The following is a 945,000-nucleotide window of genomic DNA, read 5'->3' as shown; positions in this document are numbered from 1 at the left end:
ACTGGCGTGGCTGGCTACTCCCTTCACCCATGTAGGCCGCAATCCCTCTATGCTTTAGTAGATGATTTCACAAGATTCTGTGGCCAAAAAAAATTAACATCTGGTGGCTGACCAAACCCCTACTGATAGTCTAGCTAAATTTAGCTAGGCTGGTCTTCAGATGACATAATCCACTGCTAGATCCATGCTCTCAATCCTTTACAATAGGGTAGGATTTAGCAGAACTTTACTCTAATGGCATAGCCTTCAAGAGTCCAGGATCACCTTCACACCATGATGAAGTATCAAAATAGGACTTTAGGATGACAGATGTAGAGCCGGAAAAGACCTCAAAGGTCATCTGGTCTAATCCCTCTCAGTTTTACAACTGAAGCATTGAGAGTTTAAGTGACTTGCCCAAGGTCACACAATTAGTAAATGTATAGAACAGCCAATGGCTCTCATGTATATAATACTTTGAAGTTTACAGAGAAGGTAGAAGGTATTTTACATGTGTTATCTAATTAAGTGTTTTTTAGCCTATAATCCATGAGCTTTAAAAAAATTTTTTTTCATAAATGTACTTCAATATAATTGGTTACAATTGTGATATTATGTGTCCTAATGTTTATGAATTTTAAACTTTATTCTGAGGAGTCCAGGTTAAGAGCCCTTGATCTAATTTGATATTAAGCTTTAGATGCTCCAAATATAGAAATCTATGCTTATTATGAATTTTTCTGTTTTTCTCTCAAACAAACATAATTCAATACTCACTCTCAATAAGTCGTCTATCCTCCCCTCCTTCTTCTCTAGATCAGAATTCTTACTGTTTTCTAATGCAGATATTTTTTCTATCGTGAGGTCAGACTGTAGTAAAAGAAAAAACAAAACAAAAAAGACAGTTAAGAATGTCATATCTATACAGAAGCACGGCTTCAACTTGTTGCACTTATAATCTAAGCCTGCACAGTAGTATGTAAATGAACTATAATCCTATGCCTCAAGGAAATTAATATTCTTTTCACCTAGCTCATTCTTTAACAGTAACTTTCAGATACAATGGTCAATAAGACTATTTCTGCATTTTTAAAAATGCTAATCCTATCTTCAAATATATCAATTCACAAATCATTGGGGCACCTCAGGAACCAAAGATGTACCAATAGAACATGTAAAAAATATAGCAATATAGCACTCCAGAAATGAGCTACAGTTTGATGAGAACTGGACTTCAAATAAGAAATGGCCTATATCTCTAAGGAACAAGCATGCCATCTAGTGGGAACAAAGAAGCAAACAAGAAAACAGAGCTAAAACACTATATATAATTATCCAAAGAGTTATTAATATGTGAATATGTATTTATCTACTTCTACAGAACATATGGCTTCTGAAACTTTATATACATTCACAGAATGCCAAGTACATTGTGCTAAAGACAATAGCACTACATGAGACTAAAAGAATCACTTGTCTCACCAATTCTGCCAATAAAATACCAAGAAATGGAATAAATATGCCAAATACAATTTTGTACATGGGTGACCATGAAATGAGGGAATTGAACTAGATGATCTTACAGGATATCCCTTTAAGCTTTTAAATTTCATAATCCTATTAAAGTCACTCCCAACTCTGGATAAAGCTACCTGAATTAAAATTCCTCATGTATTTTAAACAAGCAATAAGAATACATATAGTTCACTGAAATCTTGGGGTGGGGGGAGGGGAAAGAGGGGGAACAGTCAGGTTCACCTAGATAAACGTGAAAATCCTTGCATTTTAAAATGTGTATCTAGGAGTACAGCAATCTTTTAAGGGTACTAGATAGTATAAAAATTCCTTCTTCAAAGAACTAAAATGGCAAAGACTCAGAGTAGAAATGGTTCCTTAAGTATCCAATTTACACGCAAAATAAAAACAATTTTTCTTCTTAACAAAATATGAAGTTAATATAACTAGGAGAAACCTAGAAACCTAGGAGAAATCTCAGAAAGAAGATCACCAAAAAATATGGGTATGAAAAACTGGGTGTATGTGGCATGATTCATTCCTAAGTGAGTTGTTTCTTACACTCTTTGTCACACTATACCTGTGTCTGTTTGTGCTGGATGGAAATCTGTTTTTGGGAACTGCAGGAATGCTCTGTGTTGACGGATCCAGTAGAAGAAGGGCTGCCTTGCTGAGCCTGGAATACAGACACAAGACCAGTCACCAAAAGGTTTCTATTCTTCCTCCAAAAACAGTAATAAGGATTTACCATTCATTATCAAAATAAAAGTTATAGTATATGCCATGTTCCCAGAATAGAAATTTTAACCATATGTACTGCAGGAAATCACTAGTATAACCTGTATCAAACTACTTTTCACCTTGGAGAAGGGGAGGCTCAAAGGGAAGAAGGGAGAAAATGTGAATCCTAAAATATCAGAAAACAATTGTCAAAAATTATTTCTATATGTACCTGAAAAAAGTTAATTAAAAAGAAGTTTTAGCTATTCTAGTGTTTTCTCCCCACCAACACAAAAATAATCCATTTATAGGAAAAGTCTAAACTAAATTAAGGGATCTATAAGGCCCAACTCTAAATTCTATGAATGAAATCTCTCGATACTCAACTTGGTTAACCATAAGCACATAATCCATCAAGCAGAACATCACCCATTAATACATAGCTGCCAAAAAATTCAGGTGAACTTCTAACATGATTTATTGATTACAATTCAATGCTCTTTTAGGATTTAAAAAGCTCTTTATTTCTAAAACCTCATCACTAAAGCAATTCATCTAACTCCTAACATGTGGCATGGGAAATATTAAAACTTCTCCTATATTATTTTAAAGAAAACATATATATAATGGCATAGTATATAATAAATAACCCTTTACTTTTCCTTGATGACTGTATTAACACCATATAAACTATTATACTCTGCTATAATAGTAGTTTTTCTATCTCTTGCTATTATTATCTGTCATTTCTGACATCAGTGACTAAGTGCCTTATCTCTCTCCTCTATAATATGTGGTTATAATCTAATGCAGTTTGAAAAACAGATAATTTGGGATTTTACAACAGTTTTAGGACTGCTAAGTCAACAAACTCCAAATAATTGTTTGAGGACCCTTTTTTAAGTACATGGATTTTGTGAAAGTATTCCAATAGCTCAGAGAATTTTACTTTTTCCAGTCCTATGTGTTGCTTACAGTTGAGGATGACTACTGAATCAATGAAACCTATTTCTAAGAAAATCCCAGGAATGAGAGGTGGAAAGTAGGTATGAGAAACTAAGACAAAGGTAAAATATTGCTAGGAAACAAACGGTAGACTATTAAATAATAATAATTAATACTAGATCTAAAAGTTTGTTAAAGTCTTTCTATGCCCATCAGGAACAACAATTATTATTCCTATTTGAAAGAAAGGAAATCCACTTAGAGAAGTTAAGAACTCTTGCTCATAGTTACAAACATCAGCATCAGTGGTAACATTCAAACACAAGTCTTCCTGACTTCAACTGCAATACTCTATCCAGTACTCTCACAATCAAAGCACTTTAGTACAGTAAAAAAATCAAAAAATTTTAGTACAGTAAAAACTCACAAGAAATACCAAACAAAATTATTTTGAAAAGCATAAAAGCACAAAACTAAAAGCACCAAAAATCATGCAGCTTATATCAGTTCATGTTCTCAGAAACACTAAATAGAATTGGTAGGAACCCTAATAAGCAGACACATGAGGTTGCTAAGAGGGGCTGGTGATTTAGAGAAATAGCCTTATACCAAAAAAGCTCTCTGTTCTGTTTTTCCTTTTAAACTAAACTTAAACATATTAACCTATGTTTCAAATCTTCAGATGTATAAATATAATGCTTTTGAAGGCTGATTTTTTTAAGTTTTAGCTGTTTTGTCTCATTAGGACCCATCACACTATAAGTGTTTGCTGCCAGAGATCTGAATTTTGCAGCTGTTAAACTGAATCACTATTCTCTGACTGATAACATATTCAACTCTTCAAAAATAGTTTGTTCTTCATTTTATTAAAGGAAAGTAAAATTTATCTTCTGCTATAGCTAGTTTATGAACAATCTTTTCTCTGGGCAGTTTGTTTCCAATCAACACGCTCTTTTGCCTGAAACTTATTAATAAGTTTCTCTTGGTTCAATGATTGTTTCACTTTGTTTTGTCAGAGTGGAGACAAAGTTGTGCCAGGAACTAGAAGTGCTACTTAGGGGTTTAAATTAAAGCAGGCAAGGACAAACAAGATGGCGGGGTCTCCTTGTGCTGTAAAGTTTAACTTATTATCCCCCAGAAACTCTAAAGGGGGAGGGAGGAGGAAGATGTAAGAGGTGTTGGGGGTTTTTACAAGGAAATGTCTATTATTGTTTTGCATGACTATACATATATAATCTATTTCTAATTATTTGCCTTCTCGAGATGGGCATAGTGGAAGGGAGGGAGAGAATCTGGAACTCAAAATTTTGGTTTACTTGTAACTGAGACAAAAATAAAACTAAAATGAAAAGGAAATATCTAATATATGTCAATAACAAAATAAAAAAATCCTTAGATTCCTAAATTAATTCCCTAAAATGCAGAGAAATTAATCTCTGGCTTGTTCTTGAGTCTTATTGTCAGCCCCAACTCTCTGCAGAATTCTATACTCTGTTTCCCTAAGATATTTCCACAATGAACAAAATCTAGGTTTTCCCCTCTAGTAAACTTGCTTCTAGAAAGTCTTGCAAAAAAAAAAAAAACTTGCAAAGAACCTCTAAATTGTTAGTTTGTTAACAAAATTGTAAACAGAAATATTTTCTATGTCCCCCCTATAAATCATCCTAATACTATATTTAGTTATTTAAAAGAGCATGAGTCAAGGGCAGGTAGGTGGCCAAGTGGATTTGAAGGCCAGACCTAGAGATAGAGAGAGCGTCTTGAGTTCAAATCTGGCCTCAATTACTTTCCTAGTTGTGTGATCCCAGGCACTTATAACCTCAATTGAGGGGGGGGGGGGGGGGGGGGCGGCGGCAGAGGGAACAGAAATTTTAAAAGCAAGTTTTCTTCATTCTGAGGATCAATTCAGTTTTAAATTGCATTAAGCACCTACTTAATTAAGCTCTAACATTAAGCATCTACTTAATTGCATTAAGCCATTTTACCATGACCAATTTCAGAGGTTGGTCTTAAAGGATATTAAAGATCTTTCAAAATATGAAAACCTATGATTCTATAAGATAGAGGTAAAAGAAATATTTATAGTTTTAGTTAATGAAAAGTAACAGCTGAGAAACATTTTAAACAGTGATTTGACTGTAAGCATATATATTTTTTAAAAGCTATAGTCACTGGTCAAACCCTGTTATAAAGAATTTCAATCAATAAAAAAGAGTCCAAATGACTATTGGAAAAGTTGTTTTTTGGAAAATTTTTTCAACTGTACTAATACTGGAGTTTTCAGTTTTTGTATAAACACTGATTCATGAAGAAAAGCTTGTATTTTGTTAAATTTGTTGTAGCAAATAAGCTGGAAATAAATAGGCTGAGGTTTAGAAAATTTTAAAGTATAAAAAACTTCTCACTGGAATGAGATTGTTTCACTCTGATTCACTTTATGGTAAAAAGTGAGAGGGTCTCCTATCAATAAAATAAAAAGAAAATACATTTCTTTTCTCAGGACGTACTAAAGACTTAATCTGGAAAGTATTTAAAGATCTGAAAGAAGCAAATGCATTAGTGTTGACTAAGAGAAACAATAGGAATAATACTGATTTAAAATATGATAAAAATATATTGCATAAAAAAAAGAAATATATTGCATCACATTTACATCATACAGAAATCTGTAGACCATAACTGTGAAGACAGACATGAGCTCAGGTTTACTGCTCACCGAGACAAAAGTGAAGCAGAGGCCGGCTCCCCGTGGTGCCAATTGCTCAGTGTCAAGCCGAGGTTTTGCCAGCATCACCGACATCAGGGTTGGCAGAGCCGAGTGTTCTTCCTGTGCCTCCTTTGCAGCACTGCCATCTAGACCATACAGCGGCTGCTCCACTCGCCGCTGGAACACACATTAAAGCAAACATACATCTTAAACATGAAGAACAACTCAGGTTCTGCCAAAACATGCATCGGTGTCAGGTCAAGAACACACAGCTACCAAAGGCAAATCCCAAAGTTAAAAACAAGACACACAACAACTCTGAAATCAAAGGCTGAGAACATAACACATTTTGACTATTTTTATTTAAGCATGGAAAATATTTCAGTCAATCTCAATGGGACATTTCAGTTTATCTTGTCTCAGCCATTGTTTCACTAGATGAGAAAACCAAGGTCCTATGATATTAAATGAGGTACTCAAGGTGAGCCAGGAATAAGTGACAAACACATGATTTGAACAAAATCCTCAAGGAGGCAGTCTAACGTAGTGGATTGAGTGTCAGCCTCAAAACTGGGTTTCAAGTCCAACCTCTGACCAGTGCTGGATGTGTGACTCCTAAGCAAGTCACTTAAGCTCTCAGTACACAGCAACTCTCTAAATCATTACTAACTTCCATGATTAAGACAGTGCCAGTCTAGTTCCTATCCCCTATTACTCTGAAAGAGATAGACTGTTAAATCAACTATACTGTGTTGCCTATATGAATACTGATCTTTGAATTCACCGTGATTTGAATATTCCAAAGTCAATTACAAAATACTCACTTCCTTTTTACAAAGGAATAGTGACCTAAGAAACTTGCTCAGAGACTTTCTTTTTTGTCCTAAATTTTTTAAGACGGAACTTCATTACTCTTTAACTATTTCCACTTAATTTAGAAAAAAAGAATGACAATACTAATAAATACAGTAAGCCTTTGACATAACATTATTTGCTAGAGAACAGGATGCAGTGAAGCAAATTTATCTTAGATCCATCCAATTGGAGGTTAGTAAAATTAAAATGGATGCTATAAAAGCAGACCCCAAAATGAGATCAGTATTGTAATAAGGCTCCAAAGTACTTTGAGATATCCAGTAGTAGTAACATTCTCTCTTCCTATCTTCAGTGAATCTCTGGCTCCTTAAAATGCTAAGTAAATTCTATGAAGAATTCTCACCAATTGCAAGTACCCTTTTGGTAGGGACAAAATCTTGAAAATAACTTGGGGGATAGTTGTCTAAGACCACTACATTTTAAACAAATACTTACTTGCATACTAAAAGGCAGATGATTACTAAAACCATTCAAGAATGCATTTATTCATTTATAGTCTATCTGATAGTCCAATAGGGAATCAGTTTTTGAAGACTCCAAAGGCCCCAAGGTAAGAATGGTTTTTACATTTGTAAATAAAGTTTTATTGTATTTAAAACTTTAAAAATTCTTGGCTCAGGAGAGGCTCAAAAAGAATCATCTATCTAGATCTGGCCTGCTGGCCATAGTTTGTCAATCCCTGATTTAAGGCACTAGATATGACAAGGTTTTTGCATTCAAAAAAACTTATATTTTGTAATAGTATTAGAAGTCATAGTGTTTTTAAAAGGAAAGCTTAGGTCTCCAATATTTAATAGCTATATAAAAAATAGGGAATCAAAGGTTTCATTCCCTTTGGGGGGGCCTAATGTATATTTAGAATTATTACATTTGTTAGTATATAAAGAGCAGAGCCAGCAAGAGAGCTCTTTTAGACATCACATTTATGAGCCTAATCTGATAGATGAACAGCTGTATCTACTGCTACCAACCTCTAGGCATAAGAAACTCCTTTTATCACACACAATATCACAAAGTTCCAAAGGATAATGTACTATTAGTATACTATTAGTTAATAAAGTGCAAACTCATTTAGTCAATTAGAAGCTTTCAAACATTATGTATTTTCTTATGACACAATATAATCTACAAACATTTGAAAAATACACCTATTCAAGTCTTATCAGTAAACAAAAGTGTGTTGGCTTTTTTATAGATTCTGAATGGATTTGAAGATCACAGGAATCCATAGGTTGGGCATCATTAGTCTCTATTAAGAAAGTCTACAGATCTTTTCCCAAAAAGGTAAAAGCATGCTACATCTGCTTTTTTGCTAATCCTTAATACTTCCTAGTGAGAAAAGGAAAGGAAAGGAAGGGATGAAGGATGTTTAGCCTAGAACAGAAAAGTAGGTGCCATTCGCTCTCTTTAGGCATTTTGAAAGATTATGTATTGCTTTTGTTCTACGTGCCAGGGGACACATTATTACTCAATTTATAAAATAACGTTAGAAAAAAACATAGGCAACTTCCTTAAGATCATACAGTTCCCTATTCCATCCCACCCCCCACAAAAAAGCAACCAGAGATAGAATTAGAACCCAAGTTTCCTGACTCCAGTTCTTTGTCCTCTCAAGAGTTCCTGAAGTGTGGCAGCTGCTGAGATAGTTGGCTTCTCCTTTAATTTGGCATACTATCAATCAAGAGGAGAATAAGTGTTCTAGATAAAGACCAGTCTCTATGGCACAGTCACTACAATATTAAAGAAGAGTTGTTGATTTTCATTGGTAGAGGGAATTTCCTAAGTGAGATATCCTTGCCACCCCCCCAAAAAACAAACAAACAAACAAAAATCACAGGTCCAGAACAAAAGCAACAACAGTAAAATTAATGATTCAAAGGAATTTAGCCTGACTAATCGAATTTTTCTCCAATATTTTAAGAAAAATGTCACTTACAAAGATACAAATAAGAACCAGAAATTCAATCTGGAAATTGAGCTTCTTAGGAAATTAAGAAACTTAAAACTTACACAAAAATGTCAATCTACAAATAAGAATTTATTGAGTACCTACTATGTTAAACATTAGAAATAAAAAGACAGAAATCATTCCTGCCCTCAATAAGCATATATTCTATTGATATGCAAGTATGTAAATAGTAAGTATTTGTATATATAAAGTAAATATTAGATGATTTCAGAAGGAAGTCTCAGTCAGCAGGAGAATCAGGAAAGGTCCTACTTAGGAGATAATATCTGCTCTAAACTTTGGGGGATTCTAAAATGTAAAGATGAGAAAAAGTGTATTCCAGGCATAGAATTCAACCTGTGCAAAGGTATGGAGATTTGAAATGTTATGCTAACTACAGTGAAGAGCAGCTAGATTAACTTGGCTGGACCAGAATGAATGAAAGAAGATTAATGTGTAATAATTCTGCAAAGATTAAACTGGAACCATTTTTGTTAAGAGCTTCTTGAATATCAAACAAGAGTTTATATTAAATCCTAGAGCCACTAGAGCTTTTTGAACAAAGGGACACAGTTACACTTATGCTTTCAGACAATCATTTTGACAACAGTATGGAAGACAGATTAGAAAGAAGAGTTTTGGGACAGGGAAACCATTAAAAACCACTACAGTTACCTAGACAAGAAATAATTAAGTCCTGAATTAGGGTAGTAGACATTTAACTAGAGAAGAGGATAGATTAGAGAAATGATGTAAAGATAGAATTCACAAGTCTTTGAATAAGTGATAAAATTGATAAAATTTCATAATCTTGAATATGGCATAGACAAATTGTTGTATGTTAACTAAAATCAGAAAATATTTTTGCAAGAATACTAATTTTTACTATTTGAATTAAAAATCATTTTTGTGCTGGAACCTAGCATTACTTACTACATTCACAAGTGCTGCCCACTAGTCCATTATAGATGAAAATTGGATTCACCAAATACATCTAAGAATCTCATGGTAGTCCAACCTAAGACCTTTCCTTTGAACCTCCATCTGGCCCCCTCCACCTGTCTAGTTTCCCATCCATAATTAATGCAAGGGAAAGTTTGCTTGAACCTTTCCTTGGCTTCTTTAAAAAAAAATCCTATAAGAGGTGAATACTTACTGGTAAGGGATTAGATAAGGAATGTTGTGGTGAGGATCTTGCAACAGGTGGAACACTTCTACCAGGGCTGGTCCCTGGTCCAGTTCCCCCAGCAAACTGGTCAGAGAAAAATGGATATGAATAATTCACAATAAGTCTATATTTCAGGTAGGGAAAGCAGGAAAGATCAAATCCACAAAGCAGACCCCAGATTTTGACAAATAACTAAAAGCCTTTTCCACCCAAAAAAATTCCCCCCTTGATTCAAACATTCAATTCCTTTCCAAGAAAATGTTATGTTGTGAAAAAAAAAAAAAGAAAAAGAAAAATACAAAACATTTTCTTATAGATTTCCAATGTAAGTGAGCTAAAACAGATTAAGTGGTTAAGTAGCTAACCTTAAAAATTATTTTAAACAAATGTTCTTCTGCCAAAAATATACCATAACAGGTATAAACAGTTTATTGGCAATAATAATTGATCAAATTCACTAACCATTAATTACTGTTAATTTGCTATATATTCCATTGATGAAGAAAATGAGAGAATATAGATAGTACACTGAGAATCACACCCAAATATAGTCTTATATGAAAAACCTAGTGATAAAAGTCTACTAAATAGAGAAAGATTCTCATTTGGGTTCTACCATATTAGATCACCATACAGAATGAGCAGGTCTGAATTTTTGGTAGACAGTAATTTCTGCAGTGACAGACAAGATCTAAATATATGTAGTTCTGCCAAACTCTCCTACTCCTTAGCTCAACAACTACAAATGTTGATTCAGTGAAACTAGGGAATTCCTATATAATCAGAGAATAAAACTCAGGAATTTGGGCAAGAACCTTTTCTATAAGAATTTTTCAACAAATTACTTACCTCAAAGTAATCACTAATTTTATGTCCCCTAGGAGTGCCTTTCCCTGAAAATTAAACCAAAATATGTCAAATTTTTAAGACAAACAAAAAGGATAATTTACTATCCTTGAAAAATATCATCCTTATGCATTGAGTAACTTCTGTATATGTTACTACTGCCCCAGAAGTTTACATTTTTCCCTTATGTGGTTACAATGGCCAATTAAATAAAATACTAATTCCCCAAAATGGGATGAAAAATTTTCTCTGTTTAGGAAGACCAACTGAATAAAAGGAAGGAAAAAATTCTGATGGTTTGCATTCCTTTGGGCCTTAAGACAATTAAAGAGTTGTTTTTGTTTTTTAACTAGGTCCTCAACTCTACCTCTCCTACAATCATTTCCTTCCCTACAGGTTAAGTACTATTCAAGATAGAGAATACTTCAAACAAATATATTAGAATTATCAGATAAGTTTAATAGGTTTCGTCTAAGAATTGCTATATCCTTATATTTATAGATCATTTCCTCTAAGATATATAATGAATTAACTGCTGGCAAAAACTATAAAAAGATTATAAAGGCCATCATTTCTTAAAACTGAAAAAAGGAAGCAATAAACCCACTTTATTATTGCATCAGTTGCCTAAAAATATTTGCCATTATAACAATCTTCCTGGAGAGTTATTCAAATAGGTTCCAATATTCAACCAAACAATGACTGTCATAGAATAGTAGCTAGAAAGGCTCCCAGCATAAAAGATTAATTTCCAGAGGCCTATTATATACAAGGCACTGAGTATAATACAACAGTTATTTAACACTCCAACAAGTCTTCTTTTCTACATAATGTATGTTCAGTCTAAGGGAAAAACCTGTGGAGAAAGGCCTATGTTTCCTTATAATTAGGAAAACAAGCATCCCTGAAGAACAACTCTGTTTTGTCAGGTGTATATCAAATGACAAGTTGATAATAAGCTGCCTGATGATCCCTTGAGGTCTCTTTGGTTAGGAATCTGTATACAAACCAATTACCCACAGTGAGAAAATCCTGTGTAGGTACAAAAGAAAACTCATTATTATTATTATTAGGAGTAGAGTATTATTATTACCTTGGCTAGTTTCATATGGTTCTGCTTTCCTTTTCCGGTTCCGCTGGTCATTTTGTTTTTTCTCAGGGGTCTGTTTTATACCAAATGTGACAATTAGGATTTTGGTATGTATGTGCATGAAAAGGACAGAGGAAAATACCAAATGCATTAGGAGATATAATTCCCTACTGGCATGGCCAAGCACTAAATGAGTTTTTGTTTCCTGTTCTAAAGATCTTAAGAAAAATAAAAGTAGCCTCTACCTTACTACTCCTACTTTAAAATACACAATGACATGAAGACAGATTTTTTTCCAAAGGAAAGATTTAATTGCCTCTCAAACATTTACTGTTCATCATGTTTCAGGAACTGAACAAAGCAGAATGTTTTAATCCTTTTAAATCAGAGCAACTAGGGTTCAAATTTAAGGGGGAAGATGTCTTCTAGCAGCTTCTAGGCATATATGAGGGAAAATAGTCCTAAGAACAGAATTTAAAGGCACCTATGTATTTGGGAGCCTAAACTTCTTAAAATACTATTTACAAAATCAAATTTATAAATATCTTATTTACAACTTTTAACAATTCCCTATATTTCACTGATAGAGAACACAGAGAAATCCATTCATAGTTTTAGTATTTGTCTTTTAAAGCATTTTCTCTACCAAGAGAACTTCTGAAAGGGGATAGATTTCTAAGCCTAGGGAATTGGGAAGACCTAGGTTCAAATCGGGACTCACAATACTTCCTAGCAATGTGACCTTGGGCAAGTCACTAAACTTCTATATGTTTCAATTTCTTATGAAATGGGGATAATAATAGCAACTACCTCACTGGGTTGCTGTGAGAATCAAATGACTATCTGTTTTTGATTTCGTTTTTAATGGGGGGGGGGGGGGGGGGAGATAAAGAAAAATAATTTTTCCAAACTAATTAGTTTTCTTTCCCAACAGATTTAAGAGATCATTATATTTCATCTGTTTTTAAAGCTCCTCTAAAAGACAAAAGCAATATTTTATTAATAAATGAAAAGCAGCTAGGTAGCACAGTTACACCAGGCCTAGAGTCAGGAGGACCTGCATTCAAATCTGGTCTCAGATACTTCCTAATTGTGTGAATCTAAGCAACTCGCTTAACCTTGATTGTCTAGTCCTTACTACTCTTCTCTTGGAATTGATATGAAGACAGAAATCAAGAGCTTTTTGAAAATGAAGAGACCTAATTAATAAATGGGCAAGGCACACGAATAGTCATTTTTCAGATAAAAAAACCAAAACTATCAATAAACACATGAAAAAAATGTTCAAACTCTCATAATTAGAGAACTGCAAATCAAAACAACTCTGAGGTACTACCTCACACCTAGGAGATTGGCCAGTATGACAGTAAAGGAAAATAAAAATGTTGCAGGGCATGTGGCAAAATTGGGACACTAATGAATTGCTAGTGGAGTTGTGAATTGATCCAACCATTCTGGAAGGCAATTTGGAACTATGCCCAAAGGGCATTAAATGACTGCCTGCCCTTTGATCCAGCTATAGCATTGCTGGGTTTGTACCCCAAAGAGATAATAGGGAAAAATAATGTGTACAAAAATATTCATAGCCGTGCTCTTTTGTAGTGGCAAAAAACTGGAAAAGGGGGTTGGGGGGAGGGTGTGCATCCACTGGTAAGTGGCTAAACAAATTGTAGTATCTGATGGTGATTGAATACTATTGTGCTGAAAGGAATGATGAACTGGAAGAATTCCATGTGAACTGGAAAGACCTCCAGGAATGGATGCAGAACAAAAGGAGCAGAACCAGGAGAACATTGTACACAAAGACTGATAGATTGTGGCACAATCAAATGTAACAGACTACTAGCAGCAATAAAATGATCCAGGACAATTCAGAGACTTATGAGAAAGAACACTATCCACATCCTGAGAAAAAACTGTGGGAGTAGAAATGCAGAAAAAAACATATGATGGATCACGTGGTTTAATGGATATATGATTGGGGATCTTGACTTTAAATGATCATTCTATTGCAAATAGTAATAATATAGAAATAGGTTTTGAACAATGATGCATGTATAACCCAGTGAAATTGTTCATCCACTCAGGAAAGGGGGAGGGAAAGAACATGAATTATATAACCATGGGAAAATATTCTTAATTAAACAATTAATTTTAAAAATTAAAATAACTTCCAAGCAAAAAAATAATAATTTGGGGAAAAAAAGAGAATCTGCATATTTAATGAACTGTGTCTAAATTCTTAGATTTAATGCAAAATCTAAGTTTTTTGTTGTTGTTTAGTCATGTCAGTCATTTCTGACTCCAGTTCATTTTACAACTCAGGAAACTGAGGCAAATAGGGTCTTGCTCAGGGTCACATAGCTTTTAAGTAGTTGAGGTCAATTCTGAATTCAGGTCTTCTTGACTCTAGTACTCACTCTACTCCACCACCTAGCTGTCCATTTGTAGTTTACTACAACACATTTGGACCAGTTCTTCTTATGCCAAGTCATCTACCTTATATAAGAAATCTGACTTTAAAAATCTTTAATGACAAGTAAAATGTACTTTTAAATTAACATTTTAAAAAATCAGAAAATATATACATATCTAAAAGAGATAAGACGTACATATCTATAAAGGCCTACCCAAGCCATAATCATACACTGGTGCTAAAAGTGTTAAATTTTAAGTGGGTCTAAATTATAGTTATAACTATATATATATATATACACAGAGAGAGAGAGAGAGAGAGAGAGAGAATATAGCTCTTCCTTAAGAGCAAAGAATATTCCAATTATATAAACCACAAAAATTTATATAGTAACAGTGATAAACACTCAGGTAACTTTTAATCCCATTTCACCAACTGATGATGTTAGAATGTTATCTTCTTACCTCTAATTCTTTGTCACTCAAAGACCCCACACTGCATAAGCTCTGGTTGGAAGACTCACTATTAAGTGGACCCTAGAAAGAAAAAGAAATGAATTAATACAAACTGCAACTTAAAATGACAAAGAGAAACCTGTGTATTTTGGCATGTCAGTCAAAACAAGTAATTTTAAAGGATTTTAAACTATGAGAACAATTCATTGATTAGGAGACAACAATAAATTCATCTTCATAACAATGTTTTAAAGAAATAATCTTGAAGGAAAATTCTTCACTGCCCTTACACTCCACCACACTGTCTACAGGCTCAGGAAGATGAACACGGCAGACCTCTTAAGACATGGTAAATGTATAGGTATTTTGCTTGACTATACTTTTTTGGTACAAGGAAGCAATGGCATTAGAAGTAGAGGCATCAGTTGCAAAAGGAAAAAAAGAAAAAAAAACAATGAGCAACAAGCTAAGAAAGTACTGAAAGCTTTCCCAAATATGGGGTCAAGTAAGTATTCTGGTTCACTAAGGGAAATGCTTTTCTCCATAATGTCAGTTTTTTAAAAAATTAAAACTCCTAAAAAGCCATCCATTATAATGGTTAATAAAAACAAAAAAAAGAAAGAAAGAAAAATGAAAGTTCTTCAGGGGTGAATGGACCCAATTCATTCAAAAAAATACGAATTTCTAAAAATCCTAAATTACTAAAACACTTCAATTTGAACACATCTTTAGAAATAACTAACACCACAATGTTTTCATATTATTCTTCAAGTACTACATTAAAATTCTTATAGTTATCTCAACCTAGCAGGAAGTTTCCATCTGATTTTGCCAATCTTCATAAGCTATAATGAAATATAGGATAATAACAGCGGACACAAGAAAGGAGGAATAAGTCAATCCCTTTCCCCATATGAACTTCAACTACATTTCAATCCTATAGCAATAAAAGGTTTGTCCTAAATCTGAAGTAAATTCCATTGACTAAAATATGAATAAAGGAGACAATGATTTTTTTTTTTAATGACAACAAAATTACAACTTTCTTGAAGAAAAAGCCAATTTTACCACTCGGAAAAGTGAGTTTAAAACCTATTTTAAACAACTAACCCAGAAAGTTTAAAATCAAGATCTTAGAAATACTATCTTAAAAATATTATTTACCAAAGAATGTTTCTTTTTATTAGATTTCTTCCTCTCTCTGGGAGGGTAAAGGGAAGGAGGGCAAGCACTTGGAATTTAAAAAAATTTTACATAGGATGTTAAAACTTGTTTTTACATGTAATGGGAGGAAATGTTAAAAAGAAATCATCTGTCCTTAAATTACATTTAAAGTGATCATCCTTCCCCATAGTAATGACTTTAAAACAAAACAAAGCCTGTCATTCTCATTTTATGTTCCTAAATAAATTCATTTGGCATGCATAATCTATACCTCCAACTGTCTCCCTCTCCAACCTGAACAAACCAAAATCACAAAAAATGGAAAGTCAAAAAAAAAAATCATTCCTTCATCATACACATACGTACAGCAAAACAAACTCCCACCCACATCAGCCATGGCAGTAAAAAGTCAATCAGTCTCTGTCTCTGTCTCTTCCTTTCTATCTCTCTCTCTGCATTTTAAGTTCATCACCTCTCTGGTAGGAGATAAGTGGTGTGGACTTGTGGTTTATCATTGAATAATATTTTGAATATATTTCAAGATTGTTTTCCTCGGTGATGTTCTAAACATTTAAATTATTCTCCTACTTATGCTAAGTCTACTTTGTTACAGTTCAGAGTGGTCTCAGTTTCTTTTGAAATTGCTTGTTTAATTGTTTCTTAGACAAAATAAAATTCAATTATATTCACATATTCCTAATTTGCTTAGCCAGGCTAAAAGGAAGACATCCCCTTAGTTTCTAATTTTTGGCTATCATTAAAAATGTTATTAACATTTCTGGGAAAAAAATTTATTTTACTCCTGTCCTATCTCTTTGGGGTATAGAGCTAATAGTATAACTGAGTCAATGGGGATTCACACTTATTTTCTAAGAAAGATGAGAGTAGGGGGCAGCTGGGTAGCTCAGTGGATTGAGAGCCAGCCCTAGAGATGGAAGGTCCTAGGTTCAAATCTGACCTCAGACACTTCCCAGTTGTGTGACCCTGGGCAAGTCACTTGACCCCCATTGCCTAGCCCTTACCACTCTTCTGCCTTGGAGCCAATACACAGTATTGACTCCAAGATGGAAGGTAAGGGTTTAATAATAATAAAAAAAAAAGAAAAAAGAAAGATGAGAGTAAAGTGATGCAACAGACATAAAAGCCTAAATTCCTTTATCATTTTTATTAGCAAGTATAAATTATTAAGCATGCAACCAAAATGAAGAGTTATCCCTTGGTGGAATGCTTCAAAAAGAACTGAAGTGAACAAAAATTTTATAATGGTAATTTCTTTTGGGTGAATTGGAATAGATAGATGGCTGTTTAAGCAACAATGTAAAGAACAATTAAGAAAAACTTAAGATCTGATATTCAATGGCTAAATATGATGCCAAAATACCTATGATCATCTGCTACCCATCTCCTGACAAAGAAGTGATGAATTCAAAAAGTGGAGTGAGAGATATTTTTAGATATAGACCAAAAATACTTTTGTTTATGCAAATTTATTACCAAGAGATTTTTCTTTTTATTCTTTCAAATTGGGAGAAGGCAGAAGAGGGGAACAAAAAAATGGCTCAATGGTTGAAAAATAAAATGAAACTTACAAAATTCAATATGATTAACAAAAAAGAATAAGATCAATGTTCAATTCCCTTCCAACTATACTACTATAATTTACTGTAGTTTTGTAGTAGAAGTTTTTTTATGTTTATAAAACTGTGGCAAAGGATCCAATTCCCACCCAGTCAAATTAAATAAATTTGGCACAATTTGAGTGGCCCATTTAGTCATATATTTGTTTACTCTGTGTAATTAGAATTTTGTACCCTGGACTTCCATTTCCCAGAATCCTATTTTCATCCTCATGTTATCGTCCTTATGTTTTATGGATAAGTTTCTGTATCTCTCTCTGTATCTCTCTGTATCTCTCTCTCTCTCTGCCTCTCTCCCTCTCCTCCTTTCCCCCTCTCTCAATTTCTCTCCCCCTCTCTTCCCCCTGTTCCCCCACCTCTTCTTTTGTGGTCCGGGAAACTGCTCTTTGTTCAGGCTATACTTTTCCTCTACTTCAACTAATTACTAATAAATCTTATAAAATATAATACTTGGAGTTAGTAGATATTAATTTTTTATCTTATACCTCAAAGTTGTCAAAATAAAATAAAGTGAAAAGAAAGATTATTGTCTAGTCTGTAACTGTTGTAACTATTATTAATTGTTAGTTTCTTTGCCGATTCTCTTGGATTTTCTAGACAAACTATAAATAGCATTTTCTATATAATAACAAGATAAAAGAAAAAAGAATAGGCAATAATAGGAAGGGAAATCCTATTTTAAATAACTGCAAAATGCATAAATTATTTGGGAGTCAAATTACAAAATACTTGCACAAATTGAATTATAAATTGCTCCAAAAAATAAAGAGCAACTTAAACAGATGAAGGAATATTCAGTACTCACTGATAAGACATACCAATATATTAATATTAACAGGTAGGTAGGTGGTCCAGTGGATAGTTCTAAGCCTGAAGTCAAGAAGACTATCTTCCTGAATTCAAATCTGGCCTCAGATACTTATTATCTGTGTGACCACAAGAAAGTCACTTAACCTGGTTGGCCTCAGTTCCACAACTATAAAATGAAAGGGCAAACTAATCCAGCATCTTTGCCATGTGAACTCCAAATGTGGTCATGAAGAATTGGACACAACTGAACAATAACAAAAGGTTAATTTATACTTTTAAATATTATATCAATAAGATCCTGGGTTCAAATATGACTTCAGATGCCTCCTAGCTGTGTGACTCTGGGCAAGTCACTTAATACCAATTGTCTAGCCAATCAATTCTAAGACAAAAGTTAACAGTTTAAAAAAATACCAAAGGAATATTCCACAAAAAATTTTTATTCCAAAAATATTCCAAAAAAATTTAAAATAATGACCAAATTCATTTAAGATATAGAATATCAAGGAAAATAAAGAGTAAGTAAGGGTAAATCATGAGCTCCTCAAGGACAGAGGCTATCATTTGCCTTCCTTAGTATTGCCAGCACTTAGCGCAATGCCTTGTACATAGTAAGTGGTAAATAAATATTTATTGAAGGACTGGAAAGAAGGAGTAATAGCATTTCCAAACCTCAAACCAAACGATACAGCAGTATTCAATTATTTGGGTTAAGAAATAGATATGGATATATAGATATATATCAATTGAATTGATTAAATAGGGTAGAATAAAAATAACAACTTAATAATCCATTGTCAGGTAACTCGCAAAATATAAATAATTTGTTAACAGAAAATATAAATAACAAGAATTTTTAAAACTGAAAGGAAAATAAAAAAGCCATTTGGCAGAAATCAGGCATGGGTCAACTCTGCCATATTCATGATAAATCCAAAATGGATAAATAACTTGAATATTATAGGTCATGTACCAATAAAAAAACTGAGGAGGAACAAATTGTATCTTTCATACCTGTAGGCAAATGAACTATAACAAATTAAGGGATGAAGGCAATTAAAAAAATAAAATAGATCATTCTGATGACATGCAACTTAAAACTTCTGCAGAAACAAAATTAATGCATCTAAGAAGAAAAGGGATTTGGGGGGGAAGGGCTTTTATATTTAATTTCTCAGGTAAGAGTTTGGCATCCAAGATATATATATAATTAACATTAATTAATTAATTAATTGCAAAACACAATACTCACAGGCATTCCCCAAAACATGTGATTAAGTATAAAGAAACAGTTCTCAAAAGAAAAAATGTACACTTGTGAAATCTTGCCCTTCAAAAAAATGCTCCAAATTACTAGAATAATACAAAACAGATTCCTGAGGTTTCAACTCACACTTAGCAAATTGGTAAAAATGAGAAAGGGAAGTCAAATTTGGAAGAATTGTGGAAAGATAAGCACATTAATATGCTGTTGGTAGGACTATGAATTAATATAATCATTTTGGAAAGCAATTTATATTTATGAAAATAGAAAATGTCCATATTCTTTGACCCACAAATTCTACTCCTAGGCAAATTCAAAAATAGTAATAGATTTTTTTAAGGCCCAATTTAATATCAAAATATTTAGAGCAACACTTTTTTATGGTTAATAAAGAACTTTTCAGAAGGAAATACTATTCCCAGCAATGTAACAGAATGTTATTCTGCTTTAAGAAACATATGAATATGACAAATACAGAGAAACATGGAGTCACATAAATACTGAAGTAGACAGTAAAAAATATACATAACTATAATATAAATGAAAAGAGCAACAACCATTAAATTCTTAAAAATCACAAAAGATAACCATGACCTAAAATAAGAGATATAAGAAGATAAGTTTCCCCTACTCCTTTTCAGAGGTAGAAAAGACCACAGGCTTAGATATCCTGACATATTTTTTTTAATGTAATGCTTGATTTTGCTGATCTTATTTTTTTTAATCAGATGAATTTCTTTAGTATGGCTCATTGGAATGGGAAAAGGGAAATTCAGGCAATGCGTAAACAAGATTTAGAAATAAAAACTTTTTAAAAAAATACTAAAATATGCTATGACCGAGTGAGATTTATGCCAGGTATACTGGGTCGGTTTAATATTAGGAAAATAGCATAATAAACCATATCAATAAGAAAACAAATCACATGATTTTCAATAGATGCTGAAAAAGCTTTGACAAAATACAACACCCATTTCTATTAAAAATATTAGAAAGCATAGGAATAAATGAGCTTTTCCTTAAAATGAAACGTAGTATCTATCTAAAACCATCAGCAAGTATCATCTGTAATGGGGATAAATCAAAAGCCTTCCTAATAAGATCAGGATGAAGTTAGGATGTCCATTATCACCACCATTGTTTAATATTGTACTAGATTTAGTAATAACAGGGAAAAAAAGAAATTGAAGGAGTTAAAGTAAGCAATGAGAAAACTATCACTCTTTGCAGATAACATAATGGCATACTTAAGAGAATCGACTAAAAAACTAGTTGAAATAATTCATAACTTCACAAAGCTGCAGGATACAAAATAAACCCACATAAATCATTAGCAGTTCTATATATTACAAAGTCTAGCAGCAAGAAGTATAAAGAGAAATTCGATGGAAAATAACTCTCTAGACCAGTGATTGCGAACTTATGGCATAGATGTCAAAAATGGCCTACAGAGCACTCTCTGTGGGCACATGGTCACCCTCCCAGATTCCCCCTTCTCCCCCCCACCTCCACCCCTCTGTAATTCATTCCTTAGAAAGGCAGAGGGACTGGGGTAGAGCTGCTCCCCTCCCCCTTTCCAGCAAACCTGATGACATTCCTTCACAACCCCAGCCCTTCTGTCCAGCAGCCCAATGGGATCTCACAGGGGGTAAGGTGGGTAGCTCACAGGTGGTGGCAGCAGCCCAATGGGAATGTTTTCTCCCTCCCTTGTGTGGGGAAATTGGGGGGGGGGGGGGCCCGCACCAAGCACAGCACTCAGTCTGGGAGTTGGGGCAGGGTCTGGCACTGTCTTTAAAAGGTTTGCCATCAATACTCTAGACAATATAAAATACAGTGATCCCTCACCTATCTCAGGAGTTACATTCTAGAGATCCCCATGATAGGTAAAAATCCTCGTAGTGGCATTATATTTATTTTATTATTTATATATATATTTTAGGGCTTTATAAACTCTTTCCACTTTCCTATAACTTTCTTATTAACCTTTCCCACTCTCTTATAAACACTTCAAATGCTCTTAAACAATTTCTGAACATATGGTCACAATGCAGGAGAGCAAACAGACCAATGCTATAATCACTGAGCCAATCAGCATCCAGGATACAGAACACAGCACTGTGGTTGGTTGCCATAGTGTGCCATGTACAATCTCATGTTGGCAAACTTGCACAAGCAGTAGTGACATACTGCATTTCCATTGTAAAATCCTACAATATAGCAATAATTCCATGATACAGATTTTTTTTTAAAACCCGTGATACAGTAAAGCTGCAATAAGTGAACAGGGGCATAACGTGGGACAACTGTGCTTGGAAGTTTACTTCCCAAGACAAGCACAGGAATTATATAAACACAATTACAAAAGCACTTATCACACACATAAAGTCAGATATAAACAATTAGAAAAGTATTAATTGCTCATGGGTAGGCTGAGCTAATAAATAAAAATGATAATTATATATAAATTAATTTACTTGTTCAACACCACCAATAAAATTACCAAAGAATTATTTAATAGAAATAGAAAAAATAACAAAATTCATGTGGAAGAACAAAAGCACAAGAATATCAAGAGAATTAATGGAAAAAAAAATGTGAAAGTAGCCTAACAGTGCCAGTTCTCAGACTGTACAATAAAGTAGTAATCACTGGCTAAGTAATAGAATGGTGGGTCAGTGGAGTAGACTACACACACAATAAGAGATAAATGACTATAACAATCTAGTGTTTAATAAACTCAAAAGATTCTAGCTTTTAGGATAAAAATTCACTATCTGATAAAAACTGCCGATAAAACAGGAAAACAGGACAGCAGAAACTAGGTACAGACATAATTATCTCATACCCTATACCCCAATACAGTCAAAATGGGTATATGATTTAGACATAAAAGGGAACATAAAATTGTTAAAATGTCAGACTTATAGAGAAGGGAAGAATTATGACAAAACAAGAAATAGAGAATATAACAAGCTGTAAAATGAATAAATTTTATTATATTACATAAAAGTTTTTGTACAAATTAAAAAATGTAACCATGATTAGAAGGGAAACAACAAACTAGTAAAAAAATTTATAACAACTTCTTTGAATAGAGAATATAGAGATTAGCCAATATAATAATAAAGGAAAATAATATATGTTGGAGGGACTGTGACAAAATTGGAAAACTAATGCATTATTAGTGGGGTTGTGAACTAATACAACCATTCTGGAGGGCAATTTGGAACTGTGCATACTCTTTGATCCTATAATACCACTATTAGGTCTGTATCTCAAAGAAATTTAAAAAGGGGGGAAAGGACCTACTTGTACAAAAAAACATTTATAGCAACTCTCTTTGTGGCAAAGAATTAGAAATTATGGGGACGTTCATCAGTTAGGGAATGGCTGAACAAATTGTGGTATATGATGGTAATGGAATACTATTCTGCTATAAGAAATAATGAACAGAATGATTTCAAAAAATCTGGAAAAATCCACATGAACTGATTCAGAGTAAAATAAGGATCAGGAGAATATTTTATATAATATCAATAATTTGTGAAATGATCAACTGTGAAAGACTTAATTACTCTCAACAATATAATAATCCAGGGGGGGTGGGGGGGGGGGGCAGCTAGGTAGCTCAGTGGATTGAGATCCAGACCTAGAGACGGGAGGTCCTAGGTTCAAATCTGGCCTCAGACACTTCCCAGCTGTGTGACCCTGGACAAGTCACTTAACCCCCATTGCCTAGCCCATACCACTCTTCTGCCTTGGAACCAATGCCAAGTATTGATTCCAAGTCTAAAGGTAAGGGTTTAAAAAAAAAAATACACACACACACACACACACACACACACACATATATATATATATATAAATAATCCAGGATAATTTTAGAGGATTTATAACAATGAATGCTGTCCACCTCCAGAAAAAGAACAGCTGAAGGCGACATAAATCATACTATTTTTCACATTAGTGTACGTTTTTATTTGGGAGTTTTGGTTTTATATGAGTATTCTCTTATAATAATGACCAACATAGAAGCATGTTTTGCAGAATAATATGTGTATAATCCAGATAAAATTATTTACTATTTCCAGGTGGGAGGAGGGAAAGATAGAAAGGAGAGAATTTGGATCTTATCATTTCAGAACACTCATGCTGAAAATTGTTATTACATGTAATTGGAAAATAAAATGTTAAAAAGATACTAAAATAGATCAAAATTTATAAGAATTTAGAGGATTTTCTCAACTAATAAACAAATGGTCAGGCATGAATAGGCAGTTTTTGAAGAAAGAAATCCAAACTATTAAAAAGCCATAATAAAAAAATGTATCAAATTACTAATATGTGGTAAATTAAAGTGAGTCAAGTCATATCAACAAAAATTACAGAAAAAGAAAATGACAAACATCGAAGGGCTGAAAGAAAAAGGCACATTCATGCAGTGTTTAGGTGTCCATCACAACTGAGGAACAGCTGAACAAACTGAATATAATGGAATATGAATGAATATAATGGAATGTTCCTGAAAGAAAGGTGTAGACTCAGGGTGAAAAACAAGACATATTTTTAGACAGAACAAAGGTTGTTTTGCTCAACTTTGCAAATTATTGCAAGAATTGTTTTACTTTTTTTTACCCTTAGGGGAAGGAAGGTTGGAAGGAGAGAAAAATATGTTTTTGTTAATTGAAAAAAAATTTTGTTTAACTTCAACGATTCCAAATGGAAGAATTTATATTGAATCTTAAGAGGTAAGAGGGAACAATTGAAATTTATTAAGAGGGGGGAGAATTATTTTGGCAGGTCCAGGAAGATCAGAATGAGCTGAAATTTAATGCAGGAAGTTCAATTAGAAGGTTACTGAAATAGTCTGAATTAAAGTGGTGGTTGAGAGATTAGAGAGAATATATGTGAAAAAAGATGTTATACAGAAAGAAATTACATAATTTGGCAAATAACTGGCTATGTGGAGTAAATCAAAAAAGATTAAAAGATTACCCTGAAAAGAATCATGGTGCTTTCAACAGTGCAATCAATAAATCATCAAGCTACCAAAAATCATGTGCTACCAAAAAAAAGTCATTAGTTGGGGAATGTAAGAAAAAAACAAATACTAGTCCCTACTTTCAAGAAGCTTACAATCAACAGCACAGACTATATACAAATAACAATGTTCCAGTTAGTGGTAGGTGTCCTGTCGGTCTGTCCGTTCTCCTTCCCCCTATCCTTCCCACCAAGTCTCTTTTCCTGAGCACTCTTCTTTTCCCTCTATACTGTTTTATTTTGTGATGTCATAAATTCCCATGGATTTGATTATCATTTCTTAGCTAATGATTCTCAAAATCCATTCATCAAGCCCTAACATCTTTTGATCTCCAGTGTAATATCTCCAAATATCTTTTGGATATCTTTAACGGGATGTCCAATAAGAATTTTAAATTCAACATGTCCAAAACTTAACTCTTTATCTTTATCCCCAAATCTTTTCTCTACTTCCAAACTTCTCTAATATTGTTGAGAGCATCATGATCCTTCCAATAACCTTTGACATATCACTCTCTCTTACTGCCCCATATTCATATGGATCCACCTGACACTCAAATCTCACCTGTGGTTCCAAGAAATTATAGTATGCATAGTGGCCATACTCCAGCAAAACCACCTCTAACAGAGGGGCTAAACCAAGTTGAGGGTAATCAATAGGCCACAAACTCTGGTCAATACAATGGATCCACAATTCCAAAGGATTCATGATGAAAAATGCTATTAGCCTCCAGAGAGAACTGACAAATTCTTAATGCAGAATGAAGATTTTTTTTCATTTCCTCTATTTTTCTTGCTTTCTTTTTTTTTTTGGCAACATGGTTAATATCAAAATATGTTTTGTATAACTTCCTATGTATAATGGGCATCATATGGCTTTCTTTCCCAATGGATTAGAGAGGGATTTAAGGGAGAGAATTTTAAACTTAAAAAATTTTAATGAATGTTAAAAAAAATTAAGTTTATTCTCTAAATAGAAATATATATCACATATAATTTTGTATTATATATGTAAAATATTTTAAAACCTTAACTTTCCATCTTAGAATCAATACTATATAATGGCTTCAAGACAGAAGAGTAGTAGGAGATAGGCAATGGGGGTTAAGTGACTTGTCCAGGGTTACATAGCTAGGAAGTGTCTGAGGCCACATTTGAACCCACCTCTAGGCCTGGCTCTCAATCCATTGACCTACCTAGCTGCCCCCTATAATATATATTTTATGATAAATACACTAGAAAGTATAAAATAAAGTCTAAGATCAATTGGCTAGAACTTTTTCAATAGAAATCATTGAAGATTTTATATAAAAGATGGAAATTCTTTGAAAGTTAACCTACTTGATCAAACGGAACCATACATAGTGTAATAAAATAAATGCTAATGGGGGAAAGAAAATAGAGGTTTTCCTTCAGACGCCTAATATCTTTCAGAGTTATAAAAGGAGTTAAGACAAGAGTTCTGTTTTGTTATTCTGAAGAAAGGAAATGAGAAAAGGGATACATTAGGATAAAAAATGAGAAAGCAGGAGGAACCTGAGATGCACAAAAAGTATACAAATATAGATGAAATGGTGTGGAAACAAGGTAGCTTAAGATCTGACTCCTACCTGAACCAAATTAAGGATTGAAAAGTCAATACGACTAAATTGTCTAACCCTAAAGAACTGGTAGAACAAAGAACTGGTAGAACAAAGAACAAATGAGAGTGGTAACAGGCAATTCCATTAAGGAAAAAGATAACCATAAGACAATATATCAAAATGTTCCTTAAGGGAAAACAAAAGTAAGTGATAAAGAAATTAATGAGTTGGCCATGTATCCTTAAAAAAACATAGAAAATCCACAAATTTAAAACACTAAGGTTACACAAAAATAGAAATTAAGTAGGCAAATGAGCCTTCTAAAATTGAAAAAAAAAACTTCTAAAACAAACCATTAATCTGATGAAAAAGAACAAAAAAACAAATTGCCATTGTCAAAAGTAAAAAAAGAATTAACAAAGATAATTGTCAGAAACTATTTTGCCAGAACTGATCATTTAAATGAAATAAACATTTAGAAAATGTAACGCATCTAGATCATCAGCATAGAAAATTTACGTAACCCAATCTCAAAATTAAAAAAAAAATCGAATAAGACACACAAGGACTGTCATTGAAAAAATGGAGTCCAGATGGACTTGCTATCCTTAGTGTATAAACTTAGGACTGGAAGGGAACTTGCAAGGTCTGAATCCATGCATTAGATATGGGGACTTCATAAATGACTTGTCCAAAATAACTCTGGCTTCTCATACTTGACTCCACACAATTTCCATCACACATATACAACCAGTTGCCAAATCTAGCATTTCTTACCTCTGTGATATCTGCCAAATCTGACCTCTTTTTTCCAATCACATAGCTTCTGCTTCATTTCAAACCCCTGAATATTTCTGCACTAGATCACTTTAAAACCTTCCCAATTAATCTCTCTGCCTCATATCCCATAACATTCTAGTATAGTCTACTAGATAGATTAACTTCATGCTGCCAAAGTAATTTTTCTTAAGAATTTTTCTTAAGCACATATCTGGCCATGTCACTCTGCTACTCAACCCCATTAGCTTCTTGTTGCCAGTAGGATAAAATATAAATCAACTCCTAAACTTAGCTTTTTAAGCCCTATACAACCAGCCCAAATGTATCTTTACTGTTCCAAAAAACATTACTCTCCCCATCCTATACTACACGATCCAGCTACACAAGATCTCTATTACATACAACACTACACTTTCAGTCTTGGTATGTTTGCATTGGCCCTTCCATGTCTGGAAGTCACTAGAGTTCCTCATTCCTGCCTGAGAATCTTTCTCTTCCTTTAAGACACAATTCAAGCACCATCTTCTACATGAAGTCTTACCTAATTGCCTCCAACTATTAGTGCCTTAAATACTTTGTATGTAGCAGTTTATTTTATATTTATGCTATACATATTTGCATATGTACTTGTCGCCTGTATAAGCTCTTGGTAACTAGGCACTTTTATTCTCCGTACCTATACCCTAGCCTAACATGGTAGTTGCCTAAAATTACCTGTTGAGTAACTGATAAAGAGATACTAAATATGCTTTTCCTCTAAATTCATGAGTAAAGTGAGGAAGTCCACTAACATATGATATAGTGCTAAAAATGTTATCTCTAGTAATAAGATAAAATTTAGAGAATAAACAAAAAAGCAAAAAGGATGCATAATTATCACTTTTTGCAAATGATATACAAAAAAGACTAGAAAGCCAAGAACTAATTACAACAATAATTTCAACAAAGTAGCAAGTAATAAAAAGAAACCCACACAAATCATAAGCCATTCTGCATACATGATGTTCCAGAAGCCTCACTGCAATTTCAAGTTTTATTTGCTTTAATATTGTGGGCAATACAGGCACCCCAAAAGTCTTATTTTGGGACAACTTGCCCACAACAGTATTCCAAATATTTATCAACAATATGTAAGAGAAACAGATAATGGGGGAGGGGGTGAAATCCACTTAAAATAACTACAGAATGTATAAAATATCTGGAAGTCTAGCTACTGAGACAAACAGAAATTATATCATATTATATATTAGATTACAAAACACTTTATAAAAGGCAGACTTATGTAACTAGAGAAATGGTTGAGCTATGTGAATATAATAAAAATGTTAAGATATCTAAATTCATTTAAAGATTCAGTGCCATACCAAATTAACAAAGAATAACTTTATAAAACTAGGAAAGAAAGTTAATAATTTCAAAAGATATATTGAAAAAAGGTTAAGAAGAGGGAAGCTGGGTAGCTCAATGGATTGAGAGCCAGGTCTAGGGACTGGAGGTCCTAGGTTCAAATCTGGCCTCAGACACTTCCCAGCTGTGTGACCCTGGGCAAGTCACTTAACCCCCATTACCTAGCCCTTACAACTCTTCTGCCTAGTATTGATTCCAAGACAGAAGGTACAGGTTTAAAAAAAAAAAAAGGAAGGACCCTAGCAGTAGATCTTAAACAATACTTCACAACAATAATCATCAAAATTACTTGGATAGAAAATAGAAAAATTAATCAGTGAAATCATAATGTATGCAAGACCTAAAAGTAACCAAAAATAGGAGCATAGCATTCAATCAACCCAAGAACTCCAATAACTGTAGTAAGGGCTATTTCATACAAATTTCTGGAAAAACTAGAAAACAATATGACAAAAATCAGATTTCAGCCAACATCTCACATCATGTACCATAATTCATTCTAAAACTGATACAAGACACATAAAAAGATGTGATAAATATGTCAAAAGTAGCAAAGATAGGACCTTTCTCAAGTATAAATAGGAAAAGTTCATCATCTAACAAAATATAAGTGTAATGAAGATCACAAGATATAAAATGGGTAATTCTGATTATGTAAAATTAAAAAACAGTTACAGAAACAAAACCACACACTTAACTGGAGGAAAAAAAATCTTTAAAGTTAATTGCTCTGGTAAAGGTATTGTGTCCAAGATATTGAAAACTATCAGAACAAACAGCCATTTCACAATTTAAAAGAAATCAAAGGCTAAATAGACATTTCTCAAAAAAAAAAATTCAAACTATCAACAACCATTTGAAGAAATGTTCCAAATAGTAAGAAAAATGTATATTAATACTACTCTTGAGTTTCTACCTACCATCCATCTGAATGGCAAAAAAGATAAAACAAAGCAGTAGTTGGAAGCGCTATGGGAAGATGGGTACCTTAATTAACACTATTACCAGAGCTGGGATGTGGTCCAATCCTTCTAGAAAATAATTTGGAACTATACCCAAAAAGCCACTAATCTATGTACAACCTATATCATCAGTACTAGGTCTAAAGCCCAAAGATATCAAAGAGATAAAGAACTTAAACTGATATGTACAGCGAAGTGGATGTCCATCAAATCAGAAGCGCCCAATCATATTACAGTATATCAATGTAAAGGAAAACTATTAGATTGTAAGAAATGACAAAAGGGAAAAGACTGAAAGAAACCTAAAAGGACTTGTAAAATCAGATGAAGAGTAAAATGGGTCAAACTAAGATACATAATAATTACAACAATATAAAGAAAAACCATATAAGACTTAAAATCTAAAATCAAAGCAATGATCAATCACAACTCCACAAAAATGCTGATAAAACAGGTGTCTTACCTCTTGGAAAACAGTAAGACTGAAGGCACAAAATGAAATGTACAGTTTCAGACAAGGCCAAAGTATGGATTTTATTTGTGATTATAGTTATTTGTTACAGGATAGAGATTAGGAAGGTGAGAAATTATGGTGGAAACTTTAAAAAAGAAAGATAACAATATCAATGAATCGTTAAAAAAAATAACCAAAAAGGGCAGATGGAAGAAGTTCAGAATGAGACACAGACAAGCAGGGAATAGAACTACCATGTTATATTTAAAATGTACTCCTGTCTCCCCAAAAAAACATTGGATACACAACCTTAAATGCAGTCCTGTTTTTTCTTTGCATTGGTAATCTTTCATATATGTTGGTGATATCTAGTTTCACGGTAAATAAAAAGGACAACTTAGAAGAGAAAAGAAAAGACATTTGGAAACTTCCAACATTAGGTGATTTTATTGCTTGGAAACTTTGTGTCAACAACAAAATGTCTTAACTGTGTTCTTGGCTTGTTCTTTTGCTTCAATTCCAATAGACAATTTTAATGTAAAGAAACACCACGACAAGACAAACAATAAAAAATGAAAGTTGCAAAACAGCAAAGAACAAGTTTGGTCCCAAAAGGAGATAGGAGAAAATACCTACCCCAAAAAAACTGAGAGAAGGTGAGTTTCTAAAGAGATAGATTACTGTATAAAATGCAAATTTTTTTCAAAATATTGATCAAGTTTGTGGATTTTTCTAAAATGCCCTTTGTTTTAAGAAAATACTCTTTGCAGATAATGTAAAAACAGAAGATAATATTTATTTTGAAAAAATCTCATAATTTCATTACTTAAACTTGAAAATAATTTTCCAATTTGTTTAAAATAGCTTCCAAATTAAGAGTTTTTGCAGGTTTAACCCATTTGTTAAAAATGAACATTTTTGGATTAGTTTGCAAGAATGGCAAATGGAAGGCAGAAACTTATTAGCCAAGGGTCAAACAAAAATTGTTGCATAACTAAATAGGACTGGAAAAATTACTATCATGATTTAGTAAAGCTATGACAGTCAGTAAAACTAAGTATTGAAATATTTAACTTAAATTAAAGAGATGGCAATTAAATCAAGAATGTAGAAGAATTCAATAGGCAGAGAATGCCAAGAGAAACAGAAATTTTTGTTGAATAATAGACACAGGAACATATGTAACAAAGGCACGGAGGCAAGAAGGCATATTGTGTCTTGAGAAATATTCTAAGTTTGAGAATAGTTGAAGTTTTATTCAGGTAAAAGGTGTGCTGAAGGGCAATAGGGAGCCACTGAAGATTTTTGAGTAGGAATAATACAACTTACATACATGAGAAACATTCTGATAATGACATGAAGGGCAAAATGGAGGCAGGAAGCCATTTTAAGGGGTTATTTTAATTGTTCAAAAACGGGACAATAAAGGTCTTTGCTAGAATGGTAGTTAAAGGAGAAAGAGAACAGTATAATACTTGGCACATAGTATGTATCTAAGAAATGTTTGCTGGCTGACACACCCAGGAAATGTTTCTGTGCTTCAATCTAATAGGACTTGATAACTGAATACAAGAGTTAACAGAGAAGAAAGAATGAAAGGTAAGCACAGAATTCAAATATGGGACTAGCTTAATGGTGGTACCACAGACACAAGTAATGAAAGATTAGATGTATAAGAGAATACACACTTAATTTTGGACATGAAATTTAAAATATTAATGGAGGTCCAAAAGTATAGAAGTTGCAAATGGGTATCTACATGGGAGAGTTATTTATATATGTGGTAGATGAAGCTGTGAGAATAAAGACTCTCTAAGGGCTGCAACCCACATAATAAGTGTCAGGGAAATATGAAAAAAGGGTTTAATGGAATTAATATTGACTATACCCTCTGACCCAATAACCTCATTACTGAACATATATACTACCTCCAAGGTGTCAATTCCATTAGAAAACGTATGCCAAAAGTTATATGTAATTGTGAAAACATCTTTGAATAACAAAAAAACACAAAAATGTCAGACAGAAAAGTTCCACCCATTACAAAGTCCTCAAAATATTCATATTATATGTGTATATATGTATGTGTATACATACACACACACTTTTTATGGTAGTAAGAATTTGGAAACAAAACTAGGTACCCATTAATTAGAGAATAACCGAATAAATTTTGGCAGATTATGTAATGGAACATTATTACTGATCAGTGAAACAGACTTAGGTGTGTATATATATATATATATATATATATATAACACAATGAAGGAAATGAACCTGTTGGCCTACTATTTGATAAACCCAAAGATTCAATATACTGAGGGAAGAATTCTCCATTCCACATAATCTACTGGGGAAATTGAAGGCAATCTGGCAAAAATTACACATAGATCTATCGAGATACAAAAAGAAAAATATATGATTTAGACCTGAAGTTTAACATTATAGACAAAGAAACAAGGAAAAGGAAAACTTCACACTAAACAGAGCATTGAGAGTATTATAGAAAATAAAATGGACAAAATCTGATTATATAAAACTTTAATAAGTTTTGAACAAACAAAACCAATGAAGCTAAAATGAGAAAGGAAACACATATAAAGGGGATGGGAGAAATTTTTGCAGTATATTTCATTGATAAGGTCTCACTTCCAGGATAGGAAAGAAACTAATTCAAATGCATAAGAATAAGAATCATTCCCAACTTATACAGTCAAAAGATACAAAGTCTTCTAAGGAAGAAATCTAAGTTATTAATAGCAATATGGGAAAAAAGTTCTCCAACTCACTAATAATTATGGATACAAATGATAGCAAATTTGAAATTCCACTACATCTTCATGAGAATGGTAAAGCTGACAAAAAAAGAAAATGACAAATGTTATAGGGGTTGTGAAAAAAACTGGTGCTACTGGTGGGGCTGTGAATTGGTGCCACCTTTCTGGAAGGCAATTTGGAAGTATGCCCAAAATGTTACTGAACAATGAATAACCTTTGAACTAGCTATACTACTTCTATGTCAGTATCCAAAAAAGATCAAAGAAAGACAAGGACTCACATGTTAAAAAAATATTTATAGCAACTCTTTTTGTAGTAGTGAAGATTTGGAACCTAATCTACAATTGAGTAAAGTCTAAATAAATTTGGCAGATGAATGTAATGTAAAACTACAGTGGCATAAGAAAGAATGAAAGGAATAATTTTAGTGAAACCTAGGAGAATGTATGAACTCATACAAAGTGAGAATCAAAATTTATATAATATCAATATCATAAAGACAAACAACTATGAAAGCTCTAAGAACTTTGATAAACAAAGTGACTAACTATGCCAATCACAACTTCAGAAAAATAATGGTGAAGCATGCTATCCACTATATGACAGAAATGTAATGATTTATGGTGCAAGAATAAGACAAATTTTTAAACATGATGAATGCAATATTTTGTTTTGTTTGACTATGCCTATTTATTAACAAAGATATTGTTTTACTTTTCTCCCCAAATTGGGTAAAAAGCAAAGAACTCATTTTTCATTAAAATAAAATGCAATTTAAAAATATTACTGTTCCACAAGAAATGGCAGATATAAATAATTTAGGGAAATATGAGATGGCTTATTTGGACAATAATTGAACAGAACTAGGTGAATAATATGCATAAAAGTACTATAATAATACAAAAGAAAACAAAATTAAGGGTAGAATAACTCAAGGCAATTTTCAACAAATATTACAATGATCAAAAACAATGACCAAATTTGTTGTGAAGGACATATAAAATACATTTCTCTCTCTCATTAGAAAAGTGAGGGACCACAAGTATACTACATTGCATAAGCTATTAAAGAAGTGATTGTGTCAGGCTTTTTTGCTGAATTTTTTTTCCCCATTACTAAGGGAGAAACTTTTATCACAAAATTATTGGAATTTTTTAAAAAGACATCATTAAGATTTTCTTTAAATTCCAGTGATAATCAGGGGCAGTGGGTTGTAAACAAGCAATAAATTTCCTCGAGTTTTTTCACATCTATCAATATACTAATGAGAAAATAATGAGGGGAGAGAGGAAAGAGAAGCAGTTAGCTTCAAAATAATTCATTTAAAATTACCTTAGAGGAAAGATAGGTATTCCATATAGCTCAAAATAGTTAACTGCATAAAAGCAGATAAATCATGAAAACAAACTAAATTCCAAAAGATATGGCTCATCATCACATGACTAATCTACATTTCTTCCCTGACTAAAGGAACTGATAACAGGTTTGAAATATATTTTATAACAAGATCAAGGTCCTTTCCAAAGTTTTGCATTGGCTTATTTTACCATCAGGTTAAGCCACAAAATGAAAAATTGTCAGAAACATTCAATAGGTTGATTAATTCTGCTGAACAGCTTTTATTTTCTTCTTTCTTTCCTAATATTTGTTATAAGGGATGATTTAAAAAGTGTAAAGAAGGGGATAAAGATATGTTTGTTAACAAACGTGATATAAAAACTAGAATTTTGCAATGGCACAATTGACAGACTGTAACAGATACCCATAGAAACGTAGGTACTGGGTGCAGCTGGGTAGCTCAGTGGATTGAGAACCAGGCCTAGAGACTGGAGGTCCTAGGTTCAAATCTGGCCTCAGACACTTCCCAGCTGTGTGACCCTGGGCAAGTCACTTGACCCCCATTGCCTAGCCCTTACCACTCTTCTGCCTTGGAGCCAATACACAGTATTGACTCCAAGACGGAAGGTAAGGGTTAAAAAAAAAAGAAGCATAGGTACTGGGTACCAGACTGGAAAAAGAAAAAGACTTTAAAAAGCAAAGAGGAGTGTTAGAGAATCCTGTGAATAAGATATGATATTCATATTTTATATGAAAATATTACTACTAATCTACTTTTAAAGAATGAAATGTCCTTTTTTCAATCACCAGTCATAAATTCAAACGGAACCAGTCCAATACTCACTTTTTATGAACCTATTACACATTGCTGGAAGGTAATTTCCATAGCATAGCTATGAAACAATTTGCTATATGCAAAGCTAAGTAGCCTATATAGAAACTGAACCTTAAGAATCAATTTCTAACCAACCAAGTAGAGTAAACTGTAACCAGTAACTGGGGAACAATAGCAATATAATTACTGCTCAATTGTTTTTACTAAGTACCAATGACAAATAATTTAACAAATCACATTAAGAACCTATCTGAAAAGACTTTATACCCTAATATCACAAAGACAAGCAGCATTCAAAATTAGATAAAAACTCCACCAAACTAGAAAACTTATCAAAGATCTTTTCATTCCTCAAAAAAAAAAAAAATTAGATTATAAGAGCTCACTAAAACATTTAATTATCAATTGATGGGTTGCCCATTCCCCACCCCCCCCACTTCCAGCTCCATACTAATTAAGTAAACTGGATAGTTACTAGAGAAGATTTTAGGGACTATCACTCTTTTACAGACTAAAGCACTAAGTTGGGAGTTAAAAGAATAGTTTTATCTTTGGTTTTGCCATTCATTCACTGTATAAAGTAGCTTAATCTTTTCTGTCTAGGTTTTCTCATCAATAAAAACAAAAATACACATCAAGTTCCGGTGAAGAAACTTCAGAGAGTCTTCAAGTTTTTATTGTACTACAATTTTGTTGTAATGAATTAAATAGTCTCATTATTTTGAAGTTTGTATCAAACAGGTAAAAATTTATAACTTTGTTTCTAATTCTCTAAAACCTTTTATCAAATAAGTAATGCAAAAATTCTAAATGTTTCTTAAATTAAAACATTTTGGTGACTGTTAAAAAGCAGATTATCCTCTCTCTACTGGTGCTCTTTAAACAGCCTACAAATATGCTCAGATTGCCCATATTCTTAAAAAAAAAATGTTAAGTCTATCCTTAACCATTCAACTTTTCTAATTATCTCCTCCCTTTTACTGCCAAACTTTTAAAGATTTTATATTCCTTTCTCCCACATCACTATCCACTCACTTCCAAAGGCTTCCACTCCTACCATTATACAGCTTTTAACAAGGTCCCTACTAAACTCCAAAATGCCAAATCTTATGGTCTCTTCTCACGTCTCAGCCTTTTTGACCTTTTCACAGCATTCATCACTGCCTGTGGACCCCTTATTCCTGAATGCTTTTTTCTCTTTTGGTTATAGAATGCCACTATTTGGTTCAGTTCCCTCTTACCTCTCCAACAACTCCATTTCTCTTTTGCTACCTTCTTCTCCTCCACCTAAACTGGGTATTTCCCAAGGTCCTATCTTGAGCCATTTCTTATTTCTTTTCTTCTCTTCTCTCAACTCTCTGCTTTGGTGATCTCACTTCAGAACCCTAGACCTCTATTTCCAACCACAGGCTGGATACCTGTTCCTGGAGAGTCCATCAGGATATCAATCAACAAGCCTGAAACGGAATTCTTCATATTCCCTTTTAAATTTGTTTCTCTATCTTTATAAATGGTATTATCATCTTCCTAGTCACTCAGGTTGGAATACCAGAGCCATCTTTAACTCTTTCCTGTCTCTCACCCCATTCCCCTAATCAGTTTCTAAGTCCTCTCACTTATAACTATGAAATATTACTCATATCTGCTACTTCTCCACAAAACAAACCCTAATTAAAATCCTCATCTCTTCTCAACTTGTCTATTATAAGTGCCAGTCCTAATTGGCTTCAGGGTGCTGCTGGGATGAATCTGAACTCCAGTTCATTATTTCTCCAATCTATCTTACTACCCAAGTAATTTCCTAAATATACCATTATGTCTCCTAATCAAAGACCATTGAATAATTATCAATTGCTAAAGAAAAATTGTTATTCCTGACCCTGGCAAGGTCCTCCACAATTCAGTTACCTGGTAAAGGAAAAAAGAAATGTTATATTTGAAGCACAAGGACATAGCTTCAAATAATGTTTCTGCCACTTATCACTACCCCATGTAAGACAATTATCTCTCTAAACTTTCATTTCCTCATCTATAGAAAGAGGGCAATAAGTCTATAAATGACCTTTAAGTTTCCTTCCAGTTCTAAATCTACAATCCTACTCACTCTCAACATTTTTTCATGTATTTCATGTTTTAGCTAAACTGTAAAACTTTCCATCTTTAAATCAATTAACTTCACACAACTTCAGTTTCTTCAACTATGAAACAAGGGGAATGGACTAGACTAAGACTACAAGGACCCTTTCAACTCCAAATATAACATCCTCTATTTGTTCTGCACTATCCCATCTTTATGACCTTACCAAAGCCATTACCTACTTGGAATAGAGGTTCCCTCTGCCCTGTCCTCCAATTCTAGCTATTGAGGGGACTTCCTTCAAAGTTTATCTCAGTCTACATCTCCCCCTCTCCCTCTACCACTGCCCAAGGTGAAAAATGATCTCTCCTTTCTTAAATTCCTCATAGAATGTGGGCTGGGCTCTCCTTTTCATCTGTAGTATTCTAACTTAAGGAAGGAAAAGGTAACAAAATTGTGATTCCATTGATATTGGTTAATTCTAGCTGAGGAAGCATTAATGATGCATGTTTGTAATAAAAGAATTAATACAGTGCTTTAAGGTTAGTAAAGAACTGTATAAATAGTATCATTTTATCCTCCCAAGAACACTAAAAGATAAGTGTTTTAATTATCTCCATTCTATGGTTGAAGAAACTGAGTCAGAGGTTAAAGAAACACACCCAAAAATACACTGCTAGGAAGTGTCTGGACGGATAAGAACTCTATTTCGGACATCAGGTCCAGTACTACATTTACTATGTCACATAGCTTCTTCATGTTCTATCTTATACTAATTTACTGATGAATTTGTCATTTCATGAGCTCCATGAAATAAGGGGACATAATTTTTCAAGTTTGTATTTCTGGTACCTAACACTATATATCTTGCTAAATATGCCACATACATAATAATGTTTCTTGAATTAAACTGAACAGATTAATTGGAAACCTAAAACAAATGTTTTCTACAAACCTAGCATATGTACTAACCATGTGTTATTAAAAAGAATTTCCTTCTTATGTGAAATTCCTTGTAAAAAATGAAGAGCTAAGCTGTACCTAAGACCCTCAAAGGTCTTTTGGCCCCTTTTTCAAACAGTAATTACATCTTTCAAATAAACCCCCATTTTTCTCAATATAACTTTTAGGAAAACCTAACTTCCAAACCACTCACCAAAAGGAAAATAATATACCAAAAGGATCCAGGAAGTAAAAGAAAAAGGGGGAGGTACAAAACAATTCCCATTATGCTCTCTGCAAAGTACTTTTTCATTTTCCAATTCACTATAGAGACTTTAAGAAGGATGCTAGGTAGCTGTTTTCTTTAAACTTCCAACAACTTGGAATTTATCAAGTACAAATTAATAATAATTCCAAACATTATCAACTAATTCTAATGCAACAAAAATAATTTGGAGAACCTATAGATTTTGTTATAATCTCTGATTTTATCTATAATGGGAATTTGACTTGTACTTTGGTCTACAATTCTCCCCTCCTTTACAAATATTTATTTTACAAATATGTTGCATAATGTAGAAAATTCAGAATATAACATTTTATGTTCCTTGGAAATTAATGCTCTACAAACAAGGGGTTTGTGGTTATGAGTATACAATTATTTGGTGAATAGTGAAAAAGTTAGTATTAGCTTATTACTAGTTGACTTCTGTTGAATTTTGGACCGTTTTAGTTAATAATAGCAACTATTCTAAAAAAAAGGAAATCCCTCACATTGAGTTGACCCTTCATTTTCCATTTTTAAATAACAATTAATCCTCAGTATCCCTCTGGAAATTATCCAAAAGGGGAACTAAATTAACACTAGTTGTGACAGAAGTCTCCACATCCCATCCTGGTGGAATCCAATTCAATCCTTTATAGACACACACTTTGACCACATAGGTCAAATTCCATTATAACGAACATTGATATAACAAGCATCTCAGTCTAACAATTTCCAAAACACAAAGATCCACTTATTTCATAGAAAATTCTGTGGCACAGGATTCAATAAAAGGGGAATTGACCTGTTTTAGCTCGGAAAAACAAAGGCTCTACCTATCATGTTATCCAATTAAACTTAAGCATTAATAACAAGCAATCAACAATTATTTAGTAAGCATCTGCTGTTTGCCAGATACTATGCTAAGCAATGAGAATACAGAGTCAAAACTAAAACTGTTCCTGATTTCAAGGAGTTTACATTCATGGTGAGACATGTATGTAAATAAGTCATTTATAAGATGATGATGAGATTAATACTCCTGGAAATTCACTCCACCCCTGGACTACTTCTTACATTGGTAGCATCTTCTACATCAGAGCTTCTTCTAATTGCTTAGATCCTCCCAGAACCTCTATTTTAAAGAAGAGATTTAGGGCAACCTATCTTCATTTCTCTCCAAATCAGATTCCAAGATAGGACTTTATCTATTAAGCCCTCTCCAAGGTGTATTCATCACCACCACCACCACCACCACCACCACCACCACCACCACCACCACCACCACCACCACCACCACCACCACCACCACCACCTTCTACCCAACTTCCTCTTAAGTATGTCTTAATGTCTTCTCCCATTACAATATAAAAACTCCTTGTGGGCAGGGATTGTCTTTCTGCTTCTATTTGTATTTATTCCCAGGGTTTAGCACAGTGCCTTAATAATTGCTAAGTAAATGTTTGTTAATTTGACTTGACTGAACTAGGGTAATGGTCTGGTAAATAAAGGGAAAGTGATGGATAAAAGGGGAATAGAAACAAGAAGATTTGATCATTGAATTTATGAAGAGAGGGAAAGGAAAGAACCAGATATAATTCCATGGTAACAATTCTAGGTGACAGAAAGATGTCCTTAAATGAAATAGTAAAGTCTGGAAGGGGACTGAGTTTAGGAGAAAAGATAATGAGTTCGGTTTTAGACAGTCTGTGTTTGAGATGCCCCGAGAATTTCCAGTTTGAAAATCTAAAGGTATTTGGAGAGTGTCTGGAGCCCAAAAACTTAAAAGAAACTTAAGATTTAGGTACATATGGGCATCATCTGCAAGAAAAGTGACAATTAAAATCCTTCAGAACTGATGAGAGCTCAACAAAAGAGAATGTAGAAAGAATAAAAGAAGGTCTAAGATAGTCTTGGGGTACACTCAAGAGTTATAGGATGTGAAATGTATGATGAACCAACAAAGAACACTGAGAAAGAAGAGTCAGACAGGTAGAAGACCTAGGAGAAAAGAGCATCACAAAAACCAAGAGGAGAGAATATCCAAGAAAGGATAATCAACAGTATCAAATGCTACAAAGAGGTCAATGGTTAAGATTGAGAAGACACCAGATTCAGCAATTTAAGAGACTAATGGTAACTTTGAAAAAAGCAATTTCAGTAAATAAGGTTGGAAATCAGATTACCTTTAAAGGGAATAAGAGACAACAAAGGGAAGTAGAGACAATAAATTCACAGTAATTTCTAGAAGAGCTTGAAAGGATTTTGCAAATTCTCTCCAGGGTTTTACAAGATTTCCCCCCTAAAATTATTAATCAGACATCTGGAAGTCTTAAAAATTCCAAAACGGTCTACTTCTAATTTTAATGCATAAAAAAAAGTTTCTAGACTATCCTTTAAAAAAAACAAACACCCATATCTTATTTTAGAAACAATACCAAGAATAAGTTCCAAGGCAGAAGAGCCTTGCAAAGGTAATACAAAGATAAGTCTTAACAAGGATCTCTATTAAATTTTATCTTATTTAATTTACTCAGGTATTCTAGATTGTTTAAGGTCTTAAAAAAAAAAACCCTTACCTTCTATCTTAGAATGGAAACTAAGTATCCATTCTAAGGTCCAAGAATGGTAAGGGCTAGGCAACTGGGATTAAGTGACTTGCTGAAGACACACAGTTAAAAAGTGTGGGAGGCCAGGTTTCTACTCAGGACCTTCTCTCCCACCTGGCTCTCTATCCACTAAGCTGTCTAGTTGCTCCTACGCTTTTTAAGGATAATGCCAAGAAAATCAGTATAACTAGTGGGGAAGGAAGGAAAAACCAGAGGGTAAGGGGTTGGGGGGTTGCTATCGTTCTTCTCATTCTCTTTCCAGAGGTTTCTACAATATATTGCTGTCTTCCACTTCCCCACACCAATTCTTGCTTGCTCCTCAGAACATTTTTTGTTGTATTATACTTACCTCCCTATCTTTTACTTACAAAAAGTTATAGGTAAAACTCTTTGCTTCTCTATCATGGCAGGATTCTAGCTCTTAGGCCTAATGCTTTTAATGCTATCATTCTTATTGCACATCTTTGTTTTTTAATTGACTGAAAATCTAGACTCACATCTCAAATTCTTCTATTTTGCAGCAGAATACCAGGAAAATGGATTGGTGATTTGTTCGATATGCACATTCCCTCCAAAGGTGTAGTCATAGTCCATCCATTCTTTCTTATTCTTATGTTTAGCTCTAGTCTATATCCTCATACATTTTCAAAAGGAATCCACCATATTGAAGGCTTTCCTCTCATCCTTCTTATACAGCAAGGATACCAATGTAGCATAAGGGCTAACCATCTCTCCCTCGTGCTACATCTAGCCCATTATTATTTTCGTTATAGATCCCTTTGACCGATGTTTTTAGTACTTCATACAATTCATTATTGGTAATACAGAGCAATTTGTACCTGCCACAAATCATTCCACTGTCCTTTGGGGAAACTCTCAATTTTGTTAACCTTTTTAACTATAATTATTCCAGAATTTATAGATACATTGGTATCCAAAAAAAAAAAAAGATGGAGTTTTGTTTCAGAAAGAAACTCCGAATTGGCAGCTAGATGGCTCAGTGTGTTGAGAGCCAGGCGTGGAGACAAGAGGTCCTGAGTTCAAATGTACCCTCAAACATTTCCTAGCTGTGTGACCCTGGTCAAGTAAATTAACCCCCATTGCCTAGTCCTTACTGCTCTTCTGCTTTGGAACCAGTACAACTGATTCTAAGACTGAAGGTAAGAGGTTTAAAAAAAAAAGGAAAAAGAAAGCTCATGGTTTTTTCTAAAGTATTAAGCAATTTTCCAAATGCAATGCCACTTACTCTCTTCCTCTATCCTGGGCCCAGTTCCCTATCCATTTGCAATGTCTATATATTTATTGATTGATCAGAATGGATCTGCAATCCAGCCAATTGCCTATCACAGGCCCTCTCCATTCACTTAAGTTTCTCCTGTGTAGAAGCTCTTTCAAATAATTATGGATCACACTTACATAATCAAACTTTTAAAGTTTCATCCAATTTGTATAATATCCATAAACTAAAGCAGATGAAATAAAACACAAAAACAAACAACTTCTCACATTTCTACAGTGCTTTAGAGTTTGCAAAGGCTTTTCTCACAACACCCCTATGAAGTACGGATTATCATTAAGGAAGGCAATATTATCCTTCTTTTAAAATTGAAGGGAAAAAAAGGTTAAGTGACTCATTCATATCACACAGCAAATAAGTTATCTAAGGAAGAGTATGAATTTAGATCTCCTGACTCCAAATCTAGCACTCTAACCTCCCCTTCCCACCCTGCTGAAAACATACCCTCATAAAAAAGAAAAACAGACAAAAAGAATGAAACTAGCAAATGTTTTTCTAAAGAGAAGGGAGATATGCATATTCTTCTGAACCAATACAGAACATTACAATTAATCTGAAATTGGCTGCCTTTTGGTTTTATTTTATTTTCTATGCTTGTATTAAACCATTATTTTTGTTTCCTTCATTTCTGACGGGATGGCTTTCTCTTCCCCAACCAGTGAACCAACAAAAAAATCAGAGGGGGGAAAAAAGCAGTTCCAAAAAATTAATCAATACATCAGTAATCTGACAACATGTGCATTGTCCCACCCCAATAGCCTTAAACTCCTGCAAAGACATAATTTCTCATCTCTTCCCACTTGATGATTATAATTACATAGTATTCAGTTTAGTGTGTTTTGTTCTTTCCATTTACATTGCCAGTCATTGTTGGATATTATTTTCTTGTTTCTGCTTATTTCATTCTGCACCAAATTCATGTCTTCTCACACTTTTCTGAATTCTTCATACTCAGCATTTCTTATTGTGTATCAATTTTCTGTTATATCCAATTACCACCATTTGTTTTAGCAATCCTCTGTTTTCAATTCTCCACTATGGTAAGTGCTGCTATGAATATTTTGACATATGTGGGATCTTTGTTATACCCTGTCTTTGACCTCCTCACTAGCCAAATCCCTGGGCATGGCCATTTTAAGTCACTTTTTAGCATCATTCCACCTCACTTGGTCTAATTCACAGTTCCAACAATAATGTAACTAATTCACAACTCTAGCAATACTGTATTTATTTGTCTTTCTGAAGCCCCTCCTCAGCATCAATTATATTTATATTCCTGGAGCCATTATGTATACTGTACTCTTGGCTCTGTTTACTTCACTCTGAGACAGTACTTCCTTTTCACTCTACTATTTTTTTATGGTATGATATATTGTTTTGATTTACATTAAATTGATTCATATATCATAAATTCCAAATCAATGGAACATCTAACTTTGTTTCCAGTTTTTTTTAACTACAAAAGAGACTATTTTCATACATATAGGGGCCTCTCTCTGTCTTTCTTGGTATATATCTAATATCTGACTACTTTTTTAAAACTATTGTTCAAATGTAACAAAGTTCCAAAACAATAAATGAAATTCTAAACAATCAAGATTTACCCTGTAAGGGGCAGCTGAGGGGCTCAGTGGATTGAGAGCCAGGCCAGGAGACAGGAGGTCCTGGGTTCAAATTTGACCTCAGACACTTCCTAGCTGTGTGATCCTTGGCAAGTCCCTTAATCCCCATTGCCTAGTCCTTACCACTCTTCTGCCCTAGAACCAATACCCAGTATTGATTCTAAGATGGAAGGTAAGGGTTTTTTTTTTAATTTACCTCGTAAATGATGGCCCCAAGATCAATGTAAGTATAAATTCAAGTACATTACTAAAGCTTAAAAATCTCTGCTTATTGTCAATTGTAAAATTAAATCAAAGTAAACATATGTTGACTACTTGGAGAGGAAGAAATAAAGATATGTAACACTTTACCACAGATGACCTATACTGACATCACTTTTGTACTTTATATAAGGAATCTAAGTATTTTTCTAAAACAGATCTCTCAACATTAAAAATAAAGAATGCCAGTAAGCCTTTAAGAGTACAAAAAGGTACCAAAGCTTTCTTCTTTTAGTAGCAATTCCTAATATAAGATTTACTAAATAGGATTTAAGTAAGCAAACAAAATTTTATCTGTACTGATTCAACTTCCACTGTACTAGATGTTCTCTAAGGTTCCTTCCAATTATAACATCTGATGACTAGAATGATGAATCAATCAAACAATTTTTATTAAGCACCTACTATGTGTCAGGTACTTGTTAAGCACGTTTTTTAAAAGTCTCATTTAATCCTCACAATAACCTTAGAAGGCAGATATTATTATCCCCATTTTAAATTTGAGGAAATGAAGCAAATAGACGCTAAATGATTTGTCCAGATCACAGAGCTAATAAGCATATCAGTTCATATTTGAAGGCAAGTTCTTCCTGATTCCAGGCCCAGCTCTCTATCTGCTGTGCCACAACTGCCTCTGGAAATCTTGTACCAAGTATAAGATAGACAACAGGACTGTCAAAGTCCAAAAGAACAAAGAACAAAGCAGAAAGTTTTGAACAAGACTACCCTGAAGATAACTGTTCCTCCTATCTGGTTTATAACAAATAAATGAAATTGCATCATACACTATTTGTGATCAAATTCAACAAACATTAAGTACAACAAGATACTGTGCTGGGTTCTAAGGACATAAAGATGAAAACACAGTAGTAGAACTCAAGAAAGTGATGACATCAGAAAAATTAATCACTTAGTCAAATGAAGGATATACTGAAAACAATAAGGACTACCAGTAGAAAGGACCAAAAGTAAATTACAAGAATCAGGAAGAGGTAATGGAAACAAAAAAGGAGAAGGTAAGGTGAACTGATAAGCTCTGGGATTTGATTGGATGTGAGAGTGAGGAGTGGTAGAGTCAACGTTCAGTCTTACAAATGCTGCAAATGCTGATGGAGATGTCAATAGGTAGAGATGGACAATAAATTGTTGGAAATTTGAGACACAAGACTCAAAGAACTAGTCTAGGCTGAAGTTACAGATTTAGAAGTTGTCTGTTCAGGTGGCAATTGAACAAATAGAAATACATGAAATGTCAAAGAAATGATGGCCAAGAACAGAGCTTTTTAAAAAATTAAAAGATTTCCCTTGAATTCTAAATGCCAAAGATTTCAAATTGTGAACTTTCAAAACATAACTGCTTAATTCAGAGGTTGTTGCAAAAAAAGTTACAGTTGCAAACCTCAATAATGTTAACAACAAGGCTATTACTATTACTTCCCCAAAGCTAATTATCCAGTTTTTAACCACAATAAAATTAACTTACAGGCATCAAATATGATGTCTGGATTAGATAACAATCAATTATCCTGACTTTGTTCTCTCTTATCTCTTAAAATCAAATTATACTCCAAAATTGAGTCAGCAAATCTTCCAATAGGCTCAGATCTATCTGCCCTTTCATTTCCACTCCCATAGACTTCAGGGGGAAAAAATGCTGCCTCAAGCAGCTGAAAGTGGAATTTGGTCCAAATGATGCATGTTTACCAAGATTGTGATGTAGAAGCTGAATTAAGCCAGCAACAAAAGTTGCTGAGTTCATGAATCAATTATTCTTAACTGGTAAAAAAAAAAACACAAACTGGGTACTTCACTAAATTTAAATCTCTCTGCCCCCAGACTGAGCTACTATCTATCTCTATGTAAAAGCCACCTTAAACTTTATGTTCAGTCTTGTCTTCTCTTCTGAGATCCAAAATACACACAAATCTGGCTGCTTTCAAGTCATCTTTATCTGACAGGTTCATTGTCATCTCAAATATAAAATTTCCAAAACCAAGCTTATTACATTTTCCCATAAAACCACTTCAAAGAATAAAAGTACAGGTAGAATAGACCCCAGAGTCTAACTACCTAGTTCAGGGTCAATAAACTATGTCCCCTGGGACAAATCCTGCTGGCTACCTGTTTTTGTAATGATTTTACATTTTAAAGTTTTCTTGGAATACAATCACACTCATTTGTTTACCTACCCTCTATGGTTGCTTTCCATAGAGTTGAGTACTTAGGACAGAAAGTCACATGTAGTGGCCTCATCTCTTTGCACCTCTTCTCAGTTTATTATAAATAACAGTGAGACTACAAATTATGGTGATGCAGTTATTCTCAAGTATATGGGAATTTCACAAAAATGTATTTCAAATGCCACAAGAATCTCTGTACAATGACATATTTTAAAATTACTAGTACATACCCATCATGTCAAAACAAAAAAAGATAAAAGATATTACAATTTTTTATGTTCAGGCCCAAAGATGAAATTTTTCTGTGAGAGAAAAACTACTCTCAATCACCATTATTAAACACAGAATGGCTCTGGAAATAAGCCTTTGCTAAGACTTGATAATATTAATTAAGTTAAAGTAAAATTACAAAGCAAAATAGCACTTAAATGAAAATTTTACACTGGTAAAGTATTTCAACAACTAACGTCTGAATCACAAATAATGTCAAGCTGCTTTGTATTCTTTCTGTCCTGTCAAAAGTTAAAATAAGAAGCAGGATTGCCATTCCTACAGAAATATGCAGCATACCTGTTTTCCTGAGCTCAAACTACAGTTCTAGAAGCATTTCAGACCTTGATTCAAGTGCAACAGAAATTTCTGTTTCAAAACTGTGTAACTGAGTAGCTTCCACTTAATCTTCAAATGAAAGTGATTAATAGATAAATATAATGGCATGCTAAAAGGCAAATATCTAGAGAAAAATCTAAAAGGATTTTATAAATGCTTTCTAAGCAATAAATATGTTTTATTAAAATTATGTGCTTGTGGACTGATAACAATTTTTGGCAGTACTTATTTGTGTGAAAAGATATTTAATGACAAAAATACATAAAATCACATTACAGACCAGCATTAACAGATGAACATTAGCAATGATGATAGGGGAACACTAACTTTGAACCACCAATTAAAAAAAATATCACCCAAAAAAGAATTCCATTCTTTTCATTCATAGACCTCTATTACAAAAGATTACATTATAATACTTTGAATTTTATCAAGAGAAAATTTTTATCTTCCATTTTGCCTCAGCCCACAAAACCTAAAACATTTGCTTTCTGGCCCTTTACACACAAAAAGTTTGCCTATTCCTTATCTAGTCCAATCAATATTCAAAAAAAGAATCCTTACTATAAAGCCTTAACAAGTACTCATCAACATTTGCTTAAAAGACCTCCAAAGAAAAATAGAATAACTTCCTGAAATAAGACATTTACTTTTAGACAACTCTTAACACTTTTACCCATGGTTTCTAATTCTGCTTCCAGAAGCTAAGTAGAACTAATCTAATCTCTATTCCACCTAATAGCCATTTCAAATGCTTGAAGAAGTTATCTGGTCTTCCCAGTCCTTGTCCTCGCTCTATTAAACTAATTCCTCAAAATGATTCTCTCCTTACTAGAGCAGTATATACCAGGGCTCTTGGTTGTTTTTTCTTCTTCTGTAAAACTGAAAATTTTACTAGGGTTCTAAATTGGGAAATAAGTTCCTAGACATTAAAGATAATTTAGTGTAGTTTTATCTCATTACACAGAATCCATATCCACATTTCTACTTAGACCTGACAAATTGTTACTTAATTGTACAAGCACTAATAATAATAACTAGTATTTATATAGTGCTTTTAGTCTGCAAAATACTTTATGCCTTACCTCACTTGGCCCATTCAAAAACTAGATAGGTGCTATTACCCCCATTCTAGAGATGAAAAAATGTAGATTTTAAAATTAATCCAAAACACTCCAAGTATTATGTTTATAAAGTTTATTAAAATTAACTTGAAGCAAAAAGAATGAAACCAGCCTTCCCAGCTGTGCATGTGGGGGGAAGGGAGGGGGGAAAAGGGGAGCAAGAGGGCAAAGCCACAAAATTATATACACGGGTAACAAACACAAATGTGAACAAAGGAAAAAGGATTCTTGGAACAAGAAAAGAATTCTGGGAGATGGAATTGAATCCAAATTTTCTAATTATACAGAAACTATAATTGACAGAGATCAAATGACTTGCCAATATCACGCAAACTAGTAGTAAGGGTCTGAAGCAGAATTCAAATTTAGGTCTTTTTAATGCCAGGTCTAGTCCTGTACCACCTGAGAGAAAAAGTTTAGAAGGCACAGGTATGTGAGCAGCACCACTATTCACCCTGTTCCCCAGGTTTCAAATCTGGTGTTACTGTTATCTTTGATACTTACATCCCCTCTCATATCAATTGCCAAAACTTGTCAACTCTGTTTCCACAATATCTTCCCTAGCCTTAACCTCTCTATTCTTATCTACCTATATGTACACTGTCTTTTCATTCAGTTCTTCCATTCTCCACATTAATCCATTGGGGGTGGGTGGGGGGGTATTTTATTTTATTTTTTAACATTATTTTATTTGGTCATTTCCAAATATTATTCATTGGAAACAAAGATCATTTTCTTTTCTTCCCTCCCCTCCCTCCCACCACCTCTCCCATAGCCAATGTGCAATTCCACTGGGTTATCACATGTGTTCTTGATTCAAACCCATGTCCATGTTGTTGGTATTTGCATTAGGGTGTTCATTTAGAGTCTCTCCTCAGTCATATCCCCTCAACCCCTGTAGTCAAGCAGTTGCTTTTCATCGGTGTTTTTACTCCCACAGTTTATCCTCTGCTTGTGGATAGTGTTTTTTAGATCCCTGCAGATTGTTCAGGATCACTGCATTGCCACTAATGGAGAAGTCCATTACATTCGATTGTACCACAGTGTATCAGTCTCTGTATACAATGTTTTCCTGGTCCTGCTCCTTTCTCTCTGCATCACTTCCTGGAGGTTGTTCCAGTCTCCATGGAATTCCTCCACTTTATGATTCCTTTGAGCACAATAGTATCCCATCACCAACATATACCACAATTTGTTCAGCCATTCCCCACACTAATCCATTCTTCACACCACTTCCGGATTCTCCTCACACCTGATCACTTCATTTCTCTCTTCAAAAACTTTTAAGTGGTTCCTTACTGTCTCCTGAATAAAATTCAAACTCCTTTGCCTGGCATTTAAAGGTACCACAATATGGCACTATCCTACCACCTCTCCAGCCTTATTTCATTCTTCCTTATACTTATTGTAATCTTCAGCCAAACTCAATTATACTCTGTTCCAAAAATACCCTCAATTTCCTTGCCTCCATGTCTCTGCTCATTCTATTTCCTCTGCCTAAAAAGCTTTCCTTCCCTTCTTTGATTTCTATCCATCCATGACTGCCCAACTCAAATCTCTTCTACAAATTCTTCCATAATCTGCAATTTCAGTGACAATCTCCCACTCCATCCCCAGATAAAATAAAAAAAGAAATGAACCTAAAGATTCAGGTAATCTAATCTAACCTCTAATCTTAATAGGAACCATCTCCAATTCATGGGGGTGGGGGAAGAGGGGAGTCTTTTAGTCTAGGCTTCAAGTACAGGTAAAGGTAAAGAGAACTTGATGTTTGGAATAAGGAGCATCTACCTCCAAGATTTGTCTTTGGGATTCAAATGAGATAACTGTAAATGAAATTTAACAGTGCCTGGCATTTATCAGGTGCTATAGAAATTTTAGTTAATATTACTATTATTAACTGGGTTCAAATCATGCTTTATATTTACTGTGACTTTGCTTGCCATCACAGGACCTCAGTTTCCTCATCTAAATATATACATACATACATGTATATATAATCTCACAGGGAAAAAAGCACTCTGCAAACTTTACATATAAATGCATATTATAATCTCCTAAAGCAGCCTATTCAATTTTTAGATATTTCTTACATCAAGGCTTAAACAGCCTTTGCAACATCCTCCTCCTAGGAATGGAAACAATACTGTTCTTGGTTCAGTTCTCTGGGAACAAAGAAAACAAATCTAACCTCTTTTCCATACAAGGGTCCCATAGAATCCTTAAGAGATAGTGATCATGTTGCCCTTATTCCAATTTTCATATTCCAATTCCAATTTGCCAACATTATTTCCAAAATAATAATGCCCCAAACTGAGCACAATACTCCAGATGTGGTCTGATGAGTTACTTCATTTTTCACTTCTCTAATTCATGAATTACGAACCACTGTAAACTGCTATTTTCTAGTACTTACTCTCTGTGATTATCTCCAATCTATCCTTTCTATAACTGGTTACCTATTGTCTCCTCTGTAAAATGTAAACTCCTTTGCCTGGCATTCATAGCCACTATAATATAGCACCATCCTATCTTTTTAGCCTTATCTCATTCTTCCTAACACTTATTCTAAACTTCAACCAAACTCAATTATGCTTTGTTCCACAAATATACCCTTGATCTGCTTACTTCCATCTCTGCTCATTCTGTTCCTTATGCCTGGAAAACTTTCCCTTCCCTTCTTAGTCTACTAGATTTCTATCCATTCTCGACAGCCCAACTCAAATACCATCTCTTTTATGAAACCATGATACCCAATATCAGGAACAATTGACTGTTTCTACACAGTTATTTATTTGCATATTATCTCCTCCATTAAATTGTGAGCTCCTTGAAGAGGACAGTGTTTGCCCTTCTTTCTATCCTCCAATGCTACCACAGTGCCCAGTATACAAAAGATGCTTAATAAACACTGGTTATCTTGACCAAGAATGTGACTTAGACCCTTACCAGAATATAACCAAAAACATCAGATCATAACTAAATTTTCACATACCCCCAATAAGCACTGAGCATACTATCCTTCCTTCACTAGATATATGATTAATGCATATTTGTGGAATTCAGTGAATTTGAACATATATGGAAGATTACAATCAAAACACAAAACTACAAATTCAAAGTATGACTTTTTATAGCACTGTGAAGTATGGCTCAATGAAAGTTATTATTTTATATCAATTGCATTCCCTCTTACCTACTTACCAAAAGCAGTTACAATTCCTCAATGTTCCATCCTTAACTTAGCAATCTAACATTTTTAAAAGTTTGCCAAGTCAACTAAACCATATGAATTAGTGGCCAAATCCATTTCAAGAATTAAGATACTAGAGCAGTTGGATAGCTCAGTGAATTGAAAGTCAGGCCTAGAGACAGGAGGTCCTCAATTCAAATCTGGTCTCAGACACTTGTAATTCTGGGCAAGTCACTTAGCCCCAATTGTCCTAGCCCTTACCTCTCCATCTGCCTTGGAACTATTACTTAGTATTGATTCTAAGACAGAAGGTTAGGGTTTAAAAAAAAAAAAGAATTAAGCATGCTGAATCTTAATCATACAAAAGAAATCACAAACAAAAAAGTAGTTGAGAAGATACTTAAAACACTTACAAATTGGTCTGAAAGGTTTCTTTGTACAGATTTGTTATTTGAAAATACTAGTAGAAATAAATTGGCTTTCTCTTGTCTGCAACTTAAGTCTATATCATATTATTAGCACTTTCAGAAAACCAAAAAAGTTAAGCTGTGATTCTAAGATCAGTGCTTTGTTAAAGGATCTGCAGAAATTTAGCAAATACGAAAAAGTTCAGATTCACTATCTAAATGAAATTAGCACTAGGACAGGCCTTTGAAAAAAGAACTAGAAGTATTGACCACATTGAAATAAAAATATCTTGACTAAATCAGCATATATGTCTTAAATCATAGAAAATTACTTACTCCCAAATTCCTGAATTTTAATTTCACACAGACACACACGCATATTCCACTAAAGAAAGATGTCTCAAACTTATGAAAATTTGGAAAGGTCATGCCAATTCAGAAGTCATTTCCTGCTACTATTAACTATGCCCTGCAGTTACTGCCAGAATTATTTTCTGTTTTTAGCTTGTCAGAGCCATGGCCTCCTCTTCCTCTTGTCATGACTCTGTTCCTGTTATTTCTCTAAGATGGGAAGCACCTTTAAATATAAGGCCAATCCTTAACTCTTCTCTTCCTTTTTTATAGCCTAGAAACTACTGAGGGACTAGATATGAGGTTAAGTACGAGATGGTAAACCTATGGTACATGTGCCAAAGAGGGCTTGCAGAGACCTCTCTGTGGGCACGCTGAAGCCTCTGTCTTGGCCAGCTGGGAGACTGGCCCCACCTCCAATGTAGGAGGTGGGGCATTCTAGCCTCCCTCCACCATCTCAGGGGCTGAGCAAAACCACCATCAGAGGCTCTGGGACCACAGACCCTCCTCCACCTCTGGTTGGAGCAGCCTCTGATTGGAGCAGCCTCTGGTACACACATCCCCCCTTGTCCCACCTCCAAAAAGAAGGGTAGGATATGGGGCACACCTGAGTCTCCCTCCCTTCACCCCAGAGCTTAGCCTTGATTTGGCCAGCCAGCAACCTAGCCTGGCCCTGCCTCCAAATGCAAGGAGAGGGTATAAGTGTGGAGCTCAGCAAGGGGGAGGGTATGAGCATAGAGCTCAGCCCTATCCAACATGAATAAGGGAGTGTGGCACTCATGCCTCCCTCCACAGTCACAGGAATGGAGCACGACCAGTCACACCACCAAACGCAAGGGGAAGGTATGGGGCACTTGAGCCTCAGAAACTTCCTTCCACCTTCATTTTGGAGCTCTGACCTGACTTGGATAGTCCAGCCCTACCCCAAGCCCTAAATGTAGGGGTGGGTGGGGTACTGAATGCATTCAGGGAATGGGGCATGGCAACCAATGGAGGAATGGCATGGGCACAGTTGGAGGGGAATTGGCACAGGGTCCCTAAAAGATTCACCATCACTGTTCTAAGTGTATTTCTGATCATAAAATACAGATCAATTTCCTGAAGAAGACTCCTTTGACACAGAAACTCTTAATAATGCAATTTCTGCAATGGAAATTGGGGACTCATCATGATTTGGAGACTAATAAAACATCTGATACCCCTCTAACTCCTGCAGATGTTCCAAACATTTCCCCAACTGAGAAAGATTATCCAGATATATTCTTAAGTGACTAAGAAGAAACTAGTAGTGTCCTGAGTCAATCAGGGAAGCCTCTCTGCAGTACTCTAGGAGTCATAGAGTAAAAATGAATTCTATAAACTATTGGACCAGGATAAAGAATAGCCCATCAAATAGGGTAGATACAGAAGAATAACAACTGCTTGATCACATGGATCGATGGGGATATGATTGGGGATGTAGACTCTAAATGATCACCCTAGTTCAAATATCAGTAATATAGAAATAGGTCTTGATCAATGACAAATGTAAAACCCAGAGGAATTACACATCAGCTACCTGAGGGGATTGGTGGGAGGGGAGGGAAAGAACATGAATCTTGTAACCATGGAAAAATATTTTAAATTAACTAATTAAATAAAAATTAAAAAAAAATAGGGTAGATACAGTATAAGAATGTCCCCTATAATGTAGTCAAATGAACACATTTCTTAATAAGAATCAAAATAAACTCTTTAATATATGAAAATTTGCTCTAAAATCAAGTTACTTGCAGTACAAAACAGAACTTGTATCAAAGAGTATTTAATAAAGGAGAGAGAAAAAAAGTCTTCATTTTATATTGGAAAGGAGTATTTCAACTAATATAAGAGATAAGATTCAATTCAACTCAACAAACATTCATTAAGTGTTTAATATGTGCCAGGATAAGCACTGGAAATAGAGCAACAAAAACAAAGGTCTGGAAGGGCCCTTGGAAATTGTTTATCTAGTTCAGCCCATCATCTTACAGATGAGTAAAATGAGGTACAAAGAAGTTAAGTGACTTGATACAAGAAGTAGCATTAACCTAGATTTGAAATCTGTTCTTTTGAATCCAGATCCATCTCTCTTTCCCCTGCATCATGATTCTTCAAGACACACTTATGCCAAGATAGGCCAATCTATCAAAAATTATTTATTATATGACAGGCATGGGAGACACAAAAATGAAACAGTTCCTGCCATCAAGAAGCTTACACTTTCTCAAGGCTAAAACATGGGGAAATATAAGTAAATGCAAACAAAACCCTAAATAATTTTCAGAAGGGAGCACTAATGGTAAGAGCAAATGTCACTTCAGCTAAGCAGTGAAAGGATCAAGGTATTCTGAAGTAAAGAAGGGAGGAAGTACAAAATCAGAGAATGGAGAGGAAATATTTATGAGGACCTGTGCTTTAGGAACAGCACCTTGGGAGCTCTGTGGGTGAAGGTCTAGAGTGGTGATAACTGGAGATATAAAACCAATCAAAAGAGTGTTGCAATAGTCCAGGTGCAAGAATAAGCCCAAACTAGGTGAAAAGCATGAGTAGCAAGAAAAGGGCAGATGTGAAAGTTATTATAGTTTGCAAACCTGAATAATTAGGAAAATGGTGATGCTTTAAAAGAAATATGGAATTGGAAAGAGGGGGTAGAGAGGAAATGGAAAAAAACAAATTGTTTTGGATAGGTAAATTTGAGATGTCTACCAGTGGGAAATGCCCATTTGGCTGTTGGTGATGTAGGACAAGAGCTCAAGAGATAGCAGAATATATATAACAAGGAGTCATCTCCTTAGAGATAATTGAATACATGAGAACTAATGAGATCACACCAAGAGAAAGAGAGAAGACAAGAGGACCCAGAAGAGAGCACTGAGGTATACACAATTGAAGTGATAAGTATGATGATTTAGCAAGAAGGGAAAAGAAATGGCAGGCCAGAAAACTAAGAAAGTATAATATTATGAAAACCCAGAAGAAAAAAGGTCAAAGTGCCAAATGCTGTAGAGATCAAAAAAGTCAAGGGCTGACAGTGCTCTAAACTGGACAGGGCAATATTACAATAATCAAGTTAATTTACAGATACTTCACAGAGCTAGACAAAATAATAAAACTAAATTCATTTAGAGGGGAAAAATCTAGAATATCAAGGGAACTAATGGAAAAAAAAGATGAAGGTAGGAGTGGCACATGGAAACATCAAACTATATTACAAAAGAGTAATCATTAAAACTACTTGATCTTGAATATAAAACAGAAAAGCAGATCAATGGAACAGATTAGACAAGGAAGCAACAGAAATCATTAAATACAGTATCTCATTGTTTGATAAACCAGAAAATATAACTTTACCAAGGAAAAAATTACTTATTCAACAATAACTATGAGAGAAACTGGAAAGCAGTCTGGCAAAAATTAGGTTTAGACAAATACCTTATATCATATGCCACAATAAATTTAAAATGGATATAATATCTAAATATTAAGGATGGCAATACCATTATAAATCAGAAGAGAAACCAGATAATTTTCACAAACATGGATAGAGGGCAAATTCTTAACCAAATAAGAAATAGATAAAAATTTAATTTCCAATTACATGAAACTGAAAAACTTTTGCACAAACAGAATTAATGCAACTAAAATAAGGAGAGAACCATTCAATTAAAAATCTTTGAATCAAATGGATACAGGTATGATATCTAAGCTATATAGTAGTGAATAGATCTATTAAAAAAAACAAAAATCTTTTCCCAATAAGATAAATAGCCAAGAATATACAGTCCTCAAAATAGCTACAAATCACAACATAAAAGAATATCCTAAATCACTAATAATAAGAGAAATCCAAATCAAAACAACCTTAAGATTTTATCTCACATCCAACTAGTTGGCAAAGATATCAAAATAATAGGTTTATGAAAGATGGAAACACTGAATTTTTGGTAAAGCTGTGAATTGGTCTAACTATTCTAAAAAACAATTTGTAATTATACAAATATTGTGACTAAAATGTCCATACTTTTAAACCTTAAGATCCCACACTTCTAGGTCCATACCCCAAAACTCAATGACAAAAAGATTCCAAACACAACAAAATATTTATAGTGGTACTTTGCAAGTAACTGGAAATGAAATGTGTTCACTCACTGAGAGATGGCTGTGATAAAAGAAAAAATGAAGATGATGACTACATGAGAAAATGTGAATTGATGAAAAATGAAGTAAGCAAAGCCAACAAAACAATATGCACAAGGGGGCAGTTAGGTAGCTCAGTGGATTGAGAACCAAGCCCAGAGACAGGAAGTCCTGGGTTCAAATTTGATTTCAGACACTTCATAGCTGTGTGACCCCTGGGCAAGTAACTTGACCTCCATTGTCAAGCCCTTACCACTCTTCTGCCTTGGAACCAATGCACAGTATTGATTCTAAGACAGAAGGTAAGGGTTTAAAAAAACTAATATGCACAATTCCAAAAATGCAAATGGAAAGAACCACAAAAAATTCAAAAGTAAATATTTTGAAATTACAAAGAAATATGAGAAGATAAATTTCTCCTTCCCATTCTATTAAAGTTTAGAGAACCTTCATGTGAAATACCGTATATAATATTAGCCTTTTTAATGTGTTAAGTTTTGCTGAACTTTAAAAATTCTTTAATATGAGAAATGGTTCTTTAATAAAAAGCACAGTTCAAGCAGAAAGTAACTCTAAAACAAAAGATATCAATAAAAATGTATTAAGTGAAAAAAGATAAGATAGTGAGGAAAAGCCATTCACAGGGCAATTAAGAAATCATTAGTAACTTTGGAGAGAGCAATTTCAATTGGGTGATGAAACTGAAAGCCATCGATAGCAAAGGATTGAGAAGTGAGAAGAAAAGAAGCAAGAAGTAGAAGCAACAAAAATGTAATTTTTTTTCTAGGCATTTGGCTGTAAAAGGGAAGAGGAATATTAACAGCAGCTTAAGGAAATGGCAGAGCAGGATTTTTTTTTTTTAACACAGTGGGGACACCGGGGCAGGTTTTCAAGCAGAAAGGAACTAGTAACTAAAACTGAGGCAGAAGTTTGAAGAGAGAGGTGACTGCAGGGAATCCAAAAGAAATGAGATCAAGAGTATAAGTAAAAGGGTTATCCTTAGTGAGAATCTCTCCCTCTGACAGAGAGGATGGAGGATGATTTGATTCTGATTTGCAGAAAGAGAAGGAGCTCACTGTGAATGGCTTCTATTTTCCTCAGTCAATTGTGAGGTAAGGTTTGAGAGATGGAGAAGTGTAAAGAAAGAAAAGGGGAGGAGTATAAGGAGCTTGAAATAACATGTTCAACAGCCTTACTAGAATAGGAATGTCAATTCGGAACAGGTCACACCATAAAAATGATTTGATGAGGGGGTAGCACAGCAGAGTAACAGACCTGGGGTCAGGAGAACTTAAGTTCAAATCCAGTCTCAGACACTTCCTAGCTGTGTGAACATGAGCAAGTCATTTAATTCCAACTACCTAGTCCCTGCCTCTATGATAATTAGATAATAATGAGATAAATTACCATTCACAACTATGATTAAAGGAAGAATTACTTTCCAAACATGGGACAGAACTGACAAAAGAAATCATTTACATTACATGATATTAAAAAGCTTTTACACAAACAAAATCAATACAACTAGGTAAGGAGGGAAACCATATTTGTATCAAATACTGGATTAGGATCTGATATTTAAGATATAAAAGGCATAAATATATATAAGAAGAATCACTCTGTTGGACAAAAAGAATTCTCAAAAGATGACTACAAGGGGGCAGCTGGGTAGCTCAGGTCCTAGGTTCAAATCTGGCCTCAGACACTATAAGAGTGTAAGGCAGGTGTCTAAAGATGTTTACCCAACCAAATTAAAAAGTAATTGGGAAGTTTTTAGCAAAATAAAGATATACTACAATATTGATAATGTTAATTTGTAGTTTTCTAAGTCAATATTTGACCACTAGAATCCAGTTCTAGTTGACTTTAACTGGTATGAGGAACTACCTCTGTCAATTTAGAGTAGCATCTACTCTGTAATTTATAATCTTAAAGAGTTACCTAGGACTAAGAAGTTCTATGACTTACCCAAGGTCATAAAGCGGGTATATTCCAGCTCACTATTCACTATGCTAAAAACATTCCATAAGTATCAAAGGCAGAAACTGAATCCACATATTTCTGATTCTGAGGCCAGCTACTCAACTATGGCCATATCTCAACTATTTCCATCATATTTATATACCTCATAGGGTACCCATTCTTACTGTACCATAATAAACAATGAACAGGAAGAATTCAAAAGCATAGGAAGATTTATATGAACTGATACACAGTAAAATAAGCAAAAGCAGGCAATAAATACAATATAAAAGAAAAGAACCCCAAAACTAAACACCACAATTATTATGATGAAGGTTAGCCCTGGAAAAGAATTTTTAAAAGGCACATTCCTCTCTCCTCTATGCAGAGGTAAGGGTCTAAAGTTTGTGAAATTTATACACAGTCTCAGGTTGTTGATATGTTAGATGGAAGCTCTACAGAACTGCTTTTCCCCCTCCTTTTTAAAATCAAAAGATGGCTTACTGGGTAGGGAAGAAATAAATATGTAATGTGATGTAAAAATTAAAGCTGTCCATAAAATTCAGATGGTTTTTATAAACTGCAAATGGAAGCAAATGAAGTGAGTGGGAAGGAGATGATGGCTTGGTAAAAGCATTGAACGCTGGACGGATTACAGAGGCCACAGTGAGGCCAAAGAGATTTAAGACCAATAAAATGCCAAAAGAATGAGGAAAGAAAGAATAATAAATTAATAAAGTTGAATGGAGGAATTTCTGAACTCTGTATCACTGAATTATAACACTTGTGGATATCCGTAACATCACTAGATAGCTGAAGGAGAAGATTGGTGCAAATCATGGAAGTCAAGGAAATTGATGAATTAGTAAGTCATAGTATATAAAAGAGTATGAAAATGTATATTGAAATCCCATTGACAAAAGGCAAGGGTTGGGGTTGGGGTGAAGATTATGAGCATGACCTGAAGGCTGATGGATAATCACAACCAGGATATGATTAAAGTGACAAATCTTAAAGAAATATACCTTAAAGGAAGATAAGTTGCTAAGTAACAGCAGCAACAAAGATCTGGAAATGACTGTGGTGAGTAAGGAGAAAGACCCTTCCTAGTCCAGTATCTTGGAGAAGAGTAAATGAGAAAGGAGACAATTTAAAAGATGTATCCACTGCTGGAAGGGACTGCCATCAAAGCTATTTAAAATCTTCTGGAAGGAGCCAAATCACCCAGAGTGCCAGAAGATGAACAAAACATGAGAGGAAAAGCTCTACAAAAGGAAAGTGTGTTAATGACAGAACAAGAAAGTTCCAGAGAGCATAGTGAAAGAAATGGGCAGAGGGAACTTGTGAAGGATAAGACATAAAAAAAATTGGACATAAAAGAATGGGGTATAACAGTGGGGGACAGGAATGGATTTTGCTGCATCACCAGGATTGGGAGAGGAGTAAATGAACAAAGTATCTTATGAATGGAACATTCATGCTCAAAAGGGTGCATGAGCCTAAAACTCCCTGAAGATAGCAAAAGGCTTCCTTCTCTCTTCTAGATAAGTATTAAACAAAGTAAGGGAGCACAGAAAAGGTATAAGTCTAAGGCCTTAGGGTTAAGTATAACAAATCTATGAGTACAATTTCTTTAAAAAAAAATCACTAGAATATAGACTATTATACATTTCAAATTCCTGTTAGTTATAATTTTTACCTGCAAAAGTTTTTATAATCATTTATCAAATAGAAGATACTTTACATCTAAATTTATGATAAATTGTAACCATGCTTCCATATTAAACAATTAACAATGTATAATTAATGCCACGAATTCCCATATGCTGCACTCATTCACTACTAGTATCTATACTTTTCTACACCGCATTTTAAAAAGTCAAGTCTTACAAGCTCTAAAAGATCAAATGTCAATAAACCATAGTCCTAAATGGCAATTAGATCCTCTCCCAAAGAAACCTTTCCCCATCTTTATAAGAGATGGATGTCTAAAACATTTCTTTTCTTGATTATGTGACCTTAGCCAGCCTCTTAACCTATCAGTGCCCCCAGAAAACCTCTAAGACACAACAACATTTGCTCATTTGCTTCAGTAGAGAGTATTTCCCTACTAAAAACCTAAAAACAAAGACCAATCTGTACTTTTCATTATGGAAAGAAGAGGAGACACCAAAAAAAGCCATAGCTATGATGTATAAGAATATATAAAAGCATCATAAACATGAAAAATACTTCCTTTTATCTATATAGAGACTATATGCTTGATGAGTTACTACAATCAATACTTAAAGAAGTGGGATGTGTCTCACATGTCCAAGTGAAAAAGTGAGGAAATGTGAACTTTTATCTATGAACCAATTTAACTGATTTACTTTGAAAAAGGGTAGTTTCGGTCACTCTTAAAAAATAAAATGGAATTCTACCTCACCTTAACTCATTACAAGAAGAAAATTTTAACCCTAGAGCTGCTCCTAGACCACTCAAAAAGTTATCTACACTAGTCCCCATTCAGGAAATTCATCTTAAAGAGTATAATTTAGAGAAAGGGAACATAGTACAATGTATAGTTTGTCTCAAAGCCAGAAGGACCCACATTCAAGTCCCATCTCTAACACACACAGGTACTATGACCCTGAAAAAAATCATTTAACCTGCCAGTGCTCTAGGCAACTCTAAAAAAACTATTAGTTACAGACCAGATATCAACAACCATTGGGAGTTTCCTCTCCAGAGACTCCTTCACACCAAAGAAATCACAGGTCCAGTCTTCATCTTTATTTATATGTGTGTATACAGTCCATCCCAAAAACAAATATAAAATATTTTAGACCAGCTGTGGTAATGAAAGTCAGTATGGCACAGGTAACAGGGTAACTGAATACTATTCCAAGTATCTATGGAAAGTGAGGAATCATGAAAAAACTTGAATAAGCACAATGGACATATATGTTTGGTCATGTTGTTTAGACTTTGCTTTTGTAAAGTATATCCAATTCAATTGTGCTCCACACTGTGAATTTTAAAAGTCTCCATCTTGGTCTAGCACCCAAAAATTGTGCACACCCACACTACACGGGCATGTGCTAGTCAATGACAAATCAGAAATAACTAACTGCCCACCTGGGCTGTCCTAAGCCAAGCTAGAGCCAACCATTGGCATTTGTGAGACACAGGAAGTGAGGTAGGGAACAGCCTCTGGTATTCGCTCACTTCCTGTGGAGAGAGCGAGACGGTTGTTGGTGTTAGGAGCTTGGACAGGGAGGATGCCCGCAGACAGCTTTCCTTCAGAGCGGTCACGTGAGTTAAGGACTGATTCTTTCCACCTTGGCCCTCTGGGCCTAGAACTCCCTCTGCCTTGGTCAGAGGTTGAGTAGCCCCTTTCCCTTTTCTCCTCTCTCCTTCTCTCCCTCTCCTTTCCCTACTCCCAGTGTGATTAAACCTCCATAAACTCCATTCTGACTTGAGTGTTTCATTTTAGGAATTTCATAAGTAAATTCCTTGGCAGCCATTGTTCAATATTACATAAATCCTGTAGCCACAATTTTAACCATTATAATATTATAACCTCTCCCAGAAGCCTAAAATTTCTACCATTACAACACCCACCAAAAAAAGTGTCATAATTAAAGAGCTATAATGACTAGCAATTTAAACATCTATCTAATTTGAACCTATGACGTAGACATTTACTTTCTTCCTTCTATGGAAATCAGAAAGTGCATAAATAGTCATGAACAGTTAAAAAAACAGAAACAGTCCAAGAGGTTGTGCCAATCCCACTAGATGGCACTAATTCAGGGAAGTACCTCTATTTTCTCAAGATGCAAGTAAAACCTGTCTCAGGTCTTTGAAAAACTGAAATCTAACATGGGTACCTCAAAATCATGATTATGAGGAACCTGTACTCCAGTCAGGAAATTCAAAGTAGGGAATAAATTTTCCAAAAAAGTATCTTCTTCACTCCAGTTTTCCTTTCTTCACCTCAAATAAGGGCATTTAAGGGTTACAATGACTTATTAATGGCAGGTAAAAGAAGCTAAAAACTACCACAAAATGGAAGTTTTGCTCTAATTCAACCTATGACATAATTTATCAAAGTTTCTTTCAGTTTCCCTGTTACCACAAACCTTTCTATCTGCTCCTTTTAAAACATCATTCCTTTCAATCAATATAGTTTTACTTGGAAATAATAAAATTATAGAAAACTAGTGATAAAAAACAAGCAGGGCTTCTTCCCTTTGCACAGAAATACCAAAGCAAAACTTGCCATTTTGCAGTTGAAAGGCTAATACTATCTTAAATTTTGTTGGGGATTGAAACTGTCTTCCATCTCCTCCTTCATACTCCCCAATACACATAGATATAGATATTATCAATGCCAAAAGTTCAAACAGTGAAGGACAGATCATGGAATCTAAAACTGAAAGGGATCTCAGACCTCAACTAGTCACAGTATAATAGATTAAAGCTGGAAGAGAGATCATCTAGTTCAATCTCTTCTTTTACAGAAAAACTGAGTTAAGTGACTTGTCCAAGGTCATATAGGATAAATAGTGAAGAATAACAATAGCTCTCGTTTTTATAGAGCTTTTAATTTTACAAAGTGTTAACAAAACACTTCACACATATTATCTAATTTGATGTCCTAAATATACTTTTCCCCAAAAATATATACTTTTAACATAATTAACTATTCTTACAAACTGTTTCACAATTCTCTCAAAAATATGTAATTTAAGAGTCCTAATAAATAATTTATCTTTCTTTCTTCCTCCAGAATAGAACTCGTAATTTTCTTTTACATATGGTTTTTTCTACCATGCAATATTGCAATGAACTCATTTTAAAGATAAGAAACAAAAAGGTTAAATGACTGATAAAATGCTACACAGGTAGAAGGCAGTACAGCTAAGAATGAATCAGTGAATCAAAAAGTACCTACTGGGGGCAGCTGGGTAGCTCAGTGGATTGAGAGCCAGGCTTAGAGACCGGAGGTACTAAGTTCAAATCTGACCTTAGCCACTTCCCAGCTGTGTGACCCTGGGCAAGTCACTTGACCCCCTTTGCCTAGCCCTTACTGGCTCCAATACAGAAGGTAAGGGTTAAAAAAAAAAAGTACCTACTATGGGGGATATACAATGTTCATCAAGTTCTGGAGATGCAAATATAAAAAATGGGACAGTCTCAGACATCAAGGAGCTTACATTTTAGTAGGAGAATACACCATACTCCAAGGGAAATGGTAGCCAGGAAAGAGCATTTTGGCCTGGAGTGATATATTCAGCCATAAATAGTGAATTGTCAAGTTCTTTCCAAAAGCAAAACTGACCTTAGTAAAAGCTCCTTCCCAAAACGTCATTCTACTTCTTAATAATAGCAATGATAACAAAGTCCAATGTGTAAAACTCCAAACAATTTGGATATAAACTTATATTAATATCTAGGAACTTTATTCTACATAAGAACATTGGACATATATAATTTTCTAAATCACAATGTTCTTTGAGTATTCAACTGTGCCAAAATACAATATTTTCCCAGTAGAAAAGTCTCTCATGGAAATCTTAGCTAAAGGGACAGATAGGTGGCTTAGTAGATAAGAGAACCAGGCCTGGAGACAGAAAGGTTCAAATTTAACCTCACACTTCTTAGCTGTGTGACCCCGTGCAAGTCACTTAACCAAAAATGCCTAGCCCTTCCCACTCTTCTGCCTTGGAACCAGTATTGATTCTAAGATGAAAGGTAAAGGGTTTCGTTTTTTTTCAAAGAAAGAATTCTTAGCTGAAGCCACAGGGAACACCCCAATTACATTTAGTAATAATAATCAACATGAACAACTTGATAAGACAAAGTCCAAATCTATAGCTTCTTCAGATTATTATAAAAATTAAGAAAAGTGGCTTTGAATTGTCAATAATCCCTAAAGGTAAGAACTAAAAAGTTTACACTAAGTCCAGAAAACCTAATCATCTACCACCAGAACCAAACTTGTAAACAAGATGCATATACATAGACGCACATCAAAGCCTGGAGAACCAAACCCTGGAGAACACCTTCTACCTAAAAAAGAGTTCACAAAGTTTAATCTTAAATAGGTTTGTTTTGTACAATCAATTCACCAAACCAGTTATAAAATATTTCTTGACAAAAGTTAATCTACTAGAATAAAGAATGGCCTACAACATGGTGATCCACATTTTAAAAAAATTTTTAAGAAATTTTTTAAATTTATGAAAATGGGGGGAAGCTGGGTGGCTTATTGGATTGAGAGTCAGACCCAGAGACAGGAGGTTCTGGATTCAAATTTGACCTCAGACACTTCCCAGCTGTGTGACCCTGGGCAAGTCACTTAACCCCCATTGCCTAGTCTTTACCACTCACTCTTCTGCCTTAGAACCAATGCACAGTATTGATTCTAAGACAGAAGGAAAGGTTCTGGTTTTTTTTTTAATTTATGAAAATGTACTGGAATACATGTTACTCAAACCAACACATGCCATTTCCTAATCTCATTCTATTCTCCAATCTCTCTAAAGAAAAGTAATGTATGAGTGACAAAGTAGACTGGACACTAGATAACTAAAAGGAAATTTGCTATATTGTTGAGTGTGAATTTTTGCAAACTTAGGATATGCAGAATTTCAATGCTTGGAAAGTATTAAAAAAGTCTCAAACTAGAAAGTTTAAGAAGTACAATGTACCATGATACTACTATATGATTGATATTTTCTCTAAGAAAAACAGAAATGCTTGACAAATATGAAACTTGACACAAGTATGTGTATTATTTAAAAAAACAAAAACAAAAACCACAGGTGCAAAAGAAATTGAGTGATTTACAAAAAGTATGCCATATATAAATAAAATCAGAGTTTAACTTAGACTAGGAAACTGTGTTCATTAGCATCACTTTTACTCACCTTACTAACACCTACTCCAGTGAACCTGGCTTCTAAAAGTTCTTGTCGCCTTGGGTCCAAGCTATGCAATTCTTCCATCATTTCTACTGGAAAGAAAAAAAAAGATGTGAGAATATGAAAACTTCAAAATGGAAAAAAAATATTTTGACAAAATTCAATAGTGACTTTATCACTGAATGGTCAAATGAAACTTCTCCCCTCAAATTTAATACAGCACACATTAAGCAATACATTTTATTAGCTACAAAGAAAATAAAATGCTATTTAGAAGTCCTTTTACAACTTTCAGAATGTCTTATTTAATCTGAAAAACATGAGCTATCAAAATACAAAGATTTCAATTCTCTCTTATAAGTTGTGAAAAGCAGGGGCAAAATGGAAAATATGGGTTTTGCCCCACCCCACTCCAAAGAAAACATGTACCAAACATGAATTTGAGTAGGTGATTTTGGATTTTTCTTTCCCTATGAGATAAAGATATGAATCATTAATGGTAATGTCATAAGACTATAGAATGAATCATAAGTCACAGACGACTCTAAAGAATACTATATTTCTTTGAAGAGGTCTCAGGAGAAAAGGCTTTGCTCATTTTTAATGTAATGGGGTACTGATGACATCCTTCACTGAAAGTAGAGTATACATATCCATACTTAAAATCATCCTTTTTCTAATTCTTTTTTCTGACCACTCCCTGCAGCACTATATTTCCCTAGACTCTACACATCTGTCTTTTAGCACTCCTTCCAAGCAGGGAGGGGCAAGAGGACACCATATCTAAAACTGCACTTATTACTAAATAGCATACAAGCTACTCTCAGCAAATCTATTCATTTATATTCTATGACTAACCCCTGCAAATAAGACCCATAGGAAAGCTCTGGCACAAAATGAAAGGAGGGGGGAGATGTACCACTATTATAGTTGACACCTTCAAACACCAAGTTAACCAGTTAGGAGGATGCAATAGGAGGAGTAAGTGGGAAGAGGAGGAGGATTTTAAAGTTCACTGGATTCATGAATCAAACCTCCCCTTGGCAATCTAACATGCCCACAATTTCCAGTAACAACCAATATATACATCCTTCCAGTTTCATTTCCCTTCTCTTGCTGGATTAAGAGCCTAGGCCACAGGAGGGAGAAATGGTAGGTAAAATTAAAGTTTCATCGCACCCCTTCCCATTACACATACACAAGCATAAACACATTAAAGTGTAGCGGAATTCTAATGAGCAAACAGGGAGGCAAATACCACAAAAGACTTTGAGCTCCCCTCAAATAACCGGCCTTCCTCGAAGTCTCGCCCTTCCCATTAACCGAGGCCGGTTTCGCAAAGGTTGCATCCTTCTCTCAAACCACGAGATCCATCGGACCTTTTCCAACTCCCATCCCCAGCCCAGGCCTAGAAAATAACGCCTTGGCCGTTGCTGAGTTTAATGTCAAATCACGTTTAAAAAAAAAAAGCCCCTAGTCTTTCTCCAGCCTCCGCTCTGGGTAAGCCCCGGGGCCGGGCCAGAAATCTAGCCCTCCCGCCAGCCGCCAGCCCAGGGCCTCGCAGCGCAGCGGCTGGCTGGGCCTGCTCGCAGAGCTCGCCGCCAGCCGCCTGCAAACTTTCCCCAACTTCGGCCCCACCTGTCAGGCAGGGCAGGGCAGGGCAGGAGGCCGAGTGAGCGAGCGGCCGGGCCCCCGGGGGTCGAGGTGAGGTCTGCAGGCTGGGGATATCCTGGCTCCGCCGGCTGCACCCACCCGGGCTGCTGTGGGGCCTCGTCCCGGGAAGCCTCAGGCCCAGCTCCCAGATCCATGTGCGCCTGGGGAGCCCCGGGGACGGTTACGAGCGCCCCGGCCCGCCCGGCCCAGCCTCGGCCACAACCCCAGCCAGCCCCGGCCGGGCGCCTTCCCCCGCCCCAGGCTCGGCTCGGCCGCGCTCTCACCTGCCGCCGCCGCCGCCGCCGCTCCTCCCTGGAGGGGCCCCGACCCAACCCGACCCGGCTCCGGGCCGCTCCGCTCTTCCCCTGGGCAGGCCCGGGGCGGAGCCGGGGCCTCTCCTGAGCGCCGCAACCCCCCGCCCGGGCAGCCGCCGCCGGCGCCGGGCTCCACGCGAGGGCGGGCGGGCGGGGGAGGGAAGGAGGGAGGGAGGAAGGGAGACGGGGAGGGGGAGGGGACGGAGAGGCCGCAGATCCCCGGGCTCGCGTACCGAGCCGGCTGCCCGAAGGGGCTTGGGGCCGGGGAGGCCGTGGGGGGGCCGCGGAACCGGCCTCCTGGCGCCGGACAAAGGCCAAGGAAGGCGCGGGGATAGGGGTGCCTGGCCCGAAGGTGGGGCGGGGGGGGGGGGGAGCCCGGGCGAGGCGGCGCCGGGAAAGGGGGGGGGCTGGGCTGTGGAGGGTCGGAACCGCAGAAGCCTGGGACCCGCCTCCGGCCCCTTAATCCGGATCGGTTCGGTCCGGATTAGTAGTGATCGGTGTAAACACACTAGTGAAACCGCGTGTTCCCTCGCGAGATTTGCACGGCGGAGAGGCGGGGGTGGGGGTGGGGGGGAGACAGTGGTGGTGTCGGTGGTGCTGGTGCTGGTGGTGGTTGTGGAAGGGGGGGTGACAGAGACGCCGGGGGGAGGGGGAGGGAAAAAGGTGGGGGAGGGGGCGTCCCGCTGCCCCGATCGCGCGTCAGCCAATCAGCAGCCGGGCTGGGCCGACGGGCAGGGGTTAACGCGGCGCCCCGGCGGAGGAGGCCATAGTGGCTGCTGCCTTGCACAGCGGCTGCCAGAAAGAGGTGGGCTAGCCAGCTGACCGGAGGACTGGCGGCTTGTGGCCCTGTTGGGAGCGCGCCCTCTGGCCGCAGTGGCAGCAGCTTCACAAGACGGAGTCTCTGGAGGGAGTCCCTGGCGTTCACCGTCCCCTTGAAGTCTTTGTGATACCGGCAAATGCCTACTTGCACACGCCGATGGGGATGACTTGGGAGGGGAGAGAGAGTGAAGACCCCCCCCATCCCAGGGGTCCAGCGGGCTGTCTCTTGGAATCCCCAGGCTCTGCCTGTTCTGATCCCCAGGGGGCGGCAGCTGCTTCTCTGAGGGATGGGCTCTAGGGTAACAGTCCTTAGACTTGTCGGGGAGGATTCAGAGCATCCCCCAACCCTCCCCCCAAGATAATTAAATTTTTTTCGTTTTTATTATTACTATTAACAGATCAGGCCTACCCCTCCCTGTTCACGAGCCCTGAGCTGAGCTGCCCCCTACCCCCCGCAGCGACCCCGACCTTCCCTCTTTTGAAAGTTGGCAACCCACTAATTCCACGTGGAGCTCCGTTGGAGGGAGCCTACTTGAGGGACAAAGGGTTCCCTGGGGTCCAAACGCGCCCCCATACCCACAATTATGCAGCCTTCTGAAAGCAGCGGGGAGGAGGGATTAGGCACTGCAAAGGCTCTCTTCCCAAAGGTGTGGGGAAGAAGCTTACATTTCAACTTTTAGTAAAAACATTGAACTGTGAGGGTATCCCAAAGGGCCAGGGGAGAGGGGGAGGGGAACGGAGTAAACAGCCCTGCCCCCATCACTGAAAAGTTTTCCCCTCCCATTGTGTAAAAAGAAAGTTGAAAGAGTTGTTGGTTTGCTTATAGTTCTAGTAGGCCATTCTTAAAATGGGAACTTGTATACTGGAGTGAAGTAGTAGCCATTCTTATCATCAGAGAAAAACATTCTGCTCTGGCTCCTAACCAAATGAGAGTTAGGAGATAAGCGTTAACTAAAATGTCCCATTTTTATTTTCCTCTGAAATTTTCCTCTGCAGATTCCTATAATTGATCGAGGAATGCAGCTGAACAGTAAAATTCTGACATACTTTGAAAGATTGAAAACTTACCCGCTTGAACTTTTGTGGGAAGTTCTGAATGGAGCTTCTATGCCAATAACTACTTACGTTCAAATCTATTAGTAGAATGGAGCCTATTATTAATGGAAAAATTGTGCCAAAGAAGTAGCATAAAACCATTAGAGGAGAAACTAGAAAAGGAAGACTAGAAAAGAGAAAAAAAAACGTTGACTTACTTATTTGACTTCCTTCTCCAACTTTTCATAACCCAGGGACAAGTGGTGGTGGGAGCAAGGTAAAAATACACATTATCAGTGGCCCATTGATATGTAATCTGAGTGACTCATAACCTTAAGAGGTCAGCTAGTCTAGTCACCTGACCTACTAAGACCTTTCCTGATCCCACAAGTTGTTAGTGCTCACCTAGGCTCTACAGAAATTACTTTGTATTTTTTCTATATCCATGTTATATCTTCTAGTTGAATTTAAGCTCCATTTGAGCAGGGACAGTTTCCTTTTCTTTTGTCTTTGTATCTCCAACCCCAATTGCTATGGCTTGGAAATAGTAGCTATTTAAATGTTTTTAATTGTTTGAAATATAGATGAGGAAACTGAGGCCCTGAAAGAGGTAGTGAATTGCTTCCAAGTTCAGAGGTAGTAAACAGCAAAGGAGGATTCAAATCCAGATCTTGTAACTTCATATGTATCAGTTTCAATTATGCATCATCTCTCCATTAAACCAACAAACTTTCCTGCTTTTTGGTTATTTGTTTATTTGTTTTGAAACTTTGAAAAAGCAGATGTTAATTCAGAACAGGAAACAGAGCACTTAATATTAACATATGAGGTCCTTCTACTAAGTGGAGGGAGGAGGGAATTAGATATATTCTGACTACCAAAAAGAGCTACATTAAAATTATACTATGACAGCCTTTATACTTTTCCATGGAATGGATCTTTGATTTCATGCTTCCACTAATGGTGTGGATCACAACTCAATCAAGCTCCTAGTTCTGTCTTCCCCCAAATCCAACAAAGAGGGTTTATCTAATGGTCTGGGACCTTCCTCTAGATTTCTTGGGGCCAGGGATGCAAAGTGGTTGTACATCATTTTTCCTCTCACCAATTTCCTTTCATGGTTACATCTCCCATGGTTTTATACCATTTCTTTGGCACAATTCATTAGTAATGGGAATTTTACACAGCATGCAGTTCAACTCGGAGATTCAAAGTAGAAATCCCTACAATAACATACTTGATAAGTATGATCAATTAATTTCATCTTGGCTACTTCCCATGATCCAGAACTCACTTTCACAGACTTACAAGGCAGCACATTACATTAGATTTTTTTAATAGCAGAACTTAGTTTCTCAGGTCATCTAGCCATCTCAGGGTATGAAAGAGAACCAGGTCTGGAGACAGCAAGTCCTGATTTCAAAAGAGGTTAAAGACACTTCCTAGCTGTGTGACCCTGGGAAAATTACTTAACACCAGCTGCCCAACCCATACCACTCTCTTGCTTGGAATGGATATTTAGAGTGAATTCTAAGACAGAAGATAACGGTTTCAAATAAGGAAAACAAAATCTGTTTGTTTTCCTTTCAATTTTTCTCCTTCTACCTTTTGTAGTTAAAAAGAATAAATCTAATTCTTCTTTATGGCATTCCTTCATATACTTGAAATAGACTAATACTATCATATATTTAGAACTAGCCAGTAACTTAGATCCAATCATTCAACAAGTAATTATCAAGTATTTACTATATGCCAGGCACTGTGCTAAGAACTAGATATAAAGAGAAAAGTAAAAATAGCCCTTTCATTCAAGAAGCTCACATTCTAATTGGGGTGGGAGAACAATATGAAAATAACTGCACAAAAGCATATATGTACATAAATATATATATATATATAAATCATGTATACATATATGATAAATTTGAAATGATCTCCAATGGAAAGTATGAAGGAGAACTAAGAAAGGTTTCTTGTAGAAAGTGGGATTAGCTGATTTGCAGTAAGCCAGGAAGTGGAGGTAAAATGAAAAGCATTACAAATATGGGAGACAGCCAGTGAAAATACATAGTCAGGAGGTAGAAGTGTCTTATGCCAGAAATAGCAAGGATCACAGTGTCACTAGATTGTAGAAGAATAGCAAGGAAGCTATGTCACTGGATTGTAGAATATGAAGAGGAAAGTGCAAGAAGACCTAAGGGCTATGAAGGAGGCAATTTATTAAGGGCTATAAGAACCAAACAGAGGATTTTATATTTGATACTCAAATGTCATCTAATCCAGCACCTTCATTTCATAGATAAGGACATGGAGGCCTGAAAAATTGAAGGAATTTGTCCAAAATCGTTCAATAGTAAGTGTCCGAGAGAGGAGGTCCTGAGTTTATACTGACCTCAGACACTTCCTAGTTTTTTGACCCTGGGCAAGTCACTTAACTCCAATTGCTTAGCCCTTACCACTCTTCTACCTTGGAACCAATACCTAGTATCAATTCTAAGACAGAAAGTAGGGTTTAAAAAAAATAATAAGTGGCAAAGCCAAGATTTGAACCAGGTTCTCTCTCTATACCCAACAATCTACCTATCATGTCCCCTCTAAATTTCTTCTCCAGGCTAAACAATTCCAGCTCTTCATAATGGCAGGGTTTTCAAAACTTTTTAGCATTCTGGTTATCAGTCTCAGGGCTAAATCTAGTTTATAAATGTCTGACCTAAAATAAATATGGGTTTTGATTTGAAGGAATAATTTGGAACATAGAGAAAATCTCTTTTCCCTAAGGCATGTCCGATTTGGAGTACAAAAGTCCTTATTCCCCTTCTCTTTCAGAGGCCCAGATTACTTTTCTTAAAATAAGAGAACAAGGCTGGATGAACTCCAAGTTTCTTCCAATTCTGAGAGTGGGAGCCTCATCACAGCTATGTCTCCTGCAGCCCACATCTAGCTAAGGATCCTACCTAAGAATCTGATGGGTTCTAGAGGGCAAAGGACTTGGGTACTATGGTGATAAACATCTTATAGATGAAAATAACAAATGTCAACAATAGGAAGGGCATAGGAAATGTTGTACATCATTTCCTGAAGAAAGGCAGATATTTTCAAAGCAAACATTCTTGCTATCATATGGTTACCTTCTCATAACTCATTTTGACATTGGCTATGTGGACTAGTTTGTTAAAATAATACTGACCTTAGAACAACAATTTTACCGGGCTCCACTTCTCTGATACTGCATATTGAACTGTATTTCCTTCCTAAACTCAGCCCCTTAGCAGCCAGATCTAAAAAGTTAGACCAGCCAAATGACTACATATCTTGAGAGCACCCAGACTTTAGTCACCAATACATGGCTGTGTATTATTAATAGAGTATTTCCAGTTTAGAAAAGTTTTGAACAAGAAAAAAGTTCTAAGATCATCTGGTCATGACCTTTGGCCATTTGGCAGACAAGTAAATAACTAAATGACCAATACCTAAGATAAAGTATCATAAAACCAAAGAATTTTGTGCCTAGAAGAATCATAAAGTATAGAACTGAAAGAGATTTTCTAGACCTTCTGCAACAGCAGTTCTTAACTTGAGGGTCCATTAAAGTTTTCTTCTATTTTTATAATTTCAATAATTGATTTCCTCAATGATCATGTATATCTTATCCATTTAAAAACGTTATTCTGAGAAAGGGGCCATACACTTCACCACACTGCCAAAGGGGTCCATAAAAAAAGGTCAAGAATCTCTTTATCTAACCCCAAGTAATTTATGATGAAATAATAATAATATTTAAAACCAAAGAAGGAACTGTTGGGATATGATTGCAGATCAAAACATGCCATCCCTCACTTTATTTCCTTCATGAAGTTTTTGTTCTATATGTGCTATGTATCTTCAGTCACAACATGAGGAACACTGGAAATACATTTTGCATGAAAGCACTAATTTAATCTATGTCAAACCATTTACCATGTTGGGGAGGGGGAAGGAAAGAAGAGAATCTGAATTGCAAAATGTCAGAAAACAGTTGTCAAAAATTGTTTTTACATATAATTGAAAAAAAAAAGATTTTTAAACCCCTTTAATTAGAAAAAGTACCTCATTTAACAGATGAGGCAACTGAGGCCCAGAGAACATAAGAAGCCTGCCCAATTTTATAAAGGTAGCTAAGTAGCTGACCTCAGATTTGTATGAGGGTCCTCTGACTCCAAAACTGGTGCTTTTTCTTCTATACCAGATTTCAACTAATCCATATGTCCTAAGCTAACCTATTCAATAAAGTATGTATATTCTCAGTTTCTAGCTTTCCTTGTTCAACCCCAGTCTAAAGGATCCCTTAATGGTTTAGATGGTAGGGACTCTTAAGTTGAGAGAGGAGACAAGTAAGTCTTTTGAGGGTCAAGATAAGGAAAAATCATTTTTGTAGAAAGACAACAAGGTTTTTCTCTGGCCAAAAAAAAGAGAATTAATGCGCAAATTGGCTTTGTTGGTAACAGATAAAATAAAGACAGTATTGTGGTCTAGAAGAATGGAGAATGATGAATTTGTCTCCTTAGTTTACCTTTAGTTCTAGTAAATCAGAAAGGATCTTGGAAACACTTAAACCTAAATGGGTCTGTAATTTGTAACAGACCAGTGATTCTAGGTGTGACAAGGAAATCACTTTTATTTATTTATTTTTTAAACCCTTACCTTCTGTTTTGCAATCAATACTGTGTATTGGTTACCAGGCAGAAGAGTGGTAAGGGCTAGGCAATGGGGGTTAAGGGACTTGCCCAGGGTCACACAACTGGGAAGTGGCTGAGGTCAGATTTGAACCTAGGACCTCCCATCTCTAGGCCTGGCTCTCAATCCACTGAGCTACCCAGCTGCCCCCAAGGAAATCACTTTTAAAAGACTGATATATATTAATTTAAGGTTGCCAAGGAATTCAGCTATGTAATTCCTTAATGAAAACTCAAGTCAGCCGTCAACTTTTTATGGAGTTTTAATTACAAACAGGAGGAAGAAAGGAATTAGAGATAGAGAGATAGAGGGAGAGAGAAAGGGGAGAGAAGAGAATAGGGCTTAAATACCCCTTCTGTTTAGGCTGGGCCAAAAGGCCCAAGCCCTTAGATAGCTGGAGCAATGAAAGATCAGTCCCTATTACTCATGTGACCAAAAATGGAGAAACAGTCTCCGGGGCCCCCACCTTCAGCTTCCTTCAGTGCAAGCTTCTCAGAGCACACCACAACCACTCCGACAAACTCTTCCACCACCTCACCTCGAGTCTTCAGACCCCCCTATCCTTAAGGAAACCATCCAAGTTCCCTCCTCTCAGTCCTCACATCTATCAATCACCTGTTCATCAATTTCCCTGTGCCAATGGAGGTTCTAGCTTAACCCAGGACTGCCCAGAGGTCTCTGGCTTTGCACATGTCTGTTGAAGGTCATATTTTCAAATAATTAAATCTTTGATCCTTTGCTACAGCTCTTTCTAAATCCTGTTAACCTGAGTAGGGTAGAGATTGGAATAATTAAATTTTGATCTAGGCTGCAGCCCTTACTCAATCCTGTTAGGACTGAATAGGGTGGAGATTGATTCCAAGTATCTCCATTGTATCAATTCTAAAATCAATCATGACTCAAAGAAATTCCTGTTCTATGCTTAAGCATAGGTCAAAGTCCTTTCCATTGTTCAGCAAAAGGTTTCTGTCCTAAAGTAATCTTAAGAAGGGAGGAGAAGGAACCTCCCATGCCAATGGGGTTCACATTCCAATAGTCAAGACCCACTATCAATAGGAAATTTTTCAAGTATGAAATTTCCCAATGGTGAAATTTCCAACATTTATAAGTCTAAGAAATTTTGAGGTTTACATAGGCAAATGGATTATCTGTGGTACACTGTCCAGTTTTTATTAATTACATGTGTAGTTATGATTAAATAATAGTCTTACACACTGTAGTTGAGATTGCTAGCAAGTAAATCTAGAAAGGTGAGTCCATAAGCTAGAAGGAAACAGAGACTAAAATCCAGGAGATACCAGTCACCAGATTAGCTAAAACGAGTGAAGCAATGCCTATAGGGGAAAAGAATGCCAGGCTAATAGTCCTACTACCTCTAGTGTTTGACATTACTGCAAAGAGCTATGAGCAAAATAGATATTACTACCCTTTGGGATTATGGGGGATTGTCTTTCCTGTGGGAAACTTTGTTGTCTTTAGGCAAATTAATAGAAAGTCCCCGTTAGACCTGCAGTAATCATATCCTATAACTATATTACTTGTTCCCAGAATATACTAACTACTTCCAGCCTTATTTATCTTTTTGTTCTCAATCTAATATGAAAGAACTATAAAATGTTCAGATTTTGCCCTGCTGGAAGAATCTTTGCATGGCTATAGTCTGGCTCTTCTCTTGCAGTAAGGAGAAAAAAGAATGCCTTGGCTAAACAAGAATTGACAGAGCATTTAATCAATCCAGATTAAGTCACCAGGAACCTCCCCAAAGTCACCATCAACCACCACAAATCCAGTGGAATTACCTAGGCAACTCTTGCTATGAAGATGCTATTTCCAGTAGAGAGCAGTCCCAAAGAGGAAAATTTGAAAGATATAGATGGTGTTTTTTCTTGCATTTTTGTCCTCTGATTAACTAGAGAAAAAAGTAAATGTCAGAAAGGACTGATCATGGTTTTAAGTGGATATGATACCTTGAATCTAAAGTACTTGTCCTGAGGGCCCCATATGTAAAAGTGAGGTGTCCAAGGTTCTACAAGGTTGTTATTTTTTAAGTTTATATATAAGGAATGGACTTTGCTAGTAAAAGTTTTGTGGACCAATCAATATTTACAAAAGATCCATATAATTCCACAAAACAGCATTTGGGAAATACTGAATCATGAGATCATAAATTTAGAATGAGAAGGATCCTTAGAGGTAATCAAGAGTAGTAGTCCCTTATTTGTACAGATGAAGAAACTAAGGGCCAGAGATACAGTTATTTAACCAACATCAGAGAGGTAGAATATAAATCTTTTTTTTTTTTTTGGAAGATGAGGATGTTGTATTCAGGATTAGCCACATAGCTGATCTGGAAGAATTAGGACTAGAACTCAATTTTTTCTGCTTCCCAGTCCAGTGCTCTTTCTACAAAAAAAACTAATGGCTATCTAATAATAATTGTTCAATCTTTTTAAAACTGTTCAATATCCCTCCTCCTCCTCGTGGCCATCATTCAAGAGGCCTCAGCAAAGGAATGTTGTTCTGATCATCTTATCTTGCAATTTTTCTCATCATTTCTCCCATATTCCTTTTCCACAAGAAATGTAAACATTAACAGTTCACATTTCTGTGCAAGTTACTGGAGAATTTATAGGTCTACTATAGTTCAAGTTGACAATATACAGTTTAATTCAATATCAGGTCAACAACACTGCAATGTGGAATTATGAGTAATATAGGTATCTTTGCAAGGTGAAAATATCTCAAATGAAAGTATCAAAGTTGCAAAAGATTGTGGAGAAATACTAAAGCCATCATATATTCAATTTCAATTTAATTCAATGATAATTTTTTAAGTATCTACTACATACAAGGCATGGGGATACAAAGGCAAAAATGAAAGCTGTGGATGAGACAAAGGGGGAAGTTATGAAGATATAATATGAAGGCAAAAATGAAACTATCTCTGCTCTTAAACTTTCATTCTACTGGAGGAAAAAACATCAGCAAAGATAAGTAAAAACAAAATTTATTTGTGGTACCTTTTTGGATAAGAAGTTAAAAGTGTGGCTCAAGATGGATGCCTACATGTCAGGATAGAAACACTCAATGTGTTCTAATTTAAACACAGTATAGGCTATGATTATATTTGAAAGAAATATAATTTCTCTTTCCCTTCATTTTAAGGAAAAGGAGAGAGATGAAAAATGAGCAAAAGTTCTTAGGGGAAAACCTGAGGAGATATGAAAGCAGGATACTGCTGCAATAATGAGAGAGTAGCTGATGATGGAGGGAAGCAAGAAGGTTACTACCTCTTCCTGCCACAAGTAAGTCAGGAGTGGACCAGGTCTGCCTGAAGCCAGTCTCATACCTGAGGTTTGATATTGGAAAGAAATGAGATACTTACAAACCATCTTATCAGTTAACAAAAGGAGGTTTATTCAGTTATAGCAAGAAAAGGATATTCAGCAAGCATACAACATTGACTCAGCTAAGCATAGCTTCCCTGTGCTGGTGTTAGTCATGTTGGTCTGCTAGTCAGAGGAGCTAGAGTCCCTGGATTTTGTACTCAAGTGACCAGGAAGCTATGTAAGCGATTGTCAATCTACTTTGACAAAGTTGTGAAATACAGAACTACTTTTTTCAACTATTTGTGGATAGTTTTTTTTTTTCAAGTAGATGGTTGTCCTCTCCTCACTTACCAATAATTCTCAGATTGATACTGTTTTCTATGAAGCTTAAACAATTGATTTTCAATTTTCATTCCATTTTGTTGTTATCATGAAGTCACATCCTTTGTGTCTGGACAAGGAAGATGAACTTGTTCCATACCCATTTCTATCTAACCAAGGGGAAAACTTCACTGCTGAGACCTAGGCACCCTTACACTTAACTTGGTACTCCTTCTCATCAATCAAATAGTGAACAAGAGTTCTAGACTGAGAGTCAGGAGACACTCGGACTCAAATCTTGAATATTTATTGGTCAAGATATTGATAGAAGAAATTGCAACAAGGATGGGACAATGGGACTTTTCTCTAGAGCACCAAAACCTAGAATGTATATGGATTTCAACAATTAGTCTAGAAATAATTACATTTAGGACCCAATTAACCAGGATACTTAGTTAAAATAGGAAGCTACTTAATTCCTACTCTCCTTCACTGAATTTTGTCTTACTTATGACTCTTGCCATGAGAAACACCTAACCTCTCTATGCTTCAGTTTTGTCATCTATAAAATGGAGGTATTAATACCTGTAGTAATACCCTGTGGGCATGAGTGAGATTAAAAGACATTATATAATTTGATCTCATGAAAACTCTGTGAAGTAGCCAAAGGCATTTAATGCTTGAAGCAACTGAACCTAAGTGAGATTAAATGACTTGTCTAATCCACCTGGTCAGTAAGTGATACAGGTGGGTGCATCATCTTATTGATGTTGCCCAATATTCTATTGTTGTTGTTTTTCGACCACAGCAGTTTATTAGACTGCTATCATGGAATTTAGATAGAGTAGTCCATGGGGCTTTATAAGGTGGCTTGTATAGGAAAAAGGGCTCTGGATTTGGAGTCTGAGAACCTAAGTTCATATTTTAGTTTTGTTGCTTATTACCTTTGTGATCTTGATCAAGTCACTTATTGTGTCCCAGTTTCCTCCTCTGCAAAATAAGGGCATTGGATTAGATGATGTCTAAGGCCTGTTCTAATTCTGGTACTACAGCCTAATCCAAATTCATTTTGCAGAAGAGGAAATTATCTTTAGTTGACAGTGACTCTCAAGTCTCCTTCCTGTGTTATAACTAACAGGGTCAAGTTCACCATTCTATAAGGACAATTTGGGTATTTTTTTCCTTTCACTATCTTAATTTGAACTTGTCCACATTAAAAACCACCTGCCTACCCACTCACCTTTAAAAACGTTTCCTTCAGTTTACCTCTATCAATTTAGTTTTTCATTATATGGAAGAGTTAATTTTCAAATGCAGAGGTTTCACTGGGTTCTCCCTCTTCCAAAATATTTATAAGAATGTTATATGAAATTGGTGAACTTTGGCAAACTCTTACCATTCCCAAAGTTGTTCAAATGTAAACTGCACTGTTTATGTTACTCCATTTAGAGAGGAACCTATTTAGAGAGATTCCCATTTCTTTGTTAATTCACATTCTCCCTTGGAACCATACATTTATTCCTTAAACAAGTGTTTACCACATATAGGACTTATTGAAGGTATAATGAGGGAAAGGATAGAAAGAGTCAGAAGTAAAAGAGGGATCTCCCAGCAATCAGTGTATAATCAAGGTGAAAAATGCCAACTGCCTTCAGACAACCAATGGAATCTGAATGCAAACCAAAATATACTATTGTGCAGTTCTTGCTCAGAAAATTAGAACTAGATTCTCTCATTAAGAAATATTATGGTAGGACAATCCTGGCCAGGCAGAACTCAATTTCTCTCCCTAGTCATGAAGGGCACAGGATTAATTGTGTGACCACCAACCATCACTCAGGGGATAGGGAAAGATTGAGAGTTTTGATGGACCACATCCTTGGCTATTCACCAATTAGAGCTTTCTTGGAATGTCGAAGGGAGGGGCTGAATAATGAGCTCCCCAAATTGTGTTTAGGGATCTATGAGAGGGAACTCACTGGCCTTTGATTACCAAGAGAAAGACTGACCATTAATTTATTAATTATTGCTATATTAATGAAAAAATTAATTTTCTTACACAGAAGACAGTCTTAAAATTTTTAATCATCACACTGAAAATGTCTCCTTCTGTATTTCTATTCCATCACCTCTCTGCTAAGAAGCAAGAGGTACACTTCTTGTATTAATCATATATTAACTTAATAGTATCAGTGAATTAATTTGATAAAGCCATGACTAGTCACTTCAAGGATCAGCATTCTGTAGTCTTTCAAAGTTATTCTTTGTATCATTACAGTGATCATCTAAATTATTATCCTAGTTCTCATTTCATTTTGCATCAGTTCATGCAAATCTTCCCAAGTTTCCCTGAACTTTTCATATTTATTATTTCTGATAACACCATAATATTCTATTACATTTATATATAATAACCTGTCCAACTATTCCTCAACTGATGAGCACCCATTTTGTTGGTGCTAGTTTGTGAATCTTAAAATTTCTCAGACTCTACCTTAGAAGGTTAAGGTTAAGGTTATTCCCCATTTAAACAATGAAGGTACTTGATCAAGAATGTGAGAACTCTAACATTACTCCACCCATACTTAAGCATACTTTAGGGGAAGATAAAGTTGTAAAACTCCTTACTGAACAATGGAATGGTACCCAGCCCATACTTAAAGTAAAGCTAAAACCCTAAAGCTGGGTCTATTTTTTGATCTAATACAAAAAGGTAGTAAGTACCTATGAAGGTCGAATTAATCACTAAAAAGGTCAAGCAAGCTTAGCAAGAGGTGTGAGGTTTTAGTCTACCCAGAGAAGGTGATAACAAGATGTGAATTAAGAATGGTCAGTCCTTTGGAAAGCGTCTACTGTGATTGGTAGATGTGAAAATTTAGGGGACATGACAAGAGAAAATTTTCTTTAAAAGGAAAGAGCTGGGGCCTCTGAGTAATTTCAGCTTGCCAAAGCTGAATTGGAGGTCAGCTCAGGAGCTGAGAGCTGGGGTCTCTCTCTCTCTCTCTCTCTCTTGGTGGCTGAACTTAGTTCAGCTTCCTGAGCTAAACTGGAGGGTCTCTCTGAACACTAGAGCTTGCTTGGAACAAGATCTTGTGGTGAGTGATAAAAGACTGACTAGTCTCTCTTAAGGAACAGGCCTAGACCATTTTGACCTATTAATTAAAATCTCCGTAAAACCCAGCTGACTTGGGTATTTCATATTTGGGAATTTTTCTCATTGCAACCACTTTATTTTTAATATAAAATCAAGACACAAAATTATCTTTACAGTTTTGGAAATTAACAATCTTGAACCCATATTTTCACGGTCACAGTTTATGGCAACCACTCTTTTGTCTTGTAAACCTTAAAATTTCTTAGACTTATGAATGTTGGAAATTTCCCCATTGGGAAATTTCATACTTGAAAAAATTTCCTACTGATAGTAAGAACTCTATTGGAATATGAAACTCCTTGGCATGGGAGGATCCTTCTCCTCCCTACTTAAGACTACTTTAGGACAGAAACCTTTTGCTAAACAATGGAAAGGGCTTTGACCTATGCTTAAGCATAGAACAGGAAGTTCTTTGAGTCATGATTGATTTTAGAATTGATACAATAGAGATACTTGGAATGACAGAACCAGGTCTTGGAAACTACAATCTCCACCCTACTCAGAGTAACAGGATTTAGGAAGGGCTGCAGCAAAGATCAAGATTTAATTATTTGAGAATATGACCTTCAACAGACATGTGCAAAGGAGACAGACCTCTGGGCGGTCCTGGGTTAAGCTAGAGCCACCATTGGCACAGGGGAGACATGGACAGTGATTGGTAGATGTGAGAACTGAGGGGAGGGAACTTAGATGGTTTCCTTAAAGATAGCAGGGTCTGAGGACTGGGAGGAGGAGGATGCTCTGAAGGAGGTCTGAGAGGAGAGAGGTCCTGGAGGGAGAGCTCCTGGAGAGGTTTTGAAGGAGGCTGTGGAAGGAGAACAGAGGAGGAGTCAGGAGGAGAATTCTCTGAAAACATTTCTTGAAAGGAGGCTCTCTTGAAGGTGGAGCCTGAGGTTGGCATGAGAAGTCTTACCTAGAGAGATCTTGGATGAGTGATAAAACCAACTGACTGATTTATCTCTTAGGACTGAGGTCTAGGCCTTATTGGCTTGAGGCCCTTCATTCTTATTCCTTTCTTACTTTCTCTCTTTTTCTAGTGATTAATCAGTGTATTATAAATTAAATTTCTCTATAAACCCAGTTGGCTTGGGCATATTCATAAATTGGGAATATATTCCCTGGCGACCATCTTATATTTATATAAACCCAAGACACAGTAGAAAACATAATTCAGTGGTCATAATTGATATATATGTTTCTCTTGCTCCCAAACATTTTAATTATCACAGTTTATGGCTCCCACTCTCTTATCTACAACTATTTAATGCTCAAAACTAATTTAAATCTAACAGTCTGTAACAAGTCTTTGTTTCAACAAAAAAAATGCTATTAGGGGCAGGTAGGTGGCACAGTGAATAAAGAGGCAGATCTAAAGTTACGAGGACATGGGTTCAAAGTTGACCTCCTATGGTTATTATTAGGATCAAATGAGATAATATTTGTAAAATTCTGAGCACAGTTGGTACATAGTGGGTGCTTAATAAATGATTAAAAATCTCTGGAGATTGTATATTAATTTTGAATTATTTACTAGTAAAAATGAGAGAGAGAGAGAAAGAGAGAGAGAGAGAGAGATTGAGAGAGACTGATTTTTACTGCCACAGCCAATGTGGGACTTTTTGTTTCTGTACTATGTATGTGTTGTATGATGCTAATAAAAACTCATCAAGGAATCTTGTATGATCTAGCTCTACTAATCACCCCTCCAACCTTTCCTTCCCTTTGAATACTCCCCCCTTTAGCCCCCCCTTATTTCCTTTCATCTTCTCTGTAGAGTAAGATAGAATTCTATATCCCAATAGATCCGACTGTTCTTCCCTCTCAGAACTGATTCCACTGAAAGCAAGATTTAAGTATTACCTGTCACCACTCTCTTCCTCCCCTTCTTATGCCTCATGCACCTCCTTATTTGATATAATTTATCCTATTTTACTTCTTCCTTCAAGTTTCTTAGTACCATCCTCTTTTTTTGTTCTTCTTCAATTTTTTTTTATATATCATCTTAAACAGCTTCATACAACCACCTCTACCTATGAATAGTTCTTCAATCTTCTATAATAATGAAAACAATTTTAAGTTAGAGATGTCATTTTTCCATATAGGAGTATAATCAATTTGACCTTATTAAAGTCCTTAATTTTTTTTCTCCCTCTTTCTTGTTTACCTTTTTATGGTTCTCTTGAATTTTGTATTTGGACATCAAATTTTCCATTTAGTTCTGGTCTTTTCTTTAGGAATACTTGGAAATCTTCTATTTTATTAAATGCCCATACTTTCCCCTGAAAGTCAGTCTTGTTGGGTATGTGATTCTTGGTTGTAGACCAAATTATCTTGCATTCCTGAATATCATATTCCATGTCATGTTGTCCTTCAGTGTGGAAGATGCCGGATCCTGTGTAATCCTTATTGGTGCTCCTTGATATTTGAACTGTCTCTTTATGGCCATTTATAATATTTTCTCCTTGGTCTGAAAGCTCTTGAATTTGCCTATAATATTCCTGGGAATTGTCTTTTGGGGATTTAATGTAGGGGGTGATCTATGGATTCCTTCAATGTCTATGTTGCACTCTTGTTCAAGAATATCAGGGCAGTTTATTAAAATAATTTCTTGTAATATGATGTCAAGGCTTTTTTTTTGTTCCAGACATTCAGGTAGTTCAATAATTCTCAAATTGCTTCTCCTTGATCTGTTTTCCAGGTAAATTGTTTTTTCAATGAGATATTTCATGTTTCTTTCTATTTTTTCATTTGTTTGATTTTGTTTTATTAATTCTTACTGCCTCGTGAGATTATTAGCTTCTACTTGCCCAATTCTCATCTTTAAAGACTGATTTTCAGCTATGATCTTTTGATTTTCTTTTTCGGTTTGGTCTATCCTGCTTTTCATGGCTTCCAGCAGATCAATTCTGTTCTCCAATTTGCTTATTACTTCATTTGATTTCTGTGCCTCTTTTTCCATATGGTTAATTTTATCTTTTATGCTGTTATTTTCTTTTTCTAGTACTGTCATTTCTTTTTCCCACTTTTCTTCCCATTTTTCCTCTATCTTTCTTACATAGTTCTTGAACTCCTTTTTGAGTTCCTCCAGAGCTTGTCACCAATTTCCATTTTTTTGGAAAGTTTGGTACTATCTTCCCTTCCCTGTGGGAAGCCTGAGTAAGGAAAAGTAGCTCTGTGATGTTCTTTTTGTAGGGTGCACTTTAAAGCATTTTTCCTTGAGGCTATCGTCCTCAGCTGCAGCCTTTCAGCTGCACTGTATGTTTTGCCCTGATGCTATCTTCCCAGCCCCTGCTGCCTCTATTGTGACCAGCCCCTCCTCTGTCCAAGCTCTGTGCTCTTCAGCTTTGAGTCTTGCTGCCAAGGCCTGGCACAGCCCTCAGGGGTAAGTCTGTGGTGCTTTCAGCCAATCCAGAGAATTTAGAGATTGCCCTGGCCCTTGCTCTAACTCTGACATGGTAGATGGTGTGGGGGAGGGGTGATCAGCTTGAGTTTTGATTAGTGTAGTTTCACCCCCTTATAGTGTGGGAATTCCCACTCACTGACTACCTTTCATGCTGTGTCCAGTGGGAGAGCCCCTTTACTTATCTGGCTTTTCTGTCCTTTTGAGATACTTTGTAATGATCGGTAGGAAGGAGATTCAGGAGACTCCTGCTATTATGCCACCATCTTGGCTCCTTGACCTGTATGATCTAGAGATGTAAATGTTGAGAGTGTTATCTGGATTAGCCTAAAGACATCTTCCTAAACAAGGGGTAGATGTTTCCATTGGAAAGGATGATTGGTAAGGATCTAATTCTCCACTCTATTTCAGCTACTCATGATAATCCTACATTTCATCTTCCCATTATTGAAAGAGTTCAACTTCCATGTTCATGCACTCTAAAATTTATTTTTTGATTATAATCTTTTATCACTACATTTCCCCCTTTGCATTATAATCCCTAAATTTCTTTATTCTCATTATGACTTTCAATCCTTCCGTTCCTTAATTCTTTCCCAGAATATCACTCCAGTACTGACTACAATCTTCTCTCCCATCTTGATTATTATGATCTACTAAACAAAGTTGGAGAAAATCATGAAAACATTGTTGACTGGGTTGATTACAGTATTATCTTTTCCATTTGATTGTAAGCTTCTTGAAAACAGACTTCTTTTCTGCGTATGATATCATTTATTTATACAACCATGGTCAATGGTCCACCTTCACTTGCAGAAAAGATGGTGAGTACATCTTATACCCTATACCAAGATAAATTCAAAATATAAAGAGTGAAATCATAAATAAATTAGGTGAACATAGAATAGTATGCCTGTCATATCTATGGGAAAGGAAGGAATTTAAGACCAAGCAAGAGATAGAGAACATTACAAAATGTAAAATGAATGACTTTATATCAAGTTAAAAAAGGTTTTGTACAAATAAAATCAAAGCAACCAAAATGAGAAGGAAAGCAATAAAATGGGAAAACGTTTTTATAACAAAACTCTCTGACAAAGGTTAAATTTCCCAAATATAAGGAACTAAGTCAAATTTACAAGAAACCAAGCCTTTCCCCAATCACCAAATGGCCAAGGTTTCACCTGTAGAAATCAAAACTATCAATAAACTCATGAAAAAGTGTTCTAAATCCTTCCTGATTAGAGAAATGCAAATAAAAACAACTCTGAGGTACCACCTCACACCTAGCAGATTGGCTAACATGACAGCAATAGAAAGTAATGAATGTTGGAGGGGATGTGGCAAAGTGGGGACATTAATTTATTGCTGGTGGAGTTGTGAATTGATCCAACCATTCTGGAGGGCAATTTGGAACTATGCCTAAAGGGTGCTAAAAGACTGCCTTTTGACCCAGCCATAGCACTGCTGGGTTTGTACCCCAAAAGATAATAAGGAAATATACATATACAAGAATATTCATAGCGGCACTCTTTGTGGTGGCCAAAAACTGGAAAATGAGGGGATGCCCTCCAATTGGGGAATGACTGAACAAATTGTGGTATATGTTGGTGATGGAATACTATTGTGCTCAAAGGAATAATAAAGTGGAGGAATTCCATGTGAACTGGAACAACCTCCAGGAATTGAAGCAGAGTGAAAGGATCAAAACCAGGAGAACATTGTACACAGAGATGGATACACTATGACACAATCAAATGTAATAGACTTCTCTACTAGGAGCAATGCAATGATCCAGGACAATCCAGAGGAACATATGAGAAAGAACGCTATCCATATGCAGATAAAGAACTGTGGGAGCAGAAATGCAGAAGAAAAACATCACATGGTTCAATGGGGATATGACTAGGGTTTTGATGCAAAAATGAATAATATGGAAATAGATATTGAGTAATGATATATGTATAAACTAGTGGAATTGCTTGTCAGCTCCTGGAGGGGGAAGGAACAGGGATGGGAAAAATCATGAATCATGTAACCATGGAAAAATATTCCAAATAAAGAAAAGAAAAGAAAAAGAAAAGATGGTGAGCAAGAAGCAAATAGTCCTTTATACCAACATGGGTAATCCTTCTGATTGTCCTGATGGTAAATTATTTGAACCTCTCCTGCTGGTCCCAATTGGTGGATATTTTAAAGAGAATGTGGGGTTAGGGATCTCAACTCCTCCCCATTACTTCATCTACAGCTTCATTATAGGTAGGCAAATGTGGCTGACCCACCCCTTCTGGCACTTAAATGGAATTTTTCTTTATAGAATGAAAAAGAGAAAGTAAACAACATAAACCAAAGTCATATGATTGCTGCTCAGTCATGTCCTACTCTTTGAGATCCCATTAGGGTTTCTTGCAAATATACTGGAGTGGTTTGCTATTTTCTTCTCCAGTTCATTTTACAAATGAGGAAGTGAGGCAAAGAGAGTTTAATGACTTGCCTGGTGTCATTTAGTTAGTAATTATCTGAGGCCAGATTTGAACTCAGGAAGATGAGTCTTCTTGATTCCAATCCTAGTGCTCTATTCTCCATACTTCCTACCTGCCCATAGTGTACAGGGCATTAGGTATGTGAGATATTCAGGGAAAACTAGTACCTTTCCTACAAGAGCTTCGAAGTCCTTTTCAGGGCTTCTTTTCTTCTCTGCATGTCCATCTGCCACCCAACTCTCACCTGTGACTCCTAGAAGCTGCGGTACACACAGTGACCACACCACAATAAACATTTCAGTAGTGGATAACTGACAGGACTCCAACCCACTGGGGAGTTAGCAGGGTTTTTACCTCAAGCATGTGAAGATTTTTCCAGCAGAAGGGAAAGATGAGAACAATTTGTCCTAATGGCCATGAAGGCAGTAGAAACAAGCACTATAGAACACATAGAGATTGATTAGACATTGAAGAAGCCAGGGTCATCCACTGTGTCCCAAGGCATCACTAGTCCTCTTGACTTTTGTCTTGCCACTGGATCTTGGTGACTCCTGAAGAGAGAATGAGACTGATGACTTTAGGCAACTCTCCACACTTAAATCCAATGACCAATGACCAGGGATGCCATTTCGGTCCTTTTTGGAACATAAAGGACAAAAAGGGAAGGATCTTCACCTAGGTAAAATATTGGAGGCCTGGGTAAGGTATTACAGTGTTTGACCTTCAGAGGCTGGATATTGAGGAAATAAATAGATTCACAAAGGAATATTGGTATTAAATAATACAATACAACATTAATTTTTCTCATTCCTCCCTTTAATTTACTGAAAGACACAGGCTCCTTAATGAATCACTAACTGATATGACCATTATAAATTTCAGGATTGCCTCACCACGATACAAAAAGATCTCAAGGTACTAAACACTTCATTGAAGATTTTAAACTTTGAGTATGAAATGTTTTAACATGACTATAGTGTGTGAGGAAGAGAGACAGATTGATTTAGGGTTGACCTCACTGTCCTTATGATTGGAGCAAGGCTTATGATATCTCTGGAAAGCACTCCTAGAACCTTTGATTTGATCAAGTTTTAATCCCTTGATCCTATCACTCCTCCCAATTCCTCCTTCCAGTTGTCACTTAATCACATAGCCTTTGATCTCACCAAATGTTAGTCACTCCTAGTTCCTGTTCCTTCTGGTCACTTTTCCCTGTTGAAGTTTATTTAAACCCAATCCTACACTTTCCAGTATTGGGCAGTGACCCTAAACTGCAGGTCCTCCACACTGATTAAAGACCCTTGTTGCTGCCTTGGTAGTCCTCTTTATCTTCAGAATGACAGGGGTCAGATATCTCAAGCAGTTATCTGACTTTCCAGAAATCTCTCCTAAATGTTCTGGGTTATGCTGTTTCTAAGGGCAGTTTCTTTAGCAGATCTGCTTTCCTGGTTCAGTTCACTGGTAGACATCTTTTTTTTTCTTTTTGGCTAAAATTTCTTGCAAAATAAATCTTAATACAACTTAATAGTCACTTTAATTTACTTTGCCGATAACTAGGTTGTGTGGTGAGAACTGACAGATGTTATGGTTTTGATCTTACTAATATGAAGAACATCAAATTAGGAACCTCTATATTAGATAATTTGTTCTTTATATGCTAGAGATGGGAGGTCCTGAGTTCAAATCTAACTTGAGATACTTCCTAAATGTGTAGCCCTGGGAAAGTCACTTAATCCCAGTTGCCTAACCCTTACCACACTTCTGCCTTAGAACCAATACACAGTATTGCTTCTAAGATGGAAAGTAAGGGGTTAAAAAAAAAGAATCCATGAGGATCTGACTTTTAGAATAAACTCTTTTAGTTAAAAAATCTTGAACCAATTTTTATAATTTAGTATTAGAATATACTCAAGGTCTTTTTTATTCCATTAGAAACAATTATATTTGACCTATGGAATCATATGATCAAAAAATTTTCACTCCAGTTACTCATTTTTAGCCACTCGTTTCTCCCTCAATGATGCTGCTGCTGCTGCTGCTGCTAAAATGATGATGAAAGCTGCTAAGGATCTAATCTTTATACATGAGCACACAGGAAACAACACTCTTTGTAAGATTACTGTTATATCTAAGTGTGATGATCACATAAATAAATTTATCCCCCAAATCCTTATTCTACTCCTATTGTATTAACAGACGGGATGTATTGTATAAATAGTTTGTAATTTGTAAATTGTTCCAAATTGTATCAAATGAGTTGTCTATAGTCAAAATACTCAGTTACTGACCATACTCAAAAGAACTAGTTACCCACAAAGATCACTGCTTTCAGATCCTCTTCAAACCCTTTTGTCATTTACTTGCATTTCAGAGCATGCCCTACATACAAGTGTTAGCCTCATATTAAATAACAAATCTAAGTAGAATTGATGTCTAGTAGACTGTTTTTGCATTTCTTTGTATCTTCAGTGCTTAGCGCAGTATATGGCATATAGTTGATGTTTAATAAATGCTTGTTGACTTAACTTTGATGAGGTTAAATAGTGAGACCCTTGTTCTACTTTTTAAGGAAACTTTGGATCGTGTGGATATCCCAATTTATACTTCATAGAGAATGAAAAATTGAGTTACTGGTCTTAGGTATAAGCACCAGCTGGTACAGACAAGCAAAGAACAAGGTGTTACAGTTAAAAGAGTGGTTGCCATAAACTGTGACCACAAAAATGTGTAAATGGCCAAACTGTAAGGTTTTGACCACACTGGTAAAGATAATTTTTAGGGTCTTGATTTTATATTAAAAAATAAAGTGGTCGCCATGGGAAAATTCCCAAATATTAAATATACCCAAGTCAGCTGGGTTTTATGGAGATTTTAATTAATACAAATAAAGGAATTTTAGGAAAAGGAGAGAGAATAAGAGAAATATAGTATGAAGGGCCTAGGCCAACATGGCCTAGGCCTGAGCCTTAAGAGAGACTAGTTAGTCTTTTATCAACTCACCACAAGATCCTTCCAAGCAAAACTCTAGTGTTCATAGAGACCCTCCAGTTCAGCTCCTGAGGTCCACTTCAGCTTTTAAGGCTGAATCCCCTTTCAGCCATCAAGACAAGAGACCAACTGAATATGGAATTCAGTTCCATAGCTGAATCACCTTCAGAGGCCTTTCTGACCTCCTTTTAAAGAGAATTTTCTCCTATGTCACCTCCCCTAAGTTTTCACATCTACCAATCACAGTAGATGTTTTCACAGGACTGATCATTCTTAATTCACACCTGAGTAGACTAAACTTTTGAGTAATCCACACCTGAGTAGACTAAAATCTCACACCTCTTGCTAAGCTTGCTTGAACTTTTAGTGATTAATTTGACCTTCATAGGTACTTAGCACCTTTTTGTATTAGATCTAAAAACAAACTTAGCTTAAGGGTTTTTGCTTCATTTTAAGTATGGGTTAAGTACTTTTCATTGTTCAGTAAGGAGTTTACAACTTTATCTTCCCCTAAAGTATGCTTAAGTATGGGTGGAGTGATGTTAGAGTGCTCACATTCCTGATCAACTATCTTCATTGTTTAAAATGGGGAATGGTCTTAACCAAATGTTCTAAGGTAGAGTCTGGGAATTTTTAAGATTCACACGTCTGAGAAATTTTAAGATTCACAAAGGTCAACTAAGCTTTTGGTCAGCCAGGACTAGCTGAGTATGCTTTCATTATTTGTTCCACCTCCATTTTATATTCTTTTCTTTTCACACCTAATGTGGATTTTCATAGCAGAAGAGTGGCTTCCTTCTGCCTTATTCATTCTCCATGGCTATTGGATTTATATGTAATAATGGTGTCAAGCCCAAGTCCTTCTCTCTCAGATAAACTATAATCTCCCTTAATGCTTGGTTCCTTCAACTCTCAACTAGAAATATCACTTTGATGACATTAACTAGGGCAGTATAGTTACATATAACAACACATTTGCCTAACATATTTTTAATTAAGGTATTAGTTAAGAATCTTAAATTTAAATATCTCTTTTTTTAAATACCTCATTTCTCCCTCAGCATGATGAAAGCTGCTAAGCATCTAATCCTGTACATGAGCACATAGGTAACAATACTCTTTGTTAGAAGATTACTTCTATACCTAAGAGTAATGGTCACATAGATGAATTGTTTGTCCTCTCTCAATTCCAAATCTCACTGCTAGCATTCAAGCAGGCAGAATTGGCACAGATGCAAATGACCACCAAATTTTAATACAAAGACACATACACAAACACAGAGAAAATATTTTAATATATATAATGCATGTATAAAATAATATAATATATTTGTGAAGGTTGGATTTAACTATCTCCTGATTGTAACAATGAATATACTTAGCTCTTCCTTTATTGAGAAGATTTAAATTGTAATCCCCTGTCTATTTTTAGATTTTAATCCCCAAAAGTGTTAGCTCAGTATTTAAAGTAGATCTACCCATTTTAACTACATAAAGGTGTTAACTAACCAAAAAAAGGTGTTAATTAACTAAAAAGGTGTTAATTAACAAAAAAAGGTGTTAACTAACCACAAAAAGGTATTAACTAACTACAACAGGTCTGAATACCCATTTCATACATTGAGTGGGCAGTCCTGGAGAGGTGTGCCTGCTGTGATAGGTAGACATAAAAATTTAGGGGAAGTGACACAAGAGAAAAAGGTCTTTAAATAAAGGAAACAGAGATACACAAGAGCAATCAAAAATGAAGAAGAGTCACTCGGAGGAGAGACTAGAAGACAGACACTCAGACTTGGAGTGAAGGCACTTGACTGTATAACTGGACCCCTGGAGGAGCTCGTGCAGGAGACCTCAGACTGTTTTCCTTTTAGATGGTCACCGTGGTGAATATAAAGGCTAACTTAGTTTCCTTGCCCTTTCTGGAGGTGTGAACCTCCAAGAAAGGCCCATCATTTTGAGACTCCTTTCCCCTGACTGGTTCTTAGAATTTCTATAGGAATCTTAATGCCAATCAAAATAATGACAGTGCTCAAAATGAGGTAAATAATACTACACAACAAAATGCCCAACAACAATATATAAAACTGGAGCTTGTCCAAACTATACTCTGGGTGAAAATCCCCATCAGTGTTAGAGATCCCAGAAAACTACCCAAGCATCTTTATGAAGATGTGATTGGGGGGAGGGGGGTTAAGGGCCTTGGAATCAAAGAGTGAATCCTTTGATTTTCCAGACCATGATATTTTAATGCCAATTATCCCTAAACATCCCCTCCCCAACATAGTAAGGAACCTCATGTCACTTTAAAGGTGGGAAATTCATACTATGATTGTCTTTTTGGACACTGGGACACCTAGGTCAGTTTTGGTAAGCAAAACAGTTGCAAAAGGTGAGTCTATTGGTTCTCAAAATGTAGTAGGTGTATCAGGACACCTTTAAAAGTCCCAAAACTTTCTCCTCGCATGGTACGCGTGGGATCTCTAACTATTGAACATTCTTTTCTTTTAATGCCTGGATCCCCCACAAACTTGCTGGGGAGGGATTTACTATGCAAACTAAAGGCCACAATAATTTGCACCCCAGATGGCTCTATGTCCCTGGAAGTCCTAAGGAATCTTTAAATTTACTTCCTGTGCTTCTCTCAGAGAGTCAGGAGGCAAAAGAGCCTTCCACCTTTAAAATACCTACAGATATACTGTAGTCTCTTTTGGTCACATCTTCCAATGTAGGCTTACTTAAATCAGCTGTTCCTGTGCAGATTAAAACAAAATCTAGTCCACCTCCTTCCATTCCTCACTACCCTCTCTCAAAGGAGGCAATTGAGGGCATTACCCCAGTAATAAACTCATTAATCAACCAAGGCATCACAATTCCCTGTAAATCTGAATACAACACACCCATCCTGTCTGTTAAAAAAACAAAATTGGGGCCCAATGGAAAGCACCTCTATAGATTAGTACAGGATTCAAGGGCTGGGAACAATCACTCCATAGTTTCCAACATAAATAATATTATTTCCTCTCTTCTTAGCATAGCTGCATACTTTACAGTAGTGGATTTGTGCTCAACCTTCTTTTCTATACCCATACATGAGGATTCCAGGCACATCTTTGCCTTCACCTGCAAGGTCTCTCATATATATAGACTTGTTTGCCCCAGGGGTTCGTGGAAATCCTGAGTTTGTTCTCACACATTTTGAGCCAAGATGATGATAATATAAAATTTAAAAACATCAAATTAATCAAATATGTAGATGATCTACTCTTGGCTTCAACAGATGCAGAAGCATGTCAGAAAGATAGTAATCACCTTCTTTTGGAATTGCACAAAAGAGGGCATAATATCTCTAAGGATAAGGTTTAATGGTGTCTCCCCAAAGTAGATTATTATGGAGTTCATTCTAACTGCTGGTGTCCATTCTTTTTCTCACAAGCAAATTGAAAATATTCAAAAATTGATTGCTCCTACCACTAAGAAATAGTTAAGAGCAATTTTAGGATCAACAGGTTTTGTAGACAATGGATCCCTTGCTATGGGGAAATTACTAAACCCCTTATAGCTCTAACAAGGGATTCAGTCCCTGAACCACTTAAATTAGAGCCAGAACACCTGTCAGCTCTGTCAGATATAAAACAGGTTATCCTGTCGGCCCCTGCTCTAGACATCCCAGATTAAAACATGCCATTTCCTTTGTATGTACATGAGTGGAGAGGGGTAGCTTCAAGTGTTTTAGCTCAAACTTTTGGCCCATCTCAGTGCCCAGTTGCTTATTATTCGGTCCAGTTGGACCTTGGAGCTTTAGGAGCACCACCATGTCTTAGAGGCATAGTTGCTACAGCCTTACTAGTGAGAAAAACTGTTGAACTAGTGTTGGGATACCCATTAACAATTATGTTCCCACATGAGGTGGAAGCATTGTTGCTAAGGCATAGAACACAGGCATTTTCTGATAAGAGAATTATAAGATATGAAATAACCCTGTCAAACAATGAAAATATCACTTTAAAATGCTATACAACTCTTAACCCTGCCACCTTGTTTCCAGATTTACAAACTTCAGGAGAACCATTACACAGTTGTGAAACACTAGTGTCCATGACAAAAAAGCCTCGAGATAATCTCTTAGACACTCCCCTAGACAACCCAGATCTAGTCTTATTTATTGATGGTTCTTTTAGAGAGATGGCATATGCTACACTGGAGCTGCTATAGTCACAGAATTTGCTACTGAGTGGTCAGCTTCACTGCCCTCTAATATTAGCGCTCAAGGTGAAGAACTCATAGCTCTGAAACATGCCTGTATAATTGCCAAGGATAAAAAGGCAATAATTTATATGGATTTTAGATATGCTTTTGGCATTTGTCACTCAGTCGGGGTGCTATGGCTCCAGAGAGGATTTCTAACCTCAGCTGGGAAATCCATAGCTAATGCAGAAATTACTAATGAAGTTCTTTCTGCTCTCCAGCTGCCCAAAGGCCTAGCTGTAGTTTATTGTTCTGCCCATACAGGTGGCACTGACCCTGTCTCTAGGGGAAATGACTGAGCAGATACTGCTGCAAAGCTAGAGGCCGTAGAAGGTTCTGAATTAATTTTAACATTAACAACCACTAATGACTTAAATTTGTCACTTTCCTATAATGAAAAGGAAGTGGAAAAATGGAAGCAAAAATTTAAAGTAAAACAGATTAATGGAGTATGGGTGTCATCTGAAGGAAAACCCCTGCTCCCTAGAAGCTTCTATCACCAAATTTGCAAATCTTTTTTAAAAAATGGTCACTTTGGTACCCAGGGCATTGTGGACTCTGTTAAAAGAGTATGGATATACCCTGGTATAACTACTATAGCCTCTAAAGTGTGTACAGCCTGCTCTACCTGCCAAGCATATAACAAACACGCCTTTCATGTTAAAACATTTGGTGGGCAACCTTTGGCTTACACACCTTTTGAGCACCTGCAGATAGATTTCATAACAATGCTAAAGGCTGGGCAATATAAATTTTGTCTAGTCATAGTAGATCAACTGACAGCCTGAGCCACAGTGGCTTTTTTTGCTAAGGTGCTTTTTAAAAAGAGATTTTTCCTTGCTTTGGCCTGCCAGCATGTATTGGTTCAGATAGAGGAAGTCATTTTACTGATTCTGTTCTAAATCAGATATATTCTTGCTTGGTAATAACTCCCAAATTCCATATTCCATATCATCCCCAGAGCTCAGGCCAAGTTTAAAGAATGAACAATGAAAGAAGAAAAATTAAAACTATGATTGGCAAATTATGCATGGAGACACATTTATAATGGCCTGAAATTCTCCCTCTGGCCCTATTTTATCTTAGAAGAACACCCAGGGGAGACCTACACATCACACCATTTGAGATGCTTTTTGGCCATCCACCTATACAGGCTAAGCCTTTCTCCCCCTGCATATACATCACTATTAGGGGGAAATACTTCTATTGCTTCCTATATGCAGGACTTATAACGCAAACTGTGGGAACTCTATGAATCTGGAGCTGCAGTACAAGCAGGACCACTAGACTTTTCACTTCATGACCTGAACCCAGGAGACAAGATGTATATAAAGAACTTCCAGCATACTGGAGCAACTCAGCCTTCCTGGGAAGGGCCATTCCAAATATTGCTAACTACTCCAAAATCTATAAAAATTAGAGAAAAGGACTCTTGGATTCATTGCTCACATGTAAAGAGAGCACCTTCTATTGAAACTGATTGACTGTATCCTATCACATGCATTGGAGATGATAATCCATTGACAAGTGGATGCTGTTTTTTGGGAACACATTGAATTCCTGAATTTTTTTCTTTTACTTTTATTATTGCTTTTCTTTTGAGTAGAATATTTGACTTTTACCCCCTTTTCTCATTTCTTGTACTTGAGGTACATACAATCAATATTAATTTTTTATTCTGCAGTAATATAACTTTATATATATATATATATATATATATATATTTGTTATAATAGTAAAACATACAAAAACAGCTTTAGACTATGGAAACCTGCCAGTTATTGATAAATGTTATGGGATTGTGATTAATGATTGTGTCTGATTCCAGGAGAAGGGAACAAAAGAGCCACTATACAGTTCCAAGGAGCACAAGGTCAACAAGTAGCAAACCAATCCAGATGGGATTTATGAACTTCTAAACCATTACAAAAGGACTTGAACCTAGTGTGAGACTAGAGGTTGCGATGCTTGACATATGTTAAGAGGTAGGATTTCCTTGTATTCACACTCTTTGTGAAATACTCACAGACAAGTAAGTACTGAAGTTTGGCTATCATCCTGGTTCCTCCTATCCCTGAGAATGAAGGTAAAATCAGATCAGGGAATGACACTTCCTTATCACACACAAAAATCTGGTCCTTTTTTCTCTCTTATATAGTATGGCAACTTCCTGTAGTCTTGGTTGCAAATGGGTAAGTGAAATATTATTGCATTCTGTCCTACAGACTTGTGGAATAGAAATTACTTTAATTGGATCCTATTACAAGGGCCTGTTAGAAATTTATTAAACCTTAATACAAGGGCCTATTATGAATTTATTCTTTCTTACTCAAATCTTTTTATAGATAGATTTTTTTATATTTTGATTCTGATTTTGAATTTTTCTTTTACCAAAAGTTTATTTTTTCTTCCATTTTTTTTGTTTTGGGTTTTTTTTTCTGTTTTTCTTTGGATAATTAACTTACATACCCCATAACTCAACCTTGCATCCTGAGTTGAACTGGGTGTTTCTCAACACCCGCTTCAGGGGGGATTGTATTTTCATAAAATCCAAGATTTAAAATTTTTGTTCAAGAAAGATCTTCAAGGAAGCTCCTAAAATCGAGAGACTGAAGTGTTTGCAGAACGATGCCTGGAAACTCTACACTACATCAGGAAGATCCAGAATGAACTTTGGTGTGTAGTTGATTGAACAGAAGGTTCATTGAACATTTATTTTTAATGTACACTCTTATGCCAAAAGACTGCTCCCTAATTGGTTTTTGTCAATGTGCCCAACAAAACATTAGTTTTGTTGTCTCTCTCTCTTCTATTTCCTTCTTATCTCTAACTATCATAGTTTCTTCTTAGAAGGTAAAATTTTGTATGCACCTATAGTTAGAAGATTTTAGAGGTACAAGATGATTATGTTTAGTGATCAGTTGGGGAGACTAGTCCCCCAATTGTGTGTAGGGAAGAAAGGCCTATGACCAGCATGCTAGCAAGTGGCAAATCAGAAACAACTGACTGACCCCCTGGGCTGTCCTAAGCCAAGCTTAAACCACCATTGGCACATGTGAAACACAGGAATTGATGTAAAGAACTGCCTTTATATTTAACTTCATTTCCTGTGAGAGGAGCTTTGGTGGACTTGGCCCTGGAACTCAACCCTGGAGGAGCTCAGTGTGAGACCTCAGATCCTTTTAGACGGTCACGTGGTGAGTGATAAGCCTGACTCCCCTTTCCCCTGGCTTTCTGGAGAGGCCCCTTGGCCAAGGCCTCTGAACTCCTGCTTGGCTCAGACCAGGCTGGAGCAGCTCAATTTCCTCTCTTTCTCTCTTTCTCTCTCTCTCTCTTTCTCTCTCTCTCTCTCTCTTATTCTTGTTTTTCTTTCTTCTATTGTAAATAAACCACCATAAAATTCCATTCTGACTTGAGTATTTCATTGGAATTTTAGAATTTAAATCCTTGGTGACCAACTTAAATTATATTTAGTCTCAACCCAAAAATTTACCCTTAACAGTTGCCCACTGGGAGTGCACAACAGGTAAGGTAGGCAACAGCTAGCAGAGTTGGAGGGGATGGAGCACTTGGGTCACTTCCCTTCCACTCTCTATACTTGCTGAGAACATTCCTCACTTCACTCACCCCTTTACCCTGCAGCCTAATGGAAATGTTTTCTACCTCCCCTGTGTGGGGTAAATGGGGGACAGGGCATTTCCTGCAATCAGTGTGGGAGAGGGGCATTGCACCTGGTCTAGTCTGGGGAGAGAACAGCACTTAGTATGGGGTTTGGGTGAGGATGGGGCCCAGCACTCTCTCTCTAAAAGCTTTCCCATCACTCTACTAGGGCATAAAAACTTCTCAACCAAATACAGAAAAGCTGAGATCATAAATGCATCCTTTTCAGATCATAATGCTATAAAAATTATAATCAATAAGAGTCCAAAGAAAAATTAAAAATTAATTGGAAACTAATCTAATTCTAAAAAAGAGGTGGGCCAAAGAAAAACTTATAGAAACACTCAATAATTTCATTAAAGAGAATGACAATGAGGACAACATATCAAAGTATATGAGATACAACCAAAACAGAACCTCAGGGAAAATTCATATCTCTGAATACTTATATCAATAAAATAGAGAAAAAGTGGATCAATGAATTAGACATGAAAGTAAAAAAACCTAGAAAAAAAGACAAATTTTAAATTTCTAATTAAAACTAAATTGGAAATCCTAAAAATCAAATGAAAAAGTAGTATAATTGAAAGTAAGAGAACTATTGAACAAATAAAAAAGACTATGAGTTGGCTTTATGAAAAAAACAAATAAAATAGAGCTTTGAATGATTTGGTTTCTAGAAGGGGAGAAAATATAATTAGTATCTAAAAGGAAAAAGGTGAAGTCACAACCAATGAACAAGAAATTAAAACTATTGTTAGGAGCTATTTTGCCCAATTATATGATAATCTAAGTGAAATGGATGGATATTTACACAAATATAAATTGTCCAGATTAATAAACAAATTTGAAATAGAATACTTAGATAATCACATCTCAGAAAAAGAAATTGAAGAAACCATGAAAGGACTACCTAAGAAATAATCTTCAGAGCCAAATGGATTCATGAGTGAATTCTATCAAACATTTAAAGAGCAATTAATACCAATACCACAAAACTATTTGGCAAAATTGTCAAAAAAGGAATCCTACCAAATTATTTTTATGACATGGTGTTGATACTTATGGAGAAAGAGCAAAAACAAAGACCAATAACCTTAATGGATATTGATGCAAAAATCTTAAAATAAATACTAGTAAAGAGACTACAGAACTTTATCACAAGATTCATTTGCTATGAACAGGTGGGATTTATGCCAGGAATGCAAGGCAAGTTTAAAAATTAGGAAAATAATCAGCATAATTGAGCATAGTAATAACCAAAATAGTAGAAATCACATGATTATCTCAATAGATGCAGAAGTCTTAGACAAAATACAAAACCCATTCCTATTTAAAAATACTGGAAAGCATAGAAATAAATGAGTCTTTCCTTAAAATGTAAGTAATATCTATCTAAAACCATCAGCAAGTATCATCTGCAATGAGGAAAAGTTAGAAGCCTTTCCAATAAAATCAGGGGTGAAGCAAGCTTGCCCATTATCACAACTATTATTTAATATTGTGCTAGAAATGCTAGCTTTAGCAATCAAAGCAGAAAAAAAATTGAAGGAGTTAAAGTAGGCAATGAGGAAACTAAACTGTCACTCTTTGCAGATGAGATGATGATATACTTAAAGAATTCTAGAGAATCAACTAAAAAACTAGTTGAAATAATTAATAACTTTAGCTAAGTTGTAGAATACAAAATAAACTCACATAAATCATCAGCATTTATACATTACCAAAAAAGTCCAGTAGCAAAGTCCAGCAAAGAATTAGAAATAGAAATTCCATTTAAAATAACTCTAGACAATATAAAATACTCAGGAATCTATTTGCCAGGACAAACACAGGAATTATATGAACATGATTACAAACACTTTTCATGAAAATAAAGTCAGATATAAGCAATCAAATAAACATTAATTGCTCATGGGTAGGTGCAGCTAATGTAATAAAAATGACAATTCTACTTAAATTAATTTGCTTATTCAATGCCATACCAATCAAACTATTAAAATTTATTTTATAGAACTAGAAAAAATAATGAAATTTATTTGGAAGAACAAAAAAATCAAGAATATTAGGGGAATTAAAGAAAAAAATTCAAAGTATGGTGGCCTGGTATTGGCAAAGAAATGGAATAGTAGATCAATGGAATAGATTATAGGTATTAGCAATCTAGTGTTTGGTAAACCCAAAGATCCTGACTTTTGGATGCTGCCAGATCCTGTGTTATCCTCACTGTGGTTCCATGGTATCTGAATGACTTCTTGGAAGCTTGTAATATCTTTTCTTTGGTCTTATAGTTCTTGAATTTGGCTATAACATTCCTGGGTGTTTTCAGTTGGGGATTAAGTACAGGAGGTGATCTGTGGATTCTTTCAATCTCCACTTTTCCCTCTTGTTCTAGAATATCGGGGCAGTTTTCTTGGATAATTTCCTATAGTATTATGTCCAGGCTTTTTCTTTTGTCATGGTCTTCTGGTAGACCAATTGATTCTTAAATTGTCTCTCCTCGAACAATATTCCAAATCCTCTGTTTTGTGAATGAGATGTTTCATATTTTCCTCAATTTTTTCATTCTTTTGGTTTTGTTTTATAGTGTCCTGCTGCCTTGTGAGATCACTTAATTCTAGTTGTATTCTGGTTTTTAAAGACTGGATTTCATCCCTGAATTTTTAGTCATCCTTCTCTTTCTGGTCTGATTTTCTATGTAGGTCATCTTTTATCCTCTTTACCTCATCTTTCATCTCCTTTGCCTCATTTTCAATCTGGTTGATTTTGACTTTCAAGACACTATTTTCTCATTTTAGTTCAAGTGCCTCTGTTTTCAGATGATTTATCTTAGTTTTTAAGTTCTTTCCCCAATTGTCTTCAGCCTCTCTTAATTGTGTTTTGAATTGCATTTTGAGTTCTTCCAAAGGCTGTATCCAATTTACTGGGATTTCTGATTTATCGTTTGCTGATCTCCCCCACCCCTAACCCCCGTTCTGTTCGCTGTATAGAAACTGTCTATTGTAATTTCTTTCTTCTTTTTCTGTTGTTTGCTCATATTCACCCCATCTTTGCTCCCCGTATTTGTCTGTGCTCTTGCTCCTCTCATTTTTTTGGTTTTGGGGGCTTCTGTCAGTCTCCCCTCTTGAAGCTTTGACAGAAGATCTCTCAGTGCAGTCTGTGGGGGAGGGTTGTTGGGGTTTGAGCTTCCCTGTCCTCTGGAGGCTTTTGATTGAATTAAAGTCCAGCAGTCAATGAGGGAGGGGTGTGGAGCCTGGGCTTCCCTGAGTTCTGAAGACTTTTGATGGGATTAATTTCAGCTGGGTTGGGCTGGGTGTTCTCTGAGGCCAAAACCTCCTGGAAGGCTGGAGCAATATGGCAGATCTCCACAGCTCTGGCCAAGCTGCCAGCTCTGTGCTTCCTCTCTAGCTCCTTCCCCACCATCTGTGTTTGATGCTTTGATCTTGGCACAGCCCTGCCCGCAAGGTATAGACCAGCACCTTTACCCGCCCAGAGGTTCCCCCTGATGCTGGAGGCTCAGTGCTCTAGGTGGAAGTGGGGAGGGATCCTGGGACCTTCCTTCTGCCTTCCCCTTAAACCTGAGTGTTCTAAGATTCCGGCTTTTGTGGAGGCATACCTTTTGACTTGAGTCCAGCAAGAGGTTTCCTTGGCTCTGTCTTGTTGTTAGGTTTGATTTTCAGTCCTTTAGGAGCATTCAGTTTGTGATCAGTAAGGAAGGGTATTCAGAGGTCTGAACTTCTGCTCCTTCTAGGCCACCATCTTCAGATCCTGGCTTTTGGGTTAAGAACTCATCATTTGACAAAAACTTCTGAGAAAACTGGAAAACAGTATGACACAAACTAGGAATATATCAATATCTCATCACTTATACCAAGACAAGATCAAAATGAGTATATGATTTAGAAGTAATGGGTGGTACCATAAGTAAATTAGATGAACATAGAATAGTATACCAGTCAGATCTATGGAAAAGGGAAAAATTATGACTAAATAAGATATAGAGAACATTGCAAAATGTAAAATAATTTTATTATATTATATTTAAAAGGTTTTGTACAAACAACACCAATGTAACCAAGAGTAGAAGGGAAACAACAAACTGAGAGAAAATTTTTTAACAAATTTCTCTCATAAAGGTCTTATTTCTCAAATATATAAAGAACTAAGGCAAATTTATAGGAATAGAAGACATTCCCAAATTAACAAATGGTCAAAAGATATGTTTAAGCAGTTTTTAGCTGAAGTATCAAAGATATCAATAATGTGAAAAAATGTTCTAAATTCCTCTTGATTAGGGAAATGTACTCTGAATTATCATTTCACACCTATCAGATTGACCAATATAACAGTAAAGGAAAGTGATAAATGTTGGAAGGGATTTGGCAAAATTGGGACACCAATGCATTGGTGGAATTGTGAACTGGTTGAGCAATACTGGAGGACAACTTGGAATTCTGCACAAAGCAATATAAAATAGAGTATATATGCCCTTTGATCAAGTAATGCCACTATTACGTCTGTATGACAAGAGATTTAACAAAGGAGAAAAGAGTCTACCTGTAAAAAAGTATTTATAGCAGTTCTTTTTGTGTTGGCAAAGAATAGGAAATTGAGGGGATGTCCATCAGTTGGGGAATGACTGAACAAACAGTGGTATATGATGGTGATTGATATGATTGTGCTATAAGAAATAATGAATAGGATGATTTCAGAAAAAGCTGAAAAATCCTATGTGATGCAGAGTCATATAAGCAGAACCATTAGAACATTATACACAGTAACAACAATACTGTTGAATGATCAGCTGTGAAAGATTTAGCTACTCTCAGCAATACAATGGTCCAGGACAATTCTGAATGTCTTATGACAATGTTATCCACCTCCAGAGAAAGAACTGTGGAGTCAGAGTGCAGATCAAAGTATATGATTTTTTACTTTATGCGGGTTTTTATTTGGGGGTTTTGCTTTTACATGAATATTCTCTTCCAAAAATGAATGATATGGAGATGTGTTATGAATGATAATACATATATAACCATATTAAATTGCTTACCACTTCTGGGAAAGGGTAGGGAAGGGAGCAAGGGACACAGTTTGGATCATATAACTTCAGAAAACTAATGTGGAAAATTATTATTACATGTAATTGGTAAAAAACAAAATATCTTTACAAAAAAAAAGAAATTAAGGACAACTTAAATACCTCAAGTAATGTTTAGTGCTCTAATCTGAACTGTGGTATTATTTTTAAAAATGAGTATACTACCTAAGTTAACATACTACTTTAGTGCTATATCACTGAAGTTATCAAAGTGATACTTTGCAGGTGTAAAGATTAAAATTTAGGGGAGTCGGGGAGACTGAGGCATCTGAGGCAGGTAGAAATTAGTTTCTCTCTGCAAGAAGTATTATATTTTTTAGAGGTTTATTAAAGGTTAAAGATTAAAGAATATAAAAGTAAGAAACATGTGCCTAGACCAGAGGCCTAGACAAAATAACCTCACATCATGCAAGAGACATGCCTGCTCCAAAACGGAAGTCCAAAAAGAGCCAAGAGAGAGCCCTCAAAAGCCTTTGAATCAGCCTAAATACCTTCTCCATCTCGGCCCAGGTGAGATTACAAGGCATTCTGGGGAAGTGGAGCAAAGGCTCATGGGGATTGTAGTCCTGTATTTGAGTCTATTTTTTACACAGGTCTACTCAAAAGAATAGCAGAATTCATCTGGAGTAATATCTAGATCTAAACAATCAAGGGAAATATTGGAAAAGGGTAAGAATGCTTGTGTGGAGGGAGGGAATAGTATTTGTTACTTGTTTAAAAATTTTTTAAAACAAACTATCAAAAAAGGAAGAATCAAAAATTATTTAATTCAATAATTGAGTATTTGATAAACTTGAAAACATACATTACCTAGGAAAGAATTCCTAATTTGATAACTAATGAAAAGCTGAAAATAGTCCAATAGTAATTAGGTGCAGACCAACATTTTATGTCTTATTCCATAATAAATTCAAAATGGATAAATACTCTGACCACTAAAGATCATACCATAAAACAAAAAAAAAAATTAATAATAATTAAAAAAAACAGAAAAGCAGACTCAATACCTTTCATACTAATGAAAGGGGATCAATTTTTAATTAAATAAGGGGATAGAGTCAATGACGAGATAAAAATAGATAATTTTGTATATACATATAGCCTCCATGTAGCATGGATGGGTAGTGGCTTAAAGAGAGGCAGAATATATATTTCTAGCCTCTTCTTCCTCAACTCTTCTCAAGAGAAGCTTTAATTCCTGCCAGGAAGGAAACAGGAGGTTGGGGTCAGAAGCTTGACCACTTTACTCTCCTCAGAGACATGAATTACCAAGTTAGAATTATATCTATCTGTTCTTTTTAATATTTTTAGTCAAAAGGGTATGATCTCAAAGTTTAATTTAAACTTCTGATTGCTATGTATTTTTCTTTTTTAAAGCTTTACTTTCTGTCTTAGTAATAACTCTAAGACAGAAGGGTAAGGGCTAGGCAAACAGGGTTAAGAGACTTGTTCATGTCACATAACTAGGAAGTGTCTTAGCTGTAAGAGCTAAAATAAAAAGGTTGGACAAAATATATAAAAATGTGGTCGCCAAAATTATTACTCAAGTCAGAATGGCAGTTTATTTACAAAAGGAGAAAGGGTAAAAGTAAGGAAATGAGAGAGTAGATAATTACTCCAGCCTGGTCTAAACTGGCAGGGCTTCAGAGGTCCCACCAAAGGGGGGCCCAGAGGTAAATTAAACATGGGTTTTAGCCATGAGGCCTCCTCCAAGAGGAGGGGCCTCTCCAGAGGATAGTACCTCCAGAAAAGCCAGGAAAGGGGATTAGCCTTTTTCACTCACCTACATGGCAGTTTTAAGGGAAAATTGAAGAGCAGTATGAGGAGCCAAGCTGGGGCTCCTTCAAAGTCAAGTTTGAAGAGCTGGTCACAGGAAGTTCTTGCTATTTTTAAAGACCATTCCTTTTTGTCACTTCCTGTGCCTGCCTTCCACTTTATGTGGACCAGTTGTAGCTTTAGTTTTGCTTAGGACTGCCCAAGGGGCAGTCAGTTGATTCCGATTCATCACCCAATACTACACACGTGGGTCACAGACCTCCCCATACTTAAGGATAAATTGGGTGTATACACTTCTGGTGATTAAATCTAAAAATGGGCAGGGGAGAGTTAATCCCATCTTCACATAGGGCATATTTGAAGCCAGGTCCTTCTGACTCTAGTCCTAGTACCCTATCTACTGTACCATCTATGTGCCTCCTGCTATTTCTTTTCTTTTTTTCCTGCTATTTCTTTAGTGGCGAAAGAAGACCCCAAGCTTTACTTCCAAGGCTTGACTTCTTTCCACCAAATATCATTTCTACAATGAACATGTGTAGTATGTAGCAAAGACACATGTTCGTCCACATTGATGCCAAAACAAAAATCAGAGAAAGTATACATAGGAGAATATATACTACATAATACAGAATAAAGGAGCTCTCTCCCACTGTGAGGTAACTCAGTACAACCAAGAGAAAAAATCCCAGATTTCACCCAAGGGAAAGTTCTCTGAAATCTTTAGTGTAGTAAACTAGTGAAAGGGACATGATGGGGTCTGCCAGCCCCACTTTTGTCACCTTTTGTCCAGAATCTTATTTTTTTCAACAACCTGAAGTAGAGTAGCATCATCTGTCTTTTCTTTTGAAACTAGAATTTAGAAGTACCTGCAGTGACTACAGAACCAGAAAAGATTCAAGAGCAGAAAGATGAGATTTAGAAAGTCAAGAGACTAAAGAGACTAGAGCTTTTTCTCTGGTTCTAGCTAACTCTAACCCACTCCTTGTACAGGTGTGGGGCACTGGTCTCCAACAAGAAGACAATCCCATCCTAATGGATTTTGGGACTTGGGTTACACATGAAATTGAAAGCTTTTGTGGGAACAAAACTAATGAAATTAGGATAAAAAGGAAGCACGGCAAGGAGAAAAAAATCTTCATACGATCTGAATTCAAGTTATGTAGACAATGAACAGAAATATATAATCCCATTACCCAAGTGATCAAGTATTTCAAGATATGAACAAACTGTTTTCAAAAAAAGAATCACAAACTATTTACAATCCTCTGAAAGAATGCCTCAAATCACTAATAAGAGAAATACAAGTCAAAATAATCCTGAGGTTTTACCACACACAAAGATTACCACAGATGGGCATAGTCAACCTTGGAGGAATTATGGGAAAATGGGTACCTTACATCATTGTTGATATCATTGTGACTTGGTCCAATCATTTGGGGAATCAATTTGGAATTATGCAAAGAAAGTGACTAAAATGTCTGTATCTTCTGGCCCAGAGATTCTCACTTTGAGGGAGAGACCCCAAATTTCTATGACAAATGAAAACATCTCTTAATCACTAAAATATTTATGGTAGCAATTTTCTTTTTGCATGTGACAGTAAAGAACTAGAGGGGGCAGCTGGGTAGCTCAGTGGATTGAGAGTCAGGCCTACACATGGGAGGTCCTAGGTTCAAATCTGGCCTCAGACACTTCCCAGCTGTGTGACCCTGGGCAAGTTACTTGACCCCCATTGCCTAGTCCTTACCACTCTTCTGCCTTGGAGCCAATACACAGTATTGACTCCAAGACGGAAGGTAAGGGTTAAAAAAAACAACAACTGGAAACAAAGTAGTCACTCATTGATTAGATTATAGATTTAGAGCTGAAAGGGACCTTACAGGCCTTTTAGTTCAAACCTCTTCAGGATCAAGGTCAATAGTGGGTACTTTGCCCTCTGGTAAATTCTTGGCATTTAGAAGGTGCTAGAAAGGGGGATTGTCTGACCATTGGTCCCTTTGTAGAGAAGTTCCAAAAAATGTTGGGACAGAGAGATGATTTAACTGGATGAAGGCTTAGATAGAAGTATAAATATAAGCAATAGAGAATTGTCAGAGTCACAAGTCACACATGGAAAGCAGATTTGGATCCCTGGAGGCAGATTCATAACCAGCATGTCAACCCTCTTCCACTATTACACTGCTTGCCTCTACCTGTCCGTACCTTCCAACTCTGGGACTATAAGGTTACCCAGAAATTCTGTGACTAAGAGATATAAGTACATTGGTAGGGGTTATGATTCTGAAAAGATGTGAACTACAAAGTAGCTTAAAACTGAGAGAACTTTTAGGGAAGATAATGTGTGAAATGTGGTTCCTAAAACTGGACATAACACAACAAATGTAGTGTGACCAGGGCAAAGTAGAGACCTGTTTCTCCTTATTCTTGGATGTTCTGCCTCTCTTTTTAAAGTTACAATAGGCTCTCATAATTAGAGAAATGCAAATCAAAACAACTCTGAGGTATCACCTCACACCTAGCAGATTGGCTAACATGACAGCAAAGGAAAGTAATGAATGCTGGAGGGGATGCGGCAAAGTCGGGACATTAATTCATTGATGGTGGAGTTGTGAATTGATCCAACCATTCTGGAGGGCAATTTGGAACTATGCCCAAAGGGTGCTAAAAGACTGTCTGCCCTTTGATCCAGCCATAGCACTGCTGGGTTTGTACCCCAAAAGATAATAAGGAAATATACATGTACAAGAATATTCATAGCTGCGCTCTTTGTGGTGGCCAAAAACTGGAAAATGAGGGTATGTCCATCCACTGGGGAATGGGTGAATAAATCATGGTATCTGATGGTGATGGAATACTATTGTGTTAAAAGGAATGATGAACTGGAGGAATTCTATGTGAACTGGAAAGACCTCTAGGAATGAATGCAGAGTGAAAGGAGCATTGAGAGTTTAAGTGACTTGCCCAAGGTCACACAATTAGTAAATGTATAGGACAGCCAATGGCTCTCATGAGACTGACACACTGTGGCACAATCGAATGTAATGGACTTCTCTACTACCAGGGGTGTATGGGATGCTCAGGGAGGGGTAGTATCTCTGGTATGGAGGGCTTGTCATGCCCTCCTAGGGCAGCTCTCCAGCCTCTGACCCTCACCTGACACCCAGTTCTCACTTGTGGCTCCCAGTAGCTGCTAGCATGTGGCAGCGGCCACACCCCGGGCAACGGCTTCGACAGGCCGGCTAAACCCTGTGAGGGTAGCCATTGGGTCATCGACCCCTGGTGAACCAGGGCTTTGCTCACCCAGCATGTGAAGACTGCTTCGGCCGAACAGGCAGAAGAAACCAACAAGAAGGTTCAACGGCTGAGATGGCAATATAGCAAAGCACTGTGTAATGCTTAGGGTGTGTTGGAGCACAAAAGACAACACGGCCATCCAATGCAGCTGAGGAAGTCTCCAGGTGTAACGACTTTTCGTGCCACTGGACCCAGGCTTCCAGTGCCGAGAGAGTGGGACTGTCTCTGTGCATCGACTTTTCCACTTAAATCTTCATGCACAAGTGTCTTTGTGCACAAAAACGCACAAAGACAATCGTCATCCTCGGTTCAAGAGACAACCAACAACAACTACCAGCACTACAATGACCCAGGACAATCCAGAGGAACTTATGAGAAAGAACACTCTCTACATCCAGAGAAAGAACTGTGGGAGCAGAAATGCAGAAGAAAAGCACAGAATTGATCACATAGTTCAATGGGAATATGATTGGGGATGTAGACTTTAAATGATCAGTTTATTGCAAATATTAATAACATGGAAATAGGTTTTAAACACTGATACATGTAAAACCCAGTGGAATTGCTCATTGGCTTTAGGAAGGGAGAGGGAAAGAAGATGAATCATGCAACCATGGAAAAATATTCTAAATTAATTAATTAAATAAAAAAAATTTAAAATAAAGTTACATTAGGGGGGCAGCTGGCTGGCTCAGTGGATTGAGAGTCAAGCCTATGGGAGATCTTGGGTTCAAATATGGCCTCGGACACTTCCTAGCTGTGTCACCCTGGACAAGTCACTTAACCCCCACTGCCTAGCCTTTACCACTCTTCTGCCTTGGAACCAATACATAGTATAGTCAAATGATTCTCCTTGTCTTCAGAAGCCTCTCCCAGTATATCACACCCTGCTTTAGAGGATTGAATTTGGGACCCTTCAGCTTGGGAGCCTGATGCCAAATCTTAAAGTCTATTGTTAGTCTGAGATCAATGAAGTAGGACTTTCCCTTAGGGAGGAATTCTCATGTGATAAGGTCAAACCTGGAGTTTCTACCTCCAAACTAAATAAACTGGGGATCTCCAAATCCCTCTAAGCTACAAGTTTGGGGACTTCTAGATTCCACATTGACAAAGGTAAGAGTTTTAAAGAATAAATAAATAAAAATGAAGTTCCATTAGTTTTCTACTTCTGCCATATCATACTGCTGACTCATATTGGTCATGAATAAAAAGAACATACTATGACATATACTATGACAAAATTATGTAGCAAACATAATTTATTGTATTATGTATATAACATATAATAAATACATATAATACATTTAAATAATAATTATAGCTAGCATTTCTGTAACGTTTGAAGATTTGCAAAGCACTTTCCTCATTTGTACTTTCCACATGAATTCTCATTTGATTCTCACCATAACCCTGTGTGGAAGGTGCTATCATTATCTCTCCTTTAGAGATGAGGAGACAAGCTGAGGCAGACTTGTCCAGAATCACTGCACTATTAAAGTCAGAGGCAGGACTGAAATTCAGATTTTCCTGATTCCAAATCCAGGACACTATTCATATACCAACTAATTGCCTTTAGGTTTATTAACCACCTCAAACCCCAACTCACTCCACCCTTCCTCAGCCCCAGGTTATTTTTCACACAAACTGCTACAGGGTCATTTTTTCTTCTGCTCCCAATTTATTGTGTAAAGTTGATTTTTCTTTTTTAATGCAAAGTTAAAGCTTTAAATGCATATCTATCCAATTTTATCTTACTTGATTTGTTCAGGTATTCTAGAGGGTCAGGGTTTTTGTTTTTTTTTTAATCCTTACTTTCTGCCTTTGAGTTTATTCCTTCTAAGGCAGAAGAGCTCTAAGGGCTAAGCAATTGGGTTTAAATAACTTTCCCCAAGGTCACACAGTTAGGAAGTATCCTAGGTCAAACTTGAATCCAGGACCTCCCTTTTTTAGGTCTGACTCTCAATCCTCTAAGCCACCTAGTTGCCCCCTATATCAATTTTTACTATTCAGAATTCTCTGAAATTATCTAATCATTTCTTATAGGGCATTACTATTCCATTACACAATTTATTCAGCCATTCCTCAGTTGTCTTAAGAAGCAATCTAAGATATCCCTTTAGATTCTAGTTCTTTTTTTCCAATCCCTCATTATAACCCCCTTATCTGGATCAGGAAGTATGATTTGCTTGTGATAATTTTCTCTTCAGTGTTATCCTTCCTCTTAACAACATTCCCTCCTGCAGCATCCTCCCCTCCTAGTTTCCAGGTAGGATTTGATGGATTCCTACACTAAACTGATTGTGTGTGAATTCAATCTTCCTTTGTCTTTTTCAGATAAGATTGAGATTCAGTAAGTGATAATATATGTAGAACCCAGTGGAATTCCTTGTCATCTGGGGGAATGGAGAGGAGGGAAACATCAAGAATCATGGAATCATGGGGAAAATTTTTTTTAATTAAATTAAAAATAAATAAGTAAAAAAAAAGAATGGGATTCAGCTGAAATATGCTCTCTTTTACCTCTCCTTCCTGTGTTTGTATATTCTTCTTCCTTTATACCCAAATTATGAGAAATAGCAAGATTTACCTAATATACCTATAGTAGTATTTTAATTTTGTTATATTTATTATCTAAAGGAAGCATTGATTTTTCTTAGGTATGTTATAATTTTTAGAAGGTTTATTTCTTGAGTAAGGCTTTCTACCTTCTGTTCTCAGCTATTTATTCTCTTTCCTCCATAGTTATTTTTCTACAACTTATATGTCATCATAATTATATAATTATAATTCTTTTATAATTTAACTATTTATTTTGCTTCCTTTCTTCCAGATTTTCTTTTTAAAAATTTGAATCCTTTTTTCCCCAATGAATAAAAATCTATTTTCACTCTCTCCCACTTCTCTTCTAGGGAATCTTTGTAATCTTTGATTATTTTTTTGTAATCTTTGTAATCTTTGTAATCTTGTAATCTTTGAGCCCAGACATTTTTTTCTTTGAGGTTTTTTTGAGGTTGTTGTGGACTTGTTTTCTTCTTTTGAGTTGGACATTTGGGTATTTTATGGATCCCTAATATTTATCCATAAGTTTTGGTGACTTTTCTCTTTACTCTTTACTCATCTCTTGACCTTCAGCTCCCGAAATGACATTTTGTGACAGGGCTAATTCTGCATAGCTAGTCTCCTGATGGGGACTTCCACTTCCCTTGAGGGGACTGACCATAGAGTCCTGGTAGGTTTCAGGCCCCCTCAAATTGTTGGAGGTCACTTGTTGGATCTTTAAGGCCTCCAGGACTGTCTCAATTCAGAGTGTTGCAGCAGACTTCTAGAGGCCCTGGGAATATTTTGGTTTGAAGGATGTCATCCTGGTGTAGGTGCTGTTGCCTCTCAACCTTTATCTGAGGTCAGAAAGTTGTGGTTTCCAACCACTTTGGAGCTTCCTCACTCACTTCCTCCACTTTTATAGATTGTTGCAAGCCTCGAGGTCCCTTGGAACATCTCTGCTCTATCCATGTGGGCTTCTGTCTTGTTTTCCTGGACTTGGGCTGACTTTTCTGGTGGAATTTCTTGTCTATGGCCTGCAGGTTGCTGGCTGCCGTTTTGTGCTGCTCTGGGCTAGATAAGGACACTCTCCGGTCTTTCCCATTGGATTTTTTGAACTGGAGAGGGAAGGAAATAAGCGTTTGTATTAGTGCCTACTATGTGCCAGGCATTGTGATAACAGCTTTTTATAAATTTTATCTCACTTGATCGTTATAACAAGCCTGGGGAATTAAATTTTTTTTTTTTTTACAATTTATGCATTTTACAGTTGAGGAAATTGAGGCAGAGTAGCTTGTAAGTGTCTGAGATTCGATTTTAAACTCAGGTCTTCCTGAATCCAGACCTGGATCATTTTTAAAATTTTAATTTTTAAGTTAATTAATCAATTTATTTTTTAAATTTAAAAATTTTTCCCATGATTACATGATTCATGTTTTCTCTCTCCCCTCCCCCCTCCCCCATCCTGGAGTTGACAAGCAATTCCACTGGGTTATACATGTATATTATCACTTGAACCCATTTCCATATTATTTTCATTTTTTAAAAAGAGCAGTCCTTTAAAACTAAAACCCCAAATCACATACCCATATAAATAAGTGATAAATAATATGTTTTTGTCTGGATTTCTACTCCCACAATTCTTTCTCTAGATGGGGATAACATTCTTTCTTATAAACCCCACAGAATAAAGACAATCACATTCTATCATCCCACAATGTTACAGTCTCTGTGTATAATGTTCTCTTGGTTCTGCTTATTTTACTTTGCAACAGTTCATGGAGGTCTTTCTAGTTCTTAGAGAAATCCATCAATTCATTATTTCTATATAAAGCACAATAGTATCCCAGACCTAGATTATTACTACATCTGGGGCAATTCTTAAATTTTTTGATGGAGCATGAGATCTAGATTGCTCTGTCATTATTCACATGGCTATCTTAACTAGAAATTTTTCCGCTAAGTCTGTGCTTTAAATGAGACCAAGAACTTTAGACCAGGATATCATCTCACTATATTATTTGATATTTTAACACATAGTTGAGATTTTAACTCTACATGCTTCCACATATGTTATGTGACCTATATCATTATTTGATCACTTTGATTAGGCTTAGGACAGTTAATTCAGGATGGCTGGGTGGCATATTGGATGGAGTACCAGGCCTGAAGTCAGGAAGTCTCATCTTCCTAAGATCAACTCTGGCCTCAGATACTTACTAAATATGTGACCCTGGGCAAGTCACTATTGACCTAACTTTTCATAACTACAAAATGAGCTGGAGAAGGAAATGGCAAATCACTTTAGGACCTTTGCCAAAAAAAAAAAATCAAAACCCAAACAGAGTCACGAAGAGTCAGACACAACTAAAATAACTGAACAACAATAAAAGCACACACACACACACACAGAAACACACACATAGCTTGTCCAGCTGTATAATTGGAAAAAAATTCTACATTTATAAAATTTTTCTTGTTTGAGAGAATTTTAGGATAAAAAATTTGCTCCCTCTCTGAATCAAGAAAGTGAACTGTTTGGAGAAGGCACCCTGGAGATACCTGCAGAAACCTCACACTGCATCAAAAGATTCAGAATGAACTTTGGGATGTAGTGAAATTGAATTGAGGGGAGTTGAACACATTTATTTTGAATGTACAGACTGCCCACTAATTGGGTTTTTGTCAACACACCTAGCAATCACTGGCTTTGTTCTCTTTCTCTGTTATTTCCCTGTTATCCCCAAATTATTGTAATTTCTCCTTAGAAAGTGCAATATTGTATGTACCTCTAGTTGAAGATCACTAGAGATACAAGTTGGTTATGTGTACTGATTCCACGGAGAAACTAGGCATGTAAATCTGGGAGATTTCTACATGCTTGTTTCCCATGGGAATCACGGGGGAAGGGGGGAAGTTGTGTAATTAATTTCTATACCCTAGACCTCCAATTCCTAGCATCCTATGTTCCTTCTCACATTACATGTTGATGTAGGGAGAATATAAATTTGATGTAGCCCTACCTCTTACTCTCTCTTTTGGTGATAGCACACTGTGGAGGCGAGGTGAGGGAGAGCACTTGCTCACATGTTTTTAATTTTGTTAAATAATTAGGTTTTTTTTACTTCTGTTTTCTTTTTATTCCTTCTACTTTAAGTGATTAATAATAAACCCCATAAAATATAATTCTTGGAGTGTTGGATATTAATTTAAATCCTACACAACCTAATAAGAAGTAAAAGTATTGGAATAAGTTTAGATAGTAATTCACATTGCCATTTGGCACTTTACTATCAGTCAGTCAATAAACATTTATTGTGCAAAGGGTTGAGTATTTTTTTTTAAAAAGGCAAAAACATAGTCCCTGTTTTCAAGTAGATCAATGTCGCAAGCTCAAGGTCTGCCTTGCTCACGTCTTTGGAGGTTCCCAACCAGGTGGGGGGGCGGGGTGAAGGCAGAAATGAGTGATGGAAGACAGCTGTGTGTGTGTCAGCCTGGGGCCAAGCTTTGCATGGAACTGCTTCTACTAGGCCCAGGGTTGGTTTATTTTTATACCCCAATGAATACATATTCAACATACATCAACATACATATATCAAATGCAGATAATTGGGTAAGTGACATATTAACTTTTGACAAATTGTTTGATTAACATTCTGTGATCTTTCTATATACCTATATTGTTACTATTGATTCTGACAGGATACACAAAGCTTTGGCAAAAGATAAATTATTTTGTCACAGGTGGAGTATCTAGAGGTTAGTTTTTTCATTAATCTGTGAGGTGCTTTGAGCTTGTAGACAATCAAAGAAAATCATTTGATACTTTTAATAAAAATAGATAATCAATCAGAAGTTCTAGAGATACTCAACAATCATAGTAGTCAAGTTGAGAGATCAAAGGGGTAATAGAAATACAATTCAGTTTTAATATTAACTAATAATTTTTCAGAGTTTCATTGGGGAGTTTCCATGATGTATTTTGATTGGTAAATTGAGTCACTGAGGCATGATATACTAAGGCCTCTCCCTATGATGATTTATGTACTGGCTTAGGAGAATTTGTTTCTGTGCATGGGAGTAGGGGATTTCTGAGCACAGCTTTTGTTAGGAGTTATATGCCTAAGCAAGAGTTAACCCATGATAGTCTTTTGGGTTTGGTTTTGTGAGTATGATTTTTTGGTGGCATTCTGGGGGAATAATGTGCAAGTATTTGCTCTTATATTATCTTTCCTGAATCTGGGGAGAGAACAATAATCATAGTGATTCTAGTAATAAAGGATATTAGTGAGAGAAGTCACACAGAGGGGGGGACTGAGTGGATGTTTCCATCCTGCCAAGGAGCCACTTTGTGACCTCCTGGCCTCCACATGTGACCATGTCAAGACATCTTGGCTTGACGGCCCCCAGCAGATCAAGAAGCCGGTATTCTAATATTTGCATGTACAAACAGCCATGTACATATATACAAGTTAAATATATTATGGATGGATGATAATCTCAGAAAAGAAAACACTAGCATTAGGGGAGGTGGCATGAGCCTGGGAAAGGCATCGTGAAGAAGGTAGGATATGAGATGGGTTTTAAAGAAGCTGGAGAAGCATTTCAGACAGAAGAATCAGCCAATGAAAAGGCAGAGTTGGGAAATGGAGTGTCATGTATGAGGAAAAGCAGGAAGGCTAATGTTGTTAGATAATAAAGTATATGGAGGGGAGTATAGGGTAAGAATATTGAAAAGAGTGGTAGCTAGGTAGCTAGGTGGCTCAGTGGATAGAGAACCAGGCCTGGAGTCAGGAGGTTCTGGGTTCAAATATGGCTTTGGACATTTCCTAACTATGTGACCCTGAGCAAGTCACTTAACCCCTATTGCCTAGCCCTTACCGTTCTTCCTCCTTAGAACTGATATTTAGTATTGATTTTAATACAGAAATCAAAAGTTATTAAAAAATATTATAGCATCATAAATGCTTACCACAAACTGGCAGACTTTTCATCAGCTCCTGAAATTCCTGATCTGATATCTTATTTTTGTTGGTGTAACCAATGTTAACCTTTTCTCCTGTCTTAGAGCCATGACTTTGTATTGACTCTGAGATAGAATGTAAGGGTTTAAAAAAAAGATTGAAAAGGTAGAAAGGGATGAGGTTATAAAGGATTTAAAAAGCCAAACAAAGGGAATAAATGGAGCTATCCTTAAAATGATAAATAGTATCTATTTAAAATCATCAACAGGGGGCAGCTAGGTAGCTCAGTGGATTAAGAGCCAGGCCTAGAGATGGGAGGTCCTAGGTTCAAATCTGGCCTCTGGACACTTCCTAGCTGTGTGACCCTGGGCAAGTTACTTAGCCCCCATTGCCTAGCACTTACCACTTTTCTGCCTTAGAACTAATACACAGTATTGATTCCAAGATGGAAGATAAGGGTTTAAAAAAAATCATCAACAAACATTATCTGTAATGGGGATAAGGTAGAAGCTTTTCCAATAAGGTCAGGGATAAAACAAGGATGCCCATTATCACCATTCTTCTTGTTCTATTATATATAATATAGCAATAAGACAAGAAAATGAAATTGAAATAATTAAAATAGTCAATGTGGAAACAAAACTCTCACTCTTTGCAGATGAAATGATAGTATATAATAGTACATAATACTAGAGAATAAACTAAAAAACTACTTGAAATTATCATTAACAACTTCAGCAAGGTTGAAGGACATAAAATAAACCTACATAAATCATTAGTATTTTTATATATTACCAACAAAGTCCAACAAGAAGACATAAAGAGAGAAATTCCATTTACAATCACTGTAGACAATATAAAATACTTGAAATTCTACATACCAAGACAAACCCAGGAACAATTACAATTGAAAACAATTACAAAACACAATGCAAAGTCAGTTACAAACAACTGAAGAAGTTGATATACTAAAAATGACAATTCTACTTAAATTAATATACTTCTTCAGTGCTATAACAATTAACCAACCAAGATTTATTTTACAGAACTTGAAAAAAGTAATAACAGAATTAATGTGAAAGAATAAAAAAACTAAGAATATCATGGTAATCAGTGACAAAAATGTGAATGAAGGTGACTTAACACTACTACATCTTCAACTGTATTATATCTTTTTTTTTAGCTTTTTAAAAACTTTAAAAATATTTTTCCAAGTTCACACAATTCATTTTCTTTCCTTACCCCCTCCCAGAGTTGACAAGCAATTCCACTGGGTTATACAAGTTTATCACTTGATACCTATTTACATATTATTCATTCTTATAATAAAGTAATCTTTTAAAACCCAAACCCCAAATCATGTACCCATATAAACAAGTGATGTCATATGTTTTTCTTCTGCTTCAAACTGTATTAAAATCAGGAATCATCAAAACAATATGGTACTAGCTAAGAAACAGAATGGTGGCTCAATAGACTAGATTAGGTACTATAGTAAATTACCATAGCAATTTAGTGTTTGACAAACCTAAAGAACCAAGATTTTGGGACAAGAACTCCAACTATTTGACAAAAATGACTGATAAAACTGGAGAACAGTTTGGCAGAAATTAAGTATAGACCAATATCTCACACCACATACTAAGATGAAGTCAAAATGAGTATATGACTTATACGTAAAGGATGATAGCATAAGTAAATTAGGAGAACACAGAATATTTTACCTGTCATATTTATGGATAAGAGAAGAAATTCTGACTAAACAAGAGATAGAGAGCATAATGGGATGTTAAAAGGATCATTTTGATTATATTAAATTAAAAAGATTTTGTGCAAAGAAAACTGATACAGCCAAAATAGAAAAAGGACTAGGGTAAAAAAACTTGTAGCAAGTTTCTCTGATAAAAGACTCCTTTCTCAAATATATAAAGAATTGAGTCAAATTTAAAATAATATGAAGAGAGGTAGCTAGGTACCACAGTGGATAGAGCACCAGACCTGGAGTCAGAAGGACATGGATTCAAATGTGGTCTCAGACTCTTCCTAGCTTTGTGACCCTGGGCAAGTCACTTAACCTCTACTGCCTAATACTTCCCACTCTTCTGTCTTCAAATTGATATTAAAGCATAAGATAAAGGCTTTAAAAATAATATGCTATTCCTCATTTGATAAATAGTCAAAGGATATGGAACAGGTGATTTACAGGGTGGGAATAATATTTGATTTTTGTGGGGTTATAGTGCAGTCTTTTTTTTTTTTTGATCCTTACATTCTGTGTTAGTATCAATTCTTCTTTTTTTTTTTTTAATCTTTACCTTCTGAAGAGGGGAAAGGGCTAGGCAATGGGGGTCAAGTGACTTGCCCAGGGTCACCCAGCTGGGAAGTATATGAGGCCAGATTTGAACCTAGGACCTCCTGTCTCTAGGTCTGGTTCTCAATCCACCGAGCTATCCAGCTGCCCCACTTAGTATCAATTCTAATTCAGAAGAGCAGCAGCGAACAGAATTAAGTGACTTGACCAGGGTCATGTAACTAGAAAGTGTTTGAGATTTTAATTCAGGTCTTCCTGACTCGAAGCCTGGTGCTCTAAGCACTGTGCTACATAGCTGCTCCTAGTACAGATAAAATATACTCATAATCAGAAGATGAAGTTCTTTCTTATCCCTCACAATGGGTACAACAAAGTTCTTTATTTAAAAGAAGTAAAACAGCCTGAAAGCAGTCCAGTGTAATGGTCAGTACTAAGAATTTTAGTGTATCATCATCATCAGAAGACTAGAACTGAGGCCAGGACAGATATGAAACAGTGATTGTAGGGACAGATCTCTTTCCTTCCACTTAAAGTGAGTTTGTATAAAACTATCAAAGCTCCAATGGTCTCAGACTCTGTCTCTTCCATACTCAGGGATGATCCAAAGCTTCCCTATGTCTCTAATCCTTAGCTTATAAGCCTCTTATACACTTTGCTTTTTTTCAGGTATCTTTTAAACATTTTAAATCAGTAGTTTTCAAAATGTATGTATAGAAATAAAACAAACAGCCATAAAAGATGATAGTAACCTTGGATTTGTCAAAGATAAAATTCTAAATTTTTGGAATAAGAATTCAACATTTGGCAAAAATTGTTGTGAAAACTGGAAAAAGTTTGGCAAAAACTAGATATGGTCCAATGTTCTGCACCTTTAACCAAGATAGGATCAAAATGGAAAAATGACCTAGGTATAAAGGGAAATATTATAAACAAATTAGAAGGACAAGGAACATATTACCTCTAAGATTTATGGAAAGGAGAATTTATGAGTGAATAAGATACCATTGGGAAATGTAAAATAGATAATTTTTAATACTTTAAATTGAAGAGTTTTTGCACAAATAAAACCAATATAGCCAAGATTAGAAAGAAAGCAATTGATTGGGAAAATTTTTTTGTAGACAGTTTCTTGGATAGGTGTCTAATATCTAAAATATAGAGAAGTTTGTCAAATATTTGAATGTTACCTATTCCCCAATTGATACATGATCAAAAGATATGAACAGATAGTTTTTAGATGAAGAAATCAAAGCTATACATAACAATATGAAAAATTGCTCAAAATCATTATTGATTAGAGAAATGCAAATCAAAACAACTCTAAGGTATCATCTCATACTTATCAGATTGGCTAAAATGATAAAAGGGCAAAATGACAAATGTTGGAGGGAATGTGGAAAAATAGGGTTACTCATACATTGTTGGTATAACTGAACTGATCCAACCACTTTGGAAAGCAAAGAGTTATAAAGCTATGTATAGCCTTTGGCCCAGTAATAACCACTATTAAGTTTATTTCCTAAGATGATGAAGGAAAAAGGAAAATAAACTATATGTCCTAATATATTTATAGCAGCTCTTTTTGTGGTGTCAAAGAACTGGAAACTGAAGGAATGTCCATCAATTGGAGAATGTTTGAACAATTTGTGGTATATGATTGTAATGGAATACTCCAGTGCCATAAGAAATGACAAAGAGACTATATTCAAGATTTATATGAAGTGATGTAAAGTAGAGCAGAACCAGAACATTGTATACAATAATAACGATAATGTATCATGATTAATTGTGAATGACTTAACTATTTTCAACCAGGAAAGAATCCAGGACAACTCCAAGGCTCTCATGACAAAAAGTATATCCACTACTAAAGAAGGAAAAGGCAGAGTCTGAATGTAGATTGAATCATATCGTTCTTTGCTGTATTTCTTCCATGAATTTTTTTCTAGTGTAAGTAATATTTCTCTTGTGTCCTAATGATAAACTAATATGCATGATATGATACTATATGTATAACCTATATAATATTACTTGCGTAGGAGAGATGGAAGGGGGAAAAAAAGAATGAGACAAGCTAGTGTGAGAATTTGTTTCCCTTGGATAATTATATCTATTATAATTTATTACATATTTGTAAAAATAATAGGTATCATATTATTGTTACATATTATATTGTTACATTATTTAAAAATCCATGCTTAAAAAAATCAAAATGTATGCAACAATTCTCTACTCTCCCCATTAACAAAAATGATCACAGACTCTTTTAACAAAATAATTTGTGTGAATAATTTCCTTAGTTCATATCTTAAATAAAGTTGAGAACTTATTACAATTTATATCTTAATTTATAAGATAAATAACAATCACTTTTGGAAATTCAGTATCATAAGACCATAGGACTACAGAGGCCATTTTATATCACCTCTTGGTGATATAAGGAAAGGATCTTTCCAGCAGTGGAGAGTAATGAGATGCCTCTGTAGTTGTCACAGGCTGCTTGTGAGCCTTTGTTCTTGTATAGGGCTACAATGGAGGCATCTCTGAATTCTGGGGGCATGTCTTCCTCTTCCCATATGCTGGTCAGCACTATGTAGAATGCCTGGAGCGCCTTTCCATTTAAGGCCTTGTACACCTCGGTTGGGATCCCGTCTTTACCAGGTGCCTTGACTGCACTCATTTGTTTAATGGCTTTTTGGACTTCCTCTATTGAAGGAGGGAAGTCAAGTTGTTCAATGGTGTGGTTTTGGGGGATCTGGTCAAGGGCGCTTTGGTCGATTGGAGGTACAAATACAAAGAATGAAACAGTCCTTCCTCTGAAGAAGTTTGAAGAGATCTTTTGACTTTAATTTCAATCTTTCTTTTAAAATTATTTTTATTTATTTAATTTTAACATTCATTTAAAAAAAATTAGAGTTCTGAATTCTCTCTCTCCTTTTCAACCCTTTCCTACCCACTGTGAAATCAAAAAATCAATGATATATGTGAAATCATGTAAAATGTACTTCCATATTAGTCTTGTAGCAAAAAATAAAATAAAATAAACAAAGTGAAAAATTATGCTTTGATCTGTAATCAGACTCCATCAATTCTTTTTCTGGAGGAGGACAGCACTTTTTATTAGGAGTCCTTTGGAATTATCTTGGATCATTATATTGATAAAAAAACTAAATCATTCACAGTGGATCATCATAAAATTTGCGGTTACTGCATACAACATTCTCTTGGCTCTGATCACTTCACTTTGCATCAGTTCATATAAGCCTTTCCAGGTTTTTCTGAAACCACCCTGCCATTTCTTTTCTAAAATTTTATATATATGTATATATGTTTTCCAATTACATATAAAAATAGCTTTTAACATTAAAAAATTGTTTTGAGTCCCATATTCTCTTCTTCCTATCCCTTCCCCCTCTTTGAGGAGGCAAGTAATTTGGAAAAAGATTATACATGTAAGAGTTATGCAAAACATATTTCCATATTAGTCATGTCCAAAAAACAAGACAAAAAACTCAAGAAAAATAAATTTTAAAAAGTATGCTTTAATCTGCATTCTGATTCCATTAGTTCTTTGATGGGATATGGACAGCATTTTTCATCAATACCGAGTCTAAATCATCCACAACTGATCCTCAAATGGTATTGCTACTATACAATGTATGTAATTGTATACAATGTACAATATTTTCCTGGTTCTGCTCACTTTGCTTTCCATCAGTTCATGTAAGTCCAGGTTTTTCTGAAGGTATCTTTCTCATCTTAACTTATATTAGTATTCCATCACAATCTATACTACAATTTATTCAGCCATTCTCCAACTGATGGGCAACCCCTTGATTTTCAATTCTTTTCTGCCACAAAAAAGGTACCATAAATATTTTTTGTACATATCAGTCCTTTTCCTTTTTCTTAAATCTCTTTGGGATTCAGATCTAGTATGCACAACTTTATGGCCCTTTGGGCATAATTCCAAATTACTCTCCAGAATGGTTGGATCAGTTCACAACTTTAGTAACAGTGCATCCATATCTCAATTTTTTCACACTCTTTCCAATACTTGTAATTTTCCATTTTTGTCATATTAACCAATCAGATAGGGATGAGGTGGTACCTCATAATTGTTTTAATTTGAAAGTCTCTAATAAATAGTTATTTAGAACATTTTTTCCATATGACTATAGATACCTTTGATTTCTTCTTCTGAAAATTGCCTGTTTGGGGAGGCGGAGTCAAGATGGCAGCATAGAAGCAGCAAAAGTTCACACCTCTGAAAACCCTTCCTTACCGATCAAAAACTGAATGCTCCTAGGGGACTAAAAATCAAACCTAACAACAAGACAGAGCCAAGGAACCCTCCTGCTGGACTCAATTCAAAAGGTACTCCCCCCCAAATCTGGAATCTGAGAACACTCTGGTTTAAGGAGAAGACAGAAGGAATATCCCAGGACCCTTTCCCCCCACACACACCTAGAGTGCTAAGCCTCCAGTGGCAGTGGGAACCTCTGGGCGGGCAAAGGCACTGGTCTGGAAGGGGTACCTTGTGGGCAGGGCTGTGCCAGGCTCAGAGCATCGAACATAGGAGGCGGGGAAGGAGCTGGAGAGGGAGCACAGAGCGGGCAGCCTGGTCAAAGTGATGGAGACCCTCCACATTGTTCTAGACTTCCAGGAGGTTTTGGCCTCAGAGCACATCCAGCCCAACCCTGCTGAACTTAATCTAATCAAAAGTTTCCAGAGGACAGGGAAGCTCAAACTCCAACACCCCTCCCCCACAGACTGCACTGAGAGATTTGACAAAGCTCCAAGAGGGGACACTGACAGAAAGCTCCAAAACCAAAAAAATGAGAGGCAGCAAGAGCACAGACAAATATGAGGAGCAAAGAAGGGGTAAATATGAGCAAACAACAGAAAAAGAAGAAAGACATTATAATTGACAGCTTCTGTACAAACAAAGAGAAAATGGAACAGAGGAGGAGGGATCACCAAACCATAAAGCAGAAATCCCAGTGAATTGGATACAGGCTTTGGAAGAACTCAAAATGCAATTAAAAACACAATTAAGAGAGGCTGAAGACAATTGAGAAAAGAATTTAAAAACCAAGATAAGTCATCAGGAAACAGAAAATAGTGTCTTGAAAGCCAAAATCAACCAGCTTGAAAATGAGGCAAAGGAGATGAAAGATGAGGCAAAGAATATGAAATATGAGGCAAAGGAGATGAGAGATGAGGTAAAGAGAATGAAAGATGACCTCCAAAGTAAATCAGACCAGAAGGAGGATAACCAAAAAGCCAGGGATGAAATCCAGTCTTTAAGAACCAGAATACAACAACTAGAATTTAGTGACCTCACAAAGCAGCAGGATACTATAAAACAAAACTAAAAGTATGAAAAAAATTGAGGAAAATTTGAAGCATCACATTCACAAAACAGAGGATTTAGAAAATTGTTCAAGGAGAGACAATTTAAGAATCGTTGGTCTGCTAGAAGATCATGACAAAAGAAAAAGCCTGGACATAATACTATAGGAAATTATCCAAGAAAACTGCCCCGATATTCTAGAACAACAGGGAAAAGTGGAGATTGAAAGAATCCACAGATCACCTCCTGTACTTAATCCCCAACTGACAACACCCAGGAATGTTATAGCCAAATTCAAGAACTATCAGACCAAAGGAAAGATATTACAAGCTGCCAAGAAGTCATTCAGATACTATGGAACCACAGTGAGGATAACGCAGGATCTGGCTGCATCCACACTGAAGGACCGAAAGGCATGGCATATGATATTCCGGAAAACAAGTGAACTAGGTCTACAACCAAGAATCAGCTACCCAACAAAACTTACTATATTCTTACAGGAGAAAGTATGGTCATTCAATAAAATAGAAGAATTCCAAGAATTTGTAAAGAAAAGACCAGACCTGAACAGAAAATTTGATGCCCAAACACAGAACTCAAGAGAATCATAAAAAGGTAATTAAAAAAACAGGGAAAAAAGAAAAACAAAACAAAAAAACAACAACTTTTTTAAAGAGACTCAATAAGTTAAAATGATATGTATTCCTATAAGAAAAGAGGTCATTGGTAACTCTTAAAAATTGTTATTATCACCTGGGGGTAACTTGGAGGGAACAGTGACAAATTGTATAGGATGAAAAGAGAAGGCATAAATAGGTATATAGATACATGCATGCATAAATACATATACATGTATATATATGTACATAACTAGAGCTAAAAAAAGAGGTCAATACTTAAAGAAATGGGAAAAGAAACAAATGGGGGTAAATTTATATGTCACAAAGAAACTCATGGTGGAAGGGGGGAGATCATCAATACACTGGAAGGGTAAAGAGGGTGGAGATAGGAAATACTCAACTCTTACATGCATTGAAATTGACCCAAAGAGGGAAGAACAATCCAATCCATTGGGGCAGAGAATAGATTTGTGCCTTGTAGGGGAGTAGAAGGGTAACAAATGGACTGGTGGGGAGGGAAGAAGTACAAGGGAGGGAGAGGGTGGTGGGGGAGTTTTAGAAAGACTGCAGGGAAAATAAGGGGGGAATAAGAAGGGAAGGGGTAGAAAGGGAAGTAAAATAAGGGTGGAAATTAGGGGGACTGATTAAAAACAAACATTTGTGTAGAAGGAAATAGTGAAAGAAGAAAAGGCAGGACCAGGAGTAGAAATCAAAATGCTGGGAAATACACAGCTAGTAATCATAACTCTGAATGTGAATGGAATGAACTCATCCATAAAATGCAAGCAAATAGCAGAGTGGATTAGAATCCAAAACCCTACCATATGCTGTCTACAAGAAACACACATGAGGAAGGTAGATATGCATAGGGTGAAAGAGGATGGAGCCAAATCTATTGGGCATCAACTGATAAAAAGAAGGCAGGAGTTGCAATCATGATATCTGACAAAGCCAAAGTAAAAATAAATCTAGTTGAAAATTGCCTGTTTGTATCCTTTGACTATTTTTTATTTGGGAAATGACTCATATTCTCATAAATTTGGTTCAGTTCTCCAAATATTTGAGAAATCAGGCCTTTACCAAAGAAATGTGTCATAAATTTTTCCCCCTAGCTTCCTACTTCCCTTCTAATTTTGGCTTCATCAGTTGTCTTTGTGTAAAAACTTTTTAATGTAATAAAAATTATCAATTCATTATTTAAAAAACCCTTACCTTCCTTCTTAGAATCATTTCTATATATTGGTTCTAAGGCAGAAGAGTGGTAAGGTCTAGGCATGATGTGCTCAGCATCACACAGCTAGAAGTGTCTGAGGCCATATTTGAACCTGGGTTCCCTAGGTTTGGCTTTCAATACACCAAGCTGCCCCCCAAATTATCCATTTTAAATCCTGTGATTCTCTCATTTGATCATAAATTCTTCCCTTACCCATAGATCTGCCGAGTAAATGTCAACCTGGAAAAATACAAAACCACTAAAGTAGTCAGCAAAACCAAATCTTTAATCAGGAAAGGGATAAGTTCATAATAATTGGCCGCTACAGAAAGCCTAACACCAAATACTACACAGAGTTGAAACCCTGGGACTCTTGGGACAATATTTCGGAGAGGATCAACCATACTACATGATTCTCTAAAGAATAATAGAACTTGGGGATCCTATATACCTTTTGGGGAACTAGGTATAGGAAACATACAAAGACACTTCACAAATTATATTGGGAAAGAGACTATAGCCAGATGGATACAAAAAGTATGGTTCCTGCACAGGTGTTGGTCTTCTTGGGAATGGATCTATGATACAATGAGGGAAACTTTTAGGTCAAAAAGGGTACTTAACATTAGATTATATCTACTAATCCCACCTAAAATGGGATCATTAAGTATTTTAAAGTCTATAGTTCACTCTGAAACAAAGTCAGTCTGGGACTTCCCTTAAGGCATTTTCCCAAGGGACAGGAGCAAAACTTGGGGTTCCCAGATTTCAAATTGATATAAAAATGTTCTCCCTAATTTCGATTCCCATCTTTCTGCTGCAACAGGTTGCCTTCCAAGGGTGAAGGGAGAAACTTGAAGATGGTAAGAGGCTTCCTCAATCGAAAAACAACTTCAGTTTCAGCTAGATGCCTAAGGGAGGGAAAAGGCATGGAGCTGATAATCTATCCTCATACTAGAATCAAGCAGGACTCTTCACATCTGGCATCCCTGTTAGATCCTATGAACCTCATTTACTCTGAGTTGGGAAGATGGGAGGCTTAAGAAAAATCCTCCGAAAGTCCCTTTGTGTCTTAACTTGTTTCCAGTCCCAATCTCCAGAGAGTAGGGGTGATGAGAGCAACCAATTAGTACCAGAGTATACCAATATGCTCCCTCTGGCAGAGGGTTCCAGTCCTTTATTGTTGAAATAGTGTCAAAAACAGGAGAAAAGCGCCTGGTACTCCTTGCAGAGCTACTTAGAACACAAGGGGCAGTAACACAACCATGCCTGTGTCCATGGCCAGATGTCATTTCTTGCTCCATATTCCCCCTCCCCATCAGTAGCTGGAGAAAATTTGCTTTGAGTTTTGTTTTTGTAGACTTTGTTTTGAACTTTGTTTTCATTGAAAAGTGGATATATTTATGTGGGAGCTGAAAAGGAACACATCCAATGATTTGGGTCATTGCTTCATCTTCCCCTAAGAGGATCTTATTTTCTCCCACACCCCAGGGGGATAACTTGGAAACTGGAAAATTCTCTTAATGAATGCCTGAGCATATATTACAAATAGTAATAATAGGTAACATCTATACAGTGCTTTAAAGTTCGCAAAGCCTTAGAAAATATTATTGTTCTTATCCTCACAACTCTGGGAGATGGACACTATTACTCCCATTTTACTGAAGAGGAAGGAGAAGCTGGCAGAGTTTAATGTTAAATGGCTTGTCCAGTCACCACCATTGTTAAATGTCTTAGTCCAGATTTGAATGTCTTCTAGATTCTAAGTTCATAGCTTTATCCATTTTGTCACCTAGCTGCCAAGTGTCAGTTCAGATACCTGTCATATGAGAAAATGAAAAGATGACAACTCCGTGACACTGAATATAACTATATAATATATATATATTATATATAACTATATAAATATATATAATATAATATAAACTCTGAATATAAAGAAGGAAACTATAAGTAAATTAGGTGAACATAGAATAGTATACATGTCAGATCTTTGGAAAAGGAAAGATTTTAAAACTAAGCAAGACTTAAGAGTCATAAAATGTAAAATAAATAATTTTGACTACATCAAATTAAAAAGTTTTTGTACAAACAAAACCAATGTAACCAAAATCAGAAGGGAAGTAATAAATTGGGAAACAATCTTCATAACAAAAACCTCCACTAAGGTCTAATTACACAAATTTACAAAGAGCTAAATCAATTGTACAAAAAAATCAAGCCATTCTCCAATTGATACATGAATAGGCAGTTTTCAGACAAAGAAATCAAAACTCTTAATAAGCACATGAAAAAGTGTTCTAAATCTCTTATAATCAGTGAGATGCAAATCAAAACAACTCTGAGGTATCACCTCACACCTAGCAGATTGGCTAACATGACAGCTATGGAAAGTAAAAAAGTCGGGACATTAATTCATTGCTGGTGGAGTTGTGAATTGATCCAACCATTCTGGAGGGCAATTTGGAACTATGGCCAAAGGGCGATAAAAGACTGTCTGCCCTTTGATCCAGCCATAGCACTGCTGGGTTTGTACCCCAAGAGATAATAAGGAAAAATACATGTACAAGAATATTCATAGCTGCGCTTTGTGGTGGCAAAAAATTGGAAAATGAGGGGATGCCCTTCAATTGGGGAATGGCTGAACACATTATGGTATATGTTGGTGATGGAATACTATTGTGCTCAAAGGAATAATAAAGTGGAGGAACTGGAATAACCTCCAGGAATTGATATAGAGTGAGAGGAGCAGAACCAGGAGAACATTGTACACAGAGACTGATACACTGTGGTACAATCGAATGTAATGGACTTTTCTATTAGTGGCAATGCAGTGTTCCTGAACATCCCGGAGGGATCTATGAGAAAGAACACTATCCACAAGCAGAGGAAAACCTGTAGGAGTGGAAACACAGAAGAAAAACAACTGCTTGATTACATGGGTGGAAGGGGTATGGCTGGGGATGGAGACTCTAAATGAACATCCTAGTGCAAACACCAACAACATGGAAATGGGTTCTGATCAAGGACACATGTAATACCCAGTGGAATTGTACATCAGCCACGGGAAGGGTGGGGGGAGGGGAAAGAGGGAAAGAATATGATTTTTTAACCAAGGAATAATGTTTGAAATTGACCAAATAAAATTTTAAAAAAAGATGGAAGGTAAGGGTTAATAAGAGATATTAAAAACTAAATGTATAACTCTTTCTTGGAGAATATGTATTTTAATTCAAAGTTGATTGGGAAGGAATAGAAATTTAGCACCTTACTTTAGAAAGGCTCCTAGTTCCAGATCATACAAGAGAACATATATAACATGTTTTATAAACCATAAGTTGATATATAAATGCCAGCTGTGATAATAATAATTAGTAGTAGTAGTAGTAGTAGCATAGATGGCACCAGGTTTGTTCCCGAGTCCAGGCTGTACCTTTTCACAAATCTTTAATGAAAGGCTAGATTTCAACCCCTTCCATACTGCTCTTGTATGGATTAGGTTCAAAAGCTGAATCATTCAATTAATCCCAATAATACTCTTCCAAATGATAAGGCAGAATATGCACAGATGAAGCTGTAACACACCAATTAAATGTGAACTCTCAAACTGTGTTAAATCCTCACCAAATCTGTGAAAAGGGATCTATGTTAAACATGCAAACTTAATTAACCATGCATGAACAATTCATTGGGGCTGCTATATTTTGTGAAAGGGCACTGTGGCCACAAATGAAAGAAAAGGCTTTTGACCATATATATGTGACAAAGATTATCTGTCCCAAGTTGGTCTTTTTAGCTACAGTCTAAAAAATGCCAAGAGTAAAATCATCTTCAAAAAAGCAAATGAATTATGTGGGAGCAAGATGAGAATCAGTATGAGCTTTTAAAAAAATTTCCTGTGACATTTACAAAGCTATAACCTTACATAAAAAGCCTAGAATAGGATGTATTTAATTGTAGAGGAACAGAGAACATTTATGCAAATAGATGCATTAGCTCTGACAACATTGATATAGGCAGAGGTTCTCAGTGAAGACCAATGAAATTACTTAGATACATCATGAGTCAGAAGGAACCATGGATCCTCTTGTAAGCATTCTTTTGCATTTAACATCTCGACATCTGCAGGCTTCAATGACAGGTTTTACTTCTCTTCCACTGCAAAGAAATTGACCTCCTCCTCAGTACTCATCATGGAAAGCATCTTCTCAGCCAGATACTAGTCAGGATGATGTATGTGACTTTCAGAAGTTAAATGGCTCCTACATTTTAAGTACAAAACCTGTTTTAGAGAAGGAATTAGCATTTGCACCCTACCACCAGGGTGTTGCTTCTTTTTTTTTTTATTAAGAATCCAAAGAAACAATAGTATAATAGTACTTGACAATGGTAGAAAGGGTTTATAAGATAGTAGTTGCTCTCGAGTGTGCTATTCTCAGAATGGATATTTATGCTCACAAAATGACCTAAAACCTCCTTGAATCTATATTTTCAGTTCATTATGAAGTTCAAAAATATAACAAATTTGTTGGAATTAAAGCTTCTATACAAAGATGTCAGCTTCTATAATCAATGACAAATCCTGAGATGACATTTGGATCAAGACCAGTGAATCCTTAGTCAAAGACCATTAAAATCAAAAGGTCAAATGTATAACAGCTGTATACGAATAATCTAAGGTTTGGAAGAACATATCTGAAACCAAACGCTGTCAAGTTACAATGACCAAAGAGATTTGCATAGGTGGGAGTCTATGTTCTTAAAGTTGAGAGGGGTTGATAGGTTTGGTTTTTGCTGAACTGGTTTTACTTTTTAGAGGGGATGACACAGGAGGATGGGATATGAGGAAATAAATAAAAATATATCATAAAAATTCAAAATTCTGATTATAAAAAACAAAGGGAAGCAATATATTCAGCCTGAGGACCTGAGTTCAAATCCAAGATCAGCAGTCAGTGAAATTATTCCAGTTCCTTGGACCTTGTTCATAAAGAGTAGGTTTCGGGGCAGGTGGCACAGTGGATAGTCTGGCCTAGAGCTTCAAAGACCTAGGTTCAAATCTGATCTCAGACACTTCCTAGCTGTGTGACCCTGAGCAAGCCACTTGTCTTTCAGTCTTAGAATTGTCATTAAGGCAGAAAGTAAAGGTTAAAAAAAATGTAGGTTTGACTATATTACCTCTAAGGTCTATTTTAGGTCAAAATCTGATTCTATGTTTGAGAAGGCAGGGAGGGACTAGTCTCTATCATAGGAGTAATAGCCAGATTTAATAAAACAAAATAGCCCAGATTACATTGAATTTGTTTAGGTGTGTTACTTATTTCATCAGACCATTCAGGGACAAGGCTAAGGTACATGACATCCCCATATCCACTCGAACAGAAAAAATGATAAATGTTTTCTAGCAATTATAGCTTTCCCTAATTTTGAGCTGAAAGAACAACTTGTTTCTCTGGAAGGTGAGTGTAAAATCTCCATATGCAGGCCATTTTTTTGTTATAGAAAAAATTTTCCATTTTTGGATCTTTTTCAAACAGCAATGCTGAATTAATGAAGTATTGTAAAAACAAAGGATTCGGGGTCAGAAGACTTGAGTTTGAATCTGGACTTATCACCCAGATGGGTTTTAGTCACTTTTGCTCACTTTGGAAATTATGGAATTTGGACAAAATGGTGTTCAAGGCCTCTCTCTGCTTTAACATAATCTTATTTTCCATTTATGCTAAAGTTTGCAAGCACATACAAATATTAATGGATCTTCAGGCTCAGGTCCTTAATACATCCTTACTACTCATGTAAATTCTTCCTTTGGCAAAGAAAATTTTAATTGTGATGGGGAAACATGTACATTATTGAGATTTCACAGTAACATGAAAATTTGCAGGTCTAGCCAAGAGTGGTATAGATCTAAAAAAACCCAAACTCAATAAACATGTCCTGGGGTAAGGAAATATGAGTGCAAAATTAAGTTATTTTATGAAAATTAGAGTAAACCATCTACTTACATTAGAAATAGAGAGAGTGTGATAGTACTGTGACTGGCTCAGTCTCCCTCCCTCCTTCTTGCTTTCATATTAGGGGTCTTCAATACATCTATTAATGTTTCCTCATACACCCCAACTTCATTGGTCCTCAATCTACTCAATTTCCAGAACCTACTTCTCTACTACACTTCAGCTACACGCAGAAGTTAAACCCTTGATCTGGTGACTTGGAATCTTGAAGTCACATTTATAACTTCCATGAAAATCCCCGTATTTTCCATCTTAGAATCAGAAAAGCAGTAAGGGTTGACAAAGGGTGTATCAGTGATTTGTCCAGGACTATACAGGTAAAGAAGTGTCTGAGCATATCATTGAACCCTAAATCACTTGTCTCCAGGTCTAGCTCTCTATCTACTAAGCCACCTAGCTGCCCCCATGTTCATTCTTTAATATGATTAAATTGTCTTTTTTATTCCATCTTTCTCTATACCTTCTCAGTCCTCTGTGCTTGGTCCTGGTCCATAATATCCAATTCTCCTATTGCTCAGTTGTTTCCCAGACCATCAGCACCCACAGACTAATCTCCTCTCATCCTTGTCTTGACCCTTTTGGTGAGCTAATTTGTCATTATCTCTTTTATTAAAAGAAAAACACACACAAAAAAACCTCTTTCCTTCTGTTTTATAATCAATACTAAGTATTAGTTCCAAGATGGAAGAGTGGTAAGGAGTAGACGATAGGGGTTGATTGGCCTAGGATCACATAGTTAGGAAGTATCTGAGATCACATTTGAACCTAGGACTTCCCATCACCAGGCCTGGCTCTCAAACCACTGAGCTAACTCACTGTTTCCTCTACACCACTATTTAATCTTAGATCTTTTTTCTCTTTGTCTCATATTGTCCAGTCAAATCCCATGCTTGGGTTCCACCTTCTGCCTCATTCACTACTATTTACATACTGAAAATGGGAACTGGAGTTTAAAAACCATAAAGATTGGGTCCATCACAGATTTCTTATGTAACCTCAACTGGATCCTCATTACAGCAAAGTACTATTCCTACTCCCTTACCGATTCTCCTAACTAAAAGCAGCTGTTCAAAAAGATTGATTTCTCTTCTCTTCTTTAGGTTTTTCATAGGACTCTCTTCCCAGACTCTCACAGCTGAGGAGCTAGCCTCACTCTCTAAAATAGAGGCAGGGAGTTCTCTTTTTTTCCTCTCATCTCACAAATCTTTGACATGTGTCCCACTATCTCTTACTCATCTTGATGGAGTGGCACCTTTGATTTCATCTTCTCCAGATTGCCCCAACATCATTTACCCTCTTAATTTCTTTCTAGATACTGGTTGCTGGCCTGACACTTACAAACACCCTTCCTCCCCCATCCTTAAAAAATAAAATTCTTTGCTGGTATTTAAAGCTCTTCACAACCCGACTCCTTCCTATTTCTAGTCTTATTTTACTCCTCCATATTTGGTGACTTAGACATACTGGTTTACTTGTTCTGGTGTCTCTGCCTTTGTACTGTTTGTTCTCTAAATCTGGAATATTCTCCCTACTCATCCTTATCTCTTCAAACTGCACAAATGTCACTTGATGTAAGAGACTTTTCTCTGGTTCCCCCAACCTGCTAAAATTAAAACTATCTTTTACCTATTCTGATGAATGATCTACTTATATATATGTTGTCTCCTCTATTAGAATGTGAGTTCCTTGAATAAGGGACTGTTTTTTGCCTTCTCAAAGTTCAGCACAGGGCCCATCAAAAAAAATGCATTAATAAATGTTTGTTGGTTGATTAAAATGTAATGTGACAGTAATATAGCACTGTTTTGAGGCTTGCAAATACAATGTACATATCATCTCATTTGTTCCTCAATACCCAATGAAGTAGGCACACCATACTAGAGGTCCAGACATAAATTTCCTCTAAATCCCTATTCCATAGAGCACCTGAAATTTCACCAGAGTATTCCTGACAATACATTAGGGGGAGGCAAATCAATCTCCTAACTCACCCTTCACCAGAGCAAGTTAACTTAAAAGGAAAACAAACTCAGAAAGGTTCATAAAAAGGTGTAGAGTTTCTAGAATGGGAGTGAGCACTTGGGAACCTGATTACTTTGGGTATCTAAGAGAAGGGAAAGCATCTTCTGTAGACCAGCAGTCTATAAAGATCTCAGACAACCTGTTTGTATTCAACTAACAACATGAATTAGCTAGGTCTGCTTCAAAAGAATAAAACACAATTTGTAAGATATCATGTGATCTTGATGAAATGTTAAAACACCAGAATTTTATAGCTGTAGAAATCCATAATGCAAAATTCAAATCATTCATAATGAGACAAACTAGTTGAACCAATCTTGAATAAAAGATTACAAATTATAGTTCTCAAGTATTCAAACAAATGTTAACTCTTTTTTATCTCTTTAAAACTGTAGACGGAAGAGCAGCAAGGACTAGGCAACTGAGATTTGCTCAGGATTACATAGTTAGGAAGTGTCTGAGGTCCAGGTCCTCCTGACTCTAGGCCTGGAACCCTATCCATTGAGCCCCATAGCTGCCTCCAAAATGTTCTCAAAAGTAACTGAATTGAGTTGTAAAGGGGACATTTGGTAAATGACTACTCAATTACGATATAAAAGAGAAATAACTTCTCCAGCACAGGGGTTCTTAACCTTGGACTCATGGCAGTCTGGTGAACCTGATGGACTTTCTCAGAATACTATTTTAAAATGCATAAAAATAGAAGTAACAGAATTATGAAGGAAACCAATTATGCTGAAGTCATCAAAATATTTTTAAAAAGAAATTTGAAGACTTTTGCAGAAGGTAAAACCAAGTTATCCAGGAATGAGAATCCTAGATGCAAAATCTTTCTAGTAGATCCTTAGAAATTTAAGGAAATGCTCAAAATTATCCTATATATAGTCCCCAAAGTGGACTGGTGCTCTAAGATACAAGAACCCAAAGGAAATTTATGTCTGGATCTCCGGTAGCACTGTCTCATTGGAGAGGTGATATAATGGACTCAGAAGGGTTAAGTAACTCATCTATAGCCACAAGGCTAATTAAGGATTCAATTTGAAATCAGGCTTATGATAATAGTAACAAGTATAAAGGTATTCCACTGCACTAAGCTCCAACATTCATAACTGTGGTATAAAATCTAAAGTGATGAAAAACTATAAACTTTTTTCATCAACAAATTTTAAGATAGGACTGACTTTTCTTACTTTCCAGACTAAATTATCAACAAAACTTGAATTGTAAGATCAAGAAGATGCTACAAAGATGTTCTATGCTTGCACTCTGATAGATTCATTTGTTCATTTTTCTTCAAAAACAAAAAACAAACAAACAAAAAAAACCCTAATGACCCCAAAATTGGTTCAGTATCTTAACTCTAATACACAGTACAATGATATGGTGTTTAAGGCCAAGTTGAATATTTGTTGCAAATTAACTCCTTAGAGTTTATACATTTCAAGATTCCCACAGAGTAGAAATGCAGAAGAAAACATGATTGATCATATGGTTCAATGGGTATACGATTGTGGATGTTGACTTTGAATGATCACTCTATTGCAAATATTAATGATATGGAAATGGGTTTTTGAACAATGATATATATAATCATTGGCTCTGGGAGTTGGGGAGGGAGCAGGGGAGGGAAAGAACATGAATCATGTAACCATGGAAAAATATTCTAAATTAATAAAAAATATTAAAAAAAAAGGTTCCCACAGATGTTTTTCAGATGTTAAAGTGATAGCAAGGCTTCCATTAAGACATCAGGTCAAGAAAGCAGGAAAAGAAGAAAATCTGTCCAAAAGCACTTTGGAAAGGAACACTTAAAGGACAACAAAGTGAATCAGTGGATAGAGAGCTAGATGTAGGGATGGGAGAGCTTAGGTTTAAATCTGGCCTCAGATACTTCCTAGCTATGTGATCCTGGGCAAGTGACTGCTGACCCCTAATACTTAGTTTTTACCACTTGTCTTTCTTGAAATCAATACATAGTATTAAGTCTAAGGTGCCAGGTAAGGTTTGAAAAAAAAAGGAATGCTCAAATAATAATTATGGATAAAATGTAATTTTTCAAACTGAAAATATCTGATCTTTAGATTCCTTAAAATATTCCACATGAAGATAACACAAAACATTGTGATCATATAGATCCTCTATTCATATAAAAAGGTACAGAAACATAACACTTGTCAGGGAATCACTCATTCCAGTGTCTAACAAGATGAATTCCTCTCAGCTTATGTTTGGGGAAAAAGGTTTGCGGTATTTGCACTGGATCCAAACTCGATACATTGTCAATTGTTTCCCTCGGTTTACTTGGAGTCGATGATCCACCATGTTCTGAACTTTTTCCAATCCAGCAGTAGTAAACAGTGTATCTAGTTCATCTGGTTGAGGAAAGATAACATTAGCAAAATTGTTCAACAGAAAAACATTCAGTACATCATACCTCATATTAACCTAAACTCTTATGATGATATAAATACTTGCTCTTCCTTCCACAAATATGAACATTCTAGGTCAGTGGTCACCAAAAGTTTGGTTTGTGCCCTCTATAATGTGCTTATTTACAAATTAAACATATGTACTACTACAGTGTTAACTTAAAAAGAATGAGCTAAAGACGATATAATGATGCTTGATTTTAATGGCAAGAGGGAGTCCCCTTATAATAGGGGAACAACAGGGTCAGATCCACCCTTTCAGAAAGCCATTTTGGCAGCTAGGTGGATGATAGCTTAGAGAGGGGAGAATTAGGCAGAGGCAGAGGCAGAGACCAATTAGGAGGTTACTGCAAAGGATAAGGTGATAGGTAGTAAGGACTAAACTAGGGCGAAGGTTATGTGAACAGTGAGAATAGGACATGTGAGAGAAGAATGGTAAAGGAGAGTGGTAGAATTGTAAGTCAGGAAGATCTAGGTCCTAGTTCATTTCAAATACTACCTATGTGACTAGAAAAGTCAGTTAGCCTTTTTGTTTCTCAGAGCCCTCATCTGTAATATTAGGAGATTGGATTCAATGATTTCTAAGGTCCCTTCCAGCTCTTTACTGATAGTTCTTTGTGGAGCCAGAAATAATAACATTTGGATGATGATTAGATATGTGGGATGAGAGAGGCAAAAGTTGGAATTTGTTCTGAACCTGGGTGACTAAAAAGATAGTGCGTCCTTAATGCTCTGAGGGCAGTTTGGAATAGAAGCATGCCGGGTATAGTCAGGGTACAATGTCCTTTCTCCTTATCTCCCTTCACTCCTCCAACTTAAGTTAACCCAGCCTCAAGGGGCTGCTAGACAGGAAGAGCAATATGGCTGCTCACACACAAGGGGACCAAAGTGGGGAAGTATTAGGGGAAAAGTGTAGATATCGCTTTTTAGAAACAAGCCCCACAATGTGTTATCCTGAAGAGGGTGGGATGCTACCCATCTTGCCACTCTTTAATCTACAGCCCCCACTTTGGAGACTACTACACTAAGTTTATTCTTATTTGGCTGAAATTAGAACTCTGTAAATGTGTAAAACTATGAGTAAACTCAGGGGTAGCTGGGTGGCTCAGTGGATTGAGAGCCATGCCTAGGGAGGGGAGGTCCAGGGTTCAAATCTGGCCTCAGACACTTCCTAGCTATGTAATCATGGGCAAGTCACTTAACCCCCATTGCCTAGCCTTTACCACTCTTCTACCTTAGAGCCAATACACAGTATTGATTCTAAGATGGAAGGTAAGGGCTTAAAAAAACAAAAAACTATGAGTAAACTCTAAAAATGTGCAAAACTTATATAAGTGCATCTGCTGTAATTATAGTAAAGTAAATCTTTATGTGGATAGAGAAAATAGAGCAACCAAAAGGGGAAAAAGATGGTCAGAGAAAAGGAAAAGTTGGATAAGGGGAACAAGTTTTTTTAAAAGGTCTAGAAGAAGGAGCTGAAGTAGAACTGTTTGAAAGTTGAGGGTATGCATTGGTGAGGAATTCAGGACATTGGCATTGTAGAATATAGGAGATAAAATTGGTTCAAATACCTGTGGAGAAAACAATTTTGATTTGAAACTAGCTGTAGCCCAGGATTCTACCTTATCCAAAAGCCTGGGACCAAGAGGGATAACATAAGCTGAAGACACAATTTTCAGACATGTTGGAACCAGAAAAATCAATCAGATATGCTTATTTCAATTCAATTTAGAAAAGATTTATTAAATGATTATATGCACTGTGCTAAGTAACAGATACAAGGACAGAGAGAACAAACAATCCCTGCCCAGAAAGAGCTTACATTCTACCTGAGGTTGAATCAGTTAAACAGGTAGGTAAATACAATGTAACATGAGAAGGAAGAGAATCCTAACGGGGGATAAGAAAAGTTTTTTCAAAAAAGGTGGCAATGAACAAATGATTCATTAGATGTAGTGCCAAGCACAATCTGCAACTTTAGCATACAAATTAGTGTCTTCACTTTAACTGTCCAATACTGCAACAAAAGTAGTATTTATATCCTAAAAAGGCTGAAAGAAAGTTATAATGTGCTATGAAGGACCTGGCATGTGGAATGGGAAAGTTAGGGTTAGATTCCAAGGTTCAAGTTTAAAGAAAATTCTCCATGTTTCCTTAGCTGGTTGTGGCAGAAGACCAGTGGAAAACATGTTAAAATTCCAACTTAAGGGTGTTTTACTGAGGAAGTACTATGCTTTGAATGCTTCCCCTATATTTATGTGAGTGTCTGTCCCTATAAAAGCATATCTTTTTTAAGTAGGGAAAAATACAGCAGGGAAGGATTTATGAGGCCATTGGAGTCTGATAGGTCAAAGTACAAGGAAGGAGTCTCTATGAAGAGTCATACTTCTAAAAAGCTGGAAGAGACCTTGGAGATCTTGTAGATAAGGAAACTGACACAAGTTGATGCAGGTGGAAGAGGTAAAACTTTTTTCTGGCAATTTGGAGGACACAGTTGCTGAGTTTCTGACTATATCACGTCCTATGAGAGGCTGCTTGTGCATGTCCTTCATCTTTTTCATTATCTTTCAGTTTAGGGTTAGGGAGCTGTCAAACTTTGTAAAAGGAGGAGGCTGGCAAAGGAGGGCGCTAGCTGCTGTTTTGTGTCCTTCACCTTGATTGTCTAGGGCACTGATCAAACATTTAGGGGAAAGGGAACTGACTTGAGAGAGAAGGCTGAAGCAGAAATAAAATTTTTTAGAATGGTGTTAAGTGTCTATATCTCATTTGATTACTGCAACCACTTCATTAACTATGGGTCAAGAATGAGAAGTTCTGGGGATCATGAAATATGCAAACCAAAAATTGTTTGTAGCCTTGAAAAAAGAGATACTTCATTATTGCTCAGGTAATAACTTAAAAAAAAATAAGATGCCTATGAACACAGGGCAGCATGTTAGCCAATACAATGGGAATCCAGTGATCACACAAAATTAAGAAAAACCAGTATGTTGAGGGCCCAAAGCAAGAATGGACAATACCTGCTGGTGATATAAGGTATATGGATGGTGAGACCAAAAGGGAAGAAGTGTATAAATAGGAGGAAGGAGCTAAGAAAAAAAGGGAAGACAGAGTAGAAAACAAGAAAAGATGAGTCTGAGGAAAAAGAGAGAAAAAATGAGTTGATGGTGGTAGGAGCAGCACACAGACCTGCTTAGGATGGCATTTATTAATACTAGCAGCACAGAAAGCTTCACTCTAGTAGAATGTTATTCTACTAGAAAAAAATGTCAGCACACATATTGGTCTCTTCTGCCTTGAGTTTCTGGGTCATTACATAATTCTAACAGGTAAGGTGTTCTTTTGGGGAATATTTGCAGAGAATCTGAGGTCTTTTTAAGCCATGAGATTAAAAGAATCTTATGTATGACAGAGCAAAATTGAAGACATGCCATACCTTGTGTAAAGAAGTAAACTCTGGTACCATCACCTCTCACATAAAAATTTTCAGACAAACACCTTCCTGCAGAAAATATTTATATGTTAAAAGGGTCATTTAGCTAATGTTGCTTTTTTCTATGAAGATACTTGATTATTAATAACTATGCAAGAAGGTATTTTTCCTAGGCAGAGAATATCATTCTATTCTTGGCTACAAAGAGTATTCCAAAGTCCCTGCTATCCTTTGCCCTATAAAGACTGACTCTAGAATAGAAAAAACCAGTAGATATAACTTTTTTAATTGTAAAAAAATACCTGTTTTGAATCGGAGCTGAGCCATGTCATAACGGCCATAATCTCGCAAGAGAATCATCCCTCCGGGTTTCAGAAGATAGCTTAGTCGGGTAATGGCATTCTGCATCCTGGGGGCGTGAGGGTCCAAAGAGGAAGGAGAAAAGGAAAGAATGAAGGAAATAAAGAAAATTAAGTTCTTTCTCATGAAGGATGGGTCATTCTCTTCTGTGGTTTTAGCTTTTGTCCCTGATCTAGTCAGAATTCTCTAGTTGCAAATGCTTCCCAAATATACCTGTGGAACCAGGAAACATGAAAGATGTTAGAGGTAACTAGATCCTTTCTTAGCTTTCATGCTCACTTTGGTTTTTTTGATTACTTACATCTTCCCCCCCCACCCCCTCCATGCTTACATGATTCATATTCTCTCTATCCCCTCTTCCCTCCCCACTCCCAGAGCTGACAAATAATTCCACTGGGTTATACATGTATTATCACTCAAAACCTATTTCCATATTATTCATTTTTGTAATAGAGTAATCTTTTCTATCTCCACAGTTCTTTCTCTAGATGGGGATAGCATTTTTTTTCATATGTTCCTTGGAATTGTCCTGGATCATAGCATTGCTGTTAGTAGCAGTCTATTACATTTGATTGTCCCACAATGTTTCAGTTACTGTATATAATGTTCTCCTGGTTCTGTTTATTTCACTCTGTATCAGTTCATGGAGGTCTTTCCATGTCTAACAGAAATCAAGCATTGCACAATAGTAATAGTATTCCATCACCTTCACATACCACAATTTGTTCAGACATTCCCCAGGTGAGTGACATTTTCCAATTTTTTGCCACCATAAAAAACACAGCTATAAATCTTTTTGTATAAACAGGTCCATCCCCATTTAAAAAAAAATCTCTTTGGGGTACAAACCTAGTAGTGGTATTGTTGGCTCAAAGGGCATGCAGTCTTTTAAAGCCTTTGGGCATAATTCCAAATTGTCTTCCAGAATGGTTGATGATTACTTATGTCTTGAACTACATGACCTTGTTGATTATTGATCCCTTAATTTGACCTCTGAAGCCTCCTTCTAACTTGTCTTGATTAACTCTTTGTTTCCTAAACTTCTGGCTTACCACCAACAATGTCAATCTCCCTACCTTCTACTATTATACAACTTGACATTTAGACCCATGATATACATCTGGTCATTAACTACAAATTCCCCAGCCTCTTCTGGTTTGAAATATTTCTAAAGCTCTGCCTTGCTCTGCCTTCTGGAAGCCAGTATCCTCAACTCTTAGGTCTAGCTCCAAACCTATTATCCAAACCTATTGGCTCATGTCCTGCCTATCCACCAACATATCAGAAAGAAGAATAATGTCTGCCTTAAAGATACACAGTTTTAGATAAAGAATACATTGATTTTTCAGAGAACATGAGTCATCCTGTTATATGAGTGAAATGCTATAGTTAATCTCACCATCACAGAGTTCTACTGCAGTTTTCCAAAGGGATAAAATGAGAAAATTTAATGCTATCTGATCAGTTTAATCTTAAATTCAAAATTAATGCTTTGACAAAGAGAAATTAAATTAATTTAAAATATCCAAAATTCAATTGTAGAGTACCTAAGAGATCAGGAAATGCTTCTCTTTGAGGTTAAAAATTTTAAGAATCCATAAAGCATGAAAGAAATGAGATGAGCTATCTACATGAAAGAGTTCACCCAACAGTAAAGTTTGGAGGTATGTAAATGAGATTAGGATTATGCTTTAGAAAGCAGCCAATGTATGATACAATCAAAGGGAAAGAAGCTATACGCTTAGAAGTAAAAGTCCTCCATTATTACACTGTTATGATCATAATGAATCTGGAGTAGAGTGGTCAGTTTTGGGTGTCATATATTAGGAAGGATATTGAAAGGTCCTGAATTGATGCCATAGGAAGATTGGATGAAGGGGCTGGTGACATTTAGCCTGGATGAGACTGGGGGGAAACATGGCACTTGTTTTTAAGAAGCATTTACTCTCTCCTATGCACCTTCTGCTGAGGATCTCACATCTTTCACCAAAAGAAACTGATGCTATTCACTGAGAGCTCCCTGTTCTCTCTTTTACATTTCATATTTCCCTTAATATTGTCCCTCATCATCTCCTTTAGTCTTTTTTTTTAAATCCTTACCTTCAGTCTTAGAATCAATACTGTGGAGACTACTACTACTATTACGTATGTATATTATATATACTTTTATTATACATGCTGTTTCTCTGAATAGAATTTAATCTCTTTGACAGGAGCCACTATTTCATTTATTTTTAGTATTTAGTACTTTAGTATTTTTATTTATTTTAGTATTTGTTCCTTGATTATTGGAAGAAAAAAGAGCCAAATTATAATACAGAAAGAGACAGATGGGAACTTTTGCAAAGGCCTGGTGCAAAGACTTTGCAAAGCAGCACCTAGGCACATGCAAGGTATGGAAAGAGGAGTTCCAGAATCAGGGAAAGAGATAAAAGGTGGAACCTGAGGACCAAGGACGTCTGTTGTCTATTGGACACTGACTTCCTGTGGCCATTCTGTGAAGGCTAGAGGGAGTTAACTGCCTTTCCTGACTCCTGTCATCAAGCTTATCCTGAGAGGTTTTCCATCCCTGACCCAGATATCATCTGTGATTCTATGAGCTGAGACATTCTTGTATCATCCTGAATTCTGTATGTGTGAGCTATGGAGCCCCAGTAAATCTACAATAGAATAGAAGAGCCCTACCATCTTGGTGAGGTCTCAGGCCTCCAAGGGTTGAATTCAACTTGATATTGCTATCTTATCCTGACAAACTATTTACTTGTCACTCCTTGGGATTGGTCCAGTTAGAACAGGATTTAGTTAGCCAGATGTCACTAGGCAGCTGAGAAAGAGTAGAGAAAATAGCCATCATGCTCTATGAAGATAGTCCACGAGGACTCTTAGGTTGGATTTGGATAGAGAACTGAGATTATAAGATTTAGGGACTCCTCAACCCTGGTCTGCTATCCCATCTTGAGAGTTTGAGCATTGAAATAAATCAACAACTGTTTTATAATTATCTGTGAAGCAGTCAGATTGAATTGTACCAACAAAGATAGGTTAAGCTTACTTGTGGCCTCCATTTTAACTCCAACAAGCTGTGAAACATCACTGGGTTCATAGGAAGTTATAAATCAATTTCTACAGCTCCATACACTAATTAAGCCATCTATCACCTAATTATTTCAATATGCATGTATCTCCAAAGAAACATGAGGTTGGAAATAGCAAAATAAAGTTAAAAGTGTTTTTCAAATATGGTGGTTACAGGAACAGTGAAATGATACAACCATTCTGAAGAGCAATCTGGAACCATGCTCAGAGGGCCATCAAATTGTGTGTGCCCTTTGACACAGAAATATGTCTATATTGCAAAGAGATAAAAATAGTAGAAAAGGACCTTTTTGCATAAAAATATTTATAGCAGTTCTTTTGGTGGTTGCAAAGTATAGGAAATTGAAGATATGTGCACCAATTGGGGAATGGATGAACAAGTTGTGGTATGTGACTGTAAAGGAATACTATTATGCCATAAGAAATGACAAAGTAGATGATCACAAGAAAACCTGGAAAGATTTATATGAAGTGATGCAAAGTAAAGTGCACACAGAAACAGGAGATAATCATGCACAATAAACAGTAATAATATACAATGATGATCAACTGTGAATGAATTAACTATCATCAATAATGCAAGGATCCAGGACAACTCCAAGGGACTCATGATGAAATAAGCTATCTATTACCATAGAAAGAACTGATTGAGTCTGAATATCGATTGAAGCAGACCACTCTTCACTTTATTTCCTCCATAACTTCTTCTGTAGAGTAAGCAATATGGGTCTTCTTTCACAACAGAAATATGTATTGTATGATAACACATGTACAACCTATATCATAATACCTGTAGTCTTGGGGAGGAGGACAGTGTGGGAGGGAAAGAGAAAAGATGGATAACAAAATGTCAAAAATTGATCATTAAAAATTCATACACACACACACACACACACACACAAAAGAATCAATACTGTACATTGGTTCCAAGGCAGAAGAGTAGTAAGGATTAGGCAATGGGAGTTAAGTGACTTGCCCAGGTTCATAGAGCTGGGAAGTATCTGAGGCCACATTTGAACCCAGGACTTCCTCCTTTAGTCTTTAATGATCCTTCTCCTAGCCAAGGACATCCCCTCAACATGTTCCCTTAACCCTTATGTTTCATATTCACCATCAGATTGTTCCTCCCATCATCAATACTCTATCTTTAATCTTTCCCTATATTTCTTCCCTGATACATATAAATATGTCCATGTCTTTGTATTCTTAAAAAAAAAAAAGCTCACTAGATCCTATTATATCTGCTAGCTATTGTCCTATATATCTCTTCCTCTTCTAAGCAAAAGTCCTTGAAAAAGTCACTTGGAGTTGGTGTGGTGTCTTCACTTCCTTTCCTCTTCTTAAACCTTCTGTAGTCTGGCCAAGATTAAATACAACTATACCCATCCTCTCCAAAGTTACCACTAATCTCTTAATTTCCAGATCTGAAGTTTTTCTTAGTCCTCATCCTTCTTGACCTATTTGCAATACTTAAAATTGTTGATCCCCTCCTCTCCAGGTTTCTGACACAGTTCTCTCCTGGTTTTCCTTCTGTCAGACAATTTCTTGGCTGGTTCTTCTTCCATGGCAAGGCAGCTGTGGGTGTCCTCAAGGACTTCTCTTCTCTTTTCCTTCTATACTTTCTTACCTGGTGATCTCATCAGCTCCACAGGTTTAACTATCATTTCTATGAAGATGATTTTTAGAACTATTGAACCATTTCTCCATTTCTTTCCAGAGCTACAGTCCCATGTCACCAAATAACTATTGGTTGTGGAGAACTAGATATATGCATCCTAAATTCAAAATGTCCAACACTGAATTCATTTCTTCCTTTCCCCAATCCATTTTCCTTTTCAACTTTCCTATTACTAGTGAAGACATGATCATCCTTCAGGTGACCTAAATTCACAACTTTGGTATCACTTTCTGGATATTGTACTATGGTGATCAAAACCCACCAAAATTCTTAACCTGAGCATAAATTCCTATCATCCCTTATCTTTCTATGCCTTCTCCCAAGCCTAGTCTTCATCCTCCATTTCTCGGTGGTTTCTTAGGCCATTACCCCTGCTCTTCTTTTCTTCTAATCCATGATGAAATGGCCCTTCCCTTTACACATACCCTTGATACTACTTCATCCTATCTTCTTTAGTATATTGTTTTTTCAATCTCTACTGGTTTTTTACCTACTGTCTTCAAACAGGGTCAAGTCCTCTCCATTCTTAAAAAAAGACCATCACTATACTTGACCGTCCTACAAGCTTTCATCCTAAAACTCTTCTCCCTTTTTTAGTCAAACTTCTTGAAAAAGCTTTCCACATTTGTTGCCTCTACTTCCTCTTCTCACTACTTAGCCTTTTTGTACTATAGCTTCTGGATTGAATGACATTATTCTCTCCAAAGTTAATGACCTTTAAATTACTAAATCTGATTGTCTTTTCTCAGGTCTCATCTTTTTTGATCTCTGAGGCTTCGCTATCATACTGGATACTCTATTCTCACCTGTTTTTCCTCTTACCTGTATAGACCATACCTCAGTCTACTCTGCCCGCCTCAAGATACATATCTTTCTCCCTAAAAGTGGGTGTACCTCAAAGCTGCATTTCTCCTATATTGCCTTGGTGATCTCATTATTATAAATTAAATTGTCATGTCCATGCAGATGTCTCAAAGATTTATGTATCCAACTTCAGTGAGCTTCAGTCTCACATCAACTGATTACTGTACATTTCAAAATGGATGCTCCAGAGACATCCTAAACTTGAGATGCTTAATAGTTTTTTCCCTTCAAACTCATCCCTTTTCGACATCTCCTAATTTCTTTTGAAGTCACCATTATTCTTTCATTCTTCTAGTTATGTTATTCTAGAATAAATCCAAAGAATTACCAAATCCTGGGGCCTTTTGGGCTTTTTTTTTAACCTTTATTATCTCATTATCCTCTCCCTACTCATAAAGTCATACCTTAGTTCAGGTCACTATCTCTAGTGGACTATGGCAAGGGTCTAATTGGTATCCAGTCCATCTTCTGAAGATCTGATCACATGGCTTCTCTACTGAATACAAGGCAGTAATTCTTCATTAACTTTAGTATAAAATACAAACTCTTTCATTTGGCTTTTAAGGGCCTTTACAATCTGGCCCCAAATTTTATTTCCAGCTTTCTTATCCTACCTTTCTCAAAACTTTAGTTCTCATCTCTGTGCCTTTGTAATGTCTACCTCTCATGCCTGCAATAAACTTTCTCCTTGACTCTACCTCATAGAATCCCTCACTAATTTCAGGACTCGATCAAATATTAACTTCTATACAACTACTTTCCCAATCCCCTGAGATCCTAGTGCCCCACCCCTAACTACCTTATATTTCACTGCCCTATATTTATGTTGTCTGTACTTATGTAGGTATACATGTTATATCTTCTGACTGACTATAAACTTCTTAAGCTCATATACTGTTCCATTAAAAAATTTTTTAATCTGTAGTGCATAGCATAGTATCTGGCCTAAAGGTGAACTTGAGACTAAAAACACAAGCTAGAAGGGTTTCCATTTTATTATTCCAAATAATCCATAAGTGTTCAAAAACTAAATCATGACTGTAATAATCAGTTATCCAATCCTGAACTGTCAAGTATTTAGGTTTACCTATAATAATACTTAGATTGCCCTTCGGGGGCAGTTATTAAACAGGAAAATGGACCAGGCCAAAAAAAAAAAAAGGCCTGGACAAGCCTTAAATACCAGACTTGAGTATTTTGTGTACATAATCAACAAATGTGATTTAAAAAGATAACTGGGAATTCTCCTTTTGGTCAGTATATTAAAATCTTGAACCTAGAGTCAAACTGATACCAACCAAAATATACTGACCATTTTTTTCAGCAAATAAGATCTGTGATTGGAGACATACAGGTAGACAGCATAACAGAAGGTACAAGTCCATAAAGCAATTTATATTTTGCTTTAGAATAACCAATAACTTAAGTATAGAGTTCTCCATATAACTACCCTACTATAATTTTAAAATAATGTGACTTTTAGTTTGATAAACAAGACAGAGCTTAGAAATTTTGTTGTGGTATTTTTATCATAAGAATCTAGGGATCCAAGTTGAGTGATTTATGATAACAATAGCTAACACTTAAATATTGTACTTTTAAAGATTTGCAAATCCAATTTACATATTATAGATAACCCTTTCACCTTGCAACTTTCCTCATCAGAATTTCAATATATTGCAGGTTGGTATAAGAAATTAAATGGGAATTTGCTGGGAGCCAACAAATCCCCACTGGCTGACAAAGTCACAGTTTGGGAGATGGGGGCTGCAAGGCAGCCTCCTAAAAAATGAGGCCCCCCCCCACCGATTCCCCTCTGTGACCTCTCTCTCCTTTCAACTTCCCTTACAAATGGAACTGTTATGATTATTGTTCTCTCCCCAATACAGGAGAAATAATATGAGAGCAAATACTTACAGGGTTAACCCATATATATATTACCCTAAAAGATTGCATTCACAGAATTAAAGCCTAAAGACCACTACCCATTACCCCTCCTTTTTCTCTCAAGCAGACATGTTCCAAGGCCCCACACCCAACACTGGCCAAATGCTTGAGCACCGTAATAAATCTTTCCTCACAGTTAACATACTCCAATGAATTTGTTGGTGGGCAGAAACCAGGCAACATTACCAGGTGATTTAAAGTAACACAAGAAAAACAGAACTTGTAAATCAAGGAAAACCTCAAATCTGGTCTGCTTTAAGTTACCTTTTAACCCTGTTCTTAGATATGAACTGTTTTGTTATTCATCTTCTAAGTAATTGTGATTGATTGTGAAAGCTAATCAAAAGCATGATTCTCTCAACAGCTCAAGAGGAACTAACCTCCAGACTACCCTATTCATGTCCTTTATCTCCATCATAAATTTCTCTGTTGTAGCAACATGGTAAATGATCACAGAAATCTTTGTTGTAGCAACATCACAGGAATGCTGATTAAGTGATTTGTTAATGTATAACATATCCAATTAAATGTACATCATGTATGTAAGAAAATAGATCATGTGCCAAAGTATGTACTCACTAAGACTATATAATAAATGAACTTCGGTGCCATGGCAGAACACTTTGTGATGCGTATGTACGTAGGACAGAGCACAGAGTGTTTCTCACTCCATTATTTGACTGAAATCGTCACACCTAGCCAGAGTGGACCCCAAACCCTCAGAGAGACCACTGGACGGCTCTCTAAATTTTTTTGGAGTTTTGTGGAAGCCATAGTTGACATGCAAAGGCCAATGGACTACAGAAAAAGTTCAGCAACTCAGAACATATAGCCTATGCCCAAATACTTAACCCAAATTTTGTAATACAGTACTTCCCATAAGAGAAAAAGAAAAAATTCAGACTTCTTTTCTGATACAAAGGGCCAAAAAATTTTATATGGATTTTCCAGAGCGCAGGCATGTTTCATCCCTAACCCCTGTGAATATGGAAGGAATACCTGTATTTCATTTGATTCTAAAAATAACCATTATGAGGTAGGTACTAATATTTTCTCCATTTTTATAGATGAGCAAATTGAGGCTGAGAAATTAAGCAATTTACTTTGGGTCACAAAGCTAGTAAATGCATGAGGCAGGAGTTCAACTCAGATCTTCCTGACTTCAAGTTTGAAATTCTATCCTTGACAGTGGTTAGCTGCTGCCTGATTTATTTTTTAAAAAGTCTATGTATGTAAAAAACAACTATAAACTTCTTGATTTTACAATTAGGATTTTATTTTTTAATTACATTTAAGAAGGAAAAAATATAATTAAAATTACAAAGATCCTCAACAGGTAAATTCCTTGTACTATTTTAAAGCACATTAAGGTACAGAGAGGTAGGATGGCATAGGTGAGAGCTGACCTTGGGAAGAAAAGTCAATTCAAAAACCTTGTATGTTAAAAAAGTGCCTATGATAGGTGTTAGGCATTCAAGGACAAAAGTCAAAATGGCTTCTGACCTCAATAAATTTACATTGTTTTGGACAAACTACATACAATTAAGCAAGGAAAATATATGGTCAAACCAGTGCTTTAGAATATTTGAACAGGAGGGACACTGAAGGCTTGGAGACTGATGGTAGAGTTAATCCTTCTGACAAGTGATTAGATATAAAGGTTGAGAAAGAAAGAAAAGATAAGGATAATTCCAAGTTTGCAAATTTAGGAGGCTGTGAGAATATTAGTGCCCTCAACAGAATTAGGGAAGTTTAGAGAGGGAAAAAATTTAGGAAAAAGTTAATGAATTTCATTTTGGACATAATGAACAAGGTACTGGCATGACATCCAGGTAGAGCTGGATATATAAATTTCAGTCATTTGTGTAGATGGTCACAGAATCCATGGGTACAAATTCCACCATCTTTACAAAATTGAATATGTTAAGCCCTTAGCACAGTGCTTGCCACAAGCTAGATCTTACATACTTGTTGGTTATTTTAGTATTCAGTGGGTGAGAAATGATGTTGCTGGACAAATAAGTAGATAAGAGGGAAAAGAAACGAGATATTGTGAGGTAAAATGAACAAGACAACTGAATGAATATTATCCTCTCTCTGATTTCTTGCTTCACTCTACATTTTGCAAATAAATTGTAAATAAAATCTTTTTGGAATTAATTAAATTCCTGGCAACCACACTCTTAAATAAATAAAAATTTAAATAAACATGAATAATATTTAAATAAATAATTAACCCAGTTTCCCCTTTACACACCCCAGCGTAATCTTCAAAAACCATAAGTAAGATACAGAGAAGTTGCTGATCTACAATTGTGGTTTCTATACTCACCTCCCAACACTGATAAAATTACAACGCCAGCCCCCAAATTTAAGAAATCTCTTATCCATATGTACAACAAAATAATGAGTTCAAGGATATCATTAGAAGAGAATTTTATATTATTTTCCACTTTCTCTGACTAGGTCTGTCTGAGCCCTGAAAATATCCTAAACAAGTAGCTGAACTCCAGAAGTAGAGATTTTATTTATGGCACTTTGAGTACCTTATTATCTTCCCAATACCATGTTTTCCAAGTGGTTATGTTCACAAGTGCCATTAGTCAAAAATGCTACATGACTACTATATAACCTATAGTAGTCTACTCCCAAAATTTAAAGAGCCTGAAAAGCCACTACTCAAAAATCACTGAATTAAAAGTTGGTGTATAGTAAGGAGCCATTATAGCCTAGGGGAAAAAAGGCACATGAAAAACAGACTTATTTTCTAATATTAAAAAGGTAGTCAAAGATAAGTCTTTCTCCATTCATTTGTTCTCATGGACAGAGATGACTTTCAAATTTATATATCTAGCTCTACCTGGATGTTCTGCCAGTACCTCACTCAGTATGTCCAAAATGAATTTCATCAACTTTTCCCTAAAATTGTTCCTTCTCTAAACTTTCCCATTTTTGTTGAGGGCACTACTATTCCCACAGCCTTCTAAATTTGCAAACTTAGAATTATCCTCGTCTCTTCTTTCTTATTCAACTTTCATATCTAATAAGCTGTCATAGGGATTAAATCCACCATCTTTACAAAATAGGATTGAGACTTCAGGATGTTAATATTGTAAAGCAAGGGTCTGATTCATGGCATTTATTTTAAGGATGTGTAGAAGGATCCCCTAAAAAAGCTGCTTCAATAACTCTTTTCTGTTCTTTGCAGATTAAAAACAAACAACTTTTACCTTCTGTCTTAGAATCCATACTAGGTATCTAGTCCAAGGTAGAAGAGTGCTAAGAGTTAGGCAATTGTAGTTAAGTGACTTGCCCAGGGCCACACAGCTAGGAAATATCTGAGGTTAGATTTGGACACAAGATCTCTCTAGGCCTGGCTCTATCCACTGAGCCACTTACCTGTCTCTCATAGCAGATGTTTTGATTCCTATTTGACCAAGAAAATGGAGGCCATCCACTGTGAGGTTCCTCACTCTCTCATATCTCAGTATCTCTCTTGGCCTATCTCATACCCCTTTATATTTATTGCTGAGGGAGAAATGGTACCACTCCTTCTGAATGCCAGTCTCTAAACATGTGTCCTCAATACCACCTTCTTTAGTTTATCCTACCAATCATTCTCATCTTTAAGCCTTTCCCTCTCTACCGGCTCTTTTCCTAAAGCCTAAAAAATGCTTGAATCCATATCAAGTTTTAAAAACTTGACCTTGTCATCCACTCTGGCTATCAACCAAATGATCACTTCCTGTCACTTCCAAAATCCTAGAAATACTTACACTTCCTTTTTTCACTTCCTCAGCAACTACTTAACTTCCCAACTCTCTGCAATATGGCTTCTGATCCAACCACACTAATGAAGCCTCTTTATTCCAAGTTACCAACAACTTCTCCAATGCTATATATGATGGGGGTTTTTTTGTAGTTCTCATCTGACTTAACATCTATAATTCTTCAGATTAGTGACCATTTTCTTCAGGGATATTTTTTTCCTCTCCTGGATTATATGAACACTGCTCTCTAAGTCCTTTTACTTGACTGCTCCTTCTTAGTATCCCCTGTGGGAAAATCATTCATTTGATCTTCTGCTCTGTCCCTGGCTCCCTCCCCCATTCTTTCTTTGTATATTTGTTCCCAGGGGTTCAGTTGTCATCTTTCTATCAATGACTCCTAATTTTACCTATCTAGCTCTACTGTATGTTTTGGCAGTATCCTACTCACTATGTTTAAAATGGAATTTATTTTCATCCTAAATTTGTTCCTCATTTCTATTTCTGTTAAGGATTCTACCATTTCCCCATGTCTTCTAAATTTGCAAACTTGCCATTTTGTTTCTTCTTCCTTCCTTGACTGTCATATTCAATTAGTCACTGTGATTCTCTACCTTATCTCTTGTACCCATTCCCTATTGTCTGTTCAAAACAGCCATCATTCAAGTTCAAAATCATATTATCTTTTCCCTAGAAAACTATCACACTTCTAAATGTCCTATTTCCAAGTTTTATCTTCTTTTCTAATCTAATAGCCAACAAAATAATCTTCCTAAGGTAGGGGACTCTGACAATGTTATTCCCCTGCTCAGAAATATGCAATGGCCCTCCAGCGCCAATAGGCTTCAAACTCATCCTGGATTTTAGGACCCTCCAATGACTCTCACCTGCCTTTATAGCTTTATGTCATACAAATTCCCTTACAAATCTTATGTTCTGAACCAAACTAGACTTTTAGCTGATGTTCCCTGAACTAAATGCTCCTTTCTACCTCTGTGTCTTCCAAACTGTCTTACATAATGGACCAAAACTTCTCATTTTCACCTGTTAGGATACTTATCTTCTTCAAGGTTTAGCTCAGATACCTTCCTCTAGGGAAATTCTTTCCTTGATTACTGAAGTTATTAGTGCTTAATCTCTTGGATTTTCCTTATTTGCTTTTTCATCAATCCCACCCTCATGTCCAAGTAAAACATTGACTGTTTGTGAGCAGACTTTTTAAAAATTCCACTCAATTAAAAAAAGCACTTATTAAGTATATCTAGTACAGTACCTTGTACTCAGTAGGTACTTAATATCCACTGAACTGCTGAAGATGAATTTGATTGGTGGCCAAGTTTAGCCCTAGGGAAAAATTATGAAGAAAGATTGTCTTTGATGCCTTCCCATTTATCCTATTTTACTCCTGAAAACCTCCCCTCTAACGACTCATCCTCTTCTGTCTTTTATTAACTAATAATCAAGAGAATCAGACTACTATAGTAGAATGAAACCATTTTGGGGGAAAGGGAAAATATTACGTATTCAGAAGGTAGGTCAGAGGTAAGGTGGTTAGGGGAATTATGAAAAGGACTTGAGGGTATACGTAGAATTCACTCCAGCATTAGTCCCACCTTTTTGCTTTGCTGGCAGATGAGACTCAGAGGAATATTCTGTAATTAGGTGTCTCTGACCACATACTTACCAAAGGAATTGATCAAGTTGACTCATACTAAAGAAGCTTCTTTGGAAAAGGGAGGTATGTGTGTATGTGTGAAAGAGAAAGAATGAGTGAATGTTAAGGAGTGAGAGTGAGAGGAAGAAACAAATCTATATGAAGGGCTGTTAAGGAAAAGACACTGGTCATCAATATCCCATTTCTGTAGATGACTGAATAGGGTAACTATGATTAAGCCATTTTGAGAGTTTAATGAAATGATGTCTAGAATTATAATTTCACTGGTATAGGTAACTCCCAGTATGAAAATTTTCTCCACTGGCAACTACTCTGCAATTTGTAGTTTGCCAAGTCTGAGTATCACATGGCTAGATTGCACTGAGAAGAAAGATTTGATCTTGGATCTTCCTGACTCTAAGGCTAGTTTTCTATTCACCATGCCACACTGTTTCTGAAGATATATGATGATAACTGATCCTATTTAGATAGTCCTGCAAATTGATTTATTCATATGCCTAATACAATTGATGATGGCATAAGGCAAAATTTTAAGGACTGAATTATAAAGATTACACTTTAGGGGCTTTGTTGCTTTCTCCACAGTTCTAGGGGCAGCAAGAAGAGCCAAAGGACAATTGCTAAGAAATAACTCATTGCTTCTACAGATAATGTGATTTATTTTCATTTGAGAGTCTCAAATATATTAAGTTTTCTACAAATGACAATGATCACTGAGCATTTTTTTCTTTGTGACCCATCAAAGAGTTTATTTCAGAAAGAACTAAGACTTACTTGTCTGGGACAATTGATGAAAGGACAAAGATGAGAATAATGACATCAAGACTCTCCCTGGGCATTGGGTAACTCTTTTCCTCATCACACAGGTCATGAACAAAGGCAAAACATCGAGAAGGATCATACTCTGAGTTTGTCTGTAGAAACATTTTCAATAGGGACAAAAAAGTTGGAAATGTTAACAATAACCTCAAGAAACATATCTTATAGGAAATGCAACAATAATCTGCTGAATAACTGTTCTAATGCTTATGTGGACAGGGAGTAGATCTATGGTTTCATTGATAAGGTAACTCCTAGGCGAGTAGACTATCAACTAAGGCAGACCAGCATTTTCTCTGCAAATTATAGTATCAAGAGTGTGGCCTAGAACACTAAGCAGTTTAGTGACTTGCTAAGGGTCACAGAACAAATACACTTGGGAGATAAGACTTGATCTTAAGTCTTTCTAGTTTGAAGGCTGGCCCTCTACTGGGCCATGCTATCTCTCTCTTAGAGAGGCTTAGAAGAAGTTTGTTTGCAACTTAGGGAACTTAGTGAGGTATAGCCTAAGTAAGAGGTAAGAGAAAACACTTTAAATTAAATGGAAATTGGGAATCCCCAAAATAAATTCCTTTAGCACCTTAATCTGATCATCTAACCCAATGCTGCACTTGACACGACAGGAAGTGAGAGCTAGAAAAAAAAGATGATTACTCAGTACACATTTCTTGGCATACGAAGAATACACATGAAAACATTCAAGTTTTAAAAAGTTTAAATTGTTCTTAGTCTTAAACATTTCTACCTACAAATTAGAGAAAACCATAACACTCACTAAGAAAATCATCTTCTATATAGCAAATATAGTTATTTATTTTTCAAAGAAAGGTAAGACACCTTTTATTACTATATTGTATTATTCATCTGAAAAAAAAAAAATTTTAAGCCCATACCTTCTGTCCTAGTATCAATTCTAAGAGAGAAGAGTGGCAAGGGCTAAACAACTAGGGTTAAGTGACTTGCCCAGGGTCAGGAAGCTAGGAAATGTCTGAGGCCAGATCTGAACCCAGGCCCTCCTTATTCTAGGCCTAGTGTTCTATCCCTTGAGCTACCTACCTGCCCCTCAACTACAGACTCTTAAAGACAGGGACTATACTTATTTTTGTATCTCTCTCATGAGTTTTGAATATATATAATAGGTACCCCTAAAAAATTTTTATTAGGTTAAGTAAACCCAAATCACCAAATTTTCGAGACAGATATGTAGAGAGTATTTGGTCCAAACTCAACTTTTTTGAGTGAAGGAAACTAAAACCCAGAAAGGTTGGCACAAAGTAAGTGCTTACTAAATGTTTATTCATTCAATGATCCAAGTTCCACAGTGAGTTGGTTAATAGCAGAGATAGTCAAGTTCTTTTTATAGCAAAATACCATTGTGATCCTTAGCAAATGAAGGTTCTAAACTACTATGAAAGGAGTTAAGCAGATATTTATTTTAGAAAGAACAATAAAAACCTTTTTATTTTAAGCCTTAGCAGGAAGAGAACATAGTGAAGTACCTTAGATATTTAACAGATTCATCTGTTCCCTCAAAGCAGGTGAAAGTTGCTGATATATAATATCTCACTTACCTGGACAAGATCTACAGCTGTAGTAGAAAAGTCACAACAATATACAAAGAGTCCAGGGTCACTAAAATAAGCATAATAAATAGAAGTGACATGTTTTTACTATCAATTTGTAGAATGTTAGACATATTTCAAGCCAACACAATGATGATGAACCTTTTAGAGACAGAGGGCTATGCTTCCTCCCACCCTCCAAAGACTGCATGCCTTGTGCCACCTGCCCTACCCTAGCCACTTTACACCAGATAGGGGAGGTAGGGCTTCCACTGGGCTGCTGGGCAGAGGGGTGGTTAAGTGAAGAATGTTCTCAGGCAAGCATGGAGAGGGGGAGGAGAGTGGTCCAAGCATTCTCCTCCCCTCCAGTTCTGTTGCATGTGAGCTGCCCCCTTACCTCACAAGTGAGAGAGTAAACTCCCAAAAAATGTCCTCAGGCACAGTGGAGAAGGGAAAGGGAGCAGCTCAGCCCAAGTCCCTCTGCTTTTCTAGCAATGAACTCTGATGGGGAATGGTGTATGTGCCCACAGAGAGGGCTCTGTGTGCTGTCTGTGGCACACATGCCACAGGTTTACCATCACAGCAATAGACAATCATTAGAGATAGAAGAGATACATAAGGTAGAAAAATTGGCTAAAATGTTCACTTATCCTTTTTCTCTTTCTAGGATTTTAAGAATCAATATATCTGATAGCTCTACATATAAACTACTCACTATCAGTGCTATTATGTTCCATTCTGATTAAAATTCTTGTTTTATTTTAGGGAACTTGGTGAGGTATAGGCTAAGTAAGAGGATAAGGGAAAAACCTTTAAATTTAGTGGAAATTTGGAATTCCCTTTAACACCTTAATCTGATCGTCTAACCCAATGCAGCAGCAGTTAATGCAACAGAAAGTGAGAGCTGAGGCCTTGGGTCTTGAAGGGCCATATTAATTCATGACAGACACATAATCAGAGCAATTCCTTTTAGGGTGTTTGTTCAAAGTATTACATATCTATAACTTACTAGTTATTCTAAAGCAATCTTTTTATCACTTTACAACAGTTGCAAAATCAATAAACAATTACAAAAATCCATTTATTCAAATGTATAAAATGCTAACTGTTCAAACTCCTCATGCTCCAAAGACAGAGTAACTTAAATGTTCTAGGGCAGTGGTTCTCAACCTTTCTAATGCTGTGACCCCGCAATACAGTTCCTCATGTTGCAGTGACCCCAAACAAAAAAATTATTTTGGGGGCTACTTCAAAACTGTAATTTTGCTACAGTTATGATTCGGAATGTAAATACCTGATATGCATTATACATTCTCATTGCTACAAATTGAGAAGTTGAGAACTGCTGTTCTAGGGTCTATATATACTTAAATATTACAAATCATAATTAATGATTCCTTACTCTCTTATATTTGGTCATACCCTAGTAAATTCTTAATGTAGCTATATGTTCCTTACTCATGCCCAAATGCTTGTTTTTTCCTGTAAAAACTTCATTTAGTATGAGGTAAAACTTCTATACTAGCAATAGAACAATAATTCAGTTTATCAATCTGATCTTGACTTGATGATGATGTCTTGTAGGGCAGTGACCGTCTATAATTTTCTTTGTTCAGCTAGTCCCCTTTTATTAAACACATAGTGAATATAATTTTAAAAACAACTAACCAAATAAAAAACATCAGAATGTTAGTAGAATGTGTTTCAGGCATGTCTGTTATTATAGAGAAGAGAGGATTATTTCTAGAAACTGGAGCACAGATAATAGGTGAGACCTGACTGGACAGAGAACAAAAAACTGGAGGAAAGGAGGCTCACTCCTTGTGGCAAATAGGGAAGGTGCAAAATAGGAAAGAGTCTTTATCACTTCCACTTAAGGGACAGGATCATTAAGCTAGCTGTCTAGGATAAGAACTCCTCTGGAAGGTCTTGATTTGGGGAAAGTGTTTGTAAAAAAAAAAATTCGACTATTATAAGCCTACCTATCTTATTTTACATATTTAAAAATGTAATTCTCAGAAGGGGTCCATTGGCTCCACTAGATTTTCAAAAGGGACCTATGACACAAAAAAAGTTTAGAACTTCTGCTCTAGAGGCATTAGATAATTAAGATAATACTTTAATTCCTAGACTGGCTAAAACTACATGAGGTCATTAAAAATAAACTCAGTTCTTATCTTTTTGTTGTCACATTTTTGTCACATTTTAACTTTATAACTTACTTGTTAGTATGTAAAATTGGAAAGACCGTGTTTCCCACACCACAGCCAACCTGCAGAGAGAAGTGTTATTCATAGAAAGTTTTCCAGTTATTTGGCTGATTAACCCAGTAAAGTTACAATGGGCTTATAAAAAGATGCTTTCTTTCTTTTCTCATCCCACCCTTTGACTTCTGGCAGATTTAATCACCATTTCTAAAAGGTGATTACTAAACCACAATTTGACCTTAGTTTAGGCATGGAAAAGCAGACCTAAAGTACAACAGTAGGTACTCTCTTAAGCAAATGGAGCTCCTATAGAATAGAGTGAAGTTCTTTCATTTTATGGAACCAATAAGAGTTTTGTGCTGTTCAAAATTGGTTCTAAAATGCTATTTTTCTAATAACTTTCATTACAGAACCAGAAATATAGTCTGACAGAAAAAAAGCTTAATAAACTAAATTGAAATTTTTTGGCAAGTATTTCTGGACAGCCTTGTGAATTGTTAGGTAATGGAAGTTCTTATACTACATAGACTCTTTCTTAATCGTAGAACCACATTTCAGTCACTGTTCAATTTTAGACTGAAGAAATTTCACCCATGTTTGGGGAATAGTTTTAAAGTTATGCTATTAAAGTTTTAATAGCTTAAAAGTCCTCTAAGATAAAAAAGAAAAGAAAAAAATTGCACTAAGATATTTGGAAAACCAAATATATTTCTACATATTTGACAGTAGTTTATGCCAGAGTGAAATTACCTCTAAAATTTCACTCTGGTCCTGTCTGGGTCATTTTTGTTTTAAAAGACCCCAAACATATGAGAATCAACCTAAAGTCTTCAGTCTGCTATTATTTGCAGATTTCTTTGTATCTTTAGGGCTCAGCACAGTGCTTAACAAATGCTTATTGATTGAGGTTAACTCAAAATTCAGTAAGTATATCAAGCACAATAAGTTTCATTATTAAAATTTTTAAGCCTGATGCATGAGTTACCTCTAGAATTCGGTAGGTAGCTGATGAACCAGGAAAACCATCAGTGTTTATATCCAAATGACAGGTATTCTGAGTTGTCTCTTCTATGGGGTGCTTCTGTTCTTTATCATCAACACTGTGTGAAGAAGCCTTGTGCTGTTCTTGAGTATTAGATACTATTAATCCAAGTCCATTGCCAGAGTTTCTGTGTTCAATTATTTCAAAATCACCGTCTTTTAACAGCAAGTTCTTCAGGTTGCTTTTGTTCTGGTTAGGAGTCAGTTCAGGAAATTCAGTAAAAAGCCAGTGTCTATCTTTGAAAAACCCATTTTCATGGATTTTGTAGAAGTTATTCCAGTATTTGTGAGCATTAACCTCATAGTCAACTATAAGGAGAAAAAGGCAATTAAATCAATATTCCAAACATTTTATATCTAATTTAATTAATTTACTTATGGACATATAAACGTTTTCCCAACATTGTTTCAATTATTAGAACCCCAAATTACTTCAGATTTTTAAAAAAGCAGAGATAGTTAAACTTTGGCTAAAAGGAAAAATGCTATTGTGAAATTTCAAAAAGTTAATGAATCAAAGGGCAGTTGAGAATAGAGACAGTGAACGCTGTAGTAGAAAAGATGCTTTTTCTTCAGGTGTCTGGCCTTAGGATTTGGTTTTCTATCCAATTACTAAATATATTATCCAAAGGATATTGTACTGATGTTTTTTTCTCTACTCTTTTTTTCTTTACTTCATTTCATTTCCATCTTTGAAGTAGAATTTTCTTAACCCATCTGACATATCTTTTCCAGGGAAAAGCACATACACCCAACTTCCTCCTAGGGTATGCACGAATGCCAGCTCTAACACAACATTCTATTTTCCCACAAATTTAAGACTTTAAGGACTCTGATCAATGCAATCAAACCATGACTAAAAATTAAGCACATGGGACAAATATTTTTGGTCAGGGCCACTTAATTAACCATATTGGTTATGAAAATTTTCCCTTTGTTATTAGTTCAACAGGGAAAGGGTATTGGGAAGGAAATAAATATTCTTGATCTTTTTCTAGGCATATTTCACCTTTAAAACTCTTCAGAGGGGGCAGCTGGGTGGTTCAGTGGATTCAGAGTCAGGCCTAGAGATGGGAGGTCCTAGGTTCAAATCTAGCCTCAGACACTTCCTAGCTGTGTGACACTGGGCAAGTCACTTGAACCCCATTGCCTAGCCCTTACCACTCTTCTGCCTTGGAGCGGATACAATACATTGTATTGGCTCCAAGACAGAAGGTAAGGGTTTAAAAAAACAAACAAACAAACATACAAAAAAACCTCTTCAGACTGGTACTGAGAAAAAAAAAATTACCCCTTTCCCCTAACTGGCTAGAACTTAAAGGCTTAATAAATAAAGGTCTGTTGGAGATTCTTCCACTTCATAAGCCAGGTAGGAACATACAGAAAACACATTTTCAAAGTAGATTGTTCAAATTACTAAGTAGGCCAAATCACATTAATTTCTATCTACAAACAAGGCTAAAGAGAATTCTAATAAATGCAGATTTCTTTGTATCTTTAGGGCTCAGCACAGTGCTTAACAAATGCTTATTGATTGAGGTTAACTCAAAATTCAATAAGGATAAAAACTAAAGTTGTGAACCTTAGGACACCAAGTATATTTTTTCAGTACAAACACAAAAACCAAGTATATATAATAACCTGCAAGAAGTTTCTTTGATTTGTCTGAACTAGAGCATGGATTAGCCCAGAAACACCAAACTCTGCAGTGCAAGACTCCCAAACTCTCAAACCAGATTAAAATATAATTAAACAAATACTTAACAAAATAAATAAAAATACACTATAATGGAGATAATGTTAATGGATTGTATTATTCAAAGTCAATACACAGCTTGTTGGGATTTACTGGTCCTCCCTTTCTATCTGAGTGAATATTACTGACAGTAGATAGGACACTAGGTTTGGAGTCAGAAAGCCTTAGACAAAAATTCTGCCAGATACTTATCGACAGTGTGAGGAGGGCAAATGATTTCCTTTTCCAATGCCTGTTTTCTTATCTGTAAAATTGGATTGGGGGAGGGGAGGGAGTAAGATTCAATGCCCTCTAGGCGTCTTTAAGTTCAAAACTAGGTTTCTCTAAAAAAAGACACAATTCCTAAACTGTGAACTGCTTACAATTTAAGAAGAAGTGTAGGGATGACAACAATGTCAAAGACAAAAAAAGAATGCATAATAGGAATAAGATTTTGAGAATTCAAAGGAAGAAGGAAGCAGAAGGGAGACTGGTTCAGGGAAAGTTGGGTCTAGGGATGTAGCCGTTTAATTAGGCCGTATGGAGTGCCGGATTTAAACTGGCCAAGTCGGGGAGGTGGATGTGTGTGTGCGTGCACCGGCCAAGGGAGGGGTGTGCATATGTGTGGGATTTTAAATGGCCAAAGGGTGAGTGTGTGTGATTTTAAAATGTTGTGTGGGTAACTGGCAAGACCAAAAACACACTTAAACTAGGGTGTATTATCTTCTCCGGCCCTTGCCCCAACCCTTCTAAGTTTTATGACGCTCGGGGAGTCCGAGCTCTAGGGCCTTGGGGATGAGAGACCCGCCAGCACCTTGCTTTTCGGGCGGTACCCGTTGGGCACTGTTCTCCCGGACCCTCCTCTCCGCTTCTGCCTCCTGTTCTTCCGACCACTCCACATTGTCCCTGTAGAAGAAAAGCAAACAAATGGTTCAGGGACGCAAAGGGGCGACCCTCCCCGCTTCTTCCTGCAGAACTGTGGAACCGCCTGACAACAAGGGTTTCCTGGGATGTTGGGATGTGACAACCAGTCACAGAAGGATGGTCCAGAATACATGACTGACTGCTCCATTGTGAAGCTGGGGAAAAAGGAAGAGTCAGGGCTAGAGGTTGGAAAAGGGGAGGAATGGGGATGGAAGTGGGCTGGATGCTGGGGAGGAAGCTGGAGAGGCTGTTACCAGGCATTATGTTGGAAAACTCGGGCTGGATCATTCAAGAACCGATTCCCAAACTGTACTCTCTTATCCCTGGTAGTAGCGGAAACACTTTCCGGACAAGAGTCAGCCATGACACCAGAAACGGAAATGTTTTCTCCTCCCTCTAGAGAAAGCCCCGGAGAATCATCCAGGGTGGGACAGAGAGCTGGAAGGTCGAGCGCCTGCGCAGAAGGCTGGGCGGGAAAAGGAAGATGAAGAATCTGGGGTCTGATTGGAAGAAAAGGAGGAAGTAAGGGTATCGTTTGGGCGTTAGGGGCAAGGCTGGATCCCTCCTGCCCTTCCTTCCTTCCGGTTTACTCGAATTCCGCCTATCCGGGAAAACCCTACTTAGATTTAGGTTTCGCCCGGTGGACGTTTGACGTGGCGATAAGATTAGATTGAGAAATCGCTTCTTAACCCGAAAGACTGGGGTTAGTGTCTGGATGTAGACACATCTATACATACCAGGGCTTAGAGTCGAGCAACTTTTAGACCTAGGAATTGCAAGAAAGGGGCTTACCCGAAATGATAGAGGAAGTTCGTCACGTGGGAGTTCCCTATATCAATGAAACCAAGTTCCGGCCCCTGACCTGTATCTGTACGGGAGGGGAATATCTTAGAGGCCATCTAAGTGCATCCTTCTCATTTTACAGATGAAGAAGCAGATTTAGGGAGGTTGGAAATTGCTTAGGATCACACAGGTAATAACAGTAATAATGTGCCGTTTATATAAAAGGTTAACAGCACCATAGGAAGTTGGTTCTATTAATATCCCCATTTTACAGATGGGAAAACTGATATTAGGTAACTTGTACAACGTTACCGTCTTCCTCTCTCCATCACTCCATCCAGGGTGCCACCTAACTGTTTTGAGTAAAAACTACAGGCTATGATCTCTCATGATGAAAAGTCTCCTGAGGGGGCTCTGAATGCTAAAAAAATTCCTCAGCTTGGCAGCCTAGAATGCTCCAGAGCTGGAGAAGTAGATCATAATGTCTCAACTGGAAGGATCACGGGGAATTTTGAGCTTCAGTTAACAATATCTATTAAGTATTTAAATATTTTAAATTTTATTATACACAGAAATAATGGTAGGGTTTTGGGGATGGGATTGGATGTATATCCAATATATCCAATATACATCCAATATCAGAAGGGCCAATATCAGAAGAATAAACTCTGGGAAGGCTATCTGTGGCTCCTTATAACAACCCCATGTGTATCTTAGCCATACAATGATTTTAAAAACACAAACTTCACATTTTAGGCATTTATCACATTTGTTCCAATGTATATTTTCCATTCATTCTCAATACTAATATCATTAGCAGTCTTACTACATTAAGGCACTGCATTAAAATGCTTTTTAGTAGGAAAATGATAAAGTATGCTTTATAATAATAAATTTAGTAACTTTAATCGTTGACATTTACTAACAAATTAAAAATATAAAATTAATATTTAACAATAGTATTTTCACCAATCTTTTTTTGGCAGTTTGATTCAGTAACTTGAGTTTTAATTCAGAGCAATGCCAGTACACATCAGTTCATTATGTTGAAATAAATTTAGCATAACAACATAAGTATCTTCTTGATTTTTCTTTTAAAAATTTTGTTCCTCCTGCTACCTCCTCTGCTCTCACATTGATCAATTTTTTTTTTAAAACCTCAAAAAATAAAGCACTCAATACAGAGCTTCATAATTCTACCAGATATTCCCACATTGGTCATGTCCATAAATGTATGTCTTTTTTCTTCATTTAAAGTTCTCATTCAGGAGGTGAGTAGTTTCATCTTCATTCTTTTGACCTGATTTATCATTGTGTTGATCAGTTCTAATGTCTTTTAAAGTTTAAATAAGCATTTTTTTGAGGGTCTCCTATGTACTAAGTATTATGATACAAAGCAAAAAACAGAAAACATCTAGTGGCTAGGACCTAGCTTCTCCTTCCCTCTTCTCAACATTCTTTTTTTTGGGGGGGGTGTCTTCCCCCATTAGATTGCTAACTCCTTGAGGGCAGGGACCATGTTTCTTTTTTTTTGTATTTGTGTCTCCATTCAACACTCCCTAGCATATAATGAATGCTAATTGCTTATTGACTGACTCACTGACTTTGCTCATATGCCACTACCCTAGTTCATGCCCTCTTCATCTTTCACCCGGACTATTTTAATAGCTTCCTAATTACTTCCTTCAAACCCCTTCCTTCTTCCATCCATCTTTTAGACAGTTGTCAAATTGGTATTTTTAAAGCACAATGTTAGCTGTCACTCCTGTGTAGATAAAGCTCCAGTGATTCCCTATTGTCTCTAGAGTCAAATACAAACCCCTCTGTGACTTAAAGCCCTTTGAAATTTGATTCCCACCCAATTTTCCAACCTTATTATAGTTTATTCCCTTTCATGTATGAGTTATTATAGAAACCCATACTTTACACTACCTATCATTTGTTATACATACACTCTTTTTTAAAAAAATGCTTACTTTATGTCATAGAATCAATACTATGTATTGGTTCCAAGGAAGATGGGTGGTAAGGGCTAGGCAATGGGGGTCAAATGACATGCCCAGGGTCACACAGCTAGAAAGTGTTAGAGGCCACATTTGAACCTAGGACTCCCCATCTCTAGGCCTGACTCTGAATCCACTGAACCACCCAGCTGCCCGCTTACATAAACTCTTCAACCAAGTATTTTAGTGTTCTTCATAGGACATCTCTATGCCTATTCCTTCATACCTGTAGACCATATTCCCCTCCCCTGTGCCTATACATCTTTTTTTTCACTTTCTTTTTTTTTCTTTTTTTAGTTTTTATTTGGTCATTTCCAAACGTTATTCATTGGAAACAAAGATCATTTTCTTTTCTTCCCTCCCTCGCTCCCACCACCTCTCCCATAGCCCAGGCGCAATTCCACTGGGTATCACATGTGTTCTTGATTGAAACCCATTTCCATGTTGTTGGTATTTGCATTAGAGTGTTCATTTAGAGTCTCTCCTCAGACATATCCCCTCCACCCCTGTAGTCAAGCAGTTGCTTTTCTTCAGTGTTTTTACTCCCACAGCTTATCTTCTGCTTGTGGATAGTGTTTTTTATATCCCTGCAGATTGTTCAGGGACACTGCATTGCCACTAATGGAGAAGTCCATTACCTTCGATTGTACCACAATGTATCAGTCTCTGTGTATAATGTTTTCCTGGTTCTGCTCCTCTCGCTCTGTATCACTTCCTGGAGATTGTTCCAGTCTCCATGGAATTCCTTCACTTTATTATTCCTTTTAGCACAATAGTATTCCATCACCAACATAGACCACAATTTGTTCAGCCATTCCCCAATTGAAGGGCATCCCCTCATTTTCCAATTTTTGGCCACCACAAAGAGTGCAGCTATGAATATTCTTGTACAAGTCTTTTTCCTTATTATCTCTTTGGGGTACAAGCCCAGTAGTGTTATGGCTGGATCAAAGGGCAGACAGTCTTTTATCGCCCTTTGGGCATAGTTCCAAATTGCCCTCCAGAATGGTTGGATTAATTCACAACTCCACCAGCAATGAATTAGTGTCCCTACTTTTCCACATCCCCTCCAGCATTCATTACTTTCCATAGCTGTTATGTTAGTCAATCTGCTAGGTGTGAGGTGATACCTCAGAGTTGTTTTGATTTGCATCTCTCTGATTATAAGAGATGTAGAACACTTTTTCATGTGCTTATTAATGTTTTGATTTCTTTGGCTGAGAACTGCCTGTTCATGTCCCTTGCCCATTTATCAATTGGAGAATGGCTTGATTTTTTGTACAATTGATTTGAGTAATTAAACCTTTGTCAAAGGTTTTTATGAAGATTGTTTCCCAATTTGTTGCTACCCTTCTGATTTTAGTTACATTGGTTTTGTTTGTACAAAACCTTTTTAATTTGATGTAGTCAAAATTATTTATTTTACATTTTGTGACTCTTTCTAAGTCTTGCTTGGTTTTAAAATCTTTCCCTTCCCAAAGGTCTAACAGGTATACTATTTTGTGTTCACTTAATTTACTTAAAGTTTCCTTCTTTATGTTCAAGTCATTCACCCATTCTGACTTTATCTTGGTGTAGGGTGTGAGATGTTGATCCAAACCTAATCTCTCCCACACTGTCTTCCAATTTTCCCAGCAGTTTTTATCAAATAATGGATTTTTGTCCCAAAAGTTGGGTTCTTTGGGTTTGTCATAAACAGTCTTGCTGAGATCATTTACGCCAAGTCTATTCCACCAATCCTCCTTTCTGTCTCTTAGCCAGTACCAAATTGTCTTGATAACCACTGCTTTATAGTATAGTTTGAGATCTGGGACTGCAAGTCCTCCTTCCTTTGCATTTTTTTTTTCATGATTTCCCTGGATATCCTTGATCTTTTGTTCTTCCAAATGAACTTAGTTATGGTTTTTTCTAATTCAGTAAATAAGTTTTTTGGTAGTTCAATGGGTATGGCACTAAATAAGTAAATTAATTTGGGTAGGATTGTCATTTTGATTATGTTAGCTCGTCCCATCCATGAGCAATCAATGTTTTTCCAATTGTTTAGATCTAGTTTTAGCTGTGTGGAAAGTGTTTTGTAGTTGTGTTCATATAGTTCCTGTGTTTGTCTCGGCAGATAGATTCCTAAGTATTTTATATTGTCTAGGGTGATTTTGAATGGTATTTCGCTTTCTAACTCTTGATGCTGAAATGGGTTAGAGATATATAGAAATGCTGATGACTTATGTGGGTTTATTTTGTATCCTGCAACTTTGCTAAAGTTGTTGATTATTTCAAGTAACTTTTTGGTTGATTCTCTAGGATTCCTTAAGTAAACCATCATATCATCTGCAAAGAGTGATAGCTTGGTCTCCTCATTGCCAATTTTAATACCTTCAATTTCTTTTTCTTCTCTAATTGCTACTGCTAGTGTTTCTAGTACAATGTTAAATAATAGAGGTGATAATAGGCATCCTTGTTTTACTCCTGATCTTATTGGAAAGGCTTCTAGTTTATCCCCATTGCAGATGATGTTTGCTGATGGTTTTAGATATATACTCTTTATTATTTTTAGGAAAGGCCCTTCTATTCCTATACTTTCTAATGTTTTCAATAGGAATGGGTGTTGTATTTTATCAAAGGCTTTTTCTGCATCTATTGAGATAATCATGTGATTTTTGTCAGTTTGCTTGTTAATGTAAAGATTAAAATTTAGGGGAGACAGGGAGACTGAGGCAGGTAGAAATTAGTTTCTCTCTGCAAGAAGTATTATATTTTTTAGAGGTTTATTAAAGGTTAAAGATTAAAGAATATACAAGTAAGAAACATGTGCCTAGGCCAGAGGCCTAGACAAAATAACCTCACATCACACAAGAGACGCGCCTGCTCTAAAATGGAAGTCCAAAAAGAGCCAAGAGAGCCTCAAAAGCCTTTGAATCAGCTTAAATACCTTCTCGATCTCGGCCCAGGTGAGATTATATGGCATTCTGGGGAAGTGGAGCAAAGGCTCGTGGGGATTGTAGTCCTGTATTCAAGTCTATTTTTTACATTAATATGGTCAATTATGTGGATGGTTTTCCTAATATTGAACCATCCTTGCATTCCTGGTATGAATCCTGCCTGGTCATAGTGGATGACCCTTGTGATGACTTGCTGGAGTCTTTTTGCTAGTATCCTATTTAGGATTTTTGCGTCTATATTCCTTAAGGAGATTGGTCTATAGTTTTCTTTCTCTGTTTTTGACCTGCCTGGCTTTGGGTTCAGTACCATGTTTGTGTCGTAGAATGAATTTGGTAGAACTCCTTCTTGTCCTATTCTGTCAAATAGTTTGTTTAATATTGGGATTAGTTGTTCTTTGAATGTTTGATAGAATTCATTTGTGAATCCATCTGGACCTGGGGATGTTTTCTTAGGGAGTTCTTTGATGGCTTGTTCAATTTCTTTTTCTGAAATGGGGTTGTTAAGGCAATTTATATTTTTGTAAGTATTCATCCAGATCACCTAGATTGCCATATTTGTTGCCATATAATTGGGCATAGTAGTTTTTAATGATTGCCTTAATTTCCTCTTCATTAGAGGTGAGGTCTCCTTTTTCATCTTGGATACTGTCAATTTGGTTTAATTTTTTCCTTTTTTTAATTAGACTGACTAGTACTTTGTCTATTCTATTTGTTTTTTCAAAGTACCAGCTTCTAGTCTTATTTATTAAACCAATAGTTCTTTGACTTTCAATTTTATTAATTTCTCCTTTGAGTTTTAGGATCTCTAATTTAGTCTTCATCTGAGGATTTTTAATTTGTTCACTTTCTAATTTTTTAATTTGCATGCCCAATTCATTGACCTCTGTCCTTCTTAATTTGTTAATATATGAACTCAAGGATTTAAATTTCCCCCTGAGTACTGCTTTGGCTGCATTCCATAGGTTTTGAAAGGATGTCTCATCATTGTCATTTTCTTCAATGAAGTTATTAATTGTTTCTATGATTTGTTCTTTAACTAACTGGTTTTGGAGAATCATATTGTTTAATTTCCAATTAATTTTCGATTTACCTCTCCATGTTCCCTTACTAATTATTATTTTCATTGCATTGTGATCTGAGAAAGTTGCATTTATTATTTCTGCTTTTTTGCACTTGTTTGCAATGTTTTTATGCCCTAATACATGGTCAATTTTTGTGAATGTACCATGTGCTGCAGAAAAGGTATATTCCTTTTTTCCCCATTTATTTTTCTCCACATGTCTACTAACTCTAATTTTTCTAAGATTTCATTTACTTCTCTTACCTCTTATTTTTTGGTTTGATTTATCTAGTTTGGATAGAGGAAGGTTCAGGTCTCCCACTAGTATAGTTTTTCTATCTATTTCATCCTTGAGTTCCTCTAGTTTCTCCTTTAGAAATTTGGATGCTATGCCATTTTGTACATACATGTTGAGTACAGATATTTCCTCACTGTCTATACTGCCTTTTATCAGGATGTAATTACCTTCCCTATCTTTTTTAACTAGATTTATTTTTACTTTGGCTTTGTTGGATATGATGATTGCGACTCCTGCCTTCTTTTTGTCAGTTGATGCCCAATAGATTTGGCTCCACCCTCTTACTTTCACCCTATGTGTATCTACCTTTCTCATATGTGTTTCTTGTAGACAGCATATGGTAGGGTTTTGGACTCTAATCCACTCTGCTATTTGCTTGCGTTTTATGGGTGAGTTCATTCCATTCACATTCAGAGATATGATTACTAGCTGTGTATTTCCCAGCATTTTGATTTCTGCTCCTTTACCAGCCTTTTCTTCTTTCACTATTTCCTTCTACACCAATGTTTGCTTTTGAACAGTCCCCCTTGTTCCCACCCTTATTTTACTTCCCTTTCTACCCCCCTCCCTATTTATCCCCCTCTTATTTTCCCCATACTCTTTCTAAAATTAACCCCTCCGCTCCCTCCCTCTCTTGTACTGCTTCCCTCCCCACTAGACCATTTGTTACCCTTCTACTCCCCTATAGCGTGCAAATCTATTCTCTGCCCCCAATGGATTGGATTGTTTTTCCCTCTTTGAGTCACTTTCAAAGCACATAAAAGTTGAGTATTTCCTGTCTCCGACCTCTTTACCCTTCCAGTGTATTGATGTTCTCCCCCCTCCCACCATGAGCTTCTTTATGACATATAAATTTACCCCCATTTGTTTCTTTTCCCATTTCTTTTAATATTAACCTATTTTTAAGCTCTAGTTATGCATACTCATGCATATGTATTTTTGCATGCATGTATCTATATACCTATTTATGTCTTGTCCTTTCATCCTATACAGTTTGTTGCTGTTCCTTCTAAGTATACTTCTTTTTGCTGCCCAGGTAATAACAACAGTTTTTAAGAGTTACCAATGACCTCTTTTCTTATAGGGATACATATCATTTTAACTTATTGAGTCTCTTAAAACATTTTTTTTGTTTTTGTTTTTCTTTTTTCCCCTCTTTTTTAATTACCTTTTGATGATTCTCTTGAGTTCTGTGCTTGGACATCAAATTTTCTGTTCAGGTCTGGTCTTTTCTTTACGAATTCTTGAAATTCTTCTATTTTGTTAAATGACCATACTTTCCCCTGTAAGAATATAGTCAGTTTTGCTGGGTAGTTGATTCTTGGTTGTAGACCTAGTTCCCTTGCTTTCCGGAATATCGTATTCCATTCCTTTCTTTTTTTCAGTGTGGATGCAGCTAGATCCTGAGTTATCCTCACTGTGGTTCCTTGGTATCTGAATGACTTCTTCTTGGCAGCTTGTAATATCTTTTCTTTGGTCTGGTAGTTCTTGAATTTGGCTATAACATTCCTGGGTGTTGTCAGTTGGGAATAAAGTACAGGAGGTGATCTGTGGATTCTATCAATCTCCACTTTTCCCTCTTGTTCAAGGATTTCAGGGCAGTTTTCTTTAATAATTTCCTGTAATATAATGTCCAGGGTTTTTCTTTTTTCATGGTCTTCTGGTGGGCCAATAATTCTTAAATTGTCTCTCCTTGAACAATTTTCTAAATCCTCTGTTTTGTGAATGAGATGCTTCATATTTTCCTCAATTTTTTCATTCTTTTGGTTTTGTTTTATAGTGTCCTGCTGCCTTGTGAAGTCGCTCGATTCTAGTTGTTGTATTCTGGTTCTTAAAGACTGGATTTCATCCATAGTTTTTTGGTCGTCCTTTTCCTTTTAGTCGGATTTTCTTTGGAGGTCATCTTTCATCTTCTTCACCTCATCTTTCATCTGCTTTGCCTCATCTTTCATCTCCTTTGCCTCATTTTCCAGCTGGTTGATTTTGGCTTTCAAGACACTATTTTCTGTTTCCAGATGACTTATCTTAATTTTTAAGTTCTTTTCCCAATTGTCTTCAGCCTCTCTTAATTGTGTTTTGAATTGTATTTTGAGTTCTTCCAAAGGCTGTATCCAATTCGCTGGGATTTCTGATTTTTCCTTTGCTGGGTCCTCCCCCTCTGTTTCATTCGCTCTTTGCTCATTACCTGTGCAGAAGCTGTCTATTGTAATTTCTTTCTTCTTTTTCTGTTGTTTGCTCAAGTTTACCCCTTCTTTGCTCCCCGTATTTGGCTGTGCTCTTGCTCCTCTCATTTTGTTTTGGTTTTGTGGCTGTCAGTCTCCCCTCTTGGAGCTTTGTCAGATCTCTTGGTACAGTCTCTAGGGGAGGAATGTTAGCTTCCCTGTCCTCTGGAGGCTTTTGATTGGATTGAGTTCAATTGGGTTGGGCTGTATGTGTATGAAGCTCTGAGGCTCTATAGACTCCTGGAAGGCTGGGCCGCCCAGGCTCTCTCCAGTTCTCTCCAGCAGCTTCTCCGCTGTCTGCAAGTGCCTTTGCCCGCCTCCCTAAAGTCTGAGGAATTCTGATGAGATTAGGTTTAACTGGATTGGTCTAGATGTGTCCTGAGGCAACGGTGAGACTGGAGCCCCGATGGAGGGACCCAGCCACTGCCCGTTTCTCCCTGGCTTCCTCCCCGCTGTCCAAGCTGGATTCCCTGAGCCTGGCACCCCGCTGCTCACAAGGTAGACCCTCCAAACCAGCACCTTTGCCTGCTCAGAGATTCCCGCTGCTGCTGGGGGCTCAGCCCTCTGGGTTGTGGGGGAGGGGTCCTGGGACCTTCGCTCTGCCTTCCCCTTAGCCCTGAGTATTCTCGGATTCTGGCTTTTGGGGGGTGTACCTTTTGATTTGAGTCCAGAAGGAGGGTTCCCCACTTCTGTCCTGTTGTTCAGCTTAAATTTCGGTGCCCTAGGAGCATTCAGTCTGTATCAGTAAGGAAGGGTCTTCCACGAGGTCTGAAGTTTTGCTGCTTGCTAACCTGCCATCTTCTGTGCCTATACATCTTAAAGGAAACCTTCCCTTATTGGTATTTGGTTGGTAGTAGTTTCTCAGTAACTGAGGATGATGATTGTCTTTGTGCACTTTCATCTGTGATGTAGATGAGTGTGCACAAAGATACTTGTGCGTGAAAGAGATTTAAGTGGAAAAGTTGATGCACAGAGACAGTCCCACTCTCTCGGCGTTGGAAGCCTGGGTCCATTGGCATGAAAAATCGTTACATCTGGAGACTTCCTCAGCTGCATTGGATTGCCATGTTGTCTTTTGTGCTCCAACATGCCCTAAGCACTCCATGGTGCCTTGCTGCATTGCCATCTCAGCCGTTGAACCTTCTTATTGGTTTCTTCCGTCTGTTCAGCCGAAGCAGTCTTCACATGCTGGGTGAGCAAAGCCCTGGTTCACCAGGTGTCTATGACCCGCTGGCTATCCTCACAAGATTTAGCAGGCCTGTCGAAGCCTTGCCTGGGGTGTGGCCGCTGCTGCATGCTAGCAGCTACTGGGAGCCACAAGTGAGAGCTGGGTGTCAGGTGGGGGTCAGTGGCTGGAGAGCTGCACTAGGAGGGCACGACAAGCCCTCCATACCAGAGATACCACCCCTCCCTGAGCACCCCATACACCCCATTCCCTTATTATAGAAAACATTAATAATGATCTTGATGTCATTACAACCTTGATAGGTATCAACAAATTTGAACATTTACCTATTCAAAGAATAGAAAAAGAGGGCTGCATAAGAAATCATGAATCTCAGCTACATATAGCTTTTTTAAAAATAAGTATATTTCAATGAAATATTGTAGTGTTTAATACTGTCCTGTTTGTCTCTTCCTCTTTCTGAACCTCCTGCTCTCTTCTGAGATTTTAAAGTGATTCATTGATATTATTTTGATTCTTTTTAATCACTCTCAATGCTCGTCTACTCTCCCTTTTAATTTTTCTCCCTTAAAAAAGGTTCCATTGTAACACAAAAACAAATTAGTGATATATGAAAATATATCTCATTCTGTACCTTTGGTCAGTCAATTCTGTCAAAAAAAGTAGGAGATTCATCATCCTTCTAGTCTAGTGCTTGATTGTTATGTTGAGGAGAATTACCTTTCACAGTAGTTTTTCTTTTAAATGATATAGGCCTATAAATTGTCCTTCTAGTTGTATTCACTTCATTTTATATTACTTTATATAGACTTTCTTAGTTTTTAAAAAAATCTATCCCCTTTTTATTTCTTACAGCAAATTAATATTAATAATAAATATAATATAAATATAATATTTATATGTATATATAATAAATATATGCATGTATTATATATAATAAAAATAATTATATTTAGATGGCATGATTTGTTCATTCTCCAATTAATAGCCACTCACTTTATTTCCAGTTCCTTGCTAGAATAAAAAGTGTAGCTTTTAACTATTATTGAAATATAGGTTCTTTCTTTGATTTCTTTGAGGTATAATTCTGGTAATAACAATAGTAATAGCAGCTAGCATTTATATGTTTTAAGGTTTTAAAAAGTGTTTTATCTAGATTAGCTTGTTTGATCCTCACAATAATTATCAGGTAGGTTCTATCATTATCCCCATTTTCCATTTTACAAATGAGGGAATTGAAGTTGAGGTTAAGTGGCTTCCTTTAGGTTGCATAGTTAGTAAGACATAGTATTTGAACACAGGTCTTTGTGACTCCAGGTTCAACACACTGTCCACTTTAGACCAATTCATAGATCTGTCAAAATTTTTTAGAGTTCTTGTTATTCCAAAGCTCCTCTAATAATCAGTTAATTTCCATTCCCCTCAGCACCCCATATTTACCAATCTGATGAATGTTAGATAGAAACTCAGAGTTGTTTTATTTTGACTTTCTCTTACTATGGATTTGTAGAATTTTGATTTGGTTTTCAGTATGCCGTTTTTGAGAACTACCTAATTGTTGACATACGGTAACCATGTATCTATTAGGAAATGGTTCTTATTCTTGTATATGTATTGGAATCAATTCCCCCTATGTATTGGATATTAGACCTTTATTAGAGAAATTTGCTGCAAAGATTATTTTCCTATTTAACTGCTGCCCATCAAATTTTTGCTGTATTGATTTTGGAGAAACAAAAACTTTTCAGTCTTATGTAGTTAAACTTGCCTATTTTGTATCATGTGATCCTATCTACCCCTTGTTTGGTCAAGAACTCCTATTCATAGTTACAAAAGGATTTCCTTCCTTGTCCTTAAATTTACTTATTGTAGTATATAGTGTGAAATATTGGTCTAACCTTTATTTCTCCCAGGCTATTTTCCTCATCTTCCTAGCATTTTTTTTTTTTGTCAAATAGTAAGTCCATACTGCAAAAGTTGAGTTTTTTGTGGACTTAATCTAAAACATTGCAATATTGTCATGTTGCAAAAGATAATACAGACCAAAAGGCAAACAAGAAAAATGAAGTTTAAAAAGTATGCTTCACTATGCATTATAAATTCATTAGTTCTCTCTCTAGATAACATTTTTCATTATGGGTCCTTTGGAATTAATTATCTTGGATCATTGTCTTGATTAGGGTAGTTAAGTTTCTCACAGTTGGTCATCCTTACAATATTGCTATTATTGGGTACAATGTTTTCCTGGTTCTAGTCATTTTACTTTGCATGACTTCATATAAGTTTTCCCAGGTTTTTCTGAAACCATCCTACCTGTAATTTCTTATAGCATGATAATATTCCATCATAATCATATACCATAACTTATTCAGCAGTTAACCTCTTGATTTCCAATTCTTTGCCCTCTTTGTGGAACTTTTTTTTTCTTTCTCTATTTTTGCTTCCTATCAGCACCTTCTCTTTAGGTACTAGCCTAATAACATCTGACTTGTGGAAGGAAACTTCAGCTAATAATGTTACCACTCTGGGAAACAAGTGTTTTCTTACATCACATCTCCAGATTAGAATTTAAGGTACTTTTTTACAAAATTTAAGGTGGTTTTCCAACTTCCTTTCCAATTTTGTATATTTCCAGTTACTACTTTTCATTCTCATCTCTGTTTGAAACTGACATGCAGGATGCTCCCCATATGCAATATCTCTTGCCTTATGCTTTAAAAAATACTTTAAAAATAATTCTTTTTGGTTATTCAGAACTTGACCAACACATCATAAAGAACATAACCATTTACAAGGAAGAATAGATAAAAAGGATTAGTATAGGAAACTTCAAATCTTTATTGATTTTATGATTTTAAAAGTATATAATAGGGAACAGCTAGGTGGCTCAGTGGATAGAGATGAGAAGTAGTGGGTTCAAATGTGATCTCAGACACTTCCTAGTTGTGTGACCCTGAGCACTTAACCTCCATTGCCTAGCCCTTACCACTCTTCTGCCTTAGAATATTGATTCTAAGACTGAAATAAGGGTTTTTTAAAAAATAAAATAAAAAAAATATATACACACTTAATAAATGGAACACAGTTCCAAAGCCTCCCTGCCTATGTCTCTGTTTGACCTTCCATCTATTCCTTTCTGTGCATTAAAAGAATACTTAAACATTTTTTTCTCTTTTTTGGTTTCATTATCATTAACCCATCTCTTCCTCGGATTATACTCTGACCAAAAACAAAAACAAACCTCTCCCTTTTAACAGAATCAAGAAAAACAAATATATTTTAATTGTGTCTGATAATGTATACCTCATTCAGTACCTGTGGTCCATCACTTCTCTGTTAATAGGCCACTTTTGTGCTTTTGTTTTCCTAAGTTTGGAATGTTCTTCCAGCACACAAAACAAAGGTTAAGTACCACTTCCTACTGGAAGTCTTTCCTGATACTCACCTTTCCCAACCTACCCTCCCAGCTGTTCATACTTTTTTGCCTTACTGAAATTACTTTTTATTTACTTGTGTTGTATCTTTTTTAGTAGATTGCTAGCTCCCCACCTATGCCAGTACATAATTGTTAAATGCAGTTATCAGAGGGGGCTACCTTGACCTCACAGCAAATCTTGTGAAAGCTCTGGAAATTTACTTCATCTGGAGCCCTTTAATCTGATGAATGTTAATTACACCTGGAGCCCTTTGACCTGATCTGATGTTAATCACTTATGGAGCCCTTTGATCTCTCTAGATGTTAATCACTTCTCCAGTTGAAGTGTATTTAAACCCTGCCCTTTCTACCCCACTTCGAGCATTCTTGCACTAGTTCTGTGTGATGACTCTGAATTGTAATTTTCCTACCTTGGATTAAAGACCCCTGTTGCTATTTTGGTAACCTCTTATTTCAGGTTGACATAATACAGTCTTTTGCACATGTTAAGTTATACATATATATATATTGATATCCTATTTTGGATAGCTTCTTAGCTTTTCTTTATGTACACGTTATTTTGTGTACCTTGAATTTCTAAATTATAAATGTACCTATTAAAGAAAGACAATACGCTCAGTTAAATATGAAATAATTTAAAATTATAATAATTCAAAAAATTCAAGATTTTATTAGTGTGATTACTTTCACTGCATGCTTCATTAGGGGGAATGACTTAATTATAAAATCATGACAAATTTCACAAACACTTAAAGATTTAACACTCAGTAATTTGGCAATATAAGAAATATAACATTTATTAAACAGATGTGATCAGAATGCCCTGTTAGGTCCTTGGTTAAGTACTAATTTTAAAACTGGTATCCATATTGTCAAGAAGGTTACACTTAATGGTGTACATTTATAAATTTAACATCAACAGATAGTAAACAATATAAAATCTGACTTATACATTTTTCCTTGTTAAAAACTCTGAACTGAAACAACCCCCAAAAGAATATTCATTACACATAGCAGAACAAAAAAGAGAAATATTTATGAATCTATAAATCTCCATCTTATCCCTTACTAAACCTGATACTCAGTATCAGTTCCAAGGCAATAATAGCAGTAAGGGCTAGGCATCTGGGGTTAAGTGACATGCTTGGAGTCACACAACTAGGAAGTGTCTGAGGCCAAGGACTTCCCAGGACTTCCTGCTTCCAGGTCTAGCGCTGTATCCACTGACCCACTTGGCAGTCTAGTATGTTACTTTCAAAAGTGTCCTACCTGTCTATTCTTCCTTCAGAACTTCATTTGCACTGTGCATTTATAAAAAAAGTTTTAATTGTCCATTTGTTTGCATCACTTTTTTTAATAAAAATTTTCTTTCAGCTAATAAAAATTTGCCTTATTTCTCTTCCATCCTTTTCTTACCCCAAATTTGGAATAGAGAGGGAAAAAAAATATTGCAAAAATGTGTAGTATAGTAAAACAAAACAAGTTTCTTCACTGACCATGTCAAATTGTCAAATTTCTTTGTTGGCCGTTTCCCACTGACCTCATTCTGATTTCAGGTCTTTCATATCTATCAGAAAGTAGGTAGTATGTTTCATTATGAGTCCTCTGGAATGTGGTTGGTGATTATGCTGATCATATTTCCCAAGTCTTTCAAAATTGGTTTGTCTTTACAATACTCTTGTCATGGTATTGTTAACTTGGAAAAAAACTGCAGAATTATTTAATATTCAGGAAAAAGTCTTTAATCAGGACAGGGATAGACCTAATATTGAGCCACCACACCGAGCACCAAGATCTACACAGGGCCTACGCCCTGGGGACTCTGGGGACATATCCCTGGGAGTAGGTACCACGCTAGATGCCAGCTTCGAAGAGGGACAGAACTTGGGGATCTTTTATTTGGTATGTCGAGCATAGACAAACTGTAAAAAGGCTGCAAGGAGGTTGCAACCAGCCTCAGAGGTATCAGGGAGCAGTCAACTATAACAATTACAAAGGGTCAAACTAAGAGCTGGACTTCCTGAGAAGACTTTAATACAATGAGAGAAGCTTCTAAAACAAATAAAGGGGGGGGGGGGCAGCAGCTGGGTATCTCAGTGGATTGAGAGTCAGGCCTAGAGATGGGAAGTCCTAGGTTCAAATCTGGCCTCAGACACTTCCCAGCTGTGTGACCCTGGGCAAGTCACTTAACCCTCATTGTCTAGCCCTTACCACTCTTCTGCCTTAGTTCCAAGATGGAAGGTAAGGGTTTAAAAAATAATAATAATAATAAAACAAATAAAGGCACTCAACATTTTGACTATATTTACTAATCTCGCCAAACTAGGGTCCCCAAATGGTCCAAGATATATAGTTCAGCCCAAAATAGGTGTGCTTGGTACTGGGGTTTCTCAAAGAGCAGGGTTAAATTGAGGTGTCCAGATTTCACGTTGACAGTATAAATTGTTCTCCTGCTTCTGTTTATTTCATTCTGCATCATTTCATTCAAGCCTTCCCAGGTTCTCTAAAGCCATTTCCTTTATAATTTAATATAGCACAATAGTATTCTATCACACATACACATATTATAACTTGTTCAACCATTCCCCAATTGATGATCCCTTGGTTTCTCCTTCTTTGTCACCATAAAAAGAGTTATAAGTATTTTTGTATATATTTGGAGTTTATTTTGTTGAGGAATAATCCCTCTCTTAGTCTATCCCCCTAGTAATCTCTTCTTTCTTGTCTGTCTCTCCTTTGAATGAAATTTCTGTACCCAACCTTAGATAATTTACATTATAAGTTACAGAGAAGTATAGATCTGTATGGATAGGCAGAGTTTCCTTACTTGGAGTTACTCATTCCCCCCTCAAAAGACCAATAATTGTCATAGGCATTGCAAATATCTCCTCACTTCTTTACCTGGCTTTACTATCTTGGGACTTGTCTGATTTCTCCATTATTACTGATCTAACCTCATCATTTTGTAAGATCTCCATAATAGTATCAGTTTTGTCACCTATCTCATCACTACCCTCTGCCCCAATCCATGCTTTTCAGCTTCCTTTTATGTTTTCTCTTCTCTCATTAGATTAAAAAAGTCCTTGAGGGCAGAGACTGCACCCATTTTTAGGGGGTGCTGAGTTTTTACATCACTATTGCTAACCTCTCTACTCCCTAACACCCTTCCCCCTATTACTCTCACAATGATTAAACCTAGTCAAGCAAAACAAATCTACACAGTAACTCAAATTTATGTTTCTGTACCCTGTGTCCATTAAAAGAGGTGGGTAACATGATTCATGTCCTCTGAAGACATGGATGATCATACAGTGTCACTCAAAAGTTATTGAAAAAGCCTCAGAACATGAGGTCATTTAGCCAAGTTGGGTCAGTGTCATCAGAGTACCCTTTTATTCTAATGGATTTCAAATCTTTGACATTTTGTGTTGTATTATTTCCTTTGCCCTTTTTGTTGAGTTTTCCAGGTCAATCAAGTATTGCTTTGGCAGAATATGCCAAAGAAAAAAGTTGCCCTATAGATTTTAATAGATAGTCTTCATGAGTTTTTACAGCAGGGGGGTGAGCTGATAAATGTTCAATAACCAGTTCTAGGAAAAAAAATATGAATGACACACTTTTAGGTTTAATTTTCATCATGAACATTTTCTCTCCTTTTTAAAAAGTAAACAATCTACACAGCAATAAATCAAGCCCTGATTTGTAGTATTTGCTCATTTCTGAGTAAATGCCGACACTAAAAATTTAACAACTTGCTTCAAACTGGTGCAAGCTGGCTTTGGCACACACCTGATCATAACTAAAAATAATTGGTGGCCAAATTTCTCATGATGAGTATCTTGGCTCTTAGCTTGGTCAGTAAATAACAGACAGTTCATTACCAAACCTGAGTTGAATGCTTTTACTACTTGGTAGGACCAATCAGAGCTTGTGCTATGTTGGCATGACCTTTGAGAACCCAAGGCCATTTCTGTAGTATGATGAAACATCAGAGTAGGATTTTAATGACAGTTCGATGATTTTTATTTTTAAACTCTTACCTTCTCTTAGGATTGATACTTTGTAGCAGTTCCAAGGTAGAATAGAAGTAAAGACATTTTTTCATATCAACTGTCCAATGAGAGTTCTTTCTCTCTTCCCTGTGTGGGTGAAAGAGGGGCACATCTGGCACTCAGAGGGGGCAGGGCAGGGCACATTGACACGGGCGGGGTTCAGCCTCACTCTCAACTCCAGGGTTTCCTGATAGGTTTGATCAGTCAAAATAAATAACAAAGGGAAGACAGCTTAATCATTACTGCCATGGGATTGCTTCGCATCTGATAGCTGCTCCATCATTCCCAGGCTTGGTTTTTATTTTTATAATCGTTTTCTTGGCATTCAAATACATTACCTAACACACATGCTCAAAGAGAGATAATTTGAAAAGTGATACATTAACTTTTAACAAATCACTTGATTAACATTCTATATTTTTGTATTGTGATTACATATAGTATATAAGATAAATGATTTTGTCACAGATGGCTTAATTTTCTCATTACCCTGTGAGAAGTTTTGAGCTTACAAACAATCAAGGAAAACTTATTGCTTGTAATAAAATGGAATAATTAATCAGAAGTTCTTAAAAGACAATTCAACAATCATTGAGTTGAGGGGTACTGGGAACATAATTCAGATTTAGACTGGTGGCTTACTAGGGAGTTTCTGAGTTAGTGATTTGTGTAATCGAGTCACTGAGGCATACTGAAGCTTGAAGTATTTGAAGTACTTGTACTTATTGTATGGGCCTCTATGATTGATTTGTGTGCTGGCTTCATGAGAATAGGTTTCTGTGAGTGGGAAAGTTTTGGACTTGGCCTGTAGCTGCGGTTTTGCTGGGAATTATGTACCTAAGTAAAAGTTAACCCATGATAGTCTTTTGGGGATTGGGTTTGAGAGTCTGATATTTTTGTGATGTTTTAGAGAATTAGGGTACAGGTGTTTTGCTCTTGCATTATTTCTTTTGAAACTAGGGGGAATAATAATCATGTCAATTCATAGGTAAGGGGCATTGATGAAAAGAGGTCATGTAAAGGGGGACTGGGTGGGCAATCACATCTCGCCAAGGACCACTCTGTGGTCTTCTCAGCTATCACGCGTGACTCTGTCAAGGCGTCGTGGTCTGATGGCTCCCAGCAGCACATGGACTCTAAAAGGTTTGTCATCCCTGGGCTAGGCAATGAGGTTTAAGTGTTTTGCCCATACAGGTAGGATCTAAGACCAAATCTAAACCTAAGAACTCATGTCTGCAGGTCTGACTTTCTAATCCTTCAGCCACCTAGTTGCTCCCCTCCCCCTCCCCAGCAGTTTAATTATTAACTTTCAGACCTTTACAAAAATCTCATTTTGATTTTTACAATAATATATGAGGAGTTATTAATATTATCATTATTACCCTTTTTACCAATTAGAAAACAGGCCCAGAGAAGTTCTGTGTTTTTTTCAAGGTCACACAGCAAGTTAGTAACATGACTATAACCAGAAACACTGTCTTCTGACTTAATGAACAATGATTTCAAGAAACCATATTGCTACTCTGTCCACCATTTTGTATCATCTGCACTGTTCACTTAGCACAGATAATCAAGAAGTGATTATAAGAGATCCCTTTTATTTTATTTTTTTCTGTTTTGTATATTTTTAAAAAACTTTTTTACTTAATTATTTTAGAATATTTTTCCGTGGTTACATGATTCATGTTTTTTCCCTCCACTTTCACCTCCTGGAGCCAACAAGCAATTCCACTGGGTTTTACTTGTATCATGGTTCAAAACCTATTTCCATTTTGTTAATATTTGCAATAGAGTGATCATTTAAAGTCCACATCTCCAAACATATCCCCATCGAACTATGTGATCAATCATGTTTTTATTCTGTGTTTCTATTCCCACAGTTCTTTCTCTGGATGTGAAGAGCATTCTTTCCCATAAGTCCCTCAGAATTGTCCTGTGTCCATTGCATTGCTGCTAGTAGAAAAATCTATTATGTTCGATTGTGCTACAATGTATCAGTCTCTGTGTACAATGATGTTCTAGTTTCTGCTCCTTTTGCTCTGCATCAATTCCTGGAGGTCTTTCTAGTTCACATGGAATTCTTCCAGTTCATTATTCCTTTCAGCACAATAGTATTCCATCACCAACATATACCACAATTTGTTCAGCCATTCCCCAACCGATGGACACCCCCTCATTTTCCTGTTTTTTTGCCACCACAAAGAGCACAGCTATGAATATTTTTGTACAAGTATTTTTCCTTATTATTTTTTGGGGGTATACCAGCAATGGTATGGCTGGATCAAAGGGCAGGCAGTCTTTTAAAGCCCATTGGGCATAGTTCCAAATTGCATTCCAGAATGGTTGATCAATTTACAACTCCACCAGCAATGCATTAGTGTCCCAATTTTGCCATATCCCCTCCAACATTTATTACTTTCCTTTGCTGTCATATTGGCCAATCTGCTAGATGTTAGGTGGTACCTTAGAGTTGTTTTGATTTGCATTTATCTAATTATGAGAAATTTAGAACTCTTTTTCATGTGCTTATTGATAGATTTGATTTCTTTATTTGAAAACTGCCTATTCATGTCCCTTGCCCATTTATCAATTGGAGAATGGCTTAATTTTTTTGTACAATTAATTTAGTTTCTTATAAATTTGAATGATTAGACCTTTGTCAGAGGTTTTTATTATAAAGATTTTTGCCCAATTTGTTGATTCCTTCTAATTTGATTGCATTGGTTTTGTTTGTACAAAACCTTTTTTAATTTAATGTAATCAAAATTATTCATTTTACATTTTGTAATATTTTCTATCTCTTGCTTGGTCTTAAGTTCTTTCCATTCCCATGGGTCTGACACTATGTTCACCTAATTTACTTATAGTTTCTTATATTTAAGTCATTTACCCATTCTGAATTTATCTTGGTGTAGGGTGTGAGATATTGACCTAAACTTAATCTCTCCCATAGTGTTTTCCAATTTTCCCAGCAGTTTTTATCAAATAGTGGGTTCTTGTCCCCAAAACTGGAATCTTTGGGTTTATCGTACAATATCTTGCTGAGGACATTTACCCCAAGTCTATTCCATTGATCCTTCCTTCTATCTCTTAACCAGTACCATATTATTTTGATGATCACAGTTTTATAGTACAATTTAAGATCTAGTACTGCTAGGCCCCCATCCGTCACTTTTTTTTTTCATTAGTTTCCTTGATTTTGTTCTTCCAAATCAACTTTGTTATAGTTTTTCCTAATTGAATAAAAAGGTTTCTTGGTAGTTTGACAGGTGTGGCACTAAATAAGTAAATTAATTTGGGTAGGATTGTCATTTTTATTATATTAGCTTGTTCTACCCATGAGCAATTAATGTTTTTCCAGTTATTTAGATCTAATTTTAATTGTGTGGAAAGTATTTTGTAATTGTGTTCATATAATTCCTGTGCTTGTCTTGGCAAATAAATTCCTAAATATTTTATATTGTCTAGGGTGATTTTAAATGGAATTTCTCTTTCTAACTCTTGCTGCTGGGTTGTGTAAAAGATCCCTTTTAGTACGACTATTCTAGGATGTTACATTTAGTATAAATATTATATGGCGTGGACTATAAAGTAAGGAAAAGTCAACACGGAGTAAGAAATTTTTTGAGAAAGAAGTAAAGTTTGTCTAAGTCTCTAGTGAAAAGAATATATCTAATCTAATCTATCTAATATCTAATCTAGTGTGATGGTTGACAGACACATCATCCAAACTCAGAATAGAGAGTACTTGTTGATTGATTTCAGGTGAAAAGAACCAAGTGACTTCCATGGGAGGGAATAATGAGATTGACTTTATCTATTTTTGGCAGATAAGTATCAGGATAGAACAATTCCTAGACTATCCTTCATAAAATAAGAACCCTCAGGAGAAATTAGGGAATCACAGAAATAAAATAGATGTTTAGAGTTTATTTGCCTTTGAATGCCTTTGAAACTTCATATGGCTTCAACTCTTTATCAAATATGAGATTTTTTCCAACATTTTCTCTAGGCTAAAAGTTTGCAACATATCTGTTATTTCACTGATCTTTATTTCAGTTAGTAGGCCCTACTTCCCAAATGTAATAAAAGTTTCTATAATAATCTAACAAGTTATGATGAACTCTCTTCAGTCCAAAGGCTTTGTAATTTTTAAAAATTATTAAATAGCTTTATTCCATATATATATATCAATACAATAAACTATCTGGTGGTACAGAAAATTTCTCCTACAATCACAAAATATTCACTTAAAAGTTCATTTCCAGGAAAAATGGCTCCCTCTACTTCTAGATCATCCTTCAGTTTATCTTGACTTTGTTTTTGTTTTGCTTTTTTAACTCAAGAGCAATTTGATGAATCAGTCACCTGGGTGTCTAATTACTGTCCCTCACCTCTTGATAAAAAAGAAGGGATGGGGCAGCTGGGTAGCTCAGTGGATTGAGAGTCAGGCCTAGAGATGGGAGGTCCTAGGTTCAAATCTGGCCTCAGACACTTCCCAGCTGTGTGACCCTGGGCAAGTCACTTGACCCCCATTGCCTAGCCCTTACCACTCTTCTGCCTTGGAGCCAATACACACAGTATTGACTCCAAGATGGAAGGTAAGGGTTTTTTAAAAAAAAGGAAGGGATGTCATGATGAAAATTTTTGGTATTTTCCATTCCACCTATAATCTATTATAAAAGTGTTATTCTGCAAGCATTTAGTTAAGAAAAAAATATAAACAATAAAACACAATTTTTCTTTAAAAAAATCCAAGCTTACAATAAGATCATTTATCAGTCAGTATGCAAGGATTCACAATGGCCTCTTGGTTTTTCTTCTAATTGACAAATGCTTTTTAAAGTCAGTAGCACAAGTGAATAGCAAGTGGGTTTTAAAACCCCCTCATGTTCTTACAGTTAGCATTTTTGATATAACTGAAGACTGAAGTGTTACACCACATGAAATTCCAATCAGTGAATGCAAGGTGTCTTTATAGGTTATTTTCTGTCCTTGTTATTTGAGAGAAACTGAGATACTATTGTCACAATCCAAATCCTCTAGTGTATTAAAAAGTAGCAGTAGTTACAGCCATTCAATTTCAGCTCCTTTCTGGTGCTTTTTACAGTAGATTCTTAGGTATGGTTCTCAATCTTGGAAACATAGCAATGACACAAATATAAAATGCTCAATTTTTTTTTGTCTGCTTTAAAAATATGGTCAACATACCATTTATTTGTTATTAGTACAACAGTAATTTTGTGCTAAGAATTATGAACCATTGACTCTAGTTACTTTAGTTCGCAAAGAGAATCTGATAACAGTTGAAAAAATTAATACATTTCTTTAAAAAAATTTTGTACCAATTTGTTATTAAACTGAAATGACTACAAAAGGAATGACAAATGACTTGACAAAAAATGCACTAAGATTTTGAAAATTTTAGCCAAGAGTAGTCAGAATTTCAGTTTACTAATATTTACACATTTTATGTCATATAGTTGAAGCTACCACAAAGAAGAAATAAAAAAACAAATCACATTGAAACCTAACTAAACTGCATATTCTAGGAATAGAAGCTTTATAATTAAAAAAAAAAATGTTGCACACAGTAGTTGGTTGAGAAAATCTGTTCCTTCATCTCTTGGCTTGTGAAAAACATTTTCAAGAGTTCAACTCTAAATGATTAACAAAATCTTTAACTATTACGTGTAGTTGGTATTTTGTTTTCCCTTTCTATTTCTTGCACCCCTGCTTGGATCATAAGGTCGGCGATGTTTTTCTACAGATTATCATCTGAAGACTGCTCATATCATCAATTCGGCCAGTTATCTGATCTGACTTGGTCTGAAATTTGTCTTGCATCTGCAGTGTATGAACCACAGCAGTCAGGTCTTGTACAGTTTTGGGGTCTGTCCCTACCATTGCTCTGGCTCCAGAGGCTTTGTAATTAATTGCCAATAATAATTTATAGATTTTTCCTCCCACATCTGAAAAATATCATTGCTGTATTTCATACATGTCCTACTCTTTATGACCTCTTTTTTTTTTTGGCAAAGATACTTGAGTAATTTGCTATTTCCTTCTCTTTGAAAAATATACTATTTCTTTATTCAGAAAGATTGTGTCTTTCTTAAACTCATGCTATGCTCCTCCTTTTTTCAGATTTAGGAGAAATTTTCCCCCTCCTTTTTGGGTAGAGAATAATCATAGAATCATAGATTTAGAGCTAGGAGAAATCTTAAAAACAATTCAGTCCAAATCCCTCATTTTACAGATAAGGAAACTGAGGTTTAGAGAGGGTGAGTGACTTATACAGGGTCATACAGCTGTTAACTGTCAAAGGCTAATTTTGAATTGAGTCTTCCTGACTTTAAAGTCCAGTGTTCTATCCACTATATACAATGCTTCTCTTTTTTGTTTTGTTTGTACATTGATCTTTCTTTCCTTCCTTTTTTTGTTAGACTTTTTCCTGAAGGAATAATTCAGAGGAGATTTGACTGTGGGAATGTACAATGTCTGACTTAATTAGAGCAGGGTACTTTGGGGAGAAATACTTTTCGAATGAGTAGGGATCCCTCTGCTGGAGGAATGGTGGGAATTGTTCTTCTGTTTGGCTCACAAGGTGGAACCTCTGATTAAGTAACCAAAGTTATGAGAGCTCATTTCCTCCCCTTTTGCTGCCAGTGGTTGGTTAGTGACAATACTGGCTAATTGCTTCAAGCTATTTCATTCATTTCTGATCAGTGAAAATCTCATGCTGTGTAGCTCTGAATGGAACAATTAGGAAAAGACCTTAGAGAGAAATTTTGTTGTTCTTAGCCCAAGAGAACTGTGTTAGCCTTTCTTAAGTACAACCATTTTTATTAGCACCCACATTTTCTCCAATGTTGGTAGCCTTGCCTAGCTATTTATACTGATTCTTTTCTTTCACTCCCATAACCCAAAAATCTTTGTTTAAATTTGTGTTATGAATTCATAAGGGTTTGGTTTCTATAGCTCAGGTAAACCTTGGTAAACATATTTGTAAAACAAAGTGAAACATATTTTGGGTCTAGAACATCCTCAAGAAATCTAGATATCATTCTGGTGGAAGTGAAATGAGCTGAAGAGTTATAAATGAGAGGTGCTCCTTTTTTGGAGGCTTCTAGGGGTACAAGTGCCCTGGGATTAACTGCCCAGCTTCCATTCACATTTTTATAAATGTGGGAAGTGGGGGTTATAATTGTATTTCACTTCAGCTACCAAAAAGGGGCTTACCTTGTGTTAGGGGCAGGAAAATGACCAGCAATTGTTAAGAAAAATTCTAAAACTCATATCTAAAGAACCCTTAAAATCAATTTGAGATATTCAGCTCATTAAATTTTCCAAAGGTTGTTGTAGCAATTTTCTGATGGAGTCCATCTATCCTCTATGTGAAAATTTACAAAGTCAAAAATAGAAAAGCTGTTTTTATATGGGCTTACTCAATAATGTTTATTCAGTATGGTTATAGGGGAAAAGCAACAGAATTTTCAACAGTGGTTAAAATCCAGTACATTAAAATGATTCAGTGTAACAGAATAGTATTGAATGCAGTAATATATGAACTTAAAATATGAACTTAAATCACAAAGTTAAATCTTAAAGCAATCAGTAAAATGCAATAGAATACAGAGATTTTTATAAAATATTGGAGTCTGAAAAGCCTTAAAAATATAACCTCCAGTTTCTTTAAAGTTCCTTGGTTTGTTTTTTTTTAATCCATTTAGATGCCTATTGTCAGAAGGCAGAAGATTGGTAATGGTTAGGCAATGGGGGTTAAATGACCTGTCTAGGGTCACACCGCCAGGAAGTGTCTGAGGTCAGGTTTCAACCAAGGACCTCCCGTCTCTAGGCCTGGCTCTCAATTCACTGAGCCACTGAGTTGCCTCCTCATAGTGAGGAATCTCAAATTTGGGTAAAGAGTTGCAGGGAGCTGAATTTTTCCCCTGGCACTCAGGTGAAGTAAATGAAAGAATCAATACAGTCAAAAGATATCCTCTTAAAGTAGCCATGCTTTAAGTGCCTGTTTGGAAAAGCCTCTTCCTTCTTTTATTTCTTTCTCCCTCCCTGTGATCCCCTGCCCCCAGTGCACGTGAAGGCTAATTGTAGCCTAAGGAAAAAAATCACCCCTGTTTTTATCAGCTGGTAGAAGTGAGTCCTGGGCCTGGGGCAATGAGCCATCTGCTCCGAGGCAAGAGTTTGCTGGGCTGTTGGGTCGTAACCAGGTAAGCGAGATCTGGGTTAAACAGGTCCGGATTATAGGCAACAGGAGCAGGCAGCAGGAGATAGCGGAGCCGAGTCAGACCAAGTGGGCGGGTGGAAAGGGCTGGGACCAGGTGAGCGAGAGCACAGGAGCAGCAGCTAGAGCAGGAGCGATTTGAATCAAACAGGTCTGGATCAAGAGGCTTTTCTGAAAATTCTTGGAGGAACTTGGCTTTAAAAAAAAACCTAGGCACTAGCTATTAAAAAATTAACTTAGTTACAATAGAGAAAAGATCAGAAGATTGAAGGTATTTTGTCACAACTGATGTGGCTTGCCAAACTGTTATGATTAAAATTAGTTTCTAGTAATAAAAGTATTGTATTTTTAGAGGTTTATTAAAGATTAAGAAATAAAGAAAATACAAATATAGAAAGCATGTGTCTAGGCCCAGAGAGCCCATTCACAACCACTCACATCTTGCCTGCTAGGTAGAGAGCTACGTATGCTAAGAAGTGGAAGTAGGGAGAGAGACCCAAAGTAGGCGGAGAGTCAGCTTAAATACAATTTCTGTTCTCGGCCCAGGTGGGAATTCAGATGAGGTTACAAAGCATTCGGGGAAGTGGCCAAGGACTTCTGGGAATTGAATCTCCATTTTTACAGCTTCTGGAGACCAGAAGAGCCCGAGATTCCCTTTAGGGTGTATTCTCATAGGAGCAGGGAACAAGTAGAAGCTTTGGGGTCTCCAATTTGTAAGCTAGTCCTAAAACTTGGGGTTCATCAGATCTTACTAGGCTAAAAGTTTGGAGTTTCTAGATTCCATGTTGACACCAGTTATCATTTGTGTGCCATTTCAACTCACATATGGAACAAAGGGGTCCTGCTTCCACTAGCCAATAAACTTTTCTGACTTCAATGAGGCATCATTTATTTTTTGTCTTGACTCTTTTTTAATTTCTCGCTTGTCTCTGAGTTATTTCTCTTTTTTATGCTCTCAGTGGCTAATGCTGGCAGCCTTGAATTCAATTTCTTGTAAATGAAAGACAAATAGATGTCAAAGAGGATGAGAGAGGAAAGTTCTAGTGGATTATATGTGGGGAAACTGATAGTTTTGGCAAAGGTTTGGAAAGAGGAAGGTGCTTGATGAAAGCAGGGGATAGTGATCTGCTTTGTGGGAGAACCCTAGATCTGTGATGGAGAACCTATGGCATGTATGCCAGAGATGCTACACATGGACCTCTCTGTGGGCATGCATGCTGTAACCGTGAAAAAATGTGGGTTTCAAGACTTTGAATTGCCAAAACTGTAAAGATAATTTTTAGTGTCTTGATTTAAATAAAAAATAAGTGGTCGCCATGGGATAAATTCCCAAATATGAAAATACCCAAGTCAGCTGGGTTTTATGGAGATTTTAATTAATACAAATGAAGGAATTAAGGAAAGGGAGAGAGAGAGAATAAGAGAAAAATAGTATAAAGGGCCTAGGCCAAATGACCTAGGCCTGAGTCTTAAGAGAGACTAGTCAGTCTTTAATCACTCACCACAAGATCGTCCTAAAGCAAAACTCCAGTCCTTCACTGAAATCCTCAACTCCTGAACTGAGTTCAGAGACTCAGCTCCTTCAACTAACTCCAAACTCCAACTCAGTTCAGAGAACCAGCTCCTCCAAACTAACTCCAAATTCCAACTAAGTTCAGAGAGCCAGCTCCTTTTAAAGAGAAATTTCTCTTATGTCACCTCCCCTAAATTTTCACATCTACCAATCTCAGCAGACATTTTCCCCAGGACTGTCTATTCTTAGTTCACATCTTCTTTTGTAATCACTTTCTCTGATTAGATTATATCTTCTGAGTATTTCACATCTCTTTGCTAAGCTTGCCCTTTGTAAGTTGCTTGACCTTTTAGTGATTAATTTAACCTTTATAGGTACTTAGCACCCTTTTGTATTAGATCTAAAAATTGACCTAGCTTAGGGTTTTTGCTTTACTATAAGTATGATTTGGGGACTTTTTCATTGTTCCATCAGGAGTTTACAACTTTATCTTCCCCTAAGGCACTGTCATGAGTAGGGTGGAGTAATTTTAAAGTTCCCAATACTTTCCAGACCAAGTACCTCCATTTGTTACAATATGGGGAATAGCTTAATCACATCTTCTGAAGTAGAGTCTGAGTAATTTTTAAGATTCACAATGCCCAGGACCCAGTGCCCTAAGGACCTAGTGTATCAGTCCCTACAGCAAAGAGTTTGCCAGAGCCCTTAACTAGAAAGCCAGAGGGAGGCGGGGCTGGGATGCTCTCCTCCCCCTCTCCCTAGTAGGAGTTAGTAAGCAGGTCTCTTCAAGATAGAATTCCTTTCAGGACAAGATTGCCCCATCCCATCCAGAATATGATGACACTTAATTACCTTTGGCCCAAGTACTTTAAAAATGTTCAAAACTGTAGTCTAGTGATTTAGGAATGTTTACTGAACCAGAGGCTAGGCTAATAGCCTCTACACCTCCTTTCCCCAGTTTCTTTCACAAGCAAACTTGGGTTGCTTTAATTTGCATTCAAAGGGGTATCTGCCTGAAGGAGAACAGGTGAGCTAGAAGCTCTGGAAAATACAATAGTGGCATGTCAATCTCCTACTCAGCTCTGCATCCAGTTTGAAACCTGATTTCAACCCTTAACCATTTGCTAAAAAGGTTAATTTGGAGAATACCCCCCTTCAGGAAGGCAAGAACATGATGTGGTGAATGTGTCAGGATAATGTCATTTAACTAGAAGCTCATGTTTTCCTATAAATAAGGAGTTTTCTGTTAGAGTCTAGAAGGGGGCAAAGAGCCCCAAAGGCTCAGGACAGGGGCCAAAGGTCCCTTAGGTAGAAGGGAGAAAAAAGACCAGAGAGATTAGAACCTTGAGGTCAGAAGGGCTGCATAGCTGGTAACTAATGTGAGCAAAGTTTATTGAATAAGGATAGGGTTTATAAAGAAAAAAACCCACAGGAATGGGGGGGGGTGGCATGAGTACATGTGGGGTTCAGCAAGTTCATGGTTAAATGGATACCAATATATCCTTTTTCAAGATTGTTTTTCTGGCCATCTGTGCCACTTCCCAAGATAATTAATTAGTCTAAGGGGAGATGTTTTCATTCCAACCTTTGTCCTTAGATCTGGATTGTTTCCAAAATTTTGACCTTTGCCTAATTTCTTAGGCCCCAAACTTGGTTTATCTCTGTCAGTTTTCCTGTAAGCTGGAGCTTTTCCCCTTTTTTTTCCTTCTAGGTTTGAGGGGATCATAGCTCACTCACATAACTAGAGGGGAGTAGAGTGCTTGTGCCCTCTCCCTCTCCCCAAGCCCGATATCACCTGCCTCCCTGACTAGTAGTCCAGTGGGAATGCTTCTCTCCCTGGGTAGATTAGGGCTGGGAAGCAGTTTATCCAGCACTCAGTGGGTGGGTCGGGGACACAGAATATGGTCTGTGGGGGGGGCATAGGCAAGGCACTTACTTGGTCTGGGGTGGTGGGGTGGGAGTGGGGCCTGGCACTCTATCTCTAAAAGGTTCTCCATCACTGCCCTAGATGGTGCTCTAGGGCCTAAAAAGAATAGAAAACTGAAATGATTATCTAATTTTTTTTTTAAACCCTTACCTTCCGCCTTGGAGCCAATTGGCTCCAAGGCAGATAAGGGGTAAGGGCTAGGCAATGGGAGTTAAATGACTTGCCCAGTGTCACAGAGCTGGGAAGTGTCTGAGGTCAGATTTGAACCTAGGACCTCCCATCTCTATGCCTGGCTCTCAATCCACTTAAGATACCCAGCTTCCCCCTGATTATCTAATTCTTAACAGCAATTCTACCATAAAAGAGAAGACTTTTTTTTGTTTGTTTGTTTATACTTATTTTTTTATTGGGCAGGATTCAAAAGATGTCATCATTTCCCATTGATAAGAATGTATTAGACAAAACCATAATATTGAAAACTATGAAAAAGTAGCCTAGAGTGTGTTGTTTTTAGAAAAGGAAGCATCCTCTCATTATGTTTGTCCTCTCAGAGTTCTCTTCCTTTTCCTTTTCCTTCCTAACTCTATATCAGACTCTGTGATGTATGGGAAGGACGAGAAGAGGGCTCTTGCATGGGAATATCTATTCGTTCGGGAATCATTCAACTTTAAATCTTTACTTGAAAGGAGCTCTTGGCAAACATTCCAGGACCATGTGTAAGTAGAGAAGGTATCATAAAAGGACTCATTTCCAGTTTCTAGCCCAATCAGATCACCTCGAATTTTGCGCCAGAAGTTGAGCATGTCTTTCCGGTGTCCAAGGGCGACTCCCAGATGGTATGCATCAGTAGCTTTCTTTACCTATGAAAGAAGAAAGGTCAGATATTGAAAAGGATTACTTTGGAACAAGGATGGATATGGATTGAGACAGCCTTCCGGACCTTGAAATACCAACTGTAACGTTGTGAATATATCAGTAAAAGAAATTCATGGATTTCTAGACTATTGGATTGAAAAATGACTTTAAAGACTAACTTTTACTTTCTCAGATGAGGAAACTGGGGCCTTGAGAAAGTGTTTTGTTCAAGGTCCACATGGTAAATTAAGTTAAGGCTTAAACCAATGTAAAAGCTAATTTTTAAGCTCCTTTTCATTTTTTTCCATTATCTCTTAGTGTCATATTCTCAAGCCAGTCCTTTTGGCTAATGCCAATGAGTTTATCCATTAAATTTATTTTCATTTTTAACTTACTATATTCTTTTTTTAAAAAATCCTTTACCTTCCATCTTAGTATCAATATCATGTATTGATTCCATGGCAGAAGAGTAGTAAGGGCTAGGCAGTGGGGGTTAAGTGACTTGCCCAGGGTCACACAGCTCTCAATCCACTGAGCTACCAAGCTGCCCCTTACTATATTCATAAAATCAAAAAGGACATTTTTATTCACAAAGCAAAACACACAGAAAGGAATCTATATGAAATTCACATATTCTATATTAAACTTCTATAGGTGAATCTCCATTTCCTACCAATTAAAAAAAATATAAAATTCTACATGTAAGTTTCAAAATCGTTCTGCCTGTCTGTGCTTCCTTCCTTCTGAAGTTTTCTCTATTTAGTCAGTGCCTCTTTTGAGGTTGATGATGGAACCATAATCCAAGAGTATATTTGGTGTGTTGCTGGAATAATCTTTTATTGATGAATATCTATTCTTTAAGATAGCTCCAATTCCATTTTTTCAGTGTAGTCTTCTTTGACTACTCTAGTCAAAGACTCATCTGAACTAAAAAGAGCACTAATTGTCTGCACCATTCATACAGCATTGATCACAAGCTGCCTTCTATTGTTAACAATATTTACACATGTTTTCAACTAGAAATCCATAGAATCAGGAACTGTTTCCTCTCTCATAGTTGGCACAGTCAGTAGAGAGCTATGCCTGGAGTCAGAAAATCCTGGGTTCAAATGTGGCCTCTGACACTTATTAGCTGAGTGTCCCTGTTAAACTTTGTCTCCCTCAGTTTTCTTAATTGTAAAATGGGGATCATAAAGCACCTCCCTTTGGGTTGTGGTGAGAAACAAATGGGACACTGTTTGTAAAGTGCTCAGGATCGTGCCCAGCAATAGTAGGGCCTTAAAATATGCTTGTTTACTTTCCCCTTACATTTTATATCTCCCATTCACAGCCTATCCATATAGAAGGTGCTCAGTAATATTTGTCTAATAGAAGGAAACATTTGAGAGAGAGAGAATACACAAACATCTTCAGAGGATAGTAGTAAATCTCTCATCCCTAGTCTGTTTCTGAGATGAGAAAGTTGCTAAAAGCCAGATATTTCTGCAGTGGCTTGGGCACAGAACACCTACATTTCCTAAGTATGGAAGATGTACAAGTATGCATGACTGATAACTAAGATTGGTCCTAGAGAAGAGTTGAGAAAATGTATATATTTCTCCATTGCAGAGGTGGGGCATTATGCAGCTATTTGCCATAGTTATGTGTTGATTAGTTTTGCTGAACAGCTCTCTGTTTTCTTCCTTTTAAAATCTTTGTTACAAGGAATGGTCCTAGATAGGGAAAGGGAAGACATAGATCTAGAAATGAATATACTGTTAAAACAGAGGCATCAACAATAAGTTTAAAAATCTTTTAAAAAGAAAAAAAGATAAAAGCACTAACTTACTAAAAGGGTAATTTATTTCAAAGCAGATGCTAGTCCTCAGTCCTAGGTTTCAATCATCATCATATGGTTTACACTAGTAATTGGCAAGTGAAGGTCTACAATAATAGTCTGCTGTTATTTGGTTGTGACCTCATTTGGGTTTCTTGGCAAAGATACTGAAGTGGTTTGCTATTTCCTTCTCTGGCACATTTTATAGATGAAGAAAACTGAGGCACATAAAATTGAGTGACCTGCCCAGGATCACATAGCTATTAAGTGTTGGAGACCAGATTTGAACTCAGGAAGATGAGTCTACCTGATTTCAGACCTGGAACTCTATGCACTGTGTCACCTAGCTGTCCCTTACAATAATAGTAGCTTGTAGCCAATTTCTTCCTATAATAAGAAACAATTACATATATTTTTTCATGATCATGAACTAAACTGAGAGAAGACCTAGTTCTTTAATTTCTAGGGATATTAATCCTGATAGATTCAGGGGAGATATTTAAAAGTGAGGAAATTTTAAAATGCTTGCTTATCTGGAAAGGAATTTCCTCACCTGGTGCCGAAGACAAGCTGCTTCAGTTACAGTCCATTGCCTCTTTTTCTTGAGCATGTGATCAATATTGATAATCTCTTCTGGCCAGTTTGAATTTTCTAAAGGTTTCATAGATGCTGCCTTTATTGAAAAAATAAATAAGCAGAGTACATAAATTAGTAAACAAAATTACGTTATAGCGCCACAATAAAAGGAAATTAGGTTTTCCCTTTTTCTTTCTTTTTTTTAAAGACCTTATACTGTTGCCAAGCAAATCAGAACCAATTGCGTCATGAAATGCCATGTACAAACATGTTCTTCATAAATCATAGAATCAGAGATGTTGAGCTGGAGAGATCTTAAGAGTTTAATCTTCTAATTTTAAAGATGAGGAAACTGAGGCACAGAGCAGTTAAGTGACTTGCACAGTTATGTAGTTCAGAGTCTTTGAGGCAGAGTTTCCTGACTTCAAGTCTGGTGCTCTATTCATAATGACATACTTTTAAATCTATTTAAATGAAAATTATGAAGAATGACATATACACACATGCATGTACAAATTTATTTTTAAAAACTCATGGAACCACACAAATGTATATATATGCATGTGTATACATACATATATGTATTTACATATATTATATAGAGAGCCTATATTGACCTTGGCTAAGTCACTTATGTATTCTGCCTTGGTTTCCTCTTTTGTAAAATGTATCATAATAGCACCTACCTTCTAGGGTTGTGAGAATTAAATGAGATAATATTTACAAAGTGCTTACATTAATAATTTACATTTGTAAAGTGTTTACAAATTACAGTAATGCCTCCCCTCTTCTGCCTTCTTCCCTGCCTCCTTTCCTTTCTTCTTTCTTGCAGAGAGTCTGGGTTTCCCTCAGGTTGGAGGGTAGAGAGGAAGCATTGAGATGAGTGGTATATAAGGAAGGAAAGAAATCTGCACTTATTTCTAGGCATTTAAAATTTTTCCAGATTTCTTGGGTACTCTTTAGTTTGCCTAGCACAGCCTTATTTGTTTATCTTAAAGGCTACTAGGCAGCACAATGGAGGGAGGGCTGGATAGGGAGTTGGAAGATAAATTCAAATCCTGCCTCAGGCATTGCCTAGCTCTGTGACTTTAAGCAAATTATTTAATCTCTTTTAGCCTCAGTTCCTCATCTGATTATTGGGGAGTTTGACTTGATGACCTCCATGATCCTTTCTAAGATTTACGATTTTTGGGTGGCAGAAGTTTATTTGGTTTAAAAAATTTTTTTTTAAGTATTTTTCCATGGTTACATGATTCATGTTCTTTCCCTCCCCTTTTTCCTTCCCTTTCCCAGAGCTGACAAGCAATTAATTCCACTGGGTTATACATATATTATCACTCAATATCTATTTTCATATTATTCATTTTGGTAATATACTCTTTTAAAAACTAAACCCCACATCTAATACCCATATAAATAAGTGATAAATCAAGTGTTTTCCTTCTGCAGTTCTACTCCCACAGTTCTCTGTATGTGGATAGTGTTCTTACTTACTCATAAGTCCCTCAGAAATGTCTTGGATCATTGCATTGCTATTAGTAGCAAAGTTGATTACATATGATTGTCCCACAATGTTTCAGTTTCCGTGTACAATGTTCTGGTTCTATTCATTTCACTCCACATCAGTTCTTGAAGGTCTTTCCAGCTCATGTGGAAATTAAGCAGTTTATTGTTCCTTATTGCATAATAGTATAGTTTATTTGTTTTTTTTGGGGGGAAAAAGATAGGTTTTGCCTAAAGTCAGTGTTGTTGCTGAGTCATATCTGATTCTTTGACCCCCATTTAGGCTCTTCTTGGTGAAAATACTGGAGTGCTTTGCCATATCTTTCTCTAGCTCATTTTACAATTGAGGAAACTGAGGCCAACAGGGTTGAGTGACTGGCCCAGGATTATACAACTAGTAAGAGTCTGAGGCTAGATTTGAACTCATGAAGATGATTCTTCCTCACTCCAGGCTTATTATTCTATCTACTGTGCCACCTAGCTGTCCATAAACAATTCAGTAATTTTGCATAATTTTTTAGATCATGCATGGATAAATGTTTCTCTTTCAAAGAAAACTCTTTTTAGGGGCTTGTGTTACATTCAATACTGAACGCCTTCCAGAGTTGTTATGATGGCAAAATGAAATAGTGAGTATGAAAGCAAGAATTCAATAAACTATAAAGGGATATACAAAATATAAGCTGTTGCATCATAAAAATAAAGTAATAATAGCAATATAGTGGATAGGGAACTGTCCTTGGCATCAGGAAAGTCTGAATTCAAGTCCTGTCTTTGACACATATTGGTATGTGTCACACACACACACACACACACACACACACACAATCCAGGTAAACATATTCACTTTTATGGTTACTAGGCAACTTTTTCAGATTGTAAATTGCAGAGCAGATGTAGATGGGCATTGGCAGAGGGAAACAACTACAGGCAGAAGCAAATAGATTTAATTAAAAAAAAATACTACACATATCAACTATAGACAACCAGAGTTTAGACTCTTCAGACATTTCAATGTTTTTTAGTTTTTGGTTCAAGTATTTGGCATGGGGAGTCTAATATTAGCCCTCAATTCTACTCCACTTTTAACTTAATTGATGTGATAAAACCTTTGTCTCACCTGTGCCTTCCAGTTTCTTCTATGGAAAAAATAGTCCTCAAAGAAATGTAAAGGCTCCTTCTTCCTCAGCAACTCCAATCTTTGTAAATCTTTGAATGGCTTTCCCATAACCGTCCCATCCATATTTGGAAACAGTGGGAAGATGGGTATTTTAGCATATGGACTGTCAGAGGGGGGACTGCATCCTGACAAATGTAAGAAGGAGATTGGTATGAAATCACTGAAGGCAAGTAATAACTACATTAAGCAGAGCTTATAGGCATCACTTCTTACCTCCCTCAATATGACAATCCACTATATTCCTCTGGTACCCTAGAATCTGAGCCACCTTCCAGGAATAATAGGATTGTAAGACAAAGCTAGGTCATTGCCAGATCTGTGATGTCAGAAGACTCTCTAAATGGAAGCCTGCCTTTAGGATTTGGCTTGGGTGTTGCTCCTTAGGAATCTGACCTTAACAATAAATTCTTGTCCTAACCCCATACACTTACAGGTAAATATTTCATACAGAGAGAACAGGTAGCATGTCTTACTCTTGAGCTCTTCCAGGAATTTCAACAAATCCTTCTCGCTCATTATAGCAATGCGGGAGGCATCAGCAAAGGCAGCTGTGCTGGTCCCCTGGTTCATTGAATCCCTCTTGGACTTGCGCCTCTTTTTTCCACCGGCATCGTAACGCCTCCACATTGGCCTGCCAGCAGCATCATGATATTTTTTCCGGTAATAGCTGAAACACAGAAGAAATTCAGAAAGGGCTCTAAAGAAAAGGTTGTGATACAGCTGTAAAAATGGCTGAGTTGTTGACTTAAGAATATTAGGTGTCAAGTTGTAATTTACTTTGGTAACATTTCTTGAATAGAGTTGAACTAAATTTACTTATCAGTTTACTAATAAGCACAAACCCTTCCTTAGTCGTCTTATTCCTGTGCCTCTAAAGTCATTAGCCCTTATCCTTATTTCTTAGCTTCTCCTTTTCCTTGCAACACTAACTTGGTTATGTTGAAAATTACTATTTGGGTTTTCCTTGATTCCACTGTGGCACAGTGGGTGTACTAGAGAATCCTGATTATCAACAAACCATTAATGAGCACCAGTGGTGTCTGTGGTATTGTCCTGGATACTTAGGTACATATGCAATGAAAAAAAAGTATATTCTTAGAATTATAGATTTGGAGCTGGAAGAAACCATTTAATTCAATACCTTTGATTTACAGATGAGGAAACTGGTTAACAATGGGGAGAAGTGTCATAGACAGTTTTGATTCCAAAGCCAGTGCTCTTTTCACTATAATATCTACCCTGCTTGCCTCATTTCTTCCCTTGGAGAACTTGATTCTGTAGTCAGCTGGTTCAACTTTATGTTGTTTTCTACCCTTGATTCTCTTTTCTCTATATCATTAATTATCTCTTTTTAAAATCCAGTCTGGATTGCTCCTCCTATCAACCTTATTTACTGTTGAACAGTCCTAGAGAAAGTCATCACAGTGCCAATTACATCTTCACCTGACTGTTTCAAAGGCAACTCAAACAAAACATGTCTAAAATAGAACTACAGTGTCTTTTCCTTAAAGCTTCTTCCTTCCTCATTTTACTAGTTCTGCTGTGGATATCACCATCCTTCCAGTTACCTAGGTTTGCAATCTTTGAGTCATTCTCAACTTTTTAGTCTTTCTTCCCCAAATTAATCAGGTGCCACTTTTTTTGTCCTTTTTATTTCCATTTCTTACTTTTCTAGGACTCCTTTCCATTCACACAACTGACACATTAGTTCAGGTCTTTATCATTGCTCACTTGGATTACTGCAATAGACACTTCTTTGGCTTCAAATCTTTTCCCCTCTCCAATCTATCCTTTAGTAATTTATGAAAGCACAAGTCTGACTTTGTTACTCTTTTCCCCAAGAAACTTCAGTGGGTCCTCATTGCCTATAGAAAATACACTCTTCTTTATGGCATTTAAAGCCCTTCATGTTCTAGCTCCAACCTAGATCTCCAGATTTTTACAACACAGAATTCTTCCTTATCTCTGCTTTTGCTTTCCACAGTTTCAGACTGGTTGGGTAGAATGGGGCAAAGGTCTCTTCCCTCTGCCTGGGAGGTCCCCGAGGCAGTAGTCACGGCCTTTCATCAGTTCTTTTGCTTTTACTTGGAGGGTTTGCGTGTGTCTATGTCTGAGGAGGGGCAGGAGCCCATCAGCCCATCAAGCAGGAGTGGGGAGAGAAAACACTATACTGTATAATTATAAATGATAATATACTTTTTTATTACTTGTAGTTGCCTGTAGCCACAAATTAATATATTTGTGGGTGGACATCTGAGAAGGAGAGTTAGAAACTGAAGGAAAATTGGTGAAGGGGATAAAGAGAGAGAGGGAACATAACAAAGGAAAAGACTCAGAGACAGAGTTGAACAACATGGGCTCCAGTGTGCATGCTCCTCTGATGGTGGTAGAGTGCTGCACGTGTCCCCAATATTTTATTGGAGAATCCAGGAATGTGGAGTGGGAGGTAGCTAATGAACATGTGACGTGGCATAGGATTTAACATTAGCTCAATTGATAACCACATGGTCAAAGAGGAGGAGGTTAATCAAACATGTGACCTGTTATGGAATATGGTCTGATAAGGTGGGAGCTAGGACCCTGTGGCAACTAATGTCCTGTCCAGGAATTCTTTTGTCCTTTGGATTGTAGATTTGGAAATATAATGATCAAGAAATAATATGACCATGAGTCTGGTACATGAGCACATAGGTTACCATATCAATGCATCAATAATACTTTCAAGATGAGAATATGCCTGGGATGCTACATTATGTACTTAATGTTGGTAATGTTGTACTGTGTGTTTAACTTATAAATGAAATTTTATTATATGTATGTGATAATAAAATCACATTGCATATGGGGTCAGCAGGTGTTTGCTTATATCTGTGGTTTTAGCTATCCACCGTAGGTCTTGAAACATAACCCTTGAGGATAGAGGGCCCTACTGTACCCCTTTCTTCTGTACCCTATGAACTCGTCAAACTAGCTCCCCAGCTGTCCTGTATACATAACATTCCATCTCTTACCTTCATAATTGTGTGCAGATTATCCCTAATGCCTGGAAGACTGTCCTCATCTCCAACTCAAAGAATTTCTAGGTGCTTTTTAGAGCTTAGTTCCAATGCCTTTCAATCCTGTCAGTCTCCAATTTTTGTTTGAAGCTTTTATACTGCTACCAGATTTTTCATTTTTGATTGGATCTGTTATTTCACTGGTACAGGTAATTCCTACTGAGGAAATTTCCTCTGTCAGAATTGATTGTTATCTGCTCTGTAACTTGTAATTTTTAGAGAGTTTCCTTGAGGCATTTAGAGATTAAGTGAGAGATTAATTGATTGTGGTTCAAACAGAGATTTGAACTCAGGTCTTCCCAACTCCAAGAGAGTTGAATCTCTGTTCAGTATACTATGTTGACTCTTCCTGTTACAACCAGATTCATCTTCCTTAAATATTTACTCTTCAATCTCCCCTTTCTTTGCCCTCCCCATGCCAATGAATTCTCATTATTTGTAGGATACAGTTAAAACTCCTTAGTCTAGCATGTAAGACCCTCTACAAACTTATTTCCTCTGGGTCTGGCCAAATTGGTCTATGGATTATTGAGTATAACATATACTTTAATAGTTCCATGGTTTTGCTTATGTTTATGCTCTTTTTTCTGTCTCTGAAATGCTATCTCCTAATTTTAGAAAAAATGTTTTATAGATAGATATACTTCGATTTCTTGGAGAGATCTGCTTTTAGTGAAGTTTGCTATCTAATGCCCACTATGGAATAAGAAATCCAACTTGAAGGAAAATACAAAGGGGAGGGTAGATGTTCCTTCACCTTCTACTCCCAAGGATCAATCTTTGGACTCTGCTTAGCCTCAGGGTGTCCTTGGAGGGATCTGAAATGTATTTTGCATTATTTCTTCATTAAATGAGTCCTGACTATCTGTGGGAGGTAAATATTTTCTGGTCCAAATTAAGTTCCCATCACAACTCCAAAACATACTGGAATCAGTAATCTGGTTTTTAGAAATGTCTTGGCTTTCTGTGATCCTCTACCATGGGGAGGAGTTAGGTGGAATCTTACTTTTAAAGGATCAGAGTATTTCCACTTCTAATCTCTTGGATTTATAGCCCTAGAGTGGGTTAACTCAAATTGACATGGCTTGGTTTGTATAGGTGAATGGGGGATGTGTCAGGTAACATGTATTTATGCAATTTCCAGGTGCCTTTTCCTTCATATTTGATGTCACTTCTGTTGGATCCCATGCTTATAAGAAAGTGGTAGTTTTGTCCCTGTGTTACTTAAGAATTTTTCCAAGAAGGCAATTTTTTTCCTGGACACTCACCATACTATGTCTATCATAGACTTCCTAGGCAGCGCTGCAGTTTCCACCAGCTTTGACAGCATTTCAAACAACAGGATCCCAGTAGAATCAACAAGATCTGAATTGGGGTCAGTTTCTGGGACTAAGGAGAAAAGGGAGAATTCAAAGTACATTCTTTACAAACCATCTACCTTGAATACAGCAGTTTCCCTTAAGGAAGGAAATAAATTATCTTTAGTAAACATAGGAGGCAATGAAGTTTAGTAGAAGAGCTCTGCATGCATTTTACTTGTTGCTTATGTGATCAGGGGCCCATATCTGAGTTCTGTTTTCTTCCTCTGTAAAATGAAATGGATGGACTAGGTGATTTCTGAGTTCCTCTCCCTCTCTGATGTTTTGCGGTTCTGTGATTCTATCTGCAACTGCAACCAAGTGACTCATTCATTAATATGGAAGGAAGTGACTAAAAAATGTCACATTGAGCATCTTCTTTAAATGGAGGGAAGTTTCATTTGATCTAGTTACAAGTTTGGGTTATAAAACATTTTTGAAATAATAAAATTATGACTGAAGGGTCAGCTGGGTAGCTCAGTGGATTGAGTGCCAGGCCTAGAGACAGGAGGTCCTAGGTTTAAAGCTGGTCTCAGAGGTTAAGTGACTTGCCAAGGGTCACACAGCTAGGAAAAGTCTGAGGTCAAATTTGAACCCAGAACCTCCCATCTCTAAGCATGTCTCTCAATCTGTTGATCCACCTAGCTGCCCCCAGATCTCTTCATTTTCAGATTAATTCATTTGTAGGCCACTGATTTGAGAGGAGAGTACTCATTATCTTAGAAACAACCTCAAAACTTGGTTTGGGTTCCCAGGTCATTGTCCCCTAGTGACTGAAAATATCTGTGGTACCAACAGAACTCTTTTTTAAACATTTAATTAATTTTTTATTTTAAATTTTATTTTAAAACATTTTCCATGGTTACATGATTCATGTTTTCTTCCTCTTCTCTCCCCTCTCCCATTCCAGAGTTGACAAGCAGTTCCACTGGCTTATACATGCATTATCACTCAAACCGATACAACTCTTTTAATTATACTTCACAACCATTTAAACTAAGCCTTGTTTCAACCGTGGAAAAATGCATTTCTCTGAAAATATGTCATAATGAGGATGGAGAAGAATTGGTCTTAGCAGCTGCTATAGAGTCAGTTTATGAGGAGCATACTTTTCTATGCTTCTTTAGCTGCTAAAGAGAAAGCTTCACTCTTTTTGGGGGGAGAAGGAGGGTTGGGCATCAATCATAAGAGAAGAGACCCCTCCAGGTCCAATTATACAAAGGGATACTTATATAACTCAGGTAATAGGATTTGGGGCTGTAGACTCACCCTTCTCTAACCCTGATTCCCATGGGAGGGTTGAATACTTAATTATATGAATTTGATTAGCAGGCTCAAAGATACCATTCAATGGGCAAAAGTATCATAGCTCAAATCATACATTCTAAATAAGTCTCAGTACAATTTTAGTGTCTATTGTCAGCTATTTTCCCTTTGGTGTTTCACTCACCAACAGCCTGGATAAAGCGATCATCATCTGTTAAAACAGTGAGAAAGTCTGGAAAATTCAGCTTTCCATCTCCTGCAATAGAAATCTCAGGATTAGGAAAAGCATACAAAGAATTTGAAACTCAACAGTACAAATAAATTGTTATAGTACCAGACTTGGATCAAACAAACTGAGTTTTGGCCTTAGCTCTTATCAAGTATTTTATGCAGAATAGGTAGCAGCCAGGTGGATAGCCCTGGTCTGGAATCAGGAAGATCTGGGTTCAAATAGGGCCCTCTCAAGCACTTACTTAATAGCTGTGTGATCTTTGGCAAGTCACTTAACCTGCCTCAGTTTCCTCAACTCCACAAAGAGAACAATAGTAGGATTTATCTCCCTTGAGTTTTTGGGAGAATCAAATGAAATAATAAGAGTAAAGCATGTATCACAGTGCCTGGTACAAAGTAGGTGCTTAATAAATTAATGTTTCCTTCGTCTCTCTATCTCTCCCTCCTTCCTCCATCCATTCATCCCTCCTTCATCCCTTTTTTCTTCCTTCCTTCTGACCTTGGGTATGTCCCCTTATCCTTGTGATTCTCAGCTTCTCCTTTATAAAGCTTAATGGAGATTAATATAAATTTCTATATTTATCTTTTAAAAATGTACAGGGTTAGGGGTGTTGTGGCTAAACAAAATCTCTTAGGGGGCTAGTAAACTACATGAGTCAACAGAGTGATGTGGCAACATTTGGTATACCACTTAGTAGAAGGCAGGTGCTTGTGAAATGTTTGTGGAATTGAGAAAAAGACAATGTGGTTTCATACTACATGAATAGAGGACTATAATAATAACTTTCATATATATATATATACTTTAAGGATTAAAATATGTACTTTAAGTATTCCAAAGCACCTTAAACCTCTATTAAGCCTTATAACATCTACATTTACATCTCATTTTAGCCTGAAAATAACCATGTGAAGTAGGAATTATTGTTACCTTCTTTTTACAGATGAAGAAAATGAAGATAAGAAAGAGTAAGTTACTTGCCTAGGGTCATAATGTGATAATGTGACTGAGGATTTGAATTCAGGCCTTCCTGATTTCTGAGTCCAATACATATACTGTATGTGGGTAGTGTATATATATATATATATATATATATATATATATATATATATATTGCAGCTAGGTGGCTAAGTAGATAGGGTTGGGCTTGAAGGCAAAAAGATTTGAGTTTAAATCTGGCTTCAATACTAGCTATGTGACTCTGGGTAAGTCACTTAACTTCTGTTCACCTCAATCCATTGTAGAAGGAAATGGCAAACCACTCCAATATCTTGCTAAGAAAATCCCATAATGGGATCATGAATAGTTGGACATGACTGAATGATATATATACACATTCAGGGGGCCAGACTTCTGTCTAAATGTTGGGAATTTTCCTCACTAGGGGCTCAGAACAAATGTGATTGTATTCCTGATTTTCATTTGCCATTAATGCCCTAATGTTGTAGAAGAGGGAATCACATGGAGCTGCAAGACCATTTTATTGCCCCTAGGCTTAAAATGAGCTCATTATTATAACAGAGGGTTATACAATTACTACTACTAGTAAACTACTAATAACAGTTTAGGCACTCAGAGAAGCCAAAGACACACATTAGAAGGTTTTATTGAGGCAATATAATTAGAAGATCAAGTACTTACTGTCAATATCAGCATAATCTAGTTCATCCTGGATTTCTTGATTTGTTAGATCAATCCCCAGTTTAGCTGCAGTAGACTGTAACGCATGTGAATCAATGCAGCCTGTTTCATCCTTGTCAAAGCACTCAAAAGCATCTAGGAAGGCTACAAACAAGGAATCAATCCAGCAATTAGTTGGGCTGGGCAACTAGTCAAGCAGAAAGGACATTATGTGCTTTTTAAAGCCAAGGGTCCCAGCTGATACTAATGTAATTAAACCAGACAATATAACCACAGCTGGTTGGAAATTATATTCTGAAGTGTTGAAGAAAGCTCATTATCAGGAAGAGGCCAAAATCTCCTTCCCTGAAATTTTAACTGAATCCTTGGCTGAAAACGGAACCAAACACCATTTTTTAAAAAGAAAAGTGGATCAAAGGTCCATTCCACTTTCAAATCCCACCCATTACCAAAAAAAGTACCCAGTTAACTATTTCAAACTAAAATCAGTTCTATGTGTTTCCTCAAATTGTAGAATGGGAATAACAGTAGATGATCATATTCTCCAAACCTCACAGCAAACTAATGTTTACTTAAACTCAAGCTTTAATTAATTCAAAATAGCAGATATCTTAAGAAGCTCATTTTGGGGGATGGCTAAACTCTAATTATAACATACCATCCAGTTGTCCTTGAGTTAATCGTTCTTTGTGTTTAACATGGTCCTGAAGAAAGCCTTGGAAGTCTCTACCCCTGTGTTGAGAGAATGAAAGATTCAATACAAACTAGAAACTAATAGGATGTTAGTTGTGCTCCTAAGTTTAGTTCATGGGAAAGAAAAGAACCATTAAGTAGAACTAGTTTTTACCAGATTGTCCAGGTTTCTTGCTTACTGACTATACAGGATGGGCAGGAAAAGAACACATAGGTGCCTGGCCAAAAGTTCAACCCAGGCTTCATTAAACCTTGCCCCCCAAGTGATGCTTCCAACTTTAGGGAGGTCCATATTGTGTCAATAACAGAAAGGAGAGCAAGCTTTCAAATAGAGGGGAATTTTATTGTCACAAAAACTACTCCTGTGCACTATGCTGTCCCTAAAATGGCATGATAACTCTGAAAAGGAGTAAATGATTGAAGAACTCAAAGAAAATAATATCACTAGATACTGCTAGCAGTTATAGATAACATCCCTCCTCTCCACTTATCTGAAGAGACAGTTTGGTATAGTGGAAAGGAGGCTTGATTTGGAGTCAGACACAAATTAAAATTTTTACTGTCACTTGATAGCTGAACTCGACTGAGGACAACTCATTTAAGTTCTCTAGGCCTCAATTATTCATCTCTAAAATCAGAAGTTGGATTAGATGGCCTCCAAGGTCCCTTCCAACTCTAAACATTACATTTTAACTAGCAAGGGAGAGGAGTGTTACCTTCTTGTGAATATATTTCAGTGTAATGTTAGTGGTAAAAGCAGTCCTTTGTGACTACATTAGGAGTGACTGTGGCCAGAGAAGAATTATTGTTTTTATATAGACTCTAGTAAGCTTCCAGGAGGGTAGACAAAGCTAAAATATCACTGCCAGATGACTCTAAGGGAACAACTTTTATTTGCTGCATTGTAGAAAAGTAACCCTAGGAGGAACACATTTATAATGGATCAGACTGGTGATGTTACACCAGTCCTTCTGCTCTCTGGATTTCCTATGAAATGGCGCTCATTAACACCCATTATAGAGGCTGAGAGGGGGTACAAGAATTTGTTATGGTGGCAAGAATCCAGTTTGATTCAGTTTCATAGATGTTAGAAAATACTCAGTAGTATAGATGAGGGAAAAAGTGAGTGCAGCTAGAACAAAATGGAACTTGTTCTTGCTTGTCTCATAAGATTTTTGATAAGTCTGGATGGAGAAAGTGGAAGCAAGCCTTGAGATGCCATCCCCTTAGTATTTCATTAGGACTCTTATTGTTGAATATGGGTTCAAAGCATCATCTGTAACTTTTACCTTTTTTTAAGCATGATTATTTAGAGAGTAATGAGGCAAGATGGTAAGTGCTCAAAGAAATTTCTGTTTACAAATTAAAATGAAAAGGCAAAATGCAAACCCTTTGTAAAAAATGAGTGTCTGGCAGTCTGAACATTACAAACAAATGGCTCAAATCTTTAATTATAGCAGAAGTTTGAGACTGCGCAAGGTGCACTTTGAGCTGTTTTAAAAAAGGAATCTGTGGCACTTGAGAAGTTGTTCTTCTGAAATAGTTTAGTAAAATTAATATGGATTTTGATCCCAGATTCCTGAATTACTTTGCTCAGAAAATTAGGAAGGGCAAATGGTAAATATCTTTGGTCAATTAAATTATGTTGTTACATTTTCATTATTAGTCAGCCAATAATCAAAAGTCTTCAGTATTAGAATTAATTCCAAGCCACCAGATGTAGCTTCCAGTGAATGTTTTCATACAAACAACTTTTAGCCTTGTTGCTTGTAGCATGTCATGGAAGTATATTTTCCCCCCAAAAGACATAATTTATGGCTGCTGGGTTATTATCATTGTAGATTTAGAGCTTATGATAACTTGTATTCCTTAGACAGTTTCTCATCTGACTATGTGCCTCTCCTATGCCCAGATCAAGATATGAGCCAATCTGAGATGCCATGAAATTTGAATTGCTTAAGAAAGTGGGTCAGAGAAGTCTTCTAAAATGAAGATTTCCAGGGGAGGTTGCGTGTTTGTGATTTGAAGTGGTAATTAGTTTATGACCCTTGCATGTAAGACTGCTCTTTCAGCCAGTGAAATACCTAGACTTAGATTTAGCTAAGTGATATAGAAGATAGAGCATTGGGCTTGAGAAATAGTGAGATCTGAATCCTTCCTCAGAAACCTATTAGTTGTGTGACCCTGGACAAGTCATTTATCACTCTGGGTCATCAATTTCTTTTCTATAAAATGGGGATACTAAGATCATCTACCTAAAAAGGTTGTTATAGTGACTAAATGAGATAATATAAGTGCTTTGCAAGCCTCAAAGAGCTAAATAAATGCTAGCTATTATTATGATGATCAGATAAGCATATAACCATAAATAATAACACACTGCCATAAATTTAGAGTACTTCAAAAATTAATTGACAATATTTTTTATGGTTACATGATTCATGTTCTTTCCCTTTCCTCCTCCCTCCCCCCCTCCCATAGCCAATGAGCAATTCCACTGGGTTTTACATGTATCATTGATCAAGACCTATTTCCAGAGTACTTTCTTAACAATAGCCCTGTGAGGCAAACAGTTCAAATGTTATTACTTTAATTTTTTTTTAACCCATATCATCTGTCTTAGAATGTATTGGTTTCAAGGCACGAAAGCAGTAAGGGCTGGGCAATGGGGCTTAACTTGCTCAGAGTCACACAGCTAGGTAGAGTGTGAGGCCAGATGTGAATCCAGGCCCTTCTGTCTCTAGATATGGCTTTCTATCCACTGAGACACCCAGCTGTCCTGCTAGTATTATTGTTTTGACAATGTGGAAACAGAGTTTCAGAGAGGTTAAGGGACTCACTCTCCTAAGACCACAGGATTATAGATTTAGAGTTGGATGAGACCTTAAAGGTCATTCAATAAAACTCCACCTTATTTTACAGATAAGAAGAAACAGAGGCCAAAGAGTGACTTGCTCCAAATTATACAACTAATCAATGCCAAAATATGAACCAGGCTTCTTGACTTCAAATCCAGAGCCCCTTCCTGACACTATCTTAATAATGAATCAGAGTTTCTAGTGGAGTACTTGTGGTGACATAATTGTGACACTTGGTAATCCACATGTAACATCTCTGCGCCCCATCTAGGTGATATCTGGAGTGCTTTGGTAGTGGCACTGCGTTGTAAGAAGTTCATATTTGTGCTACTTCCCTTAAACCTAGAGGACAACAGTGGGTCATTTAATTAATTAATTATCTGGTGAAAGAGTATAATATCTGAATTATGCAGACGCTACATTCCTTTGAACCTTCAATCAGTACTTTTGTTTCAGAAATGTGCACAGATGGGATAGCCTCCTCTGGCCACCAGAGGGCACTAAGCCTACAAATGTGTAGGCTGTTTCCTAACTACTGTGGCTGGTGGCTTTAAACCATGCTAGTGGGGTTTGGGATTTAGCCAACAGGGCCTGCTGCTCAAACATAAAATATAATCAATTATCATAGAGCCATCATTCTAAACCATAATTTTTTTCCCTCTATGACAGTCCACTTTCCAAATACTCAGCTACTTACTCAGTATACTGTGGTCTTCCTCTGAGAAGAGTTGTTTCTCATTGCTCCTCACCTACTACCTCTTAGTCCCCCTCCCACCTTCCTCAATACTCAGCTCAAACCTCACTTTTCCATTGCTCCTACATGCTAATGTCTTCCCCTGCCCACCTGAGATAACTTTATATCTTCTCAGCATATATCTTGGATGGACCTATTTATGTATTGTCTCCTTTAGAATATAAGCTCCTAGAAGTCAGGACCAGTTTTTGTCTTTGTGTCTCTAGTACCAAGCATATATGAAGCACCTAATTAATGCCTGTTGTTCAATTAATTTAAAATTTTTCTTCTATAAAAAGGAGTCAATGCTGAAACTCTTTACATATATGCTAGAAGGCACATCAGATCCAATTCCACCATTTACAGATGAGAAAATGAAAGAATGGAGAAAAGAAGTAATTTGCCCAATGTCACATAGCTAGTTAATAAGAAAGTTGGAAACAAATGGAAGAGTGGCTCATAGTCTCTCTGTGGATAGGCAATTAAAAGGAGTGTCTGTTTTTTATCTTTAAGGTCTCTTCAAAGATTTGGCCTGTCATATTTCATATTTTTATGATGTATTGGAGTCAGAGCTACATGTTTCATTATGCTTTTGGAGCTCCTTGGAGTGGCAAGGGAAAAGGCAACTGAGGAGGAAGCAGAAAAGAAAGGGCCCTGGTAAGAAAGCAATAAAGGGTGAGAGATGGCAGCTTTAAGACATCTTCCCTGAATTTCTTTTTTCCTCCAGTTTGAAGACAATGAAGTATTTACTTATAGCCAGCAGTCAAAAATTGATGCGGCATAGTGAGTAGAATGTTGGACTTAAAATCAGGAAGACCTAAGATCAACTCTTATTTCAGACTGTTATAATTTGCGTGATTTTGGGCAAGTCAAAGTCACTTAACCTTTCAATACATTTCAACTTCCTCAATTATAAAACCATAGGGTTGAACTCAATGACTTCTAAGATTTCTTGTAGTCTTAGATCTCTGATAGTATTATTCCTGATAGTAATGTGATAGAGATATGAATTGTCTGGGTGTCAAAGAAACATAGTCAGACATTAGGAGCATTAAAATTTAGTTCCTATAATTATCTAAGGAATGCTATGAAAGGCTCTCTACTTCAAGGATTGCAGCAAGGTTCTCAATTACTCTCTGTGTGAGTGAATGAATTCATCTTCTCCTACCACAGTGTTGAGAAAAAGGAATAAATGAAGAGGCACCAAAAGTATTTATTTTATTCTTCCATTGCATAAAAGCATCATAAGGAGGATAAAGAGACCAGTTTTCCCTTCTAAGGAAGGGGTTTGGGCTTTAGGAGGCACATTCAGGTTAGATATGAAGGTGAGGGCTTCTGTTTTATTGGATACCTCTCTATGTCACAATTTTCTATGTGTCTGTGTGTGTATAGGATGTGAAATAAATTCAATGATGACTTGAAAAGGAGAAAAATTCAGGGAGTTTGAAGTTCATGAATATTAACTGGAGTAGATTGAAATTGAGCCATGCTTTGGAAACTTGGAAGTAGCTAGCGACATACATGTCTAAAAGCAATAAGAAACATAATTTCACTGGACACTTAGTCATCTCATATTGCCAGGCCCATAATGTGCATTTGCAAAAAGACCAATATGATGATAATTACAGCTTAGGCATCTATATTTGTTGCAAGGAAGGAGAAAGCAGAACAATCCAGCTAAGAACTCTATCAGATTTCTGAATTAAATCAACATATACCTTACTACTAGGAGTCTTTTATGTAAAAGTGGGCATGGGAGATGAGAATGAAAACTATATTGGAAAACAGATGTATAAAATGATATCCATTCTATCTTTCATGTAAGGGTGGCTGTTACTTTACCTTCTTCTTGATATTTGCAATACTAAAACAGTTCCTTAGACAACAAACTGTAGTGTTCATGGAATTTTATTTTGTTTACTTTTTTAAAGAAGAGTGTTAGGAACTTCTGGACATGGTAAGCAGCAAGTGACATTCAAAAAGTGAAATTGAACTGGTTGTCAATGGAAGAATAATTTCTGTATCAGATGTCTATGCATAGTCAGAACATAGATTTATTCAAAGAAAGATGAAAATCAATGCCAAATGAAAAGAATAAAAATTACAAGATGCAGTAAGCAATTAAGATAATTAGCCTAATTTAATTAAATAAACTGTTGACATAAAAAAGGGAAATGGATAAAAGAACAGAGAATGACAGACAGGGTTGCACTATTTTACAATATAAACTTGTTTTCAAAATCTTATAGTGGCAAGATAATAGAAGATTGTGAGCAATATCACTTCACAAAATAGTAAGAAGTATTGTAAGAAAACAAAATTTATAGAAATCTTGTAAGAAATATTATTATGCTAGATTCCTTGGAGAGAATTTAAGGATGAATTGGAAGGAGGGAAAGAAACAGATAGAAAATGGAAAATATTTGTATTATTATAACAAACTATTCTCTCCATCAGTGATAGTGGAATCATAACATTTGGATTGAAGAAGTGAAAATGACAGTAAAGAAAAAAATTAGACAAGTAGCAGGATTGGATAAAGAATACAAAGAAAAGATCTATGGTGGAGATGACAAAACTTTGAGGGTATTGAGAGATCAGCCTTCTATCTGAAAAAAGATATTAAAGACTAGGAAAAATCATAGATGTTATTATTATTAAAAAAAGAATATCAAGAAAATATTGATAACTAATGACCCAAAGACCTCCTTTTCTATCTCTATAAAATTTAATGAGAGTAATTTACATATTGATTCTTTGATGAAGGAATGAAAAGGCAACAGAGTGCTGCAAACAAACCTTGAGAGCTGACTATATTTTTGATTTAAAAATATGGGGAATATAACTTCCCACCATGAATACCATTTGTTGACTAAAATAAATGCCAACAAAATGCTCTCCTTCAGCTAGCAGCCTTCCAGGTATATGTGGAAAATTGCAATGTCCATCAATTGTGGAATGATAAACAAATTGTGGTATGATTGTGATGGAACACTACTGTGTGATAAGCAACAATGAGCAGCCTAATTAAAAAACAAACAAACCTTGGAAAGAACTACACAGGATAATGGACAGTGAAATGAGTAGGACCAAGAGAACATCATATATACAGCTACAGATTTAATACTTTAATAAATTGTGAATGTTATCTCCAAAGGATGAATTAAAAAATGAAAACATGAAAGACATAATTTATAAATCCCTCTCCCTCTCCCTCTCCTTCTCCCTCTCACCCTCTCCCTCTCTCTCTCTCTCTCTCTCTCTCTCTCTCTCTCTCTCTCTCTCTCTCTCTCTCTCTCTCTCTCTCTCCCCCTCTCTCCCTCTCTCCCTCTCCCTCTCCCTCTCTCCCTCTCTCTCTCTCTCTCTGATGCAGGAAAGGGGGGGAGGGAGGGACTGAGACACTTGTAAATAAATTCTATTAGCGATTTTTAAAAAATTCTTTAGAAATGTTAACAATGATAATTTTGTTTTCTGATTCTGAATTAGGCATAAAACAATGAGAAAGGTATTTGCTACTGTTATGGAGTATGTTTAGCATAAAGTCCTAATCAAAAAATCTTTCTCTGTCTCTTTGTCTCTGTCTGTCTGTCTCTCTCTCTGTTAACTCTGCCATTTATAGGGCTATTCTTTTATTTTACAAATGAGGAAGATGAAGCCCAGAGTAGTTATATAATTTGTTCTTTTGGGGATCAGAAGGAAGAATCAGAAGAAAGGGACAAACTTAGGCTTGACATCAGGAAAAAGTCCCTAATAATTAGAGTTATCCAAGAGTAGAAATTGACTATATTGGTACAGGGCAGGTTCTCCAAAACTAGAGATCTTCATTCTGGGATTCTATGTTTTAGATTCCATGGAACATGGAATGATGTCAGAACAGTCACAGTAACAAATAACCTCAATGGCAATGGACATGACAATGAGCTTGAGGTACAGCTTATAATAAGATATTACTTTGAGATTGAGAAGATGCCATTAAGGACATGTTGGCTGGAAAAGGAAGTGGGCCAGTAATAGTGTGTTGGGTGGATCCTCTATGGATAACTGATAGAAGGATATGAAAAAGAATTAAGTTACTATCAACACTGGAAGGAATATCTATGCCAGTGAAATCAAAGATCAGTTGAAGGACTGAAGGAGAATATGAAGACTTGGGTAAAAACTTAACAGTGGAAGCCATGATCAGAAAACTAAAACAAAATTAGGTTGTTTTCTGGACTTTGTATCTTCCAGTGTTGTGTAGGAGCAAAATGTCTTTTTCAGAAATGAGTAGAGAAAAGAAAATAGGAACTAATCACACTTCTTCCCCCTCCCATCTCAAACTTGTTGAATACATCTGCCATATGGGACTCTCTCTAAATCAGCCTTTTCTTCCTCTTCTCTCTCTTAGCTTCTTTTGTTTCAATTTGGTCAATCCCATGGACTAGGAAAAGCTTCCCATATTTTCCCCTCTCTCTTTTTTTTAAACCTTTACTTTCTTTCTTAGAATTGATACTAAATATCGGTTCCAAGGCGGAACTGTAAGGACTAGGTAATTGGGGTTAAGTAACTACTTGACCAGGGTCACACATTCTGTCTGAGGTCACTTTTGACACCAGGACCTCCAGTCTCCAGGCCTTGCTCATTATCCAATGAGTCATCTAGCTATCCCCCCCCCCCATATTTTCTAAATGGTAGTTTCTCTTTTTTATTGGGTGTGACTTAATTTGAAATATATACCAATTTATTCCCTCATGCAACTGAAGATGGGAGGAATTATAAGCAGTCAAGAGGGTATCTTATGCAAAGGGTTCCTGTCATAGGACGGCTATGCCATTGCTTGCCAGAATCCCACATTGCACCAGATGTTTTGCTCTGCACTGCTTACAGAGTTGTAGACTCTCAGAATTGGAAGGAACAGGTCTTACAAATTATCTAGTCCAATCTTAATAGAGTTTAATAGTGCCTTATTTTGTGGAAGGCTTTGTATTAGGCTTTGGGAGCATAAAAACAAAAGAGGAATAAAACCAGTTTCCTTTTCTCTAGGAGCTTATATTCTACCATGGGATATCAGTTTAAATGGTGTCCTTTGTAATGTTATATCTTTTATTTCAAACATTTAAAAACCTTATTCTGAGAAGAGGTCCCTGGGCTTCACCAGACAGCCAAAAGGGTCCAGGACATAAAAAAGGTGAAAAATTGCCATTCTATTCTAATTGCTTTTCAATCTTTGTGTCTTTTAATTACCCACCTGATGTGACTTGCTGGAATTTTTGTCAGGGGTTTCAGTTTATACTTTAGCTTAGAATCAGAAGAAACCGACATTTGGCTGGTGACTCCGTCTGGAATTCAGAAAACAGAACTAAGTGATTAGTCCACAGATTCCTTCATGTTCCTCTGTACCTTACCCTGCTTAGGACTTTCTACAAAGTAAAATAAAACTCCAAGTACTATAATAATAATAATAATAATAATAATAACTAGCATTTATCTGATGCTTTAAGATTTGTAAAGTATTTCATAAATATTATCTATTTTGTCCTCACAACAACCCTGACAAGGAAATGTTATTATTATCCCCATTTTACAGATGAGGAAACTGAGGCAGACACAACTAAACTTTTAGTCACAAAGCTACTTAAGTGCTTGAGGCTAGATTTGAATTCAGTTCTTCCAGACTCTAGGTCCAGTACTTTATCCACTGTGTCACCTAGCTGCTTCTATTCTATGTATAATATAGACTCTGAAGGACAAATAAAGTTAAGGAAATGTTTTCAAAGTGTGGCTGTGTCATCACCTGTGTCAGGGTGTGTAAAGGAGAGACAGCCTCCTTTCCATTTCCCATAACCTTAGAGAGATTTAAGGGAATGGGGACACTAACTATTTTCTCTCTATCTCCCCATTTTCATCAGTACAGCCCCAGGAAGCAAAGCCAGGTAGGTTCTGAGGGAAAGTTAGTCACTTAGAAATAAAACTTGCCACATCCAGGGAACAGTCTAATGTCACAACGGAACAGAGAAAAGTTTGTCATATTTATTTCCATTTTGGAGATGCCTAGTCATTCATACACCCAGGGCACTTAAACTCTTTTATGTGTGTAGATTTTTTTTTAATAGTGTTTTCACTGTCCCATATGCTTTGAACCTAGGTAGCCTATCCTTACTTTGCCACTTTCTATAGGCAATAGCTATTCTGTCCTTTGTTGCCTGGTGGGGCTAGGAGCAGAACGATGGCCCAGTTAAGCCAGACCCTTCCTGAATACACCTCAAAGCTATCCCTCCTTTTACCTTCCTGTTCTCCTTATGGGTAATGTCTGACTGTCAGCCTAGCAGGGCCTGGAGGGATGGGAGCCAGTATTCAGGGCCTGGGCTGGTAGGGGCTTTTCCTTTGTTTGTATGCTTGATTTTTATGCTCTAAATTATCTTCAAAAAAAAAAAAAGACGGTTGTCTCCAGCAAAGTTGCTGATGAGGAAGAAGAATGGAAGAACAAGTGTTAAATAATGCAGTCAAAACAAAAAACAAAAATAGGAAATAACTCTAGTGGATTTCTCCTAAAGACCCCCAGTCAAAAGACTAGAAAGTAATTGTTTCTGAAAGTTGCTGCATGGGTGGGGAACTTATTACCTAGCTAGGAAGATCTCAAGAGGGCCTCCAAACCTACAAACCCTATCACTCTAAAATCCACCCCGACATTCAATATCAGCATTAGTTTTGACTATTTTTTGACCCCTGTGCAAAAGTGACAGGTGGCAAATCAAAACTGGAATCTTGGCATAGAATCCCACTGAGTTCTGAAGTTTAAATAACAAATTTAAACTATGCCACTCACCACCTCTGGGCCTTGATCAGCAAATGATCAAGAACCCAATAAGGGGTTTATTCCATCATACAACTGTGACCTCACTGCTCATTCTTATGGAAAGAATATCACAGAGGATCCTTGCAATCTCAGAGTGGCTTGCCCAGTAGAGCAATATTCCTGGTTTGTGTGAATCTGTATGTGTATGTGTGGTAGAAAGGAAGAATCTTGAAATCTTAGAATTTTAGAAGTGGTCAGAAATTTTGAACAGGACATATGAAAAGAGGAAGACTTTTTCTTAAACCTTCCATGAACAAATTTGCTTGTTAACAATTATTTGAATTAAAATTAAGCAGTTTATACCTGGCTATTCTGTTCTCAATCCCTGACCATTCTAATCCTTCCAAGTCAAGATGAATGGCGTAGAAGGAAGATTTCATTAATTGGTAAGCCAAAATGGCTGGAAAGAAAAGGAATATTAGTAACTGTAGAGAAAAGAATGCCAACTCTGTTGGTGACTTCCAGTTTATAAGTGAATATTACTACAGATATCCCTGAAAATATATTTTGGAAAACTGTTGGTTTTAAAGTTTTGCACCTGAGGGAAATATTGGAAAACCTAGCATTCAGCCAGGAAACTTTCAGAAGCCCTTTCTAGAACAAACAAACCAAATTCCTATTTTTAAAATTAAAAAATTTAAATTTAATATTTAATGTTCCTTGGGAAGATGGGCTTAAAGACAGGAATTAATGGAAATGACTAGTGTCATTTTAGAAATTTAGAATTTTAGAATTTTAGAAAATTTAGAAGAACACAAAAGAGTGTTTTTCTTTGAGCTCAATAGATGAGAACCTCACTTTCTATTATTCCATAAACTCTAGTGCCTTGCTCTTGCCTCTAGGATCAAATATAAACTCAGATTTTAAAAGCCTTCTGTAATTTGGCCCCATTATTACTTGATTCTATAATTCAGCCCCAACTGGCCTTCTCTCTATTCCTATTATTTCCCCCCTCTTTCTTTGGCTCTATCTCATGCCTATATGATACTTCTTCCTCATTATCAATTATAGAATCCTTTTCTTCTTTAAAGATGCAGCTCAGGCATCATTTTCTTCCACATGAAACCTTTCCTGATTTCCTTATTTTCTAGAGAGAAGCTTCCCTCTCTAACTACTTTATATTCATTATGTATACATATATATATATATACATATATATATATAAATGCAGATTATATATATGTGTTGTGTTTTTCCTAATAGACTATATAATTTCCTTGAGAGTAGGGATATTTTGGAGAGCATTTACATCTCTAGCACTTAGCACAATGCCTGGCACATAATGTTTGATCATCTACTTGATTTTTCAATTATAATTCCTCTATGGCAAGGGTAAGCCATCATTTTTACTATTAGTAAGGCCATGCAATATCTATAGATGGCAATGGAAGTTCCAAGATTAAGGCAGAGAAGAAGAAAAATGAAGAAAAAGAAAGGAGGGTATAAGGACATGAGAAAAGAAAGGCAAATCATAGAATGCTACAATTTTAGAAAAATTAAAATAAAAAACCAAATAAAATGCAACAAAAAGAAACATAGTGGATATAAATAGACTATTGTAGTGAGTCATGTGTTAATAACTCAACTTGTGTACAAAATGTGACCTAAGTATGATTGGGAAAAAAAATGAGCTGGCTAGGTAGTAAGAATGAAGAGACAACAGATAGGCCAGCCTAGGAGCTAACTTGGTATTTTTAAGACACTAGAAAAAAAGATCAGAAAGCCTATAGCCCATTGGATAGAGCAACTTTAGAGGATTAATAAAATTAGAATTGTATAGAATGAGGATGCTTGGAAAAGTTATGATTTATATGAACAGAGGAAATACCTATACTGAAGAAATAGTAGATTCACTAGGTGAAATTGCTCCATGCTATTTTGTTTGTTTGAAATACTTTTACAGAGTGGAAAAAAAAACCAACTTTAATTATTGCCACTTCTGACCTTTTCATTCTGCTATCTATACATATACAACTCTCCACTCAGGTATCTATGCTGTTTACAAGCTACAGTGATATCTTTTAGGCATCCCAGATACAGTGAAAATGCCTAAAGGGTGTAGTACTAAGTGATAACTGCCAAGTTTTTCCACTTATTTGGCTTAGAATTGGGCAGTTTGTATACTACCCTGGGAAAAGAATTTAGTTTAAAAAATCTCAGAGAATGAAGCTTTCAACAACAACAAAAAAGACTTATTTGCCAAAATTCAGAGTTATATGGAGAAAAATTAGCTAATTAAAATTTAACATTCTCTTTTAATAGATAGCTTAAAGAATAGGGCCGACAAATCAAATATAGGAAAAAATAATGAGTTTTTAGTAATAAGTTTGAGGCACCAAAATCTCGGTTTTATAACATCATCTCATATTGCTTATTACTTACCTTTAATGGACCTTGAAAATTCCAGCAGTTTGTCGAGATCCACCTTTCCATCAGCTATAAGTCAAGGATAAGATGAGACTTAGAAGCAATGATAATAAAAATAATTTAAAAATAAAAAAATAATAGTAGGATGCTATCAGAAAAACCTGGAAGACTTACATGAACTGATACAAAGTGAAATGAGCAGAACCAGGAGACTATTGTAATACTATATGATTATCAACTGTGTTAGGAAAAAAGCTTCATGTACAAAGTGATGCTTGAGTCGAGTTTTGAAGGAAACAGACTTCTAATAAGTAGAGGCAAGGAGGAAGTACATTTCAATTATGGTGTATGATCAGTGCAAAAATAAGGAAACAGAAGGTGAAGTGTTTGTGTCATCAGTAAGACAATTTGACCAAACTATAGAGTGTGGGAAGCCAAACAGAAGAGCTAAATTTGATCCTTGAGGCACTAAGAGGATTTACTGGGACTGAGTAGGTAAGTGACATGTTTAGATCTGTGCTTTAGGAAAACTGCATCAGCAGGTATGTGGAGGATGATTAGCATGAACAACAACACATAAAAGAGGATTCATAGTCTTTAATGTAGGAAAAGACCAAATAGGAATGTATTGCTATAGTTTAGACAAGAGATGATGAAGGCCTGACTTAGAGTGGCACCTGAGTGAAAGAGAAAGCCAGATATGAGAAATTCAGCATTTAGTTTAATGACAGGCTTATATGAAGTATTTAATAATTATTTGTTGCCTGTGGAAAAAGAAATGACAAAGTTTTTCAATTGACTGAATATGTGGGGTGAAGGAGAGTGAGGAGTCAAGGATAACTCTGAGGTTGTGAATGACCTGGATGAATGGAAGGTATTCAGTATTCTTAATAAAAATGGGAATGTTTAAAACAGTGGTCAGTTTGGGGAGAAAGATAATTTGTGTTTTGGAAATATTGAGTTTGATATGGCTAAGGAACATTCAATCTGAATTGTAGTAAGGTCTGAAATTTCCTCCCACACTTTCCCCTCTTTCAGATATCTTGAGTAATCCTCAAAATTGTATTGTCCCCAGATAAATGCCCTTTTGGTTGAGCTCATCTGCCCTGCCACTGTTCTGTAAGGTCTTTGGGACCTTGCTATCTGTCCTGATATTTTTTTTTCACCCAGAACCTAAATATGCCCTGGCATTTCTATCTGCCATGAATGAACATGAGTATGAATCCTTTTTTATGTGTTGTCTTGTCTTTTGTTATTCATCCTTCATTTTTTTTCATTCCATATTGGTCATTGTTGTAAGAGCACACTCATCCATACATAACCAAAACCCCCACATAAAACTAAAGATACACTGATGTGAAAGATGACTAACAATTCTCTTTTGAAGTGGATAGTATTCTCCATCATGTCTTTCAGAATTGTCTCAGATCATTGCATTGCCTAGAGTAGCCAGGTTTTCACAGATAATCATCATCCAATATTGCTGTTATTGTGTACAATGTTCTCCCAGTTCTGCTTATTTCATTCTACATCAGTACCTACAGATCTTTCTGGCTTTTTCTGAAATCATCTTGCTTATTATCATTTCTTTTTTTTTGTTTGTAAAATATAATTTTATTTTATATTACTTTGCTGTTACATAGGGCATAACATTTTCACAAGGCTTTTTTAGGACTACAATCAATGATTAGCAACATACAATAGCGGTCCAAACTTTCTAAGTAATGATCACCGGACAAACATGACACCCTCTTTACATGTGCACAAATCTGCATGGGAAAAGTACTAAAAATGTTAGGCTTGGACTTGTGTATTTCCAATGGTTTCCTCCATTCTAGTGTGTTAAGAAATGACATGTACTTTAATTTGCCAAAAAGCAACATTTGTATTCTGGTAGTTACATGCTACTTCTATTACATAGTAAAGTGGACACCAGAACTACAAAGGCAGGAGTGTGAGTGAACTTTTATTGAGAGGGAAATTGTCAAATGGAACAGCAGCAACCGAAGAGTAACAGCAACCAAAGAGTAAGAAAAACTCCTGCTGTCACAAACATACTGTGGACTCCATAACTTATTTCATGGTAGGTAGATTTCAGCTCATGATCCCTAACCCTAAAATGCCAAACTTGTTTCCATTTGACCCAATACTTCCAGATTCCTCTTTAAAAGAATATATAATAAGAACATGCGAAAGTTGTTTGCTGAAAGGAAAACCCTGAAAAATATGGTAGGAATATGGGGGAGAGAAGCTATTTAAAACATTTGAGTTACATTTAACTACATTTTCTTATCTTCACTGTAATACAAAACAGTCACTTGCAGAACTGGTTCATATTCTTAAATATCAGATACACTTTTGTCCTCTACATAAGTGTTTGGAAGTTACTTATGTTTATATGAAATGAAGCTATTAATACTTTTCTACAGCAGTAACCTTACACCAGGAAGGCCAGGAAAAACACAAATCAAGGAATGGAGTTTTCCCAAAGCTGCATTGTGAAAAGACTATAAACGATTGATTTCCATACACATGGATGGGTTCTATTTGCTATAGGAAATACAAGTGGAGCTATAAGGAATGGAAACATGTCAAAAGGTTTCTTGAGAGAAAGGAAGATGACAACCTGTATGAATTTTAATTTTCTGCACCTTCGGCAGCATCACATTCTTCTCCTGCACTGTCTGATCTCCATAATGTTAGGTGGTCTCTAAGCAAATGCATGATAAGGGTACTGTCTTTGTATGAGTCTTCATTCAATGTACCAAATTCTGCAATGGCCTCATCAAAAGCTGTTTTAGCCAATGTGCAGGTGAACTCGGGGTTATTAAAGATCTCATAGTAAAATACAGAAAAGTTAAGAGCTAGCCCCAGGCAAATTGGATGTGTAGGTTGCATCTCTTTCTTGCTGGTGTCAAATGCTTCTTGATAAGCTCCTTGGGAATTATCTATTATTTGTTTTTGGTAATCACCACAGGCAACTTCAGCAAGGTACAGGAAGTAGTCTCCCTTCATTTTCAGATAGAAGACTTTGCTCTCTGGATTAGTCACATTGGCTATTAAAAACTTGTCCAACAATTAATTCCAGAACAGTGGCGCAGATGGATCTTAGTTCACACTCCACTTTCTCCCAGTAGTCCTTGACCAGCTGCATCTTCTTGTCACTGGTGTTGGTTTTCTGCTCAATGTTGGAAATGACCCTTCAAGCTGACCTTCGCCCCCCCCCCCCTCCACCCCAACTATGTTCTTGTAGGCCACTGAGAGGAGGTTGTGTTTCTCGTTGGAGAGCTTGGCCCCCTGCTTGGTCACCGCCTTCATGCAGGTGTGTCATCATAGTGCTTGTCCTGCTCAGCCAGCTTGGCCTTCTGGATCATCTCAATCTTCTCTATAGTGGACAGGTTGCTGGTGGGAGTGGGGGCAGTGGCAGCAGCAGCAGGGCTCCTGGGAGAGGGAGAAGCAGCTCCAAAGGTGGGGGCAGGAGACAATAAACCCAGATCCATTAAGAATCCTTGAAAGTCTTCACCTTCGCCACCTCTGATCGACCCTGCTTTGATCTGCTTTAGGCTTTTCTTATTATCATTTCTTATAGCATAATAGTATCCCACCACTAACATGTACCACAATTTGTTCAGCCATTTCTTAGTTTATGGATATCCCCTCAATTTCTAATTCTTTGCCACCACAAAAAGAGTAGCTATAAATATTTTTGTACAAGTAGGTTCTTTCCTCTTTTTTCATATCTTTTTGGGATACAGTCCCACCTGGGACATTATCAGATCAAAGGGTCTTCATAGTTAGCTCTTTGGGTATAGTTCCAAAGTGCCCTCCAGAATGGTTGGATCAGTTCATAACTCCATCAACAATGCGTTAGTGTCCCAATTTTGCCACATCCCCTCTGATATTTACTACTTTCCTTTATTGCCATATTGGCCTCAGTGTTGTTTTAATTTGCATTTCTCTAATCAAGAGTGATTTAGAGCATTTTTTCTTATGATTATTGATGACTTTGATTTCTTCATCTTAAAATTGCTTGTTCATATCCTTTGACCATTTGTCAATTTCATCCTTCATTTTTGAAGAGGACTAATAACATCGGGGGTGTTATCTTGACTTGATTGTGAATTGGATTTAAGTGAAGCAGAGTTGCCCAAAGTTGTCGGCCTCACTCTCTTTTCCAGTCATCTAAGGCCAATGTCAAGACAAAAGTCAGAATGACTGGTGGTGATCTGGGATGCAATGGATTATTTTGGCATCTTTGAGGTCTGACCAAGCTCTAAACTCTACACAACCTGCTTCACCTGGCTTCTTGGTTGTTGGAACAAATTGTTCTCATCTGCCCATTCCACTTGGGGGTGGGGCTGGGGAGGTCTTCATATACTTAAAGTCCACATTCCCATAATTCACTGATGGGTTTGAGGCCAGTCAGTTATCATCAATATGGTTTATCCTGCCTGCTAAAATGGGTTTACTAGAGTTTGGCAGTTGCTTATACTACAGGCTACAGCTTCTTGGGGTCACAGGTGAGAGCTGAGTGAAAGGTAGTGCCAAAGGGGAATAAACAAGCCCTCATATCAGAGGTGCTGGTCTAAGTCTCTCCACACCCTATACACTGTAATTAAAATGTAAGAGAATATGGATTCTCAGTTTTCTATTTGTAGCCTCAATACTTACAGTAGTAAGCACATATTAAGCACTTAATGTTTTTCCATTAAATAGTATTTAATCTCATATTTGATCTTTTCCCATCATTGTTCTCTTCAATGACAATTCCACTTCCACTTACAATGAACATATTTATGACTGTGATTTTAAAAGCCTAAATGTGGCTTCATTGTCCTTGATGGAGAATAGTTTAAAAAATATATTTGAAGCTCTTCTCTAGTTATCATTTGTTTGTTGTTGTTTTTTTTCCAGTTTAATCTTTAAATGCTTTTGGGATGACTTTGATCATTTGAGGTTTCTTGCCAAGTTTCATTTAAATTAGCTTGTCCCTTCACTGTTTTTTTTTCCATTTGAATAAGTTTATTTAGTCAATTTAGAACATTGGTTACAATAATCACATTATTTCTCTCCCTCCCCTCCACCCACTCTTCCCACAGCCAACACGCAATTTCATTGGGTATTACTTGTGTCCTTGATCAGAACCTATGTCCATGTTGTTGTTTACATTGGGATATTCATTTGGAGTCTACATCCCCAACCATATCCCTTCGACCCATGTATTCAAGCAGTTGTTTTTCTTTGGTGTTTTTACTCCCACAGTGTTTCCTCTGGATGTCGATAGTGGTTTTTCTTGTAGGTTCCTCCGAGTTGCTCAGGAACATTGCATTGCCACTAATGGAGAAGTCCATTACATTTGATTGTACCACAGTATATCAGTCTCTGTGTACAATGTTCTCCTGGTTCTGCTCCTCTCACTCTGCATCAATTCCTGGAGGTCGTTCCAGTTCCCATGGAATTCCTCCACTTTATTATTCCTTTGAGCACAATAGTATTCCATCACCAACATATACCACAATTTGTTCAGCCATTCCCCAATTGAAGGGCATCCCCTCATTTTCCAATTTTTGGCCACCACAAAGAGTGCAGCTATTTTTGTACATGTCTTTTTCCTCGCTGTTTTTAAAATCTTTTTTTATTAATATAGTTTATTTTAAAAACATTTTCATTTCCAACTATTACCCTCTTCTTCCCTTTCTACTAGGAATTCTCTTATAACAAAAAATATAAAAAAGCATTTCAGCAAACAAAATGACATATCAACTAAGTGGAACATTGTAGCAATTATATACCAAGAGTATAACTAATTTTTCTGCCAAAAAAAGAAGTTTATTTTCTTATATCTTCTTTGGTTCATTATAATTACACAGTTTTTGTTTTTGTGGAATTGTGTTTTTGTTGTTGTTATGGCCATTGTGTGTATTGTTTTCTTGGTTATTTTTTTCACTCAGAATTATTATTTTTAGTCATTTTCCAGTCAAATCACTTTCTTAGCATAATTCCAGACTGCTTTCCAGAATGGCTGAATCAATAGACAGGGAAAAAATCAAATTAATTCTGATTCCATTTTGTAATTCTATTTTGTATCACTCCCAATAGACTGTAAAATTGCCTAACCTAGGTCTCTTTGTCTCTGAGTTCAGTTCAGTTCCGTTTTCCTCTCTGAGCTAAGTTGTCCCCTAAATCACCTTCTTATAAAAAAAACTCTATATCTCTAGGCTCCACACATCCTATTTTTGTTGTTCAGTTGTTTTCAGTCATGCCCAACTCTTCATGACCCTATTTGGGGTTTTCCTGACAAAGATTCTAGAGTGGTTTGCCATTTCCTTCTCCAGATCATTTTATAGATGAGGAAACTGAGGCCAATGGGGTTAAGTGACTTGCCAGGGTCATACTGCCAATAAGTGTCTGGGGCCTATATTTCAGCTCAGGTTTTCCTGACTTCAAGCCAGAGCCTCTCTTCATTGCACCTCCTTGCCACCCTCATATCTTACTGCCCATATACAATTATGAAGGGAACTATTATCTCAGTAACAAGTGTTGCAAGATGCAGGTGGGCACCAGGAAGTCTGGTATCTCTATAATGCTTACTATCCTTTTAAAAAGTCTGGACTCTTTTTCATGCAGGTGGATACCACAAATAAACTTTTCTTAGCAATGAGATGGAAGGAGGGAATGTTGTTAGTTCTTCTGTATTCCTGATTGCCATCCAATCAAATTCTATTCTATCATCTATGATAATTAAGGCTTCATGACTAATCATACTTTTAAACTTTCTATTCTTTCACTGCTTTTATTTCCCCAAACTATATGAAGGCTAGCAATCCCTACCTTGTGGTCTTTTGACTGAATCAAGAGACTCCTTTTATTGGTAAATGCTAGCCTTACCAATAAATTGAATATGCTTGGAATGTTGTGCCTCAGTTTGCCTTAATTTTAATCACAACTTAAAAAACTAATCATTCTATGCTAAATACAGATGAAAATGATTAAAGCTAATTCTTGAATCATATTGAAAATAGCAAAAAAGGTCTAATCAAATTATATCCAATATAGCAGAAGAAAAAAATAATGTAAAAATTAAGGGTCTTTTTGATTTATTGGTGAACAATGATAAAGCTTAAACATTATCCTATAAATCTAACTATAGTAGGATAATATGATTGTTCCTAAAGAGGGCAACTGAGTCATATTATAAAGCAGGGGCAAAAAAATAAGTTAAAATTCAAAAATATAAGTTCTGATATACATACATATATGTGTATATATATATATATATATACATATATAAATTCTGATATACAAAAAATTGGGTTCTTTTTTGGAATGACAAGCCCAGGATTCAATCTTCAAATTTTCAAAGATTTCTTAATAAAATTTTAGGAAATCAGGAAGACGTCATCTTTTGGAGGTGACGTTTTACCACCTCAATGTCTGGTCTCTTATTTTCCTTTTCATGAAGACAAAGATTAGCAATAGAATACATATTTTCAACAGAAGTGGAATTGACATCATTCATTTTTGCATCAATATAATCTTCAGCTTGGCTTTTCTTCATCTTCAATATCTTCTTTGATATCTAGCAGTAATTGAGGTTCATGCTGTTCATCTGCTGCTGGAAGTTTGGTTATTATTTCCAAGCAAGACCACACCAAAACTATAAATGTCAGATTTAGATATTATCTCTCCTCTCAAAGCTTTAGGTGCCATATAGGCTGTTGTCACTATAATTCTGCTAGTCATGACTATTTGGTTAAATTTTGTAGAAGTTAGTGCCAAGTCTAAAGTAAGAAATCTTGGATAAGAAGCCCTCATCAGGTAAAATATTTGCACTTTTAATATTTCTATGAACATGATTGTTTGCAGGTAAGTAGTAGATACCATTAGCTGTACCTTGAGCAATTTTGCATCTTGTATGATAGGAAAGTGGTTCAGTACCATCCAGACAAGATACTCTGTCAAGCAATGAATCACTGGGCATATAGACATACACCAAACAGAAGTCATCGCTGTCACTTGAGAAACCAAACAGTTGTACTAAGTTTTCATGTTGACACTTTGTCAGTATTTTTATTTCCTGATCAAATTGTTTTAGTTCTTCAGTACACATAACAGCCATCATTGTAAGTTTCTTCACTGCCATGGTTCTGCTATTGATATAGCCTTTTTGTACAACTCCAAAGTCTCCCTTTCCCATTTTGTTTCCACCAGCGGACATAGCGCGCTCATCAAAATTATTTATAACACTCTTTAATTCATGAAATGAAAAACTCTGGAAATGTGTATCACTAACTTCTAAAATGAGGAGTCTAGAGATGAAGAGATATATTTATGATTCTGAATAGGTTTCACATGTGTCTTTTCTTTGTCATAAGGAGGAAGCAGTTTCTTATGAGTGCCTAAAGTACATGGATAATTTCTGGAACACTATCTGGCAACAAGCTTGCTGGTACTAGAAATTAATTTCTAATCAAAAGATCCACAAGATCTCCAACTGTACAGTTTGTGGTTCCCCAGTCAAAGAGTTCACTAGTGGGACTCTTTCCACTTTGAAGTAATCCTTCAAATCTACTTATATGAAAGTGGTTATATCTACTATCTCCAGAAGGCTATTTTTTTTTTATCAACTGCTAACTTCCATTCTTCTTGAGGATCAATAAAATCTGCCAGCTGCCTAATTAGACCAACATTTAAGCACCTCACATATGTTGATGAAGTTATTGTTTTGTTCATCTCCTCATAAGATAAGGAAATTTCTCATCAATTACTTTTTGATATTTATTTATGTAGTTTATATTTAAAAGTTATAGATCTATTTTTTTCCATTTCACATGAGATTCTGGAACAACCTATAATCCCCTGGTAGGAAGGAGAATTTAAAACCAGGTCTTCCTGACTGCAGGTCAATCACTCTATCCACTATACAATAATGTCTCTCCAGAAAAGTAGTCTGAGCTCTGTGCAGCTACAAGCAGGAGAGCCCAACACTGGGAGACGTGATGCGGCCCAGCCCAACAAATTTCTTCACTGTTTCTTGAAGTTCTATGAGGTGATACTATTCTTAAACTCATTTTTATTCTTCTAGCTTTATATTAATTTTAATCTTCACTCAGGTGGGCTGTCTGGTGGAGACATATATTATTTTATTTAATGCTTTCCATATAAGTAACAAGTAATTTCTTGCCTGTTCAAATATAACTAATATAGTGTTTTGTTATATTAATGTTGCTTTTATGTAGTTTATAAATCTTTGACCTTTTTCAATCTTTACTTCTTTCATTTGCTTTTCAGATCTTTTGACAACTGTCCATTCATTTGCTTATCCAAAGAGAAACTGAGCCATCTTTCCTTTTAGCTACAATTTCCTTTTTTTCTTGTGGTATGGGGAGCATGTCAAGTTGATACAAATGAATGAAAAATGAAAAAAGCATTTTTAAGTGCTTAGTATATGCCAAGCCCCATGCTGTACTACCAGGAATTTAAATACAAAAGCAAAGACAGTCCCTGCCTTCAAAGAGCTTACATTTTGTAAAAGGAGACAAGTATACCTAGGGGAGTATTAGAAGACTTAGAAGGGGTACTTTAGTCCATAAAGTTTCAGGATTTGTAAATGGGATCATAAAGGAAGAAAATGACATACTCCTTTCAGGAGCAGTATCTGAATTGATTTGTTCATGGTGAGCAAGGGGTTTGGGGAATGACATAGACAGTCAAGGTATCTGATAAGGAAGTGATTGTGGATCAAGGAGTTAAGTAATGCATGGTTATGGGCCAGGTAAGGCATATACCAATTAGGACAGCAAGTGGGATTTCTGGAGATGAAAAAATTAAAATCCCAACCATAGTCTCAGGTCCCAGAGGTCAAGGAGTATGAAATAAATAGAATTCACTTCCTCCAGCAGAATGTCCACTGGATAAGAATCTTACATTTAGAATGTTAGCAACTAAGTTAGTGTTTATAGGTTAATGTGGTCTAAAAATAATGATTTTTAGCATCTTCTGCCATTTTCTGTGGCACTATTCCTCTGTCACTATAGAAGAATAAGTGATCAATGGGAATTGAGAGCCATTTTGTATATTTCTTCATTTCATGCATTACCATGATCACAGAATTCTTTGCCAAGTGTCCATGCGGGCTTTCTGTATAGCTTTCTTATTCTTGGCTAGCCTGGTCCTTGAAAAGCAGACATAGTGTATCACTGTGAATGTACTCAAAGTCTTCCCAGATGGGAACTATGTACTCCTACAGTCTGGGCACTAAGAAGTTAGGTCTGACACTACAGATGGCTCATTTAGAAATTACTCCCCTGTCAGTAAGAAGTCATTTCTTACCTGCTTGAATAGAACCAATTCCACTTTTCATATTATTTGAAACTGACCTCATGATGGTGCTTCAGATTAGGACTTATATTACATTACATATGAAAATATATTGGTGTCTTCGTTTTGTTGTTATTCAGCTGTTTTTCAATTTTTCATTTTACATTTTCAATTATGGCTAACCCTTTGTGACTCCATTTGGGGTTTTATTGGCTAAGATACTAGAGTGGTTTGCTATTTTCTTCTCCATCTCATTTTATAGATGAGGAAACTGACGCAAAAAGGGTTATGTGACTTGCTACTAAGCCTCTGAGGCCAGACATGGAGGACAGGAGGTGAAAATGCAGAATTGAAAGATGGAATGTCTTGTTTGGGAAACATCAAGAAGGTCAGTGTCACTGGATCATAAAGTGTGTAGAGAATTCAGAAACTCCTGGCTCCAAGTCTGGCATTCCATCATCCACTGTGCTACCTAGCTGTCCTTATTTAAGTTTCCCTAAATGTATCTTTCCTTTTTCTCTTTTTTCTTTTTCTTTCCTACACCATTTTCTGTATACTTATGTTTTAAACCTATGAGTTGTCCCTGTATCACTCTTGAACACTGATTATCTTGGCTGGTGCCAAATTTATGTATTGAGAAATTTCTGCCCCTAACCTAAAGGTCAATGATTGGAGCCATATTTTCTTCTGACTCCAGGATGGGTCTTTTATACTATATTTCAGACCATCTCTATTGGTGCTAAGCAGAAAAAGTTAAAAAGTTAACAACTCCCTGGAAGTGTACAACAGGATTTGATAAACTCACATTCAAGTGGCAAAACTTTTAGCAGCCCCTGAAGCTCTTCATCTGTAAGGTCCATTCCCAGGTTCCCCAGGACTTTATCCAGGTCATGGACATCAACCTTTCCTCCTATAGAAAAAATGAAAATGGCAAAAGACAGGAATAAGAAAAATACTAGATGATATTAAAGTATGAAAAAACCCTCTATGCTTGCAGTATTAACTGACTGCAGAGGAAAAGCACCATAAGGCTTTTTAAAGTTGGTTGAATTCATGTGGATATGACTCATGGAAGGCATTTTGGTTCTATTCATTTATCTTAGCTATTTTGAAGACAAGCCACTTTTGGTTACATTCAGCAAATCCAGGTGACACTTATAGTCTTTATTATTACTTTTTGAAAAGAGGTCTGTTTGTTTCAAAAGTATTTCTATAAATTTTTAACCTGTTTATTATTTGCCTTTTTCCTTTCATTTCAGTAAGCTTTCCTGTTTCATTAACACTGCAGAGGTTTTTGTTTGGCTACTACCTTCCAGATCTTTTATCATTTATTTTATAGTGTCAGTAATATATATTAAAACTGGTATTGGTATAGGTATTCTGGTATACCTATACTAGTATAGGTAGTCATTGTTGTAGATCTAAACTTTGATGTTAGGATTCTCGATGATCTTTTAACATAATCAGCCAGTCAACTAGCATTTATTCCACACTTCTTATGTGCCAGGTATTGTATTAAATGCTGAGGATACAAAGAGAGGCAAAAATAGCCTCTTAAGAAGTTCACAATCTAACTGTAAAGACAACATGCAAATAAGTATGTGCAAATGATATAAAGACAAGATAAATTGGAGGTAATCACAGAGGGAAAGCATTAGCATTAAGGGGGTCTGAGGAAGACTTCTTACAGAAGTTGATTTTAGTAGCAACTTGAAGGAAGCCAAGGAAGAGCAATTTTAGACATGGAGGACAGGCAGTGAAAATGCAGAATTGAAAGTTGGAATGCCTTGTTTGGGGAACATCAAGGAGGTCAGTGTCACTGGATCATAAACTGTGTAGAGAATTATACAGTGGGAAAAGACTGAAAAAAAAAGGTAGGAAGGGGCTAGACCACAAAAGGATTTAAAAGTGAGTAAAGGATTTTATATTTGATCCTGGAGGTAATAGGGAGCCACTATAGTTCACTAAGTAGTGTTTGATCTGATTAGAACTTCACTTTAGAAAGATCATATGGGTAGATGAATGGTGCATGGATTGGAATGGGGAGAGACAAGGCAGGGAGCCCAACATGAAAGCTAGTCCATTGGTCCAGTTGTAAGATGATAAGGGCCAGTTCTCCAGTAAAAATGTTAGAAGAGATAAAGGGGAATATACAAGAGATGTAAAGGTAGAATTGATAGACAAAAGGCGAGAGAGTGAGGAGTTGAGGATAGTGTCTAGGTTGTTGAAAAGACTTTTATTCTTAGAGAAAATTTCCTTGAAATGAAGTATTGGTTTTTAGAGGGACTATATAACTTGATGTCATCCATGCTTTATGATTCTTTTCTGTGCCAGAGCTACATCATAACAAAATTGGAAACCTATTTTATCAGTTACAGATAAGAGCTTCATGATGCTTTTTGACAATCCTATATTACAAATACATTGCAGGGCAATTGAGGGCAGATAGCTTTATTCCAAAACCCATATTAGATGAAATGTGAGCAAAAATTGCAGATTTTCATAAATCTTAGACGATAAAAGCTAAAGAAACAGAAGGTCCTGAAAAAGTATAAAACAACACAAATTCCAAAAATTTGCTCTCCAATAATGAAACAGAAGGAGAAAATTATGCCATTGTCTTTAAATTATTTTGAAAAGGAAAGATAGGTATATTTAGAATTTTGATAACCTCTTTTTTTAATATTATGTTAAGTATCCAAAGAGTAGTTCAACTACCAAAACTAAAATTCAAATAGGTTGGTATCTGCTGGAACCAACATAAATTTATGTTCTCCTTTAATATTTTATAAAGAGTATAAAAACATTTCAGGATACATACAAAGCAATATATACTGCAGCCAAGAATATTCCTTAGGATAAGCATCTAATACTCCCATGACAGAAGCAACTTGGGAAAACTATTGAAGATCTATGGAAAGACTCTTGGAATATTACATTAGTATCTTGGTACCCATAATAGAAAACCTGGAAGTCATATTATCCAATTAAAAACAACAAAGAAAAAATGTAAATTCAGAAAATAAAAGTGTATCAGAAATTGATTTTTTCAATACTTTTGATACTCTTAAAAATGCAAGGATCCAAAAATAGTAAAAACTTAAATTAAATTAAAAATTAAATACATATCAACTGCACTATAGGAACTTGAGAAGCAAAGGAATTACAGGAGAGAACCCCTTAAGAAGGAAGAAGTAGTAAATTTATGGTTATTGTTCATTCTTCATTTTCAAAGAGAACTGATGACATCAAAGGATATTTTGAATTGCTCATGAATTGGATTTAAATAAGAGAATTGCACAAAGTTGTCAGCTCCATTTTTTCTTCAGGATCACTTAAGTCCAGAGGCAAGATAACAGTCAGGATGACTAGTAATGGCCCAAAATGCAGCAGATGATGTTCGCATCTTTGATATCTGGCCAAGCTCTAAGATTTCCATAGCTCCTGCCTCAGCAACTTTCATAGCTATTGGAACAAATTGTTCTCATCTGCCCATTTTACCAAACATATCCAGCACCACAAAAGCAGAAGTTGGATAAAATGTTAAACAAAGCTTGAATTCCATTAGTATCTTGAATGATAAAATAGTTATATCAAGGGAATTAACTAAGACCTGAACTTCTCTGCAAGGCTGGAAAGTGACTAGAGATCCATAATTATTGGCTCAATTATTTAGAATTTGGTACATGAATTGCTAACAAAGCTTTTTTAACAGCTCTCTAACAAGCCTGGATTCCATTTTTTCCAAGAAATTCTTAAGAATTACAAGCAACCTCAGCAAGACAGTATATGACAAACCCAAAGATCCCAGCTTTTGGGACAAAAATCCACTATTTCATAAAAACTGTTGGGAAAATTGGAGGACAGTATGGGAAAGATTAGGCTTAGATCAACACCTCACACCCTACACCAAGATAAATTCAAAATGGATGAATGACTTGAACATAAAGAAGGAAACTATAAGAAAATTAGGCGAACACAGAATAGTATACATGTCAGACCTTTGGGAAGGGAAATACTTCAAAACCAAGCAAGAATTAGAAAGAGTTACAAAATGCAAAATAAATAATCTGGATTACATCAAATTAAAAAGTTTTTGTACAAACAAAACCAATGTAACCAAAATCAGAAGGGTAGCAACAAATTGGGAAACAATCTTCATAAAAACCTCTGACAAAGGTTTAATTACTAAAATTTATAAAGAACTAAATCAATTGTACAAAAAATCAAGCCATTCTTCAATTGACAAATGGGCAAGGGACATGAACAGGCAATTCTCAGCCAAAGAAATCAAAACTATTAATAAGCACATGAAAAAGTGCTCTACATCTCTTATAATCAGAGAGATGCAAATCAAAACAACTCTGAGGTATCATCTCACACCTAGCAGATTGGCTAGCATGATAGCAAAGGAAAGTAATGAATGCTGGAGGGGATGTGGCAAAGTAGGGACATTAATTCATTGCTGGTGGAGTTGTGAACTGATCCAACCATTCTGGAGGGCAATTTGGAACTATGCCCAAAGGGTGACAAAAGAATATCTACCCTTTGATCCAGCCATACCACTGCTGGGTCTGTACCCCAAAGAGATAATGGACAAAAAGACTTGTACAAAAATATTCATAGCTGCGCTCTTTGTGGTGGCCAAAAATTGGAAAATGAGGGGATGCCCTTCAATTGGGGAATGGCTGAACAAATTGTGGTATATGTTGGTGATGGAATACTATTGTGCTAAAAGGAATAATAAAGTGGAGGAATTCCATGGAGACTGGAACAACCTCCAGGAAGTGATGCAGAGCGAAAGGAGCAGAACCAGGAAAACATTATACACAGAGACTGATGCATTGTGGTACAATCGAAGGTGATGGACTTCTCCATTAGTATCAATGCAATTTCCCTGAACAATGTGCAGGGATCTAAAAAAAAAATACTACCCACAAGCAGAGGATAAACTGTGGGAGTAAAAACACCGATGAAAAGCAACTGCTTGACTACAGGGTTGGAGGAGATAAGACTGAGGAGAGACTCTAAATGAACACTATAATGCAAACTCCAACAACAGGGAAATGGGTTCGAGTCAAGAACACATGTGATAACCAGTGGAATCATGCGTCGGCTATGGGAGAGGAAAAGGGGGGGGGGAAGGGGAGAGGAGGAAAAGAAAACGATCTTTGTTTCCAGTGAATAATGTATGAAAATGACCAAATAAAATAATATTAAAAAAAAAAAGAAATTCTTAAGAATTAGAAAAAAGTGAAAACACCATTGATCCCTCCAAATATCAGCTATGTGTTTATATACCTGATATATAGCATCCACTATTTTTATCATTCTAAAAATCTGCTTATGCCCCACTAAAAAAAGTTGGAGTAAAAAGGGTCACCAAAAAGTCCCAGAGATGATAAATATAATTTGATATTCAGAGATTATTAAACAAGTTACCTAAAAACACTAAAACATTTACACTGCCTTTATTATCATAAGGCCTTCTCAATTCAGTTTAAGGCTTATTCATATACTGCAAATATATAAGCTATATCCAAGAATAACAGAATTTTTTACATCCACTTAAAATATAACACTAGCACAATAATGTCAAAAATAGTTGATATAAAATGTAACATCTTCCATGGAGACAATTTAAACCTATTATGGTTTTGCCCAATATTCTATTATCATTCCTAAATAGAATCGCCTCTGACTTTTGATTCAAAGAACATGAGTGCCATTACATTGTTCTTTGTGTCTAGGTGATTATCATGATGGTTCTAAGTAAGGTCATCCTACAACCCTATACTGCCCCATCTGTTTCTTGGATTCATAGGAACAACTGAATGATAATGGCTGATGTACTTAGCTAAGAAGTTCTATTGTCAGAGTCTAGCTTATCATAATTTCAGGGTTTTTTCCAGGTGTTGAGAGTTCTTGTAGCAGGCTTACGATATACAAAGTTCTTGATGTACATCACCTTGGCTGGTATTTCCTAATTTTGCCATTTCTTTCCTTTCCTCTCTCCCCACCTTACAACATAGATGATGAGCTGTGTTTTGAGGGGATTATTATCTAAATACTCTCTTTTAAAATGGTGTTTAGTTAGAAAAAGTTTTGGAAAATTCCTGCTATTATTCTTTTATATTTAATGTTCCACGGTCTTTTGCATAGCTAGATAAAATACCTGCTTTTTGTAGGTGAAAAAATGCTTTCGTTTAAGTTCATCCTCTGTAGGCCTACTGAAGGCCCCCTCGGTAGCAGATAGGATGATAGGGATCACATATATCTTATTTTGTTCTTAGGTATCTGCATTTTGAAAGTTTTCATTACATTTTGCTAGAAACTATGATTTGGCAACATTTATTAAAGATAATGAGGCTTGAGAATTGTCTGGTGGATTAGAGAAAATGTAAACCTCTATTTTCAAACTTATTTTGTAACACACATTAAAATATATTACAACTTCTTTTGACACCCCATATACTTGAAGTTTTTTTTTTAAACCCTTACCTTCCCTCTTGGAGTCAATACTGTGTATTGGCTCCAAGGCAGAAGAGTGGTAAGGGCTAGGCAATGGGGGTCAAGTGACTTGCCCAGGGTCACACAGCTGGGAAGTGTCTGAGGCCAGATTTGAACCTAGGACCTCCCATCTCTAGGCCTGGCTCTCAATCCACTGAGCCACCCAGCTGCCCCCTACTTGAAGTTTTGAAGGTATTAATTACTTTATTTTTGGTGGTGGAAGTAAGAGAGTTATTTATTCTCATGAAAAAGAGGACAAGTAGTCAAGGATGGAATTTAAAAAGGTAGCTTGCTTGACAAAGATAATAGTGAAAAGAAAGGAGAAAGAGAAGGAAATTGAATAAAAAAGGGGGAAGAGAAAAATGCAGAAAACTGAAGGGAGAGCCTGGAGAGAACAAAGAAAGAGGAAAAAAGAAAAGAAGGGGGAAAGAATTGATATAAAAAGATATGTTTTATAGTTTATAAAGTACTTTTACATACATTATATCATTTGTGACACTCAACAACCCAGTGAAGAAGGTAATATGCTAGTTTTATTATAATTATCAATGTTATAGTAGAATGAGAGCTTGTATTTGGATCCTCACTGCCTGGTATATAGTCAGTGCTTAATAAATACTTATTGATTAATCCTAATTTTGTACATGAGAAAGCTGAGATCAGTAGGTGAAATGACTTATCCAAAGGGACATAGATAATTAGGACGGGCCAGAACTAGAAGCCAGATCTTTTGGTCCCAAACCTAATAAGTGTACAGGATTGGACCTAATGGTTTCATAGATTTAGAACTGGTAGGGACCTCACAGGTGACCTAATGCAAACTCCTCATTTTACCTATGAGGGACCTGAAGGTAGGAAGAATAAATTAGTTGTCTAAGGTCTCACAAGTTGTACATGGAAGAGCTAGGACTGGAACACAGGTCTTGTGGTTCAAAACCGAGTATTCTTTTTCATTGTACTACTTTTAATCGGTTAATTTAGTGTATTCTTTTTTAAAAACACTTATCTTCCATCTTAGAAACAATATTAAATATTAGTTCCAAGGTAGAAAAGCCTTGCCCAAGATTACCCAGTAAGAAGTGTCTGAGGCCACATTTGAACCTAGGACCTCCTTTTTCTATGCCTGACTTTCTATCCACTGACCTACCTAGCTGCTCAGGTTTTAGTGTCATACATTGTCACTTACCTTTAAAATTCTTCAGGGAATTCATCAATCTATTTTTCTTGATTTTTCCACTGCCTAAAAAAAATGCATCACATGGAGACTTTAGACACTGAGACACATGATGAATGAACTCAGCTTTGAGGCCAAGTGCAGAGATAAATAATAGTATAAAGAAAGCTGACAATTTTTCTATGGAAGAGATGAACTAGTAGATTGGTTTGCCTTAAAAATTATATAAAATCTCTTCCTCCAGATAGTATTATAACTAAGGAAAGGAAGAGCAGTTTCAGTATGATGAATTTATATAGCACAATTAGGTAGTTTGTCCTTTTTTTGTTATTTAAGCACCACAGATAGAAAATAGGAGAAAAAGGCAGAACTAGTACTGACATTTGACAGCAACAAACAATTCTGAAGTCTTAGGGCCAGGACTTTTTTTTTTTTATTAAGGAGGAGATGAAAAATGTCAATTGGATTTGCTACTTTAAAATTTTCTGTTAAGTTTAGGAATAAGTAATTTCACTAGAGTGGTGGAGATAGTGAGAGGTGAAGAGAGTAATGGTCTACTGCAATAAAAGTAAAAAGAGATATGGGTCTGTAGCTTGAAGGAGTGGTAAAAGCAAAGGGGGACTTTTTTTTTAAACAATGGAGATATGAACCTGTTTATAAGCTAAATTGAAGATGTCAGTAGAAAGGGAGAAAGGAAAGATGCTAGAGATAGGATAAATGATGAAATGAAGTCCTGAAGAAAGGAGAAGGGGCTTAAGGTCAAAGCATAGGTGAAAAAGTTAGGATTTGAAATATGGAGGGATATGTTTTCCTTCAAAAGGGAGGAAATAAAGGGGGACAGTGTAGGAATAGGTGTAAATGGAGAGGATAGATAGAACACAGGAGAAGAGATGATTGACAGATGGAGAGGTGGAATGTCCAGAAGGGATGCTGGGAAGGTTTTCACCTGACTTGGGGAGTTGTTTCTGAGCCCTGAAAGAGTGAAGGAGGATCCTGAACTCTGATTTGGAAAATCTCATCTCATAGAATAGCCTGAAGTGTCCCAAAGAGAGTGTAGTACCTCTGGTATAAATCAATCATCTTAAAGATCATCTTGTGAAACTCTGATGGTCAGACAGAACTTTTGAGATTGACCCAAGAAGGATTTATCTTAGGAGGGCAGTCTGTGTGTCTGACCAGAAGAATCATCTATTAGATCTCTGCTACCTCTTAAGACTCAAACTTATATTTAGGAGATAGTTATACTAAATATAGATTAAGGGAAAAGAAGATTTTCTTTGGACTGATCCCAGCTGATGGCCATAACCAAGGACTCAAGATCAGTCTGAATAGATTAGCTTAGGGATCTCCTGAATCCCACTTTCCTAACCTTTTCCCTTACTTGTCACATTAATAAACCACTGTTAATTTATATAAACGTAGTCAGATAAGTTTTTGGAATATATCAAAGAGATAGAGGGTGATAGGGTTCAATAGGGTGTCAGTTCTAAGAGATTTCGGTTAAGTCAAACCTGAGGTCATCAGCCATTACTGACATCCTGACAAGATCTGTAATCAAAAAGGACATCTAGGGGTGCCAGGCATTTCAATAAGCCCTGGCAAAACGTCTGTATTTTACACCATAGTTGTCTTTTATCTGAATACTGGTCCTGTCTCTCCCTGTACTGAGTTTTCATTACAGGGACATACCCTTGAGACCCTCTGGTTAAGGAGAAAGACAACCCTGCTAGGTTTAAATGCCATCAAGCCTAGCTAATAAATAACATCAAGATAAGGGGTTTTACTTCTCATTTTATAACACACGAGGAAGCAGAAATATGTTAGGGTATGGAAGAAGGAAGGTAAAATGATGGTGGTCTTGATCTTAACATTTTAAACCGAGGGAGATAGAGGAATCTCAGTCCAATTTTTTTTTCCCTTTTTTCGTAGCAGGTTCTAATACAGAAACTGAGATAAAAACAGTTATTTTGAAGGCAGCTATAGGTCCAAATATATTTGGCAACATAATTGGCTTTGGTGAATGATCAATCATCAGACATTAAAAATCTTCTGTGGTCTTCTTCAGTGCCTTCAATAAAGTAGATATTTAATAAATATTTATAGAACTGAATTTAATGAAATGCAAATAATATTTCTGATTTCTACAAGATTTTGCTAAGTGCTCTTCTCACAATGACATTGTGAGGCAGGTGGTGTGATGGTTACACCATTTAATAGAGCAGAAAAGCATAAATGAGTAAATATCAGTCAGGGAGTGAGAGTCTTCTGATTCTAAACCCAGAGGATCCTAGTTTTAGCTGGAAGGGACATTAGGGTGCATTTATTCCAAATTACTCACTTTACAGATCAAGAAGCTGAGTCTGGAAGAAGATGAATGAAATGCTAATAGTCATATAGTTAGTAAATATCTGAGGTTGATTCTGAACTCAGGTTTTGCCTCATTAATGAACTCAATATGAGCTGCCTCAAGTCTCTTCAATTCTCTATTACTTTTTATTTCAGTCATGAATGCCCATTTAAAAAATGCTTACTATATGCAAGATGGTAGGAAAACAAAGATTATTCAGGTACAACCTGGAGAGAAATAATAACACTGAGATTTGAACTTTCATCCTTGATTCCCAGTCTGGTCTCCCTTCCCATTTATAGCACCCTTCCTCTTAAGAAGGGTCTGACGAATTTTTCTTTAACACTAGCCCAGGCAAAGCTGAGACAAAACTATGAAATAATGTGAATTACCATATGTAAAGGTAACAGTCTATCAATTACTTCTAGGTTGGCCTGGGCAGTAGAATTTAGGCTTCCCTTCCTAGAGTCTAACACTGGACAGGAAAATGCTCCTTTAATTTCTGTGGGTTCCACTGAAACTTTATAAGGAGTGGAGAGGGTAATTTCATGGTGAATATTCCAAATATGCTTCTGCCCTGAGGCAAATGGACTGAGGAAATTCTGTCATACTCTTTCTATTTCTCTAGCTCTTTCTGTACAAAATCTCCAGCCCCTATACTTAGCCCACTTGGGATGGTTCGAAATAAAATAATGCCATATGAGGTGATATTGGGTTACTATTTTTTTTAAACTCTTATCTTCTACCTTCTGTCTTAAAATTGATAATGAATATTACTTCCCAAAGCAGAAGAGCAGTAAGGGCTAGACACCTGGGGTTAAGCTACTTGTTCAGGGTCACATAGCTAGGAAATGTCTGAGGCCATACTTGAACCTAGGATCTCATCTCTAGGCCTGGCTCTCTATCTACTGAGCCAACTAGCTGCCTCTGGGTTACTTTTCTATCACTCCTTAACTCTACTCTTGTCTACCTTCCATTTACTTCCTTTATTTTTGCTCTACTCATTTTATTTACTTCCCTTTCTCTTTACTATTTCTTAGGCTTCCAAGTTGCTAAAATTGCATTATCTTCCATTGGAAAGCTCTTATGGTTGCAGTGAAGTTGCATATCCCTAGTTTAGAGTAGTCAGAAGCATCTTTCTTTAGAACGTATCAGATAAACAACAAAAAAAGAAAGTCAAAGACATTTTCACATAAGCCCAAGCTCCCCTAATGGCCACAGTATAATATGGAACACTAACCATCAAATGGCAGGTGGTTCAGGAGATCTTGCTGTTCATCTTTTGTGAGTATGATTCCCATATCCTTGAGAAACTTTTCCAAATTGGGAACACTAACATTTTCTGTTTACAAAAGATGAGAATGGTGAATGATGTGAATGTCAGGAATATATAATGACTCCAGAGCATGAAAGACACCAAGAATCTTTTCCCTCTCCAATCTATCTTCCAATAAAAATGCGAAAGTAATTCCCTATTTCTCCTGGATCAAATACATAAGCTCCTCTCTCCTCACTTTCCCTGCCTATTTCTGTTCCTCATACATGGCCTTCCATTTCTTGTTTCTGTATTACCTTAGTGGCTGTGCCCCCTGCTCTCCTTACTTCCACCTTGAGTCCCCCTCTTCCTTCAAGATAACCACAACCTCTGCCTCCTGTGAGAAGGCTCTCCTGGTTCTCTCACTGTTAGGACTCTCCTTCCCAAATTATGTTGTGTTTATATGTTTACATATATACATATTTTCTTTCCCAAGAGAAGGCAAGCTCCTAGTGAGCTGGGACTTTTTCATTGTTTTTGTGTCAGTATCTCCAGGGTCTAGAGGAGACCTAGTGGGTACTTATTAAATATTTGAAAATGGTTTATCTCTGTTATATGCAGATCAAGACATTATTTGTAATTTGTAATATAAAAGGTCAGAGAACAGCCTGAGAGGGAAGTAACTTGCTCCACAGTCACACAACCAGAACTTGAACCCAGGTCTTCTCGATTCTCTGCCCACTATGCCATGGTTTCTTTCATGTAAAACATATTAATATGTTGCCTGACTTTTCATCATTACTTCTTACTAACCTTGAATATTTTTCACATTATCCATAACTTCTTTCAGGTTGACTTTCACGCCATCTGTAGGAAAAGGCACAGGTTAGAAAAAGACCTGGAGAAGAAAGGTCATGAAACTAGCATTTCATTACATTCTGAAATAAGAGTTTAGCAGTTTCCCCTTTAACTCAGGTCATTAGCCTGGAATTTTATCCTATTTTCCCTACAGATTAATATTATGAGTCAGTTTAGGAATTAAGAAGGCCCTTAATCTGTATATTGAGGAGAATAGTAGTAATAAAGAATTAGCATTTATATTGGGCTTTAAGATTTTCCAAGTTCTTCAGAAATATTAACTCATAGTATCATCACAGCCACTCTGGGAGGCAGGTGGTATTATTATCCACATTTTACAGATAAGGAAACTGAGGCTTAGAGAGGTTACATGTCTTGGTTTAGCTTAGAAAGCTAGTATATGTCTAAAGTATTGGACTCTGGATCCAATCATTCAGGGAGCTTCTCTTTTAGTTCCAGAGTATCAGAACTTATATTGTAATCAGAAATTTTGTTTTGGCATATCAAATTAAGGGACTTTTAGGAGTAAGATGGAAAGATGTGGTCTTTTCATATCTCTAGCCTCAGCTTCCTCCTCTGTAAAATGAAGGGGCTAACCTAGGTAATCTCCATGTCCCTTCCCAGCATGGATGTTATATTATCCTGTGGACTAGGAAAATACTGATTTTTTTGGGATGACACAAAGAAAAGAGGAGCTAGGTTTTTCTTTCTGTGTTCTTTCTGTGTTCGTAATATTTTCTTTATTTTTGCAATTTGATTTTCCATAATTGGTTGTATAAGATATATTGTCCATGATGAAAGAAATATGAAACTTTATTATAATATTATTTAAAATAGCATTTAAATTATTCAAGTGGAAAAAGAGGTCCCCTTTTGGAGACCAATTCCCTTCAGAGGGCTTAACTTTGTTAAAAACCCAGAATTACTAAAGCATTTAACAAAAGAAAAAGCTCTCAGTCAAATGTTTGATAAATGACTTTTATATATATTCTTTTAAAAATATACAAAGTACTTTACATACATAATCTCACTTAAGCCTCATAAAAATCTTGTGGGTTCAGTGTTATAGGAATCATTAGAGGATAAGTACCCTGCAGTGTCATCCTTAACTCTTCCTTTTGCATTCCTCATATCTAATCAATTGCTGAGACTTTTTGATTCTCTTTCTACAATCTATCTGCTTGCATCTCTCCACTCACACTCACATTGTGTACTTGCATTTGTCAATTTAATTCAAATATAATATTTATGAATATTTCTTATTTTATGCTAACAGCGACTCTGAAAGGCTGCCTAAGAAATGAGAGAGGATTTGCAAAATATGTTGATGGAGGGAAACTCATAATGACAAGGTCATGGATTCTTGAAATATTCAAGATTCACATCCCTTGACAAGAGACCAGAAGAGTTAAGAGCTGAGGACTCTATTTCTCCCTCTGAGATTATGAATCTGGATCCAGTTAGAGACTGTTTAGTTTTTTTAATGGCATGTTAATTTGATAGTAGTTTGGAGCACATAAGTCTTCTATTTCCATTGAGGGACATTTCATTTTAATTTCATTTCAAATATTTATATTTTTTCCATTGTTCATGTTATCTCCCTGCCTTATTCCTCCTCCTTCCTCTCTGAACTGATAAGCAAAACACACACACACACACACACACACACACACACACACACACACACACACACACACACACAAAATCACTTGAGCCTATTTCCATAGTATTTATATTTGTAAAAGAGCTATCCTTTAAAAGCCAAACCCTAAATCACATACCCATATAAACAAGTGATAAATCATATTTTCTTCTGAATTTGTACTCCAGAGTTCTTTCTCTAGATGTGGATAGCGTTCTTTCTCTTAAGTCCCATTGAGGGACATTTTAAAAAGCTATGCTAGTAAATCACCAGTGTTGTATTGTACAAGACCCAGTGGATATAAGATCTCCTTAGAAAGTTGGTCACTAGATGATGGGTTTTCTTTATTTTTTTGGTCACAGAAACACATGAAAACATATACATAGGTTTGCATTGATTACAATGTGTTTAGGCTTCTGACACCAATGCAAACATGGATCTTTTGAAATAATGCTAGTTAGCAGTTACATAGCACGTTAAGATTTTCAACATTAATATATATGTTTTCTCATTTGCTTCTCAGAACAATTTTATGTAGTAGACTATTACTATGCTCATTTACAGATGAAGAAAGAAATATTAAATAAGAACAAATGACCTGTCTGGGCTCAGACCAGAGGCTGTTTAAAACAGTTTTTGAATTCTGGTCTTCTGTATTCCAAGTCCAGTACCAGAACATGTCAGCTGGCTCATTAGGATTCCCTAATGACAATGACTTTAGGCTTTTCTCCTTAAAGATGACCAAAAGGTAGCTCGGTTGGAGCCTATAGTAAGAGTGAGGATTCTTCCATTCCTGTGCTTGTAGTCAGTGGTAGTCTGAGAAACTCTGGACTTGAAGGCTCAGTCAGAGATAGTATTTTATCCTATATTATGATGGGCTTTCCCTATATTATTTCTGTCCCTTAATGTGATCTAAGTCAGGATCAGTTAAGAAATTCTTAGGTAGGAAATCAAATCTTCCCCCAGAGCACACAGAAACATAAGAAATGCTCACCATCTATTGGAAGGTTATTCAGTAGCTCCCTCATTTCACTATCTGTGAGCTTGATCTCCAGGTTTCCCAGAAGCTGGTCCAAGTTGTTAACATCAATTTTCCCTCCTTTGGAAAGAATAAAATGGAAGACCATAATTAATCATTCAAGCATTCATTAAGTGCCTAATATGTGTTAGGCACTGTACTAAATCTTGGGAATACAAAATCAAGTTCAGCCGTTAATTATTTATTAAGTCTTTCCTATGTGCCAAGTATTATATTAAGTGCTGGGAATAAAAAGAAAATCAAAACTATTCTTTCTTTCTTGCTTTCTCTCTTTTTCTTTCTTTTTTTCCAATTGGGATCAAGTGAATAACCCAGGGTCACACAGATAAGGAAGTGTTCTGAGAGCAGATTTAAACCCTGGACCTCTAAACTCAAAGCCTGGCTCTCTATCCCCTGAGTCACCTAGTTGCCCCTCCAAACACATTTTCAAAGATACAGCAACAATCTCTAAGGAGACAAATGGACAGTCACCAGGAGACTAAGAAAGATCATCTATTCCTGAAATCCCATTCCAAAGGATCCTGACAAAATTTTCAAGAGAAGCTACCACAGCACACAATAAAAGAAAGAATTGGTCAAGCCTGATGCATTTATGGCAAAGCAAACTACTAAACTTCAGCCTTTTGGCTAAGGGTTGTATGAAGTTCTCTACAGTGACAAAATCTGGTGAATTGTTTCCTCCAGGCTGACTACCTAAAGAACTGGAGATCATGAGGCAGAAATTTTGAATTAGTAATTGGGACTAGAGGAGTCACATTATAATCACTGAGAAGAAATAAAATAGTTCTTCACTCACCACTGAGATTCTGTAGAGCATTCATTATATCCTTCTTATTCATCTGCCCATTGGCTGTAAGACAAGGTACAATCCAGGTCACAGAGAATTATGCTAATAGCACAAGATCATTTTGTCAAACTAGCCTATGAAGACTCTTTTATTCCCTCCTTGTTTCACCAAATAATGATGAAGCAAAGAAACAGAGAAGATTCTCAAGGGGTTTAATCTATCCCTTTTATTAACACAGAGTCTTCTGACTCTGAGATAACTCAATCCATTGTAGTGACTGAAGGATTTATAGGTTTGCTTCTAACAGGTATTTATTCACAAGCTGATGATGAGTAACTTTTTTAAAGGAGATAGTAAAGAGCATTGGTTTGGAAACACATTGTTTTTAGTATGTAAAACTCTGACTATGTATTGTGTATAACTTGTTTTAGAAATTATATGAAAGATTCAACAAGATAATTCCTATGTTGTGCTTTTCTATGATTGTTTCCTGTTATGTATTTTATACATCTGTCATTGATGCTCTTTTCATTATTATTATTATTTTGCATACTATTCCTACTTTATTCTCCTCCCCATAACTGCTATCCCTTTGCTTCAAATAAGACCTCTAGCTTATAACAAAGGAAAATCCAGTCAAGAAAATATCCATACATTGGCCATGTGTGAAAATATGTGCCTAGAGTTTTACTTTGTCTTAATCTTGTCTTACAAGAGATGAAAATTATGATTCATCATTATTCTTCAGAAGTTAGAGCTGATTGCATCAATCTTAAGTCTTTCAAAGTTACTTTCCTCCAGGAAGTAATCAATTTATGAATTTTTTTCTTTAGTTCATTCAGCATATGTTCAAAAAGTCTTCTCATATTTCTGTGAAGCAATACTATATTTTGTTTTTTATTGTGCAATAATATTCTCTTACATTCATATATAAAAATTTCCATAGTCATTCACCAATTGATATTCATTTTGTATGTTTCCAGTTCTTTACTATAACAAAAAGTGCTGCTATACACCATTCCCTTTGTACCTTAATGAATCCTTTATGTCTTTCTTTGCTCTCTATAAGGACATAAATCAAATAGCTTAATAGGTGGGTCTCCGGGTATGGTAAAATGCCTGTCTTCTCCAAATATTCTGAATAAGCACATTAATTTAGACAAGATGGTCATTTTTATTGTATTAACTTGGCCCAATTAAAAGCAAATAATACCTCCTCATTTATTTAAGTCTATCTTTATTTCTGAAAAGAGAAATTTTGTAATTAGGGGCATATAATTTTTTTGTCTATCTGGGTAGCTGGATTATCAAAGATATTATAATTCTGTATTTACTTTTATTTTTTAAAACACTTATCATTTGTTTTAGAAAGGATGCAAGGCAAAATGAGTAGCAAGATCTGGGCAATAGGGGTTAAATGACTCACAGAGGGTCACTCAGCTAAGACGTATCTGAGAAAAGATTTGAACCCAGGTTTTCCAAGCCCCCAGCCTGGCCATCGATTCACAGAGCCCCTGGAAGCATCTTTCTTTAGAGAGTATTACACATTTTCACAGAAGCCAGCCCAAGTTCCTCTGATGGCCACAGTGTAATTTGGAACACTTACCATCAAGTGGCAATTGTTTCAGAAGAGCTTGCTTTTCCTTTTTTGTCAGTTCAACCCCCATAGCCTTCAGAAAGTCTTCCAGGTTTTGAGCATCAATATTATCTGTTCATGAAAGATGTCAATGGTGAATGATGTGAATGTCAGGAATATGTAATGACTCCAGAGCATGAAAGACACCAAGAATCTTTTCCCTCTCCAATCTATCTTCCAATAAAAATGCGAAAGTGATTCCCTATTTCTCCTGGATCAAATACATAAGCTCCTCTCTCCTCACTTTCCCTGCCTATTTCTGTTCCTCATACATGGACTTCCATTTCTTGTTTCTGTATTACCTTAGTGGGTTCCCCCCTGGCTCTCCTTACTTCTGCCTTAAGAGTCCCTCTCTTCCTTCAAGATAACCACAACCTCTGCTCCTGTGAGAAGGCTCTCCTGGCTTTCTCACTGTTAGGACCCTCCTTCCCAAATTATGTTGTGTTTATATGTTTACATATGTACATATTTTCTTTCCCAAGAGAAGGCAAGCTCCTAATGAGCTGGGACTTTTTCATTGTTTTTGTGTAAGTATCTCCAGGGTCCAGAAGAGACCTACTGGGTACTTACTCAATGTTTGCAAAAGGTTTATCTCTGTTATATGCAGATCAAGACATTATTTGTAACATAAAAGGTCAGAGAACAGCCTGAGAGGGAAGTAACTTGCTCCACAGTCACACAACCAGTAAGTGACAGAGGCAGAACTTGAATCCAGGTCTTCTTGATTCTCTGCTCACTATGCCACCCTTTCCTTCATGTGAAACATTTTAATACGTTACCTGACTTTTCATCATTACTTCTCACTAACCTTGAACATTTTTCACATTATCCATAACTTCTTTCAGGTTGATTTTCCCACCATCTGTAGGAAAAGGCACAGGTTAGAAAAAGACCTGGAGAAGAAAGCTCATGAAACTAGCATTTCATTACATTCTGAAATAAGAGTGTAACAACTTCCTCTGTAACTCAGGTAAGTAGTCTGGAATTTTATCCTATTTTCTCTACAGATTAATATTATGAGTCAGTTTAGGAATGAAGAAGGCTCTCAATCTGTATGTTGAGGAGAATAGTCATAATAAAAAGTTAGCATTTATATTGGGCTTTAAGATTTTCCAAGTTGTTCTGAAATATTAACTCGGAGTATCATCACAGCTACTCTGGGAGGCAGGTGGTATTATTTTCTACATTTTACAGATAAGGAAACTGAGGCTTAGAGAGGTTTCATGGCTTGGTTTGGCTTACAAAGCTATTATATGTCTAAGGTATTGGACTCTGGATCCAGCCCAATTACAATGTAGCATTTAGCCACCTCACACAATCATTCAGGGAGCTTGTATGATATGATTGGACACTGTATTTTGGCATATCAGATTGAAAACCTTTTATATAGTAAGATGGAAGGAATTGGCCTTTTCATATCTCTTCGTCTTAGCTTCCTCCTCTGTAAAATGAAAGGGCTAACCTAGGTTATCTGCATGTCCCTTCTCAGCATGAATGTTATGTAATCTTGGCATACTAGGAAAATACTGATATTTTTGGGATGACACAAAGAAAAGAGGAGTTAGGTTTTTCTTTCAGTGTTCTGACCACAATATTGTATGTACTTAATATTTTCTTTATCTTTGCATTTGTTTTTCCCATTTGGTTGTGTAAGACATGTTGTCCATGAGGAAAGAAATGTACAACTTTATTAAATAAACATAATTTTAAAATAGCACTTAAATTATTCAAGTTGAAAAAGAGGTCTCCTTTTGGAGACCAATTCCCTTCAGTGGGCTAACTTTTTTAAAATCCCAGAATTATTAAAGCATTTATCAAAAGAAAAAGCTTTAAGTCAAATGTATGATAAATGACTTTTCTATATCATCTTTTAAAAATATACAAAGTACTTTATATAACCCTAAGCCTAAATAATCTCACTTAAGCCTCACAACAATCTTGTGAGTTGTCTTACAGGAATCATTAGAGGATAAGTACCCTGCAGTGTCATCCTTAACTCTTCCTTTTGCACTTCTCATCTCTAATAAATTGCTGACTTTTTGATTCTCTTTCTACAATCTATCTGCTTGCATCTCTCCACTCACACTCACAAAGTGTACTTGCATTTGTCAATTTAATTCAAATATAATATTTATGAATATTTCTTATTTTATGCTAACAGCGACTCTGAAAGGCTGCCTAAGAAATGAGAGAGGATTTGCAAAATATGTTGATGGAGGGAAACTCATAATGACAAGGTCATGGATTCTTGAAATATTCAAGATTCACATCCCTTGACAAGTGACTAGAAGAGTTTAGAGCTGAGGACTCCATTTCCCCCTATGAAATTATGAATCTAGGTCCAGTTAGAGGCTGTGTTTAGATTTGTCAATTTCATGCTAATTTAAAAGTAGTTTGGAGCACATAAGTCTTCTATTTCCATTGAGGGACATTTCGTTTTAATTTAATTTTAAATGTTTAATTTTTTTCCATTTTTCCATGATTTATGTTTCCCCTCCTCCTTATCCCTCCTTACTGTGTGAGCTGATAAACAATTTCACTGAGTTACCCCCCACCAAATCACTTGAGCCTATTTCCATAGTATTTATATTTGTAAAAGAGCAATCTTTTAAAAGCCAAAACCTAAATCACATAAACAAGTGATAAATCATATTTTCTTCTGAATTTGTACTCCAGAGTTCTTTCTCTAGATGTGGATAGCGTTCTTTCTCTTAAGTCCCATTGAGGGACATTTTAAAAAGCTATGCTAGTAAATCACCAGTGTTGTATTGTACAAGACCAGTGAGGCTAAGTGTATATAGGATCCCCTTTTAAGTTGGTCACTAGATAATGGGTTTAATTTTTTTGTTCATAGAAACACATGAAAACATATACTTAGGTGTGCATTGGTTACAATGTGCTTAGGCTACTCACACCAATGCAAACATGTATCTTTTGAAATAATACTAGCTAGCAGTTACATAGCACGTTAAGATTTTCAACATTAATATATATGTTTTCTCATTTGCTTCTCAGAACAACTTTATGCAGTAGGCTCTATTACTATGCTCATTTACAGATGAAGAAAGAAATATTAAATAAGAACAAATGACCTGTCTGGGCTCAGACCAGAGGCTGTTTAAAACAGTTTTTGAATTCTGGTCTTCTGTATTCCAAGTCCAGTACCAGAACATGTCAGCTGGCTCATTAGGATTCCCTAATGACAATGACTTTAGGCTTTTCTCCTTAAAGATGACCAAAAGGTAGCTCGGTTGGAGCCTATAGTAAGAGTGAGGATTCTTCCATTCCTGTGCTTGTAGTCAGTGGTAGTCTGAGAAACTCTGGACTTGAAGGCTCAGTCAGAGATAGTATTTTATCCTATATTATGATGGGCTTTCCCTATATTATTTCTGTCCCTTAATGTGATCTAAGTCAGGATCAGTTAAGAAATTCTTAGGTAGGAAATCAAATATTCCCCACAAGCTCACAGAGGCATGAGAAATGCTCACCATCAACTGGCAGATTACTCAGTAGCTCCCTCATTTCACTATCTGTGAGCTTGATCCCCAGGTTTCCCAGAAGCTGGTTCAAGTTGTTAACATCAATTTTCCCTCCTTTGGAAAGAATAAAATGGAAGACCATAATTAATCATTCAAGCATTCATTAAGTGCCTAATATATGTTAGGCACTGTACTAAATCTTGGGGATACAAAATCAAGTTCAGCCATCAATTATTTATTAATTGTCACCTATGTGACAGGTATTACTTAAGAGCTGGGAGTAAAAAGAAAATGAGAAACTCTCTTCTTGTTGTTTAGTAGTGTCTGACTCTTCATGTCTCAAAGGTCCATACCATCCATGGGGTTTTCTTGACAAAGATACTGGAATAATGAATTAAAGCAAATAGATGTTAAGTGACTGGTCCTTGGTCACCATAAATAGAAAGTCCTTAAAGCTCAATCTGAACTAAGGTCTTCCTGACTCCAGGTCCAGTCTTGTATCTAGTGAGCCATCCAGCTATTCCCAAAAGGACTATCCCTATTCTTCAAGGACTTGGACCATCTAATGGGGAAGACAAATAAGAAAAATATGGAATTGTGCCAAAGAATGACAAAGTGTATAAATACTCTTTTGAAAGATTTTCAGGACATGATTCATCATTCTGAGTCTGAGAATGAGAAAATTCTAATAACTTTATTTATAAAGTACTTTCCAAATGAACTAACTTTTATCTTTCTTTTTCATACTTCCTTCCTTCTGTTCTTCCTTCCTTCCTTCTTTCCTTCCTTCCTTTCTTCTTTCTTTTTCTTCCTTGCTTCCTTCAGTCCTACTTTCCTTCCTTCCTTTCTTCTTTCTTTTACTTCCTTCCTTCCTTCCTCTTCTCTTGCATTCTTCTACCATTCTTTCTTTCTTTCTCTCTCTCTCTCTCTCTCTCTCTCTCTCTCTCTCTCTCTCTCTCTCTCTCTCTCTCTCTCTCTCTCTCTCTCTCTCTCCCTCCCAATTGGGATTAAATGAATGGCTCAGGGTCACACAGATAAGGAAGTGTTCTGAGAGCAGATTTAAACCATGGACCTCTAAACTCAAAGCCTGGCTCTCTATCCTCTGAGTTACCTAGCTGCCCCTCCAAACAACATTTTTAAAGATACTCTAACAATCTCTAAGGAGACACATGGACAGTCACCAGGAGACTAAGAAAGATCATCTATTCCTGAAATCCCATTCCAAAGGATCCTGACAAAATTTTCAAGAGAAGCTTCCACAGCACACAATAAAAGAAAGAATTGGTCAAGCCTGATGCATTTATGGCAAAGCAAACTACTAAACTTCAGCCTTTTGGCCAAGGGTTGTATGAAGTTCTCTACAGTGACAAAATCTGGTGAATTGTTTCCTCCAGGCTGACTACCTAAAGAACTGGAGATCATGAGGCAGAAATTTTGAATTAGTAATTGGGACTATAGGAGTCACATTATAATCACTGAGAAGAAATAAAATAGTTCTTCACTCACCACTGAAATTCTGTAGAGCATTCATTATATCCTTCTTATTCATCTGCCCATTGGCTGTAAGACAAGGTACAATCCAGGTCACAGAGAATTATGCTAATAGCACAAGATCATTTTGTCAAGGTAGCCTATTAAGACTTTTATTCCCTCTTTGTTTCACCAAATAATGATGAAGCAAAGAAATGGAAAAGATTCTCAAGGGGTTTAATCTTTTATTTTATTTTTATTTTTTATATTTATTTTATACATATAAATATATATATTTATATAAATTTATATATAAATATTTATATAGAAATAAAAACATATAAATAAAAAAATATAAATATATTTAATAAAAATTATTATTTTATTTAACCTTATATAAATATATAAATAAAAATATATAAATAAAAATTTATATAAATATATATTTAATAAAAATTATTATTTTATTTTATTTAACCTTTTATTAACACAGAGTCTTCTGACTCTGAGATAACTCAATCCATTGTAGTGACTGAAGGATTTATAGGTTTGCTTCTAACAGGTATTATTCACAAGCTGATGATGAGTAACTTTTTTAAAGGAGATAGTAAAGAGCATTGGTTTGGAAACACATTGTTTTTAGTATGTAAAACTCTGACAATGTATTGTGTATAACTTGTTTTAGAAATTATATGAAAGATTCAACATGGTAATTCCTATGTTGTTCTTCTCTATGATTATTTCCTGTTTTCTTATGTATTTTATACATCTGTCATTGATGCTCTTTTCATTATTATTATTATTATTTTGCATACTATTCCTACTTTATTCTCCTCCCCATAACTACTGTACCTTTGCCCCAAATAAGACCTCTAGCTTATAACATTGGAAAATCCAGTCAAGAAAAAATCCATATATTGGCCATGTGTGAAAATATGTGCCCAGAGTTTTACTTTCTTAATCATGTTTTACAAGAGATGGAAATTATGATTTATCATTAGTCTTCAGAAGTCAGAGCTGACTTAAGTCTTAAACTTTAAGACTTAAGTCTTTCAACGTTACTTTCCTCCAGGAAGTAATCATTTTATAAATTTTTTTCCTTAGTTCATTCAGCATGTGTTCAAAAAGTCTTCTCATATTTCTGTGAAACAATACTATATTTTGTTTTTTATGGTGCAACATTATTCTTACATTCATATATAAAAATTTCCATAGTCATTCACCAATTGATATTCATTTTGTATATTTCCAGTTCTTTACTATAACAAAAAGTGCTGCTATACATCATTCCCTTTGTAATTTAATGAGTCCTTTATGTCTTTCTTTGCTCTATATAAGGACATAAATCAAATAGCTTAATAGATGGGTCTAGGGGTATGGTAAAATGCCTGTCTTCTCCAAATTTTCTGAATAAGCACATTAATTTAGACAAGATGGTCATTTTTATTGTATTGACCTGGCCCAATCAAAAGTAAATAATGCCTCCTCATTTATTTAAGTCTATCTATATTACTTTGTCTATCTGGGTAGCTGGATTCTCAAATATCTTATAATTCTATCTTTACTTTTATTTTTTAAAACACTTATCTTTTGTTTTAGAAGGGATGGAAGGCAAAAGAGTAGCAAGGGTAGGCTAGTGGGGTTAAGTGACTAACACAGGATCACACAAATGGGAAGTTTTTCCCACCCCCTAGTCTGGTCATCGATTCACAGAGCCCCTGGAAGCATCTTTCTTTAGAGAGTATTACACATTTTCACAGAAGGAAGCACAAGTTCCTCTGATGGCCACAGTGTAATTTGGAACACTTACCATCAAGTGGCAGTTGTTTCAGAAGAGCTTGCTTTTCTTTTTTTGTCAGTTCAACCCCCATAGCCTTCACAAAGTCTTCCAGGTTTTGAGCATCAATAATATTATCTGCATATGAAAGATGTCAATGATGAATGATGTGAAGGTGAGGAATATGTAGTGAGTACAGAGTGTGAAGGACACCAAGAATTTTTTTCCTCTCCAATCTATCTTTCAATAAAAATGCGAAAGTGATTCCCTATTTCTCCTGGATCAAATACATAAACTGCTCTCTCCTCACTTTCCCTGCCTATTTCTGTTCTTCACACATGGCCATCATCCATTTCTTGTTTCTGTATTACCTTAGTGGCTGTGCCCCCTGCTCTCCTTACTTCCACCTTGAGTCCCCCTCTTCCTTCAAGATAACCACAACCTCTGCCTCCTGTGAGAAGGTTCTCCTGGATCTCTCACTGCTAGGACTCTCCTTCCCAAATTATGTTGTGTTTATATGTTTACATATGTACATATTTTCTTTCCCAAGAGAAGGCAAGCTCCTAGTGAGCTGGGACTTTTTCATTGTTTCTGTGTCAGTATCTCCAGGGTCTAGAAGAGACCAGTGGGTACTTATTAAATATTTGCAAATGGTTTATCTCTGTTATATGCAGATCAAGACACTATTTGTAACACAAAAGGTCAGAGAGCAGCCTGAGAGAGAAGTAACTTGCTCCACAGTCACACAACCAGTAAGTGACAGAGGCAGAACTTGAATCCAGGTCTTCTTGATTCTCTGCTCACTATGCCATGCTTTCTTTCATGTGAAATATATTAACATGTTACCTGACTTTTCATCATTACTTCTTACTAACCTTGAATATTTTTCACATTATCCATAACTTCTTTCAGGTTGACTTTCCCGCCATCTGTAGGAAAAGGCACAGGTTAGAAAAAGACCTGGAGAAGAAAGCTCATGAAACTAGCATTTCATTACATTCTGAAATAAGAGTGTAACAGTTTCCTCTGTAATTCAGGTAATTAGCCTGGAATTTTATCCTATTTTCTCTACAGATTAATATTATGAGTCAGTTTAGGAATGAAGATGGCTCTCAATTTGTATGTTGTGGAGAATAGTCATAATCAAAAGTCAGCCTTTATATTGGTTTTAAGATTTTCCAAGTTGTTCAGAAATATTAACTCATTGTATCATCACAGCCACTCTGGGAGGCAGGTGGTATTATTATCTGCATTTTACAGATAAGGAATCTGAGGCTTAGCGAGGTTAATAGGCTTGGGCTGGCTTAGAAAGGTCTAAGCATTGGACTCTGGATCCAGCCCTATTTACAATGTAGTATTTAGCTACCTCACAGAATCATTCAGAAAGTTTCTCTTCTATTTTGGGAGTATCAGAACTTGTATCATAATTGGACATTTTCTTTTGGCATATCAGATTCAGGACCTTTTAGGAATAAGATGGAAAGAATTGGCCTTTTCATATCTTTTGGCCTCAGCTTCCTCCTCTGTGAAATGAAGGGGCTAACCTAGGTAATCTCCATGTCCCTTCCCAGCATGGATGTTATATTATCCCGGCAGACTAGAAAAATACTGATTTTTTGGGATGACACAAAGAAAAGAGGAGCTAGTTTTTTCTTTCTGTGTTCTGACCACAATCTGGTATCTATTTAACATTTTCTTCATCTTTGCAATTTCTCTTTCCCTAATTGGTTGTGTAAGATATATTGTCCATGAGGAAAGAAATGTGCAACTTTATTATAATAATATTATTTAAAAAAGCATTGAAATTATTCAAGTGGAAAAAGTGGTCCCTTTTAGGAGACCAATTCTCTTCAGTGGGCTAACTTTGTTAAAAACCCAGAATTATTAAAACATTTAATAAAATTAAAAGCTTTTTGTCAAATTTGTGATAAATGCCTTTTATATATATTCTTTGAAAAATACACAAAGTAGTTTACACAAATAACCTCACTCAAGCCTCACAACAATCCTGTTATAGTGTTATAGGAATCATTAGAGGGTGTGTACCCTGCAGTGTCATCCATAACTCTTCCTTTTGCACTCCTTATATCTAATTAATTGCTGACTTTTTGATTCTCTTCCTACAATCTATGTGCTTGCATCTCTCTACTCACACTCACATTGTGTACTTGCATTTGTCAATTTAATTCAAATATAATATTTATGGATATTTCTTATTTTATGCTAACAGCGACTCTGAAAGGCTGCCTAGGAAATTAGAGAGGATTTGCAAAATGTGTCCATGGAGGAAAACTCACAATGACAAGTTCATTCATTCTTGAAATATTCAAGATATATATCCCTTGACAAGAGACCAGAAGTGTTTAGAGCTGAGGACTCCATTTCTCCCTCTGAGGTTATGAACCTAGGTCCAGTTAGAGACTGTTTTTAGTTTTTTCAATTGCATGCTAATTTAAAAGCAGTTTGGAGCATATAAGTCTTCTATTTCCACTTAGGGACATTTCATTTTAATTTTAAATGTTTAAAAATTTTCCATTGTTCCATGATTCATGGTTTCTCCCTCCCCTCAACCCTCCTTCATCCCAGAGTTGACAAGTAATTACACTGGTTTACACACACACACACACACACACACACACACACACACACACAATCACTTCAGTCAGTTTCCATATTATTTATATTTTTAAAAGAACAATCCTTTAAAACCCTTATGCACAAGTGATACATCACATTTTCTTCTGAATTTCTATTCCCACAGTTCTTTCTCTAGATGTGAATATCATTCCTTCTCTTAAGTCTCATTGAGGGACATGTCATTTTATTTTTTTAATTTTATTTAATTAGTCAGTTTAGAACATTTCCCCTCGGTTACAAGAATCATGTTCCTTCCCTTCCCTTCCCTCACCCTACCCCCTACTGTAACTAACATACAATTACAGTGGGTTTTACATGTGTCCTTGATTAAAACTTTTTCCCATGTTGTTGCTGTTTGTGGTAGGGTGATCATTTAGAGTCTACATCCCCAATCATATCCCCATCAACCAATGTAATCAAGCAGTTGTTTTTCTTCTCTGTTTCTACACCCACAGTAATTCCTCTGGTTGTCAATAGTGTTCTTTCTCATAAATCCCTCAAAATTATCTTGGATCATTGCATTGTTACTAATAGAGAAGTCCATTACATTCATTTGTACCACAGTGTATCAGTCCCTGTGTACAATGTTCTCCTAGTTCGGCTCACTTCACTATGTATCAATTCCAGGAGGCCATTCCGGTTCACATGGAATTCCTCCAGTTCATTATTCCTTTGGGCACAGTAGTATTCCATCAGCAACATATATTACAATTTGTTCAGCCATTCCCCAATCAGAGAGCATCCTTGAGGGAAATTTTAAAAGGCTATGCTAGTAAATCACCAGTGTTCTAATGTACAAGACCAGTAAGGCTAAGTGGATATAACATCCTCTTAGAACATTGGCCACTAGATGATGGTTTTTTTTTGTCATAGAAAACATGAAAACATATACTTAGGTGTGCATGGGTTATAATGTGCTTAGGCTACTCACACAAATGCAAACATGGATCTTTTGAAATAATACTAGCTAGCAGTTACATAGCATGTTAAGATTTTCACCATTAATATATGTTATATATGTATGTTTTCTCATTTGCTTCTCAGAACAACTTTATGTAGTAGGCTCTATTACTATGCTCATTTACAGATGAAGAAAGAAATATTAAATGAGAACAAGTGACTTGTCTGGGATCAGATTAGAGGGCGTTTAAAACCTTTTTTTTTGAATTCTGGTCTTCTGTATTCCAAGTCCTGTACCAGAACATGTCAGCTGGCTCATTAGGATTCCCTGATGACATTGACATTAGGCTGTTCTCCTTAAACATGACCACAAGGTAGCTCAGTTGGAGACTGTAGTAAGAGTGAGGATTCTTCCATTCCTGTGCTTGTAGTCAGTGGTAGTCTGAGAAACTCTGGACTTGAAGGCTCAGTCAGAGATAGTATTTTATCCTATATTATGATGGGCTTTCCCTATATTATTTCTGTCCCTTAATGTGATCTAAGTCAGGATCAGTTAAGAAATTCTTAGGTAGGAAATCAAATCTTCCCTAAAAGCTCACAGAGGCATAAGAAATGCTCACAATCAACTGGTAGGTTATTCAGCAGCTCCTTCATTTCACTATCTGTGAGCTTGATCCCCAGGTTTCCCAGAAACTTGTCTAAGTTGTTAACATCAATTTTCCCTCCTTTGGAAAGAATAAAATGGAAGACCATAATTAGTCATTCAAGTATTCATTAAGTGGCTAATATAAGTTAGGAACTGTACTAAATCTTGGGAATACAAAGTCAAGTTCAGCCAACAGTTATTCATTAAGTCCTTCCTGTGTGCCAGGTATTACATTAAGTGCTGGGAATAAAATAAAAAAAAACAACTCTTGTTATTTAATAGTGTCTGATTCTTCATGACCTCAGGGATTATATCATCCATAGCGTTTTCTTGGCAAAGATACTGGAATAATTAATTAAGGCAAATAGAGGTTAAGTGACTGGTCCTAGGTCAACATAAATATAAAGTCCCTGAGGCTCAACCTGAACTGAGGTCTTCCTGACTCCAGTGCAGTGCTGTACCTAGTGAGCCACCTAGCTACTTCCAAAAGGATTATCCCCACCTTCAAGGATTTGTTCATCTAATGGGGGAGACAAATAAGAAAAATACAGAATTGTGCAAAAATTCACAAGGTGTAAAAAGATTCTTTAGAAAGAATTTCAGGACTGGATTCATCATTTTGAGTGTGAGAGTGAAAAAATTCTAATAACATCTTATACTTATAAAGTACTTTCCAAATGAACTAATTTTTATCCTTATTTTTCTTCCTTCCTTCCTTCCTTCCCTCTTCTTTCTTTCTTCTTTTCTTTCTTTCTCTTTTGTTCTCTCTCTTTCTTTTGTGCTTTCTTGCATTCTCTCTTTTTCTTTCATTTTTTTCCAATTGGGATTAAGTGAATAGCCCAGGGTCACACAGTTAAGGAAGTGTCTGAGAGCAGATTTGACCCTTGGACCTCTAAACTCAAAGCCTTGTTCTCTATGGCCTGAGTCACCTAGTTGCCCCTCCAAACAAATTTTCAAAGGAACTGCAACAATCTATAAAGAGACACATGGACAGTCACCAGGAGAGTAAGAAAGATCATCTATTGCTTAATCCCAGTCTAAAGGACCCTGACAAGCTTTTCAAGAGTAGCTTCCACAGCACACAATAAAAGAATGAATTGGTTGAGTCTGATGCTTTTATGGCAAAGCGAACAACTAATCTTCAGCCTTTTGGTTAAGGTTTGTATGAAGTTCTCTACAGGGACAAAATCAGGTGAATTGTTTCCTCCAGGCTGACTACCTAAAGAACTGGAGATCATGAGGCAGAACTTTTGAATTAGTAATTGGGACTATAGGAGTCACATTATAATCACTGAGAAGAAATAAAATAGTTCTTCACTCACCACTGAGATTCTGTAGAGCATTCATTATATCCTTCTTATTCATCTTCCCATTGGCTGTAAGACAAGGTACAATCCAGGTCACAGAGAATTATGCTAATAGCACAAGATCATTTTGTCAAGGTAGCCTATGAAGGCTTTTATTCCCTCCTCACCTCACCAAATAATGATGAAGCAAAGAAACAGCAAAGATTCTCAAGGGGTTTAATCCATCCCTTTTCTTAACACAGACTCTTCTCACTCTGTGATAACACAATCCATTGAAATAACTGAAGGATTTATTTCTTTGCTTCTAACAGGTGTTATTTAACAAGCTGCTGATGAGTAACTTTTTTTTTTAAACCCTTACCTTCCCTCTTGGAGTCAATACTGTTTATTGGTTCCAAGGCAGAAGAGTGGTAAGGGCTAGGCAATGGGGGTCAAGTGACTTGCCCAGGGTCACACAGCTGGGAAGTGTCTGAGGCCAAATTTGAACCTAGGACCTCCCATCTCTAGGCCTAGCTCTCAATCCACTGAGCTACCCAGCTGCCCCTATGATGAGTAACTTTTTTAAAGGAGATAGTAAAGAGAATTGTTGGAAACAGGTTTTTTTTATTATGTAAAACTCTGATTATGTATTGTTTATAACTTGTTTTAGAAATGATATGATAGATTTAACAAGGTAATTCCAATATTGTGCTTCTCTATGACTTTTTCCTGTTTTCTTATGTACTTTATACATCTTTCATTGATGCTCTTTTCATTATTATTATTATTTTGCATACTATTCCTACTTTGTTCTCCTCCCCATAACTGTCATCTGTTTCCCCCATATAAGACCTCTAGCTTATAACAAAGGAAAATTCAGTCAAGGCCAAAAATCCATATATTGGCCATGTCTGAAAATATGTGTCTAGAGTTTTACTTTGTCTTAATCTTGTCTTATAAGAAATGAAAATTATGATTTATCATTAGTCTTCAGAAGTCAGAGCTGATTACATCAATCTTGTCTTTCAAAGTTACTTTCCTCCAAGAAGTAATCATTTTATAAGATTTTTCTTTACTTCATTCAAGCATGTGTTGAAAAAATCTTCCCACATATCTCTGAAGCAATAGCATATGTTGTTTTTTTATGGTGCAATAATATTCTCCGATATTTATATGTAAAGATTCCCTTAGTCATTCACCTATTAATACTCATTTTGTATGTTTCCAGTTCTTTACTATAAGAAAAAGTGCTGCTATAACATCATTCATTTTGTACCTTAATGAGTCCTTTATGTCTTTCTTTGCTCTCTTTAAGGACATAAATCAAATAGCTTAATAGATGGGTCTAGGGGTATGGTAAATGCCCGTTTTCTCCAAATTTTCTGAATAAGCATATTAATTTAGACAAGATGGTTATTTTTATTGTATTGACCTGGCCCAATCAAAAGTAAATAATGCCTCCTCATTTGTTTAAGTCTATCTTTATTTCTGAAAAGAGAAATTTTGTAATTTTCGGCATATAATTTCTTTGTCTATCTGGGTATAGCTGGATTTTCAAGTATCTTATAACTCTGTATTTATTTTTATTTTTTTAAAACACTTCTCTTTTGTCTTAGAAGGGATACAAGGCAAAAGAGTAGGAAGGGCTAGGCAACTGGTGTTGAGTGACTCACCCAGGTTCACACAGATGGGAAGCATCTGAGAAAAGATTTGAACCCAGGTTTTCCCAACCCCTAGCCTGGCCATCTATTCACTGAACCTCTGGAAACATCTTTCTTTAGGGAGTATCAGACATTTTCACACAAGCCAGCCCAAGTTCTTCTGATGGCCACAGTGTAATTTGGAACACTTACCATCAATTGGCAGTTGTTTCAGAAGAGCTTGCTTTTCTTTTTTTGTCAGTTGGACCCCCATGGTCTTCAGAAAGTCTTCCAGGTTTTGAGCATCAATATTATCTGAATATGAAAGATGTCAATGATGAATGATATGAAGGTGAGGAATATGTAGTTATTTTAGAAATGAAAGAAACCAAGAATCTTTTCCCTCTCCAATCTACCTTCCAATAAAATTGCCAAAGTGATTCCTTCTTTCTCCTGGATCAAATACATAAACTCCTCTCTCCTCACTTTCCCTGCCTATTTCTGTTCCTCATACATGGCCTTCCATTTCTTGTTTCTGTATTACCTTAGTGGCTGTCCCCCCTGCTCTCCTTACTTCCACCTTAAGAGTCCCCCTCTTCCTTCAAGATGACCACAACCTCTGCCTCCTGTGAGAAGGCTCTCCTAGTTCTCTCACTGTTAGGACCCTCCTTCCCAAATTATGTTGTGTTTATATGTTTATATATTGTAAGGGCAGGTTGCAAAAGGGGAAAAGATGGAACATTGAAAGAAGAAATGGTTGAGAGAAAAGACTGTTGGTAGCAGAGGATGCCAGGAGAGAGGAAGGGAATTAGAAATCTCCCTGAAGATTTCTGGAGGATTTTGAATGGAGATCTGGAAGAGGCAGGAAGCATTTCCTTGCTGGGGATCTTGCCAAGAGCCAATAAAGGATTCACCTCTCTTTAGGCCTGAGATTACTCCAGCAAAGTTATTTGAACAACATAGCATCCCAAGGAACAACTCACAAGAGTGTCAGGACTCTTCAGACCTGAGAGTGTCGTCTCATCCCAAGAGCCCAGTTCTCTCCCCTTTGCCCTTTGCACCTGCTCAGACTTTTCCTTAGCTCTGGTGGTATTAAAATTAGGAGTTAGAGATTTAGTGGGAAAGGGAAGCAGAAACTCTGCTTGACTTGACAGTTGCCAGAGTGAGAGACTTTTAAGGGGCATAGATCGGGAATTCCAATTTCCTTTTTCCAACTCCTCAACTTTCCTTATAGCCAATGCCCATAAAATTTTCTTATACACAGTGCAATATTTCTAGTGGTTTATTTCTAGGAGCTAAAGGAAGGAAATTGGCCGAGGCTACAGATAAGCCTCAACAGAGTCCCAATCAACCCCCTCCCCCACTGAATCAAAGACTGGGGGAGGCTTGTCTTCATGACCTCTTCCTGCCATGAAATCTGGGGGTACCTCTTATATCACCTGATAGGGGAGACCTTCTTTCATCTTCCCATCACTCTCACAAAACAGGGGATTTCCAGTTTCTTGAGTAGTCTCACTTGGCAGCATTACCCAGGAGGGGTGAGTGATAGAGTGCAAGAATCAGCCCATCAAGGTTTCTTCCATGCAGCACCTACCTCCTTCACCACAAGCTCCCTTTTGACCAACTTTAACCACCCTTAAAGTAACACCAGTGACAAATTCAGTTACTATCCTTACAATATAAAATATGTACCTATTTTCTTTCCCAAGAGAAGGCAAGCTCCTGGACTCAATGTTTGCAAAAGGTTTATCTCTGTTATATGCAGATCAAGACACTATTTATAACATAAAAGGTCAGAGAGCAGCCTGAGAGAGAAGTAACTTGCTCCACAGTCACACAAGGTAAGTGACAAAGGCAGAACTTGAATCCAGGTCTTCTTGATTCTCTGCTCACTATGCCATGCTTTCTTTCATGTGAAATATATTAACATGTTACCTGACTTTTCATCATTACTTCTTACTAACCTTGAATATTTTTCACATTATCCATAACTTCTTTCAGGTTGACTTTCCCGCCATCTGTAGGAAAAGGCACAGGTTAGAAAAAGACCTGGAGAAGAAAGCTCATGAAACTAGCATTTCATTACATTCTGAAATAAGAGTGCCACAGTTTCCTCTGTAACTCGGGTAATTCGCCTGGAATTTTATCCTATTTTCTCTACAGATTAATATTATGAGTCAGTTTAGGAATGAAGAAAGTTCTCAATCTGTATGTTGAGGAGAATAGTAGTAATAAAGAGTTAGCATTTATATTGGGCTTTAAGATTTTCCAAGTTCTTCAGAAATATTAACTCATAGTATCATCGCAGCATTCCTGGGAGGCAGGTGGTATTATTATCTACGTTTTACAAATAAGGAAACTGAGGCATAGAGAGGTTACATGGCTTGGCTTAGCTTATAAAGCTAGTATGCCTAAGGTATTGAACTCTGGATCCAGCCTTATTTACAATGTAGCATTTAACCACCTCACACAATCATTCAGGAAGTTTCTCTTGTAGTTAGGGAGTATCAGAACTTGTATCATAATCAGATATTTTATTTTGACATGTCAGGTACAGGACCTTTTAGGAGTTGGCCTTTTCATATCTAGCCTCAGCTTCCTCCTCTGCAAAATGAAGGGCTAACGTAGGTAATCTCCATGTCCCTTCCCAGAATGAATATTATATAATCCTGAGAACTAGGAAAATACTGATTTTTTGGGACACAAAGAAAAGAGGGGCTAGTTTTTTCTATTTTTCTTTCTGTGTTCTGACTCCAATCTTGTATCTCTTTAATATTTTCTTTATAGTTGCAATTTCTCTTTCCGTAATTGGTTATGTAAGACATATTGTCCATGAGGAAAGAAATATACAACTTTATTATATTAATGTTATTTTAAAATATCATTTAAATTATTCAAGTGGAAAAAGAGGTCCCCTTTTGGAGACCAATTCCCTTTAGTGGGATAACTGTTAAAAACCCAGAATTATTGAAGCATTTAACAAAAGAAAAAATTTTAAGTCAAATGTATGAAAAATGATTTTTTATATACTCTTTTAAAAATATACAAAGTATTACTTTATATAAAAAAATCTCACTTAAGCCTCAGAACAATCTTGTAAGTTCAGTGTTATAGGAATCACTAGAGGGTGTGTACCCTGCAGTGTCATCCTTAACGCTTCCTTTTGCATTCCTCATATCTAATCAATTGCTGAGACTTTTTGATTCTCTTTCTACAATCTATCTGCTTATATCTCTCCACTCACACTCACATTGTGTACTTGTATTTGTCAATTTAATTCAAATATAGTATTTATGAATATTTCTTATTATATGCAAACTGTGACTCTGAAAGAGTGCCTAGGAAATGAGAGAGGATTTGCAAAATATGTCATTGCGGGAGAAACTCACAATGACAAGGTCATGGATTCTTGAAATATTCAAGATTTACATCCCTTGACAAGAGACCAGAAGAGTTTAGAGCTGAGGACTCCATTTCCCCCTCTGAGATTATGAATCTAGGTCCAGTTAGAGACTGTGTTTAGTTTTTTCAATTGCATGCTAATTTAAAAGTAGTTTGGATCATGTAAGTCTTCTATTTCCACTTAGGGACATTTCATTTTAACTTAATTTTAAATGTTTAAATTTTTTCCATTGTTCCATGATTTATGTTTTCTCCCTCCTCCTTCCCAGAGCTGATAAGCAATTCCACTGGGTTATATACACACACAGACACACACACACACAGAAACACACACACAACCATACACAAAATCACTTCAGTCCATTTCCGTGTTATTCACATTTGTAAAAGAGTTATCCTTTAAAACCCAAACCCTAAATCACATACACATATAAACAAGTGACAAATCACATTTTCTTCTGAATTTCTACTCCAGAGTTCTTTCTCTAAATGTGGATAGCATTCTTTCTCTTAAGTCCCATTGAAAGACATTGTAAAAGGCTATGCTAGTAAATCACCAGTGTTGTACTGTACAAGACCTGTAAGGCTCAGTGGATATAAGATCCCCTTAGAAAGCTGGTCACCAGATGATGGTTTTTCTTTATTTTTTTTGTTCATAGAAACACATGAAAACATATACTTAGGTGTGCATTGGTTACAATGTGCTTAGGCTACTCACACCAATGCAAACATGTATCTTTTGAAATAATACTAGCTAGCAGTTACATAGCACGTTAAGATTTTCAACATTAATATATATGTTTTCTCATTTGCTTCTCAGAACAACTTTATGTTGTAGGCTCTATTACTATGCTCATTTACAGTTGAAGAAAGAAATATTAAATAAGAAGAAATGACCTGTCTGGGCTCAGACCAGAGGCTGTTTAAAATAGTTTTTGAATTCTGGTCTTCTGTATTCCAAGTCCAGTACCAGAACGTGTCAGCTGGCTCATTAGGGTTCCCTAATGACAATGACTTTAGGCTTTTCTCCTTAAAGATGACCACAAGTTAGCTTGGTTGGAGCCTATAGTATGAGTGTGGATTCTTCCATTCCTGTGCTTGTAGTCAGTGGTAGTCTGAGAAACTCTGGACTTGAAGGCTCAGTCAGAAATAGTATTTTATCCTATATTATGATGGGCTTTCTCTATAGTATTTCTGTCCCTTAATGTGATCTAAGTCAGGATCAATTAAGAAATTCTTAGGTAGGAAATCAAATCTTCCCTAAAAGCTCACAGAGGCATGAGAAATGCTCACCATCAACTGGCAGATTATTCATTAGCTCCTTCATTTCACTATCTGTGAGCTTGATCCCCAGGTTTCCCAGAAACTCTTCCAAGTTGTTAACATCAATTTTTCCTCCTTTGGAAAGAATAAAATGGAAGACCATAATTAATCATTCAAGCATTCATTAAGTGCCTAATATATGTTAGGCACTGTACTGAATACTGGAGATAAAAAGCCTAGTCCAGTCATCATTTATTCATTAAGTCTCTCCTGTGTGTGAGGTATTATGTGCTGAGAATAAAAAGAAAATAAAAAACATTCTTATTTTTGTGTCTGATTCTTCATGTCTTGAAGGTCCATACCATCCAAGGGGTTTTCTTGGCAAAGATACTGGAATAATGAATTAAAGCAAATAGAGGTTTAGTGACTAATCCTAGGTCACGATAAATGGAAAGTCCCTGAGGCTCAAGTTGAACTGAGGTCTTCCTGACTCCAGGTCCACTGCTATATCTAGTGAGCCACCTAACTACTACCAAAAGGGCTGTCCCTACCTTCAAGGAATTGACCATCTAATGGGCAAGACAAATAAGAAATATACAGAATTGTGCAAAGAATCACAAGGTGTAAAAAGATTCTTTAGAAAGAATTTCAGGACTGGATTCATCATTTTAAGTGTGAGAGTGAGAAAATTCTAATAACAACTTATAGTTATAAAGTACTTTCCAAAAGAACAAATTTTTATCTTTATTTTTCTTCTTTCCTTTCTTCCTTCTTTCGTTCCTTCCTTCCCTTCATCTTTCCTTCCTCCCTTCCTTGTTTTCTTTCTCTTTTTTCTTATCTTTTTCCTCTCCTTTCTCTCTCTTTCTTTCTTTCTCTCTTTCTTTCTTTCTCTCTCTTTCTTTTCTTTCTTTCTTTCTTTCTCTCTCTCTTTCTTCTTTTCTTTCTTTCTTTCTTTCTTTCTTTCTTTCTTTCTTTCTTTCTTTCTTTCTTTCTTTCTTTCTTTCTTTCTTTCTTTCTTTCTTTCTTTCTCTCTCTCTCTCTCTCTCTCTCTCTCTCTTTCTCTCTCTCTCTCTCTCTCTCTCTCTCTCTCTCTCTCTCTTTCTTTCTTTCTTTCTTTCTTTCTTTCTTTCTTTCTCTTTCTTTCTTTCTTTCTTTCTTTCTTTCTTTCTTTCTTTCTTTCTTTCTTTCTTTCTTTCTTTCTTTCTTTCTTTCTTTCTTTCTTTCTTTCTTTCTTTCTTTCTTTCTTTCTTTCTTTCTTTCTTTCTTTCTTTCTGTCTCTTTACCAATAAAGAAGTTTTTGAGAGTAGATTTGAACCCTGGACCTCTAAATTCAAAGCCTGGTTCTCTATCCACTGAGTCACCTAGCTGCCCCCCAAACACATTTTCAAAGAAATAACAATCTATAAAGAGACACATGGACAGTCACCAGGAGAGTAAGAAAGATCATCTATTCCTGTAATTTTGGTCCAAAGAATTCCAATCAACTTTTCAAGAGAAGCTTCCAAAAGCAGACAATAACAGAGTGAATTGGTCAAACCTCATGCATTATGGCAAAGCATATAGCTATTCTACAACTTTTTGGCTAAGGGTTGTATGAAGTTCTCTACAGGGACAAAATCAGGTGAATTTTTTTCTCCAGACTGACTACCTAAAGAACTGGAGATCATGAGACAGAAATTTTGAATTAGTAATTGGGACTATAGGAGTCACATTATAATCACTGAGAAGAAATAAAATAGTTCTTCACTCACCACTGAGATTCTGTAGAGCATTCATTATATCCTTCTTATTCATCTTCCCATTGGCTGTAAGACAAGGTACAATCTAGGTCACAGAGAATTATGCTAATAGCACAAGTTCATTTTGTCAAGGTAGCCTATGAAGACTCTTTTATTCCCTACTTGCTTTACCAAATAATGATGAAGCAAAGAAACAGCAAAGATTCTCAAGGGGATTAATCCATCCTCTTCTGAGTCTGCGGTAAAACAATCCATTGTAGTGACTGAAGGATTTATTTCTTTGCTGCTAACAGGTGTTATTTAAGAAGCTGATGATGAGTAACTTTTTTTAAAGGCGATAGTGAAGAGCAACAGTTTGGGAACAGGTTGTTTTTGGTATGTAAAACTCTGAATATGTATTGTTTATAACTTTTTAAAGAAATTATATGATAGATTTAACAAGGTAATTCCAATATTGTGCTTCTCTATGATTTTTTCTGATCCCATAAGTATTTTATACATCTTTCAGTAAGGTTCTTTTCATTATTATTATTATTATAATTAGTGTTATTTTGCATACCATTCCTACTTTGTTCTCCTGCCCATAACTGTCATCCCTTTGCCCCAAATAAGACCTCTAGCTTATAACAAAGGAAAATCCAGTCAAGAAAAAATCCATAAACTGGCCCTGTCTGAAAATATGTGCCTAGTGTTTCACTTCTAGTCTTTAACTTCTCTTGGAAGAGATGAAAATTATGATTCATCATTAGTCTTCAGAAGTCAGAGCTGATTGCATCAATCTTAAGTTTTTCAAAATTACTTTGCTCCAAGAAGTAATCATTTTATAAGATTTTTCTTTACTTCATTCAGCATGTTTTCTAAAAAGTCTGCTTATATAAGTCTGAATCAATACTTTATGGTGTTTTCTTATTGTTTTCTTATATGGTGCAATAATATTCTCTGACATTCATATAAAAATGTACTTAGTCATTCACCTATTGATGCTCATATTTTGTATGTTTCCAGTTCTTTACTATAACAAAAAGTGCTGCTATACATCATTCACTTTGTATCTAAATGGTTCCTTTATTTCTTTCTTTGCTCTCTTTAACAACATAAACCAAATAGCTAAATAGATGGATCTAGGGATATGGTAAAATGCCTGTCTTCTCCAAATTTTCTGAATAAGTACATTTTAGAAAGGATTGCCATTTTAATTGTATCAATAAAGCTAATAATGCCTCCTCATTTATTTAAGTCTAACTTTATTTCTGAAAAGAGAAAGTTTATAATTATGGCATATAATTTCTCTGTCTGTCTGGGTAGCTGTATTCCCAAGTATTTTAAAATTCTGCATTTATTTATTTATTTATTTATTTATTTTTAAAACACTTATCTTTTGTCTTAGAAGGGATACAAGGCAAAAGAGTAGGAAGGGCTAGGCAACTGGTGTTGAGTGACTCATCCAGGGTCACACAAGAAGGGAAGCATCTGAGAAAATATGTGAACCCAGGTTTTCCCAATCCCCAGCCTGACTATCTATTCACTGAACCTCTGGAAACATCTTTCTTTAGAGAGTATCAGACATTTTCACACAAGCCAGCCCAGGTTCCTCTGATGGCCACAGTGTAATTTGGAACACTTACCATCAATTGGCAGTTGTTTCAGAAGAGCTTGCTTTTCTTTTTTTGTCAGTTCGACCCCCATAGCCTTCAGAAAGTCTTCCAGGTTTTGAGCATCAATATTATCTGTTCATGAAAGATATCAATGGTGAATGATGTGAATGTCAGAAATATGTAATGACTCCAGAGCATGAAAGACACCAAGAATTTTTTCCCTCTCCAATCTATCTTCCAATAAAAATGTGAAAGTGATTCCCTATTTCTCCTGGATCAAATACATAAACTCCTCTCTCCCCACTTTCCTTGCCTATTTCTGTTCCTCATACATGGCCTTCCATTTCTTGTTTCTGTATTACCTTAGTGGCTGTGCCCCCTGCTCTCCTTACTTCCACCTTGAGTCCCCCTCTTCCTTCAAGATGACCACAACCTCTGCCTCCTGTGAGAAGGCTCTCCTGGTTCTCTCACTGCTAGGACTCTCCTTCCCAAATTATGTTGTGTTTATATGTTTACATATGTACATATTTTCTTTCCCAAGAGTAGGCAAGCTCCTAGTGAACTGGGACTTTTTCATTGTTTTTGTGTCAGTATCTCCAGGGTCTAGAGGAGACCTAGTGGGTACTTATTAAATATTTGCAAATGGTTTATCTCTGTTATATGCAGATCAAGACACTATTTATAACATAAAAGGTCAGAGAGCAGTCTGAGAGAGAAGTAACTTGCTCCACAGTCACACAACCAGTAAGTGACAGAGGCAGAACTTGAATCCAGGTCTTCTTGATTTTCTGCTCACTATGCCACCCTTTCTTTCATGTGAAACATTAATATGTTACCTGACTTTTCATCATTACTTCTCACTAACCTTGAACATTTTTCACATTATCCATAACTTCTTTCAGTTTGACTTTCCCGCCATCTATAGGAAAAGGCACAGGTTAGAAAAAGTCCTGGAGAAGAAAGCTCATGAAACTAGGATTTCATTACATTCTGAAATAAGAGTGCCACAGTTTCCTCTGTAACTCAGGTAATTAGCCTGGAATTTTATCCTATTTTCTCTACAGATTAATATTATGAGTCAGCTTAGGAATGAAGAAGGCTCTCAATCTGTATGATGAGGAGAATAGTAGTAATAAAAAGTCAGCCTTTATATTGGTTTTAAGATTTTCCAAGTTGTTCAGAAATATTAACTCATAGTATCATCACAGCGTCCCTGGGAGGCAAGCGGTATTATTTTCTACATTTTACAGATAAGGAAACTGAGGCTTAGAGAGGTTATATGGCTTGGTTTGGCTTAGAAAGCTAGTATATGTCTAAGGTATTGGACTCTGGATCCAGCCTTATTTACAATGTAGTATTTAGCAACCTCACACAATCATTCAGGAAGTTTCTCTTGTAGTTAGGGAGTATCAGAACTTGTATCATAATCAGATATTTTATTTTGGCATGTCAGGTACAGGACCTTTTAGGAGTAAGATGGAAAGAATTGGCCTTTTGATATCTAGCCTCAGCTTCCTCCTCTGCAAAATGAAGGGCTAACCTAGGTAATCTCTATGTCCATTCCTAGCATGGATGTTATATAATCTTGGCAGACTAGGAAAATACTGATTTTTTGGAGATGACACAAAGAAAAGATGAGCTAGTTTTTTCTTTCTGGGTTCTGACCACAATCTTGTATGTGCTTAATATTTTCTTTATCTTTGCAATTTTTCTCCCATTTGGTTGTGTAAGACATATTGTCCATGGGGACAGAAATGTACAACTATAAAATAATAATATTATTTAAAAATAGCATTTAAATTATTCAGGTGCAAAAAGAGGTCCCCTTTTGGAGACCAATTCCCTTCAGAGGGCTAACTTTGTTAAAAACCCAGAATTATTAAAGCATTTAACAAAATAAAAAGCTTTAATTCAAATGTGTGATAAAGGACTTATATATATATATTTTAAAAATATAGAGTGTAATTTACATAAATAATCTCACTTAAGCCACACAACAATCTTGTGGGTTCAGTGTTATAGGAATCATTAAAGGATGTGTACCCTGCAGTGTCATCCTTAATTCTTCCTTTTGCATTCCTCATCTCTAATCAGTTGCTGAGACTTTTTGATTCTCTTTCTATATTCTATCTGCTTGCATCTCTCCACTCATACTCATATTGTGTACTTGCATTTGCCAATTTAATTCAAATATTTTATTCACATTTCTTATTTTTGAGTAACAGTGACTCTGAAAGAGTGCCTAGGAAATGAGAGAGGAATTGTAAAATGTGTCCATGGAGGGAAACTCACAATGACAAGATCATGGATTCTTGAAATATTCAAAACTCACATCCCATGATAAGTGACCAGAAGAGTTTAGAACTGAGGACTCTATTCCCCCCCTCTGAGATTATGAATCTAGGTCCAGTTGAAATAGAGTAAAACAAAGTCTCAGATCAATTGGTAAAGGTAGCAATCAATAAAGTATATTTTCCCTTATAAAAAGCAAGTATAAAGAACGTGCTTTCTCAGTCTGTAACAACAGATGGTCATGGGATGGTTTTTTAAGGATGAGATAAATCAGGTCTAGAAGAAGATATTCACAGAATGCCCATCTTCCCCAATAGATGGTACATCAGGCTTTGTCCAGTAAGACTTGATTTCGCTGGGCAGTCTGCCCCAGGCCATGTTTCACTTTTTTAAAACTTAAAGCCATATATTCTTCTTTAGCTTTGTATGAGTTCATTTTACCTTTTTACCTCTCTCACGTATGTAAACCCATAAAAACTGTCTGTAACTTTGCCTCAGCACAGCTTTCACTAGGAAGGCTTCTTTGGCCAGTTAGTTATGTACTATTAATCAATAAATAAATACACAAATATTAGTTCCATTAATTGACCTTCTGGGAGTCTGGACTCGCTTTATAAAGTGCACCACTTCACAGTTAGGGGTTGTGTTTAGGTTTTTCAATTGCATGCTAATTTTAAAGTAGTTTGGAGTATATAAGTCTTCTATTTCCATTGAGGGAGATTTCATTTTAATTTAAGTGTTTAAATTTTTTTCATTGTTCCATGATTCATGTTTTTTCCCTCCCCTTATCCTTCCTCCTTCCCAGAGCTGATAAGTAATTCCACTGGGTTATACACACACAGACACACACACAGAAACACACACAACCATACACAAAATCACTTGAGTCCATTTCCGTGTTATTCACATTTGTAAAAGAGCTATCCTTTAAAACCCAAACCCTAAATCACATATCCATATAAACAAGAGATAAATCATATTTTCTTCTGAATTTCTACTCCAGAGTTCTTTCTCTAGATGTGGATAGTATTCTTTCTCTTAAGTCCCATTTAGGAACATTTTAAGAGGCTATGCTAGCAAATCACCAGTGTTGTACTGTACAAGACCAGTAAGGCTCAGTGGATATAGGATCCCCTTGTAAAGCTGGTCACTAGATGATAATTTTCCTTTATATTTTTTGGTCATAGAAACACATGAAAAAATATACTTAGGTGTGCATGGGTTACAATGTGCTTAGGCTACTCACACCAATGCAAACATGGATCTTTTGAAATAATACTAGCTAGCAGTTACATAGCACGTTAAGATTTTCAATATTAATATATATTTTTTCTCATTTGCTTCTCAGAACAACTTTATGTAGTAGACTCTATTACTATGCTCATTTACAGATGAAGAAAGAAATATTAAATAAGAACAAATGACTTGTTTGGGCTCAGACCAGAGGCTGTTTAAAATAGTTTTTGAATTCTGGTCTTCTGTATTCCAAGTCCAGTACCAGAACGTGTCAGCTGGCTCATTAGGGTTCCCTAATGACAATGATTTTAGGCTTTTCTCCTTAAAGATGACCACAAGTTAGCTTGGTTGGAGCCTATAGTAAGAGTGTGGATTCTTCCATTCCTGTGCTTGTAGTCAGTGGTAGTCTGAGAAACTCTGGACTTGAAGGCTCAGTCAGAAATAGTATTTTATCCTATATTATGATGGGCTTTCTCTATAGTATTTCTGTCCCTTAATGTGATCTAAGTCAGGATCAATTAAGAAATTCTTAGGTAGGAAATCAAATCTTCCCCACAAGCTCACAGAGGCATAAGAAATGCTCACCATCTCCTGGCAGGTTATTCAGCAGCTCCTTCATTTCACTATCTTTGAGTTTGATCCCCAGGTTTCCCAGAAGCTGTTCCAATTTGTTAACATCAATTTTTCCTCCTTCAGAAAGAATAAAATGGAAGACCATAATTAATCATTCAAGCATTCATTAAGTGCCTAATATATGTTAGGCACTGTACTACATCTTGGGAATATAAAGTCAAGTTCAGTCATCAATTATTAAGTCCTTCCTGTGTGCCAGGTATTACCTTAAGTTCTGGGAATAAATTAAAAACAGTTGTGACCAGAAGGACGATACCATCCAAGGGGTTTTCTTGGCAAAGATACTGGAATAATGAATTAAGGCAAATAGAAGTTAATTGACTGGTTCTAGGTCACCATTAATAGAGAGTCCCTGAGGCTCAAATTGAACTGAGGTCTTCCTGATTCTAGGTCCAGTCTTGTATCTAGTGAACCACCTAAATACTCCCAAAAGGGTTTTCCCTACCCTCAAGGACTTGACCATCTAATAGGGGAGACAAATAAAAATACAGAATTGTGCAAAGAATCACAAGTTGTATAAAGAGTCTTTTGAAAGAATTTAAGGACTGGATTCATCATTTTGAGTCTGAGAGTGAGAAAATTATAATAAAAACTTATAAAGTACTTTCCAAATGAACTCTTATCTTTCTTTTCCTTCCTTCCTTCCTTCCTTCCTTCCTTCCTTCCTTCCTTCCTTCCTTCCTTCCTTCCTTCCTTCCTTCCTTCCTTCCTTCCTTCCTTCCTTCCTTCCTTCCTTCCTTCCTTCCTTCCTTCCTTCCTTCCTTCCTTCCTTCCTTCCTTCCCTCCTTCCTCCCTTCCTCTTCCTTCCTTCCTTCCTTCCTTCCTTCCTTCCTTCCTTCCTTCCTTCCTTCCTTCCTTCCTTCCTTCCTTCCTTCCTTCCTTCCTGCCTTCCTTCCTGCCTTCCTTACTGCCTTTCTTTCTCTTTCTTTCTTTCTTTCTTTCTTTCTTTCTTTCTTTCTTTCTTTCTTTCTTTCTTTCTTTCTTTCTTTCTTTCTTTCTTTCTTTCTTTCTTTCTTTCTTTCTTTCTTTCTTTCTTTCTTTCTTTCTTTCTTTCTTTCTTTCTTTCTTTCGTCACACTGATGAGGAAGTGTTTGAGAGTAGATTTGAACCATGGACCTCTAAACTCAATGCCTAGCTCCCTATTCCCTCAGTCACCTAGATGCCCCACCAAACACATTTTCAAAGGCACAGCAACAATTTCTAAGGACACAGGAGGACAGTCACCAGGAGAGAATAAAGATCATCTATTCCTGTAATCTGGGTTCAAAGGATCCTTACAAACTTTTCAAGAGAAGCTTCCACAGCACATAATAAAGGAATGAATTGGTCAAACCTGATGCATTTATGGCAAAGCAGAGACTAATCTAAATCCTTTTGGTTTAGGGTTGTATGAAGTCCATCTACAGTGACAAAACCTGGTGAATTGTTTCCTCCAGGCTGATTACATAAAGAACTGGAGATCATGAGGCAGAAATTTTGAATTAGTAATTGGGATAATACGATTCACATTATAATAACTCACCATTGAAATTCTGTAGAGCATTCATTATGTTTTTCTTATTCATCTTCCCATTGGCTGTAAGACAAGGTACAATCCAGGTCACAGAGAATTACACTAATAGCACAAGTTCATTTTGTCAAGGTAGCCTATGAAGACTGTTCTATTCCCTCTTTGCTTCACCAAATAATGATGAAGCAAAGAAACAGAAAAGATTCTCAAGGGGGCTTAATCCATCTGTTTTCTTATCACAGACTCTTCTGACTCTGTGATAATACAATCCATTGCTTCTGACAGGAGTTATTTAACAAGGTAATGAGGAATAAACTTTTTTAAAGGAGATAGTAAAGAGAATTGGTTTGGAAACAAGTTGTTTTTATTATGTAAAACTCTGAATATGTATTGTATATAACTTGTTTTAGAAATTATATGATAAATTTAACAAGGTAATTCCAATGTTTTGCTTATCTATGATTTTTCCTGTTCCCTTAAGTATTTTATACTACTTTCATTGATGCTATTATTATTATTATTATTATTTTGCATTACTATTCCTACTTTATTTTCCTCCCTATAACTGTCATCCATTTGCCCCAAATAAGACTTTTAGCTTATAATAAAGGAAAATCCAGTCAAGACCAAAAATCCATACACTGGCCATGTCTGAAAATATGTGGCTAGAGTTTCCCTTCCATTCTAACTTCTCTTATAAGAGATGAAAGTTGGTTCATCATTAGTCTTCAGAAGACATTGATGATTACATCAATCTTAAGTCTTTCAAAGTTACTTTGCTGCAAGAGGTAATTATTTTATAAGATTTTTTCTTTACTTCATTCAGCATGTGTTCAAAAAGTCTCCCCACATATCTCTGAAGCAATAGTATATGTTGTTTCTTTATGGTGCAATAATATTCTGTTACATTCATATATAAAAATTTCCTTAGTCATTCACCAATTGATACTCATTTTGTAGGTTTTCAGTTCTTTACTATAACAAAAAGAGATGCTATACATCATTTCGTACCTCAATGACTCCTTTATGTTTTTCTTTGCTCTCTTTAAGGATATAAACCAAATAGCTTATTAATAGATGTGTCTAGGGGTATGGTAAAATGCCTGACTTATCTAAATTTTCTGAATAAGTACATCAATTTAGACAGGATTACCATTTTTATTTATTGACCTGGCCTAATTGAAAGTAAATAATGCCTCCTCATTTATTTATTTTCTGAAAAGAGAAAGTTTGTAATTATGGGCATATAATTTATTTGTCTATCTGAGTCACTGGATTCTTAAACATCTTATAATTCCGTATTTATTTTTATTTTTTAAAACACTTATTTTGTTTCTTAGAATGGATACAAGGGAAAAGAGTAGGAAGGGGTAGGCAAGTAGGATTAAGTGACTCACACAGGGTCACACAGATAGAAGGCATCTGAGAAAAGATTTGAACCCAGGTTTTCCCAACCCCCAGCCTGGCCATCAATTCACTGAACTTCTGGAAGCATCTTTCTTTAGAATATCAGACATTTTCACACAAGCCAGCCCAAGTTCCTCTGATGGCCACAGTGTAATTTGGAACACTTACCATCAAGTGGCAGTTGTTTCAGAAGAGCTTGCTTTTCTTTTTTTGTCAGTTCGACCCCCATATCCTTCAGAAAGTCTTCCAGGTTTTGAGCATCAATATTTTCTGTTCATGAAAGATGTCAATGGTGAATGATGTGAAGGTGAGGAATATGTAGTGACTGCAGAGTGTGAAGGACACTGGGAAAGTGATTCCCTATTTCTCCTGGATCAAATACATAAGCTCCTCTCTCCTTACTTTCCCTGCTTATTTCTGTTCCTCATACATGGCCTTCCATTTCTTGTTGCTGTATTACCTTAGTGGGTTCCCCCCTGGCTCTCCTTACTTCCACCTTGAGTCCCCCTCTTCCTTCAAGATAACCACAACCTCTGCCTCCTGTGAGAAGGCTCTCCTGGTTCTCTCACTGTTAGGACTCTCCTTCCCAAATTATGTTGTGTTTATATGTTTACATATGTACATATTTTCTTTCCCAAGAGTAGGCAAGCTCCTAGTGAGCTGGGACTTTTTCATTGTTTTTGTGTCAGTATCTCCAGGGTCTAGAAGAGACCAGTGGGTACTTATTAAATATTTGCAAATGGTTTATCTCTGTTATATGCAGATCAAGACACTATTTGTAACACAAAAGGTCAGAGAGCAGCCTGAGAGGGAAGTAACTTGCTCCACAGTCACACAACCAGTAAGTGACAGAGGCAGAACTTGAATCCAGGTCTTCTTGATTCTCTGCTCACTATGCCACCCTTTCCTTCATGTGAAATATATTAACATGTTACCTGACTTTTCATCATTACTTCTTACTAACCTTGAACATTTTTCACATTATCCATAACTTCTTTCAGTTTGACTTTCCCGCCATCTGTAGGAAAAGGCACAGGTTAGAAAAAGACCCGGAGAAGAAAGCTCATGAAACTAGGATTTCATTACATTCTGAAATAAGAGTGCCACAGTTTCCTCTGTAACTCGGGTAATTAGCCTGGAATTTTATCCTATTTTCTCTACAGATTAATATTATGAGTCAGTTTAGGAATGAAGAAGGCTCTCAATCTATATGTTGAGGAGAATAGTCATAATAAAAAGACAGCATTTATATTGGGCTTTAAGATTTCCCAAGTTGTTCAGAAATATTAACTCATTGTATCATCACAGCCACTCTGGGAGGCAGGTGGTATTATTTTCTACATTTTACAGATAAGGAAACTGAGGCTCAGAGAGGTTATATGGCTTGGTTTGGCTTAGAAAGCTAGTATGTGTCTAAGGTATTGGACTCTGGATCCAGCCTTATTTACAATGTAGTATTTAGCAACCTCACACAATCATTCAGGAAGTTTCTCTTGTAGTTAGGGAGTGTCAGAACTTGTATCATAATCAGATATTTTATTTTGGCAGGTCAGGTACAGGACCTTTTAGGAGTAAGATGGAAAGAATTGGCCTTTTGATATCTAGCCTCAGCTTCCTCCTCTGCAAAATGAAGGGCTAACCTAGGTAATCTCTATGTCCATTCCTAGCATGGATGTTATATAATCTTGGCAGACTAGGAAAATACTGATTTTTTGGAGATGACACAAAGAAAAGATGAGCTAGTTTTTTCTTTCTGGGTTCTGACCACAATCTTGTATGTGCTTAATATTTTCTTTATCTTTGCAATTTGTTTTTCCATAATTCGTTGTGTAAGATATATTGTATATGATGAAAGAAATGCAAAACATTATTATATTAATATTATTTAAAATATCATTTAAATTATTCAGGTGGAAAAAGAGGTCCCCGTTTGGAGACCAATTCCCTTTAGGGGGCTAACTTTGTTAAAAACTAAGAATTATTAAAGCATTTAACAAAAGAAAAACAAAGCTTTAAGTCAAATGTGTGATAAATAATTTTTATATATATTATTTTTAAAATATACAACAAAGTACTTTACATAAATAATATCACTTAAGCCTCACAACAATCTTGTGGGTTCAGTGTTATAGGAATCATTAGAGGATGTGTACCCTGCAGTGTCATCCTTAATTCTTTCTTTTGCATTCCTCATCTCTAATCAATTGCTTAGACTTTTTGATTCTCTTTCTACAATCTATCTGCTTGCATCTCTCCACTCACACTTACATTGTGTACTTTTAGGTGTCAGTTTAATTCAAATATAGTATTCACATTTCTTATTTTATGCTAACAGCAATTCTGAAAGAGTGCCTAGGAAATGAGAGAGGATTTGCAAAATATGTCAAGGGGGGTAAACTCACAATGACAAGTTCATGGATTCTTGAAATATTCAAGATTCACATCCCTTGAAAAGAGACCAGAAGAGTTTAGAGCTGAGGACTCCATTTCCCCCTCTGAGATTATGAATCTAGGTCCAGTTAGAGACTGTGTTTAGTTTTTTAATTACATGTTAATTTGATAGTAGTTTGGAGCACATAAGTCTTCTATTTACATTGAGGGACATTTCATTTTAATTTAATTTTAAATGTTTAAATTTTTTCCATTGTTCATGTTTTTTCCCTGCATTATTCCTCCTCCCTCCCTGAGGTGATAAGGAACACACACACATATACACACACACACACATACACACTCACAAACACACACACACATACACACACACTCACACAAATCACTTTAGTTCATTTCCATAGTATTTATATTTGTAAAAGAGCAATCCTTTAAAACCCAAACCCTAAAGCACATACCCATATAAACAAGTGATAAATCACATTTTCTTCTGAATTTCTACTCCAGAGTTCTTTCTCTAGATGTGGATAGCGTTCTTTCTCTTAAGTCCCATTGAAAGACATTGTAAAAGGCTATGCTAGTATCTCAAAAGTGTTGTATTGTACAAAACCAGTAAGGCTAAGTGGATATAGGATCTCCTTAGAAAGTTGGTCACCAGATGATGGGTTTTCTTTATATTTTTTGGTCATAGAAACACATGAAAACATATACTTAGGTGTGCATGGGTTACAATGTGCTTAGGCTACTGACACCAATGCAAACATGGATCTTTTGAAATAATACTAGTTAGCAGTTACATAGCAGGTTAAGATTTTCAACATTAATATATATGTTTTCTCATTTGCTTCTCAGAACAACTTTATGCAGTAGACTCTATTACTATGCTCATTTACAGATGAAGAAAGAAATATTAAATAAGAACAAATGACCTGTCTGGGCTCAGACCAGAGGCTGTTTAAAACAGTTTTTGAATTCTGGTCTTCTGTATTCCAAGTCCAGTACCAGAACATGTCAGCTGGCTCATTAGGATTCCCTAATGACAATGACTTTAGGCTTTTCTCCTTAAAGATGACCAAAAGGTAGCTCAGTTGGAGCTTGTAGTAAGAGTGAGGATTCTTCCATTCCTGTGCTTGTAGTCAGTGGTAGTCTGAGAAACTCTGGACTTGAAGGCTCAGTCAGAGATAATATATATGATCATATATTAGTATATAGTATTTCTATATAGTATAGTATAGTATTTCTGTCCCTTAAGGTGATCTAAGTCAGGATCAGTTAAGAAATTCCTAGGTAGGAAATCAAATCTTCCCCACAAGCTCACAGAGGCATGAGAAATGCTCACCATCAACTGGCACGTTATTCAGCAGCTCCTTCATTTCACTATCTGTGAGCTTGATCTCCATTTTTCCCAGAAGCTGGTCCAAGTTGTTAACATCAATTTTTCCTCCTTTGGAAAGAATAAAATGGAAGGCCATAATTAATCATTCAAGCATTCATTAAGTGCCTAATATATGTTAGGCACTGTACTACATCTTGGGAATACAAAGTCAAGTTCAGTCATCATTTATTAAGTCCTTCCTGTGTGCCTGGTATTACATTAAGTGCTGGGAATAAGAAGAAAATAAAAAACACTCTTGTTGTTGTTTAGTAGTGTCTGATTCCTCATACCCCGCAGGACCATACCATCCATGGGGTTTTCTTGGCAAAGATCCTGGAATAATGAATTAAGGCAAATAGAGGATAATTGACTGGTCCTAGTTCACCATAAATAGAAAATCCCTGAGGCTCAACCTGAACTGAAGTCTTCCTGACTACAAGTCCAATGCTGTATCTAGTGAGCCACCTAGCTACTCCCAAGAGGATTGTTCCTACCTTCAAGGACTTGATCATCTAGTGGGGGAGACAAATAAGAAAAATACACAATTGTGCAAAGAATCACAAGTTGTGTGAAGAGGCTTTAGAAAGAATTCAGGACTGGATTTATCATTTAGAGGCCGAGAGTGAGAAAATTAAAATAACAACTTATAAAGTATTTTCCAAATGAACTAACTTTTATCTTTTTTTTCTTCCTTCCTTCCCTTCTTTTCTTTAAAAAAAATTTTTAAACCCTTACCTTCCATCTTGGAGTCAATACTGTGTTTTGGCTCCAAGGCAAAAGAGTGGTAAGGGCTAGGCAATGGGGGTCAAGTGACTTGCCCAGGGTCACACAGCTGGGAAGTGTCTGAGGCCAAATTTGAACCTAGGACCTCCCACCTCAAGGCCTGGTTCTCAATCCACTGAGCCACCCAGCTGCACCCCCTTCCCTTCTTTTCTTCCTTCCTTTCTCCCTCCTTCCATCCCTCCAATCCTCCCTCCCTCCTTCCTTCCTTCCTTCCTTCCTTCCTTCCTTCCTTCCTTCCTTCCTTCCTTCCTTCCTTCCTTCCTTCCTTCCTTCCTTCCTTCCTTCCTTCCTTCCTTCCTTCCTTCCTTCCTTCCTTCCTTTCTTTCTTTCTTTCTTTCTTTCTTTCTTTCTTTCTTTCTTTCTTTCTTTCTTTCTTTCTTTCTTTCTTTCTTTCTTTCTTTCTTTCTTTCTTTCTTTCTTTCTTTCTTTCTTTCTTTCTTTCTTTCTTTCTTTCTTTCTTTCTTTCTTTCCTCTGATAAGGAAGTGTCCATGGACCTCTAAACTCAAAGCTTGGCTCTCTATCCACTGAGTCACTTAACTGCCCCAACAAACACATTTTGAAAGGCATAGCAACAATCTCTTTGGAGACACATGGACAGTCACCAGGAGAGTAAGAAAGATCATCTATTCCGGTTCAAAGGATCCTGACAAAGTTTTCCACAGCACACAATAAAATAATGAATTGGTCAAACCTGATGCATTTATGGCAAAGCAGAGAACTAATCTAAATCCTTTTTGCTTAGGGTTGTATGTAGTTCTCTACAGTGACAAAATCTGGTGGATTGTTTTCTCCAGACTGACTACCTAAAGAACTGGAGATGATGAGGCAGAACCTTTGAATTAGTAATTGGGATAATATGATTCACATTATAATCACTGAGAAGAAATAAAATAGTTCTTCACTCACCACTGAGATTCTGTACAGCATTCATTATATCCTTCTTATTCATCTTCCCATTGGCTGTAAGACAAGGTACAATCCAGGTCACAGAGAATTACACTAATAGCACAAGTTCATTTTGTCAAGGTAGCCTATGAAGACTGTTCTATTCCCTCTTTGCTTCACCAAATAATGATGAAGCAAAGAAATAGAAAAGATTCTCAAGGGGTTTAATCCATCCCTTTTCTTAACACAGACTCTTCTCACTCTGTGATAACACAATCCATTGTAGTGACTGAAGGATTTATTGCTTCTAACAGGTATTCTCACAGGCTGATGAGGAATAACTTTTAAAGGAGATAGTAAAGAGAATTGGTTTGGAAACAAGTTGTTTTTAGTATGTAAAACTCTGAATATGTATTGTGTATAACTTGTTTTAGAAATTATGATAGATTTAATAAGGTAATTCCTATGTCATACTTCTCAGTGGTTTTTTCCTATTTCCTTATGCATTTTATACATCTTTCATTGATGCTCTTTTAATCATTATTATTATTTTGTATTATTATTGCTACTTTGTTCTCCTACCAATATTCATCCTTTTTACCCAAATAACACCTCTCACTTATAACAAAGGAAAATTCAGTCAAGACCAAAAATCCATACACTGGCCATGTCTGAAAATATGTGCCTAAAGTTTCACTTCCAGTTTTTAGCTTGTCTTACAAGAGATAAAAATTATGATTCATCATTAAGTCTTCAGAAGTCAGAACTGTTTACATCAATCTTAAATATTTCAAAAGTACTTTCCTCCAAGAAGTAATCATTTTATAAGTTTTTTCTTTACTTCATTCAGTATGTGTTCAAAAAAGTCTGCCCATATTTCTCTGAAGTAATATTATATGTTGTTTTTTATAGTGCAATAATATCCTCTGACATTAATATGTAAAATTTCCTTAGTCATTCATCTATTGATACTCATTTTATGTTTCCAGTTCTTTACTATAATAAAAAGGGCTGCTATACAGTATTCATTTGGTACCTTAATGGTTGCCTTTGTCTTTCTTTTCTCTCTTTAAGGACATAAACCAAATAGCTTAATAGATGGGTCTAGGGGCATGGTAAAATGCCTGTCTTCTCCAAATTTTCTGAACATGTACATTAATTTAGACAGGATTACCATTTTTATTGTATTGACCTGGCCTAATTGAAAGTAAATAATGCCTCCTCATTTATTTAATTTCTGAAAAGAGAAAGTTTGTAATTATGGGCATATAATTTTTTGGTCTATCTTGGTAGCTGGATTCTCAAACATCTTATAATTCCATATTTATTTTTATTTTTTAAAACATTTATCTTTTGTTTTAGAAGAGATGCAAGGCAAAAGAGTAGGAAGGGCTAGAAAAGTTGGGTTAGGTGACTTACCCAGGGTGACAAAGATGGGAAGCATCTGAGAAAAGATTTGAACCCAGGTTTTCCCAACCCCCAGCCTGACTATCTATTCACTGAACCTCTGGAAGCATCTTTTTTTTAGAGAGTTTTAGACATTTCACACAAGCCAGCCCAAGTTCCTCTGATGGCCACAGTGTAATTTGGAACACTTACCATCAAGTGGCAGTTGTTTCAGAAGAGCTTGCTTTTCCTTTTTTGTCAGTTCGACCCCCATATCCTTCAGAAAGTCTTCCAGGTTGTGAGCATCAATATTTTCTGTTCATGAAAGATGTCAATGGTGAATGATGTGAATGTCAGGAATATGTAATGACTCCAGAGCATGAAAGACACCAAGAATCTTTTCCCTCTCCAATCTATCTTCCAATAAAAATGTGAAAGTGATTCCCTATTTCTCCTGGATCAAATACATAAACTCCTCTCTCCTCACTTTCCCTGCCTATTTCTGTTCTTCAAACATGGGCATCATCCATTTCTTGTTTCTGTATTACCTTAGTGGCTGTGCCCCCTGCTCTCCTTACTTCCACCTTGAGTCCCCTTCTTCCTTCAAGATAACCACAACCTCTGCCTCCTGTGAGAAGGCTCTCCTGGTTCTCTCACTGCTAGGACTCTCCTTCCCAAATTATGTTGTGTTTATATGTTTACATATGTACATATTTTCTTTCCCAAGAGAAGGCAAGCTCCTAGTGAGCTGGGACTTTTTCATTGTTTTTGTGTCAGTATCTCCAGGGTCTAGAAGAGACCAGTGGGTACTTATTAAATATTTGCAAATGGTTTATCTCTGTTATATGCAGATCAAGACACTATTTGTAACAAAAGGTCAGAGAGCAGCCTGAGAGAGAAGTAACTTGCTCCACAGTCACACAACCAGTAAGTGTCAGAGGCAGAACTTGAATCCAGGTCTTCTTGATTCTCTGCTCACTATGCCACCCTTTCCTTCATGTGAAACATTAATATGTTACCTGACTTTTCATCATTACTTCTTACTAACCTTGAACATTTTTCACATTATCCATAACTTCTTTCAGGTTGATTTTCCCACCATCTGTAGGAAATGGCACAGGTTAGAAAAAGTCCTGGAGAAGAAAGCTCATGAAACTAGGATTTCATTACATTCTGAAATAAGAGTGCCACAGTTTCCTCTGTAATTCAGGTAATTAGCCTGGAATTTTATCCTATTTTCTCTATAGATTAATATTATGATTCAATTTAGGAATGAAGAAGGCTCTCAATCTGTATGATGAGGAGAATAGTAATAATATAAAGTTAGCTTTATATTGGGCTTTAAGATTTTCCAAGTTGTTCAGAAATATTAACTCATAGTATCATCACAGCATCCCTGGGAGGCAGGTGGTATTATTTTCTACATTTTAAAGATAAGGAAATTGAGGCTTAGAGAGGTTATATGGCTTGGTTTGGCTTAGAAAGCTAGTATATGTCTAAGGTATTGGACTCTGGATCCAGCCTTATTTACAATGTAGTATTTAGCAACCTCACACAATCATTCAGGAAGTTTCTCTTGTAGTTAGGGAGTATCAGAACTTGTATCATAATCAGATATTTTATTTTGGCAGGTCAGGTACAGGACCTTTTAGGAGTAAGATGGAAAGAATTGGCCTTTTGATATCTAGCCTCAGCTTCCTCCTCTGCAAAATGAAGGGCTAACCTAGGTAATTTTCATGTCCCTTCCCAGCATGGATGTTATATAATCTTGGCAGACTAGGAAAATACTGATTTTTTTTGGGTGACACCAAGAAAAGATGAGCTAGTTTTTTCTTTCTGTGTTTTGACCACAATCTTGTATGTGCTTAATCTTTATCTTTGTAATTTGTTTTTACCTAATTGGTTTTGTAAGATATATTTTCCTTGATGAAAGAAATCTGCAACTGTAATATAATAATATTATTTAAAAATAGCATTTAAAAATTATTCTTGTGGAAAAAAAGGTCCGCGTTTGGAGACCAATTCCCTTTAGGGGGCTGTTTGTTAAAAACCCGGAATTATTAAAGCATTTAACAAAAGAAAAACCTCTTAAGTCAAATGTGTGATAAATGACTTTTATATATATTCTTTTAAAAATAAACAAAGTACTTTATATAAATAATCTCACTCAAGTCTCACAACTGTCTTGTGAATTCAGTGTTATAGGAATCATTAGAGTGTGTGTGTACCCTGCAGTGCCATCCTTAATGCTTCCTTTTGCATTCCTCATATCTAATCAATTGCTGAGACTTTTTGATTCTCTTTCTACAATCTATCTGCTTGCATCTCTCCACTCACACTCACATTGTGTACTTGCATTTGTCAATTTAATTCAAATATAATATTTATGAATATTTCTTATAATATGCTAACTGTGACTCTGAAAGTGTGCTTAGGAAATGAGAGAGGATTTGCAAAATATGTCAAGGGGTGGGGGGTAAACTCAAAATGACACGGTCATGGATTCTTGAAATATCCAAGATTTACATCCCTTGACAAGAGACTAGAAGAGTTTATAGCTGAGGACTCCATTTCCCCCTCTGAGATTATGAATCTAGGTCCAGTTAGAGACTATGTTTATTTTTTTGCAGGCTAATCTAAAAGTAGTTTGGAGCATATATGCCTTTTATTTCTATTGAGGGACATTTCATTTTAATTTAATTTTAAATATTTAAATTTTTTCATTTGTTCCATGATTCATGTTTTCTCCCTCCCTTCGAGAGGGAGGGAGAAAACATGCTCTCTTCCCTTCCAGAGCTGATAAGCAATTTCCCTGGGTTTCACAGACAAAGACACAGATACAGACAAACACACACACACACACACACACACACACACACAAAATCACTTGAGCTTATTTCTATATTATTTATAATTCTAAAAGAGCAATCCTTTAAAACCCAAACCCTAAATCACATATTCATATAAACAAGAGATAAATCACATTTTCTTCTGAATTTCTACTCTAGAGTTCTTTCTCTAGATGTGGATAGTATTCTTTCTCTTAAGTCCCATTTAGGAACAAGACCAGTAAGGCTCAGTGGATATAGGATCCTCTTGTAAAGCTGGTCACTAGATGATAATTTTTCTTTATATTTTTTGGTCATAGAAACACATGAAAAAATATACTCAGGTGTGCATGGGTTACAATGTGCTTAGGCTACTCACACCAATGCAAACATGTATCTTTTGAAATAATACTAGCTAGCAGTTACATAGCACGTTAAGATTTTCAACATTAATATATATGTTTTCTCATTTGCTTCTCAGAACAACTTTATGTTGTAGGCTCTATTACTATGCTCATTTACAGATGAAGAAAGAAATATTAAATAAGAAGAAATGACCTGTCTGGGCTTAGACCAGAGGCTGTTTAAAATAGTTTTTGAATTCTGGTCTTCTGTATTCCAAGTCCAGTACCAGAACGTGTCAGCTGGCTCATTAGGGTTCCCTAATGACAATGACTTTAGGCTTTTCTCCTTAAAGATGACCACAAGTTAGCTTGGTTGGAGCCTATAGTAAGAGTGTGGATTCTTCCATTCCTGTGCTTGTAGTCAGTGGTAGTCTGAGAAACTCTGGACTTGAAGGCTCAGTCAGAAATAGTATTTTATCCTATATTATGATGGGCTTTCTCTATAGTATTTCTGTCCCTTAATGTGATCTAAGTCAGGATCAATTAAGAAATTCTTAGGTAGGAAATCAAATCTTCCCTAAAAGCTCACAGAGGCATGAGAAATGCTCACCATCAACTGGCAGATTATTCATTAGCTCCTTCATTTCACTATCTTTGAGCTTGATCCCCAAGTTTCCCAGAAGCTGGTCTAAGTTGTTAACATCAATTTTTTCTCCTTCAGAAAAAAGACAATGGAAGACCATAATTAATCATTCAAACATTCATTAAGTGCCTAATATATGTTAGGCACTGTACTGAATACTGGAGATAAAAAGCCTAGTCCAGTCACGTCTCTCCTGTGTGTGAGGTATTATATGCCAAGAATAAACAGAAAATCAAAAACACTTTCATTGTTGTGTCTGATTCTTCATGTCTCGAAGGACCATACCATCCATGGGGTTTTCTTGGCAAAGATACTGGAATAATGAATTAAGGCAGATAGAGGTTAAGTTACTGGTCCTAGGTCACCATAAATAGAAAATCCCTGAGGCTAAACCTGAACTGAGGCCTTCCTGACTCCAGGTCCAGTCTTATATCTAGTGAGCCACCTAGCTACTCCCTAGAGACTCTCCCTATTTTCAAGGACTTGACCATCTAGTTGGGGAGACAAATAAGAAAAATACAGAATTGTGCAAAGAATCACAATTGTATAAAGAGTCTTTTGAAAGAATTTAAGGACTGGATTCATCATTTTGAGTCTGAGAGTGAGAAAATTCTAATAAAAACTTATAAAGTACTTTCCAAATGAACTCTTACCTTTCTTTTCCTTCCTTCCTTCCTTCCTTCCTTCCTTCCTTCCTTCCTTCCTTCCTTCCTTCCTTCCTTCCTTCCTTCCTTCCTTCCTTCCTTCCTTCCTTCCTTCCTTCCTTCCTTCCTTCCTTCCTTCCTTCCTTCCTTCCTTCCTTCCTTCCTTCCTTCCTTCTCCTTTATTTTCTTCCTCCCTTTCTTCCTTTCTTTTTCTTTTCTTTCTTTCTTTCTTTCTTTCTTTCTTTCTTTCTTTCTTTCTTTCTTTCTTTCTTTCTTTCTCTCTTTCTTTCTCTCTTTCTTTTTCCTTTTTCTTTCTTGCTTTCTCTCTTATATTTCTTTCTTTCTTGATTACTTTCTTTTATTCTCTCTTTTTTTCTTATTGGGATTAAGTGAATGATCCAACGTCACACAGATATGAAAGTATCTGAGAACAGATTTGAACCCTGGCCTTCTAAAGTCAAAGCCTGGCTCTCTACCCACTGAGTCACCTAGCTCCCCCACCAAACACATTTTCAAAGGCATAACAACAATCTCTAAGGAGACACATGTATAATCACCAGGAGAATAAGAAAGATCATCTATTGCTTAATCCTGGTCTAAAATATCCTGACAAACTTTTCAAGAGTAGTTTCCACAGCATGCAATAAAAGAATGAATTGGTCCAGCCTGATGCATTATGGCAAAGCAGAGAGCTAATCTAAAACCTTTTGGTTAAGAGTTGTATGAAGTTCTCTACAGTGACAAAATCAGGTGAATTGTTTCCTTCAGGATGACTACATAAAGAACTGGAGTTCACGAGACAGAAACTTTGAATTATTAATTGGGACTATAGGAGTCATACTATAATCGCTGAGAAGAAATAAAATAGTTCTTCACTCACCACTGAGATTCTGTAGAGCATTCATTATATCATTCTTATTCATCTTCCCATTGGCTGTAAAACAAGGTATAATCCAGGTCACAGAGAATTACACTAATAGCACAGGATCATTTTGTCAAGGTAGCCTATGAAGACTCTTTTATTCCCTTCTTGTTTCACCAAATAATGATGAAGCAAAGAAATAGAAAAGATTCTCAAGTGGATTAATCCATCCCTTTTAACACAGACTCTTCTCACTCTGTGATAACATAATCCATTGTGTTGACTGAAGGATTTATTGGTTTGCTTCTAACAGGTATTATTTCACAAGCTGATGAGGAGTCTTTTTAAAAGGAGACAGTGAATAGCATTGGTTTGGTAACACATTGTTTTTAGTATGTAAAACTGTGAATATGTATTGTGTATGACTTGTTTTAGAAATTATATGATAGATTTAACAAGGTAATTCTAATATTGTGCTTCTCTATGATTTTTTCCTGTTCCCTTAAGTATTTTATACATCTTTCATTGATGCTCTTTTTGTCATTATTATTTTGCATTAATATTCCTACTTTGTTCTCTTCCCCATAATTGTCATATGTTTGCTCCAAATAAAATCTCTCACTTACAACAAAGGAAAATCAAGTCAAGAAAAAAATCCACACACTGGCCATGTCTAAAAATATGTGCCTGGAGTTTAACTTTCAGTCTTTATCTTGTCTTACAAGAGATAAAAATTATGATTTATCATTAGTCTTCAGAAGTCAGAGCTGACTGCATCAATCTTAAGTCTTTCAAAGTTACTTTCCTCCAGGAATCAATTTATAAGATTTTTCTTTACTTCATTCAGCATATGTTCTAAAAAGTCTTCTCATATTTCTCTGAAGCAATATTTTATGGTGTTTTCTTATGATGCAATAATATCCTCTGACATTCATATAAAAATTTTTACTTAGTCATCAGCTATTGATACTTATTTTGTATGTTTCCAGTTCTTTACTATAACAAAAAGTGCTACTATACAGTATTCATTTTGCACCTTAATGGTTCCTTTATGCCTTTCTTTGCTCTCTTTAAGGACATAAAAGAAATAGCTTAAAAGATGGGTCTAGGGGTATGGCAAAATGCCCGTCTTCTCCAAATTTTCTGAACATGTACATTAATTTAGACAGGTTTTCCATTTTTATTGTATTGAGCTGGCCCAATTGAAAGCAAATAATGCCTCCTCATTTATTTTTATTTCTGAATCTTTATTTCTGAAAAGAGAAAGTTTGCAATTATGGGCATATAATTTCTCTGTCTATCTGGGTAGCTGGATTCTCAAATATCTTATAATTCTGTATTTATTTTTATTTTTTAAAAACACTGTTCTTGCTAGTCTTAAAGGGGATACAAGGCAAAAGAATAGCAAGGGCTAGACAAGTGGGATTAAATGACTCACCAAGGGTCACACAGTTAGGAAGTATTTGAGAAAATATGTGAACCCAGGTTTTCCCAACCCCCAGCTTGGCCATCTATTCACTGAACCTCTGGAAGCATCTTTCTTTAGAGAGTATCACATTTTCACACAACCCAGCCCAAGTTCTTCTGAGGGCCACAGTGTAATATGGAACACTTACCATCAGGTGGCAGTTCTTTCAGAAGAGCTTGCTTTTCCTTTTTTGTCAGTTCGACCCCCATATCCTTCAGAAAGTGTTCCAGGTTTTGAGCATCAATATTTTCTGTTCATGAAAGATGTCAATGGTGAATGATGTGAAGGTGAGGAATATGTAGTGACTGCAGAGTGTGAAAGATACTACATATTCCTGTCTCCTTTTAACTTCAAATTCAACAATAAGAAGACAGTTAACTTTTGGGATGAGCCTAGCCTTGTTGGCCTCTTGTGAATTCAGAAACATAATTTTTTTCCTTCTGGTTTAGGGGACTATGCTAGGTTTAAGAAGCCTACACTGAGGATTGTGAAGTGAGAATTAGAAAAATTTTCAGATGAACAGTGGCAAAATCAATTACCTGTTAACCTACATTGTTCTGCTAATGAGTCAGGTTTAATTTTATTTACCTTCATCCTAATAGCTTGTCTCAATAGAATACAACCCTACACTTCACCTTTGGATTGGAGATCTGCAATTTTGTGTGTCTTAACACTAGGAAAGGTGAAATATGAACATAGATATTACATTATAGGAAATTCAGGATTTGCTACAAAGAGTCCTTGGATTACTTAGCAAGCCTGAAAAGAGATTTCAATAGAGTGATGATCATCTAAAACAGTTATCCATAATAGGTTCTGTGTCACAGTTATGCTGGATTCCTGACTCTTTCTCACTCCCTTCTTCTCCCCAAAATCCAATCAGTCACCTATCACTTACTCTTGACATTTCTCCCTTGATAACCACTCTCAAATATTCTCTCTTTTCTCTCTACTCACACAGCCACATCTTTAGCTCAAGTTGTCCTCTTCTCCTTGAAAGATATAAATGAAATAAAATAATTCAAATGGAAAAAAATAAATATAAATGCTCCAAATGTTACTTTAACTCTGGAGTTTCTTCCTCTTCCAATGCATCTTCCACACAGCTAGCTAACTGATTGTCTTTAAGAGATGTCTTGACCATATTCTCCAATAAATTCTCCTTCTTCCCTGTTTCTACTGGATCAAATACATAAACTCTTCCCTTATCATTTTTCCTGCCTATTTCTATTATTTACATATGGCCTTCCATTTTCTATCTCCATTTTTTTCTTACTGGCTCTCTTCCATGCTCCCCTTATTTCTCTACCTCAGAGTCCCTATCTTTAATTTCTGCCTTCGATGAGGAGGCTTTTCTGATTCCTCCAGTGGTAGCCTCCACTTTAATTATGTTGTATTTATTCTGCATATATCTATCTATGTACATATTTTATTTTCCAAGAGAAGGAGAACTCCTTGTGAGCTGGGCCTATTTAATTGTTTTTTATTTTATGTTTCTCAAGGGCATAGAATAGATCTAGTGGGCAAATATATGTCTGAAAACTGATTATCTCTGTTCATTTAGATCAAGAAATTAATTGTAATATATACTCTTAAAGAGCTGCCTCAGAGAGGAAGTAACTCGTCCTACAGTCACAGCTAGTAAGTGTCAGAGGCAAAACTTGAATTCAGGTCTTCTTGACCCTAAGGCTTTATCTTTATCCAGTACACCATGTTTCCTCTCATGGATTTATGTGAAAAATATGGGTATGTTACCTGACTTCACATATCACTTTTTACTCACCTTGAATAGTTTTTACTTCATCCATAACTTTTTCCAGGTTGACCTTTCTGTCCTCTACAAGAGAAGGCACAGCTTAGACTGAGACCTGATGAAGAAGCTCACAAAATAGCATTTCATAATATTCTGAAATTATAGTGACAGTTTTTTCTGAATTTAGGTATTTAACTTGGAATTTTATTCTATCTTCTCTATAGATGAATTCATAATAGGTAGCTATGGAATGAAGAAAGCTCTCAATCTTCAAATTGAGGATAACTAACAGTAAGAGCTAGCATTGCCAAATACTTCACAAACTAATCTCATTCTATAGATGACAAAGGTTAAGAGTTAAGTGAGGTCAAGTGTCTTGTTCAGGATCCTAGCAATATGTGTCTAAAGAAGAATTTAAACTTAGTTTTTCTTTACACCAAGGCTCAGTGTTAGAACATTTCATCTGGTTGGTTCATATTTTCTAATGACAATGACATTAGGTTTTTCTCCTTTAAGCTAACCACTAGGCTGTACTGGAGGGAGGAAGGAGTCTTCTATCCCTGTATTGTACTGAGTGGCATTCTGGGAAACTCTTGAGTTAGAAATAGTAGTTCATCATATATTATGATGAGCTTTCTCTTTAGTTGGTCTTTTTTTTTTTGCCTTTTTTCATGTGACTAAATAAACATCCTTTCAGAAATTCTAAAAAAGAAAATCAAAGCTTCTCTGAAAGCACGCAGAGGCATGAGAAATGCTTACCATCAACTGGCAGGTTAGTCAATAGCTCTGCAACTTCTTTATCTGTCAGCTTGATTCCCAAGATTCCCAGGACCTGGTCCATTTTGTTAACATCAAAGATCCCTCCTTCAGAGAGAAGAAAAATGAGGAACATACTTGCTCAATCATTTATTAAATCCTTACTATAGTTATACACTGTTCTAAATTGTGGAGAATTGATGCCAAGTCAAAAAGCATTTATTAAATCCTTCCAGTGTGCCAGGCTCTATGCTAAATTCTGGGAATAAAAAGACAACATTGTACCTATCTTTAAGTAGTTCATGTAATGAAGGAGACAAATAAGAAAATTTTGAATTATGTCAAGTAATCACAAAAATTTTCAAGATTCTTTAAAAAGAATTGAAGAACTGGATTCATCATTCCCAACAGCTTGAGGGTGAAATAATACAAACAACAACTCACATTTATAAAATACTTATCTAATACTCTTGAAATACACTTTCAAAGGCACAGTAACAATTTCTAAGGACACACATTGGGAGTCATTGGGAGAGCTAAGAAGATGGTCTATTCTTGTAATCCTGGTCCAATGTATCCTGGAGAAGTCTCCATAGTACACAGTAAAAATAAATTGATTAAGCTTGATGCATTACAGCAAAGCAGATGGCTAATCTACATACTTTTGGCTAAGGGTTTTGAAGCTCTTTACAGTCACAGAATCTGGTCAATTGCCTCCTTCAGGCTGACTGTACATAAAGAATCAGAGGTTATGAGGCAGAAACCCTGAATCAGTAAATTGGATAGGATAATAGAAGTCATATTATAGTCACTGAGGAGAAATAAAATCGTTTCTTATTCACCACTGATATTCTGCATAGCATTCATTATGTTCTTCTTATTTGCCTTTCCACTGGCTGTAAAACAAGGCACAATTCAGATCATAGGGAATTATAATAGTAGCACCAAGTTCATAATTTTGTAACCCTAGCCTGTAAAGACTATTCTGTTCCTTCTTTGCTTTACTAAATGAGAATGAAGTAAAGAAACAGAGAGATCTATCAGGAGAATAATCCATCTTTTTTCATTAATATGAATTCTTCTGACTCTGTGATAACAGAATCTATTGTAGTAAATGAAGGATTTATTGCAGAAAATAGCATTGCTTCTAACAATTATTATTTCACAAGCTCTTGAGAAGATAGTAGAGAGAAATGGTGTGGAAACAGGTTGTTTTTTTTTTAGTAGGAGAAACTATGATTCTTTATAATGTAAAACTAATTTTACAAAGTATATGATAAATTTAACAAGGTAATTTCAACACTGGGCTTCTCTGGAACTTTTTCTGAATTCCTGTTCTCTTTTCTATATCTTATACATCTTTCATTGATGCTATTTTCATTCTTTTCATTAGTTTTTTACTTGAATCACTATTCCAACTTCTTATATTTCCCTATAACTGCCATCTCTTTATTCCCAATAAGAACCATAGTTTATTTATAACAAAGAAAAATACCATCAAGAAAAACATAGCCACATACTGGCTATATGGGAAAATAGGTATCTTGTTCTTCACCTCTGGTCTAAAACTTCTCTGGCAAGAGATGAGAATTTGATTCATCATCAGTCATTTGAAGACAGAGCTCCAATTTTAAGTCTTTTAAAGTAACTTTTGTTTATGATGTAATCATTTTATAACTTTGTTTCTTGGTTCTGCTCAGTTCTCTCAGGATTGGTTCATAAAAGCCTTCTCATATTTCTTTGGAGTTCTTCCATGTGTAGTTTCTTATGATGTGATAATATTTTATTACATTCATATGTGATAATGTCCTTAGCCATTCCCCAGTTGATACACACCCTAAAGTTTCCAGTTCTTTGGTATGATAGAAAGAGTTGTAATTAATTTTCTATTTTTACCTATGGGCTCTTTGTGACTTTCTTTGATCGTAAGGACATAAAGCAAAAAGCTACATAGATGGATTGAAGGGAACGAAGTCTACTGATAACTTTAATATAGTCCCAAATTGCTTTCTAGAATGGTTGGACCAATTGCTTCACTAATAGTGCAGTAATATAACCAAATATAACTATCTTCCTAGGATTTCTCTAAATTTTTTTTGTATAATAACATTAATTAAGTTATTATTACCATTTTTATTATATGGATGTGGTCCAAACATGAGCAATCAATATATCTTTATTTATTTAATGCTATATTTCTATAAGGAGTGTTTTTGTAGCTCTGTGGACATAATTTGTCTGTCTTGGTAGCTTGATTTTGAAATATTTTACAATTTTGTGGTTATTTTGAATGGAATATTAGTTTTTTATCTTTTTTAAGTTTTGTTGGTAACATAGAAAGTATGATAATTTTTGCATCTTTTATATTTTTCTATTGAGTCTCCAAAGTTCTTTAAGTAAGTTACTTAAAGTAAATACTTTAAATATCATCTCTAAAAATGGATAATTTTGTTTTACTTGTTTCTGTACTTCTTTCTTCAGGATTTTTAAAAATTGAATTAAGTGGAACCAGATCAAATAATAAAAGTGACAATGGATATTCTTGCTTTACCCTGATCTTATTGGGAAACACCCTCTATTTCTTATTCTAGAATAGTCTTATTTATTGTCAAATGAAACATATTTTTAAACTTTATTTTAAAACCCTTACCTTCTATTGTAGAATCAATGCTAAGTATTTGTTCTAAGGAAGAAGATTGGTAAGGGCTACGTAATGGGGGTTAAATGATTTGCCCCAGCAAACACAGCTAGGAAGTGACTGAAGCCAGACTTGAATGTAGAAACTCCCATCTTCAGGCAAGGTTCTCTCTCCATTGAGGCACTAGCTTCCCTGAACTCATGCTTTTAAATAGAAATGCTCCCCTAGTGAGTTTTCCTATATGATAAGATGCTCAAACATATTCCAATAGATCTCTCTGGATGTTCCCTGACAAGAGGCAAATGGCAGAATACTAAATTTTGGGTCTGAATATTTGGTTTAAATGATTCCTGTGTGAGCTTAGGCAAATTATTTAAACTCTCTGAGTCTCAGATTCATTATCTATAAAATCAGGAGGTTGGACCTGATGACCTCTAAGGTCCCTTCTAGCTCTAAATATATTAGCAACCCATCTATGCCTCCAGGGCTTATGTGACTTTTGTCCTTGTCCTCTCAGAAGTTTTTCATAGGGGTAACCACTAAACTTGCTGGGAGTTTCCTTTTATTCTCATGGCATTGTGAGAGTTTCAATGGAGTAGTTGGCTTATCACATGTCAACTTCTGAATTTTGCCATGTGATCCCTATATTTTATTCCTGTTATTTTCTAAGTTCCGTATTAGTAACATGTTGTAACTTGGTAACTCACCATATTCCTCTCTATTCCACCTCTGTGATAATAATTTTTAATTGTTTGAGGATGAATGCATTCCATGTCTCATTAGAAGCATAACTCTGAAATTAATTAATTTAATAAAAATTTCCAAAAAACAAAACAACAACAACAACAACAAAGAAGCATAACTGGTGAAATATTGCTTTTCAAACATTTGTTTCCATGGGAAATGATATAATTAAAGGAGCTTTACATTTCTCAAAGGCAAAATAATTTAGCTCCTCTTCAACTTTGGAAAGAACTGGTCATTCTTTATTCTTTGACCTATATATACATACTCAGGGACAAGCTTTATTTAAACTTATGACATAAAGTTATATCATAATGTGTAATGGATATTTCTCATCTACTTGGTCTTTCCTCTGTGAATAGTTTGGACAAATTCTTGAGTGGTTATAGATATCTTCCAGAAGGCTCGGCGATATTTCAGACTTTGATGCAACCATCAAAATATTATCCCAAAAGATCACTATCTGTTGAATATAACCATCCATTAAGAAACCCACTCCAATTTTAACTCTCCACTAGATCTCTTTTATCACAATGTTGAATATCATTGTGATGATACATATTCTTGTTTTCTGACTCACCTGGTATTTGTGTGATCAGAGATTCATTGAACAGGGTGTTTCTGTTGTCAGACCTATTGTCAGGAATCTATAATGGGGTCAGTTTTTGGATAGGAAATAATTTTAGAAAAGAGATTTCAAAGTGTTCCTTAGCTCTACTGACTCAAATACTTTTTCATAATTAGCAAACACTAAACAAAATGAGATCTTATGTTTTCTCCATCTTCCAGTCAAATACAAAATTACAAAGATGCAGTCCATTGTTGAATATCTCTTGCAATCCCTGCTTTTCTCCTATTCACACCTTCATCAAAGATGCCCTTGAATTATGTATAGATGACTTGTATAAATGTTTTGTATTGATGGAAGGATGGATATATAGATCAGATATTGCTGATTTTTTTTTAGTTACTTTTTATTTAGCAATAAGGTCCAAGATTCCTTTATCTTCTCCTTCAGATACCTTTCATTTACAGGTACATTTTATAGACAGATAAAAGTCTTAGAACATTTTTAAGTTACTAAATCTTAAAATTACACAAAAATGTTGGGACACTGTATATAAATCAGGACTGTCAAAATTGTGTTTTCTGTGTTTTCTTCTGACCAAATCTGGTCCAAATTGGGCAGCTTTTCTTATCTTTGTTTGGATGAATGTGATTTCTATCCCTTCTATAAGCTTAAAGTGGTTTGTGATGTTAGGGTACAAATATTCCCTTCCTACTGTAATGAAAAATTTGTAATAGTTTGTTAATGTAATTATTACAGATCTTTTCCATTTTCTTTTATTTATTGCCCTATTTTTATCCCTAAATGCCCTAGAAATTTCTCTGCTTTGTGGGATTCCTTACAAAGTTTTCTTTAAATTACTTTAACTTTTCCCCAGCTTCTTTTTGTTGTATATTGCTTATAACTATGCCCATCATTCTTAACCATGAGATTTTACAATCAAGTTTACCAATTAAAACTAGTGTTGCCATCCTAAAGTAGTATTGCTATATTTCTTTATTTGATTTAGAGTAGCTGTCTTTTTTTAAACCCTTGCCTTCAAATTGGAATCAATACTATGTATTGGTTCTAAGGCTGAAGAACAGTAAGGGCTAGGAAATACTTGTTAAATGACTTTTGCAGGTCACATCACAAGGAACTGTGAACCCAGGATTCTCTTATCTCTGGCCCTGCCTCTTAATCCACTGGGCTACCTAGCTTTCCCTGAGTAACTATTATTGAATAGCCATTTATGTCATTTTAATGCCTATTTTCCATTTTCATTGTTAAATACTATTTTAAACAACTCTTACCTTCTGTCTTAAAATTTATGTTAAGTATAATTTCTAAGAGATAAGAACAGTAAAGGCTAGGCAGTAGGAGAGAAGTGACTTGCCCAGAATCACACAGCTAGGAAGTGTCTGAAGCCAGATTTTAATCTAGCACTTCCCATCTCTAAGCCTGCTTTCTCTATCCATTGAGCCAGTTAAATTACCCTGAATTATTTGTTTAAATAATCCAAGATAAAATTGTTTAAATTGTATTCCACAACTTTCTTAATATTATATGCATTTTTTAATTATTTTGTATATTTCAAGAATCATATCCAAAATGTTATAACAAGATTACACATTCTTATTATACTTTATTCTTTTCCTTGACAAGATATGACTTTACTGTTTATAGTTGTTCCAGTAATTACTATTATGCCAATTTTTTTCTTGAAGGAGCTTTTCCTAATACAAAGGCATAGAGTTTCTATATGGTCTATAAATCTATGGCATCTTTCTCTCATTCCAGGTACTTATCCTTAGTCCTACATAAAGGGATGAACAAATGGTCCACAAAGTCACATTTCTTGTTGCTTTTGGATGTATGATGAGACCAGTTCCACAAAACTGTTTTTTGTTTGCTTCTTCAAGCCATTTAACTGTGTGATTATAGCTGTGATTTAGTTGTGATGTGCTTTCCAAATATTAAATCATTTAATATTTATGACAATCCTGGGAGGCAGGTGCTATTATTATTTCCATCTTATAGAAAAACTGAGGTTGGAAGAGTTTAAGTGACTTGTCCAGGGTCACTCATCTAGTAAATGTTCAAGGCCTGATTTGATCTCAGGTCTTCCCAATTCCACATGTAATATTTGATCAATACTATCTAACTATCTCCAGTGCCTTCAGTGATTTATTATTTTTCATTTCATTTTCTCACAAGCTCCCATTTCCAAAATGCTCACTATATGCAAGGTAATAGGGAAACAGATTTTTTTTTTCAGGAAATATCCATGAAGGAGTAACAACAGAGCTGAGATCCAGTCTTCATGCCTTGATTCTCAGTCTGATCCTTCTTTGTACTTATAGCACTTTTCTTCTCAGGAAGAGTCTGAGGAGCCTTTTATTATTAGTCCAGGTAAGTTTTAGACAAACTATAAAACATTGTGAATTCCTACATGTAATGAAGACAGGTTACCGATTATTTCTGGATTGGACAGTTTCAGAGCTTGGGTTTGCCTTCTACCCAGAATCCAATATACAACAAGAACTTGCCACCTGTATTTCTGGGGTTAATACTGAAACTTTATAAGGAGTATGGGATGTCATCTCATGGTGAATACTCCTATATCCCTCTACCCTGAGATAAACAAAGTAAGTAATTATGGCTCCACAGTTTCCTGTCAAATTCCTCTTTTGATCCAGAATCCCTAGCTCATAGGCTAGCCCCTTTGGGGTAGGTAGAAATAACATCTCTTTCCATTGGAGGCAATATTGAGTTACTTTCCTATCACTCTTTTACTTACTCTCTTCTACCTTTCCCCTCATTTCCTTTATGCTTATTCATTTCTTTTCATTTTATTTGCTCTCCTTTCTCTTTTTGCTCTCTTCCTTAGGCTTCTAAGTTGTGAAAGTGGTATCATTGTTCATTGGTTGCCCTGAAATTGAAGAACTCCAGGCTAGGGAGTAATCAGAAGCATCTTTCTTTAGCCAGTATCAGACATTTTTGCAAAAGGAAGCCCAAGTTCCCCTGATGGCCACAGGATAATTTGGAATACTCACCAGTAACTGGCAGTTGTTTTAGATCTTCTAGTTCATCTTCTGTGAGTTTGATCCCCCTCTCCTTCAGAAAGTCTCTCAGATTTTGAATATCAGTGTTATCTGTAAATGGTGAATGGTGAATATTGTGAATGTGACTAATAGATAATGACTCCTGAATGTGAAAGATACTATCTATTTCTGTTTTCCATCATCTCCAAATTCAACAAGAAGAGGACAGTTAGCCTTTGGGAAAAGCTTAATCAGGCCAGGAAAATCACTTGTGAATTCAGAAATGGAAATTATTTCCTTCTGGTTCAGGGGACTATGATAGACTAAAAAGGCCTATACTGAGGAATGTGAAATGAGAATTAGACAATTGCTTGATGAAGAGTGGCAAAATAATTTATTACCTCACCTACATTGGTCTGGCTAATAAGTAGGGTTTGGGTTTTTTTTTTCCTTTATCCCAATGATTTTGACTCACCAGAATGCAATCCTATACCTCACCACTGGCTTGGAGACCTAGAATTTTGGGCACTAGAACAGAGATATTACATTCCAGGAAATTCAGGACTTGGTACAAAGAGCCTGGAGAGTATTTAGGAAGCCTGAAAGGAAATTTAAATAGATTGATGATCATTTAAAAGTTATCCACAATAGGTTCTGTGTTACAATTGTTATTCTGGATTCCTAATTCTATCTCACTCCTCTCCCCTATATCTAATCAGTTGCCTATTCTTGTCATTTTCCCCTTGATAACAATTCTCACATCTACTCCCTTTTCTCACAGCTACATCCTTAGATCATCTCCATCTCTCCTTTGAAGAGATATTATAAATGTACCAAATGTTTCTTTGATTCAAGAATTTCTTCCCTCTTTAATCCATCTTCCACACAGCTGCCAAAGTGATTCTCTTTAAGTATAGATGTACTGACCATATTCATCAATAAATTTACCTGTTTCCCTGTTTCTCCTAGATCAAAAATATACATTCCTCCCTCAATGCCTTCCCTGACTACTTTTTGTTCCTCACATATGGTCTTCTATTTCCTGTCTCCATTTTCTCTTACTGCCTATCCCCTATACTCTCTTTACTTCCACCACAAAGTTCCTCTCTTCAAGATGAGTCACAATTTCCGCTTTCTATGAGGAAGTTTCCTGATTCTCCCACTGCTAGTGCCCTCCCTCCCAAATTATGCTGTGCTTATTTTGCAAATATTTATATTTGTACAAGGTTTCTTTCCCAAGGGAAAGTAAACTCCTTGTGAGCTGGGCCTATTTCATTGTTTTTGTGTTTGTTTCTCAAGTGCCTAGAAGAGATCTAGAGGGCACTGAAATGTTTGCAAATTGATTATCTCTGTGTATGCAGATCATATACTGTTGGAAAGCTGCCAGAGGGCTGAAGTACCTTGACTTACAGTCACACCACTAAATGTCAGATGTAGAACTTGAATTCAGGTCTTCTTGATTTCAAGGCTATATCTCTCTCCATTATACCATATTCCCTCTCATGGATTTATGTGAAAAATATAGAGATGTCCCCTGACCTTTCATCATTTTTTCTCACTCACCTTGAATAGTTTTCACAGTATCCACGACATTTTTCACGTTGATCTTTCCGTCTTCTGTAAGATAAGGCACAGTTAGATGGAGACATGGTGGAGCAAAATCTCACATAATAGCATTTCATTAAATTCTGATATTATGAGATAATCCAGAGGAATTTAACAGTTTTTTTTGGAACTCAGGTAATTATTATCTTGGAGTTTTATACTATTTTATCTACAGATTATAATAAGTAGCTGTAGAAACAAGAAAGCTCTCAATCTGTAAATTGAGAATAATAATAGTAATAAAATAGTTAGCATTTATATAGGGCGTTAATGTTTGCTAAGTTCTTTATAAATATTAATTCATTTTGTCCTTAGAACAACCTGGGAGGCAGGTGCTATCATTATCTTCATTTTACAGAAAAGGAAGTGGAGGCTGAGAGCGTTGCAAGTGAAGTAGCCCCAAAAAGACCAAAGATGGAAAAATTACCCCTGTTCGCATTTTTTAGGGGACAGACCTAGTTTTTCCTTCCCCCCAGGAGGACAAGATGTTTGGGCAGATAACAAAATGCTTTCTGCTTAGTTTGGGTGGCAAGAGACAAAAGAGGAATTTTAGGAATATCAAAGGGCCAGTGAACTAACATTTGACTAAGTGAAGATAAACACTCCTTGGATAACAGCCACGAGGTAAATCTAAGAATTGTCCCCCCCACAATCCTGTGTTAAGCTTTGTTTGTTAGAACTCTGCAATGTATATAATCTGGTCTTTAAGGTCAAACCAACTCAGTTTTCCATTAGGGAATTCTGCCCCAGCTGGTAGATTCTTTATTTCTCTCTTTTATTAATAAATTATGGTTCCAATATCAATGTTCTAGGTGTTTGAACTCATTTGTGAAGTGTCCCACTTCACAAGCCTTGCTTTAGGTTAAAAGCTAGTACATGGTTTACCTTGTCTTCTTGTTTCTGGTCTCCCTGATTCTGGGTCCAGCCCTATATACATTCTACCCCTTAGCTACCTCACATTATCATTCAAGGGGATTCCCTTTTCCTTGCTATTGAGTATGAAAAGAACTGGCATTGTAATTAGACATTTTATTTTGGCATATCAAATTCAGGACTTTTTAGGACTTAGGTGGAATGAACTGGTCCCTTCCTATCTCTTGTCCCCCTCTGTAAAATGTAAAATGAAGCAACCAGAATAGGTGATCTCCATGTCTTCTCAGCATGGAAAGAATAGATTTCAATGGACTAGGAAACTCCTATTCTTTTTTGATAACACAAGGATAAGAAGAACTAATTTTTCTTTCAATGCTCTGAATACATACATTCTTGAATGTGGTTAATAATTAATATTTTAATGTATATTTGCTAATTGACTTTGTCTCATTGGTTCTTTAAGCCTTGTATATGTGCTTGAGGAAAAAAATGTCACTTTATATATCTGCTTAAAAAGCACTTAAATTATTTGGGTGGAAAAAGGTATTGCGCCTTTAGGAGACCAGTTTCCTTTAATGAGTTAAATATGTGATCAATGACATTTATTCATCCCTTTAAAATGAACAGAGAACCTTACTTAAATATTCTAAGAATGCTCTGATAACCCTGTGAGTTCAGTGTTACAGGAATCATTACCCGGCATGTATTTCTTAAGTGCCATCCTCAACTCTTTCCTTTCAACTGTTTCTAACATCTAATCAATTGTCAAGATTTGTAGATTCTCTTTCCACATTCTACAGTGCTTGCATATCTCCACCCACTCTCACATCATGCATTTCCAGGTGTCCATTTAATTCAGACATAGTATTTACAGTTGTTATTTTGGTCACTATTAATTCTCAAATTCAGGTTAAAAAATGAGAGAGGATTTGCAAAATGTGTTGATGGATGGAAACTCATTTTGATGACATCACGGATTCTTGAAATACTGAAGATTCACTTCCCTTAATAACTGGGCAGAAGATTTTAGAGGAGAGGACCCCTTTTTCTTTTTCTGAGATCATGAATCTAGGCCAAGATAGAGGCCCTGTTTTGTCTTTTCAATTGCATGCTAATTTTTAAATAGCCTGTAATGTAAATATCTTCTATTACCATGGCAAAGTGAATATTTAACTGCCATGCTAGCAAATTATTAGTGGTCTAATATACAAGAATTGTAAAGCTATGTACATAAAGGATCATTTTGAGAAGGTTGGCCATTAGATGATTTTTATTTAGGTCGGAAGAAGGTGGAAATGTATCATTAGGTGTTCATGGATTATTGTCTGTTCAAGCTACTCACACCAATGAAAATATGGATATTTTGAAATAAAATTTAACATTAATATAATACTTCAAAGTTTGTAATACTTTGTATATATGTATATACATACACACACATATATTGTTCATTTGATTCTCATAACAATCATGTAGCAGAGATCATTACTAATCCCATTTTACAGATGACAAAAGAGAGATTAAAGGTCAAGTGTCTTGTTTAGGATCATGGTAAAAAGTGTGTAAAGCAGAATTTGAACTCAGTTTTTTTGACTCCAAGTTCAGTATTAGAACATTTCATCTAGCTGGTTCATATTATCTAATCACAATCACAATAGATTTTTCTCTTTGAAGATGGCCACTAGGCTGTTCTGGAGGGAGGAAGGAGTCTTCCATCCTTGATTGTATTGAGTAGCATTCTGGGAAACTCTTGACTTAGAGGTTCAGTTGGAGATAGTAGTTCATCACATATTATGATGGGCTTTCTCTTTATATATACTTTTTGTCTTTTCATGTGACTAAAAGTGTTCTTTCAGAAATCCTCAGAAAGAAAATCAAAGCTTCCCCAAAAGCACACAGAGGCATGAGAAATGCTTACCATCAACTGGCAGGTTAGTCAATAGCTCTGCAACTTCTTTATCTGTGAGCTTGATCCCCAGGTTTCCCAGAACCTGTTCCAGCTTGTTAACATCAACATTTACTCCTACAGAAAGAAGGAAATTGAAGAATATAATCATTTCAAGCATTAATTAAATCCTTACTATATGTTATTCACTGTGCTAAATTGAGGAGTTTCAATTATGTATTAAGTCCTTCCTAAGTGCCAGGCTCTGTGCTAAGTGCTGGGAATAAAAAGACAAACAAAAGCACTGTACCTGTCCTCAAACAGTTCATAGTCTAAGAAGGAGAGAAGAACTTTTTGAATTATGCCAAGGAGTCACAAATTGTATAAAATTTCTTTACAAAGAATTTAAGAATTGGATTCATCATTCCCAGCAGCTTGAGGGTGAGATAATACAAACAACAATTCACATTTATAAAATACTTCCCAAATATTCTTGAAATGTTTTTTTTTCAGAGTCACTGTAATAATTTCTAAGCCCACAAAGGGAGTCATTGAGAGAACTAGGAAGATGGTCTGTTCCTATAATTCTGATCCAAGGGATCCTGGAGAAGCTTCCACAGCACAGTGTAAAGAAGGAATTGATCAAGCCTGATGATGCATTATGGCAAAGCAGACAGCCAATCTAAATACTTTTGGCTAAAGAGTTTGAAGTTCACTAGACTCTAGAGAATCTGGTGAATTGCCTCCTTAAGGCTGGCTGTACATAAACATAAAGAATTGGAGGTCATGAAGCAGAAACCCTTAGTCAGTAAATTGGATGGGATGATAAAAATCACATTATAATCACTGAGAAGAAATAAAAGTTTCTCACTCACCACCAAGATTCTGTACAGCATCCATTATATTTTTCTTATTCACCTTCCCATCGACTGCAAGACAAGGTGCAATTCAGACCACAGAGAAAGTATGAGTATTATTTTTCTACTGTCCTTGATGATTTATTATAGTTTGTTATTGTAATCATTATAGATCTTTTTCACTTTCTTTTATATATTGCCCTATTTTTTTTACCCTTAAATGCATTGGAGATTGCTTCACTTAGCAGGATTTCTTACAAAGTTTTCTTTAAATTATTTTAACTTTGCACAGCTTTTCTGTGATTTATGAGACAATATTTTTTTTATAACCAGACCCATCATTCTTTTTCATGATATTTTACTAATTAAAATTATTGTTGTCCTAAAGCAATATTACCATATTTCTGTTCTTGGCATATATGGCAAACATCAATTGATAAAGGTGATTACTGGGCTCCTCTGGTTTTCCTATTGTGGCAACAGATTTAAAGTGGTTAAACTGCCTTTTAATCACCATCCATGTAATTTTTGATGCCCATTTTCTTTGTTAGTTACTTATTTAAACAATACAAGATTGAATTGTTTCAACTGTATGCCATCTTTCTCATTTTTAAATCTCTTGATGTTTATGTTATTTTATATATTCTTGATATTTCAAGAATCATATCCAGTATATTATTGTCAGTCATTAATGACAGGGGTCTGATACAAGAGGCAATATGAGACTGGAATAAGGCAATTTAGCAAGGTTTATTAGGTGCAGCAAAGGCAAAGGGGAGACCCAATTGCCAAGATAGTTAGCAAAAGGTCCTGATGGGCAGGGTGAGACATAAATTTTTATGGGTTTTGGGAAAGATGGGGTATATGGGATTAGGTAATCTTGGTCTTATCTCATTGGGTATTTCAGGGGGAAGGAGAGCTGTTTCCCATGATCATATAGTTCTTAGCATGGTACAGACTGTATAGGTTCAGAATACCAATTTATCTGGAATCTGTCAGGTCAAGGCATGAGAAACTGAAGTGTTCTATGAGTCAGAACAACTGCCTTGTTCCATGGTTCCAGCAGTTGAAGGGGAAGGGTGGTTGTTAGCCTCGATTGGGGAAGGAGGGAAAGGGGATTCAGATTTGTCAATTATAAGAAGAAGATAACACATTCTTATTATATTTTGATTTTTTTATTGACAAGGCAGTTTTGTTGGTTACAGATGTCTTAGACATCAACAATTGGTAATTTTAAACCTAATTGATGTTATCAATTTTTTTTTAATTCACTTTGGTGCTTGCCAATCCTAGCACGTACTACCAATTCTTTTCTTGAAGGAGCTGTTCCTGATATAAAGGCATGACGTCTACAGTCTACAAATCTCAGGTGTCTACCTTTCCCTTCTTCTGAATATTTATCCTTAGTTCTACATAAAAAGGGATAACCAAATATTCCTAGAAATCATGTTTCTTATTGTTTTTGGATGTATGATAAGTCCAACTCCATCATATTGTTCTGTTCACCTCTTCAAGCCATTTAACTATTTGACTATAGCTTTGATTGATTTACTTGCAAAATGCTTTCCAAATATTAAAATCATTTTATGCCTATGATAATCCTGGGAGGCAGGTACTATACTTTCCATTTGACAGATAAAGAAGCTAAGTTGGGGAGAGGTTAAATGACATGTCCAGGGTCATACAGCTAGAAAATATCTGAGACCAATTTGAACTCAGTTACTCCTGATTCTACACAGCACTTGATTGATAGGACTACCTAGTTTTTTCTAGTGTCTTCAGTGAACTTTTACTTTTTTCCTCCCTTTTCTTAAACACTTACCTTTTGTCCTCAAACTGATACTAAATATTGTTTCCAATGCAGAAGAAAAGTGAGGGCTAAGAAATTGAGGTCAAGTGATTTACCCACGGTCACTCAGCTAAGAGTCAAATTTGAACCCAGGACCTCCCATCTACAGGTCTGGCTCTCTACCCATTGAGCCATCTACCTACACTACTCTATTACTTTTCATTTAATTTACTCTAAAGTAACTATTTAAAAATGCCTAATATATGTAAAGTGGTAGGGAAAGAAAGATTTTTCAGGTACTACCCACAAAGAATAAGAAAACTGAGATATGGACTTCAATCCTTAATTTCAAATCTGATCTTCCTTTCCATTTAAACCACATTTCCTCTTAAGAGGAACCTGAGGAGTCCTTTTAATACTAGTCATGGCAAAGTTTAGACAAACTATGAAATATTATGAATTCCTATATTTAAAGGAGACAGTTTGTTGATTATTTCTTGGTTGGCCAGATCAGCAGAGTTTAGACTTGCTTTCTTCCCAGAACCTAATATACAATAGGAACTTGCTGCCTCCATTTTAAGGGGTTAACATTGAAACTTTATAAGGTGTATATATAGTGTGCCACTACATGGTAAATGCTCTTATATCCTTCTGCCCTGAAACATATAAACTGAGCAGTTTTGACTCCAGTGTCCTGTCATACTCCTCTAGCTCTTTTAGTTCAGAATCCCCAGCTCCTTTGCTAGCCCCTTGGGTTGGGGAGAAATAAGATCACTTTCCTTTTGAGTCAATTTTGGGTTACTCTTCCATTACTTCTTAACTCTATTTAACTTCCCCTACCCATTTTTTTAATATATTAGTTTCTTTTCATTTTATTTGCTTCCCTTTCTCTTTCCTATTCTTTAGCTTCCTAATTACTAAAATGGTATTATCTTCCACTGATTGCCCTAATGTTGAAAAACTAGAAAGCCTAGTGTCTTTCTTAAGACAGTATGAAACAATTTCACATAAGCCAGTTCAAGTAAACTAGAATACTTACCACCAACTGGAAGGTGTTTTAGGAAATCTTCCTGTTCAGCTTCTGTGAGTTTGATCCCCATGTCCTTCAGAAAGTCATCCAGGTTTTTAACATCAATGTTTTCTGTTTACAAAAGATATGAACCATGAATGGTGTGAATGTGAGGAATATGTAATGAATGTGAAAGATACCACCTATTCCTATGTTCCATCATCTCCAAATTCAACAAGAAGAGGAGAATTAACCTTTGGGATGAACCTAGCCATGCAGGAAATATTCACTTATAAATTCAGAAATACAAATTATTTCTTTTTGTTTCAGGGGACTATGTTAGATTTAAGAGGCCTACGCTGAGGAATGTTAAATGGGTATCAGACAATTGTCTGGTGAAAAGTGGCAAAAATAGTGACTACTTAACTTATATTTATTTCACTAATAAATAGAGTTTGATTTTATTTGACTTTATCCCAGTGGGTTTGACTCTCAAGTATGCAATCCTATCTATTCTTTATCACTGGCATGGACACCTAGAATTTTGGGTATTTTATCATCAGGAAAAGTTTAACATAAAGATAATTCAGGAAATTCAGGACTTGCTACAATGAGCCAGGAGAGTATTTAGCAAGCCTGAAAGGGGATTAAAAAAGAGTGATGGTCATGTAACCCATTCATCCACAGTAGGTAATGTCACAGTTAATATCTTGGACTCCTGCCTCTCTCTTACCACTGCTCATATCCAGTCAGTTGGCAAATCTTGCCATTTCTCCTTTGATAACTCTCATATCTACCCCCTTTTTACTCTACTTATACTGCCACAGCCTTACCTCAAGTCATCTTTTATCTCTCCTTTGAAGAGCTGTTATAATTGCCCTTAATCTGTCTTCTTGACTCAGGGGTCTCTTCCCCCTCCAGTCCATCTTCCACATAGCTGCCTAACTGATTTTCTTTAAGCATAGATCTATTGATCATATCCCCCAATAAACTCTCCTTCTTCCCTATTTCTCCTGGATCAAATACACAAACTCCTCTCATAACACTTTTCTTGACTGTTTCTGTTCCTCACACATGGCCTTCCAGTTCCTCTCTCTAGATTATTTTACAGGCTTTCTTCCATGCTCTCCTTACTTCTCCCTCAGAGTTTCTCTATTCCGTCAAGATGAACCACAGAGTCTGTCTTCCATGAGGTGGCTTTCCTAATTTTTCTACTGCTAGGGTCTTCCCTTCCAAATAATATTCTTTTTATTCTGCACATATTTATATATGTCCATGTTGTTTTTCCCAGGAGAAAGCAATCTCTTTGAGAGCTGAAGCTATTTAAGTATTTTCTGTTTATTTCTCTGGAGCCTAGAACAGATCTAGTGGGCATTTAAATGTTTGCAAATTGATTATCTCTGTTTATTCAGATCAACAATTATTATTTTTTAAAACCCTTACCTTTTATCTTAGTATTAGTTCTAAGACAGAAAAATGGAAAGAACTAGGAAATTAGGATTAAGTGACTTGCCCAGAATCACACAGCTCAGAAGTGTCAGAGGTCAAAATTGAACCCCGATCCTCCATATTCCAGGCCTGTAGCCCTATCTACTGTTATTTAGCTGCTGAACAATTTTTTTTTTGTAATATATATTGTTGGAAAGCTGTCTGAGGGTTGAAGTACCTTTACCTACAGTCATACTGCTAGTAAGTGTCAGATGTAGAACTTGGATTCAGGCCTTCTTGATTCCAAGGCTATATCTCTGACTACTATGACATGCTTCCTCTCTTGGACTTAATGTGAAAAATGTTGAGATGTTACCTTACTTCTCATTACTTCTCACTCACTTTGAATATCTTTCACAGTATCCATAACTTCTTTCAGGTTGACCTCCCCATCATCTGTAAGAATAGGCACAGGTTAGTTGGAAACAGGGTGAAGAAGAACGTCACACAAGTAGCATTTCATTACATTCTGAAATTATGAAATAATCCAGAGGAATTTAAAAGTTTTCTCTGGACTCAGGTAATTACCTTGGAATTTAATCCTATTTTCTCTATAGATTAATTTACAAAAGGAACCTGAAGAATGAAGAAAGCTTTTAATTTTTAATTTTAATTTTGTGCAAATTCAAAATAATAATAGTGATAATGATAATTAACATTAACTAGGGCTTTAAGACTTGCCAAGTGCTTTATAAATAATAATATACTTTATCCTCTCAACACCCCTGGAAGGCAGGTGCTGATATTTTCTCCATTTTACAGATAAAGAAATTAAGCCCGAGAGAGTTAAATTACTTGGCTTGATTCACACAACCTCACTGAGTTTAAACACCTAAAATTATGAACACTGGTTTTCCTAATGCTTGGTCCAGTCCTATATATATTCTGCCACCTAGCTATGTCAAACAGTCATTCAGGAAACTTCCCTTCTCCCTGCTACTGAGTATCAGAAAAAGTTGTAATCAGACATTTTATTTTGGCATATCCAATTCGGGACTTTCTGGGATTCACATGGCCTCTTCATATTTCTTGACTTCAGCTACCTCCTCTGTAAAATGAAGGGATTAGACTAGGTGATTTTCATGTTCTTTCCCAGTATTATTCAGCTGGAAATAGTATGGACCTGTTCAAGGAGACCAATTTCCCTTTAGTGGACTGACTTTGTTAAAAGCTCAGAAATTGAAGAAATTAACTAAAGAATAAGCTTATTCTATTAAATGTGAAATTGTGATTAATGACACTTAATCATACTTTAAAAATGAACAAAGTACCTTACTTCAGCAATTTCACTTAAGCCTCACAGGAATCAGTTCAGTCCTATAGAAATAATTCCTGGGAGGGTACTACATGAGTGTCATCCTCTACTTCATCCTTTCTACTATTTCTCACATCTAATCAATTGCCAGAACTTGTAGATTCTCTTTCCACATTCTACAATGCTTGCATCTCTCCACCCACTCTCTCATTGTGCATTTCCAGTTGTCAATTTAAATTAGATATAGTATTCATATTTGTTATTTTGGCCACAAATGACTCTCAAATTCAACCTAAGAAATGAGAGAGGATTTGCAAAATATGTTGATGGAGGGAAATTCACATTGACAAGGTCATGGATTCTTGAAATATTTAAAATTCACATCCTTTCATAAGTGACCAGAAGACTTAGAGTTGAGGATATCACATACCCTCCCCCAACCCCCATGAATCTAGGCCTAGTTAGAGGCTCTATGATCACTTGTTCATTGCACGCTAATTTTAAAATAGCCTGTAGTATACATATGTTCCATTTCCATGGTGAGGTAAACATTTAAAGGCTATGCTAGCAAATCATCAGTGGTGTAATATACTAACAAAATAAGGCTATGTACATAAGGGTTCATCATGAGAAAGTTGTTCGGTAGATGATTATGTTTTGGCCAAAGGAAGATGAAAAGTAGCCTTGGATGTGTATGGCTTAGACTCTGCTTAGAATACCCAGATCAGTGAAAATATGGATCTTTGAAATAATAATAAAACTTAGCATTTACAAGGTACTTTATGACTTCCAAATACTATATCTATATGTGTGTATATATATATCTGTATATATGTTAATATATGTGTGTGTGTGCATGTGTGTTTTTCTGATTTGATTCTCACATCAATCTTATGTAACACTACTAATATCCTCATTGTACAGATGAAAAAAGAAATGTTAAGTGGGGACAAGTGTCTTATTTGGGATCATACCAGTAAGTGTCTAAAGCAAGATTTAAGCTCAGGTCTTCTTGACTCCAAATTCAGTATTAGAAAATTTCATCTGGCTAGTTAGAATGACAGTCATATTGGACTTTCTTCTATGATGGCCACTAGGGCTGCTCAGGAGGAAGTAAGGAATCTTCCATTCCTGTGTTTGTAGTGAGTGGCATTCTGGGAAATTCTTGGTTTGAAGGTTCAGTCAGAGATAATATTTCATCATACATTATATTGCTATCTTTTCATGTGCATTCAGTAAGTATCCTTGTAGATATTTTCAGACAGGAAATCAAAGTTTTCCCAAAAGCACACAAAAGCGTAAGAAATGCTCACCATCAATTGGCAGCTTACTCAATAGCTCCTCAATTTCTTTATCTATGAGTTTGATCCCCAGGTTTCCCAGAACCTGGTCCAGTTTGTTAACATCAACATTCCCTCCTTCAGAAAGAAGAAAATTAAAATTATGCAAGAATTCATTCAATCCTTAATATATATTATTAACTGTACTAAATAGTGAGAATTCAAAGTCAAGTCAATAAGCATTTTTTAAGTCCTTCCTATGTGCCAGGTTCTGTGCTAAGTGCTAGGAATAAAAAGACAATCAAAAGCACTGTGCCTGCCTACCAGCAGTTCATAAACTAATGAAGGAGACAAGAAAACTATGGAATTGTGCCAAAGAGTTATAGATTGTATAAAGACTACAAAGAATTTCAGAAATGGTTTCATCATTCCCAGCATACTGAGGGTGAGATAATAGAAATAACAATTCACATTTATAAAACAGTTTTCAAATATTCCTGAAATGCTTTTTCAAATGCACAGAAACAATCTTTAAGGACACACAAGGGGAGTCACTGGAAGAGTTAGGAAGATTGTCTGTTTTGTAATCCTGGTCCAAGAGATCCTGAAGAAGCCTCCATATAGTATACAATAAGGAATGAACTGATCAAGCCTAATGCATTATGGCAAAGCAGATAGCTAATCTATGTACTTTTGACTGAGGAGGTTGAAGTTCTCTAAAAGTCACAGAATCTGGTGAATGGCCTTCTACAGGCTAGCTGTACATAAAGAATTGCAGGTCATGAGGCAGAAACTTAATCACTAAATTGGAAGGATGATAGAAATCACTATCTATGATAGAAAGAAGAAATTAAAGTTTCTCACTCACCACTGAGATCCTGCACTGCATTCATTACATTGATCTTATTCACCTTCCCATTGGCTGTAAAATAAGGCACAATTCAGGTCACAGTGGAAGTAAAAGAATTATAATAGTAGCACCAAGTTAATAATTTTATAAAAGTAGCCCATATTGAGTGTCCTATTCCTCCCTTGCCCCCACCAATTGAGAATGAAGTGAAGAATTAGAGAGAGCTCTAAAGGAGATATATCCTTTTCATTAAAATGGACTCTTCTGAGTCTGTAGTAACCCAATCCATTGTAGTGAATGAAGGATTTATTGCAGAGAACAGCTTTGCTTCTAACAGGTATTATTTCACAAGCTCTTGAATCTAAAATCATTTTAGAGGAGATAGTAGAGAGAGCACTGGTTTAGAAATAAGCTGTTTTTTTAGTAGGTGAAACTATGAAACTTTATAATGTATAACTTGTTTTAGAAAGTATATGATAAATTTAACAAGCTATTTCCAACACTGTGTTTCTGTGACTTTTTCTGAACTCTGTTCTCTTTTGCATATTTCATACCTCTTTCATTGATGCTGTTTTCATTCTTTTATTCATTTTTTCTTGCATCATTTGTACAATTTTCCCCCTCTCTTCTTGCCTTTCCTCTATCTCCAATAAGAACATTAGAGGCCATAACAAGGTTAAATATTGTAAAAAAACTCCTATAGCCATGTACTGGCTATGGGTGAAAATATACATCTTGTTCTTCAGCTCTAACTAGTCAACAACATCTGGCAAGAAATGAGAATTTGATTCCTCACTAGTGTTCTGAAGTCTGTGCTCCAATTTTAAGTCTTTCAAAGTTGCTTTTGTTTATGATGGAATCATTTTATAAATTGTTCTGGGTTCTGCTTAGTTCATTCAGAATCAATTCATAAAACTTTCCCCATGTTTCTCCTAAAGTTCTCTCATGTGTAATTTCTTATGGTGCAATATTATTTTATTCTATCCATATGTGATAATTTCTATAACCATTTCCCAATTGATACATATACCCTATAAACTTCTAGTCCTTTGCTATGACAAAATGTGTTGCTGTTAATTTTTTTAAATCCTTAGCTTCTGTTGTCTTAGTATCAGTTCCAAGACAGAAAGATGGCAAGGGCTGGGCAATTGGAGTTAAAAGTGATTTGTCCAGGGTCACACAGCTAAGAAGTGTATGAAAGCAGATTTGAATCCAGGTCCTCCCAACTCAAAACCTAGTAAACTCCATCCAGTGTGCTACCTAGCTACAACCATTTTTATTTTGTACCTATGAATCCTTTCTTTCTTTCTTTGATTTCCTTAAGGACACAATGCAAATATCTATGGAGATGGCTTATGCTAATGAAGAGTCTATTTATTTCTATGACTATAGTCCCAAAGTGCTTTCTCAAATGGTAGGACCATTTGTTTCACCAAAAGTGCATTAATAAAACTGCCTTCCAAGGATCTCTCCAAATTTCCTGAATAAGTACATTAAATTTGACAATATTGCCATTTTTATTATACTGATATGGTCCAAACATGAGCAATTAATATATCTTCATTTATTTAATAATGCATTAATTTATAATAAGGGTAGTTTAGTAGTTGTGTGCACATGATTTATATCTGTTCTGCTACCTGGATTCTCAAATATTTTATAATTTTGTAGTTTTAATGGAATATTAATTTTTTTTATCTCTTCCTGCTTAGTTTTATTGGTAATATATAGAAAGTTTGAAAGTTTTGGGTTTTAAAAATTTTTCTACTTTGTTGAAACTGTTTAAATTTATTTTTAGTTGAATCCCTAGAATCCTCTAAATTGTCATAACATATGTAAAGATAAGTAATTTTGGCTAAGGGAGTGAATAGAATTTTAGAAAAGTTAGAAATGACAGATCTCTGGAGAAAGTTAAATGGGAATAGAAAACATTATACCTTTTCCTCAGCAGTGAAAGGCAGCTACACAAAAACTGACCATTTAGTATGGCATGAATATTTGATAACCAAATGCAGAAAAAAGAAATATATTAAATAAATACATCATTTTCAGATCATAATTTGATAATAATTACATTCAATTAAGGGTCATGGGAAGACAGATTAAAATTAATTAGAAATTCAGTAATTCTAGAGAATAAGTGGGTCAATACAATAATTTCACTAAAGAGAATGAGAACAATGAGACAATATACCAAAATTTATGGGATCCAACTAAAGCAATACTTAGTAGAAAATTTATATCTAAAATTGCTTACTTAAGTAATATAATGAACAGATTCATGAATTGGGCTCACAACTTTAAAAAACCCCCTAGAAATAGTACATATTAAAAACTTGAATTAAATACCAAACTGGAAATCAACTGAACTAATAAAAGTAGAAGCTGGTCTTATGAAAAAGTCAATAAAATAGATAAACCATTGATTAATTGGATTAAAAAAAGGAAAGGAGAAAATCAAACTTCCAATATCAAAAATGAAAAAAAGAGAGAATGCATCACCAATGAAGAGGAAATTAAAGCAATTATTAGGAGCTATTTTTATATATGCCAATTACATGCCAATAAATTTGACAATCTAAGTGAATGGATGAATATTTTAAAAATGTAAATTTTGCTTAAATATCTTCTCAGAAAAAGAAATTGAACAAGTCATCAGTGAACTCCGTAAGAAAAAAAATCTCCAGGACTAAATGAATTCACAAATGAATTCTACCAAATATTTAAAAGACAGTTAATCCCATTACTATATAAACTATTTATTTGGAAAAAAAGCTAGTGGGAATCCTATTAAACTCTTTTGATGACAAAAATATGGTCATGATATGTAAACCAGGGAGAGCAACAACAGAGAAAGAAAGCTACAGACCAAATTCACTAATAAATATTGACACAAAAATTTAAATAAAATACTAGCAAGGAGACTTCAGCAATATATCACAAGGATCTTTACTATGAGCAGGTGGTATTTATACCTAGAATGCAAGGCTGATTAAATATTAGGAAAACCATCAGCATAACTAACATCAATAATAAAACCAACACAAATCATATGATTAACTCAATAGATGCAGAAAAAGCCTTTGACAAAATACAACATCCATTCCTATTAGAAACATTAAAGAGCATAGGGATTCATGGAACTTTCCTTAAAGTGATAAATTGTATCTAAGACCATCAGTAAGCCTTTTTTATGGTGGTGATAAATTAGATGCCTTCCCAATAAGATCAGGGGTGAAGCAAGGATGCCCATTATGACCACTATTCCCACTATAGTGGGAATCCTACTAAACTCTTTTTATGACAAAAATATGGCCATGATATATTAACCAGAGAGAGCAACAACAGAGAAAGAAAGTGGGATAACATATATATATATATATGTGTATATGTATATATATATATATATATATATATGTTAATTCTGGCACCAAGAGAAAAAAAGAAATAGAAGGAATCATAATAGTCAATGAAGAAGCTGCCAGTCTTTGCAGGTATATATGATATACTTAGAGAATCCTAAAGATTCAACTAAAAATTAGTTGAAATAATTAACAACTTTAGCAAAGTTGCTAGATACAAAACCTACAAAGATCATCAGTATTTCTTTATATTACCAGCAAGAAGATATAGAAAAAGAAATTGCATTTAAATTAACCTTATGATCATATAAAATACTTGGGTGTTTACCTGCCAAGATAAACTCAGGAATTATATGAACATAATTACAAAAAGCTTTTTATACAAATAAAGATGGATCTGAATAACTTTAAAAATATTGATTTCTCATGGGTCGGCTAAGCCAATATAATAAATATGATAATCTTACCCAAACTAATCTACTTATTCAGTGCCTTAACAATGGAATTGTCCAAAAATTATTTTAGAGCTATATTTAGAAAAAATAAGCAGATTCACTTTGGAAGCAACAAAAGATCAAGAATATCAAGAGAACCAATGAAAAATTTGAAAGAAAGTGGCCTAGGAGTCAAGATGTCAAACTATATATAAAGCTGTAATCATCAAAACAATCTAGCTAATAAAAAGAGTGGTATATCAGTGGAATAGATTATCTACACAATGCATAGTAGCAAATAACCATAGTTATTTAGTGTTTAATAAACCCAAAGATTCAAGCATTGGGAAAAGAAATGACTATTTACCAAAAGCGAGATTGGGTGTAAACTCATATCTCACATTATATACCAAGATAAGGTCAAAATAGAATAGAAAAGAATGCAAAATAGATGCATAATATAAAGGGTGCTATCATAAGCAAATTAGGCAAGCATAGAATAATTTACCTGTCAAATGTATAGAGAAGGGGAAAATTTATGACCAAACAAGAAATAGAGAGCATTATAGGATGTTAAAGGAAAATTTTTATTATATTAATCTAAAAAGTTTTTGTACAAATAGGACCAATGCAATCAAGATTAGAAGAAAAGGAGAAAGCTGGAAAAATATTTTTACAGCAACTAACTGATAAAGGCCTTATTTTTAAAATATATAAGAAAATGGAGCCAAATTTATAAGAATACAAGTTATTTCCCAGTTAATAAATGGTCAAAGGCCTTGAACAGGAAGTTTTTAGATGAAGAAATCAAGGTTACCTCTGGTCACAAAAAAAAAATACTCTAAATTCTCTTGATTAGGGAAATGCAAATTAAAATAACCCTGAGGTACCACTTTATACTTATCAAATTGGCTAATATGACAAAAAATGAAAATAAATGTTGGAGGGGGCATGGAAAAATTGGGACACTAATGAACTGCTAGTGGAATTTTGAATGGATCCAAATATTTTGGAGAGTGATTATGAACTATACCCAAATGGCTATAAAACTGCTTACTCTTTGATCTAGCACTACCACTTTTATCCCCCAGATAAAAAAAAGAGAAAAAGACCTATTTGTACAAAAATATTTATAGTAGCTCTTTTTGTGGTAGCAGAGACTTGGAGATTTATGGAATGTCTATCAATTGGCAAATGGTTGAACATATTGTGGTATAAGATTGTAATGGAATAGTATTGTACTATAAGAAATGATGGGAAGGATAATTTCAGAAAAATCTGGGAAGTTCTACATAAACTGATGCAGAATTTAGTGAAGAAAACCAGGAAGACATTATATACTATAACAGCAATATTTTATGATGGACATTTATGAATGTCAGCTATTTTTAGCAATACAGTGATCCATGACAATTTCCAAGGACTCATGATGAAAAATTCAATCTGCCTCCAGAGAAACTGAATGCAGACAAAAACACAGTATATTTCATTTGTTTATTTATTTTTTGGCAATTCTCTTTGGTGCTTGTCAACTGTAGCACCTACCAACTTCTTTTATTGAAGGAGCTGTTCTTGATATATAGGCATAAAGCTTTTATATAGTCTACAAATCTCTGATGTCTTTCTTTCTCTTATTTTAATTACTTATCCTTAGTTTTGTGAAAAGGGATGAACAAATGTTCCATGAAATCACATTTCTTGTTGCCTTTTGATGTATAAGATGAACTTCACCAAGTTGTTTTTCATTTGCCTCTTCAGGTCATTTAATGGTGTGACTATAGCTATGCTTTAGATGCAAAGTTCTTTCCAATAAGCAATTTTATATTTAAGATAATCCTGGGAGGCATATGCTGTTATTATTTCAATTTTACAGTTGAAGAAACTGAGTTTGGGAGAGGTTAAATGACTTGTCCAGGGTTACATAGCTAAATAAATGTCCAAGGCCTATTTTGAACTCAGGTCTCTCTGCTTTCCACACACAGCACTTAATCGACAGTATAACCTAGTTATTCTATTACTTTTTATTACATTTACTCACAAATACCTATTTAAAAAATACTTACTATATTCAAGGTGAGGGAAAATTTTTTTTAGGTACTACCCTTTTAAGTAACAACAAAGTTGAAATTTGGATTTCAATCCTTAATTCCCAGTATGATCCTCCTTTTTATTTACAGCATACTTTGTCTTAGGAGGAGTCTGAGGAATCCTTTTAACATTAGCCTAGGCAAAGTTTAAACAAACAATGAAATATTGTCAATTGTTATATCTCAAAGAGACAGTTATTTCTTGGTCAGCCAGAGGATCTGAGTTTAGGTTTGCCTTCTTCCCACAGTTAAATATACTAAAGAAACTTGCCACCTGCATTTCTGGGCTAATACTGAAATTTTATGAGGTGTGTAGAGTGCCACCTCCTGTTGAATACTCCTATATCCCTCTGCTCTGAGGCAAATATATTAAGTAATTTTGGTTCTAGTTTCCTGTCAGACTCCTCCAATTCTTTTGGCTCAGAATCCCCCAGTGCCTTTGTTAGGCCCTTGGCTGGGGTGGAAATAGAATCATTTTCCATCTGAGGCAATATTGGAAAAGTTTTATATCACTTCTTTAATCTCTTCTCCCTTCTCCCTATCACTTCCTTTATTGTTATTTAATCCATTTTCTTTGCTCTGCTTTCTCTTTAAAAATTCTTAGGCTCCTGAGTTGTTAAAAGTGATATTAGCTTTCACTGGTTGCCCTGAAGTTGAAGAACACCAGCCTGGGGAGTAATCAGAAGCATCTTTCTTTAGCCAGTATGAGACATTTCCACACAAGCAAGCCCAAGGTCCCCTGCTGGCTACAATGGAATCTGCCACACTCACCGCCAACTGGAAGGTGCTTTAGGAGATCTTCCTGTTCATCTTCTGTGAGTTTTATCCCCATGTCCTTCAGAAAATCGTCCAGGCTTTGAACATCAACGTTTTCTGTTTATAAAAGATGAGAATAGTGAATGGTGTGAATGTGAGGAGTACAAAAGATACTACCTAATCCTGTGTTCCATCATCTCTAAATTCAACAAGAAGAGAAGAGTGGCCATTGGGATGAGCCTAACCATGCAGGGAAAATCACTTGTGAATTCAGAAACACAAAATATTTCCTTTTGTTTCAGAGGACTATGCTAGATTGAAGAGACCTAAAATGAGGAATGGGAAATGAGAAATAAACAATTATCCAGTGAAGTGTGGCAAAATCAGTGCCTCTTTAACCTATATTGATCTGGCCAATAAGTATAGTTTGGTTTTCTTTACTTTTATTCCAATGGTTTTTGACTCATTAGAATGCAATCTTACACTTCACCACTGGCTTGGAGACTTAGAATTTTGTGTGTTTTAACTCTAGGAAAAGTCAAACATAAAGATAGAGATTATATTCCAGAAAATTCAGAACTTGGTTCAAAAAGCCTGGAGAGTATTTAATTTAGGGAGCCTTAAAGGAAATATAAATAGAGAGATGATCATTTAACAGATTCATTCACAATAGAGAATGTACAGTTGTTATCTAAGACTCCTGGTTCTCTCTCACTTTCCATATCCAGTCATTTGCCTAATCTTGCCATTTCCCCCTTGATAACAACTCTCACACCTACCTCCTTTTCTCTCTACTTACTCAGGTACATTCTTAGCTCAAGTCATCCATCTCTCCTTTGAAGAAACTTTATAATTGTTTCTAATCTGTTCAATCCATCTTCCACACAGCTGCCTAACTAATTGTCTTTAAGCACAGATCAATTGATCATATCCCTCAATAAATTTCCATTTCCCTATTTCTCCTGGATCAAATGCAGAAACACCTCTCTCCTCACTTTCCTGGCCTATTTCTATTCTTCACACATGACCTTCCATTTCCTTTTTTCTATATTAACTTAATGGCTGTTCCCTATGCTCTCTTTACATCAACCACAAAGACCCTTTCTTCCTTTGAAATGAACCAGAATTTCTGCTTCCTATGAGGAGGTTTTCCTGATTCTTCCAGTGGTAGGGCCCTCTTTCCCTAATTATGTCATATTCAATCTGTGTATGTATGTATATGTTGTGTTTCCAAAAGTGTGAATTGGGAGTATTTCATTGTTTTGTGTTTGTATCTCCAGTGTTTAGAAGAGATGTGGTAAGAACTTACTAAATGTTTACAAATTGATTATTTCAGTATATGCAGATTAAGAAATTATTTTTAATATATATTGTTAGAGATATATTGTTAGAGAGCTTTCTGAAAGAGCACTTGGCCTTAGTAAGTGTCAGAGACAGAACTTGAATCCTGGTCCTCTTGACTCTAAGGCTCTATTTCTATCCACTCTCCCATGCTTCCTTTTATGGATTTATGTGGAAAATATTGAGATGTTACCTGGATTTTCACTTCTAACTCACCTTGAATAGTTTTTGCATTATCCATAACTTCTTTGAGGTTGACCTTTCCATCATCTATATGAGAGAGCACATGTTAGAAGGAGATCTAGTGAAGAAGAACCTCACAAAAACCATTTTATTATATTCCATAAGCCAGAGAAACTGAACTGTTTTCTCTGAATACAAGTAATTATCTTGGAATTTTATTTTCTCTATAGAATAATTCATGAGGAAGCTGAGGAATGAAGAAAGCTCTCAATCTGTTAACTGAGGGTAATAAAAGTAACAATGATAGTTAGCATTTGCCTAGGGCTATAAGATTTACCAAATACTTCATAAATATTAACTCATTTTATCCTCACAACAGTCCTGGTAGTCAGGAGGTGTTATTTTTATCTCCATTTTACAGGTAAGGAAGCTAAGACAGAGAGGTTACATAGCTTGGCATAGATAACAAAACTAACATGTCTAAGGTATTGAATTTTGGCATTCCTGATTCTGGGTTCAGTCCTACATACATTATACCACAGTTATTCAGAGCTTCCTTTCTCCTTGCTATTGACCATCAGAAGGATAATAACGAGGCATTATTTTAGTATTGTAATTGTAATCAGTTTATTTTAGTATTGGAAAAGAATTGACCCCTTCATATCTTTTGGTCTCAACTTCTTTCTCTATAAAATGAAGGTCTCAGACTAGGTGATCTCCATATCCCTTCCCAGCAGGGACATAATATGATCCTGTGGCCTAGGAAACTCCCATTTTTTTTGATAATACAAAACAAGAGGAACTAGTTTTTTTCTTTCTATGTTCTGACTGCATTCTTGAATGTGGTTAATATTTTAATGTATCTTTGAAGACTGACTTTGTCTAATTAGCAGTGTAAGGTATATCATCTCTGAGGAAACAAATATACAACTTTATTATAAAATGTCAAGTTTAAATAGCATTTAAATAATTTGGGTGAAAATACTATGGCCTCTTTTGAAGACCAGTTCCTTTAGTGGGCTAACTTTGTGAAAACCTCAGAAATGGAAACATTTAACTAAAGAATAAGCTTTTGCTATTACAGGCAAACATGTAATCAATGACATTTATTCATGCCTTTAAAATGTACCGAGTTATTTATATAAATATCTCATTAAGCCTTATGAGAATCCTGTGTGTTCGGTGTTGTGGACTCCTTGAGTGTCATCCTCAATTCTGTCCTTTCTACTATTCCTCACTCTTAACTAATTGCCAAGACTTGTTCATTCTCTTCCTACATCTAGTTGCTTGCTTCTCTCCACCCACATTCAAATTGTTTATTTCCAGGTGTCAATTTAATTTAGATAAAGGATCCACATATGCTATTTAGGCCAATAGCAACTCTCAAAGGTTACTGAAGAAATGAGAAAGGGTTTAAAAATGTGATGGAGGACATTCACAACGCCAGGGTCATGAATTCTAGAAATATTCAATATTCACATGTCTTGACAACTGGTCAAAAGGGCTTAGTTGAGGATCCCATTTTCTTTTTCTGAGATCATGAATTTAATCTGAGTGGTAGATGCTTTTAAAAAATCTTTTCACTTGCATGCCAATTCTTAAATAGCTTATAATATCATAATATCTACATCTTTTATTACCATGGTCAGGTAAATATTTAAAGGCCATACAAGTCATCAGTGGGCTAATATAAAAGACCAAGTAGGCAATGAGCATATGGAATCATTATGAGAATTTTGACCACTAGATGATGATGTTGATGATGATTTTTTTGGGAGGGCTAAAGGAAGATGAAAAAATAGACTTAAATAGGTTTATAGTCTTGCTCAGGATATTTGGACCAATGAAAACATGGATCTTTTTAAAATAACAATAATGATCAGAATTTATAGTACTTTAAGGTTTTTAATACTGTATATTTAAAAATATATAAATACATAACAGAATTATATATCTATATATCTATATCTTTTTTTCCTCAATTGATTCTTACCATAACTTTATGTAGCAGACACTATTCCTATTCCTATTGTATAGATGAGTAAACAAAGGTTAAGTGGGGATAGTGAGTTACCCGGGATCATACCAGTAAGCATCTAAAGCAAGATTTGAGCTCAGGTCTTCTTGGTTCCAAATTCATTATTAGAATATTTCATCTGGCTGGTTAGAATTCCCTTATAACAGTCACATTGGACTCTACTCCTTAAAGATGGCCACTAGGCTGTTCAGGAGGGAGTAAGGAATCTTCCATTCCTGTGTTTGTAGTGAGTGGCCTTCTGGAAAACTTGTGACTTGAAGGTTCAGTCAAAGATAATATTTCTTCATTCATTATGATGGGCTTTCTCTGTAGGAATTGCTATCTTTTCCTGTGAATTTAGTAAGTATCCTTATAGACATTCTCTGACAGGAAATTGTGAAGATTAAATTTAACTCTCCCCTGATTGTGAAAATGAAATTATTTAAATCTCCCTTGATTGTGAAAATTAAATTAACTCCCTTGACCATTTTTAGATCTAATCACCATAAGTGTAAATATCCCACTTAATCATTTAGTGGGAAGGTTTGTGACCCACATGTGCAATAGTGGGTGACAAATCAGAATCAACTGACAGCCTCCTGGGCAGTCCTAAGCAAGGCTTTAGACTATGATTTGTCCATATAAAAAGTGGAGGAAGGCACAGGAAGTGATGCAAAAGAAAGTGTCTTTAAAAGGAATTACAACTTTCTGCAAGAGACAGTTCTTCATTCTTTGGAGTTGAGATTGGCAAAGAATCTGCTGACTGGACCTGAGACCCTGTTCCTTGTGAGACTCTTCTTAAATCTCTCCCTTTGGACTGACATGTGGTGAGTGAAAAGGCTGACTCCTTTCCTGGATTTTCTGAAGAGACTAGCCTCAGGAGAGACCTACCTCTTGAGAGAGACTTCTCCAGGCCCTCAGCTTTGCTGAAGCCTCTCCGTCTAAGGACTAACTCTCCCTGCCCGGGTTGAGCCAGGAACTGGGAGTAAATTACTTAGTGCTTAGGCTAGATATCTTACTCTATCCTCTCTCTGATTTTCTTACTTCATTCTTTCTATATTTTGTAAATAAATCTCTTTGGAATAAATTAAATTCCTGGTGACCCTATTCTTATATAATCCAGACCAACCTTTTTAATTTAAAATAACCCCCTTTTTCCCCTTACAAAATCAAGGTTTTCCCAAAAGCATACAAAGACATTAGAAATGCTCACCATCAATTGGCAGGTTACTTAATAGCTCCTCAATTTCTTTATCTGTGAATTTGATTCCCAGGTTTCCCAGAACCTGGTCCAGTTTGTTAACATCAACATTCCCTGCTTCAAAAAGAAGAAAATTGAAGAACGTAATCATGCAAGAATTCATTCAATCCTTGAAATATGTTATTAATTGTACTAAATAGTGAGAATTAAAAGCTAAGTCAAATCAACAAGTCATTCCTATGTGCCAGGCACTGTGCTAAATTCTTGGAATAAAAAGAAAATTGAAAGCTCTGTGCTTGCCCTCCAGCAGTTCACAGTTTAATGAGGGAGACAATTAAGAAAACAATGGAATTGTGCCAGAGTCATAAATTTTAAAAAATTCCTCAAAGAATTTTAAAAATGAATTCTTCATTCCCAACAGATTGTGGAATAGATAATACAAATAACAATTCACATTTATAAAAGTTTTCAAATATTCCTGAAATGCTTATTCAAAGGCACAGAAACAATCTCTAAGGACACACATAGGGAGTCATTGGGAAAGCTAGGAAGATGGTCTGTTTAAAGTTAAGTAAAGAATGAATTGGTCAAGAATGCATCATGGCAAAGCAGACATGGAATCTCCAGACTTTGGGCTAAGAGGTTTGAAGTTCTCTACAGTCATAGAATATGGTGAATTGCCTTCTATAGGCTGGCTGTATATGAAGAATTGTAGGTCATAAGGCAGAAACGGAATCACTAAATTGGAAGTATGATAGAAATCACATTATAATCACTAAGAAGGAATAAAAGTTTCTCACTCACCACTGAGATTCTGCATAGCATTCATTATATTCTTCTTATTCACCTTTCCATTGGCTATAAAACAAGACACAATTCAAGTCACAGAGGAGGTAACAGAGGATTACAATAGTAGCACAAAGCTCATCATTTTGTAAAGCTAGCCCATATTGAGTGTCCTATTCCTTTCTTGCTCCCACCCAATGAAAATGAAGTGAATAGAGAGCTCTAAAGTAGAGGAATCCATTTTGTGAACATAGATTCTCCTGAGTCTATAGTAAATTGTTTTAGAAAGTGTATGAGAAATTTAACAAGCTAATTTCAACATTGTATTTCTCTGTGACTTTTTTTGAACTCCTGTTAATTCATCACCAGCCTTTCTCAAGGCAGAGCTCCAATTTTAAAATTTCAAAGTTGCTTTCGTTTATAATGTTTTGCATAGTTCCCTCAGAATCAGTTCATAAAAGTGTTCCCATGTTTCTCTGAAGCTTCCCATGAGTAGTTTCCTATGCTGACATTATATTCTATTACATTCATGTGTGATAATTGCCTTAGCCATTTCCCCAACTGATATATACCCTATAAACTTTCAGTTCTTTATTATAACATAAAGAGCTTTTAATTATTTTTCTTAACCCTTGCCTTCTGTCTCAGTTTCATTTCTAAGACAGAAGCACAACAAGGGCTAGGCAATTGGAATTAAGTGAGTTGCCCAGGGTCAGGCAGGCAAGATGTGTTTGAAGCCAGACTGGAACCCAGGTCTTTACAACTTTAGACCTTGTACTTCATTTACTGATGTTCCCCCTTTATTAATAAAGAAAATATGTGCCAAATGGGTGGAAGTGCAAAATACGTTTAAAAATATCACACTGACAAAGTTTTAAGAAGCAGAAATATAAATCTGTTAAATGACTGGACCATTTACCTCTTTAGAAGAATTGTGAAATGCAGACAAAAACAAACATTATTGGATAGATTTTTTTGTGAAGCTTGGAGAATTTCAAGCAGGGTTCCATGGTCATAAGGGATGAAAATGAGAAAGAGAAAGATTTCCAGAAGGATATCTCCTGTCCTCAGATATTATGGAAGGGGATATCTCTTTCAGACAATAATATTTCTCCTACTCATCATCCCCTTAGACTATGGACTTCTTTCAATACAGGTAAGATTAAGTGTAAGTTATTTTATTTAATCTAAATGTTATTTTTTACATCAATGTGTTATTGTTCACTTAGTAAAATACAATTATATGAATGCATCTAGTACCTTATAAAATCTGGGTTTTCTGGGTTTCTCAAATAGATTAATTCAATTTACATTATTCCTTATGGGAAAAATTCATTTGACACTCAGCCTTATTGCTACTCTACCTGCCTTCTGTAACAAATTAATGAAAAGTACCAAGATTTCACTGAAATTACTGTTTGTCTTGATAGATGGATTTCAATGTTTTATAATTCTGTAGTCATTTCATTAAAAAAATTTAAATTGAAAAATTTTATTTAATTGATTAATTTAGAATATTTTCCTATGGTTACATGATTCATGTTCTTTTCCCTCTCCCCTCCCCTCCCAATAGCTGATGCTCAATTCCACTGGGTTTTACTTGTGTCATTGATCAAGATCTATTTCCATATTACTGATAATTGTACTAGGTCTCTGTAGTCATTTTAAATGGAAAAGAAGTTTTTCTCTTGTTTTTTTTTTTGTAACATACAAAGTTTGAAAATTGGTTTGAATTTTAAAAATATTTTTCTATTTTGCTGAAGTTGTTTCAATTAATTTTTTGTAGAAACTTGAGGGTCTTCCAAATACTTTGTCATATTAGTTATAAATATTGATAATTTTCTCTTATTTTTTTAATTGCAAAAATGCAATTACATTGCAAAAGGTTAAACTACAAATAACAGTAGGAAAAAAGGAAAATTTTGATTTATTGTAATCTTACTATGAAAGGTCATGTGTTTCTCATTCTAGTACAAGCCCTATTCTTGCCAAATACAACACAACCCTTTAAAAGGAAATGCTTCCCTAGAGAGTGTCTCATTTTAAAGAGGTGCTGAGACAAGTTCAAAGGTATCTATCTGGGAGTTAGTTCCCTGTCTTGCTACAGATGATAGAGTGCTAACCTTTAAGCTTGAGATTTTAGTTTCAATGGTGCCTTATTTGATTACAAGCTTTGTGATCTCAGACAAATCACTTAACTCCTCTGGGTCTCAGTTTCATATAAGATGAGGAGGTTAGAGCTGATGACCCTCTAGGATCTCTTCTAGCTCTAAATATCTTAGCAACTCATCCATGCCTCCATAACTTGTGTGATTTTTGTCCTTGTCCTCCCAGAAGTTTGCCAAAGTGTTAACCACTCAACTTGCTGGAAGGTTTCTTTTCCTTCTCTTGACATTGTAATCAATGGAGAACTCTACTTATGCATTTGTCAACCCTTGAACCTTCCAATGGACCCCTGTATTTTACTTCTTTTCTTTACAATTCCTCATTGGTTATATTTTGTACCTTGGCAACATTTACCACCAACCTCTTTGTTCCTCTCAGTTTGATGCTCAATTTGAATTGTTTGCAGATCAATGTATTTCATGTCTCACTAGAAGTATAACACTGGCAAAATGCTAGTTTAAAACATTTCTTTCTATGGGAAACTTGGTATATAATTAAAGGAGATTTACATTTCTCAAAGGAAAATTAGCATAGCTCCTCTTCAACCATGGAAAGAACTCCTTTATTCTTTGTTCTAGATATACAAACTCAGAGAACAAGTTCTATAGTTTATGACATAAAGGCATGTCATGATGTGTATAATGGATATTCCTCATCTACTTGGTCTTCCTTGTGTGCATGGTCTAGACAAACTCTCGACTGGTTACAAAGCTCTTTCCAAGAGGCTCAGCAATATTTCAGGCTTTGATGCAATCATGAAAATGTTATCCCAAAAGATCACTATCTGGAGAATGTAACCATCCACCAAGAAACCCTCTTCAGCTTGGATTCTTCAGCAGATCTTCATCATTGTGCTGAATATCGTTGTGATGATGCATATCTTTATTTTTTTTGCTCATCTTTTTGTGATCAGAGACTCTTTGAACAAGGGTATTTCTCTTATCATACCTTTCAAAGAATCTTGAATGATGCTAATATATAGATAGGAGATAACTTATTGAAAAAGAGACTTCAAGATGTTCCTTTGCTCTTATAACAGATGTCCAGCGGCTGCTATAAAAATAATTTTCCTTAGTGGGTTTGGGCTCGAGAAGGAGTAAGGAGTCTGAGAAAATGGGTGATAAATAAGAGACACAGACAAGTCAATTTTTAGTAAGGGATGGCGTTGGTCCCTGATGACATTCTCCTTAGAAAAATAGTAAAAGGAAAATGTGAGAAATATGCTGACACCTGGAAGTAAAAATTCTGAGATGGAAAGCAGGTGGCCAAGAGTGGCGTTAGGAAAGATAAAGAGAAAGACAGCCAGGAGAACTTTAAGTTTGCAGGAAACAAGAGGACACCTGCTCACCCCAGGCTTTATGGTGGATTGTGAGGATGAATGAATACGTAACAAAGCATAGTTGATTCTCATTGGTAGCATAGATAATGACAAGATTAGAGTAGGTGGGGATTCACCTGACATGCACTTTTCAGAGGAATGAGGTTTGGCAAGGTGAGGGCTAAGCCTTTGTGGCTTAGGCCCAGGAATTCTCTTGCCCTTAGATCATTAACTGCTCTGATCAAGTATTTAATACATCAACCATACTACCATGCCTGGTATGCTACACCTCTGTTGAATCAAATACTTTTTCATAATGAGCAAACACTAGGCAAAATGGAACCTTGCATTTTTTTTTCTTTTTTTCAGTCAACTACAAAATGACCAAATGTGGTCCATTGTTGAATGTCTTCTTGCAATCACCTCCTTGTTTCCCACTAATACTCTCAGCAACACTATTCTTGAATTGTGTATAGATGACTCATGTAAATACTTTGTATTGGTGGAAGAGTAGGCATATGAGTCAGTGAATGTTTTTAATCTCAGTCGCTTTTTGTTTAGCATTAATAAGGCCCAGGATTTTTTCTTTTTTTCTTTCATATTTTCCTCTCTCACATGTTTCCTATAGAGGTCTCTATTCAGCTTCAAACCTCAAACTATCTTAACGCTATTAAAGCTTAAAATTACATGAAGACTTTGGGACACTCTGTATATCTATCAGCATTGTCACAATTTTGTCTTCTCAAGGCCAAGGATGTATAAATGTATAAGACCTAATCCTGATTTGTGGTGTTTTAGTAAAAATGTTCTCTTTCTGATTCACTTAATGATTTGTTAGAGTTCATTCCTGAAATCAATTTAGGCCTTTTCCATTTAGTTATAATTATTGCTCTATTTTTTATCCTTAAATGCACTGGAGAGTACTTTTCTTACTGGAATTCTTTACAGAGTTTTTAATTAAAAAAATTTAAAATCCTCACCTTGTATGTGAGGATTTATTATTATTATTCTAATTATTCTAATAATATTATTAATAATAATATATTGTCATAATATATTATTAATATATTATGATATATTAATATATTAAAATTATTATCAATTTATACCAGTTCTAAGACATAAGATAAGTAAGAGGTCTGCCCCTGGGGTTAAATGACTTGCCCAGGGCCCCAAAGCTAGTAAGTGTTTGAGGCCAGAATTGAACCCAAGACCACATGACTCCATTCCTGGCACTCTATTGATACTGTGTTATCTAGCTGTCTTTTTGCTAAGCTTTATTTAAACTAGCTTAACTTTCCACAACTTTTCTGTTCTTTCTCAGACAATATTGTGTGATTCTGTGACAATATGACACAATTTTGCTCAGCATGATTCCCTGTTAAATTTTACAAAAAAGTTTACTATCTGAAACTAGTGTTTTCATCCTAAACTAGTGTTGGAACACTTCTTCACTTGCTATATCAGCCAAATATGTATTGACAAAAGGTATTTACTGGATTCTTTTGGTATTCCTAATGTGGAAACAGTTTTAGAATAGTTAAACTTCTATCTATGATTGTCATTCATTTCGGACATCTTTTTTCATTTTCATTGTTAGTTACTTGTTCAAATAATGCAAGAGTGAATTCTTTGAACTGTATTCTATGTCTTTCTCCCCATGATGATCTCAATTTTTATATTTGTTTACATATTCTTAATATTTCAAAAATCATATCTAGATTCTGCCAAAATGATTACACATTCTTGTTATATTCTGATCTCTTTCTTGATAAGGTAATGGTATTACTGTTTACAGCTAGTCTAGTGATTACTCTTATTATTATTAATTATATTATTATATATTATTTATATTATTAATTACATCAATAATTAGTCTTTCATAATATTTGAGATATCATCTCTTTCCTTTTTTGTCAATAGTCTTTGGTACTTGCCAACTAACCATTCTTTTCTTGAAGAAGGTGTTCCTGGTCTAAAACCATTACATTTCTGTGCAATCTACACATCTCTGGTCTCTCTATTTCCATTATTCCGACTAACTATTGTATGAAATCATATTTCTTGTTGCCATGGGATATATGATAAAACCAAATCCTCTTTAAGCCATTTAACTGTTATATTTATTGTTAGATTTAGTTGCAAAGTGCTTTTGAAATATTAAATCATTTAAAATTAATGACAATCCTGGCAGACAGGTACTATCATTATGTCCATTTTATAGATGAACAATCTGAGTTTGGGAGATGTTAAGTGTCTTGTCTAGGGTCACACAGCTAGTAAATGTCTGATGCCTGATTTGAACTCCAGTCCTTTTAGTGCTTTGAATTGCATTTATTTAACAAATACCCATTTCTAAAATGTTTACTATGTTCAAGGCTGTAGGGAAAAGATTATAGAGGAACTACTCATGAAGAGTAACAATAAAGCCGAGATCTGGACACCAATCCTTTATTCATTCCCAATCTGATTCTCCTTTCTATTTATTACACCCTTCCTCTTAACAGAAGTCTGAGGAGTCTTTTTAACATTAGCACAGGCAAAGTTCATACAGACAATGGAAAATTGTGAATTTGTATATTTTAAGGAGATAATTTACTAATTATTTCTTGGTTAGCCAGAGCAGGGGAATTCAGGCTTGCCTTCCCAGAGTCTAATAAAGGCCAGAAACTTGCCTGAATTTCCACTGGAAGGAAAGACTAAAACTTCATAAGGAGTGTGGAGTTTGATCTCTTGTGGAATACTCCTAAATGCCTCTGCCCTGATATAGAAAACCAGAGCAATTTTGGCTCCATTTTCCTGTCAGACTCCTCCCGCTTTTTCGGTACAGAATCTCTAGGCCCTTTGCTAGCCTCCTTGCTAGGCCTGAAATAAGATCACTTTTAATTTGAGGCAATATTAGGTTAGTTATATATCACTGCTGAAGTCTACTGTCTTCTACCTTCTCCCCCTCACTTCCTTTATTGGTATTCAATTCTATTCATTTGTCTTAATTTTATTTGCTCTGCTTTCTCTTTAAAAATTCTTAGGCTCCTGAGTTGTTAAAAGTGATATTAGCTTTCACTGGTTGCCCTTAATTTGAAGAACGCCATCCTAGGGAGTAGTCAGAAGCATTTTTCTGCATGAGACATTTCCACACAAGCAAGCCCAAGTTCCCCTGCTAGCTACAATGGAATCTGCCACACTCACCGCCAATTGGAAGGTGTTTTAGGAGATCTTCCTGTTCCTCTTCTGTGAGTTTGATCCCCATGTCCTTCAGAAAGTCGTCCAGGTTTTTAATATCAACATTTTCTGTTTATAAAAGATGAGAATAGTGAATGGTGTGAATGTGAAGAGTACAAAAGATACTACCTAATCCTGTGTCCCATCATCTCTAAATTCAACAAGAAGAGAAGAGTGGGTCATTGGGATGAGCCTAACCATGCAGGGAAAATAACCTGTGAATTCAGAAACACAAATTATTTTCTTTTAATTCAGGGAACTATGCTAGGCTGAAGAGACGAACACTGAGGAATGTGAAATAGGACTTATCTGGTGAACTGTGGCAAGATCAGTAACTACTTGATCTATATTAGACTGCCTAACAAGTAAGGTTTGATGTTATCTGAATGGTTTTTACTTACAGTAATGTAATCTGATACTTCATCCCTACTTTGGAGACCTAGAACTTTTATATTTCTCAACAGCAGGAAAAGTGAAACATGAACCTGGTGATTATGTTCTCAGGAATTCAGGACTTGGTACAAAGAACCTGGAAAGCATTTAGGAAGCCTGAAGGGAGATTTAAATAGAGATGATCATTTAACAGATTCATCCACAATAGGTAAGTCCACAGTTTTTATCCTGGACTCCTGATACTCTCTGCTCCTCCATATTCAGTGAGTTTCCTAATCTTGCTGTTTCTCCCTTGATAACAACTCTCATACCTATACTCCCTTTCCTCTCTACTCACACAGCTACATACTTAGCTCAAGTTATCCTCCATCTCTCCTTTGAAAAGATGTTATAATTGCCTATATATCTATTTTCTCAAGAGTATCTTCTCCATCCACTCCATATCTGATACAGCTGCCTAACTGATTGTCCTTATGCACAAATCTATTGTTTTATTCTTCAATAAACTCCCATTTCCCTATTTTTCCTGAGTGAAATACATAAACTCCTCTCTCCTTACTTTCCCTGCCTATTTCTGTTTCTGACACATGACCTTCCATTTCTTGTTTCTATATTATCTTCCTGGCTGTCCTCCCTGCTCTCCTTACTTCCACCTTAGAGTTCCTCTCTACCTTCATGATAACCACAATCTCTGCTTCCTATGATGAGGCTTTCCTGATTCTGCCAGTGGTAGGCCTCCCCATTCCCAAATAATGTCACCTATAATCTCTCTATTTTTAGATATATACATGTTGCTTTCTAGCAGAAGGCACTGTAAGATGGAAGTACTTAATTGTTTTTGTGAATCTCCCGTGTCTACAACAGATCTGGTGGACACTTACTAAATGTTTTGGCAAAGAGATTATCTCTGTGGCTATAGATCAAGAAATTATTAGTAATATATACTGTTAAGAGAGCTTCCTGAGAGGGGAAGTAACTCGTCCTACAATCACAGCCAGCAATCTCAGAGGCAGAACTTGGATCTAAGTCATCTTGATTCTAAGGCTATACTATATATTTGTTCGCTATGCCATACTTCCTTCCATAGATTTATGTGAAAAATATTGTGCTGTTACCTGACCTCTGTTATAAGGAAAGAGAGGATTTGAATTCATGAGCAGAATCTACAAAAGATGCAGATCCTGTTCATAGGCTCAAATCTTCTCTTTCCTTTTAATACTTCTCGTCCTTGCATTGCACTCACCTTGAATAATTTTTGCATTATCCATAACTTTTTTGAGATCGAACATCCCAGTAGCTGTAAGAGAAGGTATAGTTTAGATGGAGTCTGGGTGAAGAAAAGTAACTATTCATTACATTCTGAAATTATGAGATAAACCAAAGGAATTTAAGTTTTTATGAACTCAGTTTTTATCCTCTTTTCTCTACAAATTACTTTATAAGAGATAGCTAAGGAATGAGGGAAGCTCTCTATTTGTAAATTGAGGATAATAATAGTAATAGCAATTGCTAGCATTTATCTACATGAACCCTTGGAGTCAAGTACTATTATTGTCACTGCTTTACAGATGAGAAAACTGAGGCTTGGGTTGTAAAGCTAGTACATGTCTAAATTACTTAACCCTGTTATTCCTGACTCTGAGGCCAGTCCTATATCTAGAGTTCCATGGTCTTTCAGATAGCTGCTTTTTTCTTTGCTATTGAAGTTCAGAACTTGTCAACAGGCATTTTAATATGGAAGATCTGATTCAGGACTTTCTAGGAGGAAGATGCAAAAAATTGGATCCTTATCTTGGCCTGAACTTTCTCTACTATAAAATGATAGAATTAAATGAGATGATCTCTTTTTCCCTTTCCAGAAGGGAAATAATATGGCCCTGTGGATAGTAAACTCCAATTTTTTTATAATAAAACAAGGACAGGAAGAGAGAGTTTTTTCTTTCAATGTTCTGTCTTCATTCTTGAATGTGGTTAATATTTTAATGTATCTTTGCAAATTGACCTTTGTAAGCTATATTGACTCTGAGGAAACAAATCCATAATTTTATCATAAAAATGTTGAATTCAAATAGCATTTGAATTTCTCAAGTCTAAATAGTATGGCCTCTTTAGGAGACAAATTCCTTATTGTAGGCTAACTTTGCTAAAAGCCCATTAATTGAAGGAGTCTGAAAGAAGGGGACTGAGGATGATACTAGGGGAATGTGCATCCAGGTATCATCACTGGATGCACATTCCCCTAGTATCATCCTCAGTCCCCTTCTTTCTCCTGTTCCCCATGTCCAGTTGTGGGAGAATGAGTTTTGTTGTGAGATAGTGAGTACTGGTTCTTGCCCAAAGAATTGCAGCTCAGACTCCTTCATCTTGAAGAAGGAATATGTTATTTAAGGTTGTTACTGATAGTGTAGCCGGGGTTATGGAAAAAGTCCAAGGAGGGATTTCCAGTTGCTAGATTTATTATTGTGGGTCTGGGGTATTACCCTACTTCCATCCTGGAACCCTCCATTCTCCCTTAGCCAAGAGGCATCAAAGAGAAGGGTCAGGGAAGGGATACAAAGATCGTACTGTGTGATATTCCCTGACATGTACTGCTTGTTGGACTTTTCAAGATTGTTTGGGTGCTTGGGTGTGGTTCTCAGTCTTGCAAGTTCTCATCAAAGGGGATAAAGTCATAAAATCCTTCGAGTTAGCTTGAGCACTTCCTCCATCCTTCAAGCTTGGAATGTCTGACAAACCCTTATCAACTAGGAGGAAGGGCATAAGGTAGGCAATATCTTCTAACTAATAAAAACACAAGATCTCAAAGCACCATTTAAAAAAGGATTTCAAAGAGCATAATACATCGCAACCATGTTATAATCAATTTACAAGACTTGTTGATTCTCTTTCAACTGTCTATATGCTTGTATCTCTCTACCCACACGCACATTGCAAATTCGCAGCTGTCAATTTAATTTAGATATGGGACACACATTTGTTATTCTGGCTACTAGAAACTCTCCAAGGCAGCCTAAGAAATGAGAGAGGGTTTAAAAAATGTGTTGATAAGGGGACATTCACACTGACAAGGTCAATGAATTCTTGGAATATTGAAGAATCCATCCTTTGACAAGTGGCTGGAAGGGTTTAGAGCTGAGGATTCTTTAAAAATTTTTTTGAGATCATGAACCCAGGCTCAGTTATAGACCCTGTTTATTGTTTTTACTTGCATGCTAATTTTTAAATAGTTGTATATACATTTTCCATTACAATGTTCAAGTAAATATTTAAATGCCTTCCTAGGAAATCATCACTGGCTTAACATACAAAACCCATAAGACTGTGTGCATATGGGATCATCATTAGAATTTTGGCCTTTCAATGAGGATGATAATGTTTTATTGACCAAATGAAGAGGAAAAGATACTCTTTGATCAGCATGGCGTATAGTCTGTTCAGGATACACAGATCAATGAAAACATGGATCTTTTAAAATAATAATCATATCAGATACTTCCAGCTGTGTGATCCTGGGCAAGTCACTTAATCCCCATTGCCTAGCCCTTACCACTAAAAGCCTTGGAACCAACATATAGTATTGATTCTATAGTCGATGGTAAGGGTGTTAAAAATATAATAATCATGGTTAGAATTTAAGATAGTTTTAGATTCCTAACACTGTATATTGAAAAAAATTATATAGGTACATAATATAAATCCCATAAATGAACATATATATTTTTCCCATTTGACGGTTACACCTTATATAGCTGACACTATTACCATTTCCATTGAGAGAAGAAAGGTTAAATGAAGATACATGACTTGTTTGTGATCATACCATAAAGTGTCTAATGCAGGTTTTTAGATTAAATCTTCTTCACTCCATTTTGAGCACCAGAAAATTTCATCTGACTGGTTAGAATTACCTGATGACAGTCATATTGGACTTTTCTTCTTAAAGATGGCCACTAGTTTCCCCAGGAGGGAGTAAGGAACTTTTTATTCCTGTGTTTGTGGTGAGTGGAATTCTGGGAAACTTGTGACCTGAAGGTTCAGTCAGAGATAATATTCCTTATATACATAATACATTATGATGGACTTTCTCTATTGGAATTGCTACCTTTTCCTGCAATTTCAGTAAGTATCCTTATAGACATTCTCAGACAGGAAATCAAAGTTTTCCCCAAAGCATACAAAGGCAAAAGATTTGCTCACCATCAATTGGCAGGTTACTTAATAGATCCTCAATATCTTTATTTGTAAGTTTGACTCCCAGGTTTCCCAGAACGTTGTCCAGTTTGCTAGCATCAACATTTGCTCCTTCTGAAAGAATAAAATTGAAGAACACAATCATTGAAGCATTCATTAAATCCTCACTTTATGTTATTCACTGTGCTAAATTGTGGGGATTTGAGGCCAACTCCAGGCAAGAAGATTTCTTAGGTCCTTCCTTTGTGCAAGGCACTTTGTTTAGTGCTGGAAGTAAAAAGTCAAATCAAAAGTACTCTGTCTGCCCTGGAGCAGCTCACAGTCTAATGAGGGAGACAGATAAGAAAATTATGAAATGGTGTCAGAGTCACAAATCATACAATGACTCTTTACAAAGAATTACATGAGTGAATTTATCATTTGTAGCAGTTTGAGGGTGAGATAATACAAACATCAATTCATATTTATAGAATACTTTTCAAATATTCTCTTAAATGGTTTTTCAAAGGCACAGCAATGAAGCTGACTTGTTCCTGTAATTGTGACTAAGTGATATTGGAGAAGCTTCTAGAGCACAGTGTAGTGTGTAAAGAATGATTGATGAAGCCTGATGGAGTATGTGAAGGAGTTTGAAGTTTTCAATAGTCACAGAATCTGGTGAATTGCCTTTTCCATAAAGATTGGAAGTGATGAGGCAGAAAACCCAACTCAGTAAATTGGAGGGATGATAGTCATATTACAATCACTAAGAAGAAATAAAACAGTTTCTCTCTTACCGCCAAGATTCTGCACAGCATTCATTACATTCTTCTTATTCACTTTCCCATTGGCTGTAAAACAAGGCACCATTCAGGTCACAGTGGAAGAAACGGAGAATTACAACAGTAGCACAAAGTTTATCATTTTGTAAAGCTAGTCTGTAAACACGGTTCTATTCCTTCCTTCCTCCCACCAAATGAGAAGTGAAGAAAAAGAAAGTGATCGAAAGGAGGTTAATCCATTCTTTTCCTGAACATGGATGTTTCTGACTTAATCCACTGCAGTGAATGAAGGTTTATTGCAGAGAACAGCTTTACTCCTAGCAGGTATTATTTAATAAGCTTTTGTCTAAAGAACCATTTTAAGGGACATAGAAGAGAGCACTGATGTGGAAACATGCTGTTTTTTTAGTAGGTGAAACTATGAATTTTGTAATGTATAACTTGTTTTAGAAAGTATAAATTTAACAAACTAGTTCCAACATTGTGTTTCACTGTGACTCTTTCTGATCTCCCCTTCTCTTTTGCATATTGTATTACAACTTTCATTGAGGTCTTTTTCATACTATTATTTTTTCCTTTTATCACAATTCCTACATCTTTTCCCTCCCTATACCTGTCATCCTTCTCTCCCTAATAAGAACCTTAGCTTATGATAAAGAAAAATAATGCCAAGAAAAACATGTCCACACAATGGGTATATGTGAAAATATGTGTGTTGTCTTTTTTTACCTCTAGTTTAAAATTTCTTTTCTAAGTGTGGAATATTTGATTTATCATCAGTCTTCTCAAGTCAGAAATCGAATTTTAAGTCTTTCACAGTTGCTTTTGTTTATCTTCTAATGATTTCTGTAAATTGTTTTTTGGATTCTGCTCAGTCCCCTTCAGGTCAATTCACAAAAGTCTTCTCATGTTTCTCTGAAGCTCTCCCGTGTGCAGTTTGTTATGGTGCAATAATATTCTATTGTATTTATAGATTATAATTGCTATAGCCATTCCCCAACTGATATAAACCCTAGAGACTTCCAGTTCTTCATTGTCCTAGATGGAGCTTCTAACCATTTTTCTTAACCCTTACCTTCTGTCTTAGTTTCAATTCTAAGACAGAAGTACACGAAGGGTTAGACAATTGGAGTGAAGTGAGTTGCCCAGAGTCAGAGAGGCAGGATGTGTCTGATAAAGCCAGACTGGAACTCAGGTCTTCCCAACTCTTGGGCTGGTCCTCAATTTACTGTGCTACTTAGCTGCTCCAATATTTTTATTTTGCACTTATGAGCCCTTTATGTCTTTCTCTGAGCTCCTGAAGGACCTAAAGCAAATAGCCATATAAATGGGTCTAACAGAATGAAAACCCCAATGATTCTTTTGATCATAGCCCCCAATTGTTTTCCAGAATGTTTAGAACAATTGTTTCACCAGGAGTGCATTAACATAACTTTCTTCCAAAGGTCTCTCAGAATTTTCTGAATAATTTTATTGATTTAGTTAATATTGCCATTTTCACTACATTGAGGCGGCTGACACATCAGTCAATTCACATGCATTTATTTATTTAATACTGTATTTCTATAGAGGGTGTTTTAGTAGCTCTATGCACATAATTTCTTTCTGTCTTAGTAGCTGGATTCCCAAGTATTTTATAATTCTCTGGAATACCACTTATTTTGTCTCTTCCTTTTTAATTTTGTTGGTAATATACATAAAGTTTGAAAATTTGTGTGGCTCTATTTTGTATTTTTCTACTTTGCTTGTAGCCCCCAGTAGTGAGAGCAGACTCCAGTAAAATCAGAGCCATCAGCCAGCTAGAGCCAGGCACATGGCTTGCTCCTCAGCATGAGAAATGCAAACTTTTCTCCTCCCCAAACACTGTATGTCCAAGCCAAGAAAATAATAATACAGGAGATGTGTGAAAAGAACATACGGTATTCCATACAAAGTTGGGTCATTAATTGATATGCAGACATGTGATTTATTATCCTATAGAAAACACTGCTTAGAGCCACTAAGGTAACCTACATCCATTATTTACATCTTTCCATTACTAACCACAATCTTTCCATTACTAACCACTGTTCCTGCAAAAGGCTTACCTGGTCACCATTTAGCCTATGTCATATTCCCTATAAACATCAACACCTCCCTCAAAAAAATTGCCATTGGCCACTTGATTCCCACCAGTCCTCTTGAGTCCATCTGCATTCTTACCTCTCAGGATCCCCAACCAGGTGGTCCTCGTCATGCCTGCATTTGCTGAACTTGTTTCAATTAATTTTTTGTTGAATCTTGATGGTTCTCTAAATAAATTTTCATATCAATTGTAAACACTGGTAATTTTTTCCTATTCTGTGTACTTATTCATTTTTTTAATTGCAAAAGTAGAATTACATTGTAATCTGTGGAACTACAAGAAATAATAAAAGTGATGGATTTTCTTGACTTGTGATTTTATAGTGAAAGGCCATCTATTTCTAATTCAACTATAGCCCTATTTGTTGCCAAGAAAGAACACATCCTTTTATTTTTATTTTTTAAAATCCCTTACCTTTTGTCTTAGAATCAATATTGGGTATTGGTTCTTTTTTTTAAACAATATTTTATTTGATCATTTCCAAACATTATTCATTAGAGACAAAGATCATTTTCTTTTCCTCCCCCCGCTCCACCTCTCCCATAGCCGACTTGCAATTCCACTGGGTATCACGTGTTCTTGATTCGAACCCATTTCATGTTGTTGGTATTTGCATTAGAGTGTTCATTTAGAGTCTCTTCTCAGACATGTTCCCTCAACCCCTGTAGTCAAGCAGTTGCTTTTCCTTGGTGTATCTACTCCCACAGTTTGTCCTCTGCTAGTGGATAGTGTTTTTCTCCTAGATCCCTGCAGATTGTTCTGGGACATTGCATTGCCACTAATGGAGAAGTCCATTACGTTCGATTGTACCACAGTGTATCAGTCCCTGTGTACAATGTTTTCCTGGTTTTGCTCCTCTCGCTCTGCATCACTTCCTGGAGGTCGTTCCAGTTCCCAGGGAATTCCTCCACTTTATTATTCCTTTTAGCACAATAGTATTCCATCACCAACATATACCACAATTTGTTCAGCCATTCTACAATTGAAGGGTATCCCCTCATTTTCCAGTTTTTGGCCACCACAAAGAGTGTAGCTATGAATATTCTTGTACAAGTCTTTTTCCTTATTATCTCTTTGGGGTACACACCCAGCAGAGCTATTGGGTATTGGTTCTAAGGTAGAAGAGTGGTAAGGGCTAGACAATAGGGGTTAAGTGACTTGCCCAGGGTCATGCAGCTAGGGCAGTCTGAGGCCAGATTTGAATGTAGGTCCTCCCTTCTCTGAGCTGGACTTTCAATCCACTGAGTCACCCAGCTGCCCCCTAGAACACATCCTTTTAAACAGAAATGCTTCTCTAGTGAGAGTCTCATTAAAAGAGATGCTTAAATATGTTCAAAGGTACCTATTTGAGAATTTTCTCTCTTGCTGCAGATGGCAGAGTGCTAACTTTTAGCTTGAGATTTGGGTTTCAATGATGCCTTATTTGATTATAAGCTTTGTGACCTCAAAGAAAACATTTAACCTCTATGGGTCTCAGTTTCATTATCTATAAAACGAGGTTAGATCTGATGACCACTAAGATCTCTTCTAGCTCCAAATATATTAGCAACACATCCATGCTTCCATTATGACTATTGTCCTCCTCCCAGAAATTTTCAAAGGGGTAACCGGTCAATGTGCTGGGAGTTTCTCTTCTCTGTCTTCATATTGTGAGCACTGGACCACTCTGCTTACAGATTTAATAACCTCTAAAACTTGACACATGATCACCATATTTTGCTCCTTTTTTTCAAAGTTCCCCATTAATTTTATACTATTGCTTGGTAACACCCATCCATACACCCCTCTATTCTCTTCTGTATGATAAAAAATGTTCAATTTTGAGGATTCATGTATTCCAAAACTGACTAGAAGCATAAGAGTGTGACCAAATGTTAGTTTTAAAAGACTTATTTTTATGAGAAATGTTGTACAATAAAATGAGCTTTATATTTCTCCCAGGTGACCTAGCCTAGCTCCTCTTTAACTGTGGGAAGAACTGCTCCTTCTTTATTCTTTGTCCTAGATATACACACTCAGGGACAGGTTCTATAGTCTTATGACATAAAGGCATGTCATGATGTGTTTCATGCATATTCCTCATCTACTAGGTCTTCCCTTTGTGTGTGGTCTAGACAAACTCTTGAGTGGTTATAGAGGTCTTCCAGGAGGCTCAGCAATATTTCAGGTTTTGATGCAACCATGAAAATGTTGTCCCTCAAGACCATTATCTGTAGGATGAAAGCATCCACCAAGAAATCCTGTCCAACTTCAACCCTTTACCAGATCTTCTTTTATCATGGTGCTGAATACCATAGTGATGATACCTATGCTGGTTTTCTGACTCAGGTGCTCTGTTTGTATGAGGAGAGGCTCATTGAACAAGTTTATTTCTTCAAGGAATCTTGCTTGCTGTTACTATAAGGATGGAGATAACACATTGGGAAAAGAGATCCCAACATATTACTTTGTTCTGCTGAATCAAATACTTTTTAATAATCAGGAAATAAGCAAAATGGGATCTTATGTTTTCTCCATCTTTCAACAAACTACAAAATGATCAACTCATGTAGTCCGTTGTTGAATATCTCTTGAAGTCATCTGTTTGCTCCTCTCTAACACTCTCATCAAGGATGTTCTTGGATTATGTAGGGAAGACTCATGAAAATATTTTATATTGGTGGAAGAATAGGCACATGGGACAGTGACTGCTTTTGTCTTCTCAGTCATCTTTTTGTTTAGCATTAATAAGATCCCATATTTTTCCCTTCATGTTTTCCTATTTCAGACATGTTTCCAATAAAGTTACCCATATTGACCAAAGCCTTATTATGATAGATTAATGCTATTAAAGCTTAAAATTGGGGCAGCTGGGATGCTCAATGGGTTGAGAGTCAGGCCTAGAGATGGGAGGTCCTAGGTTCAAATATGGCCTCAGACACTTCCCATCTATGTGATCCTGGGCAAGTCATTTAACCCCCATTACCTAGCCCTTACCACTCTTCTGCCTTAGAACCAATACACCGTATTGATTCCAAGATGGAAGGTAAGGGTTTTAATTTTAAAAAAAGCTTAAAATTACACAAAGTTTTTGAGACACCTATATATAATATCAGCACTGTCAGGCTTGTTTCTTCTTCAGGTCAAAGGTGTATCTTTGGACACTGGGTCCAGGTGGGCAGCTTTTTTCATTTTTGCCTTCTTTGAATGAGATTTTTATACCTTCTATGAACTTATACTGGTTTGTGATGTTTGAGTAAAAGTGTTCTCTTTCTATTTTCTGTGATGATTTATTAGTTTGTTATTGAAATCAATACAGACCTTTTCCATTTAGTTTTATTTATTGTTCTATTTTTTTGTCCTTTTTTGGGAGGGGAATGCTAGTTTTATTTTATTTGAAAATTTTATTTAATTAGATGATTTAGAATATTTTTCCATTACAAAATTTATGTTCTTTTCCTCCCCTCCCCCAAACCCTCCTGTAGCTGGTGCACATTTCCATTGGGTTTAACATGTGTCATTGATCAAGACCTATGTCCATATTATTAATATTTTTATTAGGGTGATCATTTAGAATCTACATTCCCAATCATATCCCCATTGACCCATGTGTTCAAACAGTTGTTTTTCTTCTGTGTTTCTATTCCCTTGGTTCTTCCTCTGAATTTCTTTTTCATAAGTCTCTCTGAATAGTTTTGGATCATTGCATTGCTACTGGTAGAGAAGTCCATTATGTTCGATTGTACCACAGTGTATCAGTCTCTGTGTTCTCCTGGTTCTGCTCCTTTCACTCTGCATCATTTCCTGGTTGTTCCAGTCTCCATGGAATTCCTTCACTTTATTGTTCCTTTTAGCACAATAGTATTCCATCACCAACATATACCATAATTTGTTTAGCCATTCCCCAATTGAAGGGCATCCCCTCATTTTCCATTTTTTTGCCATCACAAAGATCGCAGATATGAATATTCTTGTACAAGTCTTTTCCCTTATTTTCTCTTTGGGGTACAAACCCAGCAGTGATATGGCTGGATCAAAGGACAGACAGTCTTTTATCGCCCTTTGGGCATAGTTCCAAATTGCTCTCCAGAATGGTTGGATCAATTCACAACTCCACCAGCAATGAATTAGTGTCCCCACTTTGCCACATCCCCTCCAGAATTCATTACTTTCCTTTGCTGTCATGTTGGCCAATCTGCTAGGTGTGAGGTGATACCTCAGAGTTGTTTTGATTTGCATTTCTCTGATTATAAGAGATTTAGAACACTTTTTCATGTGCTTATTGATAGTTTTGATTTCTTTATCTGAAAATGGCCTATTCATGTCCCTTGCCTATTTATCAATTAGGGAATGGCTTGATTTTTTGTACAATTGATTTAACTCCTTATGAATCTGAGTTATTAGACCTTTGTCCGAAGTTTTTGTTATAAAGATTTTCCCCCAATATCTGCTACCCTTCTAATTTTTATTGCATTGGTTTTGTTTGTATAAAACCTTTTTAATTTAATGTAATCAAAATTATTTATTTTACATTTTTGTAATTTTTAAAAATTCTTGCTTGTTTTTGAAATCTTTCCTTTCCCAAAGATCTGACATGTATACTATTCTGTGTTCACCTAATTTACTTATGGTTTCCTTCTTTATGTTCAAGTCATTCACCCATTCTGAGTTTATCTTGGTGTAGGGTGTGAGATGTTGATCCAAACCTAATCTCTCTCACACTGTCTTCCAATTTTCCCAGCAGTTTTTATCAAATAGTGGGTTTTGGTTCCCAAAGCTGAGATCTTTAGGCTTATCATAGACTGTCTTGCTGAGGTCACTTACCCCAAGTCTATTCCCCTGATCTCCCTTCTGTCTCTTAGCCAGTAGCATATTATTTTAATGACCACTGCTTTATAGTATTTTTTGTCCTTAAATGCACTAGAGATTACTTCCTTCAGTGAGATTCCTTACAGAGTTTTTTTAGTTTTTCAACTTTTACCTTGTGTATTAATATCAATTAGTATCAATTCTAAGACAGAAGATCATCAAGGCCTAATCTATTGGAGTTAAGTGACTTGCCCAGGGTTTAGGAAGCTAAGAAGTGTCTGAAGCCAGATTTGAACCCAAGTTCTCTTGACTCCAGGAATGGTCCCCTATCCACTGTATTGCCTAGGTATCCCATTATAAAGTTTTATTAAAACAATTTTAAATTTAAACAAATACTCTGTACTTTAAGAGACAATATTCATTATAAATATATGCATGATCTCTTTCCATGAGATTTTACAAATGTTTACTAACTAAAATTAGTGTTGCCATTCTATACTAGTGTTGCCATATTTCTTCACTTGGCATATAAGCCAAACATTGACCATCAAAGGTATTTCCAAATTTCCTAATGAGGCATTAGATTTAGAGTAGTTAAACTTCTGGCTTTTAATTGCCATTTGAATCATTTTTGATGCGTATTTTTTCATTTTCATTGTTATTTTCCTGTATAATAATTCAGGATTGAACTGTTTGAATTCTATGCCATAACTTTCTCACTAATGAGCTCTTTATTTTTCTACTTTATATATTCTTGATATTTCAAGAGTCATCTTCAGAGTATTATAACAAGAAGATATCACATATTTGTATATTCTGATCTTTTTTCTTGATATGATTGGGTTTACTGTTTAAAGCTGTTCCAGTGATTATTTTTATATCAATCATATCTTTTTTAATGCAGAAAATATAATATTTCAATTTTTTTGCTTGCTAACCTTACACATATGAATTTCTTCTTCAAAGATCTGCTCCTGATATAAAATCAAGAAGCTTCTGTACTGTCTACAAATTTCAGGTGTCTATTTTTTCCTTATTCTAAATATTTATCCTAAGTTCTAGAATAAGGGATGATTTCATGTTCCATGTAAACAGGTTTCTTGTTTCCTTTGGCTGTATGATTAGTGAACTCCACACAATTGTTCTTTGCCTCTTCAAGGCATTTAGCTATTGTATGACTATGACTGATTTAGTTTTAAAGTAGTTTTCAAATATTAAGACATTTTAGACTAATCAATTCTGAGAAGCAAGTGCTATTATTGTTTCCATTTTAAAGGTGAAGAAACTAAGTTTGGGAGAGGTACAGTGACTTGTCCAGGGTCACACAGCTGGAAAATTTCTGATACCTATTTTCAACTCAGCTCTTTTTGAGTTTACACATAACACTTGATCCACAATACCACTTCATTACCTATAGTGCATTTGGTGCTGTATTACCTTTTATTTCATCAAAGTGATCCAGCTCTTTCATGTCGGTATGATAGGAGAAGTTCTATCTGGTGGAGAGACTTCTGATCACTTCAACATCTCCAATGGCGTGAAACAAGGCTGCGTCCTCAATCCGGTGCTATTCAACCTATTCTTCACCCAAGTATTATGACATGCTGTGATGGATCTAGACCTGGGCGTCTACATCAAATACTGACTGGATGGCTTACTATTCGACCTTCGCCACCTGACCGCAAAAACAAAGACAACAGAGAGACTCATCCTGGAAGCTCTCTTCACAGATGACTGTGCTCTCATGGCCCACCAAGAAAATCATCTCCAAACCATTGTGGACAAGTTCTCTACCTCAACAAAACTGTTTGGCCTGACTATCAGCCTCAGCAAAACAGAGGTGCTGCTCCAACCTGCACCAGGGAGGCCAACTAACCAGCCGTGCATTACAATCGCTGGCACACAGCTTTCTAACGTCAACACTTTCAAGTACCTGGGCAGCACCATCGCTAACCACGAGATTAATGCCAGGATCCAAAAGGCCAGCCAGGCACTCGGGCGGCTGCACTCCAAAGTCCTCCAACACAGCGGTGCAAGCACTGCGACGAAGCTCAAAGTGTATAATGCAGTGGTCCTCAGCTCGCTCTTGTATGGTTGTGAGACGTGGACACTGTACCGGAAGCACATGAAGCAGTTGGAGCAATTCCACCAACGTTCTCTCTGGTCAATCATGAGGATCCGATGGCAGGACTGAATCACCAACCAGGAAGTCCTCGACAGAACCAACTCCACCAGCATCGAAGTAATGGTCCTCAAAACCCAGCTACGATGGTCTGGACACGTCATCTGCATGGACCCACAGCGAATACCAAGACAGGTATTCTATAGTGAACTGTCAGCTGGACTCAGGAAACAAGGCCGACCAAAGAAAAGATACAAGGATCAGCTAAAGTCCAAATTGAAGTGGGCTGGCATTACACCAAAGCAACTAGAACTTGCTGTCTCTGACAGAAGCAGCTGGTGTATCTACATCAGTCATGCTGCCACCACCTTTGAAGATGAACGACGTCGATGTCTTGCCGCTGCGCATGAACGCCAACACCAGGCCACAACCGCACCTCCCATAACAACTGGCGTCCCAAGACCCATATGCAACAAATTTAGCGCCTCAGTCTTTGGACTTCAAAGCCACATGAGGGTACATCAATAGATGATAATACACAAAGACAATCGTCATTCTCGGCTTCCGAGAGACTACTACTACTACTACTTTTTATTTCATTTGTTCGCAAATGCCCATATCTACAATACTTAACTGCATTTAAGATGGTAGAGAAACAAAGATTCTTCAGGTATTACCCCAGAAGAGTAATAATAAAATTGTGATTTGGATCTTAGTCCTTGATTTATTCCCAGTCAGGCCCTTCTTTCTATTTATAACAAAGTTCCTCTTAGGAGGAGTCTGAGATGCCTTTTAACACTAGGCCAGGCAAGATTTAGACAAACTAGGAAACATTGTGAATTCTCATATAGAAAGGAGACCGTTTACTGATTATTTTCTGGTTAGCCAGAGTGGCAGAGTTTAGTCTTGCCTTCTTCCCACAGTCTAGTATATGACAGGAGCTTGCTGCTTATATTTCTGGGGAAGGAGGTGGTAACACTGAAACATCATAGGGAGTGTGGTGTCCTGTCATGGGGAATCCTCCTCTATCCCACTGCCTGAGAGCAATTTTGGCTACCAGTTTCCTGTCATACTCCTTCACCTCTTTTAATCCCTAGTCCTGAGCCCCTTTGCTAGCCCACTTGGGGTAATAAAATGACTTACCATTAAAGGCAATATTGGGTCATTTTTCTATCACTCCTTCACTCTTCTTTCTTCTAGCTTCCCCTACCCATTTCCTTTGCTTTTATTTTAGTCTATTATTTCTTTTCATTTCATATCCTCCCCTTTCTCTTGATCATTTCTAAGGCATCTAAGTTGCAAAAGTGGTATGGTTTTTCACTAATTGCCCTCAGATTGAAGAACTCCAGCCTAGGGAGAAATGAGAAGCTTCTTTCTTTATATAGTATCAGACATTTTCATGCCAGCAAGCCTAGTTCCCCTGATAGCCACAGTGTAATCTGAAACACTCACCACCAACTGGGAGGTGTTCCAGGAGATCTTTCTGTTCCTCTTCTGTGAGTTTGATCCCCATGTCCTTCAGGAAGCCTTCCAAGTTTTGAACATCAACGTTTTCTATTTATAAAAGATGAGAATAGTGAATGATGTGAACATGAGGTATATATGTTGACTCCAGAGTGTGAAAGGTAGTACCTATTCCTGTGTCCCATCACCTCCAAATTTCACAGGAAGAACAGAGTTAGCCATTGAGATGAACCCAATCATGGTGGGAAAATCACTTATGAATTCAGAAATAGAAATTACATCTTTTTGGCTCAGGGAACTAGATTGAAAAGTCTTAAACTGAAGAATACTAAAGGAGTATTAGGTCTTTGTCTGGTCAACAGTGGCAAAATCTATGGTAACTTACCCTACATGGTCTGACTGATAAGTGGTTTTGACTCACCAAAATGCCTTCCTACAAAATTTTAATTCTAGACTTGAAGACTTAGAATCTGTTATGTCTAAATAAGAGGAAAAGTGAAACAGGAACAGAGAGATTACATTCTAGCAAATTGAAGACTTGCTACAAAGAGCCTGGAGAGTTTTAGCAAATCTACAAGGAGATTTAAATAGAGAAATCATCATGTAACACATTCATCTACAAAAGGTACTTTCATAGTTGTTATCCTGTGCTTCTGACTCTCATTACCCCTCTCTTCCAGATCCCCATACCCAATCATTTGTCTAATATCGGCATTTCTCCTTTCATAACAACTCTCATATCTACTCACTTTTCTCACTACTCACCCCCCCCCATCCTTAGCTGAAGTTATCCTCCATTTCTGCTTTGAAGAAACTCTGTAATTGCCTCTAATCTGTTTCCTAGAATCAAGAGCCTCTTCCCTCTCCAATTTATCTTCCCCAAAGTAGCTTAAATGATAGTTTCCAAGCACAGATCTATTGGCCATATTTCTCAATAGATCACCATTTCTGTATTTTCCTGAATCAAACACATGAACTCCTCTCTGCTCACTTTTCCTGCCTATTTCTGTTGAATCCTGTTTCTATATTATATTATAGGCTGTTTATCATTCTTTCTTTACATATACTACAGAGTCCCTTTCTTCCTTTTGAGATGAAACAGAATTTCTGTTTTCTCTGAGAAGGTTTTCCTAATTCGCCAAGCGGCAGAGACCCCCCCCCCCCACCATTATGTTGTATTTAGTCTGTATATATTTATATATGTATATGTTGTCTTTCCAGCAGAAAGCATTGTGAGCTGGTACTTTTTCATTGTTTTTGTGTTTGTATCTCCAGTGTTTAGAAGAAACATGGTGGGAACTTACTAAATGTTTGCCAATTGATTATGTCAGTGTATAAAGATGCAGAAATATTTGTAACATGTACTGTTAGAGAACTTCATGAGAGGGACATAATTTGACCCACAATGACACAGATAGTATGTGTCAGAGGGAGAACTTCATTCCTGGTCTTCTTGACTCTTAAAGCTCTATTTCTATCCACTCTGCCATGCTTCCGCTTATGGATTCATGTGAAAAATATTGAGATATCACCTGACTTTTCACTTCTAACTCACCTTGAATATTTTTTGCATTATCGATGACTTCTTTGAGTTTTACCTTTCCATCATCTATAAGAGAAGCCACATGTTAGAAGGAGATCTGGTGAAAAAAACAAACCTTGCCAAAAAAGCATTTTATTATATTCTGAGATAAGCCAGAGAAATTGAACAGTTTTCTCTGCAATCAGTTAATCATTTTGGGATTTTATCTCATTTTCTCTACAGATTAATTCACAAGAAAAAGCTGAGGAATGAAGAAAGCTCTCAATCTATAAACTGAGGATAATAATAGTAATAATGATAGTCAACATTTCTGTAGGGCTTTAAGTTTTGCCAAATACTTCAAAAATATTAACTCATTTTATCCTCACAACAACCCTGGTTGTTATTATTACACGTAAGGAAAATGAGGTTGGGAGATGTTACATGGCTTGAGTTTCAAACTTAGTACATGTCTAAGATATTTAATTCTGATATTCTTGACTCTGTGTCCAGTCCTATATACCACAGTCACTCAGAGAGCTTCCTTTCTCCTTGCTATTGACTATGAGAAGGACTTGCAATCAGACATTTTATTGTAGCATTGGAAAAGAATTGACACATTTATATCAATTAGTTTGAACTTTCTTCTCCAAAATGAAGGTCCCAGACTAGGTGATCTCCATATCCGTTCCTAACAAGAACATGATATGATTCTGTGGTCTAGGAAACTCCCATTTTTTTTGATAATACAAAGATAAGACGAGCTAGTTTTTTCTCTCAATGTTCTGAGTCTATTCTTGAATGTGTTTAATATTTTAATGTATCTTTGCATATTGACTTTGTCTAGTTAGCTATGAAAGGTATATTTTCTCTGAGGAAACATATAATTTTATCATAAAAATGTTAAGGTTAAATAGCATTTAAGGATTTTGGTGGAAATGTTTGGCTTCTTTTGGAGACCAATTCTTTTAATGGGCTAATTTCATTAAAAGCTCAGAAATCTAAACATTTAACTAAAAATAAGCTTTTGCTACTTAAAGCAAACATGATCAGTGACATTTATTCATGCCTTTAAAATGTATCTAGCACTTTATATAATTATCTCATTAAAATCTCATAAGAACCCTGTGAATTCAGTGTTATGGGTGTGGACTCCTTCAGTGTCATCCTCACTTCTGGCCTTTCTACTGTTTTTGTATCTAACCAATTGCCAAGACTTGTTCATTCTCTTTCTCCCTAGTTGCTTGCTTCTCTCCACCCACATTCAAATTGTGTATTTCCCGGTGTCAATTTAATTTAGATAAAGGATTCACATTTGTTATTTTGGCCAATAGCAACTCTCAAAAGTTGCCTAAGAAATGAGAAAGAGTTTAAAAAATGTGATGGAGGACATTCACAATGCCAGGGGCATGAAATCTTGAAATATTTGATATTCTTATCCTTTGACAGCTGATCAGAAGGGCTTAGCTGAGGATCTCATTTTCTTTTTCTGAAATCATGAATCTAAGCTGAGTGGCAGAATTTTTAAAAAATCTTTTCATTTGCATGCTAATTTTTAAATCGCTTGCAATATCTAAATCTTCCATTACCATGGTCAGATAGATATTTAAAGGCCATGATAGCAAATCATCAGTGGTCTAATGTAAAAGACCAATTAGGCAATGAGCATATGATGGAATCATTATGAGAAGTTTGGTCACTAGGTGGTGATGTTGATGATTTTTTTTTCCAGGCAAAAAGGAAGGTGGAAAAATAGACTTGGATAGGTATTGGCTTATAGTCTGATCAGGATTTTTGGACCAAGGACAACATAGAACTTTTAAAATAATAACAATGATCAGAATTTATAATACTTTAAGGTTTCCAACCCTGTACACTTAGAAATATATAAATATATAACATAAGTATATATATGTATATTTTTTTCTCAATTGATTTTTACCACAACATTATTTTTTTTTCAACCCTTACCTCCTGTCTAAGAATCAATACTGTGTATTGGTTCCAAGGTACAAAAGCAGTAAGGGCTGGATCATGGGAGTTAAGTGATTTGCCCAGGGTCACACAGGTAGGAAGTGTCTAAGGTCATATTTGAACACAGGACTTCCCATCTCTAGGTCTGGCTCTCTATTCACTGAGTCATCCAGTTGGCCCATTATCACAATTTTATGTAGCAGACACTATTACAATCCCTTATTGTATGGATGAGAAAACAAAGATTAAGTGGGGACAGTGATTTGCTTTGGAGCATACTAGTTAGTATCTAACGAAGTTTTGAGCTCAGATTTTCTTGACTACAAATTCAGTGTTAGATTTCACCTGCCTGGTGAGAATTTCCTGATGACAGTCACATTGGACTCAACTCTTTAAAGATGACCACTAGGCTACTCAAGAGGGAGTAAAGAATCTTCTATTATTGTGTGTGTGGTAAGTGGCATTTTGGGAAATCTGTGATTTGAAGGTTCAGTCAGAGATAATATTCCTTCATACATTATGATGGACTTTCTTTATTGGAATTGCTATCTTTTCATGTGAATTCAGTAAGTATACTTATAAACATTCTCAGACAGGCAATCAAAGTTTTTCCAAACCTATATATAGGCATAAGAAATGCTCACCATCAACAGGCAGGTTACTCAATAGCTCCTCAATTTCTTTATCTGTAAGTTTGACCCCCAGGTTTCCCAGAACCTTGTCCAGTTTGCTAACATCAACATTTGCTCCTTCTGAAAGAATAAAATTGAAGAACATAATTATTGAAGCATTCATTAAACCCTTACTTTGTGTTATTCACTGTGCTAAATTGTGGGGATATGAGGCCAACTCCAGTCAAGAAGCATTTCTTAAGTCCTTCCTTTGTGCAAGGCACTTTGTTAAGTGCTGGATGTAAAAAGACAAATCAAAAGTACTGTGTCTGCCCTGGAGCAGCTCACAGACTAATGAGGGAAACAAATAAAATTATGAAATGGTGCCAGAGTCACAAATCTTACAATGACTCTTTACAAAGAATTTCATGAGTGGATTTATTATTCCTAGCAGTTTGAGGGTGAGATAATACAAATAAAAATTCATATTTATAGAATACTTTTCAAATATTCTCTTGAAATGCTTTTTCAAAGGCACAGCAACGAAGATGACTTGTTCCTGTAATTGTGGCTAAGTGATTCTGGAGAAACTTTAAAAAAATAGTTTTATTTAATTGGGCAATTTAGAATGTTATTCCTTGGTTACAAGAATCATATTCTTTCCGTCCCTTCCCTCACCCCCTCACCATAATGGGATTGCAATTCCTCTGGGTTTTACATGTATCTTTGGTCAAAAACTTTTTTCATGTTGTTGATGTTTACACTAGGATGATCATTTGGAGTCTATATCCCCAATCATATCCTTATCAACCCATTTAATCAAGCAGTTGTTTTTCTTCTGTGTTTTTGCTCCCACTGTTTTTCCTCTGAATGTGGATAGTGTTTTTTCCCATAAATTGCTCTGAGTTGTTCAGGATCACTGCTTTGCCACTAATGGAGAAGTTCATTATATTCGATTGTACCACAGTGTATCAGTCTCTGTGTATAATATTCTCCTGGTTCTACTCCTTTCACTCTGTATTAATTCCAGTTCATATGGAATTCCTCCAGTTCATTATTCCTTTGAGCACAATAGTATTCCATTCCCAAACATACAATAATTTGTTCAGCCATTCCTCAATTGGAGGGCATCCCCTCATTTTTCCATTTTTTTTTGCCACTGCAAACAGTGCGATTATGGATATTCTTGTACAAGTATTCTTCTTGTATCTACAAGATATTATTATCTCTTTGAGATACAAACCCAGCAGTGTTATGGCTGGATCAGAGGGCAGACAGTCTTTTAGCACCCTTTGGGCATAGTTCCAAATTGCCCTCCAGAATGGATGGATCAATTCACAACTCCACCAGCAATGTCCCAACTTTGCAACATCTCCTCCAACATTCATTACTTTCTTTTACTGTCATGTTAGCCAATCTGCTAGGTGTGAGGTGATACTCAGAGATGTGTGATTTTCATCTCTCTAATTATAAGAGATTTAGAACATCTTTTCATGTGCTTATTGATAATTTTGATTTCTTTATCTGGAAATTGCTTATACATGTCCCTTGCCCATTTATCAATTGGGGAATGGCTTGTTTTTTTGTGCAATTGATTTAACTCTTTGTAAAATTGAGTAATTAGACGTTTGTCAGAGATTATTGTTATGAAGATTTCCCCCCCAATTTGTTTCTTCCCTTCTAATTTTGGTTGTTTTTGTTTGTACAAAATTTTTAATTTAATGTTTTTAATTAAATTTAATGTTATCAAAATTATTTATTTTACATTTTGTGATTTTTTTCAAACTCTTGCTTGGTCTTAAAAATCTTTCTTTTTCCCCAAATCTGACATGTATACTATTCTGCCTAGAGAAATTTCTAGAGCACCATGTAAAGAATGATTGATGAGATGGGACGTCCTAGGTTCAAATCTGGCCTCAGACACTTCCCAGCTGTGTGACCCTGGGCAAATCACTTGACCCCCATTGCCTAGCCCTTATCACTCTTCTGCCTTGGAGCCAATACACAGTATTGACTCCAAGATGGAAGGTAAGGGTTTAAAAAAAAATGATTGATGAAGCCTGATGGATTGTGAAAGGAGTTTGAAGTTCTCAATAGTTACAGAATCTGGTGAATTGCCTTCCCCAGGCTGACTGTACATAAAGAATTAGAGGTCATGAGGCAGAAGCCCTGAATCAGAAAATTAGAGGGATGATAGTAGTCACATTACAATCATTAAGAAGAAATAAAACAGTTTCTCACTCACTGTGAAGATTCTTCACAGCACGCATTACGTTCTTCCTATTCACTTTCCCATTGGCTGTAAAAAAAGGCACAATTCAGGTCACAGTGCAAGTAACAGAGAATTACAATAGTAACAGAAAGTTTGTCATTTTGTAAAGCTAGCCTGTAAACACTGTTCTATTCCTTCCTCCCACCAAATGAGAAGTGAAAAAAAGGAAAGTGATCTAAAGGAGATCAATCCATTCCTTTTTGAACATGGATGTTTCTGACTCTGTAGTAACTTAATCCACTCTTCTGAATGAAGGTTTATTGCAGACAACAGCTTTACTTCTACTTACTTCTAGCAGGTACTAGTTCATAAGCTTTTGTCTCAAGAACTATTTTAGAGGACATAGTAGAAGGCACTGGTCTGGAAACAGGCTGTTTTTTTAGTAGGTGAAGTTATAAATCTTTTTAATGTATAATTTTAGAAAGTATAAAAATTTAACACATGAGTTCCAACATTATGTTTCTTTGTGACTTTTTCTGAACTCCCTTTCTCTTTTGCATATTGTATGACTTCTTTCATTGATTCTGTTTTCATAATTTTATTCTTTTTTTCTTGCATCACAATTCCTACATCTTTCCCCCTATCCTTCAACCACTAATAAGAACCTTAGCTTATGATAAAAAAAAATAATGTCAAAAATATATTAAAAAACTGAGTACATGTGAAAATATGTGTCTTGTCTTTACATTTAGTCTAAAATTTCTCTGGTAAGAGTTCAGAATTTGATTCATCACCAGTCTTCTCATGTCATAATTCCAATGTAAAGTCTTTCACAGTTGCTTTTGTTTATCTTCTAATAATTTTAAAAATTGTTTTTTGGATTCTGCTCAGTCTTCTCAGGATCAATTAACACACACATACCCCACTTTAATCTCCCAGATTATTACCCTAAAAAGATTACATTCATAGAATTAAAACCTAAAGATCATCACCCATCACCATTCCCTTTTCCCTCTTAGCATATGTATACTGTTAGCCAAACACACAAGCACCATTATAAATCAGTCCTCTGAAACACAAGCTACTGATTCATTTCACTGGTTCAATATGTTTATGATAACCAGGCAACATCATCAAGGTGCCTTAATAAAACATAAGAAAATTGTAACTTGGAACTTGAGAAAATTCCTGATTTTGGTCTGCTTTAAGTTGCCCTCTAACCTTGTACCTAGCTACAAAATGTTTTGTTATCCATCTCCTAAGTAATTGTGATTGATTGTGAAAGCTGATCAAAAGCAACAATGATTCTCCTATCTGGTCATCCCATAGATCAGGAGGAACTAACCTCCAGATCACCCTATCCATGTCGTTCATCTCCATTTGTTGTGGCAACATGGTAAATGATCACAGAATATTGATTGAGTGATTTGTTAATGTGTAACACATCCAAATATTGTAGAAGATCATGGATATTGAAAAATGATTGTGTGCCATGTGTGCCAGAAAAATATGTACTCACTGAAGCTATAAAATAAATGCAAACCCCATGCAATGGCAGAACATCTGCATGACGCCTAAGCACAGGTCTGAGCACTCAGCTGTCTCTCATCTCTTCATTATTTGCCTGACTGCTCCCCCTAGTCAGAAGGACCCTCAACTTTGAGAGACCATGGGCTCAGCTCTCAAAATTTCAAGTGTATTTTTTCATTTTCATTGTTACTTACCTGTTTAATAATTTAGGATTGAACTATTTTAGTTCTTTGCCATAGCTTTCTCAGGATTGTGCTTTTGATTTTTTATCTTATATATTCTTTTTTTTAAATTTTATAATATTTTATTTGATCATTTCCAAGTATTATTCATTAAAGACAAAGATCATTTTCTTTTCCTCCCCCCACCCCCTGTAGCTGACGCGTGATTCCACTGGGTATTACATGTGTTCTTGATTTGAACCCATTGTTATGTTGTTAATATTTGCATTAGGGTTTCCTTTAGAGTCTCTCCTCTGTCATGTCCCCTCAACCGCTGTATTCAGGCAGTTGCTTTTCCTTGGTGTTTCTACTCCCATAGTTTATCCTATGCTTATGAATGGTGTTTTTTCTGCAGGATCCCTGCTGATTGTTCAGGGACATTACACCGCCACTAATGGAGAAGTCCATTACATTTGATTATACCACAGTGTATTAGTTTCTGTGTACAATGTTCTCCTGGTTCTGCTCCTCTCGCTCTGCATCACTTCCTGGAGGTCGTTCCAGTCTCCATGGAATTCCTTCACTTTATTATTCCTTTTAGCACAATAGTATTCCATCACCAACATATACCACAATTTGCTCAGCCATTCCCCAATTGATGAGCATCCCCTCGTTTTCCAGTTTTTGGCCACCACAAAGAGTGCAGCTATGAATATTTTTGTACAAGTCTTTTTGTCCATTATCTCTTTGGGGTACAGACCCAGCAGTGCTATGGCTGGGTCAAAGGGTAGATATTCTTTTGTCGCCCTTTGGGCATAGTTCCAAATTGCCCTCCAGAATGGTTGGATCAGTTCACAACTCCACCAGCAATGAATTAATGTCCCTACTTTGCCACATCCCCTCCAGCATTCATTACTTTCCTTTGCTATCATGCTAGCCAATCTGCTTGGTGTGAGGTGATACCTCAGAGTTGTTTTGATTTGCATCTCTCTGATTATAAGAGATTTAGAACACTTCTTCATGTGCTTATTAATAGTTTTGATTTCTTTATCTGAGAACTGTCTATCCATGTCCCTTGCCCATTTATCAATTGGAGAATGACTTGATTTTTTGTACAATTGATTTAGCTCTTTATAAATTTGAGTAATTAAACCTTTGTCAGAGGTTTCTATGAAGATTTTTTCCCAATTTGTTGTTTCCCTTCTGATTTTAGTTATATTGGTTTTGTTTGTACAAAAGCTTTTTAGTTTGATGTAGTCAAAATTATTTATTTTACATTTTGTGATTCTTTCTATGTCTTGCTTGGTTTTAAAGTCTTTCCCCTCCCAAAGGTCTGACATGTATACTATTCTGTGTTTACCCAATTTACTTATGGTTTCCTTCTTTATGTTTAAGTCATTCACCCATTTTGAATTTATCTTGGTGTAGGGTATGAGGTGTTGATCCAAACTTAATCTCTCTCACACTGTCTTCCAGTTTTCCCAGCAGTTTTTATCGAATAGTGGATTTTTGTCCCAAAAGCTGGGATCTTTGGGTTTATCGTATACTGTCTTGCTGAGGTCGCTTTCCCCCAGTCTATTCCACTGATCTTCCTTTCTGTTTCTTAGCCAGTACCAAATTGTTTTGATGACTGCTGCTTTGTAATATAGTTTAAGGTCTGGGACTGCAAGGCCCCCATCATATGTGTTTTTTTTTTCATTATTTCCCTGGATATCCTTGATCTTTTGTTATTCCAGATGAATTTTGTTATGGTTTTTTCTAAATCAGTAAAGAAATATTTTGGGAGTTCAATGGGTATGGCACTAAATAGATAAATAAGTTTGGGTAGGATGGTCATTTTTAGTATATTGGCTTGTCCTATCCATGAGCAGTTAATGTTTTTCCAATTGCTCAAGTCTAGTTTTAGTTGTGTGGCGAGTGTTTTGTAGTTGTGTTCACATAGTTCCTATGTTTGTCTTGGGAGATAGATTCCTAGGTATTTTATTTTGTCTAAGGTGATTTTGAATGGGATTTCTCTTTCTAGTTTTTGCTGCTGAGCTGTGTTGGAGATATATAGAAAAGCTGATGACTTATGTGGGTTTATTTTGTATCCTGCAACTTTGCTAAAGTTGTTGATTATTTCAATTAGCTTTTTGGTTGAATCTCTAGGATTCTTTAAGTAGATCATCATGTCATCTGCAAAGAGATATAAGTTGGTCTCCTCCTTGCCTATTTTGATGCCTTCAATTTCTTTTTCTTCTCTAATTTCTACTGCTAGTGTTTCTAGTATCTTATATATTCTTGATATTTGAAGAATCATATTCAGAGTATTATATAACAAGAAGTATTATAACACATTTGTATATTCTGACCTTTTTATTGATATGGTATTGGACTTACTATTTAAAGCTATTCCAGTGATTATTTTTATATCAAACATAAGTCTTTTTTTAGCCCAGAAAATATTTCATTTTTTCAATGGTTTTTGATTCTTGCCAACCTTAGATCTCTCAATTCTTTTCTTAAACGATCTTTTCCAGATATAAAATCAAGAAGTTTCTATGCTGTCTACAAATTTCAGATGTCTATCTTTCCTTATTCCGAATATTTATCCTAAGTTGTACAATACTGGATGATCATGTGTTCCATGAAAACATGTTTCTTGTTTCCTTTGGATGTATGATTAGTGAACTCCACCAAATTGTTCTTTGCCTCTTCAAGGCATTTAACTACTATGTTAGTATAACTGATTTTGTTTTAAATGCTATGAAAACATTTTAGACTTATCACAATCCTGAGAGGCAAATGTTATTGTTTCCATTTTACAGTTGAAGAAACTGAGTTTAAGAGAAATCCAATGACTAGTCCAGGGTCACACAGCTAGAAAATTTCTGATACCTAATTTGAACTCAGTTCTTCCTGATTCCACAATATAATATACTTGATCCACAATACCCCCTATTCAGAAATGCCCATGTCTACAATGCCTAACTGTATTCAAGATGGTAGAGAAACCAAGATTCTTCAGGTGCTACCTTGGAAGAGTAATAACAAAACTGTGATTTGGATCTTAGTCCTTGATTTATTCCCAATCAGGTCCTCCTTTCTATTTACAACACATTTCCTCTTAGGAGAAGTCTAAGGAGCTTTTACCACTAGCCTGGGAAAGATTTAAACAAACTAGGAAACATTGTCAATTCTTATAAGGAAAGGAGACAGTTTACTGATTATTTCCTGGTTGGCCGGAGTGGGACAATTTAGTCTTGCCTTTTGCCCACCATCTAATACAGTGGTTTTCAACCTTTCTAATGCCGTAACCCCGCAATACAGTTCCTCATGTTGCTGTGACCCCAAACCAAAAAATTATTTTGGTGGCTACTTCAAAACTGTAATTTTGCTACAGTTATGATTCAGAATGTAAATACCTGATATGCATTATGTATTCTCATTGCTACAAATTGAGAGGTTGAGAACCACTGATCTAATATATGACAGTAACTATTTGCCTGTATTTCTGGGGAAGGGGGTGATCACATTGAAACATTACAGGGAGTGTTAAGTGTCCTCTCATAGTGAATCCTCCTCTTTCTCTCTGCCCTGAGAGAAATTTTGGCTACAGTTTCCTGTCATATTCCTTTACCTCTTTTAATCCCTATTCCCCAGCTCCTTTGCTAGCCCACTTGGGGTAATAAGATGACTTTCTATTTGAGGCAATATTGGGTTATTTTTCTATCACTCCTTTACTCTACTCTCTTCTAGCTTCCCCTACCCATTTCTTTTGCTTTTCTTCTAACCTATTAATTTCTTTTCATTTTATATCCTTCCCCTTCTCTTTATCATTTCTAAGGCATCTAAGTGGTTAAAGTGCTATGATTTTTCACTAATTACCCTTAGACTGAAGAACTTCAGCCTAGGGAGAATGAGAAGCATCTTTCTTTAGACAGTATCAGACATTTTCACACTAGCAAGCCCAAGTTCCCCTGACAGCCACAGTGGCATCTGGAATACTCACCACCAACTGGAAGGTTTTCTAGGAGATCTATTTCTTCCTCTTCTGTAAGATTGATTCCCATGTCCTTCAGAAAGTCTTCCAGGTTTTGAAAATCAACGTTTTCTGTTTATAAAAGATAAAAATGTTGAATGATGTGAACATGAGGTATATGTAATGACTCATAGTGTGAAAGATAGTACCTATTCCTCTGTCCCATCACCTCCAAATTGAACAAGAAGAACAGAGTTAGCCATTGAGATGAACCCAATCATGCTGGGAAAATCACTTGTAAATTCAGAAACAGAAATTACACATCTTTCTGGTTCAGGGTAGTTTGCTGGACTCAAAAGTTTTTAACTGAGGAATACTAAATGAGTATTAGGCCTTTGTCTGGTCAACAGAGGCAAAAATCTATGGCAATTTACCCAACATTGGTCTGATTGATAAGTAGAGTTTGGTTTTCTTTTCCTTTATCCCATTGGTTTTGACTCACGAAAATGCATTACTACAAAATTTTAATCCTAGACTTGGAGACTTAGAATCTGGTATGTTTCAACAAGAGGAAAAGTGAAACATGAACAGAGAGATTATATTTTAGTAAATTGAAGGGTTGCTATAAAGAGCCTGGAGAGCATTTAGCAAATCTGAAAGATTTCAATAGAGTTATCATCATGTAATAGATACATCCATAAAATGTACTTTCACAGTTGTTATCTTGCACTCCTGACTCTCATTCTCCCTCTCTTCTAGATCCCCATACCCAATCATTTGTCTAATATTGCCATTTTCCCCTTGATAACAGCTCTCATATTTAGTCCCTTTTAAAAACTCTCTACTCACACTGCCCCATCCTTAGCTGAAGTCATCCTCCATTTCTCCTTTGAAAGAAACTTTGTAATTGCCCCTATTCTCTTTCCTAGAATCAAGAGCCTCTTCCCCCTCCAATTTATCTTCCACATAGCAGCCTAAGTGATAGTTTCAAAGTACAGATCTATTTGGTCATAGGTCTTGATAGATCCACAAATCTGTATTTCTCCTGAATCACACATGAACTCATCTCTACTCATTTTCCTTGCCTATTTATGTTCCTCATACGTGGTCTTTCATTTCCTGCTTCTATATTATATTATTTGCTTTTCCTCGGGCTCCTTACATATACTACAGAGTCACTTTCTCTCTTTGAGATGAACCAAAATTTCTGTTTCTTCTGAGGTTTTCCTTATTTTCCCAGTGGTAGAGCACCCCCCCCCCAATTATGTTGTATTCAATCTGCACATATTTATATATGTATATGTTGTCTTTCCAACAGAAGGTATTATCAGGTGGGAGTATATTGTTTTTGTGTTTATATCTCCAGCATTTAGAAGGGATATGGTGGGAACTTATTAAATATTTGCCAATTGATTATGTCTGTGTATACAGTTCCAGAAATATTTGTAATATGTACTCTTAGAGAAATTTCCGAGAGGGACATAAATTGACCCATTGACACAGCAAGTAAGTGTCAGAGGGAGAACTTGAATCCTGGTCTTCTTCATTCTAAGGCTCTATTTCTATCCTCTTTGCCATGCTTCCTCTCATAGATTCATGTGAAAAATAATGAGATGTCACCTGACTTTTCACTTCTAACTCACCTTGAATAGTTTTTGCATTATCGATAACTTCTTTGAGGTTGACCTTTCCATCATCTATAAGAGAAGCCACATGTTAGAAGGAGATCTGGCAAAAAAACCTCACAAAAAAGTCTTTTATTATATTCTCAGATAAGCTAGAGAAATTAAACAGTTTTTTATAAATTCAGGTAATTATCTTGGGATTTTATCTTATTTTCTCTACACATTAATTCTTAAGAGAAAGCATTAGGAATGAAGAAAGCTCTTAATCTGTAAACTGAGGATAATATTTGTTATAATGATATTCAGAATTTATGTAGGGCTTTAAGATTTGCCAAATACTTAAAAACCATTAACTCATTTTATCCTCAAAACAACCCTGGCAGTCAGGAGGCATTACTATTATTACAGGTAAAGAAACTGAGACTGAGAGAGGTTACATGGCTTGGCTTGAGTTACAAACATAGTACATGTCTAAGGAATTTAATTCTGATGTTCCTGACTTTGTTTCCAGTCCTATATACACTATACTACAGTCATTCAGAGAGCTTCCTTTCTCCTTGCTATTGACTATCAGAAGGACTTGTAATCAGACATTTTATTTTAGCATTGCTAAAGAATTGACCCATTTATATCAATTAGTTTGAACTTTCTTCTCCAAAATGAAGGTCCTAGACTAGGACTAGACTCCATATCCCTTCCTAGCAAGAACATGATATGACACTGTGGTCGAGGAAACTCCCATTTTTTGATAATGCAAAGACAAGAAGAACTAGTTTTTTCTTTCAATATTCTGACTCTATTCTTGAATATGGTTACTATTTTAATATATGTTTGCAAATTGGCTTTGTCTAATTAGTTGTATAAGCTATATTGTATCTCAGGAAACAAATATATAATTTTGTTATAAAAAAGTTAAGTTTAAATAGCATTTAAATAATTTGGGTGGAAATAATATGGCTTTTTTTGGAGAGTAATACCTTTAGTGGGATAATTTTGTTAAAAGCACAGAAAACAAGACATTTAACTAAAGAATAATCTTTTGCTATTATAAGTACACATGTGATCAATGACATTTATTCATGCCTTTAAAATGTATTAAGCTTTATATAAATGTCTTTTAAATCTCCTTAAGTGTCATCCTCTATTATATTCTTTATCCTGTTCCTTGCATCTAACCAATTGACAAGACATGCTCATTCTCTTTCTCCCTCTAGTTGCTTGCTTCTTTCCATCCATATTCAAATTGTGTATCTTCAGGTAACAATTTAATTTAGATAAAGGATTCACATTTGTTATTTTGGCCAATAGCAACTATCAAAGGTTGTCTACGAAATGGGAAAGGGTTTAAAAAATGTGATGATGAAGGACACTCACAATGTCAGGGTCACGAAATCTTAAAATATTTGATATTATTATCCTTTGACAACTGATCAGAAGGGCTTAGCTGAGGATCTCATTTTCTTTTTCTGAGATCATGAATCTAAGCTGAGTGGCAGAATTTTTAAAAAATCTTTTCATTTGCATGCTAATTTTTAAATCGCTTGCAATATCTAAATCTTCCATTACCATGGTCAGATAGATATTTAAAGGCCATGATAACAAATCATCAGTGATCTAATGTAAAAGACCAATTAGGCAATGAGCATATGATGGAATCATTATGAGAAGTTTGGTCACTAGATGGTGATGTTGATGATGATTTTTTCAAGCGAGGGCTAAAGGAAGATGAAAAAATTGACTTGGATAGACTTGACTTATAGTCTGCTCAGGATATTTGGACCAAGGACAACATAGACCTTTTAAGATAATAATAATGATCAGAATTTATATTACTTTAAGGTTTCCAATACAGTATGTTTAAAAATAAATATATAACACAAGTTATATATATATATGCTTATTTATCAATTGATTTTTTTACCACAACTTAATTTTTTTAACCCTTACGTTTCCTCTATGAATCAATACTGTTTTTGGTTCCTACGCAGAAGAATGGTAAATTCTAGTCAATGGGGGTTAAGGGACTTACCAGAGTTAAACAGGTAGGAAGTGTCTGTGCTAAGATTTGAACCTATGACCTCTCATCTCTAGGCCTAGCTCTCAATCCACTGAGCCACATAGTGGCATTCTGGAAACTTGTAACCTGAAGGTTCAGTCAGAGGTAATATTCCTTCTTATATTATGATGGGCTTTTTCTTTAGGAATTGCTATCTTTTCCTGTGATTTCAGTAAATATCCTTATAGACATTCTCCAACAGGAAATAAAAGTTTTCCCAAAAGCATACAAAGGCATAAGAAATGCTCACCATCAATTGGCAGGTCACTCAACAGGCTATCAATTTCTTTATCTGTAAGTTTGATCCCTAGGTTTCCCAGAATGTTGTCCAGTTTGTTAACATCAACATTCACTCCTTCTGAAGGAATAAAATTGAAGAACACAATCATTGAAGCATTCATTAAACTCTCACTTTATGTCATTCACTGTGATAAATTGTAGGAATTTGAGGCCAACTCCAGGCAAGAAGCATTTCTTAAATCCTTCCTCTGTGCAAGGCACTTTGTTAAAAGCTGGAAGTAAAAAGACAAATCAAAAGTAACCTGCCTCCCCTGGAGTAGCTCACAGTCTAATGACGGAGACAAAGAAGAAAATTATGATATTGTGCCAAAGAGCCACAAATCATACAAAGATTCTCTATAAAGAATTTCGTGAGTGGATTCACCATTCGTAGCAGTTTGAAGGTGAGATACTACAAATAATAATTCATATTCATATAATACTTTTCAAATATAATCTTGAAATGCTTTTTCAAAGGCTATGTAACAATCTCTAAGGACACACATGGAGAACAAATTGGAGAGCTATGATGATGATTTGTTCCTGTAATTGTGGTCCATGTCATCCTGGAAAAGCTTCTAGAGCACCATGTAAAGAATGATTGATGAAGCCTGATGGATTATGTGAAGGAGTTTGAAGTTCTCAATAGTCACAGAATCTGGTGAATTGCCTTTTCCAGGCTGGCAGTACATAAAGATTTGGAGGTCATGAGGCAGAAACCCTGAATCAGTAGATTGGAGGGATGATAGGAATCTTATTACAATCACTAAGAAGAAATAAAACAGTTTCTCTCTTACCACCAAGATTCTGCACAGCATTCATTACATTCTTCTTATTCACTTTCCCATTGACTGTAAAACAAGGCACAATTCATGTTACAGAGGAAGTAACAGAGAATTACAACAGTAGCAAAAAGTTTATCATTTTGTAAAGCTAGCCTGTAAACACGGTTCTATTCCTTCCTTCCTCCCACCAAATGAGAAGTGAAGAAAAAGAAAGTGATCTAAAGGAGATCAATCTATTCCTTTCCTGAACATGGATGTTTCTGACTCTGTAGTAACTTAATTTACTATAGTGAATGAAGGTTTATTGCAGAGAACAGCTTTACTTATAGTAGGTATTATTTCATAAGCTTTTAACTCAAGAATCATTTTATAGGACATAGAAGAGAGCACTGGTGTGGAAACAGGCTGTTTTTTAGTAGGTGAAACTATGAATTTTGTAATGTATAACTTGTTTTAGAAAGTATAAATTTAACAAGCTAGTTCCAACATTGTGTTTCTCTGTTTTTCTGAACCCCCCTTCTCTTTTGCATATTGTATTACATCTTTCATTGATGACTTTTTCATACTTTTATTCTTTTTTTCCTTGGCATCATAATTCCTATATCTTTTTTGTCCCTATACCTGTCATTCTTCTACCCCTAATAAGAACCTTAGCTTATGATGAAGAAAAGTTTCAAGAAAAACATATCCACACATGTGAAAATATGTGTCTTGTCTTTACCTCTAGTTTAAAATTTCTCTGGTAAGAGTTGAGAATTTGATTCATCACCAGTCTTCTCATGTCATAATTCCAATGTAAAGTCTTTCACAGTTGCTTTTGTTTAACTTCTAATAATTTTAAAAATTGTTTTTTGGATTCTGCTCAGTCTTCTCAGGATCAATTTATAAAAGTCTTCACATGTTTCTCTGAGGCTCTCCCATGTGCAGTTTGTTATCGTGCAATAATATTCTATTGTATTTATAGATGATAATTACCTTAGCCATTCCCCAAATGATATAAACCCTATAGACTTCCCGTTCTTTATTATCCTAGGGGGAGCTTCTAACCATAAGACAGAAGTACACGAAGGGTTAGACAATTGGAGTTAAGTGAATTGCCCAGAGTCAGACAGGCAAGATGTGTCTGAAGACAGACTGGCACTCAGGTCTTCCCAACTCTTGGACTGGTCCTCAATTTACTGTGCTACTTAGCTGCTCCAATATTTTTTATTTTGCACTTATTAGCCCTTTATGTCTTTCTCTGAGCTCCTAAAGGACATAAAGCAATTAGGCCTATAAATGGATCTAACAGAATGAAAACCCCAATTATTCCTTTGACCATAGTCCTCAATTGTTTTCCAGAATATTTAGAACAATTGTTTCACCAGGAGTGCATTAACATAACTTTCTTCCAAGGGACTCTCAGAATTTTCTGAATAATTTTATTGATTTAACCAATAATGCCATTTTCACTACATTGACATGGCTGATACATCAGCCAATTCACATCCCTTTATTTATATAATACTGTATTTCTATAGAGGGTGTTTTAATAGTTTTATGCACACGATTTCTTTCTGTCTTAGTAGACTGCATTCACACTTTGAATAGATTATACTCACATCTTATACAGAGGAAGCCAAAAAGAAGACAAGATGTTTAAGCAAATAATCTGTGGGATGGTAGTGTTGGCAATAATTGCAGGATATTGGATATATAAGATCCTGTATAGTACCATGACAACTAAAATTTTAGAATCCAAAGGGGTACATTACAAATACCACTACTTTCATACTAAACATGCCATTTCAGAAAGATACTATTAAATGGCAAGTACTGACACAGGTTTTCATCATTACAATGACTGCAATAAAAACTCTTACCTACCTGAAGAACTTTTATAAATTTGTAGTTCCAAAGATAATAGCACAAATCATGGTAGTTGACACCAATTTGGCAGTACTGATGAAAAACATGTCTGAAGAATTTTTAAAGGCAACAAGGCTAGATCAAGTCAAAGATAAGGGAAATGGACAGGCAGACAGATATACCAAAGGATAAAGAAAAGAAGACCAAGAAAACCAAGTCGGGTGCACAGTGAAATGACAAGGACAAGGACACTAATGCAAACAAAGAGGCTGAAAAAATTCTTCCCTTAAAGGATATTACCAAGATCTCTGATACAGCTAGAGTGTTGCACTCCAAAGTCCATAAACAATTCACAACACAAGAATTGGATTCTATAAAGAAAATATTCCCAAATATTTTATATCTTATATCTGAGCCCCATAGATCTCATAAGGAATTGAAAAGGGCTTTCCATATTTTTGAGCCAAGTTTTTAAGATACTGAGTTACTTTTGGCAGAACTGTTTAGCCCCCATGAACATCAACAATTTATTGACAGAACAAGATCAGAAAGCACCTTGACGAGCTGGCCAACTGAGGAGCAAAAAGAGGATTTTGACTTATCTAACCCTATTAGCATGACCTATCTGAGAAATGCAGAGAGGATTTGCTCAAAGCAATTAAATATGTTGCTCCAAGCCAAATGCTTGGGGTAAATTTGATAAGATGGTACAAGAAAAGGGAGAACATCTAGTCACATTTATTGACTGTCTTTCTGAGACAGCAAAGACTATCATGGGCATAGAGAAGGATTCAGATGAATCCATGACTCATATTAGAAGACAATTTCTGAAAGTTTGCTCACCAGAACTTAGGAATTTCTTCAAACACTACTTTCCAAAATATGATTCAGTGAATTTGACAGAACCAAGGAACTCTGAATCATATATATTTGACAGTTACACAGAGCAGAATATACAGGTGACAGAATTAAAGCAGAAATTACATGAATCAGAGCAAAATGTAAAGGAGAAGGAGATTCAGAAAATAAAAAATATTAGCACTGTTAAATCATACACAAAACCTGTCTATCAGCAAAGAAAAGTACAAAGGGAGATAATGCTTTTTCTGTCACAAAACTGGAAACCTAATAAAAGACTCTTTTCTCAAAAAGAAGTATGAGGTTAACAACAAGAACACAGAAGGCAAACACTATAAGAAGCAGAAAAGTTCATGCTGTAACCACTGCTCTTTAATATCAAGTCAGGAAGCAGCAAATATTCAGGAAATGAGGGAAGCTATAAATGCAGGGACTAAGCCCAAATATGCAGAAATTGTTAGGAGAGAATTATGAAGCCAAAATTATGGTGTATTTAGTTTGGCCCATGTAGATAGAGAGGTGCAAAATAATAAAAGGCAGGCTGGTATAAAACAAATGAGAAAACAGAAAAGGGACAATGTACAGGTGATGCAGAAAATTGAATCTGTGAGTACTGAGAAAAGCAAACCAACCAAAATAGCAAATGACAGGTAGAGACAACTGAAAGAACTTAATGAAGAAGTTAAAAACATCATTACTCAAATACAAACTGAGATAGGAGACTTAGAGAGAAACTCATGAAAAAAGTAGAAAACAAGTCAAAATATACTTAGAAAACTTTTTTCAGTGCATATTGGCACAGGGATTGAATTTTGTACAAGAAAAAGTCAAAAGAATTTACATAAACCTAAGCAGGAGCTGGGGAAAGACACTGTGACACAAAATTTCAATTCCCTGCAACAAAAGGACTGTAGCAGGAAGTCAAAACAATAGGTTACTATTAATGAAGTTATAAAAGATTTAAAACCACTCAAAGATGTACATACAAACCCACATGAAACAGTTAATTCTTCAAACAGCTATATGGCACAGATCTCCTTAGAAAAAACATTTAGTTTGAATCCAGAAGCTAAAAGTTTTCATCCTACAATGACTAATTTAGAAAATACAAAATTTAATGAAAATGAAGCTGAAATTACATTTGAAAATAATAATCATATTCAAAGTAATGGAGGTGAAATAGTAGTTAAATTGGAAATGTAAACCTTAAAATTTCTTAGACTTATAAATGTTGGAAATTTCACCATTGGGAAATTTCATACTTGAAAAATTTCCTATTGATAGTGGGTCTTGGCTATTGGAATGTGAACCCCATTGGCATGGGAGGTTCCTCCTCCTCCCTTCTTAAGATTACTTTAGGACAGAAACCTTTTGCTGAACAATGGAAAGGACTTTGACCTATGCTTAAGCATAGAACAGGAATTTCTTTGAGTCATGATTGATTTTAGAATTGATACAATGGAGATACTTGGAATGACAGAACCAAGTCTTGGAAAATACAATTTCCACCCCACTCAGTCCTAACAGGATTTAGGAAGGGCTGCAGCATAGATCAAAATTTAATTATTCCAATCTCTACCTTACTCAGGGTAACAGGATTTAGGAAGGGCTGTAGCAAAAGATCAAGATTTAATTATTTGAGAATATGACCTTCAACAGACATGTGCAAAGCCACAGACCTCTGGGCGGTCCTGGGTTAAGCTAGAGCCACCATTGGCACAGGGAAAATGATGGACAGTGATTGGTAGATGTGAGAACTGAGGGGAGGGAACTTGGATGGTTTCCTTAAAGATAGAGGGGGTCTGAGGACTGAGGGGGGGTTGGTTGGAGAGTTTTGGCTCTGAGTGGTTGGAGAGGTGCTTGGAGAAGCTTGCTCTAAAGGAAGCTGGAGGTGGAGGCCCGTGAGACTGTTTCTCCATTTTGGTCACGTGAGTAATAGGGACTGATCTCTTTTCTTTGCCCCAGCTATCTAAGGGTTTGGGCCTTTTGGCCCAGCCTAAACAGAAGGGGTATTTAAGCCTTATTCCCTTCTCTCCCCTTTCTCCCTCTCTCTCTATATCTCTAATTCCTTTCTTCCTCCTGTTTGTAATTAAACTCTATAAAAGGTTGACGGCTGACTTGAGTTTTCATTTAGGAATTACATAGCTGAATTCCTTGGCGACCTTAAATTAATATATATCAGTCTTTTAAAGCGATTTCCTTGTCACATTGTGGCTGACCACACGGGAGTCTAAAGAATTCTCTCAATAAACTTCTGAAATTCCTTGCCTTTTTACTATACCGTCTCACCACTTAGTCCCTTTTAACAAAAAACTTGGCTTAAAGACACAGCTGCTAGAACATGTGAGTATAAAAAACTTTTTCTCTCTTCTCTTTTCTCCTTAAGTTAAATTGGAATCAGCAGTTTTTCTTTTTCTTCCCTTTAATCTTAAGGGACAGCTGGGTAGCTCAGCGGATTGAGAGCCAGGCCTAGAGACAGAAGGTCCTGGGTTCAAATCGGACCTCAGATACTTCCCAGCTGTGTGACTCTGATAGACAGAAAACAGCTGTTTTAAATCTCAGCAACAGGACTCTAAAGTCCTGGCTGGAAGGGCTGTTTCTAAATATCCTTTCCCTTAAGGAACAACTTCCTGGATTAGAAAAAAACAAACAAACAAAAAAAAACCTTGTGGAAAGTTTGTGGCTTTGCCCTGCTCCCCATGTGTTTTGTGAAATTACAAAATATATATAAAAAAATGAGTACTACATTCTTTGACAATTATATGGCAGCTGAAGAAGTAGGGGCATTGAGGAATGCAGGATACCTCCAAATTTTTATATTAATAGGTACTGTCATTTTTGTACTCCTCAATACTATATTTAGAGATGCTAAAATAAAAAAAATTGAGGATAAAATAAAAAAATGAGGATAAAATAAAAAAAATGAGGATAAAATAGAAAATATTGAGGATAAAATAGAAAATATTGAGGATAAAATAGAAAAAATTGAGGATAAAATAGAAAAAATTGAGGATAAAATAGGAAATATTGAGGATAAAATAGGAAATTTTGAGGATAAAATAGGAAATTTTGAGGATAAAATGGGAAATATGGAGGATAAAATAGGAAAAATTGAGGATAAAATGCAAGCCCAATTAGAAGATCTAAAAAGTTTCTTACAGGATCAATTGGCAAACAACCACTCTACCAGAAACAGACCTGTTTCTGAACCTTTGAATGAGGAAATTTCCTTCCCTGAAATAGAGATGGAAAACACCTTCCCTATAGCCCAGTTAACAGACTGCTTCTCTCGTGCAGTGCAAATCTTGACTGAATTTAATCCCCAAAACCCTTCCCCTGCATTCCCAGTTTCTCATGTTCCCTCTCCTACAGAAAACGAAATTCCAATGCAAAGGAGATCGTGTCCTCCTAGAGAAACCTGTCCTTATCAAGCTGACCCACAGGTACAAAATTCAACTAGAGGCCTGTTTCCTCTAAGAGAAGTACCTGAAATAGGATGGAATGGGGATGTGGTGACTTTAAGACATAGGATACCGTTTACTCCCCAAGAAATCAATGAATTTACACGAAATATCCCCACATATGAACAAGATCCTTTTCTAGTAACAAAAAAGATGGGAGACATATTTTTTCAGTATAATCCGTCTTACAAGGACGTTGAGAACTTACTACAGGCTTTTTTAAGTGAACGTGAAAAAAATAAAATAATTGCTCATGTCAACAAAACCCGGGGGCGTAATGCAGCACATTGGCCATCTCAGGGTCCCGAATGGGACTATAACAATCCTGAGGATTATCTACAACTATACCGTTGTAGAGAGGCCATCCTCACGGCTATGAAGGAATGTGCAGACAGTACAGATAAGTGGATGGAACTGGGAAAAATTAAGCAAAAGGAAGAAGAAACACCCTCCAGATTTATGGACAGAATTATCGAGTTTGAGGACAGATACTTAGATTGGGACTTAACTAAAGAGAGTAGTTTAAGACAAGTTAGAAGAATCTTTGTAAACAATTCTTGCAAAGCAATTAAGAATTATTTTAGAACACAATGCCCAAGATGGTCAGATATGGACCTTGAAGAATTGCGAAAAACAGCTATATATGTTTTAAAGGGAAACAAGGAAAAGGAGGAAGAAAATAATGATGACATGGAGGAAGTGAAGAAAAAAATAAGATATTTAATAGATAGGATGACTAAATTAGAAAGTGGGCATGATAATGAACCAATGACAATTGCCCCTCTCCAGAAATCCAATTATCAATCCATTACTTGCCACTTCTGTGAGAAGAAGGGCCACAAAATGATGGAATGTAGAACCTTTCTTAAGATGTTTGGAAGGAATACACAGTTTAATAATAGTTTTAGAAATAATAACTATAGAAATGATGATAATGGTTATAGAAACCAGAATTCTAGAAATTATAATAATGACTATGGAAATAACTATAATGAATATAGAAATAAGAACTTTAGAAACCAGAATTATAGAAATAGGAATTGGGAAAATAATGACAATGCTCCAATTGAAGGAAATGATAATACCCAACAACAAAATATAAGAAATGGAGCTCGTCCAAAACATGCTCGAGGTGCTAATGAACCTCAGAGAGGTGCCCTTCAGGAGGGTGCCCAAGGAACTTCCCAATAAAATGAAAATGATTCTTCTTAGATTGTATTGATTTTGTTGATGTTAATTAACCTTTTTCAGTTTTTTCTCCACTCTAAATAGCAGGAAAGAATGAACAAAGAACTTAAGACTATGATTGGCAAATTATGCACTGAGACCCATTTAAAATGGCCTGAAATTCTCCCTCTGGCCCTATTTTATCTTAGAAGCAGGCCTAGAGGAGACTTACATATTTCACCATTTGAGATGCTTTTTGGACATCCGCCTATACAGGCTAAGCCTTTCTCCCCGGCTTATACATCGCTATTAGGGGGAGATATTACTATTGCTTCCTATATACAGGAGTTACAGCACAAACTACGTGAACTTCATGAATCCGGAGCTGCAGTACAAGCCAGACCATTAGACTTTTCTCTGCATGACCTGAACCCAGGAGATAAAGTTTATATCAAGAATTTCAAGCGAACTGGAGCAATTCAACCTTCATGGGAAGGACCATTCCAAATATTATTAACTACTCCAACATCTATAAAGATTGGAGAAAGAGACTCTTGGATTCACTGCTCACATGTGAAGAAAGCATCTTCTGCTGAGACTGATTGACTCTATCCTATGATATGAATTGTGACTCTATCTTATCATATGAATTGGAGATAATAATCCATAGACAAATGGATGCTGTTTTTTTTCAAGAATATATTGAATTACTGATTTTTTTCTTATTTTTCTTATTTCTTTTCTTTTATTTTTTGATCAGAATATTTGATTTTTTTTCTCATTTTTTGTACTGAAGGTACACATAATTAATATTAATATTATTTTTCCCTGCAGTAATACAAGTTAATATATATATACTCTTGCTATAATATCAATATATGCCTAAAAGCTTTAAACTATGGGAACCTGCCATTTATTGATAAAATAGTATAGGACTGTGATTAATGCTTGTGTCTGATTCCAGGAAAAGGGATAAAAACAAGGAGCACAGACTAAACCTGGATAGTGCCAATAGAGCACACAAGAAATATTAAAGTAAGACTCGAGGTTGCGACGCTTAACTTATGTTTAAGTCGTAGGACTTCCTTGTATCTACACTCTTTACGAAGTACTCAAATAAGTACAAAGCTTGACTATCATGCTGGCTCCCTATATCCCTGAGGAAAAAAAAATCAGACGAGGGAATGACATTTCCCCATCAAAATAGAATTCTAATTCTTTTCTTCTTATATTATGGCAACTTCCTGTAGTCTTGGCTACAAATGGCTAAGTGAAATATTACTGCATTCTGTTCTACATACTTGTGGGATAGAAATTACTTTAAACTGGACCTATACAAGGCCTATTTTGAATTTTTTCTTATGTTTTTTATTATTTTTCTATTCTTTTGATAATTGACATATACACCCCCATAACTGCACATTACATTCTGAGCTAAACTTGATATATGTATATATATATATATATATATTTTTAATACTTACTTCAGGGGGGATTGTATTTTAATTTAAAATCTAAGAATTTTTTTTATTTTTGAATTTTTTTTTGTTTGAGATTGTATTTTTATAAAAATCCAAGAATTTTGTTTAAGATTTTACTGTTAAAATACAAATACAACAGATGCCTGTGCTCAAAATCACTATGGTCAAATTGGGTCCTCTCATCATAGATCATATTTTCCTATTAATTCCTTCATGTCCAAATAACCTTTTAGGTCAAGATTTTTTGTGTAAGATTCAAGTGACTTTGCAATGTGAAAGATCTGGGAAAATCTACTTACATTTGCCCCAAAATTCACTAAAGCACTACCCATTGTTATATTTGGAACAATTAGACAAAGAACCTGAGAAAACCAAAATTTTAAACTCTATGTGTGAAATACCAAAAGATATTCCACAAGGGGTGTTTGCAAAATATCAAAATGATGTGGATTAGATCAAGTTGGTGACACCAGTCAGAATTGAGATCAGAGAAGGAATACTGCCTAAGATAACACAATACAAATTAAGCAAAAGAAGGAATAACACCAATCATAAACAGTTTGCTAGAACAAGGCATATTAAGACCTACTGTGTCTGAATTCAATAGTTGAATTCTAGCTATTAAAAAGAACAAGCTGAATGAAAATAGCACTTCAGCTTGGAGATTTGTAATGGATCTTAGGTCAGTAAATAACTTTATAAGAAAGAAAAACATTGTCACACCTTCTCTGAATGATAAAATAACCCAAATACCTTCAGAAGCTAGGTGGTACACCGTGTTGGACTTGAGCAATGCCTACTTTACCACACCATTACACCATGACTCTCAAAATATTTTTGCTTTCCAATGGGGACAAACTTAGCTGTGTTATACCAGACTAGTGCAAGGATGTTGTGAGTCTGCTTCAACATTTTGTCAACTTCTGCAGAGAGACTTAGCCACCATAATTTTCAAATGTAGCAGATTAATACATTATGTGCATGATTTACTGCTAGCATCACCTGACCCAAAAACATGTTTGGAAGACTCAAAGAAGTTGCTATTAGAACTTCATAAAAGAGGTCATAAAGTTTCAAGAAAGAAAATTCAGTGAGTTCTTCCAACAGTCAAATATCTTGGATTTGTCCTGGAGAGGGGCACCAGGAAAATCTCTAATAAAAGAATAGCAGACATACAGAAGCTAAGCATCCTTCGGACCAAGAAAGAACTGAGAGCATTTCTAGGGGTTGCTGGTTTCTTGAGACAATATATAGTAGGATATTCCCATATTTCCAAATGTTTAACTGATTTGACAAAGAAAGAAATTAAAGAACTGTTGCAATTAAACAAAGAACACCTGCATGCTTTGTCACCTTTGAAAGGAGCCATTCATTCTATCAGCTCCAGCTTTGGGAATACTATATTATAAGAAAGAATTTCACTTGTATGTCCATGAAGCTAAAGGCATCACTTCTGGAAAGCAAGCACAGTATTTTGGGCTGAATTTAAGGGCTATTGTATTTTATAGTTCTATCCTTGATTCTGTCATACAGGGAATAGTGCATTGCTTCAGGAGCGGATAGCCACATTTCTGATGGTCAAGAAATTGTATGATATAGTACTGGGATATAAATTGCATGTGTATTCTGCTCGCCAACTAGAAAAACTGCTAAGGTTGCAGAATATGCATTCATTCACTGATGCAAAAATATCCTGGTATGAAATCATTTTGTTAGGCAATGATAACATGACTATTCATAGATGTTCACCATTGACTCTGACCATTGTGCACCCAGTGACTCTGATTCCAGAATTGCCATTAGGTGGAGAAGAATTACATGATTGCAATCAAGTAGTAGAAATGATGCACAAATCCAATGAACAATTTAAAGACTCATCTCTTATCAATCCAGAAATGGAGTTATACACTGATGGGTACTCCTATATTCACAATGGGAGGAGAGCCACAAGAGCAGTGGTAGATGACAATGATAAAAAACACATTGGCATGCATCATTGCCAAGTCATGTTAGTGCCCAAGGAGCTGAGTTGAAGGCTCTGCTTGTTGCCCTAGAGTTGGCTAAAGGAAAAAAGGGTTAATGTTTACATGGACTCAAATTATGCTTTCTTCACCTTGCATTCATCTGCTCACATATGGAAAAACAGAGGGTTTAAAACATCAGCTGGGAAACCAATTGTATATGGCAAATTGATAGACTGTCTTATAAAAGCTGTAGAACTTCCAAAGGAGGTGGCCATAATCCATTGCAAGGCACATACTCATGGAAAGGACAGAATAGCCTTAGGGAATGACAGAGCAGACATAACTTCAAAATATAGACTGTGAGGTTTGGACCCCACTGTGTGCTGAATTTTTTTCTGATTGAAAGGCACAATCTCACCAAAGCTTACAACAGAGAAGGAATACAGTCATGGAAGGAACAACTAGGCGCTAAACTAATCAAAGATGTCTGGATTGATCAAGGGGGTAAACTGATTCTCCCTAAAAAACAATATCAACATCTATTCACTGTAATTCAAGCAAAAGGACATTATGGGGTGCAAGGGATTCTGGATACAAAACAGAGATTTTAGATGGCACCAGGAATAACAACAAATGCCATTAGAACTTGTCAGGCATGTGAAACATGCAGAAAGTATAATCAAGGACATTTTAAGAACATAGCATTGGGAGGCAGACCACTCAGCCACATGCCTTTCCAATGTATTCAAATTGATTATATTAACATGCCCAAAGACAAGGGATACAAATATGCATTGGTTATTGTGGATAGACTGACAAGATGGGTTGAAGCATGTTCATCCAAGAAAAATGATATAGCAACAGTAGTGAGATTTTTATTAAAAGAGATAATACCTAGACATGGCATTCCCAATACCATAGATTTGGACAGGGGGTCCCATTTCATTTCCCAAGTTCTGCAAGAAATCTATAAGAACTTGGGGATTGAATGTAATTATCACTTGGTTTATTGACCCCAAAGTTCAGGCCAGGTGGAGAGGATGAACAAAGAAATGAAGACACAGATAGGTAAACTGTTCAGAAACACAATTAAAATGGACAAATGTTATGCCTCTTGCTTTGTTCAACATAAGAACTAGATTGAGAACTGACCTACATATATCACCATTTGAAATGCTATATGGTCAACCACTTTGGCATGGTAGGATGGTAAAACCATCATATCTGTCCATGTTAAAATGGGAATGTATACTTCATGAATATTTAAAACAGATAAAAGATAGAGTAGACAAATTGAGAAAAATGGGTTTACTTGTGTAAAGAATACCACTAGATTTTTCACTGCATAAGATAAAACCAGGAGACAAAGTATATGTCAAGAACTTTAATAGAGAATCTCTTACAGAACCAAGATGGATTGGTCTAACAATGGTCGTAATGACAACTCCAATATCTATAAAGGTTGATCAAAAAGATCCATGGTTCCATGCTTCACATGTAAAATTGCATCACACCTATAACATTAACATCAATGAAGATTCATAAATATGACATCTGAAATAAATAGCCCTAGTCAATCAACAATACAAATAGCTCTAGCAATAATCAACAACAGTCCCTATGAAAGGAAAGCTATGAAAGACATAACAGAAAGAACAGACAAGAGAGCATTGCACATGTTAAAATAAAGGAAAGCACAAGAGAGTACAAATTAGAACAAGCAAGCACTGCTAACGCAAATGAAACAGCTCTGGAGAGAAAGATAGACAGTAAAACAGACAGAAAAGAAAAATAGACATTTTAAAACTTAGCTCTAAAGAAAAGTCTCTACAAGTCTATACAAAGTCTCTGCCAACAATTGTAACAACAAAGAACAAAGTTATTTCACTAAGAAAACATAACTATGACTAAATGAAATACATCATACCAAAATTCTATCTTCAAGAAACTTCAAAAGTCAACATATTTTAACATGAAAAACAAAGAGAGCAAACACTAAATCCCCTTGTGAAAACTCAAACATCAAAAATTGAGATAAGAATATCAAATTCATAATCATAACGTACATCTAAGAACACATACTACAACATACTACATACACCTACTCATGAAGATGATCATATGAAAAGCTTCCATGCATGAATACTGATAAGCACACATGAATAATTCATACCTTACTTCCATGAATAATGAAAAATTCCATCTTACATAATGAACATGTAAAATCTTACACACATGCATGTTCCTGTATGTTCCTGAATGTTAAAGAACACAGAACTTCAATCAAGAGTTGACAAGAGACAACAAGTGTATGCAGCACAGATGAAAAAAACCAAAGACATATTTTTTTACAATCAACATCAAAAGACATGGAAGGGCTTTGAAATTTTGGACTTGTGGTCATAAGGTCATGTAAGAATGTGACATACATGTTAACATCATATATACATATATATGCTACACATAAACACACCGTGGAAGGAAATCTCATGGACTGGGTAAGTATATAACATATGCATAATTGCAACACACAAAATTCATACTGATATATAAATTTCTGTGGAAAATTCAAATAGACAAAGAAATATCTGCACAAGTTTGCACAAAAAACAAAACAATGTATTATATTTGTACATATGTAAATCTGTATAGATACAAACCTATGTACATATGTAAAAACCAACATACTAATATACTAACTATATTAGAATAATTTATTAATGTTCTAATGACTAACAACAGGGACAGTTTAGAAAATTTTGTTCAAAGTCTTAGGGAATGTAGGAACAGACATAAATTGACTATAGAAGTTAGATTACATTATGATTTTAGGTTAACAATTGTTAGTAATAGAAATTTTATTTAGTAGAACTTATAGACATTAGGAGATAAGACAGTTACATGTTCAAAAGACTGTTGAAATTGTTTAAATTGTTACATGGTTTGTTATTATGTTTAAACTTCATTCATGTAAATTCCCTGTTACCCCTAAACCATTTTCCTAAATTGAAAATTAGCATAGAGATAGTTAAGACAGAATAGTTAAAATAGACTAGGATTTATTGTTTTGGGAGAGTAAAGGAATATTTAACATAATATAGGGTTAAGAATAGATAGTTAGAAATTTGACAATATATTTAAAAGGTAAGTAACATTGATTCAGGATGCAAGATGCATCCTTTCCAAAGGCAATATGGGGGAATATAATGTTGTGGAGGAGAGAAAATGGAAAAGTCTGCAACAGAGCTGGAAAAGCAAGGACTTCAGAACTGTCAATCAAGATGAATATTCTATTTGGAATGAGGACTACAGAAAGATAGTTAAGAAGGAAGGGACAAACTGAAAATCTTGGTCTCTTTGCCTTGGGACAGAAAAGAGGAAGGACAAAGTCCTGCTTTCTGGTTTCTCTCTGCTATACTACAGTGAACTTGAATCTTCAAGACCTGTTGTCCATTTTCCTATATCTGAACTATATTCCACCATCCTCCAACTTAGGAATTGTTTGGTATTAGGGAAACCCCAAAACCCTCCCTCCCCTCAACTTCTTTTCCTTTCCTTTTCTTTTAAATAACCCCCTTACTTAAATCTTAGAGAAGAGAAAGAGTGATTTATCTGATCTACTAAAATACTCACTCTGAGCTGATTTCAGTGAGATCAACAGAAGCATCAAATAGGGAGGGGAAGGAAGGAGGAAGGAGATTGGCAGATCTGATCTTAAAAATCATCATCTCTCACTTAAATAATCCCCTAATATACTTAGTAGCTGGATTCGCAAGTATTTTATAATTCTGTAGTCATTTTAAATGGAATACCATTTTTTAATCTCATCCTATTTAGTTTTGTTGATAACATACATAAAGTTTGAAAACTTGTGTGGCTCTATTTTATATTTCTCTACTTTGCTTGTAGCCCCCGGTAGTGAGAGCAGGCTCCAGTAAAATCAGAGCCATCAGCCAGCTAGAACCAGGCACATGGCTTGCTCCTCAGAATGAGAAAAACAAACTTTCCCCCTCCCCAAACACTGTATGTTCAGTCAAAAAATAATAATACAGGAGATGTGTGAAAAGAACATACAGTATTCCATACAAAGCTGGGTTATTAATTGATATGCAGACATGTGATTTATTATCCTATAGAAAATATTGCTTAGAGCCACTAAGGCAGCCTACATCCATTATTTCCATCTTGTAAATCATTACTAACCATTGTTCCTGCAAAGGGCTTACCTGGTCATTTAGCCTATGTCATATTCCCAATAAATACCAACACCTCTCTCAATAAAATTGTCATTGGCCACTTGATTCCCACCAGCCCTCCTGAGTCCATCTGCATTCTTATCCTTTGGGATCCCCAACCAGGTTGTCTTTGTCGTGCCTGACATTTGCTGAACTTGTTTCAATTAATTTTTTATTGAATCTTGATGGTTCTCTAAATAAATTTTCATTTCAATTGTAAATGTTGATAATTTCTTCCTATCCTGTGTACTTATTCATTGTTTTAATTGCAAAAGGTAGAATTACATTGTAATCTGTGGAATTATGAGAAATAATAAAGGTGACTTTGGATATTTTTGATTTAGTGTGATTTTATAGTGAAAGGCCATCTATTTCTAATTCTACTATAGCCCTATTTGTTGCCAAAAAAGAATACATCCTTTTAAATAGAAATGCTTCCCTAGTGAGAGTCTCATTATAAAGAGATGCTCAAACACGTTCAAAGGTATCTATTTGGGAGTTTCCTGTCTTGCTACAAATGGCAGAGTGCTAACTTTTAGCTTGAGATTTGGGTTTCAATGATGCCTTTTTTGATTATAAGCTTTGTGATCTCAGAAAAATACACTTAACCTCTATGGGTCTCAGTTTCATTATCTATAAGATGAGGTTAGATCTGATGACTTCTAAGTTCTTTTCTGGCTCCAAATATATTAGCAATATATACATGGTTCCATAGCTTCCGTGACTTTTGTCCTCCTCCCAGAAATTTGCCAAAGGGGTAAACACCCAATGTATTGACAGTTTTATTCCCTGGTCTTCATATTGTGAGCACTGGACCACTCAGTTTATGGATTTGTTAACTTCTAAAACTTGACACGTGATCACCATATTTTGCTCCTTTTTCCAAAGTTCCCCATTAATTTTATGTTATTACTTGGTAACACCCATCCATGTACCCCCTATTCCCTTCTGTATGATATAATTTTTCGGTTTTGAGGATTGATGAATTCCATAACTGACTAGAAGCATAAGAGTGGTCAAATGTCAGTTTTAAAAGACTTGTTTTTATGAGAAATGTGGTATGATGAAATGAGCCTCACATTTCTCACAGGCGACCTAGCCTAGCTCCTCTTTAACTGTGGGAAGAACTGGTCCTTCTTTATTCTTTGTCCTAGATCTACACACTCAGGGACAGGTTCTATAGTCTTATGACATAAAGGCATGTCATGATGTGTTTAATGCATATTCCTCATCTACTAGGTCTTCCCTTTGTGTGTGGTCTAGACAAACTCTTGAGTGGTTATAGAGGTCTTCCAGGAGGCTCAGCAATATTTCAGGTTTTGATGCAACCATGAAAATGTTGTCCCCCAAGATCACTATCTGTAGGATGAAAGCATTCACCAAGAAATCTTGTTCAACTTCAATCCTCTACCAGGTCTTCTTTTATCATGGTGTTGAATACCATGGTGATGATACCTATGCTGGTTTTCTGATTCATGTGCTCTGTTTGTATGAGGAGAGGCTCATTGAACAAGTTTATTTCTTCAAGGAATCTTGCTTGCTGTGTTACCATAACGATGGGGATAACACATTGGAAAAGAGATCCCAAGATGTTCCTTTGCTCTACTGAATCAAATACTTTTTTCATAATCAGGATATAAGTAAAATGGGATCTTATGTTTTTTCCATCTTTCAACAAACTACAAAATGATCATATCAGGTAGTCCATTGTTGAATATCTCTTGCAGTTATCTGTTTGTTCCTCACTAACACTCTCATCAAAGATGTTTTTGGATTATGTAGGGAAGACTCATGAAAATATTTTATATATTGGTGGAAGAATAAGCATAAAGGTCAGTTTCTGCTTTTCTCTTCTCAGTCATCTTTTGGTTAGCATTAATAAGATCCCATATATTTCCTTTCATATCTTCATATTTCAGACATGATTCTAATACAGGTAGTACCTATACAGACCAAAGCCTTATGATAGCTTAATGCTATTAAAGCTTAAAATTATACAAAAACTTTGGGAGACCTGAATATCTATTAGCACTGTCACACTTGTGTCTTCTTCAGGCCAAAGACATTTAATCCATACTGGGTCTAAGTGGGCAGCTTTTTTCATTTTTGTTTATTTGAATGAGATTTTTATCCCTTCTATATACCTATACTGGTTTGTGATGTTTGAGTAAAAGTGTTCTCTTTCTTTTTCCTGTGCTGATTTATTAGTTTCTTATTGAAATCAATAGATACCTTTTTCATTTAGTTTTATCTGTTGTTCTATTTTTTGTCCTTAAATGCCCTAGAGATTATTTTTTTAGTGAGATTCCTTACAGAGTTTTTTTTTATTTTTTAAACCTTTACCTTATGTGTTAATATCAATTAGTAACAGTTCTAAGACAGAATATCAGCAAGGCCTAGTCTATTGTAATAAAGTGACTCGCCCCAGGTTCAGGAATCTAAGAAGTATCTGAGGCCACATTTGAACCCAAGTTCTCTTGACTCTAGGAATGGTCCCCTATCCACTGTATTGCCTACGTGTCCCATCCCAAAGTTTTATTTAAACCAGTTTAACTTGAAGCAACTTTTCTGTATTTTAAGAGACAATATTGATTATAAACATATGGATCATCTCTTTTAAAGAGATTTTACAAATAAGTTTACTAACTAAAATTATTGTTGTTATCCTAATGTAGTGTAGCTATATTTCTTTACTTGGCATATAAGCCAAACATTGACCAACAAAAAGTATGTATTGCATTCTTTTGGTATTCCTAATGAAGCATCAGATTGAGTGATTAAACTTCTGGCTTTTAATTGCCATTCATGCCATTTTTGATACCTATATTTTCATTTGCATTGTTATTTACCTGTTTAATAATTTAGTATTGAACTGTTTGAATTCTATGCCATAACTTTCTCACTATTGTGCTCTTGATTTTTCTACTTTTTATATTCTTGATATTTGAAGAATCATATTCAGAGTATTATAATAAGGAGATATCACATTTTTGTATATTCTGATGGTTTTCTTTGATATGGTATTGGACTTACTATTTAATGCTGTTCCAGTGATTATTTTTATATCAATCATGTCTTTTTTTAACCCAGAAAATATAATGTTTCATTTTTTAATGGTATTGGCACTTGCCAACCCTACACCTATGAATTTTCTTATTCAAAGACCTGCTCCTGATATGAAATCAAGAAGCTTCTGTACTCTCTACAAATTTAAGGTGTGTATTTTTCCCTTATTTATTAATAATATATATATATCATATATATATATATAATTCCCATATAAATATAAATGAATATTTATCCCAAGTTCTCAAATAACGGATGACCACGTGTTCCATGTAAACAGGTTTTTGGTTATCTTTGCATGTATGATTAGTGAATTCCACCAAATTGTTCTTTGCCTTTTCAAGGCATTTAACTATTTTGTGACTATGATTTATTTAGCTGTAAAGTGCTATCAAAACATTTTAGACTTTTCACAATCCTGAGAGGCAAGTTTTATTATTGTTTCCATTTTATAGTTGAAGAAACTGAGTTTGAGAGAAGTCCAGTGACTAGTCCAGGGTCACACAGTTTATAAATTTCTGGTGCTTAATTAGAACTCAGCTCTTCATGATTCCACAATATAATACTTTATCCACAACACCACTTCAATATCAATAGTTCCTTTGGTACCCTATTACTTTTTATTTCTTTTATCAGCAACTGCCCATGTCTACAATGCTTAACTGGATTTAAGATGGTAGAGAAACAAAGATTCTTCAGGTGTTACCCCAGAAGAGTAATAACAAGACTGCGATTTGGATCTTTGTCCTTGATTTATTCCCAATCAGGTCCTCCTTTCTATTTATAACACATTTTCTCTTAGGAGGAGTCTAAGGAGCTTTTATCACTAGCCGAGACAAGAGTTAGACAAACTAGGAAACATTGTGAATTTTATATGGAAAGGAGGCAATTTACTGGTTATTTTCTGGTTGGCTAGAGTGGGGACTGTTTTAGTCTTGCCTTCTTCCCATAGTCTAATATATGACAAGAGCTTGTTGCCTGTATTTCTCAGGGAGGGGGTGTAACACTGACATCATAGGAGTGTGAGGTGTCCTCTCATGGGGAATCCTCCTCTATCCCTCTGCCCTGAGAGCAATTTTGGCTATAGATTCCTGTCATAGTCCTTCACCTCGTTTAGTCCACAGTCCCAAGTCCGTTTGCTAGCACACTTGGGGTAATAAGATGACTTCCCATTAGAGGCAATATTGGGCTATTTTTCTATCACACCTTCACTCTACTCTCTTCTATCTTCCCCTAACCATTTCCTTTGCTTTTATTCTAGTCTATTAATTTCTTTTCATTTCATATCCTTCCCTTTCTCTTGATTATTTCTTAGGCATGTAAGTTGTTAAAGTAATATGATTTTTCACTAATTTGCCCTTGGATTAAAGAACTGCAGCCTAGGCAGAAGTGAAAAGCATCTTTCTTTAGACAGTAGCAGATATTTTCACACTAGCAATCCCAAGTTCCCCTGACAGCCACAGTGGCATCTGGAACACTTACCACCAACTGGAAGGTGTTCCAGGAGATCTTTCTGTTCCTCTTCTGTGAGTTCGATCCCCGTGTCCTTCAGGAAGTCTTCCAGGTTTTGCACATCAACAGTTTCTGTTTATAAAAGATGAGAATAGTGAATGGTGTGAGCATGATGTATATGTAATGACTCCATAGTGTGAAAGATAGTATGTATTCCTGTGTCCCATCACCTCCAAATTGAACAAGAAGAACAGAGTTAGCTACTGAGATGAACCCAATCATGTTGGGAAAATCACTTATGAATTCAGAAATAGAAATTACATCTTTCTATGCTAGACTGAAAAGTCTTAAACAGAGGAATACTAAATGAGTATTAGGCCTTTGTCTGGTCAACGGTGGAAAAATCTATGCCAAATTACCCTACATTGGTCTGATTGATAAGTATGGTTTGGTTTTCTTTTCCTTTATCCTAGTGGTTTTGACTCACCAAAAAGCATTCCTATAAAATTTTAATCCTAGACTTGGGAGACCTAGAATCTGGTATGTCTCAACAAAAGAAAAAGTGAAACATGAATGGAGAGATTTCATTCTAGCAAATTGAAGACTTGCTACAAAGAGCCTGGAGAGTATTTAGCAATTCTCAAAGAAGATTTAAATAGAGTAATCATCATGTAACACATTCATGTACAAAAGGTACTTTCACAGTTGTTATCCTGCACTCCTGACTCTCATTCTCCCTCTCTTCCAGATCCCCATACCCAATCATTTGTCTAATATTGCCATTTTCCCCTTGATAACAGCTCTCATATCCAGTCCCTTTCTCTCTACTCACACTGCCCAGTCCTTAGCTCAAGTCATTGTTCATCTCTCCCCTTTGAAGAAACTCTGTAATTGGCCCTAATCTGTTTCCTAGAATCAAGCGCCTCCTTTCCCCTCCAATTTACCTTTCACACAGTGGATTAAGTGATAGTTTTTCAAAGCACAGATCTATTGGCCATATCTCTAAATAGATCACCATTTCCATGTTTCTCCAGAATCAAACACATGAACTCCTCTCCACTTTCCCTCCCTATTTCTGTTCCTCACACATGGTCTTCCATTTTTTCTTTTTATTTTCTCTTTTTTGCTATTCCTCATGCTCTCATTACATATACTACAGAATCTCTTTCTTCATTTGAGTTGAACCAGAATTCCTGTTTCCTATGAGGAGGTTTTCCTGATTCTCCAGTGGTATTCCCCCCCCCCCCTTCCCTAATTAAGTCATATTCAATCTTGTGACAAGGAATCACTTTAAAAGACTGATATATATTAATTTAAGGTCGCCAAGGAATTCAGCTATGTAATTCCTAAATGAAAACTCAAGTCAGCAGTCAACCTTTTATGGAGTTTAATTACAAACAGGAGGAAGAAAGGCATGAGAGAGAGAGAGAGAGAGAGAGAGAGAGAGAGAGAGAGAGAGAGAGAGAGAGAGAGAGAGAGAAAGGGGAGAGAAGGGAATAGGGCTTAAATACCCCCTCTGTTTAGGCTGGGCCAAATGGCCCAAGCCCTTAGATAGCTGAGGCAAAGAAAAGAGATCAGTCCCTATCACTTCACGTGACCAAAATGGAGAAACAGTCTCAGCGGCCTCCACCTCCAGCCTCCTTCAGAGCAAAACTTCTCAGAGCACAACCTCTCAGAGCAAAACCTCTCGACCCCTTCAGTCCTTAGACCCCACTATCTTTAAGGAAACCATCTAAGTTCCCTCCCCTCAGTTCTCACATCTACCAATCACTGTCCATGTCTTCCCTGTGCCCATTGTGGCTCTAGCTTAACCCAGGACTGCCCAGAGGTCTGCCCCTTTGCACATGTCTGTTGAAGGTCATATTCTCAAATAATTAAATTTTGATCTATGCTGCAGCCCTTCCTAAATCCTGTTAGGACTGAGTAGGGTGGAGATTGTAAGTTCCAAGTCCTGGTTCTGTCATTCCAAGTATCTCTATTGTATCAATTCTAAAATCAATCATGACTCAAAGAACTTCCTGTTCTATGCTTAAGCATAGGTCAAAGCCCTTTCCATTGTTTAGCAAAAGGTTTCTGTCCTAAAGTAGTCTTAGGTAGGGAGGAGAAGGATCCTCCCATGCCTAGGGTTTCACATTCCAATAGAGTTTCTTACTATCAGTAGGAAATTTTTTCCAAGTATGAAACTTTCCAATGGTGAAATTTCCATCATTCACAAGTCTAAGAAATTTCAGGGTTTACAATCTGCACATATTTATATATGGATATGTTGTCTTTTCAACAAAACTTATTGTCAGTTGGGAGTATTTAATTTTTTTGTGTGTGTTAGTATCTCCAATGTCTGGAAGAGAAGTGGTGGGAACTTCCTAAATATTTGCCAATTGATTATGTCACTGTATATTGATCCAGAAATATTTGTAATATATACTGTTAGAGAACTTCCTGAGAGGGTCATAACTTGACCCACAATGACACAGCAAGTAAGCATCAGAGGGAGAACTTGAATCCTAGTCCTCTTGACGCTAAGGTTCTATTTCTTTTCTTTTCTTTTTTTTTTCACAGTTCAACACTCATTTTATTCACAATAATTTCACTGTATGGTACATAAATGCCTATTCTGTATGGAAGAAAATAGGTTTCAAGGAAACAATAGTCAGAAACAACATCACAGCGATCACAGGGAAAACATTTCTGGCAAAAGATTTCATTGCTTTCCAAAATGGTTGTCTGCAACCAGCCATGATGTGGAGAGATTATCCAGGATAACAAAGATAGGAAATTTACAACACTTACATCATATCTCAAAAACAAGTATTTTTTCTTTTCACTAAGTAAAGTAGACAGTTGTCTATGCTATGTTCTCTTTCTGAGGAGAAATATCTGGACTTGGGGCAGCCATATTTTTAATATCTAATTCATTTCCTATGAGTTGTAAGGGAAAATATGCATTGAGGACAAAAACACTCAACTCTAACCTACTAGAACCATAATCCTGACAAGAAACAAGGAAACAAAACATTAAATGTGTGGGTTATGGGTGGTCAGCTTTTTTCAAGGCAAGACTAGTTCCCAAAAAAGCAAAAGCAAATGGAAGGTAGAAGGCAATAAACCTTCCTAGATATACAAACCAAATAATACCCTTAGTTTGGTAATTTCTTTAGTTAGGATTACTTATGAAAATCACCTTATATAAAGTTAATCAAATGCAATTTCTATCAAGAGGCCAGTATGTGTAGTATTAGTAGTATGAGAATAGGATTTTAGAAGCTGTCTAATATATCCATTTCATATTAAGGTGAAATCACTAGCAACTCAAACATTAACAACTTAGCTATAGCTGTCTGACAGAAAAATGCAATAGGAAATTTGGGTTCTAATCCCTGTTCAGCCACCAGCTAGCTTTTACCTTGGATGAGTCACTTTCTTTACCTCTCTGGACCTGAATATTCCCATGTGTAAAATGATGGTTGTAGATCATTTTTTTGCACAACCTCTCCAAAATTTAATGTTTTTGAGTATAAGTAGTTACACAAAGATAAGGGAAAACATGCTTGTGAAATTTCTGAGGAACTGAATGAAAGTCACAATTTTGGAGAAGCTCACCCCAAAGATGTGGCTATTCTGAAGGCCAAAGTCTCTCAGGTTAAAACATAATAATGCCTTTATGGGACATCATGGAGTTTCCAATCTAAGTTGAAAGGGCGTCACAGAAACATTCTGAAATTATACTTTCTTTTGGTCCTTTGAGTTATTAAATAACCCCAGATAATAGGATAAGAATACATTGTCTTTTTACAGATTTTTTAGCCCTATAATGCAGACAATCAATCAATGACATGGTCTAAGGCTCTATTTCTATCCACTCTGCCATGCTTCCTCTCATGGATTCATGTGAAAAATATTGAGATGGTACCTGACTTTTCACTTCTTACTCACCTTGAATAGTTTTTGCATTATCGATAACTTCTTTGAGGTTGACCTTTCCATCATCTATAAGAGAAGCCACATGTTAGAAGGAGATCTGGTTAAAAAGAACTGCACAAAAACCAAACCAAACCAAACCAAACCAAACCAAACCAAAATAAAAAAACAACCCCCTTTAATTATATTGTGAGATTAGCCAGAGAAACTGAACAGTTTACTGTAAATTCAGGTAATCATTTTGGCATGTTATCTCATTTTCTCTACAGATTAATTAATAAGAAAAAGCTGAGGAGTGAAGAAAACTCAATCTGTAAACTGAGGATAATAATAGTAATGATAGTCAGCATTTACCTAAGAATTTAAGTTTTGCCAAATACTTTAAAAATATTAGCTCATTTTATCTTCACAACAACTCTGGAAGTCAGGTGTTATTATTGTTACAGGTAAGGAAAATAAAGTTGAGAGATGTTACATGGCTTGGCTTGGGTTACAAATTTAGTACATGTCTAAGTTTTTAATTCTGATGTTCCTGACTCTATGTTCAGTCCTATATCTATACTATACCACAGTCATTCAGAGAGTTTCCTTTCTCCTTGCTATTGACAATCAGAAAGACTGGTTATCAGACATTTTATTGTAGCACTGGAAAAGAATTGACCTCTTCATATCAATTAGTCTCAACTTTCTTTTCTGTAAAATAAAGGTCCCAGACTAGGTGATCTCCATATCCCTTCTTAGCAAGAACAACATGATATGACACTGTGGTCTAGGAAACTCCCATTTTTTTTTTAATAATGCAAAAACAAGAAGAGCTAATTTTTTCTTTCAATGTTCTGACTTTATTCTTGAATGTGGCTAATATTTTAATGTATCTTTGCATATTGACCTTGTCTAGTTAGCTGTGGAAGCTATATTTTCTCTGAGGAAACATATATAATTTTATTATAAAAATGCTAAGCTTAAATAGCACTTAAATGATTTTGGTGAAAATAGTATGGCTTCTTTTGGAGACCAATTCCTTAAATGGGCTAATTTTGCTAAAAGTTCAGAAATAGAGACATTTAACTAAAAATAAGCTTTTGCTATTTAAAGCAAACATGTGATCAGTGACATTTATTCAAGCCTTTAAAATGTATCAAGCACTTTATGTAAATATTTCATTAAAATTGCACAAGAACCCTGAGTTCAGTGTTATGAATGTGGACTCCTTCAGTATCATCCTCAATTCTGCCCTTTCTCCTATTCCTTGCATCTAACCAATTGCCAAGACTTCTCCATTCTCTTTCTCCCTCTGGTTGCTTGGTTGTCTCCATCCACATTCAAATTGTGTATTTCCCAGTGTCAATCTAATTTAGATAAAGGATCCACATTTGTTATTTTGTCCAATAGCAACTATCAAAGGTTGCCTAAGGAATGAGAAAGGGTTTAAAAATGTGGTGATGGAGGACATTCACAATGCCATGGTCATGAAATTTGAAATACTCTTATGCTTTGACCACTGATCAGAAGGGCTTAGCTGAGGATCCCATTTTCTTTTTCTGAGATCATGAATCTAAGCTGAGTGGAAGAATTAAAAAAATTTTTCACTTGCATGCTCATTTTTAAATCACTTGCAATATCTACATCTTCCATTACCATGGTCAGATAGATATTTAAAGGCCATGATAGCAAATCATCAGTGGTGTAATGTAAAAGACCAATTAGGCAATGAGCATATGGAATCATCATGAGAAGGTTGGCCACTAGATGGTGATATTAATGATAATTTTTGGGAGCGATGGCTAAAGGAAGATGAAAAAAATAGACTTGAATTGGTATGGCTTATAGACTGCTTGGTATATTTGGACCAAAGAAAACATAGATCTTTTAAAATAATAATAATAATAACCAGAATTCATAGTACTTTAAGGCTTCTAACACTGTACATTTAAAATATGTAAATATATTACATAAGTATATGTATATATTTTTTTCTTCAATTTATTCTTACCACAACTTTATTTTTTTTTAACCCTTATATTCTCTCTATGAATCAATACTGTGCATTGGTTCCCAGGCAGAAGAATAGTAAGGGCTAGACAATAGGAGTTAAGTGACTTGCCCAGGGTCACACAGGAAGGAAGTAATTGAGGCTAGATTTGAACCTAGGACCTCCCATCTCTAGGCCTGGCTTTCTATCCACTGAGCAACCCAGCATCTCCCTTACCACAATTTTATATAGCAGACGCTATTACCATCTCTCATTGTATAGTTGAGAAAACAAGGGTTAAGTGGGGACAGTGAGTTGCCTGGGAGCATACCAGTTAATGTCTAAAGCAAAATTTGAGCTCAGGTCTTCTTGACTCCAAATTCATTATTCGAAAATTTCAGTTGCATGGTGAGAATTCCCTGATACCCTCACAATGGACTCTACTTCTTAAAGATGGCCACTAGGCTCCTCAGGAGGGAGTAAAGAATCTTCCATTCCTGTGTTTGGAGTGAGTGACATTCCGGGAAACTTGTGACTTGAAGATTCAGTCAGAGATAATATTTCTTCATACATTATGATGGGCTTTCTCAATAGATATTACTATCTTTTCATGTGAATTCAGTATCATTATAGATATTCTCAGACAGGAAATCAAAGTTTTCTCAAAAGCATTCAAAGCCATAAGAAATGCTCACCATCAATTGGCAGCTGACTCAATAGCTCCTCAATTTCTTTATCTGTAAGTCTGATGTCCAGATTTCCAAGAACCTGGTCCAGTTTGTTGACATCAACATTCCCTCCTTCAGGAAGAAGAAAATTGAAGAATGTAATTATGCCAGAATTCATTCAACCCTAAGTATATATACATATATATTATTAACTGTACTAAATAGTGAGAATTCAGAGCCAAGTCAAGCCAGAAAGCACTAATAAAGTCATTCCTATGTGCCAGGCACTGTGCTAAGTGCTGGGAATAAAGAGACAATCAGAAGCACTCTGCCTGCCATCAAGCAGCTCACAATCTAATGAGGGAGACAAATAAGAAAACTATGAAATTATGCAAAAGAATTAAATGTTGCATAAAGACTACAAATAGATTCATCAATCCCAATTGATTGAGGGTGAGATAATACAAATAACAATTCACATTTGTAAAGTACTTTTCAAATATTCCTGAAATGCTTTTTCAAAGGCACAGAAACAATCTCTAAGGGCACACATGGGGAGTCACTGGGAAAGCTAGGAAGGTGATCAGTTCAAAGTTCAGTAAGGACTGAACTGGTAAAGCCTAACGAATGCTTTATGGCAAAGCAGACATGGAATCTCCAGACTTCTGGCTAAGTGGTTTGAAGTTCTCTGCAGTCACAGAATCTGGTGAATTGCCTTCTATGGGCTGGTTGCATGTAAAGAATTACAGGTCATGAGGCAGAAGCTCTGAATCAATAAATTGGAAGGATGATAGAAATCACAGTATAATCATTAAGAAGAAATAAAAGCTTCTCACTCACCACTGAGGTTCTGCAGAGCATTCATTACATTCTTCTTATTCACCTTTTCATTGGCTGTAAAACAAGGCACAATTCAGGTCACAGAGGAAGTAAGAGAGAATAGAATAATGGCCCAAAGTTCATCATTCTATAAAGCTAGTCCATGTAGAGTGACCTGTTCTTTCCTTGTTCCCACCAAATGAGAATAGCTTTGCTTCTGATAGGTATTATTTCAAAAGCTCTTCACTGGAGAACCATTTTAGAGGAGATAATAGAGAGCACTGTTGTGGAAATGGGTTGTGTTTTTAGTTGGTGAAATGATGACTCCTAAATTTAAATTAATTACATTTATTCATTTATTTAATATATAGTTTGTTTTAGAAAGTATATGATGAATTAAACAACCTAATTCCAATATTGTGTTTCTCTGGGACACTTTCTGAATACTTATTCTCTTTTGCATATTTAGTTTAATTTAATTTTTTTAAACCCTTACTTTCCATCTTAGATTCAATAGTGTATATTGGTTCTAAGGCAGAAGAGTGGAAAGAGCTAGGCAATGGGGATTAAGTGACTTGCCCAGGGTCACTGAGCTAAGAAGTGGCTGAGGCCAGATTTAAACTCAGGGTTTCTGGGTCTCTGGCTCTCAATCCACTGAGTCACCCACCTGCTTCCTTGCATATTTTATCACATGTTTCATTGATGCTGTTTTTCATTCTTTTATTCTTTTTTACCGTCTTCCACCATATAACTGCCATTCCTTTTACCATCAGAAGGAACCAAAGCTTATAACAAAGTAAAATACTGTCAAGAAAATCAGAACCACACACGTGGTATGAGTAAAGATATGTATCTTGTTCTTCACTTCTACCCTGAAACTTCCCTTAGGCTATAAGCTCCTCTCAATACAGAAAAAAATCAATATTATTTTAATGTAATTATTTCTATATGTCCATGTATTATTAATATTTATTTAGTAAACTTCAACTTCATTAATGCACAGAATACCTTATAAAATCTGGGTTTTCTGGGTTTCTCAAATAGATTAATTCAGTTTACATTATTCCTTATGGAAAAATTCATTTGGTATTCAACCATTTTTGGTATTCAGTCTGATTTCTGGGACAATTTAATGATGAGTACCAAGGTACCACAACATTTTTTGCCTCTCTTGATAGCTGGATTTCAGGATTTCCAAATATTGTATAACTCTGTAGCCATTTTAAGTGGAAAACCAGTTTTTTCCCTCTTCCTGCTTGGGGTTTTGTTGGTAACATGCAAAGTTTGAAAATTTGTGTGACTTTAAAAAATATTTTTCTACTATGGTGAAGTTTTTTCCATTAATTTTTTTGTTCAACCTTGAGCATCTTCTAAGTAACTTGTCATGTCAGTTGTAAATAGTGATAGTTTTGTTTCCCTTCATTTTTCCATTTATTTTTAATTGCAAAAAAATGGAACTACATTGCGGTAATTAGAACTACAAATCATAGTGGTGATAATGGAGATTTCTTGAGATACCTTGATGTTACTGTGAAAGGTCATCTATTTCTCCTCCTAGTATAGTCCTATTCATTGACAAATAGAACATTTCCTTTTAAATGGAAATGCTTCCCTAGAAAGTGTCTCAATTTAGAGAGATGCTGAGACAAGTTCAAAGATATCTCTTTGGCAGTTCCCTGTCTTGCTGTAGATGGTGGAGTGCTAACCTTTCAGGCTGAAATTTGGGTTTCAATGATACCTTATTTGATTACAAGCTTTGTGATCTCAGACATAACACTTAACCCCACTGGGTCTCAGTTTCCTAATCTATAAAATGAGGAGGTTAGAGATGATGACCTCTAAGATCTCTTGTTGCTCTAAATATTATTAGCAACTCATCCATGCCACCATAACTTGTGTGAATTTTGTCCTTGTCTTCCCAGAAGTTTGCCAAAGTGGTAACCACTCAACTTGTTGGGAGGTGTTTTTTTTTTTTCCATTCTCTTGACATTGTAATCAGTGGAAAACTCTACTTAATGCATTTGTCAACTCTTCAACCTTCCCACGTGGCCCCCATATTTTACTGTTTTTCTTTACAATTCCTCATTGGTTATATTTTGTACCTTGGAAACTTTCAACATGAACCTTTGTTCCCCTTGGTGTGATGCTCAATTTGAACTGTTTGCAGATCAATGTATTTCATGTCTCACTAGAAGCATAACACTGTCAAAATGCTGGTTTAAAAACATTTCTTTCTATGGGAAATTTGGTATAACTAAAAGAGATTTACATTTCTCAAAGGCAAATTAGCATAGCTCCTCTTCAACTGTGGAAATAACTCCTTTATTCTTTGTCTAGATATACAAACTCAGGGACAAGTTCTATAGTTTATGACATAAAGGTATGTCATGATGTGAATAATGGATATTCCTCATCTACTTCTTCTTCCCTTTGTGTGTTGTTTAGACAAACTCTCGACTGGTTACAAAGCTCTTTCCAAGAGGCTCGGCAATATTTCAGGCTTTGATGCAATCATGAAGATGTTATCCCAAAAGATCCTTATCTGGAAAATTTAACTATCTACCTAGAATCCCTCTTTAGCTTGGATTCTTCAGCAGATCTTCATCATTGTGCTGAATTCTGTTGTGATGATGCATATCCTTATTTTTTTGCTCATCTGGTATTTGTGATGAGAGACTCCTTGAACAAGGGTATTTCTCTTATCATACCTTTCAAAGAATCTTGAATGATGCGAATATATAGATAGGAGATAACTTATTGAAAAAGAGACTTCAAGATGTTCCTTTGCTCTATTGAATCAAATACTTGAATCAAATAATAAGCTAATGCTAGGCATCTTTTGTTTTTTCTATTTTTCAGTCAACTACAAAATGATCATATGTAGTTCATTGTTGAATATCTTCTTGCAATCACCTGCTTCTTTCCCACTAATACTCTCAGCAACAGTATTCTTGAATTGTGTATAGATGACTCATGTCAATATTTTGTATTGGTGGAAGAGTAGGCATATGAGTCAGTGAATGTTTTTGTCTTCTCAATTGCCTTTTGTTTAGCATTAATAAGGCCCAAGATTTTCCCCTTCATATCTTCCTCTCTCACATGTTTCCTACAGAGGTACCTATATAGCCCCAAATCTCAAACTATCTTAATGCTATTAAAGCTTATAATTACATGAAGACTTTGGGACACTGTATATGTATCAGCATTGTCACAATTTTGTCTTTTCGAGGCCAAAGATGTATATGACCATATATTCCTGGTTTGTGGTGTTTGAATAAAAATGTTATTTTTCCAATTAATTTAATGATATGTTAGAGTTCATTCCTGAAATCAATACATTTTCCATTTAGTTTTATTCATTGCTCTATTTTTTATCCTTCAATGATCTTGGTACTCTTCTTACTAGAATTTCTTACAGAGTTTGTAATTTAAAAAAACTAAATCTTCACCATTTGTCTTATTATCACTTTATATCAGTTCTAAGACATAAGACAAGTAAGAAGAGCTCTGCTACTTAGTTTAAATAGCCTGTCCAGGGCCCCAAAACTAAGTGTTTGAGGCCAGATTGGACCCAAGGCCATCTGACTACATGCCTGGCACTCTATTGATACTGTGCTATTGAGCTGTCTTTTTACAAAACTTTATTTAAACTAGTTTAACTTTCCACAGCTTTTCTGTGCTTTCTCAGACAATATTGTGTGTTTCTGTGACAAAATAAAACAATTTTGCCCATTATCATGTTAAATTTTACAAAAAAAGTTCACTATCTGAAACTAGTGTTTTCATCCTAAACTAGTGTTGGCACACTTCTTCACTTGCTATATCAGCCAAATATGTACTGACAAAAGGTATTTACTGGATTCTTTTGGTATTCCTAATGTGGAAACAGATTTAGAATAGTTAAACTTCTGTCTATGATTGCCATTCATTTCATTTTGGATACCTATTTTTCATTTTCATTGTTAGTTACTTGTTCAAATAATGCAAGCATGAAAACTTTGAACTGTATTCTATGTCCTTCTCACCATGATAATCTCAATTTTTATATTACTTTGCATTTTCTTAATATTTCAAAAATCATATCCAGATTATACCAAAATGATTACACATTCTTGTTATATTTTGATCTCTTTTTTAATACAGCAGTGGTATTACTGTTTATAGCTAGTCCAGTGATTACTCTTCTTTCAATAATTAGTCTTTTATAATATTTTAGATATAATCTCTTTCCTTTTTTTGGCAATGGTCTTTGTTGCTTGACAACGTCTACCAATTCATTTTTTGAAGAAGGTGTTCCCGATGTAAAACAATGACATTTCTGTGCAGTCTACAAATCTCTGGTCTCTCTCTTTCCCTTATTCTCAATCCTTGTCCTAAGTTTTACACTAAGGAATGACTAGTTATTCCATGAAATCATATTTGTGGTTGCCACGCGATATATGATAAGACTAAATCCTCTTTAAGCCCTTTAACTATACTATCTATTGTTTGATTTAGTTGCAAAGTGCTTTTGAAATTTTAAGTCATTTTAAAATTAATGACAATCCTGGCAGACAGGTACTATCATTATGTCCATTTTATAGATGAACAATCTGAGTTTGGGAAATGTTAAGTGTCTTGTCTAGGGTCACACAGCTAGTAAATGTCTGATGCCTGATTTGAACTTGGATCTTCCTGATTCCTCACACAGAACTTGATTGCAAGAAGCATCTAGTGATCTCCAGGCCTTTTAGTGCTTTGAATTGCATTTATTTAACAAATACCCATTTCTAAAATGTTTGCTATGTTCAAGGCTGTGGGGCTAAGAAGATTTTTGAGGCATCACCCATGAAGAGTAACAATAAATCTGAGATCTGGACATTAATCCTTTATTCATTCCCAATCTGATTCTCCTTTCAGTTTATAACACCCTTCCTCTTAAGAGAAGCCTGAGGAGTCTTTTTAACATTAGCATGGGCAAAGTTAATACAGACAATGGAATATTGTGAATTTGTATATTTTAAGGAGAAAGTTTACTAATTATTTCTTTGTTAGCAAGAGCAGGGGAGTTCAGGCTTGCCTTTCCAGAATCTAATATAGAAGAGAAACTTGAATAAATTTCAAGGGCCGGTAAGACTTAAACTTTATAAGGAGTGTGGAGTTTGACCCCTTGGGAAATACTCCTATATGCTTCTGCCCTGAGACAGAAAACTGGAGCAATTTTGACTCCATTTTCCTCTCAGATGCCTCCAGCTTTTTTGGTCCAGAATCTCCAGCCCCTTGGCTAGCCTCTTTGCTTGGACTGAAATAAGATCATTTTCCATTTGAGGCAATATTGAGTTAGTTATATATCACTGCTTAAGTCTACTGTCTTCTACCTTCTCCCCCTCACTTCCTTTATTGGTATTCAATTCTATTCATTTGTTTTCATTTTATTTGCTCTGCTTTCTCTTTAAAAATTCTTGGGCTTCTGAGTTGTTAAAAGTGATATTAGCTTTCACTGGTTGCTTTGAAGTTGAAGAACACCAGTCTAGGGAGTAGTCAGAAGATTCTTTCTTTCTTTTTTAACCCATACCTTTTGTCTTAAAATCAATAGTGTATATTGGTTCCAAGACAGAAGAGGGGTTAGGGCTAAGTATTTGGGTTTAAGTGATTTGCCCAGGGTAATACAGCTAGGAAGTGTCTGAGGTCAAATTTGAACCCAGGACCTCCCATATCTACATCTGGCTCTCAATCCCCTGAGCTACCCAATTGCTCTCTGGAAGCATCTTTTTTTATACAGTGTCAGACATTTCCACAAAAGGAAGCCCAAGTTCCCCTGCTGGCTACCATGGAATCTGCCACACTCACCACCAACTGGAAGGCGTTTTAGGAGATCTTCCTTTTCATCTTCTGTGAGTTTGATCCCCATGTACTTCAGAAAGTCATCCAGGTTTTTAACACCAATGTTTTCTATTTATAAGAGATAAGAATGGTGAATAGTGCAAATGTGAAGAGTACAAAAGATACTACCTAATCCTTTGTCCCATCATATCTAAATTCAATAAGGAGAGAAGAGTGGGCTATTGGAATGAGCTTAACCATGCAGGGGAAATGACTTGTTTCAGGGGACTATGCTAGGCTAAAGAGATTTACACTGAGCAATGTGAAATAGGAATTATAGAATTATTTGGTGAACTGTGGCAAGAACATTAACTACTTGGTCTATATTATTCTGTCCAACAAGTAAGGTTTGATTTTCTTTGCCTTCATCTGAATGGTTTTAATTCACAGGAATGCAATCTGACACTTCATCCCTACTTTGGAGACCTAGAACTTTTATATTTCTCCAGCAGGAAAAGTGAAACATGAACCTTGTGGTTATGTTCTTGGGAATTCAGAACTTGGTACAAAGAGCCTGGAGAGCGTTTGGGAAGCCTGAAAGGAGATTTAAATAGAGATGATTGATCATTTAACAGATTCATCCACAATAGGTAATGCCGACTTTTTTATCCTGGAGTCCTGACATTCTCTCTTCCTCCATATTCAATCAATTGCCTAATCTTGCTATTTATCCCTTGATAACAACTCTCATATCTATTCCCTTTCCTTTCTACTCACACAGCTATATCCTTACCTGAAGTTATGTGAATCTTAAAATTTACTCAGACTGTACATTAGAAGATTTGGTTAAGCTATTCCCCATTTTTAACAATGGAGGTACTTGGTCAGTAATGTATTGAGAACTTTTAAAATTACTCCACCCTACTCAGACAGTGCCTTAGTGGAAGATAAAGTTGCAAACTCCTGAATGAACAATGAAAAGTCCCCAACTCATACTTATAATGAAGCCAAAACCTTAAGCTAGGTGGTCTATTTTTAGATCTAATACAAAAAAGGTGCTAACTACCTATAAAGGTTAAATTAATCACTAAAAGGTCAAGCTACTTACAAAAGGCAAGCTTAGCAAAAAGAGGTGTGAAGTACTCAGAAGATATAATCTACCCAGAGAAAGTGAGAACTAAATAGTGGTGAGAACTAAGAATGGGCAGTCCTAGGAAAAAGCGTCTACTGTAATTGGTAGATGTGAAAATTTAGGGGAGGTGACATAGAAAAATATCTTTAAAAGGAGAATTCAGTTTAGTTAGGTATTAGTTCAGTTTGGAAGCTGAATTGGAGGAGTTGGGAATTCAGGAGTTCAGTGGAAGAACCCAGCTTGAAGACTCCTGGTGAGTGATAAAGACTGACTTGCTCTCCCTTAGGCTCAGGCCTAGGCCATTTGGCCTAGGCCCTTTCTACTATTCTCTCTCTCTCTCTCTCTCTGTTTATCTCTGTTTCTCTCTGTCTCTCTCTGTCTCTCTCTCTCCCTTAATTTCTTCATTTGTATTAATTAAAATCTCCATAAAACCCAGCTGACTTGGGTATTTTCATATTTGGGAATTTTCCCATGGCAACCACTTAATTTTAGATTTTAAATCAAGACACTAAAAATTATCTTTACAGTTTGGCTGAAACCTTTACAGTTTTGGCAATTCACAGACTTGGCAAAACCATATTTTCATGGTTACAGTCATCCTCCCTCTCTCCTTTGAAAAGATGTTATAATTGCCTATATATGTATTTCCTCAAGAGCATCTTCCCCTTCCAATCTCCTGTAACAGCTGCCTGATTATTTTTAAGCACAGATCTATTGATCATATCCCTCAATAAACTCCCATTTTTCCATTTCTCCTGAATCAAGTACAAAAACTCCTTTCTCCTTACTTTCCCTGCCTATTTCTGTTCCTGACACATGACCTTCAATTTCTTGTTTCTATATCATCTTTCTGGCTGTCCCCCCTGCTCTCCTTATTTCCACCTTAGAGTTTCTCTCTCCCTTCAGGATATCCACAATCTCTGCTTCCCATGATGAGGCTTTCCTGATTCTGGCAGTTGTAGGCCTCCTCATTCCCAAATTATGTCACATATAATCTTTCTCTAGATATGCACATGTTGCTTTCCAGCAGAAGGCATTGTGAGCTGGAAGTATTATTGTATTGTTTTTGTGTTTGTATCTCCTGCATCTACAACAAATTTGGTTGACACTTACTAAATGTTTTTGAAACTGATTATCTCTGTGGATGTAGATCAAGAAATTATTAGTAATATATACTGTTAAGAGAGCTTCCTGATAGGGTAAGTAACTTGTTCCACAATCACAGCCAGCAGTTTCAGAGGCAGAACTTGGATCCAGGTTGTCTTGACTATAAGGGTTTATTATATATCTGTTCACTACGCCATACTTTCTCTCATAGTGTTATGGGAAAAATATTGTGCTGTTACCTGACTTCTCATCCCTGCATCTCACTCACCTTGAATAGTTTTTGCCTTATCTATAACTTCATTGAGGTCGATCTTCCCATTAGCTGTAAGAGAAGGCATAGGTTAGATGGAGTTTAGAGGAAGAAAAATAGCTTTTCTTTACATTCTGAAATCATGAGATAGACCAGCAGAAGTTAAGTTTTTATGAACTCAGTTTTTATCCTTTTTTTCTATAGATTAAATGATAAGAGGCAGCTAAGGAAAGAAGGAAGCTCTCAATTTCTAAACTGAGGCTAATAATATAACAATAGTAGTTGGTATTTACGTGGGGCTTTAAGATTTGTTATGTGCTTCGCAAACATTAACTCATTTTATCCCCACAACAACCCTGCAAATCAGGTACTATCATGGTCACTGCTTTATACATAAAGAACCCGAGGCTGATAGAGGTTACATGGCTCTGCTTGGGTTACAAAGCTAGTAGATGTCAAAGTTATTGAACTCTGTTATTCCTGATTCTGAGGCCAGTCCTATATCTAGAGTTCCACGGTCTTTCAGAGAGCTTCTTTTTTCTTTGTTATTGAAGTTTAGAATTTGTCAATAGGCATTTTTATTTGGCAGATCTGATTCAGGACATCCTAGGAGGAAGCTGCAAAAAATTGGATCTTTCATATCTTGACCTGAACTTCTCTACTATAAAATAAATGGACTGAATAAGATATCTTTTTCCCTTTCCAAATGGGAAACAATATGGTCCTGTGTGTAGCAAACTCCAATTTCTTTTAATAAAACAAGTACAGGAGGAGATTTAATAAAATAAGTACAGGAGGAGAGGTGTCTTTCAACATTCTGTCTTCATTGTTGAATGAAGCTAATATTTTAATGTATCTTTGCAAATTGATTTTGTCTATTTCACTGTGTAAGCAAGCTTTATTGACTCTGAGGAAACAAATCCATAATTCTATCATAAAAATGTTGATTTTCAATAGCATTTCAATTTCTCAGGTGGAAACAGTATGGCCTCTTTAGGAGACCAGTTCCTTGTTGTAGGCTAACTTTGTTAAAAGCCTCTTAATTGAAGCATTTAACTAAAGAAGGAGCTTATGTTATTCAACACAAACATTTGACCAATGACATTCATTCATCTCTTTAAAATGTACCAAGTACATAACAGGAATATCTCATTTAATCCTTATTAGAATCCTGTAAGGTTCAGTGCTACAGGTATCATCACTAGATGCACAATCCCCGAGTATCATCCTCAGTCCCCTTCTTTCTCCTGTTCCCCATGTCCAGTTGTGGGAGAATGAGTTTTGTTGTGAGATAGTGACTACTGGTTCTTGCCCAAAGAATTACAGCTCAGACTCCTTCATCTTGAAGGATGAAAGTGTTATTCAAGGATGTTACTGATAGTATAGTCGGGGCTATGGAAAAAGTCCAAGGAGGAATATCCAATTGCTAGATTTATTATTGTGGGTCTGGGGTATTACCCTACTTCCATCCTGGAACTCTCCGTTCTCCCTTAGCCCAGAGGCATTCGAGTAGAAGGGCCAGGGAAGGGACACAAAGATCCCTAATGCTACTGTGTGATATTCCCTAACATGTACTACTTGTTGGACTTTCAAGATTGTTTGGGTGCTTGGGTGTTGTTCTCAGCCTTGTAAGCTCTCATCAAAGGGGATAAAGTCATAAAATCGTTTGAGGTAGCTTGAGTGCTTCCCCCATCCTTCAGGCTTGGAATGTCAGGCAAACCCTTATCAACTAGGAGGAAGGGCATAAGGTAGACAATGTCTTCTAACTAATAAAAACATAAGATCTCAAAGCACCATTTAAAAAAGGATTTCAGAGCACTATAACTCACAACCATGTCATAATCAATTGATAAGACTTGTTGATTCTCTTTCGACTGTATATGCTTGTATCTCTTTCTACCCACACTAACATGGTGAATTTGCAGCTGTCAATTTAATTTAGATATAGGACACACATTTGTTATTTTGGCCACTAGAAACTCTCTAAGGCAGCCTAAGAAATGAGAGAAGGTCTAAAAAATGTGATGATGAGGGGCCATTCACACTGACAAGGTCATGAATTCTTTGAATATTGAAGAATCCATCCCTTGACAAGAGGCCAGAAAGGCTTAGAGCTGAGGATCCTTTAAAAAAATTTTTGAGATCATGAACCCAGGTTCAGTTATAGACCCTGCTTATTATTTTTAATTGTATGCTAATTTTTAAATAGCTTGTAATATATACTTTTTCCATTACAATGGTCAAGTAAATATTTAAATGCCTTCCTAGGAAATCATCACTGGCTTAGCATACAAACCCCATAAGACTATATGCATATGGGATCATCATTAGAATTTTGGCCTTTAGATGATGATGGTTTTTATTGACCAAAGGAAGAAGAAAATATACTCTTGGGTCAGCATTGCATATAGTCTGTTCAGAATATACAGATCAACCCGAAAACATGGATCTTTCAAATTAATAATCATATCAGATACTTCTGGCTGTGTGACCCTGGGCAAGTCACTTAATCCCCATTGCCTAGCCCTTACCATTTGCAGCCTTGTAATAAATACATAGTATTGATTCTTTATTCAATGGTAAGAGTGTTAAAATGTAATACTCATGGTTAGATTTAAGGTACTTTTAGGTTACCAAAACTGTAGATTTAAAAATATATATGTATATATATATATATAATAGAAATTCCATAAATGAACATATATATTTTTCCCATTTGACTGCTATACCTTATATAAGAGACACTATTACCATTTCCATTGAACATATGAGAGAAGAATGGTTAAGTGAAGATATGTGACTTGTTTGTGATTATACCAGTAAGTGTCTAAGGCAGGTTTGGAAATTAAATCTTCTTCACTCCATTTTGAGCACAAGAAATAATTTCATCTGACTGGTTAGAATTCCCAGATGACAGTCATGATGGACTTTTCTCCTTAAAGATGGCTGCTCAGAAGAGAGTGAGGAATCTTTCGCTTCTGTTTTTGTATTTGGTGGCATTCTGGGAAACTTGTGACTTGAAGGTTCAGTCAGAGATAATATTCTTTTATGCATTATGAAGGGCTTTCTCTATTGGAATTGCTACCTTTTCCTTTGAATTCAGTAAGTATCCTTATAGACATTCTCAGACAGGAAATCAAAGTTTTCCCCAAAGCATACAAAGGCATAAGAATTACTCACCATCAATTGGCAGGTTACTCAATAGCTCCTCAATTTCTTTATCTGTAAGTTTGATCCCCAGGTTTCCCAGAACATCGTCCAGTTTGATAACATCAACATTTGCTCCTTCTGAAAGGAGAAAATTGAAGAACATAATCAATGAAGCATTCAATAAACCCCAACTTTATGTTATTTATTGCGCTAAATTGTTGGTATTCAAAGCCAGCTCCACTCAACAAGCATTTCTTAAATCCTTCCTCTGTGCAAGGCAGTTTGTTAAGTGCTGGAAGTAAAAAGACAAATCAAAAGTGCTCTACGTGCCCTGGAGCAGCTCACAGTGTAATGAGGGAAACAAATAAAATTATAAAATTTTGCCAAAGAGTCACAAATCATGTAAAGCCTCTTTACAAAGAATTTCATGAATGGTTTTGTCATTCCTAGAGTTTGAGGATGAGATAATACAAATAACAATTCATATTTATGGAATACTTTTCAAATATACTCTTGAATGCTTTTTCAAAGGCACAGTAATGAAGATGACTTGTTCCTGTAATTGTGACTAAGTGATCCTGGAGAAGCTTCTAGAGCACAATGTAAAGAATGATTGATGAAGCCTGATGGATTATGTGAGGGAGTTTGAAGTTCTCAATAGGCACAGAATCTGGTGAATTACTTTCTCCAGGTTGACTGTACATAAAGATTAGAGGTCCTGAGGCAGAAAACCTGAATCAGTAAATTGGAGGGATGATAAGCAGTCATATTAACAATCACTAAGAAGAAATAAAACAGTTTCTCACTCACCGCCAAGATTCTGTATAGCATTCACTATGCTCTTCTTCTTCACTTTCCCCTTGGCTGTAAAACAAGGCACAATTCAGAGTAAGTAATAGAGAATTACAACAGTAACAGAATGTTTATCATTTTGTAAAGCTAGTCTGTAAACACGGTTCTATTCCTTCCTTCCTCCCACCAAATGAGAAGTGAAGAAAAAGAAAGTCATCTAAAGGAGATCAATCCATTCCTTTCCTGAACATGGCTGTTTCAGACTTATTCCACTGTAGTGAATGAAGGTTTATTGCAGAGAACAGCTTTACTTCTAGTAGGTATTATTTCATAAGCTCTTGTCTCAAGAGCCATTTTTTTTAAAGGACATAGAAGAGAGCACTGGTGTGGAAACATGCTGTTTTTTTAGTAGGTGAAACTATGAATTTTTATAATGTATAACTTATTTTAGAAAGTAAAAATTTAATGAGCTAATTCCAACATTGTTTTTCTCTGACTTGTTCTGAACTCCCTTTCTCTTTCACATGTTGTATTGCTTCTTTCATTGATTTTGTTTTCATACTTTTATTCTTTTTTCTTCATCTTTTTCCATATCCTTCTACATCCTTCTACTCCTAATAATAACCTTAGCTTATGATAAAGAGAAATAATGTGAAGAAAAACTTCAATTTACTTTGCTACATAGCTGCTCCAAGGTTTTTATTTTGCACTTATATCTTTGTCTGAGCTCCTAAATGACATAAAGGAAATAGCCAGATAATTGGGTCTAAGGGAATTATAACTCCACTGTTTCCTTTGACCATAGTCTGCAATTTTTTCCCAGAATGTTTAGTACAATTGTTTCACCAGGAGTGCATTAACATAACTTTTTTTTTCCAAATTTCGTGAATAATTTTAACGATTTAGCCAATATTGCTATTCTCATTATATTGACATGGCTCACACAAGAGTGAATTCATATCCCTTTATTTATTTATTTAAAAGTGTATTTCTATAGAGGGTGTTTTAGTAGTTCTATGCACATAATTTCTTTCTGTCTTAGTAGCTAGATTTCCAAGTATTTTATAATTCTGTAGTCATTTTTAATGGAATACCATTTTTTGTCCCTTCCTATTTAGGTTTTTTGGTAATATATATGAATTTTGGAAATTTATGTGACTTTTATATTTTTTTCTTTGATGAATTTTTTCAATTATTTTTTTTTTGTTGAATCTTGATGGTTCTCTCTAAATAAATTTTCAGTTCAATTGTAAATGTTAATAAATTTGTTCCTACTCTGTACTCATTAAAATTTTTTAATTGCAAAAAGTGAAATTATCTTGCAATTGGTAACAACATGAAATAACAAAGGTAACATTGGATATTATTGATTTAGTGTGATTTTATAGTGAAAGGCCATCTATTTCTAATTCTACTATATCCCTATTTGTTGCCAAAAAAGAACATTCTTTGAAACAGAAATGCTTCACTAGTGAGAGTTGCATTATAAAGAGATGTTTAAATATGTTCAAAGGTAACTTTTTGGCAGTTTCCTGTCTTGTTGCAGATGGCAGAGTGCTAACCTTTTAGATTGAGATTCGGGTTTCAATGATACCGTATTTTATTACAAGCTTTGTGACCTAAGAGAAAACAATTAAACTCTATGGGTCTCAGTTTCATTATCTATAAAACTGAGATTAGATCTAATGATCTCCAAGATATCTTCTAGCTCCAAATATATTAGCAATGCATCCATGTTTCCATAGCTTCTGTGACTTTTGTCCTTCTCCTCCCAGAAATTTGCCAAAGGGGTAACCACTCACTGTGCTGGGAGTTTCTTTCCCTAATATGAGCACTGGAACACTCTGGTAATGGATTTATTAACCTCTAAAACTTAACATGTGATCACCATATTTTGACCCTTTTTTTAAAAGTTCCCCATTATTTTTATGCTATTGCTTGGTAACACCCATCCAATCACCCCTCTATATTCACTTCTATATGATATAATTTTTTTATTTTTGAGGATTGATGTATTCTATAACTGTATAAATGGAGATTTTAAACCCTAGGCTTCAATCCCCAGAAGTTCAATCCCAGAATTCCCTATAATCTTCCTGAGTCTCCATGTTGGCGAGATCACAATTGGTATTTAACTGGCAGTAATGCCTCCCAGGTTCTCTTCTTAAGCAATGATGTAGCATCTATAGTGGTAAACTAAGCGTGGGGATTATAAATGGGCTAATCAGCCATGGGCACGTGGTTTTTATTTTGTATCTTCTTTATTCCTTGATTTCTAATAATACTTAATAAACCTCATAAAATATAATATTTTTATTATTACAGATATAATTTAACTTACTAGAAACATAAGTGGTAAAATGTCAGTTTTAAAAGACGTGTTTTTATGAGAAATGTGGTACAGTGAAATGATCCTTACATTTCTCACAGGTGACCTAGTCTAGGTTCTCTTTAACTCTGGGAAGAACTGGTCCTTTTTTATTTTTTGTACTAGATAAACACACTCAGGAACAAGTTCTATAGTTTTATGGAATATGTGTGCATGGTATAGACAAACTCTTGAGTGACTATAGAGGTCTTCCAAGAGGTTTATCAATATTTCAGGTTTTGATGCAACCATGAAAATGTTGTCTCCAAAGATCACTATTGGTAGGATGAAAGCATCCACCAAGAAAGCCTGTTCAACTTCAATTCTCTACCAGATTTTCTTTTATCACTGTGCTGAATTCTATTGTGATGATTCATATGCTTATTTTCTAACTCATGTGCTCTGTGTGATGAGTGGCCCATTGAACAAGGTTATTTCTTCAAGGAATCTTGATTGCTATTACTATAAGGATGGGGATAACACATTGGAAAAGAAATCCCAAGATGTTCCTTTGCTCTACTGAATCAAATACTTTTTTCCTAATCAGGAAATAAGTAAAATGGGATCTTATGTTTTTCTCCTATCTTTCAACAAACTACAAAATGATCAATTCATGTAGTCCATTGTTGAATATCTCTTGCAGTTATCTGTTTGTTCCTCACTAACACTCTCATCATGGATGCTCTTGGATTATGTAGAGAAGATTCTTGTCAATATTTATATTGGTGGAAGAATGGGCATATGGGTCAGTGACTGCTTTTGTCTTCTAAGTCATCTTTTGTTTAGCATGAATCAGATCTCATATTTTTGTCTTCATGTCTTCCTATTTCATACATGTTTCTAAGAGTTACCTATATAGACCAAAGCCTTATGATAGCTTAATGCTATTAAAGCTTAATATATTATATTAATTATACAATTATATTATACAAATATATATACAAAAACTTTGGGAGACCTGAATATCTATTAGCACTGTCACACTTGTGTCTTCTTCAGGCCAAAGACATTGAGTCCATACTGGGTCTAAGTGGGCAGCTTTTTTCATTTTTGTCATCTTTGAATGAGATTTTTATCCCTTCTATAAACTTATACTGGTTTGTAATGTTTAAGTAAAAGTGTTCTTTTTCTATTTTCTGTGATGATTGATTAGTTTGTTATTGAAATCAATACATACTTTTCCCATTTGTTTTACTTATTGTCTTAATTTTTTGTCCATAAACTAGAGATTACTTCTTTTAGTGAGGTTCCTTACAGAGTTTTTTATCTTTTTAACTTTTACCTTGTGTGTTAATATCAATTAGTAAGAATTCTAAGACAGAAGATCAGCAAGGCCTAGTCTATTGTAGTTAAGTGACTTGTCCTCGGTTCAGGAAGCAGAAGTATCTGAGGCCAGATTTGAACCCAAGTTCTCTTGACTCTAGGAATGGTCCACTATCCACTGTATTGCCCAAGTGTCAGTTTAACTTGAAGCAACTTCTATGTACTTTAAGAGACAATATTGATTATAAATATATGCATCATCTCTTTCCACGAGATTGTACATCTCTTTCCAAGAGAAGTTTACTAACTAAAATTAGTGTTGCTATCCTAACCCTGTGTAGCTATATTTCTTGACTTGGTATATAAGCCATACATTGACCAACAAAAGTATTTACTGGATTCTTTTAGTATTCCTAATGAGGCATTAGATTTAGAATGATTAAACTTAAGGCTTTTAATTGTCATTCATGCCATTTTCATGCCTATTTTCTCTTTTTCATTGTTATTTACCTGTTTAATAGTTCAAGATTAAACTTTGAATTCTATGCCATAACTTTCTCACTATTTTGCTCTTGATTCTTCTATTTTATGTATTCTTGATATTTGAAGAATCATATTCAGAGTATTATATCAAGAAGTATTATAACACACATTTGTATATGCTAATCTTTTTCTCATATGGTATTGGACTTACTGTTTAAAGCTGTTCCAGTGATTATTTTTATATCAATCATGTCTTTTTTTAACCTAGAAAATGTTTCATTTTTTAAATGGTATTTGCCAACCCTATACCTATGAATTCTCTTCTTCAGAGACTTGCTCCTGATATGAAATCAAGATGCTTCTGTATCATCTAAAAAATTTCAGATGTCTATTTATCCTTATTCTGAATATTTATCCTAAGTTCTTGAATAAAGGATGACCACATGTTCCATGTAAATGGGTTTCTTGTTGCCTTTGAATGTATTATTAGTGAACTCCACACCAAATTGTTCTTTGCTTCTTCAAGGCATTTTAACTCTTGTGTGACTATGACTGATTTAGTTTTAAAGTACTTTCCAAACATTAAGACATTTTAGACTTTTCACAATCCTGAGAGGCAAATGGTATTATTATTTCCATTTTACAGGTGAGCAAACTCGGGTTGGGAGAGATTCGGTGACTTGTCCAGGGTCACATAACTAGAAAATTTCTGATGTCTAATTTGAACTCAGCTTTTCTTGATTTCGTACATAATATTTGATCCATAATACCATTTCATTACTTATAGTGCCTTTGGTACTCTATAACTTTTTATTTCATTTGTTTGCAAATGCCCATGTCTACAATGCTTAACTGCATTTAAGATGATAGAGAAACATAGATTCTTTGGGTGCTATCCCAGAAGAGTATTAACAAAACTGTGATTTGGATCTTAGTCCTTGATTTATTCCCAGTCAGGTCCTCCTTTCCATTTACAACACATTTCCTCTTAGGAGGAGTCTGAGGAGCCTTTTAACACTAGCCCAGGCAGGATTTAGACAAACTAGGAAACATTGTGAATTCTTATATGGAAAGGAGACAGTTTACTGATTATTTTCTGTTTGGCCAGAGTGGCAGAGTTTAGTCTTGCCTTCTTCCCACAGTCTAGTATATGTCAGAAGCTTGCTGCCTGTATTTCTGGGGGATGGGGTGGTAATACCAAGACATCATAGGGAGTGTGAGGTGTCCTCTTATGGTGAATCCTCCTCTATCCCTGTGCCAGAGAGCAATTTTGGCTCCCAGTTTCCTGTCATACTACTTCATCTCTTAATCCAGAGTCCCCAGCCCCTTTGGCAGCCCACTTGGGTTAATAAGATGACTTCCCATTTGAGGCAATATTGGGTTATTTTTCTATCATTCCTTCACTCTACTCTCTTCTATCTTCCTCTCCCAATTTCCTTTGCTTTTATTCTAGTCTATTAATTTCTTTTCATATCCTCCCCTTTTCTTGATCATTTCTATGGTGGGTAAGTAGTTAAAGTGGTATGATTTTTCACTAATTGCCCTCAGATTGAAGAACACAACCTGGGGAGATGGGAGAAGTATCTTTCTTTAGATGGTATCAGACATTTTCACACTAGCAAGCCCAAGTTCTCCTGACAGCCACAGTGGAATCTGGAACACTCACCACCAACTGGAAGGTGTTCCAGGAGATCTTTCTGTTCTTCTTCTGTGAGTTTGATCCCCATGTCCTTCAGAAATTCTTCCAGGTTTTGAACATCAATGGTTTCTGTTTATAAAAGATGAGAATGGTGAATGATATGAACATGAGGTGTATGTAATGACTCCATAGTATGAAAGATAGTACCTTTTCCTGTGTCCCATCACCTCCAAATACAACAAGAAGAACAGAGTTAGCCATTGACAGCAATCCAATGATGCTGGGAAAATAACTTATGAATTTGGAAACAGAAATTACTCTTTTTGGTTCAGGGAACTATGGTATACTGAAAAGTCTTAAACTGAGGAATACTAAATGTCGTCAGTGTCAAAATCTATGGCAACTTATCCTACATTGGTCTGATTGATAAGTTGGGTTTGGTTTTTGTTTCCTTCATCCCAGTGGTTTTGACTCACCAAAATGTCTTCCTACAAAATTTTAATCCTAGACTTGAAGACCTAGAATCTGGTATGTCTCAAGAGGAAAAGTAAAACATGAATGTAGAGATTACATTCTAGCAAACTGAAGACTTGCAATAAAGAGCCAGGAGAGTATTTAGGAAATGTGAAAGGAGATTTCAATAGAATAATAATCATGTGAAACAATCATCCACAAAAGGTACTTTCATAGTTGTTATCCTGCACTTCTGAGAGTTGTTCCTCCTCTGTTCCAGATCCCTTTAATGAGTCATTTGTCTAATATTGCCATTTTCCCTTTGATAATGATTCTCATATCTACTCCCTTTTTTCTATACTCACACTGTTCCATCCTTATCTCAAGTCATCCTCCATCTCTTCTTTGAAGAAACTCTATAATTGCTCCAAATCTGTTCCCTAGAATCAAGAGCCTCTTCTCCTTCCAATTTATCTTCCACATAGCAACCTAAGTGATAGTTTCAAAGCACAGTTCTACTGGCCATATCTCTCAATAGATCAGCAATCCCATATTTCTCCATAATCAAACACATGAACTCCTCTATCCTCACATGGTCTTTTTTTTCCTGTTTCTATATTATATTACTGGCTGTTCCTCATTCTCTCCTTACGTATACTACAGAGTCCCTTTCTTCCTTTGAGATGAACCAGAATTTCTCTTTCCTCTAAGGAGGTTTTCCTGATTCTCCCAGTGGTGGGGCCTCCCTCCCCTAATTATGTCATATTCAATCAGTACATATTTACATATGTATATGTTGTCTTTCCAACAGAGAGCATTATGAGGTGGGAGTATATTGTTTTTGTGTTTGTATCTCTATCTTTTAGAAGAAACATGGTGGGAACTTACTAAATGTTTATCAATTGATTATGTCACTGTATACATTTCCAGAAATATTTGTAATATTTATTGTTAGAGAACTTCCCAAGAAGAACATAACTTGACCCACAATGACACAGCAAGTAAGTGTCAAAGGGAGAACTTGAATCGGTAGAAGAGAGAGAGATTTGAAAGCATGCAACAAGACAGGAAACAGCTGAGTGATGACCTGTCAGTCAAAGGAGAAATATTCTGATTTGGAATGTTACTGGGAGGAGCAGTTGGAAGGAAAGGAACAGACCAACTGAAGGGTTATGTCTTTGAACTTTGGAGACAGAAAGGAGTGGTGATCTCTGAGCTTTGAAGGAAGAAGGAAGAAGGACGAAAGTCCAGATATCTCTCTCTGACTTGCTCTGTTGTGATAGAGACTGCACTTCCAGACCTATCAACCATTTCTCTCAATTGAAATATATTTCACCATCCTCCAACCCAAGACTCATTGTAGTATTAGGAAAATCCCTAACCCTCTTACCTCCATTCCTTATCCCTTCCTGTCTTCCCCTTAAGTAAGGGATTTCCCTTACTTAAGATAAAGAAGAAAAGTGTTACATTTGAAACATCATAAACTCACCCTGAATGATTTAGAAAGAAGAAGGAAGGGGGAGGGGAGGCTGAAGGAAGACTGAAGGAAGGGAGGAAAAGTGGGAAGAGGGAAAATACAGTAGAAAGAAGATAACTGCCTGATCTTTAGTTATCAATTACTAATCAATATAGTCTATTATTATTACTTATTACAATTTGGCACCCCAGTTGGGACAGGTGGTGGCTTGTCTTGTGCAGACTTCCAGCTCAATCCCAAGATCCAACTATGAGCTTTTTAACTGTAGCAACTTTAATATACATGATTGGAGCTAGAATTACCATGGTTGCTGGCACCAGACTTGCCATCTTGACTCTAAGTCTCTATTTCTATCCACTTTGCCATGCTTCCTCTCATGGATTCATGTGAAAAATATTGAGATGGTACCTGACTTTTCACTTCTTACTCACCTTGAATAGATTTTGCTTTATCAGTAACTTCTTTGAGGTTGACCTTTCCATCATCTATAAGAGAAACCACATGTTAGAAGGAGATCTGGTGAAAAGAAAATCCTCATAAAAAAATCTTTCATTATATTGTGAGATAATCCAGAGAAATTGAACAGTTTTCTGTAAATTCAGGTAATCATCTTGGGATTTTATCTCATTTTCTCTACAGATTAATTCATAAAAGAAAGCTGAGGAATGAAGAAAACTCTCAATCTGTATATTGAGAATAATAATAGTAGTAATAACAGTTAGCATTTACCTAGGGTTTTAAGATTTTCTAAATATTTAAAAAATATTAACTCATTTTATCTTCACAACCTTCAAAGTCAGGAGATATTATTATTATTACAGGTAAGGAAACAGAGGCTTGGGTTACAAACTTAGTAAATGTCTAAGGTATTTCATTCTGATGTTCCTGACTCTGTGTCCAGCCCTATATATACTATACCACAGTGATTCAGAAAGCTTCCTTTTTCCTTGCTATTGACTATCAGAAAGACTTGTTATCAGACATCTTATTTTAGCATTGGAAAAGAATTGACTGCTTCATATCAATTAGTCTCACCTTTCTTCTCTATAAAATGAAGGGCCTAGGTTATCTTTATATCCTTTCCCAGCTGGGACATAATATGATTTTGGGGTCTAAGAAACTCCCATGTTTTTTTGATAATGCAAAGACAAGAAGAGCTAGTTTTTTCTTTCAGTGTTCTGACTCTATTCTTCAATTTGGCTAATATTTTAATATATCTTTGCACATTGACTTTGTCAACTTAGCTGTGCAAGATGTATTTTCCTTGGGGAAACATATATAATTTTATTATTAAAATGTTAAGGTAAAATAGCATTTAAATAATCAATTCCATTAATGGGCTAATTTTGTTAAAAGCTCAGAAATCGAGACATTTAAATAAAGAATAAGGTTTTACTAATACAAGCAAACATGAGATCAATGACATTTATTTATGCCTTTAAAATGTGGCAAGCACTTTATAAAAATATCTCTTGTAAAACTCATAAGAACCCTATGAATTCAGTGTTATGGGTGTGAAGTCCTTGAGTGTCATCCTCAATTTTGTCCTTTCTCCTGTTCCTTGCATCTAACCAATTGCCAAGACTTGTTCATTCTCTTTCTCTCTCTAGTTTGTCTCCATCTATATTCAAATCGTGTATTTCCAAGATGTCAATTTAATTTAGATAAAGGATCCACATTTGTTATTTTGGCCAATAGCAACTCTCAAAAGTTGCCTAAGAAATAAGAAAGGGTTAAAAAAATGTGGTAATGGAGGACACTCACAATGCCAGGATGATGAAATCTTGAAATATTCAATATTTGTATGACTTGACAACTAATTAGAAAGGCTTAACTGAGGATCCCATTTTCTTTTTCTGAGATCATGAATCTAAGGTGTATCAGATGCTTTAAAAAATCTTTGTATTTGCATGCTAATTTTTAAATAGCTTATAATATATATTCTAATACCTTGTAATATAATATTTTCCCCAAAGCATATAAAGGCATAAGAAATACTCACCATCAATTGGCAGCTGACTCAATAGCTCCTCAATTTCTTTATCTGTAAGTCTGATGTCCAGATTTCCAAGAACCTGGTCCAGTTTGTTGACATCAACATTCCCTCCTTCAGAAAGAAGAAAATTGAAGAATGTAATTATGCCAGAATTCATTCAACCCTAAGTATATATACATATATATTATTAACTGTACTAAATAGTGAGAATTCAAAGCCAAGTCAAGCCAGAAAGCACTTATAAAGTCATTCCTATGTGCCAGGCACTGTGCTAAGTGCTGGGAATAAAGAGACAATCAGAAGCACTCTGCCTGCCATCAAGCAGCTCACAATCTAATGAGGGAGACAAATAAGAAAACTATGAAATTATGCAAAAGAGTTAAATGTATAAAGACTACAAAGAATTTCAGAAATAGATTCATCAATCCCAATTGATTGAGGGTGAGATAATACAAATAACAATTCACATTGTAAAATACTTTTCAAATATTCCTGAAATGCTTTTTCAAAGGCACAGAAACAATCTCTAAGGGCACACATGGGGAGTCACTGGGAAAGCTAGGAAGGTGATCAGTTCAAAGTTCAGTAAGGACTGAACTGGTAAAGCCTAACGAATGCTTTATGGCAAAGCAGACATGGAATCTCCAGACTTCTGGCTAAGTGGTTTGAAGTTCTCTGCAGTCACAGAATCTGGTGAATTGCCTTCTATGGGCTGGTTGCATGTAAAGAATTGCAGGTCATGAGGCAGAAGCTCTGAATCAATAAATTGGAAGGATGATAGAAATCACAGTATAATCATTAAGAAGAAATAAAAGCTTCTCACTCACCACTGAGGTTCTGCAGAGCATTCATTACATTCTTCTTATTCACCTTTTCATTGGCTGTAAAACAAGGCACAATTCAGGTCACAGAGGAAGTAAGAGAGAATAGTATAATGGCCCAAAGTTCATCATTCTATAAAGCTAGTCCATGTAGAGTGACCTGTTCTTTCCTTGTTCCCACCAAATGAGAATAGCTTTGCTTCTGATAGGTATTATTTCAAAAGCTCTTCACTGGAGAACCATTTTAGAGGAGATAATAGAGAGCACTGTTGTGGAAATGGGTTGTGTTTTTAGTTGGTGAAATGATGACTCCTAAATTTAAATTAATTACATTTATTCATTTATTTAATATATAGCTTGTTTTAGAAAGTATATGATGAATTAAACAACCTAATTCCAATATTGTGTTTCTCTGGGACATTTTCTGAACACCTGTTCTCTTTTGCATATTTAATTAATTTTAATTTAATTTTTTAAAAGCCTTACCTTTCATCTTAGATTCAATAGTGTGTATTGGTTCTAAGGCAGAAGGGTAGTAAGGGCTTGGCAATAGGGGTTAAATGACTTGCCCAGGGTCACTGAGCTAGGAAGTGGCTGAGGTCTGATTTGAACTCAATCCAGAGTTGCCAAGATGCCCCGTCCATATTTTATTACATATTTCATTGATGCTCTTTTCGTTCTTTTATTCATTTTCCTTACATCACAATTCCTATATCTTTTCCCTCTCTAACTGCCATTCCTTTTATCCCCTAAAGAACCAAAGTTCAAAACTAAGTTAAATATTTTCAAGAAAAACAGATCCACACACTGGCTATGAGTAAAGACATGTATCTTGTACTCTTCACTTCTGCCTTGAAACTTCCCTTAGGCCATGAGCTCCTCTCAATACAGGTAAAGTTAAGTCAATATTATTTTAATATAATTATTTCTATATGTCCATATATTATTAATGTTTATTTAGTAAACTTCAACATCATGAATGCACAGAATACCTTATAAAATCTGGGTTTTCTGGGTTTCTCAAAACAGATTAATTCAGTTTACATTATTCCTTATGGAAAATTCATTTAGTACTCAACTATTTTTGGTACTCAGTCTGATTTCTGGGATAATTTAATGATGAGTACACCAATGTACCACAACACCTTTTGTCTCTCTTGATAGCTGGATTTCAGGATTTCCAAATATTGTATAACTCTGTAGCCATTTTAAGTGGAAAACCAGTTTTTTCCCTCTTCCTGCTTGGGGTTTTGTTGGTAACATACAAAGTTTGAAAATTTGTGTCACTTTAAAAAATATTTTTCTACTATGGTGAAGTTTTTTCCATTAATTTTTTTGTTCAACCTTGAGCATCTTCTAAGTAATTTGTCATGTCAGTTGTAAATAGTGATAGTTTTGTTTCCCTTCATTTTTCCATTTATTTTTAATTGCAAAAAAATAGAACTACATTGCGGTAACTAGAACTACAAATCATAGTGGTGATAATGGAGATTTCTTGAGATACCTTGATGTTACTGTGAAAGGTCATCTATTTCTCCTCCTAGTATAGTCCTATTCATTGACAAATAGAACATTTCCTTTTAAATGGAAATGCTTCCCTAGAGAGTGTCTCAATTTAAAGAGATGCTGAGACAAGTTCAAAGATATCTCTTTGGCAGTTCCCTGTCTTGCTGCAGATGGTGGAGTGCTAACCTTTCAGGCTGAAATTTGGGTTTCAATGATACCTTATTTGATTACAGGCTTTGTGATCTCAGACAAAACACTTAACCCCACTGGGTCTCAGTTTCCTAATCTATAAAATGAGGAGGTTAGAGATGATGACCTCTAAGATCTCTTGTTACTCTAAATATATTAGCAACTCATCCATGCCACCATAACTTGTGTGAATTTTGTCCTTGTCTTCCCAGAAGTTTGCCAAAGTGGTAACCACTCAACTTGCTGGGAGGTGTTTTTTTTTTCCCATTCTCTTGACATTGTAATCAGTGGAAAACTCTACTTAATGCATTTGTCAACTCTTCAACCTTCCCACGTGGCCCCCATATTTTACTGTTTTTCTTTACAGTTCCTCATTGGTTATATTTTGTACCTTGGAAACTTTCAACATGAACCTTTGTTCCCCTTGGTGTAATACTCAATTTGAACTGTTTGCATATCAATGTATTTCGTGTCTCACTAGAAGCATAACACTGGCAAAATGCTGGTTTAAAAACATTTCTTTCTATGGGAAATTTGGTATAACTAAAAGAGATTTACATTTCTCAAAGGCAAATTAGCATAGCTCCTCTTCAACTGTGGAAATAACTCCTTTATTCTTTGTCTAGATATACAAACTCAGGGACAAGTTCTATAGTTTATGACATAAAGGCATGTCATGATGTGAATAATGGATATTCCTCATCTACTTCTTCTTCCCTTTGTGTGTTGTTTAGACAAACTCTCGACTGGTTACAAAGCTCTTTCCAAGAGGCTCGGCAATATTTCAGGCTTTGATGCAATCATGAAAATGTTATCCCAAAAGATCATTATCTGGAAAATTTAACTATCTACCTAGAATCCCTCTTCAGCTTGGATTCTTCAGCAGATCTTCATCATTGTGCTGAATTCTGTTGTGATGATGCATATCCTTATTTTTTTGCTCATCTGGTATTTGTGATGAGAGACTCCTTGAACAAGGGTATTTCTCTTATCATACCTTTCAAAGAATCTTGAATGATGTGAATATATAGATAGCAGATAACTTATTGAAAAAGAGACTTCAAGATGTTCCTTTGCTCTATTGAATCAAATACTTTTTCATAATAAGCTAATGCTAGGCATCTTGTGTTTTTTCTATTTTTCAGTCAACCACAAAATGATCATATGTAGTCCATTGTTGAATATCTTCTTGCAATCACCTGCTTCTTTCCCACTAATACTCTCAGCAACAGTATTCTTGAATTGTGTTTAGACGACTCATGTCAATATTTTGTATTGGTGGAAGAGTAGGCATATGAGTCAGTGAATGTTTTTGTCTTCTCAGTTGCCTTTTGTTTAGCGTTAATAAGGCCCAGGATTTTTTCCTTCATATTTTCCTCTCTCACATGTTTCCTATCTAGAGGTACCTATACAGTAAAAAATTCAAACTATTTTAATGCTAATAAATCTTAAAATTACATGAAGACTTTGGGACACTCTGTATATCCATTAACAATGTCACAATTGTGTCTTCTGGAGGCCAATGTTGTATAATTAACACCATGACCTTTTCCTGGTTTGTGGTGTTTGAGTAAAACTGTTCTCTTTCTAATTCATTTAATGGTGTTTTAGAGTTCATTCCTGAATTTTGTACAGGTCTTTTGCATTTAGTTTTATTTATTGCTCTATTTTTCATCCTTAAATACACTGGAGAGTACTTTTCTTACTGGAATTCCTTACAGAGTTTTAAATTAAAAACATTTTAAATCTTAACCTAATGTATTTTTTATCAATTTATATCAGTTCTAAGAAATAAGATGAGTAAGAGGTCTACCCCTGGGTTTATATGACTTGCCCTGGGCCTTAAAGCTAATAAGTGTTTGAGGCCAAATTTGAATCAAAGACCATCTGATTCCATGCCTGGTACTCTATTCATACTGTATTACCTAGTTGTCTTTTAAAAAAACTTTAATTAAGCTGGTTTAACTTTTCATAGCTTTTCTGTGCTTTCTGAGACAATATTCTGTGGTTCTGAGACAATATGAAGCAATTTTGCCCATCATGATTCCCTATTAAATTTTACAAAAAAGTTTACTAACTGAAACTAGTGTTTTCATCCTATACTAGTGCTGCCACACTTCCTCACTTGCTATAGCAGCCAAATATGTACTGACAAAAGGTATTTACTGGATTCTTTTGGTATTTCTAATGTGGAAGGAAGCGGATTTAGAATAGTTAAACTTCTATGATTGCCATTCATTTCATTTTGGATACCTATTTTTCATTTTCATTGTTAGTTACTTGTTCAAATAATGCAAGCATGAAAACTTTGAACTGTATTCTATGTCCTTCTCACCATGATAATCTCAATTTTTATATTACTTTGCATTTTCTTAATATTTCAAAAATCATATCTAGATTCTGCCAAAATGATTACACATTCTTGTTATATTTTGATCTCTTTTTTAATACAGCAGTGGTATTACTGTTTATAGCTAGTCCAGTGATTACTCTTCTTTCAATAATTAGTCTTTTATAATATTTTAGATATAATCTCTTTCCTTTTTTTGGCAATAGTCTTTGTTGCTTGACAACATCTACCAATTTTTTTCCTGAAGAAGGTGTTCCTGATATAAAACCATGACACTTCTGTGCAGTCTACAAATCTCTGGTCTCTTTCTTTCCCTTATTCTCAATCCTTGTCCTAAGTTTTACACTAAGGAATGACTAGTTATTCCACAAAATCATATTTGTGGTTGCCACGGGATATATGATATGACTAAATCCTTTTTAAGCCCCTTAATTATACTATCTATTGTTTGATTTAGTTGCAAAGTGCTTTTGAAATTTTAGGTTATTTTAAAATTAATGACAATCCTGGCAGACAGGTACTATCATTATGTCCATTTTATAGATGAACAACCTGAGTTTGGGAGATGTTAAGTGTCTTGTCAAGGGTCACATAGTTAATAAATGTCTGATGCCTGATTTGAACTTGGGTCTTCCTGATTCCTCACACAGAACTTGATTGCAAGAAGCATCTAGTGATCTCCAGTTCTTTTAGTGCTTTGAATTGCATTTATTTAACAAATACCCATTTCTAAAATGTTTACTATGTTCAAGGCTGTAGGGAAAAGATTATAGAGGAACCACTCATGAAGAGTAACAATAAATCTGAGATCTGGACACTAATCCTTTATTCATTCCCATTCTGATACTCCTTTCAATTTATAACACCCTTCCTCTTAAGAGAAGTCTGAGGAGTCTTTTTAACATTAGCACAGGCAAAATTCATACAGACAATGGAATATTGTGAATTTGTATATTTTAAGGAGATAATTTACTAATTATTTCTTGGTTAGCAAGATTAGGGGAGTTCAGGCTTGCCTTTCCATAATCTAATATAGAACAAGAACTTAAATAAATGTCCAGGGGGCAGGTAAGACCAAAACTTCATAAGGAGTGTGGAGTTTGACCCCTTGGGGAATACTCCTATATGCCTCTGCCCTGAGACAGAAAACAGGAGCAATTTTGACTCCATTTTCCTGTCAGACTTCTGTAGGATTTTTGGTCCAGAATCTCCAGCTCCTTTGCTAGCCTCCTTGCTTGGACTGAAATAAGATCACTTTCCATTTAAGGCAATATTGGGTTAGTTATATATCATTGCTGAAGTCTACTGTCTTCTACCTTCTCCCCCTCACTTCCTTTATTGGTATTCAATTCTATTCATTTGTTTTCATTTTATTTGCTCTGCTTTCTCTTTAAAAATTCTTAGGCTCCTGAGTTGTTAAACATGATATTAACTTTCACTGGTTGCCCTGAAGTTGAAGAACACTAGCCTAGGGAGTAGTCAGAAGCATCTTTCTTTAGCCAGCATGAGACATTTCCACACAAGGAAGCCCTAGTTTCCCTGCTGGCTACAGTAGAATCTGCCACACTCACCGCCAACTGGAAGGTGTTTTAGGAGATCTTCCTGTTCCTCTTCTGTCAGTTTGATCCCCATGTCCTTCAGAAAGTCGTTCAGGTTTTTAACATCAACGTTTTCTGTTAATAAAAGATGAGAATAGTGAATGGTGGGAATGTGAGGAGTACAAAAGATACTACCTAATCCTATGTCCCATCATCTCTAAATTCAACAAGAAGAGAAGAGTGGGCCATTGTGATGAGCCTAACCATGCAGGGAAAATCACTTGTGAATTCAGAAACAGAATATATTTCCTTTTGATTCAGGGAACTATGCTAGGCGGAAGAGAGTAGGCTGAGGAATGTGAAATAGGAATTATCTGGTGAACTGTGGCAAGATTAGTAACTACTTGATCTATATTAGTCTGCCTAACAAGTAAGGTTTGATTTTCTTTGCCCTTTTTATCTGAAAGGTTTTGACTCACAGGAATGCAATCTGACACTTCATTCCTACTTTGGAGACCTAGAACTTTTATATTTCTCAGCAGCAGGAAAAGTAAAACATGAACCTTGTGATTATGTTCTCCAGAATTCAGGATTTGGTACAAAAAGCCTGGAGAGCATTTAGGAAACCTGGAGAGGGATTTAAATAGAGATGATCATTTAACAGATTTATTTACAATTGGTAATTCCACAGTTGTTATCCTGGACTCCTAATACTTTCTCTGCTCCTCCATATTCAATCAGTTGCCTAATCTTGCTATTTCTCCCTTGATAACAACTCTCATATCTAGTCCCTTTCCTCTCTACTCACACAGCTACATACTTAGCTCAAGTCATTCTCCTTCTCTCCTTTGAAAAGATGTTATAATTGCCTATATATGTATTTCCTCAAGAGTATCTTCCCCTTCCAATCCATCTCCTGTAACAGTTGCCTGATTGTCTTTATGCACAGATCTATTGACCATATCCCACAATAAACTTCCATTTCACTATTTCTTCTGAATCAAATATATAAACTCCTCTCCTTACTTTCCCTATTTCTGTGTTAACATGACCTTCCATTTCTTGTTTCTATATTATCTTATTGGCTGTCCCCCACAGCAATGGGAAAACAACCAGGAAACAAATTAGTATAGGAAGCAGGAATAGGATCAGCAACCTCAGGAGAGGCTGCCACATTCCCTAGGTTGCATCCAGAGAGAGTCCCAACTGCCCTTAATTAGAGCTTCAGCCTTCCTTCCAGTATTCCAGAATCTTTCTCCACAGGTCTAATGCATCTATCCCTTACAAACCTTATCTCTTCTTCATAATATTACTTCCACCTTAGAGTTTCTCTCTCCTTTCAGGATATCCATAATCTCTGCTTCCTATAATGAAGCTTTCCTGATTCACCCAGTGTTAGGCCTTCCCATTCACAAATTATGTCACATATAATCTCTCTCTCTATTTAGATATATACATGTTGCTTTTCAACACAAGGCATTGTGAACTGGAAGTATTTCATTGTTTTTGTATTTTTTTTAAATTTCTGGTGCTTATAACAGACCCAGTGGATTACTAAATGTTTTTGCAAAATGATTATCTCTGTGGACATAGATCAAGAAATTATTAGTAATATATACTGTTAAGGGAGTTTACTGAATGGGAAAACTAAGTTGTCCCACAATCATAGCAAACAGTCTCAGAGGCAGAACTTGATTATAGGTTGTCTTGACTACAAGGTATATTATATATCTGTTCACTATGTCATATTTCCTTTCCTAGATTGATGTAAAAAATATTGTGCTGTTACCTGACTTCTCATCCCTGCATCTCACTCACCTTGAATAGTTTTTGCCTTATCTATAACTTCATTGAGGTCGATCTTCCCATCAGCTGTAAGAGAAGGCATAGGTTAGATGGAGTTTAGAGGAAGAAAAATAGCTTTTCTTTACATTTTGAAATCATGAGATAAACTAGAGGAATTTGTTTTTACGAACTCAGTTTTTATCCTCTTTTTCTATAGATTAAATGATGAGGCAGCTAAGTAATAAAAGAAGCTCTCAATTTGTAAATTGAGGATTATAATATTAACAACAGTACTTAGCATATAGGTAGGGCTTTGAGATTTGTTAGGTGCTTCCCAAATATTAACTCATTTTATCTCCTCAACAACCCTGCAAATCAGGTACTATCATGGTCACTGCTTTATACATAAAGAACTTGAGGCTGATAGAGGTTACATGGCTCTGCTTGGGTTACAAAGCTAGTACATATCTAAGTTATTGAACCCTGTTATTCCTGGCTTTGAGGCCAGTCCTATATACAGAGTTCCACAATCTTTCAGAGAGCTGCTTTTTTTCTTTGCTATTGAAGTTCAGAACTTGTCAACAGGCATTTTAATTTGGCAGATCTGATTCAGGACATCCTAGGAGGAAGCTGTAAAAAGCTGGATCTTTCATATCTTGGCCTAAACTTTTTCTACTATAAAATAAATGGACTGAATAAGATATCTTTTTCCCTTTCCAAAAGGGAAACAATATGGTCCTGTGTGTAGCAAACTCCAATTTCTTTTAATAAAACAAGTACAGGAGGAGATTTAATAAAACAAGCACAGGAGGAGAGGTGTCTTTCAACATTCTGTCTTCATTGTTGAATGAAGCTAATATTTTAATGTATCTTTGCAAATTGATTTTGTCTATTTCACTGTGTAAGCAAGCTTTATTGACTCTGAGGAAACAAATCCATAATTCTATCATAAAAATGTTGATTTTAAATAGCATTTCAATTTCTCAGGTGGAAACAGTATGGCCTCTTTAGGAGACCAGTTCCTTGTTGTAGGCTAACTTTGTTAAAAGCCTCTTAATTGAAGCATTTCACTAAAGAAGGAGCTTATGTTATTCAACACAAACATTTGACCAATGACATTCATTCATCTCTTTAAAATGTACCAAGTACATAACAGGAATATCTCATTTAATCCTTATTAGAATCCTGTAAGGTTCAGTGCTACAGGTATCATCACTAGATGCACAATCCCCGAGTATCATCCTCAGTCCCCTTCTTTCTCCTGTTCCCCATGTCCAGTTGTGGGAGAATGAGTTTTGTTGTGAGATAGTGACTACTGGTTCTTGCCCAAAGAATTACAGCTCAGACTCCATCTTGAAGGATGAAAGTGTTATTCAAGGATGTTACTGATAGTGTAGTCGGGGCTATGGAAAAAGTCCAAGGAGGAATATCCAATTGCTAGATTTATTATTGTGGTCTGGGGTATTACCCTATTTCCATCCTGGAACTCTCCGTTCTCCCTTAGCCCAGAGGCATTCGAGGAGAAGGGTCAGGGAAGGGACACAAAGATCCCTAATGCTACTGTGTGATATTCCCTAACATGTACTACTTGTTGGACTTTCAGTATTGTTTGGTGCTTGAGTGTTGTTTTCAGCCTAGCAAGCTCTCATCAAAGGGGATAAAGTCATAAAATCCTTTGAGGTAGCTTGAGTGCTTCCCCCATCCTTCAGGCTTGGAATGTCAGGCAAACCCTTATCAACTAGGAGGAAGGGCATAAGGTAGACAATGTCTTCTAACTAATAAAAACATAAGATCTCAAAGCACCATTTAAAAAAGGATTTCAAAGCACTATAACTCACAACCATGTCATAATCAATTGATAAGACTTGTTGATTCTCTTTCGACTGTATATGCTTGTATCTCTTTCTACCCACACTAACATGGTGAATTTGCAGCTGTCAATTTAATTTAGATATAGGACACACATTTGTTATTTTGGCTACTAGAAACTCTCCAAGGCAGCCTAAGAAATGAGAGAGTGTTTAAGAAATATGTTGATAAGGGGACCATTCACACTGATAAGGTCATGAATTCTTGGAATATTGAAGAATCACATTCCTTGGCAACTGGGCCTAGAGCTGAGGATCCTTTTTGAGATAATGAATCCTGGCTCAGTTATAGACCCTGCTTATTATTTTCAATTGCATGCTAATTTTTAAATAGCTTGTAATATATACATTTTCCATTATAATGGTCAAGTAAATATTTAAATTCCTTAGTAGGAAATCATCACTGGTTAAACAAGAAAACCCATAAGACTGTGTGCATATGGGATCATCATGAGAATTTTTGCTCTAGATTAATGATGATGATTATTTTTTTTGACCAAACGAAGAGGAAATGGTACACTTGGATCAACATAATGTATACTCTGTTCAGGATACACAGATCAATGAAACACAGGGATCTTTTTTTATTTTTTTTTTGTAATCTCCTCAGTTTTTTATTAAAGAAAATTTTATTTAGTCAGTTTTGAACATTATTCCTTGGTTTCAAGAATCATATTCTTTCTCTCCCTCCCCTCCCCTCTCTCTTTCCTATAACTGACAACGCAATTCTACTGGGTTTTACAGGTGAACTTGATCAGAACTTATTTCCATAAAACATGGATCTTTTAAAATAACAATCATGCCAGATACTTCTAGTTGTGTGACCATGGTCATGTCATTTAACCCTCATAGCTTAGCCCTACCACTCATTGCCTTGGAACCAATACATAGTATCATTTCTATGGTGGAAGGTAAGGGTTTTAAAAAATAAATAATAATCATGGTTACAATGAAAAGTACTTTTAATATAAATCCCATAAATGAATTTTTTTCCTATTTAACTGTTACAACAACTTTATATAGCAGATACTATTACTATCCCCATTGTACAGATGAGAGAAGAAAGGTTAAGTGAGGACATTTGATTTGTTTGGATCATCTCAGTAAGTGTCTAAAGCAGGATTGGAGATTAAATCATCTTGACTCCATGTCTAGAACTAGAAAATTTGTTCTGACTGGTTAGAATCCCCTGATGACTGTCACACTGGACTTTTCTCCTTAAACATGACCACTAGGCTGCTCAGGGGGGAGTAAGGAATCTTTCTTTTTTATTTTTGTTTGTAGTGGCATTCTGGGAAACTTCTGAGTTGAAGGTTCAGTCAGAGATAATATTCTTTCATACATTATGATGGACTTTCTCTATTGGAATTGCTACCTTTTCATGTGAATTCAGTAAGTATCCTTATAGACATTCTCACACAGGAAATCAAAGTTTTTCCAAATGTATACAAAGGCATAAGAAATGCTCACCATCAATTGGCAGGTTACTTAATAGCTGCTCTGTTTCTTTATCTGTAAGTTTGACTCCCAGGTTTCCCAGAACCTCTTCCAGTTTGCTAACATCAACATTTGCTCCTTCTGAAAGAAGAAAATTAAAGAACATAACCTCTGAAGCATTCATTAAACTCTCATTTTATGTTATTCAGTGTGTTAAAATGTGGGGATTTGAGGCCAACGCCAGTCAACAAGCATTTATTATGTCCTTCCTCTGTGCAAGGCACTTTGTTAAGTGCTGGAAGTAAAAAGACAAATCAAAAGTACTTTGTCTGTCCTGGAGCAGCTCACATTCTAATAAGGGAGACAGATAAGAAAATTATGCTATTGTGCCAGAGTCACAAATCATGCAAAGACTCTTTACAAAGAATTTCATGAGTGGATTCATCATTCTAACAGTTCGAGGGTGAGATAATACAAATAACAGTTCATATTCATAGAATAATTTTCAAACATACTCTTGAAATGCTTTTTCAAAGGCTCTGTAACAATCTTTTTTTTTTTAAACCCTTACCTTCCGTCTTGGAGTCAATTTGACTCCAAGGCAGAAGAGTGGTAAGGGCTAGGCAATGGGGGTCAAGTGACTTGCCCAGGGTCACACAGCTAGGAAGTGGCTGAGGCCAGATTTGAACCTAGGACCTCCCATCTCTAGGACTGGCTCTTAATCCACTGAGCTACCCAGCTGCCCCCTCTGTAACAATCTTTAAGGAGATACATGGAGAAAAATTGGGAGAGCTATGACCATGACAGTTCCTATAATTGTGGTCTATGTGATCCTGGAGAAGTTTCTAGAGCATTATGTAAGGAATGATTGATGAAACCTGATGGATTATGTGAAGGAGTTTGAAGTTCTCAATAGGCATATAATCTCGTTAATTGCGTTCTTCAGGCTGGCAGTACATAAAAAATTGAAGATCATGAGTCAGAAAGCCTGATTCAGTAAATTGGAGGGATGATAGTCATATTACAATCACTAAGAAGAAATAAAACAGTTTCTCTCTTACCGCCAAGATTCTGCACAGCATTCATTACATTCTTCTTATTCACTTTCCCATTGGCTGTAAAACAAGGCACCATTCAGGTCACAGTGGAAGAAACAGAGAATTGCAACAGTAGCACAAAGTTTATCATTTTGTAAAGCTAGCCTGTAAACACGGTTCTATTCCTTCCTCTCACCAAATGAGAAATGAAGAAAAAGAAAGTGATCTAAAGGAGGTTAATCCATTCTTTTCCTGAACATTGATGTTTCTGACTTAATCCACTATAGTGAATGAAGGTTTCTTGCAGAGAACAGCTTTACTCCTAGTAGGTATTATTTCACAAGCTTATATCTGAAGAACCATTTTTAAGGACACATAAAGAGAGCATTGATGTGGAAAGAGGCTGTTTTTTTTTTGTAGGTGAAACTATGAATTTGTAATGTATAAGTTGTTTTAGAAAGTACATAATATTTAACAAGCTAGTTCCAACATTGTGTTTTTCTGTGAGTTTTTCTGATCTCTCCTCTTTTTCATATTGTTTTACATCTTTCGTTGAGGCTATTTTCATACTTTCATTCTTTTTCTTTTTTTGCATCATGATTCCTACATCTTTTCCTTCCCTATACCTGTTTTCCTTCTACGCCTAATATGAACCTTAGATTATGTTAAGGAAAAATAATGTCAAGAAAAAACATTCACATACTGGACTGGGTAAATGTGAAAATATGTGTCTTGCTTTTTACCTCTAGTGTATAATTTCTCTGGTATGAGTTGAGTATTTGATTCATCAATTGTCTTCTCAAGTCAGAGCTCCAATTTTCAGTCATTCACAATTGCTTTTGTTTATCTTCTAATCATTTTATGAACTGTTTTTGGATTCAGCTCAGTCCTCTCAGGATCAGTTCATAAAAGTCTTCTCATGTTTTTCTGAAGCTCTCATGTGTAGTTTCTTACGGTGTAATACTATTCTATTGCATTAATATATGATAATTGATTTAGTCATTCTCCAACTGATATAAAACCTATAGACTTCCAGTTCTTTATTATCATATAGGGAGCTTCTAACCATATTTCTTAACCCATACCTTCTGTCTTAGTTTCAATTCTAAGACAGAAGTACACCAAGGGCTAGACAATTGGAGTTAAGTGAGCCAGCCAGGCAGGATATGTCTGAAGCCAGACTGGAATCCAGGTCTTCCCCAGTCTAGACCTGGTCCTTGATTTACTGTGCTAGTTAGCTGCTCCAATATTTTTATTTTTCACTCAGGAGCCCTTTATTGTCTTTCTCTGAATTACTAAAGGACATAAAGCAATTAGCCATATAAAGGGGGCTAATGGAATGAAAACCCCACTGATTCCTTTGTCCATAGCCCCCAATTGTTTTCCAGAATGTTTAGAACCATTGTTTCACCAGGAGTTCATTAACATAAGGTTCTTCCAAGGGCTTCTCCAAATTTTCTGAATAATTTTATTGATTTAGCTAATATTGCCATTTTCATTATATTGATATGGCTGACACATGAGCCAATTCACATCCCTTTATTTAATACTGTATTTCTTTTCTTTTTTAATTTTATTTAGTCTATTTAGAACATTATTCCTTGGTTACAAGAATCATATTCTATCCCTCCCTCCCCTAACCCCACCTTTCCCGTAGCCCAACCTATTTCCATGTTGTTGATGTTTGCATTGCGATGTTCATTTAGAGTCTATATCATACCCAATCATATCCCCCTCTACCAATGTAATCAAGCAGTTGTTTTTCTTCTGTGTTTTTACTCCCACAGTTTTTCCTCTGAATGTGGATAGTGTTCTTTCTCATAGATACCTCTGAGTTGTTCAGGATCACTGTATTGCCACTAATGGAGAAGTCCATTACATTCGATTGTACAATGTTCTCCTGGATCTGCTCCTTTCGCTCTGCATCACTTCCTGGAAGTTGTTACAGTTTCCATGGAATTCCTCTACTTTATTATTCCTTTTAGCACAATAGTATTCCATCACCAACATATACAACAATTTGTTCACCAGTTCCCCATTTAAAGGGCATCCCTTCATTTTCCAATTTTTTGCCACCACAAAGAGAGCAGCTATGAATATTCTTGTACATGTCTTTTTCCCTATTATCTCTTTGGGGTACAAACCCAGCAGTGCTATGGCTGGATCAAAGGGCAGGCAGTCTTTTAGCACCCTTTGGGCATAGTTCCAAATTGCCCTCCAGAATGGTTGGTTCAATTCACAACTCCACCAGCAATGTATTAATGTCCCAACTTTGCCACATCCCCTCGAGCAATCATTACTGTTGCTGTCATGTCAGTCAATCTGCTAGGTGGAAGGTGGTACCTCAGAGTTGTTTTGATTTGCATCTCTCTGATTACAAGAGATTTAGAATACTTTTTCATGTGCTTATTAATAGTTTTGATTTCTTTAACTGAAAATTGCCTATTCATGCCCTTTGTCCATTTGTCAATTGGAGAATGGCTTGATTTTTTGTACAATTGATTTAGCTCTTTATAAATTGGAGTAATTAGACCTTTGTCAGAGGGTTTTTTTTTTTAATGAAGATTGTTTCTCAATTTGTTACTTCCCTTCTAATTTTGGTTGCATTGGTTTTGTTTGTTCGAACCTTTTTAAATTTAAAGTAATCAAAATTATTTATTTTACATTTTGTAATTTTTTAAAACTCTTGCTTGGTCTTGACATCTTTCCTTTCCCAAAGATCTAACATGTATATTATTCTGTGTTCACCTAATTTACTTAGAGTTTCCTTCTTTATGTTCAAGTCATTTACCCATTCTGAGTTTATCTTAGTGTAGGGTGTGAGATGTTGATCCAAACCTAATCTCTCCCACACTGTCTTCCAATTTTCCCATCAGTTTTTATCAAATAGTGGATTTTGGTCCCCAAAGCTGGGATCTTTGGACTTATTACATAGACTGTCTTGCTGAGGTCACTTACCCCAAGTCTATTCCACTGATCCTCCTTTCTGTCTCTTAGCCAAATACTAAATTGTTTTGATGATCACTGTTTTATAGTATAGTTTGAGATCTGGTATTGGAAGGCCACCTTCCTTTGCATTTTTTTTTCATTATTTCCCTGGATAGCCTTGATCTTTTATTCTTCCAAATGAACTTTGTTATGGTGTTTTTCTAATTCATTAAAAAAAGGTTTTTGGTAGTTCAATGGGTATAGCTGCATTTCTTTTTTTAAATTTAAATTTATTGATTAATTAAGAAAAATCTTCCATACTTAGATGATTCATGTTCTTTCCCTACCTTCCATCAACCATCTCCCATAGTCAATTGCAATTCAATTGGGCTTTCCATGTGTCATTGATCGAGACCTATTTCCATATTATTGATATTTGTACTAGGGTGATCATTTAGAGTCTACATCCCCAATTATATCCATATCAAAGTATGTGATCAAGCACTTGTTTTTCTTCTGTGTTTCTGCTCCCACAGTTCTTTCCCTGGATATGAATAGTGGTCTTTCTCATAAGTCCCTCAGAAATATTTTGGATTATTGCATTGTTGCTAGTAGAGAAGTGCATTATAATTGATTATGCCACAGTGTATCCAACTCTGTGTATAAATTTCTCCTGGTTCTGCTCCTTTCACTCTGCATCAAATCCTGGAGGTCATTACAATTCACATGGAATTCCTCTAGTTCATTATTCCTTTTAGTACAATATTATTCCATCACCAACAGATACCGCAATTTGTTTAGCCATTCCCCAATCGAAAGGCAGTCCGTCCTTTTCCAGTTTTTTTGCTACCACACAAAGCACGTCTATAAATATTTTTATACAAGTTGTTTTCCTTATTATCTCTTTGGGGTATAAACCCAGCAGTGGTATGATTGGATCAAAGGACAGGCAGTCTTTTAAATCTCTTTGGGCATAGTTCTAAATTGCCATCCAGAATGGCTGAATCAATTCACAACTGCACCAGCAAAGCATCAATGTCCAAATTTTGTCAAATCCCCTCCAACATTTATTACTTTCTTTTGCTGTCATGTTAGCTAATCTTCTAGGTGTGAGGTGGTACCTCAGAGTTGTTTTGATTTGCATTTCACTGATTATGAAAGATTTTGAATACATTTTCATGTGCTTATTGATAGTTTTGATTTCTTTATCTGAAAATTGCCTATTCATGTCCCTTGCCCATTTATCAATTGTTGAGTGGCTTGCTATTTTGTATAATTGATTTAGTTACGTATATATTTAAGTAATTAGACCTTTGTCAGAGTTTTTTTTTTATAAAGATTTTCCCCCCAATTTGTTGCTTCCCTTCTAATTCTGGTTGCATTGGTTTTGTTTGTTCAAACCTTTTTTAATTTAAAGTAATCAAAATTATTTATTTTACATTTTTTAAAATTCTTGCTTGTTCTTGAAATCTTTCTTTTCCCGAAGATCTGACATGTATACTATTCTGTGTTCACCTAATTTACTTAGAGTTTCCTTCTTTATGTTCAAGTCATTCACCCATTCTGAGTTTATCTTGATGTAGGGTGTGAGATGTTGATCCAAACCTAATTTTTCCCTTACTGTCTTCCAATTTTCCCAGCAGTTTTTACAAATACTGGATTTTGGTCCATAAAGTTGGGCTCTTTGGGTTTTTCATAGACTGTCTTGCTGAGGTCACTTACCCCAAGTCTGTTCCACTGATCCTCCTTTCTCTCTCTTAGCCAGTACTAAATTGTTTTGATGACCACTGCTTTATAGTATAGTTTGAGATCTGCGATTGCAAGGCTTCCTTCCTTCACATTTTTTTTCTTGATTTCCCTGGATAACCTTGATCTTTTGCTCTTCCAAATGAACTTTTTTTAATGTTTTTTTTTTAATTCAGTAAAAAAGGTTTTTTGTAGTTCAATGGGTATGGCACTAAATAAGTAAATAAGTTTGGGCAGCATGGTCATTTTTATTATGTTAGCTCATAAGCAGTCAATGGTTTTTCCAATTCTTTAGATCTAGTTTTAATTGTGTGGAGAATGTTTTGTAGTTTTATTCATATAGTTCCTATGTTAGTCTTGGCAGATAGATTCCTAAGTATTTTATATTGTCTAGGGTGATTCTAAATGGAATTTCTTTTTCTAATTCTTGCTGCTGAGATGGGTTGGAGATATATAGAAATGCTGATGACTTATGCGGGTTTATTTTGTATCCTGCAACTTTGCTAAAGTTGTTGATTATTTAGAATAGCCTTTTGGTTGATTCTCTGGGGTTCTTTAAGTAGACCATCATATCATCTGCAAAGAGTGATAGCTTGGTCTCCTCATTGCCCATTTTAATACCTTCAATTTCTTTTTCTTCTCTAATTGCTACAGCTAGTGTTTCTAGTACAATGTTAAATAATAGAGATGATAATAGGCATCCTTGTTTCACTACTGATCTTGGGAAAGCTTCTAGTTTGTCCCCATTGCAGATGATGTTTGCTGATGGTTTTAGATATATACTGTTTATCATTTTTAGGAAAGGCCCTTCTATTCCTAAGCTTTCTAGTGTTTTCAATAGGAATGGGTGTTATATTTTGTCAAAGGCTTTTTCTGCATCTATTGAGATAATTGTGATTTTTGTCATTTTGCTTGTTAATATGGTCAATTATCTTATTGGTTTTCCTAATATTGAACCATCCTTGCATTCCTGGTATGAATCCTCCTAGTCATAGTGAATAACCCTCGTGATCACTTTCTGGGGTCTTTTTGCTAGTATCCTATTTAAGATTTTTGCATCTATATTCATTAAGGAGATTGGTCTATAGTTTTCTTTATTTGTTTTTGAGCTGCCTGTCTTTGGAATCAGTACCATATTTGTATTGCAAAAGGAATTTGGTAGAACTCCTTTCTTTCCTTACTCTGGCAAATAGTTTGTATAATATTGGGATCAGTTGTTCTTTGGATGTTTGGTAGAATTCATTTATGAATCCATCTGGAGCTGGGGATTTTTTCTTAGGGAGTTCTTTGATGGCTTGTTCAATTTCTTTTTTCTGATAAGGAGTTGTTTAAGTAGTCTGTTTCTTCCTCTGTTAGTCTAGGCAATTTATATTTTTGTAAATATTCATCCATATCATCTAGATTGCCATATTTATTGCCATATAATTGAGCATAATAACTTTTAATGATTGCCTTAATTTCCTCTTCATTAGAGGTGATGTCTCCCTTTTCATCTTGGATACTGTCAATTTGGTTTTCTTCTTTCCTTTTTTTAAATTAGATTGACCAGTAGTTTGTCTATTTTTTTCAAAGTATCAGCTTCTAGTCTTATTTATTAAATCAATAGTTCTTTGACTTGCAATTTTATTAATTTCTCCTTTGATTTTTCGGATCTCTAATTTAATTTTCATCTGAGGATTTTTAATTTGTTCACGTTCTAGTTTTTTAATATGCATGCCCAATTCATTGACCTCTGCCCTTTCTAATTTATTAATATATGAACTGAAGGATATGAATTTCCCTGTGAGTACTGCTTTGGTTGCATCCCATAGATTTTGAAAGGATGTCTCATCATTGTCATTGTCTCCCATGAAGTTATTAATTGTTTCTATGATTTGTTCTTTAACTAACCAATTTTGGATAATCGTATTGTTTAATTTCCAATTAATTTTTGATTTGCCTCTCCATGTACCCTTACTAATTATTATTTTCACTGCATTGTGATCTGAGAAGTTTGAATTTATTATTTCTTCCTTTTTGCACTTGTTGCAATGTTTTTATGCTCTAATACATGGTCAATCTTTGTGAATGTACCATGTGCTGCTGAAAAGAAGGTGTATTCCTTTTTGCCCCTACATATCTCCACATATCTACTAACTCTAATTTTTCTAAGATTTCATTCACTTCTCTTACTTCTTTCTCTGTAGTCATTTTTAATGGAATGCCATTTTTTGTCTATTTCTATTTAGTTTTGTTAGTAATATAGCTAAAGTTTGAAAATTTGTATGGCTCTATTTTATATTTTTCTACTTTGTTAAAGTGTTTAAATTAATTTTTTTATTCTTGATGGGTGTCTAAATATAATTTCATATCAACTGTAAAGGTCAACAATTTTTTTCCTTTTCTGTACTTATTCAATTTTTTAAATTGCAAAAAGTAGAATTACAATGCAATTGGTAGAACGCCATGAAATAACAAAGGTGACAATGGATATTTGTGATTTACTGTGATTTCACAGTGAATGGACATGTATTTCTAACTCCACTATAACTCTATTTGTTGACAAAAAAAGAACACAATCCTTGAAACAGAAATGCTTTCCTAGTGAGAGTCTCATAAAGAGATACTTAAAGATGTTCAAAGTTATCTATTTGGGAGTTCTCTGTCTTGTTGCGGATGGCAGAGTGCTAACCTTTTAGCTTGAGATTTTCAAAGATGCTGTATATTCGATTACAAATTTTGTGTCCTCAGAAAAAAACACAAACTCTATGGGTCACAATTTCTTTATCTATAAAATGAGGCTAGATCTGATGATTTCTAAGATCTCTTCTAGCTCCAAATATATTAGTACCACATTTATGCTCCCATAGTTTCTGTGACTTTTGTCCTTCTCCTCCCAGAACATTGTCAAAGGGGTAAACACTCAAAGTGCTGGGAGTTTCTCTTCCCTGTCTTGATATTGTAAGCACTGGACCACTCTGCTTATGGATTTGGTAACCTCAAAAAGTTGACATGTGGTCACCATATTTTGCTCATTTTTTTCAATGTTCCCTATTAATTATATGCAATTGCTTGGTAACACCTTTCCATGCACCCCTATATTCTCTTCTGTATGACATAATTTTTAAATTTTGAGGATTGATGTATTCCATAATTGGCTAGAAGCATGAGTGGCCAAATGTTAATTTTAAAAGACTTGTTTTTATGAGAAATGTGGTACAATGAAATGATCCTTGGATTTCTCACAGGCAACCTAGGCTAGTTCCTGTTTAACTGTGGGAAGAACTGGTCCTTCTTTATTCCTTATCCTATATATACAAACTCAGGTACAAGTTCTATAATCTTATGACATAAAGTCATGTCAAGATGTATGTAATGCATATTCCTTATCTACTAGGGTTTTCCCTGTTTGTGTGGTCTAGACAAACTCTTGAGTGGTTGTAGAGGTCTTCCATGAGGTTCAGCAATATTTGTATAGTTTTGATGCAACCATGAAAATTTTGTCCCCCAAGATCACTATCTGTAGGATGAAAGAGTCCACCAAGAAATCCTATTTAACTTTAACTCTCTACCAGATCTTCTTTTATCACAGTGCTGAATATTATTGTGATGATACATATGCTGGCTTTCTGACTCATGTGCTCTGTTTGTGTTATGACAGGCTCATTGAACAAGTTTATTTTTGCAAGGAATCCTGATTCATGTTAATATAGGGATGGGGATAAAAGATTGGAAAAGAGATCCTAACATGTTCCTTTGTTCTACTGAATCAAATGCTTTTTTCATAATCAGGAAATAAGCAAAATTGGATCTTGTGTTTTCTCCATATTTCAATGAACTACAAAATGACCAATTATTGTAGTCCATTGTTGAATATCTCTTGTTTGTTCCTCACTAACACTCTCATCATGGATGCTCTTGGATTATGTAGAGAAGACTCTTGTATAAATATTTTATATTGGTGGAAGAATAGGCAAATGGATCAGTGATTGCTTTTGTCTTCTAAGTCATCTTTTTGTTTAGCATTAATAAGATCCCATATATTTCCTTTCATATCTTCATATTTCAGACATGAGTCCAATACAGTTACCAATATAGACCAAAGTCTTATGTTAGCTTAATGCTATTGAAGCTTAAAATTACACAAAGACTTTGGGACACCTGTATATATCAGCACTGTCACACTTGTGTCTTCTTTAGGCCAAAGGTGTAAAATCCACACCAGGTCCATGTGGGCAGGTTTTTTTTTTTTTGTATGAGATTTCTTTGTAGTCTTCTTTGTATGAGATTTTTTATCCCTTCTATGAACTTATATTGGTTTGCGATATTTGAGTAAAAGTATTCTGTTTCTATTCCCTGTGATGATTTATTAGTTTGTTATTGAAATCAATACAGACCTTTTCCATTTAATTTTATTTATTGTTCTATTTTTTGTCCTTAAATGCACTAGAGATTACTTTTTGGGGGAGATTCCTTTTAGAGTTTTCAGTTTTTTCAACCTTTAGCTTGTATGTTAATATCAGTTAGTAGCAATTCTAAGACAGAAGATCTGCAACTCCTAGTCTATTGGAGTTATGTGACTTGCCCCCAGTTCAGGAAGCTAAGAATTATCTGAGGCCAGATTTAAACCCACATTCTATATTGCCTAGGTATGAAATTAGAAAACAAGTATTGTTTTATTAATTTGGGGATAAAAAGTAGAGGGCTGGCTTGAGAAAGATTTGGAGTTTGAAGCAGAGCTGAGAGAGCATGTTGATTTCAGATGTTGACAGTATTAACCATTTTTCTGTGTTAGTTACTCTCTCTGGTAGGTGGTTCTTGGTCTTTGGCAGTTGGCAGAGAGACACACACTCTGAGACTCTCTCTTAGGGCTAGAGGAGGTAATATCTTTGCCCCTCTCTGTGTCTGAAGGAAAGACCTGAAGGAGCTTAGTGTTTTTCTGATTTGGGAAACACTATTGACTAAATATTGTGGTTTTCATAGATTGATTTAACTCTGAGAAGACCAAAGAAAAACCTGGTCTTTGGTTTGGACTATGAGTCTGCTAAGGTTCAGAGTCCTAACTTGATTTTTGTTGAGACTCTACCAGCTAGCCTTTGCTATTTTATAATTTGAAGGCGAAGTTAAGAATTATAAGGATAATGGTAGTAGTTTTTATTTAGATAGTATGAATTTGGGTTAGTCAGATCAAGGAGGAGTGGTGTAGCCTGTGAAACACAGGAGATGTGGTTCCTTCTGGAACCGGGGAGTTTATTTGTGTGGATTTAGAATTCCTCAGAATTAGAAATCCTGTTTTATCCATATATATTTAAATAAACATTTTATTTTTATAGTAAGAGTCTCTTTAGCGTCCTTGTGCCTGGCTCTGAAGGGAAGTTCACATTTGAGCTTCACTTCATCACTGAAGATAATTTTGATTACATCTATCAAAAGTATCTGAACAGTTTTGAACCTGTATTATGGTTTCCAACCTATGTTTTAGTAGTGCGCCATTCATTATTTTTTACACTAAGTATCCCATCACAAAGTTTTATTTAAACTAGTTTAACTTTAAACAATTTCTCTGTACTTTAAGAGACAATATTGATTATAAATATATGCATCATCTCTTTCCTTGAGATTTTACAAATAAGTTCACTAACTAAAATTAGTGTTGCCATCCTAACCGAGTGTTCTCGTATAGTATAGTTCTTCATTTGGCATATAAGCCAAACATTGACCATCAAAGGTATTTATTGGATTCTTTTGATATTCCTAATGAGACATTAGAGTAGTTAAACTTCAGGCTTTTAATTGCCATCCATGTTATTTTTCATGCCTATTTTTTCATTTGCATTGTAATTCACCTGTTTAATAATTCAGGATTGAACTGTTTCAATTCTATGCCACAACTTTCTCACTATTGTGCTCTTGATTTTTCTATCTTATAATTTTTGATATTTTAAGAGTAATATTCAGAGTATTATATCAAGAAGATACTACAAATTTGTATATTCTGATCTTTTTCTTGATATGGTATTGGATTTACTGTTTAAAGCTGTTCCAGTGATCATTTTACATAAATCAAAAGACATTTTTTAACCCAGAAAATATAATGTTTCTTTTTTTAATGGTCTTTGGTGCTTGCTAACCATATACCCATGAATTCTCTTCTTCAAAGACCTGCCCCTGATATGAAATTAAGATACTTCTGTACAGTCTACAAATTGCAGGTGTCTATTTTTTCCTTATTATGAATATTTATCCTAAGTTCTCGAATAAGGGATGACCACGTGTTCCATGTAAATGGGTTTCTTGTTGCCTTTGGATGTATGATTAGTGAACTCCACCAAATTGTTCTTTGCCTCTTCAAAGTATTTATTTAACTATTGTGTGACTATGACTGATTTAGTTGTAAAGTGCTTTCCAAACATTAAGACATTTTTGACTCATCAAAATCCTGAGAGGCAAATGGTATTTTTTCCATTTTACAGGTGAAGAAACTGAGTTTGGGAGAGATCTAGTGAATTGTCCAGAGTCACACAACTAGAAACTTTCTGATGTCTAATTTGAACTCAGCTCTTCCTGATTCCACACATAATACTTGATCCACAATACCACTTCATTACCTATAGTATCTTTGGTAATCTATTACTTTTTATTTAGTTTATTAGCAAATTCCCATGTCTACAATGCTTAACTACATTTAAGATGGTAGAGAAACAAAGATTCTTCAGGTGCTATCCTGGAAGAGTAATAACAAAACTGTGATTTGGATCTTAGTCCTTGATTTATTCCCAATGAGGTCCTCCTTTCTATTTACAACATATTTCCTCTTAGGAGGAGTCTGAGGAGCTTTTTAACACTAGCCCAGGCAAGAGTTAGACAAACTAGGAAACATTGTGAATTCTTATATGGAAAGGAGAGAAGTTTACTGATTATTTCCTGGTTGGCCAGAGTGGCAGAGTTTAGTCTTGCCTTCTTCTCACAGTCTAATATATGGCAGGAGCTTGCTGCTTATATTTCTGGGGAAAGGGGTGGTAACATTGAAACATCATAATGAGTTTGAGGTGTCCTCTCATGGTGAATCCTTTCTCTATCACTCTGCCTGGGGAGCAATTTTGGCTATCAGTTTCCTATCATATTCCTTCACTTCTTTTAGTCCCCAGTCCCCAGTCCCTTTGCTAGCCCACTTGGGGTAATAAGATGACTTCCTATTTGAGGCAATATTGGGTTATTTTTCTATCACTTCCTCACTCTATTCTCTTCCATCTTCCCCTACTGATTTCCTTTGCTTTTATTCTAGTGTATTAATTTCTTTTCATTTTAGATCCTCCCCTTTCTCGTTATCATTTTTAAGGCATGTAAGTTGTTAAAATCATATGATTTTTCACTAATTGCCCTCAGACTGAAGAACTCCAGCCTAGGGAGAAGGGAGAAGCATCTTTCTTTAGATAGTATTAGACATTTTCACACTAGCAAACCCAAATTCCCCTGACAGCCACTGGAATCTGGAATCTGGAACACTCACCACCAACTGGAAGGTATTCCAGGAGATCTTTCTGTTCCTCTTCTGTGAGTTTGATCCCCATATCCTTCAGGAAGTCTTCCAGGTTTTGAACATCAATGGTTTCTGTTTATAAAAGATGAGAATGTTGAATGATGTGAACATGAGGTATATGTAATGAGTCCAGAGTGTGAAAAATAGTACCAATTCCCACGTCTCCAAATTCAATAAGATGAGCAGTTAGCCATTGTCAGGAACCCAATCATGCTGGAAAAATCATTTATGAATTTGGAAACAGAAAATACATATTTCTGGTTTAGGGAACTCTGCTAGACTTAAAATTCTTAAACTGAGGAATATTAAATGAGTCTTAGGCCTTAGTCTGGTCAACAGTGGCAAAATCTATGGCAACTTATGCTATATTGGTCTGATTGATAAGTTGGGTTTGGTTTTTGTTTCCTTTATTCCAGTGGCTTTGACTCATCAAAATGCCTTTCTACATTTTAATCTTAGACTTAGAGACCTAGAATCTGGTATGTCTCAACAAGAGGATAAGTGAAACATGTACAGAGAGATTACATTCTAGCAAATTGATGACTTGCAACAAAGAGCCTGGAGAGTATATAGCAAATCTGAAAGGGGATTTCAGTAGAATAATAATCATGTGAAACATTCATCCAACAGAAGGTACTTTCATAGTTGTTATTCTGCACTTCTGAGACTTGTTCCCCCTCTGTTCCAGATCCCTTTGCCCAGTCATTTGTCTAATATTGCCATTTTCCCTTTGATAATGATTCTCCTATCTACTCCCTTTTCTGTCTACTCACAGTGCTCATCCTTAGCTCAAGCCATCCTCCATCTTTCTTTTGAAGGAACTCTGTAATTTCCTTTGTAGGAAGGAAACTGGCACTGAGGAACTATTTTGGTATGTTGTCCCCAGAACTTGGCTGGTTCCTGAGACCCAAGAAGGAGGGAAGAGTGGTAGCTGGTGGAGAAAAGGGGCTTGTGGGAGATAGAGCCTCAGAGGTGGTCTTTTGCCCTGTGGACTTGAGAAAGACAGGTGCTAAGGACCTGAGTTTGGGACCTCAAATCTGTGGTGCCAGAGGTTTGACTCAGTTTTCCTTTGCACTTGAAGACAGAAAGATCCCTGACATCTCTGGATCACTGATCTAAGAAGCAAAGAAAAACAACTGCTGCTGAGGGGTTCTCTACCCCTGAACCTCATGGAGGTCATGCCAAAGATTTGTCCCATACTATTACCTTCCCAAGAAGGACACAAGTGACCTGTTTAGAGTAGGCTAGTAAAATGATTAAAGAGAAAGGAGGAAAAGAAAGGCTGAAGCCTGAGCCTCTTGGCTCAGTTGAAGAAAGAAGTGACAAACTGCTTGGATAGTATTATAGGGTTCCCTTATCCCTCTGAACTAATCCTTCCCTTGTATCCTGAACAAATAAATCACCCCTTTTCTGGGGAAAAAGTCAGATATAAGTTGTCAGAGAAATTAAGGAAGAGAGATAGAAAGAGAGGAAGAGGGTACTAGGGTAGGCTGGCTATACAGCTTTGGCAAAGTAAAGTCAAGAGTAAACAGAGACATTCAGCCTGCTCGACAGGACTGTGTATCCAGAGGAGACTTCTTGGGTCTCAGGAACCAGCCAAGTTCTGAGGACAAGTCTACACCACAATCCCATAGAAGCCTACTTACTGGGACATGGCCCCTGTTCATCCCTGTCGGAACATCTTATCAGGGATGCCCCTTCTATATTTTGTAGGAGTGAGGGAGAGGGAGAGATAAACAAACTTTCTCTTCCTCAACAACTCTTGCATTCCTTTACCTCTTATCCCTTCTTCTCCTTTTCTCCCCATCTATCCTCTCTTATAATCATAACACTCCTAATCTCTTCCCTAGAATCAAGAGCCTCTTCCTCCTCCAATTTATCTACCACATAGCAACCTAAGTGATAGTTTCAAATAATAGATCTATTGGCCATATCTCTCAATAGATTACCATTTCTGCATTTTTCCTGAATCAAACACATAAACTCTTCTCTGCTCACTTTCCCTGTGTATTTCTGTCCACACACATGGTCTTCCATTTCCTATTTCTATATTATATTACTGGCTATTCCTCATGTTCTCCTTACATATAAAACAGAGTTACTTTATTCCTTTGAGATGAACCAGAATTTCTGTTTCCTATGAGGAAGTTTTCCTGATTCTGCCAGTGGTAGGGCTAACCGGCCCTAATTTTGTCATATTCAGTCTGTACATATTTATATATGTACATGTTGTGTTTCCAAAAGAAAGCATTTTTAATTGGGAATATTTAATTGTTTTAGTGTTTGTATCTCCAGCGTTTAGAAGAGACATGGTGGGAACTTACTAAATGTTTACCAATAGATTATGTCACTGTATACAAATGCAGAAACATTTGTAATATGTACTGTTAGAGAACTTCCCAAGAGGTACATAACTTGACCCATTGACACAGCAAGCAAGTTTATTCTAAGGCTCTATTTCTATCCACTTTGCCATGCTTCCTCTCATAGATTCATGTGAAAAATATTGAGATGGTACCTGTCTTTTCACTTCTTACTCACCTTGAATAGTTTTTGCATTATCGATAACTTCTTTGAGGTTGACTTTTCCATCACCTATAAGAGAAGCCACATGTTAGAAGGAGATCTGGTGAAAAAGAACCTCACAAAAAAGCATTTCATTGGACTTCTGGTCAAGATGGCGGCTTAGAGAAAGCTAAAGTCCAGATCTCTTGAAACCCTTTCTTACCGATCTCAAACCAAATGCTCCTAGGGCACAGAAATTCAAAATGATCAACAGCATAGACCTCGGGAGTCCTCCTCCTGGACCTGGACCTGGATCAAAAGGTACACCCCCCCCCCAAAAGCCAGAACCCGAGACCACTCGGACCTAAGGGGTAGGCAGAAGGAAGGTCCTAGGACCCATCCCCCCAACCCAGAGCACCGAGTCCGAGTCTGAGGCAGCAGAGGCAACCTCAGAGCCCCATGGCCTGCTATTCTGAAGGCCACATCCTGAAAACAATCTAACCCTGTCGAGGGGGCACCCAGACAGCAGGGAAACAGAGAGGGACAGGGGAGCTTGTAACCACCTGGGAGGAGCCCTCAGAGCTCCTGGAAGACGCGGCCCCTCCCCCTCAGAGAGCAGGGTCGTCTGGAACAACAGCAACCCTCAGGGCTGGCAAAAGGGCCTCTGGAGCCGGCTATTCTGAAGGCCACATCCTGAAAACAACCTGACCCAGTCAAGGGGGCACCCAGACAGCAGGGAAACAGAGAGAGGGGGGGGAGCTTGTAACCCCCTGGCTGGATCCTTCCATCGGAGTCTCACGAAAAAAGTCCCTGCCTCAAGGCATACTAAATTCAACCCAGGGAAAGCTAATCTCATTAGGAGCCCTCAGGGAAGCCATGGCCCCTCCCCCAGCAGAGTGCTGGCTCTCCTTGCCGGCTAAGGCACAGGAACAAGGGCCAAGCCAGGCTTAGAGCGTGGAAATAAGGCAACGGAGAAGCATCAGGAGGGTGCCGAGGAGAGGAGGGCAGTAACAGGGACACATCAGCAATTCCTGGCTTCCCTTGAAGACAGAACAACAACTGCAACAACTTTTTCTGAGATTATAAATCTAAGGTGTATCAGACGCTTTTATAAAATCTTTGTACTTGCATGCTAATTTTAAAATAGCTTATAATATATATTCTAACACCTTGTAATATAGTATTTTCCCCAAAGCATACAAAGGCATAAGAAATGCTCACCATCAATTGGCAGCTGACTCAATAGCTCCTCAATTTCTTTATCTGAAAGTCTGATGTCCAGATTTCCAAGAACCTGGTCCAGTTTGTTGACATCAACATTCCCTCCTTCAGGAAGAAGAAAATTGAAGAATGTAATTATGCCAGAATTCATTCAACCCTAAGTATATATACATATATATTATTAACTGTACTAAATAGTGAGAATTCAAAGCCAAGTCAAGCCAGAAAGCACTTATAAAGTCATTCCTATGTGCCAGGCACTGTGCTAAGTGCTGGGAATAAAGAAGCACTCTGCCTGCCATCAAGCAGCTCACAGTCTAATAAGGGAGACAAATAAGGAAACTATGAAATTATGCAAAAGAATTAAATGTTGCATAAAGACTACAAATAGATTCATCAATCCCAATTGATTGAGGGTGAGATAATACAAATAACAATTCACATTTGTAAAGTACTTTTCAAATATTCCTGAAATGCTTTTTCAGAGGCACAGAAACAATCTCTAAGGGCACACATGGGGAGTCACTGGGAAAGCTAGGAAGGTGATCAGTTCAAAGTTCAGTAAGGACTGAACTGGTAAAGCCTAATGAATGCTTTATGGCAAAGCAGACATGGAATCTCCAGACTTCTGGCTAAGTGGTTTGAAGTTCTCTGCAGTCACAGAATCTGGTGAATTGCCTTCTATAGGCTGGTTGCATGTAAAGAATTGCAGGTCATGAGGCAGAAGCTCTGAATCAATAAATTGGAAGGATGATAGAAATCACATTATAATCATTAAGAAGAAATAAAAGCTTCTCACTCACCACTGAGGTTCTGCAGAGCATTCATTACATTCTTCTTATTCACCTTTTCATTGGCTGTAAAACAAGGCACAATTCAGGTCACAGAGGAAGTAAGAGAGAATAGTATAATGGCCCAAAGTTCATCATTCTATAAAGCTAGTCCATGTAGAGTGACCTGTTCTTTCCTTGTTCCCACCAAATGAGAATAGCTTTGCTTCTGATAGGTATTATTTCAAAAGCTCTTCACTGGAGAACCATTTTAGAGGAGATAATAGAGAGCACTGTTGTAGAAATGGGTTGTGTTTTTTAGTTGGTGAAACAATGACTCCTTAATTTAAATTAATTACATTTATTCATTCATTTAATATATAACTTTTGTTTTAGAAAGTATATGATGAATTAAACAACCTAATTCCAATATTGTGTTTCTCTGGGACATTTTCTGAACACCTGTTCTCTTTTGTATATTTAATTTAATTTTTTAAAACCCTTACTTCAGTACTAGAAACACTAGCAGTAGCAATTAGAGAAGATAAAGGAATTGAAGGCATCAAAATAGGCAAGGAGGAGACCAAGTTATCACTCTTTGCGGATGACATGATGGTCTACTTAAAGAATCCTAGAGATTCAACCAAAAAGCTAATTGAAATAATCAACAACTTTAGCAAAGTTGCAGGATACAAAATAAACCCACATAAATCATCAGCTTTTCTATATATCTCCAACACAGCTCAGCAGCAAGAACTAGAAAGAGAAATCCCATTCAAAATCACCTTAGACAAAATAAAATACCTAGGAATCTATCTCCCAAGACAAACACAGGAACTATATGAACACAACTACAAAACACTCGCCACACAACTAAAACTAGACCTGAACAAATGGAAAAACATTAACTGCTCATGGATAGGACGAGCCAATATAATAAAAATGACCATCCTACCCAAACTTATTTATCTATTTAGTGCCATACCCATTGAACTACCAAAATACTTCTTTACTGATTTAGAAAAAACCATAACAAAGTTCATTTGGAAGAACAAAAGATCAAGGATATCCAGGGAAATAATGAAAAAAAACACATACGATGGGGGCCTTGCAGTCCCTGACCTAAAACTATATTACAAAGCAGCAGTCATCAAAACAATTTGGTACTGGCTAAGAAACAGAAAGGAAGATCAGTGGAATAGACTGGGGGAAAGTGACCTCAGCAAGACAGTATACGATAAACCCAAAGATCCCAGCTTTTGGGACAAAAATCCACTATTCGATAAAAACTGCTGGGAAAATTGGAAGACAGTGTGGGAGAGACTAGGAATAGATCAACACCTCACACCCTACACCAAGATAAATTCAAAATGGGTGAGTGAATTAAACATAAAGAAGGAAACCATAAGTAAATTGGGTAAACACAGAATAGTATACATGTCAGACCTTTGGGAGGGGAAAGGCTTTAAAACCAAGCAAGATATAGAAAGAATCACAAAATGTAAAATAAATAATTTTGACTACATCAAACTAAAAAGCTTTTGTACAAACAAAACCAATATAACTAAAATCAGAAGGGAAACAACAAATTGGGAAAAAATCTTCATAGAAACCTCTGACAAAGGTTTAATTACTCATATTTATAATGAGCTAAATCAATTGTACAAAAAATCAAGCCATTCTCCAATTGATAAATGGGCAACGGACATGGATAGGCAGTTCTCAGATAAAGAAATCAAAACTATTAACAAGCACATGAACAAGTGCTCTACATCTCTTATAATCAGAGAGATGCAAATCAAAACAACTCTGAGGTATCACCTCACACCTAGCAGATTGGCTAACATTACAGCAAAGGAAAGTAATGAATGCTGGAGGGGATGTGGCAAAGTAGGGACATTAATTCATTGCTGGTGGAGTTGTGAATTGATCCAACCATTCTGGAGGGCAATTTGGAACTATGCCCAAAGGGCGACAAAAGAATATCTACCCTTTGACCCAGCCATAGCACTGCTGGGTTTGTACCCCAAAGAGATAATGGACACAAAGACTTGTACAAAAATATTCATAGCTGCGCTCTTTGTGGTGGCCCCAAACTGGAAAACGAGGGGATGCCCATCAATTAGGGAATGGCTGAACAAACTGTGGTATATGTTGGTGATGGAGTACTATTGTGCTAAAAGGAATAATAAAGTGGAGAAGTTCCATGGAGACTGGAACAACCTCCAGGAAGTGATGCAGAGCGAGAGGAGCAGAACCAGGAGAACATTGTACACAGAGACTAATACACTGTGGTATAATCGAACGTAATGGACTTCTCCATTAGTGGCAGTGTAATGTCCCTGAACAACTTGCAGGGATCCAGGAGAAAAAAACACCATTCATAAGCAAAGGATAAACTATGGGAGAGGAAACACCGAGGAAAAGCAACTGCCTGAATACAGAGGTTGAGGGGACATGACAGAGGATAGACTCTAAATGAACACTCTAATGCAAATACTATCAACAAAGCAATGGGTTCAAATCAAGAAAACATCTAATGCCCAGTGGACTTACGCGTCGGCTATGGGGGGTGGGGGGTAGGAAAAGAAAATGATCTATGTCTTTAACGAATAATGCTTGGAAATGATCAAATAAAATATATTTAAAAAAAAAAGAAAAACAAAAGTTGAATTCAGCTTTTAAAAATTCCTCTAAATAAAATTCTTTTTTGTTGCAAAAAAAAAAACAAACCCTTACTTCATCCTAGATTCAATAGTGTATATTGGTTCTAAGGCAGAAGGGTAGTAAGGGCTTGGCAATAGGATTTCAGTGATTTGCCAGGGTCACACAGCTAGGAAATGGGTTAGGCCAGAATTAAACCCAGGTTCTCAATCCACTTAGCCACCCAGCTGCCCCCTTGCATATTTTATTACATGTTTTATTGATGCTGTTTTCATTCTTTTATTCTTTTTTACATTTTTCCACCCTATACCTGCCATTCCTTTTACCACCAGAAAGAACCAAAGCTTATAACAAAGTAAAATACTGTCAAGAAAAACAGATCCACACACTGGCTATGAGTAAAGATATGTATCTTGTTCTTCACTTCTATCCTGAAACTTAGGCCATGAACTCCTCTCAATAGAGATCAAATTAGTATTATTTTAATATAATTATTTCTATATGTCCATGTATCATTAATGTTTATTTAGTAAACTTCAACTTCATTAATACACAGAATACCTTATAAAATCTGGGTTTTCTTGGTTTCTCAAACAGGTTAATTCAATTTACATTATTCCTTATGAAAAAATTCATTTGGTACTCAACCATTTTTGGTACTCAGTCTGCTTTCTGGGATAATTTAATGAAGTACCAACGTACCACAACACCTTTTGTCTCTCCTGTTAGCTGAATTTCCAAATATTGCATATCTCTGTAGCTACTTTAAGTGGAGAAACAGTTTTTTCTCTCTTCCTGCTCAGTTTTGTTGGGAACATACAAAGTATGAAAATTTGTGAGACTCCTAAAAATACTTTTCTACTTTGGTGAAGTTTTTTCCATTAATTTTTTGTTGAACCTTTTCTCCTTTAATGCAACCATGAAATGTTATCCTCAAAGATCACTATCTATAGAATGTAACTGTCTACCAAGAAACCCATTTCAAGTTGGCCTCTTCACAGATCTTCATCATTGTGCTGAATTCTGTTGTGATAATGCATATCCTTATTTTCTGAGATTTGTGATGAGGGACTCCTTGAACAAGGGTATTTCTCTTATCATACCTTTCAAAGAATCTTGAATGATGTGAATATATAGATAGGAGATAACATTGAAAAAGAGGTTTCAAGGTGTTCCTTTGCTCTGTTGAATCAAACACTTTCTCATAATGAGCAAATATTAGAAAAAATGGAATCTTTTTTTTTCTATTTTTCAGTCAACTACAACATGATCATATGTGGTCCATTGTTGAATGTTTTCTTGCAATCACCTGCTTCTTTCCTACTAATACTCTCAGCAATGCTATTCTTGAATTGTGTATAGATGACTCACGTAAGTAGGCTTATGGGTCAGTGAATGTTTTTGTCTTCTTGGTCACCTTTTGTTTAGCATTATTAAGGCCCAGGATTTTTTCTTTTGTATCTTCCTCTCTCACATGTTTCCTATACAGGTACCTATATAGCCAAAAACCTCATTATCTTAATGCAATGAAAGCCTAAAATTACATGAAGACTTTGGGACATTCTGTATATGTATCAGCATTGTCACAATTTTGTCTTCTCAAGGCCAAAGATGTATATGATCACTTTCCTGGTTTGTGGTGTTTGAGTAAAACTGTTCTCTTTCTAATGCACTTAATGATTAGAGTGTTCATTCCAGAAATTTGTACAGACCTTTTCCATTTAGCTTTATTCATTGCTCTATTTTTCATCCTTAAATGCACTGGAGAATACTTTTTTGACTGGAATTCCTTACAGAGCTTTTAATTTAAAAAAAGTTAAATCTTCATCTTGTGTTTTAATATCAGTTTATATCAGTTCTAAGACATTAAGATGAGTAAGAGCTCTGTTCCTGGGTTTAAATGACTTGTCCAGGGCCCCAAAAACTAGTAAGTGTTTGAGGCCAGATTTGACCTCAACCATCTGACTCTTACCTAGCTGTCTTTTTACAAAGCTTTATTTAAATAAGTGTAACTTTCCACAGCTTTTTTTTTTTGTGTGCTTTCTGAGACAATATTCTGTTGTTCACAATATGAAACAATTCTGCCCATTACCATTTGTTGTTAAATTTTACAAATAAGTTCACTGACCAAAACTAGTGTTTTCATCCTAAACTAGTGCTGCTACACTTCCTCACTTGGTATATCAGCCAAATAAGTACCGACAAAAGGTATTTACTAGATTCCTTTGATTTTTTTTCTAATGTGGAAACAGATTTAGAGTAGTTAAACTTCTGGCTATGATTGCCATTCATTTCATTTTAAACAACTATTTTTCATTTTCATTGTTTCTTGTTCAAATAATGCAAGAATGAATCATTTGTAACAGTATTCTATTTCTTTGTCACCATGATGATCTCAATTTTTATATTTTTTTAACAAATTATTAATATTTAAAAATCATATTGAGATAATGAGAAAATGATTACATGTTCTTGTTATATTCTGATCTCTTTTTTTCACATGGCAGTGGTATTACTGTTTATAGTTAGTCCAGTGATTACTCTTACATCAATAATTAGTCTTTTGTATTATTTTAGATATAATCTGTTTTACTTTTTGGCAATAGTCTTTGTTTCTTGCAAACATCTACCAATTCATTTCTTGAAGAAGGTGTTCCTGATCTAAATGCATAACATTTCTGTGCATTCTACAAATCTCTAGTCTCTCTCTTTCCCTTATTCTCAATCCTTGTCCTAAGTTTTACACTAAGGGATGACTAACTATTCGATGAAATCATATTTCTTGTTGCCACAGGATATATGATAAGACCAACTCCTCTTTAAGCCCTTCAACTATACTATCTATTGTTTGATTTAGTTGCAATTGCTTTTGAAATATTAATTCATTTTATAATTAAGGACAATCCTGGCAGACAGGTACTATCATTATGCCCATATTATAGATGAACAACCTGAGTTTGGGAGATGTTAAGTGTCTTGTCTAGAGTCACATAGTTAATAAATGTCTGATGCCTGATTTGAACTTGGGTCTTCCTGATTCCTCACATAGAACTTGATTGCAAGAAGCATGTAGTGATCTCCAGTACTTTTAGTGCTTTGAATGCAATTATTTAACAAATACCCATTTCTAAAATGTTTACTATGTTCAAGACTGTAGGGAAAAGATTATAGAGGAACTACTTATGAAGAGAAAAAATAAATCTGAGATCTGGACACCAATCCTTTATTCATTCCCAATCTGAGTCTCCTTTCTATTTATTTATTTTTAATTTAATTTAATTTATTGAAACCCTTACCTTCCGTCTTGGGATGAATACTGTGTATTGGTTCCAAGGCAGAAGAGTGGTAAGGGCTAGCTAATGGGGGTTTAGTGACTTGCCCAGGGTCACACAGCTGGGAAGTATCTGAGGCCAGATTTGAATCCAGGACCTCCTGTCTCTTGGCCCGGCTCTGCTCTCATACCACTGAGCTAACCCAGCTGCCCCCTCTCCTTTCAATTCATAACATCCTTCCTTTTAAGTCTGAGGAGACTTTTTAGCATCAGCACAGGCAAAGTTCATAAGACAATAGAATATTATGAATTTGTACATTTTAAGTTTACTAATTATTTCTTGGTTAGTCAAATCAGTGGAGTTCAGGCTTTCCTTTCCAGAATCTAATATAGAACAAGAACTTGAATAAATGTCCAGGGGGCAGGTAAGACCAAAACTTCATAAGGAGTGTAGAGTTTGACCCCTTGGGGAATACTCCTATATGCCTCTGCCCTGAGACAGAAAACCGGAGCAATTTTGACTCCATTTTCCTGTCAGACTTCTGCAGGATTTTTGGTCCAGAATCTCCAGCTCCTTTGCTAGCCTCCTTGCTTGGACTGAAATAAGATCACTTTCCATTTCAGGCAATACTGAGTTAGTTATATATCATTGCTGAAGTCCACTGTCTTCTACCTTCTCCCCCTCACTTCCTTTATTGGTATTCAATTCTATTCATTTGTTTTCATTTTATTTGCTCTGCTTTCTCTTTAAAAATTCTTAGGCTCCTGAGTTGTTAAACATGATATTAACTTTCACTGGTTGCCCTGAAGTTGAAGAACACTAGCCTAGGGAGTAATCAGAAGCATCTTTCTTTAGCCAGCATGAGACATTTCCACACAAGGAAGCCCAAGTTTCCCTGCTGGCTACAGTAGAATCTGCCACACTCACCGCCAACTGGAAGGTGTTTTAGGAGATCTTCCTGTTCCTCTTCTGTCAGTTTGATCCCCATGTCCTTCAGAAAGTCGTTCAGGTTTTTAACATCAACGTTTTCTGTTTATAAAAGTTGAGAATAGTGAATGGTGGGAATGTGAGGAGTACAAAAGATACTACCTAATCCTGTATCCCATCATCTCTAAATTCAACAAGAAGCAAAGAGTGGGCCATTGTGATGAGCCTAACCATGCAGGGAAAATCACCTGCGAATTTAGAAACACAAAATATTCCCTTTTGTTTCAGGGGACTATGCTAGAGTGAAGAGAATTACAATGAAGAATGTGAAATACAAATTAACTGTTGAATTGTAGCAAGAACATTAACTATTTGATCTATATTAGTCTGCCTAACAAGTAAGGTTTGATTTTCTTTGCCTTTATCTGAATGGTTTTAACTCACAGGGATGCAATCTGACACTTCATCCCTACTTTGGAGACCTAGAACTTTTGTATTTCTCAACAGCAGGAAAAGTGAAACATGAAACTGGTGATTGTGTTCTCAGGAATTCAGGACTTGGTACAAAGAGCCTGGAGAGCATTTAGGAAGCCTGGAGAGGGATTTAAATAGAGATGATCATTTAACAGATTCATCCACAATATATAATGTCCAAAGTTGTTATCCTGGACTCCTGACACTCCTGACACTCTCCCATCCTCCATATTCAATCAGTTTCCTAATCTTGCTATTTCTCCCGTGATAACAACTCTTACATCCCCTCCCTTTCCTCTCCACTCATACAGCTACATCTTCTATCTCTCCTTTGAAAAGATGTTATAATTGTCCATATCTGTTTCCTCAAGAGTATCTTCCCCTTCCACTCCATCTCTGATACAGCTGCCTAACTGATTGTCTTTAAGCACAGATCTATTGACCATATCGCTCAGCAGGGTCCCATTTCCTATTTCTCCTGAATCAAATATATAGACTCCTCTCTTACTTTCCCTGCCTATTTCTTTTCCTGACACATGACCTTCCATTTCTTGTTTCTATGTTATCATCCTGGCTGTCCCCCCTGCTCTCCTTACTTCCACCTTAGAGTTCCTCTCTCCCTTCAGGATATCCTCAGTCTCTGCTTCCTATGATAGAGCTTTCCTGATTCAGCCAATTTTAGGCCTTCCCATTCCCAAATTATGTCACCTATAATCTCTCTCTATTAGATATGTACATGTTGCTTTCCAGTACAAGGCATTGTGAGCTAGAAGTACTTCTTTGTTTTTGTGTTTGAATCTCCTGTGGTGATTCAAACGGTGGATTTGTAGACGCGGTGGATTACTAAAGGTTTTTGCAAAGTGATTATCTCTGTGGATATAGATCAAGAAATTATTAGTAATATATACTATTAAGAGAGCTTCCTGATAGGGGAAACTAAGTTGTCCCACAATCATAGTAAACAGTCTCAGAGGCAGAACTTGATTACAGGTTGTCGACTATAAGATAAGGTATATTATATATCTGTTCACTATGTCATATTTCCTTTCCTAGATTGATGTAAAAAATATTGTGCTGTTACCTGACTTCTCATCCCTGCATCTCACTCACCTTGAATAGTTTTTGCCTTATCTATAACTTCATTGAGGTCGATCTTCCCATCAGCTGTAAGAGAAGGCATAGGTTAGATGGAGTTTAGAGGAAGAAAAATAGCTTTTCTTTACATTCTGAAATCATGAGATAAACTAGAGGAATTTGTTTTTATGAACTCAGTTTCTATCCTCTTTTTCTATAGATTAAATGATAAGAGGCAGCTAAGTAATAAAAGAAGCTCTCAATTTGTAAATTGAGGATTATAATATTAACAACAGTACTTAGCATCTAGGTAGGGCTTTGAGATTTGTTAGGTGCTTCCCAAATATTAACTCATTTTATCTCCTCAACAATCCTGAGACTCAGGTACTATCATTGTCACTGCTTTATAAATAAAGAACCTGAGGCTGATAGAGGTTACATGGCTCTGCTTGGGTTACATAACATATCTAAGTTATTGAACCCTGTTATTCCTGGCTCTGAGGCCAGTCCTATATACAGAGTTCCACGGTCTTTCAGAGAGCTTCTTTTTTCTTTGCTATTGAAGTTCAGAACTTGTCAACAGGCATTTTAATTTGGCAGATCTGATTCAGGACATCCTAGGAGGAAGATGTAAAAAACTGGATCCTTCATACCTTGGCCTGAACTTTCTCTACTATAAAAAGAAAGGACTGAATAAGATGATATCTTTTTCCCTTTCCAAAAGGGAAATAATATGGCCCTCTGTGTAGAACACTCCAATTTCTTTTAATAAAACAAGTACAGGATATAGTTTTTTTTTTCAATGTTCTGTGTTCATTCTTAAATGAGGTTAATATTTAATGTATCTTTGCAAATTGACTTTGTCTAATTAACTGTGCAAGCTATATTGACTCCGAGGAAACAAATCCATAATTTTATCATATAAATGTTGATTTTAAATAGCATTTGAATTTCTCAGGTGGAAACAGTATGGCCTCTTTAGGAGACCAATTCCTTGTTGCAGGTTAACTTTGTTAAAAGCCTCTTAATTGAAACATTTCACTAAAGAATGAGCTTATGGTATTCAACACAAACATGTGACCAATGACATTCATTCATCTCTTTAAAATGTTCAAGTACATAACAGGAATATCTCATTTAAGTTTTATAAGAACCCTGTAATGTTCAGTGCTATGGATACAAAATCCCCGAGTATCATCCTCAGTCCCCTTCTTTCTCCTGTTCCCCATGTCTAGGTGTTGTGGGAGAAGTTTTGTTGTGAGACAGGGAATACTGGTTATTGCCCAAAGAATTGCAGCTCAAACTCCTTCATCTTGAAGGATGAAAGTGCTATTCAAGGATGTTACTGATAGTGTATGGAAAAAGCCCAAGAAGGGATTTCTAGTTGCTAGATTTATTGTGGGTCTGGGGTATTACCATACTTCCATCCTGGAACTCTCCATTCTCCCTTAGCTGAGAGGCATTCAAGGAGAAGGGTCAGGGAAGGGACACAAAGATTGTACTGTGTGATATCCCTGACATGTAATACTTGTTGGAATTTCAAGATTGTTTGGGTGCTTGGGTGTTGTTCTCAGCCTTGCAAGCTCTCATCAAAGGGGATAAAGTCATAAAATCCTTTGAGGTGGCTTGAGTGCTTCTCCCATCCTTCAGGCTTGGAATGTCAGGCAAACTCTTATCAACTAGGAGGAAGGGCATAAGGTAGACAATGTCTTCTAACTAATAAAAACATAAGATCTCAAAGCACCATTTAAAAAAGGATTTCAAAGCACTATAACTCACAACCATGTCATAATCAATTGATAAGACTTGTTGATTCTCTTTCGACTGTATATGCTTGTATCTCTTTCTACCCACACTAACATGGCGAATTTGCAGCTGTCAATTTAATTTAGATATAGGACACACATTTGTTATTTTGGCTACTAGAAACTCTCCAAGGCAGCCTAAGAAATGAGAGAGGGTTTAAGAAATATGTTGATAAGGGGACATTCACACTGATAAGGTCATGAATTCTTGGAATGTTGAAGAATCCATCCATTGACAAGTGGCCCTTTAGAAGGGCTTAGAGCTGAGGATCCTCTAAAATAATTTTGAGATCATGAATCCTGCTTATTATTTTTAATTGCATGCTAATTTTTAAATAGCTTATAGTATATACATTTTCCATTACAATGGTCAAGTAAATATTTAAATGCTTTCCTAGGAAATCATCACTGGCCTAACCTACAAAACCCTTAAGTCTTTGTGCATATGGGATCATCATTAGAATTTTGGTCTCTTGATGATGATAATGATGAATTTTTTTTAACAAGTGTAGAGGAAAAGGTACACTTGGATCAACATAGTGTATACTCTGTTCAGGATACACAGATCAACGAAAACATGGATCTTCTAAACTAAAAATCATGTCAGACACTTCTAGTTGTGTGACCATTGGGCATGTCATTTAACCCCCATAAGCTTAGCCCTACCACTCATTGCCTTGGAACCAATACATAGTATCATTTCTATGGTGGAAGGTAAGGGTTTTAAAAATAAATAACAATCATGGTTACAATGTAAAGTACTTTTAATATAAATCCCATGAATGAATATATATTTTTTTCCTATTTAAGTATTATAACAACTTTATATAGCAGACACTATTACTATCCTCATTGTACAGATGAGAGAAGAAAGGTTAAGTGAGGACATTTGATTTGTTTGGTAAGTGTCTAAAGCAGGATTGGAGATTAAATCATCTTGACTCCATGTCCAGAATTAGAAAATTTGTTCTGACTGGTTAGAATCCCCTGATGACTGTCACACTGGACTTTTCTCCTTAAACATGACCACTAGGCTGCTCAGGGGGGAGTAAGGAATCTTTCTTTTTTATTTTTGTTTGTAGTGGCATTCTGGGAAACTTCTGAGTTGAAGGTTCAGTCAGAGATAATATTCTTTCATACATTATGATGGACTTTCTCTATTGGAATTGCTACCTTTTCATGTGAATTCAGTAAGTATCCTTATAGACATTCTCACACAGGAAATCAAAGTTTTTCCAAATGTATACAAAGGCATAAGAAATGCTCACCATCAATTGGCAGGTTACTTAATAGCTGCTCTGTTTCTTTATCTGTAAGTTTGACTCCCAGGTTTCCCAGAACCTCTTCCAGTTTGCTAACATCAACATTTGCTCCTTCTGAAAGAAGAAAATTAAAGAACATAATTATTGAAGCATTCATTAAACTCTCATTTTATGTTATTCAGTGTGTTAAAATGTAGGGATTTGAGGCCAACGCCAGTCAACAAGCATTTATTATGTCCTTCCTCTGTGCAAGGCACTTTGTTAAGTGCTGGAAGTAAAAAGACAAATCAAAAGTACTGTGTCTGTCCTGGAGCAGCTCACATTCTAATGAGGGAGACAGATAAGAAAATTATGCTATTGTGCCAGAGTCACAAATCATGCAAAGACTCTTTACAAAGAATTTCATGAGTGGATTCATCATTCTAACAGTTTGAGGGTGAGATAATACAAATAACAGTTCATATTCATAGAATAATTTTCAAATATACTCTTGAAATGCTTTTTCAAAGGCTCTGTAACAATCTTTTTTTTTTTTTAAACCCTTACCTTCTGTCTTGGAGCCAATACTGTGTATTGGCTCCAAGGCAGAAGAGTGGTAAGGGCTAGGCAATGGGGGTCAAGTGACTTGCCCAGGGTCACACAGCTAGGAAGTGGCTGAGGCCAGATTTGAACCTAGGACCTCCCATCTCTAGGACTGGCTCTTAATCCACTGAGCTACCCAGCTGCCCCCTCTGTAACAATCTTTAAGGAGATACATGGAGAAAAATTGGGAGAGCTATGACCATGACAGTTCCTATAATTGTGGTCTATGTGATCCTGGAGAAGTTTCTAGAGCATTATGTAAGGAATGATTGATGAAACCTGATGGATTATGTGAAGGAGTTTGAAGTTCTCAATAGGCATATAATCTCGTTAATTGCGTTCTTCAGGCTGGCAGTACATAAAGAATTGAAGATCATGAGTCAGAAAGCCTGATTCAGTAAATTGGAGGGATGATAGTCATATTACAATCACTAAGAAGAAATAAAACAGTTTCTCTCTTACCGCCAAGATTCTGCACAGCATTCATTACATTCTTCTTATTCACTTTCCCATTGGCTGTAAAACAAGGCACCATTCAGGTCACAGTGGAAGAAACAGAGAATTGCAACAGTAGCACAAAGTTTATCATTTTGTAAAGCTAGCCTGTAAACACGGTTCTATTCCTTCCTCTCACCAAATGAGAAATGAAGAAAAAGAAAGTGATCTAAAGGAGGTTAATCCATTCTTTTCCTGAACATTGATGTTTCTGACTTAATCCACTATAGTGAATGAAGGTTTCTTGCAGAGAACAGCTTTACTTCTAGTAGGTATTATTTCACAAGCTTATATCTGAAGAACCATTTTTAAGGACACATAAAGAGAGCATTGATGTGGAAAGAGGCTGTTTTTTTTTTGTAGGTGAAACTATGAATTTGTAATGTATAAGTTGTTTTAGAAAGTACATAATATTTAACAAGCTAGTTCCAACATTGTGTTTTTCTGTGAGTTTTTCTGATCTCTCCTCTTTTTCATATTGTTTTACATCTTTCGTTGAGGCTATTTTCATACTTTCATTCTTTTTCTTTTTTTGCATCATGATTCCTACATCTTTTCCTTCCCTATACCTGTTTTCCTTCTACGCCTAATATGAACCTTAGATTATGTTAAGGAAAAATAATGTCAAGAAAAAACATTCACATACTGGACTGGGTAAATGTGAAAATATGTGTCTTGCTTTTTACCTCTAGTGTAAAATTTCTCTGGTAAGAGCTGAGAATGTGATTCATCAACAGTCTTCTCAAGTTAGAGCTCCAATTTTAAGTCATTCACAATTGCTTTTGTTTATCTTCTAATCATTTTATGAACTGTTTTTGGATTCAGTCCAGTCCTCAGGATCAGTTCATAAAAGTCTTCTCATATTTTTCTGAAGCTCTTATGTGTAGTTTCTTACGGTGTAATATTATTTTATTGCATTAATATATGATAATTGATTTAGTCATTCTCCAACTGATATAAAACCTATAGACTTCCAGTTCTTTATTATTGTATAGGTAGCTTCTAACCATATTTCTTAACCATTACTTTCTGTCTTAGTTTCAAGTCTAAGACAGAAGTACATCAAGGGCTAGACAATTGGAGTTAAGTGAGTTGCCTGGAGTCAGAGAGGCAGGATATGTCTGAAGCCAGACTAGAATCCAGGTCTTCCTCACTCTAGGCCTGGTCCTCAATTTACTGTGCTAGTTAGCTGCTCTAATATTTTTATTTTTCACTTATGAGCCGTTTATTGTCTTTCTCTGAGCTCCTAATAGACATAAAGCAATTATCCATATAAATGGGACTAATGGAATGAAAACACTGATTCCTTTGACCATAGCCCCCAATTGTTTTCCAGAATATTTAGAACAATTTTTTCACTAAGAGTGCATTTACATAATGTTCTTCCAAGGGCCTCTCCAAATTTTCTGAATAATTTTATTGATTTAGCTAATATTACCATTTTCATTATATTGACATGGCTAACACATGAGTCACTTCAAATCCTTTATTTTATATTGTATATCTTTTTTATTTCATTTTATTGATTAATTAAGAAATTTTTCCCATACTTACATGATTCATGTACTTTTTCTCCCCTCTGCCAACCCCCTCCCATAGCCAATGAATAATTCCACTGGATTTTCCAAGTCTCATACATTGAGCAAGACCAAATTCCATTTTATTGATATTTGCACTAGTGTGATCATTTGGAGTCTACACCCCCAATGATATCCCCATTGAACCATGTGATCAAGCAGTTTTTTTTTCTGTGTTTCTGCTCCCACAGCTCTTTCTCTGAATGCAGATATATTCTTTCTCATAAGCCCCTCAGAAATATTTTGGATTATTGCATTTTTGCTAGTTGAGAAGTTCATTATAATCGATTGTGCCACAGTGTACCCATCTCTGTGTAAAAGGTTTTCCTGGTTCTGCTTCTTTCACTCTGCATCAGTTCCTGGAGGTCTTTACAGTTCACATGGAATTCTTCTAGTTCATTATTCCTTTTAGCACAATAGTATTCCATCACCAACAGATACCACAATTTGTTTAAACATTCCCCAATCGAAGAGCATCCTTTCATTTTCCGTTTTTTTTTTTGCCACCATGAAGAGCACATCTATAAATATTTTTGCAGAAGTTTTTTTCCCCTATTATCTCTTTGGGGTGTAAACCCAGCAGTGGTTTAGCTGGATCAAAGGGCAGACAGTCTTTTAAATCCCTTTGGGCATAGTTCTAAATCCAGAATGGCTGGATCTATTCACAACTCCACCAGCAAAGCATCAATGTCCAAATTTTGCCACAAGCCCTCCAACATTTATTACTTTCCTTTCCTGTCATGTTAGCTAATCTGGTAGGTGTGAGGTGGTACCTCAGAATTGTTTTGATTTGTAGTTCTCTGATTATGAGAGATTTAGAACACTTTTTAATTGATAGTTTTGATTTCCTTATCTGAAAATTGCCTATTCATGTACCTTGCCCATTTATCAGTTGGGGAATGGCTTGCTTTTTTGTACAATTGACTTATCTCCTTATATATTTGAGTAATTATACCTTTGTTAGAGGTTTTTGTTATAAAATTTTCCCCCAATTTGTTGCTTCCCTTCTAATTCTGGTTGTTGCATTGGTTTTGTTTGTATAAAACCTTTTTAAGTTAAAGTAATCAAAATTATTTACGTTTTGTAATTTTTTAAAAGTCTTGCTTGGTCTTGAAATCTTTCCTTTCCCAAAGATCTGACAGGTATAGTATTCTGTGTTCACATAATTTACTTATAGCTTCCTTCTTTATATTCAAGTCACTCACCCATTCTCTAGGTTTAGGGTGTAAGATGTTGATCTAAACCTAATCTCTCCCATACTTTTTTCCAATTTTCCCAGCAGTTTTTGTCAAATATTGGATTTTTGTCTCCAAAGCTGGGCTCTTTCGGTTTTTCATAGACTGTATTCTTGGGGTCATTTACCTCAAGTCTATCCCACTGATCCTCCCTTCTGTCTTTTAACCACTACCATATTGTTTTGATGATTTAATACTCTAATTCTATAGAGAGTGTTTTAGTAGTTCTATGCACATAATTTCTATCTGTCTTAGTTGCTGGATTCCCAAGTATTTTATAATTCTGTAGTCATTTTTAATGGAATACAATTTTTTTTTGTCTTTTCCTATTTAGTTTTGTTAGTAATACAGCTAAAGTTTGAAAATTTGTGTGCTTCTCTTATATTTTTCTACTTTATTGAAATTGTTTCAATGAATTTTTTTGTTGAATCTTGATGGTTGTCTGAATAAAATTTTATATCAACTGTAAATGTCAATTTTTTCCTATTCTGTACTTATTCAATTTTTTAAATTGCAAAAAGTAGAATTATAATGCAATCAGTAGAACAACATGAAATAATAAAGGTGATAATCGATATTCTTGATTTATTGTCATTTTACAGTGAATGGCCATCTATTTCTTATTCTACTATACCTCTATTTGTTGCCAAAAAAGAACACATCTTTTTAAACAGAAATGCTTCCCTAGTGAGAGTCTCATAATAAAGTGATGCTCAAACATATTCAAAGTTATCTACTTGGGAGTTTCCTGTCTTGTTGCAGGTGGCAGAGTGCTAACCTTTTAGCTTGAGATTTTCAATGATGCCATACTTGATTACAAACTTTGTGTTCTCAGAGAAAACAATTAACCTCTATGGGTTTCAGTTTCTTTATCTATAAAATTAGGTTAGAACAGATGATCTTTAAGATCTCTTCTAGCTCCAAATATATTAGCAACACATCCATGCTTTCATAGCTTCTGTGACTTTTGTCCTTCTCCTCTCAGAAATTTGTCAAACTCAATGTGCTGGGAGTTTCTCTTCCCTGTCTTGATATTGTGAGCACTGGACCACTCTGTTTATGGATTTGGTAACTTCTAAAACTTGACATGTGATCACTATATTTTGCTCCTTTTTTTTTTCAATGTTCCCTATTAATTGTATGCAATTACTTGGTAACACCCATCCATGCATCCCTCTATTCTCTTCTATATGACATAATTTAAAAATTTTTAGTACTGATGTATTCCATAAATGACTAGAAGCATAAGAATGGCTAAATGTTAGTTTTAAAAGACTTGTTTTTATGAGAAACATGGCACAATGAAATGAGCCTCACATTTCTCACAGGCGAACAAGCCTAGTTCCTCTTTAACTGTGGGAAGAACTGGTCCTTTTTTCTTTGTCCTAGATATACACACTCAGGGACAGGTTCTATAGTCTTATGACATAAAGACATGTCATGATGTATATAATGCATATTCCTCACCTACTCGGTCTTCCCTGTGTGTGTGGTCTAGACAAACTCTTGAGTGGTTATAGAAGTCTTCCAGGAGGCTCAGCAATATTTCAGGTTTTGATGCAACCATGAAAATGTTGGATGAAAGCATCCACCAAGAAATCCTATTCTTTACCAGATCTTCTTTTATCACAGTGCTGAATACTATTGTGATGATACCTATGCTGGTTTTCTGACTCATGTGCTCTGTTTGTGAGGAGATGCTCATTGAACACGTTAATTTCCTCAAGAAATCTTGATTGCTGTTACTATAAGGATGGGGATAACACATTGGAAAGAGTTCCCAACATGTTCCTTTGCTCTACTGAATCAAATACTTTTTTCATAATCAGGAAATAAGCAAAATGGGATCTTGTATTTTCTCCATCTTTCAAGGAACTACAAAATGATCATATCATGTAGTCAATTGTTAAATATCTCTTGCAGCCATCTGTTTGTTCCTCACTAATACTCTTATCATAGATGCTCTTGGATTATGTATACAAGACTCTTGCAAATATTTTATATTGGTGGAAGAACAGGCATATGGGTCAGTGAATACTTTTCTCTTCTCAGTCATCTTTTGGTTAGCATTAATAAGATCCCATATTTTCCCCTTCATGTCTTCCTATTTCACTCATATTTCCAGTACAGGTATCTATACAGACCAAAGCCTTATGACAGCTTAATGCTATTGAAGCTTAAAATTACACAAAGACTTTGGGACACCTGTATATCTATTAGCATTGTCACTCTTGTGTCTTCTATATGCCAAAGGTTTAAATCCACACTGGGTCCACATGGGCAGCTTTTTTCACTTTCCCCTTCTTTGTATGAGATTTTTATCCATTCTCTGAACTTATTCTGGTTTGCGATATTTGAGTAAAAGTGTTCTCTATTTCCTGTGATGATTTATTAGTTTGTTATTGAAATCAATACAGACCTTTTCCAATTAGTTTTATTTATTGTTCTATTTTTTGTCCATAAATAAACTAGAAATTACTTCTTTTAGTGAGATGCCTTACAGAGTTTCTTATTTTGTCAACCTTTACACCTTGTGTGTTAATATCAATTAGTATCAATTCTAAGGTAGAAGATCAGCAAAGCCTAGTCTATTGTAGTTGTGACTTGTCCCCGGTTCAGGAAACTAAGGAATGTCTGAGGCCAGATTTGAACCCAAGTTCTCTTGACTCCAGGAATGGTCCCCTATCCACTGTATTGCCTAAGTGCCCTATCACAAAGTTTTATTTAAACCAGTTTAACTTGAAGCAACATCTCTGTATTTTAAGAGACAATATTGATTATAAATATATGTCCCATCTCTTTCCATGCTATTTTACAAATAAGTTTACTAGCTAAAATTAATGTTGCTATTCTAAAATAATGTAACTATATTTCTTCATTCAGTATATAAGCCAAACATTGACCATCAAAAGTATTTACCGGATTCTTTTGGTATTCCTAATGAGGCATTAGATTTAGAATGTTTAAACTTGTTACTTTTAATTGCCATCCATGGCATTTTTAATGCCTATTTTTTCATTTTCATTGTTATTTACCTGTTTAATAATTCAGGATTGAAGTGTTTCAATTCTATGCCATAACTTTCTCACTATTGTGCTTTTGATTTTTCTATCTTATATTATTATTGATATTTTAAGAGTTAAGTATCATAACAAGAAGATAACAAATATTTGTATATTCTGATATGCTACTTGTATGGTATTGAACTTACTATTTAAAGTTGTTCCAGTGATTATTTTTACATCAATCATAAGGTTTTTTTTAACCCAGAAAATATATTTCATTTTTTAATGGTCTTTGGTGCTTGCTAACCCTACACCTATGAATTATCTTCTTCAAAGACCTGCTCCTGATATGAAATCAAGAAGCTTCTGTACAGTCTACAAATTTCAGGTGTCTATTTTTTCCTTATTATGAATATTTATCCTAAGTTATCAAATAAGGTATGGCCACATGTTTTATGTAAATGGGTTTCTAGTTGCCTTTGGATGTATGATTAGTGAACTCCACACGAAATTGTTCTTCGCCTCTTCAAGGCATGTAACTCTTGTGTGGTTATGACTGATTTGTTGTAGAATTCTTTCCAAATATTAAGAAATGTTTGACACATCACAATCCTGAGAAACAAATGGTATTATTTCCATTTTACAGGTGAAGAAACTGAATTTGGGAGAGGTCCAGTGAATTGTCCAGGGTCACACATCTAGAAAAGTTCTGATGTCTAATTTGAACTCAGCTCTTCTTGATTCCACACATAATGCTTGATCCACAATACCACTTTACTACCAATACTGCCTTTGTTACTCTATTATTTTTATTTCATTTATTCACAAATGTCCATGTCTACAATGCTTAACTGCATTTCAGATGGTAGAGAAACAAAGATTCTTCAGGTGCTACCCGGGAAGAGTAATAACTGTAAATCCTGAAATTTCTCAGACTTGTGAATATTTAAAATTTCCACATTGCAGAATCCTCCATTGGAACAAATTCCCTACTGGAAACATTCCCCATTTTGATGTAGGAACTCGCCAGGATCAGAAATGGGAGGACCTCTACTCCACCCGTACTTAAGACTGCTTTAGGGGAGAAAACTCCTTTCTAAACAATGAAAGTACCTGGACCCATGCTTATGATGAGGCAGGGAGTTCTTTGAGCCATGCCTCTTTTTAGAATTGATACAATGGGATGCTAGGTACCTATAAAGGTCGGGCAGGTTTTCTCTTGATGGGATTAGTCAACTCAGCTGTGTTTTCTCTGGTTCAGACTTACTGAGGGGATTAGTCCACACAGCAGTGTTTTCTCTGGTTCAGACTTACTGAGGGGATTAGTCGACTTAGCTGGAATTCAAATGGGCTGTCTTTTAGAAAACATCTACGGTGATTGGTAGATGGAAGAACTTAGGGGAGGTGACATAGGAAAAAAAACCCTATATAAGAAAAGGAATCTCTTGAGTGGAGGAGGCTTGGAAATCCTTGAGTCCTTGGAGATAGATTCTCTTGGAGGAGGCCCTTTGAAGATCTCTTGAGAAGAAGTCCCTTGGGAGGCTGACTCTGGCTGGAACTCCCTCAGGGGAGACTCTGTTCCCCAGACATCCTTGCTTAAGACAAATCTTGCGGTGAGTGATAAAAAACTGACTGATTCTCTCTCTCTTAAGACTCAGGTCTAGGCCATGTTGGCTTAAGGCCCTTCATACTTATACCTTTTCTCTCTTTCTCTCTTTGATTACTCATTGTATTGTTAGTTAAATTCTCTATAAAACCCAATTGACTTGGGCATATTCATAATTTGGGAATATATTCCCTGGCGACCACCTTATATTTGATTTAAAAACCAAGACACTGTAGTGAAACCCATTTTCTGCGGTCAAATTTACTCACCCTCTCTTATATCTATCACAATTTATATCTTCCACCATTTTAACTCACTACAGTTTAAACATCAACCAATTTATTACAGTTTATGGCACCCACTCTTTTAACTGCCACAGTTTATGGCTTCACTAATTTAAATGTTACATAACAAAACTGTGATTTGTATCTTAGTCCTTGATTTATTCCCAATCAGATCCTCCTTTTTATTTATAACAAAGTTACTCTTAGGAGAAGTCTGAGGATCCTTTTAACATTAGCCCAGGCAAGAGTTAGACAAATTAGCAAACATTGTGAATTCTTATATGGAAAGGAGACAGTTTACTGATTATTTTCTGGTTGGCCAAGGTGGCAGAGTTTAGTCTTGCCTTCTTCCCACTGTCTAATATATGACAGGAGCTTGCTGCCTGTATTTCTGGGTGAGGGGGTGGTAACACTGAAACATCATAGGGAGTGTGGTGTCCTCTCATAAGGAATCCTCCTCTATCCCATTGCCTGAGTGCAATTTTGGCTACTAGTTTCCTGTTATACTCCTTTACCTCTTTTAATCCTCAGTCCCAAGCCCCTTTACTAGCCCACTTGGGGTAATAAGATGACTTCTCATTTGAGGCATTATTGGGTTATTTTTCTAACACTCCTTCACTCTATACTTTCTTCTATCTTCCTCTACCAATTTTCTGTGCTCTTATTCTAGTTATTAATTTATTTTCATTTCATGTCCCCTTTCTCTTGATCATTTCTAATGTATCTAATTTCCTAAAGTGGTATGGTTTTTCACTAATTGCCCTCATATTGAAGAACTCCACTCTAGGGAGAAGTGAGAAGCATCTTTCTTTATATAGTATCAGACATTTTCACACTAGCAAGCCTAGTTCCCCTGACAACCACCGTGGCATCTGGAACACTTACCACCAACTGGAAGGTGTTCCAGGAGATCTTTCTGTTCCTCTTCTGTGAGGTTGATCCCCATGTCCTTCAGGAAGCCTTCTAGATTTTCAACATCAACAGTTTCTGTTTATAGAAGATGAGAATGGTGTATGATATGAATGTGAGGTATATGTAATGAGTCCATAGTGTGAACGATAGTACCTATTCCTGTGTCCCATCACCTCCAAATTCAACAAGAAGATCAGAGTTAGTCATTGACAGGAACCAATCATGCTGGGAAAATCACTTATGAATTCAGAAATAGAAATTACATATTTCTGGTTCAGCGAACTCTGCTAGACTAAAAATTCTTAAACTGAGGAATACTAAGTGAGTATTAGGCCTTTGTCTAGTCAACAGTGGCAAAATTCATGGCAACTTATTCTACATTGGTCTGATTGATAAGTTGGGTTTAGTTTTCTTTTCCTTTACCCCAGTGATTTTGATTCACCAAAATGCCTTCCTACAAAATTTTAATCCTAGACCCAGAGATCTAGAATCTGGTATGTCTCAATAAGAGGAAAAGTGAAACATGTACAGAGAGATTACATTCTAACAAATTAAAGACTTGCTACAAAGAGCCTGGAAAGTATTTAGCAATTCTCAAAGGAGATTTAAATAGAGTAATCATTATCATGTAACACATTCATGTACAAAAGGTACTTTCACAGTTGTAATCCTGCACTCTTGACTCTCATTCCCCTTTTCTTCCAGATCCCCATACCCAATCATTTTTCTAATATTGCCATTTCTCCCTTGATAATGATTCTCATATCTACTCCCTTTTCTCTCTACTCACATTGCTCCATCCTTAGGCTCAAGTCATCCTCCATCTCTTATTTGAAGAAACTTTGTAATTGCCTCTAATCTCATCCCTAGAATCAAGAGCCTCTCCCCCCACCAATTTTTCTTCCACAAAGCAACCTAAATGATAGTTTCAAATAATAGATCTATTGGTCATATCTCTCAATAGATCACAATTTCCAAATTTCTCCTCAATCAAACACATGAACTCCTCTGCTCACATTCCCTGCGTATTTCTGTTCACACACATGGTCTTCCATTTCCTATTTCTATATTATATTATTGGCTGTTCCTCATGTTCTCCTTAAATATAAAACAGAGTTATGTTATTCCTTTGAGATGAACCAGAATTTCTGTTTCCAATGGGGAGGCTTTCCTTATTCTCCTAGTGGTAGGGCCAACCTCCCCTAATTTTGTCATATTCAGTCTGCACATCATTATATATGTACATGTGTTTCCAAAAGAAAGCATTTTTAATTGGGAATATTTAATTGTTTTTGTGTTTGTATCTCCAGTGTTTAGAAGAGACATGGTAGGATTTTACTAAATGTTTGACAATAGATTGTCAGTATATACAGAGGCAGAAATATTTGTAACATGCACTTTTATAGAACTTCCAAAGAGGGACATAACTTGACCAACAATGGCACAAGTAAGTGTCAGAGGGAGAACTTGAATCCTGGTCTTCTTGACGCTAAGGCTCTATTTCTATCCACTCTGCCATGCTTCCTCTCATGGATTCCAGTGAAAAATATTGAGATGTCACATAACTTTTCACTTCTTACTCACCTTGAATAGTTTTTGCTTTATCGATAACTTCTTTGAGGTTGACCTTTCCATCATCTATAACAGAAGCCACATGTTAGAAGGAGATCTGGTAAAAATGAACTTCACAAAAAAGCCTTTTATTATATTCTCAGATGAGACAGAGAAATTGAACAGTTTTTTTGTAAATTCAGGTAATTATCTTGGGATTTTATTTTATTTTCTCTACAGATTGATTCTTAAGAGAAAGGTAAGCAATGAAGAAAGCTCTCAGTCTGAAAATGAAATAATAATCATACTAATGGTAGTTAGCATTTACCTAGGGCTATAAGATTTGACAAATACTTCAAAAATATTAACTCATTTTATCCTCAAAACAACTCTGGTAGTCAGGAGGTGGTATTATTATGACAAGTAAGGAAAATGAGGCTGAGAGAGGTTATATGCCTTGTATTAGGTTACAAACATAGTACATGTCTATTATTTAATTCTGATATTCCTGCCTCTGTGTCCAGTCCTATATATACTATACCACAGTCATTCAGAGAGTTTCCTTTCTCCTTGCTTTTGACTATCAGAAAGTCTTGTTATCAAACATTTTATTGTAGCATTGGAAAAGAATTGACCCCTTCATATCAATTAGTCTCAACTATCTTCTCTGTAAAATGAAGGTCCCAGACTAGGTGATCTCTATATCCCTTCCCAGCAGGAACATATGATTCTGTGGTCTAAGAAACTCCCATTTTTTTAATAATGTAAAGACAAGAAGAGCTAGTTTTTTCTTTCAATATTCTGACTCTATTCTTAAATGTGGCTAATATTTTAATATACCTTTGCATATTGAATTTTAGCTGTGCAAGCTATATTTTCCCTGAGGAAACATATATAATTTTATTATAAAAATGTTAAATTTAAATAATTTGGGTGGAAATAGTATGACTTCTTTTGAAGACCAATTCCTTTAGTGGGCTAATTTTGTTAAAAGCTCAGAAATTGAGACATTTTACTTAAGAATAAGGTTTTGCTAATACAAGCAACCATGTGATCAATGACATTTATTCATTCCTTTAAAATGTATAAAGCAATTTATATAAATATCTCATTTAAATCACACAATAAAATCCTGTGAATTCAGTGTTATGGGTGTGGACTCCTCCAGTGTCATCCTCAATTCTGTCCATTCTCCTGTTCCTTGCATCTAACCAATTGCAAAGACTTGTTCATTCCCTTTCCCCCTCTAGTTGCTTGGTTGTCTCCATCCACCTTCAAATTGTGTATTTCCAAGGTGTCAATCTAATTTAGATAAAGGATCCACATTTGTTATTTTGGCCAATAGCAACTCTCAAAGGTTGCCTAAGGAATGAGAAAGGGTTTAAAAATGTGGTGATGAAAAATGTGGTCATGAAATCTTGAAATATTCAATATTCATATGCCTTGACAATTGATCAGAAGGGCTTAGCTGAGGATTCCATTTTCTTTTTCTGAGATCATAAATCTAAGGTGTATCAGATGCTTTTAAAAAATCTTTGTACTTGCATGCTAATTTTTAAATAGCTTATAATATATATTATAATACCTTGTAATATAGTATTTTCCCCAAAGCATACAAAGGCATAAGAAATGCTCACCATCAATTGGCAGCTGACTCAATAGCTCCTCAATTTCTTTATCTGAAAGTCTGATGTCCAGATTTCCAAGAACCTGGTCCAGTTTGTTGACATCAACATTCCCTCCTTCAGGAAGAAGAAAATTGGAGAATGTAATTATGCTAGAATTCATTCAATCCTAAATGTATATACATATATAATAAATAGTGAGAATTCAAAGCCAAGTCAAGCCAGAAAGCACTTATAAAGTCATTCCTATGTTCCAGGCACTGTGCTAAGTGCTGGGAATAAAGAGACAATCAGAAGCACTCTGCCTGCCATCAAGCAGCTCACAATCTAATGAGGGAGACAAATAAGAAAACTATGAAATTATGCAAAAGAGTTAAATGTTGTATAAAGACTACAAAGAATTTCAGAAATAGATTCATCATTCCCAATTGATTGAGGGTGAGATAATACAAACAACAATTCACATTGTAAAATACTTTTCAAATATTCCTGAAATGCTTTTTCAGAGGCACAGAAACAATCTCTAAGGGCACACATGGGGAGTCACTGGGAAAGCTAGGAAGGTGATCAGTTCAAAGTTCAGTAAGGACTGAACTGGTAAAGCCTAACGAATGCTTTATGGCAAAGCAGACATGGAATCTCCAGACTTCTGGCTAAGTGGTTTGAAGTTCTCTGCAGTCACAGAATCTGGTGAATTGCCTTCTATGGGCTGGTTGCATGTAAAGAATTGCAGGTCATGAGGCAGAAGCTCTGAATCAATAAATTGGAAGGATGATAGAAATCACATTATAATCATTAAGAAGAAATAAAAGCTTCTCACTCACCACTGAGGTTCTGCAGAGCATTCATTACATTCTTCTTATTCACCTTTTCATTGGCTGTAAAACAAGGCACAATTCAGGTCACAGAGGAAGTAAGAGAGAATAGAATAATGGCCCAAAGTTCATCATTCTATAAAGCTAGTCCATGTAGAGTGACCTGTTCTTTCCTTGTTCCCACCAAATGAGAATAGCTTTGCTTCTGATAGGTATTATTTCAAAAGCTCTTCACTGGAGAACCATTTTAGAGGAGATAATAGAGAGCACTGTTGTGGAAATGGGTTGTGTTTTTAGTTGGTGAAATGATGACTCCTTAATTTAAATTAATTACATTTATTCATTCATTTAATATATAACTTTTGTTTTAGAAAGTATATGATGAATTAAACAACCTAATTCCAATATTGTGTTTCTCTGAGACATTCTCTGAACACCTGTTCTCTTTTGCATATTTAATTTATTTTATTTTAATTAAAAAATTTTAAACCCTTACTCCATCTCAGATTCAATAGTGTGTTTTAAGGCAGAAGAGTGCTAAGGACTTGGCAGTAGGGGTTCAGTGACTTGCCCAGGGTCACACAGCTAGGAAGTTACTGCGGCCTGATTTAAACCCAGGACCTCCCATCTCTGGGATCAACTCTCAATCCACTTAGCCACCCAGATGCCCCTTCCATATTTTATTACATGTTTCATTGATGCTGTTTTCATTCTTTTATTCTTTTTTCCCTTGCACCACAATTCCTATATCTTTTTCTTCCCTATAACTGCCATTCCTTTTACCCCCAGAAAGAATCAAAGTTCATGGCAAACTTAAATACCATCAAGAAAAACAAATCCACACACTGGCTATGAGTAAAAACATGTATCTTTTACTCTTCACTTCTTCCCTGGAATTTTTCTTAGGCCATGAGTTCCTTTCAATACAGTAAAGTTAATATTTTAATATAATTATTTCTATATATCCATGTACTATTAATGTTTATTTAGTAAATTTCAACTTCATTAATGCACAGAATACCTTATAAAATCTGAGGTTTCTGGGTTTCTCAGATAGATTAATTCAATTTACATTATTCCTTATGGAAAAAGTCATTTTGTACTCAACCACTTTTGGTTCTCAGTCTGCTTTCTGGGATAATTTAATGATGAGTTCTAAGGTACCACAATACTTTTTGTCTCTCTTCATAGCTGGATTTCCAAATGTTGTATAACTCTGTAGCCATTTTAAGTGGAAAACCAGTTTTTTCTCTTTTCCTGCTCAGTGTTTTGTTGGTAACATACGAAGTTTGAACATTAGTGTGACTTTTAAAAATATTTTTCTACTTTGGTGAAATTTTTTCCACTAATTTTTTGTTGAGCCTTGAGCATCTTCTAAGTAACTTGTCACATCAGTTGTAAATAGTGATAGTTTTGTTTCCCTGCATTATTCAATTAATTTTTAGTTGCAAAAAATGAAACTACATTGCAGTAGCTAGAACTACAAATCATAGTGATGATAATGGAGATTCTTGAGATACCTTGATATTACTGTGAAAGGCCATCTATTTCTCCTCCTAGTGCAGTCCTGTTCATTTCTAAATAGAACAAATCTAGGGAAATGCTTCCCTAGAGTGTCTCATTTTAAAGAGATGCTGAAACAAGTTCAAAGGTATCTCTTTGGCAGTTCTCTGCCATGTTGCAGACAGCACAGTGCTAATCTCTCAGTCTGAAATTTGGGTTTCAACAATGGCTTATTTGACTACTAGCTTTTTGATCTCAGACAAAACACTTAACCCCACTGGGTCTCAGTTGTCTAATCTATAAAATGAGGAGGTTAGAGTTGATGCCCTCTAAGATCTCTTGTTGCTCTAAATATATTAGCAACTCATCCATCCCACCATAACTTGTGTGACTTTTGTCCTTGTTCTCCCAGAAGTTTGCCAAAGTGGTAACCACTCAACTTGCTGGGAGGTTTCTTTTCCTTCTCTTGACATTGTAAGTAGTGGAACACTTTATTTCTGCATTTGTCAATTCCTGAACCTTCCCATGTTACCCCCATATTTTACTTCTTTTCTTTTCAATTCCTCATTGTTTACACTTTCTTCCTTGGCAACATTTGCCATGAACCTCTTTATTCCCCTCAGTTTGATGCTCAATTTGAATTGAATTGTCCCTAGTACTCATGGATAATTCCTATAGTCTTATGACATAAAGGCAGGTCAAGATATGTATAATGGATATTCCTTATCTACTTCATCTTCCTTGTGTGCATGCATGGTCTATATAAACTCATGACTAGTTACAGCGCTCTTTTCAAGAGATTCAGTGATATTTCAGGCTTTTAATGACATAATGAAATGTTATTCCAAAAGATCACTATCTGTAGAATGTAACCATCTACCTAGAATCCCTCTTCAACATGGACTCTTCAGCAGATCTTCATCATTGTGCTGAATACCGCTGTGATGACGTATACCCTTATTGTCTTATTCATCTGATATTTTTGATCAGAGACTCCTTGAACAAGGGTATTTCTGTTATACCTTTCAAAGAATCTTGAATGATGTTAATATAGGGAGAGGAGATAACTTACTGAAAAAGAGACTTCAAGATATTCCTTTGCTCTGTTCAATCAAATACTTTTTCATAATGAGCAAACACTAGGCAAAATGGAATCTTGCATTTTTTTTTCATTTTTTCAGTCAACTACAAAATGACCAAATGTGGTCTATTGTTGAATGCTTTCTTGCAATCACCTGCTTGTTTCCCACTAATACTCCCATCAAGGATATTGTTGAATTATGCATAGATGAGTCATGTAAATATTTTGTATTGGTTGAAGAGTAGGCATATGGGTCAGTGAATGTTTTTGTCTTCTCAGTCACCTTTTGTTTAGCATTTATAAAGCCCAAGATTTTTTCTTTCATGTCTTCCTCTCTCACATGTTTCTTATAGAGGCATCTATATTGCCCAAAACCTCAAACTATCTTAACACTATTTAAGTTTAAAATACACCAAGACTTTGGGACACTCTGTATATCCGTCAACAATGTCATAGTTGTGTCTTCTCGAGGCCAAAGATGTATAATTAACACCATGACCTTATCCTAGTTTGTGGTGTTTGAGTGAAAATACTCTCTTTCTAATTCACTTAATGATGTTTTAGAGTTCACTAACTGAAATTAGTGTTTTCATCCTAAACTAATGTTGCTACTTCTTCACTTGGTATATCAGCCAAATATGTACTAACAAAAGGTATTTACTTGATTCCTTTGGTTTTTCTAATGTGGAAGCAGATTTAGAGTAAACTGTCTATAATTGCCATTCATCTCATTTTGGGCAACTATATTTTATCTTCATTGTTAATTAACTGTTCAAATAATGCAAGATTGAATTCTATGTCTTTCTTACCATGATGATCTCAATTTATATTTTACTTAGCATATTCTTAATATTTCAAGAATCATATACAGATTATGACAAAATGATTTCACATTCTTGTTATATTCTGATCTCTTTCTTGATAATGCAGTGGTATTACAGTTTATAGCTCATTCAGTGATTACTCTTAAATCAATAATTAGTCTTTTATAATATTTTAGATATCATCTCTTTCCTTTTTTGGAAATACTCTTTGATGCTTCCCAACATCTACCAATTCTTTTCTTGAAGGTGTTCCTGATATAAAAGTATAACATTTCTGTGCAGTCTAAAAATCTCTGGTCTCTCTATTTCCATTATTCTCAATCCTTGTCCTAAATTTTACACTAAGGGATTTCATACAAACATTGTATGAAATCATATTTCTTGTTGCTATGGGAGACTAACTCCTCTTTAAGCCCTTTAACTATATCTATTGTTTGATTTAGTTACAAAGTGCTTTTGAAATATTAAGTCATTTTATAATTAATGACAATCCTGGCAGACAGGTACTATCATTATGTCCATTTTATAGATGAACAACCTGAGTTTGGGAGATGTTAAGTGTCTTGTCTAGGGTCACACAGCTAGTAAATGTCTGATGCCTGATTTGAACTTACGTCTTCCTGATTCCTCACACAGAACTTGATTGCAAGAAGCATCTAGTGATCTCCAGTACTTTTAGTGCTTTGAATTGCATTTATTTAACAAATGCCCATTTCTAAAATGTTTACTATGTTCAGGGCTATAGGACTAAGAAGATTTTTGAGGAATCACCCATGAAGAGTAACAATAAAGCTGAGATCTGGACACCAATCCTTTATTCATTCCCAATCTGATTCTCCTTTCAGTTTATAACACCCTTCCTCTTAAGAGAAGCCTGAGGAATCTTTTTAACATTAGCACAGGCAAAATTCATACAGACAATGGAATATTGTGAATTTGTATATTTTAAGGAGAAAGTTTACTAATTATTTCTTTGTTAGCAAGAACAAGGGAGTTCAGGCTTGCCTTTCCAGAATCTATTATAGAACAAGAACTTGAATAAATGTCCAGGGGGCAGGTAAGACCAAAACTTCATAAAGAGTGTAGAGTTTGACCCCTTGGGGAATACTCCTATATGCCTCTGCCCTGAGACAGAAAACCGGAGCAATTTTGACTCCATTTTCCTGTCAGACTTCTGCAGGATTTTTGGTCCAGAATCTCCAGCTCCTTTGCTAGCCTCCTTGCTTGGACTGAAATAAGATCACTTTCCATTTCAGGCAATACTGAGTTAGTTATATATCATTGCTGAAGTCTACTGTCTTCTACCTTCTCCCCCTCACTTCCTTTATTGGTATTCAATTCTATTCATTTGTTTTCATTTTATTTGCTCTGCTTTCTCTTTAAAAATTCTTAGGCTCCTGAGTTGTTAAACATGATATTAACTTTCACTGGTTGCCCTGAAGTTGAAGAACACCATCCTAGGGAGTAGTCAGAAGCATTTTTCTTTAGCCAGCATGAGACATTTCCACACAAGGAAGCCCAAGTTTCCCGGCTGGCTACAGTGGAATCTGCCACACTCACCGCCAATTGGAAGGTGTTTTAGGAGATCTTCCTGTTCCTCTTCTGTCAGTTTGATCCCCATGTCCTTCAGAAAGTTGTTCAGGTTTTTAACATCAACGTTTTCTGTTAATAAAAGTTAATAAAAGTTAATAAAAGAATAGTGAATGGTGGGAATGTGAGGAGTACAAAAGATACTACCTAATCCTGTATCCCATCATCTCTAAATCCAACAAGAAGAGAAGAGTCAGCTTTTGGGATGAGCCTAACAATGCAGGGAAAATCACTTGTGAATTTAGAAACACAAAATATTTTCTTTTGTTTCAGGAGACTATGATAGGCTGAAGAGATTTACAATGAGGAATATGAAATAGGAATTAGAGAATTAACTGGTGAACTGTGGCAAGATCAATAACTACTTGATCTATATTATTTTGCCTAACAAGTAAGGTTTGATTTTCTTTGCCTTTATCTTAATGGTTTTAACTCGTAGGAATGCAATCTGACACTTCATCCCTACTTTGGAGACCTAGAACTTTTGTATTTCTCAACAGCAGGAAAAGTGAAACATGAAACTGGTGATTGTGTTCTCAGGAATTCAGGACTTGGTACAAAGAGCCTGGAGAGCATTTAGGAAGCCTGGAGAGGGATTTAAATAGAAATGATCATTTGACAGATTTATCTACAATTGGTAATTCCACAGCTGTTATCCTGAACTCCTGACACTCTCTCCTCCTCCATATTCAACCATTTGCCTAATCTTGCTATTTCTCCCTTGATAACAACTCTCCTATCACCTCCCTTTCCTCTCTACTCACACAGCTACATCCTCCATCTCTCCTCTGAAAGATGTTATAATTGTCCATATCTGTTTCCTCAAGAGTATCTTCCCCTTCCACTCCATCTCTGATACAGCTGCCTAACTGATTGTCTTTAAGCACAGATCTATTGACCATATCGCTCAGTAAGGTCCCATTTCCCTATTTCTCCTGAATCAAATATATAAACTCCTCTCTTACTTTCCCTGCCTATTTCTTTTCCTGACATATGACCTTCCATTTCTTGTTTCTATATTATCTTCCTAGTTGTCCCCCCTTCTTTCCTTAATTCCACCTTAGAGTTTCTCTCTCCCTTCTGGATAGCCTCACTCTCTGCTTCCTATGATGAGGCTTTCCTGATTTTCCCAGTTGTAGGCTGCCTCATTGTCAAATTATGTCACCTATAATCTCTCTCTATTTAGATATGTACATGTTGCTTTGCAGCAGAAGGTATCGTGAGCTGTATTTCATTATTTTTGTATTTTTTTTAATTTCCTGTGTCTACAAGAGACCCAGTGGACATTTACTTAAATGTTTTTGCAAAGTGATTATCACTGTGGATATAGATCAAGAAATTATTAGTAATATATACTGTTAAGAGAGCTTTTTGAGAGGGGAAGTAACTTGTCCCACAATCACAGCCAACAGTCTCAGAGGCAGAACTTATATCCAAGTTGTCTTGACTATAAGGCTATATTATATATCTGTTCACTATGTCATACTTCCTCTCATAGAGTTATGGGAAAAATATTGATTTGTTACTTGACTTCTCTTCCCTGCATCTCACTCACCTTGAATTGTTTTTGCATTATCTATAACTTCATTGAGGTCGATCTTCCCATCAGCTGTAAGAGAAGGCATAGGTTAGATGGAGTCTGGGTGAAGAAAAATAGCTTTTATTTACATTCTGAAAATATGAGATAAACCAGAGGAACTTAAGTTTTTATGAACTCAGCTTTCATCTTGTTTTTTTTTACATATGAATTTTTAAGAGGCAGCTAAGTAATCAAGCTTTCAATTTGTAAATTGAGGCTAATAATAGTAACAACAGTAGTTAGCATTCATGTAGGGCTTCAAGATTTGTTATGTGCTTCCCAAATATTAACTCATTTTATCCCCCACAAAAACCCTGGAAGTCAGGTACTATTCTTATCATCACTGCTTTACACATAAGGAAACTGAGGCTTGGAATGTTACATGTCTTTGCTTGGGTTACAAACCTAGTACATATCTAAGTTACTGAACACTTTTATTCCAGCCTCTGAGGCCAGTCCTATATACAGCACACCACAGTCTTTCAGAGAGCTTTTTTTCCCCTTTCCTATTGAAGTTCAGAACTTGTCAACAGGCATTTTAATTTGACAGATCTGATTCAGGACTTTCTAGGAGGAAGATACAAAAAATTGGATCCTTTATATCTTGGCCTAAACTTTTTATACTATAAAATGAAGGAACTGAATGTGATGATCTCTTTTTCCCTTTCCAAAAGGGAAATAATATGGCCCTGTGGATAGGAAAGTTCAAAAAATTTTTTCTTATAAAACAAGGATAAGATGTGAATATTTTCTCTTCATTCTTGAATGTGATTAATAATTTATTGTTTCTTTGCAAATTGACTGTCTAGATAGCTGGGTAAGCCATATTGTTTGTGAGGAAACAAATCTATAATTGTATCATAAAGATGTTAAGTTTAAATGCCACTTCAATTTCTCAGGTGGAAATAGTATGGCCTCTTTAGGAGACTAATTCCTTATAGACATTCTCAGGAAATCAAAGTTTTCTCAAAAGTATACTAAGGCATAAGAAATGCTCACCATCAATTGGCAGGTTACTTAATAGCTGCTCTGTTTCTTTATCTGTAAGTTTGACTCCCAGGTTTCCCAGAACCTCTTCCAGTTTGCTAACATCAACATTTGCTCCTTCTGAAAGAAGAAAATTAAAGAACATAACCACTGAAGCATTCATTAAACTCTCATTTTATGTTATTCAGTGTGTTAAAATGTGGGGATTTGAGGCCAACACCAGTCAACAAGCATTTCTTAAGTGCTTTCTCTGTGCAAGGCACTTAATGTTAAGTGCTGGAAGTAAAAAGAAAAACCAAAAGTACTTTTCCTGCCCTGGAGCACAGTCTAATGAGAGAGACAAATAAGAAAATTATGAAACTATGCCAAAGAGTCACAAATAATGCAAATACCCTTTATAAAAAATTTCATAAGTGGATTCATCATTCCTAGTTGTTTAAGGGTGAGATAATACAAATAACAATTCATATTTTTAAAATAGTTTTCATGTTTTTTTCAAAGGTACAGCAACAATCTCTTGGGACATACATGGAGAATAATTGTGAGAGCTATGACGATGACAAGTAGCTATAATTATGGTCTATGTGATCCTGGAGAAGTTTCTAGAGTGCTGTGTAATGAATGACTGATGAAGTCTGATGGATTATGTGAAGAAATATGAAGTTCTCGATAGTCACATAATCTGGTGGATTGCCTTCTTCAGGCTGGTAGTACATAAGGAATTGGAGATCATGAGCAGAAAGCCTGATTCAGTAAATTGGAGGGAAGAAAGTCATATTACAATCACTAAGAAGAAATAAAACAGTTTCTCACTCACCGCCAAGTTTCTGCACAGCATTCATTACATTCTTCTTATTCACTTTCCCATTGGCTGTAAAACAAGGCACAATTCAGGTCACAGTGCAAGTAACAGAGAATTACAACAGTAGCACAAAGTTTATCATTTTGTAAAGCTAGCTTGTAAATATGATTCTATTCCTTCTTTCCTCCCACAAAATGAGAAGTGAAGAAAAAGGAAGTGATCTAAAGGAGGTTAATCCATTCTTTTCTTAAACATGGATGTTTCTGTCCCTGTAGAAAATCCATTATAGTGAATGAAGGTTTATTGCAGAGAACAGCTTTACTCCTAGTAGGTATTATTTCACAAGCTTGTGTCTCAAGAACCATTTTAAAGGACATAAAGAGAGCACTGGTGTGGAAACATGCTGTTTTTTTAGTAGGTGAAACTGAATCTAAATAACATATAACTTGTTTTAGAAAGTATACATATAACAAGCTAGTTCCAACATTGTGTTTCTCTGTGACTTTTTCTGAACTTTCCTTCTCTTTTGCATATGTATTACTTTCTTCATTGATGCTATTTTCACACTTTTATTCTATTTTTCCTTTCATCACGATTCCTACATCTTTTTCTCCCTATGTGTTTCATCCTTCTATCCCTAATAAGAACATTACCTCATGATAAGGAAAAATAATGTCAAGAAAAAAAACATATCCACACACTGGGTATATCTGAAAATATGGGTTTTGTTTTTATCTCTAGTCTAAAATTTCTCTGGGAAGACTTGATAATTTAATTCATTGCCAGTCTTCTCAAGACAGAGATCCAATTTTAAGTCTTTCACAGTTGCTTTTGTTTATTTTCTAATCATTTTATAAATTGTTTTTTTGGATTCAGCTCAGTCCCCTCAGGATCATTTCATAAGTCTTCTCATGTTTCTCTGAAGCTCTCCGATGTGCAATTTGTAACAGTACAATAATATTCCATTGCATTTTTATATGTGATAATTGCCTTAGCCATTCCCCAACTGATATAAAAACTCTAGACTTCCAGATTCTTATTATCAGAGAGGGAGCTTCTAATCATTTTTCTTAACCATTACCTTAGGTCTTAGTTTCAATTCTAAGTCAGAAATTCAACAAGGGCTAGACAATTGGAGTTAACTGAGTTGCCTGCCCAGAGTAAGACAGGCAGGATGTGTCTGAAGCCAGAATGGAACCCACGTCTTCCCAACTCTAGGATTGGTATTCAATTTACTGTGTTACTTAGCTGCACCAATATTTTTATTTTTCACTTATGAGTCCTTTGTTGTCTTTCTCTAAACTCCTAAAGAACATAAAGTAATTAGCCATATGAATGGTACCGATGGAATAAAAACTTCACTGATTCCTTTGACCATAATCCCCAATTGTTTTCCAGAATGTTTAGAACAATTGTTTCATCAGGAGTGCATTAACATAAGGTTCTTCCAAGGGCCTCTCCAAATTTTCTGAATAATTTTACTGATTTAGCTAATATTGCCATTTTCATTATATTGACATGGCTGACACATGAACCAATTCACTTCCCTTTATTTAATACTGTACTTTTGTAGAGGGTGTTTTAGTAGTTCTATGCACATAATTTCTTTTTGTCTTAGTAGCTGGATCCCATGTATTTTATAATTCTGTACTAATTTTTAATGGAACACTATTTTTGGCTCTTCCTGTTTAGTTTTGTTAATAATATACAAAAGTTTGAAAATTTGTGCGGCTCTATTTTATATTTTTCTTCTTTGCTGAAATTGTTTCAATGAGTTTTTGTTGAATCTTGATGGTTGTATAAATAAATTTTCATATCAACCATATCAACTGTAGATGTCTATAATTTTATTTCTATTCTGTACATATTCAATTTTTTACATTGCAAAAAGTAGAATTACATTGCAATGGGGATAACATATTGGAAAAGAGATCCCAAGATGTTCCTTGGCTCTACTGAATCAAATACTTTTTTCATAATCAGGAAATAAATAAAATGGGATCGTATGTTTTCTCCATCTTTCAATGAACTACAAAATGACCAACTAATGCAGTCCATTGTTAAATATCTTTTTTCAATCATCACTTCCTCATTAACACTTTCACCAAGGATGCTCTTGAATTATGTAGAAAAGACTCTTGTAAATATTTTATATTGGTGGAAGAATAAGCATATGGGTCAGTGACAGCTTTTGTCTTCTCAGTCATCTTTTGGTTAGCATTAATAAGATCCCATGTTGTTTTCCTCCATATCTTCCTATTTCAGACATGTATCCATTCTAGATACCTCTACAGATCAAAACCTTAGGATAGCTTAATGCTATTGAAGCTAAAAATTACACAAACACTTTGGGAGGCCTGAATATTTATCAGCACTGTCACTTTTGTGTCTTCTTCAGGCCAAAGGTGTATAATCCACACCGGGTCCAAGTCGGTAGCTTTTTTCATTTTTGTCTTCTTTGAATGAGATTTCTATCCCTTCTATAAACTTATACGGATTTGTGATGTTTAAGTAAAAGTGTTCTCTTTCTATTTCTTGTGATGCTTTATTAATTTCTTATTGAAATCAATACAGACCTTTCCCATTTAGTTTTATTTATTGTTCTATTTTTTGTCCTTAAATGCACTAGAGATTATTTCTTTTAGTGAGATTCCTTAGAGTTTTTTATTTTTTCATCCTTTACTTTGTGTATTAATATCAATTAGTATCAAAATTCTAAGATAGAAGATCAGCCACGCCTAGTCTATTGAAGTTAGGTGACTTGCCAAGATTTCAAGAAGCTAAGAAGTATCTGAGGCCAGATTTGAACCCAAGTTCTCTTGACTCCAGGAATGATGTCCTATCCACTGTTTCATAGGTATCCCATTACAAGGTTTTTTTTTTTAATAGTTTAATTTTAAACCACTACTCTGTATTTTATGAGACCATATTGATTATAAATATATGCATGATCTCTTTCCATGAGATTTTACAAATAAGTTTACTAACTAAAATTAGTGTTGCCATCCTAAATTAGTGTTGCCATATTTCTTCACTTGGCATATGAGCCATATATTGACCAACAAAAGTATTTTCTGTATTCTTTTGGTTTGACTAATGACGCATTAGACTTAGAGTAGTTAAACTTCTGGCTTTTATTTGTCATCCATGTCATTTTTCATGACAGTTTAATAATTCAGGATTAAACTGTTTCAAATCTATGCCATAATTTTTTCACTATTGTGCTCTTGATTTTTCTATCTTAAAATATTGTTGATATTTTAAAAGTCATATTCAGAGTATTATAACAAGAAGATACCACATATTCATACATTCTGATTTTTATATGGTATTGGACTTACTGTTTAAAGTTGTTCCAGTGTCTAATTTGAACTCAGCTCTTCCTGATTTCACACATAATACTTGATCCACAATACCACTTCATTACCAATAGTGCCTTTGGTACTCTATTACTTTTTATTTCATTTATTCACAAATGTCCATGTCTACAATGCTTAACTGCATTGAAGATGGTAGAGAAACAAAGATTCTTCAGGTGTTACCTCAGACGAGTAATAACAAAACTGTGATTTGGATCTTAGTCCTTGATTTATTCCCAGTCAGGTTCTCCTTTTAATTTATAACAAAGTTCCTCTTAGGAGGAGTCTGAGGAGCCCTTTAACAATAGCCCAGGCAAGAGTTAGACAAACTAGGAAACATTGTGAATTCTTATATGGAAAGGAGACAGTTTACTGATTATTTTCTGTTTGGTCAGAGTGACAGAGTTTAGTCTTGCCTTCTTCCCACAGTCTAATATATGACAGGAGCTTGCTGCCTCTATTTCTGGGTGAGGGGTTGGTAACACTGAAACATCATAGGGAGTGTGGTGTCCTGTCATGGGGAATCCTCCTCTGTTCCACTGCCTGAGAGCAATTTTGGCTATCAGTTTCCTGTCATACTCCTTCACCTCTTTTAATCCCTAGTCCCTAGCCCCTAGCCCCTTTGCTAGCCCACTTGGAGTAATAAGATGACTTCCCATTAGAGGCAATATTGGGTTATTTTTCTATCACTCCTTCACTCTACTCTCTTCTATCTTCCTCTACCAGTTTCCTTTGCTTTCATTCTAGTCTATTAATTTATTTTCATTTCATGTCCCCTTTCTCTTGATCATTTCTAACGTATCTAATTTCCTAAAGTGGTATGATTTTTCACTAATTGCCCTCAGATTGAAGAACCCCAGCTTGGGGAGAAGTGAGAAGCATCTTTATATAGTATCAGACATTTTCAAAACAGCAAGCCTAGTTCCCCTGACAACCACAGTGGCATCTGGAACACTTACCACCAACTGGGAGGTGTTCCAGGAGATCTTTCTGTTCCTCTTCTGTGAGTTTGATCCCCATGTCCTTCAGGAAGCCTTCTAAGTTTTGAACATCAATGGTTTCTGTTTACAAAAGATGAGAATGGTTTATGATATGAATGTGAGGTATATGTAATGAGTCCATAGTGTGAATGATAGTACCTATTCCTGTGTCCCATCACCTCTGAATTCAACAAGAAGAGCAGAGTTAGCCTTTGACAGGAACTCAATCATGCTGGGAAAATCACTTATGAATTCAGAAATAGAAATTACATATTTCTGGTTCAGCGAACTCTGCTAGACTAAAAATTCTTAAACTGAGGAATACTAAGTGAGTATTAGGCCTTTGTCTGGTCAACAGTGGCAAAATTCATGGCAACTTACTCTACATTGGTCTGATTGATAAGTTGGGTTTGGTTTTCTTTTCCTTTATCCCAGTGATTTTGATTCACCAAAATGCCTTCCTACAAAATTTAATCCTAGACCTGGAGACCTAGAATCTGCTATGTTTCAACATGTACAGAGAGATTACATTCTAACAAATTGAAGACTTGCTACAAAGAGCCTGGAGAGTATTTAGCAATTCTCAAAGGAGATTTAAATAGAGTAATCATCATGTAACACATTCATGTACAAAAGGTACTTTCACAGTTGTAATCCTGTACTCCTGACTCTCATTCCCCTTTTCTTCCAGATCCCTATATCCAATCATTTTTCTAATATTGCCATTTCTCCCTTGATAATTATTCTCATATCTACTCCCTTTTCTCTCTACTCACATTGCTCCATCTGTCTCACATCTCCATTGCTCAAGTCATCCTCCATCTGTCCTTTGAAGAAACTCTGTAATGGCCCCAAATCTGTTCCCTAGAATCAAGAGCCTCTTCCCCCTCCAATTTATCTTCCACATAGCAACCTAAGTGATAGTTTCAAATAATAGATCTATTGGTCATATCTCTCAATAGATCACCATTTCCATATTTCTCCTCAATCAAACACATGAACTCCTCTCTGCTCACTTTCCCTGCATATTTCTGTCCACACACATGATCTTCCATTTCCTATTTCTATATTATATTACTGGCTATTCCTCATGTTCTCCTTACATATAAAACAGAGTTACTTTATTCCTTTGAGATGAACCAGAATTTCTGTTTCCTATGAGGAAGTTTTCCTGATTCTCCCAGTTGTAGGGCCAACCTCCCCTAATTTTGTCATATTCAGTCTGTGTGTATATATATATATATATATATATATATATATATATATATGTTGTGTTTCCAAAAGAAATTGGGAGCATTTCATTGTTTTTGTGTTTGTATCTCCAGCTTTTAGAAGAGACATGGTGGGAACTTACTAAATGTTTACCAATAGATTATGTCAGTGTATACAGATGCAGAAACATTTGTAATATGTACTGTTAGAGAACTTTCCAAGAGGGACATAACTTGACCTATAATGACACAGCAAGTAATTGTCAGAGGAAGAACTTGAATCCTGGTCTTCTTGACTCTAAGGCTCTATTTCTATCCACTCTGCTATGCTTCCTCTCATGGACTCATGTGAAAAATATTGAGATGGTACCTGACTTTTCACTTCTTACTCACCTTGAATACTTTTTGCATTATCGATAACTTCTTTGAGGTTGACCTTTCCATCATCTATAAGAGAAGCCACATGTTAGAAGGAGATCTGGTGAAAAAGAACTTCACAAATAAAGCCTTTCATTATATTCTTAGGTAAGCCAGATAAACTGAACATTTTCCTCTGAAATCAGGTTATCTTGGGATTTTATTTTATTTTCTCTACAGATTAATTCATAAGAGAAAGCTGAGGAATGAAGACAGTTCTCAATCTGTAAACTGAGGATAATAATAGTAACAATGATAGTTAGCATTTGCCTAGGGCTTTAAGATTTGCCAAATACTTCAAAAATATTAACTCATTTTTCCTCACAATAACCCTGGTAGTCAGGAGGTGATATTATTATTTTTACAGATAAGGAAAATTAGGTTGACAGAGGTTACATGGCTTGGCTTGAGTTACAAACTTAGTACATGTCCAAAGTATTTAATTCTGATGTTCCTGACTTTGTTTCTGGTCCTATATATACTACACCGCAGTCCTTCAGAGAGTTTCCTTTCTCCTTGCTATTGACTATCAGAAGGACTTGTAATCTGACATTTTATTTTAGCATTGGAAAAGAATTGACTTCTTCATATCAATTAGTCTCAACTTTCTTCTCTGTAAAATGAAGGTCCCAGACTAGGTAATCTCCATATCCCTTCACAGTAGGGACATAATATGATTTTCTTGTTTAGGAAACTCCCATATTTATTTTTTTATAATGCAAAGACCAGAAGAGCTAGTTTTTTTCAATGTTCTAACTCTATTCTTGAATGTGGTTAATATTTTAATATATCTTTGCAAATTGGCTTTGTCTAATTAGCGATGTAAGCTACATTGTCTCTGATTAAACAAATATAGAAGTTCATTATAAAAAGGTTAAGTTTGAATAGTATTTAAATAATTTAGGTGGAAATAGTATTGACCTCTTTTGGATACCAATTCCCTTAGTGGACTAACTTTCTTAAAAGCTCAGAAATGGAAACATTTAACTAAAGAATAAGATTCTACTATTACAGAAAGCACGTGATTAATGACATTTATTTATCCTTTTAAAATGTACCAAGTACTTTATATAAATATCTCATTTAAGCTTCATAAGGACCCTATGAGTTCAGTGTTACAGGAATCATTACCAGGTGTGGACTCCTTGAATATCATACTCATTTCTGTCCTTTCTACTGTTCCTCACCTCTTACCAATTACCAACACTTGTTCATTCCTCTTTCTATTGTCTAGTTGCTTGCCTCTCCAGACCAACATTCACATTGTGTATTTTCAGGTGTCAATTTAATTTAGATAAGGGATTCATATTTGTTATTTTGGCCAAAGAAACTCTCAAGGACAGCCAAAGAAATGAGAAAGGGTTTTTAACAACTGTTAGTAAAATGACACTCACAATGCCATGGTCATGAATTCTTGAAATATTCAAATATTCACACACCTTGAAGACTGGCCAGAATGGCTTAGAGCTGAGGATCCCAATTTTTTCCCCCTGAGATTGTGAATGTAGGCTTAATGCTACATCCTTTTTAGGTCTTTTCAATTGCATGCTAATTTTTAAATAACTTATAATATCTACATCTTTTATTACCATAGTCAGATAAATATTGAACGGCCATGGTAGAAAGTCATCAATGGTCTAATATAAAATGCCAGTTAAGCTATGTGCATATGGGATCATCATGAGAAGGTTTGCCACTAGGTGATGATGATTTTTTTTTTTTTTGCTAAAGGGAGATGAAAAGATAGACTTGAATAGGCATGGCTTATAGTCTTCTCAGGATATTCAGGCAAATAAAAACATAGATCTTTTAAAATAGTAATAATGGTTAGCATTTATAGTACTTCATGGTTTCTAACAATGTATATTTTAAAATATATGAATATATAACAAATATATATGTATATAATTTTCAATTGATTCTTACTACAAGTTTATGTAGCAGACATTATTAAAAGAAAGGTGAAGTGAGGATAAGCTACTTGTCTGTGATCATACCAGTAAGTGTCTAAAGCAGTATTGGAACTTAGGTCTTCTTGACTGCAAATTCAGTATTAAAAAATTTCATCTGGCTGGTTAGAATTCCCTCATAACAGTCACATTGGACTTTACTCCTTAAGGATGGTCACTAGGCTGCTCAAGAAGGAGTAAGGAATTTCCCATTCCTGTGTTTCTTCTTTGTGGCATTCTGGGAAACTCATGGCTTGAAGGTTCAGTCAGAGATATTTCATTAAACATTATATGATAGGCTTTATCCATAGATATTGCCATTTTTCATGTGAAGTAAGTATCCTTATAGCCTTCTCAGACAGAAATGAAAGTTTTCCCAGAAGTACACAAAAGCATAAGAAATTCTCACCATCAATTGGCAGGTTACTCAAAAGCTCCTCAGTTTCTTTATCTGTGAGCTCGATCCCCAGGTTTCCCAAAACCTGGTCCAGTTTGTTAACATCAACGTTTCCTCCTTCAGAAAGAAGAAAATTAAAGAACATAATCATGTAAGAATTCAATAAATCATTAATATATTATTAATTATATTAAATAGTGAGAATTCAAAACCAAGTCAAGACAACAAGTCTCTCCTATGTACTAGGCACTGTGATAAATTCTGATAATAAAAAGATAATCAAAAGCCCTGTGCTTGCCTTCAAGCAGTTCAAAGTCTAATGAGGGGGACAAATGAGAAAACTAAGAATTTTGCCAATTAGTCACAAATTTTATAGAAATTTTATAATTTAAGAAATGGATTCATCATTCCCAACAGATTGTAGGTGAGATAATACATATATAACAATTCACATTCATAAAACACTTTTCAAATATTCCTAAAATTCTTTTTTCAAAGGCACAGAAATAATCTCTAAGGACACACATGGGGGTATCAGTGGGAAATCTTGGAAGATGATCTGTTCAAAGTTCAGTAAGGAATGGATTGGTCAAACCTAATGCATTATGGCAGAGCAGACAGCTTATATATATGTATTTGACTAAGTGGTTTGACATTCTCTATAGTCACAGAATCTGGTGAATGGCCTTCTACAGGCTGGTTGTACATAAAGAATTGCAGGTCATGAGGCAGAAATGTTGAGTCAATAAATTGGAAGGATGATAGGAATCATATTATAATTATTAAGAAGAAATAAAAGTTTCTCACTCACCACTGAGATTCTGCACAGCATTCATTATGTTCTTCTTATTCACCTTTTCATTGACTGAAAACAAGGCACAATTCAGGTCACAGAGGATGTAAAAGAGAATTACAATAGTAGCACAAAGTTCATTATTTTGTAAAGCTAGCCCATATTGAGTGTCCTATTCCTTTCTTCCTCCCACCCGATGAGAATAAAGTAAAGAAATACACAGAGTTCCAAAGGAGATGAATCCATTTCATGAACAAGGATGTTTCTGAGTTTGTAGTTTGTAGTTTGTAGTAGAATCCACTATAGTGAATGAAGGATTTATTGCAGACTACAGCTTTGCTTCTAACAGGTATTATTTCACAAGCTCTTTACTTGAGAACCATTTTAGAGGAGATAGTAGAGTGCACTTCTGTGGAAACAGGCTGTGTTTTTGGTAGGTAAAACTAAGAATATATAATTTAATTTAAATTTAATTAAATTTATTAGATTAAATTAATTTAATGTATAACTTGTTCTAGAAAGTGTATGACAAATTTAACAACCTAATTCCAACACTGTGTTTCTCTGTGACAGTTTCTGAACTCCTGTTCTCTTTTGCATATTTTATTACATGTTTAATTGATGCTGTTTTCATTTTTTTCCTTTGCATCACTATTCCTACTTCTTTTTCCTCCCTATAACTGCCATCCCTTTACTCCCAAGAAGAACTACAGTTTATAACAAAGAAAAATACTGTTAAGAAAAACACATCCATACACTGACTATGAATGAAGATTTTTATCTTGTTCCACATTAATAACTTAAAACTTCCCAGGCAAGAAATGAGAATTTTATTTATCAACATCCTTTCTCAAGGCAGAGCTCCAATGTAAAATCTTCAATGTTACTTATGTTTAAGATGTAATCATTTTACAATTTTTTTCTATGTTTTGCTCAGTTCCTTTAGGATCAGTTCATAAAGTGTTCCTGTATTTCTCTGATGCTCTCCCCCATGCAGTTTCTACAGTACAATAATATTCTATTATATTAATATATGACAATTGCCTTATACATTCCCCAACTGATATACATCCTATAAACTTCCAGTTCTTTATTATAACAGAATTGGATACTTTTTTTGGGAAGTTTATATCATGGAAATTTCAATCAGGGTTCAGTAGTGATAAGGCACAGAAAAGAGAAAGAGAAAGAACTACAGACGGGTTTATGCACTCAAATATTATTGTAGGAGATCCTTTTTCTAGACAAACATTTCTCCTGCCTACCATCCTCTTAGGCCATGAATTCCTCTTAAGACATATAAAGTTAGTTAAAAACATGTTAATATAATTATTTCATGTCTCTATTTTTAATGTTCATTTAGTAATACACTTAATTAATGTATATAATGCCTAATAAAATCTGGGTTTTCTGGGCTTCTCAAATACACTAATTAAATTTATATTTTTTCTTATGGTAAAAATTCATTTGGTACTCAACCTGACTTCTGGAACAAATTAATGATGAGTATCAAGGCACCGCTGTGATTTCTGTCTGTCTTGATAGCTGGATTCCCAAATGTTTTATAATTCAGGAGTTTAATATAAGACAGAAACTTTCCTGAATTTCCACTGGAAGGTAAGACTAAAACTTCATAGTGACTGTGACCTGATTGTGAATACTTCTATATCCCTCTGCTTGAGACAAATAAACTGAGCAATTTTGGCTCCATTTTCCTGTCAGATTCATTTTTCTTTAATGGAATTATTAATTATTTCTATGATTTGTTCTTTAACAGTTTTTGGAGAATCATATTATTTAATTTCAAATTAATTTTTGATTTGCCTCTCCATGTACCCTTACTAATTATTATTTTCATTGCATTGTGATCTGAAAAGATTTCATTTATTATTTCTGCTCTTTTTCACTTGTTTGCAATGTTTTCATGCCCTAGAGCATGGTCAATCTTTGTGAATGTACAATGTGCTGCAGAAAAGAAGGTATTTTCCTTTTTGTCCCTATTTATTTTTCTCCACATATCTACTAACTCTAATTTTTCTAAGATTTCATTCACTTCTCTTACCTCTTTCTTATTTATTTTTTGGTTTGATTTATCTAGTTCTGATAGAGGAAGGTTCAGGTCTCCCACTAGTATAGTTTTTCTATCTATTTCATCCTTGAGCTCCACTAGTTATTTCTTTAGAATTTGGATGCTATGCCATTTGGTGCATACATGTTGAATACTGATATTTCTTCATTGTCTGTACTGCCTTTTATCAGGATGTAATTACCTTCCCTATCTCTTTTGACTATATCTATTTTTACTTTAGTTTTGTAGTTATCATGATTGCGACTCTCCTGTCATATTTTTGCAGCATTTTTGGCCCAGAATCTCCAGCCCCTTTGTTAGCCTCCTTGGTTTGGATACAAATTGGATCACTTTCCATTTGAGGCAACATTGGGTTAGTTTTATATCACTGCTTAAGTCTACTGTCTTCTACCTTTTCTCCCTTACTTCCTTTATTGTTATTCAGTTATATTCATTTGTTTTCATTTTATTTGCTTTGCTTTCTCTTTAAAAATTCTTAGGCTCCTGAGTTGTTAAACATGATATTAGCTTTCACTGGTTGCCCTGAAGTTGAAGAAGAATCTTTCTTTAGCCAGCATCAGACATTTCCACACAAGGGAGACCAAGTTCCCCTGCTGGCTACAGTGGAATCTGCCACACTCACCACCAACTGGAAGGCGGTTTAGGAGATCCTCCTGTTCAGCTTTTGTGAGTTTGATCCCCATGTCCTTCAGAAAGTCATCCAGGTTTTTAACATCAACGTTTTCTGTCAATAAAAGATGAGAATCGTGAATGGTGGGAATGTGAGGAGTTCAAAAGATACTACCCAATTCTGTATCCCATCATCTCTAAATTCAATAAGAAGAGTCAGCTTTTGGGATGAGCCTAACAATGCAGGGAAAATCACTTGTGAATTCAGAAACACAAAATATTTTCTTTTGTTTCAGGGGACTATGATAGGCTGAAGAGACTTACAATGAGGAATACTAAATAGGAATTGTAGATTTAACTGGTGAACTGTGGCAAGATCAATAATTTCTTGATCTATATTGCTCTGGCTAACAAGTTAGGTTTGATTTTCATTGCCTTATCTGAATGTTTTTTACTCACAGTAATGTAATCTGACATTTCATCCCTAGTTTTGAGACTGTGATTTTTAGATTTTTTCCATCTTGCTTGGGATTTAAGAAATTAAATCATTGGCGACCGATGATTTTTTACATTTAGTCTCAACCCTAAATTTACCCCTTACAAGACCTAGAACTTCTGTATTTCTCAACAGCAGGAAAAGTAAAACATGATACTGGTGATTATGTCCTCAGGAATTCAGGACTTGGTACAAAGAACCTGGAGAGCATTTAGGAAGCCTGGAGGGGGACTTAAATAGAGATGATCATTTAACAGATTTATCCCCAATAGGTAATTCCACAGCTATCATCCTGGACTCCTGACACTTGTGAACCTTAAAAATTCTCAGACCCTACTTCATAACATTTGGTTAAGAACATTCCCCATTTTAAACAATGAAGGAACTTAGATCAGGAATGTGAGGCCTCTACTCCATCCCTACTTAAGCCTGCTTTAGGGGAAGAAACTCCTTGCTGAACAATGAAAAATACTTAAACCCATACTTATAGTAAGGCAAAAGTTCTTAAGCTGTGCCTATTTTTAGATCTAATACAAAAGGGTGCTAAGTACCTATAAAGGTCAGGCAACTTGTGAATTTACAAGGAGCAAAGAGGTGAGGACTTACTCAGAGGATTTCTCAGGCTTGAATTACTCAAAAGCTTAGCCTTCTTAGGTGTGAATTAAGAATGGTCTGTCCTTTCGAAAACGTCTACTTTGATTGGTAGATGTGAGAACTTACGGGAGGTGACATAGGAGAAAATTCCCTTTAAAAGGAGACGAAAGGCTGCCTTGAAGGACAGTCTCGGAGATTCTCTCTCTGGAGATGGCAGCTGGCCAAACCTGAACTGGTGTCTCTCTGAACACTAGAATCCTTGCTTGGAAAAATCTTGTGGTGAGTGGATAAAAGACTGACTGATCTTTCTCTTAGGGCTTGGGCCTGGGCTGGCCTATCTTTTTCTCATTATTTCCTTTTTTTCTCTCTCTCCCTTTCTTTAATTTCTCATTTGTATTAATTAAAATCTCTATAAAACCCAGCTGACGGGTATATTTTATAATTGAGAATTTTCCCCTGATGACCACCTTATATTTGACTTAAAACAAGACACTGTCTTGAAACCATATTTTCTGTGGTCACAATTTAAGGCAACCATTATATTATCTGCCACAATTTATGTCTTCCAGTATTTTAATCATTACACACTCTCCCCATCTCCATATTCAATCAGTTTCCTAATCTTGCTATTTCTCCCTTGATAACAACTTTCACCTCTTCTCCCTTTCTTCTCCATTCACACAGCTACACCCTCCATCTCTCCTCTGAAAGATGTTATAATTGTCCATATCTATTTTCTCAAGAGTATCTTCCCCTTCCACTCCATCTCTGATACAGCTGCCTAACTGATTGTCTTTAAGCACAGATCTATTGACCATATTCCTCAGTAAACTCACATTTCCCTATTTCTCCTGAATCAAATATATAAACTCCTCTCCTTACTTTCCCTGCCAATTTCTTTTCCTGACACATGACCTTCCATTTCTTGTTTCTATATTATCTTCCTGGCTGTTCCCCCTGCTTTCCTTACTTTCACCTTAGAGTTTCTCTCTCCTTTCAGGATAGCCTTAGTCTTTGCTTCCTATGATGAGGCTTTCTTGATTTTCCCAGTTGTAGGCCGCCTCATTGCCAAATTATGTCACTTATAATCTTTCTGTATTTAGACGAGTACATGTTGCTTTGCAGCAGAAGGTATTGTGAGCTGGAAGTATTTCATTATTTTGTTTTGTTTTTTTTAATCTCCTGTGTCTACTACAGACTCTGTGGATTACTAAAGGTTTTTGCAAAGTGATTATCGCTGTGGACATAGATCAAGAAATTATTAGTAATATATACTGTTAAGAAAGCTTCTTGAGAGGGGAAGTAACTTGTCCCACAAAAACAGCCAACAGTCTCAGAGGCAGAACTTGTATCCAAGTTGTCTTGACTATAAGGCTATATTATATATCTGTTCACTATGTCATACTTCCTTTCCTAGATTTATGTAAAAAATATTGTGCTGTTACCTGACTTCTCATCCCTGCATCTCACTCACCTTGAATAGTTTTTGCCTTATCTATAACTTCATTGAGGTCGATCTTCCCATCAGCTGTAAGAGAAGGCATAGGTTAGATGGAGTCTGGGTGAAGAAAAAAAGCTTTTCTTTTTAAATTCCAAAATCATGAGATAAACCAGAGGAATTTAAGTTTTTATAACTTCAATATTTATCCTCTTTTCTCACAGATTAAATGATAAGAGGCAGCTAAGGAAAGAAGGAAGCTCTCAATTTGTAAATTGAGGATAATAATAGTAACAACAGTAGTTAGTATTTACGTAGGGCTTTGAGATTTGTTAGGTGCTTCCCGAATATTAACTCATTTTATCTCCTCAACAACCCTTAGAGTCAGGTACTATCATTTTCACTGCTTTATATATAAAGAACTTGAGACTGAGAGAGGTTACATGGCTCTGCTTGGGTTACAAAGCTAGTACATATCTAAGTTATTGAACCCTGTTATTCCTGGCTCTGAGGCCAGTCCTATATACAGAGTTCCACAATCTTTCAGAGAGCTGCTTTTTTCTTTGCTATTGAAGTTCAGAACTTGTCAACAGGCATTTTAATTTGGCAGATCTGATTCAGGGCATCCTAGGAGGAAGATGTAAAAAAACTGGATCCTTCATAACATGACCTGAACTTTCTCTGCTATAAAATGAAGTGACTGAATGAGATGATCTCTTTTTCCCTTTCCAAGAAGGAAATAATATGGCCCTGTGGATAGAAAACTCCAACTTTTTAAAATAAAACAAGAACAGGAGGAGATAGTTTTTCTTTCAATGTTCTGTCTTCATTCTTGAATGAGGCTAATATTTTAATGTATCTTTGCAAATTGACTTCGTCTATTTAACTGTGTAAGCAAGCTATATTGACTCTAAGGAAACAAATCTATAATTTTATCATAAAAATGTTGATTTTAAATAGCATTTTAATTTCTCAGGAAACAGTATGGCCTCTTTAGGAGACCAGTTCCTTTTTGTAGGCTAACTTTGTTAAAAGCCCCTTAATTGAAGCATTTCACTAAAGAAAGAGCTCATGCTATTCAAGCCAAACATGTGACCAATGACATTCGTTCATCTCTTTAAACTGTACCAAGTACATAACAGGAATATCTCATTTAATCCTTATTAGAATCCTGTAAGGTTCAGTGCTACAGGTATCATCACTAGATGCACAATCCCTGAGTATCATCCTCAGTTCCCTTCTTTCTCCTGTTCCCCATGTCCAGTTGTGGGAGAATGAGTTTTGTTGTGAGATAGTGACTACTGGTTCTTGCCCAAAGAATTGCAGCTCAGACTCCTTCATCTTGAAGGATGAAAGTGTTATTCAAGGATGTTACTGATAGTGTAGTCAGGACTATGGAAAAAGCCCAAGAAGGGATTTCCAGTTGCTAGATTTATTATTGTGGGTCTGGGGTATTACCCTACTTCCATCCTGGAACTCTCCGTTCTCCCTTAGCCGAGAGGCATTTGAGGAGAAGGGCCAGGGAAGGGACACAAAGATCCCTAATGCTACTGTGTGATATTCCCTAACATTTACTGTTTGTTGGACTTTCAAGATTGTTTGGGTGTTGTTCTCAGCCTTGCAAGGTCTCATCAAAGGGGATAAAATCATAAAATCCTTTGAGGTAGCTTGAGTGCTTCCCCCATCCTTCAGGCTTGGAATGTCAGGCAAAGTCTTATCAACTAGGAGGAAGGGCATATGGTAAGCAATGTCTTTTTTTTTTTTTTAAACCCTTACCTTCAGTCTTGGAACCAATTGGTTCCAAGGCGAAGGGTGGTAAGGGCTAGGCAATAGGGGTTATGTGACTTGCTCAGGATCACACAGCTGGGAAGTGTCTGAGGCCAGATTTGAATCTAGGACCTCCCGTCTCCAGTCATGGCTCTCAATCTACTGAGCTACTCAGCTGCCCTCTCAATGTCTTCTAACTAATAAAAAAATAAGATTTCATAGTACCATTTAAAAAAGGATTTCAAAGCACTATAACTCATAACCATGTCATAATCAATTGACAAGACTTGTTGATTCTCTGTCAACAGTTTATATTGTATCTCTCTACCCACACTCACATTGTGAATTTGCAGCTGTCAATTTATTTTAGATATAGGACACACATTTGTTATTTTGGCTACAAAAAACTCTCCAAGGCAGCCTAAGAAATGAAAGAGAGTTTAAAAAATGTGATCATGAGGGGACTTTCACACTGACAAGATCATGAATTCTTTGAATATTGAAGAGTCCTATCCCTGGACAACTGGCCAGAAGGGCTTAGAGCTGAAGATCCTCTTTAAATTTTTTTTGAGACCATGAATCTAGGCACAGTTATAGACTCTTACTTTTTCTTTCATGTATTCTCTTCAAATGCATGCTAATTTTAAAATATCTCGTAACATCTATATTTTCAATTGCAATGGACATGTAAATATGTAAACTCTCTCCTAGGAAATCATCAATGGCCTAATATACAAAACCAAGACGACTATCTTCATATAGGAACATCATGAGATGTTTGCCCACTAGATGTTGTTGTTGTTGATGATGATGATGATGATTTTTTTGGCTAAGGAAGATGAAAACATAGACTTGAATTGACATAGCTTATAGTTGGTTCAGAATACTCAATACCAATGAAGACTTTAATCTTTTAAAATAATTATCAATACTTTATATTTAAAATAGATATATATTATATAAATCCCATGTATGAATATATACATTTTTCTCATTTGATTGTTACAGTAACCTTATATAGCAGACACTATTATTATCCACATGGTACAGATGACAGAAGAAAGGTTAAATGAGACTTGACTGCAATCATACCAGTAAATGTCTAAAGCAGGGCTGGAGATTAGATCTTCTTGACTCCATGTCCAGCACTAGAAAATTTTATCTGACTGGTTAGAATTCCCTGATGAGACTCACGGACTTTTCTCCTTAAAAGATGGCCACTAGGCTCCTCTGGAGAGAGTAAGGAATCTTTCATTCCTGTGTTTATACTTAGTGACAATCTGGGAAACTTGTGACTTGAAGGTTCAATTAAAGATAATATTTCATCATACATTATTATTGGCTTTCTCCATAGGTATTGTTATTTTTTCATGTGAACTAAGTAAGTATCCTTGTAGACATTCTCACACAGGAAATCAAAGTTTTTCCAAAAGCACACAATGGCATAAGAAATGCTCACCATCAACAGGCAGGTTACTCAATAGTTCCTCATTTTCTTTATCTGTAAGCTCGATCCCCAAGTTTCCCAAAACCTGATTGAGGTTGGTCACATCAATGTTCCCTCCTTTGAAAGGAAGAAAAATGAAGAACATAATCATTTAAGCATTCATTAAACACTCACTGGGTTAAAATTGTCAGGATTCAAATCCAACTCCAGTCAGCAAGCATTTATTAAGACTTCCTCAGTGCAAGAAACTTAGTTAAGTGCTGGAAGTAAAAACAAACAAACAAAAAAACAAATCAAAAGTACTGAGCCTGCCCTAGAGCAGCTCACAGTCTAATGAGTGAGACAAATAAGAAAATTGTGAAATTGTACCACTGTGACAAATCATGCAAAGATTCTTTACAAAGAATTTCATAACTGGATTTATCATTCCTAGCAGTTTGAGCATGAGATAATACAAATAACAATTCATATTTAGATAATACTTTACAAATATACTCTTGAAATGCATTTTCAATGGAATGGAAACAATCTCTAAGGATGGAGAAGAATTGGGAGACCTATGAAGAAAAAGAGACCTAAGAAGTTCCTTTAATTGTGGTCCAAGTGATACTGGAGAAGTCTAAATAGCAGAACATAAAGAATGAATTGATCAAGCCTGAAGGATTATGGCAAAGGAGACAGCTAATCTACATATTTTTGGCTAAAGAGTTTGAAGTTCTCTAGAGTAACAGAATCTGGTGAATTGCCTTCTCCAGGCTAGCTATACATAAGGAATTGGAGGCCATGAGGCAGAAACCCTGAATCACTCAATTGGAGGGATAATAGAAATCACATTATAATCAATAAGAAGAAATAAAACAGTTTCTCACCACCAAGATTCTGCACAGCATTCACTATGGTCTTCTTATTCACTTTCCCATTGGCTGTAAATCAAGGCACAATTCAGGTTACAATGGAAGTAACAGAATTACAACAGTAGCACAAAGTTTATCATTCTGTAAAGCTAGCCTGTAAGCATTGTTCTATTCTTTCTTTCCTCCCACCAAATGAGAAGTGAAGAAAAAGAAAGTGATCTAAAAGGAGATCAACCCATTCCTTTCCTGAACATGGATGTTTCTGACTGTAGTAACTAATGTAGTAAATGAAGGATTTATTGCAGAGAACAGCTTTGCTTCTAGTAGGTATTATTTCACGAGCTCTTGTCTCAAGAACCATTTTAAAGGACATAAAGAGAGCACTGGTGTGGAAACAGGCTGTTTTTTTAGTAGATGAAACTATGAATTTTTAGAATGTATAATTTGTTTTCGAAAGTATATGATAAATTTAACAAGTTAATTTCAACCTTTTTTCTCTCTGACTTTTTGAACTCCTTTTCTCTTTTGCTTATTTTATTATAACTTTCATTGATTCATTCTTTTATTCTTTACAACATTATTTCTACATCACTCTCCTCCATTTAACTGTTATCCTTCTACCTCCAATAAGAATCTTAGATTATAACAAAGAAAAATACTGTCAAGAAAAACATTCACACAATGGGCACATATGAAATTATTTCTTATTCTGTACTTATAGTCTAAAATTTCTCTGGTAAGAGTTGAGAATTTGATTCATCACCAGTCTTCTCATGGCAGAATTCCAATATAAAGTCTTTCACAGTTGCTTTTGTTTATCTTCTCATCATTTTATAAATTGTTTTTTGGATTTTGCTCAGTTCCCTCATAAAAGTCTTCTCATATTTCTCTGAACCTCTCCATTGTGTAATTTCTTATGGTACAAAATATTCTATTACATTCATATGTAATAATTGCCTTAACAATTCTCTAATTTATATATATGTATATATACATCATATAAACTTCCAATTCTTTATTATCCCAGAGAGCTTCTAATAATTTTTCTTTACCCTTACCTTCTGTCTTAGTTTCATTTCTAAGACAGAAGTACAACAAGGGCTAGACAATTGGAGTTAAGTGAGTTGCCCAGGGTCAGACAGGCAGGATGTGTCTGAAGCCAGACTGGAACCCAGGTCCTCCCAACTCCAGGCCTGATACTCAATTGACTGTGCTACTTATCTGCTCCAATTTTTCATTTTGCAACCTGTGGGCCCTTTATGTTTTTCTCTGACCTCCTAAAGGACATAAAGTAAATAGCTATATCAGTTGGTCTAATGGAATGAGAAGTCCATTGACTCCTTTGAATATAATCCCCAATTGTTTTTTCCAGAATGTTTAGAACAATTGTTTCAGCAACATCTATGAAGATAACTTTCTTCCCTGGGTCTCTCCAAATTATCTGAATAAGTATATTAATTTAGCTAATATTGCCATTTTCATTATATTCACATGGCTGACACATAAGCCAATTTGCATCCTTTATTTATTTAATCCTATATTTCTAATAGAGGGTGTTTTTAATAAGTCTATGCACATAATTTCTTTCTGTCTTAGTCGCTGGATTCCCATGTATTTTATAATTCTATAGTCATTTTTATTGGAATATCAATTATTGTCTTTTCATGCTTAGTTTTGTTTGTAATATATATAATGTTTGAAAATTTGTGTGGCTTTATTTTATATTTTTCTATTTTGCTGAAGTTGTTTCACTTGATTTTTTTGTTGAATCTTCAGTCCTCTAAATAAATTGTTGTTCAACTGTAAATACTGATAATTTTTTCCCTACTCTGTACTTCTTTGTTCAATTTATTTTTTTAATTGTAAAAAGTGGAATTACATTGCAATAGGTAGAACTACATGAAATAATAGTGGTGAGAATGGATAGTCTTGATTTACCATGATTTTACAGTGAAAAGCCATCTATTTCTCATTCTAGTACAGCCGTATTTGTTGCCAAATATAACATATCCCTTTAAATAGAAGTGCTTCCCTAGTGAGAGTCTCATTATGAAGAGATGATCAAAGATCTCCAACGGCATCTATCTGGGAGTTCTCTGTCATCATGCCGATGGCAGAGTTTTAACCTTTCAGTCTGAGATATAGGGTTCAATAATGCCTTATTTGATTACAATAACAAATGACTACATATTCTATGAGAACATGTTTCTTGTTGCCTTTGGATGTATGATTAGTGAACTCCACCAAATTGTTCTTTGCCTCTTCAAGGCATTTAACTATTTTGTGACTATGATTGATTTTGTTGTAAAGGTTTTCCAAATATTAAGACATTTTTAAACGTTTCACCAGCCTGAGAGGGAAGTGCTATTATTATTGTTTCCATTTTACAGATGAAGAAACTGAGTTTGAGAGAGGTCCAGTGACTTGTCCAGGATCAAACAGCTAGAAAGTTTCTGATGCCTAATTTGAACTCAACTCTTCCTGATTCCACACATAATACCACTTTGTTACCTATAGTGCCTATAGTGCCTATCATTTTTATTTCATTTATTCAAAAATGCCCATGTCTACAATGCTTAACTGCATTTAAGATGGTATAGAAACAAAAATTCTTCAGGTGCTACACTGGAAAGGTAATAACAAAACTGTGATTTGGATCTTGGCCCTTGATTTATTCCCAATCAGGTCTTCCTTTCTATTTATAACACATTTCCTCTTAGGAAGAGTCTGAAGAGCCTCTTACCACTAGCCTGGGCAAGATTTAGACAAACTAGGAAACATTGTGAATTCTCATATAGAAAGGAGAGAGTTTACTGGTTATTTTCTGGTTGGCCAAAGTGGGACAGTTTAGTCTTGCCTTCTTCCCACAGTCTACCTGCATTTTGGGTTGAGGGGGTGGTAACACTGAAACATCATAGAGAGTGTGAGGTGTCTTCTCATGGGGATTCCTCCTCTATCCATCTGCCTGAGAGCAATTTTGGCTACAGTTTCCTGCCACACTCCTTCACTTCTTTTAATCCCTAGTCCTGAGCCCCTTTGCTAGCCCCCTTGGGGTAATGAGATGACTTCCCATTTGAGGCAATATTGGGTTATTTTTCTAAAACTCCTTCACTCTACTCTCTTCTATATTCCTCAACCTATTTTCTTTGCTTTTATTCTAGTCAGTTAATTTCTTTTCATTTTATATCCTCCCCTTTGCTTTATCATTTCTTAGGTGTGTAAGTAGCTAAAGTGGTATGATTTTTCAATAATTGCCCTCAGACTGAACATCTCCAACCTAGGGAGATGGGAGAAGCATTGTTCTTTAGATTGTATCAGACATTTTCACACTAGCAAGCCCAAGTTCCTCTGACAGCCAGAGTGGCATCTGGAACACTCACCACCAACTGGAAGGCGTTCCAGGAGATCTTTCTGTTCCTCTTCTGTGAGTTTGATCCCCATGTCCTTCAGAAATTCTTCCAGGTTTTGAACATCAATCTTTTCTGTTTATGAAAGATGAGAATAGTGAATAATGTGAACATGAGGTATATATATATTGTCCAGAGTGTGAAAGGTAGTACCTATTCCTGTGTCTCTTCCCTCCAAATTTAATAAGATGAACAGAGTTAGCCATTGACAGGAACCCAATAATACTGGGAAAATTACTTATGAATTCAGAAACAGAAATGACATCTTTTTGATTCAGGGAACTATGCTAGACTGAAAAGTCTTAAACTGAGGAATAGTAAATGAGTCAAACTGAGGAATAGTAAATGAGTAATTAGGCCTTTCTCTGGTCAACAGTGGCAAAATCTATGGCAACTTACTCTACATTGGTCTGACTGATGGTTTTGACTCACCAAAATGCCTTCCTACAAAATTTTAATCCTAGACTCGAAGACTTGGAATCTGGTATGTCTGAACAAGAGGAAAAGTAAAACATGAATGGAAAGATTTCATTCTAGCAAATTGAAGACTTGCTACAAAGAGCCTGAAGTATATTTAACAAATCTCAAAGGAGATTTAAATAGAATAATCATTATGTAACACATTCATCTACAAAAGGTACTTTCACAGTTGTTATTTGGCACTTCTGACACTCATTCCCCTTTTCTTCAAGATCTCCATACCCAATCATTTGTCTACCATTGCCATTTCCCCCTTGATAACAGCCCTCATTGCTAGTCCCTTTTCTCTCTACTGACACTGCCCCATCCTTAGCTCAAGTCATCCTCCATCTGTCCTTTGAAGAAACTTTGTTTTTGCCCTTAATCTATTCCCTAGAATCAAGAGTCTCTTTTCTCTCCATTTTATCTTCCACATAGCAACCTAAGTGATCATTTCAAATAATAGGTCATATCTCTCAATAGATCACCATTTCCATATTTCTCCTGAATCAAACACATGAACTCCTCTCTGCTCACTTTTCCTGCCTATTTCTGTCCTCACACATGGTCTTTAATTTCCTGTTTCTATATTAATTACTGGTGGTTCCTCATGTTCTCTTTACATATACTACAGAGTCCCTTTCTTCCTTTGAGATGAACCAGATTTCTGTTTCTGATGAGGAGGTTTTCCTTATTCACCCAGTGGTAGGGCCACCTCCTTCCCTAATTGTATCATATTCAGTCTGTACATATTTATATGTGTACATGTTGTGTTTCCAACAGAAAACAATGCAAATTAGGAAAATTTTTAATGTAATTTTTTTTGTCTTTGTATTTCTAGTGTTTAGAAGAGACATGGAGGGAACTTACTAAATATTAGCCAATTTATTATGTCAGTGTATACAGATCAAGAAATATTTGTAATAAGTACTATTAGAGAACTTCCTAAGTGGGACATAACTTGACCCACAATGACACAGCAAGTAATTATCAGAGGAAGAACTTGAATCCTGGTCTTCTTGACTCTAAGGCTCTATTTCTATCCATTCTGCCATGCTTCCTCTCATGGACTCATGTGAAAAATATTGAGATGGTACCTGACTTTTCACTTCTTACTCACCTTGAATACTTTTTGCATTATCGATAACTTCTTTGAGGTTGACCTTTCCATCATCTATAAGAGAAGCCACATGTTAGAAGGAGATCTGGTGAAAAAGAACTTCACAAAATAAGTCTTTCATTATATCCTGAGATAAGTCAGAGAAATTGAATAGTTTCCTATGAAATCAGGTAATTATCTTGGGATTTTATTTTATTTTCTCTACAGATTAATTCATAAGAGAAAGCTGAGGAATGAAGAAAGCTCTCAATCTGAGGATAATAATAGTGACAATGATAGTTAGCATTTGCCTAGGGCTTTAAGATAAGTCAAATACTTCAACAAAAATATTAACTCATTTTATCCTCACAATAATCCTGGTAGTCAGGAGGTGATATTATTATTACAGGTAAGGAAAATTAGGTTGATAAAGGTTACATGGCTTGGCTTGTGTTACAAACTTAGTACATGTCTACGGTATTTAATTCTGATATTCCTGACTTTGTTTACAGTCCTATGTACACTATACCACAGTAATTCAGAGAGTTTCCTTTCTCCTTGCTATTGACTATCAGAAGGACTTATAATCTGACATTTATTTTAGCATTGGAAAAGAATTGACCACTTCATATTAATTAATCTCAACTTTCTTCCTGTAAAATGAAGGTCCCAGACACGGTGTTATCCATATACCTACCCAGTAGGGACATAATATGATTTTCTTGTTTAGGAAACTCCTATATTTATTTTTTTAATAATGCAAAGACCAGAAGATCTAGTTTTGTTCAGTGTTCTGACTATTCTTGAATGTGGTTAATATTTTTATGTATATTTGCAAATTGGTTTTGTCTAATTAGCTGTATAAGTTATATTGTTTCTCAGTAAACAAGTATGTAAGTTTATTATAAAAAGGTTGTTTGAAAAGTATTTAAATTATTCAGTTGAAACATATATATATGTTTCAACTGATTCTTACCACAACTTTATGTAGCAGACATTATTAATATTCCTTTTATACAGAGGAGAGAAGAAAGGTGAAGTGAGGATAAGCTACTTGTCTGAGATCATACCAGTAAGTGTCTAAAGCAGTATTGGAGCTTAGGTCTTCTTGACTGCAAATTCAATATTAGAAAATTTCATCTGGCTGGTTAGAATTCCCTCATAACAGTCACATTGGACTTTACTCCTTAAGGATGGTCACTAGGCTGCTCAAGAAGGAGTAAGGAATTTCCCATTCCTGTGTTTCTTCTTTGTGGCATTCTGGGAAACTCATGGCTTGAAGGTTCAGTTAGAGATATTTCATCAAACATTATATGATAGGCTTTATCCATATATATTGCCATTTTTCGTGTGAAGCAAGTAAGTAGGTAAGTAAGTAAGTATCCTTATAGACTTCTCAGACAGGAAATGAAAGTTTTCCCAGAAGTACACAAAAGCATAAGAAATTCTCACCATCAATTGGCAGGTTACTCAAAAGCTCCTCAGTTTCTTTATCTGTGAGCTCGATCCCCAGGTTTCCCAAAACCTGGTCCAGTTTGTTAACATCAACATTTCCTCCTTCAGAAAGAAGAAAATTAAAGAACATAATCATGTAAGAATTCAATAAATCATTAATATATTATTAATTATATTAAATAGTGAGAATTCAAAACCAAGTCAAGACAACAAGTCTCTCCTATGTACTAGGCACTGTGATAAATTCTGATAATAAAAAGATAATCAAAAGCCCTGTGCTTGCCTTCAAGCAGTTCAAAGTCTAATGAGGGGGACAAATGAGAAAACTAAGAATTTTGCCAATTAGTCACAAATTTTATAGAAATTTTATAATTTAAGAAATGGATTCATCATTCCCAACAGATTGTGGGTGAGATAATACATATGTAACAATTCACATTCATAAAACACTTTTCAAATATTCCTAAAATTCCTTTTTCAAAGGCACAGAAATAATCTCTAAGGACACACATGGGGGTATCAGTGGGAAATCTTGGAAGATGATTTGTTCAAAGTTCAGTAAGGAATGGATTGGTCAAACCTAATGCATTATGGCAGAGCAGACAGCTTATATATATGTATTTGACTAAGTGGTTTGACATTCTCTATAGTCACAGAATCTGGCGAATGGCCTTCTACAGGCTGGTTGTACATAAAGAATTGCAGGTCATGAGGCAGAAATGTTGAGTCAATAAATTGGAAGGATGATAGGAATCACATTATAATTATTAAGAAGAAATAAAAGTTTCTCACTCACCACTGAGATTCTGCATAGCATTCATTATGTTCTTCTTATTCACCTTTTCATTGACTGAAAACAAGGCACAATTCAGGTCACAGAGGATGTAAAAGAGAATTACAATAGTAGCACAAAGCTCATCATTTTGTAAAGCTAGCCCATATTGAGTGTCCTATTCCTTTCTTCCTCCCACCCGATGAGAATAAAGTAAAGAAATACACAGAGTTCCAAAGGAGATGAATCCATTTCATGAACAAGGATGCTTCTGAGTTTGTAGTAATGGAATCCACTATAGTGAATGAAGGATTTATTGCAGACTACAGCTTTGCTTCTAACGGGTATTATTTCACAAGCTCTTTACTTGAGAACCATTTTAGAGGAGATAGTAGAGTGCACTTCTGTGGAAACAGGCTGTGTTTTTGGTAGGTAAAACTAAGAATATATAATTTAATTTAAATTTCATTAAATTTATTAGATTAAATTAATTTAATGTATAACTTGTTCTAGAAAGTGTATGACAAATTTAACAACCTAATTCCAACACTGTGTTTCTCTGTGACAGTTTCTGAACTCCTGTTCTCTTTTGCATATTTTATTACATGTTTAATTGATGCTGTTTTCATTTTTTCCTACTTCTTTTTCTGCCCCAAAACTTCCATCCCTTTACTCCCAATAAGAACTGTAGTTTATAACAAAGAAAAATACTGTTAAGAAAAACACATCCATACACTGACCATTATGAATGAAGATTTTTTATCTTGTTCCACATTAATAACTTAAAACTTCCCTGGCAAGAGATGAGAATTTGATTCATCAATAGCCTTTCTCAAGGCAGAGCTCCAATGTAAAATCTTCAAAGATACTTATGTTTAAGATGTAATCATTTTACAATTTTTTTCTATATTTTGCTCAGTTCCTTTAGGATCAGTTCATAAAATCTTCCTGTATTTCTCTGAAGCAATTCCCCATCTAGTTTCTACAGTGCGATAGTATTCTATTATATTCGCATATGACAACTGCTTTATTCATTCCCCAACTGATATACACCCTGTACACTTCCAGTTCTTTATTATAACAGAATTGGATAGATTTTTGGGAAGTTTATATTACGTGAATTTCAAACAGGGTTCAGTAGTGATAAGGGACAGAAAAGAGAAAGAGAAAGAACTACAGAAGGGTGTATGCACTCAGATATTATGGAAGGAGACCCCTCTTCTAGACAGTAACATTTCTCCTGCCTACCATTCGCTTAGGCCATGAATTCCTCTCAATACAGATAAAGTTGGTTTAAAATATTTTAATATAATTATTTCTTGTCTGTATTTTTAATGTTCACTGTAATGGAGGGGGAAAAATGGAATCCCCCAACACTTAATTCAGGACTATAGTGTCTGCCTGAGTGTTTCTTTAGTTTCTTTCTAGTTTCTGCTTCAATTCCTCCTTTACTTTCTGTTGCTTGGTATGAGTCTCATATAAAATATGTGGCTGAGTCCCTCAATTCCTGGAGAGTTAATGCTTTGTAGTTTGTGCAAAAGTTCTTAAAGAAGTGTTTGAGATTTGGGAAACATCCTTTTAAGAACTGCCTCTTAATGTGGGGGATGGTTTCCTGGCTGTCCTGTGTGTACCCCAATATAGCCTCAGTGTTTTCCATGAACCTCTCAATATAGACAGTAGGATGCTCCTTTTGCTCCTGCTTCAGTCTTTCGAATTTCCCCCAAGCACTTGGTCTATTGCAGGAACTTTTGATTGCTTCTAATAAGTCCTCAAGTGCCTTTCTTAGATATGTTAAGTTCAAGGGTCTGGAAAAATCAAAATCCTCAAGATATTCTGGCAAGCTTGTTAGATTATTACCTTCCCTCATTCTCTTAATGAACTGTGTTTGTTTCTGGGGGCTAAATAATTCTGAAAGTAAGATTTATACATCCTAGAAAAGGAGTTCATTTAACTTAAATGCTCTTTTCAACTCTCAAATATTTGAATGGTTTGGAGCCAAATTTTGGCATTCTCCATTTTAGGGAATCTAAATCCTGGATACTGAAAGACTTAAGGATTTTTGCATATAGAACACCTGAGTCTGGGGTAACCTTGGTATAATCCCTGAGAGGCATGACCTTTTGTGACCCTGGGACTTCCTCATGGGCTCAGTGTTTGTCTACCATCACCTTTTCAGAGCACAACCCTACTGTTAAAGCTGTTGTTGTAGGTAGATCAATGTCCTTGCCATTGCCATTGCCATTGCCATTTTCAGTATCCTTAGTAGCATTCCCAGTCACTAGCTCCTTTCCCTTTCCCAGTTTCTCATTCTTTTTCTTTGTGAATTACTGGCACACCTCACTAATTGCTGCCATTTGGGAGAACAATTGATTCAGTCTGTTGTCTATGTTGTTGTTGGTGTCTTTGCCCATTATTATTTTCATTCCCTTCTTGATGGTGGTGTATAATTGCCAGAGCACCACAATGGTACCATAGACAGCTGGGAGGGTTGGCCATACTGTATATATTTCCATGGTTATGTAATCCCAATATCTATTGATATTTACTGTAGCCCCCATTATATCATTAAACATGTTAGTGATGGTACCAAATATAGAATAGTACTAGTGTGCCAAAATGGCTACCACCAGTAAAGTCCACAAAGGTTTCTGGAACATTTTGTCTCTTTTCCTGTATCTATCCCTCACTCAGTTATTTGTATCAGCCTTTCTGTTGTATAGGAACCAAGATGTCTGATTTAATTCTGTATGTACTTGTTTAGAATTCTGTACCCCCAAGATAGCTGCTCTACTCCACAGTCTCTTACAACTGCCAGATGTGACTGTTGGTAATGGGTTCTTTTGTAATCTGGAGTGGCACTGTAATGGAGGGGGAGAAATGGAATCCCCTACCACTTAATTCAGGACTAGAGTATGGTAGAGATGGAATGGAGCTAAAGGGTGAAGAGGGGGCATAGATAGTTTCTCCCCTTTCTTCCCTCAGTAAATCCACAATAGTTGTCTTCAGGGTTACAGACTATATTTCTTCAGAGACTGGGTTGAAGCAAAATCCAGGACTGAACTGCTTCTTATTCCTTGGGGAGAAAATATAGTTCTCCTCTGCAAAGCTTCAGGTCCCTCTCCCTAAATATTATAAGTAGGCGCTTGATCTATTGAAATAGCTATTTATTCTTGAGGAACACCCAAAAGGTAGGGTAAGTGAGATTGTGAGATAAGATAATGGGAAAGTGGGAAATAGAAAGTCCCTAAAGATTAACAATTGAACCCCTTTTCTTCCCAAATCCTGCAGGGTCAGGTTTTGCCTGCCTGACCCTATGCCTGAGTTGGTCTTCCAGCATGATGAATCTACTTTCCTCTGTTACATCATTTAGTAATACACTTCATTAATGTATATAATGCCTAATAAAATCTGGGTTTTTGCAAATAGATTAATTAAATTTATATTATTCCTTATGGGAAAAATTCATTTGGTATTCAACCTGCCTTCTGGAACAAATTAATGATGAATATCAAGGCACCACTGTGATTTCTGTCTGTCTTGATAGCTGGATTCCCAAATGTTTTATAATTCAGTAGTAATTGTAGATGGAATACTAGTAGAGTTCAGGCTTGCCTCCCCAGAGTCTAATACAAGACAGACACTTTCCTGAATTTCCATTGGAAGATAAGACTAAAACTTCATACTAACTATGGAATGTCACCTGATTGTAAATACATCTATATCCCTCTGTTTGAGACAAATAAACTGAGCAATTTTGGCCCCATTTCCTGTCAGACTCCTGCAGGATTTTTGGTCCAGAATCTACAGCCCCGTTGCTAGCCTACTTGGGTTGGACTAAAATTAGATCATTTTCCATTTGAGGCAATATTGGGTTAGTTTTATATCACTGCTTAAATCAACTGTCTTCTATCTTCTCCCCCTCACTTCCTTTATTGGTATTCAGTTCTATTCATTTGTCTTCATTTTCGTTGCTCTGCTTTCTCTTTAAAAATTCTTAGGCTCCTGAGTTGTTAAAAGTGATGTTAGCTTTCAGTGGTTGCCCTGAATTTGAAGAACACCATCCTAGGGAGTAGTCAGAAGCATCTTTCTTTAGCCAGCATGAGACATTTCCACACAAGCAAGCCCAAGGTCCCCTGCTGGCTACAATGGAATCTGCCACACTCACCACCAATTGGAAGGCGTTTTAGGAGATCTTCCTGTTCATCTTTTGTGAGTTTGATCCCCATGCTCTTCAGAAAGTCTTCCAGGTTTTTAACATCAATGTTTTCTGTTTATAAAAAATGAGAATAGTGAATGGTGGGAATGTGAGGAGTACAAAAGATACTACCTATTCCTGTGTCCCATCATCTCTAAATTCAATAAGAAGAGAAGAGTCAGCTTTTGGGATGAGCCTAACAATGCAGGGAAAATCACTTGTGAATTCAGAAACACAAAATATTTTCTTTTGTTTCAGGAGACTATGATAGGCTGAAGAGATTTACAATGAGGAATGTTAAATAGGAATGAGAGAATTAACTAGTCAACTGAGAAAAGATCAGTAACTACTTGATCTATATTGATCTGGCTAATAACTAAGGTTTGATTTTTTTTTTAACGTTTATCTGAGTGGTTTTGACTCACAGGAATGCAATCTGACACTTCATCCCTAGTTTTGAGACTTAGAACTTTTGTATTTCTCAATAGCAGGAAAAGTGAAACATAAACCTGGTGATTATGTTCTCGGGAATCTGTCAGAACTTGGTACAAAGAATCTGGAGAGCATTTAGGAAGCCTGAAGGGAGATTTAAATAGAGATGATCATTTAACAGATTTATCCACAATAGGTAATGCCACAGTTGTTATCCTGGACTCCTGAAACTCTCTCCTCCTCCATATTCAATCATTTGCCTAATCTTGCTATTTCTCCCTTGATAACAACTCATATCTCCTCCCTTTCCTCTCTACTCACACAGCTACACCCTCCATCTCTCCTTTGAAAAGATGTTATAATTGCCCATATCTGTTTCCTCAAGAGTATCTTCTTCCACTCCATTTCTGATACAGCTGCCTAACTGATTGTCTTTAAGTACAGATCTATTGACCATATTCCTCAATAAACTCCCATTTCCCTATTTCTCCTGAGTGAAATACATAAACTCCTCTCTCCTTACTTTCCCTGCCTATTTCTGTTGCTAACACATGACCTTCCATTTCTTGTTTCTATGTTATCATCTTCCTGGCTGATCCCCCTGCTCTCCTTACTTCCACCTTAGAGCTCCTCTCTACCTTCAGGATATCCACAATCTCTGCTTCCTATGACAAGCCTTTCCAAATTTAACCCATGGTAGGCCTCCCCATTCTCAAATTACATCACACATAATCTCTCTCTATTTAGATATGTACATGTTGCTTTCCAGTAGAAGCCATTGTGAGCAGGAAGTACTTAATTGTTTTTGTGTTTGTATCTTCTGTGTCTACAACAGACCCAGTGGGCAGTTACTAAATGTTTTTATAAACTGATTATCTCTATGGATATAGATCAGGAAATTATTAGTAATATATACTGTTAAGAGAACTTCTTGAGAGGGGAAGTAACTTGTTCCACAATCACAGCCAGCAGTTTCAGAGGCAGAAATTGAATCCAGGTCATCTTGACTCTGAAGCTATGGTATATATCTGTTCATGCTGCCATACTTCCTCTCATAGATTTATGTGAAAAATATCAAGATCTTACCAGAATTCTTGTCCCTGCATCTCACTCACCTTGGATAGTTTTTGCATTTTCTATAATTTTTTTGAAGTCAATCTTCCCATCAGCTATAAGAGAAAGCATAGATTAGATGGGACTGGGGGAAGAAAAATAGCATTTTATTACATTCTGAAATTATGAGATAAACCAAAGGAATTTAAATTTTTATGAACTCAGTTTTTATCCTCTTTTCTCTATAGATTAAATGATAAGAGGCAGCTAAGGAATGAAGGAAGCTCTCAATTTGTAAATTGAGGCTAATAATAGTAACAACAGTAGTTAGCATTTATGTAGGGCTTTGAGATTTGTTAGGTGCTTCACAAATATTAACTCATTTTATCCCCACAACAACCCTGAGAGTCAGGTACTATTATTATCACTGCTCTTACAGATAAGGAAACTGAGGCTTGGGTTACAAAGATAGTACATGTCAAAGTTATTGAACCCTGTTATTCCTGATTCTGAGGCCAGTCCTATATCTAGAGTTCCACAGTCTTTCAGAGAGCTGCTTTTTTCTTTGCTATTGAAGTTCAGAACTTGTCAACAGGCATTTTAATTTGGTAGATCTGATTCAGAACTTTTTAGGAGGAAGATACAAAAAATTGGATCCTTCATATTTTGGTCTGAACTTTTTCTACTACAAAATGAAGGAACTGAATAAGATGATCTCTTTTTCCCTTTCCAAAAGGTAAATAATATGACCCTGTGTGTAGCAAACTCCAATTTCTTTTAATAAAACAAGGACAGGAGGAGATAGTTTTTCTTTCAATGTTCTGTCTTCATTCTTGAATGAGGCTAATATTTTAATTTATCTTTGCAAATTGACTTTGTCTAATTAACTGTGCAAGCTATATTGACTCTGAGGAAATAAATCAATAATTTTATCATAAAAATGTTGATTTTAAATAGCATTTGAATTTCTCAGGTAGAAGTAGTATGGCCTCTTTAGGAGATCAATTCCTTGTTGTAGGTTAACTTTGTTAAAAGCCCCTTAATTGAAGCATTTCACTAAAGAATGAACTTATGGTATTCAACACAAACATGTGACCAATGACATTCGTTCATCTCTTTAAAATGTACCAACTACATAATAGAAATATCTCATTTAATCCTTATTAGAAGCCTGTAAGGTTCAGTGCTATGGATACAAAGTCCCCGAGTATCATCCTCAGTCCCCTTCTTTCTCCTGTTCCCCATGTCCAGTTGTGGGAGAATGAGTTTTGTTGTGAGATAGTGACTACTGGTTCTTGCCCAAAGAATTACAGCTCAGACTCCTTCATCTTGAAGAATGAAAGTGTTATTCAAGGATGTTACTGATAGTGTAGTCGGGGCTATGGAAAAAGTCCAAGGAGGAATATCCAATTGCTAGATTTATTATTGTGGGTCTGGGGTATTACCCTACTTCCATCCTGGAACTCTCCGTTCTCCCTTAGCCCAGAGGCATTCGAGGAGAAGGGTCAGGGAAGGGACACAAAGATCCCTAATGCTACTGTGTGATATTCCCTGACATGTACTGCTTGTTGGACTTTCAGTATTGTTTGGTGCTTGGGTGTTGTTCTCAGCCTTGTAAGCTCTCATCAAAGGGGATAAAGTCATAAAATCCTTTGAGGTAGCTTGAGTGCTTCCCCCATCCTCAGGTTTGGAATGTCAGGCAAACCCTTATCAACTAGGAGGAAGGGCATAAGGTAGGCAATGTCTTCTAACTAATAAAAACATAAGATCTCAAAGTACCATTTAAAAAAGGATTTCAAAGCACTATAACTCACAACCATGTCATAATCAGTTGAGAAGACTTGTTGATTCTCTTTCAACTGTCTATATGGTTGTATCTCTCTCTAATCTGTGATAGAGGCTGGCACTAGAGAAAAAGTGCCAGACTAAAGAGTATATGAAATTGATCACCTTGATGGGGGAGGGGCCCCAGGAGTGAATTTTCTGAGGAGAGAAGACTGTGGCTTGAGAGTAGTGAGGGTCTCTAAGACATCGAAGAGAGAACTTGGATAAAGACTTTTTCCTGAGCATTACCCACTCTTCCTGCTGGTGACTGGAAATCTTTCCTCCCAACACTTCCCAATTGAAAGGACTTCTAAAGAGAAACCTGAGCAGACTCAGCTCCTGTTGCCCAGGGGTGAGTCCACCTGACTTTCTCTCAGGGGGACTCAGCCTGCCAAGGCCTGAGTTCCCCCCCCAAACTTGAGGAGGGAAAATAGAGACAGGGACCCCCTTTTCCCACTTTCCTGTTCCCATTCTTCCCTGCTCATCGTTCCTTTGTATTACCTGATTGAGTTAACATTAAAAGTTATCTGTTCCCCAAGCTGATTGTGAGTGAACAGATCAAGGGGAGACCCCTTGGTCTCAAATAGTGGAGGGGGGACAAGAGGGACAAGAGCAAATTGGAGAGAGCAGCTTTAGCTAAGGAGGAAAGGCAGAAGGGGGGGAAATATTCAAACCCCACTCCTCTCTCTGAGCCAATCCATTACATCTTCTGTCTCTCCTGAACCCCTCTTTATAGAAGGGGGGTTCTCCTCTCTTTTTCCCTCTCTATACCTTAGGGGGGTACAAGCCACTCCTCAGTGGGGTACATCCCCTTCTCCCTCTCTCTTTTTTTTTTTTTAAACAAACCACACTCACATTGTGAATTTGCAGCTGTCAAATTAGTTTAGATATAGAACACACATTTGTTATTTTGGCTACTAGAAACTCTCCAAGGCAGCCTAAGAAATGAGAGAGGGTTTAAGAAATATGTTGATAAATGGACATTCACACTGATAAGGTCATGAATTCTTGGAATATTGAAGAATCACATTCCTTGGTAACTAGACAGAAGGGCCTAGAGCTGAGCATCCTTTAAACAATTTTTGAGACCATGAATCCAGACCCAGTTATAGACCCTGCTTATTATTTTTAATTGCATGCTAATTGTTAAATAGCTTGTAGTATATACATTTTCCATTACAATGGTCAAGTAAATATTTAAATGCCCTTCCAGGAAATCATCACTGGCCTAACCTACAAAACCCATAAGACTGTGTGTATATGGGACCATCATGAGAATTTTGGTCTCTAGATGATGATGGTTTTTTTTTTTTATGAAAGGAAGAGGAAAAGGTACAAGTAGATCAGCATGACTTATAGTATGTTCAGGATACACAGATCAATGAAAACATGGATCTTTTAAAATAATAACCATGTCAGACAATTCCAGCTGTGTGACCCTGGGGCAAGCCACTTAACCCCCATTGCCTAACCCTTACCACTTAAAGCCTTGGAACCAATACTATGGTGGAAGGCAAGCATTTAAAAATATATAATAATCATGGTTAGAATTTAAGGTACTTTTAGGTTCCCAACACTATATATTTAAAAATATATATAATATAAATCCCATAAATGAATATATGTATATATTTTTCTCATTTGACTGTTACAACAACCTTATACAGCAGATACTATTACCATCCTCATGTGACTTGTTTGTGATCATACTAGTAAGTATCTAGAACAGGATTGGAGATTAGATCTTCTTGACTCCATGGCCAGAACTAGAAAATTTTATCTGACTGGTTAGAATTCCCTAATGACTTTTCTCCTTAAAGATGGCCTCTAAGATCCTCAGGAGGGAGTAAGGAATCTTCCATTTCTGTGTTTGTGGTGCATGGCATTCTGGGAAACTGTGACTTGAAGGTTCAGTCAGAGATAATATTTGTTCATATATTATGAAGGACTTTATAGATATTTCTATCTTTTCATGTGAGTTCAATAAGTAATCTTATAGCGATTCTCAGACAAGAAATCAGAATTTTCCCCAAAGCACACAAAAGCATAAGAAATGCTCACCATCAATTGGCAGATTTCTCAGTAGCTCCTCAACTTCTTCATCTGTAAGTTTGATCCCCAGGTTTCTCAGAACCTCTTCCACTTTGCTAACATCAACATTCCCGCCTTCAGAAAGAAGAAAATTAAAGAACATAACCACTGAAGCATTCATTAAACTCCCACTTTATGTTATTCATTGTGCTAAATTGTGGGGATTTGAGGCCAACTCCAGTCAACAAGCATTTATTATGTCCTTCCTATGTGCAAGGCACTTTGTTAAGTGCTGTAAGTAAAAAGACAAATCAAAAGTACTTTGTCTGCCCTGGAGCAGCTCACAGTCTAATGAGGGAAACAAATAAGAAAATTATGAAATTGTGCTAATTGTGTACAGATCATGCAAAGACTCTCCAAAAAATTTCATAACTGGATTTATGTTTCCTAGCAGTTTGAGCATGAGATGATTCAAATAATAATTCATAGTTATAGAATACTTTCCAAATATGCTTTTTAAAAGAAAAACCCTTACCTTCCATCTTAGAATCAATATAGTGTATTGGTTCCAAGGCAGAAGAGCGGTAAGGGCTAGGCAATGGGGGTCAAGTGACTTGCCCAGGGTCACAGAGCTGGGTAGTGTCTAAGTCCAGATTTGAACTCAGGATCTCCCCTCTCTGGTCCTGGCTCTCAATCCAGTGAACCACACAGCTGCCCTTCCCCCTCAAATATACTCTTGAAATGCTTTTTCAAAGGCAAAAGCAACAATCTCTAAGGAAGTACATGGAGAATAACTGGGAGAGCTATGAAGATGGTCTGTTCCAGTAATTGGAGTCCAAATGATCCTGTACAAGCTTCTATCATTCAGTGTAAGAATAACTGATCAAGCCTGATGGGTTATGTCAAAGAGGACAGCTAGTCTAAATATTTTTGGCTAAGGAGTTTCAAGTTCTCTAGAATCACAGAATCTGGGAAATTGCCTTCTCCAGGTTGGCTGTACATTAAGAATTGGAAATCATGAGGCAGAAACATTCCTGAATCACTAAATTGAAGTGATAATAGAAATCATATTATATAATCATATGTTATATATATTATGTATATATAATCATATAATCACTACAAAGAAATAAAACAGTTTCTCTCTTACCACCAAGATTCTGCACAGCATTCATTACATTCTTCTTATTCACCTTCCCATTGGCTGTAAAACAAGGCACCATTCAGGTCACAGTGGAAGAAACAGAAAATTGCAACAGTAGCACAAAGTTTATCATTTTGTAAAGCTAGTCTGTAAACACGGTTCTATTCCTTCCTTCCTCCCACCAAATGAGAAAAGTGCAAAAGTGCGAAAGTGGTATGGTTTTTCACTAATTGCCCTCAGATTGAAGAACTCCAGCCTAGGGAGAAGTAAGAAGCATCTTTCTTTAGATGGTATCATTTTCACACTAGCAAGCCTAGTTCCCCTGACAGCCACAGTGGCATCTGGAACACTAACCACCAACTGGAAGGCGTTCCAGGAGATCTTTCTGTTCCTCTTCTGTGAGTTTGATCCCCATGTCCTTCAGGAAGTTGTTAAGGTTTTGAACATCAACGTTTTCTGTTTATAAAAGATGAGAATGGTGTATGATATGAATGTGAGGTATATGTAATGAGTCCAGAGTGTGAAAGATAGTACCTATTCCTGTGTTCCATCACCTCCAAATTCAACAAGAAAGACAGTTAGCCATTGACAGGAACCCAATCATGCTGGGAAAATCACTTATGGATTTGGAAACAGAAATGACATCTTTTTGGTTCAGGGAACTATGTTAGACTGAAAAGTCTTAAACTGAGGAATACTAAATTAGTATCTCTGCCTTCTGAGGAGGCTTTCCTGGTTCTCCCAGTTGTAGGGCCTCCTTTCTCAGATTATGTCATATTTATTCTGCATATATTTATATATGAACTTGCCTCCTCTTCATTACTTCTTACTCACCTTGAATAGTTTTTGCATTATCTGTAATTCCTTTGAGGTTGACCTTCCCATCCTCTGTAAGAGAAGGCACCAGTTAGATGGAATCTGGGTGAAAAAGAACCCTACAATAACATTTCATTACATCCTGAAATAATGAAATAAGCCTGAGGAATGTAACAGTTTTCTCTGAACTCTGGCAATTATCTTAGAATTTTATCCTATTTTTCTCTACAGATTAATTTATAAGAGAAATATGAGGAATGAAGAAAGCTCAGTCAATCTATAAATTGAGGATGATAATAATAGTAATAGTGATAGTTAGCATTTATCTAGGCCTTTAAGACTTGCCAGGTGCTTCATTAATATTAACTTATTTCATCCTCACAACTACCTTGGGAGTCAATTGGTACTATTATCTCCATTTTACAGATAAGGAAACTGAGGTTGAGAGAAGTTACATGACTGGGTTTGAGTTACAAAGTTAGTACATGTTTAAGGTATTGAAGTCTTTTAAAATATACAAAGTATTTCATATAAATAATCTCAGTTAATCCTCATAAGAACCCTATGGGTTCAGTGCTATAGGAATCATTACCTGGTGACTATTCTTAGAGTTTCATCCTCAACTCTTTCCTTTCTACTGTTCCTCACATTCAATCAGTTGCCATCATTGAAGTCATTGCTGTCACCCTCTTCTTCCCACAAAACACCATCTTTACTACCATCCATACTGTTTGATGTACAACATTTTAAAAATCCAAGCACAATGGATTTGGTGGAGATTTTGTCCCCAGCGGTTTTGATCCAATTCCTTAATACAGTGACCAACAGTTTCTTTATTTTTCCTGATGGAGTAAATTCATGGTTTCTGGCTAACATCCACTCATTATATTCTTTCCTCAAATGATCTTTGAACGGCTTATTAATTACTACATCTAACACTTGTAATTGCAAAGTCATTCCTCCCTGAATGACAACTACATAGGTCCGTGTGCATTTCAGCAATTCTCTGCTTCACATTTTCAGTTAGATGACCCTTGAACTCCTTGAGTATGAGCACTCCTCTCTGACACAGTAACGCACCCGTAGCCTACCCCAGACCACATTCAACCAATTTAACACAAGTTCTTCATTCATCTATACCTTTTCCTGCACATGAAAGATCACTCCTGATGGTAACTTTTCCTTAGGTAATGTTTTATGCCTTAAAATTATATAAGGAGTCAGTTTTCTCCCATCAACTGTGACTGCAAGCATCATGGTCATTCTAGTATTCTCATTTCCAGTAGTTTTAATCAACACTAATTTGGCACCTTTAGTATAGCAGTGACATTTGATGGAATATCAAAACAAACAGGAGTTTGGTTGGTATTTCCCATCTGCCCCAGGAGATAGCCATGCTTTTTATGTATACTGAGGTGCACAATACACAAATTATGGTTTCAAAGCTGGAAGTGCTTGAATATAGTATGAAATCAATTTTCAAAGATACATAGTGGTTAAAAAACATCACACTATATTTGAGCTAATAAATATGGTAACTTGTAATATACATATCTTCCATTACCATGGCAGGTATTATTTAAAGGCCATGCTAACAAATCATTAGTGGCCTAAGATACAAGCCAATAAGATTAAATGGCAAGTGATCATCATAAAAAGGTTAGCCAATAGATGGTTTTTCTTTTGGCCAAAGGAAGATGAAAAGATATACACTCAGATGTGCATGGATTATAGTCCATACATGCCACTCACACCAGTGAAAACATGGGTCTTTCAAAATAATAATAGTTTGCAATTGCATAGTACTATAAGATTTCCAACACATTCTTTAAATAAATTTTTTTTCTCATTTAATTCTCATAACAACTTTAGATAACAGATGCTATTACTATTTCCATTGTACTGATGGAAAAAAAAGGACAAATGACTTGGCAAGAATCATATCAGTATACATCTAAAGAAGAATTTGAATTCAGGTCTTGACTTTAAATCCAGTATTAAAAAAATTCATCTGAATGGCTGGAATTCCTTGGTAACAGTCACATTGGACTTTTCTCTTTAAAGATGGCCACTAGGCTGCACAGTTGGGGCTTGTGATAAAGAATAAATACTCTCACATTCCTGTGTTGTACTCAGTGGCATTCGTGGAAACTCTTGACTTGAAAGTTCAGTCAGAGATAATATTTCAACATACCTCACAATGGGCTTTCTCTATAGGTTTTTCTATTTTTTTTTTAATGGGAATTAAATAAGTTTGATTTCAGCCTTTCTCAGACAGAAAATCAAAGCTTCCTCAAAAGCTCACAAGGACATAAGAAATACTCACTGGTAAGTGGCAGTTTACTCAATAGCTCCTCAATTTCTTTATCTGTGAGCTGGATCCCCAGGTTTCTCAGAACCTGGTCCAGCTTGTTAACATCAACATCCCCTCCTTCAGAAAGAAGAAAATTGAAGAACATAATCACTCTATATGTCATTCTATATGTCAGTGATGGCAAACCTATTGCATGTAGGCCAAAGATAGCATGCAGAGCAGTCTTGTGTGCAGCCAGCTCTACCCTCCAGAGTTTGTTACTAGAAAGGTGAAGGGACTTGGTTGGAGCCACTCCCCTCCCTCTCTCCACTGTGCCTGATGACATTTTTTCACATCCCCCACCCCTCTGCCCAGCAGCCCAATGGAAGCACTTCCTCCCTCTCCTGTGTGAGGTAAGTCAGGGCCAGGCACTTGGTGGGGTAGGCAAGGCACATGGTGTCTAAAAGGTTCACCATCATTTCTATATATTATACAACTTACTTAATTGTGGGTATTCTAAGCCAAGTGACGTCAAGTGTTTATTAAGTACTTATTTTGTATCAGGCACTGAGCTAAGTGCTGGAAATAAAAAGACAATCCAAAGGACTGTGCCTCAGGCCTCAAGATAGAAGGTCTTAGGTTCATATCTGACTTTAACCACTTCATAGTTCTGTGATCCTGTGAAAGTCTCAATCTCAATTCCCTAGCCTTCTCCTCTCTTCTTCCTTGAAATTGATACTCAGATAATTCTGTTGATTCTAAGACAGAAGATAAGGGTTTTTGTTTTTTAAAGTATTGTACTTGTCATCAAAGAGTTCACAGTCTAATGGGGAGACAAATAAGAAAATTGTGGAATTGTGTCAGAGTCACAAATTGCATGAAGACTTCATACAAAGAATTTCAGAACTAGATTCGTCATTTCAAGCAGGTTGAGGGTGAGATAATTCAAATGACAATTTACATTTGTAAAATACTTTCCAAATACTCTTGAAATGTTTTCCAAAGTTACAGGAGCAATCTCTGAGGATACACATAGAGGGTCATTAGGAGAGCTAGGAAAGTTGTTTGATTCCTATAGTTTCGGTGAAAGAAATCCCAGAGAAGCTTCTATATTATATAGTAAGGAATGAATTGGTTGAGCCTAATGGATTATGGCAAAGCAGAAAGCTAATCTACAGTTCCCTACAGTGACAGAATCTAGTGAACTACTTCCATCAGGCTTCCTGAATATAAAGAACTTGAGGTCATGAGGCAGAAACCCTGAGTCAGTTAATTGAAGGGATGAGAGAACTCACTTTATAGTTACTGAGAAGAAATAAAATAGTTTCTCACTCACCACTGAGATTCTTCACGGCATTCATTAGGTTTTTCTTATTCACCATCCCATTGGCTGTAAGACAAAGTACAATTCAGAGAATTGTCTCAAAGAGACACTGGCTCACAAAGAAAGTCTCAAAGAATTACAAAGTTCATTTTTTGGTAAATATAGTTGGGAGAAGAATGTCTTCCTATTCCTTCCTTACTTTAACAAGTGAGAATGAAGAAACAGAGAGAGCTCTCAAGGGAAGGGAATCCATCTGTTTCATTAATATGGATCCTCTTGACTCTGTGGTAACATAATCCATAGTAGTGAATGAAAGATTTATTGGGGAGAACAGCTTTGCTTATAACAGGTATGATTTCATAAGCTTTTGATTTGAGTACCATTCTAAAGGACACAGTAGACAGCACTGTTTTGGAAACAGACTGGGTTTTTTGGTAGATGAAACTTTGAATCGCAATTTTGTATAATTTGTTTTAGAAAGTATATAATAGGGTGGAGTCAAGATGGTGGCACAGAGGCAGCTTAAATTCAGACCTCTGAAAACCCTTCCTCACTAATTAAAAACCAAATGCTCCTAGGGGGACTGAAAACCAAATCTAACCAACAAGACAGAGTTAAGGAACCCTCCTGCTGGTCACAACTTAAATGGTACAATACCCCGCCAAAGCCTGAATTTGAGAACACTTGGGTTTAAGGGGAGGGAAGAAGGAAGGTCCCAGGACCCCTCTACCACAGTGCTGAGCCTCCAATAGTAGCTGTAATCACTGGGCGAGCAAGGGTGCTAGTCTGGAGGTAGTACCTTGTGGGCAAAACTGTGCCAGGCTCAGGGCTCTGAATTCAGGTGGCTGGGAGGGAGCTCTAGGAGAAGCAGAGAGGAGGTAGCCTAGTCATAGCAGTGGAGAAACTCCATATTTTCCCCTTCCTGAGGTTTTGGCCTCAGGGCACATTCAGCTTCGTAAATTCAACTCAGCTGGGCTTAATCTTATCAAGCCTTCAGAGGGCAAGGAAGCTCAAGCTACAACACCCCTCCCCCACAGACTCTCTGAGAGGCCTTGATAAACTCCAAGGGTGAAGGTAGGCAGAAAAGCCCAAACCCATAGATTCAGCACATAATGAGAGAAGCAAGAGTACAGGCAACTACAGGGGGAAAAGAAGGGAGCAAATATGAGCAAACAAGAGAAAAAGAAAAAAGAAATTATAACCAAGAGCTTCTATCCAGGCAATCAACAAAGAGCAAATGTAACAGAGGAGGATCAAGGACCACCAAGCAAAAACAGAGAAACTCCAGTGAATTGTACAGTCTTTGGAAGAACTCAAAATACAACTCAAAAAACAATTAAGAGAGGCTGAATACAACTGGGAAAAGAACTTAAAAAACAAGATAAGTCATCTGGAAACAGAGGCATTTGAACTAAAATGAGAAAAAAGTGTCTTGAAAGCCAAAATTAGTCAATTTGAAAATGAGGCAAAGGAGATGAAAGATGAGGCAAAGAAGATGAAAGATGATCTCCAAAGAAAATCAGACCAGCAAAAGGATGACCAAAAACCCAATGATGAAATTCAGTCTTTAAAAACCAGAATACAACAATTAGAAGCAAGTGACTTCACAGGGAATCAGGGAACTGTAAAACAAAATCAAAAGAATGAAAAAATTGAGGAAAATATGAAACACCTTATTCACAAAACAGAAGATTGAGAAAATCATTCCAGGAGAGACAACGTAAGAATCATTGGTCTACCAGAAGACCATGACAAAACAAAAATCCTGGACATCATCTTACAGGAAATTATCCAATAAAATTGCCCCAACATTCTAGAACAATAGGGAAAAGTGGGAGACTGAAAGAATCCACAGATTTACTCCTGTACTTAATCCCCAACTGACAATACCCAGGAATGTTATAGCCAAATTCAAGAACTACCAAATCAAGGAAAAAAATATTACAAGCTGCTAAGAAGTCATTCAGATATGATGGAACTACAGTGAGTATAACACAGGATCTGGCTGCATCTACACTGAAGGACCAAAAGGCATGGAATATGATATTCTGTAGAGCAAGGGAACTAGGTCTACAACCAAGAATCAACTACCCAGAAAAACTAACTATATTCTTACAGGGGAAAGTATGGTCATTTAATAAAATAGAAGAATTCTAAGCATTCATAATGAAAAGACCAGACTTGATCAGAAAATGCCCAAATACAGAATTCAAGAGAATCATCAAAAGGTAATTAAGAAATGGGGAAAAAACAAAAACAAAACCAAAACCAAAACCAAACCAAAGCTTTTTTTTAAGAAACCCAAGAAGTTAAAATGATATGTGTCACTACAAGAAAAGAGGATATTGGTAACTCTTAAAAATTGTTATTATCACCTGGGTAGCTAGAAGAATTATATTTAGAGGGAACAGTGACAAACTGTATAGGATGAAGTGCCAAGACATAAATATGCATATAGATATATGTATGCATAAATATATATGTATGTGTATATATACATATATATGCAACTAGAGTTTTTTTGAAAAAAGAAGTTAGTACTAAGAGAAATGGGAAAAGAAAAGAAACAAAATGGCATAAATTTATATGTCACAAAGAAGTGCATAGTTGGAGGGGGGTGGAACACCAATACACTGGAAGGGTAAAGAGGTTGTAGATAGGAAACACTGAATTCTTATGTGCATTGAAATTGACTCAAAGAAGGAAGAACAATCAAATACATCAGGGCAGAGAATTGATTTGCACCCTATGGGGAAGTAGAAAGGTAACAAATGGACTAGTGGGAGGGAAGTAATACAAAGGAGGGAGAGGATGAGGGGGAAAGTTTTAAAAGACTGTAAAGAAAATAAGAGGGGAATAAGAAGGGAGGGGGGTATAAAGGGAAGTAAAATAAGGGTGAAAACTAGGGGGACTGATTAAAAACAAAAGACTGGTATAGAAGGAAATAGTGAAAGAAGAAAGGGCAGGACTAGGAGTAGAAATCAAAATGCTGGGAAATACACAGCTGGTAATCATAACTCAGAATGTGAATGGAATGAACTCACCCATAAAGCACAAGTGAATAGCAGAGTGGATTAGAAACAAAAACCCTACCACATGCTGTCTACAAGAAACACACATGAGGAAGGTAGGCACACATAGTGTAAAAGTAAGAAATTGAGCCAAATCTATTGGGCAACAACTGATACAAAGGAGGCAGGAGTCACAGTCATGATATCTGACAAAGCTAAAGTAAAAATAGATATAGTCAAAAGAGATAGGGAAGGTAATTACATCCTGATAAAAGGCAGTATAGACAATGAGGAAATATCAGTATTCAACATGTATGCCCCAAATGGCATAGCATCCAAATTTCTAAAGGAATAACTAGTGGAGCTCAAGGATGAAATAGATAGAAAAACTATAATAGTGGGAGACTTGGACCTTCCTCTATCAGAACTAGATAAATCAAACCAAAAAATAAATAAGAAAGAGGTAAGAGAAGTGAATGAAATCTTAGAAAAATTAGAGTTAGTAGATATGTGGAGGAAAATAAATAGGGACAAAAAATAATACACCTTCTTTTCAGCAAAATATGGTACATTCATAAAAATTGACCATGTATTAGGGCATAAAAACATTGCAAACAAGTATAAAAGAGCAGAAATAATAAATGCAAACTTCTCAGATCACAATGCAATAAAAATAATAATTAGTAAGGGTACATGGAGAGGCAAATCAAAAATTAATTAGAAAATAAACAATACGATTCTCCAAAACCGGTTAAAGAACAAATCATAGAAATAATGAATAACTTCATTGAAGAAAATGACAATGATGAGGCATCCTGTCAAAATCTATACAATGCAGCCTAAACAGTACTCAGGAAGAAATGTATATCCTTGAATTCATATATTAACAAATTAGAGAGGGCAGAGGTCAATGAATTAGGTATCCAAATTAAAAAACTAGAAAGTGAACAAATTAAAAATCCTGAGATGAAAACTAAATTAGAGATCCTAAAAATCAAAGGAGAAATCAATAAATTGAAAGTCAAAGCACTATTGATTTAATAAATAAGACTAGAAGTTGATACTATGAAAAAAAAACAACTAATAAAATAGACAAAGTACTGGTCACTCTAATTAAAAAAAAGAAGAAAACCAAATTGACAGTATCCAAGATGAAAAGGGAGATCTCACCTCTAATGAAGAGGAAATTAAGGCAATCATTCAAAACTATTATGCCCAATTATATGGCAAAAAAACAAACAAACAAAAAAACAAAATAAACAAAGTACTGGCCACTCTAATTAAAAAAAAAGAAGAAAACCAAATTGACAGTATCCAAGATGAAAAGGGAGATCTCACCTCTAATGAAGAGGAAATTAAGGCAATCGTTCAAAACTAATATGCCCAATTATATGGCAATAAATATGGCAATATAAGTGATGTGGATGAATATTTACAAAAATATAAACTGCCTAGATTAACCGAGGAAGAAATAGAATACCTAAACAACCCCATATCAGAAAAAGAAATTGAACAAACCATCAAATAACTTCCCAAGAATAAATCCCCAAAGCCAGATGGATTAAAAAATGAATTCTATCAAATATTCAAAGAACAACTAATTCCAATATTATACAAATTATTTGACAGAATAAGCAAAGGAGTTCTACCAAATTCCTTTTGCGACATAAATATGGTACTGATTCCAAAGCCAGGCAGGTCAAAAACAGAGAAAGAAAACTACAGATCAATCTCCCTAATGAATATAGATGCAAAAATCTTAAATAGAATACTAGAAAAAAGACTCCAGCAAGTGATCACAAGGGTTATTCATTATGACCACGTAGGATTTATACCAGGAATGCAAGGATGATTCAGTATTAGGAAAACCATCCTCATAATTGACCATATTAACAAGCAAACTGACGTAATTACATGATTATCTCAATAGATGCAGAAAAAGCCTTTGACAAAATACAACACTCGTTCCTTTGGAAAACACTAGAAAGCATAGGAATAGAAGGGACTTTCCTAAAAAATAATAAACAGTATATATCTAAAACCATCAGCAAACATCATTTGCAATGAGGATAAACTAGAAGTCTTCCCAATAAGATCAAGAATGAAACAAGGATGCCCATCATTATCACCTCTACTATTTAACATTGTACTAGAAACACTAGCAGTAGCAATTAGAGAAGAAAAAGAAATTGAAGGTATTAAAATAGGCAATGAGGAGACCAAGTTATCACTCTTTGCAGATGACATTATGGTCTACTTAAAGAATCCTAGAAAATCAATTAAAAAGCTAGTGGAAATAATCAACAACTTTAGCAAAGTTGCAGGATACAAAATAAACCCACACAACTCATCAGCATTTCTATATATTTCTAACACATCTCAGCCACAAAAATTAGAAAGAGAAATTCCATTTAAAATCATCCTAGACAATATAAAATACTTAGGAATCTATCTGCTGAGACAAACACAGGAACTATACAAACTATAAAACACTCTCCACACAATTAAAACTAGATCTAAAGAACTGGAAAAACATTGATTGCTCATGGATAGGAAAGGCTAACATAATAAAAATGGCAATCCTACCCAAATTAATTTACTTATTTAGTGCCATACCCATTGAACTACCAAAAAACCTTTTTTTCTGAATTGGAAAAAACCATAAAAAAGTTAATTTGGAAGAACAAAAGATCAAGGATATCCAGGGAAATAATGAAAAAAAAATGCAAAGGAAGGTGGTCTTGTAGTCCTAGATCTCAAACTATATTATAAAGCAGTGGTAATTAAAACAATATGGTACTTGCTAAGAGACAGAAGGGAGGATCAGTGGAATAGACTATTTAATAAAATCAGTGGAATAGACATTTAATAGTAAGTGACCTCAGCAAGACGGTCAATGATAAGCCCAAAGATACCAGCTTTTGGGACAAAAATCCACTATTTGATAAAAACTGCTGGGAAAATTGGAAGATTAGGTTTAGATCAATATCTCACACCCTATACCAAGATAAAATCAGAATGGGTAAATGACTTGAATATAAAGAAGGAAACTATAAGTAAATTAGGTGAACACAGAATAGTATACATATCAGATCTTTGGGAAAGGAAAGATTTTAAGACCAAGCAAGAGTTATAAAAAATCACAAAATGTAAAATAAATAATTTTGATTACATTAAATTAAAAAGGTTTTGTACAAACAAAACCAACGCAACCAAAATTAGAAGGGAAGCAACAAACTGGGAAAAAATCTTCATAACAAAACCTCTGACAAAGGTCTAATTACTCAAATATATAAAGAGTTAAATCAATTGTACAAAAATTCAAGCCATTCTCCAATTGATAAATGGGCAAAAGGACATGAATAGGCAATTTTCAGATAAAAAATCAAAACTATCAATAAGCACATGAAAAAGTGTTTAAAATCTCTTATAATCAGAGAGATGCAAATCAAAACAACTCTGAGGTATCACCTCACACCTAGCAGACTGGCCAACATCACAGCAAAGGAAAGTAATGAATGCTGGAGGGGATGTGGCAAAGTTGGGACATTAATTCATTGCTGGTGGAGTTGTGAATTGATCCAACCATTCTGGAGTGAAATTTGGAACCATGCCGAAAGGGTGCTAAAAAGCTACCTTCCCTTTGATCCAGCCATAGCACTGCTAGGTTTATACTCCAAAAAGATAATAATGAAGAAGACCTGTACAAGAATATTCATAGTTACACTCTTTGTGGTGGCAAAAAATTGGAAAATGAGGGGATGCCCTTCAATTGAGGAATGGCTGAACAAATTGTGGTATATGTTGGTGATGGAATACTATTGTGCTCAGAGGAATAATAAACTAGACAAATTACATGTAAATTGGAACGACCTCCAGGAATTGATACAGCGTGAAAGGAGCAGAACAAGGACAACATTATACACAGAGACTGATACACTGTGGTATAATCAAATGTAATGGACTTCTCCATTAGTGGCAATGCAGTGATCCTGAACAACTCAGAGGGATCTATGAGAAAGAACACTATCCACATTCAGAGTAAAAACTGTGGGAGTAGAAACACCGAAGAAAAACAACTGCTTGATTATATGGGTCGAGGGGGATATGATTGGGGATATAGACTAAATTATCCTAGTGCAAACATCAACAACATGGAAATAGGTTCTGATCAAGGACACATGTAAAACCCAGTTTAATTGCGTGCCAGCTACAGGAAGGGGTGGGGGGAGGGGAAGGAGGGGAAAATATGATTCTTGTAACTATGGAATAATCTTCTAAATTGACTAAATAAAAATTTCAAAAACATTTATTAAAAAAAGTATACAATAAATTTAAAAAGTTAATTATAACATTTATGCTCCTCCCTCTCTGACTTCTTCTGAACTGCCATTCCTTTTTGTATATTTTATTACACCTTTGATTGATATTGTTCTCATTCTTTTATTCTTTTTTCTTTGTATCATTATTCTTCTTTTTCCTCCCCATGACTGCTATCTTTCTATCCTAAATAAGAACCTTATTTTATAACAAATAAAAATGCAGTCAAGAAAAACATATCTACACACAGGACATGTGAGAAAATATGTGTCTGTTCTTTGGCTCTGGTCTCCAACTTTCCTGGCAAGAGATGATATATTGATTCATCACCAGTGATCTCAAGTCTGAGCTCCAATTTTAAGTCCTTCAAATCTACTTTTATTTATGATTTAATCATTTTATAAATTGTTTCCTGGGTTCTGCCTAGTTCCCTCAGGAACAGTTCATAAAAGTCTTCCCAAATTTCTCTAAATCTCTCTCATGTCTCTTATGGTACAATAATATTCTGTTACATTCATGTGTGAATATTTCCTTAGCAATTCCCCAATTGATACAAGCCATGGAAATGTCCAGTCTTCATTATAACAGAAAGAGCTGCCTCTTCATTTTTCATTTTGTTAACTTTTTAAATGTCTTTTTCTTTTATCTCCTTAGCAAATAGCTATATAGATTGGTCAAAATCTACTGATTACATACATTCTCAAATTGATTTCTAGAGTCTTTAGACCAATTCATTGCACCACCAAGAATGCATATAATTGTCTTCCCAGAACCTCTCCAAATTTTCAGAATAGGTATGTTAATTTAGCCATACTTATCATTTTTATTATATTGAATGGCTAAAACATAAGCAATTACTATATCGTTTCATTTATTTAATACCATAGTTCTATAAAGGATGTTTTGTAGTTGTGTATGCATTATTTCTGTCTTGGTGGCTAGATTTCCAAATATTTTATAATTCTGTAGTTATTTTTAATGGGCTACCAAATTTTTATCACTTTCTACTTCGTTCTTTTGGTAATGCATAAGAAGCTTGAAAATTTGGGAGTTTTATGTTTTCTACTTTGCTGAAATTTTTTCAATTCATTTTCAGTCCATATTTCAAGAATCGTGTCCAGAATATTACAACAGGAAGATTCTTATTATATTTGGGCCTCTTTCTTTACAAGATAGTGCACTTATTGTTCAAAGCATTACTCTTATATCAATAATGAGACATTTTTTTTATCTCTTCAATATAATTTACTTATTTTTTATGTTTTTTGGTGTTTGCCAGTCCCAGCATCTACCAATTCTTTTCTTGAAGGTGTTTTGATATAAAAGCATGAAATTTTTATACAATCTACAAATCTCTCTGGTGTGTCATTCCCTTATTCTGAATACTTATCCTTAGTTCTACAATATGGGATGATAAAAGGTTCATAAAGTCACGTTTCTTGTTGTTTTTGGATGTATGATAAGACCAACTTCACAACTTCATCTTTATTTGCTTCCTCAAGCCATTTTACAATGTGACTATAGCTTTGATTTGGTTGCAAAGTACTTTATAACATTAACTCATTGTAGATTTATGACAATCCTGGGAGGCAGATGCTATTATTATTTCCATTTTACAGATGGGGAAACTGAGTTTGAGACAGGTTAAGTGATTTAAATGTCCAGGGTCACAAAGCTAGTAAATGTCTGGGGCCTGATTTTAACTCAGGTCTTCCTAATTCTATACACAGCACTTGATCCATAGCACTATCTAGCTCCTTCTATTGCCTTCAGTGCTCTGTTACTTTTCATTTCATTCACTCCCAAATGCCCATTTCTAAAATGCTTACTATATTCTAGGTGGTAGGGAGACAAAGATTCTTCAGGTACCGCATGAAGAGTAACAACAGAGCTGAGATCTGGCCTTTAGACCTTGATTTCTATTCTGGTTCCTTGACCCTGCTTTGTATTTATAGTATTATTCTTCTTAGGAGTCTGAGAAGCCTTTTAACATTAGCCCAGGCAAAGCTTAGACAACTTATGAAATACTGCAAATACCTATACCTAAAGGAGATAGGTTCTTGATTATTTCATAGTTGGCCAGAGAAGCAGAGTTGAGGCTTGCCTTCTCAGTTTTATTTAGGATAGGAAAATGACCTCTACATTTCTGTAGGTGCCATTGAAACTTTATGTAGAGCATTACCTCGTGGTGAATACTCCTACAGCTCTCTGCCCTCAGACAAATAAACTGAGAGCCTTTGGTTCATGTTTCCTGTCATCATATTCCTTTATTCTTTTAGCTCTTTTTAATACTCTATTTTTGAAATAATTTGACAGAATACTCTAGAGTCTTTCTAAGAATCTTCATCCCCATTCCTAGGCTACTTGGGTTGGGTGGAAATAAGATCACTTTCCATTTGAGGCAATATTGGGTTTCTTTGGAGGTAGCAAGATAACTCAGTGGATTGAGAGGCCAGGCCTAGAGATGGGAAGTCCTGGGTTCAAATCTGACCTTAGGCACTTCCTGTGTGACCCCTGGGTAAGTCACTTAACCCCCATTGCCTAGCCCTTATCACACTTCTGCCTTGGAACCAATACACAGTATTGATTCTAAGATGGAAGTTAAGGGTTTAAAAATTTATTGTGATTGTTTTCTATTACTTCTTAACTCTCTATTCTCTTCTACCTTCCTCCATTCACTTCCTTTATTTTTATTTGATTCATTTCCTTTTATTTTATTGGCATCCCTTTCTTTTTCTATTCTCCGGCCTTATAAGTGGCTAAACTGGTATTATCTTCCACTGGTTGCCCTGATAGTAAAGAACTTTAGCCTAGGGAGTGGTCAGAAGCATCTTTCTTTAGACAGTATCAGACATTTTCACACAAGTCAGCTCAAGTTTCCCTGACAAGCACAGTATAATCTGGAACACTCACCACCAATTGGAAGGTTTTTCAGGAGATCTTCCTGTTCATCTTTTGCCAAGTTGATCCCCATGTCCTTCAAAAAGTCTTCTAGGTTTTGAACATTAACATTATCTGTTTACAAAAGATGAGAACGGTGAATGGTGTGAATGTGAAGAATTTGCAATGATTCCAGAGTATGAAAGTTACTACTTAATCCTATGTCTCATCAACTTCAAATTCAGCAAGAAGAAGAGAGTTAGCCTTTGTGATGAACCTAACCATGTAGGGGAAATGACTTGTAGTAAATTCAGAAATAGAAATTATTTCCTTATGACTCAGGGGACTATGCTAGACTAAAGAGGCCTACACTGAGAAAGATGAAATAGGAATCAGATAATTAGTGAATAAGAGGCAAAATCAGTGGTTACTTAACCTATATTAGTCTAACTAATAAGTAGGGTTGACTTTTCTTCCCCTTTATCCCAATGGTTTGGATTTATCAGAATACAATCTTAAACCTCATCACTGGCTTGGAGATCTAGAATTTTGAGCACTAGGAAAAGCAAAACATGAACACAGAAATTACATTCCAGGAAATTCAGTACTTGGTACAAAGAGCCTGGAGAATATTTAATTAGCCTGAAAGTAGATTTTTCAACATTATTTTATTTATTTATCTTTAGAATATTTTTCCATGGTTACAGGATTCATGTTCTCTCCATCCCCTCTTACCTCTCTTTTCTGGGACCTGACAAACAACTCCAATGGTTTATACATGTCTTATTACTTAAAATCTACTTTCATGCTATTCATATTTTTAATAATCTTTAAAAACCATAACCTCAATCATGTGCCCATATAATCAAGTGATAAATCGTATGTTTTTCTTTTGTGTTTCTACTCCCATAGTTCTTTCTCTAGATATGAATAGCATTCTTGTTCATAAATTCCACAGGATTTTTCTTGATCATTGCGTTGCTATTAGTAGCAAAGTCTATTGCATTTGATTGTCCTACAATGTTTCAGTTTCTGTGTACAATGTTCTCCTGGTTCTGCTCATTTCAGTCTGTATCAGTTCATGGAGATTTTCTAGTTCATATAGAAATCAAGCATTCCTTTTAGCACAATACTATTCTATCACCATTATATACTACAATTTGTTTAGCCATCTCCCAATTGATGGATATCCCTTCTTTTTCTACTTTTTTTTGCCACCACAAAAAATGCAGCTATACATATTTTTGTACAAACTTTTTTTTATCTCTTTGGGGTACAAACCCAGGAGTGGCATAGCTGGATCAAAAGGCATGCAATCTTTTAAAGCCCTTTGGGATTTTACCTTCCAGATGATTGGATCAACTCACAACTCCACCAGCAATGTATTAGTGTCCCAATTTTGCCACATCCCCTCCAACATTTATTATTTTCCTTTACTGTCCAATCTGCTAGGTGTGAGGTGGTACCTCAGAATTGTTCTGATTTGCATATCTCTAAACAAGAGGGATTTAGAACACCTTTTCATGTGATTATTGATAGTTTTGACTTCTTCATCTGAAAACTGCATATTCATATCCCTTGACCATTTGTCAATTGAGGAATGGCTTGATTTTTTTTTTTTTTGTAAATTTGATGTAGTTCCTTATATATTTGGGAAATTAGACCTTTGTCAGAGAATTTTGATATAAATTTTCCCCCTAGTTTGTTACTTCCCTTATAATTTTGGTTACATTGGTTTTGTTTGTTAAAAAAAAAACCTTTTAAATTTAATACAATCAAAATTATTCATTCTACATCTTGCAGGGTTCTCTGTCTCTTCCTTGGTCTTGAACTGAAAGTAGATTTTAAGTAGAGTGATGATCATTTAAAACATTTATCCACAAAAGGTTTTGTGTCACAATTGTTATCCTGGACTCTTGACACTCCCTCATATGACCTCCATATTCAATTAGTTGCCTAATCTTGTTACTTCTCCCTAGATAACAACTCTCACATCTACTCTTTTTTCTCTCTACTCACACAGCCACATCCTTAGTTCAAGTCATCCTCCAGATTTTCTTTGAAGAGATGTTATAATTGTTCCATATCTGTCTCCTTTCCTTCTCCAATCCATCTTCCACAATACCACATAAATGATTCTATTTAAGTACAGATCTATTGACCATATCCCTCAATAAACTCTCCTGGTTGCCCACTTCTCTTAGATGAAATATATAAACTCCTTTTGCATCATTTTCCCTGACTATTTTTTGTTCCTCACAAATGACATTCTGTTTTCTATCTCTGTATTATCGTACTGGCTGTCCCTCAGGCTCTCCTCACTTTCATCTCTCTTCCTTCAAGATGAACTACTGTCTCTGCCTTCTATAGGGAGGCTTTCCTAATACCCCCACTTCCAGTGCCCTCCCTCCCAAATTGTTGCATTTTTTGTACATATACTTATATATGTACATGTTGTCTTTCCCAAAAGAAAGCAAGGTCCTTGTGGGCACTGAGTGTTTTATTGTTTTTGTTTGTATATCCAGTACTTAGAATAGACCTAGTGGGCACTTACAAAATGTTTGCAAATTGATTATCTCTGTTATATGCAGATCAAGAAATTATTCACAATATAAACTGTTAGAGAGTTGCCTCAGAGGGAAGTAACTTGTTCCACATTCACACATACCATAACTATCAGAAGCAGAACTTGAATACAGGTCCTCTTGACTCTAAGGCTATATTCGTGTCCATTATGCTGTGCTTCCTCTCATAGTTTTATGTGAAAAATATTGAAGTCAGTCATTACCTGCTTCCTTCTCATCAATTCTCACTCACCTTTAAGAGTTTTCACATTTTCAATAACTTTATTGAGGGCAACACTCCCATCAGCTGTAAAATAAGGCATAAGTTAAATGGAGACCTAAGGATGCAGAACCTCAAAAAATAGCATTCCATTGCATTCTGAAATTGTTACATAAGACTAGGGAATTTAAAAGTTTTCTTGGAACCCAGGTAATTTTTTCGGCATTTTATCCTGTTTTTCCTACAGATTAATTTCAATAGACAGCTACAGAATGAAGAAAGCTCTCAATTTATAAATTGATGATAATAATGGTAACAATAATTTTAAGCATTTACAAAGGGCTTTAAGATTTGTAAGTACTTTACAATTAACTTATTTTATCCTCACAACTCTGGAAGGCAGGTTATATTATTGTCTCCATTTTACAGATAGGAAAAGTGAGCCTGAGAGTGATGAAATAACCTGCTTTGAGTTACACAGGTAGCATATGCCTGAGGCTTTGACTCAGGTTTTCCTTACTCTAGTGTCCAGCTCTATATGCACTGTACCACCTAGCTACCTCATACAATCATTTGGAGAGTTTCTTTTCTCCTTGCTATTGAATATCAGAAGAACTTGTATTATAATCACACATTATATTTTGGCATATCAAATTCTGGACATTTTAGGAATAAGATGGTCCCTTCATATCTCTTGGACTTAATTTTCTCCTTTGTAAAGTGAAGCAACTACAGTAGGTGATCTACACATCCCTTCCCAGAATGGTCATAATATGGCCCTGTGGACCAGTAAACTCTCTTCTTTTTTTTCTGTTTTTGGATAACAAAAAGGAATAGGAGTTAGTTTTTCCTTTTAATAGTTTGACCACAATATTGAATGTGGTTTATATGCTAATGTATCTTTGCAAATTTGCTTTGTCTAATTGGTTGTGTAAGCCATATTATCTTTGATGAAACAAATATGTAATGTTACTATAAATTATATATTTATTATAAATATATTATATTTAAATAGCATTTAAATTATTCAGGTAGAAAAAGGTATATCTTCTTTAGGAGATCAATAGCCTTTAGTAGACTAATTTTGTTATAACCCAAGAAATCAAGCATTTAACTTAAAAACAAATGTATGCTATTTAAGCCAAATGAGTGATAAATGACATTTATACATCCCTTTTAATGTACAAAGATATTTAGATAAAAAATCTCACTTAAGCCTCATAATAATCCTGCAAGTTCAGTGCTATAGGAATCATCGTTAAGGTGCATATCCTCCAATGTCATGCTTATGTTTAACTCTTTCTTTTCCATTCCTCCTCACATCCAATTAGTGACCAAGACTCGTAGATTCTCTTTCTGCAATGCAATGTCTTACGTCTCATCACCCACACCCACATTTTGCATTTCTAGATATCAATTTAATTACATTTTAAAAAATGTTTGTAATATATATAAAAGCCCTATCTTCTGTTTTAAGAATTGATACCAAGTGTTGGTTCTAAAGCAGAAGAGGGTAAGGGGTAGTCAACTAAGGTTAAGTGACTTGTCCATGGTTACACAGTTAAGAAGTGTCTGGGGTCACATTTGAACCCAGGACCTCCCATCTCTAGGTCTGGCTTTCTAGCCACCGAGGCTCCTAGATGTCCCATTTTTAATATTTTTAATTCTGTTTGGTTTTTTTATCTGCTTAAAAATTATCATTAATTTCTAATCTTGTAAAAATAATTTTAAAATATTTATGTAGTTTTGAAAATATTTTAGCATTCTAAATACAAAAAACCTTTAACAAAATGTTCCAAGTATTAGCTACATAATGTATTTTAACTTCCACTGCTACACTGTGCCTTCAGTTTTTAAAAAAAGTTTCCATTTTAAAAGAACATTTAACAACTACAACCAAAAAAAAACCCACTTCATGCCAGTTAAAACGATACTCCCTTGCCACATCTAAGAATGGCAATAGGTAAGCTATTCGGAATGAATAATTCTAATTCAGAATGACAACTTTAAGCTAGATGGGCAATCATCAAATAGAACTACCCTAACAGTGCATGCTTTGGTGATGGCATCTTATGAAAGATCCAAATTAATTTTCATTTTCTAAAATGTCATATTTCCAAATGTGTGTGTGCTTATATGTGGTATATTTATATGGGCATGTGGAGATATGTCCATGCTTTTTTTCCTTCTAGATATAGAGAAAATATAAGTTTACAAACTTGGGATTTCTAACCAGTGTACAGAATTATCACACATAACTGCATTACAAAAAATGCTTTGGTATAGCAATAGCAAAGTGCACAGAGGGAAACTAAATTTCCTTTTATTTTTTAAAAATGTTTAAAAATACTTGCAACTTTGATATAGTTTCTAGGGGCTCCTAAAACCTATATTCTTTTACATAAATCAGGCAAAATGTCTATATCTGTTTCCAATTATAACAATTAAATATTACAGTACTGTACATACTGTATTAAGGATGTGCTTCCTTTAGTGTTTCCCCAAATCTATGACTTAAAAGAATTATTATCTAATTTTATTCATATTTGCATTTGCTTTTTTTGCCCACAAGAGGCTCTCGAAGGCAGCCTAAGAAACAAGACAGTGTCTGCAAAATGTTCTGAATGAGGTAATACTCACGATGACCAGTTCAAGCTTTTTTGAAATATTGAAGATTCACATCTCTTGAAAACTGGCCAGAAGAGCTGAGGATCCCTTTTTCCCCCCTGAGATCATGAATCTAGTCCTAATTAGAGACCCTTTTCAACTACATGTTAATTTTTAAATAGTTTGTAATATACATTCATTCTAGTACCATGGTCAGAAACATATTTAAAGGCTATGCTAGCAAATCATCAGCGGTCTAATATACAAGACTAATAAGGCTAAGTGGATAAGGGATCTTCAAAAGGCTGGCCACTAGGTGTTATTTGAGGGGGGGGAGGGCAAAGGAAGATGAAGAGATATGCTTAGTTGTACATGGGTAGAGTCTGCTCATGGTACCCACACCAACAAAAACATGGATTTCTTCAAATAATGAAATTGATATAAAACTTTAAGATTTTCACCATTGTATATTTAGATATGTACATATCTATTTTACACAATTGAGATTTTTACAACCATCTTATATAGCAGACTCTATTATAATTCCCTCTTTAATGATGAGAAAAGAGAGGTTAATTGAAGACAAGTCATGTCTTTAAATCATACTAGTTAATGATCTGAGCTCAGGTCTTCTTGATCCCAAGTTCAGTACCAGAAAATTTCATCTGGCTGGCTAGGATTTTCTGATGACAATCATAATGGGCTTTTCTCTGTAAAAGTAGCCACTAGACTGACTGCTCAGTTAGGGCTTGTGGTAAAGAGTATGGAGTCTGATATTCCTGTGTGTTCTACTCAGTGACATTTTGGGAAACTCTTCTCTTGAAGATTCAGTGAAAGATATGTACATCTATCTTTTCATGTTAGCTAAATAAGTATCTTTTAAGACATTCTCAGACAGGCATAGGAAGTTCTCACCATCAATTGGCAGGTTACTCAATAAGTCCTCAATTTCTTTATCTGTGAATTGGACCCCCAGGTTTCCCAGAATCTGGTCCACCTTGTTAACATCAACATTCCCTCCTTCAGAAAGAAAAAAATTGAAGAAAATAATCAATCATTTACTGAAGTCTTACTATATATTATACACCATATTAAATAGTGGTGATTCAAAGCCAAGTCAAGTCAGTAAGTGTTTATTAGTCCTCCCTATGTACTAAGTACTCTGTGCTAAGTTCTGGGAGGGGGTTTGTGGGGAAGGTAAGAGAAGCACTGTGTCATTCCTCAAGGAGTTCGCAGTCCAGTGGGGGAAACAAGAAAATTTGTGGAATTGTGTCAAAGAGTATTAAATTATGTAAAGAGTTGTAAAAAGTCAAATTGTATAAAGACTCTTCATAAAGAATTTCAGACCTGGATTCATCATTTCCAAAAGTTTGAGAGTGAAGCAATACAAATAACAATCCACACACTTGTCAAATACTTTCCAAATACTCCTGAAATGCTTTTGCAAAGGCACAGTGGAAATTTCTAAGGACACGTATAGAGAGTCATTGGGAGAGCAAGGAAGATGATCTATTCCTATAATCCTGGGCTGAAGAATCCCAGAGAAGCCTCCAAAGTACACAGTAAAGAATGAATTTATCAAGCCTGATGCACTATGGCAAAGCAGAATGCTAATCTACATACTTCTGACTCACAGGTAAACAATTCTCTGCAGTGACACAATCTTGTGAACTACTTCCATCAGGCTTCCTGAACATAAAGAACTGGAGGTCATGAAGCAGAAATCCTGAACCAGTTAATTGGAGGGATGAGAGAAGTCACTTTATAGTCACGGAGAAGAAATAAAATAAGTTTCTCACTTACCACCAAGATTCTGCACAGCATTCATTAGACTTTTTTTATTCACCATCCCATTGGCTGTAAAACAAAGCACAATTCAGGCCACAAAGTAAGTCCCAAAGAATTACAAAGTTCATTCTTTTGTAAAGTTAGTCTGTAAGGACTGTCCAATTCCTTCCTTAGCCTAACAAATGAGAATGAAGAAATAGAGAGAGCTCTGAAGGGAATGAATACATCTGTTTCTTTAACATGGATTCCCTTGACTCTGTGGTAACATAATCCATTGTAGTGAATGACAGATTTACGGGAGAGCAGCTTTACTTCTAACAGGTATTATTTCACAAGCTCACAAGCTCTTGACTTGAGTACCATTAAAATTTTACACACACACACACACATAAACCAATTAAATGAATAACAAATTTCCAGGTAAGTTTTCCTTAGTTATACGATCAAACTTCTCTTCCTCCCTCCCTTCCTTTCCCTGTTATGATCCTGGCAGGAGATTAGATCTGGATGATACATGTGTAATCAATCATGCAAGACATATTTCCATATTGTTCATTTTTGTGAGTATTCTGATAAATTCCAAACCCCAAAACATAAAGCCAAAAAAACAAAAAACAACTGAAAAATTGTATCCTTTCATTAGTATTTGGTCTCCAGTATATATATTGGTCTCCATTATATAATAGTCATTAGTATTTGGACTCCAATAGTTCATTCTCTGCAGGTAGATGGCATTCTATGTCTTAAGTCCCTCAGAATTGTGTATTGCCAATAATATCACAGTTGAACATTCCATAATATTGTTTTTTCTGGTTCTGCTTATCTCATTTTGCATTAGTCCATGAAGTTCTTTCCAGCTTTTTCTGAATCATCCTGGTCATCATTTCTTTCAGCACAATAGTATTCCATCACTATCACATACCACAATTTGCTCAGTCATTCCTCAATTGATGGATATCCCCTTAATTTCCAATTCTTTACCACCACAAAAAGAACACCTTTAAATAATTTTTATTGAGTACCACTTTTTTAAACCCTTACCTTCTGTCTTAGAACCAGTTGGTTCTAAGGCAGAAGAGTGGTAAGGGTGAGGCAATGGGGGTTAAGTGACTTGCCCAGGGTCTCACAGCTAGGAAGTGTCTGAGGTCAGATTCAAACCCAAGACCTCCCATCTCTAGGCCTGGCTCTCAATCCACTGAGCCATTCAGCTGCCCTCTTATTGAGTACCTTTTAAAGGAGGTAGTAGATAGCACTGGTATGGAAACAGGCTATTTTTTTAGAAGGTAAAACTATGACCTTTATCATGTATAACTTGTTTTAGAAAGTGTGTGATAAATTTATTTAAAATTTTATTTAGTCAATTTAGAATATTTTTCCTTGGTTACAAGGGTCATGCTCTTTCTCTTCCCTTTCCCCACTGCCTCCTATAGCCAACATGCAATTCCACTGGGTTTTCATGTGTCCTTGATCAAAACCTATTTCCATATTGTTGATGTTTGCACTAGGGTGATCGTTTAGAGTCTATATCCCTAATCATATCCCCATCGAACCATGTGATCAAGCAGTTGTTTTTCTTCTGTGTTTCTGCTCCCACAGTTCTTTCTTTGGCTATGGATAGTGTTTTTTCTCATAAATCCCTCTGAATTGTTCTGGATTATTGCATTGCTTGTATGATAAATTTAGCAAGCTAATTCCAACATTGTGCTTCTTTGTGACTTTTTCTGAACTGTTGTTCTCTTTTCTATATTTTATACATCTTTCACTGATGCTGTTTTTCACTCTTTTTTTCTTGCATTACTACTTCTTTCACCTTTCCATAGCTGCCATATCTCTATTCTCAAGAAGAACCATAGCTTATAACAGTTATGGAGAAACTTTCAGAGACCTTAGAGACTGAGTACCCAAAATGCAACCCTCATGCCACATGTGAGCCTCTCCATCTTACCCCAGATAGGGGATGAAGGAAGCATTTCTATTGGAATGCTAGGCAGAGGGGAGGGTCATGTGAGAAATGTCCTCAGGCACATGTGGAGAGGGGGAGGAGAGCAGCCCCTTCCAGCATGCCATGGCATGCATTCCATAGGTTTGCCAACATGAGCTTTTAACAAAGAAAAATGCTATAAAGAAAAACTTATCCACACAGTGGCTATGTGTGAAAATATGTATCTTTCTCTTCTCTAGTCTAAAATTTCTTTGATAAGCGACGAGAATCTGATTCATTACCAATCTTTTCAAGTCAGAGCTCCAATTTTAAGTCTTTCAAAGTTGCTTTGGTTTATGATATGATCATTTTAGAAAAAAAATTTTTTTTCTGATTTCTGTCCCGTTCCTTCAGAATCAGTTCATAAAAGTGTTACCATGTTTCTCTGAAACTTTTCCATATGTAATTTCTTATGGTGGAGTAATATTTTATTACATTTATGTTATAATTTCCTTAGCCATTCTCCAATTGATATATACCCTATAAGTTTCCAGTTCTTTCCCATAACAGAAAGAGCTGCTATTCATTTTCTATTTTGTACCTTTAGGCTCTTTATGTCTTTCTTTATCTACTTACGGACATAAAGCAAATAACTGTACAGATGGGAACAAAGGGAACAAAAAGTCTATTGATGACTTTAATATAGTTCCAAATTGATTTCCAGAATGGTTGGACCAATTGCTTTAGAATAGTGAAGTAATATAACTGTCTTCCTAGGACTTCTCCAATTTTTTTGAATAAGTAAAATAAATTAGCTAATATTGCCATTTAAATAATATTGACCTGGCCTGAACATGAGCAATAAATATCTCTTCATTTATTTAATACTACCTTAGTTCAATGCATATAATTTCTGTCTTGGTAGCTTGATTACCAAATATTTTACAACTTTGTAATTAATTTACATGGAATACCATTTTTTTATCTCTTCCTGTTTAGTTTTTTTGGTAACAGAAAAAGTTTGACAATTTGTATGGATTTATTTTACATTTTTCTATTTTATCAAAATTTTTTCAATTAAATTTTAGTTGAATCTCTAGATTTGTCTAAATAAACTGTTACATCTTCTGTAAAAATTGATCATCTTGTTTCCCTTCTTTCTCTATTTCTTTCTTCAATTTATTTATTTTTATTGCAATAGATGGAATTAAATCACAAAATAGTGGTAACAACAGAAATTCCTTCTTTTCCTTGACCTTAGTGGGAAAGGTAATTTATTTTTCATCCCAATATAGCTCGGTTGCCAAACAGAACATGGCATTTTTAATTTATTTTTCATCCCAATATAGCTCTGTTGCCAAACAGAACATAACATTTTAAATAGAAGTGTTTCCCTAGTTGAGTTTCTCTGTGTGATAATTTGCTTATATATATTCCAACAGATTTATTTTGGGTGTTTACTGCCATGCTGTAGATGGCTGAGTACACACCTATGAGTCTGAGATTTGGGTTTACATGATGTATTATATGATCACTAGCTGTGTGATCTCAGGCAAATTGCTTATCCTCTCTGGGTCTCAGTTTCATTATTTGTAAAATGAAGAGCTTGGATATGATGACCGTTAAGGTCCCTTCTAGATCTAAGTACGTTAGCAATCCATCTATGCCTCCATTGCTTGTGTGACTTTTGTCTTTGTCCTCCCAGAAGTTTTTGATACTCACTCAACTTGCTGGGAGGTTTCTTTCCTAGCTTGGTATTGTGAGAGTACTGCAATTATCAATATGTTATAGCTTGGTAACTCCCAACATGTACTTCTTTATCCTCCTCTGTGTGATATTCATTTTTAATTCTTTGAGGGTCATTGTATTCCTCCTATTACTAGAAACAACACTGGCAGAATGTTGGTATTAAAAATGAGTCTTGTTTCTGGGGAAACTTGGTATAATTAAAGGAGCTTTATATTTCCCAAAGATAACCTGGCCTACTTCTCCTCTTCAATTCTGGGAAGAATTGGTCTATCTTTATTCTTTGTCCCAGATATGCAAACTAAAAAATATAGTTTTATTACATAAAGGGGTGTCATGATCTATGCAATGGACATTCCTCATCTACTTGGTTTTCCCTGGGTGAGACAAACTCTTGAGTAATTACAGAGTTCTTCCAGGAAGTTCTGCAATATTCCAGGTTTTGCTATAACCAGCAATTTCCATAACACCTCCAAAGGGGGTTATTTGGAAGACTTACCCATCCACCAAAAAACCATCATCATCTGATGTTTGTGATCAAAGATTCACTGAGCAGAGTTATTTCTGTTGTCATACTTTTCAAGGAATCTAGGTTTATTTTTACATATAGATAGGACATAACTTGTTTGATTAATTACTGTAAGGTGTTTTTCTGCTCTACTGAATCAAATACTTCTTAATAATCAGCCAACAATAATCAAAATGCAATTTAATATTTTCTACAGCTTTCAGTCAAGTTCAAAATAACAGATGTTGTCCACTGTTGAATATCTTTTGCAAACACCTGCTTATTTCCCAAATATGCCCTTATCAAGGATGCTCTTGAATTATATATAATTGATTCATAAATGTTTCATATTGGTGGAAGAGTAGCCATTTGGTCAGTGATTGTGGATGTTTGCTCAGTCACTTATTTATTAATATTATTAACTTTATTAATAAGGCCCACATTTTTTCATATCTTCCCATTCATTCAGACACCTTTCAAATACAAGACTTCCTCAAAGTTTTAGTAAAGATTAAAGCTATTAAGGAGCAAAATTGTACTAAGGCTTTTCAGACTCCCTCTATATGCATCAATATTCTCACAACTGTGTCTCCTTTTGAACAAATCTATACAGACTTGGCCCAACCAGGCACCTTTTCTCATTCCTTTTCTCTTTAATACCATTTCTATTCCATCTATAGAAAGATTTCCTGGATTGTAGTGTCTGGATGCAAGGGTTCTTTTTCTACTGCCTTTGATGGTAAATAGGTTTGCTATAGGAATCATTACAGACCTTTTCCATTTTCCTTTATTTATTGTTCTATATTTATTGTTAAATGCACTGGAGATTACCAATATTAGTGGGAATGTTCACAAAATTTTCTTTAAATTGATTTTGTTTACCAAAGCCACTCTATGTTCTATGAGCCATATTTCTTACAACTATGTCCATCATCCTTCTCCATGATATTTTACAAACAAGTTAATTAACTAATACTACTGTGGCCATATATTTCTTCACTTGGCATGTAAGTCAAATATTTACTGACTACAGTGCTTCTTGGACTCTTTTGTTTTCCTATTTTTTGGTAACACATTTGGAGTGGCTAAATTTCAGTCTTTTAATTACCATCCAAGTAATTTTTAATACCTATTGTCCATTTTTATTGTTACTTGTTTAAATAATGCAATATTAAATTTTTTCAACTGTATGCTATTTTTTTGACTGCCACGCTCTTGATTTTTCCATTATTTTCTTAACACTTCAAGAATCATATCTGGACATTATAACAAGAAGATAATACACTATCCCTATATTCCAATATTTTCCACAACTGATTGTGATTAGTTTTGCATCATAATAAATCTTTTTTAACCTGTAAGTATAATTTATTTCATTTTTCTTTTTGTAATGCTTTTTGGTATTCACCAACTCCAGCATCTACTAATTATTTTCTTAAAGAAGGTGTTTTGATATAAAGGCATGAGGTTTTTGTACAGTCTACAAATATCTTGTATCTCTCTTTCCTTTATCTGAATACTTATCCTCAGTTCTACAATAAGGGATGAACAAATGATCTATGAAGGCATGTTTCCTGTTACTTTGGAGGCTTCATCTTTGGTCCATCAAGCCATTTTACTGTGTGACTATAGCATAACCTTTGGCATCCCTTTCTTTTTCTATTCTTCAGGCTTATAAGTGTCTAAAGTGGTATTATCTTCCACTGGTTTCCCTGATAGCAAAGAACTTTAGCCTAGGGAGGTGGTCAGAATCATCTTTCTTTAGACAGTATCAGACATTTTCACACAAGTCAGCTCAAGTTTCCCTGACAAGCACAGTATAATCTGGAACACTCACCATCAATTGGAAGGTTTTTCAGGAGATCTTCCTGTTCATCTTTTGCCAAGTTGATCCCCATGTCCTTCAAAAAGTCTTCTAGGTTTTGAACATTAACATTATCTGTTTACAAAAGATGAGAATGGTGAATGGTGTGAATGTGAAGAATTTGCAATGATTCCAGAGTATGAAAGTTACTACTTAATCCTATGTCTCATCAACTTCAAATTCAGCAAGAAGAAGAGAGTTAGCCTTTGTGATGAACCTAATCATGTAGGGAAAATGACTTGTAATAAATTCAGAAATAGAAATTATTTCCTTATGACTCAGGGGACTATACTAAACTGAAAAGGCCTATACTGGGGAACATGAAATGAGAATTAGACAATTGCCTGTGGTGAGTAATAAGTGGTAAAATCAGTGACTATATAAACTATTTTTGTCTGGCTAATTTAGGGTTTGTTTTCTTTCCCTTTATCCCAATGGTTTGGACTCACCAGAATACAATCCTACATTTCATCTCTGGTTTGGATATCTAGAATTTTGTGCATCTCAACAGTAGGAACAGTGAAACATGAACATAGTGATTACATTCCAAGAAATTCAGCACTTGCTACAAGAAGCCTGGAGAGCATTTGTCAAACTTCAAAGTAAATGTAAAAACAGTGATAATCATTTAACACATTCATCCACAATATGTAATATCACAGTTGTTATCCTGGACTCCTGACATTCTCTTAACTCACTATATCCAATCAGTTGCCAAATCTTGCTATTTCTCCATTCTTCTTTCCCTCTCTCCTTCCATAACAATTCTCTCATTTATCACCTTTTCTCTCCACTCACATAGCTACATCCTTAGCTTCTTAACTCATCTTCCATTTCTCCCTTCCCCTGAAGAGATGTTATAACTGCCTCCCACAAAAAGTTGGAAAATGAGGGTATGTCCTGCAAATGGGGAATGGCTGAACAAATTGTGGTATATGTTGGTGATGGAATAGTATTGTGCTGAGAGGAATAATGAACTGGAAGAATTCCATGGAGACTGGAACAACCTCCAGGAATTGATACAGAGTGAAAGGAGTAGAACCAGAACATTGTACACAGAGACTGATATGCTGTGGTACTTGCAGCAATGCAATGATCCAGGACAATTCTGAGGGACTTATGAGAAGGGATGCTATCCACATTCAGAGGAAGAATGGTGGAAGTAGAAGCACAGAAGAAAAACAACTGCTTGTTGATGGGGATATGATTGGGGATATAGACTTTAAATTATCACCCTGGTGCAATTATCAATAATATTGAAATAGATCTTGATCAATGACATTTAAAACCCAGTGGAACTGTGTGTTGGCTACAGGAGGGAGTGGGGGAAGGGGAGGGAAAGAACATGATTCTTGTAACCATGGAAAATATGCTAAATTAACTAATTAAATAAAATTTTCCAACAGCCCCCCCCCCCAAAATAATAATTGCTCCTAACCTGTCTCCCTGTCTCAAGAGTCTCTTTCCCATTCAATACATCTTTCCCATAGCTGCCAAAGTGATTCTCTTTCAGCACAGATCTACTGATTATGTTATGTTACTCAAACAAGACCTTTATTTTCCCTTCTTCTTCAGGATGAAATACATAAACTCCTTTCTCATCACTTTCCCTGCCTACTTTCTGTTCCTCACAAATGCTCTTCCATTTCCTGTCTCTAGATTATCTTAATGGCGGGGCCCATGCTCTCCTTATATCCACTTTAGAGTCTCTATCTTTGAGATGAACCACAAACTCTGCCTTCTATGAGGAGACTTTCCTAATTCTTCCAATGCTAGGGCCTTCCTTCTCAAATTATGTTGCATTTGTTCTGCATATAATGAATATGTTGTCTTTTCCAAGAGAAAGCAAACTCCTCAAAGAGCATGGACTATTTTATTCTTTTTGTGCGTATTTATCAAGAGCCTAAAACAGACCTAGGAGGCACTTATTAAACGTTTACAAATTGATTATATCTCTGTATGCAGGTCAAGTAATATATATTCTTAGACAGTTGCCTAAGAGGGAAAGAACTTGCCCCACAGTCACAGCCAGTAAGTGTCAGCAGAACTTGAATCTAGGTCCTCTTGACTCTAAGGCTATAGCTCTGTCTACTATGCCATGCTTCTTTCTCATGGATTTATTTGAAAAATATTGAGATGTCAGTTTTTCCCTGCCTCTGCACCATTACTTCTCAACTCACCTTTAATAGTTTTTGCATAATCCATACTTTTATCCAGGTTAACCTTCCCATCAGCTGTAAGATAAGGCACACATTAGATGGAGACTCACAAAAATAGCATTTCATTTCATTCTGAAATGATGAGATAAACCAGTGTAATTTAACAGTTAACTCTAAACTCAGTAATTGACTTATAATGTCATCTAATATTTTCTAAAGATTAATGTATAACAGGCACCTGAGAAATGAAGAAAGCTCTCAATCTTTAAACTGGTGATAATAGTAGTAACAATAATAGTTAGCATTTATGTAGATCTTTAAGACTTGCAAGCACTTTATAAATATTAACTCATTTTATCCTAACATCAGCCCTTGCAGGCAGGGTCTATTATCCCAATGTTATACAGATGAAGAAACTGAGGCGGAAAGAGGTTAAATGACTTCCCTACTGTTATAAAACAAGTACCTTTTTAAGGCTTTGAACTCTAGTCTTCCTGATTCCAGGTCCAATACTATATGCACTGTACCGTCTAGCTATTTCATACAATAATTAAGAAATTTAACTTCTCTTTATTATTAGATATGAAAAGAAGTTGTATTATAATCACACATTATATTTTGGCTATATCAGATTCAGGACATTTTTAAGAATTAGATAGAAAGAATTGGTCCTTTCATATCTTTTGGCTTCAGTTTCCTTCTCTTAACTGTTAAAAGCTCAGAAGTTGAAATGTGTAACTAAAGAACAATCTTAAGCTATTTAAGTCAAACATATAAATGGCATTTATAAATCACTTTAAAGTGTACAAAGCAATTTCCACACATAATCTCATGTAAGACTCACGACAACCTCTGAATTCTGGTCTATAGGAATCATTTTGGGCTTTGTGCCCCTTCACTGTTGTCCTCAACTCTTCCTTTTACACTCCTCACATCTAAAAAATTGCTAAGATTTGATGATTCCCTTTCTACACTCTATCTGCTTGTATCTCTCCACTCACACTTTCATTGTGACTATGAGTGGGAGAGTACATTTTATTTTAATTTTTTAAGTTCAAAGGTTTTATTTTCCTAATTACATGCAATAATGGATTTCAACATGCATTTCCCAAAATTATAAGATCCAGTCTTTCTTCCCCACCACTCTCCCACTCAGAGATGGTAAGCAATTTGATCTGAGCCATACATGTATAATCATGAAAAACAAACCTCCATATTGGTCATAATTGTAAGAGCACACTCATAACCAAACCAAAACCCCAAAATAAAACCATAAATACACTAATGTGAAAGATAATATGCTTTGATCTACATCCAACTCCAGCAATACTTTCTCTGGAGATGGATAGCATTCCCTTTCCTAAGTCCTTCACTATTGTTCCAGATCATTGCATTGCTGAGAGTAGCCAAGTTTTCACAGTTGATCATCATACAATATTCCTCTTCCTGTGTATGGTGTTTTCCTGGTTCTGCTTATTTCATTCTGCATCAAGTTCATGTAGACCTTTCCAGTTTTTTTTTTTCTGAAATCATCATGCTTACCTTTTCTTATAGCATAATAGTATTCCATCACCAACACACACCACAATTTATTCAGCCATTCCCGAATTGAAGGACACTCCTTCCATTTCTAATTCTTCACTACCACAAAATGAGCTCCTATAAATATTTTTAACAAAGTATTTCCATTCCCTTTTTTGGGGGCTATAAACCCAGTAGTGGTATTAGAGAATCAAAAGGTAAGCTAAATTTTAGAGCCTTTTGGGAATAGTTCCAAGTTGCCCTCCAGATTGGTTGGATCAGTAGTGAGGTTCATTTTAAAAGGCTATGCTAGCAAATCGTCAGTGGTCCACTATATAAGACTAATAAAGCTAAGTGGATAAGGGATCCACTTAGAAAGCTGGCCACTAGCTGATGGATTTTTTTGGTCATAGAAAATTATGAAAACATATGTTTAGGTATACATGGGTTACAGTCTGCTCACCAATGCAAACATGGACCTTTTGAAATAATAGTGATAGCTAGTATTTACAAAGCACTTTAAGGTTTACAGTTCAATATCTAAACTGTATATATATAGAGATACAGAATGTATATATATATATATATATATATATATATATGTGTGTGTGTGTGTGTGTGTGTGTGTGTGTTTCCTCATTTAAACTTCACAACAACCTTATATATTTACTGCTATTACATAGCGGCTATGGAAAGACAAGTGACTTGTCTGGGATCATATAAGTTTCTAATGCAGGATTTGAATTCAAATTTTCTTTACTCTAAAGTCTAGCCTAAGAACATGCCATCTGGCTGGGAAGAATTCCTTAAAGACAGTCACACTGGGGTTTTTTTTTTTCTTAAAGATGACCACTAGTCAATTCAGTCAAGGACTCTGATAAAATCTTCCATACCTTTGTTCTCTTCAGGAACCTTCTGGGAAATCCTTGACTTGAAGGTTCAGTAAGAGATAATATTTCAGCATACATTATAATATAGGTATTTATATTTTATGTGATTTATATCAATCTCCTTTCTGAAATTCTTAGGTAAGAAACGCGCCTCTTAAATCACACAGGTGATGAGAAATGCTCACCATCAACTGGCAGATTATTCAGTAGCTCCATCAATTCTTTCTCTGTGAGGTCAATCCCCATGTTGTGAAGAACATTTTCCAGGTTATTAACATCAACATTTCCTCCTTCAAAAAGAAGAAATATAAAGAATATAATCAGTAAATCAATCAAGCATTTATTAAATGGTTACTGTAAGTTAAGGTTTCCAAAGTCCTTGTACTGGAGGTGTGAATACTCTTTAGTAAATCTTGGAGATACAATTCTAAATCAATTCAATAAATATTTATAAAGTCCTTCCTATGTGCCAGGCACTATGCTAAGAACTGGGAATAAAAAGAAAATCAAAAGCACTGCCTCTGCTCTCAGGGAGTTCATAGTCTAATGGCGAAGACAAATAAGAAAATTATGGAATTGTGCCAAAGAATGACAAAAAAACTCTTTACAAAGAATTTCATAACTGGAGTCATCATTCCCAGTGGTTTGAGGATGAGATAACACAAATAATAACTCCATTTTAAAAATACTTCACAGTATTCAAAGGCATAGAGGCAATCTCTAAGGACATACATGAAGAATTACTGGGAGAGTGAGGAAGATGGTCTATTCCTATAATCATGGTTGAAGGGATCCTGGAGAAGCCTTCATAACACAGTGTAAGGAATGAATTTTGTCAAGCCTGATGGATTATGACAAAGCAAGGGATATGAAGTTCTCGTTAGTCAGAGACTCTTGTGAATTGCTTCCTCTAGACTGGCTGTACGTAAAGAACTGGAGGTCATAAGGCAGAAACACTAAATCATTAAATTAGAGGGATAGTAGGAGTCACATTATAATCACTAAGAAGTAGAAGAGTTTCTTTTGCCTTACCACTGACATTCTTCACAGCATTCATTATCTTTTTCATATTCACCATCCCATTTTCTGTAAAACAAAATGCAATTCAGATCACAGAGAATTATAAAAACAGAAACATGTTCATCATTATATAAGGCTATCCTATCAAGGTTGTCTCATTTCTTCCTTGTTCCCTCCAATAATGATGAAATGAAGAAACAGAGAAGGTTCTCAAGGGAATGAATTCATCATCCCTTTCATTAACACAGATTCTTCTGACTCTGGTAACACAATCTATTGTAATGAATGGAGGATTTATTACAAAGAAAATCTTTGCTTCTAACAAGCTCTTGACTCTAATACCTTTTAAATTTCAAAGTTAAAAATATTTATTATTAAATGAATACTTAAAAAAAAGGAAATAGTAGAGACCACTGGCTTAGAAATATGCTTTTTTTGTATGTGAAATTGTGAATGCCTATTATGTATAATTTGTTTTTAAAGATACTGTATATAACAAATTTAACAAAGTAATTCTAACATTGTCTTTCTCTATGGCTTTTTCTGAACTCCACTTCTCTTCTGTATTTTATGCATTTTAAGCATTTTAATGTATTGATGTTCTTTTTATTCATTTCTTCATCATAATCACTACTTCTTCTCATAACTGCTGTCTCTCTATTCCCGATAAGTACCTTGGTTGATAAGAAATAAAAATACCATAAAAAAACATATCCACACATGAAAATATGTCTTTTCTTTATCCCAGTCCATAATTTCTCTGACAGGAGATGAGAATTTGATTCATTGCCAGTTTATTGAAGCTCCAATTTTATGTCTTTCAAAATTGCTTTTGTTTATGATGTTATCATTTTATAAATTGTTTTCTGGGGTCTGTTCAGTTCACTCAGGATCAGTTCCTAGTATTTTCCCATGTTTGTCTGAAGTGCATCCATGTATAGTTTCTTATGGTATAATAATACTCCTTTGTATTCATATGTGATAATTTCCTTAACCATTCCCCATTTTTTGTTGTTCTGTCATTTCAGTCATGTCAATCTCTTTGTGACACCATTTGAGGTGTTTGGTTTTTTGTTTTTGTTTTTGGCAAAAAAACATTGGAGTGGGTTTGCCATTTCCTTCTCTAGCTCAGATGAGAGAAACTGAGGTGAACAGGGTTAAGTAATTTGCCCCAGGTTCATGGGTCTAGTAAGTGTCTGAGGCCACTTTTGAACTCAGTTTCTCCTTACTCCAGGCCCTGCACACTTTTATCTATTGTACTTCCTGGCTGCCCTCCCCAATTAATACATAGATTGTTAAGTTTCCACTTCTTTGCTATAACAAAAAGTTCTGATATACATTTAAAAAATTTACCTGTATCTCTTTCTCTGATCTCATTAGGGACATAAACCATATAGCTAGACAGGTAGTCAAAGGCTACGAAAAATGTACTGATTATTTTTACAATAGTCCTAAATTGCTTTCCAGAATAGTTGGACCCACTCAAAACTTTAACAAGCATCCGCTAATACTTGTCTTTCCCAAGACCTCTTCAAATTTTCTGAATTAAGCACATTAATTTAGCTAATATTGCCATTTTAATTTTTTTGACATGGATCAAATACAAGTAATCAATATGTCATATATTTAATTCTATTTTTATAAATGGTGTTTTTAGTTGTTTACATATAATTGCTCTGTTTTAGTAGCTGAACTCTCAAATATTTTACAGTTATGTGGTTATTTTTAATAGAATAACTATTTCTATCTCTTCTTCGTGGTTTTGTTGGTAATACCTATAAAGTTTGAAAATTTGTATGCTTTTATTTTATATTTCTTTACTGATGTTTAAACTAATTTTAGTTGAATCTCTAGGGTTTTCTAAATAATGTGTTATATCATCTGTAAAAACTGATTATTCTATTCCCCTTCTCTCTCTACTCCTTTCTTCAACTTATTTATTTATTGTAATGGGTAAAACTACATTACATAATAGTGGTGACAATGGATATTCTTTCTTTACCCTGATCTTTACCCTGATGGGAAATGTCATCTATATGTCATCTTAGCAGAGAATGATTAACTAGAACAATCCTTTTAGTTTAAAACATTCTTTTAAATAGAAATGCTTCCCTAGTGAGTTTCCCTGTATAAAATGCTCAACATATTCCAATAGAACTGCTTATTTCCTATTAATAGCCTCATCAAGGATATTTTTGAATTGTGTATAGATGACTCATATAAAGATTTTGTATTGGTGGGAGGGTAAGCATATGGATCAGAGATTGTTAAGGTTTTCTCAGTCTCCTCAGTTTTGGTTTATTAACAAAGCCCCAATTTATTTTTACATCTTTCCTCTCTTTCAGACACCTTTTGCATACAAGATTTCCCCAAAGTTGTAGTATAATTCAAAGCTATTAAATCTTAACATCGCACGATTACTTTTGGGAAACCTTGTATACATATCAGAACTCTCACAATTATGTCTCTTTCAGACCAAGTCCCCATATACACTTAGTTCAACTATACAAAATTTCTCAACTTTGTTTTCTTTAATGCTATTTCTATCTCTATGCTTATCTTGAATTTTGAAATTAGGGTACAAGCATAACATTTATATTCCCTTGATGGTTTGTTATCGTTCACTATTGTAATCATTGCAAATCTTTTCCATTTTCTTTTATTATTGTTTTATATTTATCCTTAAATGCACTGGAGATGATCATGCTTAAGTTTCTATACAATGAAATATTCCTTACAATGTTCTCTTTAAATTAGTTTAACTTCCCAGAACATCTATGTTTTATGAGACAATATTGCTTATGACAATGTCTATCATCCTTCTCCAAAAAATTTTATAAACAAATTTACATTTTAAACTAGTGCTATATTTCTTCACTTGGCATGAGTCAAACACTTACTTAAGGTGTTTACTGGGCTCTTGGTTTTCCTTTTGTGGCAATAGATTTAGAGAGTTTAAACTTCTGTCTTTAATTGCCATCCATGACATTTTTGATGCCTATTTTCCATTTTCATTGTGACTTACTAGTTTAAATAATTCAAGATTGAATTACTACAACTGTATGCCAAATCTCTTTCTCACTATTATTCTCTGGCTTTTTATATTATTTTATATATTTTTGATATTTTAAGAATCATATTCAGAATATTATATATTTTTGAAGGCAGTGGCCTTATTCACAGCTGATCAGGGATTTCACTCTTTTACATCAATAGGTCTTTTCTTACATGTTATTATGTGTTACAGATTATTACATGTTATAGATATTATAAGTCTTACAGATATATATTTTATTATTTTTTGCAATGTTCTTTGGTACTTGCCAACCCTAGCACCTACCAGTTCTTTTCTTGAAGAAACTATTCCTGAAAAAAAAAAAGGCATGAAGCTTCTCCATAGTCTACACATCTTCAATATCTCCCTTTCACTTCTGAATACTTTCCTTAGTTCTACAATGTGGGAGGACCAAGTAGTTCATGGAGTCATGTTTCTTTATTTACCTCTTCAAGCCATTTAGCATATGACTATAGCTTTCATTTAATTGCAACTTCCTTCTTTCTTCTGGTTTCACCAAGGTTGAGATGACTGTTTTTTCAGTCCTATGTCCACTTTTTGGTCATTGTGCAAAGTTCTTACATTTAATTTGACTGTTGATATTCTGAAATTTTCAGATTGTCTGACAGCCATGTGGCTTATAATATCCTCTGAATTCTCTTTAGTCATTCCGCCATTATTTCTGCAGACATAAGTGGAATAGGTATGCATAGGACTGAGTATTACTTTATATTTCTTTGTTATATGAATTTCCATGGCCTTAAAAAAACTCCACCAAATGGCCAGCTTATGAGTTATCTATACTTAGCTGGGTTGGGGAAAAAATGTGGGGAAACATAGGAAGAGAAAAACATTGAAACCTAAATGCTTCTATCACCTACTTTTGGCTGAGTCTAGCAGAGCACTGACAACAGGAACTGTTTTTGCATTAAAAAAAATCTTCCTCATTCAGCATATTGTCTATCACATGCTGAAGAAATGATTGTTGACTTAACAGTAGTTGAATATGGCAAAAAAATTGTCTAATGGTACCACCATTGAATCATCATGGCTATAACAAGTGCTAGAAAAAAGTGTCACCAAAGAAAATATTGCATCCTTGTTTTTAGGGCATGAGGAGTTGTCACAATTCCTGGAAAAGGAAATATATCTAATAACTACAAAAAAATCCAGCTTTTCTGGAAGCAGAAAGTGAAAGAAGGCAGTTTATATACAGTAGAAAGAGGATGGCAACCTGTGGAGTCAGAGAAAGGACCTTGGTTTATATTCTATTTCCAATTCTCACCACTGACATTACCTTGGACGGCCACCTAACCTCTCCCGGGGCTCAATTTAGTTGTCTGTAAATGAGGAAATTGGCTTCTAACATCCCTTCCAGCTCCTAATCTAGGATTCTATATGAAAGAGGGACATAATCATTGAGATGTTGCAGGCACTTTGCTGAAGTCCTTTATTTTCTTTTTCGTGTGTGTGTGTGTGTGTGTGTGTGTGTGTGTGTGTGTGTGTGTGCAATCAGTACATCTGGATTCAGGAAAATTGAAGTTCAAATCCTGCCTTAAACACTTACAAGCTTTGTGACTCTGGACAAGCCACTTAACTTCTGCCTGCTCCAGTTTATTCATCTGTTAAATGGTGATCATAATAGCACCTACCTCCAAAGGTTATGGTGAGAATCAAGTGAAATAACATATACAACATTTTTTAAACATGAGATGCCAACTAGCCATTTTTTCCTCTCTTCTCTCTTCTTTGATTTCCCCCCTCCCCCTTCCACTATAATTTTCCCATTTCTTTTAGTTTTATTTTCTCCTTGTATACAGGTCACTCAGTGAGCCCAGGAGCAGTGGACATGGCTTCATTATGATTCATGGCTGAAAAGGTCATTTCCAAATTTAAAAACTATGTGACAAAGGCAGGGTTAGAACTTCTCTTAGAATTGAGTCTTCATTTTTTCAGGTTTTCTTACCTGAAAAGGGGTAGTTTTAAAAGTTCTCACATACAAGACAACAAAGTCTTTGTACCCTAGTCTTTCTACTCCCCCAAAAAGGACACAATGGTACATAAAATGCTCACCATCAACAGGCAAGTTTTTTTGAAGCTCCTGAAGCTCTTTCTTACTGAACTCTAGGCCCATGCTCCTCAGGACATTTTCCACATCACTGATATCATGCTTCTCTGTTTAGAAAAGAAGAGATTGGTGAAAGATGGGTCTTTTGGGATCTAATAGCTTTGAACTACGAAAACTTTCATTTCTATGTTGTAAAATGGATAGAGTTCTAGACCTTGGAGCCAAAGAAGACTTGAATTTTCCTGAAATTTACTAGCTCTGTAACAATGGCCAAGGCACTTGAACTTCTCTGGGCTTCTTGCTCTTTTAAAATGGGGATGATAAAAACTCAAGGCTTGTAAAGGTTTAAATAAGATATCCTATGTAAAGAACTTTGAAAAACATAAATCACCCCATGTTGACTATCACTGGAGAATTATCTCCAAACTCAGTATAGAGAGCAAAGATTTCCTGAGATTTGTTTAAGGGAACAATGAAGGAATAATAAGTATAAATTTCCCCTTAATTGTAGTACAAGAGAGCCTGTTATCATTGTGGGGATAAGTTAGCCCAGCATGATCTGTTAGATTATTCTCTAAGTCACTGTGACCCATAGGAAGATTTTTTGGAGGTGTTTTTGTTGAATTATGATTGGCAATCTATAATTTTCTTATTGACTGGACTGTTTTTTTTTTAACTTACCTTTACTCTGCAGCTCTAGATTTTGACTTTAAACATGATCAAAGTGAAACATTATTAACAAGAACTCTGGAGAACATAGGACTTGTTACCAGGGCATAGCTATTTGGATAAACCATATCATATTTCATTAAAAAAAAGTTGACTGAATTCACAAGCCACTAGCAATGTAATGGAAAGACTCTTGTTTTCTTTTCAAAAAATAAATAATACCTAGCACTTATATAGTACTTTAAGATTTACAATGTGTTTTATATATGCTAACATTATTCAGTCTTCATAACCTGTGAGGTAGGTGTGTTCTTTTAATCTCCATTTTATGGATGAAAGCTAAGGTGAAGAGAGGGTAAGTAACAAACCTAGGGTCATAAAGGTAGTAAATATTTTTAGTAGGATTTAAGTCAGGCCTTCTCAACTCCAACTCTAGAAGTCTATTCACTGGGCTACCTAACTGCTTCAAATCAACTTAATTTGAAAATTGATTGGTGAATAACTAAACTAATTGTGATATATAAATGTATCAGAAAGCTGGGAGCCATCAAGCCATGATGTTTTGACATGGTCACTCATGGAAACCAGGAGGTCACAAAGTGGCTCCTGGGAAGGATAGAAACATCCACTGAAACCTCACCTGAGTGTGACTTTCCTTATTAACATCCCCTTATTATTGGAATTGCTATGATTATTCCCCAGGAAAAGTAGATGAGAGCAACATGCTTGCAGGGTTAATACAGATGTCCCACTCTGTTTCCCCCCTCCCCCCAGAATATCACCAGGAGATCCCACTTACAAAGTTAAACCTAAGGATTCTTGTGTACCCACATAGATAGGACCCTCTTTTCTAGGCTTAAAACTTCTGGCAAATCTGTGCTCAGAATTTTCCAACCTAAATCTGGGTCATGTTGATTCTACCCTTTGACCCTGCACTTAGAAACAATGTTTTGTTGACTATCTCCTTAGGCTTTGCGTCTGTTGTTAGGAACTTTGGAAACATATATATTGAGAATGAAATTGTGTGCCAAGTAGATGTGTGATCATAAGGGTAATAAAATAAAGACAAGCCTCAGCCAAGGTGGAGCAGCTTTTCCTGTGAAACCTGTGCTGCAGGTTGAATACAAAAGCTGTGTCCCATTCATCATTCCACCAACACCTTCCCACCTCCAAGACCCCATCCCCTGTGGAAGGCTGGACCACCGCAGCATCACAGCATTACTGTTCCTAAAGAAATAATGAAGGGGAAGCTAGGTGACTTATAGGATAGAGGGGCCAGGCCTGGAGATAGGAGGTCCTGGGTTCAAATTTGGCCTCAGACATTTCCAAATTGTGTGACCTTGGACATGCTACTTAACTTCAGTTGCCTAGGCCTTATTGCTCTTCTGCCTTTGTGCTAATATTCAGTATTGATTCTAAGTCAGAAGATAAATTTAGGGGGAAAAAAAGAAAGAGTGGATATTTAGGCAAATATGGGAGGACTTGTATGAAGTATTGCAGAGAGAAGGCATAACCATGAGGATAATTTGCAGTGACTACAATAATTAAAATTGAAATTAAATTAAAAGCAGTCAAACTCTGATGAACAATTTCAATTATGGAGAACTGATAAAGAAATCGATCTTTCTTCTCTCAGTGGAGAGGTGTTTATTACAGATGGAATGTGGCATACACTGTCAGACATGGTTAATTTTTTTTTTTGCTTTACAGAACTTTTTGTTGTTGTCATAAGAAGTTGAGAAGGTAAGTAAAAATGATTATGGTATAAAAATAAAAGCCAACAATAGCATTTTAAAAAATTAACTTAAACCGAAGTATCAGGATTCTTCATTTTACCTATCTTCTCATAAAATCTCACCTTGAAAAGCTTTCACTTCATTTAACAGTGTATTCAGATCAATCTTCCCATCACCTATAAGGCACAATTGGAACATTTAAGAACTGATGGAAGAAAAATTTGTCATAAAATCCTGAGATGAACCAAATACAACAAAATAATTCAGTAATTTCCAACCTGGACCCTAGACTTTCATCCTAAATTCTCTGTAGATGAGCAAGTAGACAATTTTTATTGCAATTAGTACATTCATTCTCTTAATGTAGTTTCTCACACTTCTTGCCTGTGAAATATCAGCCTCCTCAGGAAAAGAGAATTATGTCATAGAAACAAAACCAGCACTCATATCATCAAGGGTTTATGGAGAGAAAAGTGACCCAGGAACATTGCTCACTGGCACAGCAGAGAAAGAAAATGCTACCATGTCTTCAAAGTTCTGGAAACAAGTTTACTTTTTTTGCCTCATAATTCCCTCATTTTAAAACAAACCTCATATTTTTGCTGCAACCTCAGCTAATATACAATGGTATATTATTAGTGTAAGTTTTAAGAAGTGACTTATAAAGTCATATGCCCAATTTATATTTTCATGGCCAAAAAGGAGGCCAAATAAAGATGTTTCTGGACACTAATATTGTTAAATGTAGGAAGAGTGATATCTCTGGTTATGCATTTTGATTAGTTCTTGACAAAGTGAGCCATACAATTGTTGGTAGATTTTTGAGGTGGGGTAGCAGTAGGCAGTTGTTTTGTTTTCTATCAAGATTAGGTGCAAATCTTGGTAGCATGGACAAGTTTTTGGACAGATTGGGAAAAAGTCATGGTAGCTAATAAGTGGCTTAGGAAAAAAGTTACCCAAGGGTATGTCTATCTTCTTCATTAGAAGATCAAATGCTACTGAAAAAAAATTGACATCTAATTTAGAGAAAATAAAACAAAAATGTGGAAACATGAAAATTACTGATGGTAAGCTACTTCTGGCAAAGGTGCATTGAATAGCATTTTAATAGGATTATGGGGGTAGGCTTTTAGTGTTTTGACTTTTTATTCATAGGATAAGACTACACTGCATTCTGTTTCCCCAGCTCTACATTCAATGACCACTGTTTGATTTTTGCACAGGCTCACTCTCTGTCTGGAAATCATTTCCATGCTTTGCACAGAGTCTTGGTAGTTTAATATATGTTTTTTGAATGAAAAGAATCAAAAAGAGGTAGATGTTCCCCTTAAGGATCATCTCAGGTACTGAATGAACTGTTATAGGTGATTGATGGAACCCCCTCTACAAATATTAAAAGATCATGGAAAGTGGGAGAGGTTTCATGAGATTGGAGAAGAATAAAAGTCCTGATTTCCAAAGAAATATAGAGGACAGTATGCCAACTATAGGCAAATGATATGGATTTTAATTCCTGGAAAGACTTTAGACCAGATCACTAAAAAAAAAAAAGATTGTTGATAAACATCCAGAAAGGGAAACATTTATAGATTATAATATATAGATTATATAGAATTTAAGAATAAAGTATTCATCAAGAGCAGCTTGTATGAGACTAATCTTGTTTCTTTCCCCCCCCCCCAGGGTTATTAAATGGGAATATTAGGGGAATATTGTAAATATACTACAGATTCCTCAAATAGAAAAAAAATAGGAGAGGAATTTAGGAAACAAATCACAAGTCTGGCACAAAGATATAAAGTAACAGTGATGAAGACAATTATTCAGACATAGTCAGGAGGTCTTTCACTGCTTTCAATGCCACCTCTGGTCAACCCTCCAGCTTTCATTTACATGTTTGTTTTCCCAGAGCATAACTACCCCAGAATCAAGGAACTCCGTGGGTGTATACTCCTAAAAACAGAGTTCAAGTTTCCATTTTAAAATGATGGAATAAAAGGTCATGAAGTAACCTTGCATACCTTTATGTATGTCTCACACACACGTGTGCGTGTGCAAACAACACCCTTCAAGAATGATGGGAAAAAAGGGTATTAGTTTAAATAATGATCAAGAAATCAAAATAGAAATATCAGTAAGCTCCATCAAATAACAGGACTCTTTGAAAAGATAATCAATACTAGTTGTTGAAAACTGTCTCCCATGAAAGAAATAAACATGAACTCAAGTGAATAGGCCAAAATTCTGAAGTATTACCCCATCTGGACATCCAGCAAGGGATCACAACAATACCCTAAAAAAGGGATGACCCAGAGAACAAAGAAGATTGGAGCTCTGAACAAGGCCACTGAATGAAGCCCAAGAATACTCTGAGTGCCAACATGCCAGGTGAGGTGGAAACCAGTAGCAAGAGTCCAGGAAGTCCACATTAGGCCTCCCAAAAGCTTCTCTATTCCATCCAAGAGTGCAAGGCAGGGCAGAATTTGGACATGTTACCAAGTCCTAAATCAGAACTGAGGCTGGAGAGGTGAGTAAATAGCAGGCACCAAACATTTTTAAGAAATATTATGGGTCAAGAGATGCTGAAAGGTAAACCTAGAAGAAGGGTAACTTCATATCTATAATAAAAGCATCAAAGGAAAAATATAAGATTGCATAGTCATACTTCATTAGTCAATAAGCATTTATTAAGGACCTACTATGTTGCCAGGTGCCATGCCCATTGCTAGTGATACAAAGAAAGGCAATAACCAATTCCTGTTCTTAAGGAGTTCACAGTCTAATGGAGGAGACATTTATATAGCTATGTACAAACAAATAAACTATATACAGGACAAATGAGATAATCAATAGAGGGAAGGAAATGGTATTAAGGGGGAATCATATATGGGACTGGAAGAAAAATAAAAAATGGGAATACAAGTGAAATAAAGGCTCTGGAAGAAAGAACATGAAGGAGAATAAATAACTTACAATATAAGTTGGAAAACTTCACTCAAGAAATTGGAAGAGTAGACCAAATCAGAACACAATACTCTTTTAAGTCAATAAAATTGTTTTAATTATTTAAAAAAAGAAAATATAAGGTATTGACTATAAAAAGCCATGATTTGGACAGTTTGAGAACAGATATTGAAGATAAGGAAATGCTAAGAGGGCACACCTAGCTGTTCTTAATGAATTCAAGTCACCTGGTTGTAATTTTGGATCTGGAGAAAACTGGCAGATGAAGTTTCTGAGCCATTGTCAGTGATATTTGAAAGATGGTGAGAAAAGAGAGTTACCTAAAGACTAGAGAAAAACAAATGTCTCAATTTTCAAAAGAAGGAAGGGAATAGAGCTTTCAAAATTTAACAGGCTAATGGAATTTGATCTCTGGAAAATTCTAAAGCAGATTATGTGAGGGGGGGAGGGAGAGAGAGAGTTGATAAACATTTAGGAAGGGAAATAGTGATTACAGAATGAGATGACAGCTTCTCGAAGAAGAGTTCATGTCAAAATTGTAAAAAGAGAGGGAAGTGAACTGAGCCAGGAGAACAAGAGCAATGTTATAGACAGTTAACTAAGATGTAGCAAAGCTTTTGATTAAGCATCTCATGCTGTTGTTGTGAAGAAGACAGATATGGATTATATAATTAGGTGGGATTCAGAATTAGCAAGATGACCAGACTCAAAGAGAAGTAGTCATTAGTGATTCAGTGTTTATTCTGCATACAATTATCTAGCTGCTTCTCTAGGCTCTAGCAAAATGCTTTGCACAGAGTCTTGTCAGATTAATATATGTTTGTTGAATGAAAAGAATCAAAAAGAGGTAGATGTTCCAGAGAATGTCCATGGTGGAGTCTTCTAAGATTATAGGATAATAGATCCAGAACAGAAGGGATTTGATAGGCATCTAATACAACTCCTTAGTTTTACTAATTAAAAGCTGAAGCTCAGAGAGGTGAGACCCTGGACACATTTGTAGGAAATAGCAGAGCTAGGGTCCCACTTTAGATTTCTAGATCAATATATATCAACTTATCTTTAGATGCACATTACTATATGAATCACATCTCCCTTAAGCAATTCCTTCATTTTGTATTGTTTCTATGTTCAATCAAATGAAATTCAACAAACATTTATTAAACAGTATTTGCAAAGAATGGTGCTAGATACAAAGGATTTGAGACCGACCATACCAAGAAAAATGCCCTACTTCCAAGGAATTTATATGGGAAAAGGAAAATATATTCATGTATTAAGTAAATATAAAAGAATACAAAGTGGTTGGGAGTCAGTAGGGGTGGGGACAAGGGAAAAGAAAAATGCTAATAACTAGGAAGATCAGGAAAGATCTCTTTCAATTATATCACTAATTTGATTGCTAAATGCTGGAAATACAGACTAGGAGGTGGGACTTGAGGTGAGCTTTTGACAGAGCTAGTGATTTTAAGAGGCAAAAAGGGTTTGTTCTCCTTCATGCAGACTTTAGTCCTAGGGAATATAGACTCTCTTCAGCCCTTGGGGTTTTACATTTAGGCTTAAGGAGGCATGGCTTAAGGAAGTGACATCCATTAAGTCAGATTCATTAGTGTTCTTTGTTCCCAAATCAGCCCTTGGCTCACTCAGTAAAGGGAGAGGCTCTCACTTCTCTTATATTTTCCCTAAATATCACAGCTTGTTTTTTGTTTCAGAATGGTTGGCTGGAAACATGGTCACTAAATATTTCAGTTAACCATTAGTGAGTTACTCCATTTTCTCTTCCACTTATTCTTTCCTGTCACTCTCATATCTTATAGTCCATTATCCTCACATCTCCCTTTCCCTATCCATTTCCTAGCTGGTGTTCCTTATAGAATTCCCAGCATTATTTATTATACATCTAAGATACCACATTGGAGAAGATTGCAGATCTTAGGTTAATGAAAATGATCCAAGGTAAGACTTACATTTTAGTACTGGAGCTCTTGCTAAGCTTTTGGAACCATCTTTAGTCATATAAATGTGCCTTAAGAATTTCTTATACAGAATCCCCAAGTTAAAGCTTCCCTGACAGGCATCAAAGTATCTAAAATGCTCACCATTAACTGGCAAATTTCTCTTCAGTACTTTAAGATCAGATTCTGTGACCTTGATTCCCATATTGTTCAGAAAGTCATCCAGGTTGCTGGTACTGACCTTGCCTCCTTAGGAAAAAAGATAGGAATTTGAGAATTACCTAATGACTCCAAAATATGAAAAAAAAAAGGTTTTCTTGAGTGTTATGGTTTTTGCTTCCAAGCATGAGGAACAAAAAGACCCAAGGACAAACAAAGAACTGGAAGGGATATTAGAGATATTAATCACAAAACAGTCCTGTCATTTTACTTGTAAACTAACTGAGCCCCAGAGAGAAGTACCATTATTAACACTCTATCTCGCTTAAAATCATTTTGTAATTATCTTGGCTGTTATTTGCCTTTACCTACTTTTTCATATCTTCTATCCTCTCAGTAGAATGTAATCCTGAGGGCAGAAACTGTTTCATTTTTTGTCTTTGTATCTCTGGTGTGTAGCACAGTGCCTCATACATAGAGTAGGTACTTGACAAATGTCTGTTTAATTCATTGTAAGGAAAGATGACAAGTAAAAAGCCAATATTTGAATGTAGGCCCTTCTAACAAACACCAAATATTCTGACAGTAGTCCTTGTGGTATTACCAGTATTACTAAGTATGTGGATACTATGGATAGAGGAAAATAAAAGACAAGATTTGTGTAAGGATATCATTCCATTACATCATGTTGTCTATCTCTTTGCCCAGATGAAAATAGCGAGTCTGTAACCTTTCCACTTGCTTGTTGTTTTTGTAACTTTGTTATTTAATCTTTCTGGGCTCAGGTCCTTCATTTATAAAGTCTTTGTAACTTTGTTATTTAACCTCTCTGGGCCTCAGTCCTTCATTTATAAAGTAAGGGAATTTTTGAGTTGGAAAGGAAAACCTCTAAGATTCTGCCCAGCTCAGGATCTGTGATCTTATGATCTGTGAGTAGGAGGATTCAGAAATTTAACCTGTGGACTTATATATTGGCCTTGGAGATAATTCTTCAGGATCAAAAAAGTAAGAGAAGGGAGGAAATAATTGAACAACTGTTCAGTAAATGATGACAGTAAATTCTTGTCTTCATAAGTTGCCTCCATTACTGATTGAATCCCCAGATTTTTCTTTCTTAGTCTTTCCTAATTGAATTTTAAAAAATGATGAATCCATTGCCCAGTGTCTGCTCTGCACTAAATTGATTTTAATATTTTCCTTCTGGCAAAATTTGGAAAAAACATAAGGAAGTTAGAAATGTATTGTGACATAGTGTGGTTAAACAGCTTTGGGTCTGGATAGTACAGTGAAAGAAAAACTTTGATAAGGTGGACAGTATTCCTAGGATGGTTAAGGGAATTTGAGTATACACTGTATGAAGACAACCTGAAGGAACTACTGAGATTTGAGTTGGGGTTCTAGGGTTGGTTGGTACAGGATAATAGGTCTGAAGTATAAATAAATAAATAAATAAATAAATAAATATATATATATATATATATATATATATATATATATATATATATATATATATGGGTTAATTAGACTAGATCTGTTTAGTTCAAAGAGACAAGGTGCTTCAAAAAGAGGCAAATTTAGGGACTGATTTCAGGAAAAATTTCCTAATAATTAGAGGATATTATATATAGAGGAAATAATTATATGAAAGTGGAAGAGGCAATTCTGGGAGATGGTGGGTTCTTCCTTATTGCAGGTTTTTAAGAATATGACAGATGACCACTTGCTAGGTATTTAGTAAGGAGGCAGGGATTCTTTTTTCAGGTATGGGTTGGGCTGGTTGGCTTCTGAGGTCTCTTGCAATTCTAAAATTGTATGAGTGTCTGATTATTGATGTTTTTTAATTTTCTAGGAAGACATAATGCACTGTGGAGTATCTGGGGGAGAATACAGATCTATCTTAAGACATCATGGGACAATGAATCAGACAAATGCAGAATGTTCCAGGTTTGGTTTGTATTCCCATCATGCTTTGTACTCACCTATAGAAGTTTGTAGGTTATCCATCACTTTAGTAAGAGAGGCTTTCTTAGTACCTGTAATAAGATGGATGAAGGTTAAGATTCATGAAAACTACAAAATTCCAAATTTCTGAAAATATCTTAGAGAGTTACACTTTCCCTAAGACTTTTATCATGTTTTCTGTACTGACAAATAAGAAGCTAGGGAAACAAGGAATCACCAGACCTAGGTATGCTCAAACAGCTCTCATGGTTCCAAAGTCCTGCACTGGGACCTTAATTACTATATCTATGTTCTCGTTTTTATGGTGATAGCTCATGTATGGTGTCTGCCTCTTCCATTCTCCTACTTTCCTGTTTGTCAGGACTGTGCTTCATGTGTGCTGCCTATGCTGTTGTTTCTTTCATGCTTACCTCTCAGCCCCCTGTGCAGTTGCTACAGGCTACTGGAGTACAGTGACCTATCTGGTCATTCTCTCATGATGCTGTTTGAACTACCCACTTTGCTTGCTCCTTAGGAATGGGAGGAACTGGTTTATTAGCAACAATCTGGTCCCAGCCCATTACCAGATTGTGGCAACTCCCCAAATTGAGAAGGGGAGATGTGGGGCTTCTGTTCACCACTAGACAAAAATAGATAAAAATTAATGGGAGGAAAGCACTAAGTAGTTTGGGAAATTGGAAAGACTTTATTATAGAAAGTGATGCTTGAAGAAAGTTATAAAAGAAAAAAGATTCTGACATGTGGAAGTAGGGAAGAAGTGTATTTTAGGCATAGGGACAGAAAATTCAAATGTGCAGAGGCTAGAAATGGAGATGGAACAACAAAAAAATCAAATTCGTTGGATCTATTCATTTAACTAATTTAAATTTTGTTGCTGAAAGAGAGCTAATTCCAAAGCATTATATTTATACTATATTATAATGCTGGGAAAACCCATATCCAAAGCAGCCAGAATAACCATTTTAAAATGTTTAAATGGAAGGGAGTAACTGAAATATTTTTACAAAAGGAAAAGAGGAACAACTGCTCATTCCTTCCCATCAAAACCCTGGACCCAGGTCTTATAGTTGGGTTCTACAACATCTCCTAAAGTAGAAAAATCTACCCGAGTAAGTTGAATACTCAACTATACAATAATACAATATATATCTCACAAAGTTGTGATTTCAGGATTTTTTCCATCAAATGTTAGTGCTTAGCACATTGGGAGGGGACTTATCAAATTGTGTTCTTTATTTCCCTCTAAACAATAAAGGAACCCAAACCCTAGTGAATTCAAGTGAAATGGCCAGCTTCGAAGAAAGCTGAAATATGGGAAAGGGTAGTAATAAAGGGCTCAGTTTTGGTAATTGCAGGCATGGATTAGTGTGTCTAACAATCTTGGGTCTTTTGGTACCATAATAACAGCTAATAATAATTGATGTGTAGCACATTATGGTTTGCAAAGCACTTATGTAATCTAATTTGATCCTCACAAAGGCAGAGAGGTTCTATTAATATCTCCATTTAATAAATGAAGAAAATGAATGACTTACCCAGGGACTGAGAGTTAAATAAGTTTCTGAGGCAGGATTCAAATCCAGGTCTAACTAACTTGATCTACTGTACCACCTTGCTCTATGAGTTAACAGGGTTCCTTAACATGTATCTTATTCAGCATTTCTTCCTCAGCAACTGGCACAGCATTTTGCATTAAAATCTCACTTTCAACACTTATTAGTTGTATGATCATGGATGGACAAGTCATTTAATCTTTCTGAGCTTATTTCCTGACAAAATATTTTGAGTCTTTTTTCCTCATCCATAAAATAATGATAATTATAATTGTAGTAGGAAAGGAAATATGCTGCAATGAACAAATGGCCAGTCTTGGAGACGGGAAGACATGAGTTCAAGTCACATCAACTGTATGTCCACAAGGAAGTCACACCCTCATTGGTTAAAGCACTTTCTAAGATTATATTGGAGGCAAGTTGTTGGATCTGCATTGGTGGAAGGAATTTCTACACTGGGAATAATCTTTGAAGTCCCATGTCCAGATCCAACCAAGAAATATCTTTAGTACCCACACTGGGTTGTTGTGAGGCTCAAATGAGATAATGTATGTAAAATGCTTTCCAAAATTTAATGTGCTGGGTAAATGTTGGTTATCAGAATTACTACTGTTTATGAGTCAGAGTTCTAGTCTATACATAGAAAATAAAATTGGAAATTTGACCTTCTATTTGCAAAAACAAAGAAAGAACCAGAAATTTTTAGTTCCATTTTCTAATATCCAGGCAAAAGAGCACAAAGTAGAATCTTTTCTGACCTCTCCACAGAAATCTCAAAGATCAAGCTCAAAAAAAAAAATCACCATATTGGTGAACTCTGTTAACATGATCAAAAATTGGAACTCCTTCACTTAGAGCAAGTGCCCACATGGCTATCATTAGACAGTTTTTGTAAAATGAAGATTCAGTCCTAAGAGTCTGTGGTGCCATGGACCACAACCCAGGGAATAGGGAGGCACTACCAGCATCCTGATGTTCTCCCTGCTTCCTGATGCCCCTTCTCTTTCATGACAATGAGTTACAAGGTCAGGCTTTCTAGATCAATTTTCATTAGTGTTTTTTTTTTCCTGATATCTCTTTTGCCCAGTATTTTCAGATATCCTATTACCAAAGAGTATTCATTGTTTACTAACTTTTTGGATATGGTTCTAAATTGCTTTCTCGATGAATTCATAGCTCCATTAATTGTGCATTAGTTCAACTATAACTAATAATGCTTATTCTGTTTTTTGAGGGCAAGTAGTCTTTGTCAATCTGATCATTGTAGGGTAGAATCTAATAATTGTAATAATTTTCATTCTTTATCCTTGTTAGTGAGTTGGGACTCCAAATCTTTCTAGTTTTCCCAACAGACTATAAACTCATTGACAGCAAAGACAATGTTTTACTCATATTTTATTTTCCAGCACACTAGCATACTCTGTGCACTTAACGGATTTTGTCAATTAGTCAATAAGAATTTAAGCACCCATTCTGTGCCAGCCAGTGTGCCAAGTGCTAGGGAGCTAGGGATGCAAAAAAAGACATAACCCCCCCCCACACACACACACAGTATAAATTGGTGATGTAAGAGGGAAGGTGTTAAATAAGGATTAAGATTTCTGGGAAATGTTCACCAAATGAATGTGCTGGGGGAAGGGAATAAACTTATTAAGCTCCTACAATCACTATGCTAAGAGTTTTATAAATATCATTTTATTTGATTTTCACAATCATTCTGAGTAAAAGGGGTTATTAGGTAAATAGAGGTTAAATGATTTGCCCAGGGTCATACAGTTATTAAATTTCTGAGGCAGGATTTGAACTTAGATCTTCTTGACTCTAGGATGAGCACTCTATCCATTACATCATTAAAACTTCATTTTTATATGCTTATCAGGCTTCTTGTGTGTCATCAGTAAGTATAGTTTCAGAAATTCTTCCCCAAAGGTCAATTCCCCTAAAAGATACTGGGGGAGGGGTAGTTAGGCAGCCTAGAGCCAGGCCTGGAGACTGTTAGTTTTGGGTTCAAATCTGGCCTCACGCATTTCCTAGCTGTGTGACTCTGGGCAAGTAATTTAATCCCAGTTACTAAGCCTTGACTGCCCTTCTGCCTTGGAATTGATACTTATTATTGATTCTAAGAGAGAAGATAATGGTTATTTTAAAATATATATATTTTGGTATCATAAATGCTTACCAGGCAAGTTTTTCAAAAGCTCCTGCAATTCCTGAGCTGGTACCTCAATTCCTGTATTTTTTAGGAAGTTACCTATCTCTCCAATGTCAACCTTTTCTCCTAAAAAAAGAAAAATAGTGAAAGATGGTAATGAGAACAATACATACTTATTACAAATCATGGGAAAAACTACTTTATATCAGTGCCCTGAATTTCAGCTTTAAAAGGAAAAGTTTAATGGGGAACTAAGAAGTAGCATTTGTGCATTTAAATGTTGTTCTGGAAAGAATCAGAGAAATTTAACCAAGGACAAATAGTGAAATATGGACAGAATAACTGCTCAATGACTTAGAGTAACATAGATAAGTAATTTAAATAACTGGGGTTTGTCTTAAACTTAGGTATGCCTACTTGTTATGACTCTAGACCTTGATGGCGAACCTATGGCACATATAGACCTCTCTGTGGACATGCATGCCATCCCTGGCAGAGTTAGTTACTAGAAAAGCAGAGAGACTCCAACAGAGTTGCTCCCTTTCCCCTCTCCCTGCTCCTCTTCACTTACTTCCTCCCCTGAGCAGAGCACGAAGGTCACTCCTCTTCCTTTCTCCCTCCCCTGTCTGGGGTAACTGGGATGGGGGGCAATGCCCACAATCTGGGTGGGGCACAGTACACAGTTTGGGGGACAGGGTGGAGGTGGGGTTGGGGCACGGCATGGCACATGATCTCTAAAAGGCTCGCCATTGCTGCTCTAGAATATCTATGAAGGAGGTCCAAATCTTCTAACCTCTCAGCTAATGCTTAAATTACAGAACAAGGACTTTCCTTTCACAATAAGATATAAGACTTAAAATGCAAATGCAACTCCTTCCATGATTTAATGAGTAGTTAGCACTTTGAATCCAATGGTCAAAGATCAAATATTAGGGGTACCTTGGTTTTTTGTTTTTGCTTTTCATTTATAGAAAGTGTGGTTTAATGGAAAAATCTGACTTGAAACTCAGAATATCTAGATTTTATTTTCAACCTGAATTCTAAATAAGGATTGTTATCTTGAATAAGGAGCTCTTTCTGGGCTTTAGTTTCTACTGATGTTTAGCTTTCTATAAAGTATGAGATTGACTATATTTATGTTAAGGTGTAAATTAGATCCCTTCTTCAGAGAAGGTTTTGGCAATGGGATAGGAAGAGGACAAAGAGTGGTTGGACATTTAAAAGGGATTGGGGGAGGGGGACAGGAAGAGAAGAAAAACCATTTAGAGCAGGAGATGGTGCAGCCTCTACACAGTGTGAACAAAAAAGATGATTTGGTTTTCTTCACTTAAATTTAGAGATGTTTCTATACTGAATTAATTAACTGGCAAAGAATCAATCTCTGTGGCAGTGTATACTGTGCAGGCCTAGAATCTGGCTATTTTAAAAAAAAAGCAAAAGTGAAAAAATCAAGGTATAAAGATATTTGCTTTGGAACTTATCTGTAAATGCCTCTAGGGAGAAACTAAAAGTCAGTAGGCATAAATGTTGTACCAATTACAATATAATGTATTTTATTTTATTTTTAAAAAACCCATATCTTCTATCTTTGTATCAATTCTAAGACAGAAAGAGTGGCAAGCGCTAGGCAATTGGGGTTAAGTGACTTGTCCAAAGTTATACAGCTACTATACAGTGTCTGAGACGAGATTTGAACTGAGGTCCTTCCAACTTCAGACCTGGCACTCTATCCACTATGCTACCTAGCTGTTCCAATAAAATGGATTAAAAAAATTCTTAAGATTAAGGATGCCAGTTTTATCTTAACATTATAATTTGACACTCACCTTGACTAGCCTTAACTTCATCCAACACTTTTTTAATATCCATCTTCCCATTATCTATAAGAAAAGATACAATTCATGCATAGAGGGTTGTGGCAAATTAGAAACAATACTCAATGAATGGGAAGTAACTGAAAATATAAAAAATGGAAACTCTGTAATTAGAGAACTAGTTGATCTCTTTTGTTGATGCCTTTAACACTGATGCCTCTATCCAGACAATCAAATTTAATGGCCAGAATTGAGGATATTATTGACAGAGAATAAAACTTTGACATTTTCTACCCTTTGGAGCTTGCTCTCTTTCTTTTTTCTTTTCCTTTCTTTTCCTTTCCTTTCCTTCCTTCCTTCCTTCCTTCCTTCCTTCCTTCCTTCCTTCCTTCCTTCCTTCCTTCCTTCCTTCCTTCCTTCCTTCCTTCCTTCCTTCCTTCCTTCCTTCCTTCCTTCCTTCCTCCCTCCCTCCCTCCCTCCCTTCTTTCTTTCTTTCTTTCTTTCTTTCTTTCTTTCTTTCTTTCTTTCTTTCTTTCTCTTTCTTTCTCTTTTCTTTTCTTTTCTTTTCTTTTCTTTTCTTTTCTTTTCTTTTCTTTTCTTTTCTTTTCTTTTCTTTTCTTTTCTTTTCTTTTCTTTTCTTTTCTTTTCTTTTCTTTTCTTTTCTTTCTTCTCCTGTTTTTATTCTCTACCACATCATTCCCCTCCCAGCCCCTATCACATATCTTCTTTCCTTGCTTATGTTATAGACCTGCCAGGGGATCATAGTATCCCTTTCCTGCATTGCTATAGATCTATGAAGGGGATATACATGTCTATAGAAGGCGCTGACCCCTCAGGCTCCAGGATCAGACCTTGAATATGGAAAAATGTTTCACACCTAGGAAATTCTCCCCTGAAGGTTGTAGTGGTATTAGAAATGCTCACCATCAGTTGGCGTATATTTTAGCACTTCTTGTAGTTCTGCATCTGTGAGCTTGATTCCCATGTTTTTCAGCACATCTTCTAGGTTTTGAGCATCAGCCTTACCAGCTTAGGGAAATAAAATGGGCAGTTGAAAATATTTTAAATGCAAAAAGCTTTAGATTTCAGCTTTACCTGTCTTCTCAGATACTTCTTACTAACCTTTAAAAGCCTTTAAGGCATTTATCAAATCACTCTGATACACACTTCCTTTACCTGAAAGACAAGACAAAGGTTTCACCTAAGGGTGGTATTAAGAAGATTTATAAACACTTATTAAACCCTGAAATTATGAAAAATAGCATGAAATCAGGAATTTTTCTGAGTATTTGGTTTTATTGATTTGGTGATTTTCCCCTCCAATGAGAATGGAGCGAAGGGACAAAGTTTTTAAAGTCACAAGTTGATCCATTTCATGGCTCAAATGTCTTTTGAATGTAGTACAAGGTATTCAATGCAATACCCATTGTACTATATACTATATATATATATATATATAAAAATATAGTACAATACATTGTACTATAATACTATGCAACACAGCAAGTACTCTAATGATGGACCACCTATTTTTAGGGTCTTAAGTGCTGGACTTTTAAAAAGGAAGATAAAGAGACACACTTCATAAGACCCCAGCTTTCTTTTGGCTCAGTGTTCCTTTTTCATTAAAAGAAATGAACAAAGCTCAGCTGCTGATTATAGAATGTACTTTTGCTAGTAGAGGAACCACGCAGTGAATTTTCTGTTTCACATATTTTTTCTCTTATGAATTATATTCTATAAAAATATAGATGTTAAAAAATCAGCTAACAGTCATATGTCTAGAATCAATCTTTAGTATTATTTGTCCCAAGGCAAAAAGTACCTATAAGTTCAATGTATCTGATTCCTGTTTTTGGTTGTGTCTAGTAGAATAAGAAAGCATGGAGAATTTTAATTTGAGGTCAGCAATTAATCCTGAGTGAAGAGATAAAATCTGTCAATTTAGTAGCTTTTTTGGTCAGTTCTCAACCTTCTAAGCTTTTCTGCAGCTTTCCATGCCAATGACTACCTCTCTTCTTGGATAGCCTCTCTTCTTTGGTTTCTTTTCTTTTTATAACTTTTATCTTTTATCTCAAGTGTCAGTTCTAAGACAGCAGAAGAGCTGCAAGAGCTAGGCAATCAGGGTTAAGTGACTTGCCCAGGGTCACACAGTTAGGAAGTGTCTAAGGACAGATTTGAACTCAGGTCCTCCCAACTCCAAGACTAGCACTCTATCCACTGGGTTAACTAGCTGCCCTCTCTATAGGCTTCTGACACGACACAGCTAGGTAGTTCAGTGGATTGAGAGCCAGCCCTACAGATGGGAAACCTTGGGTTCAAATTCCTAGCTGTGCAACCCTGGGCAAGTCATTTAACCCTCACTGTCTAGCCCTTACTGTTCTTTGGCCTCAGAATCAATATAAAGTATTGATTCCAAGCCAGAAGATAAAGTTTTAAAAAAAGAAAGAACTTCCTTTACCTATTGATAGCCTTCTCTGATAAATGTTCTCTCCCTCTTCAGATATTCTTAGAGCATCCCTTTTTCATATATTTCTTTGGCCTCATCACTCTGTTTTGTATTATCCTTATTTCTACATAAAAATTATATTTTCTGTAATATAACAAATTCTTTGAGAACAGGGACTACCATATATATCTTTTTGTCCTTGGTGTCTATTGCTGTGCCTGTCATATAGGATATGCTTAATAAATAATTGGCAAACTGAAGTAATTCTTCCCTATGACTATGATGGAAACATCTAACTACTATGGCTAATCTGTCATAATTTAATCTTATGGGATAAAATTAAAGAGCCTTGGCTCTTTATATATATATATATATATATAAATATCTTAATGGTGTTTGTAGCTGGGCCAAAATGATTGAAAAAGTTGATAAATATCTTAGTCAAAACAAAGTGACTAGTGGAAATAGAGAAGCAGTGTGTGAATGTGAAACTTCTTGTTAAATGTTCATTATTAACACATATGTTGCCAAGGAGATAAAAGAAAGAAAGGTCGCATAGACCCAAATATTTATAGCATAACTTTTTTGGGGAAGGAGTAGCAAAGAATTGGAAACAGAGTGGGTGTCCATTGACTGGGGGATGGTAATGCAATACTAGTTAGTGCACTGTAAGAAACAATGAATATAAGGAATTCAGAGAAGTAGAGGAAAAGTTGTTTGAATCAACACAGAACGAGGCACAAAGAACTAGAAAAACATGTGTAACAATGTGAATGTTGAAAGAATAGCAATAACAACAATTCTAAACTGAGCATTATGCCCTTATAGTAGCCATGCTCATTCCTAGTTGTATGAGAAAAGGCAACTCCTCCCTTTGGTTGGAGAGGTGGGGGACTATGGAGAAACAGCATTGCTGTTTTGTCAGATTCAGCTGATGTGCTAATTTGTTTTGCTGAATGTCTTTCCTTTTTCATTATTAATTCTAAGATATCACTCTTTATGTGGAAAAGGGGCAGGAAGAGATATATTCAGCAATCAGAATGATAAAACCAAACAAAAGATACTGATAAAAATGTTATAGCAGCCCTCCAAGGCAAAAATGAACCCATGTGTACAACTCAGTTTTTTTTATCCTCTTATTCTTTCTTTCTTCCTACTATTTTTCTTTTATTTTTACTGATTCCAGTCTGCCATTAATTCTGGTAGCATTATTCACTGTATTGCTTGCTTTTAGGGTTATACATGTGGCTCAAAAGATGTTTGACTCTTAGGGCATAACTAGGCCTGTGCAACAGAGCTTTGCTTTGGGTGCCAAAATGTATGGAACATTAAGAGGACTTAACTTCTTCAGTGTATAGAAATAGCTGAGCTTAGCACTGATTTTTTTAAAGCCCTTATCATCTGTCTTAAAATTGACACTAAGTATTGATTCCAAAGCAGAAGTATATGATAAGGGCTAGGTGATTGGGGTGATCAAGTGACTTGCCCAAGATCACACAGCTAGGAAGTGTCTTGGGCCATATTTGAACCCAGAACCTCCCATCTCCAGGCCTGGCTTTCTGTGCACTGAGCCACCTCGCTGCCCCTCCCATATGCTTTTACAAACCACCAAATGAATTCCATTTAAGGAATCCTTACAAACAAGCTCTTTTAGTAGGGCATTGTGGTATTTGGACTACTTACGATCAACTGGCAGGTATTTCATCAGCTCCTTAACTTCTTCATCTGAAAGCTCAAGTCCCATTTTACTTAGTTGGTTGTCCAGGTTTTGCACATCAAGCTTCTCTCCTTGAAAAAGATGGGAAAAGTGAAAAGTGGAAATAAGTGCTATACCTAATGATTTTAAAGAAATTAACTTCTAACCTACTCATCTTTCTTCCCCTACTCCAGTTTCAGTGTAGTAAGCAAAGACTAGCAAAGCAGAACTAGTTTATTTGATCTTGGTCCACAGGAATATAGTTTACCACAAAAGGCAGGTCAACACAGTGAATCGGGAAGTAGGGATTGAAAACTTCCAAGTTTATTATGGCAGCAGAGACAATATATAACAGTGTATAATTCTGACCAATAAGTAGCATTTGAATTTTTGGGTCTGAATGCCCAACTTAAATGTCTCTCCTGACCTACTTTTCTGTAAAGTTGCCATTTCTTTGTTTATCTATTTTTTATGTATGTTAGGGGCTCACTACTGGACAGCCATGGGACTGAGATTGGCAGCTTAGCCTCTGTCATCCCTGAGAAGGGAAGAGCAGGAGGCAGATAGACTGTGAGGGTATGAGAGAGAAAAAGGGAAGAGGGAGAGAAAGGGGAAAAGAAAAAGGAAGATCGGAGAAAGAGATGTAAAGACAGAGGGAGAAAGAGAGAAGAAAGAAGAGACAAAGATAGAGGGAAAGAGTCAAACAGAAGAGGGAAAGAGAGAGACCCAGAAACAGAGAGATAGGTAGAGCCTAAGACAACAGTGAAAAACAGACAGACAAACAAGAACTCTGGAGGGGCAATAAGGGGTCTCAGTGTATCTGGCCATTGCATAGGAGAACCAGCCATTATTCCACCTACATAAGCTCGGTTTTGTCTGTGCTTCTGTGCCTATAAAAGAGGATGGAGGGATGGAGGGATGGGACAGAGTCTGTGATTTCATTAACATAGGGAACAACTTTCAGATAAATAACTTGCCCTATTGATGCAAGTCAGCACCTTCTTTGCAACCTATACTCTGGTGGAGCTTCGTAGAGTCCTAGAGATGAGGCTTCTCCAGGGTCACACAACCAATCTATATCAGAGGTTGCTCTTAAGGATTCCTTATTAACAAGGTCCTTTAGTATGGTTCAGCCATGTGAAAAAAAAAAAAAAGCTCTGAGACTAGTTCTCTATCCACAAGGCCATATTATATACATAACAGGAAATGTTACTCTGAAAAAACTTCAGGATACATGAAATTTATTGAAAGCATAGAAAAATGGACACTATTTGTCAAAATGCAGGAGAAATTAAATTAATTTTTCCACAGGAAAAAATCCCACCACTCTCAGGAAAATCATGCAGAAAAACATTGATTTTTTAAAAAATCCAACATATTAGTAACATATTTTACTTAACTTTTTCATCACAACTTCTCACTTACCTTTAACAGCCTGTACAGAGTCCATCAGCTTGGTCATTTCTGCCTTCCCTTCAGCTGTAAAACAAGGCACAATTCAGACACAGAGATAGTGATGCTCCAAAGAATAAAAGTATTCCATTGGAATCTTGCAATTTCCATGATTTTTCTCTCCCTAAACTCTTTGTCCAGTTAAAAGGAAGCTATAAAAAGAGGAAATCTCTCTATGGCTCATCTTTTTTAGTTCACCAGACTTCTTTTTTCCCCCATACAGTTTATTGGATTGTACCCATGAAGCCAACATGGAGAACCAGAAACAGCCTCCAAAAGAGGTGATCCAGATCACATCTCAGTGATCCAACAGAATAGATAAGTGGGAAGAGAAGTAGGTTGGATTATTTATATTCTGTTGTTACATAGAGAGCAGAATCAGCTACATTTTTCTTCCTGACTGAAACTCTGGATGTAACCTTCATCTTGCATAAAAGAATATCTTTTTACAGCATAAAATTCTTTTTAGTGAGTTCTCCAGATTAATACTTGGGTATACATTTTCTTTTGGGAGATGGGGGAAGAGAGTGTTTAGATCCATAATTTTATTATAGGGAATTTACTTCAGCTAAAGTATGATTTTAGTTAGATCATAGGAATATAGAACAGTTCTGATGTTACCACGAGGTTACCTGGAGAGCACCAGATACTAATTGAGAGAAAAAGGGGAAACATTGAAAATACTTTTCTTTCCTGGTAGTTCCATAGCATTTCCTATCCATCAATGGTGGATATGGGATTCCTGGGCAAGCCTTTGGCATTTTTATGGATGCTGATTAGGGCAGGGCTAGGCAATCTAAGTTATAGGAACAAATAGGTCTCTTCCATTCTTAAATTCTCATTTGATCCTACCATATCCTGTTAAAAAATTTCCCCATCCAGCTCCAGAGTCAGAGAATCTGGATTTAGATGTCACATCTTGCATTTTTTTACTTGAATTAACTCCTCTGTGCCTCAATTTCCTCATCTATAAAATGAGGAAGTTGAGCCATTTCCCCATTGATAAATAGTCAAAAGATGTATAGTATATATAGGTAGTTTTGGGGAGAAGAAATCAAACTATCTAAGTCACATGAAAAAATGCTCTGAATCATTGTTGATTAGAAAAATAGAAGTAAAAACAAATGCTCTATACCTATCAAATGCTGGAAGGGAAAGAGGAAAATAGATTATTGAAGTAGTGAACTGGTTCAACTATTGTGGAGAACTGGGTCCAAAAGGTTATAGAACTATGCATACCCATAAACACTACTACTGGGTCTATATCCCAAAGATAGTAAAGAAAAAGGAAAAGGACCTTTATGTAAAAAAATATTTTATATAGGGGGCACCTAGGTTGTTGCTCAGTGTATTGAGATCTAGGCCTAGAGATGGGAGGTCCTAGGTTCAAATCTAGCCTCAGACAATTCCTAGTTGTGTGACCCTGAGCAAGTCACTTAACCCCCAATGCCTAGCCCTTATCACTCTTCTGCCTTGGCACTAATATGCAGGATTGATTCTAAGACAGAAGTTAAGGGCTTTTTTTTAAATTATATAGTAATTCTTTTTGTGGTGAAAAAGAATTGGAAATTGAAGGAATAGTTATTAATTGAGAAATGGCTGAACAAGTTGTGGCAAATGATTGCGATGGAATATTATTGGGCTATGGGAAATGACAAGTGAGGGTGGATTCAGAAAAACATAGCAAGACCTACATAAACAGATGCAAAGTGAAGTGAGAAGAACCAGATCATTGTGCACAGTAACAACAATGTTATAATGAGGATCAACTATTAACATGTGGCTACTCTGATCAATACATGATCCAAGACAATTCTAAAGGACTCATGGTAAAACAATGCTATCCACCTCCAGAAAGAGAACTGATGAACTCTAAGTGCAGACTGAAGTATGATTTTATTTATTTTTATTGCTTTTTTTGAAATATGGAAATGTTTTAAATTGTTTCACATATATAATTGATATATTATTACTTGCCTTCTCAGTGGGTAAAGGGGAAAGAGAGAAATTGGAACTCAAAGTTTAAAAGAATGTTAAAAATAAATAATACAATTAAAAATATATCAAAGAAATAAAATGAAGGGGTTGGACTAGACAAACTATGAGCTTTCTCTTCAATATCTATATCTGTGATTCACAGGAAACAACAGAAACAACAACACAAAACCTGTCCATTCTCATTGTCTCCAATTTACTTCCTCCACTCATTTCTCTACCCTTTGTGGTCTAGTTTCTGATCTTATCATTCAGCTGAAATTGTTTTCTATGACATTACCTATAATCTCATAATTGACAAATTTGATGAGTTTTTCTCAGGCCTCATCCTTCTCACCTTTATGAAGCATTTGATACTGTTGACCATTCTCTCCTGGATAGTCTCCTCTCTGGTTCTCTTCTGATTGCTCCTTCCTTTAGGGAATCATCAACCATAACTAGTTCCTAACTGTGGGTATACACATCAAAAAGGCCCTTGGCCTTTTAATCTTCCCACCTCTTCTTTTTCTACAGACAGCAATTCCATTAAGCTGTCAACTGTCATTTCTTGTCAGATAAATTAGTTTTCTCAAGTAATAGGTACCAATTGGTGGCCCTTGTGGAGACTGTTGGGGGCACTAAACAATAGCTCCAATATAGTGGAAATAACAGTTTATTTGGAATTAGAAGAGGTGTATTTTTAATATTGGCTCTGCCACTTATTAACTATGTAACTTTGGGCAAGTTGCTTTATCTCTCTGAGATTCAGTTTCTTCACCAGTAAAATGGATATAATAATCATTTCACTCTCTCACTTGGTTCTTGTGAAGTTCTTTGTAACACATATAAAGTTCTTTGTAAAGTGCAAAGCACTATATAAATGTAAGACAACAAGGGCCTATTCAAATTCCATTTCTCTCTTCTCCTTGACTCCTCACTCTCAACCCTTATATCCATTTTCTTGCTAAGGCTTGACAATTTTTACCTTCATAACATTTCTTGTTTTTTGTTCTTTTCTTTCTTCTGAAACTGCCATAAACCCTGAAGCAGGCCTTCACCACCTCATGCATAGATTCCTGCAATAACTTGTAGGTTGTTATTCCTGCCACAAAGTCTCTCCCCATTCCAATCCATCCTTCACTTAGCAATAGTCAAAACTGATCTTTCTAAATTTCAAGTCTGACTATATTCAGTCCTACTTCCTATTTAATGAACTCCAGTGGCAATCTATCACTTCAAGGATTAAACAGAATTATTCTTTTTGGCATCCAAAGACCTTTATAACCTACATCTCCACTTACCCCTGTCCTTTCCAGTCTTTCCTTCCCTTTGTCTCTCCTCTACTTCTACACCAGCCTTTTTACAGTTACTTAAACAAATCCCTCCATCTGTAGACTTTGAGCATTTTCTCTGGCTGTCCTCCATGCCTAGAATTATCTCCCAACATCTCTGCCTCTTGACTTCCTTCAAGTGTCACCTAAAATAACATCTATAAGAACCCTTTCTTTTTTAAAAAATTTAAACCCTTACCTTCTGTCTTGGAATTAATACTGTGTATTGGTTCCAAGGCAGAAGAGTGGTAAGGACAAGGCAATGGGGGTCAAGTGACTTGCCCAGAGTCACACAGCTGAGAAATGCCTGAGGTCAGATTGAACCCAGGACCTCCAGACTCTAGGCCTGGCTCTCAATCCAATGAGCAACCCAGCTGCTCTTAAGAAGCTTTTCTTGATCTCTCTTAATGCTAGTTCCTTTCCTCTGAGATTATCTCCAATTTGTCCTATATGTGACATTTTTTATTCATAATTGTTTGCATTGTGTTGCCTCCATGAGGTTGTATGATCTTTGAAGACAGAGATTTTTTTAAGTTTCTTTGTGTTAAAATGTTTTCTTGTTCTAGTCTACCTGCTCCCTGCCCTCTACTTTTAGTTAGTATAGGCAATTTACAAGTAGCCAGTATAAAGTAATAAGTACAGGAAGTAAGATTGCAAAGGTGAATCTAAAAATTTCTCAGACTGTCCCATGGGTTGAAGGAGCATAATGGTTGCTTGCAAACTATCTTATAAATAAGTAACATCCTGAGAGTGTGCTAAATCAGGGGAAGCCAGCTAGGTATTTCTGTTAGGGCCCTTTGGTCCTGGTAACTGCCTATGGTCTGAAAGCCTCAGATACGCTCCAGACATCTGCAATGAAAGTCCAGGAGAATGCCAAATGTTGCAGATAACTTTGAGATGATGTGAGATGTGAGATGAGATGAGATAATGCATTAAAGCTAAAGAACTACCGATAACTTTGAAATGATATGGATATGGAAATGAACTAGCCCTAATCTGTACTGAATATATAGCACTATAAAAATGAGACCCCAAACGCTTGCCATGGTACCCCCTTCCCCAGCATTCTTCTATCTCCATCTGGGTCTAGAGTGCCTGAGTACTTCCATCTCTAGTGTGTGGTTCCTCCACCATCCCTATCTCCACATCATCTGCCTTCATATCACCTTTCCCCACCCTGTATCATTCATCTCTATGTACTTTCTATGCTAATATTTGCCTCTGTACTCCCTGGGCCTTATTAAAGTGTGACTGAAGCATTATTCCGCCTTTGCTGCCATTATTGTTTCTTCTGGTGAGTATTCAAAGAACTGTGTATGCCTCCTCTCTCCCCCCACTTGATCCAGAGGGGGCTCCCCTGTGGTCTTATTTCCTTCTTCCATAAGTGAATTAGTAATTCAGTATCTCTAAGGCTTAGCATAGTCCCTTGAACATAGCAAACACTTGATAAATGCTTCCCAAGCTTCCAAAACCTTATGATTCTATAAAGTACACTAAGAAAGACTCACCATCCAATGGCAATTGTTTTGAAATATTTTTCAGTTCCTCATTTGAGAATTTGATCTCCATATTTCCAAGAATTGTGTCTAACTCATCAGCATCCAACTTTACACCTTGGGGAAAAAAGGAGGAAAAGAAAGATAAGAATAAGATAATATAATGTAATAATGCTCAAGAACAAAAGGTACTACTCTCTACATCTGTGTGCCCTACTTTCTTAAACTAAAGAAACAAGACTGATCCAAGAATACACACAGTAAATCTATTGAGAGGTCATAAATAGAACCTGTCCCCTTTTCCTTGGTCCACATAACTGTGCTGTACCTCAGATGATAAAGCTACAAGATGTAAAGTAGGGTTTGACAGTCCATTATAAAAGAATGTGGCCAACAACTTTGGCTTTAATTTTTTGGTTCTTTAAGTACCAGACTAATTGTTTCTGGTATCAAGCATAGTGGCTCATGTCTATAATACCAGCTATTGAGGAGGCTTTAACTAGTGGATGGTGTGAGCTCAGGAGTTTTGAGCCTGCAGTATGTCTGAGCCAATGGGCTGTCCCCTCTTAAGTCAGGCACCAAAATGGTGAATCCCAATGTGGAAGTGAGGCAGCATGACATAAGGAGAAGCAAACCACCCCAAATCAAAGGAAACACAGGGTAAAACTCTTGGGCTGGTGAGTGGTTGATGCACTTCAGGCCTGGGATAAATAGAGACTCAACCTAAAAAAAAGTTTTTGGCCAAATCCACTACAGAAATGTTACCCATTGTCTCCCTTTAAAACCCAGCATTTAGTTGTTGAGGTGAATGTTTGAAAATGTGAAAATAATTTGAAGGGAATATGGGACTCGCTAAAACCAACAATACAGAGCTATTGATGATGTACCCATTTTCAAGCATAATTAAAGAAATGGGAAGTCTGACGAATAAGATTACACATAGGGGCTCACTGCTAGATAAGAAGTTTCAGAAGGGGAGGAGCCATGTTTTCTCAAAACTTTGTATTTACTCCAATTCCTAACACAATATCTGGTATAAAGGAACAACTTAATAAGTGCCTGTTGAATTAAATTGAATCTTGGGGAAATAAAATTGATGGTCTAAAAATAAAAATATTTAAAATATTTTTATTTGCCTAACCTTTAGAATCTTTCAAGGCTTCCATCACCAACTTCTGATTCACCTTTCCATGAGCTGTAAGATTAAAAATCCCAATTCAGGTCATTCAGGTAGTGAAATAGCCTACGCTACTGTGCTATTGTGCTAGGTGCTGTAGGAGATATAAAAATTATTAAGACACATTCATTGCCCTCAAGGAATATATGATCTATTTGGAAAGCTATACAGATATCTAGAATACAAAGTAGAAATGTAATCATTTCTATCAGAGAGGTCCAAAATATAGGATCCTAGATCTCTAGCTTAAAGTGACTTAAGAAGTCATCTGCTTGGGGGCAGCTGGGTAGCTCAGTGGATGGAGAGCCAGGCCTAGAGATGGGAGGTCCTAGGTTCAAATCTGGCCTCAGACACTTCCCAGCTGTGTGACCCTGGGCAAGTCACCTGACCCCCATTGCCTAGCCCTTACCACGCTTCTGCCTTGGAGCCAATACACAGTATTGACTCCAAGATGGAAGGTAAGGGTTAAAAAAAAAAAGAAGTCATCTGCTCTAACTACCTCATTTTACAGATGAGAAAATTAAGACAAAAAAATAAGAAAATTAAGTGGTTGAGTTATTTGCCCAAGGTCACATAGCTAATTAGCAGCAAGAGTCTAGATTTGAACCCAGGTCTTCTGATTTGATATTTCCAAACACATCCTAATGAGGCCTCACCCTGCTTAGCTTCTTACATGAGATAAGATGATAAAAGATCATGTCTGGCTGGAGGAGGAGGGCATGCTCATATGCGGGGGAAGATATGACTTAAAGGTAAGGAAGAGGAAAAACACAGGGTATGTTTAAATAAAGATAAGCTTGTATGGAACACACCTGAAAACAGGTACTAGCCCTGTCTTACATGTACCCTTTGCACTAGCTAAACTGGTTTATTCACTGTTTCCCTAAACAACCATTAGCTTTGTACATTCCATTCCTGTGTTTGTTGTTATTCTGTTCTCCTTTCCTAATATCAATCCCAAGAGCTCAAACATTTTGTCATACAATACTACTGTCCCAATAGGGTCTGGTTAGCTTTCTTCCTCTTCTCCCAGAAGCCTCCCCTGACTATTGCAGCCTTAGACTACAGAGTTTTCCATAGGCTACAACCAACATAGAATTTACATCAGCTGAATCACACATCTGTTACTTATCATGAACACCATGGTATTGTTAATAATTTTTCTATGCAACATGGTATAGTGGATTTGGAATCAGGAGAAACTTGAGTCACATAGGTATGAATGGAATATGGTTGGTGCTTTATAAATGGTATTGCATGGAACTTAAGAAGTTTCTCATATCAAGATCTAGGAGCCAGAGATTCTCTAAGCATCAAAACTCACCATCAGTTGGTAGATTTTGTTTCAGCTCTTTGAGTTCTTCTCCTGTGATGTCTATACCCATATTTTTCAGAAATGTGTTTAAGTTATTGGCATCAATCTTCTCATCTAGAGAAAAAAGAGAAATAGTGAGGGACAGAAAAATGTGAAAATGAGTGATTCTTGATGATGAAAAACATCATTTATGCCTAACACATCACCATTTTTAGTTTCAGTGGGGAAATAAGTAAAGGTAACTGACATGTGTTCAAAGGACTAAAATTAAAAAAAAAAAAAGGAACCTGTTAGGGCAGCTAGGTGGCCAAGTGGATAGAGCACCAGTCAGGAGGATCTGGTTTCAAAATTGGCTTCAAACACTTTATAAGCTGTGTGATCCTGGGCAAGTCATTTAAATCCAACTGCCTAGCCCTTGCCCTTGGCCTTCTGTCTTAGAGTTGTTATTAAGATATAAAGTAAGGGGTAAAAAAAATTGAACTTGTTTCTTTAATTTTGGTTAAAGAGAGATGTGGATAACTTTTTTTTTTTGACTGAACCTGTAATTTTCCTGCTTTGGGAACTCCCAGGAAGGAAACTCCCTCTACTAGTGTACTTGTTTCACCACTTAAAAGTCTTGAAAGAGTTGTTTAGGTCATTGAGAGGCTAGTCCCATCATATTGAAGAATTTGAATTGGAAAGAACCTCAGGAGCCATGGACTCTAACTCTTTCATTTTACAGATGAGGTAACAGAGGCACAGAGAGGTGAATGGCTCAATGTCACAAGGATAGCAAGTATAGGAGGCAGGATTTGAAGCCAGGTCTTCCTGATCTAAAGGTGGGTTCACTTTTTGTGAACCTATTTAGTAAGCTATCTCTCAATTTGTATATATATAAAACTAATAAAGAAAGTAGATTTAATTGTGTAATATAAGGAGAGTGGGATTTGGAATGTGGAGAATTCTGTTCTTACTCTAGCTTAGTCACTAATTTGTCCTGTGGCCTGGGGCAACACATTTCTCCAGTCTAATTCTGTTTTCAGATCTAAAGATGAAGGCATTATGATCACTGTCTCTTAGGCCTTTCCTAGCTTGAAAATTCCATGATTTGATCACTTTGAAAAAAAAAAAAAGGTGTAATGGGGTATTTTTGGTCTAAATTATTAGAAGGTTTTATGTTTTAAATTACATTTGATAGGGGAGGTCCAAATGATGGACTGTCAGGCTGATCAAAAGGAAGACATACCTAGGTTTAAAAGACCCAAGCAGCTCTCACTCTGGCTCTTTGGCCCAAAGGGATTTAGAGCTATAAGGAACTTTACATTTCATATATTTGAATCTTCTGATTTTATAATGAGAACACTAAGGCTCCTGACTCAATTCATTACATTAAGTACCAATCTCTCAATTATTTATTCTACCGACCTAGAATTAAACTGTTTCTGCATTAGGGACAGGAGTCAAATTATTTTCTGAAATTCCAGAGAGCATATCACTTTTTTAAAAAACCTTACCTTCTGTCTTAGAATCAATACTAGGCATCACTTCCAAAGCAGAAGAGCAGTAAGGGCTAGACAACTGGGGTTAAGTGCCTTATCCGAGGGTCATATAGCTAGGAAGTATCTGAGGCCAAATCTGAACCTAAGACCTTCAGTCTCCAGGCCTAACTATCTATCTACTGTGCCACCTACCTGCCCCCAATATACCATACTACAAACTATATTTCTAAAGATGATCTGCCAAAATGCAGATATATTCAAAGAACTGTAAGTAAAATAGGATAAAAAGATCTCATTTAAAAAATTGGTGGGTTGACAATGATGGGAAAAGTATGAAGGGTTTTTAGACATCAAAAACAATAATGAGATCTAGAGCTAGAAAGAACTTTATGGTTCCTGTATTTAGACCTTTGAATTTTCATTGAGAGCACTATAGGTAGTAATAGAACCAAGATTTAATGCTAAGTCTTCTGGCCCCACTCGGCTGCAGGACCTCTTGAGGACAATTAATCCTATGCTATAACATTTGATAATTAATATTACTCTGTAATATATCATTTTTTTTGGTCAAAACTTGAATCTCTTAACCTAGCTCAAAAAGAGACCCTTCCTAACCCAAATGATCATGCCTAGGTCCCAAGGCATCTGGCTCTTTAACCAGTTTGGGCTGGTCTCCTCTGGGACTCTCTTCAGTTCTTCTCACAGAGAACCAGCTTGAGCTAGCTAGGCTCTTACCAGGGGACAAGTGTCCTGACCTTGCTTTTTAATCAAGATTGGAGGTGACTTGGTTTCTAATGGAGAAGCCAAAACCAGGGGGAACCTGATTAAAACATGATTGCTGGAGGAAGCTGGATCTTATGGAGAACTGGCATTTTTTGACTATCAGAGAGTGGCATGATTATTCACACTTGAAGGCCAAATCACTACCAATCATTGCTTTCTGTTTGACCCAGTAGGTCCAAATGATGGATTCTCGGGCCAATCAAAAGGAAGGCACACTTATATCAGCCCTTACTCTGGCTCTTTGACTTTTAAAGGGAGTTGAGCCATTAATTGATCCCTCTATTACCCGGCTGCATGTCCCAGTTAATAATGAAAGTATAACTTGCTTGGGGAATTACCTCAATTTACCTTTTTGTTACATTTCACTTGCGATATTCCTTACCCTAGTTTTACAGTGTCTCCTTATCATAAGTTCTCACTCACCTTTAATAGCCTGCAGAGACTCTTCCAGTTTAGCCACATCTACTTTTCCATCAGCTGAAAGAAAAAGGAATAATAGTCTGAGATCCAGGGACAGTGATACAGAAGCAGTGATACTGATTATGACCAAAATGGCATGAAGTTCTCAGACCATGAAACAAAGTCTAGGAAGGGGATGATTTTTCATGATTTCCCCAAGAATTTGATTCTACTTCATGTATCACAAGATGATGGAAGTATTCTTTCCTTTATTGTAACTCCTTCTTTCTAATGGGATATCAAATCCCACAAATAATTAATAAACTACTTTGAGAACTCAAAGTTTGGGTCCACAGAGTAAAAGAAAAAAGTAATAGATTTTTCTTGTTCTTTGCCAACAGAGATATTCTATCTTCTTTCTATATCTTATTTAAAGCTCAGAGTCACACAGCTACTGATCAAGGCAAGATCATAGTAGGAAGACAGTGTATGTGTCTCTATTGGCAAAGATAAGAAAAATCTACTTTTTTCTTTTACCCCATGGACCCAAACTTTTATATTGTCCAATATTCCATAAAAGCAAACAGCACTATTCAAAAATTGAGAGATCCACTTTAATAGAATTTCCTTGTCTACTAAGGATAGGGTTGGGAATTGTGATTTCATTGGTACAAGAAATGCTTTATCTGCTTTAGAGAATTTTCTAGAGCAGCATTGATAAAGATGTGCCACATGTGCAGAGTCAGCACTCGACTGCTGCCCTATTTCCCCTCTTTCCAGAGCCCAAGGACATTTTTTGAATGCCCCACCCCTCTTGTTCAGTTGCTCAAAGCAAGCAATTTCTCCCTCTACTCTCTCCTGGAATGCAGAGTCTAACAGACATCTTGAATTTGCCCTCTGGGCACTCAAACTCAGAAAAGGTTCACCAAGGCTGTCCTAGAGGACAAATGACTTGCCTAGGGTTGCAACAGCCTGACTGTATCAGAGGTGGGACTTGATAATAGCTAACATATGTGTATACCTATATACACACATGAATATTCACACACATGTGCATATACATATCCATAAATTATTATATGCCAGGCATTGTGCTAAGTGTTTTACAGTTATTATCTTATTTGATCCTCACACTAACCCTGGGAGGTAGATGATATTTTTATCTCCATTTTACAGATGAGGAAATTGAGGCAAATAAGGTTAGGTGATTAGCTCAGAGTCACACAGCTACTGATCAAGGTCCAATTTGAACTCTGGTCTTTCCTAAAACAGGCCCAGTGCTCTATCCACTGCATCATCTAGCTGCCTCATAATTCAATTCAATTAGATACAATTTAACAAATGTTTATTAAGTGTCTATGTGCCATGCATTATGCTAAGTGCTAGGGATACAAAAAGAAGCAAAACGTAGTCCCTGCCCTCAAAGAGCTTAGCACTTATTTTTAAAGTACCTGGGTCTTGTCTTTGTTTTGTCTGGACCTATGATTTCAAAAGTATGGGAATTCTTTCTGCTGATATTTATCAACCAATCAATCAAACAATAATAATTTATTAAATGTTTACTATGTATCAGGATATCAATTTTTCTGTAACTCATAGTTTAGAGAGTTGCCTGTGGGCAACCTCTGAAAGTTTATGTGTCCTGCCCATGTTTGTATAGCTAGGATGTGCTTATCAGAGGTAGGTCTTGAATCTGACTCATTAATTTACTGACTTCAAGGTTTCCTCTCTCCCTTCTATTGCTACTCTAGAATGTATCTTATTTTCGTTGATGGGTGAAAAATGTTCCAAGTGGGCATATATGCTCTGGAAAAAAAATGGACAAAAAGAAATATGGCCTAAATCAGGGAAGGCAGTCTGACAAGAGACTATTTATCTCTCTCATACTAAGGACAGGCTTGTGGCTTGGCTAGTCTGGGAATATCTGAGTTTCCAATGACTATCACAAGAGGCATAGCAAGAGTGGATGACTGATCCAAGCCAAGTCCTTATATGAATGATTATTCCAGGTCTAGTCCTTTGGAGGTCCCTCAATGATTTTGTGATACAGGTGGCTAGAGACAGCTTAAAAAGAAGAAAGAAGTCATTTTGGTAGCTCTAATCAATATACATCTGAGGGTCTTAGATATGTCTTACTGACACCAATGCTAGTATGAGACTGTCTCAGATCTCTTTCATCTATCTTCCTCACAGTTACCAAAATGATATTCTTAAAAAATTTTTTTAAACACTTTCTGTCTTAGAATTAATATTAAATATCAGTTCTAAGGTAGAAGAAAACTAAGGGCTAGGCAATTAAGTGACTTGCCCAGGGTCATATAGCTAGGAAGTGTGAATCTTAAAATTTCTCAGACTTGTGAATGTTAAAATTTCTCAGACTCTACCTTAGAACATTTGGTTAAGACCATTCCCCATTTTAAACAATGAAGGTACTTGATCAGGAATGTGAGAACTCTAACATTACTCCACCCATACTTAAGTATACTTTAGGGGAAGATAAAGTTCTAAAACTCCTTAATGAACAATGAAAAAATACTTAACTCATACTTATAGTGAGGCAAAAGCCTTAAGCTAAGTCTATTTTTAGATCTAATACAAAAAGGTGCTAAGTACCTATAAAGGTCAGGCAACTTGCAAACTTGCAAGGGGCAAAGAGTTGTGAACTTACTCAGAAGTTTTAGTCTACCCAGAGAAGTTGAGAACTAAAGAAGGTGTGAATTAAGAATGGTCAGTCCTTTGGAAAAAGTCTACTGTGATTGGTAGATGTGAAAACTTAGGGGAGGTGACATAGGAGAAAATTCTCTTTAAAAGGAGGTCAGAAAGGCCTCTGGAGAGTTCAGTTTGCCAAAGCTGAATTGGAGGGCTTGGTGGCTGAACTTAGTGGAGCTGAGGAGCTGAACTGGTGGGTCTCTCTGAACACTAGAATCTTGCCTGGGGCAAATCTTGTGGTGAGTGGATTCAAGACTGACTGAGCTCTCTCTTAAGGCTTAAGCCTAGGCTGGCCTGGGCTGGCCTAGCCCTTTTCTAATCATTTCCTCTTACTCTCTCTATCCCTTTCATTAATTCCTTAATTTGTATTAATTAAAATCTCTATAAAACCCAGCTGACTTGGGTATATTTAATATTTGGGAATTTTCCCATGGTGACCACTATATTTTTGATTTGAAACCATATTTTCACAGTCATAGTTTAAAGCAAACACTCTTTCGACTGTCACAATTTATGACAACCACTCTTTTGTCTGTAACAGAAGTAGCTAATATGAGATTTGAACCCAGGACATCCTCCCATCTCTAGGCCTGGCTCTCAATTCACTGAGCCACCCTGCTGCCCCCATGATATTCTTAAAGTACAGTTATATGTGCCCCCACCCTCCTCATTATTCTGATCAATCAATTTTACTTGTTTATTTATTTCTATTAACAAGTGGAACTCTTCTACTTGGCATTTAAAACCTTTTGAAACCTGGTTCCAAACCATTTTTGTAATGTTACTATAACTCTCCTTTACACATATAATTGTCTAGTCAAGATGACTTTTATGGCATTCTCACACATGATATTCCATTTCCTGTCTGTGCTGTGGCCCTAGCTATACCCCATGCCTAGAGCACTCTCTGGAACACTCTTTTTTCTCTTCTCTGCCTTTTAGAGTCCCTAATTTTCTTTGAAGCTCTGTTCAAGTGCTATCTTTTTTGAGAGACTTCTTTCCTGATCCCTCCAGATGCTGGTGCCTCTCCTATCCCGCCAAAGATCTTATTATTTATATTCTGCATATGCGTGCCATGGTTAGAATACACCTCTTGGAACATGTGAAACAGGAAATCTTACTCTGGGATAGGGCTTTCTATATCCTTTAAAAATGTTTCATTCTATTTTCTGCAGTTATTTTATTTTCTCTTTCTCCTCTTTCCCTCTCTCAGTGGGAAAAAAAGAAAAAAAAACATAACCTTTGTGTAACAGACCTTCTATATAAAAACAAAAAAATGAAAATGAACACACACACACATAGCCCATAGGGAAGACTAGAGATAGACTATGGAGAGAGGTGATACCCGAGGTCTGTATGATGACCCTGAGTAACTCTAGTTTCATAAGCCTCCTTACATAGGTCCAAGCCCTTGTGAAGGATATAGTGGAATATGAAATGCTCACCACCAACGTGAAGCATTTTCAATAGATCTTCCATCTCGTCTTTGGTGAGATCCTCCCCCGTGGAGTTCAGAAAGTTGTCCAGGTTACTGACATTGACCTTCCCTCCTAACCAGATGAGAGATGAGAGGACAAGTGTTGTTTGTGATTTCAGTATGTGATTAGCAACTTTTATAACCAAGCATTATTATTTCCAAATTGAGTATGAAAAGTATGTATGTGGCAAGATTTCCCATGTATATGTCAAGAGAGACTTAATGAAGGGAAAAATGTTCCCTTATTCAAAGTTCAGGCATTTTGAGATACAGAGCCAAAAAGTAGCAATTGGAAGTAGCATGAAATGTGTCCATGCCAATTTTGCCATTGGGATAATTCAGACAAATTATAGGAACTGACAGGTAATAATGATTATGATAATATTTAGCATATTTGTAATGCTTTAGTTTTCTAAAACACTGTATATGTTATCACATTTGATCCTTAGAACTGGCTGTTAATAATAATATAAAAAATTTGGTCTTTTTTTATACTAATCCCCTAATCCTCCAGAGAGATCTTGGAAGAGGAATATCAAGTATTTCAAAACTAGCCTCTTACTTTAACTAATTTTTTCTTGCTAATATAGAGGAGTTTTAAGAAATCCTAACCCCTAGATTAACTATCCCTACTGACCAAATAACTCAAATAATCACCAGTGCCTCACTTGAATGTTTGCTCTGTGCACGTGGAGTACCGTGATAAGAGTGAATCATGTCATCAAAACTGAAGAGAATATACACATATGTATAAATGTGTATATGTGTACATAAATAGATAATATGTGCTATAAAGACACAAAACAGTAGTCATCTGTCCCCATGCAGATGGTTCCAAAGAAGAATTTAAGATTACTGGACAACACAGATATACAACTGATATGATGACGGAGCAGATCTATGTAATGTTTCTTTTACGGGGCTTCTTACTTACCTTTCATAGACTTCACAGCATCTATCAGTTTATTTAAGTCTATGCTTCCATCATCTGCAACACAAGGGATAATTTACACTTATTGGCCATGTTTAGGAGAGTCACAAATACAAGGGGAAATTTTTGAAAATAGTTGAACTGATAAAGCCAGGATTTTTATGATTTCTTCTAGATTTGTATCCCATTTAGCCCCACATTGAGTAGCAGAGCATCAGTCACAAGCACATATTCTTTAATATGCTTTCTCTAATTTGGCTAGGTGGTACAATGGATAGAATACTGGAGCTGTTCTCAGGAAGACCTGATTCAGTTCTCAGTGAAGACACTTGCTAGCTGTGTGACCCTGGACGAATCATTTAATTTCTGCTTACCTAAGTTGCCCCAACCATAAAATGGAAACAATAACTGCATCTACCTTGTAGTGTTGTTGTGAGGATCAAATGAGACAATTACTATAAAGCACTTAGCAAACTATGTAAATGTATATTCCCTTCCTTTCTCTTCCTTCCCTATCTTCTTATACCAATGAAAATATAGTGTCTTGTATTCACAAGAGAACTCCTTTCACTCATGCAAATCTATCTACTATCTATGACTTAGTAAAATAATTCCTATGGACTTCCCTGAGGCACAGAGAGAGTAAATGACTTCCTTTGGTTCATGTAGCTAGTGAGGTTCCTAAACAGGAAGTGAATCCAATTCTTCCTGACTAAGGCCCAGAATTCAACTCATTGCACCAGTGGTACCAAACTCAAATGGAACTAAAGCATATGTAGAATCCACAGGGGCCTCATCTTGACTTCTTGTTCTGTTGCTTAAGTTATGTGTGATTCTTTAGGAACCCATTTAGGGTTTTCTTGGCAAAGATACTGTACTGTTTGCCATTTCCTTCTCCAGCTTGTTTTATAGATGAGGAAACTGAGGCAAACAAGATAAGTGATTTTGCCCAGGATCATACAGCTACTGAGAATCTGGGGTTGCCTCCTAACTGCCTGATTGTTTTAAATCTATTCACTTAAATGAATAACAGATACTCTATTGCCCCTCCGAAGCCTCTAAACTCTGCTTAGAATGATGACATCTGGTTGTTCTCTACAACCTTGACTTTCCTGTGCCTAATCCTTCTCTATCCCTGACTTGCTTCTCCTGGTCTCAAGCAAAGCAGCTTTCTCTAAAACTCTGCTCTTACCCCTGTGATTAACAACACTCTGGCCAGAATAAACTTTCCAAAATTCTTTTAGCATGTCAGTCTCCTGCCAAGCAATCTACCATAACTCACTAATGCCTACCACCTCAAATTTAAACTTTTTGGATTGACCTCTGAAGCCCTATTTACCTTGGCCTCACCATATCCACTCAAACTACGTTCTCATTGTGTTTTTTAGACTCTTGCCTTCTTTCTTAGAATCACTATTAAGTATAGATTCCACAGCAGAAGAGCTGTAAGGGCTAGGCAATTAGAGTTAAGTAACTTGCTCAGGGTCACACAGCTAGGAAATAAATGTCTGAGTTCATATTTGAACCCAGGACCTCCAGTCTCCAGGACTTACTCTCTATCCACTGAGTCACCTCTCTGCATTCCCCCCATCACCCCTATTCTTCATTATGAATCCCTCTGCTCCATACAAGCCAGCCTCCTCATTGTTCTCCAAATGTATCCTGCTCATTCCCACCTTTTCATGGCCTCTTATAATCTTTGCATCCTTTTAAATTTGAATACTTTAGGTCATAAGGCTGAGTGATGGAGTAGGCAGAAGGCCATCCTTGGAGTTAGGAACAACTGAGTTCAAATCCTGACTCTATGACTATGATTATGGACTAGCCAACTTAACTTTTTAGCGACCTAGGTAATTTTCTAGACTTTATGTTACAGATAATTTGCCAGTCTGAATAAGAGTTTTCAAATGGGAGTTTCCTCCACATTAATGGAAAGTATAGTGCTATTTATTCCCTTTGAAACCCACCCCACCAATTAAAAAACAAAACAAAACCTCAAACACAACTTTTGTATGTTCAGTGGTTGGATCATATCTGACACTTTGTGACCCTATGGACCATACTGCCCGTGGAAATTGCCAAACTACTCCAGGGTATTAAGGCAAACAGAGGTTAAGTAACTTGCTCAGGGAAAACAGCTAGTATCTGAGACTGGATTTGAACTGATGTCATCCTGTCTCCAGGTTCCAAGCTATATCTGCTAAGCTTCTTATCTGCCTCTTAGGCAAACAAAGGTTAAGTGACTTGCTCAAGGTCCTTCAGCTAGTGTTTGGGGCTGGGTTTAAACCCAGATCTTCCAGAACCACTGTTGTATCCACTTAGCCATCTAGCCACAAAATCAGCTTAGGTAACACAAAATGGATTGTAAATGGCATTCTAAAAAAATTATTGAAGTTTAAAACAACTCTTCCACTAAAATTTTATGTTTATAGAGCAATGTAGGCTTTTCAGAAAAATCAATGCCAATGGAACACAAGTTCTGACAGCTTCAACCAAGGTTTAGGAACATGGATTCTAGGAGCATTTATGTACTTCTTGTCCAAGGCAGAGCTTAGCTAAGAAGAGATTTAGTACCAAGAGAGCCAGCCATCAGATGATGAAATAGTCTTAGCAACTAATTAAATAGTGTTAGTACTATGTGTACTATGATCTACATAGAAAGCACAGGTCTTTTTCAGCATTGAGTCATAATGACAACTATATTATATACAATTTCACATAATCTTATTTCAGATCCTGCGATGAATAGGGGTGATAAGAAAGTAAAATATATTATCTATCTACCAGCAGAAGTAAAAGCTATATCATTTATAAGGAGAAAATATAACCTATGTCTTTTCAAAGCTATTGTGGGTGGTTTCTAGCATAATAAGAATTCAAGCTATTGATGTTTGGAAGCTTAAAAAAAGGTTTTAAAAAGATGTCTTCATCATCATCATTATTGCTAGCATTTATATAGAACCTATTATGTACCAGACATTGTGTCAAATGCTTTACAACTATTATCACTTTTGCTCCTCACAATAAGCCTTCTAGGTAGGTGTATTATTACCTTCATTTTACAGTTAAGAAACTACAGCAGATAAAGGTTGTGACATGCCCAGGATCACTTAGCTAGTAACTATCTTAGGTTGGGTCTTAACTTTGGTTGTACTGACTCCAGATCCAGTACTCTATCTATTGTGCTACTAGCTGCCATAATTTTATGAACTTTTTTTTATCCTCTTTTGTTTTTAACACCATACACACTCAATATTTGCTGATAGATGGCTGGGTGTGTTTTTAGAAATTCTTCATAAACCCAAGCTATCTTGAAAATTACTGTGGTTAGAAGAGCATCAAATTACTCACGGTCAACTAGAATGCTTTTCACTAGATTCTGTAATTCTTCTTTTGAGAGCCCAACTCCCATGTTCCCCAAAATTTCATCCAGATTATTGACGCCAACTGTCATGGCTTAGGAAAGACAGACAAAGGAATTCTTAGCCATATTTACAAGCATGAAGACTAAAACCTATGTTTGGGTACTGTTATCTCCAATTTTTGAGTGAAATGCAAAGGCACAGGAAGATTTATTCAAATGTATGCAGAAGGTATGGGTGTTAATGAGGAAGTCAGGCAAAAAACACGTCCCTTTAAGTCATATAAGTACAAACAAATAACTAAATAGAAAAACATTGTGTTCAAGGTTCCCATGTATTGACTGCCATTTCCAACACTGTCTCCCTCAAAGACTTGTGGTTTCTTTCTGAGATCAGTGCCATAACTAAAGGACCAGGAAGCCAAATATAGAGGGTACAAAGAATACTTTCGATCTTGTAGAAGCATGGAAACAGTAGAACATAACATCTAACTGATTTGTAAAAATAGGAAGCTCCCAGATAATAAGATAGAATAAGTCCTTCTCTTTCCATATGGCTGTCAACCCAGAAGTAGTATTGCTATGGTGTACCTGATTCCTTTTTCCAGTGTCCCGTCCTGCCCCATCAGGTAGTGCCACTCATGCTGGGTACAAACATTCTTATTTAAAGCTACAGATTTGGCTGGGAATGTAGCCAATTCCTCTGAAATTACACTTTCCATACTTCAAGTTAAGTCATTGGCAGCAACATACCCTCAGTTCAATTTTTTACAGAGGAATAAAGGTTATTTTGACCATAAACATGAGAATTTAGCATATATACATGCAGACAATTATAGCTTGGAGAGAAACTGCTATATATTTCTCTCTCTAAAAATTGTACTTTTCTGTTTTAGTGTGTTTTTAAATGTTCTAAAGAAAAGAGGGTCTAGTAAGCAAGTTTTTGTTGTAGATATCAATTGGAGACCAGGCTCTATAATTTTCAGAAAATCAACAAATGTTGGTAAAGAAACTGATTATAGTTATGATCTCACATTAGCTTTGATACTTTACTCAAATCAAAGGACTACAGAGACTGTAATACAGGCATTTCAATACTCCTGATGGCAGCTTATCTAAATTAAAGGTATTAGAAGAAATAGGTAAGCTTGAATAAATATAACGCAAATATAGCGTTTAGCGATACAGTCCAGCTTTGTTTAGAAGATGGATCTCATTGAAACCTCAATTCTGGAAGCCTTGGCCTCAGATCAAGTCCTTTCCCTCTTGTTCACTAAGAAGTCTAGATCTTCTTTCTAATTCCATTCTCTTTCTACCCTTAGTACAAGTAAAAGCCTTTTGACTCTTCTCTGGGTCACTGAGAGAATAGTAACTCAGACTTGGTTTATGAGTTCTCACTTTGCTTCAAGGAAAATGACACCCAAGATACTTTTAAGATAACACTCAAGATAACGAAATCATGAGTCTTTGAGCTTGCAATTTTTTAGAATTTTCCAGCTTCTACAAATGTCTCTCAATTGACTCTTTTCTTTATTTCTAAGTCACCATCTTCTTCTTTCTACTCATCCTGATGTGGGTCTTCTCCTTGGACAGCTGAAATCTAGTTGGCCAGCTACTAGCTATGCCCATCACTATCTTTTCTTGCACATATAAACAACTGTTCGTGTAGGATATACAAAATGTAACATTCCAAACACAGAGGCATCCAGAAAGGCATAATTTCAGATCAGAAACAGAAACAGATTAGAATAAATGAAGGAAAATGGGGTTCAGGGCATTATTCTCTGAGTTCTGTAGATACAATACAAATAAAAAGTCAGGTCCACTTGTTGCATTTATATTTTATGTTTTAGATGAATTTCTATATTAACTAAAATCTTACACTAAAGTCCTACTCTGATGCCTGTGGGTGGTATGAAGGCAATCCCAAATTTTGGGAGGCTCATTATTAAGACACAGGCATCTTGTAAACTTTAAAGAACTATATAAAACTAAATAATTGATTTTGCTATCCTTTCATGTGCCATCTTAAATCTTTCTTATTTTCACTACCAAACTTCTAGAAGGAATTATATATACCTAATGCTTCCATTGAAACTGGCTTCTATTCCTGACCATTTTACTGAAAACTGATCTTTCCTAGATTATCAGAAATTGCTTTCTTAAATGGTCTTTTCTTTGTCTTTATCCTACTTGATTGCTCTGCAGTTTTTGACACTGCTAATCAAATTCTTCTCCTGGATAGTTTCTTTCTTGCCTTGGACTTTCTGACATTGCTCTTTTCTGGATCTTCACCCACCTATCTAACCATGCCTCAGTATCCTTTTCTAGATTTTCTAGATTTATTACCCATTGACTGCCTCTTAGCATGGGTGCTCCACAGGGGACTTCTTGCCTCTCTGGGACTTCTGCCTGGGACTTCTTTTCTCTCTCCCTTAGTAAGTTTATCACCTCTCACGAGTTCACTTTGTAAATTCCCAAATCTATATCCCTAACCCTAATTTCTGAGTTCCTATTTGACATGATCCACAACCTGTTAGACTGCTCCTAGCTATGCCACTTTAATCTCAAACTCAACATCTTCAAAACATTACTCATTAATATCTTCTCTAAATTAATCTTTCTTCCAAATTTCCCTATTTATACTGGAGGCAACACCATCTTCACAGGCAACCAAGTTTATAACCTTGAACATATTTCTTGCTTTTCTCTCATCCTCTCTTATTCATTCAATTGACAAGTTTTGTTAAATCTTCACAATATTCTCATAGCCACATAGCTATCTCCCTAACTGGAATGTCATCACTTCTCTCTTAGGAAGATTGCTGGTTTCTCTGCTTCTAGTCTCTTCACTCTCTAATTCATCACTAATACAACTTCCAAATTAATATTCCCAAGAGATAGGTCTGACCATGTTACTACCCTGCTTGATAAACCTTGAGTGACTCCCTAGGATAAAATAGGAACCCTAAACTTAGCACTGGAGACCGATATTCTGTTACTAACTTCTCTTTCTAGAGTTCATATTACAGCCATTTGTTGAACTCTTTATTCTTGCCAAATTGGCCTACTACTTGTTTTCTGACCTAAACATATTATCTTTCAATTCCATGGATTCACAAAATGCTCATGTCTAGAGCATACTCATTCTCATTTCCACTTCTCAGTGTCCTTTGTCTTTTATTAGTCTTAGGTCACATGCTACCTCCTTTGAAAAGTCTTGTTTAATTTTTATTCATCTTAGTTGCTAGTCCTCAACCCTTTTAAAAAATACCTTGTATTTTTTTTAAACTCTTACCTTAATAGGGCTTAGTATCAATTCTAAGACAGAAGAGCACAAGGGCTAGGCAATTGGGAGTAAATGACTTGCCCAAGGTCACATTCTAGGCAGTGACCGAGGTCAAATTTGAACCCGGGTCTCCTCCAGACTTCAGGCTTGAAGCTCTATCCACTCTTCTACCTCAGTGGCCCTGTTCTAGATAACTCTTGAAATTATAAATGGCAAAGGAAGATGTCCTTTTCCATGGAGAAGAATTTCCTCACCTGGGTATTTCCTATACCTATGAAATCAGAGGTCCTAGAAACATCTGACTGATCAGGGAGGAGTTTAGGGGAATAGTGAGAGAAAAGTGTTTTGTAAATCTTAAGGCAATGTGTAGATATGAGCTAACATTAGAATTATAACACTCTTCCTACATGCTTATTTTCTCACCTTTTTTCTCCTTCAAAGCATTTATTAATTTCTTGAGCTCCATCATCCCATTTTCTGTAAGGAAAGAAGACATTATGAAATGTAAAAGCTAGTCATTTCATGTGTATTGCTTTACAAAGAAATTAATTTTCTCCTCAGATAAGCATGAAGCCAAGCAAAGAAAAAGTTTCTTTACTGTATAATGAGCATTTGTTGAGAACTCTTAATCTCCCCCCTTCCTTGGATTTTCTTCCTTTCATTTACAGTTAGACGTAGTCCATTCTTTAGACAATTATTGAAGATACTTTATTACACTACCAATACCACGTCTTCATTTTAAAATCTCTTTTACCTTTTACTTTCCCTTTTTCCTACAGTTTTTTTCTTTATTTCTTTTTTCCTTCTGCTAAGTTCTTAACTTGTTCAGGGGTCAGTGGTGCCAATATTTATCTTGTTGGTGCCACACACAAGAAAGCAGCATAGTATAATGGAAAGTATTCTAGATGTGGAATCAAAGGACCTGAGTTCAGAGCCAATCTCTTCCACTTTCTACTTGTGTGACCTTAGAAAAACCACTTTATCTCCCTGGGCTTCATTTAATCTGAAAAAATGAAGGGGTTAGACTTATTAACTATTATATTCCCTTTCAGTTCTAAATCTATAGACTATGACCCTAAGAGGTCATTATTCTTGATATTAATAATAATGACAAAGGTCAATATTTCTGCTTGTTTCAGAATGGATCTTATATATAAGCTAGTTAGTACAAGTGTACCTGAACACTTACCATCAATTGGCACTTCTTTTATCAGGTCTTGCTCTTCCTCCTCAGTAAGTTGCAGCCCCATTTTGTCAAGGACATCTTCTAGGTAATTCATATCTACCTTCCCACCTTAGAAAAGATAAGAATAGGAAAGACAAGAAAATAAGAAATATCTATTGATTCTGAAATGTAAACAATACTTATTTTTATATCCATGTATCATTATTCTTAAGTTTTAGTATGAAAAGCCAACTCACAATGTGATTGGTCCAACTATTCAGAGAGGTTGATTGGAATAGAGTGCTGGATGTGTAGTCTAAAAGACCCAGATTCAAATTACATCTGAGACACTCTTAATTACCATATGGGATACACAAAAAGATGCTTAACCTCCTTAAGCCTCAATTTCCTTATCTGTAAAATGTAAGTAAAAACAGCAAGAAAACAACATCCCTAAACTTCTCAAATATAGCCAAAGAAGTTTATAGATGTAAACATTTTCATTCACAAAAGAGAAAAAGAAAAAACGGATATGTTGAATATGCAACTTAAAAAGGTTAGAACAACATTGAATAAAAAACAAACTGGGAGACTTCCAGGTAAACATGGCAGCAGTCTAGATGCAAAACTCATCCTCTCCTCAGCACCCACCAATATAGACTACCTCAAAAAAACAAAAAAAAACCCCACAAATTTATAAGACTGAAGGGACTCTACAGTAGGGCACAGCATTGAAGGTACATGGGATTTGGGCATTTCCACACTATAAGGGGGTGAAAAAGCTTCCATAAAAATGCGATCTGATCTATCCTCCCCAACCCCACTTAGGGAACCAGAGTCAGAGCAAGAGTGAATCAGAATCAGCGAGTGAGCGAGGAACACCTCTAGAGTGAGTAAGGGGCACCTCTAGGCCCTTTGGAGCTGACTAAGACCACCAAAGACCTACCCATGAGATCAGCTATGCCTGAAACCCCAGCAGGCTAAAAAGCATAGACTGTGGGTGTTCACAGGAAGATAACACAGAAAAGGGCAGCAAACAGCAGAAGCTGTGGAGATTCAAGAGCTTGCCTCAGGCAAAATCCTTGCTCCTTAACTTCATACACAGAGAGCCTACCCATCTCACTCAGATTTCTGACTAAAAAGGGAAGGAAAATCCTCCACAGTGATGACAAATTGTACCCAGGAACAACAACCTCCCTCTAAGAAAAACAAGAAGAAGGGATTGACCCTGGAAATTTTTCATAGAGGAAAAACCCAGGCTATAGAGGAATAGAGGAGGAAATTCAAATAAATGCACCAAAACCTTCCAAAAAATGGAAATTGTCCATAAGCTCTTGAAGAATTTAAATTGGAGCTTATCAAAAAGATGGAAGCCTTCTGACAAGAAAAATGGGAAATAGTTTAAAGAGAAAATAACAATTTAAAGGACAAGAACTCCCAATTGAAGAAACAGCTAGAAGCCACGAAAAGCAGGATAGACCAAACTGAAAAGGAAAACCAATCTTTAAAGACCAGAATTAGGCAACTGGAAGCTAATGATCTTGCAAAAGAACAAGAATTAATAAAGCAAAGTGAAAAGATTAACAAAATAGTAGAAAACATAAAATATCTCACTGAGAAAATGACAGATCAGGAAAACAGAGCAAGGAGAGGCAATTTGAGAATCATTGGTCTACCTGAAAGACCAGAAATGAACAGAAACCTTGAAATCATACTACAGGGAATCATCCAAAAAAACTGCCCTGATGTTCTTGAACAAGGGGGCAAAATAGACATTGAAAGAGTTCATAGAACATCCTCTACACTAAATCCTCAAAAGAAAACTCCCAGGAATGTAATTGCCAAATTCAAGAGCTTTCAAGCTAAGGATAAAATTCTACAAGAAGCTAAAAAGATACAATTCAGATACCAAGGAGCACCAATCAGGATCACATGAGACCTGGCAACTTCCACACTTAAGGATCACAAGGCCTGGAACACAATAAGCAGAAAGGCAAGAGAAATGGGTCTTCAACTAAGGATCACCTATCCATTAAAACTGACTATATACTTCCAGGGGAAAGTATGGGCATTCAACAAAATAGAACATTTCCAAGTATTTGTAAAGAAAAGACCAGAACTAAGTGGAAAGTTTGATATCCAAACACAAAGATCAAGAGAAACATGAAAATGTAAATAAGAAAGAGAGGGAAAAGGGGGAAAATGTATTTTATTCAAACTTTCTTCTTTAAGGACTACAATTAGATCAAATTATATATATTAATATGTGGGGAAAATGTTATTTGTAACTCAGAAATTATATTCACTATTATAGTAATTAAAATAATCATTCACAGGAAGAGATTGGGGTAATAAGTGCTATAAGATGATATACAAAAAAAAAAAAGAAAAGAAAAAGGGAGAGGAAGGATCCAAGATGGCACCAAGAGATACTTGAAGAAATAAAATAAATAGGATAATCTTTATCACACAAAGATATGCATGGGAAGGGGGGGGGAAGAATACTCTTATAAGAAGGAGAGGAAGAGAGTTCTAATAGGTAATACTTAAACCTTACTCTCAGTGAAATCAGTTCTGAGAGGGAAGAGCATCTTGATCCATTTGTGTCTTGAATTCTATATTATCCTACAGGGAAAGTGAGAAGGGAAAGGTAAGGGGGTAGGGAGGAGGGAGTACAAAAAGGGAGGGAAAGATAGGGGGGAGGAAACTTAATAGACCCTAAAAAAACAAGAAGGGAACAAAAAAGGAGGGGCCAGAAAGGAAAGCATATTAAGGGAGGGAATTAGGGGGATTGATTAAAAGTAAACCACTGGTTTAAAAGGATATAGCAAAAGAAGAAAGGACAAAATGAGGAGAGGATATCAAAATACTGGGGAATACACAAGTGACAATCATAAATTTGAACGTGAATGGGATAAACACACCCATAAAACGAAAACAAATAGGAGAGTGGATTAGAATCCAAAATCCTACCATATGTTGTCTACAAGAAACACACCTGAGGCAGGTAGATACTCACAAGGCTAGAATTAAAGGTTGGAGAAAAACCTATTGGACGTCAACTGATAGAAAGAAGGCAGTAGTTGCAATCATGATATCTGACAAAGCCAAAGTAAAAATAGATTTGATTAAAAGGGATAGGGAAGGTAAATATATCCTGATAAAAGGAAGTATAGACAATGAGGCAATATCAGTAATCATCATGTATGCACCAAATGGTATAGCATCCAAATTTCTGAAGGAGAAACTAGTAGAATTGAAGAAGGAAATAGATGGTAAAACTATACTAGTGGGAGAGCTGAACCTACTACTATCAAATTTAGATAAATCAAATAAAAAATAAATAAGAAAGAGGTAAAAGATATGAATGAAATCTTAGAAAAATTAGAGTTAATAGATATATGGAGAAAAATAAATAGGGACAGAGAAATACACCTTTTCAGAAGCACATGGTACATTCACAAAGATTGACCATATACTAGGTCATAAAAACATGGCAAACAAATGCAGAAAAGCAGAAATAATAAATGCATCCTTTTCAGATCATAACACAATAAAAAATCATTATCAGTAAGGGTATATGGAGAGCGAAATAAAAAATTAATTGGAAATTAAATAATATGATTCTCCAAAATCGGATATTTAGAGAACAAATCCTAGAAACAATTAATAATTTCATTGAAGAAAATAACAATGATAAGACATCATTTCAAAATCTATGGGATGCAGCCAAAGCAGTACTCAGGGGAAAATTTATATCCTTGAGTTGATATATTAACAAATTTTGGAGGGCAGAGGTCAATGAATTGGACATGCAAATCAAAAAGCTTGAAAGTGAACAAATTAAAAATCCCCAGAAGATAACTACATTAGAGATCCTAAAAATTAAGGGAGAAATTAATAAAATTGAAAGTGAAAGAACTATTGAACTAATAAATAAGACTGGAAGCTGGTATTTTGAAAAAAAAAACAAAATAGACAAATTACTGGTCAATCTAATAAAAAAAGGAAAGAAGAAAACCAAATTGACAGTATCCAAGATGAAAAGGGAGACCTCACCTCCAATGAAGAAGAAATTAAGGCAATCATTAAAAACTATTTTGCCCAATTATATGGCAATAAATATGCCAATCTAGGTGATATGGATGAATATTTACAAAAATATAAATTGCCTATATTAACAGAAGAAGAAATAGAATTATTACATAATCCCATATAAAAAAAAGAAAGAAAGAAAGAAATTGAACAAGCCATCAAAGAACTCCCTAAGAAAAAATCCCCAGGGCCTGATGTATTCACAAGTGAATTCTATCAAACATTCAAAGAACAACTAATCCCAATATTATACAAACTATTTGACATAGTAAGCAAAGGAGTTCTACCAAATTCCTATTATGACACAAATATGGCACTGATTCCAAAGCCAGGCAGGTCAAAAACGGAGAAAGAAAACTATAGACCAATCTCCTTAATGAACATAGATGCAAAAATATTAAACAGGATACTAGCAAAAGATTCCAGCAAGTCATCACAGGGGTTATTCACTGTGATCAGGTGGGATTTATACCAGGAATACAAGGATGGTTCAATATCAGGAAAACCATCCACATAATTGACCAGATCAACAAGCAAAACAACAAAAATCACATGATTATCTCAATGGAAGCAGAAAAAGCCTTTGACAAAAATACAACACTCATTCCTATTGAAAACACTAGAAAGTATAGGAAAAGAAGGGTCTTTCCTAAAAATAATAAACAGTATTTATCTAAAACCATCAGCAAACATCATCTGCAATGGGGATAAACTAGATGCATTCCCAATAAGATCAGGAGTAAAACAAGGATGATGCCCATTATCACCGCTATTATTTAACATTGTACTAGAAACACTAGCAGTAGCAATTAGAGAAGAAAAAGAAGTTGAAGGTATTAAAATTGGCAATGAAGAGACCAACCTATCACTCTTTGTGAATGAAATGATGGTTTACTTAAAGAATCCTAGAGAATCAACCAAAAATCTAAGTTGCAGGATACAAAATAAACCCATACAAGTCATCAGCATTTCTATGTATCTCCAACACATCTCAGCAGCAAGAATTAGAAAGAGAAATTCCATTTAAAATCACCCTAGATAATATAAAATACTTAGGAATCTATCTGCCGAGACAAACACAGGAACTATATGAACACAACTACAAAACACTTTCCACACAATTAAAACTACATCTAAACAATTGGAAAAACATTAACTGTTCATGGGTAGGACAAGCTGACATAATAAAAATGACAATCCTACCCAAACTTATTTATTTACTTATTTAGTGACATACCCATCGAACTACCAAAAAACTTTTTTACTGAATTAGAAAAAAACATAAAGTTCATTTGGAAGAACAAAAGATCAAGGATATCCAGGGAAATGATGAAAAAAAAAATGTGAAGGAAGGTGGCCTTGTAGTACCAGATCTCAAACTATAGTATAAAGAAGTGGTCATCAAAACAATATGGTACTAGCTAAGAGACAAAAAGGAGGTTCAGTGGAATAGACTTGGGGTGACCTCAGCAAGACAGTCTATGACAAGCGCAAAGATCTCAGCTTTTGGGTCAAAAATCCACTATTTCATAAAAACTGCTGGGAAAATTGGAAGATAGTATGGGAGAGATTGGGTTTGGATTAATACCTCACACCCTACACCAAGATAAACTCAGAATGGGTGAATGACTTGAACATAAAGAAGGAAACTATATATAAATTATGTGAACACAGAATAGTATACATGTCAGACCTTTGGGAAAGGAATGATTTTAAAACCGAGCAAGACTTAGAAAAAGCCACAAAATGTAAAATAAATAATTTTGATTACATCAAATTAAAAAGGTTTTGTACAAACAAAACCAATGTAACCAAAATTACAAGAGAAGCAACAAATTGGGAAACAATCTTCATAAAAACCTGACAAAGGTCTAATTACTCAAATTTACAAAGAGCTAAACCAATTGTACAAAAAATCTAGCCATTCTCCAATTGATAAATGGGCAAGGGACACGAATAGGCAATTTTCAGTCAGAGAAATCAAAACTATTAATAAGAACATGAAAAAGTGTTCTAAATCTCTTAAAATCAGAGAGATGCAAATCAAAACAACTCTAAGGTATCACCTCACACCTAGCAGACTGACTAACATGACAGCAAAGGAAAGTAATGAATGTTGGAGGGGATGTGGCAAAGTTGGGACATTAATTCTTTGAAGGTAGAGTTGTGAATTGATTCAACCATTCTGAAGGGCAATTTGGAACTATGCCCAAAAGGTGCTAAAAGACTGTCTGTCCTTTGATCCAGCCATAGCACTGCTGGGTTTATACCCCGAAGAGATAATAAAGAAAAAATACATATATAAGAATATTCATAGCTGTTCTCTTTGTGGTGGCAAAAAATTGGAAAATGAAGGGATGCCCTTCAATTGGAAAATGGCTGAACAAATTGTGGTATATGTTGGTGATGGAATACTATTGTGCTCAAAGAAATAATAAAGTGGAGGAATTCCATGGGAACTGGAACAACCTCCAGGAAATGATGCAGAGTAAAAGGAGCAGAACCAGGAGAACATAGTACAGAGACTGATACAGTGTGGTACAATTGAATGTAATGGACTTCTCTATTTGTGGTAATGCAGTGATCATGAACAACCTGGAGGAATCTTTGAGAAAGAACACTATCCACATTCAGAGGAAAAACTGTGGGAATAAAAACACCAAAGAAAAACAACTGCTTGATTACATGGGTTGAGGGGGATATGATTGGGGATATAGACCCTAAATGAACATTCTAGTATAAAAACCAACAGCATGGAAATAGGTTCTGATCAAGGACACATGTAATACCCAGTGAAATTGCCCATCGACTAAGGGAAGTTTGGGGGGAGGGGAATGAGGGGAGGGTGGAATAGAATATGTAACTAAGGAATAATGTTTGAAATTTACCAAATTAAAAAAAACTGCAAGAAAACCCAAACTCTTCTACTAATCAAAGCTACTCTTCTTCTGATCTTGAGCTGATGAAGCAGTGACAAAATCTTTTGGTTCATAGCCACCTTTAACAGGGTACTGATAAAAGTGTTATACTCTTTCAGTAAGGGGGGAAGGGGTTATACTCTTTCAGGGGGAAGAAGAGGGCAACACAGAAATATCTGAAAACTTTCCCCCTCCCTCAGTAGTTCAGGTTATTAAATAGCAACAAGTCCTCATACCTTTCCTTTATTTTTAATATTTTTCATTTACATGCAGAAATCATTTTTCACAATTGTTTTCTGACATTTTGTGATCCAAATTCTTTCCTTCTCTCATTTCTCTGAGGTGGTAAACCTCATATAAGTTTATATCAGTGCTGTTATGCAATTCCTATTTCCATATCCTCATGTTGTGAAAGATACATATCAGATATAAAGAAAAAACTCATAAAGAAAATTAAGTGGAAATGACAAACCTTGATCTGCTTTCAGACTCTTAGCAGTTTCTTCTATGGTTGTGAATAATATTTTTCATCATGAGTACTTTGGACTTATCTTGGACCCTTGCATTGCTGATAATAGTTTAGTCCTTCATAGTTGATCATTGCACAATATTTCTGTTACTATATACATTGTTCTCCTGGTTCTGCTCACTTCATTTTGTATCACTTCATACAAACCTTTCTAGGTTTTTAAAAAATAATCCTGTTTGTCATTTATTATAGCATAATAGTATTTCATTACAACCATATACCACAATTTTTTCAGCCATTCCCCAATAAGTGGACATCCCCTCCCTTTCTAATTCTTTGCTACCACAAAAAGAGCCACTACATTTTTTTGAACATATGGGCCCTTTACAATTTCTTTGATCTCTCTGTCCTAGGTATTGCTGAGTCAAAGGGTTTGCAGAGCTTTATGGCTCTTGGGGTGTGGTTCCAGATTTCTCTCTAGAATGACTAGATCAGTTCACAACTCTACCAACAATGAAAAGACCACGATTAAAAAACAAACAAAAAAACAGTTGTTAGCTATTGCTATGAAGAAAAAACTTGAGTCATTGGTAAGATAGCACAAAGAAAGACTAGAGTACCACAATATTCCATTAATTATTATCAACTGTAAAACATAACATTTATTATCTAGCAGAAAAGAAAAATTTAAATGCTAGAGCCACAGTTACACAAGATAAAATCTTATACCTTTTGCATATCGTATAGCTAGTCAAATTTGGCAAAAATAATTATGCCCATCATCTCAAAATTAAGGGAGCTACTATAAAACTGTTAAATAAACCAATTCATCTATGTATGAGATTTTATAGTAGATTTATAGAAGATTTTTATGGAGGAGAGAAACAAGATAATTTCTACTGATGAAACTCACTTTTACATTCAAGGATCTACCAAAACCATTATCAAGTGAGCTTGTAAGATCAGAGTATTAGATTTCATTCATTCCTCAAAAAATGTTTAGGAGAAGATTTTTATTTTCAAAGGACCTGGAAGTATTGTACCCATTGAAAAAATGATGAATTTTAATAAATATATTGATATATTAAAAAATAAAAAGAATTGCCCTGGAATTATAGAAACAGAATAGAATGTAATATACAATAGAATGCAGCCTTGCACCATGCTACTTGTCTGGAAAGGTTTGACTTGAGCCAAAAGAAGGCATATGAAGCCATAGAAAAGAAGCAATAAGAGGGGATGTAAGAAGCAGAAGATTAATCTCATTGCAGGAGGAATCACAAGACAAACAAGACAAACAAGGCAGAAAACATGAGCTTCTCGCTTAGACAACTGATGTTTCAGTTGCTTTGATAAGAACTTGCCACTAAGAATAGAGACATGGCTTTGTGGATTGGGAAAACCTGAAACAGGTATTGGAAGCATATTGGAAGAGAGCTGAATCCTGCAGCTTTGTTAAAAGCTGTGAGGAAATGCTCCAAATCACTACTGATTTAGAGAAATGCACATTAAGACAACTTTGAGATAATCACTTCACATTTATCAAGATTGACTAATATGAACAAAAAGGAAAATGAGAAATGTTAGATGGGATGTGGCACATTACTGAGAGCATGGACAGACATAGGTGCATTATCACATGAATATAAGATGTAAGGCATTAGAATTTTCATTTTAGAATGTCTTCTCATAAAAACCTTTTACTGACCTTTAAAAGTCTTCAGAGAATCCATCACTTTATCCAATTTTACCTTTCCATCAGCTGTAAGACAAGGCACAGTTTTAATATAGGCTTGCGGGGGGGTGGGGAGGAGGCATAAATGATGAAAAGTAACAGTGGAAATCACCAATTTTGAGTGATTTCAGAATTTTATACTATTTTCCTTCTAGGTGAATGTGAAATTGAAAAAAGGAAGAAATTCACCAAACCATTATTAATCCACCTATTCCTGTGACATGGCTTCTTTGCAACACAGTATTAAAGACTATTGGCAACAAATAAGAAGTGGGTCAGCTCTCATGGCATCTTTTCCTCTCTCAAGCATGGTACTTTGGGGATGGGGGAAGGTGGTAGAAACTGATACATAAATAGTTGAAAGGAAACCACTGGAGTTTACTGACTGTTATGTGTTTACACACACACACACATAAATACATGTACACACATATAATGTGTATGTCTAGGTATAGACACACATTTATGTATATATATATATATATATGTATGTATGTAAAATTTATTTTATTTTTGTTATTTTCATTTGGATCAGTAATTTCCCTGGTGTAGAGAATTCTCCTGGAGGAGTCACCCTTTAGCAATGTTAATCTGCAGTTGCCTGGCAACCTAAGAGTTTTACAGATGCCTGGGCTACTGGGAGGCTACATGACTTATCCACAGGCACAGAATCCTTACTATAGGTGTCCCAGGGGATCTGAACCCAGGTCTTCCTGACTTTCAGAGTCCAAGTCTCTCCACTATTCTATACTGCATCACTCAAGTTTCTTTCCTGCTTTATTTCTTTCTATATGTATTTCAGAAATCCAATATAAATAAGAGAATCATAATTTCAGAATTAAAAGTGATCTCCAGTGCTCATTTGCTCTTAATCTATACCAGCAAAAGAAATCACTACTTTCCCTTCCAAATACCAAATATGTTGCCATCCAACTTGTGTTTAAAGTCTGCCAGGGAAGGGAATTGGTCACCCAAGAAGGCACACCATTCTGTTTCTGGAAAGTTCTGATTGTTAGAAAGTATTTCTTGACCTTAAGCCAAAATTTGTCTGATTATTTCCAAGAATTGTGCCCTCTGGGATCAAAGAGAACAAATTTAAATTTCTTTTCTTTATAACAAATAGACCTTCAAATGCTTGAAAGCAGCTATCATAAGGGTAGCTAGGTAACACAGTGGACAAAGGGCCAGGCTTGGAAGCTGGAGGACTTGAATTCAAATCTGACCTCAGATACTTCCTAGCTATGTGACCCTGGGCAAGGCACTTAACTCCATTTCCCTAGCCCCTGCCCTTCTGTCTAAAGTTTTTACTAAGCCAGAAAGTAAAGGTTTAAAATAAAACAAAGCACAGCTATAATTTCTTTCTTTAACTCTTTTCCAGTCTGAAGTGACATGAATTGAAAGTCCTTTACTTTCCTGGTTGCACTCCTCTGGATGATCTCCAATTTTTAAAATGTCCTTCTCAAACTACGGTACCCCAAACGGTCAGATTGGGCCAAAATAAAATATCATGTTCACTTCTTATTCCTGGAAGTTCTGTTTCTCTGAATATTGTCTAAGATGACATCATACTACTGACTCATACTGAGTTCGCAGTCCAATAAAACCCCCAAACCTTTTCTCCATTCCCTACATATTAAGTTTAATTTTTAAAGTCAATTAGAACACTTTACATTTGTCCCTCCTGAATTTCATATTAATGAATTCAGCTCAAGTGACTGTCCAGATCTTTGGGCATCCCAACTGTAGGATCTATTATAGTAGATCCAGCTTTGTGTGAAGAAGAAATTTGATGCATATGCCATTGGTATCTTAATCCAAGTAACTGATAAAAAAACCAAACATACCAACAACTTTATACTGCTGAGAGTCAAACAAAAAACTCTGGAAGATTCCAGTGGAGACATTGTTTCAAGTTGACACTGAACCATTAATAACTACTCTTTGGATCTGGCTATTTAACCAGTCCCAAATTCATCTAAACATACATTTATCTAGTTCACATCTCTACCTCCTAGCACTCAATAAATATTAGTTTTTTAAAAATATCATATAATACATGTATAACCCAGATTGAATTGCTTGTCAGCTCTGGGAGGGGAGAGGGAAGAAGGGAGGGAGACAATATGGATCATATATCTTTGGAAAACTTATGTGGAAATTTGTTATTATTAAAGTTATTGTTATTGTTAAATTTAGCATATTATTAAAAATTAAAAAAAAATTAAAATATTACACAAGGACCATGAATCTTAACTCTCTTGAAAGGTACAATGGAAAGTGAAATACTTACCATTCACTGGCTGGTTTTTTAATAGGTCCTTAAGTTCTTCTTCATTGAAATGAATTCCCAAATCCTTCAGAACAGCATCCAAATGAGAACTATCAACCTCCTCTTCTTAAGAAAAAAAAGGGCATGGGAAACATTTATGCTTCCAAAGTGCTAGAAGCTAACACTAAGGTTCTAAATATATCAATAAGTGATTAGAAATGGCAACAATTATACATCATATTTTCTGTGAGAAAATCTATTTTTTAAAAATCTAAGTTTTAAGATCTTATTCAGGAATGCCCAGTAAAATCCAAGTCTCTGCTGTCAAATTATCTGAAGCTTGCTACTTCTGTCGTTGCTTTTAATTCCCATTAATGCTTCTGTTTTTCATTCTCTTCATGCCCCATTTAAATTCTCCCTTTCTAGTTCCTTTCATAGCAAATGCCTAGGCTAAAAGTCAATCATGGGATTTTTCATTAAGTGATTTGACTTTTATAGTTGTTTCTAGCCAGTGAGGCTGTGCCTTTTGTCTATTAACCAAATGGTTAACCAAAAGGCATACTAATTTTAAGTAGTCTAGATCAGGTCACTTCTTGACTATTTTCAACTTTGTTTACTGCATAAAGGGGTTAATTCACTTTTAGACACTTTTCCCTCCTGGGTTGTACTCTTGGGTTTAGTCGCCTGATGCCTTTGGGTGCCAAAAATTTGATTTCCAGATAACTAACATGTTGTGGTTGACAATAGAAAGTTCTAAACAAGATATTAAAATTTTAACGTAAAAATATTCTGATATCCAGACAGATGAGGAATAAATCCCTTCCCTTCTCCAGCTCCCTTCTCACCTTGGTTGTGTTTTCCAGAGCTATAACTAGGTAGACAAAATTGGAGGTCACAGAATTTAGAGGCTAATGACAGAATTTGTAGCTCTTAAATAACATTTAGAATCTCTAACTTCTTTTCAAGTTTTGGTATATGCCCCATCTTTTACATGGGGTCTTTCCTAATTGTTTTCAGTTATTGGTGTCTCTTTCCTTACCTCTGTGAAATTATGTTGTTTTAGTTTTATATGTAATGTATATATGCATGTGAATATAGACAATTCTTGTGTATGCGCATGTACACACTGTAGATGTATGTATACATACATATACACTATGCCACACATGTATATTGCATATGTTTGTTTATATTCATGTATACTCACATGTGTGGATATATGGATAGTTTCTGTAGATAGATAGACAATGCCTTTAGATGAGAGAGAGAGAGAGAGAGAGAGAGAGAGAGAGAGAGAGAGAGAGAGAGAGAGAGAGAGAGAGAGAGATTGTCTGGATAGATTGTAAGCTTTTTGAGGGCAGGAACAATTGTATTTTTGTCTGTGTCTCCAGTCATATGGTAGGTGTATATAGATGTGTTTATTAAAAAGGAGGAATCAACATAACTTAGTACCTAATTAGTTGAAATAAGAAACTATCATGTGATTGGATATGATTGGATCAGGAAAAGTTCTTTTTAGTGCTATCCATCCTCACCTTCCCCATAGATTGGCAGCATCTCCAGCAGCGGCTTTGTGTCCCCCCTATCTGCCACTGAAAATATGTTTTGTGTTGTTTGCCCCAGGTGTTATTTGAATACTTGCCTTGGTGCAAAAACTCATTATTGTGATTAGTTTTTCCATTAAAACCAACATTCGGTAAAGTCAAAATGAAAAGACCTTTAACCATCTCCTTGGCATGGTACACATAAAACAAGTTTTTCTTTTCTCCTTTTCAGTTTTTTGGAGCAATCATTTAAACATAAGATTACCTTTAAATTGGGATATTCTTTTATTACAGAATATCTTCTTTATTAAGCCCTCTAGGTTTATTTTTTTTCATTTAGTTAAAATTGTCTAAATTAGCATGGAAACCTGGCACATATTATTATATATACACCTTCCTTGTAACCTGTTCCAATTTTTCACTGACCTTCAGGTGCTTTCTTTTGGTGAGTTTTTACAATCTGCATCACTTTATCCATATCTATACGCCCATCCTCTGTAAGGCAAAAATCATATTTCAAAATAAACGAGCAATGCAAGAATGAATAAGGTTCATCAATTATATGGAAATTGATCTAATTTAGGGTTTTTTATCACCACCTCCAATGAAAGTATAGTGAAACCTATGGACCATCCATATTCAGAACAATGCTTTGAAAAATAAAATACAATAGAAGGCTATTATTGTTATAAAAATATTTTTTAAGTTTAAGAATAATATACTTCATGATGGATCTAACAATTATAGTAATTTTGAATAATAATGAGCATTATTAATTATTAAACAATATTTAACATATGATTCATGTTAAACAATAACTCAAGATATCCATGGAAACTGAAATTTGAAAATATTTGTAATTTTTATTGGTAACCATACTACTGTGGTTTGTTGCCTATATTCATTTTGAAAGAAATGTGGTCTCATACACATTTCAGAAAGTAGTTTGATCACCAGCAGGAATTACTGGGAGAGAAAAAAGGCAATTAGCTGGCATAGTACCAAGATCCATTCTTGCTGCTGATGCCTTGAGCTATTACATCATGTTCTCTTTCTAGGACCCCCTTTTTCATAATTTAGAATCTCAGCAGGTCCTTCACCCCAACCTACTTGTCTAATTGTCTATTTCATGCTAATTTTCTTAGGAGGAATGATTGAAAGTTCTGTTAAGAACTATCTTTTTTCATGGAATTATGGTCAGTTTTTGCAATCTTGCAAACTTATTTTGGAGTATAATTTGATTTCTTTTGTTGTTTTTTTTTGAGGATATGTCTTTTTCTTTAATTTGTGATTGTCTCTTCAATTCATAATGCTATTCCTTGACACATTAATCGTCTCCTCCTAGCTGCTTTCAGTATTCTTTCTCTGACAATGATGGTTTTGAACATATTACAAACAAGTAGACTGAATTAGGGGTAGTGAGGTGGCTCAGTGTATTAAGAACCAGGCCTGAAGATAGGATTGTTCTGGCTTTAAATCTAGCCTCAGACACTTCCTAGCTGTGTGACCCTGGGAAAGTCACTTAATCCTAATTGGCTACCCCTTACCACTCTTTTGCTTTGAAACTGATTATCTAAGACAGAAGGTAAAGATTAAAAACAAACAAAAAACAACCAAGTTGGCTGAATACTTTATTTTTATAAATTTTTCTAATCTTAAAACCTAAAAAAGAAAATAATTATATGCCACATATAGAAAGGATAGTTATTAGTGAATGTACAATATAAGGACCATTTCTTTGTTAGTCCTTCCAAAAAAACACAACAAAAGCTAATGAACTAACTCTAGAAGATTTTTAATACTAAAGAGCTCTAATTCATTGTCCTTAACCCTAACTGACTCTGGATGCTTGCTATCCTCTCCTCAGTGACTGTTCTAAACCTTCTCAACTTCAAACCACCCCAAAGTATTGCTCCTTTTCCCCACTACCTATTGTCTCAACCTTTGAGCAGAGAACCCAATTTCATATGTAAATGAAAAATTGAAATCATTCATTGAAATCACTCCTTTCTCCAATTTCCTCATGTCATACCATTCAGACACTTTCCCCCACCATATCTTCCTTCATATCAGTATCAAATGAAGTAACTTCTTTTCTTGCTCTTCATATACCCTTAGTCCTAATCCCAATTTTTCTATCAAATTGCTCCTATAATTCTCATCATCTTCAATCTCTTCCTATCTACTGGTTCCTTCCATGTTGCCTAGAAACATGCCCATGTTTCTGACATTCTTTTTTTTTTGGTGCTTAATAAATGCTTATTGTTTGATGTGCAGCTTACTTTTCAGTAAACAATAAAGTATATAATAAATTAATTTGTCCAGTTTGTCTTGTTTTCCTTCTGACTCTGCCTATGTTTTCTTTTGTACGTTAAAAAAAAAACTTTAAGAACTTTCTTTTTCTGTGTTCTTAACCTAATATACCTCCTTTCTCTCCCACCTTGACCCACAGAATGAAAAAAAAAAGAGTAAAAACCTCCTTGAAACAAATATGGATAGCAACATAAAACAAATTTCTACATTGTACTTGCCAAAAAATTTTATCTTAATCTGTAACTTGTACCCATCACATCTGTGTCAGGAAGTAAGTTATTTGCATTATTATTGGTCCTTTTTATTCTGACACACCAAATAAAATGGACATTTCCATTTTTTACATTGTAGGAAAAAAGAGAATTGTATATGAACTGCAGATTTCTATTATGTGCATTTAATGAAGATTTAGTAGACAGGATGTGAAAGAAACTAGGGAGCAGTTGATATCTTCCATGAGGATGCTAGGGAACTGATTCTAGGAGAACTGTGATGAAGTGAGTTTGAAACGTGCAGAGGGTTCCTCAGTGTTTTGGTTATTCCAGAGTTCAGGTTTACATCTGAAGCAACATATGTCCCTGAAAGTATTGAGGCAGTAGAGTCTTTCTACGCATACTGGAATTTCACAGTTCAAGTTTATAACTAGAATAGCACTGATGCTGATGCAGGACAGGATCCCAAACTGGCAGTAACCAAGACAAGGACTTATCTGGCATTGATGTCAGGTCCTGTATTTGGTGGGACCAATATTAAGTGGGAATTAAAATTTGAATTTACTACCCCAGAAAGTGAAGGAGTATAGAGGAGTATGCATGTAGTTTTTATGTTTGCTCTTAATCTTTGAAATAAATATACTGATGTTGAATTGTTTGGTGGGACTGAGTGTGCTTATTCATTGACCCCTCCATAAATGGGAGGGGCACAGCAGGTAGAGAGAGGCTCAAGTCAATGGCATTAGAAAAGAAATATGGCTTAATTGAGGAGGTGAAGTAGCATCTTGGCCCTTAGAGAGTAGTTAGCACCAGAGCGCACATACTTCTACTTGCCTTTGGTTATTTTTAGACTTTCTTTTCTGTGCATTAAAAATGTTTCAATGACATTCTTTCCTCCCTTTCACTTCCTTCCTTTTTTTTTTTGGTAGCTTTTCCGTTTTCCCTTACTCTCTCTATCCCCTCCCAAACCCAAAAGACATTGTCATAAATATGCACAAATTCCTACACTATGTCTGAAAATTATTCTGCAGCTTAAATTCATAATTTCTCAGATTATGGCCACCTGGTTTTATCATAAGACTGGAATTGTGTTTGGTCATTACATCGTTCAGAATTCTTAATTCTTTCAAAGTTGTTTTTTTCTTCATAGTATTTTTATTATGTAAATTGTTCTCTTGTTCATGTCCTATTCCTTTTCCTTTCATCTTTTTGAGTGAGCTTTACCTTTTTTATGTTTCTCTTGAGTCATATAATAAATCTGATGGTCAGATTTCCTATTCTTTCTTATCTTTTCATCAGGAATACTTGAGAGGGAAAGCTGGGGAATTTAGCTATAATATGCCTGGGAATTTTTATTTTGGGATCTCTTTCAGGAGATGATTGGTGAATTTTTTTCATTTGTATTTTACCTTTTGGTTCTGGAATATCAGAGCACTTTTCTGCTAAAAAATTCCTGAAACATGATATCTGGACTTTTTTGTTTGTGGCTTCCCTTGGTCTCTTTTCCAAGACAGTTGTTTTTCCAATGAGAGGTTTTATATTTTCTTCTATTGTAACAAGATGAAATAACTGAGGAAACAAAGGTTTAATCTGAACCTATCAATTTATTGAAAACTGCATGGTAATTGTCCTCAGCTTAGGGCTAGACTTTAAATACAAGGAGAGAGGGGTTTTTATACATTAACAAAAATTAAACAAATAAGGCCAGTTAGTTAAGAGGAAACAATACAACATTAGGTAGTGGTTTTTATTGGAGGAAAGATCAGGGACTTTAAAAGTTTAAAAGGAGCAAGTGAACAGATGTAATTTCCCAACTTTCAGGGAAAGGGGGGTTCTACTCTTCCCCAAGTATCTCTAAACAATCACAGGAACATGGAAATGATAACTAATTGATCAGTACAGTAGGGAACTAGTTTTCAGATAAGACATGGGTTGCTTGAGATGTACAAAAACTCCTTACATTAATCTGTAGGATTTATGTCTGGTCAACATAACCTAGATTCCTCGGGTAGGTGTCTCCAAACAGGAGGTACAGGTGGTCCAGTTTCCTAGTCATGCAAGGCTAAGTTTAAATCATGCAAAAAAAAAAGTTCTCCCAGTTTCCACAACTGAATAAAGTTTTCTCACAAGGCAGAAGTTGGACTACACTCATAACTGAAAAGAAAGGAATTAAACTAAGGAATTGAGTCACAAGACGGAGTCAGTATGGTTCATTCATTTCTCTCAATGAACTCATTCCTATTCTAATCTCTTTAATCTCGTCAAGTTTCTCACAATACATATTCTGGCTATGATTTTGGGAAAGTTGCTTAAATTCTCAGTACTCTAGGGAGTTTCTAGGACTATGAGTTAATTTGAAGGTACAAGTCTGCAATGGTACAAGGAGCTTCCTTAACCTGGCATTTATCTATCCCAATCATAGGTTTAGCACCTATTTCTTTCTTAGGTGTCTGATAATATCATCTGTTAAGTACAAACAAATCCAACACCAGGAATCAAGAAGGTTCTATGGTTACCAAAGGTATTGCTGGACATCTTTTTCTATATATGACTGGAATCTACTCTGACCAAGGGAGACCTTTTGAAATCAAATGGTTCAAGGAATTGTTGGTTTTGGAAGGAATAAAGGAATCTAAATCCAGACATTAACCATTCGCAGAAAGACCCATTGCCTAACCATTTTAATCTCATACTAATGAACAGTCTAGAATCACTGATGCCCAAGTAGACCTCTGAGTGGGATCAACATGTGATATTTCTGAGGCATGCAGACAATGCTATCAGGAATTATGCCACAGACTTTACAATATAATTGCTGATATTTGGGTGAGAGTCATATTTGCTAATTATCATGTGCTTTGGATGGAAAAGACAAAATCCACAAAAAATAAACCTGAACATCTTTTATCTGAGAGGTCATCAGAAAGAAACCTTCCATCTGGCTGTGGCCTCATCTCAAAAAAGCTCTGACTGAAACAAGAGGGCTCAAGATCATCAACATGGTTAACAGAATTTTTAGACATTGTAAAATTCAGAGTAAAAGGGATAGTAGACCGATGGAAAGTCATCCCATTTCAAATAGTTAAAAGACTGGGCAGCTTGCCAGTCTCCAAAAAAAGGTCCAGAGCTCTAGATGTATTGTTCTGAAAAGACTACATCATAATCACTTTTTGCCTTTTGGGAAATGAATCTGGCTCCTTTTTGAGTAAGAAAAAAACAAAGACAACTCATCCAGTTCACTCTGAAAAGAGTTCTGTCACCCCACATAGAGATCCTGTCAAAGTCAATAACAACTTAGGAGATGAAAACTAAGATGAGAAAGAAACTGAGTATTAGTACCTGTTAGAGAATGGAGCATTCTGTTTCACTGGCACTTCTGTTCAGGCAGGGGCTATTGTTTTCTAGCCTTCACCTTTCATCTTAGAATCAATATTGTGTACTAGTTCCAAGGCAGAAGAGTGGTAACGGCTAGGCAATGGGAGTTAAGTGACTTGCTCAGGGTCAAACAGTTAGGAAGTATCTGAGGCCAGATTTGAACCGAGGGCCTCCTGTTTCTAGGCCTGACTGTCTTCTACTGAGCCACCTAGGCTACCCCCATGGGCTATTTTTTGGGTTCAGCCTTTGTCATCAAAAACTGAAGTTATCGAGACAGCTGGGAAATATAAGGCATCATAGGACCAGGAAACTGGGAATCAGCCTGTCATTCATAAATTTAGATTTAGGACTGCTAACTAATTGGTTGGAGGATGCTGACAGATCTCTTGGGCTGTCCATTAATTTAGGAAGGCATTGCAGAATAGCCAGGCCTTTAGACCAGTGAGCAAGTTCATATTTTTTAGGAGAAATGTGAGCAATGGGACTACATAGCCAAAAAATACCCATTCGTTGTAGAGCAGATAGTTATTTTTTTTAATGTAACTGTACATGTGCTGTAGTGTCACATATGCTTTCTGTAATACGCATGCAATATGCCTTCATTGCTGTGCTAAAATAACATTGGGATATGGGCTTATATATAATATTATTTGTGTGTTGTTAAAGAATATGTTATAACTTTTGGCAACTTGGTCACTGAATGCAGCTTTGCTTTTAAACTCACAAATTTGTTTTTTAAAAATAGATATTTATTGACGTAAGTTTGTTTTTACATCACTTATATTTCCCACTCTTATCTATCTCACAGACATCCTCTTACAGGACCACCTCTTAGAAGAAAAAATTATTTAGAAAAAGATAAAATGTTCTGCAAAATCAACTAACATTGAAAAAGCATATATGGTGTTTCAGTCCCAGGGTAGCCCTTTCCTTGCAAAGAAGTAGGGGATGGTGGATTCTCATCTCTTTCAAAAAAGGCCAAACTTGATCATTATAATTTCATAGAATTCAGTTTCATTTGTTTTATTGTTGTTGCTGTTCGTTCCATTAAGATTATTATAGTTGTATTAGTGGTAGACTGGTTCTGATTACATCACTATGCATTAATACATAAAAGTATCTCTATATTTGTTAAATGTAGCTGTTATATGAGATTTTGGTCCTTAATGTAGTACATACCAAATTGTTATATATGCTGTTGATTGTATTCTATGGATTCTATTTGTCATATGCATCATGTTTTGACACGTAATTCCAATGAGAATGCCATGTATTTTAAGTAGCTACAAGTGCATAATATAGTGTTATATGTTATTATCAAGTTATGTGGCTTATTTTCTACATCCGTGAATGTTCATGTAATTTTCCAAGGCTGCAGATTATTTTCTTGGAGATAAAGTGGAGGAGATGTTGATGTTATTTACTGGCCAAAGTATCGTATAACAAAAGATGTTAAAAAGGTTTTTTTCTTTGTTTTATTATTTCTTTGTTTGATTAATTTAGTATATTTTTCCATGGTTACAAGATTGATGTTCTTTCCCTCCCTTAGTCAACAAGCAATTCCACTGGGTTTTACATGTATTGTTGATCAAAACCTATTTCCATATTATTAATATTTACAATAGAGTAATCATTTAGAGTGTCCATTCCCAAACATAGCCCCATTGAACCATGTGATTAAATGTTTCTACTCCCACAGTTAGTTCTTTCATTTGAATAGCATTCTTTCTCAAAAGTCCCTCAGAATTGCCGTGGATTATTGAACTATCGAGTCCCTCAGAATTGCCGTGGATCATTGAACTATCAATAATAGCTAAGTCTATCACAGTTGATCATTCCACAATATTCTTGTTACTGAGAACAGGGTATTTCTGCTTCTGCTTATTTCGCTTGCTAGAGTCATTTCAAACCAGATGCAGAGGATTGATTATTAAATTTTCAGGGTGAGCATTTACACCTCAAAAATGAGCAAATGTTACAAATCAGGGCTTGGTTTATATAATGTTGATTATTGAAGCTTAAGAAAATGATGGCAAAAATGTTGATAATACAGATTGAACTTAAAAATATCCTGTATATATTTATTTCCCTTTTCCATGGAGTTGGTTGTTGATCTGAAACAGAAAACTCTAATATTTACCCAGGCACAGGGGTAAAATCAAACCCCCAAAAACCTTAATTTATTTCGCTGGGTCACTCTCTACTATCTTTTGTTAGCTAGAGGGAGTTGCTAAAAGTAAAGAACTTTCAACTTGTCTAGCGAACTTCAATTTGACTTTTTAAAGGGTGCCCTTGAAGGGATGAGTCTGGAAGCTGATAGAATGGCAGGTTACCAGGAAAGCAGGAGAGCTGAGACTATGTAGCAAAGCAGTTGCCATAAAGAACAATGGAAACAGGCAGTGCAACAACACACAGAGTGGATATGTTGTATGAAGTAAGCCAAGTGAGGGCAATGTGACTATATTTCCAGATATCAGCAATCCTGTAGCATGGGGAATACAAGTCCTCTCTTCATGCAGGCACCCTAACCACATGCGCTCCTTACATATGTACCCTTCCTGGGTGATCCTAGACTTGCTTCCTCTTTCCAGTGATGGTGAGGGGGCATCCTTGGGAGAGTGCAATCTAGGTTTAGATTCTGCCATGTCATTTCTTTAAAGGCCTTTGCTTTTTGGCTACTGTGTTTTCATTTGTAGCCAGGGGAATAAGCAAACCCCAATATAAAGGACAGTAAACAAGGGTAGAAAGAGTTCATCTTGATTTCTGTCTGCCAGGCAGAATTTGTAGCTAGAAGTAGCTAGAAGCTTCTCTCTAATTTCTTCTCCTCTCCTGAATGGAGGAGAGACAAAAACTGAAATGCCCAGGCTGGCTGTTAAAAGGACTGGAATTTAAGAATATCTTGAAAAGCCAAGCTGTGTTGATTGGTACAGTGCATCTGCACATATTAGAGACAATAAGGTGAAAGTTTTTTTTTTATTTCAAATTATATCAAATTATTTCAAAATTATATCTGCTGGTAATAATTTGTCTTTAAAGTACATTGGCACAGATAAGAAAAATTGGAGTAAATTATGGTGAAGTTAAATTTATATTAAAAAATATTCTTGTATCATTTTTTTGTGCCTGGCCCTTCTTTAACCCCTAAAAGGAAAAGAGGTTAGAAACAAATCAGGGGCTCTGTGTGTTTTGTTTCAGCAGCTCTCACAATCAGCTTCCACACCACCTGGGTTTTTTTCCCTGAGCTCTTTTCACCCAGCATTCACATCAGCAATCTGAATGTATCTCTCTAATCTCCTCTTGTTTTCCCATTGGCTTAGAGAGGTGGACTCATTCTGGATCTTTTTCCATCCCAGAGTGCTTGATACCAAATTCAAGCCATCAATGTTCCTCTGACTTTTGGGTCAAAGTCTGCTCAACTCTTCCAGAAATTTCTGGTTCCTTTAGTTCCTGTGGCAACGCTCACTAAAATTATATATGAGAAGCTCTCTATCTTTCCTAAAAAATAGAAGATAAATACCCATATTTTAAATATAGACCTCAAAGTATTTTTGAGAATTCAACCAACAAACCATGTTAGAAATGGAGAATCATCATAGATAGGAACTGTTCCCCAAATCCTCCTAGATAGAACATTAATTTACAAAAACTCAAGAATGATATTTTAAATAGATGTAAATATACCAAATATTTGGGCAGGTAGGTAGCACAGTGGCTAGAGTGCCCGGGCTAGAGTCAGGAAGACCAGTGGTTAAATCTGGCCTCAGACACAAGCTGTGTGATCCTGGACAAGTCATTTAACCCGTATGCCTCAGCTTCCTCATCCATAAAATAAGCTGGAGAAGGAAATGAGAAACTTTTACAATAACAAGAAAACCTCTGACAATGACTGAACAACATATCAAATATTCATAATTTCCAAGTTGTATGTAAAACCTTTCCAAATATTTCCAAATGGAGACCTAGTAGAAGAAAAAATCATGTGGGAACAGGATGAGATACATAGCATCCTCTGGATACTGGAATTATACCAGCCTTGTAAGACTTTAAGGTTTGCAAAATATAATAACTGATATTTATAAAGGGCTTCAAGGTTTACAAAACACTTTTTCTACACACATGAACTTATTTAAACCTTACAACAACCTAGTGAATACAGCTTCCTAACCTGAAGTTCTGTGAACTTCTTTAAAATATTTTAAAAATCTTTTTCAGTGTCATAGGTTTTATTTGTAATTTTATTTTACATATTTTAAAATATTATTCTGAGAGGGTCCATCCATAGGCTTTACTAAGTCCTCAAAGGGGACTATGGCACAAAATGAAGTTAAGAGGCCTTGCCTGAGAGGCAGGTACGGGTGTTAGCCCCATTTTGCAGGTGAAGAAACTGACAGAGAGGTTAAATATTTTTACCAGGTAATATGAATGGTATGCTGTCAAAAGGCAGGATTTGAAATCAGATCTTCCTCACTCTCAGTTCAGTATTTTCCCCTCTGTACTATAGAACCTTAATAGGTTCCTCTGAACAGCTCAACAATATTTGCTATACTCACCACCAACTGGCAAGTTTCTCAAAAGCTCCTGGAGTTCATCATCTTTGACATCTACCCTCATGCTGCTGAGGATGTTGGAGAGGTTTTGAATATCAGTCTTCATCCCTTAGAAAAAGAGAAGACATTTAGAGATGCTCATTCTTGCACCAGTGGCTACTCTTCTCAATTCAGTAATTCAACAATCCTTTATTAAATGCTTATAATGCACCAGGTACTGTGCTTAGTCTGGGGGACAGAAATGAAAATGCTTCCTGCCCTCAAAGAGCTTACATTCTACTGCAGGGAACTCAATGTGTATGCAGATAAGCACATGCAATGCAATTTCTTATTTTTTAGAGGAAGGAGGAAATGAGGAAGACCTTGTATAGGAGGTAGCATTTGTGTAGTCTTAGAAACTTAAATGGAAACAAGTGGTCATAGCTAGAAAGAATAGGGGATATGAAAAATATGTAGACTTTGTCCCCCCTTCTTTTAAAAGTTCTTTAGATGGGGACATCTGGGTATCTCAGTGGATTGAGAGCCAGGCCTAGAGATGGGAGGTCCTGGGTTCAAATCTGGCCTCAGACACTTCCTAGCTGTGTGACCCTGGGCAAGTCACTTGACCCCCATTGCCTAGCCCTTACCACTCTTCTGCCTTGGAACCAATACCCAATATTGATTCCATGACAGAAGGTAAGGGTTTTGATTAAAAAAAAAAGTTCTTCAGAGCCAAGAAAAATTATGTCTGGTAAAAAGTACAGTATCAGAGTGATGTAGTGGAAATATAAGACTGTCGGTTAATAAAATTCAACTCACTGTGAAATGCGGAAGAGTAAAAAGTCAAGGATAGACCAGAGGTTGCAAATCTGAGATAGTGGAAGGATAGAGGTACAGAGAGGTAACAGAGAACCTTCAACCCCAAATAGCATTTTAAGGTTTTCAAGATGCTTTAAAATATATACTTTTATTTAAACCTCATAATCCTATGAAATAAGTACTCTAGCTATTAGTAACCCATTTTACAGATGAGGAAACTGAAGGCAGAGAAGTCAAATGATTTGTCAATTATCACAAAGCAAATGATCAGTCAAAGATTTGAATGCTGGGATTTCTATCTTCAGGGAAATTCAGTAGAGGAGTGAGTTTTGAGGAAAAAATAATCATTTCTCTTTTGAACATGTTGAATTTGAGATGCCAACAAGGTCATTCAAATAAAAATGTCCAATAGGCAATTATTGATATGAGATTAAAATTTAGGAAGGCCTAGAACTATATGCATAGATCAGGATAGAGATGATAATTAAACTCTTGAGAGTTAGGGAGGTTACTGAGAGAGAAGTTGTACCAGGACAAAGCCTTGAATGACATCCATAATTGGGAATGGGAGAGAGATGATGATCCAAGAGTAATAAGAAAAGAAAGAGGAAAACCAAGAGAGAATAATATCATAAAAAACCCAGAGGAGAGAATACAGAAGAATAGAGTAGGCTATAACAAAGGCTACCAGATCAAAAAGGGTGAGCATTAGAAAAAGGCAATTAAGAGATTACTGGTAATTGAACAGAGCAGTTTAAATTGAATAATGAGATTGGAAGCCAGATTATGGAGGGCTAAATCTGTGAGTAAAACAAAGGGAGATTAGAACGCTTTTTCTAGGACTCTGGATATGAAAGGGAGAAAAGATATAGAGTATGAATGCTTGAAGGGATGATAGAGTCAAAGTCTGTGTGTTTTTTTAAATGAATACAGGCGAGATCTGGGCATATTTATAAAAAGCAAGGAATATAATAATAGAAAGTGATATTAGAAGATAAAATGAAATTAATTAGTGGGGTGGGCAGAGATGTTTTTAGAAAAAGGCATAATCCAAGTCCCCCTCTAGAAGCAGTGTGTTAGTGTGTTTGCCAGGTGGGGGTCGGGTGGGGCACAGAGATAACGAAAGCTGTAACCAGTGCTAGAGAGGATGGACAGGGATGTGGAAAGATGCAGTTATCTTCTTCAGGACCTAGATCACTGTGAATGACAAAAGATGGAAGGAGTTGGCCACTTCCAATTCTGAATCTTAAATTTCTGCCTTTTCTGTTTTGCCTTATTCTTAAAAGATTTCCACAGAAGAAGATATTCATTCATTCTCATTCATTCCCTCTTCCTCTTCCTCTTCTTCTTCCTTCTTCTTCTTGTTGTTCTCATTCTTGTTCTTCTTTTCTTCTTCTTCATCTGTCTTGTCTTCTTTTCTTCTTCTTCATCCTTCTTCTTGTCTTCTTTTTTTCCTTCTTCTTTGTCCTTCTTCATCCTTCTTCTTCTTCGTCCTTCTTCATCCTTCTTCTTGTCTTCTTTTCTTCTTCTTCTTCCTTCTTCATCCTTCTTGTCTTCTTCCTTTCTTCTTCTTCATACTTCTTCTTGTCTTCTTTCTTCTTCTTCATCCTTCTTGACTTCTTCTTTTCTTCTTCTTCATCCTTCTTCTTGTCTTCTTTTTTCTTCTTCTTCGTCCTTCTTGTCTTCTTTTCTTCTTCTTCATCCTTCTTCATCCTTCTTCTTGTCTTCTTTTCTTCTTCTTCTTCCTTCTTCTTCGTCCTTCTTCTTGTCTTCTTCTTCCTTCTTCTTGTCTTCTTCTTCCTTCTTCTTGTCTTCTTCTTCCTTCTTGTCTTCTTCTTTTCTTCTTCTTCTTGTCTTCTTCTTTCCTTCTTCCTTCCTTCTTTTCTTCTTCCTTCCTTCCTTCCTTCCTTCCTTCCTTCCTTCCTTCCTTCCTTCCTTCCTTCCTTCCTTCCTTCCTTCCTTCCTTCCTTCCTTCCTTCCTTCCTTCCTTCTTTCCTTCCTTCTTTCCTTCCTTCTTTCCTTCCTTCCTTCCTTCCCTCTTTCCTTCTTTCCATCATTTCTTCCTCCCTCTCTTTCCCTCTCCCTCTCTCCCTTCTATTTCCTTCCTCAATATAGATGTACCCATATTCACACATATGTATATGTATGTATCCTAGGTAGTGAGGGTTTAAGAAGCAGAATCATTCAATTTTTAGTTTAAGAAAAAGTACACATTTGTGCAAATGATGTTGGAATGTTGGATCATTTCATTTATTTGGTAAAAGGTACACATCTTACATATTATACTTTTTGGTTGGGGAAGGGTAGGCAAACTGCCTTGTGCTACAGCAGCCTAGATCATCTTGGGAATTCTAGGTGAGCATATTACCAGGGGACCCTTCCTCCTCCAACTCTGCAGCATAAGCTCACTAGTGATGAGCAACCACTTCAAATATAAATGCCATTATTGTCCCCAAATGATTTTTATGGGCCAAGTAAAGGTTCATGGGGGGAGGACAGGGAGAAGTTAGAGTGAATTGCCAGAGAGTGAAAAATGAAAACTTTTCCAATGTATATTTCTTTCTAAACTCGAATTTTAACATTAAAGAGCTAGTAATAAATTCTGTTGCCAAGGTATCTAATGTTCCTAATGTTTGTAATAAATCTAATTCTTAGGTAATGACCCAATTCTGACTCACCTTCATAAAGAGGGACCTTCTTGGAATCTTGGAGAGCATCCATAAATGCCTTCAAATTCACCTTTCCATCTTTGGAAAAGTCAGGGACAGGTTTAATAGAGATGAAAAATAATAGAAAGAACAACAAAAAATTAATAGCTTCCTTTATGCCTGTCCTCCCTATGTTTCCTAAGCTATGTGTGGATCAGCACATTTGGAAGAAAGTTGGTGGTAGGGAGGGTGAGGTATGGGTGGTAGGCACAGAAAGAAAGGGGAGAATCAAAGTTATTTCTTTAATATTTCATAGATATTTTACTCACATAAAGATGAGATATTTATTTGTGGCCTGGCTAAGTTGGCAATGAGAGCATGCCCATCACTCAAATAAATCCCATAAGCAAAGTTCCACCAACACCCCTATAGAGTAATCTAGTATACTCACCCTCAACTGGAATGTTCTGAAGCACCTCTTGAATGTCCTCATCAGGAACTTGGATGCCCAAGAGGTCCAGGAGATATTTCAATTTATTAGCATCCACCTTTTTTTCTTAAATAGTATAAAGAGAGTAAAGGGAAAGAATAGGGGGGGAAATTCTTTAAATAATGAGAAAGTAGAAAAATGCCTCAACAATCAAAGTAGGCTTGGAGTTGCTGTGTAAGTGATCTATTTCTATGTAATACTGGGTCACAACTCGGAATTTAACTGATCATAAGGCTTAAATTAGGTATATTATTTCAGGTAGTTAGGGGGATAGAGTGCTAGGTCCTTTAACCTGCCCTTGAGAGAGAGAGACAGAGAGAGAGAGAGAGACAGAGAGAGAGACAGAGAGAGACAGAGAGAGAGAGAGAGAGAGAGAGACAGAGAGAGAGAGAGAGAGAGAGAGAGAGAGAGAGAGAGAGAGAGAGAGAGAGAGAGAGAGAGAGAGAGAGAAGGGCTTTGGGACTAAAAGTCTTCCTAGAAATATGTTAGGAAAAGAAATGTGAAAGTGCAGCTTATTATTACAGTTATAAAGTAAAGAATTACTTTAAAATAAATAAAATAATGTAAATTATTACTTTTTATTGCCTATTTATGTTTTCACTTACTTTCATATTGGCTTGGTTTTCTAGTATTAAGCATATATGCCATGAATTCCTTTTTGTTCACTTCCCCATTATCTGAAAAAGGAAATAAAAGGAATGGGGTATCTGATCAGTTTTCTTCCAGGCTTCCTGAGAAGAATAATCTGGATGGACATAACTGAGAGTTAAAAATCAATCAGTAGTAGCAATAAATGAAAAGCTTGAAATGAACTCTTTTTTAGTTTGCTTAGAAATGAGCATCATCCCCAAATCTTACCCTCACACTAACTTGACAAATCTTCACAGAAACTAGTTGTATCTTAGTGACTTCCTAACCACTAGAGAAGCCAAAAAAAAAAAAGAGTGGTTCCTTGGTTTTCAGCATTTTCTGGAATAATATTTTACTGATTATTCAGAGGCAGTGTGATGGGATCAGAGATGACTCCTCTAAATTGATAAGGCTGACTCTTTCCCTCAATCTTCCCAGGTCTAGAGTTAACCATAGACTGTGCCTTTCATTGCCCCAATGAATATTTTGACACAGACAAAATCAGTTAAAAAATTAATATCTACAGCTACCTTAAAGTCCATTAACATGCAATCTGAAGGGTATATAGAAGACAGAACGAATGATTCTTTCATTAATCTATTGATTATTCTAGTGATTGATTAATCTTGTGGGAAGCAACAAGCTGACTATAAACCTCTCTTTTTAATAGTAGAGGGGGAAGCTGGGTAGCTCAGTGGATTGAGAGCCAGACATAGAGATGGGAGATCCTAGTTTCAAATCTGGTCTCAGACACTTCCCAGCTGTGTGACCCTGGGCAAGTCACTTGACCCCCATTGCCTAGCCCTTACCACTCTTCTGCCATGGAACCAATACCCAGTATTGATTCCAAGACGGAAGGTAAGGGTTTTAAAAATAAATAAATAAAATAAAAATGAAATGAACTACTTTTGTAGTAGAACATAAGCCTCTTGAGGTCAGGCACTACTTTGATTTTGTCTTTGTATCCCCAGTATCTCATGTGGTATTTTGCATACAGTAAAAGCTCTTAATAAATTCTTATTTAGACTTACAGGTAAACATAGCTGCAATCTAGACACGAATAGCTTCCTCTCCCCAGCACCAAGCGAAATAGACTACCTCAAAAGAGCATAAAATCACCTTTGGAGGAACAGAGGGACTCTCCAGTACCCCACAGAAATGAAGGTATGTGGCATTTGAATATTTCCACACTATAAGAAGGAGGAAAAGCTTGCACAAAAACGTGAACTGAGACACCCTCTCCCCCCCCACTACCCCCTAAACCAGAGTAGGGTATCAGAGCACTCACTGGGACAGTGAGTGAGTGAGGAACATCTCTGACTGGGGTGGGGCACACCAGGGTCCTTGGGATCTAAAGACTGCTAGGAAACGACCTCTCAGGGCGGTTTCACGGGCGAACCCTGCGCACTGGAGAGCACACAGATGGCGGGTCCCCTGCAAACTGGGAACAGTGAGGAGTCTCAAGAGTCTGTAAAAACTGCCTAAGGCCAAAGCACTGCCCCTCGCTGTAGTGGGGGGGGGGGCAAGCCAGGCTCCCTGGAAACTGACAGGGAATACCAGAGTTCCACCCCTCAGAGAGGTTTTACAGGAGCCTCCTGTGCACGGATGAGAAGAGATTACAAAACATGGGGGCGGGCATGCTGAACACAGGGGCAGGCATGCTGAACAGGGGCCTATGCACTGAGCACCGGGGCGTGTGCGCTAAGAAACCTTGAGGCTGGAAAGAACTAGTCTGAGGCAACCTAAATTCACAGAAAACCCGCCCATATCACCCAGATGTCAGACCAAAAAGGAAAGGGGAATAAAACCACCAAAGAAATGGCTCATATGGCCCAAAATCAAGCCTCCAAGAAGAAAGGGAAAAAAGTGACTATTGAAAACTTTTATGGCGGGAGTACCCAAGGAAAAGAAGAGAAAGAGGATGAAATCCAAACAAAATCAAAACATGCCTCCCCAAATGGAAATTATCCACAAGCTCTGGAAGAACTCAAATTGGAGCTTATCCAAAAGCCGGAAACCTTCTGGAAAGAAAAATGGGAGAAAGAGAACAGCAGTCTGATAGACAAGACTTCACAATTGGAGAAAGAGCTGGAAGCATCTAACAGAAGGAAAGACCAAACTGAAAAGCAAAATGAGTCCCTAAAGAACAGAATTAAGTAACTGGAAGACAGTGAGCTTGCAAAACAGCAAGAATTAATAAAGCAAAGCCAAAAAATTAATGAATTAGAAGAAAACATAAAATATCTCACTGACAAGGTGACAGACCAGGAAAACAGAGGAAGAAGAGACAACTTGAGAATTATTGGTCTGCCTGAAAAACCAGAGATAAACAAAACATCGATGCTATACTACAGGAGATTATAGAAGAAAATTGCTCACATGTTCTGGAGTAAGGGGGCAAAATAGAAATAGAAAGGGTTCATAGAACACCCTCTATACTAAATCCCCAAAAGACAACCCCCAGGAATGTAATCGCCAAATTCAAGAGCTTCCAAGCAAAGGAGAAAATCCTACAAGAATCCAAGAAGAGGAGCTTCAGATATAGAGGGGCTCCTATAAGGATCACACATGACTTAGTGGCTAACATCCTAAGAGACCTCAAAGCATGGAACACGATATTTAGAAAGTCAAGAGAGCTGGGTCTCCAACCAAGAATCAACTACCCATCAAAACTGACTATATACTTCCAGGGGAAAGTATGGGCATTCAAAGAAATAGAAGATTACCAAGTATTTGCTAAGAAAAGACCAGAACTCAGTGGAAAATTTGATATCCAATCACAGAAAGCAAGAGAAACATGAAAAGGTAAATATTAAAGAAAGGGAAAAGGAGAAAAATCTTATCTTTTTCTTTAAGTCAAACCTTCTTCTATAAGGACTACATTTACATCAAATTATACATATTAATATGTGGGGGAAATGTATTGTGTAACTCTCAAAAATTGTATGCATCATAAGAGTAGTTAGAAGAATCATGAATAGGGAAAGATTGGGGCATCAAGAAGATTTGGTAAAGGGGGGCAAAGAAAAAAAAGGGAGGGGGGAATCATCAATGATGCTAAGATTTACTTCAAGAAATAGGGGGGGGAACTAAATAGAATAATATTTCCCACACAAAGATACACATGGGAAGGGGAGGGGAAGAACTCTCATATGAGAAGGAGAGGAAGAGAGCGTGAAGTGGTATTACTTAAACCTTACTCTCAGTGAAATCAACTCTGAGAGGGAAGAACATCTAAATCCAGTGGGATCCTGAATTCTATCTTATCCAACAGGGTAAGAGAGAAAGGAAAATTAAGGAGGGGAAGGGGAGAAGGGAGTATATAAAGGGAGGGAAGGAGAGGGGGAGGGGAAGGGATCATTAAAAGGGAGGGGCTAGAAAGGGAAGCATATCAAGGGAGGGGACTAGGGGGACTGACCTAAAGTAAATCACTTGTTCAAAAGGTTATAGCTAAAGAAGAAAGGTCAGAACTAGGGGAAGATATAAAAATGCCAGGGAATCAATCCACAAGTGACAATCATAACTTTGAACATGAATGAGATGAACTCACCCATAAAATGTAGACAAATAGCAGATTGGATTAGAACCCAAAACCCTACCATATGTTGTCTTCAAGAAACACATATGAGGCGGGTTGATACCCACAAGGTTAGATTAAAGGATGGAGTAAGACCTTTTGGGCATCAACTGATAGAAATAAGGCAGGAGTTGCAATCATGATATCTGACAAAGCCAAAGCAAAAATAGACCTGATCAAAAGGGATAGGGAAGGTAAATATATTCTGTTAAAAGGGAGTATAGACAATGAGGAAATATCACTAATCAACATGTATGCATGAAATGGTATAACATCCAAATTTCTAATGGAGAAACTAGGAGAATTGAAGGAGGAAATAGACAGTAAAATCATATTAGTGGGAGACTTGAACCAACCACTATGAAATTAAGATAAATCAAACCAAAAAATAAATAAGAAAGAGGTAAAAGAGGTGAATGAAATCTTAGAAAAATTAAAGTTAATAGACATATGGAGAAAAAGAAATAGGGACAAAAAGGAATACACCTTCTCAGCACCACATGGCACATTCACAATAATAGATCATACACTAGGTCACAGAAACATGGCATTCAAATGCAGAAAAGCAGAAATAATAAATGCAACCTTTTCAGATCATAAGGCAATAAAAATATTGATCAGTAAGGGCACATGGAGAGTCAAATAAAAAATTAATTGGAAATTAAATAATATGATACTCCAAAATTGGTTAGTTAGAGAAGAAATCATAGAAACAATTAATAATTTCATTGAGGAAAATGACAATGGTGAGACATCCTTTCAAACCTTATGGGATGCAGCCAAAGCAGTACTTAGAGGAAAATTCATATTCTTGAGTGCATATATTAACAAATTAGGGAGGGCAGAGATCAATTAATTGGAAATGCAAATCAAAAAACTTGAGAGCTAACAAATTAAAAACCCCCAGAAGAAAACCAAAATAGAGATCCTAAAAATTAAGGGAGAAATTAATAAAATTGAAAGTGAGAGAACTATTAAACTAATAAACAAGACTAGAAGCTGGGACTTTGAAAAAACAGACAAAATAGACAAAGTACTGGTCAATCTAATTTAAAAAAGGAAAGGAGAAAGGCAAATTAACAGCATCAAGGATGAAAAGGGGGACTTCACCTCCAATGAAGAGGAAATTAAGGCAATCATTAAAAACTACTTTGCCCAACTATATGGCAATAAATATACCAACCTAGGTGATATGGATGAATATTTAAAAAAATATAAATTGCCTAGACTAACAGAAGAAATAGATTTCTTAAATAATCCCATATCAGAAAAAGAAATCCAACAAACCATCAAAGAACTTCCTAAGAAAAAATCCCCAGGACCTGATGGATTCACAAGTGAATTCTACCAAACAATAAAAGAACAGCTAATCCCAATATTATACAAACTATTTGACAGAATAAGCAAACAGAGAGTTCTACCAAATTCCTTTTACGACACAAACATGGTACTGATTCCAAAGCCAGGCAGGCCAAAAACAGAGAAAGAAAATTATAGATCTCCCTAATGAATATAAATGCAAAAATCTTAAATAGGATACTAGCAAAAAGACTCCAGCAAGTGATGAGAAGAGTCATTCACCATGATCAAGTAGGATTTATACCAGGGATGCAGGTCTGGTTCAATATCAGGAAAACCATCTACATAATTGACCACATCAACAAGCAAACCAACAAAAATCACATGATTATTTCAATAGATGCAGAAAAAGCCTTTGCTAGAAAACATAGGAATAGAAGGGTCGTTCCTAAAAATAATAAACAGTATATATCTAAAACCATCAACTAATATCATCTGCAATGGGGATAAACTAGATGCATTCTCAATAAGATCAGGAGTGAAACAAGGATGCCCATTATCACCTCTATTATTTGACATTGTACTAGAAACACTAGCAGTAGTAATTAGAGAAGAAAAATAAATTGGAGGCATTAAAATAGGCAAGGAGGAGACCAAGTTATCACTCTTTGTGGATGACATGATGGTCTACTTAAAGAATCCTAGAGATTCAACAAAAAGCTAATCGAAATAATCAACAACTTCAGCAAAGTTGCAGGATACAAAATATACCCACATAAGTCATCAGCATTTCTATATATCTCCATTCCATTTCAGCAGCAAGAACTAGAAAGAGAAATCCCATTCAAAATCACCTTAGATAAAATAAAATACCTAGGAATCTATCTCCTGAGACAAATACAGGAACTATATGAATATAACTACAAAACACTCTCCACACAACTAAAACTAGACTTGAGCAATTGGAAAAACATTAACTGCTCATGGATAGGATGAGCCAACATAATAAAAATGACAATCCTACCCAAATTAATTTACTTATTTAGTGTCATCCCCATTGAACTTCCAAAAATTTTTTTTTACTGATTTAGAAAAATCCATAACAAAGTTCATTTGGAAGAACAAAGGATCAGGGATATCCAGGGAAATAATGAAAAAAAAATATACAAAGGAAGGGAGCCTTGCAATCCCAGATCTCAGTCTATATTATAAATTAGCAGTCATCAAAATAATTTGGTACTGGCTAAGAGACAGAAGGGAGGATCAGTGGAATAGACTTGGGGCAAATGACCTCAGCAAGACAGTATACGATAAACCCAAAGATCCCAGCTTTTGGGACAAAAATCCACTATTTCATAAAAACTGCTGGGAAAATTGGAGGACAGTGTGGGAAAGATTATGTTTAGATCAACACCTCACACCCTATACCAAGATAAATTCAAAATGGGTGAATGACTTGAACAGAATGAAGGAAACTATAAGAAAATTAGGCGAACACAGAATAGTATACATGTCAGACCTTTGGGAAGGGAAATATTTTAAAACCAAGCAAGACTTAGAAAGAGTCACAAAATGCAAAATAAATAATTTGGACTACATCAAATTAAAATGTTTTTGTATAAACAAAACCAATGTAACTAAAATCAGAAGGGAAGCAACAAATTGGGAAACAATATTCATTAAAACCTCTGACAAAGGTTTAATTACTCAAATTTACAAAGAGCTACATCAATTGTACAAAAAATCAAGCCATTCTCCAATTGATAAATGGGCAAGGGACATGAATAGGCAGTTTTCAGATAAAGAAATCAAAACTATTAATAAGCACATGAGAAAGTGTTCTCAATCTTTTATAATCAGAGAGATGCAAATTAAAACAACTCTGAGATATCACCTCACACCTAGCAGATCGGCTAACATGACAGCAAAGGAAAGTAATGAATGCTGGAGGGGATGTGGCAAAGTAGGGGCACTAATTCACTGCTGGTGGGGTTGTGAAATGATCCAACCATTCTGGAGGGCAATTTGGAACTATGCCCAAAGGGTGATAAAAGACTGTCTGCTCTTTGATCCAGCCATAGTACTGCTGGGCTTGTACCCCAAAGAGATAATAAGGAAAAAGACTTGTACAAGAATATTCATAGCCACACTCTTTGTGGTGGCCAAAATTTGGAAAATGAAGGAATGCCCCTCAATTGGGGAATGGCTGAACAAATTGTGGTATATGTTGGTGATGGAATACTATTGTGCTAAAAGGAATAATAAAGTGGAGGAATTCCATGGGGACTGGAACAACCTCCAGGAAGTAATGCAGAGCAAGAGGAGCAGAACCAGGAGAACATTGTACACAGAGACTGACACACTGTGGTACAATCGAACGTAATGGACTTCTCCATTAGTGTCAATGCAATGTCCCTGAACAATCTGCAGGGATCTAGGAGAAAAAACACTATCCACAAGCAGAGGACAAACTGTGGAAGTCAAAACACTGAGGAAAACCAACTGCTAGACTACAGGGGTTGAGGGGATATGACTGAGGAGAGACTCTTGTGATACCCAGTGGAAACGCGCGTTTGGCTATGGGAAGGGGGTGGGGGGAAGGGATGATCTTTGTCTCCAATGAATAATGCTCGGAAATGACCAAATAAAATAATGTTTTAAAAAAAATTTTTAAATGCTTATTTAGTTGTCAATGTAGCCTACTGCATCCTTTTCCATTTGGCTACATGAGTCCTTCCTTGCTCAGATTCCTTGTTTTGGGAGCATCATAAGCTGCCCATTTCAGTATGCTCTAAAGATAGCTTTGCTGGATTTACTCATACTGCATGAGCTGTCATATTGACAAAGGGAATGGAGGAAGCAAGAGAATAAAGTGACAATCTACACTGGTAGTCCTTTTTCACTGCTTCTCTCTACCTTGATTGTCTCCTCCCACAGTCAAAAGGGCTGAATGTAAAAATACAAAGGAGGGAAAGGAAAACCTACTTGCCTACCAGCCATTCCAGCTCAGTCTATTATAATCACTCCATTCTGCATCTGCTGCTCTGCCTGGCTTCAAGATGCCCTGGAGATGAGGTAACCCCCTAGTCTTTTCCATCCTGCTTTTCTGTCTTTTCTGTTTTTGTCTATCCCACCCATAAGACTATAAACTCTTTGAGCACAGGGACTGTCTTTCTTTTTAATAATCATATCCCTAGCTCTTAAGCATGGTTCCTGACACATAGTAAGCACTTAATAAAATTGATTGGACTAAATTTTGTCAAGCTCTCTTCAATCAATGTTTTCTTATATTTCCTTCCTATTAGACTCATAAAGTCATTAACCTCCAGAATTTTAAACAGCATATAGATTCTACCCTTCCATATATTTGGCCATAAAGTTTTATGTTACAGTGCTTTGACATTTGTTTTCAAAACCAAAGATATAATTTCATTTTACTTTGCCAGGCTTGGAAATGTGATTCAATAAGTGCCACTGGGTGCAGGCAATGTGCTAGGTTACAAAGTCAAAAAGGAAATAAATCTTTGCCCTGGAGAATCTTATATTCTTTTGAATGATAAATTATTTACATCAGCTATGAGAAATAAGACTGAAGAGCAATGGTTAGCAAAATGATTAAAGAAAGTATTATACGGGGCTTTGATCTGAAATACCTTTTAAACATATGTGCTAATCCTTAAGCCTCCTGACAAAGCTGTAACACACATACCAACAGACCACAGGGATAGCCAAGGGCTCACCGTCAACTGGAGTGTGCTTCAGTATCTCTTGGGTTTCTTTCTCAGTCAGGTGGATTCCTGAGTTGCTGAGGAAGGCACGTAATTTATTGACATCTACTGAGTTGTCTGTGATATGTTAAAAAAAAAAAAAAGCAAACAAGGAAGAAAGATGGCTTTATTCTTTACCAGATAAGCCAAGAATAACAGCAAATGTGATGGTATTTTTCTGAAGACATTTCTTCAGCAGATTATTACCAGAGGCTATACTTCCCACCCCACCCCCAGCTCTAAAATCAGCTAACAAGTTGGTGAATTCTACAATTAAGTTATTTAATTCTGAGAGATGTCAATGATTTTTGTTTTCTTACTTTGTCCTGTCTGGTTCTTTGATTATTTGTCTGATTACAATTTACTCATCCTGGACTCATATACAATATAAATATGGTACTATCTATCCATGTTATTGTTCTGATTTTTTTAAACCTCTTACTTTCTGTCTTAGAATCAATACTATGTTTTGGTTCTGAGGCACAAAAGCAGTAAGGGCTAGGCAATAGGGGTTCAGTGACTTGCTCAGGGTCACACAGCTAGGAAGTATTTGAGTCCAGATTTGAACCCAGGACTTCCCATCGCTAAGCCTGGCTCTCAATCCACTGAACCACCTAGCTGCCTGCTATTGTTTTGATTTCTTTTTTTAAATTGTAGTCATGTCCGATGTACCTTGGGATCTCTGTATCAGCATTGTTAGTTCTAGATGATAAGATCCTAGAAGGCATGAACTATATCTTTATACTTCTTGCAGTAGCGTAGCAGCCACAATTCAACACCTAACAAGAACTTTCTGATTGTGAGGAGAACCTCCTCCTTATATACTAGATGTTTCCGGTTCCTGGAATGACAATATATTTCCACAAACCAGGGTACAATGTGGAGTGCTACCATCTGTATTAACATTACCCTGGAGAGAAAGCCCACGACAGATATATCTGCTGGCATGCACTCAACATTGCTTTATGTATGAGCTGGAAATAAAATGGTATAAGACTGTCTGCTGTCAACATTTTGTAGCCTCTTACTAAACTTCTTTGTGAGAAACTATTCTTAATCTCTTTGGCTCCTCACTTTCAAATGCTGTGTCCAGTGTTGGGTAAAGAGGGAGAGGGCAAGCATGAATAAGTCATTCTCCCATATAAACAGTGATTTCTTACAAGTCAAAGATGTTGATTCATTCATACAGACTGAACCCATGTAAAAGGAAATACCATAAGAGAACTGAATTTAAGAATAACTTAATTTTGTCTCTTGCTAGCCATGTTGGTGTGGGAATAGGTGAAGAGGAGAGTGGCAATATGCCACTGACTACCCTGAAGCTTTTAGGGTGTCTGAATTTAGGTTAAAGGGGGGAATAATGAATTTTAGACAGAAGCAAGGGTAGCTTGATGGCAATTTAACTCGAAAAGATTTAGGGTCTTCATGGACACCTCAAGGAAAATATGAGGCCAAACTGGGGTATAATGGAAAAGAATGCTAATGCAATTCATGAGCGCTGTGACATCTAGTCTTAGAGAAATACTCTTGCTTTTCCCTATCTTAGACCATATTTGTTATGTTATGCTCAGTTTTAGCTGCCACATTTTAGGAAGGCCAAAAATAAGCTAGTGTATCCAGAGGTAGGCAACTAAGACAGAGGAGGGCCTTGAATTCATGATAAGTGAAGACTGAATGAAAGAGTGGTGGATGTTTATACAAAAGAGATCTGGGGAAACATGATAGTTATCTTCAAGTATTTTCTGTCACAGAAGAGGGATTCAGTGGATTCTGCTTTTTTCCAGAGGTCCAAACCAAGAAGGTATAAGAGTTGGAAGTTGTAAAGTAGAAGATTTAGGCTTAATGTAAACAGCAACTTCCTTATTATTAGAGCTGTGTGAAAGACAAATGGGCTGCTGCCTTAGGAGGTAATGATTCCCCCCCTCACTGTAGGCCATATTCTGCAAAAGCTGGGTGACCATTTGTCAAGTATGCTCGTCCACATTATTCATGATGTTCATGTTGGACCAGATCACCCCTGAGGTTCCCCTTTCTAGCTCTGAGAGCTTATGATTTGGTAGGTCAGTGTGCCTGAAAGATGGGGGAGGTTCACAGTTCTAAAGATTTCTTTCACTATATTCACTTTTAATTGTATAATTCTGAAACTATCTCTTAACTAGGTTATGGTTATTTTACTGAGTTAAAGAAACTTATAGACATGTTCCATTTCAGTTTGGGTTAAGCCATGTCAGCTAGACCATCTCATTTGACAAAGAGCTTGTTTTTTGTTTTCATTTTTAAACTTTAGGTGCTGCCATAGAAGAAATAATGCATCTAAGTTGGCATCTACTTTAGTGGAAATAGCTATAGGTTGAAAGTTCCTTTGGGGGAGATTTTTAAAAAACATATAATTCTTAGTGGAGAAAAGTTGAATAGGGTGGACAGTGAAAATTCTTTAAGCCACCTTAGTTAAAATTTTCTTACCATCAAGTTGGGCGTAATTCTGATTATATTGCATTGAATTCATAAATTCGTTCAAATCTACTTTTCCATCATCTGAAAGATAAATTCAGTTGCAAAAAATTAAAAAGTAGGTTTTCTAGGTTTTATATATATATATGTGTGTATATATATGTATATAGTCTAGATGTGAAAATAATAATAATACCTGGTATATTCTTATTCCCATATATATGCTATCTGTTATTATCTAGAGAAATTATCTATATAGTTATAGAAAGAATTATGTAATCTTCACATATTTAAATATCTTTATGAATAATATATATTTCTTTAAGGATTACAATAAGTAATGTTTATATATGTTATCTCATTTGATCCTCACAATAACCCTGTGAGCTAGGTGCTTTTATTCCCATTTACAGATTAGGAACTTGATACTGAGAAAGGTTGACCTGAACAGAGTAACACAGACAAGTAAGTGCTTGATTCAGGGTTAGAATTCGGGTCCTCCTGACCCCAGGTGCAATATTCCACCCACTGGACAATCTGACTCCCCTCTTGTACCCTAGCATTTGCTTAGAATGAAAGTTAGATTGGAAGGAAAAGGCAGAACTGAAAGGTTCTGCCCTTCTTCTTTCAAAAAGTCACTCTATCAGCCAAAATGCTGTTCCACAACATATTATATCCCTACTCATGGGAGCAGTTAGGCAGAAACAAAGAATAGAAAAATCAATATCTGAATGTTCCTAGTGCTTTTCTTTTTTTCCTTTGTGAGTCTCAGCTTCCTCTTCTACAGAACGTGAAGGTTGGGGTAAATAATTGCTAAGGTCTATTCTGTCTCTAAGTAGATGATTCCATAATCCTCTGATGATTGCCAAAACTGAAAAGAGCTAAACCTTCATACCTCTAATGGGGGAAAAAAATCTTCAAAGGGAAGATTACCTAATGTAATCTGTCCCTTTCTGGAAACATTCTGGAAATAATAAAACTGTTGTTTTTTTACACTCAAAGATGCCTCAAATCCATTATCAGCCTCACAATAAATCTTCATTTCCATAGCAGGAGTGGATTTACATTGACCCCCTATAATTTCTGCTGGTTCTCCTTTTGATTAACGGATGCATCTATGAGTCAGGATAAGGGGAGTCATTGGGGGTTATAACACTGAACAAATGGAGTTGACTTGAAATATCCTTTTAAAGAGAGTCCCTAATAACAAACTTGGTTACTACTGATTTATAGACATTTTTCTCTGAAAGTAAGATCTATTTCCTAACCACCAGGAAACTGTCTTAGAAAACTAGAAATTCTTTTTGCTTATTATTTTTTCAAAACCTTGACCTTCTGTCTTAAGAGTCAATACTGTAGAGTGGTTCCAAGGCAGAAGAGTGGTAATGGCTAGACAATGTGGGTTAAATGACTTGGCCAGGGTGATACAGCTGGGAAATGTCTGAAGTAAAAATTGAACTCAGGACCTCCTATCTCTAGGCTTGGCTCTCAATCCCCTGAGCCATGTAGCTGTCCCCAGAAAATAAGACTTTCAGAAATTTAAGGTGTTAGAGAAACTCTAATACCAATTGTAATTATCTCCAAATAATTTCTAAACAGAAAAATAGTCTGAAGCAGTGACCAGTACAGTTTAAAAGGCTATATGAAATACTTACCGCCCACTGTGACAAGATCCATTGCACTCTGGATCTCTTTTGGGGACAAATGCACACCCATGTCCTCCAGAACGGTATTCAAGTTTGCTACATCAACCACAGGTTGTTCTAAAATGGGGAATATATAAGGAAATTATAAAATATCTAATGTATATCTGACTGAATTAGAACCCTCTATTTTTATATGTTATCATTAAATAATTGGCTACATGCTTGGCATTTTAAATAATTTTTTTTTCTTCTTGAAAGAGGGTCTCCCTTTCTTACTCAGGCCATATGTGTAGTGGCCACTCATAATCTACTGATATTTAGCTCAGACATTTTGACTAAGTCTGTTTCTGACCTGGACCGGTTTGCTCTTCCGAAGGTAGCATGGTAGCCCATTGGATTCTAGGGACTTACTACATTTAATGTTGGTATTGAACTCAGTGACTTTTAGCCTTATTGCAGAACTTCAGAGTTCAAGCAATTCACTAGCATCTCGTGGAAGGAATTGCAGGTATGTGCCACCATGCCAAGCTAAAATGCATTTTAAAACAAGGGGTGAGGCACTCTGAACTTTAGCTTTCATAAAATGAAGGGATTGTACTAGATGATCTCCTGGGTTCCTTCCACATCAACCATTCCCAAAGGTCATTTTATGGGTTCCTATCTATATTTAGTAATAACTAGCTAGCACATCCTGTGACATGTGGGTACCATTATCGCATGCTATATAGATACTTCTTATTAGTAATGCAATTAACTAGATATTTTTGTATTCCCTGGAACCATAAGATATGCTTTAGGCCATTCACCTCAACAACTGTTTTAAAATTTCACTAATAAATAAGGGGGGAAAGTAACCTTTAAACTCTTAGGAGGAAATTGCTATACTTTAGATGATTTCTTCTTGCATAACTCACTCTTTCTTTTTTTAGAACCATGAAAAGTCAAAGAGGTCTTTTGAAGAGTTGGAAGGCAATTTAAAAGTTATTTTTTCTAATATTCCACACCATAGGAATCCTTTTCTTCAACATCCTTGTCAAATTATCATCTAACCTTTGCTCAATTACTTCCAGAAATAAGAAACTCATCATTTTATGAGTCAGTTTATTACATTTAGATATCTAATTATTAAACGTTTTTCTCTACTATGGAGTTAAAACCTGCCTATTATTTATTCCGGCTCTGTCTTCTGCTGAAATGGAGAATAAATCTTATGTAGCGGGCCTTCAAATTATTGAAGAAAGCTATTTTTAAGCCTCTTTAAGCCTCCTGTACATTACGTGCCTTTAGTTCTTCAATGGTTTCTCATATAACATATATTTCAAACATCGTAGACCTTTGTTGTCCTCTCCTCTGATTGCTCATTGGTCAATACTTTTAAAAATAAAGCACTCACGGGGCAGCTGGGTAGCTCAGTGAATTGAGAGCCAGGCCTAGAGACGGGAGGTCCTAGGTTCAAATCTGGCCTCAGACACGTCCCAGCTGTGTGACCCTGGGCAAGTCACTTAACCCCCATTGCCTAGCCCTGACCACTCTCCTGCCTTGGAACCAAATACACAGTATTGATTCCAAGATGGAAGGTAAGGGTTTTAAAAAAAAAATAAATAAGCAAACAAATAAATAAATAAGTAAGTAAATAAAGCACTCAGGATGGATTGTAATATTTCAGACATAGTCTGACCAGCAGTGGGTAGAATGGGATTATTAACTTTTCTTCTTTGTATACTACTATTAATATGGCCCAAGATATATCTGTATATATATTATATATAATACATTAAAATATATTAAATGTATGTGTGTATATGTGTGTGTGTGTGTATTTAAAACCTTACCTTCCATCTTAGAATCACTACTGTGTATTTGTTCCAAGGCAGAAGAGATGTAAGGACTAGGTGATGGGGATTAAGTGACTTGCCCAGGGTCACACAGCTAAGAAATGTCTGAGAACAGATTTGAAGCCAGGACCTCCCATTTCTAGGCTTGGCTCTCAATCTACTGAGCCACCCAGTTAACCTCCACCAAGATATAGTTTTAAAGAATTCATGTAAATGAGGGTAGCTATGTGCTTCAGTGGATTGAGAGCCAGGCCTAGAGATGAGAGGTCTTGGGTTCAAATTTGACCCCAGACATTTCCTGGGCAAGTCACTTAACTCCAGTTGCCTAGTCTTTATTGTTCTTCTGCATTGGAACCAATACACAGCATTGATTATAAGACCAAAGGTAAGAGTTTTTAAAAAATAATTCATTTAAACACTGTAGTTGCTAATATTGATTCTAGTAAAGCACCTGTTTAAAAATCCTAAGTAGCTATAATAATCCACCTTTATAGCACATTTTGGAACCCCTAAACTTTTATTTCAGGACTTTTTTTTTTAGCTAATCTAAATCTAATAGAGCCATAACTACTTTGGAGTGAATACAGCTTTGTCCCAAGACACTGAAGTGAGGGGAAGGGTTCTTCTCATCATCAATCATCCCCGTTCCTTGAGGTTCTCCTCCAAACCATATCACCAGACAGAGCAGACACTCCCGAGCTGCTTGGACTTCAGGGTCCACCTTCTCCCCATTCTTCTGAGGGTAATGGCAGCACCCTAGGGAATGGTCTACCCCCTCACCTTGGGTGACTGAATCTTTGATTGCATTCTCCTCTGTTTGGAAGCCTCATCCCTTGACTGACAGTAATTCCTAGTTATAGCTGCCTACTGAAAACAATTTAGAATTATTTCCTCTTAAGTCAACTTCGGTTTATGAAAGGTCAGTTTCAATTGCTGATCATCGCTAACAAACCATCTCTCTATATTTTCTCTGTTGCCTGAGGTTATGATACACTAGAAAGTTCTGTCATTGCCTAGTAAATCTAAGCTCGTTCTCTTAAGCCCCCTTCAGAATTCTTATAGTCAATACCTTATATTTATAAGGACATCTTAACTTACTTTCATCTTCTTCAACTGACTTCATGTCAGAAACAGCTTCCAAGAATTTTTCCAAATCCACCTTCTCACCAGCTGTAAGAGCACAAATTTTTTTAAGAGAATATGAAAAAAAATGAATGTTAAAATATACGAGGGCAGACCAAGTGACAATAGCATAACCAGGATCATGGAACCAAGATTTCTAACATGAGGGAAAAGACCCATCTTCGGTTCAAGAAAACATATACAAGGAATTTCTGATACTCCAAATAATCCATGACTCCACAAAACCTTATAGTCACCCAGAATTTGACACTGAGGGGAATGGGGACCTCAATCCAGTCAATCAAGAACTAATGAAGCTACTCTCAGGAGATATTAATAAAAAAGGCTCAGCTACTCTACTCAAAAATCTCATGCCCACATTAGCAAAAATTTGGTTAATGAAACAACTATGCCATATGGGGGTCTGTAAGGTTGTTTTGAAGAAAGGGAGAGAACTGTTACTCTGTTTCTGGATATAATCCTATTTTGAGCATGACTTTCTAGAAAACTATTTGTTGGAAATGGCACGGAGGGGAGTCTGGTTCAGGCATGGATTGAATCCTGCAACCACCATTCTTCTGTCCAGTAGAAAGGCTTCATTTCTCTGACTCCATCAACCAACTTAATGAGAGTTGTGTCAGCTGTCCCCTTATCTATCCATTCATCCAGCAAACATTTGTTAAGTGGCCACTGCATGCAGAAAGTTGTACTAAGTGTGGAAGGGGAGATTAAAAGTCTGGACAATCAATCAACAAGCATTTATTACTTGACTATTAAGTGACTTTTTAAATGACTAATAAGTAGCATTTCTTAAATGACTACTGTTAGTAGGCATTATGCAGGACACAAGGGATACAAAGACAAAAATGAAACAGTCCCTGCCTTCAAGGGGTTTAAATTCTATCAGAAGAAACCAACAGATGAATAAATGAGTGAATATGACATGTATATAAAGTAAATACAATTTGGAGAGGGAGAGAACTAGGAAGTAAAGAAGAGGGATCAGGCATCACATAGAAGGTGGTGCTTGAGCTGAGTCTTGAACAAAATAACAAAATAGGGAAATAAGGGAAGGAATTGTAGAGGCAGAGATACAGAAGATAGAGTGTGCAGAACAGCAAGAAAGAGTTTGGCTGGGCTGTAGGGTAAGGGAAGGTAAGTAATGTATAATATATCTTTTAAAAAGGTTAGGTTGTGAAGGATTCTGAATTTTGAGTTTGAGGAGGGGACCTGTGCATTAGGAAAATCACTTTTTAGCTATGTGGAAGTAGGATTAGAGATAAGAGTTACTTGGGCAGAGAAATCCACAAGAAGACTGCAACAGTAAAGATGACAGGGGATAAGGGTAATTATCTGGGGAAGCACAGAAGGGTACTATGTAAGAGATGTTGTAGAGAAAGACCCAACAAGATCTGACAAATGAATGGATAAGGGGGTTAAGGAGAGCAAAGAATCAAAGAAAATGCTGAGGTTGTAAATCTGCGAGATTTGCAAAATGGTGGTAACCTTAATAGAAATGGGGAAATTTAGAAGGTATGAGGAAAGAGATAATGAGTTCATATTTGGACATATGGAGTTTGAAATGTCTTTGGCACCATTCAGTTTGAAATATCTAATAGGCAGTTTGTTATATACTGGAATTCAGGAGAGAGAAACTAGGGCTTGATATACAAATCTGTGAACTGACTGAATATATGATAATTAAACTCATGAGGAATGACATCATCAAGTAAGAGCATAGAAAAGAGGGATCAGGGCACGTAAGACAGTGGCTGCATTCATGGTGTCATGACACAAGCACTGATAATTGTAAGATATAGTACATAGTAAGTACATTAGGGAGATCCTAACAAAGTGCTCTACTATTGATTTCTGAGTGCTCAGATTTAATGATTCTTTCTTATACCACAGCTTCTCTGTTAAATCTCTCATTCTACAGAGGAAGAAAATCTTGTTCACACTAGGCTCTCTAAAAATTGAATGTCTCCCACTTTACCTAGCTGGCTACTTTACAACTAATCTGAACTCCATGGTGAGTCACTTTCCATTAGCAATGCTCTAAATTAACTTAAAAGAATTCCTTCCTTCCTTCCTTCCTTCCTTCCTTCCTTCCTTCCTTCCTTCCTTCCTTCCTTCCTTCCTTCCTTCCTTCCTTCCTTCCTTCCTTCCTTCCTTCCTCCCTTCCTTCCTTCCTCCCTTCCTTCCTCTCTCTCTCTCTCTCTCTCTCTCTCTCTCTCTCTCTCTCTCTCTCTCTCTCTCTCTCTCTCTCTCTCTCTCTCTCTCTCTCTCTCTCTCTCTCTCTCTCTCTCTCTCTCTCTCTCTCTCTCTCTCTCTCTCTCAACAGTTATATAACCATGGGGGAAAAGTTAAAATAAAATAAAAACTAAAAAATTAACAAAATTCTTACCCTTTACAGGCATACTCTTCAGGATATCATCAAACTCTGTGGGTTTTAAATTAACCCCTAGGCTTTTTATGAAGGTGTCCAGGGTTTTAACAGGAATTTCATTAGCCTTGATGGAGGCAAAGATGTCCAAGGGATTTTCCATCTCTGCATGCAGAAAAAAAGATATCTCATGCCATGAACTAAAAAAACAAATACTATTTCCATGCTGAGCTAGTTCCTTAATTAAGGAAACACCTATGAACTACCTAATACTCCAGAACAAACGCAAATCCTGATTAGAATGAAGAAAAAGAGCAATACTGTTTCATGGGATACCAGTGAAAGGGAGTAACTACAAGGAGCAATGGAGAAGAGCCTGTTTTTTTTTTTTATTGTGGTCCTCTTAATTCAAAATCCCAGATATCTACAGCTTTAATTAAGGTGTAGTAATGAAGTACCTCATTTGTATAGCTATTTCCTGGGCTAGCTATATCCAGCATAAGCTTCAGGAACACTCTAAGAGCTCTAGATTTGGAAACAGAAGTCCTGGGTTTGAATCCTCACATTGCTATTTAATTATCTTTGTGACCTACTCCCCCTTATTTGGGTCTCAGTTTCCTCCCCCATTAAATAAATGAACTGGATTAGATATCTCTAAGGGCATAAAGTAATACCAATTATTTGACAATGTTAAGGGTTTTTTAAAATTATTAACTAAAGCATAAATTATTACTATTAAAAATTTTATCCCATGAGAAAGAAGTTTCTAAACTTTACAGAGAATCAATATTCTCAGAACTAAAAATCTTCTGTGCATAAGATGACACATATCATAGAGAGGAATTTCACACAGAGGGCAAAGAAGAGTCACAATGTTAGGTATAAGGCAGGCTGGAACACATAATTGATGAACAAACTGATGGAAGAAGAGAAGAGGCTGGTAATGTATGATGAAAAGAGAAGATGGACTGGTCATATGTCGAGGGCAGAGGATGACGGAATATGGATATACTCTGGGTATGCTCATGACATCATGAGAAGAGAAAGGCCTGCAGAATTTTGGCAAGACCTCTTGTGGTACCTGTCTGAAAGAGACAATCCTAGAATCCATAAGGACTCTTGAGGGAATAGGTAAATTTTAATTTCTCTATAGGATTGGAACCAGCCCACAGGGAGGCCAAAATGGTCCTGAGTGCTTACAAGATTTCTTTCCTAGACAACTTCTATATCAAACTTCAAAGTAGCTTAGATTGCCAATGGCTGCCATTGACCTCTGGGATGCTAGATGACAAAATGACCAAGACCAAGGGCATCATTTGGAAAATTAAAAAAAAATTTGATTGCTAGCTGCAACCAACTTAAAGTTTCATTAACTATATACTACTATGTGGCAAATATTTTTTAGGTAATGATGCCAGGGTTAGTAGGGAGGGGGAAAGGTTAGCTTAATTTTCAAAGTACTTCTTTGGGAAAGCAGTTCTATATATCTGAGAAATTACTGCTATGTTTTATTTAAAATATATTAGATGGGGAGGGAGAGGCAAAAATCTCTTGGAAATCTGGCCTTTTCAGAAGCTTTGTTTTATTTACTAGGCAGTTAGGTGGCATAATGGACAGAAAATTGGCTATGGAATCAGGAGGGGACTGAAGTCAAGTTCAGGTGAAAGACTCTGGAGATGTCACTTAATAACTCTGGGCCTTACTTTTTCCTTATTTGTAATATGCAGATAATTAATATTACCTGACTCACAGAATTATCAAGGACCCAATGAGGCAACTTTTGTAAAGTATTCTGGAACCCTCATGAAATAAATAGTAGCTATTAAAAGAGAAAGTAAAAATACTGTGTGGTAGATTAAGACAGAGGACGGAGCTTAAGAGTAATCCTTATGAGACAAAATGGATCTTTCTTGAGAAAGAAACACAGTCACTGTGGGAAAGTGAGAAATAAATGGTTTCTATACTCTTTTTTTTTTTCTGAAGCACACGGAAGACCCCCATAGGAACCACATGGAGAATCTGAGGACAGACTTGGGGAAGACTTTCCTCCAGTAATTTAAGCTGGATAAAAATAGTTCATATAATTGCCCAGATCATTTATTTCGGCATAGTAGTGAGAATGGTAGGTGGCACAGTGGATGGAGCGCCAGGTCTTGGCTTAGGAAGACTTCTCTTTCTGAGTTCAAATCTGTCCTCAGACATTAGTGGTGGTGATTCCAGGGGGTCATTTAGCCCAGTTTGTCTCAGTTTGATCATCTGTCAAATGAGCTAGAGAAGGAAATAGCAAACCACTCTGGTATCTTTGCCAAGAAAACTGCAAACAGGGTCATGAAGAGTGGGACACAACTGAAAAATTTCTGAACAATGAATGAACATGATTAGAGATATAAAGCTCTGAGTCAGCAAAATAAGGCAAGTGGTTTACTTGCCCTATCTTCATAGAGGCCAAGAACAGGGTCTATTTTTAATTGTTTGGAAACTTATACATTGGCTTTTATTAGTCTAGAAATATAACAGAACTAAAATATTTAGAAGGATTCTCAGAGTGGTTTTAGCTTCCACAGCTACTAAGTCGCCATCTTGGCTCCACCCCTGCCCCCCCTCCCCCAGAAGTCCAAAGTTAAAATAGTTAGAAATAGAGAAAATTCCCCAAACCCAGATAATGCTATATCTTTGTATCTTCCTCTAAAGTGACTTTAATTTGATACGCAAAAGCATATCTAGTTCACTACGTAGATCTGAGTACAAGTTCTGTCTCTAACTTTCTATATTTTGTGACTATGGCAAGTTCCTCATCTTCTATGAATATGAATTTCCTCAACTTAAATGTTAGGCTATTATTTTTTACAATATTTACCACATATGCTGCAGTGGATAGGGCCCAGAGTCAGAAAGAACTGAGTTCAAATCTGGATTTATTCACTAAACTGTTATAATCTTTCTAAGCAGGTCACTTAAACCTCTGCTTCACCACATTCCTCATCCATAAAACGAGGCCAATAATAATACCTACCTGCTAGGATCATTGTGAGGATCAAATGAGATAATTTTTGTAGAATGTTTAGCACAGTGTAGTACAGAGTTATCAATATGCTAGCTACTATTATTGTTACTGTCCTTCTTGTTATATGTGTTGCTGTAAAAAAAAGGTTTTTGCTAAGAACTGTCAATTATTTCAAAAACATTTTTGCTGTAAAGAGTTTGAGCTTTATAGAAAACAGTAAAGCCAAGTGCTAAAGTAACACATTTTTCTGTTTTGTTATTTCACAGACAGAGAAGGTGGCAAAGCCTTAGCCAGTTCTCTAGAACCCAAAACATCACTAACTAATCTCCAAATGTTCCATGTTCAAAGCTATTTTAATGATTGTAAATATCTCAATTCTAGGAGTAGTCAGGAACATAACCCTCTTTAGCTTTTTTCCTTAACATGTACTTCTAGTGTCTAAAGAGAGGTCCACAACATCAGAAAAATACACGAAACATCTTTCCCATCCATGCACAGAAAATTTTAAAAATTCACAAAACTTCCATTACCAACTTTTATTTGCAAACTATAGCATTTTTGTTTACCTGCAGCTTTAGTAAGAACTGGGGTTTCTTTCAAGGCTGCCACACATTCTTTTAAACTGACCTTTCCATCATCTGAAAATGAGAACCAAAGAGATAAATGGTTTCAGGTAGATGAACTGAACTGGACAAAATAATGAGATCAGAGTTCATTTTCTATCGTACCTTCCTCTCTAGATGTGGGTCCTCCAAGTTAATTCTGCTTATGTATCTCTGAGACTGGAAATGAGCATAACTACAAGGGGTAGTATATAGTTCAGGGGAATGGTAATGAATTTGGAGTCATAATATCTGAGTTTGGATTATGGCCCTTATTTACTACCTGTGGGATTGAAATCATTTAACCTCCCTGACTGCTTCAAGTTTCCTCACCTATAAAATGAGGGAATTGCATCTAAGATCCTATGACTAAATGACTTCTAAAGTCTTTCCTAGCTCTAATTTTATCATTTCTTTTTTTAAAACATTTTAATTTTTTCCTCAATTACATACAAAACAATTTTAACATTCTTTTTTCCCCTTACTTTGAGCTCTGTATTCTATATCTCCCTCCTTCTCCTCCCCCACTTCCTGAGATGGAAAGCAATCTAATAGGGATCTAATTATATATTATACCTATATGTGTATATGTTTCATGAAAGTGGAATAGTATAAAAGGAAGTGATTTAACCGGTTTATATAAATGAATGGAAGCCATGTGAACAAAAATGGGCTACTCTCCAGAAATAGGTGCTGCTTATGGCATGTTTTATATAGTCCAAGCTTAAGAAATTTATTTGTTCAACAAATATTCGAATATCTATGGTGACATGGCACTAAGCAAAGCATCTTGGTGTGGGGGAGTGTACAGAAATGAATAGGACACCCTCCCTGTCAAGAAAAGAAGCTTCATCTCCCTGTGATACTCAGGATAAGGGCTCTTTCAGAACTAGTCCAAATTGCCTGCTAAACTGATTCCAGTATAAAAGAGATATTGCCCAAACCATATTGATTTGGGAAATTTAAGTGGTTGAGTAGCCTCATAGCCTGGACAAGATGTGTGCTTATTATTTTTGTTACACTCTTTGTGAAATGCTCAAACAAGTACTAAGTTTGGCTGTCATCCGGGCTCCCCATATCCCTGAGAATGACAAAAAATCAGACCAGGGAATGACATTTACTCAACAAAATAAGTTCCTAGTTCTTTTTTTCTTATAGTATGGCAACTTCCTGTAGTTGCAAATGTTGTAGGCTGCAAATGGGTAAGTGAAATATTACTGCATTCTGTCCTACAGATTTGTGGGATTAGAAATTACTTTAATTGGACCCTAATATAAGGGCCTGTTAGAAATGTATTAAACCCTAATACAAGGGCCTATTATGAATTTATTCTTGGTTACTCAACATTTTATATACATATATTTTGATATTTTGATTCTGATTTTGAATTTTTTTTCCTTTCTACCAAAAGTTTAACTTTCTTCCATTTTTTTCTTTATATTTTTTGGGTTTTTTTCTCTTCTTTGGATAATTGATTCATACAACCCCATAACTCAACCATGCATCCTGAGCTGAACTGGATGTTTCTTAACACCCACTTCAGGGGGGAATTGTATTTTAATTAAAATTCAAGATTTTAAAATTTTTGTTCGAGAAAGATCTTCAAGGAAAGATGCTTGCTAACTCCTAAATCCAGAGAATGAACTGTTGCAGAAAGATGCCAGAAAACCTACACTACATCAAGAAGATCCAGAATGAACTTTGGGTGTAGTTTATTGAACTGAAGTTTGATTGAACATTTATTTGAATGCATACTCTTATGCCAAATGGGGACTGCCCCCTAATTGGTTTTCGTCAATGTGGCCAGCAAACAATGTGGCCAGCTGTCTTTCCCTTTTCTATTTCCCTCTTCTATCTAACTATTGTAGTTTCCTCTTAGAAGGCGAAATTATGTATGCACTTGCAGTTAGAAAATTTGGAGGTGCAGGATGATTATGTTTAATGATCAATTGGGGAGACTATCCTCCCAATCATCATCAGGGGGGATTGTGAATTTTAGATTTACTCCACCCTGCTTAGTCTAACAAAAGAGTAATGTCTATACCCCTACTTGAGAAAGATGTTCTATGACAGACACGTGCTAGCAAATGACAAATCAGAAACAACTGACAGACCCCTGGGCTGTCCTAAGTCAAGCTTAAGCTACCATTGGTACAGGTGAGATGCAGGAAAGTGATGTAAAAATGGTCTATATATTTCATATCACTTCCTCTCTTAACCTCTTTTCATGGAGAGGTGGCTCTGGCAGCAGCATGCTGAGTGTTTTGGCATCTTGGTGGGGTGGCAGCTATTGTCCAGGGTTGGCAGTGAGTTTCCTTGATACAATACTGGGAGAAGCTTAGTAGCCTAGTTCAGGTGAGGCATCTTCACTGAGCTCTCTTGGAGTTTAGGCTGATTCTTTTCTCCTTTACCTTCCAAACACTGTCCTTTTAGGAAAGCCTCTAATCTTCTGAAAAAACCTCAAGGCAGAGGCCTTTGAATTCCCTTTGGCACAGGCCAGGCTAGAGAAATCCTATACTCTTTCCCTCTTTCTTCTCCTTAATTCTTTCCCTCTATATTAATTAAATCACCATAAAATTTCCAAATTGACTTAGGTATTTTATTTGGGATATTCCCTGGTGACCAAATTAATTTAGATTAAGTCACAACCCTAAAATTACCCTTACACTAGAAGAAATTTTTTATAAGGAGGAGGCAGTATATGTGATAGAAAAAAACCATTCTGTCTTTAGAGGCCTGGGTTCAAATGCTATCCCGTGATGGTTATTACATGATTGACCTTAGACAAGTCATTATAGGCCCTCCTTGGGACTCAGTTTCCTCACCTATAAAATGAGGGGGTTGAATTAGCTAGCTTCTATGGGTTCATTTAGATCTAAGATCCTGTATAAAATGCGGTAAGTTGAATGTTGCCGTTCCCAGTAGTTCCAGGAGACCCAGTCATGTCCTGGGGTTTCTAGCAATGAGAAGGTTGATTCCAGTGTCACCTCTCATTTCAATTGGCTTGGGTCAATGTGAGATAGTGATCCCAATTCAAATCTGAGCTTTGCCACTTAATAACTATTTGATCTTGAACTAGTCACTGTCATTAGCTGTACCTTGACTTCTTCAACTATATAATGAAGGGAAAGTACTTTCTTTTTGAATACATGAAGACAGGTTTTACTGTCTTATGTAATGTATTTTGCAAATCTTAAAGTGATATGTAATGCTTATTGTTGTTGTTTATTGTTATTTTTTATGTTATCCAGGAAAATCTGTTTTTTTTTTCCTTCACTTGAGAGAAATGAATTGGGAAATGGGCCTACTCACCATTAACAGGGATATCTTTTATTACTTCTCTGATGTCATTTTCTGGCATAATAATCCCAAAATCCTTCAGGATGGATTGTAAATCACTGACATCAACCATCCTGTCAGTAAAGTTGAGAAAATCGAAGAGCTGATCTCGTCCTATAAAAAGAAATAAATGCTGTTGTTTTAAACACACCCATAACATGATCTCAGAAAATTACTTTTTTAAAAACAACTCAAAATGCTATTAAACCATTGTGCTTACCTAGTACCTTTCATCTAATGATCATGTGGTGGGTGGCTCAAACCACCCTGAAAACCTGCAAATTTTGAGGGCAGGCATGTAGTAATGTTTTCCATGATAGGAAAATCAAAGGAAGAGAATCCCAGACAGTCTCAGAAAAGATCAGGGACTTTGTCTTTAGCATTTCCCCCTGATCTCTGCTTTGCTTATTTTTTCCTCAGAGGGTCCTTTTTTTCATTATGTTCTTACAATGTTCTGTCTTCCCTTCTTTCTATTAAAATTCTTACCCTATAAAGCCTTATTCATATCCCCATACATCTCAATGAAGTTGTCTTTCCACTGTGACTCTGACCTAAGTTGATCTCTCTTTATTTCAACTAGCTTACAACATTTTTCTAATTTTGTAAGATTAAAATGTAATATCCAAATACTCCAAGCTTTATATTTAATAAGATTTTATTAATAATAACTTGAAGTAAAGGGGAAAAAAAGCTAGAGCAAAGAGGGAGTTAACCCAGCTGTGGTTACAGAAAAAGAGAGGGAGCCCAAAAGGCAGAGTTACAGAACTATAAACAATACCTAAGGATGCTATGTGGATGTAGGGAAAAGGATTCTGAGAGATGAAGTCCAAGGCTTCAAGATTTTCTAATTACATAATTTGAAAAAATTTTATAACCTTTTTCAATGAACTACTACTATAAGCAGTGATAGTAATATTGAGAATAATGATTCTTTTCATTTTTTTATGATGGAGCCCAGATAGAACCTGTCTTGGGACAAGTCAACATACTGTGTTTATTCTTTTTTTAATTTAATGTTCTGGGGACACTTCAGTATAACCAGATAATATAACTATTTTTCTGTAATTGAATAAAAGTATTGGAGTATGAGCCTTTATTCTATATTGTCACTGAAAGTTTCTATAGGACAATTCCAGTTCCAGCCAGATAGGGCAAGAGATGATATTAATCATCATTATATGAAATAATAATAATAGTAATTTCCATTAGTACTGTTTGCCATATAGTCCTGCTCTTACATATTCTGATTTTCTTATCTTTGAGATATTGAAAGGGGAACCCAAGTTGAGGGATGATATATTCAAAATATTGTACAAAACTGACTATGCTGTTTTACTAACCATATTTTTCTCTGCTGAATTAAAAAAATGCTTTTCAGTATATAGAATATATGGGCCATCTTTAGACAGTGTCTATCTTTTTTTCATAGAACTAATAGTTATGATGTTATATTTACATTTTCCTTGGTTGACTCCTCTGTTGTAATATAAGTTTTATGCAAACTATTTCTTTATTACCTTGGTCATCTCGAAGTCTTTGAATACTGTCCAACGCCAACAAACAGTCTTTAAGGCCCACACTTCCACCTTCTACAAACATGAAGAGATCAATGAATAGATATCAAGGACAATAGAAAGATCATTCACAATCTGACTGCAGTCTCCCTTTTCCATTGATTTCACCTACTGGTCTATGCTAACCCTCATTCAAGACAAAATGTTCTTTGAATGTGCTTTTTGCTTTTTTTCTCATCTCTGATTTTTGCATATACTATTTTTGTGCTTACAATGAAAGAGGAACTGCATTTGGAGTCAGAAGGCTTACATTGAAATGTAATCGTGATTCTTGATTCTCTCAGTTACTACTTCTGTGACCATAGGCGGATCATTTAATTTCTGGCTTCAGTTTCCTCAGGTGTAAATGAGGGAATTGGATTAGATCATCCCTAAAGTGTCTTCTGGGTATAAATCTTTAGTCCTACCCTACTTCACGGGGTAAAGAGAAAATGTGATGATGTCTGGAATACTCTTCCTACTAACCTAAACATGTACAATTTCTGGTTTTCTTTAAGAATTAACTCACACATCCTTTCTTCCTGGTATGGATTACTGATAGAGCTTTTGGGGTGTGTGAACTTGTTTTATATATATTGCTAATTGTATTTCAACATAGCTGATAGCCTTTGTAATATTTTGCATTTTATTGTATGCATTCAAAGATATCATTTGGAGGAGTTCATAGTTTTCATCAAATTGCCAAAGGTTCCATTATACAATAGATGTTAAGAACCTCTGATCTACAACTATGAAAACTTGGCTACTCTCAGTAATGTAATGATCTGGGACAATTCTGAAGGACTCATGAGAGGGAATGATCTCCACCTCCAGAGAAAGAACTCTTAGAGTTGGATGCATGAGGATCAAAGCAGACTATCTTTCCTATCAGTGTATTTATGGTTTTAGTTTGTGGTTTAGGCTTTGTATGAGTGCACTCCTAACAGAAATGGCCAATATAGAAGTGTGTTTTTCATAACAATAAAAAATCCTCAATCTCTTCTGTATTTCTTCTATATGTATACTCATATATAGATGGGGGGGGAGGGTCCCCCATTAGAAAATAAGTTCCTTGAGGGCAGAGATTACTTCTGCTTTTTCTTCGCTTACTTTCCCCACTGCTTACCATGCTGCTGGGCTTCTTCTAGGTTACTAATAGATGTGTGTTGAGTTATTGAATATGAAGCACCTTTTTATTTATTAAAATTTTTTTAAATTTTAAAATATGTTTCCATGGTTACATGATTCATTTTCTTTCTCTCCCCTCTTCCCTCCTCCCTCCCGGAGTTGATGGGCAATTCTACTGGGTTATACATGTATTATCACTTGATACCTATTTCCATATTATTCATTTTTGTAATAGAGTAATCTTTAAAAACCAAAATCCCAAATCATATACCTAAATAAACAAGTGATACATTTTTCTTCTGCATTTCTACTCCCATAGGTCTTTCAATGTGAATAGCATCTTTCTTATAAGTCCCTGAATATGAAGCACCTAACAAAAACCTTAAAGCACTATACAAGCATGAGCTAGGATTAATGATGTATACTTTGTGTATCCCTCAGTCCTATCTTCTAAGACCCAGCTAAAATGCTTCCCATTGAATAGAAACACAGAAGAAAAACAACTGCTTGATCACATGGGTTGATGGGGATATGTTTCGGGATAGACTCTAAATGATCACCCTGGTGCAAATATTAATGGTATAGAATTGGGTATTGATCAATGACACATGTAAAATCCAGAGGAATTGTGCATCAGCTATGAGAAGGGGGTTTGGGGGAGGGCAGGGAAAGAACATGAATCTTGTAACCATGGAAAACTATTCTAAATTAATTAATTAAATAAATAAAACTAATAAAATACTTCCCCTCTTTTATGAGACCTTTTTAGATTACTCCAGCCCACAGTGACTTCTCTCTTCTTTGAACGCCTAAAGTCTTTTCTGTCACTTTTCATTCACCAATTAATCATCTGAAACTCCTATATTGTTGTATTAAATAGTTATTTAAGTTTTCATATTTTGATATTCCATCCCTTCAACTGGACTGCAAGTTCCTTGAGGCAGGAATTATTTCCCCTACCTGTTTTTTATGTAAGCATTTTTTTTTGTATGTCCATAAGAGGTTCTTAAAAGAATGTTGATGGATAATACATTGCATACACTGATTTCATGAAGTAGTAAAATTAAAATCAAGTTGGAAATAGATGATAAATAAGTTAACAACAGATACTACTTAGACAATAAAAAATACTTATGTCATTTTCTGAGAGCTTCAGACCGTTTTCGTGGTTTTCCCCTTCAATCTAGAAGGTTCTAATTTGTGTGGCTCCCATGAAAATGAATAGGAATTTTCCCCCTCTATTCCATTCTCAGATTATACAAGACAGCTCAGCTCAACTTTAAGCATTCCAGAGACCATTTTAGATTTCTGCATTACACAGCAAATGAACAAAAAAAGCTTTTGATTTAAGTAAGCAGCAGGTATCACTTATTTGCATTATGATGATAAAGTAAAAAGTATGATGATAAAGTTGAGATTGACTATATAAGCCACACAAAAATAAATCTTAGAGAGGTAGAAGCATCTCAGTACAGTGGAGGATTGCTCTGAAGTTGTGTTTCTCAGGTTTAAATTCTGCTTTACCTATATGACCTTGGAATAGTCACTCTTTCAGTTTCACTTTCCTGATCTGCAAAATGAGATATTTGACTAGAGATGACATCTAAGAAATCTACGATTTAAAGTTATAACTCAGGTGATACAAAATTGTTTTTATAGTTTCTATTTATCAAGGATTTCTACTAAAATAAATAGATTTGTGCTCTTGAGATTTTTCACATATAAGAATACTCTCCCCTGCTTTGGGAGAATAAAGGGAGAGCTGGCTTTAGTCCAGAAGAATCCCCTAGCTGAAGGGACTGTGGGAATCTGACATCTCTAACCACCTTTAGAAAAATGTAAAAGGAATTGCAGTATCCTCTTTGACTTAGGCAAACCAAATGAACCATGAAATACTTACCATCAATAGACACTCTTTCCAACACATCAATGACAGAGTCAGCTCTTACAGTAATATCGAAATCCGAAAGTAAGGATTTCAGTTCTTCAGCTGGGATTGTTTCTTCTTTTCTCAAGATCAGATCATCAATAATCTTAAATATGGCTGGAAATAATCAGAATCCAAAAGGTAATGAATGTTGCATTTTCAAAATAGGCTTAGTTTAAAAAACAAACAAACATTTACCTTCTGTCTTATAATTACTACTGTGTATTCATTCCAAGGCAGACAAGCAGTAAGGGCTAGGCAATGAGGTTAAGTGACTTGCCCAGGGTCTCACAGCTAGGAGGTGTATGAGGCCAGATTTGAACCTAGGGCCTCCTGTTTCTAGGCCTGGCTCTCAATCCACTGAGCCACCCAGCTGCCCTATAGTTGTTATTTGTTTGTTTTTAATCCTTACTTTCTGTATTAGAATTGATACTGAGAATTGGTTCTAATGCAGAAGAACAGTAAAGGCGGGGCATTTGAAGTTAAGTAACTTGCCCAGAGTCACACAGCTAAGAAGTACCTGAGTCTAGATTTGAACCCAGGACCCTCCTCTGTCTCCAGTCCTGGCACTCTACCCAGTGAAACATGTAACTGTGCCAAAATGTTAGTTTTAATAAAGGCATCAAATCCTTTCCTAGATTATGCAATGTGGCTCAGATGAACACCAACAATTTCAGGGAGCATTTTAGCAAGAAAATTGCTTTTACCATCCTCCTGAAAATTCATTTAAAACTTATTTAAACTGTAAAATAGGGATCAATAGCACCTACTTCCCAGACTTGCCTTACAAATTACATGAGAGGAAAGCACTTAAAATAGTGCCTAGTATATAGCAGGTGCTTATAAATACTTGTTCCCTTCCCCTAAAATGGTAGGAATTTTAGATATTAGATAATGATAACATAGCACAGGGGACTGAGTGCTGGACAGGAAGTTAGAAACACTGATGAGCTCTGACCCTTTGTACATGTCACCTCCATTTGCTTCTGATGGTTCTCTAGGACTTCACTCCTGAGTGATAGAGAGGTTCTGGCATGGTCAGTGGTAAGAGCTTCCCAACCAGGAATTCCCAATTTTGACAGATTTACAAAGACTTGCAATATTTAAAGAAAATGTATGTTTTCTCTCTATTAATCCAGTAGGGTCCCCTTTATTGGAGATTTTGTTTTCAGAAGTTTTAGTTATCCTTGAGGAGGTCTGCCCGCTGCCCCTGGTGGTCTTTTTTGCTTTCACTTTCACTCTTTTCAACTTTCATTCTTTGAGTTGTTGGGTTTTAAGAATGTATTTGCCTATATAGCTAGTTTCAGCCATCCATAGTAGGGCTTGGAATGTATCATCCCCAGATATGGACCCTACAGTCTTTACATGCAGATAATAAGAAGTCACATTAAGGAAAAGCTACGAAGAATTACTGTTTCTTTTCTTAGGGTGGGGGGGGGGGGGGAGAGATATGATTCCATTTTTATTCTGAAATTGCATTTTAAAGTTTCTACTTTAAATACATTTCTGAGTTCGCATAGTCCTATAGAAGTCATATTTCATGCTAATACTTTGACACTATTTTTTAGCAAAAGAAAACAAATGAATGGAACAACCCTATGTCTTTACTGAAATCTATACATACAAAGATTAAAATCTGGATGTACTTTCTGAAATATGTACTATGCTTATAGTGCATGAGTTATGCTTTTCAGAACAAACTTTACTCACTAGGTATCAGTGAATCATTTAAATCCTGAATGGAGGTTAAAGTAGATAGGCTCCAAGGTCCCTTAAAACTCCTAATTCCATAATTCTATGAAATTATTAAAATAAAAATAGGATTCTAGCATTTGCATTAATCATTTATGCTTTGGCTTACCATTTGAGTTGTTGATTTGAATACAAAGAAAGCCAACAGTTGATTTTAAGCTATCACTGCAAAATTGATATTTTGAACAATTCTTTTTCAAAACTTTCTCCTATTAGAATGTAAGCTTAAGGAGAATTCTTTAATCCCAGGCAAGAAAGAATAAAGTTGGAAATTGATCAACAAGAATTCATTATGCACCTTTTCCCCATCCTTATCCTTCTTGACCTCTCTGAAGACATTGCACTATGTCACTCTTCCTTTCTTTTAATACTCTTTTCTCTCTAAGTTTTGTTGGGGTTTTTGGATATTGGGTGGCTCCTGGTTCTCCTTCTCAAGTGTCCTTTGTTGAATATTCTTTAGCTCATGCCCACAAAAATGGGTATCCTCTCTACCCCAAGGGTCTCTTTTGGGTCATCTTCTCTTTGCTATCTCACCAAGTAATCTTATCAGCCCCCATTTGTTCAATTATCATCTCTGTGTACATGATCATTAGATCCATTTATCCAGACTGAAATTAAAATATTATACCCCCCAAAAAAACCTTCACAGACCAGAACCTTTCTACCTTTCCATTTTTCTTATACTTTACTCCTCTTCACATACTCTAAAATCAAGCAAGACTGGCCTTCTTGCTGTTCTTTGAATAAGGAATTCCATGTCACAAATTCAAATCTTTTGCCTGTGTATTTCTCTTGCGTGGAATGCTCTCCCTTCTCATTCCACCATCTGGTTTCCTATATGACTTATCTCAAATTTCACCACCTGCAAGAGCCTTTCTCAGTCCTTCCTCACCCCCAAGACTCATTGCTAGTGCTTTCCCTCTGAGATATTGCCAGTATATACGTAGTTGTTTGCATGTTGCCTCCTTCTTTAGACATCAAGCCCCTCAGGGACCGGAACCACGTTTTTGCAATTCTTTATATCCTCAGCACTTAGGCCAGTAACTGGCAGAAAGCAAGCACTTATTCATTGCTGGAAGGGAAGCTAGGTGGCTCAATGGATAGAGTGCTAAGTCTGGAGATAGGAAGTCTTGGTTTCAAATCTGGGCTCAGATACTACCTACCTGTGTGACCCTGGGCAAGTCACTTAAACCCTAAATGCCTAGTTCCTATTGCTCTTCTGTCTTAGAATCAATCAATTATAAGACAGAGGTATGGGATGAAAACAAACAAACAAACTTAGTTACTATATTTGCATTAATTTAAAAGGAAAAGATATCATGTTATTCTTTCAGTTTTTTCCCTGGGAAATTATTAGGATTCTTTTTTGAACATTCAAGGTCATTTACTTTTTTAAATCTTTTATAATATTTAAAATGTCTGAAATGAAATGAGAGAAAGAAAGAAAAGGTAAAAGAGAGAGCATTATATATTTGAATGTACATTCTCATTTATTTTTCTTCTTCCATGATTACAGCTAATATTTATACATATTTGCCAATAAGAATCCCAAGTTTCACTTGGGGATTTATGCCTCTCTGGTAAAAATGGTTTAATAAAATAAGACTAACAAAATCCACAACTGTACCTCTGTAGCCAAAGAAAGCTATGAAGTAGAGGGCTCACATGACTTTGTTAAAATTGATGAAAAGGTTTTGAATAGCATTTCTATTAAAGACTCTGTTACCAATGTCTAAAACACTTGATCTGTGCTTTTCATCAATATTTCATTTCCAGAGTGTGTTTACTTTTGAAACCTATCCTAGAGTACTGTACACATCATTTGCATAATTCACTCACCTTGGTGTTTCTCCTCCAGGCTTTCAGAGTCTATAAGGCAAAAGAAATGATGATTATACATAAATTTCAATAATACTTATAAAATAAATGGTGGGAAAGAAAATCATTTGCTTATGAATATCAGTCATGAGAATGAAGAAAGATGTACACTTGGTTTAAAAGATTTTGTTCTGTATTTTTCCTCACAAGGAGCAAGAACAATGTTCTTGAATATGTGAATTTGATAGATCAATAGACAGACAGACAGACAGATAGATAGATAGATAGATAGATAGATAGATGGATAGATACATAGATATACATACATACGTACGTACATACATACATATACATGGATAGATAGAGGGAGAGGGAGATGGAGAAACAGAGATATGGATAGATAGATAGATAGATAGATAGATAGATAGATACATACATACATACATACATACATACATGGATGGATAAATATAGACAGATAGATAGGCAGACAGACAGACATCTCAGGTTTGTCTGTAAACAAACAGCATTTGACTCTCAAAAATATATTATATTTCTGGTTGTAGAAAGGGAGAGGCAACCAACAATGTATAATTCATTTATGAAAATCACCTATGTCTCAAAGTATATAACAGTTATATGCTCAGAATGAATGTAGTGAATACGGTTCCCCTTAGATACAAGGCTAGCCAGTAGAGTACTGTGCATATTTACTCATTTCAGTCGTGTCTGACTCTTTGTGATCCCATTTGGGTTTTGGGGGGCAAAATATTGCAGTAGTTTGCCATTTCCTTTTCCATCTGATTTAACAGATGAGGAAACTGAGGCAAACAGGATAAAGTGTCTTTTTTCAGTCATACAGCTAGTAAGTTTCTGAGGCTGTATTTGAACCCAGGTCTTTCTGCCTCCAGACCCAGCACTCTATCCACTGTGTCACCTAGCTGCCCAACCAACAGAGTACATTCCATCTTCACATCAGAGTCTACCATTGACTCCCATGGCCTTCTGACAAATACAAAATGCCACTTTCTTTTGGCTTTTCCTTGACTCAACTTCTTTCCCACCTCCGCTAGAGGTCACTACTTCTCTTCAAGAATAACTTCTCTAGAGGCAGCTGGATGGCTCAATGTATAGAGAGCTGGGCCTAGAGACAGGAGGTTCTAGGTTCAAAGCTGACCTCAGACACTACCTACAGGTGTAACCCTGGACAAGTCACTTAACTCCAATTTCCTGCCCTTACTGCTCTTCTGTCTTGGAAGCAACACTTAGTATTTATTCTAATACAGAAGACAATAGTTAGAAAAATAACTTTGCTAGATGTCTGACTATACTGTTCACCAGTGTAGTGTGCTGTCTGCCCATGTCTATCAACTGTTTTTGCCCCAGATTAAAAAAAAAAATTCTAGTGTCAACTCTATCTACCTACTTGAGCTCTCTGAAAGCAGATATATTCAATTCTACAAATGTACAGTAAAACTCATTAAGGTCAACACAAAGTGTTAGGATAAAATTTTCATTATCAACAGAAATTATATTCAGTGCTATCTTGAGTGTTTTGGTTGGTATAATATAAATGGTGTCCAGGATTGGCTTTAGTTCACCAAAGGATGTCTCATCTTTTATGCTGTCAACTTTGGAAAATAGATGATGAATTGGAAACAGACCCTTTAGGGGATTTTTATTACTGATGACATTGGACAAGACTGCAAGGAGGTTGGGAGAGGCTTCTACTACAGGCTAAGTGGATGCTAGGTCTATCCCTGTGTCTCTTCTTTTTCTTCTATTTAAAAAAAAATGCATTATTGATGAGCTTTTCTTTCTTTCTTTCTTTCCATTTTCTTTCTACTGCCATTTCCTACTGAGTTTCCTACCTTTGCCAAGCAAAACAAATAAATGCCTTAACTGTACTTGAAGATGAATGTATCATTCATTTTCTGCCTCTAGTCCACTAGCTCTTGGTTGAGATAGCCATGTATTTTAAGGGTTTCTAAAAGATATCCCTGAAGAGAAGGATTTCCTTTTAAAATGATTTAAAAGTATATATTTAAAACCAAAGGCTAGCCTGATATGAAATGGGGGGGGGGGCTTTTTCACAATAAAGGAGTAAAGCAAGAATGCTTTTTGAAAAAAAAATACTTGATATGGTTCTAGAAATGCTAGTGATGACAATAAGCAAAAGAAAAGAAATGTAAAAACTTAACCAAAGGCAGAGAAAACAAAATGATTCCTATTTGCCAATGACAAGATGCTTTAGTAAATCATGGTTTTACACAAGATGGTTTAGCAAATCCCTAGAGAACTAGCAAAGAAACTTAATTGAACCAATTAGTAGCTTGCTAATTATAATGAGCAGAATTACAAGCCATTAACACATGTGAAAAATTGCTTCAAATTGCTAATATGGAAACATACAGAGATCTTATTACACTACCAATGATCCTGCAAATGGGGCTTTAGTTGCCTGCCTTCTGGTTCAATCCACCACCTATAGGAAATCTTAGACATTATGGTTCCTAGCCATTCCCAAACATGCATTATTTCTCCCTATTTGAATGTATAAATAAAATTAGAGGCAACTAGTGGCATTGATAGAGCGCTGGGCCTGGAGTCAGGAAGATCTGAATTTAAATATGGCCTTAAGATCCTTACTACACACACACAGAAGATGTTCAAGCACAAGTTGGGTGGATGACCATTCACTGAAGTGATTCCTAGTCAAATACAAGCTGGCCTGAATTGCCTCTAAGATCCTTCTCCAACTCTTAGATTCTTATTCTGTGACTCTAGTCCTACTTGAACAAGAAATGCCAAATGTTAGATCTGTACTTACCTCCTCTTACAGGTTGAGTCAGCAAGTCATATTTCTGTTTTGAAGTCATCTTTGTCTCTGAAAAGTAAAAAGAGATTGAAACTCATTAAGGTCAGGGACCCTGTAATGAGTTTCTCAGTATCCTTCCTAGAGAGTGGAGTGGACTGCTGGATCCATAGTAGGTATTCAGAAATACTGACACTAGGAAGCAGTCAGTCATTGATTAGACTTTCTTTCATGAGATGCAAAGAGTAAAAAACAAGAGATAAGAGAGAGAAAAATAAGTGAATCTACTTTGTCCATACCAGATTTCTTACTTTTGAAAGGGGCAAAGTTCAGAAAGCTTGTGTTTTCTGCCCTTTTATTTTCATGTTATTCTTACAGAATACCATATCAGAAGAAAAATAAAGTCTGAACATAAAGGAAATGTTTGATGCACAAGGCACAAAGCCCAAGTTTTTCTGGAATTAAAGACCTAGAAAACCTGGCACCATAAATTCTAACTCACAAAAGTGTCCATCCTATATCATAGTAGGAAATTTTTTAGTATGATGTTTTTTATAATCACTGCCGCCTTCTCTTTCAGAAGCAACTAAACCCTCCAGTCCCCACTTCCAACCTCAGCAAATTAAGACTTTGAATATTTCTGTAACACCTGTTACAAACACCCTCACCTCTCCTCCTTTGAGTCCTAATTTTCTTTCTTCGTCCTTAAATTCAACCATTGTTGATATCTTTCCCTACTAAGTGGTCCCATTAGAAAGTCTTAGCTAACTTTCTTAGAGCATCCTGACATTCCTTTATAAAAATGCTACATATGTATAAATGAGATATTATTACTCAAACAGTAGCACTAGTATCACACATTCATTATAGTAAAATTGTATTTAGTGCCAGCTAACTTAGTATACAAATCAGTTTCTGAAAATTACAGATTGTGATCTATTGTGGTAAATCTATGAGAGGGAATGAACAAAAGTTACAGAGGAAAAGTTGGAGGGAAGGGTTATGTTCTACAATATCGAAGGGAATACTTATATCAATGAACTCCTAAAACTATTTAATAATATATTTAATACTATGATGGTAGTGGTGGTGGTGGTGGCAGGGTTACAAGATAGACATTTTAACTTTCTTAGTGAATTATTTTCAAATAGTATTAGTATAGTATTAGTATAGTATAGTATTAATATATAGGTTAAAAGGTTTTTAAACTTTATATATATGTATATATATATATATATATAAACCTTATATATATATAACTAATAATAGTATAGTATAGTATAGTATTAAATACCCCTCAAGGTTGGGGATCTATAAAGAATCTCATGTATTTTCACTTGCTCTCTCCCTTCCCTGGAATGTTCTCTTTTCTCATTTCTGCTTCTGGGTTTCCCAAGCTTCTTTCAAGTAATAGATAAAATTCCACTATTGACATTAAATTTTTACTGATCCTCTTTAATTATGGTGTTTCATTTTTGTTAATTATTTCCAATTTATCCTCTATATAATTTCTTTGTACCTATTTGTATGTTATATTGTGAGTTCCTTGAGAACAAGGATTGTATTCTGCTATTCTTTTTTTTTTTAACCCTTAACTTCTGTCTTAGAATTGATACAAATATTAGTTCCAAGGCAGAAGAGCAGTAAGAGGTAGGCAGTGGGGGTTAAGTGACTTGCCCAGGGTCACACAGCTAGGAAGTGCCTGAGGCCAGATTTGAACCTAGGACCTAGCTTCTCTGGGACTGGTGTTCTATCCACTGTACCACCTACCTGCACAGTGAATGACACCAAGTAGACACTTAATAAATATCTATTAACTAACTAGTTTTTATTTAAACCCTTTCTTCCATAAACCCTTTCTCAACTCTATTTTCTAAATCCATAGCACTTGCTGATTACATCTGCTAATGGGTGAGCAATGAACCGTTTACTGTTTTATAAAAGTTCCAATGTTACTTTTGATGGTTAACTTTATTTCTTTTATTTTTCTTTTGGTAGGCCCTGCCTTCCCTACTAGATTTTAAGTTCCTTGATGATTAGAGTAATATCATCTCATAATATTTTCTATATAAGGCAGTCTCTAGAAAAATATCTTTAAATTGTACCAGTGCTTCATAAAATTTGATTATTTGGATGAATGCATGAAACTTTGTAACAAAAACAAAAAAGAATAACAGAAAATTCCCAGTTATATATTTAGGACAATTTTCCATTTTAAAAAAGGGATGAAAATGAGACGAATCACATAGTACATATTTAATGTTTGTTGTAGAATTAAATTTAATATGGGGGGGGTTCATAGAATCCTCCCTTAATAAATTAAAATTATTCTTTTTAAAAGTAACAATTTGAACACCAAAATCATGAATGGAAAATTTCATATATCCTATTTTGGATACTTACCTGGAGGTTTACTTGGAATTTCTTGGTATTTTTCATTCTTAGACAATTCCCTAATAAAATTTTGTAGATTCACTGTTTCATTTTCTATGGGAGGAAAAATACAATTCAGATATTCCAGTGGAGACATGAACCCATAAAGCCAGATCTGTAATTATTAATGACACTTCCAATATGAACCAGATTACTAAAAGTGGTTCTCACAAGGTATTCTAAAAGCTCTACCCCTTTGACTTGTCATTTATTTAATATTTTATTTTACATTTTGATGAATCTAGGATCAATATTGAAACCCAAGACTATACTTAGTAAGACCTGCTTCAAATTTGTGAGTATACCTTAAGATGATGAAGAGAGCAATCTATCCATGCCTCCTTATATGAACAACCATTTATATAATGGCAATAAAATTATTTCTAATTCGACAACAATTATTTCCTAAAACAGTCATGGTTTGTCTCTGAACTTAGTTCAGAAACTCAGCCAGTCGGCAGTGAATTAAATTTGGAAACCCAGTTCTTTTGCTGATCACTGTTCTATTCTTGCCTCAAGGAAATGACTATCCTTACTATCCTAAGAAGTCTGATTTGCTATCTCAAACCTTACACATGGACTTAAACAGTGAACTTTTCTTAGTCACAGGAGGGAAAGAGGGTGCCCATTGTAAGAAGCTCATTAGCAATTTCCAGCCAATCATATTGTCCCCTAAGCCTCAATTCTGTAACCAGTCATGTTTCCCTCACCCCCATGATGCTCCCAACTCTGTAACTAATAGGATTCTTTCCCTGCCTACAAAGTCTTATTCTTTGTTCTGTACTACTTCCCTAAAACTAGAAAAGAAGAGTTGTCCTGCTTGTGGTCTTTGACTTAAATGGAAGCAGCTATGAACTTGCTTTATTAACAAGAAGTACCCCTGCTAAAACAAAACAAAAACCTATTATCTTGCCAAGAGAATACGTGCCTCAATCTTTGTTGAAGTTCACTCATGACAAATGTTATGCCTGGGAGATTGTGGCCAATAATTCACTTTTAAATACTGATCTTGATTCTAGTATAATTTATTGTTTGATGTTCAGCATTTTGAGTGTTCTAGAATACTTTGAGACTTGTATTTATAGTTTGGGGATTTTTATTATCTGTTAGTCCTTGAAAGATATCAAACTTCTGGTGTATAATTCTAGTTACCAGGTCACGTCTTGCAATGTATCTAGTAGTTATTGAGTTTTCACAACTGCATCAATGTGCTCCACAGTTTCTATAATTCCTTGTCTAATATATTTAGATCATATTAAGTTCAGGTCCCATAAGGAAAACCTTTTTATGATTTCTGTTGGCAATAACTTCATCCTTAAAACTATCATAATCCCCATCATTTCCATAAATAAATCCCTCATCACTCTACCATTTGTTCTATGATTCTTTGTTGATACATTGCTAGCTGAATCTATGTTGTAGATGCTCATGGGAGACTCTGTGATGACATTCTTGGATCTTAGAGGTTGCATAATAAACATTCAGAGATAAATCAACTTTTGCCATACTGGACAAATCCAGTGATGTGCACCTCAGTTCTGACTATTGCTCAGTGAAGTGATATCTACTTTTTCTCAAAAGAATTTTATAAAATTTTGACCTATTTGTCATGTGCCCCCAAGAATATCTATCAATTCTCTCCTTCCTTTTTGGGGAGTAAGTATGAATCCTTTATATACTTTCCTTTAGAATGATGGATCCTGTTTTGTTTTAGTTTGTTTTTTAACCATTATCTTCTATTTTATATATATTGGTTCCAAGGTAGAAGAGTGGTAAAGACTAGGCAATAGGGGTTAAGTGACTTGCCCAGGATCACACAACTAGGAAGTGTCTGAAGCTGGATTTGAATCTAGGACCTCCTCTCTCTAGTCCTGGCTTTCCATCCACTGAGCTACCTAGCTGACCCCCGTCCTCTGTTTTGCTAATACTGTGTAGATTTTTATTAGGCTACTTTCCAAATCTGTTATGGTCCATTTCTTAGTGTAGGAAATTTGCATTAAGATAGATAAGATTGCATAGATGTACATTGCTTTAAATGTGTTTTTCCTATTTAGCTTTTATTTCAAGATTCTAACATTTAATTTAATTTATTTATTTACAGCCTACTTTTCTGTTATCTTTACACTTTATGTATCTTATTAAAAGTTAGAGGGCAGAGGAACAAGAATATTTTTAATTATTACCTTTATTTATTGGTTCACTGTCATCTCTAAGTTTAAGCTTGAAAATTTCTGTCTATCCTTCCTTGGCATATATTAAGACTTTTATAGTAATCATGTCCAAATCACATTTTATCATCATTTGACTCAGCCATTCCATGAAATGAAGGATAGTTCAATATAAGCTCCATGAATTTTTCCCATAAACTGTTTTGTTTGGGGGGCAGATGACTATTGTTTGTAACTAGCAAAAGATACAGTCCTGGATGATTATCATAATAAACTTAATTTTCATTAAAAATATGTTTCCAATCTTGTATTTGTGGAGCTGATTTTTTTTTGTAAACTCAAATGTAGGACTTTACATTTATCTTTATTTAGCTTCATTTTCTTATGTTCAATCTATTATATGAGCCTGTTCAGATCTTTTTGGCCTCTGTTGTCCCCTGTATTAGCTCAATTGCCTCCTAAAATGATAAACTTACTTTTAATGCCTTTATCCACATCATTGAAAAGTACCATGTTTATTGATATACCTCATCCCATTACAACAACCCATTCTTAGCCTTGTTTTAAGTAATGCCACTAGAAATAACCCATAAAAATGAGGGGATGTTGCTTAATTGGTTAATGACTGAACAAATTGTGGTAGATGATGATGATGAAATACTATTGTGCTATAAGGAATGGTAAATCACCTGCATGAACTGATGTGGAGTGAAATGAGCAGAAAGAGGAGAACATTATACACAGTAAATGAAACACTGTAGGATGATCAAATGTAATAGACTTTGCTACTAACAGCAGTGCAATGATCCAGGATAATTCTGAGGGATTTCTGAGAAAGAACGCTATCCACATCCAGAGAAAGAACTGTGGGAGCAGAAATGCTGAAGAAAACATGATTTATCACTAGAAAGAACCCTTAATCTGAGCAAATAACCTAATAAAAATTGGAAATGCTTACCATCAGGCTGAAGAGATTTCAATGTTTCATTTAGTTCTTCCTCATTTAGGCTAATTCCCAACTTTTCCATTATAGGTACAAGATCATTAACATTGACTTTCCTGTCATCAACGTTGATGATAAAATTCAATGCATTTTTTAGTGCTATAAAATAAAAAAGTAAAACTTTTAAGTGATGGCTCTAAAAATCATATAAAAGCCTTTAGAAGAAAACAAAATAATTTCTCATTGAAGAAGTTTGTGAAAGTTGAAAGATTTCACATATTCCTACTTTTCATCATAAAAAAGTTGCATTCAGAAATATGCATGTATATAGAATATATAGGTAATTGCTAAACTTCATGGTTTTCAAGGCACTTTACACTTATTTCATTCCATCCTCATCACAGTCCTGTGAGGTAGGTCCTATTATTAATTCCCATTTCATAGCTGAGGATGCTGAGACTAAAAGAGGTTAAATGACTTGCCCAGGGTCACACAGCTATTTAGTGTCTGAAGGAGGATTAGAACTCAGATCTTCCAGATTCTAAGATCAATATATTATCCACTATCCCACTTAGCAGTCATAAATGGTCTAGACATATCATATCAATGCTGAAAGATGATTAATGATAATAATAATAATTAGCATTTCTATAGCACTTTAAGGTTCACAAAGTATTTATGTATGTTAACTCATTTGATTTTAAAAGCTCCTTTTTCTTGATAGTCAATGGTTAGCAATCTATGTCAACCAATTTTAAAATGAATGCTACAAAAAGATTTCTATTGATTTATAATGAGACACAAGTTACCAATAATAAATATGTGGTTTTATGGCCAGTGCTATTTTTTTTCCCTATTGAACACCTCTTATTTTACTGAAAAAATTTGAGGCCATTCTCCAAGAGCTCCCTCTACTCCTCATTTCACATCAATCAGGTGGTCTCCCCACCATGATCTCCTCCTTTATTCCTGCCTCAAATGAAGAGGAGGTCCTTCTTACCAAGGCAAACTCTTCAAGATATATAAGTGATCTCATTTCATCGCATCTCCACAATGTTTCCTCCAAATATTTTCATCCTTCCTCAAACCTCTCATGTCTCTCCCTCCCCTCACACTTTCAGCTGATAACCTTGCCTCAGATTTTATGGAAAAAATAGGGGGCACTCTGTCATCCCCTCTCTATCACTTTTTTTTTAGTCTGTCCTTGTCTACCAGCTACTTCCCTACAAACCTTCCCATGTCTCTCCATCCTCTAAAAAAATCCCTCACTTGATCCTTCCATTCCTGCTAATTATCACTCTACATCTCTTCAGCTTTTTGTAGTTAAACTCTTTCAAAAGAAGAGACGCCACCATCTCTCCTCATTCTTGTCTTACTACTTTATAACCTGGCTTCTACCCCTATCATTTCACCAAAACTGCTCTTTCCCCAAAGTTACCAGTGGTATTAGTGAATAATATATGGCTATTGTCCTTTTCTTAATTGTCATTCTCTTAGATTTCTCTGCAGCCTTTGGCACTGAGAACTCTTCTTTTTGATATTGTCTTCTATCTGGGTTTTTGGGACATTCCTCTCTCCTGGTTCTCTTAATACCTATCTGACCACTTCTCAATCTCCTTGGCTGGGTCCTCACCCAGATCAAGTCTTCTTAACCGTAGGTGTCCCTCAGGGTTTTGTCTCCCTCTATACTAATACTTCACTTGGTGATCTCATTAGCAACTATAATATTTAATAAACAGAATTTAATGCAATATTTTACCAGTAACTATAAAGTTTAATCTCTATGCTGATAATTTTCAAATTTATCTTCCCTGCCTGAATCTCTCTGCTAACCTCCAATCTTGTATCTCCAACTGCATTTCAGGCATCTCTCCAACTGGTCTCCTAATAGATTCTTTAAACTTAACATGACCAAAACCAAATTCACTCTTTTTTTCCTAATTTTTTCCCCTCTATGGATCCTCTTCACTGTGTAATTATAATGTTTTACCCTAAAGATTCTATTTCCCAGAATTCCTTTTTTAACTTTTCCCAGAATGCCTTGAATTATGTCCTCCACTTTGCATCCTTACATTTTGTAAATACGTTTGCTGGAACCCCATCTTTTTCTGCTCTCTTTTTCCCATGCTCTCCTCCCTCCCTCTCTCTTCCTGCTTTTTTTTTTTGGTCCGGGCAACTCTCTTTGCTAAGGCTATCATTTTCATTTACTTCAAGTTGTTGTTAATAAATCTTATAAAATTATGATACTTGGAGTATTGTATATTAATTTTTAAGCTTACATCACCTTCCCTTGTTCTATAGAGGGCAATATCATTCTCTCTTGAAATTGAAGTGTCAATCTGGACTCTTCACTTAGCTTTCCACATCCCTGTCACACCATATCCAAGCTGTTGCCAAAATCTATTGATTTCATCTCTGTGACATCTCCCAAATATACTCCCTTCTTTCCTCTGACAATGCCATTACTCTACTGCGGACTCTCATCATCTCATGCCTGGACTGTAGTAATAACCTGTTGGTGGGACTGGCTCCCTGATATCTCCCTTCACTCCAATACACCTTCCATTTAGCCACTAAAGTGATTTTCCTAAAGCACAGATCTAACCGTGTTATCTCCTTCCATCCCACGCCCCACACTCAATAAATTTCAGTAATTCCCTATTGCATCCAGGATCATATACAAAATGCTCTGCTTGGCATCCAAAGCTCTCCATAACCTAGCCCCACTTCTACCTTTCCAATCTTCTTATACCTTACTCCTGAAATATACTTTGCCCATGGCACTGGCTTTCTTATTGGTTCATGAACAAGATAGTCCATCTTTTGTCTCAAGACATTTTCTCGGGCTGTCTCCCATGCCTGGAATGTTCTCCCTTCTCATCTCTGCCAACTGGCTTCTTTTAAATCCCAACTAAAATAATACTTTCTGTAGGTACCCTTTCCTAATTTCTCTTATCTCTGTTAAATATTTTTATTTATTCTACCTATAGCTGATTTTTATATATTTGTTTGTTTTCTCCTCCATTAGATTATTTTAAAAATATTTATTTTATCATTCTTTCTCTTTAAATTTTGAGCTTTAGATATTCTATAGTTCCTGTCAAATAGTCTTAGATACTTAATAAATGTTTATTGATTTGTTGATTTTCCAGAAGAATGTCCCTTCTGTCATCCCTAGTCTCTCACTCATTTTTAATCTCTACCTACTGGCTACTTTCCTGCTATCTACAAATATGACTGTCTCCTCATCCTCAAAACAAACAAAACAAAACCAAAAAAAGAAAAAACTTTTACTCAATCTATCCATCCTTGCTGGATATCTTACATCTCTCTCTTTCTTTATGGAGACAGTTAGGTGGTATGGTGGATAGACTTCTGGGCCTGGAGTCAGGAAGATCTGAGTTCAAATCTAGTCTCAGTCACTTACTAATTGGGTGACTCCAGGAAAGTCGTTTAACCTCTAATTCCCTCTATTTCCTCATCTATAAAATGAGGATAATAAGATCGTCTATTTTCAGGGTTGTTGTGAGGATCAAATGAGATAATAATTGTAAACTGCTTAGCAAAGTGCCTGACACATAATAAATGATATATAATGTTAGCTATTATTACCTATTTCCCAATATAAATGTTAGCTATTATGAGTATCATTCATAAACTTCTTGAGAAGGCTGTCTATGATCAGTGCCTCCATTTCTTTTTCTGTCACTTCTTAACTCTCTGTAACCTGGTTTCTGATGTCACCAATTAATTGACACTGTTTTTTTTTTCTCAAACCTCATTCTTCATGACCTCTCTGAAAGCTTTTGAGACTACTGATCACACTCTTCCCCTTGATATTCTCTTCTCTCTGGGTTTTCATAGTGCTTTGCTTCTGTTCTCCTTGTTTCAAGTCTTGCTCACTCCAATCCACCTCATACTTGGTGGCTAAATCAATATTCCCAAAGGACAGTTCTGAGCATGTCATTCATTATTTTCAATAAATTGCAGTAGTTCCTTATTTTCCCCAGGATAAAATATATAATCCTCTCTTTGGATTTTAAAGCCTTTCACAATATGATCCCTTCCTATATTTCTAGTCTTCTTTATACCTTAATCCTTCCCTTTCCTATATATTCTATGATACAGTGACACTGAGAGAAAGAAAGAGAGAAGAAAAGAAAGAGAGAGAGAGGAAGGAATGAGGGAAGGAAAGGAAAGGACGACAGAAAGGAGGGAGGGAAGGAAAAAGAGAAAAAGAAAGAAAGGAAGATGGATAAAAATTCATTCTCACCTGGGTCTTCTTGATAGCTTTCACTTTCAGATATGTTCTTTATTACTTTCTTTAAATCCACATATCCTTGATCTGCAAAAGTGAAAAAAGAAACCCCCCCACATTCAGATATTCCAATTGGTGAGAAATAAATTTTTGAAAAATCTGTTCTCCAAAATATAAGGTAAAATGTAATACAATTTTTTCTTTTATGTAGAAAAATCTCTAAGCAATTATTCTTCAAATTAATTCAGTTATAGGCTCCTCCTATTCCATGCATGTGTGTGTATATATATATATATATATGTACATATATATATATATAAATAATATTGTTTCAAAATTAGATTACACTCGATTATATCATAGAATATGGGAGTTATAAGGGACCTTAGAGATTATCAATTCCCATCCATTATAAAGTAGAGTTATGTTTTTATCAACAACATTGTGAACAACTGATCTTTTAACTGAACCTTTTTTCTATCTGAAGACTTTGCATGATGGGCAAAACCTTCCAAAATGGTCCTTCTGTTTTGGGGGTATTTTTGGTTTTAAGGAAGCTCTTTTGTTTATGTTGAGTCAAAATCTGCCACACTGTAACTTTTATCTGTTGATTCATTCTCCCAAGACAAGCAAAATAGGCCTTAATCCTTTTTCTACATGACAGCATTTGAAATATGTCAATAGAGTCATCCCCCCCCCCTAAGTTTTCTGTCTCTATGTGAAAGGTCTCTATTTCCTTCAACAGATTTTTGTGCAACTGGACTTTTCAAGTCCACGTAAATATTTTATTCTGTCCACTTTCTTCTGGTTTCATTCCAGCTTGCCAAAGTCTCTTCTAAAATAGGATGCCCAGGAATGGACTTAATACACCAGATTTTATCATATTACTTTCTCAGTCAGTCAAGAAACATTTACTAAGCACCTACTACATTCTAAGTACTATGCTAAACATTGGTGAAACAAAAGTGATATTTATTTTAATGAGTCCTAAGTTCATACTAGCTTTTGGGAGGGATTGACATAGCACATGCTATTTATTAAAACCCATAGAATTCATTATTCCAAGGATTCCAGAGACAGAAGTTCACACTGTATAGGCAAGTAAACTATTTTACTTAGAAACCCCATGAGAACAGATGAACATGAAGACCAGCAAATTGTCAGATGCAACTTTGCATTGAGTTGGCCAAGTGATGCAATCAAAAGAGTGCTAAACTTGGAATCAGGAAGAATTCAAACCCAGAATCAGACACTTACAACTTAAGTGACTCTGTACAAATCATCTCACCTTTTCCAGCCTCAGTTTTCTCATCTACAAAATTATGATAATAAGTATGCTTTAGATTGTTGTGGGAATCAAAAGAGATATTATGTGTAAAACTCTTTACAAACCTTAAAATGCTCAATGAATGCTGTTATTGTTACTACTTTTATTTTAAAAAGAAAATAAGTATATATGTATGTGTATATATGGATAATATGTATGCACATACACATTTAAAATAATAGCCAGCATTTATATGGCATCTTAATCTTTGCAAAGAGATTTGCAAATGTTTTCTCATGACCCTCCAATGACTCTAGGAGGTAGACACAGATATTATTATTATCCTCCTTTTACAAACGAAGAAACCAAGGCTGAGAGAGGTTAAATGACTTGCCCAGGTCACATTGTTAGTAACTGTCTTAGGCAGGATAGGATCTCAGGTCTTCTTTTCTCCAGAGCCGCTGCTCTATTCACCGTGCCAGCTAGCTGTTTCTATTCATTTACTAAGATCCAATTCTTAGAACAAAAGACATTTCCTTGCCCTATCACCCTTGGCAAAACAAATAATTTCTAGAACCTTAATGGAAATTTTAAGGGTGCAGAAGAGAATCCTAATTGCTTTGTACTTAGCTGATCTTCACATCCCTTATGGAGTGCTTAAGCACTCTTGGGTAAGGTGTATGTATGGAACCATACCAATGTGGAGGAAGGGAACTGAGAAAATGTAAAGAGCAGGCTGACAGAATATCTCAAAGTGTAGGGACAACAGTCTTGCATCAATGGAAGAATACATGCTCTTGTTCTGAAAGAAGAATTACTGGACTTAAAACCCCATCTATGGTCTGGCCAGAACAGAACAGAAATTTCCCTCTTTCAAAAAAGTATCCTAAAGGATAAGAAAAAATTTCACAGTATCAACAGAGGCTAGAAATAGTGCAAAGATGGCAGAGTAAATAAAGGAACTAATCTGAGCTCTTCCAAATCCCCACCCCCACCCAATAACTCTAAAATAATGCCTCAAAATGAATTCTAGGGTGGCATAACCAACAAAAGAATGGAGTGAAAAAAAGGGAGGCAGAAAAGATCCATTTCACTGGAGTGAGAGTAGACTGCTCAAACTATATTCCAACAAGTTAATATCAGGCCATGGGAAAAACAGAATCAGTAGTAGCAACTTCTGGAACTCTCAGCCCATAGACAGTAGAGGTAGACAACTAGTGAGAAGAAAATTGTAGGGAACCTTTTGCTAGCATTAGGTACAGAATTCTATTGCATTGCCTATATGTGATTCTGAGCTGCAGCCCAGGGCAAGGAAGATTACTAGTATACTAGAGTATGCAGCCATGGATGAGCAGAGACCCTAAAGCCCAGTTCGGGGTAGAAAAAGAGTGATTGAGGGTACTCATAGACCAGTAGACTAGAGCACATTCCAGGAGAGTATTGACCACATTCTCTTCTTAGATCATCCCAACACCGAAGAACTAAAAATTTACATACTAATGGAACCACCTCTGTAAATTGCAACACAAAAAACATAAAGCTGGAAACAGTGTCTCCTTCATCTTGGGAGCAGACCCCAACTTTAACAGAAAGTAAAAAGTCAAGAAATAGTCTAGAAAAATGAGCAAACAACAAAATAAGGACCTGATGATAGAAAGTTAATTTGCAAAAAGGAATATAAACACACAAACTCAGAAGAAGACAATAAAGTCAAAACAGTTACATGTAAAGCCTCAAGGAAAAATGTGAATTGGTCTCAGGTCCCCAAGTAATTCTTGAAAGAGCTCAAAAAGCATTTTAAAAAATCAAATAAGAGAAACAAGGGAAAAACTGGAGAAAGAAATGAAGAAAACCATGAAAAAAGCCAAAGCTTTGAAAAGGAGGCAAAAAAAAATACTGAAGAAAAATAACATCTTAAAAAACAGAATGGGCCAAATAGTAAAAGAGGCCCAAAAATCAATTAAAAAGAAGGATTTCTTTAAAAAATAGAATTGCCAAATGGAAAAAGATGTATAAAAATTTACTGAAGATAAGGTCTTTAAAAAGTAGACTTGGCTAAATGAAAAAGGAGGTATAAAACCTATTGAAGAAAATCTTGAAAAATCAGATTGGGAAAATAATTGATAATGACTCCACAACATATCAAGAAATAATAAGACAAAATCAAGGATGAAAAATAGAAGAAACTATGAAATATTTTATTGGAAAAACAAATAACCTGAAAAACCGATTAAGGAGAAATAATTTAAGAATTATTAGATTGCCTAAAAATCATGATAAAAAAGTCTTAGAAATTAAAATAAAAAGTCATAGGGGCATAGGAGTATCTATGTAGCACAGTGGATAGAGCACCAGGCTTTGACTCAGTAGAATATTGGTTCAAATTTGGTCTTAGACACTTTATAGCTGTGTGACTCTGGGCAAGCCACAACCCCAGGCAGAATAGTTTCTGAGGTTTTGAAGTATTGCATAAGTGTGGAGATTCTGGTTTCAAGACCTGCCTCTGCAGTTTTTCAGAATAGTAGAGATAATGTTTTTAAAAAGAAAAGAGGAGGGAAGGAAATTATACAGGAAAACTGCCCTGATATCCAAAAAACAGAGTATAAAATAGAAATTGATAGAATCTACTGATCACCTAGAGATCTCAAAATAAAAACTCTCATGAATATCATAGTCAAATTCTAGAATTCCTATGCCAAGAAAAAAATATTTCAAGCAGCCAGAAAGAAATAATTCAAATATCATGGAGCCACATTCAGAATTGAAAAACATTTAGCATTTTCTACATGAAAGGCTTAGGTTATAATATTCCAGAGGGAGCCAGGATTACAATCAAGACTCATCTATCCAACAAAACTGAGTGTAATCCTTCAGGAGGAAATGGATATTTAAAGAAATAGAGGACTTTCAAGCATTCTTTATGGAAAGATCAGAACTGAATAGAAAAGTTGACTCTCAAATATAAAACTCAATAGAAACAAAAAACAGAAAATAGGAAAGAGAAATCATAAGGAATTCAATAAAGTTAAATTGTTTATATTCTTACATATGAAAATTATATTTATAACTCCTAAGAACTTAATTATTATAAGGGAAGTTAGAAAGAATGTACTTAGAGAGCATGGGGGTGATTTGACTATGATGGGATATCTAAAAAAAATAAATTTAAGGAATGAGAAAGAAGAAAGCATTAAGAGAAGAAAAAAGGTAGAATATAGTAAATTACCTTACAAAAAGCTATGAAAGAACTTTTATAGCAGAAGGGAATATGGAGTGAACCTTACTTAGAACTGGTTCAAAAAGGAAATAAAATCTGGATATAGAAATCTTATTCTATAGGTAAGTAGGAGAGGAAGGAGATAAGAGAAGATATATAAATCTTATTTTATAGGTAAGTAGGAGAGGAAGGAGATAAGAGAAACAGTGAAGATGATAGGAGAGATGGGGTGTAGGGAAGGTGGTGAACAGAAGCAAAATACTTTTGAGTAAGAATAGGGATTGAAAGGAGAGAAGGATAAATAAGAGAAAAACAAGAAGGAGAAAAATAAACAGTAATCATATTTGTGAAAAGAATTTTATAGCAAGTTTTCTGATAAAGACCTTATTTCTCAAATATATAGAGAACTGGGTCAAATATAGAAGAATACAAATCATTGATAAATGGTCAAAGGATATGAAAAGGTGGTCTTCAGATAAAGAAATCAAAGATATCTATGGACATATAAAAAGGTTCAAATCACAACTGATTAAAAGAAATGCAAATTAAAACTACTCTCAGGTACAACCTCATATCTACTGGATTTTAGCATTATAGAAAAGGAAAATGTCAAATGTTAGAAAGAATGTGGGAAAATTGGGACATTAAAGCAGTGTTGGTGGACTTGTGAATTGATCAACTATTCTGGAGAACAATTTGGAACTATGTCCAAAAGGCTATAAAAGCATGGATATCCTTTGATCCAGTGATACCATTACTAGATCCATATCTCAGAGACATAAATAAAAAGGAAAAGGATGAATATACTCAAAAATATTTATAACAGCTACTTTTGTGGTGGTAAGAATGGGAAATTGAGAGGATATCCATCAATTGGGGAATGGCCAAATAAGTTGTTGTACATTATTGTGATGGAATACTATTCCACAAGAAGAAATGATGAGCAAAATACTTTAGAAAAATCTGGAAAGACCTTCGTGAACTGATACAAGATGAAGTGAGCAGAACCAAGACAAAAATTTACATAGTAACAGCAGTATTGTGCAATAACCAACTATTAATGACTTAGTTATTCTTAGCAATACAATGCTGAAGAAAATTTGGAAGGACTTGTAATAAAAAATGCTATCCTCCTCCAGAGAAAGAAATGATGGAATTTGAGCAGATTGAAGTATACTTTTTCTTAAACTTTCTTCATTTTTCTTGTTTATTTATGTTTCTTTTGGTCTGTGTTTTCTTTCACATGACTAATGAGGAAATATATTTTTCATGATTGGACACACATACCTATGTCAAATTGTTTGCTGTCTCAATGAGAGAGGAGGAAAGGAAGTGGAGACAGAATCTGGAACCATTTTTTAAAAGAGCCAATTTTTAAAAATGTGTTTTAAATGTAATTGGAAAAAATAAAAATATTTTTAAAAATATCAATAGAGGTAAATGAAGAAATTACACGATACTTAAAGGAACTATAGACAATGAATCAATGTTTTACTAAATATTTAGGCACAAAATAATGGAGCATCTAATTCATAAGGGAAAGTTAGCTGAATTACAAAAAGATATAGTAACAATAATAGTTGAAGATTTTAATATTCCTCTCTCAAACCTAGACAAATATAACAACAACAACAAAAAACAAATAAAAGGGCAAATATTAACTGAACAAAGTGATAGACAATTTGGAGCAAAAACCTTTAAGGCTTTTCTGAAATGGAATATTAAGGAATTTATGTATTTCTCATATTACATGGCTGTTTTGTAGAAATTGGCCATGTACTAGGGCAAGGAAAAACTATAAATAAATTTAAACAAGCAGAAATATCAAGCATATGTTTTACAGATCATGGTGTGCCATTTAAACGGTAACTAATACATAGTGTACAAGCAAATGGAGCCCATACTTTCTGCCCAAATCATCAGCTCCATGCCTTCTGGTTTGAATTTCCATTCTTTATGAAAATTTACCCAGTTTTTATTATTAATTAAGGCATAAAAAGGCCCTAAATTCCATTTGTCTCTTCCTTGATCAGCCTTATGCTAATGTATGACCAGGAAGACCTTTTAATCTGGGATGTAGTTTCTAGTAATGATGTTGGTAACTCTAATGTTGATAGATTACAAAGGACATGGACCTGAAGAAAACATTTTGAAGTCCATTTGAAACTCTGCTGGTTGCCTTGGAACTAACTACATGGTACCCAAGCAAATCCACTTCCCAAAGGCTAGGAAGGCCTTCTAGAGGGAGGAAAGGTACTATTTGTCAACAATATCTTTGATGGATTAGTGCTGGATTAATGGAGTAGTCTTGAAAAACCAGGTGATAACAGTACTTATTGAGTGTCCAAAAGCACTGGTCAGTTACCAGTTCTGCATACATCATGATGAATTTGTATGTTTGCTAGACCTTCTTAAATTAATGTTGTCCCTATCTGATTCTTGATTAGCATCTTTCACAAATACTCCCTCATCTGTATTGTAACAGACAGATATCCTGCTGAAAGCCCATGGTTGTGTGAGAATTGGCTAGTTGCTAGCTAGCTGATAGAAGTGCCTCCATCACTGATTGATGCACCTATATACTGGAAATTCCTATGTACCCAAATAACTGAATAAGACAATTTTATCTAAGCCAGATATACAAGGTTATAAGGCTCTGCCGAACACAATCAGTTTAACAAACTTTCCTAATCACAATGCCCTTGGGGTTGAATGTATGTGTAGAGGGGAAGGTTATAATTCAGCCATTCGCTGATTATTAAAATTCCCCTCCCATTTGGTCTCTGTGAATCTTCTCAGCAACAACTATCAAATATAGGACTCTTAGAGATCTGGAGTTCTGAAAAATTCCATTTCACTTCCTGTGCTTGCCTGTGGGAGTAAAAGGTTAAGGAGCCACATGCTTCCATGTCTTAATAATGGACATGCAGATAATAATTTACCTCATTTCTATTCATTCAGTACTTGTGTTCCTTCATGGCACTTTACCCATAATCTTCTCACACTGTGGATTTAGTAAGCCTTTCTGGTCTTTTCTTTTCCCAGGGCTTCTTAATCTAACCCTCTTCATCATCACAGATTGATGTTTTGGCCAAGAATACAACAAATATCACCTTGCTTCATTTAACAGCTTCCAATAGTGATCAGAAAAGCAGGCAGGACAAGTAAAAGACTGGAAACAGGAACTTAGGGTAACCTGGTTAGATCATACCTATGACTTTCCATTAAAATAAGGTAGGATAGAATGACACAAATGAAGAATTCAGAGAAAAATGTTAAAACCTGTACAAAAGGTACAGAATGAAGAAAGAAAGGGTTAAGGAACAATATACACAATGGTTATAATTCCACCTGGGGAAGGTACTATCTCTCAGTTTTCTGGATTTTGTAGCTGCACTCCTGATAGGCTGGAATCGATAACTTGCGACTGAAGAGGGACATATAATCCATGTCTATATTCTCTTTACACATTTTTATTGGCTGGACCTTGAGTATTTTTGTATTAGAGCATTCCATGCATATAAATCATTTTGGTGGATTGATCCAGCTGAATGAAGGAAAGAAAAAGCATTCATTAAATGCTTTCTAAGTCCCAACCAACAAGCTAAAAGGAGGGGACAGAACTGGAGAAAGGAAAAATTCCTTGTTCTCAAGGAGATCATATTCTAATTGAAGAGACAATACAACAAAGATAATTTAGCTACAGAGCACATACAAAGGCTTTAAAGCCCTAAGGGTATAAAGGAACAGATCATATGGCAAAGGACCAGGAGTCTTTAAGATGAACCAGTAGGTAAGATGGAAATTTCCTCAGGTCTGAAGGGTCTCAATTTAATAAAGAAAGAAAACTGGGGCTCCCCCCAAAAAGGGTAAAAATTAACTTGCTCAAGGTGCCAAGGCTAGTCAATGATAGAGATAGGGCTTCTGACATATCCAATTCTTTTTCCAATACACTTTCCTTTTTTTCAAAGCTAGATTAGCAGACATGGAACACAGAGAAAGTCCTATGCTAACATGAAATTGCCTATTATCATTGAATAAACATTATCTTAAGTCTAAAAATGTAAGAAAGAAATTAGTCACATTCTAGAGAGCAAGACTCTTTTATAGTGCACAAAAATGTGCCAGGCTTCATGGATAATGATATCTCTTTCTTGGCAACTAGCCCATTGTTCAAATGACTCTCAAAAACATCACTATTCCCTGCAATTCTATCACCTGTATGTGGCAAGGTGTGTTGGGCTAGATGAGGTGTCTGTTTTCCATTCATTGGTCCAGGTAATCCAAAAACATATATTATATATATATTTTCAGATGTCTATGTTTGAGAAATGGACCACCAATTTTCCATGTTTCCATGTTTCCTGGTCTCTGTGTTATTTTTTGGAATGTGGTCTGTTGAAATGTTATGATACAAATTTTATGAATATGGATAAGAAATATGGCTTAGGAATTATAGTGGCACCCTTGAAGACTTGAAGGGAATAATCTCATTGATATGATTCAAAGGTATATCTTTGGATTTCCCTGGACTTAGGAGTACATTTGGGGGTATCCAGTACCCAAAAAGTGATGTAAGAAAGGAAACAACCTTGAGTTAGTCAACTAATAGCAAATTTCATATCATCAAGAGCTCTATGTGGCAGCTATTTGGTAATAAACTATCATGAAAGTACACACTAATACAGAAAAACCATAGTGGGAAATCATTAAAAAAAAATAATAAAAAATCAAATGTGGAGGCTGCCAAGGGCTAATAGAAGACAGTATAAAACATACTAATATATGATACTATAGTGGTAGTCTCTCAGTGACCAAGAATGACTATTGTCTTTGTGCAGTTTCATCTACGGTGTACCCTCATGTGGCTTTGGAGTCCAAAGGCTGAGACGCAAAGTTTGTGGCACATGGGGCATATGATACTATACTGATTCTTTATATTACAATATGGAACACTTCTGGGAATTTGATAGAACTCTCCATCATTATAACCCTTTGAGATTCCTCAAGCTATTTCCTCCCACTTCCCTTCTAGAAGAAGCATGGACCGCTGAAAGTGAAGACCATTTCTGGAATCAGCCCATCCATATCTTTTTGTCCTTACCAAGTTAATGAAATTTTAGCTTTGCCACTAGAAAACATCAATCCTTAGAATTTAAGCAAATAGATTTAAGAGGGAGTGAAAGTACTCACCATCAGCCACAACAGATTTCACAGCTTCTTTAATGTCTTCATCAGATAGGTTGAACTTCAAACCCTCCAGGGCAGATTCAACATCCTCAAGTAAGACTTTTCCTCCAGCAATTGGAGTAATCATTTTACTTATTTCTCTTATTGCTATATACATGTATGATTAAAAAGAGAAAACTATTGAGTTAGTGAGTCAATAAATCTCTGAAACTTTGCACAAATTTCCCCAAGATAACAACCAAGCAAAGCTTCATTAAAGTTTTATAAAGTATTTGTTCTTTCAAAGTAAAAGGATAGGATAAAGAATAGAAAATTTCCAGAAATTTCTCCCTTTTAAAATTTTTTAACAGAAATTATTATATTTAATTAAATGCCATCAAAATTGAAAACTTGAACTGGGTAAAATATATTTACAAAAATATGAAATACCCAGATTAATAGAATAGGTAGAAGAGAATTTAAACAGGGAAATCTCAGATTCCCCCCCCCCTTTTTAGTCAATAGTGATTAATTAAAAATTAAGTCAGATTTAAAATTAAAGGACTCATAGAGATCAATATTAGCCACAAACTATTCAAAATATTTGCTTCTGGTCTTTCTACCCTATTGATAGTTTGAATTTCTAGGCAGTTATAGGGTCTCCTAAAGACTTCTGGATGTCTAGATAAAAAACTGTGATGCACATAAAAAGAAATTTTGGCCCAGTTACCTGGGGGACAGGTTTTACATGTGGTCAGCTGCCAAGATTTTAGAATCTTTAAACAGATTGTTTCTAAGGGCTTCTTAGATACTTAAAAAATCAATGTTACTCTGAACCTAAACATACAGTTGGGGTAATTCTTTCATTACCCACAGTGTGTAGAAACCTCTAGGAAGAAGTTGTCAAAGGTGAGGGATCAATGTCTTGGGAATGAACTTGGCCCCACAAACACTACAGATCAAGAATAGGACTAGGTCTGGATTTGATGGCAAAGGCAATTAAATGCATTTCTGGCTGACCCATCACATCTATTTGACGCTAGAATCTGACTGTAAAAGCCCCAGATATTCACAAATGATACCACTAAGCAGTACATTCAATCCATTCTATAAGGTTCAATTCAAGTTTTTGTCTCTCTCCCACTCTGTCTCTGACTGTCTTTCTTCTCATTATCCTACACAGATAAAAGTAGTCCAGGATTCTAGGTGAATATTTCTAAACAGATATTTAGAATAAAGAACTGAGTGTGTTCAGCAGGGAAAAGGAAAATCCCCAGTGCAACATCTGTGAGTTGGAGAAGTACAACTCTGGGAAGTTTGGTTCTTATGTTTGAGCTGCACTGAGTGTTGTGGCTGTCTCTGATGTGAGTTTTACATATTAGGCTGTGCTTTAAGAAGCTGGAGGTCTTTCTAACACATAAAGAACTTGGGCAGTGGCAATATTCTGTCATCAAGACAATGAAGGCTCCATCCTTGATGACATTGTCATAGTCCTTTCCTCTTCTGCTGTGCCAGAAAATGCTAGTATTCAGAGAGACCTTGGCACATAAAGGGTCAATTGACCCTGATACACAACAGCAATGGGAAGGGATTCAAGCAATGTGAAAGGTAGTGCAGAGTCAAATGATCTGTCATTCCCTGTGCGATTTGGGGCAAATGTTTTAATCTCACAAAGATCTATAAAATAAGAATCCAAGACAGATTGGAATGAATTTTAAGATTCCTTCTAACTTGAATGCCAATTTTGAAATTCATACTTACATGGCGCTTTTTCAACTTTGTCTTTCGCATACGAATCCAAAAACTTATTCAAGTCCACTACTCCATCATCTATGAAAAAGAGAAAAACATCAGAAAATCCATTGGAGACTCTATAAAGTCAAATATATAAAGCAAAGAGTAAAATGGAAAATTGCCAATTAACTGGTGAATTCCAACCTCAACATCCTTTTGATATGTGTAGAACAATTCCAGATTAAATACTAATTTGATAATCATTTACTTCCCAATTTCTTGGTTTGTTATATCCTCAATCACTATAAAATTATTTGAAATTTTATAACAATAGACTCCATAAGCAGCATGTACATGCTCATATCTCATAGACACAAGTTATATTACTATTCAGAGAATTAAAGTTCCAATTAGAAAAGTCACTGCATATGTTTGACCCACAATTAACATAGCAAATTCAGTGAGTTCCTATCACATATTCTTTTATATTTCCTGTTGCAAAATGCACATCTGACCAATTAGGTACAAACTCCTTTCAGACACACACACACATATCTACATATACACACACACATATATATATAGGCACACATATACATATTATATATATATACATATATAGTTACTAGAATACATCTCTGTGTGAGTGATATATGTGTGTGTATATATATATATATATTGCCTTCATTTAATTATGTATCATTAGGAGATACTGTTTCAAAAAAAAGTTTATTTTTTATCAGTTAAATGAGCTCCCAAGACATATAACACTTACTTAAGGAACTTAAGTCAAGTACCTCAATAGCATCCATTTGTGTATTTAATTTAAAATGTTAATTATAAATGAGTTAGAAAAATTAAAGTATAGTTTTATTGATATCTTTTGTTTTTATATCATCTCACTCTGAGATAATAATTCTTTATAACAAAGAACTTCAAAACAAGGAAGAAAAAGAGTTCAGCAGTTAATGAACATATTACTAAAGTCTGACATCATATATATATTCCATACACTTAGCCACTCAAGTCTACAAAGAATGTGAGGTGGATGCCTCCTCATAGATCTTCTTTAGGGCCAAATTTGGTCTTTACAATTTTGTAGCATCTGGTTTTGGTTGTTTTGTTGTTCTTTCCATTTGCATTAATGTAATCATTACTAGTACAATTTTCCTTGTTCTGTTTACTTCACTTTGCAACAGTTCATATAAGTCTTCCCATGCTTCCCATGATTGATCCTATTGTTCCTTACAAGAAAGTAATATTACATTCATGCAGTACAACTTGTTTAGCCATTCCCCAGTTGATGACTGTATTCTACTTTGGTTCTAGTATTTTGCTACTACAAAAAAGGTGCTACTAAAAATATTTTCAGTGAGTTCCCTAGAAAATATACCTAGGGGATGAAGTCAAGATGGCAAAGAGAAAAAACATATTTGCCCAGCTTGCTCAGCATACCTCCTCCATAAAAATCTAGAAAATGCACCAGAAAAAAATCTGATTGGAAAAAATGGAGAAAAAGTTACTGAGTCATTATTTTATCAGACTAAAGAAGCTTAGGAAAATAGACAGAAAAGATGACATGCACTTAAGTGAAGTGCTGACCAGTAGCACAAGAGATGGAAATGAGGGGGAAGTGGGGAACATTTCAATATCCAGTAACAGAAAAAGGGCCAACATGAAACATCAGTGCAGGAAGCTCCAAGGCAGAAAGAAATCCTAGGGGTTCCCTAAACAAAGCAATGTGCCAAAATTTATGGGATGCAAACTGTCCTTAAAGAAAATGTATATTTTTAAACACTTATACCAATAAAAGAGAATTAGAGCAGACCAATGCTTTGGGCTTGCAACTAAAAATGTAGACAATCAACAAATTAAAAACATCTAACCACCAAAATAGGACTCCTGAAAATCAAAGGAAAGATTATCAAAATTGAGAGTAAATACCTATTGGTTTAATACATTAAACTAGGAGGTAGCTTTTTTTTTAAGGAAAAAAAAATATAAGCTGTTAGTTAATTTAATTTTAAAAAGACAAATCACCAGTAGCAAAAATTTAAAAAGTAAATTACAACAGAGTAAGAATAAAAACAATTAGTAGGAGCTATTTCACCTAACTGTATATCAATAAAACTAACAATTTAAATCAAATGAATGAATATTCATAAAAATGTAGATTTTCCAGAATAAAAAAAACAATAAATAGAATAAAAACCCTATGTTAGAAAAAGAAATTGAACTATTCACAAATGAATTCCCAAAGGGGAAAAAAAAAACAATCCAGGATCAAATGGATTTACAAGTGCATTCCACCAAACATTTAGAGAATCATTAATCCAATACTACATAAAATATTTGAAAAAGTAAGATAAAGGAATACTATTCAATTCCTTCTGTGACACAAGTATGGTCTTGTGATCTAAACTAAAGAGTTAAAACAATAAAAAAAATGGACCAAGCTTATTTAATGAATATTTATGAAAAAAATTGAAATAACAGGATTATAGCAATAGATCACAAAGATCACTTACTATGACCAGGCTGGATTTATACCAAGAATGTAGGACTGATTCAATATTAATAAAATTACAAAAATAATGATGATTTTAATAGACGCAGCAAAGGTTTTTGACAAAATATAAGACCTATTAATTTTTTTAAATTCCAGAAATCACAGGAAGTAAATAAGAGATTTTCTTTTAAAATTCTAAGTTGTATTTATCCCAAACCAAGAGCAAACATTATCTGGTAATGGAGCAACTAGATGGCTCAGTGAATATCAGTACTGGGCTTAGAATCAGGAAGACCTGAATTCAAATATAGCCTCAGATTAGTGTGATGTTGGACAAGTCATGTGAGGTATAGCAATGACAAAGAAATTGAAGGAATAAGCATAGCAAAGGGGTAACAAAAGAAGTATAATGTGGTAAATAATCTTACAGAAGTACAAAAATAAAAAGGTTTTAGAGTGGAGTAGAAGCTGGGGTGGTGGAGGACAATGCTTGAACCTTACTCTCATCAGAATCGACTCAAAAAGATAATGGCATACTTACTAAATTGGGTATAGAAAACTATCTTACTCTTCAAAGAAGTAAGGGGGAAGGCAATTATAGAAGCAGTGGAGGGTTATTAGATGGTAGGATGGATTGGGGGAGGTGATAGTCAGAAGCAAAACACCATTAAGGAGAGATGGTGAAAAGAGAGAGAAAAGGATAGGATGGAGGGAAATATACAGTGATCATAACTGTGAAAAGAAATTATAGCAAGTTTCTTTAATAAAGGATCAATTTTTTTCTAAATTAATTAAATGATTTTTTTAAAAATAAAGGACCAATATTTAAAATATATAAAAAACAGTTAAATTTATAAGAATTTAGGTAATTCTTCATTTGATAAATGGTCAAAGGATATGAATAGGCAATTTTCAGATGAAAAAATTAAAATTACATAGTCATAAAAAAAGATACTCTAAATCTCTACTGACAAGAGAAATGCAAATTAAAACAACTCTGAGGTACAAGTTCACACTTACCAGATTGACTAATATGATAGAAAAGGAAAATGACAAATTTTGGATGGAATATGGGAAAACTGGAACTAAATCACTGTTGATGGAAGTATGAACTGATACAACCATTCTAGAGAGCAATTTGGAACTATGCCCCAAAGTCTAAAACAAGGCATACATACCTTTTGACCCAGCAATAACAATACTTTATCTGTATCCCAAAGAGATGAAAGGATTAACATGTACAAAAATATTTATAACAGTTTCTTTTGTGGTGGCTAAGAATTTGAAATTGAGGGTATGTCCATCAATTGAAGAATGGATAAACAAGTTGCTATATATGATTGTTATGGAATACTATTCTGCTTAATGAGTAGAATAGTTCAGAAAAATCTGGAAATGCTTACATGAACTGATGCAAACGGAAGTGAGAAGAATCAGGAGAACAGTGATAATAGTATCAGCAGTATTTTACTAATGTGAATGACTTGGCTATTCTCAGCAATACAATGATCCAAGACAATTTGGAAGGACTTATGGATGAAAAATTCTATCCACCTCCAGAGGAAATACTGATCAAAGTATACTTTTTCTTAAACTTCATTTTTCTTGTCTATTTATTTCTTTTCATTTCTTTTTTTCATAATAACTAATATGGAAATATATTCTCCATGATTGTACATGAATAACCCATATCAAATTACTTGCCTTCTCAATGAAGGGCAAGGGAAAGGAAGGTGAAAGAGCTTTAATGAATATCAAATTGTTTTTATATGTAATTGAAAAAATATTTAAAAAATAAATTACAGAGGTGAAAAAAATGTTTAAGTTGTTATCTCAGAATTATCAAGTTATATTTTGATGATCTGGAACTGTGGAAGTCTGGAATTTGCCTAGAATTTACATATAAAAAGATCAAGAACCGTGAAAGTAGTGCCAAGATGGCTTCCCCTAATTTAGCATATCTTACCAGGATGTGAATTTGTATTAATATGATACAATTTATAAATAATATTCTTTTATCTTTGGGATGGTTTGTACATGATTTCCATAGTTCTTTGCAATCATAATTCCTGCTATTGTCCCTTTAGGCTGATTACTTTCTATAATGACTGTGAGATTGTTAGGATGATCAGAACAAGATATAATTTTAAAACAAAATGTTAAAAAAGGAATAGTCAGAATAAGGTATAATTTTAATACAAAATGATGAAGGGAATGGTTTCTGAAAAACCTAGAAATATTTGTGTAACTTCTGCAAAGTGAAGTGAGCAGACCCAGGAGAACTATTTATACAATAACAGCGTTATTGAAAAAATAATATATCTAGGAAGACTTAGTAACTCTGATCACCTTAATAACCAATCACCATTCCAAATTACTATGATGAAATACTCTACACTTCCACATAAAGCTGATGAACACAGATGGCAGATTTAGTCATATTTTCTTCTCTTTTAAAAAACTTTTTGGACATGGTTAATACAAGAATTCATGTAGAACAACAATGCATATTTGTAATGAGTTTGGGGTTTTTTTTTGCCTTCTCAGTGGATTGGAGAGAGAAGGAGATAATTCAAAACTAAAATAAAATTGAAGAGAGAAAGAGAGACAACAGACAGACAGAGATATGGAGAGAATACACCTAGCAGTGATATCTCTGGAGCAAAAAGTACTAAAATTTTAGTAACTTTCTTAACATAACTCTTTTTTTTTCTAAAACAAAAGAAACTTAAATTTTTTTGACAGATGCAAGTGCATGGAAAAGCTTTTTGGTTGGCTATGAATGGGAATAAAAAAATTAATAAATGATATTAATATAACAGACCTCTAAATATTAACAATGTATCAGCAAACAAGGTGGACTTAACACAAAATAAATTTTAAGGTTCTGCTGTTTATTCTATACAAAAATATTTACTATCTGTTTCTCTTATTCTTTATAGTCTTCACATAATTCATAATTGCTTTCTGTAAATGACTCGCTCATTTCAGAGCTCCAAAATAGTCAATTAGTTATTCAATAAGTATTTATTAAGTGTTAACATGTGCTGGGTACTGTGTTAAGTGCTGGTGCTACAAAGAAAGGTAAAAGATAGCTCTTTGTCCTCAAGGAACTCACAATCCTGTGAAGTAAACAACATGAAAACAAATATGTATAAAACAGATTATATACTAGATAAATAAGAAATAAATCAGTAGAGGGAAGGTAAGTAGAATAAAGAGAGATTGAGAAAAGCTTCCTGCCAAAGGTGGGACTTTAACTGAAAACTAAAGGAAAATCAAGAAAACCAGTAGAAGGGATTTAACAAAAGCAGAAGAGATTAATAAGAGGTGGCAAGAATACACAGAAGAAGAACTGCACAAGAAAGATCTTAACTTCAACAATAACCACCACAACAGTGTGTGCCATATATCTTGAAGATTGAATCAAGTAGGTCTTAGAAAGCATTGCTAACAATAAAGCTAGTGGAGGTAACCGAATTCCAGCTTTTAAAATCCTAAAGGATAGTACTGTTAAAAGTACTACACCCATATGCCAAAGAATTATTGAACAAGTGTGCTCATTTTACATGCCAGCAAAGTTATGCTTAAGATTCTGCAAGCTAGACTTATAGTACTGTGAACTGTGAGTTACCAGAAGCGCAGGCAGATTTTTAAAAGTCAGAGGAACTAGAGACCAATTTGCCAACATTCTTTGGATTATGGCAAATGCAAGGGAGTTCCAGGAAAAATCCTTCTTCTACTTCATTGATTACCCTAAAACTTTTTGACTTTTGGATCAGAACTAAACATGGAACACAACTGATTGGTTTAAGATTAGAAAAGGATTGATTCCCTAGGATTCTTTAAGCAAACCATTATATCATCCGCAAAGAGTGACAGCTTGGTCTCCTCATTGCCAATTTTAATACCTTCAATTTCTTTTTCTTCTCTAATTGCTACTGCTAGTGTTTCTAGTACAATATTAAATAATAAAGGTGATAACGGGCATCCTTGTTTCACTCCTGATCTTATTCCGAAGGCTTCGAATTTTTCCCCATTGCAGATGATGTTTGCTGGTCCTTTTGGACATACTGACTTTAAATGGAATTTCTCTTTCTAATTCTTGCTGCTGAACTGGGTTGGAGATATATAGAAATGCTGATGATTTATGTGGGTTTATTTTGTATCCTGCAACTTTGCTAAAGTTGTTGATTATTTCAATTAGCTAATTTCAAGCCAGCTTTTATACTCTCCTTTCTCACCCTCATCAAGAGGCTTCTTAATTCTTCTTTACTTTCTGCCATTTCAAAACATTATTCATTGGAGACAAAGATCATTTTCTTTTCCTCCCCCCTCCCCCACCACTCCCCTAGCCAAGGCACGATTCCACTGGGTTTCACATGTGTTCTTGATTCGAACCCATTTCCATGTTGTTGGTATTTGCATTAGAGTGTTCATTTAGAGTCTCTCCTCAGACATATCCCCTCCACCCCTGTAGTCAAGCAGTTGCTTTTCATCGGTGTTTTTACTCCCACTGTTTGTTCTCTGCTTGTGGATAGTGTTTTTTAGATCCCTGCAGATTGTTCAGGGACATTGTATTGACACTAATGGAAAATTCCATTACGTTCAATTGAACCATAGTGTATCAGTCTCTGTGTACAATGTTTTCCTGGTTCTGCTCCTTTTGCTCTGCATCACTTCCTGGAGGTTGTTCCAGTCTCCATGGAATTCCTCCACTTTATTATTCCTTTTAGCACAATAGTATTCCATCACCAACATATACCACAGTTTGTTCAGCCATTCTCTAATTGAAGGGCATCCCATCATTTTCCAATTTTTGGCCACCACAAAGAGTGCTGCTATGAATATTTTTGTACATGTCTTTTTCCTTATTATCTCTTTGGGGTACAAACCCAGCAAAAAACAAAAAACAAAAACAAAAAAAAAACATAGCAGTGCTATGGCTGGATCAAAGGGCAGACAGTCTTTTATCTCCCTTTGGGCATAGTTCCAAATTGTCCTCCAGAATGGCTGGATCAATTCACAACCCCACCAGCAATGAATTAATGTCCCAACTTTGCCACATCCCCTCCAACATGCATTACTTTCCTTTGCTTTCATGTTAGCCAATCTGCTAGGTATGAGGTGATACCTCGGAGTTGTTTTGATTTGCATTTCTCTGATTATAAAAGATTAAGAACACTTTTTCATGTGCTTATTAATAGTTTTGATTGCTTTATCTGAAAACTGCCTATTCATGTCCCTTGCCCACTTATCAATTGGAGAATGGCTTGATTTTTTGTACAATTGATATAGCTCTTTGTAAATTTGAGTAATTAACCCTTTGTCAGAGGTTTTTATGAAGACTGTTTCCCAATTTGTTGCTTCCCTTCTGATTTTAGTTACATTGGTTTTGTTTGTACAAAAGCTTTTTAATTTGATGTAGTCAAAATTATTTATTTTACATTTTGTGACTCTTTCTAAGCCTTGCTTGGTTTTAAAGTCTTTCCCTTCCCAAAAGTCTGACATGTATACTATTCTGTGTTTGCCTAATTTACTTATAGTTTCCTTCTTTATGTTCAAGTCATTCACTCATTTTGAATTTATCTTGGTGTAGGGTGTGAGGTGTTGATCTAAACCTAATCTCTCCCACACTGCCTTCCAATTTTCCCAGCAGTTTTTATCGAATAGTGGATTTTTGTCCCAAGAGCTGGGATCTTTGGGTTTATCATATACTGTCTTGCTGAGGTCATTTGCCCCAAGTCTATTCCACTGATCCTCCTTTCTGTCTCTTATCCAGTACCAAATTGTTTTGATGACCACTGCTTTGTAATATAGTTTGAGATCTGGGACTGTAAGGCCACCTTCCTTTGTATTTTTTTTCATTATTTCCCTGGTTATCCTTGATCCTTTGTTCTTCCAAATGAACTTTGTTATGGTTTTTTCTAATCAGTAAAGAAATTTTTTCAAAGTTCAATGGGTATGGCACTATATAGATAAATAAGTTTGGGTAAGATGGTCATTTTTATTATATTGGCTCGTTCTACCCTTGAGCTAGCATAATTTTTTAAAAAACCTAAAGTCTTAACAATTGGTCCTATCACTTACTGGCAAATAGAGGGAAAAGAAATGGAAGTGTCAAATTTCATATTCTTGGGCTCAAAGATGACTATAAATGGTGACAATAGTCATGAAATGAAAAGATGCTTGCAATTTAGAAGGAAAGCTATGGTAAATCTGAATAGTATACTAAAAAGCAAAGACATCACCTTGCTAAAAAAAAAGGTCCATTTAGTGAAAGCTATGATTTTTCCAGGAGCAAAGTATGGCTGTGAGAGTTGAACTATAAGGAAATATGTGCACTGCAAAATTTAGATTTTCAAATTATGGTGCTGGAGAAGACTTTTCAGAGTCACTTGAATTGCAAAGAGATTAAATCAGTCAATACTTAATGCAATTCACTGAAAAATCAAATATTAAAACTGAAGTTTAAATACTTTGGTCATATTGAGAAAACAAAACTCATTGGAAAGACTCTGATGTTGGAAAAGATTGAAGGCAAAAGAAGAAGGGGACAGCAGAAAATAAGATGGATGGGTATTGTCCTGGAAAAAATGGCCATGAACTTGGCTATGGTTACATAGATAGTGGAGGATGAAGAGTCTGGAGTGCTATGGTCCTTGGGGTCATGAAGAATTGAACAAAGCTGAACAACTGAAGAACAACAGGGAAACCAAGAGACAGAGATAAGAGGGACATTGTTCCAAATTTGAGAGAAAGTCAGAGAAACTGCCTAGAACCAGGAAATTAAGTGTCTTGTTTGGGAACAGAAAGAAAGTCACAATCACTGGGCTGTAAGAAGATTGAAATTTGTAGAAAGTTCAGTTTATGAAGAGCCTTGAATGCTTTTTTTTAAGTCAGTTTTTCCTTTTCAATATGGCACATCAAATAGGCCCTGTGCTCTAGCAATAATAATCATTAACTGAAAGTAATTATAGTTAATTAAATTTTCCTTTCGAAGTATAGTAGAACCTTCCTATAACAACTTCCTATTACATGGGTTTGAGTATACCCAGAGAATGTTAGTAGGTAAATGTTTAACCACTGGCTCTCCAAAAAAAAGTGTGCACACAACACACTTGCAAGTTTAATCTGCATTATTCACATTTTCTCACTTTCTTAAGTATACCAATTAAAAAAAATAGATTAGGTCTTGATTTGTAGTATTTGCCCATTTGTAAAGTACAAATGCTTACATTTAAGTATCAGCTCTTGAGAGCTGATTGATTGATTGGTTCAACCTGGCTCCAGTATAGCTCTGGACTCATGATCAAGTCATATATCCTGAAATAAATTAATTAATCTTTTCTTTCCTTTCATGTCTTTTTTCCTTTCCTTTCCTCTTTCCTTTCCTTTCTTTTTCATTCCTTCCTCTCTCCTCCCCATTTGTTCCTCCCTCTTCCTATCTACTATCTACCCAGGTAATCAATCAATCTATCTATCTATCTATCTATCTATCTATCTATCTATCTATCTGTCTGTCTGTCTGTCTATCAATCTATAAATCTATCTATCTATCTATCTGTCTGTCTATCAATCTATAAATCTATCTATCTATCTGTCTATCAATCTATCAATCTATCTATCTATCTATCTGTCTGTCTGTCTATCAATCTATAAATCTATCTATCTATCTGTCTATCAATCTATCAATCTATCTATCTATCTATCTATCTATCTATATATCTATCTGTCTGTCTGTCTGGCTATCAATCTATAAATCTATCTATCTATCTATCTCTGGTACTGCAAAATGAGTATTAATTCTCTGCCTTAGCAGCAGCTTAGATATCAGAAGTACTGGATTTGATCCTAGCTATGCCATTAAGTAGCTATATGGGGCAGAATCAAGATGTTGGCCTACAAGGAGCAGAAGTTCAGACCTCTGAATACCCTTCCTTATCGATCACAAACTGAATGCTCCTAGGGGACTGAAAATCAAACCTAACAAGAAGACAGAGCCAAGGAACCCTCCTGCTGGACTCAATTCAAAAGGTATGCCCCACCCCCACCCCCAAAGCTGGAATCCGAGAAAACTCAGGTTTAAGGGGAAGGGAGAAGGAAAGTCCCAGGACCCCTCTCCTTGCCCACCTAGAATGCTGAGCCTCCAGTGACAGCAGTGGGAACCTCTGGGCAGGCAACGGTGCTGGTCTGGAGGGTGTACCTTGTGGGCAGGGCTGTGTCAAGCTCAGAGCATTGAACACAGATGGCAAGGACAGAGCTTGAGAGGGAGCATAGAAATGACAGCCTGGCCAGAACTGTGGAGATCTTCCATATTGCTCTAGCCTTGCAAGAGGTTTTGACCTCAGAGCACAACCAGCCCAACTCAGCTGAACTTAATCCCATCAAAAGTCTTCAGAACTCAGGGAAGCCCAGGCTCCATACCCCTCCCTCACTGACTACTGGACTTTAATCCAATATAAAGCCTCCAGAGGACAGGGAAGCTCAAACTCCAGCAACCCTCCCCCACAGACTGCACCAAGAGATCTTCTGTCAAAGCTCCAAGAGGGGAGACTGACAGAAGCCCCCAAAACCAAAAAACGAGAGGAGGAAGAGCACAGACAAATACGGGGAGCAAAGAAGGGGTAAATATGAGCAAAGAACAGAAAAAGAATAAAGAAATTACAATAGACAGCTTCTATTCAGCAAATGGCACAGAGGGGTAGGGATCAACAAATGGTAAATCAGAAATCACAGCAAATTGGATACAGGCTTTGGAAGAACTCAAAATGCAATTCAAAACACAATTAAGAGAGGCTAAAGACAGTTGGGAAAAGAACTTAAAAACTAAGATAAGTCATCTGGAAACAGAGGAACTTGAACTAAAACGAGAAAATAGTGTCTTGAAAGCCAAAATCAACAAGCTGGAAAATGAGGCAAAGGAGATGAAAGATGAGGCAAAGAAGATGAAAGATGACCTCCATAGAAAATCATACCAGAAAGAGAAGGATGACCAAAAGGCCAGGAATGAAATCCATTCTTTAAGAACCAGAATACAACAACTAGAATTAAGTGACCTCACAAGGCAGTTGGACACTATAAAACAAAACCAAAAGAATGAAAAAATTGAGGAAAATATGAAGCATCTCATTCACAAAATAGATTTAGAAAATTGTTCAAGGAGAGACAATTTAAAAATCATTGGTCTACCAGAAGACCATGACAAAAGAAAAAGCCTGGACACAATACTACAGGAAATTATTCAAGAAAACTTCCCTGATATTCTAGAACAAGAGGGAAAAGTGGAGATTGAAAGAATCCACATATCACCTCCTGTACTTAATCCCCAACTGACAACACCCAGGAATGTTATAGCCAAATTCAAGAACTATCAGACCAAAGAAAAGATATTACAAGCTGCCAAGAAGAAGTCATTCAGATATCATAGAACCACAGTGAGGATAACGCAGGATCTGGCTGCATTTTGGCTGCAATAAATTTGTGCCTTGCAGGGGAGTAGAAGGGTAACAAATGGAATGGTGGGGAGGGAAGAAGTACAAGGGAGGAATAGGGTGGTGGGGAGTTGTAGAAAGACTGCAGGGAAAATAAGGGGTGGAATAAGAAGAGAAGGGAGTAGAAAGGGAAGTAAAATAAGGGTGGGAACTAGGGGGACTGATTAAAAACAAACATTTGTGTAGAAGGAAATAGTGAAAGAAGAAAAGGCAGGACTAGGAGTAGAAATCAAAATGCTGGGAAATACACAGCTAGTAATCATAACTCTGAATGTGAATGGAATGAACTCACTCATAAAATACAAGTGAAGAGCAGAGTGGATTAGAATACAAAACCCTACCATATGCTGTCTACAAGAAACACACATTAGGAAGGTAGATACACATAGGGTGAAAGTAAGAGGATAGAGCCAAATATATTGGGCATCAACTGATAAAAAGAAGGCAGGAGTCACAATCATGATATCTGACAAAGCCAAAGTAAAAATAAGTCTAGTTAAAAGAGATAGGGAAGGTAATTACATCCTGATAAAAGGCAGTATAGACAATGAGGAAATATGCATATTCAACAGGTATGGCATAGCATCTAAATTTCTAAAGGAGAAACTAGTAGTGCTCAAGGATGAAATAGATAGAAAAACTATATCAGTAGGAGACCTGAACCTTCCTCTATCTGAACTAGATAAATCAAACCAAAAAATAAAGAAGAAAGAAGTAAGAGAAGTGAATGAAATCTTAGAAAAATTAGAGTTAGTAGACATGTGGAGAAAAATAAATAGGGATAAAAAGGAATATACCTTCTTTTTAGCAGCACATGGTACATTCACAAAAATTGACCTTGTATTAGGGCATAAAAACATTGCAAATAAGTATAAAAGAATAGAAATAATAAATGCAAACTCAGATCACAATGCAGTGAAAATAATTATTAGTAAAGGTACATGGAGAGGTAAATCAAAAATTAATTGGAAATTAAATAATACGATTCTCCAAAACCAGTTAGTTAAAAAACAAATCATAGAAACAATAACTTCATTGAAGAAAATGACAATGATGAGACATCCTTTCAAAGCCTATGGGATGTAGCCAAAGCAGTACTCAGGGGGAAATTTATATCCTTGAGTTCCTATATTAACAAATTAAGAAGGGCAGAGGTCAATGAATTGGGCATGCAAATTAAAAAACTAGAAAGCAAACAAATTAAAAATCCTCAGATGAAGACTAAAATTAGAGATCCTTAAAATCAAAGGAGAAATTAATAAAATTGAAAGTCAAAGAACTATTGATTTAATAAATAAGACTAGGAGATGGTACTTTGAAAAAACAAATAAAATAGACAACTTACTAGTCAGTATAATTAAAAAAAGGAAAGAAAAAAAAACAAATTGGCAATATCCAAGATGAACAGGGAGACCTCACCTCTAATGAAGAGGAAATTAAGGCAATCATTAAAAACTACTATGCCCAATTATATGGCAACAAATATGGCAATCTAGGTGATCTGGATGAATACTTACAAAAATATAAATTGCCTAGAGTAACAGAGGAAGAAAAAAATTAACTAAACATCCCCATATCAGAAAAAGAAATTCAACAAGCCATCAAAGAACTCCCTAAGAAAAAATTCCCAGATCCAGATGGATTCACAAATGAATTCTATCAAACATTCAAAGAACAACTAATCCCAATACTATACAAACTATTTGACATAATAAGCAAAGAGGAAGTTCTACCGAATTCCTTTTGTGACACAAATATGATACTGATTCCAAAGCCAGGCAGGTCAAAAATGGAGAAAGAAAACTACAGACCAATCTCCCTAATGAACATAGATGCAAAAATCTTAAATAGGATACTAGAAAAAAGACTCCAGCAAGTGATCAGGAGGGATATTCACTATGATCAGGTGGGATTTATACCAGAAATGCAAGGATGGTTCAATATCAGGAAAACCATCCACATAATTGATCATATCAACAAGCAAACCAACAAAAATCACATGATTATTTCAATAGATGCAGAAAAAGCCTTTGATAAAATACAACACCCATTCCTATTGAAAACACTAGAAAGTATAGGAATAGAAGGGCCTTTCCTAAAAATAATAAACAGTATATATCTAAAATCTTTCCTAAAAATAATAAACAGTATATATCTAAAATATATCTAAAATAAACAGTATATATCTATCATCAGCAAACATCATCTGCAATGGGGATAAACTAGAAGCCTTCCCAATAATATCAGGAGTGAAACAAGGATGCCCATTATTACCGCTATTATTTAACATTGTACTAGAAACACTAGCAGTAGCAATTAGAGAAGAAAAAGAAATTGAAGGTATTAAAATTGGCAATGAGGAGAATAAGCTATCTCTCTTTGAGGTTGATATGATGGTTTACTTAAAGAATCCTAGAAAATCAACAAAAAAGTTACTCGAAATAATCAACTTTAGCAAGATTGCAGGATACAAAATAAACCCACATAAGTCATCAACATTTCTATATATCTCCAACCCAGTTCAGCAGCAAGAATTAGAAAGAGAAATTACATTTAAAATCACCCTAGACAAAATAAAATACTTAGGAATCTATCTAATGAGACAATTATAGGAACTATATGAACACAATTACAAAACACTCTCCACACAATTAAAACTAGATCTAAATAATTGGAAAAACATTGATTGCTCATGGGTGGGATGAGCTAACATAATAAAAATGACAATCCTACCCAAATTAATTTACTTATTTAGTACCATCCCCACTGAACTACCAAAAACCTTTTTTAATGAATTAGAAAGAAACATAACAAAGTTCATTTGGAAGAACAAAAGATCAAGGATATACAGGGAAATAATGAAAAAAAAATGCAAAGGCAGGAGGACTTGCAGTTCCAGATCTCAAACTATACTATAAAACAGTGGTTATCAAAACAAGTTGGTACTGGCTAAGAAAGACACAAAGGAGGATCAGTGGAACAGACTTGGGGTAAATGATCTCAGCAAGAAAGTCTATGATAAGCCCAAAGATTCCAGTTTGTGGGATCATAACCCACTATTTGATAAAAACTGCTGGGAAAATTGGAAGACAGTATGAAAGAAATTAGGTTTAAATCAACATCTCATACCTTACACCAAGATAAACTCAGAATGAGTGAATGACCTGAATATAAAGAAGGAAACTATAAACAAATTAGGCAAATATAGAATAGTATACTTGTCAGATCTTTGGGAAAAGAAAGACTTTAAAACCAAGCAAGAGCTAGAAACAAATCACAAAATGTAAAATCAATAATTTTGATTACATCAAATGAAAAAGTTTTTGTACAAACAAAACTAATGCATCCAAAGTTAGAAGGGAAGCAACAAATTGGGAAACAATCTTCACTACAAAAACCTCAGACAAAGGTCTAATTACTCAAATTTATAAAGAGCTAAACCAATTGTACAAAAAATCAAGCCATTCTCCAATTGAAAAATGGGCAAGGGACATGAATAGGCAATTTTTAGTTAAAGAAATCAAAACTATTAATAAGCACATGAAAAAGTGTTCTAAATCTCTTATAATCAGAGAGATGCAAATTAAAACAACTCTGAGGTATCACCTCATACCTAGCAGATTGGTTAACATGACAGCAAAGGAAAGTAATGAATGCTTGAGGGGATGTGGCAAAGTTGGGACATTAATTCATTGCTGATGGGGTTGTGAATTGATCCAGCCATTCTGGAGGGCAATTTGGAACTATGCCCAAAGGGCGATAAAAGACTGTCTGCCCTTTGATCCAGCCATAGCACTTCTGGGTTTGTACCCCAAAGAGATAATAAGGAAAAAGACATGTACAAAAATATTCATAGCTGCACTCTTTGTGGTGGCAAAAAATTGGAAAATGAGGGGATGCCCTTCATTTGGGGAATGGCTGAACAAATTGTGGTATATGTTGGTGATGGAATACTATTGTGTTCAACGGAATAATAAAGTGGAGGAATTCCATGGAGACTAGAACAACCTCCAGGAAGTGATGCAGCGTGAGAGGAGCAGAACCAGGAAAACATTGTACACAGAGACTGATACACTGTGGTACAATCTAATGTAATGGACTTCATTAATGGCAATGCAGTGATCCTAAACAACGTGGAGGGATCTATAAGAAAAAACACTATCCACATCCAGAGGAAACACTGTGGGAGTAAAAACACCAAAGAAAAACAACTGCTTGAATACATGGGTCAAAGGGATGTGGTTGAGGATGTAGACTCTAAATAAACATCTTAGTGTAAACAACAACATGGAAATAGGTTCTGATCAAGGACACATGTAATACCCAATGAAATTGCGCATTGGCTGAGGGAAGAGTGGGTGGATGGGAGGGAGGGAAATAATGTGATTATTGTAACCAAGGAATAATGTTCTAAATTGACTAAATAAACTTATCCAAATGGAAAAAAAAAGTAGCTATATAACCTCAAACAAATCTTTTTACCTTCCTAGTCCAATTTCCTTAACTGTAAAATGAGAGATTTGGACCAGATAGCTCTAAAATGTATTCTAGTGCTAATGTTTCATCATTATGAAGTCATAAAATAATAGAAATTAGAGTTATGAGAGAACTAAGACATGTCCAGTCTAATCTCCCTCATTTTATAGATGAGAATGTGAGAGTAGAATGCAATTGACTAGAAGCTCCTTAAGGACATGACTGGTGAATCTTTGACTTTGTCTCCCTGGTACCTAGCAAGGTGTCTGCTGAATAAAAAGATCTTAATTGATTTGCTTACTGACTAAAGGAACTAGGACACAGAGCTGGTAAATGACAGATTTTTTAACTTTAATTCGGGTCCTCTGACTTTTTATATCCAGTGATTTTTCTACTATATCATACTTCTCTCAAGATTATCAATACTTTACATGAATTTTCCGTCCAATTTGTCTGAATTAGTTAAATTTTACTACCTGTCTATGTGTAGTAAGATAATATATGTGAGACAAAAGATAAAAAAAAAATTCCTGGTATCTTTTTTTTTTCAGTTCTACAATAAGGTCTGACATCCCTGAGCACATATTTTGAATTTAGATAGTGCTGGGATAGGTTTCATCAGCTTTCACCCAAAGTAACTCAAAAGCCTTTAGGATTACATCTGGAGTTTATATGATAACTGGTGCAATCTAAAAATATATGCAATTATCTTGTGAGAATGAGGACCAGCTCTTTTTTAGAAAATATCTTCCTCCCTCCCCCCCCCCCCCCCCATTTACTTCTAATTTTCCCATCTCCCTTTCTTTCCATTTTCCTTCCTTCCTTCTGGCATTTATTATTTCTTCTTCCCACTGCCCTCTACTCCCATCCTGAATTCACAAGGCAAAATCATCACAATGAATACACAAAGGCCAGCTTAACAAGTTCCCACTTAGGCTATGTTCAAAACTGCATGTCTCATTCTCGATTTTAAATATGTCACTTCTCTAGCAGAAAGTGAGTGTGGTGTGATTTGTCTTCCATCATTTGTATTTGTGCTTTATAACTGCATTGATCAGAGTTCTAAAGTCTTTCCAAGTTATTTTTCTCCATAATTCTATTGACATGGTAAAAACTTCCTAGTTTTGCTCACTTCACTCTGTATTTGCTCACAGAAGTTTAACCAATTTCCTCTGAATTTGTCCATTTCATCATTTCTTATGGAACAATAGCATCTCATTATATTCATCTGCTACAGTTTGTTCACTTAATGGGCACTTCCATAGTCTCCAGGTTTTTGGCAGAGGGAAGCTCTAAATACTTCTAGAAGTTAATCATTTTCTTAGCAATCATCAAAGCAGAGTTTTTCCAAAAACTTCTTGGGGATTATGAATCACCAGAATGGAGTTGGGTTCTCAGGAGCCCTGCTGATTTATTTTTTTACCTTCAAATAACTTGTGGAAAGATCACCCTCAAATTAAAATTCAATTAATATATTTCTAAAATATAATTAATTTTTTAAATGACTATATTCTTCAAATCTAGATTTGTGTAGTTTTTTTCCCTTAAGATTCATCTTCTGTTATTTGCTTTGATCTGGGCATACACATAGGTATAGAATCTGCTTTTATAATATATAATAACACATTAATGTATTAGTTTACTATATCAAGTATGTGCAAGGGCTGGAAGGAAATAAGAGAGGAAGGTAAAACCAACCCCTGGCTCCATGGGCTCATTCCAGATTTTCTAAACCAGTCCATGTCCTAAAAAGTCCCATTTGTACCATCTAGAACTACAATTTTTACTGTGGCTCTAAGGGTCTCTAAAAACTTCTCTAGCTTTCCTATCCAAAGATACTGTGTTAGTGATAAATATTAAGTGCGACAGCTAACAGTTAATGCAGAAAAGCAGGAGGAATCTAGGACCAACATTTTGCACTATGTTGGCAAAGATTCCCCTCCAGGAATGAAAACTCCTTAAGGGCAGGAACTGTATCCCTAGTACCTAATACAGTGGCTAAGAGCACACAGTAGGTGCTCAACAAATGTTTACTGTTGAGTCGAACTAAATTGAGAAGATGAATACAAACAGCATACTGTCAGACAAAGGGACCCAAGAATGAAGATCGAGAATACAAAACTGAAATAGTTGCAGAGAGAGTAATACTGTCTTCCTATTTTCTGTAAGAGGAACATGGTCCATTTCTACAATCCATCCCCACTCCTTTCTCCTCCCTTTCCAACTACCTTTTATGCATTCTCCTTCCCCAGTAGATTCTCCAGTAGAATATAAGTTCTTTGAAGGCAAGGACAGTCTTGATTGCTTGTATGTGCATCTTCAGTGCTTGGCACAAAATACTTAATAATGAATGTTCATTCATGCATTCATTCATTCATCCTCCCTCTCTCTCTTAAAACTCCCTTTGCAACTCAATCATAGGACTAAAAGATGAGTTCTGTCCATTTATACACTAACCAAATCAGTTAGTTTTACTCACCTTCAACACCCAAAGACTTCTGTGTTTCTTCAAGCTCTTCTTTGGTTAAGTGAATCCCAAAGTTATCCAGAAAAGGTGCTAGTTCATCCACCTTAATTTTCCCATCACTTAGGTTGTCAAGAACTTCAAGGACAGGTTCCATACCTATGTGCGTGTCCAAATCAAAGCAAAGAACAGAGGATAAATCTTAAGAAAAAAAAACCCACAAATCCATACTTGGAGAATATATTAATTTTTCTACAAGAGGAGTTTCTGACCCAGGAACTGAAAGATACCACATGCTTTTCCTGCTTAGTACCAGGAAGGTGTCATGGTGTATGGAACTCTGGACCAGAAGTTAGAAAGACCTGTTCAAATCTCACTGCAGACACTTCCTAACTTCATGGACCTGAGCCTTAGTCTGTCTTAAACTCAGATTACTTATATGGAAAAAAAGAGATAATAAGAGCACCTACTTTCTAGAGTCATTATAAGGATAAAATTAGAATATTTATAAAATGATTTGCAAACCATAAAGAAATGGGGGCAGTTAGATGACTCAGTGAATGGAGAGCCAGGTCTGGAGAGGGGAGGGTTCTGGGTTCAAATTTGGCCCCAGATATTTCCTAGCTGTGTGTCCCTGGGCAAGTCATTTAATCCCCATTGCCTAGCCCTTACCACTCTTCTGTCTTGGGACACAGTGATTCTAAGATGGAAGATAAGTGCTTAAAAGGAAATACATAAATGTTAGATATTGTTATAATAAAAATGTTACTGTTTTGATAAGATATTAGTATGGCATCTTATTTTTATTTTAATATAAGATCTGAATAGCCTATTATTAATATAATATATTTATATAATCATATTAACATAATATTTTAAGTTTAACATGTTATCCTCACAATAACCCTGTAAAGGAAGTAAGTCCATTCCATTTTACAGATGAGAAAACTGAGTTACAAAAATTTTTTAAGTGAGTTGACAGAGTTACAAAGCAAGTAAATTTTAGGACTGGTACTTGAACTCAGGTCTTCTAACTTCAAAGTCAATGTTTTCTCAACTTATATCATACTGCCTTTAAATATAATGTATAGAACATTAACACATAAAGATGGATCTGTCATATGTAAACTGTAAGAATTCCCAAATGCTTCTCATCTTAGAAAGAATGATTGATTAGTAATTTACATAAGTTTATTTTAACATAAATACTGAGCAATGGTACCCAATAATTTCAAGTTAAACATGAATTGCCAGCTTTCAAGTTCTCTCTGGCCCAATTCTAGTTTTAGATTCCTTCAAGATTAATTCCTCCCCTAATGAAGCCTTCCAAGCATACAATAGCCCATAGAAATCTCTTTTTTCAGAACCCACAGTACTTATTATCCATATTAATCATTAAGAGTTAAGAAATTAATTACATACTGATGGATACCATTTAGAAATCATTATATTATCATTAACTTCTTTAACATTTGAACAGTCGTGTGATTTCTCTGTACTAACTCTTCTGCTTTGTCTCTTCAATTAGACTATAAACTGGGGGTGGGGGGAGGCAAGATTTATGTCTGACAGATATTTGTATATGCTGCTCCTATAATACCTAACAGAATTTCTTACATTTACTAGGCTATCAATAAATATTAGATTGGTTAAAGAGGAAAACTTTACCATTAAAATATTCTAAAAATCTAGCAAAGATTTTGGTATTCTTAGTTTACCATAATAAGATCATCTTCTCACTTACTTAGATGGCTTTGAAGGCATTGGTGGAATCTTTACAAAATTTTTACTTCAAAAATTATGTAAACCATGAAGTCTTCACCAGAGAAGGAATGAAAAGATTGCAATCACAACACAGTTTTGAATTTATACTCACCTACGGAAGATTGATTCATTTGTCCCAGTTCTTCAATGAAGTCCTTTAAATCCACCATTTTACTGTCTACAAAAGAAGATAAAACACCACAGTTTAGGCATCCTACTGGAGAAGCAAGTGGATACTACAAATTTAGGTGAACAACCCAAAAAGTAAAGTGGAGACTGCTTTACTGCCAATCATCCCCCTCCTCACTTTTTGGTACAGAGACTAATGCAAATTAAAATCTGTTTGAGAAAATATGTAAGAATAAATAACAAATAAGTAAATGGATGAAGGGATAAATAAAATGAGAATTAAAATAACATAAGAATTATTTATAAGTTCATGAAGGTTAGAGCTAAAAGAGAACAGAGATTATTTGATCCATTTCACAGATGATATTAATATCCACAGCTGCTGAGATTTACCCTAAGCACCCACAGATTCAGTACAGCCTGCAGAGTCTTCATCAATCTTTTGTTATCCTCTACCACCCACCTGGGTAGTCATGGCTCTTACATTATCAGTCTCAAGTGTGAGGGGTAGGGGAATGGTAAGATCACCCTATGGTAGTTAGATCCTGAGAGTGTTATAGAAGAAATGGGTTGGACTAGGTGAAGATCCTTTATGCTCTAGATCAATAAGCCTAAGAGAACTACGGTCCTATGATCTTACATTTGGTACAAGAATAGTTCTAGCTCCTGAGTTCAGAGGCTTTCTTGCAGTTTTAATGGATACACACACACAAAAAGGTGAGAATTACATATGGGCAAAGTGTAAGAATATGTCACGTGTCCAGGGTCAAAACTCTCCTACGGCCAAGGTTCTCTGTGTACTAGGCAAACCCACAAGTCTACTGGTGGAGGATATCAAAACTTCCGTTCTTTTACTTCTTTCTCAAGTCCAGGACCACATTAGGAGTTGAACTGCAGTTTCCTTGCATAAACCAGTTCTTCCCTTCTGACCATCTTCTCTTATCCCTTCTCTCTATTAAAGAATTAGTTCATCACTCTCTTTGAAAAGCTTTCCCTGGTCTGTAACAGAAGCCTTCATCTCATTTCTTTCCTCTCATTACTGGGTATCCTCTAAGCTTAAAGATCTATGTGTCTCTCCAAGACACAAATACCTCTCCAGTTTGCACCTATCATTTCAATGATAAGTTGCTCAAATTGCTTCCAAGTGGTTTGGATCCCCAATTAAAATGTAAATTTTTGAGGTCAGAGTTTTTCCTCCATTACCTTGAGCTAAGAGGTTTAGTAAAGGATTGTGAACACAGTAGACATTCAGTGAATCCTTGTTAAATAATTAACTATTCCTGTACACCTTATATATCCTCTCCAAGACAATTTCTACTTCAGTCCCAGGCCCTTGAAGCAGGCAGACACTCTTCTTAGAACATTCCTATTCAACAATGTCAGGGTAAAGTTGGTGTCTTTTTCCAGTCTCTCTTTCATCCCCTCTTCTGGTCTTTTCACTATCTCTCTCCTTCACTCTGACTTTAAAATCAATTAATCCTTCATGGAAGCTCAGTAAGAGCTGGGGACCTATAAAGAGTAGGGAGTTGAAAGTTGGGAGTTTGTCTATGTATGACATACTGATGTCACTTCTACCAGGTATATATATTGAGCCAGGGAGTGAGCCAGTGTTATGGAGATGGGAACATGGGAGTCTTTTTGGAATCTGGATCTAATCCCTCTCCCACATTTGCCACTATCAAGAGCCCTTATTCCCAGGCTCCTCATTTAGCTTTAATATATTCTGCAGGGTCACTGAGTTTATGTCCCCATCTTAGAGATGGCCTCAAAAAATGAGACAAAAGTGATATTCTTATCTTTCACAATCACCCCTCCTCAGTGTCAATTATTAAAGACTTGGAGGAATGACTGAAATTTTTTGCAGTGCTCCTAGAAAAAACACACATACTTCTATTCTGACACAAAACAAATACTCACCCTCAGCTCCAATGTTTTTCAATGTTTCTTTAATCTCTTCATAAGTTGGAGTGATTCCTGAGTTCTCAAGGACAGATGACAGTTTACTAACTTCAATTTTCCCATCCAAGACACTGTTGACGAGGTTAAAAGCATCTTCTATACCTACATGTGGGTAGAAATCAAAAGGTTAAGCTATTTAGTTGGTGAATATTTTTTTGGATACTGGGGCTCCCATTCAGGCTAGGAGTACAAAGGCTGCTTAGGGAACCCTATCCAATTGCAAACAAGTAAGGACTCTGACCAGTTTTGTTTTTATTTGGGTCAGCTTGTTTCTCCTTATTCATTCTGATAGGCTTCGAGCTGCTGGCTGTCCACCTTAGTATGAACACCCATTTAAATTTAGGTCCCTTGTAGCTCAGAACTCCAAAACTCAAGAGATTCCCTAGCGCCTTTCCAATAGCAGGAACTACAAAAGTATGTCTCCACTCTTGGCTAGGTGGGTGAATCTAAAGAACTATAAAAAACCATAGAGGGGAACGTTCTTCAGTTTTGGACTTTCCTGAACTAGCCTTTAAGCTCATAAAATCTATATATTCTTGCTTGCCATGAAAATATGTAATATATATATATACACAGTACATCTAATACATATGTGTATGGTATATATTTACATATTATTATATACCATATGTAAATATATATTTCTCACCAGATATATGATGATTTTGGGTCCTATATATGCATACACATATGTACACTCACCTCTTCTGGTGATACATCAGTGAGGTGATATTTTAAGTTACCATAAATAAATGACAATTAATCTCATCCTGGCTCCAACAAAAAATGGTATATAAGTTGTATTTAAAGTGAAGATGATTCTCAGAAACTCCACAGAACAGAATGACAGAATTTTAGAGATGGAAGGAACCCCAGGGACAATCTTGTCTAACTCCCACTCAAAAAAGAATCCTCCCTACATCATAGCCAACAATCCACATACTCTTTTCTAGACCACCAATGAAAGGGAACCCATTATCTCCCAGAGTAGTTCATTTCCACTTATAAATAGCATTAATTGTTTAACAATTTTTCTTGAAATCAAGCCTAAATTTACTTCTTCAGAAGTTCTACCATTCTGTCCCCTGAGGGCCAAACAAAACAAGTCTAATCCTGCATGCACTTCAGCCCTTCAAATACTTGAAGACAACTATTATATTCCTTCTTCCCATCTTCCACCTCCTCTTTCTCTTCTCCAGGTTAAGCATCTCTGGGACCCTTAACCAAGCCTTCTTCTCTTAAGATTAACTGACTGAGGGGCAGCCAGGTGGCTAAGTGATTATTCTATCTCCAGGTCTGGAGATAGAAAGTCCTGGGCTCAAATCTATCTATCCTCAGACACTCCCTAGCTGTGTCAGTCACTTAAGCCTAGTTGCCTAGACTTTACTACTCTTCTGCCTTGGAACCAATACTCAGTACTGATTCTAAGAGAGGACATAGGGTTTGCTTTTTTAAAAAAAAGACTAATTGACTGACAATTACTGGGAGATAACTGGGCAACGATAATATTGTTGAGATTAGGCATTTGGTCACAAGCAATTGGCCTGCATACAGTTTGTGGCCGGAAACTGACTTTGACTTTTGAGCACTCTTTTGCACTTTTTTTCCTGTCTGTCCATATCATGAAGTTCCAATAAAGTACTGAGGACTCACATTTTATCCTAGCCTCCCAGTGTATAACCAGTTAGGAAACAAGGACAAGCTCTGGCTCACAGTCTACTGACAAGAATTCCTCTTCATCAGTTGTGAAAGTTTGAAGGTCCTAGTGTTAAACAGGTTGGTTTTGGAGTTTCCCAAAATGTATTTAGGTACTTCAGAAGCATGGCAAATGTAAACCAAACCCTTTTCTCTACCACCCACATGTCATGCCCATTGCTTAGAGTAAGTAAAAAAACATCTAACACAAAGAAACTGTTCAATTAATATTGATTAGCTTAAAGTTTATCCTAAAATAGAAAAAAAAAAGGTACGTCAAGTGGTTACTATTTATAATAAATTTCCATTTAAATAATAGAGTTATATAACTGACTAGGTATCAACCATTTCTGTTTTGAAGTTCACACTCACGTTTTTTCTCATCAGACATCTCATGATTTTTGGACAAAACCGCAATCAAGGTATTTAAATTCACCATGTTATTCTCTGCAAAAAGGAGAAAAAATCATGTATTATAATGGAGCAAATATAAGCAGACCTTATGAAACAATCTGGGGACTGGCAATTATCTTGTGACTTTGTAATACCTTGCTTTTCTTTTGAGTTGTAGAGACCAAATCTAAATTAAAAGTCATCTTTTTTTTTTTGCATAATCAAAACAAATGCAGCCAACATTAGAAGAAGAGAAACTGGGAGAGAAAATTTGTAGCAAATTTCTCTGATAAATATCAGTTCTTAAATATATAGATAACTGAATCAAATTCATAAAAAGAGGAGTTACTTCCCAAATAACATTCATAGGATAGAACTGGCAATTTTCTGACGAAGAATTCAATGCTATCAATAGCCATATGAAAAAATGCTCTAAATCACTAATAATTACCTAAATGAAAATTAAGACAACTCGAAGGTACAAACTCATACCCAACAGACTGACTAAGATGAGAGAAAACGAAAATAATGAATGCTGGAGGTAATGTGGGAAAAGAAAGCAACACTTTGTTGGTGGACCTATGATCTAACCACCCTGTAAATCAATTTGGAACCAAATTTAAAGGGCTATAAGTCTGTGTATAACCTTTACTTAATAATGCCAGTAGTAGGTCTAGATCCCAAGGAGAAAAAAGAAAAAGATCTCCTATATTTACAAAAATATTTACAGCAATTCTTTTTGGGGTGACAAAGAGTTGGAAATAGAGGGAGTGTCCATCAATTAGGTAATGGCTGAATATAGTATATGAATGTGATGGAAAACTACTGTATAAAAAATGATAAAGGGAATGGTTTCAGAAAAGCCTGGGAAGACTTATAAGAACTGACACAAAGTGAAGTGAATAGATCCAGGAAAATAATTAATTGCCTGTACTAAAGGCAATGTTGTAAGTAAAATCAACTAAGAGGGGGCAGCTGGGTAGCTCAGTGGATTGAGAACCAGGCCTAGAGATGGGAGGTCCTAGGTTCAAATCTGGCCTCAGCCATTTCCTAGCTGTGTGACCCTGGGCAAGTCACTTGACCCCCATTGCCTAGCCCTTACCACTCTTCTGCCTTGGAGCCAATACACAGTATTGACTCCAAGATGGAAGGTAAGGGTTTAAAAAAAAATCAACTAAGAAAGAATTACTAATTCTGATCAACAAAATGACCTGCCACAATTCCAAAGATCTCATGATAAAAATACTATCTACTTACAGATGAGATCTGATGGACTCACAGTACAGATTGAAGCAATTGTTTCTCCTTATTTTTCTTGACTCTCCCCCCCCCCAACATGGCTACTATGGAAATGTTTTGAATGACTATACATGTATAACCAGTATTATATTTCTTTCATTCTCAATGGATGGAGAAGGAAGGAGAGAGAGAATATGGAACTGAAACAAAAATTAAGTTAAAATTAAAATATCACCACCAATATACCTGACTCTCTCTTCACCCTACATATTTAATCAGTTGTTGAATTTTACCATTTCTACCTCCACAACGTCTCTTTCACATCTTTCCTATTTTCTCTTACTCATACAGCTACCATTCTTACTGCAGGTCCTCATCACCTCTCACTTAGATTATTGCAACAACCTCCTAATTGAGTTTATTGCCTCCTGAAAGTTCTCACTACTCTAATCCATCCTACACATTGCTGCCAAAATGATTTTCTTTTCTATCCATACTGAGTATTGGTTCCAAGGCAGAAGTGTAAGAAGGGCTAGGCAGCAGGGATTAAGGGACTTGCCCAGAAACACAAATTAGGAAGTGTCAAAGGCCAGATTTGAACCCACAACCTCCCTACTCCAGGCCTAGAGTTATATAGTTGTCCCATAAGTGATTTTCCTTAAGGAAAGATCTGACCATGTCATTCTGCTACCCAATCAACTCCAGTGTCCTCTATGACATCTAGGCCTAATTATAAACTCTTCTATTTAGCTTTCAAAGTCATATACAAATGTGGATCCAAACTATCTTTGCAGATACATATAGTTCTTTCTCTCCCAAAATCTTCCATACAACCAAATGGTACTTTTTTCTGTTTCTCACATGTAATACTCCATCTGTGTTTTCATGCTGGTTATCTGCCATGCCTGGAAAGCATTCCCTTTCTCACCTTTGCCTCCTCTAGCATTCTTCTCTGTCTTCAATATACAGCTCAAGTATGATGATTTATATGACTTCATGGCTAATTCTATCTCCAAACACCTTATATTTAACTAAATTGTACTGATACTCTTTATCTTTATCCTGGATATATTTATACATGTTGCAGTTGTCTCTCCCATTGGAATGTCAATGCCTTGCCAGTAAGGATTATTTTATTCATTATATTTAAATCTATCCCAAGCACTTAGGACAGGGGCTGACACATGCTTAAAAAATACTTGGGGTGGGGGGAGCAACTGAGTGGCTCAGTGGATTGAGAGCCAGGCCCAGAGATTGGAGGTCCTGGGTTCAAATTTGGCCTCAGACACTTCCTAGCTATGTGACCTTGGGCAAGTCACTTGACCCTCATAGCCCGGCCCTTACCACTCTTCTGCCTCAACCAATACACAGTATTGATTCTAAGACGGAAAGTAAGGGTTTAAAAAAAAAAACTTAAAAAAATACTTATTGGTTACTTGGGTGGTTTGGTCCAAATATAGGATTTATTTTTTTTTCTCTAATTGTGGTTTGTACAAAACCCAAGTAGGGATTATAATCATGTTCTTAGTAACATATACTCCAAAGTAATTAATATACATTGATTGACAATGAGAGGGTCAAAGATAGAGAACAATAATTATACAGATGGATAAAACATCTTAATTTGAACTGAAATAAGCATTAGCACAGCAAACATTTTTCATACAATAGTTCCATATAGTTTTTTGGTTGTTGTTTTTTTTTTTGTGGATACCTATTCATTTTTTCTATTACCAAAGTATTTCAAATTAGGGAAAAAAGTCTTCAGGAACATTCCTACATTCGGGAGAATACAGATGTTCAATTCACTGAGCAAAAATGCCATAAAGAAATATATATATTAAGTTGGACATAGATAAAATATTTAATATTAATTTGACTCTCTATAAAGTTTATTTTTAATAAGATAAATGAATTCTCATGATATATAAACCTTTCTTGTCAGCTATTAACTGAAAATAATTAAAGTTCTTACATTCTCTTTTTAAAGAACAGTGTGCCATGGTTTCCTATATATCCCATATTTGGATAGAACATGGCTCAATATTTTAAAAATTAAACAAAGATATAATAAATATGATAATTAGACTTAAAATAGTGTATAAATATGTAAAAATATATAACATAAATATACAGTACTCTGCTACAAAAGTTCTTATCAAATACTGCTACCACAAATAAATAATTATATTAATGTTATAAGATGTTACAAACTAAGCAAAACTTTCCACTACTTCAGGTAGCATTTCCTGCAAATGTCTTAATTAGTGAAATTTTGCTGCAGGTGGGAACTGCCATGGTCTAATCAGTAACTGAGGAATCTCTGCTGTTGAATTTTTCCCTTTCTACAGATATGTCTGTTATCCTGGTAATTATATTTTTAGTTCTGAGAGGGCTAAGTGGAAAGTTTCCCTAGTTTATGACCAAACTCAAAAGGTTTAGGGACCACATCTGGGCTTCAAATGGGGAATGAACATTGCTTAAGTGCATACCACGCCCTATGCTAAGCACTGAGAATAGAAAGGCAAAAGCAATGCCTTTAAAAAGTGTATAAGCTAATGCAGAAGACAGCATGCAACCATGTACAAACAAAATATATATAGATCAATATCCACATAACATAGTTAATTGGAGAGATAATCTCAGAGGCAATGAACTAGCATCTCCTGGGACAAGGAAAGGCTCCTTGTAGAAGCTAGGATTTTAGCTGAGTCTGGAAGGAAAAATGTGTATATATTCAATTATCCTAAAAGATCCTTCTTACAGAACTAAGACCAATTTTAAGTAATGAAGGAAATCTTCTCCCTCATTAACTATCAATTGGGTAGAACAAGTTTAGAATTTTCCAAGGGATTCCAAGTCATGAAAGCAGAATTCTAGGGTGTCCAATGGATATACAGCCCTTAGATTCTGTGTTTTTTTTTTTTTAACCCTTACCTTCCATCTTGGAATCATTACTGTGTATTGGCTCCAAGGCAGAAGAGTGGTAAGGGCTAGGCAATGGGGGTTAAGTGACTTGTCCAGAGTCACACAGCTGGGAAGTGACTGAGGCCAGATTTGAACCTAGGACCTCCCATCTCTAGACCTGGCTCTCAATCCACTGAGCTACCCAGCTGTGCCCCCTTAGTTTCTTTATGGAATAACTTGGCACAGTTACATTTTTTGTTGTTGGATACATTCCATATATGAGGGAAGGGGGAATGGGATGGAAATAAGGGGGAAAGAAAAAGGAAGGGGGAAAGAGAGAGGGAGGTAGAGAGGGAAGGGGAGGGGAGAGGGAAAGAGTGAGACAGAGAGAGAGCAAGAGATTGAGAAGGAAACAGCTTGGTAGCTCAGAGAAGATAGTCGGGCCTGGAGATGGGAAGTCCTGGGTTCAAATTTGACCTCAGATACTTCCTGACTATATGACCCTGGGCAAGTCATTTAACACCCATTGCCTAGCCTTTACTGCTCCTGCTCTTCTGCCTTAGAACCAATACATGTTATTGATTCTAAGATGTATGGTAAAGGTTTTTAAGAAAAAGAGACAGACAAACAGAGAGAGTCTAGTCATAGGAGATAACAGAAAAAAAACTAAAGTCAAAGCTCATTTTATAGATTCTTCTAAACTTTTTAGACTAGCCCAAGCCCAGAAAGGACCTCCAATATCATTCCCAACTCAAAGGCTTATGCAATCCTGCTCCTTCTTCAAATTCCTTGAGTTCAAGCTACAATTGTAAGTTATTATCTTATAATCTGTGTTGTTGGCTGGCTGAAACTAGAAAAGATTACAATAAGGTATTAACATTTGAGGGTAATTTTGTGTCTTACAGGTGTCCAGCTAAAGACAGCTACTTTTCCCTATCAATACTGTATTAATTAGAATTTTGACCCCTTAGACTTCTCTCCCAGAAGTCCTTCAGGATTTCTCATAATTCCTCACCTCTCTATCACAGTGGTCACGTTTATGTACAGTTTGGTGTCTCCACCCTATTCTCTCTCTTCTTTATCAGGATTGTGGTTTGAATTAGTTAACTCCCTTTTAACTCTAGTTTTTATGTTAATAAATCTTATAAATATAATACTTCAGTTACTGTATATTAATTTTAATTTACACAATACCTTCCTATGACCTCACCTTTGTTGCTCCTATAGAATCTTTCCTTTCATTCATTTTATGTGACCTTCCCTTTGCAAGAGGAGAACAAGGACATCTGAACTGTATTTATTATAGTCACCCTATTGAAAGCTCCAACTGAGAACATGAAGGATCTGTCAAACCAAAGAATGCTTGGTGTGCAAACTCTCTCCCTCATCATTGAATATGCCTTTTTACTGACTTAGTAGATCAGTCATAGGAAGACTTTATGCTTGAGAACCAGGGATGGATGACTAGGGTCAGAAGGGGTCTTGAATCTGGGTCTTCCTGCCTCTAAGGCTGCCTCTCAGCTTTGAAAATTTGACAAATGTTTGCTTTGTCACTAAGCAGTGTTTAACTTTTGTGCATTCTGTTCGCCTCTCTTTGGCTATCTGGGGAAGAGAATAATAACAGTAATAATAACATTTATATAGCACTTACAATGTCCTAGGCACTATGCTGTGTTTTATAATTATTATCTCATTTGATCCGCTGAATGTCACTATTATTAATCCCCATTGTACAAATGAGGAAACTGGGGCACAGAGCGGTTCTAGTGAGTTTCAACAAGGTCATATAAAGCCAATAAATGTCTAAGGCAGGATTTAATTTCAGACTTTTCTAACACCAAGCCTGCACTTTATTGTATGGCCTACCTGCCTAAATAAAATAAATAGGAATAAAAAGGAAACCACTTGTGTTAGAATATAGTTATCACAATATTTTTTAAAATAAATTCATGAACCTGGCCAGGTAAGAGCCCCCGAACTAGAGAGAACATATGTACTTACATACTCTAAGCAAATAACATAAACAAATGCCTCACACACCATCAGGTACAGCTGTTTTTAAGGCTTCTTTTAGTTCTTCCTCAGTACACTCCACTTCTAAGCTGGATAGGGTATCTGGGAGATCTTCCATCTTGACTTTCCCTTCACTGATGTGGCTGACCATGCTACAGGTACTTTGGATTCCTAAATATCAAAACAAATGGCAAAAACACTTAGTTGATGAGTCTAAATTAGGCCCTTACACAATCCTGTTTGGGGAAATGTTTTCCCTTTCTAGAGGAGTAGTTCTCTAGCCTTTTGGTTTCACTAAAATAGTCCCAATATATAGAATTCCCATTTGCAATCATGAAAAAGAAAAATCAGTATTTTTGTTGATGTCTTTATCAAATGAACATACATCTAATAGAAATATGAACCCAAATAAAATGAATGAGTGCTTTTATTTTTAAATGTGCAAGCTCTTACAAAGATTATTTTTTACAATCAAAGAAAATGATAAAGCATTTATGTAACGCTTTAAGGTTTGCAAAAATACTTTACAATACTATCTCATCTGATCATCACAACATCGCTGGAAGGTAGGTGCTATTATTTCCTCCATTCTGCAGGTGAGAAAACTGAGGCAGGGATTAAGTGACTTTGCCCAGTCACACAACCAGATTTGAATTTAGGTCTTCCTAAACCCGGGGTGCAGCTCTCTATACTCTGTATCACCTAGATGTCTCCATAAATTACTAATTGGAAAATGAATGCTGCAAAATTAATTAAGAGGGAGCTATTACAAGCCACCTGCCATTTCAAGTGATTTACACCGCGTCCTAGCCTTTATATACCTTTGAAATTACTTTGTGTTTCCTTATTTGTGTCTTTACTACATCCCTCCATTTGAATATTTAACTTCTTGAAGGCAGGAACTCTTAAGGTTTTGTTTGGTCTTCCCAGTGCCTTGTACACAGAAGGTGGTTTTACAGATGTTTGTGGAATGGAATCAAACATGAAATAGGTTTTAAGACCTTTAGAGATTGAGAATTCCCAAGGGTCCAGATGAGAATTACTCACATAGACCAGTGCTTTAACTCACAAGTCCCTAGAAGAATCTATTTTAGGCCAGTTGCCAAATTTTGAGAATGAAGGTTAAGCAATCTGGTAATAGGTTGTTTTGTTAGAAAGTTGGGAAACAAAGTAAGTCAGATTCCAAACAAGTATTTTATTGCTTAGTAGTGAGCAAAGAGGTAAGATGCAAGAAGGCAGGATCTGAAATCCGATTAATCATGAAAGGGCAGGAAAAGAGTAATAAGGGTTGGAATCCAGGTTCCTCCAAAGGTCACTCTCATAAAGAACAGAAAGCTACTAATTGTAGTTCAAGAACAAAGCAAGTAGTGTCAGATGGCTAAGGGAAAGGTAGGAAAGCTCCAGAAAAAAAGGGGAGGAGAATGCTATTTTAAAACCTAGCTTAGGAAAACTATCTTCCCTCCTCTACTCCATCTCCTAAGAAAAGAAAGCACTAAGTGCAGAGAACAGGAGTGCCCCATGCAATTTTCCACAGACGTTAGCAGCAAGTGACAAAGAACTGAAGATCTTATTTTCAGCAACTCTGGAAGGCAAAGGCAAGTTCCAGAGACTTACAAAGATTGCATTGTCTGTGTCTCTCTCTTCAAGAGCTGAATAATACCGATACACTGCTAGAGAAAGACTCTTAAGTCTTTGGCTTATGAGAGACAATTGAATAATTCTGGGTCAGAAAGTTGGAGAGTAGAAAAATGTAACAAAAAGGAGGGAGCTTCCTTAGCTATTTTTTTTTAAACCTTAACTTCTGTCTTGGAACCTATATCTATTCTAAGGCAAAAAAATAGTAAGAGATAAGCAATTGGAGTTAAGTAACTTGTCTAGGGTCACACACAGCTAGAAAGTGATTGAGGTCAAATAATAACTCAAGTCCTGGTGCTCTATTCACTAGGCTATCTAGCTGCCTCCAGACTTCTTCACTGTTGAAGTTACATAACAGGTTCATCTTTTTTTCTCAAATAGAGCAGAGCTGAGCCTTTGAAAAAGAAGTCACTTCTGTGATCCATGGAAGCATGATGAGGACCCACAGATTCTGCCTAGAGATCAAATATTGAACACCTAGTCACAATAATAAAAGTTGACTTAAGTCCTTATGACTATCAAAGGGTTTCAGAGCAGTTACTTGCTGACCTCTTATGAATAATCTAGAAATAACCGATCTTTCTTTTTTATTTTGAAAACCCTTATCTTCCATCTTAGAATCAATACTGTGTACTGGTTTCAAAGCAGAGCAGCCTAAGGGCTACGCAAAGGGGTTAAGTGTGACCCAGGGTCACACAGCTAGGAAGTATCTGAGGTCAAATTTGAACCCAGGACCTCCCATCTCTAGGGCTGGCTCTCAATCGACTATACCACCTAGCTGCCTGCTAACCTATTTCTCTGGGATGAGAAGCCCCAAGACTTGTTAACCTCAACAAATAACAGCAATTTCTGTTGATTTGGGACATGGAGGTGTGGAATAATACTTTCAGAAATAACCTAGATCACTTTATGATTATGAAGTCTTAGACCAGAAACTGAGGACATGGATGCTTTTTCATGATTGTTGCCATCCATAGCCAAAAATTTCCAGGGAGAAAAGAGAGCATGGATTTTGAAAAGACCCAAATAAGGGGAAAAAGATGATTATTCCAAATGTGTGATTTTTCTGATCTTTTTCCCCTTACCCAGAGTACCCAAAAATTAATGAGGATTTCCATGATTGTAGCATGAGTATTAAAAAAGATGCTGGGGGGTTGATGTTAAAGAATTAACCTTACTACTATTGCTCTCCAGATCAGAAATTGGTCTAGCTTTGGAGACTATGACATTGACCATCAAAGAGTTCCCCTAACATGTTGTAGTTATATCCTACTGTAGAGTTCTTGTTATATGAAAGTGTATTAATGTTACTCCTGCATTGCAAATCCTAACCATCCTTCAAGGCCAAGTCCAAGCCACTTCTACCACATGGGGGATTTATGAGAAGACATAAAAAAGAATAACATTAGATGGAAAATGGAAGGGTTGTGATTTCCATTAGAATCCTAGAATTTTAGTCTTAAGAGTAAGAAGAGCCTCAGAGGTCATTGAGTCCAAACTTTTCATTTTTACAGATCAGAAAACTGAGGCTGAGAGAAGATAAATGGCTTGCCTAGGGTCATATAGGTAGTTAGTTTTAGAGGCAAGACTCAAATCCATGTCTTTCTGAATCCATTTCCAGCACTTTTATTCGCCATGCCATGCTTCCTTTCACTGTAGTAGAGACAGTGTTCACATTCATCAAATTATATCTTTATCAAAGTAAATAACTCATTGTTATTTAGCTTTCCAGCATTAAATTTTATTGCAAAGATATTTCTATCTTTGTCTCTCCAACTAGATTTAACATCCTTGTCAGCAGGGATACTGTCTAGCTCAATTTTCCATTTCAACTAGAAAAATGTCTTAATCTTTGTTGCTTAACTGACTATATGTACAAAACTACCCCCAAGATTCTCAAAGTGCAGCAAATGGTGGAACACTCTTGATTTGTTATTAAGGAACAGATTTCAATTAAACAAAGTTCTGAAAGTGAAAAAAATGTAGGTTGCATAAAGTTAAATTTAAATATTTTAAAACACCACAAAGCATTTGCCAGTTCAGGAATGAAGTGAGGGGAAGGCTTAATCATTTCTATTTCAAAATTTATACTCACGTTTGGCTTCATTAAATTCTTCTATTTTATTCAAAGACTCCCCTAAGGTTCTTAAATCCACTTCTCCACTCTCTGTAATATCGATGAGGGGAAAAGAGAGAGAAACAGGTTAAGTCCCTTAAATTCAGATAGACAAGTAACAAAGTAAAAGAAGGGGAGGAGGTCTGAAATTTTCTAGTGAACTTCCAAACTTCCATCTCTATTTCTGTTTTGTTAATCAGGCCCTGGCTAAAATTTTGTTCCAGAAATTAATTTGGTGATCATTTCATCCAGGAATATTATAAGGCTAAAATGAGATGTTGAATGTCAAACCTTTGGCAAACATTAAAATGCTATATAAATGCTATATGTTCATTATTATTATTATTATTATTATTATTATCCTACGATTATGAGTCCTCCATTCTGGTAATGATTTTTTCCTCTACTGCATTCCTGCTAAACTCAAGCAATGTTTATAGCACCATAGAGGCTCTCTTTATGGAAAAAAATGCACCTAGGAATACACATATAATTTTAATCTGCATTATTAAGATTTTCTTAGGCAATCAACAAAACAAAAAAATTAAGTCCTGATGTATAGCTATCAATTTCTGAGATATAAACGTTCACAATGAAAATGTAATAATTAGCTGACTCCAATACACACTCAACGTGTTCCTATTCCCTGAATTTATCATTTTGTTTTAATCACTTGACATCATTTATAATTCTTTAATATTAAATTCCAAAAGCACAAAGTACCTCATTCACAGAACCAAACTTTACTATTAGACAAATAGAAAGTTTCATTTAGAGGGACTTCATAATCAAAAGAACAAATTCCCATCAAATATAATTCCAAGTTTCTTTTTGAAAGGAAAAAATGACAAAGCACACTTTTAAAATTCCATAGAGAAATTCATATGCCAGTCTGGCTTCAAATGAAATACTTGCCATTGAGTGTGTGCGTGATCTACACAAATACTTCTATTTTTTTTCCCCTGGAGGTCCAGAGAGGCTTCCCAGGAAGGGTTAAGTGTCTAGATTCCTCCTTACATTGGTAAGGTAGTACTTCAAAAATCAAAACACCAAGAAAGGGGAAGAAATACAAACTGATCACCACTGGCAATAACCAGGGCCTAGATATCTTGAATACCACCTTTGAGTTTTGCCCTTTTGTTGGATTCCTGGTTTCCTATTACCATATGAATCAACCCAGGCTTCCCCTAGTCATTACTCTAGAAGATCCATTAAAAACTCTGTCTTTTATACTTGAATCTAATGATGTGCTGCATGAGTAGATGAATCATGGCCAAGGAAATTCTGATCTACTGACATGAAAGAGAGAAACTACAATACCTTATGGACTGGGAAGGGGCCAGTAGAGTACAGTTAATTAAAAATCTGACTGAAATCTCCATATTCCAGAACTGATATGAGTTTTTCATCTCAAAAACCCATTCAAACCCTGGGACCTCAAGATATAGAAGATTCTACAACCTCCTAAATGGGTAAATACAAATAAATAAATAAAAATAAAAGCAGTCCCAAACTGATGAGCATGCAAACTAACCATCATTCCCAATACTAGAATTGGATCCTGCATCCTTCTGTAAGTGACTCCTCTGTGTTTTAAGATTTTGCTTGGATCCTGATTTCCCATGTTCTAGATATTCTCTCCCCCCACAATAATCTGATGCTTGAAGCTGGCTGCTTTTTGGTTGTTTGTTTGTTTTTTTCCTGTTCTTAACTATCTCTAGATTTCATTGGCTCCCATTCTGGAATCATGGATCTTCAATTAGCCCTTGTTGAACTCAGCATTTTCTAATCTTTGACTCCTTTTTGGCACAGAATTCTCAAAGAAGTTGGTCCCTTGGAAGAGTCCATCTTCAACTGTTTTGTCCAAAACTGAACTATCTAGAGACTAGTGTTCAAAACTGGACTAAGGGCTCTGCTCCTCCTGGACTATTCCTCAAATCAATACAGATCTGGAAATTATACCTTTATTTTGTTATGGAAGCATGCTAGAGAGTAAGCAGGAAAGAGAATGTAAAGTGAACATGTTCTATGTAGTTTTATCCAGTTTGTAGGTCAGTTCACAACAAAAAGGATTTGCCACATTATCCTGAAGGCAAATTCTTGCTGTAGTTCAGGAGACATTAGGGTAGCAAGTACCCTTTAACTGACTGATGAAAGACGGATTTAATTGCCTCAAGTTAGCTTGACTTACAGCTTACTACACACACACACACACACACACACACACAAGATTTCTGTAGCTACTGCTTTGAAAAAAAGCTAGTATTGGGGCAGCTAGATGGCTCAATGACTTGAGAATCAGGCCTAAAGATGAGGGGTCCTGGGTTCAAATCCGATCTCAGACACTTCCTAGCTATGTAACCCTGAGCAAGCCACTTAACCCCTTTGCTTAGTTCCTACCATTCTTCTGCCTTGGAACCAATACACAGTGTTGTTTCTAAATCAGAAGGTAAGCATTTAAAAAAAAACAAACAAAAAAAAACTAGTACAAAGTCTTGGGTGACACACCAAGGGAGAAAAACCCTAAATTCATAAAGATTTTCTGAAAACCAAGTCTAGTTGGTGGCCATTCAGAGAAGAGAATTCAAGAAAAGTAGGGATTCTTCTGATAAAGACAAGAGAAGAGCACACTGAGATCCTAACACTTCATAAACTGATGCATTAGCACACCAGAACCCAACTTCTGGGAAAGCCAATGTTGCCTGCTACTAGGTTCCTTTCTGCCTCCTTCTTCACCGGTACTTCATCTAATTATTTTCTCAACTTCATACTATTCTTTAAATCCTTCCTTTTCTCCCGCTAAGTCCTTAACTGATCTTTTCCTAATAGAAAGGTCATGGTCTCTTAAAAAGTAAAATTAATGTGAAAATCACACCAGTTCCACCTCCAATGCTTGTGTATGGATGACTGAAATGTTAGCTTTCTAATATTAAAAAATAAGCATATATCCTGAACAAATAACTTAATAGCTAGCCAAAGTACTCACCATCAACTTCAATAGCTTTTAGGGTATCTTGAAGCTCCTTCTCACTTAGGACAATTCCCAAGTTCTTCAGGGCAGATTCCAAATCATCAACTTGGATTTTTCCTTCAAGGATGTGGCTGATAATATTTTTTAGTTTTTCTAATTCTATATGTATACAAATATCAAAATAGAAAATATGAAATTGATGAGACTAATGAAATGCATGATTTGGAGAATGTATAGGGAATATCTAGAAAAGAACTATGGAATAAAAGGATGCTAAACTAAAAGCCTGGAGACAAGAGGGTCTAGTTTCAAGTCTTTCCTCCAATACTTATTTGTTTGCAAATACATGGGTGAGTGATTTAATTTCACTGAGCCTCTTGTTCCTTATCTGCCATATGGGGAGATAACATCTGTGATGGCTTCCTCCTGGGATTGTAGTGAGGCTCAAATTAGATAATGTATATAAGGTATTGGCCAGGTTCGTATTCTCTCAAAGCAGCCCATTCTATCCTTGGACAATTCTAACTGTTATGAAGTTTCTCCTCACATAAAGAATAAATTGGCCTCTGGGATAGCTAGGTGGCTCAGTGGATTGAGATCCAGGTCTGGAATCAGGGAGTCCTGGGTTCAAATCTAGATACTTCCTAGCTGAGTGACCCTGGACAAGTTACTTGGGCGACCCCAGTTGCTTAGCCCTTACCATTGTTCTGCTTTGGAACAGATACCAAGTCAGAAAGTAAAGGTTTACTTTTTTTTAATAGAATGAATTGGCCTCTTTACATCTGGGACCATGTGTGCTATACTATATATTTACCTATTTGAATGTGACTGACAGAATGACAAAAGAGTAATCAATAAATACTGGTTGATTCATTTAAAAGAAATATTTAACAATACAATGCCTTGCACAAAGTTTAATATGCAAAATATTACCTAGAAAGCTATTATTTAAAACAGTTTAAGAGCATACTCCCATTTGATAAACAATTAAAAATGAGAAAAAAGTTGGGATGGATGGAAGCACTTCAGTAAAGAGTTAAATCACAGATATTAAAAGTTACAAGAAATGGGGAAGTCTCAATACTATGATTCTATGGAGCTTCCCAGATTATAATCTGTCTGTCTTGATTAAAGGCCCTTCTTAAACCAAACCAAAAAAAAGTTATAAAAAATATGCCAATATAAGAAAAGAAAGTTTTCATCATTCTTCTTTAGAAATTCATACTCACTTGCTTTTTCCTTCAATTGGTGCTTTTTAATCAAATTATCAACAAAGTTCTTTAAGTTTACAGTTCCATCAGCTACAAAAGAGAACAAAACAAGTAAAATGTCCCAGTGAAGACACAAGTAGATTTTATAAAATCAGATATAAAATGTAAAGTATAGACTAACTTCTACCCACTTCCTTTTGTTTTATATAACAGTGAAACTAAAAAGATGTCTCAGAAACTAATAGGGGATTATTTCCTCCCTACTACAATGATTTAATAAAAATTTATTTTTTTTGGTTTTATAATGGGGAATTCCAAAAGAGCATAGATGTAAACTGTTCTTTATTTGAACAACTAATATTATTCAAATGGAAAAGCCACATGATGATCTTGGCTACAGATAAAAGGAATAATGACAGAACAGAAGCTCCTTAAGTAGGGATTGTTTCATTCTCTGACTATGTCCACTTACACTGTAGGATTACTAGTTGGCACATGTTAATAAATAAATGCTTGTTAATTGATTGAAATGGAGTTCTACATTTCTACTAGAAAGAAAAACAAAAGCTATATATTGCATAACCTGTACTCACATATATTATATTTTGCATAACTATATATATATTCAGAAAAGGAATATTAGATATTAAGTCAACTTGGAATCTAGAAACCCCCAAACTTGTAGCCTAGTGAGATTCCTTGACCTCCAGTTTAGTTAGCTTGAAAGGTGAAAGCCTCAAATTTGACCTCATTATTAGAGATTCTCTCCCTGAGGGGAAAGTTCAACTTCACAAATTTTAGACAAACAATAGACTTTAAAGTAGTTTAGGTGGGGAGGGCTAATCCCATCAGGCCCATGTTCCCCAAGAAAGGTATTTCACCTTCCTACTTTAATGGCTCTGAGGAGTTTTTCATCCAAATGGTGAGACTCCCAAGGGTTCATGATCAGAGCAAACACAATTGGGGGACTCTGCGAGGGCTTGAGGCACATAGCATGCACCCCGTCTCCTTAATTAAAAGGTGGGTTTTCTGACTATTTTAATAGTTCTGTGTTTTTTCCAGTTTAACAATACTATATACATGATCCTTTCTATAATTTTAAGATATTTCTCTGTTCAAAAAAAATTATCACGAAGCAATCCTAAGTGTGTAGAGAAATGAGTGTGTTATTCTCAAGGTAATAGTTATTAATATCTAAGTAAAGCTGCCCCTACCTCCCCACACCCATACAAGGTTATTCTACCCCCTCCTTCAAGTAGAACAAAACCTTTACAATCTGAAGTCAGTTTGTCTGGGGATTTGCCTGGGGCGGGTGTCCCAGACCAGGCCCAAAGATCAAATCTTAAGTACCAATCATGAGTATTCTTTTGCTTTGGATGTCTCTCCTAGGGAAGGTTCTTTCCCAATCTAGCCCAATGGTTTAACATCAGACTCTCCCAGATAATCCAGTCCTGACTTCCTCTTCTCTCTGGATATTTCTATCCTTTATTTCTGGATTAAAACCTTTGTCTCCAATCCTTTAAAATATTAATTTGCTTCAATGTACCCACAGTAAAGCTATTCTTCAGTTTCTTAAAGATGTTAATTTGTTTGAATGTATCTATTGTAAAACCACTGTAAAGCTATTCAATATTCTGTATCCAACAACTTGAAATGTTAATTCTATTGCATTTTTTCCTATAAATTGGCAGTGCCTCTTTAATCAGAGGACATTTTTGTATCTAGTCTATCCCTGGTTGCTCCAGAGTCAGTCTCTCTGGGTCAAGGGCTCCCAAGACATGGCCAGATCTCTCTCTCTCTGTAATTCTTTGGGGTCATTTGTCTTAAGTCAATGATTTAGGTCAATGACTCCATCTGTCTCTGTCTCTGTCTCTGTCTCTGTCTCTGTCTCTGTCTCTGTCTCTCTTTCTGTCTCTGTCTCTGTCTCTGTCTCTGTCTCTGTCTCTGTCTCTCTCTCTCTCAATAAAGCATTATATTTTAAGTGATGGTTTTTCCTGGACATATTTTTGAATAGTGGTTAAAGAGGGTATACTTTGAAAATTTTTTTAAAATTTTATTTAATTGATAAAGAACATTTTTTCCATGGTTACATGATTCATGTTCTTTCCTTCCCTTCCTCCCCCCACCCCCACCCCCGGTCCTGTAGCCAACATGCAATTCCACTGGGTTTCACATGTATCCTTGATCAAGACCTATTCCCCTATTTGTACGAAGGTTTGGAATCTATATCCCCAATCATATCCCCATAGAACCATGTGATCAAGCAGTGGTTTTTCTTTTGTGTTTCTGTTCCCACAGTTCTTCCTTTGGCTGTGAATAGTGTTCTTTCTCATAAGAAATTTTTAAGGTCCCCTCAATTTCCACTTCACACACTAAGGATGAGCTTCCCTGAGTTAGACTGGTCTTTAGGAAACAGATTTGTAGTTCATCACTGGGCCTCAACCCTCCAGCTTGGCAGTATATGTCAGAATGTGTGTTCCAATGGCACAGCTTGAGGGAATGCAGATCAGCTCCATGCTACCATGAGGCAGCCAACACTTGAGTAGAATGTAGCTCTTAGGTCTATTGGTTTTAGTAACCATTCTAAATTCAAACATTTTTGGTAAAGTCAAGAGTACTCCAATACTTTTCTTGAGTAATAGGGTATATTTAGAATATCTGGTACTCTAATTAAAAGGTCCCTAGGTGTTAAATGACCTCAGAATAGTTAGCTTAACTATCTTAATGGCATAAGGGAGGGGGAAAGGGAAGTATTTATTAATTATCTATTATATGCTAGGCATTATACTAAGATGTTTATATATAATATCTAATTTGATCGATTTGAACTCTGGGAGGTAGGTGCTATTATTATCCTAATCTTACAGCTGAAGAAGCTGGAGCAGAAGGAGATTAAGTAGGTCATCCAAAGTCACACAGTTAGGCAGTATCTGAGACCATATTTGAACTCATCTTCCTCATTTCAAGACTGGTTTTCTATTCCCTGTACCACCTAGCTGCCTCTGCTTCCTTCAGAAAGGAGTTTTATGTAAAAACCCAGTATGAATTCTCTCTTGGCACACAAAGAAATAGAAGGACCATAGGGAAAAATATCTGGTCTCTGTAAACTGGGAATAGGGGGTGTCAAGTGTGTTTATGGAACCTGCAAGTTTGCCTCTATTTCTTGGGAACTTGCCTTAAGAGAAGTTCCAGAATGAGCTTGCCTTAGACTGAACAATGGACCACCAAGCATCCATTAAGAATCACCCTTTTTTGTCTTAGAAGTTTCCCCCATTGTATCTTAGGCCATTCCCTGGTACCCCAGGCTCTGGCTACAACCTCCTTCCCAAGCCTGTTTGTAACCCAGTCAGTGTATGTTTCCTGTCCTTAATTCCCCAAAAGGTACATAAGACCCCAAGTTATTTTGCTCCCCTGAAAATCTCCCTTGGCAGTAAGTTTTCCCAGAGACATTGCTCCCAGACTCCCAGAACTTTGGTTCTTTGTAGTATTTAGCATCTGACTCTTTGTAGTGGCTGAATCTTGAGCATTGTCTCTCTTGTCCTGATGAAAGACTTGTTCTTTCTAACTACTTTAGTAGTTCTGTGTTTTTCAAGGTTGACAGGGACAACCAGCACTAGAGAGAAAGACCCAAGAAATAAATGGATAAACTGATAATCAGATTATGTTTTAGGACACGGAATATTATGTTGGGTAGTTGCATGGAATTCCTATCACACATTTCTTGACAATCCTGCCTTAATAAGTCCTCTCTCCTACCTTCTCCCTAAGCTAATCAACTCACTGCTTTTCCCTCCATATTCTACTTTAAGGAAGAAAAAACATGAAGCATTGAAGATTATTCCTGAGGTAGTTAAGTGATGTGGTGGATAGAATGCCAGAGTCTAGACTCAGGAAAACTTCAATTCAAATCTTACCTCAGATACTTCATAGCTATCACCCTGAGCAAGTCACTTAACCTCTGTGTCTCTGATTTTTCAGCTGAAAGAGATAGTACCTACCTCACAAGGCTGTTTTAAGGATCAAATGAGATAGTATTTGTAAAGTGCTTAACTCTGGCTTAGCACAAAGTAAGCACAGATAACCCAAGATTAATTTGAAGTACTTACCATCAACTTGGACATTTTTCACCATTTTATTAATCTCTTCATTAGAAAATGGTACTCCTAAGCTCTGCAAGGTAGGGGCCAGATCCTTGACATTGGCTTTTCCATCAATGACATTCAACATAGCATTACCCATCTGTTCTAATTCTATACATAAATATAAATCAAAATGTAAAATAGTCAGATTAGTGAGTCTAAAGAAACATAAAAATAACTAATTTGATGGATTTTTTTTAAAATGACTACTTTGGATGAAATAGCAATTGTGCTTTTTTAATTAAGCAGAAAAAAGTAAACTTCATGCTAATAATAAAAGGGCACACATTTCATATTTAAGTACAGACTAGAACTAGAAGTTCATTTTTCTAGTGACAATATTATTTTAGTTAATCCCATTACTGAATCTCCCAGAGGTTGGAAAAAAAAAAGAACTCAAATGACTAAATTGTTTATGAATGGATCCTGCATGTTCCCAGAAATGGGAGGGCTGAATCTGAAAGAGGACAATCAGATCTGAAGAACCAGAGCTCCACTTCAGGCTACTAAAACCAGTCCTAAAAATGATTGAATTAAGTTTTAATTTGGTTTGCTTCTTTCCTACCAAGTAACTGAGTTTAAAGAAGACAATAAACCCTTAAGCACCTGAAATCACCTTTTAATCATCTAAGCATCTAGGACTAAGGCTAATGCATTTTTCCCAAGCAACTGTGACTGTGACTACCCCTCCTTTCCGAAGCTTCAATGAAATCACTTAGACTGTTGCTTTTTCTTTTCTCCCTAAAAAAAATCATATAAGTACTCTACTTTTTGTAGATCAATGGAAATTCCCATTATTACTTTTCTGTATGTCTTTTCAGAGACTGTAAATCCTTCCAGGTAATAACTCTGTGTGATGTTTCTGATTATAATCTCCCTAGTCTTGTTTTAAAAATTAAAGACTTGTTATTATAACTACTACTCTGGTGGTTCTGATTATTTTTCAGGTTGACACTTGTTAGTGCTTGATTAGCAGTGAATGTGAGATAATTTCTAAAGTACCTGCAACTTATCACAAGCTGTCTGACTTCAAGGACTATATGGTCTAGGGCTGGTTTTATCCATTGGATACTCCCTTCTGTTCTTCTCATTTGTCTGAACTTTGAACCTCAAGGCAGTTTGGGGTCTCTAGATGTTACTCTACTCTGGGGATTCATTTTAGGTTTGGGTTGGGTTAAGGGCCAGGTTTGCTCATGAATGCACCAAAGGAATGAACTCTGGGCCAGTTATACTCTACTCGGGGGATTCATTTTAGGTTTGGGTTGGGTTAAGGGCCAGGTTTTGCTCATGAATGCACCAAAAGAATGCACTCTGGGCCAGTTATAACAGTTTCGATAGTCCTAGTTGAAAAGGCTGGCCAGGATCTCCTTAAGCTCATTGGTACTTTAAAAGCACTTGATCCTAAACCAAGCCAGAATAATTCTCTTCCCCATTCCATCTCACATACATGTACTCATCCTCACACAAGCACTATCCAGGATGGCTAAGAAATGCAAGCAGAGTAAGAGGGCTAAGGTGGAGCAGAATATTAAAGTTCTGTTATGGCTCTTGTAAAACTCTTCCTCTCCCCTAGATTATAAACTTCTTGAAGTCAGGGTCTATCTTTCTTTTTTGTATTTTATTTGTATTCCCTGTGTTTGGTGCAGTGGTAACTAATAAAATGATGAAACTGAAAAGGGGTTGATTAAAAACCTTTTTAAAAAGTCAAATTTGTATGTTTTAGAAGTCACAGAGGTGCAGTAATACAAGAATTGCTTTGAAATTCATACTCACGTTGACCTTCCAAAAATTTTTTAGTTTTAGATAAAACATCCATAAAGTCCTTTAAATTAATGGTTCCATTTTCTACAAAAGAGAGGGAAAACAATTCATTGAGAAGAGTGGCAAGGAGAATTTATAAAAACAGGTCTATCAATAAAAAAAATTCAGGTAAAGTGGGAGTCTGGTGAACTAAGCCATTTACTTTTTTATATGACATAGTGATGGTCTAATAGAAAGAGCAGCAAATAGGAAGTCATTAGATCTAGGTTCAGATGCCAGTTCTGCTATTTCCTAACTGAGTAACCTTGGATAAGTCATTAATCTTTGGGAGCCCTGGATTCTATGTCTGTAACAACAATGAGTATACAATGAGTATGTAAGACTAGAATGACCTCTACCTTCCCTTCAGGCTGTACTTTCCATGATCAATCCTATGATTTTCCATGAAACAAATTTGAGAATCACTTTTTCCCAAATTGTGGGTTTATCATATCTATGTGTGGTGGAATGTGGGACCCCAAGAAATCTTGGAGTCCTGATAAATAACCTGACCTCTGCCCTCAGGAATGAGGTTTGGTCAGACCAGGTGCAAAGCAAATACAAAGGTCTGCAAAGGAACAAAAGACAACTTGCACATCCCATTCATATGAACCGCCTAGATGGATATGTAAATATGTGATAACTTAACCCTCATGTATATGTACTTTCTTTTATGCCTATACCCCAGATATCAAAACCCCTCAAAACCGCTCTAATTTCCCCCTCCCTACTTCTCTGTATACCCCTTACTTGTCACACAGGCAACCTTGATCTTGCCTCCTGGCCATTTAACCTTTTCCTCTAATAAATTTCTCTTTTTTCTAAGATTTGTTCAAGCCTTGTAATTCCTCTCACTACACATACAACTAACTCCTATCCCTTTTGTAATCTCCACAGAGCCATGGTCACAGAAATCTTTCAGGGAAGGGACCTGCCAGTTGGTCAGAGCCATTTCCCATTATTCCCTGGCTTCCAGGGGCCCAGAGACTCAACCTGGGAGAGGGTGACCAGAATGTCCAGATGCCATTGACATCAAATGAGAAGATGCCAGAGGATTAGGGAGCCATCTTTTCTAGCTATATGGAGAAGCCATGCATTCTTCAGGTCATCATCAGCACCTAGCACAGGGCCTGGCACATAGCAAGGATTTATTAAATATTTACTGATTGAATTGTCCTTTCGCGCCTCAGGGGAACATGGGGTCCAGTCTTTTGTACGGCAAAGACTCATCCAAAAGATCTTTTTGTCATAGTACATCATACATTGCTATACTACAATTTATTCATCCGTTTCCTGGTCGTTGGACATATGACAGGACTGAGACTGAGAGAATGGAGTCTGTTCTGAAGTGGGAAATTTCTGAAGAAGTCCAATCACAGGGCATATTATCATCAGGATTCCCAAGGAACATTCTCATGGGTCCCAACTGTGGACAAGCCTCTGGCAGTGATTGTAGGTTAGAGACACAGCCTAAAACGCCACTGCAACAGTCTCTCGCAATCATTCTCAGGAAAACAGTTTCACTCATGTAACGTTTAGCACAAGAGTGTCCTCACTGGGGAGAGAGGCTATGTATGTTATCAAATGTGAGACAATTTACATAAGAGAGAGCCTATAGGAGGGAGAGCCCAGGAACGGTTTATATGACCCCAGCTTCAAGTAGAATGCAGAACTTTTAAGATCACAGAAAGAAACTTTGTGAAACAAATGTGGGGAGAAAACCCCCCAACAACCTCCTACAAAGATAAATCAGAATTTCTTATTCATCATCAGGAATTGCGTAGTACAGAGAAACTTTTTGAGTGTTATGAATGTGAGAAAGGCATCAGGATTGACTCAAACAGTTATCTGAACCCCAGAAAATTCATTCTAGAAAGAGACTACCTTTTGACTATAAAGACTATAGAAGAGTCCAGCAGGAACTCAGATGACATTAAACATCAGAGAATCTACATTGAAATTAAATCCTAGACTTGAGTGTGGAGAAGCCTTTTAACAGTAGGTTTTTGAATGAATACCAGAGAATTGACAGTGGAAAGGAACTCTGTGAAGATCATGGATATGGGAAAGCCTCCTATCATTTCAAACCTCATTAGATATCAGAATTTGCAATGGAGCCCCGTGAATGTAAGTAATGTGGGAAGCTCTTCAAACTGAGTTCAGCATGCCTTGATCAGAAAATTCACACTAGATTGACTTTCTAAGTAACAAATATGAGAAAGCCTTCATGGAGCACATCTTTATTACATTTAAGATAAATCATATTTGAGAAATATCCCATGAATGGAAAGAATGTTGGAAAGTCTTCACGTAGATCTTTGATGCTATTAAATGTCTGAGTGAAAAATAACCCTATGAATGTACATAACTGTTAAAGTTCTCATCTAGAGCTTGGACTTCATTCAGCATCAGCAAAATTGAAATCTGATATTTGAACCTTTGATGGAAGTAATATAGGAATGAGACTTACGATTTGTTGCAATTCAAAGTATTCAGACTAGCCCTAGATTTTATAAAGCTTTTGATATTTAAGACCCTGACATTCCCAGGGTAAAAGACTAGAATAGAACCTGTGAGTTTCTTTCTTGACGCAACTGTTCTCCCTAAGCACTCTTACTACAGTGAGCCTGTAGACACTGCCTTCCCTGCATATTATCAAGTTGATGACCTCGAACTTATGAAACAACCCTTTCAAGCCTCTTGAAGAAGTCATACCCCCATCAGCTTAGCTTTTACCTGTTGACCACCTCTCTTTTTAGTCTGACTTGCTTTGCTCTTTTTCCCAACAACAACAACAAGGACAAAAACACCAGGTCTGGTTCTGTGCTCCACCCACATCCACAGAGACTCCTCCTAGCTCAAGCCAAGGAATTTTGCCTCAACTACTTGACAGGATGGGGAGGGTGCCATGATGTTTGGGAAAACTTTTGATTGGGTATCTTTGATTATCAACTTTGTGCTATTGCTGTCCTGGGTTTGGGGTGGTGCCTATCTATGTGTGCTTTCTGGAATGTTTGGGAAATGGGCAAGTTTTATAAGATTGTTTAGATATTTGTTACCACAGTTTTGTGTTTTGGCAAAGGTTTGTGCTGACCTTCCTTAAGGTAGAACTAAGCCCTCACCTTTTCCCAAGAAAAGATACTTTACTTTCTTGGGATATTTTCTTTATGATCAGAAACCAGAGGGCAGAGATCAAGGAGGGAGGGGAGTTTTGGATTTGGGAAGTTTACTGACAATGGAATGACAATGTGGATGTATTTAATGCTAGAAGTTCAGGACAATCAGGGCTGAACCCCTGTGCCCTGTCAATGTGGGGCATACCCTAGTTTGAGAACCCTAGATTGAGTTAGTAGCAATCTGAGAGATATATATCCACATATACATGTGTATGTGGATATAGATAGGTAGATAGATCTCTGTGTGTGTGTGTGTATGTGTGTGTATCCCCAATCTCTGAATTTTTTCATTTTTGACTTCTGGGACTAAATAAAAATAAATAAATAAATAAATAAAGCCTGGAGGTACTTGTCTGTATTATAAAGTCATGTGTAAGGATCCTGCAGACTGGCTAGTGGAAAACACCTCTGCAGGACCAACTTTACTGTCTGGGCAATGCACCACCTTGAAATCACAGCTCCAAGATGCATGGACCCATCTCACATGTTCTCGAGGATCGAATGTTGAATCACTGATTTCTCAAAATTTGACTCTACCTTAAATTTGTCATCTGGGTTTTTAGCCCTGAACATACTCTTCATCAAGCTGTATCTATCCAGTCATCTTTTGAATAGATCTTCTCTGGGTGTGCTGTTGAAACTGTGATGTAAAATTTTCTAATTTTTTCTTTTGGGCTACAGCCCAGGATTGGACTTCTAAGTAGCTTTTCCTCAGAGAAGTCAAATGAATTTACAAAGACCTACAATAGAAGGAGGCTGCTAACTGCTGGGTTCAGTACCCACAGTAAGGCCATAAAACTGTTTTAGATCTTCAAGTCTCTTCAAGTTATGTATCCAGGATCTGAATTATAAGAAGTTAAGATAGTCCACCGAGTAGGGGTCTCAAAGACCTGAATGAGAATAACCTGCTTCAGGTTCAGGTTTCAGAGAATAGTAAACCATTTTCTCCAAGTTGAAAGGCAAATATGCTCTTAGGTAGAGTTCTCTCCCTACATTGTATTGGCCCATTTCTCTTAACTTAGTGTTGTGTCTAGACAGGGCCAGACTCATGTAGCTGGGCTTGACCAGCCTCCCACCTTACTTAAGCAGAGAAGAAACCTGTGACCCATGGCTGGTCATTTTGTGTCTGTATTGTGACAGCATTTGCCATTATATATAAACCTATCTGTAAAGATACCCCTTTCCTTAAGCAAGGCAGTCTAAGCTAGCTGAGTCCTCTGTAAGAAAAGATCCCATATACTACTTGGAGTTATTAGTAAGATACCATGTGCAAGGCCACTAGTCCTGCTTTTGAGTGCTACTCAAAGTTGAAGATTGGCAATATATGCCTCTTGCCCTCAAATGGGGACAAGAAATTCTAAAGTTCTATTTTTGAAATCATGGTATCTGACCATGGGTTCCAGGCCAGGTTGGGAGGCAAGTGACTGGGGAAGGTTGAATGGACCAGAAGTCAAAGTGAAGGTGAAAATCAGGTTTAGAGTCAGCAAATGGGAATGTTAGAAGTTAGGAAGTTGTAAATGGGAAATTTTCAAAGAAATAATAGGATGCTGGGCAGTAAAAGAAATGAAATGGAGATAAATTGAAGAGTTGAAGAAATTCAGGAACTTTGAGGTCAGAGTATTAAGAGGGCCATCATGTGGATTCTGCAATCAATGAGGATGATAAAGGGACAGGATGAAGAGGAAGACTGAGCCATTTGTTGATAGCATTGAGCAGGATTGACAAATATCCTGGAAATCAATAGATCATATTTTCATAGTGTGAACTTGAAAAGAGAGGTTGATGAGTGTAGTTTTCTTTGACTAAAGTATTTGTGTTTGCTTTGGTATTTCTGAAATGTATTTTAGGATGGTACAAAATGTTTTTCTGAACTTTTCTCTGAACTTAGATATTTTTCATTATATTAAATGTAGGTTTTGGAAAAAAAATATTTATTGATTGGGCTTGATATAGGGATACAGGCTTCCCCTAGATACCCCAACAACAACCCCATATTGTGTCCCAGTCAAAGTTTATACAAAAAAACTCATTTTTCCTTGTATTCCTGTAGTGCTAGAGAAGATGACTTTGATCCCTTCTGGCCTCTTCCTTCATTCTTAATTATCACAAATTGACACTTCCTAGCTTGCTCCTGATAAACATCTATTTTATATTACAGGTATTTGATTATCTTCTAAACTGAACAGTTCACTCCCTTTTGACTTTGAGGCACAGAACATAACCACATGACTCATCTTGGGTTCCAGAGGCACAGTAACATGCCATCATCATCCCATCTGTAGTCATGTAGATCCTGTTGTTGTATATAAAGCCCAAAACACAGCTTTTCTAGGAGGCAGTGCTCCATCTGCACACTGTTTTCCTGGTCTTGCAATATGACTTCCAAATTAATAAATGACTCTTTATTTTTAATCTAAGTTTTGGAGTCTTGTATTCTTGCAAAGGACAGCCTGTCCAGATCCAGGGTTTTACCTCAAAGCTCTCCCAAATGAGATAGGATATCATATAAAGTACTTTGTAAATCTTAAAGTGATTTGATAGAAAACAAAAACAAAATAAAAAACTCAACTATGATTCAAAGATAGAAATTTTGGTTATTTCATGGGAAAGAGCATATATATACTTATATATGTACATATATGTGAATGACATCATTTTTAGAGAATCTTATTAAATGACTCTTGCAAAATCAAAAGACAGATGATGACTCTGATTTGACTAGGAATTGGTCTTGCCTACTTCCTGGAAACCACTTCTCTGTCTTAGGTCTGAATTTTAAAGAGGACAATCAAATCTAAAAAACAGGAAACCCATTCAGGAGAAACCCACTCCCCAGTCACTCTAGCCTCTAGCTATTATGTTTTTCCCAAACTTTAGTGAACTTCAGAAACCTGGCTGTTGCCCTCTCCCTTCTAAAATACTGTTTAATCACTGTCCCTTTTTCTGTAGTTCAGTGGAACAACCAGTGCTATGTTTCTGTGTGACTTCCTAAATCAAAATCTGTCTACACCAATTAAATGAAAATTGCTCCTTCATTATAACTACTTTGGTGGTTGACTATATAAATATATGATTTATATATATACAACTAAACATGTATATACATGTAAATATACATACACAAAAATATTAATATATACACACATATATATGCAGCCTTCACACTCTGATAAAGTAACTTGGCATACTACTCACCATCAACCTTCACAGATGCCAATGTCTCATTAATTTCATCAGGATTCAGAGGAATTCCCAAATTGTTCATTGTAGATGTGAGCTCACTGACGTTGACTTTCCCATCAGGGATTTTGTTGAGAGTATCACATACGACTTTTAGTTCTATATGTATGTAATAAAGCCATTTGCAAAATTATTAAGTTAGTGAGTCTAGAGAAACATTTAACACATGATGCAGGGAATGAATATGGTTTCTTAAAGCTGTGGTTCTTAGGACTGGGCACTCAATGAAGTAAATTGAAATCTAAGATACTCCACAATGCCTGGAAACCTAAAAGATTGGTGACACCCTTGTTTTATGAAACCTCAAACATCCCTGGATCACCCTAATCCTATCTAGGATAAATAAATTGTTCAGTCTTAGACTGAACAATACATTTTTAAGTACCCATTAATCTCACCCTATGTAGGATTATCAGATATAATAAAATCTTAAATATTGTTCTTAGAAGTTTTTCCCATTGTATCTAGGCTCTTCCAGGTATTACAGACTCTGGCTAGAATCCTCCTTCCCTAGACCCCAGGTAAGCCAATCAGTCTTTCTTCCTTTCCTCTACTCCTTTAAGAGTATAAAAGACCCCAAATTCTTAAATTTGATGGAAAATTCCAATTCATGGTGCATTTTCCTGGAGACAGTATGCCCAGAGTCCCAGAGCTTGGCTCTGTATGGTGTTATGTATGTATATGATCCTGTGTGGTGGCCATAAGAACACTGTCTTTCTAGTCCTGATTAAAAATGTGTTCTTTGTGACTGCTTTAGTGATTCTGTGTTTTTCCAGCTTAAGAATGGCATTTGGAAAAATGCTAAGGAAGTTATGTTTTATTAAAGTATCATTAGTAGAATATTAACACATACCCTTTTAGGCTATAAGCACCTTCTGAATTGGAATTGACATTTTTGTCTCCTAAGCACCTAGCACTGTGTTCTGGCATAGAGTAAGTCCTTAATAAATGGTTGCTTGTTTGAATAATTAATGCACAAAATGAGAGGATAGAAATACCTTGAGGAACATGGAAAATTCCTAGAATTCTCTTCTGTGATTATAACAGATTAGTAAAAAATGTTAGCTCATTTCTCATGTAAAAAATTGAGTATACAATATGTCCAAATATGGTCATCAGCTGCTGAATTTTCTGTTTTGCCACTTTTTCCCTATCAATACCATCAACCTTAAAGTAACTTTGGTTTCTCCAGAGTTTGCTCTGCTCTTGAAATTCATGTAAGGATGATAATGGTGGACAAAGAAAAGTTTTTAACTTACCATGACCCTTAAAGTATATACTCTAAGAGAAACTATAATCCTCCCATCACTCCTCCTCATCTCCTAGATCCTTCTCTTTCCCTTATTGTCCATGCGGAAGGAGAAGTTAAAAACTTTCAGAATAGACGATGATATAGCAGGAAAGATAAAGAACTAATGATATACTATACCCTCTTGGGTTTTCCAGGACATGAACTGGCCTGAAACTGGGGACGAAAATATAGGTAGTAAAACACTTCCCTTTTGCTAGTTCTATGTTCATTCTAACTTGCTAATGATAATCCAGGACAATAACCTTACTCATGCTTCAAGTAAAAGCTATCTAGCTCATGTCTCACCTCCTGCATAAAGATTTTTAAGATCATTCCAATCCACAGAACTCTGAACTCATATTGTTTATAAATTTTCTCACTTGTAGCAAATTATTCATAGTTGTTCTGTAGTTATTTAATACATATTGACACTTAACTTTTCTTTATTAACTCTTATATCTTGCCTTTCCCAACCTAAGCTCTATGAAAGCCAGAGCCAAGCCTGATACATCACCAATGGGCCAGTAGCTATCAGTAAAATGTTCTGGACATAGTGGACATTCAATAATATAAGGAGGAATGAACAAGGGTAGATTGAAAGCTGGACCTGGAGTCAAGAAGACCTGAATTTAAATCCTGCCTCTGACACTTAGTTGTGTGACCAGCAGGTTATTTAAACTCTTTAAGGCTCAGTTTCCTTCTCTGTAAAATGTACATCTAAAAATGCCTGTCTCAGAGGTTCAAATAAAACACAGTATGAGAATACTCCACAAATTTTAAAGCACTACATAAATGTCTGCTATTATCAATATTAAATATTGGTTAATTGACTAAATACACAGATTTTTATTGCCAAAATGTTTATATGTATAATTAAATATTATTATATGCATATATATTTTAAAATGAGGTTTGGACATTCCTGATTTGCTACTTAAGGTTATCCTCCTATTTAATAAAGCAGTGAAACAGGAAATAGGAACAAAGGAAATTATTGGAAATTACATGGAAATCTTAACCTGAATATTATTGGCAGAAGAAATTATATTAATAATAATAAATTTTCTTTTGAAATTCATATTCACATTGATACTTCTCAAATTTTCCTTATTTTTCTTAGATCAATATTTATTATTAATTAATCAATATTAATATTATACTAATAATTAATACTTATTATTCAGTATTATGGTGATTTTTATATCATATTAATAATAATACATTTCCTTTTGAAATTCATACTCACGTTGACATTTCTCAAATTTTTCTGTGTCATTCAATTCCCTGAAAAAGTCCTTTAAGTTCACAGCTCCATTGTCTATAAAAGGAGATAAAAAACAATTCAGATATTTCCAAAGAAGAGGTAAGTTTAACCTATAAAGCCATCCTATAATAATATACTGAGTAAAGTCAGAGATTAGAAATTATGGTAAACCCAGTTCAGACTAAGTCACTCATAAATTAATTTGACAATAAAGTATCAGAGGATGACTTTGGTGGAGGATGATCAAATAAATGAATAAAATTTTCCCAAAGAGAAGTGTTCATCTGATCTCAACTTTAGAGAACACATATGATCATTGGGGATGATCATAGATTCAGAGTTGGAAGGGAGTGTAGGAGTCCCATAATCTTGACATCTTTATTTCACAAATGAGGAAACCAAGGCCCAGAGAGATTAATTGACTTCCAAAGGTCACAAAGGTATTAGACTGGCAAAATTAGGGTTCAATTCACGGTCCTTGACTCCAAAGCCAAGACTCTTTACATTGTTATTGACAAAGTTTCCTTCCTTAGGTAAATGAATTACTATTACAGTTAAAAATAGAGATTATTTTAACCTTTTCCTGTGTCAGGGTTAGTTTTGGCTATCTGGTGAAGTCTGGACCACCTCTTCTCTGAATAATGTTTTTAAATAATTAAAGGTTTCATTTAGAAGTTAGTGAAAATAAATATTTAGATTTTTTTTCCCCAACCAAATCCACAGATCTCCCAGACTCACTGTATCCCATACATAGAAACATAGACATAGATAGAAAATTGAAATATACCAAAAATGAACATTTTAATCTATATAGAAAAATTCCATTTATCTCTTGATATATATAGAAAATGGACATTTCTTATATATGTCAAAGTTTTATGAAGTTCATAGAATACAAGTGCAACAATAGCACCCACTTCCCCCATCCACAAGTCTTAACTTTGTGAGACAATGGCTGGAAATTTAACTGTGCCAATGGAAAGAACATCTATCCATTCATACTCCACCAAGCTGTAGTACTCACCATCAGGCTGGACTGATTTAAGAGTTTCCTTAAGCTCTTCAGGAGTTAAATTCACTCCCAATGTCTCCAGAGTAGATGGCAGATCATCAACTTTGACTTTCCCATCCTTGATGCTGCTGACAAAGTTACATGCATCTTCCACTCCTATACATACAAAGAAATCAAAGTATAAGACTGTGTAGGATTAAATGTGTGTGTGAAGTTAGGTGGTACAGTGGATAGAGGGCTGGGCCCGGAATTAGAAAAATCTGAGCTCAAATCTAGCTTCAAATATTTACTAGTTGTGTGACTCTGAGTAAGTCACTTGATCTCTTTCTATCTCAGTTTCCTCATTTGTAAAATGAGGATAATTATAGCACCTAGTTCCCAGGGTTATTGTAAATGAGATTATATTTGAAAAGTGCCAAGTAGAGAGCCTGCACAGAGTAGGAACTTAATAAATATGCATATACATATATACAATGTGTGTAGGAGGGAAAAACATTTATTTTGGCCCCGAGTTCTTGAATGTGGAGCCTCACTCAAGAGAACCAAGAAACTGATTCTATATGTTCCTGTAGACCATTGTTAAAAGTCTTGACTTTTTTTGAGGGAAAATAACAACAACAACAAAAACCATTGAGGAGATAGCTATTTGGTTCAGTGACAGAGAGCCAGACCTGGAGATAGAAGGCCCTAGGTTAAAATATGACCTTAGATACTTCTTAGCTGTGTGACCCTGGGCAAGTCCCTTAATCACAATTTCTGAGCCCTTACTTCTAATTCTGCTTTGGAACCAAAATTTAGTATCCGTTCTAAGACAGAAGGCAAGAGTTATTTTTTTTTTAAAAAGAAAGAAAATAATGATGAGATGAAGCTTTATAACATTAACCATCCTGTGAGATAGGTACTAAAGTTATCCCCATTTTGTGGATGAGAAAATTAAGGTTCTTCAAACTTGCATGGCTTGCCTACAGACAAACAACTAAAAAATGGTAGAGGTAAAATTTGAACTCAAGTTAACCTGACCACTAACACTGCTGTAAAATAATGTTTGAAAATAAACAACTATGAAAAATGCCCTGCCAAAGACATGAAATTAACCATCAGTAACTAGACTTAAAGTGATTGGTGGCTCAATGAGGACTGTGTGGTTGTTGGGTACTCCCTTCTGCTCTGTCCACAGACAGCTTTGAGGGTCTCCAGAGGATTCTCAGACCTCAAGGAAGGGGTGGAGATGAAATGACATCTTGTTATTTCATAGTTGTCCTAGAAAAACCACTTGGGAGGTGGTTCTATTTGGAGAGCCTTCTTATGAAAGGTTGGTTCCAATTACTCTTTGAGGCTTCTAAAATTGATCAGTAATATGCTAAGTCTGAACCAAAATGCTCTACCTCTTCCTGCCATAGCTAAGAAATTGTATAGAAGGGGAAAATTTGGAGGGGAAGGAGATGCCAAGGAATTGACCCTAGAAACCCTCCAGAATAGGGGCTGCCCTCAATTTATGAATGATGACACTCAAAATAAAAATATTGCATGTTCTGATTTGACTACCTGAAGACTCAGTGGCCATCTTTCCTTTTTCTTCTTAAAAACCTTTATCTTCTGTCCTACTTTCAATTCTAAGCAGAAGAGTAGTAAAGGCTCTGCAATTAGAGCCAAGAGACTTTCCCAGAGTCACATAGCTAGGAAGTATTTGAGGACGAATTTGAACCCAGATCCTCCTTAACTTTGGACCTGACACTCTAACCACTCTGCTGCCTACTTGCCCCCATAGCCATCTTTCAAGGACCAGCTCAACTTCTTTCTTTTCTATGGTTTTCCCAGACTGGCCCACAAAGATTTTTTCTCTTTTCTGGACTTAAATTATTTTTATCACTCAGAGAAAAATTATAATGGTGGGTCATGGATTTAGAGCTGAAAGAGACTTCAGAATCCATATAGTACAACTCATTAATTTCATAGATGAGGAAAATGAGATGCCAGCAAGCCTGATAACTTCCTCAAGGTCAAAAAGGTAGTAAGATGGGATGCTGAACCTAGATTTTCTGACTCTAGAATCACTCCTTTCTATCTACACTGGATCCACCCTGATTTTGCCCATTTTTGTAACCTGCCTTCCTTCATTCCTTTTTTTAAACTCTTTCCTTATGCTTAGTATCAATTCTATGAGAGAAGAGTGGAAAAAGGTAAGCAATTCAGGTTAAGTGATCTGCCCAGAGTCACACAGGTAGAAAGTAGCTGAGGTCACATCGGAACCCAGGTCCTCCTCGCTCCTGGATATATTTGAACCCCAAGTTCTCCCTACTCCAGGTCTGGTCCTCTAACCATTGTTGTAGCATTTCTTAAGTAACTGTCTCACTTTTGTTATTTTATCTCTAGCACCCAGAACAGTAGTAAACATAAATATGTTATTTGATATGTCTTTCTATAGCATATAAATAACACAGTATCTTGTAAACAGTATCAACACAAGAAAAAAAACTCAGTTGTTTGACTGATTAAATGCACAAAACTTTACCCTTAAGTGGAGGTAAAAAAAAATATTTATATATATATATATATATATATATATATATATGTGAAGAAGTTTTGCATTAATCATTGTGTCATTTAAAACTATCTCCAATGTGCAAAAGGATTAAAAGAAGGCAACAAGTGGACAGTACCTACTGGGGGTAAAATATTAAATCTATGTTTGGAAATTCATAAAATGTTAAGCCATGAAAGAAGGAAGTTTAAACAAAATAATTTTAAACTCTATACTCACGTTTTAGGTCATTAAATGGTTCCGATTTGGCCAATTGATCCAAAAATTCCATTATATCCACAGTTCCATCTTCTACAAAATAGGAAAATAAGTGTGCTTACATACACATATAAGTACATATACCCAATGGAGAAATATTCTAGAGGAGTGTCAAATGAACCCTCAAAAAGATATACCTAAAACTTATAAAATAGGATGTTAGAAAGTCTCTGTTTCCAATCTTTCACTTTCATTTGTTTCATATGGACCTGATCCAAATGAAATCCCCAAAACAAATTTGGTCATCACTCCTCTCCCATCTCCTTAGTTTGTTGTATTTTAAATCATTCTATAGTTATTTGGGAACAGTGAATTCCATAGGTAAAAGCTACTATTTGTAGAGTCAAATTATTCAACTTAAATTTTTGCACTCAAAAACACCAGAGAGAGATGATGATGATAACTAGCATTTATATAACACCTTAAAATTTACACAGTACTTTAAATGCTATCTTATTTAATCATAATAACCATATAATTTTTCCCACAGAAGGAAGGATTTTATTTTGGTATTTACATACTAATCATTTTTGTAAGCAAATAATTTTATAGAACCAAAATCCCAAGACATATATCCAAATAAACAAGTGATAAGTCATATGTTTTCATCTGCATTCCTATTGCAACATTTCTTTCTCTAGAGGTGGATAGCTAATAACCATTTTGTGAGGTAAGTGCTATTATATCCACATTTGACAGATGGGGAAACTGAGGCAGATAGTGGCTAAGTGACTTGCCCAGGATCACAAAGATATTAAGTGTTTGGGGCAGGATTCACACATAGGTCTTCCTGAACTCAAGTCTTGTACTTTTTTCTGTGTGACCTAGTTGCTCTAACCTCACAAAATTAAGAATAAGATCTTGTCATATAATTCTAGACTTCCCTTTGCTGTAAAAAATAAGTGACTTAAATGATCAGTAAATAGGTGAAAAGTCCATACAGATAAAAACTGCTATGCAGATTTCACCAAGACTATAAGTTATAGAGAAATTGCTGGCCTCCAGAGATGGAAAATCCTTAATGAGGCCTTCCCCAAGGCAGTGAAGTCACAGGACTTGCCCTGTCTGTTTTCCATCCTGATCTCAACTGAATATTTACCCAATGATACAATAATACAGAATCTTAGGCATAAAAAGAATCTCTGATAAGAGGTATGGAAGCAAGAGAACAAAAGAGAGAGGAGAGTGAGGAAGGTCCGGGTTCTACCAGGCTGATAAAAGCCCAAAATAGATTAAGATAATGACAAGAAAAAAAAAAGTGATGTTGTACATCAAAGCATACTTCCCCCCAATTCTAGTCTCATCTTAGACTCATTCTTAAACCCTTATTGGTTTTCTTAGTTTTAAAAAAATCGTTTTATTTTTTTAACTAGCATTTATTTTCTTGCCTCCATCTCCCCTACAAGCTAAAGGGAAAAGAAAAGAAAAATTCTTGTAACAAATCTAAATAGATGATGGAAACAAATTCCAAAATTGGTCATATCCAAAAATTTATGTCTCAGTTCAGCATTTTGAACCTACCCAGTCTTCAGGACTCATGGTTGATCACAGTTCTTAAGTTGTTTTTTGTTTGTTTGTTTTTTAAACCTTTATCTTCTGTCTTAGAATCAATACTTTGTATTGGTCTCAAGACAGAAGAGAGGTAAAAGCTAGGCAATGGAGGTTAAATGAATTATTCAGGGTCACACAGCTAGGAAGTAGTCTGAGGTCAAATTTGGGCCCAGAACCTCCCAGTTTTCAATCCACTGAGTCACCTAATTTGCCCTCAAATTTTTTAACTTTTCAAATTTGTCCTTACAATGCAATATTTTGTAAAATTATTCTCCTGGATTTGCTCATTTCACTTTAAATTTCATATAAATCTTCCTAGTTCTCTCTGAATCTGTGGCTTTTACTATTTTCAAATTTAGTTCAAGCTAGCTAGTTATTTGTTAATTTTTGGTTTTATTGATTTTTTTACATTATATATATATATATTTACAGATTATTCCCATTTAATTAAAGACCTCATTCACAAAAGCCAGGTAAAATGAATACTACAGTGACCTTATCTAAAAATGCAAGTATCATTTTATATCTGTAGCACTTCTATTTTAGAAAATTAACATAAACCTATTTTTCCTTCTTTCCTACGGTTCAAAAAGAATACTCTTATATATATATCTATATATATATACATATATATATGTATATACATATATATGTAGTCAAGTGAAATTTCTCCAGTGATTGTGTCAAAAATGCATAAGTTTCATTATGCACCTTAAATCCACCAGTTCTCCCTAATGGTTAACATATATCATCACCATGAGTCCTCTTGGAATCATGAATTGTCACTATATTCATCAAAATTCTTATAGCTTTCAAAAACATATTGCTTTCAAAGAGTAATTGTCAAATTGTTCTAGTTCTGATCATTTCATTCTTCATATGTTTATAAAAGTCCTTTAAATTTTTGTTTTTATAATATTAATGTATAATGTATAACTCGTTCTGGTATTATATAAATGTTTATTCCTTTCCCCTCCCCCTCCCCAACCAGAGCTGAAGCTCTGAAGTGGGGGTGGGGGTGGGGGAAGCATAATCTGAGCAAATAATCCAGTAGAAAGCTGAAGTACTTACTATCAGGTGTCACCACTCTCAGTATTTCTTCAACATCCTCTTTAGATACCTTGACTCCCAATTGCTTCAGGGTAGGCATCAATTCTTCAACAGGTACCTTCTTATCAGTGATGCTTTTGACAGCAACACAGGCATCTTCTATTCCTATATGTGCATATACCAACAAAAGAATAAAACCATTAAATTATCAAATCTAAAGAAATATACTCCAGCCTGATTTGGGAGCTTTGGAGAGAAAAATGTGTTCATTTTCTAAAACCGGGGTTCTTAAGTTCTGGGTTTCACTGAACTAACCAGAGAACCACTAACCTCTCCTTGGCACCATAAAAAAAAAGAAAAGAACCTCTGCATTTAATGAGCTATTGATGAGGTAGTATTTGACTATATTATCATAAGCTAAAAATGAAGTCGTGAAGAAAAGAGATGGCTATGTCATGTTTAATGTGTGATGCTCTTTCCTAGAGAACAATAAATTAACAATAAGTAGGTTTTTTTCCTTCCCTGTCCCTTCCCTCCTCTTTTCCCTCTTCCTCTCTTTTCCTCATCCTCTTCAAAACCTAGTTTTAAAGAAAATAGTATAAAGAGATATGTTGAAAATTCTTCAAATGCTGTCTGATGGCTATATGACTAATGGCTATTATTAATATGGCTGAAAGGCAGCTTTTGGACTTCTTCCATTCTGTCACTACTTGAACCTCAAAGCTTCTCTAGAGGCTGCCTTGTTCTGGGGATCCAAATTAGTAAGGGAAAAGGGAGAGACATTGCTCTATATCTGATCTCAACAGATCATCTCTGATCTTGATGCCTAAGTTTTGAGGGCAACAGTGTGACAGTTTAGTTCTAGAGTCTCCAGAAACTTCTGAAGTACTTTAGGAGTAATTTAAGTAATTTATATCTGGACTAGATCACATTTCCTCTTGTATCGTTCCTCTCAACCCTGACCTTATTCCTAAAGTGATTAAGAATGTCCAAGAAGAAGGAAAGAGTTTGGGTGGAAGGATTTCAAAGAAGTTATAAGTTAAGATGATATCAGAGAAAGAGTTTTGGATCATTGATTCTGATATAGCAACAATGATATCTGGACAAGGCAGCATCAGGCTGCTAATGTGACTAAGAAGACTTTGAGGGGGAAGAGAGAAAAGGGTCCATATATATCACTTAAGTCATAATAACAGAGAGTAGACTACGTGATATAAGAAGAATATCAGTGATGACTAAAAATTCTCTAGAGACAACATAAATAAATCCTCTGTGCCTCCAATGTTTGTACACAATTGTAGAAAGGAAAATTCAATCCCATTGGTATCCCTGAAACTTGATGAACTTTGAGGCATAGCTATACTCTGAAAAGAAAATATAACCCTTATGAAAAAGATCCAATATAAAGGGTGATGAAGCAGGATCATATATGAAAAACATCTACTTAGAAAATCCATAAATCAGAAGGGAGAAATTTTAATGGAGAACAATTGGGTGAGGATAGTCATCATGGGGAAAAAAAGAAGCAATAGAGACTACCCAACCAAATGGAGGGAAAGGGTGATGAGTTCAATGAATGGACCACAATTCTGCCACAGAGGCATGCTATAATAGTAAGTTAGTCTGATGGATTATTACACACAATTTGAAGAAAAGGGTGAGAATATATATTTGGAAAATATATATGAAGGCACATTTTAGGATTTCTTTCACTTTTAAAACCAGAGCAATGAATTCATTCTTGGTTTTGCCTTACTGATAACTTTATCTCTTAAAAGATAGAGAGGTCAGGGGAAACTGGGATATTTGAGGAGATATCAATATGTCTACTAAAGACTTCGACTATGAGGCTAGATGAGATAGAGACAAAGTTTTTGACCAACAGAACACTATGAAGAAGAAAGAAGAATATCCCAGGATTTGGTAGAGAAAAGTAGAATAAAATAATGTAAAGAAATGGAGGGAACCTCAAAACAAGGAGGTGAGCTCACTGAATAATTGTGGAAGAGGAAGGGTCTGGAGAGAGAACAGAGACAGAAGAAAAAAGCCCAGCCAGTGTCTGAATTTGATTTGATTTGAACTCAAGAAAATTAGTCTTCCTGACTCATGAGACAGAGATAGAAACAGAGAGAGACAAAGAGAGACAGGAACAGACACAGACACAGAAAATGACACAGAGGAAGAGAGAGAATTTATTAAATGCTTACTGTGTGCCAAACCCTGCATAAAGTGCAAACAAAGGCAGGCCCTACCCTAAAGAAGCTTATATTTGAATAGTGGAAGACAATGCATAAAGAGGAATTGGCAAGCCAAGAAAGGAGGAGAAGGGTACCTAGGTGAGGACAGGTTGCTGGTAAGGAAGTGAAATTGAGAGAGTTGAGTTGAGACAGAAGTAAGTAAGATTGGGATCCTTCATTAAATGTTAGTTTAGGCAAAGAAGTCACAAATTAAGAGACTAGACCCTCAGGGATAAGGTTTCTTCAGGGTGGTATTAAAGCTAAATTAAATTCCAGACTTTAATTTCCATAGAATTGATTAATATTTACTTGAATAAGAGAAGGCAGATAGATAGCTACCTAACCAATCTTCTAATGGCTCTCTCTCTCAGTCAACTTCCTTTCACCACACAACCAAGGGAATCAGGCTACCCACTTCCTGGAACTCCCTCTTTTATTACTTCCCTCTACCCCAGATCCATAACCTGATCCTTTCCTGATCCTGAGCCCAGGTCAGTGTCCCGTGACTCATGCTGGAGCACACTGATGTGAGGTAAACTGGGACACAGGTAGAACCCCAAAATGTGATCATGGAAGGGGGTTCCCCTTCATACAATGGAAAGATTTCTGGCATAGAAGTGAGCTATTAACCATTCACTCCCTTTTAATTTTCCTCATACAGATATCTTGCAGAGATAATCTAGTAATTTTATCTAGCTGATTTCTGTAAATCATCATATATGACAAATAAAATAGACAAAGTACTAGTCAGTCTAATTAAAAAAAGGAAAGAAAAAAATCAAATTGACAATATCCAAGATGAAAAAAGAAACCTCACCTCTAATGAAGAGGAAGTAAAGCAATCATTAAAAACTACTATGCCAAATTATATGGCAACAAATATGGCAATCTAGGTGATATGGAAGAATACTTACAAAAATATAAATTGCCTAGATTAAAGGGGAAGAAATAAATTACCTTAACAACCCCATATCAGAAAAAGAAATTGAACAAGCCATCAAAGAACTCCCTAAGAAAAAATCCCCAGGTCCAGATGGATTCACAAATGAATTCTATCAAACACTTAAAGAACAACTAATGCCAATATTAAATAAACTATTTGACAGAATAAACCAAGAAAGAGTTCTAACAAATTCATTTTATGACACAAACATGGTACTGATCCCAAAACCAGGCAGATCAAAAACAGAGAAAGAAAACTATAGACCAATCTCCCTAATGAATATAGATGCAAAAATCTTAAACAGGATACTAGCAAAAAGACTCCAGCAAGTCATCACAAGGGTTATCCACTATGACCAGGCAGGATTCATACCAGGAATGCAAAGTTGGTTCAATATTAGGAAAACCATCCACATAATTGACCATATTAACAAGCAAACTGACAAAAATCACATGGTTATCTCAATAGATGCAGAAAAAGCCTTTGATAAAATACAACACCCATTCCTATTGAAAACACTAGAAAGTATAGGAATAGAAGGGCCTTTCCTAAAAATAATAAACAGTATATATCTAAAACCATCAGCAAACATCATCTTCAATGGGGATAAACTTGAAGCCTTCCCAATAAGATAAGAAGTAAAACAAGGATGCCCATTATCACCTCTATTGTTTAACATTGTACTAGAAACACTAGCAGTAGCAATTAGAGAAGAAAAAGAAATTGAAGATATTAAAATTGGCAATGAGGAGACCAAGCTATCACTCTTTGTGGATGATATGATGGTTTACTTAAAGAATCCTAGAGAATCAACCAAAAATCTAGTGGAAATAATCAACAACTTTAGCAAAGTTGCAGGATACAAAATAAACCCACATAAGTTATCACCATTTCTATATATCTCTAACCCATTTCAGCAGCAAGGATTAGAAAGAGAAATACCACTTAAAATCACCCTAGACAATATAAAATACTTAGGAAACTATATGCCGAGACAAACACAGGAACTATATGAACACAATTATTAACACTCTCCACACAGTAAAAACTAGATCTAAACAATTGGAAAAACATTGATTGCTCATAGGTGGGACGAGCTAACATAATAAAAATGACAATCCTACTCAAATTAATTTATTTATTTAGTGCCATGCCCATTGAACTACCAAAAACCTTCTTTACTGAATTAGAAAAAACCATAACTAAGTTCATTTGGAAGAACAAAAGATCAAGGATATCCAGGGAAATCATGAAAAAAAAATGCAAAGGAAGGAGGACTTGCGGTCCCAGATCTCAAACTATACTATAAAGCAGTGGTCATCAAAACAATTTGGTACTAGCTAAGAGACAGAAAGGAGGATCAGTGGAAAAGACTTGGGGTAAATGACCTCAGCAAGACAGCCTATGACAAACCCAAAGACCCCAGCTTTTGGGACAAAAATCCAGTATTTGATAAAAACTGCTGGGAAAATTGGAAGACAGCGTGGGAGAGATTAGGTTTGGATTAACACCTCACACCCTACACCAAGATAAATTCAAAATGGGTGAATGACTTGAACATAAAGAAGGAAACTATAAATAAATTAGGTGAACACAGAATAGTATACATGTCAGACCTTTGGGAAGGGAAAGATTTTAAAACCAAGCAAGAGCTAGAAACAAATCACAAAATGTAAAATCAATAATTTTGACTACATCAAATTAAAAAGTTTTTGTACAAACAAAACCAATGTAACTAAAATCAGAAGGGAAGCAACAAATTGGGAAACAATCTTCATAAAAACCTCTGACAAAGGTTTAATTACTCAAATTTATAAAGAGCTATATCAATTGTACAAAAAATCAAGCCATTCTCCAATTGATAAATGGGCAAGGGACATGAATAGGCAGTTTTCAGATAAAGAAATCAAAACTATTAATAAGCACATGAGAAAGTGTTCTAAATCTCTTATAATCAGAGAAATGCAAATCAAAACAACTCTGAGGTATCACCTCACACCTAGCAGATTGGCCAACGTGACAGCAAAGGAAAGTAATGAATGCTGGAAGGGATATGGCAAAGTAGGGACATTAATTCATTGCTGGTGGAGTTGTGAATTGATCCAACCATTCTGGAGGGCAATTTGGAACTATGCCCAAAGGGCGATAAAAGACTGTCTGCCCTTTGATCCAGCCATAGCACTTCTGGGTTTGTACCCCAAAGAGATAATAAGGAAAAAGACATGTACAAGTATATTCATATTCTTGCTCTCTGTGGTGGCCAAAAATTGGAAAATGAGGGGATGCCCTTCAATTGGGGAATGGCTGAACAAATTGTGGTATATGTTGGTGATGGAATACTATTGTGCTAAAAGGAATAATAAAGTGGAGGAATTCCATGGGGACTGGAACAACCTCCAGGAAGTGATGCAGAGTGAGAGGAGCAGAACCAAGAAAACATTGTACACAGAGACTGATACACTGTGATAAACGTAATGGACTTCTCCATTAGTGTCAATGTAATGTCCCTGAACAATCTGCAGGGATCTAAAAAAACACTATCCACAAGCAGAGGACAAACTGTGGGAATAAATACACAGATGAAAACCAACTGCTTGACTACAGGGGTTGAGGGGATATGACTGAAGAGAGACTCTAAATGAACACCCTAATGCAAATACCAACAACATGGAAATGGGTTTGAATCAAAGACACATGTGATACCCAGTGGAATCGTGCGTCGGCTATTGGGGGCTGGGGGGGCAAAAGAAAATCATCTTTGTTTCCAATGAATTATGTTTGAAAATGACCAAATAAAATAATGTTTAAAAGGAAAAAAAATCATCATGCATGACCATTTATATTATAAGGCCTTTTTAGGTTAGTGAACGTGTCTGATATATTTTTATATCACTCACTATGGCACACAGGGAAGCTGCTCAAGAAATATTGGATGAATAATTAAATGGACAAAACTTTACCTCCAAACAGAAAAATATAAAGCAAGAAATTTGGCATTCGTGGTTTACCAATTAAGACCATATAGATATTTAATAAAGGAGTGAAGAGATGAGAATTGAAGAGATACTAAATATAGGTTACATATGTATAGATTTTTTTTAAAACTCTTACCTTCTGCCCTAGAATTAATATCATGTATTAGTTCAGAGGCAGAAGAATGGTAAGAGCTAGGTAATATGTGGGTTAAAGTGACTTGGCCAGGGACACACAGCTAGGAAGTATCTGAAGTCACATTTAAACCCAACACCTTTCATCTCTAGGCCTGGTTCTCAATCTACTTGAGTCATCTAGCTGCCCCTCAGTTCCCCTGATCTGTATTAATTTTAAACTCACAAAAAATGTCCCTACACAGAAAAAGGAGTTTCAATCACACTGATTTTGAAGTTTGTACGTACTTTGGCATTCAGGAAACTGTTCAAGGCTAGCTAATTTATCAACGAATGTCTTCAGATTAACCATTCCACCTAGGACAAAAGGGAAGGGGGAAAAATCAGATATTTTAGAAGAGAAAAGTGAAACTAGAGCCAGAACTACTAATTAAAAAGTAAAGTGGGAGAGTGGCAGCTATATGACAAAATAATAGACTATGTTCTCCTTGAGGTCAGGAAAAGTTTTCTTTTTTCAAAATTTGATCTTTATGACCTTTTCCCAGTGCCTAGTGCAAAAGCTATTTTCCTGAACTGAACTGAATTGAACCCCCAAGCCTCTTCTCTTCACTTTATAAGGAAAAGGCCAGATCTGAACTAAAATCAGTTGCATAAATTAGAGTATCATTTCCTCCTGCCCCTTTATTTTCTTATTTAAAATTTTTTTTTCTAAGTATTTACAATTCTGTAACAGTAAAGTCCTTCATACTTAAAGAGGACCAAAATGGCATCATGATATTGGAGTAAATGTATAGTGTGTCTGACTGTTTGAGCTTGGAAGGCTCTATCACAGGTCAGGCACAAATAATCCATATAAACATTTAGAGAGGAAATGTCTCTAAATTCACACATCTCACATTTCTTTTGAGCTACTACAATTCTACTTTGCTAATAGAGCACAATGCCTTCTTTGATGCAGGCATGCCATGCAGGACAATCTTATGCCAATGTCTCACAATCCAATAGTAGAATAATAAAACAGTAAAATAGTTGAATAGAAAAATAATAAATGAAATTCTAAAATGTAAAATAGCCAAATAGTATGGGTCATGCCTTTTGGATTTGTGTGTAAATTGAATTTAAGTGAGTTGGAGTTGTTTGAAGTCATCAGTTTCATTCCCTCTTTCAGTCATCAAAGTCTAGTGGGGAAAGCAAAAATCAAGATGACTAGTGATGGCCCAGGATGCAGTGGATGACCTTGTGGCATCCTATGTGACCATTGATGTCTGCCCAAGCTCTAAGCTGTCCCTCCACAGCACCTTCTTCCATTGCTATCATGGCATGTTAGAATGAATTGTTCACATCCAACTATTTCATCATGTTTGGAGTAGACATTTGACTAACTCACCTATGGGTTGGAGGCCTGCCAGTCACTTTCAGTCTGGTTTAGCCTGCCTGACAGATGGTTTGCACCTGCTACAGTTTTTTGGAGCCACAGGTGAGAGTTGGGTGACAGGTGGACACCAAAGGTGGATGAGCAGCCCTGAGAAGGGTCAGCAAGTCCTCACACCACCAAAGGTGTTAGTCCTCTCTGCACACCCCTATATACTCTCCAAATGCAGAAGGTACAATCTATAGTCTCAAACTATCCTTTGTTTTGAAAAGTATAAACATTTGCCTGGAAAAGCCAAAAGATGAGTTTAACTCAGTATATAAAGCATTCAATTCCTGTTAGAGAGTTTAAGAAAACAAGCATACTAGCATGATTAAAATTAGCTAAAAGAAAACTTAATGGAAAGAAATATATATAACATCAGCTTTAACCCAAGCATTTATTATTATGGGAAGCAGACCTTAAACCTGACTTTACTTCTTTATGAGTTAAAGGGATTCCTAATGTCAAGTGACCCTCACTTAAGAGGACAACCATCAAAAGCACTAGAGCCACACTTGCTTTACCCCAACAACCTGTTTCTGATTCATTAAAGCACGCTGCACAGGACCTGTATTGATCAGATTATTACTGCTTGTTAGATGAATATATTTAAACAGTTAAATTCTCCTTTCAAAATATATGCAATCGACTGTTACAACAACTTCTTATTATATGGATCAGCATGGATCAGAGTGAGGTCTAGAACAAGATGCTAGGGGGCACATAAAAAGATTCTTCTTTTTTTTTAGTGCTTATGGGAAGTTGTGATATTATTAATTTCAATAAATAAATGCTTTTTAAAAAACCCATGCCTTCTGTCTTAGAATCAACACTAAGTATTAGCTCTAAGGTAAAAGAGCAAGAAAGGCTAGACAACTGGGATTAAGTGACTTGCCCAGGGTCACAGAGCTAGGGAATAACTGAGGCTAGATTTGAATCTAGGACCTTCCAGTTCTGGTCCTCTATCCACTGAGCCACCTAGCCACCCCTATAAATGCACGTTTTAATTCTCAGAGTAAAAAGTGTATGTAAGGTTTAAAAGATACTTTTACCTAAATTGTTTCATTTGATCTTCTCTATATGGCCACAAATTCTTTATTATGTTACAAAAGCAGGTCATATGTGTTATAGTGAATGGTCAAGAGACTGTGTGGACAGTAGCATGTATGGAGCACAACTTTTAAATCCCAGAACAAAAAAAAAGGGAAATTCATAAAACCTCTCATAGAATTCACATTGACCCCCACTCTTTTCTACAAAATTGAGGATTTCCTAGATAGGAAAGAATAGAGAACACTGGCAATGTGGTGTTAATAATAGGTGATCCCTTTGTAGAGTGGGAACACCATGTATTCAGCAATGGGTTCCAAATTCCAACAATGGATTCCAAAAGCTGTGCTGGTTTATTTTTCCCTTTCTATAAAGAGGTTTGGCATCTTAGGGCTCACATTTGCATTCTGATAGGAGTTGATAGAAAATTTGCCCATCTCATAAATGTAGTTCTAAGAACTTTGGAGGTCATGCTTTCAGCTTATAAGAAGCACAAAATTAGCCTTAGATATATGCCATCACTCTGAGAGAAACCATACAGAAGATATCTCCCCTTACCCTGCAGCTATCAGCTGAACAAGCTAAAGCTAGTTCTTCCTGGGTATATGGGATATCAAGAGGGAAGTTCTAAACCTATCTGATCCTCAAATTTTTCATGGAATGACTAAGTGCCTTGTAACTGAAAGCATCTGTCCCCTGAAAGTCCCCCCCCCTTTTTTTAAACTCTAATCTTCCATCTTAGAATCAATACTTTGTATTGCTTCCAAGACAGACAGAAGAGTGGTATAGACTTGTAAGTGACTTACCCAGGGTCACACAGCTAGAACATATCTAAGGTTAGATTTGAACCATATACCTCCCCCATCCTTAGGTCTGGTTCTCAATCCACTGAGCCACCTAGCTGCCTCTAAGGTAATTTTTAAACTAACAACCTCCCATCCCTGATGCACCTACCCTAGCAGAAATTACTAAAATTTTAGCTCTGCTAAATAGATAATCTTATATAACATAATTTAAATCTTTGTAAATTGCTGAAATACTTACCCTTAGTGTCAACAGTTTTCAATGTTTTTTGAAGATCTTCTTCAGTTAAATCAATATCTAATGTCTCCAAGAGAGGAGAGAGATCAGTGATCTTGATATTCCCTTCAGCGATTTTGGCAACAGCATTAAGTGATTTTTCTATGTCTATGTATGAACAAACCAATGAACAAAATTAAGTGACTGGGTTTAAAGAAGTCCAAGAGTTTGATTTAGATAAGATATTAATTTTCAGGAGCAATGGTTCTTGGGTGGTTTTCTTTTCATTCCAATTTCATTAGGGGAAGGAAAATTCTCAGGAGAAAACTCCCTTTACCAATGCAAATCAGCAATTGCTCTGCAACTTACTATCTTAGAGTTGCCAAAGGCCCTTAGGAAGTTAGGTACATTTCCCAGGGTCATAGAGCCACTATTAGTTAGAGATGGATTTGAATCCAGGTTGTCTTCCTGATTCTGAAGTTGGCTATTTTTCCACTATGTCATGCTGTCTTGGGTTCTGGGCATTGATAAAATAACCAGAGAACACAGGTTCTCTTTAAGGTACTTCTAGACCCTTCCTTTGCCACCATCGCTATTCAGCAGCATGTCTTCTGAAGATCATTCCAATGGTTTATATCACTTGTTCCAAATCTTTATGACAGTCATCTAACAGCCTCTAGGTCAGTTGTGTCAAACTCAGATATAAATTGGAGACCACTAAATTGTTAAGGATCCCTGTGGGCCATATATTGACTTAGGATTGACATATTTATTTTTTAAACTGTATTTTGTTAGGTATTTCCAAATCACATCTTAGTCTGATTTTATCATCACTCTGAAGTAGTTTGGGGTACAACAGAGCTAGCTACAGGCCACAGGTTATCACCTGCATACTTCTTATTCATGTTATTTTTCTTTTCCTAAATAGCTCAGTACCTAACTCACAGACTTCCTCTCTGCCCTCATACCCTAGGAACTTATATATATATTGATATCCTCTTGAATACTTGAGCTTCCCAAGTACATCACTCCATTTAACTACCATGACCACTTCATCAGCCCACAGGAGTGATCACATTTTAGCTCTCACCATCACCCATAACTGTACTACTATCTTGCCTTTTCTTCACCCTTCCTTGATTACCCTCAGGCAGTCTAAACTCCACCAAGTTGGACAGAGGAAAGAGCCACTCATGGAGAAATCTTCCTCTCTGTTTCCATGGGGCAGCTGAGTAAGAAGCTGGTGGATCATACCACCTGGATAAGTTGATAGTCACCAATATAAGATTTTCAGTGAGATGGAGAACCACTGGGACCTACCTTTACACTATCTTAAAGTCATCTGAGTCTTACCATCCATTCCACCACTAGAGTTTACATAGCCCTTGGTGCCATCATCTTAACTGCTGGTGAATCTCACTAACCTCTGGTCTTACCATCTGACCCAGATCTGAACCTTTAGGACTTCTAGAGCTTTCCATCTGCTCTACAAATGGACTCTTTTAAAAAATATGTTGTCTCCCACAATAACATGAAGTTCTTTAAGAATAAGCACTATACATTCCTCCCCCGATTCTTTCAGGATTTAGCATAGTTCTTGGCACACGGTAAATGCCTGATGAATCTTTTTCATATATTCATTTGTTTGTTTATAATTCTAAAGTCTGAAAGTCTATACTCTGATCATAACCTATTCCTTCCATCTCTCCCTCTGCCTCAATCCTCCTACACCTATTCATCAATAGATCCAATTATTGGCTTCTCTCTCCTGTCTTAATCCATTGTCCTTGCTCTAGTTTAACTTACTTTGCTTCACAATGTTAGCCATGTGGTCCACAGATCCAAATGTACATTATCCTCTACCCTTGAATCTTTCAAGTTCATGCCTTGCCAAATCTTAGCCTTCGGTAAACCCAAATATTTGCCCTCTCTGCTTCTACTCTTGTGCTGAAAAAAGGCATGTAAGAACGCCTGCTGAGTCCACTACAAAGGAATACTTACTAATCTCAATTCGACCTTCACTGTTGCACAGTACTTTTTCCCTCCAAAATTGTCTCTGAATGATTCTCTTATAATTCCTACAGTTACTAAACCAAAAATTTTTCTTTTGTATTCAGGACCTTTAAATTCCTACCCTTCCTTAAGCCAAGGATCTCACCTAAGTTGCTGAAAAATAAAGATACCATCAGATAGGAACTCTCTCTTCTCCCCACCCCAGCCCACACTAAAAAATTCTTCTACATTATTGGCTCCCTAGTCTTAAAAATTCTGCATTTAGCCTTCATTCTTTTGTCTCTTATCTATTCTCTTTTCAGAGTTAATTTCCTTGAAAGAGTGATTTATGCTTGCTGCCTCCATTTCCTCATTTCCCAGTCTCCTTTCGATCCTTTATAAGTTGGCTTCTGATTCCTACCTCTCCACAAACTGTTCTCTCCCAGGTTACAACTATCTCTTAGCAGCTATGTCCAATGAGCTTTTCCTCGGTTGCCATTCATCTTGACCTCTACCTAGCAGCTAACACTATGAATCGTCACTACCACTTGGATAATCTTTCCTCCCTTTTTTTTTTTTTGGCAACAACTCTGTCCTGGTTCTCCTTCTATGAGTCTAGTTGCTTCTTCTTGGCCTCCTTTATTGAATCATCCATCTCCTGTCCACTATGCATGGTGATCCTTGAGTATTCTCTTCTCTTTCTCTATCTAGTGCACTAGCTGCTCCCACGTGTTAATCATCTCTACCACATCCTACAAAAATCTACATATGTGTGTGTATACACATGTATATAAAATCATTTCTCTCCTGAACACCAATCTCATATGACCAAAAGCAGTTAGGTATTTCTGCCTAAATATTGTAATGGAATCATCAACTGCAGAAGGGAATTTGTTACCTTTCCTGTTAAATTTTTTAGCTTTGTACTTTTGTTGACAGTACCATCATCCTTCCAGTCAGGTAGATTCACAACCTGGCTCTCCCTCCCTTTCTCCTGATTCAAAGCAGTTAGATCAAGTCTTACCAATTACACTGCAAAGTCTTTCACATTTGTCACTTATTTCTCATTCACTACCTAATTTAGGCCCTTATCACCTCTTGCCTGAATTATTGTTGTATTGTTCTGATTCATCTCCTTGCTTCCAATTTCTCCCCTGTCAAATTCATATTTCACAAATCTTCCAAAACAATTTTTCTTTCTTTCCTTCCTCCCCCCCCCCCCCTTTATATGTATTGGTTCCAAGGTAGAAGAGAGGCAAAGGCTAAGCAAATGGAGTTAAGTGACGTGCTTAGGGTCAAATAGCTAGGAAATGTGAGGCCGTACCTTCTATCTTCAGGCCTCTCTATCTGCTAAGCCACCAGACTGCCCCTCAAAATTATTTTTCTAAGGAATAGTCCAACCAGATCAAAGAAATAGATCTAACCATGTCACCCTACCTAAATATCTTCAAAGGCTCTATCCAGCCTTTAGGGCATAATACCAGCTTCTCAGGCTGACATTTTAAGTCCTTAATAATCTGATCCCCTCCTATAATTCCAGATTTATTTCTATTAGTTTCTTTTACACACCGTGTTCTAGCCAGATTGGCTCATTATCAGTTCCCTGGGCTTGGCATCTTGCTTCCTGCTTCTGTACCCTTTGCAGTTTGTTCTCTATGCCTTTAATGCACCCCCTGCCCACTTCTACTAGGTGAAAGGTTGATTGGGGAAGGAGATAATCTAGGAATAGGTAATGGAAGTCTGGACATGATAGAGAGTACACTGAGGAGTCCAGTTTGATGGAAGTATAATATACATGGAAGGGAGAAGTATGAGAGAGAAGTAGTATGACACCACATTGGAGAAGGCTTTGAATGCTACTTAAAGAACTTTAATCAGGGAGATATGCAGGGTTTGGAGCAGAGGAAAGACATCACTAGATCTATATGCACAGGCCCACACATGGGCCACTGGAGATGATAACAGACAGCAGAACATTTTTACTTCTTTGGTTGAGTCTTGATCTGAGTCAAATATTGGCTTTGAATTTCCTGAAAACCAGAAGTTTCTGAATTATACCTTTGGACCTCAATTCTGACTCATATTTCAAAGCCTGGCCCAAATCCTCCTTACGCCAGTCCACCATAATTCACAGAGACCTCTCTCTTCTCTGAAGTTGTACTATTGCCTATTGATAATCATTAAGTGAGAAACTATAAATACTACTCTATATACCTTTACTTATATAGTTATGTCTATTTAACTCTTACTTAAATCTTCTTCATTAACTTGCGGCATGTCTCTAACTAAATGTTAGTCCAATGTTTGAGGCCTTTTTCTATGTCATATAACTTAGTACAATATATTATGTGAAGTCGCAATTCAGTAAAATTAATTTAACTTCAATTACCAAAAAAAATTTTTTTATAGCAAGGGATAATTATTTTAAATAAATAAAGTACAAATTCACACAAAAATTACTAGTTAGTACAAATTAATCAAGGATTGAAAGTGAGGGAAAAGAGGATGGAAGAGTCCAGGAAAATGTCAAATTCTTAAATCCCCAAAGTCACAATTTACATACCAGAGCAGCAATGAAAAGGTGCCATTAAACTTAATTTTAAAATGTATACTCACTTTCATCTTTTGGTAATTTTTCATTCTGAAAGAGTTTTTCCACAACATTCTTTACATTCACTGTTCCATCTCCTACAAAAGAGAGGAAGAAGTAAATTGAGAAATTTCAGTGGAGTGAAAAGTTAAACTTAGAACATACCATCATTAAGGTTAACTAGCTGAATTACTCTGGATGGGTCATTTTTATCAGAGCCTTAGTTTCCTCATTTGTAAAATGCAAAGGTTAGATTAAAGCCTTTACATTTTTTTCTAGTTTTGATTGTCCCTTACTGATGCACATAGGGTTAAATGACTTGGCCGACTCAAGGGTCACCCAGAGAGTGAGTAGTGCCTGAGTCCAGACTTGAACCCAGAAAGATGAGTCTTACTGACTCCAGGCCAAGATACAATATTTCATATATATATATATACAGAATAATATAATAATTTCAAGGAAGAAAGAACTAACAGTAAGAGGACCTAAAAGGCCTGTTGCAAAAAAAAAAATGGGATTTAATGGGATTTAGTATTTTTTTTAAACCCTTACTTTTTGTTTTAGAAGAGATAATAAGTATTGGTTCTGAACCAGAGGAGTGGTAAGGGCTAAGCCACTGGAATTAAGTGACTTTCCCAGGGTCACACAGCTAGGAGGTATCTGAAACCAGACTTAAACCTAGGACCCTCCTGTCTCCCAACCTGGTTCTCTATCAACAGAGCCACCTTGCTACCACTGAATTTAGTTTTGAAGGCAGTCAGGGAAACCAGGAAGCATAGGTGAAGGAAGAGAATATTCCAGGTTTGGAGGACAACTAATGCAAATGCATTGTGTTAGTGTGAAGTAGTATGTTGGTAAAGGAACAAATATATCAATGCATCATAGTGGGTGAAAGGAAATAAAATATAAAAATCTAGAAAGATAGGAAGAGGCCAAGTAGCGAAGTGTTTTTAAGGTCATGTGAAGATTGGATTTAGCTATCTCCTGATTGTAACAATGAAGATACTTAGCTCTGTCTTTATTGTGAAGATAAAATTGTAATCTCCTGATTGTAACAATGAATGTACTTAGCTCTTCCTTTATAGTGAAGCTAGAATTATAAACTACAATCTATTTTTAGATTTTAACTACAAAAAGGTGTTAAGTAACTACAAAAGGTGAATTAACCACAAAAAGCTATTAAGTAACTACAAAAGGTGAACTTAATAAAAGAGGTGCTAAATAACCCCAAAAGATATAATCTAACCAGAGAAGGTGAGAACTAAAAAGTGGGCAAGCTTGGAGAAAATCTAACCAAAGAAGGTGAGAACTAAAGAGTGGGCAGTCCTGGAGAAAAGTGTATGCTGTGATTGGTAAATGTGAAAATTTAGAGGAGGTGACACAAGAGAAAAAGATCTTTAAAAAGAGGACAAAAAGGCCGGAAAAAAGTCAGTCAGTCACCCGAGCTTGGAGTGAAGGATCAGTCACTTGGAGCTGAAGGGAAGACCGACATTCGACACAGTCAGTCACCAGGGCTTGGAGTGAAGGACAAAGGAGTGACTGGAAGACCAATACCCAGACTTCTTTTAGACTGTTACCATTGGTGAATGAAAAGCTGACTTAATGACCCCGCCTTTCTGAAGGCATGACCCCATCTTTCTGGAGGTGTGAAGCCTCCAGGTAAGGCCCATCTTCTTGAGACTCTCTTCCTCTGGCTGAGGCTTAGAGATTCTAACTGATATCAGAAGAAGCCAGAGTTTTCTCTTTCTCTCTCATTCCTTAACATCTTTCTTCTATTGTAAATATTGTAAATAAACTACCATAAATTTTATTTACTTTAATAATTCATTTTGGGATTTAGAAATTAAATCCCTGGTAACCACCTATTATTATTCAGAGTCCAACCATAATTAATTTTAACAGTCAAATGACTATATTTGATCTTGGAGGTAATAGGGATTCACTGAAATTTATTAAGTGAGGAAAAATATAGTAAACTGGTCATTAAGGGAGAATGGATGCCATTTTGTGTCAAGCTGGTTAATATCACAAGAATTTACATACTGAGGAATAACTGAAATTTATTAAGTGAGGAAAAATATGGTATACTGGTCATTAAGGGAGAATGGATGCCATTTTGTGTCAAGCTGGTTAATATCACAAGAATTTACATACTGAGGAATAACTGAAATTTATTAAGTGAGGAAAAATATGGTATACTGGTCATTAAGGGAGAATGGATGCCATTTTGTGTCAAGCTGGTTAATATCACAAGAATTTACATACTGAGGAATACCAGTCAAGTACAAGGCAATAAACATAAATGGTATATAAGCTAAATAAAGCTAATGTACCAGGATTTAGGGAGCTATTGTAAAAGGTTTACTGAATTTTCTAAGACTATACTTCCACCTCCACAATTATTCAAACAATACTCCCTTCCAAAAAGGGGGAAAAATGCTTCTTACTCACTAGGCCACTGTAGCACACCAGGCATGTTAGCATCTTGGAAGTATGATCAATGTATTGATATTGTATCTTATATGTTCATATGCCAGACTCATGGCCATGTTAATTATTGATTATTGCATTTCTAAATCTTCAGTCCAAAGGACAAGAGAATTCCTGACATGGGCGTTACCGGCTGCAGTGTCCTAGCTCACACCTTGTCAGACAACATTCCTTTCCAAGGCGCATGTCGGGTTAATCTCCACCTCTTTGATTTCGTCATTGTCAATTCAGCCAATGTTAAAACTTATGCCATGTTCTGTATTCATTAATCACCTCCCACTTCACATTCCTAGAATCTCCAATAAAAGCTGGGAAACAAGCACAAGTCTCTCTCTTACATCTCTGGATCCTGTTTTAATCCTTCTACCTCTTTTGCGAGATGTTCTTGCAGCCCTAGCCTATTTTCTTCCTCATGACTTCTCATTTCTTGCAGCACTGTTGCCCCCATACTTCTCATTAATTATCTGGCAACTTTGCCCATGGGAAGTATTATGGAGTTCTTGCTCCCCACATGTTTTCTTGTTTTCCATACTTCTCATTAATTCTCTGGCACCCTTGCCCATGGGAAGTATTAAGGAGCTCGCCGCACCCCAAGTGTTTTAACTTGTCATCTATGAGTCTTTATTCCAGCGTTTCTCCCTCTATCTCTTTTATCTATTCATCCATTTTCCTCCAGTCTCCATTCTCCTTCTCAGGTCACCACCCAAAAGTTCAGTATATAGGAACTGCAGGCGGTTCCTATAGCCACCTCCTTCTGTCACCTATTTTTATCTTTTTTTGGCAAATGATTGAAATTTTAGTTTTGCCACTAGAAAGAATATATATTTTCATATGTTTTGTAAAAACCTTAAAGTTGTACTCACCATCAATTCCAACAGATTTCACGGTATCCTTAAGCATATCATCTGTTAGTTTGATTCCAAAATTTTCCAGGGTAGGTGATAAATCCTTAGCATGAATCTTCCCATCAGAAACAGTGTCTATAACTTCCTGTGCTCTTTTAAGTTCTGTTTATATATAAAAATCAAAGATGAAAAACATGTATGTCAATCTAAAGAAATTTATAAAAACTTGATTTGAAGAATTTTAAGGACCTTGGTTAAATAGGCTGGTCGGTACCAAGGCCTCTTTAGGAGGCTTTTATGACATCAGGGAAGTTAGAACCAAATTATGATAACTCAGATCCTCTCCCTAAGCCCCAGAGTGGCTAAGAACACTCAAGTGGAGTAAGAAGGGTAGTTCCTATCCCTCTTGAGTGTTAGTAAAAGTTAAGCAGAGGGAGAGGCCCTGAAATTAATCTTCCTCTCATTAATATCCACCAGAATAGGATTTGACCTGCCTCACTGTTATCTTGTAATATCTCTTCTTTTATTATCTTTTATGAGTACTTAACTTTTGCAAATGGAAAAGATTTTACTTATACTTAAGCTCATTTTCTTACCTGCTTCTCTGATATACCTTAGCATCTCTCAAAGCAGCAACCACATAGTATGTCAATATGGGTACACATTAGAGAAAAGTGGAAAACCAACCATATAATAGCCCATCTATATAATTCAGTAGATGCCTCAGAGATTTATTGAGGTTTAGAGAGGATGACTTGCTTATAGTCATAGACCAAGTAATTGTCAGAGGCAGGAGTTGAAAATAAGCCTTCCACCACTCTGTCTTCTATGGCACACTGCATCTGATATATACAATAACCATAAAATCAATATTGGTTGACTGGGGTGGGGGCAGCTAGACAACTCAGTGGTTTGAGAATCAGGCCTAGAGATGCCTAGCCCATCTCTTCTGCCTTGGAAGTTATATACAATATTCATTCTAAGATAGAAGATAAGGAGACATATGTATATATGTGTATATATATATATATACATATATATATATATAACATTAACTGTTCAAATAATGAAAAGTTTATCACCAATTTTTTTTAAATATAGGAAAAAGTTTGGTATTCAATTTTAGATTATTTCTACTTTTTAAAAAATTGAAAATGCAATAAAAGGATACTCTTGGAAAGACAGAATAAAGTTAAATTCCTATTATAAATCCACAATCTATGCAATAATACAAAAATAAGCAAATTCACTGATATTACTCACTGATGGTTAGTAATGAATTTTTGTGCTTAAGGAATTTTCTGACAGAGTCATCAAAATCCACATTTCCATTTTCTGTAAAAGAGAAGAAAAAAACATTATTTACATTTTTAGTGGACAGATAAGTAGATTCTACAAAGATAAAGTAAATTAAAAATGAATATTTTTCAGGTGAAATTCTTTTAGTTGTTGGATAGTTAGAGGTGCTGGAGCCTGTTTTATCTCCCAGTAACTGCCATTTAGTTCATCTCATAGAATTCAAATCACCCCAATACATAAAGTTTGAACCAAAAAACTTTTAATGAATATTAATCTATTGCCTTAGAATACACAGTACTGATCCCAAGATGGAAAGTTAAAAACAAACAAACAAACAAACAAAATACCTGCCACCTTGAAAAGTTATAGGCTAAATTTGACATATATAAAGTAAATTTCCAATATATGATGTTCTATGTCTCATTTTGCACATTTAAGGCATATCTTATAAAGTCCTCAACTAAAATATTATTAAGAAAGAAGTTTATCACCAGTTCCCTGTTATTCTTTATCAATTAAATTATCTTCCATGATATCCCCTTTTCTTAATAGAATTGCTGTCAAGTACTACGTCAGCCACTTTTAAAACAAATGATAATGGGGTAAAGTTCAAAAATGACCTCCTTCCTGTTCATTAAAGCCTATTCAAATAGTTCCTGATTTTTGCAGCATTTACCCATTAGTTGAATGTAAAGTAGTTCAACTTTCCTCTCAAAATAGAACAGTTACCCATATAATATAGTAATATACCACATATAACATGGTTTCTTCTTCTAACAATTTGTATGGTCTCTTCTCTTATCTCTAAAAATTTCTATTTTGCCTTTGAGACTCAATTCATTTGTCAGCTCGTTTCCTGATCTACTTAGTTGTCAGCATTCTCTCCCTCCTCCTCTACCTGTCAAAATATCACAAATATGCTTATCCATTTACATGTTATGTCTATCTCCCTAGGAAACTATAAGTTTTTTGAAGGCTTTCTGTATGTCTTTGCATTCCCTAGCACCTAGCATAGTATCTTGTATGTATAAGATACTTAATAAATGCTTTTTGGACTTGATTGGGCATACTATGGATCATATCATCTATCCTAAAAATGCCTATATGAATAATAATTACCATTAAAATGGTATTAGTGTTTCCAATACCAAAATAACCTAGTGTTAGACATTTTACTCAAGTTCTTGACACCTCAGCTTTCATGGAGCTTGGCCTGTGGTTCTGAAGGCTTACATCATCTCCTTAAGTTACCCTTTAGGCATTTGTTGCTATCTTTTTCTCTTCTACTATCATCTCAAGCCACAATGAGTTGGGTTATCTCCATTTTAGGAGGTCAGCACCCCCCCCCCTTGTTCCATTCAATCACTTAATACCAGATGAAATATTTACTTCAAAGCCAGAACAAAGTCTACATATTTTCCCCAACACATTGAAGACACAGTCCCCTCTATACCACCTTAACCAGAGTCAGGAGTAGATTAAGCTTAAAACATTGCCCAGTTCCTGCAGAGCCCTGGCTCTACCACATTCACATCTAGATTCACATGACTGCCTAATGAGCCTGTCTCTCAACTATCATTGGGTAGTTCTGGACCATCAGAGCCCCAAACTACTTCTGACATCTCAAGTTTCCTCTGTTACATTAACTGTGAAGCCCAAACTCTGGAATGATGGGATGCTAAGATACCCTCTGGATATCTTTTGAACTCACAAAGTCATGAGTATCATTATTTCAGCAATTGCCTGGTTCTCTGAAGACTACTGAAGTTAAAGACTATAATAGAAGCTGATAGGGTGTTTTGAATGCCTCCACAAGCAACCAAAGAGCCTCTTCTTCAACATGTGGCTAACTAACCAGAACCAGTTATAGAATATCTACCATTAATCCCTCCAAGAAATTTTCATGTCATTCACAATTCTAGAGGAAATCCCCTAGTATTCTCCATGAGGAAACATGCCATCTTCTCCTGGTGTTCTCCACGTGGAGATGCCATAGGAAGCAATCTAGGCATGTTACAGACCCCCATTACATAGGATTTCCATAGATTTATATATAAGTCCCACAAGAAAGGCTTTCCTTCCACTTGTTATGGATAATTATACTGCATATCTAAGGATTTCATGAAAAGTAATCTACTATTGGAGGAACTGTGAACTAATCCAACTCTTTTGGAGAACAATCTGGAATTATGCCCAGAGTTTTAAACTGTGTATATCCTTTGACCCAGCAATAGCACTATTACATTTGTTTGCTATGGTGATCAGGATAAAAAGAAAAGAACCTATGTGTTCTAAAATATTTATAGTAGTGTTCTTTGAGGTGGCAAGGAAGTAGAAATTGAGAGAATGTCCATCAACTGGGGAATGGATAACTGTAGCATATGATTGTGACAGAATACTACTACACCAAAGGAAATAATAAGAAGGTTAATTAAAAAAAAAACATGGAAAGACCTACATGAAATTATGAAGAGAAAAACTAGCAGAACCAAAAGAGTATTATATCCAGCAACAGCAATACAGTTTGAAGAATAACACAAGTATGTCCATCTCCAGAGACAAGAAAGACATAGTTTTATATATACAAATCTTTTGTCAAATGATGCCTTCTCTAGGGTGAGGAAGAGAGGAAGGGAGGGAGATACCTGGGAACTTTAATGTAACAAACAAATTAATTAACAAAAAAAATTCCAGAAAAACATTAATTGTTCATGGGTAGTATGAGCTAATATAATAAAATGACAATCCTGCCTAAACTAATTTACTTATTCAGTGCCATATGTATCAAACTACCAAAAAACTTGTTTGTAGAATTAGAAAAAATTATAACAAAGTTCATCTGGAAGAACAAAAGACCAAGAATATCAATAAGGGAACTAATTTGAAAAAATGGGAAGGATGGGTATCTAGCAGTACCAGATCTTAAACTGTACTTTAAATTCATCATCAGAACAATATGGTTCTGGCTAAGATATAGAAGGATGGATCAATGGAAAAAATATTCCACAGATACCAATGCTACATCCTCATGCAATGTTGATCACAGTTGCAAAATGTTTACTGACAATAAACACATCCTTCTCAGGATTGAGAAGAAATTTTTTTAAAAAGAAAGATGACTAAAACATGACATCTAACCCATAAAAAAGAACCTGTGGATGATGCCTTCTCTTTATGACACAAGGCTTGGCATCTAAAGCTTGTCTTTTAAATTCTCAGAGGCCTAAGAAAAAGGTTTCTTATTTTTCCTGTCAGCCTCACTCTTTCCCAGAGTCATCCAAGTCCAGTGGTAAACTAAAGTCACAAGGACTGACAAGGACCCAGGATACAGTGGGAGACCTTGGCATCTTTACTGTCACACCATATCTCTAATGTTCCATAGTACCTGTTTCAGGCATCTTCCTAGCCATTGGGAGAAATTGTTCTCAGCTGCCCAGACCACCAGGGGAAGTCTTCACATTCTTAGGGTAGACATACTCCTAATTCACCAATGGGATTTGCGGCCTGTCAGTTATCCTCAGCTTGCTTTAGTCTCTCTGCTGAGGCAGTTTTTACTAGGGTATGACCTCGGCACATGCTACAGCTTCTTGGAGACAGGTGAAAGTTGGGGGACAGATAGACACCAAAGATGGATGAGCAGTCCTGAAAAGGGTTAATAAGCTCTCACAGAAGAGGTGCTAAGTCCTCCCTCAACATCCCAAGGACTCTGGGTAGGTTTACAGGCTTTGGGTACTCACTACATAGGTTTGCACGATATCTATGCAACCATCCTTGTGAAGGTCTCCTCAGGACCAGTTCTCAAGGTCTGCAAAGCACTTTACGTCATCTCCATTGATCCTCACAACAAATTAAAATTCTCATTGCTTCTAGGAAGATACCATTAGAGTAAGGCATGATCTCATTATTGCAATTCATGCCCTTAAAGGGATAGGTCTATGATTTTTAATAATGGAATCATAAGCCACCTTCCTTCCTGCCTCCACTATTCCAGTAGCTCCTATAGAACAAAATAATACTATCTAAAAATACTACATCCATTTGGTGTGGTTCTAAGCTTCCAGGAGCCTGGGTGCCCTGCTAACTATGTGACCCTTTGAAAACTTAAATATATGTGTGTGAAGAGGAAAGCAGAAGTATGAAGCAATGGGGAACTAAAACCTATATATACAAAGATTCTTCTGAACCTTTTGAACTCTATCATGACCATAATCTGTGCCTTCAAAAAGCTTGCATTATGGGAGAGGTCTCTTTATAGACAATTTAAATTCCTGGTTGGATATTAGATCACCAAAACCTTCCCTGGGATGCTGGATAAACTTCTAAAGTGTTCAACAACCTAAAACTGACAAATGATTTCAAATAACCTGGCCAGAAGCAACTTCAGGGTCCAAGCCCCTTCCTGTGGCAGCAATCACTTTTCTATAAAAAAAATGAGTGCAAAATGACCAACACAGAAGAACCATGGGCATAAAAAAAATTTTTTTTTTAATGGTGGAGAACTCCAAGGTGGAGAACTCAAGAATTAAAACAGAAAATTTCATATGGTGATGGAATTCAGAAACAGGTACACAAGTTGATACATTACCTGATATAATAAATACATCAGGCAGAGTTAATTCTGAAAAATGGATAGAAGTGCCATCCCCTACATGGTCTATCTTAATATTCTTTTCTCCTCCCCTCTTCTGTATAATTTCCCCCAGAATCCCATGTCTCATAACTATTCTTTTGCCATTCTTCTTCTTGTAGGACTTCTAATTCTGAATGGTGGAGAGGAGGGAAATCATAGCTTTGCCCATAGTAGCTAGCATAAGAATAACAGCTGGCATCTATTTAACATTTTTAGATTTGTGAAGCATTTTGCATATGTCATCTTAATTGATCCTGACAACAAGCCCAGGAGGTAGAGAAGCATTAATTATCATCTCCATTTCATGGATGAGGAAACTGAAGTTGAGAGAAGGGAAATCATGTGTTTTTGTCTTTAGCATATAATGTACACATAACTTGATGAACAAGTGAAGTACTTACCATCAGGTTCAATAGATTCCAGTGTTTCTTTAAGAGCCTCATCAGTTAAATCAATCCCCAAGCTCTCCAAGGTAGGTTGCAAATCTTCAAAAGCAACTTTCCCATCAACAACATTGGTAAGAATTTTACGTGCATCTTCTAGTTCTAAATGCAAGTAAAAATCAGAACATATTAAGTTGTTGAATCTCTAGATAAAGAAGTCTAATGAAAAAAAAATCCTGAGATAGATAATGTATTTATTTTCTACATCCATGATTATTGGGTCTGAGGCCATACCAAAGTAGAATGAGAACTAAAAGGTTTCCCAAGTTTCTATTTAGAATTACAGAAGAAGAAAACGTTAACTCTTGAATGTATCATATCAAATACAAATTCTCATTACGTCCAATAAAAAACCATTAGAATAAGGCATGACCTCATTGTAATTCGTTCCCTTAAATAAAGGAATAGACTTGTGATTTTTAATAATAGAATCATAAGATTCCACCATTCTCGCTCTTTTTTTTTTGAGACTGGTTGATTAACAAAAAACACCAGCAAGTTACAAAGTTAATGTTGCAAAGAAGCACATGATAGCATATGATTATCCTCAAAGTAACAAATTTAAAAGGCTTTGTGATCTAGCATGGTTGGAGTGGCTTTGGGGTAGTTAGGATACTAGACTGAACTTCAAGGCAGAAATGGAATATCCACAGATTTCCCTGTTTCCAAATTAGAAACTAGATTGGATAGTGGGATAAGCTTTGGCTCACAGCATTCTGTCAAGATTTTAGAGAGCCTGATTGAAATGCATGATTTTTCCAAGGCCTCCTTCAGATTCTGAGATACTTTAATAAGTATTTTAAATCTAAACCATACTAGAATCTTAAATTAGTATTTAGTCACAGTGTATACATCAACACAAAAATGGAAAGGTTCATTAATACTCACGTTGGGCCTTTAAAGCACGTTTGCTTGAAATCAATTTGTTGACTACATCCTGAAATTTCACTTTTCCCTTTTCTAGAAAAAGGGGAAAAACAAAAACAATTTAGACTTTGGAAAGATGAACGAACGTACCTGATAAATTCAGTCTCATATAGTGCACTGTGAAGTAGAAGACTGGCAATTGTCCTGTGAACTGCCTGAGATACTTTAAAAATATTTTGTGTTTGAACCCCACCAGATCCTCTTCCCTGGCCAATGGGCCTAAAAGCCTTTGAGGAAGGGAAGAGGTGTGAGTGAAGCAAATGTTATGAAGTTCTCCTTATTTTTATGGGGATCCTACAGAATAGATTTTAGCCTAGAAATACAGATGGAAGACTTTCCAGATCCTAATATGGCCTTAGAATCTCTGAGAGTCCATTAATGAGATTACTGAAAAGCAAATTTTACCCATCCTTCAATGCTTAGTTCATTTCTTTCCTCCTCTATACATTTTAATAATAAAAATAAATATTAGTAATTGTGATAGATTATAAATTATAGTATCATAAATAATAAATACCCTCTCTTTTTATTCTATATATGCAACTCAAACAAAAAGTTATCTCAGGAACCACCTTGAGAATAATCATTTCTCCCATCATCTTGATTTTTTACATTTTTAATCACTCCTCAATCACTTATATTTCCAAAGCAGTGAATTCACAGAATCATAAAATGAGTTGGAAAGGAACTCAAGGCCTACTTAGTCCAACAAGTACATGAAGATAAATAAATGTCTATAATATTTCTGACAAGTGGTTGTCTAGTCTCAAGAGATGATTCTAAACCCCCTAAAGCAGCCCACGTAACTCTGAGACAGCTCAGGATATTAGGACATTTTTCCTTATCTTGAAATAAAACCAGCCTTCTTTCTTTCACCTGTTTTGTCACCTTCTGCCATGTGAAACCAAGGAAAATAAAATTAACCTCTCTTCTGTCTGGAATCCCTTCTTAAGGACAATTATCGTGTATTCCTAAGGCTTCTAGAACTTCATGAGGTTAGGGCCCTCCAATTATTTTAAATCATCTAGGTATGGTTTCATCTCTCTCTATGGTCTAGGACTCTATTTTTACACATCTTTTAAAGAATAACCCATAGCATTTAGCAAAGTCTTAAATATCTAATAACTACAAAAAATATAGATAGCACAGTGGATAGAGTGCCAGGGCTGGAGTCAAGAAGACCAGAGTTCAAATCTGGTCACTAACACTTACTAGCTATGTGATTCTGAGCAAGTCACATAATTCTGCTTGCCTCAGTTTCCTTATCTGTTAAGATGAGCTGGAGAAGAAAATGGCAAACCACTTCAAGTATTTTTGCCAAGAAAATTCCAAATGGAGTTATAAAGAGTCAAACATGACTAAAATGACTGAACAATAATATATCTTTTAAAACCCAGTGTTTTGATTGACTTTTTTTTTTTAATAAACTCTTACCTTCCGTCTTGGAATCAATACTGTATATTGGTTCCAAGGCAGTAGAGTGGTAAGGGCTAAGCAATGAGGGTTAAGTGACTTGCCCAGGGTCACACAGCTGGGAAGTGTCTTAGGTCAGATTTGAACCCAGGACCTCCCATCTCTAGGCCTGGCTCTCAATCTACTGAGTTACTCAGCTGCCCCCTTGATTGATTGTTGATGAGTTCTCTGTGCAGGTATATTAGATGCTTTAAATAATTTCCCATTTCCTTTCTCAATTGAATGCTTTCCCTTCTTCTCTTCAAGATTTCATTCTTGAGAATTTATTACTTCTCTCTGAGAAGACTCCCCCTTAAGAACTTTAGGCTATGGGCTTCTATTTTTTTCTGTTAGCCTTTTGAAATCTGTACTCTCAGAATCTATAGTGTTTCGTGCTAGACTATATCTGTAATTTGCTTCTCTCCTTGTCTATTATTATAGCTTCTAAGAAGGAATGGTCACATTGTGCATTAGAATACTGACATCTAAGGCCAGGGACTTCATGCTATGACATCTTTCCCAAATTTTATCTCCTTTGATTTTCTGAGTCTCTCTACTACTGTTCTTGTTCTTAGCTACTTTCTAAGGTATCTAACTTAGTGGATATATTTTAGAAAAAGTTCTCCCTCTTCCTTTTTTATTTTGATGTTTTTCAGTCTTTTCAGTTGTGTCCAACTCCTTATGACCCCATTTGGGTTTCTTTTGGCAAAGATACTAGAGTGGTTTGCCATTCTCTTCTCTAATTCATTTTTACAGATGAAGAAACTGAGGCAAACAAGGTTAAGTGACTTGCTTGGAGTCACACAGCTAGTAAATAAGTATCTGGGGTCAGATTTGAACTCAGGTCTTCCTGACCCCAGACCTGATGCTCTATCCACTGTGCTACCTGTTTTAAAAAGTTGTTTTAATTCTATTCAGAAGATTTCACAACCAATCATTGTCACAACAAAACATTATTATTTATTGCATTATAACTTTGTTCCATTTTAAAGGCATGGACCTTGCTGTAATTTCATTTGTATACTCACATGCATTTAATTTCACTCCTATAGAATGCACTTTCTTACCCCATGTTTCAACTAACACTGTGATCTTGCATACCTAATTAAAGATATTTGGTGGTGCTTGACTGTGAAAAGATATTTTACACATCTGGGTGGGGAAGGCTAGAAAACCTCATCAACTTCCCTTCCTCAATTCTCATTCCTCTCTCCCTACCTCCTGACATTGTTATACTGTCTTCCTATTTCCTCTTTCAGGAAAAAGAAATGGGAGCTTAGAGCCCCAATCACCCCATCATTCAACTCTTAATCTTGTTGGAATTGCTGTCATTTTAATTATTCTAGCTGAAAGGATATAGATGCTCTAGGAAAACAACCTGAGATTTAGCTGAAATACTCACCATCAGGTTTAACGGATTTCAAAATATCTGCAAGCTTTTCTTTAGATAAGTCGATCCCCAAACTCTTCAGGATAGGCATCACATCCTCTGTATTGACTTTGCCATCAACAATATTATTAACAAAATTATTTGCATCTTGTATTCCTATATGGATGTAAAAAATTCAAATGTAAAACAATTCCGTTGGTGAGCCTAAAGGGACACTTAATTTGTTAGGTGGGGAGGATCTGGACTTCAATGAAATATATTAACTAAACAGTCTATATGCTCCAGCTTTGTACCATAAAAAATCCACTTTTTAATGAAACATCAAATTAATCCTTTATCTCACTATCATAAGTACTAAACTAAGGGGGCAGCTATGTGGTTCAGTGGACTGAGACCCAGGCATAGAGATGGAGGGTCCTGGGTTCAAATCTGACCTCAGACACTTCCTAGCTGTGTGACGCTGGGCAAGTCCTTAACCCCCATTGCCTAACCCTTACTCTTCTTCCTTGAAGCCAATACAAAGGAATTATTCCAAGAAGGAAAGTAAAGATATGTGTATATATAAATATATATGTATATGTACATAAATGTTGATTGACTGACTGAACCAATAAAGCAATAAATCGATGATGATGTTTAAGCACCTACTATTTGCCAGGCACTATGAAATAAGCTGAAATTTATCATTCAAATAAAGAATAAAAATCAAGAGGCCTAGCATTCCTAGTTTGCTATGTAAGACTGACTGACTATACTATACTATGAGCCTGTTATAAAAAAGGCTAATACTGAGAAGAAATGGAGCTGGGGAAGTCCCACAAATTCTTTTCCCCTTTCTATATAAAATTGGAATGTATGACCTAAAACAGAGAAAGGAAAACAGTTATACTCACGTTGGCTCTTTGCACAGTCTCCAGTCTTCATCAATTCATTTATAAATTTGTCAAATTTTATTTTTCCATCTTCTGTAAAAGGGAAGAAAAAAAATTCATATATTCCATTGGAGACACAAATGGACCTTTCAAAGTCAATACAGGATAAAGTAGAAAAGGTATCCCAGGAAGTAACTTCACAGTCATTTCCTCCTAACAACTTGATTGGTGTTTTTCTTAAATTATTTCTATCTTGGCTTTGTCTTTGTCTCTGTGTCTGTCTCTCTTTCTCTTTTTTTCCTCCCCCTCTTTTCCTCCCTCCTTTGTTAGTTCTCTTCTCCCTCCAGTTCCTGTCCTGTGGCTCTGCACTCTTGACTTGTAAAAAGTTTTCAAAACCTAGTTTAAAAAGTTTTCAAAAACTCATTTGGCTGTAATTCTGAATCACGGGGATTCGGAATGGAGACATAGAACAGTAAATTGTCTTGTCCTTCTGCAACTGCTAATTTGATCATCATTCCTTGGGTAAGAGATAAGCATGTGAGAAAGTTTGCAGGCAATAAGCAAAGTAGGGTCTATTGGTGGAGTAATGAATTGGTCCGACCGATTTGAGAAACAATTTGGAACTATGCCCATCTAAAACTGTGCATATCCTTCAACTGAGCAATACCGCTACCACATCTATACACTGAAGAAATCAAAGAAAAAGGAAAAAGATGTATATATATATATATATATATATATATATATATATATATATATATATATATATATATATATATATATATATATATATATATATATATATATATATATATATATATATATATTGGAAATCAAGGGGATCCTCATGAATTGGAGAATGGCTGAACAAGTTATTGCATATGATCATGAAAGAATATTACTTCACTGTGGGAAACAACAAGGGAGTTGGTTTCAGAAAAACAAGACCTATACGAATGGATGAAAAGTGAAATGAGAAGGACCAGGGAATGATTATGTACAGTAATGTTGTAATAATGATCAACTCTGGTTGGCTACTCTGATCAAACCAGTGATCTAAGACAATTCCAAAGGACTCATAATGAAAAAAATGCTATCCACCTCGAGAAAGAGAGAACTGATTGAATTCTGCATGTAAACTGAGCTATAATTTTCTCACTTTTTATTATGCTTTGTTTTTGAATATGGCCAATGTAGAAATGCTGTGCATGATTTCACATGTAAATTGATATATTGCTTGCCTTATCAGGTGGGAGGGAGGGACAGAATTTGGATCTCAAAATTTAAAAAGAAAAGAATGCTAAACAAGTAAATAATATTTTTTAAATGGAAATTGCAGAGTTAAAGTTAAATATGAAAAACCAATTTAGCAATCTGTAAAACTGCTTTTGTTCCATGTTTTGGTGTTTAAATCTCAACCTCCAGGGGGTAGTATTTATGTGAAAAATTGTTGCTGAAGTCTTTTGTCAATGTACACTTGTAAGCCCCTTGTTTTTTGTTTTGTGGTGCAGATAACTGTCCTGTTCCTAAATCTTTCTGTTTCCCCCTTTTGTGTAGATTTTAGACATAAACCAAGCTTTAAGTAATTTTCCCCAGCAAGGTGGAGAGAGAGGAAGAGAGGGAAAGAGAGTCACATAGAAGAGGAGTAGGATGATAGAGAGGTTGGAAATACAGAGACAGAGAGAGCAGGGATGGTGAACAATCAGACTATGTCCTACATCCTTTTCTCCCCTTCCTATATTATTTCCCCCAACATGATCCTTTCACTATTACATTTACAGGAGGAGAAACCTAGACTTCCATGAGGTAATACCTTTATTACAATCATTATACTCCAACTCTTAACCTTGCAATAGTGACAAACATTTTAGTTGTGTTGAGAAAAGAATGTGGATCTTCATATACTATAAGCAGTTGATTTAAGAGATTATCTTAAGTACTCACCATCAAACTCCGTGGATTCCAGTGCTTTTTTAATATTTTCATCACTTATTGGAAGCTCCAAGCTCTCCAGGATAGGTACTACATCTTCTGGTTTGATTTTTTTATCAATAAAATTGGAGACAAGTGGATTGGCAAATGTAATTCCTGTGGGCATGTGTAATCAAAATGTAAAATTATTAAAGTTGTGAGTCTAAAGAAACATAAGAAAATTTGACTGTGGCATGTATTTGTGTTCTTGACCTCAATGAGAACCGAGTCACAGATTTACAGAATATCTCCTAGTTGGAAGAGAATTTATAAACATTCTTATTCTTACCAATTAGGGTATCAGAACCAATTTGAATATTCAATACCCAGTATTGATTCTAAAACAGAAGGTAAGGGTTTTAAAAAAAAGGGATGGAGAGAAACAATTTTCCAATCCAAGATAGCTTAGAAGGTTGGCAGGAAAGAATTATCTTATTGGGAGAGAGTGAAGTTCAGTTCCTTGCAGGTCATGTCCTAGTAAGCCAGCAGCATGCCTTGGGAGTAACTGAATCAGCACAGCAGCAGCAGCCCATAGACAATAAGGGTGTCAGTCTATTACTATTACTATTATAGCATGAAATCTGGAATTTTATATTTGCTATTTTTAATTTGTTAAAATCCAGATAAAGGGAATGTATAGAAACCCATTAAAGAAATACACATGTTATAGTAATAGGAAGTTTTCTCAATACTCACGTTTTTTCTTTTTTGTGTCTCGTAATTCAGCCACTTTACTGACAACATCCTTAAAATCCACCATTCCATCTTCAGCTAAAAAGGAAAAAAATCATTTTTAATATTCTAGTGGGAAGATAAAATATACAAAGCTAAGTCCCCAAAGAACAAGGCAAAGTGGAAATTAATAGTTAAGTTGGTAAATTACCAACCTACTATTTTATGTTTTGTTAAGGCTGAGCCCAAGCTAAAAACCATCTCAGAAATGAACTTAAGAATTGCTCTCTTCTATCCCCTTGACTTTTGGTGTTTTTAGACTCATTTATAAACAAACACTTTCATTTCATTAAGACCTAATTTCAAAAATATAAAGTATATAGTATACAGCCTAGAATTGATTTATATTTAGAGATAGGAACTGGGATAGCGACTAGACTTGTGAATTCAATGGTGTAGAGAATTCCTAAAATAGTCACAAGTAAATCTTCACTTGACTAATCATAAAGAAAGTTCTAAAATGAGAGAAAGAAAGTATATGAATCAGACATTAGGGAATAGGCTACATAAAGACAGGAGAAGTGTGAGGCCACTTTAATCACAGACAACTAATGCTGATCCTGTGCCTTGTCTTTTCCAGTCTTCTTTTTCTTTGAGATAGTAGGCAAATAAAGGATAGAATTTAAGAGTATGTGATGAAAAGAAAAACACACTTAATGATCATAACCCTTATTGAGAATGAGAATGAACTCACATATACAATGTAGAAGAGTAGCAAAATGAATTAAAAATTAAAATTAATTTTTAATTAAAAATTAAATTATTATTTAATTAAATTAAATTAAAAAAATTAAATTAAAAAATGAATTAAAAATAATATATATGTTAATGGATTTTGCCCTTACCTTCTGTCTTAGAATCGATACTGTATATCAGTTCCAAGGCAGAAGAGATAAAAGCTAGGCAATAAGGGTTAAGTGACTTGCCCAGCGTCACACAGCTAGAAAGTGTCTGAGGTCACATTTGAACTCAGGATCTCCTCTCTCTGGTGCTGGATCTCTATCCACTGAGCCACCCAATTGCTCCCCCAGTAATAGATGGTTTATAAGAAATATACCTTAAACATAAAGATTCATCTAGGATTAAAATGAAAGGTCACATGTCAGGTGAGTCAAATCATCACATCAGTTCCATGATGTCTCAATGAAGACTGACCCAGACCCTGAAACCTGAGAGCCATGGGAATGGCAGTATGCCCCCATCCCACCCCATTGATTTTGGCTTGACCCATGTGGCCCTGTGTACCTCACTAGATAATGGGCACTGTAGTAGTCTTCGTTCAGGTTCTGACTCCTGAAGGAGTCTTTCCACATCATGTCAGTAAAAAAAATCTAGTATTCACTGCCTTTCTTTAACTTTACACTACTCACCCAAAGGCTCCACAGATTCCAGTATTTTTTTGATATCTCTTTCACTTAAATCAATTCCCAAGCTCTCCAGAGTACTTGGCAGATCATCAATATTAACTTTTCCATCACTAACATTGGAAATAATATTTTTTGCATCTTGTAGTCCTAAGGTATGTAAAAATAAAAGTGTTAAATTATTGAATATGTGATTCTAAAGAAAACAAAAACAAAAGGAGACTGACTTTAGAAATAGTTAAAGAAGGTAGAGAAGGAAGTTCAAAATCTACTAGCTTCCTAATTTTATTTTTTTAATTTAATTTTATTGATTAAGAAAATTTTCCCATGATTAGATGATTCATGTTCTTTCCCTCCCCTCCTCCCACCACCCTCCCTTAGCCAATGCACAATTCCACTGGATTTTACATGTGTTGTTGATCATAGCTTCCTAATTTTAACTAATCACTTAAAGTCTTAAAATGAACTAACAAATTAATTGGGTCCTAAGCTCACTGGAAAAGATTGCAAAAATAAAGCTGGAACAAACATCATAGATCGTACAGTTCTATATCAAGAAGAAAAGAAGGGCTGGTTATTTATTAAAGAGTTAAATTCCTATCTTTATAAATTCTAACAAGTGTCAACTCAAATGTGAGAAAGCTTATCAATACTCACGTTTATTTTCTGTCATGTAAAGGCTCTCCTCTGCTTTCTCAACAATGTCTTTAAAATCCATATTTCCATCTTCTATAATAAGAGGGAAAAGTCCTGGATTTAGAAATATATTCCAACGAAGAGACTAAAACACCCCTCAAAGCTAGATCTGCATGTTGTGTTGTATTGTTTCACTGTTACCAGTTATGCCTGATTCTTTGTGACCCCATTTGGGATTTTCTTGGCAAAGATACTAGAGTGGTTTGCCATTTCCTTCTTCAGCTCATTTGACAGATGAGGAAATGAAGGCCAACAGGGCTAAATGACTTGCCCAGAGTCACCCAATTAGTCAAGTTTTCTGAGGCTGGATTTCAATTTATGAAAATGAGTCTTCCTGACTCCAGGCCTGGTGCTCTATCTCCTGTGCCTTCTAGTTGCCCATAATCTACAAACTTTTAGTCAGAAGAAGGCTGGTAATTTTTTGGTGAATCACCAACTTTCCAGTGGTTTATTTTATGTAGATCATAGACAAAACTAAAAGGTACTTTAGAAGATAATTAAGAAAAACTCCTTCTACCCCTACCTTAGTTTTTAACCTTTTCAGTAGTGTTTCTAAATTCAAAAGCAGAAGGTGCACACAGCAGAGGCATACAGTTTAAGATAAGAAACGCTTTCATTTGGAAAAGTACCAAGTGGAACTTGACTCACAAATTAAAGTTAAATAGTGTCTAAACCTGGAACGCTCTCCTTAGTGAACTCAGACTCTAAAAATCCCTAACTTTGTCAGTTGTTTCAATGTTTTTCTTTGTTACAAAGGATGATTCGTTGGTTCAATCAATCAAAAAAACATTTATTAAATGCCTACTATGTGCCCTCAAAGGAGCTCACAATCTAATGGGAGAAAAAATATGCAAACACATATAGTATATACAAAGCAAGCTATATTCAAGATAAATAGGCAATGGGAAATAACAGAGTGAAGGCACTGGGATTGAGAGGTTAAAGAAGGCTTCCAATAAAAAATAAAAGGTCAGGGAGGATAACAGTTGGTGTGGGGGGATGAGAATATTTCAGGCCTGGGGACAGACAGAGAAAATGGCCAGAGTTGAAAGTTGGTTGACAGATTAAGAAGTACAAGGGACCTTAGAAGGTCATCTACTCCAGTTCCCTCATTTTAAAACCCAGAAAGGTTAAATAAATTGGCAGAGCTAGGATTCACACCCAGTTCAAAATCTGTCAAACCTTTCTATTACACCATCCTGTCTTATAAAAACAGAAGGCAGCAATAAAATTTAAAAACAAGTCAATAAAAAACAACCCACAAGTGATTGTAAGATAATAAATTATCTCAAGCTAGTACTCTCATGGCTAAGAAGAGGACAGAAGAAGGCTCTGCTGCCATTTTGCAACAAGTAATTCCATATTTCTTATTGGCACACTCCAATACAGAAGAACTCAAAGCTTGAAGATGATGCCTTCAAACAAGCAAGTGATGAACCAACATCAGGAAGGAACAATATAAGAGTCAAAAGGGGAAGGGTCCCGAAAGGATAATAAAATCCTGAAATGGGCACATAGAGATAAGAATGAGATAAGAATGTAATTTTTAATTATATATTGGGATCAGTGGGGCTCCCTAATATAAATCTAGAATCTCAGATTTGGAAGGGGCCTTGGAGGTCAGCATCCATACCTGAACATCAAGCCCTTTTTACAGTATCTCCTGTAAGGGATCATTTGGCCTCCTATTGATGGAGTACCTACTTCTAAAACAGCCCCATTATACTTCTGGGCTGCTATGAGTGTAAGGAAGTTTTTCTGTACATTAAATTAAAATCCATCTTTTTCTAATGTTTTTTGCCCATTTACTTCTAGAATTCCACCTGTTGGGGTCAAAGAAAATAAGTATAAATTCCTCTTTCACAAGACAATTTTTCAGATACTTAAAAACAATTAATATGGCCCATCCTTGTCTCTTCTTGTTTCGAGAATAAACTTTCCTGAGTACTTTCAACCAATTCTCCAAGGCTGTAAGCTCACTTTTGGAAGCTGATGGAATTCCAATCACACCTTAGTCCTCTCAACTTCCCTAATCCTATAAGTGGTTATTTCTTTACTGTTCTCCTTCCAGGTAGATAGATGTAGAATCCCTGAAAGATAATGCTACTGCAACAATCACTCTACTATACCACCCAACTCCACTTTCTGGGGAGGATTTCAAAATATTAGCAACATTACTGGAAAGACAAGGATCTCAATGCATCTGATAAAAAGCTAAAGTACTTACCATCCACCTTAACAGATTTGATTGCTCTTCTCAGCTCTTCGTCACTTAACCTAATTCCTAACCCCTCCAGAGTGGGTTTCAGGTTTTCAATATTGATTTTTCCGTCAACAACATTGTTGATAATATCATGTATTTTTTTATTTTCTATAAGTATGTACAAAAAAAAAAGAGTAAAATTATTAAATTGGTGCAGCTGATCTTAGAAGTCATCTACCTAGTCTTCATTTTACTGATTAAGGACCAAGGTCCAGAGACACTAAGCAGCCTTACACAGGCTCATACAGATAGCAATAATAGTCTCATTGAAGTCATTTCAGAAGGGAAAAAAATCTCAATATTCCTCCTTATTACTATTTTTTAAAACAATCCCTACCTTCCATCTTAGAATAAAATCTCTGAATTGGTTCCAAGGCAAAAGAGTGATAAGAGCTAGGCAATGGTGATTAAGTGACTTGCTCAGGGTCTCACCACTAGGAAGTGCCTGAGGCCATATTTGAACTTCTTTAGGCTTGGCTTTCTGTCCCCTGAGCTACCTAATTGTCTCTCCCTTCATACCACTATTTAAAAAAAAAATCATTGATTGCATGAGATACCAATTTAATAAGAAGACCTCATTATCAGGGGTTATATAATTCATGCCCTTCCCAGGCTCGATTCACCATGGGCATAGTTAAAATGTGGATCCTCTTAGAAGTTGTTTCTTTTTCTTTAAAAAGAATTGATTAATAATCAACCTTAAGGCACAGACTATTTCATTTTTTGTCTTTGTATATCCCTAGCTAGTACTCAGCAGAATGCCCAGCACATAAATGCTTAAAAATGATTGTTAAATAGAAATGAAGAAGAGTTTGTTGGATGACAAAATTTTGTTTGTTGTTTATGACAAAATCAGAGTATCTCAGAATTGGATTTCAGAGACCATCTAGTTCAATCTCTCTCTAAATAGGGAATGATCCAGTATTTGTGTTTTATGAAATCATCAATAGCCTGCCCTGATAGTCCCCCATTTTCTAATCCCCTTACAAGCAATCTTCTTTGCTCAAAGGTCTCCAGCAAAGAAGAGCCCACCACTTCCCAAGGAATATCTCCCACCTCAGGATAACTAATTGTTAGAAAAGTTTTTCTTACTGGCTGACCTGGCTTTGCTTGCTCTCATCCCAGTCTGGGTCCCTTAATAGAGGACTCAACTGAACTAGGTTAAGTAAAGTTGACCTCAAGTCTCTGTAGGCTGAGGACACATCATTGACACTCCTGGACAAATTCCACTCATTTGTCATGATCCATTTCATTTTTTTCCAATCCAAGGAAATGTCTTCCTTTGCTTATTCATTAGGATATAACTCTCAATGGGCAGCTAATCTTGTGCTCCCTTGCAACAGCTCATAAAATAATTTCTTGTATTCAATCTGTGTCTCCCTGTTTAATTCATATTAGACATGAACCTTTTGCTCCCCCCTAGAAATTACTTTGGATATCTTTTGTAATCGCTTATCTGTGTACACATTTCTTCTACTTGAGAGTAGGTAAGCTCCTTGAGGAGAAGGATTCTTATTTTGTCTTTGCACCCTTCATGGTGCCTATTCATATAATGTATGAATTTTTTTTTATACCCCTTACTTTCCATCTTAGAGTCAATTCTAAGGCAGAAGAGTGGTATGGGCTAGACAATGGGGGTCAAGTGACTTGCCCAGGGTCACACAGCTAGGAAGTGTCTGAGGCCAGATTTGAACCTAGGTGCTCCCATCTCTAGGCCTGGCTCTCAATCCACTGAGTCACCCAGCTGCCCCCAAAAATCACTGAAATGGACATAATTAAACTAATCACCTGAAGGTTCAGAACTGTCTTAATAGCTAGCATTTTTTTATCTAATGATTTAAGTTTTGCAGAGTGCTTTACTTATGTTATTTAATTTGATTTTCACAACTTTGGGAGGTAGATGCTATTATTCCATTTTACATATGAGGAAACTAAGGCTAACAAGAGGTAAAGTGACTTGCTCAGGATCAGGCCACTAATGAGTATCTGTGTCAGGATTTGAACTTGTCTCCTTTATTACAAATCCAAAGCTCTTTCCACTGTGCTACCTAACTGTATAACCCCCCAAAAACTGCTCAATAAATGTTGGCTGATTGGATAATATTAAAGGACAAAGTGTCAACCCCAAAAGCAGCAAAGGGTTTGACATTTGTGGCTTGCTATTAAAGACGATACGTCTAATTATAGAAAGACTAAAAGGGAAACAGAGGTTGGATAGAAATTCATTGTTGTTTGTCTTTTTTTAAAGGTAAATTCCTATCTACAAAATATCTTAATATATACATCAATACAAGACAAAGTTTTGTCTATACATACGTTGGATTTTAGGAGACAATTTGGATATGGGTACTTGATTGACAAACGCCTCAAGATTCACCATCCCAGTTTCTACAAAAGAGAAAAACACAATTCAGTTTAGACATATTTCAGTATGTCTTTAATTCACTGGAATACAATATATTGAAATATTACCATCACTCATGTCAACAATCCCTATGGCGGCAGATGAATTCCATGAGAATAAAGGTGCTTTCTCATTTGGAGAGGGGAGAGGCTCCAGGCCAACAAAAAAGCAATATCTTTAAAACATTTGAAAGACCTGGACTGGTTCTAAGGGCCCTCCAATGATCCTTGAATTTGTAAAACTCACAAAGATGTCCATCTTTGGGATCTTTGGGATCTTTGGGAAATAGGTCATCTCAAACTAATCAACTCACAATTAAGTAGATTATAAAGGGAGGCTACGTGGGGCAGTCTGCTTTTATGAAAAGCCAGCGTGGATAGTTTTTTAAGCTACCAGCAAAGAACAAAAGGCATAGTGAGCATCTCTGTACACCAAGTAAATTGAGGAACCAGTGCCAGAAGGACCAAAGATTGAAGTGGAGAAAGACACTTAGACTGATGGAACCCAGAAAGGGACAGACTGATGTAGTGTCCTCTCTCAAGACAAAAGGAATTATTTTTGAGAAGTTGGTAGGATCGCAGTCCTTCCCTCTCCTTTTTCCTGCTCTCCAACCACTCTCTGTCAACCAAATACCTCACCTCTATTCCCCCAAATTTCTTTCCAGAAAAGAAAAGAACAAAACAAGAACTCCAGAAGCCAAGGTCACTGCCAGTCACCCTCTCCACTTCAAAATTGTTTATCCTTCTAGGAATAACTGAAATTTTAAATACAGTGCCAGAAAGAACATGAATCTCCTCTTATATGCTAAGAAAAATAATCTGGTAGGTAGTGGTAGTACTCACCATCAACATCAACAGATTTCAATGCTTCTTTAACATCTTCATTGGCTAAATCAGCCCCCATGTGCTTCAGGACAGGTGCAAGATCACTAACCTTGACTTTTCCATCTGTGACACTGCTGACAATAAAGGCTGCATCTTCTAGAACTATATGTATACAAATCAAAATGAAAACCATTAAGTTGGTGACTCTAAAGCCTAATTTGGGAGAACTAAATTCTCTTTGGGAAATGATTGTTGGACTAAGGGCCTCACTGAAGGAACCTGAATGAATCTGTATGAATTTTATTGTTATTTTAAAAAATAACAACCAAAAAAATTCCAACTTTCAATGTATTTGCATTATGAGACCACAGATTTAGAGCTAGAAGAGACCTTGGAAATCACTTATTCCAGAGATTCCGCTATACAGATGAGAAAACTGAGGACCATAGAGGTCAAGTATATGCCCATGTGTCATAACAGTGGCAAAGCTAGGATTAGAACCCAAGTCTTCTGACTCCAAACTCTCTCCACACTAATGATGAAGATAATAACTTTTCTATGATTTAGTAGATATTTCCAAGGAAATCCCCAGAGGAACCTAGAGGTTATATAATTTGCCCAGGATTAAAAAGCTAGTAGGTTTCATCAGAGGCAAGATTCAAACCCCAATCTTCTTCGACTCCAAACCACTCAAGGTGCAGGAACAGAGAACCAGAATATTGGGTTGTTATGACAGACAACAAGGTAGGGAGATGAGAGATTGAACCCAGAATTTTAACATTCTACTCATCTATGTTCATCAACAAAGATTCTCTCATCCATACATATCGTCTCATTCTTTCAATCTCTATGATCCTTAATCCCCTGGGATACTGAATTGCCAAAAAGCAAAACCCTATCTCTAATCTGCACTGACCATTCTCCCATCTCTGCCCATTTCAATTGTACCCATAAAATGCACAATCGTCTACTGCATACTTGTCCCTTAATTCCACAGTGCCCCCTGGAACTCCTGTTCTTTCTCTTCATTTAAACCTTTCCCTACCACATTCCATTTCATCTTCTGGTTTTCCCTGAGGTCTTACTCAAAATAACTCAATTCCCTTCTATTCCTGACCACCATTTGCAGGAATAGTTGAACCATCTCACATATCCCTAACTCCTCCTTCTCTATCACCACATCTTGACTCTCCCTCAACTGTCATCACTCAGCAACTTCTTCTTTAAGGTTGACTGTCCAAATCTATTATTCAGTCCAGATCCTTGTGGGTATTATCTATAATCCTCCCACTTATTATATCTGCTTTTTTCATTGAATTCAGCACTTGACTCATAGTCTCTCTGTTGACCTCAACGTGTACCCTCATATTAGGTGGCTTCAAAAAACATCTTATTCTCTCAAATATTCTAAATTCCTAGCTATGTAATTAAAGAATCTCCTGAGTTACCATGGTCTTTCCCTCTCTTCTACTTTATCTTCAAATAGGAAGTTAGACCCTTGACCTTGCTATGTCTTTCACATTCAAGGGCTCTGAAATTCCTTTATTCAATCATGATCTCCCATTTCCATCTCTTCTCATTTCTTACTCCTTTCTAAGCCTAATCTTCTCATCTCATTATGATCTCCAGGGTCCTTTATACTTCAGAAATTTTCCAGGCTATCATCCTTGCTCTGACTGCTTTCTTCTCTTCAAATCTTCACAATCTGGTTCCCCTAGCCAAGTCACTAAACAGGGAGTCAAGAAACATTTCTTTTGACAAGGTTACCCCTATGACTTTGAAAGAATTTGAGTGTAACCAAGTAGTAGAGATTCTTCTATGAAAACCTAGAAATGCTAGCATGAGGATATGCTGCAATGGACAATCCAATCCAGAGATTAAGCAGGTGTTTACACATTTACATAAGATGGAGAAACCACAATGTAAAGTATGTCTCCCACCCATCACATATACCCATCACACTTGGTATCCACACATCAGCTATAGTATCTGGGCAGAATAATTTCATATATATATATATATTTGTATACTTAACATACAATATCCGACAAAGCATTTTCTAAATAGTATGGCACCTCAGTATATAAACATCAACTACCTCATTAAACAATAATATGAATTTACTTTATTTAGTACTTTGTCTTATAAAACTCTTACCTCACAACAACTTTTAAAGAAAAATGCATAAACCCACTAACAAAATGGGGAAGAAATATATAGTAAGAGTTTTAACATTCCCAATTTGCTATTTATATATAGTCATAATCCATTTTAAAATAAAATAAAGGTAAAAATAAAATAGAAATGAATATATCCATGTAAAAAGTTAAATTCTTTCCTAATCCATGTAAAAATGTATACATAAGAATGAGAAGTTTCACATTCATACTCACTTTGGGCCTTTTGTTTTTTTTCATCCATTAATTTCTTGACAACCTCATCTAAATTTACCATTCCTTCTTCTGAAAAATGAGAAAAAAAAGTATTTCAGCTACTTGAGTTGGAAGACCAGTAAATTTTGTAAAAGTAGGTATAGAAAAGGGAGAATGCCAATTGTCTTTAATTTTTTCATTTTATTATTTATTTTAAACATTAAAAAAAATTGAAGTTCTGAATTCTCCTCATCCTTCCCAAACCTCCTCCATGTAAATTTTAAAACTACTCCACCCTACTCAGACCCTATTTTAGAAGATTTGATTTAGCTATCTCTCGATTGTAACAATGAAGACACTCTCTTTAACAGAATCAGGAATGTCTTGTGGTACTTTACATTACTCCATCCTACTTAGACATACTTTAGGGGAAGATAAAGTTGTAACCTCCTAATTGAACAATGAAGGTACTTAGTTCTCACCTTATAGTGAAGCTAGAACTTTAAGCTAAGTCTATTTTTAGACCTTAATACAAAAAGGTGTTAAGTAACTATAAAGGTTAAATTAATTACAAAAAGGTCAAGTAACTAACAAAAGATGAACTTAACAAAGAAGTGTGAAGTAGCTCAAAAGATATAAACTAATCAAAGAAGATGAGAACTAAAAGTATGGCCAGTCCTGGAGAAAGCCTTTGATGTGATCACTAGATGTGAAAATTTAGAGGTGGAGACACAAGGGTGAAAGGTCTATATATTTGGGATTTTTTCATCTCTCAAAAACTCTTTTCCTGGAAAGTTGGATCTGTTTGATCACTTCCTGTGAGCAGCCTGGACGCCAGTTCGATCCTGGAACTCAGCCTGGAGGAGCTCACTCAGACAGCTTCCTTGAGAAGGTCTAGTGGTGAGTGATAAGACTGACTTCCTTTTCCACTGGGCTCAGAGAGGCCCCTTTGGCCAAGGCGTTTAACTCCTGCCTGGCTCAGCCTGGGCTGGAGCATTTTAAGTTAACTTTTTCCTCTCCCTCTCTCTTCTCCTTAAATCCGTTGCCTCTATATTAACTAAATTACCATAAATTTCCAGACTGACTTGGGAAATTTATTTGGTGACCATTTAAATCTAGATTTAAAGTTACAACTCTAAATTCATCTTTACCCCCACCTATTGTAAAGATTTCCATGTTTCCCATGTTGCAAAAAAATCCAAGAATAGAGAAAATGAAAAAACTATGCTTCAATCTATATTCATACTCAATCAGTTCTTTCTCTAGAAGTGGACAGAATTTTTCATCATGAGTTCTTTGGAATTGTCTTGGATCATAGCTAAGTCAATGGCAGTTGATCATTGTACAGTAGTGCTAACATTGCGTACAATGTTCTCTTACTTCTGCCTACTTCACTTTGCTTCAGTTCATAGAAATAGTCCCAGTTATTTTTTTAAGTCCTGTTCATCATTTCTTATAGCACAAGGGTATTCCATCATGCTCACATACCACAACTTGTTCAGCCATTCTCCAACTGATGGGCATCTCCTTGATTTCCAATTCTTTAGCACCACAAAAAGAATGGCATTGTATTTCTTTTATTTTTGCAATTGTATTTTAAAATTGTCAATATTCCATTTTCCATTGGGATGGGAGGATTAACCATTAACTAAAAGATGTCCCAGAATTGATTTTGAAAATTTTTTTCTCCCACTTCCTTGGTTTCTAACAACTTTTATAATCACTGTACAATAATGATATTAACAATAATAATTTTGGTAATAGTGACATTATTAGTAACAATAATTTATGGTCACTAAAAATTATGTGAACAATAATTATTTTGGGGATAATTATATAATAATCATATTAATAATATTCAATAGTGAAATTAATAGTAATAACAATAATAAGTCATCTTTATATAGCCCTTTAACCCTTAAGGTTACTTAGTATTTTCCTATCATCAACTTTATGAAGCAGGCAATACAAGTATTATCATCCACAAGTCTAAAATGAAGAAGCATACTTGGAGATATGAAGTGATTTACTTGGTAAGAATTCAAACCTATATCTCCTGGATTTATTTCTAAAAACTCTCTCCACCATATCACAGTGAATTCCAGAAGCAAAAGGTGCAATACTGCTCAAGACGACCAAGACTTATCAATGTTGAGTAAACATCCAGAACCATACAGTTATCAAGTGTCAGAAGCAAGGTTAGAACCTGGCCTCCATGTTAAGTGCTCTTTTCACTACAATGAGGAATTTCAAACATCAATTGTGCTGTATAAGCTATGCAATTAAAAGAAAACCTTCCACTTGATAAGCCATGATTTGCAATGAAGGTTCAGTTGCTACAAAATATGGTTTCAGGCTTCATTATAAGGAAAACAAGGTTTTATATAGCCGGTGAAAACTGAGTAAAGATTCTATGTTATAAAGCAAGCTTCATTTGTCCTAACTGGAATAATCATTATTTAAAGTAGATCTATCCAAAGTTTTTGGTATTCTATTATCAGGTAAATGGACTCCCATCAAGTATAAATCTTTAAAGAATCATTCTAAATCACTTCACAGCATCCAATTAGACACAAAATAAAATGTTTTAATCAAACACAGGGTATTGTGTCTCTGTTATACCCCTGTTTATATGTTTCTGCATGGATCTGTCTAAATGTATATGTCTCAGGAAGGCATAGATGATATCTGCAGTCTTTTCTGCATACTGTGAAGATTGGATTTAGCTATCTCCTGATTGTAACAATGAAGATACTTAGCTCTTTCTTTATTGTAAAGATAAAATTGTAATCTCCTGATTGCGACAATGAAGGTATTTAGCTCTTCCTTTATAGTGAAGCTAGAATTATAAGCTAAAATTAATTTTTAGATTTTAACTACAAAACAGTGTTAAGTAAACTACAAAAGGTGAATTAACCACAAAAAGGGGTTAAGTAACTACAAAAGGTGAACTTACCAAAAGAGGTGTTAAATAACCCAAAAAGATATAATCTAACCAGAGACAGTGAGAACTAAAGAATAGACAGTCCTGGAGAAAAATCTAACCAAAGAAGGTGAGAACTAAAGAATGGGCAGTCCTGAAGAAAAGCGTCTGCTGTGATTGGTAGATGTGAAATTTAGGGGAGGTGACACGAGAAAAAAAGATCTTTAAAAAGAGGACCAAAAGGTAGAAGGAGATCATTCATTCAAATCATTCATTCATTCAGATTATTCATTTGGGTTTGGATCATTCATTTGGATTCAGATATTTGGACAGTTGTCGTTCAGAGATTCGGGCACTGACTGGGAGGAGTGATTTGGAAGACAGAGCCTTGAGGAGAGACCAGCAGACACTTATATTTCTTTTAGACTGTCACCATTGGTGAGTGAAAAGCTGACTTAGTGACCCTGCCTTTCTGGAGGCATGAAGCCTCCAGGTAAGGCCCATCTTCTTGAGACTCTCTTCCCCTGGCTGGGCCTTAGAGATTCTAACTGGTATTAGAAGAAGCCAGAGTTTTCTCTCTCTCTCTCATTCTTTAATGTCTTCTTTCTATTGTAAATATTGTAAATAAACTACCATAAATTCCATTTACTTTAGTAATTCATTTTGGGATTTAGAAAATAAATCCCTGGAGACCACCTAATTAATATATATTCAGAGAACAATCACAATTAATTTTAACATAATACCATTCTATTAGGGAAACTGATTCTTCCTAGGCAAGAGATTGGGGTGGTGAGGTTGGCCCCACCTAGGCCAAAACAACCTTCTTAAATAATGTTAGTCTAGGGGAAATAATTTTTAGAAAGAAACTCTTTCTGTCTTAGAATCAATATTTTGTATTGGTTCTAAGGGATAAGAGCAGTAAGGACTAGACAATGGGGGTTAGGTGACTTGCCCCAAAGTAGAAGTGTCTGAGGCCAGATTTAAACCTAGGACCTCTTATCTCCAGGCCTGGTTCTCTATCCACTGAGTCACTTAGCTGCCAAAAGTGGGAAGAACTTTGATCTAAGTAATTAATAAATTCTTGTTGATTGACTGAATGTCTCTCCCAGGAGGAAGGCAATCAGCTGTAGAAACAAAAAGGAAAAACATTCCAAACCATTCAGATATTGCTTCACTGCTAGCAAGAGAGTTCTACCAAATGAGGTGTCCTGGTTCCTTGTACTCACCTACCTCAGCTCTTCCTACTGAGGCAATGATATACAGGCTAGTTAAGAGTTCACCAGAAATGAAAATTCAATTCCTTCCAGGTTTTACATAACCAATGCAAGCAGCTCCAGGAGAGTACAGCTGGCATACTTCTCTCCTGAGAGCCACATGACTATTAAATGTTTCTCCTTGTTCTATAGCTGATTTTCCCTTTCTATTCTCTCACATAGATATTTCCTCCTTAGTCAATATATTAATTATAATATATTACTTTGTGCTTAAAATATACTATTAGTATTAACATAATATAACCAATATTATTATACTGAAGGATTCTTCCTTCCATCCCAACTCTACCTCTACTATGCTAACAATAGCTTCTCAAAAAGCCAGCATGGATTCCCTGCTGGCATACTTGTTTAAAGGTTCCTACAAAGTAAACACAATGGGGACCAATTCCTGGGAGTAGAATCCAATAATGTAAGAGAGTATCTGAAGTTTGGAGGAACTCAGATACATAGTAAGCACAAAGAAACACAACTAATTAAAATGAACTGATGGAATAGGTCAGAACAGAGAAAATCTACTAAATTCAAGAGTTCTTGACCTTCTAGCTGGCTCTCATCAGTCTTTTACCATTCCTTTTCCAGAAGGAAAGATTTGGTACATCCTGAAAGGTAAGGCTATTGCCATTATCATCCCATTCTTACCATTCCCAAGATTTCCATTCTTAAATTTGTTGGAAATGCTGAATTTTTAGTCTTTAGAAAGAACACATATGCAATGGAAAAATAACCTAACGTATTAGGTTGAGAATTGTATACTGGGAGCTAAGATGGCAGAGTAAGGGATGCTTTGCTCATCCAAATCCTCCAGACACACAAAAATAGAAAATAAACCAACTCAAAATGAAGAAAAGTGAGAGGCACACGTCCCACTAGGATAAGGGAGAGTAGACTAGTGAGTGAGGCCTGGAAGAACCAGAAGAACTCAAGAGCAGGTAAAAGCATTTCACATAGCCTAAGGAAATGAAACAATAGAGTGAGGGAGAAGCCCAATTGCCAAATGGCCTGAGGCAACTTAATGGTGGAACTGGAGACTGGTCTAACTAATTGCCAAGTGGCCTGAAGCAATGAAAGAAGATATGTAAAGATTCTAAGGAAAGTGAAACAGAATGTCAGGCCCCAAAAGAACTTTCAGAAGAACTTGAAAAGAAGTTTTAAAAAATCAAATAATAAAAGAAATGGTATAAAGATTCAACAACTTGGAGAAAAATTAACTGAAGAAAACATAAATTCCTAAAGACTAGACTGAGCCAAATAGAAATGGAGGTAAAAAAAAATACTGACAAAGGTAATTCTTAAAAAGAAAAATTGGCCAAATATAAAAGGAAACAAAAAAAGCTCAAGGAAGAACATAACTTCCTAAAATTTAGAATTGGACAAATGAAAGGGAGTGCCTCCATAAGACAACAGGAAACAATAAAACAAAATCAAAAGAATGAAAAAATAATAAAAGTCTGAAATACATCACTGGAAAAGCATCTGACTAAGAAAAGAGATGCAGGAGAGACAATCTAAGAAATATCAAAATACCTGAAAGGTATGATCAAAAAAAGAAAAGAACATATAAGAAATCATCGGAGAAAATAGAAATGGAAAGAATCTGCCAGCCAATCTCTTCCTTAAAAAGACCCTAAAAAGAAATACCCTGGGGCTAATATAGCCAAAACCTCTGAGATCTTTAATCAAACAGAAGGAAACAACTCAAATATGGAGCCATAGTCAGCATTATATAAGACCAAAAGTTCCTATGTTAAAGGCATGAAAGGCACAGAATATGATAATATTCCAAAAGGAAAAGGATCTAGGACAATGATGGGGAACCTTTAAGAAATACAGTGCCAGGCCCCACCTCACCCCATTCCCCAGAACAAGTGCTGAGCCTATGCCCCCTCAGAGACCACATTCTGTGCCCTTCCTTCTCACTGAGTGCTAGGCATGACCTACCCCCCCCCCTTACTTCACCCAGGGGAGGTAGGAAGCACTCCAATTGGACTCTTGAGCAAGGGAGTAGGTGATGTAGTCAAGCTTGGGAAGAGGAGAGGCAAGGGGCACAATCACTCTACTCCCCTCTAGTTATATGAGCTATGTATGATCCCCTCAAATCTAGAAGAAAAGGCAAAATAAGCCCCAGCTTATAGGGATTCATAGGAAAATATAACCCTCAGGTTAAATCACATCATCCTGACACATTCACCCCATCACATTCCAGCCTTCCTGAAGCATGTATCCTCCAAATTAACCTTTTTAGCAAATGGTCAAGGGTTAAAGTCAGGTTTTAATCTGAATGCAGGGCTGATTGAGAGATTAACAAGCAACAATTGTGAGAATAAAATTAAAGCACGCCCCCCCCCCTCAGTTTGCTTCTGGAAGAAACTGGGGAAGGGAGCTGAAGAGGCTTTTAGCCTAGCCCCAATTTCATAAAACTTATTCCTACATCACTAGACTACAGTTTTGAACATTTTAAAAGCACAAACTCAAAAGATATATCTCCAAATGGCCAAAATATTTTGAATCATAAAGTCCGTGCTTGCTTCTGATAGTAAAGACATAAGTAGTTTCTGTCTTATCAGGCCAAAGATAATTAAGAGGCAATTGTATTCTGAATGGGGTGGGGCAATCTTGTCCCTCAAGGGATGCTGTCTTGAAGTGAACTGCTTACTAACTCCTACTGGAAAGAGGGGGAGAGGAGCATCCCAGCTGTGCCTTCCTCTTGCTTTCTAGTTAGGAACTCTTGTGAACTCTGTGCTGCAGGGATGGGCCCACTCAGTCCTTGGGACACCTGGGTCCTTGGTATGTATACCCACAGAGAGATCTATGTGTGCAATCTATGGCACATGTGCCATAGATTCACCATCACTGATCTAGGATTATAATCAAGAATCATATACAATCAAGAATAATATCAATAAAACTAAGCATAATTTTCCAGGGGGTAAATAGTATATTTAATAAAATAAAAGATTTCCAGGCATTACAGCGCCCCCTCCCCAAAGAGAGAGAGAGAGAGCAGAAAAAAAGTCTATGAGCAAATCCAACATTCAACAAAAGTATAAAAAGATAATAGAAAAGTGAAAACTTAAAGTTTGAATAAGTTTACATAGAATTCATTCATGCCTGGGAAGGTGACAATTAAGATACTTAAGATATCCATGATTCTTGAAGTATTTAAAGGACTACAGATATTTAAATTCTTAAGATACCTTAAGGACTTTATCACTATTAAGGCAGTGAGAAGTATACATAGATAAAAGGAAGAAAATAAGTTGAATAAGATGGGTTGATTAAAAAGATAAAGAGAAGAGAAAGAGGAAAGCATAAAGAGAAAAGGACAGAAGGAGGTAAATTATTTCACATTAAGAGGCACATAAAAGTCAATACAAAAAAAGTCAATAAAGGGGAAAACACTTCAACCTTATTCTCATTAGAATTAGCTCAAAGTAGGAATAACACAGTCAGTCAGCTATAGAAACCTATTTACCCTGTAGGGAAATAGGTAGGAAGGGGGAAAAGGGAGAGTGGAATAGACAAAAAGGAGGGTGAATTGGAGAAGACAGAGGTAGGAAACAAGACATTTGTGAATAGGGGAAGGGAGAGAGAGAGAGAGAGGATAAACAGGTAAAGATGGAGGGAAACACACAATTAGTAATCATAACTGTGAGTGACTAGGATGAACTAACCCATAAAATGAACCACGATGGTATCGTGGATTAAAAAGCTGAATCCTACAAAATGCCTCTATAAGAAACACTTAAAAAAAAAAACAAAACAAAACATACCTTCCCCCCTTAGAATCAAAACTATGTATTGGTTCCAAGGCAGAAGAATGATAAGGGCTAGGCAATGGGGTTTAAGTGACTTGCCCAGGGTCACACAGCTAGGAAAAGCCTGGCTCTCAATCCACTGAGCCACCCAGCTGCTCCCAAGAAACAATTTTAAAACAGAGAGGCACACCAAGTAAAAGTAAGAGGCTGGATCAGAATCTATTATGCCTCACCTAAAATTTTTTTTAAAAGCAGGAGAAGCAATCATGATCTCAGACAAAGTAAAAAATAAAAATTGATCTAAATAAGAGATAAGGAAGTTACATTTTGATTAAAAAAAACACACCACAGATAGTGAAACAATATCAAAACTAAACATATATATATATATATATATATATATATATATATATATATATACATCAAACAGCATAGCATCCAAATTCCTTAAGGAGAAGCTTACAAGAGTGACAAAGGAAATAGGCAGTAAAACTTTACTAGTGGGGTACCTCAACCTTTTCCTCTCAGAATTAGATAAATCCAACCAAAGAATAAATAAGAAAGAAGTTAAGGAGGTAAGGTAAGTAGAACTTTAGAAAACTTTCTAATATGATAGACCTCTTGAGAAAAAAGAATGGGAATAGAAAGGAATATATTGTTTCCCCCAGTAGTACATGGCATGGCACCTTCACAAAAACTGATCACATATTAGGACAGCTGTAGACAATAGAAAATTCCTGGGGGTATACCTACCAAAACAAATCCAGCAATTTAATGAGGACAATTACAAAATACATTTCCCACAAATAAAGTCAGAACTAAAATAACTGGACAAATGTTAATTACTCATGGATAGATTGAGCCAATATAATTTTTTAAATGACAATCCTACCTAAATTAATTTTATCTATCCAGCACCATATCAAACTACCCAAAAATTATAGAGCCAGAAAAAATAATTCCAAAATTCATCTGAAAGAACAAAAAGTAAAGAATATCAAGGGAATTGGTAGGAAAAAATGTGAAGGAAGAATGCCTGGCCATACAAGATTTCGAACTCTGTTATAAAACAGTAATTATCAAAACAATTTGGCATTGGCTAATAGAGTAGTGGATTAGTGGAATAGATTAGGCAATCAATACACAGTAGTTAATGACCCTAACTCACTGACAAAAAAAATGCTGAGAAAATCCTGAAATAACATGGCAAGAAACTAGGCATAAACTGGCATCTCATATCATATATCAAAATAAAGTCCAAAAGGATATTTGATCTAGAAATAAGGGATGACACCATAAAGAAATTAGGAGAACACAGAATTATTTACTTGTCAGACATATAAGGGAAGGAGGGAGAGAATCTGAATAGCCAAATGTTAGATAACAAATGTCAAAAATTGTTTCTGTGTAATTGAAAAAAAATTCAAGTTAAAAATAAAAGGACTTGAGAAAAATAGCTGAAGTACTCACCATCAACCTCAACAGCTTTCTTTAGTTCTTGAACATGTTCATCCGTTAAATTGATTCCCAAGCTCTTCAAAGTGTTGTCTAGATCATCAACATTGACTTTCCCTTGATTGACACTGGTAACAACCATCTTTGCATTTTCAAATCCTATTTATACAGGCAAATAAAAGGGTCAAATCAATAAGCTGGTGAGTCTGAATAAACATATTTGAACACTGTGTTCACTTTTCAGAATGAGGGGTCTTGAATTTGGGAACCTATAAAAAGGGAAAAACTCTCTGTATTCCTGCTTGTCTTCATAAAAATAAAGAAGCTTCATTGCTTCTGATTATTATAACATATATATATTAACATAGTCTATAATAACATATATATATATAATAATAACAATAGTTTAACTCAACCCAGAAAAGATTTATTAAGCACATACTTCATTCCAGGAACTATTTTGAGCACTGTGGGTATAGACAAAAATGAAAACAGTCCTCCTTGTCCTCCAGGTGCTTATATTTGACTAAGTGACCCATGTATAGCATTTTGAGGTTTGCAAAAAGCTTTATAAATGTAATTTTATATCTATAATGACTGAAATATTAATGACAAAAATAAAGAGGTGGTGTGAATTATGTCATTATAATCCATCAGTTGTGATAGTTTCTTCATAGCCATTACAAATACTGTTTTGACTGTATCTTTCGGAGGCTTTAGGAGAGTCCAGGACTGATGTTTCTCAGGAGCCATTTTGCAATGGCTCATGTTCATTCACAAGTGCTAGTGTACCTAAATGGCCTATTGTTCTTGAAAAGAAGCTAGAAGAATAAGACTATTGAAAGAATCAGGTCAACTAGAGAAAACTAGTCTGAAGAAAGCGAAAAGAAAAATCAAGATGAAAAAACAAAGAAGCCAATGCAAAGCAAATGGAAGAAATCCAGACTCAGACAAGATTGTAAAAAGTAAACTGGGAAACATGAAGAACCATGTTTACTTTTTCTTTGTATCTTTTGAGTAAGCACAGTGCCTGGTTCATAATAAATGGCTGATAAATGCTTGTCAATTGATTAATATGGAGAAAGACAAATAGAACCAGAATATTTTGAACACGGGTCACAGCTAACAAAAGTGAAAGGAAGTAAGACTTTAAAATCGACTTAGAAAGGGATATAAAACACAAACTTACTGTTTGTTTATTTTCTATTGATTTTTATGTAAATGTTTAAACAGTATAAGTACAATAGGATGAGGGTTGACTCTAGCAACTTCATGCTTTTTTTTTTTATACTCTTACCTTTCATCTTAGAATCAATTCTGTGTATTGGTCCCAAGGCAGAAGAGAGGTAAGAGCTAGGCAATGGGGATGAAGTGACTTGCCTAAGGTCACACAGTTAGAAAGTGTCTGAGGTCAAATTAGAACCCAGGACCTCCCATCTTTAGGCCACTCTCAATGCACTGAGCCATTTCATTCCTCCCCCCCATGTTCTTTTTTTTTCCTAGTCAGAAAAACCACTCTTTAATTAAGGAAAGGGGTTCAGTGCTGTAATTTGGCCTCCACACCACATGCCTATGCAGAGTCCAAGGACTGAACTCTGGTTACTCTGATTGCTCTGGCCACTGACCCCTTGGAACACCTACTGCACTAGATTGGACAATTCCCTACCATGTTCTTAAAGGTTAATTGCTAGCCTCTCTTTTGCCTAAAGAACCAATACACAGTATTGATTCTAAGACAAAAGGTAAGAGTTTAAAAAAAATCATAAATTTTATATTGAATATACATGAATAAAAATGTTACATCATTATATGTAAACTAACATAAGGACAGGAAGACTCATTTATACTCACGTTGGGCCTGCTCCAATTTTTTGCTATCATCCAATTTCTTGACAACTTCCTTTAAATTCACTTCTCCTTCTACAAAATGGAGGGGTGGGAAGGAAAAAAGTAATTAACGCTAAGTCTATAAAGTACACAATAAAATAGAAAGCCTGGTTACCTTCCTCTTCCTTTGTGATGTGTAGAGCAACCCCAAAGTTCAAAAGCTATCCCAGAAATTAGTCTGAGAGAAGCCCATCTGCCCCAAGAGAACGTCTGTAAGTGATATTCTACCCTATCCAGTCAGAAGGATCTGTAAAAATTGAAGGGAGAGACCTGACAATAGACTTTAGTGCCAGTGAGGCTCTAGGAGTGAAGCCTCAATATTGACACAGACTCGTTAATTTCTAATGCTCCCCCATCAACTTAGAAATCAGTGCGTGTTACCCACCTCCTCTGTATTTAGCATGTATTTATTTGTGCATGTATTAGTTCCCTCTCTTCGGACGTAAGTCTTCAGGGCAAAGACTATTACTGCCTTTGCCTTTGTATTTCGGGCACCTAGCACAGAGGAGGCATTCAATAAATGCTTATAAAATTGAGGTGAACGGCTTCAGTTTAGCAGGACAGGATAGCAAAAAGGGAAGCAGTGAAGGAACATACCAGGACATACACAGAACAAGTATAGACCTTTAAAAAAGGCAAGCCAAGGATAATAGAATGAGATGCCAGAGAAGATTCAGACGATCAAGGGGGAGACCCTGAGAGGTTGATAGAATCCAGAAATGGACATGCTGAGATAAGAATAAATAATATTCAGTGGAAATTGGGAAATTGGGAAAGAAGAGCTTCTTCTAAGAACTTGATGAAATGTTCACAATCTATTCTCCATCCTCATCAGAACAACTAGCATTTATACACACCAAATGGCAAGTACATCCTCTTAATATATAATAAGCCTGGGAGACGGGTGCTTTTTTTATCCTCATTTTACAGATGAGGAGCCTGAGGCAAAGATTCAGAATCTTACCCAAGCTGATAAGACCTTCGCCCTCCTGACTCTCGGTCTAGTACTCTAGCCACAACACCACCTAGCAGCCTCAGTTCTCTAGTTTCCCATCTTCCCCCCCACCATTTGCCTTTCAAGAGGAGAAATACTCAGGATTAATAAAAGCACTATCCCTAGCCAACCTATCCTAGTTTCAAATGTTTAACCTTTTGGGAATATTAAAATTTTACTTTGCCGTTAGAAAGAATATGCACCCTCCTTTACCCTCTGCAAATAACCTAATAAGTTCTTACCATCTGGCACAATAGAGTTCAATATTTCTGTAGTCTCTTTTGCATCTACATCGAATCCCAAGCTGTCCAGGACAGACGGAACATCAGTCATCTTGACTTTCCCATCCTTAACACTGGTGACAACGTTAACTGCATTTTGTATTCCTAAAGAGAAAAATGATCAAAGGGCTAAGCTTTTTAAATTGGCTAATTTGAAAAAATCTATAGATGTCGGAACAAGAGAAAGGGGAGAAAGCAAATATATTCATTTTACAGAGCTGTGGTTCTTGGCTTTCTTGGTATCACTAAAGTGGCTTGAATAACTGAACAGAAGAGAAACTCATTAAAGGAAGAATTGTCTTTGGATCTTTAGCACTAAACATGGTGCCTGATAATAATAATCAGTTAGTTGAGCCCATGCTGGTTGATTAAGTTGAATTAAATGACACTGCATGCTCCTAACTTGCTAACCAAAGGGAAAGTCAGACTTTTACTGCTCTTAAAGAAATAGCAATTTAATAAAATATGATCTCATCAGCCTAAGTATTAATTCAAGGCAAAAGCAAAAGTCCAAATTTTTTTTTTAAGTGCAAACATGCCAAATGTGGCACATTACTAGAGACTTCTTTTTCTCCTCTAAGGGGTTGGGCTTCAATTAATACCAGCTTATTATAAAGTGAATTCTATAAAACCATTTGAGATGACCCTGGAATTAGCCATAAACTAGGATTTCGAGCTGGAAAAATCCTTGAAGGTCTCTCCTCTGAGATCTTTTGGGGTTTTTTTCATAAAATAAAACAAAATAAGGGGATTATACAGGAAACCATGTATCTCTATTATGTACATCTTAGCTTCCTTCTTAAAAATATAATCCATTTTAAAAGATGGCTTTAATGGGGTGGGAGAAAGGAGGGATACAATTGGGAATCTAGACAATATAGAGACAAAATATATCAATAAAATGCATTTTAAAATGAATCATAACAACAAGTAACTTTCAAAGCAAATGTCCTTGTTTGTGTTTTTTTTCTGGACTATATTTTCAATGTTTCAATGACCCTCTTTTCTTTTTTCTTATCTTGAAAATCCTAACTCCATTCCTCTCCTTCCTAATATCATGTTAGTTCTTATTAACGGATTATAAGTGGCTTATGGCCCACTGGGACTATCAAACCACTGGTTATTTCTTTCCTCAAAGTATCTATATATTGAATTTCAAGTCACCATTAGGGTTTCAGATAGGAAAAATGTGGGTCATAGCTGCCTTTGAAGAATCTACTTATTACCAACTTATCCAAAGAAATTATCCTAAAATACTAGATATATCTGGTTTAAAAAAACAAACAATAGATCCTATAATTTTCCGCAGACCTCAGGGTATTTTACAAAGCACTTGTGCCAGCAGATGTTCTTCCCATCCCAATTATCCAGAGTGGCTAAAAACCTCTAAGAAAGGAGGAGGGCTAAAGGATAAGGTATATTGTAGAACAAACCCTGTCTGTCCTAAATTATTCAATCAGAAAAGGAACTGGAAATGATATAGAAATAACACTTTTTGCTTATCTTAATTGCTGATGTGAGTCCCCTGAAATCCAGGCATTCCTCAGTAGCAAATACTATTGGGGTGTTGAGACTCAATTTAATTCCCTTTCTCTTTCATGAAGTCTCTTCAGAGAGTTCAGAATCAAAGACTTTTTTTTCTATCTCTGAATCCATCAAACTAATGGTTTACGTCACTCAGTTGGCAATTAATCACATTTTCCCTTATATAACGCTTATGCTTTTATTGAACTGTTCTGTGTTCATGCCTTATCTAAAGAATTAATGTCTTTAAAGACAAAAAGTCACTAACAAAATGGAAAAAGAAGATACAAACAAAGGAAATTATCTTCCTGACTATGAATTTTAAGACCATGTTTCCATTTACAAAAGTACTAAAAAGAAAGGGAATTGATGGATTTCTATTAAAAAGTTAAATTTCTATCAATGTATAAAAAATCAGAGTGTATATAAAAATAGAAAAAAGGAAATATTCCTTCCTACTTACGTTGGCCCTCACTCATTTTTTGGGCATTTGTCAACTTATCAATAACATCTTGTAAAGATACTGTTCCATCCTCTACAAAATGAAAAAAATCAGATATTATCAAGTTATAAGTATATGACATTTTCATAGCATTCAAAGGTTTGCAAAGCATTTTACATACATTATCTTATTGAAGCTGCACAGAAACTCTGAGGTTATTTTGGAGATATTTTACAAATGAGGGAATGAGACTCAAAAAAATTAAGTCACTTGCCCAAACCCGCAAGTACACCTGCTGGCGAGTATCAATGCCAAGATTCAGACTTTCTGGATTCTAACAGAAGTGGACCCTAAGAAGTACAAGGAAATATGGTAGATTGGGTTTTTTTTCTGAAGAACTCATGAAAAAAGTGTAAAAAGAAGAAGGAATAGCAGGACTAGATTTTTAACTGTATTATAAAGCAGTAACTATTAAAAACTATGGTACTGGCTAAGAAATAGAAAGAGAGAGCAGTGGAACAAAATAGACACACAACAAATAGTAACTAAAGAGCATACTATATACTAACCCTGTATTTGACAAAGCTAAAGATCCAAGTTTTAGAGTTAAGAATTCATTATTAGGTAAAAATCGTTGGGAAAACTGGAAAACAATTAAGCAGGAACTAAGGATAAACCAATATCTTACTTACACCATTCACCAATATAAAATCAAAGTGGATATATGATTTAGACATAAAAGGGGAGTTTGTAAGCAAATTAGAAGGACAGGAAATGTATTATCTATCAGATTTATGGACTGAAGAGGAATTTTTGAGTAAACAAGAAATAAGAACATTGTGAGACATAAAATAGATGATTTTGATTACATTAAATTAAAAAGGGGGTTGTACAAATGAAACTAAATTAGCCAAGATGAGAAGGGATGTAGAAAATTGGGGGGGGGGAGAGATTTTATAGACAGGTTCTTCGATAAAGATCTCATATCTAAAATACATAAAGAATTTTTTTCAAATTTATAGGAATATAAGCCATTCCCCAGTTGAGAAATGGTTGAAAGATATGAAAAGACAGTTTTTGGATAAAGAAATCAAAGCCATATATAGTTATAGGAAAAATACTTTAAATCATTATTAATCAGAGAAATACAAATCAAAATAATTCTGAGATATCATCTCACACATATTGGATTGGCTAAAATGATAAAAGGGGAAAATGCCAAATGCTAGAGGGGATAAAGAAAAATGGAGACACAAATACATTGTTGGTAGAACAGTGAATTGATACAACTATTTTGTAGAGCAATCTGGAATTATACCCAGAGAGTTATAAAACTGTGTGGGGTTTTCTTGGCAAAGATACTAGAGTGGTTTGCCATTTCCTGCTCCAACACATTCTATAGATGAAGAAACTTAAGGCAAATAGAGCTGAATGACTTGCCCAGGGTCACACAGCTAGTAAGTATCTAAGGCTGGATTTGAACCCAGGAAGTCTTTCTGACTCTAGGTCTGGCACTCTATCCACCTCCCATCTTACTACTTGATGTTTATCTACAAGAACATAAGTTATTCAGACTCAAAAAATAAATAAATTGAGTTCTTAAGTAACCCTACCTCAGAAAAAGGAATCAATTAAACTATCAAAATAAATGAACTGCCAAAGAAAGAAATCTGGGTCCAATGAATTGAATCTATTAACTTTTTAAAGAGTAATTCATACAAATACCAGAAAATGTGTGCTAAAAAATACTCTTCCCAAAAAAATGACTGTGATGTGAAGAAAAATGAATCTATTATATTATATATGCACATATAGTTTGTGTGTATTTATGTATACATATACATACATACTTTTTAATATAATTTTTAAAAGAAAGAACACTGAATTTTAGCTTAAATCCAGTCTCCACCACCTACCACTGCTTGTTAAGAAAACCACATAATTTCTCTGAATTTCAGTTTCCTCATCTGTAAAATGAAGGTATTAAACTAAATGCTTTCTAAGATCCCTTTTTTCTAACTCTAAATCTACTGATTTATAATATCAGAAAATAAGGACACTGATATAACCCACCTTAGAACTCTAAACTTTGCAAGGATGGTTAAAAACATTAGTAATCCTTGGTAAAGATATATTCTATTACACTTTGTGCAAATAACTCTATAAAGAACTAAAGTACTCACCACCAGTGTCAGTATATTTCTCTATATCTTGTATTTCTTCCTCCCCTAATGCTATTCCCATGGTTTCTAGTGCTTTTCCCAGATCAGAAGTCTTTACTTTCCCTTCTGAGACAGTGTTGAGAAGAGTCCAGGCATCTTGTAATTCTGTTAAATTGTATACATATTAATGAATGTAAGGAACTTAGAAAAAAAGCATTACTGGAGAATTTATTAATTTTCTAAAGCAATGAAGTATTGTATTTGAGTTTAAAGAAGCAACAATATATAAAATGCATTGTCAAAGAGAAATATTTTATATGTTCTTCCTTGTTACTTAAAAAAAGTTCCCTGTTTTTAATAATCAATGATAGTGAATTATTTTAAAAAATCAGAATATTATTATAAGTAATAAGCATAAATCCATGTCTATGACCTCAGACACTTCCCAGCTGTGTGACCCTGAGCATTTAACCCCAACTGCCTAGCCCTGGTACCACTCTTCTGCCTTGGAATCAAGTATTGATTCCAAAATGGAAGGTAAGGGTTTCAAATAAACAAATAAATAAACAAACAAATAAATCCATGCCCAGATGTGCATAAAAGAGACATCATGATGGAGTAGAAGACTATATTTGTAGATGAGCTCCATCCTCAGCTTTTACTTTTATTGCCTTTTGCTGTCATTCAAGCTGTTTTTCAAGCATGTCTGACTCTTTCTGATTCAGTTTGGGGTTTTATTGGCAAAGATACTAGAGTGATTTGTCATTTTCTTCTCCAGCTCATTTTACAGATGAAGAACTGAGACAAATTGGGTTAAGTGACTTGCCTGGAGTCACATAGCCAGTAAGTATTTGAGGCTGGATTTGAACTCAAGAAAAGACTTTTCCCAGACTCCAGAACTGGTGCTCTATGAACTAGGGCACCATCTAGCTTGTTCCATAATCTCATTGATCTTAGGCAAATCAATGGATTTTTCTAGACATCAATTTCCTCATGCTGAAATTGAAAGGACCAGAGGAAATAGCCTCTGTGGTCTCATTATACATCCTCCTATTAACAGACAGAGATGTGGAGAGGGAGTTAAAAATGCGGGATTTCATCAGCATAAGGAATTTTTTCCACAGAAAACAGAACTTCCATCTGTGATTTAATCAATGGATTTAATTAATGTATTTCTTCCTCTTTCTGTATATTATAATTATAATGTGGGAGTTTGCTAAGGAATTCCTTTTTCTTGTCTGGTTAGCAAACAATGGTGTCAGGGAAGGCTAGGTAGTACAGTGGATAGAGCACTAAGGTTGGAATTGGGAGAACCTGAGTTCAAATCTGGCCTCAGATATTTCCTAGCTATGTGTGACCCTGGGCAAGTCACTTAATCCTGCTTTCCTAGCCCTCACCCCTTCTGCCTGAAGTTAATATTGGGACACAAGGTAAGGGTTAAAAAAAACAACACCACTCAGTGGTAGCTTATTGTAAAAAATGCTTCAAGGATACATCTAATAACTCATAATTAGGCACATCTGGGCTTTACTAAGTAATTTATGACCTAATACTTGTTTTAAGCTGTCTGACTCTCTCTTTTTCTCCTTCCCACACTTTGACACCTTGAATCTCAAAGAAACTTTGAAACCTAAATTAGGACCAAAAGAAGGGAAATAAATTTTGTCTTCTCTTCAGGGTTCCTCTCAATAACAGATGTCAAGGGGATAGCTAGGTGGCTGAGTAGATTGAGACCCAGATGTTGGATTGAGACCCAGGTGTTGAGACAGAGATCCCTGGATTCAAATCTGGCCTCAAAATTTCCTAGCTGTGTCCTGGATAAGTCACTTAACCCCCATTGCTTAGCTCTTAACTCTTCTGCCTTGGAACCAATATACAGTATTGATTCTAAGATGGAAGATAAGGTTTAAAAAAAAAACTCAAAATGGTGAAGGTCTTGGTTAACTAGGTTGATTTTTAAAATTCAAACAACATATATTATAGAAATTCTCAAGGTTTCTTTGGTATTTTAGGAATAAAGCTAAATCATTTCTCCCAATTTCAGAATAACTAAAAAACAAGGAGGTGTAGGAGAAAAGATTCAGGGAGAAACAATTTCATGGGGATGACTACTTTCCATGGGACTTCTCTAAACCAAGAGTTGACCTGCATAAATAATGAAGAGAGCGACAGCAAGTGATTTTCATTTGCTTTCTTTGCTCCTGAATTGATCCTAAAATAAGAAAACTTAGGATTCACCAATGAAACGCTCAGGCAGCAAATGTTAAGAAGCTCAGATTAATTATTATTGAAAATTCCAAGTCAATGCTGATCACAAATTTCTTTATCTTCTTTGAACTGATATCATTTCAAAGCATTAATTAAACTACAAAAACATTTAATTAGAAAATAATAATATGAAACGATTAGAATCCTTTTCTAATAACTGGTACACAAATTTGAACCATTTTCAATATAATAAAAATTTTGTGAACATTTATCTAAGCTACTAAATTTGATATAACATTCAATATCTACACATCAGTGTACAAATCAACCATGACTGTCAGACTATATTGTTTTTATCTTCTGGAATTATTTCAATCCTTACACTGGTGTTTAACACTTTCATTTTTATACCTACTTTACTTTGCCTAATTATATCACTCTGATGAAGGCAGGGACCATAATTTATGTTCTTTATATATTCAAATCAGTACCTTGAAAAGCACTATAAAAATGTTAAAATGTTGGTAGAAATATTGGTTCTAGAGAACAAATAAAAAAACTTACTTTTCCCATGAGAAAGTGACAGGGAGCTACAGAGACAGAATGACACATAGGTTTCCAGATACAGTCAATGTACTGGTTGTGGGTTTTTATTTTGCTCTTTTTCTTTTCTACAAGGGAATTTTTAATTCCTGGGGTGGTTGGAAAGAGGTCATTATCTAGAAGTTGCATTAATAAATTTTACTTGTAAAGCTACGTTAATAGATTGACTGGTTACAAACACAAAACTTGACCACCAAGATTGGGGAGGGGGGGGGGTAACTCAATTACTGAAAATGGAAAGGAATGGGGAGAAACTGCAAAAAATTAAATCCCTATCCATAAAAATGTCCAACCATTACTGCCAATACAGGAATGGAAAAGGTTCATTCATACTCACGTTGGGTCTTCTTGCAGTTTTTGATTTCAGAATATTTCTTGATAAATTCCCGTAGGTCTATATCTTTAAGATCTACCAAAAAAAGTATAGGGAGAAATCAAATATTGTAATGGAAAGGATTCTAATAAAGCAATTTTTACAAAGACAGGGAAAGCCGAGACCTCAGAATTATCTGAAAAACTTGGTGTTGTATAGATTAGGTCAAAATTAAAAGTTGTAGACCTGAATTTTAAAAATTATCTCCTCAGAATAAAAGTTCAAGAATCTCAAGAATATATTTGGGAGAAGGGAGTGTAGGAATGAAAAAGGAAATAGTACTTCCTAATCTCCACTTATACTGTGAAGCAATAATTATCAAAAATATTCAAAAGATAGAAAAAGTGTATCATTGGAATAGATTGGATAAGGAAGGAAAAGAAATAAGTAAATTCACCTGGTATTTGATAAACTCCAAAGTATAAATTACTTGGGAAAGAAATTCACCATTTGCATTTAATGGGAAAAACTGGAAATCGGTCAGTAGCATTTGGGCCTGAGACTATGACTGAAATGTTAGCTTTGTCATGAGAAAGGACACATATTTTCATGTACTCGGCGTGACTCGTACCTCGCGACTATCTGAAAGGACTTACCACCATCTGTCTGGAAAGATTTCAATGCTTCTTGAAGATCTTCATCATTTAAATTGAATCCCAAACTCTCCAGGGTTGGTAATATATTAGCCTTTTTGATTTTCCCATCAGTGATATTGGTGACAATAGTCCATGCCTTTTGTAATTCTATATGCATATCCAAATAAAAATAGAAACTGATTCAACAACAACAAAATAGCTAACAATACACAAATCTGATAATGGGCATTGTCTTCATTTTTAAGAGCTAAGATGTCTGTGTTTAGGGCTTCCCTGAAGTAATCTAGGGAGCTAGGTGCTCCCTAGAGCATAGGGGTATGGGGACTGGAATCAGGAAGACCTGAGTTCAAATGCAGCTGGCATTTAATAGCTGTGTGACTCTAGGCAAGGCACTTTATCTCTGTTTGCCTCAGTTCCCTCATAAAAAATGAGGGTGTGATATTAGCACCTACTTCCCAGGGTTGATGTGAGGATCAAATGAAATAATAATTGTAAAATGCTTAGCAAAGTGTCTGGCACAGAGCAAGCATTATAAATGTTAGGAATTATTAGCTATTATCTTATATTGAATGATCCTACACATGTGCTGTATAAAATGCTAACTACTTTTGAGAAAATACCAATAAAATAAAACTTTGATAATCAAAAGTAAAATATTAACTCTTGCTAAAAAAAAAATAGCATATTACCTATTTGAAATGTGGAGGGCTTCTAGAAATCCCCTTTTCTTGAGAGTGATTGATTACAGCAAACAAAGTTAATCTTTTTTTTTAATGCTTCTGAGAGTCTTCCAATGACCTTCAACTGGCCACAAAATCCAAAGGATTTAAAAAAAAAAAAGTATGGCCAAGTAGAGATTAATCCTTTGGCCTTTTCCCATCTAATCTATATGGACACTTCAAGGTGGCTTTGGAGCTTCCAAAGATTAACTTACTCTGGAGAGAACAAATTAGGACCAAAATGGAAATAGGCACAAATTCTGCTTCAAAGTAAGCAAACCCACTGGTTGCTAGAGTTTCAGGGATGTCTGGTTAAACAGATTGGTTCAGGACTTCTTGAAGCTTCTCAGATACTTGAAGGCAATATGAACTGAACCAAATCAGAGCTCCTCTCCCAAAGTACACCCCTCCATTTTCCAAAGCCCAACATAGCTAACAAACTCTAAAATGGGATGAATTTACCATATGAAGGGCTATCTTAGAATTGGCTTTTGTTCCCATTGTCTCCAGACCAAGAACAGGCTTGCAGCTAAAGAGGAAGCCACAAGCAGAAAAATAGCATCATTTGATTGACTGATACCAAATCTGTGCCAGTAGTTACCACTGGAATTCCTAGAGACTAAAGGTTCATTAGTGGTATTCCAATAATTAAAAAAACACAAACAACTCTTATTTATATTTTAGGATCTTCCTCCATTAAGCCTTAACTGGCCACTCACTCCCATACTGATCTCTTCATTCATTACACTGATTTTCTCGCTCACTGGAAAATATATCCAATATTAATGCTGTTCATGTATTGTTATGGTGTGTTAACTTGTATTTAAAACTTCCATAGTTATTTAATATTCCTGTCTTTATATCTTGACTCCTCAACTAAATTATAAGTTTCTTTAGGGTAAGGATCTTTTAAATTTTATTGTGCAGTCTTTCAGTCATGTCTGACTCTTTTTATAACTTCATTTGAGTTTTGCCTGGCAAAGAATTTGGAATGGTTTGCCATTTCCTTCTATTTCCTACCGGTTTACAAGTGATGCAATTGAGACAAATTGGATTAAGTGATTTGCCTAGGGTCATATGGCTACTAAATATATGAAAACAGATTTAAATGTGGGTTTTCCTGACTCCAGGTCTGGTACTTTAGCCATTGTACCACCTACTGTCCAAATCTCTTAATAGCACCCATAATATTTAGAGACCTGTCTTTCAAAAAGCAGGAAAAAAGCAACATAATTTTTGGATGAATTATTAAAATCATATTCATATAGCACTTTATAATGATGTTTAGATCACCTCATTTGGTATTCATAACATGATTAAATAAATACACAAAGTTCTATTACCAAAAGAGAAAAAAAAATCTAGCTATATAAGGTTTGGCATTCCTGTTTTCCCAGTTAGAAATGTTCTCTCATTGTTAAAAGAATTAAAATGGGGAAGAAAAGGGGGAACAACAGCTAAAGATTAGATTCATATTTTTTTAAGGTAACAACAGATGATATACAAAAATGGGAAAGATTCATTTTTCTTTTAAAAAAAATACATACCAGTAGGCCCCGTAAATTCTTGAGCATCAGCCAATTTCTGGACAACATCCTTTATTTTTACTGATCCAGCTTCTAAAAAAGGAAAGGGGGAAAATCCATTAGAGAGAAAAGAGAGTCTTATAAAGTCAGCCCAAACAAAGTAAAGAAGATTGGCAATTATTTGTAAATGGTCAATCCTCAAATTTCTTGTATTGAGTGCATCCAATTATTTGAGCTAGATACAATTTAAATTATTCCCATAAATTAAGTTTATTAACTGGTCCCTCTTCATTTGTCTTATTTATGTTAAAAAAAACACTCTGATAGATTTCAGAAAGACAAAATGTATGTACTTAGCAGCAATGTGTTATTTTTTAAAGACAATAAAATATTTTACATAGAAAAACTACAAGCTGATGAAAAGACTAATAAACTCCTATGAAATCCAATTCCAGGTTTTCTTTTTGTTTTTTTTGTTGTTTGTTTTTTTGTTGTTGTTCTTGTTTTTTAATAAACTCCCCTCTAAAGAACCAAATCTAGTCTCTGGTTTTAATCCTTCTTTTTGTCCCCCTCATCTCTAGATCTCTCAATTTCTCTGTTCTCTCTTTTATTTTTATTTATTATTACAAACATTTATTCTCTCTCCTTTGTAATACACTTCAAACTGCTCATTGAAAAACAGTAGGGAAAAACCTTCATAAAAATATCAATTGTCCAACAAAACAAATTCCCACATGTCTAAAAATGTGGTACATCTTATTCTTCATTTTAAGCCCATTACCAATGTAGTAGGATGTGAATGGGATTAATCTCCAGTATTCTGGGTTTATAAATACATTCTTCAGAGTTCTAAAGTTTTTCAGAGTTGTTTTTTCCTACAGTATTGTCATTGTATAAATTATTTGCCTAGTTTTATTCATTTCATTCTATATCAGTTCACAGAAGTCATCACAATTTCTCTAAAACTGCCTATTTTGTAATTTCTTATGGTACAATAATATTTCATTACATTCATACACAGCTATTCCCCAATGTGTGGGCACCTCCTTAGTTTCCATTTTGGAGCTACTATGAAAAGAGTTGCTATAAATATTTTTTTCAAATAGAGGTCTTTTTCTTTTATCTCTTTGGGGAAAAGCTTTAATAGTGGCATAGTTCGGTCAAACTGTTTGCACAGATTTGTTAACTCTGTGGACATATTTTGAAATTACTTTCCAGGATAACTAGACCAATTCACTAGTCCATCAACAGAACACATCTAGATTTCTTTTTAAAAAAGAAAAAAAAAACCCTACAAAATACTGTTTGTAGACATAAAGAGGGGCATTTAGGTGGCTCAGTGGACAGACACTCAGGCGTGGAGGTGGAATGTCCTGGGTTCAAACTTGGCCTCAGACACTTCCTGGCTGTGTGACTCTGAACTAGTCCCTTGGTCCCAGTTGTCTAGCCCTAACCACTTTTCTGCCTTAGAACCAATAATTACTATCAATTACTATCAATATCAAAAAGGTAAGGGTTAAAAAAAGAAAGCTATATAGATAGACCTACACAATGGGGAAAATGTTATTTGTTCATATGTAGGATGAGCCAATAAAACTAAAAATTGTAATATTAACAAATTTTATTTGCTTAATACAATACCACACTACCAAAGAACTACTTAATAGTATGAGAAAAATAATAATGAAGTTCAGATGAAGAAGCTCAAAGGGTCAAGAATCTCAAAGGAAATTTTGAGAATGAAGAAGACCTAGTAGTGAAGAATGGCTGAGCAAATTATGGTACATGAATATAATGAAATACTAGTGAGCCATAGAAAATGAGGAAATTTATTTCAAAGAGACACAGAAACTCTTATGGGAATTGATGCAGAATGAAATGACCAGAACCAGAAGAATAATTTATAATCAACAATATTAAAAAAAAAAACTCTGAAAGATTTATGAACTCTGATCAATTAACACAGTTTGGAAAGTTAAGATACAATTTTTCCTATTCAAGTTCATTCCTCTCCCCACCTTATAATCTGTTCATAGATTCCTTGGAGGTTATACAATCTTGTTTAAGAACACCTACCATATGCCAAGTATTTTGCTTAGCAATAGATGGCAAGTGGTACAGAAAACATTCCTTTTCTCATTACTCTTAAGAGAACACATACATTCTGGAATCTTCCTGATGATTCAATGCCCTCTGAGGAAAATAAATATCTGATACTTAATTTGACCCTGAGATTACTTACAAGAAACAGAAAAAGCAATAATGGATATTGATATAGTATTTCATGGACACATCAGCTTTAGTCAGCTGTATATATGGAAGTATTCAATAGAATGGAATTCCCTGAGAGCAGAGATTATTTCATTTTGGTCTTTGTATCCATAGCAGTTAGTACAGTGTACGGTAGAGATAAGGGGCTTAACAAATAATTGAATTTAACTGAATTCAAATGAGGTTGAAAGAGAATGGAAGAGGTGAAATTAATCTGCAGGTTTCTCTCCAAGATCTCTAAGAGCATCCCCAAGCACAAGGGAGAAGCACCAAATCATCTGGATTCAAAAAATTTTTCCCAGCTTTAGAATGTCCATTTGATGAAGTTTAATAACATTAAAGTGACTTCTAGGTTAGTGACTTCAAGTTAGCCAGTTTACAGTTACAGTTCTGAAGGGGCAGAAGAAATCTTTAAATGGCAGTAATTTTTTATTCAATAGCACAAGGATGAAACAGAAGTGCCCTGGGTATATTGAAGAAAGGGGGATGGATGGATGGGAGGAAAAACCTAAACATAAGAGAAAAAAATGCTATAGGATAATAATTCAACTCAGATGCCAGTACTCTGACATATGGATATGTGATGTCCTCTAATGCTGTGCTCTCATCAAGGTTTGGGGAGTTTATAAAACAGATTACTTATCAGGAAGGAGGTAGGAGAGGGGAAGAATTTCGATCCAAAATGTGAGAAAATAAATATTAACAATTGTTTCTATATGTGATTAGAAATAAAATAGCAATAATAACAATAATAAGAGGAACTATTAACACTTTAAAAAATAGAGTGAAGTTACTTCTGGAAAGTGGATAGAATTCTGGGAGAATGTACGCACCTGAGAACAGGAGCTACCTCCATTTTTGTCTTTGTCTCTAGCACCTAAGAGCAGCACACAACCAGCAGTAACTGGCACTTGATAAAAACTAAATCGAATTTCCAATTACTGCAGCTTTGCCTCTTTTCCTAAATTGCTGCTATTCCCTTTCCCCTCTCTGATTTTTAGAAAATTCTAAAAGGTAAATCATTTATTACAACTGCTCTAATCTCACCTCCCTCCTTTCCAATTCTCTAAATTGCAGGAATGATTAATTTTGAGCTTTTTTCACTGAAAAGGACATACGTATAAATATTCATATCTATACATAAATATACACACATTCACATCAATACACATATGGAAATATAACCTGATTGGCTCAGATACTTACCATCAGGTTGAATCGATTGCAGGATTTCCTGAAGGTTTTTTTCAGTTACTCTAATCCCCAAGTCATCCAAGGCACTGGATACATCATCAGTTTTGACTTTTTCATCACCCAATTTGTTGAGAACATCCCAAACATCAACTATATTTATAAATGGAGAAAAGGAAAAAATGTTAATTGAAGATTCTTGAGAAGTACCTAAAAACTTGACCTGGGGACCATATCCATTCTTTCAAGTGGGACACTGTGTTTCTGGCTTCTCAGGAGTCAGATTTTGGGATTTAGAGCTTGAGCCTTTAAAAGTTACTTAGTCCAATTCCTTCATTTTATTGTATTTTTTGAGTCATGGTCTCCCTATCCTGCTCTGAGTAGAAATCCAACAGTCCTTTGTAGCCCAATCCCACTATGGATCAGCACCAAAGCTTTGCCATGCTCTGTTTCCAACCTGGGTCAATTTACCTCTCCTTAAGCAGCCTGGTTCCCATCCCAGGGATTCACCAAATTGATGCTATATTTAGTGGGAACAGCTGACTGGCTTTATTCTTCCTATAGTTCAGAAGTAATCCATCAGACTCAGCCAATAATAATATTTAAACTCACTTAGGTGACTCTTCCTGACTCTAGGATCCATACTCTATACACTGTGCCACCTACATGAACAAACCACACTAGATAAGCTCTTCTCTCAGAGTATTAGCCTTCCATTTCAAATGCCCAGAATAGCTAACATGCTCCAAGAAAGAACAGTCTACTCTAAGGAGGGATGATCCCAAAACTGGCTCTGCTCCCACAGTCTCCAGACCAAGAATGGGTTTGAAGCTGAAGAGGAGCCACCAACAGCAAAAGACCATCATTTGCTTGACTAAAGACAGATCTGAGCTACCAGTTACCACTGAAGTTCCTAGACACTGGGGGGTGAGGGGTGGGGGTGGGGAGCTCAATACTGGATTGTTGTGTGTAAAAAAAAAAAATCTTTCTTTTCTTTTATAAGCAGTGAAGTGACATAGTGGACAGAACACTGGACCTGGAGTCAGGAAGACTCATCTCCCTGAGTTCAAATCTGACCTCAGCTATGTGACCCTGGGCAAGCCTCTGGACCTTGTTTGCCTCCATTTCTCTTCGGTAAAATGAGCTGGAGAAGGAATGGCAAACCTCTCCACTATCTGTGCCAAGAAAACTCTAAATAGAGTCAGAACGAGTAAGACACAACTGAGAAATGACTGAACAGCCAGGAAGCCTCCCAGACCACTCATTTGTATACTGATCTCTTTATTCATTTACACTGATTATCTCATTCCCTGGAAAATTTGTTAACTGCTGGTGTTTGTGTTTGGTTTTCCTGTGTTAACTTGTAGTTAACATTTTTTTAGTTATTTAATATTTCTAGTTTTATGTCTTGTGCCTCAACCAAATTATATATTTCTTTAGGACAAGGATCGTGTTTTATATATTTATGGATTTTTGTCATTCAGTCATTTCCATCAGGTCCAACCCTTGGTGACCCCATTTGGAGGTTTTCCTGGCAGAGATCCTGGGGTGTTTTGCCTTTTCCTTCTCCAGCTGATTTTTATACATGAGGGAACTGAGACAAACAGGGTTAAGTGATTTGCCCAGAGGCACCCAGCTAGTCATTGTCTGAAAAGAGATGTGAATTCAGGTCTTCTTAACTCCAAGCCTGACACTCTAGCCACTGTGCCACCTAGCTGGCCCATATCTCTTAATAGCACCCATAAGACCTAGAAATGTGTCTTTCACCCAGCAACATTCACAAGACTTACTAGATGCCTTCTTTTAAAAAGCCTTACCTTGTGGCAAAGGGCTAGGTAAATGGGTGTAAGTAACTTGCCCAGGGTCACACAGCTATAGGAAGTGTCTGAGGCACTCCTCAATCTAGACCTGATTCTCTATCCTCTGTGCTAGCACATAGATTTTTAAAATCATATTTATATAACACTTTAATGTTTAATCATCTCATGTTGTATTCATTATATAAATAAATATACAAAGCTCTGTTATCAAAAGAAAAAGAAAAATCTAGTAAGGGCTTTAGTATCCCTGTTTTCCCATTTAAAATCATTCTCTCGTCTTTGAAAAGAATTAAAATGGAGAAGAAAGGGCATTGGTGCAATAATAGGTAAAGGTTAGGTACATACTTTAAAAAAAAGTAACAGCAGGTGCATAAAAACAAGAATGGAAATGATTAATTTTCCTTAAAAAAAATTCCTACCAGGAGGCTCAATAAATCCTGGAGTCTCAGCCAATTTCTGGACAACATCCTTCACTTTTATGGATCCACTCTCTACAAAAGGAAATGGGAGAAAATCCATTAGGAAGAAAAGGAAACCTTATGAAGTCAGACCTAAGAAAGTAAAGGAAAAAACTGGCAACTATCCATATACTGACAATCCTCAACTTTCTTGATTGCATGAGCCAGATAGAACTAAAATGTTTCCCAATTGTTTCCTCTAGTACCTTTCATTTGTATTTTTTTAAAAGCTAAATTTTATTATATTTCAGAAACACAAAATATATAACACTTAATAGTTTTGTGTTATTTTTTAAAGCAAAACTTCTACCTAGAATAATTATAAATTGAGCTTGCCTTATTATAATAAAAAGATTGTCAAACTCCTATTAGAAACAATCCCAAAGATTTTTTTGCTTCTTAATTTTTTGTTTCTTAATAAGCTTCCTTCTAAAGAACCAAATCTATTCTCTGATTTTAATGCTTTTCTCTGTTCCTTTCATCTCTGATTCATTCACTCATTGTCTCTGTTCTCTCTTTCAAAACTTTTTCTTTCTCTTTTCCTTTTTCTTTGTTTCTTTGTTTCTTTCTTTGTTTCTTTGTTTCTTTCTTTGTTTCTTTTTCCTTTGTTTCTTTCTTTTTTCTTTCTTTCTTTCTACAAGCATTTATTATCTCTCCTTTGTAATAAACTCAATTAAAAAACAGAAAATTTTTTCATAATAAAATAAATTAATAATTCATAATACAATAAAATAAAATTCCCCCATTGTTCTTATCCAAAAATGTAGATATCTCATTCTTCATTTAAGCCCATTACCACTCTGGTAGGATGTGGATGGGATTAATCTCCAGTCCTTTGGACTCATGGTTTATCCCTGCATTAATCAGAGTTCTGCAGTCTTTCAGAGATATTTTTCTCTATAGCATGGTCATTGTTTAAATTATTCTTCTAATTCTATTTACTTTCATTCTGTATTCAAAGAAATCTTTCAGTTTCCTCTAAAACATTTGGCATTTCTTGTTGGTACAGTAAGTTTTCATTTTATTCAAATACAATTATTCCCCAACACGTAGGCACCTTCTTAGTATCCAGTTTGTGGTTACTATCAAAAGAGTTGCCATAAACATTTTTGCACATAGAGGTCTTTTTCCTTTTTCTTTGATCTCTTTGGGGAAAAGGCCTAATAGTGGTATAGTTGGGTCAGATTGGGTGCACGGATTTAGTAATTTTGTGGACATAATTCAAAATTAGTTTCCAGAATGGTTGGATCAATTAACAGGTCCACCAACAGAATACATCCAAATTTCTTTTTTAAAGTGAAAGGAACCCCTCCCCAAACACTTTATAGGAGGAAAAAAAAAGACAGATTTAAACAACTGAAGATATATTGTTCATATTTGGGATGAACCAATATAACCGAAAATTATAATACTACCTAACTTTATTTATTTAATACAATGCTAAACTATCAAAGGATTACTTTATAGAATGAAAAAAAAAATAACAAAGAAGTTCCCATGTAGATAGGTCACGAAGGGTCCAATATCTCAAATGAAAAAAATTATGAGAACAAAGGACCAAGTAGACCTGATCTCAAACAATACAACAAGCAGTAATCATCAAAATGATTTTGTACTGTTATTAAAAAGAGAGTTTAATCAGTTGAACAGATTAGGGACACAATATACAGAAAAAACCTAGTAGCCTAGTATTTAATAAAAATAAAAGCCCCAACTATTAGTTGGGGATTAGGGTGGTTAATGATTCTATTTGATTAAAGATTCTAGGAAAACTGGGCAGCGCCATAGCAGAAATTAGATTTAGACCAACATTTCACACCTTATACCAAGAAAAGTTCTAAGAGGCTACTTCACATAGTTGTAAGAGGTCACATCATAAACTAGAGAAACAAGGAAGCAATTTCCTATGGATGAGGGAAACATGCATTATCAAACAAGGGAAAGAAAACATCACAGAAAATAAATGCAAAATGTTTTTTGCACACATAAGTACAAAACGGTGAAGATCCAACAGGGCTAAGAAGAAAAACAGTTAACTAGGAAAAAAAAAATTCTTTCTAGTTTCTCTGATAAAGGTTTCATTTTCCAACATTTCCCAGATGGATAAGGAAAACTCTCAAAGTTATACAAATAAAACCCATTTCACAAATGATAACTGGTCTAAGGATATGAAGAGGTAGTTCTCAGGGGGGAAATGCTGATTATCTTCATTCAAATGAAAAAAAGACCCCAAATCTCTAATAATTAGAGAAGTGTAAATTAAAGCAAGTCTGGTCTTCCAACTCAAACCCGTAAGATAGACAGAGGTGACACAAAAAAAGAAAATGTCAGAGAAATTGTTGAAAAATAGGCACATTGATACAATAATGAAGGAGGAGGAGGAGGAAGAGAAGAAATCACATATGAACAAAAACATTTGTAGCAGTTTTTTGTGGTAGCAAAAATCTTTAAACTATAAGGGTTGCCTAAAAGCTGGAGAATGGATGAACAAATTATGGTACATGGGTATGACGGAATACAATGGAACCATCACAAATGCGGAAAGATATAATAATAAAGAGACTTTTATAGGAACTAATACAGAATTAAACGAGCAGAACCAGATGAAGAATTTGTACTTTATAATCAATATTATTTAAAAAAAACTTTAAAATAAAAATAACTTTAAAATAAAAATAACTTTGAAGTAAAAAATAACTTTGAAAGGGAGCAGTTAGGTGACTCAATGAGTGGATTGAGAGCCAGGCCTAGAGATAGGCAGTCCTGGGTTCAAATATGACATCAGACACTTCCTAACTGTTCACCCTGGGCAAGTCACTTAATCCCCATTGCCTAACTCTTACTACTCTTATTTCTTGGAACCAATACACAGTATTGATTCTAAAATGGAAATACTTTTGAAAGAACTTTGAACTCTGATTATCTAACATAGTTTGGGAACCAAGAAGTTGGTGAAAATCAAAATGTAACTTTTCCCATGAGTTCATCTCTCCCCTAAAATCTATTCTGATTCCTTGGACATCTATAAAATCTAGGTTAAGAATCCTTGCACATAAACTGATACTAGCACAGAGTTATCAAAAAACAATAGTTTATTAACACCTATAATGTGTCAGATATTGTAATAAGCAATAGATTTAAGTGGTTTAGAAAACATTCTTTTTCCCCATTACTCCCAAGAGAACACACTGATTTCTAGAACTTTCCTGGTGGTCCAGCATCCTGTGAGGAAAATTCTAGCTGAACTTGAGATTATTTGCTAAAAATAAAAAAAGGCAATAGTGGACATTGACAAAGAATTTCATGGACATATCAATCTTGCACCTTTAGTTAGCTGTGGAAGTATTCAATAGAATGTAAGCTCCTGAAAGCAGGGATTATTTCATTTTGGCCTTTGTATCCCTGGCATCTAATATATTGTCCTGAAGAAAGCAGGGCTTAACAAACACTTACTGGATTTTACTGAATCAAATAAGAATGAAAGAGAATAGAAGAGATAAAATTACTCTGCAGGCTTCTCTCCAAGATCTCTAAGAGTGTCCCCAAGCACCATTCTGTTTCTCTGGATTCAGAAAATTTTTCTCAGCTTTAGGATGTCTATTTGATGAAGCTGAATAACATTAATGGGACTTCTAGATGATAAATTGACTTAAAGTTAACCAGTTTTATAGTTAACTGAAGGGCAGAAGAGGTCTCTAAATAGCAGTTTTTTCAGCAAGCCAGAATATATCATCCATTGGCACAAGGATGAAGAGCCTTGGGAATATAAAAGGATCTTGAAGAAAGGAAGATGGATGGATAAGGGCTAACCACAGAAAGGAAGATGTAAGCATCAGAGAAAAGAATGCTGTAGGATAATTCAACACAGAAACAAGCATTCTGAGATATGGATATGTGATGTTTTCTAACACTGTGCTCATCAAGACTTCAGGAGATTATACATATAATATACATATATTTCATATATATGTTATTATATACTTGACAGGAAGGAGGTTGGGGAGGGAGAGGAGAGAATTTGGATCCCAAATGTCAGAAAGTAAATGTTAACAACTATTTCTGAGATTAGGAATAAAAAGAATACTAAAAATAGCTATTAATGCTTTAAAAAAAAAAAGACAGTGGGAGATTACTTCTGGGTAGAATTCCAGTAAACTATAAGTGCCCCAAGGGCAGGAGCTATTTCCATTTTTGTCTTTATTATCTCTAGTACCTAAATGTAGCACTTGACAAGCAGTAGGTGCTTGATAAAAACTGAACTGAATTTTCAATTACTGCAGTTTTGCCTCCTTTCCCAAAATGCTACTATACATTTTCTCCACTCTGTTTTTTTGGAGACTTTAAAAGTTTAGTCAATAACTACAACTGCTATAACCTCACCTCTCTCCCTCCCAATTCCCTAAATGTAGAACTAATTTTCAGCTTTTTCACTTAAAGGAACATGCATACAAATATACATATCTGTACGCACACATACATACACATTCAGATCAATACATAGAGATATAACCTGATTGGCTCAAATACTCACCATCAGGTTGAATGGATTGCACTATTTCCTGAAGTTTTTCTTCAGCTACCTTAATCCCCAAGTCATCCAAGGTTTGGCATACATCATCAATATTGACTTTCTCATCACCCACTTTGCTGAGAGCTTTCACTACAACAGCTATATATAAACATATATGGAGGAAAGGACAAAACATTAGTTGAAGATTCTTGAGAAGTACATAAAAACTTGACCTGGGGACCATATCCATTCTCTCAAGTGGGACACTCTTGTTTTTCTGATTTCTCATAAGTCAGATCCTAGAATTTAAAGCTTGGGCTATGAAAAGTTATTTAATCTAATTCCTTCATCTAATTTTAATTTTTGAATCTAGGTCTCCCTATCTTGCTCTGGCTGGAAATATAATTGTCCCTTGTGGCCCAATCTCACTGTGGATCAGCACCGAAACTTTGACATGCACCATTTTTAACCTGGGTCAATTCACCCCTCCTTAAGCAGTCTGGTTCCCCCACCCCATCCTGGGGATTCACCATATTGGCACTAAATTCAGGCAGTAGTAGTAGTAGTAGTAGTAGTAGTAGTAGTAGTAGTAGTAGTAGTAGTAGTAGTAGTAGTAGCAGCAGTAGTAATAGTAATAGCAGCAGTAGTAGTGATGTGGGCTGAAATATCCCACAAACCCTGCCAAGAAGCTATACACAATCGAAAGACACAGAAACAATGACTAATTGATTAGAATGGGGCCACCTCTTATATAAGACATATGAGTTGCTTGGATTCACAAATATGAGAAAACGCCTCACATTGATATTTAGACATAGCCCAGGGGTCCTTGGTTGGGGTCTCAGAACAGCAAACACAGGTGGTTCTGTTTCCCAGTCAAACAGAACTAGGTTCAAAAAATGCTGAATTTCCACACTCACCTTCCTTAGAGCCTGGGCAGAAAAGAGCAAAACTTGACCTAAAGTTGCCCCAGGTATTTAATATATCATTAGCATCCCATTTACATTGCAGTTTGCTCCCACTATTGGACAAACAGAGGGAACCATGAATAAAGTAACATCAGTTCCCTGGAGACACAGCTCAACAACCGCCCAAACAAATGACTTTCCTTAGTAACTAATCAAGATAAAAAGCATTTCTGAAAGCCCCTACCCACTTTTCCTGAGTCTCTCTATTCCTACTCATACCTTAAGGTATTCCTTACCTCAACTACTTATTTACTATACTAGCTACTCTCTAACTATATTCTCTTATAATAAAGCTTATTTCATCTAAATGGAGTCAATTTGAGCCATCAATGAATTCTTTGAAGGAGACCCATTCAGCACTACACCCTATCAGAGTAGTAGTAGGGTTGTTCAGTGGTGTCCAACTCTTTCTGATCCCATTTGGGTTTTTTTTTTTACCCGATCCTGGAGTGGTTTGCCATTTCCCTCTCTAGTTCATTTTACAAGTAAGGAAACTGAGGCAAACAGGGTTTTAAGTGATCATCCCAGGGTCACATGGCTAATAAATATGTCTGAGGCCAGACTTGAACTTATGAAGGTGACTCTTCCTGACTCTAGGATCCATACTCTATACACTGTGCCACCTACATGAACAAACCACACTAGATAAGCTCCTCTCTCAGAGTATTAGCCTTCCATTTCAAATGCCCAGAATAGCTAACATGCTCCAAGAAAGAACAGTCTACTCTAGGGAGGGATGATCCCAGAACTGGCTCTGCTCCCACAGTCTCCAGACCAAGAAGGGGTTTGCAGCTGCAGAGGAGCCACCAACAAGCAAAAGACCATCATTTGCTTGACTAAAGACAGATCTGAGCTACCAGTTACCACTGAAGTTCCTAGACACTGGGGGGTGAGGGGTGGGGGTGGGGAGCTCAATACTGGATTGTTGTGTGTAAAAAAAAAAAATCTTTCTTTTCTTTTACAAGCAGTGAGGTGACATGGTGGACAGAACACTGGACCTGGAGTCAGGAAGACTCATCTCCCTGAGTTCAAATCTGACCTCAGCTATGTGACCCTGGGCAAGCCTCTGGACCTTGTTTGCCTCCATTTCTCTTCGGTAAAATGAGCTGGAGAAGGAATGGCAAACCTCTCCACTATCTGTGCCAAGAAAACTCTAAATAGAGTCAGAACGAGTAAGACACAACTGAGAAATGACTGAACAGCCAGGAAGCCTCCCAGACCACTCATTTGTATACTGATCTCTTCATTCATTTACACTGATTATCTCATTCCCTGGAAAATTTGTTAACTGCTGGTGTTTGTGTTTGGTTTTCCTGTGTTAACTTGTAGTTAACATTTTTTTAGTTATTTAATATTTCTAGTTTTATGCCTTGTGCCTCAACCAAATTATATATTTCTTTAGGACAAGGATTGTGTTTTATATATTTATGGATTTTTGTCATTCAGTCATTTCCATCAGGTCCAACTCTTGGTGACCCCATTTGGGGGTTTTCTTGGCAGAGATCCTGGGGTGTTTTGCCTTTTCCTTCTCCAGTTGATTTTTATACATGAGGGAACTGAGACAAACAGGGTTAAGTGATTTGCCCAGAGGCACCCAGCTAGTCATTGAAAAGAGATGTGAATTCAGGTCTTCCTAACTCCAAGCCACTGTGCCACTTAGCTTGCCCATCTCTTAATAGTACCCATAAGACTTAGAAATGTGTCTTTCACTCAGCAGCATTCATAAGATTTATTCTTTTGAAATTTACCTTACCTTCTGTCTTAGAATCAAGTCTAAAAGAGAAGAGCAGCAAAAGGCTAGGCAATTGGGGTTAAGTAATTTGCACAGGATCACCTATCTAGGAAGTGTTTGAGGTCAGATTTGAACCTAGGACCTCCTGAATCCAGGCCTGATTCTCTATCCTCTGGGCTACCTAGATGCCATTTAGTGGATGGATTTTGAAAATCACATTTATATAATACCTTAATGTTTATAGCTTCTCCTGTAGTACTCATAATATGATTAAATAACTATACAAAGTTTCATTATCAAAAGAGAAAGAAAAATCTAGGAAGCAGTTTGGTATTCCCATTTCCCCATTTAAAACCACTCTCCCATTTTTAAAAGAATTAGAATGGAGAAGAAAAGACATTAGTGTGGAAAGAGTGGGTGGAGGGGAGGGAGGGAAATAATGTGATTATTGTAACTAAGGAATAATGTTCTAAATTGACTAAATAAACTTATTCAAATAAAAAAAAGAAAAGACATTAGTGGAATTACAAATAGAGGTTAGATTCATGCCTTTTTTTAAAAGGGTAACAACAGGTGCACAAAAACAAGAATGGAAAAGATTAATTTTCCTTTAAAAAAATTCCTACCGGGAGGCTCAATAAATCCTGGAATCTCAGCCAATTTCTGGACAACATCCTTCATTTTTATGAATCCATCCTCTACAAATTCAAAGGGAGAAAATCCATTAGAAAGAAAAGAGAATCTTATAAAATCAGACGATTCAATGTCCTTTAAGGAAAATCCTTGGTCCCCTGATACCTACCTAAACTTGCAAAAAAAAAAAAGGCAATTGTGAACATTGATATAGCATTTTAGAGATGCGTCAACCTTGCACTCTTAGTCAGCTGTATACATAAAAGTATTCAATGGAATGTAACCTTCCAGAAATCAGGGATTATTTCATTTTGGCCTTTGTATCCCCTGGCATCTAGCATATTGTCCTGAAGAAAGTAGGGCTTAATAAATACTTATTGAATTTTACTGAATCAAATAAGGATGAAAGAGAATGGAAGAGATAAAATTAATCTGCAGACTTCTCTCCAAGCTCTCTAAGACTGTCCCCAAGCACCATCCTGTTTCTCTGGATTCAGAAAATTTTTCTCAGTTTTATGATGTCCATTTGATGAAGTTTAATAACATTAAAGTGACTTCTAAATGATAAATGACTTCAGGTTAGCCAGTTTACAGTCAACTGAAGGGCAGAAGAGGTCTTTAAATGGCAGCAATTTTTCATTTACTGGCACAAGGATGAAACAGAAGAGCCCTGAGTATATAAAAGGATCTTGAAAAAAGGAGGATGGATGGTTGGGGGCTAACCACAGAGAGGAAGATCTAAGCATAAGAGAAAAGAATGCTTTAGGATAATTCAACTCAGATGCCAGTACTCTGAGATATGGATATCTGATGTCCTCTAATACTGTTCATCAATACTATGAGAGATTATGTAGATATAGATATAATATATATTATTATATACTTGTCAGGAAAAAGGGGAGGGAAGGAAGGGGAGAATTTGTATCCAAAATGTCAGAAAATAAATGTTAACAACTGTTTGTATATGTGATTAGGAATAAAAATAAAAACAAAAATAGCTACTAATACTTTAAAAAAAAAAAGACAAAGGGAGGTTACTTCTGGGAAGCTGATAGAACTCCAGAAGAATATAGGCTCCCAAAAGGCAGGGGCTATCTCCATTTTTGTCTTTGTTCTCTCTAGCACCTAAGAGCAACACTCAACCAGCAGTAGGTGCTTGATAAAAACTAAATCGAATTTCCAATTACTGCAGCTTTGCCTCTTTTCCTAGATTACTGCTATTCCCTTTCCCCACTTTGATTTTAGGAAAGTGTAAAAAGTAAGTCACTTATTACAACTGCTCTAATCTCACCTTCCTCTCTTCTAATTCTCTAAATTGTAGGATCAACAAATTTTTAACTTTTTCACTGAAAAGAACACATACAAAAATACACATCTATACACACACACACACACACACACACATTCACATCAATGCAGAAATGGAGACAAAACCTAATTGGCTCAAATACTCACCCTCAGGTTGAATTGATTGAAGGACTTGGTGAAATTCTTCTTCAGTTACCTTAATCCCCAAGTCATCCAAGGTATTGCATACATCATCAATATTGACTTTCTCATCACCCACTTTGTTGAGAACATCCCAGACATCTTTCATATCTATATATGGAGAGAAAGGCAAGAGTATTAGTTGAAGATTCTCAAGAAGTACCTAAAAACTTGACCTGGGGACCATATCCATTCTCTCAAGTGGGACACTCTTGTTTCTGGCTTCTCAGAAGTCAGCTCTTAGAATTTATAGCTTGAGCTATGAAAAGTTATTTAATCTAATTCCTCCATTTTATTTATTTTTATTTTTTTTTTAAATTTAGGTCTCCTTATCCTGCTCTGGGTGAAAATCCAATAGTTCCTTTTGGCCCAATCCCACTATGGATCAGCACCAAAGCTTTGCCATGCTCCATTTCCAAAGTGGGTCAATTCACCCCTCCTTATGCAGCCTGGTTCCCCCACCCCATCCCAGGGATTCAGCTAGTTTAGTTTGTTAGTTTTTTCGTTTTAGTTTGAATAGCTGACTGGCTTTATTCCTCCTTTAGTTGAGAACTCCAAGCTCAAACTACCTTGGACTCCAATAGTAGTTAATAGTAGTAGTATAATAGAAATAAATACTTGTAGTCTTAGTAGCAGCAGCAGTAGTAGAGATAGGAGTAGTAAGAGGAGGAGAAGAGGAGGAGGAGGAGAAGTACTAATGGTGGTAGTGGTGATAGTAGTAGTAGTAGTAGTAGTAGTAGTAGTAGTAGTAGTAGTAGTAGTAGTAGTAGTAATGGAGTTCAGTTTTGTTTAACTCTTCCTAATCCTATTCTGGGATTTTCTTAGCAGATACTCAAGTGGTTTTGTCATTTCCTTCTCCAGTCCATTTTACAGAGGAGGAAACTGAAGCAAATGGTGTTAATTGATTTTCCCAGGGTCACAAAGCTAGTGTCTGAGTCCAGATTTTAAATCATGAAGTCTTGGGGGGCAGCTGGGTACCTCATTGGATGGAAAGCCAGACCTAGAAATGGGACATCCTGGGTTCAAATCTGTCCTTAAACACTTCTTAGCTGTGTGATCCTGGGCAAGTCCCTTAACCCCTGCTGCCTAGCCCTTAGTGCTCTTCTGCCTTGGAACCAATACACAGTACTGATTCTAAGATGGAAGGTAAGGGTTTTATTTAAAAAAAAAAATCACAGTCTTCCTGATTCCATCCCCAGCACTCTATATACTGTGCCAGCTATGTAAACTGAACCAAATTAGGGTCTTTTCCCTAAGGTACACCCCTCCCTTTTCCAATACCCAGAGTAGATAACATATTCCAAGAAGGGAAAATCTACCCTCAGGAGAGCTATCCTAGAATTAGCTCTGCATCTGCAGCTAAATTATAGGCATTCGCTCCACATCACAACTTTCCCCATCACAGTTTTGATATATCGCAGGTCAGCCCAAGAAATTAAATAGGAATTTGGGGAGAATTTTGTGGAAGCCACCTATGATATTGGAAGGCCAGCAGATGTATAGTATTATATATCAACATCTTGGCCAAATACTTAAACCAAATTTTACAATAAGATATTATAAATGCCTCATAAAAGAAAAAAGAAAAAATTCAGATTTTTCCTCTGATATAGAAGGGAGGGCCAAAAATATTTATGTGGATTCCCCAGATCTCTGGGCACCAGGTCCCTAACTTTTGTGATCTAGGAGACCTATACTGATCATTTGTTTGACAAAAGCCAAATCTGAGTCAGTGGTTTCCACAGGAGTTCCTAGAGACTGGAGGCTCATTTATTGACAATCATATATATATATATATATATATATATTTTTTTTTTTTCATGTCTGAAAATGGGCCTTTTCACACAGTGGCATTCAATGCTAACTGAATGGATTTTAAAAATCACATAGCACTTTAATGTTTGCATATCATCTCCTGTGCTACTCACTCATAATATGATTAAATAAATACACAAGGCTTCATTATCAAAAGAGAAAGAAAAATCTAGCAAGAGATTTGGCATTCCTGTTTTGCCATTTAAAACCATTTCTCCCCTTTTCAGAGATTTATAATGGAAAAATAAAAGGCATCGGTGGAACCAGGTAAAGGTTAGATCCATACTTTTTTTTTTTTAATGATCATGGCAGATACACCCAAAAACAAGAATAGAAAAGATTAAATATCTTTAAAAAATTCATACCAGGAGGCTTTGCTAATTCTGGAGTTGCAGACAATACATTGATAACATCCATTATTTTTATTTCTCCATTCTCTACAAAAGGAAAGGAGGAAAATACATTAGAGAGAAAAGTCTTATAAAGTCAATCCTAACAAAGTAAAGGAGATTAACAACTACTTGTATACTGACAATCCTCAACTTTCTTATAGTGCATGAACCAGATTGAATTGAAATGCTTCTCAGAAACTAATTCTATCAACTGCTCCTCTAATCCCTTTTTGTCACATTTTTAAAAGACAAATTCAAAGAAATCCTCTTTAATCCATTTCAGAAATGTAAAATGTATACACTTAATGGTTTTTTGTTGTACTTTTAGACAACAAAATCTTTTTCTTAGAAAAACTACAAGCAGAGCTTAATTTATTACAATAAAAAGGCTATTAAAAACTCTTATCAAATACAATTTCAGAGGTTTTTGTTGTATTTTTAACAAGCTTCCCTCAGAACAATCAAATCTATTCTCTGGTTCTAATTCTTTTCTCTGTTCCTCTCATCTCTGTTTTTCTTTTCTTTTCTTTCTTTCTTTCTTTCTTTCTTTCTTTCTTTCTTTCTTTCTTTCTTTCTTTCTTTCTTTCTTTCTTTCTTTCTTTCTTTCTTTCTTTCTTTTTCTTTCATGCTTTCTTTCTTTCTTCATTTAATATCTCTCCCTCCTAATGCACTCAATCATCTAACTGAAAAATTGAAAATTTAAAAAAGCACCCCAAACTTCATAACAAATATTGATAGTCCAGAAAAACAAATTCCCACATTGGCCTTGTCCAAAAATGTAGATACTTCATTTTATGCCCATTAATACCCTGGTAGGTTGGGATTAATTTCTAGTCCTTTTGACTTGTGGTTTATCGATGCATTAATCAGAGTTCTACAGTTTTTCAGAGATATTTTTCTCTGTATCATGATCAATGTATAAATTATTCTCCTAGTTCTATTCACTTCATTCTGTGTTCAAAGAAATCTTTACAATTTCCTCTAAAACATTTTGGCACTTCTTGCAGTACAATATTTCATTATATTTGTATATAACTATTTCCAAATATGTAGGCACCTTCTTAGTGCCCAATTTGCAGTTACTATCAAAAATGTTGTTATAAATATTTTTGCACATAGAGATCTTTTTCCTTTTTCTTTGATCTTGTTAGGGAACAGGACTAGTGGTAGATATTGTTGGGTTAAAATGTATGTACAGATTTAGTAACTTTGTGGACATAGTTCAATATCACTTTCCAGAATGGCTGGGCCAATTAATACATTCACCAACAGAAAGCATCCAAATTTCTTTTTAACAATGAAAAAAAACCCTACAAAACACTGTTTATAGAAATAAAGACAGATCTAAATAACTGAAGAAATGTTAATTGTTTATGTGTAGGATAAGTCAATATAACAAAAAATTGCAATATTGTTTAAATTAATTTATTTAATACAATACTAAATTACCAAAACATTACTTTATAGAATGAGAAAAATAATAAAGAAGTTCCTTTGTAGAAGCATGAAAGGTCAAAGGAAGTTTGACCAAACTTCCTTCTCAAAGGAAGTAGTGAAAAAAAATTGTGAGAACAAAATGGTCTAGTAGACCTGGTTTCAAATAATACAACAAACAGTAATCATCAAAAATTATTTTGTACTATTTTTAAAAAGGGAGCTCAATAAATAGAACAAATTAGGGACACAAACTTAATAGTCTTGTATTTAATAAGCACAAAAACCCCAGCTACTAGAGGAAGAGGTAAAGATTCTCGCCATTTTATTAAAGCTGCTAGGAAAAGTGGATTATCATTACAGATATTAGATTTAGGGCAATATTTCATATCTTATACCAAGAGAAGTTCCAAGAGACTGCTTAACCTAACTCTCAGAGGTCACATCTATAAGCTATTTAGAGAAACAAGGAAGCATTTTCCTATCAGATCAGTGGATGGGGGAAGCACTCTGTCAAATAAGGATTATAGAAAATCACAGAAAATAAATTGTAGATAGTTTTTGCACTTATAAGTCCAACATAGATAAGATCAGAAGGAAAACAGTTAACTAGGAAAAAAATTCTAGTTTCTCTGATAAAGGTCTCATTTCCAAACATTTTCTAGATAGATAAGGAAAATTCTCAAAGTTTTAAGAATAGGATCCATTTCCCCAAATGATAAATGGTCTAAGGGTATAAACAGCTAGTTCTCTTGGAAAGAAATCTTGATTATCTTCAGCCATGTGAAACTATACTCCAAATTTCTAATAATTAGAGAAATGCAAATTAAAGCTATTCTGATCTCCCAACTCATACCCATTATATTGGCAAAGATGACAGAAAAAGAAAATGGAAGAGGTATGGAGAAAACAGACACATCGATGGGCTATTATTGGAGCTGTGAAGATAGCAATTGGATTCTGGAAAGCAATTTGGAATTATGCACAAACATTTACTAAACAAAGCACACCCCTTGATTCAGCTACATCCATGTTTGGCTAATATGCTAAAGGTTGGGTAAAAAAAAGACGAAAAGGTCACATATGAACAAAAATATTTATAGCAGCTTTTTGTGGTAGCAAAAAACATAAAACTGTGAGAATTACCTATCAATCAGGGAATGACTGCACAAATTATGGTACATGATTATAATGGAATACTATTGAGCCATAACAACTGAAGATATATACTATTTCAGACTGTCACAGAAACTCATACAGAATGAAATGAGCAGAACCTAAGGAATATAAAAATAATTCTAAAAACCTTATGAACTCAGATCAACTAACACAATTTGGATCCAAGAGGCTGGTGAAAATTAAGATGCAACTTTTCCCATCTAAGTTCATTTCCATCCCTCACCCAACCCCAGAATCTATTCCTAGATTCCTTGGAGGTCTATGAAATTTAGGTTAAGATACTCTGCTTTTAAACTGATACCTGCACATAGTTTTAACCAACAATAATTTATTAACACCTACTAAGTGCTAGATATTATACTAAACAATAGATATAAGTAGTCCAGAAGATGTTTCTTTTCTCCAGTACTCACAATAGAACTCATTAATTCTGCAGTCTTCCTGAAGATTTGATGCCCCAAGAAGAAAATCTTTAGTCCCCTGATGCATAAATGACCTTGAGAATGTCTATTTTTTTAGCTTTTTCACTGAAAAATACACACACACACACACACACACACACACACACACACACACACTACACATACTAAGTATTGGTTCCAAGGCTGAAGAGCATTAAGAGCTAGGCAACTGAAATTAAGTGACTTGCTCAGGGTCACACAACCTTCTAAGTGTCTGAGGCCAGATATGAACCCAGGATCTTCAATATCTAGTTCTGGTTCTCTATCTACTGAACTACCTAGCTGCCCCATATACATGCCCATATACATTTTTCCTATGGAAAAATAACCCAATAGATTTAGATACTCACCATCAGGTTGAATCAATTTCAGGACTTCTTTAAGGTTTTTATCAGTTACCTTTATCCCCAAATCCCCCAAGGCTTGGGAGAGATTATCAGGCTTGACTTTCCCATTACCCAATTTATGGAGAATGTTCCAGGCATCATCGATCTCTATAGGTATATATGGACAAAAAGACAAAACTACTAGTTGAAGATTCTTGAGAAGCACCTAAAAACCTAATCAAGAGAGTATATCCATTCTCTAAAGTAGGCTCCCTGTGTTTTTGGCTTTGCTAAAGCAAGAACGTAGGATATAAAGCTTGAGTTTTTAAAAGTTATTTAGTCTAATTCCTTCATTTTATTTTATTTTGGAGGGGGGATCTAGGTCTCTCTATTTTGCCCTGGGGAGGACAACAGTTCCTTCTGGCCCATGGCTCAGTTCCACTGCTGATCAAGCACTATGCTCCATTTCCAGCCTGAGTCAATTCATCCCCTCTTTGTCGCCTGATCCTTATTTCTTGCCCCCACCCTCAGCCCAGAGATTCACTATATTGGCACCAGATTTGGTGGGGTCACCTGATTGGCTCTATTCCTCTCATAGCTCAGAACCCCAAGGCTCAAGCTATCCACCAGATTCAGCTTTTAGTAGTAATGGTAATAGAATTAGTAGTAATAGTAGTTAGTAGTAGCAACAGCAGCAAACCCAGGCATATGTCATTATTCATTGCCCACAGAGGAGGGAATTGAGGCTCCCTGAGGTCAAGTAATATGCCCAAGACTGCATAGGGGGTGGAGTAAGGATTCCAACTTGACTGAAAATTGAAAAGTACCATATACTTTTGTTCAACAGCATTTAAAAATTTAAAGCTACTGCTCTCAAAACTCCTTATTACTCTTTTATAAGACAGGGTTTTTATAAGGTTTTTTATGATATATATTTTTATAAGACACTGTTTGGTCAAGTATTAATTCACCCCCAAATTAAAGATAAGAGACAAGCTATATTTTAAGGTTCCACAAAGTTCAATTTATAGAATGGTTGGCTAGCGATCAATATAGCTTGCTTTGAGGACTTCCCTTATCTTCTTGGATACTCCAGGAACAATTGAAATAGGTTCCAAATCAGAGCAATCAATGTTATCTTGCCCTTGGCTCCCCAAGCTAAGAACCTCCACGGAGAAGAGGAATACCAAGGAGAGAAGATGTCACAGAATTAACCTGCTCCCAAAGAGTTATTGAAAATCTGGAGCCCAAGTGGATCTGGAGATGATGGAATCAACAGCAGAAGATTTCTCCTTTCTTGCTCTAATCTCAGCCTGAGTTCCTGAGCTGAGTCCTAAGGCTTGATATGGGGAAGGGAGGAAGGTAATAAGTCCCAAGGACTGTGCTGAGGGCTTCTGACAAATACTGTCTCACAATAATTCGAAAGGTAGGTGCTGTTATAATCCTCATTTTACAGTTGAGAGAATTGAGGCAAACAAAGGGTAAGTGACTATCTAAAAAAGATGTGAGGCCAGATCTGAACTCTGATATTTCTGACTCCAGTTCCAATGCCACCTAGCAGTGTACTAATAGCATTATGCCACCTAGCAGTGTACTAATAGCATTCTTGGATAAGTGGTCTTAAGTGATTCTAATTAAGTTCCATTCATCCTTCTGTATAGAGATTTTGAACCCTAGACTTCAATCCCCAGAAGTCCTTGGTATTTCCCAGAATTCCCTATAATCTCCTGAGTCTCCACATTGGTGAGATCATGTTATTGATATTTAACTGGCAGTAACACCTTCCACATGCCCTTCCTTTGAAATGATGCAGCAAGTATAGTGGTAAGTTAAGTGTGGGGATTTTAAATGGGCTGATCAGCCATGGGCATGTGGTTTTTATTTTGTATCCTCTTTACTCCTTGATTTCTAATGATCCTTAATAAACTTCATAAAATATATTATTAGAGATATAATTAAATTTTTATACTTCAAGTCTGATTCACAAAAGAATATATATATAGATTGAGTTAAAAGAGACCATAGAGGCCAATCCTCAACTCTTACTGAGGAAAATGAAGCTTCTGAGAAAGGTTAAGTGACTCATTCAAGCACTCATCTATTAAGTATCTGAGGAAAGATTGGAATTCAAATCTTCTTGTCTCTAGGTCCAGTATTCTATCACTGGATTACTTAAGTTTGAATGTCTTCCATGATGTCTTTCCAGACACTCCAGTTCTATACAAATATTTTCCCCTTTCCCCTTTTACATTTTATATAAAACATATAGTGTATGTAGTTCAAATATATTCTGCCTTTGTAACACTTTTTGTATTATCTTGAATGATTATTTAACATTTTATTATATAAATTTTATATTTTATGTGTTGTCTCCCTGCCAAAATAAATTTCAAGTGAATTCATAGTTTTAAGTTGTAAAATTAAGAATGTTTTGAAATTTATACTCACTTTGAAATTCCTTAAAATTGTCCATCTCTGTCAATTCATTGGCATAGACCTTAAAATTCACCATTCCATTTTCTACCAAAAAAAGAGAGGAAACAATTTAGATACTCTAGAGGAGAGTAAAAAAGACCTATAACATCAGGCCTACAAAGTATAGGAGAAAGTGAGTGATGAGCAATCATCCAGGTAATTGCCATCAATTCATTTCACTTTGTATTATATAAACCAAAATCAAATAAAAGCTATCCCAAAAACTAATTTGAGAACATCCTATTGCTTTATCATATTTTAAAACAATTTAAATAATTTACATTTTTAACAGCAAAATACAGAAACATAAAGTATGTTTGGTACAAATCTAAATTGTTCTAAACTTCAGCACAAATAACAAAATTAGGCTAAGAAAATCTCAAGATGTTTAGGACTTGAGAAAGAACCAATCAATAAATTGGAATTAAGTTTTTTTTTAATTAGAAAAACAACATAAAAATGCTCAACTAAATACCAAATTAGAAATCCTAAAAACTAAAAAGTGTGATCAATAACTGAATGTAAGAAAACCATTGAATTAATAAATAAGTCTAGGAAGTGGTTTTACGAAAAAATCAACAGAATTGATAAATCTAGTTAATCTGATCTTTTTTAAAAAGCCAAATCACTAACATTAAAGATAAAAAGATAAATAGGCCACCAAATAAAAATAAAAATTTAAAAATATATAAGACTTTCAACAAAAAGGTTTTGCTCGTGTCAAATACAATTTTCTGTTTGCTTAAAAAAAAACAATAAGTTAACATGAGAATATGATCAATCAGTTAAGAGAAATTTCTATATTGGAATAATTGTATATGGTATCCAGGCCCTCCCACTGAAATGCTCACCATCAACAGTAGTATTCTCCAGTGCTTCCTCTAGTTCATCAGCATCTAAGTGGATTCCCATGACACGCACATTTTCCTGAAGCTTAAAGAGGATGTTACTATCTTTTCTGGAAAGAATGGTTTCATTAAAAGACTCTGGAATTCCTAGAAAGAGGAATCATCATCATTATTATCATTGTCATCATCATTATCAAAATAATGGCAGAACTAGCAGAGGAGACCAAAATCACATGGAAACATCCTTGCCAGCTACTAAAGTTGTATCAAAGGATGCAGACTTGCTGGAAGCCTAAGGATTTAATAAGCATATCTTTTCAATTGCAAAAAGCAGTTATTGTATTCCCCCAAACAACAAACCAAAACAGGGCCTGGACTTGTACAGGAAGTTCTGGAGGAAGAAACTCCCTCTGAACACAGAGGCCAGCATCTTTGCAATCTATAGGCTCTGAAAATTGCCTGGAGCACAGAAAAGTTGAGAAAGTTGCCTAGGTTCACATAGCCAGGGTCAAGAGGCAGTCCTTAACTCAAGTCTTTCTGTTTCCATGGCCAGCTCTCTAAAATAAGTAAGAATAATAATAGCAAGGAAACCATTTATTCTAGAATAGACTTTTATCTAAAACCCATCAGAATAGATGAGAACAAAATAAGTGGTTAGAAAAAAAAAAACCTGCGTAACAGTAGATTGCAAATTTTAGCATCTACAGGGGCAGCAAGGTAACAGTATGTGCTGGAGTCTGGAGGACCTGAGTTCAAATTTAGCCTCAGCCACTGAGTGTGTGGTGGGGTGACCCTGAGCAAGATATATTTGTCTTAAATCCAATTGCCTAGCCCTTGTTCCTCTTCTGTCTTAGAATTAATACTAAGATAGGTAAGATTTTTTTTTTATTAGTTCCTCCTGAATACCTAGTAAAGATGTAATCTTGTGGCTGATATCATACATATGAGATTTGCTCTTTTTATAATCTAACAAATAACAAATTCAGACTCTAAGATATTTCTGAAAATTAAAAAAATAATTTTATCAGAACAAAACTGTTACCTGCAACTTCCTGGTCATAAAACTGCTCTCTAAATTTTTAAAAATACTTTAATATATGACTATCACTAAACATTCATAATTCTAAGCTACATGGGATAAAAAGCTTTCAGAACAGCTAGCAGAAGAAATAAAAATCATGTGGAAACATGAAGAAGTACGTTGTCATGATCATCTCCAATCAAATGACATAATATATGTAAAACACTTTGAAAAGTCTATATAAATGCTGTTACTGTTGTTATTGTGATTGTCTCTATCATCCTCTCTGCTACTGAATGCTTCAAGAGACCCAACTGAAGATATATTTATGTCTTAAAACATCTTTAAAAAAAAAACACCTTTACCTTCCATCATGGAACTTATACTAAGTATTGGTTCTAATGCAAAAGAACAGAAAGCACTAGACAACTGGGGTTAAGTGACTTGTCCAGGATAATACAAATAGGATGTATCTGAAGCCAAATTTTAATTAATCCAGGGCCTCCTATATCCAGGTCTTGCTCTTTTATTCAGTGAGCCACCTAGCTGCCCCACTAAATTCAGTTTTTATGTCCTTGTCTTTCATTGTTGAAAGCAGTTGCTATGTGATTTGTTTCAGTGTTATTTTCTCCTATTTATGTGTTTTGCTTCCAGATTCTTATTTGTTTGCATCCTATACCTGTTGAATCAAATCACATTTATTTTGTACTCATTTATAAACTTATGGCATCATAGCATAGTGGTTATAGAGACAGCCCCAGAATTAGGAAGACTTCATTTCTAGTCTCTCCTCTTATCCATCGTGGCTTTGTGACTCCAGACAAGTGTCCCAGGGAATTTGCAGGCAATAAATTGTAATGTGGATGTGGTTCTGTGCTGGAAGAGGGCATTTTTCTCACTGGGAGTTCCCTGTTCCAAAGAAATCACAATTCTCATTCCAAAATATTAATTTAAAAATCATCTAAAGTTCTTTTGGAAAGAAATAGAAAATCTTTTTTAAAACAAACAAACCAAAAAACTTACCTGAAACTCTAGGAACCAACAGCACTTTGGATATGTCACTCATGAATTTGGGGAACTCTATCTTGCCTTGTTCTGTAATATGAAGCAAAATTCAGCTGTTTGAATGAACTGAATGATCAAACATTTAAATGCCTACTAGACAACAAGGAGATCAAGTCAGTCAATTCATAAATTAACTCTGACTATTCATTGGTAAGAAAAACACTGAAACTGAAACTTAAGTACTTTGGCTATATAATGAGGAAACAAGACTCATTGGAAAAGACTCTGATGTTGGGAAAGATTTAAAGGCAGAAGGAAAAGGGAATAGTAGAGAATAGGAAGGATAGATAGTTTGATGAAAGCAAAGAACATAAGCTTAGACAACAGGAGAGAGTGTAGGACAGAAGGGGTGGCATGCTATGGTACATGGGGTCACGAAGAGTCAAATACACATGAGCAACAACAAATATATTATACTAAGGGCTAGAAATACAAAGACAGAAGCAAAACTGTCCCTGTCCTCAAGGATTTTACTTTTCTCAGGGGAGACAACATGTACATATATTGCTTATATGATATTCAAAACAGATAAAGGTGATTTGGGAAGGGAAGAGTCCTAGTAGATGGGGAGAAAATTAAAGGCTTAGCACATAATTTGGCACTTAGTAGGCAGTTAAGGGCAGGTAGGTGGCAAAGTAGATAAGAGTAAAAAAAAAAGATATAAAGAGATAAAAAAAAATTTGAAAGGTAGATTGAAGTCAAGATGTGAAGAGCTTTAAATGTGCCTTCTGAAAATCACTTTGGCAGCTACAAGAATAAAGAACTGGATTAGGAAGGAGCTTGAGACAGAGAGACCAATTCAAAGGTTTCTGAAAAACTACTGCTGAGGATAAATGAGGATATGAGCAAAGGTGATGATTCTGAGGGAAAAGAGAAGAGACTGAGAGATGATGTAGAAATAGGAATGATAAGATTTGGCAGTTGACTGAACATGTATACTGAATAAAATCATGAAGTTGAGGATAATGCTGAGGCTGTTGGATGTGTCCTCAGTAGTGTTTGGGATAAGTTAAGGATAGATTGGGAAGAAATATGATGAGTTTTGAGTCTGAGATGCCATCTAATTTGAAATGTTAAAGGCAGTGTGATATGAGACTAGAGCTCAAGAGAGAGACCAAAGTCAAAAATTCACACCTGAGAGTCATCTAAATACAGCGATAACTAAATCCAAGGGAGTTGATGTACTATCCAGGTGAGCAAAAGTACACAGAAAAAAGAGAAAGGAGCCCATAGCAGTGCCTTGGAGTTATACTCCCATTTGGGAGTGAACAAAGAAGGAGGCACAGTGAGATGGGTAGAAGACCCAAGAGAGGAGTGTAACTATCCAAAGAGAGAGTAACCAAGAGACAGGGGTCAACAGTGTCAAATGCTATAGAAGGAGTCCAAAAGAATGAGGACTAAAAAATGGCCATAAGATTTAGCAATTAATATACCATTAATGTATTTGGAGAGAATAGTTTCTGTTCAGTGAAAAGGTAGGAAGTCTGCAAAAGATTGAGAATTGGAGAAGAGAAGAGAGGAAGTGAAGGCAGTGAATATAGACAATATTTTGTAGGAACTTGCCAAGAAATTGGGGAAAATATGGAACAATGTCTTGAGAGGATGCTAGTGTCTAATGAGTGTTTGGTTAAGGATGTTGGAGGCTTAGGTGCCTAAGCAGGCAACAGGGGAAGAACAAGTAAATAGAAAGAGATTAAAGATTAGAGAGTAGAGATGATCCGAAGGGAAATCTGCTATATAGAAATCTATCTTACCAAATAGGGAAGGTAGCAGATAGAAACAAAACAGACTTTTGAGGATGTAAAGGATAAAAAGAGAAGAATAAACACAAGAAAATATGAGTGAGGTGGCTCAGTCAATAAGAAATCTAGACCTGAAGACAAGAGATCTTGGGTTCAAACCTGACCTCAGACACTTCCAAGCTGTGTGACCCTGGGTAAACCACTTAACTCCTTTTGCCTAACCCTTATTGCTCTTCTCCCTTGGAACCCTATATTTAGTATCAATTCCAAGATAGAGGGTAAAGATTTAAAAAAAAAAAGAAGAAGAATGTGGGGAGATCTAAATGAACAGATGCAAAGTGAAGTGGGCAGAACCAGATCATTGTACTCAGTAACAGTAAAATTTCAGTGCTGATCTATTATGAAAGGCTCTTCTGTTCAAGACAAAGAATTCAAAAGGACTCACAATGAAAAAAGCTATCCACCTCAAGAGAAAGAGAACTGATGAAACCTGAGTGCAAACTGAAATATAGTTTTTTACTTTATTTTTCTTGCTTTTTTGTGATATGACTAATCTGGAAATATGTCTTGCATGATTTCACATGTATAATTGATAGCATATTGCTTGCCTTCTCAGTGGGTGGGAAGGGGCAATAAAGAGGAAGAGATTTTGGAACTCCAAATAAATTTTAATTTAAAAATGATTGGGGGAAGAGAGAGGGAGAAAGAGAAAGGGGCAGGGGGGAGAGAGAGGGAAGGAGAGGGAGGGAGACAAACATTTCAATATCAATGACCTGGAAATCTGGTTTATATCCTACTGAAAACAGGCTAAATGTAGTAAAATGTATCTGTTCGTCAACAGCATGCTTTTATACAATGTAGTGTTCAGGGTTTCATGATGAAGAATTAAAGAATACATATAACCAATTATACTATATTTTTTAATCCCTATTATATTTTGAATAAATTCCACTAGATCTCAAACTTTTTAACCAATATTCCTTCCCACTCACTTGAATGGAAACCTAGTTCTCCCCTAAGGACACTACACCTCTTACCACCCTTTTCACTCTCCCTACTCCCTAATGTCAAGTGAAGGAGGGGAATGCTGGCTTTCCCAAATTATTTCCAAAGAGTTATTTTATCATTATCCTGTCATAATGATTGTGTTGCCATTTTGTCCTCTGAACAGAATATGAGTTCTAAATTGTGTGATCGAGGCAAGCCAGAAAAGGCTGAAGTTCTCTCCTTCTGGCTTGCCTCTATCACAACTGTGAGAGCCCCCCCACCCCCACCCCACCCCCAGCAACTAGCACCCCGGTCTACTGTATCTAGAACAAATTTGTTATGTTGTTGCACTGGATGGTTCTAACATCCAATAAACTGCGTTTTGTGATATTCAAAACCCTCAGAATATAAAATCCCTTAAGAAAAGCTTCTCTTGCTCTTAAGGTTCACCAAAACATTCCAGGCACTCACCATTGGTAATATCTGGTAACATCTGTGTAAGCACCTCATTGGCTGCTTCAAGACCCCTTTCGGTCAATGACTCCTGGATTTCCTCAGTTTCAATAAGATCATCCTCAACATTTTCTAGGCCAGACACTGCTAGCTGCAAAGCTAACAACACATAACAAAAATCATTGGATAAATTGTTGTGTCAGTGGTAGAATTAGGGGCTGACATATGTCAAATATCTAAGAAATTGATTAAAAGATGAAAGATAAACATATTTCATTGGTCTGGAAACCTGATTTATACCCCTACTGAAAACGTTAAAGCTAGAGGTAGGGAAATGTTAACTATCATGGTGGGGTATAGCATGTTATTTTACATGTGACCCTTGAAGCATGTGTAAAGAAAGTTATAAATTTTAATTTATATTTTATATCTTATTTATTGTATTATAATTTATTATAAATCACATTGTTACTATTATGAAAAATATTATTGGGGGCAGCTCGGTGGCTCTGTGGTTTAAGAGTCAGGCCTAGAAACAGGAGATCTTGGGTTCAAATCTGGCCTCAGATACTTTCTACCTGTGTAACCCTGAGCAAGTCACTTAAACCTCACTATCCCTTACCAGTTCCCTGCCTTGAAATTAAATCACAGAACTGATTCTAAAAAAGGAAGGTAAGGGTTTAAAAAAAAGAAATAGATGAATAATACAAACATGTTTTGGCTCTCTTGGCATTGAGAGTAACATATTTTGCTCATAGTCACAAAGAAATTTCCAACCACTTGTTCTGCTCTCTTGAAATGGAGCACAATAATTTCCAAAATCTACAAATCCTGGGGAATCCAAGTCTATTAGAAAAGTAGAACCAATATTTTTCTAACTTTGAAGGAACCTTAAAAATAATTTATTACACTTCCAGATAGGAGAATCCAGGTCATCCTAATTCCCAGGCTAGGGTTCTTTCTAATGATATCTGGGGGCTTTTTTTCTCACAAGACTAAAAATATTTATAATCCATATAAATTCACTTCAAAAAGTAGTTTTAGGGCTACAGGAGGGGCGGGAAAAGGGGAAGGAGGAAAAGAAAATTATTTTTATAACCAAGGAACAATGTTTGAAATTTAAAAAAATTTTTTCTAAAGTAGTTTATGGGGCAGATGTGGATAGAGAGCCAGATTTAAAACCAAGAGGCTCTAGGTTCAAATTTGACCTCAGATATTTCCTTAGCTGTGTGGCCCTGTGTAAGTCACAACCTCAATTGCTTAGTGCTTACCACTCTTCTGCCTTGAAACCAATTTAACATCTATTCTAAGACAGAAGGTAAGGGTTTTAAAAAACAAAACAAAACAAAACAAACAAAAAAGGTAGTTCTATTGCCTTGCCATGAAAAATTCAATGAAAGCTAGAAAAAACAAGTACAGTTTTTTCAAACTCTGTTTAAGACTTCCTCACCCCATGTTAGGGAAATCTTTGGAGAGAACACTTAGGAAGTTGTTTTCTGGGTTTCAAAGTATAACTTATATATTGTTCTCTTTGGAATATAGTTATGATTCCAAGCTCCTGTGTTAGGTTATCTGTTCTTCTGTGACTTGGGTTAAATGGGAGATTCCCAAAACAATTCTAAACTTTTATCCCTGTTATCAACATTTGCTGATGCTGCTAACTCTGAAATTCCTTCCCCTGGTCAAAATCATGACCATACTTCAGGGATCAGCTGAAATGTTACCTCTGTCATGAAGGCTTGTTTGATATCCACCCAAAAAGATGAAAAAGTACACAATTGGGATAATACACTGACTCTTTTTAAGTGGACATTTCATGGTGAACTTATCCAATAATTTTTCTTCAAACTGCAGTCTTTACTTACCTATGGAATCAGCAAACTGTTGAGTCTGAGTTAAACCGTTAATGAAATCTTTCAGCCATATATCTCCATTCTCTGTAAGTACAAAATCAAAGGTATTGATATTCAAACATAGACCTTTCTCAGAATCTGCTTCCTATTAACTGCTATCTAGATCTGCCTCTTCCATTTAATATTTCTGATGTTTATTATTTTCCAAACCCCAGAAAAAAACTTCATCTTTATTAAAATTAAAAATAAAGAAACAGGGGCTATAATCTCAGTTTTGTGTCATGCGTTGGTTTTCTCAGATGAAAAGATGCCTTCTAATTATCTCCCTTTCAGTAACTTTTTGTGACAACACTGAAAAGTTTAGGCATTATTTTGGGGAAGTGGATTTAACTTCTTGGGGTAGGGAAAAAGTGAGCACTTTAAAGTGATTATTGTTATATTAATTATTATCAATAATATTCATTAGTTATTATGTTATATATTTCTTGTCCTCGTTTGGGGTCTCTTTTAATTTCTTCATTGTAGTATACTCATTGAGTGATTGTCCAGTCTTCCCTAGAAGATCAACTCTCAAAGCAGCTCATTCCACTTTGGCACAGAATGCCTAAACTTTGCCTCTTTCTTCTGTGTGGTAACTCTGCACACACACATCTTGCCCCCTATGTTTTCTCTTCTCCAAACTTCATTCTTATTTTCCTTACCCAGTCTTCTTATGACAAGAACTAAAACTCCATCATAATCTTGGTTGTCCTACTCTAAACCCTCTCTAGCTTAGTCCTTCTTAAAACAGGTTATATCTCCATCTAAACACTACTTCAAATAAGATCTGCTGAGGACATAGTACAAGGACACAAAGTCCTCACTATTCCTAGAAACTATGCCTATTCTAATGTAGCCCAATATCAAATTAGCTATTTTGGCTGCCAAGTTACACCACTGACAATTACTGAGTTTGCATTCCACTAAAACCTTCATGTCTTTTTTTCCAAGACCACTCTTGTTTAAACTTTTTTTTTTTAATCATATCTATCTAAACTTTCTGTCATAGGTTGGGTCAAGTTCATTTTTCATGCCTAAGTGAACCTGAGTATAATACATTACATTAGCTTCTTTTGAATTTTATCTAACTGGATGAGGCACAGTGTCCTAGTTTGTCAAGATCTTTGTGGATCCTGGCTCTATTTCTAGGACTCCAGCTATCCAATCTAGTTTTGTGCTGTCTGCAACTCTGACAAACATACCATTTATGCCTCTAACCAAATAACTAGTAAAAATGTCATAAGGATTAGCTTGAAGGACTCCAAAAAGAGCTCTTGCCATGATGACACTGAACCATTAATAACTATTTTTGGGTCCTACCATCTAACCAATTCTGAATCTACCTAAGTGCATTATTATCTAGTCCACAAATTTCCATCTTCTCCAAATGAAATACTTTTTCAAATACTATGTTAAGGCCAAACTGAACTAGATCCACAATATTCCCTTCATCAATTAGTTTAATAATTCTGTCCAAAAAAATGCTGCCTGGCATGATTTGTTCTTGATATCAACCTGCTCTTTGTAATCACTCTTCCCTTCTTCAGATATTCATCAACCAAATCTTTAATGATACATACTAGAATTTTCCAAAGAATGGAAGTCAAATTCTCTGGCCTGTATAGTTGCAATTTCTGTTCATTTCTTTTCTTTTTTGAAAATTGGGAAGCTAGTCCTTCTCCAGTCTTGTGATATTTTGCCATCATTGTCTATGATCATTAAAATATGACAATAAATCATTATATCCTCCAGTTCTTTCAGGACCTGAGCATAGATATAGGTCATCTGGACCAGGTAACTTGAATCCACCAAAGGCTAACCAGGTGCTTTCTTAATACCTCATGACATGAATGCTTTGACATTTCTGCCAGGTCATTTACAGTGTATGTGTAGGGGTGGGGATCATTCTCCTCGGTAGAGAAAAAAGCAAAGTAAAACTTAAACAATTCTGCTTACTCTTTTGTGTTATTTATCATCATCCCATATATACCAGAAACAGAGATACAATCCTTTCCTTTATGCTTCTCTTTCTCATATGGGGATAGAAAACTTTTTGTTGTTGTTATCTTTAGTTTCTCTTAGCAGTCTCAGCTCATTCTGGGCTTTAGCATTACTGACACTATTCTTAAAGGACCATGCCACACATCATCTGTTAACCTGGGTTTTCTTGGACCCTTTGTAATTTTAAAATTAAAATTGGGTTGGTAAGTTCACAATTTGTCTTCAGACAAATTCGATTTTTCACCTTATTGGAATTCTTCCCCTTATCATCAAAATTTCCTTCTTGAGCATATCCCATATCTGCTAGCTGATTTCCCTGATAGCATTTGTAAACCATTAGTTCCTCCCTATTCTTTCCTCTGAACTATTTGAAGTCTACTTTCTTAAACTCTAGGGCACATATCAGACTATACCCATGACAATCAAGAAGTCATTATCTGGGGGCAGCTAGTTGACTCAGTGGATTGAGAGTCAAGCCTAGAGATGGAAGGTCCTAGGTTCAAGTTTGACCTCAGATGCTCCCTAGCTGTGTGACCCTGATCAAGTCACTGAACTCCTATTGCCCAGCCTTACCTCTCTTCTTTCTTGGAATCAATGCATAGTATTGATCATTAGTTACTCTGCTCTTGACAGAGAGCTTCAGGGAGATGTCTGGATAACTGAATTCCTGAGTCACTACCATATCATCATTTCCTCTGTGGCAGCATTGTGATCCATTTACCAAATTCTTCAACTATCTCCTCTTTTTGTCTGTAGTAAACTCCAATGACAAAATCATTTGTTCTTCCTTTCATTGACAAATACTCTCCACTGTGCTTCCTTGCTCTGGTTTCTGGTTTTCCTCATTTGAGTATATATTCTCAACATACACTGCTACCCCACCTCCCTTTTTATCTCTCCTCTTTCTTTTCTAACATTTTGTTTTTCTAATTCCAGGTAAAAACAATTTTTAATTTTTTTATTTAATTTTGAGTTTTAAAACTTTTCCCAATCTTCTCTTCTTTCTGAAAGGGCAAGCAATTTGATATAGACTATATATATCTGCAGTCATGTAAAATATATTTCTATCTGACTCATGTTGTAAAAGAAAATAAATGCTTGTTGACAGTTTTAGATAGATATTACTTAACATTTTAAGGAAAGCTCCATTTATTCTGATGCTTTCCAGGGTTAACAGGAATAAATGTTGTATTTTGCCAAAAGCTCTTTTGGTATTTATTGAGATCCTTCAAATGATTTTTGTTGCTTTTGTACTGATACGGTCAGTTATGCTGATAGCTTTCCTAATATTGAAACAGACTTGAATTCCTGGCATAAATCCCACCTAATCATAGCATTATGATCTTTATGATAAACTGCAGTAATATCCTGCTACCGCTGATGAACTGCCTCCAATTATTCTGAACTGAACTCCAATTCCTACCATCACCTCTTTCCTGCCAACCTCCTAAGTGGTCCTGGGATGGAAAATCATTTTCACCCCAAACTTTGGGGTGTTATTAGCACTGTTATTAGCACTCCATTTCTGACCAAGGGTTTGTCATCCTTATATCTTAAGCACTAGTTTCAAAGTCTAAATCTCATTCTCAAGCACCCTATTCTTAACCAGCTGTTCACTTCCTACATTAATTTCTCACTTTCATATCGTTTGCCTTCAAAAGGCAGCAGTAAGAAAACACGTCCTGAGCTCCCAGGGTCTTTAGTTCCTTGCCCAAGTCTTCCTAATTGTTGGCAGTATTTTTACCTTTCTTCTGACACATGTGAACAACCAGAAATGAACCATCAGTTTTGAGAAGCTTTGGAAGATTCTCTTTAATGTCTTGGGTACGTGCTCCAGAAAAAGGACAGACTTCTCCTTCTCTCTACTCTTGTTACCAGGTCAACAAATATCTGCCCTGGGACCCCTAGGCAGGTAATCACCACTCATTGCTATTTTTCATGCCCTCTTTTCATTCTAATTAGATAATTTCTCATTTTATATTAAGGCAGCTAGGTGGTACAATGAGTAGAACACTAGTTCAGGAGTCAGGAAGCCTGATTTCAAATCTGGTCTCAGATGCTTCCTAGCTGTGTGTATTGAGGAAGTCAGTTTACCTTTGTCTCAGTTTCCTCAACTGTAAAATGGAGATAATGATGACCCAGGGTTGTTATGAGAATCAAGTGATATAATTTGCTTAGCTCAGCCTAGTAAAATGCTTAGCACAGTGCATGGCATACAGTAAGTGCTATATAAATATTTGCTATGTTTTATTATTATTAATAATACTTTTTTGTTTCTGATTTATGACTCTTTGGAAGACAGGCAGCCTTGTTTCTCTTCAGAACACTCAGCTGCCACCTCTTCAGGAAGAACACCTGAATTAGTATTGTTGTTCAGTCATTGTTCAGTCATTTCTGACCCTTCCTGACCCTATTTGGGACTTTCTCGGTGAAGATACTGAAGGGGTTTGTCATTTCCTTCTCCAATTCATTTTAGAGATGAGGAAACTTAGGTAAACAGGGGCAAGTGACTTGCCCAGGGTGACATAGCTAGAAATTATCTGAGGCCAGATCTGAATTTAAAAAGATAAGTCTTCTTGACTTCAGGCCCAACACCCTATACTGCACCACCTAGCTTCCCCCTAGCTATTTGTTATTATTAATATCTATCTTGTTCTGATCTATCATTCTTTGGGAGATAGGAAGTTATTTCTGCGAAGAGCATTCTGCTACCACCTCTTCAAAAAGAACACTAATTTTAGAGCCCTTTTCCTGCCCTCTTTCCTCTGGGTAGCACTCTTCCAAGCCTATATTCTGACAAAAATCTAGTCTCCCCTTCTCCAATCGAGATCACTTTCTCCCTCAACTAAAGCTACATTTCTATTTCTTTTGGGAACACCTTCATTGTTCTGACTACTCTGAATATAGAAAGGCATACTTAGACTCCCTTTACCTTCTCCTCCAGGAGAGAGATAATTCTACAGTTAGAACACAGTAACAATCATCTGACTGGACCAGGATAAGGAAACTGAGACAAACGTGGTTAAGTGACTTGCTCTCTGGGTCACACAGCAAGTGTCTGAAGGTCAGATTGAAAGTCATGAAAATGAGTCTAGTCCTTTTACAATTTCCTTAGTTGTCCTGAAGCTTCCTCCTTTTTCAACCCAGAAAAAGAATCTGGGCCATTATTCACTCATGCCTAGATATTATTACCAATCAAACTTTCTTCATTTTCCCTAAACTTTTATCAAAGTCCTTCTTCCCAAATTCTGATTCTGTATGTATGCTACTATGAATCTTTGCTGACCTTAACTGTTCTAGATCACCTCCATGCTTTCTTTCTCCTTAAAAAATCTCAAATCCTCCCACAATTTTCTCCTTTAGTAAATGAATTCAAGGATGGTGTCTATCATCTATAAGTCATGGGGCTATTCTACCTCCTTTCCTCAAGGAATTCAATATTTAGATCACAGTTGCCCTAACCTCCTTCTCTCTTGCCTGAATACCAAGAGACTTCAACAAATATATGCTGATGTTCCCTCAAGCAATCTAATTTTCCATTCTTCAGTCTCATCATTTGTCTAGGTTTTTATGACTACTCTCTTCTGGTTCTTCTACTTGTCCAACAGCTCTTTCTAAATTTCCTTTGCTAGACCATCATCCATAACATTTACTGTAATTGTGAATATACACTAAGACTCATAATTTCTCATTTTATTTAAAATACAGTTTAAGTAACATCTTTGGTACAGAACTTTTCCTGATATCCACCAACTGCTGGTATTATCCTTCTTCTAAAACTATCTTGTATATATTTGTGTTTATTCACTTGATGTTTATACTATATATGTATATATGTATATGCTCTGTGTGTATATATGTATTTATATAGGTGCTTCTTTTTCCCATTAGAATGAAAGTTCCTTGGAATAGGAATTGTTTCTTTCTTTGTACTTGCATAATCAGTGATTAGCAAGGTGGATTGAATGAGTGATTGATTTGGAGTCCTCACATTAAAGAAATTACAGATCCATCAAAATACCAAAATGAACCTTATAAAGTATCATCCCAATAGTTTCCTATAAATAAATAATAAAGAACCCCACTCTAAGAATGCTCACCATCAGTGGGACAAGATTCAAAGATTCTATCCAAGGTTTCCTTCGGTATATTGATATTCACGTTAGCCAGGGCATTCAACAGATCAGGAATACTAACCTTGCCTTTTTCTAAATGTGTAAGCATCTTCATGCCCTTTTCAAAGGCTACACAGAGAAAGCAAACAAACAAAATATCCTTTGATGATTAGAGATGTCCATGTAAAGTATACAAGATAATTTTTTTATTTCTCTATTTTATATGAAGCTTGCAACAGGTGAATTACTATGCTAATAAATACTTTAAGAACAAAATTGTGGGCCAATATAGAGGGCAGTATACAAAATCTAAAAAAAAAACAATATAAAACTGACAACAATATAAATGAAAAGAACAGCAATAAAAACTAAACATGGAGTGATTATAATTAATAAGTTTGATCTCAGAGAAAAGATAAGAAAATATAACTCAGGACTTTTGCCTAAAGATGTTGATGGAAAAAGTCATAGAGAAGCCCATTTTCCTCCCAAAAACCCTAGAAAATAACTGAAAAGGACCCCAAAAAGAACAAAATCAGGAAAAAATAGAAGCCCTTCTATCCATTGGAGAACTAGAACAAAAAACTGGTAGAAGCAAGGAAAGGAGACTTAGATGGGAAAATCATCCAGTGCTCTTCTGAAGAAAAGATTGTGTAAGCTGATATGAATACTAGTGGGAGACCTCAAGTCAAATCCAAGCCCTGATTTGTCAGAACAGAAATGGAACTAGAGCCAGTCCAGTAGGTTACTATATAGGAAGACAGGGATGGTTGTCCACTCCTCAAAACATGAGGAGCCACAACATGAGGAAAGGAGTCAACTCAGCATCTGGGTACCAATGCATATAGGAAACTTGAGATAAGTATATTTTCCAATATCCAACTAGGCCCTCTCAGAGTTGCAGTAGGGGATGGATTAACAAGATTCTTATCAGAAATTCAGTTCACTGAAATTTCTGGAGGGTACAAGGAAGCAAAATTTGGGATTCCTCTTCTAAGGAAAGAATTATCTCCATCTTCTGTCTTCATGGGACCATTTCAAGGGGGTAAGAAGTGATTGAAAACCCATAGGAATATTTGGGATATCAGAAAAATGGCTAAATGACTGATATGTGCCATTTGGTTGCAATGGGATGCCTGGGAGCTTTGAACAAAAAGTGTGGAAAGAGAGTCAGTGGCTGAAGTCAGTGTGCTTATTGAAGCTTTAGTACCTGGTGATATATTTTGAATGTGAACTGAAAAGTGAAAAAGAAAGATTAATCTTAATTAACTAAATTAATTAATTAAAATTAATCCAAAATAATATAATTTTGGAGAGGCCTAAGAAAGTCAAGTAGACTACATGTAGGACAGAACTTGATGCCATGGTAATGTTTCACATAACATCTGACAGGTAAAAGTATAGCAACTCTGCACAGAGTGTGAGAGCAGTTAGAACTGAAATGTCTTTGGCAGTAGGTTTAAGAATAGGTCCACAAGGGAAAAAGTGAAAGAGGGTAAGAACAGAAGCTAGGAGCCTTTGAGGCAAGAGGGCTCACCATAAACTCCCTTCCTTTGTATTGACATTGTGGCTAGTACTTGGGAATAGGTCTTGAACCTGGTTGCTAGCTCTCCCATATACAATATATAAATTAGTAAGAAAGGCTAGGAAGACCAGGTTTTTTCTTATAACCTTGATCTGAATTATGGACAATAAGTTTTGCTTTGAGCTTCCATTTTGAACAGAGATTACCAAAGGCAGCAATGGATGGTCAAATATTTTGAATGATTCCTCATAATTCACTTTAACAGGGTTTGGTCTAGACAAATAACCTCTTCCGTTCACCCACTATCCCTTAAGTTAGAAGCTTTCAGCAGGTATCACTTTTCTCCTGCGCAAGTGGAAAGGCAGAAATCAAAGAGAAATCAACCACTCACTCCAGTGATTGGTGACACATGTTATAAATTAGGATTCTTGATCCTGGCCCAATTTAAATGGCAATGATATATCCATTACCCAGTTTTCCCCCCTTTCATTTGGTACATTTTCTATATTATGGACATATTACCATCTTTCACAGGAAAGTCCTTGCTCCGAGCCAAGATATTCATAAACATGTTGAATTTCATTATGTCCATATCTGGAAGGTAAATTTGAGGTTACTAAAAGAAGGACTGATGTGCAAATATTACCAGGCATATAATAAACTTAAAAATTATTATATAGAGGGAAAGAGAATATGACAGAATGGACAGAAGACAGGCTCTGTAATCAAGGAAACCTCATTCAAATTCTACTTTTGATATACCCTGGTTATGTAACCATAGACAAGTCACTTATATTCTTATTGGCCCTAGGAGACTCTCTAAGATTCTCTAAATTCTAGATGAGTTGCTAATCTGTGTTTTAAATTTTTTCTTCTCATGCTAATAAAAATCACAGGTCCAGCAAAGATATGTAATATTTAATTGTGAAACTTTTAAAGACTGTATCAAGCTAAAAAGTGGCAGTGTGATTAGTATAAGGAACTCAAATTGCTTACTGCTACAAAAGCCCACTGCTTTAATATCAATTTTTCTTCTACTGATAATTCATAGCTATAAATCATGATCTTGGAATGATTAGAATTATGTGTAGTATGAAGGAGGGGAGGATGGGATGATCAGGGACTGCCAATCAAATGATTTTCCTCTAGACCAGTAGAAAACACCCTACCCAGCAGGAAACATGCCCTGTAGTCAGAGAAGGAAATAGAATGAATTCTGGAAGTCTATTTAAAAAACCAGCTATGGAAGAACTCAGCTTTTTGGAGAGAATCATTCTTTACCTTTTGTTAGGAGAGGGAATGTTTCTCTTCTCCCTTCTCCTATGACGTCTTGAAGCCCAAGCTAGAAGATTATAAGCATATCACCATCTTTCACAGGCTATTCACCTAGGAGGAGCCAGCACACTCCATAGGGACAGGCTCAGGGACCCTAGTGGACATGCCCATCGGGGGAAGCAATGTGAGGATACCATTAGAAGAAAAAGGATATTGAGGCTCTCTGCAGCATGAGAAGCATGAGTCACCTTGGTCACATATATTCTCTACTTATATACCAACCCCAGTTTTATGGGGTAAATATTTTGTAGATGCCATTCTTACAATATTAGTTCAGTAAATACCTCTGCTTTGAGTTAATTGTGTCTTCTGAGTAACTATTAACCACAAAAGAACTCAAGTGGAGATTTATGAACTAGAGTTTTTAGGACCCACAAAGTACTATGAAACTACTCCCTACTGTCACCCACAGGACCTGTGTAATTCTTCTTATAAGGTTATTATTTAGCCCTAAGACCCTAAGAGAATGTGAAAGTAACTATAGCATCTAGGAAATTAGATCCGCTTGTGGGAAAGCAGAATGGAGTGAATTAGGCAGCTCAGAGAAGGAATGGATTATTGACAGGCTTTGATGAGAAGCATGAGGTTCTTCCATAGTGCAGGTTTTGCCTATATTTACTGTATAACTCTCAATGGTATCCCTTTTGTTGTATTTCACTTATAACAGCCCTCTGAGACTAGTACTACTATTCCGGTTTTACAAAAGTGAGATTAGATGGTTTCCCCAAGGTTTTATGACTCCCAGAAATCAGATGTAGAATTCAAATCCAGGTCTCTTCTGACTCCAAACCCAGCATTCTATTTGCTATATCATGTTGCTTCCTGAAGAATGACTCCAGGACATGTATTACTGATGGCTATGAAGATAATGTATATTATTTTATTCTTTGACAAATTTTTTAAATTGCCTTTAGGAGCCCCAGAACTCCTCAAACTTCCCTGACAGGAGTAAAAGGGAAGAAAGATGATAGCACATCCCTTCTAGAAATGACACTACTCCTATATGAAATACTATAGATGTTAAACAACCACATAAATCCACTAGAGGCTATAAGGACAATTTTGGTTTTCCTTTGGTCTGGTGGCCACTTATATAAGAATTTTGTGATACTTCAATAACAACAACCACCTCAAATGGGGTACAAGAAAGAGTTGTCTCATTCCAAATCTTCTCTATATTGAACAATTTTAGAGCAAATGCTGAGAAGTACTGCTGAGAAGTAGCATTTGGCAAAGTAGTCCAAAACCCTTGGGAGGAAATGGCCTCACTTTAGTACTTCTTTGCCCATCATAAAAATTGGTTAGCAATTCATCAACTCACCTTTAAGAGGATGAGAACCAGTTATATCCTCGATTTCTTGACTAGATAACTTCTTTCCCCTCAATTCTGGAGGTAAATTTTTCTCACGTATTTGTGAATATACATCTTCTACATGGTGAGGAACTGTTTTATCTTCATCCATTTGAGTGACGAGCTCTTTCAGTGCTACCAACAAAATTAAAATAATTCAGAATGAGCTATTTCACTTATGGGCTATATAAAATTTAATAACAACAACTTTTCTCCTAGAAAAAACAAATGCTTCACTAGTTAAACTTTGCACCAATTGAGGCATGATTAATTCAATTCTTAACAAGTAAGAAGTTTTAAATGTCTTTGTGAATTTTTAAGTTCTTCCTTACAATAAGGAGACTATACCAAGAGGTGGAAAATCGCTTTTCTGAGCTGAATACTCTTACAAGAAGGATTCCTTCAATGTCTTTTCAGTTTCTAGCAATAGCAACTCTTTTACATTAAACTCTGCCCCTGGGATCCTAGACACTGACAGGTAAACTTTATACCTTATTTTGCCCAGAACCAGCATACCAGATCATTTTGAACCAGCTCTAAACCAGGCTGTCTGTAATCTAGCTATCCTCCTGTGACCCCTCCCACTGGAACTTGTACTCTATCCTGGGATCCAGGGTTCTGATAGAACAAAAAGAGAGAGTATTAAGCAGGTAAAGGTAGGTAACAGTATCAAATACTGCAGAGAGATTATGAGGGAAGAAGATTATGGACAGTCCTCAGATTTGGTAAAGAAGTTAAATTTTTTGGAGCTTTTAAAAGAGTAGCTTCAGGGGGCAGCTGGGTAGCTCAGTGGATTGAGAGCCAGGCCTAGAGATGGGAGGTCCTAGATTCAAATATGGCCTCAGACACTTTCCAACTGTGTGACCCTGGGCAAGTCACTTGACCCCCATTGCCTAGCCCTTACCACTCTTCTGTGGACAGAAGGTAGGGGTTTAAAGAAAAAAAAAAGAGTAGCTTCAATTAAGTAATAACATCAAAAACCAGATTGCAAATAGTTCAGATGAGAGTGAGAGAATAAATGAAGGCAATGAGTGGATAGGATTTTTGTCTAAGAAAAGGAGTAAAGTCATAGAGTGATAGCTTGAGGTCATGGCAGCATCTAGCAAGGGCTTGTTTGTAGGTAGCAGGGAGAAACCAGTAAATAGGGAGAGATCAATGATTAGAGACAGAGGATGACTGAGGGGGTAAATCTGCAAAAGAAATCAGAAGGGGCTAGTGATTAATATTGTCCAATCTGTCCCTATTGACCTTGGAAAGAAGAGTCAATGGGGTATTATATTAACATGTTGTGAGATATAGTGAAGGCAAGAAAGAAAACATGGTGAATGGACTTTAATCTGTAAAGGAGGAGAAAAAACTATCAGCTGTCAAGTTGGAGAAAAGGATATTTTGGAGAATTGAGGAACATTAAAGGTTTGGAGGAGTCAGGACTAGAAAATTTGTCTGTCTAGATTGCCACGTCTAGAGATGGGAGGTCCTGGGTTCAAACATGGTCTCAGACGCTTCCTAACTGTGTGACCCTGGGCAAGTCACTTAACTCCTACTGCCTAGCCCTTACTGCTCTTCTGCCTTGGAATCATACATAGTGTTGATTCTAAGACAGAAGGTAAAAGTTTTTAAAAAATACATAGATAAACTAGGGAAGGTTTAGAGGGGGGGCTATCAAGAAGATGAAGAAGCTAGAGATTATACTTTATTAATTAATTAATCACAAATATTTATTGAGCCCCTACTCTGCTAGGTGTTGGGCATACAAAGACAAAAATTAAATTCTCCCTGCACTTGTTGAGATCCATTGAAGGAACCCATAATATTTAATCTGGAAAAGATTTAGGAGTGGGGGTGGAGAAGGAAGAATGGAACATAGTTGTGTCTTTAAAATTTTAAAAGACTGCCATGTGAAAGAAGAATTTCACTTGGTTTTGTAGAGCTTAGAGAAATGGCTAGAAGATACAAAGAGGAAGATATACATGCTTGGTGCAAGGAAAAACTTTCAATCAATTACAGCTAATCCAGGATGGAAAGGACTAGCATGGGGAGACACAGATTTCCTCCCCCACTGGAATTCAAGCAATGGTTCAAGGTTTGTCTTTAGCCATATAGTTGGAAGGGGGTGATTCCTATTCTGATACAACATGCCCTCTAAGATTCCAATAACTCTAAAGTTCTGATTCTTTGGCCATGTAAATTTCTATTCCCATTCAAATATACAGTACAATATGATATAATTTTTCATCTAAACAGAACAAAACTAGCTTTGTTGTATTTAGATATTGTGTTCTTTTGACATTTATTCTTAACTATGACAGCTGAGAAACTAGTGAATTAGGGCTTGGATTTTAATATCATTTTTCTATAATTAGGGACTTAAAAATGAAACAATAAATTAAAAAATTATTAAGCATTTATTATGCGCCAGGCATTGTGCTAAGTGTTGAGGATACAACGAAAGATAAAAACAGCCCCTGCTTTCAAAGCACTCACATTCTAATGGTGCCCTGACTATAACCACAAGGCATTTAAAATTCAATATAAAATTGAACTTGTTATCTTTTCCCCCCCAAACCACTCTTCTTCTGAAGTTCCATATTCCTAGTGAAGGTAGCAGAATCCTTCTAGTCACTCAGGTTCAAAGCCTCAGTGTCATCCTTGAATCCTAACTCTCCCCCTCCCCATAAATCTAATAAGTTACCAAATATTGTCAATTTTACCTCCACAACTTCCACATCTCCCCCCCTTTTCTCTCTACTCACTCATTCAACCACCACTCTAGCCTGTGACCACTCTAGCCTGTGAACTCATTTCTTCTCATCTAAACATTAGCCTCCCAAATTATCTCTCTGCCTCAAAATCCTCTCCAATCTTCCCTCCACAAAGCTGCCACAATAATCTTCCTAGAGTACAGGTCTGACCATGTCACTACTCCCTTACTCAATAACTCAAATGGCTCACTAGTACCCCTAGCATATCAAATGCTAAATTCTCTATTGACCCTTGTCTTACCTTTCCTTCTTTCATTACTCATTTTCCCCCATCATATACAGATCTAGTTAAAGTGACCTTTCTTATTTATACATAACACTCTATTTCCCATCACCATAACTTTCTACTGGTGGTCCTCTTCACCTCCCTGCCCTACCCTGCCACCCACACACACATGTAGAATCCATCCTTACCTGTCCCTCTTAAAATTCTTAAATTCTTTCAAAGCTCAACCTAAGTGCTAGTTTTCTTGATTCCCCCAAGTTACTCATAAATTCCACTCCAGAATTTATCTTTTAATTATTTTGCATATACCTTCATGTATACTTTGACTCCCTTTGCTAAATTACAAAACTTCTCAAGAGCAGGAGTTACAATCATATTTGGCTTTGGGTGCCCCTAAGTATCTAGCACATAGTAGGCGCTTGGCAAATGATTGTTGATCAATTGAATATGAAATTGAGTTTTTTGAACTTAAGTATAAAATCTCACACTTATTCCCATTTAATTTCACTTAATTAGATTTGGCCCAAAACCTCATCCCCCTGGGATCTTGACTGTCATCCAAAAAATTAACAATTTCTCCTAGAATGATGCCATCTTCCAATTTGATAAGCAAGTCATTTATGCCTTCATCCATGATGAATTAAACATTAAATAACACAGAGCTAAGAACAAATCCTTGCAACAATTAACAAGAGACTTAATTTCAAAGAAATATCAATGACTCTTCTTTAGACATGGCTCTTCAGCCAATTCTAAATCCATCTAACTATATTATCATCTATTCCACATCCATTTTTCTAGTTGTTCATTCATTCATCTAATCAGCATTTAAGCAAATACTGTGTACAGTGTAGAAAAACATTAGTAATTGATATTTATATAGTTGTTTAAAGTTTGCAATGCACTTCTTTATAAACTCTTACCTTCTGTCTTATAATTAATATTGTGTATTGGTTCCAAAGTGGAAGAGTGGTAAGGGCCAGCCAATGGAGGTTAAATGGATTCAGGGTCACATAGCTAAGAAGTGTCAGAGACCATTTTTGAACCCAGGACTTCCCATTTCTAGGCCCAGCTCTCAAATCTACAGAGCCAACCTAGCTGCCCTGGCAATGCACTTTTCATTTGATTCTTACAATAACTCTGTGAGGTTAATATGACAGGTACATTAGCCTCCTCATTTGACAGAAAAAGAAACTGAGGCTCAAGGCAGGGAAAATGAGTTTTTCATAATCACACAGCTAGTTAAGTGTCTAAAGTGAGACTCAAACCCAGGACATGTTGACTCATATCGAGTCCAACACTCTCCCTTTATATCACTCTGGCTACTGGCTTGGAACCCTACCATGATCAACTCTTACCCAAACAAGTAGAGAAGTTCTCAGTGTTCCTTAAAGATGATACAACTTCTTTAACATCTATCATTTCACTATCTGCAAGGAAAAAAGAGAAAGACTGAGACAGAGCAAAACTCACAGACAATGCATTTATTGATTCATTTATTGATCATTAAAAGAGAAGTTTAATTATTTTTTAGTTTTTTAAGTGCTTGAAATTCATTTTACTGCTATTCCCAACAGTCCTGGAAAGTAGCTCTGCCATTCCAGATTCCAGTTACAAGTAAATGGAAGTTCAAAAAACTTGAGCGAATGAGGTCAGCAGATTATACCCAGAAAATGGTATATTATTACTCAAACACCTGAACTTCTAAACTTTTATTATCTCTATTCCAAGTTATTATTAGTTTAGCTAATGGATGATTTTGTTTGGAGTAACAGAGAGTCAGTCCTGATGTCAGCAAGAGTTGACTATGACACGTATTGGTTATGTGATCCTCATAAGCCATTTAGCTTCTCAAGGGTCTAGGCAGTTAACTCTCTAAAACTCTTAAGTCGCAGAGATGATGGTGCTGCCTAACATGATAGAAGGAATTTTCTTACTCAGGGATTTCCTATACCAATGAGTAACCCTGACTTCAAGTCTGATGTATTTACATAAAAAATTCTCGACCACTCGTTGATCGAGAGAATGCCTGCATGAGGGGCATAGTTGACATGAAAGCTTTGGAAGCAGAGCCATTCTTCTTCCTTCTTTGTTTTTAGGGACCACACATTCAGTTTCAGATTCTCTTCAGGGAGAAATCACAGAGAAAAAGAACAAACTTTGGATGACAACATGTAGAGGAAATCCAACTCTTCAATAGTCCTTGATTTCTAGTTTTTCTCCCTAGAGAGAATTTCCCTTTGACTAATAATGAGATATATCATTTCTAGTGGGAAATCCTATTCACTCTGTGTATTGTCTGGCATATTGTAATCTTTATAATCTCTTGCGTAAATGGGTTTACTTGCTATTTACTACTTGTAGTAATCTGTGAAACTTGAATCTTATAGGAAGGAAGCAAGGCTGTGATTATAAAATTGGGATACTCCTTCCTCTTTAAGGAAATATCACTAGTTTAGGAGAATTATTGTTTATATGTTCAAGTCACTCTTTTCTTGTCTATCCCTTAAAGAGAAAGAGGTACCCCCCGCTTATGTTCAAAGGCTTAGTTCCGTCCTACCAAATGCTAGTTGCACAAAAGATCATTACAAATAATCAATAGTAAGTAAACCTATTTATCTAAGAAGAGAGCAAACAGATCTCAGAGAAGTTATACAGATTATCATACAGTATACAGAGTGAATGAGCTCTCCCACTAAGTGTGATATAACCCAACTCAAGTAAGAGAGAAGGTCCTCATATCACTTGAGGGAAAACTCTCCAAAACCTCTAGAGAGATAAGTTAGAAATCAGGGGTATGTCGAGGGGTCCACTAGGTTCACATCTTGCCTCAGACATCATACTGTCTGTGTGGGCAAGTCACTTGATGCCTCAACATTCCAGACAGTCTCTAAGACCTAGAAGTTCCAGAGAAAATCCCAACCTGCTTTGATAAGGGAAGCTCCCTCATCTAGGAGTTCCCCAGATCAACCAAAATCATAGATCCAGTTCCTATCCCCAATCCTAAGAAATAAGGAATATGATACTTCAGAGAAATATGGGAACAACTACACAAATCAATATAAAGTAGCACCAAAAGAATAATATCTACAGTGATTCCAATGATGTAGATCAAAAGACCACCAAAGAAAGCCAAACTCTAAGTAATTATAATAACCAGTTGATCTTAGGAAAAGGATAATGAATGAAGCACATCTCTCTCCTCTCAATAGGGAGATATGGAATTAGAGGGGGAGAACACTACATATATTGTCAGACAAGGTCACTTAATAGGTTATTTTTGCTTAACTGTTTCAGTTATAAGGATGCTGGGAAGAAAGAAAAGGAGGCTTATATCAGGGGATTATTTATATTAAAAAATAAAAGCATAAATAAAAAATAATTAAAATTATAAAAATAAAATACTCACCACTAGAAGAAAGTATGTTTTCCAATGTTTCTTTAGACAAAACAATCCCAATACTCTTCAAGACATGATCCAGATCCTTCTTGGGTACCATTTTATCAACTGCAATCTTACTTAAGGCAAGGATATTATCAGGTATCCCTAGAAGCAAATATATGTCAATTATTTGGGAGATTACTTCAAATTTACTTAAAAAAAAAGGAGAGTGTTCCTCAAACCACTTGGGCTGATAAGTGGCAGTCCTGGCTGGTCACCACATCCTATAGCCAAAGGAGAAAAGAAAGTCAAACTAAGCATGAAGTTTATTCCAATAAACATAATATTCAAGAACCGAAGCTTATTTATGCTAGTGTTTCCTCTGGTAACAAAAATGAACCAATTGATAGTAAACTCTTGTTCTTTTAATGAAATAAGATTAAAACCTTTGTTTTCTTTGACCCTGCTGAGAAAAAAAAAAAGATTTAATTCAAACCTAAATTAAGATCCCTTGTGAATGTGGGCAAGAGCACTGAACACAAGGCCTAAAAATACCTTCAAATAAACTTACCTAAGCCTTAAAATAACTTCAGATGCATCTGCAATGTTTTAGATGTTGTTATCTGTATACAATTGACTTATCCTTGTAAGATTTTTGGCTCTATCACTCTCTATGTAATTCTGGTAGAGTTTAATTGCCCCATGATATGTTGAAGGTGTGTTAAAAGGGCTAGTCCTGAACAAAATGGTTCAGTAAGAAAAGTTTGGGAATTTCCCATTTCCTTCTTCAGCATTTCCATCATTCTTTGGGGTGCCTTGCTCTAAAAACTTCTTGATGTAGAAAGCTAGTCACCTCCAGCTAATAAACTAACAGGTCACATCATTTCATCATAACAGTGGCACATTCCTGCCACTGACCAAGACTTGTTCTCCACTCTGCAATGGCCCAAATTCTGGGCCTATCCTTTTTTGCCTTATGAAAAGTTGCTTGCTTTGAATTATAGCCATTCCTTCAGGATATTACTCTTTGTTTCCCAACTAATATGATCAAATAGCCTTTGTGCACATAGTATTGATACTGTCACTCAATACAGTTAGCAAAGAATTATTCTTTAAAAGAACTATCAACTCTTTAAGAGTTGGAAGGAAACTTCAAGAGAGCATCCAGTTCAACCTGCAGCCAAATAAAAAACCTCTCTGCAGCATCCCTGACAAGTGGTCATCTAGAATCTGCTTGAAGAACTCCAGAGAAGAGAAACCAGTATTTCTCAATGTAGTCTATACTACCTCTAGGCAGCTCTAATTGTTAACGTTTTTCATTATATTTTCTATAAATCAACCTTTGAAATTCCATCCATTGTTCTTAGTTTTGCTCTCATGACCAATAAAAACAAGTTTAATCCCACTCTTCAACATGAGAGTCAAATATCAGAGAAAAGCTATTGTATCCTACCTGAATCTTTTCCTCTCCAAACTAAATAACTGCCTATTCCTTCTTTAGCCAACTGATCAGTTATAACTTTCTGAAACAAACAGCTTTCTGTGAGGTCCTTTTGCCTAAAATTATGCTTTCTTGTAATATTTTTTAAAATAGTATGTGTTTACAACGTGCTTTTTTTGTGCTTTGCAAACATCTGTTATTCTTAAAGAAACCAGTATAAGGGATAGGCTCCTAAATGAAGCAATCCAAAGGATTATGGGAAAATTAATGCCAAATCCTGAACCACAGGAGAAGGTTTTGAGTCTAAGACTTGAGAATCTGTAGAAGGTCTTCACCTCTAAGGAATTCAGAGAATCAATAGCTGAAGGTCTAGTGGAGGTAGAAAGAAAGTAATCATGTGAACTACTATTCTCAAAATTAATTCAATATTAAACACATAGCTTCTCTAAGGAAAGGACTTTCTTATTTTTAATGAAAAAAAAAAGTAAGATTCCCATTCAAGAATTCTGTGAGCCACAGATAAATTCTGTTGTTCTATATTCATTTGCATTCCTAACATAAGTTGAATGAAAATATTGGCTCCATAATACCCCAAGTTTCTAAATAATAAAAGTGAAATTCCATTTGATCACAATCAATCCAGTTCTTACCTTTCAGTTTCGGTTTTGGTTCCACTGATTCTTGTATTCCTTCTAGAGCCTCAAAGAACTTGTCAAACTCAATTTTTCCCTCTTCTGCAAAGTAAAATATTTTGGATACAAAATGTTTTGAATACATTAGTCTTGCTAAATAAAGATCAGGCTATACTGAAGACATTATAAATTATTACTGGTTTTTATGCCATTAATGATCAGCAAAGTTAGTCAACAAAACCAATGAACTTTTTTCAAATTTCACACAACCAAAGAATACTACTACTAATAGCTAACATTTATAAGCCTTAATATTTGCAAAACACTTTTCACATATTATCTGTTTTTGTGGGATGGCTGCAATATCAAATATGGCATGTGAGAATAAGTAACAAAAGAAAAGGAAAAAAACATTCATTCTCCAACCAAATTGAATTATACTTCTGGAACAAGATTTGGAGAGACAGAAAGCCAGGAATCCAGGTGTGACCTATAACCATTTGAGAAATTTCCTGGATAGAAGAGTTTTAGCAACTTGGACAAAGGAAGCTATGAAATCTCCTTGCTTTCATTATCTTAATAATAAGAAAGAAAAATTTTCCTAATAATCAGGAAAATGTAAATCAAGACAATTTTATGTTATCTCTCATTAGAATGGCAAAAATTGCAAAGCAATTCATTGTTGATACACTGTAGGCACTCTAAAATAATGTTGACAGGACAACTGGTACAAACATTATAGAGAATAATATGACAATATGCCAGAAGAGTCACAAAGAAATCGACAAGTCAGTGTGCACTTACTATGTGCTAGGCAAAGTCCAGACCTTTTGAGTCAACAATTCCTACTTCTAGGATTGATCCCAAAATAGCATTATGGAAAAGTAAAAATATATTTATTATTCATAGATGCTTGTTTTGTAATAGAAAAATAAGAGGAACCCCTATCTTCCAACTATTGTATATCAGCCATATTGTATATTAAAGTCATAAATATAATGAATGTGAAGTAAATGAGTAAATATGGAAAACCTATATGAATTAACAGAAAGTGAAGCCATTGAAACTAGAACTGCATTCACATTGACAAATAAATTATTGAAAAGAAAAAATAGGAAAAAATAAAAGGAGATGAAAAAAATAGAACGGAGAGACAGGGGGAGAATAATGAAGAGGAGGAATAAGAAGTAGTAAAGATGAGGAAATGGAACTTCAGATACATATGAAAAGAAAAATTGAAAGCATCTTCTTTGCTTGTTTGCCATATCAATTCATCTGTTTAAATACAAGATGATTATTAATTCTATATATGTTTTTAAATAGAAATAATCAACTTCTGGTCAAGATGGCGGCTTGGAGGCAGCAATAGTTCAGACCTCTGAAAACCCTTCCTTACAGATCATAAACTGAATGTTCCTAGGGGACTGAAATTCAAACTTAACAACAGGACAGGGCCAGGAAACCCTCCTTCTAGACTCAGATCAAAAGGTATGCCCCCCCCACCCAAAGCCAGAATCCTAGATCATTCAGGTCTAAGGGGAAGGCAGAAGGAAGGTCCCAGGACCCCAACCCCCCCAATCCAGAGAGCTGAGCCCACGGCATCAGCGGGAACCTCAGCACCAGCAAAAGGGCCTCAGGGCCAGCTGTTCTGAAGGGCACACCTTGAAAGCAACCTAAGCCAGTCTCGGGGGAGTCCAACACATATGGCAGGGAAACAGAGAGAGACAGGGGGCTCTATCTGAGTCTCACTGGAGGTTTTTGCTTTGGGGCACATCCAGGCCAACCCAGCTGAAACTAATCCCATCAGGAGCCCTCAAAGCTCAGGGAGGCCAGGACCCCTCCCCCCCTTAGAGTACAGGGTCTTCTGAAAGGACGGAAACCGCCAGGCTTGAAAAGGGGTTGCTCCAAAGGGCATACCTTGAAAGTAACCTGGGCCAGTCTCTGGGCATCCAACACATATGGCAGGGAAACAGAGAGAGACAGGGGGCTCTATCTGAGTCTCACTGGAGGTTTTTGCTTTGGGGCACATCCAAACCAACCCAGCTGAACCTAATCTCATCAGGAGCCCTCAGAGCTCAGGGAGGCCAGGACCCCTCCCCCCTTAGAGTGCAGGGTCTTCTGAAAGGACAGAAACCTCAGGGCCAGCAAAGGCACTGAGGTACCTTACAGACAGTGCTGTGCCAGGCTCAGAGTGTGGAAGTAAGGCAGCGGAGAAGTAACTGGAGGGAACTGAGAGCAGTAACACCTTAAACGCCAGCAGGTGGGGGAGGGCAGACCCTGGGCTTCCCCGGAAGACAGCACAGCTGTGGAGAATGGACAATTTGCCTGGGGCTAAAGCCTCAGACCATCAGACAGATACACTAAGAGCCAGTCCTCCTCACTCAGATAGAGATGGCAAACCGTACAGAAGTGCAAAAGCCTCCAAACACCAAGAAAATCAAGAAGAAGGGGGTGACTTTGGACACATTTTATGGAGCAAAAATACAAAATACAGAGGAGATAGAAGAGGAAACAGAAACAAATGCTCCAAAACCTTCCAAAGGAAATGGAAAATTTCCACAAACTCTTGAAGAATTTAAATTGGAAATTATCAAAAAGATGGAAGTCTTATGGCAGAAAAATGGGAAACAATGCAAAAGGAACTCAGCAATATGAGAGACCAAAATATGCAAATGCAGAAACAGCTCGAACAGGTCAGACGAAACTGAAAAGGAAAACCAGTCTTTAAAGGTCAGAATCAGGCAACTGGAAGACAATAATCTTGCAAAAGAGCAAGAATTAATAAAGCAAAGTCAAAAGACTAAAGAATTAGAAGACAACATAAAATATCTCACTGACAAGGTAACAGACCTGGAAAACAGAGGAAGGAGAGACAATCTGAAAATCTACCAGAAAAGTCAGAAATAAACAGTAATCTTGATATCATAATACATGATATCATCAAAGAAAACTGCCCAGAGATTCTAGAACAAGGGGACAAAATATGCATTGAAAGAGTTCACAGAACACCTTCTACACTAAATCCCCAAAAGACAACTCCCAGGAATGTAATTGCCAAATTCCAAAGCTTCCAAGCAAAAGAAAAAATCTTACAAGAAGAGAGAAAAAGACAATTTAAGTATAAAGGAACACCAATCAGGGTCACACAGGACCTAGCAATTTCCCCTCTGAACGACTGTAAGGCATGGAACATGATATTCAAAAAAGCAAGAGAGCTGAGTCTTCAACCAAGAATCAGCTATCCATCAAAACTGACTATATACTTCCAGGGGAAAGTATGGGTATTCAACAAAATACAAGATTTCCAAGCATTTGTAAAGAAAAGACCAGAGTTCTGTGGAAAGTTTGATATCCAAACAAAAGAGCAAGAAAAACATGAAAAAGTAAATGTGAAGGAAAGGGAAAAGGAGAAAACTGTTATCTTTTTCTTTTATTCAAACTCTCTTCTATAAGGACTACATTTATATCAATTTATATATATTAATTTGTGGTGAAAATGTAATGTATAACTCAAAAATTGTGTGCATCATTAGAATAGTAAGAAGAATCATGCATAGGGAAAGTTTGGGGCATCAAGATGATATGGAGAAAGGGGGGGATAGAAAGAAAAAGGGAGGGGGGAATCATTGATGGTACTAAGATATACTCTAAGAAATAGGGGGAAAAACTAAATAGAATAATCTTTCTCACACAAAGATACACATGGGAAGGGGAGGGGGAAAATTCTCCTATAAAAAGGAGAGGAAGAGAGTTTTTACTTAAACCTTACTCTCAGTGAAATCAACTCTGAGAGGGAAGAGCATCCAGTTCCATTGGGATCTTGAATTTTATCTTATCCAACAGGGTAAGGGAGAAGGGAAAACCAAGGAGGGTAGGAGGGAAAGGAACACCAAAAGGGAGGGAAGGAGATGGGGGAGGAGGAGGGAACAAAAAGGGAGGGGCTAGAAAGGGAAACATATCAAGGGAGGAGACTAGGAGGACTGATTTAAAGTAAATCACTGGTTTAAAAGATTATAGCTAAAGAAGAAAGGTCAGAATTAGGGGACGATGCCAGGGAGTCCACAAATGACAATCATAGCTTTGAACATGAATGGGATGAACTCACCCACAAAACATAGACGAATAGCAGAATGGATTAGAATCCAAAACCCTACCATATATTGTCTTCAAGAAACACACATGAGGCGGGTAGACACTCATAAGGTCAGAATTAAAGGATGGAGTAAGACCTTCTGGGCCTCAACTGATAGAAAGAAGGCAGGAGTTGCAATCATATCTGACAAAGCCAAAGCAAAAATAGACCTGATTAAAAGGGATAGGGAAGGTAAATATATTTTGTTAAAAGGGACTTTAGATAATGAGTAAATATCACTAATCAACATGTATGCACCAAATAGTATAGCACCCAAATTTCTAATGGAGAAACTAGGAGAATTGAAGGAGGAAATAGACAGTAAAATCATATTAGTGGGAGATTTGAACCAACCACTATCAAATTTAGATAAATCAAATCAATAAATAAATAAGAAAGAGGTAAAAGAAGTGAATGAAATCTTAGAAAAATTAGAGTTAATAGACATATGGAGAAAAACAAATAGGGACAAAAAGGAATACACCTTCTTCTCAGCACCACATGGCACATTCACAAAGATTGACCATACACAGAAACATTGAATACAAATGCAGAAAAGCAGAAATAATAAATGCAGCCTTTTCAGATCATAAAGCAATAAAAATAATGATCAGTAAGGGTACATGGAGAACCAAATAAAAATTAATTGGAAATTAAATAATATGATACTCCAAAATCAGTTAGTTACAGAACAAATCATAGAAACAATTAATAATTTCATCAAGGAAAATGACAATGGTGAGACATCCTTTCAAACCTTATGGGTGGCAGCCAAAGCAGTAATCAGAGGAAAATTCATATCCCTGAGTGCAAATATTAACAAACTAGGGAGGGCAGAGATCAATGAATTGGAAATGCAAATAAAAAAACTTGAAAGCGAACAAATTAAAAACCTCCAGAAGAAAACCAAACTAGAGATCCTAAAAATTAAGGGAGAAATTAATAAAATCGAAAGTGATAGAACTGTTAAACTAATAAGAAAATGATCTTTGTCTCCAATGAATAATGTTTGGAAAGGACCAAATAAAATAATGTTTAAAAAAAAAAAGAATCATCAATTTTGGGTTTGGCCTTTCATCTATTCAAAGATGCTAGAGAGATCAGATCAAATGATCTCCAGAGATTGTTTCTAGCTCTTTGGTTCTCTGATTTGGTTTCTGTTCTGAGCCCATGATTTGTTCTTTCAAAAAACATCACTCATTACTCTGAATACTTTATCTCCTTCCTTTTACATTTCATCAGGAGAAATGACTCAGATCTCTTTCTGCTGAGTTCCTCTGATTGAAGATGGAATCAGGTTACCAGTCTGGGATTGTAAATTGACAGTACATTGTCAGGAACACAGAAGAAAAAAACAAAATTCCAAGCTAAAATTAGGAACACTGGAGAACAAAGTCCACCTAATGAAGAGAAGGTCAGAAACAATGAGTGTCACATTCATTTGGTAAATCATAATAATAGCTATCATTTATATACTTCTTTAAGGTTTATTTATGTCATTTCATTTGATCCTCACAACAACCTGTGAAGTAGATGCTATTTTAATGTCATTTTACAGAGGAGGAAACTAAGGCTGAGAAAGCTTAGAGTAAGACCCTTCAACATCATCACACAGCTAGTTTCTTGAAAAAGTAATTGAACTCACAGTTTCCTGATTCTAGGTTCTAACAGACCTAATTACTGCTCCATGGGTGTGACTGGCATCTGGCTTTACATTATGTCTCACTGACTTCTGATTTGGGGTTGTAGATTAACTGTTAGGTTTGAAGGGAAAACCAGACACATGGTTAAAAGGTTCTACAAAAAAGGGAGCATGGGTTTTCTTGGTCAGGGTATTTCTAGTTTTTCCCACTGAGTCAGCTTATAAAATGACTCTATCTTCCAGAATCTAGCCCTAAGAGGGAAAAGGCATGTAGCTTTGGAACTCTGATCTCTGTGCTTCCTTATACTCTTTTTGCTCATGGTAACTCTCTACTGTACAAGCTTTTAATCAGTTTTTAAAATGAAAACATTACACTTTGTAGGGTGCATGGCACTAAGTGACATGAGCTAGCTGTTCCTTAATCTTGCATTTAAGACTCTGAAAATAAGTGTTATGGTACACATATAGTTGGGCCAACTAAGATGAAAGGAAGTAGATGTAATGCCTACAAAAGTAGGTCCTTACTGCTTATAAAATGTTCACCTCCCCTCATTCTCAAACAAAAACAAATAAAATAAACAAATACCTTGCTTTGATTCAAATACTCTCCAGTTACTGAATACAACAAAAACAAGACCCCCCAAAACACCCTCAAGTGTTTAGCACTGTCAAAGGATTCTAAACCAGAAATTAATGTGATTTTATCAGTAGAAAATGACTGTGAGTGTCTCATAGGGCTCTATCCTGTATCCTCTTCAATTCTCCCTCTTTATTATTTCACTTGATCTCATCAGGTCCCATAGATTCAATTATACCCATGATGATGATTCTTCAGATCTACTTATCCAGCCCTAAACTCTCTGCTGACAAGAATGTTTCATCCTCAGTTGCCTATTGGACATCTCAAACTGGATGCCTCCTTGATATCTTAAGCTCAATATGGTCAAAAATTAACTCATTTTTACTGCCCCCCTCCCAAATCCTCTCATCCCTAACTTGCCTATTTTGAGTACCATCATCTTCAGTCTTCTAGGCCAGCAACCTAAGTGCAATCCTGAATTCCTCACTCTCTTCTACCGTTCATATCCAATCTGTGACCAAGTTCTATATAAAATCACTTCTCTCCTCTGACACTACCACCATTCTGGTGTCCTTGCAAGAACCTGCTGGTTGGTCCTTAGATTTCTCCCCACTCCAATCCATCATCCACTCAGTTATCCAAGTGATCTTGCTAATGGTCTCACCATGCTACCACATACATTACTTAATAAACTTCTGTGACTCCCTGTCACTTTCCGGATCAAATATAAAATCCTCTATTGGCATTCAAAATTCTTTATAACTTTCTCTCTCTCTCTCTCTCTCTCTCTCTCTCTCTCTCTCTCTCTCTCTCTCTCTCTCTCTCTCTCTCTCTCTCTCTCTCTCTCTCTCTCCTTTCTAGTCTTCTTAAATCTTATAGTCTCTTCTCCAAGTTTTCTGAAACCCAGTGATAATGGCCTCGTTGATATTCTTCACATAAGATATTCTGTCTCCAACTCTCATGTCTAGAATATTTTAACACTCTCTTCTTCCTCCCAGTTTCACTGACTTCCTTCAAGTCCCAGCTAAAATCCAACCTTGTACTGAAAGACTTTTCCAATCCCCTTTAATTCTAATGCCTTCCCCTCTGTTAATTTTTTTTCCATTTTATTCTTTCCATGACTTGTCTGTATGTTGTTATTTACATGTTAAGCTCCTATCAAACTGGAAGCTACTTGAGAGCAGGAACTGTCTTTTACTTTTCTTTGAATCCCTAGAATTTGGCACTGTTTTTGGTACATAGTAGACATCTAATAAATATTTAGTAATTGATTTAAAAATACCAACCATCTTTTGGCACTGCCTTCAATGCCTCTTGAAATTCCTCTTCTGTCAAATTGGCATCTAACCTGTGTAGAGTTCTCCATAAATTGTCCACTGAAACCTTGTTGCCCTTGAATCCCTTCATTTCTTTAAGACTTTCTTCTAATGCTGTGGGTTTAGAGAAAACAAGATTCATTTATTGATCCAAAATGTTTAGCAAATAGATTACTATTATTTGGCAAGATTTTCCATTTAGAGTTATCACAAAGTATCATTTTTCAAATAAATAGACCTTAATGAATATTAAGATTATACCTTTTATCTTTTTGTTTCTACTAATTCAAAAGCATTTCAGGAACAAGGTCATTGTTTTAACCACTGTATTATAGACATACAGAAATATTTTGACAACTAGTAGATCTTGAGATAAACCTAACAGTTACTTTATATCAGTCTGTATCTGTAAATGAGCATGATCAGATCAGACAAAACCAAAACATACATCCCAGTCTAATGAACTATGCATCAAAAGTCTATTTATATAGTGTATTATGAATGCAGAAAGGAAAAACAAGGTGGGTTCAGTAGAGAGAGAACCAGACCTGGAGACAGGAGGTCCTGAGATCAACTCTGGTCTTATATACTTCCTAGCTGTGCGAGCCTGGGCAAGTCAAGTTGCCTAGCGCTTTACCACTTTTCTTCCTTGAAACTGGTACTTAGTATTGATTCTAAGACAGAAGGTAAGGGTTAAAAAAAATTCAGGAATACTCATCCTGCTACTCACATTGTTAAGATGGCCTCAAAATAATAGGCCATCTAAAACAGTTAGATTTTAGGTTCAATTAAATCAAGCTGAATAGACCTGATAGTCACAGACAGTCCAGTTTTACAAATGACCCCTTGCTCAAAGGACAAAATAATTAATGTACCATTTGGGGAACAACAATAATATTGGACTGTCTGCTATTGGAGTTTCTCTGAAGACATACACAATGAGTCTAGAAAGACTAATATTTTTATTAAACTGCTAAAAGTAATTATTTTAACTACCTGTGCAATAGTCCATAAAGCATTAATTATAAAAAGAAAAAGTTGAACAAAACAGAGTTGTCCAAAGACTATTTCAATCTGAACCTCATTAAAAAGGATGAGAATATAGAGCAGCTAGGTGGGTCAGTGAACTGAGAGTCAGGACCAGAGACAGCAGGTTTCTGGGTTCAAATCTGGTCTCAGACACTTCCTAACTGTGTGACCCTAGGCAAGTCACTTAACCCCCATTGCCCTTCTACCTTAGAACCAATACATACAGAATATCAATTCTAAGATGTAAAGTAAGGGTTTAAAGTTAAAAAAAAAAAAAGAGGATGAGAATGAGTTTCATGATAATAACATCAACTACATAGACTTCTCTTCGAGACTATCCCCTAATTTATCTTGTGTTCCAGGCCAATGAAAATGCTTGGAAGTTGGGAGATGGAAGGTCATGGGCCAGAAACAGCAAGTAGATTGTTGAATTGAAAGTCTAAAAATGTAGACTTCTCTTGATGTGCAATGAGGATTTTGCTAAACTCATTTTAAATATTATTCAAAAACTGGTCTCATAAAAGATTATGAGACGTGTATACTTATTATAGAATAATTTAGGAGTAAGGCCAAAAACTTAGAAGTTGTATCAATACTGTCAATATCCTATCAATGTCAAAGATTCCTGGTGTTGGTAAAGTCACCTAGTCTAGCTCCCTTCCTGATTAATCAATCTCCTCAACAACACAGCCTCATAGATGTAGAACAATAAGAGACTTAATTCAATCAGACCAATAACCTCATTTAAGAGATGAGGAAACTGAGTTTTAGAGAGGTTATATTATTTTTCCATGTGACAGAGGTGGGATTAGAATCCAAACCCTTTAACTCCCAATATTCATGGCAAGTTGATGGTCTAGTCTCTACTTGATTTCCACTAATGGCAAACAAACACTTCCTATCTCACAAGGTAGTGCATTCCATTTCCAGATAGATTTTTTTTAATTAAAACCCTTATCTCCCATCTTAGAATTAGTACTGTGTTTTAGTTGAGCAAGGCAATGGGGGTTAAGTGACTTGCCCAGGGTCACACTAGCTAGGAAGTTTTTAAGGCCAGATATAAATCCAGGAACCTCTTTCAATCCCCTGAGCCACCCAGCTGCCCCCTCCAGAAAGTGCTGGAAAATTCTTCCTCCTATTGAGCCAAAATCAGTATACTTTCCTGCAACTTTTAACTATTCAATCTAGTTTTCTACTCTGACAGCAAAAAGAACCAGTCTTTAATTCCATTTCCAACATTAGCAGCCTTCCTTCTAACATCAGAAGACAGATCATTTCTCCACTAGGTGGCAAATGATTCTCAAACCTAAAACAAATTCCAGTCCATTCTGAGCATATTTCTCTCCCCTGATCTTTATCTTTGCTATAGTCACTACCATTGAATGGAGAATGAATAGGTATAGATTTTAACTTCTTAGAATATAAAATGAGCCCCAGGATTGAAATAGAGAGTTTGAAACGATCAGAGTGATAAGGTTTCTTTTTCTTTTGCTTAAACACTAGTGATCTAGCTTTTTCTTTTTCAATTACAAAAAAATTACAATTTCTTTTACAATGTTGATTTTGAAATATCTTGTTTCCAAAAAGAAGAAAGTATGATTTTTACTTACATTTCCGTTTGCCCAAGAAAGGATCCTCCTTCAGAGCTTGAGCAAAGTCTTTGAAATTCACGTGTCCTTCACCTGAAAGGGAATATGAGAGAAAAGATTAATGCAACAGATTTCTAAAGTCTCCCTCAGTTATAGTAAAGCCCATGATTAAAATATGGATTTACATAAAATACGGAGTTATATGAGATGCAGCAGGGAATATTCCATAGATTCTGGGTTTAGAATGAGGGAGAACTGCAATTCAAATCCTGCCTCTGACACATACTTGCCAGGGGAATGCAGGCACAAGTCACCTAGTCTCTTGGGGCTTTTGAACCACTCTCTGGGGCCATAAATTGCAAAGAAGTTGCCAATCTGCAAAAAAAGGACAGTTTCCATACTGGGGATTCCCCATGTGGATGAAATCATACGTTTTGACCAAAAATACGGGGTTAGAGTTCTGCACTCAGAAATAAAATAAAAGGCATATATAGACCTAGAGCCAATACCACCTAGCAATTATAGAATATTAATAGTTCACACTTCTGTAGCACTTTAAGGCTTGAAAAGCAATACATACTTATTATTTACATTAACATACATTTATCATTTGATCCTCATGACAACTTTGTGAGGTAGCTACTATTATTATCTCTATTTTGCTGTGGGTCAATCCTGACTCTTTGCAGCCCTTTGGATGCATCAAGATACTAGAGGGGTTTACCATTTTCTTCTCCAGTGTGTCCTTACCTTACAGGTGAGGAACTCAAGTAAATAAGGGTTAAGTGACTTACCCAGGGTCACATAGTTACTAAGTGTCTGGGATTGGATTTCAGCTCAGATCTTCCTGACTCCAGATCTAAGATTCTATCCACCCTAGTTGCTTTATAAATGAAGATTATAGGGCTAAGAAAAGTGAAGTAATTACCTCCAGGGTCAAACGGCTAGTAAATATTTGAAGAACTCTAACCCAGGTATTCTATCCACTACACCCTGTGCCTAATGAAGATGAGAAATGGATGATAAGAAACTTTTATGAGAAGTCCCCATAAATAATACATGTGTTCAGATGCATTTGTCCATTGGACTATTATTCTACAAGTTCAGGAGAACAAGTATTAGTGATTCCATTTTACAGATGAGAAAATTGAAGTAAATGATTTGTCTAATATGAAGTTAATGGCAGAGCTGAGCTTACAAAAAATCATACTGCTATTCATACTTGCAATGATCATTATGCAAAGGAAATACTGCTGTTCTCTGCCCTCAAGTACTCAATAGCAAATGCCGTCATGCATTTCCACAGCTGCCTTAGGTTGGCAAAATTCCTTTCAATTACTAATGCTCATTTGAGATAGGCCTAAAGCAATATCAAAAGGGAAACTAGAGGCAGTCACCAAATAGTTGGGAGAAAGAAAGTAGGGGGTAGTTAGGTAGCTCAATGGACAAAAAGAAGAATCTGGGTTCAAATCTGGCCTCAGACACTTCTTAGCTAGGTGACTTAGCCCTAATTGCCTAGCCTTTGCCACTCTTCTGTCTTAGACTTAATACTAAGACAGAAGGTAATTAATTGAGAGAGAAAATATGTAGAACTGTCATTAGTTCATGTAGGCTGGGCTAGTTTCCTTTGAAAGAGGGCAGGGAAAGAATTCTTGGGATGATCACCAACTTACAAGGTATTGGGAGGTTTTTAGCTGACTTTCCATTCTCCCATTTGGAACACTTTTCTTACATAATTTGATTAGTTGCCATAATAAATGCAGAGGCAGAGGAGAGTAGCCTTTTTTAAAAAGAAAATTACTATCATATTTAACTTTAGGAGCCATGTCTTTTTCCCTCTTTGTTATTAGCAAAGCCATTTTTATTGCATTTCATGGGCCACACCTCTCTCATTGCTTTCCGTCCTCTCAGTATGAATTGCTGGACTGGTCTGAGTTAAGCTGGTCTTGTTTTGCTAATTACTACTTCAGGTAAGTCACTTAGCCTGAGATTCAGTTTCTTCTATAAAATGGGAGAATTAGATAAGATGATATCTAAAAGCTTTAACAATGCTAAATTTATGATTCTAAGTCGATGATTCTCTGTCTGCAGAATATGATAGAGTTATTACAAAGAATCAATCTCAATCAATAAGCATGTTCTTGGAGGGGAGGGAGGAAGGGAGAGAGACAATATGGATCAGAAAACTTATATGGAGAGGTTATTAAAAATAAATAGAAGAAAGGAAAAAATAGGAAAGAGGAAATGTTTAAAAATCAAAACGCATCTATTAAGAATGTAGTATGTGCCAGGCAACATGCTAGAGATGGGGATATAAAGACACAAAAATAAAATAAAATGATCCCTCCTTTCAAAGAAGCTATATTCTATAGGGAAGACAAGAAGTATATATAAATGTATGTGTAAAATAAATTTAAAGTGGTAGCTTCCTGCATGACTGAAATAAGGCCTTGATACCTTGGAAATACTAGTCCTTAGAATTGTCTGGCACTATTGGGGACTACTGGACAATAGCCACCACATATAGTCAATGATTCTCTATCTGCAGAATATGATAGTTATTTCAGTGAATCAGTAGTATCAATACCTAGTGGTGCCATGCCTGATGGAAACATGGATTTTGGCTTCTCATAAGATAGAGGTGATTCATTTCTGTTTGGGAGCAGAAGCACTCATCAAGACTTTATTTCAGAACGAGTCTGAGAAGGGTCCTTTGAGCTGATCTAAAAGGCATCCTGAGAGCCTTTACTATGCATCTTAGAAGAGCTGGACTAAAGGAAAGCTTTGTTTCTTAGAGAAGCTAACTGGAAGGGACATTTGCTGTTTAGAAGAGCAGAAAAGAGAGAAAAGATTCTGCTTTTGCCTTTCCCTTCGCTGCCATCTAAAGACATATAATGGGATAGATGGTATTTTCCTCAGATTTTCAGATGGCACAAAGCTGAGTGAGATAGCTAAACACCATAGATGGCATAGGCAAGGGCTTAATTCAGTAAGAGGAAATTCAGCAGGGAATAAATGTAAAGTCTTAACTTGGTTAGAAGAAAGCAATTTATAGGTATAAAATGGGGGAGCCCTGAATAGGTCTGAAGAATACCTATAGTTTTCAGTGGACTACAAGCTTAGTGAGTCAGCATGGTGAACCTAGCAGCCAAAAACGCTAACGCCACTTTGGGTTACATTGAGAGGCATAGGGAGGTGACAGTCCCACTGTACCTGGCACTTCTCAGAGCTCATCTTGAGTACTGTATTCAGTTCTGTAACTCGTGATTGAAGAAGGGAAATTAGTGGTGTCTGGCACATAGGAGGCACTTTATCTTTATTGATTGATTGATAAACTGGAGAATTGCCAGAAAAAGGCAACAAGGATGATAAAGAGCTTCAAGTTCATCACAAATGAGGATTGGTTGAAGGAATTGAGAATGTTTAACCTGAAGTAAATAAGATTGGGGGATATTATAGCTGTCTTTGGGTATTTGAGAGGTTCTCATGTGGAAGAGTGATTAGACTTGCTCTCTTTGGCCCCGGAAGGGAGAACTAGGAACAATGAGAAAATTCCCAAAGAGGTGAATTCAGGCTTAAAGTCAGAGAGTGAAGAGGGAGAAATAAGCATTTATTAAGTACCTATTATGTATTATGTGACAGACACTGTGCTAAGTGTTATTATCTCTTCACCTTTACAACAACCCTGGGAGGTTGGTGCCATTAAATTCTTATTAAATAGTTGAGGAAATTAAGGCAAGTAGGGGTTAAATGACTTGTTATATGATTCAGATCTTCCTAAGCTAGTTAAGGTAGTGTAAGTTAAGATAAAGTCAGGATTCAGGAAGATTTATCTTACCAAGTTCAAATATGGCCTCAGACTTTCTAGCTATGTGACCCTGGGTAAGTCATTTAATCTTGTTTGCCTCAGTTTCCTCATCTGTCAAATGAGCTGGAGAAGGAAATAGCAAACAAATCCAGTATCTCTACCAAGAAAATTCCAAATAAGGTCATGAAGAGTAAAACATGACTGATAACTGAACAACAACTTCCTTTCTCCAGGTCCAGCACTTTATCCCCTGTGACACCAGTTTCCTCTATCAGAGAAAAGTTTTTCTTCTTTTAGGGAAAACTTCATAACCATCAGAAAGACAATCCAAAAGGGGAATGGACTGATCTTTGGTCATTTAGTCATTTAAGTCATGTCTGACTCTTCTTCACCCCATTTGGGATTTTCTTGGCAAAGACACTGGAGTGGTTTTTCATTTCCTTCTCTAGCTCATTTTGCAGATAAAGAAAGAGCGGAAGTGACTTACCCAGAATCACACAGATAGTAAATATTTAAGGACATATTTGAACTCAGGACTTCCTGACTTCAGGCCAGTACTCTATCTACTGTGCCAACTAGCCGCCCTAGTTGGCTCTAGCATCTTGGAAATCTTCAAGAAAAGGTTTAACAATCACTGGAAGAGGATAGGTTCAGGAGGAAAGCAAATGAGTTATGTTTTAGACATAATGGGTTTGAGATGTCTCTAAGATGTCCATTTTAAAATGCCTAGTAAACAAGACTGGAGCTCAAGTGAGAGAATAGGGCTAGATATATAGTTCTTAGAATCTATGATAATTAAACCCATTAGAGCTGATGAGGTCACTGAGAGAGGATAAAAAGAGAAGAGAGCTCAAGACAGAGCCCTGGGATATATCCATCATTACACAGTGTACAATGGATGATAAGCCAGTAAAGAAGACTAAGTAGTCAGACAGGAAGGAAGAGAATCAACAAGAGAACAGGATCTGAAAACAAGAACCAGAGAAAAAGTAATATCCAAGAGGAGAAGATAAGCAATAATGTTAAATTCAGTAGAAAGATCAAGAAGAATGATCAACCATTTTAAGACTTAGCTACTATCAGTAGTACAATGATCCAGGACAATTCTGAAGGATTTATGTCAAAAAATGCAATCTACCACCAGAGAACGAACTGTTGGAGTAAAAATGCAGATGAAAACATGTGATTTTTCACTTGTTTATTTGGGTTTATCTTTGGGAGTTTTGGTTTTATATGATGATTAACTTACAAAAATGAATAATATGTAAATGTTTTACATACAATAATACATGTATAACCCCGATCAAATTACTTGCCAGCTTCAGGAGGGAGAAGCAAAGGAAGGGAGGGAGACAAATATGATCATGTAACTTCAGAAAACTTATATGGAAATGTTATTACATGAAATTTGTAAAAAAAAAAAGATAAATTAATTTAAAAGAACAAAAAAAATATACAAGCTTTGTGATCATAAAAAAATGTCAAGAAGCGTGAGGATAGCAGGATTGTTGATTTGGGCAAATAAATCATCACTGGTAAGATTATGTAGTTTCATTTGAATGATGACTAAAGGCCCTAATGCTAAAGGCTGAGAAGTGAGGAGAAGAGAAATGAAATTATCCACAATAGAAGGTTTTGGGTTATTTTTTTTAAAACCCTTACCTTCCATCTTGGAGTCAATACTGTGTATTGGTTCCAAGGCAGAAGAGTGGTATGGGCTAGGCAATGAGGGTTAAGTGACTTGCCCAGGGTCACACAGCTGAGAAATGTCTGAGGCCAGATTTGAACGAGGACCTCCTATCTCTAGACCTGGCTCTCAATCCACTGAGCTAATGGTTTGGGGTTTTTTTGATGGTCATTTGGTTGAGAAACAGAAGAGAGTTATAGGATTTTTAGAATCATAGATTGAGAGCATGGCTGTATCTAGTGAAGGCTTTTAAGGAAGGAAAGTCTGAAAGCAGCAAAGAAGAACTGGAAAACTGGTAAAAATTAAAGTTTAGAGGACATGAGGATAACTGAAGGGACAATCTGCTGAAGAAGACAGGAAGGGGATAAAGGAATGAAGAGGAATTGATGTTGGTAAAGAGAAGGGCCATCTCATTATCGGAGACAAGAAGAAAAGGAGACAGTAGGGAATTCTGTCTGGGGGGTAGGGAAGGTTGAAATAGATAAGAGGGAAAGAGAGAGTTCATAGAAATTAGATTCAATTGGCTTGGTAGAGTAAGAAAATCTTTGACTGAATGGTGTGGTATGGGGCTCATTGGATAGAGTCAGGCAGACCTGGAATCAAATGTGACCTCAGACTCTTCCTAGACATGTGACCCTGGGTAAGTCACTTAACCCCAACTGCCTCCTCCTTATAGTTCTTCTGTGCTGGGACTGATACTTAGTATTGATTTTAGAACAGAGGTAAGGGTTTAAAAAAAATTGATGTGGTAGAAATAACACTAGGTTCCCTGCCATGACTAGTTTTTCCATAAAAGGAAGGGAAGCTGTCCCAAAGCAGACTTGAGCTATTGACTTAGCATTTCATTCCTCAAAGGATTTTTTTAACCTATCACAAGGAATCCCCCCAAACTTGATGTTGGTTCCATAGATAAGTGAATCAATATACCCTTCTGACCAGATGCACTTCTGTATGAAGATAAGGGACACTGTGTTTGTATGAATCGAAGCTGTATCTTTGCTGAAAGTTTTTTCCAGTAAATTCCTTTTTCTCCAATAGGGGATGGTCAATGAGTCTTGTTCTGTTCATATTCTGAGCCAAGCCTAGCCCAAAAATTGTTTAGAAGAGAGAAAAGTGAAGTCAGAGCAAGATTGAACAGCTTGAAGAGATCCTGAGGGTTATAGGACTGGAGCTCATGATGAAGGGGGAAGAAATGATTTAGGAAAGGTAAGAGATTCTGATAGTGATGGAACAGAAGGAAGGAATGCCCATATAGAGGAATGACAAGAGTTTTTTATCTTGAAAGTACAAAACACCTGTGGGTAATGGTGAGATCTAGGGTGTGCCCATCCCTGTGAAGTGAAGTAAAGAAATAAGACATGGAAAGTGATGATGATGATGATAATTATAATAATAATAATTAGCATTTATGTAGCACTTTAAAAATTGCAAAGTGCTGTACAATATTATCTTATTGGATCTTCACAGCAATCCTAGGAGATAGGTGCCATTATCTTATAGACGAAGAAACTGAATCAGACAGAAGTTTAATGACTTACCTAGGGTCACAGCTAGTAAGCACCTGAGACCAAATTTGAACTCGGGTCTTTTTGACTTCAGGTTCAATGCCCCATCCCATTGTACCCCCTAGCTGCTTTTCATAATAAAAAAGCAAACATACTTTTATTAAGCTGAATAAACCCTACGTTATGAGCAAATGTAGATTATAACTTTTGAAAGTTTGCACATGAAGGTTAACTCACTCTCACCTTCATTGAAAAGCATTACTGAATTTAGTGTTGGTCATTATCTGTATTCTCAATTGCTCATTAAAAACTTTAACTACTACTCTCAAGTGAAGGTCTGTGAGATTTGTTGAAAAAGGGTCTTCACACTTCAAAAAAGCTGAAGTTCACTTATATAACTTACCCCAAATCAAGGATATGGGCAAGTAACACCCTACCTAACTGAATGAAGGAGACCAACTATTCCTCTGAGTAGCTGGTTTTTAGGAGCTGGAAAATGCTAGAACACACCCATGCTCCTAACCATAATTCTGGGGCCTTGGGAAATCAGATCTTGATGTGCTCTGGGAGGAAAATCAACCAGTTTATGAAAGCCAAATTGGCATTTACATTTAAAAGTTCAAAAGGGGACATTAATGCACTGCTGGTGGAGCTGTGAATTGATCCAGCCATTCTGGAAGGTAATTTGGAACTATGCCCAAAGGGTGCTAAAAGTCTCTGTCCTTTGATTCAGCCATAGCACTGCTGGGTTTGTACCCCAAAGAGATAATAAGGAAAAATACTTGTACAAAAATATTCATAGCTGCGCTCTTTGTGGTGGCCAAAAATTGGAAAATGAGAGGATTCCCTTCAATTGGGGAATGGCTGAACAAATTGTGTAATATGTTGTGATGGAAAACTATTGTGCTAAAAGGAATAATAAAGTGGAGGAATTCCATGGAGACTGGAACAAACTCCAGGAAGTGATGCAGAGCGAAAGGAGCAGAACCAGGAAAACATTGTACACAGAGACACTGTGGTACAATCGAATGTGATGGACTTCTCTAGTAATAGCAATGCAATGATCCAGAACAGTTCAGAGGGATTTATGGGAAAGAACACTATCCACATTCAGAGGAAAAACTGTGGGAACAGAAACAGAGAAGTAAAACAACTGCTTGATCACATGGGTCAAAGGGGATATGACTGGGGATGTAGACTCTAAATGATCATTCTAGTGCAAACATAACAACATGGAAATAGATTTTGATCAAGGACACATGTAAAACCCAGTGGAATTGCACTTTTTCCTACAGGAAGGGTTAGGGGAAGGGGAGGGAAAGAACATGACTTGTAACCAAGGAAAAATATTCTAAATTGACTAAATAAAATTTAAAAATATATTTTTTAAAAGTTCCCAAGGAAACAATGAATGGAGAGTGAGAAAAGAGCTTTCCTTTTTCTTAGAGGAGCTGAAAATTTTCCCATTCGTGACATAATGAATCTCCTTCACTTTGAAACAGGCACAGCAAATACAGTTCCCCAACCCTAGTACTTTTGAATAGAATAACCCCAGTTCCCAATAATTCCCTTTCACTTACTATCAGGAGGAACCTGTTCTAAGGCTCTCTCCAATTCTGTCTGTGTACAATAGATTCCCAATTTCCTCAGATCATGCTTCAGATCATCCACGTTAGCCTTTTTTTCCTCAAGATCCTCAATGATAGGAATGGCATCTTTCAACACTGAAAATAGACAAAGCAGCAGACAGGAGATGTTTATATAAAGGATAGTTTTCGTGGAAAACTCCAGTGAAAATATGAAGACTCTTTCTAGAAGAATAAATTATTAACACCACTGTAAGTACCTACCACTTCTGCACACACCCCCCCCCCAAGAAATGGTAAAGACCTTGACAGGAGTAATTATGTCCTATTGCATCTTCATAACTTCCCCGAGCCTAGCATGCTACTTACACATTAGTACTTAATAGGCAATAAATTATGCTTCACTAAAGCCATAACATATTCTTGAGTCCTACACCTCCAATGTCTCATTATAAAATAGAGATCACTCTAAGACTAGAAACATGAGCTCAGACACTTCCTGCCAATTGTAAGTATTTTTAAAGTATTCAGTAAAGTATTAAATTAATTATTAATAACAAATGTTAAAATTTATTGTCATTAAATTGTTTTTATATTTATATATTATATAGAGTTATTAAATTATTAAAACAATAAATAAAGTAAAAATATTGAATAAAGGCAGAGATTCAAAACAGAAAATGTCAAGTAGATGCCTATTTGGGGACAATATGATAGTTTACTTAAAGAAGCAGCAAAAAATGTAGCAAGTCTCAAAACTAACATAATCATTGACACTTCTCAATGTTACTAATAGAACATAAAAAAGAGAAAAGCCATGGAAAATAACAGCATACATAAAATATTGCTGACACAAGACAGACATAAAAATAATTTAAAATAATTTTTATTTAAAGACTAAAAAGTTCCAAATGGATGATGGAGTAAAAGTTTTTATCCAAACCCAGATCCTTTTACTGTCATCTTAGAAACACTAAGAAATATTTCAGATTATACCAAAGGTTGACTGCTGCAAGGGGAAACATTCAGGGATGGAAGAGAAGAAAAAACTATAGTGGCACTATCATCTCCCTATTCTCTGTGTTCTTCTATCAACCTGTTGCCAAGGCTTGTTGATTTTAGCTTTGTATATCTCTTGAAAAGTCCCCCTTTTCTTCTCTGACTTTGCCATCACAACCTGCTACAGGCCCTCAGCACCTCCCTCTAGACCAGAGTAGACCAGTCTGCTAGTAGGTGTACCTGCCTCAAATCTCTCTCCACTCTAGTTCATCTCCCACTGAACTTTTGTCAAAGGCATCTTTCTAAAGTGAGTCTGACCATGCCATAACACACATTACCCTTCCTCTTCCTAACTTCTCTACTCAATAAAATCTAGTGTCCCCCTGGACTGCTGCATTAGTTGGAAGGCCTAATAAAAGAACAAAAATATAAAATCCTCTAATGTTCAAAGTTATCCTTCATAACTTGCCCCACCCACCCACACACACCCACACACACACATACACTCATTTCCACTCTTCTTAAACCTTACATACCCCTACATAGTTTTCAATTCAATGACACTGCCCTCTTTGTTCCTTGAAAAAAAGACATTCTTGAATTGGAAAATTGAGGGGATGCCTGCAATTGGGGAATGGCTGAACAAGCTGTGGTACATGACTGTGATGGAGAAATACTACAGTGCTATAAGAAACGATGAGCAGGATGCTTTTGGAAAAACCTGGAGAGACATATGAATTTATACAAAGTGAAATGAGCAGAAAGAGAATATTCTATGCAGTAATAGCAATATTGTGCAGCGATCAACTGTGAATAATAACTTAGCTACTCTCAGCAATAAAATGATCCAAGACAATTTTGAAGGACTTATTATTTTTTAAAAATGCTACCCACTTCCAGAGGAAAAAACTAATGAAGTATGAATACAAATTGAAGCTTTTTTTTGGGGGGGGGGTTGGTCTATGTGCAACATTTCTAATATGAAAATGTTTTGCATAACCACACATGTGTAATCTATATCATCAAACTGCTTGCCTTCTCAATGAGGTGGGAGGGAAGAAAGGGAGGGAAAGAATATAGAACTCAAAATTTAAAAAAAAATGTGGAGGGCAGCTGGGTTGCTCAGTGGATATTGAAAGCCAGGCCTAGAGATAGGAATTCCTGGGTTCAAATCCAACCTCCCACATGTCTTAGCTCTGTGATCCTGGGCAAGTCACTTAATCCCTATTGTTAGCCCTTACTGCTCTTCTGCCTTGGAACCAATACACAATATTGATTCTCAGATGGAAGATAATGTTTTTTAATTAATTAATTTTTTAAAGCAAATGTAAAAATTTTTTGTTTATACATCATTAAGAAAAAAGAAAAGAAAAGTTAAATGTAAAAAAAAGAAAAAGAACAAAGATATTCTTTCTTGACTCTGGGCACTTTCACTAGTTGTACCCTATGCATAGAATGCTATCTCTGTCTCTTACCTCCTTTGTCCTTCTTCAAAATCAGATTAAATCACACAATCTACAAAAAGTCTTTTCCAGTCTCTTATGCCTTCTCTCCAGTGATTATCTCCAATTCATTCTGCATATGCACACAGTTGGCATGTTGTATTCTCCATTGGATTGTGAGTTTCTTAAAGGTATCTTTTGCTCTTCTTTGTAACCCCAGAGCTTCACGCAATACTGAGCACATAGTAGACACTTAATAAATGTCTGACTAACTCCTCACTGAGCTAAGGGCTGAGTGTTCTGGGTACTTCTGGCTGCTATTAGGTCACTGCTATGTACTACTTCATACTATCTCATACCTCTATCCTCACTGTAGGTTTCCACTTAGCAGTGACTCCAGCAACTACAAAGTCAAGAGACGTTTGGGAAAAAATAACAGTGGATGAGATTTTCACTATCCATTCCTTATATAGTTGTTCCTTAGCATCAATTCAAGTGGAGGCTTCAACTTTCAAGAGGGTAAAGTTCAGAAGTTGACTTCATAGGAAGGGCAGCTAAATAGCCAGGTTTGGAGACAGGAGTTCAAATCTGACCTCAGGCACATTTCCCCCCATATGTCTATTTATTAAATTAGGCACAGAGCACTTCAACTAATGCTCCACATTTTAAAAAACCGTGGACAAGTCACTAAACTCCAATTGCCTCGTCCTTACCACTCTTTTGCCTTGGAACTGATGCTTAACATCAATTCTAAGATTGAAGGTAAGGTGTTTTTTAAAAAGAGACTTCACAGGAAAGATAAATTAGCTGATAATTAGACTAAGGAGATGAGCAAATAAAAGAAAAATAATAAAGAAATAGTATGAATTAAAAGAATTCCAAAATAAAATTTTAGAAAAAGAGAATAATTCTGTAATAATGACAAAAAGAATTTCAGAAAAGAGAATGAATTGTCTCCAAGATCTCAAAGATTGTCTGGAAGGGTTAATAAAAGAAGAGAAAAAAGAAAGGAGTTAAAGTAAAGTTTTGATTAAAAAAAACTACACACAAAACTTAAAGGAGAATAAACATGGGAGGATGGATAAGGAAAGAGCAGAGAAGGGATGACAAAAAAAGAGAGATGAGAGAAGGAGAAAAAGGAAGAGGGAAAGCAAAATTAATATCAGTACATTCAAGTAATTTGAATAGAGTAACAAGGAGAGCCTATAAAAGTAGATTAACAACAAAGTAGCAAAAATAAAACTAATCATAGGTGCCCAGGTGCTAACTCAAAAAAGAAAGGGGGAAAAGTCAAAACATTAAGCCCCAACCCAAACCTTCTTTTAAAATAAAAAAGTTTAAATGATGCCTTTTGTTTTATAAATCAGTTATTTCCTGAATAATATCTCACTCTCACTAAACCTATTTTAATAATAACTACAAAGCAGTAAACAAAACTGATTAATTAAATGATTTAATAATCACATCTGTAAGCATGGGCAATGCTTTTACAGTCTCTCTATCAAAAGAAGGAGGTATGTTTCATCTTTTATTCTTCAAGTTCATTCCAGTTATTCTGAGTTTGGCTGCCTTGTGGTGGTGTTTTCATTGACATTATTTGAATCATTGCATATGTAGCTCTCTAGATTCTGCTTACTTCATCCTGCAGCATTTCATGTGTCTTTCCATGCTTCTCTGTATTCCTCACATTTATCTTTTCATTCATGTACCATAATTTGCATAATCATCCCCAAATCAATAGGCAATCACTCTGTTTCCAGTTTTTGTGTCTCAACAAAAGATGCTATTATAAATATTTCAATATAGATGTGTCCTTTCTTTCTTACTTCCTTGGCATAAAATCTTTCAGTTCAAATCAGTAAATTAAAGAAGTAGGAAATAGCATGTAATATAATAGACTAAAAGTCATTCCCCAATAGACAAGAAATCAAAGGCTATAAAAACTTTTAAAAAGAAAAATTTCAAGCCAAAACCAACCAAGTGAAAAAAGCTCCAGACTACTAATATGAGATATGCAAATTAAAGCAATTGTGAGGTTTCTACTCAAGGGCAAAATTGAAGAAGACATTTTTTGAATGAGGGGCTATGTGAAACCAACACAAACTTGCACTGTTTGATACTGTTGACAATTCACTATTGTGAACTGGTCTGATCATCCTAGAAAACAATTAAGAATTGTAGGAGAAAAGTTACAACAAAAGTTACCCCTTGACTCAGCAATCCTACTGGACATATAGCCCAAGGAAGTCAAAACAGAAAGATCCCATATATTCCAAAACATTAACTGTAGCAATTTTTTGAAGTAGCAAAAAACTGAAAAGAAATTAGGGATACAACTAAACAAAATGTAGTCTATAAATATCAGAGGATATCAGTAAGTCACAAAAAATTATTTGATATCTAAGAAAACATGAGACTTGTATTAACTGATACAGAAATAAGATAGCAAAATAAAATTAAAATATAAATACATTATATTTATAAATATATGTTCAGGGGGCATGTTAATAAATGTCAGATAACTGACTTTTTTTTTAAGTACATCCTTTTAAATTTAATCTGCATTAATGCTTTCTCCATTACTTTCTTATGTCCAGACATTTTCACAAAACAAAAAATAAATGAAGATTTGGGTTTGTAGTGTTTCACAATTTCTGAGAAGTAGATGCTTACACTGAAAATTTAGCAATCAACTCTCAAGAACTAGGATGAAATGGTTTCAGCAAACTCCTGTATTAAATATATTTGATACTCAAGCAAACATGAGAAGGCTCATAGGATCCAATACAAAAGAGAGAGAGAGAGAGAAAGCAGAAGCAGAAAAACAATATTTACAATAATTATAGCAATGTAAATGAAAACAACACTAAAACTTTGCTGAAGTCAAATAAAAGACAATAACCAATACTGGTTCCAAAGAATCAGTAGGCATCTACACAGAATTGAACGAATGCTACATATAGTGCCAAAGATGGTCATAGTGAGATGATGGATTTTATTGAACTATTTTCTTTTCTGATAGGTGAAAGTTGGGGAAATGGGTCATAGAAATAATGGAAATGTCTATAGAGTAAAAAATAAAGGTTAGCAACAGAACTTTTTTTCTAAAAAAAGAAAATTATATGTATTATTGATAATAATCAGACTATTTATTTGGTAGTTTTGCTTAACTATTTGGGGGAAATTGTTTTGCTTTATGAATTATGTTTAGTTGTTTATCATGAACATGGAAAGAAAATGTATCAATAAAAATTTAAAAATAGGCAGTGAAAATCATTTATCAGCTACAAGTAGATTATGCTTAGTACCCATGGAGACTAAAGAAAAATATAATCATTCACATAATGAGAAGATTCAAACTAGTACAAGCCTAAATAAAACTAAAATATCAACATCAACGTATTATTTAAACTCAATATATTTCATTTATGTCCACTGAGGTTCTTAAAAATTCAATTATCGGGGGCAGCTGGGTAGCTCAGTGGATTGAGAGCTAGGCTTAGAGACGGGAGGTCCTAGGTTCAAATTTGACCTCAGACACTTCCCAGCTCTGTGACCCTGGGCAAGTCACTTGACCCCTATTGCTTAGCCCTTACCACTCTTCTGCCTTGGAACCAATACACAGTATTGACTCCAAGATGGAAGGTAAGGGTTTAAAAAAAAATTCAATTATCACGAAAATACTGACAAGTGGTGTTGATTACCTATTTGATTTCCACTTACCAGAATACTCTGTGAACTGTCGGGATTTGCTCAGGTTAGTTAGAAAGTCTTTTAAATTCACCATGTCACTTTCTGCAAAATAAAGAAGTTTAGATAACCATACGTTATGTAGTATGAAATCCTGTAAATTCAGTATCAACACAGCTATAAAACAAAATATTTTTATACTATTCAGTTCAAAATTCCATTTTCTCTTTTTTCTTCTTATCCAGGTTCCTGGAATGTGGCCTGACACTTTACTTCTGCTTTACTCTGACACTTTACTCTGACACTTCCTTTCTGCTAAATTTCTCCTCAGCTCAAAGTCTGATTTTAAAACTCCAGACTAAAGTTAACTTCTATAAACTTCTCATTCACTTTTCCTCAGTCACAGAGAAAGTCATTACCTTGATCTTACCAATGTCCATAGTTGTTTCACTTCTATTATCAAGAATTCTGAACTCCTCTATCTAAATAATCTCAGAATATTATTTCATCATCTCCCACTATGCCTCATTTCTCCTAAACCAATTCTTCCTCCTTATCCTTATCATGACCCTGAGCCTTTCTAGTCCTCCATCCATTCTTCTAGGTCATTGCCTCTACTCTAACTTCATTTTCTCTTCCCTTGCCAATTTTTACCTTAAATTAATTAGCTTGAATTTACATTCTTGAATTCTGGCTTCCTTATGTTATCATTACTCATTATCATTGTCAAAGCTCAACCTTTGGTTTTTCCCATTGGCTTTCTCCATTCTTACTCATATTCATGCTGCTGGTATCCACTACAAATTTTTTTTGTTATCCCATTTCAACTGGGAGCACTACCAGGAGGCAATCCTTTTACTCTTCCCTAACTGATCTGCCCCCAGGTTCTCTGGCCAAAATTATTTCAAACCTTTTCTTCTCTTCTCTAGCTTCCTATCCATTACCTTTCCCCAACTCTCTCAGCTAAGGATTTCTATTTTACAGAGAAAGAGAGGCCATTCATTAGGGGCTCTCTCTTTTCCCTTTCTCTATATCTCACAGCCTCTTGACATCATCCCCCAGTCTCTCTTCCTTTATTCCAGTTTCTGTGAGAGTAGCTTTTCTCCTTCTCAAGGCCATCTATTTTTGTACCCATGATTCTATCTCTTCCAGGGCTCTTCCTTATCAACTTGACTTTATTTCCTACAGCCTACAAAAATAACCAGGCCTCCCCATTCCGCCCTATCTATCCTTTAAAAAAAAAAAAACAACTCACTAGACTCCAGTGGCCTCTCAAGCCATGATCCTAATACCTTTTTTCTCCCTATTTCAAATCCTTATTACTGTTCATTTGGAATATTGTAATAGACACCTAATTGGGCTCTCCCTGAAGCCAAAATGTTAACCTTAGGGGAGCAGAACTAGGTTTTCCTCCTGATGAATAAATTCTAGTAGCTCATTATTGCCTCCAATATTATATGCAAACACATTTTGGTTAACATTTGCAGCATTTTGTCACACTTCCAACTTACCTTTTCAAATTTATTATATCCCACATTTACCTTCATGAATCCTCTTATCCAACAAACCATACTTCTGCTATTTCCCACACAACACTCCATTTCTCATTTTCATGCCATTACATAGTCAAAGGCTTCACAGTAACAATATCCAATCCTCAGAATATTTTTTAAAAACCCTTACCTTTCCTCTTAGAATCAATACTGTGTATTGGTCCCAAGGCAGAAGAGCAGTAAGGGCTAGGCAATGGGGGTAAAGTGACTTGCTCAGGGTCACACAGCTAGGAAGTGTCTGAGGTCAGATTTGAACCCAGGACTTCCCATCTCTAGGCCTGGCTTTCAATCCACAAAGCCCCCATCAAAACTTTTTTTTTTTTTAAAGAAAATAAGTTCATAGACCACAAGTTAAGAACTCTTGATTTAGGTGGTCAAGAAGAAACTTCAATGACCAACCCAGTTTTTAACCCCCACCATTGAACCCCCAGACTGGTACCACAGTGCCTATGAATTCTACTATCTCAGCATCCATTCTGTATCACATCTATGATACTAAAGATATCCCTCTCAGGCAGACTTTCTAAGAGAATCCTTTTTTAAAAATAGAATTCCCATTTTTACAACTGTTTGTTCATAGGATCTTAGCTTGAAATCTGCAAGAGACCTTTAAAGGTCATCTTTTTTTTTTTTAAATAAATAAGGGAGCTGGGGGCAGCTGGGTGGCTCAGTGGATTGAGAGTCAGGCCCAGAGATGGGAGGTCCTGGGTTCAAATCTGGCCTCAGACACTTCCTAAGCTATGTGACCCTAGGCAAGTCACTTGACCCTCATTGCGTAGTGTATAATTGGAAATCTTGTTCCTTTGAACTACATTTCCCAGGAGCCCACTGATTTCCTGTCATTACATGCTGACATAGACAAGGGGATAAATAAGGTGGTCTTCATGGCTAGCTCCCAATTGTGGTGGAATGGGCTATTTGAACAGGTAGATTAGCCATGGGCACATGGTTTTATTTTGTTACCTTTTTATTTTGTTACTTCTAGTGATTATTAATCAATCTTACAAAATATAATATTGGGAGTTATTGTATGTTAATTTTAATTTTTACACTAGCTCTTACCACTCTTCTGCCTTAGAACCAATACATAGTATTGACTCTAAGATGGAAGGTAAGGGCTTGGGGGGGGGGGGAATATATATATGTATATGTATATACATATATATATTTGTATAAATAAGGGAGCTGAGGCCCACTGGGATTAAGTATCCTCCTCAGCTTCAACCAAGCATTGAGAAGGAAAGCCAGGATTCAAACTCACAGACTCTTGATTCCAAGTCCAACATTCTTTTTATATCTCATGTAGTTTCTACCTCCTTCCTCTTTCCCATTTATTACTGACATATTTCAGAGCTAGGCTTGGTGCTTGCAGATTTACTGAAGCTCAAGAAATATTCCCACTTCCCTAGGTCCCATGGAAACAGCTGATTTCACAAAGTATGCTACCAAGTCTTACCATTGGGAGGAGTCATTTGCAGCACATCCTGGAACTCTTCATCAGATAACTCTATGCCAAGTATCTTCAATATGGTCGGGAGTTCATTAACAGGAACTTCATCCTTTCTGATTTTGTTGATATATGTAATGGAACGTTGTAGGGCTATAATGTTAATAATGTAAATTAAGTATACATCCTCCTTGGTGCCTTCCCTCAATTCTACCCCGTATCTGGAATGCATTACAATCTTATTATTGCACCTGGATAGGGGATGCCTCAGAGAATGATTACTTCTCCCTCCACGTGTCATTTTTCTCTTATAATAGCGAGGCTTCAATGCAACATTATCTCTAAATTTTTAAAAACAACCTGGGAAAATGACCTCTCTGATTTTTTTTCTCCTCCTGAGGGACCAGGATTGTTCAGGTGTAGAAAATGCTAACTGTTTTCTGCACCAAACAAAATTGTAGAGAGAGTCGTGTATAATGTAAGTTGCAAGAATGAAGGATAAAAGTCATGAAGTTTAACCCAACTCCTCCAGAAATGCTCCCTGAGGCTCTAAGGTAATCTATAGTCTTTTTCTTAAACCCTTACTTCCATCTTAGAATCAATACTGTGTATTAGTTCCAAGGCTGAAGAATCGTAAAGGCCAGGCAATGGGAGCTAAGTGACTTGTTCAGGGTCACAGAGCTAGGAAGTATCTGAGGTCAATTTGAATTTCCGTCTTCCTGACTCCAAGCCTGGTCCTCTACTTACTGTGCTCTGGAGTTCCAACTGAAACATAGCTCTAGGACTAGAAAAAAAAAAACCATAACAAAGTTCATTTGGAAGAACAAAAGATCAAGGATATCCAGGGAAATAATGAAAAAAAAAATACAAAGGAAGGTGGCCTTGCAGTCCCAGATCTCAAACTATACTACAAAGCAGTGGTCATCAAAACAATTTGGTACTGGCTAAGAGACAGAGAGGAGGATCACTGGCATAGACTTGGGGTAAGTGACCTCAGCAAGACAGTCTATGATAAACCCAAAGATCCCTCCTTTGTGTTTAGGTATTTTCTTTTTATCTCTAATGTCTAGATCTTTGTCTCCCCACCACTACCACCACCCCCCAAAGTTACAAATTCACAAGATTTCAAAATTGGAGAGGCACTCCAAAGCCAGCAATCTATTCTAATATTGCATTAGCTCTTTGGGGCTTGCTACATCACATTTTTAACTTGTAATAAGTTTGGCATCCACCAATATTCCCAGATCTTTTTCAGAAAAATTTAGCAAAATGCTAACCACCTCCAAAGAAAGAGTTGATAGAGTCTGAATGCAGATTGAAGAATACTTCTTTTTCCTTTATTATCCTTGTTTTTCTGTCTATTTTCTTTTGTAACATGGCTAATGTAGAAATGTTTTGCATGATAGCTCATGTATAATGTATATCAAATTACCTGCCTTCTCAATGCAGGGCAGGGTGAGAGGGAGAGAGTATGGAACTCCAAAAATTTAAAAGAATGTAAAAATGTTTGTTTACATTTAATTGAGAAAAAATTAAATGTTTTAAAAAACAACAACCAAGAATTTCTGCAAATGTTGCCTTCTCCAATCATCAATTTATGGAGGATTCTTATACCTACGTGTAAAACTTCAGATTTTTTTTCAAAATGAACCTGATGTTATTCATCTCTTTGTGACTACTACTGGCTAAGACTCTGTCTTTCCCCCCTTGGGATATAGGTCTTTGGGCATCTTTGTCCCTGGTGGCTAGATCTCTGTCTTTTCCCCTTAGGTTGTGTATCTTTGGACCTTCCTTCCTAGAGGTCTCTGTGCCTTCCTCTACATCTTCCTTCCTAGTGGCTAGGCCTCTGTGTATTCCTAAAAGGCCACAAGCCCTACAGTGGAGTGGTAATTACATTCATTAAATTCTGGGACTTCAAACAAAAATTTCAGCAATCCCAATCCACTTGTCTTTTGTCAAAATACAAAAATAAAAAGCTTTCTGATGGAAGGGAATCCTCTCCTTTCCAGAGAGTATAATGCAGGCATTGTCTGGATGATTTTTATAACTATAGTTCCCATTAATTACCATGCAATCATGGCAAGGTTGGTTTGTGGCACTTTACAAAGGAACTCCTACCAAATATGCAATTGCCTAATAATGATTCTGATTGCAATAGTACAAAAACTACAGTAAAAAGAACTTCTTACCACCAAATGTTTCTGGCTGCACCTCTCTGCCCTCTTCTGAAATGTCTTCTGCTTTTTCTAGAGAAAGCCCACTCATAGAAGAGCTCTCAAAAGACTTCTCAACATGAATTTCACTCAATGGTTTTCTATAGATTAGATGACTCTTGACACTTTGTGGTTGGAGGTCCGTGACAGAAACAGCATATTTCTTTTCAGTTTCTTTTGCAGATTTCTGCAAGCTTGAACTCTTCCTCACAACAGGAATTTCTTCTATGTTCAAAATTTTTCTGAGAGAACTAACACTGCCACATGGTTGGGTTCCAGGGAAACATATTTCATATTTATCAGGTTCTTCCTGAGATTTACTTTCATCCACCTTTAGCATCTTTTGCTGGGCCTCTGAGACAGCAGACATATCAGGCTCATGGAACAATTTTCTGAAGGCTGGGATGGCTTTAGATGAGGTAATGTCCCCCCTAGAGGTTTGGATGGCTTTAGATGAGGTAACTACCCCCTTAGAGGCTAGGATGGCTTTGGGTGGGGTAACCTCCCCCTTAGAAATCTCTGTTGGACCTGAAAGTTTTCTGAAACTTATGCTTGACCTTGAGCTTGATCGTAGGGATTCGGGGACACCCATATCAACTCTTTCCAAAGACTTTTTACTTTTAGAGCTTTGCCGTTGGGCTAGGTCAAAAGTTTCCTCAGCTATTCTTTCACTGATGCTTTTTCTACTTGACCGCATGGAGGAGAAAGATTCTGATGATCTGGTAATTGAGCTGCTCTTCTTCCTTAATTGCTGAAACACCCTACTCGCACGGGACTTGGACAATCTCTTTTCAAACTCTTCCTGGGGCAACCATTCCCTATAGACTAGAGATATACAAGGAATACACATTTCATCATATCATTTTTCTGCCCATTGAGACAATAATTGAATACTTTTAAAATAAAATAATTAAATTACCAGAAAAATTATGCAAGTAGCAATCATAGATGATCATATCTAGTCTAATCTACACTCATTTTATAGATGACAAATGTTCAATGATTTGTGCAAGATCACACAGGTGCTAAGTTACAAAGTAAGAATCTAAATTCATATTCTATGAATTTATATTCTGCATTCTATAATAATACCTGTATAATCCAGATCAAATTATCTGCCAGCACCAGGAGAAGTAAGGGAAGGGAAAGGAGGGAGACAAGTTCAGTCATAAAACTTAAGAAAACTTATGTGGAAATTTGTTATTACATGTAATAGGTTAAAAAAATAAAATTACAAATTACAAAATTTCAAAAAATAAGTTTTGCATTCTATCCACTGAACTCAGATGATGTTTCTGTTCTTAAAGATCAGAACAGATAGCACACTGGAGAAATTTCTGTTTTTTTCTTTTTTAAACCCTTACCATATTATATCTTGGAATCAATACTGTGTATTGGTTCCAAGGCAAAAGAGAAGGATCAAGGATTGGGAGTTTAAAAAAAAAAAGACATTGTTCAGAAGGTAAAGGCAATGGATAGAGCACTAGACCTAGAAGCTTGCGAGCTGTGTGACCCTGGGTAAGTCATTTAACCCCAATTGCCTAGCCTTTACTAGACTTCTGTCTTAGAACTGATATATAGTATTGATTGTAAGACAGGAGGAAAGGATTTTAAAAAAGAAAGAAAGAGATAGCTACTAGGAATAGGGAGGTGACAGTCTCATTACAATCTTGACTCAAATTTTTACTATTGTGTTCAGTTTGGGGACACCATGGTTTAATGCATATATTGAACCAATTGGGAATGTTTAGCCTGAAGGGAAGACTTGAAGTGGGGAGGGATGGGGAGTAGCATGATCACTCTTCCAAGTATTTAAAGGACAGTCATGGAAAGGGAAGATTTGACATATTCTGTTTGGGACAATAAGCAAAAGGTAGAAGTTGCAGAAAATCAAGTCAAGGCAGCTTAATGTCAGGAAAATTTTCCTTATAATTAGAGCTTTCCAAAAGTGGAATGGACTGCCTTGAGGGGTAGAGAGATGCCTTTCTTTTAAGGTATTCAAGCAGAATTTGGGTCACCACTTATCTATTACAGTAGAGATTCCTTTCCTATGGGCTGGACTAGATGACCATCCCCTTCATGTTTTATAATTCTGTGATTTTATTAAACTATAAAGCTGAAAGAGATAGGAAGAAACCCTCAAGAAGATAACAAATGGCTTGCTAAAAATTATCTAAGAATAAATCCCCCCAAAAGGATTTAAATGTCAAAGTAATTCATTACTGAATTTGAATTCATTCTGGCTTCTTTAAAGAAAAGGATAAATCAGAAAAATTTTAATCATCCCAATATGCTCAGTATTCTTTAGAATCCATTTATATTTTTCAGGCCACATTTTTTCAGTCTATTATTTAGAGTAAAAAGGTTGGAGAAAAAATTTCACATGAAAAATCAACAAAATACAACATTAAAAAATACATAAAAAACATAAAAACCTAACATCAATTATCTAAATATAGAATTTTCTATGTTAAGAAAAATCTCTCTTACCAACATCCTCATACTGTTGTTGAAGGTCTTCCAAAGAAAATATAAAATCTCCAAAATCCACCATTCTATTAGCTGTAATAAAAAAAAGAAAAGATTCAGATACTGATTAAAAACTTAGCCCTCTGAAATAAAAATCATTTTTATCAGTTTTTAGAGAATTATGGGAAAGCATAGTGATGATTCATAGTGCCTACTGTCAGGATCTAAAAAGGAACTGAGGTTTGTGTATTATTGACTGAACACCAACTGTGATCCCAAATATTCCATATGTAGTTCATCACATGTAAATGTCAGCCCAGTTTTCAAACTCTGGGACCAATCTTTTAAAAACTTCAAGATATGACTTTAAAATACTATAAATATTTAATATTGATATTAAGTATTTATTATTATATATCATAGAGTTTTATAATATTATATAATCATATAATTTTATAATATATAATACAATGCACAATAATGATCTATTATAACATAATTATTATAATTACAAATATTTAAAATATTACAAATAAATTTCAAACATAATCATTTCTCAATATTGCTATAATTTAGAACTAATAATGAAGTCAAAATTAAGAATTGTGGAGCAAGGGAAAGTCAACAGATATACATGAAAGATACATTCTTAGTAAAAGGAGCCAGTCAGAATCACTCAGCTGTTACTGAAGAAAAAAAGAATGGAATAAAAGTCCATGAGGTGGCAAAGTACATAGATTGCCCAGGCCTGTAGTCAAACTCAGGAAGACCCAAGTTCAAATTTGAACTCAGACACTTACTAGCTATATGATCTTGGAAAAGTCACTTAACTCTGTTTACCTCAGTTTTCTCATCTATAAAATAAGTTGGAGAAGGAAATGGGAAACCACTAGAGTATCTTTGCCAAGAAATCCCAAATGGGGTCACAAAGAGTTAGGCACAACAGAATAACATCCCTAGAAAAGGAATAAACTCCATGGTCCTACAGGAAAGAGAGAGATAGTAAAATAGAAAAATAAAAAAACAAAAGTAATTCAGAAACTTTATTAACCACATTGTCACACTTTAGCTGAACTTTTTTTGCAAAAGTTGCTTATAAATAGCAAAATGAACACTTTCATGGTACAGATGCCAAAAAAAATCTAAGATCAGGAAGAAAAAGAAGATGTAATAAACAGGGGCAAGTACCCATAACAGGAGCTCTCCAACATAGCTTCAGACACCCAGAGTAGCAAGGTTTAAGATCATTGGCTTCCACCTGGATGTTAAGGGTTACATTGGGCATATTTAAGTATCAGAAAAGAGAAAGGTAGGTTATGTTGAAGGATGGAGGAGTTCTACATGAAAAGGAGAGTCCAAAGGTGCTCTTGAGCAGCTATAAGAAAAAAAAGCTAAACTTGGAGATAGAAATAAGAAAATTGGGGCTGCCAGGTCTGTAGGAATGAACAGAGATGGAAAGGAAAACTGAGGGTTTATGTTTGGATTAGGGAAACAAAGAAGTATGGAGAGTGGTACTATTGAGATGTTCCAGAACCCAAGAAGCCCACTATGATCTGAATCACCCTATAGCCAAGTCAAGGAGCTTTATAGGATTTTGGTCTTCTCTAAGAGGTAAGTTTATCTCCATACTAGCTACTAACATTATGCTAAGAAAATGTCAGAAACTAATTGGTGGTTGTCGTTTTTTTTACCCTCTCCACCCAGACATTAAAGGATATTTATTTTCTCCATCCTTTAATGCATTTTCCCTGAGAGATATCTATATTATTTCCCATGTAGGAAAGGTCAAAGATGAAAGAGGGCCCATGGCATCACAAAGGTGATGTCTTGATTTGTGATTGAATTGGATTTAACTGAGGCAGAGTTGCCAAAGTTATTGGCCTCACTCTCTCTTCCAGCCATCAAAGTCCAGTGGCACCATGTTGAGTGCTGTGGTAGATGGGGATTTGGGTCACTATATGCCTATAACCAGACCAAATCTGGGGAAAGTAGCAAAAGGCAGCAGAGCCAGAGTTCTCAGAGTTTCTTACAAGACCAGTTGTTACAAAAGCAAAGAATAATATACAGACTAAGTAATCAAGATTTAATTATAAATACACATTGAGAATTCAAACACTTACCATCACGATATAGGTAATTCATCACTTCCTGGTAAGTTTGAAAACTTACAGAGATTCCCAAGGTATTCAGAATAGGCATTACATCATCAACATCAACCCGGCCTCCTTTCATCTTACCAAAAATTTGGAATGCTTCCTGGAATGCTAAAAAATAAAGGATCAAGAAAAGGCAGGTTATCATCCTCAGAGAAATAAATGACTTCTATTGAGACCCAGATGGTTTTGTGCCAATAAAATTCCAATTTTTAAAAATCCCACATAAGGTATTTTCCAGAAATTCACCTGCAAATAAACATTTGGCCAAATTTTAGCCATATACCTAATATTTTATCTACTTGAACTTTTAAAAAAATCTTTTATTCAAATATTTTGAAATCCAAGCACAGGAATTTAGATTTGATGCAGTCAGTATCAGGGAACCAAGATCAGTTCTTCAGTCTGGCCAGACCACATCATTAAAATAATGATTAAATTGGGGGGAGAAAGCCAGTCCTCCTTTGAGGACTTCATTCCTCTCCAGGCAGCACCAAAGATTTTTCTGTTATGTCCCTAAAATCTCTTCACCTACGAGACTCCCTCTACCCCTGGACTTCACATATTGGAAGTATGGCTTTTCCCTCTGCCTGTATGGCTTCTCCCTCTGATGGGATAGGTCCTTTCAGAAGGTGTCCAGACCAACCAAGCTTTCATTCCTCTCTAGTCTGCCCTCCCTCCAGACTTTCTCCATCACACCATTGTGCAGGATCCTTTCTCCCAGTCCTGCTTCCAATCTCCTTTATGATTTCCTTTTTTTATTTTTACTTTCTCTCTTAAAAATCATTATTACATATCAGTTCCAAGACAAAAGATTGATAAGAGCTAGGCAATGGGGGTTAAGTGACTTGCCAAGGGTCACACACCTAGGAAGTGTCTGAGACCAGATTGAAAGCAGGACCTCCCACCTCTAGACCTGGCTCTAACCACTGAGAAACCTAGCTTCCTTTTTTGTGTTCTCTTCCCTCATGAAAAAATAAGCTCCTTGAGGGTAAGAACTGTCTTTTTCAGTATTTACATTCTTAGTGTTTATTTAGCACAGTACCTGGCACAAGTACTTGCTTTGAACAGACCAAAAGTAAATAAATGATTTTTGAATAAGACTGATCTGTCAGCTGCAGATTTGAAAGAGAAGTGACACATATTTTAAAATTTTATTAAACATATTATTTAAATAAGTAATTAGGAGACATAGAAAAAGTCTAAATTATTAAGTCTAGGCAAAAATCAGTTATGTTAAGCATCAATTCTCTTTTTTGCTATGATTTTGCTATGATTGCTATGATAAAAAGTTCTCATTTACCTGGGTCTTGAGAGATTTGACTCTTTTCATTCAAAATCTTCAGGAAATCAGAAAAATCCAGTATGCCATTTGCTGCAAAGAATAGTTTAGAAGCAAAGAGAAGCAGATCTGTTAGGAAACCTACTAAGCAGTGAGTGTACATATGATCTAAGACAGTTAAAAAGGACTTAAGATAAACAATAATATAAATTTAAACTATCCAACTCTATACACAAGGGGATGCTCTATCTTTATTCATTTTGTACACCTTTGGTTTAAAAAAAGTAGAAAATCAATTGGTCAACAAGCCTATTAGGACTTATGTGTTAAGTGCAGTACTAGTTGGCTAATGATGCAAAGACAGAAATGAGGTGTCCTCAAGGAGCTTATGTTCTACTGGATGAGACAACATATATGCAAATACAAGAAGAAATTAAAGACAAAGAAATACAATATAATATCCAAGGTGCAGGCCTCTGTGGCATTGCCCATACCCAGGGATCTAGGTTATAGTCCCAGGGCAGGGAGGTGCACTAGCACACTAGAGCTCATAGCTATAGTGGAGCACAGACCCTGGTTACAATTTCAGGATGGGCCAAAGTACAGACTAGGAAGCAGTGTCCACACCTCTCCTTAGATCATACCATTTTAGAAGAACTGAAAACTTACAGACCTCAGGAACTAAATATGAAAACAACAGAACAAAAAGAAACACCCTGAAGCAACAGAAATTCCCCCTCCACCCAAGAAGCAGTGCCCAATTTTAACATAAAGTTAAAAGTTGGGAAATAGGCTGGAAAATGAGCAAGCAACAACAACAAAAGAACCTTCCATAGAAAGTTACTATGGTAACAAGGAAGATCAAAACACAAACTCAGAATATAATAACAATATCAAAACAACCTACATGTAAAGCCTCAAAGAAAAATGTAAAGTGGACTTAAAATCAAAAAGAACTCAAAGAAAAGCTCAAAAAAGACTTTAAAAATTAGAGAAGTAGAGGAGATTTTTGGAAAAGAAATTAAAGTGATGCAAGGAAATCAAGGAAAAAAAGAGTCAACCAGCTTGGTAAAGAAAGCAAAAATAACACCTAAAAAGGGGGTGATGACACCTTAACAAAGCAGAGAGGGAAAAGTAACACTTTAAAAAGAATTGGCCAAATAATTTTTTTTAAACACAAAAATTCAGTGAAGAAAGCAACTCTTTAAAAAGTAGAATTGCCAAATGAAAAGAGAAGAACAAAAGCTGACTGAGGAAAGAATTTCTTAAAAACTTTTTATGGGGCAACTGCAAGCTAATGACTCCATGAGATATCAAGAAACAAAATGAAATAAAAAGAATTAAGAAATAGAATAAAATGTGAAATATCTCATTGGAAAAAACAATTGACCTGGAAAATAGATTAAGGAGAGATGTAAGAATTATTGGACTATCTGAAAGCCATAATGAAAAAACAAACAAACAAAAGCTTATATTTTATATTTCAAAAAATTATCAAGGAAAATAGCCCTGATATCCTAAAACCAGAAGGCAAAATTGAGCCTGAAAGAATCCACTACTCATCTCCTAAAAGAAATCTCAAAATGAAAACTCCTAGGAATATTATAGCCAAATTTCAGAGCTTCCAGATCAAAGAGAAAATATTGCAAGCAGTCAAAAAGAAAACATTCATATATTATGGAACCAATGAAGATAACACATTTATCAGCTTCTATATTAACAGATTAGAAGATGTGAAATATTATATTTTGAAGGGCAAAGGAACTAGGATTACAATTGAAGACTACCTACCCAGCAAAACAAAATACTATGTCATCAACCAGGAAGGGAGGGAAATGGATATTTAATGAAATAGAGGACTTTCCAACATTCCTGAAGAAAAAACTAGAGATTAATAGAAAATATGTTTTTCAAAAGAGAAGCATAAAAAAGCAAACAGGAAAAAGAACTCATGAGATTAAATAAGATTACATTGTTTAAACTACTGTTTGGGAAGATGATACTTATAACTTCTAAGAACATTATCATTATTAGGACAATTAGAGGTAGTATATATAGGTAGAAGGTACAAGGGTACAAGTATGAGTTGAATATGATGAGATAATATCCCCAAACAAATAAACAAAACAAACAAAATTAAAACATGAGAAAAAGGACTGCATTGAGAGAAAGGGTTAGTAATGGAGAAGTAGAATGGGATAAATTATCTCCTACAAAAGAGGCATGAAAGGAAGAATTTTTATAATAGAGGAGGAAATGGGTGGGGAGCAGGCAACACTTGATGAACCTTACTTTAATTGGAAATGACTTAAGGAGGGAATAATATACACAATCACTTGGATATAGAAATCTATATTACCGAAGAAGGAAGAGAGGTAGACATGAATAAGGAGGGATTAATAGTAAGGGGAGCTGATTGGAGGAAAAGTCAGTCAAAGGCAAAACACTTTTGAAGACGATAAGATGAAAGGAGAAAAAGGGAAAGAGGGAGAGAGAAAAAAAAGAGGATAAACAGTGAAAATTGGGTAGAAATTCACAGTGAGTAATCATAACTATGGATGTGAATGGGATGAACTCACCTATAAAAGAGAAGCAGATAGCAGAGTAGATTAAAAACCAGAAAACTATAATACGTTCTTTACAAGAAACACACTTGAAGCAGAAAGACACATACAGAGTAAAGGTAGGGGGCTGGAGCAAACTCTGTTATGCTTCAGTTGAAGTAAAAAAAAAATCATGGGAAGTAATCATAACCTCAGATGAAGCAAAAACAAAAATAGATCTAATTAAAAGAGATAAGCAAATTTCGACTCAATGCCCTCTAAGTATATGATTGATTCTATTACCTGAAAGCTAGCAAATAATTGTCATCAAGATCCAGATTTGGTAATAAATTTAGAAAGAATATATGTCAATAATGTACCCAAATAAAAAATACACTTTCTTTTTACCAATTATTCATTCATGCCTCATTTTAATGTTTTTGTTCAGTTAGTTATCTGTCATGCTATTCAGTTATTTATCATGTGTTTCTATATTAGTGTATATTTTTTATACTCTTGGCTTCCAGAAGACAAGGGGCCAATTCTATGAAGTTTCTTTGGGGTATAATATTCATCTCAATGCTACACACAGTTGATTAAGGACCTACAATCACTGTCATCATATCTGATCTACAGTTTCCACACTATTTTTATATACTTTTTCCTCTTTGATCCTCAAAACAATTTTGTGAGGTAGGCACAGTACAAACGAATTTAAGAAATGGGGAAATGATAGAGAAAAGTGGCTTGATGACCAAAACAATGAACTGTTTAATCTCTCATTTCTATCTTTGTAACATCTCTCCTGTATTCTCTCCACTGACACTGTCTCCATCTTGGTGCAAGCCCTCATAACCTCCTGCCTTTTATAGTTATTGGTATTTAATTGTTTTGATTATGTCCAACTCTTTGTGACCCCATTTAGGATTTTCTTGGCAAAAATATTGCAGTGGTTTGCCATTTCCTACTCCAGCTTTTCCATGAGAAAACTGAGGTAAACATGGTTGAATGACTTGCCCAGAGTCATCCAACTAGTAAGGGTCTGAGACTTGATATGACCTCATGAAGGGAAATCTTTCTGATTCTAAGCCCAGTGCTCTAGCCATTCTAGCCACTAGCCTTCTCTTTACTATCCTCTTTCAAATCAGTCAGTTAACATATACCTCCCAGGATGGTTGTGAGGATAAAATGAGATAATATTTGTTAAGTACTTTGCAAACCTTAAAGTGTTACATAAATGTTAGCTGTTATTATTATTATTAAATGGCCTCTAATGACTTTTCCACATTTAAATATATAATCCTAACACTAGCCTTTATTCTGCTGAGATATCATGCTTATCCATTGATGTTAACACATAATAAGGTCTACAATAACAATTTTCATCTTCCTGGGAAAAAATGAAATTTTAGTAATGTTATGTGTTATTTTATTTCTTCATTTTTATTTTTTCAAATTCTCTTTCACAAAATGACTACTATAGAAAGATGTTTTTATACTATTACACATGTAAAATCTATATGAAATTGCTTGCTGTCTTAGGAAGGCTGGAAGGGAAGGAATGAAGGCAAGAATTTGGCTCAAACTTTCTTAAAAAGAAGGTTAAAATTGGTTTTCATATTAATTGAGGAAAAAACTAAAATATTTATTTAAAAAGTAACACTATGTATAAATTTCTCAGCAGTTTTATTTCCTAAATGAATGACAGGGATACCTCTGACACTTAAATCTATACTTATAAGTCTATAAGAGTCAAGACTCCTCATGACTTGTAATAGAAGTACACAGAACTTACCATCAATATAAACACTCTTTAATGCCTGAAGTATATCTCCATCACTTATGGAAATTTTTAAGACACGTAGGGTTGGGTGCACATCATTCACGTAAATTTTGCCACTTCGGACATAGCTGAAAATTTTACAGGCTTTAAGGAGTCCTGAAGAGATGGAAGGAAGTATGTGGCAAAACACTCAATTAATATATATGGTCAGGGCATAATTAAAAAAGCACTCTTTGTAATATACATAGTTCAACACCCCTCCCCAGACTATGTAATAGGAAGCAATTCCTGAAAAGTCAGAGAATAGTCAAAGTTCATTATAATCAGCACTACTAAACAAAAATGTTGATATAACAAAAATTCTGATTCTCCTCTTTTAGCTCCAGAGAGAACACAGCCTGTAGATCTGCATGAAGGAAAAAAAAATATTCCTTACAAAATTGTCTGCTCAAATTAGGTTCATGGTAAATTCAAGAGGAAAGAAGTTCATCTAGAGGCAGTGGTCCAGATATATACCACAAAACTACAGGCTATGGATTTTCTAAGGACTTGTCACAATTCCTTAGGAGAAGGCAGATGAGGCTAAACATTTTTCAGGAATTATTTAGGCATTTGCAAATTCCAGTTGAGTTCTTTCCTAGTCCCTGATCACCAACACAAAATAAAACTATTCACCCATTTTGATCTTGTTCTCAAGTGGCTTTAGAACTCATCTACTTTTGATATTTCATGATCAATATTACTGGACAGAATTCCTTATCCTAACAAAAACACAGATCCTTTGTGAATTTGCCCAAGTCTCAAATTGTTAAAATATAGCCTTGAATACCATCATGGGAAGGGGACTTGGAGGCAGCTAAGTGGCATAATAGAGAGGAGTCAAAAAGATCTGAATTCAAACACATAGTAGGTGTGACTCTGGGCAAGTCACTTCACTTATTTCAAGTCAAAATTCTATAGGTTAAAAATGAGCTATCATCATGGGAATGTTTAAATCATTTTCACCTGCAGCTCAGTTCACCAAATCAAGTTTTTGGGAAAGTAATTTGTAATAGATTTTAAAAAACAAAGAGCTGCTATTTCTCCCTCTATGTATGCAGAAATTCAATCCACCTCTTAGGACTTATAAAGCACACAGTGGTGAGAAGTCATCCATAGGGTATGCCCACATTTTGTGACAAACAGCATTCAAGACACAGCCTATATCTAGGAGCTCATGAGTATAAGAAACTCATGGAAGAGGAAAGTTCCTCTATCAGTGCACGTTGGAACTTTCTTGGCAATTTATAGTCTCAGAGCTGAAAGTTTCACCCTTTGGTCGTCAAGCTCATTTACTCCATCTCTGAATAATATTTAAATGCATAAAATAAACTGAATGGGATTATAAAGGAAATATGTTCTATTGAAATACAATCATTAAAAATTAAGTTAAACAAATTAAATTAAACAATTTCATGGACCTCAGATTTAGAAACTGTATCATAAAGACTTGCCTAGCTTAGGTGACTCAGTGGATAGAGAGCCAGGTCTAGAGACTGGCGGTCCTGTGTTTAAGCCTGGACTGAGATGCTTCCTAGCTGTGTGACCCTGGGCAAGTCACTTAACCCCATTATCTAGCTTTTACTGCTCTTTTGTATTGGAATTGATACTTAGTCTTCATTCTAAGAAGGTAAAGGTTTTTTTTTTAAATTAAAAAAAAAATAAGTGTCTGGAAAACTTGGCCAAGGTCACCCAACCAGTACTTATCAAAGGTGAGATTGAAACCTAAATCTTCCTGATTCTTAGATTAGCTCTCTAGCTATTACATAATACTGCTTCTCTTCCTATAATAGAAAGCAATGCCAGAATAATGAAAGAGCAATGGAATTACAACATGCATCACATGTAAATAATTTTTATAGCCAAATGAACCACTCATCAATTAGTGAGTATAATTCAAAAAGCTTTTGTAGTCTATAACACCACCACATGCCAGGCAGTGGGCCTGTTGCTATCAGAAATCCAGAAGGATTATATATGATCCTTGCCCTCCAAGGAGCCTACCATATGGTTAAAACAAGATAGCATATCATTAAATATTAACCTATGTGGAGTAGCCTCTTAAACTTCAAAAGAGAAGGAAGTATTACCTGCTTTAATACCCCCATCCCTCTTCAAATTATTTTATATTTATCTATTTGCATAAAGGGAGCTTTTCAAGTAGATTATTCCTCATTAAGGCTTTCTGATTGTTAAAGAATCTCAGATTAAGTTAAGGGACTGAATGAACAATCATAGACAAGAATCAGAGCAATCTTAAGGTTGAAAGAAATCTCAGAAACCATCTAGTCCAAGAATAAGAAACCTTTTACAGGAGAATAGTGGGAAGGAAAAATTAGTTTTAAAAATAATTGTTACTTGAAAAATAAAAATAATAAACCAAAAAACATTCAACAAACGATCATGATTTGAACTCATCTATCTACTTACTACTTCATCTATCATACTATAAGAAACCACTAATGTTACCTTCCAAATCTGGTCCGAAAAGTCCTCCCTGCTGCACCTCTTCGTATAAGGTCAAATAAAGGTTGGATGTAAAGCCACTTTTCCTACCAAGTAAGAACAAACTTTAGAAAGGGAAGGATTAAAAAGGCCAAATATTCACACTAAGTTTTTAGCAAAAGTTAAAATTGGGTTCTTCATAATCTGAAGTTCTACTTAAAAAAAAAAAAGTCTCCCACTTCCTCTTTGAAAATCTGTCTAAATGGTATCCTATTAAATCACCCAATGCCACCACCTCATTCCCATTATGATAACTTTTCTCTCCCTATAGCAGAAATTCCACATACTTTGTCATAGTTCATTGACATTCCCCAAATTTTCCTCGGTTTAAATTTATATGTGCTGACTTTTTAAGGAAGTTGTCAAGGCCAGAAAGTTCCCATAATAGTTGAAGAAACTCAAGGCCCATTATTGGCTCACCAGTAACCAGCCTGAAGAAGATTCTAATAATCTGTAGATAAATCAGATCCCACTCAGTAAGCCCCCTCAAACTGGCTGCTATTCTTGTGGAAAGAGAGAAGTAGGGGACAGTGACCCTCTTTAAGAACCCACTATTACTTTGTTTTTAAGTAAAAAAGCATTGGTGAGATACCGGTGAGCTGAAGGAAAGGATCTTGGTGATGAAATGCTGCTATATTGGCGCTGGTATTTGGAAAAAGAAATGCCTTCTTCCTTGACCTTCTTCTTCTCCTTCTCTTTTTCTTCTTTTTCCTTCTCTCTCTCCTTCTCTTTTTCCTTTTCCCTCATCTTTTCTTTTTCCCTTTCCCTCATTGCCATCTTTATTAAGGAAGGTGTTATCTGGGTCAAAACACAATAACTTATCATCCTAGATTCATAGTATTTCAAAGTCTAAAAGGATCTTAGACATCATCTGGTCTCACTACATGCTTTTAAGTAATGCTAGAGATCATAAACATAACCTAGGATGAGAATGGAAAGGGCTTTGCTTCAGGAGGCTGACAGGGGGGGCAGGAAAATTTGATTCCCAAGAGATCTGGCTTAGAAACTACTAAGGACAAATCTCATCCTTGTACATACATATATGTATTCATGTGGAGAATAAAGTAATTTAGGAAGTTCCTTTGGCTAAATAATTGCATCAATTCTTTACTCTTACTATGCATTTATAAACATAATTCAAGAATAAATGAATAAAATTTTATTAAGTACCTATTATTTGCCAGGAACTAGGTGGTGGTGATGCAAATACAAAAGTAATACATTCCCTGCCCTTTCCCAATCCCTCTGTTTCTAATACCTTCCCCCTGTTAATTATGTCCTTTTTATCTTGTATATGGTTTGTTTGTACATAGGTGTTTGTATGTTATCTCCTCTATTAGATTGTGAGCTCCTTGTTAGAAGGAGCCTTTAATTTAAACAAAACTTTTAACAGAATCCTTTATCCTTCTTCTTATCCCTAGTACTTAGCACAGTGGCTGGCAACTAGTCACTCAAGTCCTTATTGACTAAAATTAAGGCCTTCAAGGAATTCTCATTCTAGTAACAGGAGACAATACATAAAAGGGAGTAATGGCCAGGAAAGTGTGTTTGGGTCTGAGGAATCACAAGGATTGTGAGTGGTTCAATGGAATTGTCAATTATCATTCCCTTTCCAGTACCAATGGTAACACTGATTGTATGATTAGACCAAGAGGTGAAAAATGAGATGGGGAAGGAGGAAGAATTAGACAGATATCAGTAGTGAAAGTATTGGCAAAATACAATGGATTAAGTGTATTTACACCCACTCACTAACCAGTCAGGATAGCTCAGACCCAAAAAAAGACAAACAGGTAAATATTTTAAAGATTGACTTGAAAATAAAGAATCTTTAATTGATTTTGTTGTTCAGGCATTTTAGCCATATCTGACTTTTCATTAATCCACTTGGTTTTTTCTTGACAAAGATTCATGGTTTGCCATTTCCTTCTCTAGCTTATCTGACAGATGAGAGAACTGAGACAAACAGGGTTAAGTGATTGGCCCAAGATTACACAGCTAGTAAGTATCTGAGGCCAGATTTGCACACAGGAAGATAACTGACTTCAGATCTGACACTCTTCCACTGCACCACCTAGCTAGATTTGAAGAATTTAGGGGATAAAGGTAGGTGTAGTTGTGATGGAGACAAATCTCACAATAATTGGCTATATATTGGGAGGACAGGATGTGATCCATCATCCCTCCTTCTGACCCTCTTGGGGTCATGCTGTGGTCTCAGTAGGGGAGGGTATTAGACTAGAGACTCCCAGGGATCCTAGTCCCCAATATGGAGTCTATGGCTACAAAGGTTCAGTGGCTTATAAAAATAATGAAGAGGGGCCAGCTGGGTAGCTCAGTGGATTGAGAGCCAGGCCTAGAGATGGGAGGTCCTAGGTTCAAATCTGCCCTCAGACACTTCCCAGCTGTGTGACCCTGGACAAGTCACTTAACCCCCAATGCCTAGCCTTTACCACTCTTCTGCCTTGGAGCCAATACACAGTATTGACTCCAAAATGGAAGGTAAGGGTTTAAAAAAAATAATGAAGACAGAAGTTGAAGAAGACTATACAAAAAAAGACAGAACTTGAGAAATACATTGAAGGAGGATTTGAGTAAACGGGGGAAAGAAGGACACATTCAAGATAAAGGAATGTGAGTGAAGTGCTCAGAACTTGGGCAGAAGTGAGTACTCCTGGGTCAGAAGACAAGTCTAATAATAGGAAATAAAATTAAGGAAGTGGAGTCAAATTATGAAAAAAATCTATAAAAAATTTGTAGAAAAAAGAAAATTTAAAAATTATGTAGGTTTTAATAGTAGGATATAGAAAGCCAGAGAAGATTTCTGGGCAGGAAAGTGGCATGTTGAAGACAGTATTTATGGAAGATCAGTCTGACTTTCCTGATATAAACTATATCAGCCCTTCCCCTACAATGAATCTATCCCACTAGTTGAAGCAACTATATGGCCCAGTAGATATAGTGTTGGATCTGGAGTCAGGAAGACTTAAGTTCAAATCTGTCCTCAGATACTTATTAGCTGTGTGACAAGTCATTTAACCTCCATTTGCCACTCTTCCCAGTGTTCATTGTAAGGACAAAATGAGATAATATTTATAAGGTGCTTTGCAAACTGTAACATATAAATGATAGCTACTATTACTATTATAATTCTCTGAATCTAGAGAGAAAGATGAAAAGATAAGTGTTACCTGGGGGAAAGAACATGTGTACCTTTCCCATATTATCAATTTCAAAGAAAAGGCAACTAATAAAATATATTTAACTCTAAAACCAAGTTATATATACCATGATCTTCCTTTCATGATTCAGTCGGCACTTCCAGATCTTTCCTTGTCATTAATAGGAATTGACAATGGGCTGGTAGAAACAGCAAAGGACTGAGAATCAGGAAGCATGAATCCTAGTCTTAACTCTACCTTTAACTGTGTGATCTCGGCAAAACATTTCATCTATCTGAGCAGAGGATGGGCTGGATAATCTCTAAGGTCCCTTCTAGATCTTAAAAAAATGTTAAATTCACCCTATGTATGCAAGTGTCATAGGAATGAGTATTCTGGCTAAAAAAATTCTGGTAACAAACAAAAACTCAAGTTCCACAAGGAAAAGATAAAGAAAGCATTGCCCCTTTTTGGAAGCTTCTTCAGGCTATTAAAATTTGGAAATATGGAATATCCTAATGACTTCTTTCAATACTATCTTAGTCTAAAGCAAAAAGCACTCTTTCAGGGCTGGGAACAGGGTCTGTCATTCTTACCTCAGTTCCTTTATCTTCCATTACTACTTCTCTCTTCTTCTTGATTTTGCTTGGTGTCCTTTGAATTATTTTTTCCGCTTCACAGACAAACAATGTTGAGTCATACCTGAATTACAGTAATTTGGGATGATTAGTTAGTGGATTAGCTTTCCCTCTACTCCTTTACTTTTTTCTTCTTTTTACTTTTTTCTCTTTTCCTTACTGTAAGGAAGATTACTAACACAGATATCTGAGATACTAGGTAGCAATCATTACATACAGTAGGATAAAATGTTACCCTGAACAGAAGATGAAAAGATAAATCTGGTCTGGTATACTTTTAGATTTGGTTAAATCTTGATAGAACTCCAAAAGGAAATAGATGAGCTGGGCACGGGTTAACCTATAAGCTAGAATTCTGGTATCAACTGTGAAGCAGGGGAGATGCTGGCAGGGGACCATCTGGTATGGCATGCCCACATCAAAGAAGGATCCCTGCTCTATGAACAAAGCAGAATTGCAGTAGCTCAAAAATAAACATGAGATGTACAAATTTAGAGACATCTCCATTCCAAATATTCATTCAGGCTATTTATGTCCAATCTGTAGTAGAACTTTATGAGCTCTACTGATTGGCTACAGTCGGTCGGACACATGTACATTGACCCTGACATCATGAGGCTATTTTGGTCCTCTTCAAACGCAAAGCTCAACAGCAATAAGCCATATGCAAGAGGAGGACCAGCTGCCATCTGGGAATAGCCAGGTATTTAAGGCACTCTTTTTTTTCCTTTATAAGTCTGAATCTCTCCCCCTACCTGAAAGGAGGTCTTTGAATACATCATGATTTCCTTTTTATGGAAAGAAAAAGAGAAAATGCAGGGAAGTGAGGTGTCCTGGATTTGGAGTGAGAAAACTTCAATCAACATTTATTAAACATTTTATTATATTTAAGTATATATTAATTGCATTTGTTATTATATGTTAAACACTACCTGCCATTTATTTACTTTGGGATTATAGGCAAATCATTTAATTTCTTGAGTGATTTGTCTTAAGTCTTAGTTTCCATAAAGGACTTTGGTCTATATGAATTTAGAAGGCTCCTTCCAGCTCTAAATCAATTAACTCTTATTAAAATATCTTGTTTCTTACCTTCTATCATATCCTAACTGTAGTCGAGGCATTGCCGTAAAGGCGGAACCGTAAGGGTTAAAGCCTCCTCTTCTCTCTGCTTGGGCTGCAAAGTCAGGGTCATGGGTTGAACTGTATACGACCTGCCCAGCTGTGTGCTCAAGGTTGGAGAAGCATCAGAGGGAGGACTGATAAGGTTTGTGAGAAAGAAACTGTAAGGTTGGAGTAGCCAGCAGAGGACTGATAAGGGTTGTGAGAAATTGTGAGAGACTGTGGGAAAGTTGCTTCTCTGTCTTTGGAATCCTCTCGGTTCTTCCCTGTGCCTGGCAGGTAATGTCATGAATTCCTATGAATCTGCCCAATTATTGGTTCCTGCTGTTGCTGGGCTGTAACGTCATATCTTCCTGTGGTCTTAACCTATATATTGCTTTGTTTGAACCCAATAAAGGGTCGTTATGCTTTTTCATATAGCATCCATTCATCACTCTGTATGTTCGTTACCCCAGGCAAGGTTACGAAAAGGTTGGCCACCTTTTTGATGAGCCTTGCACTAACAACACTTTTAAATTAGTTATTTATATTTTTGTTTGCAACATTTAAAATATTAATATATTCAGTTAACTTCCTCCTCTCTCCCCTTGGAGAAGGCATCATTTGACAAAAAGATATTTGTACATATTAAACTATGTTTTACTTATGTCATTATTCCTCCTAAATTATTTAATCAGAGAAATGAAAAAGATTTGTGATTTTGTTTGTTGGAATTAAATAAGAAATGTCTTTTTTTTTTTTTAAGAATCAAAAGGGGGCAAAAACTAGATGGCCCAGTAGATTGGGAGCCAGGCCAAGAGATAAGCAGTCCTGCATTCAAATTTGGCCTCAGACACTTCCTTGCTCTAAGCAAGTCATTTAATTCCATTTCCTAGCCCTTAGTACTCTTCTGCCTTGGAACCAATATACCATATTGATTCTAAGATGGAAGATAGGGTTTAAAAAAAAAAGAAAGAAAGAAAAGTAGTAAATTTATCTATCAAAAGTCTTTAGAGCAAGAGTTTAATAAACTTTTTTTTTTAACCCTTACCTTCCATCTTGGAGTCAATACTGTGTATTGGTACCAACGCAGAACTGAGTGGTAAGGGCTAAGCAATAGGGGTCAAGTGACTTGCCCAGGGTTACACAGCTAGAAGTGGCTGAGGCCAGATTTGAACCTAGGACATCCCATCTCTAGGCCTAACTCTCAATCCACTGAGCCATCCAGCTGCCCCCTCATAAACTTTAAAAAAATATTTTGATCCCAGAACTCCAAAAGATTCAAGATTAGAAATGCTATCCCACCTCCAGGTAGAGATTTAGAATGCAGACTGAAGCATTTTTTTCCCTGTCTTCATTTTTCTTGCTTTATCCCCCTCAGAACATGGTTAATGTTCATATGTATAAAGAGTATAATATTTCTTTCTATATAAATGAGTGGTGGGGGTAAAGAAAGGGAAAGAATTTGTAACTGAAAATAAAAATAAAACATGATGATAGTGGTATTTTAAAATGATTTCTTTCCTTTGCAATCCTGCATTTTATTTTATTCATTTTAAAACACTTAAACATTTTTCTGAGAAGATTTCCTTAGGTTTCACCAGCCTGCTGAAGGGGTCCATGACTGGTCCACAAAAAAACATTAAGAACTTCTACTTTCGAGTAGTTGTGTCAAACTCATATAGAAATGAACATTGAATCCTTCTTAAGGATCCCATCTGGCTACATGCTGACTTAGAAAACACCATATTAATATCTTCTATATTCTCTTGTATTTTTATTTATTTTGATAAATATTTTCTAATTACATTTTAATCTGGTTCAATCGATTCTCATTAGTATTGCTAACCTCTGCAGTGTGTTTGACATTTGATGAGTATAGCTTTAAAAATTACTCAGAGCAGACATTAAAGAAGTTAAAATCTAAGAGAAATACTTCCCCATCCCTTCATGAAGCCATAGTAAAAGCCCACAATAGGAAAATGCCACTTAATTTGTGTAACATAAGGGGAAGTGATATTGATTTTCCATTAGATTATAAACTCCATACAGGCAGGAACTACCTTTCACTTCTTTTTGTATCCCAAGGGCTTAGCACAATGGCTACTTAATAAATATTGATTCATTGATTGACTGATTTTTGGATGGAATCCATGAAATGATTAAAATTCAAGAGTATAATCAAAAGGCTTTCCATAGACCACAGCTCCATGAACTCAAGCAATAACGTGCTGAAAAAGAATGTTGAACAAATGTCTGAATGGCGCACACTTGTTCACACAAACAGAGAAGTTCATGTCAGTAATTCAGGGTCAGGTTATCATCAAGAAAAATGTTAAAATGTTAACCTTTTAATCAATGATATTTTAAATAATGTTATATATATTATATAACAATTATAATAGCCAATTATAACTAAAATAATAATATCTAATGTTTAATTGGTAGCTATGTGGTACAGAGAATAGAGAACAAGGCCTAGAGTCAAGAAGACCTTAGTTCAAATCTGGCCTCAGACTCTTATTTCTGTGTGACCCTGGGCAAGTCATTTAATCCTGTTTGTCTCAGTTTCCTCATCTGTAATGAAATAGATAAGGACATGGTAAACCACTCAAGTATCTTTGCCAAGTAAACCCCAAATGGAGACACAAAGAGTTGGACATGACCAAAATAAAAAAAAAACATTTAGTTAGCACTTACTATATGCCATGCTTTACAATTATTATTTCATTTGATCTTGACAATAATCCTGGCAGGTGGGTGCTATTATTATTTCCATTTTACAAATGAGGAAAATGAGGCAAACAGGGATCAAGTGACTTGCCTAGGATCACACTGAGGGAACTGAAATGATTAGGACAGAAAGTGGTTTATTGTGGGAATTAAGTGAACCACAATGACTATCTTGTGTCTCAATTCTGGAACTAGCTTTACGATTGTCAAAGTGCTTTATAGATATTATGTCATTTGATTGGAAATGATGACAATGTACTTTTATTCATGTTTTTTTAATATTACCAGAATTTCTTCCATTATCCCTCCAGCCCTGCCTCCTTGAGATATATAACAAGAGTTTTTACATTAAATTGAAATTTTCAGTGAATGAAAAAGTTGTCAATATGTCCATATGATTGGAAAAAGAGTACCTCCTGTTTGATGTAGATACCTCATGTATCTATTATACGGGAGAATATCCCATCCTGGGTTACGTACTAGTGGTCTATACCTCAGCAGTCTTTGTAACAGTACTTTCCAAAGGTATTCTCCATGACTATATTTACAGAATTACGCAGAAAACCTGGGCATTTCTAATATCATTCCCAGACTAGATATTCCTTCAGTAAGCACTCTTTCTTTGAATTTTAGATAAAAACAAAGCCCTTCCCAAATCATAATTTTTAAAGCTACCTACTAAAAAAGAAAGTTTTTGTTGTTTAATACAAAGAAAATACTCTAAATACTTGGATAATGGATACAGAGCTTGAAGGGATTCAAAAACAAGTCAGTCTTTTTTTTCTGTCATGGACCTTTTGGCAAGATAATGATGTCTATGGACTCTCCCTCAAAATAATGCTTTGTTGCCTACATTCATAATTGAAGAAAATGCTAAAAATTTTAGGTTAGTGAGCATATATATACATATATGTTTTCCAACCCAGGTTCAAACTCCCCCAGAAAGATATCCACAGACCATGAAGGCCTGTGGACTGCAGGTTAAGTACCCCTGATCCAGACGATGATCCTCATTTTATAGGTGAGGAAATTGAAAATCCAAGAGGGCTAAATTACCAAGTGACTTAACCAAATCAAACAGTAAGCATCAAAAGCAGAGTCTGAATTCAAGTTCTCTGAATCTGGATCCAAAGGTACTTTTCACCATAGGACACTGAGAATAATAATATGAAATAATAGAATAATATAAAATTGTGGTATATGTTGGTGATGGAATACTATTGTGCTCAAAGGAACAACAAAGTAGAGGAATTCCATGGAGACTGGAACAACCTCCAGGAAGTGATGCAGAGCGAGAGGAGCAGAACCAGGAAAACATTGTACACAGAGACTAATACACTGTGGTTTAATCGAACGTAATGGACTTCTCCATTAGTGACAATGTAGTGATCCTGAACAACTTGGAGGGATCTATGAGAAAGAACACTGTCCACAATCAGAGGGAAAACTGTGGGAGTAAAAACACCAAAGAAAAAACAATTGCTTGATTACATGGGTCGAGGGGGATACAATTGGGGATATAGACTCTGAATGAGCATCCTAGTGCAAATATCAACAATATGGAAATGGATTCTGGTCAAGGACACATGTAATACCCAGTGGAACTGTGTATCGGCTACAGGAGGGGAGGGGAGGGGAAAGGAGAGGGAGGAATAGAAAATGATTTTTGTAACCAGGGAATAATGTTCAAAATTGACCAAATTTAAAAAATAAATTTTTTTAAAAATATGCAGAATATGAGGCAAAAAAAGAATAATAATATGACAAGTTGATTGGGGAGCTATTTTAAGGGAGATAGGAAATGAGTTGCTCTTCAAATATCACTTTCACATAAAGGTAATAGGTTCACAGATACTGAGCTGAAAGGTTTACCAGACCTCCCCATTTTAAAGATGACTGAAGTAAAGCCCAAAGTGACTTGTCTGAGTTCACATGGGTACTTGGTGATAAATCAGAATTTCAAACCCAAGTCCTCTGGCTCCAAATTCACTGCCACCCTGGATGGCCAGCCCAAAACACAAACAAGTGAGGATAAGATTGCCCATGTGCCTTTTAACGTCAAGCTTTCCTCTCCATATTGGCCTGTTATCTTTGAAAGGAGAAGGACATACTATATATTCTCTTCCTAGGAATCTTTGGTATTCTGGAGTTCCTGGACCTATCAGAAGGAGATTATGGACAGGTAATACACATGGAAGTACTTAAGAGGACTCGGGTCAATTGTCCCATTGCACAGGAGAATGCACATTCATCAAATATCAGAGTAATGGAGCCTTCTCTCTTCCCATCCCATTTTCTCTCCCAATGGTCATTTTCAAAGAATTCTATTCTCATATTTGAAAGCCTACAATTGACTCCAATATTTTCCTATGTGTCTATATGAGTTATAACTCATCATTACACTCTAGAAGAGTGTCTAGGAGTATGTGCACTTGGGCAATGGGAAAGCCCATTGGCCCCATTAAGATTGCTCCCCCTTTTACATGGGGGCATTGGGGCAGAGAAGAATAATTCTCTTTCCCAAAAGACTCTTTACTCAGGATATTTGCATAATATGTTACAGATTAGAAAGTACAACTCAACATTTTCACTTACCCTTTCTTGGGTTTAGGGGTTAGTATATTAACCTGAGACATGGCTTCTGGTGAAACTCTCTTCTCTAACATTCTTGAAATCTTGATGTACTTTCGAGTGTCAACTCCTGATGATGTCATACCACTTGAAAAAGTAGTAGTAGTAGTAGTACTACTACTACTCGCAGTCTTTGGTGAACTTACTTCCTTTTTGGACTGAGAAAGAAACAAGACTCACAATTAGATGAACCCTTACATGGGAACATTAGTTATCCCTCCCACTCTGAGTTAGACCAACAGTCAGACATCTGGAACAGCGCCAACAAATGCAATTAGATGGGAATGCAGGCAAGTTCAATGACAACAAATAAAATCAACATCTAGACAGTAAGTAGTTTAGTCTATTCTTATGGACTTAAAATACTCCTTAGTCTGATCCTTAAGTTGTTCCATGTATAAAAATGATATTAGAAATTAAATCTTATTATATTAGTTTAGAGATAAGAAGTAGAGAAGCTGACTTTAGTAAGAATCGGAGTTTCAAACACAGCTGAGATAGAGTGTCAGTTTCAAAGCTAATGATTTTTCTGTGGCAGTTGGTCTCTGACAGTTGGCAGAGTCACACTCTCTCTGAGGGCTTAGAGAAGGTAATATCTTTTCCTCTCTCTCTCTCTCCTCCACAGGAGAAGGAAAGGAGGGATAGACCTGAAGGAGCTAAGTGTTTTCCTTTCCCAACTTAGGAAACACTAGTGATTCTCTTTTGCTGTTTTTATAAATTGGTTTAACTCTGAGAAGACCAAAGAAAGACCTGGTCTTTGGTTTGGACTCTGAGGCTGCTAAGGCTCAGAGTTCTAACTTAGTTCTTGCTGAAACTCAGTCATCTAGCCTTTGTTATTTTTATAACTTGGAGAGAAACTTAAGAATTATAAGGATAATATGGTTAGTTTATTATTTAGAATAGTAAAAACATGGGTTAGTCAGATCAGGAAAGATCTAGCCTGTGAAACAAGAGAAGCAGGTCCTTGCAGAACCAGGGAGTTTTATTTGGGTGGAGTTAGAATTCCTTAGAATTAGAAATCCTTTTTATCCTTATGTATTTTCAATAAATATTTGATTTTTTATAACAAGAGTTTCCTTAATGTCCTTGTGCCTGGCCCTGAAGAGAAGTTCACCTATGAAATTCACTTCACTGTAAGCACAGCAAGTAGAGTATCTAAAGTCAGTCTATAACCAATAATCAATCTATTGACTATTATTTTTACAGTTTGCCTTTTATCTTTACACATGGTCTTAATTGTTTTAGATGTCCTAGAATCATTTTTGTTTAGAGATACATGCCAGCCAAAATTTCAAACTCGTGTTATTTTAAAACTGAATATTCCCCCAATAACCAAAGGTCGTTCTGCTTCCTCTTAGGAGGTAGAGAATACAGCAGGTCCAGGGAGAAAATACTTGACCACTTCAGGACATTCATTGTTTTCATTAATCAGGACTTAGCTAAGGCTCTAGAGTTTGCAATTATGTTTGTTTTTACCTACAACAAATAAATGTGAATCTTACAACAGCCCTGTGATATTGGTACTACAGTTATTATTATCCCCATTTTATGGATGAGGAAACTGAGATTCAGAATCTTACCCAAGGTCATACAGCTAGTGCTACAGAGAATATTCAAACCCAGCTCTTTTCTTTGCAGACTCTATGTCCCCATTTCCTTTCCACTACCCATCATGCAACAACATTTGATAGTAGCAGGTTAACTAGATCTGTGATTTCATTCTTATAGGGGATTCCTGAGTAAGGAAACTTCCCTCTCTCAAAATGGGTCTTATATTCTTTGTAAACTTATATTCTAACAGAACTGCCATTGAGAAACTGGCTTTGCTAAGGTCACTCAGTCAGTGTCTATTGGAGGTGAAACTCACACCAAAGTAATTTTTTTTTAATTTTTGAAAATAACCAAATTTTATTTGAATCAACTACCAATCAAAACCGGGAAATAATTTTATAAATGGTTCACATCCATGAGGAGGAAAAAAAACTATTGTGTTTTTTTAAGCATTTTACATTTACTAAAGTGTCACAGCAAGTGATGTTATTTTATCACCACAGTTAAAAGCTTAGTGAGAATCAAGTGACTTTCTCATGAAGTATATCTGCAAATAAAATGCTCTTTCTTTTGAAAGAAAAAAGAAATATTTAACCAAATCCATAGATTTAGGAGGTTTTGTAAGAGGTTGAGGATTACTCTCTAGCTAAGACATCAAGTTGACTGTCATGAAATAATTTAGAATGTGTCAATTATAAGAATTGTTAGTACAAAGGAGGATCAGTGGAATAGTCTTGGGGTAAATAACCTCAGCAAGATAGTCTATGATAAGCCCAAAGATCCTATCTTTGGGGACCAAAATCCACTATTTGATAAAAACTGCTGGAAAATTGGAAGACAGTATGGGAGAGATTAGGTTTCAACCATCATCTCACACCTACACCAAGATAAACTGAGAATGGGTGAATGACTTGAATAAAAAGAAGGAAACTATAAGCAAATTAGGTGAACACAGAATAGTATACATATCAGATCTTTGGGAAAGGAAAGACTTTAAAACCAAGCAAGAGCTAGAAAAAAAACAAAATATAAACTAAATAATTTTAATTACATCAAATTAAAAAGGTTTTGTACAAACAAAACCAATGCAACCAAAATTAGAAGGGAAGCAATAAATTGGGAAACAATCTTCATAACAGAAACCTCTGACAAAGGTCTAATTACTCAAATCTACAAAGAACTAAATCAATAGTACAAAAAATCAAGCCATTCTCCAATTGATAAATGGGCAAGAGACATGAAAAGGCAATTTTCAGTTAAAGAAATCAAAACCATTAATAAGCACATGAAAAAGTGTTCTAAATCTCTTATAATCAGAGAGATGCAAATCAAAACAACTCTGAGGTATCACCTCACACCTAGCAGATTGGCAAACATGACAGCAATGGAAAGTAATGAGTGCTGGAGGGGATTTGGCAAAGTTGAGACATTAATGCATTGCTGGTGGAGTTGTGAAGTGATCCAACCATTCTGGAGGGTAATCCGGAACTATGCCCAAAGGGCACTAAAAGACTGACTGACCTTTGATCCAGCCATAGCCCTGCTGGGTTTGTACTCCAAGGAGATAATAAGGAAAAAGACTTGTACATGAATATTCATAGCTGCACTCTTTGTGGTGGCAAAAAATTGGAAAATGAGGGGATGCCCTCCAATTGGGGAATGACTGAACCAATTGTGGTATCTGTTGGTGATGGAATACTACTGTGCTCAAAGGAATAATGAACTGGAGGAATTCCATGGGACCTAGAATGACCTCCAAGAACTGATGCAGAGTGAAAGGAGCAGAACCAGGAGAAAATTGTACACAGAGAATGATACACTGTGGTACAATTGAATGTAATGGACTTCTCCATTAGTGGCAATGCAGTGATCCTGAACAAACTGGAGGGAACTACAAGAAAAAACACTATCCACATTCAGAGGAAAAACTGTGGGAGTAGAAACATAGAAGAAAAACAACTGCTTGATTACATGGGTTGAAGGGATATGATTGGGGATGTAGACTCTAAATGAACATCCTAGTGCAAATATCAACAACATGAAAATAAGTTCTGATCAAGGACCCAGTGGAATTGAGTGTCAGCTATGGGAAGGGTGGAGGGAGGGAAGGGAGGGAAAGAATATGATTCTTGAAACCAAGGAATAATGTTCTAAATTGACTAAAAAACAAATAAATTAATTAAAATTTAAATTAAAAAAAAGAATTGTTAGTACATGTTTTCTGTCTATGACATATTGAATATACTGCTAAAAGAAGATAAACTAGTATGAACTTTTCAGGTAGCATGATAGTTTGATCTGCAAAGCCCATTTAAAAAGTCTTGACCATTTTACTCTTAAGGCCAAGTCATACAGCCTTGTTCTTGATGCTGAAAATGATTCAAGCTTTCTCCTTCTTGAAATTATTTGGTGTAATGCATATGCATTTATATACTTGTCTTTTTGTTTTATTTCCTGAGAGTAAAAAATTCTTAAAAACAGATTTTGTCTTGCTTTTGTCTTTATATTCCCAGGACTTGGATCTGTCCTTGTATTATGTTTGTTCAATTAAATCAACAAAAAGAGTTGTGAAAAGTAGGATAGTTACCTATTCTATTTTGGAGTATATATAGGTACTTTCTTTCTTTCTTCTTTTTTACTTCCTTCCTTCCTTTTTTTTCTTTCTTTCTTCTTTCTTTCTTTCTTTCTATTCTACTGCCTCTATATTGGTTCTTTTCAATAAATACTGAAGTCATTTCTAAGTTATGAAGTATGAAGAGTATATGAAGAGTGATACTAAGTTCCAAGGCAAATGAGCAGTAAGGGCTAGGAAACTAAAGTTAAGTGACTTGCCCAGGGTCACACTGCTAGGAAGTATCTGAGGTCACATTTGAAACCAGGACCTCCCATCTCCAGGTCTGGCTCCCTATTCACAGAGCCACCTAGCTACCCCTGGAATTCTGTTTTCCCATGAAAAGTGTTGTGAAGGGTCTCTTTCAGATTTAGAGCTGGAAGAGACCTTAGAAGCCATCTATTGCAAACCTTTCACTTTCAGATGATGAAACTGGTCCAAGAAGGCATTTTGGCCTAAGATGCCCCCTACTACTACCTTAACAGGTAGTAAATATAAGGGGCAGGATTTGAACCTGAGTCTCTGACTCTAGAATCAACATTTTCCAAGATTAATGCCACTAAAAATGAACCCATCATGCCCCATGATTTTTCTCTTAATTATCTCTAAAAGCACATATGAAAGCATTACCTTGAAAAAGAAATTCAGTTTGGCCTCCATCTTTGTGTTCAATATATTACCAGTAAGTTCTTCAGTTGAAATCACAAAAGTCTTGATGAATAGGTGTAAGAGAAAAGCATCAATAATGCATAAACTTCCTACAAAAAAAATATAAAATAAAAACAGAGGCATATCAGCCTTAGCCCTAGTGACCATATTTACCAACTGGAGATTCTGCCTGCTTTTAAAATGTCATTAATTTCTTAATACTCAATAACAATGACTTATATTTATATGTTATCTCATATCCTTGAAATGATCCAATGAGGTTTTATCTTCACTTTATAAACAAGTCAAATGACCTGCCCAAGATCACTCAGCTAATAAGTGACAAAGCCAGACCTGAACCCAGTTCTTCTGACTCAGGTACCAATGTGCTTTTTCCTACATCAGGGTGGACTAAAACACACTAACATATATTATAAATGATAATAAAAGTGAATATTTAGATATCACTTTAAAGTTAGCTCCCACAACCATATGAGCTATGGTTTCTATCATCACTACTTTCTATTATCACCACGGAGAAATTTTTATTCTTAATACAGTATTATTTGATTTCTAATTTCTGCAAAGTGTTTTTCAATCCTTTTCCCTCATTCATTTGTCTTTAGAATCTTAGGAATAACCTCACATTCCCTGTCCCAAAGTGACTGCTAAACTTGGTAAAATTAAGGTAGAGATTATAAGCTCCATCTTGTCTAGTTAACAAAAACTAGTTTTGGCCAAGTATGTCTGAAGACAATGTTTTTGGTTTGCACTTTGGGATGAAAGAAGAAAGTCAGTCTTCACCAGATCTAATTTGATTTCTTCATCTAGATCAGCAAGGATATATGAATCCTGTGATCAGGAATATGGCTTTCCACCATTATCATGAGGTTATCAGGGAGGGACTGGAAAATATTAACCCATCTCCTCATTAAGGATTCACAAATTAGAGATGTTTGGGGGAGAACTGAATGATGAGCTTCCAGAACTGCATCTAATGATTCAAGATGCTGAATAAATTTGTCTTTGATCACAGAGAGATCATGGACCAGTTGATTTATTGGTTATTGCTAGCCTGGTGAATAAATTGATTTTTCTTACTGGGAACCCAGTCTCTTGGAATTTTTACTCATCACACCATTTTATAGGTAAGACCAAGGCACAGAGAGAATGAGTGACCTGAATGTTGGGGATCATTCAGCTAATAAGTCCTGAATGAATAAGAGGCAAGATTTGAATACAGGTCTTTCTGCCTTAAAATTTAATGATCTATACCACCTACCTACCCTGCCTCACAAAATTAAAGAAGTTAATAGGAATCAATAAAATTTCAATCAGAAATTAGCAAAAGAGATACACTGGCAAATTGTAGGCAATAGGAGAGATGGAATGAGAAATATCACTTCGGTTGCCATGTAAAAGAAATCTGACATTATTTACTTATAAAGCCCCTGGCAGAGGGACTTCTAAAAAGTGTTTTCAGCACCATCATATGCTTTCTAAACTTTCTCAATTTTGATATGTGTATTTTTGCTCTACATGGTCGTTGAAGTGATGGGCTTTCCTTATTATTGATTTCCAGTAGGCTTTGATTACTTTTTCATGAAAGAAAGTAATAATGTGGGAATCATATATTATTTTTTAACCAATTACAATGTATTAACAAATTTCCAATTAGTTTTCCTAAGTTATGTGATTGAACTTTTCTCCCTCTCTCCCTTCACTTCTCCCTCCTGGTGCTGGCAGTTGATTCAATCTGGGTTATATAAATACTATCAGGAATCACATGCTGTTAACTCTCAATTATTTAACATTCTAGTTCCAAGTCCAATGTGATTACTACAGTATCACACACACCCTCTTCTTTAGGATCATGAATTTAGATCTACCTTGCTTCCACATCTCATCATCATGCTGTCAATTCTTCTTCTAAAATACTCTATGAAATGATCTTCTTTCTATTCCCATTGTAAATCCCTAATTCTGTTTAGTCCTCATTAACTCTCTCCTGAACTCCTGCATTAATCATCTAATGAATTTCCCCACCTCCAGAGGTCCCCTCATCACACTTTGAGAACCACTGAAGGTTTAAGTAAGTCTCCAAGGGCCACACAGCCTGTATTTGGACTCTAAAAAAGTCAGATTTTACCCCAGTTCTTCTGACTTCAAGGCTAATTCTCTATTCACCATGCTCCAGAACAAAGTACTAGGCTTCACAGTGGCATTGTGGGCAGGAATTTAACAGGAAAATGGAAATTGAGAACATAGTGGACAGTATACCTAAAGGGATAGATATAGAAAAGTCCAGGCCAATTTGAGCTTTTAGTTGGAGCATAATGTGAATGGCAGCAAGTAATTAAGGCCTTGGGAATTCCAGGCAAGGAATTTGAGCTTCATTTATTAGGCTGTTATAGGGGCTGAAGATTTTCTAGGTAGGAGGTATGAAATGAATAAATTCAGGCATAAAGACAAATAATGGGGTGGTATAAAGAGTAGATTGAAGAGGCTCAAAATCTCATGACCCTACAAAATTCTGTTGAATGGAAAGGGCAGTGTAGAAAAATAAAGAACATATTTTTAACAAAGGATTTATCAATTGGAATAGCTAGGTGGTACAATGGATAGACTGCTGGGCCTGGAGTCTGAGAAACTCATCTTCTTGATGAGTTTAAACACTTCCTGGCTGTGTGACCCTGGGCAAGACACTTCATTCTTTTTGCCTCCATTTACTCATTTGTAAAATGAGCGAGAGAAGGGAACCACTGCAATATCTTTGCTAAGAAAACCCCAAATGGGGTGATAGTCAGATACAACTGAGCAATTATCACATTTATGATTCACAGGTGAAATTATTCTTAATTACAAGAAGCACACGAAATCTGATCCTGTTCTTAAATGATCAGTTTTACTCCATGGAATGTATATTCTCAAAATTGTTACTTCCTGGGGACAGCTGGGTTGCTCAGTGGATTAAGAGCCTGGCCTAGAGATGGGAGGTCCTAGGTTCAAATCTGACTTCGGACACTTCCTAGTTTTGTGATCCTGGAAAAATCACTTAATCCCCATTGCCTAGCCCTTGCCACTCAATATTGATTCCAAGACATAAGGTAAGGGTTTAAAAAAAATTGTAACTTTGTGGCCACTTTGAAATATAGAGATCAATCTGATATCAAGTCCACTACATCAGTGCTTATCAATCTGTTTCTCCATCAATGACACCTCTATCCAAAATGATTTCTACCTACTCCTCACCCTCACCCCAATCAACCCTATTGTTAAAAAAACTGCAAAGGAAAATGAGGAAACACAGCATATTATGACACATAAAGGACACCTTCAAAACACAACAGAGAATTATGATACATTGGTTATAAAAATAGATCTTAAATCTTTTTAAGTCCTCTAATTTAAAAAAAAAAAACCCTTCTTTGACAGCAAGTAAGATTTTCATCATTTTATTCACTAGCACATATACAGAATTGGGAGATAATCTGTGCAATGTCTCATAGAATCATGTGATTTTTAGAAATAGGAGAGACTTTAGGAAACATTTAATCTATGAATGCCTTTCTCATATTCATAAGGAAAGTAAGGCATAAAAATAATAACTTGAGGAATGTCACATGGCTAATTAATTAATTAATGATCCAATTTTGAGCTAGAATAAAACCCAAACCTCCTGATTTCCAGTGCGATGCTGTTTCTACCAGAAGGACCACACCAGTTTTCAATAAATTAGGTAAACAGAGTGAAAGGACTAACTCTAAAGCTTCCCTTTCTAATCAACAGCCAGTATTCATTTTTGCCTAGACCTGTGATTTCATCTAGATAGCTAACTCCTGGTGAAGAAATTTCCCCTGTACAGAGGGGCAATCATCCTCCATTTTAGAGAGGTGATGGGACTTGTTCACTCACCCAGCCAGGATTGCTTAAAGTGAACACTTTTACTCAGGTCTTTGGGGCTGGTCCTCTAGACATTACAGGTGTGTCTGTTTACAAAATATTACTGCCCCCAAATTTCTAGAAATTACCAAAATTATCCCCACTCTGACAGAATTTCGAGCTATTTTCCTAGAAACAGAAACACTACAACCTGTACTTTCTACTTGCCCTGTTCTTCCTTCTACAACTACACCCTGGCCATACTCACTAAGGGCTGCTCACTCTGCCTCACTCATTTTATCATCACTACAATTCCTAAAAGACATCCTGTCCCCTCTCACCTTGTCGTACCCCCCTTTCACTTTCCCATACATGTTGTCTCAATGTTTTCATTACTTCTCTCTATTCTCTTTCCCTCTGCTTCATCATTGTCTGCCCTGGTCATCTCTTTCCAAGACTACTCCTATCAATCTCTTCACCCATTCCCCAAAGTCCCTAAACTGTTCTCTTGCGCACAAACGCCCAGGCACACACGACTCCACAACTGATACATAAGTGCAGACACCACCACCTACACACACACACACACACACACACACACACACACACACACACGCACGTTCGCTCGCTCACGCACCCGGGCCACACACACCCCCACAACCCACTCACATTCGCTCCCACGCCAGCAGTAACTCGTATGCCTGCGCACAGCCGCGAGCTCGAGCTCCCCACGCTCCCGAATTCAGGGACATCACCTGAGTGAGCCCAAGAACCAAAGGGGAGCAAGGCAGGGGCTGTGAGGCAGGCTTCTATGCCGCCTGCCCCGTGCCGCCTGCCTGCTCCCACGCGCGCTTGCTTCTCTCCGTGCGCCCGGGGGTAGCCCAGAGGACAGAGTAGCCTGCGGGCTGCTGCCTCTGGAGGTGGGGACCTGGCGCATCCTGTCCCGCCACCTCACAAGGGCTAGTGACCTCATGTGGACCAGCCCAACCCCGGGCGCCCTTCCAAGCTTGCCGTCGAGAGACTGCTGTCCAATGCCCTTGTCTGCGCCCTCTTTTTTCGCTCCGCTTTTTCGTCCCTAGCTTCTGCCTTCCTTCTTCGAGTTCCTTTCGATCTCTTCTCTCTGCTTTCCTCTCCTTCCTGCCCACGACGAGCCTCTTCCCCACTTTTTCTACAGCGATGTCTTTCCTTTTCCTACAAAAACTCTTCTTTCTTCTCCAACACCAAGCGCTAATCTCTGCCCTTCTCTTCTTCTGAGCCCAGTTCAACAAACATGGTAAATTCTTTCTATGTGCCAGACCCAGCATTAGTTGTGAGGGCTATAAAGACTGGCCCAAACCGGCACCTCCATTAGTTTACATGCTATTAATATCTCTGCCTACTCTCTTTCTTCTTAATAAAACTCACCCTTTCTTTTGGCCCCACCTTGCCCCAATTCCCTTTGTAACTCGGATTTAAATTGTGTAGGCTCTTGTCAGGTGCATTTTCTATGACATTTGGAGCACTGCAGTAAGACAAACAGCCCAATCAGTTGATGTGGTTGTTAAGCTAGTTTCAAGTCCTCATCACATCTCACCTGGACTATTACAATAGCTTTCTAAATGATATCTCTGCCTCAAACTTCAAGGTTCTCTGATTTGTCCTCGACAAAAGCTGCCTCCATGTCTGTGTGTCTCATTAGGCATTAAATGCCTACTCTGTGCCAGGCACTGTGCTAAGTAGTGAGGATACAAAAAAAAAAAGGGTAAACAATCCATTCTCTCAGAGAACTCCAACTAGATAAAAACAAGATTCATTCAGAATAAATTAGAGATAATTAACAGAGGGGAAAGTACCAGCATTAGGAGGAATAGGAAAGACTTGTAGAAGGTAAAATTTTAGCTGGGAGCTTGAAGGAAGCTAGGAGATGGAGAAAAGAGGAGACAGTTCTAGACACAGGACAGCTGGTGAAGATGTTCAAATCTGGGAAATAGATTGTCTAAATTGAGGAATAGCCAGATTAAAGGATATGGGAGGAAGGAGAGATCAAGTGTTAAATGACTGGGAAGCCGCAGGATATGAAGGATTTTAAAAGCCAAATGATTTTTTTTTTTATCCTAGAGGGTATAGAGTCTGTTTGGGGTTTAATGAATAAGAGAGTGACATGGATTGCATTTTTGGAAAGGAAATTGACCTGGCTAAGTGGAAGAGAAACTAGAACAGGGAGAGAATTAAAGCAAGGATATCACAACCCAGAAGGAATTAAAAGATAAGGCCCCACATCAGAGTGGTAGCAGTGTCAAAGGATAGAAGAGGCAATGCACAAGAGATGTTAAGAAGGTGGAATTGACAGAGTTGATCAACGAGAAAGATTATGAGAATTTATGGTTGAAACCTAGATTGTTATCCTGGATGATTGAGAGTATATTGGTATTCTCAACAGTAACAGATAAATTAGAAAAGGGGGAAGACTTGGGGTGGGGGTGGGTGAATTAATGATGTTTCGAACATCGAGAGTTTAAGGTGTTTATGAAATAAAGTTGAGAAGTTCAATAGACAGTTGGAGATTTGAGACTAGCGAGTAAAGGAGAAATTAAGGCTGCCAAAATGAGCGGGTCAACCTCCTATTCAATGAATTCCAGTGGCTTCCTATTTTTTCTAAGATTAATTTGGCTTTAAAGCTGCTTATGATCAGATACATTTCCAATCTTTATATCTTTTCCCCTTGCACACACCCTTTAATCAACCCAATCTAACTTCATATCTATTCCTCCTCCTGTTGCTGAAAGAGACAAGATATTCAATATTTCCTGATCTTTGTGTCTTTGCACTTCCCCCTTACCTATACCTGCTTTCCCCTCAAAGTTCATCTCAAATGCCACCTTACCCAGCATGTGGAGACTGCTTCAGCGGAACAGACGAAAGAAACCAATAAGAAGGTTCAACGGCTGAGATGGCGACGCAGCAAAGCACTGTGGAGTGCTTAGGGGTGTGATGGAGCACAAAAGACAACACAGCCATCCAATGCAGCTGAGGAAGTATCCAGGTGTAATGATTTTTCATGCCATTGGACCCAGGCTTCTAACGCTGAGAGAGTGAGACTGTCTCTGTGCATCGACTTTTCCACTTAAATCTCCTTCACACACAAGTGTCTTTGTGCACACTCATCTACATCACTGATGAAAGCGCACAAAGACAAACGTCATCCTCGGTTACCGAGAGACTACCACTACTACTACTACAAGCCTTTTCTAATCTACCCAACTGCTAATGCCTCCCTCTAAAATTATCTTGTGTTAATTTTGTATCTGAGAGGTGATACCAATAATACACTGAAGTTGAATGCTGACCTTGAATCTGGAAAAACCCTGAGTTCAAGTCATGACTTCATCTGTTGTACCCTTAGGCAGGTTGCTTAACCTCTCAATTCCCCATCCAGCTCGCTAAAACTAAGTTGCAAAGGTATCAACTTGCATTTGTAGGGAGAGTTTTCTTATCCTTGAGTTCCCTGTATCAATGAAATCACCAAGCGAATTCACATGTTAACTGTGTGACCTTGGGCGAATCACTTAACCTCTGTCTCAGCTTCCTTGACCGTGACTGTATTAATAGAGCCCACCTCATAGGGTTGTTATGAAGATCAGATTAGATATTTGTAAAATATTTAGCACAGTGTCTGGCTCAGAGTAGGTACTATATAAATGTTGGTTATTATTATTATTGTTATTATATCCTTTTATATTTTGTAAATGAGTATATGCAGAGATACATTGATAAATGTTGCACAGTTATCCAGGATGTGGTTTTTTTTTAGTTTATTTAATTAATTAATTTGGAATATTTTTACATTGTTATATGATTCATGTTCTTTCCCTCCCCTACTCCCACCCCCCTCCTGGAGCCAACAAGCAATTTCACTGGGTATTACATGTGCCATTTATCAAGACCTATTTTCATATTATTAATATTTGCACCAGGGTGATCACTTAGAGTCTACATCCCCAATCATATCCCCATTGACCCATGTGATCAAACAGTTGTTTTTCTTCTGTGTTTCTGCTCCCATAGTTCTTTCTCTGGATGTGGATAGCATTCCTTCTCATAAGTCCCTCAGAATTTTCCTGGATCATTGCATTGCTGCTAGTAGTGAAGTCCATTTGTGCCATAGTGTTTCTGTCTCCGTGTACAATGTTCTCCTGGTTCTGCTCCTTTCACTCTGCGTCAATTCCTGGAGTTCGTTCCAGTCTCCATGGAATTCCTCTACTTTATTATTCCTTTCAGCACAATAGTATTCCATCACCAACATATACCACAATTTGTTCAGTCATTCTCCAATTCAAGGGCATCCCCTCATTTTCCAATTTTTTGCCACCACAAAGAGCACAGCTATGAATGTTCTTGTACAAGTCTTTTTCCCTATTATCCCTTTGGGGGTATAAACCCAGCAGTGGTATGGCTGGATCAAAGGGCAGGTAGTCTTTTAAAGCGCTTTGGGCATAATTCCAAATTGCCTTCCAGAATGGTTGGATCAATTTAGAACTCCATCAGCAATGTATTAATGTCCCAATTTTTCCACATCCCCTCCAACATTTATTACTTTCCTTTTTTGTCATATTAGCCATTCTGCTCCAGGATGCTTTTTTTTAAAGAACACAGGACACACTTTTAGGTTTAATCTGCAGAAAAATTTTATCCACCACTTTGTAGAGTCTAGACAATCAACAAAACAATAATTCAAGTCATGGTTTGTAGTATTTGCCAGGTCCTCATGATGACAATTTAGCAAATGGCTCTTTCAAGCCTATTTGAGCAAGCTCCACCACATCCCTGAATTATGTGTACATGTACAAGCATGTATTAAAAATAGACTGTAAAAGGGAAAGCTAGGTTTCTCAGTGGAAAGAGAGCCAGAACTAGAGATGGGAGGTCCTGGGTTTAAATCTGAGTTACTGCTCTTCTGCCTTGGAAGCAAAACTTAGTATCAACTCTAAAATGGAAAATAAGGGTTAAAAAAAGAATATCATGTAAACCCCTTGGGTTAGAGAATGTTTCATTTTGTCCTTGTTTTCTCAGCTTCTAGTCTAATAGTTGGCACATAGTAAGCATTTAATAAATACTGACTGATCAATGATGGAATGTAATGTACTATAAGACCATCAGGTGGTGCTCTATTCAAGTCACAAACTCAATAATTGCCTGGTTGCCTGGTGGAGATATTGCTGAACCACAGAGATATTGCTGTTGCCACAATTGCTGAACAGTTCAATTTGGTTGAGGTTTGTCTTTGATTGATCTTAAGGTATCTCTCAGTTCCCTTGTTGGTTTTGGGGTGAATTTTTTAGTTTATTTTAGGTCAGCTTTTCTTCTTGAGTACCTTTCAGTAGAAAAAGATAAAGTAGAAGGAAAAAGTACGAGATTTGGTTATAGTAAAGTTCAGCAACCCTGTACAAATGTCTCTCATTTGATATTTGGTGTGTTGTGATTTGTTTTTTTTTAACCATGTACATCAATTTCTTAGAAATTAAATTAATCTTAGAGTTTGCTGAATTTAAAGTTGTAAAGTGTCATTCACAAAATAATACTCTAATCATTAGTATAAAAAAGCAAGATTTTCATATTCAGTTTGCTTAAAATTATCAACCTTTCCCCCAGTCCCAATGCTTCAAGAATCCCCTCAATTCTTATCTATACTTATTGCATACTCAATTATTTTCTCATCTTTTTGGCTAAGATTACCTTAAATGTTTTCATCTTTCTAAAACTTGAGTCAAACTAATACACTGCTGGTGGCGTTATGAATTGATCCAACCATTCTGGATGGCAATTTGGAACTATGCCCAAAGGACTTTAAAAGTCTGTCTGCCCTTTGATCCAGCCACAGGACTGCTGGGTTCGTACCTCAAAGAGATCATAAGGAAAAAGACTTGTACAAGAATATTCATAGCCTTGCTCTTTGTGGTGGCAACAAACTGGAAAATGAGGGGGTATTCATCGATTGGAGAATGACTGAACAAATTGTGGTATATGTTGGTGATGGAATACTATTGTGCTCAAAAGAATAATGAACTGGAAGAATTCCATGTGAACTGGAACAACCTCCAGGAATTGATGCAGAGTGAAAAGAGCAGAACCAGGAGAACCTTATACACAGAGACTGATACACTGTGGCACAATTGAACATAATGGACTTCTCTACCAGCAGCAATGCAATGATCCAGGAAAATTCTGAGGGACTTATGAGAAAGAATGCTATCTACAGTCAGGGGAATAACTGTGGGAATAGAAAGGCAGAAGGAAAACATTTGAATTTTCACTTGTTTATATAGGTATTGGATGTGGGGTTTGGGTTTTTAAAAGATTATTACAAAAATGAGTATTATGGAAATAGATATTGAATGATAATACATGAATAACCCAGTGGAATTGCTTGTCAATTCTGGGAGGGGTGGAGGGAAAAGGGGAGAGAAAGAATTTGGGTTGTGGAACCATGGAAAAATACTTAAATAAAAATTTAAAAATAAGTAAAATAAAATGTGAGTCAAGAGAATAGGGTTTTTTACAAGTCAAACATTGGTGATAATCTTCAAAAACAATTTCCCATTAAAAGGTTTCATTGACATGTTGACTGACCTCAGATCCATCAAAATACAACTTTGTAAACAGTCTCAAGATTTTTTAATAGTGTGTGTACTCACATCACCAACTAGACTAAGTAGTTAGGTTTTTTTCATCCTTATTTTCTATCTTAGTAACAACTCTAAGGCAGAAGGGCAAGGGCTAGCCAATCGGGGTTAAGTGACTTGCCCAGGGTCATATTTGAACTCAGGTCCTCTCAACTCTATACCTGGTACTCTATCCACTGTACCACCTCGCTGCCCCTAGACTGAGCTTCTTAAGGGCAGACACTGTCCTGACTGTTAATAAATTTATTGATCCTATTTTCTAGTTACACACCCAGTCAATTCCTTAAAACAAGATTTACATTGTGCTGTGGTCAATCTGTAGTGTTCCCAGCATGCTCATAGAATGACTGATATAGGACTAGAAGGAACTTTAAAGTTCATCTAGTCTATCATTTTACAGATGAAATTACATAGAGAGAAATCATAGAATGTTAGGGTTAGAAGGGACTTTAGCATTCATCTAATCCAACCCAGAAAAGCTAAATGACTTTTTCTGGGTCACAAAGGTAGTAAGTGGAAGAGCTGGGATTTGACCTATGTCCTCTGATTCCAAATGTCCACCAGAGGAGGTTAGGGGAGATACTCAAAAAAGTAATAATCTGGTTAAAAATCCTGAGGAAGTATCCAGCCCCCTAGCAGAGTAGTTAGACCATATGACATTTAATTCAACAGAAGAGAACTGATTTTTATAGAAAGGATGGGTGGAGGCCAGCATTAGACCACCAAGATTCTTCTTTGTTCTTAAGGAAGCAGTCTTACTGGCAAGCAAAGCATTTCTTACACTCTCATCATTCTAGCCCCTCCTAGTAATGCTGTCATACACAAATACATGAGTCACCAAGAAATGCAGATGATGGATTAGGTGGAACCCAGGCCAGTTATGAAACCATTTCCTTACAAATTGTTTTTTCAGGGACTCCCTTGAAAAGGAATTTTTTGCCTGGAAAGTCATATTTTCTAGATATGTTCACTTTATATTCACACTTCAGTGTACACCAAATCACCCAGTAGGTAAAAAAAAAAATCCTTCTGGAAATTATAGAGGTAGGAGAAAAAATGTACCTGTGATATGTGACTGTGAAACACTGAACTTACTGGAAAGGGCATTGAATTAATAAATGCAAAGATGGCTCTACCCATTAAAAACCATGTAAATGGGCTATACAACTGATATTTCTACAGAGCTTTAATGATTATATAGCACTGTCTCTGGAATCACTCTGTGTAGTATACATTTTATTATCACCATTTTCCTAATTGATCAAGAAACTGATGTTCATGGAGCTTAGGTAATTAGCCTAGGGTTTCATAACTAGTGTTGTTCAGTTCATTGTGACCTTTTGGGGGGTTTTCTTGGTGAAGATCCTGGAGTAGTTTGCTATTCCTTCTCCAGTTCATTTTACAGATGAGGAAACTGAGGCAAACAGGATGAAGTGACTTGCATAGGGTCATACAGCTAATAAGTATCTGAGGCCAGATTTGAATTTAGGAAGATGTCTCCTGATTCCAGGCCAGAAATTCTATCCACTGCACCATCTAGATGCCCCTAAACTTTATAGACTCTACATGGGTGCAAAAGTGATATTCTTTTTTTTTAACACTTACCTTCTATCTTAGAATCAATATTAAGTATTGATTTCAAAGCAGAAGAGTAGGTAGTTGGGATTAAGTGCCTTGCCCAGGGTCATAAATCTATGAAATGTCTGAGGCTGGATTTGAACCCAAGTCTTCCCAACTCCTGGCCACCATGGCACTCTATTCACTGTGCTACCTAGCTGCCCAAAAAAAGTTTTGTTTTTTATTAAAAACCCTTACCTTCTGCCTTTATTGATTCTAAGACAGAAGAGCAGTAAGAGCTAGGCAATGAGGGTCAAGTGACTTTCCCAGGGTCATCCAGCTGGGAAGTGTCTGAAGCCAAATCTGAAACCAGGACATCCCATCTCTAGACCTGGCTCTCAGTCCACTGAGCCACCCAGCTGCCCCCAAAAGTAATATTCTTAAAATATAAATCTGGCCGTATCATCTGCTGCCCAGTAAACTTCACTAACTCCCATTGGCCTGGTTGTCTTTATTGTTCAGTAATTTCAGTGATGTCCAATTCTGTGATCCCATTTGAAAGGATTTTCTCAGCAAAGATACTGGGGTGGTTGGCCATTTCCTTCTCCAGCTCGTTTTACAGAGGAGGAAACTGAGGCTAATGGGGTTAAATGACATGTCCAGGGTCACACAGCTAGTAAGTGTCTGAGGCCAAGATTTGAACTCAGGAAGATGAATGTTTCTGACACCAGGTCCAACCCTCTATGCACTATGCCATCTAGCTACCTCAAGTGATATATTAATCCTTTGTTAACATTAGTATTTTCTTTATTTACATACACACACGCAATACTCCTTTCTATTGCCTCCAAGATCAACTACAAAATCCTCCACTTGGCATTCGCAGATCTTCATAACCTACTGCCCATACCAACCTTTCCCAGACTTCTTAGATCTTATGTCCCTCCCACCCCACACTGTTTGATCCACTGACACTGTCCTCCATGCTGTTCCATCAAGACACTCCATCTCCATCTCCATCTCCATCTCCAGGTATTTTCTCACTGTCCCTCATTCCTAGAAAGCTCTCCCTCCTCCTCCTCCTCCTCCTTCTCCTTCCTCCTCTTCCTCCTTCCTCCTTCCTCCTTCCTCCTCCTTCTCCTTCCTCCTCCTCCTTCTTTCTCTTTCTCCTTCCTCCTTCTCCTCCTCCTCCTCCTTCTCCTCCTCCAGTTTTCTCCTTCTCCTCCTCCTCCTCCTCCTCCTCCTCCTCCTCCTCCTCCTCCTCCTCTTTCTCCTCCTCCATTCCCTGGCTTCCTTCCAAACCCACCTTTTATAGGAAGCCTTTCCCAGACACTAAATTCTAGTGCCTTCTCTCTTTTAATTACTTTCCATTTCTAAGAAGCAATTAGTAGTACAGTGAATAGAGCCAGACTTAGCATCAGGAAGACTTGAATTCAAATCTGACCTCAAATACTTCCTAGCTATGTGCCTAAGGAAGTCACTTAATCCTGTTTGCTCAGCCCTTGCCTTTCTGTCTCAGAGTTATTACCAAAACGGAAAGTAAGGAGGTGTTTGAAAAATTATTTTCTATTTCTCCCATACGTAGCTTGTTTGTATGCATTTCCTTGTCGTCTCTCTCATTAAATTGGGAGCGCCTTGCCTCTTTGTATTACAAATTCTTAGCACTGTGCCTGGCATATGGTAGGCATTAAATACATTATTAATGATCGATTACAATTTATAATTTAAATTACATGTAAATTATAAATTAAATCAATGCCTGAATTATATAGCAGAAAACTATATACTCAACTAAAATTTTTTAATGTTATCCTTATTGTCAAGCAAAACACAGTTCCATATTGGTCACTGTTGTCAGAGCAAACTTATACGAAACCAAAACCCCCAAATAAAACCATAAATATACTTATATGAAAGTTGACTCCAATGGTTCTTTCTCTGGAGCTGGATAGCATTCCCCATCATGTCTTTCAGGATTGTCCCAGATCAGTGCATCATAGCCAAGACTAAATTTTTTAACATCACCATTTCATCCCCCTAAGAGCTATCACTTTTCTAGCTAGTTGCTTCCATATAGTATAACTTTATTTAATATTATTGTTCATTTGTTCTATTTTGTTGTCTGACTCTGTGTGACCCCATGGCCTTTTTGTCCACAAGGGTTTCTTGGCAAAGCTACTAGAGTGGTTTGCTATTTCCTTTTCCAGTTTGTACCCATTTTACAGATGAGGAACTGAGGGCAAATAGGGATTAAATTCCTTGCCCAGAGTCACACAGCAAGTAAGTTTCCGAGGCTAGATTTGAACTCAGAACTTTCTGACTTCAGACTTGGTGCTCTATCGACTGCGCACGTATCTGCCTAACATTAAATTCATTAAAATAGAATTAGAAAGGCCTATATATTGCTAAGAATATTTTAAAACCAAGTAGAAATATCTTCTTAATCATCCACACCATTACTGTCCAACAGTGGTGTTAACTGCTGAGAATCAGCTAGAGTTACCAAACCACTCCTTTGCACAAGCTACAGGCCACATGCCTATAATCTCTCTTTTCTTTTAAACTCTTACCTTCAGTCTTAGAATCAATACCGTATATTGATTCCAAGGCAGAAGAGCAGTAAGGGTTAGGCAATTAGGGGTTAAGTGACTTGTCCAGGGTCACACAATTAGGAAGTGTCTGAGGTCAGATTTGAACCCAGGACCTCCCTGGACTCTAGGCCTGGCTCTCCATCTACTGAGCCACCCAGATGCCCCCACACACCTATAATCTCAGTGACCAGGAAGCTAAAGCTGGGGAATTGACCAAGAGCAGGGGTTCTGACCTACAGTGGGCTATGGTCCCAGTGTCTTCACTGTTTGGCATCAATAGAGTGAGCCTCCCAGATTATAAGGAAATGAGCCAACATGTGTCCTAAGGAAGGTACAAACTGGATAAGGATAGAAATAAAACAGGTCCAATCTCAGTCAATAATGGGAGTAGTGGGGCAGCTGGGTGGCTTGATGGATTGAGAGTTAGGTCTAGAGATGGGAGGTCCTGGGTTCAAATCTGACCTCAGACACTTCCTAATTGTGTGACCCTGGGCAAATCACTTAACCCCCATTGCCTAGCCCTTACTGCTCTTCTGCTTTGGAACCAATATACAGTATTGATTCCAAGATGGAAGGTAAGGGTTTTAAAACATAATAATAATGGGAGTAGGATTAGGCCAATGAGAAGTCCCTATACATCCAGCCGAGGCAAGATAGGGAAAGGGAAGAGGAAGCAGAAAGGCAAAGGGAAATGGACTCGTAATTGACCACTGTCGTCGTTAGATGTCCCTTTTGTGATATTGGCCTGCACATCCCAAGAAGAATTACCCATGATGGGAAGGCGAAATTAGAGTCCTGTCCACAGAATCAATGACTCAGGCAATCTCCACGGTGAGGAAACAAGCTTTATTTAGAGAGGGAGGAAGGTGGTGGAATGGGCCTGATGATGGAGAGGCTGTGGTGATGGAAAGACTCTGAGCAGTTTTCAGGAATGCTTTTTATCTTGATTAGTTACTAAGGAAGGGATCGTTTATTTGGGTAGTTGTTGCCTTGCGGCTCCCAAGGAACTGATGTCACTTTACCCATAGTTCACTTGATCTGAGTGGCCTTACCCATGTTTCACCATGTTTTCCCACTGGGGGGAGGTGAAAAAACACAATGTAAATGAGATGCTAATGATATGTTAAACACCCTGGGGTAACTTCAGGTTACTTTTGCCTGATTCTTCACAGCTTCCAACAGAGGGAAAGCCTCTAGTTCACTGTGCCTATGCTGATTGGCCAGTTGCAGAGCTCCTTCTCTACATCCTTATAGCAACCTGTCAACTTCTATACACTGACTTGCCTTCATGGCAACCTACATCACCCATGTGTTTTAATGTGTCTTTTTTATTATATTTGTATAATGAGGTGCCATTTTCATCCACTTCTCCCTCACCATATCCTGCCCTTTTACCCTAACAGGCAAACTAAGTACATTGAGTCTTGAAGACGAAGAAAAATCTAACCATAAAAAGGACACATCATGTTGGTGGTATTCATCTACTGAGGCTGGCACTATTTGTTGTTCAGTCAATTTCAGGCATGTCAGACTCTTCAGGACCCCATTTGGGGTTTCCTTGGCAAAGATACTGGAGTGGTTGGTCATTTCCTTCTCCAGCTCATTTGACAGAGGAGGAAACTGAGGCAAATGGGGAGTTGCCCAGGGTCATATAAAGTCTAAGGCCAGATTTGAACCTAGGAAGATGAAACAACTTGCTTCCAAGCCAAGTACTCTTTGCAGTATGGCACTACCTAGCTGCCCAGGTTGGTCCTTTTGAAAATATTTATCCTACATTGACAAGCAATGGTCAATGAATGTATGAATTTGTTTTGTTTAACTGTTACAAGGGAGTGTCATATTGGATGATAGTACTGGAAAGTTACTGAAACAAAATGCACCCATAAAAGTAAAAAATGCAAATCAATTTCAGTTCCTGATGATAGGTCTCTACCATGTGTCCTGTTATACAGTTCTCAAGTTAATAAAATCACATACAAATGAGTGGTTTCAAATAATTAGCAGAAGCGGAAGAGTTAAGAAACTCATCATGGTGATAATGATAAAGAAATGGTAGTGGTTCTGGTGACTCCACACTTTATCTAATCAGAACCATTAAGGATTTTCTTAACATAGAAGCTCAATATACAGACTCCCTTAAGCCACTGCTAAATATTTGTCTTATCTTGTAGTTTTTCCTTCCCACAACTTCATTCTTTCTTTCTCTTCTGCTAGTGTGGGTGTGTTTTTAATCATGTTTAAGACAAACCTAAAATAGGACAGTTGGAGAGGGTGGAAGAGGGGGAATATTAGTTTTGGGTGGATAACAGCCAGACTACATACAATCCAGAATGTTTATTTACACAACTAGGTTATCCACTGGTTGCTGTAAAACTCAAAATTTCTCAGACTTATGAATGTTATGGGTTTCCCCCATTGGGTAATCTACTTAAAAAAAATTTCCTAGCAGATGGTGAGAACTCTACTTGAGTGTGGGGGCTCCTAGCTATGGGAGTCCCTGCTCCACCCTACTTAAGACTGCTTCCATGCTTATGGAAGGGACAGGAAGTTCTTTGAGTCATGACTGTTTTAGAATTGATACAATGGGATACTAAGTACCTATAAAGGTGGGGCAACTTGTAAACTACTTAAACCTAAAAGAGTGATAACTTATTCAGAGGTTTTTTCTTAATGAAATTTGTCGACACAGCAGCATTTTTTTCTGACTTACTAAAGAGATTAAAACTACTCAGCTGTGAATTCAAAATGGGCAGTCCTTTAGAAACATCTATAGTGATTGGTAGATGTAAGGACTTAGGGGAGGTGACATAGGAGATTTTGCCCTTAAAAATAAGAGCTCAGAGAAGAGCTGGATCTGATTCTGAGGGAGCTCATTTTGAGAAGACCCATTCAGGGATCTCGATTTCTGACTCTCATTCTGAAGGAGAGCTCCTTGAGGAGCTCCTCTGAGGGGCTCTGGCCCTCTGGGGTAGGAGCTCTGGAGGCTCTTGAGAGAGGCCCTTTGAAACAATCTCTGGCTGGAAGACTTTGAGGAAGGACGCTGGCCTGGTGTTACTAGAATCCTTGTTTAGTCAGACCTTGTGGTGAGTGTTAAAAAAACTGACTGATTTCTCTTTTAAGACTCAGGTCTAGACTATATTGGCTTGAGGCCCTTCATACTTATTCCTATCTTACTCTCTCTCTCTTTCTTTGATTACTCATTGTATTGTTAATTAAAATCTCTATAAAACCCAATTGACTTGGGTATTTGAATAATTAGGAATATTTCCCTGGCGACCACCTTATATTTGATTTTAAAACCCAAGACACTGTAGTGAAACATATTTCTGCGGTCAAACTTACTCACCCTCTCTTATATCTATCACAATTTATATCTTCCACTATTTTAATCACTACAGTTTAAGACCTCAACCATTTTAAATCTCACATTGCAGAAAATTTTTTTATACTTTTAAGGGACACAGATGAGTCCTTAGGCAGAAAGTATTTAAACAGCCCTTAAGATCATGGAGGATGGAAGAGTGATCTAAAGAGCTACCTAATCCAAACCCCAATATTACAGATAAGAAAACTGAGGCTAGTTCAAGGTCACACCAGTAATAAATGACTGAGCCATCTCCAGCAATCATAAAATATACCTAGAGACCTACAATTTCTCTCCCTCTCTCATTTTCTCATTCTCTGTCTCTCTCTTAACCCTTGCCCTCTGTCCTAGTATCAATTATAGGACAGAAGAATGGCAAGATTTGAGCAAAAGAGGTTAAGTGACTTGTCCAGGGTCACCCAGCTAGGAAATATCTGAAGCCACATTTGAACCCATATCCTCCTGACTCCAGGCCTGGATGTCTATTTACCATGCTAACTAGCTGTCCTTAACAGTTTCTCTTTTGAACTTTTGTCCTTTCTGTTGGAAGGACCCAGGTAATACATAGTAAATCAACATTCTCTGCTCTTAAAATGGTACAAATTACTAAGTACAGCTAGATTAAATTCATATATGCATATGAGGAGAATTTGGATCTGTGACATCATTGTTACAGAGTCCTCATTGAGAAACTTCTACAATCAGGCCCATTCTCTGCAATTGAGGGATTTATAGAACTTCCTAGAGCACTAGGTAGCTAGGTGGCTTAGTGGATAGAGTGCCAGGCCTGAAGTCAGGAAGACTTCATCTCATCTTCCTAAATTCAAATCTGGCCTCAAGACACTACCTGTGTGACGCTGGGCAAGTCACTTAACTCTGCTTCAGTTTTGTCATCTGTCAAATGAGCTGGAGAAAGAAATGGCAAACCACTGCAGTATCTTTGCCTAGAAACCCCCAAATAGGGTCATAAAGAGTTGGACATGACTGAAAAAACAACTCAACAACAACAAAAAGAACATTGAGTCCCAGGCTTGGAGATAGGGGATCCTGGGTTCAAATCTGGCCTCAGGTACTTCCTAGCTTTGTGAACCTAAGTAAATCACTACACCCCCATTACCTAGCCTTTACTGCTCTTCTGCCTTAGAACCAATACACAGTATTTCTTCTGAGATGGAAGGTAAGAGTTTTTGGTTTTGTTTTGTTTTTAATCACTGTCATGATGAATGCCAGAATTAGGACTTGAACCCAGATCTTCCTGGTTTAGGTGCACTCACTATAGGAGCATTCTGTCGCTCCATCTGTGTCTTTTTCCTTGTACATATGTTTCTCCATGAAGAGTGTGAGCTTCAAACAACAGTCCAGAATCCTCCTGCTCTTGCCATGGCAATCACTATATGATGCTTATGGTATAATGATCATTCTATGTGGGGCAAAGACACATTCTCTTCACCCAAAGGGAAGAAAATAACACCAGAAGTCCAAAAGCAGTTTGGGGCCAACCCTTTCTGGAAGGCACTTTTAATTCAAAGTTGCACAGCACAGACAGAGGAGACGGCTAAATAGGGAAGGCACATGAGTAACAGATACCAGAACATGGACGGCGAGGAATTTTTGAAGCTATGCATATGCCCCATGAATAGCTGGGAAGTAAAAAAGCTGATTCCATATGTGGCAGCGGAGGTCAGCTGGGATCCAGGAATGTTCAGAGTGCCCCCTTCTATCTGGGGCTTCTGAGAAGGGTAGGCATGAATGACTCACACATGGCCAGCGTCCACTCTCCCTTCACCCTCACCCCCAGACCTTCTGTCTTTGTCTCACACCAAAATATCATTCAAATTTTTAGCCACGCAATGCCCAACAAGCCAGATCAATGGAACTATTTTAACATTGTATATACAAAGCCCAAAGTATCACAGGATGTGGGTCATTACTACTAATTAGTGAATGACAGAAAGGCCATCGACTCAACAGTCATTGACCAAATTTCAAGGAAATGTTTGTCTTTTCTTGAGGAACACTTTCTTTCTTCCCTATCACCAACCATAGAGAACTGAGTTAATCGGTGTCTGAAGCAATATTTTCACTGCGTCCACCACTCTATCCTCTCGTACCATCTGGCTCCCTCTCAGAATTGGAAAAGATTTGAGGCTCATCTAGTTCATTTCCTTTATTTGATAACAGATGAAACTGAAACCCAACGAGGTCGAGGGACTTTGCTCAAGATTACACAGCAAGAGACACGAGAATACACTACAGCAGAGCAGCAATATTGTCACTAAAACCTAGCTCTCATCTTCTTATCCTGGGATCTTTCTAATTGTGTATTCTATTGGATTCTTGAATCTGGATGATGATGGTTTTCCTGCCTCAATACACCCCACTCAGCCCCAGCCTCATTCCTAGAGAAATTATTCCCAAGAAGGAAGCAAGAAACTTAGTGGGTTTTGGCCTGAATGTGAATCATGCTGTAGTGGGTCTTAAATCCCTACTTAAATCTTAGAACTAAATAGAACAGATCCAGGAAAAATCAAGGACCTTCGGTCATCATGGGCCTCTGCAATGATGGATAACAGGCAATTCCAGACAGATGGCACCCAGTTGACAGTATCGGCACCCAGCCCACAAATAGTAACACCTCTTAAAAAAATCTTAGGATTTTGAGCTTTGGAAAGTACAATCTAGGCTTTCTGGTTCACATTTCTACTCAGCACCAGTTGCTGCAGGGAAACCCATTAGGTATTCATAGAGTTGAATTTTAACACTTCTAGTCATGGAGTGTTCTCAAACACATGAGGAAGTGATGTTTTAAAAAACATCTTTGACCATTAGAAAATCCTTCCTTATGTTAAGGCAATATCTAGACTCCTGCAATTTAGGTGACAAAACTTTAAAACTATAAATTTAATTCAACAAGCATTTGTTAGGCACCTACTATGTGTGGCATACTCTCTTGGGGAATACCTCTGAGATTTAAAGTGATATAATGATCAAGTCCATCTCCTCAAGGGACTTGCATTCTACTGGAAGGGACATTCATTAAAAAAAGAAGAAGAAATGCAAAGAAATAAAAGTGGCTTATAGAAGGTCACGCAGTAAATTAATGGCAGGCCTAGGACCAGAATCCAAGTGTCCTTACTCCCTGTTCTGTGCTTGTTCTAGTGGTACAGTGAATAGATGGACAGTCCTAGAGTTAAGAAGACCTGAATTCCAATCCAGTATCAGTCACTTTGCTAGCTGTGTGACTGAACCCAGGCAAATCATTTAACTCCTGTTTGCCTCAGTTTCCTCAACTGAAAAATGTGGATTATAATACTACGTCATAAGAGTTGTTATAAAAATCAATATAAGATATTTATAAAAGACTATTAGCAGTGCCTGGTAGATAGTAGGTGCTTAGTAAACACTTATCCCCTTTTCTCTCCAGAACTATATAGAAAAAGGTCTAATATCCCTCTGTTCTAGAGCCCTTCTCTTTCCTTCTCTTTCTTTTCCTTTCCCTTCCCTTGGAGATGGCTACCATCTCTCTCCTAAATCTTCTCCTTTAAGGTTTAAACTTGCCTATTTCCTTCAAGTGTTGCTTGTATTGGCTATCTTTACCACCCTGATTACCCTCCTCTCTAGATTATAATTTGTCAATGCCCTTCTTAAGTCATTGACCTGTTAGCCCAGTTCTCTAGACTCAGGCTGCATTGTACAAAATGCTTCAAGAAAGTATTCAAGGGGGCAGCTGAGTAGCTCAGTGGATTGAGAGCCAGGCCTAGAGATGGGAGATCCTGGGTTCAAATCTAGCCTCAGACACTTCCCAGCTGTGTGACCCTGGGCAAGTCACTTAACTCCCATTGCCTAGCCCTTACTGCTCTTCTGCCTTGATGCCAATACACAGTATTGATTCCAAGACAGAAGGTAAGGGTTTAAAAAAAAGAAAAAAGAAAGAAAGCATTCAAGCATCTGGTTCAAGAAAACCAGACCAGTTGTGGTTGACCAGTGCAGAATACAATGTGGGTGTTTCATTTCCTTATTAGTGCTCTCCAAGAAGAATTAGAACTTTTTTTAAAAGCCTAAACTATAAAAAGTTCCTTTGAATTACAGGTGTTTCCTTTAGGCTCTGGGTACTCTGAAAAGGAAAGAGACAAGGTCACATATTTGTGGTCTCTCAGGTTAGTCACCAAGTTAAAATGGGAATGTTCAAGCCAAACACAAGAACCCAAAAAAGACCATTTAAGTAAATAGGCTCAGAGGTATAGTGCTATAAGGGACCGTAGAGGTCATCCAGTCCAACTTCCTCATTTTACAAATGAGGAAACTGAAATACAGAGTTTAATTGACTTCATCAAGGTCATACAGGTCAAAAAATGGCAGAGCTAGGATTCACGCCCAGGCCCCAACATGAAGTCTCATGCCCTGTCCATTATGCTTCTTCCCAGTTTCATCATTCCATTTCTGCACCTCATGTTTATCAACTTTAGAGGCTCATGAGTATAGTCTCTCATAGCATCTCCAAGAGATGAGGTCAATGTGATCAGACGCAGTGTTGGGTATAGTTCAGAGAAACTGAGTTGGACCATGGAGAGTGAACAGAACACCGAAAGTGTTCGACTTCCAGTCTTCTGATTCTCACCCCATCACCTTCCTGAAAGAGGAACTGTTTTTTCTTACCCTGAAATAGCAGGGATGAATCGAGCTGTCTATGGGTTCAATCCCTAGAGCAAGTCGAATTTTCCATAGCAGCCATAGGTTAAAGTAGATGAGGTGGGACTAGGATGGGAAAGTTGGCCTTGGGGGGACCTTGTTACATACATGGGCACTCTAAATCAGCTCAGAATATTGTATCCATCAATAATAGCTCAGCCACTCCATGTATGCTGAAGGAAAATGGTAGCTTGAGAGAAAGAGACAACAATGGGCACAGGCTGTCGGCATATGAGTGCCAGACAGCCCTGCAGAGTTATCCCAGAGAATCAAAACCCAATGTAGCTCTTCTCCTTGGCTTCTCCTTCATCCAACACGAGAAGAGAAGAATGGAAATGGGGTCATGTTGCCACACACACATAGACTGAGGTGACAAGGAAAACCGCCAGGCAATTTCTACCATAAGTACTAGGAGGCTGAATCAGTTCCAGGAGCCAGAGACCCTCATGATGGTACATCCAAGGACTTAGTTTTCTCTATCCATCTCCCTACCCCAACTTCAGACTTAGCCACATTCCTGCCTTTCTTCTCAGGGAGTCTGGCTCATGTGAGGTGAGATAGCTTCTCACTGAGGTAATGAGGCCCAAATGCTCTGCTGGGAAGAGCTAAATACAAAAAAAAAAAAAAGGATCCCTGAAGTAAGTGCTCCCTCCCCCCCCCAAAAAAAGCTGGCTGAGGTATTTTCCCTCAGAAATGTTAAATAACACACACACACACACACACACACACACACACACATACACATACACACACAATATACCCTCAAGTACACAAGGATATGTCCAGAGGGAGACACACACATCTCTCACCCCCATGTTGATCTTTCCCCCAGTCCCCTTTACTGCTCCCAGATCCTACAACATCCATACAATCTTCTGTAAACATGGTGTAGGAAACACCCACAATCCTTGGCTCTGCTGCTGCTGAGCGTCCCATTATGAGTTCCCACGGTAAGTGATATTGGTGAAAGTAGATGTGGCTTCTTTATACAGTGGGTTGTTGGCCTGCAGAAAGAACAGAGAAGTCTCTGACAATGAGCCCCTTAAAGCTTCCATATCCTACAAGTTTGATACTATAGATAGCTGGGAATTTTGAAGAAGACGACCTTCTCTCCACTTTCCTAGTTAACCCGTGGTTCCCTTCCGTTCCACATCAGTATTTAGCTTGGGAGCAGAGGAGGAAGGGAAAGTTCTATGTGATGAACATCAACCTGCCACTATTTCTATTTCCTTTTTTTAATTTTCTCTTTATTGTCATGCCAAGCACACTGCCATCTTGGCCATTGTTGTAAGAACACTCCTACGTGACCCAAACCCCGAAATAAAACTATAAATACAGTGATATGAAAGACAACTCCCAACAGTTCTTACTTTGAAGGTGGTACTATTTCTATTTTTTGATCCTAGAGTTTCCCCATGTTCAGTCCAGCCCAGCCCAGTCCAGTCCACTCACTGTGTCCCACTTGGCTCTGGCTCTCTCCTCTTCAAATTTGGCAAATTCTCTTCGATCATGGATGGTGATAAGCAGCTTCCAAATGAGCAGTGTGGCGAGGCCAATGAGTAATATGGCTCCGGTCACTGAGAGCAGGACCACCAAGATATCAGGGCCTTTGGGACAATCTATCAGGAAAGAAGAGATGCAAGTAAAGAGATCTGAGATTAAAACAGGGGAGACTTAAAACTAGAAAGAGAGAACTTCTTAGTCGTTAGGATAATAAAACACTGGAGAGGACATCCAAGAGAGGACATGAAGTTTCTACTTAGGGACAGAAATCTTCAAGGAGAAATGAGCCAAAAGAAAAGTGGGTCATTGAAGCATTTTTAAATGCACAGAAGAGAATAGAAGGCCAAAAGGAAATTCAGATAAAAAGGATGGCTTTGAAAGCTACATAGTGAATTTATTATCTGTTGTCGCTGTTCAGTTGTGTCCAACTCCTTGTGATCCTGTAGGAGGTTTTTTTGGCAATAATGTCATTTAGTTGTTTTGGGTAATTCCAAATCTTTGTGTTTTCTCAGAAAAGATACTGAAGGAATTTTCCATTTCCTTCTCCAGCTCATTTTATGAATGAAGAAACTGAGGCAAACAGGATTAAGTGACTTGCCCAGAGTCACTCGCCTAGTAAGTGCCTATGGCTAGATTTTTTTTTAAAACCCTCACCTGCTGTCTTAGAAGCAATACTGTGTATTGGTTCCAAGAGAGAAGAGCAATGAGGGCTAGACAATGAGGGTCAAGTGACTTGCTCAGGGTCACACAGCTAGGAAGTGTGTCTGAGACCAGATTTGAACCTCGGACCTTCCAACCTAGGGTCAGATCTGAACTCAGGTCTTCCTGAATCCAGGCCCAGCACTTTATCCACAATGTTACCTGAATGCCCTTGGCAAAGACACTGGAATGGTTTGCCCATTTCTTTCTCCAATGGATTAAGCAAACAAAGGTTAAGTGACTTGCCCAAGGTTACACAGTGTTTGAGGCTGGATTTGCACTCAGTTCTTTCTAACTCTAGGCTCCAGTGCTCTATCTAATAAGCAACCTAGCAGCTTCCAAATTTATTACATATGTATAATATTACATATGTATATATGTGTCCTCTATCCAAACCTGTGGTAATTTTGCATGCTGCTATGTATATGGAGGTAGATGCAACTGCTGCTTGGCTAAGAGAATGCAGAGCTGGAGGCTACATACCTGTCCAAAGAGGCTTGCTTTGGTTAGTTCCAGACATTCTTTGGGAGAAACATGTGGAGGAAAGGCCTCCAGGGAAGTTCTCATGAGAGAGACTGACAATTCTCCAGACCACAGACGTAGAAGCTGGCTTCCCACATTCTGCAGCTCAGAGGCAGACCACATCACTAAGGGCTTTTTCCCACATGTCTTGGGATCATCATTCTATCAGCCAACCAGAAGTAACAGCTCCCTCTGAATTACATCCACACATAAAACTGCCCAAAACTTGGGAAGACGTTCCATTACATACACTAAAAATTAAAAGCACGCCGTATATAACAGAGGTTAAAGCTTTGTGTACAATCCTTTTTTTCTGTTCTTCTCTATATGTGGAAATGCTTGTTTTATTTAGTATTTGTTAAGTTCTGAATAAAAAGAGGATGGATGGAGAAAGAAAGAAAAAGGAGGAGGAGGAGAACTAGGAGGAAGAAGAGAAACAAGAGGAAGGAGAAAATGAAGATGAAGATGAAGATGATGATGACAATGATGATAGACAACAAACTATTCTGAAGGTATTCACATGACCAAAGAAGTAGGACTCTAGATCAAAATACTTCTTGGAATTGCACCCAACTCTAAGGACTAGGATTTCAGGGCTCTGTCCTGGATCCTTTCCTCTCTCTATGCTCTCTCATGGTGGACACATCAGCTCCTATTGATAAACAAAGGACTTATTGAAAACAATGTATTCTGATCTCATATCTCTTCTGAGCTCCAATCCTGGATCTCCAATGATCCACTTGACATCTTCACCTAGATGTTGTGGACACCAACATGTCTAATAGAGAACTCATTCTTCGCCCCCCAAAACCCCTTTTTTCTAACTTTTCTGGTTCTGATCCTGCCATAACCACTCTTAAAGGCACCAGGTTCATAGCCCATCCTCTTTCATCCTGCCATCCCCATAACTAACCAAATGCCAAGTCTAATCTAGTCTGTCTTCTCAACATCTCTTAAATGTATTCTCTCCTCTCATGCCACAATCTCTAATCCAGATCTTCATCACAGCTCCCTTGGACAACTGTACTAACTCCTTTACTGGTCTATGTCTATATCTCTAATTTATCTCCATATTTAATCTCTAATCTAGATATCTAATCTATAATATATCTTCTATATTTAATTTCCCATCTATATTCAGTATGATTACCCCCAGGATATCCCTAAAGTTTAGGACATACTATATCACACTTACGCTCAAGAAGCTTCAGTGGGATACAAATTCCCATGTTTAGCATTCAATCTGACTCTGTTCTACCTTTCCAGTCTGATTACATATTTTTGGTCAGCTAGGTGGTTAAGTGGATAGAGTACTAGACCTGGAGTCAGGAAAAACTGAGTTCAAATCCAGCCTCACACACATACTTACTACATATTTGAACTTGGGCAAATCACTTAACCTCTTTGTTCCTCAGCTTCCTCAACTGGGAAATGGAGATAATGATAGCAATCTACCTCTCAGGGTTATTTTGAGGATCAAATGAGACATTTGTAAAGTTCCTAGCACTGTCTCTGACACATAGCAAGCAATAAATAAATTATTAGAGCAGCTAGGTGGTACAGTGGATAGAGTGCAGAGATTGGAATCAGAAAGACTCATCTTCCTGAGTTCACATCTGGCCTCAGACACTTATTATCTGTTGTCACCCTGGGCAAATCACTTCACTCTGTTTGCCTCAGTTTCCTCATCTGTAAAATGAGTCAGAGAAGGAAATAGCAAACTCCTCCAGAATCTTTGCTAAGAAAACCATCACAAAAAGTCAGACATGACTAAAACCACTGAACGACAACAAGCTATTATCATTACTTAAGTGCTATATAATTTATTCAAACCATCCCGCTTTGCATCCACTGTGCGTATCCCACCTGGGTGCCTTTACCCAGGCAGTCCCCAAGCCTGGAGTGCTGTCCCTCCTCACCTCAGCCCCTTGGCATTCTTCCTGTTGAAGCCTCAGTTACTACCATCTCCTTCAAGAGGACATTCCTAATTTCCCTAGTTATTAGTAACACACTACCCACGTTGTATGTAGCCTGCATGTATTTATCTATAACACACTATATCCCCTCAAGAAAATATACAATCTGTAAAGAGTAGAAACTACTTTATTCCCTCTTTAATCCCATCCAGCACCTGCATGACTCCCAGCACAGGGAAGGTTCTTAAGAAATGCCTGCTGAAACCAGGAGAATATTGTACACAGTAACAGCAATATTGTGTAATAATCAACTGTGATAGACTTTGATACTCTCAGCAATGCAATGATCCAGGACAATTCTGAGGGATTTGTGGCAAAGAATGCTGTCCACCTCCAGAAAAAGAACTATAGGAGTCAGAATGCAGATCAAAGCATGTGATTTTTCACTGTAGTTTACTTGAGTTTTTATTTTGGAGATGTGGTTTTATATACTTATTCTCTTACAAAAATGAACAATGTGGAAGTAAGTTGGTATGATAATCCTGGCTGGCTCGCCAAACTGTAAAGTTAAAATTTAGGGGGAAACTGAGGCAAGTAGAAATTAGTTTCTCTCTGCAAGGAGTATTGTGTTTTTATGAGATTTGTTAAAGGTTAAGGATTAAAGAAATTACAGAATAAGAAAGCACATGTCTAGGCCCAGAGAGGCCTAGATAACTTCACTGACATCATGAAAGAGACATGTCTGCTGGGAAGCGGAAGTAGGAAAAAGATCCAGTAGCCTTCACAGCCAGGTTAAATACCCCATCTCGCTCTCGGACCAGGTGAGGTTACAAGGCATTTTGGGAAGTGAGCAAGGACTCCTGGGAAATGGAGTCCCAAGTTCAATGATAATACATGTATAACCCAGATCTAATTTCTTGGCAGTGCCAGGAAAGGAAGAGAAGGAAGAGAAAGAGATAAATAAGTTTGATCATATAACTTAAGAAAACTTGTGTGGAAATTTGTTATTACATGTAATTGTTAAATTTTTTTAAATTAAAACTTTTAAAGTAAATTTTTAAAAATAAAATTTTTACATTAAAAAAAGGTCTGTTCATTGATTGACAAACTGGTTCTCTGCTGAACAGGACAATCATCAGTGGTGCTTAGGTACTTTCTAAATATTTAATCATCACCTAAAATCTCTGAACCTACCAGCTTCCTGCCCACTCCCAGCCAACCTTTAACCCAAAATAACTGTATTTCACCCTTATGGGGAGGTGTAAGAGAAGCTCTGCTGACTCTGAGTCATCTTGATAAGCCCTGATCCACTCAATAACTGATTACACTATATTTATAGGCACATACATATCTATTTCAAATGAGATAATATATGTGAAATGCCTTACAAATTGTAAAGCTCTTATAAAAATGAGAGCTATAATAAACACAGATACACACACAGTTCTATGCTTGCCCAGGTGGGTTTGGTGATATCTGGAGAGGGGAGCATACCCACTTTTCCTCCATGTGCTTCCTACTCCCTTCTACTTTCTCTCTCCCCACTCCCAAGATCTACACCCCCACACACAATGTACAAGAAAAACAAAAACCTGGACTGGCTATTTCCTGTCATACCAGATTACAGCCTCCGACTATAATTAAAGGAGTCTCTTGGGAAAAGCTGTAAGGTTCTGGTGTCTGGTTTCTAGAGCCTAGTGCTTCTGTTTTTCTGGGAAAAAGCCATTTTTGAATTCTCTGGTGGGACAGGGAGGAGCCAGCAACCCAGACCCCATAGCTAGGCTCTCCCAGACGCTGTTCTGGTGGTTAAGATTGAGGCAGAATGGGGGGTTGATCTTTGAAATTTTGTTCTGGAAAGTTTAAACATTCACTTGCTTAAAGAAAAGGAGCCAGACCAGCTGGAGCTGGATCAGTTATTAACTAGACCAGGGCTTATTGAGATGTCTTAGAATCAGCATCATGGACCACATGATCTCTTCAGATAACTCAACAACTGCAAGAGTCTAGAGTTTGAGCATGGGGTAGAGTTAAATGATATAGAAGGGAAGCAGAGATGGCCTAAAGTCCATGCTCAAAACAAGCCCCCATTTTCCACCCTCGCTCCCCACTACACTGGTGTTCAGTTACTCTATTGAGAGAGCCACTGAAGAAGTTGGACAGATGTAAAGAAGATAACCCTTTCCACCACAGAGGTCCCCAGTTGCTCCTTTCCACTAACAGACTCCAAGTCCAGATTCTTTGGATTTGCTTCAAAGGTGAGGAAAAAAGAAAAGAATGGAAATTGGGAGCAGACAAGAGCAAAGATGCAGAACTCTTACATCAAGAATCCCACATTGTGATCTAAGGTCTCTCCTAAGGAGTGTCAGAAAGGTTAACAATCCATGGGATTTTTGAGGAAACTTAAGCATTTCCCTCACCTCTGTATCCCACCAGAAGGAAAAAGTATTTTCAGGTCTTGAAGTATTAATGGCTGGCAGATTTTGATAAATGACACTGCAAGATCACTAAGTTAAAAACAGGTATTTTTAGAACCCATATATTGATATCTTTTCCATATCACAGGTATTAGAGATGCAGTGCCCTGGCAATATGGAAAATTCAGGTAAAAAATTTTGGTCCTCCTTTCAGATCAGAGATGTCTCAATTTTTTCTTTTTTCTTTTTTTTAGGATGTTGACAGTATCTTATTGTAAAATTTAGGTTAAGTATTTGGTCCTAGGCTATATGTGGATCAATGTTAAGATACCTCTACATTTCTAGCTTTTGTGTATCATCTGCTTACTTTCATATTCTTTGGCAAACTAACTTTTTACTTATTTTAGCTTTTAAAAAGAAATTGTGCATATTTATGGTATTAATAAAATATGTTGATATTATGCAACACTATACATGTATTTTATGTAGTTCTGGGTTTCTGAACTTTTTCTGTGTTCTCTGCTGGCCTTTATGTGTCATCTGTGGCTTCTGAAAAACTCCCCAAAGATTCCCATTTAATTTCTTATGCCAACTTGCAATATACAAAATGCAATGAGGACAGTCATGATGTGCAAGGGATACACATATAAATATGTATATATGTATATAGAGTATTTAAGTACAAACAGTATCAGACCTGGGATTTGAACTCAGGACCTCTGACTCTGCATTCAGGACTCTTCAGTACTCACCATTACTCACCAGTATCTTGGTGATCGACTATGTAAATAGATTTCAGACTACTCAGGCTCTCAGGCTACCTTGACACCACCCATCACAGCAGGTAAAGGTACAAGTTTGGTCGCTATTGCCTACCAGTTGACTTTTAATAAGATATCTCTTCTTGTTATTGTTCAGTCATTTCTGAGACTTCATGATCCAGTTAAGGGTTTTCTTGGGAGAAATATTGGAATGGTTTGTCATTTCCTTCTCCAGCTCATTTTACAGATGAGGAAACTTAAAGCAAAAAGGGTGAAGTGACTTGACCAAAATTACCCAGCTAATAAGTGTCTGAGACCATATTTGACCTCAGGAAGATAAGTCTTCCTGACTCCAGACTCAGTGCTCGAGCCACTGTGCCATCGAGTTGTCCCAAAATATCCCTACATTGGTAAAAAAATTAAAATAAGCAGATAATACTGAATTTGGTAAAATAGTTCTAGAAATCGAAGTCTTGTCTTTTCTTATATGCCCTCCAAAATATGCCAAAAGTTCACTTTTTGTCCCTCCTTCTGTACTGTCCCATCCTTCTCTTCCTTTCTCTGTCTTGTTCTCTCATCTAAATGCTGAGTGAATCCTACTTACTTCCTAAATCCAAAGCTCTTGTGTTGCTTGTCTTCATCCCAGGACTACCAGCTCTGGCTAAAAAGCAAAGTTCTCTGAAAATAAGGGAGTGAAGCATTCGCTTAGATCTCAGGCTTAGAGTAATCATCTCAACTATTTGCTGAGTGAGTGGAACAATCAATAAGGAAGACCTGACACAAATGTTAGTCCAGTGCTGACAAATATAATTGATTTGTTTAGCAGTATTTAGGTTTAGTCTACACAGTAATATCCAAATGACAACAGTGTAATATTTTAAAATTGAGAATGGAAGTTGTTCTTGGTATCTGTGGCTAAGGGAAAATCAACCAACCTCTGAGGAATTCGAGGTGTTTTTATACATAGCTTATGTAAAAGTGATCTTTTGTACAAAATGCATTTAGAATAAAGTGTCAAGTGGGGGGGATTGTTTATAACTTTTGGTCACTTATCCCTATAGTCATAAGATGACTGGAGAGCAGACTTTAAGGAGGAATTTGATCCAAAAAGTACCAGATTACAAACATAAAAATCACTAATAAAAATGCAAATTAGCAACTGAAGCTTCATTGCAACGATCACATTGGCAAATGTGAATAAAGGATGGAAGTGCTTGTAGGGTTGCAGGAAGACAGGCACACTAATTTAACACTTGGAACTGTGGGCTGGCCTAACCATTCTAGAAAAGAATTTGGAATTCTAGATCAAGTCACTGAACTGCATTCTGGCCATTTTTTCCTCTTGTGCTGTTGCATGCCACTCTGGACCCTTGGCCTCCAACCTGCGCTTCTACCTCAGGCCTTTCACTCCTGATTGATGTGAGTTCACCATATCCAGCAGCCACAGACTCACCGCTCTGCACTCTGGCAATCATATCAAGAATGTGGCAATCAATTGCCTACAATTCAACTCACCATCCCTGTGACTTCCCAGAACAAAACCTTGCTATCGTCCCTGTGTGTTGTTTTCCTCTATGAGAATGTAAGCTCTTTGAGGGCAGGAACTATTGCGTTTTGTATTTGTATCTCCAGTGCTTAGCACAGTGCCTAGCATGTAGTAAATGCTTAATAAATCCTTTAATTCATTCAAAAATAAAAAGCAAAGTTATCACCATCACAGGTCAGGGTGGCCCCCAGACTTACCTGGTTCATCCACCACATAAAGGATGGACTTCCCACTGGAATCTTCATAGTACTGGAACCTGACTACACAGTCATTCTCATCCTTATAGGTACAGTTCACTGCATCCTTGCCGGTGTCTGCTGTGGGGGGAAAAGAAAGGGGGGAACAGATCTTCAGCTCCTAGAAAATGGGTACCACACAAGAAGACAGGCAGGCAAGAAGATCAGAAAACAGAAACCTTGTTAGAGTTCACTTCGTCTCAGCCCTTCTAGATTTAACCGACTATAGGGAAATGTTTGGCCCCAAAGAGAAGCTAAATCTATGTCTGTAACTGATAAAGCAAGTGACATAGGACAAGAGAGTCTCATTTGAATTTATCATCCAATCTGACAATGTTTTCCCCAAAATGGCCCTCACTGAGTCCTATCCCTTTTCTTCTTCCCTCCTTTTATCTCCCTCTTTCTCTCTTCTGGCAATTATATTTACTTGCAAAAGAAAAACTATAATTTTTTTCTATTTCCTCTAATTCTAATTTTTCAACCTTAATTTTTTCTTATTTCTCCTTTCTAAGGATGTTTTATCTGACTCTCCAGATTGGTCCTTCTCTCTCTGGTCCCACCTGCTTCCTCATTAACGCTACCCATCATTATTAGACTGTATTTGTCCCCAGAGTGAACACCCAGGATATATAAATAGCTTAACCCTTCCTACTCTTACTCTCTCAACCCTGGTCATGCACATAGAAATGCTTGTGTGTCCTGCACTATCATCTTAGAAATACAATCATTTTGTCTATGAAACCAAATGTTGGTATCTCCCTTCCCTTAAAATCCAAAGTGAGTTAACAAAGCTGAAAGACAGACCTCTGAAGTCACCAGCTGGAAGAGCCACCATGCTAGGGAGGTCAAAGTCATGATGGCCCTAGAACCCCAGTTAATCCCATACTACATCCACTCAGAATTTAAAGAACTTCTATTTGATTATTTTGAGCTAAACGAGACCTTAGAGATCACCTCATCCAATTCTATCATTTTATAGAAGAGAAAAGCAATGAAATAAAATTATATTACTTAACAAGTGATAAGTTGCGAAGGTTTTCTGAAACCAGATAAAACTCTTTGTCAGCTGCGCCTCTCTTCAATGTTATTCTTTCAGACATATTCCTTTTAATAGTTCTCAAGTCGCTTCATATATAGCTATTTGGTTTTCCTAACCAGACATGCAAATTCAGTTTTATAGCTAAAAGGGAACTTAGTAGCCATCCAATCTCTCCCTCTCTCTCTCTCTCTCTCTCTCTCTCTCTCTCTCTCTCTCTCTCTCTCTCTCTCTCTCTCTCTCTCTCTCTCTCTCTCTCTCTCTCTCTCTCTCTCTCTTTCAGGTGAAGAAACTGAGATGCAGAGAGGTTACATAGCTATTGAGTGTGTGCCAGGATTAGAACTGAGGTCTTACTGACTTTATGCCCAGCAATCTTGTCACAACATCACTGTCCAGTGAATATAGATGCATTCCTCTTGCCCTAGAGTATACAGGACCATACATTGGCCTGGTCCTGGAATGATTATTGATTGTTTTCAAGGTGGTTTTTGTGGTTCAGTCATGTTCAACTCTTCCTTATCCTATTGGGGTTTTCTTGGCAAAGATACTAGAGTTATTCACCATTTACTTCTCCAGATCATTTTAGAGATGAGAAAATAGAAACACGGTTAAGTGACTTGCCCAGGATGACACAGCTAGTAAATATCTGAGGCCAAACTTGGGTCTTCTTGACTCCAAACCCAGAACTCTATCCACTGAGCCACCTACTTACCCTGTCAAGGTACTAGAGTTAATTATATTACTGGAAATTACTGGCTAATTTAAACTTTCCCTAACTATTTTATATTCATAATACTTTAGTATTTATGCTGCTTTCTACTTTCAAAACATTTTCCCCATCTAACACCTCACTGGATCATCTTAGAGAGAGAGGAATGCAGACTATTTGCATTCCTCTGAACCAAGAGAGGTTAAACAATTAAACAATTTACACAAGGGCAGGAATCCAGTAGAATTGTCTGGAATAAAGCCCAAATTGCCTAACTCCTAATTTGGTGTACTTTATATTATACAACAATCCTTTCCCTACAATGATATTAGTTCCTTTGTCTTCCCCCACAGCCCTGGATATAAGTGATGAAGTGTAGAAACCACTAGATCTGGAATCAGGAAGATCTAAGTTCAAATCTGAACTCAAATATTAACTAGCTGTGTGGTCGTGGGCAAGTTATTTAGCTTCCACCTGTCTTAGTTTCCCCATCTATAAAATGGGAATAATAATAATTCTAGCTGGCATTAATTAAGATGGCACTTTAAAGTCTGCAAATGGATCCATAAATGTCTCATTTTGTTCTCAAACCAACACAGGGAGGTAAGTGCTATTATTGTTCCCATTTGACAGATAAAACTGAGGCAGAAGTTAAGTGACTTGCCCAGGGTCACCCCACTAGGACAAATTTGAACTCAAGTCAATCCATCCTCCAATTTCAGTTCTCTATCCACTGCACCACCCAGCTGCATTAGAATAGCACCTGCCTCTTAGGGTTGTTGTAAGGTTAAATGAGATAATATTTGTAAATGGTTTTCCAAACCTTTAAAGCTAACCATTCCTGTTGATATCTTCATCATTGTTAGTACTAATTAACTATACCTTGAAGTCAGTCTGAGTCAAGTTTTAAATGGTGCAACTTCTCTCTTTCCTCTATGTGAATGTCAGTGGGTCCCCTCCTCACCCACAAAATAAAATCTCTCCTCCAATCCAGTCAGCTTGTGTCAGTGATGGCAAACCTATGGCATGGGTACCTACCAAAGATGGCATGCAGAGCACTCTCTGTGAGCACTCAGCCACTCTCCCCTCCACTTCCCAGAGTTGGTTACTAGAAAGGCAGAAGGACTCAGGCCCAGTCCTCCCCCTCTCCATCATGCCTGATGACATTTTTTCCCATCCCCACCTCTCTGCCCAGCAGTCAATGGGAGTTCATAGGGAGTAAGGTGAGTGGCTCACAGGCGGCAGAGCTGGAGGGGAGCAGAATGCTCAGGCCTCTTCCCTCCCCCTCTCTACACTGGCTGAGAACATTCCTCACTTTCCCCGCCCCTCTGCCCAGCAGCCCAATGGGAGCACTTCTTCCCTCCTCTGTGTGGGTAAGGGTGGGATGGGGTCTACCCAGCATGTGATGGGGAGGGGCACAGCACTCAGTCTGGGGGATAGGATGGGGGTGGGGCCCAGAACTCTAAAAGGTCTCTAAAAGGTTCATTATCACTGGCTTATGTCCTGCAACAGGAAGGCCTAAAGAGGTTGAAAGAAACTGTCCCACCCCCAAGACATCTAACTGTTTTCATCTGCTTTGGCCTTTGATAATTATCCTTGAAAATATGCTTTCTCCCTTCAGGGGAGATCATTATTCTCTAAGAGATCACAATTTCCTGGCCTACCTCCAAGGCCCTGCAGATGGCCTTGATAACAGCCTGGTTAACAGTTCAATGTGTGCCAACTATAAGAAACACTTCCTCCCTCAAGTTTTTATATGAAATGCAAAATGGAAAAGGAACCAGGCCAGAGGAGATGGCCTCCATCCATGTCCTTTTTATCTGGGTCTTGCCCTCATTTTTGTACTGTTCCTGACCCTGACTCATGGAAAGGCTCCATGTGGGCTTGTGGACAGGCTTGGCAGCTGGATGGACTTCAGGATGGGCTTTCTGATGGCAAGTGGCCCAAAAGGTGTGTGTTTGGGGATGGTGAGATGGAGGAATTTCTTTGCAGGCCAATGGCCTGTCCATGAGCTGTGCTGAAGTCTGGCACTGAAGGAATTCTTAATGAATGCTTCTTCCCTGACTGAATAGACCCAATTAAAAGTGATGGTACAAGAAGAGCCAGCAGTAGGGGGCCAGGGAGAGGCAGGAAAGTCAGTCATTCAGCAAGTATTCATTAAACACTTACTATATGCCAGGCATTGGGCCTGTCAACCCCTGGGCACATACAGGCAAAGACATGGTACCTACCCTCAGAGAGGCTACATTCAAATGAAGGAGAAACACATGAATACACAAGATATACATGGTGCAAATCACAAGTCATGTCAGAAGGAAGGCACTAGAGGTGGGAGTGGATAGGGGAAAGCTTTTAGCAGGTGTTAGAATTTGCATTGAGTCTTGGAGGAAGCCAATAAGCCATGGCCAGGCAGGAGAGCATTTTAGGAATGGGAAGAGCTAGAGAAAAGGAAAGGAGTCCAGAATTAAGTGAGCATATAGAAAGAAAGAAAGAAAGAAAGAAAGAAAGAAAGAAAGAAAGAAAGAAAGAAAGAAAGAAAGAAAGAAAGAAAGAAAGAAAGAAAGAAAGAAAGAGAAGGATAGGAGGAAGAACACCAAGGATTGAGACATAAGAAACAGTGTGAAATATATCATCACTTAGGAGAATCTCAGGGCCATGGTACTTCCTCTCCTTCCACACTAGCTTTATGTCAAAGAGGGAAGGAGAAAGAAAGGGAAAGGAACAGAGGTATGCTTGAATTTACCGAGTTCTGTCACAGGCATAATCTCATCCCGGCAGTAGCGACTACAAGTATCCTCTTCCCACAATGTTCCCCGCTTGAACTTCTGGCATTCCACGCATTCTCTGGATTTGAGAGAAGAATAAACTCTAAGCTCTTTGAAACTCAGGACTGTCTCATTTCATGTATGCCTGTCTCAACAGCACCAGGCCCTGAGTCTTACACATAGAAGGACCTTCTTAGGTCCTTCTTAGATTTAGGACTGGAAGAGAACTTAGAGCTCAAGGATTCTAATAACTCTTTCACCTTACAGATAGGGACTGCAAGACCCAGTATAGTAAAGGAACTTGTCCATGGTCACATGGGCAGTAAGTTTCAGAGCCAAATGAAACCAAGACTGTTTGGCTCTAGATGAAGTGCTCTCCCTAATGCATTACTTTTCCTCTTCAGGAAGGAGATATTTGATAAATGTTCATGAAATTAATTAATGTTCAATCCCAGCCTGGTATCCCAACAAGAGAAACTAGCAGGAAGCTCACACACACACACACACACACACACACACACACACACACACACACACACACACTGAAAACTAAATGTCATTTCTGAGATTATTATTTTTTAGGGTCACTTTTTGGGTCTTATCCAACTCT

General features: G+C 36.1%; 4 protein-coding genes, 1 long non-coding RNA gene and 2 pseudogenes across 30 annotated transcripts in view; 1 reads left to right on the top strand and 6 right to left on the bottom strand.

Moving 5' to 3' along the window:
* The window catches only part of TLK2 (tousled like kinase 2), a 161,685-nt gene extending 94,670 nt beyond the window's left edge, over nucleotides 1-67,015 (bottom strand). Inside the window, exons 1-9 of one of the 4 annotated variants that reach the window (XM_007482527.2) lie at nucleotides 66,626-67,013; nucleotides 64,695-64,780; nucleotides 14,675-14,746; nucleotides 11,798-11,867; nucleotides 10,708-10,751; nucleotides 9,847-9,942; nucleotides 5,876-6,043; nucleotides 2,075-2,170; nucleotides 757-849 (exon numbers count right to left, since the gene is read on the bottom strand). In XM_007482527.2, coding sequence (XP_007482589.1) covers nucleotides 757-849; nucleotides 2,075-2,170; nucleotides 5,876-6,043; nucleotides 9,847-9,942; nucleotides 10,708-10,751; nucleotides 11,798-11,867; nucleotides 14,675-14,746; nucleotides 64,695-64,775 — 720 coding nt within the window. In that variant the 5' untranslated portion in view covers nucleotides 64,776-64,780; nucleotides 66,626-67,013. Of the gene's footprint in view, nucleotides 1-756; nucleotides 850-2,074; nucleotides 2,171-5,875; nucleotides 6,044-9,846; nucleotides 9,943-10,707; nucleotides 10,752-11,797; nucleotides 11,868-14,674; nucleotides 14,747-64,694; nucleotides 64,781-66,326; nucleotides 66,522-66,625 lie in introns of those variants that run through there. The other 3 variants (XM_001368520.4, XM_056817042.1, XM_007482528.2) reach the window with 3 other exon arrangements.
* Nucleotides 67,016-128,302: 61,287 nt separating this feature from the next.
* Nucleotides 128,303-159,997, bottom strand: METTL2A (methyltransferase 2A, tRNA N3-cytidine). 2 transcript variants are annotated; one of them, XM_001376371.5, is made up of 9 exons: nucleotides 159,803-159,995; nucleotides 159,439-159,530; nucleotides 156,834-157,198; nucleotides 155,864-155,913; nucleotides 153,651-153,711; nucleotides 152,035-152,174; nucleotides 138,176-138,282; nucleotides 137,877-137,942; nucleotides 128,303-134,383 (listed from the first exon to the last, which is right to left on the bottom strand). In XM_001376371.5, the coding sequence occupies exons 1-9, from the start codon at nucleotides 159,910-159,912 to the stop codon at nucleotides 134,229-134,231; spliced, it is 1,146 nt and encodes a 381-aa protein (XP_001376408.2). In that variant the 5' UTR covers nucleotides 159,913-159,995; the 3' UTR covers nucleotides 128,303-134,228. The 2 variants fall into 2 exon arrangements, with proteins under 2 accessions (XP_001376408.2, XP_016286091.1); XM_016430605.2 differs by lacking the exon at nucleotides 137,877-137,942 and having other exon boundaries at nucleotides 159,803-159,997.
* Nucleotides 159,998-160,019: 22 nt separating this feature from the next.
* LOC130457239 (uncharacterized) lies at nucleotides 160,020-320,037 on the top strand. Of its 2 annotated transcripts, none has more exons than XR_008916399.1 (4): nucleotides 160,020-160,521; nucleotides 226,761-226,886; nucleotides 244,592-244,716; nucleotides 315,129-320,037. It is a non-coding gene; the product is annotated as an uncharacterized LOC130457239 (long non-coding RNA). The 2 variants fall into 2 exon arrangements; XR_008916400.1 differs by lacking the exon at nucleotides 160,020-160,521 and adding an exon at nucleotides 210,734-210,903.
* EFCAB3 (EF-hand calcium binding domain 3) lies at nucleotides 189,506-912,307 on the bottom strand. 21 transcript variants are annotated; one of them, XM_056817026.1, is made up of 243 exons: nucleotides 912,179-912,307; nucleotides 907,524-907,651; nucleotides 902,696-902,889; nucleotides 896,225-896,330; nucleotides 893,060-893,265; nucleotides 892,432-892,514; nucleotides 889,936-890,079; nucleotides 885,619-885,690; nucleotides 884,283-884,426; nucleotides 882,184-882,255; nucleotides 879,670-880,518; nucleotides 877,490-877,633; nucleotides 874,514-874,585; nucleotides 868,344-868,487; nucleotides 859,785-859,856; nucleotides 857,116-857,259; nucleotides 849,494-849,577; nucleotides 847,430-847,567; nucleotides 845,379-845,450; nucleotides 841,003-841,167; nucleotides 838,869-838,940; nucleotides 836,807-836,950; nucleotides 830,679-830,750; nucleotides 828,832-828,972; nucleotides 825,590-825,661; nucleotides 823,549-823,692; nucleotides 822,671-822,742; nucleotides 820,247-820,390; nucleotides 816,796-816,867; nucleotides 814,583-814,726; nucleotides 813,121-813,192; nucleotides 809,816-809,953; nucleotides 805,246-805,317; nucleotides 803,022-803,159; nucleotides 799,566-799,637; nucleotides 797,300-797,446; nucleotides 796,668-796,739; nucleotides 793,541-793,684; nucleotides 791,379-791,450; nucleotides 789,353-789,496; nucleotides 788,081-788,149; nucleotides 786,245-786,388; nucleotides 776,838-776,906; nucleotides 774,463-774,606; nucleotides 773,533-773,604; nucleotides 771,181-771,324; nucleotides 768,915-768,986; nucleotides 768,264-768,407; nucleotides 766,858-766,932; nucleotides 766,135-766,278; nucleotides 764,212-764,283; nucleotides 763,331-763,474; nucleotides 760,438-760,509; nucleotides 759,508-759,651; nucleotides 754,441-754,512; nucleotides 753,196-753,339; nucleotides 749,869-749,940; nucleotides 745,285-745,428; nucleotides 742,065-742,133; nucleotides 735,511-735,654; nucleotides 732,850-732,921; nucleotides 730,101-730,244; nucleotides 729,059-729,130; nucleotides 726,477-726,620; nucleotides 720,079-720,150; nucleotides 718,273-718,416; nucleotides 714,185-714,256; nucleotides 712,971-713,114; nucleotides 709,964-710,035; nucleotides 706,261-706,404; nucleotides 700,054-700,128; nucleotides 697,945-698,088; nucleotides 696,011-696,076; nucleotides 694,150-694,293; nucleotides 675,219-675,287; nucleotides 673,482-673,625; nucleotides 663,820-663,891; nucleotides 659,562-659,705; nucleotides 656,406-656,489; nucleotides 654,018-654,074; nucleotides 651,209-651,238; nucleotides 647,591-647,734; nucleotides 644,527-644,598; nucleotides 642,983-643,123; nucleotides 639,635-639,706; nucleotides 636,086-636,229; nucleotides 633,655-633,726; nucleotides 630,731-630,838; nucleotides 629,088-629,159; nucleotides 626,598-626,702; nucleotides 617,957-618,028; nucleotides 617,313-617,417; nucleotides 616,892-616,960; nucleotides 613,419-613,523; nucleotides 603,395-603,463; nucleotides 601,446-601,550; nucleotides 599,129-599,182; nucleotides 589,963-590,067; nucleotides 589,197-589,250; nucleotides 585,475-585,579; nucleotides 582,127-582,180; nucleotides 581,161-581,265; nucleotides 577,031-577,084; nucleotides 574,356-574,460; nucleotides 572,996-573,049; nucleotides 571,867-571,971; nucleotides 567,027-567,080; nucleotides 565,589-565,693; nucleotides 562,579-562,632; nucleotides 562,381-562,485; nucleotides 561,469-561,522; nucleotides 559,670-559,768; nucleotides 555,955-556,008; nucleotides 553,961-554,065; nucleotides 549,020-549,073; nucleotides 546,498-546,599; nucleotides 541,382-541,435; nucleotides 540,535-540,639; nucleotides 537,960-538,013; nucleotides 535,753-535,854; nucleotides 529,756-529,809; nucleotides 528,868-528,972; nucleotides 525,379-525,432; nucleotides 522,595-522,696; nucleotides 512,363-512,416; nucleotides 511,060-511,164; nucleotides 508,752-508,805; nucleotides 508,272-508,373; nucleotides 507,924-507,977; nucleotides 506,804-506,908; nucleotides 502,981-503,034; nucleotides 501,404-501,505; nucleotides 497,263-497,316; nucleotides 496,464-496,568; nucleotides 495,033-495,086; nucleotides 493,427-493,528; nucleotides 490,062-490,115; nucleotides 489,205-489,309; nucleotides 486,015-486,068; nucleotides 483,464-483,565; nucleotides 480,771-480,824; nucleotides 479,972-480,076; nucleotides 477,590-477,643; nucleotides 475,965-476,066; nucleotides 471,662-471,715; nucleotides 470,857-470,964; nucleotides 469,834-469,887; nucleotides 468,249-468,350; nucleotides 463,290-463,343; nucleotides 462,478-462,582; nucleotides 460,874-460,927; nucleotides 459,263-459,364; nucleotides 450,638-450,691; nucleotides 449,600-449,707; nucleotides 446,563-446,616; nucleotides 444,979-445,080; nucleotides 438,149-438,202; nucleotides 437,346-437,450; nucleotides 436,161-436,214; nucleotides 433,590-433,691; nucleotides 421,451-421,504; nucleotides 420,423-420,530; nucleotides 417,118-417,171; nucleotides 415,333-415,434; nucleotides 409,723-409,776; nucleotides 408,902-409,006; nucleotides 407,331-407,384; nucleotides 404,997-405,098; nucleotides 399,235-399,288; nucleotides 398,455-398,562; nucleotides 395,293-395,346; nucleotides 392,813-392,914; nucleotides 387,005-387,058; nucleotides 386,192-386,296; nucleotides 383,540-383,593; nucleotides 379,637-379,738; nucleotides 360,087-360,140; nucleotides 359,261-359,368; nucleotides 356,973-357,026; nucleotides 355,360-355,461; nucleotides 349,711-349,764; nucleotides 347,499-347,606; nucleotides 344,914-344,967; nucleotides 343,347-343,448; nucleotides 332,875-332,928; nucleotides 332,105-332,212; nucleotides 329,151-329,204; nucleotides 327,482-327,583; nucleotides 320,827-320,880; nucleotides 320,035-320,139; nucleotides 316,838-316,891; nucleotides 315,296-315,397; nucleotides 308,660-308,713; nucleotides 307,825-307,929; nucleotides 305,599-305,652; nucleotides 303,799-303,900; nucleotides 300,989-301,042; nucleotides 300,147-300,251; nucleotides 297,314-297,367; nucleotides 295,763-295,861; nucleotides 288,781-288,885; nucleotides 288,052-288,105; nucleotides 286,417-286,518; nucleotides 284,819-284,872; nucleotides 283,262-283,366; nucleotides 280,528-280,581; nucleotides 279,693-279,794; nucleotides 278,115-278,168; nucleotides 276,389-276,493; nucleotides 273,623-273,676; nucleotides 272,827-272,928; nucleotides 271,264-271,317; nucleotides 269,694-269,798; nucleotides 266,446-266,499; nucleotides 265,611-265,712; nucleotides 263,998-264,051; nucleotides 262,277-262,381; nucleotides 259,546-259,599; nucleotides 257,795-257,896; nucleotides 255,978-256,031; nucleotides 254,630-254,734; nucleotides 251,348-251,401; nucleotides 250,506-250,610; nucleotides 248,732-248,785; nucleotides 247,235-247,339; nucleotides 244,555-244,608; nucleotides 243,717-243,818; nucleotides 242,120-242,173; nucleotides 241,279-241,383; nucleotides 238,598-238,651; nucleotides 237,770-237,871; nucleotides 234,195-234,248; nucleotides 227,304-227,408; nucleotides 216,194-216,247; nucleotides 212,204-212,294; nucleotides 203,351-203,424; nucleotides 202,693-202,836; nucleotides 201,004-201,075; nucleotides 199,464-199,584; nucleotides 195,613-195,806; nucleotides 195,080-195,264; nucleotides 192,434-192,553; nucleotides 189,508-190,069 (listed from the first exon to the last, which is right to left on the bottom strand). In XM_056817026.1, exons 2-243 carry the CDS (start codon nucleotides 907,551-907,553, stop codon nucleotides 189,743-189,745), a joined length of 23,025 nt encoding a protein of 7,674 aa, XP_056673004.1. In that variant the 5' UTR covers nucleotides 907,554-907,651; nucleotides 912,179-912,307; the 3' UTR covers nucleotides 189,508-189,742. The 21 variants fall into 21 exon arrangements, 18 of the variants coding, with proteins under 18 accessions (XP_001376393.1, XP_056673004.1, XP_056673003.1 ...); XM_056817025.1 differs by having other exon boundaries at nucleotides 912,093-912,246; XM_056817028.1 differs by having other exon boundaries at nucleotides 320,035-320,136; nucleotides 912,093-912,246.
* Nucleotides 218,816-219,792, bottom strand: LOC100025442 (14-3-3 protein theta-like; annotated as a pseudogene).
* LOC100021188 (interleukin-1 receptor-associated kinase 4-like) lies at nucleotides 223,547-226,765 on the bottom strand (annotated as a pseudogene).
* Nucleotides 912,308-927,082: 14,775 nt separating the features above from the next.
* Nucleotides 927,083-945,000, bottom strand: part of ITGB3 (integrin subunit beta 3) — an 84,596-nt gene continuing 66,678 nt past the window's right edge. The window contains exons 12-15 of the mRNA XM_007482523.3: nucleotides 944,369-944,469; nucleotides 939,842-939,961; nucleotides 931,736-931,902; nucleotides 927,083-931,287 (exon numbers count right to left, since the gene is read on the bottom strand). Of these exons, the coding sequence (XP_007482585.2) occupies nucleotides 931,219-931,287; nucleotides 931,736-931,902; nucleotides 939,842-939,961; nucleotides 944,369-944,469 (457 nt within the window). The 3' untranslated portion in view covers nucleotides 927,083-931,218. The remainder of the gene's footprint in view (nucleotides 931,288-931,735; nucleotides 931,903-939,841; nucleotides 939,962-944,368; nucleotides 944,470-945,000) is intronic.

Source organism: Monodelphis domestica, chromosome 2, assembly GCF_027887165.1.
Source record: "Monodelphis domestica isolate mMonDom1 chromosome 2, mMonDom1.pri, whole genome shotgun sequence".
Classification (NCBI taxonomy): domain Eukaryota; kingdom Metazoa; phylum Chordata; class Mammalia; order Didelphimorphia; family Didelphidae; genus Monodelphis; species Monodelphis domestica.
The sequence above is the reverse complement of the archived record's forward strand: the minus strand, read 5'-3'. Positions and strand labels throughout refer to the sequence as shown.

Bases quoted from the DNA above. Each gene is read 5' to 3' on its own strand.
- METTL2A (XM_001376371.5), bottom strand. From the start codon at position 159,912: ATGGCTGACTCTTGTCCGGAAAGTGTTTCCGCTACTACCAGGGATAAG. The intron at 159,531-159,802 runs GTAACAGCCTCT...TTTCTTCTACAG, and splicing joins GTTTTCCAACATAATGCCTG to GGACAATGTGGAGTGGTCGG. The intron at 157,199-159,438 runs GTGCTGGCGGGT...TTCTCCTTATAG, and splicing joins GGTACCGCCCGAAAAGCAAG to TTGACTATGAGGTTAATGCT.
- EFCAB3 (XM_056817026.1), bottom strand. From the start codon at position 907,553: ATGGAGGCCAAACTGAATTTCTTTTTCAAG. The intron at 776,907-786,244 runs GTGAGTACTTCA...CTCATTTTTCAG, and splicing joins GAAAGCTGTTGAGGTTGATG to AAGAAGGAATGGTAAATTTA. The intron at 271,318-272,826 runs GTAAGTGTTCCA...CTTGTCTTACAG, and splicing joins GAAACAACTGCCACTTGATG to CCAATGGGAAGATGAATAAG.